Genomic DNA, 1153433 nt, shown 5'->3' with positions numbered 1-1153433 from the left:
CCAGGACTGACACACAGGGCCGGAGTCTGGGGGCAGTAAGACCGACGGCGGCAAAGGGACTGACACACAGCATCACAGGGGCCGGAACAGGAAGACCAACGGGACACTGGGGGCAGGAAGACTAATGGGGACACCGGGACTGACACACAGGGCCGGGAGCAGGAAGACAGACACATGGAGCCGGGGCCTGGGAGCAGGACGACTGACTCACACGGGGACACACGGGGCCGGAGCCTGGGGGCAGTAAGACCGACGGCGGCAAAGGGACTGACACACAGGGCCGGAGGCTGGGAGCAGGAAGACCAACGGGGACACCAGGACTGACACACGGGGCCGGAGCCTGGGCACAGGAAGACCGACACACGGGGTCGGGAGCAGGAAGACCGACACATGGGGCCTGGGAGCAGGAAGACTGACGGCGGCAAAGGGACTGACACACAGCACCACAGGGGCCAGAGCAGGAAGACCAACGGGACACAGGGGGCTGGAGCCTGGGGGCAGCAAGACCAACGGGGACTCCAGGACTGATACACGGGGCCAGAGCTTGGAGACAGGAACACCAACGGGGCCACGGGCTGACACACAGGGGCCGGAGCCCAGGAGCAGGAAGACCAACAGGGACACCGGGACTGACACGGGAACACCGGGGCCCGGGAGCAGGAAGACCAACGGGGACACACGGGGCCGGAGCCTGGGGGCAGGAAGACCAACGGGGACTCCGGGACTGATACACGGGGCCAGAGCTTGGAGACAGGAACACCAACGGGGCCACGGGCTGACACACAGGGGCCAGAGCCTGGGGGCAGGAAGACGAACGGGGACACCGGGACTGACACACGGGGCCGGAGCCTGGGGGCAGGAAGACCAACGGGGACACCGGGACTGACACATGTGGCCGGAGCCTTGGGGCAGTAAGACCAACGGGGACACGGGCTGACACACAGGGCCGGAGTCTGGGGGCAGTAAGACCGACAACGGCAAAGGGACTGACACAGCACCACAGGGGCCGGAGCAGGAAGACCAACGGGGACACCGGGACTGACACACGGGGCCGGAGCCTGGGGGCAGGAAGACCGACACATGGAGCCGGGAGCAGGAAGACCGATACATGGAGTCGGGGCCTGGGAGCAGGAAGACCAATGAGGACACCAGGACTGACACACAGGGCCGGAGCCTGGGAGCAGGAAGACCAACGAGGACACCAGGACTGACACAGGGCCGGAGTCAGGGGGCAGTAAGACCAATGGCGGAAAAGGGACTGACACACAGCATCACAGGGGCCGGAACAGGAAGACCAACGGGACACTGGGGGCAGGAAGACCAATGGGGACACCGGAACTGACACACAGGGGCCGGAGCCCGGGAGCAGGAAGACCAACAGGGACACCGGGACTGACACACGGGGCCGGGGCCTGGGAGCAGGAAGACCGACACACGGGGCCGGGAGCAGGAAGACTGATTGACACGGGGACACAAGGGGCCGGAGCCTGGGGACAGGAAGACCAACGGGGACACCGGGACTGACACATGGGGCCGGGGCCTGGGAGCAGGAAGACCAACGGGGACACCGGGACTGACACACGGGGCCGGGGCCTGGGAGCAGGAAGACCAACGGGGACACACGGGGCCGGAGCCTGGGGGCAGGAAGACCAACGGGGACTCCGGGACTGATACACGGGGCCAGAGCTTGGAGACAGGAACACCAACGTGGCCACGGGCTGACACACAGGGGCCAGAGCCTGGGGGCAGGAAGACCAACGGGGACATCGGGACTGACACACGGGGCCGGAGCCTGGGAGCAGGAAGACCAACGGGGACACCGGGACTGACACACGGGGCCGGAGCCTGGGAGCAGGAAGACTGACTGACACGGGGCCGGAGCCTGGGGACAGGAAGACCGACGGCGGCAAAGGGACTGACACACAGCACCACAGGGGCTGGAGCAGGAAGACCAACGGGGACACAGGGGGCCGGAGCCTTTGGGCAAGAAGACCAACTGGGACACCGGGACTGACACACGGGGCCGGAGCCTGGGAGCAGGAAGACCAACGGGGACACCGGGACAGACACACGAGGCCAGAGCCTGGGGACAGGAACACCAACGGGGACACGGGTTGACACACAGGGCCGGAGCCTAGGGGCAGGAAGACCAACGGGGACACCGGGACTGTCACAAGGGGCCAGAGCCTGGGAGCAGGAAGACCAACGGGGCCGGAGCCTGGGAGCAGGAAGACTGACTGACACACAGGGGCCCGGGAGCAGGAACACCAACGGGGACACGGGCTGACACATGTGGCCGGAGCCTGGGGGCAGGAAGACCAACGGGACACCGAGACTGACACACGGGGCCGGAGCCTGGGAGCAGGAAAACCAACGAGGACACCGGTACTGACACACGGGGCCAGAGCCTGGGGACAGGAACACCAACGGGGACATGGGCTGACACACAGGGGCCAGAGCCTGGGGGCAGGAAGACCAATGAGGACACAGGGGCTGACACACAGGGCCGGAGCCTGGGAGCAGGAAGACCAACGGGGACACCGGGACTGACACACGGGGCCGGAGCCTGGGAGCAGGAAGACTGACTGACATGGGGCCAGAGCCTGGGGACAGGAAGACCGACGGCGGCAAAGGGACTCACACACAGCACCACAGGGGCTGGAGCAGGAAGACCAATGGGGACACTGGCTGACACAGGGGGCCGGAGCCTTGGGGCAAGAAGACAAACTGGGACACCGGGACTGACACACGGGGCCGGAGCCTGGGAGCAGGAAGACCAACGGGGACACCGGGACAGACACATGAGGCCAGAGCCTGGGGACAGGAACACCAACGGGGACACGGGTTGACACACAGGGCCGGAGCCTAGGGGCAGGAAGAACAACGGGGACACTGGGACTGTCACAAGGGGCCGGAGCCTGGGAGCAGGAAGACCAACGGGGACACCGGGACTGACACACGAGGCCGGAGCCTGGGAGCAGGAAGACTGACTGACACAGGGGCTTGGGAGCAGGAACACCAACGGGGACACGGGCTGACACATGGGGCCGGAGCCTGGGGGCAGGAAGACCAACGGGAACACCGGTACTGACACACGGGGCCAGAGCCTGGGGACAGGAACACCAACGGGAACATGGGCTGACACACAGGGGCCAGAGCCTGGGGGCAGGAAGACCAACGGGAACACCGGGACTGACACGGGGCCGGAGCCTGGGAGCAGGATACTGACTGACACACGGGCCAGGGCCCGGGAGCAGGAACACCATCGGGGACACGGGCTGACACACGGGGCCGGAGCCTGGGGGCAGGAAAACCAACGGGGACACCGAGACTGACACCCGGGGCCGGAGCCTGGGGGCAGGATTACCAATGGGGACACCGGGACTGACACATGGGGCCGGAGCTTGGGAGCAGGAAGACCAACGGGGACACCGGGACTGACACACGGGGCCAGAGCCTGGGAGCAGGAAGACCGACGGCGGCAAAGGGACTGACACACGGGGCCGGAGCCTGGGGACAGGAACACCAATGGGGACAAGGGCTGACACACAGGGCCGGAGCCTGGGGGCAGGAAGACCAACGGGGACACCGGGACAGTCACATGGGGCCGGAGCCTGGGAGCAGGAAGACCAACGGGGACACCGGGACTGACACACGGGGCCGGAGCCTGGGAGCAGGAAGACTGACTGACACACGGGCTGGGGCCCGGGAGCAGGAAGACCAACGGGACACTGAGACGGACACACGGGGTCGGAGCCTGGGAGCAGGAAGACTAACGGGGACACCGATACACACTGGGCCAGAGCCTGGGGACAGGAACACCAACGGGGACACGGGCTGACACACATTGGCCAGAGCCTGGGGGCAGGAAGACCAACGAGGACACAGGGGCTGATACACAGGGCTGGAGCCTGGGAGCAGGAAGACCAACGGGGACACCGAAACTGACACACGGGGCCGGAGCCTGGGAGCAGGAAGACTGACTGACACAGGGCCCGGGAGCAGGAACACCAACGGGGACACGGGCTGACACATGGGGCCGGAGCCTGGGGGGCAGGAAGACCAACGGGGACACAGGGACTGACACAGGGGGCCGGAGACTGGGAGCAGGAAGACCAATGGGGACACCGGGAGTGACACACGGGGCCGGAGCCTGGGTACAGGAAGTCCAACGGGGACACCGGGACTGACACGGGGCCGGAGCCTGGGAGCAGGAAGACCAACGGGGACACCGAGACGCCGGAGCCTGGGAGCAGGAAGACCAACGGGGACACCGAGACTGACACACGGGGCCGGAGTCTGGGAGCAGGAAGACCAATGGGGACACCGGGACTGACACACGGGGCCAGAGCCTGGGGACAGGAACACCAACGGGGACATGGGCTGACACACAGGGGCCAGAGCCTGGGAGCAGGAAGACCAACGGTGGCACAGGGACTGACACAGCGCCATAGGGGGCCGGAGCAGGAAGACAGACAGCATCACAGGGACTGACACCAAGACTGACTCACGGGGGGCGAAGCCTGGGAGCAGGAAGACCCGACGGCGACATGGGGACTTACAAACCTGGGCCAGAACCTGGGAGCAGGAAGACCAACACAGAGCCATGGGGATTGGAGACTAGGATCAGGAAAAGTGACGGCGGCACGGGGACTGACATCGGGACTGACACACTGGGCCACGGGGGCCGGAGCCTAGGAGGAGGAAGAATTGCGTCTTCACAGGGACTGACACACAGGGGCCGAAGCATGGTAGCAGGAAGACTGGCAGTAGCACAGGGACTGACACATGTGGACTGACACCATGGGTGCGGACACAGTGCCACGGGGCTGAAGCCTGGGAGGAGGAAGACTGGTGGAGAGCGGCGGCATAGGGACACAGGGACTAACACACAGAGACAGAGGTGTTGGAGCCTGAGAGCAGGCGGACTGCGAGTGCCAGCACAGGGACTGACACACGGGGACTGACACGGGCTGGGGGCAGGAAGACTGACGGAGAATGGCAGCCACGTCCAGCACTGGTACAGGAACTGACACAGTGATATGGGACTGACGGGGACTGGCACACACAAAAACTCACAAAGGGACACGGGTTTCACACAGTGAAACTCACATCCAGGGAAACATACAGACACATGGACATACTCACATACACAGGGACACTCACATACACAGGGACACTCACATATACAAGGACACTCTCACATACACAGGGACACATACACAGGGACACTCACAAACACAGGGACACATACACAGGGACACTCTCACACGGGCACTCACATACACAGGGACACTCACATATACAGGGACACTCTCACATACATATGGACACACTCGCATACATAGGTACACTCCCACATACACATGGACACACTCATATACACATGGACACACTCGCATACAGAGGGACACTCATATACACAGGGACACTCACATACACAAGGACACACATACACAGGGACACTCTCAAATACACAGGGACACTCACATACACATGGACACACTCACACAGGGACACACTCACATGCACAGGGACACTCACATATACAGGGACACTCGCATACACAGGGACACTCACATATACAGGGACACTCACATACACAGGAACACTTTCACAGATATGAACACACAGGAACAAACTCACACATACATTGGCTGGAAGGATGAAATCCACTGTACGGTCTGAGCCCTATGTGGTCTGGCAAAAGTATACTGGGGAAGCAGAGCGCTGATAGCAGTTCCACTCTCGGACTCAAGTGGCACCCGCACGGTACTCACGGGCTCGGAGCACTCTGCTTCTTGCTTAGTCACGATTAGTGGTTACACTGCACGTCTTTTCTCACAAGTTCTGGTAGCAGCGGGAATGCTCCGGCGTGGGCCTACGTTTGCCGCTGCTAGAGGGAAGGCGCGTTCACCCATGTCCACTGTGCGCTGTCTCTTCTCGCCAAGTCTGCCTGTTCCCACGCACGCTGTTGCCTCAGAGACTTAGCCACGCCCCCTGCTGCTAAGTGCAAAGGTTTGTCCCGTACTCTAAGGTTTCCCCCGGACAACAGAGGAGACAGTGCCGCCAGTTCCGGACCCGACACAAAGCAGGCACCCCTGGTCCTGTCCTTCTTCTTACTCTCCCCCTCTCCTTTTGCTCGTCATTCCACGGACGAGAGTTTTTGCAGTAACCGTTGACATTCTCCCATTTCCTGGATGATTTGCTGCCAGATAAATTGGTCTTGATTTTATTGGTTGGGGGGTATTCCAGCTGTTATGCGTTTTTTGCGGCATAAGTCAGGTTGGGTAGTAAAGTTAAGTTGAGTAGTAAAGTCAGGTTGAGTGGGCGAGGACGGGGACACGCCCAGGTCCAGTGGAGCAGCCATTTTGGAAGCTTCAGGCTCCTGTTCCTCTGCTGGGCCAATATGTGGCGGGTCGGGAAATTCATCATAATCAACAGCTGCAGTGGGAAGTGTTTCAGTACCAATTTGTGTCTCTTCTATTTGGTCAGGGTCTCGCCATACGCAAGGACGTAGCATGTTCTGATGAACTACTCGGATAGGAATGTCTTCAGGTTGGACTTCATAGACAGGACCTTCAGAGCTGATCCTGCGTTTCACCCGATAGAGGGTTCTTTCCTACCAGTACTTCAACTTGCCTTGGGGGCATTTTTCTTGGACCAACACACGGTCTCCAGCCTTGAGACCTGTCCTGTGTTATGAAAGGTAATTCAGTACCCCAATGGACATAGAGGTCAGTGCACATACAGTGACCTGGCAATAACCCAAAAAACAAGAACGAGCTCTGAGACGTGGGAACTCTGTTGACCGCAATCCCTAATCCTCTCCAACCACACTAAAGGCAGCCGTGGATTGCGCCTAACGCTCCCTATGCAACTCGGCACGGCCTGAGAAACTAGCTAGCCTGAAGATAGAAAATAAGCCTACCTTGCCTCAGAGAAATACCCCAAAGGAAAAGGTAGCCCCCACATATAATGACTGTGAGTTAAGATGAAAAGACAAACGTAGAGATGAAATAGATTTAGCAAAGTGAGGCTCAACTTTCTGAACAGAGCGAGGATAGGAAAGGTAACTTTGCGGTCAACACAAAACCCTACAAAAACCACGCAAAGGGGGCAAAAAGACCCTCCGTACCGAACTAACGGCACGGAGGTACACCCTCTGCGTCCCAGAGCTTCCAGCAAGCAGTAAAAAACAAATTGACAAGCTGGACAGAAAAAAACAGCAAACAAATAGCAAAGAGGAACTTAGCTATGCAGAGCAGCAGGCCACAGGAACGATCCAGGAGGAAACAGGTCCAATACTAGAACATTGACTGGAGGCCAGGATCAAAGCACTAGGTGGAGTGAAATAGAGCAGCACCTAACGACTTCACCACATCACCTGAGGAAGGAAACTCAGAAGCCGCAGTACCCCTTTCCTCCACCAACGGAAGCTCACAGAGAGAACCAGCCGAAGTACCACTTGTGACCACAGGAGGGAGCTCTGCCACAGAATTCACAACAGTACCCCCCCCCCTTGAGGAGGGGTCACCGAACCCTCACCAGAGCTCCCAGGACGACCAGGATGAGCCATATGAAAGGCACGAACAAGATCGGGAGCATGGACATCAGAGGCAAAGACCCAGGAATTATCTTCCTGAGCATAACCCTTCCACTTAACCAGATACTGGAGTTTCCGCCTTGAAACACGAGAATCCAAAATCTTCTCCACAATATACTCCAACTCCCCCTCCACCAAAACCGGGGCAGGAGGATCAACAGATGGAACCATAGGTGCCACGTATCTCCGCAACAATGACCTATGGAATACGTTATGTATGGAAAAAGAATCTGGAAGGGTCAGACGAAAAGACACAGGATTAAGAACCTCAGAAATCCTATACGGACCAATAAAACGAGGTTTAAACTTAGGAGAGGAAACGTTCATAGGAATATGACGAGAAGATAACCAAACCAAGTCCCCAACCCGAAGTCGGGGACCCACACAGCGTCTGCGATTAGCGAAACGTTGAGCCTTCTCCTGGGACAAAGTCAAATTGTCCACTACATGAGTCCAAACCTGCTGCAACCTGTCCACTACAGTATCCACACCAGGACAGTCCGAAGACTCAACCTGCCCTGAAGAGAAACGAGGATGGAACCCAGAGTTGCAGAAAAACGGTGAAACCAAGGTAGCCGAGCTGGCCCGATTATTAAGGGCGAACTCAGCCAAAGGCAAAAAGGACACCCAGTCATCCTGATCAGCAGAAACAAAGCATCTCAGATATGTTTCCAAGGTCTGATTGGTTCGTTCGGTCTGGCCATTAGTCTGAGGATGGAAAGCCGAGGAAAAAGACAAGTCAATGCCCATCCTACCACAAAAGGCTCGCCAAAACCTCGAAACAAACTGGGAACCTCTGTCAGAAACGATATTCTCTGGAATGCCATGTAAACGAACCACATGCTGGAAAAACAATGGCACCAAATCAGAGGAGGAAGGCAATTTAGACAAGGGTACCAAATGGACCATCTTAGAGAAGCGATCACAGACCACCCAAATGACTGACATCTTTTGAGAGACGGGAAGATCTGAAATAAAATCCATAGAGATATGTGTCCAAGGCCTCTTCGGGACTGGCAAGGGCAAAAGCAACCCACTGGCACAAGAACAGCAGGGCTTAGCCCGAGCACAAATCCCACAGGACTGCACAAAAGTACGCACATCCCGCGACAGAGATGGCCACCAAAAGGATCTAGCCACTAACTCTCTGGTACCAAAGATTCCAGGATGACCAGCCAACACCGAACAATGAACCTCAGAGATAACTTTATTCGTCCACCTATCAGGGACAAACAGTTTCTCCGCTGGGCAACGATCAGGTTTATTAGCCTGAAATTTTTGCAGCACCCGCCGCAAATCAGGGGAGATGGCAGACACAATTACTCCCTCTTTGAGGATACCCGCCGGCTCAGATACACCCGGAGAGTCGGGCACAAAACTCCTAGACAGAGCATCCGCCTTCACATTTTGAGAGCCCGGAAGGTATGAAATCACAAAGTCAAAACGGGCAAAAAACAACGACCAACGAGCTTGTCTAGGATTCAACCGCTTGGCGGACTCGAGATAAGTCAAGTTCTTATGATCAGTCAAGACCACCACGCGATGCTTAGCTCCTTCAAGCCAATGACCCCACTCCTCGAATGCCCACTTCATGGCCAGCAACTCTCGATTGCCCACATCATAATTTCGCTCAGCAGGCGAAAACTTCCTGGAAAAGAAGGCGCATGGTTTCATCACCGAGCAATCAGAACTTCTCTGCGACAAAACAGCCTCTGCTCCAATCTCAGAAGCATCAACCTCGACCTGGAACGGAAGCGAAACATCTGGTTGACACAACACAGGGGCAGAAGAAAAAGACGTTTCAACTCTTGAAAAGCTTCCACCGCAGCAGAAGACCAATTGACCAAATCAGCACCTTTCTTGGTCAAATCGGTCAATGGTTTAGCAATACTAGAAAAATTGCAGATGAAGCGACGATAAAAATTAGCAAAGCCCAGGAACTTTTGCAGACTTTTCAGAGATGTCGGCTGAGTCCAATTATGGATGGCTTGGACCTTAACAGGGTCCATCTCGATAGTAGAAGGGGAAAAGATGAACCCCAAAAATGAAACCTTCTGAACACCAAAGAGACACTTTGATCCCTTCACAAACAAAGAATTAGCACGCAGGACCTGAAACACCGTTCTGACCTGCTTCACATGAGACTCCCAATCATCCGAGAAGATCAAAATGTCATCTAAGTACACAATCAGGAATTTATCCAGGTACTCTCGGAAGATGTCATGCATAAAGGACTGAAACACTGATGGAGCATTGGCAAGTCCGAATGGCATTACTAGATACTCAAAATGGCCCTCGGGCGTATTAAATGCAGTTTTCCACTCATCGCCTCGCTTAATACGCACAAGATTATACGCACCACGAAGATCTATCTTGGTGAACCAACTAGCCCCCTTAATCCGAGCAAACAAATCAGATAACAATGGCAAGGGGTACTGAAATTTAACCGTGATCTTATTTAGAAGGCGGTAATCTATACAAGGTCTCAGTGAACCATCCTTCTTGGCTACAAAAAAGAACCCTGCTCCCAATGGCGACGATGACGGGCGAATATGCCCCTTCTCCAAAGACTCCTTCACATAACTCCGCATTGCGGCGTGCTCAGGCACAGATAAATTAAACAGTCGACCTTTTGGGAATTTACTACCAGGAATCAAATCGATAGCACAATCACAATCCCTATGCGGAGGTAGGGTATCGGACTTGGGCTCATCAAATAAATCCCTGTAATCAGACAAGAACTCAGGAACCTCAGAAGGGGTGGATGACGAAATAGTCAGAAATGGGACATCACCATGTACCCCCTGACAACCCCAGCTGGACACAGACATGGATTTCCAATCTAATACTGGATTATGGACTTGTAGCCATGGCAACCCCAACACGACCACATCATGCAGATTATGCAACACCAGAAAGCGAATAACCTCCTGATGTGCAGGAGCCATGCACATGGTCAGCTGGGTCCAGTACTGAGGCTTATTCTTGGCCAAAGGCGTAGCATCAATTCCTCTCAATGGAATAGGACACTGCAAGGGCTCCAAGAAAAACCCACAACGCCTAGCATACTCCAAGTCCATCAAATTCATAGCAGCGCCCGAATCCACAAATGCCATGACAGAATACGATAACAAAGAGCAGATCAAGGTAACAGACAGAAGAAATTTTGACTGTACCGTACCAATGGTGGCAGACCTAGCGAACCGCTTACTGCGCTTAGGACAATCAGAGATAGCATGAGTGGAATCACCACAGTAGAAACACAGCCCATTCAGACGTCTGTGTTCTTGCCGTTCAACTCTGGTCAAAGTCCTATCGCACTGCATAGGCTCAGGTTTAAGCTCAGGTAATACCGCCAATTGGTGCACAGATTTACGCTCGCGCAAGCGTCGACCGATCTGAATGGCCAAAGACATAGACTCATTCAGACCAGCAGGCATAGGAAATCCCACCATGACATCCTTAAGGGCTTCAGAGAGACCTTTTCTGAAAATAGCTGCGAGCTCACCTTCATTCCACTGAGTGAGTACGGACCACTTTCTAAATTTCTGACAATATACCTCTATTTCATCCTGACCCTGACACAGAGCCAGCAAATTCTTCTCTGCCTGATCCACAGAATTAGGCTCATCGTACAGCAATCCGAGCGCCAGGAAAAATGCATCGATATTACTTAATGCAGGATCTCCTGACGCAAGAGAAAATGCCCAGTCCTGAGGGTCGCCACGCAAAAAAGAAATAACGATCCTAACTTGTTGAACTGGGTCACCAGAGGAGCGAGGTTTCAAAGCCAGAAATAGTTTACAATTATTTTTGAAACTCAGAAATTTAGTTCTATCTCCAAAAAACAAATCAGGAATAGGAATTCTCGATTCTAACATAGAATTCTGAACCACAAAGTCTTGAATAGTTTGTACTCTTGCCGTGAGCTGATCCACACATGAAGACAGACCTTTAATGTACATTGCTACACCTGTGTCCTGAACCACCCAAATGTCTAGGGGAAAAAAAAGGCAAAACACAGTGCAAAGAAAAAAAAATGGTCTCAGAACTTCTTTTTTCCCTCTATTGGGAATCATTAGTACTTTGGGCCTCCAGTACTGTTATGAAAGGTAATTCAGTACCCCAATGGACATAGAGGTCAGTGCACATACAGTGACCTGGCAATAACCCAAAAAACAAAAACGAGCTCTGAGACGTGGGAACTCTGTTGACCGCAATCCCTAATCCTCTCCAACCACACTAAAGGCAGCCGTGGATTGCGCCTAACGCTCCCTATGCAACTCGGCACGGCCTGAGAAACTAGCTAGCCTGAAGATAGAAAATAAGCCTACCTTGCCTCAGAGAAATACCCCAAAGGAAAAGGCAGCCCCCACATATAATGACTGTGAGTTAAGATGAAAAGACAAACGTAGAGATGAAATAGATTTAGCAAAGTGAGGCCCAACTTTCTGAACAGAGCGAGGATAGGAAAGGTAACTTTGCGGTCAACACAAAACCCTACAAAAACCACGCAAAGGGGGCAAAAAGACCCTCCGTACCGAACTAACGGCACGGAGGTACACCCTCTGCGTCCCAGAGCTTCCAGCAAGCAGTAAAAAACAAATTGACAAGCTGGACAGAAAAAAACAGCAAACAAATAGCAAAGAGGAACTTAGCTATGCAGAGCAGCAGGCCACAGGAACGATCCAGGAGGAAACAGGTCCAATACTAGAACATTGACTGGAGGCCAGGATCAAAGCACTAGGTGGAGTTAAATAGAGCAGCACCTAACGACTTCACCACATCACCTGAGGAAGGAAACTCAGAAGCCGCAGTACCACTTTCCTCCACCAACGGAAGCTCACAGAGAGAACCAGCCGAAGTACCACTTGTGACCACAGGAGGGAGCTCTGCCACAGAATTCACAACAGTCCTGCACAGGGTGGTCACTTCGGGATGTTCAAGTTCTCGAAACTTGGTCTTCATATGCCGATGTAAAGTTTGTAAATGGTGGCAATGTTCACGGACCCAGGTAGACACCCCCGATCGTGGGTAGTCCTCAACTGGCTCCAAATCCAGCTCGGTGATCTCTCGTCCTTTTTGGCCAAACAGCAGGGTATATGGCGTATATCCAGTTGTGCTGTGCACCCGATTGTTGTACACTCAAACTAATTCAGCCACAAACTTGGGCAAACGGACTATTCTATCTTCCCCTAATGTTCTAAGCATTTGAATCAGCGTCCGATTGAAACGCTCACAGGCACCATTCCCTTGGGGATGGTACGGCATCGTTCTGGACTTTTCGATCTGGTACAGGTGATGTAGTTCTTACATAACCCATCCTTGAAAACAGGCGCCCTGGTGAGAGTGAATCCTTTTCAGACACCCATACACTCGGATGAAGCCTCTGCAAATGGCCTTTGCTGCCGACTCAGCAGTCTGATCCCGAGTTGGAGTCACCACAGCAAATTTGGTGGTCGTCGGTCATCACCAGGCAGTTTTCTTATCCAAGATCAGCTGGGCCTATAGTCAAGTAGTCGATCATTAGCACCTCCAAAGAGGCGGAGGTCACAATAGCTTGTGTTAGGGGCCCTCTTCTTTGGAGGCTTCGCTAATTCATAGCTCCTGCATTGTGACAAACTTCATCTGCTGCTTTCAGCCGAGGATGGTAGATCAGTCTCTGCAACCATGGGAACGTCTTCTCTGGGCCAAAGTGGGCCCCTCTCTCATGGGCTTCGGTAGGCACCTCACGGAGCAATTTTTCTGGGAGCACCACTTGCTAGGTGGCTCCCCATTCCCGTGCCAATTGTACCTTCCGATACAGCAGGCCATCTTTTAGTTGCAGCCTCTCCCACTGTCGAAGGATCTGTAAGGTTCCCAGGAACAAGGCATCTCTCTCTCTTTGGTTGGAAAGTGTTGTGAATTCTGTGGTCAAGCTCCCTCCTGTGGTCATGAGTGGTACTTCGGCTGGTTCTGTCTATGAGCTTCCTCTGGTGGATGTGAGTGGGGCTGCGGCTTCTGAGTTTCCTTCCTCAGGTGACGAGGTTAAGTCGTTAGGTGCTGCTCTATTTAACTCCACCTAGTTCTTTGTTCCTGGCCTCCAGTCAATGTTCCAGTATTGGTCTTGCTCTCTCCTGGATCGTTCTTGTGGCCTGTCTGCCCTGCATAAGCTAAGTTTTGCTTGTGTTACTTTTGTTTGCTATTTTTTCTGTCCAGCTTGCTATATTGGTTTTTCTTGCTTGCTGGAAGCTCTGAGACGCAGAGGGAGCACCTCCGTACCGTTAGTCGGTGCGGAGGGTCTTTTTGCGCCCTCTGCGTGGTTGCTTGTAGGTTTTTGTGCTGACTGCAAAGCTATCTTTCCAATCCTCGGTCTATTCAGTAAGTCGGGCCTCACTTTGCTAAAATCTATTTCATCTCTGTGTTTGTATTTTCATCTTTACTCACAGTCATTATATGTGGGGGGCTGCCTTTTCCTTTGGGGAATTTCTCTGAGGCAAGGTAGGCTTATTTTTCTATCTTCAGGGCTAGCTAGTTTCTCAGGCTGTGCCCGAGGCGCCTAGGTCTGGTCAGGAGCGCTCCACGGCTACCTCTAGTGTGGTATGATAGGATTAGGGATTGCGGTCAGCAGAGTTCCCAAGTCTCAGAGCTCGTCCTATGTTATTAGTAACTATCAGGTCACTTTGTGTGCTCTTAACCACTAGGTCCATTGTGGTTCTGAATCACCAGTTCATAACAGGGAAGCTGCTTCAAAGACACCCATTGTCTCATCTGGGTGAGTTCCTTATCTTCCTGTTGAAGCTGTATTCAGTAGTCACGGGGCCATCCCAGTGTGTGTGTTCTGATGGCCCACCCGATCTGTCCCTGCGTCGCAGCCAGCCTCCTGACGGCATTACGAAACTCTGGGATCTCTTCAGTTCTTCGTCCCCGTTAGGTCCAGGTCGCTTATGAGTCACTAGGGATAAAGCATCGGCATGGGTGTTTTCAACTCCCCTCCGATAGGCAATCTTGTACCGGTACTTGGCCATGCGGGCCACCCATCTATTCTCCAGGGCTCCTAGCTTCACATTTTCCAGATGAGCTAGACGGTTGTTGTCAGTGCATACTAAGACTTCGGACCCCGACAGGTATTCAGCAAACTTCTCAGTGCCAGCAGTTCTAGCTTGAAAGAGCTGTAGTTATCCTGGTTATGTTCAGAGTCATGGCGACACCTACTCGCATAGGCAATCACCCGCTCTTTTCCGTCTTTCATTTGTGGCAATACAGCTCCCAGTCCATGTAGACTTCCATTGGTGTGGAGGATGAAGGGTTGAGAGAAGTCTGCATAGGCCAGTATGGGTGCTTCGGTCAGAGCCATCTTCAGGGCTCGGAAAGCATCTTCCTGACTATCTCCCCACTGTATGGTCTGATTTTTTGCACCAGACGGCACTCCTTTCAACATTTCTAACAGAGGATTAGCAATGCGGGTGAAGTTTTTCACGAACTGTCGATAATACCCGCTGAGTCTCACGAAAGCACGGGCATCCTTCACAGTGTTCGGGGTGAGCTAGTCCTGTACTCCTGCTATCTTCTCACGTGACGGTCTTACCCATTCAGCAGAGACGACATGTCCCAGGTATTCAATCTGTGTGCGAAAGAGGTGAGATTTCCGAGGCTTCACTTTCAGGCCATGCTTCTGTAAACAACTCAACACTTGTTCCAGTCTTTGCAGGTGTTTCTCAAGAGTGGCTGCATAAATAATGATGTCATGCAAGTAGATGAGAGTTGCCTCGTAGTTTAAGTCTCCTAAACATCTCTCCATCAATCGCTGTAAGGTTCTGGGTGCGTTGATAAGGCAAAAAAGGCATCCGGTTGAACTCGAACAACCCCATAGGCAGTATGAAGGCTGTGATCGCCTGGTCATGCTCAGACATGGGCACATGCCAATACCCACTGGCCAGGTCCAATGACGAGAAGTACTTTGCTTTTCCTAGAACAGTGATTCCTCAATCCTCGGCAGCGGGTATGAATCTCGCACAGTGCAAGCATTCAGCTTCCGATAGTCTACAAAAAGCACAGGGTTCCGCCTTTTTTCCATACTAGTACAATGTGTGCGGCCCAAGGACTTTGGCTCTCTCGGATGACTCCACTCTGCAGTATATGCACCAACATCTTTCACCCCCTGGTACATTTGTGGTGGGATCTGTCGATATCGTTCCCTAATGGGAGCAGCATTTCCCATTGGAATCTCATGGGTGATAGCTGTGGTACACCCAAAGTCATCATCATGTCGAGCAGACATCCTGATACAGCTCTAGCACTGCTTCTACTTGTTGCACCTGTTGTGGTGAGTGTTCTGTGAGTTCAGCCCGCATCTGCTCCAGGATTCAGCGCCCCTCCTTTAGGTGATTAGATTCTGACTCTGAGGACACCGATACGGCCACTGTCCAGGGATCTCCCTGCTTTACTGCCAACTGAATGGCCTCTGGAGGTATTTGCTATTCCGGAATTCCCATAACCTGTGCTACCTCAATTGTGGGCGGAAGCATGAGAGCACTGTCTCCGAGTTTGACAGACCGCACAAGTTCACTGCCGACGTGAACAATGGCTAACGTTCGCACAACGAGAAGACCTGGAGGTAATTTATCCATACAAGCGGGCTCTATCTGGAGCACTTCAACTCCTCCAAGAGGGGTAAAGGCTTAGATGGGCAGGGAGAGCACAGTCTGGCCTGGTGGTGAGACGAGGTTGGCTGCTGCCGGGAGGATTACTTTGCCCAAGGTTTTCCCTTCACTTGATGACTCTTGGGCCTGGGCTACTCGTATCAGCTGTTGGAACACTTTTCTCAGAGGGGTGCCAGGGCTCCATCAATTCAAAAACACATCTGCTGACACATTGACCAGGATATTCCCGTGTTCTTTCAGTACGTTCATTCCTAAAGTCACAGTGTAGCCATTGCCGGGGTTCCCAGTGGTCAGTACGACTCCTTTCCGGCCCACATTTTTACCGCACACGGTGATTTGCATCCAGACCACCCTTGCGACTGGGATCGGCAACTGATTGGCTGCTGTCAACTTGATCACTGGACCCCATTCAGGCCGCATCGCTTCAGGGAAGTGTCGTCTGAAATACAGTTAGGGCCAGAAATATTTGGACAGTGACACAATTTTCGCGAGTTGGGCTCTGCATGCCACCACATTGGATTTGAAATGAAACCTCTACAACAGAATTCAAGTGCAGATTGTAACGTTTAATTTGAAGGGTTGAACAAAAATATCTGATAGAAAATGTAGGAATTGTACACATTTCTTTACAAACACTCCACATTTTAGGAGGTCAAAAGTAATTGGACAAATAAACATAACCCAAACAAAATATTTTTATTTTCAATATTTTGTTGCAAATCCTTTGGAGGCAGTCACTGCCTTAAGTCTGGAACCCATGGACATCACCAAACGCTGGGTTTCCTCCTTCTTAATGCTTTGCCAGGCCTTTACAGCCGCAGCCTTCAGGTCTTGCTTGTTTGTGGGTCTTTCCGTCTTAAGTCTGGATTTGAGCAAGTGAAATGCATGCTCAATTGGGTTTAGATCTGGAGATTGACTTGGCCATTGCAGAATGTGCCACTTTTTGGCACTCATGAACTCCTGGGTAGCTTTGGCTGTATGCTTGGGGTCATTGTCCATCTGTACTATGAAGCGCCGTCCAATCAACTTTGCAGCATTTGGCTGAATCTGGGCTGAAAGTATATCCCGGTACACTTCAGAATTCATCCGGCTACTCTTGTCTGCTCTTATGTCATCAATAAACACAAGTGACCCAGTGCCATTGAAAGCCATGCATGCCCATGCCATCACGTTGCCTCCACCATGTTTTACAGAGGATGTGGTGTGCCTTGGATCATGTGCCGTTCCCTTTCTTCTCCAAACTTTTTTCTTCCCATCATTCTGGTACAGGTTGATCTTTGTCTCATCTGTCCATAGAATACTTTTCCAGAACTGAGCTGGCTTCTTGAGGTGTTTTTCTGTCTATTTTTGGTATTGATGAATGGTTTGCATCTAGATGTGAACCCTTTGTATTTGCTGTCATGGAGTCTTCTCTTTGCTGTTGACTTAGAGACAGATACACCTACTTCACTGAGAGTGTTCTGGACTTCAGTTGATGTTGTGAACGGGTTCTTCTTCACCAAATTAAGTATGCGGCGATCATCCACCACTGTTGTCATCCGTGGACGCCCAGGCCTTTTTGAGTTCCCAAGCTCACCAGTCAATTCCTTTTTTCTCAGAATGTACCCAACTGTTGATTTTGCTACTCCAAGCATGTCTGCTATCTCTCTGATGGATTTTTTCTTTTTTTTCAGCCTCAGGATGTTCTGCTTCACCTCAATTGAGAGTTCCTTTGACCGCATGTTGTCTGCTCACAGCAACAGCTTCCAAATGCAAAACCGCACACCTGGAATCCACCCCTGACCTTTTAACTACTTCATTGATTACAGGTTAACGAGGGAGACGCCTTCAGAGTTAATTGCAGCCCTTAGAGTCCATTGTCCAATTACTTTTGGTCCCTTGAAAAAGAGGACGCTATGCATTACAGAGCTATGATTCCTAAACCCTTTCTCCGATTTGGATGTGGAAACTATCATATTGCAGCTGGGAGTGTGCACTTTCAGCCCATATTATATATATAATTGTATTTCTGAACATGTTTTTGTAAACAGCTAAAATAACAAAACTTGTGTCACTGTCCAAATATTTCTGGCCCTAACTGTAAGTCTCAGGCATAGTAGTTACTTGGGAGCCGGTATCAACTAAACAGCGGACGGCCCGACCATCCATTTCAGCCCATAGGAGAGGACTCGGGGAAACTAAGCTTGTGGGACTTTTCTCTCTCCTTCTTGGCTGCTCAGGCTCTGTGCAGCGGTGAGGGATCTCCCCCGATGCAGGCATCTTCGAGCATAATGTCCAGGGCTCCCACAGTTAAAACAGGTCGGCTGCTCTTCCGTGTGGTGTAGCCTCTTCCTGACAGGGCCCAGGACCAGTTTGGCTTCCGGGGGAATCTAATGATACGGAAGACTTCTTCAGGTCATCCCATTCCTCCCACATGTCCTGTATTTCCTTCCGAAGCTCTCTCACCCAACTTGGTTCAGTCGCCAACAAAGCAGTTATCTCTCCGCTCTGGACCTTCCCTGTCGGGACTGTCACTCCCTGCTCTTGCTCACTTGCACGCGCTTCGGTCCCCCAACTTTAAAAAGGACATGCGCCGATTTATTTGCAAGCGCTCTTGCAAGGCTTGTTTAAGCAAGGTGTCCATAAAGCCTGCCACTAGCTGGTCTCTCAGGATTGTGTCAGGGGGTCCTATGCCTATGCCATCTCGCTTAGCAATTGCAGTGTGAATATCCTGCAGCGTTCATGTATTGGGTCACGGACTCCACCTCCCTTTGGACACGGCTAAACAAGCGCATGCGCAATTCTCCGACGTCTGTGCATTTCTTCTAGGTTTTGCAGTACTTTGGTGAAGGTATCTCGCTCATGGGGGTCTGGAACATGACGGAGCCCCTCGCCTCTCCGTCTTGAGCCATAATGGCAATCTCTGCCTCCATTACAGGGGTCATGGGGTGCAAACCCTACATACCCCTGACCCGCTTAGTCCATTCCCGCAGCAGAATGTTGATCCCTGTAAACTTAGGGAGGTGCCTCAACATGGCCCCCAGCGGTATTCTGGCCCTTGGGGCTCCCACAACCGCGTAATCCACATCTCCGTCGCCTGAGGAACACGCGACCACTTGGTCTGTTCCTGTGGATTGCATCCTGCCGACTACGCCAAGTGTGAGCAGGTTGCGGGATGCAATGACAGGCAGGAGACAGAGCAAGGGTTAACTGGGTTTTAGTCAACAGGGATACTCCACACAGGGAGCTAAAGGGTTAAACAGGGAATAAAACAGTTCAATTGTGAAATTGTGGGTAGGGTTATAGAACAGTGAAGACACTAGGGACAGTTCTTGTGGGGTTAACTTATCCTATCCGCTGATCCTGGGTGTTGTGAACCAGTAATGGCGCCAACAACGGCTGACGCGACGCTTGTCCACATAGATCCTGGACATAACGGTGGTCCTTCTGGTGGCAGCGGTTGGTCTCCGGTACCTTCCGCTGAGCCCCTAGTCCATGTACCAGTGTGGCTCGAAGGATGGAATCCACTGTACGGTCTGAGCCCTATGTGGTCTGGCAAAAGTATACTGGGGAAGCAGAGCGCTGATAGCAGTTCCTCCATTCTCGGTCTCAAGCGGCACCCGCACGGTACTCACGGGCCCGGAGCACTCTGCTTCTTGCTTAGACACGATCAGCGGTCGCACTGCACGTTTTTTCTCACAAGTTCTGCTGGTAGCAGCGGGAATGCTCCGGCGTAGGCCTACGTCGTGCCGCTGCTAGAGGGAAGGCGCACTCACCCCTGTCCACTGAGCGCTGTCTCTTCCCGCCAAGTCTGCCTGTTCCCACGCACGCTGTTGCCTCGAAGACTTAGCCACGCCCCCTGCTGCTAAGTGCAAAGGTTGGTCCGGTTCTCTAAGGTTTCCCCCGGACAACAGAGGAGACAGCGCTGACAGTTCTGGACTCAGCGCAAAACAGGCACCCCTGGTCCTGTCCTTCTTACATACACATGGATTCACACATGGTTTGCACACTCGGGCACAGAAACCCATTCGGACACATGAACACACTCAGTTGCACATAGTCACTTGCAGGGATACATGGACACACACAGACACAAGTACAAACGCGAAGACTCGCAAACATTTACACAATACATGCATACTCACACATTTACACACCTATACACACTATTCAGGCTATGCACACTCCTTGAACACATACACAAACTCATACTCATCCTTGTACATACAGGTATATATCCTAGCACACTCATACACATTCTTCTACATACAGGTGTATATCCTATCACCTCATACCTGTCCTTGTACATACAGGTGTATATCCTAGCACACTCATACCCATTTGTGTACATACAGGTGTATATCCTAGCACACTCATACCCATTTAAGTTCATACAGGTGTATATCCCAGCACACTCATACCCAGTCTTGCACATACAGGTATATATCCTAGCACACTCATACCCAGTCTTGTACATACAGGTGTATATCCTAGCACACTCATACCTGTTCTTATACATACAAGTGTATATCCTAGCACACTCATACCTGTCCTTGTACATACAGGTGTATATCCTAGCACACTCATTCCCATCCTTGTACATACAGGTGCATATCCTAGCACACTCATTCCCATCCTTGCACATACAGGTGTATATCCTAGCACACTCATACTCGTCCGTGTACATACAGGTGTATATCCTAGCACACTCATACCCATCCTTCTACATAAAGGTGTCTACCCTAGCACACTCATACCCATACTTGTACATACAGGTGTATATCCTAGCACACTCATACCCATACTTGTACATACAGGTGTATATCCTAGCACACTCATACCCATACTTGTACATACAGGTGTATATCCTAGCACACTCATACCCATCCTTGTACATACAGGTGTATATCCTAGCACACTCATACCTGTCCTTGTACATACAGGTGTATATCCTAGCACACTCATACCCATCCTTGTACATACAGGTGTATATCCTAGCACACTAATACCCATCCTTGTACATACAGGTGTATATCCTAGCACACTCATACCCATTTGTGTACATACAGGTGTATATCCTAGCACACTCATACCCGTCCTTGTACATACAGGTGTTTTTCCTAGCACACTCATACCCATCCTTGCACATACAGGTGTATATCCTAGCACACTCATACCCATCCTTGCACATACAGGTGTATATCCTAGCACACTCATACTCATCCTTGTACATACAGGTGTATATCCTAGCACACTCATACCCATACTTGTAGATACAGGTGTATATCCTAGCACACTCATACCCGTCCTTGTAGATACAGGTGTATATCCTAGCACACTCATACCCATCCTTGCACATACAGGTGTATATCCTAGCACACTCATACCCGTCCTTGCACATACAGGTGTATATCCTAGCACACTCATACCCGTCCTTGCACATACAGGTGTATATCCTAGCACACTCATGCCCGTCCTTGCACATACAGGTGTATATCCTAGCACACTCATACCCGTCCTTGCACATACAGGTGTATATCCTAGCACACTCATACCCGTCCTTGTACATACAGGTGTATATCCTAGCACACTCATACCTATCCTTGCACATACAGGTGTATATCCTAGCACACTCATACCTGTCCTTGTACATACAGGTATATATCCTAGCACTCTCATACCCGTCCTTGCACATACAGGTGTATATCGTAGCACACTCCTGCCCGTCCTTGCACATACAGGTGTATATCCTAGCACACTCATACCCGTCCTTGCACATACAGGTGTATATCCTAGCACACTCCTGCCCGTCCTTGTACATACAGGTGTATATCCTAGCACTCTCATACCCATCCTTGTACATACAGGTGTATATCCTAGCACTCTCCTGCCCGTCCTTGCACATACAGGTGTATATCCTAGCACACTCCTGCCCGTCCTTGCACATACAGGTTTTTCTCCTATCACACACACATTCACTGCCGTGCAATGATTTTTGCACCGATGCCCCTTCATGCATACACGTATATATCCTAGCACTCTCATACCCGTCCTTGCACATACAGGTGTATATCGTAGCACACTCCTGCCCGTCCTTGCACATACAGGTGTATATCCTAGCACACTCATACCCGTCCTTGCACATACAGGTGTATATCCTAGCACACTCATACCCGTCCTTGCACATACAGGTGTATATCCTAGCACACTCATACCTGTCCTTGTACATACAGGTATGTATCCTAGCACTCTCATACCCGTCCTTGCACATACAGGTGTATATCCTAGCACACTCCTGCCCGTCCTTGTACATACAGGTGTATATCCTAGCACTCTCATACCCGTCCTTGTACATACAGGTGTATATCCTAGCACTCTCCTGCCCGTCCTTGCACATACAGGTGTATATCCTAGCACACTCATACCTGTCCTTGTACATACAGGTATGTATCCTAGCACTCTCATACCCGTCCTTGCACATACAGGTGTATATCCTAGCACACTCCTGCCCGTCCTTGTACATACAGGTGTATATCCTAGCACTCTCATACCCGTCCTTGTACATACAGGTGTATATCCTAGCACTCTCCTGCCCGTCCTTGCACATACAGGTGTATATCCTAGCACACTCCTGCCCGTCCTTGCACATACAGGTTTTTCTCCTATCACACACACATTCACTGCCGTGCAATGATTTTTGCACCGATGCCCCTTCATGCATACACGTTCCTGTGTTCAGAGGCCTTCGCACTCACTTGCACATACACACAATTTCATGCGTGCTGGCTTTTGAGCTCGCACACTGGACGCCTCGCCTCCTGCTTTCAGGTTGTGTATGATTCTCAATGAGTCCTTGCAACTTGTGCAGAACAATGCTGCGCTCCTGCCTGCGGATCAATCAGCGATGGATGAGTGTGCGATGTGCTGCGAAGGGCGCAGACTGATCCCGTTCCTCTGGGCTCTTGTCCCTGGGCCGCTGTGGGATCCGGAGCGTTGACGCATAGAAACTTTTTCTTGCTTTGTATTTGCGACATAAAAAGGAAGGGCCTTGGGATGATAAAGTGCGGCTAAAACAATGGTCCCCACGGCGGCTGAAGATGCACTTGAGCCTGAGCAGAATGGCACCGGATCTACACTATATTCTCACAAATACCTGTCACACTCCAAGCGAGGAAGGCAAATGTATAGTGCACTGAAGAGCGCGGTGTATTCATATGTATATTTCATGGGCGCAGCCTCGTGCCACACGTACAGAATATCTATCAGCTCTGCTCTGCCAAAGCCGCTTTTATAGGGGTCTTACCTTGACCTAAACAAGGCAATGCTGCCGTCTTCAAAAGCACGGGTGGTCACCTCACCATGTACACTACTGTGGAGAATAATAAGGAGGTTGGAATCTGGTAAGAAACATTGTAACAAGGGGACAGACATATTGTGGCATGGCGGGCCGGCGGGGGTGGGGTCCCATCATTCCGATGTAATCCATGCAGGAATTCCGCTCTCCAAGGTGACCAGTAATACCCCTTGTGTCACACAGCGAGGGGCGCCGACGACTGTGTGTGCTGCCATTACGGCCATACCACGTTTACATTTAAGATTTTTTTAACTTTTGTTTATTTTTTTAGGACATTATTGTCTTTTTTTTGTGAGGTTGGAAGAACTAAAGTATATTTGCATTTCTTGCCGTGTATCCCGCCATTTTATCATCGTTATGAATGATACACCATGATGATAGCTGTTTTGTGTATTTTTTGGGGGGGAGGGAATTGATTTTTTTTTTTTTACTTACATGTATTTAATTTTTATAAAACTTTTTTGCACTTTTCATTCTAGCTTTGGACTTCTACTCCTTTATTCGATGAGTCCCTGCTCATCTGCAATTTTTTTTCTCAGCTCACTTTGGACTGCGAGTATTCGTGTATATCGGCCGATATTCGCCGATGCAAGTCAGTGGGTGCGAGACAAAAATCGCATAACACTCGGACCATGGGAATGCTGTCTGATTTTTACTCCTCCATCTCATAGGAACCGTGACATTTCATCAGTCGAGTACAGTTAAATCACAGCAAGACCCAACAGAATAGAAGAGAAAGATGTGAGTGACATATACAATTAGTGCAGTGCTTGTGTAGCTTACTGCAGTGTTTTTCAACCAGTGTGCCGCGACACATGGTCGGGTGTGCCGCGGGGAACGGGAGTCAGCTGTTCTCTGTGCCGACTGTCAAGCTGACAGCCGGCACAGAGAAGCTGCAGCGCGCCGGCTCCCGGAGATCAATTGTACTCACAGACATCTACCAGCTGCGAGTACAATTGAGGCTCTGACCGCTGGGTCAGAGCGACGCCAGCAGCGTGATCAAGTCATGTGATCACGCTGCCGACGTCACTATCCGGCGCGCAGGAGACAGAAGAGACTTGGTGGTAAGTGCTCCTGTGCTGTGGAGCTGAAGACACCGAAGATTCAGCGTGGGGCGGTTTTATGGGGAGTGTGTGGGGGGATTTATTAAGTGTGTGGGGGAATTTATTCAGTGTGTGGGGGGGATTTATTCAGTGTGTGGGGGGGATTTATTCAGTGTGGGGGGATTTATTCAGTGTGTGGGGGGGATTTATTCAGTGTGTGGGGGGATTTATTAAGTGTGTGGGGGGATTTATTAAGTGTGGGGGGATTTATTCAGTGTGTGGGGGGGATTTATTCAGTGTGTGGGGGGGATTTATTAAGTGTGTGGGGGGATTTATTAAGTGTGGGGGGATTTATTCAGTGTGTGGGGGGGATTTATTCAGTGTGTGGGGGGGATTTATTAAGTGTGGGGGGATTTATTCAGTGTGTGGGGGGATTTATTAAGTGTGTGGGGGGATTTATTCAGTGTGTGGGGGATTTATTCAGTGTGTGGGGGGATTTATTCAGTGTGTGGGGGGATTTATTCAGTGTGTGGGGGGATTTATTCAGTGTGTGGGGGGATTTATTCAGTGTGTGGGGGGGATTTATTCAGTGTGTGGGGGGATTTATTCAGTGTGTGGGGGGATTTATTCAGTGTGTGGGGGGATTTATTCAGTGTGTGGGGGGATTTATTCAGTGTGTGGGGGGGATTTATTCAGTGTGTGGGGGGATTTATTCAGTGTGGGGGGGAATTTATTCAGTGTGTGGGGGGGATTTATTCAGTGTGTGGGGGGGATTTATTCAGTGTGTGGGGGGATTTATTCAGTGTGTGGGGGAATTTATTCAGTGTGTGTGGGGATTTATTCAGTGTGTGTGGGGATTTATTCAGTGTGTGGGGGGATTTATTCAGTGTGTGGGGGGATTTATTCAGTGTGTGGGGGGGATTTATTCAGTGTGTGGGGGGGATTTATTCAGTGTGTGGGGGGGATTTATTCAGTGTGTGGGGGGGATTTATTCAGTGTGTGGGGGGGATTTATTCAGTGTGTGGGGGGATTTATTCAGTGTGTGGGGGGATTTATTCAGTGTGTGGGGGGATTTATTCAGTGTGTGGGGGGATTTATTCAGTGTGTACGTGGGGGGGGCTGGAATTTATTTAGCATGTGTGGGGCAGGGTGCATTTATTCTGTGGAAGGGGATGGATTTATTCTATCGGAAGGGCAGTGGATATATTCTGTGGGGGTGAGTGGGGAGATGGGGGTGGACACAGTAGCGAGGGGAAAAATGTGTGCTGACAGTACTGGGAGCAACGGTGATGGGATGTGTGAGGACAGTATGGGGAGTCGGGGGAATGTGTGAGGAGGAAATATGGAGAGAGCAAAGGGGTATGTTAGCAGGGGGGGATGTACATGAGGAGGCTATTAGAAATGTGTGCAGACAGTATGGGGGGATGAAAGTGTGAGTGGACACATAATAGATACTGAGTAGTGTGAGGGTAACAGCCAGGAGGAGACAGTATGCCAAGTAGGAGGAGTGTAATGAAGGGGCACAGTAGAGAGACTGGGCTCTCTATGAGGGACACCGTATGAGAAGGCAGTGTGAAGTATGGAAAAGAGAGAGAGGGTAGTGTGGATGGCATGTACCATAAGAGGGACAGTGAGGGTCATATTATGTGCTGGGAATAAAGTGAGGGGCAATTATTTACTCAGGGGCTCAGCCTAGGGCAGATATTGTTATTCCGGAGCATTATAATAACACTGCTATCTTTAAGGGTGTTGTGTCGGGATGTGCTGCAGAAGACAGGAGAAGATGGAAGTCTGCAGAAACGAGCTCTGCCGATGGATGAGAAGAGTCATCATGGCATCTGGACAAGATGAAGATGAAAAGAAAGAGGCGACTCCACAAACAACGTCATCTATCAGGTACCTGGATGTAAATGTGTTTTTTTTGTGATACTAATTCTCATTTTTATTTGTTAGGAACATTAAAGGGGATGTCCAAGGTTGTGATGAGTCTGCAGTCATACTATGTGACTGCAGACTTCTGAATTCTCACAGTGCACACTGCTATCATAATTCTCTGATGTTGGCGATTTACATACATGCGGTCACGTGCTGACTAGACATGTGTGGCCTCATTCAATGAAAATGAATTGACTGAGGCCGGACACGTCTAGTTAGAATGTGACCAGAAGTATCCAAATCACATACTTGTGCTGTCATGACCGTCCACTCTGGCCACCGGCAAGGGAGAATCCTGAAAGTGTGCAGTGCTTGCGCTGTGAGAATTCAGAAGCCTGCAGTCACATAGAATGACTGCAGACTTTCATCTCAAACCTGGACGCACCATTTTGTGCCATTTTGGTTGGTGGTGTGCCTCGGGATTTTTTAAGTATAAAAAGTGTGCCGCGGCTCAAAAAAGGTTGAAAAACACTGGCTTACTGTACATGTATTTAGCTAAAAAGTAAATAAATAAAAGAAAAAAATGGGGATCCCCCTAATTTTTATTAACCAGTTGAGGGAAAGTGTACAGCTGGAGGCAGATGTTTATAGCATGGGAAAGGGGGGTAATACCCGTAGAGCTTCCCAGGCTTTTATTATCAGCTCACAGCTGTATACTTAGCCTTTACTCATTATTAACAAAGGGTCATTAACAAAGGTTAATAACAAAGAGTTATTGGCAAATATTAATAGGCTAGGAAGGGGTCATGGATATTGGCCCTCTCCCAGACTAAAAACATCAGCTCTCAGCCACCCCAAAAATGGCACAAATACTAGATGCACCAATTCTGATGCTTAGCCTCGCTCTTACCACTTGCCCTGGTGCGGTGGCATGTGGGGTAATAGTATTGGGGTTGATGTTAGCTTTGTAATGTCAGCTGACATCAAGCCAAGGGGTTAGTAATAAAAAAAATAATAAAACACCATATTCCTCACCTGTCCGCAGATAATACGTATGTGAAGCTGTTCCACTAAGAGCTCCAGTTCTGCTACAGGACAGGTGAGAATATGGCATTGTATTATTTTTTATTTATACTGCAACAAATAGAAAAAGAGGGTCAGGGAGGTTTTATTTCAAATAAAGGACTTTACTCTGTGTCTGTATTACATTTGACTATGGAGTTAGTAATGGGGTCATCTTATAGAGGCCTCTCCATTACTAACCCCTGGGCTTGATGTCACCTGACTATACAAAGCTGACATCAACCCCAATACTACTACGCCACTTGCCATCCCAACAGGGCAAGTGGTATGAGTGAGGCTAAGCGCAAGAACTGGCACATCTAATGGATGCACTATTTATGGGGCAACAGAGGGCTGATGTTTTCAGTATGGGAAGGAACCAAAATCTATGGCCCCTTCCTAGGCTATTAATATCAACCCGCAGCTGTCTGCCTAGCCTTTGCTGGTTATTAATTATAAGAGGGACCCCATGTCATTTTTTTTTGGGGGGTCACCCCTTGTTAATAACCAGGAAAGGCTGCGTAGACAGCTGTGAGATTATATAGCCTGGGAAGCTCCATGGGTATTACCCCCTTCCCAGTCTATAAACATCAGCCCCTAGCTATCTGCTTTCCCTCAGGTGGTTAAAAAAATTACAGGAACCCCATGCCATTCTTTTCTTTTACTTATTTAATTATGAGATAAATAAATGTACAGTAAGCTGCATTGATTATGTATCTCAATTACATGTACTGTATGCATCTATCTATTATGTATCTATAGCTTTATCTGATTGTTTTATTAGTAAACTAGCTTGAAATAACGTCGAGAGTAACTCTATGTAAAAACTGATGTTAAAAACACATTCTATGAGGATGTCATGTGGATACTAGGTGAGAAAAATCGCATTGCACTCGCATCGACTTTTCAGGGACAACATGAGACCGATTTTGTTTACGCTGAGGAGGGTGAGCCCTTAGGCCACGTTCACACATTCAGTATTTGGTCAGTATTTCACATCAGTATTTGTAACCCAAAACCAGTAGTGGGTGATAATACAGAGTTGGTGACGAGTTTCTATTATACTTTTCCTCTGATTGTTCCTCTCCTGGTTTTGGCTACAAATACTGATGTAAAATACTGACCAAATACTGAATGTCTGAACATGGCTTGAGAGACAGTGTATAGTCTACTGTACATGTCAGACCTGGAGGTCATTGCTAGGTCCACGGCTGCCATATTAACTCATCGGCACCCCAAATCACATTGTAGGGCATTGGAATGACAGAGAGACCCCTATCTCTACCCACTCAACTGCTGTGGTCAACCTCGACCACTGTACCTAAGGGGTTAAATGGATGGGATCAGAGTTATGTCTGATATAGACCCTTAGAGGGGGTTTTTCCTTGTATGACACAGATGGAAGCGGCAATATTCATCTCCTGCACCGCTCCATTGCTGAAATACAGTAGTGTCAATTACATAGTTCCTACAACACACGTTTATGGTGCAGGCTGTTAAGGTGTTAAATGCAAGGGCGAACATATCATTGGTGCAACGTGTGCAGCCGCACAGGAGGTCAGGGGTCCATTTCCATCTGCAAAGCATGTGAAATTGTGCATTATCAGGAGCTACTGAATTGCATATATTGTTCTTGCACAGGAGCTTCTTCTGTCTGTGTCCGGCAATGGTGAAACGCTCAGTGTAAGCGTCACTACATGTGTGTGTGTGTATGTATGTATATACAGTTATATGAAAAAGTTTGGGCACCCCTATTAATCTTAAGCTTAATGTTTTATAAAAATTGTTGTTGTTTTTTTTGCAACAGCTATTTCAGTTTCATATATCTAATAACTGTTGGACACAGCAATGTTTCTGCCTTGAAATGAAGTTTATTGTACTAACAGAAAATGTGCAATCTGCATTCAAACAAAATTTGACAGGTGCATAAGTATGGGCACCCTTATCATTTTCTTGTTTTAAATACTCCTACCTACTTTTTACTGACTTACTAAAGCACTTTTTTTGGTTTTCTAACCTCATTGAGCTTTGAACTTCATAGCCAGGTGTCTGCAATCATGAGAAAAGCTACTTAAAGTGGCCACTTGCAAGTTGTTCTCCTGTTTGAATCTCCTCTGAAGAGTGGCGTCATGGGCTCCTGAAAACAACTGTCTAATGATCTGAAAACAAAGATTATTCAACATAGTTGTTCAGGGGAAGGATACAAAAAGCTGTCTCAGAGATTTAACCTGTCAATTTCCACTGTGAGGAACATAGTATGGAAATGGAAGAACGCAGGTACAGTTCTTGTTAAGGCCAGAAGTGGCAGGCCAAGAAAAACATCAGAAAGGCAGAGAAGAAGAATGGTGAGCTCAGTCAAGGACAATCCTCAGACACCTCCAGAGAGCGGCAGCATCAACTTGCTGCAGATGGTGTCACTGTGCATCGGTCAACTATACAACGCACTTTGCACAAGGAGAAGCTGTATGGCAGAGTGATGCGAAAGAAGCCGTTTCTGCAAGCACGCCACAAACAGAGTCGGCTGAGGTATGCAAAAGCACATTTGGAGAAGCCAATTTCTTTTTGGAAGAAGGTCCTGTGGACTGATGAAACCAAGATTGAGTTGTTTGGTCATACAAAAAGGCGTTATGCATGGCGGCCAAAAAACACAGCATTCCAAGAAAAACACTTGCTACCCACAGTAAAATTTGGTGGAGGTTCCATCATGCTTTGTGGCTGTGTGGCCAATGCCGGCATCGGGAATCTTGTTAAAGTTGAGGGACGCATGGATTCCTCTTAGTATCAGCAGATTCTTGACAATAATGTTCATGAATCAGTGACAAAGTTGAAGTTACGCAGGGGATGGATCTTTCAGCAAGACAATGATCCAAAACATCGCTCCAAATCTACTCAGGCATTCATGCAGAGGAACAATTACACTGTTCTGGAATGGCCATCCCAGTCCCCAGACCTGAATATCATTGAACATCTGTGGGATCATTTGAAGAGGGCTGTCCATGCTCGGCGACCATCAAACTTAACTGAACTGGAATTGTTTTGTAAAGAGGAATGGTCAAAAATACCTTCATCCAGGAACTCATTAAAAGCTACAGGAAGCGACTAGAGGCTGTTATTTCTGCAAAAGGAGGATCTACTAAATATTAATGTCACTTTTCTGGTGAGGTGCCCATACTTATGCACCTGTCAAATTTTGTTTGAATGCAGATTGCACATTTTCTGTTAGTACAATAAACCTCATTTCAAGGCAGAAACATTACTGTGTGCAACAGTTATTAGATGTATGAAACTGAAATAGCTGTTGCAAAAAAAAATTTTTTTAATAAAACATTAAGCTTAAGATTAATAGGGGTGCCCAAACCTTTTCATGTAACTGTATGTATATATATATATATATATATATATATATATATATATATATATATATATATATATATACAGTGGGGCAAAAAAAGTAGTCAGTCAGCAATAGTGCAAGTTCCACCACTTAAAAAGATGAGAGGCGTCTGTAATTTACATCATAGGTAGACCTCAACTATGGGAGACAAACTGAGAAAAAAAATCCAGAAAATCACATTGTCTGTTTTTTTAACATTTTATTTGCATATTATGGTGGAAAATAAGTATTTGGTCAGAAACAAAATTTCATCTCAATACTTTGTAATATATCCTTTGTTGGCAATGACAGAGGTAAAACGTTTTCTGTAAGTCTTCACAAGGTTGCCACACACTGTTGTTGGTATGTTGGCCCATTCCTCCATGCAGATCTCCTCTAGAGCAGTGATGTTTTTGGCTTTTCGCTTGGCAACACGGACTTTCAACTCCCTCCAAAGGTTTTCTATAGGGTTGAGATCTGGAGACTGGCTAGGCCACTCCAGGACCTTGAAATGCTTCTTACGAAGCCACTCCTTCATTGCCCTGGCGGTGTGCTTTGGATCATTGTCATGTTGAAAGACCCAGCCACGTTTCATCTTCAATGCCCTTGCTGATGGAAGGAGGTTTGCACTCAAAATCTCACGATACATGGCCCCATTCATTCTTTCATGTACCCGGATCAGTCGTCCTGGCCCCTTTGCAGAGAAACAGCCCCAAAGCATGATGTTTCCACCACCATGCTTTACAGTAGGTATGGTGTTTGATGGATGCAACTCAGTATTCTTTTTCCTCCAAACACGACAAGTTGTGTTTCTACCAAACAGTTCCATTTTGGTTTCATCACACCATAGGACATTCTCCCAAAACTCCTCTGCATCATCCAAATGCTCTCTAGCAAACTTCAGACGGGCCCGGACATGTACTGGCTTAAGCAGTGGGACACGTCTGGCACTGCAGGATCTGAGTCCATGGTGGCGTAGTGTGTTACTTATGGTAGGCCTTGTTACATTGGTCCCAGCTCTCTGCAGTTCATTCACTAGGTCCCCCCGCGTGGTTCTGGGATTTTTGCTCACCGTTCTTGTGATCATTCTGACCCCACGGGGTGGGATTTTGCGTGGAGCCCCAGATCGAAGGAGATTATCAGTGGTCTTGTATGTCTTCCATTTTCTAATTATTGCTCCCACTGTTGATTTCTTCACTCCAAGCTGGTTGGCTATTGCAGATTCAGTCTTCCCAGCCTGGTGCAGGGCTACAATTTTGTTTCTGGTGTCCTTTGACAGCTCTTTGGTCTTCACCATAGTGCAGTTTGGAGTCAGACTGTTTGAGGGTGTGCACAGGTGTCTTTTTATACTGATAACAAGTTTAAACAGGTGCCATTACTACAGGTAATGAGTGGAGGAAAGAGGAGACTCTTAAAGAAGAAGTTACAGGTCTGTGAGAGCCAGAAATCTTGATTGTTTGTTTCTGACCAAATACTTATTTTCCACCATAATATGCAAATAAAATGATAAAAAAACAGACAATGTGATTTTCTGGATTTTTTTTTTTCTCAGTTTGTCTCCCATAGTTGAGGTCTACCTACATAGTAACATAGTAACATAGTAACATAGTTAGTAAGGCCGAAAAAAGACATTTGTCCATCCAGTTCAGCCTATATTCCATCATAATAAATACCCAGATCTACGTCCTTCTACAGAACCTAATAATTGTATGATACAATATTGTTCTGCTCCAGGAAGACATCCAGGCCTCTCTTGAACCCCTCGACTGAGTTCGCCATCACCACCTCCTCAGGCAAGCAATTCCAGATTCTCACCGCCCTAACAGTAAAGAATCCTCTTCTATGTTGGTGGAAAAACCTTCTCTCCTCCAGACGCAAAGAATGCCCCCTTGTGCCCGTCACCTTCCTTGGTATAAACAGATCCTCAGCGAGATATTTGTATTGTCCCCTTATATACTTATACATGGTTATTAGATCGCCCCTCAGTCGTCTTTTTTCTAGACTAAATAATCCTAATTTCGCTAATCTATCTGGGTATTGTAGTTCTCCCATCCCCTTTATTAATTTTGTTGCCCTCCTTTGTACTCTCTCTAGTTCCATTATATCCTTCCTGAGCACCGGTGCCCAAAACTGGACACAGTACTCCATGTGCGGTCTAACTAGGGATTTGTACAGAGGCAGTATAATGCTCTCATCATGTGTATCCAGACCTCTTTTAATGCACCCCATGATCCTGTTTGCCTTGGCAGCTGCTGCCTGGCACTGGCTGCTCCAGGTAAGTTTATCATTAACTAGGATCCCCAAGTCCTTCTCCCTGTCAGATTTACCCAGTGGTTTCCCGTTCAGTGTGTAATGGTGATATTGATTCCCTCTTCCCATGTGTATAACCTTACATTTATCATTGTTAAACCTCATCTGCCACCTTTCAGCCCAAGTTTCCAACTTATCCAGATCCATCTGTAGCAGAATACTATCTTCTCTTGTATTAACTGCTTTACATAGTTTTGTATCATCTGCAAATATCGATATTTTACTGTGTAAACCTTCTACCAGATCATTAATGAATATGTTGAAGAGAACAGGTCCCAATACTGACCCCTGCGGTCCCCACTGGTCACAGCGACCCAGTTAGAGACTATACCATTTATAACCACCCTCTGCTTTCTATCACTAAGCCAGTTACTAACCCATTTACACACATTTTCCCCCAGACCAAGCATTCTCATTTTGTGTACCAACCTCTTGTGCGGCACGGTATCAAACGCTTTGGAAAAATCGAGATATACCACGTCCAATGACTCACCGTGGTCCAGTCTATAGCTTACCTCTTCATAAAAACTGATTAGATTGGTTTGACAGGAGCGATTTCTCATAAACCCATGCTGATATGGAGTTAAACAGTTATTCTCATTGAGATAATCCAGAATAACATCCCTCAGAAACCCTTCAAATATTTTACCAACAATAGAGGTTAGACTTACTGGCCTATAATTTCCAGGTTCACTTTTAGAGCCCTTTTTGAATATTGGCACCACATTTGCTATGCGCCAGTCCTGCGGAACAGACCCTGTCGCTATAGAGTCACTAAAAATAAGAAATAATGGTTTATCTATTACATTACTTAGTTCTCTTAGTACTCGTGGGTGTATGCCATCCGGACCCGGAGATTTATCTATTTTAATCTTATTTAGCCGGTTTCGCACCTCTTCTTGGGTTAGATTGGTGACCCTTAATATAGGGTTTTCATTGTTTCTTGGGATTTCACCTAGCATTTCATTTTCCACCGTGAATACCGTGGAGAAGAAGGTGTTTAATATGTTAGCTTTTTCCTCGTCATCTACAACCATTCTTTCCTCACTATTTTTTAAGGGGCCTACATTTTCAGTTTTTATTCTTTTACTATTGATATAGTTGAAGAACAGTTTGGGATTAGTTTTACTCTCCTTAGCAATGTGCTTCTCTGTTTCCTTTTTGGCAGCTTTAATTAGTTTTTTAGATAAAGTATTTTTCTCCCTATAGTTTTTTAGAGCTTCAATGGTGCCATCCTGCTTTAGTAGTGCAAATGCTTTCTTTTTACTGTTAATTGCCTGTCTTACTTCTTTGTTTAGCCACATTGGGTTTTTCCTATTTCTAGTCCTTTTATTCCCACAAGGTATAAACCGCTTACACTGCCTATTTAGGATGTTCTTAAACATTTCCCATTTATTATCTGTATTCTCATTTCTGAGGATATTGTCCCAGTCTACCAGATTAAGGGCATCTCTAAGCTGTTCAAACTTTGCCTTCCTAAAGTTCAATGTTTTTGTGACTCCCTGACAAGTCCCCCTAGTGAAAGACAGGTGAAACTGCACAATATTGTGGTCGCTATTTCCTAAATGCCCGACCACCTGCAGATTTGTTATTCTGTCAGGTCTATTAGATAGTATTAGGTCTAAAAGTGCTGCTCCTCTGGTTGGATTCTGCACCAATTGTGAAAGATAATTTTTCTTGGTTATTAGCAGAAACCTGTTGCCTTTATGGGTTTCACAGGTTTCTGTTTCCCAGTTAATATCCGGGTAGTTAAAGTCCCCCATAACCAGGACCTCATTATGGGTTGCAGCTTCATCTATCTGCTTTAGAAGTAGACTTTCCATGCTTTCTGTTATATTTGGGGGTTTGTAACAGACCCCAATGAGAATTTTGTTACCATTTTTTCCTCCATGAATTTCAACCCATATGGACTCGACATCCTCATTCCCTTCGCTAATATCCTCCCTTAAAGTGGACTTTAGACAAGACTTTACATAGAGACAAACCCCTCCTCCTCTCCGATTTTTACGATCCTTTCTAAACAGACTGTAACCCTGTAAGTTAACTGCCCAGTCATAGCTTTCATCTAACCATGTCTCGGTTATTCCCACTATGTCAAAGTTACCTGTAGATATTTCTGCTTCTAGTTCTTCCATCTTGTTTGTCAGGCTTCTGGCGTTTGCGAGCATGCAGTTTAGAGGATTTTGTTTTGTTCCAATCTCCTCACTGTGGATTGTTTTAGAAATGTTCTTACCTCCCTTCTGAGTATGTTTTCCTGGGTCGTCTTTGTTACCTATGATGTAAATTACAGACGCCTCTCATCTTTTTAAGTGGTGGAACTTGCACTATTGCTGACTGACAATACTTTTTTGCCCCACTGTATATATATATATATATATATATATATATATATATATATATATATTTATTTTCACTGATGGCAAGCGGAAGTTGTGAAAATAATGAGGCGCTGAAACATACAGGGTTCATTTTATACATGTATACTAACCACAAGATGCAGTAAATCCCTGACATCTAAAAAGAAGCCAACCATAAATAAAGATAAAATAAAATATTTATTACAGCAAAAAAAAAAAATGATATATACAACTAATACACAAACACCTAAAAAAGCTACAAGACATCATCCTGGTAATACCCCATGGGAAGGCGGCGAGGAACACATACCGAAGATACCATACAAAAAAATAATAATAACAGACCACCTATATTACATATAAAAGTATAGGTGCAAAAAGCATCCTTTCTGAAACCTCAAGATCTCATAAATAAAGGCAGTCCAACTGACACTCTCATCTCCCCATATCTCTATAAGTCTATTCTAAGACCCGTGCAAGTATAAGGCAAATAGGGAGAGAGGGTCTAAATAATTACCAGTGTAGGTCTCTATGAAGTGCGTCCTCCCACGTCACATTCCCAGCGCCCCGACGCGCGTTTCGCCCTGGCTTCTTCCTGGCTTTGCCTTATACTTGCACAGGTCTTAGAATAGGCTTATAGAGATATGGGGAGATGAGAGTGTCAGTTGGACTGCCTTTATTTATGAGATCTTGAGGTTTCAGAAAGGATGCTTTTTGCACCTATACTTTTATATGTAATATAGGTGGTCTGTTATTATTATTTTTTTGTATGGTATCTTCGGTATGTGTTCCTCGCCGCCTTCCCATGGGGTATTACCAGGATGATGTCTTGTAGCTTTTTTAGGTGTTTGTGTATTAGTTGTATATATCATTTTTTTTTTTTTCTGTAATAAATATTTTATTTTATCTTTATTTATGGTTGGCTTATTTTTAGATGTAAGGGATTTACTGCATCTTGTGGTTAGTACATATGTTTTGTAGAAGTACCATTTGTTACTCGTTGGACTCTTTTTGGTATCTTCATTTTATACATATAGATCATCATTTTCACAATCTCTGCTTGTAATCGTTGCAACCATTACTTTTCTTGGTTTCTAAACAGTTTACCTGCTGCTGATACATTGCAACCATCTACAGGTGCTTCTCACAAAATTAGAATATCATCAAAAAGTTTATTTTTGTTCTTCAATACAAAAAGTGAAGCTCATATATTCTATAGAGTCATTACACACAGAGTGATCCATTTCACGTGTTTATTTCTGTTAATGTTGATGATTATGGCTTACAGCCAATGAAAACCCAAAAGTTTAAATCTTAGTAAATTAGAATAATTAATAAAAAACACCTGTAAAGGCTCCTAAGTGTTTATAAAGGTCCCTTAGTCTGTTTCAGTAGCTTCACAATCATGGGGAAGACTCTGACCTGACATGTCCAGAAGGCGTCACTGACGCACTCCACAAGGAGGGGAAGCCACAAAAGGTCATTGGTAAAGAAGCCGGCTGTTCACACAGTGCTGTATCCAAGAATATTAAGGGAAAGTGGAGTGGAAGGAAACAGTGTGGTAGAAAAGGGTGCACAAGCAACCGGGATAACCGCAGCCTGGAAAGGATGGTTAAGATAACGCCATTCAGTAATATGGGGGAAACTCACAAGGAGCGGACTGCTGCTGGAGTCATTGCTTCACCACACACAGACGTGTCCAGGACATGGGCCACAAGTGTCACATTCCTTGTGTCCGGCCACTCATGACCAATAGACAACGCCAGAAGTGTCTTACCTGGGCCAAAGAGAAGAACTGGACTGTGGTCAGTGGTCCAAGGTTGCAGAGTCTGGAGGAAGAGTGGAGAGGCCACAATCCAAGCTGCTGGAGGTCTGGTGTGAAGTCTCCACAATCAGTGATGGTTTGGGGAGCCATGTCATCTGCTGGTGTAGGTCCACTGTGTTTTATCAAGACCAAAGTCAGCGCAGCCGTCTACCAGGACATTTTAGAGCACTTCATGCTTCCCTCTGCTGACAAGCTTTATGGAGATGGAAATGTCTTTCTCCAGCAGGACTTGGCCCCTGTCTACACTGCCAAAAGTACCAATACCTGGTGTAAAAACAACAGTATCACTGGGCTTGATTGGCAGCAAACTCGCCTGACCTTAACCCCATAGAGAAGAGGAAGATGGGACACCAGACCTCACAATGCAGACGAGCTGAAGGCGGCTATCAAAGCAACCTGGGCTTCCATAACCCCTCAGCAGCGCCACAGGCTGATCGCCTCCATGCCACGCCACATTGATGCAGTAATTGATGCAAAGGACCCGACCAAGTACTGAGTGCATTTACTGAACATACATTTCAGTAAGGAACATTTCAGATTTTGCAGTTATTAGCCCTCTGTGTCTGTACTGTTACATACTTAGGCAGTTAACTGGTTCATGCAGCTTTACATGAACACCCGATCCTTACACTATGGCCGGTCCGAATAACTATAGCAATTGTTACCATCCACCTCTCGTGTCTCCCCTTTTCCTCATAGTTTGTAGCTTGTGACCAGCAGGGCCCTCATTCCTCCTGGTATCTATTTTGAACTGTGATTTCTGTTATGCTGTAATGTCTATTGTCTGTACAAGTCCCCTCTATAATTTGTAAAGCGCTGCGGAATATGTTGGCGCTATATAAATAAAAATTATTATTATTATTATTAGATTTTACAATCATTTTTCCAGCTGCTGTTATAAAGTATTCTAATTTACTGAGATAATGACTTTTGGGTTCTCATTGGCTGTAAGCCATAATCATCAACATTAACAGAAATAAACACATGAAATAGATCACTCTGTGTAATGACTCTATAGAATATAGGAGATTCACTTTTTTTGTATCGAACAACGGAAATAAATTAACGTTTTGATGATATTCTAATTTTGTGAGAAGCAATTGTATATGTACAATTGTCAACTTGTCTTTCTTTTTTCTTTCTTTGTGAATTACAACATTATCATTAGGGAACAGGAACATACAGACCAGAGGACAATATTAGTGGCTTTACACGGCTCCAGCAGCCACTTGGCATTGAGCACATAGTGATCACCAGTGCTGGATTAATAGACTTTCTGGATGAGCAGTTATGTCACTGTATTGCATCAGTGCACATATTATGAAGCCTCTTCTTTACCGTAATACAATGTATCAAATGCAAAACTGTCATTTGTTAAGGAACATCTGTAAAAAATAAATAATAAAACTGCAAAATAAAATCAAAAAGAATTTACAATTAGTATGCAGTCTACAATAACGTGCAATGAATAGATGCGTGCACGTTCCGGAGACGTCCTGATATTTGCCTCACTAATTAACATACTATTTATCTGTTTCCAAGCAGATAGATCAATGGTTAGCATCGACAAAGTGCCCTTGAATAGAGAACCTCAGGGTAACGGGCACTGGGGAGACACCGCTCTGCATCACATCTCCGGCTTAAGGGGGAAAAAAGGGTTAATGTCCATATAAAGGGAAAAAATGACAATAAATCATGACGTCGGGTCTGTTAAAATATTGAAGTTGCGCATAAAAATCTTGGAGTCACATTGACTAGCGGTGGGGATGACAGCGGGAGTGAAAATCTCTCCTCTCGGCTCCTCCAAGGCTTGTGCGAAAGTTATCACGCTTATTTGCATACGAAAGGCGAGGATGTAGACAAATATAAATTTAAAACAAAATCACTGTAAATGAAAACGTACAGCTTCAATATTAATCAGCGGAGCAGAAATCGTGTGAAAGGGAGCATGAAAAGCCGTAAAATAGATGTGTGCGTTTAATCAGACAGCGCTGCGCCGGCCACAAAGAAGCCGGCTAATTAATCTCAGCAGGTAGGCGCTAACCTTCAGACTTCATAAATAAATAAGACTTGGAACAATGTCTAGAAGGACGGCGGCAGAACGGGGGGATTATTTCTCAAACTACTGTTTGGGGACACCCAGAAAAATAAAACAAGACATTTGCATGTGGAAATGTAATTAGCAGGAACATTGTTTCCATGGTTTAAGAAATAAATAGGATTGTCCTGACGCAGCGAGTTCTGCTGGATGATCGGCCCTCGTCGGTCTTTATTGTGGAGTTACTGCCCACAGTGCAATCGATCCCGAAATTTCTAGGGGGAAAATTGAAGGATGCAGTTAATTAAAAACTGTAACAAAGTTTATATGAAGCACTCGTAGACCGTTGTTATACATTCGAGAGGGAAGGTGTCCCCTGATTTTTTTTGGGTGGTCCCTTAAAAATACAACATAAAAAAACAGCTTTCTCTGGTGTTTATTTTAAGCTTGCTGTCCAATTGGGGCTCTCACACTGATTGTAAAAGTTTTTCTTTTTCCTCAGTGCCAACCTGTTCCAAAGTGATGCCCCTTGTTAATAAGGAAGCAAATTGGGCCTTCAATCAACTGGGCGTGTACTACAGAACTTCTCTGTCAACCAGCTCTCAGTGCCCCTCCTCCCTGCTGAGTCTCCTATATGACCTGATTGACAGCTCTCAGTGTCCCTCCTCCCTGCTGAGTCTCCTATATGACCTGATTGACAGCTCTCAGTGTCCCTCCTCCCTGCTGAGTCTCCTATATGACCTGATTGACAGCTCTCAGTGTCCCTCCTCCCTGCTGAGTCTCCTATATGACCTGATTGACAGCTCTCAGTGTCCCTCCTCCCTGCTGAGTCTCCTATATGACCTGAGTGACAGCTCTCAATGTCCCTCCTCCCTGCTGAGTCTCCTGTATGACCTGATTGACAGCTCTGTGTCCCTCCTCCCTGCTGAGTCTCCTATATGATCTGATTGACAGCCCTCAGTGTCCCTCCTCCCTGCTGAGTCTCCTATATGACCTGATTGACAGCCCTCAGTGTCCCTCCTCCCTGCTGAGTCTCCTATATGACCTGATTGACAGCTCTCATTGTCCCTCCTCCCTGCTGAGTCTCCTATATGACCTGATTGACAGAACTCAGTGTCCCTCCTCCCTGCTGAGTATCCTATATAACCTGATTGACAACTCTCAGTGTCCCTCCTCCCTGCTGAGTCTCCTATATCCTGATTGACAGCTCTGTGTCCCTCCTCCCTGTTGAGTCTCCTATATGACCTGATTGACAGCCCTCAGTGTCCCTCCTCCCTGCTGAGTCTCCTATATGACCTGATTGACAGCTCTCAGTGTCCCTCCTCCCTGCTGAGTCTCCTATATGACCTGATTGACAGCTCTCAGTGTCCCTCCTCCCTGCTGAGTCTCCTATATGACCTGATTGACAGCTCTCAGTGTCCCTCCTCCCTGCTGAGTCTCCTATATGACCTGAGTGACAGCTCTCAATGTCCCTCCTCCCTGCTGAGTCTCCTGTATGACCTGATTGACAGCTCTCAGTGTCCCTCCTCCCTGCTGAGTCTCCTATATGATCTGATTGACAGCCCTCAGTGTCCCTCCTCCCTGCTGAGTCTCCTATATGACCTGATTGACAGCTCTCAGTGTCCCGCCTCCCTGCTGAGTCTCCTATATGACCTGATTGACTGCCCTCAGTGTCCCTCCTCCCTGCTGAGTCTCCTATATGACCTGATTGACTGCCCTCAGTGTCCCTCCTCCCTGCTGAGTCTCCTATATGACCTGATTGACTTCCCTCAGTGTCCCTCCTCCCTGCTGAGTCTCCTATATGACCTGATTGACTGCCCTCAGTGTCCCTCCTCCCTGCTGAGTCTCCTATGTGACCTGATTGATAGCTCTCAGTGTCCCTCCTCCCTGCTGAGTCTCCTATATGACCTGATTGACAGCTCTGTGTCCCTCCTCCCTGCTGAGTCTCCTATATGACCTGATTGACAGCTCTAAGTGTCCCTCCTCCCTGCTGAGTCTCCTATATGACCTGATTGACAGCTCTCAGTGTCCCTTCTCCCTGCTGAGTCTCCTATATGACCTGATTGACAGCTCTCAGTGTCCCTCCTCCCTGCTGAGTCTCCTATATGACCTGATTGACAGCTCTCAGTGTCCCTCCTCCCTGCTGAGTCTCCTATATGACCTGAGTGACAGCTCTCAATGTCCCTCCTCCCTGCTGAGTCTCCTGTATGACCTGATTGACAGCTCTCAGTGTCCCTCCTCCCTGCTGAGTCTCCTATATGATCTGATTGACAGCCCTCAGTGTCCCTCCTCCCTGCTGAGTCTCCTATATGACCTGATTGACAGCTCTCAGTGTCCCTCCTCCCTGCTGAGTCTCCTATATGACCTGATTGACTGCCCTCAGTGTCCCTCCTCCCTGCTGAGTCTCCTATATGACCTGATTGACTGCCCTCAGTGTCCCTCCTCCCTGCTGAGTCTCCTATATGACCTGATTGACTTCCCTCAGTGTCCCTCCTCCCTGCTGAGTCTCCTATATGACCTGATTGACTGCCCTCAGTGTCCCTCCTCCCTGCTGAGTCTCCTATGTGACCTGATTGACAGCTCTCAGTGTCCCTCCTCCCTGCTGAGTCTCCTATATGACCTGATTGACAGCTCTGTGTCCCTCCTCCCTGCTGAGTCTCCTATATGACCTGATTGACAGCTCTAAGTGTCCCTCCTCCCTGCTGAGTCTCCTATATGACCTGATTGACAGCTCTCAGTGTCCCTTCTCCCTGCTGAGTCTCCTATATGACCTGATTGACAGCTCTGTGTCCCTCCTCCCTGCTGAGTCTCCTATATGACCTGATTGACAGCTCTAAGTGTCCCTCCTCCCTGCTGAGTCTCCTATATGACCTGATTGACAGCTCTCAGTGTCCCTTCTCCCTGCTGAGACTCCTATGTGATCTGATTGACAGCTCTGTGTCCCTTCTCCCTGCTGAGTCTCCTATGTGACCTGATTGACAGCCCTCAGTGTCCCTCCTCCCTGCTGAGTCTCCTATATGACCCGATTGACAGCTCTCCGTGTCCCTCGTCCCTGCTGAGTGTCCTATATGACCCGATTGACAGCCCTCAGTGTCCCTCCTCCCTGCTGAGTCTCCTATATGACCTGATTTACAGCCCTCAGTGTCCCTCCTCCCTGCTGAGTCTCCTATATGACCTGATTGACAGCTCTCAGTGTCCCTCGTCCCTGCTGAGTCTCCTATATGACCTGATATACAGCCCTCAGTGTCCCTCCTCCCTGCTGAGTCTCCTGTATGACCTGATTGACAGCCCTCAGTGTCCCTCCTCCCTGCTGAGTCTCCTATATGACCTGATTGACAGCCCTCAGTGTCCCTCCTCCCTGCTGAGTCTCCTATATGACCTGATTGACAGCTCTCAGTGTCCCTCCTCCCTGCTGAGTCTCCTATATGACCTGATATACAGCCCTCAGTGTCCCTCCTCCCTGCTGAGTCTCCTATATGACCTGATATACAGCCCTCAGTGTCCCTCCTCCCTGCTGAGTCTCCTATATGACCTGATTGACAGCTCTCAGTGTCCCTCCTCCCTGCTGAGTCTCCTATATGACCTGATATACAGCCCTCAGTGTCCCTCCTCCCTGCTGAGTCTCCTATATGACCTGATTGACAGCTCTCAGTGTCCCTCCTCCCTGCTGAGTCTCCTATATGACCTGATATACAGCCCTCAGTGTCCCTCCTCCCTGCTGAGTCTCCTATATGACCTGATTGACAGCCCTCAGTGTCCCTCCTCCCTGCTGAGTCTCCTGTATGACCTGATTGACAGCCCTCAGTGTCCCTCCTCCCTGCTGAGTCTCCTATATGACCTGATTGACAGCCCTCAGTGTCCCTCCTCCCTGCTGAGTCTCCTATATGACCGGATATACAGCCCTCAGTGTCCCTCCTCCCTGCTGAGTCTCCTATATAACCTGACTGAAAGCTCCTTTGAGACTCAATCTTCTGAATAGGCGCAACAGTTTTCCCAAAGGGGATACTCCAATTGGGTTATTAACCATGTATGGTCCAAGGCACGCAGTAAAAATAGAAATGATTTATTACAATCCAAAAAAAATCTAAATTCAATTCCACTGAGGTAAGATTTATATCCACATATAATGAAAATGGTATTTCATGAGGCCGGCTCTCTTGAAGTTTTGGCCAATCATAACAAGCGATCCTAGGAGCATTAGTGTCTCACCTGCCATCACAAATAGAAGAACAAGAAACCTGAGGGACAGATTGGTCCATAGCCATTATAGAGGTGTAGCTATGGAAAGTCAGTTTGGTTCTAAAGGACCTAAATGGGGTTTTTTCCCCTGTAATTGTCTGGCCTGCACCAACATGGATAAAGCGGTGACTTTCAAAAATGCTGAAGGTGATACAATTTTTCATACCGCTCACAACATCACGTGTGGTGCAGATCGTGTCATTTATTACGCTGTCTGTCCATGTTGTCCAATATATGTTGGTATGACCACTCGCCAACTTAAGATACGAACATGTTCGTGATATTATGAATGCCCGTGATGTTAATGATTTAACAATACTCAAGCCAATACCACGTCACTTTAAGAGAGTCCATGGCTGTAACTCTAATCTTCTTCTTGTAGTTGGCATCGATCGAATTCTCAATGACTCATGTGGTGGTGATACGAAAACTAAATTGGCCCAGTTAGAAACAAGGTGGATCTCTAAAATTGGTTCACTACAGCCTTATGGGTTAAATGAAGTGATTCGTTTTGCTTCTTTTCTTTAATTCTTTAATTCTACTTTTGATAGTGTCTTATTATCTTTGTTTTTATATTTTATTTCTCTTTTCAGAATCTTTAGTGTCTTGATGGAATTTGATTCATGAGCTTTCATCCTTCTCACTTTGTGGCCTTATGAATCTTCGTCTCAACACCTGCTGTTTCATCATTTACCCTTTAATTTCTTGTCTTGTGTGTTGTATCTCATGTTTACATATTTATTTATGGATTTTTTGTGAATATATTATTTTAGGGTATTTATATTTGGTAGTCATTATTGTGACTCACTATATTTATTTATAATTACCTTATCTTTCACATTCACCAATGATTGTGCTTGATTTTGCTATGTACATATTAATACATCTTTAGATTTATTAGTACACACACTCTATTTATATCAGTTGTCACCTTTGCACTCAACACTTTATTCCCTTATTAATACATGCCTTTTTTCCCGTTCCACCATGGCATCTTATGTATTTCCTGTGGTGTGCGCTTGTGCTGGCCGGCTGGACCCGAGGTGCTGTAGTAACGTGGATGGGGATTGGTAACGTGGGACGCCGGTCTAGCTGCTTCTGTTTCTTTCACGGCTGATGCCAGCGCCATATCCCCACAGCATATAAATAACTGGCACTATCACTCACTAATATCTACGCCCCCTTGGAAAAAGCAACGAAGCGAAACGCGCGTCGGGGTCCTTTCTCCTTGCAACCACCATCCCAGGTATTGCCCATGTTTCAGTAGCAAATGTTGTTTAACCCATGTATCCTGAAAATTTTATTGCTAGCATTACACAGCACTTTGGCACTTTGCATTAGCATCTAGGATTATTAACTCTGATTCCATGGGCTGCTTATATCTATATTTAATTGTTTAGCACTTTTAGGCACATTGCACTTTTTTTGACATCACACATGTAATGATTTTTCCACATGTTAAAGCTGCCTTTTTAGGAAGTCTTATTTCTTACCTATGCAATTTTTTTTACCCATTTGGGATTTATTTTGTTTAAATTCGGGTATATACTTCCTGACTTTTTATCATTGTGCTATTATTTATACTAGGCTTCATTTTGAACCTATTTGTGTGCTGCTTGGAGTTTACTCTGCCATGTTCTACATATTGATGTTTTCCTCTGAATAATTTTGTTAATTTTGTTAATAATCTACTTTTATTTTAATTTTATTTTTGTCTGGCACTTCCCTTGCTTTTATGTATATCTTGACTTCATGGAAGTAGACATACAATATTTAAGGTCTTTCTTTTGAATTTCTGATTGATTTCTGTGTTTTCGCAGTTTCTTTTGACCATGGACTTTAAAGCTAGAGACCAGGCTAGCCTCTCCAATATTAATTCTATTTTAAAAGGAGAACATGTGCAGAGTGGCATCAATGCGAATGGGAGCATTCTTAAATTAAAAAATACAGAGATGCCCTAATGTGGCTACCAGGTACACATGAATTGGCCAATTTATGCATTAAACGCTCTCATTTTTTCATATTTCCAGTGCAGTAATGCAGTTCAACTTTCATGTTTGCACAGTGTGCTGCCTTATTTATTTGACTGTATACGAGTTGGTCACTCTAGGTTCAGCACCTGTTCACACTTGATCTATGTTTGGATGTGACGGTCAGTTTTTTGAAATTCCTATATAACCTGACTGACAGCTCTCAGTGTCCCTCCTCGCTGCCAAGTCTTCTATATGACCTAATTGACAGCTCTCAGTGTCCATCCTCCCTGCTGAGTCTCTTATATAACCTGATTGATAGCTCTCAGTGTCCCTCCTCCTTGCTGAATCTCCTATATCCTGATTGACAGATCTCAGTGTCCCTCCTCCCTGCTGAGTCTCCTATGTGACCTGATTGACAGCCCTTAGTGTCCCTCCTCCCTGCTGAGTCTCCTATATCCTGATTGACAGCTCTCAGTGTCCCTCCTCCCGGCTGAGTCTCCTATATCCTGATTGACAGCTCTCAGTGTCCCTCCTCCCTGCTGAGTCTCCTATATCCTGATTGACAGCTCTCGGGGTCCCTTCTCCCTGGTGAGTCTCCTATATCCTGATTGACAGCTCTCGGGGTCCCTTCTCCCTGCTGAGTCTCTTATATCCTGATTGACAGCTCTCAGTGTCCCTCCTCCCTGCTGAGTCTCCTATATCCTGATTGACAGCTCTCAGTGTCCCTCCTCCCTGCTGAGTCTCCTATATCCTGATTGACAGCTCTCAGTGTCCCTCCTGCCTGCTGAGTCTCCTATATCCTGATTGACATCTCTCAGTGTCCCTCCTCCCTGCTAAGTCTCTTATATCCTGATTGACAGCTCTCAGTGTCCCTCCTCCCTGCTGAGTTTCTTATATCCTGATTGACAGCTCTCAGTGTCCCTCCTCCCTGCTGAGTCTCCTATATCCTGATTGACAACTCTCAGTGTCCCTCCTCCTTGCTGAGTCTCTTATAACCTGATTGTCAACTCTCAGTGTCCCTCCCCCTGCTGAATCTCCTATATCCAGATTAACAGCTCTCAGTGTCCCTCCTGCCTGCTGAGTCTCCTATATCCTGATTGACAGCTCACAGTGTCCCTTCTCCCTGCTAAGTCTCTTATATCCTGATTGACAGCTCTCAGTGTCCCTCCTCCCTGCTGAGTTTCTTATATCCTGATTGACAGCTCTCAGTGTCCCTCCTCCCTGCTGAGTCTCCTATATCCTGATTGACAACTCTCAGTGTCCCTCCTCCTTGCTGAGTCTCTTATAACCTGATTGTCAACTCTGTGTCCCTCCCCCTGCTGAATCTCCTATATCCAGATTGACAGCTCTCAGTGTCCCTCCTCCTGCTGAGTCTCCTATATCCTGATTGACAGCCCTCAGTGTCCCTCCTCCCTGCTAAGTCTCTTATATCCTGATTGACAGCTCTCAGTGTCCCTCCTCCCTGCTGAGTTTCTTATATCCTGATTGACAGCTCTGTGTCCCTTCTCCCTGCTGAGTCTCCTATATCCTGATTGACAACTCTCAGTGTCCCTCCTCCTTGCTGAGTCTCTAATAACCTGATTGTCAACTCTCAGTGTCCCTCCCCCTGCTGAATCTCCTATATCCAGATTGACAGCTCTCAGTGTCCCTCCTCCCTGCTGAGTTTCTTATATCCTGATTGACAGCTCTCAGTGTCCCTCCTCCCTGCTGAGTCTCCTACATCCTGATTGACCTGATTGACAGCCCTCAGTGTCCCTCCTCCCTGCTGAGTCTCCAATATTCTGATTGACAGTCCTCAGTGTCCCTCCTCCCTGCTGAGTCTCCTATATCCTGATTGACCTGATTGACAGCCCTCAGTGTCCCTCCTCCCTGCTGAGTCTCCAATATCCTGATTGACAGTCCTCAGTGTCCCTCCTCCCTGCTGAGTCTCCTATATCCTGACTGACAGCCCTCAGTGTCCCTCCTCCCTGCAGAGTCTCCAATATCCTGATTGACAGCCCTCAGTGTCCCTCCTCCCTGCTGAGTCTCTTATATCCTGATTGACAGCCCTCAGTGTCCCTCCTCCCTCCTGAGTCTCCTATATCCTGATTGACAGGCCTCAGGGTCCCTTCTCCCTGCTGAGTCTCCTATATCCTGATTGACAGCCCTCAGTGTCCCTCCTCTCTGCTGAGTCTCCTATATCCTGATTGACAGCCCTCAGTGTCCCTCCTCCCTGCTGAGTCTCCTATATCCTGATTGACCTGATTGACAGCCCTCAGTGTCCCTCCTCCCTGCTGAGTCTCCAATATCCTGATTGACAGTCCTCAGTGTCCCTCCTCCCTGCTGAGTCTCCTGTATCCTGATTGACAGCCCTCAGTGTCCCTCCTCCCTGCTGAGTCTCCAATATCCTGATTGACAGCCCTCAGTGTCCCTCCTCCCTGCTGAGTCTCCTATATCCTGATTGACAGCCCTCAGTGTCCCTCCTCCCTCCTGAGTCTCCTATATCCTGATTGACAGGCCTCAGGGTCCCTTCTCCCTGCTGAGTCTCCTATATCCTGATTGACAGCCCTCAGTGTCCCTCCTCTCTGCTGAGTCTTCTATATCCTGATTGACAGCCCTCAGTGTCCCTCCTCCCTGCTGAGTCTCCTATATCCTGATTGACCTGATTGACAGCCCTCAGTGTCCCTCCTCCCTGCTGAGTCTCCAATATCCTGATTGACAGTCCTCAGTGTCCCTCCTCCCTGCTGAGTCTCCTATATCCTGATTGACAGCCCTCAGTGTCCCTCCTCCCTGCTGAGTCTCCAATATCCTGATTGACAGCCCTCAGTGTCCCTCCTCCCTGCTGAGTCTCCAATATCCTGATTGACAGTCCTCAGTGTCCCTCCTCCCTGCTGAGACTCCTATATCCTGATTGACAGCCCTCAGTGTCCCTCCTCCCTGCTGAGTCTCCAATATCCTGATTGACAGCCCTCAGTGTCCCTCCTCCCTGCTGAGTCTCCAATATCCTGATTGACAGTCCTCAGTGTCCCTCCTCCCTGCTGAGACTCCTATATCCTGATTGACAGCCCTCAGTGTCCCTCCTCCCTGCTGAGTCTCCAATATCCTGATTGACAGTCCTCAGTGTCCCTCCTCCCTGCTGAGTCTCCTATATCCTGATTGACAGCCCCCAGTGTCCCTCCTCCCTGCTGAGTCTCCAATATCCTGATTGACAGCCCTCAGTGTCCCTCCTCCCTGCTGAGTCTCCTATATCCTGATTGACAGCCCTCAGTGTCCCTCCTCCCTCCTGAGTCTCCTATATCCTGATTGACAGGCCTCAGGGTCCCTTCTCCCTGCTGAGTCTCCTATATCCTGATTGACAGCCCTCAGTGTCCCTCCTCTCTGCTGAGTCTCCTATATCCTGATTGACAGCCCTCAGTGTCCCTCCTCTCTGCTGAGTCTCCTATATCCTGATTGACAGCCCTCAGTGTCCCTCCTCCCTGCTGAGTCTCCTATATCCTGATTGACCTGATTGACAGCCCTCAGTGTCCCTCCTCCCTGCTGAGTCTCCAATATCCTGATTGACAGCCCTCAGTGTCCCTCCTCCCTGCTGAGTCTCCTTTATCCTGATTGACAGCCCTCAGTGTCCCTCCTCCCTGCTGAGTCTCCAATATCCTGATTGACAGCTCTCAGTGTACCTCCTCCCTGCTGAGTCTCCAATATCCTGATTGACAGCCCTCAGTGTCCCTCCTCCCTGCTGAGTCTCCAATATCCTGATTGACAGCTCTCAGTGTCCCTCCTCCCTGCTTAGTCTCCAATATCCTGATTGACAGGCCTCAGTGTCCCTCCTCCCTGCTGAGTCTCCAATATCCTGATTGACAGCCCTCAGTGTCCCTCCTCCCTGCTGAGTCTCCAATATTCTGATTGACAGCCCTCAGTGTCCCTCCTCCCTGCTGAGTCTCCAATATCCTGATTGACAGCTCTCAGTGTCCCTCCTCCCTGCTGAGTCTCCTATATCCTGATTGACAGCCCTCAGTGTCCCTCCTTTCTGCTGAGTCTCCTATATCCTGTTTGACAGCTCTCAGTGTCCCTCCTCCCTGCTGAGTCTCCTATATCCTGATTGACAGCCCTCAGTGTCCCTCCTTTCTGCTGAGTCTCCTATATCCTGATTGACAGCCCCTCAATGTTTAGCCAAAGTATGAAAAGTGTCTCCAACACATAGTAAATTTGGTGAAAGACAAAGTTCCTATTTTTCCAGCACAAATTAAACAGGAATTATGGCGCAGTCCTTTTAATGTAACATAGTAACATAGTAACATAGTTAGTAAGGCCGAAAAAAGACATGTGTCCATCCAGTTCAGCCTATATTCCATCATAATAAATCCCCAGATCTACGTCCTTCTACAGAACCTAATAATTGTATGATACAATATTGTTCTGCTCCAGGAAGACATCCAGGCCTCTCTTGAACCCCTCGACTGAGTTCGCCATCACCACCTCCTCAGGCAAGCAATTCCAGATTCTCACTGCCCTAACAGTAAAGAATCCTCTTCTATGTTGGTGGAAAAACCTTCTCTCCTCCAGACGCAAAGAATGCCCCCTTGTGCCCGTCACCTTCCTTGGTATAAACAGATGTGGTTGATTCATCTGTAGTATAAAGCATGGCAGGTAAAATCAATTGCTAAAATCCTTTTTTTGCTGCCAGTGAATAAGAACAATTATTCACACCTCATCCACTTCTGATGGGAGCGTTACTATGTATCAGTGTGCGCTATATCATAAAGCACAATAGTAGAGGATACATAATAAAGAGCGTGCACCACCCGAACAAGCGCATACGTACTGCACGCACCTCATTATAACACCCCAGAGGAGCAGGAGACGTCATTCATTATCATTTGTAATCTTTTCCCAGACTGCGAGATTCCAGATCATGAGTGACTCTGGAAACACCTGACAGAGGAAATGCCGGAGTATAGGAGAAAATAAAAGGATAGATAGATAATAGATAGATAGATAATAGATAGATAGATAGATAGATAGATAGATAATAGATAGATAGATAATAAATAGATAGATAATAGCTAGATAACAGATAGATTGATAGATAATAGATAGATAAATAGATAGATAATAGATGGATAACAGATAGATAGATAATAGATAGATAGATAACAGATAAATAGCAGATAGATAGATTAATAGATAATATATAGATGACAGATAGTTAATATATAGATAATAGATAGATAATTCAATAGTTATTCCAGGGCTGTAGGTTCTTTAGTAGTTTTCTTACTGTCCCAGTATTAGAAGCATTACAGGCCTGCGTGCACTGGTCGGGCCTATGACTACACTTCTCATGGTCAGTTATCTTAGTGCAATGATAGGAACCAGTCAGATCTCATCCCTAACTCTTACACACATGCTAGAAAAGCCGGAGGAGTTGTCATAGGGACAGATATCCACTGAACTCTCCACCTCTAGTGGTGGCTGCAGGTAGACAGAATGTCGTGTAACTCGATGGCCGCAGTTATTAGACTGATGTTTTGTGACAGTCTAAATGAAGGGAGCACAGGAGCAAGATTCACCGGATTAATAGTCGTGCGTCTTATTAATGAGTTTGGGGCATCTTTTAATTCTCATGCGCCACTTCCAGGCGTAAACTCTGATGGATTTGTCGGGCACTTGGCCACGTCTTGCCCTCCCAAGTTCCGCCAAGATCTGCTGATTCCTGTTTGTAGCCTGAGGATTTGGAGCTGTGCGCCAAGAAAACAGCGCTTAAAGGGAACGACAATCTGACCTTGCCTTCTCACTGCTGAGGTGTTGTTACAATGTGTCAGTCTGGAGTCCTGCTCCACTGACAATTGATTGACTTCTGGTCTTTAAAGGAGAAGTCTGTATTATAACCTGCACAATATTATTACTGACCTAAAGAAATTAATTTGCAAACCATCTTTTAATTTCTTTTGAGTCCCCATGACAGCTCTTCCTGACCATGAGATATGACAGTAAGACGGGCAATTATGGCCACCAACCGGAATCTGATTTTCTAACACTTGATGAGATCTGACTGATTACTAAGAAGCCTAATAGCCCTATGACAAGGCAGAGCAGCCAGAGCACAGGAAGTGTTGTCATGGGGCTGACCCAGTACTGGTGATTGTTGGACTGTTGTTGTTTTCTGCAATCATCATTTCAGTCTTCCAGGCGTTAATGCGACTTTCATGAATAAATCTCTTTCAAGGGCCCAGACTTGATCTCTGCTCTCCAGTGACAGGATGGACTTTTCCCAGAATGCTCTGCTGTTGAAAGGAATCTAAGTAATAAGGAAACACAGGGTCAGAGGGGGGGAGACTCCAGGGGCGAGTTAGGAGGCAGCGCAGGAGGAGGTGCGGAGATCAGCGGCCAAGAGAGAAGATATTGTCAGAATAATGTAAGAAATGTGCTGCTCATCTCAGTCTACAGGCAGCATATCATCCCTACTCTCCCCCAGAAAAGGAGGCAATGAAAAATCTGTGAAAATTGCTATCAGTCCTGATTTAAGCAGCACAGAGTATTTCAGGAGAACAATGTAACTAGTTGATCTCATTAGAGAAGAGATTTGTTCACTGATGTGCTAATGCAGGCTCGCTGGGTGAGGCGATTCCTCTAAGCCCAAGGTCCGAGTGGGCACATGGGCCACAGGTCTCGGTGCAGCAGGTGGTTGTTGCAAATGAGAAACAGGTAGCAGAGTTACTGGAAGCCACAGGCAGAATGGAGACATCCGGCAGACCAAAGGCAGGTAACAGAGTTACTAGAAGCCACAGGTATATTGGAGACGTCCGGGAGACTACAGGACAGGCAGCAGAGTTACTGGAAACTGCAGGCAGACCGGAGATGACTGGAATGCTGCAGACAAGTAGCAGCGTTTCTAGAAGTTGAAGGCAGACAGGAGATGTCCAGGAGACTGCAGACAGGTAGCAGAGTTACTGGAAGCCACAGGCAGAATGGAGACATCCTGGAGACCACAGGACAGAGTTACTAGAAGCCACAGGCATACCGGAGACGTCTGGGAGACTACAGGACAGGCAGCAGTGTTACTGGAAACCGCAGGCAGACCAGAGATGTCTGGAAGACCTCAGACATGTAGCAGAGTTACTGGAAGCTGAAGACAGACAGGAGATGTCTGGGAGACTGCAGACAGGTAGCAGAGTTACTGGAAGCAACGGGCAGAATGGAGACATCCTGGAGACCACAGCACAGGTAATAGTTACTAGAAGCCACAGGCATACCGGAGACGTCCGGGAGACTACAGGACAGGCAGCAGTGTTACTGGAAACCGCAGGCAGACCGGAGATGTCCAGAAGACTGCAGACAGATAGCAGAGTTACTGGAAGATGAAGGCAGACAGGAGATGTCCGGGAGACTGCAGACAGGTAGCAGAGTTACTGGAAGCCACAGGCAGAATGGAGACATCCAGGAGACCACAGGACAGGTAACAGAGTTACTAGAAGCCACAGGCATACCGGAGATGTCTGGGAGACTGCAGGACAGGTAGCAGAGTTACTGGAAACCGTAAGCAGGCTGGAGATGTCCAGAAGACTGCAGACAGGTAGCAGAATTACTGGAAGCTGAAGGCAGACAGGAGATGTCCAGGAGACTACAGACAGATAGCAGAGTTACTGGAAGCTGCACGCTGATAGGAAATGTCTGGGAGACTGCAGACAGGTAAGATAGTCACTGGAAGCCGCAGTCAGACAAAAGATGTCCTGGAGACCATAGAAAAGCAGCTGGAATGCTGGAAACCATAGGCAGACAGGAGACGTCCTGTAGACCATAGGCAGCAGCTAAGCAGGTCAAAGTGTACTTCCAAACTCAGAATCTTGGTAGCACTGAAGACCCAGACCCAGATGTGTGTCTTCATGAGCCTTATATAGGGGTAAGCGGATAACCACTTGGAAGCACACTGGGCCATCTGCAAAAAACAGACGTGGACCACAATAGAGTTTACCGGACCGGGGTGAGGGGTGCAAAGTGAGAATCTGGGACAGGTTCGTAACAGATAACAGAAATAAGGACAGGGATGTATCATGATGAAGGGAAGGAATGGAGCAGGAGATCATGACACAGAAGGCAGGACTGTGGATCTTGTGGGAGACCACAGACTGCTAGCAGAAAAGGCAGGATACCCAGCAGTGCAGAGTATTTCAGAAGACAGGTGTTTATCACATGTCAAACTGAATGCTCAAAGTGGAATAATTAGAGTCTGCAGCAGCTCTAGTAAAGGAACATACTCTCATTTACACTGATGGGGGTCAAATCCCTGATTAGGCTGCAAGGCTCATTAAAAGCTCAGGGCTGGGAACCTCTTGCAACAATGATTTGTAGCAAAAAATTCACTCACTTAAGTAAAAAAAAAATTTCTTCTCCAAATGTGAACAACACCTATAACTTACATTGTCATTACCTGTATTTATGTGGCACTCGTAAGATCAAGAACCTTAATGAGTTATTTGAGGGGGCCCTACGTCAAGAGGACCTTTCACCAAACTATTCATGTTGACCTGGATGCAGAATGTAATAGGCGGTGAAGGGCAGATTACTATTTTTATCTATGTATAATATTACCTCTCCATTGCAGATATTAGCAATCAAAATATTTGGCACCTAAGCAGTATTTTTTTTTAATTCTAAGTGGGCGTTACCAGAGAGATTTCACTGGGGGCGTGTACGTCTTCCTCTTTCTGACACTGACCAATCATAAGCAGGCAGTAACATCCTGGGAAAAGAAGGGCACGCCCCAACCTCAGCAGTGACTACCAGTCTGCTCTCCACACTGCAGAGTGAAGACAGGTGCTGGAGCATAGCAGACCTGGGCCTGATTTACAGACAGCTTTGTGTTCTCATAGCCAGCCGTCAGTGTGGGGGAGGGGAAGTACAGCAGAGATGGCAGCACTATTGATTGTCAATGCTATCATGGCGGAGTGTTCTTCTTTCCCCACTGTGTTGCTGTGTGTCAAGATTGGTCTGTGTCAGAAAAAGGAAGAAGTACCTGCCTCCAGTGAAATCTCTCTGGTAATACTAAAAAAAAAATTAACTGTTTAGGTCTGTGCCAAAAAGAGACAAAAGAAAAAGAAAAAAGTTTTCTTTGCTCTGCAGCCTCTATTACATCCTGTGTCCAGTTCAACATTAACAAATTGTTGAAAGGTCGTCTTTAAATCGTCAGTACTACTTGTGCAGAGCTGGTGCAGGGGGCTCGTCCTGTGCAGTCGCCAGCACAGGATTCCCATTTCTCGGCTCCTCTATGAACTATGTGAACAATGCCACAGACTCTGCTGTTATGTGATAGCGAGGAAGACGCCTATTTTAAGGCTTAGAGATGTGCAGGCGGCCAAAACATTCAGTGACGTCACTCAGAGCTGCACATCACCAGGCCCATATAACGATAGCGATACATGTCCCGCCCGCTGCACAAGGTGGGGGAGGGGGATATAGGCCCCAAATGTAGGGTCTCTAAATATTGTTTATTCATTTTCAAATACCGGTAAAATACAAAAGAGGAATAACAAGCAAACGAGAACATCTATGTGTTCGCAATAGAGGGAGCACCACAGGCTACACGGATCCTGAGTTACATCCTGTATTATACCCCAGAGCTGCACTCAATATTCTGCTGGTGCAGTCACTGTGTACATACATTACATTACTGATCCTGAGTTACATCCTGTATTATACTCCAGAGCTGCACTCACTATTCTGCTGGTGCAGTCACTGTGTACATACATTACATTACTGATCCTGAGTTACCTCCTGTATTATACTCCAGAGCTGCACTCACTATTCTGCTGGTGCAGTCACTGTGTACATACATTACATTACTGATCCTGAGTTACCTCCTGTATTATACTCCAGAGCTGCACTCACTATTCTGCTGGTGCAGTCACTGTGTACATACATTACATTACTGATCCTGAGTTACATCCTGTATTATACTCCAGAGCTGCACTCACTATTCTGCTGGTCCAGTCACTGTGTACATACATTACATTACAGATCCTGAGTTACATCCTGTATTATACCCCAGAGCTGCACTCACTATTCTGCTGGTGCAGTCACTGTGTACATACATTACTGCTCCTGAGTTACATCCTGTAATATACCACAGAGCTGCACTCACTATTCTGCTGGTGCAGTCACTGTGTGCATACATTACATTACTGATCCTGAGCTACATCCTGTATTATACTCCAGAGCTGCACTCACTATTCTGCTGGTGCAGTCACTGTGTACATACATTACATTACTGATCCTGAGTTACATCATGTATTATACTTCAGAGCTGCACTCACTATTCTGCTGGTGCAGTCACTGTGTATATACATTACATTACTGATCCTGAGTTACATCCTGTATTATACTCCAGAGCTGCACTCACTATTCTGCTGGTGCAGTCACTGTGTACATACATTACTGATCCTGAGTTACATCCTGTATTATCCTCCAGAGCTGCACTCACTATTCTGCTGGTGCAGTCACTGTGTACATACATTACATTACTGATCCTGAGTTACATCCTGCATTATACCCCAGAGCTGCACTCACTATTCTGCTGGTGCAGTCACTGTGTACATACATTACATTACTGATCCTGAGTTACATCCTGTATTATACCCCAGAGCAGCACTCACTATTCTGCTAGTGCAGTCACTGTGTACATACATTACATCACTGATCCTGAGTTACATCCTGTATTACACTCCAGAGCTGCACTCACTATTCTGCTGGTGCAGTCACCGTGTACATACATTACATTACTGATCCTGAGTGACCTCCTGTATTATACTCCAGAGCTGCACTCACTATTCTGCTGGGGCAGTCACTGTGTACATACATTACATTACTGATCCTGAGTTACATCCTGCATTATACCCCAGAGCTGCACTCACTATTCTGCTGGTGCAGTCACTGTGTACATACATTACATTACTGATCCTGAGTTACCTCCTGTATTATACTCCAGAGCTGCACTCACTATTCTGCTGGGGCAGTCACTGTGTACATACATCACATTACTGATCCTGAGTTACCTCCTGTATTATACTCCAGAGCTGCACTCACTATTCTGCGGGTGCAGTTATTATATCAGCCTGACACTGAACAAGCAGGTCCTAGTTACCATACTATTGTTTTAGGATTGTAGAGATTCAGCTTGGTCTTCTCTGAGCTCAGGGTTTGCAGAGGATAATTTCGGTGTTTAGTTACATCATGATTGGTTTGTTCAGGGGTTTACGTATCTCCACTAGTGATGAGTGAATATACTCGTTACTCAGGTTTTCCCGAGCACGCTCGGGTGATCTCCGAGTATTTTTTAGTGTTCGGAGATTTAGTTTTCATTGCCGCAGCTGAATGATTTACAGCTGCTAGCCAGGCTGAGTACATGTGGGGGTTGTCTGGTTGCTAGGGAATCCCCACATGAACTCAGCCTGGCTAGTAGCTGTAAATCATTCAGCTGCGGCGATGAAAACTAAATCTCCGAACACTAAAAAATACTCTGAGATCAGCAGAGCGTGCTCGGGAAAACCCGAGCAACGAGTATATTCGCTCATCATCACTAATCTCCACCATTGATGCCTATACTTGTAGTTTATAATAAATAAATAAAATTATTATTAGTTTATAATCTTCTGTCTATTCACAGCTAACATGAAAAAGCAAAGCTGCAGTGTAAAGTATGGTTGAGAGATTAACAACAGACTGCAAAGTCCTAACAGAAAATGCAGCGGAGCCGGAATCAGTGAACGTAGAACAGTAACCAGGGAAGAGATACTAAAAAGAATGGGGACAAGTTAAGGATTTTTAGACTACTACAGACTCCAGCAGACAATGTACCTGAGGTGGAGCCACTGAGCACAGCTGTGCTGCAGCACATACAGGGAGTAGTTATTAGTGTGCTGGGGTCAGGTAGCTGCTGAAAGGCACCTCACTTTTATCGGTTACTTGGGGCTTCCATTGTTCTGTGTCACTGATACAAGGTTCTATGAGTTTATTATTGTTCAGATTTATAACTTTCATAACACCAGATGTTCTCAGATGGGGGCACAAACTTTCTCCTCTGCCTGAGCTGTGGCTCCTCTTATCAGTCAGCAGGATATGATTCACATGTTACTTTGTAGCTCTTGTCACCTGTTTGTGCTTCTATCTCCCACGTTCCGCTGAGATACGTGACGCCGCGCTACCTGTACCTGACATGATAAAGACCACGGCTGGGACAGGGCCCATCAGTCCTAATGGCCCCACGTGGCACCGCGCCCTATCCTCTGACCCCGCGATCAGGCTCAGCATTTCTATCACTTCCTTGTATCAATAATTGTTTGGCCAGACATTGTGACGCTCATTAACTGCTACGTCACATTTCTGTGTATCCTTGTTATATTTACAAAGCGACACACAGTAACAACTGCATCTGGGGGGACAGAGGGGACTATAGGGATAGAAGTCTGGATAAGACAGAGGAGTCTGGAGGAGGAGGACAGAGGAGACTATAGGGATAGAAGTCTGGATAAGACAGGAGTCTGGAGGAGGGGGGCAGAGGAGTCTGGAGGAGGAGGACAGAGGGGACTATAAGGATAGAAGTCTGGATAAGACAGGAGTCTGGAGGAGGGGGACAGAGGAGTCTGGAGGAGGAGGACAGAGGGGACTATAGGGATCGAAGTCTGGATAAGACAGAGGAGTCTGGAAGAGGAGGGCAGAGGAGACTATAGGGATAGAAGTCTGGATAAGACAGACAGAGGAGTCTGGAGGAGGAGGACAGAGGAAACTATAGGGATAGAAGTCTGGATAAGGCAGGAGTCTGGAGGAGGGGGACAGAGGAGTCTGGAGAAGGAGAACAGAGGGGATTATAGGGATATAAGTCTGGATAAGACAGAGGAGTCAGGAGGAGGAGGACAGAGGAGACTATAGGGATAGAAGTCTGGATAAGACAGAAGAGTCTGGAGGAGGAGGACAGAGGGGACTATAGAGACAGAAGTCTGGATAAGACAGAGGAGTCTGGAGGAGGAGGACAGAGGGGACTATAGGGATAGAAGTCTGGATAAGACAGAGGAGTCTGGAGGAGGAGGACAGAGGAGACTATAGGGATAGAAGTCTGGATAAGACAGAGGAGTCTGGAGGAGGAGGACAGAGGGGACTATAGGGATAGAAGTCTGGATAAGACAGAGGAGTCTGGAGGAGGAGGACAGAGGAGACTATAGGGATAGAAGTCTGGATAAGACAGAAGAGTCTGGAGGGGGAGGACAGAGGAGTCTGGAGGAGGGGGACAGAGGAGACTATAGGGATAGAAAAAAACACAAAAATTGAGCTTGACTTGAGTTGGTACTAGTGATGAGCGAATATACTCGTTACTGGAGATTTCCCAGCATGCTCGGGGGTCCTCCGAGTATTTTTTAGTGCTCGGAGATTTAGTTTTTCTTGCCGCAGCTGAATGATTTACATCTGTTAGCAGCATAAGTACATTCCCTAGAAACCAGGGAACCCCCACATGCACTTTATGCTGCTAACAGATGTAAATCATTCAGCTGCGGCAATAAAAACTAAATTTCCGAGCACTAAAAAATACTCGGAGGACCCCCGAGCATGCTGGGAAATCTCCAGTAACGAGTATATTCGCTCATCACTAGTTGGTACACATGCAGAACTTAAACGCATGTTCACATTGGCCACAAAACATTTTGTCTGCCCTGAGGCCAACATTGACACATGGTAAGGTTTTAATATTAGACAGTGTAGGACTGTCCTAATCAGAGTTACCTTGTCATGGTGGGATGGCTTTTATGCTATTTTTTTGATAAAAAAAAAAAGTATTACCGTACTAAAAACTAAAAAGCTTTTCATTTACTTAGCTACAGCAGGATTCTTGCCCACTTTTTCTCTTGTAGGTTTTATAGCAGATAGAAGTCTGGAAAAGAGCAGAGCAGTTTAGAGAAGACAGAGGAGTCTGGAGGAGCACATGGGAGTCTGGAGGAGGGGGACAGAGGTGACTAGAGGAGCACATGGGAGTCTGGAGGGTGACAGAGGAGTCTGGAGGATGGGGAAAGAGGAGACTGGAGGAGGATGAGACAGAGGAGTCTGGAGGAGGAGACAGAGGAGTCTGGAGGATGGGGAAAGAGGAGACTGGAGGAGGATGAGACAGAGGAGTCTGGAGGAGGAGACAGAGGAGTCTGGAGGATGGGGAAAGAGGAGACTGGAGGAGGATGAGACAGAGGAGTCTGGAGGAGGAGACAGAGGAGTCTGGAGGAGGAGACAGAGGAGTCTGGAGGAGTGGGACAGAGGAGACTGGAGGAGGACAAGACAGAGGAGTCTGGAGGAGGAGACAAAGGAGTCTGGAGGAGGAGACAGAGGAGTCTGGAGGAGTGGGACAGAGGAGACTGGAGGAGGACGAGACAGAGGAGTCTGGAGGAGGAGACAGAGTCTGGAGGAGTGGGACAGAGGAGACTGGAGGAGGAGACAGAGTCTGGAGGAGTGGGACAGAGGAGACTGGAGGAGGAGGAGGAGACAGAGGAGTCTGGAGGAGGGGGACAAAGGAGACTGGAGGAGGAGGAGACAGAGGAGTCTGGAGGAGTGGGACAAAAGAGACTGGATGAGAAGACAGGGGAGTCTGGAGGAGGAGGACAGAGGAGACTGGAGGAGGAGACAGAGGAGTCTGGAGGAGTGGGACAGAAGAGACTGGAGGAGGACGAGACAGAGGAGTCTGGAGGAGGGGGACAGAGGAGACTGGAGGAGGAGGAGACAGGAGTCTGGAGGAGTGGGACAAAAGAGACTGGATGAGAAGACAGGGGAGTCTGGAGGAGGAGGACAGAGGAGACTGGAGGAGGAGACAGAGGAGTCTGGAGGAGTGGGACAGAAGAGACTGGAGGAGAAGACAGAGGAGTCTGGAGGAGGGGGACAGAGGAGACTGGAGAAGGAGGAGACAGAGGAGTGTGGAGGAGGAGGACAGAGGAGACTGGAGAAAGAGGAGACAGAGGAGTGTGGAGGAGGAGGACAGAGGAGACTGGAGAAAGAGGAGACAGAGGAGTGTGGAGGAGGAGACAGAGGAGTCTGGAGGAGGGGGACAGAAGAGACTGAAGGAGGTTGAGACAAAGGAGTCTGGAGGAGGTGTCTGGAGGGTAACAAAGGACTATGAAGGGTAACAGAGGAGTATGGAAAAGGAGTGCTCAGGAGTTTGGAGAAGAGGTACCGATGAGACTGGAGGAGGAGGAGATAGAAGAGTCTGAAAAAGAGCAGAGCGGTTTAGAGGAGACAGAGCAGTCTGGAGGCGGAAGAGGCAGAGGAATCTAGAGGGGAGTCTGGAGGAGGACAAATAATTTTTGGAGAAGGAGGACAGAGGAATCTGGAGAGGACAGATGATTATGGAAGATAACAAAGGGATCTGGAGGAAACAAAAGGGCCCGGAAGAGAGGACAGAGGGATTTTGAGGGGGACAGATTGGTCTGGAGGGGACAAAGAAAGCCGTTAGGGAGAGAGGAGTCTGGAAGAGAACAGATTGGTTTCGAGGGAACAGAATTGTCTGGAAGAGAACAGTGTAATCTGGACTGGACTGATGAGTCTTGAAGAGGCCAGAGATGTTTTGAGGAGGAGGTCAGAGAGGTCTACAAAGAGGAAAGAGTGGGTGGAGGAGACAGAGAAGTCTGAAGGGAGATAGAAGAGTCTTGAGGAGGACAGAGAAGTCTGGTCTAAACAGAGGTCTCTGAATATATGAGTCTAGAGGGAACAGAAAAGTGTGGAGCCTGGAGGAGGATGGCAGCGCAGTGATGGGCATTGGAGGAAGCCTCTGCAGACCGTTGAGGTGTATGGGCATCCTTAATCTGTCGATGAATTCCTGGCTGAAATATGAACGGAAATGTCTATGGCCGCTTCAGCAGAACAATGCATCGGTCAACATGTTCCTTAAGTTATCACGCTTCTTCTACCTAATAAGTATAGACGCCATAGAGGCCGCGGATATTCGGGGTTGGTTGGCCGCGTGCCTTGTTAATCAGTGACGTTCGTCTGTTTCCTAATGAAGATTTTACAATGTTGCAAAAAAAAATAAAAATTCTCAAATCGCAAAGTGAACTCTGCGGCTGTCAGGAGCTTCTCTCCAAGAAGACGTGGTCTTAGTAAGAATGAAACATTTATTGCAGAGCCTTCCTCTGCCGGGTGTCTTGCGCTTCCTCGCCGCCTGTCTCTCCAGAAGATGGTTTTAGTCTAATTTGCTCCCTAGGAAGTTCAGTTGCATCTGTGACGTCTCATCGCCCGGAGCCAAGCGTATAGAAGGCTCTGTATAGTGATCTCGGTGGCAGTCAGAGACTCGCACTGATTCTGCCGCGATGCTGTCAGCGGCTGCGGTCAGCGGCGAGGAGACAATATCTGACCGGACAGAAGCTCCTGATGGCTGCAGCGCTTCATCGCGCCTCGTTACGTTTTTAATTGTATCTAATAAAGAAAAACTACAATTTAAAGGAAAACGCCAAAAAACGTTTTATCTTTTATTTAGAAAATTTCAATTTATTAAAAAAAAAAAAAAAAAAAATGTATTTCTCGCAGATCGAGGGCTTTTTTTATGGCTGCAAAAGGGCAATAAATCAGGATCCTTCAGGGTAGGTTCATTCTCAGCCGTAGATCTCGGCAGCGAAGTCATCACCAGTGGGCGGCGCTGTAACAAAAAAATTAAAATTTGTAATGTTTTTTTTTTTTTTAGCTACATTTCTTTGGCTGTTTGTATGTTCTCCCCATGGGGTTTCCTCCGGGTTCTCCGGTTTCCTCCCACATTCCAAAGACATACTGATAGGGAATTTAGATTATGAGCCCCATTGGGGACAGCGATGATAATGGATGTAAAGCGCTGCAGAACATGTTGGCGCTATAGAAATAAATATTATTATTATTAATCTCCTCCGTTCACTTCTGAGCACGACAGCCCGAACCTGATCTCCGATGGACTGAGGATGATGATGGCTGCAGGAGAAACCTCACGTCTTCTCATGGCCTCGGGCTACGGGGAGAGACGCGCTACAGAAGACCGGGATGATTTTCTTGAAGGCTCATAAGAAGGTGGCAACGCAATCACAATGCAGTTTGGCTCTAAATCAAGGATCCGTTCTTCCACCTCGTCTGCCGCGGTGACAGCGTCTTTAAAAGTGCACGTCTTTGAGAGACACACAAAAAAAAAAATAGCAAAAAATTTAATTTTCATTTCCCTTCGGAGCTCATGATCCTGGCTCGGAATTTCCTGTGGCAGACATTATGTTGTACAACTAGAAGGAGACGAAAGAGTGCAGCTCTGGAGATCATATCCAAAAAATGCATTCTGGGAGAACAAAGCGCCAAAATCTGCCGCTAAAAAGTGCCCCGATCCTATCAGACAGTGACATCTATCTCAGAACTACAACTCCCAGCATGCCCAGACATCCGCAGGCAGTGACATCTTAAGTTATCTGGTAAGCTCTGCGCCTTGTGTATCCCTCCTACCAAGCGTGGTGAAGTCGTGGCACAAAAACCGTCACTCCGCCATTGTTCTTCGTGTTTTGTTTCTGTAGCGTTTACTGACCTGGCAGCATGATTCAATAATAAATAATAATAATAGTAATAATTCTCCACGTCAATAACATTACAGCGCTGCCAAACTTGGATACGTTTTTATATATATATTTTAGTGGTTAAAAAAAATATTTAGAATTTGCACAATAAATCATTTTAATCTGAGCCGCGTATTCTGGGAGCCGTAACTTTATTTATGGGGAACATTTTGGATAAATACAATGTATTGATTTTTTTCTTTCTTTTTGCCGTTTATCGGACGGTTCAATTATTTTGTACTTTTATAGATCAGACTTTACAGACACGATACTGACAAATGTGTTCATTTCATTTATTTTTTTTATTTTTAAACTGGAAAGAACAGGAGTGGTGATTGACACTTTTATATAATTTTTAAAACATTTTTTTTTCTTTTACTTTTATTCCTTATTGGGATTTCAACCTGTGATCGTTGGATTGCTTGTACTATACATTGAAGGAAATAAGTAATTGATCCCTTGCTGATTTTGTAGGTTTGCCCACTGACAAAGACATGAACAGTCTATAATGTTAAGGGTAGGTTAATTTTATCATTGAGAGATAGAATATCAAAAATAAAATCCAGAAAATCACATTGTATAAATTATATACATTTATTTGCATTTTACAGTGAGAAATAAATATTTGATCCCTCTGGCAAGCAAGACTTAATACTTGGTGGTAAAACCCTTGTTGGCAAGCACAGCAGTCAGACTTTTTTTGTAGTTGATGATGAGGTTTGCGCACATGTCAGGAGGAATTTTGCTCCACTCCTCTTTGCAGATCATCTCTAAATCATTAACATTTTGATGCTGTCACTTGTTAACTCAAAGCTTCAAGTCCCTCCATAAGTTTCTATGGGATGAAGATCTGTAGACTGGCTAGGCCTCTCCATGACCTTAATGTGGTTCTTTTTGAGCAGCTCCTTTGTTGCCTTGGCTGTATGTTTTGGGTCATTGCCTTGCTGGAAGACCCAGCCACGATCCATTTTTAACGTCCTGGCGGAGGGAAGGAGGTTGTCACTCAGGATTTTATGGTCCATGGCTCCATCCATTGATGCGGTGAAGTAGTCCTGTGCCCTTAGCAGAGAAACACCCCCAAAACATAATGTGTCCACCTCCATGCTTGACAGTGGGGATGGTGTTCTTTGGGTCATAGGCAGCATTTCTCTTCCTCCAAACACGGCGAGTTAAGTTAATACCAAAGACCTCAATTTTTGTCTCATCTGACCACAGCACCTTCTCCCAATCACTCACAGAATCATCCAGATGTTCATTGGCAAACTTCAGACGGGCTGCACATGTGTCTTCTTGAGCAGGGGGAACCTTGCGGCACTGCAGGATTTTAAACTTTAGGGTATGTGTCCACGGGCCGTATTGTCGGCGCTTTGGACGGAGCGGTAACCCCGCTCCACCCAAAGCGCCGCTCCCTTCTGTACGCTCGGTGATTCCGGATGTATTCATTGCACACATCTGGAATCTCCGCACCCTGCATAGGACTGTGTTATTTACCTTGTGGAGACAGAGCGTCACCGCAAGGTAAACAGACATGCTGCGTTCTAAAAAGACGCGTCGCATGTCCGGAAATGCAGGGCCGCCGGATGCGTGTTCGCACGCATAGTGGAGATGGGATTTCATACAATCTCCTCCACTATGCTGGAACATCTGGACGCTGTGGTTGTATGCAGCGTTCAATCCGCAGCTAATCCGGATGTAATCCTGACCGTGGAAACATACCCTTACAGCGTAATGTGTTACCAATGGTTTTCTTGGTGACTGTGGTCCCAGCTGCCTTGAGATCATTAACAAGTTCCCCCCGTGTAGTTTTAGGCTGATATCGCACCTTCCTCATGATAATGGATACCCCACAAGGTGAGATTTTGCATGGTGCCCCAGATCGATGTCAGTTGACAATCATTTTGTATTTCTTCCATTTTCTTACTATTGCACCAACAGTTGTCTCCTTCTCACCCAGCGTCTTACTTATGGTTTTGTAGCCCATTCCAGCTTTGTGCAGGTCTATGATCTTGTCCCTGACATCCTTATAAAGCTCTTTGGTCTTGCCCATGTTGTAGAGGTCAGATTCTGACTGATTGAGTCTGTGGACAGGAGTCTTTTATAAAGGTGACTATGTAAGACAGCTGTCTTTAATGCAGGTAACGAGTAGTTTAGGAGCGTCTAACTGGTCTGTAGGAACCAGAACTGTTAGGGTATGTGCAGGGCCGGACTGGCCATCTGGCAATTCTGGCAAATGCCAGAAGGGCCTGTCTGGTTATGGGCCGCCTTGTCTGCTACGTTGTTAACAGAATCGGTGTTCTCAAGATACCCATAATGTTAAGAGTTGTGATGGAGTTATTATTAGAAATATTGGTCTTGTAGTAAATCTTCCTTTCCGCCACGCAGGGTAATATTAGTAATATGTCCCATCTGGTGATTGGGGACGGGGACAACATGGGCCTGTGTGATTTCAAATGCCAGTGCTGAATTTCAGCCCCAGTCCGTACCTGGGTATGTGCACACGTAGATGGAACCTCTGCGGATTTTTCCGCACCTGTTTTGAGAAATCCGCAGGTAAAAAACAAGGCGATTTACCTGCAGATTTACCGTGGATTTTATGAGGTTTTTGTGCGGATTTCACCTGCGGTTTTACACCTGCGGATTCCTATTATGGAGCAGGTGTAAACCGCTGCTGAATCCGAATAAAGAATTGACATGCTGCAGAAAATACAACGCAGCGTTTCCACACGTTTTTTTCCGTACCATGGGCACTGCGGATTTTGTTTTCCATAGGTTTACATGGTACTGTAAACTCATGGAAAACAGCTGCAGATCCGCAGCAAAATCCACAACGTGTGCACATAGCCTTAGTTTTCCCTGAGATTACAGTACCATGTAAACCTATGGAAAACAAAATCCGCAGTGCACATGGTGCAGAAAATTCCACGCAGAAACGCAGCGGTTTACTTTGTACAGCATGTCAATTCTTTGTGCGGATTCCGCAGTGTTTTACATCTGTTCCATAATTGGAATCTGCAAGTGTAAAAATGCAGGTGAAATCTGCACAAAAAACGCTGGAAATCCACGGATTTTTCAAAATCTACGTGGAAAAATCTGCACACGAATCCTCAACGTGGGCATATAGCCTTAATGGTTGGTAGAGGAGCAAATAATTATTTCTCACTTCAAAATGCAAATAAATGTATATAATTTATACAATGTGATTTTCTGGATTTTATTATTGATATTTTATCTCTCAGGGTATGTGCACACGTTCAGGATTTCTTGCAGAAATTTCCTGAAAAAAAAACACGGACATTTCTGCCAGAAATCCGCATGCGTTTTTTGCGCTTTATTTCGTGTTTTTTTCCAGAGTTCCCAATGCATTAAATAGCGGGAAAAACGCGAAAAAAAAATGCTAAATTAATGAACATGCTGCTTTTTTTTTACCGCGATGCGTTTTTTTTTCATGGGAAAAAAACGCATAATGTGCACAAAAATTGCAGAATGCATTCTAAATGATAGGATGCATATGTATGCATTTTTTATGCATTTTATTGTTAAAAAACGTGAAAAATCCTGAATGTGTGCACATACCCTCAAAGTTTAAATTAACCACTCCTTTAAATTATAGACTGTTCATGTGTTTGTCAGTGGGCAAACTTTCAAAATCAGCAAGGGATCAAATACTTATTTCCTTCGCTGTATATTGCAATGCTGCGGTCGAGTCGCCCAGGAGTCCCGGCCGGATATATGACCAAGTCACCATTTTTTGTTAAAGGGAACCTGTCACCCCCAAAATGGAAGATGAGCTGCGGCCACCAGCATCAGGGGCTTATCTCCAGCATTCTGTAATGCGTTCTGTAATGCTGTAGATAAGCCCCCGATGTTACCTGAAAGAGGAGAAAAAGAGGTTACATTATACTCACCCAGGGGAGGTCCGATCCGATGGGCGTCGCGGTCCGGCGCCTCCCATCTTCTTACGATGACGTCCTCTTCTCGTCTTCACGCTGCGGCTGCGGCGCAGGCGTACTTTGTCTGCCCTGTTGAGGATAAAGTACTGCAGTGCGCAGGCGCTGGGCCTCTCTGACTTTCCCGACACCTGCGCACTGCAGTACTCTACGCTGCCCTCAACAGGAAGATCCATAAATATATATGACAGTCAAACATGGTGTAATATAAATTACTCACTATTTGTAACCATGCTCTTGATTGGATTACTATAGCCTATCATCAACTACTACCTAGAACCACAAATAAACGATGATCAAAAGGCAATAATACTTGTACAAAAACATAATTTTATTGAAACAAAATTCATTTAAAAACCATACTGCCAACATTAGGGAAGTGGAACAACCGACACATCTCACACCATCACTTAGTGTTGACGCACAGTGCCACATAACAGACAGCTTACTCCCATATTGGGTATTAGTGGGGAGGGGAATTCATTACAATAAATAGGTAAAAAAGAAGAAGTGTATATACATTATTTCACCCTCTATACCACCACTCTTAGTCAATCATAATTGTTATGACCTGGTGGTAAGGACAATAATGGACCTGGTGGTTAAGAGCACACGGAATGACCTGATAGTTACTGATAATAAGGACGAGCTCTGGGACGTGGGAACTCTGCTGACCGCAATCCCTAAACCTATCAAACACACTAGAAATAGCTGTGGATTGCGCCTAACGCTCCCTATGCAACTCGGCACAGCCTAAGAAACTAGCTAGCCCTGAAGACAGAAAAATAAAGCCTACCTTGCCTCAGAGAAATTCCCCAAAGGAAAAGGCAGCCCCCACATATAATGACTGTGAGTAAGGATGAAAATACAAACACAGAGATGAAATAGATTTAGCAAAGTGAGGCCCGACTTACTGAACAGACCGAGGATAGGAAAGGTTACTTTGCGGTCAGCACAAAAACCTACAAAAAGACCACGCAGAGGGCGCAAAAAGACCCTCCGCACCGACTCACGGTGCGGAGGCGCTCCCTCTGCGTCCCAGAGCTTCCAGCAAGCAAGACAACAAATTAAATAGCAAGCTGGACAGAAAAATAGCAAACCAAAGAAATACAAGCTGGAACTTAGCTTCTGATGGGAAGACAGGTCACAAGAACGATCCAGGAGTGAACAGACCAATACTGGAACATTGACAGGTGGCATGGAGCAAAGATCTAAGTGGAGTTAAATAGAGCAGCAGCTAACGAATTAACCTCGTCACCTGTGAAACTCAGAAACACCCACCAGAGGAAGTCCATGGACAGAACCAGCCGAAGTACCATTCATGACCACAGGAGGGAGCCCGACAACAGAATTCACAACAGTACCCCCCCCTTGAGGAGGGGTCACCGAACCCTCACCAGAGCCCCCAGGCCGACCAGGATGAGCCAAATGAAAGGCACGAACCAGATCGGCAGCATGAACATCAGAGGCAAAAACCCAGGAATTATCTTCCTGACCATAACCCTTCCACTTGACCAGGTACTGGAGTTTCCGTCTCGAAACACGAGAATCCAAAATCTTCTCCACCACATACTCAAACTCCCCCTCAACTAACACCGGGGCAGGAGGATCAACGGATGGAACCACAGGCGCCACGTATCTCCGCAATAACGACCTATGGAACACATTATGGATGGCAAAAGAAGCAGGAAGGGCCAAACGAAATGACACAGGATTGATAACCTCAGAAATCTTATACGGACCAATGAAACGAGGCTTAAACTTAGGAGAGGAAACCTTCATAGGAACTCCAAAGAGACACTTTGACCCCTTCACAAACAAGGAATTCGAACGAAGGACCTGGAACACCATTCTGACCTGCTTCACATGAGACTCCCAATCATCCGAAAAGACCAAAATATCATCCAAATACACAATCAGGAATTTATCCAGGTACTCTCGGAAGATGTCATGCATAAAGGACTGAAATACTGATGGAGCATTGGAAAGCCCGAATGGCATAACCAGGTACTCAAAATGGCCCTCGGGCGTATTAAATGCTGTTTTCCATTCATCGCCTTGTTTAATACGCACAAGATTATACGCCCCTCGAAGATCTATCTTGGTGAACCAACTAGCCCCTTTAATACGAGCAAACAAATCAGACAGCAACGGCAAAGGATACTGAAATTTGACAGTAATTTTATTAAGAAGGCGGTAATCAATACAAGGTCTCAAAGAACAATCCTTCTTGGCCACAAAAAAGAACCCTGCTCCCAATGGTGACGACGACGGGCGAATATGGCCTTTCTCCAAGGATTCCTTTATATAACTCCGCATAGCGGCGTGTTATGGCACAGATAAATTGAACAATCGGCCCTTAGGAAACTTACTACCAGGAATCAAATTAATTGCACAATCGCAATCCCTATGAGGAGGTAGGGCACTGGCTTTGGGCTCATCAAATAAATCCCGATAATCCGACAAAAACTCTGGAACTTCAGAAGGAGTGGAAGACGAAATAGACAAAATGGAACATCACCATGTACCCCCTGGCAACCCCAGCTGGACACAGACATAGATTTCCAGTCCAATACTGGATTATGAACCTGTAGCCATGGCAACCCCAAAACGACCACATCATGCAGATTATGCAACACCAGAAAGCGGATATCCTCCTGATGTGCAGGAGCCATGCACATGGTCAATTTGGTCCAGTACTGAGGCTTATTCTTGGCCAAAGGCGTAGCATCAATTCCTCTCAATAGAATAGGACACTGCAAGGGCTCCAAGAAAAAACCACAGCGCCTAGCAAACTCCAAGTCCATCAAATTCAGGGCAGCGCCTGAATCCACAAATGCCATAACAGAATAGGATGACAAAGAGCAAATCAGAGTAACAGACAATAGAAATTTAGACTGTACCGTACCAATGGTGGCAGACCTAGCGAACCGCCTAGTGCGCTTAGGACAATCGGAGATAGCATGAGTGGAATCACCACAGTAAAAACACAGCCCATTCCGACGTCTGTGTTCTTGCCGTTCAGCTCTGGTCAAAGTCCTATCACATTGCATAGGCTCAGGCCCATGCTCAGATAGTACCGCCAAATGGTGCACAGCTTTACGCTCACGCAAGCGTCGATCGATCTGAATGGCCAAGGACATAGACTCATTCAGACCAGCAGGCATGGGAAACCCCACCATGACATCCTTAAGGGCTTCAGAGAGACCCTTTCTGAAGATTGCTGCCAGGGCACATTCATTCCACTGAGTGAGCACAGACCACTTTCTAAACTTCTGACAATATATCTCCGCTTCATCCTGACCCTGACACAGAGCCAGCAAGATTTTCTCTGCCTGATCCACTGAATTAGGTTCGTCATAAAGCAATCCAAGCGCCAGGAAAAACACATCAACATCACGCAATGCCGGATCTCCTGGCGCAAGGGAAAATGCCCAGTCTTGAGGGTCACCACGTAATAAAGAAATAATGATCTTTACTTGTTGAACAGGGTCACCTGAGGAGCGAGGTTTCAAGGCAAGAAACAATTTACAATTATTTTTGAAATTCAAGAACTTAGATCTATCACCAAAAAAACAAATCAGGAATTGGAATCCTAGGCTCTGACATCGGATTCTGAACCACAAAATCTTGAATGTTTTGTACACTTATAGTGAGATTATCCATCCAAGAGGACAGACCTTGAATGTCCATGTTTACACCAGTGTCCTGAACCACCCAGAGGTAAAGGGGAAAATAGAGACAAAACACACTGCAAAGAAAAAAAATGGTCTCAGAACTTCTCTTATCCCTCTATTGAGATGCATTAATACTTTGGGCCACCTGTACTGTTATGACCTGGTGGTTAGGACAATAATGGACCTGGTGGTTAAGAGCACACGGAATGACCTGATAGTTACTGATAATAAGGACGAGCTCTGGGACGTGGGAACTCTGCTGACCGCAATCCCTAAACCTATCAAACACACTACAAATAGCCGTGGATTGTGCCTAACGCTCCCTATGCAACTCGGCACAGCCTAAGGAACTAGCTAGCCCTGAAGACAGAAAAATAAAGCCTACCTTGCCTCAGAGAAATTCCCCAAAGGAAAAGGCAGCCCCCACATATAATGACTGTGAGTAAGGATGAAAATACAAACACAGAGATGAAATAGATTTAGCAAAGTGAGGCCCGACTTACTGAACAGACCGAGGATAGGAAAGGTTACTTTGCGGTCAGCACAAAAACCTACAAAAAGACCACGCAGAGGGCGCAAAAAGACCCTCCGCACCGACTCACGGTGCGGAGGCGCTCCCTCTGCGTCCCAGAGCTTCCAGCAAGCAAGACAACAAATTAAATAGCAAGCTGGACAGAAAAATAGCAAACCAAAGAAATACAAGCTGGAACTTAGCTTCTGATGGGAAGACAGGTCACAAAAACGATCCAGGAGTGAACTAGACCAATACTGGAACATTGACAGGTGGCATGGAGCAAAGATCTAAGTGGAGTTAAATAGAGCAGCAGCTAACGAATTAACCTCGTCACCTGTGAAACTCAGAAACACGCACCAGAGGAAGTCCATGGACAGAACCAGCCGAAGTACCATTCATGACCACAGGAGGGAGCCCGACAACAGAATTCACAACACATAATCAACTCTCTCTCCATTACGTAAACCCCCATCAAGACCTCATTAGGCCTGTAATACGTGAGGTGGTATAATTACCTTAAGTCAGTGGAGACTACACTGCTGCTGTCACCGGGCTACGTGCGTCCCCCCCGACGCGCGTTTCGGACTCCTTTCTCAAGGGGCCTGATGTATGCTAAAGTCCCCATCATTTTATAGCTCCGGGATGCAGGGTGGTACGCCGCAAAACAGGATGTGAAGTATCCTCCCCCGGATGTGACGCGTACTGTTGCCCGGTCACCAATGACGCCGAGAGCAAGCAGGCGTGGCCAGGAGCGAACAACATGCGCGTGCAGGGGAAGGAGCGATGGGACTGAGCATACATATACACACACTCAAATACAACCTAATAAATAACCGTGACCAATATAATTAGATGTCTATTGCCAGGCACAGCTGACATTACAATGAATGAACACATATGGCACGGATTAGAAATAGTGGTATCAGATGACTCGATAAATCATTGTTACAAGCATAAACATGCAAATTATACAATTGTCATTCAGGTTACATCCTGATCCCTAGTTGGAATCCATTTCTTGCTTTTCCAGCCACTTTTTCAGTTCCCATTCTCCCATGGCAATTTTCATCAGACTGACACATGGTGTGAAGAACACAATATATATAATCAATACTCTAAAAGAAAAAACATAAAAAAATATTAAAAACACAAGAAACAGTGAGAGAAGAATCACTAGCAGTCGACAAGAAATGGGATGGACCTATAGAAATGAGGCATAGCTGATATTTTCATTGAGTCCAGATGGATATATGGTACCCAAGGTCCAAGGGCTCAACAGGAAGATAAAGTACGCCTGCGCTGGAGCTGCAGCATGAAGACAAGAAGAGGACGTCTTTGTAAGAAGATAGGAGGCGCCGGACCGAACCGCAGCGGGACCGCCCCTGGGTGAGTATAATCTAACCTCTTTTTCTCATCTCTCAGGATACATCGGGGGCTTATCTACAGCATTACAGAATGCATTACAGAATGCTGGAGATAAGCCCCTGATGCCGGTGGGCTGAGCTCACTTTCCATTTGAGAGTGACTGGTTCCATTTAAAAAGAAAAAGTTCTTGAAATTTTTTAAATTTTTTGCACAACTCATAGTTGCGACACATCTCACTCCAGTGCTGCCTACACTTAGGCCCTTACCCGTGACACGGGTCCTACAGCCAAAGACCACCATGTGCCGCTATTGTGTCACAGCGGAGTACAAATGAAGGAGGCTGCACTACAACCCAATAAATACTGCAAAGGCACCAAGCAGGTCACACAAAAAAAATCAGACCCATTTGGATGTTTTCCAACTTCTCCTTCACAGTAACCCTGGGGCCACAATGAAGCTTCATTTACTTGTACTGTGAAACGGCACATAGCAATTTTTTTCCGTGCGTCCTGTGTTGTAGGCAAAGAATTCAGTCAGTGTTTTCCATCAGTATTTGTAGCCAAAATCAGGAGTGGGTGATAATACAGAGGTGGTGACGAGTTTCTATTAGACTTCTCCTCTGATTGTTCCTCTCCTGGTTTTGACTTTAATTGAGTCAGTAAAATCTGCAGTAAAAACGCAGGTATAAAAAGGTCTGCGGGTTTGCTGAGTTTTTACAGACTTCCTATGGTTTTTCCCACGCTGTCATCTGTGTGACAGCGTAAGAAACACCGGCACTGTGGTTTTCATCAGTGATAACATTACCGCCAGCAGAGTGCTGTGGGGTCACGCTGTCAGATGTCAGCGTGACTCCACATGGATACTGTGACCTGCAGTGAAAAGCTTACCACAGGCTAGCAGGCGTCGGCTAATGAGAGACTACTACCCCATCAGGCTGATAACAGTGAAAGCAGGTGAGGCTGATGGGAGAAGTAGTCTCTCGTCAGCCGGCGCCTGTGCTCAAACTTTAAAATTAAATAAATAAAACATTTTAAATAATTAAATACATATTCAAATAAAAAATGAAAATCACAATATATTCACATACTAACACCATGTCCCCGATTCCCTTATCCCCTGTAAAGATTCAAAAATAATAAACCACCATATACTCTCCTGTATGCCAAAGTCCAAGTAATCCAGCGTGTCCCATGGCAATCTTATTTGTAGAACAGTCTCATCAGAAAATATAACTGCTCTAAATGGTCACCGGCTACACACTGACACAGGAGTGTCATCGCTCCCGCAGTGTATAGCGCTGAGCTGCTGTGAGAGAGATCACACGAGTTCATCATCTGATCAGCTCCGGTGATCTCACACCACAACTCACGCAGCAGTGGTACCATAAGATCACCAGAGCTCACCAGATGATGAACTCGTGTGACCGCTCTCACGGCAGCTCAGCGCTATATACTGTAGGAGCGATGACACTCCTGTGTCTGTGTAGCTGGCTCTCCTTCAAAATCATCAGGATTGTAGTGGGACATTATGGATATTTATCTTCTTGGCGGATAAGGGAGGAATATTGTTGTTTATTATTTTAATTCTCTTACAAGAGACGATGGCTTCAGTGATAGGAGTATGGTTTAATTTAGATTCAATAAAGGAGTCTGTGTCATTCTTTCAATTAAAGGACTTTATTCTGTGTGTGTTTTATAATATCACTGTGAGGTTAATCATGGGGGCATCTTATAGACACCTCTCCATTACTAATCTCAGGTATTAATGTCACCTGGCAATACAAAGGTGATGCTTCAGCAAGGCTGGAATTGGGCAGGTTAATCTTTGCGAAGGACGTATGAATCCAGTCGCATTCAAGATTATTCTGGAAAAACAGCGGATTCCTTCTTCTCAGGCAATGTTCCCCAACTCTGAGGACTGATTTTTCCATCAGGACAATGCGCCATGCCACACAGCTAGGTCAATCAAGGTGTGGCTGAAGGACCACCACATCACATCCCTGTCATGGCCGCCCAATCTCCAGACCTGAACCCCATTGAAGACCTCTGGAATGTAATCAGGAGAATGATGGATATTCACAAGCCATCAAACAAAGAGGAACGGCTGACATTATTGTACCAGAAGCCGTGTGAAAGCCTGGTGGAAAGCTGCTAAGACGCACGAAAGCTATGATTAAAAATCACGGTTATTCCACAAAATATTGACTTCTGAACTCTTCCTCAGGTAAAACATTAGTATTGTTGATTCTAAATGATTATGAACTTGTTTGTTTTTTTTTGTGCATTATTTAAGGTCTGCAAATAATGCATCTTTTTGTTATTTTGACCATTTCTCATTTTCCGAAAATAAATACAAAATTTATTGCTTGGAAATTCGGGGGCATGTTGTCAGTAGTTTATAGAATAAAAGAGCAATTCACATTTTACTAAAAAATATACCTATAAAAATAAAAATCAGACAAACTGAACATTTTGCAGTGGTCTCTTAATTTTTGCCAGAGCTGTACATCACGTATTCTAGATATTAAGTATATTAGGTATTCTAGGTGATGATGGGTAACTAGATGGTGGCCCGATTCTAACGCATCGGGTATTCTAGAATATGCATGTCCATGTAGTATATTGTCCAGCCACATAGTATATTGCCCAGTCACGTACTATATTGCTCAGCCACGTAGTATATTGCCCAGCCACATAGTATATTGCCCAGCCACGTAGTATATTGCCCAGCCACGTAGTATATTGCCCAGCCACATGGTATATTGCCCAGCCACGTAGTATATTGCCCAGCCACGTAGTATATTGCCCAGCCACATAGTATATTGCCCAGTCACGTAGTATATTGCCCAGTCACGTAGTATATTGCCCAGCCACGTAGTATATTGCCCAGCCACATAGTATATTGCCCAGTCACGTACTATATTGCCCAGCCACGTAGCATATTGCCCAGCCACATAGTATATTGCCCAGCCACGTAGTATATTGCACAGCGACGTAGTATATTGTCCAGTCACGTAGTATATTGCCCAGTCATGTAGTATATTGCCCAGCCACGTAGTATATTGTCCAGCCACATAGTATATTGCCCAGTCACGTACTATATTGCCCAGCCACGTAGTATATTGCCCAGCCACATAGTATATTGCCCAGCCACATAGTATATTGCCCAGCCACGTAGTATATTGCACAGCGACGTAGTATATTGTCCAGTCACGTAGTATATTGCCCAGTCATGTAGTATATTGCCCAGCCACGTAGTATATTGCACAGCGACGGAGTATATTGTCCAGCCACGTAGTATATTGCCCAGGCACGTAGTATATTGCCCAGTCACATAGTATATTGCCCAGCCACGTAGTATATTGCCCAGCCACGTAGTATATTGCCCAGGCACATAGTATATTGCCCAGTCACGTAGTATATTGCCCAGCCACGTAGTATATTGCCCAGCGACGTAGTATATTGCCCAGTCACGTAGTATATTGCCCAGTCACGTAGTATATTGCCCAGCCACGTAGTATATTGCCCAGTCACGTAGTATATTGCCCAGCCACGTAGTATATTGCCCAGACACGTAGTATATTGCACAGCCCACGTAGTATATTGCCCAGCCACGTAGTATATTGCCCAGGCACGTAGTATATTGCCCAGTCACGTAGTATATTGCCCAGCCACGTAGTATATTGCCCAGCGACGTAGTATATTGCCCAGTCATGTAGTATATTGCCCAGTCACGTAGTATATTGCCCAGTCACATAGTATATTGCCCAGTCACGTAGTATATTGCCCAGCCACGTAGTATATTGCCCAGTCACGTAGTATATTGCCCAGTCACATAGTATATTGCCCAGTCACGTAGTATATTGCCCAGTCACGTAGTATATTGCCCAGTTACGTAGTATATTGCCCAGTCACGTAGTATATTGCCCAGCCACGTAGTATATTGCCCAGTCACGTAGTATATTGCCCAGTCACGTAGTATATTGCCCAGTCACATAGTATATTGCCCAGTCACGTAGTATATTGCCCAGTCATGTAGTATATTGCCCAGCCACGTAGTATATTGCCCAGTCACGTAGTATATTGCCCAGTCACGCAGTATATTGCCCAGTCACGTAGTATATTGCCCAGTCACGTAGTATATTGCCCAGTCACATAGTATATTGCCCAGCGACGTAGTATATTGCCCAGCCACGTAGTATATTGCCCAGCCAAGTAGTATATTGCCCAGCCACGTAGTATATTGCCCAGGCACGTAGTATATTGCCCAGTCACGTAGTATATTGCCCAGCCACGTAGTATATTGCCCAGCGACGTAGTATATTGCCCAGTCACGTAGTATATTGCCCAGTCACGTAGTATATTGCCCAGTCACGTAGTATATTGCCCAGCCACGTAGTATATTGCCCAGTCACGTAGTATATTGCCCAGTCACGTAGTATATTGCCCAGTCACGTAGTATATTGCCCAGTCACATAGTACATTGCCCAGCGACGTAGTATATTGCCCAGCCACGTAGTATATTGCCCAGCGACGGAGTATATTGCCCAGCCACGTAGTATATTGCCCAGCCACGTAGTATATTGCCCACTGACGTAGTATATTGGCCAGGCACGTAGTATATTGCCCAGTCACGTAGTATATTGCCCAGTGACAGAGTATATTGCCCAGTCACGTAGTATATTGCCCAGCCACGTAGTATATTGCCCACTGACGTAGTATATTGGCCAGGCACGTAGTATATTGCCCAGCCACGTAGTATATTGCACAGCCCACGGAGTATATTGCCCAGCCACGTAGTATATTGCCCAGCCAGCCACGTAGTATATTGCCCAGTGACGGAGTATATTGCCCAGTGACGTAGTATATTGCACAGCGACGGAGTATACAGCACAGAGCCACGTAGTATATTGCCCAGCCACGTAGTATAGAGACTTAAAAAATAAATAAACATATACTCACCTTCCGAAGGCCCGTTGAAGTCCTGCTATACTCACCCTCCGCCGCCTTTCTCGCTCCTCGCCACGCTCCTGAGATCGCTCCATTGCAAGCGGCAGCTTCCGGTCCCAGGGCTGGTGTGAGCAGGACCTGTGATGACGTCACGGCAGGTCCTTGTCGCACACCAGCCCTGGGACCGGAAGCTGCCGCTTGCAATGTCGCGGTCCCGAGAGCGTCCCGAGGAGCGGGAAAGGCGGCGGAGGTTTTTTTTATTATTATTTTTAACATGACATATTTTTACTATTGATGCTGCATAGCATCAATAGTAAATAGTTGGGGACACACAGGGTTAATAGCAGCGGTAACGGAGCGCGGTACACCGCGGGCCGTTACCGCTGCCATTAACCCTGTGTGAGCAATGAGCGGAGGGGATTACGGAGCGGGCGCCGGGCAGTGAGTGCAGGGGAGTAGGGGAGGGACTAATTGGACTGTGCCCGTCCCTGATTGGTCGTGGCAGCCATGACAGGCAGCTGCCGAGACCAATCAGCAAATGAATAACCGTGACAGAAGGACAGACAGACGGAAGTGACCCTTAGACAATTATATAGTAGATGGTACAGGACAGGTGGGCAGACATATATCAGGTTTCTGCCCTTTTCTCCTGTATATTCCGCACTTTGTACAGGGACACATAATAATAATAATGATCATTTTGTAGCCAGGATCTCCGGTGTTTCCCGTGTGCCGCCACACTGTACACGTCCAGCTCCGCTCTGTAGAATTTTCCTTGACTTTCCCGGTAATTCTTCATGTTAGAGATTGGTAAAGTGCCCGGGGTCCAGAGCGTCTCCAGGCGGCGGATAATCACCTGCTCGGGCCGGATCCGCTCACACAAATAATGCTGAATCTCCCTTTTCTTTATCAACAGCTTCTTCAGGAACGAGAGAATTCTTGTTGCGAACTGTTGTGGAGCAGCCGGGTGACATTTGATGATGGGGTGGAATTAGACAGGGGGTGACACATAGCAGATCGCTGCACTGACAAGGCCTGGGGGGCAATGCATAAGCAATAGCGAGAGACAGGAGCAAGAAAAATCATCATTCTCTGCGCACGGTGCTTTTTCCTCGTCTTGTTGTACGATTGAATTTGATGACTATATATCCCTCATTGGAAGAAACTTGCAATTTATAACATGTGCAATCTGGGCTAAGTGTGAGAGAATGTTCTACAAAGTGCGGGGGATGGGAATATTAATATCTGTAGAAAGGTGAATGCGCCAATTCTACGATGGCAGGTTGTAGTCACACAGGATGCGTCACCTGTTCTGTGTTGATTTTTGCTTCTATCACTTTTTTGTAGTCCATTGGCTTTTTTTTCCACTTTCTATACAGTATACTGCATCTCGATATTGCACAGACTTGTTTTTGTTTTGAATTTGAATTGCATATTACTGGACATTACAACACCATCTTCTATCTGAACGATCACAAAAATAGGCCAGAAATATCCCTTTTAGGGCAAAACCACCAGTTAAAATACGGTTGATAAAAAGTCTACACACCCCTGATGAATTGTCAGGTTTTTGTAATGCAGAAAAAAAAATTCCCACCAAGAAGAATAATTTCAGAACCTTTTTTAATGTTGCCCAAAATCTGAACAATTCCACTGAATCTTTTCAGGTGGAAAAATAAGTAAAATAATGCGGTTGCATAAATCTGCACACCCGTACACGAAAACTGTGCTGCGATACTATGTGAGTTTCTGGCAGCGTTCAGTCTTTTTGGGTCGGGGTCGTTCGCTCAGAACATCTAGAATTGTTTGGTCTTTGCCCGCTCCTCCTTGCAGCAGCTCCACACCTGTCAGATTGTGGGGGCATTTTCTGGGTACAGCGCCCTCTTCAGGTCACCACAGATTGTCCCTTGGGTTCATGTCCGGGCTCAGCGGCACCAGAACTTCCATCTTCTCCTTGGTGATTTTTTACGTCTCTTTGGGTCGTTATCTGCTGAAGGGTGAAATTCCTCCTCATCTTTTCTTTTTAATAGAGGCTTGAAGGTTCTGATGAAAAATTGACTGATTTTTTTCTGTCCATAATCCCCTTGCACTTGATCCAGCTGTTGAAAGTCTTCCCCAGAGTAGAATGCTGCCCCCACCATGCCTCACTGTGGGGATGGTGATCTTCTGGTGATGATCGGTGTCGGCTTTGTGCCTTTTGGAATTATGACCACAAAGTTCCTCCTTGGTCTCATCAGACAGATCATGTTTCTGCTTCTGGCCGACGTGATGGAGATCTTGGCAGTACATCGTAGGGTCTGGAAGTTTTTCTTTGTATCAAAAGGCTTCCATCTTGCTTCCCGACCCCGCAGATATGAAGAATATGAGAGATTGTAGTCACATGCAGGACAAAACCAGGACTGGCTAGAAATTCCTGCAGCTCCTTTAATGTTGCTGTGGGCCTCTTGGCAGCCTCCTAGGACAATTTTCTTCTTGACTTTTCATCAACTCAGCTTTTTTCTTTTGAGTTTACAGACTCTGTCCAAAGAAACAAATCATTTGTGTGCACGGCCCCATAGGGTGACGTTGGTCCGGCGGATCTTTGAGTTGTGGCAGATCGGCTCCGCTTTCCTCTCTATTGTATCCAGCGCTGTGATATCATTTATGACATTTGATGATACTTATTTTAGATTAGAATTACTTCCTTCTTGTGTTAGTTTTGGATTTCACTTATAGTCAATCTTTTTTATACAGTGGGGTGGGGAGGGGTGAATAATTATTTGCGGTTTTTACTTTCACGATTGACAATAACTTATTATTAACCAGAAGAACAATAAATGCCTTAGGTGAACGCAGATAATAAAATGCCCAAACTGTGATCCCGACCATCCGCCATCGCTGCGCACGGAGCCTCAGACGATCGTCATCTGGATGTGGAGCTTCACTTCTCCGATAATGAGATACAATTTGCATTAATTACTTTTTTAATTGGTGACATTTCCCTGAATGAGATTTGGTCTTTTGGTCCTGAACATCCTGTTCCCGCTCCTTGTCATTAAAAGCAAAGTAACCTTAGAAATTCCCTGACAATAATTGTAAGTAGCAGTTTTTCTTCTCTACCTTATTTCTTGCACAATTTTATAACATTTGTAGCAGAAACAAATCTCATCGGACCCCAGATACAATGAACCACAGCCCACCCCCGCTTATCTCACTGCTCATAGCCTGAGTGGCCGCATGGAAGTGACGTAACAGCAGAATACTGACCGCAGCTCTGGAGGTGACAGGAGGATAAGACACGATGTAACAGCAGAATAGTGACCGCAGCTCTGGAGGTGACAGGAGGATAAGACACGATATAACAGCAGGATAGTGAGTGCAGCTCTGGAGGTGACTTGAGGATAAAACATGATGTAACAGCAGCATAGTGAGTGCAGCTCTGGAGGTGACTGGAGGATAAGACACGATGTAACAGCAGAATAGTGACCGCAGCTCTGGAGGTGACTGGAGGATAGGTGTCCACAATCAGTCACACCCTGCTAGGAGCAGCACCTGTCTCGTGAGCTCCAGCACTTCCAGCAGGAGGCCCAGAGTCGGCCTCTCTTCTCCCCAGGGAGAGGCAGGCTTCCTGGGAGGCCGGCATGGCTTCCCAGGCTTCTGTTCCCCGGTCTGTGCCGGCGGGGGACAGAGAGCAGCGGCAGCAACCGGCCCAAGAGGGACTGAGGAGGTCGGGACGGGTGAGAAGAACCATACCCACCTACACCAACCCTGAGACGGCTCATCGTCCGCCCAGAGAGGGAGACAGGGGCGCCCCAGGCCCCAGGATGGAGAGCCCAGGAACATCCTGGGGGGAGAGGAGCTCCGGCGAGTCCACGAGTACCTTCTCCTCCCGAGTGGTCGCCATGCTACGTGAGTACGAGGACGCCGGCAAAGCACTGACCGGGCTGAAGGAGAAGCTGCGGGTGGCTCGGGTCCTGAACACCCAAACCTCTAACAGGGAGAGACCCGCGACCTCCCAGAGGTTCAGAGCCCTCAAAGATGAGGTGGTCCGGTTAGTGCTCCTCAGGGAGGGGATTGAGAAAAGTGCAGGTCCCTTCCTGGAGAGGTTTAAGAACCAGCGGCGGTTCTCAGAAATGAAGGGGTTAAATACCTCAGGAGAGCCGCCAGCCGGCGTCCTAAGCGACGAGGAGGAGGAGGAGGAGGAGGAGGACGACGTGGCTGTGACTGGAGTCCTACAAGCTGGAACCATATATAGTAATATGACCGCCCTTCTCCTCAGTGTGATATAGTAATATATATAGTAATATGACCGCCCTTCTCCTCAGTGTGATATAGTAATATATATAGTAATATGACCGCCCTTCTCCTCAGTGTGATATAGTAATATATATAGTAATATGACCGCCCTTCTCCTCAGTGTGATATAGTAATATATATAGTAATATGACCGCCCTTCTCCTCAGTGTGATATAGTAATATATATAGTAATATGACCGCCCTTCTCCTCAGTGTGATATAGTAATATATATAGTAATATGGCCGCCCTTCTCCTCAGTGTGATATAGTAATATATATAGTAATATGGACACCCTTCTCCTCAGTGTGATATAGTAATATATATAGTAATATGGCCGCCCTTCTCCTCAGTGGTGATATAGTAATATATATAGTAATATGACCGCCCTTCTCCTCAGTGTGATATAGTAATATTTGTAGTAATATGGCTGCCCTTCTCCTCAGTGTGATATAGTAATATATATAGTAATATGGCCGCCCTTCTCCTCAGTAGGATATAGTAATATATATAGTAATATGGCCGCCCTTCTCCTCAGTGTGATATAGTAATATATATAGTAATATGGCCGCCCTTCTCCTCAGTGTGATATAGTAATATATATAGTAATATGACCGCCCTTCTCCTCAGTGTGATATAGTAATATATATAGTAATATGGCCGCCCTTCTTCTCAGTGTGATATAGTAATATATATAGTAATATGTCCGCCCTTCCCCTCAGTGTGATATAGTAATATATGTAGTAATATGGCCGCCCTTCTCCCCAGTAGGATATAGTAATATATATAGTAATATGGCCGCCCTTCTCCCCAGTAGGATATAGTAATATATGTAGTAATATGGCCGCCCTTCTCCTCAGTGTGATATAGTAATATATATATAGTAATATGGCCGCCCTTCTCCTCAGTGGTGATATAGTAATATATATATAGTAATATGGCCGCCCTTCTCCTCAGTGTGATATAGTAATATATATATAGTAATATGGCCGCCCTTCTCCTCAGTGTGATATAGTAATATATATAGTAATATGACCGCCCTTCTCCTCAGTGTGATATAGTAATATATATAGTAATATGGCCGCCCTTCTCCTCAGTGTGATATAGTAATATATATAGTAATATGGCCGCCCTTCTCCTCAGTGTGATATAGTAATATATATAGTAATATGGCCGCCCTTCTCCTCAGTGTGGTATAGAAATATATATAGTAATATGGCCGCCCTTCTCCTCAGTGTGATATAGTAATATGTATAGTAATATGGCCGCCCTTCTCCTCAGTGTGGTATAGAAATATATATATATATATATAGTAATATGACCGCCCTTCTCCTCAGTGTGATATAGTAATATATAGTAATATGGCCACCCTTCTCCTCAGTGTGATAAAGTAATATCTACAGTAATTTGGCTGCCCTTCTCCTCAGTGTGATATAGTAATATATATATATATATATATATATATATATATATATAGTAATATGGCTGCCCTTCTCCTCAGTGTGATATAGTAATATGACTGCCCTTCTCCTCAGTGTGATATAGTAATATATATAGTAATATGGCCGCCCTTCTCCTCAGTGTGATATAGTAATATATATAGTAATATGGCCGCCCTTCTCCTCAGTGTGATATAGTAATGTATATAGTAATATGGCCGCCCTTCTCCTCAGTGTGGTATAGTAATATGACTGCCCTTCTCCTCAGTGTGATAGAGTAATATATGTAGTAATATGGCCGCCCTTCTCCTCAGTGTGATATAGTAATATATATAGTAATATGGCCGCCCTTCTCCTCAGTGTGATATAGTAATGTATATAGTAATATGGCCGCCCTTCTTCTCAGTGGGATATAGTAATGTATATAGTAATATGACCGCCCTTCTCCTCAGTGTGATATAGTAATATATATAGTAATATGACCGCCCTTCTCCTCAGTGTGATATAGTAATATATATAGTAATATGGCCGCCCTTCTCCTCAGTGTGATATAGTAATATATATAGTAATATGACCGCCCTTCTCCTCAGTGTGATATAGTAATATATATAGTAATATGACCGCCCTTCTCCTCAGTGTGATATAGTAATATATATAGTAATATGACCGCCCTTCTCCTCAGTGTGATATAGTAATATATATAGTAATATGGCTGCCCTTCTCCTCAGTGTGATATAGTAATATATATAGTAATATGGCCGCCCTTCTTCTCAGTGTGATATAGTAATATATATAGTAATATGACCGCCCTTCTCCTCAGTGTGATATAGTAATATATATAGTAATATGGCCGCCCTTCTCCTCAGTGTGATATAGTAATATATATAGTAATATGGCCGCCCTTCTCCTCAGTGTGATATAGTAATGTATATAGTAATATGGCCGCCCTTCTCCCCAGTGGGATATAGTAATATATATAGTAATATGGCCGCCCTTCTCCTCAGTGTGATATAGTAATATATATAGTAATATGGCCGCCCTTCTCCCCAGTGTGATATAGTAATATATATAGTAATATGGCCGCCCTTCTTCTCAGTGTGATATAGTAATATATATAGTAATATGACCGCCCTTCTCCTCAGTGTGATATAGTAATATATATAGTAATATGGCCGCCCTTCTCCTCAGTGTGATATAGTAATATATATAGTAATATGACCGCCCTTCTCCTCAGTGTGATATAGTAATATATATAGTAATATGGCCGCCCTTCTCCTCAGTGTGATATAGTAATATATATAGTAATATGGCCGCCCTTCTTCTCAGTGTGATATAGTAATATATATAGTAATATGACCGCCCTTCTCCTCAGTGTGATATAGTAATATATATAGTAATATGGCCGCCCTTCTCCTCAGTGTGATATAGTAATATATATAGTAATATGGCCGCCCTTCTCCTCAGTGTGATATAGTAATATATATAGTAATATGGCCGCCCTTCTCCTCAGTGTGATATAGTAATGTATATAGTAATATGGCCGCCCTTCTCCCCAGTGGGATATAGTAATATATATAGTAATATGGCCGCCCTTCTCCTCAGTGTGATACAGTAATATATATAGTAATATGGCCGCCCTTCTCCTCAGTGTGATATAGTAATATATATAGTAATATGGCCGCCCTTCTCCTCAGTGTGATATAGTAATGTATATAGTAATATGGCCGCCCTTCTCCCCAGTGGGATATACCGTAGTAATATATGTAGTACCAGAAGGGCCACAGTTTCTCACTGGGGTTGTTTAGGTCTGATGAGGACGGAGTCGGTCATTATTCTCCATCTTTCCTGGTCCTGAGCAGTGGAGACGTCGATGCTGTGATGGGGACTGGTCCTGCAGAACAGTCCAGGTTTTCTGGAGAGACGAAGACTGTTTCCTGCTCCACTGCTGGGAGAAAGTGTTTGGAGATGATTTTGAGTCCATCTTCATCCTGAAATTGACCAATGAGCTCCTCTGTAATAATCCCCCCATAGTAGAGCCCACCTGCACCTCGCTGGGGCCTGGGGGGAAGTGGAGGTCTGTGCCCGGTACTGATCCAACCCCGGCCCGTCCATCTACTCCGCCCAGAGTAGTCTCATTTCATCAGTCCATAAGATCTGGTAACAATCTGGATCAGATATTTCTTGGCCCAGTCCTCACATTTATTTTGTGTCTTGCTCAGTGGTGGTCGGGCTCAGCCTCCTCACCTCGGCCGTGTCTCTGAGCACTGAACACCTTGTACTTCTGTGTCTTGCTCAGTGGTGGTCGGCTCGGCCTCCTCACCTCGGCCGTGTCTCTGAGCACCTTGTAGTTCTGTGTCTTGCTCAGTGGTGGTCGGGCTCGGCCTCCTCACCTCGGCCGTGTCTCTGAGCACTGAACACCTTGTACTTCTGTGTCTTGCTCAGTGGTGGTCGGGCTCGGCCTCCTCACCTCGGCCGTGTCTCTGAGCACCTTGTACTTCTGTGTCTTGCTCAGTGGTGGTCGGGCTCGGCCTCCTCACCTCGGCCGTGTCTCTGAGCACCTTGTAGTTCTGTGTCTTGCTCAGTGGTGGTCGGGCTCAGCCTCCTCACCTCGGCCGTGTCTCTGAGCACCTTGTAGTTCTGTGTCTTGCTCAGTGGTGGTCGGGCTCAGCCTCCTCACCTCGGCCATGTCTCTGAGCACCTTGTAGTTCTGTGTCTTGCTCAGTGGTGGTCGGCTCGGCCTCCTCACCTCGGCCGTGTCTCTGAGCACCTTGTAGTTCTGTGTCTTGCTCAGTGGTGGTCGGCTCGGCCTCCTCACCTCGGCCGTCTCTCTGAGCACCTTGTAGTTCTGTGTCTTGCTCAGTGGTGGTCGGCTCGGCCTCCTCACCTCGGCCCAGAACACTACAAGGCTCTGTACCTCTCAGTCCCATGCAGGGGGCACCTTATCCCAGTTTTGCAGCGGGGCCCGTCGTCCTCGCTGCTGATCATTCTGCACAGTGTGTAAGTCCCCATGTTTGTGCTCGCACACTGTTGCGCTCTTGCAGCAGGGGATGCAGCCTCGTTAGCACTGCGGCCTCGGCAGCACATATTACCATTCTTCCCGCTCTGCCTGGAGTTCACACTTCACCCCTATTCCTGCGGGATCCTGTGATCTTGACCCGGCGTTTCATTATTTCCCGGTGTTTTGCTGTAGACATCTGATGGTTAACGCTCAGCGATAATGGAGGCTAAAACAAACCTCTAAATCCAAATGAAGTCTTAAAAACACAAGCACGAAGCCGCGCAGCGCAGCGCCGAGACCACCGACTGCAGCAGCGGGGAGCGGGGTCAGATGTCACCAGTCGACAGGTTAAACACACTCATTTATACCGCACGCATCTGATCAAAACGGCGAGCGATCGCTCTGCGGAAGAGAATCAGGCGGCAGCGCGGAAAAGAGCAAAACTGCAGAAGGCAACACTGCTACCTGTCACTGAATGTACAGACGCACAGCACGGAGCAGGGAGCGGTCACCCATGTCCCCGCATACAGGAGGATGGATCACATATACTAGCTGTACACATATATAGCAGATGCCCAGGTTATACCGGCTGTACATGCATGATTATATACAGGAGATGCCCAGGTTATACCGGCTGTACATGCATAATTATATACAGGAGATTCCCAGGTTATACCAGCTGTACATATATAATTATATACAGGAGATGCCCAGGTTATACCGGCTGTACATATATAATTATATGCAGGAGATGCTCAGGTTATACCACCTGTACATATATAATTATATACAGGAGATGCCCAGGTTATACCAGCTGTACATATATAATTATATATAGGAGATGTCCAGGTTATACCAGCTGTACATATATAATTATATACAGGAGAGGCCCAGGTTATACCGGCTGTACATACATAGTTATATATATGAGATGCCCAGGTTATACCAGCTGTACATACATAACTCTATATAGGAGATGCCCAGGTTATACCAGCTGTATATATATAATTATATACAGGAGACACCCAGGCTATACCAGCTGTACATATATAATTATATGCAGGAGACACCCAGGCTATACCAGCTGTATATATATAATTATATGCAGGAGATGCCCAGGCTATACCAGCTGTACATATATAATTATATACAGGAGACACCCAGGCTATACCAGCTGTACATACATAATTATACATAGGAGATGCCCAGGTTATACCGGCTGTACATATATAATTATATACAGGAGACACCCAGGCTATACCAGCTGTATATATATAATTATATGCAGGAGATGCCCAGGCTATACCAGCTGTACATATATAATTATATACAGGAGACACCCAGGCTATACCAGCTGTACATACATAATTATACATAGGAGATGCCCAGGTTATACCGGCTGTACATATATAATTATATACAGGAGACACCCAGGCTATACCGGCTGTACATACATAATTATACATAGGAGATGCCCAGGTTATACCGGCTGTACATATATAATTATATACAGGAGACACCCAGGCTATACCAGCTGTACATACATAATTATATATAGGAGATGCCCAGGTTATACCAGCTGTACATACGTAATTATATATAGGAGATGCCCAGGTTATACCAGCTGTACATACATAATTATATATAGGAGATGCCCAGGTTATACCAGCTGTACATACATAATTATATATAGGAGATGTCCAGGTTATACCGGCTATATATATAATTATATATAGGAGATGCCCAGGTTATACCAGCTGTACATGCATAATTATATATAGGAGATGCCCAGGTTATATCAGCTGTACATATATAATTATTTACAGGAGATGCCCAGGTTATACCAGCTGTACATATATACAGTGCCTACAAGTAGTATTCAACCCCCTGCAGATTTAGCAGGTTTACACATTTGGAATTAACTTGGCATTGTGACATTTGGACTGTAGATCAGCCTGGAAGTGTGAAATGCACTGCAGCAAAAAAGAATGTTATTTCTTTGTTTATTTTTTTTTTAAATTGTGAAAAGTCTTTTCAGAGGGTCATTTATTATTCAACCCCTCAACCCACCAGAATTCTGTTTGGTTCCCCTAAAGTATTAAGAAGTAGTTCAGGCACAAAGAACAATGAGCTTCACATGTTTGGATTAATTATCTCTTTTTCCAGCCTTTTCTGACTATTTAAGACCCTCCCCAAACTTGTGAACAGCACTCATACATGGTCAACATGGGAAAGACAAAGGAGCATTCCAAGGCCATCAGAGACAAGATCGTGGAGGGTCACAAGGCTGGCAAGGGGTACAAAACCCTTTCCAAGGAGTTGGGCCTACCTGTCTCCACTGTTGGGAGCATCATCCGGAATTGGAAGGCTTATAGAACTACTGTTAGCCTTCCACGGCCTGGACAGCCTTTGAAAGTTTCCTCCCGTGCCGAGGCCAGGCTTGTCCGAAGAGTCAAGGCTAACCCAAGGACAACAAGGAAGGAGCTCCAGGAAGATCTCATGGCAGTGGGGACATTGGTTTCAGTCAATACCATAAGTAACGTACTCCACCGCAATGGCCTCCGTTCCAGACGAGCCCGTAAGATACCTTTTACTTTCAAAGCGTCATGTCAAGGCTCGTCTACAGTTTGCTCATGATCACTTGGAGGACTCTGAGACTGACTGGTTCAAGGTTCTCTGGTCTGATGAGACCAAGATCGAGATCTTTGGTGCCAACCACACACGTGACGTTTGGAGACTGGATGGCACTGCATACGACCCCAATAATACCATCCCTACAGTCAAGCATGGTGGTGGCAGCATCATGCTGTGGGGCTGTTTTTCAGCCAAAGGGCCTGGCCATCTGGTCCGCATCCATGGGAAGATGGATAGCACAACCTACCTGGAGATTTTGGCCAAGAACCTCCGCTCCTCCATCAAGGATCTTAAGATGGGTTGTCATTTCATCTTCCAACAAAACAACGACCCAAAGCACACAGCCAAGAAAACCAAGGCCTGGTTCAAGAGGCAAAAAACCAAGGTGTTGCAGTGGCCTAGTCAGTCTCCTGACCTTAACCCAATTGAAAACTTGTGGAAGGAGCTCAAGATTAAAGTCCACATGAGACACCCAAAGAACCTAGATAACTTGGAGAAGATCTGCATGGAGGAGTGGGCCAAGATAACTCCAGAGACCTGTGCCGGCCTGATCAGGTCTTATAAAAGACGATTATTAGCTGTAATTGCAAACAAAGGTTATTCCACAAAATATTAAACCTAGGGGTTGAATAATAATTGACCCACACTTTTATGTTTAAAATTTATAAAAATTTAACTGAGCAACAAAACTTTTTGGTTTGTAAGATTTATGCATCTGTTAATAAATCCTGCTCTTGTTTGAAGTTTGAAGGCTCTAACTTATTTGCGTCTTATTAAATCTGCAGGGGGTTGAATACTACTTGTAGGCACTGTAATTATATACAGGAGATACCCAGGTTATACTGGCTGTACATATATAATTATATACAGGAGATACCCAGGTTATACCAGCTGTACATATGTAATTATATATAGGAGATGCCCAGGTTATACTGGCTGTACATATATAATTATATATAGGAGATGCCCAGGTTATACTGGCTGTATATATATGATTATATACAGGAGATACCCAGGTTATACCAGCTGTACATATGTAATTATATACAGGAGATACCCAGGTTATACCAGCTGTACATATATAATTATATACAGGAGATGCCCAGATTATACTGGCTGTACATGCAGCGCCCCAGAGACCTGGTCGTTGCAGTATGACACTCTGCCACTAAGGGGAGTGATGGTACGTCTGATGGCACTGAAGGAATTCTCCTGACCAGGTATCACCAGCACACTTTACACTTCACACTCCGGCCACTAGGGGGAGAAAAAGGCTTTATTTATTGGGCCACTCCTCACACTGGTAAAACTAGGGGTTGGATAGGAAGTTAGTCAGAAGCTGACTGGGTTGGATTCAGGCAACATCCTGTGGCAGGGGGTGTTGCAGGGAGAAGACACAGGGGGGTCCCTGTCAGACGTGGGAACCTGCCAGGTACCTAGCGAACAGAACAGAACATTACGGAACCGCGCCTGCACTACCTTGCGGCGGTATCCTAAGAAAGAGACAAGAAGCAAAGGATATTGTGGAACAGTGTATAAATGAGATCAAGCAAAAAGGAGTACCAGTAGGAGTCGTGTCGTGAGACCGAGACAACATCCTACTGAGGCGCGTAGCCGGTGGCCGGAACACCGCGGGAGTAACTGACTCTAGGCCTTACTTCAAACTCCGCAGGACAGTTAATTATAGGCTGGCTGTCTACCTTAAATTTCCTAAGAAGACATAGGGGGCAACAAGTGGAGAGGGGCATCTCTAGGGTCCCGGAAGACCTCCAGGCCTTCCCGTCATACGGGTGCGTCCTAGCCAAAACATACTGGGGGACGAGAAACTAGTAACATCTGGAACTAAAGAGAGAGAGAGCTGTAGAGAACGAACGAACGAGAACAGCAGTTGTGAGGACTATTTCGAATGCTCAGCAGGGTAGGACTACAACACACAGGCGCTAGTGGTGGGCAACGATTTCCATCTGCGAGGGAAACTCTGGAAGTGCCCATCAGGCCGGCCGGTCTCTGATAGCCCTGTTAAGCGTGCTCTGGATTGTGGATCCTGAAGTCTTCAGTAAAGAGGTAAAGAGACTGCAAGCTTGTGTCCTCGTTATTGTCTGCACCTCACACCATTACCATCCATCTTACTGGGAAGCCCTGGGGACACACTTCACCTGTGGGAAGGTATACCATCCAGCTGCCATTCCATCACCCCAGCGGACCCCACAGCAGCGTCGGTCACCCTGACCGAACAACACATGTGGCGTCACGAACCCCTGACAGACTGCACCACCTTTATTGGACGCCCCTTAGCAGGGTCGTGGACCGGGCCTAGCCACTGTGACAGCCTCAGAACCAAACCAGAGAGGCCCGGTACCGAGAACGCGTGGCCCTGTGTCTGGGGGCGCTCCAACTTGGCGTCACGAACAGGATCCTACTTAAGCCTGAGAAGCAGGTCATGTGTGCCTTGGAACTGTGATTGAAACGTGTTGGACTGTGATTTATTGCAAGGACTGTGTATTGCTATCTGCTGCAAGATTCCCGCCAAAACTGCCAGCATTGTAGCGCCACGAGGAGCGCAAGAGAAGAAGGGCGTGGAAGTGGGCGTGAGTAAGCTGGAGAGCGCGAAAGATAATGGCCGCCCAGTCTAAATATTTCTGCACAGTGAGGACGTGTCCGTCAGCAGCTGAGATCCGCCTCCTGATCCTCAATGGGGCGCGGAGGAACAAGAAACGAAACCGCCCACGAAGAAGAGAGCGGGATAGAGACCAGGAGGCGACCCACGTGGAGGACGCCATGGCCGGCCGCTCAGACCCAGACAGCGGGGTTGAAGCGGAGGGCTCCCCCAGCTACCCGGACGAGTGCAACGGCCAGAGCCTCACATTCGGGACCGGTCTCCTGCAGGATGAGATGGAGGGCCTGATGGAGCAGCTTCTCCAGTGGAAGCTTGAGACCGAGGCCTCGTGCCAGGAGGTACCCGCGGAGGAACTCCCGACCCCGGATCCGGTACCATCCTTGGAGTCGGCTGCAACGGAGGAAGCCGCACTGACCGGTGAGTCCGCCGACCCCCACCCTGCCAGCGGAAGACTTGTTGATAGGCCCGGTCGCGGCGCCCCCTTCCCCCGGGCCTCATGCTCGCAAGCCTCTTCCACATTGGGACCGAGCCACTGGCATGGAGCATTTCTACAAGGCCCCGATCTCGCCAACCGTCATACCAGGCGAGGTGTACGCTGAGCGCACCACCTGTTGCTGGGTGAACCTGGGGTCGAATATTATGGGGTTCCCCGGGGTGAAGACACGAGAAGGGGAGATGGTGGAGGCCCTTAGCTGGGAAGAGTACCAGTCCCAGCTGGAGCGGCAGTGGGAGGAGCAGGAGAAACAGCACGAAGCCCAGCGAGAAGCCCACTACCGGCGGGACCTCGAGGTGAAGGATCGGGCCCACCAGGCCCCGCGCAGGCAGGGCACCGTTGTGGACTTCAAGCTCCGTGGGGGATGGGGCTTCATTAAGGAGCCGGATCTATATTCCGAGGTGTTCGTAAACCGGAGGGATGTGGAGTCCCAGCTCAAGGAAGGCCACCCGGACCGGGATCTATACAAGGGGGACGAAGTCACCTACACCCGACATTTTGGGGAGAGGGGGTGGTTCGCCCTGAACGTGCGCAAGCGACCAATCCCCATGACATCACTAGTCAAAGCGGCGGAGAAGCCGTCCCCTATAGCGAGGGTGCCCCCTTGAGACCGGACCACGACCGTCACCAAGACCACGGTGGTGACCCCTACTTGCACCATGGTGAAAACCACCACTTGTACCTTGGACACAGCTACTACGGCGTTGGCAGAGAGCTCGACCTCAGGAGTGGTTGGCACCTCGGTTGCTGCGAGGTCCAGGACAATTGCCACACAGACCCCTGACTGGAGCCCAGGATCTCCTGTGATCACGCCGAGCGCCCGCGAGTACCCGGCGGAGTGGCCCCGTCCACTGCTGCTGGTGGAGTTGTCACGACCACTAACGCCGAGGAAATAAACCTCGGAGATCCGAATATGAACATAGTTAACTCTTTATCTTCAAACTGCTACCTTAAACCCATCCAGGGTTAACTCCTAGGGATCCCTTTGTTTACCCGGGATCCCTCTTCTTTTTGTTTGTTCAGCATTGTTTTCAAAGACTGCCGGATCATGGACGGTGAATGATTCAAAACTGTTTTTGTATTTAGTTTGCACCTTCTTAAAGGTGCTCCCTACTGGTTTTACAAGCGAAAGAAGACTTTGCGAAGATAATGCTTCTGGACATGACACAGAAGGTCTTGCTTTCAGTGGACTTGCAGACAGAGGGAGAATCTGTACTATTTCCTAGAGACTTGAGTCCCTCTTAAAGGGAATGTTTGCATGATTGCTTTAATAAAAGTTGAAACGTTAATAATGTTGAAATTTGGAAAGTTTGATAATGTTGATAGAGACTGAGGACAGGAAAGCTTGAAAGTTAACCCTTAGGGTTTAGAGAGAGAGTCCTCCTGAGAACTGTAGAAAGATGGTCGGCACAATGACAGTAGGCCCAGCCAAGGAGCTAGGCGGTCCTGCATTGGGGAAGTTAGAACGGAAAGAAAAGTGGAGTTATTTATATAGTATTTTATAGTAGGCCTTTAGTGGGTTCAGCTTATATGCCCTTAAAGGAAAAGTTAACGTATTGTTCAGAGTTTGCACTTGGTAGAATACCCGGCTGGGTACTGAGAGTTATTTATAGTCAACATTTTATTTAAAAATATTTAATTTTGTTTGTAACGTTCAAGTGTCCTCACCTCCCATAAAGGGAAGCATTGTTCTATTTACTTGTTTTAAGCATTTCAAAAATTTTGTATGTCTTTTGCTGCTATGTATTGTTGTTCTTCTTCCCAGTCCAGGAGTACTGGATTTAAGCGGGGGGGAGTGCAGCGCCCCAGAGATCTGGTCGTTGCAGTATGACACTCTGCCACTAAGGGGAGTGATGGTACATCTGATGGCACTGAAGGAATTCTCCTGACCAGGTATCACCAGCACACAATACACTTCACACTACGGCCACTAGGGGGAGAAAAAGACTTTATTTATTGGGCCACTCCTCACACTGGTAAAACTAGGGGTTGGGGAGGAAGTTAGTCAGAAGCTGACTGGGTTGGATTCAGGCAACAACCTGTGGCAGGGGGTGTTGCAGGGAGAAGACACAGGGGGGTCCCTGTCAGACGTGGGAACCTGGCAGGTGCCTAGCGAACAGAGCAGAATGTTACGGAACCGCGCCTGCACTACCTTGCGGCGGTATCCTAAGAAAGAGACACGAAGGGAAGGATATTGTGGAACAGTGTAAACGAGATCAAGCACAAAGGAGTACCAGTAGGAGTCGTGCCGTGAGACCGAGACAACATCCTACTGAGGCGCGTAGCCGGTGGCCGGAACACCGCGGGAGTAACTGACTCTAGGCCTTACTTCAAACTCCGCAGGACAGTTAATTATAGGTTGGCTCTCTACCTTAAATTTCCTAAGAAGACATAGGGGGCAACAGTGGGAGAGGGGCGTCTCTAGGGTCCCGGAAGACCTCCAGGCCTTCCCGTCATACGGGTGCGTCCTAGCCAAAACATACTGGGGGACGAGAAACTAGCAACATCTGGAACTAAAGAAAGAGAGAAAGCTGTAGAACCCCTGATAGACTGTACCACCTTTATTGGACGCCCCTTAGCAGGGTCGCGGACCGGGTCTAGCCACCGTGACAACTGCATAACCGAACCAGAGAGGCCCGGTACCGAAACGTGTGGCCCTGTGTCTGGGGGCGATCCATACATATATTATTATATACAGGAGATGCCCAGGTTCTACCAGCTGTACATATATAATTATATACAGGAGATCCCCAGGTTATACCAGCTGTACATATATAATTATATACAGGAGATGTCCAGATTATACCGGCTGTACGTACATAATTATATACAGGAGATACCCAGGTTATAGCAGCTGTACATATATAATTATATACAGGAGATGCCCAGGTTATAACAGCTGTACATATATAATTATATACAGGAGATACCCAGGTTATACCAGCTGTACATATATAACTATATACAGGAGATGCCTAGGTTAAACCAGCTGTACATATATACCGTATATACTTGAGTATAAGCCGAGATTTTCAGCCCAAATTTTTGGGCTGAAAGTGCCCCTCTCGGCTTATACTCGAGTCACGGTGGGTGGCAGGGTCGGCGGGTGAGGGGGAGAGGGCGCTGAGGCATTCTCACCTAGTCCCGGCGATCCTGGCGCTCTTCCTGCCCATCCCACGGTCTTCGGTGCTGCAGTTCTTCTCCTCTTCAGCGGTGACGTGGGACCGCTCATTAGAGAAATGAATACGCGGCTCCACCTCCCATAGGGGTGGAGCCGCATACTCATTTCTCTAATCAGTGGTGCCGATGACCGTGTGACGGGCAGAGGGAGCGGGACGCCGTAAGCAGGTAAGTATGGCATATTCACCTGTCCCCGTTCCACACGCCAGGCGTCGCTCCATCTTCCCGGCGTCTCTCCGCTCTGTGCAGGTCAGAGGGCGCGATGACGCATATAGTGTGCGCGCCGCCCTCTGCCTGATCAGTCAGAGCGGAGAGACGCCGGGACCGGACGCTGGGAGCTGCAAGCAAGAGAGGCGAGTATGGCTTTTTTTTTTTTATTGCAGCAGCAGCAGCATTGGCACAGCTTTCTATGGCACAGCTATGGGGCAATAATGAACGGTGCAGAGCACTATATGGCACAGCTATGGGGCAATAATGAACGGTGCAGAGCACTATATGGCACAGATATGGGGCAATAATGAATGGCGCAGAGCACTATATGGCAGCTATGGGGCAACAATGAACGGTGCAGAGCACTATATGGCAGCTATGGGGCAATATTGAATGGTGCAGAGCACTATATGGCAGCTATGGGGCAATAATGAACGGCGCAGAGCAATATATGGCACAGCTATGGGGCAATAATGAACGGCGCATAGCACTATATGGCACAGCTATGGGGCAACAATGAACGGTGCAGAGCATTATATGGCACAGCTATGGGGCAATAATGAACGGTGCAGAGCACTATATGGCAGAGCTATGGGGCAATAATGAACGGCGCAGAGCACTATATGGCACAGCTATGGGGCAATAATGAACGGTGCAGAACACTATATGGCAGCTATGGGGCAATACTGAACAGTGCAGAGCACTATATGGCACAGCTATGGGGCAATACTGAACGGTGCAGAGCACTATATGGCACAGCTATGGGGCAATAATGAACGGTGCAGAGCAGTATATGGCACAGCTATGGGGCAATAATGAACGGTGCAGAGCACTATATGGTACAGCTATGGGGAAACAATGAACGGTGCAGAGCACTATATGGCACATCTATGGGGCAATAATGAACGGTGCAGAGCACTATATGGCAGATATGGGGCAATACTGAACAGTGCAGAGCACTATATGGCACAGCTATGGGGCAATACTGAACGGTGCAGAGCACTATATGGCACAGCTATGGGGCAATAATGAACGGTGCAGAGCACTATATGGTACAGCTATGGGGAAACAATGAACGGTGCAGAGCACTATATGGCACATCTATGGGGCAATAATGAACGGTGCAGAGCACTATATGGCAGATATGGGGCAATACTGAACGGTGCAGAGCACTATATGGCACAGCTATGGGGCAATACTGAACGGTGCAGAGCACTATATGGCACATCTATGGGGCAATAATGAACGGTGCAGAGCACTATATGGTACAGCTATGGGGAAACAATGAACGGTGCAGAGCACTATATGGCACATCTATGGGGCAATAATGAACGGTGCAGAGCACTATATGGCAGATATGGGGCAATACTGAACGGTGCAGAGCACTATATGGCACAGCTATGGGGCAATACTGAACGGTGCAGAGCACTATATGGCACAGCTATGGGGCAATAATGAACGGCGCAGAGCACTATATGGCACAGCTATGGGGCAATAATGAACGGTGCAGAGCACTATATGGCACAGCTATGGGGCAATACTGAACGGTGCAGAGCACTATATGGCACAGCTATGGGGCAATAATGAACGGTGCAGAGCACTATATGGCACAGCTATGGGGCAATCCTGAACGGTGCAGAGCACTATATGGCAGCTATGGGGCAATATTGAACGGTGCAGAGCACTATATGGCAGATATGGGGCAATACTGAACGGTGCAGAGCACTATATGGCAGCTATGGGGCAATAATGAACGGTGCAGAGCACTATATGGCACAGCTATGGGGCAATACTGAACGGTGCAGAGCACTATATTGCAGCTATGGGGCAATACTGAACGGTGCAGAGCACTATATGGCACAGCTATGGGGCAATACTGAATGGCGCAGAGCACTATATGGCAGCTATGGGGCAATACTGAACGGCACAGAGCACTATATGGCAGCTATGGGGCAATAATGAACAGCGCAGAGCACTATATGGCAGAGCTATGGGGCAATACTGAACGGCGCAGAGCACTATATGGCACAGCTATGGGGCAATAGTGAAGGGCGCAGAGCACTATATGGCAGCTATGGGGAAATACTGAACGGTGCAGAGCACTATATGGCACAGCTATGGGGCAATAGTGAACGGTGCAGAGCACTATATGGCAGCTATGGGGAAATACTGAACGGTGCAGAGCACTATATGGCACAGCTATGGGGCAATACTGAACGGCGCAGAGCACTATATGGCAGCTATGGGGCAATAATGAACGGCGCAGAGCACTATATGGCACAGCTATGGGGCAATAATGAATGGTGCAGAGCACTATATGGCACAGCTATGGGGCAATACTGAACGGCGCAGAGCACTATATGGCACAGCTATGGGGCAATAATGAACGGTGCAGAGCACTATATGGCAGCTACGGGGCAATAATGAACGGTGCAGAGCACTATATGGCAGAGCTATGGGGCAATAATGAATGGTGCAGAGCACTATATGGCACAGCTATGGGGCAATAATGAATGGTGCAGAGCACTATATGGCACAGCTTTATATGGCACATCTATGGGGCAATAATGAACAGTATGGAGCATTATATGTGGCACAGCTTTATATGGAGCATTTTAAGGGGCAATAATGAACGGTATGGAGCATCTATTTTTATTTTTGAAATTCACCGGTAGCTGCTGCATTTTCCACCCTAGGCTTATACTCGAGTCAATAAGTTTTCCCAGTTTTTTGTGGCAAAATTAGGGGGGTCGGCTTATACTCGGGTCGGCTTATACTCGAGTATATACGGTAATTATATACAGGAGATACCCAGGTTATACCAGCTGTACATATATAACTATATAAAGGAGATGCCTAGGTTATACCAGCTGTACATATATAATTATATACCGGAGATACCAAGGTTATACCAGCTGTACATATATAATTATATACAGGAAATGCCCAGGTTATACCAGCTGTACATATATAATTGTATACAGGAGATGCCCAGGTTATACCAGCTGTACATATATAATTATATACAGGAGAAGCCCAGGTTATACCGGCTGTACATATATAATTGTATACAGGAGATGCCCAGGTTATACCATCTACACATATATAATTATATACAGAAGATGCCCAGGTTATACCAGCTGTACATATATAATTGTATACAGGAGATGCTCAGGTTAAACCAGCTGTACATATATAATTATATACAGGAGATGCCCAGGTTATACCAGCTGTACATATATAATTATATACAGAAGATACCCAGGTTATACCAGCTGTACATATATAATTATATACAGAAGATGCCCAGGTTATACCAGCTGTACATATATAATTATATACAGGAGATGCCCAGGTTATACCAGCTGTACATTTATAATTATATACAGGAGATACCCAGGTTATACCGGCTGTACATATATAATTATATACAGGAGATGCCCAGGTTATACCAGCTGTACATATATAATTGTATACAGGAGATGCTCAGGTTAAACCAGCTGTACATATATAATTATATACAGGAGATGCCCAGGTTATACCAGCTGTACATATATAATTATATACAGGAGATGCCCAGGTTATACCAGCTGTACATATATAATTATATACAGGACATGCCCAGGTTATACCACCTGTACATTTATAATTATATACAGGAGATACCCAGGTTATACCAGCAGTACATGTATAATTATATACAGGAGATACCCAGGTTATACCAGCAGTACATGTATAATTATATACAGGAGATACCCAGGTTATACCAGCTGTACATATATAATTATATACAGGAGATGCCCAGGTTATACCAGCTGTACATATATAATTATATACAGGACATGCCCAGGTTATACCACCTGTACATTTATAATTATATACAGGAGATACCCAGGTTATACCAGCAGTACATGTATAATTATATACAGGAGATACCCAGGTTATACCAGCAGTACATGTATAATTATATACAGGAGATGCCCAGGTTATACCAGCTGTACATATATAATTATATACAGGAGATGCCCAGGTTATACCAGCTGTACATATATAATTATATACAGGACATGCCCAGGTTATACCACCTGTACATTTATAATTATATACAGGAGATACCCAGGTTATACCAGCAGTACATGTATAATTATATACAGGAGATACCCAGGTTATACCAGCAGTACATGTATAATTATATACAGGAGATACCCAGGTTATACCAGCAGTACATGTATAATTATATACAGGAGATACCCAGGTTATACCAGCAGTACATATATAATTATATACAGGAGATGCCCAGGTTATACCAGCAGTACATGTATTATACCTGCATGCTCCATGTTGCTGTATATCTTATAGCAGCATAGTTTGTATGACTTTTTCTCCGCTCCACATGGGGATGTTGGGAGTTTTCCTCCAGCAGTGAGGGTCGCTGTCAGTATGCTCAGTGTGGCCGGGGTCTCCGTCACTGATAAAATCATTCTAATGGAATCATCTTCTTTACGGAAGTTCTAGGAAGGCCTAGAATGGTAACGTTACGCCTGCATTTTGGCCATTCATCACTGTCTCAGTTAACCGATTCTCAAGAGCTTTGTTTGCAGCGTGCTAACTCCCCGGCTTATGCTATGTGCCGACATTGTTCAGGGTGATGTCATTGTGGCACAATTGCTGTTGGCACTCAGGGATTCTCCACTTGTGCTCTGGGAAAATGAAGGAATGACCGGTATCCTGATCTGAAGCCAGAGCAAATTCCACCAGACTGTACACAGCGCAGCAGAAAGATAACTGCCCCAATGCTTCATAATGGAGGAGGCTGGAAAAGTGCTAACTGCTATCACCAGATAAAGGGAAAAATCACAGCTGAACGCTATACTCCCTGTTCAGACAGCAGTATTATAGCAAATATATTCCTCTACATAGGAGCAGTATTATAGTAGTTATATTCTTGTACATAGGAGCAGTATTATAGTAGTTATATTCTTGTACATAGTGGGCAGTATTATAGTAGTTATATTCCTGCACATAGGGGCAGTATTATAGTAGTTATATTCTTGTACATAGGAGCAGTATTATAGTAGTTATATTATTGTACATAGAGGCAGTATTATAGTAGTTATATTCCTGCACATAGGAGCAGTATTATAGTAGTTATATTATTGTATATAGGAGCAGTATTATAGTAGGTATATTCTTGTACATAGGGGGCAGTATTATAGTAGTTATATTCCTGCACATAGGGGCAGTATTATAGTAGTTATATTATTGTATATAGGAGCAGTATTATAGTAGGTATATTCTTGTACATAGGGTCAGTATTATAGTAGTTGTATTCTTGTATATAGGAGCAGTATTATAGTAGGTATATTCTTGTACATAGGGGCAGTGTTATAGTAGTTATATTCTTGTATATAGGGGCAGTATTATAGTAGGTATATTCATGTACATAGGAGCAGTATTATAGTAGTTATATTCTTGTACATAGGGGGCAGTATTATAGTAGTTATATTCCTGCACATAGGGGCAGCATTATAGTAGTTATATTATTGTATATAGGAGCAGTATTATAGTAGGTATATTCTTGTACATAGGGTCAGTATTATAGTAGTTATATTCTTGTATATAGGAGCAGTATTATAGTAGGTATATTCTTGTACATAGGGGCAGTGTTATAGTAGTTATATTCTTGTATATAGGGGCAGTATTATAGTAGGTATATTCTTGTACATAGGAGCAGTATTATAGTAGTTATATTCTTGTATATAGGGTCAGTATTATAGTAGTTATATTCTTGTACATAGGAGCAGTATTATAGCAAATATATTCTTGTACATAGGGGCAGTATTATAGTGGTTATATTCTTGTACATAGGGGCAGTATTATAGTAGTTATATTCTTGTACATGGGGGCAGTATTATAGTAGTTATATTCTTGTACATAGGAGCAGTATTATAGTAGTTATATTCTTGTACATAGGGGCAGTATTATGGTAGTTATATTCTTGTACATAGGAGCAGTATTATAGTAATATTCTTGTACATAGGGGCAGTATTATAGTAGTTATATTCTTGTACATAGGAGCAGTATTATAGTAGTTATATTCTTGTATATAGGGTCAGTATTATAGTAGTTATATTCTTGTACATAGGAGCAGTATTATAGCAAATATATTCTTGTACATAGGGGCAGTATTATAGTGGTTATATTCTTGTACATAGCGGCAGTATTATAGTAGTTATATTCTTGTACATGGGGGCAGTATTATGGTAGTTATATTCTTGTACATAGGAGCAGTATTATAGTAGTTATATTCTTGTACATAGGAACAGTATTATAGTAGTTATATTCTTGCACATAGGGGCAGTATTATAGTAGTTATATTCTTGTACATAGGAGCAGTATTATAGTAGTTATATTCTTGCACATAGGGGCAGTATTATAGTAGTTATATTCTAGTGCATAGGAGCAGTATTATAGTAGATACTAGATTGTGGCCCGATTCTAACGCATCGGGTATTCTAGAATATGAATGTCCCCGTAGTATATGGACAATGATGATTCCAGAATTTGCGGCAGACTGTGCCCGTCGCTGATTGGTCGAGGCAACCTTTATGACATCATCGTCGCCATGGCAACCATTATGACATCTACGTCGATACTGTGCCCGCCGCTGAATCAGAAACGTGGGATTTCTACGTCCTTTATGACATCATCGTAGCTGTGCCCGTTGCTGATTGGTCGAGGCCTGGCGGCCTCGACCAATCAGAGACGCGGGATTTCCAGGACAGACAGACAGACAGACAGACAGACAGACGGAAAAACCCTTAGACAATTATATATATAGATATTCTTGTACATGGGGCAGTATTATAGTAGTTATACTCTTGTACATAGGAGCAGTATTATAGTACTTATATTCTTCTACATAGGAAGCAGTTTTATAGTAGTTATTTTCTTGTACATAGGAGCAGTATTATAGTAATTATATTCTTGTACATACGGGCAGTAGTATAGTAGTTATATTCTTTTACATAGTTGCAGTATTATAGTAGTTATATTCTTGTACATAGGAGCAGTATTATAGTAGTTATATTCTTGTACATAGGAGCAGTATTATAGTAGTTATATTCTTGTACATAGCAGTATTATAGTAGTTATAGTCTTGTACATAGTTGCAGTATTATAGTAGTTATATTCTTGTATATAGGCTCAGTATTATAGTAGTCATATTATTGTACATAGGGGCAGTATTATAGTAGTTATATTCTTGCACATAGGGGCAGTATTATAGTAGTTATATTCTTGTACGTAAGAGGTAGTATTATAGCGGTTATATTCTTGTACATAGGAGCAGTATTATAGTAGTTATATTCTTGTACATAGGAGCAGTATTATAGTTGTTATATTCTTGTACATAGGGGCAGTATTATAGTAGTTATATTCTTGTACTTAGGAGCAGTATTATAGTAGTTATATTCTTGTACATAGGGGCAGTATTATAGTAGTTATATTCTTGTACATAGGAGCAGTATTATAGTAGTTATATTATTGTACATAGGGGCAGTATTATAGTAGTTATATTCTTGTACATAGGGGCAGTATTATAGTAGTTATATTCTTGTATATAGGGGCAGTATTATAGTAGTTATATTCCTGTACATAGGAGCAGTATTATAGTAGTTATATTCTTGTACATAGGGGCAGTATTATAGTAGTTATATTCTTGTACATAGGAGCAGTATTATAGTAGTTATATTCTTGTACATAGGAACAGCATTATAGTAGTTATATTCTTGTACATAAAAGCAGTATTATAGTAGTGATATTCTAGTACATAGGAGCAGTATTATAGAAGTTATATTTTTGTACATAGGGGCAGTATTATAGTAGTTATATTCTTGTTCATAGCAGTATTATAGTAGTTATATTCTTGTACATAGGGGCAGTATTATAGTAGTTATATTCTTGTACTTAAGGACAGTATTATAGTAGTTATATTCTTGTACATAGGAGCAGTATTATAGTAGTAATATTGTTGTACATAGGGGCAGTATTATAGTAGTTATATTCTTGTACATAGGGACAGTATTATAGTAGTTATATTCTTGTACATAGGAGCAGTATTATAGTAGTTATATTCCTCTACATAGGACCAGTATTATAGTAGTTATATTCTTGTACATAGGAGCAGTATTATAGTAGTTATATTCTTGTACATAGGGGCAGTATTATAGTAGTTATATTCTTGTACATAGGAGCAGTATTATAGTAGTTATATTTTTGTACATAGGGGCAGTATTATAGTAGTTATATTCTTGTACATAGGGGCAGTATTATAGTAGTTATATTCTTGTATATGGGGGCAGTATTATAGTAGTTATATTCTTGTACATAGAGAGCAGTATTATAGTAATTATATTCTTGTACATAGGAGCAGTGTTATAGTAGTTATATTCTTGTACATAGGAGCAGTATTATAGTAGCTATATTCTTGTACATAGGGGCAGTATTATAGTAGTTATATCCTTGTACATAGGGGCAGTATTATAGTAGTTATATTCTTTGACATAGGGGCAGTATTATAGTAGCTATATTCTTGTACATAGGGGCAGTATTATAGTAGTTATATCCTTGTACATAGGGGCAGTATTATAGTAGTTACATTCTTGTACATAGGGGCAGTATTATAGTAGATATATTCTTGCACATAGGGGCAGTATTATAGTAATTATATTCTTGTACATAGGAGCAGTATTATAGTAGTTATATTCTTGTACATCGGAGCAGTGTTATAGTAGTTACTGTATATTCTTGCACATACCAGTATTATAGTAGTTATATTCTTGTACATAGGGGCAGTATCATAGTACTTATTTTATTGTGTGTAGCACCTCTATGGGGTTGTACATGGATTGGCAATATTATAGCAGATTTTTTCTTGCAGACGGTACTATAGCTGGGACAGGTCACCATTACCATGCAGTGGGTGGTACACAGGATGCAGGGTTTGAAGTCTTCCTGTACGACATATGTATTGGTCTGGATGCCCCAGTGGCACTACAAGCACAAGCCATGCACCAGCCTCCCGTGTAGCCATACCTAATATATGTATAATTTATAAGCCACACACCGTTTGCTGTCAAATAGACGATTGATCTGACTTGGATCTGGTTAATTATCCTCCACATACATTATGCGTGAACAGATCTTCAGTATGCTGTATTATATCAATATTAATAAGATTATAAAACACTATTGATAATTAGGAAGAGGCAGCGGCTTTGATTCTGTCTGGTACTGACGCCCCGGCATCTCTAGATTAAAAAGAGAACACTTTTCGTTTAATAATTTCAGATCAGTACACCCTCCGCGTAAAGAGCTTTATTAAGGAAAAGCGAAGATTTGCCACGTCGGCTTGAAACGTGTCGTGGGGAGTATCAGAACTGGGGCGATCTCTGTAGATTTATGGTGGGAAGAACAGAAATGGAAGAAAACTTTGATCAGTTCATTTAGGGCTTTTGTACAATCAGAGGTTTCATTGATAATTAGTTTCTACAAATTAACTTGGGTGAAAGCCTCCAGTCTCCCCGGATGTCGGATCCTCACTGTCCACGATCCTGGATCACATAGTGTGGAGACCGGCGACATTGCTGCCACAGAGCAGGGTGGCAGCTTATCAAAAACTCATGGACAAAGAAGATTATTTACTGACATATAGGAAAAAGATAATAAATCACTGAATATCAGTTATATCTGTCTACAGACTATCATTCTGATTATCAGTTATACCTGTCTACAGACTATCATTCTGATTATTAGTTATACCTGTCTACAGACCATCATTCTGATTATCAGTTATACCTGTCTACAGACCAGCATTCTGATTATTAGTTATACCTGTCTACAGACCATCATTCTGATTATTAGTTATACCTGTCTACAGACCATCATTCTGTTTATCAGTTATACCTGTCTACAGACCATCATTCTGATTATTAGTTATACCTGTCTACAGACCATCATTCTGATTATTAGTTATACCTGTCTACAGACCATCATTCTAATTATCAGTTATACCTGTCTACAGGCCATCATTCTGTTTATCAGTTATACCTGTCTACAGACCATCATTCTGATTATCAGTTATACCTGTCTACAGACTATCATTCTGATTATTAGTTATACCTGTCTACAGACCATCATTCTGATTATCAGTTATACCTGTCTACAGACCATCATTCTGATTATCAGTTATACCTGTCTACAGACCAGCATTCTGATTATCAGTTATACCTGTCTACAGACCATCATTCTGATTATCAGTTATACCTGTCTACAGACCAGCATTCTGATTATTAGTTATACCTGTCTACAGACCATCATTCTGATTATTAGTTATACCTGTCTACAGACTATCATTCTGATTATTAGTTATACCTGTCTACAGACCATCATTCTGATTATCAGTTATACCTGTCTACAGACCATCATTCTGATTATCAGTTATACCTGTCTACAGACCATCATTCTAATTATCAGTTATACCTGTCTACAGACTATCATTCTGATTATTAGTTATACCTGTCTACAGACCATAATTCTGATTATCAGTTATACCTGTCTACAGACCATCATTCTAATTATCAGTTATACCTGTCTACAGACTATCATTCTGATTATCAGTTATACCTGTCTACAGACCATCATTCTGATTATCAGTTATACCTGTCTACAGGCCATCATTCTGGTTATCAGTTATACCTGTCTACAGACCATCGTTCTGATTATCAGTTATACCTGTCTACAGACCATCATTCTGATTATCAGTTATACCTGTCTACAGACCAGCATTCTGGTTATCAGTTATACCTGTCTACAGACCATCATTCTGATTATCAGTTATACCTGTCTACAGACCAGCATTCTGATTATTAGTTATACCTGTCTACAGACCATCATTCTAATTATCAGTTATACCTGTCTACAGACCAGCATTCTGGTTATCAGTTATACCTGTCTACAGACCATCATTCTGTACCTGTCCACTGACCATCATTCTGAGTATCAGTTATACCTGTCTATGGCCCAGCATTCTGATTATCAGTTATACCTGTCTACAGACCATCATTCTGATTATCAGTTATACCTGTCTACAGGCCATCATTGTGATTATCAGTTATACCTGTCTACTATAGACCATCATTCTGATTATCAGTTATACCTGTCTACGGCCCAGCATTCTGATTATCAGTTATACCTGTCTACAGACTATCATTCTGATTATAACTGATTATCAGTTATACCTGAAGAAGCGATACTATTTGAACGTGAAACGCGCATCGGGGTACGTGGCCGAGGTCAAGGCGGGACAATCCACGGAGATGGATAATTATTCCCTGTTTCACTAATATGATGTTTGTGCAGGATGGCATACAGAGCGATGTAGTGATGACTACATGATGGTACTGTGTCTTGAAAAATATTTATGCACTTCATGCTAGTTATACTGTATATACTTGAAGGCACATGCACCTATTATAGGGTAAATTTAACATCTGTATTTAGATATATTTATTCTCATATTTTCTGTTTTCAATTTCTTCCAATATTTCCTGACTTTTTCTTCGGCTGATTTTTACATACATGGATTTAATCACTGATCTACTGTGAAGCAACCCACGTAATAATTGTTTGCATTCATTTGTACATGATTTTGTTTTTTAATAAAAAATGTTGTATTTTTTGGTATATTTTTGACTCTGTTTTTTCAATATTATATATTGATTTATGAGTTGCCATTTACATAGGTACATGGTATTTTTACTGGTATTCCTATAGGTCATATTAATGTTTGTTCACACACATGGCTTCTGCATGAGTTTTTAGCAAACAAAAATGTGTTTTTCAGAGTAACTAAATGTGTTAATGTTCTAAATGACTTTATCAGGTAACTAACAAGTACCAACATAGGAAGCTGCTGTAATGACCTTACAGCCCAGGGTTGGCATCATGATGAGGCAAACTAGGCAACTGCCCAGGGCCTCTGCTTCTTGGGGGTATTTGGGTGTAGTATGGCTGTACAGTGTGGGCACTATATGGCAGGATAATTTGCCATTATATTGTGCTATTCTGGGTATAAATCTCTTGTAAATGTGAATCTATGATTTTACAGCTCCTTAGATTATACTTACTTGTTGATCCCAGTCTTTTGAAAACAACACAAAATTTTTATAGTTTCCATAAGAACGTGATATTGAGCTATATAATACTATCATTTGTGATACTGCTCGGCCTAATATCGGCTTTAGTAATTTGAGATGCAGTATCTAGGTCTACTATGTGTGATACTTTCTTCTGAGCTGTGAATCTAGGCTTAGTGATGATGTTAATAAAACCACTGTATCTAATGATATCACGTGGGATACAGTCATCTGAGCTACTGTATCTAATTGGATCGTTTGTTATACTGTCTGCTGATTTTCTGTATCTAAGTCTGTCATGTGTGATACTGTCTGCTGAACCATGTATCTTATCTAATCCTCTCCTGTGTGATACTGTCTACTGAGCTGTGTAACTAATCCCATCATGTGTGATACTGACTGCTGAGCCGTGTATCTAATCCTCTCCTGTGTGATGCTGTCTACTGAGCCGTGTATCTAATCCCATCATGTGTGATACTGACTGCTGAGCCGTGTATCTAATCCTCTCCTGTGTGATACTGTCTGCTGAGCCGTGTATCTAATCCTATCCTGTGTGATACTGTCTGCTGAGCCGTGTATCTAATCCTCTCCTGTGTGATGCTGACTGCTGAGCCGTGTATCTAATCCTCTCCTGTGTGATACTGTCTACTGAGCTGTATATCTAATCCCATCATGTGTGATACTGACTGCTGAGCCGTGTATCTAATCCTCTCCTGTGTGATACTGTCTACTGAGCTGTATATCTAATCCCATCATGTGTGATACTGACTGCTGAGCCGTGTATCTAATCCTCTCCTGTGTGATACTGTCTACTGAGCTGTGTATCTAATCATATCCTGTGTGATACTGTCTGCTGAGCTGTGTATCTAATCCTCTACTGTGTGATACTTACTGCTGAGCCGTGTATCTAATCCTCTCCTGTGTGATACTGTCTGCTGAGCTGTGTATCTAATCCTCTACTGTGTGATACTGACTGCTGAGCTGTGTATCTAATCCTCTCCTGTGTGATACTGTCTGCTGAGCTGTGTATCTAATCCTCTCCTGTGTGATGCTGTCTTCTGAGCCGTGTATCTAATCCTATCCTGTGTGATACTGTCTACTGAGTAGTATATCTAATCCTCTCATGTGTGATACTGTCTGCTGAGCTGTGTATCTAATCCTCTCATGTGTGATACTGTCTGCTGAGCCGTGTATCTCATCCTCTCCTGTGTGATACTGACTGCTGAGCCGTGTATCTAATCCTCTCCTGTGTGATACTGTCTACTGAGCCGTGTATCTAATCCTATCCTGTATGATACTGTCTGCTGAGCTGCGTATCTAATCCTCTCCTGTGTGATACTGTCTGCTGAGCCGTGTATCTAATCCTATCCTGTATGATACTGTCTGCTGAGCTGTGTATCTAATCCTGTCCAGTGTGATACTGACTGCTGAGCCGTGTATCTAATCCTCTCCTGTGTTATACTGACTGCTGATCCGTGTATCTAATCCTCTCCTGTGTGATACCGACTGCTGAGCCGTGTATCTAATCTTATCCTGTGTGATACTGTCTGCTGAGCCGTGTATCTAATCTTATCCTGTGTGATACTGTCTGCTGAGCCGTGCATCTAATCCTATCCTGTGATACCATCTACTGAGCTGTGTATCTCATCCTCTCCTGTGTGATACTGACTGCTGAGCCATGTATCTAATCCTATCCTGTGTGATACTGACTGCTGAGCCGTGTATCTAATCCTATCCTGTGTGATACTGACTGCTGAGCCGTGTATCTAATCCTATCCTGTGTGATACTGCCTGCTGAGCTGTGTATCTAATCCTCTCCTGTGTGATACTGTCTGCTGAGCTGTGTATCTAATCCTCTCCTGTGTGATACTGTCTGCTGAGCTGTGTATCTAATCCTCTCCTGTGTGATACTGACTGCTGAGCTGTGTATCTAATCCTCTCCTGTGTGATACCATCTGCTGAGCTGTGTATCTAATCTTATCCTGTGTGATACTGTCTGCTGAGCTGTGCATCTAATCCTATGCTGTGATACCATCTGCTGAGCCATGTATCTAATCCTATCCTGTGTGATACTGTCTGCTGAGCCGTGTATCTAATCCTATCCTGTGTGATACTGACTGCTGAGCAGTGTATCTAATCCTATCCTGTGTGATACTGACTGCTGAGCCGTGTATCTAATCCTATCCTGTGTGATACCATCTGCTGAGCCGTGTATCTAATCCTATCCTGTGTGATACTGTCTACTGAGCCGTGTATCTAATCCTATCCTGTATGATACTGTCTGCTGAGCTGCGTATCTAATCCTATCCTGTGTGATACTGTCTGCTGAGCCGTGTATCTAATCCCATCCTGTGTGATACCGTCTGCTGAGCCGTGTATCTAATCCCATCCTGTGTGATACCATCTGCTGAGCCGTGTATCTAATCCTCTCCTGTGATACTGTCTGCTGAGCTGTGTATCTAATCCCATCCTGTGTGATACCGTCTGCTGAGCTGTGTATCTAATCCTATCCTGTGTGATACTGTCTGCTGAGCTGTGTATCTAATCCTATCCTGTGTGATACTGATTGCTGAGCAGTGTATCTAATCCCATCCTGTGTGATACTGTCTGCTGAGCAGTGTATCTAATCCTCTCCTGTGTGATACTGTCTGCTGAGCAGTGTATCTAATCCTCTCCTGTGTGATACTGTCTGCTGAGCCGTGTATCTAATCCTCTCCTGTGTGATACTGTCTGCTGAGCTGTGTATCTAATCCTATCCTGTGTGATACTGTCTGCTGAGCTGTGTATCTAATCCCATCCTGTGTGATACCGTCTGCTGAGCTGTGTATCTAATCCTCTCCTGTGTGATACTGTGTGCTGAGCTGTGTATCTAATCCTATCCTGTGTGATACTGTCTGCTCAGCTGTGTATCTAATCCCATCCTGTGTGATACCGTCTGCTGAGCTGTGTATCTAATCCCATCCTGTGTGATACCGTCTGCTGAGCAGTGTATCTAATCCTATCCTGTGATACTGTCTGCTGAGCTGTGTATCTCATCCTCTCCGGTGTGATACTGTCTGCTGAGCCGTGTATCTAATCCTATCCTGTGTGATACCGTCTGCTGAGCCGTGTATCTAATCCTCTCCGGTGTGATACTGTCTGCTGAGCTGTGTATCTAATCCCATCCTGTGTGATACCGTCTGCTGAGCCGTGTATCTAATCCTCTCCGGTGTGATACTGTCTGCTGAGCTGTGTATCTAATCCCATCCTGTGTGATACCATCTGCTGAGCCGTGTATCTAATCCTCTCCGGTGTGATACTGTCTGCTGAGCTGTGTATCTAATCCCATCCTGTGTGATACCGTCTGCTGAGCCGTGTATCTAATCCTCTCCTGTGTGATACTGTCTGCTGAGCTGTGTATCTAATCCCATCCTGTGTGATACCGTCTGCTGAGCCGTGTATCTAATCCCATCCTGTGTGATACCATCTGCTGAGCAGTGTATCTAATCCTCTCCTGTGTGATACTGTCTGCTGAGCCGTGTATCTAATCCCATCCTGTGTGATACCATCTGCTGAGCTGTATATCTAATCCCATCCTGTGTGATACCATCTGCTGAGCCGTGTATCTAATCCTCTCCTGTGATACTGTCTGCTGAGCCGTGTATCTAATCCCATCCTGTGTGATACCGTCTGCTGAGCCGTGTATCTAATCCCATCCTGTGTGATACCATCTGCTGAGCCGTGTATCTAATCCTCTCCTGTGATACTGTCTGCTGAGCCGTGTATCTAATCCCATCCTGTGTGATACCGTCTGCTGAGCCGTGTATCTAATCCCATCCTGTGTGATACCATCTGCTGAGCCGTGTATCTAATCCTCTCCTGTGATACTGTCTGCTGAGCTGTGTATCTAATCCCATCCTGTGTGATACCGTCTGCTGAGCAGTGTATCTAATCCTCTCCGGTGTGATACTGTCTGCTGAGCCGTGTATCTAATCCCATCCTGTGTGATACCATCTGCTGAGCCGTGTATCTAATCCTATTCTGTGTGATACCGTCTGCTGAGCTGTGTATCTAATCCCATCCTGTGTGATACCGTCTGCTGAGCAGTGTATCTAATCCTCTCCGGTGTGATACAGGCTCAGACAAGCATCGGCACTGTGTGTTGCTGAATATCTTTCTACGTTGTATCTTGTGATGTTGTAATATTCTGATTATGGGCCGGGGCAGGTGATTGGTCGGCACGTAGCGGGCCGTGGTACCGCGGTACCGCAGACTTTGGTGCGCTCCGGACTTTCTGCCGCTGCACGGAGACGTCTGGTTACTTTGCTGTCGCCATTATTTCTTGTACGGGCTGATTCTCCTGCGAGTTCTGCTGCGATTATCCTCAGGCGATAAAGGGAACATAACTTAGAAGTTTCTTGTAGTCGGGAACGTTCTGTCAGTGCGGCCCCATCAATAATCCATGATGCTTCCACCAGTGGGGACCGCGACAATCACCCCCATCATCCTGCGCAGCACAAACAATAAGCAGGAATAGGAGGAACGTCCTGTCATTACTGTCACAGAGACGGGTTTGGAGACATCGCAATGTGTTACCTATAGGACCCGCGGTCCTTCTCGCCCCCCGCTCTGCCCCGTCTGTCCTTCTATTATCTGCAGTCGTTTCACAATTTGCTGCGATGTTTTTTGCTCTTTTATTCGGCATTCACACGCATGTGAAAAATGGTCGGATATCATCAGCGTACGGTCGGTGTGTCATCAGTGACTGGGCCGTGTGTCATCAGTGTACGGTCTGTGAGTCATCTGAGTATGGTCCGGGTGGCATCAGCATGAGATCCAGGTGTCATCAACGTACAGTCCAGGTGTCATCAGTGTACGGTCTGGGTGTCATCAGTGTACGGTCCGTGTGTCCTCAGTGTACGGTCCGTGTGTCCTCAGTGACTGGGCCATGTGTCATCAGTGTATGATACGTATGTCATCAGTGTACGGTCTGGGTGTCATCAGCTTAAGATCTGTGTATCATCAACGTACGGTTCAGGTGTCATTGGTGGACAGTCCGGGTGTCATCGGCGTACGGTCTGGGTGTCATCAGTGTACGGTCCGTGTGTCCTCAGTGACTGGGCCATGTGTCATCAGTGTATGATACGTATGTCATCAGTGTACGGTCTGGGTGTCATCAGTGTACGGTCCGTGTGTCATCAGCTTAAGATCTGTGTATCATCAACGTACGGTTCAGGTGTCATTGGTGGACAGTCCGGGTGTCATCGGCGTACGGTCTGGGTGTCATCAGTGGACGGTCTGTGTGTCAGTTTTTACTATCGGTGTTTTTCATGGATAAATTACAATTCTCTTATCCTTTGCGATGTTACGTATACATACAAATAAACACCTATAAACAAAGGCACCACACATTAGTACTATAAAAAATCACTTTATTAATGGAAAAAGGACCACAACGTGGTCTATATTAAAAAAGCCATGACAGGCATACTGGTAAGACATAACAAACACAGAACAGGTAGACAGAACCTGGTAGATAACAACAAATCATTATATATATGCACTAAGTGTGACAATATGGACTCTCATTACATAACAGGCATGCTATATATAGCGGTAGGGCAATTATGGAGTCACTTTATTTACTCCAAGACAGTGCTATAGTCACTGTGCACCAAGTGGAGGTGTACATATATAACGGTGCTGGAGCAAACAAAATAAGTCCACATATACTTGCACATGGCTCACTACAAAAAATCAACATACGTTGTAACGTGAAGTTAAATAAGCCAAAAACACCTAATATGCACAATGTCAGAAAATTACCGGAGCATATGCCCTGCTACAGAATATATACATAGAACATGTGTTACCCGTGTACAGGAGAGGAACCAGGAGTCTACCACACCCGACGCGCGTTTCAACGTATGTTGATTTTTTGTAGTGAGCCATGTGCAAGTATATGTGGACTTATTTTGTTTGCTCCAGCACCGTTATATATGTACACCTCCACTTGGTGCACAGTGACTATAGCACTGTCTTGGAGTAAATAAAGTGACTCCATAATTGCCCTACCGCTATATATAGCATGCCTGTTATGTAATGAAAGTCCATATTGTCACACTTAGTGCATATATATATAATGATTTGTTGTTATCTACCAGGTTCTGTCTACCTGTTCTGTGTTTGTTATGTCTTACCAGTATGCCTGTCATGGCTTTTTGTAATGTAGACCACGTTGTGGTCCTTTTTCCATTAATAAAGTGATTTTTTATAGTACTAATGTGTGGTGCCTTTGTTTATAGGTGTTTATTTGTAGTTTGGTAATCCACATAAGGATATATTATAGGTGTTATATACGTATACATACAGTAACAGCAGCAGCGCTAGGGCCGCCATCCACGTGCTATACGTGTTCTTCACACCATAGACTTGTATTGTCCCTTCTCCGTGATACTGGAAAAAGTGTAAATGTGAACAGCAGCAGAGATTATACGTGATGTATCTGTAAAAAAACCGTATGCCACACGTATGTCTGAACAAGGCCTAGACATTTCTAATATTGATGAGCGAATAAACTCGTTACTCGAGATTTCTCGAGCACACATGGGTGTCCTCCGAGTATTTGTAAGTGCTCAAAGATTTCGTTTTCATCGCCGCAGCTAAATGATTTACAGCTACTAGCCAGGCTGAGTACATGTGGGGGTTGCTTGGGAACCCCCACATGTAATCAAGCTGGCTAACAGATGTAAATCATTCAGCTGAGGCAATGAAAACTAAATCTCCAAGCACTAAAAAATACTCAGAGGTCACCCAAGCGTGCTCGGGAAATCTCGAGTAACGAGTATATTCGCTCATCACTAATTTCTATGGTTATTGACGTACAATAGTAAACATTTCAGAAGTTTTTACACTTTTATTGACAAATCCATAAAGTTTTGTAAAACCTAAATATTCCCAAGCGCTGCCCCTTTCCTGGACCCAAAATACCAATGTTTTGATCTCAGATCCACTCAGTTCCCACTTTGCTTGTGTTCTGGACTCCATCATGCTGGGAACAGCATCATTCCCACCTTACTCCTTGATGATGGGAGAAGTTGTTCTTGGACAAATTTTAGATCCCGTTCTTTATTCATGGCCATGTTCTTAGGCAAAATCGTTAGTGATCCCCTCCATGGATGAGAAACTTTCACACAATGTGATTGACCCCCTCCATGGATGAGAAGCCCCCACACATTGTGAGTGATCCCCTCCATGGATGAGAAGCCCCCGCACATTGTGAGTGATCCCCTCCATGGATGAGAAGCCCCCGCACATTGTGAGTGATCCCCTCCATGGATGAAAATCCCCCACACATTGTGAGTGACCCCCTCCATGGATGAGAAGCCCCCGCACATTGTGAGTGATCCCCTCCATGGATGAGAAGCCCCCGCACATTGTGAGTGATCCCCTCCATGGATGAAAATCCCCCGCACATTGTGAGTGATCCCCTCCATGGATGAAAATCCCCCACACATTGTGAGTGATCCCCTCCATGGATGAGAAGCCCCCGCACATTGTGAGTGATCCCCTCCATGGATGAGAAGCCCCCGCACATTGTGAGTGATCCCCTCCATGGATGAGAAGCCTCCACACATTGTGAGTGATCCCCTCCATGGATGAGAAGCCCCCGCACATTGTGAGTGATCCCCTCCATGGATGAGAAGCCCCCGCACATTGTGAGTGATCCCCTCCATGGATGAGAAGCCCCCGCACATTGTGAGTGACCCCCTCCATGGATGAGAAGCCCCCGCACATTGTGAGTGATCCCCTCCATGGATGAGAAGCCTCCACACATTGTGAGTGATCCCCTCCATGGATGAGAAGCCTCCACACATTGTGAGTGATCCCCTCCATAGATGAGAAGCCCCCGCACATTGTGAGTGACCCCCTCCATGGATAAGAAGCCCCCGCACATTGTGAGTGACCCCCTCCATGGATGAGAAGCCTCCACACATTGTGAGTGATCCCCTCCATGGATGAGAAGCCTCTACACATTGTAAATGATCCCCTCCATGGATGAGAAGACCCCACACATTGTGAGTGACCCCTCCATGGATGAGAAGCCTCCACACATTGTGAGTGATCCCCTCCATGGATGAGAAGCCCCCGCACATTGTGAGTGACCCCCTCCATGGATGAGAAGCCTCCACACATTGTGAGTGATCCCCTCCATGGATGAGAAGCCCCCGCACATTGTGAGTGATCCCCTCCATGGATGAGAAGCCCCCGTACATTGTGAGTGACCCCCTCCATGGATGAGAAGCCCCCACACATTGTGAGTGACCCCCTCCATGGATGAGAAGCCCCCACACATTGTGAGTGACCCCCTCCATGGATGAGAAGCCTCCACACATTGTGAGTGACCCCTCCATGGATGAGAAGCCCCCACACAATGTGAGTGACCCCCTCCATGGATGAGAAGCCTCCACACATTGTGAGTGACCCCCTCCATGGATGAGAAGCCCCCACACATTGTGAGTGATCCCCTCCATGGATGAGAAGCCCCCACACATTGTGAGTGACCCCCTCCATGGATGAGAAGCCTCCACACATTGTGAGTCATCCCTTCCATGGATGATAAGCCCCCACACAATGTGAGTGACCCCCTCCATGGATGAGAAGCCTCCACACATTGTGAGTGACCCCTCCATGGATGAGAAGTCCCCACACATTGTGAGTGACCCCCTGCATGGATGAGAAGCCCCCACACAATGTGAGTGATCCCCTCCATGGATGAGAAGCCCCCACACAATGTGAGTGATCCCCTCCATGGATGAGAAGCCCCCGCACACTGTGAGTGACCCCCTGCATGGATGAGATGCCCCCGCACATTGTGAGTCATCCCCTCCATGGATGAGAAGCCCCCACACATTGTGAGTGATCCCCTCCATAAATGACAAGCTCCTGCACATTGACTGATCCCCTCCATGGATGAGAAGCCCCCACACAATGTGATTGACCCCCTCCATAGATGAGAAGCCCCCACACAATGTGAGTGACCCCCTCCATGGATAAGAAGACCCAACACATTGTGAGTGATCCCCTCCATGAATGAGAAGCCCCCGCACATTGTGAGTGACCCCCTCCATGGATGAGAAGCCCCCACACATTGTGAGTGATCCCTTCAATGAGTGAGAAGCCTCCACACATAGTGAGTGATCCCCTCCATGGATGAGAAGCCCCCACACATTGTGAGTGATCCCCTCCATGGATGAGAAGCCCCCACACATTGTGAGTGATCCCCTCCATGGATGAGAAGCCCCAACACATTGTGAGTGATCCTCTCCATGGATGAGAAGCCCTCACACATTGTGAGTGACCCCCTTCATGGATGAGAAGCCCCCACACATTGTGAGTGATCCCCTCCATGGATGAGAAGCCCCAACACATTGTGAGTGATCCCCTCCATGGATGAGAAGCCTCCGCACATTGTGAGTGATCCCCTCCATGGATGAGAAGCCCCAACACATTGTGAGTGATCCCCTCCATGGATGAGAAGCCTCCACACATTGTGAGTGACCCCTCCATGGATGAGAAGTCCCCACACATTGTGAGTGACCCCCTGCATGGATGAGAAGCCCCAACACATTGTGAGTGATCCCCTCCATGGATGAGAAGCCTCCACACATTGTGAGTGACCCCTCCATGGATGAGAAGTCCCCACACATTGTGAGTGACCCACTGCATGGATGAGAAGCCCCCACACAATGTGAGTCATCCCCTCCATGGATGAGAAGCCCCCACACATTGTGAGTGAACCCCTCCATAAATGACAAGCTCCTGCACATTGTGACTGATCCCCTCCATGGATGAGAAGCCCCCACACAATGTGAGTGATCTCCTCCATGGATGAGAAGCCTCCGCACATTGTGAGTGATCCCCTCCATAGATGAGAAGACCCAACACATTGTGAGTGATCCCCTCCATGAATGAGAAGCCCCCGCACATTGTGAGTGACCCCCTCCATGGATGAGAAGCCCCCACACATTGTGAGTGATCCCCTCAATGAGTGAGAAGCCTCCACACATAGTGAGTGATCCCCTACATGGATGAGAAGCCCCCACACATTGTGAGTGACTCCTCCATGGATGAGAAGCCCCCACACATTGTGAGTGATCCCCTCCATAGATGAGAAGCCCCAACACATTGTGAGTGATCCTCTCCATGGATGAGAAGCCCTCACACATTGTGAGTGACCCCCTTCATGGATGAGAAGCCCCCACACCTTGTGAGTGATCCCCTCCATGGATGAGAAGCCTCCACACATTGTGAGTGACCCCCTCCATGGATGAGAAGCCCCAACACATTGTGAGTGATCCTCTCCATGGATGAGAAGCCCTCACACATTGTGAGTGACCCCTCCATGGATAAGAAGACCCCACAAATTGTGAGTGATCCCCTCCATGGAGGAGAAACCCCCACACATTGTGAGTGACCCCCTCCATGGATGAGAAGCCCCCGCACATTGTGAGTGACCCCCTTCATGGATGAGAAGCCCCCGCACATTGTGAGTGACCCCCAGCACATTGTGAGTGATCCCCTCCATGGATAAGAAGCCCCCACACATTGTGAGTGACCCCCTTCATGGATGAGAAGCCCCCACACATTGTGAGTGAGATCAGAAGTCTCCACACATTGTGAGTGATCCCCTCTATTGATGAGAAGCCCCCACACACTGTGAGTGACCCCCACCATGGATGAGAAGCCCCCACACATTGTGAGTGACCCCCTCCATGGATGATGAGAAGCCCCCGCACATTGTGAGTGATCCCCTCCATGGATGAGAAGCCCCAACACATTGTGAGTGATCCTCTCCATGGATGAGAAGCCCTCACACATTGTGAGTGATCCCCTCCATGGATGAGAAGCCTCCACACCTTGTGAGTGATCCCCTCCATGGATGAGAAGCCTCCACATATTGTGAGTGATCCTCTCCATGGATGAGAAGCCCTCACACATTGTGAGTGACCCCTCCATGGATAAGAAGACCCCACACATTGTGAGTGATCCCCTCCATGGAGGAGAAACCCCCACACATTGTGAGTGACCCCCTCCATGGATGAGAAGCCCCCACACATTGTGAGTGATCCCCTTAATGAGTGAGAAGCCTCCACACATAGTGAGTGATCCCCTCCATGGATGAGAAGCCCCCACACATTGTGAGTGACTCCTCCATGGATGAGAAGCCCTCACACATTGTGAGTGACCCCCTTCATGGATGAGAAGCCCCCACACATTGTGAGTGATCCCCTCCATGGATGAGAAGCCCCAACACATTGTGAGTGATCCCCTCCATGGATGAGAAGCCTCCACACATTGTGAGTGACCCCTCCATGGATGAGAAGTCCCCACACATTGTGAGTGACCCCCTGCATGGATGAGAAGCCCCCACACAATGTGAGTGATCCCCTCCATGGATGAGAAGCCCCCACACAATGTGAGTGATCCCCTCCATGGATGAGAAGCCCCCGCACACTGTGAGTGACCCCCTGCATGGATGAGATGCCCCCGCACATTGTGAGTCATCCCCTCCATGGATGAGAAGCCCCCACACATTGTGAGTGATCCCCTCCATAAATGACAAGCTCCTGCACATTGTGACTGATCCCCTCCATAGATGAGAAGCCCCCACACAATGTGAGTGACCCCCTCCATGGATAAGAAGACCCAACACATTGTAAGTGATCCCCTCCATGAATGAGAAGCCCCCGCACATTGTGAGTGACCCCCTCCATGGATGAGAAGCCCCCACACATTGTGAGTGATCCCCTCAATGAGTGAGAAGCCTCCACACATTGTGAGTGATCCCCTCCATGGATGAGACGCCCCCACACATTGTGAGTGACTCCTCCATGGATGAGAAGCCCCCACACATTGTGAGTGATCCCCTCCATGGATGAGAAGCCCCAACACATTGTGAGTGATCCTCTCCATGGATGAGAAGCCCTCACACATTGTGAGTGACCCCCTTCATGGATGAGAAGCCCCCACACCTTGTGAGTGATCCCCTCCATGGATGAGAAGCCTCCACACATTGTGAGTGACCCCTCCATGGATGAGAAGCCCCCGCACATTGTGAGTGACCCCCTCCATGGATGAGAAGCCCCAACACATTGTGAGTGATCCTCTCCATGGATGAGAAGCCCTCACACATTGTGAGTGACCCCTCCATGGATAAGAAGACCCCACAAATTGTGAGTGATCCCCTCCATGGAGGAGAAACCCCCACACATTGTGAGTGACCCCCTCCATGGATGAGAAGCCCCCGCACATTGTGAGTGACCCCCTTCATGGATGAGAAGCCCCCGCACATTGTGAGTGACCCCCTCCATGGATGAGAAGCCCCAGCACATTGTGAGTGATTCCGTCCATGGATAAGAAGCCCCCACACATTGTGAGTGACCCCTCCATGGATAAGAAGACCCCACACATTGTGAGTGACCCCCTTCATGGATGAGAAGCCCCCATACATTGTGAGTGAGATCAGAAGTCTCCACACATTGTGAGTGATCCCCTCCATGGATGAGAAGCCCCCACACACTGTGAGTGACCCCCACCATGGATGAGAAGCCCCCACACATTGTGAGTGACCCCCTCCATGGATGATGAGAAGCCCCCGCACATTGTGAGTGATCTCCTCCATGGATGAGAAGCCCCAACACATTGTGAGTGATCCTCTCCATGGATGAGAAGCCCTCACACATTGTGAGTGATCCCCTCCATGGATGAGAAGCCTCCACACCTTGTGAGTGATCCCCTCCATGGATGAGAAGCCTCCACATATTGTGAGTGATCCTCTCCATGGATGAGAAGCCCTCACACATTGTGAGTGACCCCTCCATGGATAAGAAGACCCCACACATTGTGAGTGATCCCCTCCATGGAGGCGAAACCCCCACACATTGTGAGTGACCCCTTCCATGGATGAGAAGCCCCCACACATTGTGAGTGATCCCCTCAATGAGTGAGAAGCCTCCACACATAGTGAGTGATCCCCTCCATGGATGAGAAGCCCCCACACATTGTGAGTGACTCCTCCATGGATGAGAAGCCCCCACACATTGTGAGTGATCCCCTCCATGGATGAGAAGCCCCAACACATTGTGAGTGATCCCCTCCATGGATGATGAGAAGCCCCCACACATTGTGAGTGACTCCTCCATGGATGAGAAGCCCCCACACATTGTGAGTGATCCCCTCCATGGATGAGAAGCCCCAACACATTGTGAGTGATCCCCTCCATGGATGATGAGAAGCCCCCACACATTGTGAGTGATCCCCTCCATGGATGAGAAGCCCCAACACATTGTGAGTGATCCTCTCCATGGATGAGAAGCCCTCACACATTGTGAGTGACTCCTCCATGGATGAGAAGCCCCCACACATTGTGAGCGATCCCCTCCATGGATGAGAATCCCCAACACATTGTGAGTGATCCCCTCCATGGATGAGAAGCCCCAACACATTGTGAGTGATCCTCTCCATGGATGAGAAGCCCTCACACATTGTGAGTGACCCCCTTCATGGATGAGAAGCCCCCACACCTTGTGAGTGATCCCCTCCATGGATGAGAAGCCTCCACACATTGTGAGTGACCCCCTCCATGGATGAGAAGCCCTAACACATTGTGAGTGATCCTCTCCATGGATGAGAAGCCCTCACACATTGTGAGTGACCCCTCCATGGATAAGAAGACCCCACACATTGTGAGTGACCCCCTTCATGGATGAGAAGCCCCCACACATTGTGAGTGAGATCAGAAGTCTCCACACATTGTGAGTGATCCCCTCCATGGATGAGAAGCCCCCACACATTGTGAGTGACCCCCTCCATGGACGAGAAGCCCCCACACACTGTGAGGGACCCCTCCATGGATGAGAAGCCCCCGCACATTGTGAGTGATCCCCTCCATGGATGAGAGGCCCCCACACATTGTGAGTGATCCCCTCCATGGAGAAAATCCCCCACACATTGTGAGTGATCCCCTCCATGGATGAGAAGCCTCCACACACTGTGAGTGACCCCCACCATGGATGAGAAGCCCCTGCACATTGTGAGTGACCCCCTCCATGGATGAGAGGCCCCCACACATTGTGAGTGATCCCCTCCATGGATGAGAAGCCACCACACACTGAGTGACCCCCACCATGGATGAGAAGCCCCGATAGATTGTGAGTGACCCCCTCCATGGATGAGAAGCCCCCGCACATTGTGAGTGACCCCTCCATGGATGAGAAGCCCCCACACATTGTGATTGATCCCCTCCATGGATGAGAAGCACCAGCACATTGTGAGTGACCCCCTCCATGGATGAGAAGCCCCCACACATTGTGATTGATCCCCTCCATGGATGAGAAGCACCAGCACATTGTGAGTGACCCCCTTCATGGATGAGAAGCCCCCACACATTGTGAGTGATCCCCTCAATGGATGAGATGCCCCCACACATTGTGAGTGACCCCCTCCATGGATGAGAAGCCTCCACACATTTTGAGTGATCCCCTCCATGGATGAGAAGTCTCCACACATTGTGAGTGATCCCCTCCATGGATGAGAAGCCCCCACACATTGTGAGTGATCCCCTCCATGGATGAGAAGCCCCCACACATTGTGAGTGATCCCCTCCATGGATGAGAAGCCCCCACACATTGTGAGTGACCCCCTCCATGGATGAGAAGCCTCCACACATTGTGAGTGAGCCCCTCCATGGATGAGAAGCCTCCACACATTGTGAGTGACCCCCTCCATGGATGAGAAGCCCCCGCACATTGTGAGTGAGCCTCTCCATGTATAAAAATTCTCCACACATTGTGGGGGTCGCACATTGTGAGTGACCCCCTCCATGGATGAGAAGCCCCCACACATTGTGAGTGATCCCTTCCATGGATGAGAAGCCCCAGCACATTGAGAGTGATCCCCTCCATGGATGAGAAGCCCTCGCACATTGTAAGTGACCCCCTCCATGGGAGAGAAGCCCCAGCACATTGTGAGTGACCCTCTCCATGGATGAGAAGCCTGCTGTGAATTCTGCTCTTGGGTTCCCTCCAGTGGTTGTAGGTGGGAATACAGTTGTCTCTGAGTCACAGTCCTGGCCAGGTGTATCTGCTAATTGCTGTTCTGACTGGGATATTTAAGTGTGCAGGATTCATTAGCCCTTGTCAGTTGTCAATGTTTCTTTGGAAGTATTGGATCTCTGCCTGGCCTCACCTGCTTAGCTGCCAGTTCAGCAAAGATAAGTGTCTGTTTCTTTTTCTGAAGCACACTTGCTGTGTGCTTATTTTCAGTGCTGATCTTTTGTTTCTATTTGTCCAGCTTAGTCTGTGTCAGTTGTTTTTCTCAGTCTGGTTGGATTCTCTGGAGTTGCAGTTACAGTGGCGTAGGAAGGGGGGTGCGGGGGGGGGCGGTCCGCCCCGGGCGGCACAATGCGGGGGGCGGCCGGCGCTGCAGGAGAAAGGGAAAAAAAAAAAAAAGACGACCCTTTAAATCTTCGGGCGGCGCCGTCCGCCGCCACGACCAGGCTCCCCCCGCCCCTGGGCCCCCGCCCCCCGCTCTATACTCACCTCTCCTGGTTCCTGCGGCGCCGGCAGCTACAGCGTCCTCTGACTCTGCGACGTCTCAGAGCAGAGGGCGCGATGACGTCACTACTGTGCGCGCCGCTCTGCCTCTCTGTCCTGAGCGTCGCAGAGCCGGAGAGACGCTGACTGCATCGGACCTGCGCTAGGAACGGGAGAGGTGAGGATTTTACTTTTTTTTTTTCTTTATGTCTGACTCTGGGGGCAATGCTGGAGACCATTGGGCAGATTGCTGGACACACCGGGGCAATACTGGAGACCATGGGGCAGATTGCTGGACACACTGGGGCAATACTGGAGACCATGGGGCAGATTGCTGGACACACTGGGGCAATACTGGAGACCATGGGGCAGATTGCTGGACACACTGGGGCAATACTGGAGACCATGGGGCAGATTGCTGGACACACTGGGGCAATACTGGAGACCATGGGGCAGATTGCTGGACACACTGGGGCAATACTGGAGACCATGGGGCAGATTGCTGGACACACTGGGGCAATACTGGAGACCATGGGGCAGATTGCTGGACACACTGGGGCAATACTGGAGACCATGGGGCAGATTGCTGGACACACTGGGGCAATACTGGAGACCATGGGGCAGATTGCTGGACACACTGGGGCAATACTGGAGACCATGGGGCAGATTGCTGGACACACTGGGGCAATACTGGAGACCATGGGGCAGATTGCTGGACACACTGGGGCAATACTGGAGACCATGGGGCAGATTGCTGGACACACTGGGGCAATACTGGAGACCATGGGGCAGATTGCTGGACACACTGGGGCAATACTGGAGACCATGGGGCAGAATGCTGGACACACTGGGGCAATACTGGAGACCATGGGGCAGATTGCTGGACACACTGGGGCAATACTGGAGACCATGGGGCAGATTGCTGGACACACAGGGGCAATACTGGAGACCATGGGGCAGAATGCTGGACACACCGGGGCAATACTGGAGACCATGGGGCAGATTGCTGGACACACTGGGGCAATACTGAAGACCATGGGGCAGAATGCTGGACACACTGGGGCAATACAGGAGACCATGGGGCAGATTGCTGGACACACTGGGGCAGATTGCTGGACACACTGGGGGTAATATGCTGGACACACTGGGGGTAATATGCTGGACACAATGGGGGTAATATGCTGGACACACTGGGGCAGATTGCTGGACAACATGGGGGTAATATGCTGGACACACTGGGGCAGATTGCTGGACACACTGGGGGCAGGACTTGGGGCATGATTGGAGACACGGGGCAGGATTGGATCATGGGGCAGGACGGATACGATGGAGGCTGGTGGGGCAGGATGGGGAGATCATACGGGGCAGGATGGGGAGATCATATGGTGTAGAATGGATAGTCATGAGGGCAGGATACGAGAACATATGGCTGGAGCCAGGAATGAGATAAACGGAGCCAGGGTGGGGAATAGTGTTACCATAGGGGCTAATTAAGGGATATTATTACTGCAGTGATGTATTTATTTTATTTTTTGAGTATACTGTTTTAAATGGGGGGGCGGTACTGTAAGGGTATGTTCACACGTTCAGGATTTCCATCCTTTTTTTTTCAGGACAGTTTTTTTAAAAAACTGCAGCTCTTGGCAGAAAACGCAGGTCCTTTTTTTGTCCTTTTTTGATGCGTTTTTGATGCGTTTTTTGATGCGTTTTTTGATGCGTTTTTTGATGCGTTTTTTTATCCTTTTTTTACTGTGTGTTTCCTAGGAAGCTTTTTAGGGCTAAAATGGCTGAAAATACCCTAACCCTAACCCTACCCCTACCCCTAACCCTAACCCTACCCCTACCCCTACCCCTAACCCTACCCCTACCCCTAACCCTACCCCTAACCCTACCCCTAACCCTACCCCTAACCCTAACCCTACCCCTAACCCTACCCCTAACCCTAACCCTACCCCTAACCCTACCCCTAACCCTACCCCTAACCCTACCCCTAACCCTAACCCTATTCTAACCTTAGTGAAAAAAAAAAAAAAAAAAATTCTTAATTTTTTTATTGTCCCTACCAATGGGGGTGACAAAGTGGGGGGGTGTCATTTACTATTTTTTTATTTTGATCACTGAGATAGGTTATATCTCAGTGATCAAAATGCACTTTGGAGCGAATCTGCCGGCCGGCAGATTCGGCGGGCGCACTGCGCATGCGCCCGCCATTTTGCAAGATGGCGGCGCCCAGGGAGAAGACGGCCGGACGGACACCGGGACGCCGGGTAAGTATAAGGGGGGGAGATTAGGGCACGGGGGGGCATCGGAGCACTGGGGGGGGGCATCGGAGCACGGGGGGGGGGGCATCGGAGCACGGGGGGGCGGGATCGGAGCACGGGGGGGCAGCCACACTCCGCCCACGCACTTCCGCCCGCTCCCCCGCACTTCCTGCTGCAGCGGTTCTGCACATCAAATCGCAGTAAAACCCGCAGATATATTTTTGATCTGCGGGTTTTACTGCGATTTTGACCTCACAATGGAGGTCTATGGGTGCAGAACCGCTGCGGTTCAGGAAGAAGAATTGACATGCTCCTTCTTTTTTCCGGGAGCTATTCAGCGCGGCTTTTTTTTTACAATTTCCGGACCATGTGCACAGTGTGTCCTGTTTTCCATAGGGTACAGTGTACTGTACCCTGCATGGAAAACAGCTGCGGAACCGCAGCGGCAAAACCGCCGCGGTTCCGCGGTAAAAAACGCACTGTGTGAACATGGCCTTATTGTGCAGAGTGACACTATATCACCTTTTTGTCTTCATGTGGTGTAATGTAGAAGTTGTGAAAAATTAAGTAATGTGTTCTGCAAGCGGAGCTCGAGATAACTGTGTTGTTTCCTGCAGAAACGAGTCCTGGCTGGAAGGAATGATGGCTGTCTGTGCTGGATGAAAGATGAAGGACTTCACCTAGAGACGTCACTGGTGAGTGAGTGTTACCTATACACTGACACTATACACTGTATACTATATACAGAGGTCCTGTGTACAATGTCACCAGTGATCTCTGTATTACCTCTACACAGACACTGCATACTAAGTACAGATCTCCTATGAATACTGGCACTTATGGTGATAGTATTGTGTTGTTGTTTTTTTTATTACTGATCAGTATTGTAGTATTCAGTCACTATGTGGTGGTAATATGTGGTCTGGAAATGGTGTTGTGGTATTTGTCCCTTGTATGTAGTATTATTCGGTCACTATGTGGTCTGGTCACGGTGTGGTGGTATTAAGTCAGAGGTTTGGCATGTGGGGGTGACACCATTAGGCCCAGTTTAAGTTCTACAAAACAGGAAAACCATTTTTGGTAACCTTTGTGTGTATTGAGCCGGGGGAGGGGGGGGGGGGCACCAAACTCGGGAACAGCCCCGGGCGGCAAAAGCTCTAGCTACGCCTCTGTGCAGTTATACTCTCCACATCTTTAGTTAGGTGGTGGAGTTTTGTATTTTCTGCTGTGGATATTTTTGTAGTATTTTTATGCTGACCGCTTAGTATCCTGTCCTGTCCTTTTCTATTTAGCTAGAAGTGGCCTCCTTTGCTAAGCCTGTTTTCTGCCTGCGTGTGTCTTTTCCTCTCCAACTCAGTCAATATTTGTGGGGGGCTGCCTATCCTTTGGGGGTCTACTCTGAGGCAAGATAGTTTTCCTATTTCCATCTTTAGGGGTATTTCGTCCTCCGGCTGTGTCGAAGGTGTCTAGGTTTTGTTAGGCACACCCCACGGCTATTTCCAGTTGCGGTGATAAGATCAGGGTTTGCGGTCAGTATAAGTTACCACCTACTCCAGTGAATGTTTTCATGCTGCTCCAAGGCCACCTGATCATAACAGAAGCCCCCGCACATTGTGAGTGACCCCCTCCATAGATGAGAAGCCCCAGCACATTGTGAGTGACCCCCTCCATGGATGAGAAGCCCCCACACATTGTGAGTGATCCCCTCCATGGATGAGAGGCCCCAAAACATTGTGAGTGACCCCCTCCATGGATGAGAAGCCCCCACACATTGTGAGTGATCCCCTCCATGGATGAGAAGCCCCCGCACATTGTGAGTGACCACTCCGTGGATGAGAAGCCCCCACACATTGTGAGTGACCCCCTACATGGATGAGAAGCCCCCACCCATTGGGAGTGAGCCCCAATATGGATGAGAAGCCCCCGAAGATTGGAGTGACCCCCTCCATGGATGACAAGCCCCTGAGCACTGTGAATGAGCCCCCCTCCATGGATGAGAAGCCCCCACAAATTGTTATTGAGCCCCCTCCATGGATGAGAAGCCCTACACTTTGTGAGTGACTAGGCCATTCCAAGACCTTCATGTGCTTCTTATGAATCCACTCCTTCATTGCCCTGGCAGTGTGCTTGAGATCATTATCATGCTGAAAGACCCATCCACGTTTCATCTTCAATGCCTTAGCTGATGGAAGGAGGTTTGCACTGAAAATCTCACGATACATGACCTCATTTATTCTTTCATGTACACGGATCAGTCGTCCTGGTTTCTTTGCAGAGAAACAGCCCCAAAGCATGATGTTGCCACCCCCATGCTTCACAGTAGGCATGATGTTCTTTGGATGCAGCTCAGCATTCTGTCTGCTCCAAACACAACGAGTTTTGTTTCTACCAAACAGTTGTACTTTGGTTTCATCAGACCATAAGAAATTCTCCCAATACTCTTCTGGATAATCCAAATGCTCTCTAGCAAACTTCAGACGGGCCCAGACATGTGCTGGCTTAAGCAGGGGAACACGTCTGGCACTGCAGGATCTGAATCCCTGGTGGCGTAGTGTGTTACTGTTGGTAGCCTTTGTTATGGTGGTCCCAGCTCTATGTGGGTCATTCACTAGGTCCCCCCGTGTGGTTCTGGGATTTTTTCTCACCGTTCTTGTGATTATTTTGATCCCCAGGGTGAGATCTTGCGTGGAGCCCCAGATCGAGGGAGATTATCAGGGGTCTTGTATGTCTTCCATTTTTTTATTATTGCTCCCACAGTTGATTTTATCACATCAAGCTGCTTGCCTATTGCAGATTCAGTCTTCCCAGCCTGGTGCAGGGCTATAATTTTGTTTCTGGCGTTCCTCAACAGCTCTTTGGTCTTTACCATAGTGGAATTTGAAGTGTGAATGTTTGAGGGTGTGCACAGGTGTCTTTTATACTAATAACAAGTACAAACAGGCACTATTACTACAGGTAATGAGTGGAGGACAGAGGAGCCTCTTAAAGAAGAAGTTACAGGTCTGTGAGAGCCAGAAATCTTGCATGTTTTTCGGTGACCAAATACTTATTTTCCTCCATAATTTGCAAAATAAATCTTACCAAATCAGACAGGGTGATTTTCGGGATTTGTTTTCTCAATTTGACTCTCACAGTTGTGGTCTACCTATGATATCAATTGCAGGCCTCTCATCTTTTTAAGTGGGAGAACTTGCACAATTGGTGGCTGACTAAATACTTTTTTTCTCCACTGTATGTGCTCTGTGTATACATATGTGTGTATGCGCTCTGGGTATACATATGTGTATGTGCTCTGTGTATACTTGTGTGTGTATGTGCTCTGTGTATACATATGTGTATTTGCTTGGTGTATAAACGTGTGTGTATTCTGTACAAATATGTGTGCATTTAACATGTGTATAGATATGTGTGTATATGTTCTCGGTTTTTACATGTTTGTTTATGTATGTGCTCTGTGTATACTTATGTTACTATGTGTTCTGTGTATACATGTGTGTATGTGCTTTGTGTAAACATATGTAAATATGTGCTCCGTGCATACATGTGTATGTATGTACTCCGTGTATACATATGTGTTCATGTGCTCTGTGTATACATATGTGTGTATGTGCTCTGCGTACAGTACAGACCAAAAGTTTGGACACACCTTCTCATTTAAAGATTTTTCTGTATTTTCATGACAATGAAAATTGTATATTCACACTGAAGGCATCAAAACTATGAATTAACACATGTGGGATTATAAACTTAACAAAAAAGTGTGAAACAGCTGAAATTATGTCTTATATTATAGGTTCTGCAAAGTAGCCACCTTTTGCTTTGATGACTGCTTTGCACACTCTTGGCATTCTCTTGATGAGCTTCTAGAGGTAGTCACCAGGAATGGCTTTCACTTCACAGGTGTGTCCTGTCAGGTTTAATAAGTGGGATTTCTTGCCTTATAAATGGGGTTGGGACCATCAGTCGTGTTGTGCAGAAGTCTGGTGGATACACAGCTGATAGTCCTACTGAATAGACTGTTAGAATTTGTATTATGGCAAGAAAAAAACAGCTAAGTAAAGAAAAACGAGTGGCCATCATTACTTTAAGAAATGAGTCAGTCAGTCCGAAAAAATTGAGAAAACTTTGAAAATGTCCCCAAGTGCAGTGGCAAAAACCATCAAGCGCTACAAAGAAACTGGCTCACATGAGGACCGCCCCAGGAAAGGAAGACCAAGAGTCACCTCTGCTTCTGAGGATAAGTTTATCCGAGTCACCAGCCTCAGAAATCGCAGGTTAGCAGCAGCTCAGATTAGAGACCAGGTCAATGCCACACAGAGTTCTAGCAGCAGACACATCTCTACAACAACTGTTAAGAGGAGGCTTTGTGCAGCAGGCCTTCATGGTAAAATAGCTGCTAGGAAACCACTGCAAAGGACAGACAACAAGCAGAAGAGACTTGTTTGGGCTAAAGAACACAAGGAATGGACATTAGACCAGTGGAAATCTGTGCTTTGGTCTGATGAGTCCAAATTTGAAATCTTTGGTTCCAACCACCGTGTCTTGTGCGACGCAGAAAAGGTGAATGGATGGACTCTACATGCCTGGTTCCCACCGTGAAGCATGGAGGAGGAGGAGGTGTGATGGTGTGGGGGGGCTTTGCTGGCGACACTGTTGGGGATTTATTCAAAATTGAAGGCATACTGAACCAGCATGGCTACCACAGCATCTTGCAGCGGCATGCTATTCTATCCGGTTTAAGTTTAGTTGGCCCATCATTTATTTTTCAATAGGACAATGACCCCAAACACACCTCCAGGCTGTGTAAGGGCTATTTGACCAAGAAGGAGAGTGACGGGGGGCTACGCCAGATGACCTGGCCTCCACAGTCACCAGACCTGAACCCAATCGAGATGGTTTGGGGTGAGCTGGACAACAAGTCCAACAAGGGCCAACAAGTGCTAAGCATCTCTGGGAACTCCTTCAAGACTGTTGGAAGACCATTCCCGGTGACTTCCTCTTGAAGCTCATCAAAAGAATGCCAAGAGTGTGCAAAGCAGTCATCAAAGCAAAAGGTGGCTACTTTGAAGAACCTAGAATATAAGACATAATTTCAGTTGTTTCACACTTTTTTGTTAAGTATATAATTCCACATGTGTTAATTCATAGTTTTGATGCCTTCAGTGTGAATGTACAATTTTCATAGTCTTGAAAACACAGAAAAATCTTTAAATGAGAAGGTGTGTCCAAACTTTTGGTCTGTACTGTATATTTGTGTGTATGTGCTCTGTGTATAAATGTGTGTGAATGTACTCTGTGTATACATATATGTATTTGCTTGGTGTATACACGTGTGTGTGTTCTGTACAAATATTTGTGCATTTAACATGTGTATAGATATGTGTGTATATGTTCTCAGTTTTTACATGTTTGTTTATGTGCTTTGTGTATACTTATGTTACTATGTGCTCTGTGTATATATGTGTGCATGTGCACTGTGTATACATATATGTGTATGTGCTCTGTGTATACATATATGTGTGTATGTGCTCGGGTTATACATGTCTTTATGTATATGCTCTGTATACATATTTTTGTTTATGTATATGATCTGTGTAAACATGTGAGTTTGTGTGCTATGTGTGTGTGTATATATAAATAATTTTAAATTTAGTTGATTGCGATAGTTCATCGGCCTGAATGTAGCGCATGTAAATGAAACAGAAATGTTTGTATGAGTGTTGGTTCCGCCTTGTAAAGTAATATCACCTATTCTCTCCTCGGGTGCTGGTGAAGTTCCAGCGGTGTCAACACTGACTACCCCAAGGATTGCAGGACATTATGTCACACGACCACTGTGGACAATCAGGGACCACTTCATTGTCCTCAACTTCACACAAACCACATACAAAGAGGAAGTGAGAAAGCAGCAGCAAGAATTATCACTGTTATCTGTGGTGTTACATAGGACTGCAGGTGACATCTACTACATTATCTGTACTCAGAGAGCTCTTACAGTACAGAGCTCTATAGTGTGACCGCTCTTACAGTACACAGTTCTATAGTGTGACCGCTCTTACAGTACAGAGCTCTATAGTGTGACCGCTCTTACAGTACAGAGCTCTATAGTGTGACCGCTCTTACAGTACACAGCTCTATAGTGTGACCGCTCTTACAGTACAGAGCTCTATAGTGTGACCGCTCTTACAGTACAGAGCTCTATAGTGTGACCGCTCTTACAGTACAGAGCCCTATAGTGTGACCGCTCTTACAGTACAGAGCCCTATAGTGTGACCGCTCTTAGAGTACAGAGCTCTATAGTGTGACAGCTCTTACAGTACACAGTTCTATAGTGTGACCGCTCTTACAGTACAGAGCTCTATAGTGTGACCGCTCTTACAGTATAGAGCTCTATAGTGTGACCGCTCTTACAGTACAGAGCTCTATAGTGTGACCGCTCTTACAGTACAGAGCTCTATAGTGTGACCGCTCTTACAGTACAGAGCTCTATAGTGTGACCGCTCTTACAGTACAGAGCTCTATAGTGTGACCGCTCTTACAGTACAGAGCTCTATAGTGTGACCGCTCTTACAGTACACAGTTCTATAGTGTGACCGCTCTTACAGTACACAGCTCTATAGTGTGACCGCTCTTACAGTACAGAGCTCTATAGTGTGACCGCTCTTACAGTACAGAGCTCTATAGTGTGACCGCTCTTACAGTACATGGCTCTATAGTGTGACCGCTCTTACAGTGCAGAGCTCTATAGTGTGACCGCTCTTACAGTACAGAGCTCTATAGTGTGACCGCTCTTACAGTACACAGCTCTATAGTGTGACCGCTCTTACAGTACACAGCTCTATAGTGTGACCGCTCTTACAGTACAGAGCTCTATAGTGTGACCGCTCTTACAGTACAGAGCTCTATAGTGTGACCGCTCTTACAGTACAGAGCTCTATAGTGTGACCGCTCTTACAGTACAGAGCTCTATAGTGTGACCGCTCTTACAGTACAGAGCTCTATAGTGTGACCGCTCTTACAGTACACAGCTCTATAGTGTGACCGCTCTTACAGTACAGAGCTCTATAGTGTGACCGCTCTTACAGTACAGAGCTCTATAGTGTGACCGCTCTTACAGTACAGAGCTCTATAGTGTGACCGCTCTTACAGTACAGAGCTCTATAGTGTGACCGCTCTTACAGTACAGAGCTCTATAGTGTGACCGCTCTTACAGTACACAGCTCTATAGTGTGACCGCTCTTACAGTGCACAGCTCTATAGTGTGACCGCTCTTACAGTACAGAGCTCTATAGTGTGACCGCTCTTACAGTACAGAGCTCTATAGTGTGACCGCTCTTACAGTACAGAGCTCCATAGTGTGACCGCTCTTACAGTACAGAGCTCTATAGTGTGACCGCTCTTACAGTACAGAGCTCTATAGTGTGACCGCTCTTACAGTACAGAGCACTATAGTGTGACCTCTCTTACAGTACAGAGCTCTATAGTGTGACCGCTCTTACAGTACAGAGCTCTATAGTGTGACCGCTCTTACAGTACATGGCTCTATAGTGTGACCGCTCTTACAGTACAGAGCTCTATAGTGTGACCGCTCTTACAGTACAGAGCACTATAGTGTGACCTCTCTTACAGTACAGAGCTCTATAGTGTGACCGCTCTTACAGTACAGAGCACTATAGTGTGACCTCTCTTACAGTACAGAGCTCTATAGTGTGACCGCTCTTACAGTACAGAGCACTATAGTGTGACCTCTCTTACAGTACAGAGCTCTATAGTGTGACCGCTCTTACAGTACAGAGCTCTATAGTGTGACCGCTCTTACAGTACAGAGCTCTATAGTGTGACCGCTCTTACAGTACACAGCTCTATAGTGTGACCGCTCTTACAGTGCACAGCTCTATAGTGTGACCGCTCTTACAGTACAGAGCTCTATAGTGTGACCGCTCTTACAGTACAGAGCTCTATAGTGTGACCGCTCTTACAGTACAGAGCTCCATAGTGTGACCGCTCTTACAGTACAGAGCTCTATAGTGTGACCGCTCTTACAGTACAGAGCTCTATAGTGTGACCGCTCTTACAGTACAGAGCTCTATAGTGTGACCGCTCTTACAGTACAGAGCTCTATAGTGTGACCGCTCTTACAGTACAGAGCTCTATAGTGTGACCGCTCTTACAGTACATGGCTCTATAGTGTGACCGCTCTTACAGTACACAGCTCTATAGTGTGACCGCTCTTACAGTACACAGCTCTATAGTGTGACCGCTCTTACAGTACACAGCTCTATAGTGTGACCTCTCTTACAGTACACAGCTCTATAGTGTGACCGCTCTTACAGTACAGAGCTCTATAGTGTGACCGCTCTTACAGTACAGAGCTCTATAGTGTGACAGCTCTTACAGTACAGAGCTCTATAGTGTGACCGCTCTTACAGTACATGGCTCTATAGTGTGACCTCTCTTACAGTACACGGCTCTATAGTGTGACCTCTCTTACAGTACACAGCTCTATAGTGTGACCGCTCTTACAGTACACAGCTCTATAGTGTGACCGCTCTTACAGTACACAGCTCTATAGTGTGACCGCTCTTACAGTACAGAGCTCTATAGTGTGACCGCTCTTACAGTGCAGAGCTCTATAGTGTGACCTCTCTTACAGTACACAGCTCTATAGTGTGACCGCTCTTACAGTACAGAGCTCTATAGTGTGACCTCTCTTACAGTACAGAGCTCTATAGTGTGACGGCTCTTACAGTACAGAGCTCTATAGTGTGACCGCTCTTACAGTACAGAGCTCTATAGTGTGACCTCTCTTACAGTACACGGCTCTATAGTGTGACCTCTCTTACAGTACAGAGCTCTATAGTGTGACCGCTCTTACAGTACAGAGCTCTATAGTGTGACCTCTCTTACAGTACAGAGCTCTATAGTGTGACCGCTCTTACAGTACAGAGCTCTATAGTGTGACCTCTCTTACAGTACAGAGCTCTATAGTGTGACGGCTCTTACAGTACAGAGCTCTATAGTGTGACCGCTCTTACAGTGCAGAGCTCTATAGTGTGACCGCTCTTACAGTACACAGCTCTATAGTGTGACGGCTCTTACAGTACAGAGCTCTATAGTGTGACCGCTCTTACAGTACAGAGCTCTATAGTGTGACCGCTCTTACAGTACACAGCTCTATAGTGTGACGGCTCTTACAGTACAGAGCTCTATAGTGAGACCTCTCTTACAGTACAGAGCTCTATAGTGTGACGGCTCTTACAGTACAGAGCTCTATAGTGTGACCGCTCTTACAGTACAGAGCTCTATAGTGTGACCGCTCTTACAGTACACGGCTCTATAGTGTGACCGCTCTTACAGTACAGAGCTCTATAGTGTGACCGCTCTTACAGTACAGAGCTCTATAGTGTGACCGCTCTTACAGTACAGAGCTCTATAGTGTGACCGCTCTTACAGTACAGAGCTCTATAGTGTGACCGCTCTTACAGTACAGAGCTCTATAGTGTGACCGCTCTTACAGTACAGAGCTCTATAGTGTGACCGCTCTTACAGTACTGAGCTCTATAGTGTGACCGCTCTTACAGTACAGAGCTCTATAGTGTGACGGCTCTTACAGTACAGAGCTCTATAGTGTGACCGCTCTTACAGTACAGAGCTCTATAGTGTGACTGCTCTTACAGTACACAGCTCTATAGTGTGACCGCTCTTACAGTACAGAGCTCTATAGTGTGACGGCTCTTACAGTACAGAGCTCTATAGTGTGACGGCTCTTACAGTACAGAGCTCTATAGTGTGACCGCTCTTACAGTACAGAGCTCTATAGTGTGACTGCTCTTACAGTACACAGCTCTATAGTGTGACCGATCTTACAGTACAGAGCTCTATAGTGTGACCTCTCTTACAGTACAGAGCTCTATAGTGTGACGGCTCTTACAGTACAGAGCTCTATAGTGTGACCGCTCTTACAGTGCAGAGCTCTATAGTGTGACCGCTCTTACAGTACACAGCTCTATAGTGTGACGGCTCTTACAGTACAGAGCTCTATAGTGTGACCGCTCTTACAGTACAGAGCTCTATAGTGTGACCGCTCTTACAGTACACAGCTCTATAGTGTGACCGCTCTTACAGTACAGAGCTCTATAGTGTGACCTCTCTTACAGTACAGAGCTCTATAGTGTGACGGCTCTTACAGTACAGAGCTCTATAGTGTGACCGCTCTTACAGTACAGAGCTCTATAGTGTGACCGCTCTTACAGTACACGGCTCTATAGTGTGACCGCTCTTACAGTACAGAGCTCTATAGTGTGACCGCTCTTACAGTACAGAGCTCTATAGTGTGACCGCTCTTACAGTACAGAGCTCTATAGTGTGACCGCTCTTACAGTACAGAGCTCTATAGTGTGACCGCTCTTACAGTACAGAGCTCTATAGTGTGACCGCTCTTACAGTACAGAGCTCTATAGTGTGACCGCTCTTACAGTACTGAGCTCTATAGTGTGACCGCTCTTACAGTACAGAGCTCTATAGTGTGACGGCTCTTACAGTACAGAGCTCTATAGTGTGACCGCTCTTACAGTACAGAGCTCTATAGTGTGACTGCTCTTACAGTACACAGCTCTATAGTGTGACCGCTCTTACAGTACAGAGCTCTATAGTGTGACCGCTCTTACAGTACAGAGCTCTATAGTGTGACCGCTCTTACAGTACAGAGCTCTATAGTGTGACCGCTCTTACAGTACTGAGCTCTATAGTGTGACCGCTCTTACAGTACAGAGCTCTATAGTGTGACCGCTCTTACAGTACACAGCTCTATAGTGTGACCGCTCTTACAGTACAGAGCTCTATAGTGTGACCTCTCTTACAGTACAGAGCTCTATAGTGTGACGGCTCTTACAGTACAGAGCTCTATAGTGTGACCGCTCTTACAGTACAGAGCTCTATAGTGTGACCGCTCTTACAGTACACGGCTCTATAGTGTGACCGCTCTTACAGTACAGAGCTCTATAGTGTGACCGCTCTTACAGTACAGAGCTCTATAGTGTGACCGCTCTTACAGTACAGAGCTCTATAGTGTGACCGCTCTTACAGTACAGAGCTCTATAGTGTGACCGCTCTTACAGTACAGAGCTCTATAGTGTGACCGCTCTTACAGTACAGAGCTCTATAGTGTGACCGCTCTTACAGTACTGAGCTCTATAGTGTGACCGCTCTTACAGTACAGAGCTCTATAGTGTGACGGCTCTTACAGTACAGAGCTCTATAGTGTGACCGCTCTTACAGTACAGAGCTCTATAGTGTGACTGCTCTTACAGTACACAGCTCTATAGTGTGACCGCTCTTACAGTACAGAGCTCTATAGTGTGACCGCTCTTACAGTACAGAGCTCTATAGTGTGACCGCTCTTACAGTACAGAGCTCTATAGTGTGACCGCTCTTACAGTACTGAGCTCTATAGTGTGACCGCTCTTACAGTACAGAGCTCTATAGTGTGACCGCTCTTACAGTACTGAGCTCTATAGTGTGACCGCTCTTACAGTACAGAGCTCTATAGTGTGACGGCTCTTACAGTACAGAGCTCTATAGTGTGACCGCTCTTACAGTACAGAGCTCTATAGTGTGACTGCTCTTACAGTACACAGCTCTATAGTGTGACCGCTCTTACAGTACAGAGCTCTATAGTGTGACCGCTCTTACAGTACACAGCTCTATAGTGTGACCGCTCTTACAGTACAGAGCTCTATAGTGTGACCGCTCTTACAGTACACAGCTCTATAGTGTGACCGCTCTTACAGTACAGAGCTCTATAGTGTGACCGCTCTTACAGTACAGAGCTCTATAGTGTGACGGCTCTTACAGTACAGAGCTCTATAGTGTGACCGCTCTTACAGTACAGAGCTCTATAGTGTGACCGCTCTTACAGTACAGAGCTCTATAGTGTGACCGCTCTTACAGTACACAGCTCTATAGTGTGACCGCTCTTACAGTACAGAGCTCTATAGTGTGACCGCTCTTACAGTACACAGCTCTATAGTGTGACCGCTCTTACAGTACAGAGCTCTATAGTGTGACCGCTCTTACAGTACACAGCTCTATAGTGTGACCGCTCTTACAGTACAGAGCTCTATAGTGTGACCGCTCTTACAGTACAGAGCTCTATAGTGTGACCGCTCTTACAGTACACAGCTCTATAGTGTGACCGCTCTTGCAGTACAGAGCTCTATAGTGTGACCGCTCTTACAGTACACAGCTCTATAGTGTGACCGCTCTTACAGTACACAGCTCTATAGTGTGACCGCTCTTACAGTACAGAGCTCTATAGTGTGACCGCTCTTACAGTACACAGCTCTATAGTGTGACCGCTCTTACAGTACAGAGCTCTATAGTGTGACCGCTCTTACAGTACAGAGCTCTATAGTGTGACCGCTCTTACAGTACACAGCTCTATAGTGTGACCGCTCTTACAGTACAGAGCTCTATAGTGTGACCGCTCTTACAGTACACAGCTCTATAGTGTGACCGCTCTTACAGTACAGAGCTCTATAGTGTGACCGCTCTTACAGTACAGAGCTCTATAGTGTGACCGCTCTTACAGTACAGAGCTCTATAGTGTGACCGCTTTTACAGTACACAGCTCTATAGTGTGACCGCTCTTACAGTACAGAGCTCTATAGTGTGACCTCTCTTACAGTACAGAGCTCTATAGTGTGACCGCTCTAACAGTACAGAGCTCTATAGTGTGACAGCTCTTACAGTACAGAGCTCTATAGTGTGACCGCTCTTACAGTACACAGCTCTATAGTGTGACCTCTCTTACAGTACAGAGCTCTATAGTGTGACCGCTCTTACAGTACAGAGCTCTATAGTGTGACCGCTCTTACAGTACACAGCTCTATAGTGTGACCGCTCTTACAGTACAGAGCTCTATAGTGTGACCGCTCTTACAGTACAGAGCTCTATAGTGTGACCGCTCTTACAGTACAGAGCTCTATAGTGTGACCGCTCTTACAGTACACAGCTCTATAGTGTGACCGCTCTTACAGTACAGAGCTCTATAGTGTGACCGCTCTTACAGTACAGAGCTCTATAGTGTGACCGCTCTTACAGTACAGAGCTCTATAGTGTGATGGCTCTTACAGTACAGAGCTCTATAGTGTGACCGCTCTTACAGTACACAGCTCTATAGTGTGACCGCTCTTACAGTACAGAGCTCTATAGTGTGACCGCTCTTACAGTACACAGCTCTATAGTGTGACCGCTCTTACAGTACAGAGCTCTATAGTGTGACCTATCTTACAGTACAGAGCTCTATAGTGTGACCGCTCTTACAGTACAGAGCTCTATAGTGTGACCGCTCTTACAGTACAGAGCTCTATAGTGTGACCGCTCTTACAGTACAGAGCTCTATAGTGTGACCGCTCTTACAGTACAGAGCTCTATAGTGTGACCGCTCTTACAGTACACAGCTCTATAGTGTGACCTCTCTTACAGTACAGAGCTCTATAGTGTGACCGCTCTTACAGTACACAGCTCTATAGTGTGACCGCTCTTACAGTACAGAGCTCTATAGTGTGACCGCTCTTACAGTACACAGCTCTATAGTGTGACCTCTCTTACAGTACAGAGCTCTATAGTGTGACCGCTCTTACAGTACAGAGCTCTATAGTGTGACCGCTCTTACAGTACAGAGCTCTATAGTGTGACCGCTCTTACAGTACAGAGCTCTATAGTGTGACCGCTCTTACAGTACACAGCTCTATAGTGTGACCGCTCTTACAGTACAGAGCTCTATAGTGTGACCGCTCTTACAGTACAGAGCTCTATAGTGTGACCGCTCTTACAGTACAGAGCTCTATAGTGTGACCGCTCTTACCGTACAGAGCTCTATAGTGTGACCGCTCTTACAGTGCACAGCTCTATAGTGTGACCGCTCTTACAGTACAGAGCTCTATAGTGTGACCGCTCTTACAGTACAGAGCTCTATAGTGTGACCGCTCTTACAGTACAGAGCTCTATAGTGTGATCGCTCTTACAGTACAGAGCCCTATAGTGTGACCGCTCTTACAGTACAGAGCTCTATAGTGTGACCGCTCTTACAGTACAGAGCTCTATAGTGTGACCGCTCTTACAGTACAGAGCCCTATAGTGTGACAGCTCTTACAGTACAGAGCTCTATAGTGTGGCCGCTCTTACAGTACAGAGCTCTATAGTGTGACCGCTCTTACAGTACAGAGCTCTATTGTGTGACCCCTCTTACAGTACAGAGCTCTATAGTGTGACCGCTCTTACAGTACAGAGCTCTATAGTGTGACCGCTCCTACAGTACAGAGCTCTATAGTGTGACCGCTCCTACAGAACAGAGCTCTATAGTGTGACCGCTCTTACAGTACACAGCTCTATAGTGTGACCGCTCTTACAGTACAGAGCTCTATAGTGTGACCGCTCTCACAGTACAGAGCTCTATAGTGTGACGGCTCTTACAGTACAGAGCTCTATAGTGTGACCGCTCTTACAGTACAGAGCTCTATAGTGTGACTGCTCTTACAGTACACAGCTCTATAGTGTGACCGTTCTTACAGTACAGAGCTCTATAGTGTGACCTCTCTTACAGTACAGAGCTCTATAGTGTGACGGCTCTTACAGTACAGAGCTCTATAGTGTGACCGCTCTTACAGTGCAGAGCTCTATAGTGTGACCGCTCTTACAGTACACAGCTCTATAGTGTGACGGCTCTTACAGTACAGAGCTCTATAGTGTGACCGCTCTTACAGTACAGAGCTCTATAGTGTGACCGCTCTTACAGTACACAGCTCTATAGTGTGACCGCTCTTACAGTACAGAGCTCTATAGTGTGACCTCTCTTACAGTACAGAGCTCTATAGTGTGACGGCTCTTACAGTACAGAGCTCTATAGTGTGACCGCTCTTACAGTACAGAGCTCTATAGTGTGACCGCTCTTACAGTACACGGCTCTATAGTGTGACCGCTCTTACAGTACAGAGCTCTATAGTGTGACCGCTCTTACAGTACAGAGCTCTATAGTGTGACCGCTCTTACAGTACAGAGCTCTATAGTGTGACCGCTCTTACAGTACAGAGCTCTATAGTGTGACCGCTCTTACAGTACAGAGCTCTATAGTGTGACCGCTCTTACAGTACAGAGCTCTATAGTGTGACCGCTTACAGTACTGAGCTCTATAGTGTGACCGCTCTTACAGTACAGAGCTCTATAGTGTGACGGCTCTTACAGTACAGAGCTCTATAGTGTGACCGCTCTTACAGTACAGAGCTCTATAGTGTGACCGCTCTTACAGTACACAGCTCTATAGTGTGACCGCTCTTACAGTACAGAGCTCTATAGTGTGACCGCTCTTACAGTACAGAGCTCTATAGTGTGACCGCTCTTACAGTACACAGCTCTATAGTGTGACCGCTCTTACAGTACAGAGCTCTATAGTGTGACCGCTCTTACAGTACACAGCTCTATAGTGTGACCGCTCTTACAGTACAGAGCTCTATAGTGTGACCGCTCTTACAGTACAGAGCTCTATAGTGTGACCGCTCTTACAGTACAGAGCTCTATAGTGTGACCGCTTTTACAGTACACAGCTCTATAGTGTGACCGCTCTTACAGTACAGAGCTCTATAGTGTGACCTCTCTTACAGTACAGAGCTCTATAGTGTGACCGCTCTTACAGTACAGAGCTCTATAGTGTGACAGCTCTTACAGTACAGAGCTCTATAGTGTGACCGCTCTTACAGTACACAGCTCTATAGTGTGACCTCTCTTACAGTACAGAGCTCTATAGTGTGACCGCTCTTACAGTACAGAGCTCTATAGTGTGACCGCTCTTACAGTACACAGCTCTATAGTGTGACCGCTCTTACAGTACAGAGCTCTATAGTGTGACCGCTCTTACAGTACAGAGCTCTATAGTGTGACCGCTCTTACAGTACAGAGCTCTATAGTGTGACCGCTCTTACAGTACAGAGCTCTATAGTGTGACCGCTCTTACAGTACACAGCTCTATAGTGTGACCGCTCTTACAGTACAGAGCTCTATAGTGTGACCGCTCTTACAGTACAGAGCTCTATAGTGTGACCGCTCTTACAGTACAGAGCTCTATAGTGTGACCGCTCTTACAGTACACAGCTCTATAGTGTGACCGCTCTTACAGTACAGAGCTCTATAGTGTGACCGCTCTTACAGTACAGAGCTCTATAGTGTGACCGCTCTTACAGTACAGAGCTCTATAGTGTGACCGCTCTTACAGTACACAGCTCTATAGTGTGACCTATCTTACAGTACAGAGCTCTATAGTGTGACCGCTCTTACAGTACACAGCTCTATAGTGTGACCGCTCTTACAGTACAGAGCTCTATAGTGTGACCTATCTTACAGTACAGAGCTCTATAGTGTGACCGCTCTTACAGTACAGAGCTCTATAGTGTGACCGCTCTTACAGTACAGAGCTCCATAGTGTGACCGCTCTTACAGTACAGAGCTCTATAGTGTGACCGCTCTTACAGTACAGAGCTCTATAGTGTGACCGCTCTTACAGTACACAGCTCTATAGTGTGACCGCTCTTACAGTACAGAGCTCTATAGTGTGACCGCTCTTACAGTACAGAGCTCTATAGTGTGACCGCTCTTACAGTACAGAGCTCTATAGTGTGACCGCTCTTACCGTACAGAGCTCTATAGTGTGACCGCTCTTACAGTGCACAGCTCTATAGTGTGACCGCTTTTACAGTACAGAGCTCTATAGTGTGACCGCTCTTACAGTACAGAGCTCTATAGTGTGACCGCTCTTACAGTACAGAGCTCTATAGTGTGATCGCTCTTACAGTACAGAGCCCTATAGTGTGACCGCTCTTACAGTACAGAGCTCTATAGTGTGACCGCTCTTACAGTACAGAGCTCTATAGTGTGACCGCTCTTACAGTACAGAGCCCTATAGTGTGACAGCTCTTACAGTACAGAGCTCTATAGTGTGACCGCTCTTACAGTACAGAGCTCTATAGTGTGGCCGCTCTTACAGTACAGAGCTCTATAGTGTGACCGCTCTTACAGTACAGAGCTCTATTGTGTGACCCCTCTTACAGTACAGAGCTCTATAGTGTGACCGCTCTTACAGTACAGAGCTCTATAGTGTGACCGCTCCTACAGTACAGAGCTCTATAGTGTGACCGCTCCTACAGAACAGAGCTCTATAGTGTGACCGCTCTTACAGTACAGAGTTCTATAGTGTGACAGCTCTTACAGTACAGAGCTCTATAGTGTGGCCGCTCTTACAGTACAGAGCTCTATAGTGTGACCCCTCTTACAGTACAGAGCTCTATAGTGTGACCGCTCTTACAGTACAGAGCTCTATAGTGTGACCGCTCCTACAGTACAGAGCTCTATAGTGTGACCGCTCCTACAGTACAGAGCTCTATAGTGTGACCGCTCTTACAGTACAGAGTTCTATAGTGTGACCGCTCTTACAGTACAGAGCCCTATAGTGTGACAGCTCTTACAATACAGAGCTCTATAGTGTGGCCGCTCTTACAGTACAGAGCTCTATAGTGTGACCGCTCTTACAGTACAGAGCTCTATAGTGTGACCCCTCTTACAGTACAGAGCTCTATAGTGTGACCGCTCTTACAGTACAGAGCTCTATAGTGTGACCGCTCCTACAGTACAGAGCTCTATAGTGTGACCGCTCCTACAGTACAGAGCTCTATAGTGTGACCGCTCTTACAGTACAGAGTTCTATAGTGTGACCGCTCTTACAGTATAGAGCTCTATAGTGTGACCGCTCTTACAGTACAGAGCTCTATAGTGTGACCGCTCTTACAGTACACAGCTCTATAGTGTGACCGCTCTTACAGTACAGAGCTCTATAGTGTGACCGCTCTTACAGTACAGAGCTCTATAGTGTGACCGCTCTTACAGTACAGAGCTCTATAGTGTGACCGCTCTTACAGTACAGAGCTCTATAGTGTGTCCTCTCTTACAGTACAGAGCTCTATAGTGTGACAGCTCTTACAGTACAGAGCTCTATAGTGTGACCGCTCTTACAGTACAGAGCTCTATAGTGTGACCGCTCTTACAGTACACAGCTCTATAGTGTGACCGCTCTTACAGTACAGAGCTCTATAGTGTGACCGCTCTTACAGTACAGAGCTCTATAGTGTGACCGCTCTTACAGTACAGAGCTCTATAGTGTGACCGCTCTTACAGTACACAGCTCTATAGTGTGACCGCTCTTACAGTACAGAGCTCTATAGTGTGACCGCTCTTACAGTACAGAGCTCTATAGTGTGACCGCTCTTACAGTACAGAGCTCTATAGTGTGATGGCTCTTACAGTACAGAGCTCTATAGTGTGACCGCTCTTACAGTACACAGCTCTATAGTGTGACCGCTCTTACAGTACAGAGCTCTATAGTGTGACCGCTCTTACAGTACACAGCTCTATAGTGTGACCGCTCTTACAGTACAGAGCTCTATAGTGTGACCTATCTTACAGTACAGAGCTCTATAGTGTGACCGCTCTTACAGTACAGAGCTCTATAGTGTGACCGCTCTTACAGTACAGAGCTCTATAGTGTGACCGCTCTTACAGTACAGAGCTCTATAGTGTGACCGCTCTTACAGTACAGAGCTCTATAGTGTGACCGCTCTTACAGTACACAGCTCTATAGTGTGACCTCTCTTACAGTACAGAGCTCTATAGTGTGACCGCTCTTACAGTACACAGCTCTATAGTGTGACCGCTCTTACAGTACAGAGCTCTATAGTGTGACCGCTCTTACAGTACACAGCTCTATAGTGTGACCTCTCTTACAGTACAGAGCTCTATAGTGTGACCGCTCTTACAGTACAGAGCTCTATAGTGTGACCGCTCTTACAGTACAGAGCTCTATAGTGTGACCGCTCTTACAGTACAGAGCTCTATAGTGTGACCGCTCTTACAGTACACAGCTCTATAGTGTGACCGCTCTTACAGTACAGAGCTCTATAGTGTGACCGCTCTTACAGTACAGAGCTCTATAGTGTGACCGCTCTTACAGTACAGAGCTCTATAGTGTGACCGCTCTTACCGTACAGAGCTCTATAGTGTGACCGCTCTTACAGTGCACAGCTCTATAGTGTGACCGCTCTTACAGTACAGAGCTCTATAGTGTGACCGCTCTTACAGTACAGAGCTCTATAGTGTGACCGCTCTTACAGTACAGAGCTCTATAGTGTGATCGCTCTTACAGTACAGAGCCCTATAGTGTGACCGCTCTTACAGTACAGAGCTCTATAGTGTGACCGCTCTTACAGTACAGAGCTCTATAGTGTGACCGCTCTTACAGTACAGAGCCCTATAGTGTGACAGCTCTTACAGTACAGAGCTCTATAGTGTGGCCGCTCTTACAGTACAGAGCTCTATAGTGTGACCGCTCTTACAGTACAGAGCTCTATTGTGTGACCCCTCTTACAGTACAGAGCTCTATAGTGTGACCGCTCTTACAGTACAGAGCTCTATAGTGTGACCGCTCCTACAGTACAGAGCTCTATAGTGTGACCGCTCCTACAGAACAGAGCTCTATAGTGTGACCGCTCTTACAGTACACAGCTCTATAGTGTGACCGCTCTTACAGTACAGAGCTCTATAGTGTGACCGCTCTCACAGTACAGAGCTCTATAGTGTGACGGCTCTTACAGTACAGAGCTCTATAGTGTGACCGCTCTTACAGTACAGAGCTCTATAGTGTGACTGCTCTTACAGTACACAGCTCTATAGTGTGACCGCTCTTACAGTACAGAGCTCTATAGTGTGACCTCTCTTACAGTACAGAGCTCTATAGTGTGACCGCTCTTACAGTACAGAGCTCTATAGTGTGACAGCTCTTACAGTACAGAGCTCTATAGTGTGACCGCTCTTACAGTACACAGCTCTATAGTGTGACCTCTCTTACAGTACAGAGCTCTATAGTGTGACCGCTCTTACAGTACAGAGCTCTATAGTGTGACCGCTCTTACAGTACACAGCTCTATAGTGTGACCGCTCTTACAGTACAGAGCTCTATAGTGTGACCGCTCTTACAGTACAGAGCTCTATAGTGTGACCTATCTTACAGTACAGAGCTCTATAGTGTGACCGCTCTTACAGTACACAGCTCTATAGTGTGACCGCTCTTACAGTACAGAGCTCTATAGTGTGACCTATCTTACAGTACAGAGCTCTATAGTGTGACCGCTCTTACAGTACAGAGCTCTATAGTGTGACCGCTCTTACAGTACAGAGCTCCATAGTGTGACCGCTCTTACAGTACAGAGCTCTATAGTGTGACCGCTCTTACAGTACAGAGCTCTATAGTGTGACCGCTCTTACAGTACACAGCTCTATAGTGTGACCGCTCTTACAGTACAGAGCTCTATAGTGTGACCGCTCTTACAGTACAGAGCTCTATAGTGTGACCGCTCTTACAGTACAGAGCTCTATAGTGTGACCGCTCTTACCGTACAGAGCTCTATAGTGTGACCGCTCTTACAGTGCACAGCTCTATAGTGTGACCGCTTTTACAGTACAGAGCTCTATAGTGTGACCGCTCTTACAGTACAGAGCTCTATAGTGTGACCGCTCTTACAGTACAGAGCTCTATAGTGTGATCGCTCTTACAGTACAGAGCCCTATAGTGTGACCGCTCTTACAGTACAGAGCTCTATAGTGTGACCGCTCTTACAGTACAGAGCTCTATAGTGTGACCGCTCTTACAGTACAGAGCCCTATAGTGTGACAGCTCTTACAGTACAGAGCTCTATAGTGTGACCGCTCTTACAGTACAGAGCTCTATAGTGTGGCCGCTCTTACAGTACAGAGCTCTATAGTGTGACCGCTCTTACAGTACAGAGCTCTATTGTGTGACCCCTCTTACAGTACAGAGCTCTATAGTGTGACCGCTCTTACAGTACAGAGCTCTATAGTGTGACCGCTCCTACAGTACAGAGCTCTATAGTGTGACCGCTCCTACAGAACAGAGCTCTATAGTGTGACCGCTCTTACAGTACAGAGTTCTATAGTGTGACAGCTCTTACAGTACAGAGCTCTATAGTGTGGCCGCTCTTACAGTACAGAGCTCTATAGTGTGACCCCTCTTACAGTACAGAGCTCTATAGTGTGACCGCTCTTACAGTACAGAGCTCTATAGTGTGACCGCTCCTACAGTACAGAGCTCTATAGTGTGACCGCTCCTACAGTACAGAGCTCTATAGTGTGACCGCTCTTACAGTACAGAGTTCTATAGTGTGACCGCTCTTACAGTACAGAGCCCTATAGTGTGACAGCTCTTACAATACAGAGCTCTATAGTGTGGCCGCTCTTACAGTACAGAGCTCTATAGTGTGACCGCTCTTACAGTACAGAGCTCTATAGTGTGACCCCTCTTACAGTACAGAGCTCTATAGTGTGACCGCTCTTACAGTACAGAGCTCTATAGTGTGACCGCTCCTACAGTACAGAGCTCTATAGTGTGACCGCTCCTACAGTACAGAGCTCTATAGTGTGACCGCTCTTACAGTACAGAGTTCTATAGTGTGACCGCTCTTACAGTATAGAGCTCTATAGTGTGACCGCTCTTACAGTACAGAGCTCTATAGTGTGACCGCTCTTACAGTACACAGCTCTATAGTGTGACCGCTCTTACAGTACAGAGCTCTATAGTGTGACCGCTCTTACAGTACAGAGCTCTATAGTGTGACCGCTCTTACAGTACAGAGCTCTATAGTGTGACCGCTCTTACAGTACAGAGCTCTATAGTGTGTCCTCTCTTACAGTACAGAGCTCTATAGTGTGACCGCTCTTACAGTACAGAGCTCTATAGTGTGACAGCTCTTACAGTACAGAGCTCTATAGTGTGACCGCTCTTACAGTACAGAGCTCTATAGTGTGACCGCTCTTACAGTACAGAGCTCTATAGTGTGACCGCTCTTACAGTACAGAGCTCTATAGTGTGACCGCTCTTACAGTACAGCGCTCTATAGTGTGACCGTACAGCGCTCTATAGTGTGACCGCTCTTACAGTACAGAGCTCTATAGTGTGACAGCTCTTACAGTACAGAGCTCTATAGTGTGACCGCTCTTACAGTACAGAGCTCTATAGTGTGACCCCTCTTACAGTACAGAGCTCTATAGTGTGACCGCTCTTACAGTACAGAGCTCTATAGTGTGACCGCTCCTACAGTACAGAGCTCTATAGTGTGACCGCTCCTACAGTACAGAGCTCTATAGTGTGACCGCTCTTACAGTACAGAGTTCTATAGTGTGACCGCTCTTACAGTACAGAGCTCTATAGTGTGACCGCTCTTACAGTACAGAGCTCTATAGTGTGACCGCTCTTACAGTACACAGCTCTATAGTGTGACCGCTCTTACAGTACAGAGCTCTATAGTGTGACCGCTCTTACAGTACAGAGCTCTATAGTGTGACCTCTCTTACAGTACAGAGCTCTATAGTGTGACCGCTCTTACAGTACAGAGCTCTATAGTGTGACCGCTCTTACAGTACACAGCTCTATAGTGTGACCGCTCTTACAGTACAGAGCTCTATAGTGTGACCTCTCTTACAGTACAGAGCTCTATAGTGTGACCGCTCTTACAGTACAGAGCTCTATAGTGTGACCTCTCTTACAGTACAGAGCTCTATAGTGTGACAGCTCTTACAGTACAGAGCTCTATAGTGTGACCGCTCTTACAGTACAGAGCTCTATAGTGTGACCGCTCTTACAGTACAGAGCTCTATAGTGTGACCGCTCTTACAGTACAGAGCTCTATAGTGTGACCGCTCTTACAGTACACAGCTCTATAGTGTGACCGCTCTTACAGTACAGAGCTCTATAGTGTGACCGCTCTTACAGTACAGAGCTCTATAGTGTGACCGCTCTTACAGTACAGAGCTCTATAGTGTGACTGCCCTTACAGTACAGAGCTCTATAGAGTCTGTCACTCTCTCTTGTCCATGTGTAGTGCAGGGTCTGTAACTCTCTCTTGTCCATGTGTAGTGTGGGGTCTGTCACTCTCTTGTCCATGTGTAGTGTGGGGTCTCTCACTCTCTCTTGTCCATGTGTAGTGTGGGGTCTGTCACTCTCTTGTCTATGTGTAGTGTGGGGTCTCTCACTCTCTCTTGTCTATGTGTAGTGTTGGGTCTGTCACTCTCTCTTGTCCATGTGTAGTGCAGGGTCTGTAACTCTCTCTTGTCCATGTGTAGTGTGGGGTCTCTCACTCTCTCTTGTCCATGTGTAGTGTGGGGTCTCTCACTCTCTCTTCTCCATGTGTAGTGTGGGGTCTGTCACTCTCTCTTCTCCATGTGTAGTGTGGGGTCTGTCACTCTCTCTTGTCCATTTGTAGTGTGGGGTCTCTCACTCTCTCTTGTCCATGTGTAGTGTTGGGTCTCTCTATGTCTCTTGTCCATGTGTAGTGTGGGGTCTGTAACTCTCTCTTGTCCATGTGTAGTGTGGGGTCTCTCACTCTCTTGTCCATGTGTAGTGTGGGGTCTGTCACTCTCTCTTGTCCATGTGTAGTGTGGGGTCTGTCACTCTCTCTTGTCCATGTGTAGTGTGGGGTCTGTCACTCTCTCTTGTCCATGTGTAGTGTGGGGTCTGTCACTCTCTCTTGTCCATGTGTAGTGTGGGGTCTCTCACTCTCTCTTGTCCATGTGTAGTGTGGGGTCTCTCACTCTCTCTTGTCCATGTGTAGTGTGGGGTCTCTCACTCTCTCTTGTCCATGTGTAGTGTGGGGTCTCTCACTCTCTCTTGTCCATGTGTAGTGTGGGGTCTCTCACTCTCTCTTGTCCATATGTAGTGCGGGGTCTCTCACTCTCTCTCCTCCATGTGTAGTGTGGGGTCTCTCACTCTCTCTTGTCCATATGTAGTGCGGGGTCTCTCACTCTTTCTCCTCCATGTGTAGTGCGGGGTCTCTCACTCTCTCTTCTCCATGTGTAGTGTGGGGTCTGTCACTCTCTCTTCTCCATGTGTAGTGTGGGGTCTGTCACTCTCTTCTCCATGTGTAGTGTGGGGTCTGTCACTCTTTCTTCTCCATGTGTAGTGTGGGGTCTGTCACTCTCTCTTCTCCATGTGTAGTGCGGGGTCTGTCACTCTCTACCTGTCCTCCATGTGTAGTGTGGGGTCTGTCGCTCTCTACGTGTCCTCCATGTGTAGTGCGGGGTCTATCACTCTTTCTTCTCCATGTGTAGTGTGGGGTCTGTCACTCTCTCTTCTCCATGTGTAGTGCGGGGTCTGTCACTCTCTACCTGTCCTCCATGTGTAGTGTGGGGTCTATCACTCTTTCTTCTCCATGTGTAGTATGGGGTCTATCACTCTTTCTTCTCCATGTGTAGTGTGGGGTCTGTTGCTCTCTACCTGTCCTCCATGTGTAGTGTGGGGTCTATCACTCTTTCTTCTCCATGTGTAGTGCGGGGTCTATCACTCTCTCTTCTCCATGTGTAGTGCGGGGTCTATCACTCTTTCTTCTCCATGTGTAGTGCGGGGTCTGTCACTCTTTCTTCTCCATGTGTAGTGTGGGGTCTATCACTCTTTCTTCTCCATGTGTAGTGTGGGGTCTATCACTCTCTCTTCTCCATGTGTAGTGCGGGGTCTGTCACTCTTTCTTCTCCATGTGTAGTGCGGGGTCTATCACTCTCTCTTCTCCATGTGTAGTGCGGGGTCTATCACTCTTTCTTCTCCATGTGTAGTGTGGGGTCTGTCACTCATTCTTCTCCATGTGTAGTGCGGGGTCTATCACTCTCTCTTCTCCATGTGTAGTGTGGGGTCTGTCACTCTTTCTTCTCCATGTGTAGTGTGGGGTCTATCACTCTTTCTTCTCCATGTGTAGTGTGGGGTCTATCACTCATTCTTCTCCATGTGTAGTGCGGGGTCTGTCACTCTTTCTTCTCCATGTGTAGTGTGGGGTCTATCACTCTTTCTTCTCCATGTGTAGTGTGGGGTCTATCACTCTCTCTTCTCCATGTGTAGTGTGGGGTCTGTCACTCTTTCTTCTCCATGTGTAGTGTGGGGTCTATCACTCTTTCTTCTCCATGTGTAGTGTGGGGTCTATCACTCTTTCTTCTCCATGTGTAGTGTGGGGTCTATCACTCTTTCTTCTCCATGTGTAGTGCGGGGTCTATCACTCTCTCTTCTCCATGTGTAGTGTGGGGTCTGTCACTATTTCTTCTCCATGTGTAGTGCGGGGTCTGTCACTCTTTCTTCTCCATGTGTAGTGTGGGGTCTATCACTCTTTCTTCTCCATGTGTAGTGTGGGGTCTGTCACTCTTTCTTCTCCATGTGTAGTGCGGGGTCTGTCACTCTTTCTTCTCCATGTGTAGTGTGGGGTCTATCACTCTTTCTTCTCCATGTGTAGTGTGGGGTCTGTCACTCTTTCTTCTCCATGTGTAGTGCGGGGTCTGTCACTCTTTCTTCTCCATGTGTAGTGCGGGGTCTGTCACTCTTTCTTCTCCATGTGTAGTGCGGGGTCTGTTGCTCTCTACCTGTCCTCCATGTGTAGTGCGGGGTCTGTTGCTCTCTACCTGTCCTCCATGTGTAGTGTGGGGTCTATCACTCTCTCTTCTCCATGTGTAGTGTGGGGTCTGTCACTCTTTCTTCTCCATGTGTAGTGCGGGGTCTGTTGCTCTCTACCTGTCCTCCATGTGTAGTTTGGGGTCTGTCACTCTCTCTTCTCCATGTGTAGTGTGGGGTCTGTCACTCTTTCTTCTCCATGTGTAGTGCGGGGTCTGTCACTCTTTCTTCTCCATGTGTAGTGTGGGGTCTATCACTCTTTCTTCTCCATGTGTAGTGTGGGGTCTGTCACTCTTTCTTCTCCATGTGTAGTGCGGGGTCTGTTGCTCTCTACCTGTCCTCCATGTGTAGTGCGGGGTCTGTTGCTCTCTACCTGTCCTCCATGTGTAGTGTGGGGTCTATCACTCTCTCTTCTCCATGTGTAGTGTGGGGTCTGTCACTCTTTCTTCTCCATGTGTAGTGCGGGGTCTGTTGCTCTCTACCTGTCCTCCATGTGTAGTGTGGGGTCTGTCACTCTTTCTTCTCCATGTGTAGTGTGGGGTCTATCACTCTCTCTTCTCCATGTGTAGTGTGGGGTCTGTCACTCTTTCTTCTCCATGTGTAGTGCGGGGTCTGTCACTCATTCTTCTCCATGTGTAGTGCGGGGTCTATCACTCTCTCTTCTCCATGTGTAGTGTGGGGTCTGTCACTCTTTCTTCTCCATGTGTAGTGCGGGGTCTATCACTCTCTCTTCTCCATGTGTAGTGTGGGGTCTGTCACTCTTTCTTCTCCATGTGTAGTGTGGGGTCTATCACTCTTTCTTCTCCATGTGTAGTGTGGGGTCTATCACTCTTTCTTCTCCATGTGTAGTGTGGGGTCTATCACTCTTTCTTCTCCATGTGTAGTGCGGGGTCTATCACTCTCTCTTCTCCATGTGTAGTGCGGGGTCTATCACTCTTTCTTCTCCATGTGTAGTGTGGGGTCTATCACTCTTTCTTCTCCATGTGTAGTGTGGGGTCTATCACTCTTTCTTCTCCATGTGTAGTGTGGGGTCTATCACTCTTTCTTCTCCATGTGTAGTGTGGGGTCTATCACTCTTTCTTCTCCATGTGTAGTGCGGGGTCTGTCACTCTTTCTTCTCCATGTGTAGTGTGGGGTCTATCACTCTTTCTTCTCCATGTGTAGTGTGGGGTCTATCACTCTTTCTTCTCCATGTGTAGTGCGGGGTCTATCACTCTCTCTTCTTCATGTGTAGTGCGGGGTCTATCACTCTCTCTTCTCCATGTGTAGTGTGGGGTCTATCACTCTTTCTTCTCCATGTGTAGTGCAGGGTCTGTCACTCATTCTTCTCCATGTGTAGTGCGGGGTCTATCACTCTCTCTTCTCCATGTGTAGTGTGGGGTCTGTCACTCTTTCTTCTCCATGTGTAGTGTGGGGTCTATCACTCTTTCTTCTCCATGTGTAGTGTGGGGTCTATCACTCATTCTTCTCCATGTGTAGTGCGGGGTCTGTCACTCTCTCTTCTCCATGTGTAGTGTGGGGTCTATCACTCTTTCTTCTCCATGTGTAGTGTGGGGTCTATCACTCTTTCTTCTCCATGTGTAGTGTGGGGTCTGTCACTCTTTCTTCTCCATGTGTAGTGTGGGGTCTATCACTCTTTCTTCTCCATGTGTAGTGTGGGGTCTGTCACTCTTTCTTCTCCATGTGTAGTGTGGGGTCTATCACTCTTTCTTCTCCATGTGTAGTGTGGGGTCTATCACTCATTCTTCTCCATGTGTAGTGCGGGGTCTGTCACTCTCTCTTCTCCATGTGTAGTGTGGGGTCTATCACTCTTTCTTCTCCATGTGTAGTGTGGGGTCTATCACTCTTTCTTCTCCATGTGTAGTGTGGGGTCTGTCACTCTTTCTTCTCCATGTGTAGTGCGGGGTCTATCACTCTCTCTTCTCCATGTGTAGTGCGGGGTCTATCACTCATTCTTCTCCATGTGTAGTGCGGGGTCTGTCACTCTCTCTTCTCCATGTGTAGTGTGGGGTCTATCACTCTTTCTTCTCCATGTGTAGTGTGGGGTCTATCACTCTTTCTTCTCCATGTGTAGTGTGGGGTCTGTCACTCTTTCTTCTCCATGTGTAGTGTGGGGTCTATCACTCTTTCTTCTCCATGTGTAGTGTGGGGTCTGTCACTCTTTCTTCTCCATGTGTAGTGTGGGGTCTATCACTCTTTCTTCTCCATGTGTAGTGTGGGGTCTATCACTCATTCTTCTCCATGTGTAGTGCGGGGTCTGTCACTCTCTCTTCTCCATGTGTAGTGTGGGGTCTATCACTCTTTCTTCTCCATGTGTAGTGTGGGGTCTATCACTCTTTCTTCTCCATGTGTAGTGTGGGGTCTGTCACTCTTTCTTCTCCATGTGTAGTGCGGGGTCTATCACTCTCTCTTCTCCATGTGTAGTGTGGGGTCTATCACTCTTTCTTCTCCATGTGTAGTGTGGGGTCTGTCACTCTTTCTTCTCCATGTGTAGTGTGGGGTCTATCACTCTTTCTTCTCCATGTGTAGTGTGGGGTCTGTCACTCTTTCTTCTCCATGTGTAGTGCGGGGTCTGTTGCTCTCTACCTGTCCTCCATGTGTAGTGCGGGGTCTGTTGCTCTCTACCTGTCCTCCATGTGTAGTGTGGGGTCTATCACTCTCTCTTCTCCATGTGTAGTGTGGGGTCTGTCACTCTTTCTTCTCCATGTGTAGTGCGGGGTCTGTTGCTCTCTACCTGTCCTCCATGTGTAGTGCAGAGTCTGTTGCTCTCTACCTGTCCTCCATGTGTAGTGTGGGGTCTATCACTCTCTCTTCTCCATGTGTAGTGTGGGGTCTGTCACTCTTTCTTCTCCATGTGTAGTGCGGGGTCTGTTGCTCTCTACCTGTCCTCCATGTGTAGTGCAGAGTCTGTTGCTCTCTACCTGTCCTCCATGTGTAGTGTGGGGTCTATCACTCTCTCTTCTCCATGTGTAGTGCGGGGTATATCACTCTTTCTTCTCCATGTGTAGTGTGGGGTCTGTCACTCTCTCTTCTCCATGTGTAGTGTGGGGTCTGTCACTCTCTCTTCTCCATGTGTAGTGTGGGGTCTGTCACTCTTTCTTCTCCATGTGTAGTGTGGGGTCTGTCACTCTTTCTTCTCCATGTGTAGTGCGGGGTCTGTCACTCTTTCTTCTCCATGTGTAGTGCGGGGTCTATCACTCTTTCTTCTCCATGTGTAGTGTGGGGTCTGTCACTCTCTACCTGTCCTCCATGTGTAGTGTGGGGTCTGTTGCTCTCTATCTGTCCTCCATGTGTAGTGCGGGGTCTATCACTCTTTCTTCTCCATGTGTAGTGCGGGGTCTGTCACTCTTTCTTCTTCATGTGTAGTGTGGGGTCTATCACTCTTTCTTCTCCATGTGTAGGGTGGGGTCTGTCACTCTCTACGTGTCCTCCATGTGTAGTGTGGGGTCTGTCACTCTTTCTTCTCCATGTGTAGTGCGGGGTCTGTCACTCATTCTTCTCCATGTGTAGTGTGGGGTCTGTCACTCTCTACCTGTCCTCCGTTTGTAGGGTGGGGTCTGTCACTCTCTACCTGTCCTGTATGTGTAGTGTGGGGTCTGTCACTCTCTCTTCTCCATGTGTAGTGTGGGGTCTGTCTCTCTCTACCTGTCTTGTATGTGTAGTGTGGGGTCTGTCACTCTCTACCTATCTTGTATGTGTAGGGTGGGGTCTGTCACTCTCTACCTGTCCTGTATGTGTAGTGTGGGGTCTGTCACTCTCTACCTGTCCTGTATGTGTAGTGTGGGGTCTGTCACTCTCTACCTGTCCTGTATGTGTAGTGTGGGGTCTGTCACTCTCTTTTCTCCATGTGTAGTGTGGGGTCTGTCACTCTCTACCTGTTCTGTATGTGTAGTGTGGGGTCTGTCACTCTCTTTTCTCCATGTGTAGTGTGGGGTCTGTCACTCTCTACCTGTCCTGTATGTGTAGTGTGGGGTCTGTCACTCTCTCTTCTCCATGTGTAGTGTGGGGTCTGTCACTCTCTACCTATCTTGTATGTGTAGTGTGGGGTCTGTCACTCTCTACCTATCTTGTATGTGTAGTGTGGGGTCTGTCACTCTCTACCTGTCCTGTATGTGTAGTGTGGGGTCTGTCACTCTCTCTTCTCCATGTGTAGTGTGGGGTCTGTCACTCTCTACCTGTCCTGTATGTGTAGTGTGGGGTCTGTCACTCTCTACCTGTCCTGTATGTGTAGTGTGGGGTCTGTCACTCTCTACCTGTCCTGTATGTGTAGTGTGGGGTCTGTCACTCTCTTTTCTCCATGTGTAGTGTGGGGTCTGTCACTCTCTACCTGTTCTGTATGTGTAGTGTGGGGTCTGTCACTCTCTTTTCTCCATGTGTAGTGTGGGGTCTGTCACTCTCTACCTGTCCTGTATGTGTAGTGTGGGGTCTGTCACTCTCTCTTCTCCATGTGTAGTGTGGGGTCTGTCTCTCTCTACCTGTCTTGTATGTGTAGTGCAGGGTCTGTCACTCTCTACGTGTCCTCCATGTGTAGGGTGGGGTCTGTCACTCTTTCTTCTCCATGTGTAGTGTGGGGTCTGTCACTCTCTCTTCTCCATGTGTAGTGTGGGGTCTGTCACTCTCTCTTCTCCATGTGTAGTGTGGGGTCTGTCACTCTCTACCTGTCCTGTATGTGTAGTGCGGGGTCTGTCACTCTCTCCCTTCTCCATGTGTAGTGCGGGGTCTGTCTCTCTCTACCTGTCTTGTATGTGTAGTGTGGGGTCTGTCACTCTCTCTTCTCCATGTGTAGTGTGGGGTCTGTCACTCTTTCTTCTCCATGTGTAGTGTGGGGTCTGTCACTCTCTACCTGTCCTCCCCTTTGTAGGGTGGGGTCTGTCACTCTCTACCTGTCCTGTATGTGTAGTGTGGGGTCTGTCACTCTTTCTTCTCCATGTGTAGTGTGGGGTCTATCACTCTTTCTTCTCCATGTGTAGTGTGGGGTCTATCACTCTTTCTTCTCCATGTGTAGTGCGGGGTCTATCACTCTTTCTTCTCCATGTGTAGGGTGGGGTCTGTCACTCTCTACCTGTCCTGTATGTGTAGTGTGGGGTCTGTCACTCTCTCTTCTCCATGTGTAGGGTGGGGTCTGTCACTCTTTCTTCTCCATGTGTAGGGTGGGGTCTGTCACTCTTTCTTCTCCATGTGTAGTGTGGGGTCTATCACTCTTTCTTCTCCATGTGTAGTGCGGGGTCTATCACTCTTTCTTCTCCATGTGTAGGGTGGGGTCTGTCACTCTCTACCTGTCCTGTATGTGTAGTGCGGGGTCTGTCACTCTCTCTTCTCCATGTGTAGTGTGGGGTCTGTCACTCTCTACCTGTCCTCCCCTTTGTAGGGTGGGGTCTGTCACTCTCTACCTGTCCTGTATGTGTAGTGCGGGGTCTGTCACTCTCTCTTCTCCATGTGTAGTGTGGGGTCTGTCACTCTCTACCTGTCCTCCCCTTTGTAGGGTGGGGTCTGTCACTCTCTACCTGTCCTGTATGTGTAGTGTGGGGTCTGTCACTCTTTCTTCTCCATGTGTAGTGTGGGGTCTGTCACTCTCTACCTGTCCTCCCCTTTGTAGGGTGGGGTCTGTCACTCTCTACCTGTCCTGTATGTGTAGTGTGGGGTCTGTCACTCTTTCTTCTCCATGTGTAGTGTGGGGTCTGTCACTCTTTCTTCTCCATGTGTAGTGCGGGGTCTATCACTCTTTCTTCTCCATGTGTAGTGCGGGGTCTGTCACTCTTTCTTCTCCATGTGTAGTGTGGGGTCTATCACTCTTTCTTGTCCATGTGTAGTGTGGGGTCTGTCACTCTTTCTTCTCCATGTGTAGTGTGGGGTCTGTCACTCTTTCTTCTCCATGTGTAGTGTGGGGTCTGTCACTCTCTACCTGTCCTCCGTTTGTAGGGTGGGGTCTGTCACTCTCTACCTGTCCTGTATGTGTAGTGTGGGGTCTGTCACTCTCTCTTCTCCATGTGTAGTGTGGGGTCTGTCACTCTCTACCTATCTTGTATGTGTAGTGCGGGGTCTATCACTCTTTCTTCTCCATGTGTAGGGTGGGGTCTGTCACTCTCTACGTGTCCTCCATGTGTAGTGTGGGGTCTATCACTCTCTCTTGTCCATGTGTAGTGTGGGGTCTGTCACTCTTTCTTCTCCATGTGTAGTGTGGGGTCTGTCACTCTCTCTTCTCCATGTGTAGTGTGGGGTCTGTCACTCTCTACCTATCTTGTATGTGTAGTGTGGGGTCTGTCACTCTTTCTTCTCCATGTGTAGTGTGGGGTCTGTCACTCTCTCTTCTCCATGTGTAGTGTGGGGTCTGTCTCTCTCTACCTGTCTTGTATGTGTAGTGTGGGGTCTGTCGCTCGCTTCCCACCATCTGTTTGGGGTCTATGAGTAGAGGGTTCTGTAGGGGTCCTCACCGTTGGCCTCTCTTTTATTAGCGGATGAGGCCCTTTACTAGATGGTACCGGAGTGACGCGGCTCCGGTTCTTTCGGCAGTGACATTTTGGGGTACTCTGGATCCGAGGCCCCATGTTCATTCTGCTCTCTCCATTCAGGAAGGGAATCCAGAATTTTTATGCCGCAGCTCTGAATCGTCCGATTGCGCAGTAATTACAGCAGATTAACGAGCGATTCTTTTCTTGGCGGCTGATTGTCCGCGGCTCCTGAAATCTCAGGTTAGAGCAGAATCCTGCGGCTCCAGTGCCGGGGATGATGGGGGTTGTGTTCTCCCGGTGCCATTGTTTTAATCAGAGCGACACATGTAAGGGCTGCGAGGTGAGGCACAATTAGGCATTCCCGGCAGCGCGGCTGGTGGATGGCGGGTGCGGAGTTCATGTACATTTATTCCCCGCTCTGAACCCTCTCGAGTCTCTGTCTCACGCTTTGATCTTCTGGCTACCATTGCTGATGCCGATCCGAGTGAAAAATGTCATTTCCTCTTAAAAAAAAAAAACACACACAAAAAACGCTGTTTCAACTTCGAGAGGGAAAAAACTAAATAAGTGACCCCCATAAATGTTATTGTTGAGCCAGCGATAACAAAAAAAAGAATCGCAGGGATCCAATCTCAGGTCTTTTAAAAAAAAAAAAAAAAGGGAAATCAAAAGCCGGGGGTTTCTGGAGCGGGTAATAAATATTTCAGCCCTCATTGAGGCGCGCCGCTCGCTGTGTTTATTAAATCCGCCGTCTTTTAATTCATCGTATTCATTTTAATAGGTCAGGACTTGGCTGTGATTTAAATAGGCCGCAGAGGAAAGCGCCACGCGCAAACCTTGTAACAATCCGGATTATTATATTTAATTGGCCGGCGATGACTTGTTTGGACTCGGCGCTGCCACTTTTAGCTCCAGCTCGCTTGGCCCTTAAACCACCAAGGTTATGACCCCGGCAGTCAGAAGAATGGCGCGGAGAAGGAGGCCTGAGCTGATCAGCACAATCCGACATGTTGCAAAGAGCAAGCGAGGAATGGGGGGGCAGCGCGGCCGGGAGCGAGCTGCAGGCGGTGCAGGGGCGATAGGGGGGATTTAAAGAGCGCGATGAACAATCATCAGTCCGAGCCTGGACCCAGAACCGCACTCCACGGAGATGAAGAGCCGGAGATTCCTCGCCCTCGTAGATAATGATGTTCACAACACATTTAATAATGCAGTTACTTTGTATCAGATCGTTTTCGTTTTTTTTTTTTATTCTCCGTCACATCAAGGACGATAATGTCTGTTTGTGTTTAATTCAGTCTTCAGGGACCCGGGAGATTTGTGGCAGTAATTAGGCTAACCTGCTAATCTGTAGGGACCAGATAAAAAAGGTGATTTATGTCTGCGAAGGAATCGGGGGGGGGGGGGGGGAAAAAAAAAACCCACAAAACTTGAAGGTGAGACTTATAAAAAGTTTTGATGTTGACCCCTTCATTGCTGGAGCGCGGCCGCCATCGGGGTCGTTAAGGAAGAGATGAATATGATGATTGCATTGTGATGGGCGATAATTGGCCGGCGTAGACGGAAGCAGCGATGTACGGTAATGAGAGCTTGTAGGACTTGTGTGTCCAGGAATAAGACGTTCTGCCCTCGCTCACAGGCTCGACTTCTGCGCATAAGAGGCGGCTGTAATGAGAGCGGAGCGAGGTTACTCGGCAGCTTCCCGCTAAAATAAGGAATTCACAGATAATAGGAATCCTGCAGTCGCCCCGTCTAAATCAAGTTGTTAGGAATCATATTAAGATTTTTTTTTTCCCCCAGATCTAGAGGACGACCAATATGGCTGCCGGTGGGGTTTGTGTCACCGCTGTGAAATGACCGAGAAATGGTTGAAGTGTCTTAATGAGGTTGTCACGTCTCAGACATCCACGGTGCGTCCGCAGCACCCAGCGGTGACCGAACATCTCTCCATTCACTTGTGCTACAGTTACGAACATTTGCATAACGCTCTGCCTTATAAATTCTCTCATTCCCATACAAATGATTGGACAGCGATGCACATCTGTGGTTTTCGTGGTCAGAACTCCTGACCCTGCAGCCAATCAGCGGCCCCAATGGTCGGGTTACTGAAGGTCGGTGATGAGACCACTCACAGCCTGGCAATAGGCCAGGAGCAACAAACAGCATCAAGGGTGACCATGCCTTCCTATATCGCTTACCCCTATGGCTGTCCACTGTGAAATATAACTAATGCGTGGAGACCCCCTTTAATAACTTGTCAAGAAGCTCACAGTTAGGAGAAGGAGCCATAATGATCTTGTTGGCGCAGGAATGCGGATCAGGACCTAGAAGCAACTTCAAATATTTTGCAACCGGCCCATGAGGAGCAATCTCCACCTCTTTATAAGCAGGGGTGTGGTCAGCTGTGAAGTGGGAGTGGTCTGTCATCAATGGGCAGGCTAAGAGCAAAATAGTAGAATAACCTCAAGTGCTTGGTTTCCATAGGAAGAGGAAAACCCATAAAAAACATAAGATGTGAATATAGAAGGGTGTGAAAGTAAGAATTAGAAAATGAGAACCAACGGGGGGACTCTGTGGATCAGGCACTATGTGTGATACATGTGGCCTGTGGATCGGGTACCGTGTGTGATACATGTGGCCTGTGGATCGGGCACCGTGCGTGATACATGCTGCCTGTGGATCGGGCACCGTGTGTGATACATGCTGCCTGTGGATCGGGCACCGCGTGTGATACATGTGGCCTGTGGATCGGGCACCGTACATGATACATGCTGCCTGTGAATCGGGCACCGTGTGTGATACATGTGGCCTGTGGATCGGGCACCGTACATGATACATGCTGCCTGTGAATCGGGCACCGTGCGTGATACATGCTGCCCGTGGATCGGGCACCGTGCGTGATACATGCTGCCCGTGGATCGGGCACCGTGTGTGATACATGCGGCCTGTGGATCGGGCACCGTGTGTGATACATTCCTGCCTGTGGATCGGATACCGTGTGTGATACATGCCGGCTGTGGATCGGGCACCATACATGATACATGCTGCCTGTGGATCGGGCACCGTGCGTGATACATGCTGCCCGTGGATCGGGCACCGTGTGTGATACATGCTGCCTGTGGATTGGGCACCGTGTGTGATACATTCCTGCCTGTGGATCGGATACCGTGTGTGATACATGCCGCCTGTGGATCGGGCACCGTACATGATACATGCTGCCTGTGGATCGGACACTGTACATAATACATGCTGCCTGTGGATCGGGCACCGTGCGTGATACATGCTGCCTGTGGATTGGGCACCGTACATGATACATGCTGCCTGTGGATCGGGCACCGTGTGTGATACATGCGGCCTGTGGATCGGGCACCGTGTGTGATACATTCCTGCCTGTGGATCGGATACCGTGTGTGATACATGCCGCCTGTGGATCGGGCACCGTACATGATACATGCTGCCTGTGGATCGGACACTGTACATAATACATGCTGCCTGTGGATCGGGCACCGTACATGATACATGCTGCCTGTGGATCGGGCACCGCGTGTGATACATGCTGCCTGTGGATCGGGCACCGTGTGTGATACATGTGGCCTGTGGATCGGGCACCGTGCGTGATACATGCTGCCTGTGGATCGGGCACCGTACATGATACATGCTGCCTGTGAATCGGGCACCGTGTGTGATACATGCGGCCTGTGGATCGGGCACCGTGTGTGATACATTCCTGCCTGTGGATCGGATACCGTGTGTGATACATGCCGCCTGTGGATCGGGCACCGTACATGATACATGCTGCCTGTGGATCGGGCACCGTGTGTGATACATGCGGCCTGTGGATCGGGCACCGTGTGTGATACATTCCTGCCTGTGGATCTGGCACCGTGTGTGATACATGCTGCCTGTGGATCGGATACCGTGTGTGATACATGCCGCCTGTGGATCGGGCACCGTACATGATACATGCTGCCTGTGGATCGGGCACCGTGTGTGATACATGCGGCCTGTGGATCGGGCACCGTGTGTGATACATTCCTGCCTGTGGATCTGGCACCGTGTGTGATACATGCTGCCCGTGGATCGGGCACCGTGTGTGATACATGCTGCCTGTGGATTGGGCACCGTGTGTGATACATTCCTGCCTGTGGATCGGATACCGTGTGTGATACATGCTGCCTGTGGATCGTGCACCGTACATGATACATGCTGCCTGTGGATCGCGCGTCGTGTGTAATACATGCCGCCTGTGGATCGGGCACCGTGTGTGATACATACCGCCTGAGGATCGGGCACCGTACATGATACATGCTGCCTGTGGATCGTGCACCGTACATGATACATGCTGCCTGTGGATCGGGCACCGTGTGTGATACATGCTGCCTGTGGATCGGGCACCGTGTGTGATACATGCTGCCTGTGGATCGGGCACCGCGTGTGATACATGCTTCCTGTGGATCGGGCACCGTGTGTGATACATGCTGCCTGTGGATCGGGCACCGTGTGTGATACATGCCGCCTGTGGATCGAGCACCGTACATGATACATGCCGCCTGTGGATCGAGCACCGTACATGATACATGCTGCCTGTGGATCGAGCACCGTACATGATACATGCTGCCTGTGGATTGGACACCGTGTGTGATACATGCCGCCTGAGGATCGGACACCGTACATAATACATGTGGCCTGTGGATCGGGCACCGTACATGATAGATGCCGCCTGAGGATCGGGCACCGTACATGATACATGCTGCCTGTGGATCGAGCACCGTACATGATATATGCTGCCTGTGGATCGGGCACCGCGTGTGATACATGCCGCCTGTGGATCGAGCACCGTACATGATACATGCCGCCTGTGGATCGGGCACCGTACATGATACATGCTGCCTGTGGATCGGGCACCACGTGTGATACATGCCGCCTGTGGATCGAGCACCGTACATGATACATGCCGCCTGTGGATCGGGCACCGTACATGATACATGCTGCCTGTGGATCGGGCACCACGTGTGATACATGCCGCCTGTGGATCGGGCACCGTACATGATATATGCTGCCTGTGGATTGGACACCGTGTGTGATACATGCTGCCTGTGGATTGGACACCGTGTGTGGCTGCCTGTGGATTGGACACCGTGTGTGATACATGCCGCCTGAGGATCGGACACCGTACATAATACATGTGGCCTGTGGATCGGGCACCGTACATGATAGATGCCGCCTGTGGATCGGGCACCGTGTGTGATACATGCTGCCTGTGGATTGGACACCGTGTGTGATACATGCTGCCTGTGGATTGGACACCGTGTGTGATACATGCCGCCTGAGGATCGGACACCGTACATAATACATGTGGCCTGTGGATCGGGCACTGTACATGATAGATGCCGCCTGTGGATCGGGCACCGTGTGTGATACATGCTGCCTGTGGATCGGGCACCGTACATGATAGATGCTGCCTGTGGATCGGGCACCGTACATAATACATGCTGCCTGTGGATCGGACACCGTGCGTGATACATGTGGCCTGTGGATCGGACACCGTACATAATACATGCTGCCTGTGGATCGGACACTGTGTGTGATACATGTGGCCTGTGGATCGGACACTGTGTGTGATACATGTGGCCTGTGGATCGGACACTGTGTGTGATACATGCTGCCTGTGGATCGGGCACCGTACATGATACATGCTGCCTGTGGATCGGGCACCGTACATAATACATGCTGCCTGTGGATCGGACACTGTGTGTGATACATGTGGCCTGTGGATCGGACACCGTACATAATACATGCTGCCTGTGGATAGGACACCGTGCGTGGGTCGGGCAGCACATATCAGCTGTCAGGTTCCCTTTAAGTACTAATAACACTTCATGAAGGGGTGAATAATTGACACTGCAGTGTTCTGCCATTTTTTGCAGAGTTGGAGAAATCACTTTTATATTCATTTTGTGCAGATATTTGCTATAATAATATGATATAAAGCAAGAACAATATAAACAGCAAAAAGTTTGTACATTTTGTTAATAAACCGAATTTATAATTGTGATAATGTGATAGAAGTGCGATCGAGCGTCCACGGACTGTCCAGGTTTATAGTCCTCAGTTACCGGTGGAGCGGAGATCGGCGCAGATACAGATGAGAAACGTCCACGTGACGTGGGGAGGGGGAATAATACATTATTTTGGAGGATTTCACAGGTTTTAGGGTAATGAGCGGAAAACTTAGAAAAGCAGAAGAAACATTACAGGTAGAAAGCTCATTATGGAGAATATTTATATCTGAGGAGGCATTAAACGTGCTGGGAGCGGAGCGTCCGCATTGTATCGGGCCGGATATGATAATGGGGGCACGGTGCATGCAGAGGTTTGGTGGTGGGAAGCAGATGGGAGAAGATGTGAATCGGAAGCCGTGTCTCCCCTGACAGGTTATCACTCTCATCCTCCGCCGTGGATGTCAGAACCTCTTATCCAGCATTCATTTCAAGAGATAAGAAATGAGTGATCGCAAACAAGGCCCCAAGTCGCCCAGTCCTGGAGCCTCGCATGTCGCCCCCGCACCTTGTCACCCCCATCCTTTGAGATGGACATCGACAACATTGGGGCTTTCTTAGATCCTGTTGGGTTGACTACCGGAATGAGAAGTCTGGGCAGCGTTCCTCCATGTCCTGGTGAGTGGACGGACCCCATACCGGTCACATTGGCTGCGGACCAGATGAAGTCACCATTTTTCATTACTTTATATATAGTTTGGGGGTCTTCATTTCAAAGACAGCAACAGGAATGAACAGTAGTAAGAGCAGTAAAGCTACATCACGGCAATTAACCCCTTAACTGAATTAGGAAACCATTACCTTATATCTATGATTAATGTAAAGGATGTCAACCCTGTGGGGGGGCCCCATATAAGCAGTTATGCCTGGGCCGCACGAGATCCTAATTAGGGTCATGGGAAGCAGAGAGTAATGGTGACACCTTAGGCCATGTAATACACAGGAGAACCCACCTCCTCCATAGACCACGGCGTCCTGTAAAGCACACCGGCTTCTCGTGGGCGGGGGTCCGATCCTCGGGGGTGCACCCTCTGGTGCAAATGTTACAAGTGGAGCAGTTGAACTGATCTCCGCTGTTCACTTAACGTTTTTGGGGTCCAATGTCAATCTTTAGGAAATATCTTGTTGCCTTTTTGCTAACACACCTCTAAATAATAGCGTCCCCCATATCCAGGACCCCGACATGCAGCAACGTGGCTGATATGGTGCCAGGATGACAGAGCGCCATCCCCATCGCGGGGCAGATGCTCAGGAACCAGTTCTTTCTCTCTGCTCACAGAGGGCACAGAATGGACCCCCGACGACCAAAAGGGCAACTCAGACATAATATGATGGGGGCTACACACCCTGCTTATGGGAGATGGGGGAGGCTTATTAACCCTTGGCAGTGGGTAGGAGTATTGGTGCAGATTAGTTTTTGGTTGACAGCAACTGTTTTTTTTTTTTTTAATCTTGGGCAACCAATATAAAGAAGACCCCTCACCCTCCATAAATGTGTTTTTTTCTTGTGAATCTGACCTTTTACCATTGGTTCTGATCCTCTCTGCTCCAGAGATACGGACCCATTTTACTTACATAGATATCTAGTTTTGTTACCCAAGTGGGAGTGGTCCTGAAGAAGATGCCAACAGAGGAAAAATAAGGACCATGCCCATTTGGATAACAAGACCAGATTTTTTATACAGGCAAGATGAATCCATATCTCAGGAATGGAGAGGACAGGGAGCGAGACAATGTCAGGCGAACACCAGGTAAAGCATTCCATATTGATGGCGAGTGACAGCTCCTTTTCTCAAGGTGAGTTTGGCCCCGACACCTCACAGCACCGCCAATACAAGCGACCAGGTAAAGTGCAATCACCTAGAGGTCCGATATTAATGTCGGGGCTGAGCGCCGCTCTGGACTTGACATTTGCAGCACAAGGATAATAAGGATAATATTTAAGGCCCGATACACCAGTTACCTTTCCCCGTGCGCCATCTCTTAGAGCAGAGCAGTAGGTGCCAGGTGGCATCCGCCCCAGACTGACGATTCCTCGGATGAGCAGCTTCTAATTAGAGCCAGGACAGATGGTGCGATGCAGACCTTAATTGGGGGGAGGTCACCGCGCGGCATCATTGTACGCACCCAGAAGATGCCTCCACACGGACTAAACTTCGTGTCCCCTCACTGCCATCTCCAAGAAACTTCTCATTCGCTTCCAAAAATATTTTTCCTTTCTTTGCTGTGCAAAAACTAAGAAGGAATTATATTTCCAGACTGGAAGCTGCGCCTCATTCAATGCTGGGGGCGCAGGAGCGAGGAAATGTGCTAAACCTGAGCAGATCCCTGGAAATTTTGATAGCATGGGGGATAAAATCATCCATGGGGGGCAATGTGGAATACAACGGGCTAGAATGACACTCAAATACAACAAAACACTCTGGGGCCTCAAAGCAAAATCTCTGTAAGGGACCCCTATTATGTGTCACACTAAATCTGCTCCGTCTCATACAGCTCCGTCTCATATCTGTCCCAGATCCACCATCACAGTCACAATTTGGGGAGCAAATCTTCTCCTAGCTTCAGCCTAGGAGAGTATTCATATTAGATAGGTTCCCAGCACAGAGAATGGCCTTATCATGGCTGCTGGGCACACATGAATTGGGTAATGTATGCGCTAAGTATTCTCACTTTTTCCTATTTTCTAGAGCAGTAATTCAATTGATATTTAATATTTTCATGCTATAGCGCTACAGAGTGCAGCTTGATTTGTTGGTTATATGGACATGGCTACTCTTAGTTTGCACCTGTACACACCTGTCTTCTGTTTAGAAGTGACGGTCAGTCTTCTGTTATTTGTATACAATTTGGGGAGCAGTCCGGTGGGGTCATGGGTATGTCCACAGAACACAGCTACAGTTGGGTGTAATGGTGAAGCAGGGAGGTGACAGATCCTATGGTCACCATTACCACCAGGTACAGCCTGAAGGAAATATGAGGACTTTCAAGTCATGTGACCTAAGAATGTCGCATGTCATCAACTCCTTGGAAGATTTTCAGGCACCTACTTAGACTGTCAGCAAAGACCCAAAACACAGGAGCAGCGAGAATAGATGTGACAGGCAACTGTGATACTTTAGGAGATGGAGGGGGGAGCATCATGTACTGTATGTGTGAGAATGTACTGTAGGGGCTTCATACTCTGTGGGGGGAATGTACTGTACGGACATCATACTGTGTGGGGGAATGTACTGTTGGGACATCATACTGTGTGTGGGGAATGTACTGTAGGGGCTTCATACTGTGTGGGGGGAATGTACTGTAGGGGCTTCATACTGTGTGGGGGGAATGTACTGTAGGGACATCATACTGTGTGGGGGGAATGTACTGTAGGGACATCATACTGTGTGTGGGGGAATGTATTGTAGGGGCTTCATACTGTGTGGGGGGAATGTACTGTAGGGACATCATACTAACATAGTAACATAGTAACATAGTAACATAGTAACATAGTTAGTAAGGCCGAAAAAAGACATTTGTCCATCCAGTTCAGCCTATATTCCATCATAATAAATCCCCAGATCTACGTCCTTCTACAGAACCTAATTGTATGATACAATATTGTTCTGCTCCAGGAAGACATCCAGGCCTCTCTTGAACCCCTCGACTGAGTTCGCCATCACCACCTCCTCAGGCAAGCAATTCCAGATTCTCACTGCCCTAACAGTAAAGAATCCTCTTCTATGTTGGTGGAAAAACCTTCTCTCTTCCAGACGCAAAGAATGCCCCCTTGTGCCCGTCACCTTCCTTGGTATAAACAGATCCTCAGCGAGATATTTGTATTGTCCCCTTATATACTTATACATGGTTATTAGATCGCCCCTCAGTCGTCTTTTTTCTAGACTAAATAATCCTAATTTCGCTAATCTATCTGGGTATTGTAGTTCTCCCATCCCCTTTATTAATTTTGTTGCCCTCCTTTGTACTCTCTCTAGTTCCATTATATCCTTCCTGAGCACCGGTGCCCAAAACTGGACACAGTACTCCATGTGCGGTCTAACTAGGGATTTGTACAGAGGCAGTATAATGCTCTCATCATGTGTATCCAGACCTCTTTTAATGCACCCCATGATCCTGTTTGCCTTGGCAGCTGCTGCCTGGCACTGGCTGCTCCAGGTAAGTTTATCATTAACTAGGATCCCCAAGTCCTTCTCCCTGTCAGATTTACCCAGTGGTTTCCCATTCAGTGTGTAATGGTGATATTGATTCCCTCTTCCCATGTGTATAACCTTACATTTATCATTGTTAAACCTCATCTGCCACCTTTCAGCCCAAGTTTCCAACTTATCCAGATCCATCTGTAGCAGAATACTATCTTCTCTTGTATTAACTGCTTTACATAGTTTTGTATCATCTGCAAATATCGATATTTTACTGTGTAAACCTTCTACCAGATCATTAATGAATATGTTGAAGAGAACAGGTCCCAATACCGACCCCTGCGGTACCCCACTGGTCACAGCGACCCAGTTAGAGACTATACCATTTATAACCACCCTCTGCTTTCTATCACTAAGCCAGTTACTAACCCATTTACACACATTTTCCCCCAGACCAAGCATTCTCATTTTGTGTACCAACCTCTTGTGCGGCACGGTTATCAAACGCTTTGGAAAAATCGAGATATACCACGTCCAATGACTCACCGTGGTCCAGTCTATAGCTTACCTCTTCATAAAAACTGATTAGATTGGTTTGACAGGAGCGATTTCTCATAAACCCATGCTGATATGGAGTTAAACAGTTATTCTCATTGAGATAATCCAGAATAACATCCCTCAGAAACCCTTCAAATATTTTACCAACAATAGAGGTTAGACTTACTGGCCTATAATTTCCAGGTTCACTTTTAGAGCCCTTTTTGAATATTGGCACCACATTTGCTATGCGCCAGTCCTGCGGAACAGACCCTGTCGCTATAGAGTCACTAAAAATAAGAAATAATGGTTTATCTATTACATTACTTAGTTCTCTTAGTACTGTGTGGGGGGAATGTACTGTAGGGGCTTCATACTGTGTGGGGGGAATGTACTGTATGTACATCATACTGTGTGGGGGAATGTACTGTTGGGACATCATACTGTGTGGGGGGATGTAGTGTAGGGGTTTCATACTGTGTCTGTGGATGTACTGTAGGGACATCATACTGTGTGGGGGGAATGTACTGTAGGGACATCATACTGTGTGGGGGAATGTTCTGTTGGGACATCATACTGTGTGGGGGAATGTACTGTAGGGGCTTCATACTATGTGGGGGGAATGTACTGTAAGGACATCATAATGTGTGGGGGAATGTACTGTAGGGACATACTGTGTGGGGGAATGTACTGTAGGGACATCATAATGTGTGGGGGAATGTACTGGAGGGACATCATACTGTGTGGGAGAATGTACTGTAGGGACATCATACTGTGTGGGTGGAATGTACTGTAGGGACATCATACTGTGTGGGGGAATGTACTGTAGGGACATCATACTGTGTGGGGGGAATGTATTGGAAGGACATCATACTGTGTGGGGGGAATGTACTGTAGGGACATCATACTGTGTGGTGGGAATGTACTGTTGGGACATCATACTGTATGTGGTGGAATGTACTGCAAGGACATCATACTGTATGTGGAGGAATGTACTGTAGGGACATTATACTGTGTGTGGGGGAATGTACTGTAGGGACATCATACTGTGTTGGGGGAATATACTGTAGGGACATCATACTGTATGTGGTGGAATGTACTGTAGGGACATCATACTGTATGTGGGGGAATGTACTGTAGGGACATCATACTGTGTGGGGGGAACATACTGTAGGGACATCATACTATGTGTGGGGGAATGTACTGTAGGGACATCATACTATATGTGGTGGAATGTACTGTAGGGACATCATACTGTGTGGGGGAATGTTCTGTTGGGACATCATACTGTGTGTGGTGGGAATGTACTGTAGGGACATCATACTGTGTGGGGGGAATGTACTGTAGGGACATCATACTGTGTGGGGGGAATGTACTGTAGGGACATCATACTGTGTGGGTGGAATGTACTGTAGGGACATCATACTGTGTGGGGGGGAATGTACTGTAAGGGCATCATACTGTGTGGGGGGAATGTACTGTAGGGACATCATACTGTGTGGGGGGAATGTACTATAGGAACATCATACTGTGGGGGGAATGTACTGTAGGGACATCATACTGTGTGTGGGGGAATGTACTGTAGGGGCTTCATACTGTGTGTGGGAGGAATGTACTGTAGGGACATCATACTGTGTGTGGGGGGAATGTACTATAGGAACATCATACTGTGGGGGGAATGTACTGTAGGGACATCATACTGTGTGTGGGGGAATGTACTGTAGGGGCTTCATACTGTGTGTGGGAGGAATGTACTGTAGGGACATCATACTGTGTGTGGGGGGAATGTACTGTAGGAACATCATACTGTGGGGGGAATGTACTGTAGGGACATCATACTGTGTGGGGGGATGTACTGTAGGGACATCATACTGTGTGGGGGAATGTACTGTAGGGACATCATACTGTGTGGGGGGAATGTACTGTAGGGACATCATACTGTGTGGGGGAATGTACTGTAGGGACATCATACTGTGTGGGGGAATGTACTGTTAGGACATCATACTGTGTGGGGGGGAATGTACTGTAGGGACATCATACTGTGTGGGGGAAATGTACTGTAGGGCAGTGATTTTCAACCAGTGTTCCGACACATGGTCGGGTGTGCCGCGGGGAACGGGAGTCAGCTGTTCTCTGTGCCGACTGTCAAGCTGACAGCCGGCACAGAGAAGCTGCAGCGCGCCGGCTCCCGGAGATCAATTGTACTCGCAGACATCTACCAGCTGCGAGTACAATTGAGGCTCTGACCGCTGGGTCAGAGCGACGCCAGCAGCGTGATCAAGTCATGTGATCACGCTGCTGGCGTCACTATCCGGCGCGCAGGAGAAAGAAGAGACTTGGTGGTAAGTGCTCCTGTAGTTGTGGAGCTGAAGACACCGAAGATTCAGCGTGGGGTGGGTTTATGGGGAATATTTATTCAGTGTTTGGGGGAGTCAGGATTTAATCAGTGTGTTGGGGGGGGGGGGATTTATTCAGTGGGGGGGATTTATTCAGTGTGTGTGGGGGTATTTATTAAGTGTGTGGGGGGATTTATTCAGAGTGTGGGGGGGATTTATTCAGTGTGTGGGGGCGATTTATTAAGTGTGTGAGGGGGGATTTATTAAGTGTGTGGGGGGGGATTTATTCAGTGTGTGTGGGGGGATTTATTCAGTGTGTGTGGGGGGTATTTATTCAGTGTTTTTAGGGGGGATTAATTCAGTGTGTGGGATTTATTCAGTGTGTACGTGGGGGGGGGGCTGGAATTTATTTAGCATGTGTGGGGCAGGGTGCATTCATTCTGTGGAAAGGGATGGATTTATTCTATCGGAAGGGGAGTGGATATATTCTGTGGGTGTGAGTGGGGAGATGGGGGTGGACACAGTAGCGAGGGGAAAAATGTGTGCTGACACAGTATTGGGAGCAACGGTGATGGGATGTGTGAGGACAGTATGGGGAGTCGGGGGAATGTGTGAGGGGGGAATGTGTGAGGAGGAAATATGGAGAGAGCAAAGGGGTATGTTGGGGGGGGGATGTACATGAGGAGGCTATTAGAAATGTGTGCAGACAGTATGGGGGGATGGAAGTGTGAGTGGACACATAATAGATACTGAGTAGTGTGAGGGTAACAGCCAGGAGGAGACAGTATGCCAAGTAGGAGGAGTGTAATGAAGGGGCACAGTAGAGAGACTGGGCTCTCTATGAGGGACACCGTATGAGAAGGCAGCGTAAAGTATGGAAAAGAGAGAGAGGGTAGTGTGGATGGCATGTACCATAAGAGGGACAGTAAGGGTCATATTATGTGCTGGGAATAAAGTGAGGGGCAATTATTTACTCAGGGGCTCAGCCTAGGGCAGATATTTTTATTCCGGAGCATTATAATAACACTGCTATCTTTAAGGGTGTTGTGTCGGGATGTGCTGCAGAAGACAGGAGAAGATGGAAGTCTGCAGAAACGAGCTCTGCCGGTGGATGAGAAGAGTCATCATGGCATCTGGACAAGGTGAAGATGAAAAGAAAGAGGCGACTCCACAAACAACGTCATCTATCAGGTACCTGGATGTAAATGTGTTTTTTTTGTGATACTAATTCTCATATTTTTATTTATGTTAGGAACATTAAAGGGGATGTCCAAGGTTGTGATGAGTCTGCAGTCATACTATGTGACTGCAGACTTCTGAATTCTCACAGTGCACACTGCTATCATAATTCTCTGATGTTGGTGATTTACATACATGCGGTCACTTGCTGACTAGACATGTGTGGCCTCATTCAATGAAAATGAATTGACTGAGGCCGGACACGTCTAGTTAGAATGTGGGGGGAATGTACTGTAGGGACATGATACTGTGTGGGGGAAAGTACTGTAGGGACATCATGCTGTGTGGGGGAATGTACTGTAGGGACATCATACTGTGTGGGGGGAATGTACTGTAGGGACATGATACTGTGTGGGGGAAAGTACTGTAGGGACATCATGCTGTGTGGGGGAATGTACTGTAGGGACATCATACTGTGTGGGGGGAATGTACTGTAGGGACATCATACTGTGAGGGGGGAATGTACTGTAGGGACATCATACTGTGTGGGGGGAATGTACTGTAGGGACATGATACTGTGTGGGGGAAAGTACTGTAGGGACATCATGCTGTGTGGGGGAATGTACTGTAGGGACATCATACTGTGTGGGGGGAATGTACTGTAGGGACATGATACTGTGTGGGGGAAAGTACTGTAGGGACATCATGCTGTGTGGGGGAATGTACTGTAGGGACATCATACTGTGTGTGGGGGATTGTACTGTAGGGACATCATACTGTGTGGGGGAAATGTACTGTAGGGACATCATACTGTGTGTGGGGGAATGTACTGTAGGGACATCATACTGTATGTGGGGGAATGTACTGTAGGGATATCATACTGTGTGGGGGGAATGTACTGTAGGGACATCATACTGTGTGTGGGGGGAAATGTACTGTAGGGACATCATACTGTGTGTGGGGGGAAATGTACCATAGGGGACATCATACTGTGTGGGGGGAATGTACTGTAGGGACATCATACTGTGTATGGAGGAATGTACTGTAGGGCCATCATACGACATCATACTGTGTGGGGGAATGTACTGTAGGGGCTTCATACTGTGTGGGGGGATGTACTGTAGGGGCATTATACTGTGTGGGGGGATGTACTGTGAGGACATCATACTGCGTGGGGAAATGTACTGTAAGGACATCATACTGTGTGGGGGAATGTACTGTAGGGAAGGGCCGGCTCCAGGTTTTTGTGGGCCCCGGGCAAAAGAGTCTCAGTGGGCCCACATACCACGATTCATGATGCACAGATACAGCGTAGAAATAAAGATATACTACACAGGTCCTAGCCTTCCCCCTCATCCTTCACATAGGCAGATATGCACACACACAATACGCAGACATGCACACACACACACACACACAATACGTAGACATACACACACATCTACAGTACGCAGACATACACACATATCTACAGTACGCAGACTGTTATGAACTGGTGGTTTAGGAGCAACATGGGACGAGCTCTGAAGGAGGTGGTACCTGTACTGACCACAGTCCCTAAGCTCAACACAACACTAGGAGTAGCCGTGGGATGCTCCTGTCACTCCCTAGACACCTCGTCACAGCCTGAGAATTAACTACCCCTAAAGATAGAAACAGGAAAACTATCTTGCCTCAGAGAAAATCCCCAAAGGATAGATTAGCCCCCCACAAGTAATGACTGTGAGTGGAGAGGGAAAAGACATACACAGAATGAAACCAGGATGTAGCAAAGGGGCCAGTCTTGCTAGATAGACAGGACAGGATAGAATACTGTGCGGTCAGTATAAAAACTACAAAAATCCACACAGAGTTTACAAAAATCTCCACACCTGACTAAAGGTGTGGAGGGTAAATCTGCTTCCCAGAGCTTCCAGCTTAACTGAATTAATCCATACTGACGAGCTGGACAAAACATTGAATGCACAGAACGAATAAGTCCACAACATGTGGACAGAAAAGAGCAAAGCAAGGACTTATCTTTGCTGAACTGGTCAGGATATCAGGGAAATCCAAGAGAGATGTGAATCCAACCAGGAACCATTGACAAGTGGCACTGGCTGAAGGGAAGAGCCAGGCATAAATAGCCGAGCAGAAAGACAATCAGTGGAAGCAGCTGCAGACTGCTAAATCCAAGGAGCAGCCATTCCACTTAAAACCACCGGAGGGAGCCCAAGAGCAGAACTCACAAAAGTGCCACTTACAACCACCGGAGGGAGCCCAAGAGCGAAATTCACAACAGCAGACATGCACACACACACATACAGTACGCAGACATGCACACGCATACAATACGCAGACATGCGCACCCATACAATACGCAGACATGCACACACATACAATACGCAGACATGCACACACATACAATACAATACGCAGACATGCACACACATACAATACACAGACATGCACACACATACAATACAGACATGCACACACATACAGTACACAGACATGCACACACATACAATACGCAGACATGCACACACATACAATACAATACACAGACATGCAGACACATACAATACGCAGACATGCACACACATACAATACGCAGACATGCACACACATACAATACGCAGACATGCACACACATACAATACAATACGCAGACATGCACACACAAACAATACACAGACATGCACACACATACAATACAGACATGCACACACATACAATACGCAGACATGCACACACATACAATACAATACGCAGACATGCACACACATGCAATACACAGACATGCACACACATACAATACAGACATGCACACACATACAATACACAGACATGCACACACATACAATACAGACATGCACACACATACAGTACACAGACATGCACACACATACAATACGCAGACATGCACACACATACAATACAATACACAGACATGCAGACACATACAATACGCAGACATGCACACACATACAATACAGACATGCACACACATACAATACAATACACAGACATGCAGACACATACAATACAATACACAGACATGCAGACACATACAATACGCAGACATGCACACACATACAATACGCAGACATGCACACATACAATACGCAGACATGCACACACATACAATACGCAGACATGCACACACATACAATACAATACACAGACATGCACACACATACAATACACAGACATGCACACACATACAATACGCAGACATGCACACACATACAATACAATACACAGACATGCACACACATACAATACGCAGACATGCACACACATACAATACAATACACAGACATGCACACACATACAATATGCAGACATGCACACATACAATACGCAGACATGCACACACATACAATACGCAGACATGCACACACATACAATACACAGACATGCACACACATACAATACGCAAACATGCACACATACAATACACAGACATGCACACACATACAATACGCAGACATGCACACACATACAATACGCAGACATGCACACACATACAATACACAGACATGCACACGCATACAATACGCAGACATGCACACGCATACAATACGCAGACATGCACACACATACAATACAATACACAGACATGCACACACATACAATACAATACAATACACAGACATGCACACACATACAATACACAGACATGCACACGCATACAATACGCAGACATGCACACACATACAATACAATACACAGACATGCATACACATACAATACAATACACAGACATGCGCACACATACAATACGCAGACATGCACACACATACAATACACAGACATGCAGACACATACAATACACAGACATGCAGACACATACAATACGCAGACATGCACACACATACAATACACAGACATGCACACACACACAATACACAGACATGCACACACATACAATACACAGACATGCACACGCATACAATACACAGACATGCACACACATACAATACGCAGACATGCACACACATACAATACAATACACAGACATGCAGACACATACAATACGCAGACATGCACACACATACAATACACAGACATGCACACACATACAATACAGACATGCACACACATACAATACACAGACATGCACACACATACAATACAATACACAGACATGCAGACACATACAATACACAGACATGCACACACATACAATACACAGACATGCACACACATACAATACAGACATGCACACACATACAATACACAGACATGCACACACATGCAATACACAGACATGCACACACATACAATACAGACATGCACACATACAATACGCAGACATGCACACACATACAATACAATACACAGACATGCAGACACATACAATACGCAGACATGCACACACATACAATACACAGACATGCACACACATACAATACAGACATGCACACACATACAATACACAGACATGCACACACATACAATACAATACACAGACATGCACACACATGCAATACACAGACATGCACACACATACAATACAGACATGCACACATACAATACACAGACATGCACACACATACAATATGCAGACATGCACACACATACAATACACAGACATGCACACACATACAATACAGACATGCACACATACAATACACAGACATGCACACACACAATACACAGACATGCACACACATACAATACAGACATGCACACATACAATACACAGACATGCACACACATACAATACACAGACATGCACACGCATACAATACGCAGACATGCACACGCATACAATACGCAGACATGCACACACATACAATACAATACACAGACATGCACACACATACAATACAATACAATACACAGACATGCACACACATACAATACAGACATGCACACGCATACAATACGCAGACATGCACACACATACAATACAATACACAGACATGCACACACATACAATACAATACACAGACATGCGCACACATACAATACGCAGACATGCACACACATACAATACACAGACATGCAGACACATACAATACACAGACATGCAGACACATACAATACGCAGACATGCACACACATACAATACACAGACATGCACACACATACAATACACAGACATGCACACGCATACAATACACAGACATGCACACACATACAATACGCAGACATGCACACACATACAATACAATACACAGACATGCAGACACATACAATACGCAGACATGCACACACATACAATACACAGACATGCACACACATACAATACAGACATGCACACACATACAATACACAGACATGCACACACATGCAATACACAGACATGCACACACATACAATACAGACATGCACACATACAATACACAGACATGCACACACACACAATACACAGACATGCGCACACATACAATACACAGACATGCACACACACAATACACAGACATGCACACACATACAATACAGACATGCACACATACAATACACAGACATGCACACACATACAATACACAGACATGCACACATACAATACACAGACATGCACACACACACAATACACAGACATGCACACACATACAATACAGACATGCACACACACAATACACAGACATGCACACACACAATACACAGACATGCACACACATACAATACACAGACATGCACACACATACAATACACAGACATGCACACACATACAATACAGACATGCACACACATACAATACACAGACATGCACACACATACAATACAATACACAGACATGCACACACATGCAATACACAGACATGCACACACATACAATACAGACATGCACACATACAATACACAGACATGCACACACATACAATACACAGACATGCACACACATACAATACACAGACATGCAGCGTCATTACTAGCAGACATCGCTGCAGAGTGCACCATGCGCGACCATGTTTGTTTAAGTGACGGCTGAGCTCAAGTAGTGCTGGAGATGCTGGAGGAGCAGCCCGGGCCCCCTGGTGTCCCGGCCACGAGTGGGCCCCCCATTTGTTCAGGGCCCCAGCACTTGCCCGGGTACGCCGGGTACTGACGCCGGCCCTGGAGTGTAGGGGGCATCATAATGTGTATGGGGCTCTGTATGGGCCATGAAAGTGGTACCAATACTGTGTGGAAATACTAATGGACCTCACTAGAAGGCTATTACTGTGTAAGCACATGAAAGGATAAGATACATGGCTCAGCAGACAGTATCACACAGGATAGGATTAGATACACAGCTCAGCAGACAGTATCACACAGGAGAGGATTAGATACACAGCTCAGCAGTCAGTATCACACAGGAGAGGATTAGATACACAGCTCAGCAGACAGTATCACACAGGATAGGATTAGATACACAGCTCAGCAGTCAGTATCTCACAGGACAGGATTAGATACACAGCTCAGCAGACAGTATCACACAGGAGAGGATTAGATACACGGCTCAGCAGTCAGTATCACACAGGATAGGATTAGATATACGGCTCAGCAGACAGTATCACACAGGATAGGATCAGATACACGGCTCAACAGCCAGTTTCACACAGGGTAGGATTAGATACACGGCTCAGCAGTCAGTATCACACAGGATAGGATTAGATACACGGCTCAGCAGTCAGTATCACACAGGATAGGATTAGATACACAGCTCAGCAGTCAGTATCACATAGGATAGGATTAGATACACGGCTCAGCAGACAGTATCACACAGGATAGGATCAGATACACGGCTCAGCAGCCAGTTTCACACAGGGTAGGATTAGATACACAGCTCAGCAGTCAGTATCACACAGGAGAGGATTAGATACACAGCTCAGCAGACAGTATCACACAGGATAGGATTAGATACACAGCTCAGCAGTCAGTATCTCACAGGACAGGATTAGATACACAGCTCAGCAGACAGTATCACACAGGAGAGGATTAGATACACGGCTCAGCAGTCAGTATCACACAGGATAGGATTAGATACACGGCTCAGCAGACAGTATCACACAGGATAGGATCAGATACACGGCTCAACAGCCAGTTTCACACAGGGTAGGATTAGATACACGGCTCAGCAGTCAGTATCACACAGGATAGGATTAGATACACGGCTCAGCAGTCAGTATCACACAGGATAGGATTAGATACACAGCTCAGCAGTCAGTATCACATAGGATAGGATTAGATACACGGCTCAGCAGACAGTATCACACAGGATAGGATCAGATACACGGCTCAGCAGCCAGTTTCACACAGGGTAGGATTAGATACACAGCTCAGCAGACAGTATCACACAGAAGAGGATTAGATACACAGCTCAGCAGACAGTATTACACAGGAGAGGATTAGATACACGGCTCAGCAGTCAGTATCACACAGGATAGGATTAGATACACAGCTCAGCAGTCAGTATCACATAGGATAGGATTAGATACACGGCTCAGCAGACAGTATCACACAGGATAGGATCAGATACATGGCTCAGCAGTCAGTATCACATAGGATAGGATTAGATACACGGCTCAGCAGTCAGTATCACACAGGATAGGATTAGATACACAGCTCAGCAGTTAGTATCACACAGGAGAGGATTAGATACACGGCTCAGCAGTCAGTATCACACAGGATAGGATTAGATACACGGCTGAGCAGACAGTATCACACAGGAGAGGATTAGATACATGGCTCAGCAGTCAGTATCACACAGGATAGGATTAGATACTCAGCTCAGCAGACTATCACACAGGAGAGGATTAGATACACAGCTCGGCAGACAGTATCACACAGGATAGGATTAGATACACGACTCAGCAGACTATCACACAGGAGAGGATTAGATACATGGCTCAGCAGTCAGTATCATACAGGAGAGGATTAGATACACGGCTCAGCAGTCAGTATCACACAGGATGGGATTAGATACACGGCTCAGCAGTCAGTATTACACAGGAGGGGATTAGGTACACAGGTCGGCAGACAGTATCACACAGGAGAGGATTAGATACACAGCTCAGCAGACAGTATCACACAGGAGAGGATTAGATACACAGCTCAGCAGACAGTATCACACAGGAGAGGATGAGATACACAGCTCAGCAGACAGTATCACACAGGAGAGGATTAGATACACAGCTCAGCAGACAGTATCACACAGGATAGGATTAGATACACGGCTCAGCAGACAGTATCACACAGGATAGGATTAGATACACAGCTCAGCAGACAGTATCACACAGGAGAGGATTAGATACACGGCTCAGCAGAAAGTATCACACAGGAGAGGATTAGATACACGGCTCAGCAGACAGTATCACACAGGAGAGGATTAGGTACACGGCTCAGCAGACAGTATCACACAGGAGAGGATTAGATACACGGCTCAGCAGTCAGTATCACACAGGATAGGATTAGATACACGGCTCAGCAGTCAGTATCACACAGGATAGGATTAGATACACGGCTCCTGGAGATGACATTGTTATAGCGGCTTTTGTAGCCTCCTCCTGACATTGATTGCTCTTGTTTTGTGGGTGACATGCTTTGTTATTACAGTGAAGCATCCTCTTGGTTTCGGGGTCTTTTCTCCCCTCGGCACCAGTTGATATTCGGCGCGGTTGCTGTGGGGGACGGGGCCGCACCATATGGGGGGGATCAATCTCCTGCGCTTGTTCTCACAATGCTTTTAAAACTTGAGGAAGCTCCAATTTTTCCTGCAGATCAAAGCGCTCGGCTCGCGGTGCGGCAATCATCTGCAATTTGAAAATTATTGAAACCTTTTAGGAAGTTGTATGTGGATTTGATGTGTGTTTTTTTATTTGATGTGCCTGTCTCTCATCTCCGTGTAGTGCCAGGACCGTTTACATCCATCTCCCCGGGTCTCCGGGTACCTCGCCGCCGTGACAGGCCTTACGTTACAATGGAGACGCCGCTCTTTGTTTGGCGAGCAATTAGCCGGGTCCTCCACTTGCAGGATAAAGCTCCCGACAAGAGTCTGTCTAGAGGAGCGCTGCTCTTGACAAACACAAAGGTTAAAGAAGACTTATGTACTGGTGAATACAGAAGGTGCATCTTAAAGGGGACATGACAGGCAATGACTGAGGTTGTGCTCATTAGTGATGGGTTTGGTGAAGGCAGCTAGCTTCCTTCCTCAGCAATGACATGGGATATATTAATATTTACACAGAATCAGAACCTCATGGGCCGGATCACACAGCGGGAACGTGAAATCTCTGCTCCGTCCTGACAACCAGTACGGTGGTGGAAGCTAAAACTGGGACAACTGCCCGAAAGAGCAAATGTGAGCGTCCATCAGTAGAAGCCATAAAGTAAAAGTGTTACGGCACCAACTCTGTTTCTGTGCACAAACCACGGCGTGTCCGTCCCCTACTGTGGTCTATGTCCAAAACTCTCCATCTGTAATAGGAGAGACGTGTGGTGATAAACCGCGCCATACTGGTTGCTATTAGTGGAGCGTAGGACACCAGTGTGAACAGAACCATAAGCTGCTAGACCCCTCTATCCTCCCCATCTAGACATCTCTGTCCCCCTCAAGACTCTTATGTCCTCTTCTATCTCCTCCAGACTCCTCTGTCCTTCTCCTTCAGATTCCTCTGCCTCCTCTCCCAGACAATTCTGCCCTCCTCCTCCACTTCCTCTGCCCCCTTCCAGCCACCTCCATCTTCTACCATACTCCTCTGTCCTCTCCAAACTACTGTCTCCTCCCCAAGACTCCACCACATTACTCAGTCCTCCTCCAGACTCTTCCATCTCTTCTCCAGATACCCTATACTCTACAAACTACTCTCTTTTCCCCAAACTCCTCTGACCTCCTCCTCTCCACACTCCTCTGTCCTCCTCCCTCCAAGACTCCCATGTCCTCCTCCAAAATCCTCTGGCTTCACCAGAGTCCTTTGTCTTCCTTCAGGTTCTGCTGTCCTTACCCTCCAGACTTCGTCCATAATTCTCTCTATTTCTCCTCCAAACTCCTCTATCTTTCTCCTCCAGACTACTGTCCTCCTACTCCACACTCCTCTGTCCACTACAAACTACTGTTTCCTCCCCACTCAGGCCTCCTCCTCCAGACTCCATAGTCCTCCTCCTGACTCCTCTACAGTGGGGAAAAAAATATTTAGTCCGCCACCAATTGTGCAAGTTCTCCCACTTACAAAGATGAGAGAGGCCTGTAATTGACATCATAGGTCGATCACAACTATGAGAGTCACAATGAGAAAACAAATCCGGAAAATCACCTTGTCTGATTTGGTAAGATTTATTTTGCAAATTATGGTGTTAAGTAAATATTTGGTCACCTAAAAACATGCAAGATGTCTGGCTCTCACAGACCTGTAACTTCTTCTTTAAGAGGCTCCTCTGTCCTCCACTCATTACCTGTAGTAATTGCTCCTGTTTGAACTTGTTATCAGTATAAAAGACACCTGTCCACAACCTCAAACAGTCACACTCCAAACTCCACTATGGTGAAGACCAAAGAGCTGTCAAAGGACACCAGAAACAAAATGTAGCCCTTAACCAGGCTGGGAAGACTGAATCTGCAATAGACAAGCAGCTTGGTGTGATGAAATCAACTGTGGGAGCAATAATAAGAAAATGGAAGACATACAAGACCCCTGATAATCTCCCTCGATCTGGGGCTCCACGCAAGATCTCACCCCGTGGGGTCAAAATGATCACAAGAATGGTGAGAAACAATCCCAGAACCACACAGGGGGACCTAGTGAATGACCTGCATAGAGATAGGACCACCGTAACAAAGGCCTACCATCAGTAACACACTACGCCGCCAGGCACTCGGATCCTGCTGTGCCAGACGTGTTCCCCTGCTTAAGCCAGCACATGTCCGGGCCCGTCTGAAGTTTGCTAGAGAGCATTTGGATCATCCAGAAGAGTATTGGGAGAATGTCATATGGTCTGATGAAACCAAAGTAGAACTGTTTGGTAGAAACAAAACTCAATGTGTTTGGAGGACACAGAATGCTGAGCTGCATCCAAAGAACACCATACATACTGTGAAGCATAGGGGTGGCAACATCATGCTTTGGAGCTCCTCTCATGTGTGATACTGCAAAGGGACAGACCAGGGCAACTGATCCGTGTACATGAAAATTTAATGTGGCCATGTATCTTGAGATTTTGAGTGCAAACCTCCTTCCATCAGCAAGGGCATTGAAGATGAAACATGGATGGATTTTTGAGCATGATATTGATCCCAAGCACACCGCCAGGGCAACAAAGGAGTGGCTTCATAAGAATCAGATGAAGGTGGAGCGCCCCGTTAGGGCAGTGGGGTACTCAGAGCCGGGCCCTTCGGTTCTCAAGGGGGATATCACGGTGGCTGACCCGGTCCGTGGCCCTACGGGGCGTCCGTTGATAAAAGGGGGAAAGGTCTTTAAAGGGGAAATTATGTTCGTGACGCCACCTGTGGTATTCGGTCAGGGTGACCGACGCTGCTTAGGGGTCCGCTGGGGTGATGTTATGGCAGCTAGATGGTATATCTTCCCACAGGTGAAGTGTGTCTCCAGGGCTTCCCAGAGTGTAAATGGTGGATTGTGTGAGGCGCAGTGAAGAACGAGGACACAAGGGTGCATTCTCTTTACCTTTTTACTGAAGGCTTCAGCATCCACAGTCCAGAGCACCAGATCACAGGGTAGGCAGAGTCCGGCCGGTCTGAAGGCAAATCCAGAGTCCCCTTATCCAGGTGGAAATCAGTAGCCTTCCTCTAGCGCCTGGGTGTTGTAGTACCTTACTGCTGTGCTTCTCATAAGGTCCTCACAACTGTTGTTGGTGTTCTAGATGTTAAGTCTTTCTCTCTGTCCCCCAGATGGATAGGAACAACCCGTATGACTGATGGCCTGAGGCTTTTTACAAGGACTCTAGCACGCCCTTGCCCCCACAGTTGCCACCGTGCCTCCTGGGTAAAGGGTTGGGTAACTAATATGGAATTAGCTGTCCTGCCGGTCTCTTGAGCCAGGCTTGGAGACGGTGACTCCCTCGGTGTTCCGGCTACCGGCTTCTGCGCCTCAGAAGGAGGCAGCCTTTTACAGGGCAGAACTCCTTCTGGTTTCCTCTCCTTTTGCTATGACTTCGTTTCTCACTCTCAGCAACGCAATTCCTTTCAAAGTCTCTTTCTTAGGATGCTGCCGCATTGGTAAGCAGGCGCAGCTCCGTGTCCTTCTGTCTAGGCCTCTGACAGGATCCCACCCCTGTCAGGGACCCACTCCCTGAGTGGAGCTCAGATAGCAGCTAACTGGGTGAAGCCCAGCCAGCGTCCGCCAGACTGGTGCTGACTGGGTGAAACCCAGCTCGCTTCTGCCTAGCTTCCTATCCAGACCACCAGTTTTACCTAATAGTGAAGAGTGCCCTACTAAATAGGAGCATAGCTCCCCCTGGTGAACTGTTGTGTGAAGTGTGTAGTGTGGTTTGTGATACCTGGTAAGGTGATCTCCTTCATTGCCTTCAGACGTAAGATCACTCCCCCTGGTGGAAGAATGACATTACTGCAACGACCAGGACCCTGGGGCGCTGCACTGGTTCTGGAGTTGCCTAGCCAGTCTCCAGATCTGAACCCCATAGAAAACCTTTGGAGTTGAAAGTCCGTGTTGCCCAGCGACAGGCCCAAAACATCACTGCTCTAGAAAAGATTTGCATGGAGGAATGGGCCAACATACCACCAACAGTGTGTGCCAACCTTGTGAAGACTTACAGAAAACGTCTGACCTCTGTCATTGCCAACAAAGGATATAGAACAAAATATTGAGATGAACTTTTGGTAATGACCAAATACTTATTTTCCACCATAATTTGCAAAATAAATCTTCCAGATCAGACAAGGTGATTTTCTCGATTTGTTTTCTCATTTTGACTCTCATAGTTGTGGTCTACCTATGATATCAATTACAGCCTCTCATCTCTATAAGTGGGAGAACTTACACAATTGGTGGCTGACTAAATACTTTTTTTCCCACTGTATATCTTCTTCCAGACTCTTCTGTCCTCTCCGGACACCTCCATCACTTCTCCAGATTCCTTTGTCCTCTCCAGATTATCTCCTACCAAACTCCTCTGTCCTCTGCAGACTCCTGTCTCTCCTCCAGACTCCTTTGTCTTCCTACAGGCTCCGCTATCTTTCTCTTCAAGACTCCTTTTCTCCACATCCTCCATGTAGATTCTGTTGTACTTCTCTTCCTCTGTCTTCCTCCTCCAGACTCCTCATTACTTTTCCTCCAGACTTGTCTTCCTCCTACATATCGCTCTGTCCTCCTCCTCTCCAGACTCCTTTGTCCTCTTCCTCAAGATCCTTCTGTTCTCCTCCCGTCAAGTCTACTTTGTCTCCTTTCGCAGACCTTTGTCCTCCCGCTCCAGACTCCTCAGTCCTCTTCTAAAATCCTCTGTCTTCACCAGACTCATTTGTCGTCCTCCGGATTCCTGCTTCTCTTCTGGACTTCTCTGTACTCCTCCAGGCTCTGCAGTCTTTCTCTTCCAGGCCCTCCTGTCCTCATCCTTGCTCCAGACTCTGCTGTCCACCTCCTCCAAACTCCTCTGTCCTCCAAGACCTCTCTGTCTTCATCCTAAATACTTCTCTGTTCCCTTCCAGACTCATCTGTCCTCCTCCAGGCTCTACTATCTTTCTCTTCCAGTCTCATCTGCCCACATCTTCTCCACATTCTGCTGCTAATGTCCTCCAGATTCTGCTGCCCATCTCATCTAGACTCCTCTGTGCTCCTCATCCAGGCTCCGACATCGTTCTCCCTCTAAACTTATTTGCCGTCTCCAGCCTTGTCTACCCTTCTCCATACTCCAGTCTCTCCTCCAGGCTCTCCTATTTTCCTCACCCAGATGCCTTTGTCTCCTCCTCCAGATTCAACTGTCCTCCTTCTCCAGATTTCCCTGTACTTCTCCACCAGACTCCCCTATCATTCTCCTCCAGACTCCACTGCTCTTCTCTTCCAGACTCCCCTGTCCTTCTCCTCCAGACTCCTTTGTCCTTCTCATTGAGACTACTCTGTCCTACTGTCATGATATTGTATGAAATATCATATAAGTTTTGTTTCTCTGCCAGCACATATAGGGTGGGTGTTGACCCCCCTTTCCTTTAAGTCAGGGTTTAGCTTTTATTTTCAATGGATGTAGAAGAGCTTGCCTTGTCAATGCATGTGGGGGAGTTTTATTGAAGAAAGGTATTTACGACTGGCATAGCTGCAGTGGAAAGAGTACTAGCTGAAACTGGTATAGAAGCTTCCAGAATCCATGAGAGTCTTTGTGCTAATATGATAAGATATTGGGCTAATGAGTTACGCTAGAAAAAGGAAAAATACATATTCTTTACGTCCCTCGGCGGATCTGTCAACTGCTGTAAACATGAGCTTCTAACTCCATCAGGTAAAAAAGTAGGGATTTTTATGTAATTATGCATCACAAATAGGACATATTTGATCTCATTAGAATGCCAATGTTAATACGAGATGAATGCTGGGTTTGTTATGACTATGACATGTTCTGTAGTGGAGATACAGGCATTAGACAAACTTGTGTTAAATCTAGTAAGACTGAAGAGGTAGGACGGACTGGGTAAACCAACCCCCTTTTAGTGATGTCACCAGGCTGAGCTATAAGTGTTATGCCAGACCCCAGCAATGAGTCGGTCTGCTGGAGCCTATGTGAGTCTGACTTGAAGAGCTGTTCCTGCCAGAGTCCTAATGCACTGGGACAGATGGAAACTCCATTAGCCTGGTTGCCTGCAATGCTCTGAATAATATAATAATAATAATAATTTTATTTATATAGCGCCAACATATTCCGCAGCGCTTTACAAATTATAGAGGGGACTTGTACAGACAATAGACATTACAGCATAACAGAAATACAGTTCAAAACAGATACCAGGAGGAGTGAGGGCCCTGCTCGCAAGCTTACAAACTATGGGGAAAAGGGGAGACACGAGAGGTGGATGGTAACAATTGCTTTAGTTATTCGGACCAGCTATTGTGTAAGGCTCAGGTGTTCATGTAAAGCTGCATGAACCAGTTACCTGCCTAAGTATGTAGCAGTACAGACACAGAGGGCTAATACTGCATAAAGTGTATGAGAACATGATGCGAGGAACCTTTTTTTTATTTTTTTTATTATAAATAGGCCACACAGGGATCGTTAGGTTAATGCATTGAGGCGGTAGGCCAGTCTGAACAAATGAGTTTTTAGGGCACGCTTAAAACTGTGGGGATTGGGGATTAATCGTATTAACCTAGGTAGTGCATTCCAAAGAATCGGCGCAGCACGTGTAAAGTCTTGGAGACGGGAGTGGGAGGTTCTGATTATTGAGGATGCTAACCTGAGGTCATTAGCGGAGCGGAGGGCACGGGTAGGGTGGTAGACTGATACCAGGGAGGAGATGTAGGGTGGTGCTGAGCCATGGAGTGCTTTGTGGATGAGGGTAGTAGTTTTGTACTGGATTCTGGAGTGGATGGGTAGCCAGTGTAATGACTGGCACAGGGTAGAGTCATCGGTGTAACGGTTGGTGAGGAATATGATCCTGGCTGCAGCATTCAGGACAGATTGGAGCGGGGAGAGTTTTGCAAGAGGGAGACCGATTAGTAGAGAGTTACAATAGTCCAGACGAGAATGAATAAGTGAAACAGTCAGAGTTTTTGCAGAGTCGAAAGTAAGAAAAGGGCGAATTCTAGAAATGTTTTTGAGATGCAGGTAAGAAGAGCGAGCCAGTGATCGGATGTAGGGGGTGAATGAAAGGTCAGAATCAAGGATGACCCCAAGGCAGCGGGCATGTTGCTTTGGAGTAATGGTGGAACCGCACACGGAGATGGCAATGTCAGGCAAAGGTAGGTTTGTCAGGCAAAGGTAGGTTGCCTGACACATGTAAGTGTTATTTCTCATTTAACCCCTGTTATTTTTATAATTGCCTTGTACATATTTTCAATTGTCTCATATTGTAACATCTTTATATAACTGTTTATAAACACTGCCTGAAACCTTTGACGGAGTATAATATTTAATACTAGATTCATTCTTCCTGTTCTAAAACGTACCCTAAGTCTTCTGAAGGGAATCACGCTACTGTTTTGGGTTAACTTCAGATCCGTTTAATCGAAGCTGGTGGCAGCTCACCGTGTGTAGGCCTTTGGGTGTCGTTGTTGTGACTGCGGCATTGATAATTATTGTTCCTGCCTGAGTGGGAGTAGTAATCGCGTCGCTGCAGCGTGCCCAAGCCTAGGTGCAGTACCTAATCTGACCTGAGAGTAAGGGGGTGCCAGAGAGCTGCAAGTTTCAAGTGGAACTGTAAGCAGGATATACATAAATCCCTGCAGTTCGTGGTATATTGCAGAGCAGTGGGATACCTAGAATAAGCCCCTGCTGTAAACTAAGAAGTCAATAGCCTTGTGTGTGTTTTTTCATCACATTGTGGAGTGGAGGGATAACTAAGATAAGCCCCCCTGCACATGTGATAGCCGTCTGTTGGCCTAAAGTCACCCCGACCCGTGACGTGGAGGTGACTGTCACGGTGTGAATCGTGACAAATTGGTGGCAAGGCGGTGGGATATCTTAGAGCATTAGTGATTTGGTTTGAGCAATCATTCCTCTCACTAAAAACTTGCAAAGTTCTTGCGAGGACTCTGCGCAAATAAGTTTGGAGAACGAACTCAGTGTTTATTAGTCCTGAGACAATTGTGTGTACTGGTAATTATCCCTTCCCTTTCTTTTTGTTTTTCTATCCTATCTTTTATTTGGCAATCATGGCTGCGAAAGGAGAAGCCTGGTACACCCAGCAGAAGAAGGACACTCTTGCTGGGATATGCACGTACCATGGCCTGAACCCCCAGGATAAGACCAAGGCTCAAATGGTCGCTGAACTGGTGCAATTTGAAGTCGACCAAGCCAGGCCACAGAGCCCAGAGGCCGCAGAAGCCAACACGAGCAGAGGTGGTGCTGCAGCAGAGGTTCAACCACTGAATGCCGGCCCTACTTGCAACCAGGGGAGCGCAGACCTTCGCTGAAGCTGGCTCTGCAACAATGCTCCGCAGATTACCTAGAGAGACGTCTGCAGCTGGTCCTGCAATTCGAAGAGGCTGAGAGAGCCAAGCGGGAGGCTGAGAGAGCCGATCGAGAGGCCCAGGCCCAGCGAGCCGAGCGCCAAGCCCAGCGAGAACATGAACAGGAGATGCTCCGGCAGGGGGGCATGCCCTCCACCGCCCAGAGCCGTGAGCCCAGCAACGCTCAGACACTAAAGCCCCGGCCTGATCACTTTCCTGTTATGGAAAAGGACGGGGACTTGGACACTTTTCTGCGGGCCTTTGAGAAAGCCTGTAGACAGTACTAGCTGCCTGCAGATGAATGGGCACGATACCTGACCCCAGGGCTGAGAGGCAAAGCTCTGGAGGCGTTTGCTGCCCTCTCTCAAGAACAAAATGGAGACTATGAGGCCATCAAGCAGGCCCTGATAGCCAAGTACCAGCTTAGACCCGAGGTGTACCGTAGAAAGTTCCAGACCCTCCAACCGGGCCCACACTACAGCTACGGCGATGTGGTGCATGGACTCAGGACCCACTTTAACCAGTGGATCCAAGGACTGTCAGTGACCACCTTTGAGCAGCTGGGAGACCTGATGATCAAAGACCAGTTCTTACATCTTTGCCCAGCCGAGGTGTGACAGTTCGTGATGGACAGAGAACCCAAAGACGTGTCAAAAGCAGCGCAGATTGCTGATGCCTATGAGGCTAACCGTAGATCGGAAGTGTGGAAGCCAGTCACCACCAGCTGGAGAGGGGGTAAGCTTGCAACCAATGCCAGTACCCCTGCCAGCCAACACACCAGAGGTCCTGTCCCCGTGGCCAACAGCACCAGACCTACCACCGAACCTCGCCAGTGTTTCCACTGCAAGAGGATTGGTCATATCAGTCACTACTGTCCAGACAAGCAGAAGAACCCCCCAGCCAAGGCCCCAGGGCCTAATGCAGCAGTTCTTTTGGTGGGTGGTGTGGTTGGGAGGATGTGTGACAACGTACAGCACGTCACGGTGGGAGGCCATGTTGCTACAGGCCTCAAGGACATGGGGCTGAACGAACCCTCATCCGACCCGAGCTGGCGGCCCCTGAAGAAATCATTCCGGGGAAAACCCTAACTGTCACTGGGATTGGAGGCATCAGCTGTCCCTTACCGATGGCCCGGGTTTATATTGATTGGGGTGCCGGGAGTGGGGTGAAGGAAGTGGGCTGTCTGATAATTTGCCCACTGATGTTTTGTTGGGGACTGATTTGGGGAGGATGGTTGCATACTACGTCCCTGACACCCCTCCCCAATCTAGTAATGAGGGTAACGTTAACCCTGATGATGATGATGATGGGAAATCGCATGTGTTACCTGAGCATGCTTTATCTTGTACTGATGCATCTGATAACCATTTTTTCCCTAGGATTGATGGTGAAAATGTTGTACCTGTGCCAACTGAACCTGATAACCATTTTTCTGCAAAGGTTAATGTGTCCATAGGTACAGGCGTGCCCAGCCACGTCGCTCTGCGTAGTGAGACGGCTGAGGAATCCCTAGAAGGGGCAAGTGTCGGTGCTACAGGAAATGGGGAGATGCATGGGAACCGTGAGAAAGGTGATGCCATGAAATTGACCAGTGCCACAGAGGAAGGTAACTGGCCCATAAGTAGCACTGCCCCTGAAGTGTTGGGGGTGGATGGGGAGGTAGAGCCCATAGCAGTGCCGGCTGATGGGTCTGTAGAAATCCCCGGGGTGACAGCCTACGTAGCTGCTGTCACCTGCAGTCAGAGTGCCCGGAACGCAGATAACTGTCAGCCTTCCGGACCTTCCTCAGTCATCATTGTGACTGAATCAGAGGTGGACCCAGAGCAGGTCCCAGAGGGTTCCCGTGGGGAAGGGACCCTGACATCACTTCTGGCTTCCCCTAGCCAGGAGTTTCAGGCCGCTCTGCGCACAGATGCGAGCCTAGAGAGTTTGAGACAACTCGCCGAGACGCCCACCTCCGAGACTGATAAGGAGAGGGTGTTCTGGGAACGAGGAAGGTTATACCGGGAGACAGTACCCGGAGAATCGCAAAAGGAGTGGTTGAGGGAAAGACAGCTGGTCGTCCCGCAGCAATTCCGGGCTGAGTTGTTATGGATTGCCCATGAGATCCCGCTAGCTGGATACTTGGGGATCAGCAAAACTAAGGCCCGGCTGTCTCAATACTTCTATTGGCCTAAGATGGGGACAGATGTGTCAACTTACTGCCGCTCCTGTATCACTTGTCAAAGAGTGGGGAAGGCGGAGCCTGCTCTTAAGGCTCCCCTGATCCCTTTACCAGTGATAGAGGAGCCTTTCCAGAGAATCGCGGTGGACATTGTGGGCCCGCTGGCCGTCTCCAGCAGCTCTGGAAAGCAATACATCCTTACTGTGGTAGACTACGCTACCCGGTACCCAGAGGCAGTAGCTCTGTCGTCAACTAGGGCAGATAAGGTGGCGGATGCCCTGTTGGCCATCTTTTCACGTGTAGGATTTCCAAGAGAGATGCTTACTGATCAAGGGACCCAATTTATGTCTCGCCTAATGGAGGCTCTCTGTAAGAGAATGCAGGTGAAGCACCTGGTATCAAGTGCGTATCACCCACAGACCAATGGCTTGTGTGAACGCTTCAATGGTACCCTCAAACAGATGCTACGCATGCTGGTTGAGACCCAAGGACGCGACTGGGAGCGGTACCTCCCACACCTGCTATTCGTTTACCGAGAGGTTCCGCAGGCCTCAACGGGGTTCTCCCCCTTCGAGCTCCTCTACGGCAGGCGAGTTCGGGGACCCCTTGGGTTGGTAAGAGAATCCTGGGAAGAGGAGCCGAACCCTTCTGAAGTGTCCATAGTGGAGTATGTCATGCGCTTCCGTGACAAGATGCAGACCTTGACGCAGTTGGTGCATGACAACATGACGCAGGCTCAGGCTGACCAGAAGCACTGGTACGACCAGAACGCCCGGGAGCGGACCTACCATGTGGGTCAAAAGGTGTGGGTTCTGGTCCCCGTACCAAAGGATAAGCTTCAGGCAGCCTGGGAGGGCCCGTACATCATCCACCAACAGCTCAACCCGGTCACCTACGTGGTCACGCTTGACCACGCTCGGGGTAGGCGAAAGGTCTTTCACGTCAACATGATGAAAGCTCATCACGAACGTGAACCTTTCGTCCTACCGGTCTGCAGCTTACCCGAAGACGGGGAGGAAGACACCCTCTTGGACATGCTGGCCCAAGCCAAGGCCGGTGGGTCTATTGAGGAGGATGTGGAGGTAAGCGCCTCATTAACTGAACCCCAGCGGTTGCAGTTGCAAACCACACTGGAACCCTTCCGGGTCGTGTTCTCCAACCGACCTGGGAGGACTGAGTTAGCAGTCCACGAGGCGGACACCGGGAATCACGCCCCACTACGGCGAACACCCTATCGAATCTCTGACCAGGTGCAGCAGATTATGCGCCAGGAGATCGATGAGATGTTACAGCTGGGGGTGATTCGATGGTCAAAGAGCGCGTAGGCCTCACCTGTAGTTCTCGTGCCAAAGAAAGACCGGAGCACCCGGTTCTGCATGGACTACAGGGGGCTCAACGCCATCACAGCCTCTGACGCACACCCAATGCCACGCATCGAGGAGCTGCTGGAGAGGTTAGCTGGCGCAAAATACCTGACAATAATGGATCTCAGTCGAGGATACTGGCAGATTCCCCTGAGCCCCGAGGCGCAGGAGAAGTCTGCCTTTATCACACCCTTTGGACTGTCCGAGTCCATGTTCATGCCCTTCGGCATGAAGAATGCCCCTGCCACTTTCCAGCGGATGGTCAACCTCCTGCTTCAGGGACTGGAGAAGTACGCAGTGGCATACTTGGATGATATTGCGATCTTCAGTCCCTCCTGGGAGGAACACCTGCAGCATCTCGAGGAGGTGCTCAGGCGAATTCACCGAGCAGGACTAACTATCAAGCCGGGAAAGTGCCAGATGGGTATGAGGGAGGTCCACTACCTGGGGCACCGGGTAGGCGGGGGTAGGCGGGGGCACCCTAAAGCCAGATCCTGAGAAAGTGGGAGTGATCGTGAACTGGCCCACCCCCAGGACCAAGAAACAGGTGATGTCCTTCCTGGGCACTGCAGGGTACTATAGGCGCTTCGTACAGCACTATAGTAGCATGGCAAAACCCTTGACGGACCTCACCAGGAAGAAGCTACCCCACATCGTCAACTGGACCGATGGCTGAGAGGGGGCCTTCCAGGCATTGAAAACAGCACTGTGCAACGCCCCGGTGTTGAAAGCAGTCGACAGCAGTCGACCGTTTTTGGTGCAGACCGACGCCAGCGAGTTTGGCCTTGGTGCTGTGCTCAGCCAGGTTGACTCAGAGGACCAAGAGCACCCCGTGTTATACCTGAGCCGGAAACTTTTGCCGAGGGAAGTGGCCTACTCCACCATCGAGAAGAAGTGCCTGGCCATAGTCTGGGCCCTGCAGCGCTTGCTACTTGTACGGTTGCACCTTCACTGTGGTGACTGACCACCACCCTCTGCGCTGGCTAAAGGCCATGTGTGGAACCAATGGCAGGTTGCTACGCTGGAGCCTTGCCCTTCAGCAGTTTGACTTCACCATTGAACACAACGGGCAGGAAGCATGGAAATGCAGATGGACTGTCCCGCCAGGGTGAACCTACTGAGGTGCGCATGGAGGTATACTGAGGAGTTCTGCCTCCGTAGCGCACACCAAAGGGGGAGGTGTCATGATATTGTATGAAATATCATATAAGTTTTGTTTCTCTGCCAGCACATATAGGGTGGGTGTTGACCCCCCTTTCCTTTAAGTCAGGGTTTAGCTTTTATTTTCAATGGATGTAGAAGAGCTTGCCTTGTCAATGCATGTGGGGGAGTTTTATTGAAGAAAGGTATTTACGACTGGCATAGATGCAGTGGAAAGAGTACTAGCTGAAACTGGTATAGAAGCTTCCAGAATCCATGAGAGTCTTTGTTCTAATATGATAAGATATTGGGCTAATGAGTTAGGCTAGAAAAAGTAAAAATACATATTCTTTACGTCCCTCGGCGGATCTGTCAACCGCTGTAAACATGAGCTTCTAACTCCATCAGGTAAAAAAGTAGGGATTTTTATGTAATTATGCATCACAAATAGGACATATTTGATCTCATTAGAATGCCAATGTTAATACGAGATGAATGCTGGGTTTGTTATGACTATGACATGTTCTGTAGCGGAGATACAGGCATTAGACAAACTTGTGTTAAATCTAGTAAGACTGAAGAGGTAGGATGGACTGGGTAAACCAACCCCCTTTTAGTGATGTCAACAGGCTGAGATATAAGTGTTATGCCAGACCCCAGCAGTTAGTCTGTCTGCTGGAGCCTATGTGAGTCTGACTTGAAGAGCTGTTCCTGACCAGAGTCCTAATGCACTGGGACAGATGGAAAATCCAGTAGCCTGGTTGCCTGCAATGCTCTGAACACATGTAAGTGTTATTTCTCATTTAACCCCTGTTATTTTTATAATTACCTTGTACATATTTTCAATTGTCTCATATTGTAACATCTTTATATAACTGTTTATAAACACTGCCTGAAACCTTTGACGGAGTATAATATTTAATACTAGATTTGTTCTTCCTGTTCTAAAATGTACCCTAAGTCTTCTGAAGGGAATTACGCTACTGTTTTGGGTTAGCTTCGGACCCGTTTAATCGAAGCTGGTGGCAGCTTACCAAGTGCAGGCCTTTGGGTGTTGTTGTAGCGACTGCGGCATTGATAATTATTGTTCCTGCCTGAGTGGGAGTAGTAATCGCGTCGCTGCAGTGCGCCCAATAGCCAGTACATAGCAGGCAGCCTTTCTGGCGACTAATTACCCTAGGTGCAGTACCTAATCTGACCTGAGAGTAAGGGGGGCGCCAGAGAGCTGTAAGTTTCAAGTGGAACTGTATGCAGGATATACATAAATCCCTGCAGTTCGTGGTATATTGCAGAGCAGTGGGATACCTAGAATAAGCCCCTGCTGTAAACTAAGAGGTCAATAGCCTTGTGTGTGTTTTTTCATCATATTGTGGAGTGGCCTAAAATCACCCCGACCAGTGACGTGGGGGTGACGGTCACGGTGTGAATCGTGACACCTACCACTTCAGATTCCATTTTCCTCCTCCTCTCCCAGACTCCACTGTCCTGTCCAAACTCTCATGGGTCTTCTCTCCAGATTCCCCTGTACTCCTCCCTCAACTCCTCTGTCCATTTCCTCCCTCAAGTCCTTTTTGTCCTCTGTTCTCCTTCCCCCTCACACACTCCTATGTTCTCCTCTAGATCACTCTGTGCTCCTCCAGACACCTCTGTTCTGCTCCCTCTCCTGACTCCGCTGTTGTTCTCCTCCGCCTCCAGACTCCTCTATTCTGCTCCCTCTCCAGACTCCGCTGTTGTTCTCCTCCTCCAGACTCCTGTATTCTGCTCCCTCTCCAGACTCCGCTGTTGTTCTCCTCCTCCTCCAGACTCCTCTATTCTGCTCCCTCCCCAGACTCCGCTGTTGTTCTCCTCCTCCTCCAGACTCCTCTATTCTGCTCCCTCTCCAGACTCCACTGTTGTTCTCCTCCTCCTCCAGACTCCTCTATTCTACTCCCTCCCCAGACTCCGCTGTTGTTCTCCTCCTCCTCCAGACTCCTCTGTTCTGCTCCCCCTCCAGACTCTGCTGCTGTTCTCCTCCTCCTCCAGACTCCTCTATTCTACTCCCTCTCCAGACTCCGCTGTTGTTCTCCTCCTCCTCCAGACTCCTCTATTCTGCTCCCTCCCCAGACTCCACTCTTCTGCAGTTCCACATCTTTAGACTCGGTCCAGCTAGGGCTCATGACCAGGGCCGGGACAAGGTATTTTGTTGTCATAGGCAGATGAAGCTAATCCCCTCCCCAACCCCCCCCCCCCGATAAACCCTCATCAACCAAGTAAAGGAATGAGTCAGCAACTAAAGTAAAAGGACCCCCCCCCTTTTTCACCCAAATATACCTACCGGCAAAGGTAAAAAAAAGTGATGTACTTTAGGGGTGAGGCTCAGCAGAGCGTGAGTTTCCAAAGTTAGAATCACGTATTGTGGAGCATTTACCCAATACGGGGGATACATAGCGATATTCATCCCTGACCTCCTGTAATTTATATGTCAGACCCCAGGACGGTCATGGAAACATATAAGAACTATAGGGGGCTGTTTGGTTCAGTGCATAGAGGTCGGCGAGGTCATGGGCGTGGGGAGCAGTAAATATTCATTCTCTTTAATAGCGGGCAAACGTGTTAGCCCCCCGCAGCAGCCACCTCCTGCGTCCTGTGACCCGCTACTCGTTCTCCACCGCTTAAACCAGACTATAGTCCGCAAAATAAAAATATGGCATCTTTATTTTGCCCTCAATGTGCGCCCCTTTCAGGGAGACAGGAAGTAGCGCCCCACCCTGCCTACCCCTCGTCCCGGCCATGCTCATAACAGGGTAAGTTGTGCTCATCATAAAGAGTATTCTCAGGTTGTGTCTTCAGCAGCATAAAGCTTTGCAGTCTCCTTACTTCATCCTCCCGACCTGTTTGCTGGGGGTGGGGTGGCTGCTCGTGAGTGACAGCTCTGGTGAGTAGCCTCATTCAGCTACACCATGTTCAATCTCTGTCATTGTTAGCTCTGCTCTACTCTGCGTTCACTAGATTTAACAGAGCATTAAAAAACAGATTCCGACAACTGATTGGGAGGGAAGCTGCAGATGTTGTGATTCTAGAGAAATGACAAGAATTTGGTGGCTGAAAGAAAGGGAGAAGGAAATGAAGAAATAAATTATATATATATATATATATATATATATATATATATATATATATGAATGTGTTAGAGAGATGGCTGATTATATTAAGGGTTAACTCATCGCTGGGAATATAAATCAGCATTCATGGTCAGGGTCTGGGGGCTGAGTTTCATAGAAACAAGCTGTACACTATGTAAGATAAAAGCTCTCATGGCAGGAGAATGACAATACATAAAAAAGCAAGTCAATTGTAAACTTGCTTGGTTTCAAGCTGTCTAACTAAATAATTTATTAACATAAAATACCCCTTTTATATTTGGTGTGAACCTGCACAGGGATGTGGCCTTCACAGAACATGCATTTTCTTTATGACATTGTGATGGAGGAACTTGGACTTTTCCCTTCTGGGTGGTTAGGCGAGTGCTGGTGTCAGGCACCCTCATTTTTATCTTAGTACACACGTCACTGACAGGTAAAGCCTTGATGTGAGTGCAGCATAGACTAATATTTGTCACAGAGACCGATGTGTATCCCATCAATGGCTGGATGGCGGTGTGTGCCGCGAGCATCGGAAATATGTTTCCGCCATCTCCGAACACTCATACGAGTGAAGTTTGGAGTCTTCTCTTTCTAAAGCTCCGATTGTAGCAAGAATATGACAGTCTCGTTAAGCGCTGTCACCCTGAATCTCCCGGCGCTCGTCTGTCTTCCCTGAAGGGAATTCTTGGCCCGACGTGATGACGATGGGGAACAGAATCCAGACAAGATCCAAACCATTAAAAGTATTTGTACGACATGAAAAAAGTTTGTGCTGATTGATTATGCATTAAGGGCTTTAAATGTGGGTCATCGAGGAAAATATGTAAAACTCCGACTACAGAGGGCGAGAAACTTCTCCAATTACTCGCTGGATGCCGTTTAAAGGGGAAGCATCACTATTACATGTGGATCTATGATTAACAGGAGCTCAGCTTCCATAGGAAGTCTCCATCACTTCCACCAAGGAACATTACCCCCCTGAAGTCCAGCACCCAAAAATCCTACTCAGCCATTCATTCATATTGACATCTCTCCCTAGGAAAGCTGGGTGACTGATGAGGATTCTCCGGGAACAATCCTCACCCCAAATAATCCCTATTAGGGCCAATGGAGTTATTAATGGGGCCAGTAACAATATTGTGTCTCCTCTGCGGTCCTGACTCCCAAAAGGCTAATTATATGGACCCGTCCCCTATGGTGAGCAGTAGATAAATGGTAAGAGGGGACATCTGTGGATGACGCGCTGTTATGGGGGATCTGTGGATGACGCGCTGTTATGGGGGATCTGCGGATGACGCACTGTTATGGGGGATCTGTGGATGACGCGCTGTTATGTGGATCTGTGGATGACGCGCTGTTATGGGGGATCTGTGGATGACGCGCTGTAATGGGGGATCTGTGGATGACGCGCTGTAATGGGGGATCTGCGGATGACGCACTGTTATGGGGGATCTGCGGATGAAGCACTGTTATGGGGGATCTGCGGATGATGCGCTGTTATGGGGATCTGCAGATGACGCACTGTTATGGGGGATCTGCGGATGAAGCGCTGTTATGGAGGATCTGCGGATGATGCGCTGTTATGGGGGATCTGCGGATGACGCACTGTTATGGGGGATCTGTGGATGACGCACTGTTATGGGGGATCTGTGGATGATGCACTGTTATGGGGGATCTGCGGATGACGCACTGTTATGGGGGATCTGCGTATGACGCACTGTTATGGGGGATCTGTGGATGACGCGCTGTAATGGGGGATCTGTGGATGACGTGCTGTAATGGGGGATCTGTGGATGACGTGCTGTTATGGGGGATCTGTGGATGAAGCACTGTTATGGGGGATCTGCGGATGATGCGCTGTTATGGGGGATCTGCGGATGACGCACTGTTATGGGGGATCTGCGGATGAAGCGCTGTTATCAGGGAACTGTGGATGATGCACTGTTATGGGGGATCTGTGGATGATGCACTGTTATGGGGGATCTGTGGATGACGCACTGTTATCAGGGATTTGTGGATGATGCACTGTTATGGGGGATCTGTGGATAACGTGCTGTTATGGGAGATCTCTGGAAGACGCACTGTTATCGGGGGATCTGTGGATGATGCACTGTTATGGGGGATCTGTGGATGACTCACTGTTATCAGGGATCTGTGGATGATGCACTGTTATGGGGGATCTGTGGATAACGTGCTGTTATGGGAGATCTCTGGAAGATGCACTGTTATCGGGGGATCTGTGGATGACGCACTGTTATGGGGGATCTGTGGATAACGTGCTGTTATCAGGGTTCTGTGGATGATGCACTGTTATGGGGGATCTGTGGATGACGCGCTGTTATAAGGGATCTGTGGATGATGCACTGTTATCAGGGTTCTGTGGATGATGCACTGTTATGGGGGATCTGTGGATGACGCACTGTTATCAGGGATCTGTAGATGATGCACGGTTATGGGGGATCTGTGGATGACGCACTGTTATCAGGGATCTGTGGATGATGCACTGTTATAGGGGATCTGTGGATGACGCACTGTTATCAGGGATCTGTGGATGATGCACTGTTATGGGGGATCTGTGGATAACGTGCTGTTATGGGAGATCTCTGGAAGACGCGCTGTTATCGGGGGATCTGTGGATGACGCACTGTTATGGGGATCTGTGGATAACGTGCTGTTATCAGGGTTCTGTGGATGATGCACTGTTATCAGGGTTCTGTGGATGATGCACTGTTATGGGGGATCTGTGGATGATGCGCTGTTATAAGGGATCTGTGGATGATGCGCTGTTATGGTGGATCTCTGGAAGACGCGCTGCTATAGGGGATCTGTGAAAAACGCACTGTTATGGGGATCTGTGGATGACGCGCTGTTATGGGGGATCTGTGGATGACGCGCTGTTATGGGGGATCTGCGGATGACGCGCTGTTATGGGGGATCTGTGGATAACGTGCTGTTATCAGGGATCTGTGGATGATGCGTTGTTATGGGGGATCTCTGGAAGACGCACTGTTATGGGGGATCTCTGGAAGATGCGCTGCTATAGGGGATCTGTGAAAGACGTACTGTTATGGGGATCTATGGATGAAGCGCTGTTATTAGGATCGGTGGATGATGTGTAACAAGGTGGTCCGGGGTGGTAGTCCCAGCAGAGCCAACTAAGCCACAGTCAGTATACACCCTTGTACAGAAATAGCCAGGACAAACTCATTCCTGACACAGCTGCAGTCCAACAGGGAAATGATTTAATAAATGGAAATTAATAAAGTGCAAACACTGGCTTCCTGCCATCTCCCTAGCTTCTTCCACGGTGCTACCCACAACAGTCACAGCGGCCGAAAGAGGCAGTAGTCCTTACACCGGAATCTGGACGCTTGTAGTCCCTTCGGTGGGGCCCTTAGTCCAGGGGCCTGTGTTGCTGTCCTTAAGTCCTGGGCAACAGATCTATCCCCTCCTGGGGTCTGGCAATGCCCAGCTGCTGCTGAGCCTCTGCCCAGGGCAAAAATGCCAGGCTCTCAAAAGGAAGCAGGAGCTTCCTGCTCCCTGGAGGCTGCTGGCTCTGCCCACTAAGTTAACCCCTGATATCCCTAACTCTACAACAGCACACACCATGGGGGAACACGAACATTACACATGACATTGCAAACACAGTACACCAATATATAGAATACAGTGACATACAGGTACATAACATTAATACAGTTGTGAGGATCACCCAGGGCCGTAGTCATGGCCCACACTGGTCTCTGCTTTAACGTGCCCTGACCATCTGCATCACGTACAGTATATACAGTCCCATTGTCTCACTTGCCTGTTTCTCTAAAGCATCTCCTAACACAGAGATTCTTCTTTCCCTGTTTTGGCACCTAAAGAATCAGAGACCATTTCCAACTTTACCCAAAGAACTTTACTTGTTTGCAATTGCAGCACATCCACATCAGTTACAGCTTCAATACAGAGTTCTGCACCGTTCACATTCTTCACTTTCCCTGTGCTTTTCCCTATGTCCTCCAGTTTGTACCGACACGTCCCATACCGCACGGTAAAACAGCATCCTCCCTGTCTGGCTTGACTGCCCTTAGGAGTTCCCTTGTCCGTTTCGCACCAGACATGAGGGCATCTGCTCAAGTTGCCACATTTTTAGGAGCAACCTGTGCTACTGTCCTGCTGTGACTCTTGCTGTAGCTCCGGCTCTCACTACTGCTGTTACTGCTCCTTTCACTGCTGCTGTCATTGCTGAACTTCTGGCCCACTGACCCTGGACATCTGGGCATCTGACTTCGAACGTTGTGGGGTCCACTGTGTTGCCTCGGGCTCTAGAGCCCTATGGGGCTGCCTGGGCTCTCTGGCCCTACTGACCTGTCTCAGCTCCCAGGCTCCACACTCAATAGAGGAACAGCACACTATCTTATCCCACAGTGGCCCCTCCTATGTTAACTATTTACACTCCTAAACACTACCATGTTCCCATCTAGCGGACTAACTACATGCTGCACTTTCCCTATCCCACAGTATATGCGTATGTACATGGCAACATAATGATATAGCAATAAATTCGATATACAGATATGAACAAATCATTAAACAGGTTGTATTAAAGGGCACAACCATTACTGTACCCCCCTTACACAGTGAAATGCTCATAGGAGAGAGGGGAAGCAACAGGGTTTTCCACCACCTCCTTACAGATGCACTGTTATGGGGGATCTGTGGATGGCACACTGTTATGGGGGATCTCTTGATGTTATATTGTTATGGGGATCTGTGGATGATGTGCTGTTATGGGGATCTGTGGATGATGCACTGCTATGGGGGATCTGTGGATGATGCACTTATGGGGGATCTGGATGGCACACTGTTATGGGGGTCTGTGGGTGACGTGCTGTTATGGGGATCTGTGGGTGACGCACTGTTGTGGGGGATCTGGATGACGCACTGTTATGGGGATCTGTGGGTGACGCACTGTTATGGGGGATCTGGATGACGCACTGTTATGGGGATCTGTGGGTGACGTGCTGTTATGGGGGATCTGTGGATGATGCACTGTTATGGGCGATCTGGATGACGCACTGTTATGGGGGATCTGTGAATTATAATATTGTTATGGGGATCTGTGGATGTCGGACTATTATAGGGATCTGTGGATGATGCGCTGTTCTGGGGATCTGTGGATGATGCACTGTTATGGGGATCTGTGGATGACGCACTGTTATGGGGGATCTGTGAATGCTATATTGTTATGGGGATCTGTGGATGTCGGACTGTTATAGGGATCTGTGGATGATGCGCTGTTCTGGGGATCTGTGGATGATGCACTGTTATGGGGATCTGTGGATGACGCACTGTTATGGGGGATCTGTGAATGCTATATTGTTATGGGGATCTGTGGATGTCGGACTGTTATAGGGATCTGTGGATGATGCGCTGTTCTGGGGATCTGTGGATGATGCACTGTTATGGGGATCTGTGGATGACGCACTGTTATGGGGGATCTGTGAATGCTATATTGTTATGGGGATCTGTGGATGTCGGACTGTTATAGGGATCTGTGGATGATGCACTGTTCTGGGGATCTGTGGATGATGCACTTATGGGGATCTGTGGATGATGCACTGTTATGGGGATCTGTGGATGACGCACTGTTATGGGGGATCTGTGAATGTTATATTGTTATGGGGATCTGTGGATGTCGGACTGTTATAGGGATCTGTGGATGATGCACTGTTCTGGGGATCTGTGGATGATGCACTTATGGGGATCTGTGGATGATGCACTGTTATGGGGATCTGTGGATGATGCACTGTTATGGGGATCTGTGGATGATGCACTGTTATGGGGATCTGTGGATGATGCACTGTTATGGGGATCTGGATGACGCACTGTTATGGTGATCTGTGAATGTTATATTGTTATGGGGATCAGTGGATGATGCACTGTTATGGGGGATCTGTGGATGTCTGACTGCTATAGGGATCTGTGGATGATGCACTTAAGGGGATCTGTGGATGTTATATTGTTATGGGGGATTTATTTACATGTCAGTTAACTAGTTGATGTCTCTGGGAATTTTGTGGATAAATTGGTGGAGGCCGCCCTGCTCTCCCTGTACCAGCAGTGTCCTGGGGACTGAGACCCTCTTGTAGTAGTGATTATGGGACCAGGTAGCAAGATAATAATAATAATCTTTATTTTTTATATAGCGCTAACATATTCCGCAGCGCTTTACACACATTATTATCACTGTCCCTGATGGGGCTCACAATCTAGAATCCCTATCAGTATGTCTTTGGAATGTGGGAGGAAACCCAAGCAAACACGGAGAGAACATACAAACTCTTTGCAGATGTTGTCCTGGGTGGGATTAGAACCCAGGACCCCAGCGCTGCAAGGCTGCTGTGCTAACCACTGCGCCACCGTGCTGCCCAAGATGAAGAAAGGGCCCTGTTCGAATGTGACATGTGGCCTTAAGAGCTACATACGGGGGTCCCTTATCCCCCTGGATGAGCAGCGCCTCCGAATAATGTGTACAGTAGGTAATTAGAGAATTCTCATCATTCCCAGCTGATAACTCCGGACCCCACTGCTCCTGTAGATCGTCAGCTCCTGTGCACATACACAAGCTGCCAGGGCCTCCTGATCTGGGGGCTCTTCTGGGGTCTTTACTGTGATCTAGATCAGAATTGCAGTTTTCCGGGTCGGGGGCGTTGGAGGTCTACTGACCGAGAAGCTGAAAAACCTCACGAGTCGTCGTTAAAAATAAATGAGAAAATAGGTTTATCCTTCAGTCATCGCCGGAAATCAATAATCTGTGTCTTTTCACTGCGCCGATCACAATCCTTGAAATTCAAACAAAAGTCTGACGTTTAGCGAGCCGGCGGTTTAGTAATGTGAGAGCTCCGCGCTCCGCGGATGGAGGCTCATTGTTCTGTGCGCTGCGTCAGGAGGAACAACCTGGTGAATCTTTGATGTGCAGCAGTAAGAGCCGCACGTGGGAGCGATAACGACCGTCCTCAATGGCTGCCAGACGCTCGATACAAAGTGTCAGATGATGAGGAACGCGGGCGACGCCGTGATCAGCGGATTATAGATTCATCACGGGCGATCCCGGAGCCCCCGCTACGCCAGACCCCACAATCAAGCCTATTTACACCATCTTGCTGCTATACTAACCCCTTAAAGACCAAGTTTACAGATTATGGGGGGTTTCCACAAAAATAGTTTTCTTTATTGTCAAGTTTGGTGCATGACGTTAATATTATATTTACATGAAGAATGATACAGCGAAAAGTGGCAGCAAAACACCGGCTGCCGGGGACAAAGCACAGACCAGCTGCCACAATGGGGTCCGACAGGGCAACAAGAGTGTGGTGAAAAGAATGTGCCCCTCACATCCACCTCCGGGGGCTTCTCTGTCTCATCTACATCCATAGACATTAATGTGAGAAAGTATGTGCCCCCCACATCCACCTCCGGGGGCTTCTCTGTCTCATCTACATCCATAGACATTAATATGGAGAAAGTATGTGCCCCCCACATCCACCTCCGGGGGCTTCTCTGTCCTCATCTACATCCATAGACATTAATATGGAGACAGTATGTGCCCTGTTGTGAATTCTGTGGCCAAGCTCCCTCCTGTGGTCGTGAGTGGTACTTCGGCTGGTTCTGTCTATGAGCTTCCTTTGGTGGATGAGAGTGGTACTGCGGCTTCTGAGTTTCCTTCCTCAGGTGATGAGGTTAAGTCGTTAGGTGCTGCTCTATTTAACTCCACCTGGTGCTTTGATCCTAGCCTCCAGTCAATGTTCTAGTATTGGTCTTGCTTCCTCCTGGATCGTTCCTGTGGCCTGTCTATCCTGCATAGCTAAGTTCTGCTTGTGTTACTTTTGTTTGCTATATTTTCTGTCCAGCTTGCTATATTGGTTTTTCTTGCTTGCTGGAAGCTCTGAGACGCAGAGGGAGCACCTCCGTACCGTTAGTCGGTGCGGAGGGTCTTTTTGCCCCTCTGCGTGGTTGTTTGTAGGTTTTTGTGTTGACCGCAAAGCTATCTTTCCTATCCTCGGTCTATTCAGTAAGTCGGGCCTCACTTTGCTAAATCTATTTCATCTCTGTGTTTGTATTTCATCTTTACTCACAGTCATTATATGTGGGGGGCTGCCTTTTCCTTTGGGGAATTTCTCTGAGGCAAGGTAGGCTTATTTTTCTATCTTCAGGGCTAGTTAGTTTCTCAGGCTGTGCCGAGTTGCATAGGGAGCGTTAGGCGCAATCCACGGCTACCTCTAGTGTGGTTGGATAGGATTAGGGATTGCGGTCAGCAGAGTTTCCACGTCTCAGAGCTCGTCCTATGTTTTTGGTAAATGTCAGGTCACTCTGTGTGCTCTGAACTTCAAGGTCCATTGTGGTTCTGAATTACCTGTTCATAACAGTACTGGAGGCCCAAAGTACTAATGCTTCTCAATAGAGGGAAAAGAGAAGTTCTGAGACCATTTTTTTTTCTTTGCACTGTGTTCTGTCTTTCTTTTTCCCTTTACATCAGGGTGGTTCAGAACACAGGTGTGGACATGGACATTCAGGGTCTGTCCTCTTTGATGGATAATCTCACTATAAGAGTACAGAACATTCAAGATTTAGTGGTTCAGAATCCTATGTTAGAACCTAAAATTCCTATTCCTGAGTTATTTTCTGGAGATAGAGCTAAGTTTTTGAATTTTAAAAATAATTGTAAACTATTTCTGGCTTTGAAACCCCGCTCCTCTGGTGACCCAGTTCAACAAGTTAAGATCATTATTTCTTTATTACGTGGCGACCCTCAAGACTGGGCATTTTCCCTTGCGCCAGGAGATCCTGCATTATGTAATATTGATGCGTTTTTTCTTTCGCTCGGATTGCTGTACGACGAACCTAATTCAGTGGATCAGGCAGAGAAAAATTTGCTGGCTCTGTGTCAGGGTCAGGATGAGATAGAGATTTATTGTCAGAAGTTTAGAAAGTGGTCCGTGCTCACTCAATGGAATGAATGTGCGCTGGCAGCTATTTTCAGAAAGGGTCTCTCTGAAGCCCTTAAGGATGTCATGGTGGGATTTCTTATGCCTGCTGGTCTAAATGAGTCTATGTCTTTGGCCATTCAGATCGGTCGACGCTTGCGTGAGCGTAAATCTGTGCACCATTTGGCGGTATTATCTGAGCATAAATCTGAGCCTATGCAGTGCGATAGGACTTTGACCAGAGCTGAAAGGCAAGAACACAGACGTCAGAATGGGCTGTGTTTCTACTGTGGTGATTCCACTCATGCTATCTCCGATTGTCCTAAGCGCACTAAGCGGTTCGCTAGGTCCGCCACCATTGGTACGGTACAGTCGAAATTTCTTGTGTCCCTTACTTTGATCTGCTCTTTGTCTTCTTATTCTGTCATGGCATTTGTGGATTCAGGCGCTGCCCTGAATTTGATGGACTTGGAGTTTGCTAGGCGCTGTGGGTTTGTCTTGGAGCCCTTGCAGTGTCTTATTCCATTGAGAGGAATTGATGCTACGCCTTTGGCCAAGAATAAGCCTCAGTATTGGACCCAGCTGACCAGGTGCATGGCTCCTGCGCACCGGGAGGATATTCGCTTTCTGGTGTTGCATAATCTGCATGATGTGGTCGTGTTGGGGTTGCCATGGCTACAAGTCCATAACCCAGTATTAGATTGGAAATCAATGTCTGTGTCCAGCTGGGGTTGTCAGGGGGTACATGGTGATGTTCCATTTCTGTCTATCTCATCATCCACCCCTTCTGAGGTCCCAGAGTTCTTGTCTGATTACCGGGATGTATTCGATGAGCCCAAGTCCAATGCCCTACCTCCGCATAGGGATTGTGATTGTGCTATCGATTTGATTCCTGGTAGTAAGTTTCCTAAGGGTCGACTGTTTAATTTATCTGTACCTGAGCACGCCGCTATGCGGAGTTACGTGAAGGAGTCTTTGGAGAAGGGTCATATTCGCCCGTCATCGTCGCCATTGGGAGCGGGGTTCTTTTTTGTGGCCAAGAAGGATGGTTCGCTGAGACCTTGTATTGATTACCGCCTTCTAAATAAAATTACGGTCAAATTTCAGTACCCCTTGCCGCTGCTGTCTGATTTGTTTGCTCGGATTAAGGAGGCTAGTTGGTTCACCAAGATAGATCTTCGTGGTGCGTATAATCTTGTGCGTATTAAACGGGGCGATGAATGGAAAACAGCATTTAATACGCCCGAAGGCCATTTTGAGTACCTGGTTATGCCATTCGGGCTTTCTAATGCTCCATCAGTGTTTCAGTCCTTTATGCATGACATCTTCCGAGAGTACCTGGATAAATTCCTGATTGTATACTTGGATGATATTTTGGTCTTCTCGGATGATTGGGAGTCTCATGTGAAGCAGGTCAGAATGGTGTTCCAGGTCCTGCGTGCTAATTCTTTGTTTGTGAAGGGGTCAAAGTGTCTCTTTGGTGTTCAGAAGGTTTCATTTTTGGGTTTCATTTTTTTCCCTTCTACTATCGAGATGGACCCTGTTAAAGTTCAGGCTATTTATGATTGGACTCAGCCAACATCTCTGAAGAGTCTGCAGAAGTTCCTGGGCTTTGCTAATTTTTATCGTTGCTTCATCAATAATTTTTCTAGTATTGCTAAACCGTTGACTGATTTGACCAAGAAGGGTGCTGATGTGGTCAATTGGTCTTCTGCTGCTGTGGAAGCTTTTCAGGAGTTGAAGCGTCGTTTTTCTTCTGCCCCTGTGTTGTGCCAACCAGATGTTTCTCTTCCGTTCCAGGTCGAGGTTGATGCTTCTGAGATTGGAGCAGGGGCTGTTTTGTCGCAGAGAAGTTCTGATTGCTCGGTGATGAAACCATGCGCCTTCTTTTCCAGGAAATTTTCGCCTGCTGAGCAAAATTATGATGTTGGCAATCGAGAGTTGCTAGCCATGAAGTGGGCATTCGAGGAGTGGCGTCATTGGCTTGAAGGAGCTAAGCATCGCGTGGTGGTCTTGACTGATCACAAAAACTTGACTTATCTCGAGTCTGCCAAACGGTTGAATCCTAGACAGGCTCGTTGGTCGCTGTTTTTCTCCCGTTTTGACTTTGTGGTTTCGTACCTTCCGGGCTCTAAAAATGTGAAGGCGGATGCCCTGTCTAGGAGTTTTGTGCCCGATTCTCCGGGTTTGCCTGAGCCGGCGGGTATTCTCAAAGAGGGGGTAATTTTGTCTGCCATCTCCCCTGATTTGCGGCGGGTGCTGCAAAAATTTCAGGCTAATAGACCTGACCGTTGCCCAGCGGAGAAACTGTTTGTCCCTGATAGGTGGACGAATAAAGTGATCTCTGAGGTTCATTGTTCAGTGTTGGCTGGTCATCCTGGAATCTTTGGTACCAGAGATTTGGTGGCTAGATCCTTTTGGTGGCCGTCTCTGTCGCGGGATGTGCGTTCTTTTGTGCAGTCCTGTGGGATTTGTGCTCGGGCTAAGCCCTGCTGTTCTCGTGCCAGTGGGTTGCTTTTGCCCTTGCCGGTCCCGAAGAGGCCTTGGACACATATTTCTATGGATTTTATTTCGGATCTCCCCGTCTCTCAAAGAATGTCGGTCATTTGGGTGGTTTGTGATCGCTTCTCTAAGATGGTCCATTTGGTGCCCTTGTCTAAATTGCCTTCCTCCTCTGATTTGGTCCCATTGTTTTTCCAGCATGTGGTTCGTTTACATGGCATTCCAGAGAACATCGTTTCTGACAGAGGTTCCCAGTTTGTTTCGAGGTTTTGGCGAGCCTTTTGTGCTAGGATGGGCATTGATTTGTCTTTTTCCTCGGCTTTCCATCCTCAGACAAATGGCCAGACTGAACGAACCAATCAGACCTTGGAAAAATATCTGAGATGTTTTGTTTCTGCTGATCAGGATGATTGGGTGTCCTTTTTGCCTTTGGCCGAGTTCGCCCTTAATAATCGGGCCAGCTCGGCTACTTTGGTTTCGCCGTTTTTTTCTGCAATTCTGGGTTCCACCCTCGTTTCTCTTCAGGGCAGGTTGAGTCTTCGGACTGTCCTGGTGTGGATACTGTGGTGGATAGGTTGCAGCAGATTTGGACTCATGTAGTGGACAATTTGACTTTGTCCCAGGAGAAGGCTCAACGTTTCGCTAACCGCACGCGCTGTGTGGGTCCCCGACTTCGTGTTGGGGATTTGGTTTGGTTGTCATCTCGTTATATTCCTATGAAGGTTTCCTCTCCTAAATTTAAGCCTCGTTTCATTGGTTCATATAGGATTTCTGAGGTTCTTAATCCTGTGTCTTTTCGTTTGACTCTTCCGGCTTCTTTTTCCATCCATAACGTGTTCCATAGGTCATTGTTGCGGAGATACGTGGCACCTGTGGTTCCATCTATTGATCCTCCTGCTCCGGTTTTGGTTGAAGGGGAATTGGAGTATATAGTGGAGAAGATTTTGGATTCTCGTGTTTCGAGACGGAAACTCCAGTATCTGGTTAAGTGGAAAGGTTATGGTCAGGAAGATAATTCCTGGGTCTTTGCCTCTGATGTCCATGCTGCCGATCTGGTTCGTGCCTTTCATGTGGCTCATCCTGGTCGGCCTGGGGGCTCTGGTGAGGGTTCGGTGACCCCTCCTCAAGGGGGGGTACTGTTGTGAATTCTGTGGCCAAGCTCCCTCCTGTGGTCGTGAGTGGTACTTCGGCTGGTTCTGTCTATGAGCTTCCTTTGGTGGATGAGAGTGGTACTGCGGCTTCTGAGTTTCCTTCCTCAGGTGATGAGGTTAAGTCGTTAGGTGCTGCTCTATTTAACTCCACCTGGTGCTTTGATCCTGGCCTCCAGTCAATGTTCTAGTATTGGTCTTGCTTCCTCCTGGATCGTTCCTGTGGCCTCTCTATCCTGCATAAGCTAAGTTCTGCTTGTGTTACTTTTGTTTGCTATTTTTTCTGTCCAGCTTGCTTTATTGGTTTTTCTTGCTTGCTGGAAGCTCTGAGACACAGAGGGAGCACCTGCGTACCGTTAGTCGGTGCGGAGGGTCTTTTTGCCCCTCTGCGTGGTTGTTTGTAGGTTTTTGTGTTGACCGCAAAGCTATCTTTCCTATCCTCGGTCTATTCAGTAAGTCGGGCCTCACTTTGCTAAATCTATTTCATCTCTGTGTTTGTATTTCATCTTTACTCACAGTCATTATATGTGGGGGGCTGCCTTTTCCTTTGGGGAATTTCTCTGAGGCAAGGTAGGCTTATTTTTCTATCTTCAGGGCTAGTTAGTTTCTCAGGCTGTGCCGAGTTGCATAGGGAGCGTTAGGCGCAATCCATGGCTACCTCTAGTGTGGTGTGATAGGATTAGGGATTGCGGTCAGCAGAGTTTCCACGTCTCAGAGCTCGTCCTATGTTTTTGGTAAATGTCAGGTCACTCTGTGTGCTCTGAACTTCAAGGTCCATTGTGGTTCTGAATTACCTGTTCATAACAGTGCCCCCCACATCCACCTCCGGGGGCTTCTCTGTCCACCATCTACATTCATAGACATTAATATGGAGAAAGTATGTGCCCCCCACATCCACCTCCGGGGGCTTCTCTGTGCTCATCTACATCCATAGACATTAATATGGAGAAAGTATGTGCCCCCCACATCCACCTCCGGGGGCTTCTCTGTCCTCATCTACATCCATAGACATTAATATGGAGAAAAGTATGTGCTGTCATAGTGGGGCGAGACTTTTTTTTGTATTTGGGACTTATGGCAAAAGGAGGCCATACTGAGTGTCAAGAGCCAGGGGCAGACATCAGGTTCCCACACTTTGCAATCAATGTTGAGTTGTTGTATTGGGTGGCTAAACTGAGGGGAAATCATGGAGCAGCTGTTTGAGCCAGGTCCCTATCAGTGGAGAGTTTTAGACATGGCCCATTCACATGTTTTGGGGGAACATCTGGGTGTAGAAAAAACTGAGGAAAGGATAATGCGAAGGTTCTATTTGCCCAGAAGCTAACGGGAGATCCTAAATTATTAACTCTTTCCAAGACGACCAGTCCCATTACCTGTTATAGAGGTCCCATTTGAGAGAATTGAGATGGACCTAGTAGGTCGGTTCCCCTATTTAAGTTCATGAGGGGACATCAGTACATCCTGGTGGTGATGGACTATGCAACCCGTTACCCAGAAGCTGTACCACAAAGGAACTCATTCGCCGAGTGTGTAGAATGGTAGAGTTGGAAGGGACCTTTTGGGTCATCTGGTCCAACCCCTTGCTCAAAGCAGGATTCACTAAATCATGCCAGATATCTCTATAACTCAAGAGCTTGTACATATTCATTCTAGGACTGGCCTGCCAAGGAAGATCTTCATGGACCAAGGGGCACACTTCATGAGCAAGGTGATGAAGGAGCTGTGTAAGGTCCACTAGATTGCCCAGCTATGTACCTGGGTATAACATTTGTGGACGGACAGCCTAGCGGAGCGCTTCAGTACTTCAATAAGACCTAAAAGCTATAGTCAAGAAGGTCATTGAGAAGGATGGTGGAGACTGGGACTATCTGCTTTAATTTCTGCTGTTCTCTGTCAGGGATGTTCCTCAAGCCAAACTGATTTCTCTCTGTTCGAGCTCTTGTATGGTCAACATCTGCAAGGGCTCCTGGATATCGCCAAGAAAACCTGGGAAGACAAGGTCACGCCCCACTGGAGTATCAAAGAGCACATCGCCCAGATGCAGGAGAGAATGTCGAAAGTGATGGCTATCGTGAAAGCGCATCTCCTCCAGGCACGGGAGGCACACGCAAGGCTGTATAACTGATCTGCGAGGCTGAGGCAGTTACAGCCCAAGAACTGCGCACTGGTGCTTATCCCTACAGTCAAAAGCAAGTTCCTAGCCAAGTGGCAAGGCCCATATGATGTGGTGGAATTATTGAGCAAAGTTAATTACAAGGTCCACTGGCCAGGACGAAGGAAGCCTCTCCAGGTATACTACGTGAATTTGCTCGTGGTAGGATTGGGAACCGCTGGAAGCTCTTTTCCTGGGAGCTCGCCCTGAAGCAAAAGTTGAGGATATCACAATTGTGCAGAATCTATCGCCCACTCAGAAGCAACAGTGTCGATGTAGCGGAACCGTGTCTTGAAGTAGCCGGGGCGCGTGCAGGTGGTGGAGCATGATGTTCTGAAAGAGCCGCAAATAAGGGTTACTCTTAAACCATGTAGGATTCCTGAAGCAATGCCGTGCGGTAATCTCAAACGAGGTGCAGAGAATGCTAGACCTTGGCTTGATAGAGAAGTCCAAAAGCAGATGATCAAATCCCATCATCCTGGTCCCGAAGCTGACGGTGATTCGAAGTTTTGTACTGACTACCGCAGGCTGAATGAAGTATCCAAATTTGACGTGTACCCAATGCCCTGCGTTGATGAAGTCATTGAGAGGCTTGGACCTGCGAGGTACATGACCACCCTAGACCTGAGGAAGGGCTACTGGCAGATCCCCATGTTCCAGGGTGCCAAGAAGAAACCAGTCGTCTTGACACCTGATGGGTGTTTTCAATATTCCAGAATACTTTTCGGGCTGCAGGGTATCTCAGTCACCTTCCACAGGACCATGGATCGGATCATAGGTCCGCATAAGGAGCATGCCGCAGCCCACCATGATGACGTTGTAGTCTACAGCCCAGACTGGGGTAGTCATCTACCAAAGGCACAGGCAATTCTGGAGGCTCTGAGAAAGGCGGGGTTTACCATAAATCCCCAAAAATCTGCCATGGGGAAGGAAAAGGCCAAGTACTTAGGCCTCTTCCTTCCTACATTGTTGGGAGAGGTGAAATCCAGCCACAAGTAAACAAAATCAAGGCAATCCAGAAGTGGCCGAAACCGCTTTTCAAGAAACAGGTGAGAGTGTTTCTTGGTATTGTGGGATTTTACCAGTGGTTTATCCCAAATATCGCCATAACTGCCGCACCACTGACGGATCTCCTTAAAGGCCCCAAATCGACGATGGCCAAATAGATGGCTGAAACAGAAATGGCATTCCAAGACCTGGAGCTGTCCCTATATAAACATCTGGGCTTGGTTGTACTGGACATCAATAAAGAAATTGTGATCTAGAAAGATGGTTCAGAAGTTAGATTGGGAGCCGTGCTGTCTCAAGAGATAAATGGAGTAGAACATCCCATCCTGTATCTGAGCCGGAAGCTCTCTTGCTATAAGAATAGCTATGCCACTGCTGAGAAAGAGTGCTTAGCCATCAAATAGAGCATGGATGCGCTGAGGGACTACCTACTAGGCCGTAGGTTTAAACGTGTGTAAGACCATGCAACTCTGAGATGGTTAAGGCAAAAGAATGGTAAAAATGCTTATGTGGTTCTTAGGCCTCCAGGACTCAAGCTTTCACATACAACATAGACCTGGTAAGTTACACGGTAAAGCTGATGCCCTCTCCAGAATTCCCTGTTTGGTGTATGAAGGTGCCAAAACCCCTGGCTTTGGGAAGAGGGGGGAAATATGTGACAGGGTTACTGGTAATGTATGTGAATGGAGATATGTATCACAAAGGTTGCCATCTTCAGTGAAGTGAAACTCAGAAGTTTCTCTCCATCATGTTATGTGCAAGGGTGTGGTTGAGCAGGTTAAATGTCCAGCCACTGAGTTTTTTTCTGTTTGTGTGTCTGGAGGCAAGAGAGCTCCACAGAAACGTTTAGGTGCTGATTGTACCCTGAGCAGGCGGATTCCCGCAGGCATTTGGACTGTGATAAACAGGAAACAAAGAAATACCGTATTTGTCAAAATGGCCGTGTTTATTTCTGTGAACTCTGTACTGGTTTATGCCATGTTTTAAATAAACCAGCAGAAGAAATGTTCATCTGTCTATCTCTGTGAAGCAGCTGAGTGGCATTATCACAATCCATATACATTAACATATAGAAAAGTATGAGGCCTCCACATCCACCTCCGGAATCTTCTGTCCTCATCTACATCCATAGACATTAATATGGATAAAATTATGTGACCCCAACATCCACCTCCAGGGGCTTCTCTGTTCTCCATCTACATCCAAATACATTAATATGTCTGGAGAAGGGCACATGTCCCTGTCTTCAAAAAGGAAAGAAGATAGAGCAAAGCAAATTACAGCCTAGTGACCCTTACTTCATTACCAGGAAAGATATGTGAACAAATTATTAAACAGCATGTATATAAGTACTTGGATAAGAATACAGTAATTAACCAAAGCCATTATGGGTTTGTAGCAAACAAGTCATGCCATAGTATTCTGATTTCCTTCTATGATGGAATCACTGACTGGGTGGATCAGGGAAATGCAGTAGATATAGTACATCTCAACTTAAGCAAAGCATTTGATAAAGTATCTCATACTATCCTTATTGAAAAAATGACAAAATATGGAATTGACAAGGCTACAGTTAGATGGATTTATAACTGGCTCAGTGATCATACTCAAAGAGTGGTAATAAATGGTCGCATATCTAATTGGAAAAGTGTTTAAAGTGGGGACCACAAGGCTCTGTCCTGGCCTCAGTGTTACAAATGGGGACCACAAGGCTCTCTCCTGGCCACAGTGTTGTTCAACATTTTTATAAATGATCTATATAAGTGAGCTGAAGGTAAACTAATCAAATATGCAGACAATGCAAAGCTAGGAGTGATAGGTTACACTAGAGAAGACAGATTCAGAAGGATCTAGATAAGCTTGAACAATGGGCAGTGACTAATAGAACGGTATTTAATGGAGATATGAAAGATTCTACTGACTCGCCCCGCGGGCTAGGGGGGACTCGGTACTGGGTCCTGCGGTTCACAGGGGGATGTCACGGTGGCTGCGACCTGGTCCGTGGCCCAGGGCGCCCATGTAAAAGGGAAAGGTCTTTAAAGGGATATAGTTTATGTTCGTGATGCCACCTATGGTATTCGGTCAGGGTGACCGACGCTGCTTTAGGGGGTCCGCTGGGGTGATGTTATGGCAGCTAGATGGTATACCTTCCCACAGGTAAAGTATGTCCCCAGGGCTTCCCGGTGTGTAGATGGTGGTATGGCGAGAGGCGCAGAGAAGGAGGACACAAGGTTGCAGTCTCTTTACCTTTACTGAAGACTTCTGCATCCACAGTCCAGGGCACCAGATCACAGGACAGGCAGAGTCCAGCCGGTTTAGAGGCAAGTCCAGAGTTCCCTTGTCCAGGTGGAAATTAGTAGCCTTCCCTTGTGCTGCAGTGGTATAGTCCCTTACTGCCTATGGCTTCACATAAGGGTCTCACAGATGTGGAGTTTCATTCTCTCTGTCCCCCATTTAGGATAGGACAAAACTCGTATGACTGGTGACTTGAGCCTGTTTATAGGGTCTCTTAGATAACCCGGCTCTGTAGGTGTCACCGTGCCTCCTGGGTGTAGGTGCGGACAGGTAACCTACAATTAGCTGTCCTGATGGGTCTCTGAAATAAGGCGTAGAGGTCCTTACTCCCTCGGTGTTCCGGCTACCGGGATTTTGCGCCTCAGAAGGAGCTAGCTTGAGCGGGGCTGGTCTCCTTCTGGTATCCTCTCCTTTGCTTCGACTTTTTTCACGCTCGCTGCAATACAGTTCTGCCTTTCAATGTCTCTTTCTGTGAGCTGCAGCTCTGAGGTCATGCACAGCTCCTTTAACCTTCTGTCCTCCTCAGACTCTGGTCTGGAACTTTCTAACAGAACTCCTGTCTGGAGCTCTGCCAGGAACTGAACTAACTTTTCCTACAGACTACCAGTTATATATATATATGGAGAGTGACCTAATAAATAGGAGCAAAAGCTCCCCCTGGTGGTCTGGAGTGTGAATGTGTTGCATGTTTGTGATACCTGGATGCAGTTATCCTTCTTTGCCTCCAAACGTAGCATCACTTTCCCCGCGAGGAAAGCAATACCACTGCGACGACCAGGACCCTGGGGCCCTGCACTACATCTGGGCAGGAAAAAAATAGGAAGGGAGGAATAGAACTAAACAATAGCACGTGTTAAAAAGACATGGGTATACTAATAGGTCACAGACTGCACATAAGTCTACAGTGTGATGCAGCAGCAAAAAGGCAAACACAGTTCTATGATGTATTAAGGGAAGCATAGAGTCTAGATCACGTGAAGTAAATATCCCCCTCCTCCTTGTTCAGGCCTCATCTGGAAGACCGTGTCCAGAAAAGAGCTACCAGGATGGTGAGCGGACTGCAAAGTATGTCCTATGAGGAACGGTTAAAGGATCTGGGAATGGATAGCTGCAAAAAAGAAGGCTAAGAGGAGACTTAATAGCGGTCTGCAAATATCTGAAGGGCTGTCACAATGTAGAGGGATCATCCTTATTCTCATATACATATACAGCTGACTTTCAGTATAAATCAGATTTTTGTCACCTCCAAAAATTCTCAGATGACTCAGTGATTGTAGGGGGCATTGTGGGGGGCCGGTTGAGGAGGAATATAGAAGGGTGGTTTCTGACTTTGGGGATTGGTGCTGGACTAAATGTCTAGAACTAAATGCAAAGAAAACCAAGGAGTTGGTGGTAAGTTATAGAAAGAAAAAGGAGGACTACTTACCCATTAATATTGATGTCCAGGCAGGGCCGCCATCAGGGCATTAGTGCCCTGACTGGCGTATGGGGCCCGGTGGGCAGAGGCGGCCTGCATCAGGCCCCATCTCATCTGCTCACCGGGCCCCTACCGGCAGGCTAAACCGGGCCCTTAGCGGCGCTGCCGCAGTTTTTACGCTATTGACGTGTGGGCCCGCACGTCAAAAGTTAACAGCTGCCTGCCAATCGGAGGCTGGCAGCTGACATCAGCCGCAGCGCGCATGTCGCTGTCGTCTGACGTCATTGTCAGTCGCCGGCGAGTGCGCGCTTCAGCTGCATGGAGGGAGCTTCGCCCGCCGCAGGAGCGCGGCAAGGTAAGAAGAACTTTTTTTTTTTTATTGAAAACGGCATTCCGGGGGGCCCGGGGCAGACTGTGAGACACGGACGCAGAATGCTGGACATGGGGGCAGACTGTGAGACATGGGGATAGAATGCTGGACATGGGGGCAGAATGCTGGACATGGGGGCAGAATGCTGGACATGGGGGCAGAATGCTGGACATGGGGCAGAATGCTGGATATGGGGGCATGACTGGGGACATAGGGGGCAGAATGGAGATACGGGCATGATTGGAGACACGGGGCAGAATGGAGATACGGGGCATGATAGGAGAGATGGGGCAGGATGAAAGACATGGGGGCATGATTGGCCGATTGACCAAACCGCTGCACGGCCAGCTCTACCTTCACCTACTGTATCCTCACCCATCCCTTGTAGATTGTGAGCCCTCGCGGGCAGGGTCCTCTCTCCTCCTGTACCAGTTGTGACTTGTATTGTTCAAGATTATTGTACTTGTATTATTATGTATACCCCTCCTCACATGTAAAGCGCCATGGAATAAATGGCGCTATAATAATAAATAATAATAATAATAATGATTGGAGACACTGGGGGTAGGATTGGAGACAGATGGGGCAGGAATGGAGACAGATGGGGCAGGATCATGTGGTAGGATGGATACGATGGAGACAGATGGGGCAGGATGGGGAGATCATATGGGGCAGAATGGATACTCATAAGGGCAGGATGGGAGAACATATGGCTGAAGCCAGGAATGAGACACACGGGGCCAGGATGGGGGATATTATTACCATAGGGGCTAATTAAGGGATATTATTACTGCAGTGTCGTATTTAGTTTATTTTTTGAGGACACTGTTTTAAATGGGGGGGGGGCGGTCCTGTTACTGTGTAGAGTGACACTATGTTGCCTCTTTTTCTTCATGTAGTGTAATGTAGAAGTTGGGAAAAATTAAGTAATGTGTTCTGCAAGCGAAGCTCAAGATAACTGTGTTATTTCCTGTAGAGACGAGCCCTGGCTGGATGAAGTGATGGCGGTCTGTGCTGGATGAAAGATGAAAGACTTCACCTAGAGACGTCACTGGTGAGTCAGTGTTACCTATACACTGACACTATACACTCTATACTATATACAGAGCTCCTGTGTACAATGTCACCGGTGATCACTGTATTACCTCTACACAGACACTGCATACTAAGTACAGATCTCCTGTGAATACTGGCACCTATAGTGATAGTATTGTATTTTTTTTATTACTGATCAGTGTTGTAGTATTCAGTCACTATGTGGTAGTAATATGTGGTCTGGACATGGTGTTTCTGTATTTGTCCCTTATATGTGCTATTTGGTCACTTTGTGGTGGTAATATGTGGTCTGGTCATGGTGCGTTGGTATTTGTTCCTTGTATGTGACATTATTCGGTCACTGGTGGTAATATGTGGTCTGGTCATGGTGAGGTGGTATTTGTTCTTTGTATGTGATATTATTGGTCACCATGTGGTGGTAATATGTAGTCTGGTCATGGTGCGGTGGTATTTGTCCCTTGTATGTGATATTATTCGGTCACTATGTGGTGGTAATATGTGGTCTGGTCATGGTGCGGTGGTATTTGTTCCTTGAATGTGATATTATTCGCTCACTGTGGTGGTAATATGTGGTCTGGACATGGTGTAGCAGTATTTGTTCTTTGTATGTGATATTATTGGTCATTTTAAAAATTGAAAAATAAATAAAAATATACCTAAATTGTATTGCACATTTTAACAAATATTTAATAGGTTACAGCAGAGTAGGGCCCGGCCAAAAGTGTCTACCGTGTTATGGTGGCGGCTTAAAAAATCTTTTGGCCAAAACAAAAGCTGCCGGCTATATGTGTGATCTGGTGATGGGAACTGTTAATGTGTGATAGGTGAGAAGTGGAGTTTTTCCAAGAGAGCGGTGGGACTGTGGACAGTTCGAGGGGTGGAGCCTGGAGGCGGGGCTGGGGTCGAGCCTGGGCGGAGTCTCAAGGGGGCCCTGAAAATTTTGCCAGTATGGGGCCCCGAAATTTCCTGTGGCAAGGAGGTTGAGATTGTTGAGAGCTACAAATATTTGGGGGTTCACCTTGACAGTAAACTCGATTGGAGCTGTCATACAGAAAAGGTTTACAAGAAGGGAATGAGCAGACTGTACTTTCTTCGGAAGCTTAAGTCGTTCAATGTGTGCAGTAAAATGCTGGAAATGTTCTACCAGTCCGCTGTGGCAAGCGTAGGGGCGGATTATAATAGGGTCAAACTGGGCGGCAGCTCAGGGCCCTGTGGTTTGGCGGGGCCATGGGCTACTGCTCAGATTGCCCGCCGCCATCAGGGCATTACTGCCCTGACTGGCATATGGGCCCGGTGGGCAGAGGGGGCCCGCATCGGGCCCCGTCTCATCTGCTCACCGGGCCCTTACCGGCGCTACGGCAGTTAAACGCTATTGATGTGCGGGCGTGCGCCCGCACGTCAATAGTTAACAGCAGCCAGCCAATCGGAGGCTGGCAGCTGACATCAGCTGCAGCGCGCATGTCGTCGGCGAGTGCGCGCTGCTGGAGGGAGCTGTTTCGCCGAAGGAGCGCGGATAGGTGAGGAGAACGCTTTTTTTTTAAATTGCGAACGGCAATCCGGGGGTCCCGGTCCAGTATGCTGGACACTGGGGGCAGAGATGCTGGACACACTGGGGGCAATATGCTGGACACACTGGAGGCAGTATGCTGGACACACTGGGGGCAATATGCTGGACACAATGGGGGCAATATGCTGGACACACTGGGGGCAATATGCTGGACACAATGGGGGCAATATGCTGGACACACTGGGGGCAGGATGCTGGACACACTGGGGGCAGGATGCTGGACACACTGGGGGCAGGATGCTGGACACACTGGGGGCAGGATGCTGGACACACTGGGGGCAGGATGCTGGACATTGGGGGCAGGATGCTGGACATTGGGGGCAGAGATGCTGGACATTGGGGCAGGATGCTGGACACACTGGGGGCAGGATGCTGGAAACACTGGGGGCAGGATGCTGGACATTGTGGGCAGAGATGCTGGACATTGGGGGCAGAGATGCTGGACATTGGGGGCAGAGATGCTGGACATTGGGAGCAGGATGCTGGAAACATTGGAGGCAGAGATGCTGGACATTGGGGGCAGGATGCTGGACATTGGGGGCAGGATGCTGGACATTGGGGGCAGAGATGCTGGACATTGGGGCAGGATGCTGGACACACTGGGGGCAGGATGCTGGAAACACTGGGGGCAGGATGCTGGACATTGTGGGCAGAGATGCTGGACATTGGGGGCAGAGATGCTGGACATTGGGGGCAGAGATGCTGGACATTGGGAGCAGGATGCTGGACACACTGGGGGCAGGATGCTGGACACACTGGGGGCAGGATGCTGGACACACTGGGGGCAGGATGCTGGACATTGGGGGCAGGATGCTGGACATTGGGGGCAGAGATGCTGGACATTGGGGCAGGATGCTGGACACACTGGGGGCAGGATGCTGGAAACACTGGGGGCAGGATGCTGGACATTGTGGGCAGAGATGCTGGACATTGGGGGCAGGATGCTGGACACAATGGGGCAGGATGCTGGACACATTGGGGACAGAGATGCTGGACACTGGGGGCAGAGATGCTGGACATTGGGGGCAGAGATGTTCGACATTGGGGGCAGAGATGCTGGAAACTGGGGCTAAAGATACTGGACACTGGAGGCAGAGATGCTGGACACATTGGGGGCAGAGATGCTGTACACTGGGGGCAGAGATGCTGGACACACTGGGGGCAGGACTGGAGACAGATGGGGCAGGATTGGAGACATGGGCAGAATATAGATACGGGGCATGATTGGAGACATGGGCAGAATGAAAGACATGGGTCAGGATTGGAGACAGATCATGCAGGATCATGAGGCAGGATGGATACAATGGAGACTGATGGGGCAGGATGAGGAGATCATATGGGGCAGGATGGATACTCATGAGGACAGGATGGGAGAACATATGGCTGGAGCCAGGAATGAGACACATGGGGCCAGGATGGGGGATATTATTATTACCACAGGGGCTAATTAAGGGATATTGCTACAGTGTCATATTTATTTTATTTTTTGAGGACATTGTTTTAAATGGGGTCTTCAACTTATCGCTATCTTCTGGTACCTTCCCCTCGGCCTTCAAACATGCCACCATCACACCCATCCTCAAAAAAACTAACCTTGACCCAACTGCTATGCCCAGCTACCACCCCATATCACTGCTCCCGTTTGCTTCAAAACTCCTTGAGCAGCATGTCCATGCTCAAATTTCCTCCCACCTCTCATCTAACTCTCTCCTTGACAACCTCCAATCTGGCTTCCGCCCCCACGACTCCACCGAAACTGCCCTGACAAAAATTACTAATGACTTACAGCCAAAGCTAACAGACAGTTCTCCATCCTCCTCCTTCTTGACCTGTCCTCTGCTTTCGACACAGTCGATCACTGCCTACTGCTACAGATTCTTTCTTCCCTTGGCATCAAAGACCTTGCCCTGTCCTGGATTGCCTCATACCTTTCCAAATGCACATTTAGCAATTCTCACTCCCACACCACCTCCTCATCCCACCCTCTCTCTGTTGGAGTCCCTCAGGGCTCTGTCCTAGGGCCCCTACTTTTTTCCATCTATACTCTTGGCCTAGGACAACTCATAAAGTCCCATGGCTTCCAGTACCACCTGTATGCGGACGACACTCAGATCTACTTCTCTGGTCCAGATGTCACCTCTCTGCTGTCCAGAATCCCAAAGTGTCTGTCAGCCATATCCTCCTTCTTCACCTCTCGCTTCCTAAAACTCAATGTAGACAAAATCGAACTCATCATCTTTCCCCCATCTCACGTATCCCCCCTACCTGACCTATCTATTATGGTAAACTGCATCACGCTCTCTCCCGCACCTGAAATCCGCTGCCTCGGGGTAACTCTCGACTCTGCCCTGTCCTTCAAACCGCACTCTTGCCACCTCCCGTCGCCTCCAACTAAAAAATATTGCCAGAATCCGTCCCTTCCTCAGCCCACAATCTACCAAAACTCTTGTGCATGCCCTCATCATCTCCCGCCTCGACTACTGCAACACCCTCCTCTGTGGCCTCCCTGCTAACTCCCTTGCACCACTCCAGTCTGTCCTCAACTCTGCTGCCCGGCTAATCCACCTCTCTCCTCGCTACTCCCCTGTTTCTCCCCTCTGCAAATCCCTCCACTGGCTCCCAATTCCCCAACGAATCCAGTTCAAACTACTAACACTGATCTACAAAGCCGTCCACAACCTGACCCCTCCCTATATCTCTGAACTAATCTACCAATATCTTCCCTCACGTAATCTCCAATCCTCCCAAGACCTCCTACTCTCCTCCACACTTAATTGTTCCTCACACAACCGCCTCCAAGATTTCTCCCGAATATCCCACATCCTCTGGAATTCCACGCCTCAACACGTCCGATTATCCACCACCCTTGGATCCTTCAGATGGAACCTGAAAACCCATCTCTTCAGGAAAGCCTACAGCCTACAATAACCATTCTGCCGCCTCACCATCGCCAGAGCTGCTGCCTTGCCATCGCCAGAGCCACGCCATCGCCAGAGCCGCCGCCTCGCCCCGACCTTCTGTCTCTTCCCCACTTTCCCATAGAATGTAAGTCCGCAAGGACAGGGTCCTCTCCCGTCTGTACCAGTCTGTCACTGTAAACCTGCTTACTGTAATCGATATCTATAACCCTGTATGTAACCCCTTTCTCATGTACAGCACCATGGAATTAATGGTGCTATATAAATTAATAATAATAATAAATGGGGGGGGCGGTCCTGTTACTGTGTAGAGTGACACTATGTTGCCCCTTTTTCTTCATGTGGTGTAATGTAGAAGTTGGGAAATATTAAGTAATGTGTTCTGCAAGCGGAGCTCAAGATAACTGTGTTATTTCCTGTAGAGACGAGCCCTGGCTGGATGAAGTGATGGAGGTCTGTGCTGGATGAAAGATGAAGGACTTCAACTAGAGACGTCACTGGTGAATCAGTGTTACCTATACACTGACACTATACACTGTATACTATATACAGAGCTCCTGTGTATAATGTCACCTGTGATCACTGTATTACCTATTCATTATATACAGAGCTCCTGTGTATAATGTCACCTGTGATCACTGTATACTATATACAGAGCTCCTGTGTACAATGTCACCGTGATCACTGTATTACCTATACATTATATACAGACTCCTGTGTACAATGTCACCGGTGATCACTGTATTACCTCTACACAGACACTGCATACTAAGTACAGATCTCCTGTGAATACTGGCACTTATAGTGATAGTATTGTGTTTTGTTTTTTTTTTCTTCCTAACTGAATGAAATTGACTAGATCAATGGATGTTTGACAGGTTATAGTTTCACGCAGCAACTATTTTTCTGGAATAATCTGGTTCAGGTATAGCATGACCCGTCACATGACCCTGTCACATGACCCCATCACATGACCCCGTCACATGACCGGGGGGTTCACAGTGTCTGAACAGCCCAGGGTCGTGGCTACCCTTAATCCACCCCTGGGCAAGCGCCATCTTTTTTGCCATCATTTGCTGGGGCAGTAGTGTGCGCGTATCTGACGCTAATAAGCTCAACAAACTTATCAAGAAGGCAGCGCGGCTGTTGGCCTCCATCTGGACTCTTGAGGAGGTATTGGAGGATAGAATTCAGAAGAAGTGTGGGGCTATAATGAACAATAATACTCACCCACTATACGAGCTGTTCTTGAAGCAGAAGAGCACATCCAGCAGACGTCTAATCCTACTAAGGTGCAAGAAGGAGAAATTCAGGAAATCGTTTGTACCTCCTGCTATGGGGATGTATAATAATTTCCTAAGGGTGGTATATAACAATGTCTGATTGCTGGTGTACTAATGTCAGTTAACAGTGACTTATATACCTGAACTACCCACATTTATTTGTTATGTAATGTTGGTATACCTGTGCAAGATTTGTGTCCTAATATTTTACGTACTGCTGTTTGTATTGCTGCTGTAATGCTGTAATTTCCCCCGGGATCAATAAAGTGTATTGTATCGTATCGTATTTTCACATGGAAACTTGAGAAGCAATGGGATGAAACTGAAAGGGAGAAGATACAGATTAGATATTAGAAAAAACTTTTTGACAGTGAGGGTGATCAATGAGTGGAACAGGCGGCCAAGAGAGGTGGTGAGTTCTCCTTCAATGGAAGTCTTCACACAGAGTCTGGACAGACATCTGTCTGGGATGGTTTAGTGACTCCTGCACTGAGCAGGGGTTTGACCAGATGACCCAGGAGGTCCCTTCCAACTCGTATGTGCCCCTCACGTCCACATCTGTGGTCTTCTCAGTCCTACAACTAGATCCATAGACATTAATATGGGATCGCTCCTCTGCAGGTATAACAGCTCCCGGCCTTCTGGGAAGGATTTCTTCAGATATTGGAGGCGTCTGTGGGGATTTTTGCCCCTTCATTCAGCAGAGCATTGTGTGGAGTCAGATCCTGATGGAGGGAGGCCGGGCTCACCATCTCCTTGGCGTTTGATACGCTTGGGGTCCGGGCTTGTGCACTAGGCGCTGTAATGGAGAACAGATTAGGGTCTTCGTCAAACTGTTCCCACAAAGCTGAAGCTAGAAGTGTCCACAATATCTTGTGCTCAAAATTAAAACTTCCCATTACTGGATATAAGTGATTTTTTTGGGAGCAAATGTCAGCAGTGCGTACAACATTTAATGGATCATGTGACTTCATGGTCTAAAAGGGTACAAAAACGGTACAATAAAAATAAACACCATTTTAGATTTTGCACAAAAATGAGAACCCATTTTGCGCCATTTTGTAGATAAAATAAAGATAACGAATACCATAAGACAAAGTGAAAAGTGAATTAAATTGGATTTCTCTAGTAATGACCCATAATCAACGGGACTTCACTCGTATCTTCCATCTGCTGAACAGCGTTATAGTCGGACCCCCTTCTTCGTGACCCCTCACGCTCTGCGCAGAAAGGACACCTTTCCCGAGTATTTCAATATCAGCGTGACCTTTCGAAATCTTCGTTTTGCTGCCTTTTTGTCATATCTGTCTCTTCATCTCTATTTTATTTTGCGCTCAGATCGGCCATTTTGTAAAATATATATTATTTAGTTCTTTTATTTTTATCGAGGAGTGAAATATTTCCGGAATTATGAGCCGAGTGAGATTCTAATCATGGAGACGAACATTAACGCGAAACAAAAGGTGGATGTGTTAATTAATCTCCGCGCCGCGTGTAGCGCCGAGATAAATGCCTGCCTTGTGAGAACAGGAATGCCAAGATGATACGACTCGATAAGCGGCGTCATTTGGGTTATGTGGGCTGGAAATAAAGAGAAACAGATTGGCGCAGTGGCGTTTTGTGTTCTGGCCTTGTCCACGCTGGCGGGGAAATCGTATCTGTTGTTTTGTGCTACGCAAGATAGATATAGTGGCAGAGAGGACCAAATCTTAGGAAATTCAAAGCCACCAGCTTCAGCAATGTTTTGTCCAAATTTTGATTACCGTAGTTATAATTCTCAGGTATCCCAACTGCTCTGAAAAGACATGTGTAACACTCTGAGGTCTCCTAGGACTGTATGCAACCCCCATCAAACATTTTAACCCAGCCTTAGTAATGTCATGGTGACCTATGGCAACCATGCTCATCCTATGGCCACCGATAACATTTCACTGCCATCATCTCATGACCAATATCATTCTTGAACCTTCTTCTCCCTTTGAACACTATGGCTTCCATCATGCTGTGACCACCACCACCATTCGCCATTATTACCTTTGACCACCATTATCCTGTGACATTCCTCATCCTCACCCTCATCCTATTGCTACCATCATGCTTTGACCACCATTATCCTACAGTGATTATTACCTTTGGCCAACAGCATCCTATGGCTACCATCATACTTTGTCCTATGGTCAGGATTTTCCTTGGCCACAATTATCCTATGATCAATATTATGCTTTGATCACCACAATCCTATGGCCAGTATCCTCCTTTGACCACCATTATCCTATGGTGATTATTACCTTTGGCCAACAGCATCCTATGGCTACCATCATACTTTGTCCTACGGCCAGGATTTTCCTTGGCCACAATTATCCTATGATCAATATTATGCTTTGACCACCACAATCTTATGGCCAGTATCCTCCTTTGAGCACCATTATCCAGGGACTATCATCATCCTTTGAACACCCTCATTTTATGGCTACCATTATCCTATGGCCAGCATTACCTTTGGCAAACAGCATCATATGGCTACCATCATACTTAGAACACCCTTATTCCTTGGCTACCATCATGCTCTAGCCATCATTACTTTTAACCATTATCATATGGCCAGTATTATCTTTGGCCAACAGCATCCTATGGCTATCATCATGCTTTGGCCACCATTCTCCTGGACAAGGTCATCAAATAGGGAAACTTTTCACTCGGGACGAAGGGACTGCTCGTACCTAGTATGGTTCTTTCTGTGGCAACATACGGATGTGAAACCCGGACAATAAAGAAACAAATGAGAAGAGTAATCAACGCCTTCGAAATGTGGTTCTGGATGTTATCAATACCATAGATTAGATGGCAGGAAGAACAAACAAATGAATTTTGGAACTAATTCAAACCAGAAATGTAACTCAAAGCAAGGTTCACCAAGCTACGACTTGCCTACTTTGGACACCTCATAAGAAGAGAGTAATGACTGGAGAAGGACATCATGGTTGGCAGAATAGAAAGAACAAGGCGAAGAGGAAAATCAGCAACCCGATGGCTTGATACTATCAACATAACAGAGATGACCCTGGTGGACCTATCTAGGCTTCCACAAGATCGATCTTCCTACTGAGCATTCATCAATAAAATAATCATGGCTCGAGATCAGGACGAAAGCTGTTAACTAGATAATAATAATCCTATGGCTAGTATTATCTTTGACAGCCATAATCTTATAACTACAATTATTTTTTGGGCACAACCATCCTATGGCCAGTATTATGCTTTGACTACCATTCTATTATGGCCGCCAGCAGCTTCTGAACACCATGATTGGATGTTCTCCTTCAAGGTCAGGTATACATGGTAATGAGAAGTTCACATCTCTCCAAGGTGCTCTTCATTTTCTCTTTAATGTTCGGCCTTCTGGGTGGACGAGGACCAGGATTACCTAAGAGCTGTCAAGAAATGTTTTGTAAGACAACCCGAGCAGGTTCTCGATGACGGGAGAACTTGAATATCCAGGTATGAGGTTACAGGAAGACTCAGGACCTGCTCAAATATTTTATTCTCTTGTGAATCCAAGAAACAAAGATCTTTTTGTCTATAAAACGTCTCTTTCAGTTAACCCCTCTGTAAACAATAAGACATCAGGACAATGGGGCACTGTGGCTCTTCTGCAGCTCATTACCATTCAGCCTTACAATGACTCACGCATCATTTCCAGTTAGGGTACCGTCACACAGTGCAATTTTCATCGCTACGACGGTACGATCCGTGACGCTCCAGCGTCGTAACAATATCGCTCCAGCGTCGTAGACTGCTGTCACACTTTGCAATCTACGACGCTGGAGCGATAATTTCATGACGTATGTGCGATGTAGAAGCCGTTGGTTACTATGCGCACATCGTATACGATATATGTTACACCATGCAATCATGCCGCCACAGCGGGACACTAGATGACGAAAGAAAGTTTCAAACGATCTGCTACGACGTACGATTCTCAGCGGGGTCCCTGATCGCAGGAGCGTGTCAGACATTGCGATATCGCTCGAACGTCACAGATATATCGCTCGAACGTCACGAATCGTGCCGTCGTAGCGATCAAAATTTCACTGTGTGACGGTACCCTTAGTGTACAATTTACATAATGATTAGTATTCTTGTTCGTAACTATGACTTGAGTTATACTATAACTTATGGTCAAATAAACCCTCCTCCTCCACTCACATCTTAGAATGGAAATTCCATGTTGTGTTGGCCAACTCATAGCAAAAGTTGCTCTATGTTGCATTCTTCTGGGCTTCTTTGGTATGAGAACAATTATTTACAATCAATAACTCAATGTATTTTTATGGGAGATGGTGTTGAACATCACCAAGTCTCCTCAAGGTGTAGCCTAAAATCAAATGTAACACTTGTCTCGTTCCAGGAGACTTTCTTTGACTGAAGAGGAGACCACAGGGATCTTCATGAATGTCGTTAAATTTATAATGGAGACCCATCTAAGAGGATAAAAGAGGGACAACAATATGACGTCTTCCAAGATGCCATGAGTTTATGGTACAAATGAGATAAGCAGCAGTTTATCTACTCATGCTACGAAGGAAATAAGATTCATCCTTTCCTAACATGCCTTCTCATAGGAGGAGTCATGATTGAGGATTTGACCCAACACCATAAACATTGGATTGATGACTGCTTCCAATAAGTCTTCAGGCAGCTTTATAAGGCTACGTTCACATTAGCGTTACGCTAATGTGCGTTGCTGTTGCGTCGGCGACGCAGCGGCGACGCGCCCCTATGTTTAACATAGGGGACGCGTGCGTTTTTTTGGTCGCGTTTTTCGACACGTGCGTCATTTTTGACGCTAGCGTCGGACGCAAGAAAATGCAACAAGTTGCATTTTTCGTTCGTCCGATTTTCGTCAAAAAACGACGCACGCGTCGCAAAACGCAGCGTTTTTGCGCGCGTTTTTTGTGCGTTGCGTTGCCGACGCACCGGCGCGCAACGCAAATGTGAACGTAGCCTAAGTCGGTGCCACTCACAAAGTAAGTAATTATTATCCAGCCTACCTGTGATCACTATAGAGATGGGAGAGTGAGAACTATGAATGGACGTTTAGAGGAGAGTCTGCCCCTTGGGAGCCATTGAGCACCTGGAAACTTAGCATTAAGGATTGTCCATGAGAATCTACGTAAACATTTGGGGTTTGCTTGCCTATTGGAAAGTCTTGGAAAAGGATTTCAGCCATAGCGTTGTCACGATGCAGTCAATTTGCTTCATGTGGCAGTTTCTGAAAAGTTTTTAGGATAATACTAAAAGCGTGTGTGTGGCCAAGAAGAGCCCAGAAAAGAAATGCTACCAGAGAAACTGTCAACAAAATGATTACAGACTCGTATAGTCCACAGTCAGCTGGACAACACTGGCCGGGTATCATTGCTCGGTTACCCTTTGTATCACTCTCCTTGTCCTGTGTTTGCCTTTTTCCTCCAATCGATTATTATCATTACAAAAGCATAATAAAATACCTGAACACGTTCCTCATGGGCGGAGCTCGAGAAGCCTTAGGTGCTCTCTGTTCATTGGTAACATGAACATTGATCAGAGTCCAGTCACTTGAATAAGGAAGGATACTTATTTCAAATGGGCAAAACAACGCATTTTTAAAGTGGTTGTTGGGGCCCTTTTATATTGATGGACTATGTGATCGGTAAGGGTGCGATACCCGGCACCTCCATCGATCGGCTGTTCTCAGTAATGGAGGGATATGCTGAGCTGCAGAGCACATCTCCACGGAGGAGTAGTCATGGCCAGGTGCGGCCACTATGAGGCACCGGGAACAGATTATTGAGGGGGTACCTGGTGCTACACACCCAAGTCCTGGACAACTCTTAACATACCGGCAAGCATTACACTATAAAGACTATTGACATTTTCCACCAATTAACAGTAATTCTTTTTTTTTTACTCGAGGACTGTAGGGTGTTGGAAAGTTTGAGGTACTTAGGACAATGCAATGCTCCCCGGGGTAATATGTGGGCATTGCTACTGGCACAAGCACCAGTTACACTTGGGTAGCTCGCCGAGTCTCCGCAGTAAACCCATCACATGCGGGATGTGAATAAAGGTTCTGTGCAAACACTCTACCCGATTGTGTGTTCTAAGTAAGACGCCCCATAAGACCTCATTCAGAAATTGCTTCTTTTTTTTTTTTTACAGGTATGTGAAAAAATCAGACTGATTTCCATTAGTGTTTGGCTCAGATTTCTCAGTGCGTCCGATTTTACCATCAGTAATTTTTCCATATGTAAAAAGAACAAAAAAAAAATTGTGAAGCAAAATTCTACAAAATTACTAAGAGCCAGAATACAAATGTCATCTGTGTGCTGTCCATGAATCTGATGGACCCATAGACTTGTATGGGCGAGTTTCATCTGTTTCTTGGAAAAAACGGACATGTTGCTGATTTTTTTCTTGCCGACCACAAGAAAACGTTGCAGTTGTGCACAGCACATATAATGGACACGTGTTCGATTAGGATAAAACGATGAAAACAAACGTCTGAATGAGGCCCAATATGCAGGACATGGTCCGAGGCCAATTTATTGTGTGTTTTCATATTCACCAGACAAGGGGACGTGGGTTTAGTATCTACCAGGCCACCAGAAGAGTTTGACAAATTTGCCCCAATTTTTGCCACCTTATAAACTGATGCATCTGTTCTCCCAACTGATACATTTCCTCAATTGTATCTAAGCAAATACACGCCGGGGCCAACGGTCCAGCACTACGAGATGTCAGGCCAGGTCGATTTCCATTTTGCGCAAAATTGACTCCAAATGTTTCCATCGTCGTCGTTCATTCAATTTTTTCCAGTTTTGTGCCAAAAAAACCAGAAAATCAATATTTACTTATAAACCTACAGTGATGAGGGTGTTATTAGTCATCCGTCTTTTTTTAATCGTCATCCCAATGATTTTCAAAACAATAAATGTCGTTCTGTTTAGTTCCCTGTAGAACATTGAATGTTTCTCCGATACCCTGAGACCAATGGATGGAAAAAAACAATGGAACAGGTCATAGGTTAGTAAAATGTCAAAGTATATGGATAAGAAGTGGGGAAAGGAGGAACAGGGACAAAACGCAAAGATCCAAGGGGTATCAGAAATATAACTCAGAAGATTCTTTCCTTCTCCCTTATTGGGGTATTCTGACCTGGGGGGAGGATTTCTTTACAGCATTTCCATATTTTGGCCAAATCTAAGTGTAATTTCACAGAACGTCTCTTGCTTTGGAGGACCAGTCCTGTCCTTACACAAAAACAAATGATATTGAACGATGCCTGTGCATTACCTTATTTCCCCTATAGAGGCGCTGCAGGGAAATTTAATACTTTAAAATTAATTGCTGGGAAATAATTCATGATCAGATTAAGTTCAAAAGACTATTGTAACTTCTAAGGATTGTCTAAAACAAGGAATAAAATAAAAAGTAATAAAAACAAAAAAAAAAATATAGAAAAAATAATTACAAAAAAAAAAAAAGAGTCATGTGACATTTGCTACCAATCCTGTGCCCTTAAAATATACCCGGGTGAACCCAAGTAAATGTGCAAAAAAAAAATAAATGCCCCTAATTATTGTGTCCTGTTGGCAACACATTCTGATGGATTCCAATTATTTTCCAGCGTTATCTCCCGGATCTGGCTCAGCCATTTAAAGGGGGTTAACATCAGCCTTAATGAAATATTAAAGCGTCTCGGTACCACCCGCTATTGTTGCCCCTTAGAATAAGATATAATCTATTTTTTGACAAGTTTTCATCTTTCTCTGCAGAAGACGCAACATGAAACCAAATCAGTGGCAAAGAGCCGGGTAATGAATAATCTATTTCATATTCCAGCCCAGAATGGAAGTTATTCGGCGGCTGCCGGGGTAGCACATGACGCAGCTAATGTTTAAATAATGCTAGAAGGGTACGGGAGAAAAAAAACCCAAAAAACCGCCATAAACAAATCATTAGTCCTTAACGGTTGTTTAATGCAATTTGTTAATGAACATAATGGTGCAGACTAATAATGAAAGGAAATAAAAGCGTCTAAACAGGCGCCAAGTTACCAGTGATGCGCAATTACTTCCTTGTCAAGTTTTTTTTCTGATTTAATGAGCCCCTCTGGGACTGAAGCCTGTCAGTCAGTCCTGACTTCTTGACACTATTACGACTTCAAATAAAGCAGCAGGCAGGCTGTTTTCCTCGGATTGGAAATACTGAAATGATCTGACAGGTTTAAAGAAAAGAACCGCAGAAAAAAAAAAAAAAAAAAAAGAACACGAAAGACAGAGACAGACACACGGCGCGGCGGCGGCGGTGGCGGCAGCGCACCCCTTCCCCCGTCTTATTTTATGAACCTGGGATACAATTTCATGATGCTGTTTGGTAATGATGAGATTCCCAATCATTCAGGTCGCTCTGTGATGAGGGATGGCCGTTCTCCTCTCCCTTGGCTAATACCAATTTTTTTTTCCTGGCCCCCACCCCCTTTTCCAGCCGGGCTCTCTCTTTATTTCTTTACTTAATGATAACCCTCGACGGACGCGCCCCGTATGGGATAGTCGGAGCCGCACTATTTTGTTCGCCATTAATTTAAGCCTTTGATGCCCTACGCTCTGAAGCGGCGGCAAAGGGAGCCCCCCCACCAAGCCGGTTCTAGAAGAAGACAATCCTGACGCGCCTTAAACAGAATAGCAAATGGTTTCCCGTCCCGGAGATGAGAACGGACGTCAGACTCGCCGCTTTGTGCGCTGACGTCCCCTCAATCAATCCTCCATTTATCAGCGCTTTAAAAATTTACTCGCTGCAATTAAGCCCCGTTTGATTCTAGATTAGTAACCGTATTCGAGATTATTCCATCGTCACACAAGGAATCCGACCGGAGCCAGGATCCCCGCGCCATTCTGCGCTGCCTGGTGGCTAAAGGGGCCGAATGGAACTAAGGAGGGACGTGAACGGCGGCCGGAAGAGAAGAGGGAGGGAGGGTTAAGGGCAGAAACCCGAGGAATGTGGAAGCGGGGAGAAGAGGACAGCAGGGAGGACCAACACTAGGCAGAAATGGCAACAGTAAAAACAACAAGAATTTCCACCAAAATTTTCAACAACAGTCTCTAAGACCTCAACAACAATCCCTGAGAGTAGATAATTGTCATTGTACAGGAGGAGGTGAGCTGTGATATCAGCTATTGAGAAGGGTGGATCCTGTGTTATCTACTGTATATAGAGGTGTTATCAGTCATTGTACAGGAGGAGGAGGTGAGCTGTGACATCACCTATTGTAAACGGTGGATCCTGTGTTATATACTGTATATAGAGGTGTTATCAGTCATTGTATATGAGGAGGAGGTGAGCTGTGACATCACCTATTGTGAATGGTGGATCCTGTGTTATCTACTGTATATAGAGGTGTTATCAGTCATTGTACAGGAGGAGGAGGTGAGCTGTGACATCACCTATTGTAAACGGTGGATCCTGTGTTATATACTGTATATAGAGGTGTTATCAGTCATTGTATATGAGGAGGAGGTGAGCTGTGACATCACCTATTGTGAATGGTGGATCCTGTGTTATCTACTGTATATAGAGGTGCTATCAGTCATTGTACAGGAGGAGGAGGTGAGCTGTGACATCGCCTATTGTGTATGGTGGATCCTGTGTTATATACTGTATATAGAGGTGTTATCAGTCATTGTACAGGAGGAGGAAGTGAGCTGTGACATCACCTATTGTGTATGGTGGATCCTGTGTTATATACTGTATATAGAGGTGTTATCAGTCATTGTACAGGAGGAGGAGGTGAGCTGTGACATCATCTATTGTGAATGGTGGATCCCGTGTCATCTACCGTATATAGAGCTGTAATCAGTCATTGCACAGGAGGAGGTGAGCTGTGACATCACCTATTGTAAATGATGGATCCTGTGTAATCTACTGTATATAGAGGTGTTATCAGTCATTGTACATGGGAGGAGGTGAGCTGTGACATCACCTATTGTGAATGGTGGATCCTGTGTTATCTACTGTATATAGACATGTTCTCAGTCATTGTGCAGGAGGAGGAGGAGGTGAGCTGTGACATCACCTATTGTGAATGGTGGATCCCGTGTTATCTACTGTATATAGAGGTGTTATCAGTCATTGTACAGGAGGAGGAGGTGAGCTGTGACATCACCTATTGTGAATGGTGGATCCTGTGTTATCTACTGTATATAGAGGTGTTATCAGTCATTGTACAGGAGGAGGTGAGCTGTGACATCACCTATTGTGAATGGTGGATCCTGTGTTATCTACTGTATATAGAGGTGTTCTCAGTCATTGTACAGGAGGAGGAGGTGAGCTGTGACATCACCTATTGTGAATGGTGGATCCTGTGTCATCTACTGTATATAGAGGTGTTCTCAGTCATTGTACAGGAGGAGGTGAGCTGTGATATCACCTATTGTGAATGGAGGATCCTGTGTTACCTACTGTATATAGAGGTGTTATCAGTCATTTTGCAGGAGGAGGAGATTGTGAGCTGTGATATCAGCTATTGAGGATGGTGGATCCTGTGTCATCAGCAGTATATAGAGGTGTAATCAGTCATAGTGATCTGGGCTGTCATGAAAATGAGGCTGCTGAAAAGTCTACTGTAAAGACCAGGAAGTATGAGGCATAAAGGTTAGTTGCAAAAAAACAATTAACATAAAAAAATTTAGCTCTTAACTCCAGGGCCATTTTTGGTTTTTGCATTTTCGCTCCCCTTCTTCCCAGAGCCATAACTTTTTTATTTTTCACTCAAAATGGCCATGCGAGGGCTTGCTTTTTGCGAGACGAGTTGTACTTTTGAACGACACCATTGGTTCTAACATATCGTGTACTGGAAAAAGGGAAAAAAAATTTCCAAAGGGCGGTGAAATAAAAAAAAAAAAGTGCAATTCCGTTTTTTTTAAACCATATTAACTAAATGCTAAAACTGACCTGCCGATTCTGGAGCTGGGTGGTCGCCTGCTTGTAGCAGAAATGCTCACTTGCTATAACAACCATAGAGATCTGCTGCAAACCTCTCGCTGTCATGCCGACCTATCGGTGAGCTGCGATCATGTGACGGGGTCACCGATGGGTGGGATTAGTGACGCGGTTCCTCTAAGCGCAAGTTAAATCCCGCTGTCAGAGATTAACATTGGCATTTAGCTACTTAACAGCCGCGGGTGGATAGCTATTCCACCCACAGCTGTTGCGGGCACATGTCAGCTGTATAGATCAGCTGTCAGGTCACCGGAAAGGTGGGGGCTCAGCGCCAGAGCCCGCAACTGCATACGATTACGCCACATGTCGGAAAGATGGACTAGGTTGTTTGGTTCTTGGTGTCCAAATAGTTTTTTGCTGTTCTTTCCCTTTGTGACATGCACAATAGGAATTAGAAAAGACAAGCCGACAATGGCTCATGGCACGGGTCAAGAAGTATATTGGAGCCATCATCTGCCTCTTCGAAACTGCACGGACAAATCTGAAGACATGAAACTTCATAAAGGTCCAAGTGTGGCAGAAATGAAGAAGGATCCTAATGACGGAACATCCATCTAATCCCCGTCCATCAGTATGGATGACTGCAGAACATATTGTTTTGGGGGTTAACAGTCCAAGCATCATTGACTTGAGTGAGTGAAAGTATTTGGGCTGACAGCCAGAAAGCTCAGAGTATTCCTGTGTTTGGACCCTTAATATGTGTGGACTATTTTTCATTCCTGGTGCAGGAATCCAGAGGAGAAGACTTCCAGTGTTATGTTTTACTTATACAAAGAGATGAGCAGATCAATCTGGTGCAAATTTCCTGAAATTTTCCGGTCTGGACGAATTACAACCATTTGCGATTTGAGTTTCCCCATAATACGTGGCAGGTGACGTAACACGGTCTAGTGTAGTCAATCAGCAGGGACTATCACAGAAAGGATAAAAGATGAGGGCAGTGAAAGCAGAACTATTAGGATATCTAGGAGGCCACATCTGATGTTGGTGTTCTGCTGTCGCGCTGACGAATAGTCTGTGAATAGCAAAACAATGATTCCAGTAATATAGAGGAAAGTGCTGGACCTGCAGAGTCAGTGTATACAATGATCTGGGATGTACTGCAGTAATAGCACTTTAATAACAGCATAAAAAGAAGAAAAAAAACATCAGCTCACCACTATACAGCAGGCTTTATTTATTCCTCACCATTGTAATGAAGGTGGGTATTTTAATATCCTTTTTTCATACTTTTGGTTTGGAAGAAAAATCCTAAAACCAATGATTGCGTTATTTTGAGAATAGCAAACCTGTCGCGGATCTCAAAAAAAGGGACAATTTTTTTACTTCTCTCTGAGAAGCTATCACTTCTTCACTTTCAAAACAGTACACCTGTTCCTGCTCCTTAAATGAAGCGATAATTTCTGGACAGCTTGTGAAAAGCTATTGTTTCTCCATTTAGCAAAGTACAAAGCTTTTCATACTCCTCAATCAAGGATAGTTTTTTAACAATTCGGTGTCAACATGGGCTTGTTCCATTTCCACTGCCTGAGTATAAGCAACAGCAAGGCAGGCATCTGTCCCAGCCTGGAAAAAGAGAGAATGTTTGGCTCATTTTTAGGATTTACCTACCCGAAAAAGTCTAATAATACAGGGTTACCATCTATTTGCATCTCGTCAGATAGGTCGAGGTCACTTGGACATTATTAAGGCTGTGGTTTCGTTAAGGAGCTCCAAAACCTTTATTACAGTCCTAGAAGACCTTCGAGTTTATACATGAATCCAGGCGGTTAAAGGCTTTGCATTACTGAAATTTGAGGCAAATGATTTCAAATATCTAAGAAAATTCAGCTATGTTGGCAAATCCAAATTTTTATACAGTCATGGCTGAACGTGTTGGCACCCTTAAAATTGTTTCAGAAAATCAAGTATTTCTTCCAAAAAATTATTGCATTTACATGTTTTGTTATACACATACTTAGTTCCTTTGTGTGTATTAGAACAACACAAAAAAATACGGGAAAAAAAGGCAAATTGGACATAATTTTACAGAAAACCTCTTTCCACGGCGACATAGGTCACATTGCTAACAGCGGTGCACATGGCAGCACCTAAACATTAACAAGTATTGGATTGTCATTACAATAATTTGTTTCATTCACTACAATTTGAGTGCCAAGCTAACCCTACCGTAGCACCTCATCTATAACCACAGAGTGCCATATACTTCTACAATTACATATGTTTTGTTAAACGCAGGTTTCTCTTCTTTGTGTTTATTGGAACAACACAAAAAGACGGACTAAAAAAAAGGCAAATTGGATAAAATTTCAAACAAAACCCCAAAAATGGGACGGACAAAATTGCTGGGACCTTTCCAAAACTGTGGGTAAACAACTTTGTTTCAAGCATGTGATGTTTGTTCAAACTCACCTGTGGCAAGTAACAGGTGTGGGCAATATGAAAATCACACCTGAAACCAGATAAAAAAGGGGAGAAGTTGCCTCAATCTTTGCATTGGGTGTGTGTGACACTAAGCATGGAGAACAGAAAGAAGAGATGAGAACTGTCTGAGAATTTGAGAACCAAAATTGTTGAACAATATCAACAATCTCAAGGTCACAAGTCCATCTCCAGAGATCTTGATGTTCCTTTGTCCACGGTGCGCTACATAAACAAGATATTTACAACCCGTGGCACTGTAGCTAATCTCCTTGGACGTGGACAGCAAAAATTGATGAAAGGTTGCAACACAGGACAGTCCGGCTGGTGGATTAACAGCCCCAATCAAGGTCCAAAGAAATTCAAGCAGTCCTGCAGGCTCAGGGTCCATCAGTGTCTGTATGAACTATCTTTTCATATGTGAATGAAATGAAACGTTATGGCAGGAGACCCAGGAGGACCCCACTGCTGACACAGACCTAAAAACGCTAAACTGCAGTTTGCTAAAATGTAAGTGAGTAAACTAAAATCCTTCAGGGAAATTGTCTGGTGGACAGATAAAAGAAAGGTAGGGTTTTTTGGTGAAGCACATCATTCTACTGTTTACCGAAAATGGAATGAGGCCTATAAACAAGAAAACACAGTACCTACAGTCAAACATAGTGGAGGTTCAAAGTTATTTTGATGCCTCTGAAACTGAGGGCCTGACTATGTGCAAGGCATCATGAAATCTGAAGATTACTAAAGGATTCTGGGTGGCAATATAGTGCCCAGTGTTTGCACCCTAAGTAATGGGTCTTCCAGCAGGACAATGATACCAAATATTCTGTAAGAAGCCCCCAGAAACGGATGGAAACAAAGTGCTGGAGAGTTCTGATGTGGCAGCAAGGAGTCCTGATCTAAATCCCATTGATCCCCTGTGGAGAGATATTAAAATTGCTGTTGGGAGAAGACGTCTTCACATACGAGAGACCTGGAGCAGTTTGCAATAGAAGAGTCGTCCAAAATTCCAGTTCAGAGGGGTAAGAAGCTTGTGGATGGTTATAGGAAGCGATTCATTGCAGTTACAGTCATGGCCAAAAGTATTGACACCCCTGCAATTCTGTCAGATAATACTCAGTTTCTTCCTGAAAATGATTGCAAACACAAATTCTTTGTTATTATTATCTTCATTTAATTTGTCTTAAATGAAAAAACACAAAAAGAATTGTCCTAAAGCCAAATTGGATATAATTCCACATCAAACATAAAAAGGGGGTGGACAAAAGTATTGGCACTGTCCGAAAAATCATGTGATGCTTCTGTAATTAGTGTAATTAACAGCACCTGTAACTTACCTGTGACACCTAACAGGTGTTGGCAATAACTAAATCACAGTTGCAGCCAGTTGACATGGATTAAAGCTGACCCGACCTCTGTCCTGTGTCCTTGTGTGTACCACATTGAGCATGGAGAAAAGAAAGAAGACCAAAGAACTGTCTGAGGACTTGAGAAACCAAATTGTGAGGAAGCATGAGCAATCTCAATGCTACAAGTCCATCTCCAAAGACCTGAATATTCCTGTGTCTACCGTGCGCAGTGTCATCAAGAAGTGTAAAGCCCATGGCACTGTGGCTAACCTCCCTAGATGTGGACGGAAAAGAAAAATTGACAAGAGATTTCAACGCAAGATTGTGCGGATGTTGGATAAAGAACCTCAACTAACACCCAAACATGTTCAAGCTGCCCTGCAGTCCGAGGGTACAACAGTGTCAACCCGCACTATCCATCGGCGTCTGAATGAAAAGTGACTGTATGGTAGGAGACCCAGGAAGACCCCACTTCTTACCCCGAGACATAAAAAAGCCAGGCTGGAGTTTGCCAAAACTTACCTGAAAAAGCCTAAAACGTTTTGGAAGAATGTTCTCTGGTCAGATGAGACGAAAGTAGAGTTTTTTGGGCAAAGGCATCAACATAGAGTTTACAGGAGAAAAAAAAGAGGCATCCAAAGAAAAGAACACTGTCCCTACAGTCAAACATGGCGGAGGTTCCCTGATGTTTTGGGGTTGCTTTGCTGCCTCTGGCACTGGACTGCTTGACCGTGTGCATGGCATTATGAAGTCTGAAGACTACCAACAAATATTGCAGCATAATGTAGGGCTCAGTGTGAGAAAGCTGGGTCTCCCCCAGAGGTCATGGGTCTTCCAGAAGGACAATGACCCAAAACACACTTCAAAAAGCACTAGAAAATGGTTTGAGAGAAAGCACTGGAGACTTCTAAGGTGGCCAGCAATGAGTCCAGACCTGAATCCCATAGAACACCTGTGGAGAGATCTAAAAATGGCCGTTTGGAGAAGGCACCCTTCAAATATCAGGGACCTGGAGCAGTTTGCCAAAGAAGAATGGTCTAAAATTCCAGAGTTTTGTAAGAAACTCATTCATGGTTACCGGAAGCGGTTGGTCGCAGTTATTTTGGATAAAGGTTGTGCAACCAAGTATTAGGCTGAGGGTGACAATACTTTTGTCTGGCCCATTTTTGGAGTTTTGTGTGAAATGATCAATGTTTTGCTTTTTGCTTCATTCTCTTTTGTGTTTTTTCATTTAAGACAAATTAAATGAAGATAATAATACCAAAGAATTTGTGATTGCAATCATTTTCAGGAAGAAAATGAGTATTATCTGACAGAATTGCAGGGGTGTCAATACTTTTGGCCATGACTGTATTTATTCCAAAGGGTGCAACCAAATATTAAGCTGAAGGTGTCAACAATTTTGTCAGGTCCATTTTGGGGGTTTTGTGTGAAATTATGTCCAATTTGTAATTTTTCTCTTTTTTTTCCAATACACACAAAGTAAACAAACAAGTGTAGAACAAAATGTGTAATTGCAATTATTCTCTGGGAGAAATACTTTATTTTCTGAGGTGCCAACATTTTCCGCCATGACTGTATATGGAACAAGGGCCACCGCTCAAATGATGCAGTGAATCCTACGGGTAGGGGGCTTCAGGGTCGTATTGTGAACATAAGACATCATATAGTCACCAAATATCAGCCATAAAAATACCTTCATAGTAACTTAATAAATAATTTATTTGACTGACTGAGTTACATCCTGTTTGTAGGCCTCATTCCATTTCCAGAGCTGCACTCACTTTTCTGCTGGTGCAGTCACTGTGTACATACATTATAATACTGATCCTAAGTTACCTCCTGTATTATACTCCAGAGCTGCACTCACTATTCTGCTTGTGCAGTCACTGTGTACATACATTACTGATCCTGAGTTACATCCTGTATTATACCCCAGAGCTGCACTCACTATTCTGCTTGTGCAGTCACTGTGTACATACATTACATTACTGATCCTGAGTTACATCCTGTATTATACCCCAGAGCTGCACTCACTATTCTGCTTGTGCAGTCACTGTGTACATACATTGCATTACCGATCCTGAGTTACATCCTGTATTGTACCCCAGAGCTGCACTCACTATTCTGCTTGTGCAGTCACTGTGTACATACATTGCATTACCGATCCTGAGTTACATCCTGTATTGTACCCCAGAGCTGCACTCACTATTCCGCTGGTGCAGTCACTGTGTACATAAATTACATTACTGATCCTGAGTTACCTCCTGCATTATACTCCAGAGCTGCACTCACTATTCCGGTGGTGCAGTCACTGGGTATATACATTGCATTACTGATCCTGAGTTACCTCCTGTATTATACCCCAGAGCTGCACTCACTATTCTGCTGGTGCAGTCACTCTGTACATACATTACATTACTGATCCTGAGTTACATCCTGTATTATACCCCAGAGCTGCACTCACTATTCTGCTGGTGCAGTCACTGTGTACATACATTACATTACTGATTCTATGTATTACTGATTCTGAGTTACATCCTGTATTATACCCCAGAGCTGCACTCACTATTCTGCTGGTGCAGTGACTGTGTACATACATTACTGATCCTGAGTTACATCCTTTATTATACTCCAGAGCTGCACTCACTATTCTGCTGGTGCAGTCACTGTGTACATACATTACATTACTGATCCTGAGTTACATCCTGTATTATACTCCAGAGCTGCACTCACTATTCTGCTGGTGCAGCCACTATGTACATACATTACATTCCTGATCCCGAGTTACATCCTGTATTATACCCCAGAGCTGCACTCACTATTCTGCTGGTGCAGTCACTGTGTACATACATTACATTACTGATCCTGAGTTACCTCCTGTATTATACCCCAGAGCTGCACTCACTATTCTGCTGGTGCAGTCACTGTGTACATACATTGCATTACCGATCCTGAGTTACCTCCTGTATTCTACTCCAGAGCTGCACTCACTATTCTGCTGGTGCAGTCACTATGTACATACATTACATTCCTGATCCTGAGTTACATCCTGTATTATACCCCAGAGCTGCACTCACTATTCTGCTGGTGCAGTCACTGTGTACATACATTACATTACTGATCCTGAGTTACTTCCTGTATTATACCCCAGAGCTGCACTCTCTGTTCTGCTGGTGCAGTGACTGTGTACATACATTACTGATCCTGAGTTATACTCCTGTATTATATTCCAGAGCTGCACTCACTATTCTTCTGGTGCAGTCACTGTGTACATATATTACATTACTGATCTTGAGTTACATCCTGTATTATACTCCAGAGCTGCACTCACTATTCTGCTGGTGCAGTCACTGTGTACATACATTACATTACTGATCCTGAGTTACATCCTGTATTATACTCCACAGCTGCACTCACTATTCTGCTGGTACAGTCACTGTGTACATACATTACATTACTGATCCTGAGTTACATCCTGCATTATACTCCAGAGCTGCACTCACTATTCTGCTGGTGCAGTCACTGTGTACATACATTACATTACTGATCCTGAGTTACCTCCTGTATTATACCCCAGAGCTGCACTCACTATTCTGCTGGTGCAGTGACTGTGTACATACATTACATTACTGATCCTGAGTTACATCCTTTATTATACTCCAGAGCTGAACTCACTATTCTGCTGGTGCAGTCACTGTGTACATACATTACTGATCCTGAGTTACATCCTGTATTATACTCCAGAGCTGCACTCACTATTCTGCTGGTGCAGCCACTATGTACATACATTACATTCCTGATCCCGAGTTACATCCTGTATTATACCCCAGAGCTGCACTCACTATTCTGCTGGTGCAGTCACTGTGTACATACATTGCATTACCAATCCTGAGTTACCTCCTGTATTCTACTCCAGAGCTGCACTCACTATTCTGCTGGTGCAGCCACTATGTACATACATTACATTCCTGATCCTGAGTTACATCCTGTATTATACCCCAGAGCTGCACTCACTATTCTGCTGGTGCAGTCACTGTGTACATACATTGCATTACCAATCCTGAGTTACCTCCTGTATTCTACTCCAGAGCTGCACTCACTATTCTGCTGGTGCAGTCACTGTGTACATACATTACATTACTTATCCTGAGCTCCATCATGTATTATACCCCAGAGCTGCACTCACTATTCTGCTGGTGCAGTCACTGTGTACATACATTACATTACTGATCCTGAGTTACATCCTGTATTATACTCCAGAGCTGCAGTCACTATTCTGCTGGTGCAGTCACTGTGTACATACATTACATTACTGATCCTGAGTTACCTCATGTATTATACCCCAGAACTGCACTCACTATTCTGCTGGTGCAGTCACTGTGTACATACATTACATTACTGATCCTGAGTTACCTCCTGTATTATACCCAGAGCTGCACTCACTATTCTGCTGGTGCAGTCACTGTGTTCATACATTACATTACTGATCCTGAGTTACATCCTGTATTATACTCCAGAGCTGCACTCACTATTCTGCTGGTGCAGTCACTCTGTACATACATTACTGATCCTGAGTTACATCCTGCATTATACACCAGAGCTGCAGTCACTATTCTGCTGGTGCAGTCACTGTGTACATACATTACATTACTGATCCTGAGTTACATCCTGTATTATACCACAGAGCTGCACTCACTATTCTGCTGGTGCAGTCACTGTGTACATACATTACATTACTGATCCTGAGTTACCTCCTGTATTATACTCCAGAGCTGCACTCACTATTCTGCTGGTGCAGTCTCTGTGTACATACATTACATTACTGATCCTGAATTACATCCTGTATTATACTCCAGAGCTGCATTCACTATTCTGCTGGTGCAGTCACTGTGTACATACATTACATTACTGATCCTGAGTTACATCCTGTATTATACCCCAGAGCTGCACTCACTATTCTGCTGGTGCAGTCACTGTGTACATACATTATATTACTGATCCTGAGTTACATCCTGTATTATACTCCAGAGCTGCACTCACTATTCTGCTGGTGGAGTCACGGTGTACATACATTACATTACTGATCCTGAGTTACATCCTGTATTATACCCCAGAGCTGCACTCACTATTCTGCTGGTGCAGTCACTGTGTACATAGATTACATTACTGATCCTGAGTTACATCCTGTATTATACTCCAGAGCTGCACTCACTATTCTGCTGGTGCAGTCACTGTGTACATACATTACATTACTGATCCTGAGTTACATCCTGTATTATACCCCAGAGCTACACTCACTATTCTGCTGGTGCAGTCACTGTGTACATACATTACTGATCCTGAGTTACCTCCTGTATTATACCCCAGAGCTACACTCACTATTCTGCTGGTGCAGTCACTGTGTATATACATTACTGATCCTGAGTTACCTCCTGTATTATACTCCAGAGCTGCACTCACTATTCTGCTGGTGCAGTCACTGTGTACATACATTACATTACTGATCCTGAGTTACATCCTGTATTATACCCCAGAGCTGCACTCACTATTCTGCTGCTGCAGTCACTGTGTACATACATTACATTACTGATCCTGAGTTACATCCTGTATTATACCCCAGAGCTGCACTCACTATTCTGCTGGTGCAGTCACTGTGTACATACATTACTGATCCTGAGTTACATCCTGTATTATACTCCAGAGCTGCACTCACTATTCTGCTGGTGCAGTCACTGTGTACATACATTACATTACTGATCCTGAGTTACATCCTGTATAATACTCCAGAGCTGCACTCACTATTCTGCTGGTGCAGTCACTGTGTACATACATTACTGATCCAGAGTTACCTCCTGTATTATACTCCAGAGCTGCACTCACTATTCTGCTGGTGCAGTCACTGTGTACATACATTACATTACTGATCCTGAGTTACATCCTGTATTATACTCCAGAGCTGCACTCACTATTCTGCTGGTGCAGTCACTGTGTACATACATTACATTACTGATCCTGAGTTACATCCTGTATTATACTCCAGAGCTGCACTCACTATTCTGCTGGTGCAGTCACTGTGTACATACATTACATTACTGATCCTGAGTTACATCCTGTATTATACCCCAGAGCTACACTCACTATTCTGCTGGTGCAGTCACTGTGTACATACATTACTGATCCTGAGTTACCTCCTGTATTATACCCCAGAGCTACACTCACTATTCTGCTGGTGCAGTCACTGTGTATATACATTACTGATCCTGAGTTACCTCCTGTATTATACTCCAGAGCTGCACTCACTATTCTGCTGGTGCAGTCACTGTGTACATACATTACATTACTGATCCTGAGTTACATCCTGTATTATACCCCAGAGCTGCACTCACTATTCTGCTGCTGCAGTCACTGTGTACATACATTACATTACTGATCCTGAGTTACATCCTGTATTATACCCCAGAGCTGCACTCACTATTCTGCTGGTGCAGTCACTGTGTACATACATTACTGATCCTGAGTTACATCCTGTATTATACTCCAGAGCTGCACTCACTATTCTGCTGGTGCAGTCACTGTGTAGATACATTGCATTACTGATCCTGAGTTACCTCCTGTATTATACCCCAGAGCTGCACTCACTATTCTGCTGGTGCAGTCACTGTGTACATACATTACATTACTGATCCTGAGTTACCTCCTGTATTATACCCCAGAGATGCGCTCACTATTCTGCTGCTGCAGTCACTGTGTACATACATTACATTACTGATCCTGAGTTACCTCCTGTATTATACCCCAGAGCTGTACTCACTATTCTGCTGGTGCAGTCACTGTGTACATACATTACATTATTGATCCTGAGTTACATCCTATATTATACCCCAGAGCTGCACTCACTATTCTGCTGGTGCAGTCACTGTGTACATACATTACATTACTGATCCTGAGTTATCTCCTGTATTATACTCCAGAGCTGCACTCACTATTCGGCTGGTGCAGTCACTGTGTACATACATTACATTACTGATCCTGAGTTACATCCTGTATTATACTCCAGAGCTGCACTCACTATTCTGCTGGTGCAGCCACTATGTACATACATTACATTCCTGATCCCGAGTTACATCCTGTATTATACCCCAGAGCTGCACTCACTATTCTGCTGGTGCAGTCACTGTGTACATACATTACATTACTGATCCTGAGTTACCTCCTGTATTATACCCCAGAGCTGCACTCACTATTCTGCTGGTGCAGTCACTGTGTACATACATTGCATTACCGATCCTGAGTTACCTCCTGTATTCTACTCCAGAGCTGCACTCACTATTCTGCTGGTGCAGTCACTATGTACATACATTACATTCCTGATCCTGAGTTACATCCTGTATTATACCCCAGAGCTGCACTCACTATTCTGCTGGTGCAGTCACTGTGTACATACATTACATTACTGATCCTGAGTTACTTCCTGTATTATACCCCAGAGCTGCACTCTCTGTTCTGCTGGTGCAGTGACTGTGTACATACATTACTGATCCTGAGTTATACTCCTGTATTATATTCCAGAGCTGCACTCACTATTCTTCTGGTGCAGTCACTGTGTACATATATTACATTACTGATCTTGAGTTACATCCTGTATTATACTCCAGAGCTGCACTCACTATTCTGCTGGTGCAGTCACTGTGTACATACATTACATTACTGATCCTGAGTTACCTCCTGTATTATACCCCAGAGCTGCACTCACTATTCTGCTGGTGCAGTGACTGTGTACATACATTACATTACTGATCCTGAGTTACATCCTTTATTATACTCCAGAGCTGAACTCACTATTCTGCTGGTGCAGTCACTGTGTACATACATTACTGATCCTGAGTTACATCCTGTATTATACTCCAGAGCTGCACTCACTATTCTGCTGGTGCAGCCACTATGTACATACATTACATTCCTGATCCCGAGTTACATCCTGTATTATACCCCAGAGCTGCACTCACTATTCTGCTGGTGCAGTCACTGTGTACATACATTGCATTACCAATCCTGAGTTACCTCCTGTATTCTACTCCAGAGCTGCACTCACTATTCTGCTGGTGCAGTCACTGTGTACATACATTACATTACTTATCCTGAGCTCCATCATGTATTATACCCCAGAGCTGCACTCACTATTCTGCTGGTGCAGTCACTGTGTACATACATTACATTACTGATCCTGAGTTACATCCTGTATTATACTCCAGAGCTGCAGTCACTATTCTGCTGGTGCAGTCACTGTGTACATACATTACATTACTGATCCTGAGTTACCTCATGTATTATACCCCAGAACTGCACTCACTATTCTGCTGGTGCAGTCACTGTGTACATACATTACATTACTGATCCTGAGTTACCTCCTGTATTATACCCAGAGCTGCACTCACTATTCTGCTGGTGCAGTCACTGTGTTCATACATTACATTACTGATCCTGAGTTACATCCTGTATTATACCCCAGAGCTACACTCACTATTCTGCTGGTGCAGTCACTCTGTACATACATTACTGATCCTGAGTTACATCCTGCATTATACTCCAGAGCTGCAGTCACTATTCTGCTGGTGCAGTCACTGTGTACATACATTACATTACTGATCCTGAGTTACATCCTGTATTATACCACAGAGCTGCACTCACTATTCTGCTGGTGCAGTCACTGTGTACATACATTACATTACTGATCCTGAGTTACCTCCTGTATTATACTCCAGAGCTGCACTCACTATTCTGCTGGTGCAGTCACTGTGTACATACATTACTGATCCTGAGTTACATCCTGTATTATACTCCAGAGCTGCACTCACTATTCTGCTGGTGCAGTCACTGTGTAGATACATTGCATTACTGATCCTGAGTTACCTCCTGTATTATACCCCAGAGCTGCACTCACTATTCTGCTGGTGCAGTCACTGTGTACATACATTACATTACTGATCCTGAGTTACCTCCTGTATTATACCCCAGAGATGCGCTCACTATTCTGCTGCTGCAGTCACTGTGTACATACATTACATTACTGATCCTGAGTTACCTCCTGTATTATACCCCAGAGCTGTACTCACTATTCTGCTGGTGCAGTCACTGTGTACATACATTACATTATTGATCCTGAGTTACATCCTGTATTATACTCCAGAGCTGCACTCACTATTCTGCTGGTGCAGTCACTGTGTACATACATTACATTACTGATCCTGAGTTACATCCAGTATTATACCCCAGAGCTGCACTCACTATTCTGCTGGTGCAGTCACGGTGTACATACATTACATTACTGATCCTGAGTTACATCCTGTATTATACTCCAGAGCTGCACTCACTATTCTGCTGGTGCAGTCACGGTGTACATACATTACATTACTGATCCTGAGTTACATCCAGTATTATACCCCAGAGCTGCACTCACTATTCTGCTGGTGCAGTCACTGTGTACATACATTACATTACTGATCCTGAGTTACCTCCTGTATTATACCCCAGAGCTGCACTCACTATTCTGCTGGTGCAGTGACTGTGTACATACATTACATTACTGATCCTGAGTTACATCCTTTATTATACTCCAGAGCTGAACTCACTATTCTGCTGGTGCAGTCACTGTGTACATACATTACTGATCCTGAGTTACATCCTGTATTATACTCCAGAGCTGCACTCACTATTCTGCTGGTGCAGCCACTATGTACATACATTACATTCCTGATCCCGAGTTACATCCTGTATTATACCCCAGAGCTGCACTCACTATTCTGCTGGTGCAGTCACTGTGTACATACATTGCATTACCAATCCTGAGTTACCTCCTGTATTCTACTCCAGAGCTGCACTCACTATTCTGCTGGTGCAGTCACTGTGTACATACATTACATTACTTATCCTGAGCTCCATCATGTATTATACCCCAGAGCTGCACTCACTATTCTGCTGGTGCAGTCACTGTGTACATACATTACATTACTGATCCTGAGTTACATCCTGTATTATACTCCAGAGCTGCAGTCACTATTCTGCTGGTGCAGTCACTGTGTACATACATTACATTACTGATCCTGAGTTACCTCATGTATTATACCCCAGAACTGCACTCACTATTCTGCTGGTGCAGTCACTGTGTACATACATTACATTACTGATCCTGAGTTACCTCCTGTATTATACCCAGAGCTGCACTCACTATTCTGCTGGTGCAGTCACTGTGTTCATACATTACATTACTGATCCTGAGTTACATCCTGTATTATACCCCAGAGCTACACTCACTATTCTGCTGGTGCAGTCACTCTGTACATACATTACTGATCCTGAGTTACATCCTGCATTATACTCCAGAGCTGCAGTCACTATTCTGCTGGTGCAGTCACTGTGTACATACATTACATTACTGATCCTGAGTTACATCCTGTATTATACCACAGAGCTGCACTCACTATTCTGCTGGTGCAGTCACTGTGTACATACATTACATTACTGATCCTGAGTTACCTCCTGTATTATACTCCAGAGCTGCACTCACTATTCTGCTGGTGCAGTCACTGTGTACATACATTACTGATCCTGAGTTACATCCTGTATTATACTCCAGAGCTGCACTCACTATTCTGCTGGTGCAGTCACTGTGTAGATACATTGCATTACTGATCCTGAGTTACCTCCTGTATTATACCCCAGAGCTGCACTCACTATTCTGCTGGTGCAGTCACTGTGTACATACATTACATTACTGATCCTGAGTTACCTCCTGTATTATACCCCAGAGATGCGCTCACTATTCTGCTGCTGCAGTCACTGTGTACATACATTACATTACTGATCCTGAGTTACCTCCTGTATTATACCCCAGAGCTGTACTCACTATTCTGCTGGTGCAGTCACTGTGTACATACATTACATTATTGATCCTGAGTTACATCCTGTATTATACTCCAGAGCTGCACTCACTATTCTGCTGGTGCAGTCACTGTGTACATACATTACATTACTGATCCTGAGTTACATCCAGTATTATACCCCAGAGCTGCACTCACTATTCTGCTGGTGCAGTCACGGTGTACATACATTACATTACTGATCCTGAGTTACATCCTGTATTATACTCCAGAGCTGCACTCACTATTCTGCTGGTGCAGTCACGGTGTACATACATTACATTACTGATCCTGAGTTACATCCAGTATTATACCCCAGAGCTGCACTCACTATTCTGCTGGTGCAGTCACTGTGTACATACATTACATTATTGATCCTGAGTTACATCCTGTATTATACTCCAGAGCTGCACTCACTATTCTGCTGGTGCAGTCACGGTGTACATACATTACATTACTGATCCTGAGTTACATCCTGTATTATACTCCAGAGCTGCACTCACTATTCTGCTGGTGCAGTCACTGTGTACATACATTACATTACTGATCCTGAGTTACATCCTGTATTATACTCCAGAGCTGCCCTCACTATTCTGCTGGTGCACTCACTGTGTACATACATTACATTACTGATCCTGAGTTACCTCCTGTATTATACTCCAGAGCTGCACTCACTATTCTGCTGGTGCAGTCACTGTGTACATACATTATATTACTGATCCTGAGTTACATCCTGTATTATACTCCAGAGCTGCACTCACTATTCTGCTGGTGGAGTCACGGTGTACATACATTACATTACTGATCCTGAGTTACATCCTGTATTATACCCCAGAGCTGCACTCACTATTCTGCTGGTGCAGTCACTGTGTACATAGATTACATTACTGATCCTGAGTTACATCCTGTATTATACTCCAGAGCTGCACTCACTATTCTGCTGGTGCAGTCACTGTGTACATACATTACATTACTGATCCTGAGTTACATCCTGTATAATACTCCAGAGCTGCACTCACTATTCTGCTGGTGCAGTCACTGTGTACATACATTACATTACTGATCCAGAGTTACCTCCTGTATTATACTCCAGAGCTGCACTCACTATTCTGCTGGTGCAGTCACTGTGTACATACATTACATTACTGATCCTGAGTTACATCCTGTATTATACTCCAGAGCTGCACTCACTATTCTGCTGGTGCAGTCACTGTGTACATACATTACATTACTGATCCTGAGCTCCATCATGTATTATACTCCAGAGCTGCACTCACTATTCTGCTGGTGCAGTCACTGTGTACATACATTACATTACTGATCCTGAGTTACATCCTGTATTATACCCCAGAGCTACACTCACTATTCTGCTGGTGCAGTCACTGTGTACATACATTACTGATCCTGAGTTACCTCCTGTATTATACCCCAGAGCTACACTCACTATTCTGCTGGTGCAGTCACTGTGTATATACATTACATTACTGATCCTGAGTTACCTCCTGTATTATACTCCAGAGCTGCACTCACTATTCTGCTGGTGCAGTCACTGTGTACATACATTACATTACTGATCCTGAGTTACATCCTGTATTATACCCCAGAGCTGCACTCACTATTCTGCTGCTGCAGTCACTGTGTACATACATTACATTACTGATCCTGAGTTACATCCTGTATTATACCCCAGAGCTGCACTCACTATTCTGCTGGTGCAGTCACTGTGTACATACATTACTGATCCTGAGTTACATCCTGTATTATACTCCAGAGATGCACTCACTATTCTGCTGGTGCAGTCACTGTGTACATACATTGCATTACTGATCCTGAGTTACCTCCTGTATTATACCCCAGAGCTGCACTCACTATTCTGCTGGTGCAGTCACTGTGTACATACATTACATTACTGATCCTGAGTTACCTCCTGTATTATACCCCAGAGATGCGCTCACTATTCTGCTGCTGCAGTCACTGTGTACATACATTACATTACTGATCCTGAGTTACCTCCTGTATTATACCCCAGAGCTGTACTCACTATTCTGCTGGTGCAGTCACTGTGTACATACATTACATTATTGATCCTGAGTTACATCCTGTATTATACTCCAGAGCTGCACTCACTATTCTGCTGGTGCAGTCACTGTGTACATACATTACATTACTGATCCTGAGTTACATCCAGTATTATACCCCAGAGCTGCACTCACTATTCTGCTGGTGCAGTCACGGTGTACATACATTACATTACTGATCCTGAGTTACATCCTGTATTATACTCCAGAGCTGCACTCACTATTCTGCTGGTGCAGTCACGGTGTACATACATTACATTACTGATCCTGAGTTACATCCAGTATTATACCCCAGAGCTGCACTCACTATTCTGCTGGTGCAGTCACTGTGTACATACATTACATTATTGATCCTGAGTTACATCCTGTATTATACTCCAGAGCTGCACTCACTATTCTGCTGGTGCAGTCACGGTGTACATACATTACATTACTGATCCTGAGTTACATCCTGTATTATACTCCAGAGCTGCACTCACTATTCTGCTGGTGCAGTCACTGTGTACATACATTACATTACTGATCCTGAGTTACATCCTGTATTATACTCCAGAGCTGCCATCACTATTCTGCTGGTGCAGTCACTGTGTACATACATTACATTACTGATCCTGAGTTACCTCCTGTATTATACTCCAGAGCTGCACTCACTATTCTGCTGGTGCAGTCACTGTGTACATACATTACATTGCTGATCCTGAGTTACATCCTGTATTATACACCAGAGCTGCACTGACTATTCTGCTGGTGCAGTCACTGTGTACATACATTACATTACTGATCCTGAGTTACATCCTGTATTATACTCCAGAGCTGCCCTCACTATTCTGCTGGTGCAGTCACTGTGTACATACATTACATTACTGATCCTGAGTTACATCCTGTATTATACTCCAGAGCTGCCCTCACTATTCTGCTGGTGCAGTCACTGTGTACATACATTACATTACTGATCCTGAGTTACATCCTGTATTATACTCCAGAGCTGCACTCACTATTCTGCTGGTGCAGTCACTGTGTACATACATTACATTACTGATCCTGAGTTACATCCTGTATTATACTCCAGAGCTGCCCTCACTATTCTGCTGGTGCAGTCACTGTGTACATACATTACATTACTGATCCTGAGTTACATCCTGTATTATACTCCAGAGCTGCCCTCACTATTCTGCTGGTGCAGTCACTGTGTACATACATTACATTACTGATCCTGAGTTACCTCCTGTATTATACTCCAGAGCTGCACTCACTATTCTGCTGGTGCAGTCACTGTGTACATACATTACATTGCTGATCCTGAGTTACATCCTGTATTATACACCAGAGCTGCACTGACTATTCTGCTGGTGCAGTCACGGTGTACATACATTACATTACTGATCCTGAGTTACATCCAGTATTATACCCCAGAGCTGCACTCACTATTCTGCTGGTGCAGTCACTGTGTACATACATTACATTATTGATCCTGAGTTACATCCTGTATTATACTCCAGAGCTGCACTCACCATTCTGCTGGTGCAGTCACGGTGTACATACATTACATTACTGATCCTGAGTTACATCCTGTATTATACTCCAGAGCTGCACTCACTATTCTGCTGGTGCAGTCACTGTGTACATACATTACATTACTGATCCTGAGTTACATCCTGTATTATACCACAGAGCTGCACTCACTATTCTGCTGGTGCAGTCACTGTGTACATACATTACATTACTGATCCTGAGTTACATCCTCTATTATACTCCAGAGCTGCACTCACTATTCTGCTGGTGCAGTCACTGTGTACATACATTACATTACTGATCCTGAGTTACATCCTGTATTATACTCCAGAGCTGCACTCACTATTCTGCTGGTGCAGTCACTGTGTACATACATTACATTACTGATCCTGAGTTACCTCCTGTATTATTCTCCAGAGCTGCACGCTCTATTCTGCTGGTGCAGTCACTGTGTACATACATTACATTACTGATCCTGAGTTACCTCCTGTATTATCCTCCAGAGCTGCACTCACTATTCTGCTGGTGCACTCACTGTGTACATACATTACATTACTGATCCCGAGTTACATCCTGTATTATACCCCAGAGCTGCACTCACTATTCTGCTGGTGCAGACACTGTGTACATACATTACATTACTGATCCTGAGTTACATCCAGTATTATACCCCAGAGCTGCACTCACTATTCTGCTGGTGCAGACACTGTGTACATACATTACATTACTGATCCTGAGTTACATCCAGTATTATACCCCAGAGCTGCACTCACTATTCTGCTGGTGCAGTCACTGTGTACATACATTACATTACTGATCCTGAGTTACATCCAGTATTATACCCCAGAGCTGCACTCACTATTCTGCTGGTGCAGTCACTGTGTACATACATTACATTACTGATCCTGAGTTACATCCTGTATTATACCCCAGAGCTGCACTCACTATTCTGCTGGTGCAGTCACTGTGTACATACATTACACTACTAATCCTGAGTTACATTATACTCCAGAGCTGCACTCACTATTCTGCTGGTGCAGTCACTGTGTACATACATTACATTACTGATCCTGAGTTACATCCTGTATTATACTCCAGAGCTGCGCTCACTATTTTGCTGGTGCAGTCACTGTGTACATACATTACTGATCCTGAGTTACATCCAGTATTATACCCCAGAGCTGCACTCACTATTCTGCTGGTGCAGTCACTGTGTACATACATTACATTACTGATCCTGAGTTACATCCTGTATTATACTCCAGAGCTGCACTCACTATTCTGCTGGTGCAGTCACTGTGTACATACATTACATTACTGATCCTGAGTTACATCCTGTATTATACTCCAGAGCTGCACTCACTATTCTGCTGGTGCAGTCACTGTATACATACATTACTGATCCTGAGTTACCTCCTGTATTATACCCCAGAGCTGCACTCACTATTCTGCTGGTGCAGTCACTGTGTACATACATTACATTACTGATCCTGAGTTACATCCTGTATTATACCCCAGAGCTGCACTCACTATTCTGCTGGTGCAGTCACTGTGTACATACATTACATTACTGATCCTGAGTTACCTCCTGTATTATACTCCAGAGCAGCACTCACTATTCTGCTGGTGCAGTCACTGTGTATATACATTACATTACTGATCCTGAGTTACCTCCTGTATTATACTCCAGAGCTGCACTCTCTATTCTGCTGGTGCAGTCACTGTGTACATACATTACATTACTGATCCTGAGTTACCTCCTGTATTATACCCCAGAGCTGCACTCACTATTCTGCTGGTGCAGTCACTGTGTACATACATTACATTACTGATCCTGAGTTACATCCTGTATTATACCCCAGAGCTGCACTCACTATTCTGCAGGTGCAGTCACTGTGTACATACATTACATTACTGATCCTGAGTTACCTCCTGTATTATACCCCAGAGCTGCACTCACTATTCTGCTGGTGCAGTCACTGTGTACATACATTACATTACTGATCCTGAGTTACATCCTGTATTATACTCCAGAGCTGCACTCACTATTCTGCTGGTGCAGTCACGGTGTACATACATTACTGATCACAGCAGGTAACATGTAGCCATTGTAGGTTGGTTCGTCCGATCTCGTCCTCATTACGGGCCGTTTTCTATATGGAGAAGCTGCTCGGAGGAGACTGAACCTGTTACACAAACATTACAGCACCGGTATAAGAAGCTCCACTGCGCGGACGCATTACTGCTCTCGTCTTTTATTAATATATTTTATTGCATTACACTTGTTTATACATAATTCATATTAAAAGAAAACTAATCTCACATATCGGCACAGAACGGCACAGAATAGACGAGGCGGCCGGTTACCAAACTTCAGGGCCCGTCCTGGCTATAATAAATTACAGGGAGCAATGCAGAGTGTTAATGAGGTCAGGAAATGAACAGCTCAGGTCACATCAGGATGAGGATCGTCACCATGGGAACGGAGAGAATAATCCAAAAAGAAAAGCAAAGTTCCAGTATTGGGTGACGCACAGTCAGCGGGCACTGCCCCACCGCACCACCGACCGCCCTGGTGGAGTGACGGCTTCAGGCTCAGGTCCTGACAATTCTCCAGTCTGATTCCAGCTCGGTGGTCTCACAGCGGAGCCACAAGTAACATGATACTGAGGGGACCGACCAATGTCCTGCTCATTTATGCCAAGGACCCAACATGGCAGCTTTATGATGACCAGACACACCGCTTCCTCCTCCACTGGTCCTACATCTGTGATCTGGTCCACTTAGCTGGAGTGAAATGGCAAGTTCTGGGTCACCACCTCTTTACTGTGTGGGGTTCACCATGGCAACTATAAGGCGATGTTCACACTGAGTTTTTGGAGCAAATTCTCTGCCAGATCCTCCTATAGCTGGAAGTGCTCCCTAGTCGTTTCTATGGGGGGCTTTACTGCCCATAGGAGGATTTATTTTAATCTTCATTCTTTTATTCCCTAAAGAGGTTTGTAAAAATGCAAAGTGGGAAAATGAATATAAAAAAACCCTGCATGTCCCATTTTGAAGTAGATCCTGAAAAAATCTTGGAGGCAGTGTCCAATCAAAAGGCTGTAAACTCCCCCCCCCCAAAAAAAAACACTTCTGAAAAAAAACTCTTCAGCTCATGAGTTGCCTTCGCTCTTGCGTTGTCTTCGCTCTTGCGCTGCCTTCGTTCTTTCCTTGCCTTCGCTCTTGCATTGCCTTCGCTCTTGCATTGCCATCGCTCTTGCTTTGCCATCGCTCTTGCATTGTCGTCGCTCTTGCTTTGCTTTCGCTCTTGCATTGCCTTCGTTTTTGCATTGTCTTCGTTCTTGCATTGCCTTTGTTTTTTTGCATTGCCTTCTCTCTTGCATTGCCTTCGCTCTTGCATTGCTTTTGCTCTTGCACTGCTTTCGATCTTGCGTTGCTTTTGATCTTGTGTTGCCTTCCCTCTTGCATTGTCTTTGTTTTATTGCATTGCCTTTGCTCTTGCGTTGACTTTTCTCTTGCTTTGCCTTCGCTCTTGCATTGCTTTTGCTCTTGCATTGCCTTCGTTCTTGCATTGCCTTCACTCTTGCTTTGCTTTCGTTCTTGCGTTGCCTTCCCTCTTGCATTGTCTGATTTTTGCATTGCCTTTGCTATTGCATTGCCTTCACTCTTGCATTGCTTAGTTCTTGCATTGCCTTCACTCTTGCATTGCTTTCGTTCTTGCGTTGCCTTCCCTCTTGCATTGCCTTCACTCTTGCATTGCTTTAGTTCTTGCATTGCCTTCACTCTTGCACTGCTTTAGTTCTTGCATTGCCTTCACTCTTGCATTGCTTAGTTCTTGCATTGCCTTCACTCTTGCATTGTCTGTTTTTTTGCATTGCCTTTGCTCTTGCATTGCCTTCACTCTTGCATTGCCTTAGTTCTTGCTTTGCCGGAGTCTCTGAAGATTGACTAGCCCATTTCTCTTTAACTTGAAGTGGTAGACAGAAGTGACATAAGACAGAACACAGTCGTTCTGACATTACTGTACATTCTGTTCATTTTATGGAGCTCTTTTTGCGTCGCTTTTTCAGGCAGATGTTCTGTGCACATAGCCAAAAAGTAACATTTCATGACGTGGTTTTCGACTAGTAAACTCATTTCTGAATGCCTCAAAAAACTCTGTGTGAACATAGCCTGAGACCACAATGTGTACAAAAGAATGAACCTGCTAATCTGACCCTAAAAGATGGCAGATTCAGTGTGTCATAATGACAAAAGGGGTGGCTGTGCTTCTTGTCATAAGCATCAGCTAATCTAATAGCCAACTTAGGGGGCGCCGTAGAGTTAAGTGGGATAAACTGCTCATCATGAGTGCTGATTGCAACGTACAGGAGACTGATCCCGGGGAGGTTCGGATGAATGATCGCTGCCCAACTTAGCAGTCATTTAATCGCTGGGCAGGTTCCTGTGTCTTTTCTATGGGGCGATGATCGAACCCTGTGTAAACATTTGCTTCCAACAGTGGTGGAGAGTGTATGACATGAGGGTGATGACTGATCATTCATACTATACTCCCCCCAATGATTGACATACCAGTAAATATAACAAGCTGCGAGTTATCTACTATATCTGTGACAGGGGGTCGCTGAGGGGCGATTTATCTGCCTGTGTAAAAGGACCCACAGACTGAGCAATGGTCGGGAATAAACATCACCTTATCTTAGGAAAGGAGTTTTTTTGGAGTTGAGAAGGGGTGCAAATACTTAATCGAAGGTCTTAAGTATTTTTTGTATGCGAGTTTAATCAGAAAGTGCCTCAAGTGTCTAAGACAACCGAAGACCTCATAAGACTGTCTGCTGGAATATGATACTGGATCTCCTGCCACAACCTGAGATTTTCTGATGTTGATCAAAATTTGGGATCTTGCAGGTGACGCGTTTCTTCTTAAATACCAATGTTTCTTTTCATATGTTCTACAAAAGGCCGGAGATTGGAGGAATCGTCATAGACCTCGATGGGTATCTAATGAGGAGCATCATGGAACAAAAGTGAAGTCACGAGCTGTGGAGACCACCGCCTTGTGCCACCATGGAGCTGCTCATCCACCGGTCGTGATCATATAGGTGGGCCTGGAGCTATAATATCACGGTAATCATATACCTTGGGCTTTGATTTAGATCTTGGACTCCATATTCTTAGACTGCGCTTACCCAGCTACTCAATATCAAGGAGTACAAGTTTTCGTGATTGAGATATAGAAATACTTAATTGCTTAGTAAGACGCATCACACAACGACAGGAAGAAGATGCAACCAAGAGTCGCACCCACCGGGGCTGACATGGGGGCAATCTTCACTACCGATCCTGGTAGAAGCTGATAGTCTGGGACAGGACAAAGAGAAATCAGGGTCAAACTGTGGAACAAAACGATCTTCGAGGAAGCCTCCGACCCTCATCGAGCGCTACACTGACCGTGAATGGATGTACAGGACTCTCCTATCATTCACCACTTTCCATGACCAGCACCCAAGATGCCTGGAGCCAGAAACCTTCTCGATGTCATGAATAGTAGGAGCATGAGTCGTTACAATGCGGACTATAAGTGACACAATGTCCTCCCTCTGTGCCAACATGGAGCAAACACTAGGTAAGAGAGGAATTTTCATTAGTGACTGGATTTCTCCTTTAATTAACCCCTGACAATCCCATAATAAAAATAATATAGGGTTATTCCCATCCTCATAGATGGATATTGCACTTTTTCATCACTAGCCATTTTTGAGACAGTAACCCTTTTTTTTTTTTACAACTCGTCGCCTTGGTGACCGACCACCCCTGCTGTTTAGCTCGTAAGCACTGCACTGAAACTGGCTTTAATTAGGAGTTAACATTTCGCTCCAGGGCTATCGGCCGACTTCAAAACAGCGCTTACAAGCTCAATAGAAAAGAGCCTGTAAGCGCAGCACATTCTGACGTCTAGTGTTAATATCTGCAAACTCTAAAAAGCAGTAAATGATAACAGTGCTTGTATCTACACAAACGAGCCGACAATGCCCATTTATGAACACGAGAATAACCCTTTAATCACTGAATCTTAAATTTCATCCCATTGACCGACATCAGCTAAACATCAACATCAACATCAAGTCCATGACTTTCTCCAGCAGTACCAGAAGCTTGGTAATAACGGAAATCCACCAGACAAGACAAAAAACTACAATCCGAAGATCACACAAAAATATACAACTTGACGCCTAAAAAGCCGACTTTTCATTGTTACTGTGTCTTCATCTTGCAAAAGAAGGTTTAAAGGATCAGGAAAGTTCCCATGAAGATGGTGGAAAGTCCTTGGTGGACCCTTCAGACAGTTTTGGAAGTTGACCTGCAGTTGTGAAGCCCCATTGTTCCGCAGATCTCAGACAGTGCAGGAGGGCGATACACAGGAGCGACTGGCGATCATCACCCCACCGTGAAGAGGATCAGTGCCCACGGAAAGAGAAATAAACGGCCAAAATGATGGTGAAGACGATGATGATCCCCAGGACAACGAGTAGGACCCGATTCTGGATGATCCTGAAGAATAAAACAGAAAGAAAAAGCGAAAGCTCGTTAGTTTCAGGCTCCAATTCTCAAACAAAAAGACAAAAAACCCAACTGGCAACATCTCAGATGAAAAGTGACACATTGACAATCTTCTCTCCTTCTACAAGAAGCTTCGACTCAATTGTCCCTTCTTCCACAATGCCCAATTAATTTAGAGATGTTAAGGATTCCTGTCGTGTATTTCTGCGGCGGCGGAGAACGGGTGCCGAGCATTGAGGCACAAGCAATAATTGACATGAAAAAAATATATATTAAAGGCATTCGAGGCAAATCACAAGGGTGAGACCCGACGAGAGATTGACTTCCGTGTGACAGACAGTGGGAAGTATGTTTGCTCCATGTAAACTCGGAATTCAGGCTGAACCACTGGCGCAGCGGCGAAACGCATCCACTGATCAGAGGAGGACACCGACACAAGCGGGGTGCGCAGGCGGATAAAACGAGATTAAAGGAGGAGATCTCCTCCTCCAACGCGGCTCGTCGGTCAGTGTGCAGCCGCCGATACGGAGAACACAAAAACAAGAGGCTCCGATCCTGGAGTAAAGTAAAAAACAAAAGATAACAATGTAAAAAGGGTAAAGCAATAATTGGTGTCCGAGGATATGTTACACTTTGTGCGAGAACATTAGTGATGGAGATGCCCCAAGACCGTTCTCCTGTGTCTCACCTTGTCCGGCTCACACAGCGCAGGGCGGCTGCAGCCGATCACGACAATCCTCTGACCGTCCCTATAATGACCTGCGTCCCATACAACCACTGTGTGAGCAGGACGGGTCGCAAGGGTCCGCCACCTCCGGAGGACCGCAAGAACAGCCGCCATTCATATCACCGGAAACAATGGAGTCTGCTCACGGAGAAGAAGGAAAAAGGGCAGGAAAATTCTACAGATAGGGAGAGTAGTGACAATGATGGAAGGGGTAGTATCGAGGTGATGAGAATGCTGCTGTCTGTGGTGTTACATGGGACTGCCGGGAACAGCCACCATAATATCTGTAGTCAGAGAGTTATCACTGTTATCTGTGGTCTTACATAGGACTGCAGGTGACATCTACTACATTATCTGTACTCAGAGAGTTATCACTGTGTTATCTGTGGTGTTACATAGGACTGCAGGTGGCATCTACTACATTATCTGTAGTCAGAGAGTTATCACTGTGTTACATAGGACTGCAAGTGACATCTACTACATTATCTGTACTCAGAGAGTTATCACTGTGTTACATAGGACTGCAAGTGACATCTACTACATTATCTGTACTCAGAGAGTTATCACTGTGTTACATAGGACTGCAAGTGACATCTACTACATTATCTGTACTCAGAGAGTTATCACTGTGTGAGCAGGACGGGTCGCAACGGGTCCGCCACCTCCGGAGGACCGCAAGAACAGCCGCCATTCATATCACCGGAAACAATGAAAATTCTACAGATAGAGAGAGTAGTGACAATGATGGAAAGGGTAGTATCGAAGTGATGAGAATCCTGCTGTCTGTGGTGTTACATAGGACTGCTGGGAACAGCCACCATATTATCTGTAGTCAGAGAGTTATCACTGTGTTATCTGTGGTCTTACATAGGACTGCAGGTGACATCTACTACATTATCTATAGTCAGAGAGTTTTCACTGTGTTACATAGGACTGCAAGTGACATCTACTACATTATCTGTACACAGTTATCACTGTGTTATCTGTGGTGTTACATAGGACTGCAGGTGACAAACTACATTATCTGTACTCAGTTATCACTGTGTTATCTGTGGTGTTACATAGGACTGTACGTGACATCTACTACATTATCTGTACTCAGTGATCACTGTGTTATCTGAGGTGTTACATAGGACTGCAGGTGACATCTACTACATTATCTGTACTCAGAGAGTTATCACTGTATTATCTGTGGTGTTACATAGGACTGCAGGTGACCACTACATTATCTGTACTCAGAGTTATCACTGTGTTATCTGTGGTGTTACATAGGACTGCAGGTGACATCTACTAGATAATCTGTACTCAGAGTTATCACTGTGTTATCTGTAGTGTTACATAGGACTGCAGGTGACATCTACTACATTATCTGTACTGAGGGAGTTATCACTGTGTTATCTGTGGTGTTACATAGGACTGCAGGTGACATCTACTAGATAATCTGTACTCAGAGTTATCACTGTATTATCTGTAGTGTTACATAGGACTGCAGGTGACATCTACTACATGATCTGTAGTCAGAGTTACCACTGTTATCTGTCGTCTTACATAGGACTGTCCTCACTGACAGGTCGCAGCGCTCTCACATGGGGGGGTACGGCGTGCACAGCTGCTTGGTGCCTTCACTACAGGCAGGAGATGAATGGGACACTCTCGCCTCATCTATCACTGACCATCCCTTTCAGATTCTTCTTCTCATCCTCTTCCTCGCTTTCTGCAGTTGACAGCTGACAAATTGGCGCAGCACTGGGCTAATTACTATACACGGGCCATGCACCGAGGATCCACGACAGATAACATAACATTTTGAGGGTCCCATCACTTAACCTGTGCACTGACGGATGAGGCTGTTCTGTTAAAGCAGCTGCACTGACACATTGTGACGCCCGACACGCTGTGATGTGCAACATTAGGTGGATGTACAAGTGCTTCTCACTAAATGAGAATATCATCAAAAAGTTCATTTGTTTCAGTTCAATACAAACAGTTAATCTCCTATATTCTATAGAGACATTACACACAGTGATCTATTTCACGTGTTTATTTCTGTTAATGTTGATGATTATGGCTTACAGCCAATGAGAACCCAAAAGTCATTATCTCAGTAAATTACATAGTAACATAGTAACATAGTTAGTAAGGCCGAAAAAAGACATTTGTCCATCCAGTTCAGCCTATATTCCATCATAATAAATCCCCAGATCTACGTCCTTCTACAGAACCTAATAATTGTATGATACAATATTGTTCTGCTCCAGGAAGACATCCAGGCCTCTCTTGAACCCCTCGACTGAGTTCGCCATCACCACCTCCTCAGGCAAGCAATTCCAGATTCTCACTGCCCTAACAGTAAAGAATCCTCTTCTATGTTGGTGGAAAAACCTTCTCTCCTCCAGACGCAAAGAATGCCCCCTTGTGCCCGTCACCTTCCTTGGTATAAACAGATCCTCAGCGAGATATTTGTATTGTCCCCTTATATACTTATACATGGTTATTAGATCGCCCCTCAGTCGTCTTTTTTCTAGACTAAATAATCCTAATTTCGCTAATCTATCTGGGTATTGTAGTTCTCCCATCCCCTTTATTAATTTTGTTGCCCTCCTTTGTACTCTCTCTAGTTCCATTATATCCTTCCTGAGCACCGGTGCCCAAAACTGGACACAGTACTCCATGTGCGGTCTAACTAGGGATTTGTACAGAGGCAGTATAATGCTCTCATCATGTGTATCCAGACCTCTTTTAATGCACCCCATGATCCTGTTTGCCTTGGCAGCTGCTGCCTGGCACTGGCTGCTCCAGGTAAGTTTATCATTAACTAGGATCCCCAAGTCCTTCTCCCTGTCAGATTTACCCAGTGGTTTCCCGTTCAGTGTGTAATGGTGATATTGATTCCCTCTTCCCATGTGTATAACCTTACATTTATCATTGTTAAACCTCATCTGCCACCTTTCAGCCCAAGTTTCCAACTTATCCAGATCCATCTGTAGCAGAATACTATCTTCTCTTGTATTAACTGCTTTACATAGTTTTGTGTCATCTGCAAATATCGATATTTTACTGTGTAAACCTTCTACCAGATCATTAATGAATATGTTGAAGAGAACAGGTCCCAATACTGACCCCTGCGGTACCCCACTGGTCACAGCGACCCAGTTAGAGACTATACCATTTATAACCACCCTCTGCTTTCTATCACTAAGCCAGTTACTAACCCATTTACACACATTTTCCCCCAGACCAAGCATTCTCATTTTGTGTACCAACCTCTTGTGCGGCACGGTATCAAACGCTTTGGAAAAATCGAGATATACCACGTCCAATGACTCACCGTGGTCCAGCCTATAGCTTACCTCTTCATAAAAACTGATTAGATTGGTTTGACAGGAGCGATTTCTCATAAACCCATGCTGATATGGAGTTAAACAGTTATTCTCATTGAGATAATCCAGAATAACATCCCTCAGAAACCCTTCAAATATTTTACCAACAATAGAGGTTAGACTTACTGGCCTATAATTTCCAGGTTCACTTTTAGAGCCCTTTTTGAATATTGGCACCACATTTGCTATGCGCCAGTCCTGCGGAACAGACCCTGTCGCTATAGAGTCCCTAAAAATAAGAAATAATGGTTTATCTATTACATTACTTAGTTCTCTTAGTACTCGTGGGTGTATGCCATCCGGACCCAGAGATTTATCTATTTTAATCTTATTTAGCCGGTTTCGCACCTCTTCTTGGGTTAGATTGGTGACCCTTAATATAGGGTTTTCATTGTTTCTTGGGATTTCACCTAGCATTTCATTTTCCACCGTGAATACCGTGGAGAAGAAGGTGTTTAATATGTTAGCTTTTTCCTCGTCATCTACAACCATTCTTTCCTCACTATTTTTTAAGGGGCCTACATTTTCAGTTTTTATTCTTTTACTATTGATATAGTTGAAGAACAGTTTGGGATTAGTTTTACTCTCCTTAGCAATGTGCTTCTCTGTTTCCTTTTTGGCAGCTTTAATTAGTTTTTTAGATAAAGTATTTTTCTCCCTATAGTTTTTTAGAGCTTCAATGGTGCCATCCTGCTTTAGTAGTGCAAATGCTTTCTTTTTACTGTTAATTGCCTGTCTTACTTCTTTGTTTAGCCACATTGGGTTTTTCCTATTTCTAGTCCTTTTATTCCCACAAGGTATAAACCGCTTACACTGCCTATTTAGGATGTTCTTAAACATTTCCCATTTATTATCTGTATTCTCATTTCTGAGGATATTGTCCCAGTCTACCAGATTAAGGGCATCTCTAAGCTGTTCAAACTTTGCCTTCCTAAAGTTCAGTGTTTTTGTGACTCCCTGACAAGTCCCCCTAGTGAAAGACAGGTGAAACTGCACAATATTGTGGTCGCTATTTCCTAGATGCCCAACCACCTGCAGATTTGTTATTCTGTCAGGTCTATTAGATAGTATTAGGTCTAAAAGTGCTGCTCCTCTGGTTGGATTCTGCACCAATTGTGAAAGATAATTTTTCTTGGTTATTAGCAGAAACCTGTTGCCTTTATGGGTTTCACAGGTTTTTGTTTCCCAGTTAATATCCGGGTAGTTAAAGTCCCCCATAACCAGGACCTCATTATGGGTTGCAGCTTCATCTATCTGCTTTAGAAGTAGACTTTCCATGCTTTCTGTTATATTTGGGGGTTTGTAACAGACCCCAATGAGAATTTTGTTACCATTTTTCCCTCCATGAATTTCAACCCATATGGACTCGACATCCTCATTCCCTTCGCTAATATCCTCCCTTAAAGTGGACTTTAGACAAGACTTTACATAGAGACAAACCCCTCCTCCTCTCCGATTTTTACGATCCTTTCTAAACAGACTGTAACCCTGTAAGTTGACTGCCCAGTCATAGCTTTCATCTAACCATGTCTCGGTTATTCCCACTATGTCAAAGTTACCTGTAGATATTTCTGCTTCTAGTTCTTCCATCTTGTTTGTCAGGCTTCTGGCGTTTGCGAGCATGCAGTTTAGAGGATTTTGTTTTGTTCCAATACAATTACAATACTTTATAACACCAGCTTGAAAAATTGTTGTAAAATCCGAAATGTTCCCTACTGAAATGTCTGTTCAGTAAATGCGATCAATACTTGGTCGGGTCCTTCTGCATCAATTACTGCATCAATGCGGCGTGGCACGGAAGCGATCAGCCTGTGGCGCTGCTGAGGGGTTATGGAAGCCCAGGTTGCTTTGATAGCAGCCTTCTGCTCGTCTGCATTGTTGGGTCTGGTGTCTCTCATCTTCCTCTTGACAATTCTCCATATATTCTCTATGGGGTTAAGGTCAGGAGAGTTTGCTGCCAATCGAGCCCAGTGATACTGTTGTTTTTACACCAGGTATTGGTACTTTTGGCCGTGTGGACAGGGGCCAAGTCCTGCTGGAGAATGACATTTCCATCTCCATAAAGCTTGTCGGCAGAGGGAAGCATGAAGTGCTCTAAAATGTCCTGGTAGACGGCTGCGCTGACTTTGGTCTTGATAAAACACAGTGGACCTACACCAGCAGATGACATGGCCCCCAAACCATCACTGATTGTGGAGACCTCACACTAGACCTCCAGCAGCTTGTATTGTGGCCTCTCCACTCTTCCTCCAGACTCTGGGACCTTGGACCCCTGACAACAGTCCAGTTCTTCTTCTCCTTGGCCCAGGTAAGACACTTCTGGTGTTGTCTATTGGTCATGAGTGGCCGGACACAAGGAATGTGACACTTGTAGCCCATGTCCTGGATACGTCTGTGTGTGGTGAAGCAATGACTCCAGCAGCAGTCCGCTCCTTGTGAATCTCCCCCACATTACTGAATGGCCTTTTCTTAACCATCCTTTCCAGGCTGCGGTTATCCCGGTTGCTTGTGCACCTTTTTCTACCACACTTTTCCTTTACACTCCACTTTCCATTAATATTCTTGGATACAGCACTGTGTGAACAGCGGCTTCTTTAGCAATGACCTTTTGTGGCTTCCCCTCCTTCTGGAGTGCGTCAGTGACGCCTTCTGGACATCTGTCGGGTCAGCAGTCTTCCCCATGATTGTGAAACAACTGAAACAGACTAAGGACCTTTATAAACATTTAGGAGCTTTTACAGGTATTTATTGTTAATTATTCTAATTTACTGAGATAATGACTTTTGGGTTCTCATTGGCTGTAAGCCATAATCATCAACATTAACAGAAATAAACACATGAAATAGATCACTCTGTGTGTAATGACTCTATAGAATACACTTTTTGTATGGAAGAACTGAAATAAATTCACTTTTTAATGATATTCTAATTTAGTGAGAAGCTCCTGTAACTCCTGACTGCATTATCCGTGCTGCGTGTGTTACCATTTTATCTTGGCTACTTTGACCTGTGACTGTCCCTTTAAGAAATGGTCCAGTTTTCTGTAAATGAAAAGTTCTCTCATTTTTTATGATTCAAATCTGCGCCATTTTCAAGATCTCTGCTTGCAGTCAAGAAAGTCTGACATTGTTCTTTAACATTTGGAGGCTAATAATCCCTATACTGTCTGTGTGGTTCACACAGCTGAGGGTTTGTTACAATTGTATCCAGGCTAATTACTCCTCTGTGAGCTGAAGATATCAGCCGCACAAATTTCTGCAATTCTGGACTCCAGACCGATAGCTCTTACCTGCACTGATACACTGTAACAAGCACATCGCTGTGCCTCCGGTATAGAATAGTTTATGCCTATTTGGAAATAGGGCGTTACTCCTGTAAATCCTCCTGTCGCTCCTTTATCTATCCACTCTCCGTACAATTGTTTCTTAGTTACTTCAGATTCTTCCAAAGCTGACAACCAATGTTACCAATGTCACAGCTCCCCCAATAGTTGTCACCCAAGTCCTGATCAAGAGGACTCCAAGGAACTGGACCTTCAGGAGCAGCCTGAGGGTGCAGCATGCAATCCTCCCCTGTCTTACACCATCAGGGACCTTTATTTATTAGTATAGTATGGCGGTATTACTTAGGCACTGTGTAACGGTGTGATATCAGCATTCACACACTACAGGTGTATTATCTAGGCATGGGATGATGGTACTTTGTGCACTGTATAGCGGTATTATTTACAAATGTTATGCCGCTATATGGACATGCCGCAGAATAATTCTCTTTAAGGACTGTGTGATGGTACTGTATAGTGACGTCATTTTAATCAGGGTGAACATTGAATGATTTTTTACTTAATTAATTTGCATTTTATTGCATGAATTAATTATTGGATACAATAGAAAAACTGAACTTAATATTTGGTGCAGAAACCTTTGTTTGCAGTTTCAGAGGTCAGACGTTTCCTGTGGTTCTGGCCAGGTTTGCAGACACTGCAGCAGGGATATTGGCCCCCTCCCCCATACAGATAATCCAGATCTTTCAGGTTTCTGGGCTGTCACTGGGTAACATTGAGTTTCAACTCCCTCCCTCCAAACATTTTCTATTGGGTTCAGGTCTGGAGACTGGTTAGTCCACTCCAGGACCTTGAAATGCTTCTTACAGAGCCGCTCCTTAGTTGTCCTAGCTGTGTGTTTTGGGTTATTATCATGCACGAAGATCCGGCCACGATCCATCTTCAATGCTCTTACTGAGGGAAGGAGGCTGTTGGCTAAAATCTCGCGACATATGACCCCATCCATTGTCTGTCAATAAAGTGCAGTTGTCCTGTCCTTTTTGCAGAAAAGCACCCCCAAAGCAAGATGCTTCCCCCACCATGCTTCACGGTTGGGATGGTGTTCTTGGGGTTGTACTCGTCATCCTTCTTCCTGCAAACATGGCAAGTGGAGTTTATAACAAAAAGTTCTATTTTGGTCTCATCTGACCACACGGCCTTCTCCCATGCCTCTTCTGGATCATCCAAATGGTCATTGGTGAATTTGAAACAGGCCTAGACATGTGCTGGTGTGGGCAGGGGGACCTTGTCTGCCCTACAGGAGTTTAATCCATGACGGCGTAGTTTGTTACTAACGGTAATGTTTGACACTGTGGTCTCAGCTCTATTCAGGACATTGACCAGTTCCTCCCGTGCAGTTTGGGGCTGATTCCTGACCTTTCTCAGAATCATCCTTACCTCATCATGAGGCGAGATCTTGCATGGAGCCCCAGACCGAGGAAGGTTGACAGTCATCTTGTGTTTCTTCCATTTTCTAATAATTGTGCCAACCATTGTTGTCTTCTCACCAAGCTGCTTGCCTATTGTCCTGTAGCCCATCCCAGCTTTGTGCAGGTCTACAATTCTGTCCCTGGTGTTATTAGACAGCTCTTTGGTCTTGGCCATGGTGGAGGGGTTGGATTGTGATTGAGTGTGTGGACAGCTGTCTAATATACAGGTAATGAGGTCAGACAGGAGCAATTAATCCAGGCAATGAGTGCAGAGTAGGAGGCTTCTTAAGGAAACACTAACAGGTCTGTGAGAGCAGAATTCTCGCTGGTCGGTCGGTGATAGAATACTTATTTCATGCAATAAAATGCAAATTAATGATGTAACGATCCTACAATGTGATTCTCTGGATTTTATCTTTCGATTCTGTCTCTCACAGGTGAACTGTACCTACGATAAATATGACATTTCCATTCTGTGTAGGAGGGAAAACTTACAAAATCTGCAGAGGATCAAATACTTATTTTCCCCACTGTAAGCACTGCATTATGGTAATATGTGAGCACTGTAAAGAGGTATTATTTGGGGGCTGAATTACAGTATTATTTTGGGCACTTATTTTTACGATGCAGAATGTATTATATGGGCACTGCGTAGATGTAGTATTTCGCACAATTAATAGAGGTATTTATATGGGAATTTTATGGCGGTATTATAACAGGCATTTTATGATGGTATTATTTTGCACACTGTAAAAAGGTATTTTATAGGCACATGGAGAGGTATTATATAGGAATTATCACACAATTTAGTCCAAAATTATATTACCCATACCCTTAGGTTGGGTATTGGAACTTGGAAAATTAAAAAACATCACCATGGTGATGATTATTTAGGAATTGTATGATATTATGCTGCCACTATATAAAGGTATTTTATAGGTAATAAAGGCGTATTATTAAGGCACTAAATGTTAGTATTATTCTGTGCACTGTATGATATAATATGGGCACTACATCGAGGTTTTATTAAAGCGCTGAACGTCACTATTATTTTGTGCACTGCATAGAGGTAGCACATGGGCAGTGTACAGAGGTTTTTTTTGGCAGTATAATATGAACATGGCCGTTTTCATTAGGCCCTGCATAGTAGTATATGGCAATGTATGGTAATATTTGGGCACTATATGGCCATGTTGGGCGTAATAAGAGTGCACAGGTATCTGGGGGGGAGGGGGCATTATTATTTGGATTACAGGTCCTCGTTTGCTATAAAACCGTCTTTGGCATCAGTGCAAACAGCTCAGTAGCTGCAGGAGGCGCCGTCCTGTATTTCAGTTTCTGTGCAGCTTTGTTTGTACATAATTTGTGTGACATTTCCCAAAATCTCCGGCAAATCGAATCTCTGCGGTGAAATATTAATAAGAGGACGAATCCCCAACTTCTGCCGCGTCTAATCCGCGCTCCGGCACAGCGGCTCCGACGTGTAGGAGGAGACCCTTGAGGCATCTCCAGGAAGAAGGAGACCCTCGAGGCATCTCCAGGAAGGAGGAGACCCCCGAGGCATCTCCAGGAAGAAGGAGACCCCCGAGGCATCTCCAGGAAGGAGGAGACCCCCGAGGCATCTCCAGGAAGGAGACCCCCGAGGCATCTCCAGGAAGGAGGAGACCCCCGAGGCATCTCCAGGAAGGAGGAGACCCCCGAGGCATCTCCAGGAAGGAGACCCGGACACAACTCCCCCGATCCTTCACTTACGCGGATCCTGCGCCGCTGTCCGACTGCTTTATGGGGATGGTGGGAGTTGTGAGCAAAATGCCAGAGAACAAAGGTGCAGACACCAGCGGGGCCGCGGACCTGAAAGCTATGGCCAAGCAAATCCCTATCAAAGCAAATCATATAATGGGGCAGAGCCAACAAAGACAATGGGGCAGAGCTCACACAGACAATGGGGTGGAGCTCATGCTGACAATGGGGCGTGGCTCACACAATGGGGTGGAGCTAATGCAAACCATGGGGCGGAGCTAATGCAGAGTATGGGGTGGAGCTCATGCAGACAATGGGGCGGAGTTCATACAGATAATGGGGCGGAGCTCAGACACAAGATGCCACTGAGGTAATATAGTACATTCCGCACACAGCAGCCGAGTCGGTTTTCTTTACATTCTCTTCATCTCAGTGTCGCCTTGTGAAACAATGAAAAGACCAGAACACGGCACATAAGTCACAAAAAAGGGAGAATTAATATTAATATTTACATCCTGTCTGTTACTGTCGCAGAGGAGAACACTGGAGCGTCTCTGCGTTATGTCTGTGACTGTACAGCGGGTAATATCAGCCCCATAGAGGCCAAGTGTTCTGCACTGGTGCCCCCCGGACCCCCCTGTGATTATTACTAACGGCCCCATACACCTGAGATAGTGGTCAGATGACGGCCATCGACTGACCCCTCCTCAGTATATACAGTGCAGAAGAGTCTAGCAGGATGCTCCAGAATCCTCTCTCCTCCTCCTCCAGACTTTACTGTCTCCTTCCTCCAGACTCCTCTATCCTCCTCCTCCAGACTCCTCTGTCTTCCTCCACCAGACTCCTCTGTCCTCCTTCTCTTCCAGACTCCTCTGTCTTCCTCCACCAGACTCCTCTGTCCTCCTTCTCCTCCAGACTCCTCTGTCTTCCTCCACCAGACTCATCTGTCCTCCTCCACACTCCTCTGTCTTCCTCCTCCAGACTCCTCTATCCTCCTCCTCCAGGCTCCTCTGTCCTCCTCCTCCAGACTCCTATGTCCTCCTCCTCCACACTCCTGTCTTCCTCCTCCACACTCCTCTGTCCTCCTCCTCCAGACTCCTGTCCTCCTCCTCCAGACTCCTGTCCTCCTCCTCCAGACTCCTCTGTCCTCCTCCTCCACACTCCTCTGTCCTCCTCCTCCACACTCCTCTGTCCTCCTCCTCCAGACTCCTCTGTCCTCCTCCTCCCCAGACTCCTCTGTCTTCCTCCTCCACACTCCTGTCTTCCTCCTCCACACTCCTCTGTCCTCCTCCAGACTCCTGTCCTCCTCCTCCAGACTCCTGTCCTCCTCCTCCAGACTCCTCTGTCCTCCTCCTCCACACTCCTCTGTCCTCCTCCTCCACACTCCTCTGTCCTCCTCCTCCAGACTCCTCTGTCCTCCTCCTCCAGACTCCTGTCTTCCTCCTCCAGACTCCTCTGTCCTCCTCCTCTAGACTCCTCTGTCCTCCTCCTCCAGACTCCTCTGTCTTCCTCCTCCAGACTCCTCTGCCTTCCTCCTCCAGACTCCTCTGTCCTCCTCCAGACTCCTCTGTCCTCCTCCTCCTCCCCCAGACTCCTGTCCTCCTCCTCCAGACTCCTCTGTCCTCCTCCAGACTCCTCTGTCCTCCTCCTCCCCCAGACTCCTGTCCTCCTCCTCTAGACTCCTCTGTCCTCCTCCTCCAGACTCCTGTCCTCCTCCTCCAGACTCCTCTGTCCTCCTCCTCCAGACTCCTCTGTCCTCCTCCTCCACACTCCTCTGTCCTCCTCCTCCAGACTCCTCTATCCTCCTCCTCCAGACTCCTCTGTCTTCCTCCTCCAGACTCCTCTGTCCTCCTCCTCCAGACTCCTGTCCTCCTCCTCCAGACTCCTCTGTCCTCCTCCAGACTCCTCTGTCCTTCTCCTCCAGACTCCTCTGTCCTCCTCCTCCAGACTCCTCTGTCCTCCTCCTCCAGACTCCTCTGTCCTCCTCCTCCAGACTCCTCTGTCCTCCTCCTCCAGACTCCTCTGTCCTCCTCCAGACTCCTCTGCCTTCCTCCTCCAGACTCCTCTGTCCTCCTCCAGACTCCTCTGTCCTCCTCCTCCCCCAGACTCCTCTGTCCTCCTCCTCTGTCCTCCTCCTCTGTCCTCCTCCTCCCCCAGACTCCTCTGTCCTCCTCCAGACTCCTCTGTCCTCCTCCTCCTCCAGTCTCCTCTGTCCCACTCCTCCAGACTCCTCTGTCCTCCCCCAGACTCCTCTGCCTTCCTCCTCCAGACTCCTCTGTCCTCCTCCTCCAGACTCCTCTGTCCTCCTCCTCTAGACTCCTCTGTCCTCCTCCTCTAGACTCCTCTGTCCTCCTCCTCCAGACTCCTCTGCCTTCCTCCTCCAGACTCCTCTGTCCTCCTCCAGACTCCTCTGTCCTCCTCCAGACTCCTCTGTCCTCCTCCTCCCCCAGACTCCTCTGTCCCATACTAATAGTTGAGCAGCCTGAAGCTGAAATCCACAGATTTGGCTCTGACAGAGGGGCATTCAGGGGTCTTTAGTATTCTCCCCTATGGTTACCATAAATACAGCTGCTCCTATGACACGGAGCTGCAGGACTGACACAACTACGCAGCAGACCTGGTGTGAATAGTGGACCGCGGAGGGGTGGGATGCACCATTGTCACACAGACCCCGGCCTCACACTGATACATTGTAACAACCTGACAGACGTTTGGTAAACAGGAATGGTCTAATTCACTGGCAGCAAGCAGAAACGGTTGTAGCAGAAAGTCTATTAGAAAGCGGCAGAACTTTTCACGGGTCCAGGGAAGCATCTGATGATTTGGGGGTGACCCTCGCTGACAATTCACCGTCATCGCTGGAGCTTCAGGGGTGAGCCGGGCCCATTATTCGGCAGTTACCCTGGGACAGAACCGTAATAATCCTTCTCGGTAGGATTGTCCCTCTCTAGTGCGGGTGATAGATGCGCCCTCTGGGGCACAGCCATGGGGGGCACTGTACCCCTCTGCACACAGGCCGTCAGCATGCACAACGTGTTGCCAGGGTAAATAATTTAAGAAAGAATATACATTTGAAAGAAGAAGCCCATCGCAACAGCCGGGACTACAACGCCTCGGGCCAAAGACGTGTTCATTTGCATGCTGAATGCTATTAGCTTTTATACCGCGGGTGCCAGGAACGTACGGTTCAATTACCGGAATGGCGGGGCAGAGATGCGGAGTGTGGCGGCGGGGTCTCGGCCGTTAACCCTTGGTTGGCTGCTCTTGTTTGACCTGGGGGCAGATGATGAGGGATAAAGAGGAGTGGTCGCCACCGGAATATAAGCCCCCATTATGCTAAAGCATGGGATCCCTGGGATAAAAAGGGACAACAATGTGCTGGTATCACGACATGGAGCAGAGGAAGCCCCCCAGGGTGTGAACCTGTCAGTACCCCCGCATGTAGGATGGGGCTATGCGGCGGAATATGGGGCACATTGTATAGTGAGGAGGGGGATCGGGGCGGATTTACAGAGCAAAAATAGCAGTGGGACTGATCATCTGGATGGATGATGATGATGGTGGATCCCCTCGAGACGCATTTACCAGAATAATTATTAGGGTGCGTTCACACATTGCAGATTTACTGCAGACACCTTTCTCAGCTAATCCACACGTATCCAATGGGAGTCAGCAGTGGCAGAACCACACAACATCATGCAGATCTTGGGGTAGGTTTTCCAGTGGACTAGAATTGTATTCGGGGAAAAAAACTAAAAAGCTCGTCTTCAAGGGACTACATGGCCCATGTGAATGGAGCATCTGCAGAGACGAAAGGCTCCATACACACTAGATCAATGTCGGGTGAAGCTGCCGATATCGACAGGTTCAGCTGAAAGTCTAATGTGACTGACAGCCATCTCACGTGTATGGGAAAGACTGACAGCCATCTCACGTGTATGGGAAAGTGACAGCCATCTCGTGTATGGGAAAGACTGACAGCCATCTCACGCGTATGGGAAGGACTGACAGCCATCTCACGTGCATGGGAAAGACTGACAGCCATCTCACGTGTATGGGAAAGACTGACAGCCATCTCACGCGTATGGGAAGGACTGACAGCCATCTCACGTGCATGGGAAAGACTGACAGCCATCTCACGTGTATGGGAAAGACTGACAGCCATCTCACGCGTATGGGAAAGACTGACAGCCATCTCACGTGTATGGGAAAGACTGACAGGCATCTCACGCGTATGGGAAGGACTGACAGCCATCTCACATGTATGGGAAAGTGACAGCCATCTCGTGTATGGGAAAGACTGACAGCCATCTCACGTGTATGGGAAAGACTGACAGCCATCTCACGCGTATGGGAAGGACTGACAGCCATCTCATGTGCATGGGAAAGACTGACAGCCATCTCACGTGTATGGGAAAGACTGACAGCCATCTGACGTGAATGGGAAAGACTGACAGCCATCTCACGCGTATGGGAAGGACTGGCATCCATCTCACGTGTATTGGAAAGACTGACAGCCATCTCGTGTATGGGAAAGACTGACAGCCATCTGACGTGTATGGGAAAGACTGACAGCCATCTCACGTGTATGGGAGAGACTGACAGCCATCTGACATGTATGGGAAAGACTGACAGCCATCTCGTGTATGGGAAAGACTGACAGCCATCTAACATGTATGGGAAAGACTGACAGCCATCTGACATGTATGGGAAAGACTGACAGCCATCTCACGTGTATGGGAAAGACTGACAGCTATCTCACGTGTATGGGAAAGACTGACAGCCATCTGACATGTATGGGAAAGACTGACAGCCATCTCACGTGTATGGGAAAGACTGACAGCCATCTCACGTGTATGGGAAAGACTGACAGCCATCTCACGTGTATGAGAAAGACTGACAGCCATCTGACGTGTATGGGAAAGACTGACAGCCGTCTCACGTGTATGGGAAAGACTGACAGCCATCTGACGTGTATGGGAAAGACTGATAGCCATCTCACGTGTATGGGAAAGACTGACAGCCATCTGACGTGTATGGGAAAGACTGACAGCCATCTGACGTGTATGGGAAAGACTGACAGCCATCTGACGTGTATGGGAAAGACTGACAGCCGTCTCACGTGTATGGGAAAGACTGACAGCCATCTGACATGTATGGGAAAGACTGACAGGCATCTCACGTGTATGGGAAAGACTGACAGCCATCTCACGTGTATGGGAAAGACTGACAGCCATCTCACGTGTATGGGAAAGACTGACAGCCATCTCACGTGTATGGGAAAGTGACAGCCATCTCGTGTATGGGAAAGACTGACAGCCATCTCACGTGTATGGGAAAGACTGACAGCCATCTCACGCGTATGGGAAGGACTGACAGCCATCTCACGTGCATGGGAAAGACTGACAGCCATCTCACATGTATGGGAAAGACTGACAGCCATCTGACGTGAATGGGAAAGACTGACAGCCATCTCACGCGTATGGGAAGGACTGGCAGCCATCTCACGTGTATTGGAAAGACTGACAGCCATCTCGTGTATGGGAAAGACTGACAGCCATCTGACGTGTATGGGAAAGACTGACAGCCATCTCACGTGTATGGGAGAGACTGACAGCCATCTGACATGTATGGGAAAGACTGACAGCCATCTCGTGTATGGGAAAGACTGACAGCCATCTAACATGTATGGGAAAGACTGACAGCCATCTGACATGTATGGGAAAGACTGACAGCCATCTCACGTGTATGGGAAAGACTGACAGCTATCTCACGTGTATGGGAAAGACTGACAGCCATCTGACATGTATGGGAAAGACTGACAGCCATCTCACGTGTATGGGAAAGACTATCAGCTATCTCACGTGTATGGGAAAGACTGACAGCCATCTCACGTGTATGGGAAAGACTGACAGCCATCTCACGTGTATGGGAAAGTGACAGCCATCTCACGTGTATGGGAAAGACTGACAGCCATCTGACGTGTATGGGAAAGACTGACAGCCATCTGACGTGTATGGGAAAGACTGACAGCCATCTCGTGTATGGGAAAGACTGACAGCCATCTCACGTGTATGGGAAAGACTGACAGCCATCTGACGTGTATGGGAAAGACTGACAGCCATCTCGTGTATGGGAAAGACTGACAGCCATCTCACGTGTATGGGAAAGACTGACAGCCATCTGACGTGTATGGGAAAGACTGACAGCCGTCTCACGTGTATGGGAAAGACTGACAGCCATCTGACGTGTATGGGAAAGACTGACAGCCATCTCGTGTATGGGAAAGACTGACAGCCATCTCACGTGTATGGGAAAGACTGACAGCCATCTGACGTGTATGGGAAAGACTGACAGCCGTCTCACGTGTATGGGAAAGACTGACAGCCATCTGACGTGTATGGGAAAGACTGACAGGCATCTCACGTGTATGGGAAAGACTGACAGCCATCTCACGCGTATGGGAAAGACTGGCAGCCATCTCACGTGTATGGGAAAGACTGACAGCCATCTGACGTGTATGGGAAAGACTGACAGCCATCTGACGTGTATGGGAAAGACTGACAGCCATCTCGTGTATGGGAAAGACTGACAGCCATCTCACGTGTATGGGAAAGACTGACAGCCATCTGACATGTATGGGAAAGACTGACAGCCATCTGACATGTATGGGAAAGACTGACAGCCATCTCACGTGTATGGGAAAGACTGACAGTCATCTCACGTGTATGGGAAAGACTGACCCATCTCATGTGTATGGGAAAGACTGACAGCCATCTCACGTGTATGGGAAAGACTGACAGCCATCTGACATGTATGGGAAAGACTGACAGCCATCTGACATGTATGGGAAAGACTGACAGCCATCTCACATGTATGGGAAAGACTGACAGCCATCTGACGTGAATGGGAAAGACTGACAGCCATCTCACGCGTATGGGAAGGACTGGCAGCCATCTCACGTGTATTGGAAAGACTGACAGCCATCTCGTGTATGGGAAAGACTGACAGCCATCTGACGTGTATGGGAAAGACTGACAGCCATCTCACGTGTATGGGAGAGACTGACAGCCATCTGACATGTATGGGAAAGACTGACAGCCATCTCGTGTATGGGAAAGACTGACAGCCATCTAACATGTATGGGAAAGACTGACAGCCATCTGACATGTATGGGAAAGACTGACAGCCATCTCACGTGTATGGGAAAGACTGACAGCTATCTCACGTGTATGGGAAAGACTGACAGCCATCTGACATGTATGGGAAAGACTGACAGCCATCTCACGTGTATGGGAAAGACTATCAGCTATCTCACGTGTATGGGAAAGACTGACAGCCATCTCACGTGTATGGGAAAGACTGACAGCCATCTCACGTGTATGGGAAAGTGACAGCCATCTCACGTGTATGGGAAAGACTGACAGCCATCTGACGTGTATGGGAAAGACTGACAGCCATCTGACGTGTATGGGAAAGACTGACAGCCATCTCGTGTATGGGAAAGACTGACAGCCATCTCACGTGTATGGGAAAGACTGACAGCCATCTGACGTGTATGGGAAAGACTGACAGCCATCTCGTGTATGGGAAAGACTGACAGCCATCTCACGTGTATGGGAAAGACTGACAGCCATCTGACGTGTATGGGAAAGACTGACAGCCGTCTCACGTGTATGGGAAAGACTGACAGCCATCTGACGTGTATGGGAAAGACTGACAGCCATCTCGTGTATGGGAAAGACTGACAGCCATCTGACATGTATGGGAAAGACTGACAGCCATCTCACGTGTATGGGAAAGACTGACAGCCATCTGACGTGTATGGGAAAGACTGACAGCCGTCTCACGTGTATGGGAAAGACTGACAGCCATCTGACGTGTATGGGAAAGACTGACAGGCATCTCACGTGTATGGGAAAGACTGACAGCCATCTCACGCGTATGGGAAAGACTGGCAGCCATCTCACGTGTATGGGAAAGACTGACAGCCATCTGACGTGTATGGGAAAGACTGACAGCCATCTGACGTGTATGGGAAAGACTGACAGCCATCTCGTGTATGGGAAAGACTGACAGCCATCTCACGTGTATGGGAAAGACTGACAGCCATCTGACATGTATGGGAAAGACTGACAGCCATCTGACATGTATGGGAAAGACTGACAGCCATCTCACGTGTATGGGAAAGACTGACAGTCATCTCACGTGTATGGGAAAGACTGACCCATCTCATGTGTATGGGAAAGACCGACAGCCATCTCACGTGTATGGCCGGCTTAAGTCCCATTGGGACCGGAGGAGATTATTTTCTTTTTTTCTTCAATGTCTTCACTTGCGGATTTTGCAGCCGGTCTGCGGTGAACCTGCTGCAAACTCCACTGTGCTGCACATTTATAGCAGAGTGTAAGAAATCCACAATATTTAGGCAGGAAAAACTGACATGCGGCAGACGGAAAAATCGCCAAAAACCAAGTAATGGCTGATAACGGAGTAACAGATAAGGTGCACAGTAGATGTCCTCATCACATTAAATTCTAAAACCTGAACCGTGCTGCATGTGTAGCTGAATGCAATTTATTGTTCCCAGTTGTCAGCTGATAAGTGACAATGAGGCGGAGTCTCCCTCCCAGAGAGGCGTCTGTGGACATACGGCCGCATTATACTACAACCCTCATCAGAGGATGTGGCCACCGGTCCCGTGGGCGCTCACACATGTAGAACCTAAATGTTTCCATCTCCAGCGCTCAGTACAGACGTGTCCCGGGAGGTAAGTGATGGACGAGGATGTCAGGACACAGCATCGAAGGGTCAAGAGTCTCAGTGAAGGGGAAACCATCAGGGAGCAGGAATCACAGGACCAGAACTTTTACATCATCCTGAATCTGATGGATTTCCTTAGTCTTGATGAAAAGCATCTTACCGTTGTAGGTATACAGCTCCTATGCAGAGCTATGCGCCTCTATGACAACATACACTGTGTCTCCTGCTTCTTGTTATCTTACTGAATGTATGGCTCCAAGAAGCAGAGGACAGACGGCAGGATGGGACCACGCGGGGCAGAGACCACTGTGGCCCCTACACGACCTCACCCGTCAACAGTCGCGGCCAAAAGGGGCGACACTGACAAGTTTTGTTTTTCCCATTTTGCTGCTTCAGTGTTTTTGCTCGTTTAGTCGTCTGTTTCTATGGTTACTGACCAACAATTATAAACATTCCATCATTTTTTACACTATTATAGACAAATACATGAAGTTTCTGTAAAGCCTGAATGTTTCCAGGTCCTGACTGATGGCCGTCCATTCTTGTCAGTCCACGTACATTTTGAGGACTGACCACAGGTTTGCATTGGGGCTGAGATCTTGGGAGTTTCCTGGATCCAAAATGTCAATGTTTGTTCCCAGGCACTCTAAGCACACGGTGCGGATTTGTGTGTGGATTTTCAGCACAGTTTTTGCAAAATCCACAGGTAAAACGCATTGTGCAGATTTCCTGCGGTTTTACACCTGCGGATTCCTATTATGGAGCAGGTGTAAACTGCTGCGGAATCCGCACAAAGAATTGACGTGCTGCAGAATAAACAAAAAAACAGAAATGTAAAATTTTTACAAATTTATTAAAAAAGAAAACCTGAAATATCACGTGGTCATAAGTCTTCAGACCCTTTGCTCAGACACTCATATTTAGGTCCCATGCTGTCCATTTCCTTGTGATCCTCCTTGTGATGGTTCTACTCCTTGACTTGGTTCTAGCTGTGTGTAATTACACTGATAGGACGTGATTTGGAGCGGCGCACACCTGTCTATATAAGACCTCACCGCTCACAGTGCATGTCAGACCAAATGAGAATCATGAGGTCAAAGGAACTGGCCAAGGAGCTCAGAGACAGAATTGTGGCACGGCACAGATCTGGCCAAGGTTACAGCAGAATTTCTGCAGTACTCAAGGTTCCTAAGAGCACAGTGGCCTCCATAATCCTCAAATGGAAGAAGTTTGTGCCCACCAGAAGTCTTCCTAGACCTGGCCGTCCAGCCAAACTAAGCAATCGTGGGAGAAGAGCCGTGATGAGAGGTAAAGAAGATCCCCAAGATCACTGTGGCTGAGCTCCAGAGATGCAGCAGGGAGATAGGAGAAAGTTCCACAAAGTCAACTATCACTGCAGCCTCCACCAGTCAGGCCTTTATGGCAGAGTGGCCCGACGGAAGCCTCTCCTCAGTGCAAGACATATGAAAGGCCGCATAGAGTTTGCTAAAAAAAAAAAACACATGTAGGACTCCCAGACTATGAGAAATAAGATTCTCTGGTCTGATAAGATGAAGATAGACCTTTTTGGTGATAATTCTAAGTGGTATGTGTGGAGAAAACCAGGCCCTGCTCATCACCTGCCCAATACAATCCCAACAGTGAAGCATGGTGGAGGCAGCATCATGCTATGGGGTGTTCTTCAGCTGCAGGGACAGGACGACTGGTTGTCATTGAAGGAAACATGAATGCGGCCAAGTACAGAGATATCCTGGATGAAAACCTCTTCCAGAGTGCTCTGGACCTCAGACTTGGCCGAAGGTTCACCTTCCAACAAGACAATGACCCTAAGCACACAGCTAAAATAACAAAGGAGCGGCTTCACAACAACTCTGTGACCATTCCTGACCGACCCAACCAGAGCCCTGACCTAAACCCAATGGAGCATCTCTGGAGAGACCTGAAAATGGCGTCCACCAACGTTCACCATCCAACCTGACGGAACTGGAGAGCATCTGCAAGGAAGAACGGCCGAGGATCCCCAAATCCAGGGGGGAAAAACTTGTATCATTCCCAAGAAGACTCATGGCTGTACGAGCTCAAAAGGGGCTTCTCCTCAATACTGAGCAAAGGGGCTGAAGACTTATGGCCATGGGAGATTTCAGGTTTACTTTTTTAATACATTTCCAAAAATTTCTACATTTCTGTTTTTGTTCAGTCAAGATGGGGGCAGAGTGCACATTAATGAGAAAAAATGAACTTTTTTGAAATGGCTGCAATGAAACAAAATAGTGAAAAATGTAAAGGGGTCTGAATATTTTCCGTACTCACTGTACATAAGTCACACACATTTTACTTAAAGGTACATACACATCACAGTACACATATCCATGCACATTATCTATATGCATACATTTAAATTAGACACATTTACTTTACTCATATGCATTAATACACATTACACACACAGGCCTCAACCCTCTGTGTCCATGGAGAAAGGGGGTATGCCGAAGCCTATTTCAGCCTTACTGTACTGTGGTGCAGAGTCACCGGCTCCCTGCTCTACCATAGAGATACCCAGCGCTGCTCTATCAGAAGCCGGCAGCGGACGTAGGTGGGCGAATGGCAGGTGCTGTGTCAATGCCATGCACCGACCTCTCTATGTGGACAATGATATAGGAAGAAGATCCTGCTCATTGTGGGAGACGGGACCAAGATGGGGGATATTACTACAGGATGGGTGACAATATTAAATCAAAGGACCAGTACATGGGGCATTAATAAATAAAAGAGTCAGGACGGCAACGATATTGAAGAAAGGGGCCAAAAGTGAGAACATTACTACAGGATGGGGCCAGGACCGAGGATATTAATAAAGAAAGGGGCAAGGATAGAAAACATTATTACAGGATCAGGGCCGGGGGGATTATTAAAGAGAGTGGCAGGAAGGAGGATACTATTACAGGATGGGGTCAGAATGGAGGACACTATTACAAAGATGGGGTCAGAATGAAGAATATTATTACAAAAGAGGAGTAATGAGATCATTATTACAGGACAGGGAACATTACTATAAGATGCAGGATCAAAATAAGGAACATTCATTAATAGTTAATGGTAGCAATTAGGAGACAGGTACTGTAAGGCTATGTGCGCAGGTTATAATAATAATAATAATTTTTATTTATATAGCGCCAACATATTCCGGGTTGAGTAGGTTGAGTATTTGCTTGCAGAAATGTATTCATTTTGGAGATTATACTGTTATCATTGGGAGGTTTCTTCAATAAAATTCCATGTATAATCTAACGGGTGATGACTTTTATTAGACTATCTTTTGCACTGACCATTTAGGAAAATCCGCGAAAAATATAATTTGCATAATAATTTGGAACATGGTGTATATACATAGCTCATGTGTATATTGTCACCGGTGATCACTGTATTACCTGTACACTATATATAGAGCTTCTGTGTATGTCACTGGTGATCACTGCATTACCTGTACACTATACACAGAGCTCTTGTGCACAATGTCACTGGTGATCACTGTAATAACTTTACACTATACACAGAGTTCCTGTGTATAAGGTCACAGATGACCACCGTATTACCTGTACAATATATACTATATACAGAGCTCCTGTGTATAATGTCACTGGTAGAAATGGGCAGACCCCTGGATGTTCAGGTCTGGCGGGTTCAGCCGAACAGTTAAAAAAAAAGTTTGTGTTCAGAAACCAGAACAGTACCCAGTCCCCATTCCCTTGAATGGGGCGCTCGAACATCCAGTGTTTGCCGAACACTGCTTCTGATCAGTTGTAAAATCATTACCGCTGGTCAGACAGCCGCTGTTCCCATGCTGTCAAATGACAGCGTGAGCCCGCAGTGATGATCAGAGGTACAAAGTTTACCTCCGGTCACTGGTGTCGGCTGATGGGACTGAGAATACCAGCCCCCAGTTGTCTGCTTTAGCTTGGCTGGTTGTCAAAAATAGGGGGAAACCCACGCCGTTAATTTTAATTATTTACATAATTAAACAAAAAACAGTGTGGGTATCCCTCTATTCTTGATAACCAGCCTTGCTGAAGTTGACAGCTGAGGGTTGCAGCCTGCAGATGTCAGTTTTGCCTGGCTGGTTATCAAAAATACAGGGGAACCCACGCCACCTTTTAAAAAATTTTTTTTTTTATTTAGAGCACAGGCGTCGGCTGATGAAAACTCCCATTAGCAGCCGCCTGGTCTCGCTGTTATTAGCAGCACAGCAGACGTAGGCAGATGGGAGTAGCAGTCCCATCAGCCGACACCAGTGACCGGAGGTAAACTTTTTATCTCTGATCACATCTGCAGGCTCACGCTGTCATTTGACAGCGTGGAAACTGTGGCTGCCTGACCAGTGGTAATGATTTTACTGCTGGTCAGAAGCAGATCGGGTGCTCAGGGGGCCGAATCCGAATAGTAACACGGACTTCGTGGTGAAGGCAGTGTTCGGTGTCCGTGCTCGAACAGTAGGTTTTCGGTACAGGTGCCAAACTTTACTGTTTAAGGTCGCCCAGCACTAGTCAATGGTGATCACTGGATTACCTGTACACTATACACTATATAAAGAGCTCCTGTGTATAATGTCACCGGTGATCACTGTAGTACCTGTACACTATACACTGTATACAGAGCTTCTGTGTATAAGGTCACTGGTGATCACTGTATTACCTGTACACTATACACTGTATACAGAGCTTCTGTGTATAATGTCACTTCTGATCACTGTATTACCTGTACACTATACACTGTATACAGAGCTCCTGTGTACTGTATAATTTCACCCATGGTAATTTAATGTGTTAGTATTGTGGTTTTTCATAATGATCAGTATAGTAGTATTCAGTAACTGTGGTGGTAATATGTGGTCTGGTCATGATGTGGTGGCATTTCTCTCTTGTTTGTGGTATTATTTGGTCACTATGTGGTAGTAATATGCGGTCTGGTCACAGTGTGGTGGTATGGATTCCTTATATGTGATATTATTGGTCTTGGTATAACGGATTTGTGGATCCTGTTCAGCAACAGGATGGTGGTTAGACTCACACTATGTGGTCATAGTATATGGTTAGTATGTGGCAGTATTTATCTCCTTTATCTGGTTTATTATTAGTATATTAGTTTTCGTATAGCGGACTTGTTCAGTAATATGGTGAATGAGTTATGTATTTTCTATGAAATTTATATGTTTTATCTTTAGTCTTTTTTAATGTGGGGGAGAATAGAGCAAACATATGTCTTTATAAAATTGAGAGCTCTACAGGGGCCTGCACATCTGACCAACATGCTGGTGGGGAACCTGGTCCAAATCTTGCATCAGGGCCCATAGGACACTAGTTATGCCACATCACTTACACATTACTCACACGCACACACACATATATATACACATATATATATACACACACCGGTATATATATATATATATATATATATATATATACACACACAGCTACAAGCACATCACACAAAGTGTAGTTTGGTACATCACACATGCTAACCTCTCCTGCAGAGCCAGCAGGTGCCAGCAGTGGAGAGGTAGCAGTGTCAACCATAGGACAGAGTCCAATATCCTTCCTGACCTGCTTTCCCAACTCCCTCCTCTATCTTCTGCCTACCCTCAGAGCTGGAAGGAAGTAATAGAAACAAGCAGGAGAGGAAGGCAGGATTCACAGACACCTTCATCCCAAATATCTGCTCCCAGGTCTGACCGCCTATCTACACCAGGCAATGGAGGCACAGAGGTCTGAAGGAACTATAGATGCAACACCACGCACTTTTAATTAAGATAACTGAACAGTCACAGCCACACCCACGCTGTCACAGCCACACCCACGCTGTCACAGCCACACCTACGCTGTCACAGCCACACCCGCGCTCAGTGACAGCCACACCCGCGCTCAGTGACAGCCACACCCACGCTCAGTAACAGCCACACCCGCGCTCAGTAACAGCCACACCAATGCTGTCACAGCCACACCCACGCTGTCACAGCCACACCCGCGCTCAGTGACAGCCACACCCGCGCTCAGTGACAGCCACACCCGCGCTCAGTAACAGCCACACCCGCGCTCAGTAACAGCCACACCAACGCTGTCACAGCCACACCCGCGCTGTCACAGCCACACCCGCGCTCAGTGACAGCCACACCCGCGCTCAGTGACAGCCACACCCGCGCTCAGTAACAGCCACACCCGCGCTCAGTAACAGCCACACCAACGCTGTCACAGCCACACCCACGCTGTCACAGCCACACCCACGCTCAGTGACAGCCACACCCGCGCTCAGTGACAGCCACACTTGCGCTCAGTCACATCCACGCCCGCGCTGTCACAGCCACACCCACGCTGTCACAGCCACACCCGTGCTCAGTCACAGCCACACCCGCGCAGTCACAGCCACACCCACGCGCAGTCACCGCCACGATCAGTCACAACCACAGATGTGCGCAGTTCCACCCAGAACTACATGCAATCCCAGCCAGAGCTGCACAGTCATGTCCAGAGCTGCAGTCACATCCAGAGCTGCAGTCACATCCAGAGCTGCACACGGTCACGTCCAGAGCTGCACACGGTCACGTCCAGAGCTGCACACGGTCACGTCCAGAGCTGCACACGGTCACGTCCAGAGCTGCACACGGTCACGTCCAGAGCTGCACACGGTCACGTCCAGAGCTGTGCTCAGTCACGTCCAGAGCTGCACACGGTCACGTCCAGAGCTGTGCTCAGTCATGACATACACATAACCCTTTTCTAGCACAGCTGTTGAATTGAACACTCTACAGCACATCATGTATTTCTGTACATGCAGGAACACCACCTGTAAATGCTTCCTGCGGACTTCTCGGGTTGCAACCAGTGTGCAGATGGGTCGTTACTTGTTTCTACACAGCCGCCTTCCTGCAGCCTGATGAAGGATATGATGGAGGAGACAAAGCCACGTCGCCTCATACAAGTAAAGTGTGAGAATTTGCTCTTCAGCCTGTACATTAAAGATGGCAAAAGTGATTAAGAGTCACCGTGCCGAGCATTCGTTAGTGAGCGGCAACCACACAGGTTCACGCCAATGTCCTGCCCGTCTCTAGGACTGGATTGACCAGAGATGAATAATCACTTCTCACTGATACATTGTGACGCTGCAGACACAGCGGTCCCCGAAATCTGCATTCAAGTCACCACATTGGATAAGAGCCCCCAAATACCTCCGGGGAAGTGATGGGGGACACGTCAGGTAGAGGGGAACGCGCTCCACATCTTCTAACCAGTACAGCTGTGTACTTACCTCTGAACACCATTACGTGCACACAGACTTCTCTGTCCACCCCTCCATCATACACAGTCGTTTCTACAAGATTTTGCAGGCGTCTGTGGGAACTTTCACCCTTTCGTCAGAAAGAGAAGTTGTGGGGTCAGACCCTGATGATGGGGGAGGTCGGGCTCACAATCTCCGGTGTAGGATGAGGTTTGGCTTTACACCACTCCATCCGATGCTTCACATTGTGCTTGGTGATGTACGGCTGCATGCGGCTGCTCGGCCATGAAGGTCCCGGTGGGGCGCAGTGTTTGTGCTGATACCAGAGGAGGTCTGGACTGCAATTATGGGGCAAGCAGAGCGGTGGTGACTTTTCTGCTCCCCAGCACTCAGCCCCCTGAACTGTAACATTACGGGGTCTTCACTTTGTGACTGATTTTCTGCGGTTCCTTCCACTTCTCAACAATATCACTCACAAGTGACGGGGAAGATTCAGGAGGTAGAAATGTCATGGACGGACTTGTTACCCCGGTGGCTCCTATTACAGAACCTCGCTGGTATCAGGAGCTCTGCACCAGCGGCCGCTCTGTCACATGGTAGTAACGGTATGGCGGGGGGCCGGGGGTTATACAAAGGGGTTGTGGGGATGGATGAAATACACCGGGAGAAATGGGATAGAGTACTAGAATTCATTGATTAAGATGTGTGGCCCTGTTCTCTTCCGATTAAAATAAATACTTATACTCCAGAGCTGCACTCACAGTTCTGCTGCTGGGATCATTGAATGTATACATCAGTGATCACAACAATGAAGTCCGGTGAACTAATTTCATGGGAGTAATGGCGGAGTAAAGGCGGAGCATGCGACTGCTCTATTCACAGCCTATGGGACTGACTGTACTTCTCGCTCCTCGGTCCTTGTGGTCGGAGGCAGTTCTGGCGGCGCGAGCCCCAGCGATCAGACACTTGTCAATCAGTGTGATAATAAGAAGACCTCTGACTTTAATCTCTTGGAATTAATGTCTTTGGCCGTGTTGACGTCAAGAAAAATAAATAGCAAAAGTGTTGGCAGAGCTGACACATGGTGTTTCATGTGCGACATGGCGCCCACACGCGCCATCACGCCATCGGAGCGCTCAGCTGCTCCGGCAAACAATCCGAGCCGTGAAGACCATTTGCGACAAGCCACTAAAGCAGGCTGAGGCAGATAAAAATAATGAGAGTCTTTCTGTCAAGAAGGATTTAGGAAATATCAGTAGCATTATTAAAATTTAATTTTTTCACCGCGCATTTCGACTCCCCTTTTCCCAGTGATAATGAGGGAGCGCGAACACCTTCACATTACCCGCTCCTTGTTTCATACAATAAATTCAACCTTCCAGTCTGGAGACATTTCAGCACAGAGCTTTGACTGCTAAGGGCTAATTTTCCTTTTTCTTTTCATTCTTGGGATTTTTTATTTTGTGCTTATTCTTTGAGTTGTTGTTTTTTGTTTTTTTAAATAAATAAGTAAAATAATAATAAAAAAAACAGAACAGTTTGTTGCTGTTTTTTTTTTTTCCATCAGGCCGATGGAACAAATAAAATCAATCTTTGCCCAAACGGACCAGAGAAGTCGAGGGAATATCCGAGGCAGGAAGGTGAACAGTGAAAGAAGCGCAGTTTTGATGCCTTCAAAAGCAGTTTATGTGATCGAGAGGCAGCAAATTAGTGGCCAAGCCGGTGCTATCACTGCCGGTGTGTTGTACTGGGGGAGCGGAGGCGAGGCTGCTCGGCTGTAGAGTTTACATGGCGGCAAGCGGTGGAGAGGCCTTAGGCCAAGCAGAGGTTTCGAGAGGTCCGTGCCTCTTCCAGATAACCGGCCACTTAGACGCCCTCTTCTCCTCCACGGCCGAGCTGCACAATGGCCCAGGGTCATCAGTTAACAAAGCAAAGTGGGACCAGGTGTATATTTCTTCCAGACACCTTGGGCTACGACCGTCAGTTCCCGACACGTTGTACAGAACCCAAAGCAACGAGGGCTTCATGAATGTTTCAGCGATTTTGAAGCCTCGGCGTTAGTGCACACTTTCCACGGCCTCCGGTGCCAATGTAACGGGGGGGGGGGAGGGGGGATGCTGCTTATTGATGGAAATCTGCAAATAGCTCGGATCCAGGAGTGGTGGGAGCAAAGACGGGCACAGACGATGGGGGGCGGCTCGTTAGGGTCCACAGTCCCAATAAACAACATTAATCACTAATGAACAGAAAAGATGACGGGTGGATGACTGCTGGGGGTCCGCTGCTGATCCTGGCACCACAGGGTCCCAAAGTGTGAAGCGTTAGTGAACATGTGCGACCGTGTAATGGGCAGGTAATGGACGCACATTAAGGCTTCATTCACACTGTACTCCAGAGCGCACCTTCCTGAATCCCGGGACACGATACTTATATTATTCGGAGTCATTCTCGGTGTTGCAGCCAGCAGCACTGAACAGGTGACAAGTAGTAGATCGGCAGGGGTGCGACCACCGGGGCTCTCACCGAGGACCAGAGTCCGGCACCCTTGGGATTGGTGACAATGCTCCCGGCTGGAATACCCCTTTAATGATGCCAGGTGAGGGCACAGTTATCAGAGCCCCCTTATGTCTGCTATGCAGCCCCACCATTAGGACTAGGTCTCAAGTCCCGATCCCCCAGCATGTCCGCAGGGAGGAGGCGTTGGGGTAGCTAGCCTATTATGTATCTCCATGTACCGCCAACCACCTGACATTACTACCCATGCTATACAAAAACCCTTTTTAATTCATGGGGAATCCCACCAGAATAGATCGGCTTAATATGGAATCTCTGGGCTCGAAAGTGAACAACTGACTTGAGATCAGGTGGATCCACAAAAAAACCTGGACTGAAAATCTCAAAGCAGATGAGCAGCATCCAAAGCAGGACAATGGAGACATCCGGAGAACACACGAGACTCTCATCCTCCATTATCCCCTGTGCTCTATGAGCAATGATCTCCGGCACAGCACTCGAGCACAGGAGCACAGGAGCAGGGGTGTCAATCACACTGCAGACCCTCCCCCGCAGAGCCACACAGCACGGCTGAGCTGTGCCAAATCACACTGCAGACCCTCCCCCGCAGAGCCACACAGCACTGCTGAGCTGTGCCAAATCACACTGCAGACCCTCCACCGCAGAGCAACACAGCACTGCTGAGCTGTGCCAAATCACACTGCAGACCCTCCCCCGCAGAGCCACACAGCACTGCTGAGCTGTGCCAAATCACACTGCAGACCCTCCACCGCAGAGCAACACAGCACTGCTGAGCTGTGCCAAATCACACTGCAGACCCTCCACCGCAGAGCAACACAGCACTGCTGAGCTGTGCCAAATCACACTGCAGACCCTCCCCCGCAGAGGCACACAGCATGGCTGAGCTGTGCCAAATCATACTGCAGACCCTCCCCTGCAGAGCCACACAGCACGGCTGAGCTGTGCCAAATCATACTGCAGACCCTCCCCTGCAGAGCCACACAGCACGGCTGAGCTGTGCCAAATCACACTGAAGACCCTCCACCGCAGAGCCACACAGCATGGCTGAGCTGTGCCAAATCATACTGCAGACCCTCCCCTGCAGAGCCACACAGCACGGCTGAGCTGTGCCAAATCATACTGCAGACCCTCCCCCGCAGAGCCACACAGCACTGCTGAGCTGTGCCAAATCACACTGAAGACCCTCCACCGCAGAGCCAAATCATACTGCAGACCCTCCCCTGCAGAGCAACACAGCACTGCTGAGCTGTGCCAAATCACACTGAAGACCCTCCACCGCAGAGCCACACAGCACTGCTGAGCTGTGCCAAATCACACTGCAGACCCTCCCCTACAGAGCCACACAGCACTGCTGAGCTGTGCCAAATCACACTGCAGACCCTCCCCCGCAGAGCCACACAGCACGGCTGAGCTGTGCCAAATCATACTGCAGACCCTCCCCTGCAGAGCCACACAGCACGGCTGAGCTGTGCCAAATCACACTGCAGACCCTCCACCGCAGAGCAACACAGCACTGCTGAGCTGTGCCAAATCACACTGCAGACCCTCCACCGCAGAGCCACACAGCACTGCTGAGCTGTGCCAAATCACACTGCAGACCCTCCCCTGCAGAGCCACACAGCACGGCTGAGCTGTGCCAAATCATACTGCAGACCCTCCCCTGCAGAGCCACACAGCACGGCTGAGCTGTGCTAAATCACACTGCAGACCCTCCCCCGCAGGGCAACACAGCACGGCTGAGCTGTGCCAAATCACACTGCAGACCCTCCCCCGCAGGGCAACACAGCACGGCTGAGCTGTGCCAAATCATACTGCAGACCCTCCCCTGCAGAGCCACACAGCACGGCTGAGCAGTGCCAAATCACACTGCAGACCCTCCCCTGCAGAGCCACACAGCACGGCTGAGCAGTGCCAAATCACACTGCAGACCCTCCCCCGCTCGTACAGGATAATGACACTGACACTCGAGGTACAGGATAATGACACTGACACTCGGGGTACAGGATAATGACACTGACACTGAGGGTACAGGATAATGACGCTGACACTCGGGGTACAGGATAATGACACTGACACTGAGGGTACAGGATAATGACGCTGACACTTGGGGTACAGGATAATGACACTCGGGGTACAGGATAATGACACTGGGGGTACAGGATAATGACACTGACACTCGGGGTACAGGATAATGACACTGACACTCGGGGTACAGGATAATGACACTGACACTGAGGGTACAGGATAATGACACTGACACTCGGGGTACAGGATAATGACACTGACACTGAGGGTACAGGATAATGACGCTGACACTTGGGGTACAGGATAATGACACTCGGGATACAGGATAATGACGCTGACACTCGGGGTACAGGATAATGACGCTGACACTCGGGGTACAGGATAATGACGCTGACACTCGGGGTACAGGATAATGACACTGACACTCGGGGTACAGGATAATGACGCTGACACTCGGGGTACAGGATGACGCTGACACTTGGGGTCTCTGCCCCTGACTCATGCTGCTCTCAGATGAAGCAGTAAAAACCGGCTGACAAATTGCCTTTAAGTCTTAAAGAGACCTTGCCTAGGTTTGTGAGGTGCAGTGACCCCAGATTTGGGTCTGTGCACTTTGCTCCTCATCCTCCGGTTACCTGATGCCTGGAGATGCTCGGAGCTTTTGTTACGTTCTGTTTCTTTCTCCCATGCGTCTCCTCCACCCTCCGACCTTTGTGACGTCCCTTTTGTTCGGGGCCTTTTTGTAGCAGAGGTTGCTCTCGTCTTATTCTGGAGGAGCACAATGGCCCTGGCTTATTCTCAGAGGCTCCTTCCCGGGGCCCCAGGTCCGCGTTCACCATTGTCTAGTATTTGGTTTCACCAGTTCAAGAGACAAAAAAGTAAACTAAGTGGAGAAGTAACCGGCGGCAGCGCCTCCCCTCCCCCGCCGCGCAGACACTGAGTGCGCCACATTTGCGCTTGCTCGCCCCTCACATTGGATGAGACAACGCTCCACATTTCCGATCTTCTCCCGATGAAGCTTCTGCCTCCTTTCCATCTTCACGTTATTTCACCGCCATGTTGTTTCTTCTTTCATTTGAGGTTTGTAACGTTTTCTATAAATATCGTTACATTTCTGATAATCCGGCAGCTTCCGATATTTCATTAAAGGCATTTACTGAACCCTGTATAAACTTCCCTCCAGCTTCAATACCTCTTCTGCATGTCAGTGAGTAGAAAACTGAAAACTACAAATCTGCATAGACCTTAAAGGGACTCTGTCACCTGAATTTGGAGGGAACAATCTTCAGCCATAGGGGCGGGGTTTTCGGGTGTTTGATTCACCCTTTCCTCACCCGCTGGCTGCAATATTGGATTGAAGTTTATTCTCTGTCCTCCATAGTGCAAAGACTCTGAACTTAGGGACAGGACTTCCTACCTTTAGGGCAGAGACCGGGCAGGCTTGCCCAGGGCGAGACATGTACAACAGCGAGAGCAGAGGGTTCCACGGACGAGGGGATAAAACACTGCTCTGGACTGACGGGCAGTGAAGACGGGCCCCGGCTCGTCAGGATCGTCCACAGGAGAAACTTTGGGTCCGAGACCAGAATGGGACCCGGCTGGTCCGAGGAGACGTCAGGGAAAGCATAGGAAACATTGACTTGTTTGCACCGTGTTGGAACAGAACTGTGGCTTGTGGTGTTTCCTGAGATCTCGTCCCCTGCAACATAAGAGAACGTGAGTTGAAGGTAACTGACTGTACCGCAGGACTGGGACTTCACTTGTCTTTTCATGTGCAAGGGGCCGGGGTGGTCCCTGACTGTGTCTTAGTGACCTCGCCCACGACTACCACCCCGTGCCACCTTGTTACACAGACTGACCTGGGAGTGGCGGGAGATATTATCCTTCTCTAATTGGCATTAAAAAACGTCATAAAAGTTGTTGCAACTCATGTCTGCACCAAAGTGTGAACTTCAGTGCCCCTGCCATGCTGCCGGTCCGAACTGTCAATCAACAGGAGTGTCCCGCCCCGACAATCAGGAGGTCGAGAGGCAGAGGAGGCTGCGCTGTCCCCTTTAATAACATGGCGCATCTTACTCTAGAGTATTATTAGTTCAAAACTCCCATATAAAGCGCCCGTCTCTGGGCCTAAGCAAGAATGCTTCTATTCACTGACAGCAAGAAAATGGCTTAAAAAGGATGAAACGTTAGAAAGTTGCAGACTTAAAGCGAGAGTGGACGGCGCACAATAAACTGGATTGAGGTGCGGTTAGCGGTGCGAGGCTTACAAGGCGGCGGCCGGTCCTGCACCGCGCTTTCATATTGTCCTTTCAGTCACTATGGACTCTGTGCGGACATTTCCATCTGTTGATCATGAGCCGCTTGCTTGGAGCGAGACCCTTGGCTACACTGGATATGTTGTCTCCGAACAGCTGCCACTGGCAGGCTCCACGCTCCCGTCCGTCAGGGCTGAGGTTTTTTCTGCCCTTCATTATTACTGGCCTCATTAGTGCAGCGCGGGGCTGTGTGTACGGCTGCGGTGCCACGGGGGTTAATCGCGAGCACAGTGATCGTTCTCCTTTCAAGGTTGTGTTTCATGGAAACGACTTGCTTCTGTCCCCCGGTGCACACAGTCACTCTGCTTAGCATGCAAACAGTGGCGCCTTTGAAAGCTGAACCCAGGGGTTCAATTTTCAAAACGGCTTCGCCCATTCCCTGCCTATGGCGATGAGCGTTTGAAAGCCGGGTCCACCGAGCTTTCCCTTAATTTGCTCCCTCTTCTTCACATAGCTCCATTTTAATTAGATACAAAGGTGTCCTTTCCTGAAGCCACCGAATGTTCAGCCGCTGCTCCTGGTCACGTGCCGGATCTGGGCCCGGTACCACGGAAAATCCAAAAAGTGAGCTCTGACATAGGAACGGGGCGATGCATGGATGGAGGGAAACTCCGAAAATCCTGATACTCCCCGACATGGGCGGACGATCCATCATAGGGGAACCAACGGAGGAGGTGGTCGGAGAGCTTGACGTCTCTGTGGCAGGACCACGGCCAGGAGGAGGGTCCCGCTCACACAGCTGAAGGACTCGTTACAGTGTATCAGTGTAGATATCTGTATTCATGCATGCTGATACACTGTAACAAACACTCAGCTGCGCAATCAGAGCCAGTGATACATATAAGTGATAGATTCTGCATTTCTGGGGGTCCGATTGGTGGAATACCCACAGGCAATTGGTGGGGGCCCATCTGCCGAGCCCCGAATGATCTGGCATCCAGTGGAAGGCGGGGGTGATGTCACTCAGCTACGACACCCTGTGTACAAAGCCGGTTTTCACAGACAGATCGTGTACACATTAAAGTCTATGGGACTGTTCACACTAACTGTGTTTTCATGATCTTCAAAAAAAATAAATAAATAAAAAATAAATAAAATGGAGAAATAGAATTTTGATTCAAATCATGTTAATTTTTGTTTAGCACGACAAAAACATTGATGGCAAAAATGGATAAATTCCATCACACCGCATAGAGCCGAGTGATGACATCACACCGTATAGAGCCAAGTGATGACATCACACCGCATAGAGCCCAGTGATGACATCACACCGTATAGAGCCAAGTGATGACATCACACCGCATAGAGCCCAGTGATGACATCACACCGCATAGAGCCGAGTGATGACATCACACCGTATAGAGCCCAGTGATGACATCACACCGTATAGAGCCCAGTGATGACATCACACCGTATAGAGCCCAGTGATGACATCACACCGTATAGAGCCCAGTGATGACATCACACCGTATAGTAGTGACTTGCGGTGGACGCCGTGTCTCGAGGTGGTCTCTCTTCTCTTCCCCTCCCCATCCAGGATCCTAAGTCACGGGTCATTTACCCGACAGGTGGACATTTTCCACCATATTCCATACGCTCTCCAGCGTGCTTCTTTATACTCTATCTATACTAGGGCGACCCACGGATGCGCCATATCTATCCATATCATATTCAGTTACATTGGATTTGCCCCTCAGGCCTACATAGGCACGTGACTGATGAAAGTCCCAAGAGACTGAAACGTTTCTTGTGCTACAAATAAATCGTTTCTACGTTTACAATTGTTTCTACGGTTACTGAAGTTGAGTGCTAGACTTTGATATTACACATATTGACGGTTTGGGAACCTAAGTCTTAGCACCATTTTGTGAGCTGTGCACACGGTGTTTTCTTTTCACATCACACCGTATAGAGCCCAGTGATGACATCACACCGTATAGAGCCCAGTGATGACATCACACCGTATAGAGCCCAGTGATGACATCACACCGTATAGAGCCAAGTGATGACATCACACCGCATAGAGCCGAGTGATGACATCACACCGTATAGAGCCAAGTGATGACATCACACCGCATAGAGCCCAGTGATGACATCACACCGTATAGAGCCAAGTGATGACATCACACCGTATAGAGCCCAGTGATGACATCACACCGTATAGAGCCGAGTGATGACATCACACCGTATAGAGCCGAGTGATGACATCACACCGTAGAGCCGAGTGATGACATCACACCGTATAGAGCCGAGTGATGACATCACACCGTATAGAGCCGAGTGATGACATCACACCGTATAGAGCCGAGTGATGACATCACACCGTATAGAGCCGAGTGATGACATCACACCGTATAGAGCCGAGTGATGACATCACACCGTATAGAGCCGAGTGATGACATCACACAGTATACAGCCCAGTGAAGACATCACACCGTATAGAGCCCAGTGAAGACATCACACCGTATAGAGCCCAGTGATGACATCACACCGTATACAGCCCAGTGATGACATCACACCGTATAGAGCCGAGTGATGACATCACACCGTATACAGCCCAGTGATGACATCACACAGTATACAGCCCAGTGAAGACATCACACCGTATAGAGCCCAGTGATGACATCACACCGTATAGAGCCGAGTGATGACATCACACCGTATAGAGCCGAGTGATGACATCACACAGTATACAGCCCAGTGATGACATCACACCGTATAGAGCCGAGTGATGACATCACACCGTATACAGCCCAGTGAAGACATCACACCGTATAGAGCCCAGTGAAGACATCACACCGTATACAGCCCAGTGATGACATCACACCGTATAGAGCCGAGTGATGACATCACACCGTATAGAGCCCAGTGATGACATCACACCGTATAGAGCCCAGTGATGACATCACACCGTAAAGAGCCCAGTGATGACATCACACCGTATAGAGCCGAGTGATGACATCACACCGTATAGAGCCCAGTGATGACATCACACCGTATAGAGCCCAGTGATGACATCACACCGTATAGAGCCGAGTGATGACATCACACCGTATACAGCCCAGTGAAGACATCACACCGTATAGAGCCCAGTGATGACATCACACCGTATAGAGCCCAGTGAAGACATCACACCGTATAGAGCCCAGTGATGACATCACACCGTATAGAGCCCAGTGAAGACATCACACCGTATAGAGCCCAGTGATGACATCACACCGTATAGAGCCCAGTGATGACATCACACCGTATAGAGCCCAGTGATGACATCACACCGTATAGAGCCAAGTGATGACATCACACCGTATAGAGCCCAGTGATGACATCACACCGTAGAGCCGAGTGATGACATCACACCGTAGAGCCGAGTGATGACATCACACCGTATAGAGCCGAGTGATGACATCACACAGTATACAGCCCAGTGAAGACATCACACCGTATAGAGCCGAGTGATGACATCACACCGTAGAGCCCAGTGATGACATCACACCGTATAGAGCCCAGTGATGACATCACACCGTAGAGCCCAGTGATGACATCACACCGTATAGAGCCCAGTGATGACATCACACCGTATAGAGCCGAGTGATGACATCACACCGTATAGAGCCCAGTGATGACATCACACCGTATAGAGCCCAGTGATGACATCACACCGTATAGAGCCCAGTGATGACATCACACCGTATAGAGCCCAGTGATGACATCACACCGTAGAGCCGAGTGATGACATCACACCGTAGAGCCGAGTGATGACATCACACCGTATAGAGCCGAGTGATGACATCACACAGTATACAGCCCAGTGAAGACATCACACCGTATAGAGCCGAGTGATGACATCACACCGTAGAGCCCAGTGATGACATCACACCGTATAGAGCCCAGTGATGACATCACACCGTATAGAGCCCAGTGATGACATCACACCGTGTAGAGCCCAGTGATGACATCACACCGTATAGAGCCCAGTGATGACATCACACCGTATAGAGCCCAGTGATGACATCACACCTTATAGAGCCCAGTGATGACATCACACCGTATAGAGCCCAGTGATGACATCACACCTTATAGAGCCGAGTGATGACATCACACCGTATAGAGCCCAGTGATGACATCACACCGTATAGAGCCCAGTGATGACATCACACCGTATAGAGCCCAGTGATGACATCACACCGTATAGAGCCCAGTGATGACATCACACCGTATAGAGCCCAGTGATGACATCACACCGTATAGAGCCCAGTGATGACATGACACCGTATACAGCCCAGTGATGACATGACACCGTATACAGCCCAGTGATGACATCACACCGTATAGAGCCCAGTGATGACATCACACCGTATACAGCCCAGTGATGACATCACACCTTATAGAGCCCAGTGATGACATCACACCGTATAGAGCCCAGTGATGACATCACACCTTATAGAGCCCAGTGATGACATCACACCGTATAGAGCCCAGTGATGACATCACACCGTATAGAGCCCAGTGATGACATCACACCGTATAGAGCCCAGTGATGACATCACACCGTATAGAGCCCAGTGATGACATCACACCGTATAGAGCCCAGTGATGACATCACACCGTATAGAGCCCAGTGATGACATGACACCGTATACAGCCCAGTGATGACATCACACCGTATAGAGCCCAGTGATGACATCACACCGTATACAGCCCAGTGATGACATCACACCTTATAGAGCCCAGTGATGACATCACACCGTATAGAGCCCAGTGATGACATCACACCTTATAGAGCCGAGTGATGACATCACACCGTATAGAGCCCAGTGATGACATCACACCGTATAGAGCCCAGTGATGACATCACACCGTATAGAGCCCAGTGATGACATCACACCGTATAGAGCCCAGTGATGACATCACACCGTATAGAGCCGAGTGATGACATCACACCGTATAGAGCCCAGTGATGACATCACACCGTATAGAGCCCAGTGATGACATCACACCGTATAGAGCCCAGTGATGACATCACACCGTATAGAGCCCAGTGATGACATCACACCGTATAGAGCCCAGTGATGACATCACACCGTATAGAGCCCAGTGATGACATCACACCGTATAGAGCCCAGTGATGACATGACACCGTATACAGCCCAGTGATGACATCACACCGTATAGAGCCCAGTGATGACATCACACCGTATACAGCCCAGTGATGACATCACACCTTATAGAGCCCAGTGATGACATCACACCGTATAGAGCCCAGTGATGACATCACACCTTATAGAGCCGAGTGATGACATCACACCGTATAGAGCCCAGTGATGACATCACACCGTATAGAGCCCAGTGATGACATCACACCGTATAGAGCCCAGTGATGACATCACACCGTATAGAGCCCAGTGATGACATCACACCTTATAGAGCCGAGTGATGACATCACACCGTATAGAGCCCAGTGATGACATCACACCGTATAGAGCCCAGTGATGACATGACACCGTATACAGCCCAGTGATGACATCACACCGTATAGAGCCCAGTGATGACATCACACCGTATACAGCCCAGTGATGACATCACACCTTATAGAGCCCAGTGATGACATCACACCGTATAGAGCCCAGTGATGACATCACACCTTATAGAGCCGAGTGATGACATCACACCGTATAGAGCCCAGTGATGACATCACACCGTATAGAGCCCAGTGATGACATCACACCGTATAGAGCCCAGTGATGACATCACACCGTATAGAGCCCAGTGATGACATCACACCGTATAGAGCCCAGTGATGACATCACACCGTATAGAGCCCAGTGATGACATGACACCGTATACAGCCCAGTGATGACATCACACCGTATACAGCCCAGTGATGACATCACACCGTATACAGCCCAGTGATGACATCACACCGTATAGAGCCGAGTGATGACATCACACTGTATAGAGCCCAGTGATGACATGACACCGTATACAGCCCAGTGATGACATCACACCGTATACAGCCCAGTGATGACATCACACCGTATACAGCCCAGTGATGACATCACACTGTATAGAGCCGAGTGATGACATCACACCGTACACACCTCACCTGCTGTGCCTGGAGACCCTATCTGCGTGTGAACGTGGAGTTCTGACCCCCGATGTCACCGACCTTCTCGTCATTACACTGACACTTTATCCTCACAGAGAAGTCATCAGTAATCAGGAATATGTGACGAGATGCTCTGCGGGGCAGGAGAGCCGCCATCATTAGAATCCTAGAAGCAGCAGATCCACTACAACTCCCAGCATGGCTTATGTCATGAGCACTCTCTCGACGAAGGCATATAAGTTGTCGTGGCCTGGAGCACTGCGCACGTCCTCTGTGCTAGTGGTCACATCGGGTTGTATATACACAGCTTTCCCAGGGCATGCTGGGAGTTGTAGTTCCAGCACAGTACTATCGGGGGCAGATTGCCCAGGTCACAATAGCAGGCACAGTACTGACTAAGGAACATGCCTCTGACTGCGGAGCCCCTATAACTAAAGCTAGAGGAAATACAGTGCGGCGCCATTTCCCCCTCCCGCTACTCCCCCAAGTGATGCACTAATTGGGACGCCCCGACTGACCAATGGGGGCAAAGGGGAAAGGGCATCCAGCCACACCCACATGGGTTAAATTCTGGTGCTCGGGGTCAGTGCCTTCCTCTTTCCCCTGACTGACCCCTGGAAGATGCTGATGGTATCAGGCAGGGACCAAAGATCTCTCGGGGGGCAGGGACCGTAGATCTCTCGGGGGGGCAAGGACCGTTGATGTCTCGGGGGGCAGGGACCGTTGATGTCTCGGGGGGCAGGGACCGTAGATCTCTCGGGGGCAGGGACCACAGATCTCTCGGGGGGGCAAGGACCGTTGATGTCTCGGGGGGCAGGGACCGTTGATGTCTCGGGGGGCAGGGACCGTTGATGTCTCGGGGGCAGGGACCGTAGATCTCTCGGGGGCAGGGACCGTAGATCTCTCGGGGGCAGGGACAGTAGATCTCTCGGGGGCAGGGACAGTAGATCTCTCGGGGGCAGGGACAGTAGATCTCTCGGGGGCAGGGACCGTAGATCTCTCGGGGGGCAGGGACCATAGATTTCTCGGGGGGCAGGGACCGTAGATCTCTCGGGGGGGAGGGACCGTAGATCTCTCGGGGCGCAGGGACCGTAGATCTCTCGGGGGCAGGGACAGTAGATCTCTCGGGGGCAGGGACCGTAGATCTCTCGGGGGGCAGGGACCGTAGATTTCTCGGGGGCAGGGACAGTAGATCTCTCGGGGGGCAGGGACAGTAGATCTCTCGGGGGCAGGGACAGTAGATCTCTCGGGGGCAGGGACCGTAGATCTCTCGGGGGCAGGGACAGTAGATCTCTCGGGGGCAGGGACCGTAGATCTCTCGGGGGGCAGGGACCATAGATTTCTCGGGGGGCAGGGACCGTAGATCTCTCGGGGGGGAGGGACCGTAGATCTCTCGGGGCGCAGGGACCGTAGATCTCTCGGGGGCAGGGACAGTAGATCTCTCGGGGGCAGGGACCGTAGATCTCTCGGGGGGCAGGGACCGTAGATTTCTCGGGGGGCAGGGACCGTAGATCTCTCGGGGGGAGGGACCGTAGATCTCTCGGGGCGCAGGGACCGTAGATCTCTCGGGGCGCAGGGACCGCAGATCTCTCGGGGGGCAGGGACCGCAGATCTCTCGGGGGGCAGGGACAGTTGATGTCTCGGGGGGCAGGGACTGTAGATGTCTCGGGGGGGGGGTAGGGACCGTTGATCTCTTGCTCTTGGGGGTCAGGGACCATAGATCTCTCGGGGACAGGGACCGTAGATCTCTCGGGGGGCAGGGACCGTAGATCTCTCGGGGGCAGGGACCGTAGATCTCTCGGGGGGCAGGGACCGTAGGTCTCTCGGGGGGCAGGGACCGTAGATCTCTCGGGGGGCAGGGACCGCAGATCTCTCGGGGGGCAGGGACCGCAGATCTCTCGGGGGGCAGGGACCGTTGATGTCTCGGGGGGCAGGGACTGTAGATGTCTCGGGGGGAGGGTTGGGGGGGGTAGGCACTGTTGATCTCCTGCTCTTGGGGGTCAGGGACCATAGATCTCTCGGGAGGCAGGGACCATAGATCTCTCGGGGGGCGGGGATCGTAGATCTCTTGCGGGGGCAGGGACCATAGATCGCTCGGGGGGCAGGGATCATAGATCTCTTGGGGGGGCAGGGACCATGGATCTCTCGGGAGGCAGGGACCATAGATCTCTCGAGGGGCAGGGATCGTAGATCTCTTGGGGGGAAGGGACCATAGATCTCTTGGGGGGCAGGGACCGTAGATCTCTCGGGGAGAAGGGACCATAGATCTCTCGGGGGCAGGGACCGTAGATCTCTCGGGGGGCAGGGATCGTTGATCTCTCGGGGGGCAGGGACCGTTGATCTCTCGGTGGGGGGGGCAGGGACCGTAGATCTCTCAGGGGGGCAGGGACCATAGATCTCTTGGGGGACAGGGACCGTAGATCTCTCGGGGGCAGGGACCGTAGATCTCTCGGGAAGCAGGGAGTGTAGGAATCGTTGATCTCTCGGGGGCAAGGACTGCAGATCTCTCGGGGGCAGGGACCGCAGATCTCTCGGGGGGCAGGGATCGTAGATCTCTTGGGGGGCAGGGACCGTAGATCTCTCGGGGGCAGGGACCGCAGATCTCTCGGGGGGCAGGGATCGTAGATCTCTTGGGGGGCAGGGACTGTAGATCTCTCGGGGGGCAGGGATCGTAGATCTCTTGGGGGGCAGGGACCATAGATCTCTCGGGGTGTAGGGACTGTAGATCTCTCGGGAGGAAGGGACCATAGATCTCTTGGGGGGCGGGGATCGTAGATCTCTTGCGGGGGCAGGGACCATAGATCGCGCGGGGGGCAGGGATCGTAGATCTCTTGGGGGGGCAGGGACCATGGATCTCTCGGGGGGCAGGGACCGTAGATCTCTCGGGGGGCAGGGACCGCAGATCTCTCGGGGGGCAGGGACCGCAGATCTCTCGGGGGGCAGGGACCGTTGATGTCTCGGGGGGCAGGGACTGTAGATGTCTCGGGGGGAGGGTTGGGGGGTAGGCACTGTTGATCTCCTGCTCTTGGGGGTCAGGGACCATAGATCTCTCGGGAGGCAGGGACCATAGATCTCTCGGGGGGCGGGGATCGTAGATCTCTTGCGGGGGCAGGGACCATAGATCGCTCGGGGGGCAGGGATCATAGATCTCTTGGGGGGGCAGGGACCATGGATCTCTCGGGAGGCAGGGACCATAGATCTCTCGAGGGGCAGGGATCGTAGATCTCTTGGGGGGAAGGGACCATAGATCTCTTGGGGGGCAGGGACCGTAGATCTCTCGGGGAGAAGGGACCATAGATCTCTCGGGGGCAGGGACCGTAGATCTCTCGGGGGGCAGGGATCGTTGATCTCTCGGGGGGCAGGGACCGTTGATCTCTCGGTGGGGGGGGCAGGGACCGTAGATCTCTCAGGGGGGCAGGGACCATAGATCTCTTGGGGGACAGGGACCGTAGATCTCTCGGGGGCAGGGACCGTAGATCTCTCGGGAAGCAGGGAGTGTAGGAATCGTTGATCTCTCGGGGGCAAGGACTGCAGATCTCTCGGGGGCAGGGACCGCAGATCTCTCGGGGGGCAGGGATCGTAGATCTCTTGGGGGGCAGGGACCGTAGATCTCTCGGGGGCAGGGACCGCAGATCTCTCGGGGGGCAGGGATCGTAGATCTCTTGGGGGGCAGGGACTGTAGATCTCTCGGGGGGCAGGGATCGTAGATCTCTTGGGGGGCAGGGACCATAGATCTCTCGGGGTGTAGGGACTGTAGATCTCTCGGGAGGAAGGGACCATAGATCTCTTGGGGGGCAGGGACCGTAGATCTCTCGGGGGCAGGGACCGTAGATCTCTCGGGAGGCAGGGACCGTTGATCTCTCGGGGGGCAGGGACCGCAGATCTCTCGGGGGTAGGGACCGTTAATGTCTCGGGGGGCAGGGACTGTAGATGTCTCGGGGGGAGGGGGGTAGGCACTGTTGATCTCCTGCTCTTGGGGGTCAGGGACCATAGATCTCTCGGGAGGCAGGGACCATAGATCTCTCGGGGGGCGGGGATCGTGGATCTCTTGCGGGGGCAGGGACCATAGATCGCGCGGGGGGCAGGGATCGTAGATCTCTTGGGGGGGCAGGGACCATGGATCTCTCGGGAGGCAGGGACCATAGATCTCTCGAGGGGCAGGGATCGTAGATCTCTTGGGGGGCAGGGACCGTAGATCTCTCGGGGAGAAGGGACCATAGATCTCTCGGGGGCAGGGACCGTAGATCTCTTGGGGGGCAGGGATCGTTGATCTCTCGGGGGGCAGGGACCGTTGATCTCTCGGTGGGGGGCGGGGGGGCAGGGACCGTAGATCTCTCAGGGGGGCAGGGACCATAGATCTCTTGGGGGCAGGGACCGTAGATCTCTCGGGAAGCAGGGAGTGTAGGAATCGTTGATCTCTCGGGGGGCAAGGACTGCAGATCTCTCGGGGGCAGGGACCGCAGATCTCTCGGGGGGGCAGGGATCGTAGATCTCTTGGGGGGCAGGGACCGTAGATCTCGGGGGAAGGGACCGCAGATCTCTCGGGGGGCAGGGATCGTAGATCTCTTGGGGGGGCAGGGACCATAGATCTCTCGGGGTGTAGGGACCGTAGATCTCTCGGGAGGAAGGGACCATAGATCTCTTGGGGGGCAGGGACAGTAGATCTCTCGGGGGCAGGGATCGTTGATCTCTCGGGATGGCAGGGACCGCAGATCTCTCGGGGAGCAGGGACCGTAGATGTCTCGGGGGGTAGGGACCGTTGATCTCTTGGGGGCAGGGACTATAGATCTCTCAGGGTGCAGGGACCGTAGATCTCTCGGTGGGAAGGGACCATAGATCTCTTGGGGGGCAGGGACCATAGATCTCTCGGGGGCAGGGACCGTAGATCTCTCGGGGGCAGGGACCGTTGATGTCTCGGGGGCAGGGACCGTTGATGTCTCGGGGGCAGGGACCGTTGATGTCTCGGGGGTCAGGGACCGTAGATCTCTCAGGGGGCAGGGACCGTAGATCTCTCAGGGGGCAGGGACCGTTGATTTCATGGGGGGGGGGGGTGTGTGTAGGAACCGTTGATCTCTCGGGGGTGGCAGGGACCGTTGATCTCTCGGGGGCAGGGACCGTTTATTTTCCCGGTCGGGGGTAGGAACCTTTGATCTCTCAGGGGGCGGGGACCGTTGATATCTCGGGGGGTACCGTTGATATCCCGGGGGGGGGGGGGGGGGTTGTGAAGCAGGGATCGTAGATCTCTCAGGGGGGCAGGGACCCTTGACCTTATGGGGGCCAGGGACCGTAGATCTCTCAGAGGGCAGGGACCGTAGATCTCTCGGGGGGCAGGGACCGTTGATCTCTCGGGGGGCAGGGATGGGTGGCAGTCCTGCCACTCCTTACCCCCGGGTCATGCTGGATAATCATCTCTGGCTCTTCTTCAGCAATGTCATCCCTGAAACATGAGCGCCGGGGCCCGGGAGACAATGGCGCTATAGACAGACAGCTCCGCGCTCATGTGACTGCACCGACCAAAGCTATATGACTATTTATAGGGAAAGTTCATGACGAGGCCGCAGACAGTGCAGAGAGCCAGTGCAGAGAGCCAGCGCACACCAGAACAAGGCACGCAGCAGAGCTCAACTTGGAAATTAAAGGGAAGGTGTCATGGGAAAACGGCCTGCTGTTTATATCAGGTGCCGAAGGTGTGGGCTGTGCTAAACAGCTGACACCCATGGTCACCAGCGGCAGCATCTCAGTGGTCAGAGAGAGGGGCGTGCTTCTGTGTGTACAGCGCCCTCCTCTGACAACGGTGAATGTCAGAGCCTCATTTTCGGAACATCATTTCCCAATTTATGGCACATTCTGTGGATAACGCCAAAATGTTGAATATGAGCATTCCCCTTTAACTCCGTGTCTCGTCGTCATCTATGTAATGCATCTTACTTACTTTGCTCCACTCTGATTATTGACATTTTCATTGTTTCTTGCAGTGGGAAGAGCAATATATTCTTCTTGGAAACAGTCAGCAAGTAGGCGGACTTTGATTAACAGAACGTAACATGACTTTAGCCTCCTTCTAATCTTGGCTTGTGTCAATTTCCAGGTCAGCCCAAGTCCCTGACACATAAACACCCCAATTCAGTGCGATGAACATACAATCTCTCACCCTGGATACTTAGCATTGATGACATGGGCAGGAAGCAGTTAAAATCCAAACAGACAAATATAAAGAAGAATAAGAGATCTGTCAACAGCAGCTTGCTGATGGTTTCCAGGCAGTAAAAAGAGGTTAAAAGCCAAAGAGAAACGTATTCCAAACAGAGATACATAAAATAAGATCCGTCAACAGCAGCTTGCTGATGGTTTCCAGGTGGCAATTATGGGGGCACTGATATGGTGGAGCGTTACTATGACTCTGCTGATACTCTTGGATTACGATCCTTAGTGACCTGTGGAGCCTGTGCCCCGCACTACCCCATGGGGCACAAAACTGGGCACGGGGTGGCCACTCTCGGAGCGCACTCATCGCCCGGCGGCAGCACCAGGGTTTTCAGCAATTTGCAGTAAAGAAGAAAACGGTTTAACGTGATCTGCAGATTCCCGGCAAAGCTGAAGAGAAGGTGATAAATCATTTAGAGCCTGAGACCACCGGGGGTCAACGCTAAAAATTCATACAACTCTCATAACAGCGAGGTCAGGGAGACGAGGACCTGCTAACAGGATAATCCAAACCCAACACATTCTGCAAGTAAAACGCTGCAGCCGCCATCAAAAACAGCCAATAAGCTGGAAATACAGATGGGAGAAGGGTCGGGAACGGCAGCAGCGGCCCCTCACCTGTCCGCAGGGACAAGGTCAGTCCACCCCTCACCTGTCCGCACGGATAAGGTCAGTCCGCCCCTCACCTGTCCGCAGGGACAAGGTCAGTCCGCCCCTCACCTCTCCGCGCAGATAATGTCGGACCATCCCTTACCTGTCCGCAGGGACAAGGTCAGTCCGCCCCTCACCTCTCCGCGCAGATAATGTCGGACCATCCCTTACCTGTCCGCGCAGATGAAGTCATTCCGCCCCTCACCCGAAAGCGCAGATAAGGTCAGTCCGCCCCTCACTGAAAGCGCAGATAAGGTCAGTCCGCCCCTCACCTGAAAGCGCAGATAATGTCAGTCCGCCCCTCACCTGAAAGCGCAGATAATGTCAGTCCGCCCCTCACCTGAAAGCGCAGATAAGGTCAGTCCGTCCCTCACCTGAAAGTGCAGATAAGGTCATTCCACCCCTCACCTGAAAGCGCAGATAAGGTCAGTCCGTCCTTCACCTGAAAGTGCAGATAAGGTCAGTCCACCCCTCACCTGTCCGCATGGATAAGGTCAGCCCATCCCTCACCTTTCCGCGCAGATAAGGTCAGTCCGCCCCTAACCTGTCCACACAGATAAGGTCAGTCTACCCCTCACCTGAAAGCGCAGATAAGGTCAGTCCGCCCCTAACCTGTCCGCACACATAAGGTCATTCCGCCCCTCACCTGACAGCACAAATAAGGTCAGTCCGCCCCTCACCTGTCCGCACAAATAATGTCAGTCCGCCCCTCACCTGTCCGCACAAATAATGTCAGTCCGCCCCTCACCTGTCCGCACAAATAAGGTCAGTCCGCCCCTCACCTGAAAGCACAGATAAGGTGAGTCCGCCCTCACCTGTCCGCACAGAAAAGATCAGTCCACCCCTCACCTGTCCGCACAAATAAGGTCAATCCGCCCCTCACCAATCTGCACAAATAAGGTCAATCCGCCCCTCACCTGTCCGCACAAATAAGGAAAGTCCGCCCCTCACCTGTCCGCACAAATTAGGTCAATCCGCCCCTCACCTGAAAGCACAGATAAGGTCAGTCCGCCCCTCACCTGTCCGCACAGATAAGGTCAGTCCGCCCCTCACCTGAAAGCACAGATAAGGTTAGTCCGCCCCTCACCTGTCCGCACAAATAAGGTCAATCTGCCCCTAACCTGTCCGCACAAATAAGGTCATTCCGCCCCTCACCTGACAGCACAAATAAGGTCAGTCCGCCCCTCACCTGTCCGCACAAATAATGTCAGTTCGCCCCTCACCTGTCCGCACAAATAAGGTCAGTCCGCCCCTCACCTGAAAGCACAGATAAGGTGAGTCCGCCCTCACCTGTCTGCACAGAAAAGATCAGTCCGCCCCTCACCTGTCTGCACAAATAAGGTCAATCCGCCCCTCACCAATCCGCACAAATAAGGACAATCCGCCCCTCACCTGTCCGCACAAATAAGGTCAGTCCGCCCCTCACCTGTTGGCACAAATTAGGTCAATCCGCCCCTCACCAATCCGCACAAATAAGGTCAGTTCGCCCCTCATCTGACAGCGCAGATAAGGTCAGTCCGCCCCTCACCTGAAAGCACAGATAAGGTCAGTCCGCCCCTCACCTGTCTGCACAAATAAGGTCAATCTGCCCCTCACCAATCCGCACAAATAAGGTCAATCCGCCCCTCACCAATCCGCACAAATAAGGTCAGTTCGCCCCTCATCTGACAGCGCAGATAAGGTCAGTCCGCCCCTCACCTGTCTGCACAAATAAGGTCAATCTGCCCCTAACCTGTCCGCACAAATACGGTCAGTCCGCCCCTCACCTGTCCGCACAGATAAGGTCAGTCCGCCCCTCATCTGAAAGCGCAGATAAGGTCAGTCCGCCCCTCACCTGTCCGCACAGATAAGGTCAGTCCGCCCCTCACCGGAAAGCGCAGATAAGGTCAGTCCGCCCCTCACCTGTCCGCACAGATAAGGTCAGACCGCCCCTCATCTGAAAACGCAGATAAGGTCGGTCCGCCCGTCACCTGTCCGCACAGATAAGGTCAGTCCGCCCCTCACCGGAAAGCGCAGATAAGGTCAGTCCGCCCCTCACCTGAAAGCACAGATAAGGTGAGTCCGCCCTCACCTGTCCGCACAGAAAAGGTCAGTCCACCCCTCACCTGTCCGCACAAATAAGGTCAATCCGCCCCTCACCAATCTGCACAAATAAGGTCAATCCGCCCCTCACCTGTCCGCACAAATAAGGAAAGTCCGCCCCTCACCTGTCCGCACAAATTAGGTCAATCTGCCCCTCACCTGAAAGCACAGATAAGGTCAGTCCGCCCCTCACCTGTCCGCACAGATAAGGTCAGTCCGCCCCTCACCTGAAAGCACAGATAAGGTTAGTCCGCCCCTCACCTGTCCGCACAAATAAGGTCAATCTGCCCCTAACCTGTCCGCACAAATAAGGTCATTCCGCCCCTCACCTGACAGCACAAATAAGGTCAGTCCGCCCCTCACCTGTCCGCACAAATAATGTCAGTTCGCCCCTCACCTGTCCGCACAAATAAGGTCAGTCCGCCCCTCACCTGAAAGCACAGATAAGGTGAGTCCGCCCTCACCTGTCTGCACAGAAAAGATCAGTCCGCCCCTCACCTGTCTGCACAAATAAGGTCAATCCGCCCCTCACCAATCCGCACAAATAAGGACAATCCGCCCCTCACCTGTCCGCACAAATAAGGTCAGTCCGCCCCTCACCTGTCGGCACAAATTAGGTCAATCCGCCCCTCACCAATCCGCACAAATAAGGTCAGTTCGCCCCTCATCTGACAGCGCAGATAAGGTCAGTCCGCCCCTCACCTGAAAGCACAGATAAGGTCAGTCCGCCCCTCACCTGTCTGCACAAATAAGGTCAATCTGCCCCTCACCAATCCGCACAAATAAGGTCAATCCGCCCCTCACCAATCCGCACAAATAAGGTCAGTTCGCCCCTCATCTGACAGCGCAGATAAGGTCAGTCCGCCCCTCACCTGTCTGCACAAATAAGGTCAATCTGCCCCTAACCTGTCCGCACAAATAGGGTCAGTCCGCCCCTCACCTGTCCGCACAGATAAGGTCAGTCCGCCCCTCATCTGAAAGCGCAGATAAGGTCAGTCCGCCCCTCACCTGTCCGCACAGATAAGGTCAGTCCGCCCCTCACCGGAAAGCGCAGATAAGGTCAGTCCGCCCCTCACCTGTCCGCACAGATAAGGTCAGACCGCCCCTCATCTGAAAACGCAGATAAGGTCGGTCCGCCCGTCACCTGTCCGCACAGATAAGGTCAGTCCGCCCCTCACCGGAAAGCGCAGATAAGGTCAGTCCGCCCCTCACCTGAAAGCGCAGATAAGGTCAGTTCACCCCTCATCTGAAAGCGCAGATAAGGTCAGTCCACTCCTCACCTGAAAGCGCAGATAAGGTCAGTCCACCCCTCACCTGAAAGCGCAGATAAGGTCAGTCCGCCCCTCACCTGAAAGCACAGATAAGGTCAGTCCGCCCCTCACCTGAAAGCGCAGATAAGGTCAGTCTGCCCCTCACCGGAAAGCGCAGATAAGGTCAGTCCGCCCCTCACCTGAAAGCGCAGACAAGGTCAGTCCGCTCCTCACCTGAAAGCGCAGATAAGGTCAGTCTGCCCCTCACCTGAAAGCACAGATAAGGTCAGACCACCCCTCAACTGAAAGCACAGATAAGGTCAGTCCATCCCTCACTTGTCCTCGCAGATAAGGTCAGTCCGCCCCTCACCTGAAAGCGCAGATAAGGTCAGTCCGCCCCGCACCTGAAAGCGCACATAAGGTCAGTCCATCCCTCACCTGAAAGTGCAGATAAGGTCAGTCCACCCCTCACCTGTCCGTGCAGATAATGTCGGTCCATCCCTCACCTGTCCGCGCAGATGAGGTCAGTCCGCCCCTCACCAGAAAGCGCAAATAAGGTCAGTCCGCCCCTCACCTGTCCGCGCAGATAAGGTCAGTCCACCCCTCACCTGACAGCGCACATAAGGTCAGTCCGCCCCTCACCTGAAAGCGCAGATAAGGTCAGTGCACCTCTCACGTGTCCGCGCAGATAAGGTCACTCCACCCATCACCTGAAAGCGCAGATAAGGTCAGTCCACCCCTCACCTCTCCGCGCAGATAATGTCGGACCATCCCTTACCTGTCCGCGCAGATGAGGTAATTCCGCCCCTCACCCGAAAGCGCAGATAAGGTCAGTTCATACCTCACCTGAAAGCGCAGATAAAGTCAGTCCGCCCCTCACTGAAAGCGCACATAAGGACAGTCCGCCCCCTCACCTGAGAGCGCAGATAAGGTCAGTCCGCCCCTCACCTGAAAGCGCAGATAAGGTCAGTCCACCCCTCATCTGAAAGCGCAGATAATGTCAGTGCGCCCCTCACCTGAAAGCGCAGATAAGGACAGTCTGCCCCTCACCTGAAAGCGCAGATAAGGTCAGTTCATACCTCACCTGAAAGCTCAGATAAAGTCAGTCCGCCCCTCACTGAAAGCACACATAAGGTCAGTCCGCCCCTCACCTGAAAGCTCAGATAAAGTCAGTCCGCCCCTCACTGAAAGCGCACATAAGGTCAGTCCATCCCTCACCTGAAAGAGCAGATGTCAGTCCCCCCCTCACCTGAAAGCGCAGATAATGTCAGTCCGCCCCTCACCTGAAAGCGCAGATAATGTCAGTGCTCCCCTCACCTGAAAGCGCAGATAATGTCGGACCATCCCTTACCTGTCCGCGCAGATAAGGTCATTCCGCCCCTCACTGAAAGCGCACATAAGGTCAGTCCGTCCCTCACCTGAAAGAGCAGATGTCAGTCCCCTCCTCACCTGAAAGCGCAGATAATGTCAGTACGCCCCTCACCTGAAAGCGCAGATGTCAGTCTGCCCCTCACCTGAAAGCGCAGATAATGTCAGTCCGCCCCTCACTGAAAGCGCACATAAGGTCAGTCCGCCCCTCACCTGAAAGCGCAGATAATGTCAGTCCGCCCCTCACCTGAAAGCGCACATAAGGTCAGTCCGTCCCTCACCTGAAAGAGCAGATGTCAGTCCCCCCTCACCTGAAAGCGCAGATAATGTCAGTCCGCCCCTCACCTGAAAGCGCAGATAATGTCAGTCCGCCCCTCACCTGAAAGCGCAGATAATGTCAGTCCACCCCTCACCTGAAAGCGCAGATAAGGTCAGTCCGTCCCTCACCTGAAAGCGCAGATAATGTCAGTCCGCCCCTAACATGGACACTCAGGTAAGGTCAGTCTGCCGCTCACCTGGGCACGCAGATAAGGTCAGTCCGTCCCTCACCTGTCCACATAGATATCAGTCCGCCCCTCACCTGGACACTCAGATAAGGTCAGTCCGTCCCTCACCTGTCCACATAGATGTCAGTCCGCCCCTCACCTGGACACTCAGATAAGGTCAGTCCGCCCCTCATCTGGACCCTCAGATAAGGTCAGTCCGCCTCTCATCTGGACACTCAGATAAGGTCAGTCCGTCCCTCACCTGTCCACATAGATGTCAGTCCGCCCCTCACCTGGACACTCAGATAAGGTCAGTCCGCCCCTCACCTGTCCATATAGATGTCAGTCCGCCCCTCATCTGGACACTCAGATAATGTCAGTCCGCCCCTCATCTGGACACTCAGATAAGGTCAGTCCGCCTCTCATCTGGACACTCAGATAATGTCAGTCCGCCCCTCATCTGGACACTCAGATAAGGTCAGTCCGCCCCTCACCTGGACACTCAGATAAGGCCAGTCCACCCCTCACCTGTCCACATAGATGTCAGTCCGCCCCTCACCTGTCCACATAGATGTCAGTCCGCCCCTCACCTGGACACTCAGATAAGGTCAGTCCGCCCCTCACCTGTCCATATAGATGTCAGTCCGCCCCTCATCTGGACACTCAGATAATGTCAGTCCGCCCCTCATCTGGACACTCAGATAAGGTCAGTCCGCCTCTCATCTGGACACTCAGATAATGTCAGTCCGCCCCTCATCTGGACACTCAGATAAGGTCAGTCCGCCCCTCACCTGGACACTCAGATAAGGCCAGTCCACCCCTCACCTGTCCACATAGATGTCAGTCCGCCCCTCACCTGTCCACATAGATGTCAGTCCGCCCCTCACCTGGACACTCAGATAAGGTCAGTCCGCCCCTCACCTGTCCATATAGATGTCAGTCCGCCCCTCATCTGGACACTCAGATAATGTCAGTCCGCCCCTCATCTGGACACTCAGATAAGGTCAGTCCGCCTCTCATCTGGACACTCAGATAATGTCAGTCCGCCCCTCATCTGGACACTCAGATAAGGTCAGTCCGCCCCTCACCTGGACACTCAGATAAGGCCAGTCCACCCCTCACCTGTCCACATAGATGTCAGTCCGCCCCTCACCTGTCCACATAGATGTCAGTCCGCCCCTCATCTGGACACTCAGATAATGTCAGTCCGCCCCTCATCTGGACACGCAGATAAGGTCAGTCCGCCCCTCACTCTACCACTGACTTTTTGCCTGTAACGTCTCAGTGTTCCGATGTTTAGTATAAGAGATGGGACCAACAAAAGAGAAATTTACTATAATGTATGGGAGATAAAATGGCAAAAATTGGAGTAGAAATCTCTCATTTGGTGTAAAATGGACACTCCAAAAACAACGGTAAGCCATTCTGAGCTGCACCTTCCTCCAACAGGCTCATGGTTCAAGACTGGAGGATGAATCACCAATCCCAAAAAATAATAAAGTTTCAGAGCTTTTTCCGCTTTCCTCACACATGTCCACATTCCGGTCGCATCCAGAGCTGCATCCACAATGCGATACTTCTTACCATAACATGACAGTCATGATTGTTCATTCACAATCATGAGACCCAAGGGCATGCGTGCTGCTTTGGGTGTGACTAGAGTGCACAACATGATGTCACAGCAGATCAGGAAAGCAAAACAATGAAGAGGAGATTCCCATAAACTCCCCAGGGCAGATCTTTGGAAGGTTCTAGGTAATTCTTGTGGATTTCTTCCTGTGATTCTCGTTTGTCGGGCTCTAGTAATTTGTCGTTCTTCTAAGCAGGACTCCAGCGAGCGGTAATAAAGCAGCAGCTAAATTCTTTGAAATTTGCCTTTATCGGCCTCCCAGTGAAGTAGAAAGGAGCGAGCGGCATCTCCCGGATATTTAGCAGTAAAGAACACTTAAAGGGACGGATCTGGATTTATCTCGCATCTTTGAATTTCCTCCTCGAGCTTTTGGCGATACGGTTTTGTCTTGAAGTGTAAGTTACAAACAGCAAATCACGGCACTTATCGACATCCTAACTTGTTCTAAAGCGAAGGAGGCGACTGCCGAGCGAGTCTCCCTGGTCCTGGAGCTGCGGACGGAGCGGCCTCGTCTATGACACTGTGATATGGGGCTGTGACATCAATACTCACTGTATACATCTGTAGAGAAGGACGATGCTCAAAAAGCAAATCCTAATAGAAACGGATCATCAGAGTCGCTCTGGATCAATAATTGTGTTACAAGAAACTTCCTGACATTATTATCAGGGCTGCATGGGTGCAACCCCCCTGCCCCGGTCCGTGTGCATTTCTTGTGCTCCATGTCGGGCTTTGTAAGTAGCCCAGCGTTCTCCCACGTAGTGAACATCCTGGGCCGATAAGGCTCCAGGACTCACACCTGGGTCTCATATTGCTCTAAGACCTGGAACTCTCTTAGCTTGCTGCTCACAGATCCAGTCACCAGGACGTCTCCTGCTTGTCTGTGGTTTCCAGTCCCTGAATTACTTGCATGTGGTTTCAAGTAACCTTCCTACCTACTTTTCTGCGGTTTCCAGTATAAACCTTCCTGTGATTTTCAGTACCGCTACCTACTTGTCTGCAGTTATCAGTAACCTTGCTACCTGTCTCTGGAGTACCTCACCTGCCTGCCTGCGGTTTCCAGGACATCTTCCTAGCTGTCTATGGCTTCCCATTTGCCTGTGGCTTCCAGTATTAACCTTGCTGTTTGCGATTTTCAAGGTATTAGACTTTCTTGTCACCAGTCTGCGCCCCATGACACCTACTATTTGCCTATGCTCTTCAGTAACTCTGCTATCTGTGGTTTCCAGGACTTTAATAAACTTCTAGTTTCCTTTTCACATGTTCGTGTGTCGTATACTTCATCTGGCTGCTGCCCGTGTGCCCATCCCGACCTTGGGAGATCCACCTCACCGTGTGAGCCCGATGTACGTAACAGCTGGGCCTTATTATTTTACGATGAACTAAAATCTTAAAAATTCCTTCAAAGTTGTCAAAATCTTTTCTGAATTTGACCCCTCTCTCCCCCTCCAGACTCCTTTGTGCTGCTCTCCCCAGAAACCTGTATTTACTCCTCTCTCCACCTCCTGGAAGCCCATGCATCCTCCTCCCCCTGCAGACTCCTCTGTCCTCCTTCCTCCAAACTACTCTGTCTTCCTCCTCCCTCCAGACCCTTCTGTCCTCCTCCTCCTTCCAGACTCTTCTATTCTCTTCCTTCCACACTCCTCCTCCATGGTCATCTATTTTCCTCCCAGCAGCAGACTCTCATGTCCTCTTCACTTGCCTCTAGACTCCTCTGTCCTCCTCCTTCTAGACTTCATTGTCCTCCTCCTTATAGCCTCTATCCTCTTCCATCCAGACTCCTCTGTCCTCCTCCTCCTCCAGACTCCTCTGTCTTCCTTCTTCTCCTCCTCCAGACTCCTCTGTCTTCCTTCTCCTCCAGACTCCTCTGACTTCCTTCTCCTCCTCCTCCAGACTCCTCTGTCTTCCTTCTCCTCCTCCTCCAGACTCCTCTGCCTTCCTTCTCCTCCTCCTCCAGACTCCTCTGTCCTCCTCCTCCTTCAGACTCCTCTGTCTTCCTTCTCCTCCTCCTCCTCCTCCAGACTCCTCTGTCCTCCTCCTCCTTCAGACTCCTCTGTCCTCCTCCTCCTCCAGACTCCTCTGTCCTTCTCCTCCTCCAGACTCCTCTGACTTCCTTCTCCAGACACCTCTGTCCTCCTCCTCCTTCATACTCCTCTGTCTTCCTTCTCCTCCTCCTCCAGACTCCTCTGTCTTCCTTCTCCTCCTCCTCCAGACTCCTCTGTCCTCCCCCCTCTTTTTTGCCCCTATAAGCTGCTATTAAGTGCTCATATAAGAAGGAACAAAACCAATCTGACATATCCATTCAATCCAGACTTTATTCAATCTTGGACGAAAGGAGATTTACTGTAAGTAACAAGATTCCTGGCATCCAAGACTGCGGAGACCTGGGTGTCGTAACCAGTGCCTTCCCCCCTGCCATCAATCCCGTAATGAAACACACTCAGTCCTAGGTGGGTTGAACAGGTCGGTCACAGTTTATTAATTAAATAAGCAGAGAAAGGGCAATTACATATCGTAACGAGCGGCTCGCGCCGAGCTCCTGTCCGTGATCGACAGGGGAATTGGCCTAACGAGCGGTTACGACCTTTGCCCTCCTCCGCTTTTTCAGCTGTGACTTGATAAAGGTTAACAGGGTTAGTTATATCAACATGCATGACAAAATTTTTTTTTTTTTTTTTTTTTTTAAATTACAACATAATTCACACATTTACATTCTCCTGTGGGTTAGTTTAACCATTAGCCTTTAAAAGGGAGGGTGGGTGGGACAAAAGCTTCCAGGTGTCCTGCCGGGAGTGAAAGAGAAAGTTTCCGGCCGGACACCTGGATTTAACCCCTGTAGGAGTGGCCGTAGGACCCCTCCCCTCTAGTGACCACTGGCCGGCTGGGGGTCTTCCAATTAGTGCATCACTAAGGGGGGAGTGATGCTAGGGGGGAACTTGCACAGACCACCTTTACGTGCAGCTGTCTATAAGTGCTCCCCAGTCAGAGACGCGCTCCTTATACAGTACCGCGTCTGCCAGACTGTGGAGACCTGGGTGTCGTAACCAGTGCCTTCCCCCCTCCCATCAATCCCGTAATGAAACACACACAGTCCTAGGTGGGTTGAACAGGTCGGTCACAGTTTATTAATTAAATAAGCAGAGAAAGGGCAATTACATATCGTAACGAGCGGCTCGCGCCGAGCTCCTGTCCGTGATCGACAGGGGAATTGGCCCAACGAGCGGTTACGACCTTTGCCCTCCTCCGCTTTTTCCGCCACGGAGGATCCCGTGTATTAACTACGCGGGACTCCGACCCCACCCCTCAATGTTAGGGCCTGTTCAACCCCATCCTGTAAACCAGACAGAAAAATATCGAGGCCAATGTCCGTTAGGTGAACTCCGTCCGGTCTTAGTTGTGGCGTGTTATCCCCTTGTAGCTGGCGGTGCCGGATCACGATACCGCCTCTTCCTCTCACATATTTTCCAATCCGCGCGTTGAATTTCCTTCTTGTCCGTTCTATGGCTTTTTTATCTCTTACTCCTCGCCAGACGGCCCGTGGTGTTATATCCGACCACACCAGTATCATGTTCCTGAATAGACAGCTGAACCGATCCATATCAGTTGTCACCCATTTGTACAATTCGGCCACCTTTTGTTTGCCCAGGTCATTGCCACTCACGAGTACCACCATTATCACCGGGTGTTCCGCCAACCTTGCTATGCCAACCATCTCTTTAAACACCTGTTTCCACTGGAGGCCTTTGATACCCCTCCAGTTTACTTTTATGCCCGAGAGGTAAAGATTTGCTCCTCCTGGCCGCAGTTTGGCCCTCTTTTCGGCCCAGTAAACGTAGGAATCTCCTACAACCCAAACTTCAACCCCTGTAAGAGACAACACATGTTAATTAAGCAAGTCAGGTCTTATGTATCTGGCGAAGCATGCGGACTTCCAACAACCCGTTCTCTGCACCTCGGCCTCTGACACTCCTGCCCTAGCCGCTTCTGTGGCCGCCCCTATCCTGAACGAATGTGTTCCGTACTCTTTTGGATTCGCCCCGGTTTTTTCCAAGCATAGCTTGAACATCGCCTGGAATTGGTACTTGGTCAGAGGGGACCCGTCTGTATGAGTGAAGAAAAATCTACCAGCGTGTCTTATCACGGCGTATCTTCTAACCATTTTTAGCGGGCAAGCTGGGCCCTCTGTGGAGTTAACCAGGACCCATGTACCCCAACCGGTGGGATCGCATTTGGATTTTCTAACCCTGATGCGCAGGGCGTCGCTGCATATTACCATGTCCTCATTAATTAGGCCTCCTTCCGACGCGTTTTTTGCCCGCGGTAGCAATTCACTGATACGCAGTGCTCCGAAAAAGACGGTCGCAAAAGCTGCCGATAAGAGGGCTGCCTCGTATTGCGATGAGCAGACCGACGGGGATATAGCAATCAGGTCCTGCAATAGTCTCAGTGAAATGGGGCGGCGACATTCTTGGCTCGGCTGAAGCCTTTTCCAACCTTTTATGGCTTGTCTTATGCAGAAGGACTTAGTTACGTCTACCCATCCCAATAATTGAAAGAAAAATGCTAGCCCCGATAATTTCCGTTGTGCTGAGGTGCCCGACGCCCCATCTCCTCTCATCCGCATTAGAAAATCAGTCGTCACCGCGCTTCGTGCTTGATCGCATTTATCGACTGGCCTACCCTGAATTAGTGAGCACCACTCCTCCCAAGCCTTACCATACACCCGCCAGGTAGCTGGCGAAACGGAGGCCCGGATTAAGGGCATCAATGATTGGCCACTGTATCCCACAGGGACAGTGGACACAGGATACCCAGGGGTTGCGCGTTGGGCTGCTGGATTCTGAAATCCTGCCAATTGGAAAATAACAATGGGTTAATGATATTCTCGTCAACCTCCGCCACCACGGTGGCTCTACACCAAATATTGTTTTCTAGGCATAACAGCGCAAGCCGTCGCAAAAGAGCAAGTATGGGCAAGGATGAAGAAGACATGTGATTTAAACTCTTCGCTGTTTTCACATTTTTAGTTTGGAACCGAATGTTCATGTTCCTCAACTGATCGGCCCATATCTCCAACGCTGCTACTACCGCAAACAATTCCCATAGGGCCGGGTCTTGCCCCCACTTTGTCGTCATCCATCTCTCTGGCCAACCAGATTTGCACCATTGCTTTTTATAGATTGCTGCGAAACCCTCTTTTTTGTTCCACCCTAATGTCAGCCCTAATTCCTTGCTTGTGATCTCTCTAGCCATGACGCACGTGTGACCGTTGTACGATTGTAGGAACGTCTGCCATACCAGCAGATCTGCTTTTAGCGAACGAGTGAGCCTAATTCTATGGCCGGGCTGAGAAGCGCCTTTTGTTACCAGAGATAGTCTGCGCGAGAATGCTCTGCCAGCCGGCATTACGCAGCAGGCGAAGGTCAGTAGACCCAATAACGCCTGCATTTGCTGTAGGGTTACCTTTTTAACTTCGCGGAAGCCTTTCAACATTTGCAGGGTTTTTTGTATTTTATCCTCCGGTAAGCGGAACACCATCCTGTTGGTATCTATTTCAATGCCCAGAAAGGGCAATACATTACATGGACCCTCCGTTTTCTCCGGTGACAAGGGCACGCCGAATTTGAGAGATATGGATTTGAATTTTTCTAGTAGATCGAAGCAGAGTTTAGAATTTCTGGGGCCGACGAACAGGAAATCGTCGAGGTAGTGAATTAGGGATTTACTGCCCGTCTCGTACCGAACTACCCAATCTAGGAAGGTGCTGAACAGCTCGAAATAGTGACATGAGATGGAACATCCCATCGGGAGGCACATGTCGAAGTAATAGTATTGGTCCACTTTGCAGCCCAGAAGGTGGAAACATTCGGGGTGCACGGGTAGTAAACGGAATGCCGATTCAATGTCCGATTTGGCTAGCAGGGCGCCGGTCCCGGCTGCCCGCACTAATTCAACCGCCTTATCGAATGACGCGTATGAGACAGAAGCTTCTTCTGGGGTAATTGCGTCGTTAACCGAATCGCCCTTTGGGTGGGATAAATGATGGATTAGGCGGTATTTACCGGGTTCCTTTTTTGGTATAATGCCTAACGGTGATATTTTAATGTTTTTGAAGGGGAGCGACTTAAAGGGGCCTGCTACCCTACCCAATTCTACCTCCTTTTCAATTTTTTGCCTAAGAATTTTGGGGAATTCGCGAGCTGATTTAAGGTTATCGGATAGGGTTGGCGTTCTTGTTAGCCTAAAGGGTATAAAGAAACCGTCGGTGAATCCCGCCTGCAGCTGCTGAGCCGCTTTCTTATTGAGGTAGAGCTTTAGCCAGGGGGCCATCGCGGTTACGCTCACTGGGGTTCTGCCTTGTAGGCCCTTTGTATGTCTGACGAGTGCACCTTGATGCTTGGTGTCCCCCCCCGCAAGCGGAGCATTCGTGTCTGAACTTGCATAGCGCGTGGAAACGGCAGTTTCCCTCGTTATATAGCCAGCAGGCCCCGGGTTTTCGCACGACCACTGAGTTCTGACCTGCGGCTCCGGAGTAATTAGTGGTCGTGGCTGAAAAGGGGGGCTGCTTTTGAGACAACATCATACGCAACCACACGTCTGTCGCTTTTACCCCCCAGCCTAGATCGGGCTGTGGGGCCAGACGCCTGCGGAACTCCTCGTTGTACCGTCGCCAGGCTGAACCGCCGTGCGACTTGTATGAACTATATATCATGTCCTGATATATAAACAATTCGGAGCAGCGTTCCGGATGTTTCTGGCCCATAATACAGCCCAATACTGCGAAGGCCTGGAGCCAATTATTCATGTTAGAGCAATTTTCGATCTCCCCCTATCAAAACCCCTATCGTTAGCTCTATCCACCGTTTGTTGGTCGGCTGATAACAGCGACCATATATCTATGTAATCGTTGCTCCATATCTTCAGTCTAGTTTCCTGATCTATATGAGCGCCTAGCGGACTGATCCCGCAGAAGAAGGCGTCTTTGTGTAGGTTAGCGGATTGTGGTGTTGTGTTGTTCACCACATTTCCCCTTGCCTGAGATAATTGTAGGATTATCTCCTTTAACGCTGAAGTTAGCTCCATTTCCTTTACATGAACCCCGTAGCGTAACGTTTCCTCGCTATCCTTGGTACACTCACCGCTGTGTGACTCTGGACGAGTGGACACCGATCCTGGAGGAACCCCCGCAGATGTTGACGGGGGGATGTCGCAGGACGGGGAAACTCTGGCTCCCGCTACAGCGTGGGACTGGCCGATGTGCTGGCCGATGCACTGAGTATCGTGTGTTGGAGCCCGATTACTACCACATAGTGGCGGATTAATGGCTCTCTCTTCAGCGACTGCGCGGTGGTAGTTGTGGCTGGAAGCCGCGGGGGATTGTTCTCCCCGGCTGAAAGCCTTAGAGGGTGCCCGCGATTTAGAGGATTTGCCACGTGCACGATGACTCCTATCCGGACTTAGCGATACCTCGGGCCCCTCGGATGTTGCTGATGACGGCCATCCTGTGGCCCGGGATCTGCGGCGGCTCCTATGGGAGTTGCGTCTGCGGCGGTGACGGGAGGGGCGTTTAGAGGAGTGTCGGGAACGGCGCCGGGAGTTATCGGAGGAAGATTAGGAGGACGTGCGGCGTCTACGCCTTCGTTCGCTGTTGTTATGCGGTGCAATGGGGGGGATTCTATCAGTAGACAGAGGGGGATAATTGGCCGCAGATGGTCCTGTAGCGCTAATCGGAAGGGGGGGTGTCAGGAGGTAACCATATTCCTCCCCATTGCTGGGATTTGACGGGGCGGTGGTACACGGAAGCTTTTTATTAAGATTTTGGGCAGTGTGGGGAGGTGATAATGTGTCTGTGCTTGGTGCGTTTACTGAGAAGTCGCCGTGATTCCCGCTGCGCGGCTGTTGAGCGCCTTGCTCGGTCCCATGGGACCGAACAACGCGCTCTTCAGCAGCCCTGTGACCTATCCGGCCTGACCCCTGATACCCCCGTACAGGCATCAGTGCATCGGCATTCCGGTTACTACCCGTGCACCCCGAATGTTTCCACCTTCTGGGCTGCAAGGTGGACCAATACTATTACTTCGACATGTGCCTCCCGATGGGATGTTCCATCTCATGTCACTATTTCGAGCTGTTCAGCACCTTCCTAGATTGGGTAGTTCGGTACGAAACGGGCAGTAAATCCCTAATTCACTACCTCGACGATTTCCTGTTCGTCGGCCCCAGAAATTCTAAACTCTGCTTCGATCTACTAGAAAAATTCAAATCTATCTCACTCAAATTCGGCGTGCCATTGTCACCGGAGAAAACGGAGGGTCCATGTAATGTATTGCCCTTTCTGGGCATTGAAATAGATACCAACATGATGGTGTTCCGCTTACCAGAGGATAAAATACAAAAAACCCTGCAAATGTTGAAAGGCTTCCGCGAAGTTAAAAAGGTAACCCTACAGCAAATGCAGGCGTTATTGGGTCTACTGACATTCGCCTGCCGGGTAATGCCGGTCGGCAGAGCATTCTCGCGCAGACTATCGCTGGCAACAAAAGGTGCTTCTCAGCCCGGCCATAGAATTAGGCTCACTCGTTCGCTAAAAGCTGATCTGCTGGTATGGCAGACGTTCCTGCAATCGTACAACGGTCACACGTGCGTCATGGCTAGAGAGATTACAAGCGAGGATTTAGGGCTGACATTAGGGTGGAACAAAAAAGAGGGTTTCGCAGCAATCTATAAAAACCAATGGTGCAAATCTGGTTGGCCAGAGAGATGGACGACAACAAAGTGGGGGCAAGACCCAGCCCTATGGGAATTGTTTGCGGTAGTAGCAGCGTTGGAGATATGGGCCGATCAGGTGAGGAACATGAACATTCGTTTCCAAACTAAAAATACGAAAACAGCGAAGAGTTTAAATCACATGTCTTCTTCATCCCTGCCCATACTCGCTCTCTTGCGACGGCTTGCGCTGTTATGCCTAGAAAACAATATTTGGTGTAGAGCCACCGTGGTGGCGGGTTGACGAGAATATCATTAACCCATTGTTATTTTCCAATTGGCAGGCTTTCAGAATCCAGCAGCCCAACGCGCAACCCCTGGGTATCCTGTGTCCACTGTCCCTGTGGGATACAGTGGCCAATCATTGATGCCCTTAATGCGGGCCTCCGTTTCGCCAGCTACCTGGCGGGTGTATGGTAAGGCTTGGGAGGAGTGGTGCTCACTAATTCAGGGTAGGCCAGTCGATAAATGCGATCAAGCACGAAGCGCGGTGACGACTGATTTTCTAGTGCGGATGAGAGAAGATGGGGCGTCGGGCACCTCGGCACAACGGAAATTATCGGGGCTAGCATTTTTCTTTCAATTATTGGGATGGGTAGACGTAACTAAGTCCTTCTGCATAAGACAAGCCATAAAAGGTTGGAAAAGGCTTCAGCCAAGCCAAGAATGTCGCCGCCCCATCTCTCTGAGACTATTGCAGGACCTGATTGCGATATCCCCGTCGGTCTGCTCATCGCAATATGAGGCAGCCCTCTTATCGGCAGCTTTTGCGACCGTCTTTTTCGGAGCACTGCGTATCAGTGAATTGCTACCGCGGTCAAAAAACGCGTCGGAAGGAGGCCTAATTAATGAGGACATGGTAATATGCAGCGACGCCCTGCGCATCAGGGTTAGGAAATCCAAATGCGATCCCACCGGTAGGGGCACATGGGTCCTGGTTAACTCCACAGATGGCCCAGCTTACCCGCTAAAAATGGTTAGAAGATACGCCGTGATAAGACACGCTGGTAGATTTTTCTTCACTCATACAGACGGGTCCCCTCTGACCAAGTACCAATTCCAGGCGATGTTCAAGCTATGCTTGGAAAAAACCGGGGTGAATCCAAACGAGTACGGAACACATTCGTTCCGCATAGGGGCGGCCACAGAAGCGGCTAGGGCAGGAGTGTCAGAGGCCGAGGTGCAGAGAATGGGTCGGTGGAAGTCCGCATGCTTCGCCAGATACATAAGACCTGACTTGCTTAATTAACATGTGTTGTCTCTTACAGGGGTGGAAGTTTGGGTGGTAGGAGATTCCTACGTTTACTGGGCCGAAAAGAGGGCCAAACTGCGGCCAGGAGGAACAAATCTTTACCTCCCGGGCATAAAAGTAAACTGGAGGGGTATCAAAGGCCTCCAGTGGAAACAGGTGTTCAAAGAGATGGTTGGCATTGCAAGGATGGCGGAACACCCGGTGATAATGGTGGTACACGCGTGTGGCAATGACCTCGGCAAACAAAAGGTGGCCGATTTGTACAAATGGGTGACAACTGATATGGAAAGGTTCAGCTGTCTATTCAGGAAAATGATCCTGGTGTGGTCGGATATAACACCACGGGCCGTTTGGCGAGGAGCAAGAGATAAAAAAGCCATAGAGCGGACAAGAAGGAAATTCAACGCGCGGATTGGAAAATATGTGAGAGGAAGAGGCGGTATCGTGATCCTTCACCGCCCGCTACAAGGGGATAACACGCCACAATTAAGACCGGACGGAGTTCACCTAACGGACATTGGCCTCGATATTTTTCTGTCTGGTTTACAGGATGGGGTTGAACAGGCCCTAACATCGAGGGGTGGGGTCGGAGTCCCGCGTAGGTAATACACGGGATCCTCCGTGGCGGAAGAAGCGGGGGAGGGCAAAGGTCGTAACCGCTCGTTTGGCCAATTCCCCTGTCGATCACGGAGAGGAGCTCGGCGCGAGCCGCTCGTTACGATATGTAATTGCCCTTTCTCTGCTTATTTAATTAATAAACTGTGACCGACCTGTTCAACTCACCTAGGACTGTGTGTGTTTCATTACGGGATTGATGGGAGGGGGGAAGGCACTGGTTACGACACCCAGGTCTCCACAGTCTGGCAGACGCGGTACTGTATAAGGAGCGCGTCTCTGACTGGGGAGCACATAGAGAGCTGCACGTAAAGGTGGTCTGTGCCAGTTCCCCCCTAGCATCACTCCCCCCTTAGTGATGTACTAATTGGAAGACCCCCAGCCGGCCAGTGGGCACTAGAGGGGAGGGGTCCTACGGCCACTCCTACAGGGGTTAAATCCAGGTGTCCGGCCGGAAACTTTCTCTTTCACTCCCGGCAGGACACCTGGACAAAAGCTTCCAGGTGTCCTGCCGGGAGTGAAAGAGAAAGTTTCCGGCCGGACACCTGGATTTAACCCCTGTAGGAGTGGCCGTAGGACCCCTCCCCTCTAGTGCCCACTGGCCGGCTGGGGGTCTTCCAATTAGTGCATCACTAAGGGGGGAGTGATGCTAGGGGGGAACTGGCACAGACCACCTTTACGTGCAGCTGTCTATAAGTGCTCCCCAGTCAGAGACGCGTACCTTAATCAGTACCGCGTCTGCCATAATCCAGAAGACCTGATGACTCCAGCAGAGAAGTGCAGTGTAACGGGCAGACTATGGGATCAGATACATGATAGAAAACGAATATACGAGATCTTTTTCTGTCATTTCTCGGTTTTTACGAGAGTTTCCTAGACTTTTTATCACATTCTGACGATCCCTTCCCATCAATGTACAAGTAGATAGAAATAACACCCTGCTCGTCCGCCGTTCTCTCGCCTCCCCCGATGACGGCTGCATGTGGGGCTCCAGCTCTGACCCCATGGACGTGTATGGAGCCCGCACAGCTCTGACCCCATGGACGTGTATGGAGCCCGCACAGCTCTGACCCCATGGACGTGTATGGAGCCCGCACAGCTCTGACCCCATGGACGTGTATGGAGCCCGCACAGCTCTGACCCCATGGACGTGTATGGAGCCCGCACAGTTCTGACCCCATGGACGTGTATGGAGCCCGCACAGCTCTGACCCCATAGACGTGTATGGAGCCCGCACAGCTCTGACCCCATGGACGTGTATGGAGCCCGCACAGCTCTGACCCCATGGACGTGTATGGAGCCCGCACAGCTCTGACCCCATGGACGTGTATTCTGCTACAGATGGATCTGGATAAGTTGGAAACTTGGGCTGAAAGGTGGCAGATGAGGTTTAACAATGATAAATGTAAGGTTATACACATGGGAAGAGGGAATAAATATCACCATTACACACTGAACGGGAAACCACTGGGTAAATCTGACAGGGAGAAGGACTTGGGGATCCTAGTTAATGATAAACTTACCTGGAGCAGCCAGTGCCAGGCAGCAGCTGCCAAGGCAAACAGGATCATGGGGTGCATTAAAAGAGGTCTGGATACACATGATGAGAGCATTATACTGCCTCTGTACAAATCCCTAGTTAGACCGCACATGGAGTACTGTGTCCAGTTTTGGGCACCGGTGCTCAGGAAGGATATAATGGAACTAGAGAGAGTACAAAGGAGGGCAACAAAATTAATAAAGGGGATGGGAGAACTACAATACCCAGATAGATTAGCGAAATTAGGATTATTTAGTCTAGAAAAAAGACGACTGAGGGGCGATCTAATAACCATGTATAAGTATATAAGGGGACAATACAAATATCTCGCTGAGGATCTGTTTATACCAAGGAAGGTGACGGGCACAAGGGGGCATTCTTTGCGTCTGGAGGAGAGAAGGTTTTTCCACCAACATAGAAGAGGATTCTTTACTGTTAGGGCAGTGAGAATCTGGAATTGCTTGCCTGAGGAGGTGGTGATGGCGAACTCAGTCGAGGGGTTCAAGAGAGGCCTGGATGTCTTCCTGGAGCAGAACAATATTGTATCATACAATTATTAGGTTCTGTAGAAGGACGTAGATCTGGGTATTTATTATAATGGAATATAGGCTGAACTGGATGGACAAATGTCTTTTTTCGGCCTTACTAACTATGTTACTATGTTACTATGTTACTATGTGTATGGAGCCCGCACAGCTCTGACCCCATGGACGTGTATGGAGCCCGCACAGCTCTGACCCCATGGACGTGTATGGAGCCCGCACAGCTCTGACCCCATGGACGTGTATGGAGCCCGCACAGCTCTGACCCCATGGACGTGTATGGAGCCCGCACAGCTCTGACCCCATGGATGTGTATGGAGCCTGCAGGCGGGGTCTCGCACCACAATGCCGTTATTGACTTGTTGCTGATTCTCTTTCGCTTCTTCGTACCCTGGAGGCTGCAATCAATAGACTTTGCACCACGTCAGCCCAATAAATCCCGGGCTCCGGCTGGAGCGGGGCCAAGCGGCTGCAAGAAAATCCCTGGTAGACGAGCAGAGGGGCGAGTGACAGCTGCAGCCATTACCGGCCGGATTCACCCCAAACTGCGGCCGACAGCAGCGATGCTGCGAGGGTTCACAGCACCACTGCGGATTCATGTGTGACATGCGGTAACGGATGAGCCTCTGCCAGCACGGGGGGCGCGCTCCACTCGCACGCTGTCCACACATTGCACATGGGCACCAGGAACACAACCAACACCCAGGGACGGCTCGCTCCTGGAGAGTCACTGACCTTTGGGAAATGGAAGAAATTAATTTCACACGTTTTTGGGTACAAGTGCCCTTCACTGAGCCCCCAGACTCCTCCCTGAGCTGTGATCGTCCAGATAGGGCGAGATGGCGAGAGACGGCAGTAGAGGGCGAGAGACGGTGAGAGATGGCGACAGTGGGCGAGTTGGCGACAGCGGGCGAGAGACGGTGAGAGATGGCGACAGTGGGAGAGAGATCGTGAGAGAGGGCGAGAGATGGCGACGGGGCGAAAGATGCTGAAGGGTGGGCGAGAGAGGGCGACAGTGGGTGAGACCAACAGTGGGCGAGAGATGGTGAGGGCGAGAGATGGCGACAGTGGGTGAAAGATGGCGACAGTGGGTGAGACCAACAGTGGGCGAGAGATGGTGACAGTGGGCGAGAGACGGCGAGAGAAGGCAAGATGGCGAGAGACGGTGAGAGATGGCGACAGTGGGAGAGAGGGCGAGAGATGGCGACGGGGCGAGAGATGCTGAAGGGTGGACGAGAGAGGGCGACAGTGGGTGAGACCAACAGTGGGCGAGAGATGGTGAGGGCGAGAGATGGCGACAGTGAGGGAAAGATGGCGACAGTGGGTGAGACCAACAGTGGGCTAGAGATGGTGACAGTGGGCGAGAGACGGCGAGAGAGGGCGAGAGAAGGCAAGATGGCGAGAGACGGTGAGAGATGGCGACAGTCGGCGAGAGATCATGAGAGAGGGCGAGAGATGGCGACAGTGGGCGAGAGATGGTGACAGTGGGTGAGAGCGACAGTGGACGAGAGATGGTGACAGTGGGCGAGAGAGAGGGTGAGAGAAGGCGAGAGAAGGCAAGATGGCGAGAGAGGGTGAGAGACGGTGAGAGATCGCGAGAAACAGAGCGGGCGAGACGGCGATAGAGGGCGAGTGATGTTGAGAGAGTGGCGAGAGGGCGAGACAGCAACAGTGGGCAAGAGACGGTGAGAGATGGTGACAGTGGGCGAGAGATGGCGATAGTGGGTGAGACCAACAGTGGGCGAGAGATGGTGATGGCGAGAGAGAGGGCGAGAGAAGGCAAGATGACGAGAGAGGGTGAGAGACTGTGAGAGATGGCGAGAAAGAGAGCAGGTAAGAGAGGGTGAGAGACTGTGAGAGATGGCGAGAAACAGAGCGGGTGAGAGAAAGCGAGAGAGAGCGAGGCGACGCTTCTCTCCGGCACGTTTCAGGACAAGCGTTGCAGATCACAGATTCGGAGCATTTGCTCGTCTCCGATAATCAGTGTGAACACAACCGTACTCTATGTTGTCATCAGTGTGAGGATCTCCGCTTGCTGTCAGAGAATGGAATCATTGAGAACATCCACAAGCTAAGGGCCTCCTGACCTCCTCACATAGCGGCAGGGTGGGCTACCATGGCCGGCTCAGATTCACTGACATCAGATCCTAAGCAAATGTGACCAGAGGATCCATGAGCGACATGGAACAAAAACTGATACAAAGAAGCGACACAGCAGCGAGAAAAGCACCAATGTCACCTCCACGACAGGTCGAGTACAAGCAATTCACACCTCTCTCCTGTCATTACTGCAGCGGCGCAGATCTGTGCAACATTCATTAACACCTCAGATAATACCGACCGCGACAGCAGCAAAATACCGACCGTGACAACAGCAAAATACCCACAGTCACAGCGGCAAAATACCCACCGTGACAGCGGCAAAATACCGACTGTGACAACGGCAAAATACCCACCGTGACAACGGCAAAATACCCACCGTGACAGCGGCAAAATACCGACCGTGACAGCGGCAAAATACCCACCGTCACAACGGCAAAATACCCACCGTCACAACGGCAAAATACCCACCGTGACAACGGCAAAATACCCACCGTGACAGCGGCAAAATACCGACCGTGACAGCGGCAAAATACCGACCGTGACAGCGGCAAAATACCCACCGTGACAACGGCAAAATACCCACCGTGACAACGGCAAAATACCCACCGTGACAACGGCAAAATACCCACCGTAACAGCGGCAAAATACCGACCGTGACAGCGGCAAAATACCCACCGTCACAACGGCAAAATAACCACCGTGACAGCGGCAAAATACCCACCGTGACAGCGGCAAAATACCGACCGTGACAGCGCAAAATACCGACCGTGACAACGGCAAAATACCGACCGTGACAGCGGCAAAATACCGACCGTGACAGCGGCAAAATACCGACCGTGACAGCGGCAAAATACCCACGACAGCAGCAAAATACCGACCGTGACAGCGGCAAAATACCCACCGTGACAGTGGCAAAATACCGACCGTGACAACGGCAAAATACCCACCGTGACAGCGGCAAAATACCGACCGTGACAGCGGCAAAATACCGACCGTGACAGCGGCAAAATACCGACCGTGACAGCGGCAAAATACCGACCGTGACAGCGGCAAAATACCGACCGTGACAGCAGCAAAATACCGACCGTGTTAACGGCAAAATACCGACCGCTACAACAGCAAAATACCCACCGCAACAGCGGCAAAATACTGACCACAACAACAGCAAAATACCGACCGAGACAACGGCAAAATACCCACAGTGACAACAGCAAAATACCCTCTGAGACAGCAGCAAAATACTGACCATGATAACGGCAAAATAAAAACTGTGACAACAGCAAAATACCGACCATGATAAAGTCAAAATACCGACTGCAACAATGGCACAATACCCACTGCGACAACAGCAAAATACCGACCGAGACAGCAGCAAAATACCCACCGCGACAACGGCAAAATACACACCGCGACAATGGCAAAATACCCACCGCGACAACAGCAAAATACCGACCAAGACAGCAGCAAAATACCGACCGTGACAACAGCAAAATACCGACCAAGACAGCAGCAAAATACTGACTGTGACAACAGCAAAATACCCACCGCAACAACAGCAAAATACCCACCGCGACAACGGCAAAATACCCACCGCAACAACAGCAAAATACCCACCGCGACAACAGCAAAATACCGACCAAGATAGCAGCAAAATACCGACCGTGACAACAGCAAAATACCGACCGTGACAACAGCAAAATACCGACCAAGACAGCAGCAAAATACCCACGGCGACAACAGCAAAATACCCACGGCGACAACAGCAAAATACCCACGGCGACGACAGCAAAATATCCACGGCGACGACAGCAAAATACCCACGGTGACGACAGCAAAATACCCACGGCGACAACAGCAACATACACACCGTGATAGCGATAAAATACCGACAGTGACAACAGCAAAAACCCACCATGACAGCGGCAAAATACCCACGGCAACAACAGCAAAATACCCACCACGACAACGGCAAAATACCCACAGCGACAACGGCAAAATACCCACGGCGACGAAAGCAAAATACCCACGGCGACAAAAGCAAAATACCCACGGCAACAACAGCAAAATACCCACGGCAACAGCAAAATACCCACAGCGACAACAGCAAAATACCCACGGTGACAACAGCAAAATACCATCCAATATCAAATGAACAGCGCTCCACCCAGGTGTAGAAATCTTCAAACAACGCTTTATTAAGCCATGGTACAACAGCAACGTTTCGACCAAAACTTGGTCTTTTTCAAGCATGCATCCAGGGTACAGGTTAGTGACACTTGGGGCACAGGAAAATGACGCTGACACTCGGGGTACAGGATAATGACACTGACACTCGGGGTACAGGATAATGACACTCGGGGTACAGGATAATGACACTCGGGGTACAGGAGAATGACGCTGACACTCGGGGTACAGGATAATGACACTCGGGGTACAGGATGATGACACTGTCACTTGGGGTACAGGATAATGACACTGACACTCGGGGTACAGGATAATGACACTGACACTCGGGGTGCAGGATAATGACACTGACCCTGGGGGTACAGGATAATGACGCTGACACTGGGGGTACAAGATAATGACGCTGACACTCGGGGTACAGGATAATCACACTGACACTCGGGGTACAGGATAATGACGCTGACACTCGGGGTACAGGATAATGACACTGGCACTCGGGGTGCAGGATAATGACACTGACACTCAGGGCACAGGATGATGACACTGACACTCAGGGTACAGGATAATGACACTGGGGGTGCAGGATAATGACACTGACACTCGGGGTACAGGATAATGACACTGACACTCGGGGTACAGGATAATGACACTGACACTCGGGGCGCAGGATGATGACACCGACACTCGGGGCGCAGGATGATGACACTGACACTCGGGGTACAGGATAATGACACTGACACTGGGGGTACAGGATAATGACACTGACACTGGGGGTACAGGATAAAGACACTGACACTGGGGGTACAGGATAATGACACTCGGGGTACAGGATAATGACACTCGGGGTACAGGATAATGACGCTGACACTCGGGGTACAGGATAATGACACTGACACTCGGGGTACAGGATAATGACGCTGACACTCGGGGTACAGGATAATGACCCTGACACTCGGGGTACAGGATAATGACGCTGACACTCGGGGTACAGGATAATGACGCTGACACTCGGGGTACAGGATAATGACGCTGACACTCGGGGTACAGGATAATGACGCTGACACTCGGGGTACAGGATAATGACACTGACACTCGGGGTACAGGATAATGACGCTGACACTCGGGGTACAGGATAATGACACTGACACTCGGGGTACAGGATAATGACACTGACACTCGGGGTACAGGATAATGACACTGACACTGGGGGTACAGGATAATGACACTGACACTGGCGGTACAGGATAATGACACTGACACTCGGGGTACAGGACAATGACACTGACACTCGGGGTACAGGATGATGACGCTGACACTCGGGGTACAGGATGATGACGCTGACACTCGGGGTACAGGATGATGACACTGACACTCGGGGTACAGGATGATGACACTGACACTCGGGGTACAGGATAATGACACTGACACTCGGGGTACAGGATGATGACACTGACACTCGGGGTACAGGATGATGACACTGACACTCGGGGTACAGGATGATGACGCTGACACTCGGTGTACAGGATAATGACGCTGACACTGGGGGTACAGGATAATGACACTGACACTCGGGGTACAGGATAATGACACTGACACTCGGGGTACAGGATGATGACACTGACACTCGGGGTACAGGATAATGACACTGACACTCGGGGTACAGGATAATGACACTGACACTGGGGGTACAGGATAATGACACTGACACTGGGGGTACAGGATAATGACACTGACACTGGGGGTACAGGATAATGACGCTGACACTCGGGGTACAGGATAATGATGCTGACACTCGGGGTACAGGATAATGACGCTGACACTCGGGGTACAGGATAATGACACTGACACTGGGGGTACAGGATAATGACACTGACACTCGGGGTACAGGATGATGACGCTGACACTCGGGGTACAGGATGATGACGCTGACACTCGGGGTACAGGATGATGACGCTGACACTCGGGGTACAGGATGATGACGCTGACACTCGGGGTACAGGATAATGACACTGACACTGGGGGTACAGGATAATGACACTGACACTCGGGGTACAGGATGATGACACTGACACTCGGGGTACAGGATGATGACACTGACACTCGGGGTACAGGATAATGACATTGACACTGGGGGTACAGGATAATGACGCTGACACTCGGGGTACAGGATGATGACACTGACACTCGGGGTACAGGATGATGACACTGACACTCGGTGTACAGGATAATGGCGTTGACACTCGGGGTGCAGGATAATGACACTGACACTGGGGGTACAGGATAATGACACTGACACTCGGGGTACAGGATAATGACACTGACACTCGGGGTACAGGATGATGACACTGACACTGGGGGTACAGGATAATGACACTGACACTCGGGGTACAGGATAATGACACTGACACTGGGGGTACAGGATAATGACACTGACACTCGGGGTGCAGGATAATGACACTGACACTGGGGGTACAGGATAATGACACTGACACTCGGGGTACAGGATAATGACACTGACACTCGGGGTACAGGATAATGACACTGACACTGGGGGTGCAGGATAATGACACTGACACTGGGGGTACAGGATAATGACACTGACACTGGGGGTACAGGATAATGACACTGACACTCGGGGTACAGGATAATGACACTCGGGGTACAGGATAATGACGTTGACACTCGGGGTACAGGATAATGACACTGACACTCGGGGTACAGGATGATGACACTGACACTGGGGGTACAGGATAATGACACTGACACTCGGGGTACAGGATAATGACGTTGACACTGGGGGTGCAGGATAATGACACTGACACTCGGGGTACAGGATAATGACACTGACACTCGGGGTACAGGATGATGACACTGACACTGGGGGTACAGGATGATGACACTGACACTCAGGATTATGGGGTCGCCTTGCTCCCCAGCACTGCCTGGCTGTATACTCCAGCTGCGGGGAACGCTCTCGGGACGCTCAGTCGGGGGGATGCAGCATTAGTCTGCGGTGCTGGCGCTCGTCTTGGGAGCAGATTGATAAGGAGACTGATGATGGCTTAATGAGTGTAATTACGGTGTTTTTCTCAGTCGCTGTCTTGTCTCCGAGTCTCTGGGTTATACGGGAAATCACGTACGGGACACTTGGGGCACAAGTAATAAGCTGCAGTCAGAGCGCTGCTCCGCACGGTCACACTGGGCTGCAGTATTAATTAGTAGTAATTATGACAGAGCTGGCCTCTTCCCCAGATAATAAGGCTCCTCTGACTTCGTGTCTCGGGGTCCCTGCGCCCCTCAGTCAGGCGCCTCGTGTGTCCTGTACTAACCGGATCCGCTTTCTTCAGTGTCCTGGATCAGTTTTCGGCAGCAGCGAAGTATAAGAACGGACGTGTGAATAATCACTGCCGGAATTACAAATCTTCCAGGAACGACGCACCGTCGCTACAGGGAAAGTCCCTCTGATTGCCAATACCTCATTTTCCAGGTATCTGATTGCTGTCAGTGAATCTGGCATCGGATGTTATTTACAACGTTTTAGTTGATATAAGTTTTGCTGGAAGAAAGTTGGAAACTTATAAATGAGATTCGCCGACCACATTTAGGGGCAGATTCGGGGCCGAACTGAAGGATTTCAGGTATTTGAGCCCAGAAAATCCCTGTAGGGAGCAGGAGCACAGAGCAGACACCTATGGGGGCACGTTCAGCACAATCAATGAGATTTCTGAGCTCTCGGGCACACGCTGGGCTTTGAGCCCCACTGAGATGTCTGCAGAGACGCCGCACGTCAATTCTTAGGTCAATTCTTATGTAGTTTTTACAGCAATTTTCACCTATTGAAATGAACGGGAAAAAAAGGAAATAAAAATGCAAAAAAAAAGGGCATATTGTTTTCTGGCATCCAAAAAAATAAAACCACCAAGTGTGGACAACCCCTTACTTCACAGACTTGTGAGGAATAACGACCTCGGTACTACGCTGTGGAATATGCTGGCGCTATAGAAGAAATGATCATTACCTTCCTGGCACTGAACTACACGCCGGCTACATGATCCACAAACAGTGAGACATGAGTAATTAAGGATTTAGTAAGATGAGCTCGTGTTCTGCGACCCTGCGGCCCAAATCAATCACTCAACTGATCAATCACAGGGTGAAAACAGCAAGTAAACAGCGCGGATCAGATCTGAAAACGAAGATCTACTGACTGCAGGCGAGGAAGACACCGACCTCAAGAAGAGTCCAACAACCGGGAACCTGGCAGCACATGTGTCTGTCCATATATACTAAGTAATCCACTAGATCTTACAGATTCCTTTTAAGACCGCAAGATAAAACACAAATTCTACGAACCACAAAACTGGCTGCAAAGACCTAGAATAAGTAATAAGAAGAAAGCCACGTATCTCCTAATATAGAGCTTGTATGGGGAGGTGAACAGCAAGCCCGGAAATCACCCAATACATAAAACTACAGCTACATAAAAACAGGCAACATCAGCAGTTATACATGTGCTCCAAAAATACAATGTATCACACTGCATACCAATCCTGCGTTACCTCCTGTATTATACTCCAGAGCTGCACTCACTATTCTGCTGGTGCAGTCACCGTGTACATACATTACATTACTGATCCTGAGTTATATCCTGTATTATACCCCAGAGCTGCACTCACTATTCTGCTGGTGCAGTCACTGTGTACATACATTACATTACTGATCCTGAGTTACCTCCTGTATTATACCCCAGAGCTGCACTCACTATTCTGCTGGTGCAGTCACCGTGTACATACATTACATTACTGATCCTGAGTTACATCCTGTATTATACCCCAGAGCTGCACTCACTATTCTGCTGGTGCAGTCACTGTGTACATACATTACATTACTGATCCTGAATTACCTCCTGTATTATACCCCAGAGCTGCACTCACTATTCTGCTGGTGCAGTCACTGTGTACATACATTACATTACTGATCCTGAGTTACATCCTGTATTATACCCCAGAGCTGTGCTCACTATTCTGCTGGTGCAGTCACTGTGTACATACATTACACTACTGATCCTGAGTTACATCCTGTATTATACCCCAGAGCTGCACTCACTATTCTGCTGGTGCAGTCACTGTGTACATACATTACATTACTGATCCTGAGTTACATCCTGTATTATACCCCAGAGCTGCACTCACTATTCTGCTGGTGCAGTCACTGTGTACATACATTACACTACTGATCCTGAGTTACATCCTGTATTATACCCCAGAGCTGCACTCACTATTCTGCTGGTGCAGTCACTGTGTACATACATTACATTACTGATCCTGAGTTACCTCCTGTATTATACCCCAGAGCTGCACTCACTATTCTGCTGGTGCAGTCACTGTGTACATACATTACATTACTGATCCTGAGTTACATCCTGTATTATACCCCACAGCTGCACTCACTATTCTGCTGGTGCAGACACTGTGTACATACATTACATTACTGATCCTGAGTTACCTCCTGTATTATACCCCAGAGCTGCACTCACTATTCTGCTGGTGCAGTCACTGTGTACATACATTACATTACTGATCCTGAGTTACATCCTGTATTATACCCCAGAGCTGCACTCACTATTCTGCTGGTGCAGACACTGTGTACATACATTACATTACTGATCCTGAGTTACACCCTGTATTATACCCCAGAGCAGCACTCACTATTCTGCTGGTGCAGTCACTGTGTACATACATTACTGATCCTGAGTTACATCCTGTATTATACCCCAGAGCAGCACTCACTATTCTGCTGGTGCAGTCACTGTGTACATACATTACATTACTGATCCTGCGTTACCTCCTGTATTATACTCCAGAGCTGCACTCACTATTCTGCTGTAGCAGTCACTGTGTACATACATTACATTACTGATCCTGAGTTACATCCTGTATTATACTCCAGAGCTGCACTCACTATTCTGCTGCTGCAGTCACTGTGTACATACATTACATTACTGATCCTGAGTTACATCCTGTATTATCCCCCAGAGCTGCACTCACTATTCTGCTGGTGCAGTCACTGTGTACATACATTACATTACTGATCCTGCGTTACCTCCTGTATTATACTCCAGAGCTGCACTCACTATTTTGCTGTAGCAGTCACTGTGTACATACATTACATTACTGATCCTGAGTTACATCCTGTATTATACTCCAGAGCTGCACTCACTATTCTGCTGCTGCAGTCACTGTGTACATACATTACATTACTGATCCTGAGTTACATCCTGTATTATACCCCAGAGCTGCACTCACTATTCTGCTGGTGCAGTCACTGTGTACATTACATTACTGATCCAGAGTTACATCCTGTATTATACTCCAGAGCTGCACTCACAATTCTGCTGATGCAGTCACTGTGTACATACATTACATTACTGATCCTGAGTTACATCCTGTATTATACCCCAGAGCAGCACTCACTATTCTGCTGGAGCAGTCACTGTGTACATACATTACATTACTGATCCTGAGTTACATCCTGTATTACACTCCAGAGCTGCACTCACTATTCTGCTGGTGCAGTCACCGTGTACATACATTACATTACTGATCCTGAGTGACCTCCTGTATTATACTCCAGAGCTGCACTCACTATTCTGCTGGGGCAGTCACTGTGTACATACATTACATTACTGATCCTGAGTTACCTCCTGTATTATACTCCAGAGCTGCACTCCCTATTCTGCTGGTGCAGTCACTGTGTACATTACATTACTGATCCTGAGTTACATCCTGTATTATACCCCAGAGCTGCACTCACTATTCTGCTGGTGCAGTCACTGTGTACATACATTACATTACTGATCCTGAGTTACATCCTGTATTATACCCCAGAGCTGCACTCCCTATTCTGCTGGTGCAGTCACTGTGTACATACATTACATTACTGATCCTGAGTTACATCCTGTATTATACTCCAGAGCTGCACTCACTATTCTGCTGGTGCAGTCACTGTGTACATACATTACATTACTGATCCTGAGTTACATCCTGTATTATACCCCAGAGCTGCACTCACTATTCTGCTGGTGCAGTCACTGTGTACATACATTATCAGTGTTCCCCAACTCCAGTCCTCAAGGCCCACCAACAGGTCATGTTTTCAGGATTTCCTTTGCATTGCACAGGTGATGCAATTATTACCTGGGCAAGACTAAGGAAATCCTGAAAACATGACATGTTGGTGGGCCTTGAGGACTGGAGTTGGGGACCCCTGCATTACATTACTGATCCTGAGTTACCTCCTGCATTATACCCCAGAGCTGCACTCACTATTCTACTGTTTCTGGACAGGGCTAGGCCGCTCGAGTCTGTCCCATTATTAGAGAGGCCAGCACTCTTTGCGGTCCCTGGTATCAGCAGTGTGGATCCTTACAGTGAGGGGAGCGGCCGAGGGAACCAGAAGCCCTAATGAAAGGCGTCTTTGTGAGCATGCTCTGGATTCCGGCCAATCAGATCATCTCGCTGTCTGTGTATGGAGACGTATGCGCGGTGCGTGCCCGGCGCTGCAGACACAGTGACCTGTATTAGCTCCAAGAAGGGAAAACGCTGAAGGGAAAATTACCTGTTTGGCTCCAGACGAAATTAACTCTTTTTTTTGTAATCCTGAAGTACGCTTCTTGTTGTTAGTTCGGACGCTGCTGTCTAGTGCGGCGCGCTCATTAGCGCTATCTGCTCCGGCCACATGAAGTGTCGCGGGAGGAGTGAGACGCGGTAATGTAATGAGGCCGCGCTGTCTGCAGGCTAAACCAGATGGATTTTATAATTATGCGCCTGCGAAATGGCTTCACCGTGGAAGATGCGGCGGCCACGGATCGCACGGAGATGGCGCGGAGTGCTGCGCGGCTTATGTCAGCGGACTTCATACCGCAGCCTCTTAAAGGGGCACGCCATCCTATAAGGCTAGGTGCACATGTTGCAGATTTCCTGCGGATCCGCAGCGTTTTATTCCGCGCAGAAACGCTGCAGATCCGCAAGTGATTTACAGTACAATGTAAATCGATGGCAAAAAAAAAATGCGGTGCTAATGGTGCGGAAAAATCCGCAAGGAAAACGCAGCGGATTAAAAGAAGGAGCATGTCACTTCTTTGTGCGGATCTGCAGCGTTTCTGCACCCATTCCATAAAAGAAATCCACAGGGGTAAAAACGTATGAAATCCGCAACAAAAACGCACAAAATCCACATAAAAAACGCACAGATTTTGAGCTGCGTCTTCTGCCAAGAGATGCAGAATACGCACAGAAAATTCCACAGGCAAATCCGCAACGTGAGCACATACCCTAAAGAGAGTTACGGAAGGAGAACTTCTACAACGCTCTGTTCTCGGATCTCTGCTTGCTGCGGGGGAATCGGAGCATCAATGGCTGAAAAGCTAGCTGTGCTCACAGTTGTGCTGCCGTGTCTATTTCCAGGTGCAAAACCAGCCTGTAATTGTATTGCTAAAAAGGAAACAGTCAGCAAGCAGAGATTATAATTACAGCAGCTGCTGCATGAGAATATCTCCCATCTCTACGTGCTCAGCTTCCCTTAGGCTCCGTCACACTCACAATCGATGGGGACTGTAGAGTTCGATGCTCCTCAATCATAAGGGCTATCCCACTAAATGTCATCAGTTTTCAGCATTAGAATACCCCTTTTCCGGACTGCTTGCTGACTGTCTCCACTGAACAGCTTTTGTTACAATTTCACATAATACCCAGGCTTGCACAAAATCCAACAACACTGAGGGCTTGGATATTAATATGCAGCTGCAGGAAGTTAGAGAACAGAAAACATATCCTGAAATATCACAACATTTAGGATCACTTATCAGAAACATCTGTTTCTATCTCCACTTACAAGCCTCTTCTTCCCTCTTAACTCACCATTCACTCTGAAAATCTGCTAAAACCAGCTCTGCTCAAGACAAGAAGGACTGCCGGCTCACTGTGGGGTTATGGAAGGGGGAGAGGAAGAGCAGCGTTAGAGACAGGCACAGACATCTGCAGACTTACAGCATTTATCTCACAGCTACACTGCTCAGTACTGCTGTATAATCTGCTCCATAGTGATACTGTTTCTAGGCAATGATTACACCACGCCAGAGCTAATTTTACAGCTACACTGCTCAGTACTGCTGTATAATCTGCTCCATACTGCTACTGCTTCTAGGCAGTGATTATATCATGCCAGGACTAATTTTACAGCTACACTGCTCAGTACTGCTGTATAATCTGCTCCATACTGCTAATGTTTCTAGGTAATGATTATATTGTGCCAGGGCTAATTTTACAGCTACACTGCTCAGTACTGCTGTATGATCTGCTCCATACTGTTACTTTTTCTAGGCAATGATTATATCAAGCCAGGGCTAATTTTACAGCTACACTGCTCAGTACTGCTGTATAATCTGCTCTATACTGCTACTGTTTCTAGGTAACGATTATATTGTGCCAGGGCTAATTGTATGGCTACACTGCTCAGTAGTGCTGTATAATCTGCTCCATACTGCTACTGTTCCAAGTTAATGATTATATCATGCCAGGGCTAATTTTACAGCTACACTGCTCAGTACTGCAGTATAATCTGCTCCATAGTGATACTGTTTCTAGGCAAAGAGTATATCACGCCAAAGCTAATGTTACAGCTACACTGCTCAGTACTGCTGTATAATCTGCTCTATAGTGCTACTGCTTATAGGCAATGATTATATCATGCCAGAGCTAATTTTACAGATACACTGGCTCAGTACTGCTGTATAATCTGCTCCATAATACTACTGTTTCTAGGCAATGATTACACCAAGCCAGAGCTAATTTTACAGCTACACTGCTCAGTACTGCTGTATAATCTTCTCCATAGTGCTACTGTTTCTAGGCAATGATTATATCACGCCAGAGCTAATGTTACAGCTACACTGCTCAGTACTGCTGTATAATCTGCTCTATAGTGCTACTGCTTATAGGCAATGATTATATCATGTCAGGGCTAGCTTTACAGCTACACTGCTCAGTACTGCTGTATAATCTGCTCTATAGTGCTACTGCTTATAGGCAATGATTATATCATGCCAGAGCTAATTTTACAGCTACACTGCTCAGCACTGTTCTATTTAATGTCCACGATGCTGTAGCTTCTAGTGCTTTGTTTCATCCCAGAGCCATATTCATGGCTGCCCTATTCAGTACGGAGGTATGATGTTCTCCATGCTTCTATTTCTTTCAAATAAGTGTTTTACCTTATCCATAAAGCAGGATTCACTGCTCAGTACAGCTATATAATGTCTTCCATACAGCTGCTGCTTTTAGTAAGTATTTATCTTATCTTAAGTTCTTGGATCACAGCAACACAGCTCAATACTGTTCTGCAATGTCCGGCATGATTCTATTGCTTTCCATTTAGTGTTCTATGGTACATCAGTGCTGGATTCACAGTTGCACTGTATAGTACTGCTGTATGTCATATGTAATAATGCTGCTGCTTCTGTACATGTGTGAGTTAGTAAAAGGATAGCAGGATTCCCTCATATCTGTCTGTGCTTGTGAGACATTATAACAGCTGGTCTCCACCTATTAAAGGGGTTGTCCACTACTAGGATAACCCCTCCTCGATATCAATGCTTGGCACCAATAAAAAATCCCCACTGACACTCACCTCCCGTGCTGGTGCCGTTCCAGCGGTGTCGGCACTTGCTCTCCTGGCGCTGTCGTGTGGTTGTTATGACACGGCCGGCACCGAATCAGCACCAATGTCACCGTCTTTGGATAAACTGAACATCAAGAGGAAGTCAGAGACCAACCGCGGCCCTGACTTGTAGTGGACACCCCCTTTACAGAGACAGAGCCTTCTGGGGGCAAACAGGTGAGAAAGGCAGAATACAAGTCATGCAATGGCCGAGGATAATGCTCTTCACGGGACAGCCTCTGAGGATAGACAGTATGGAGGGTCCGGCCCATCAACCACAAGGAGACCCCTATACATGGGGGCAAGGTCTGAGACAGGGGCTTATATCGGCCCCATTGACTTTTATCATCTGACTTGGGCCTCACATAATGTTAATGCGACCTCTGCAGCCGAATAGGAGCCCCGGAGGTCGGGGGCCACCACCAGCAGTGTCGGCCACAGACACATTATTGCACGGTGAATGGCCCATATCCTGCTCCAGCCCAGGGGCCCCGTCTGTGTCCACCCTGATATGTTCAGGGCCATGACGGGCTCATCAGCAGGTTTGTGATCACACTCCTCGACTCTATGCATTCACTTTACAACTAACTTTTACTCATTTTTGGGGCCTTTTATGCCCCAAGATGAATGTGATGGGTAATTTCCCATATGACAGAGGCCTGTGGTGCGCTCTGTATCAGGCTACACTATATCTGGGACGCGGTAATTCACGCCGTTACCGTTTCTCCAATACTTATCATTTACACCATGGATTGTCACGGTGTCAGGAATACACTCGGCTGCTCCCGGGGGCCATCTTTGTCATGTAGTTCTCCACTGTGGACACAGAGACCCCACAGACACCCCTGGCTATGCCCGTTGGGATACGTCACACGGCACGAGCGCACGGACACCGTTCTCCCCTGCGCACACTGATGTATGATCATCTGCGGTCTAACACTGCAGCTCTGGTCTGTGTCGGATCCGCTCTCGTACATTGTGCGTTCAGTGCACGCGGAGCCGCGTCTGTCCGCTCCGGCTCCTGCTACACGGTGCTGTCATTCTGGGGCCCTCGCTTAAGTTGCTCTTACACTTAGGCTATGTGCACGCGTTGCAGATTTCCTGCGGATCCGCAGCTTTTTTTTTCCAGCGCAGAAACGCTGCAGATCCGCAAGTGACTTACAGTACAAGGTAAATCAATGGCAAAAAAAAATGCTGTGCTAATGGTGCGGAAAAATCTGCACAGAAAACGCAGCTGATTCAAAAAAGGAGCATGTCACTTCTTTTTGCAGATATGCTGCGTTTTTGCACCCATTCCATAATAGAAATCTGCAGGGGTAAAACAAGGAAGAAATCCGCACAAAAATCTGCAGCGTGTGCACAGACCAAAAACAGGCGCAGATTCTGACCTGCGTTTTCTGCCAAGAAATGCAGAATCTGCACAGAAAATTCCACAGTCAAATCTGCAACGTGTCCACGTAAACCGTGACCAGGCTTTATCTCCTGTGCTCGGCAGCACATTATTGTCTGTTACTCCACAGCACAATTATCATTCGTGTCTGTATCTGCGGCACATTATTGTCTGTTACTCCACAGCACAATTATCACTCGTGTCTATATCTGCGGCACATTATTGTCTGTTACTCCACAGCACAATTATCACTCGTGTCTGTATCTGCAGCACATTATTGTCTCTTACTCCACAGCACAATTATCACTAGTGTCTATATGTGCAGCACATTATTGTCTCTTACTCCACAGCACAATTATCACTCGTGTCTATATCTGCAGCACATTGTTGTCTGTTACTCCACAGCACAATTATCACTCGTGTCTATATCTGCAGCACATTATTGTCTGTTACTCCACAGCACAATTATCACTCGTGTCTGTATCTGCAGCACATTATTGTCTGTTACTCCACAGCACAATTATCACTCGTGTCTATATCTGCGGCACATTATTGTCTGTTACTCCACAGCACAATTATCACTCGTGTCTGTATCTGCAGCACATTATTGTCTGTTACTCCACAGCACAATTATCACTCGTGTCTGTATCTGCAGCACATTATTGTCTGTTACTCCACAGCACAATTATCACTCGTGTCTATATCTGCAGCACATTATTGTCTCTTACTCCACAGCACAATTATCACTCGTGTCTATATCTGCGGCACATTATTGTCTGTTACTCCACAGCACAATTATCACTCGTGTCTATATCTGCAGCACATTATTATCTGTTACTCCACAGCACAATTATCACTCGTGTCTATATCTGCGGCACATTATTGTCTGTTACTCCACAGCACAATTATCACTCGTGTCTGTATCTGCAGCACATTATTGTCTGTTACTCCACAGCACAATTATCACTCGTGTCTGTATCTGCAGCACATTATTGTCTGTTACTCCACAGCACAATTATCACTCGTGTCTATATCTGCAGCACATTATTGTCTGTTACTCCACAGCACAATTATCACTCGTGTCTGTATCTGCGGCACATTATTGTCTCTTACTCCACAGCACAATTATCACTCGTGTCTATATCTGCAGCACATTATTATCTGTTACTCCACAGCACAATTATCACTCGTGTCTATATCTGCGGCACATTATTGTCTGTTACTCCACAGCACAATTATCACTCGTGTCTGTATCTGCAGCACATTATTGTCTCTTACTCCACAGCACAATTATCACTCGTGTCTGTATCTGCGGCACATTATTGTCTGTTACTCCACAGCACAATTATCACTCGTGTCTGTATCTGCGGCACATTATTGTCTCTTACTCCACAGCAGAATTATCACTCGTGTCTGTATCTGCGGCACATTATTGTCTGTTACTCCACAGCACAATTATCACTAGTGTCTATATCTGCGGCACATTATTGTCTGTTACTCCACAGCACAATTATCACTCGTGTCTATATCTGCAGCACATTATTGTCTGTTACTCCACAGCACAATTATCACTCGTGTCTATATCTGCAGCACATTATTGTCTGTTACTCCACAGCACAATTATCACTCGTGTCTGTATCTGCAGCACATTATTGTCTCTTACTCCACAGCACAATTATCACTCGTGTCTGTATCTGCAGCACATTATTGTCTCTTACTCCACAGCACAATTATCACTCGTGTCTGTATCTGCAGCACATTATTATCTGTTACTCCACAGCACAATTATCACTCGTGTCTATATCTGCAGCACATTATTATCTGTTACTCCACAGCACAATTATCACTCGTGTCTATATCTGCGGCACATTATTGTCTGTTACTCCACAGCACAATTATCACTCGTGTCTATATCTGCGGCACATTATTGTCTCTTACTCCACAGCACAATTATCAATTGTGTCTATATCTGCGGCACATTATTATCTGTTACTCCACAGCACAATTATCACTCGTGTCTGTATCTGCGGCACATTATTGTCTGTTACTCCACAGCACAATTATCACTCGTGTCTATATCTGCGGCACATTATTGTCTGTTACTCCACAGCACAATTATCACTCGTGTCTATATCTGCGGCACATTATTGTCTCTTACTCCACAGCACAATTATCAATCGTGTCTATATCTGCAGCACATTATTGTCTGTTACTCCACAGCACAATTATCAATCGTGTCTATATCTGCGGCACATTATTATCTGTTACTCCACAGCACAATTATCACTCGTGTCTATATCTGCGGCACATTATTGTCTCTTACTCCACAGCACAATTATCACTCGTGTCTATATCTGCAGCACATTATTGTCTCTTACTCCACAGCACAATTATCACTCGTGTCTATATCTGCAGCACATTATTATCTGTTACTCCACAGCACAATTATCACTCGTGTCTATATCTGCGGCACATTATTGTCTCTTACTCCACAGCACAATTATCAATCGTGTCTATATCTGCGGCACATTATTATCTGTTACTCCACAGCACAATTATCACTCGTGTCTATATCTGCGGCACATTATTGTCTCTTACTCCACAGCACAATTATCACTCGTGTCTATGTCTGCAGCACATTATTGTCTGTTACTCCACAGCACAATTATCACTCGTGTCTGTATCTGCAGCACATTATTGTCTGTTACTCCACAGCACAATTATCACTCGTGTCTATATCTGCAGCACATTATTGTCTGTTACTCCACAGCACAATTATCACTCGTGTCTATATCTGCAGCACATTATTGTCTGTTACTCCACAGCACAATTATCACTCGTGTCTATATCTGCAGCACATTATTGTCTGTTACTCCATAGCACAATTATCACTCGTGTCTATATCTGCGGCACATTATTGTCTCTTACTCCACAGCACAATTATCAATCGTGTCTATATCTGCGGCACATTATTGTCTGTTACTCCACAGCACAATTATCACTCGTGTCTGTATCTGCGGCACATTATTGTCTCTTACTCCACAGCACAATTATCACTCGTGTCTATATCTGCAGCACATTATTATCTGTTACTCCACAGCACAATTATCACTCGTATCTATATCTGCGGCACATTATTGTCTGTTACTCCACAGCACAATTATCACTCGTGTCTATATCTGCAGCACATTATTGTCTCTTACTCCACAGCACAATTATCAATCGTGTCTATATCTGCGGCACATTATTGTCTCTTACTCCACAGCACAATTATCAATCGTGTCTATATCTGCAGCACATTATTGTCTCTTACTCCACAGCACAATTATCAATCGTGTCTATATCTGCGGCACATTATTATCTGTTACTCCACAGCACAATTATCAGTCGTGTCTATATCTGCGGCACATTATTGTCTGTTACTCCACAGCACAATTATCAATCGTGTCTATATCTGCGGCACATTATTGTCTCTTACTCCACAGCACAATTATCACTCGTGTCTATGTCTGCAGCACATTATTGTCTGTTACTCCACAGCACAATTATCAATCGTGTCTATATCTGCGGCACATTATTGTCTGTTACTCCACAGCACAATTATCACTTGAGTCTATATCTGCAGCACATTATTATCTGTTACTCCACAGCACAATTATCACTCGTGTCTGTATCTGCGGCACATTATTGTCTGTTACTATACAGCACAATTATCACTCGTGTCTATATCTGCAGCACATTATTGTCTCTTACTCCACAGCACAATTATCAATCGTGTCTATATCTGCGGCACATTATTGTCTGTTACTCCACAGCACAATTATCACTCGTGTCTGTATCTGCGGCACATTGTTGTCTGTTACTCCACAGCACAATTATCACTCGTGTCTGTATCTGCGGCACATTATTGTCTGTTACTCCACAGCACAATTATCACTCGTGTCTATATCTGCAGCACATTATTATCTGTTACTCCACAGCACAATTATCTCTCGTGTCTATATCTGCAGCACATTATTATCTGTTACTCCACAGCACAATTATCACTCGTGTCTATATCTGCGGCACATTATTGTCTGTTACTCCACAGCACAATTATCACTCGTGTCTATATCTGCGGCACATTATTGTCTGTTACTCCACAGCACAATTATCACTCGTGTCTATATCTGCGGCACATTATTATCTGTTACTCCACAGCACAATTATCACTCGTGTCTATATCTGCAGCACATTATTGTCTGTTACTCCACAGCACAATTATCACTCGTGTCTATATCTGCGGCACATTATTGTCTGTTACTCCACAGCACAATTATCACTCGTGTCTGTATCTGCGGCACATTGTTGTCTGTTACTCCACAGCACAATTATCACTCGTGTCTGTATCTGCGGCACATTATTATCTGTTACTCCACAGCACAATTATCACTCGTGTCTATATCTGCAGCACATTATTGTCTGTTACTCCACAGCACAATTATCACTCGTGTCTATATCTGCGGCACATTATTATCTGTTATTCCACAGCACAATTATCACTCGTTTCTATATCTGCGGCACATTATTGTCTGTTACTCCACAGCACAATTATCACTCGTGTCTATATCTGCGGCACATTATTATCTGTTACTCCACAGCACAATTATCATTCGTGTCTGTATCTGCGGCACATTGTTGTCTGTTACTCCACAGCACAATTATCACTCGTGTCTATATCTGCAGCACATTGTTGTCTGTTACTCCACAGCACAATTATCTCTCGTGTCTATATCTGCAGCACATTATTATCTGTTACTCCACAGCACAATTATCACTCGTGTCTGTATCTGCAGCACATTATTGTCTGTTACTCCACAGCACAATTATCACTCGTGTCTATATCTGCGGCACATTATTGTCTGTTACTCCACAGCACAATTATCACTCGTGTCTGTATCTGCAGCACATTATTGTCTGTTACTCCACAGCACAATTATCACTCGTGTCTGTATCTGCAGCACATTATTGTCTGTTACTATACAGCACAATTATCACTCATGTCTGTATCTGCGGCACATTATTGTCTGTTACTCCACAGCACAATTATCACTCGTGTCTGTATCTGCGGCACATTATTGTCTGTTACTCCACAGCACAATTATCACTCGTGTCTATATCTGCAGCACATTATTATCTGTTACTCCACAGCACAATTATCACTCGTGTCTATATCTGCAGCACATTATTGTCTGTTACTATACAGCACAATTATCACTCGTGTCTGTATCTGCGGCACATTATTGTCTGTTACTCCACAGCACAATTATCACTTGTGTCTATCTGCGGCACATTATTGTCTGTTACTCCACAGCACAATTATCACTCGTGTCTATATCTGCGGCACATTATTGTCTGTTACTCCACAGCACAATTATCAATCGTGTCTATATCTGCGGCACATTATTGTCTCTTACTCCACAGCACAATTATCACTCGTGTCTATGTCTGCAGCACATTATTGTCTGTTACTCCACAGCACAATTATCACTCGTGTCTGTATCTGCAGCACATTATTGTCTGTTACTCCACAGCACAATTATCACTCGTGTCTATATCTGCAGCACATTATTGTCTGTTACTCCACAGCACAATTATCACTCGTGTCTATATCTGCAGCACATTATTGTCTGTTACTCCACAGCACAATTATCACTCGTGTCTATATCTGCAGCACATTATTGTCTGTTACTCCACAGCACAATTATCACTCGTGTCTATATCTGCGGCACATTATTGTCTCTTACTCCACAGCACAATTATCAATCGTGTCTATATCTGCGGCACATTATTGTCTGTTACTCCACAGCACAATTATCACTCGTGTCTGTATCTGCGGCACATTATTGTCTCTTACTCCACAGCACAATTATCACTCGTGTCTATATCTGCAGCACATTATTATCTGTTACTCCACAGCACAATTATCACTCGTATCTATATCTGCGGCACATTATTGTCTGTTACTCCACAGCACAATTATCACTCGTGTCTATATCTGCAGCACATTATTGTCTCTTACTCCACAGCACAATTATCAATCGTGTCTATATCTGCGGCACATTATTGTCTCTTACTCCACAGCACAATTATCAATCGTGTCTATATCTGCAGCACATTATTGTCTCTTACTCCACAGCACAATTATCAATCGTGTCTATATCTGCGGCACATTATTATCTGTTACTCCACAGCACAATTATCAGTCGTGTCTATATCTGCGGCACATTATTGTCTGTTACTCCACAGCACAATTATCAATCGTGTCTATATCTGCGGCACATTATTGTCTCTTACTCCACAGCACAATTATCACTCGTGTCTATGTCTGCAGCACATTATTGTCTGTTACTCCACAGCACAATTATCAATCGTGTCTATATCTGCGGCACATTATTGTCTGTTACTCCACAGCACAATTATCACTTGAGTCTATATCTGCAGCACATTATTATCTGTTACTCCACAGCACAATTATCACTCGTGTCTGTATCTGCGGCACATTATTGTCTGTTACTATACAGCACAATTATCACTCGTGTCTATATCTGCAGCACATTATTGTCTCTTACTCCACAGCACAATTATCAATCGTGTCTATATCTGCGGCACATTATTGTCTGTTACTCCACAGCACAATTATCACTCGTGTCTGTATCTGCAGCACATTATTATCTGTTACTCCACAGCACAATTATCAATCGTGTCTATATCTGCGGCACATTATTGTCTGTTACTCCACAGCACAATTATCACTCGTGTCTGTATCTGCGGCACATTGTTGTCTGTTACTCCACAGCACAATTATCACTCGTGTCTGTATCTGCGGCACATTATTATCTGTTACTCCACAGCACAATTATCTCTCGTGTCTATATCTGCAGCACATTATTATCTGTTACTCCACAGCACAATTATCACTCGTGTCTATATCTGCGGCACATTATTGTCTGTTACTCCACAGCACAATTATCACTCGTGTCTATATCTGCGGCACATTATTGTCTGTTACTCCACAGCACAATTATCACTCGTGTCTATATCTGCGGCACATTATTATCTGTTACTCCACAGCACAATTATCACTCGTGTCTATATCTGCGGCACATTATTGTCTGTTACTCCACAGCACAATTATCACTCGTGTCTATATCTGCGGCACATTATTGTCTGTTACTCCACAGCACAATTATCACTCGTGTCTGTATCTGCGGCACATTGTTGTCTGTTACTCCACAGCACAATTATCACTCGTGTCTGTATCTGCGGCACATTATTATCTGTTACTCCACAGCACAATTATCACTCGTGTCTATATCTGCAGCACATTATTGTCTGTTACTCCACAGCACAATTATCACTCGTGTCTATATCTGCGGCACATTATTATCTGTTATTCCACAGCACAATTATCACTCGTGTCTATATCTGCAGCACATTATTGTCTGTTACTCCACAGCACAATTATCAATCGTGTCTATATCTGCAGCACATTATTATCTGTTACTCCACAGCACAATTATCACTCGTGTCTGTATCTGCGGCACATTGTTGTCTGTTACTCCACAGCACAATTATCTCTCGTGTCTATATCTGCAGCACATTATTGTCTGTTACTCCACAGCACAATTATCTCTCGTGTCTATATCTGCAGCACATTATTATCTGTTACTCCACAGCACAATTATCACTCGTGTCTGTATCTGCGGCACATTGTTGTCTGTTACTCCACAGCACAATTATCTCTCGTGTCTATATCTGCAGCACATTATTATCTGTTACTCCACAGCACAATTATCACTCGTGTCTGTATCTGCAGCACATTGTTGTCTGTTACTCCACAGCACAATTATCACTCGTGTCTATATCTGCAGCACATTATTGTCTGTTACTCCACAGCACAATTATCACTCGTGTCTATATCTGCAGCACATTATTGTCTGTTACTCCACAGCACAATTATCACTCGTGTCTATATCTGCAGCACATTATTGTCTGTTACTCCACAGCACAATTATCACTCGTGTCTGTATCTGCAGCACATTATTGTCTGTTACTCCACAGCACAATTATCACTCGTGTCTATATCTGCGGCACATTATTGTCTGTTACTCCACAGCACAATTATCACTCGTGTCTGTATCTGCAGCACATTATTGTCTGTTACTCCACAGCACAATTATCACTCGTGTCTGTATCTGCAGCACATTATTGTCTGTTACTATACAGCACAATTATCACTCGTGTCTATATCTGCAGCACATTATTGTCTGTTACTCCACAGCACAATTATCACTCGTGTCTATATCTGCAGCACATTATTGTCTGTTACTCCACAGCACAATTATCACTCGTGTCTATATCTGCAGCACATTATTGTCTGTTACTCCACAGCACAATTATCACTCGTGTCTGTATCTGCAGCACATTATTGTCTGTTACTCCACAGCACAATTATCACTCGTGTCTATATCTGCGGCACATTATTGTCTGTTACTCCACAGCACAATTATCACTCGTGTCTGTATCTGCAGCACATTATTGTCTGTTACTCCACAGCACAATTATCACTCGTGTCTGTATCTGCAGCACATTATTGTCTGTTACTATACAGCACAATTATCACTCATGTCTGTATCTGCGGCACATTATTGTCTGTTACTCCACAGCACAATTATCACTCGTGTCTGTATCTGCGGCACATTATTGTCTGTTACTCCACAGCACAATTATCACTCGTGTCTATATCTGCAGCACATTATTATCTGTTACTCCACAGCACAATTATCACTCGTGTCTATATCTGCAGCACATTATTGTCTGTTACTATACAGCACAATTATCACTCGTGTCTGTATCTGCGGCACATTATTGTCTGTTACTCCACAGCACAATTATCACTCGTGTCTATCTGCGGCACATTATTGTCTGTTACTCCACAGCACAATTATCACTCGTGTCTATATCTGCGGCACATTATTGTCTGTTACTCCACAGCACAATCATCAATCGTGTCTATATCTGCGGCACATTATTGTCTCTTACTCCACAGCACAATTATCACTCGTGTCTATGTCTGCAGCACATTATTGTCTGTTACTCCACAGCACAATTATCACTCGTGTCTGTATCTGCGGCACATTATTGTCTGTTACTATACAGCACAATTATCACTCGTGTCTATATCTGCAGCACATTATTGTCTCTTACTCCACAGCACAATTATCAATCGTGTCTATATCTGCAGCACATTATTGTCTGTTACTCCACAGCACAATTATCACTCGTGTCTATATCTGCAGCACATTATTGTCTGTTACTCCACAGCACAATTATCACTCGTGTCTATATCTGCGGCACATTATTATCTGTTACTCCACAGCACAATTATCACTCGTGTCTGTATCTGCAGCACATTATTGTCTGTTACTCCACAGCACAATTATCACTCGTGTCTGTATCTGCGGCACATTATTGTCTGTTACTCCACAGCACATTTATCACTCGTGTCTATATCTGCAGCACATTATTGTCTGTTACTCCACAGCATAATTATCACTCGTGTCTATATCTGCAGCACATTATTGTCTGTTACTCCACAGCACAATTATCACTCGTCTCTGTATCTGCGGCACATTATTGTCTGTTACTCCACAGCACAATTATCACTCGTGTCTATATCTGCAGCACATTATTGTCTGTTACTCCACAGCACAATTATCACTCGTGTCTATATCTGCGGCACATTATGATCTGTTACTCCACAGCACAATTATCACTCGTGTCTATATCTGCAGCACATTATTGTCTGTTACTCCACAGCACAATTATCACTCGTGTCTGTATCTGCGGCACATTGTTGTCTGTTACTCCACAGCACAATTATCACTCGTGTCTATATCTGCGGCACATTATTGTCTGTTACTCCACAGCACAATTATCACTCGTGTCTATATCTGCAGCACATTATTATCTGCTACTCCACAGCACAATTATCTCTCGTGTCTATATCTGCAGCACATTATTATCTGTTACTCCACAGCACAATTATCACTCGTGTCTATATCTGCGGCACATTATTGTCTGTTACTCCACAGCACAATTATCACTCGTGTCTATATCTGCAGCACATTATTATCTGTTACTCCACAGCACAATTATCACTCGTGTCTATATCTGCAGCACATTATTGTCTGTTACTCCACAGCACAATTATCACTCGTGTCTGTATCTGCGGCACATTATTATCTGTTACTCCACAGCACAATTATCACTCGTGTCTATATCTGCAGCACATTATTGTCTGTTACTCCACAGCACAATTATCACTCGTGTCTATATCTGCGGCACATTATTATCTGTTACTCCACAGCACAATTATCACTCGTGTCTATATCTGCAGCACATTATTGTCTGTTACTCCACAGCACAATTATCACTCGTGTCTGTATCTGCGGCACATTATTATCTGTTACTCCACAGCACAATTATCACTCGTGTCTATATCTGCAGCACATTATTGTCTGTTACTCCACAGCACAATTATCACTCGTGTCTATATCTGCGGCACATTATTATCTGTTATTCCACAGCACAATTATCACTCGTGTCTGTATCTGCGGCACATTATTATCTGTTACTCCACAGCACAATTATCACTCGTGTCTATATCTGCGGCACATTATTGTCTGTTACTCCACAGCACAATTATCACTCGTGTCTATATCTGCGGCACATTATTATCTGTTACTCCACAGCACAATTATCATTCGTGTCTGTATCTGCGGCACATTGTTGTCTGTTACTCCACAGCACAATTATCACTCGTGTCTATATCTGCAGCACATTGTTGTCTGTTACTCCACAGCACAATTATCTCTCGTGTCTATATCTGCAGCACATTATTATCTGTTACTCCACAGCACAATTATCACTCGTGTCTGTATCTGCAGCACATTATTGTCTGTTACTCCACAGCACAATTATCACTCGTGTCTATATCTGCAGCACATTATTGTCTGTTACTCCACAGCACAATTATCACTCGTGTCTGTATCTGCAGCACATTATTGTCTCTTACTCCACAGCACAATTATCACTCAGGTCTATATCTGCAGCACATTGTTGTCTGTTACTCCACAGCACAATTATCATTCGTGTCTGTATCTGCGGCACATTATTGTCTGTTACTCCACAGCACAATTATCACTCGTGTCTATATCTGCAGCACATTATTGTCTGTTACTCCACAGCACAATTATCATTCGTGTCTTTATCTGCGGCACAATATTGTCTGTTACTCCACAGCACAATTATCACTCGTGTCTATATGTGCGGCACATTATTGTCTGTTACTCCACAGCACAATTATCACTCGTGTCTGTATCTGCAGCACATTATTGTCTGTTACTCCACAGCACAATTATCACTCGTGTCTATATCAGCAGCACATTATTATCTGTTACTCGACAGCACAATTATCACTCGTGTCTGTATCTGCGGCACATTATTGTCTGTTACTCCACAGCACAATTATCACTCGTGTCTATATCTGCAGCACATTATTGTCTGTTACTATACAGCACAATTATCACTCGTGTCTGTATCTGCGGCACATTATTGTCTGTTACTCCACAGCACAATTATCACTCGTGTCTATATCTGCAGCACATTATTGTCTCTTACTCCACAGCACAATTATCACTCGTGTCTATATCTGCAGCACATTGTTGTCTGTTACTCCACAGCACAATTATCATTCGTGTCTGTATCTGCGGCACATTATTGTCTGTTACTCCACAGCACAATTATCACTCGTGTCTATATCTGCAGCACATTATTGTCTGTTACTCCACAGCACAATTATCACTCGTGTCTATATCTGCGGCACATTATTGTCTGTTACTCCACAGCACAATTATCACTCGTGTCTATATCTGCAGCACATTATTGTCTGTTACTATACAGCACAATTATCACTCGTGTCTGTATCTGCGGCACATTATTGTCTGTTACTCCACAGCACAATTATCACTCGTGTCTGTATCTGCGGCACATTATTGTCTGTTACTCCACAGCACAATTATCACTCGTGTCTATATCTGCAGCACATTGTTGTCTGTTACTCCACAGCACAATTATCATTCGTGTCTGTATCTGCGGCACATTATTGTCTGTTACTCCACAGCACAATTATCACTCGTGTCTATATCTGCAGCACATTATTGTCTGTTACTCCACAGCACAATTATCACTCGTGTCTATATCTGCGGCACAATATTGTCTGTTACTCCACAGCACAATTATCACTCGTGTCTATATCTGCAGCACATTATTGTCTCTTACTCCACAGCACAATTATCACTCGTGTCTATATCTGCAGCACATTGTTGTCTGTTACTCCACAGCACAATTATCACTCGTGTCTATATCTGCAGCACATTATTGTCTGTTACTCCACAGCACAATTATCACTCGTGTCTGTATCTGCGGCACATTATTGTCTGTTACTCCACAGCACAATTATCACTCGTGTCTATATCTGCAGCACATTGTTGTCTGTTACTCCACAGCACAATTATCATTCGTGTCTGTATCTGCGGCACATTATTGTCTGTTACTCCACAGCACAATTATCACTCGTGTCTATATCTGCAGCACATTATTGTCTGTTACTCCACAGCACAATTATCACTCGTGTCTATATCTGCGGCACAATATTGTCTGTTACTCCACAGCACAATTATCACTCGTGTCTATATCTGCAGCACATTATTGTCTCTTACTCCACAGCACAATTATCACTCGTGTCTATATCTGCAGCACATTGTTGTCTGTTACTCCACAGCACAATTATCACTCGTGTCTGTATCTGCAGCACATTATTGTCTGTTACTCCACAGCACAATTATCACTCGTGTCTATATCAGCAGCACATTATTATCTGTTACTCCACAGCACAATTATCACTCGTGTCTGTATCTGCAGCACATTATTGTCTGTTATTCCACAGCACAATTATCACTCGTGTCTATATCTGCAGCACATTATTGTCTGTTACTCCACAGCACAATTATCACTCGTGTCTATATCAGCAGCACATTATTATCTGTTACTCCACAGCACAATTATCACTCGTGTCTGTATCTGCAGCACATTATTGTCTGTTACTCCACAGCACAATTATCACTCGTGTCTGTATCTGCGGCACATTATTGTCTGTTACTCCACAGCACAATTATCACTCGTGTCTATATCTGCAGCACATTATTGTCTGTTACTCCACAGCACAATTATCACTCGTGTCTGTATCTGCGGCACATTATTGTCTGTTACTCCACAGCACAATTATCACTCGTGTCTGTATCTGCAGCACATTATTGTCTGTTACTCCACAGCACAATTATCACTCGTGTCTATATCTGCAGCACATTATTGTCTGTTACTCCACAGCACAATTATCACTCGTGTCTATATCTGCAGCACATTATTGTCTGTTACTCCACAGCACAATTATCACTCGTGTCTATATCTGCAGCACATTATTATCTGTTACTCCACAGCACAATTATCATTCGTGTCTTTATCTGCGGCACAATATTGTCTGTTACTCCACAGCACAATTATCACTCGTGTCTATATCTGCAGCACATTATTGTCTGTTACTCCACAGCACAATTATCACTTGTGTCTATATCTGCAGCACATTATTGTCTGTTACTCCACAGCACAATTATCACTCGTGTCTGTATCTGCGGCACATTATTATCTGTTACTCCACAGCACAATTATCATTCGTGTCTTTATCTGCGGCACATTATTGTCTGTTACTCCACAGCACAATTATCACTCGTGTCTATATCTGCAGCACATTATTGTCTGTTACTCCACAGCACAATTATCACTCGTGTCTATATCTGCAGCACATTATTGTCTGTTACTCCACAGCACAATTATCACTCGTGTCTATATCTGGAGTTCATCCGTTATTTCTTTGTATTTTTTGGAATTTTTACATTTCAGTTTATGGTGATTTTTATTCTGTTTTGATTTCTTGAAGGCCTTGAGAAAGGTCTCGGGATGGACCCAAATGTTGTCCATCACTGATCTTGTGTAAATTTGCTCATGCTTTTTTTGTTTTGCATTACATCAGGGTGCCGCGATCACCGCCTGTAACGTCTGAAGGTTGGTCATCAGTATTAGATGGGGATCCGACACCTGATCATCACTCAGCTCGGATGTAGGCAGAGTGCAGCTGCAGTCAGTGTGCAGCCTCCTTTCTCGGGTGCAGCAACTCATGTTCTTTTGAAGTGAATGGGAGCTGAGCTGCACTGTGTAGATCCCGACATCTCCGGAGCCCCCATGGATCTGATTTTAATGACCTATGTTAGGTGTCAGCTGCAAAGAAGTAAAAAGTACTCATCAGCCTGTCCTGTCCCCGGAAAAGATGGGTGACTACCAACATATCCATTACGGCTCATACTTGGCTTTTCTCGGCCTCCCCAGGCTCTGGACTGCGGGAGGTTGGGAAAGCTGGGTGGGAACCACAGTGAGAGCAGGGGCAGTGCGGCCAGCTGAGTGGAGCTCCAGGTGTATGGTCCCGGGGGTCCTTGTCCGACAATCAGCTGTCAGGGAAGGATTTTCTATATAATAGTTTCCTTCAGTAATTAAAGTGTTTCCTCCCCAGAACAAGCTCCTCCAGCTGTTCCTCAGGGTCGGGGGCAGTGTGAGGGCTTCACGTCCACTGGATCTACGTGTGATTGTGTTTCAGCAGCACATGACAAGGGACCACTTTCCCATCATCATAAGTGAGACTTAGCGAGAGCTCTGGACCCCCGCACTAATTCTGCATGTATACACATATTAGAACCCCCCTCGGACCACCGCTAGGGCAGAGCGACAGCTGAAAGACCGGAGCGTAAACCGAGCCCATGAGAATGCGAGCCGCGGCCAACACCGCACCATTAAATCGGGCCGCAATAAATATACGGTGACCCCAGAAGTCGTGGCCGGCGGTAATCCGGGCCAAGAGCCGCAGCACTAATGACATGTAATCTCATCTAAAATAACAGCTTGACATCATCTCTCGTTACTAATCGCCGCGATTCCTCGTTATGGGGCGTCTGCGGGCGAGAGATCACCACAGCCCTATAAATACCCGCAACCAAGATGTACCCGAGAGGGCGAGCACCGCCACTGCACAGGGCGCTGCACACAGAGGAGAGCACTGCGGGACTGTGCATCTAAGCCCGGCATGGGCGATACTGCCTGCTGGCCTCATGCATCTAAGCCCGGCATGTGTGATACTGCCTGCTGGCATCATGTATCTAAGCCCAGCATGGGTGATACTGCCTGCTGGCCTCATGCATCTAAGCCCGGCATGTGTGATACTGCCTGCTGGCCTCATGTATCTAAGCCCGGCATGTGTGATACTGCCTGCTGGCCTCATGCATCTAAGCCCGGCATGTGTGATACTGCCTGCTGGCCTCATGTATCTAAACCCATCATGTGTGATTCTGCCTGCTGGCATCATGTATCTAAGCCCAGCATGGGTGATACTGCCTGCTGGCATCATGCATCTAAACCCGGCATGTGTGATACTGCCTGCTGGCCTCATGCATCTAAGCCCGGCATGTGTGATACTGCCTGCTGGCCTCATGCATCTAAGCCCGGCATGTGTGATTCTGCCTGCTGGCATCATGCATCTAAGCCCATCATGTGTGATTCTGCCTGCTGGCCTCATGTATCTAAGCCCGGCATGTGTGATACTGCCTGCTGGCATCATGTATCTAAGCCCATCATGTGTGATACTGCCTGCTGGCCTCATGCATCTAAGCCCAGCATGTGTGATGCTGCCTGCTGGCCTCATGTATCTAAGCCCATCATGTGTGATACTGCCTGCTGGCCTCATGCATCTAAGCCCAGCATGTGTGATGCTGCCTGCTGGCCTCATGTATCTAAGCCCAGCATGGGTGATACTGCCTGCTGGCCTCATGTATCTAAGCCCGGCATGTGTGATACTGCCTGCTGGCCTCATGCATCTAAGCCCGGCATGTGTGATACTGCCTGCTGGCCTCATGCATCTAAGCCCGGCATGTGTGATACTGCCTGCTGGCCTCATGCATCTAAGCCCAGCATGTGTGATACTGCCTGCTGGCCTCATGTATCTAAGCCCGGCATGTGTGATACTGCCTGCTGGCCTCATGCATCTAAGCCCAGCATGTGTGATACTGCCTGCTGGCCTCATGCATCTAAGCCCGGCATGTGTGATACTGCCTGCTGGCCTCATGTATCTAAGCCCGGCATGTGTGATACTGCCTGCTGGCCTCATGCATCTAAGCCCAGCATGTGTGATACTGCCTGCTGGCCTCATGCATCTAAGCCCAGCATGTGTGATACTGCCTGCTGGCCTCATGTATCTAAGCCCGGCATGTGTGATACTGCCTGCTGGCCTCATGCATCTAAGCCCGGCATGTGTGATACTGCCTGCTGGCCTCATGCATCTAAGCCCATCATGTGTGATACTGCCTGCTGGCCTCATGTATCTAAGCCCGGCATGTGTGATACTGCCTGCTGGCCTCATGTATCTAAGCCCAGCATGTGTGATACTGCCTGCTGGCCTCATGTATCTAAGCCCGGCATGTGTGATACTGCCTGCTGGCCTCATGTATCTAAGCCCGGCATGTGTGATACTGCCTGCTGGCCTCATGCATCTAAGCCCATCATGTGTGATACTGCCTGCTGGCCTCATGTATCTAAGCCCGGCATGTGTGATACTGCCTGCTGGCCTCATGCATCTAAGCCCAGCATGTGTGATTCTGCCTGCTGGCCTCATGTATCTAAGCCCGGCATGTGTGATACTGCCTGCTGGCCTCATGTATCTAAGCCCAGCATGGGTGATACTGCCTGCTGGCATCATGTATCTAAGCCCAGCATGGGTGATACTGCCTGCTGGCATCATGCATCTAAGCCCGGCATGTGTCATACTGCCTGCTGGCCTCATCTATCTAAGCCCATCAACTGTGATACTGCCTGCTGGCCTCATGTATCTAAGCCCATCATGGGTGATACTGCCTGCTGGCATCATGCATCTAAGCCCATCATGTGTGATTCTGCCTGCTGGCCTCATGTATCTAAGCCCATCATGTGTGATACTGCATGCTGGCATCATGTATCTAAGCCCGGCATGTGTGATACTGCCTGCTGGCCTCATGTATCTAAGCCCATCATGTGTGATACTGCCTGCTGGCCTCATGTATCTAAGCCCAGCATGTGTGATACTGCCTGCTGGCCTCATGCATCTAAGCCCGGCATGTGTGATACTGCCTGCTGGCCTCATGTATCTAAGCCCGGCATGTGTGATACTGCCTGCTGGCCTCATGTATCTAAGCCCGGCATGTGTGATACTGCCTGCTGGCCTCATGTATCTAAGCCCGGCATGTGTGATACTGCCTGCTGGCCTCATGTATCTAAGCCCATCATGTGTGATGCTGCCTGCTGGCCTCATGTATCTAAGCCCAGCATGTGTGATGCTGCCTGCTGGCCTCATGTATCTAAGCCCGGCATGTGTGATTCTGCCTGCTGGCCTCATGTATCTAAGCCCGGCATGTGTGATACTGCCTGCTGGCCTCATGTATCTAAGCCCGGCATGTGTGATACTGCCTGCTGGCCTCATGTATCTAAGCCCATCATGTGTGATGCTGCCTGCTGGCCTCATGTATCTAAGCCCATCAACTGTGATACTGCCTGCTGGCCTCATGTATCTAAGCCCAGCATGTGTGATTCTGCCTGCTGGCCTCATGTATCTAAGCCCGGCATGTGTGATACTGCCTGCTGGCCTCATGCATCTAAGCCCATCATGTGTGATACTGCCTGCTGGCCTCATGCATCTAAGCCCGGCATGTGTGATACTGCCTGCTGGCCTCATGCATCTAAGCCCATCATGTGTGATACTGCCTGCTGGCATCATGCATCTAAGCCCATCATGTGTGATTCTGCCTGCTGGCCTCATGTATCTAAGCCCGGCATGTGTGATACTGCCTGCTGGCCTCATGTATCTAAGCCCGGCATGTGTGATACTGCCTGCTGGCCTCATGTATCTAAGCCCATCATGTGTGATGCTGCCTGCTGGCCTCATGTATCTAAGCCCAGCATGTGTGATGCTGCCTGCTGGCCTCATGTATCTAAGCCCAGCATGTGTGATTCTGCCTGCTGGCCTCATGTATCTAAGCCCGGCATGTGTGATTCTGCCTGCTGGCCTCATGTATCTAAGCCCGGCATGTGTGATACTGCCTGCTGGCCTCATGTATCTAAGCCCGGCATGTGTGATACTGCCTGCTGGCCTCATGTATCTAAGCCCATCATGTGTGATGCTGCCTGCTGGCCTCATGTATCTAAGCCCATCAACTGTGATACTGCCTGCTGGCCTCATGTATCTAAGCCCAGCATGTGTGATTCTGCCTGCTGGCCTCATGTATCTAAGCCCGGCATGTGTGATACTGCCTGCTGGCCTCATGTATCTAAGCCCGGCATGTGTGATACTGCCTGCTGGCCTCATGCATCTAAGCCCATCATGTGTGATACTGCCTGCTGGCCTCATGCATCTAAGCCCATCATGTGTGATACTGCCTGCTGGCCTCATGCATCTAAGCCCGGCATGTGTGATACTGCCTGCTGGCCTCATGTATCTAAGCCCGGCATGTGTGATACTGCCTGCTGGCCTCATGTATCTAAGCCCGGCATGTGTGATACTGCCTGCTGGCCTCATGTATCTAAGCCCGGCATGTGTGATACTGCCTGCTGGCCTCATGCATCTAAGCCCATCATGTGTGATACTGCCTGCTGGCATCATGCATCTAAGCCCATCATGTGTGATTCTGCCTGCTGGCCTCATGTATCTAAGCCCGGCATGTGTGATACTGCCTGCTGGCCTCATGTATCTAAGCCCGGCATGTGTGATACTGCCTGCTGGCCTCATGTATCTAAGCCCATCATGTGTGATGCTGCCTGCTGGCCTCATGTATCTAAGCCCAGCATGTGTGATGCTGCCTGCTGGCCTCATGTATCTAAGCCCAGCATGTGTGATTCTGCCTGCTGGCCTCATGTATCTAAGCCCGGCATGTGTGATACTGCCTGCTGGCCTCATGTATCTAAGCCCGGCATGTGTGATACTGCCTGCTGGCCTCATGTATCTAAGCCCATCATGTGTGATGCTGCCTGCTGGCCTCATGTATCTAAGCCCATCAACTGTGATACTGCCTGCTGGCCTCATGTATCTAAGCCCAGCATGTGTGATTCTGCCTGCTGGCCTCATGTATCTAAGCCCGGCATGTGTGATACTGCCTGCTGGCCTCATGTATCTAAGCCCGGCATGTGTGATGCTGCCTGCTGGCCTCATGTATCTAAGCCCGGCATGTGTGATGCTGCCTGCTGGCATCATGTATCTAAGCCCATCATGTGTGATACTGCCTGCTGGCATCATGCATCTAAGCCCATCATGTGTGATACTGCCTGCTGGCATCATGCATCTAAGCCCATCATGTGTGATACTGCCTGCTGGCCTCATGCATCTAAGCCCAGCATGTGTGATACTGCCTGCTGGCCTCATGTATCTAAGCCCATCATGTGTGATACTGCCTGCTGGCCTCATGTATCTAAGCCCAGCATGTGTGATACTGCCTGCTGGCCTCATGCTTCTAAGCCCATCATGGGTGATACTGCCTGCTGGCCTCATGCATCTAAGCCCATCATGTGTGATACTGCCTGCTGGCCTCATGCATCTAAGCCCATCATGTGTGATACTGCCTGCTGGCCTCATGCATCTAAGCCCATCATGTGTGATACTGCCTGCTGGCCTCATGCATCTAAGCCCATCATGGGTGATACTGCCTGCTGGCCTCATGCATCTAAGCCCAGCATGTGTGATACTGCCTGCTGGCATCATGCATCTAAGCCCATCATGTGTGATACTGCCTGCTGGCCTCATGTATCTAAGCCCATCATGTGTGATACTGCCTGCTGGCCTCATGTATCTAAGCCCAGCATGTGTGATACTGCCTGCTGGCCTCATGCATCTAAGCCCATCATGGGTGATACTGCCTGCTGGCCTCATGTATCTAAGCCCATCATGTGTGATACTGCCTGCTGGCATCATGTATCTAAGCCCAGCATGTGTGATACTGCCTGCTGGCATCATGTATCTAAGCCCAGCATGTGTGATACTGCCTGCTGGCCTCATGTATCTAAGCCCATCATGTGTGATACTGCCTGCTGGCCTCATGCATCTAAGCCCATCATGTGTGATACTGCCTGCTGGCATCATGTATCTAAGCCCATCATGTGTGATACTGCCTGCTGGCCTCATGTATCTAAGCCCATCATGTGTGATACTGCCTGCTGGCCTCATGTATCTAAGCCCGGCATGTGTGATACTGCCTGCTGGCCTCATGTATCTAAGCCCGGCATGTGTGATACTGCCTGCTGGCCTCATGCATCTAAGCCCATCATGTGTGATACTGCCTGCTGGCCTCATGCATCTAAGCCCATCATGTGTGATACTGCCTGCTGGCCTCATGCATCTAAGCCCGGCATGTGTGATACTGCCTGCTGGCCTCATGTATCTAAGCCCGGCATGTGTGATACTGCCTGCTGGCCTCATGTATCTAAGCCCGGCATGTGTGATACTGCCTGCTGGCCTCATGTATCTAAGCCCGGCATGTGTGATACTGCCTGCTGGCCTCATGCATCTAAGCCCATCATGTGTGATACTGCCTGCTGGCATCATGCATCTAAGCCCATCATGTGTGATTCTGCCTGCTGGCCTCATGTATCTAAGCCCGGCATGTGTGATACTGCCTGCTGGCCTCATGTATCTAAGCCCGGCATGTGTGATACTGCCTGCTGGCCTCATGTATCTAAGCCCATCATGTGTGATGCTGCCTGCTGGCCTCATGTATCTAAGCCCAGCATGTGTGATGCTGCCTGCTGGCCTCATGTATCTAAGCCCAGCATGTGTGATTCTGCCTGCTGGCCTCATGTATCTAAGCCCGGCATGTGTGATTCTGCCTGCTGGCCTCATGTATCTAAGCCCGGCATGTGTGATACTGCCTGCTGGCCTCATGTATCTAAGCCCGGCATGTGTGATACTGCCTGCTGGCCTCATGTATCTAAGCCCATCATGTGTGATGCTGCCTGCTGGCCTCATGTATCTAAGCCCATCAACTGTGATACTGCCTGCTGGCCTCATGTATCTAAGCCCAGCATGTGTGATTCTGCCTGCTGGCCTCATGTATCTAAGCCCGGCATGTGTGATACTGCCTGCTGGCCTCATGTATCTAAGCCCGGCATGTGTGATACTGCCTGCTGGCCTCATGCATCTAAGCCCATCATGTGTGATACTGCCTGCTGGCCTCATGCATCTAAGCCCATCATGTGTGATACTGCCTGCTGGCCTCATGCATCTAAGCCCGGCATGTGTGATACTGCCTGCTGGCCTCATGTATCTAAGCCCGGCATGTGTGATACTGCCTGCTGGCCTCATGTATCTAAGCCCGGCATGTGTGATACTGCCTGCTGGCCTCATGTATCTAAGCCCGGCATGTGTGATACTGCCTGCTGGCCTCATGCATCTAAGCCCATCATGTGTGATACTGCCTGCTGGCATCATGCATCTAAGCCCATCATGTGTGATTCTGCCTGCTGGCCTCATGTATCTAAGCCCGGCATGTGTGATACTGCCTGCTGGCCTCATGTATCTAAGCCCGGCATGTGTGATACTGCCTGCTGGCCTCATGTATCTAAGCCCATCATGTGTGATGCTGCCTGCTGGCCTCATGTATCTAAGCCCAGCATGTGTGATGCTGCCTGCTGGCCTCATGTATCTAAGCCCAGCATGTGTGATTCTGCCTGCTGGCCTCATGTATCTAAGCCCGGCATGTGTGATACTGCCTGCTGGCCTCATGTATCTAAGCCCGGCATGTGTGATACTGCCTGCTGGCCTCATGTATCTAAGCCCATCATGTGTGATGCTGCCTGCTGGCCTCATGTATCTAAGCCCATCAACTGTGATACTGCCTGCTGGCCTCATGTATCTAAGCCCAGCATGTGTGATTCTGCCTGCTGGCCTCATGTATCTAAGCCCGGCATGTGTGATACTGCCTGCTGGCCTCATGTATCTAAGCCCGGCATGTGTGATACTGCCTGCTGGCCTCATGCATCTAAGCCCATCATGTGTGATGCTGCCTGCTGGCCTCATGCATCTAAGCCCGGCATGTGTGATGCTGCCTGCTGGCCTCATGTATCTAAGCCCAGCATGTGTGATACTGCCTGCTGGCCTCATGTATCTAAGCCCGGCATGTGTGATACTGCCTGCTGGCCTCATGTATCTAAGCCCGGCATGTGTGATGCTGCCTGCTGGCCTCATGTATCTAAGCCCGGCATGTGTGATGCTGCCTGCTGGCCTCATGTATCTAAGCCCGGCATGTGTGATGCTGCCTGCTGGCCTCATGTATCTAAGCCCGGCATGTGTGATGCTGCCTGCTGGCCTCATGTATCTAAGCCCAGCATGTGTGATGCTGCCTGCTGGCCTCATGTATCTAAGCCCAGCATGTGTGATGCTGCCTGCTGGCCTCATGCATCTAAGCCCATCATGGGTGATACTGCCTGCTGGCCTCATGCATCTAAGCCCAGCATGTGTGATACTGCCTGCTGGCCTCATGTATCTAAGCCCATCATGTGTGATACTGCCTGCTGGCCTCATGTATCTAAGCTCATCATGTGTGATACTGCCTGCTGGCCTCATGTATCTAAGCTCATCATGTGTGATACTGCCTGCTGGCCTCATGCATCTAAGCCCATCATGGGTGATACTGCCTGCTGGCCTCATGCATCTAAGCCCATCATGTGTGATAGTGCCTGCTGGCCTCATGCATCTAAGCCCAGCATGTGTGATACTGCCTGCTGGCCTCATGTATCTAAGCCCATCATGTGTGATACTGCCTGCTGGCCTCATGTATCTAAGCCCATCATGTGTGATACTGCCTGCTGGCATCATGTATCTAAGCCCATCATGTGTGATACTGCCTGCTGGCATCATGTATCTAAGCCCATCATGTGTGATACTGCCTGCTGGCATCATGCATCTAAGCCCATCATGTGTGATACTGCCTGCTGGCATCATGCATCTAAGCCCATCATGTGTGATACTGCCTGCTGGCCTCATGCATCTAAGCCCAGCATGTGTGATACTGCCTGCTGGCCTCATGTATCTAAGCCCATCATGTGTGATACTGCCTGCTGGCCTCATGTATCTAAGCCCAGCATGTGTGATACTGCCTGCTGGCCTCATGCTTCTAAGCCCATCATGGGTGATACTGCCTGCTGGCCTCATGCATCTAAGCCCATCATGTGTGATACTGCCTGCTGGCCTCATGCATCTAAGCCCATCATGTGTGATACTGCCTGCTGGCCTCATGCATCTAAGCCCATCATGTGTGATACTGCCTGCTGGCCTCATGCATCTAAGCCCATCATGGGTGATACTGCCTGCTGGCCTCATGCATCTAAGCCCAGCATGTGTGATACTGCCTGCTGGCATCATGCATCTAAGCCCATCATGTGTGATACTGCCTGCTGGCCTCATGTATCTAAGCCCATCATGTGTGATACTGCCTGCTGGCCTCATGTATCTAAGCCCAGCATGTGTGATACTGCCTGCTGGCCTCATGCATCTAAGCCCATCATGGGTGATACTGCCTGCTGGCCTCATGTATCTAAGCCCATCATGTGTGATACTGCCTGCTGGCATCATGTATCTAAGCCCAGCATGTGTGATACTGCCTGCTGGCATCATGTATCTAAGCCCAGCATGTGTGATACTGCCTGCTGGCCTCATGTATCTAAGCCCATCATGTGTGATACTGCCTGCTGGCCTCATGCATCTAAGCCCATCATGTGTGATACTGCCTGCTGGCATCATGTATCTAAGCCCATCATGTGTGATACTGCCTGCTGGCCTCATGTATCTAAGCCCATCATGTGTGATACTGCCTGCTGGCCTCATGCATCTAAGCCCATCATGGGTGATACTGCCTGCTGGCCTCATGTATCTAAGCCCATCATGTGTGATACTGCCTGCTGGCATCATGTATCTAAGCCCAGCATGTGTGATACTGCCTGCTGGCATCATGTATCTAAGCCCAGCATGTGTGATACTGCCTGCTGGCGTCATGTATCTAAGCCCATCATGTGTGATACTGCCTGCTGGCGTCATGTATCTAAGCCCAGCATGTGTGATACTGCCTGCTGGCCTCATGTATCTAAGCCCATCATGGGTGATACTGCCTGCTGGTCTCATGCATGTAAGCCTGTCATCTGTGATGTCACCTGCAGTCCTATGTAACACTACAGATAACACAGTGATAACTCTCTGAGTACAGATAATGTAGTAGATGTCACCTGCAGTCCTATGTAACACCACAGATAACACAGTGATAACTCTCTGAGTACAGATAATGTAGTAGATGTCACCTGCAGTCCTATGTAACACCACAGATAACACAGTGATAACTCTCTGAGTACAGATAATGTAGTAGATGTCACCTGCAGTCCTATGTAACACCACAGATAACACAGTGATAACTCTCTGAGTACAGATAATGTAGTAGATGTCACCTGCAGTCCTATGTAACACCACAGATAACACAGTGATAACTCTCTGAGTACAGATAATGTAGTAGATGTCACCTGCAGTCCTATGTAACACCACAGATAACACAGTGATAACTCTCTGAGTACAGATAATGTAGTAGATGTCACCTGCAGTCCTATGTAACACCACAGATAACACAGTGATAAGTCTCTGAGTACAGAAAATGTAGATGTCACCTGCAGTCCTATGTAACACCACAGATAGCACAGTAGGTGTCACCTGCAGTCCCATGTAACACCACAGATGACACATTCCGATATTATCAGACCCTGGAGTAAATGACAACCTCAGCTGAGCTGCTCCTGCCCCTTGTGTCCTGAGTTGTCAGTGGCCGGGGTGAGCCATTTGGGGGATACACTGCCCCCCGTCCTCGCAGGCAGCGGTGCCACATCTGGAGCACATTTCTCGGAGCAGCTGCTGCTCTCGGTTACCAGATCGGATCTGGATTTCACATTATTATTTAATGCCTGGGAAGGGGAAGCGTTGCTGGAAGTGAAGCTCGTCTTTGGTGGTAAGCGCTTTTCTGGGCTTTTATAGAAATCCTGGCCCTTTAACGGCGCAGCCGCGCTCCCCGCAAACACGCTCCTGAGACGGGACGGCTGCTCACAATAAGCCGCCTCTGGATTCCATTTGTATGGGAATTATTTCCATCAACACAGTCATTTCCTGAAAATTAAAGCCCCTCCTGACCTCTGACCCCGGGGGGAGCGCTGCCAAAGCCGAAGTTATCCGACCAGCGATAAAATCAGCAGAGAAACAAATGTGCAGTTCACACGTAGCGGCAGCGCGGCCGTCACTGACCAAAGCGCAAAACTTTTCCCATTCAGATGTTTTTTGGGCAGTTTTTCCATGCAGGTGTTTTCTGTGCAGTTTTGTCATGCAGGTGTTTTCTGTGCAGTTTTCCCCTGCAGGTGTTTTCTGCGCAGTTTTCCCCTGCAGGTGTTTTCTGCGCAGTTTTTCCATGCAGGTGTTTTCTGCGCAGTTTTTCCATGCAGGTGTTTTCTGCGCAGCTTTTCCATGCAGGTGTTTTCTGTGCAGTTTTTCCATGCAGATGTTTTCTGCGCAGTTTTTCCATGCAGATGTTTTCTGCGCAGTTTTTCCATGCAGGTGTTTTCTGTGCAGTTTTTCCATGCAGATGTTTTCTGCGCAGTTTTTCCATGCAGGTGTTTTCTGTGCAGTTTTTCCATGCAGGTGTTTTCTGCGCAGTTTTTCCATGCAGGTGTTTTCTGCGCAGTTTTTCCATGCAGGTGTTTTCTGCGCAGTTTTTCCATGCAGGTGTTTTCTGCGCAGTTTATCCATGCAGGTGTTTTCTGCGCAGTTTTTCCATGCAGGTGTTTTCTGCGCAGTTTTTCCATGCAGGTGTTTTCTGCGCAGTTTTTCCATGCAGGTGTTTTCTGTGCAGTTTTTCCATGCAGATGTTTTCTGCGCAGTTTTTCCATGCAGGTGTTTTCTGTGCAGTTTTTCCATGCAGATATTAGGACCTGTATTGGGACAGTATTGGGACCTGTTCTCTTCAACATATTCATTAATGATCTGGTAGAAGGTTTACACAGTAAAATATCGATATTTGCAGATGATACAAAACTATGTAAAGCAGTTAATACAAGAGAAGATAGTATTCTGCTACAGATGGATCTGGATAAGTTGGAAACTTGGGCTGAAAGGTGGCAGATGAGGTTTAACAATGATAAATGTAAGGTTATACACATGGGAAGAGGGAATCAATATCACCATTACACACTGAACGGGAAACCACTGGGTAAATCTGACAGGGAGAAGGACTTGGGGATCCTAGTTAATGATAAACTTACCTGGAGCAGCCAGTGCCAGGCAGCAGCTGCCAAGGCAAACAGGATCATGGGGTGCATTAAAAGAGGTCTGGATACACATGATGAGAGCATTATACTGCCTCTGTACAAATCCCTAGTTAGACCGCACATGGAGTACTGTGTCCAGTTTTGGGCACCGGTGCTCAGGAAGGATATAATGGAACTAGAGAGAGTTCAAAGGAGGGCAACAAAATTAATAAAGGGGATGGGAGAACTACAATACCCAGATAGATTAGCGAAATTAGGATTATTTAGTCTAGAAAAAAGACGTCTGAGGGGCGATCTAATAACCATGTATAAGTATATAAGGGGACAATACAAATATCTCGCTGAGGATCTGTTTATACCAAGGAAGGTGACGGGCACAAGGGGGCATTCTTTGCGTCTGGAGGAGAGAAGGTTTTTCCACCAACATAGAAGAGGATTCTTTACTGTTAGGGCAGTGAGAATCTGGAATTGCTTGCCTGAGGAGGTGGTGATGGCGAACTCAGTCGAGGGGTTCAAGAGAGGCCTGGATGTCTTCCTGGAGCAGAACAATATTGTATCATACAATTATTAGGTTCTGTAGAAGGACGTAGATCTGGGTATTTATTATGATGGAATATAGGCTGAACTGGATGGACAAATGTCTTTTTTCGGCCTTACTAACTATGTTACTATGTTACTATGTTAGATGTTTTCTGTGCCATTTTGCCATACAGATGTTTTCTGCGCAGTTTTGCCATGCAGATGTTTTCTGCGCAGTTTTGCCATACCGTTGTTTTCTGTATAGTTTCGCCATTCAGATGTTTTTTGGGCAGTTTTGTCATGCAGATGTTTTCTGTGCAGTTTTGTCATGCAGGTGTTTTCTGCGCAGTTTTTCCATGCAGGTGTTTTCTGTGCAGTTTTTCCATGCAGGTGTTTTCTGTGCAGTTTTTCCATGCAGATGTTTTCTGCGCAGTTTTTCCATGCAGGTGTTTTCTGTGCAGTTTTTCCATGCAGGTGTTTTCTGCGCAGTTTTGCCATGCAGATGTTTTCTGCACAGTTTTGCCATGCAGATGTTTTCTGCACAGTTTTGCCATGCAGGTGTTTTCTGCACAGTTTTTCCATGCAGGTGTTTTCTGCGCAGTTTTTCCATGCAGATGTTTTCTGCGCAGTTTTTCTATGCAGGTGTTTTATGTGCAGTTTTTCCATGCAGGTGTTTTCTGTGCAGTTTTGCCATGCAGATGTTTTCTGCACAGTTTTGCCATGCAGATGTTTTCTGAACAGTTTTGTCATGCAGATGTTTTCTGTGAAGTTTTGCCATGCATGTGTTTTCTGCGCAGTTTTGCCATGCAGATGTTTTCTGCGCAGTTTTGCCATGCAGGTGTTTTCTGTGCAGTTTTGCCATACAGATGTTTTCTGTGCAGTTTCGCCATTCAGATGTTTTTTGGGCAGTTTTGTCATGCAGATGTTTTCTGTGCAGTTTTGTCATGCAGATGTTTTCTGTGCAGTTTTATCATGCAGATGTTTTCTGTGCAGTTTTGTCATGCAGATGTTTTCTGTGCAGTTTTGTCATGCAGATGTTTTCTGTGCAGTTTTGTCATGCAGATGTTTTCTGTGCAGTTTTGTCATGCAGATGTTTTCTGTGCAGTTTTGCCATGCAGATGTTTTTGTGCAGTTTTGCCATGCAGATGTTTTGCCATGCAGATGTTTTCCAGCAGTTTTGCTATGCAGATGTTTTTGTGCAGTTTTGCCATGCAGATGTTTTTGTGCAGTTTTCCCCTGCAGGTGTTTTCTGCGCAGTTTTCCCCTGCAGGTGTTTTCTGCGCAGTTTATCCATGCAGGTGTTTTCTGTGCAGTTTTTCCATGCAGGTGTTTTCTGTGCAGTTTTTCCATGCAGATGTTTTCTGCACAGTTTTGCCATGCAGGTGTTTTCTGCACAGTTTTTCCATGCAGGTGTTTTCTGTGCAATTTTTCCATGCAGATGTTTTCTGCGCAGTTTTTCCATGCAGGTGTTTTCTGCGCAGTTTTTCCATGCAGATGTTTTCTGCGCAGTTTTTCTATGCAGGTGTTTTCTGTGCAGTTTTTCCATGCAGGTGTTTTCTGTGCAGTTTTGCCATGCAGATGTTTTCTGCACAGTTTTGCCATGCAGATGTTTTCTGCACAGTTTTGTCATGCAGATGTTTTCTGAACAGTTTTGTCATGCAGATGTTTTCTGCACAGTTTTGTCATGCAGATGTTTTCTGCACAGTTTTGCCATGCAGGTGTTTTCTGCGCAGTTTTGCCATGCAGATGTTTTCTGTGCCATTTTGCCATACAGATGTTTTCTGTGCAGTTTTGCCATGCATGTGTTTTCTGCGCAGTTTTGCCTTGCAGGTGTTTTCTGTGCAGTTTTGCCATACAGATGTTTTCTGTGCAGTTTCGCCATTCAGATGTTTTTTGGGCAGTTTTGTCATGCAGAGGTTTTCTGTGCAGTTTTGTCATGCAGATGTTTTCTGTGCAGTTTTGTCATGCAGATGTTTTCTGTGCAGTTTTGCCATGCAGATGTTTTTGTGCAGTTTTGCCATGCAGATGTTTTGCCATGCAGATGTTTTGCAGCAGTTTTGCTATGCAGATGTTTTTGTGCAGTTTTGCCATGCAGATGTTTTTGTGCAGTTTTGCCATGCAGATGTTTTCTGCACAGTTTTGCTATGCAGATGTTTTTGTGCAGTTTTGCCATGCAGGTGTTTTCTGTGCAGTTTTGCCATGCAGGTGTTTTCTGTGCAGTTTTGCCATGCAGATGTTTTCTGTGCAGTTTTGCCATGCAGATGTTTTCTGTGCAGTTTTGCCATGCAGGTGTTTTCTGCGCAGTTTCGGGCGGCATTTTACCGCCACATGGGATTACAGACTGTTAGTCGTCAACTGTAACCCTTCTGCTGCATAATGTGAAGTGGTGGGTGAACCAATATGGGTCTTGGGGTGGTCCCTCAGCTTCCCTGCTTTTATTGGAGTGCGCAGACCTGTTGCTTTGGGGTCTGGTAAACCTACATGACAACCCCCTGTGGATGCGGCAATGGCGGCCACCTTTACATTGGGTGAACACAATCAGTCTCCATTCCCCGAAGCCCGCACCTTTTTTATAATGATATCAGGGGTCTAGAAAAGCTGAGTGACTCCTGTAAAAGCCACAACATCAGCCGCGCTGGTTGTCCCCCTGCTGTCCAGCAGACAGATGATATATACGGGGGGTATTCACACCATAAACTCAGTATTTGATCACACTGTAACATTTCCGGAATTTGGGAGCTGAACTCGCTTTCTTTTAAATAAATGTTTCATACTACAACTCCCATCGTGCGGCTGCAGACGGAGGCGCGGTTCAGGTGCACTAAGGGTTAACGGGGGGAGACGTGCCTCTGACAAGTCTGTATTCCAGCTTCTGACAGCTCGGCGCTCTTCTCCGTAGCGCTGTCTCCCGTTCAGCGGGTGATTCATCGCATTATAGATTTCTGAACTTGGCCGCGATAACTCACAACTGATTTTGCTGCGGGCGATTTTGCTTCCAGTGGGATAAAGGTTTTTTTAATCACTGCAAGAAGAGCTGTGTTCAACTGCAAGAGAAGAAAAAGGCAGCGCCGCTTCGTAGGACTTCAGCTTTTTCTTTTCCGGCCTCGCTCCTTTTTCTCTATTCGCCGGCTGTTACCGGTTCGTGCTGCGGCCGCCGCTCGGATTCGTGCCGCGACATTTCTATCTAATATTACGGGATAATCAGTTCTGCCTAGACTTTATAAAGGGCGCTATCACGAGGAGACCACACCCCCTCCTGCTAAGACACACCCACTTGTTCAAAAGATGTCGAGCGCAGGATGAAATAGGAAAAGGTTGCTAATGATTGCACATGTATTCGGGCGCCACTATCGGCATCAGATAGACATTAATGCGGTTCTTCCTTTGAGCTTCGATGTCTTTCCTTTTACAAGATCTCCGCTTGCAGTCAGTGAATCGGCACAGTCCTGTGCACACACGGGCTACAGACCTGGCACTTCTCACAGCTGGATCAGGCTGTTTGTTACAATGTGTCAGTGCAGGTCACATCATCAGTCCAGCTTTCCCAAGCACAGGAATTTGGGGTCTGAACCCCGGCGGCCACTAGACGATGGCTACAAGGGCCCAGATGTATGATTAACCCTTCGATGCCCCTATCTGCTCAGGACTCCGGGCAAGTTGGGTGTCACCTTACAGCTCCCATAGAGGCAGTCACCCGCCTCTCCCAGACACTCGTGTTACGACGCTTCGTATTCTTCAGGCAGATTACATAAATGTAATCGTCAGCTCTTGGGCCCGGAGAGCGAGCGCTTTTACGAGACTTGGAGAAAGGAGACATTTTTCTTCGGCTGCGAATAAATTACTGCGAGTGAACGCCAAGTGAGTGACAGGCGAGATCGGATTAGCGAGTGGGTGCGCCCGATAATTGCAGCCCGGGTCTGGCATGCTTCCCTGCGCTGGGGGGGATCGGGGAGTCGCTCCTAAACCTGCGGAAATGTCCCCCAATTCAGCTTGCACCTCTTATTTATGCGGGTCAGTGACACGGGTCAGCGGGGCGCAGGATCGGGGTTTTATGCAGTAACAGGACCCGCCGCTCATCTGGAGGGCGAAGCTGCAGCCGGAAATTTGTACGAACAGTTCATGATCTCCCAATAAAGCGCAGCTGTGACGCCTCGGGGAACAATCCATCATTACACAGGGAACGCAGGTTGTGGGGTTTCTTAAGGTGCAGTCCTGTGTGAGGAGGGAGGGGGCGCTGCTCCGGAGAGGCCGTCCTGAACCCCACCGAACAATGCTAAAAGGAAGGAAATCTGACCCACAGGAGAGAAGGGAGATGAGCTGCAGTACCAGACACATCCCCCAGAGAAGGGGGCGCTGCACCGGAGAGACCGTCCTGAACCCCACCGAACAATGCTAAAAGGAAGGAAATCTGACCCATAGGAGAGAAGGGAGATGAGCTGCAGTACCAGACACAGCCCAGAGAAGGGGGCGCTGCTCCGGAGAGGCCGTCCTGAACCCCACCGAACAATGCTAAAAGGAAGGAAATCTGACCCATAGGAGAGAAGGGAGATGAGCTGCAGTACCAGACACATCCCCCAGAGAAGGGGGCGCTGCACCGGAGAGGCCGTCCTGAACCCCACCGAACAATGCTAAAAGGAAGGAAATCTGACCCATAGGAGAGAAGGGAGATGAGCTGCAGTACCAGACACAGCCCACAGAGAAGGGGGCGCTGCTCCGGAGAGGCCGTCCTGAACCCCACCGAACAATGCTAAAAGGAAGGAAATCTGACCCATAGGAGAGAAGGGAGATGAGCTGCAGTACCAGACACAGCCCACAGAGAAGGGGGCGCTGCTCCGGAGAGGCCGTCCTGAACCCCACCGAACAATGCTAAAAGGAAGGAAATCTGACCCATAGGAGAGAAGGGAGATGAGCTGCAGTACCAGACACATCCCACAGAGAAGGGGGCGCTGCTCCGGAGAGGCCGTCCTGAACCCCACCGAACAATGCTAAAAGGAAGGAAATCTGACCCATAGGAGAGAAGGGAGATGAGCTGCAGTACCAGACACAGCCCACAGAGAAGGGGGCGCTGCTCCGGAGAGGCCGTCCTGAACCCCACCGAACAATGCTAAAAGGAAGGAAATCTGACCCATAGGAGAGAAGGGAGATGAGCTGCAGTACCAGACACAGCCCAGAGAGAAGGGGCCGCTGCTCCGGAGAGGCCGTCCTGAACCCCACCGAACAATGCTAAAAGGAAGGAAATCTGACCCATAGGAGTGAAGGGAGATGAGCTGCAGTACCAGACACATCCCCCAGAGAAGGGGGCGCTGCTCAGGAGAGGCCGTCCTGAACCCCACCGAACAATGCTAAAAGGAAGGAAATCTGACCCATAGGAGAGAAGGGAGATGAGCTGCAGTACCAGACACATCCCCCAGAGAAGGGGGCGCTGCACCGGAGAGGCCGTCCTGAACCCCATCGAACAATGCTAAAAGGAAGGAAATCTGACCCATAGGAGAGAAGGGAGATGAGCTGCAGTACCAGACACAGCCCACAGAGAAGGGGGCGCTGCTCCGGAGAGGCCATCCTGAACCCCACCGAACAATGCTAAAAGGAAGGAAATCTGACCCATAGGAGAGAAGGGAGATGAGCTGCAGTAACAGACACATCCCCCAGAGAAGGGGTCGCTGCACCGGAGAGGCCGTCCTGAACCCCACCGAACAATGCTAAAAGGAAGGAAATCTGACCCATAGGAGAGAAGGGATATGAGCTGCAGTACCAGACACATCCCCCAGAGAAGGGAGCGCTGCACCGGAGAGGCCGTCCAGAACCCCACCGAACAATGCTAAAAGGAAGGAAATCTGACCCATAGGAGAGAAGGGATATGAGCTGCAGTACCAGACACATCCCCCAGAGAAGGGGGCGCTGCACCGGAGAGGCCGTCCTGAACCCCACCGAACAATGCTAAAAGGAAATCTGACCCATAGGAGAGAAGGTAGATGAGCTGCAGTACCAGACACAGCCCACAGAGAAGGGGGCGCTGCTCCGGAGAGGCCATCCTGAACCCCACCGAACAATGCTAAAAGGAAGGAAATCTGACCCATAGGAGAGAAGGGAGATGAGCTGCAGTACCAGACACAGCCCAGAGAGAAGGGGCCGCTGCTCCGGAGAGTCCGTCCTGAACCCCACCGAACAATGCTAAAAGGAAGGAAATCTGACCCATAGGAGAGAAGGGAGATGAGCTGCAGTACCAGACACATCCCCCAGAGAAGGGGGCGCTGCTCCAGAGAGGCTGTCCTGAACCCCACCGAACAACGCTAAAAGGAAGGAAATCTGACCCATAGGAGTGAAGGGAGATGAGCTGCAGTACCAGACACATCCCCCAGAGAAGGGGGCGCTGCTCCGGAGAGGCCGTCCTGAACCCCACCGAACAATGCTAAAAGGAAGGAAATCTGACCGATAGGAGAGAAGGGAGATGAGCTGCAGTACCAGACACAGCCCACAGAGAAGGGGGCGCTGCTCCAGAGAGGCCGTCCTGAACCCCACCGAACAACGCTAAAAGGAAGGAAATCTGACCCATAGGAGAGAAGGGAGATGAGCTGCAGTACCAGACACAGCCCAGAGAGAAGGGGCCGCTGCTCCGGAGAGGCCGTCCTGAACCCCACCGAACAATGCTAAAAGGAAGGAAATCTGACCCATAGGAGAGAAGGGAGATGAGCTGCAGTACCAGACACAGCCCACAGAGAAGGGGGCGCTGCACCGGAGAGGCCGTCCTGAACCCCACCGAACAACGCTAAAAGGAAGGAAATCTGACCCATAGGAGTGAAGGGAGATGAGCTGCAGTACCAGACACAGCCCACAGAGAAGGGGGCGCTGCACCGGAGAGGCCGTCCTGAACCCCACCGAACAATGCTAAAAGGAAGGAAATCTGACCCATAGGAGAGAAGGGAGATGAGCTGCAGTACCAGACACAGCCCACAGAGAAGGGGGCGCTGCTCCAGAGAGGCCGTCCTGAACCCCACCGAACAACGCTAAAAGGAAGGAAATCTGACCCATAGGAGAGAAGGGAGATGAGCTGCAGTACCAGACACAGCCCAGAGAGAAGGGGCCGCTGCTCCGGAGAGGCCGTCCTGAACCCCACCGAACAATGCTAAAAGGAAGGAAATCTGACCCATAGGAGAGAAGGGAGATGAGCTGCAGTACCAGACACAGCCCACAGAGAAGGGGGCGCTGCACCGGAGAGGCCGTCCTGAACCCCACCGAACAACGCTAAAAGGAAGGAAATCTGACCCATAGGAGTGAAGGGAGATGAGCTGCAGTACCAGACACAGCCCACAGAGAAGGGGGCGCTGCACCGGAGAGGCCGTCCTGAACCCCACCGAACAATGCTAAAAGGAAGGAAATCTGACCCATAGGAGAGAAGGGAGATGAGCTGCAGTACCAGACACAGCCCACAGAGAAGGGGGCGCTGCACCGGAGAGGCCGTCCTGAACCCCACCGAACAATGCTAAAAGGAAGGAAATCTGACCCATAGGAGAGAAGGGAGATGAGCTGCAGTACCAGACACAGCCAACAGAAAAGGGGGCGCTGTTTCTTGTGAATTGAAAACCTTTTTCTTTTTTAATTCCAGAAAACCTTTTAAGAAGTACCTAAACGGCCCGAGGACAGGTGTGTCCTGCAGCGCATGCATTCTGCATCTCTTGCTCATAGATTTATCGGTGATGTTGGAAAGATTCATATAGTCAGAAGAAACAGGAAAACATTCAGTGAGTGCAGAAAAGCCCCGCCCTCATTAGTCATAGCCACGCCCCTACACCATGCTGTGCACTGGCTGGGTTTAGGATTGCGGGTCGGCACTATTATTTTAATATTTAGGGGTGGCATTATATATATATATATATATATATATATATATATATACAGTTAGGGCCAGAAATATTTGGACAGTGACACAATTTTCGCGAGTTGGGCTCTGCATGCCACCACATTGGATTTGAAATGAAACCTCTACAACAGAATTCAAGTGCAGATTGTAACGTTTAATTTGAAGGGTTGAACAAAAATATCTGATAGAAAATGTAGGAATTGTACACATTTCTTTACAAACACTCCACATTTTAGGAGGTCAAAAGTAATTGGACAAATAAACATAACCCAAACAAAATATTTTTATTTTCAATATTTTGTTGCAAATCCTTTGGAGGCAATCACTGCCTTAAGTCTGGAACCCATGGACATCACCAAACGCTGGGTTTCCTCCTTCTTAATGCTTTGCCAGGCCTTTACAGCCGCAGCCTTCAGGTCTTGCTTGTTTGTGGGTCTTTCCGTCTTAAGTCTGGATTTGAGCAAGTGAAATGCATGCTCAATTGGGTTTAGATCTGGAGATTGACTTGGCCATTGCAGAATGTTCCACTTTTTGGCACTCATGAACTCCTGGGTAGCTTTGGCTGTATGCTTGGGGTCATTGTCCATCTGTACTATGAAGCGCCGTCCAATCAACTTTGCAGCATTTGGCTGAATCTGGGCTGAAAGTATATCCCGGTACACTTCAGAATTCATCCGGCTACTCTTGTCTGCTCTTATGTCATCAATAAACACAAGTGACCCAGTGCCATTGAAAGCCATGCATGCCCATGCCATCACGTTGCCTCCACCATGTTTTACAGAGGATGTGGTGTGCCTTGGATCATGTGCCGTTCCCTTTCTTCTCCCCATCATTCTGGTACAGGTTGATCTTTGTCTCATCTGTCCATAGAATACTTTTCCAGAACTGAGCTGGCTTCTTGAGGTGTTTTTCTGTCTATTTTTGGTATTGATGAATGGTTTGCATCTAGATGTGAACCCTTTGTATTTACTGTCATGGAGTCTTCTCTTTACTGTTGACTTAGAGACAGATACACCTACTTCACTGAGAGTGTTCTGGACTTCAGTTGATGTTGTGAACGGGTTCTTCTTCACCAAATTAAGTATGCGGCGATCATCCACCACTGTTGTCATCCGTGGACGCCCAGGCCTTTTTGAGTTCCCAAGCTCACCACTCAATTCCTTTTTTCTCAGAATGTACCCAACTGTTGATTTTGCTACTCCAAGCATGTCTGCTATCTCTCTGATGGATTTTTTCTTTTTTTTCAGCCTCAGGATGTTCTGCTTCACCTCAATTGAGAGTTCCTTTGACCGCATGTTGTCTGCTCACAGCAACAGCTTCCAAATGCAAAACCACACACCTGGAATCCACCCCTGACCTTTTAACTACTTCATTGATTACAGGTTAACGAGGGAGACGCCTTCAGAGTTAATTGCAGCCCTTAGAGTCCATTGTCCAATTACTTTTGGTCCCTTGAAAAAGAGGACGCTATGCATTACAGAGCTATGATTCCTAAACCCTTTCTCCGATTTGGATGTGGAAACTATCATATTGCAGCTGGGAGTGTGCACTTTCAGCCCATATTACATATATAATTGTATTTCTGAACATGTTTTTGTGAACAGCTAAAATAACAAAACTTGTGTCACTGTCCAAATATTTCTGGCCCTAACTGTATATGTTAAAGGAGCAATGCTTTTTCCAATCCTGGAAAACATTTAAGTTCATTTTCTGCTCCTGCTTCGTTGCTTGTTTACCTGTTATGCCTGGAGGTCCATGGAGGAGAATGGAGCAGGACTGTCCGCATTTAATGTGGTCCTGCTTTTTGGTTTGAGCGGCCTCTAGTGGTCAAGATTAAATTCTGGTACAGCGGGGGAGGGGCTGTGACAACCCAGCAGCCAATCAGGTTAATGATGGCAAGACTAAAAAATATCACATTCTATGTATCTAAAAATGTAACAAAGTGATACAATTCTACAGACTTGAAATCTCCACACACAGAGATCTCTGCTCCGTAGAGAAAGGGTTAACACGTGATGATCACAAATTAAACCTAAAAAAAAAAATAAAAAAAAAATCAATCAATCAGCGGTGACGCGGGGAGGACGATGCACCTGGGAGGCGGCGCTGCACATACATGTTCTGCGGCTCATGTGACACAATCTCATCTCCCAGCCATTAGGGCAGTGAGTCATCGTGGTACGAGGAGAGCGGCCCGGACCCTGCAGGACCCCAGAACAACGGCCGTATGGAAGGCAGGGTCTCACACACATCGGCTCAGCGGAGCTGCCTGCTGGCTTGCCAAAAAAATTCAATTCACTGTGGGGGTACAGTGGGATGTGGTGGGGGTACGGTGGGAGATATGATGTAGATATGGTGCGGGGTACGATGTGGGATATGGTGCGGGGTACGGTGGGGGATACGATAGGTGATATGGTGGGGGTAAGGTTGGGGATATAGTGGGCGGTACGGTGGGGGATACGATAGGGGATATGGTGGGGGTAAGGTTGGGGATATAGTGGGCGGTACGGTGGGGGATATGGTGGGGTACGGTGGGGGATGGGGAATATGGTGGGGGATACGATCGGGATATGGTGGGGGGTACGATGTGGGATATGGTGGGGGTAAGGTTGGGGATAGTGGGGGGTACGGTGGGAGATATGATCATAGATATGGTGGGGGGTACGATGGGGGATATGGTGCGGGGTACGGTGGGGGATACGATAGGGGATATGGTGGGGGGTACGATGTGGGATATGGTGGAGGTAAGGTTGGGGATATAGTGGGGGGTACGGTGGAGGATGGGGAATATGGTGGGGGTACGGTGGGGGATATGGTGGGGGTAAGGTTGGAAATATAGTGGGGGTACGGTGGGGGAACGGTGGGGGATGGGGAATATGGTGGGGGATATGGTGGGGGGTAAGGTTGGGGATATAGTGCGGGTACGGTGGGGGATATGGTGGAGGTACGGTGGGGGATATGGTGGGGGGATATGGTGGGGGATGGGAGCATATGTTGGGGTGGGGGTACGGTGGGGGATGGGGGATATGGTAGGGGGTACGGTGGGGGATACGGTGAGATATGATGGGGGTACGGTGGGGGATATGGTGGGGGGTACGGTGGGGGATATGGTGGGGGGTACGGTGGGGGACATGGTGGGGGGTACAGTGGGGAATGGGGGATATGGTGGGGGATACGATGGGGGATATGGTAGGGGGTACGGTGGGGGGATATGGTGGTGGGGGGTACGGTGAGAGATATGGTGGGGGGTACGGTGGGGGATAAGGTGGGCTGAAGGACATTTGTGGTTATAAAGTTGCAAATAATAAATCATCCGCAAACATCTGCAGTACAAAAACCGCACTCACAAAGGAGGAAAAAAAACAGGTGAAAAGTAGAAAACTTGTCAAAACAGGAGCAAATTAAAGGAAGAGTTAGGAGCAAAATAAAGAAAAGCCTGAAAAACGAAAAACATAAAAGAGGCGCAAATGCAGCAATGATCCGGGCACGGAGAAGCAGAAAGTTACAGAACTTTTCAGGAAGGTGAAGCCGACATCAGAGTGAGCGGTTGATCCTCGCCGCGGCAGGAGTGGGCCACGATGGCGAGCGCCTCCACCGGCCGGCACTGTACTCCGACACGGTTATTTCTCGCACTGATGTTGCCTGTTACCTGCCGTGACCTTGTCATGTTATCTAAAGTGCAGGTGGGAAATCATTAACCCTGCGATTGCTGGAAACAGCCCGGAAATCCTGCCCCGTATTACCAGCAATCCTCAGGGTGTATTCACACTGTACATGTACAGGTGCGAGGGTCGTGTCCTACAGTCCCATACGGCGCCTATAGTTACCTCGCAGCTCGTACCGGCACTGACACTGCTCTGTTCTTGGGACTGGAGGGAGATTCGGCGGCACGACCCTTTCATGATCAGTAAATGACAGTAATTACCGTAAATCGCAGGTTCTGACGCCGGGTCCGGAACTTTTGCAGGAATGACATATGAAGCACGACGCACTTTTTCCCATTACAATGATGCTCCTAAACAGACCGGAGTACAGCAGGCGCTGATTGCTTCCATTGTAGGGTTTTCTGCAGAAATTCTCTTTCCTCTATGACAGAACAGATAAACAGAGCGCTCCACACAGGTGGACCCGTAGAAGCGCTGGCATAGCGCGAAACGGCCGTCGTTCTGACCTGCTCGCACCAACTCCTTTCCTCACTCTCCCAGCCATGGACTCTTTTTAATGAAGACAAAATAAAGCTAAGGATTTTTCAGATCGGTGAGTGCTTTTCTTTTTTCTATTGTACAACTGGTATCGGGGTCTGATACAACAGCGCAGTCCACCACCCGTGTCCACCTAAAAGACGGCCACCGCCGGGCACAGCGACTCATCTGCCCCATTACACTGAACAACTCCAGGAGCCTGAAGAAGAAGGCACAGAGGAGCCTGAAGGAGAAGGACACAGAGGAGCCTGAAGGAGAAGGACACAGAGGAGCCTGAAGGAGAAGGTCACAGAGGAGCCTGAAGGAGGACACAGAGGAGTCTGAAGGAGAAGGACACAGAGGAGCCTGAAGGAGAAGGACACAGAGGAGCCTGAAGGAAAAGGACACAGAGGAGCCTGAAGAAGAGGACACAGAGGAGCCTGAAGGAAAAGGACACAGAGGAGCCTGAAGGAGAAGGACACAGAGGAGCCTGAAGGAGAAGGACACAGAGGAGCCTGAAGGAGAAGGACACAGAGGAGCCTGAAGGAGAAGGACACAGAGGAACCTGAAGGAGAAGGACACAGAGGAGCCTGAAGGAGAAGGACACAGAGGAGCCTGAAGGAGAAGGACACAGAGGAGCCTGAAGGAGAAGGACACAGAGGAGCCTGAAGGAAAAGGACACAGAGGAGCCTGAAGGAAAAGGACACAGAGGAGCCTGAAGGAAAAGGACACAGAGGAGCCTGAAGGAGAAGGACACAGAGGAGCCTGAAGGAGAAGGACACAGAGGAGCCTGAAGGAGAAGGACACAGAGGAGCCTGAAGGAGGACACAGAGGAGTCTGAAGGAGAAGGACACAGAGGAGCCTGAAGGAGAAGGACACAGAGGAGCCTGAAGAAGAGGACACAGAGGAGCCTGAAGGAAAAGGACACAGAGGAGCCTGAAGGAGAAGGACACAGAGGAGCCTGAAGGAGAAGGACACAGTGGAGCCTGAAGGAAAAGGACACAGAGGAGCCTGAAGGAGAAGGACACAGAGGAGCCTTAAGGAGAAGGACACAGAGGAGCATGAAGGAAAAGGACACAGAGGAGCCTGAAGAAGAGGACACAGAGGAGCCTGAAGGAGAAGGACACAGAGGAGCCTGAAGGAGTTCAGAGGAGCCTGAACGAGAAGGACACAGAAGAGCCTGAAGGATTTCAGAGGAGCCTGAAGGAGAAGGACACAGAGGAGCCTGAAGGAGAAGGACACAGAGGAGCCTGAAGAAGAGGACACAGAGGAGCCCGAAGAAGGACACAGAGGAGCCTGAAGAAGGGGACACAGAAGAGTCTGTAGGAGGGCAAAGTAGCCTGAAGGAGGACAGAGGAGCATGAAGGAGAAAGACACAGAGGAGCCTGAAAGTGGACAGAAGAGCCTGAAGGAGAAGGACACAGAGGAGCCTGAAGGAGAAGGACACAGAGGAGCCTAAAGGAGGACAGAGAAGCCAGAAGGAGGACAGAGGAGCCTGAAGGAGAAAGACACAGAGGAGCCTGAAAAAGGGGACACAGAGAAGCCTGAAGGAGGAGGACACAGAGGAGCCTGAAAGAGGATGCAGAGGAGCCTGAAGGAGAACAGAGGAATACCTGAAGAAGGGGACAAAGAGGAGCCTGAAGGAGAAGGACAAAGAGGAGCCTGAAGGAGAAGGACACTGAGGAGCCTGAAGGAGGACAGAGGAGCCTGAAAGAAAAGGACACAGAGGATCCTGAAGAAGAGGACACAGAGGAGCCTGAAGGAGAAGGGCACAGAGGAGCCTGAAGAGGGACACAGAGGAGCCTGAAGAAGAGGACACAGAGGAGCCTGAAGGAGAAGGACACAGAGGAGCCTGAAAGAGGATGAAGAGTAGCCTGAAGGAAAAGGACACAGAGGAGCCTGAAGGAGAAGGACACAGAGGAGCCTGAAGAAGGGGACAGAGGAGCCTGAAGGAGAAGGACACAGAGGAGCCTGAAAGAGGACGCAGAGGAGCCTGAAGGAGAACAGAGGAATACCTTAAGAAGGGGACACAGAGGAGTCTGAAGGAGAAGGACACAGAGGATCCTGAAGAAGGGGACACAAAGGAGCCTGAAGGAGAAGGACACAGATGAACCTTAGTGGTCATAGAGGAATTTGCAGTAAGACACAAAGGAGACTGGAGGAGGAGAACACCGAGTAGTCTGGAGGAGGGCAGAGGAGTCGGGAGGAGGGCAGAGGAGTCTGGAGGAGGATACATAGGATTTTTGAGGTGGGGCAGAAGAGTCTGGAAGAGGACAGAAGAGTCTGGAGGACAGAAGATTCTGGAGGAGGGCAGAGGAGTCTGGACAAGGATAGAGTCGTCTGGAGGAATGTAGAGAAGTCTGGAGGAGGACAGAGGATTTTGGAGGGGACAGAAAAGTCTAAAGAAGACAGAAGATACTGGTGGAGGACATGAGTCTGGAAGGAGACAAAGTAGTTGGTGGGAGACAGAAAAGTCTACAGGAGAGGAATATGGAGGAAGTGAAAAAGGGTTCCGCAGGAGGACAGAGGGGTGGGAGTCTGGCAGCATCTCTCATAGAGAACACAGCAGTCTTTGGCCGAGTGCTCCTGAGTTCAGAGGAGTAGGGAGACATTATTGTGGCCACCAGCCATCCTATGTGTATCTCCATCTTTATGGTGACACTAGAGGGTTTGTAGTATCCGGCCTAAACATTCTGCTGTGATGGAAAGGCATGAACAGAATAAATCTTCCCCCTGTCCCAGAGTCCAGGCTGTTTAGGTCGCAGAGGATTATGAGCTTTTGTGGATAGAAATGTTACAGACCCTCAGCAACAACAAATAATAGGTCACAATAGATAAGAACAGTCCCATTCACTGACAGCAAGCAGAGGTTTTAAACACCGTGGGAACTGACTTACACAAGGTCTGCGAATGCAGTGATCAGGTCTGGACGGGGCTTCTTATCAGGGCTGTGGAGTCTGTACCCCAAACCTCCGACTCCACAGCCCCGTTCACTGCGGAGGAAGGACATGAAGAGCAGCAGAGATTCATCTCAACTAAAGGCCGAGATCCTCAGATCATTATGGCGCTGTCTATACAATGTGAGGGTGATCCGGAGAGCGGAGGAGGGGCGACCTGTGCAGGTGTCCAGAAAACATTAAAACCTTCATCCTTTTTCTGATCCCTACACATGAGAACGAGTCGCGCTTTGCACTTGGATATGTAATGGCGCTGCCCGTCACCCGGCACAAAGCTGCCTGTGTTCTTTACGATTTCGCCTGCCGCCGCGTGTGGCTCCTGCGCTTGTAAAACTTCCAATTTTTAGCTAAATGCAGTAAAATATGGAAAGTTTGGTGCTGAGATTTACGAGGAGGGAGGGAGTTCAGCTTCTGAATTAAACGCAGCCCGTAATTCCATTCTTCTTCCCGCGTATGGACGACATTTACATCACACGTGTCCATCAAGTCGTCACGCAGCTATTTTTTTTTCCGCATTTCCTTCGATCGGATTTCTCCTCTGGGCTTCTCGCTGCCTCTTTATGTGGGAAGGTTTGAGCACTTTTCTTATGTTGGACAAAGTCAGCAAATTCACACTTTCTATTATTGGGGCCGACAACATAAAACTGTTCTTTATATTTTACTTAAAAAAAAGAATAATCACAACTCCCACCATCCCAGGGAGTATTAGATGGCCTCACATTGGCCTCTAGAATATACAGAAGAGTCCCGGGTCATCCTCCTCCACCGGGCTGGACAACTACTATGAGGCCGTGCTGCCGTATTCCTTTCAGAAAGATGAGGCCTTCTCCTAACAAGCCAATAAAAAAAGGCAAACGTGTTCAGTCTTTTTCTAATCATACTGTCATGAATCAGGATAATGAACCTGCTCCATGAGGCCTTTGGTCTCTGAGCTGTAGCTCTTGGGCATCCTGCATTTCTGCTGCACATCTCACGGTCTATTCTTGGGATGAATTAGCTGGGACGTCCGCTCCTGAGAAGATTGTCAGTCCTCTTTAATGTTTTACGCTTAGGAATAATTTTTGCCAACGTAAAATGATGGACCTCAGATTGTTTGGAAAAATGGTTTTAGAACTAGAAATGAGCTAATAAATTCAGAGGACGCTGGTCCAGTGGTCAGGTCTATATTCGGTGATCACTGGATGGAAGCCACGCGACCTCTGATGGCATGCCCGGCTTCTGATTAGTCGGCTCGGCATGAAATATTCCACAGTGATGACATCCTGCCAGGACAGCTAATCCAAAGTGGAGCCGGTGATGCCACCAGGCAGGAGGAGGTCCATAGGACTCACATCCAACAACCACAGAATTCTGACCCGGCCGCTGGACCAGAGTCCTGCAGATCAATTTGCACATCTTTAATTATAACCCTTCCCAGATTGATGGATAGCAACAATTGCTTTTCTTAGTTCACTGCTGATGTCTTTCCTCCTTGGTATCGTGGTAACACTCGCCTGAATGCTCCAGACCAGCAAACTGGCCAAACTTCTGCTTTTATAGAGGTGGTCACACTTACTGATGAATAATTCATCAACAACATTTGATTAGCGGCAGCGGTCTCCTGAATGCCCTCTTATTCCTATGGAAGCAGTGAGGGTGTATTTAAGTGCTTGTCAGGATTTGCACCACTCTGGACCTGCAGAATCCTCATGCCGCTGGCACATGTGGACCATTAGTGCCCCGGACCCGATCTATGAGCTGCTTTTCTCTTTTTCGGTTTAGACTTTTTCTATTTTGTAACATTGTTGCCATCTCATTCTAATAAATTGTGATTCCCGGCACCGCCACCATCCTGTAATAGCCTTCTTCTACCCTGCCAGGAAGGGATGTCACACTGCAGCTTCTTGTTTCAGGGTTTCTCATGTGAACGCCCCGGTCTGGTCGGGCTCCATCGCTCACATTGGGGAAGTAGGAGGAAGCGCAGGGAAGTTATCAGGAAATAACCGGGGCATCTCTGAGCAAGTCAGCAAATCCAAGAGCGCTGATGATGTGCCAGTTATACAGGACAGATATCAGAAGTCATTATAGCAAACCAAATGCAGAAAATGGGGCCCTGATGAAGCCACAAGACCCCCAGCGAGTGCAGCTAACATCTGCCAGCCTGAATCACAAGATATTTAGCTCACAGAGGATTGTCAGGACTGGGTACACTGGAACAAACCCTCAGCTGTGAGAAGTAGAGATGGGCGAACCCGAACAGTAAAGTTCGGGATCCATATAGAACAACTACTGTTGGGGCATGGACACCAAACACTGACTTCACCAGGAAGTCCTTGTTACTGTTCGAGTCTGGCCCCCCTAACACCAATTCTGATTGGCGTTAAAGTCATCACCGCCAGTCAGACAGCTGCGGTTCCCACGCTTTCAAAAGACAGCGTGAGCCAGCAGATATGGTCCGAGGTATAAAGTTTCCCTCCAGTCACAGGCGTGGGCTGATGGGACTACTTCTCCCATCAGCCGACGAATGCTGCCGCTAATAACAGTGAGAGCAGGAGCGGCTGATGGGAGTATTCATCAGCCGGCTCCTACGCTCTAAATAAATAATTAAAAAAGAAAACCACCGTGGGTTCCCCTATATTTTTGATAACCAGCCAAGCAAAACTCACAGCTGGGGCTGCAACCCTCAGCTGTCAGCTTCAGCAAGGCTGGTTACCAAGAATAGAGTGGTCCCCGCGCTGTATTTTTAAAATTATTTAAACAATAAAAAAACAATGCATCCCCCCCATCTCTGACAACCAGCCTTGCTAAAGCAGACAGCTGGTATTCTCAGGCTGGTAAGGGGCCATGGATATTTACCCCGCCAAGCCTAAAAACAGCAGCCCGCAGCCGCCCAGAAAAGGAGATTAACCAATTCTGACTGAGAACCACTGGGAGAATGAGTTGCTACAAGTACAGTGAGAAAAAGCCTCACTGTGCAGAGGCGAGTTCAGCGTAGTTCACCGGGAGAAATTTCTCAGTAAACTACGGTAAACTTTCTGTGTTCAGCGCTGCACCCTTTTCTGACTGTGCTAGTGGGGATCTCACTGAGGTCAATGCAGTTCAGGGGTCTGGCTGGGTACGCAGCCTCAGTGACCGGCAGTAACCTCGATGAGGTCACCGCTGGTCACTGAAGCTGCGCTCGCAGCAGCTCATTCTCCTAAAGGTTCTCAGCCTAGACGGTCGCATCTTGGCACCATCCTGGTTGAAAACTATTTATCCCCCAGACATGGATTATGGCATGAGACAGAACGACGGATAAGTGAGGGATATGGTTGTTTTTTTATTATTGTTTAATTATAGGAGACGAGGGATTAAGTGGAATGGGCGATGACGTGAGTATGGTTTAATTTAGAATCATTAAAGGAGTCTGTCATTCTTTCAATTAAAAGACTTTATTCTGGTTATGTCTTTATTTACCATACAATTATAATATTAGTAATGGATAGGTGTTTTATAGACACCTCTCAATTACTGACCTGCGGGATTGATGTCATCAAACAGTACAAAGGTGACATCAAACCATCAAATATCACCCCACTTGCCACTGCTACAAGGCAAATGGGAAGAGGTGGGCAAAGTACCAGAATTCGAGCGTCTAAAAGATCCATCATTTCTGGGCTGCTGTTTTTAGGCTGGGGGGGACCAATATCAATGGCCCCTTACCAGCCTGAGAATGCCAGCCTCCAGCTGTCTGCTTTATCAAGGCTAGTTGTCAAAAATGAAGGGGACCCAAAGTCATTTTTTTAATTATTTCTTTAAATAATTAATTAAATAAAACAGAGTGGGGACCCCTCTATTCTTGATAACCAGAGAGTTGCAGCCCCCAGCTGTGAGTTTTGCCTGGCTGGTTATCAAAAATACAGGGGAATCCACAATGTTTTTAAAAAAAAAAAAAAAAAAATATATATATATATATATATATATATATATATATTTATTTACAGCCCAGGAGCCGGCTGATGAATACTCCCATCAGCCGCTCGTGCTTTCACGCCAGTGACCGGAGGTAAACTTTATACCTCTGATCACAGCTGCAGGCTCATGCTGTCATTTGATAGCATGGGAACTGCAGCTCTCTGAACGGCGGCAATGATTTTACCGCTGACTGGAAGCAGTGTTTGCCGCATTGTCATGCACATGACAACGTGGCAAACACTGGATGTTTGGACCCCCATTCAAATGAATGGGGTCCAGGTCCTGCTCTGGTACCCGATCTTTTTTTTTATAACTGTTCGGCCGAACCCGCCGGACCTGAACATCCAGGGGTCCACCCATCCCTAGTGAAAAGTACTAGGTCAATATGGTTTTTAGCTGCAGAATGTCCCCGTTCACTGACAGCAATCAGAGGTCTTGACAGAAGTCTTAGTCATTGTTTATATGACATTTCTCACCGATGACTCCTGTCCGGCCACATGTGACTCAGGACTGACCCCTTATAAAGGTGGAGTGTGGCTGATGTTGCCCTGGGGTTTGGTTTTCACTGCGGGATCCCTGACACAAGATGTGACGGGCTGCGGAGACACGAGTTCATCTTACTAATAGAGATTTTGGCTGCGATTCTCTTCTTCCAGAGAAAACAGAACAATTTATGGGGGTTCCGAGGGAGAGAACACCCAGAGCTGAAATCTACAGCAAGAGCGTAGAAACCATCTGTAATCTAATGTCTCCACAGATCCGAATGATCTGCCATCATAATACAGATCATCCAATCATCCCCCACCCAATCCCTGCAGATACAATCTAATCACATCATCCAATGTACGAGGTGTATACATACACAGCCTGTATATACTCGCCTCCTGTATATCCGTACACAGCCTGTATATATGTGCCTCCTGTATATTCGTACACAGCCTGTATATACGTGCTTCCTGTATAGACACGCCTCCTGTATATATGCGCCTCCTGTATATACGTTCCTCCTGTATTTAGGCGCCTTCTGTATATAGGCGCCTCCTGTATATACGCACCTCCTGTATATATGCGCCTCCTGTATATACGCACCTCCTGTATATAGGCGCCTCCTGTATATACGCACCTCCTGTATATAGGCGCCTCCTGTATATACGCGCATCCTGTATACACTCGCCTCCTGTATATACGCACCTCTTGTATACACTCGCCTCCTGTATATACACGCCTCCTGTATATACGTGCCTCCTGTATACACTCGCTTCCTGTATATACGCGCCTCCTGTATACACGCGCCTCCTGTATATACGCGCCTAATGTATATACGCACCTCTTGTATACACTCGCCTCCTGTATATACGCGCCTCCTGTATATACGTGCCTCCTGTATATCCGTACACAGCCTGTATATATGTGCCTCCTTTATATTCGTACACAGCCTGTATATACGTGCTTCCTGTATAGACACGCCTCCTGTATATATGCGCCTCCTGTATATATGCGCCTCCTGTATATACGTGCTTCCTGTATAGACACGCCTCCTGTATATATGCGCCTCCTGTATATATGCGCCTCCTGTATATACGTTCCTCCTGTATTTAGGCGCCTTCTGTATATATGCGCCTCCTGTATATACGCACCTCCTGTATATAGGCGCCTCCTGTATATACGCACCTCCTGTATATAGGCGCCTCCTGTATATACGCGCATCCTGTATACACTCGCCTCCTGTATATACGCACCTCTTGTATACACTCGCCTCCTGTATATACACGCCTCCTGTATATACGTGCCTCCTGTATACACTCGCCTCCTGTATATACGCGCCTCCTGTATACACTCGCCTCCTGTATATACGCGCCTCCTGTATATACGCACCTCTTGTATACACTCGCCTCCTGTATATACACGCCTCCTGTATATACGTGCCTCCTGTATACACTCGCCTCCTGTATATACGAGCCTCCTGTATACACTCGCTTCCTGTATATACGTGCCTCCTGTATATACGCGCCTCCTGTATACACTCGCCTCCTGTATATACGCGCCTAATGTATATACGCACCTCTTGTATACACTCGCCTCCTGTATATACGCGCCTCCTGTATATATGCGCCTCCTGTATATACGCGCCTCCTGTATATACGCACCTCTTGTATACACGCGCCTCCTGTATATACGCACCTCTTGTATACACTCGCCTCCTGTATATATGCTCCTCCTGTATACACTCGCCTCCTGTATATACGCACCTCTTGTATACACTCGCCTCCTGTATATACGCGCCTCCTGTGTATATGCTCCTCCTGTATACACTCGCCTCCTGTATATATGCGCCTCCTGTATATACGCGCCTCCTGTATATACGCACCTCTTGTATACACTCGCCTCCTGTATATATGCTCCTCCTGTATACACTCGCCTCCTGTATATATGCTCCTCCTGTATACACTCGCCTCCTGTATATATGCGCCTCCTGTATATACGCACCTCTTGTATACACTCGCCTCCTGTATATACGCGCCTCCTGTGTATATGCTCCTCCTGTATACACTCGCCTCCTGTATATATGCGCCTCCTGTATATACGCGCCTCCTGTATATACGCACCTCTTGTATACACTCGCCTCCTGTATATATGCACCTCTTGTATACACTCGCCTCCTGTATATATGCTCCTCCTGTATATACTCGCCTCCTGTATACACTCGCCTCCTGTATATATGCTCCTCCTGTATATACGCGCCTCCTGTATATATGCTCCTCCTGTATATACGTACCTCTTGTATACACTCGCCTCCTGTATATACGCGCCTCCTGTATATATGCTCCTCCTGTATATACGCGCCTCCTGTATATACGCACCTCTTGTATACACTCGCCTCCTGTATATACGCGCCTCCTGCATATATGCACCTCCTGTATACACTAGCCTCCTGTATATACGCGCCTCCTGTATACACTCGCCTCCTGTATATACGCTCCTCCTGTATATACGCGCCTCCTGTATATATGCACCTCCTGTATACACTAGCCTCCTGTATATACGCACCTCTTGTATACACTCGCCTCCTGTATATACGCTCCTCCTGTATACACTCGCCTCCTGTATATACGCGCCTCCTGTATATATGCGCCTCCTGTATATATGCTCCTCCTGTATATACGTACCTCTTGTATACACTCGCCTCCTGTATATACGCGCCTCCTGTATATATGCTCCTCCTGTATATACGCGCCTCCTGTATATACGCACATCTTGTATACACTCGCCTCCTGTATATACGCTCCTCCTGTATACACTCGCCTCCTGTATATACGCACCTCTTGTATACACTCGCCTCCTGTATATACGCGCCTCCTGTATATACGCTCCTCCTGTATACACTAGCCTCCTGTATATACGCACCTCTTGTATACACTCGCCTCCTGTATATACGCGCCTCCTGTATATATGCTCCTCCTGTATACACTCGCCTCCTGTATATACGCACCTCTTGTATACACTCGCCTCCTGTATATACGCTCCTCCTGTATACACTCGCCTCCTGTATATACGCACCTCTTGTATACACTCGCCTCCTGTATATACGCGCCTCCTGTATATACGCTCCTCCTGTATACACTCGCCTCCTGTATATACGCACCTCTTGTATACACTCGCCTCCTGTATATACGCTCCTCCTGTATACACTCGCCTCCTGTATACACTCGCCTCCTGTATATATGCTCCTCCTGTATACACTCGCCTCCTGTATACAGCTTGTATCTTGCTTTTGGTACTTTATTAGTGAGAGGAGATGGGTGCCCGTCAGCAGAATTTAGGAGGGACGGTGCCAGTGCAGCGCTCCGGGGCTCGGCAGTGACTGCCTGTGGACGAGTTTCCCTTTTTCGAGATGAACACAGGCCCGTGGGAAACCTCTGCTTCTTCTTTCTTCTACCCTGTGATCGGCAGGTCTCCTGATATTTTACATGTAATCATTTTCTGCTGCCACTTTCCTCCCCGTCTCTCAGACGCCCCGATGGTTTCCCACCAACAAAATCTGTTGAGTTGGTCAAGAGTTGTGAAAACTTTCTGCTGCATAGACGGAAATCAAGACCGGATCACTGAAGATTAGGGCTCAAACTCCTGAGGCTCCCGGACCCCATGTACACTAATATACTATGGGACGCTCAGAGCCCCTCGTTGCCCCTATAGAGCCCCGTAGTCAGAGGGACCGGCCCAGGTTATACATGTGGCTACTCAGAACCAGAAGCCTCCATAGCAGTCACTGCCGAGAAGAAGGAAGAGTGAAGCTTCACCGGGGCCATGATACTAGGATACTACATCTGCAAAATGGAATAAAGAATCTGCACCCACCATAGCTGAACTACTGCACCGGAATGACCCGAGGGTGAAGGCTCACGGCCTTCCTGCCACCTATGTCCTTCTGCCCCTCCACACTCCTCTGTTGTCTTCCTCCTCCAGACTCCTCTGCCCTCCTCGAGACACCTGTCCCCTCCTCCTCCTAAAGAGTCCTCTGTCCTCCTCCCTCCAGACTCCTCTGTCCTCCTCCTCCCTTTAGACTCCTTTCTCCTCCAGAATCCTCTGTCCTTCTTCCTCCAGACTCATGTGTCTTTGTCCTGCTCCTCTGTCCTCCTCCAGACCTCCTCTGTCCCTGTCCTCCTCCTTCGTCATCCTCTGTCCTCTCTGTCCTACTCCAGACTCTCTCTCCCTCCAGTCACCTCTAAATCTTATCCTCCTTCCCCTTGGAATCCCCACACATATTAGGTCTTGGAACAACCCTATGGGCGCCCTACAACCATGATGGTGGTGCAGGAATCACGGCTCTGAAAGCTGCTGAGTCAATGGAAGATTCTGCAAACCACAGAATGTTCCCTCTTCACTTTCTCACACATGACGAGGCAGATTCCACCGAGCGCCGATCACATGAACGTTCAGAGCGAGACGCAGAAATAAGGAACTGCCCCCCCCCCCCCCCCGGCCCGAGAACAACTTCTGTGCGTTTATAATGATGAGATGAATGTTCTCAGATTGAGGTCATCACAACACAAGTGGTTCCAGGGAATGACCACAGCGCCCCTGACCGCGACCACAGCGTATCTGACCATGACCACAGCGTATCTGACCGCGACCACAGCGTATGTGACCGCGACCACAGCGCCCCCTGACCGCGACCACAGCTTATCTGACCACGACCACAGCGTATCTGACCGCAACCACAGCGTATCTGACCGCGACCACAGCGTATCTGACCGCAACCACAGCGTATGTGACCGCGACCACAGCGTATCTGACCGCAACCACAGCGTATCTGACCGCGACCACAGCGTATCTGACCGCGACCACAGCGTATCTGACCGCAACCACAGCGTATCTGACCGCGACCACAGCGCCCCTGACCGCGACCACAGCGTATCTGACCATGACCACAGCGTATCTGACCGCGACCACAGCGTATGTGACCGCGACCACAGCGCCCCCTGACCGCGACCACAGCTTATCTGACCACGACCACAGCGTATCTGACCGCAACCACAGCGTATCTGACCGCGACCACAGCGCCCCTGACCGCGACCACAGCGTATCTGACCGCGACCACAGCGTATCTGACCATGACCACAGCGTATCTGACCGCGACCACAGCGCCCCCCCTGACCGCGACCACAGCGCCCCCTGACCGCGACCACAGCACCCCCTGACCGCGGCCACAGCGTATCTGACCGCGACCACAGCGCCCCTGACCGCGACCACAGCATATCTGACCATGACCACAGCGTATCTGACCGCGACCACAGCGTATCTGACCGTGACCACAGCGCCCCCTGACCGCGACCACAGCGTATCTGACCACGACCACAGCGTATCTGACCGCAACCACAGCGTATCTGACCGCGACAACAGCGCCCCTGACCGCGACCACAGCGTATCTGACCACGACCACAGCGTATCTGACCGCGACCACAGCGCCCCCCCTGACCGCGACCACAGCGCCCCCTGACCGTGACCACAGCGTATCTGACCGCGATCACAGCGTCCCCTGATCGCGACCACAGCGTATCTGACCACGACCACAGCGTATCTGGCCGCAACCAGAGCGCCCCCTGGCCACAACCACAGCGCCCCCTGGCCACATCCACAGAGCCCCCAGATCATAAACCACAGCATATCTGACCGCGACCACAGAGCCTGCAGGCCCTAACCACAGAGCCCACTGGCCGCAAACAGCGTATCTGGCCGCAACCAGAGCGCCCCCTGGCCCCAATCACAGAGCCCCCAGGCCATAAACCACAGCACCCCTCTTATCGCGACCACAGCGTATCTGACCGTGACCACAGCGTATCTGGCAGCAACCAGAGCGCCCCCCTGACCACAGCGTATCAGGGGGGCGCCCCCCTGACCATGACCACAGCGTATCTGGCCGCCACCACGGAGCCCCCAGGCCATAAAACACAGGAGCCCCCTTGCTGCGACCACGGCATCCCTGGTCACGAACACAGAGTCCTTGGCCACGACCACAGAGTTCCCAGGCCGTAACCACAGCATCCCTGGTCACGATCACAGAGTCCCTGGTCACGACCACAGCGCCCGCAGGCCGTAACCACAGAGCCCCCTTGCTGTGACCACAGCGCCCCTGACCACGACCACAGCGACTTCTTGCCGTACCATAGCAATCCCTGGCTGCGACCACAGCATCCTCTGGCCACGACCACAGCGTATCTGGCCGCAACCAGAGCGCCCCTTGGCCCTGGCCACAGCGTCCCTGACCACGAGCACAGAGTCCCTGGACACAACCGCAGTGCCCCCAGGCCATAAACCACAGCACCCCCTTTCTGCGACCACAGCATCCCTGGCCACAACCACAGCACCCCATGGTCATGACCACAGCGCCCCCTGGCCGTAACCACAGCACCCCATGGCCATGACCACAGCGTTCCCTGGCCGTAACCACAGCACCCCTGACCACGACCACAGCACCCCCTTGCCGTAACCACAGCACCCCTGACCACGACCACAGCACCCCCTTGCCGTAACCACAGCACCCCTGACCACGACCACAGCATCCCTCGCGGTGACCAGTGTCCGTCAACAAGATGCTGCAAGTCATATTAGAGCCGTTAAAAGCGCATGTATGATAAACCCGAAAAATGTGCCTGGTCAGGAAGGGGGGAAATGGCCGATCCTGAACTGTTAAAGATACAAGGTCTTAGTGACAGATTGGGATTTTCATTTTTTCTATATTTTTTGCAATATTTGGATCAGGTTTGTGATGGAGAAGAAATCCTGGAGTTGAATATTTCTAACAGCGTCTGTTGCTTTAACAACAGGTGATCACGATGGATCAGGAGATCTATAGAGGCCGTGCTGTGGGGTCACAGCCCCCATCGTCACCTGAATCCTCCACTCCGACAGCTGATAACACAGACAATCGGGCCCTTGTCCGTGGCTCTAACCTGCCACCACATTACATCTCACTAATGAAGTCAGTGACACAATGGAGCACTTGATCCGGGAATAATCCCACGGGAGCCGTCATACCTCGGTGCCAGCGTCAGTCAATTAAATGACCACAACGAGCAAACAACTATTATGATGGGGACTGTGTGGGATCCAGAGCTGAGCCGTGTCTGCGGCGGAGAAACCACAATGGATTTCCTAAGAAATCGAGAGAATAAAAGGGGAAAATGAACAAAAAAGTGAACCGGCGACGTCTCGTGACCTGAATACACATCCAGGAGGGCGTCATACTGAACCAAAAAACATGGCCGCCTTCTTCCAAAAAACAGAGACGCCACACTTATCCACAGGCCGTGTCCGGTATTGCAAGTCATCTGCACTCGGACTGAGCTGCACTACCTGGCACATCCTCTGGACCCGTGTGGCGCTGTTTGGTTACGCTCATGGTTTTTATGTGTACGGTCGTCCGCTGTAGAAATGGATCTGTAGATATTGGACGATAATACACAGTTGATCCCTCTGGGATCTGATTTTTTTTTTAGCACCAGAAGGCTTGAAAAGGCGAGTTTCATCCATCATACGAAAAGACGAGAAATACTGCAATTAACTTCAATGTGAACATCAGCCGAGCGCGGTTCTAGAGGGAAGGAAAGCGAGCGCTTATCGGATTCAAAAAGAGTCATGGATATGGACCATGGAGGTCTCCACTCACTGACAGCAAGCAGAGCCTGCCTTCAGCTGTACACAGTGATCTTCGGCTTCATTTCCAGCCATGGAGTCCGCGGCACAGAACATGGCGGAAGGTAAGTGTAACGGGGTCTACCAAGCTGGGGGTACTTCCCTTGCTGGATGTCTTAGGGGAGAGGACTGGGGTGAAGACCTAGGTCCCCGGGAGAGACAGCAGGCGGAGGAGTTGTTGAGGCAGCGACAGAGGATGTTTTCGGGGAAACCCGGGTACACTCACCTGGCACAACACAAGGTTGAGACCCAGGATCAGACCCCCCTGCGACAACCCCTCTTCCGCGTCCCTGAGTCTGTACGAGAAGGGATGCGACAAGAGATACAAGAGATGTTGCGTTTAGGGGTCATTGAAGAGTCAGATAGTCCCTGGGCATCCCCCGTAGTGTTAGTGCCCAAGAAGGATGGGACTACACGGTTTTGTATCGTAAGCTCAATGAGAAAACAGTGACGGATGCGTATCCCATGCCGCATGTGGATGAGTTGTTAGACCCGCTGGCGGGGGCAAAGTATATGACCACCATCGATCTATGCAAAGGCTACTGGCAGATTCTTCTTAGTCCTGATGCTATTCCCAAGTTGGCATTTGTCGCCCCGTTTGGCTTATTCCAGTTTCGAGTTATGCCATTCCGGATGAAGACTGCCCCGGCGACCTTCCAGAGGCTGGCTGACCAGCTTCTGGATGGTCTCCAGGACTATGCGTGCGCCTACCTGGATGACATCGCCATCTACAGCGCGACATGGGAAGAGCATCTAAATCACCTAGAGACAGTATTGGACAGGATCCACAAGGCCGGAATCACCCTGAACCCAAACAAGTGTCACGTGGGCAAAGCAGAGGTTCAGTATTTAGGGCATTGGGTGGGAAGTGGGAAACAGAGACCAGAACCAGCCAATATTGAGGCCATAGCCAAATGGCCCACCCCACGCACTAAAACCCAGGTCATGGCGTTTCTAGGGACAGCGGGGTATTACAGGAAATTCGTTCCCAATTACAGCAGCGTGGCCAAGCCCCTCACTGATCTGACCCGTAAGAACCAACCCCGCCAGGTAACCTGGACCCCAGAGTGTGAGGAAGCCTTCCACCAACTAAAGGACGCCCTCACCAATACCCCTGTATTGGCCGCACCCGATCCAACTAAACGTTTCCTTGTTCACACAGACGCTTCTATGTTTCGATTCGGGGCAGTACTAAGCCAAGTCGGGCCGGACGGCCAAGAACACCCGGTAGCTTACCTGAGTCGGAAACTACTGCCCCGTGAAGTAAGCTATGCGGCCATCGAGAAGGAGTACCTGGCAGAAGTATGGGCACTCAAAAAGTTACAACCATATTTGTATGGACGACAGTTTTCCCTCCTAACGGACCATAATCCCCTAGTCTGGCTTAATCGGGTCTCCGGAGACAACGCCAGATTACTGCGGTGGAGTTTAGCGCTACAACCTCTGGACTTCACCATCCACTACCGACCCGGCAAACAAAACGGTAATGCCGATGGACTAAGTCGACAAACGGAACTTGTACCAACCCAATAAACTTCGGTCATCCCCAAACTTAAGGATCAGACTGTGTATGCCGATCGCGTCGCTGAAAAGGTGAGCCGTGTTACGTGTTACAGAACCACTCAGCACCCAGAATATGTTATGCAGTATATGTATAATAGGTTCCATGTGAAATGCATCAGTCAACAGGCTGCGCCCCTGGGCAGAGAGGACACGATATCCCCCTCATGTCCTCCCCCACCTTTGTAATTCCCACAGTAAATATCGGCCTGCCCTCTGTATCTGTGTGATATATTCTGGGTCCTGTGAGTAAAGTGTAGTCAGACTGGAAATACGTGGAGAAGCAGTGATATTTTATATGCACCCATGTAACCAAGCAATTCCAGCCAGCGTCCTTCATTCAGACTCCAGCCAAAGCAGAGTGGACCTCCTGAAACACGGGGTGGTATTGAAAGACCCCATTACAATTAGAATATGGAGACACCAGGGAATTCACAGCAGCACAATGGGGCGACCTGCGCACAAAGAAACCTCAATTTTCCACCACCTGATAACTCGGGAGCCGACGGTAACAAGTAATTGTGCCTGTAATACCTTCATTTAAATAAGAATATTAACAATGCTCGTCCGGCAAATCTGCGAGCAGCAAACAATGCTGAGACCAACAGACAACAAACAGCAGCGTCCTCCACAAATCTGTACACAGAATATTATCAGCTGCTTTCTGCATGTGACTGTGGGAGCGGCGCCTGTTCATTAGGAAACGGGGAGAAACGAAGGCAATACTGGAAGTCGCTCCCTGCCACTAGCCGGTGAAAGGAAAAGGCCACCAACCTCCCGAAGACCATCGCCACCTATGAGAACCAGCAGCTTCCATGGCATTATTCTACATACAGAACGGAGTCACTGTGTACAAACATTACTGATCCCGAGCTGCACTCAATATTCTGCTGGTGCAGTCACTGTGTACATACATTACTGATCCTGAGTTACCTCCTGTATTATACCCCAGAGCAGCACTCACTATTCTGCTGGTGCAGTCACTGTGTACATACATTACTGATCCTGAGATACATCCTGTATTATACTCCAGAGCTGCACTCACTATTCTGCTGGTGCAGTCACTGTGTACATACATTACATTACTGATCCTGAGTTACATCCTGTATTATACTCCAGAGCTGCACTCACTATTCTGCTGGTGCCGTCACTGTGTACATACATTACATTACTGATCCTGAGTTACATCCTGTATTATACCCCAGAGCTGCACTCACTATTCTGCTGGTGCAGTCACTGTGTACATACATTACATTACTGATCCTGAGTTACCTCCTGTATTATACGTCAGAGCTGCACTCACTATTCTGCTGGTGCAGTCACTGTGTACATACATTACATTACTGATCCTGAGTTCCATCCTGTATTATATCCCAGAGCTGCACTCACTATTCTGCTGGTGCAGTCACTGTGTACATACATTACTGATCCTGAGTTACCTCCTGTATTATACGCCAGAGCTGCACTCACTATTCTGCTGGTGCAGTCACTCTGTACATATATTCCATTACTGATCCTGAGTTACATCCTGTATTATACTCCAGAGCTGCACTCACTATTCTGCTGGTGCAGTCACTGTGTACATACATTACATTACTGATCCTGAGTTACATCCTATATTATACTCCAGAGCTGCACTCACTATTCTGCTGGTGCAGTCACTGTGTACATACATTACATTACTGATCCTGAGTTACATCCTGTATTATACCCCAGAGCTGCACTCACTATTCTGCTGGTGCAGTCACTGTGTACATACATTACTGATCCTGAGTTACATCCTGTATTATACCCCAGAGCTGCACTCACTATTCTTCTGGTGCAGTCACTGTGTACATACATTACATTACTGATCCTGAGTTACATCCTGTATTATACTCCAGAGCTGCACTCACTATTCTGCTGGTGCAGTCACTGTGTACATACATTACATTACTGATCCTGAGTTACCTCCTGTATTATACGCCAGAGCTGCACTCACTATTCTGCTGGTGCAGTCACTGTGTACATACATTACTGATCCTGAGTTCCATCCTGTATTATATCCCAGAGCTGCACTCACTATTCTGCTGGTGCAGTCACTGTGTACATACATTACATTACTGATCCTGAGTTATATCCTGTATTATACTTCAGAGCTGCACTCACTATTATGCTGGTGCAGTCACTGTGTACATACATTCCATTACTGATCCTGAGTTACATCCTGTATTATACTCCAGAGCTGCACTCACTATTCTGCTGGTGCAGTCACTGTGTACATACATTACATTACTGATCCTGAGTTATCTCCTGTATTATACCCCAGAGCTGCACTCACTATTCTGCTGGTGCAGTCACTGTGTACATACATTACATTACTGATCCTGAGTTACATCCTGTATTATACCCCAGAGCTGCACTCACTATTCTGCTGGTGCAGTCACTGTGTACATACATTACATTACTGATCCTGAGTTCCATCCTGTATTATACTCCAGAGCTGCACTCACCATTCTGCTGGTGCAGTCACTGTGTACATACATTACATTACTGATCCTGAGTTACATCCTGTATTATACTCCAGAGCTGCACTCACTATTCTGCTGGTGCAGTCAGTGTGCACATACATTACATTACTGATCCTGAGTTACATCCTGTATTATACCCCAGAGCTGCACTCACTATTCTGCTGGTGCAGTCACTGTGTACATACATTACATTACTGATCCTGAGTTCCATTCTGTATTATACTCCAGAGCTGCACTCACTATTCTGCTGGTGCAGTCACTGTGTACATACATTACATTACTGATCCTGAGATACATCCTGTATTATACTCCAGAGCTGCACTCACTATTCTGCTGGTGCAGTCACTGTGCACATACATTACATTACTGATCCTGAGTTACATCCTGTATTATATCCCAGAGCTGCACTCACTATTCTGCTGGTGCAGTCACTGTGTACATACATTACATTACTGATCCTGAGTTCCATCCTGCATTATACTCTAGAGCTGCACTCACTATTCTGCTGGTGCAGTCACTGTGCACATACATTACATTACTGATCCTGAGTTACATCCTGTATTATACTCCAGAGCTGCACTCACTATTCTGCTGGTGCAGTCACTGTGTACATACATTACATTACTGATCCTGAGTTACATCTTGTATTATACTCCAGAGCTGCACTCACTATTCTGCTGGTGCAGTCGCTGTGTACATACATTACATTACTGATCCTGAGTTACATCCTGTATTATACCCCAGAGCTGCACTCACTATTCTGCTGGTGCAGTCACTGTGTACATACATTACATTACTGATCCTGAGTTACATCCTGTATTATACCCCAGAGCTGCACTCACTATTCTGCTGGTGGATTCACTGTGTACCTACATTACATTACTGATCCTGAGTTACATCCTGTATTATACTTCAGAGCTGCACTCACTATTCTGCTGGTGCAGTCACTGTGTACATACATTACATAACTGATCCTGAGTTACATCCTGTATTATACTCCAGAGCTGCACTCACTATTCTGCTGGTGCAGTCACTGTGTACATACATTACATTACTGATCCTGAGTTACATCCTGTATTATACTCCAGAGCTGCACTCACTATTCTGCTGGTGCAGTCACTGTGTACATACATTACATTACTGATCCTGAGTTACATCCTGTATTATACCCCAGAGCTGCACTCACTATTCTGCTGGTGCAGTCACTGTGTACATACATTACATTACTGATCCTGAGTTACATCCTGTATTATACCCCAGAGCTGCACTCACTATTCTGCTGGTGGATTCACTGTGTACCTACATTACTGATCCTGAGTTACATCCTGTATTATACTTCAGAGCTGCACTCACTATTCTGCTGGTGCAGTCACTGTGTACATACATTACATTACTGATCCTGAGTTACATCCTGTATTATACTTCAGAGCTGCACTCACTATTCTGCTGGTGCAGTCACTGTGTACATACATTATATTACTAATCCTGAGTTACCTCCTGTGTTTTACCCCAGAGCTGCACTCACTATTCTGCTGGTGCAGTCACTGGGTACATACATTACATTACTGATCCTGAGTTACATCCTGCATTATACCCCAGAGCTGCACTCACTATTCTGCTGGTGTAGTCACTGTGTACATACATTACATTACTGATCCTGAGTTACATCCTGTATTATACCCCAGAGCTGCACTCACTATCCTGCTGGTGCGGTCACTGTATACATACATCACATTACTGATCCTGAGTTACATCCTGTATTATACTCCAGAGCTGCACTCACTATTCTGCTGGTGTAGTCACTATGTACATACATTCCATTACTGATCCTGAGTTACATCCTGTATTATACTCCAGAGCTGCACTCACTATTCTGCTGGTGCAGTCACTGTGTACATACCTTACTGATCCTGAGTTACATCCTGTATTATGCTCTAGAGCTGCACTCACTATTATTATTATTTTCTCACATGGTAAAGCTGCCCACTGTTCATGGCAAAAAGCCTCCTGTTCCTGCAAATTCCTGGGCTGTCTAGCATGAATTGCGCGCTTGAGATCTCCCCAGAGTGGCTCAATGATATTGAGGTCAGGAGACTGAGATGGCCACTCCAGAACTTTCACTTTATTTTTGTGTAGCCAATGACAGGTTGATTTGGCCTTGTGTTTTGGATCATTGTTATGTTGGAACGTCCAAGTACGTCCCATGCGCAGCTTCCGGGCTGATGATTGTAAATTTGTCTCCAGTATTTGCTGATAACTTGCTGCATTCATCTTTCCTTCAACTTTGACCAAGTTTCCTGTGCCTTTATAGCTCACCCATCCCCAAAACATCAGTGCTCCACCTCCATGTTTTACAGTAGGAATGGTGTTCCTTTCATCATACGCCTTGTTGACCTCTATATAAGTTCAACGTTTATGGTTGTGGCTAAAAAGTTACATTTTGGTCTCATCACTCCAAATTACCTTGTTATGGAAGTTTTGAGGCTTGTCTCTGTGCTGTTTTACGTATTGTAGGTGAGATACTTTGTGGTATGTGCGCAGTAATGTCTTTCTTCTGGAGACTCGACCATGCAGCCCATTTTTCTTCAAGTGCCTCCTTATTGTGCATCTTGTAACAGCCACACCGCTAGTTATCAGAGTGTATTTCATCTGATGTTATTTGTGGGTTTTTCTTTGCATCCCGAACAATTTTCCTGGGAGATGTGGATGACATTTTTGTTGCTTTACCTGACCGTGGTTTTGTTTTTTCCAGAGCCCCTGATTTTCCATTTGTTAATCAGTGTGAATGCTGCTGACTGGCTTTATCAATTCCTTGGATAGCTTTTTGTATCCCTTTCCTGTTTTATACAGTTCAACTACCTTTTCCCGTAGATCCGCTGACAATTCTTTTGCTTTCCCGAAGACTCACAATCCAGAAACGTCAGTGGCTGGATGAAAGATGCAAGAGTCTGTCTGGATCCCAGAAACTCACTCAGCTTTTATGCACACACACTGATTACAAGCAAACAGGTCGCAGGTGAGGATGTTACCTTTAGTAGCCATTCACACCCATTTGTGTCACCTTCTGTGCATGTTATCAGGCCAAAATCACCAGGGGATGTGAACTTTTGATCAGGGTCATTTGGATGTTTTGAGTTGTCATTATGATTTAAAAAGAGAAAACACAGTAGTCTGACAATAAATGCTTCACCCAACCACTAACCATGAGTGGAGGAAAAGTTTTGGTGTTACAATTCATATTCTGTGAAAAAAGGCCAAGAAAGCAAAAATTCTGCCGGGGTATGTAAACTTTTGAGCACAGCTTATTCTATACCTCTACTTCTCATTACTCTCCAGTGGGGCTGCGTACGGTCACTATAAGGGTACCGTCACACTATACGATTTACCTACGATCACGACCAGCGATATGACCTGGCCGTGATCGTAGGTAAGTCGTAGTGTGGTCGCTGGGGAGCTGTCACACAGACAGCTCTCCAGCGACCAACGATGCCGAGGTCCCTGGGTAACCAGGGTAAACATCGGGTAACTAAGCGCAGGACCGCGCTTAGTTACCCGATGTTTACCCTGGTTACAAGCGTTAAACTAAAAAAAAACAAACAGCACATACTTACATTCTGGTGTCCGTCAGGTCCCTTGCAGTCTGCTTCCCGCACTCAGTGACTGCCGGCCGTAAAGTGAAAGTGAAAGCACAGCCGCTGTGCTCTGCTTTCACTTTACGGCCGGCAGTCACAGTGCGGGAAGCAGACGGCAAGGGACCTGACGGACACCAGAATGTAAGTATGTGCTTTTTTTTTTTTTTTTAGTTTAACGCTTGTAACCAGGGTAAACATCGGGTAACTAAGCGCGGTCCTGCGCTTAGTTACCCGATGTTTACCCTGGTTACAAGTGAACGCATCGCTGGATCGCATCGCTAGATCGCTAGATCGGTGTCACACACACCGATCTAGCGATGACAGCGGGAGATCCAGCGATGAAAGAAAGTTCTAAACGATCTGCTACGACGTACGATTCTCAGCAGGATCCCTGATCGCTGCTGCGTGTCAGACACAGCGATATCGTAACGATATCGCTGGAACGTCACGAATCGTACCGTCGTAGCGATCGAAATGTTATAGTGTGACGGTACCCTTAGACACTGTTGTCAGTACAAGACCCTATGATGTGAGGCCCTGTGCAGGGTGTAATAATGTGTGACCTGAGTGCTCTCTGCCCCCAGGATTAGACCCCTGCTGTACCAGGGGCGGCGGAGGTTATCAGCAGGGGGCAGAGGAGCACAACTCCCAATCTGCACACAGATGTCTTAATTTTCACAAGTGTAGTAACACAAACACTCAGCTGCGCTGTTATTGTGACCCCAGCAGAGCAAATCCACAGGTAAACTGAGCCGCCACCTAGAGTGACCATTAACATTCTGAGGACAAAACTTAGATAAACAGTTTACCAGAAGATGGCAATGGAGTCAGTGCATTAAGGAAGCCAGTCCTCCGGAGCAGAGATCAGCCTTCACCCGACTCATTCATCACCAGGAGGACATGAGGAGTGGGGGAGGTCAAATACTTCACTTAGTGCAGTGGTCACTGCTCCTACTTGTTTAAATAATGAAGGATCCTGTACACTGGGGTCACCTTGTAACCAGGGACCGGCTCCTGCACCCAGGGGTCACCGTGTAACCAGGGAACGGCTTTTGCACCCAGAGGTCACCGTGTAACCAGGGACCGGCTCCTGCACCCAGGGGTCACCGTGTAGCCAGGGACCGACTCCTGCACCCAGGGGTCACCATGTAGCCAGGGACCGGCTTCTGCACCCAGGCATCACCGTGTAACCAGGGACCGGCTCCTGCACTCAGGGGTCACCGTGTAACCAGGAACCGGCCCCTACACCCAGGGGACACCGTGTAACCAAGGACCGTGTCCTGCACCCAGGGGTCACCGTGTAACCAGGGACCAACTCCTGCACCCAGGGGTCACCATGTAGCCAGGGACCGGCTTCTGCACCCAGGGGTCACCGTGTAACCAGGGACCGGCTCCTGCACCCAGGGGTCACCGTGTAACCAGGAACCGGCCCCTACACCCAGGGGTCACCGTGTAACCAGGGACCGGCTCCTGCACCCAGGGGTCAGCGTGTAACCAGGGACCGGCTCCTGCACCCAGGGGTCACCGTGTAACCAGGTACCGGCTCCTGCACCCAGGGGTCACCGTGTAACCAGGTACCGGCTCCTGCACCCAGGGGTCACCGTGTAACCAGGGACCGGCTTCTGCACCCAGGGATCACCGTGTAATCAGGGACCGTGTCCTGCACCCAGGGGTCACCGTGTAACCAGGGACCGACTCCTGCACCCAGGGGTCACCGTGTAGACAGGGACCAGCTTCTGCACCCAGGGGTCACCGTGTAACCAGGAACCGGCCCCTACACCCAGGGGACACCGTGTAACCAGGGACCGGCTCCTGTACAGAGGGCTCACTGGACAACCAGGGACCGGCTTCTGCACCCATGGGTCATCGTGTAACCAGGGACCGGCTCCTGCACCCAGGGGTCACCGTGTAACCAGGGACCGGCTCCTGCACCCTGGGGTCACCGTGTAACCAGGGACCGGCTCCTGTACAGAGGACTCACTGTGTAACCAGGGACCGGCTTCTGTACTCAGGGGTCACCGTGTAACCAGGGGCCGACTCCTGTACCCAGGGGTCACTATGTAACCAGGGGCCGACTTCTGCACCCAGGGGTCACCGTGTAGCCAAGGGCCGTCTCCTGTACCCAGGGGTCATCATGTAATTGGGGTCGGCTCCTGTACCCAGGGGCCACCATGTACTCAGGGTCTGGCTCCTGTACCCAGGGGTCACCATGTATTCAGGGGCCGGCTTCTGTACCCAGGGATCACCGTGTAATCAACGGCCGGCTCCTGTACCCAGGAGTCACCGTTTAATCAAGGGCCGGTTACTGTACCCAGGGATCACCGCGTAACCAGGATCTGGCTCCTGTAATTAGAGGTCACTGTGTAATCAGGGGCCGGCTCCTGTACTCAGAGGACATAATGTAACGAGGGGCCGGCTCCTGTGATCAGGGGTCATTGTGTAACCAGGGTCACCGGGGGGGCCCGAGGGTCACCATGTACTCAGAGGTCATCAGGTACTAAGGGGCCAACTCCTGCGTCCGGGGGTCACCATATAGTCAGGGGCCAGTTTCTATACCCAGGAGTCACCATGTATTCAGGATCTGGCTCCTGTGCCCAGGAGTCACCATGTAATTGGGGTCGGCTCCTGTACCCAGGGGTCACCATGTATTCAGGGGCCGGCTCCTGTACCCAGGGGTCACCATGTATTCAGAGGCCGGCTCCTGTGCCCAAAGGTCACCATGTAATTGGGGTTGGCTCCTGTAGCCAGGCGTCACCATGTACTCAGGGGCCAGCTCCTGTACCCAGGGGTCACCATGTACTCGGGGCCGGCTCCTGTACCCAGGGGTCACCGTGTAATCAACGGCCAGCCCCTGAACCCAGGAGTCACCGTTTAATCAAGGGCCGGTTACTGTACCCACCGTAACCAGGATCTGGCTCTTGTAATCAGAGGTCACTGTGTAATCAGGGGCCGGCTCCTGTGATCAGGGGTCACCATGTAATTGGGGTTGGCTCCTGTAGCCAGGAGTCACCATGTACTCGGGGCCGGCTCCTGTACCCAGGGGTCACCATGTAATTGGGGTTGGTCCCTATACTCAGGTGTCACCATGTACTCAGGGGCCGGCTCCTGTACCCAGGGGGTCACTATGTAATCAGGGGCTGGCTCCTGTACCCAGGGGTCACCATGTATTCCAGGGCCGGCTTCTGTGCCCAAAGGTCACCATGTAATTGGGGTTGGCTCCTGTAGCCAGGAGTCACCATTTACTCAGGTGCCGGCTCCTGAACCCAGGGGTCACCATGTACTCGGGGCCGCTCCTGTACCCAGGGGTCACCATGTAATTGGGGTTGGTCCCTATACTCATGTGTCACCATGTACTCAGGGGCCGGCTCCTGTTCCCAGGGGTCACCATGTACTCGGGGCCGGCTCCTGTACCCAGGGGTCACCGTGTAATCAACGGCCGGCCCCTGTACCCAGGAGTCACCGTTTAATCAAGGGCCGGTTACTGTACCCAGGGATCACCGCGTAACCAGGATCTGGCTCTTGTAATCAGAGGTCACTGTGTAATCAGGGGCCGGCTCCTGTACTCAGAGGACATAATGTAACGAGGGGCCGGCTCCTGTGATCAGGGGTCATTGTGTAACCAGGGTCACCGGGGGAGGGGGGGGGGCCCCAAGGGTCACCATGTACTCAGGGGCCGGAACCTGCGCCAAGGGGTCATCATGTACTCAGGGGCCGACTCCTGCGCCCGGGGGTCACCATGTACTCCGGGTCCGGCACTTGCGCCCAGGGGTCACCATGTACTCAGGGGCCAGTTTCTATACCCAGGAGTCACCATGTATTCAGGATCCGGCTCCTGTGCCCAGGAGTCACCATATACTCAGGGGCCGGCTCCTGTACCCAGGTGTCACCATGTACTCAGGGGCCGGCTCCTGTACCCAGGTGTCACCATGTACTCAAGGGCCGGCTCCTGTACCCAGGGGTCACCATGTACTCAGGGGCCGGCTCCTGTTCCCAGGGGTCACCATGTACTCGGGGCCGGCTCCTGTACCCAGGGGTCACCGTGTAATCAACGGCCGGCCCCTGTACCCAGGAGTCACCGTTTAATCAAGGGCCGGTTACTGTACCCAGGGATCACCGCGTAACCAGGATCTGGCTCTTGTAATCAGAGGTCACTGTGTAATCAGGGGCCGGCTCCTGTACTCAGAGGACATAATGTAACGAGGGGCCGGCTCCTGTGATCAGGGGTCATTGTGTAACCAGGGTCACCGGGGGAGGGGGGGGGCCCCAAGGGTCACCATGTACTCAGGGGCCGGAACCTGCGCCAAGGGGTCATCATGTACTCAGGGGCCGACTCCTGCGCCCGGGGGTCACCATGTACTCAGGGTCCGGCACTTGCGCCCAGGGGTCACCATGTACTCAGGGGCCAGTTTCTATACCCAGGAGTCACCATGTATTCAGGATCCGGCTCCTGTGCCCAGGAGTCACCATATACTCAGGGGCCGGCTCCTGTACCCAGGTGTCACCATGTACTCAAGGGCCGGCTCCTGTACCCAGGGGTCACCATGTACTCAGGGGCCGGCTCCTGTACCCAGTGGTCACCATGTACTCAGGGGCCAGCTCCTGTACCCAGGTGTCACCATGTACTCAGGGGCCGGCTCCTGTACCCAGGGGTCACCATGTACTCAGGGGCCGGCTCCTGTACCCAGGGGTCACCATGTAATGTACTCAGGGGCCGACTCCTGTACCCAGGGGTCACAATGTAATGTATTCAGGGGCCGGATCTTGTGCCCAAAGGTCACCATGTAATTGGGGTTGGCTCCTGTAGCCAGGAGTCACCATGTACTCAGGTGCCGGCTCCTGAACCCAGGGGTCACCATGTACTCGGGGCCGGCTCCTGTACCCAGGGGTCACCATGTAATTGGGGTTGGTCCCTATACTCAGGTGTCACCATGTACTCAGGGGCCGGCTCCTGTGCCCAGGGGGTCACTATGTAATCAGGGGCTGGCTCCTGTACCCAGGGGTCACCATGTATTCCAGGGCCGGCTTCTGTGCCCAAAGGTCACCATGTAATTGAGGTTGGCTCCTGTAGCCAGGAGTCACCATGTACTCAGGTGCCGGCTCCTGAACCCAGGGGTCACCATGTACTCGGGGCCGCTCCTGTACCCAGGGGTCACCATGTAATTGGGGTTGGTCCCTATACTCATGTGTCACCATGTACTCGGGGCCGGCTCCTGTACCCAGGGGTCACCGTGTAATCAACGGCCGGCCCCTGTACCCAGGAGTCACCGTTTAATCAAAGGCCGGTTACTGTACCCAGGGATCACCGCGTAACCAGGATCTGTGTTGTGAATTCTGTGATCAAGCTCCCTCCTGTGGTCACAAGTGGTACTGCGGCTTCTGAGTTTCCTTCCTCAGGTGATGAGGTTAAGTCGTTAGGTGCTGCTCTATTTAACTCCACCTAGTGCTTTGATCCTGGCCTCCAGTCAATGTTCTAGTATTGGTCTTGCTTCCTCCTGGATCGTTCCTGTGGCCTGTCTGCTCAGCATAAGCTAAGTTCTGCTTGTGTTTCTTTTGTTGCTATATTTTCTGTCCAGCTTGCTTTAATTTGTTTTTCTTGCTTGCTGGAAGCTCTGAGACGCAGAGGGAGCACCTCCGTACTGTTAGTCGGTGCGGAGGGTCTTTTTTTGCCCCTCTGCGTGGTTGTTTGTAGGTTTGTGTGTTGACCGCAAGGCTATCTTTCCTATCCTCGGTCTATTCAGTAAGTCGGGCCTCGCTTTGCTAAATCTATTTCATCTCTGTGTTTGTACTTTCATCTTAACTCACAGTCATTATATGTGGGGGGCTGCCTTTTCCTTTGGGGAATTTCTCTGAGGCAAGGTAGGCTTATTTTTCTATCTTCAGGTCTAGCTAGTTTCTCAGGCTGTGCCGAGTTGCATTGGGAGCGTTAGGCGCAATCCACGGCTACCTCTAGTGTGGTGTGATAGGATTAGGGGTTTGCGGTCAGCAGAGCTCCCATGTCTCAGAGCTCGTCCTATGTTTTTTGCTTATTGTCAGGTCACTTTGTGTGCTCTGAACTTCAAGGTCCATTGTGGTTCTGAATTACCTATTCATAACAGATCTGGCTCTTGTAATCAGAGGTCACTGTGTAATCAGGGGCCGGCTCCTGTACTCAGAGGACATAATGTAACGAGGGGCCGGCTCCTGTGATCAGGGGTCATTGTGTAACCAGGGTCACCGGGGGAGGGGGGGCCCAAGGGTCACCATGTACTCAGGGGCCGGAACCTGCGCCAAGGGGTCATCATGTACTCAGGGGCCGACTCCTGCGCCCGGGGGTCACCATGTACTCAGGGTCCGGCACTTGCGCCCAGGGGTCACCATGTACTCAGGGGCCAGTTTCTATACCCAGGAGTCACCATGTATTCAGGATCCGGCTCCTGTGCCCAGGAGTCACCATATACTCAGGGGCCGGCTCCTGTACCCAGGTGTCACCATGTACTCAGGGGCCGACTCCTGTACCCAGGGGTCACCATATACTCAGGGGCCGGCTCCTGTACCCAGGGGTCACCATGTAATGTACTCAGGGGCCGGCTCCTGTACCCAGAGGTCACCATGTAATGTATTCAGGGGCCGGATCCTGTGCCCAAAGGTCACCATGTAATTGGGGTTGGCTCCTGTAGCCAGGAGTCACCATGTACTCAGGTGCCGGCTCCTGTAGTCAGGAGTCACCATGTACTCAGGTGCCGGCTCCTGTACCCAGGAGTCACCATGTACTCAGGTGCCGGCTCCTGTACCCAGGGGTCACTATGTAATCAGGGGCGGCTCCTGTACCCAGGGGTCACCATGTATTCAGGGGGGCCGGCTCCTGTGCCAAAAGGTCACCATGTAATTGGGGTTGGCTCCTGTAGCCAGGAGTCACCATGTACTCAGGGGCCGGCTCCTGAACCCAGGGGTCACCATGTACTCGGGGGCCGGCTCCTGAACCAAGGAGGTCACTATATAATCATGGGCCGGGCTCCTTTAATCAGGGGTCACTATGTAATCAGGGGTAACCCAGAGGTCACTGTATATTAACGGGTCTGTGTAAGATATTTAATGCTATGGTTTTTGGCATTTCTACCCATAATATAGTGGAGCACCCAAGAATTAACCCTCTGCAGCCATTAAACCTTTGGGTCTCCATCCTACACCCTCCAGCCTTCCTCTATGTCCTATTCAAGTCCATTTTAACACAGACACAAAATACTCTTTTCCCCCTTGCTTTACACTGCATCTGTGATCCATATGGGACAGTGACTGCAGCATAGTTGTACGGACTCTGAATACTATGGATACTATCAGATCCCGTAGTTACTGCTCTTTCCCCATACTTTACAGTGCAGCTTTTATCCACTAGCAGAACACGACATGAGGGCAACAAGAATTAATAATGTGAGCGTCAGACAGGGGTCTGTGGTGGGATCTAATGGAGGAGGGGGAGTCACTGAGTTATATTGTGCAAGGATTTATATTTTCAGGTAATAGTGAGATTTGCCCTCACCTTCTGGATAATGTCCTGTAGAGGATTTTGGCAGCAGCAGACATTGCCCCGTGCAGGTCACATGTCTGATACCTGAGCGGGCACAGACTTATAGCTGATGAGGCAGACAATGCCCTGTGCAGGTCACTGCTCCTAATAGCCAGATTCCTACTCCACACTGATGAGGGGCAAAAACCCCGAAACAGCTGTCTGTGGATGGATACCATGCTTGGCATAGGTGGCTTTCCTTCATAGGATGCTGCCCTTCCCGTGGTTGTTCCTTCCCGGGGAAAGGCCTGGCTATTCACTGCTTGCGTCGAGAAACACGTGATGGTGTCTTCGCAGCTTCTTTTCATGATACCTGAGCCGGGCACAGACTTATAGCTGATGAGGCAGACATTGCCCCGTGCAGGTCGTATGTCTGATACCTGAGCGGGCACAGACTTATAGCTGATGAGGCAGACATTGCCCCGTGCAGGTCGTATGTCTGATACCTGAGCGGGCACAGACTTATAGCTGATGAGGCAGACATTGCCCCGTGCAGGTCGTATGTCTGATAACTGATCCGGGCACAGACTTATAGCTGATGAGGCAGACATTGCCCCGTGCAGGTCGCATGTCTGATAACTGAGCGGGCACAGACTTATAGCTGATGAGGCAGACAATGCCCCGTGCAGGTCGTATGTCTGATACCTGAGCGGGCACAGACTTATAGCTGATGAGGCAGACATTACCCCGTGCAGGTCGTATGTCTGATAACTGATCCGGGCACAGACTTATAGCTGATGAGGCAGACATTGCCCCGTGCAGGTCGCATGTCTGATAACTGAGCGGGCACAGACTTATAGCTGATGAGGCAGACAATGCCCCGTGCAGGTCGTATGTCTGATACCTGAGCCGGGCACAGACTTATAGCTGATGAGGCAGACATTGCCCTGTGCAGGTCATATGTCTGATACCTGAGCGGGCACAGACTTATAGCTGATGAGGCAGACATTGCCCTGTGCAGGTCGTATGTCTGATACCTGAGCGGGCACAGACTTATAGCTGATGAGGCAGACATTGCCCCGTGCAGGTCGTATGTCTGATAACTGAGCCGGGCACAGACTTATAGCTGATGAGGCAGACAGAACCTCCTGCCTCACTGATGTTCCCACTTGTGCGATTATCGGGATCTTTCTGTGTATGACACAATATATCCGTGTCCGGTCACCATGAGCCATCTGGGCCCATCTGATAAGAAGCTCTTTCATACAGGGATGTATTTCTGACCGTACTGTACGAGTCGTTGTACCAGAGGAGATGGGTGCTGGTCGCCCCCCGGAGAGGCGCCTATGCTCTTTGCGTGCCGCTTTGTGCTCTTGGTACCGGGTGCTTATAACGCTTTCTTGTCTGAGCAGATAAATCCGGCCTTGTTTCTTTTAGAGACCCTCTCTAAGAGCTGGTGACTTTAGATCTTTGTGTCGAGGATGTCGATCGACCACCTGCACCTCTAAAGCACAGCACAAAAACACAAAACCCACCAGCAAGTACCATGTGGATGCCTGAGTGGCGACTTCATCCACATCAATGGACCCACGTGCTGCACTGTGTCTCACTACAGTGAAGTGGAAACAGGTGAACCAAGATACAAAGGCGGCCAAGGAGGATGAGGGGTTAAAAGCTTCAACTGGGGGCAATGTCCAACGCTGCACAAGTAACAAAGCCCCTCCGGGATGGAGGTAGACCCCTAGACTGCATATATATCCCGTGGTGTTACATAGGACTGCAGACAGTATAAGATACCATCAGTGCAGAGCAGTAATGACCAGGGGAAGGAGATAACACACCTGTCATGATACAGCTCACTCCCCATCCAGCCGCTCCGACCAATGCAAACCTACAGGGAAGCAACATACAGAGGGGAGAATAAGCATTAGATGCACTGACGATCTTGCAAGTTTTCCACCTACAAAGAATGGAAAGGTCTGTAATTTTTATCGTAGGTGCACCTCACCTGTGAGAGACAGAATCTAAATCCAGGAAATCACATTGTAGGATTGTTACATAATTTGCATTTTATTGCTTGAAATAAGTATTTGATACAATAAACAGAACTTAATATTTTGTTCAGAAACCTTTGTTTGCAGTTACAGAGGTCAGATGTTTCTTGTTGTTCCTGACCAGTTTTGCACACACTACAGCACGGATATTGGCCCCCTCCTCCATACAGATCTTCTCCAGATTTTTCAGGTTTCAGGGCTGTCACTGGGCAACATTGAGTTTCAGCTCCTCCAAAGATTTTCTATTGGGTTCAGGTCTGGAGGCCGGCTAGGCCACTCCAGGACCTTGAAATGCTTCTTACTGATCTACTCCTTAGTTGCCCTGGCTGTGTGTTTTGGGTTATTATCATGCTGGAAGACCCAACCACGAAACATCTTCAATGCTCTTACTGAGGGAAAGACATTGTTGGCCAAAATCTTGCAAGACATGACCCCATCCATCCTGCCTTCAATACGGTGAAGTCGTCTTGTCCCCTTTACAGAAAAGCACCTCCAAAGTATGATGTTTCCCCCACCATGCTTCACGATTGGGACGGTGTTCTTGGGATTGTACTCATCGTTCTTCCTCCAAACACAGCGAGTGGAACTGATACCAACAAGTTCTATTTTGGTCTCCTCTGACCACATGATCGTCTCACACCCATCCTTTGGATCATCCAGATGGTCATTGGTGGACTTCAATAGGGCCTGGACATGTGCTAGCTTTCTTAAAGAAAAACTAACAGGTCTGTGAGAGCTAGAATTGCTGCTGGTTGGCACGTGATCAAATAATTATTTCATGCAATTTAATTATTTAAAAATCCTACAATGTGATTTTCGGAATTTTATTTTTAGATTCTGTCTCACAAGTGAAGTGCACCTATGATAAAAATTACAGACCTCTCCATTCTTTGTAGGTGGGAAAACATGAAAAATTGGCAAAGTATCAAATACTTATTTTCCCCATTGTAAGCAACGCATGATCTTCATAACATGGATAGACTCCTCTGATCTCGCCAAACCCCTCTGTCCTCGTCCTCCAGATTCTTCTGTTCTCCTCCTGCCCCTCTGTTCCATTCTCTAGATTCCTGTTTTCCTCCAGACATCTCAGTCCTCTCCAGACCCCTCTGTCCTCCTCCAGATATCTCAGTCCTCTCCAGACCCCTCTGTCCTCCTCCAGACCCCTCTGTCCTCCTCCAGATATCTCAGTCCTCTCCAGACCCCTCTGTCCTCCTCCAGATATCTCAGTCCTCTCCAGACACCTCTGTCCTCCTCCAGACCCCTCTGTTCTCCTCCAGATATCTCAGTCCTCTCCAAACCCCTCTGTCCTCCTACAGATATCTCAGTCCTCTCCAGACCCCTCTGTCCTCTTCCAGACATCAGCCCTCTCCAGACCCCTCTGTCCTCCTCCAGACCCCTCTGTCCTCCTACAGATATCTCAGTCCTCTCCAGACCCCTCTGTCCTCTTCCAGACATCAGCCCTCTCCAGACCCCTCTGTCCTCCTCCAGACCCCTCTGTCCTCCTACAGATATCTCAGTCCTCTCCAGACCCCTCTGTCCTCCTCCAGACCCCTCTGTCCTCCTACAGATATCTCAGTCCTCTCCAGACCCCTCTGTCCTCTTCCAGACATCAGTCCTCTCCAGACCCCTCTGTCCTCCTCCAGACATCTCAGACCTCTCCAGACCCATCAGTCGTGCTCCTCTAGTTTGTCCTGTTCTCCAGACTTCTCCAGAACCCTCAGTCCTCCTCCTCAAGATTGCTCTGTTCTGGGCAGCACGGTGGCTCAGTGGTTAGCACTGCAGCCTTGCAGCGCTGGAGTCTTGGGTTCAAATCCCACCAAGGACAACATCTGCAAGGAGTTTGTATGTTCTCTCCGTGTTTGCGTGGGGTTTCCTCCGGGTTCTCCGGTTTCCTCCCACATTCCAAAGACATACTGATAGGGAATGTAGATTGTGAGCCCCAATGGGGACAGCGATGATAATGTGTGCAAACTGTAAAGCGCTGCGGAATATGTTAGCGCTATATAAAATAAAGATCATTATTATTACTACTCTTCTCCAGACCACTCAGTCCTTTTCCAACTCCTCTGTCCTGCTATTCCTCTGTCCCTGACGAGTCTCCCCGTTCTCCTCCTCACGAATCCTTTATCCTCCTCCAGACACCAGGGCCCTCAGTATGACGACTGCTTTAAGTTCCTCTGAGCACTTCATAGATGGATGATAAATCATGTGGAAGATGAGCCATCCCGTGGCACAGAAGAAAACCGTTGCCATGGCTGGGAACACAAATAATCCTCATGCACTAATTATTGCACACTTATGGTGGGCCGAGCAGTCCCCGCATGTGAAGAGCTTGTGAGGATTCTGGGATTGTATCTAGTCTGCACATTAAACACTCAGCTTTCCCAACTGTGCCCTGGAGGCGATGGTCGCCCTCTCACCCCTGCGCAAACACCCACCAGCACAGCGCAGAAGTGCACCAGCCCATCGTGATGACAGACCATTAACCTCCAAACCACCAAGACGAGGGGCCTCGTCCTAAATATCCGAAAGGTGCAGCTGAGGCCCAAAAAAGGAAATTCCCCTAAAATAAACATGATCAAGGAAAAAAAGGAAACAGCATCATCATCGCCTGTCAAACTGGAAAAAGAGACCACTTCATAGTGCAGGAGCTGCCCCCGACGTCCGAGGACCCTGCGCAGGAAATGTGTCTACTGATGGATCCATAGGTCATGTTCTGCTGCACACGGAGGAAGACGAGGCCTTCAGGACGCTGAGGCCATGCACTGTGTTATTAGAGATTATTATCATTATTATAGCGCCATTTATTCCATAGCACCTTACATGGGAGGAGGGGTATACATAATAAAAAACAAGTACAATAAAAAGAAGTGTCAAATCTGCACCCAAAAAATAGATGAACACACAAAAATAAAAAAGCAATAATAAGGGCAGATTGCTACCCAGCGTTTAAGAAAACTGCAGAAAATAATGCAAGGTTGTCACATGTGGGAACACAATCATTCAAAAGGGGTTTTTAAAGAGTTTTTTAAGTGAATTCTGTCACAAAATCTACACTAAATAAATACCCCCTCTGAATAAGCTTCTTATCAATTTTAAAGGGAAAAGCAGCACAGTGCGAATTACAGGAGAATCTTCCCTATAAAAATTTACAGAAACTGCAGAAACAGAATCCGGGGTGGATCGTGGAGCAGAAAAGGTCATGTGTAAATGTCCGTGATATAGCTGAAATCCCCAACAAATCTGCAGCAAAATAAGCCTGAGTTCCAAGCGGATTCTCTGCTTCGATGGACACAACGCAGATGTGAATACATCCCTAAAAAGTGTAAAATCTGCAGTGAAAATCTGTAGAATAAAGAGCAGAGTGGACCTCTGAGATCACCAACGGATCCTAGTCTTTGGGCGCATTTTTCACGCTACATGTGAACAGGATTTTAAACCCTGGTGGACGTCTACGGTACCGTAAATTGCTGCAGACGTCTAGGGGAAATCGGCATTGAATGGGAACCCAGCTTTCCCAGGAAGAGATACAACAAGGTTCCAATGAAGAAACACAGACATGTTATACTTGGGATTCCGTTACTTTAGGATGTTTGTGGAATCCTCTGGAATCCTCTCCACTCCCTTCCTCCGACCGTCTCTGGTCTACATTATGGCACTGGCTTGATTTTGCGGCCTCCAAATCTCATCAGATTTAGAAGTTAATAAAAAGAATTCTGCAATAATCGGCGCTGCAAACTCTGCTCCCCCGAGATCCGGACTGACAATAGATTTCACCGTTCCAGATGTTTGTCTATTGTGTAGCATCAGCGCTTTCCTAACAAACTACATGTAAACTTTCTGGATAGAAGGGAGAGGCGCGGAACTCGCAAAGCCTCAGCTCCAATGCCCCTCGCTAGGATTCCTGCAGTCACAGCCCGCCCGGACCCCCGTCTCATGCTTGATTGTGGGCTGACTTAATTATCTTGTTTTCATGAAATCTTAAACCGCTGAGATTCGGGTTGTTGTGCGGTGAAGTATCTATTACGACAACACAGATCAGCCCTGGATTGTCGGATCTTGCCATATTAACTCATTCAGAGGCATGGAGTAACCCTTTTAGTGCTGGGCGGCACGATACCCCCAGGCTGACCTCCCCCATGAAAGAACCTTTTGTAGCTGCTCTTCTGCTGCTGTAATTTGGATTGATATGAAGAGCGGAGGTCCGGGATGCAGCGCTGGCCGTTGTTGCTTGGGTTTTTATGCCCGCACTTCACAAATGAACACTAAAAGACTAAAAAAAGCTATTAGGAAAAAAAGAACACAGATTTGTGTAGTCAGAGAAAGAAGCAAAGAAAAAGGTTTCTAAAGGTTTTGTTAAAATGCACAAACAAAAGAAAAGCTAAATAAAAAAAAGCAAAGGAAAATAGAACGATACAGAAATGTTCATGTCTAAGGTATAATCAGGTTCACTATCAAGACAGGACACAGAGTTCAAGAGAAAAGGACCAAGAAAAGGATCATTAACCATAAAATATACAGGATCCCGGTAATTAGAAGTCCAGGACTTACACTAATGTGTCAGAAAGTGAATATTTATGGAATACTGCCCCCTATGTCCAACAATATAACTACTATAATACTGCTCCTATGTACAAGAATATAACTACTATAATACTGCAACTATGTACAAGAATATAACTACTATAATACTGCTCCTATGTACAAGAATATAACTACTATAATACTGCTCCTATGTACAGGAATATAACTACTATAATACTGCAACTATGTACAAGAATATAACTACTATAATACTGCCCCTATGTACAAGAATATAACTACTATAATACTGCCCCTATGTACAAGAATATAACTACTATAATACTGCCCCTATGTACAAGAATATAACTACTATAATACTGCAACTATGTACAAGAATATAACTACTATAATACTGCTCCTATGTACAAGAATATAACTACTATAATACTGCCCCTGTGTACAATAATATAACTACTATAATACTGCCCCTATGTACAAGAATATAACTACTATAATACTGCTCCTATGTACAGGAATATAACTACTATAATACTGCTCCCTATGTACAAGAATATAACTACTATAATACTGCTCCTATGTACAAGAATATAACTACTATAATACTGCCCCTATGTACAAGAATATAAGTACTATAATACTGCTCCTGTGTACAAGAATATAACTACTATAATACTGCTCCTATGTACAGGAATATAACTACTATAATACTGCTCCTATGTACAAGAATATAACTACTATAATACTGCTCCTATGTACAAGAATATAACTACTATAATACTGCCCCTATGTACAAGAATATAACTACTATAATACTGCCCCTATGTACAAGAATATAAGTACTATAATACTGCTCCTGTGTACAAGAATATAACTACTATAATACTGCTCCTATGTACAGGAATATAACTACTATAATACTGCTCCTATGTACAGGAATATAACTACTATAATACTGCAACTATGTACAAGAATATAACTACTATAATACTGCCCCTATGTACAAGAATATAACTACTATAATACTGCCCCTGTGTACAATAATATAACTACTATAATACTGCCCCTATGTACAAGAATATAACTACTATAATACTGCTCCTATGTACAGGAATATAACTACTATAATACTGCTCCCTATGTACAAGAATATAACTACTATAATACTGCCCCTATGTACAAGAATATAACTACTATAATACTGCTCCTATGTACAAGAATATAACTACTATAATACTGCCCCTATGTACAAGACTATAACTACTATAATACTGCCCCTATGTACAAGAATATAACTACTAAAATACTGCCCCTATGTACAAGAATATAACTACTATAATACTGCCCCTATGTACAAGAATATAACTACTAAAATACTGCCCCTGTGTACAATAATATAACTACTATAATACTGCCCCTATGTACAAGAATATAACTACTATAATACTGCCCCTATGTACAAGAATATAACTACTAAAATACTGCCCCTGTGTACAATAATATAACTACTATAATACTGCCCCTATGTACAAGAATATAACTACTATAATACTGCTCCCTCTGTACAAGAATATAACTACTATAATACTGCTCCTATGTACAGGAATATAACTACTATAATACTGCTCCTATGTACAGGAATATAACTACTATAATACTGCTCCCTATGTACAAGAATATAACTACTATAATACTGCCCCTATGTACAAGAATATAACTACTATAATACTGCCCCTATGTACAAGAATATAACTACTATAATACTGCTCCCTCTGTACAAGAATATAACTACTATAATACTGCCCCTATGTACAAGAATATAACTACTATAATACTGCCCCTATCTACAGGAATATAACTACTATAATACTGCTCCTATGTACAAGAATATAACTACTATAATACTGCCCCTATGTACAAGAATATAACTACTATAATACTGCCCCTATGTACAGGAATATAACTACTATAATACTGCCCCTATGTACAAGAATATAACTACTATAATACTGCACCCTATGTACAAGAATATAACTACTATAATCTTGCTTCTATGTACAAGAATATAACTACTATAATACTGCCTCTATGTACAGGAATATAACTACTATAATACTGCCCCTATGTACAAGAATATAACTACTATAATACTGTCCCCTATGTACAAGAATATAACTACTATAATACTGTCCCTATGTACAAGAATATAACTACTATAATACTACTCCTATGTACAAGAATATAACTACTATAATACTGCTCCTATGTACAAGAATATAACTACTATAATACTGCTCCTATGTACAAGAATATAACTACTATAATACTGCTCCTATGTACAAGAATATAACTACTATAATACTGCTCCTATGTACAAGAATATAACTACTATAATACTGCTCCTATATACAAGAATATAACTACTATAATACTGCCCCTATGTACAAGAATATAACTACTATAATACTGCTCCTATGTACGAGAATATAACAATTATAATATGGCTCCAATCCTTTTACAGATGTATGTTCTCTGTGCATACGTATGTGTTCTGTGTAAGTGTATGTGCTGTGTGTATACAGTTGTGCTCAAAAGTTTACATACCCCGGCACAATTTTTGCTTTCTCTGGCTTTTTTCAGAGAATATGAATGATAAGGGCAGCACGGTGGTGCAGTGGTTAGCGCAGCAGCCTTGCATCGCTGGAGTCCTGGGTTCAAACCCCACCAAGGACAACATCTGCAAAGAGTTTGTATGTTCTCCCCGTGTTTGCGTGGGTTTCCTCCAGGTTCTCCGTTTTCCTCCCACATTCCAAAGACATAGTGATATGGAATATAGATTGTGAGCCCCAACAGGGACAGCGATGATAATGTGTGCAACCTGTAAAGCGCTGCGGAATATGTTAGCACTATATATATATAAAAAATAAAGATTATTATAAAGATTATAACACCAAACCTTTTCCTCCACTCATGGTCAGTGGTTGGGTGAAGCCATTTATTGTCAAACTACTGTGTTTTCTCTTTGTAAATCATAATGACAACCCAAAACATCCAAATGACCCTGATCAGAAGTTCACATCCCCTGGTGATTTTGGCCTGATAACATGCACAGAAGTTGACACAAATGGGTGTGAATAGCTACTCAAGGTAACATCCTCACCTGTGACCTGTTTGCCTGTAATCAGTGTGTGTGCATAAAAGCTGAGTGAGTATCTGGGATCCAGACAGACTCTTGCATCTTTCATCCAGCCACTGATGTTTTTGGATTGTGAGTCATGGGGAAAGCAAAAGAATTGTCAACGGATCTACGGGAAAAGGTAGTTGAACTGTATAAAACAGGAAAGGGATACAAAAAGATATCCAAGGAATTGATAATGCCAGTCAGCAGCATTCACACTGTGATTAACAAATGGAAAATCAGGGGCTCTGTAAAAACAAAACCACGGTCAGGTAAAGCAACAAAAATGTCGTCCACAACGGCCAGGAAAATTGTTCGGGATGCAAAGAAAAACCCACAAATAACATCAGCTGAAATACAGGACTCTCTGAAAACGAGCGGTGTGGGTGTTTCAAGATGCACAATAAGGAGGCACTTGAAGAAAACGGGGCTGAATGGTCGAGTCGCCAGCAGAAAGCCATTACTGCGCAAATGCCACAAAGTGTCTCACCTACAATACGCAAAACAGCACAGAGACAAGCCTCAAAACTTCTGGAACAAGGTAATTTGGAGTGATGAGACCAAAATTGAACTTTTTGGCCACAACCATAAACGTTTACATTTGGAGAGAGGTCAACAAGGCCTATGATGAAAGGAACACCATTCCTACTGTAAAGCATGGAGGTGGATCGCTGATGTTTGGGGGATGTGTGATCTACAAAGACACAGGAAACCTGGTCAAAGTTGAAGGAAAATTGAATGCAGCACGTTATTGGCAAATACTGGAGGCAAATTTGCAATCATCAGCCCGGAAGCTGCACATGGGACGTATTTGGACATTCCAACATAACAATGATCCAAAACACAAGGCCAAGTCGGCCTGCCATTGGCTACAGAAGAACAAAGTAAAGGTTCTGGAGTGGCCATCTCAGTCTCCTGACCTCAATATCATTGAGCCACTCTGGGAAGATCTCAAGCGCGCAGTTCATGCTAGACAGCCCAGGAATTTACAGGAACTGGAGGCTTTTTTCCAAGACGAGTGGGCAGCTTTACCATGTGAGAAAATAAAGAACCTCATCCACAACTACCACAAAAGACTTCAAGCTGTTATTGATGTTAGAGGGGGCAATACACGGTATTAAGAAATGGGGCATGTGAACTTTTGATCAAGGTCATCTGGATGTTTTGGGTTGTCATTATGATTTAAAAAGAGTAAACACAGTAGTTTGACAATAAATGGCTTCACCCAACCACTAACCATGAGTGGAGAAAAAGTTTTGGTGTTGTCATTCATGTTCTTTGAAAAAAAAGGCCAAGAAAGCAAAAATTCTGCCGGGGTATGTAAACTTTTGAGCACAGCTGTACATATGTGTGTATGTGCATACAGTGACTTGTGAAAGTCTTCAACCCCTCCCCCTTTGGCATCTTTCGCGTTTTGCTACTTCACATGGGTTTGCATCAGTTCATTTAAAAACATGCGTTCCACTGTGATCATTTGGAAAATAAGGACAAAATAACTGAAAACTTTGCAGAGCCTCCTTTTGCGGCAATTACAACTTCAAATCATTTTTGATGAGTCTCTATGAGATTTCCACATCTTGCCACTGGGATGTTTGCATATTTCTAAAGGCAAAACTGATCCAGCTCCTTCAAGTTAAATGGTTTCTTCTGGTGAACAGCAATCTTCAAGTCTCAACCCCAGATTCTCCAGTGGATTAAGGTCTGGGCTGTGACTCGGCCACTGCAGAACATTTACACCTTTCCCCTTACACCACTGGAGTGTTGCTTTAGCAGTATGCTTTGGTCATTGTTTTGTTGGAAGGTGAACCTCAGTCCCAGTATCAAATCCCTGACAAACTGAAGCAGGTTTTGCTTAAAGGGAACCTGTCGCCCCCAAAATGGAAGATGAGCTAAGGCATCAGGGGCTTATCTACAGCATTCTGTAATGCTGTAGATAAGCCCCCGATGTATCCCGAAAGATGAGAAAAAGAGGTTAGATTATACTCACCCAGGGGCGGTCCGATCCGGTTCTGGTCCGATGGCGTCGCGGTCCGGTCCAGGGCCTCCCATCTTCTTACGATGACGTCCTCTTCTTGTCTTCCTGTCGTGGCTCCGGCGCAGGCGTACTTTGTCTGCCCTGTTGAGGGCAGAGCAAAGTACTGCATTGCGCAGGCGCCGGGAAAGGTCAGAGAGGCCCAGCGCCTGCGCACTGCGCACAAAGTACGTCTGCGCCGGAGCCGCAATGTGAAGACAAGAAGAGGATGTCATCGTAAGAAGAAGGGAGGCCCTGGACTGGATCGCAACGCCCAGCGGATCGGACCGCTCACCCAGGTGAGAATAATCTAACCTCTTTTTTTCATCTTTCAGGTTACACTGGGGGCTTATTCCATTCTAGAATTCTGTAGATAAGCCCCTGATGGCGGTGGGCTTAGCTCAACTTCCATTTTGGGGGTGACAGGTTCCCTTTAAGAATATCCCTGCATTTAACACAATCCATCTTCCCCTTGACTTGGACCATTTTCCTGTCCATGCGGTCAAAAAACATCCCCACAACATGATACTGCCGCCACCATGTTTCACTGTGGGGCTGGTGTTCTTTGGGCGATGAGCTGTGTTGGTTTGACAACAGACATATCATTTACCTTGGCGGCCAAAAAGTTACATTTTGGTCTCATCTGACCACAGCACCTTCCTTCATGCATTGGGGGAGTATCCCACAAGTCGTTTGCCAAGTCAAAACAAGCCTTATAATTTTTGTATGTAAATACTCTTTTCTGCTCACTCTTGCATAAAAGCCATGTGTATGGAGTGTATGGCTTATTGTGGTCATATGTACAGATACTCCAGTTTCTGCCTGGGAACTCTGCAACACCTTCAGTGTTACCTTTGGTCTCTGTGCTGCCTCTGATTAGTGCCCTCCTTGCCAGAGCTCAGAGTTTTGATGGGCGTCCTCGCTTGGTAGGTTTCTTGTGGTGCCATGTTCTTTCCATTTGATGATAATGGATTTGATGGTGCTCGGAGGATCATCTGGGATTGGGATTTTCTTTTTTTTTTTATAACCCTGACTTGTTCTTCTCAACAACTTTGTCCCTGATTTGTTTGGAGATCTCCTTGATCTTCATGGTGCTGTCTGGAGTTCTCATTGGTCTTCATGGTTTTGTTTGGAGATCTCCTTTGTCTTCATGGTGTTGTTTGGAGATGTCCTTGGTCTTCATGGTGTTGTCTGGAGATCTCCTTGGTCTTCATGGTGTTGTTTGGAGATCTCCTTGGTCTTCATGGTGGTGTTCGGAGATCTCCTTGGTCTTCATGGGGTTGTTTGGAGATGTCCCTGGTCTTCATGGTGTTGTTTGGAGATCTCCTTGATCTTCATGGTGCTGTCTGGAGTTCTCATTGGTCTTCATGGTTTTGTTTGGAGATCTCCTTTGTCTTCATGGTGTTGTTTGGAGATGTTCTTGGTCTTCATGGTGTTGTCTGGAGATCTCCTTGGTCTTCATGGTGTTGTTTGGAGATCTCCTTGGTCTTCATGGTGGTGTTCGGAGATCTCCTTGGTCTTCATGGGGTTGTTTGGAGATGTCCCTGGTCTTCATGGTGTTGTCTGGAGATCTCCTTGGTCTTCATGGTGTTGTTCGGAGATGTCCTTGGTCTTGATGGTGTTGTTTGGAGATGTCCTTGGTCTTCATGGTGTTGTCTGGAGATCTCCTTGGGCTTCATGGTGTTTGGTTAGTGGCGCCTCTTGTTAATGGTGTTGCAGCCTCTGTGGCCTTTCAGAAAAGGTAAAGTGTATATAATGTCAGACGTGTGACACTTACATGCACACAGGGGACGTCCTGTCACGAAGCATGAGGCTTACGAAGCGAATTCTTGCACCTTAAATTTTTGGGGGCTTCATAGAAAAAGGGGTGAATACATATGCACATGCCAATTTTTAGTTATTTGATCCCATAAATTTATGCCCATATTTTTCTCACTACACTTCAACTTTCTATTCAGTGCTGATGCATCACAAATGAATCGGATTACAAAAATATATAAACACAGGTAGTAATGTAACAAAATAGGTAAAGAGCCAAGAGGATGAATACTTTTGCAAAGCACTGTATATACGTATGCGCTCTATCTATACACATGTGAGTATGCGCTCTGTGTATACGTGTGTATGTGCTGCGTGTATATGCTGTGTCTATACATGTGTCTGTGCTCTGTATATCTGTGTGTATATGCTCTGTGTATATATTTGTGAGTATGCGCTCTGTGTATACCTATGTGCTCTACGTATACATATGTGTATGTGCTCTGTGTATACATTTATCTATGTGCTCTGCGTATAAAAATGTGTATGTGCTCTCCGTATATATGTGCATGTGCTCCGTGTATACAAATGTGTGTGTTCTGCGTATATACAGTCATGGCCAAAAGTATTGACACCCCTGCAATTCTGTCAGATAATACTCAGTTTCTTCTTGAAAATGATTGCAATCACAAATTATTTGTTATTATTATCTTCATTTAATTTGTCTTAAATGAAAAAACACAAAAGAGAATGAAGCAAAAAGCAAAACATTGATCATTTCACACAAAACTCCAAAAATTGGTCCAGACAAAAGTATTGGCACCCTCAGCCTAATACTTGGTTGCACAACCTTTAGCCAAAATAACTGCGACCAACTGCTTCCGGTAACCATCAATGAGTTTCTTACAATGCTCTGCTGGAATTTTAGACCATTCTTCTTTGGCAAACTGCTCCAGGTCCCTGATATTTGAAGGCTGCCTTCTCCAAACTGCCATTTTTAGATCTCTCCACAGGTGTTCTATGGGATTCAGGTCTGGACTCATTGCTGGCCACCTTAGAAGTCTCCAGTGCTTTCTCTCAAACCATTTTCTAGTGCTTTTTGAAGTGTGTTTTGGGTCATTGTCCTGCTGGAAGACCCATGACCTCTGAGGGAGACCCAGCTTTCTCACACTGGGCCCTACATTATGCTGCAAAATTTGTTGGTAGTCTTCAGACTTCATAATGCCATACACACGGTCAAGCAGTCCAGTGCCAGAGGCAGCAAAGCAAAACATCAGGGAACCTCCGCCATGTTTGACCGTAGGGACCGTGTTCTTTTCTTTGAATGCCTCTTTTTTTCTCCTGTAAACTCTATGTTGATGCCTTTGCCCAAAAAGCTCTACTTTTGTCTCATCTGACCAGAGAACATTCTTCCAAAATGTTTTAGGCTTTCTCAGGTAAGTTTTGGCAAACTCCAGCCTGGCTTTTTTATGTCTCAGGGTAAGAAGTGGGGTCTTCCTGGGTCTCCTACCTTACAGTCCCTTTTCATTCAGACGCTGACGGATAGTACATGTTGACACTGTTGTACCCTCGGACTGCAGGGCAGCTGGAATTTGTTTGGATGTTAGTCGAGGTAATTTATCCAACATCCGCACAATCTTGCGTTGAAATCTCTTGTCAATTTTTCTTTTCCGTCCACATCTAGGGAGGATATATATATATATATATATATATATATATATGTATATATATATATATATATATACATATATATATATATATATATATATATATTACAGTACAGACCAAAAGTTTGGACACAGCGTCTCATTTAAATATTTTTCCGTATTTTCATGACTATCAAAATTGTAAATTCACACTGAAGGCATCAAAACTATGAATTAACACATGTGGAATTATATACTTAACAAAAAAGTGTGAAACAACTGAAATTATGTCTTATTTTCTAGGTTCTTCAAAGTAGCCACCTTTTGCTTTGATGACTGCTTTGCACACTCTTGGCATTCTCTTGATGAGCTTCAAGAGGTAGTCACCGGGAATGGTTTTCACTTCACAGGTGTGCCCTGTGAGGTTTAATAAGTGGGATTTCTTGCCTTATAAATGGGGTTGGGACCATCAGTTGTGTTGTGCAGAAGTCTGGTGGATACACAGCTGATAGTCCTACTGAATAGACTATTAGAATTTGTATTATAGCAAGAAAAAAGCAGCTAAGTAAAGAAAAACGAGTGGCCATCATTACTTTAAGAAATGAAGGTCAGTCAGTCAAAAAAATTGGGAAAACTTTGAAAGTGTCCCCAAGTGCATTTGCAAAAACCATCAAGCGCTACAAAGAACCTGGCTCACATGAGGACCGCCCCAGGAAAGGAAGACCAAGAGTCACCTCTGCTTCTGAGGATAAGTTTATCCGAGTCACCAGCCTCAGAAATCGCAGGTTAACAGCAGCTCAGATTAGAGACCAGGTCAATGCCACACAGAGTTCTAGCAGCAGACACATCTCTACAACAACTGTTAAGAGGAGACTTTGTGCAGCAGGCCTTCATGGTAAAATAGCTGCTAGGAAACCACTGCTAAGGACAGGCAACAAGCAGAAGAGACTTGTTTGGGCTAAGGAACACAAGAAATGGACATTAGACCAGTGGAAATCTGTGCTTTGGTCTGAGAAGTCCAAATTTGAGATCTTTGGTTCAAACCACCGTGTCTTTGTGCGACACAGAAAAGGTGAACGGATGGACTCTACATGCCTGGTTCCCACTGTGAAGCATGGAGGAGGAGGTGTGATGGTGAGGGGGGGGGGGGGGGTGCTCTGCTGGTGACGCTGTTGGGGATTTATTCAAAATTGAAGGCATACTGAACCAGCATGGCTACCACAGCATCTTGCAGTGGCATGCTATTCCATCCGGTTTGCGTTTAGTTGGACTATCATTTATTTTTCAACAGGACAATGACCCCAAACACCTTCAGGCTGTGTAAGGGCTATGTGACCAAGAAGGAGAGTGATGGGGTGCTACGCCTGATGACCTGATGGTTTGGGGTGAGCTGGACCGCAGAGTGAAGGCAAAAGGGCAAACAAGTGCTAAGCATCTCTGGGAACTCCTTCAAGATTGTTGTAAGACCATTTCCGGTGACTACCTCTTGAAGCTCATCAAGAGAATGCCAAGAGTGTGCAAAGCAGTCATCAAAGCAAAAGGTGGCTACTTTGAAGAACCTAGAATATAAGACATCATTTCAGTTGTGTCACACCTTTTTGTTAAGTACATAATTCCACATTCATAGTTTTGATGCCTTCAGTGTGAATGTACAATTTTCATAGTCATGAAAATACAGGAAAAATTTTAAATGAGAAGGTGTGTCCAAACTTTTGGTCTGTACTGTGTGTGTATATATATATATATATATATATATATATATATATATATATATATATATATATATATATATATATATATATATATACTAGATGGTGGCCCGATTCTAACGTATCGGGTATTCTAGAATATGCAGGTAGTATACAGCACAGGCTACGTACTATATTGCACAGTGACGTAGTATATAACACAACCGACGTAGTATATAAATCACTAAGGTGTCCCACACTGCAAAGATATTGGTACTTCTCAAGACATATAACACTAGAGCAACCTCTAATAAGTAGTCAACTCAATGAAGCTCACCAATTATGATCCATATATAACAAGTGCAAAACAGCATCTTCAAAGAATTATAAACTGATGAGAACCACTATGAGTGCCAAGATAATGACCTGGTGAAAGCCCTGTCCAGTGAAATAAACAGCCAACACCTTACCAAGTGAGTGCCCGTATAGTGCATGTCCTCCTCCGGCGCCCCGACGCGCGTTTCGTCCTCTGCTTCTTCCGGGGGCATGACTACAGAGATGAGGAGGGTTTATTTAAATAAGATCGTGGCCAATGAAAGTGCCGATAGTGTGAGGAGGGCTCGCAAGGCGGAAGTCCAGTGAAGGTTCAACGGCGCATGTGTCTGTCAGATTCCTCCGTATGTAAAGGACACTTCCTGACTTGCGCCAAGAGGACCGCATGTGGAACGCATGCAAGTCCATTGTAGGCGCCGTTGGAAGTGTGCGGAGTGTAGACAGACAGAGCATGCGCACCACCTCCATGGAGTACTAACAATAAAGTAAAAGCGCCGTCAGAAGTCTGCACAAATTAAGCAGACAGCGCATGCGTACCCCTATATGGAGTTATAACAGGGACTATTCAACCGGTATAGCCAATTGGGGGGTTAATAAAGCAAAAGAAATAAAGAAAAAAACATTGGCTGTACCAATAATTCTTTGAAGATGCTGTTTTGCACTTGTTATATATGGATCTGATGGGTATCATAGGGGCGTGCCTATGTGCTTTAGGTGTTACAGTCCCAGCTAATTGTATGGTGCAGCTTTCCTTGCCAGCTGTTATTGATTTCATTGATACTTATTGATTAATCTATATGTGCTAGTCTGTAGGTGGGTGTTCCCCTCTGATTTGGGGTTACTGTTCGTGTTAAAATGTTTTTTTAGTGGTTATATGGATCTTTTATATGTTTCTAATAAATGTTAAATTTTAAATGACTTCATAATTGGTGAGCTTCATTGAGTTGACTACGTATTAGTGGTTGCTCTAGTATTGCACAGGTATGTAGTATATTGGTCAGCCACGTAGTATATAGCAGAGCCACGTAGGTATATAACATAGCCACGTAGTATATTGTAGAGCCACATAGTAAATAACACAGTCAAGTAGTGTACTGCACAGCATAACAGAGCCCACGCAGTATATAGCAATGTGGGCACTATATGCGTGGTTAAAAAAGACTTAAAATAAAAAATAAACATATACTCACCATCCGAGGGCCCCTTGAAGTCCTGGCTCCTGTGTGCGGTGCACGCGGCAGCTTCTGGTCCCAGGGTTAGTATGAGCGCAGGACCTGTGATGACGTCACGGTCACATGACCGTGATGTCATGGCAGGTCCTACTCCCATAGCATCCTTAGCACCGGAACCTGCCGCTTGCACTGCTGAGGACAGCGGGCGACGTCGGAGGGTGAGAATAACCTTTTATTTTATTATTATTATTTGTCACATTAGATCTTTTTACTATTGATGCTGCATACCCTGTAAATAAACCTAAATGTGTGATGGTGCACCACGTCAGCATTTGATGGTGCCCCACGTCAGCATTTGACGGCGCCCCACGTCAGCGTTTGACGGCGCCCCACGTCAGCGTTTGACGGCGCCCCACGTCAGCGTTTGACGGCGCCCCACGTCAGCGTTTGACGGCGCCCCACGTCAGCGTTTGACGGTGCACCACGTCAGCGTTTGACGGTGCACCACGTCAGCATTTGACGGTGCACCACGTCAGCATTTGACGGTGCACCACGTCAGCATTTGACGGTGCACCACGTCAGCATTTGACGGCGCACCACGTCAGCATTTGACGGCGCACCACGTCAGCATTTGACGGCGCACCACGTCAGCATTTGACGGCGCACCACGTCAGCATTTGACGGGGCACCACGTCAGCATTTGACGGTGCACCACGTCAGCATTTGACGGTGCACCACGTCAGCATTTGACGGTGCACCACGTCAGCATTTGACGGTGCACCACGTCAGCATTTGACGGTGCACCACGTCAGCATTTGACGGTGCACCACGTCAGCATTTGACGGTGCACCACGTCAGCATTTGATGGTGCACCACGTCAGCATTTGAGATACAGGTTTGATGCATTTTTGCTTTCTTAGTGGAATCTTATATCAGACCCAGCATTCACTGGTTTTCTAATTCTTCTGGGTTTTTGAGCTTTCACTCATCATTCACAAACTCCTGAACCAAGATCAATAACCACGGACTAAATCCACCTTTATGACCACGACATCCATTCATGAAAATTATAACAATTTTGGTTCTTCAGAAATATCTGTACTGTCTCCTACTAATTAGTCCCCGAGAACCACAGTGGACGGAGTCAGCCTTTACTTTTAACGTAGATAATTCTACAGAAAACAACGCATTAGTTTGTGGTGGAGCTCTGTCACATGGCTACTTGTTGTACATGCCCATATAATCCAATGAGTGCCCTGATCTTGGCATCCAAGCGCTCGGGATTCTACATAATGTCACCAATGACGCAGGAAGGTAGAACATGTTATAAAATAAAGAAATATTCATTATTTACCCCCCGGTTCCCCGCGCTCCAGTGACGCTGTCCACTAGACTCCGATCACAAATGTAACCAGGATTGGCGCTAGGGAAGGGGCGAATCCCACGCGGCCTCACTGGTTATGGCCTTGTTTTATACCATTCCCTATGTAAAAAAAAAATCAGAACTTCCCCTCCGTTCCCCTGTAAGTATAATCACGGTCAGGTGGTCTCTATTAGGGAACTCTATACACATTAAATCAATGCCGGCCAAACCCCCCCACCCAATGCGACTGACGCGAACATAGGATCCTCGCACAAGACGACGCTGGCCATATAGAAAAGATAGCTGCCAATCCGCTCTCTCCGGGACCCCCTAAAAATAAAAGGATCGGGCACTGTAACTCCAGCCCCCTCTTCTCTTTCCCATACAAGATAGCCGGTCGTCCTTTCCCGCTGATGTCGATGGGCCTGGCTGACTTCCATCTAATGTGCATGGGGGTTTATGGGGGAGTTGGGCGGGTGATGGCTATTTACAGTGTATGGTTTCCGGAACAGAACTTTACATATGGCGTTTCCTCACTTCTGGTCTTCTGATCGAAAAGTGGGCAGGTCAGTAAGACCCCGGACATCCCGCTAGTGAACAATACATCCACACAGATATTGAAATATTAAGGAAATGATATTCCATGATACAATTTACATACAGGTGGGACAGAGACCCTTTACGGAAACCCGTTATTGGTAGGATCCCACCAGTGATGTCTCTGGACTTCCGGACCCCAGAAGTTGTGACTCCAGATCTACATGAAGGTGTCGAAGAAGAAATGACCACAGCAGTCAACTAAACACTGAGGGTGCGATTATTTTGGCACCGGGCTGCAAAAGACCCCCAAAAATCCCTATGGAGAAGTTCCTATATGATAAGAGGCGCTGATCCGCGGTGCCGCGTACCTCGGGAGTGGCGAGTGTTATTGTGCAAATCTTGTACAAACACCACATAACGGGGTCTTCGGAAGGGAAGGTGGGGGACATCAAGCAGAAAGATCAGGTGAACGCAGAGGGACAAATAAAGCCATAAATCCTTATTTCAGGCGCTCGGCTCGCAGCCCTGATCGCGGCGGATAAAGCGCGGCCTGTAAATGTTACGTCTGATTAATCGGCGGCGCTAAGTGACAAGTGAACTTTAACATTAATATGATATTATTTAAATAACGGTTTGTGGTTATTTTGCCCCTAAAAATGATGAATGATTTTCCGACGTGAAGCGAGAGGCTCCTTTAATGGGAGCTGACAGTAGGGGAGACGTTTGGCGAGGGATGGACACGGCTGGCGGGGCAGAGGCCGCCCTCCCTGCCTGATTGTCTGCACGCTCCGGAGCATCGATTTCAATTGCCGCGACTCTCCCTCCTGGATTCCACATTTAGATAGTGTCACTTACATATTACTCTTAATCAGCCCGTCCTGGGGCCCCAGAGCTGGGGGGCTGCCGGGGACACGCCATTAACCCCTTCACGGGAAGATTTACCAAGGACGCCGGAGAATACATCGTGAGCTTGTGGACAGGATGATGGGAGTGATACAATCTGCATACAATGCTGGAGACAAAGTTGTAAGATCTCAAGGGCAGATGATGGGAGTGATACAATCTGTACACAATGTTGGAGAGATCTCGAGGGCAGATGATGGGAGTGATACAATCTGTATACAATGTTGGAGAGATCTCGAGGGCAGATGATGGGAGTGATACAATCTGTATACAATGTTGGAGAGATCTCGAGGGCAGATGATGGGAGTGATACAATCTGTATACAATGCTGGAGAGATCTCAAGGGCGGATGATGGGAGTGATACAATCTGTATACAATGCTGGAGAGATCTCGAGGGCGGATGATGGGAGTGATACAATCTGTATACAATGTTGGAGAGATCTCGAGGGCAGATGATGGGAGTGATACAATCTGTATACAATGTTGGAGAGATCTCGAGGGCAGATGATGGGAGTGATACAATCTGTATACAATGCTGGAGAGATCTCGAGGGCAGATGATGGGAGTGATACAATCTGTACACAATGTTGGAGAGATCTCGAGGGCAGATGATGGGAGTGATACAATCTGTATACAATGTTGGAGAGATCTCGAGGGCGGATGATGGGAGTGATACAATCTGTACACAATGTTGGAGAGATCTCGAGGGCAGATGATGGGAGTGATACAATCTGTATACAATGTTGGAGACAAAGTTGTAAGATCTCAAGGGCAGATGATGGGAGTGATACAATCTGTATACAATGCTGGAGAGATCTCGAGGGCAGATGATGGGAGTGATACAATCTGTATACAATGCTGGAGAGATCTCGAGGGCGGATGATGGGAGTGATACAATCTGTACACAATGTTGGAGAGATCTCGAGGGCAGATGATGGGAGTGATACAATCTGTATACAATGCTGGAGAGATCTCGAGGGCGGATGATGGGAGTGATACAATCTGTACACAATGTTGGAGAGATCTCGAGGGCAGATGATGGGAGTGATACAATCTGTATACAATGTTGGAGAGATCTCGAGGGCAGATGATGGGAGTGATACAATCTGTATACAATGTTGGAGAGATCTCGAGGGCAGATGATGGGAGTGATACAATCTGTATACAATGTTGGAGAGATCTCGAGGGCAGATGATGGGAGTGATACAATCTGTACACAATGTTGGAGAGATCTCGAGGGCGGATGATGGGAGTGATACAATCTGTACACAATGTTGGAGAGATCTCGAGGGCGGATGATGGGAGTGATACAATCTGTACACAATGTTGGAGAGATCTCGAGGGCAGATGATGGGAGTGATAGGTTGTGTAGGAGACTGTAACCACTCCCATCTGTGTACGACGCTCCGGCATACGTTGGTGCTGTACAGACCGCAGGTAGGAGCAGCGGTACAAGGAGGAATAAAACATGCTCCTACCTCTCTTACCTTCGTAACATCCCAGTCAGGATTCTGGAGCTCTTCCCCAGGTTCGTATCCGTCTCTCGTAGCTGAGGGTGAAAAACAAAAACATCCAATGAATAATGGCCAAGGCAACAATTTCACCCCTTTCTACATCTGAGGATGCGGACTGATCTGGGTGATGATGACTGATCTGGATGATACGGACTGCTCTGGGTGATGCTGACTGTTCTAGGTGATGATGACTGATCTGGATGATACGGACTGCTCTGGGTGATGCTGACTGTTCTAGGTGATGCTGACTGATCTGGATGATACTGACTGCTCTGGGTGATGCTGACTGTTCTAGGTGATGCTGACTGATCTGGATGATACGGACTGCTCTGGGTGATGCTGACTGTTCTAGGTGATGCTGACTGATCTGGATGATACTGACTGCTCTGGGTGATGCTGACTGTTCTAGGTGATGCTGACTGATCTGGATGATACTGACTGATCTGGGTGATGCTGACTGTTCTAGGTGATGATGACTGATCTGGATGATACTGACTGATCTGGGTGATGCTGACTGTTCTAGGTGATGCTGACTGATCTGGATGATACTGACTGCTCTGGGTGATGCTGACTGTTCTAGGTGATGCTGACTGATCTGGATGATACTGACTGCTCTGGGTGATGCTGACTGTTCTAGGTGATGATGACTGATCTGGATGATACTGACTGATCTGGGTGATGCTGACTGTTCTAGGTGATGCTGACTGATCTGGATGATACTGACTGCTCTGGGTGATGCTGACTGTTCTAGGTGATGATGACTGATCTGGATGATACTGACTGATCTGGGTGATGCTGACTGTTCTAGGTGATGCTGACTGATCTGGATGATACTGACTGCTCTGGGTGATGCTGACTGTTCTAGGTGATGATGACTGATCTGGATGATACCGACTGATCTGGGTGATGTTGACTGTTCTAGGTGATGCTGACTGATCTGGATGATACTGACTGATCTGGGTGATGCTGACTCTTCTAGGTGATGCTGAATGATCTGGATGATACTGACTGATCTGGGTAATGCTGACTGTTCTAGGTGATGTTGACTGATCTGGGTGATGCTGACTGTTCTAGGTGATGATGACTGATCTGGATGATACTGACTGATCTGGGTGATGCTGACTGTTCTAGGTGATGATGACTGATCTGGGTGATGCTGACTGTTCTTGGTGATGCTGACTGTTCTTGGTGATGCTGAATGATCTGGATGATACTGACTGATCTGGGTGATGCTGACTGTTCTAGGGGATGATGACTGATCTGGATGATACTGACTGATCTGGGTGATGCTGACTGTTCTTGGTGATGCTGAATGATCTGGATGATACTGACTGATCTGGGTGATGCTGAATGTTCTAGGTGATGTTGACTGATCTGGATGATACTGACTGATCTCGGTAATGCTGACTGTTCTAGGTGATGCTAACTGATCTGGATGAGACGTCAATGACCCTGATCAATGTATATGATGATTGCTGATCTGGACGACGCTTACTTAATATGAATGACACTGGGTGACGCTGACTGATCTGTGTGACGCTGACTGATCTGGACGACACCGACTGATCTGAATGAGATTGTCTGATGTGGACAAAACTTACGGATCTGGACAGCACTGACTGATCTGGATGTAACTAACTGATCTGAAACTATTTCTAAGTGACATCCACACAAGCCCAAGGTTTTCAGTGCCGGAATGTAAAACAATAATGTTTTGAATCAGTGACAGTGAGCAGAAACCTTAAAATGGTGAGGAAAAGAAAGATAAGATTATAGAAGATGTGATGAATCTTGGACGGGGCAGGATTCCTCTGGTATACTCAGACATGGTCAATAGCCGATGAGAACAGTTCAGTAATGGCCGCTCACCCGGTCTCGCGCTCGCTGGATCTTCTCACGGTCTTGGCTCAGATTTTCCAAGATGTTCTGACCAACTTGCTCTGCAGGAGAAAAATATCCCACATTTAACTCAGCTCCTTAATATCCCAGAACACAGACTGCTTAATGTCACCCCTGCATGTGGGTGGATGGGAGAAGTTACTACCCCCGATCCCTCCAATACATAAAAACACCGTAAATCCACTGTCACCAGATCTGGTCCTGGGCGATCCACACTATGGGGAGATAACGGTGCAGCAGGAAGAATTGCCATCTACTATACTGTGGCGGATCCAAACATGGGGGCACGGGACCCTCTAATCTGATGAGGTGGGCCCCCACTAATCACACGTTCATGGTGCATTCCATTAATTTGGCAGAAATCCTCACAGATGTAGCAGAGCTTAGTTTGTTATTGAAATGTTAAATTGTGTTTGCTACTTTTTGCAGTTATCAGCCAACCCCAGCATATGTCTGTATAACTCCGGCAGTAATGTCACTGCACCCGGCTGACTACAGAGAGCAATCGCTCTTACGCAAGTGACAAATACACAGCGTGCTAATGATTCTGCAGCGCGAGAAGACGAAACTCATGAATAAATCTGGCGGTCACGCGGGTTCTGGCCATCACTTTCCCTGTGGCCGGAGTCTTCACTAGGACTGTGCCCAAGAGGAAGAATAAAATGTACCTGCACATAACGAGTGTTCCTGCCCAGAAGATGCAACTGACCCCAAAGTCATAGGGGAAGAGGACCCCACTGTAGCCCCTCAGCCCTGTAGCCTTTAAGAGCCCCCCGTTCTGTACCTGAGCAGATGGCACCATGCACCAGAGGCTACGGGGTACACACAGCACTGATGGGGGTCATCAGCAGCCTGGTCCCGGTTTAGGACTAAGCCACCAAGAAATGACAAGTCTGCCCATCGCCTCCGCACAGGATGAAGCAAATGTGAACAGGTGCCAGCTGCAGTATGTACAGAAAAAAGGGCATCGTTGGTTTTTTTTTTTATTTTTTTTTTTATGGCATTCATTGTGCAGTGAAAAGTATCTGGAAACCAGATCCTCCAGGTCAATACGACTATGGAGATATCAAACTTGTAAAGGTTTTTTTTCATGTTCATGGTACAAAAGAAAAAAAAAATAAGGAAATTCATTAAAAAAATATATAAATAAAATGTCCTTATGTCGTCATTGACCGAGGGGGTTACATTTCCCTTTCTCCATCCCCGGGGCCGCGCCAGGATCATTCTGTGCGGAATGAAGGACGGTTATCGATACATTATCGTGGGGTATAAAATTAACTAAAAGAATCCCACCATGTTGGTGTTTCCAGGTCGCTTCCCTCTATGGCGTCTTCGGTCTGGGGTAATACACTTTAGATTTTGATACATCAGACTATTATGGACGCAGTGATATCAAATATGTGTTTTCTTTCTTTATTATTAAAGTTGGGAAACGGGAGACATTTGGATTTTTATATGTTTTTGAAAACATTTTTTTGTATTTTTTTTTTTTTTTTACATAATTTTTTCAGGACTGGAACCTAAGGTCGTCTGACGGCTTGTATCAGATACGGCAATAGTATCACAATATACCGACATAACGACGATCTCCTATGAAGCCCAGACATTGGCCTCACTGCAGGATCAAGATGGCAGCCACACGGGGTCACCGGACCCCCAGACGCCATGACGACCCACTGGAACCCTGCGATATTATTTGGACCGCGGGGGTTGATGGGAGCCAGACGCGTGGACTGGAGATTGCGCAATTTAAAGGAGACAGTCCGTGATTGACAGCGGCATTTCCGGCCCTCAATTCCACAAAATTAACATAAAAAGCTCCGTGTGAACGAAGCCTGAGGCTGCTAATCATTAATACTGGATCCCACCTTGCCTTTAAATCTGTCCACTCTCAACCTTAGCCCCTTCATGACCCAGCCTATTTTGACCTTAAAGACCTTGCCGTTTTTTGCAATTCTGACCAGTGTCCCTTTATGAGGTAAAAACTCAGGAACGCTTCAACGGATCCTAGCGGTTCTGAGATTGTTTTTTCGTGACATATTGGGCTTCATGTTAGTGGTAAATTTAGGTCAATAAATTCTGCGTTTATTTGTGATAAAAACGGAAATTTGGCGAAAATTTTGAAAATTTCGCAATTTTCACATTTTGAATTTTTATTCTGTTAAACCAGAGAGATATGTGACACAAAATAGTTAATAAATAACATTTCCCACATGTTTACTTTACATCAGCACAATTTTGGAAACAAAATTTTTTTTTGTTAGGAAGTTATAAGGGTTAAAATTTGACCAGCGATTTCTCATTTTTACAACGAAATTTACAAAACCATTTTTTTAGGGACCACCTCACATTTGAAGTCAGTTTGAGGGGTCTATATGGCTGAAAATATCCAAAAGTGACACGATTCTAAAAACTGCACCCCTCAAGGTACTCAAAACCACATTCAAGAAGTTTATTAACCCTTCAGGTGCTTCACAGCAGCAGAAGCAACATGGAAGGAAAAAATGAACATTTAACTTTTTAGTCACAAAAATTATCTTTTAGCAACAATTTTTTTATTTTCCCAATGGTAAACGGAGAAACTGAACCACGAAAGTTGTTGTCCAATTTGTCCTGAGTACGCTGATACCTCATATGTGGGGGTAAACCACTGTTTGGGCGCACGACAGGGCTTGGAAGGGAAGGAGCGCCATTTGACTTTTTGAATCAAAAATTGGCTCCACTCTTTAGCGGACACCATGTCACGTTTGGGGAGCCCCCGTGTGCCTAAAAATTGGACCTCCCCCACAAGTGACCCCATTTTGGAAACTAGACGCCCCAAGGAACTTATCTAGATGCATAGTGAGAACTTTGAACCCCCAGGTGCTTCACAAATTGATCCGTAAAAATGAAAAAGTACTTTTTTTTCACAAAAAAATTCTTTTAGTCTCAATTTTTTCATTTTCACATGGGCAACAGGATAAAATGGATCCTAAAATGTGTTGGGCAATTTCTCCTGAGTACACCAATACCTCACATGTGGGGGTAAACCACTGTTTGGGCACATGGTAAGGCTCGGAAGGGAAGGAGCGCCATTTGACTTTTTGAATGAAAAATTATTTCCATCGTTAGCGGACACCATGTCGCGTTTGGAGAGCTCCTGTGTGCCTAAACATTGGCGCTCCCCCACAAGTGACCCCATTTTGGAAACTAGACCCCCCAAGGAACTTATTTAGATGCCTAGTGAGCACTTTAAACCCTCAGGTGCTTCACAAATTGATCTGTAAAAATGAAAAAGTACTTTTTTTTCACAAAAAAATTATTTTCACCTCAAATTTTTCATTTTCACATAGGCAGTAGGATAAAATGGATCATAAAATTTGTTGGGCAATTTCTCCCGAGTACGCCGATACCTCATATGTGGGGGTAAACCACTGTTTGGGCACTCGGCAGGGCTCGGAAGGGAAGGCGTGCCATTTGACTTTTTGAATGGAAAATTAGCTCCAATTGTTAGCGGACACCATGTCGCGTTTGGAGAGCCCCTGTGTGCCTAAACATTGGATCTCCCCCACAAGTGACCCCATTTTGGAAACCAGACCCCCCAAGGAACTTATCTAGATGCATATTGAGCACTTTAAACCCCCAGGTGCTTCACAGAAGTTTATAACGCAGAGCCATGAAAATAAAAAATAATTTTTTTTTCCTCAAAAATGATTTTTAGCCTGGAATTTCCTATTTTGCCAAGGATAATAGGTGAAATTGGACCCCAAATATTGTTGTCCAGTTTGTCCTGAGTACGCTGATACCCCATATGTGGGGGTAAACCACTGTTTGGGCGCACGGCAGGGCTCGGAAGGGATGGCACGCCATTTGGCTTTTTAAATGGAAAATTAGCTCCAATCATTAGCGGACACCATGTCACGTTTGGAGAGCCCCTGTGTGCCTAAACATTGGAGATCCCCCAGAAATGACACCATTTTGGAAACTAGACCCCCAAAGGAACTAATCTAGATGTGTGGTGAGGACTTTGAACCCCCAAGTGCTTCACAGAAGTTTATAACGCAGAGCCATGAAAATAAAAAAAATTAATTATTTTCTCAAAAATGATCTTTTAGCCTGCAATTTTTTATTTTCCCAAGGGTAACAGGAGAAATTTGACCCCAAAAGTTGTTGTCCAGTTTCTCCTGAGTACGCTGATACCCCATATGTGGGGGTAAATCACTGTTTGGGCACATGCCGGGGCTCGGAAGTGAAGTAGTGACGTTTTGAAATGCAGACTTTGATGGAATGCTCTGCGGGTGTCACGTTGCGTTTGCAGAGCCCCTGATGTGGCTTAACAGTAGAAACCCCCCACAAGTGACCCCATTTTGGAAACTAGACCCCCAAAGGAACTTATCTAGATGTGTGGTGAGCACTTTGAACCCCCAAGTGCTTCATAGAAGTTTATAATGCAGAGCCGTGAAAATAATAAATACGTTTTCTTTCCTCAAAAATAATTATTTAGCCCAGAATTTTTTATTTTCCCAAGGGTTACAGGAGAAATTGGACCCCAATATTTGTTGTCCAGTTTCTCCTGAGTACGCTGATACCCCATGAGTGGGGGTAAACCACTGTTTGGGCACACGTCGGGGCTCAGAAGGGAAGTAGTGACTTTTGAAATGCAGACTTTGATGGAATGGTCTGCGGGTGTCACGTTGCGTTTGCAGAGCCCCTGGTGTGCCTAAACAGTAGAAACCCCCCACAAGTGACCCCATTTTAGAAACTAGACCCCCCAAGGAACTTATCTAGATATGTGGTGAGCACTTTGAACCCCCAAGTGCTTCACAGACGATTACAACGCAGAGCCGTGAAAATAAAAAATCATTTTTCTTTCCTCAAAAATTATGTTTTAGCAAGCATTTTTTTAGATTCACAAGGGTAACAGGAGAAATTGGACCCCAGTAATTGTTGCGCAGTTTGTCCTGAGTATGCTGGTACCCCATATGTGGGGGTAAACCACTGTTTGGGCACACGTCAGGGCTCGGAAGTGAGGGAGCACCATTTGACTTTTTGAATACGAGATTGGCTGGAATCAATGGTGGCGCCATGTTGCGTTTGGAGACCCCTGATATGCCTAAACAGTGGTAACCCCTCAATTCTATCTCCAACACACCCCTAAACCTTATCCCAACTGTAGCCATAACCCTAATCACAACCCTAACCACAACCCTAATTCCAACCCTAACCCTAAGGCTATGTGCCCACGTTGCGGATTCGTGTGAGATATTTCCGCACCATTTTTGAAAAATCCGCGGGTAAAAGGCACTGCGTTTTACCTGTGGATTTTCCGCAGATTTCCAGTGTTTTTTGTGCGGATTTCACCTGCGGATTCCTATTGAGGAACAGGTGTAAAACGCTGCGGAATCCGCACAAAGAATTGACATGCTGCGGAAAATACAACGCAGCGTTTCCGCGCGGTATTTTCCGCACCATGGGCACAGCGGATTTGGTTTTTCATATGTTTACATGGTACTGTAAACCTGATGGAACACTGCTGCGAATCCGCAGCGGCCAATCCGCAGCCAAATCCGCACAGTGTGCACATAGTCTAATTCTAAAGGTATGTGCACACGCTGCGGAAAACGCTGCGGATCCGCAGCAGTTTCCCATGAGTTTACAGTTCAATGTAAACCTACGGGAAACAAAAATCGCTGTACACATGCTGCGGAAAAACTGCACGGAAACGCAGCGGTTTACATTCCGCAGCATGTCACTTCTTTGTGCGGATTCCGCAGCGGTTTTACAACTGCTCCAATAGAAAATCGCAGTTGTAAAACCGCAGTGAAATGCGCAGAAAAACACGCGGTAAATCCGCCATAAATCCGCAGCGGTTTAGCACTGCGGATTTATCAAATCCGCAGCGGAAAAATCCGCAGAGGACCAGAATACGTGTGCACATACCGAAACCCTAACCCTAACCCTACCCCTAGCCCTAACCCTACCCCTACCCCTACCCCTAACCCTACCCCTATTCTAACATTAGTGGGAAAAAAAATTTCTTTATTTTTTTTATTGTCCCTACCTATGGGGGTGACAAAGGGGGGGGGTCATTTATTATTTTTTTTATTTTGATCACTGAGATATAATCTATCTCAGTGATCAAAATGCACTTTGGAACGAATCTGCCGGCCGGCAGATTCGGCGGGCGCACTGCGCATGCGCCCGCCATTTTGGAAGTTGGCGGCGCCCAGGGAGAAGACGGACGGGACCCCGGCTGGATCGGTAAGTATGATGGGGTGGGGGGGACCACGGGGGGGGATCGGAGCACGGGGGGGGGGAATCGGAGCGCGGGAGGGGTGGAACGGAGCACGGGGGGCGTGGAACGGAGCACGGGGGGGCTGGAATGGAGCACGGGGGGGTTTAACGGAGCACCGGGGGGGTGGATCGGAGTGCAGGGGGGGTGATTGGAGCACGGGGGGGTGATTGGAGCACGGGGGGAGCGGACAAGAGCACGGGGGGTGCGGAGCACAGGACGGAGGGGAGCCGGAGCAGTGTACCGGCCAGATCGGGGGGCTGGGGGGGCGATCGGTGTGGTGGGGTGGGGGCACATTAGTATTTCCAGCCATGGCCGATGATATTTCAGCATCGGCCATGGCTGGATTGTAATATTTCACCAGTTATAATAGGTGAAATATTACAAATCGCTGATTGGCAGTTTCACTTTCAACAGCCAATCAGAGCGATCGTAGCCACGAGGGGGTGAAGCCACCCCCCCTGGGCTAAACTACCACTCCCCCTGTCCCTGCAGATCGGGTGAAATGGGAGTTAACCCTTTCACCCGGCCTGCAGGGACGCGATCTTTCCATGACGCCACATAGGCGTCATGGGTCGGATTGGCACCGACTTTCATGACGCCTACGTGGCGTCATGGGTCGGGAAGGGGTTAGAGATAAGAGTTTGATCAGAATAGTTAGGACCCATCTATAAGGTTCGCCTTGAAGTGGCTGGTGGGCACAAAAGTGCATTCCGGGCCCCCATTTTATCTGTGTAGTCTATATGGCCGTAATGCAGTATATATTTCACATATACGATGTTTGCTCTGTGCTTTTGTGGTGCGCTCCGGAAATCCCTAGAATCCATAGCAAATAAAAAAAAGACATCCAGAACTAAAGAAATCTGCGGCCCACCGCATCACTACTGTGCAAGAAACGAGCGGCCCCCAACTCACACAAGTGCAGCAGTCAGAGGTGAAGGTGATCTGCAGCAGGAAACTCAGAGAAAAAGTACAAACTATGGAGAGAGAAGTGTGACCCCTGCAGGCCGTCCTGGGAATCACAGGAGAAGTCTACAGGTGTGAAGGAAGGAGGCAGCGAGAAGAGACTCCCCGACCTCCACCAACCTTAACCCAAATGCAGAATCTGCTAATCTTATCATTACATTTCATTTTGTTATGTTCTGTTTTGAATGATGATTTTTACACTTTTCCAGTGCAAAGGAAATGGAAACCATCAACAAGCAGGCGTCTGCTATCAGGTCACTCAGATCAGCTGCTGCTTCCAGCAACAACTATCAAATGCACAGACATAGTGAGACACAAGTCACTGAGGAGCCCTGACCACTGGAGGGGGAGACAAAAGTACACGTCTGTATGTACACAGTGACTGCACCAGCAGAATAGTGAGTGCAGCTCTGGAGTATAATACAGGAGGTAACTCAGGATCAGTAATGTAATGTATGTACACAGTGACTGCACCAGCAGAATAGTGAGTGCAGCTCTGGGGTATAATACAGGAGGTAACTCAGGATCAGTAATGTAATGTATGTACACAGTGACTGCACCAGCAGAATAGTGAGTGCAGCTCTGGGGTATAATACAGGATGTAACTCAGGATCAGTAATGTAATGTATGTACACAGTGACTGCACCAGCAGAATAGTGAGTGCAGCTCTGGGGTATAATACAGGAAGTAACTCAGGATCAGTAATGTAATGTATGTACACAGTGACTGCACCAGCAGAATAGTGAGTGCAGCTCTGGGGTATAATACAGGATGTAACTCAGGATCAGTAATGTAATGTATGTACACAGTGACTGCACCAGCAGAATAGTGAGTGCAGCTCTGGGGTATAATACAGGAAGTAACTCAGGATCAGTAATGTAATGTATGTACACAGTGACTGCACCAGCAGAATAGTGAGTGCAGCTCTGGGGTATAATACAGGATGTAACTCAGGATCAGTAATGTAATGTATGTACACAGTGACTGCACCAGCAGAATAGTGAGTGCAGCTCTGGGGTATAATACAGGAAGTAACTCAGGATCAGTAATGTAATGTATGTACACAGTGACTGCACCAGCAGAATAGTGAGTGCAGCTCTGGGGTATAATACAGGATGTAACTCAGGATCAGTAATGTAATGTATGTACACAGTGACTGCACCAGCAGAATAGTGAGTGCAGCTCTGGAGTATAATACAGGATGTAACTCAGGATCAGTAATGTAATGTATGTACACAGTGACTGCACCAGCAGAATAGTGAGTGCAGCTCTGGGGTATAATACAGGATGTAACTCAGGATCAGTAATGTAATGTATGTACACAGTGACTGCACCAGCAGAATAGTGAGTGCAGCTCTGGGGTATAATACAGGAAGTAACTCAGGATCAGTAATGTAATGTATGTACACAGTGACTGCACCAGCAGAATAGTGAGTGCAGCTCTGGGGTATAATACAGGATGTAACTCAGGATCAGTAATGTAATGTATGTACACAGTGACTGCACCAGCAGAATAGTGAGTGCAGCTCTGGAGTATAATACAGGAGGTGACTCAGGATCAGTAATGTAATGTATGTACACAGTGACTGCACCAGCAGAATAGTGACTGCAGCTCTGGGGTATAATACAGGAGGTAACTCAGGATCAGTAATGTAATGTATGTACACAGTGACTGCACCAGCAGAATAGTGAGTGCAGCTCTGGAGTATAATACAGGAGGTAACTCAGGATCAGTAATGTAATGTATGTACATAGTGACTGCACCAGCAGAATAGTGAGTGCAGCTCTGCAGTATAATGCAGGATGTAACTCAGGATCAGTAATGTAATGTTTGTACACAGCGACTGCACCAGCAGAATAGTGAGTGCAGCTCTGGAGTATAATACAGGATGTAACTCAGGATCAGTAATGTAATGTATGTACACAGTGACTGCACCAGCAGAATAATGAGTGCAGCTCTGGAGCATAATACAGGATGTAACTCAGGATCAGTAATGTAATGTATGTACACAGTGACTGCACCAGCAGAATAGTGAGTGCAGCTCTGGGGTATAATACAGGAGGTAACTCAGGATCAGTAATGTAATGTATGTACATAGTGACTGCACCAGCAGAATAGTGAGTGCAGCTCTGCAGTATAATGCAGGATGTAACTCAGGATCAGTAATGTAATGTTTGTACACAGTGACTGCACCAGCAGAATAGTGAGTGCAGCTCTGGGGTATAATACAGGAGGTAACTCAGGATCAGTAATGTAATGTATGTACATAGTGACTGCACCAGCAGAATAGTGAGTGCAGCTCTGCAGTATAATGCAGGATGTAACTCAGGATCAGTAATGTAATGTTTGTACACAGTGACTGCACCAGCAGAATAGTGAGTGCAGCTCTGGGGTATAATATAGGATGTAACTCAGGATCAGTAATGTAATGTACACAGTGACTGCACCAGCAGAATAGTGAGTGCAGCTCTGGGGTATAATATAGGATGTAACTCAGGATCAGTAATGTAATGTATGTACACAGTGACTGCACCAGGAGAATAGTGAGTGCAGCTCTGGGGTATAATACAGGATGTAACTCAGGATCAGTAATGTAATGTATGTACACAGTGACTGCACCAGCAGAACAGTGAGTGCAGCTCTGGAGTATAATACAGGATCAGTAATGTATGTACACAGCAGGGCAGACACACATAGAAGAAGCCTCTGTGTCAGTCCAGTTTGTCGCCATCATGCTTTGGAGGAGGTAGTAGCCCCCTGATCTCCTGGGTCCCTGCGCGCAGGCATAGGTTGCACCAGTGGTACGTCCGCCCCTGGTATACAGGGAATTTACAGTTTATGCAGTTTTTATGTTTTATACCTCCTGATAATAGATTCTTTTTGATAAATTAACAGCTAAATCCAGAGAACAGTTTCCATTAATACTAAATATAGGTCAATCATGCGGGTCTGGTACACAGGAGCGGCACATGTTTATTCTAGCAGGTCCTAATAAGTGTGGGTGCGGGTGGCAGCGTTTGACACCTTTGCAGGGTGTGAGAGGAGATTGTTAGTGAGAGGTTTTAGAGCTTTCTATTCTCCCATTATCAGACAGATTTACATCCAGATACTGCAGGTCTGCTCTCCAGAGAATGGAGGCAGAATAAGCAGCTGGAACCACAGATGTCAGAGAATACAGGGAGGTTCTGCCGGGACCGGACCGTCCATTGTGAGATATTAGGAGACCACGGACCGGGCCCTGGTCATACTGTAATAGAGAGATGTCTGGACCATCAGATGCCGGATTACAGGCGTCTCACCGTATATCTCTATGGTTGAATAATGTGGATGAAATGATCGGCAGTTGCAGTTTCTTATTGGTACTTGTTTACACTTTGGAGCATGCTATCCGGCTTCGATCCCCCATGGGGTGCGGATTGTTACTTATATGGGGGGGGGGGAGGGGTGTTAGGGGGCTGGGGGTGCTTATCTCATTTTATTTAGATGTTGTTTTTTTTTTTATCAGGGATTCGATTCTTTTTCTGTTACTAGAAGTGAAAAAAGCGAAGCGCAGAGTCTCGTCAGACCTGTAATTCATTGTCTGCCTCTACATGTGACTGCCTCCATTTAGTTCCTATCCATTAGCGCAGCACTGCCGGGATGTGCGGCTCCGAATAAACCCGTGTCACTTTGATAAATAGCGGCTTCCTCAGCTGATTTCGGAGGACAAACAAAAAAATCAACCCTCTGAGGAAGGGGGGGCACGTGGAGCCGAGCGGGCCGGAACCAACGCCAGATTTGGCACTTGAGGATTCAATCTGTACCGGAGATCCGCCGGCTCGTGTAGGGTTAATAATATCGGCACCCACAGATGAATAATTGAGCGTGTGATGAATTTTACAACAGTCGATTCAAGTTTTACAGACCACTGCTACAAGTCTTCCAGCCAAAAAAAAACACATATATTTTCTAAAATCTCATTTAAATAGGAGTCCACTGGGAGAAGGAGAACGCACTCGCTTCTGGAGCTTATACTTTTACTGGAGCATCATTAGCTTAAAAATAAAAAATAAAACATTCTGGCAATTAATAATGGGGAGCGCAGATTTCATTGCAAACTTTGATTTCCCGCCTGTTTACACTTTTCCTTTTTTTTTTTTTTTCTCCTCACAAAAATTGTAAGTGAATTTGGAGATAAGAGGCCGGGCCGGGCAGATCCTCAACCTTTTCCTTTAATGTTTTTTTTTTCTTCTTGGCCATGAAGTCTCCAATTCTGGCAAAAAATATATACTCATTAAAAAAGAATAAAAAATACAAGCATTAAAAAGTTTACTTTGTGTAAGAGCTTTTAGATATGTACATAGTTACAAATAACTCTGCTACAAAGTATCGAGCGAGTCCGGGCCGAGGTCTGCAAGAAATCCTACAACTAGTATAGGTAAATGTTCCCGTAAGTTAAAGAAAAAGACTAAAAAAGTATCTAAGTCGCCCTTCTAGGCATTGGCGTCAGCGGCAGACTAAGGCTCCTTTCACACTAGAGTCGGAATCTCCCCGTCGCAATGCGTTGGGGAGAGATTCCGACGCTAGCGTTTGCTGCATTGCACAATGGAGGCAGCGGATGCATTTTTCCGGCGCATCTGCTGCCCCATTGTAAGGTGCGGGGAGGTGGGGGCGGAGTTCCGGCAGCGCATGCGCGGTCGGAAAAAGCGGTCAGTCGGGAGAAAAAAACGTTACATGTAGGGTTCTTTTCTCCCGACGGTCCGCCAAAGCACGACGCATCCGTTGCAAGATGGATGCGAAGTGTGGCAATCCGTCGCAAATGCGTCGTCAGTAGAAGTCTATGGGGAAAAAACGCATCCTGCAAGCACTTTTGCAGGATGCGTTTTTTCTGCAAAACGACGCATTGTGACGGATTTAAAAAAACGCTAGTGTGAAAGTAGCCTAAGAGGTGAGAGCGGGCAAACAAGCAAAACACCTCGACTTAAGCGACTTAAAAGTGTCCAATTTCTGGAGATTTTAATTTATTGTTTTAGAATTTTGATTACTTACTATACAAATATATGATTTTTTTTTTTTAGGTAACACAACTTAATTTACTGATGAGGTGACCACAGACACATAGAAAAAATATTGGTATCAGTGGGATGTGATAGATGCGAGAATATTTATTACAAGGTGAAGTAAAGCGATTATACAGAACCAACGAGACAAAAAAAAACCCCAAATTGTTGCACAAAAATAAAATGATGTTTTTTGGTCTAAGGTTATCAGACTTTCTGGATTATTGGAAGCAGGATTGACGTAATGTTACCACTGTCAGGCCTTTTCTCTTACAAAAGTCTGTAAAATCAGTTCTCGCATGAACGACGCAAAGCCAAAATCGTTAACAATCATAAAATGTAACAATCTAACAATTTTACCAACACTTCTAGGAAAAGGAAGCCGAACGAGCACATAAGAAAGTTTAAGAACATAACAATCAGCCTCCTATTGCAGACCCTAGTTTTGGAAAAAGAAGATGGCGTCCACGATGGAACAATCACTTTAATTTTATTCTTTTTTAGCCGTGAATTAGTCGAGTCCCAAAAACTTTTTGAAACTAAATGTCAAACTTAAAACAACAAAAAAAAATCTTTGACAATAGGTTTTTTTTTTTATTGGTTATATAAAGCAAATTAATAGGAAGGAGCCAAGAAGGACGGATTGTATAAATTCTGCGGATGTGGGTAAAAAACACACAGGGCCACTGTGACAGTGGTGTCTTCATGCGCTGACCCCGCTGATCTGATAGAATGAACCTCGGCCATGAAGGGTCTAAGGAAAAGTTGAACTTTTTCTGACAGTACAAAAGCCATCTTGGGGTGAAGGGCTCCTTAGCCTATGAGCCAGCGAGATGCGTTCCCTCCTTTGAATACAAATTAGCGATGCATAATCACGGCATATTCATAAGGCCTTTTGCCTCTTTTCCTCCAGTGAATGCTGTATAATTCATCGCATGTGCCCCGACCCCGGCTCGCTCCTGTTCTGACAAATCATACTTGATTAAGACAAATCTTTATTAGCTAGCTAGTCAACTTTCTCATTTATCATTTGCAAATCTCATTCTGCGTTTTTTTTTTTTTTTTTAAATTAATTTATTTATTGTTTTCCGGGTGTAACAGGAGCGGACAGCGAGGGGCTTCTCATTCCAGACATTTAAAAAATTGCTTGTTACAAAGGAGAAGTGCAAAGTGGAACACGATGGTCCATAATAGATGATAAAACGCGGCTTTAATAGGTAGAAATTACAAGGCAGGGGCAGCAAACAAAGCAATTATACCAGCCGGGCTTAGAAAGGGGAGAAAAAGCAGAACGCTAATAAGCCAGAACAATCCTAAGCACTCGTGACTTTCTCGCTTTAATCGGCGCCAACACCAAAAAAGTTGGGGCAAAAATATAACTAAAAAAATCATAAAAAGATTTATTGTTTTTTTATTTATAAGACTTTAAAAAGATGTTTAATTTCAACTATTTTATTTAAAATATTTGGATTAAGTTTGATGTCGTTCTCATGGTCTCCAAGAGATGAGGATGACCATACAACACTTGAAGGACTTCTCTCAAGATGGACGGACTCCTGCTATAAACATGCAAGTATTTCTCGGCTAAGCGTGCGTGTCTATTGCAATGGGAAAAAGGGCACAAGCTGCCTCCAGATTCCTCTACTCCCTTTAGACGTTCCACTGTCCTCCCCAAGAACCCTTGGAAGAAGCTCGTCTTCTGCAGAAGCAGCACTGGACATGGAGCAAACAAACATCGATCCTTCATGGTCCTTCCCACCCTCACGAGCACTGCGCTAAGAGCAGGCCCAGGACAGAAGAGGGAATTTGGGTGTTTATGGGCAGCAATTACTGTGGACCCATAAAACACTGATGCCCATGGGAATACTCCCCCAACCGGAGACCCCTTTGGAATACAACCAATGTCACTGGATTCGAGGTGGGCTACATAATGGAGGAAAGTCATCCGAACCTGACCACTGTGGCCGGATTGGTAGAGCTAATAAGAGTGGGCAGGTGTAGTGCAGACACAAGTGAGTGGCCTTGGCTGATCCCTTCCTTCCACTGTAAACCTACGTACGCTCGGGCTGAGCATTTGTGTGCGCAAAAGAGCTGAAAAATTAGCTGTGGGATCAGCAGGTCTTCAGCACCGAGAGGGCCTGGGCAACGTCTACAGAGTCTTATAGGGTCTCAAGTAAAGAGATTAGCAAAGCAGCAGTCTGTGGCGGGGAGGCAAGAGCCCTGAGGACCTCCTCCTACCTGCTGGCATCATTGGCTTCTCTTCTGCTGTGGGTCAATGCACTGACACCGCTCTGGGCCTGCTGTAGGAAGGATGGGGGTTCTGCTGTGGGTCAATGCACGGACGTCGCTCCGGGCCTGCTGTAGGAAGGATGGGGGATCGGCTGTGAGTCCATACACTGACACCGCTCTGGGCCTGCTGTAGGAAGGATGGGGGTTCTGCTGTGGGTCAATGCACTGACGTCGCTCCGGGCCTGCTGTAGGAAGGATGGGGGATCGGCTGTGGGTCCATACACTGACACCGCTCTGGGCCTGCTGTAGGAAGGATGGGGGTTCTGCTGTGGGTCAATGCACGGACGTCGCTCCGGGCCTGCTGTAGGAAGGATGGGGGATCGGCTGTGGGTCCATACACTGACACCGCTCTGGGCCTGCTGTAGGAAGGATGGGGGTTCTGCTGTGGGTCAATGCACTGACACCGCTCCGGGCCTGCTGTAGGATGGATGGGGGATCGGCTGTGGGTCCATACACTGACACCGCTCTGGGCCTGCTGTAGGAAGGATGGGAGGTCTGCTGTGGGTCAATGCACTGACACCGCTCTGGGCCTGCTGTAGGAAGGATGGGGGATCGGCTGTGGGTCAATGCACTGACACCACTCCGGGCCTGCTGTAGGGAGGATGGGGGTTCTGCTGTGGGTGAATGCACTGACACCGCTCCGGGCCTGCTGTAGGAAGGATGGGAGGTCTGCTGTGGGTCAATGCACTGACACCATTCCGGGCCTGCTGTGGGTCCATGCACTGACACCGCTCCGGGCTTGCTGTAGGAAGGATGGGAGGTCTGCTGTGGGTCCATGCACTGACACCGCTCCGGGCCGGCTGTAGGAAGGATGGGAGGTCTGCTGTGGGTCCATGCACTGACACCGCTCCGGGCCTGCTGTAGGAAGGATGGGAGGTCTGCTGTGGGTCCATGCACTGACACCGCTCCGGGCCGGCTGTAGGAAGGATGGGAGGTCTGCTGTGGGTCCATGCACTGACACCGCTCCGGGCCTGCTGTAGGAAGGATGGGAGGTCTGCTGTGGGTCCATGCACTGACACCGCTCCGGGCCGGCTGTAGGAAGGATGGGAGGTCTGCTGTGGGTCCATGCACTGACACCGCTCCGGGCCGGCTGTAGGAAGGATGGGAGGTCGGCTGTGGGTCCATGCACTGACACCGCTCCGGGCCTGCTGTAGGATGGATGGGGGTTCGCAGAGCTCTGGACTCTGGTGTTTCGTACTTGATTTCAATTGGACGATTTATGCAGTAATACTTCTTATTCTGAAGATCTACTTGCTCAGATTGGCTCCGCTGCATGAGCAGAATGTCCTCACACTCACAGCACAGAGAATGAGTCCAAACTAAAAGTGACAAAATATGTATCAAAATGCTAAAAACATTGACACTTAGAAGGAATCTGTGACCAGGTTTTTGGTAACCCATCTGAGATTAGTATGATATAGGGACGGAGGCCTTGATTCCAGCGATGTATCTCTTACAGGGCTGCTTGCTGCAGTTTTGATAATATCACTGTTTTATCTCCTGCAGATCCATTAGTGCTCTAAATGCTGAGCTCTGCAAAACCCACCCACACTCCTGATTGGCTGCTTTCTGTGTATAACTCCGCCCCCACCATTGATTGCCTATACACAGTAAGCTGCCTATCAGTGGTGGGGGCGGAGTTATACAGAGCTAATAAACCTGCAGCAAGCAGCCCAGTAAGTGACACATCGCTGGATTCAGGGTCTCTGTCTCTACATTATGCTGCTCTCAGATTAGGTGGGGACAGACTCCCCTTAGAGAGTTAAACAAGTGTATTCCCTTTTTCTGTTAGGACCAAAGTAAAAAAATAAAATAAAAAAGTAAATTAATCTCCAGGCGTAAAGTTTCCTGCCGCCGCCACCTCTCCAGTTATTTTACAAATGTGTTAAACCAATACCAGCGACGTTGCGATTTCCCCAGTTTAAAACAGTTAGGGAAGATAATGAAAGCGCCCTCCCTGATTAAAGTCTTCACACTCCTAATCACAATCTGACAGTCAGATCAAAGATGTTTCGTTAAACCTCTCTTCTAATTGCGATTATAGCGCCACACCTCAGGCCTATCTCTCCAGCCCATGATTTTTTTTTTTATTTTTTTTTTCTTCAAGTCGAATTCTGCTTAAGAAAGATCTAACACTCCCTAACAGTTCATTATCCAATAAAACTATTCAAAGCTTGAAAGCAATCTACACAATTAGTCAGGACCTCAGGGAGCCGCCTGTATAGTGTCTATTATAGGCCGCCACATTAAAACACCTTAATTACATTTGTCAAAAGGATTTCATTAAAACATATCAGTGTTGTCATCCTCTGGATGTACGAATAGAAAAAAAGTGCATAAAATATAAAAATATACTTTACCATTATTTCTTCATATAAACAATCGCAATAAAAAAAATGGAAAAAATACAAGCGATCGTCTGCATCATCACTTTCTAGCGTTATTTGGCTAATTGAGCCTAATTATGTGATAATTAAGGACGTCTTAGCGGAATAGGTGTCGCTCACATTGGAGATTTATCTCTGTCACCTAGAACGGAGCACCGGATACGTCCCCCTGATATAAAAGCCAGTAAACAAGAGAACATTCATGTTGCTGTTACAATATAATAGACGCATGTAACATGCAACAAAAATCACTCAGATCGAAAGGAAAAGGAGGAAATGAGCAGTTCTTCAAATCGTCAGGTCAAGGTAGTCAGAAATCCTGTAGCCTAAAGGTCTTGATCAAAGAGAAAGTCATAGATAGGACGGGCTGGAAACAAAGGACGGGCTGGAAACAAAGGACGGGCCAAATGGAATGATTGTTCAGAAACAACTTGGAAAGGAAACCTCCTTGTCCAGATCATCATGGTGAGGCCGGTGGCAGCTGCAAGCCGCTCATGTGATGGGCAGTACAGCCCTCAAGAGGAAAGTCAACCAGAGACCTGACAGCCAAGTCACCCCTTACTCTATGCCGCACCACTTTATCAAAAGTACTTGCTAACTCCAGTGATAACTGCGGTGGTGGCCATACTGGCCGTCACCAAGATTTTACATGGTGCCATTCAGCTGGCCCTACACTAGAGACAGCAGTTGTGTGGGAAACATGCACATACCCGGTGTGTAAAGGATGTACTAGTAATTATAATGGCAAACCAACTATTGATCTATATCTTCAAATGTGACCTAATTTGGCCTTCTGCTTGTATCCATGTCCTGGACTAAACTTCTGCCTTCATCCATGACCTGAGCTAGGCTTCTGCCTTCATCCATGACCTGAGCTAGGCTTCTGCCTTCTTCGGTGACCTGAGCTAGGATTCTGCCTTCTTCGGTGACCTGAGCTAGGATTCTGCCTTCTTCGGTGACCTGAGCTAGGCTTCTGCCTTCATCGGTGACCTGAGCTAGGCTTCTGCCTTCATCGGTGACCTGAGCTAGGCTTCTACCTTCATCGGTGACCTGAGCTAGGCTTCTGCCTTCTTCGGTGACCTGAGCTAGGCCTCTGCCTCCATATGAGCCTGTAATAGGTATCTGCTTCAGTAAGTGGCCTGGTCGTGTGCCTATTTCCATGACTTGAGCTAGGCTTCTGCCTCTATACTTGGCTTGGTCCAGGCTTGTTTGGATATGTGGCCTGGGCTTCTGCCTCTGTCATCTGGGCAGGGCTTTGTAAGCTAAGCAGGTGTTTCAGGTCAACCCCCGATTAGGGCTTTTGCCTCTGTGACCTAAGAAAGGGTTTTGCCTCTGTTTGCGACCTGTTTCATCTCTATCTGTAACCTGGACAGGACTTCTTCCTCTATCAGAGACCCTGGCAGGGCTTCCACAGCTATTGATATCCTGGAGATGACTTCAGCTTCTATTCGTGTCCAGGACAGGCATTCTACTTGTATTCGCGATCTGCGCTTCTATTTGTGGCCTAAGCAGGGCTTCTCCACTATCTCTGACCTGGGGTTCCACAGCTATTCATATCTCGGGCAGGGTTCATGATCTGAGCTGGGATTCTCCATGTATCCATGATCTGGGGTTCTGCTCCCATCCATGATCTGGCCATGTCTTTTGACTTTCTCCCTGGCTTTATCATGGATTCTGCCTCTATACATATTCTGGGCAGGGCTTTTGCCTTCAGCTGTAACCTGGGCATTGCTTCTTCATCCATCTGTGACAAGACCTCAGCTTTTGCCTCTGTTTGTGACCAGGGTAAAGCTCCAACTATCATTTGGTGTGACCAACGTTCCATGTACTGACAACAATTGCAGCAGGAAAGAGACAAAAAAAATCCCAATTAGTCAAATCAATGTCACAGATTCCGGTCTTCAGGTTAATGTCTGAGATGATTTTGCGTCATTAGAGATGATGGCCAAAGTATTTGACATCTGCACAAAGGAATGACTAGTGTGCAGCCAACTCAAGAATCGCCATCATGAACTCGTGCCATATTTCAGGTATTTTTTAACAATATAACTATTAATGTCAGCTCCAGTTTATTCTTCAACTGAAAGGGGGAAACAACGGACTCCTTTTTATTAATGTGTCTTCCTATAGAACAATAAGGCATGTATGCAGCATACAGTTTATATTTTTAGGATTTATAGAAACATTTCCAGTGGAAGTCGTAGAGGAAAAAAAAAATCCAATTAGCCATTTTGATTAGAGCCTAGTTTTTCTTATATGGGATAATAAAAGAAGGGGTCACCTGGTCTAATAGAGTAATTATAAAACACAAGGAAATATTATACCCACAGTTATTCTTTATGACTGGCTGTGAGCGGTGCCATGGTCACAAATACTCGCCCAGAATGCGATCATATAAAATAACAATTTATTAACACCTGAATGAGATGGAAAATGCACAATGGTGGAGCCGCCGGCGTTACGAGTCCTGCGGTTTCTGCAATGTGTTAACCACACTCCAGCCTTCTGCACGCAGCTCCTGAGGGCACATAGAGGCACTTAGCCCGTCTGCGGAGGGCTGCCAGGCTGGACACTTAACAGCTCTCATGGCGAAGGGGAGCTCCACCAGTGACGGAAAAAGGGAAAAATGCTGGTCCAGACTCAGACTTATAGAAATGTATTATTGCATTGAAGGCTTCATATAATGTTTATCGCTTTATAAAAAGCTAAAAAAAATATAATAATTCCCAATCAGCTGGAGCGGAGCTGCAATCAGAACACTCTGCCTATATGTAAGACGTCTACCAAAAGGTCAAGATTATTTCAATGCGAGTCCAGATCCACGAGTCACCGTGCTTTCCAAAAAACTCTTAATGCCCCTGATCTTTGTAACTGTTCAGTATGTGGTTCGCAGGTCAGACAGAGGGACATCTTGGCTCCAAAACTAAAATTGTCCTATGAAAAATGTCCCAGTCGATCATCAGCCCAATTCAGATTCCTTCAGGCTCCGGATGCAATCTGTAGTCAACTCAACCACCAGAGCCCATTATTAGTACTTGGCCCAAGCCGGCCATGTTTGGTGAGATGTTCCACCAAAGTCTACGCTTTTCCGACCTCCGGAACTATAAGGAGGGTTTCACACCATGAAGTCCTTGTGGAATAGCTGCAAGAGCCCAATATTTCCTCATACATGGTGGAAGTTTCTGCCTTCCCTTGGTAGAAATACAGCATTGGGAACGGTCAGCACACAGTCCATACACAGAGAAGACTAAGACGAGCGTGAGAACTCACAGAATATCTGAAGAAATGTGTTCTTTTTTGGTTCCTCAGCCCCCCTTGGTCCAGTGCATATCTTGCTTCATAGACATCCATGGCTGGACTCCAGTGGTGATGACACTTACAAGCATCGGCCAAAGGAGTGGTTGACTCACTTTTTCAACATTTTTTCAATATATATGATTCTTATTAAAGGCAAATCCTCTGTCTTACATCAACTGGAAAAAAAAGCAAATATTGGCGGGACCTCTCCACACTCACAGTTTTTTCTACTTCAAGAGAGTGTAAGGCGGCTGTCGGACACCTAGTGGTTGGGAGATAAACTTGGAGTAATAAACTTGGAGCTTTAGTATATAAAGAACTGAAAGGGGTTAATCAGCCATAGCAGATTGATTGTGAGCAGCTAAAGAGTTGGGAGAGATGGCTGCTCACCATATCTCCACCCCTGGGTGCGGTTCACTGTGTAAATTGAGAAGTGTTTGTCTCACACAGGGCCATGTGTATGGAGGTGTGCAGATCTCCTGGATTGAGTGTCTCACACAGGGATGTGTATATGGAGGTGTGCAGATCTCCTGGGCTGAGTGCCTCACACAGGGCCATGTGTATGGAGATGTGCAGATCACCTGGATTGAGTGCCTCACACAGGGATGTGTATATGGAGGTGTGCAGATCTCCTGGGCTGAGTGCCTCACACAGGGCCATGTGTATGGAGGTGTGCAGATCTCCTGGATTGAGTGCCTCACACAGGGCCGTGTGTATGGAGGTGTGCAGATCTCCTGGGTTGAGTGCCTCACACAGGGCCGTGTGTATGGAGGTGTGCAGATCTCCTGGGTTGAGTGCCTCACACAGGGCCGTGTGTATGGAGGTGTGCAGATCTCCTGGATTGAGTGCCTCACACAGGGCCGTGTGTATGGAGGTGTGCAGATCTCCTGGGTTGAGTGCCTCACACAGGGCCGTGTGTATGGAGGTGTGCAGATCTCCTGGGTTGAGTGCCTCACACAGGGCCGTGTGTATGGAGGTGTGCAGATCTCCTGGATTGAGTGCCTTTCACAGAGGGCCGTGTGTATGGAGGTGTGCAGATCTCCTGGATTGAGTGCCTCACACAGGGCCGTGTGTATGGAGGTGTGCAGATCTCCTGGGTTGAGTGCCTCACACAGGGCCGTGTGTATGGAGGTGTGCAGATCTCCTGGGTTGAGTGCCTCACACAGGGCCGTGTGTATGGAGGTGTGCAGATCTCCTGGGCTGAGTGCCTTTCATACAGGGTCGTGTGTATGGAGGTGTGCAGATCTCCTGGGCTGAGTGCCTTTCACACAGGGCCATGTGTATGGAGGTGTGCAGATCTCCTGGGCTGAGTGCCTTTCACAGAGGGCCGTGTGTATGGAGGTGTGCAGATCTCCTGGGCTGAGTGCCTTTCATACAGGGTCGTGTGTATGGAGGTGTGCAGATCTCCTGGGTTGAGTGCCTCACACAGGGTCGTGTGTATGGAGGTGTGCAGATCTCCTAGGCTGAGTGCCTTTCACACAGGGCCATGTGTATGGAGGTGTGCAGATCTCCTGGGCTGAGTGCCTTTCATACAGGGTCGTGTGTATGAAGGTGTGCAGATCTCCTGGGCTGAGTGCCTCACACAGGGCTGTGTGTATGGAGGTGTGCAGATCTCCTGGGCTGAGTGCCTTTCATACAGCGTCCTGTGTATGGAGGTGTGCAGATCTCCTGGGCTGAGTGCCTTTCATACAGCGTCGTGTGTATGGAGGTGTGCAGATCTCCTGGGCTGAGTGCCTTTCATACAGGGTCGTGTGTTTGGAGGTGTGCAGATCTCCTGGGCTGAGTGCCTTTCACACAGGGCCATGTGTATGGAGGTGTGCAGATCTCCTGGGCTGAGTGCCTTTCATACAGGGTCGTGTGTATGAAGGTGTGCAGGTCTCGTGGGCTGAGTGCCTCACACAGGCCCGTGTGTATGGAGGTGTGCAGATCTCCTGGATTGAGTGCCTTTCATACAGGGCCATGTGTATGGAGGTGTGCAGATCTCCTGGGCTGAGTGCCTCACACAGGGCCATGTGTATGGAGGTGTGCAGATCTCCTGGGCTGAGTGCCTTTCACACAGGGCCGTGTGTATGGAGGTGTGCAGATCTCCTGGACTGAGTGCCTTTGCTAAAGGACCAAGAAGCTGGACGCTAAGCCAGGCAGGCCAATCAGCACGACTGTATGGACTTGCTACTTTATGTTTCACTTTGTGCCGGACAAGGGCTGTATTTAAGTTTTCCTGTGATGTGGTTTATGAGGACTGAAATATACCAGCCAAGCTTCAAATAGAAACGGTTCCTGTGATACCTCAGATCGCTCCCATATGAGTAGCACTGTTATAAGAGTTACATGTAACAATGGCAATAATTTATACAAATAAACCAGAAATATTTTAGCTCGAGTGATAATTTGCATCAACTGCAAAAGTAGATACATCAAGATGTATCACTATATGCTGAAATGGGGCAATTTATTTGCATTTTTCAGTTTTTTTTTAGGGGTATTCATACACTAGACTAGGTTTTTCAACAGAATCAGTTTGCTTCCCTATCCCTGTATCTAAATAGTCAATAGAGATGCCTGGCTGTACCCATCACTGGCACCAGAGAATATGGCCCACCATGCCATCTCCCAGGACATCTGCTCTCTCAGCCACAGTGGCTTAGTACGTGTGGTCATGAATCTGACCAGGGGTGACATTCAGTCTTGTGGGTTTCCTCCTATGCTTCATAATATAATGGCAGGTAACTATGAACAGGCGCAAAATATATTGTGAAGGGGCTGATGTAAGCGATGGCACACATGAAGTGTACTGCACTGTGGACTCTGTTGGTGCTTTATAAGCAAGGTAAAAAAATCAAATAATGAAGAAATACCCATTATAGATGACGAATCATTAGTATACAATAATTTGCATTGCTAGGTTGTCAAATATTGGACTCCTATTAGAGGACTACAGATTTTTCCTGATTTGAGCTTTTCCTCTTCACCGGTGAAGCGCTTTAAATCCTCACGTAGCTGAGAGACTCTCCGCCTAACCTCGGACCTTGCAGCGAAGAGCCACGAGCCGCTTTATAACCCATCATCATATTTGTTAAACATTATTTTTTCATCGGCTGTAATCCCAGGAGCGCTCAATGTTTAAACAGCTCCCTCCCATCCTAAGCTGTGCACTAATATCGATCCGCGCAGACTGACACATACCAAGAGGCATTTTCAATAATCAGCCCAGCTGTTCTGAGCCACTTGGCGCTGGAGCCTCTAACCCTTAGGTAAACAGCTCAAAACCGGGCGCCTTCTCCTTTGGCAAATGCATCCTTGTAATCTCTTGTTTAAGCTCTTCTGGTTTATTCCTCTCCAAATAAAGAACTTAATTCCTAATTGAAATTGCGTTACGGGGGCAAATTAAGTCACTTAGCACTTGGCTTGAGCCCTTCCAGCAGGCGAGCTGCAGACCACATATAGGTTACTGCCTATTGATAACCGATGTGAATGATGCCCTCTTAGGCTGCCCGTTTAGCATGGCATGCACACAAACAAGCAGTAGAGCATAATTGCTTTATATCAGGCCCGGCGTACTATACGGAGCACTGTCAGAGGGATGTGAATAATTCATCATTGTCTTCCTATTGATTTGCAGCTGTGAGTTTTTCCTTTTTTTCGGTTCTAAGAGATGCTGCCGTTATTTAGAAAAGGACGAGGCTTCTTGTTTTCCTTGAAGATAATTTGGTTTTACGTGTCCACACAATACACACAGCACCTTGTGGACTCGCACATTGCTCACTATTGCTCTCTTGTATCTGCAGGCTGCGCTACGTCGAGGTACAGAGTGTTACTCTTCTCTGCTTGTGTAAGACAATATAGAGGGGGAAACATGCAGAGGATAGACTGAAGGAGGAATCTGCAGAGGATAGAGAGGGATGAGTCTAGAGAGGATACACTGAAGGAGGAATCTACAGAGGATAGAGAGGGATGAGTCTACAGAGGATAGACTGAAGGAGGAATCTACAGAGGATAGAGAGGGACGAGTCTACAGAGGATAGACTGAAGGAGGAATCTACAGAGGATAGAGAGGGATGAGTCTACAGAGGATAGACTGAAGGAGGAATCTACAGAGGATAGAGAGGGACGAGTCTACAGAGGATAGACTGAAGGAGGAATCTACAGAGGATAGAGAGGGATGAGTCTACAGAGGATAGACTGAAGGAGGAATCTACAGAGGATAGAGAGGGATTAGTCTACAGAGGATAGACTGAAGGAGGAATCTACAGAGGATAGAGAGGGATGAGTCTACAGAGGATAGACTGAAGGAGGAATCTACAGAGGATAGAGAGGAATTAGTTTACAGAGGATAAACTGACAGAGGAATCTACACAGGACAGAGAGGGATTAGTCTACAGAGGATAAACTGATGGAGGAATCTACAGAGGATAGAGAGGGATTAGTCTACAGAGGATAAACTGATGGAGGAATCTACAGAGGATAGAGAGGGATTAGTCTACAGAGGATAGACTGAAGGAGGAATCTACAGAGGATAGAGAGGGATGAGTCTACAGAGGATAGACTGAAGGAGGAATCTACAGAGGATAGAGAGGGATTAGTCTACAGAGGATAAACTGACAGAGGAATCTGCAGAGGACAGAGAGGGATGAGTCTACAGAGGATAGTATGAAGGAGGAATCTACAGAGGATAGAGAGGGGTGAGTCTACAGAGGATACACTGAAGGAGGAATCTACAGAGGACAGAGAGGAATAAGTCTACAGAGGATAGAATGAAGGAGGAATCTACAGAGGATAGAGAGGAGTGAGTCTACAGAGGATACACTGAAGGAGGAATCTACAGAGGACAGAGAAGGATGAGTCTACAGAGGAGAGAATGAAGGAGGAATCTACAGAGGATAGAGAGGGGTGAGTCTACAGAGGATACACTGAAGGAGGAATCTACAGAGGACAGAAAGGGATGAGTCTACAGAGGAGAGAATGAAGGAGGAATCTACAGAGGATAGAGAGGGGTGAGTCTACAGAGGATAGAATGAAGGAGGAATCTACAGAGGACAGAGAGGGATGAGTCTACAGAGGAGAGAATGAAGGAGGAATCTACAGAGGATAGAGAGGAGTGAGTCTACAGAGGATACACTGAAGGAGGAATCTACAGAGGACAGAGAGGGATGAGTCTACAGAGGAGAGAATGAAGGAGGAATCTACAGAGGATAGAGAGGGGTGAGTCTACAGAGGATAGAATGAAGGAGGAATCTACAGAGGATAGAGAGGGATTAGTCTACATAGGATAAACAGAGGAAGGAGTCTACAAAAGGAAGGAGTCTACAGAGGATAGAGGGAGAAGTCTACAGAGAATTGACACAGGGAGGAGTCTACAGAGGCTAGACAGAAGGAGGAGTCTACAGAGGAGAGACAGAGGGAGCCATCTACAGAGTATCAACGGAGGGAGGAGTGTACGGAGGATAGACAGAGGGAGGAGATAAATTTATTTGCATTTTGCATTGAGAAATAAGTATTTGATGCCCTACCAACCATTAAGAGTTCTGGCTCCTACAGACCAGTTAGACGCTCCTAATCATCTCAATACCTGCATTAAAGACAGCTGTCTTACATAGTCTCCTTTATAAAAGGTTCCTTTATAACAGACTCAATCAGTCAGACTTTAACTTCTACAGCATGGGCAAGACCAAAGAAATTTATAAGGATGTCAGGAACAAGATCATAGAAGCACAAAGCTGGAAAGGGCTCCAAAACCATAAGGAAGACGCTGGGTGAGAAGGAGACAACTGTTGGTGCAATAGTAAGAAAATGGAAGAAATACAAAATGACTGTCAATCGACATCGATCTGGGGCACCATGCAAAATCTCACCTAGTGGGGTATCCTTTATCATGACGAAGGTGAGAAATCAACCTAAAACTAAACGAGGGGAAACTTGTTAATGATCTCAAGGCAGTTGGGACCACAGTCACCAAGAAAACCATTGGTAACACATTACGCCGTAAAGGTTTGAAATGCTGTAGTACCCGCAAGGTCCCCTGCTCAAGAAGGCTCAGACCCGTCTGAAGTTTGCCAATGAACACCTGGATGATTCTGTGAGTGATTGGGAGAAGGTGCTGTGGTCAGATGAGACAAAAATTGAGCTTTTTGCCATTAATTAAAATTGTCGTGTTTGGAGGAAGAGGAATGCTGCCTATGATCCAAAGAACACCATCCCCACTGTCAAGCAAGGAGGTGGAAACATCATGTTTTGGAGGTGTTTCTCTGCTAAGGGCACAGGACTACTGCACCGCATCAATGGGAGAATGGATGGAGCCATATACCGTAAAATCCTGAGTGACAACCTCCTTCCCTCTGCCAGGACATTAAAAATGGGTCGTGGCTGGGTCTTCCAGCAAGACAATGACACAAAACATACAGCCAAGGCAACAAAGGGGCTGCTCAAAAAGGAGCACATTAAGGTCATGGAGAGGCCTAGCCAGTGTCCAGACCTTAATCCCATAGAAAACTTATGGAGGGAGTTGAAGCTCCGAGTTGCCAAGTGACAGCCTCAAAATCTTAATGATTTAGAGAGGATCTGCAAAGAGGAGTGGACAAAAATTCCTCCTGACATGTGCGCAAACCTCATCATCAACTACAAAAAACAATGAGATGGGATGATCATTGCTCTAGGGCAATAATTAGCTCAGTAACAGTTGGAGCATTGGAATAATAAATATTTGTGATTATTGCGTTTTCTCTGTACGGCGGAATCAGTGGGGATGTCTGCACGATCCTGTATGGATATTTAGCATCAGGTCAGATTGTGTGTGAACAGTGCTCGATGCTACGACCGCTATCCCTCCATTTCACTCCCGATTCTCGCCCTGTGTAAGCGCTCATCGGACATTGTTCGCCGTGAGTTACTACCGCTCATCACTTATCTGCTGGTGTGCACTACTCCCAAGTTTAGGCCGGCCAGGGCTCATTAACAATGGTGCTTTGGGCCCCCGTGCCCCTCGTGGTGTCGCTGACCGCTTTATGGGTCCTTATTTAGTAAATAGTATAAAGTTCACAAATGATGAGACTTTCTATTTCTGTGACCGAGTCTTGGAAATAACAAGCAGGCCGGAGGCAGCGGCTCTCATTAGCTCAGTCTCGCTGTCCTGTGCCGCTTCGGCCAGGCTTCAAAGCCTCCTCCTCAGACTTTCACTGCGGCTTTTGCCCTCTCCTGTCAACTGGTTTACACAAAGTCCATCGTATCAGAAAATGTGCGCCAGTCAGGAGCAAGGCAGTCATCCAGCCAGGTATGTGTATTGTCAGGAGCAGGGTTCACTTACTTATGTGCCAATTATCAGGATGATGGCTGCCCTCAACCCCTCTACTAAATAGATCTTCTATTCTGCTGCAAATGGGAAGCCCCACCGATCACCCAACAACCAAAGAGAAAAGTCTGGACCTTCCTAACAAACTCTGTGCCAAATTCATTGCTTTAAGGTCCCGTACACACTAGACCAGAGGTCCCCAACGTTTCTGACCTCGAGAGCCACAACCAGAGCCCCCTATTATCGGTATAATAATAAACGCTTTTCCACCGAAATCCCACCGAGGCAGTGTGCCGAGCTCCAGGGTGTCCTATCTTACCCCATTCAGATCTGCTCTTCTGTCCAGGCTTCTCACAAGTCACCATCCAGAGATCTGGTGCTAATGAGGAGGACAGAGACGTGTAGAGAAAGAAGACAGAACAACCAAGGATTCTAGAGGAGGAGGACAGAGGAGTCTGAAGGAATCTAGAAAAGGACAGAGTGGTCTACAGGATGAGTCTAGAGGAGTCTGAAGGAGGACAGAGGAGTCTAGAAGAAGAGTCTAAAAAAGAACAGAGCATTCTAGAGGAGAAGGAGTCTGGAGGAGGACAGAGCACTCTGGAGAAGGAAAACAGGAGTCTAGAGGAGGATACAGAAGTGTGGAGGAGAAACGTCAGGGGAGGCTGGAGGAGGACAGAGGAGTCTAGTGGAGGAGGAGTCTAGAAAAGGACAGAGCAGTCTAGATGAGTCTGGAGGACGACAGATTAGTCTGGAGAAGGAAGACAGAAGATCCTGGAGCAGGAGGACAGAGAGCCTGGAGGAGGACAGAGAGCTTGGAGGAGGAGAACAGAAAGCCTGGAGAAGGAGACCAGAGAGCCTGGAAGAGGAGAACAGAGAGCTGAAGGAGGAAAACAGAGAGCCTGGAGGAGGAGAAGAACAGAGAGATTGAAGAAGGAGTACAGAGAGCCTGAAGAGGGAGAACAGATAGCCTGGAGGAGGAGGAGAAAAGATAGCCTGGAGGAGGAGAACAGAGAGCTTGGAGAACAGAGAGCTTGGAGGAGGAGAGAAGAGAGCTTGGAGGAGAAAAGAGAGCTTAGATTAGGAGAAAAGAGAGCTTGGAGGAGAACAGAGAGCCTGGAGGAGAGGACCAGAGAGCCTGGAGGAGGAGAAGAACAGAGATCCTGGAGGAGGATAACAGAGAGCTTAGAGAAGAACAGAGAGCGTGGCGGAGGAGGATGAGGAGAACAAAGAGCCTGGGGGACAAGAACAGAGAGCGTGGAGGAGGAGGAGGATGAGGAGAACAAAGAGCCTGGGGGACAGAAAGCCTGGAGGAGGAGGACAGCAAACCTGGAGGAGGAGGAGGAAAGAATACCTGGAGGAGGAAAACAGAGAACCTGGAGGAGGAGGACAGAGAGCCTGGAGCAGGACGAGAACAGAGAGCTTGGAGGAGGAAAACAGAGAGCTTGGAGGAGGAAAACAGAGAGCCTGAAGGAGGAGAACAGAGAACCTGGAGGAGGAGAACAGAGAGCCTGGAGGAGGAGAACAGAGGATACTGGATGAATAGGAAAGAGGAAACTGAAGGTGGAGGACAGAAGTTTGACAAACGTTCTCTCATAAAGAACACAGGAGCACGTGGCCAAACCGAGTGTTTCCGTGCATGGTGGAGTTGGGAGAGTTCTCCGCCATTGGATGAATGGCAGCTACCTATGGTTTATGGCTGTACGAGTGGCTTTTGGATTCTGGGATCACTTACAATGGCGGATGGCAGCTGATCAGCAGCATATTAGCTTATTGGGACTTTACAAGGTCCGGTCCTGCACACATGATGGGCCCATATCGGCAGGACTAGATATTATAGTGGGAAGCCTAGGATCGGCGCCCACTAACCTTACCATGAACGGAGGGAGGAATCAAGTGCTGCAAACAAGTCTCAGAACTAATATTTTCATCAATCATTTTTGTAAATAATTTTTTATGGACTTGAAGCCAAACTCCCGGCCAGCGGTGAAGAAATGGGGTCCTAAAGCCTGAAAACGACAGCGCGTTCTGAGATGGAGAGATTGCGGGGAAATCAGCATGCCTGATTAAGGAAGATGAAAGCGCTACTAAGCCGCTCTATGATAGTACATCCGAGAGGAATGTCTCCATTTCAGCAGAGACAGCCTATTACAGGTAACATTAACATATGATCAATTATTTACCAGCCCATCGTTCCTACAGAAGAGATTTTATTTTAATTAGCACAAGCATCTGTCCTTAATTTTCCAGGTGAAAGTATCGGGGCAGAAGGATTTCCTTGGAGTGCGAGATATTAACATAATCCGATGCGGAGTCTGCGCCTGTCTGGAGACGGTTTATGATCCTCCATGTATGATGAAGAAGACGGCTCACCTCTCCTCCTGGTTAGGAGGACAATAGGGGTCGATGGCTGCAAGGCTTGCTGGGAGTGGTAGTGCTCGATCTGTGCAGGTCCACAAAGATCTATAGGCGCTGTCTGCGCTCTGCAGGGGATGAGGTCGCACAGTAGAATAATGGCGCACTAGGGGAAGACATGATGGGAAGTCACCTGACATCAACTCGGTCATGTGACAGTTCTCATTAATGAGGCAGAGTTAGCGTGCAGGAGTCTGGAAAAGCTGGATGAGGCGTCCTGCTGGGGCCGTACTGGTTGTCACCCAATTTTCCCCAAAATGAGACGGAACTGAGGCCCCAATTGATCAAAATTTTTTTTTGTAAAACGTCATTTGTTTTGTCGCTGATGAACTTTGCGTTAATTTTAAAGTGTCACACGATGTTTGATCAATTTGGCACAAATTAAAAGAGGCTTTTCCAGTTCACTTTCTGCCGCCGCACGATCCTCTCAATAAGCTTTAAAATATTATTCTTCAACTACTGGAAAGAAAAAAACATTGACAGATTCTGTACTCCAATTGGAAACTGGAATTGTGCAAATATTTATCAAAATTCTGCCGCAATTCAAAAGGTCACAAAAGATGAACTAGCCGAAAATGTCTGGATAATGAAGTCACGTCCTCGTTGTCGCGTAAACCCCCCCAAAATGAGGAGGACTGAGATGGTGAAAAAAAAATCATAATGAATTTGGTGCAAAAATAAAAATGTTCTAAAATCCAAAGTATTACTAAAATGGGGGATCGGGGCGGGGGCCGGGGGCTCCGGTCCTAGTTTATCACATGTGAGAATGAACGGCACAAAGACGGTAAAAACAGACGCACGCAATGCAAACGGATGGAACGCTGACCACGGAGCAGCGTGTGTGAATAAGAGTTTAATCTAGAAAACCAACATGGCCGATATTAAAGGGGTTGTGTTATCTGGCCACTGCGGTCTCGGATTGTTGGAATGAGAATTGCCAGAGAGGAGCCGAGACACTCTGTATCATATGGTCTTTACTTGGCAAGGAAAAAGCGCACCAATGGGAGACAAGAAGCATTGTGCAACTTTAGTAACGGGCAGCATCACATGTAGCTGCTATATCCTATGGATTTCCCCTTCAGCTCAGTGACAGATGATACATAGAAGTGAATCCCCGTTCACATGATGCGGCACACAGCCACGCTGCGAAACACAGCCACGCCCTGGCACACAGCCACGCTCTAGCACACAGCCACGCTGCGGCACAGAGTCAATCTCTGGCACACAGCCACGCTCTAGCACACAGCCACGCTGCGAAACACAGCCACGCCCTGGCACACAGCCACGCTGCGGCACAGAGTCAATCTCTGGCACACAGCCACGATCTGGCACAGAGCCACGCTGCGGCACAGAGTCACGCTCTGGCCACGCTGCAATGACCAGTGCTTTACAGAGAAGGACGGCGGGGAGCAATGAATAAGCTGGGTCTAAACATCGTCCGATGGATCTTTATTGGCTTCCATTGGTGCCACGTAATAGAATAGATGATGCTGCAGGGAAGACGGGGACGCTTCAATTTCTCCTGCAAATAGAGCCGATTGCTGACAGATTCCTGCATGTAGACCCCTCAAATAAGCAGAGATGCAGGGGAGATGGCTGTGCTGCATCAGTTGCCCACATTCGTAAAGAGAAATGTCCCTGATTGCAGAAATGAAGTAGCATGGACTGTGTACGAGTGGCGCACTCCTATCCACCACTCACAAGGTCTCACACACGAGGACCTGAAACAAGAAGGAATGTGAAGAGCGAGCAGGCGAGAGCATCCTCAGGTCAAGTAGGATGGGTATTATTACGAGGCAGAGCATGGCGGCTCAAGATTCCGGTTGCCATGTTATATAGAGCTGAGCGGCCCAATCCTCGGCATCAGGCTATTAGCAGATATTTCCGCCTTTCTCTCCCTCCGGCACCACATGTCGCAGCAGCAGCCGCAGCTCAGGCTGGAGGTTTTCCCGCTTGCCGCATCCTTGTCAGTATGGCAGCGCGTCAGTCCAGAGATTATATACAGGGGGCTACTTATATGTACGGCAATTCAAAAATGCAAGGCACATCCGGAATTAAAAACAATTCTAAATGCAATCCACATAAAGAAACACAGGTCCCATGGATAATCTAAGGCACTGACGCGTTTCTGGCGCGCACACACTGCCCGTACTCCTGGTCTAACACAGCCTCACGGGATTGCACACACTGCCCGTACTCCTGGTCTAACACAGCCTCACGGGATTGCACACACTGCCCGTACTCATGGTCTAACACAGCGTCACGGGATTGCACACACTGCCCGTACTCATGGTCTAACACAGAGTCACGGGATTGCACACACTGCCCGTACTCATGGTCTAACACAGCCTCACGGGATTGCACACACTGCCTGTACTCCTGGTCTAACACAGCCTCACGGGATTGCACACACTGCCCGTACTCATGGTCTAATACAGAGTCACGGGATTGCACACACTGCCTGTACTCCTGGTCTAACACAGCGTCACGGGATTGCACACACTGCCCGTACTCATGGTCTAACACAGCGTCACCGGATTGCACACACTGCCTGTACTCCTGGTCTAACACAGCGTCACGGGATTGCACACACTGCCCGTACTCATGGTCTAATACAGAGTCACGGGATTGCACACACTGCCTGTACTCCTGGTCTAACACAGCGTCACGGGATTGCACACACTGCCCGTACTCCTGGTCTAATACAGAGTCACGGGATTGCACACACTGCCCGTACTCATGGTCTAACACAGCCTCACGGGATTGCACACGCTGCCTGTACTCATGGTCTAACACAGCCTCACGGGATTGCACACGCTGCCTGTACTCATGGTCTAACACAGCCTCACGGGATTGCACACGCTGCCTGTACTCATGGTCTAACACAGAGTCACGGGAATGCACACACTGCCCGTACTCCTGGTCTAATACAGAGTCACGGGATTGCACACACTGCCCGTACTCATGGTCTAACACAGCATCATGGGATTGCACACACTGCCCGTACTCATGGTCTAACACAGAGTCACGGGATTGCACACACTGCCCGTACTCCTGGTCTAACACAGAGTCACGGGATTGCACACACTGCCCGTACTCCTGGTCTAACACAGCGTCACCGGATTGCACAATATTGCACGGGATTGCAATATGAAGCTAATCACATGTGAACATGTGAATATTCTGATTATGTAATTCGGATAACCAAGATGCCTAATCAAGATACATAAAAAATCAAAAATCAGGAAATAAACCGGAAATCGTTGTTACAGTTCACACACTTCGGCCACTTAGTGAGAATCCACTATACCTATCGTAGTATTAGAGACCGGCGCCAGTTTCCTTCCCTTCTGGGACATTGAACACGTTTAATTCAGACCGGACATGAGTGTGAACTGTTCCCAGCAGAAATGTGGCTCATCTACAAATAATCTTGGTGATAAAATAATAAAATATTAGCAATGGACAACTCTGCAGCCGTCATGAACAGCATTCCGTGGTGAGCGCAGGATGACAGCCAGCAGCTGGGAGAATAGTGGGGACTGGTTTACGGAACAGCGATGTGTGAACTCTGCCGCAGACTTATTATATCCAGCAACTGAGTTCAAATATCAGGATGTGGGGACACAAATATTATACCGAGACTATTGTAATTAAGATCGGATGTGAAATCTGGTACAGTCACAACACTATACGTCGTCTATGTACCGACCGTACCAGAAAACCAGATTATTATCTGCAAAAATGAACTGTTCCTCCCACCAGGATACAAAGAGAAGGCTAAAGAAGGCGACAATTTTGGAGCACCATTAATTGGCAAAAAAATCCCACCTAACTTGGGTTATTTATGTATCTTAGTTATATGTGAGCAGTGGAGTACGGCTAATGGCACAGACCACCCAGCCGCAATGTAGAGGGGCACGGTGGGGACATACTGTGAGTGTGGACGCTGGTGTGGAGAAGTCATTGTGGAGTAATCAGTGGGTGTGGGTTTGTCTTATTTTTTGGTATCATACTCTATCGGGTGTCCTACGATACATGACCTTCTCCCCCCTTTTGTGACCTTGCTTTCTTCGATGAATATATATTTATTTATTGAACCCACTTATCTCGCGCCATTAATTCCACAGCATTACAGACGTTACCAGCACTGTCCCCATTGGGGCTCACAATCTAAATTCCCCATTAGGATGTCATTGAAATTTTGGCAGAAACTCACGGAAACACAGGGACATTTTTTTAATAGCGACTTTGGCTACCCTCTCCTAGTGTATCATCACCCATCCCCTGCAGACTGTGAGCCCTCGCGGGCAGGGTCCTCCCTCCTTCTGTGCCGATAAGTGCCTTGTTTTTTGCTCATGTTTATTGTATTTGTCTATATTTGCCCCCTTTTTCACATGTAAAGCGCCATGGAATAAATGGCGCTATAAAAAATGTATAATAATAATAAATATGTGGCCCCATGATTTCTATCTATGCCCCTTGCCACATCTATATTGTACCGCCGCTCATCTGTCTCTCTACCAGATTCATTTTCCTGAAAAGCAGCGCAAGGACCCGTCCATCCTCCACGTAGTGCATGTATAGAGATATTCTCCACCAGTAGTAAAGCTTCCGACATCTCCGTATACATGAGACCTAATAGTCTGAATGTGTAAAATACATTTATATTCTGCTGAACGAAAGATATAGACAAAATACAGCAGAGCCATGAAGCCCTAAGGCGGCTCCACTTCTGCCCCATACAGATGTATGTAGACTAGGGATGAGCGAACATGTTTGGTGATACTCGGATATCACTGGAGCATCACGGTGCTCGGATGCGCTCGTTACTCGGCGAGCATTACCCAGTGCAAGATTTCAATCTCTAATCCCCATCCCGCATCTCTGGCGCCTGTTACGCAGCCAACAAGCATGCGGAGATTGCCTAGGCGTCACTGTAATGCTGTAGCCATGTTGGTTGTGGCATTACTGTGATTGGCTGGTCGTGTGACATCATCAGGGGTTATATAAAAACAGGCGCTGCCCATCTTGGCGCACTGACGCCACTGCACAGCTCTGTGACACTTGGTATTGGAGGGAGAGAGTGTTTGTCCAGGCCTGTGTGTGGACAGGATAAGGAATCAGTCCTGTAGTGCTGATGTATTTCTGAAGCGGAGCCATCATAATAACAGCCCTTGTAAGGGCTAATCGTCTGTTCCACAAATAATCTGCATTTAGTGCAGGGAGAGAGAGTTGAAAGAGCAGGGAGAGTGACTGAATACAATCAGTAGGCAGGGATTAGGGCTGTGCCATCCATTGCTAAATACATAGCTGCGGGAGTTGACAACATTTTTATTTTTTGGGTGAAAACATTGACTGTATTGTCATCCATAAAGTATTACATGCTTTGTGGAACATGTTTGTGTTATATAACACACCAAAAAAGCCTTGGAACAGTTTAATGTATTCAATTTCTCATCCATATACTATTACGTGCTCTGTGGTAATTTCGGTGTTATATAACCATCCAAAAAAAGCGGTGAAAATTTTTCTGGATTCAATTACTCATCCATAGAGTATTACATGATTTGTCATAAAAACGGTGGTATTAAACTGTAAAAAAAAAACACGCATTGACTGTTGCAGATACAAATTTTTTTTTAAATTAAAAATTCAAGAGACCTAGCAATTAGAAAATGCGTAAGCCGGCCGGCAAGGGACAGGGAAGTGCTAATGATGGTCCACGCAGATGCCGAGGATGTGGGGCAGATGTGACTACGCCTGTTGTTGGTAAAAAAATTAAAAAAACCTGAGAGCACTACAAAATAAATAACGGGATCACAAACCCCACACTTAAAAATATATGGGCCAGCTGAGAAAAAAAGGAGTGTGTATAAGAAGTAAGCGGAGCTATGCAAATCATCTCTTTCCACCCCTGTCTAATCCACAGCGCTTGGAACCGCCAAGCGTGCAATGCTGCGTATTAGTTTCTAAATTTACACAGCCAACCAATTCCTACCTGTGGACACGTGTTTCGGGCTTTAGGCCCTCATCAGCACAGGGCTGGAATTGGTTGGCTGTATGGAGTGGGGCTCGGTGAGCAAGCGATACATACATGCTAGCCACCTTAGGGAGAGACCCAAGTTGGGCTAAATGTAGCGGGACGAAAGAGACCGAAAAGCCCTCTACTTAAAGGAAATACATAGTGGATGCTTTCCTGAAACGGAAAGTACTTGCAAGCAGCATAATACAAAGAATAGCAGGTTTACCCAGAATCCTTTGCAGTAGGCGGAGCTATGCAAATCATCTCTTTCCACCCCTGTCTAATCCACAGCGCTTGGAACCGCCAAGCGTGCAATGCTGCGTATTAGTTTCTAAATTTACACAGCCAACCAATTCCTACCTGTGGACACGTGTTTCGGGCTTTAGGCCCTCATTCGGGCTTTAGGCCCTATGCAGTAGGCATAGCTCCGCCTACTGCAAAGGATTCTGGGTAAACCTGCTATTCTTTGTATTATGCTGCTTGCAAGTACTTTCCGTTTCAGGAAAGCATCCACTATGTATTTCCTTTAAGTAGAGGGCTTTTCGGTCTCTTTCGTCCCGCTACATTTAGCCCAACTTGGGTCTCTCCCTAAGGTGGCTAGCATGTATGTATAAGAAGTAAGGATCACCAAAAATCAAGCCAATAATTTTTATTAATGAACGAGATAAACACAACAACTTCTAAAAACAATTAAAAAGCCAAGCGGCTGGAATACATCAACAGAAAGACCATGTAAGGGCTGACTGTCCTCCTCTTCTGGAGGCCATTGTTGAAAATATGTAGAAATAATTCCCATCAGACAATGCTAGCGGCAGGAGGAAAGCTTTCTTACCCAACCAAGGAGGTGAGGCAAGGGAGACACAGACAGCAGAGGCAAGGGTACACTGTGACAGGCCTGGGCCAATTTCATGACACCCTCCACCCTTTCATGCCCTGATGACCGGGTATTTTTGACAATAAGGGAAAACTTTTTAAAGCTGGTTAAGTAATACCTGGCTGACAAAACCAGTGTATTCCCTAATTACTCTGCAAACTTCAGCTATTGGGTCTCAAAGCTGGACACCTGGCATGAGCTGTCCCTCTATGCCTTGGAGGTGTAGTGCTGCCCTGCCACTATCGTCTTGTCTGGGCGGGTTTTTATTGCCACTGTTGGGGCAGTTGCTTTCGGCTGTCAACAAAAAATGCTAACATGCTCACTCTGATAACAATGAATAAACCTGGCTTAGATCCGACTTTTACACCCCACCAGATGACAGCAGCACATAAAGTGTTTTTAATGTTGGATAGTTCCAGTTGTTGCCTTCAAGGGTGTATAGATGACTGGTTGACCCTTCTTATAATTTTTTCATGGCTGTGCACTTTGTGCAAAGCCTTTATGAATGCAGAAGTACCACAAATACACAGTTTTTATAAGGCACTCCAGTTGTGCCTTCAAGGGTGTATGGATGACCCTACTTGTAATTTTTGGCAGGATTTGCACTTAGTTCATTGTTTTTATGAGTCTAGGAGTACCAATAGATGACAATTTGAACAGAATGTGTATCAGGCCCTCCTTTACAGTATGTCTAATACAGGGTGTATCTGAGGCCCTAATTTTGGCAGTTCTTGCTTCTTTCATAAATGACACTGACAATTCCTATTTTTTAATTAAAAAAAAATCAGTTTTGGTTTACTTAAACTACAACTTTTTTTTTTTTTAAATACCCTACTTTTTAAATTTTGCCTCATATGTAGGGTCCTCTCTCCTACTGTACCTTTCGTGAATTGTATTGTTTAAGATTATTGTACTTGTTTTTATTATCTATACCCCTCCTCACATGTAAAGCGCCATGGAATAAATGGCGCTATAATAAATAATAATATACAAGTCATTATACAGGAAAAATGTTTCTTAACATTTTTTGCCCTGTAAACTCCAATTTCTCGTCGATTTTGAATGTTTTATTGTTACTCCTTAAAGTGGAGTAAAGGTGTGCCACCATTGTTCTCGGCATCGATCTGAAAGTGAGAGATGCTTCCAGGGGTCTTCCTCATGCTGTTCTCCTTCCATTCAGCACTTTTTTGTTCCATTTTAACTGTCTCCCAGACCTCCTTGTAGGTTCTGCCAGAAAAATGCTCTGATTTCAGAATGACTCCCATTATACTCGTTACTCGAGCACCCGAGTAATAGGAATTGCTTGGTTCGAATAAAGAACATCCGAGCATTTTAGTACTCACTCGTCTCTAGTATAAACTACAGTAATCCATTTCGTAAGAAAATTGTTCCCAAAGAACGAGCTTGAAAAGGAAAAATAGATTGTGCAGTTAGTGACTAGCAAAATATTTTGGGGCTGTTGCTTATATCCTTTTTGGTAAATTTGGGTGTTGACCAACATGGCCGCCATTGATCCTCTGAAGGCAACTCTCATCCAGGTTTCTCAAGAATTAGTAATTGCAAACCCAGACACGGAAGAGGTGGAAATCTATCCATTAGGCCACTTGACCCGTAATATGTGATTATGGGTCTTTAGACTAAGATTCAAAGTACACAGAAGTCGTGGAAGAATCCAAGAGTGGGACAAGGATGACGGCCGCGATGCTATGCAAGAATCCGGACAAAACGTGAACAGTGTGTTTTACCAACCAATCCCTTCTGTGGCTTAAGAAAATTCCCCTTTTCTTCTTTTGGCATTCTCTCCATTTAAAGTAGGACTTGCGCCTGTAATAGAATGTGCCGTCAATGGCTCTTCTAAAAATGGTCTTTTTTGTCAATTATTCTCCAATCTTGGTCCATTTCACTGGTGTGAAGGAGGTTATACGGTGTATCATCGTACATACAGGATGATTTGCAATTTAGAGATCCCAAAAAGCAGCACAATAACCTCTTGGGGCCTGAAAATCAGTCCGGCTCATTACCGCTTATGAAAAGATATAACCCAGAAATGTCTTAGTACAGTAACCAGACGGAAAAGTCGAGACTGGATATTTACTGAGAGATTTTTCTAACTGCGCAAAATCCTGACATTAAAAGTATAAAAACTATAAATCCGATACGCACGAGTGTTGGAGATGCAATAGTCATGCTGGAATCTGTAGTTCCCCAGGAGCTACAGAGCTGGTTCTTATGAATACACAGATTGCGAGGATCAGGCGCAGAGCCCAGCGAACGCTTCTACATGTTAGTCTGTTCTCCGATGCAAAAAAAAAAAAGAAAGTTCCCAAGTGACTTTTCCCAAACTCCCATCCCTCGAGTTTATTGGATCCAACTGACGGATTCTTTTGTCACCCTCGTGAATGATGTATAATTCTGCTCGTCTGCTCTTGACTCGCTGCCAAGCACATGGTTACTGGTTAAGGAGAAAATGTAATAACTGGTGTTTTTATTGCCAAATGCCTTGTGAATGAGTCATGTGCATTTCCTCTGCCTCTCAAAAGTCTTTAAATACTATCACTCCTGGGGAAAGCTCTGCGCACCCCTCACCCCCTGCAGGATGCAACAGTCCCAAATACTAAGAGCGCCGGCCGCCGGTGTCAGAAGACGCTGCAACATACTGCAACTCGCTTCAGGAAAACAACGTGGAACATCACAGGAAAACAAACACTCATTTACTTATAAATAAAAATAAGACGTTGTTTTATTTATTACTTTTAAAAGGCTCCAAGGGTAAAAAAGAGAAAGGTTCTTTATTGTAAATCCTCTTTTTCCTGGAAACACTCAATCTCCAAAAAAGAAGAGAATGTCCAGCTTCACCGAATCCGTAAAAAAGAGTTTTCTTTATTCACAAACTTTAAACATGGAGGATACAGACTTCAGCATGAACCATATGAGTAAGACTCTCAACGCGTTTCTGGACACTAAAGGTACCTTCACACTGAGCAACATTAGAACGATAACGATAGCGATCCGTGACGTTGCAGCGTCCTGGATAGCGATATCGTTGTGTTTGACATGCAGCAGCGATCTGGATCCTGCTGTGACATCGCTGGTCGGAGCTAGAAGGCCAGAACTTTATTTCGTCGCTGGATCACCCGCTGACATCGCTGAATCGGTGTGTGTGACGCCGATCCAGCGATGTCTTCACTTGTAACCAGGGTAAACATCGGGTTACAAAGCGCAGGGCCGTGCTTAGTAACCCGCTATTTACCCTGGTTACCATTGTAAAAGTAAAAAAAAAACAAAACACTACATACTTACATTCCGGTGTCTGTCGCGTCCCCCGGCGTCAGCTTCCCTGCACTGTGTCAGCGCCGGCCGGCCGTAAAGCAGAGCACAGCGGTGACGTCACAGCTCTGCTTTACGGCCGGCGCTTACACAGTGCAGGGAAGCTGACGCCGGGGGACGCGACAGACACCGGAATGTAAGTATGTAGTGTTTTGTTTTTTTTTTACTTTTACAATGGTAACCAGGGTAAACATCGGGTTACTAAGCGCGGCCCTGCCCTTAGTAACCCGATGTTTACCCTGGTTACCCGGGGACTTCGGCATTGTTGGTCGCTGGAGAGCTGTCTGTGTCCCTTAATCATGACAACACTCAATCTCTCAGTTTTCTCCTGTCCCTAATTATGGGATGGGCCTAAAAACCTCCATCTGCCCTACTACTGAGAAGCATGCATAATGGCGACCCGCTGTTTAATTAGTCTCCACCTATTAGACATCTTTCAGGTTCCATCAAGACCCCCATACAGGCCAATTACACAGTTTCCTTATAAATTTTATATTGTTCAATAAAATAAGAAGAACAACACATTTTGCAAAATTAAACTTTTAATTTTTTTTAATATACAACTGCAGTTGGTAGTCGCTGGGGTCCGCACAGGTACGAGTTTCCGTGTCAAACCGGGCAAAGTTTATTTTCTTGCATAAACTTTCAACAAAGTAAAAGGCTTTTCTTCAGCTAAAAAATTCAATTAACAAAAACACAGTGCATTCTTGGGGTAGGCACAATAATGTAGCACAGTCTCACCCATTCGACAGGACAGGCGTTGCTTATCCTAGGGCCAGTCTGTCCATAATGGTCTTTTCTCTGTCCAACACCACAGACCACAACTCATCCAACACAGCTGCCTTATACAGAACATGCAAGCCCAGGACAGGAATGTACGGGACTCAACCTTCCCGCCCAAGCTCTCTTGGCCGCTCCTAAATCCTGGACCCAAAATCAGGTCCACTAAAATTTCTATCAGTAACTTGTTACTGAAGCACTTTTTTGGAAGGACCTACATCACTGAAGCCAGCCACCTCGGTGACACATACCTTCCATTTCCATCCATTTACTTGCCTACACAGTGCAAAGTATGAAGGTTTCCACCATGGCTGTCATGGTTATGTGCAAAGTTCTCTTTGCACTTGTAAAATAATGTATGTGCTTTTCCATAGTATAGGCCCTGCCAGGAGAGAACACAGAAAGAAGAGGCCCTGGTTTAAGATCACTATATGGGTCCTTTGCTATTCAATAGCTCAACTTCACATGCTTTGGAGATGGAAGTGGCCCCCTGAGCTCTTAGGCCCCTGTGAAGCTGCAGACGTTGTACCAACAGTGTGTCCATCCCTGGCTTCATCTCGGAGGTCAGCTGCAGATTTGTGGCCCGATGGGGTGTGTGGTTTCAGGGAGGAGGAGCCAGTCTATGTTCAGAAGGTAAAAGGTCCCCTTTAAGACAATGGCTTTGTTAGAAGTGAGTACGAACGTAACTTCTCGGGGAGTTGGCAAAAGTCATGGCGCTCACAGCTGCTTCGAGTATTTCATACAAGCAGACATTTTTTTCCCACTTTTCTGTATTTACAGCGATTTTCACCGCCGTGCCGTACATGATATGGAAATGTGATACAATATGATTACCAACCATCTGTTGTATTGGAAAGAGCTGCGAGCCGTCAGAGCGGACTTAACCCCTTCTGCGACTTCCTTCGGAAGAGGGGAGATAAAACACTTCGGGAAGTATCCATTATTATCAGCGATGCCGTCTGTCTCCCGGGAGAAGGCAGCTTTTCAGCTCTCTTAAGGATTGCCTCATTAGCAAAAGTGACAGCAGATTTTGCGATTGTCCTGTGCTGCTACAAATCCCTTCTGTGTGTTTAATTGTGGTTTTCCTCTACGCTAACGCGCATTAGAATGGCGGCTTTTTTTTGTCATACAAATGATCAGGCCATCAGCAGGGACACCGAGTCCGCGAACAGACTTCTCTGTATTTCCACTGGTTTCAATTAGGAAGACGGCAGTTCTGGGCTCTGCTGGCCTCCTGAGATACATCAAGGATAAAATATGCAGATTATTAGACGTGTTACCTATATATCAGTGGAAGCCAGGCGTCTGCTGCTGAATACATAACTTGACCCATATTCGCGGACTTGTTTCAATCAGGTTTGCCTGCAGTAGAACAGAACTGTGCTCCCCTCGCTCCAGGTGGAAGCCGTTCATTTCAGGAATACAAAGTCTTCTCTTACAGATGGAGCAATCTCCGCACATAATAATGGCGACTTTACATAGGACAGTCGCGGTTAAAGCCAACCAGTCATTAGTAGTAAATCCATACATCTGCCGGTGAATGTCCAAAAACAGCCGACCCATCAGGATTCCAACTGTCGGAAATTTAAAAGGTTTTTCTGGAATCACAATACTGATGATCCATCTAGACCTTAACCACTCACGTCAGATAGCGGTTAGTGCATCTCTTCTTATTGTTGGAAGAAGGTAGAAAACCGATGTCGGAAACTCCTGGCAATTGTTTATCTCCCCAAAAAACGAAAGAATCAGACGCTGAAAATCCACTTGCCCAATCTCCTCGAGTGAGGAGGCCTCTATTCACACGAGGTGGTCAGCAAGTTTGGCCAACTTGTACCTAAAATGTATGGTGGCCCTTGGGTAGGCCTTCCTTATGGATCGGTAAGGCTCTGACTCTACAGCAAACTTATTCAGCTCTTTGAAGAGGCTAGGTCATTCGTCCAAAACTTGCTGCCTCCATACTTATTGTGTACAGCCAAATGATGTCAACGTCGGTGAAATAAACCTATCAGGACAACGTAGAAGAGAAAGGATGAGGGGCCCTTCTCATAACACTGCATTGGGCCCCAACAGAGCACGTCTTGTCCATGTGTAAAGTATGGATCATCCTGATGATACAATGTATCAGTGTAACAGGAGGTTATGTAGCCAGACACAGTGGTTACAAACTATCAGGTGCGAGATGTGTTCACACTGTGCTGCTTCTTTGTCCCGGGAGGACAAGTGTGGTGCAGGGAGGGTTTCAAGGATCGGAGAGAGCTTCAGCGGTATCTTTGGAGAGGACCACTTCCTACAAGGCCACTTCCTAAAGCAATTTGGGGTGATCATCCCAAAAACATCTTGCTGAACAAAAAAAACCAAGAAAAACAAGTGTGGAGAAAACGCAGCGCACCACTGAGGGTTTGCCCCCACGGACAACGAATATAGTGCTTTTTTTCTACAAAAGGTGTAAGAATTGGCGGCTCCTTTTCAATCTTGAGATGCACCGGTGTTTCAAGAATGAACAAAAAAAAAAGAAAAACAATTCCCCAACTAACGAGGAGCCACTTTACAAGCAAAATAAAACTCTCCTGTGCAGGAACTGTCACAAAACTGCTTTTAATGAATAAAACTCGGCTTGCAAAGTAAGCGGATTGAGGGGAGGAAAAAAAAAAAAGTACACCCAGCGAGGAGTCAGCAGTTGGTTTTCCAGGCGCCCAGAGATGAGTCTAATTGAGGCTGACGCATGACAGACTCGTGTGCACAGCACTGCCCGGCTCTGAGTGAAGACGCTGACAAAGGGTAAATGGTGCGTGGCAGCAGGTCTTGCCCTGGTCTGGCCTGGCATCGGAGGCTCGCACCGCCTGTCAGGAGGAATCATCAGGGCTAATGAAGGGCAGGCTTTGGGCTTTTTCTCATATTCCGCTCGCTTCTCGGCGGATCAGACCGTGCACCATGGAGGCTCCTCCGCCTCTTGGCGCTTGGTTAAGGGTGGGTGACATGTGTTTAAAAATTAATGCATCTAATCAATTTAAAAGTTAGACAACTCGAGTCCTCTATGCAGAGAGAGGATAATCAGCGGCGCCTGCGACGGATGGAATATGTGCCAGGGAGACGTCAGTCCTTCACGCGATGGAGGGCTCATTAAATGGGGAGACATACCTTACCGACTACGGCATCAAGATCTCTCATCCGTTCAGAGTCCGTGTAACCCATTAACGGGCCGTTCCATGAATTGGTTTTATACTAATTTTCACAAATGTTGCCATTACTGACTTCAAAGTAATTTTGAGTAACACGTGTAATATGAATCATTTGCCTCACTGCTGAAGGTGGGATTTTAGCAGAATCAGACTCCTTCCCCATCTGGCAGCTGACAAAGTAGACCCCTTTTTTTTGCTATCCCTGCAGATAGGTAATATGAATTTTAGCATCATGTATGGCCGCCTCCACCTACACTAAGACTTAATGCATTTTCAGAGCAGTTCCACCCTCCCCTTGTAAACAAATGGAAGTGATACAAGAAGGAGGTTTCCACCATTGTATAACGATTTACAGCTCCACTGTGTCACACAGAATGCAAAAAATAAAGACTCCCATCACTAGCGCTATTTTTCCGATTTCAGGGCTAAATTCCCAGGCGGTCATGTGACCGCTGCAGCCGATCACTGGCCACTGACCAACTGCAGCCCTCACTATTCTATCAGAGCAGAGTCTGAAACCTCTTTTCTAGTAAATGTTTGGACGCACAATGTGGCTACAAGTTGTTACGATGTAGAGACCAGACTGTGACTTTCCATTCCGCTTTTGGAAGAACCAAAATTCAGGAAAACATGCAGAGTATATCCCCATGTAAGCGCGCACTCGGGACTCTGCAGATATTTTTTTTACTATTCATTTATGTATTTTTCGTTTTATTTCGTTTGCAGTCTTCAAATACATTTTTTCAATTCAGCAACTCAGCAAAATAAAAAAAATAATTCAGGTCACGTGAGATCCTGTAAATCGCTGGGTGATGGATCGCAGACCAGTCGCTTAATGGAAAACATGCCGACATATTAAAATCAAATAGCGTTAAGAACTAATAATTTCACATCATATTGTACGATATCACATAAAATGCAGCATGTGGATTTTTTATGTGAATTCTATTAAAAATCGGAGGGGCGGCAGGAAACCTGCATGTGATGGGGATTATCATTTTATGTTAGAGACATAAAAGCCAAAATAGTTTTAAAGTGCGACGCACCAATTCACTGGAAGCCCCAAGCATCCAAATCACGGGGTACGGTGCGCCTCAGATAGCCACAGCCTCTATAGCCACAGCACTGAATACTGCCTGACAGTGCAAAGTAACAATATGTCACTACAATGATAAGAAAACTATGTCTGCAGTTCATGAAGACGCTAGGAGATTGAGCGGTGATCACATGGCACACATTACTGGGCAAACATATAAGGCAGTTGAAAATAAAAATGCTTCAAGGCAGCATAAATGCTTCTAAGTACATTTTCATATAAAGTTCTTGAAGGATTTCAGCAGGAGATTGTTCCAAACATCTTGGAGACCTGACCACAGATCTTCTGTGTATGAGGCTCGTGCGGATCCTTCTGTCTCTTCCTGTGATCCCAGACAGATTGGATGATGGGAGATCAGGGCTTCGGGGCCGGATCATCACCCCCAGCATTCCTTGTTCTTAATGACATTGGCTGGATGTTGCGGGTCGTTGTCCAGCTGCAGACTAAATTTGGAGCCAATCAGACGCCTCCTATCTTGCATGATGGATAAGTATCTGCTTGGATTTCTCAGCAATGAGGACACCATTAATCCTGACCAAAGCCACAACTGCATCTGCAGACCAGCAACCACAACCATGCCGGACCCCCCACTGTGCGTTACTGCTCCTGCAGACCCTCATTATTGTGCTGATCTCCGAGCCTTCGGGAACAATCTGCTTCTTCTGCGCCAAATATCTCACATTTTACTCCTCAGTCCAGAGACCTGCTGTCATTATCTGCATCCGGCTCTTAAGTTTTCCTGCACAGTTAAGTCACTTTTTCTTGCTTCCATGTAGAAGGTCTGGGGTTTTTTTTTTCCATGAAGACAACTTCTGGTCAGTAGATGTGTAGCTGGTCCCACTGGATGTTGCCACCTCTGAGCTGATGGCACAGCTGGACATCTGCCGATTTGGAAGGGAAGTAACATGATGTGTATTTTGTCTGCTAAACTATGTTTTCTTGGCCGACCGCTGTGATAACGTTCCTTAAAGTTGCCCATTTCTTGGTGCTTCTTTAAAAGAGCTTGAACATCACATCGTCAAAATGTGCATTCTGCGGTGAAATCTTTGCCCGATAGAGAATTTGCTGATGAAGCGTAACTACCTTGTGTCTTGTCGCTGTGCTCAGCCTTACCATGAAATTAAACTGTTTTCCACATCCTCACCTTTGTAGCAGAGGTTTGGCTGTTCCTCACCCAGATTTAAGCCTCTTGCACAGCTGTTGTGTTCCGACCTACATATATCATTATCTAGTGTTTGGTATAACTGGTTACTTATACACATGAGGATTTTCCTACAAAATCCCTGATTTCGTGCAAGTGACAAATAACTTACAATGAATGATGAATGTAGAATGTGGTCACCAATTATTGAAGAGATTTAAATTTCACTTGTGTTCACTTTGCGTCCTAATTGAAAAATGAACTAACACTGCTATTTCGAGAGACTTTGCAGCTTTTTTTCACGATATGGTATTGTACTAAATTAATTACTGTTGCCCTATAACCAAGTAGCGCCCATTTGTGCACCTCACTGTCCCCAGATTCCTCTATCTGGTAGCACAGGACGATTTGCCACATGCCTGGGCTGTGACTTGTCAGCATGAAAAGCTGCTCCGACCCACACAGTGATGGAGAGACACCAAAGAGGAGAAAGCGCAGTGATTCCCGGGCGCTGCCGCACAGTGAAGACGAGGGTGTACGTCCTCTGGGCCATTATTCATTCACACAATGTGTTTTGAAGTCAGGCTGACTCCTTTATAAACCCAATGAAAGCGTTGAATCCATCCTGATGAAGGGGTCAACCTGACTCCGAAACGTGTTGTGTGGATGAGTAAAGAGCATACGCACTCGTCTTCACTCTGCGGCAGCACCCGGGAATCACAGGTCTTTCTCCTGTATGCTCTAACTGGTAGAAAGCACTTAAGGATACAAACTGTGCAGAAAATGGGTTTTCAGGAGGCCTGGGGAGGAGAAATGGCTCATAGGATAAGATATATAAGTTTCTTATGTTCGCTTGGGCTACTGATGCGAAGATTGGAGAAACGACGACGACTGTCACCAAATAGAGAAACGTCCTGCAACCACGTGGTAAAGAGAAAAATCATTAGGATTCTTGGGCCCGTCTGACGAGAACATGTTCCATGCTGGTTCAGTGAGCACGCCATCGGGTCCAAGCTATTTCCACTCCCATTTCCTGTGAAGATTAGCACCTGCCACTGACCTAAAACTGGCACGGGGTACTGAAAGCTGCGATGAAAATAGTTTGCCCTCATCGGCGAGGCTGCCAAGGAAATATTTTCTAAATGGGGCTTACAAAGCATTGACACAAGCCTTGGCATAATGTTCTTGTAGCTCCAGAGGAATGTTTCTGGCCATGGTAATGAGACGAGGGGGAAAAAAAATCATTTTATTCTAGAATCACAACCCACAAATAAAAGTGACAAGAATGCAAGGTATAATGCTAATAAACATACATAAACTACAAGAGTGAAATATGCTACATGTTTAGCCAATCCCAAGGTTGTCGTCATGTCATGTGATTACCTAAAAATCGAAACTTCCTAAGAAAAAAATAGTATGGTCAGCAAGAAAGAATTTAGGAACTTGTATTCCCCCTTTGGGCGGGTTCTAAAATGAATACAGGGGCCCCCAGTGCAATGTAGAGGAGCTGTAGGAACCTTATGTTCACCTGACGGGGCAGGAACTCATTGAGAGGAACCAACATTCAATAGGGATCCCCTAAAATTCATGAGCTCACAACGGAAGCTACAGAGAGCGCAACCCCACTGATGCCCCCAATGACAGGAAGCGTCACACAACTCAATGATCAGAGGACCCTCAACACCGTCATCATATATCCACGGTGTCCGGTCCCCGCCTACACCGTACACATATACATGAGGCTCGGCCATAGATTCAGGAGCAAATATGATGGATATAAGATGCTGACAGACCTCTTAAAACCACTCAAAATTCAAATGTCCTGTTCCAGACCCTTCTTATTCTTCCTGGAGACCACTGTCTCCTTTTCCCAACACCTATGTCACCTTCCTACTCCTCGCTTCCCAAATAGACTTTTTCCACACATCTCCGTCCCCACCAGACCCCTCTGTCTTCTTCTAGGCTCCCATTCTCTTCCTCCAGACTCACACGTCATATTCCTCCTTCAAGCTCCTCGACGTTCCTCGTCAAGTCTCCTTTGTCTTACTCCTTCAGTCTTGTCTGCCCTCCTCAAGGCTCCTCTGACCTCTTCAAGGCTTTTCTGACCTCCTCAAGGCTCCTATCACCTCATTAAGGCACATTTCACCTCATTAACGCTCCTTTCACCTGCTCAAGGCTCCTCTGACCTTTTCAAGGCTCTTCTGACCTCCTCAAGGCTCCTCTGACGTCCTCAAGGCTCTTCTGACCTCCTCAAGGCTCCTCTGACCTCCTCAAGGATCCTCTAACCTCCTCACCACTCCATTGACCTCCTCACCGCTCCTCTGACCTCCTCTCCGCTCCTCTGACCTCCTCACGGCTCCTCTGACCTCATTAAGGCTCCTCTGACCTCATTAAGGCTCCTCTGACCTCCTCAAGGCTCCTATCACCTTATTAAAGCACCTTTCACCTCATTAAGGCTCCTCTCACATGCTCAAGGCTCCTCTGACCTCCTCATGGCTCCTCTGACCTCCTCAAGGCTCCTCTGACCTCCTCAAGGATCCTCTAACCTCCTCAAGGATCCTATAACCTCCTCAAGGATCCTCTAACCTCCTCAAGGATCCTCTAACCTCCTCACGGCTCCTCTGATCTCAAGACTCCTCGGACCTCCTCACTGCTCCTCTGACCTCCTAATGGCTCCTCTGACCTCATTAAGGCTCCTCTGACCTCCTCAAGGCTCCTGTGACCTCCTCAAGGCTCCTCTGACCTCCTCAAGGCTCCTCTGACCTCCTCTGACCACCTCACGCTCCTCTGACCTCCTCAAAGCTTCTCTGACCTCATTAAGGCTCCTGCTACCTGATCAACCTCTTCTGTCCTCCATCTTCAGGCACTGTCCTCTTCCTCTCAAGACTCCTCTGTCCTCCTGTTCCCTTTAAACCGATGTAATATCAAGACAGCACTCGTCGTAGGTGATCTTCCCCTTTAAAAGGTGAATGCAGAAGAAAGGCACTATAATAACTGTTCCCTGCGCCTGTCTCCTCTGATTTTTGGAAGTCATATTACGAAAAACTAAAGACCCAAACACCCTTTATAATATAGAGTATGGCTTTAATCTGTCAGATAAGTGTAAACATTTCGGCGGTGTCACCTCCTGCCTTCAGAGGATTTCATCCTGGTCTACAACACAACTTAAGAGAGATTCCTTAAACAAAGAGAATTTAGGATAAAAATCAAATACTCCACATTGCTCCTCTCCTGACAGACAGTAAAGGGTGAAATTTGACAACTACTACGAGGAAAGTGAATAAAAATATATAAAAATAAGTAACAAATCTGAAACGTCCTATCCACACTAATATTCACCGGTCAGTGCTCCTCGGGTCCTGACTGAGCGCACACGAAATAAGAACTTAATGAGCTTGATGCTGGACAATGGCACCTACAAAAACCTACACAGAACCTGCAAATCACCTTATACCAAGACGTGCGGATGTTTTATATTGGAACATTATTAATTCTGACAAGAAGAAAGATACAGAAAGGGTTCCACTAGATGCCATAATGAAGAGGGTTCCTCCGAGTGTCTGTATAAGGTCCCATACTATGCCTTCAGCTCAGTGATTCAAAGCTCTGAAAATTCTGTGTGCCAATTACAAGGCAGTATTATAGTAGTTATATTCTTGTACATAGGGGCAGTATTATAGTAGTTATATTCTTGTACATAGGAGCAGTATTATAGTAGTTATATTCTTGTACATAGGAGCAGTATTATAGTAGTTATATTCTTGTACATAGGGGCAGTATTATAGTAGTTATATTCTTGTATATAGGGGCAGTATTATAGTAGTTATATTCTTGTACATAGGAGCAGTATTATAGTAGTTATATTCTTGTACATAGGAGCAGTATTATAGTAGTTATATTCTTGTACATAGGAGGAGCAGTATTATAGTAGTTATATTCTTGTACATAGGGGCAGTATTATAGTAGTTATATTCTTGTATATAGGGGCAGTATTATAGCAGTTATATTCTTGTACATAGGGAGCAGTATTATAGTAGTTATATTCTTGTACATAGGGATCAGTATTATAGTAGTTATATTCTTGTACATAGGAGCAGTATTATAGTAGTTATATTCTTGTACATAGGAGCAGTATTATAGTAGTTATATTCTTGTACATAGGGGCAGTATTATAGTAGTTATATTCTTGTACATAGGGGCAGTATTATAGTAGTTATATTCTTGTACATAGGGTGTATTTGTTGTGAATTCTGTGGTCAGGCTCCCTCCTGTGGTCGTGAGTGGTACTTCGGCTGGTTCTGTCTATGAGCTTCCTCTGGTGGATGTGAGTGGGGCTGCGGCTTCTGAGTTTCCTTCCTCAGGTGACGAGGTTAAGTCGTTAGGTGCTGCTCTATTTAACTCCACCTAGTTCTTTGTTCTTGGCCTCCAGTCAATGTTCCAGTATTGGTCTTGCTCTCTCCTGGATCGTTCTTGTGGCCTGTCTGCCCTGCATAAGCTAAGTTTTGCTTGTGTTACTTTTGTTTGCTATATTTTCTGTCCAGCTTGCTATATTGGTTTTTCTTGCTTGCTGGAAGCTCTGAGACGCAGAGGGAGCACCTCCGTACCGTTAGTCGGTGCGGAGGGTCTTTTTGCGCCCTCTGCGTGGTTGTTTGTAGGTTTTTGTGCTGACCGCAAAGCTATCTTTCCTATCCTCGGTCTATTCAGTAAGTCGGGCCTCACTTTGCTAAAATTTATTTCATCTCTGTGTTTGTATTTTCATCTTTACTCACAGTCATTATATGTGGGGGCTGCCTTTTCCTTTGGAGAATTTCTCTGAGGCAAGGTAGGCTTATTTTTCTATCTTCAGGGCTAGCTAGTTTCTCAGGCTGTGCCCGAGGCACCTAGGTCTGGTCAGGAGCGCTCCACGGCTACCTCTAGTGTGGATATGATAGGATTAGGGATTGCGGTCAGCAGAGTTCCCACGTCTCAGAGCTCGTCCTATGTTATTAGTAACTATCAGGTCACTTTGTGTGCTCTTAACCACTAGGTCCATTGTGGTTCTGAATCACCAGTTCATAACAGGTATTATAGCAGTTATATTCTTGTACATAGGAGCAGTATTATAGTAGTTATATTCTACACACAGTGAGCAGTATTACAGAAGGCAGGCTATAACATTATACTTCTTAGAGAAGGAAGAACGGTGAAAATGACTGTAAAGAGTCAAATAAATTCTGGACATCACATCAGGATGTCACCGGATTACAAAGCGATAATAAAAAGAAATGTCTGAATTTGCCATAAAAGAAGCCTAAGCCGGGTGTCTTCTAGTGTCACACATTGCCGGAGCTGCCATGTCACCTGAGCCTGTGTCCGTCAGCCCACGATCGGGCTCTCGCCTCCTCCAAACACATCCGTCCAGGCTCGTTGGTCCGCGTGCCAGATTATCTGACTGTGGTGACGCCAGTTCTCCCGGAGACATAAATCCATCGCTCATCGTGGTCCCGCAAGCTGTGAAAAGCGTTTACCGTCCTGATACTTTATGATGGTCAGAAGCCAAGAACGTCGCACCGAGAATCCGATTAACGAAGCCGAGCGTTATCCAAATAGGACTGGTGTAAGGACTAAGGATCACAGGACAAGCTGGGACTTGTAGTACTGCTCAATAGCCTAAACTTTCTAGAATTAAAACTGTCTAATTGTGAAATTAAAAAAACAAACAATCCTGAGTATAAGGTCAGTCTGGAGTCATGTCTTGTGCCCAGGGATGGATTCGGGCTCTGCCGTGCTTTTTCTTCAGATAGAATAGTGAACCAGATTTTGATATTTTGCATAAAATTAATAGTAACATATCAGAAATTAAATAACTCGTGTGTGACCACAGCAAAGTGCAAACCTCATTCCTAATTTCTTTGGCTTCGATATTTCAGAATGCAGCCTGCAGTGTAAAGTATGGCGGCGCGGGTTTATTACTCACTATTGTGGTCATATCCTAGATTATTAACCCATTAATCTTCTATCTATTGTGTGATATTGCAGCAAATCTACTGAATGTTTGATCGGTGCCGGGTGCGAATATGCCGATTTCTAAAGCTCGTAGATTTAGAGAGGATCTGTCCGTACACAGAGATCTCATGTCTAAGATCAGCATCAACTGCGGACAGATCAACGACCCCCTGATTATTGTTAGGGCGAGACCCCTGAGTCCGTTAAGGGGGCAGAATGGTTTTGGTGCCATTTGGACTGACGGAACCGACCGGAGCATATACTATATATAGGAAAGCAGAGAGATCTGCCTGTTCTGGAGGCTGGCGGGCGCCATGAGGGTCAGACCCAGAAACCAGAAATATATTAATACATCTCATCTGTGGCCCCAGAAAATGTATTACTTTTTTATATAAAAAAAACATGGGAATTAAGGCGCGAACATTCGCAACCTGTGCACTTAAATGTTCACTGAGGATTAAGTAGAAAATATCAGGCAGCCCTGCAAACCGAAGCCCTAGAGACCTCCTACGTCCAGCGTCTCGTGTGCATCCCACCACAACAAGGTTGTTGTCCCCGCTCTACCAATCAGAAGGGGCGCCGGACATGCTGGCGGGTAGGACGTGGTTTACGGGGCAGTGGTCCGGCGGTGGGCACTGGACCGGGGTCCTGAGAATCTTTTATGCCTGACTTATACGTCATCTCCCCGGACTTGCTGCGGCCTTGAAAAACAATGTTGCACGTTTTGGCTACTTGTCCTGCGTGACACCGGCCCAAGCCCTCGTTCAGACGACTGTGTTTTGCGTCAGCACCATATCCTACAGGGGAGAATGTCTGTAGTACTCCGTGCACATTCAGGGCCCCAGGGTGATGTTTTATGGATGTAATTCACAATTTGCCAATGGCAACTAGACCCAAAGTAAAGATTCTTCAATTGAAATATCTACAGACAGTCTGCTCCAAATGTTAACCAGCTGCTTCCCTCACATGTTTCGCCATTGCTGGCTTCTTCAGGGTACGAGGATGCTAAATGAAGAAGCCAGCAACGGCGAAACATGTCAGGAAAGCAGCTGGTTAACGTTGAGAGTAGACTGTCTATGTTGGTAACATTTACGCAGCCACTCTTAACCAGATATTATTTATATGGACAGAACTGACTTATGGTCCTATGCTTTACATAGAGGGAAATAATAACGCTTCCCCTAATGAATAGTCAGTGAATTATTCACTGTAACTCTACAGAGAGGAGAAGAACTGAATAATAATTACCCCCACGGAAATCCACAGACAGTGGAAAAGCACAGATAGTCAAGTGCAAAGGGAGGGAATTACTTACCACCGGGGCTAATCAACTGGCGAGCAATATAATAATATGGACACTGCAATATTAAATAAGTACTTTATTCCTTATGAAATCATTTACATTCCGTAATAAAAGTTATATTTTAATGTAAGAATCTATAGTCAGGGTTTCGTTGCCATTGGCAAATTGTGAATAGTCCTGGTAAACCCTACGCTGATTCTTGTTGAACAGTCTTCAATAACCGTATTAGGGATGGGCGCCATAACGTTCCACTATATCACCTTGTGCATGATGCCGTCACATAAATAATGTATAGAAATGATATAAATATCAGGTGTATAGATGGCATCCGCGGCCTCCCATCCCCCGCACTGTGTCCTCCTGACAGCACTGTCTGCTCGACATGCGGATCGGTTTATCTTAATACACATTGTTACAAGTCTTTTATTCCAGGATGTTGAAGCCAATTGTGATCTGATTAGCGGCACCGGGAGTTCATTGTTAATCACTGTCTACATTCATTTACTTGTAGTGTGCGCCTCTTGTACTCAGAAATGAAATGCCACCGAGGTCCCCGGCAAATTAAACCGCTGGCTGCTCGCTGTGTCCGAGATTTCGCTTCAAGTGATGTTTGTCCCACAATGGGGAAGGTGCATCAAATGCTGTGGAGCGGCGCTCTACAGCTCGTGCGCCAGGCGTCCTTTCATCTCGCTGCATTGAGATTCTGGCGGCCCGCACTAATGGACAGACGTTGAGAACGCCGCTCTCGTCTACCAGCAAAGCGCGCCATTCTTCACAATAGCTTCATTAACAGAAGGGGAAAAGTCAGCCGGATGAGTGGCTAAGCGGTGATGTCTTGTTGGGTCAATTCTGACCGCAGGAACGGAGATTATATTCCCAATTTATAAACTAGGATCTTAAACATTCCCAGTATTAAAGGGATATTCGCTTCCTGTAAAGCAGTGGCATAAAACAAGGACATTACTGTAAGATCAAGTATGCCCGACTTCTGGGACAATCACCCAGCCAAGAATGAAGAGGCTGTGATGCCGGTCCGGTGACGAGCCCAAGCTTTCCTTGCAAAGCAACACACAAAAGGAAGAACCAGAAAAGGGTTAAATCAAGCCGCAGCCCCTTCATTTTCAGGATCGAGGGGGTCCCACGTATTTATACAAAATTATGCTTTAAAGTTGTTGTACGATCTTATTAATTTCTGAAAATATTCTATTTCTGCACATAAAATGTGCATTTTCCGACCTCCTGCCGCATTGATGTGGAAGCCTGATGGCCGCCCTAATACTGGCCCTTAAGACGTCTACAATGACAGTCCTGTAATAAAGAGCATGTGACGCTAATGCAGTAAATGCTACACTTCCCATGATGCATCTGTGTGCGCTGCTCATCCTGCGCAGTGAGAATGCTCCTGCGCATGATATCTTCGCCCATGGAGGTCCCATGAGGGAGATATTACTGTTAAGTTTCCTATCATGATCTTACCTGTCTATAGAAATATGGCATGGATAACATCATCCATCTGACCAATATTAATTTGACCGCCCAGTGACATAGAACAATGCGTTACATTTGCCACGACTCCGAAAATGACTCCTATCTGTTAAGTCTGTTCATAAAAACCTCAACATTCAGAACTTGCAAAGCAGGACACAGCAGCTTAATGTAGTTTGCCTGAAAGTTCAGTGCCACATGCAGGCAAGGGCCATAAATCTGTCACCAGTCCCATTCTTCTGAAAGTTAAGGAATGGAATGGTGTCTGTGATCAGATGACCAACTCTGTTTACAGTGGGTTAGTTAGAGAGGTTCGGCTGCAGAGTTGGAGCTCCGGTAATCCATGCTTCAATGTGAAGATGAAAACTTTATAGATTTTACAATTATATCTATTGTTGTTGCTGCCATCTGATATCAGCCCCCACAGTACTGTATTGTATGCTAATGACATGTTGACCTAGCTTGTTGAAACAATGAGCCCCTGAGTCCTTCCCCCTCCTGACCTGTGAATGAGGAGGGAGACTTGTAAATATCAGGGAGGTGAGACACAGATCAGTCCTGTGTGGAATGATGATGTGTTCACAGCATCTCAGAGAGAAAGAGCATCTCAGAGAGAAAGAAGAGTATATGGACTATGCTATCCTCTGTCTGCTGGATTGTTGGACTTTTATCCTGTTACTGAACCGTATTCGTGTTCTGGACTATTTTATCCTTTGTGTCGTGGATCGTATACGGACCTTTCGTATTTTTGCCTAAATAAAGGTCTTGGGATTGTTCACTCTTTGCTCGCTCTGTTGATTGTGTGATACCGGAGGACCCCGTGACAACTGGTGGCAGCAGTGGGATCAACAGAGCGTAACCTAATGGAGAACCACCTACAGAGTGAGTACAGAAATAGGACTGTATCCAGTTTACAGGAGAGAGTCAGACACCTGGGCCTGAACTACCAGGGACTGACTAAAGAGGCCCTAATTGACCTACTGGTGGGTGCCAGCCAGGCCACCTCCTCCCATATGTCTGAAGGACGAGCACTGGGGACGAGGACCCCCACCCCAAAAAGCCAGTGCGTGGTGTGGTACGAAGAAGAGATGGGGGTTCTGGGCCCAGGCGTCTCTCAGGAGTACAAGGAGGAGGCTGCTCGCCGGGCACAGCGCAGACAAGAAGCAATGGAGCAGGAAAGAGGGAGTAATGCAATGTGGAATGTAAGCCCAACGATCCGGGAGTCTGTACGAATCACCCGGACAGAGTTTAAGCCATTTGATGAGGCTTCTGGAAATGTGGAGGGGTTCTTCAAGGACTTTGAGCAGCAGTGTGCTGTAATGGAGGTGCCCCACTCTGGCTGGATGCGTTTGTTAGTGGGACTCCTGAACGGTAGCCTGGCGGAGGCTTACCGAATCATTGACTCTCAGAGGAATCGTGATTATAACATTGTAAAGCAGACTATCCTGGATTACCATGCTATCACCCCAGACTCATATAGGGCCAAGTTCCGAGACCTCCCATGCACCACAGGGGGATCGTTTAGGATGTCTGCACATAAGATGTCCCAGGCATGTCGGAGATGGCTGGAAGCAGAAAACGCCTTTACTGTGGAAGGTGTTATACAGGCGTTCCTTATAGAACAATTTCTTGCCCAGTGCCCCGCAGAGGTACGGGAATGGGTCCGGGAGCGCACGCCGTGCACCGTGGATAGAGCTGCAGATGAAGCCCTTACTATCCGACAGCAATGGAGGAGGCTTCTGGACAATGAACCACGGCCTTCTCCCGCACCCCGTCACCCTCCGATTATATCTGCCCTTCCGCCTAGTCACAAGCCGATGACAATCACGCCTCACAATCCTGGGCCCCAACAGTTCCGACCACGACCTGGGGGTATCACAGAGAGATGTTATGGGTTAGGGCAACCTGGACATTTGCAATTTAACTGTCCCTCAAGGATTCGGAGGGAGCCCCACCTCGTCCAGTACATCTTGAGCACTCCATCCCGCCTGAGGAATTGCTATCACCACCCCCACCAGAGTGGACCACCGACCACAGCACCATAGATACCCTTCCTGGAGTGTACGGACTCCAGCCTTTGTCCATCAGAAATACAGAGCAACGGCATTGCCACCTGCAGGATGTCTTAATTGATGGATACAAAGTGTCAGGATTTAGAGACACGGGGGCATTCCTGACTATCGCTGACCCCGTGTGGTTCTACCTGAGGTAATTCACCGGGGCCCGTGAACTCCCATTGTTCTGGCAGGGGGTGTCCGCAAATATATACAGCGAGCTTTGGTACTTTGGGTTATGGTTTTGGAGAAAAGCGGTGTTGGATTGGAGTTATGGGAGGACTTCCAGCAGATATCCTCCTTGGAAATGACATTGGGGAGTTAAAAAGTCATTTTGTGGGAGCAGAAGGTCCGTGGGCCTCTCACTCTTCTGAAGATGAATGGAGGGAGATATTGCAGATACCGGAACGCCCATCATTCCCTATGTTCTAGAGTTCAGAGACTGTCTCGCCCAGCTAGCTACCTTGGCTAATGAACATCAGCGAACGGCCCAGTCCAGTCAAAAAGCCTGGTATGACCATAAAGCCAGGACCTGGGAATTTATGGACAAGTGCTCCTGATTATTGCAACCCCTGCCACTGTACAAGGAACTATAAACTATCTAGCAATGTGGACAAAAGTGAGCAGGCCAGAGGTCTGTGTAGACCTCATAGCGTGCTCACTTATTGTGAGGGGAGAGAGGTTGTGATGGTGTGATATGCTATGTGGGTATCATTTTTGTGTATATTTCTATTTTACTTTTTTTCATGGTGTTCTCTTGTAGAAGGAGTTATTTGCTAATTGATGAATGGCTGTTGCTGCCATCTGATATCAGCCCCCACAGTACTGTATTGTATGCTAATGACATGTTGACCTAGCTTGTTGAAGCAATGAGTCCCTGAGACCTTCCACCCTGACCTGTGAATGAGGAGGGAGACTTGAGGTACCGTCACACTAGACGATATCGCTAGCGATCCGTGACGTTGCAGCGTCCTGGCTAGCGATATCGTCCAGTGTGACAGGCAGCAGCGATCAGGCCCCTGCTGTGCTGTCGCTGGTCGGGGAAGAAAGTCCAGAACTTTATTTGGTCGCTGGACTCCCCGTAGACATCGCTGAATCGGCGTGTGTGACACCGATTCAGCGATGTCTTCACTGGTAACCAGGGTAAACATCGGGTAACTAAGCGCAGGGCCGCGCTTAGTAACCCGATGTTTACCCTGGTTACCATCCTAAAAGTAAAAACAAACAAACACTACATACTTACCTACAGCCGTCTGTCCTCCAGCGCTGTGCTCTGCACTCCTCCTGTACTGGCTATGAGCGTCGGTCAGCCGGAAAGCAGAGCGGTGACGTCACCGCTCTGCTTTCCGGCCGCTGTGCTCACACAGACAGTACAGGAGGAGTGCAGAGCACAGCGCTGGAGGACAGACGGCTGTAGGTAAGTATGTAGTGTTTGTTTTTTTTTACTTTTAGGATGGTAACCAGGGTAAACATCGGGTTACTAAGCGCGGCCCTGCGCTTTGTTACCCGATGTTTACCCTGGTTACCGGCATTGTTGGTCGCTGGAGAGCGGTCTGTGTGACAGCTCTCCAGCGACCAAACAGCGACGCTGCAGCGATCCGGATCGTTGTCGGTATCGCTGCAGCGTCGCTAAGTGTGACGGTACCTTTGTAAATATCAGGGAGGTGAGACACAGATCAGTCCTGTGTGGAATGATGATGTGTTCACAGCATCTCAGAGAGAAAGAAGAGTATATGGACTATGCTATCCTCTGTCTGCTGGATTTTTGGACTTTTATCATGTTACTGAACTGCATTCGTGTTCTGGACTATTTTATCCTTTGTGTCGTGGATCGTATATGGACCTTTCATATTTTTGCCTAAATAAACGTCTTGGGATTGTTCACTCTTCGCAGGCTCTGTTGATTGTGTGATACCAGAGAAGGACCCCGTGACAATCTAGAAGAGGTTTTATGATTTGGGGCTGAAACAAAAATGCTATTCATCTCGATTATGAGAATATTCGTCCTGGGGGACAAATTGTAATCGTTTATATCAAATGACATTCGAGCACTCAATGCCAGTCTGCTGCTTTAACAGCCAACGAGATAATGTCTTGTGTTATTAAAGACATGGCTGCCGCAGAAGAAAACACAGCTTCAGCCTTTAATGGGCACTGGTGTAACCACATCATATCATTTCCGTCAGGAATCAAAAGTCATTTCTCAGGTAAAACAACCGCCACTATGGACTGGTGCGGTAAAGTTTTGGGTACCAGTTTATTAAAAGAGCATTGAAAAGATTTAAAAAAAGGATAACCAAATAAAAGGATTCTCATCATGTTAAATGTGCAAAATTGCAAACTACTTGTAAAAATAAGAACATAACCTATTGCTAAAAATGCTCCATTCTCAAGAACAGAGGGATTTTTAATTCGCGGTGTACGGCTCCTTGCCGAGGTTTTCGGCCACCTCAGAAGTGGCTGGACTCCTAGGAAAGGAGCACATGACCGCAAGCTGTTTGCTAGAATGCTTGTGAGCGCTGCTCTGAAGCTGGCTGGATTGCTGGATTTGTGCAGTCCATAGTAACATGGGAGAGTGCAGTCTTGGGATTAATGGCTCAGTCATGTCATCAGGAGAGCGGTCATTCTTCAGGGGCAAGCGAGAAGTCAGGAGAAATGGCAGCGGTGTACTCCTGCAGATTTGGTGACTTGTGCGGGAGCAACGTAAACCTCATGCAGTCAATAATAGATCCCGAGGGTTCTGCCCCGGCTTAGAGTATCACATACAGTGGTAACGTCATACAACGTTCAGAGGCTGCAGGAAGCCCAGGAAAGGAGAAGCCAAAAATCCAGAGAGCACCAGTGGTGGTGGTGAAGGACCTGATACAGCTTCTACAGTCTCAGCGATCAGCGCTTCTACCCTGAGTATGGGCGACGTCCATCATCCAGATAACGAACCTGCGACTAATTGTGTGTCAGGAGTCACAGCCTCAATGGTCGCAGGGACAGTAACGAACACGCGCTCTAATCAGAAGCCAGATATATAGAGAGGCATGAATTTTTCAGCGGCCTGCCATGTGCGGAGGCATGAATGTTTAATCCCCCGTCACCTCTGTCACTACAGGTTACAGACATCACCGCCACGCTCCGCACTTATGGATTAGATTACATTACAGCAGGACACAGACACAGCGGCCTTCATGTCCTGATGGCAGCATTGTATAAACCGCCATGGATGGAGTCTGAAGCCGCCGCTCACTGAGCACATGGAACTCGGGCTCTAATGGGTTTATTAACTCCTCACCCGGTGTATAATGCGCCACTAATCAACTCAAAACCTCCCGCGACATTGTTACCGCTCTGTCCTGGTTTACGGTCAAGGTCCTCGGGGATGGCTACTGTGACATACGGGGTGACGGCGGCGATAATCACTCTTCTACCGGCATCTCAGGAGCTTCTTATTAACGGAATACAGAAGGCAAAAGTAATGGGGGAAGCATTTGTCCTTCGCACATAGAATATCCTGTGACGGACATCGGTAACAGTAGGCGTACGGTTTCTCCACAGCTGGTGAAGACAGAATTATGGGTGAGGAAATGTTTCCTAAAAAAAAAAGTTATGCAAAGTAGATCTCCTCCATGAAGAAGAAAGTGGTCTCTCTAGCGCGACCTACAGGAGGCGTCCTGATCTGCATGGGGTGTGTAGCGCCATCACAATCAGAGTCTACTCCCACAAGAAGTGACATGAATCAGCCGACCACTGTTTCAGGGTTCTTGCTCCTCATCAGTGCATGGCAAGGTACTACTCGGCTGGGAAAGGGGCCTTTACAAGTGATTGGCAGCAGGCATAAAACGCTTTATAACAGGTGATTTACAGGACCCTGGCTCAGAGGCTGCTGGACTATGACCCTCCCCCACCTGCTTATATGCTCACATCCTCTTCTGATTAGTAGGCCATCATCGCTGCGGTATAGTGCACGCATGATGCTGTGCAGCATCTACTAATCAGTCTTATAAGTAAAGCTCCCTAGGGAAAAAGTTTGCAAATTGTCTCTTGTCCAGGAGCAGGAAAGTAGTGTCTTCAGTGTAACGTATGGGGGGTCCCCGACCGGCACTGATGAGGGGTAAACCTGAATCAGCTATCTGAATACCGGGGTCTCTTCCTTCTGAAGAAGATGGAGGTTTCTCCTGACAGTGTCCTAGGGCAACAGAGGGGCTGAGAGTCTCCATAGACTTCATATCTAGTCCATGGTCCATATTTCGTGCCATTCACATCCATGGGCCAGAATCGGCTTCCTGTGCACCAGAATGAGGCAGCTTATGGCGCTGGACACGGTTTGGTCATCTGAATATGTCACCGGTATATCAATAAGATAAACAAAAATTGTCAGTGACGGGACGAGCTGAATCATTTATGGCGCTCAGGATATGGAGCAGGTAATTGACACGGGTTGTCGGCTTTATATACAGAGCTGCACTTTGTTTAGGGGTCCAGAGCTGCACTTCCCTCTGGCGTAAAGCCTGGACACTCGGGGCATTTACATGTGTTTATGGGAGTCTGGAAGGAGCGAGGCTCTGACAGTGCGGACGCTTATCGTATTCACAATCTTCCCGACTATTTAGCATCTGTCAAGGGTCATCCATCGTCTCCTCTATCATCACTTCACAAACTCGCTCAGGGCACAATCTGCAGATAGAGAAATTCAGACTCTACAGATCGTTCACAATGTTTATGTCGGCTCATATCAACAATGCAAAAGAGCCAACATAATAGAGGAGCCCCCTATATATAGAGCCCCGGTGGTCTGTAAGGTGGGGATTACCATGTGCCATGATAGAGACGAGCCGCACGCTCCCCCAGCTCCACATGGTTAATGCAGCATTCATCACGGTTCTGTATTAGACATTGATTATAATCAATAAGGATGTACATAGTCCATTACTTATCCTGTATTATACCCCAGAGCTGCACTCACTGTGTACATACATTACTGATCCTGAGTTACATCCTGTATTATACTTCAGAGCTGCGCTCACTATTCTGCTGGTGCAGTCACTGTGTACATACATTACATTACTAATCCTGAGTTACATCCTGTATTATACCCCAGAGCTGCACTCACTATTCTGCTGGTGCAGTCACTGTGTGCATACATTACTGATCCTGAGTTATAACCTGTATTATACCCCAGAGCTGCACTCACTATTCTGCTGGTGCAGTCACTGTGTACATACATTACTGATCCTGAGTTACATCCTATATTATACCCCAGAGCTGCACTCACTATTCTGCTGGTGCAGTCACTGTGTACATACATTACATTACTGATCCTGTGTTACATCCTGTATTATACCCAGAGCTGCACTCACTATTCTGCTGGTGCAGTCACTGTGTACATACATTACATTACTGATCCTGAGTTACATCCTGTATTATACCCCAGAGCTGCACTAACTATTCTGCTGGTGCAGTCACTGTGTATATACATTACATTACTGATCCTGAGTTGCATCCTGCATTATACTTCAGAGCTGCGCTCACTATTCTGCTGGTGCAGTCACTGTGTACATACATTACATTACTGATCCTGAGTTACATCCTGTGTTATACCCCAGAGCTGCACTCACTATTCTGCTGGTGCAGTCACTGTGTACATACATTACTGATCCTGAGTTACATCCTGTATTATACCCCAGAGCTGCACTCACTATTCTGCTGGTGCAGTCTCTGTGTACATACATTACATTACTGATCCTGAGTTACATCCTGTATTATTCCCCAGAGCTGCACTCACTATTCTGCTGGTGCAGTCACTATGTGCATACATTACTGATCCTGAATTACCTCCTGTATTATACTCCAGAGCTAGTTGAGACCACAGCTCAGCGTCAGGGATTCAGTATATAGACTGCTCAAAAAAATAAAGGGAACACTAAAATTCCACATCCTAGATATCAACGAATGAAATATTACAGCTGTAAATCTTTATTCATTACATAGTGAAATGTGTTGAGAACAGTAAACCCTAAAAATGATCAATGTAAATCACAACTAATATCCCACGGAGGTCTGGAGTTGGAATGATGCTCAAAATCAAAGTGGAAAATTAAGTTACAGGCTGATCCAACTTCAGTGGAAATGCCTCAAGACAAGGAAATGATGCTCAGTAGTGTGCGTGGCCTCCACGTGCATGTATGATCTCTCTACAACGCCTGGGCATGCTCCTGATGAGGCAGCAGATGGTCTACTGATGGATCTCCTCCCAGACCTGGACTAAAGCATCCGACAACTCCTGGACAGTCTGTGGTGCAATGTGACGTTGGTGGACGGAGCGAGACATGATGTCCTAGATGTGCTCAATCGGATTCAGGTCTGGGGAACGGGCGGCCAGTCCATAGCTTCAATGCCTTCATCTTGCAGGAACTGCTGACACTCCAGCCACATGAGGTCTGGCATTGTCCTGCATTAGGAGGAATCCAGGGCCAACCGCACCAGAATATGGTCTCACAAGGGGTCTGAGGATCTCATCTCGGTACCTAATGAGAGTCAGGCAACCTCTGGTGAGCACATGGAGGGCTGTGCGGCCCTCTAAACAAATGCCACCCCACACCATTACTGACCCACTGCCAAACTGGTCATGCTTGAAGATGTTGCAGGCAGCAGATCGCTCTCCACGGCGTCTCCAGACTCTGTCACGTCTGTCACATGTGCTCAGTGTGAACCTGCTTTCATCTGTGAAGAGCACAGGGCGCCAGTGGCGAATTTGCCAATCCTGGTGTTCTGTGGCAAATGCCAAGCGTCCTCCACGGTGTTGGGCTGTGAGCACAACCCACATCTGTGGACGTCGGGCACTCAGCCCATCCTCATGGAGTCAGTTTCTAACCGTTTGTGCAGACACATGCACATTTGTGGCCTGCTGGAGGTTATTTTGCAGGGCTTTGGCAGTGCTCCTCCTGTTCCTCCTTGCACAAAGGCTGAGGTAGAGTTCCTGCTGCTGGGTTTTTGCCATCCTATGGCCTCCTCCACGTCTACTGGTAGCGCCTCCAGCCTCTGGACACTATGCTGACAGACACAGCAAACCTTCTTGCCACAGCTCGCATTGATGTGCCATCCTGGATGAGCTGCACTACCTGAGCCACTTGTGTGGGTTGTAGAGTCCGTCTCATGCTACCACGAGTGTAAAAGGACAACCAACAAAAAGTGACAAAAACATCAGCCAGAAAGTGTTGGTACTGAGATGTGGTCTGTGGTCCCCACCTGCTGAACCTCTCCTTTATTGAGGGTGTCTTGATAATTGCCAATAATTTCCATCTGTTGTCTATTCCATTTGCACAACAGCATATGTAATTGATTGTCAATCAGTGTCGCTTCCTAAGTGGACAGTTTGATTTCACAGAAGTTTGATTTACTTGGAGTTATATTCTGTTAAGTTTGTTTTCTTGAGCAGTGTATATTGGTCAATGTGTGACAATTGATAGGAAATGCCCTTTCCTGTTGTGTTGGGCAACGTCTAGAGAATGGCAGGAGTTTACTACAATATAAAAAGTTGGAGATAAGATCGCATTCACTTCATAAGTGAAAAGACGCACAAGATCTAATCAACAAGAAGAAAAATCATGAAAAATGTCAGAAAGTGAAGAAATGGGTCATAAGGTGAGAAGATTGTAGAAAGAACCTGGATAATTATTCCAAAAATATGTTTCAGGATGGAAAGAAAACCGCTAGATGCACTATAGATGGAGCAAGAGGGGTAGGAGAGAAAAATGACAGCATGTGGGGTACAGACTACATGCAGTGAAGGTTCAAGAGGAGATCAGCCGGCGAGTGTCTCATTCGTCTAAGACTAGCGAAGATTAATCGAAATGTTGGAGGAGGTATTTGTGATCAAGAGGTGGAAAAATGGGGCCTCTCTGCATGTTGTCTCCACTTTGCCCCCAGAAATAACGAGTGAGGTTTTGTGGTGTGGTGGGAGGAGCGGGGCACGAACAGAAGAAGCACATGAAGAAACTTTAAGATTGTCAGGGAACAGCGAGAATTTTACGTAGAAGGTTATCTCAGAGGCAAAGCAGCTCTCCTCGAGAAATAAAGCAGGACTCCGACAGTTCAAGTGACGGGGACCTAAGAGGTTGCACCACAATGGCTTCAGACGAACACAAACAACTACCCAGGAGTACGCCGGCCTTTCACGGCCCCGGCCCGGCGTTTTGTCAGCAGGCAGGCGCCTCTTGCAAGGTTTATGCAACATGCAAAAGCGAGAATGAAGAGCGATCTGGATGGCTAGGAAATTTTTGTTTTGTTTTTTTGCTTTGAAAAATTTTCAAAACTTTTCCTTAAAATTTTTCCAAAAATAGTCCCTGAATTGACTGTTGTCTGGTCGAGTGTAAACCAGAGCACATGGGCACCCCCAGACGTCAGCTGCGTGGGTCACTGGACATAGAAATGTTTCAGAAAGTTTCAAAAATTCTTTCAGGAGAATTCGATTAAGTGGAGGACAATCTTTTCTCCAAAATGTTGGGTATCTGATGCTGGAGATCTGAAAAGCTGCTGATATGAGTGGAGACAGTGCCTTATTCCTGGGCTAGTTGTTATTACTTTCCAGCCAATCTACACATCAGGTATCACTTTGCATTGTCCCATTGTGTGAGGTGAGATGACACGTGCAGAACTCACCACAGCAGAAGCTCCAGGCTCAGGTGCCGATGTAGAAAAGATCAGTATTTGTGTGTCCCCTGAATGTAATCTATGCTCTATCCATAAGAGTGGAGAAACAGCCGTCCAGCATGGCCTGTATATACAGGACGGCAGTGCACAGAAATGTCTTAAGTGGCTCCCGGAAGAGATGGAGCAGAACCTCTCATGGTCAGGAAGTGATGGAGCAGAACCACTCATGGTCAGGAAGTGATGGAGCAGAACCACTCATGGTCAGGAAGTGATGGAGCAGAACCTCTCATGGTCAGGGAGTAATGGAGAAGAACCTCTCATGGTGAGGAAGTGATGGAGCAGAACCTCTCATGGTCAGGGAGTTATGGTGCACAGCCTCTCATGGTCAGGGAGTTATGGTGCACAGCCTCTCATGGTCAGAGAGTAATGGAGCATAGCGTCTCATGATTAGGGAGTGATGGAGCTGAACCTCTCATGGTCAGGGAGTGATGGAGCAGAACCTCTCACGGTCAGGAAGTGATGGAGCAGAACCTCTCATGGTCAGGGAGTTATGGTGCACAGCCTCTCATGGTCAGGGAGTTATGGTGCACAGCCTCTCATGGTCAGGGAGTTATGGTGCACAGCCTCTCATGGTCAGAGAGTTATGGTGCACAGCCTCTCATGGTCAGGGAGTTATGGTGCACAGCCTCTCATGGTCAGAGAGTAATGGAGCATAGCGTCTCATGATAAGGGAGTGATGGAGCTGAACCTCTCATGGTCAGGGAGTGATGGAGCAGAACCTCTCACGGTCAGGAAGTGATGGAGCAGAACCTCTCATGGTCAGGGAGTTATGGTGCACAGCCTCTCATGGTCAGGGAGTTATGGTGCACAGCCTCTCATGGTCAGGGAGTGATGGAGCAGAACCTCTCATGGTCACAAAGTGATTGAGCAGAACCTCTCATGGTCAGGAAGTGATGAAACAGAACCTCTCATAGTCAGGAAGTTATTGAGCAAAATCTCTCATGGTCAGGGAGTGATGGAGCACAGCGTCTCATGGTCAGTGAGTCATGGAGCACAGCATCTCATGGTCAGGGAGTGATGGAGCACAGCGTCTCATGGTCAGGGAGTGATGGAGCACAGCGTCTCATGGTCAGGGAGTGATGGAGCACAGCGTCTCATGGTCAGGGAGTGATGGAGCACAGCATCTCATGGTCAGGGAGTAATGGAGCACAGCATCTCATGGTCAGGGAGTGATGGAGCACAGCGTCTCATGGTCAGGGAGTGATGGAGCACAGCGTCTCATGGTCAGGGAGTGATGGAGCACAGCGTCTCATGGTCAGGGAGTGATGGAGCACAGCGTCTCATGGTCAGGGAGTAATGGAGCACAGCATCTCATGGTCAGGGAGTGATGGAGCACAGCGTCTCATGGTCAGGGAGTGATGGAGCACAGCGTCTCATGGTCAGGGAGTGATGGAGCACAGCGTCTCATGGTCAGGGAGTGATGGAGCACAGCGTCTCATGGTCAGGGAGTGATGGAGCACAGCGTCTCAAGATCACGAAGTGATAGAGCATAGTGTCTCACGATCAGAACATGATAGAGCACATCGTCTCATGATCTGGGAGTGATTGAGCACAGAGACTTGTCCTTTGTTATCACTCTGCTGACACTGACTGCTAATGCGGACATGATTCTACTGTCCGTGACCTCTAATGAGATGACTCTGCTGACTCCGCCATCTAATGATAATGAGATCACTCTGCTGACCCCGCCCTCTAATAATGAGATCACTCTGCTGACCCCGCCCGCTAATGATAATGAGATCACTCTGCTGACCCCGCCCGCTAATGATAATGAGATCACTCTGCTGAGCACAGCATCTCATGGTCAGGGAGTGATGGAGCACAGCGTCTCATGGTCAGGGAGTGATGGAGCACAGCACCTCATGGTCAGGGAGTGATGGAGCAGAACCTCTAATGGTCAGGAAGTGATGGAGCACAGCACCTCATGGTCAGGGAGTGATGGAGCAGAACCTCTAATAGTCAGGAAGTGATGGAGCAGAACCTCTCATGGTCAGGGAGTGATGGAGCAGAACCTCTCATGATCAGGGAGTGATGGAGCAGAACCTCTCATGGTCAGGGAGTGATGGAGCAGAACCTCTCATGGTCAGGGAATGATGGAGGACAGCGTCTCATGGATAGGAAATGATGGAGTACAGCGTCTCACGGTCAGGGAGTGAAGGAGCACAGCGTCTCATGGTCAGTGAGTAATGGAGCACAGCGTCTCATGGTCAGGCAGTAATGGAGCACAGCGTCTCGTGGTCAGGGAGTGAAGGAGCACAGCGTCTCATGGTCAGGGAGTGATGGAGCACAGCGTCTCATGGTCGGAGTGATGGAGCACAGCATCTCATGGTCAGGGAGTGATGCAGCACAGCATCTCAAGTTCAGGGGAGTGATGGAGCACAGTGTCTCATGATCACGAAGTGATAGAGCACAGTGTCTCACGATCAGAACATGATAGAGCACAGCGTCTCATGATCTGGGAGTGATTGAGCACAGAGTCTTGTCCTTTGTTACCCTTCTAATGATAAGGAGATGATTCTGCTGACCCCGCCCTCTAATGATAATGAGGCGGCTCTAATGATCCCACCCGCTAATGATAATGAGATCACTCTGCTGACACTGACCGCTAATGCGGACATGATTCTGCTGTCCGTGACCTCTAATGAGATGACTCTGCTGACTCACCCATCTAATGATAATGAGATCACTCTGCTGACCCCGCCCTCTAGTGATAATGAGATCACTCTGTTGACCCCACCCGCTAATGATAATGAGATCACTCTGCTGAGCCCGCCCTCTAACGGAAATGCGATTACTCTGCCCGCTAATGCTGAGATGATTCTTTTGACCCCACCCTTTAATAATAATGAGATCACTCTGCTGACCCCGCCCTCTAATGGTAATGTGATTACTCTGCCCGCTAATGCTAAGATGATTCTGCTGACCTTGCCCGCTAATGATAATGAGATCACTCTGCTGACCCCACCCTCTAATAATAATGAGATCACTCTGCTGACCCCGCCCTCTAATGGTAATGCAATTACTCTGCAGACACTGCCTGCTAATGCTAAGATGATTCTGCTGACCTTGCCCACTAATGATGAGATCACTCTGCTGACCCCACCCTCTAATGATAATGAGATCACTCTGCTGACCCCGCCCTCTAATGGTAATGCAATTACTCTGCAGACACTGCCTGGTAATGTTGAGATGATTCTGCTGACCCCACCCTCTAATGATAATGAAATCACCTCTGACTGTGCCCTTGAATGATAATGAGGTCACTCTGCTGACCCCGCCCTCTAATGATAATGAGATAACTGCTGACTGCGCCCTCTAATGATAATAAGATGACTGCTGACTCCGCCCTCTAATGATAATGAGATTACTCTGACTACCCTGCCCTCTAATAATAATGAGGCCACTCTGCGGACCGCAACCTCTATAAAATGAGATGACTACCGAGTCCCTCTTCTTATGATGAGATGTCTCTTCTGACTCCGCCCTCTAACAATAAATAGATGACTGCTGACCCTGCCTCTTAATGACAATGAGATTACTGCTGACCCCACTGTCTAATGATAAGGTGACTATTAAAGTCTGCCTTAGAATAATAATGACCCTCTAACAGTAATGATATAGCTCTGTTGGTTCTAACCCAATCTATAGAGATAAGCTGACAAGTGAGTTAGGGTACCGTCACACAGTGGAATTTTGATCGCTACGACGGCACGATTCGTGACATTCCAGCGATATACTTACGATCTCGCAGTGTCTGACACGCTCCTGCGATCAGGGACCCCGCAGAGAATCGTACGTCGTAGCAGATCGTTTGAAACTTTCTTTCGTCGTCTAGTGTCCCGCTGTGGCGGCATGATCGCATCGTGTAACTAAGGTGTGCACGATATTGTATACGATGTGCGCATAGTAACCAACGGCTTCTACATCGCACATACGTCATGAAATCATCGCTCCAGCGTCGTACATTGCAAAGTGTGACAGCAGTCTACGACACTGGAGCGATATTGTTACGATGCTGGAGCGTCACGAATCGTGCCGTCGTAGCGATCAAAGTGCCACTGTGTGAAGGTACCCTTAGACAAAACAGCAATCTCCAGTCTCTAATGCTCGCTCTTGTGGTTGGTGTGAGAACAGCAATATTTCAATGATATATTATTGTACGCGGGTTTTGTGTGTTGTTTTCTAGAGATACATTACTGTTCTGCAGAATGCTCTAGTCTAGTTCTAGACACATTTATCTGGCACGTTCTTCAGTAAGAAGATGGGAGAGATGGCGCAGTGCGTCAGACTGGCAGGGAGAGGAGAAGATTCTGGGTGTCTGATGAATTATCCCCCAATATGGTGAAAGGTAGTGATCGTACATCTACCGCTACCAAAGTGGAGAATCCAAGGACATACTGATAGGGAATTTAGATTGTGAGCCCCATTGGGGACAGTGATGATAATGTGTGTAAAGTGCTTGGGAAAAGATAGCGCTGTATAAGCAAAAGCATAATAAATAATATAAGTAAAAAACAGACATAAAGCGTCAGATGTTTGGCTGGGCTCCGGGGTTCGGTGCTGGTGCCAGCGTCTCCGCTCTGGCTCAGAGAAGAGGACTATGCGTTATAGCAGGGGTGTAAAACACGTGGCCCGGGAGTCACATGCAGCCTCTGAGGGTCATCTGCAGCCACGTATCAAAAAATTATGGAGTTATATTTTGAAACGAAAAATTCAGTTTTATGTAAAAAATCAGAAGTAAACAAAACAAGTAGATATAAAACTCTAATGTAATCTCATATGATAAACCCCATTACAAAAAGAAAACAAATGGAGCATTTTCATTATAGTGATGCACAGAAAAATGGAATAAAAAGTGATGAAAAGTAGCATAGAAAACCAACTGGTATCACCGAAAAAGTCATCATGTCCCGCAATGAACGAAGCCCCACGGCAGCACATTGTTCCTGTGTGTGACCCCTTTACTCAGCCGAGTTTGAGACCCCTGTATGTACTATCCATACCCCATAATACGGCATGTGGAAAGGTGCCGTCTTCTTGACAGACCCCCTTTCATGACATGACTGGGGTATAACGTGACCTGCAGTTAAGGGGTTACTTGCCAGTGTCCGACACTTCAGAACAACATAGAAGCACGTGGTCGCAGGGATCGTCTACTTTCGCAATAACCAGTAAACAAGCGGCTGGGCGGTCGCCCCTTCTTCATACCACAAGTTTTTCTGACGCCACAAATATCTGTTTTCCTTCCCCTCCATCTCCTGCCAAAAGAAGACATCATTTAGAGGAATAATTACCCCCCCAAAAAAATCCTCGCTCCGCGCGGGTCACAAATAGCTACCTGCTGCTATTCCTGTCCCTGGTGTGAGCACACAAGTGACGGCTGCGGTTTCTCGGAGCAGCAGTTCATGTGCTTCGCCTCTGTGCGCTCTGCGCTGAGGACTGACCATGACTCCAGGGCGGTCAACCCAAAGTCGTCAACCACATCCTCTGCTTCCAGCTCCGCGCCAAGAAGACCTTTCCTGATCCCCGGACCCCCACAAGGTCCCATTCAGAGGGGTCTTGTCGCACAGCTGCTGGAGCAATAATCTCCTGTGCACCAGTAGCCACATCACTAAGCAGGAGCAGCCACAGGGGAAGCAAAAAACACAGCGGCCGCCAGCAGAAGGGGGCGAGGAGAGGAGCAGTGCCGGGGCCGATCCTCTCCTGCCCTGAAGACCCTCAAAGGGGGCAACGTGTAGACACCCCCGGAGTATATTAGGGATGGAGTGTGTGCAGGAGCCAATACAGTCAGCTATCAGCCGGGTGCACTTACTAAACAGGATGACCCGAGCGTGGAGGTCTACTTGTTGGCCATATTGGCTACCCAAGGTCCAGGACTTGTATACTGAGGATCTGTCCTTACAACGGGCCATCATTTGGGGGGGGGTCAGTCAGCCAGAACCTACACAGATCAGCATGGCTTCCAGATACTTTGTAGCGACCATTCTCAGGTCCTGCAGATAAAAGTATATTCCCTTCAATGTAACCTGAGAACGGCCACTACGCGGTGTAGGGAGCATGAGTGTTGTACGGAGCATGCGCAGTGTACGGGGCTATGCAGTGTACGATGCTGCGCTGTGTACGGGGCTGTGCGGTGTACGGTGCTGTGCAGTGTTTGGAGACGCATGGTGTACGGAGCTGCGCGGTGTACGAATCTGTGCAGTGTACGGTGCATGCGCGGTGTACGGGACATGCACGATGTGCGGATCTGCGCAGTTTACGGAGCTGTGCAGTGTACGGAGCTGTGCAGTGTACGGAGCTGTGCAGTGTACGGAGCTGCGCGGTGTACGAATCTGTGCAGTGTACGGTGCATGCGCGGTGTACGGGACATGCACGATGTGCGGATCTGCGCAGTTTACGGAGCTGTGCAGTGTACGGATCTGTGCAGTGTATGGAACATGCGCAGTGTACAGATCTGTGCAGTGTACGGAGTATGCGCAGTGTACGGAGCTGTGCAGTGTACGGAGCCGGTGTACGGAGCTGTGCGGTGTACGGAGCCGGTGTACGGATCTGTGCAGTGTATGGAACATGCGCAGTGTACGGATCTGTGCAGTGTACGGAGTATGCGCAGTGTACGGAGCTGTGCAGTGTACGGAGCCGGTGTACGGAGCTGTGCGGTGTACGAGCTGCGTGGTGTACGGAGCTGTGCAGTGTACGGAGCTGTGCAGTGTACGGAGCTGCATGGTGTACGGAGCTGCATGGTGTACGGAGCTGCATGGTGTACGGAGCTGCGCAGTGTACGGAGCTGCGCAGTGTACGGAGCTGTGCAGTGTACGGAGCTGTGCAGTGTACGGAGCTGTGCAGTGTACGGACCTGTGCAGTGTACGGACCTGTGCGGTGTACAGAGCTGTGCGGTGTACGGAGTTGTGCGGTGTACGGAGCTGTGCAGTGTATGGAGCTGTGCAGTGTATGGAGCTGTGCGGTGTAGCTGTGCAGTGTACAGAGCTGTGCAGTGTATGGAGCTGTGCAGTGTACGGAGCTGTGCAGTGTACGGAGCTGTGAAGTATGGAGCTGTGCGGTGTACGGAGTTGTGCGGTGTACAGAGCTGTGCAGTGTATGGAGCTGTGCAGTGTATGGAGCTGTGCAGTGTACGGAGTTGTGCAGTGTACGGAGCTGTGCAGTGTACGGAGCTGTGCAGTGTTTGGAGCTGCATGGTGTACGGATCTGTGCAGTGTACGGAGCTTGCGTGGTGTACGGAGCTGTGCAGTGTACGGAGCATACACGGTGTACAGAGCTGTGCAGCGTACGGAGCATGCGCGGTGTACGGAGCTGTGCAGAGTGTACGGAGCATGCGCGGTGTACGGAGCTGTGCAAAGTGTACAGAGCATGCGCGGTGTATGGAGCTGTGCAGTGTACGGAGCTGTGCAGTGTACGGAGCATGCGTGGTGTACAGAGCTGTGCAGTGTACGGGGCATGCGTGGTGTACAGAGCTGTGCAGTGTACGGAGCTGTGCAGTGTACGGAGCATGCGCGGTGTATGGAGCTGTGCAGTGTACGGAGCTGTGCAGTGTACGGAGCATGCGTGGTGTACGGAGCTGTGCAGTGTACGGAGCTGTGCAGTGTACGGAGCATGTGCGGTGTATGGAGCTGTGCAGTGTACGGAGCATGCGGTGTACGGGGCTGTGCAGTGTACGGTGCATGCGTGGTGTACGGAGCTGTGCAGTGTACGGAGCATGCGTGGTGTACGGAGCTGTGCAGTGTACGGAGCTGTGCAGTGTATGGAGCTGTGCAGTGTATGGAGCTGTGCAGTGTACGGAGCTGTGCAGTGTACGGAGCTGTGCAGTGTACGGAGCTGTGCAGTGTATGGAGCTGTACGGTGTACGGAGTTGTGCAGTGTACGGAGCTGCATGGTGTACGGACCTGAGCGGTGTATGGAGCTTGCGTGGTGTACGGAGCTGTGCAGTGTACGGAGCTGTGCAGTGTATGGATCTGTGCAGTGTATGGAGCATGCGTGGTGTACGGAGCTGTGCAGTGTACGGAGCATGCGTGGTGTACGGAGCTTGCGTGGTGTACGGAGCTGTGCAGTGTACGGAGCTGCGCCATTTCAGTTCTTTACACTGCACACATCTGTCCGCTGCAGCCGCTGATTGGTGGCGTTGCTCGCTGTCGGACCTATCTGACATTATTGACCTATTCTAAAAGGTCTCCATACATATTAGATAAAAGTCATCTGCACACATGGATTTTGGTGGCACCTGCCAAGTATGTAATGTGTTTGGGGCTTTCGGACTCTCCCCTGACAGACGATGTTGGGCAGAGAAGGATCTGGCCTGCTGAATTATGTTCGGAGGGTAGATTAGCAGCTGCCAGAGGAGCTGGCAGGTATGGCTACTTTCACACATCAGGTTTTTTGTTTCAGGCAGAATCCGGCTAATGTTAGAAAAAACGGATTCGTTGGAAATAGTGTAAAAACTGATGCAACGGATCCGTTTTTGTGCCGGATCCGGTTTTTATTTTTAGGAGGGAGGGAGAGAGAGAAAGACCTCTGGACGGAAAATCTGCATGATTTCAATGGAAAATGCTTGTAAAACCGGATCCGGAGGCCGGATTCATCTTTTCACATGTCCGTTTCACACGTTTTTGGTCGGTTCCGTCACTGTACGCTTTTTTCGCCGGACGAAAAAATGTTCCTTTGGACGTTTTCTCCATCCGCCAGTAACGACTATTTGGACGGATCAGGAAAAAAACGGATGAAACGTGAGGCCATCAGGTGCAATCCGGCGCTAATACAACTCTATGAGAAAAAAACAGATCCGGCGCAAAAAAAAAACCCCGGATCCGTTTTTTTTCAAAACTTGCCAGATTGTGCCTGAAAGAAAAAACATGATGTGTGATAGTAGCCTATCACTGTCCACAGGAGCGATCGTTGGCAGCCAGCTTTAGGACACGTCATAACTCCTGGGGACCCCGTTAGGAGTTGACCAGAACTTGCAGCATTTTGACTGCAGCTCTGGCTGTGACTGGAGCACAAATCTCGGAGCAATATCAGACGAGTAAAGTAAAATCTCTACAGAATTACTGATCATTAAATGAAGATTTCAACTACATCATGAGGACTGAAGATCTGCGGTGACCTGTTGCTTGTTCCCGTCTCCATACTTTCCGCTTTCTTCTTACACGCAGTGAGCAGCGGTGCTTTCATGTGTCAGGAGAGGTCAGGCTGGAGACTGCCGCCGCTCGGCGAGGATCCTCCTTTCATAATGTCCGAGTGGACCCAAGTACTGACGAGAAGTCCCCTCATTAGTGCGAAGCCGGATCTCGGAGAACGTCTCCGTCCCGCTCAGGTGAAGATGTGGATCACACCCACACTTTTCCGAAAACTCCTGCCACGAGTGACTGAAGTGCAGAGCTGTGATCTGGGGTCACCTCCAAACTCCGAAGGAAGGGGTCAGTGACTGACAGAATTCTGACATCGTCTCAGGAACATGTCTGAGCTCAGTGCCGCCTGTAGATGCCACACGAGAGGTGGCGAGCCCCCGGACCGCACCAGAGCCCATCATTCACGGTCGGAGAACAGGACAGACGTCGGGTGACTGTCAGCCGAAAAGTACGATTCTGACTGTCTCACCCAATTGTTGGGCATTAATGTCTCACGCTCTTTGTCCAACAGTCTGACTGCTGACTGACAACGTGTCTGGATATTTTGCCTGGTTGTCAGTCATCATCTGAAGTTTAGGTTGCAAATGTCTAAATTGCACATAATTAGACTTTATCTAGTAGGTTTTGTGGGAGGATGACGGAGAAGATTGTACTCAAAAGGAAGCCAAGCTGACCATATGCAGAGATGATAAGACTCCTGAGAAACAGTGGCCCCCGAGACCTGGGGTAAAAGCCTCTAACTAACCTGTCTCCAATTCACAGAGTGTACTAACCTCCACGCCTGGTGTATCATGGCGATATCCTAGGTGTGGGATCCAGGAGGAACATTTGATGCACGCGATGTGGGAATGGAGACAGAGAGGCCATCTTGGAATCAGGTCATCTCCTTGACAGAAAGGGTTCAAATGGTGTATGGAGTGAAAGTGTTAACAGATCCCCTATAAGTATATTGGGATTTTTGAAGATGGAGTGGATCCCAGTTTGCCCCTATTCGTAGGTATCTTATTTCAAGCATGTGAACTTCTGGGCTTTCATTGGTGACACAACCTCCATCTATGGGAGGACTACAACGAGGGACAAATAATATCATCTGGTTGGAAAGAGGAATCATCATAAACAGAACTCGATTCCCAAACATGGCAAGACGACGCGTCCGTGGTTGGATCCTCCGGGGCGGCCCACAAGTCTGATTACAGATAGACTAGATATTTCCCGGGTATCCCTTCATGGTTCGTCCTCTTTTTCCTTCTTCTCCCCCTTCTACGAATCGTATACTTTGTTATTCTGCTCTGAAATTACAATGTTTCTCTGGGATGTTGGGATTTGGGAACTGAAGCGGAGTTACTTTATGTTTCACACTATGGAATTATTATGTCATTTATCTTATCTGAAAGATGGAAAATTTGTATTTGGAAATATTCAATAAGAGTTGATTGAAAAATAAATAAATAAAGCCTCTCACTAGGCCGAACCGTACCGTGCTCTGTTCAGGGAGATGGACGTGAGGCGAAATCTGTGCGAGGAATCGTAGACGCCCCGTGTGCCCCTTCAACGTTATGATTCCTTGAGTGTCCATGTGTAAAGCAATAATGGCCAGAGTACCCCCATAAAAACAAATATCACCCCAAATGCCCCATTATAAAGAAATAATACTCCGCGTGCCCCCTTATAAACAAATAAAGCCCAGAGTTTCACTTTATAAACTAATACCCCGAGTACCCCCTTAAAAAGCAATAATGCCCTGAGGACCCCCATGAAAACAAACAATGGCCCAAGCGCCCCCTTATAAACAAGTAATGCTCGAGTGCCATCATAAAAATGAAGCATAGCCCATGTGCTCCATAATAAAGCAATAATTCCCTAAGTACCCTCATAAAAACAAATACAGCGCCAAGTGCCCCCTCATCAAAAAATAATGTCCAGAGTCTCCCTTTATAAACTAATACACCAAGCACACCATTATAAAGCAATAATGCCCAGAGTCCCGCTATAACAATTTACCATGACCCAAGTAAGTGTTCCCTTATAAAGCAATAATGCTCCTAGTGCCCCCAATAAGGCAATAATGCACAAGTAACCCTATAATAACAAGTACCCAGAGTACCCCTTTATAAACAAATAATGCCGAGTGCCCCCTTATACACCAATAGTAACTTTAGTGTCCCCTTATACACCAATAGTAACTTGAGTGTCCCCTTATACACCAATAGTAACTTTAGTGTCCCCTTATACACCAATAGTAACTTTAGTGCCCCCTGATACACCAATAGTAATGTTAGTGCCCCCTGATACACCAATAGTAACTTGAGTGTCCTCTTATACACAAATAGTAACTTGAGTGCCCCCTTATACACCAATAGTAACTTGAGTGTCCCTTTATACACCAATAGTAACTTGAGTGTCCCCTTATACACCAATAGTAACGTTAATTTCCCCTTATACACCAATAGTAACTTGAGTGTCCCCTTATACCTAATAGTAATGTTAGTGCCCCTGATAGACCAATAGTAACTTGAGTGTCCCCTTATACACCAATAGTAACTTGAGTGTCCCCTTATACACCAATAGTAACTTGAGTGTCCCCTTATACACCAATAGTAACTTGAGTGCCCCCTTATACACCAATAGTAACTTGAGTGTCCCCTTATACCCCAATAGTAATGTTAGTGCCCCTGATACACCAATAGTAACTTGAGTGTCCCCTTATACACCAATAGTAACTTGAGTGTCCCCTTATACACCAATAGTAACTTGAGTGTCCCCTTATACACCAATAGTAACTTGAGTGTCCCCTTATACACCAATAGTAACTTGAGTGTCCCCTTATACCCCAATAGTAATGTTAGTGCCCCTGATACACCAATAGTAACTTGAGTGTCCCCTTATACACCAATAGTAACTTGAGTGTCCCCTTATACCCCAATAGTAATGTTAGTGCCCCTGATACACCAATAGTAACTTGAGTGTCCCCCTATACACCAATAGTAACTTGAGTGTCCCCTTATACCCCAATAGTAATGTTAGTGCCCCTGATACACCAATAGTAACTTGAGTGTCCCCTTATACACCAATAGTAACTTGAGTGTCCCCTTATACACCAATAGTAACTTAAGTGTCCCCTTATACAGCAATAGTAACTTGAGTGTCCCCTTATACACCAATAGTAACTTGAGTGCCCCCTTATACACCAATAGTAACTTGAGTGTCCCCTTATACCCCAATAGTAATGTTAGTGCCCCTGATACACCAATAGTAACTTGAGTGCCCCCTTATACACCAATAGTAACTTGAGTGTCCCTTTATACACCAATAGTAACTTGAGTGTCCCCCTATACACCAATAGTAACTTGAGTGTCCCCTTATACCCCAATAGTAATGTTAGTGCCCCTGATACACCAATAGTAACTTGAGTGTCCCCCTATACACCAATAGTAACTTGAGTGTCCCCTTATACCCCAATAGTAATGTTAGTGCCCCTGATACACCAATAGTAACTTGAGTGTCCCCTTATACACCAATAGTAACTTGAGTGTCCCCTTATACACCAATAGTAACTTAAGTGTCCCCTTATACAGCAATAGTAACTTGAGTGTCCCCTTATACACCAATAGTAACTTGAGTGCCCCCTTATACACCAATAGTAACTTGAGTGTCCCCTTATACCCCAATAGTAATGTTAGTGCCCCTGATACACCAATAGTAACTTGAGTGCCCCCTTATACACCAATAGTAACTTGAGTGTCCCTTTATACACCAATAGTAACTTGAGTGTCCCCTTATACACCAATAGTAATGTTAGTGCCCCCTGATACACCAATAGTAACTTGAGTGTCCTCTTATACACGAATAGTAACTTGAGTGCCCCCTTATACACCAATAGTAACTTGAGTGTCCCTTTATACACCAATAGTAACTTGAGTGTCCCCTTATACACCAATAGTAACTTTAATTTCCCCTTATACACCAATAGTAACTTGAGTGTCCCCTTATACCTAATAGTAATGTTAGTGCCCCTGATACACCAATAGTAACTTGAGTGTCCCCTTATACACCAATAGTAACTTGAGTGTCCCCTTATACACCAATAGTAACTTGAGTGTCCCCTTATACACCAATAGTAACTTGAGTGTCCCCTTATACACCAATAGTAACTTGAGTGTCCCCTTATACCCCAATAGTAATGTTAGTGCCCCTGATACACCAATAGTAACTTGAGTGTCCCCTTATACACCAATAGTAACTTGAGTGTCCCCTTATACACCAATAGTAACTTGAGTGTCCCATTATACACCAATAGTAACTTGAGTGTCCCCTTATACACCAATAGTAACTTGAGTGTCCCCTTATACACCAATAGTAACTTGAGTGTCCCCTTATACACCAATAGTAACTTGAGTGTCCCCTTATACCCCAATAGTAATGTTAGTGCCCCTGATACACCAATAGTAACTTGAGTGTCCCCTGATACACCAATAGTAACTTGAGTGTCCCCTTATACACCAATAGTAACTTGAGTGTCCCCTTATACACCAATAGTAACTTGAGTGTCCCCTTATACACCAATAGTAACTTGAGTGTCCCCTTATACCCCAATAGTAATGTTAGTGCCCCTGATACACCAATAGTAACTTGAGTGTCCCCTTATACACCAATAGTAACTTGAGTGTCCCCTTATACCCCAATAGTAATGTTAGTGCCCCTGATACACCAATAGTAACTTGAGTGTCCCCCTATACACCAATAGTAACTTGAGTGTCCCCTTATACCCCAATAGTAATGTTAGTGCCCCTGATACACCAATAGTAACTTGAGTGTCCCCTTATACACCAATAGTAACTTGAGTGTCCCCTTATACACCAATAGTAACTTGAGTGTCCCCTTATACACCAATAGTAACTTGAGTGTCCCCTTATACACCAATAGTAACTTGTGTGTCCCCTTACACACCAATAGTAACTTGAGTGTCCCTTTATACACCAATAGTAACTTGAGTGTCCCCTTATACACCAATAGTAATGTTAGTGCCCCCTGATACACCAATAGTAACTTGAGTGTCCCCTTATACACCAATAGTAACTTGAGTGTCCCCTTATACCCCAATAGTAATGTTAGTGCCCCTGATACACCAATAGTAACTTGAGTGTCCCCCTATACACCAATAGTAACTTGAGTGTCCCCTTATACCCCAATAGTAATGTTAGTGCCCGATACACCAATAGTAACTTGAGTGTCCCCTTATACACCAATAGTAACTTGAGTGTCCCCTTATACCCCAATAGTAATGTTAGTGCCCCTGATACACCAATAGTAACTTGAGTGTCCCCCTATACACCAATAGTAACTTGAGTGTCCCCTTATACCCCAATAGTAATGTTAGTGCCCCTGATACACCAATAGTAACTTGAGTGTCCCCTTATACATCAATAGTAACTTGAGTGTCCCCTTATACACCAATAGTAACTTGAGTGTCCCCTTATACACCAATAGTAACTTAAGTGTCCCCTTATACAGCAATAGTAACTTGAATGTCTCCTTATACACCAATAGTAACTTGAGTGCCCCCTTATACACCAATAGTAACTTGAGTGTCCCCTTATACCCCAATAGTAATGTTAGTGCCCCTGATACACCAATAGTAACTTGAGTGCCCCCTTATACACCAATAGTAACTTGAGTGTCCCTTTATACACCAATAGTAACTTGAGTGTCCCCTTATACACCAATAGTAATGTTAGTGCCCCCTGATACACCAATAGTAACTTGAGTGTCCTCTTATACACGAATAGTAACTTGAGTGCCCCCTTATACACCAATAGTAACTTGAGTGTCCCTTTATACACCAATAGTAACTTGAGTGTCCCCTTATACACCAATAGTAACTTTAATTTCCCCTTATACACCAATAGTAACTTGAGTGTCCCCTTATACCTAATAGTAATGTTAGTGCCCCTGATACACCAATAGTAACTTGAGTGTCCCCTTATACACCAATAGTAACTTGAGTGTCCCCTTATACACCAATAGTAACTTGAGTGTCCCCTTATACACCAATAGTAACTTGAGTGTCCCCTTATACCCCAATAGTAATGTTAGTGCCCCTGATACACCAATAGTAACTTGAGTGTCCCCTTATACACCAATAGTAACTTGAGTGTCCCCTTATACACCAATAGTAACTTGAGTGTCCCCTTATACACCAATAGTAACTTGAGTGTCCCCTTATACACCAATAGTAACTTGAGTGTCCCCTTATACACCAATAGTAACTTGAGTGTCCCCTTATACACCAATAGTAACTTGAGTGTCCCCTTATACCCCAATAGTAATGTTAGTGCCCCTGATACACCAATAGTAACTTGAGTGTCCCCTTATACACCAATAGTAACTTGAGTGTCCCCTTATACCCCAAAAGTAATGTTAGTGCCCCTGATACACCAATAGTAACTTGAGTGTCCCCCTATACACCAATAGTAACTTGAGTGTCCCCTTATACCCCAATAGTAATGTTAGTGCCCCTGATACACCAATAGTAACTTGAGTGTCCCCTTATACACCAATAGTAACTTGAGTGTCCCCTTATACACCAATAGTAACTTGAGTGTCCCCTTATACACCAATAGTAACTTGAGTGTCTACGTATACACCAATAGTAACTTGAGTGCCCCCTTATACACCAATAGTAACTTGAGTGTCCCCTTATACCCCAATAGTAATGTTAGTGCCCCTGATACACCAATAGTAACTTGAGTGTCCCCTTATACACCAATAGTAACTTGAGTGTCCCCTTATACACCAATAGTAACTTGAGTGTCCCCTTATACACCAATAGTAACTTGAGTGTCCCCTTATACACCAATAGTAACTTGTGTGTCCCCTTATACACCAATAGTAACTTAAGTGTCCCCTTATACAGCAATAGTAACTTGAGTGTCCCCTTATACACCAATAGTAACTTGAGTGTCCCCTTATACACCAATAGTAACTTGAGTGTCCCCTTATACACCAATAGTAACTTGAGTGTCCCCTTATACACCAATAGTAACTTGAGTGTCCCCTTATACCCCAATAGTAATGTTAGTGCCCCTGATACACCAATAGTAACTTGAGTGTCCCCTTATACACCAATAGTAACTTGAGTGTCCCCTTATACACCAATAGTAACTTGAGTGTCCCCTTATACACCAATAGTAACTTGAGTGTCCCCTTATACACCAATAGTAACTTGTGTGTCCCCTTATACACCAATAGTAACTTAAGTGTCCCCTTATACAGCAATAGTAACTTGAGTGTCCCCTTATACACCAATAGTAACTTGAGTGTCCCCTTATACACCAATAGTAACTTGAGTGTCCCCTTATACACCAATAGTAACTTGAGTGTCCCCTTATACACCAATAGTAACTTGAGTGTCCCCTTATACCCCAATAGTAATGTTAGTGCCCCTGATACACCAATAGTAACTTGAGTGTCCCCTTATACACCAATAGTAACTTGAGTGTCCCCTTATACACCAATAGTAACTTGAGTGTCCCCTTATACACCAATAGTAACTTGAGTGTCCCCTTATACACCAATAGTAACTTGAGTGTCCCCTTATACACCAATAGTAACTTGTGTGTCCCCTTATACACCAATAGTAACTTGAGTGTCCCCTTATACACCAATAGTAACTTGTGTGTCCCCTTATACACCAATAGTAACTTGAGTGTCCCCTTATACAGCAATAGTAACTTGAGTGTCCCCTTATACACCAATAGAAACTTGAGTGCCCCCTTATACACCAATAGTAACTTGAGTGTCCCCTTATACCCCAATAGTAATGTTAGTGCCCCTGATACACCAATAGTAACTTGAGTGTCCCCTGATACACCAATAGTAACTTGAGTGTCCCCTGATACACCAATAGTAACTTGAGTGTCCCCTTATACACCAATAGTAACTTGAGTGTCCCCTTATACACCAATAGTAACTTGAGTGTCCCCTTATACACCAATAGTAACTTGAGTGTCCCCTTATACACCAATAGTAACTTGAGTGTCCCCTTATACACCAATAGTAACTTGAGTTTCCCCTTATACACCAATAGTAACTTGTGTGTCCCCTTATACACCAATAGTAACTTAAGTGTCCCCTTATACAGCAATAGTAACTTGAGTGTCCCCTTATACACCAATAGTAACTTGAGTGTCCCCTTATACCCCAATAGTAATGTTAGTGCCCCTGATACACCAATAGTAACTTGAGTGTCCCCTGATACACCAATAGTAACTTGAGTGTCCCCTTATACACCAATAGTAACTTGAGTGTCCCCTTATACCCCAATAGTAATGTTAGTGCCCCTGATACACCAATAGTAACTTGAGTGTCTACGTATACACCAATAGTAACTTGAGTGCCCCCTTATACACCAATAGTAACTTGAGTGTCCCCTTATACCCCAATAGTAATGTTAGTGCCCCTGATACACCAATAGTAACTTGAGTGTCCCCTTATACACCAATAGTAACTTGAGTGTCCCCTTATACACCAATAGTAACTTGAGTGTCCCCTTATACACCAATAGTAACTTGAGTGTCCCCTTATACACCAATAGTAACTTGTGTGTCCCCTTATACACCAATAGTAACTTAAGTGTCCCCTTATACAGCAATAGTAACTTGAGTGTCCCCTTATACACCAATAGTAACTTGAGTGTCCCCTTATACACCAATAGTAACTTGAGTGTCCCCTTATACACCAATAGTAACTTGAGTGTCCCCTTATACCCCAATAGTAATGTTAGTGCCCCTGATACACCAATAGTAACTTGAGTGTCCCCTTATACACCAATAGTAACTTGAGTGTCCCCTTATACACCAATAGTAACTTGAGTGTCCCCTTATACACCAATAGTAACTTGAGTGTCCCCTTATACACCAATAGTAACTTGAGTGTCCCCTTATACCCCAATAGTAATGTTAGTGCCCCTGATACACCAATAGTAACTTGAGTGTCCCCTTATACACCAATAGTAACTTGAGTGTCCCCTTATACACCAATAGTAACTTGAGTGTCCCCTTATACACCAATAGTAACTTGAGTGTCCCCTTATACACCAATAGTAACTTGAGTGTCCCCTTATACCCCAATAGTAATGTTAGTGCCCCTGATACACCAATAGTAACTTGAGTGTCCCCTTATACACCAATAGTAACTTGAGTGTCCCCTTATACACCAATAGTAACTTGAGTGTCCCCTTATACACCAATAGTAACTTGAGTGTCCCCTTATACACCAATAGTAACTTGAGTGTCCCCTTATACCCCAATAGTAATGTTAGTGCCCCTGATACACCAATAGTAACTTGAGTGTCCCCTTATACACCAATAGTAACTTGAGTGTCCCCTTATACCCCAATAGTAATGTTAGTGCCCCTGATACACCAATAATAACTTGAGTGTCCCCTTATACACCAATAGTAACTTGAGTGTCCCCTTATACACCAATAGTAACTTGAGTGTCCCCTTATACCCCAATAGTAATGTTAGTGCCCCTGATACACCAATAGTAACTTGAGTGTCCCCTGATACACCAATAGTAACTTGAGTGTCCCCTTATACACCAATAGTAACTTGAGTGTCCCCTTATACACCAATAGTAATGTTAGTGCCCCTGATACACCAATAGTAACTTGAGTGTCCCCTTATACACCAATAGTAACTTGAGAGTCCCCTTATACACCAATAGTAACTTGAGTGTCTACGTATACACCAATGGTAACTTGAGGGTCCCCTTATACACCAATAGTAACTTGAGTGTCCCCTTATACACCAATAGTAACTTGAGTGTGCCTTATACACCAATAGTAACTTTAGTTTCCCCTTATACACCAATAGTAACTTGAGTGTCCCCTTATACCCCAATAGTCATGTTAGTGCCCCTGATACACCAATAGTAACTTGAGTGTCCCCTTATACACCAATAGTAATGTTAGTGCCCCTGATACACCAATAGTAACTTGAGTGTCCCCTTATACACCAATAGTAACTCGAGTGTCCCCTTATACACCAATAGTAACTTGAGTGTCCCCTTATACACCAATAGTAATGTTAGTGCCCCTGATACACCAATAGTAACTTGAGTGTCCCCTTATACACCAATAGTAACTTGAGTGTCCCCTTATACACCAATAGTAACTTGAGTGTCCCCTTATACCCCAATAGTAATGTTAGTGCCCCTGATACACCAATAGTAACTTGAGTGTCCCCTTATACCCCAATAGTAATGTTAGTGCCCCTGATACACCAATAGTAACTTGAGTGTCCCCTTATACACCAATAGTAACTTGAGTGTCCCCTTATACACCAATAGTAACTTGAGTGTCCCCTTATACACCAATAGTAACTTGAGTGTCCCCTTATACACCAATAGTAACTTGAGTGTCCCCTTATACACCAATAGTAACTTGTGTGTCCCCTTATACACCAATAGTAACTTGAGTGTCCCCTTATACACCAATAGTAACTTGTGTGTCCCCTTATACACCAATAGTAACTTGAGTGTCCCCTTATACAGCAATAGTAACTTGAGTGTCCCCTTATACACCAATAGAAACTTGAGTGCCCCCTTATACACCAATAGTAACTTGAGTGTCCCCTTATACCCCAATAGTAATGTTAGTGCCCCTGATACACCAATAGTAACTTGAGTGTCCCCTGATACACCAATAGTAACTTGAGTGTCCCCTGATACACCAATAGTAACTTGAGTGTCCCCTTATACACCAATAGTAACTTGAGTGTCCCCTTATACACCAATAGTAACTTGAGTGTCCCCTTATACACCAATAGTAACTTGAGTGTCCCCTTATACACCAATAGTAACTTGAGTGTCCCCTTATACACCAATAGTAACTTGAGTTTCCCCTTATACACCAATAGTAACTTGTGTGTCCCCTTATACACCAATAGTAACTTAAGTGTCCCCTTATACAGCAATAGTAACTTGAGTGTCCCCTTATACACCAATAGTAACTTGAGTGTCCCCTTATACCCCAATAGTAATGTTAGTGCCCCTGATACACCAATAGTAACTTGAGTGTCCCCTGATACACCAATAGTAACTTGAGTGTCCCCTTATACACCAATAGTAACTTGAGTGTCCCCTTATACCCCAATAGTAATGTTAGTGCCCCTGATACACCAATAGTAACTTGAGTGTCTACGTATACACCAATAGTAACTTGAGTGCCCCCTTATACACCAATAGTAACTTGAGTGTCCCCTTATACCCCAATAGTAATGTTAGTGCCCCTGATACACCAATAGTAACTTGAGTGTCCCCTTATACACCAATAGTAACTTGAGTGTCCCCTTATACACCAATAGTAACTTGAGTGTCCCCTTATACACCAATAGTAACTTGAGTGTCCCCTTATACACCAATAGTAACTTGTGTGTCCCCTTATACACCAATAGTAACTTAAGTGTCCCCTTATACAGCAATAGTAACTTGAGTGTCCCCTTATACACCAATAGTAACTTGAGTGTCCCCTTATACACCAATAGTAACTTGAGTGTCCCCTTATACACCAATAGTAACTTGAGTGTCCCCTTATACCCCAATAGTAATGTTAGTGCCCCTGATACACCAATAGTAACTTGAGTGTCCCCTTATACACCAATAGTAACTTGAGTGTCCCCTTATACACCAATAGTAACTTGAGTGTCCCCTTATACACCAATAGTAACTTGAGTGTCCCCTTATACACCAATAGTAACTTGAGTGTCCCCTTATACCCCAATAGTAATGTTAGTGCCCCTGATACACCAATAGTAACTTGAGTGTCCCCTTATACACCAATAGTAACTTGAGTGTCCCCTTATACACCAATAGTAACTTGAGTGTCCCCTTATACACCAATAGTAACTTGAGTGTCCCCTTATACACCAATAGTAACTTGAGTGTCCCCTTATACCCCAATAGTAATGTTAGTGCCCCTGATACACCAATAGTAACTTGAGTGTCCCCTTATACACCAATAGTAACTTGAGTGTCCCCTTATACACCAATAGTAACTTGAGTGTCCCCTTATACACCAATAGTAACTTGAGTGTCCCCTTATACACCAATATTAACTTGAGTGTCCCCTTATACCCCAATAGTAATGTTAGTGCCCCTGATACACCAATAGTAACTTGAGTGTCCCCTTATACACCAATAGTAACTTGAGTGTCCCCTTATACCCCAATAGTAATGTTAGTGCCCCTGATACACCAATAATAACTTGAGTGTCCCCTTATACACCAATAGTAACTTGAGTGTCCCCTTATACACCAATAGTAACTTGAGTGTCCCCTTATACCCCAATAGTAATGTTAGTGCCCCTGATACACCAATAGTAACTTGAGTGTCCCCTGATACACCAATAGTAACTTGAGTGTCCCCATATACACCAATAGTAACTTGAGTGTCCCCTTATACACCAATAGTAATGTTAGTGCCCCTGATACACCAATAGTAACTTGAGTGTCCCCTTATACACCAATAGTAACTTGAGAGTCCCCTTATACACCAATAGTAACTTGAGTGTCTACGTATACACCAATGGTAACTTGAGGGTCCCCTTATACACCAATAGTAACTTGAGTGTCCCCTTATACCCCAATAGTAATGTTAGTGCCCCTGATACACCAATAGTAACTTGAGTGTCCCCTTATACACCAATAGTAATGTTAGTGCCCCTGATACACCAATAGTAACTTGAGTGTCCCCTTATACACCAATAGTAACTCGAGTGTCCCCTTATACCCCAATAGTAATGTTAGTGCCCCTGATACACCAATAGTAACTTGAGTGTCCCCTGATACACCAATAGTAACTTGAGTGTCCCCTTATACACCAATAGTAACTTGAGTGTCCCCTTATACACCAATAGTAACTTGAGTGTCCCCTTATGAAGCCATAAAGCTGTGAGTGTCCCTTATAATTAATAATGATGCAGGTGACAATCAAGTGTTGTGCGGAAAGTTCCTTACTAAGTAATCATGTCCCCAGGAATCTGTCGCTAAGTTTTTTTTACCTGATCTGACAGCAGTAGATGTAACATGAAGCAGATCTGAGAAAGCTGCCCCTCCCCCTCTACAACTGACCACACCCCACCATAGCTGACCTCACACAACTGACTCCACCCACACTACAGCTAACCACACCCACACCACAGCCGACCCTCACCAGGCTTTGTATATACATTGTCTATTGATAGTGAGCTGCTTATCACTGGAGGGTGTGACCTCACTATGACTCACATGCCAGGCAGTTACAGCAGTGATAATCACCTAGTGACAAAACCTTCATTGCAAGCAAACAACGGCACACAGCTGATAAGTGACATCGCTGTATTCAGTGTTTTAACCCCTACCTCATAGCAAAACCTGTTGACAGATTCTCACGAATACCCAATACCCCCTGGGTGCCTTCTTAACTACTAAAGCCTCCCCTAACCGAGTCATCGTCTGTGTTTAGTATCCAAGCACAGGCGGCAAGATGTGGGGACATCATGATGCCACCTGCATTGAGACACTGATGTTTTGCCTTTTCCCAGGTCTAATCTGACTTATCATCTGTAGGAAGGAGATAGCTCTACCATAAGGCTTCTTCTCCAGGGCCCTTCCCTTCTTCTCCAGGGCCCTTCCCTTCTTCTCCAGGGCCCTTCCCTTCTTCTCCAGGGCCCTTCCCTTCTTCTCCAGCGTCCTTCCCTTCTTCTCCAGCGTCCTTCCCTTCTTCTCCAGCGTCCTTCCCTTCTTCTCCAGCGTCCTTCCCTTCTTCTCCAGCGTCCTTCCCTTCTTCTCCAGGGTCCTTCCCTTCTTCTCCAGGGCCCTTCCCTTCTTCTCCAGGGCCCTTTCCTTCTTCTCCAGGGTCCTTCCCTTCTTCTCCAGGGTCCCTCCCTTCTTCTCCAGGGTCCATCCCTTCTTCTCCAGGATCCTTCCCTTCTTCTCCAGGGTCCTTCCTTTTTTCTCCAAGGTCCTTCCCTTCTTCTCCAGGGTCCTTCCCTTCTTCTCCAGGGTCCTTCCCTTCTTCTCCAGGGTCCTTCCCTTCTTCTCCAGGGCCCTTCCCTTCTTCTCCAGCGTCCTTCCCTTCTTCTCCAGCGTCCTTCCCTTCTTCTCCAGCGTCCTTCCCTTCTTCTCCAGCGTCCTTCCCTTCTTCTCCAGCGTCCTTCCCTTTTTCTCCAGGGTCCTTCCCTTCTTCTCCAGGGTCCTTCCCTTCTTCTTCAGGGTCCCTCCCTTCTTCTCCAGGGTCCATCCCTTCTTCTCCAGGATCCTTCCCTTCTTCTCCAGGGTCCTTCCTTTTTTCTCCAAGGTCCTTCCCTTCTTCTCCAGGGTCCTTCCCTTCTTCTCCAGGGTCCCTCCCTTCTTCTCCAGGGTCCATCCCTTCTTCTCCAGGATCCTTCCCTTCTTCTCCAGGGTCCTTCCTTTTTTCTCCAAGGTCCTTCCCTTCTTCTCCAGGGTCCTTCCCTTCTTCTCCATCGTCCTTCCCTTCTTCTCCAGGGTCCCTCCTTTCTTCTCCAGGGTCCGTCCCTTCTTCTCCAGGGTCCATCCCTTCTTCTCCAAGGCCCACACAGCAGCTGCATATCTATTGTCTTGGAATAAACCATTACAACTCACTTACTGCTGGGACCCTCATAAGACCCAAGAACAAGCAGGCCTTTATTGCACATGAAGAGGTGACCGATGATAGGTCATCTTCCATTAAATGATGGGCATTATGGAGACCTCTGACAATTGTTACAGTATGTAAACCTTTTTGGCAAATGGAAATAACTTGTTTATGAAGATTTTTAACTGATCGAAAAAAAAGATAAAATAATAACACGGCAAAAAAAAAAATCCCTGCAGGTCCGGAGAGCTCCGATCCGGTTGAATTACTGCAGATTATTGATTCATTTGTAGCAATGTCTAAACTCTGTAGATCCATGACAGGCGTCAGAAATGTGGACGTAGCCTTCAAAGAGCGAGTCAAGCCAATCTGTGAAGGGGCTATCCTGCGGCTGCATAATCTAAATAGTAATCTGGACATTATCATATCAAAGGCCGAGCCGGAAAATACACCTGAAATGGCAGAAAGCGAGATGTCCATCTGATAGAAGACGACCTTGCAGTCCCTGGTGGACTCCAGAGAGCTCTTTACGTATTTTTGGAAAATAGTGAAACAATCTTTGGCCAAATATTTTATTCTTGTGCAATTTGCAGAGGGAGAAATTCATTTTTTTTTTACATGTTGATGTGATATTTTTTGGGTCCTGACATAAATTTGATCCATTGACGATAAAAATTGTCCATCAGTTATTCCTTATACTTGATAGACATCAGTGATGAGACCTAACGGAATTATCTATGGTTTTATTTCCAGCAGTCTGTCCTCCCATGATAACAAGACGCTCATCCCAGTAGTCGACTATATAACTAGTGCACCAGTGACCGCAGTATTACAGGCACACATTGGAACAATCATCATATTAATGTCTGCAGGCAAAATAAAAAGTCTACACACCCTTGACAAAATGCCAGGTTCTTGTCATGTAAAAAAAAATCCTTTACAAATCAATTAATAAAAACAAAACAAATAACTTGAGTGGAAAATTAAAAAAAAAAAAAAAAACATACGATACCTAAAATAAAGTAGCTGCAAAAGTGTGAACACCCTCTTATAAATCGAACATGTGGTTGTGTTCAGAATCAGCCGACCACATTTCCCCCAACGTTACATAGTAGTCAGCGCTCGGCCGCCGTCATGTGCACCGATTCTCATTAACCCCAGACAAAGTGTCGCTGTTCTAGGAGGATTTCCTACATTTTCTGGTCCATAAACAGCTGACAACACAGCAAAGGATCTCACTGTGGAAAGTTGTTAGTCAGGAGAAGATACAAAAACATTTCCCAGGCGTTAGATCTACTATGGACACTGAAGACGTCGCAGGGAGGGACTGAAATTTAACACAACAGTGATGTTACCGAAAACTGGAAGTCTCATAGAAATTGATGAAAAGACAAGAAGAAGAAAATTGCTCCTGAAGATTGCTGAGGGGTCGACAGCAACAGATGACAATGTTTATTGGAGACCAAGTTGTTGTATGTATGAAGACTGCAGTGTCTGTCCATTCTCCCAGAGAACAGTGGCATTCGCCGTGCCCGTCCATTATCCTAGGAGATCAGCGGCGCCTACCGCACCCGTCTATTATCATAAGAGATCAGCGGCGCCCGCCGTGCCCATCCATTGTCCTAGGAGATCAGCGGCTCCTGCCGTGCCCGTCCATTGTCCTAGGAGATCAGCGGCGCCTGCCGTGCTCTTCCGTTATCCTAGGAGATCAGCGGTGCCCGCCATGCCCGTCCATTATCCTAGGAGATCAGCGGCACCCTCCATGCCTGTCCATTGTGCTAGGAGATCAGCGGCGCCTGCCGTGCTCTTCCGTTATCCTAGGAGATCAGCGGTGCCCGCCGTGCCCGTCCATTGTCCTAGGAGATCAGCGGCTCCCGCCGTGCCCGTCCATTGTCCTAGGAGATCAGCGGCTCCCGCCGTGCCCGTCCATTGTCCTAGGAGATCAGCGGCTCCCGCCGTGCCCATCTATTCTCTGTAAACACGATGCAGCGCATGAGGGAAGCTTCTGCCCTCACACCACATCGCAGACTGTGAATTACAGATGCAAATGATCGGTCTCTTCCCCCGTGATTTGCATCTCATTTCCCCTAATGACGGTAATTTGTAACGTTGCGGAGTTAACCCCTATTATCTGGCGTGATATGAGGCCGGATGTATCGTAACATGACATTAAACAGATTAATGGAGCCGCTGGAACGAGGGCCGAGGTGCCGCGCTGACATCGGGCCGAACACAGAGGTCGTTCTAGTGGATGATGGAAATTTCATTTGCACTTTGGGATTTGGCGCAGATTCCTCCGCACACACCACAACCGATTATACATATCATAGCAATCGCTCCACTCGAGAGGAAGCAAGGATAATCAAACATTAGTACAAAAGATCAAAGCCAAAAGTAACTGCAATCTCCAGTCCTGCTCATCCGGGGCCACCTGCTTCATGAGTATGAGAAAAGAAAGAAAGAATAAAAAAAAGAATTGCCTTGTGCAGGCGTGTACTACGGAGGACAGAGAATGAACTACAATCCAATATTGCAGCCAGCGGGTAAGGAAAGGGTGAATCAAACACCCGAAAACCCCGCCCCTATGGCTGAAGATTGTTCCCTCCAAATTCAGGTGACAGAGTCCCTTTAAAACTCTCTATAATAAATGTCCAGAGACAGCGGCCGGGATCTGACCAGAATTATACAAACTCCTCTGCGAAGATCCATGCGGGGTCCCCAGCAGCACCAGGGTCACCATTCCTGGGGCTCGTCTGCACCCCCCAGACCTTGAGCCAGTGGCTGCTGGTCACTTACGGGGGGCACTCTTAGGCCCCCTATTGTATATCCACCACTTATGATCCCACCACCATGGTATACGCTTGCACGGACCTTCTGATAGCTCTCAGGTGGCATCATCGATGCACGGCTCTCGGCATCTGTGCAGCTGTGGTGCATGGGGGGAATGTGCAATGAATTATGGGATCTTGGCTGAGGGTCCGCCGACATGGATCAATAAATTGTCCCCAAAAAGCGCTAATTCTGGGCATAAGAAGTGGATCAGCACCGGCCTATTATCACCCACATCGCAGTGATCGCGGGGGTTGTATGAACGATCATTTACACTATGAGACATGGTGGCGAGACACAGTCGACCTACGATAAACAGGCGCCTACTTGTTTCAACGCTGTTGGATTCCGCTGGGGAACGATCATCATACCGAGGGCAATAATGCAAAAAAATATCAACAAGCAGAACTGAGAGTGCAGCTCCGGAGGTGACTGGGGTGTAGAATCGGAAAAACGCTTTACAACGTGATCAGACTAGGTGAGAACAATGCGCCGGCCTCCACCGTACTAATATCCATAATCTGCCATCTAGACGGGCGGGACAGGACTGTTCTAGCGTCAGACAGAGATGGAGACGGAGGAAACCACGAGGCAGCAGAGTTCTCGTCCCTCCCGCCATTCCTCGTGTAACCGCTCATTACATTATTACAATAATTGCACGTTGGGACACAGAGATGATGTGTGGCAGAGTAAAGTAGGTGGTCATTTATACCCTGCTCTCCAGGATGAGGCCAAAATCAGAGTGATCCAAGCCAGAAATCTGGCAGGTGGTGAGCGAGCGCTGCACTCGCCGTGACGTAAGCCAGGTGTGCAAAACACAGCAATGCACAAACACTGGGAAAAAGGATTTAGAAAAGTGATGAAATAACACAGAGACATTATAGGAATCATAAACGTGGAATATAAAACAAACAAACTGCAAATGAGAGAGAAGGAGGAAAGGAAGGCGGAAGAGAGAAAAAGTGATGGCGAGAGCGGGACAAGGGAGAAAAAACGGAAACCCGATGAGGACACACGCGCTCCGTGCACACGGGCCCCAGCTACACATGAATTAACGGCGTCTGTTCCCTTACGTCGCCCTCAGATTCGGGCCAGGGTCTCATGTAGCGGTCGTCACCTACACAAACAAAAAAACACATTATCGCACCGAGCCGATCTGTGCAAAACCTGCACGCGACCGTATCATACAAAAATCACGACGTGGCCGCACCATCTGCTCTGTCCGCAATGGATTATTAATGGCGGTGCAGAAAGCAGGAGAACGCTTAGCGGTTAGTAGGAAGGACCTTGCCGGTGACGTCCGCCATCACTGCTTGCAATATTTGACCACCATGGGCCCGTGAGAACCACGACAGCACCAAATACTGGCAGTTGTGCTGCGCCTGTCGGATCGGGAGCGATGCTTGTTTCATGGAGACGCTGCGTCATTAAGTGCCAGTGTGAATACGGCCACAGACTCCCAGCGGCTTCTAATATATAAACCCGAACACATTTTATGCTGTGGATGAGAGCCGAACCCCAGAGCCATGGGCCCGGGACTGTGTGTGTATCACTTTAAGAGCATATTATAATATGGCTACAATGTTGTTTCCCATAGAAGAGATGGTTCCGTGTTTGAGGACTCGTCCCGGGACGTCTGTCCATTGGTATTTTTCACATATATGAGGAGTCGCTGCAGAAGACGGACACGTCCCGGCCTCAGGTGTGACATCTTTGGTTGCAGGTCAAAAACATCTAAAAACCCAAAGTTCTCAGTTTATGGATTTAGTGAATAATAATAATAATAATAATAATAATAATAATTTTATTTATATAGCGCCAACATATTCCGCAGCGCTTTACAAATTATAGAGGGGACTTGTACAGACAATAAACATTACAGCACCTCTGTCCCATAAGGTCTCTGAGTCTGAGAGCGGCTCAGGCCAGGAAACAACCAGGCGCTTCACACCTGATCAGAGCTGGTTTTTCTGCTACTGCTGAGCGTCTGGTGGCTCAAGAGCGCGGCCTGTGTGCAAATGTGGGAACTGCAGGAAGGACAACGCTGACCAGGACACATGAAGATCAGGAGACTGCGAGCTGCAAATGTCTCTGCTCATGATGTTCTGCACAGAGGGTGAAGTATATGATGATGGAGACATCACGGCGTCATCCACCATCCAGGAACACAAAAAACATCAGCCAAAGAGACACAAAGCCTTCACTTCTGTCACTACCCACAGCAGACAACGAGGGGCCGACACGACCTGAGCGTAGCTGTACAGTGATACCGGGGCACAGACTAAAGGCGCTCACACTCGGGGTGCAGGATAATGACGCTGACACTCGGGGTGCAGGATAATGACACTGACACTCGGGGTACAGGATAATGACACTGACACTCGGGGTACAGGATAATGACACTGACACTCGGGGTACAGGATAATGACCCTGACACTCGGGGTACAGGATAATGACGCTGACACTGTTGGTACAGGATAATGACACTGACACTCGGGGTACAGGATAATGACGCTGACACTCGGGGTACAGGATAATGACACTGACACTCGGGGTACAGGATAATGACACTGACACTCGGGGTACAGGATAATGACACTGACACTCGGGGTACAGGATAATGACGCTGACACTGTTGGTACAGGATAATGACACTGACACTCGGGGTACAGGATAATGACCCTGACACTCGGGGTACAGGATAATGACGCTGACACTGTTGGTACAGGATAATGACACTGACACTCGGGGTACAGGATAATGACTCTGACACTCGGGGTACAGGATAATGACGCTGACACTGGGGGTACAGGATAATGACACTGACACTCGGGGTACAGGATAATGACGCTGACACTCGGGGTACAGGATAATGACACTGACACTCGGGGTACAGGATAATGACCCTGACACTCGGGGTACAGGATAATGACCCTGACACTCGGGGTACAGGATAATGACGCTGACACTGGGGGTACAGGATAATGACACTGACACTCGGGGTACAGGATAATGACACTGACACTCGGGGTACAGGATAATGACACTGACACTCGGGTACAAGATAATGACGCTGACACTCGGGGTACAGGATAATGACGCTGACACTGGGGGTACAGGATAATGACGCTGACACTGGGGGTACAGGATAGTGACACTGACACTCGGGGTACAGGATAATGACACTGACACTCGGGGTACAGGATAATGACACTGACACTCGGGGTACAGGATAATGACACTGACACTCGGGGTACAGGATAATGACGCTGACACTGGGGGTACAGGATAATGACACTGACACTCGGGGTACAGGATAATGACACTGACACTGGGGGTACAGGATAATGACACTGACACTGGGGGTACAGGATTATGACACTGACACTGGGGGTACAGGATAATGACACTGACACTCGGGGTACAGGATAATGACACTGACACTCGGGGTACAGGATAATGACACTGACACTCGGGGTACAGAATAATGACACTGACACTCGGGGTACAGGATAATGACGCTGACACTCGGGGTACAGGATAGTGACGCTGACACTCGGGGTACAGGATAATGACACTGACACTGGGGGTACAGGATAATGACACTGACACTCGGGGTACAGGATAATGACACTGACACTCGGGGTACAGGATAATGACACTGACACTCGGGGTACAGGATAATGACGCTGACACTCGGGGTACAGGATAGTGACACTGACACTCGGGGTACAGGATAATGACACTGACACTCGGGGTACAGGATAATGACACTGACACTCGGGGTACAGGATAATGACACTGGGGGTACAGGATAATGACACTGACACTCGGGGTACAGGATAATGACACTGACACTCGGGGTACAGGATAATGACACTGACACTCGGGGTACAGGATAATGACGCTGACACTCGGGGTACAGGATAATGACGCTGACACTGGGGGTACAGGATAATGACGCTGACACTGGGGGTACAGGATAATGACACTGACACTGGGGGTACAGGATAATGACACTGACACTGGGGGTACAGGATAATGACGCTGACACTCGGGGTACAGGATAATGACACTGACACTCGGGGTACAGGATAATGACACTGACACTGGGGGAACAGGATAATGACACTGACACTGGGGGAACAGGATAATGACACTGACACTCGGGGTACAGGATAATGACACTGACACTGGGGGAACAGGATAATGACACTGACACTCGGGGTACAGGATAATGACACTGACACTGGGGGAACAGGATAATGACACTGACACTCGGGGTACAGGATAATGACACTGACACTGGGGGAACAGGATAATGACACTGACACTCGGGGTACAGGATAATGACACTGACACTGGGGGAACAGGATAATGACGCTGACACTCGGGGTACAGGATAATGACGCTGACACTCGGGGTGCAGGATAATGACGCTGACACTCGGGGTGCAGGATAATGACGCTGACACTCGGGGTACAGGATAATGACACTGACACTGGGGGAACAGGATAATGACACTGACACTGGGGGAACAGGATAATGACACTGACACTGGGGGAACAGGATAATGACACTGACACTCGGGGTACAGGATAATGACACTGACACTCAGGGTACAGGATAATGACGCTGACACTCGGGGTACAGGATAATGACACTGACACTCGGGGTACAGGATAATGACACTGACACTGGGGGAACAGGATAATGACACTGACACTCGGGGTATAGGATGATGACACTGACACTCGGGGTACAGGATGATGACACTGACACTGGGGGTACAGGATAATGACACTGACACTCGGGGTACAGGATGATGACACTGACACTCGGGGTACAGGATAATGACACTGACACTCGGGGTACAGGATAATGACACTGACACTGGGGGAACAGGATAATGACACTCGGGGTACAGGATAATGACACTGACACTCGGGGTACAGGATAATGACACTGACACTCGGGGTACAGGATAATGACACTGACACTCGGGGTACAGGATAATGACACTGACACTCGGGGTACAGGATAATGATGCTGACACTCGGGGTACAGGATAATGACACTGACACTCGGGGAACAGGATAATGACACTGACACTGGGGGAACAGGATAATGACACTGACACTATGGGTACAGGATAATGACACTGACACTGGGGGTACAGGATAATGACACTGACACTCGGGGTACAGGATAATGACACTGACACTCGGGGAACAGGATAATGACACTGACACTGGGGGAACAGGATAATGACACTGACACTATGGGTACAGGATAATGACACTGACACTATGGGTACAGGATAATGACACTGACACTGGGGGTACAGGATAATGACACTGACACTGGGGGTACAGGATAATGACACTGACACTGGGGGAACAGGATAATGACACTGACACTCGGGGTACAGGATAATGACACTGACACTCGGGGTACAGGATAATGACACTGACACTCGGGGTACAGGATAATGACACTGACACTGGGGGAACAGGATAATGACACTGACACTCGGGGTACAGGATAATGACACTGACACTGGGGGTACAGGATAATGACACTGACACTCGGGTGCAGGATAATGACGCTGACACTCGGGGTACAGGATAATGACGCTGACACTCGGGGTACAGGATAATGACACTGACACTCGGGGTACAGGATAATGACACTGACACTCGGGGTACAGGATAATGACGCTGACACTCGGGGTACAGGATAATGACACTGACACTCGGGGTACAGGATAATGACACTGACACTCAGGGTACAGGATAATGACACTGACACTCGGGGTACAGGATAATGACGCTGACACTCGGGGTACAGGATAATGACACTGACACTCGGGGTACAGGATAATGACACTGACACTCGGGGTACAGGATAATGACACTGACACTGGGGGAACAGGATAATGACACTCGGGGTACAGGATAATGACACTGACACTCGGGGTACAGGATAATGACACTGACACTCGGGGTACAGGATAATGACACTGACACTCGGGGTACAGGATAATGATGCTGACACTCGGGGTACAGGATAATGACGCTGGCACTCGGGGTACAGGATAATGACGCTGGCACTCGGGGTACAGGATAATGACACTGACACTGGGGGAACAGGATAATGACACTGACACTCGGGGTACAGGATAATTACACTGACACTCGGGGTACAGGATAATGACACTGACACTCGGGGTACAGGATAATGACACTGACACTCGGGGTACAGGATAATGACACACACTCGGGGTACAGGATAATTACACTGACACTCGGGGTACAGGATAATGACACTGACACTCGGGGTACAGGATAATGACACTGACACTCGGGGTACAGGATAATGACGCTGACACTGGGGGTACAGGATAATGACACTCGGGGTACAGGATAATGACACTGACACTCGGGGTACAGGATAATGACACTGACACTCGGGGTACAGGATAATGACACACACTCGGGGTACAGGATAATGACACTGACACTCGGGGTACAGGATAATGACACTGACACTCGGGGTACAGGATAATGACACACACTCGGGGTACAGGATAATTACACTGACACTCGGGGTACAGGATAATGACACTGACACTCGGGGTACCAAGTGACCTCTCTTAGGGGTTACTTTGTATTACTCTATATCTGCAGGGAAACAGTCCACGCTCATTGATTATAAACACAGAATATAAAGTGAGGGTCCCGCTGAGGCTTTGCCCCCCGCACTGGGCTCCCCTTGATGTCAGCAGCTGGAGAACAGAACAAGTTTCAGCTCAGTTGAATCTGGAATAGGATGAATAAGTGGCCGACAACTATGGAGCAGTGCCACCCTGTGGTCACATCACGTACTGCAGCACCTTCCATGATAAGGTTCAGGCAGGGGAATAAATGCAACAGAATGGAAAACTGGGGCACAAATTGTGGAGTCTGAAATCAATGCAGTCCCCAAATTATACCCCAACATGTGTTTAGTATGCAGCAAACATATGTGGTGAGGTGGAGTCACAACAGAGTATCCACAGCTGAAATATTGGGGTATGCAATAGAATATTATTCAGATCAGACAAGAGATATCTGGCCATTATCACTGATGGGGGAGGGGTGATGTATCCAATACCAGCATCATTATTCTGCATGTAGTACCATACATAGTGTGCGACTGTGTGTGTGTGTGTATACACACACACACACACACATATATACATACGCACACACACAAACTTACATATACACAAGCACACATATTTATACAGAGCACACACATGTATACACAGAGCACATACAGTGGGGAAAAAAGTCAGCCCCCAATTGTGCAAGTTCTCCCCCTTATAAAGATAAGCGAGGCCTGTAATTGACATCATAGGTCGACCACAACTATGAGAGTCACAATGAGAAAACAAATCCAGAAAATCACCTTCTCTGATCTGGAAGATTTATTTTGCTAATTATGGTGGAAAATAAGTATTTGGTCATTAACAAAAGTTCATCTCAATACTTTGTAATATATCCTTTGTTGGCAATGACAGAGGTCAAACGTTTTCTGTAAGTCTTCACAAGGTTGCCACACACTGTTGTTGGTATGTTGGCCCATTCCTCCATGCAGATCTCCTCTAGAGCAGTGATGTTTTGGGCCTGTCGCCGGGCAACATGGAGTTTCAACTCCCTCCACAGATTTCTATGGGGCTGAGATCTACAGACTGGCTAGGCCACTCCAGGACCTTCATATGCTTCTTACGAAGCCACTCCTTCGTTGCCCTGGCGGTGTGCTTGGGATCATTATCAAGCTGAAAGACCCATCCATATTTCATCTTCAATGCCCTTGCTGATGGAAGGAGGTTTGCACTCAAAATCTCACGATACATGGCCCCATTCATTCTTTCATGTACCTGGATCAGTCGTCCTGGTACCTTTGCAGAGAAACAGCCCCAAAGTATGATGTTGCCACCTCCATGCTTCACAGTAGGTATGGTGTTCTTAGGATGTAACTCAGGATTCTGTCTCCTCCAAACACGACAAGTTTTGTTTCTACCAAACAGTTCTACTTTGTTTTCATCAGACCATATAACATTTTCCCAATAGTCTTCTGGATAATCCAAATGCTCTCTAGCAAACTTCAGATGGGCCTGGACATGTACTGGCTTAAGCAGGGGGACACGTCTGGCACTGCAGGATCTGAGTGCCTGACGGCGGTGTGTTACTGATGGTAGCCTTTGTTACGGTGGTCCTATCTCTATGCAGGTCAATCACTAGGTCCCCCGTATGGTTCTGGGATTGTTGCTCACCGTTCTTGTGATCATTTTGACCCCATGGGGTGAGATCTTGCATGGAGCCCCAGATGGAGGGAGATTATCAGTGGTCTTGTATGTCTTCCATTTTCTTATTATTGCTCCCACAGTTGATTTCAAGCTGCTTGTCTATTGCAGATTCAGTCTTCCCAGCCTGGTGCAGGGCTACAATTTTGTTTCTGGTGTCTTTCGACAGCTCTTTGGTCTTCACCATAGTGGAGTTTGGAGTGTGACTGTTTGAGGGTGTGCACAGGTGTCTTTTTATACTGATAACTAGTTTAAACAAGTGCCATTACTACAGGTAATGAGTGGAGGAAAGAGGAGACTCTTAAAGAAGACGTTACAGGTCTGTGAGAGCCAGAAATCTTGCATGTTTTTAGGTGACTAAATACTTATTTTCCACCAAAATTTGCAAAATAAATCTTACCAAATCAGAGAAGGTGATTTTCTGGATTTGTTTTCTCATTGTGACTCTCATAATTGTGGTCTACTTATGATATCAATTACAGCCTCTCTCATCTTTGTAAGTTGGAGAACTTGCACAATTGGTGGCTGACTACATACGTTTTCCCCACTGTATATACATACACTTATGATCATCCAGAGCTCTGCATTGTCGCCGCCTCAGGTCATTGGGCACAGATCACGTGTACTGAGCTGTGGACAAATATTGGGGTTTTCCTTTATAAAGAAATACAATTAAATAAACTAAATAAATAAAGTGAGAATTTGCTCATTGTTGCAAATGATAAAGGATTTCTAATTGGACAAGGACGAATGGTGCCCAATCCAGGGACGCCAGTAATAGGATCCCTGTAGCGCCCCCGCAGGCAAAACCCAGCATTGTGTGTGGTCAGGTCCCCCAGGGTCGGGGACATTCATTGCAGCAAATCGATAAGAACTCAGAACTGGGAGCCCACAATAAACTTCTCAATTCATTTCATTTATTTCCTAAAAGTGTTTATGAAAGTGCGGAATTTACCGTTACATTGTAGAATTTACCGTTACATTGTAGAATTTACCGTTACATTGTAGAATTTACCGTTACATTGTAGAATTTACCGTTACATTGTAGAATTTACCGTTACATTGTAGAATTTACCGTTACATTGTGGAATTTACCGTTACATTGTAGAATTTACCGTTACATTGTAGAATTTACCGTTACATTGCAGAATTTACCGTTACATTGTGGAATTTACCGTTACATTGTGGAATTTACCGTTACATTGTAGAATTTACCGTTACATTGTGGAATTCACTGTTACATTGTAGAATTTACCGTTACATTGTGGAATTTACCGTTACATTGTGGAATTTACCGTTACATTGTGGAATTTACCGTTACATTGTGGAATTTACCGTTACATTGTGGAATTTACTGTTACATTGTAGAATTTACCGTTACATTGTAGAATTTACTGTTACATTGTAGAATTTACCGTTACATTGTAGAATTTACTGTTACATTGTAGAATTTACCGTTACATTGTGGAATTTAGTGTTACATTGTGGAATTTACCGTTACATTGTGGAATTTACTGTTACATTGTAGAATTTACCGTTACATTGTAGAATTTACCGTTACATTGTGGAATTTACCGTTACATTGTGGAATTTACCGTTACATTGTGGAATTTACCGTTACATTGTGGAATTTACCGTTACATTGTGGAATTTACCGTTACATTGTGGAATTTACCGTTACATTGTAGAATTTACTGTTACATTGTAGAATTTACCGTTACATTGTGGAATTTACCGTTACATTGTGGAATTTACCGTTACATTGTAGAATTTACCGTTACATTGTAGAATTTACCGTTACATTGTGGAATTTACCGTTACATTGTGGAATTTACCGTTACATTGTGGAATTTACCGTTACATTGTGGAATTTACCGTTACATTGTAGAATTTACTGTTACATTGTAGAATTTACCGTTACATTGTGGAATTTACCGTTACATTGTGGAATTTACCGTTACATTGTAGAATTTACTGTTACATTGTGGAATTTACTGTTACATTGTGGAATTTACCGTCACATTGTAGAATTTACCGTCACATTGTGGAATTTACCGTTACATTGTGGAATTTACCGTCACATTGTAGAATTTACCGTCACATTGTAGAATTTACCGTTACATTGTAGAATTTACTGTTCCATTGTGGAATTTACTGTTCCATTGTGGAATTTACTGTTACATTGTAGAATTTACCGTTACATTGTAGAATTTACCGTTACATTGTGGAATTTACTGTTACATTGTGGAATTTACCGTTACATTGTAGAATTTACTGTTACATTGTGGAATTTACCGTTACATTGTAGAATTTACCGTTACATTGTGGAATTTACCGTTACATTGTGGAATTTACCGTTACATTGTGGAATTTACTGTTACATTGTTGCAGGTTCAGAACGGGATCATTTATCATCATAAATTGTTACATCTGAGGGACACTATCACAGGTCACTGATAAACACAGAAGAGCGTTAGTTTTGGGGTCTTTGTATCCCACTAATAATAACGAGGCGTTAGTCCTGGGGTCCGCATGTAATGCTGACTGTGCCCCCTTCCCACAAACCCCCCAACGTGCTCCATATCGGCGTCTACAGGATATTTCACGTTTCCTCGCCATACGGGACGTTCTCCGCTAATTCTTCATTACTCGATACGATGGCAGACGAATGGAGTCAGGGAGGATCAGGGACCCTCAGAAATGTTCAGGACCTAGAACAAGAGCCGCCTGGCAGCAGTAGATCACACGTGTGTAATCCTTAGCGTCGCTCAATCCCAACACAGGAAAATCCGCCTACAAATTCTGACGGTCTGGAAATTGCATGGAATCCGTCAAGACCCCAAATGGGACATGAAAAAAATAACTAAGGGTCTAGTGTCCTCCGTTGTGGGTCTGCACTACATGGTATACACGCTCTGTGGATGGCGCTATTCCACATACAGCGCGGTATGGATCTGATGTGAAGCCGACGGGCGACGGATGCCCCTGTATTCCTATTGAGAGCCGCCATACTGCAGGAGATCCCCCGACACATGTATGCACACAGTGTGAACAGACTCTGAACACCTTCCCCGAGCATTGTGCACGACACGTTTTCCTCTGCACAGAGGCCATTTTCTTGTATAGACCAGTAGATACCACGGTGCATGGTGGTTATTGTGACTGGGGGCTGCTTGTATAGGAGGGAGGTTTGGAAACAGCCGGGGGTCCCACATTCGGGGTCTTTGTTTGCCACTTTAATGAGGAGCTGCACCTTAGCGACCACAGTTCAAGCGTAAAAAGACTTTGTGTGCGGCACAACCAGTGTTTCCAGTGACCCTCTAAGTCCGTCCACCGGCCGCCTCTGCTGTTGTCTCCGCAGATAAAGCCGAGTTATAGCGCGGCTCCGTGCGCCGCCTCATTTCATTTATTTTATTTCCTCTTCATTTTTAAAACTGATTAAAATTAAGCTGTAAAACACGTGACGGAGGAATTAGCACATTTAGGAAAAAAAATAACAGAGGGTGGGGGCAGATTCTCCCCAGATCCCATTTTTTTGCGCCGGTTGCGGCTGATCCGTATACGAGGGTGAAATTCTAATGACTTTCCGCAGGTTTTTGATGTCGGCTATGAAAAGGCAGAGCCTGGTGTTTGTGGGGAAGGTAGATAGGACGAGGCTTGTGAGCCGCGCTGATTGAGGACGCAGTGACATCGCCTCTGTGTTTCCGATAGGATCGGTGTCATTTTCCTCTCAAACGATAAGGCGCCACGCTGACAGAGCACGATTAGGGGAGAAGAAATGATTAGAAAATTCACTTTTTTTTATTGAACGGGGACAGGAGTGATAACAGTTCAGCCTTGGGGAGAGCGGGAAAAAAATGTCTTAAAGAGAAAGGAGAATAGAAAATTCCATCTTTAAAGGGAAAACACAATAATAAATGATCCATTAGGAGACGGCTAGAAATGTAACACAATGGAGCACATATAGATACATTGTATCCATGTAAATATGTGCGGGCGGCAGATATCCCCATTACCGGGGGCCGCAGGTACGCGGCACATAACACTTCAGACGAGGGATCCGGCACAAGGAGCTGCAGGGGAAACAGCAGAAATAAAAGCTCGGCCGTCCCGGATCCGCGCTGCACGACGCTCCGAGCCAAAGCACAAAACAAAGATTGATTTCTCCGTTTTTAATGTGGAGACATCTTAGCCTCGGTGTTTTCAGAGTTCACAGAGAAGACCTTTCACCCGGCCTCTGGTGCAAAATACGAGGCCCATTCATCCGGATCTCACATTCTTCCCCCTCCAGATATAATACAGAAAAAAATAAAGAAATATATTCCATCACATATTTCTGTTTCTTTTTTTTGTGGAAAATAAAAAATAAAAAAAATAAACAACAACTCCTCCCGAACCCATTAGCGTGATTTGTGCGATTAACCATATAACTGCTGGAGTGTCCAACACATTAACCTCTCAATGACCAAAGGGCGAAGGAAAAAGGATGTGTATGTATACAGATGCATATATATATCCTGGGGGACGGGCGCACATACACAGGGATGGAAATGAATCCCTGCTCACACAGGGGGAAAAGGCACTTTGGGCCACAAAAATAATGAAAATTATCACATTTAACTAGTTAAATACATTTTCCACTTATACTTCATACCATGGATATTATTCTATTTTTTAATTCATTTTACTCTATATTCTATTAGTATACATTGATTTAGAAAACAATTGTAGAATACAGATTATCTTGTACTTTATCGTTCATGTACATAATATTATATATTATATTCACCTGCTTTATAATTAATGCCCCGTTGTATTTTGGGGGTACATCACCTTGCGGCCCCCCATCGTCACCTTGTGGCCCCCCCATTGTCACCTTGCTGTCCCCTATTGTCACCTTGCTGCCCCCATTGTCACCTTGCGGCCCCACATTGTTACCTTGCGGCCCCACATCATCACCTTGCTGTCCCCCATCGTCACCTTGCGGCCCCACATTGTCACCTTGCAGCCCCACATCCCCAACTTGCGCCCCCCCATTGTCACCTTGCGGCCCCCCATCGTCACCTTGCTGTCCCCCATCGTCACCTTGCTGCCCCACATCGTCACCTTGCTGTCCCCCATCGTCACCTTGCTGTCCCCCATTGTCACCTTGCGGCCCCCCATCGTCACCTTGCTGTCCCCCATCGTCACCTTGCTGTCCCCCATTGTCACCTTGCGGCCCCACATCGTCACCTTGCTGTCCCCATTGTCACCTTGCGGCCCCCCATGTCACCTTGTGTCCCCCCCATTGTCACCTTGCGGCCCCACATCGTCACCTTGCTGCCTCCCATTGTCACCTTGCAGCCCCACATTGTCACCTTGCTGCCCCCATTGTCACCTTACGGCCCCCCATTGTCACCTTACGGCCCCCCATCGTCACCTTGCGGCCCCCATTGTCACCTTGCGGCCCCACATAGTCACCTTTGCGGCCCCCCATCATCACCTTGTGAACCCCCCCATCGTCACCTTGCGGCCCCCCCATCGTCACCTTGCGGCCCCCCATTGTCACCTTGCGGCCCCCCATCGTCACCTTGCGGCCCCCCATCGCCACCTTGCGGCCCCACATTGTCACCTTGCAGCCCCACATCGCCAACTTGCGCCCCCCCATTGTCACCTTGCGGCCCCCCATCGTCACCTTGCTGTCCCCCATCGTCACCTTGCTGCCCCACATCGTCACCTTGCTGTCCCCCATCGTCACCTTGCTGTCCCCCATTGTCACCTTGCGGCCCCCCATCGTCACCTTGCTGTCCCCCATCGTCACCTTGCTGTCCCCCATCGTCACCTTGCTGTCCCCATTGTCACCTTGCGGCCCCCCATGTCACCTTGTGTCCCCCCCATTGTCACCTTGCGGCCCCACATCGTCACCTTGCTGCCTCCCATTGTCACCTTGCAGCCCCACATTGTCACCTTGCTGCCCCCATTGTCACCTTACGGCCCCCCATTGTCACCTTACGGCCCCCCATCGTCACCTTGCGGCCCCCCATTGTCACCTTGCGGCCCCCCATCGCCACCTTGCGGCCCCCCATCGCCACCTTGCGGCCCCACATTGTCACCTTGCGGCCCCCCATCGCCACCTTGTGGCCCCCCATCGCCACCTTGCGGCCCCACATTGTCACCTTGCGGCCCCTGCCTTCAGTTCCCCAGGTCAGTGAATCCTTTGCTCTTGGACAATGTGTCTGTTCCCCTTTTTTTTCGGTTAATTGACAGGGTTAGTGGGATAAAGATTAACCCTTTCACTGGTCCCTTTCTGCGGCTCAGACATCTGCTCCGAGTCTGGACATCACAGAAGCGGCAGAAAAAGATCAGCAGAACAAGTTTTGTGCCCAGTGAACAATTATTTATTTTTATGTAAGAAGATATTTTTTGTCTCAGTTTGCCCTTTCCTTCCTGTCCACGATACTATACTATTTTCCTTCCATTTTCTAGTCCTCCTGTCCATATGTGATCATTGCAATATCCGGTCATCCCTTCCCCCGGCTTCGCTTTATGTTCTCTCCGGTTATGGAGTCCAGATATTCCCAATATATAGGCGTCATCAGCCAAGATGCGCCAATAACGTCTGTGTATGAGGAAGCGAACTTTATAAATAAGAAACTGATTAAGAATTTGCCAAAAGGCAGAAAGGTGTGATACAGATATATGGGGAAGAGAGATGTATATACATATACATATATATATATATATATATATATATATATATATATATATATATATATATATATATATAAGAGTGAGTAAAAAATAAAGACCAAAAGAAAGAGAGAGAGAAACCCAAAAAATGCGAGAGAAAAAGAAAAGGAAAGAAAAAGATACGAAAAAAAAAGAGACAGAAAGAGAACAAAAGAAAAAAGGAAAAGACTAAAAAAAAAGAAAGAAAAGATGAAAAAAGAAGCAAACGAAAAATAGAGAAAGAAATAGTCAAAGAAAGAAAGAAAAAAGAGGGAGCAAAAGAAAGAAAAAAAAAGACAAAAAAAGTAAAAGGACAGAAAGAAAGAAAAAAGAAAAAAAGCAGAAAAGAAAAACAAAGAAAAAGACGAAAAGGAAAAAGACAGAGAAAAGAAAGAAAAGGAAAGAAAAATTAAGAAAGAAAACTAATATGGATAGAAAAGAAAGAAAGAAAAAGAGAAAGCTAGACAAGAAAGAAAGGAAAGTTATGAAATATAAAAATTAATAGATAGAATAGAAAACAGATAAATAGACAGATCAATCTTGCAGTCCAGAAATTATGCTCCCATAAGTTACGGTCCCACAATGATCTAACTAAGTCGGTGCAGACTGTAACATTAATTAGATAAAACACAATCCAACATTCTAGAGGTCAGAGATTAAAAATATTAAAAAAAAAAGTTGAAGTCAAACTTTAGTTTCTGAGCAGTCGGCATTTTGACAGCCTAAAAATTATCGATTACTGTATGAACTATTCCCAGTGGTGCCGCTGGTTTTGCACACACCAGTGACTGATTGTTCGCGACATCATTAATGTATCACAAATAAATAAAAAAAAAAGTATGCTGTCCTAAAAACGCTTTCATTATCCCCCCCGACATTTCCGAGGACAGAATCGCTGCTGGCAGAATCACATTTCAGGTAATGTTAATACTTCGCTGCTATTCTACAAATATCCATCGCTCCCCTTAATATACTCATCCCTCTGTATACACAGACCAGTGCCATTTATAAAGGATGATATAACCGCGATGGTTTGTTGTCACGACGTCATCACCCGAACGGTTCGGGGATCCCGTCAGTGCAAAGAAGATTTAGAAAATTTAAAAAAAAAAAGAAACAAAACAAAAAAATGTATCAAGATGAAAAAATAGTAAAAGGCGTTATTAGTCTGCGATCAGTGGGATAAGACGGCGGCCGCCCCTCCACCATCGCGTGTTCATTGCGGCACATGAGCGCCTGACGCCGGGACGCGCGGAGCTGGAGGAACATTGCTGGAGATGGTTGACAGGAGAACAGTACCTACGCTAATGCTGGATCAGAGTGTGCCAGCGACAAGAGCACCGACGCGCCCATTGGCACAGCAAGACTCAAAGCTGCGATTGCCTTCAAAGACCTGATGGTTTTTTTTTTTATTATTTTCTATTTTTTTTTCCTTTTTCCAGAACTCTTTCGCTTTCTAGTAAATCTGTAACCGTAATGTGCGCTCTCTTAATACCGCCATCAAAAATCAAAACACTTTAAAACAAATTGATGTCCTCTTTAATATAGTCATCACATCATCACAGGAGCGGGGCGCCCGGCGTGGGGACGGCCGAGGGGATGCGAGGCGCACAGCATTGCCTTTGTTGCCTTTATTCAATGCTGGAGAGAAAGGGAAAAAAAAAGGGCTCACAATTGAGATATTGGCACCTTTGATTGACAGGACCTAATCAGCTTATCCGGGCACTAATAAAGTTGATCGCCTGTGGAGAGAGCGAATATCTTCAGCCCACTGAACTTCCACTGGCTGCAGCCTTGAGGGCTGGGATTGAGAATTTATGCTTATCTGGGGGGGGGAAAGGAGGAGAAAAAAAAAGTTGAATGAAATCCCAAGTGGATGGTTTTAAAAATGTGTTTGGTCTGTGAAGTCTGAAGGCACAGCCCAGCGACCCGCGAAGAGCGTCCGTGCCCTAGGAGATGGCACCGGGGCAACGGGAAGACATGTGGCGAGAAAGGATATCGGTTCTTAATAGAAAGAACAAATCTGCAGAAAAATATCAATAAGAACAGTATGAAAGAAAGATGCAGAAATTCCCACAATCGTCAGATTTCTTGGAACCACCCGAATAAGAAAAAAATCCACGGAAAATAAACAAAACAGGAAAAGAAAGCAAAAACCACAAAGCAATTACTACTCCGCTCATCAGAATTTAAAAAAAAAATAAAGTGAAAAATTAAAATATCTAATATTGAAAAAATAAAACTGTAAGGATATGTTCAAACGTTGTGTTTTTGCGGCATTTTATTTTCTGAAAGCTGCTACAAAAAAAGCAGGTTTTGCTGCATTTTTTGCTGAGTATTTGCTGCATTTTTTGCTGAGTATTTGCTGCATTTTTTGCTGAGTATTTGCTGCATTTTTGCTGAGTATTTGCTGCATTTTTTGCTGAGTATTTGCCGCATTTTTTTGCTGCGTTTTTGTTGTCTCTTTTGCACGTTGATAAAGTTTAGTGCCCACCCAAAAAAAAAAAAACACGATGCATCTTCCTTAAGGTTTTTGCAACACAAACTTAGAAGAAAACTGATATTTGCGTTTTTTTGCTGCATTTTTCCACTTACCCATTGTTTCCTATGGGTGTAAAAAAAATGGTAAATCTGCAGAGAAAGCGCTGAAGGAAGTGATGGGCAGCAGTTTTCAAAATCAGTCCGGAAAAAACCCAATGTGTGAGCAGCAGATTGCTGAAATCTCAGACTTTTCTGGCGCTGTGAAATGCAGCTTAAAATTGGCATAAAACAATACTGCAAAAAGGCAACATGTGAACACAACCTGAGGGTATGTGCACACGTTTTTTTCGCGTTTATTCCAATGCATTAAATAGCGGGAAAAATGCAAAAAAAATCTGCAAAATTAATGAACATGCTGCTTTTTTTTACCGCGATGCGTTTTTTTCGTGGAAAAATTGCACAATGCATTCTAAATGATAGGATGCATATGTAAGCGTTTTAAAAGCATTTTTATCACGTTTTTATCGCGAAAAAACCTGACCGTGTGCACATAGCCTAAATGTGTGTGTGATACTGTGCAGGAGGCGTCAGCGTGGTCACACAGGCGGGCGCCGATGGTCAGCGCTGGTTTTGTAGTCACTTTTTTCCAGGATGTATCGCTGCTGCATTAGACGTTTATAACATTTGTTTCATCTTTAGCGCCATGATTTTTCTACATTTTTTTGGGTGGTGTTTTTCATACGCGTATTTTTTAGATAACGCATGAAGAAAACAAAATATGTGTATAAGAAAACACATGGAAAAGAAGGCACAACTAGAGCCCGCAGCTAGGAATGTGACGGCAAAAAAAAGGGTCATCTAAAAGCGATGTGTGCAGAGTGCGAACACGGACGGTCACATCATATGACGGCGTGATGGGGATCCAGGGAGCCTCGTTCTCCTGTGGATCTACCACCAGTGGCTAAGAACGGAGGTAACACGTCCCGTGCGTCAATAAACGGTACAAAAAGCTGCGAGTCTTTGTGAAAACGCTACAAAATAGACGGTATGGGAAGCAGACTGCAGACTTCTCCCCACACAATGTAGCAGAATCATCCTATAATGACACTTTCCTATCAGATGATTTAGATACAGAGACTATTTAGATACATCGAGGCGCAGGATTGCCAACAGTCCAGAAACTCCTGGAAAATGGGGACATTTTCTCCCTGTAAAAAAATGTGATGTGTTGGTAATTTTTTGGGGGGAAACTAGAAAAGCTTGTTCAGATTTAATGATTGTACAAGTCAGAATAAAATGTGAGAACTACGGCCTGGAGACCTGCTTCACTTATAACCTTCATGATTTATTATGGTTTTCTAATGAGTCCATAAAAAACGTTCCCCAGAAAAAAAAATTAAAAAATCAACGTGGCGACCCAAAGAGACCCAAAAGGCCAAATCTGCAGAGATTGCGCTGCAGTAACTTCCTACGAGGAGACTCTGCTGTGAGTTCACCGTTGATTTCCTCCCATGACTGTAACTGGGGATTTGTGCCACAAACTGCAGCGTCTGAATGACCCCGACGAGAACCTGCACACAAAACCATCTCAACGCAAATTTTCAGCGTTTGCTTTTTTAACTGGAGCATTTTTGACGGAAAAACCAAATTGTTTTGCTAATTTCACACTAGTCATCGACTGCAAAGCAAAATAATTGACGAGTCACAGATTTAACCCGCATCGCAGATCAATTAACGCAGAGAAATTATCCACAACGAGCAGACGCAATTGTAAAACCTCATCTAAGTACGATGCTGCAGATAGCATGGAAATCTAACGGTGTGAAGCTCCCGATGGAGCGATTAATCGTTCGGTTCCCCAGGTCGGCTGCGGTGATCGACGTGCACTGGACAATACTAGTAGATCGCAGCGGGCGCACAGGCGGCCATTGGAGGAGGCTCAGGTATGTTCAGGGGCTGCTTTGTTGCATCTGGCACAGGGGGTCTACAATCTGTGCAGGGTACAATGAAATCTCAGAAATCTAAAGACTATCAAGAGAGAAATGTGCTGCCCAGTGTCAGAAAGCTTGGTCTCAGCCGCAGGTCATGGGTCTGCCAACAGGATAATGACCCAAAACACACAGCTAAAAACACCCAAGAATGGCGAAGAGGGAAACATTGGCCTATTCTGAAGTGGCCTCCTATGAGCCCTGACCTAAATCCTATTGGAAAGAGCTGACACATGCCGTCCGGAAAAGGCGACCTTCACACACGGGACAACCGGAGCAGTTTGCTCTTGAGGAGCGGCCAAAATACCCGTCGAGAGGAGCAGAAGCCTCATTGACAGTTACCGGAATCGTCTGATCGCAGTGATTGCCTCAAAAGGTTGTGCAGCAAAATATTAAGTTAAGGGAACCATCATTTCTGTCCAGGCCCATTTCATGAATTTTATTTATTTTTTTTAATTCTGTGGAAGCATGGCTGACAAGCAAAGTCTGACTTTCATTTGTTCATTTTCATAGATTTATTTATTATTACTTTTGTCAGATTCAAGTTATTTTTGTGACCATTGTGAGTTTTTCTGCCATTAAACGAGGGGGCCAATAATTTTGACCACGTGTGTAGATATTAGATAATAGATAGATATATGATAGATAATAGATAAATAATAGATAAATAATAGATAGATAAATAATAGATAACAGATAGATTAAGTACATAGATCGAGTAATCTTAGTGTATGGAAACTTTTGACTTTGCAGTAATAAAAATGCCTTAGAACATTCTCTCTCTCATTATTCCGGCATTTGGTAAATATTAATAACTAGATGGTGGCCCGATTCTAACGCATTGGGTATTCTAGAATATGCATGTCCACGTAGTATATTGCCCAGCCACGTAGTATATTGCCCAGTCACGTAGTATATTGCCCAGCCACGTAGTATATTGCCCAGCCACGTAGTATATTGCCCAGCCACGTAGTATATTGCCCAGCACAGAGGCACGTAGTATAGAGACTTAAAAAATAAATAAACATATACTCACCTATAGCCCGTTGAAGTTCTGCTATACTCACCCTCCGCCGCCTTTCTCGCCCCTCTCCACACTCCCCGGCACCGCTCCATTGCAAGCTGCAGCTTGCGGTCCCGTCCCAGCGCTGGTGTGAGCAAGACCTATGATGACGTTGCGGTCACATGACCGACCGTGACGTCACGGCAGGTCCTTGTCCCACACCAGCTCTGGGACGGGAGCGGAACCTGCCACTTGCAATGGAGCGGTGCCGGGAGCGTGGAGAGGGGCGAGAAAGGCGGCGGAGGGTGAGTATAGCAGTTTTTTTTTATTATTATTTTTAACATGACATATTTTTACTATTGATATTGCATAGGCAGCATCAATCGTAAAAGGTTGGGGACACACAGGGTTAATAGCGGCGGTAACGGAGTGCGTCACTGCCGATATTAACCCTGTTTTAGAGGTGACCGGAGGGGAGTATGGAGCGTGCGGGTAGCGGAGCGCCGGGGACACAGACTACGGGGAGCGGAGAGGAGCGCCGGGGACACAGACTACGGGGAGCGGAGCGCCGGGGACACAGACTACGTGGAGCGGAGCGCCGGGGACACAGACTACGGGGAGCGGAGCGCCGGGGACACAGACTACGGGGAGCGGAGCGCCGGGGACACAGACTACGTGGAGCGGAGCGCCGGGGACACAGACTACAGGGAGCGGAGCGCCGGGGACACAGACTACGGGGAGCGGAGCGCCGGGGACACAGACTACGTGGAGCGGAGCGCCGGGGACACAGACTACGTGGAGCGGAGCGCCGGGGACACAGACTACGGGGAGCGGAGCGCCGGCCACTTACTGCAGGAAGTATGGAGCGGCCATTTTCTTCTGGACTGTGCCCGTCGCTGATTGGTCGTGGCTGTTTTGCGGCGACCAATCAGCGACTTGGATTTCCATGATAGACAAAGGCCAGGACCAATGAATATCCATGACAGAAGGACAGACAGACAGACGGAAGTACCCCTTAGACAATTATGTATATAGATTATGGTAATCCTAGTTGTCCTAAAACAGGAAAGGTTTATTCTGATTTCATGTCAGATATTGAGAAAAACCTGCAGATGTGTCTTTATATATAGTGGATGGAAACCTCTTCTTTCAACTGTAGATAATAGATAGATAATAAAATAAATGTATATTAAATGGAAAAAGGGTATATCTCTACCGAAGACTATAATGCTGTCTGCAGGGAATGCAGGGTAAGAGTTAGAAGAGATAAAGCCAGTAATGAAGTGAGATTTGCAAGGGAGACTAAAAGCAGCAAAAAAGATTTGGGGGATATGTTAAAAGCAAAAGAAAAGTCACAGATGCTATAGGATTTTTATAGGATGAAAAGGATGAAGTGGTCAAAAATGATGTTGAGAGAAGCCAAACTTTTAAATTCCTATTTTGCATCCATGTTCTCTAAGAAACCAAATGTGACATCAGCTGATCTTCACGGTGCCATCAAAGGAATAAAATAATCCAAACTATCCATAAATAGAGAGATGGGGAGGGAACACTGAGCTAATTTACATGAATTTACATCTCCTGCTTCAGATGAATTAAATCCTAGGATACTGAAAAAGCAGAGGAAATTACAGAACAACTAGACAAAATCTTTGAAAAATCCTGGAGACCAGAAGTCCCAGAAGATTGGAGAAGGGCAAATGTTGTCCCTATCTTCAAAAAAGGAAAGAAGATGGAGCCAGGAAATTACAGGCCAGTGAGCCTTACTTCTATACTAGGGAAGATCTGTGAATAAATTATTTAACAGCATATATGTAAGTACTTGGACAAGAATACAGTTATTAACCAGAGCCAGCAAGGGTTTGTAGCAAACAAGTCATGCCAGACTCAACTAATTTCCTTCTATGATGGAAACACTGACTGGGTTGACCAGGCAAATGTGTTACAAGTGGGGTACCACAAGGCTTTGTCCTGGCCCCAATATTAAAAGTGGGGACTACAAGGCTCTGTCCTGGCCCCTGCGTTGTTCAACATTTTTATTAATGATATAGATAAGGGAACTGAAGTTAATCTAATCAAATCAGCAGATGGTGCAAAGCTAGGAGGGATAGCTAACACTAGAGAAGACAGAGAAAGGATTCAGAAGGATCTAGAGAAGCCTGAACAATGAGTAGTGAATAAAAGAATGGTATTTAACAGGGAGAAATGCAGAATTCTACATCTGGGCAGGAAAAACGAAAATTAAATCTATAGAACGGGAGGAATAGAACTAAGCAACAGCACGTGTGAAAAAGACTTTTGTATACGAATAGATCACAGACTGCACATGAGTCATCAGTGTGATACAGCAGCAAAAAAGGCAAAGTTCTAGGATGTATTAAGAGAAGCATAGAGTCTAGATCATGTGAAGTAATGATCCCTCTCTACTCCTCCTTGGTCAGGCCTCATCTGGAATACTGGGTCCAGTTCTGGGCACATTTAAAAAAATGCAATGAAAAACTGGATCAAGTTCAGAGAAGAGCTACCAGGATGGTGAGTGGACTGCAAAGTATGTCCTACGAGGAATGGTTAAAGGATCTGGGAATGTTTAGCCTGCAAACAAAGAAGGCTAAGAGGAGACTTAATAGCTGTCTACAAATATCTGAGGGGCTGTCACAGTGTAGAAGGGTCATCATTATTCTCAATGCACAAGGAAACAGGAGAAGCAATGGAATGAAACTGAAAAGGGAGAAGATACAGATTAGATACTAGAAAACAACTTTTTGACAGTGAGGGTGATCAATGAGTGGAACAGGCGGCCACAAGAGGTGGTGAGTTCTCCTTCAATGGAAGTCTTCACACAGAGGCTGGACAGACATCTGTCAGAGAAGGATTAGTGTTACTCCTGTATTGAGCAGAGGGTTGGACACGACGACCCTGGAGGTCCCTTCCAACTCAAACATTCTCTGATTCTAATAAATCAATAGATAATAGCAATACATAGATGTTAGAATGAAGATTGATAACAAATAGACTGATTGATAGATAATAGATCGATGATAGAAGGATAATAGAGATATATAACAGATAACAAACAGATAATAGATAGAAGATTGATAACAAAGACAGATGATGGATAGATAATATATAGAAGATTGATAACAAAGACAGATGATGGATAGATAATATATAGAAGATTGATAATAGACAGATAGATAGATAGATAGATAGATAGATAGATAGATAGATAGATAGATAGATAGATAGATAGATAGATAGATAGATGGTTGGGTGGTGATTTGGTTGGAGGTGCAGCGTCCAGTAATTATGCTGTAAGTAATCATTTCTTCGCCAGGGTGATATCGGGATTTGCTGACCCCTGAGATCTCGCATTGACCACGACAGGTTTTAGCTCCTCGGATCGATGCTCTCTGCTATTGGATTGAACAGAAGTCCAAACCTAATTGCTAATTTGCAAATTGCTGCAGGATCTCGCAGGAGATTGCAGGGACCCGGCTCTGCCTTCATCTTCTCCTTGATTTATCTTATATGTTTAACTAGGGCTGAAAATATCCATAAAAATTGAATAAGAAAGCGTCCACTCATATTACAGCAAACAGAGACGCGTTATCAGGTAATCTGAAAAAGAGGTCAGAAAAAATCGGAAGATATGTAATATTCCCGCAGTCATCTGATAATCACCGCAGCTTCTAGATGCTCCTTGTGCTCAGTATTCCGATACCCGAGATTCCAGTGACTTACTACAGGCGTCACACACAAAGCATCGGCCATTGCTCCAGCCGTCACCACATTCACATATCCAGAATGCTCATGTGTCCGATAAGTCGTGGCTAATGTTGAGCGATACCTTCCGATATCCAGAAGTATCAGTATCAAATTGGATCGGCCGATATTCAAAAAATATCGGATATCGCCGATACCGATACCAATGAAAGTCAATGGGAGAAAAATATCGGAATTAAAATAAACCCTTTCTTTCCTTGTAGGTTAATTCTACATGAAGGAAAACAACTAAGAATAATGTAGGATGTATTGGGGGAGGGGGAGGAGACATTAAAGGCATAGAGGTTTAGCCCAATCAAATGGAAGAGCAGGAATTATTATTATTTTTTAAGACGTTCGGAGTTACAAAGATATTGACGATGTTAAGATTTTTTATATTTTGTCAGATATTTCTGTTTCACTACTTCCATGCTCTTCATCTTCTTTTTTACTTCTCCCACACTTTCTTCTTCATCATCCTCAGCAGCAGCATCTTTTTCGTCAACTTCTCCTTCACCTTATTCATCTTCTTCTTCACCTTCTTCCTATTATTTTTTTTTTTTTACATCTACTATATAATTGTCTAAGGGTCACTTCTGTCTTTCTGTCTGTCTGTAACGGAAATCCCAAGTCGCTGATTGGTCGCGGCAAAACAGCCACGACCAATCAGTGATGGGCACAGTCCGGCGGCAAAATGGCCGTTCCTTACTCCCTGCAGTCAGTGCCCGCTCCATACTCCCCTCCAGTCAGCGCTCACACAGGGTTAATGGCAGCGTTAACGGACCGCGTTATGCCGCGGTGTAACGCACTCCGTTAACGCTGCTATTAACCCTGTGTGACCAACTTTTTACTATTGATGCGGCCTATGCAGCATCAATAGTAAAAAGATCTAATGTTAAAATTAATAAGAAAAATAAAGAATAGTTATATACTCACCGTCCGTCGGCCCCTTGGATCCAGAACAGGCCTTTCTCGCTCCTCGCGATGCCCCGGTGACCGGTCCATGCATTGCAGTCTCGCACTCTTGAGACCGGAGCGCGTGTGGAGCATCGGTAAAAGCTTCGTCTGGATCCAGAGGCCAACGGAAGGTGAGTATATAACTATTTTTCATTTTAATTTTTTTTTTTTAACAGGGATATGATGCCCACATTGCTATATACTATGTGGGCTGTGCAATATACTACGTGGGCTGTGCAATATACAACGTGCGCTGTGCAATATACTACATGGACTGTGCAATATACTACGTGGCTGTGCAATATACTACGTGGGCTGTGCAATATACTACGTGGGCTGTGCAATATACTACGTGGGCTGTGCAATATACTACGTGGGCTGTGCAATATACTAAATGGAGTGTGCAATATACTAGGTGGCTGTGCAATATACTACGTGGCTGTACAATATACTACGTGGCTGTGCTCTATACGTGGGCTGTGTTATACACTACGTGGGCTGTGATATACACTACGTGGGCTGTGTTATATACTGCATGCGTGGGCTGTTATATACTACGTGGCTGTGTTATATACTATGTGGGCTATTATACACTCCGTGGGCTGTGCTATATACTACGTTGCTGTGCTATATACTCCGTGGGCTGTGTTACATACTACGTGGCTGTGCTATATACTCCGTGGGCTGTGCTATGTACTACGTGGCTGTGCTATATACTCCATGGGCTGTGTTATATACTACGTGGCTGTGCTATATACTCCGTGGGCTGTGCTATATACTCCGTGGGCTGTGCTATATACTCCGTGGGCTGTGCTATATACTCCGTGGGTTGTGCTATATACTCCGTGGGCTGTGCTATATACTACGTGGCGGTCCAATATACTACGTGACTGTGCTATGTACTATGTGGCTGTGCCATTTACTACGTGGGCTGTTATATACTACGTGGCTGTGCTATATACTACGTGGACGGCCACGAACAATCAGCGACCGGTGCAGTCCGGCCGCGAATTGGCGCGGGATTTGAACCACGCTTCGCTAAATGGACGCGCCCGGCCGGCCGAATCCTGTGTATTCAATGTATTATTCTAAAATCTTCATAAATAAACTACATACATATGCTTCGGTGGATCCTACGGGGTGAGTATATAACTATTTTTTATTTTAATTATTTTTTTTAACAGGGATATGGTGCCCACACTGCTGTATACTACATGGGCTGTGTTAGATACCGCGTGTCTGCTATATACTACATAGGCAGTGTTATATACTGCGTGGGCTGTGCTATACATTACATGGCCACTGTTATATACTGCGTGGGCAGTGTTATATACTACGTGGCTGCTATATACTGCGTGGGCAGTGTTATATACTACGTGGCTGCTATATACTGAGTGGGCTGTGCTATATATTACGTGGCCAGTGTTGTATACTGCGTAGCCTGTGTTATATACTGTGCGGCTGCTATATACTGCGTGGGCTATGTTATATAGTACGTGGCTGTGTTATGTACTGCGTGGCTACTGCTATATATTGCGTGGCCTGTATTAACGCATCGGGTATTCTACAATATTTATGTATATAGCAGCCACATAGTATATAGCACAGGCCACATAGTATATATCACAAGCCACGTAATATATAGGAGCCATGTAGTATATAGCAGACAAATACTATGTGGCTGCTATATACATACATAAATACATATTCTAGAATACCCGATGCGTTAGAATCGGGCCACCATCCAGTTCATTTTTTTTTATTCAACTATTATTCTTCTTCATATTCAACTTCTTCATCTTCTTCATATTCTTTTTCATCATATTCTTATTTGTGATAGGCTTTCCTGTAGTTGTTATCTATAAAAGTTTGAAGATTACATCTTCCGTTCCGCCTGTCACAAAAGATTTACAACAGGATTTGTCCATGTTCAGTTTGGCCTGCAGCAGCAGGTTTTTTCCAGGGGTACCATGAGGAGGAACGGACTCACCCCCATACACTGCTTAGTCTTCTTCTGCTTATAATTTAGATAATATCTTTTGCTCTGATTTTTAGTCATATGATTAATGTTCTTCTGCTTTTTGTTCTGCAGCTTCTTGTTCTTCTGCTTCTGGGTCTTCAGGGTCGTTGTCTCCAGGGTGGTCTTCTTCAGGGTGGTCTTCAGGGTCGTCGTCTCAGGGGCCATCGTCTCCGGGGTCGTCGTCGTCGTCTTCGTGGTGGTCTTCAGGGTCGTCGTCTTTAGGGTCTTGAACTTGGAAATGTAGCAGAAGGTACAAGAAGGCTGAGGAACTGCCGAGAACCAGCTGATGGTACTGGAACCCGGATGGCTACCCGAAGGTACAAGAGCCAATGGAACTACCGAGGACCAGCTGACGGTACAGGAACCCGGTTACTAAGCAGGAGGTACCCGTGCCAGAAAGCACTACCAAGTACCACCAGACGTTGGTGGAACTTGGATACCCAGAAGGAGGCACCTAAGCCAAAGGCTCTGCCTGGAACCAGCTGACGGTACTGGAACCAGGGGGACCTATTCAAGATTGTCTTCCTAAGAACCAGCTAATGGTGCTGGAACTCAGATAGGCAGCAGAAGGTCCACAGGAAAAAAAAATTGCTAGGCTACGAGCCGGCCGTAGTTGCCGAAAACCCACAGTCCTACAGGGGGAGCTTGTCCTATTGGCACTACGGAACCAGCCTTGATTGCCAGTTCCCACACCCCACATAGGAAGCACCTAAACTGCAGGCACCATAGAGTTGGCTAACCCGACAGGACAAAGTATTGGAGGCAAAGTGACCTTGACACTACCCGGAAAAAGCTGGCGTGCTGGAAGCGGGCTGGGCAGGAGGGAGTACCCATGCCAAATACACTTCTGAGCAGCAACTGGCAATGTTGGAGCCCAGGGATTACATGAGAAACAGAGTGTCGGCTGAGGCCTAATTGGAGCAAGTTGAAAGGGAACCTTTAACCCCCCCCCCAGGCGTTTGCACTAATGCTGCACAAGGAAAAGGTGGCTCTTTTACTTATGCTCCTTGCACACACTGAAGTTAACATTTATAAAATGTGGCCCCTCATACCGTGAAACCGTCCTGGAGGCGGGACTTTCCTTCTTAATGAGACGCAGCACAGCCGTCATTCATACCCCCTTGGCGCCGCGTGCCGTCTCCTCAGCGTTGTTTGAATCTGTCCCGGAGCCTGCGCTGTTATGTTATCCCTTGGCCATGCGCAGTTAGCACTGCCCGTCTTCTGACATCATTTGTTGTCAGGCAGGCTGGCTGCGCCTGTGCGGCCGCCCTGCCCAAGATCCCGCCCCGCAGTGTCTTCTGATTTATTCACACTGCGGGGCTGGGATTCATGGGCATGCGCAGTGCATATCTTCGCCTCTCACTCATCTCCTTCCGCCTTCTTCAGACTGTGCGGCGTCAGCTGATCCCTAAATGCATGGCACAGCGATTAGGGATCAGCTGACGGCACACAGTCTGAAGAAGGTGGAGGGAGATGAGTGAGAGGCGAAGATATGCACTGCGCATGCCCATGAATCCCAGCCCCATAGTGTGAATAAATCAGAAGACACTGCGGGGCGGGATCTCGGGCAGCGCGAACGCACAGGCGCAGTCAGCCTGACATCAAATGATGTCAGAAGACGGGCAGCGCTAACTGCGCATGGCCAAGAAATAACATAACAGCGCAGGCTCCGGGACAGATTCAAACAACGCTCAAGAGGCGGCGCACGGTGCCAAGGGGGTATGAATGACGGCTGTGCTGCGTCTGATTAGGAAGGAAAGTCCCACCTCCGGGACTTTCACGGTATGAGGGGGCACATTTTATAAGTGTTTAGTTCAGCGTGTGCAAGGAGAATAACTAAAAGAGCCACCTTGTCCAAATGCAGCATTAGTGCTGCACAAGGTGGCTCTTTCAATTACAAACGCCTGGGGGGGGACAGGTTCCCTTTAATTTCTGTAGTAGTGTAAGTGTGGAGGGAGCAGGAGATATTGCCAGATAAACAGCTGGGGATCAGCTGACGTTACTGAACCCCAATAACAGAGGAGCAACTATTGGCTGTGCAGAAAGCACTTCCGGGCAGCAACTGGCGGTGTTGGAGCCCAGGGTCAATGCAAGAAACTGAGTGGAGAACTTGCTGCACACACAGCAGGGGAGCAGCTGGCGTTACTGAACCCCAATAACAGAGGAGCAACTGTTGACTGTTTAGACAGCACTTCCGGGCAGCAACTGGCGGTGTTGGAGCCCAGGGTCAATGCTAGAAACAGAGTGTAGGCAGAGGCCTAATTGGAGCTAGTTTAATATCGGTTGTAGTCTTAGTGTGAAGGGAGCAGGAGAAATTGCCGCACACACAGCAGGGGAGCAGCTGACATTATTGAACCCCACTAACACAGGAGCGAGTGTTTTTCTCTGTGCAGACGGCACTTCCGAGCAGCAACTGGCGGTGTTGGAGCCCAAAGTCAATCAGGGTGTAGGCCGAGGCCTAATTGGAGCAAGTTTAATATCTGTTGTTGTGTCAGCGTGGAGGTAGCAGGAGAAATTGCCTGATACACAGCAGGGGAGCAGCTGACGTTACTGAACCCCACTAACACAGGAGCGAGTGTTTTTCTCTGTGCAAACGGCACTTCCGAGCAGCAACTGGCGGTGTTGGAGCCCAGGGAATCCAGGAGAAGCAGAGTGTAGGCCGAGGCCTGCACTCGAGGCAGTTTAATATCTGTTGTTGTGTCAGTGTGGAGGTAGCAGGACAAATTGCTGGATACACAGCTGGGGATCAGCTGACGGTACTGAAACCCAATAACACAGCGCAAGTGTTGACTGTGCAGATGGCACCTCTGAGCAGCAACTGGCGGTATTGAAGCCCAGGGAATCCAGGAGAAACAGAGTGTAGGCTGAGGCCTACACTCGAGGAAGTTTAATATCTGTTGTAGTGTGGACAGAGCAGGACAAATTGCCGGATACACAGCAGGGGATCAGCTGACGTTACTGAAACCCAATAACACTGGGTCATGTGTTGACTGTACAGACGGCACTTCTGAGCAGCAACTGGGGGTGTTGGAGCCCAGGGATTACAGTTCAGGTGGTAGAAATATGAACACAACAGGAGACCTGGATACTGTTGCCAACCAATTATTTAATCTGGAAGAGGAGTGGCAAATTCCTGCGAGATCCAGGCCTTGTTCATTTTCAGAAAAGTAAGCCTGTCAACATTATCGGAGGATAGTCGCATGCGACGGTCTGTTAGTACACCACCTGCGGCACTAAAGATGCAATCCGATAATACACTAGCAGCAGGGCAAGCCAGCACCTCCAATGCATATTGGATAAGCTCTGGCCATGTATCCAGCTTAGTGACCCAAAACTTGAAGTAGGAAGAGCCGTCTGGGAGTACACTGAGAGGGAAAGACATGTAGTATGTCACCATCTGACGGAAACGTTGCCTCCTGCTGACTGGAGCCGTCTGTGATGGTGCAGACATTTGTGGCGGGCACACAAAACTTTGCCACAGTTGGGCCATACTGGTCTTGCCTTGTGCTGAGGCACTGCTTCTGCTCCCTCTTTGTGCAGAGCTTCCTCCACTGCCTCGACGCACTGAGCTGCTTTGCAAAGCACTAGCAGCACTGGTCTCGATTGAACTGGAGAAGATGATGGGCTGCACCAGTGTGTCTTGGTACTCCCGCATTTTACGCTCCCGGTTCAACAGTGTTATGAGGCTCTGAAAGTTGTCCCAGTAGCGAGGATCTAGGAGGGTGTACACCCAATAATCAGCCATGTTGAGAATGTGGGCGATGCGGAGGTCGTTTCTCAGGCACTGCAGCATGAAATCAACCATGTGCTGCAGACTGCCAACTGGCCAAGAAACGCTGTCCCCTGCTTGCTTGAGGCGTGATCTCTGCCTGCTCTGCATCACCCCACCCTCGCTCTGACTACTGGAGAATCGTGTAACTCCCTCCTCTGGACAGATGTCTTCCTCCTCCATTGACTCCTCCTCATCCTCCTCACAAAGTGTCCCCTGCCTAGGCCTTTGTGAGGAACCACGTTGCGCAGACTGTCCAGAAGCAGATGGCATTTGTGACTCCTCATCCTCCACCTCTTCCACAGCCTCATCCCTTAGCGCTTGCAGTGTTTTTCAAGCAGGCAGATAAGGGGGATAGTCATGCTGACTAGTGCATCATCTGCACTCGCCATCCGTGTGGAATCATCAAAGGCACGCAAAACCTGGCAGATGACCTTCATAGTGGCCCACTCAGTGGTTGTGAAGTCTGAACGGCGCGCAGTGCGATTTCTTTGCGCCTGATGCAGCTGGTACTCCATTACTGCAGGCTGCTGCTCACACAACCGCTCCAACATATTTAACATTGAATTCCACCTGGTGGGTAGGTCACATATAATGCGATGTTCCGGAAGGCGGAATCGGCGCTGCAGAGCTGCAATGCGCAATCTTGCCATGCTGGAACGCCACAAGTGAGCACACTCTAGGTGGACCTTGTGCAGCAGTGCATCAAGATCCGGATAGTCCCTCAAAAAACTCTGCATGACCAAGTTGAGCACATGTGCCAGACATGGGATGTGAGTGAGGTTGCCTAAGCCCAGAGCTGCCACCAGATTTCGGCCATTGTCACACACTACCATGCCTGGCTGGAGATTCGCTGGCACAAACCACACGTCACTCTCCTGCTTGATGGCATTCCAGAGCTCCTGCGCTGTGTGGCTTCGATTCCCCAAATTAGTTTCAATACGGCCTGTTGACTTTGGCCACGGCTGTGCTCATATCGGTTGTAAGAGGTAAGCGTTCACGGGTCCATGTAGAGGTGGACTGTGACGGCTCCTGCAGCGTTGATTCAGAGGAACTGGAGTATGAGGAGGAGTCAATGTGTACAGACTAGATTCCTGCAATCCTTGGAGTTGGCAGAACACCTACAGAGCCACTCTCACGATCTGTACCCGGCTCCACAACATTTACCCAATGGGCAGTGAGGGAAAGGTATCGTCCCTGTCCATGGTGACTGGTCCACGCATCGGTGGTGAGGTGGACCTTGCTACTGATGGCGTTTAGTAGCGCATGTTTAATGTTTCCCTCCACATGCTTTTGCAGGGCAGGGACGGCTTGCCTGCTGAAATAAAAGCGGCTGGGCACATTGTATTGTGGGACTGCCAATGCCATCAAGTTACGGAGGTGTCAGTCTCCACCAGCCTGAATGACAGCATTTCAAGGGACAGTAGTTTTGCAATGCCTGCATTCAGAGCCTGTGCTCGGGGGTGGTTTGCCGAGAATGGCCGCCTTTTCTCCCATGCCTGTGCTACCGATGGTTGTAGACTGGGCTGGGAGTGTGAGGATGACAGGGAACGTGGTGCTGTGGGTGGAATTAAACTGGGTCTCTGGACAACAGTGCCAGAGGTTCTTTCATGGCGATCCTGTGAGGAAGCCGAACCAGCTGTGTGTGAGCTGGAGAAAGAGGCTACAACACGAGCTGAAGAGGTGGCAGGTGCCGCTGTAGGTTGGCCTAGGTCTTCAGTGTGTTTTTGTAACTCCACCACGTGCTTGGTCCGCACATGTTTCCACATATTTGTGGTATTGAGGTTGCTGCCACTTTGCCCTCTTTTGACTTTCTGATGACACAGTTTTCATTTGACAAAGCAAATGTCATCTGCAACTGTGTCAAAAAAGGACCAGGCACCGCAAGTCTTGGGAGCACCCGTTTTGGCTTTTGGAAGAGGCATGCTCCTAATGGGTGCCGAAGTGGAGGCTACAGGCTCCGCAGTCTTCCCCCTCCCTCTCCCTCTTTGGGCCGCTCGGGGAATCTCTTCCTCAGAGCTGCTCCCACCAACTTCCTGTACATCACGCCATGATGGGTCAGGGACCTTATCATCTACACTACCCTCTTCCAACAACTGCTTCTCATGGGTAGTTTTGGCAGCACAGTACGCACCAGAAAGTGGCACCTGAGTCTCATCATCAGATGCGTACTGAGGTGTGCTGACCGGAGGCACTGGCCCACCCACCTCTTCAGATTCAGAGAGACAAAGCTGTTGGGCATCACTGCATACTGCCTCTTCTTCCATTTCTCGAATGCTGCTTGGCTGGCCCCCTTTTTCCAAGCCAAGAGATTCAGAGAACAGAAGTAGAGATGGCTCCTGTCCTGGGCTCTCTGACTGCCTGGGCAATTTGGCAGGTGGTGAAGAGACAGATGGGTGCTCTCCAGTGCTCTGTGCCTGAGAGGATGTGGCACTAATAGAAGACGATGCATTAGCTGCCATCCATCCGACAACAGGTCCAATTTGTTCGTCCCGCAGCAGCGGGGTACGGCGAGATCCTACAAAGCTGCGCATGAAGGACTGTTCCCTGCTAAAACTGGGGGATGATGAGTCACCGGTGCCAGCAGCAGGCACAGAATCCCCACGTCCTCCATCTGCTCCACCTCCACGCCCACGTGCCTTACTCCCTGTCTTCTTCATCTTGGTAGACTAATAAAGATAGGCAGAAAACTACTAAGGGCTTAGTGTGCTTATTCCTGAACAGCTGCTAACAGGTATAAGAAACACTAATTTTATAAAGTGTGGACTAGACATTAATATGAGCTAATGTGGCCTACACAACTGTAAAAAAGAGTGTTTGGTGAACTTAATTAATGTTTTGTTTTTTTCGCAGAACAGACTACAGAGTGAGCTGCACTCACACAGAGACCGTGCAGACAGCCGTGAACGGTGCTGCAAGGCCAAAAAAAGCTCCTTTATGTACTTCTATATAGTGTTTTTCCACAATCTAGCAGGATACGGGTGGAAACCGACTAATAGGATAAATTTGAAAAAAATGTGCAGCAGGCAGCACTAATTGAAAAAAGGACAATGGAACAGTATGAGGCAGTGACGCACCCTGAGCTGACTACAACCAGCTGTGGCGGTAGAACAGACTACAGAGTGAGCTGCACTCACACAGAGACCATGCCGACAGCCGTGAACGGCGCTGCAAGGCAAAAACAAGGTTCTCGCACAGCGGTTGCTAAATTAGCCAGTGTAAAGCACAATGAAGCAAATTGCTATCTCAAAACTGGCCCTCAGTCAGAACACAGCGTCCTGTCCCTAACTGAATTCACAGAAAAGTGAACCCAAAATGGCAGCGGTAACTTTTATAGTGCATCATGATATCATTTCAGCAGCCAATCACAGCCATGCCAGTAGTTACATGCCTAACATGCAGAACAGGAGGTGCCCACACTTCTAATGATTCCTCATTGGCTGAATGAAATGAAACTGGCTCTTTGCATTATGGGAACTTCCGATTCCGGTATCCGATATTGCAAAAGTATCGGAACTTGGTATCGGAATTCCGATACCGCAAATATCGGCCGATACCCGATATTTGCAGTATCGGAATGCTCAACACTAGTCGTGGGTGATCGGCCCTCGTGTCCCCCTCCCTCCAGATTCCTCTGTCCTTCTCCTACATAAGACTCCATCCTCCTCGCTCTCACTAATTCTTCATATTTCTATACACTGGACAATTGCTGCTCCATTTTACAAGGAACAGCTCAGCTTTCTTTGGCGTCTTTCAATAATGAACATTTCACCTTTACTTTACAGTGGAGACCAAAAGTTTTGCATTTTGTATTTTTCTTTAGAGCGTACTTACTTCTGTCTGGTTGTTATGACGCCATTTTCCTGGTGATGAACCGAGAGTGGATGAAGTTGTCATCTCATCACACAAGATCTTCATTTTATCCACAAAGCTTTAGACTCTTCAAATAATCATTCAATTAACCCCTTCTCGCCGCAGCCCTTTTTCGTTTTTGCGTTTCTGTTTTTCGCTCCCTTTGTTCTCAGACCCATTACTTTTATATTATTCCGTCAAAATGGCCATGTAACGGCGTGTTTTTTTGGGGAAAGAGTTGTACTTTTGAACGACACCATTGTACTGGAAAACAAAATAAAAATTCCAAATGCAGTGAAATTGCAAAAAAAAAAGAAAGTGCAGATCAACGACCTTTTTTTGTATTTTTTTTACCATGTTCACCAAATGCTAAAACTGTCCACTGTGATTCTCCAGGACATCACGAGTTCATAGACACCAAACATGTCTAGACAGCTTTTATTTAAGTGGTGAAAAAAAAATCCAAAATTTGTAAAAAAAAAAAAAAAAAATGAATTGCGCCATTTTCCGATAATGGTAGCATCTCCATTATTCGGGATTTGGGGTCGGGTGAGGGCTTATTTTTTGATTGCTGGGCTGACGTTTTTGATTATATCATTTTGATGCAGGTAAGATCTTTTGATCACCCGTTATTGCACTTAAATACAATGTTGCGGTGACCAAAAAAAAACATAGTTCTGGCGTTATTACTTTCTTCCTCTCTACGCCGTTTAACGATCGGATTACTAATTTTTATAGCTTGATAGATCGGGCATTTCTGACCTCAGCAATACCAAATATATGAATATATTTTTTGGTTTGTTTTATTTTGAATGGGGCGAATGGGGGGTGATTTGAAATTTATATTTTTTTTTATTTTTTTTGTATTTTTTAAAACATTTTTTTTTTTACTTTTCACTTACTTCAATAGTCTTCATGGGAAACTAGAAGCTGCGATAACCTGATCGCCTCTGCTACATACAGGCGATGATCAGATTACCTGTTTGAAGCAGAAATGCTCACGTACTATGAGCGCCAACCACAGGGCGGAGCTCATAGCAATTCGGCTATGACAACCATAGACATCTACTGGAGACCTCTGCTTGTCATGCCAACCCATCGGTAACCCACGATCATGTGACGGAGTAACCAACAGGCGGGATTAGTGACACGCTTCAGGTGCGATCACATTAAATGCTGCTGTCAGAGATTGACCGTGGCATTTAACGAGTTAACAGCCGTGGGGAGATCAGGATGTATGGAGTATAATACAGGATGTAACTCAGGATCAGTAATGTAATGTATGTACACAGTGACTGCACCAGCAGAATAGTGAGTGCAGCTCTGGAGTATAATACAGGATGTAACTCAGGATCAGTAATGTAATGTATGTACACAGTGACTGCACCAGCAGAATAGTGAGTGCAGCTCTGGGGTATAATACAGGATGTAACTCAGGATCAGTAATGTAATGTATGTACACAGTGACTGCACCAGCAGAATAGTGAGTGCAGCTCTGGGGTATAATACAGGATGTAACTCAGGATCAGTAATGTATGTACACAGTGACTGCACCAGCAGAATAGTGAGTGCAGCTCTGGAGTATAATACAGGATGTAACTCAGGATCAGTAATGTAATGTATGTACACAGTGACTGCACCAGCAGAATAGTGAGTGCAGCTCTGGGGTATAATACAGGATGTAACTCAGGATCAGTAATGTAATGTATGTACACAGTGACTGCACCAGCAGAATAGTGAGTGCAGCTCTGGGGTATAATACAGGATGTAACTCAGGATCAGTAATGTAATGTATGTACACAGCGACTGCACCAGCAAAATAGTGAGTGCAGCTCTGGGGTATAATACAGGGTGTAACTCAGGATCAGTAATGTAATGTATGTACACAGTGACTGCACCAGCAGAATAGTGAGTGCAGCTCTGGGGTATAATACAGGATGTAACTCAGGATCAGTAATGTAATGTATGTACACAGCGACTGCACCAGCAGAATAGTGAGTGCAGCTCTGGGGTATAATACAGGGTGTAACTCAGGATCAGTAATGTATGTACACAGTGACTGCACCAGCAGAATAGTGAGTGCAGCTCTGGGGTATAATACAGGATGTAACTCAGGATCAGTAATGTAATGTATGTACACAGCGACTGCACCAGCAGAATAGTGAGTGCAGCTCTGGGGTATAATACAGGGTGTAACTCAGGATCAGTAATGTAATGTATGTACACAGTGACTGCACCAGCCGAACAGTGAGTGCAGCTCTGGAGTATAATACAGGAGGTAACTCAGGATCAGTAATGTAATGAATGTACACAGTGACTGCACCAGCAGAATAGTGAGTGCAGCTCTGGAGTATAATACAGGATGTAACTCAGGATCAGTAATGTAATGTATGTACACAGTGACTGCACCAGCAGAATAGTGAGTGCAGCTCTGGAGTATAATACAGGATGTAACTCAGGATCAGTAATGTAATGTATGTACACAGTGACTGCACCAGCATAATAGTGAGTGCAGCTCTGGAGTATAATACAGGATGTAACTCAGGATCAGTAATGTAATGTATGTACACAGTGACTGCACCAGCAGAATAGTGAGTGCAGCTCTGGAGTATAATACAGGATTTAACTCAGGATCAGTAATGTAATGTATGTACACAGTGACTGCACCAGCCGAATAGTGAGTGCAGCTCTGGAGTATAATACAGGAGATAACTCAGGATCAGTAATGTAATGTATGTACACAGTGACTGCACCAGCAGAATAGTGAGTGCAGCTCTGGGGTATAATATAGGATGTAACTCAGGATCAGTAATGTAATGTATGTACACAGTGACTGCACCAGCAGAATAGTGAGTGCAGCTCTGGGGTATAATACAGGATGTAACTCAGGATCAGTAATGTAATGTATGTACACAGTGACTGCACCAGCAGAATAGTGAGTGCAGCTCAGGGGTATAATATAGGATGTAACTCAGGATCAGTAATGTAATGTATGTACACAGTGACTGCACCAGCAGAATAGTGAGTGCAGCTCTGGGGTATAATACAGGATGTAACTCAGGATCAGTAATGTCTGTGCACAGACAGCAGAATAGTGTGTGTGCAGCTCTGGGGTATAATACAGGATGTAACTCAGGATCAGTAATGTAATGTATGTACACAGTGACTGCACCAGCAGAATAGTGAGTGCAGCTCAGGGGTATAATATAGGATGTAACTCAGGATCAGTAATGTAATGTATGTACACAGTGACTGCACCAGCAGAATAGTGTGTGCAGCTCTGGGGTATAATACAGGATGTAACTCAGGATCAGTAATGTCTGTGCACAGACAGCAGAATAGTGTGTGCAGCTCTGGGGTATAATGCAGGATAAGTAATGTATGTACAGTGACGCCTCCTTTTATGTACATACTCTTTTGTATAATGTGAACATTAGTTGTAAATCAGCTATAACGGCATTAATTAGATGTCCATCACTGGTGAATTGTATCATTTATTTGCACTCCTCCGGTCTGCAGATTTCTTGCACTCTTGCTTGGGCCTGACCTGCGATACTAAGTACAATCTATAGATCAGAGAGCTGCCGTTTGTCATTTCACCCCTTTAATTGCCGGCATAGAGCTGCCCCCCAGTGTTAGTGGCTTCAGTCTGGATTCATGAATGACATTGCTTTTGCTTTAGTAATCTTCCATGATTTGACTGAAATCTTTAGAAAGCATACATTTGCACAATTCCTGTAACCTGGCATTGTTAACCATCTCCTGCCATCAATATGTTCAGGATATCAGGTAATAACCTTGTTCGTTGTCCCAGACGGTCCCGGTCAGGATAACATTTCCTCTTTTTTGATAAGGTTGCTCAGATCTGGATTGTGCGCCTTTAGGTGCTGTGGGGACCCCGATGCTCGCTGAGTGATGTTCGGCCTCTCACTTGTCCTTTTGATATGGTTCTTAACGTGGAGCGTGTGGTTTTTCAATCAAAATGATTTTTTAATGCTTCTTTTGTTCCTTGGTGCAAATGGGAGACAACATTGTTTCCTAGCAGAGAGCGCAGACTCGCGCTTCAAAAGATACAAGTAAAGGAAAAAAGTCTGTGTGTGAAAGCCCCGGCGGAGGGCAGGAAGCTCCAGCACAGGGGCAACTGGTGCAGACTGGCCTGACCTGCTGAGAAATCCAGCTGCGGAGAAGCTGTGGCCCCCGACAAAGACGAGGCTGTCAATATTATCAACATCAGGACGACGCAGAAACTCTCCGTCTGTGCGAGAATCAAAGCCGGTAACACACAATCTGTACGAAGGCGGAATTAAAGGGAAGAGAAGAAATCCAAGGGCAACTCACTGGTACGAAGCGAGGCGTAGAAAGACAGCACTTACAGGATGCCGGGAACCACCAAGATCAGTAACAGTCCTTAACGGCTCTCAAAAATCACTAATAAAGTCAATAAGGGGCCCAATAATCACTAATACAGCCCATACAGGGCTCAATAAACACTAATACAGTCCATACAGTGCTCAATAATCACTAATGCAGTCCATACAGGGCTCAATAATCACTAATACAGTCCATACAGGGCTCAATAATCACTAATACAGTCCATACAGGGCTCATTAATCACTAATACAGTCCATACAGGGCCCAATAATCACTAATACAGTCCATACAGGGCTCAATAATCACTAATACAGTCCATACAGGGCCCAATAATCACTAATACAGTCCATACAGGGCCCAATAATCACTAATACAGTCCATACAGGGCTCAATAATCACTAATACAGTCCATACAGGGCTCAATAATCACTAATACAGTCCATACAGGGCTCAATAATCACTAATACAGTCCATACAGGGCCCAATAATCACTAATACAGTCCATACAGGGCTCAATAATCACTAATACAGTCCATACAGGGCCCAATAATCACTAATACAGTCCATACAGTGCTCAATAATCACTAATACAGTCCATACAGGGCCCAATAATCACTAATACAGTCCATACAGGGCTCAATAATCACTAATATGGTTCATACAAGGCTCAATAATCACTAATACAGTCCATACAGAGCCCAATAATCACTAATACAGTCCATACAGAGCCCAATAATCACTAATACAGTCCATACAGGGCTCAATAATCACTAATACAGCCCATACAGGGCTCAATAAACACTAATACAGTCCATACAGTGCTCAATAATCACTAATGCAGTCCATACAGGGCTCAATAATCACTAATACAGTCCATACAGGGCCCAATAATCACTATTACAGTCCATACAGTGCTCAATAATCACTAATACAGTCCATACAGAGCCCAATAATCACTAATACAGTCCATACAGAGCCCAATAATCACTAATACAGTCCATACAGGGCTCAATAATCACTAATACAGTCCATACAGGGCCCAATAATCACTAATACAGTCCATACAGGGCCCAATAAACACTAATACAGTCCATACAGGGCCCAATAAACACTAATACAGTCCATACAGGGCTCAATAATCACTAATACAGTCCATACAGGGCTCAATAATCACTAATATGGTTCATACAGGGCTCAATTATCACTAATACGTTTCATACAAGGCTCAATAAACACTAATACAGTCCATACAGGGCTCAATAATAACTAATACAGTCCATACAGGGCTCAATAATCACTAATACAGTCCATACCGGGCTCAATAATCACTAATACTGTTCATACAGGGCTCAATAATTACTAATACATTCCATACTAATTACTAATACAGTCCATACAGGGCCCAATAATTACTAATTCAGTCCATAAGGGGCCAATAATCACTAATACAGTCCATACATGGCTCAATAATCACTAATACAGTCCATACAGGTTCAATAATCACTAATACAGTCCATACAGAGCTCAATAGTCACTAATACAGTCCATACAGGGCTCAGAAATCACTAATACAGTCCATACAGAGCTCAGGAATCACTAATACAGTCCATACAGAGCTCAGGAATCACTAATACAGTCCATACAGGGATCAATACCGAGATGAGATCCTCTGACCCCTTGTGAGACCATATGCTGGTGCGGTTGGCCCTGGGTTCCTTCTAATGCAGGACAATGCCAGACCTCATGTGGCTGGAGTGTGTCAGCAGTTCCTGCAAGATCAAGGCATTGAAGCTATGGACTGGCCGCCCGTTCCCTAGACCTGAATCCGACTGAGCACATCTGGGACATCATGTCTCGCACCATCCACCAACATCACGTTGCACCACAGACTGTCCAGGAGTTGTCAGATGCTTTAGTCCAGGTCTGGGAGGAGATCCCTCTGGAGACCATCCGCCGCCTCATCAGGAGCATGCCCATGGTGTTGTAGGGAGATCATACAGGCACGTGGAGGCCACACACACTACTGAGCATCATTTCCTTGTCTTGAGGCATTTCCACTGAAGTTGGATCAGCCTGTAACTTCATTTTCCACTTTGATTTTGAGCATCATTCCAACTCCAGACCTCCCTGGGATATTAATTGTGATTTACGTTGATCATTTTTAGGTTTTATTGTTCTCAACACATTCCACCATGTAATGAATAAAGATTGACAACAGGAATATTTCATTCAGTGATATCTAGAATGTGGGATATTAGTGCTCCCTTTTTTTTTGAGCAGTGTATTATCTCAGCTGTGTCTGTAACATGTTGACTGCAGATAAGATTAAGGATCCTTAATAGTTGGCCGATGGGTTGACGGCAGCAGAGGCCACCATCTCGCACCCCTATGTGCATGGACCCCTGGAGTGTAAATGACAGATATCCCAGAGACACAATGTAACTCGCCACAGAGGGCTGCAGTCATTAGTAACAATGTATCACTGCCGCGTCTCTTCCTCCATCTCCTCCGGATATGAGCAGCGCTGATAGGAATCACCTCGGACACCTATTACTCCATACCTCTTGACATGCAACAGTTTAAAAGGGAAATCTCATGCATTTCCACGTCTTGATAAAGCCGACACATCTGCTGAGAACAGAGCTTTGTCTCTTTCCTCGACCACATCAAGAAACTCAATTCTTCACATGGAAGCATTTGAAACGCGCGGATTCAAACAATGATGCTAAAAGCCAGAGGTATTAGTCCTTGATGTTGTCCCGAAATCTACCAAACTACATTTGTAAAGGCCTACGACTACAATATTTACAATGACATGAAGAGGGAAGCGAGGTGCGGGGTATCACAGGAGCGACGCGCGCTCGCCGCAGACATCCGGATACCAGGGCTTGTTGTGTTGTGATCGGAAACGGCAATAAAAGGAAAATCAGCTCGGCACAGAAAGTAAGAAGATTCCCTCATGGAAGATGTCAAAGATGAAACAAGAAGCTGGAATTATGTACGGGGAGAACTTTGCTTATGTTTCATTGATATCACAAGTGCTTAAATACTTTACATTGTTCTTTACCGGAAAACATCCAGCCTGGAGGAGAAGACACAATCGGCCAACAATGTCCCAGTGAGCGCTTAGGATCAGAGGCAATGGGCCAGGAACCTACCTGTCCATGGTACTGGAAGACTGCAGCACATATGGGCATGCAGGACGGTGAAATGTAAATCCAGACGCCTTCTTATCTTCTATCTGTTGCTGCATTTCTTAGTAATTAGACTTTTAATTCATATGAAAAAGACGGTTGAGTTCTCGGGGTGTCACAGAGCGCATAAGAAGTCGCTGCCTCCAGTGCTTGTTTCCCCGCCCGGCACCAGCCTCTGGAGCTTCACTGATGGCTCACTGTGTGATTTCCATAATAAATAATCATTTTTAAATTTCTATAGAGCCAACATATTCCACAGCACTTTATTTCCATGCTTGATCACTGACATCACATAGAAAGTGAGCTGTCAATCAAGCTGAAAAGGCTGGAGCAGGGTGGGGAAACAAGCTCAGGAAGCAGCGGCTTAAAGGTTTTTTCACGACTATTTAAGTTTTTGTTACTATGGACCTAAGAAATGACATAGTTGTCAGCTATCTGCCTGTTGTGCCCAGTGCTGATTTATGACCACTCTGCCATCGATTCACCAGTTTCTACTGACATCACATCACCAGGGCAGAGGCTTCTCTTCCACACTGCTCTGCTGTATGGCATGAATGCTGACGTCATCCTCATTGACAGCCGGCTCTCTGCTGGGTAACTGCGGGGAGCCCCAGCTATCAAACAGCAAGACATCGCCAGATAAATCCCGTCAACAGAGCAGGGGGAAGAGATGCTCTGATGATGTGGAGCGCCTTAATTGCCAGCAGAAGCGGTCGATGAGAGCTATTAGCCGGCGCTAGGTAGAACAGGCAGAAAGTTGATTTTGTCAGGCTGATAGTTTTTAGATTAAAAGAAATAAAAATAAAATAGTACAGGACAACCCTTTTAAGTGCAATTTCACGCCCTAAGCATTTAACGGCTCGTTTGCATATCAGTTCAAATTCTTCTTACTAGGGAGCGCAGTAACATATAGAAGTTATAAAAAGGTTCATAGATTATGGGTATGTGCACACGCTGCGGAAAATGCTGCGGATCCGCAGGGTTTCTGCAGCTGCGGGCCCACAGCAGTTTCCCATGAGTTTACAGTACAATGCAAACCTATGGGAAAACAAAAACGCTGCGCACATGCTGCGGAAAGAAACGCACGGAAACGCAACGGATTACATTCCGCAGCATGTCACTTCTTTCTGCGGATTTCCACAGCGGATTTACACCTGCTCCTATGGAAAACAGCACTTGTAAAACTGCAGTCAAAACCGCAGAAAAACCGTGGTAAATCCGCGATAAATCTGCAGCAAAAACGCAGCGATTTGCCCTGCAGATTTATCAAATCTGCTGCAGAAAAATCTGCAGTGGAAAAGAATACGTGTGCACATACCCTTACGCTGCAAAAACCTGCATGCACACACATGCGAATTGGGGTGGGAGGGGTAAATGTTACCGACAGTATTATGGTAGTTATATTCATGTACATAGGAGCAGTATTATAGTAGTTATATTCATGTACATAGGGGCAGTATTATAGTAGTTATATTCTTGTATATAGGGACAGTATTATAGTAGTTATATTCTTGTACATAGGAGCAGTATTATAGTAGTTATATTCTTGTACATAGGAGCAGTATTATAGTAGTTATATTCTTGTACATAGGAGCAGTATTATAGTAGTTATATTCATGTACATAGGAGCAGTATTATAGTAGTTATATTCTTGTACATAGGAGCAGTATTATAGTAGTTATATTCTTGTACATAGGAGCAGTATTATAGCAGTTATATTCTTGTACATAGGAGCAGTATTATAGTTGTTATATTCTTGTACATAGGAGCAGTGTTATAGTAATTATATTCTTGTACATAGGGGCAGTATTATAGTAGTTATATTCTTGTATATAGGGGCAGTATTATAGTAGTTATATTCTTGTACATAGGAGCAGTATTATAGCAGTTATATTCTTGTATATAGGGACAGTATTATAGTAGTTATATTCTTGTATATAGGGACAGTATTATAGTAGTTATATTCTTGTACATAGGAGCAGTATTATAGTAGTTATATTCTTGTACATAGGAGCAGTATTATAGTAGTTATATTCTTGTACATAGGGGGCAGTATTATAGTAGTTATATTCTTGTACATAGGGGCAGTGTTATAGTAGTTATATTCTTGTACATAGGGGCAGTATTATAGTAGTTATATTCTTGTACATAGGGGCAGTATTATAGTAATTATATTCTTGTACATAGGGGCAGTATTATAGTAGTTATATTCTTTTACATAGGGGCAGTATTATAGTAGTTATATTCTTGTACATAGGGGCAGTATTATAGTAGTTATATTCTAGTACATGGGGCAGTATTATAGTAGTTATATTCTTGTACATAGGAGCAGTATTATAGTAGTTATATTCTTGTACATAGGAGCAGTATTATAGTAGTTATATTCTTGTACATAGGAGCAGTATTATAGTAGTTATATTCTTGTACATAGGAGCAGTATTATAGTAGTTATATTCTAGTACATGGGGCAGTATTATAGTAGTTATATTCTTGTACATAGGAACAGTATTATAGTAGCTATATTCTTGTACATATGAGCAGTATTATAGTAGTTATATTCTTGTACATAGGAGCAGTATTATAGTAGCTATATTCTTGTACATAGGAGCAGTATTATAGTAGTTATATTCTTGTACATAGGAGCAGTATTATAGTAGTTATATTCTTGTACATAGGAGCAGTATTATAGTAGTTATATTCTTGTACATAGGAGCAGTATTATAGTAGCTATATTCTTGTACATAGAAGCAGTATTATAGTAGTTATAATCTAGTACATGGGGCAGTATTATAGTAGTTATATTCTTGTACATAGGGGCAGTATTATAGTAGTTATATTCTTGTACATAGGGTGCAGTATTATAGTAGTTATATTCTTGTACAAAGGGAGCAGTATTATAGTAGTTATATTCTTGTGCATAGGGGCAGTATTATTGTAGTTATATTCTTGTACATAGGGGGCAGTATTATAGTAGTTATATTCTTGTACATAGGGGCAGTATTATAGTAGTTATATTCTTGTACATAGGGGGCAGTATTATAGTAATTATATTCTTGTACATAGGGGCAGTATTATAGTAGTTATATTCTTTTACATAGGGGCAGTATTATAGTAGTTATATTCTTGTACATAGGGGCAGTATTATAGTAGTTATATTCTAGTACATGGGGCAGTATTATAGTAGTTATATTCTTGTACATAGGAGCAGTATTATAGTAGTTATATTCTTGTACATAGGAGCAGTATTATAGTAGTTATATTCTTGTACATAGGAGCAGTATTATAGTAGTTATATTCTAGTACATGGGGCAGTATTATAGTAGTTATATTCTTGTACATAGGAACAGTATTATAGTAGCTATATTCTTGTACATATGAGCAGTATTATAGTAGTTATATTCTTGTACATAGGAGCAGTATTATAGTAGCTATATTCTTGTACATAGGAGCAGTATTATAGTAGTTATATTCTTGTACATAGGAGCAGTATTATAGTAGCTATATTCTTGTACATAGGAGCAGTATTATAGTAGTTACATTCTTGTACATAGGAGCAGTATTATAGTAGCTATATTCTTGTACATAGAAGCAGTTATATAGTAGTTATAATCTAGTACATGGGGCAGTATTATAGTAGTTATATTCTTGTACATAGGGGCAGTATTATAGTAGTTATATTCTTGTACATAGGGTGCAGTATTATAGTAGTTATATTCTTGTACAAAGGGAGCAGTATTATAGTAGTTATATTCTTGTGCATAGGGGCAGTATTATTGTAGTTATATTCTTGTACATAGGGGGCAGTATTATAGTAGTTATATTCTTGTACATAGGGGGCAGTATTATAGTAGTTATATTCTTGTACATAGGGGGCAGTATTATAGTAGTTATATTCTTGTACATAGGGGCAGTATTATAGTATGAATAATCAGGATCACTTTGCACTCAATACAAGTAGGTGCTTAGGAGGAAAAAAATAAAGTCAATAGAATAGAACAACCTCCAGCACACATAAAAAAGGTGAGAAAAGTCTTGTCTTCAATTCACAATGATGCAATTTTATTCATTAATTCTGGGGGTTCACAGCCATGAAACAAAGTATAATGAGAGATTTTCCCAACGTTTCGACCGTAAAAAGGTCTTTATCAAGGGTACAATCTTTAGTGGTACCCTGCTCGGGGAGGCCGTTTCTTATCTTGTTCACCACTAAAGATTGTACCCTTGATAAAGACCTTTTTACGGTCGAAACGTTGGGAAAATCTCTCATTATACTTTGTTTCATGGCTGTGAACCCCCAGAATTAATGAATAAAATTGCATCATTGTGAATTGAAGACAAGACTTTTCTCACCTTTTTTATGTGTGCTGGAGGTTGTTCTATTCTATTGGCAGTATTATAGTAGTTATATTCTTGTACATAGGAGCAGTATTATATTAGTTATATTCTTGTACATAGGGGCAGTATTGATATTTTTTATGGCTAGCCAGAAAGATTATCATCCCTTCGTCAGGCGGGTTTACAGGTGAATGACTGGGACAAGAGCACAACATGTAGAGATGTGAGAACAGGACATTTGGGTGGATGGGCTGATGCCTCTTAGAGCAGCACATAACATTTTCTGATTAGCCAGTAACGGTATCACTCCTAGAATCTTTTGTCTTTTTGATATCACGGTAACTATATAGGTTTTTCTATAGATTTTATTTTGCACGATGCAGAAATACCTACATCGTTAATGTTGGTCTGTCATGTGACAATAATTACAGCAAATATCGTTTGTTATTATGCAGCTGGTCATCACTGCTGCAGGTATCAGCCCCATCATTATCCGCTCTCCATCACTTACAATGAATACCGCCACGTATAGTTACTGCAGGTAACTCATTAAGTGCAGTGAGAGCCTCACCTGAATGTGTGTGATGTGCCCCAGGGGGTAGATGTAGCGCAGGTGGAGAATCGAGGCAAGTGTCTAAATATAACAATCCTGTAGAAGACAGGTGGGTAATGTGCGGAATGAAAGGGAATGTGTTAGGATGACACATGTAGGTACCAGAGCTGCTCTCCGAGCGCCGGGGAGTCATAAAACGATTAAACAGCAGTTTACACAAAGTGAGCGCTCGGTGCCACAGGCGCACCCCCGACTTCTGCACATCCGCGGACAGCGCGCTCTGTAAGTGATGCCCCGACAGCTGCACATGTCACTCAGCGGATACAAAGGGCCATGGATCAGTGAGGAGTTAGTAGGAAAATAGGTCGAATTAACATAAAGTCTCCGTTCACGCCGGTGATTCGCTCCGATTCTGCAGATTTGGCACTTTAAAAAAATTAGGATAAAACTCCTAAGAAGACGATTTCTTGATCTGTTGTGATCTCTGCTGTATCCAGTGCTGCGATGGCAGATAAGTGATCCGTCCGTACGGCGCGATCCCACAGCGCCCAGTATACAGGCCACTCCATTATACCATCTGGAGAGAGCAAGGAATGGACAGAGGGAGGAGGGACCCCCAATCAGCCCTACACCCCAAAAAACCAAACGACTCCGCACTGGGCTCAGACTCAAGATTACCATCTCTAGAGACCCCCGGAAGATCCCAATCAAAGTGCACCGGTAGCATAAAGCCAATGAGTGTATGGCCTCACGGCTGGGTGGTCGGCTCACGCTCCTCCACAATGGCGTCTACAGCTCAAAATCAACCAAAAATCCCCAAAAAGCCTCCACTGCTGGATTCACTTGGATTTTGTGGTTCCCAATGGGAGCAGGGAGCAATGATGGCTGGCGATCTCTGTCCACTGCTGCACAATATGGCGGCACGTACATGGATGACACTGGGGTAACACCGCAGACCTGATAGTATCTGACTGCAGGTGTCCCAGGCCCGGTGCCCTCGTCTCTGACACGTGACCACACATGTCTGCACAATATGGCGGCACGTACATGGATGACACTGGGGTAACACCGCAGACCTGATAGTATCTGACTGCAGGTGTCCCAGGCCCGGTGCCCTCGTCTCTGACACGTGACCACACATGTCTGCACAATATGGCGGCACGTACATGGATGACACTGGGGTAACACCGCAGACCTGACAGTATCTGACTGCAGGTGTCCCAGGCCCGGTGCCCTCGTCTCTGACACGTGACCACACATGTCTGCACAATATGGCGGCACGTACATGGATGGCACTGGGGTAACACCGCAGACCTGACAGTATCTGACTGCAGGTGTCCCAGGCCCGGTGCCCTCGTCTCTGACACGTGACCACACATGTCTGCACAATATGGCGGCACGTACATGGATGGCATTGGGGAACACCGCAGACCTGACAGTATCTGACTGCAGGTGTCCCAGGCCCGGGGCCCTCGTCTCTGACACGTGACCACACATGTCTGCACAATATGGCGGCATGTACATGGATGGCATTGGGGTAACACCGCAGACCTGACGTAGTATCTGACTGCAGGTGTCCCAGGCCCGGTGCCCTCGTCTCTGACACGTGACCACACATGTCTGCACAATATGGCGGCATGTACATGGATGGCATTGGGGTAACACCGCAGACCTGACGTAGTATCTGACTGCAGGTGTCCCAGGCCCGGTGCCCTCGTCTCTGACACGTGACCACACATGTCTGCACAATATGGCGGCACGTACATGGATGGCATTGGGGAACACCGCAGACCTGACGTAGTATCTGACTGCAGGTGTCCCAGGCCCGGTGCCCTCGTCTCTGACACGTGACCACACATGTCTGCACAATATGGCGGCACGTACATGGATGACACTGGGGTAACACCGCAGACCTGACGCAGTATCTGACTGCAGGTGTCCCAGGCCCGGTGCCCTCGTCTCTGACACGTGACCACACATGTCTGCACAATATGGCGGCACGTACATGGATGGCATTGGGGAACACCGCAGACCTGACGTAGTATCTGACTGCAGGTGTCCCAGGCCCGGTGCCCTCGTCTCTGACACGTGACCACACATGTCTGCACAATATGGCGGCACATACATGGATGGCATTGGGTTAACACCGCAGACCTGACGTAGTATCTGACTGCAGGTGTCCCAGGCCCGATGCCCTCGTCTCTGACACGTGACCACACATGTCTGCACAATATGGCGGCACGTACATGGATGGCATTGGGGAACACCGCAGACCTGACGTAGTATCTGACTGCAGGGGTCCCAGGCCCGGTACCCTCCTCTCTGACACGTGACCACACATGTCTGCACAATATGGCGGCACGTACATGGATGACACTGGGGTAACACCGCAGACCTGACAGTATCTGACTGCAGGTGTCCCAGGCCCGGTGCCCTCGTCTCTGACACGTGACCACACATGTCTGCACAATATGGCGGCACGTACATGGATGGCATTGGGGAACACCGCAGACCTGACGTAGTATCTGACTGCAGGTGTCCCAGGCCCGGTACCCTCCTCTCTGACACGTGACCACACGTCTGCACAATATGGCGGCACGTACATGGATGACACTGGGGTAACACCGCAGACCTGACAGTATCTGACTGCAGGTGTCCCAGGCCCGGTGCCCTCGTCTCTGTCACGTGACCACACATGTCTGCACAATATGGCGGCACGTACATGGATGGCATTGGGGTAGCACCGCAGACCTGACGCAGTATCTGACTGCAGGTGTCCCAGGCCCGGTGCCCTCGTCTCTGTCACGTGACCACACATGTCTGCACAATATGGCGGCACGTACATGGATGGCATTGGGGTAGCACCGCAGACCTGACGCAGTATCTGACTGCAGGTGTCCCAGGCCCGGTGCCCTCGTCTCTGACACTTGACCACACATGTCTGCACAATATGGCGGCACGTACATGGATGGCATTGGGGTAGCACCGCAGACCTGACGCAGTATCTGACTGCAGGTGTCCCAGGCCCGGTGCCCTCGTCTCTGACACTTGACCACACATGTCTGGCATATGAGCAGCGAGTCCTGGCTTCTGAAGGATAAAACAGGCTGCGCCCCTCGTGGTGGCGGATCCCAGACAGACCATCAAACAAGGGTAGTAAGATCAGAAGCAGGGCGCAGCGCTCCGAGCTCACTGCAGACTGGCGCATTAGTCCCGTGTCTCAGCGGCCTCATTCGCCTTTCTCAGGCCGGGGTCAAATGTTACATGATGGCCGAATACATCGGTCTGAAATAAGCTTGGAGCTCGGCCGCCCTTATATAATATTTCACATCAAATTTAATGTCAGTAGAGGAAGGTTGTCAAGGGTCTGTTCACATGGTAATGAGCATTCATACACACATGTGCACCTGTATGAGCATGCATACGTCTATGAGCATGTGTAACCGTATCTGCATACATAAATATACGGTATATACAGTACATGCATACGTACATGTGTAACTGTATGGGCATACATACGTACATGTGTAACTGTATGACCATGCATACATCTATGAGCATGTGTAACGACATGTGCATGCACACATTTGTATCTGCATGTGTAAGTATATATACTTACGTATGTACATGTGTATCTGTATGAGCATGCATGCGTCTATGTATCTGTATGAACATGCGTACGTCCATATGTATCTGTATGAGCATGCGTACATACATGTGTATCTGTATGAACATGCATACGTCCATATGTATCTGCATGAGCATGCGTACGTACATGTGTATCTGTATGAGCATGCATACATCCATGTGTATCTGTATGAGCATGTATACGTCCATGTGTATCTGTAGGAGCATGCATACGTATGTGTATCTGTATGAGCATGCTTACGTACATGTATATCTGTATGAGCATGCGTACGTCCATATGTATCTGTATGAGCATGCGTACGTACATGTGTATCTGTATGAGCATGTATACGTCCATGTGTATCTGTAGGAGCATGCATACGTATGTGTATCTGTATGAGCATGCTTACGTACATGTATATCTGTATGAGCATGCGTACGTCCATATGTATCTGTATGAGCATGCGTACGTACATGTGTATCTGTATGAGCATGCATACATCCATGTGTATCTGTATGAGCATGTATACGTCCATGTGTATCTGTATGAGCATGCGTACGTCCATATGTATCTGTATGAGCATGCGTACGTACATGTGTATCTGTATGAGCATGCGTACGTACATGTGTATCTGTATGAGCATGTATACGTCCATGTGTATCTGTAGGAGCATGCATACGTATGTGTATCTGTATGAGCATGCTTACGTACATGTATATCTGTATGAGCATGCGTACGTCCATATGTATCTGTATGAGAATGCGTACGTACATGTGTATCTGTATGAACATGGGTACGTTCATGTGTATCTGTATGAGCATGTATACGTCCATGTGTATCTGTAGGAGCATGCATACGTATGTGTATCTGTATGAGCATGCTTACGTACATGTATATCTGTATGAGCATGCGTACGTCCATATGTATCTGTATGAGCATGCGTACGTACATGTGTATCTGTATGAGCATGCGTACGTACATGTGTATCTGTAGGAGCATGCATACGTATGTGCATCTGTATGAGCATGCGTACATACATGTGTATCTGTAGGAGCATGCATACGTCCATGTGTATCTGTATGAGCATCCGTACGTACAACTGTATGAGCATACGCATAAGTGTATCTGTATGCGCAGCATACGCACAGGTTTATTCATGAGCCTTTTCATAATCTCTGGGAAAAAAATAACTCTATACAAAGAAAACACAAAAGCTGGCGCTGCTGACAATGATCGTGTGCGTCCGCTAGCGTTCCGCCTGTGGCCTGGATTGCGTGGTGCGTAGCTTGTTTTCGGCACCCATGATTCGGGTGACGCCCTTCCTAGTCAGCGTCCCCCTGGGAAAGGCTCGGCAGCTCCGGCTCAGCGGGGATATAAATATTGTTCTCGTCCTTCTCACTTACAATTTCCAGGCGAGGCAGACATTCTCTTCCTCCCATCGCAGCGACCTTTGAAATGAGACGTCTACCATGCTGTTACCTGTCAGATGAAGCTTTTCCATCAAAATCCGGGTAGAATTTTCCTTTTTTTTGTCTGTTACTTCAGACGTCTGTGCGATGGGAGGGTAGCGCCAAGACCATCTTTGAAAACTGGTTTCAAAGTTAGAGTAGGCATAAAAGGAAGGGGAAGGAGGCCTTTTAGTGAGGAGCGATGCCTGCTCTTTACAGCAAAGGCTCCGCCATGTAGTAAAGCAAAGGCTGAACTTACACAGAGGAACAGTCCTGCAGGATCTCACTGGGAAGGAAGTGGAGGAAGTCAAAAGCGGGAGCGCAGGACGGCCGAACCATGCCCAGTCCGGGAGGCTTTAATTAGTCCAACACGACGACCAGGACAGCAGAAAAGTGCAAGGAGATACCGAAACCGTGCGGCCGATAAAGGCCGAGCACCAGGGGGAGAGGAGACTATTTACTATACATAGTCCGCAGCGCTGTATCATCGGCACTGTCTCCATTGGGACTCACAATCTACAGTCCCCATCAGTCCCCGTAAACATGGGAACAATGCAGCATGCTGTCCACACCTAGTGAGAAAAATGCCCAAATCTCGTGCCGTTCACGGCTGTACGGCCCCTAGAGATTACACTGCCGGCAGCCGCTTGTGGGTGGGCCACCGTGATTGACAGGTCTGCTCTTATGTCACAGTTCCTGTGGCGGGCGACAACGGCACGGTCGTACAATCACACCAATGGCACACCCAGCCGCACAAGAAACCCACCAGGAAAACGCAACCTTCACATTCCTCTATCCCCGGACACCGCTGGGTAACAGCGCCGTAAAATGATGAGGACCCAGAAGGTGATATGCATCCTTGCAGTGAGCCTGCGTCCTCACAGTGAGCGTGCATCCCCACGGTGAGCGTGCATCCCCACGGTGAGTTTGCATCCCCACGATAAGCTTGCATCACCACGGTGAGCGTGCATCCCCACAGTGAGAGAGCATCCCCACGGTGACCATGCATCCCCACGGTGAGCGTGCATCCCCACGGTGAGCGTGCATCCCCACGGTGAGCGTGCATCCCCACGGTGAGCTTGCATCCCCACGATAAGCTTGCATCACCACGGTGAGCGTGCATCCCCACAGTCAGAGAGCATCCCCACGGTGACCATGCATCCCCACAGTAAGCGAGCATCCCCACGGTGAGCGTGCATACCCACAGTGAGCGTGCATCCCCACGGTGAGCGTGCATCCCCACGGTGAGCGTGCATCCCCACGGTGAGCGTGCATCCCCACGGTGAGCTTGCATCCCCACGATAAGCTTGCATCACCACAGTGAGCGTGCATCCCCACAGTCAGAGAGCATCCCCACGGTGACCATGCATCCCCACAGTCAGAGAGCATCCCCACGGTGACCATGCATCCCCACAGTAAGCGAGCATCCCCACGGTGAGCGTGCATACCCACAGTGAGCGTGCATCCCCACGGTGAGAGTGCATCCCCACAGTGAGCGTGCATCCCCACGGTGACCATGCATCCCCACAGTGAGCGAGCATCCCCACGGTGACCATGATGTACAGTAGACTGCTCCTCCATTCTGCACAGACTTGTATTATAAGATGTACAGTAGATTGCCCCTCCATTCCGCACAAACTTATATTACATGATGTACAGTAGATTGCCCTTCCATTCTGCACAGACTTGTATTATATGATGTACAGTAGACTTCCCCTCCATTCTGCACAGACTTGTATTATATGATGTACAGGAGACTGCCCCTCCATTCTGCACAGACTTGTATTATATGATGTACAGTAGATTGCCCCTCCATTCTGCACAGACTTGTATTATATGATGTACAGTAGACTTCCCCTCCATTCTTCACAGACTTGTATTATATGATGTACAGTAGATTGCCCCTCCATTCTGCACAGACTTGTATTATATGATGTACAGGAGACTGCCCCTCCATTCTGCACAGACTTATATTACATGATGTACAATAGACTGCCCCTCCATTCTGCACAGACTTGTATTATATGATGTACAGTAGATTGCCCCTCCATTCTGCACAGACTTGTATTATATGATGTACAGGAGACTGCCCCTCCATTCTGCACAGACTTGTATTATATGATGTACAGGAGACTGCCCCTCCATTCTGCACAGACTTGTATTATATGATGTACAGTAGACTGCCCCTCCATTCTGCACAGACTTGTATTATATGATGTACAGTAGATTGCCCCTCCATTCTGCACAGACTTGTATTACATGATGTACAATAGACTGCCCCTCCATTCTGCACAGACTTGTATTATATGATGTACAGTAGACTGCCCCTCCATTCTGCACAGACTTGTATTATATGATGTACAGGAGACTGCCCCTCCATTCTGCACAGACTTGTATTACATGATGTACAATAGACTGCCCCTCCATTCTGCACAGACTTGTATTATATGATGTACAGTAGATTGCCCCTCCATTCTGCACAGACTTGTATTATATGATGTACAGGAGACTGCCCCTCCATTCTGCACAGACTTGTATTATATGATGTACAGGAGACTGCCCCTCCATACTGCACAGACTTCTGTTATCTGATGCAGATTTGGTGAACTTTATAATGGAATGGCGAAACCGCTGTGAGAGTTTTGCTTTATCGAAATTCTTGGAAATAACAGCTGAGTGGGAAATGCACAATAACAGCCAAGACAGGTTTCGTAAATTAGCATTTTCTTTAAATCAAATATTGTGGAAAGATTCTTTTTCTTATTTTTAATGAACATCTGAATCGTAAATGCAAAAATACCGATTGTCGTCAGACTTTGCACCGGAGTCATCACATATCCCGTCCATGTGACGTGCGGGGTTGTCTCGTAGGTGCGCGATTTCTGACTGAGCCCACCACTAGCGGAAACCGAGTGTCAAACCCCCAGTAATGACAGATCGCTAATTTCCACATTACGGAACAAAACTGCTCCGCGCTTTACCCAGAACCTGCGCACCGTTGACAGCTGATTAGTGCGATGCCGGGGAGACGTATGCAAACGTGACGCTGAGATTCATTCATTATTACTTCTAATTTGGTTCTGCAAGAGCAAAACAAACATATTCCTTTCCCAACTCACTGTATCATGTCCTGTTCTCCAGTCACATCCAGAGCTGCGCTCAAATTCAGATGGTCAGAGGTGAATTACGTGCTATAGAACAAACTACCTCTTCATTCTGCACAGAAAGTACTATCTGCTGCACAACAGCCTGCCTCTCTATACTGCAGACTTGTATTATCTGCTGCACAGTAGACTGTCCCTCATCCATACTGCAGACTTGCATTATCTGCTGCACAGTAGACTGTCCCTCCTCCATACTGCAGACTTGCATTATCTATTGCACAGTAGACTGTCCTTCCATACTGCAGACTTGTATTATCTGCTGCACAGTAGACTGTCCCTCCTCCATACTGCAGACTTGCATTATCTGCTGCACACTAGACTGTCCCTCCTCCATACTGCAGACTTGCATTATCTATTGCACAGTAGACTGTCCTTCCATACTGCAGACTTGTATTATCTGCTGCACAGTAGACTGTCCCTCCTCCATACTGCAGACTTGCATTATCTGCTGCACACTAGACTGTCCCTCCTCCATACTGCAGACTTGCATTATCTGCTGCACAGTAGACTGTGCTTCTTCCATAATGCAGACTTGCATTATCTGCTGCACACTAGACTGTCCCTCCTCCATACTGAAGACCTGCTTTATTTGCTGCACAGTAGACTGTCCCTCCATACTGTATTCTGCTACAGATGGATCTGGATAAGTTGGAAACTTGGGCTGAAAGGTGGCAGATGAGGTTTAACAATGATAAATGTAAGGTTATACACATGGGAAGAAGGAATCAATATCACCATTACACACTGAATGGGAAACCACTGGGTAAATCTGACAGGGAGAAGGACTTGGGGATCCTAGTTAATGATAAACTTACCTGGAGCAGCCAGTGCCAGGCAGCAGCTGCCAAGGCAAACAGGATCATGGGGTGCATTAAAAGAGGTCCGTATACACATGATGAGAGCATTATACTGCCTCTGTACAAATCCCTAGTTAGACCGCACATGGAGTACTGTGTCCAGTTTTGGGCACCGGTGCTCAGGAAGGATATAATGGAACTAGAGAGAGTACAAAGGAGGGTAACAAAATTAATAAAGGGGATGGGAGAACTACAATACCCAGATAGATTAGAGAAATTAGGATTATTTAGTCTAGAAAAAAGACGACTGAGGGGCGATCTAATAACCATGTATAAGTATATAAGGGGACAATACAAATATCTCGCTGAGGATCTGTTTATACCAAGGAAGGTGACGGGCACAAGGGGGCATTCTTTGCGTCTGGAGGAGAGAAGGTTTTTCCACCAACATAGAAGAGGATTCTTTACTGTTAGGGCAGTGAGAATCTGGAATTGCTTGCCTGAGGAGGTGGTGATGGCGAACTCAGTCGAGGGGTTCAAGAGAGGCCTGGATGTCTTCCTGGAGCAGAACAATATTGTATCATACAATTATTAGGTTCTGTAGAAGGACGTAGATCTGGGGATTTATTATGATGGAATATAGGCTGAACTGGATGGACAAATGGCTTTTTTCGGCCTTACTAACTATGTTACTATGTTACTGCAGACTTATATTATCTGCTGCACAGGAGACTGTCCCTCCATACTGAAGACCTGCATTATCTGCCGCACAGGAGACTGTCCCTCCATACTGAAGACCTGCATTATTTGCTGCACAGTAGACTGTTCCTCCATACTGCAGACTTGTATTATCTGCTGCACAGTAGACTGTCCCTCCATACTGCAGACTTGCATTATCTGCTGCACAGGAGACTGTCCCTCCATACTGAAGACCTGCATTATCTGCTGCACAGGAGACTGTCCCTCCATACTGAAGACCTGCATTATTTGCTGCACAGTAGACTGCCCCTCCATACCAGAAAGGCCTGCATTATTTGATGCACAGTAGAATGAGTCCCCATATTTAACAGTCTTGTTTCAGGTCCCTGTAACCAAAGAGTAAAAGGGTCCCAGGACTGCAGATAAATCAAGTAAAAAATTATCCCAGTAATAAAGGAACAAAATGAAAACTCAAACCACAAGGTATAACATTATGTAAAAACTCTAAGCCCATCGTAGTCACTGTGGTTGGAGAGGGCCCCCATTACGGGACATGTAATCCCCCTTCCTACTACAGAATCTTCTTGTATAAGCAAGTCTGTTTCCTGGACATCATGACACTTACCGGTCTCCACCGCTATCTGGTATCCGGCTTCCAGCCTCCGCGATGACCTCTCCAGCTTCTCTGTGTTATCCAGCAGATGAGCCCTCTGCAAAAAAAAGAAGAACAAAATAAAACGCAAGTTTTGCAAGGATCAAACAAAGGTGTCAGGTGGAGGATCACCAATGTCGCTTCTTTAATTAATCAATTAAAATGTTAGAATGTAAAACTCTGGAAGGAGGCAAAGTCTTTCAAGTGTTAAGCCAGAACAAGTCCCCCCCGCGGGTGCAGGAGCCTGTGATCGATACAGAAGGTGGGTGAGGGCCTCCGCTAGGTACGAATTAAACCCTTTGGCTTACTTTAAAGATGCAAAAGACTTTCAATGCTCAACGGTTCTCGGTGGCAAATTATCCTATTTTTTATCTTGATACTTAATAATTAGGACTCCAGATGCAGCCTCCATATCTGACACTCCCAGGCGGCATCTGAGGCATCGTTATCACCAGTGCCCCCGCTCTGAAGGGTTCATACATTAAGGGTACCGTCACACTATACGATTTACCTACGATCACGACCAGCGATATGACCTGGCCGTGATCGTAGGTAAATCGTAGTGTGGTCGCTGGGGAGCTGTCACACAGACAGCTCTCCAGCGACCAACGATGCCGAAGTCCACGGGTAACCAGGGTAAACATCGGGTTACTAAGTGCAGGACCGCGCTTAGTAACCCGATGTTTACCCTGGTTACAAGCGTAAAACTAAAAAAAAACAAACAGCACATACTTACATTCTGATGTCCGTCAGGTCCCTTGCCGTCTGCTTCCCGCACTCACTGACTGCCGGCCGTAAAGTGAAAGTGAAAGCACAGCCGCTGTGCTCTGCTTTCACTTTACGGCCGGCAGTCACAGTGCGGGAAGCAGACGGCAAGGGACCTGACGGACACCAGAATGTAAGTATGTGCTGTTTTTTTTTTTTAGTTTTACGCTTGTAACCAGGGTAAACATCGGGTTACTAAGCGCGGCCCTGCGTTTAGTAACCCGATGTTTACCCTGGTTACAAGCGAACGCATCGCTAGATCGCATCGCTAGATCAGTGTCACACACACACACCGATCTAGCGATGACAGCGGGAGATCCAGCGATGAAAGAAAGTTCCATACGATCTGCTACGACGTACGATTCTCAGCAGGATCCCTGATCGCTGCTGCGTGTCAGACACAGCGATATCGTAACGATATCGCTGGAACGTCACGAATCGTACCGTCGTAGCGATCGAAATGGTATAGTGTGACGGTACCCTAAGAGGTTGGGGTCAATCCAGGAGATGAAACAAGAAATGCCTGGTCTGGAGTTTCTCCACTCTGTATCACTGAAAGTAACTCCTGTTCATTTGCAAACACCGCCATCTTAAGAACTCCCCTTATTTACAGGATTCCTCCAGCCAAAGTAATTAGCGTTTGCAGTGCTCCTCACCCCCTATGGGCTGCCTCGTTTTGTAAACCCTCCTGTACTCGCTCTAAATTCAGTTTCCAAAAAAGAAAGTAGCTGTCTGCCACCTATCACTGTCAGCCATACTAGTCCTCATGAGATGGGCTTCTCGGCAGTGCACCTACTCTTGTCGGCCATACTACGGTAGTCCTCCTGGGATGGGCTTTTCTGTTGTCTGGTTACCAAGGGCACAATGACCTTCCTATCAAAGTTCTCCCTGGCACCTACTCTTGTTGGCCATACTAGTCCTCATGGGAGGAGTTTCTCTGTCGTCCGGTCACCCAGTGCATCCTGATTATCCTATCACAGTTCTCCCTGGTACCTACTCTTGTCGGTCATATTAGTCCTCATGGGATGGGCTTCTCTGTCGTCCGGTCACCCAGTGCATCCTGATCTTCCTATCACCGTTCTCCCTGGCACCTACTCTTGTTGGCCATACTAGTCTGTTATGACCTGGTGGTCAGGACAATAATGGACCTGGTGGTTAAGAGCACACGGAATGACCTGATAGTTACTAATAATATAGGACGAGCTCTGAGACGTGGGAACTCTGCTGACCGCAATTCCTAATCCTATCAAACACACTAGAAATAGCCATGGATTGCTCCTAACGCTCCCTATGCAACTCGGCACAGCCTAAGAAACTAGCTAGCCCTAGAGATAGAAAAATAAAGCCTACCTTGCCTCAGAGAAATTCCCCAAAGGAAAAGGCAGCCCCCCACATATAATGACTGAGTAAAGATGAAAATTACAAACACAGAGATGAAATAGATTTAGCAAAGTGAGGCCCGACTTACTGAACAGACAGAGGATAGGAAAGGTAACTTTGCGGTCAGCACAAAAACCTACAAAAAGACCACGCACAGGGCGCAAAAAGACCCTCCGCACCGACTCACGGTGCGGAGGCGCTCCCTCTGCGTCCCAGAGCTTCCAGCAAGCAAGACAAAAATCAAAATAGCAAGCTGGACAGAAAAATAGCAAACCAGAGAAAAACAAGCAGAAACTTAGCTTCAGCTGGGAAGACAGGTCACAAGAACGATCCAGGAGAGAACAAGACCAATACTGGAACATTGACAGGTGGCATGGAGCAATGATCTAGGTGGAGTTAAATAGAGCAGCCAGCTAACAAATTAACCTCGTCAGCTGTGGAAGGAAACTCAGAAGCCGCAGCTCCACTCACACCCACCAGAGGAAGCCCATGGACAGAACCAGCCGAAGTACCATTCATGACCACCGGAGGGAGCTTGACAACAGAATTCACAACACTAGTCCTCATGGGATGGGCTTCTCGGCCATGCAGTCATCCAGTGCATCCTAATATTCCTATGGCAGTTCCCCAGGTGGCACCTACTCCTAAACTCTCCTGTATTTGCTCTAAATTCAGTTTCCAAAAAATAAAGTAGCTGTCTGCCACCTATCACTGTCAGCCATACTAGTCCTCATGAGATGGGCTTCTCGGCAGTGCACCTACTCTTGTCAGCCATACTACGGTAGTCCTCATGGGATGGGCTTTTCTGTTGTCTGGTTACCAAGGGCACAATGACCTTCCTATCACAGTTCTCCCTGACACCTACTCTTGTCGGCCATATTAGTCCTCATGGGATGGGCTTCTCTATCGTCCGGTCACCCAGTGCATCCTGATCATCCTATCAGTTCTCCCTGACACCTACTCTTGTCGGTCATATTAGTCCTCATGGAATGGGCTTCTCTGTCATCCGGTCACCCAGTGTATCCTGATCTTCCTATCACAGTTTTCCTGGCACCTACTGTTGTCAGCCATACTAGTCCTCATGGGAGGCGTTTCTCTGTCGTCCAGTCACCCAGTGTATCCTGATCTTCCTATCACAGTTTCCCTGGCACCTAATGTTGTCGGCTATACTAGTCCTCATGGGAGGAGTATTTCTGTCGTCCGGTCACCCAGTGCATCCTGATCATCCTATCACAGTTCTCCCTGGCACCTACTCGTCGGCCATGCTAGTCCTCATGGGAGGAGTTTCTCTGTTGTCCGGTCACCCAGTGCATCCTGATCATCCTATCACAGTTCTCCCTGGCACCTACTCTTGTCGGTCATATTAGTCCTCATGGGATGGGCTTCTCTGTTGTCCGGTCACCCAGTGTATCCGGATCTTCCTATCACAGTTTCCCTGGCACCTACTGTTGTCGGCCATGCTAGTCCTCATGGGAGTTTTTCTGTCATCCGGTCACCCAGTGCATCCTGATCATCTTATCACAGTTCTCCCTGGCACCTACTGTTGTCGGCCATACTAATCCTTATGGGAGGTGTTTTTCTGTCGTCCGGTCACCCAGTGCATCCTGATCATCCTATCACAGTTCTCCCTGGCACCTACTCGTCGGCCATGCTAGTCCTCATGGGAGGGGTTTCTCTGTTGTCCGGTCACCCAATGCATCCTGATCTTCCTATCACAGTTCTCCCTGGCACCTTCTTTTGTTGGCCATATTAGTCCTCATGGGAGGCGTTTCTCTGTTGTCCGGTCATCCAGTCCATCCTGATCATCCTATCACAGTTCTCCCTGGCACCTACTCGTCGGCCATGCTAGTCCTCATGGGAGGAGCTTCTCTGTCGTCTGGTTAGCCAATGCATCCTGATCTTCCAATCAGTTTCCCTGACACCTACTGTTGTCGGCCATACTAGTCCTCATGGGAGGAGTTTTTCTGTCGTCCAGTCATCCAGTGCATCCTGATCTTCCAATCAGTTTCCCTGGCACCTACTCTTGTCGGCCATACTAGTCCTCATGGGAGGAGTTTCTCTGTCGTTCGGTCACCCAGTGCATCCTGATCTTCCTATCACAGTTCTCCCTGGCACCTACTCTTGTTGGCCATACTAGTCCTCATGGGATGGGCTTCTCGGCCATGCAGTCATCCAGTGCATCGTAATATTCCTATGGCAGTTCCCCAGGTGGCATCTACTCCTAAACTCTCCTGTATTTGCTCTAATTTCAGTTTGTAAAAAAACAAAGTAGCTGTCTGCCACCTATCACTGTAGATAGATAGCCGTCGGCACAGCTTAAATATAGTGGTGCTCAAGTAGGCGCCCAAACCATATAATATGAAAGATAAGCTTGGCACACACTCAGTGGAATGCAGTGAGATATTTTAATGAAGAGAGTACATACAGGGTTGACGTTTCGGTCAAACATAGACCTTCATCAATGTACCTCTCAAAAAAACAACAGATTATAGTGGGTCACTACGGTGATAGTACGTAGAAACCCTGCTTGCTGCAGAGGAATGGAAAGAGGATGGACGGCACAGGTGCCAGAAGTGGAGACGGACGCGGTTTCCGCCGCTAGTCCAGGGAGTCCGTCTCCACTTCTGGCACCTGTGCCGTCCATCCTCTTTCCATTCCTCTGCAGCAAGCAGGGTTTCTACGTACTATCTCCATAGTGACCCACTATAATCTGTTTTTTTGAGAGGTACATTGATGAAGGTCTATGTTTGACCGAAACGTCAACCCTGTATGTACTCTCTTCATTAAAATCTCTCACTGCATTCCACTGAGTGTGTGCCAAGCTTATCTTTCATGCCACCTATCACTGTCAGCTATACTAGTTTTCGTGGGTTGGAATTCTCTGTCATCTGGTCAACCACAGAATCCTGCACTTGTGGGAACAGGTTAAATGTAGAAACGGAGCTGCGGGGCATCAATAAAGCTATGTTCACACGTTGCGTTATTGCTGCATTTTTTCCACAGGCAAAACCAGCTCTCTTGACACTAACAAAACGCAGGTTTTGCTGAGTTTTTACTGTGTTTTTATTGTCTCTTGTGAATACTGATAAAGTTTAGTGGCCCAAAAAAGCAAGATTTAACTTCCTTAGGTTTTTACACCAAAAACGTAAAAAATGTAGCAAACTGTTACCTGCGTTCTTTGCTGCCTTTTTGCGCTTACCCATGTTTCCAATGTGTGAAAAAACGCTGAAAGAAGTGGCATGCTGCATTTTTCATATCAGTCAGGAAAATAAAACCAATGTGTGTGCATGAGATTTCAGAAATTTTATAGACTTTGCTGGTACTGTGAAACACAGCTTAAAAAATTGCATTAAAAAGGCAGCAAAAATGCAACGTGTGAACATAACCTTAACGTGAGAATTACATCTTTCTTTGTTAAGCCCATTAACCTCTTCTGACATGGCAATTTTCTGTGTTTGCACATTTATTTTTTCATCCCTTTCTTCCAAGAGCCATTACTTTTTTTGTGTTTCTGTCAGTATAGCCTTATGAGGGCTGGTTTTTGTGGGACAAATTGCAAGTTTGAATGACAACAACGATGCACTTAGATACAGGAAAAAAAAAAACTCTGAAGCGAAATTGAAAAAACAGAGCAGTTTTTGGCATTCTTTATGGGATAAAATGACTTGTGCATAGGATTCTCCCGCTCAGTATGATTATAGCGATATCAAACATGAATTGTTTAGTTTATTTTTTTATTTAAGTGTTGAAAAAAAAATGTTGAAAACTTAATACAAAAATTGCAGAAAAATAAATATATCTTGCACACAATTTTCAAGATCTGTAAAGTTTTCATTTGTCGGTGGAGGGGTGCGAGGATTTTTGCAAATCTAGCTGATGATAAAGTTGATACCGTATCGGGATAGATTCTACATTTTCATCACTTCTTAATGCAATTTTTGGCATTGCGGAGGGATGGTTGGTTTTGATTGTTTTTTTTTTTTCTCATTACAGTATTTACAGATCAGAGTACCGTAATTCATTTAATATTTTGATAGATCAGACTTTTATAGATGTGGAGATACCACTTGAGCGTATTTGATTTTTATTTTTAATAGTAGAAAAAAGGGGTTGAGAGGAAGTTAAATTTATTTTTTTTATATCTTAAAAACTTTTTTTTTTTTGTTAGTGCATTTCAGGGACTTGAATCCGCAATCGCCCGATTGTTTATAGTAAAACAAATTCTGGTCTATGAGCGATTAGCGCAGGCCAGGGTGGATAAAAATCAATGTTTTTTTTAAAAAAAAAAAAAAAAAAAAAATCGGATTTTTTTTATTTAAATCGGATTTTTTTTTATTTAAATCGGATTTTTTTCAATAAACTGCTTTTTGAGGAAAATATTTTACCATCCAAAGGTTCTTCCATCATGAGATAAAGCTGAGTTGTTTAACTCAGTAGAATAAAGGCTGTATATGTGTAACATTCACAATGCCATGCTCTTCCAGAGGTTTCTGTAGGATTAGTGGGCAGTTTCTCTCCTATATTATCACGGACGCTCGCTTTACTTACGCAGTTCTCAAAACTGTATTTGACTCCGCAGAGGTCCCAGCCTCTTCTTCACGGCAAAAATGTTACAACATGAACAGAGTTGAGAAAAAGACCTTAATCCTATTGTTCTACAAACCTATGAATACAGAATCAACCCCTTCAGTGCCAAGTCCAAGAAGTTAGACAATATGTTTCTGATTGTTTGGAGTGGAATAGATCTGCACAACACAAGAAGAATGTGAATCTAAGTGTGAGGAGGAGGAAGGGCAAGCAGACAAGAAAATGTAAGTGAAACTTTGAGCACACTACTGCAGCATAGCCACAGACAGACAAGTCTGGATCTGTTTGTGTGTACGATCTGAGGTTTATTACATTCTTTCCTTATAATGGCAGCAGGCCGTAAAAGAGACCCAGTTTGGGAATATTTTAATGAAGCTCCTTCGCCTATCAGTAAGGCAGGCATGCGTGCAAAATGCAAACGATGCAACAAAGAGATGCAAGGCCTGGTGGCGCGAATGAGGCAACATCATGAGAAGTGCGGTGATGAAGATTCATTTTCTTGTCTGCTTGCCCTTCCTCCTCCTCACACTTAGATTCACATTCTTCTTGTGTTGTGCAGATCTATTCCACTCCAAACAATCAGAAACATATTGTCTAACTTCTTGGACCTGGCACTGAAGCGGTTGATTCTGTATTCATAGGTTTGTAGAACAATAGGATTAAGGTCTTTTTCTCAACTCTGTTCATGTTGTAACATTTTTGCCGTGAAGAAGAGGCTGGGACCTCTGCGGAGTCAAATTCAGTTAGGTAGAAACTTTGATTTAAATCACTGATTTAAATCAAGCCTTACTGACTAGTGATTTAAATCGTGATTTAAATCAGTTAGATTTAAATCAAATCCACCCTGGAGCAGGCTGGTCTTCACTGTCAAGGTGGAGCCGGGACACAGCAGAAATGCTCTGATCACGCCCAGAGCACTTCAGCCTTATTTGCATATGGATAAAGACTTGAGTATTTTCGTTACGGTGCGGCACATTTTAGGAATAAAGGTTCAGATTATGACAATATAATCCATGGACAGGATTAAAGAAGTACAGGGCTGTCCCATTGGTACATTTCCAACAGTTCAAAGTGCGCTCGCGTACTTAAGCGTTTTACTCTTAGATCTCCATATATTCCCTGGTACTCGGATTTCGAGAGGTAATACATGAAGGAAAAATTACTATAATTAATAGAAAATTGTCAGTTTAGGGTCACACAAGGATTTTTCTTAACCAAATGCATCCAGATATGATCCAGAAGATCTGAATGCAGGATCCGGCCGTGATCCACTTTACATGGCTGAGCGCTCAATAAGATTCTAACTAATATTACAAGTAACAGGTTTTATAAATAAAATCCTTAAAGTTCCTTAAAGAATGTAATAATTTTGCAGATTCTTTTTTAATTTTATGAAACAATTAAAATATTTTTTGTTTATTTGCATTCCCTTTAAATATCAGCAGGAAGTCGCCATTGTACAAGGTAATTATCCGCAAATTCCATGGAAATAAAAAAGCATATAATAATATGGTTACTGAAGTGCGAGCTCTTGTGCCCGACCGTGCCTGTGGCCATGGACAGAGCCCAGATGCTGCCGCCAGGATCGCAGTCACACTGGACCGCACCGGTGTCGGCTCTGCGGATTGCAAGCTCCGCGTCGCACGCTCAGCCTTGGACTAATGCACACAAACGTGATTATGAGTGAAGAAGAGAATGGGGTCTCAGACTGTTCCCAGCCCGAAAACCCTTTTCTGCAACAAATGCAAACTATAAAAGATTGCACGGCGTGATAATAAACGCCATTTCAACGCAGCTAAAGAAGAGAAAAAATAAGAAAATTCTGCTAAATAATAACAATAATTGCAATGACGATGATGAGAAAGGAGGCGTCGTGCATCTAATGTGAGTGGCTGCGGGACCCCCGGCTCTAATGAGCCCCTGCGGATGGCAGCCATGCGAGCTGTATTGACACACACACTTAAGTTAATACACCTAGACCAGTGTCTGCGCGGCAGCAGCTGGGGATGCCGACAGAATATCTCGCTGCCATCTTCAAAGCCAGGAAGTGATTAGTATGTTATCATTACCATTCAGAACGTGATTCTGCCTATTCCCTTCTGGCATAGGTGACACATCTCTGAGATGCAGGCCAGCGCGGGGAGGTAACTGCAGCCACATCAAAGCTCGCCTTGATATTCCACTGCCGGCTCGGCTGGGGAGTGGGCGAGCGAAGCAAATCATTAAAACAATGCATTTACATCAGCTCAGAGAAAACCCGCGCTGAAGGTCAGAAAGCGGCAACGAGCGGCCACCGTAATTACTTCAATCACCCGCAGACGGGCTTCTAGTGAAGGCGAAGGTAGGGTGGGTGGCGAGGAGGAAGGTAGGGTGGGTGGCGAGGACGGTAGGGTGGGTGGCGAGGAGGAAGGTAGGGTGGGTGGTGATGAGGAAGGTAGGGTGGGTGGCGAGGACGGTAGGGTGGGTGGCGAGGACGGTAGGGTGGGTGGCAAGGAGGAAGGTAGGGTGGGTGGCGAGGAGGAAGGTAGGGTGGGTGGCGAGGAGGAGGCACGGCTTCCATCCATCAGCGCGGAGGACGGCGGAGGGACGGTAATTAAAAGCAATCAGCGGCTAATATCAATTACCGGCCTAACTCATCTCCAATCTCCATCAGAGCTGCCGTCATTACCGCCTCATTATCCCCACAAGTCCAATACTCCGATTCTCCGGCACATGGAGGAATGGGATTTCACACTTTAATACATCTGATCAGAGGATGTCTAATAATGGGAGTAATCGCCATAACCTGGAGGTCCGACGGACGGCCAGACCCCGCCATCATTTATTACCAGTACAGACAATAAGCTCTTCATATTTACAGGGGGATAAAAAAAGCTTAAAAATACCTTAAAATTTTTTTTTTTAAGTAATACCATAATACTAAAAATACTTCCCCCACAATCCTTTGCTGCTCTCACTCTGACATCTTGGGTTTCCCCGACGGTCTATCACCTACGTGCCGTGTCTAGAAGGACAGCCAATCACTGACCAGTACGTAGTGACGAGACCTAGAGATTGGCTACTGCAATCACATGTTCAACCAGACAGGAAAAATACACAAGGTACGCTGGGAGTGTCAGGGTACAGGATAATGACGCTGACACTCGGGGTACAGGATAATGACACTGACACTCGGGGTACAGGATAATGACACTGACACTCGGGGTACAGGATAATGACACTGACACTCGGGGTACAGGATAATGACACTGACACTCGGGGTACAGGATAATGACACTGACACTCGGGGTACAGGATAATGACACTGACACTCGGGGTACAGGATAATGACACTGACACTCGGGGTACAGGATAATGACACTGACACTCGGGGTACAGGATAATGACACTGACACTGGGGGTACAGGATAATGACACTGACACTGGGGGTACAGGATAATGACACTGACACTGGGGGTACAGGATAATGACACTGACACTCGGGGTACAGGATAATGACACTGACACTCGGGGTACAGGATAATGACAGACACTCGGGGTACAGGATAATGACGCTGACACTGGGGGTACAGGATAATGACGCTGACACTCGGGGTACAGGATAATGACGCTGACACTGGGGGTACAGGATAATGACACTGACACTCGGGGTACAGGATAATGACACTGACACTCGGGGTACAGGATAATGACACTAACACTCGGGGTACAGGATAATGACACTGACTGGGGGTACAGGATAATGACACTGACACTCGGGGTACAGGATAATGACACTGACACTGGGGGTACAGGATAATGACACTGACACTCAGGGTACAGGATAATGACGCTGACACTGGGGGTACAGGATAATGACACTGACACTCGGGGTACAGGATAATGACACTGACACTCGGGGTACAGGATAATGACACTGACACTCGGGGTACAGGATAATGACACTGACACTCGGGGTACAGGATAATGACACTGACAATCGGGGTACAGGATAATGACACTGACACTCGGGGTACAGGATAAAGACACTCGGGGTGCAGGATAATGACACTGACACTCGGGGTACAGGATAATGACACTGGGGTACAGGATAATGACACTGACACTCGGGGTACAGGATAATGACACTCGGGGTGCAGGATAAAGACACTCGGGGTGCAGGATAATGACACTGACACTCGGGGTACAGGATAATGACACTGACACTCGGGGTACAGGATAAAGACACTGACACTCGGTGTACAGGATAATGACACTCGGGGTGCAGGATAATGACACTGACACTCGGGGTACAGGATAATGACACTCGGGGTACAGGATAATGACACTCGGGGTACAGGATAATGACACTGACACTCGGGGTACAGGATAATGACACTGACACTCGGGGTACAGGATAATGACACTCGGGGTGCAGGATAATGACACTGACACTCGGGGTACAGGATAATGACACTCGGGGTACAGGATAATGACACTCGGGGTACAGGATAATGACACTGACACTCGGGGTACAGGATAATGACACTGACACTCGGGGTACAGGATAATGACAGACACTCGGGGTACAGGATAATGACGCTGACACTGGGGGTACAGGATAATGACGCTGACACTCGGGGTACAGGATAATGACGCTGACACTGGGGGTACAGGATAATGACACTGACACTCGGGGTACAGGATAATGACACTGACACTCGGGGTACAGGATAATGACACTAACACTCGGGGTACAGGATAATGACACTGACTGGGGGTACAGGATAATGACACTGACACTCGGGGTACAGGATAATGACACTGACACTGGGGGTACAGGATAATGACACTGACACTCGGTACAGGATAATGACGCTGACACTGGGGGTACAGGATAATGACACTGACACTCGGGGTACAGGATAATGACACTGACCCTGGGGGTACAGGATAATGACACTGACACTCGGGGTACAGGATAATGACACTGACACTGGGGGTACAGGATAATGACACTGACACTGGGGGTACAGGATAATGACACTGACACTGGGGGTACAGGATTATGACACTCGGGGTACAGGATAATGACACTGACACTCGGGGTACAGGATAATGACACTGACACTGGGGGTACAGGATAATGACACTGACACTGGGGGTACAGGATTATGACACTCGGGGTACAGGATAATGACACTGACACTCGGGGTACAGGATAATGACACTGACACTGGGGGTACAGGATAATGGCACTGACACTCGGGGTACAGGATAATGACACTGACACTGGGGGTACAGGATAATGACACTGACACTGGGGGTACAGGATAATGACACTGACACTGGGGGTACAGGATAATGACACTGACACTCGGGGTACAGGATAATGACGCTGACACTCGGGGTACAGGATAATGACTCTGACACTCGGGGTACAGGATAATGACACTGACACTGGGGGTACAGGATAATGACACTGACACTGGGGGTACAGGATAATGACACTGACACTGGGGGTACAGGATAATGACGCTGACACTCGGGGTACAGGATAATGACACTGACACTCGGGGTAAAAGATAATGACACTGACACTGGGGGTACAGGATAATGACACTGACACTCGGGGTACAGGATAATGACACTGACACTCGGGGTACAGGATAATGACACTGACACTGGGGGTGCAGGATAATGACACTGACACTCGAGGTACAAGATAATGACACTGACACTGGGGGTACAGGATAATGACACTGACACTGGGGGTACAGGATTATGACACTCGGGGTACAGGATAATGACACTGACACTCGGGGTACAGGATAAAGACACTGACACTGGGGGTACAGGATAATGACACTGACACTCGGGGTACAGGATAATGACACTCGGGGTGCAGGATAATGACACTGACACTCGGGGTACAGGATAATGACACTCGGGGTACAGGATAATGACACTCGGGGTACAGGATAATGACACTGACACTCGGGGTACAGGATAATGACACTGACACTCGGGGTACAGGATAATGACAGACACTCGGGGTACAGGATAATGACGCTGACACTGGGGGTACAGGATAATGACGCTGACACTCGGGGTACAGGATAATGACGCTGACACTCGGGGTACAGGATAATGACACTGACACTCGGGGTACAGGATAATGACACTAACACTCGGGGTACAGGATAATGACACTGACTGGGGGTACAGGATAATGACACTGACACTGGGGGTACAGGATAATGACACTGACACTCGGTACAGGATAATGACGCTGACACTGGGGGTACAGGATAATGACACTGACACTCGGGGTACAGGATAATGACACTGACCCTGGGGGTACAGGATAATGGCACTGACACTCGGGGTACAGGATAATGACACTGACACTGGGGGTACAGGATAATGACACTGACACTGGGGGTACAGGATTATGACACTCGGGGTACAGGATAATGACACTGACACTCGGGGTACAGGATAATGACACTGACACTGGGGGTACAGGATAATGGCACTGACACTCGGGGTACAGGATAATGACACTGACACTGGGGGTACAGGATAATGACACTGACACTGGGGGTACAGGATAATGACACTGACACTGGGGGTACAGGATAATGACACTGACACTCGGGGTACAGGATAATGACGCTGACACTCGGGGTACAGGATAATGACTCTGACACTCGGGGTACAGGATAATGACACTGACACTGGGGGTACAGGATAATGACACTGACACTGGGGGTACAGGATAATGACACTGACACTGGGGGTACAGGATAATGACGCTGACACTCGGGGTACAGGATAATGACACTGACACTCGGGGTAAAAGATAATGACACTGACACTGGGGGTACAGGATAATGACACTGACACTCGGGGTACAGGATAATGACACTGACACTCGGGGTACAGGATAATGACACTGACACTGGGGGTACAGGATAATGACACTGACACTGGGGGTACAGGATAATGACACTGACACTGGGGGTGCAGGATAATGACACTGACACTCGAGGTACAAGATAATGACACTGACACTGGGGGTACAGGATAATGACACTGACACTGGGGGTACAGGATAATGACACTGACACTGGGGGTACAGGATAATGACACTGACACTCGGGGTACAGGATAATGACACTGACACTGGGGGTACAGGATAATAACACTGACACTCGGGGTACAGGATAATGACACTGACACTCGGGGTACAAGATAATGACACTGACACTGGGGGTACAGGATAATGACACTGACACTGGGGGTACAGGATAATGATACTGACACTGGGGGTACAGGATAATGACACTGACACTGGGGGTACAGGATAATGACACTGACACTGGGGGTGCAGGATAATGACACTGACACTGGGGGTGCAGGATAATGACACTGACACTCGGGGTACAAGATAATGACACTGACACTGGGGGTACAGGATAATGACACTGACACTGGGGGTACAGGATAATGACGCTGACACTCGGGGTACAGGATAATGACACTGACACTCGGGGTACAGGATAATGACACTGACACTCGGGGTACAGGATAATGACATTGACACTCGGGGTACAGGATAATGACACTGACACTGGGGGTACAGGATAATGACACTGACACTCGGGGTACAAGATAATGACACTGACACTGGGGGTACAAGATAATGACACTGACACTGGGGGTACAGGATAATGACGCTGACACTCGGGGTACAGGATAATGACACTGACACTCGGGGTACAGGATAATGACACTGACACTCGGGGTACAGGATAATGACACTGACACTCGGGGTACAGGATAATGACACTGACACTGGGGGTACAGGATAATGACACTGACACTCGGGGTACAGGATAATGACACTGACACTGCGGGTACAAGATAGTGACACTGACACTGGGGGTACAGGATAATGACACTGACACTGGGGGTACAGGATAATGACACTGACACTCGGGGTACAGGATAATGACACTGACACTCGGGGTACAGGATAATGACACTGACACTGGGGGTACAGGATAATGACACTGACACTCGGGGTACAGGATAATGACACTGACACTCGGGGTACAAGATAATGACACTGACACTGGGGGTACAGGATAATGAAACTGACACTGGGGGTACAGGATAATGACACTGACACTGGGGGTGCAGGATAATGACACTGACACTCGGGGTACAAGATAATGACACTGACACTGGGGGTACAGGATAATGACGCTGACACTCGGGGTACAGGATAATGACACTGACACTCGGGGTACAGGATAATGACACTGACACTCGGGGTACAGGATAATGACACTGACACTCGGGGTACAGGATAATGACACTGACACTCGGGGTACAGGATAATGACACTGACACTCGGGGTACAGGATAATGACACTGACACTGGGGGTACAGGATAATGACACTGACACTCGGGGTACAAGATAATGACACTGACACTGGGGGTACAAGATAATGACACTGACACTGGGGGTACAGGATAATGACGCTGACACTCGGGGTACAGGATAATGACACTGACACTCGGGGTACAGGATAATGACACTGACACTCGGGGTACAGGATAATGACACTGACACTCGGGGTACAGGATAATGACACTGACACTGGGGGTACAGGATAATGACACTGACACTCGGGGTACAGGATAATGACACTGACACTCGGGGTACAGGATAATGACACTGACACTCGGGGTACAGGATAATGACACTGACACTCGGGGTACAGGATAATGACACTGACACTCGGGGTACAGGATAATGACGCTGACACTGGGGGTACAGGATAATGACGCTGACACTCGGGGTACAGGATAATGACACTGACACTCGGGGTACAGGATAATGACACTGACACTCGGGGTACAGGATAATGACACTGACACTCGGGGTACAGGATAATGACACTGACACTCGGGGTACAGGATAATGACACTGACACTCGGGGTACAGGATAATGACGCTGACACTGGGGGTACAGGATAATGACACGGACACTGGGGGTACAGGATAATGACACTGACACTCGGGGTACAGGATAATGACACTGACACTCGGGGTACAGGATAATGACAGACACTCGGGGTACAGGATAATGACGCTGACACTGGGGGTACAGGATAATGACGCTGACACTCGGGGTACAGGATAATGACGCTGACACTGGGGGTACAGGATAATGACGCTGACACTGGGGGTACAGGATAATGACACTGACACTCGGGGTACAGGATAATGACACTAACACTCGGGGTACAGGATAATGACACTGACTGGGGGTACAGGATAATGACACTGACACTCGGGGTACAGGATAATGACACTGACACTGGGGGTACAGGATAATGACACTGACACTCAGGGTACAGGATAATGACGCTGACACTGGGGGTACAGGATAATGACACTGACACTCGGGGTACAGGATAATGACACTGACACTCGGGGTACAGGATAATGACACTGACACTCGGGGTACAGGATAATGACACTGACACTCGGGGTACAGGATAATGACACTGACAATCGGGGTACAGGATAATGACACTGACACTCGGGGTACAGGATAAAGACACTCGGGGTGCAGGATAATGACACTGACACTCGGGGTACAGGATAATGACACTGGGGTACAGGATAATGACAATGACACTCGGGGTACAGGATAATGACACTCGGGGTGCAGGATAAAGACACTCGGGGTGCAGGATAATGACACTGACACTCGGGGTACAGGATAAAGACACTGACACTGGGGGTACAGGATAATGACACTGACACTCGGGGTACAGGATAATGACACTCGGGGTGCAGGATAATGACACTGACACTCGGGGTACAGGATAATGACACTCGGGGTACAGGATAATGACACTCGGGGTACAGGATAATGACACTGACACTCGGGGTACAGGATAATGACACTGACACTCGGGGTACAGGATAATGACAGACACTCGGGGTACAGGATAATGACGCTGACACTGGGGGTACAGGATAATGACGCTGACACTCGGGGTACAGGATAATGACGCTGACACTGGGGGTACAGGATAATGACACTGACACTCGGGGTACAGGATAATGACACTGACACTCGGGGTACAGGATAATGACACTAACACTCGGGGTACAGGATAATGACACTGACTGGGGGTACAGGATAATGACACTGACACTCGGGGTACAGGATAATGACACTGACACTGGGGGTACAGGATAATGACACTGACACTCGGTACAGGATAATGACGCTGACACTGGGGGTACAGGATAATGACACTGACACTCGGGGTACAGGATAATGACACTGACCCTGGGGGTACAGGATAATGGCACTGACACTCGGGGTACAGGATAATGACACTGACACTGGGGGTACAGGATAATGACACTGACACTGGGGGTACAGGATTATGACACTCGGGGTACAGGATAATGACACTGACACTCGGGGTACAGGATAATGACACTGACACTGGGGGTACAGGATAATGGCACTGACACTCGGGGTACAGGATAATGACACTGACACTGGGGGTACAGGATAATGACACTGACACTGGGGGTACAGGATAATGACACTGACACTGGGGGTACAGGATAATGACACTGACACTCGGGGTACAGGATAATGACGCTGACACTCGGGGTACAGGATAATGACTCTGACACTCGGGGTACAGGATAATGACACTGACACTGGGGGTACAGGATAATGACACTGACACTGGGGGTACAGGATAATGACACTGACACTCGGGGTACAGGATAATGACGCTGACACTCGGGGTACAGGATAATGACACTGACACTCGGGGTAAAAGATAATGACACTGACACTGGGGGTACAGGATAATGACACTGACACTCGGGGTACAGGATAATGACACTGACACTCGGGGTACAGGATAATGACACTGACACTGGGGGTACAGGATAATGACACTGACACTGGGGGTACAGGATAATGACACTGACACTGGGGGTGCAGGATAATGACACTGACACTCGAGGTACAAGATAATGACACTGACACTGGGGGTACAGGATAATGACACTGACACTGGGGGTACAGGATAATGACACTGACACTGGGGGTACAGGATAATGACACTGACACTCGGGGTACAGGATAATGACACTGACACTGGGGGTACAGGATAATGACACTGACACTGGGGGTACAGGATAATGACACTGACACTCGGGGTACAGGATAATGACACTGACACTCGGGGTACAGGATAATGACACTGACACTCGGGGTACAAGATAATGACACTGACACTGGGGGTACAGGATAATGACACTGACACTGGGGGTACAGGATAATGACACTGACACTGGGGGTACAGGATAATGACACTGACACTGGGGGTGCAGGATAATGACACTGACACTGGGGGTGCAGGATAATGACACTGACACTCGGGGTACAAGATAATGACACTGACACTGGGGGTACAGGATAATGACACTGACACTGGGGGTACAGGATAATGACGCTGACACTCGGGGTACAGGATAATGACACTGACACTCGGGGTACAGGATAATGACACTGACACTCGGGGTACAGGATAATGACACTGACACTCGGGGTACAGGATAATGACACTGACACTGGGGGTACAGGATAATGACACTGACACTCGGGGTACAAGATAATGACACTGACACTGGGGGTACAAGATAATGACACTGACACTGGGGGTACAGGATAATGACGCTGACACTCGGGGTACAGGATAATGACACTGACACTCGGGGTACAGGATAATGACACTGACACTGGGGGTACAGGATAATGACACTGACACTGGGGGTACAGGATAATGACACTGACACTCGGGGTACAGGATAATGACACTGACACTGGGGGTACAGGATAATGACACTGACACTGGGGGTACAGGATAATGACACTGACACTGGGGGTACAGGATAATGACACTGACACTCGGGGTACAGGATAATGACACTGACACTCGGGGTACAAGATAATGACACTGACACTGGGGGTACAGGATAATGAAACTGACACTGGGGGTACAGGATAATGACACTGACACTGGGGGTGCAGGATAATGACACTGACACTGGGGGTGCAGGATAATGACACTGACACTCGGGGTACAAGATAATGACACTGACACTGGGGGTACAGGATAATGACGCTGACACTCGGGGTACAGGATAATGACACTGACACTCGGGGTACAGGATAATGACACTGACACTCGGGGTACAGGATAATGACACTGACACTCGGGGTACAGGATAATGACACTGACACTCGGGGTACAGGATAATGACACTGACACTGGGGGTACAGGATAATGACACTGACACTCGGGGTACAGGATAATGACACTGACACTGGGGGTACAGGATAATGACGCTGACACTGGGGGTACAAGATAGTGACACTGACACTGGGGGTACAGGATAATGACACTGTCACTCGGGGTACAGGATAATGACAGTGACACTCGGGTACAGGATAATGACACTGACACTGGGGGTACAGGATAATGACACTGACACTCGGGGTACAGGATAATGACGCTGACACTGGGGGTACAGGATAATGGCACTGACACTCGGGGTACAGGATAATGACGCTGACACTGGGGGTACAAGATAGTGACACTGACACTGGGGGTACAGGATAATGACACTGTCACTCGGGGTACAGGATAATGACGCTGACACTGGGGGTACAGGATAATGACACTGACACTCGGGGTACAGGATAATGACGCTGACACTGGGGGTACAAGATAGTGACACTGACACTGGGGGTACAGGATAATGACACTGTCACTCGGGGTACAGGATAATGACGCTGACACTGGGGGTACAGTATAATGACACTGACACTGGGGGTACAGGATAATGACACTGACACTGGGGGTACAGGATAATGACACTGACACTGGGGGTACAGGATAATGACACTGACACTCGGGGTACAGGATAATGACGCTGACACTGGGGGTACAGGATAATGATACTGACACTCGGGGTACAGGATAATGACGCTGACACTGGGGGTACAAGATAGTGACACTGACACTGGGGGTACAGGATAATGACACTGTCACTCGGAGTACAGGATAATGACGCTGACACTCGGGGTACAGGATAATGACACTGACACTCGGGGTACAGGATAATGACACTGACACTCGGGGTACAGGATAATGACACTGACACTCCGGGTACAGGATAATGACACTGACACTGGGGGTACAGGATAATGACACTGACACTCGGGGTACAAGATAATGACACTGACACTGGGGGTACAAGATAATGACACTGACACTGGGGGTACAGGATAATGACGCTGACACTCGGGGTACAGGATAATGACACTGACACTCGGGGTACAGGATAATGACACTGACACTCGGGGTACAGGATAATGACACTGACACTCGGGGTACAGGATAATGACACTGACACTGGGGGTACAGGATAATGACACTGACACTCGGGGTACAGGATAATGACACTGACACTGGGGGTACAAGATAGTGACACTGACACTGGGGGTACAGGATAATGACGCTGACACTGGGGGTACAGGATAATGACAGTGACACTCGGGTACAGGATAATGACACTGACACTGGGGGTACAGGATAATGACACTGACACTCGGGGTACAGGATAATGACGCTGACACTGGGGGTACAGGATAATGACACTGACACTCGGGGTACAGGATAATGACGCTGACACTGGGGGTACAAGATAGTGACACTGACACTGGGGGTACAGGATAATGACACTGTCACTCGGGGTACAGGATAATGACGCTGACACTGGGGGTACAGGATAATGACACTGACACTCGGGGTACAGGATAATGACGCTGACACTGGGTGTACAGGATAATGACACTGACACTCGGGGTACAGGATAATGACGCTGACACTGGGGGTACAAGATAGTGACACTGACACTGGGGGTACAGGATAATGACACTGTCACTCGGGGTACAGGATAATGACGCTGACACTGGGGGTACAGTATAATGACACTGACACTGGGGGTACAGGATAATGACACTGACACTGGGGGTACAGGATAATGACACTGACACTCGGGGTACAGGATAATGACACTGAAACTCGGGGTACAGGATAATGACGCTGACACTGGGGGTACAGGATAATGATACTGACACTCGGGGTACAGGATAATGACGCTGACACTGGGGGTACAAGATAGTGACACTGACACTGGGGGTACAGGATAATGACACTGTCACTCGGGGTACAGGATAATGACGCTGACACTGGGGGTACAGTATAATGACACTGACACTGGGGGTACAGGATAATGACACTGACACTGGGGGTACAGGATAATGACACTGACACTCGGGGTACAGGATAATGACACTGACACTGGGGGTACAGGATAATGACACTGACAATCGGGGTACAGGATAATGACGCTGACACTGGGGGTACAGGGTAATGACACTGACACTCGGGGTACAGGATAATGACGCTGACACTGGGGGTACAAGATAGTGACACTGACACTGGGGGTACAGGATAATGACACTGACACTCGGGGTACAGGATAATGACGCTGACACTGGGGGTACAGTATAATGACACTGACACTCGGGGTACAGGATAATGACGCTGACACTGGGGGTACAGGATAATGACACTGACACTGGGGGTACAGGATAATGACACTGACACTCGGGGTACAGGATAATGACGCTGACACTGGGGGTACAGGATAATGACACTGACACTCGGGGTACAGGATAATGACACTGACACTGGGGGTACAGGATAATGATACTGACACTGGGGGTACAGGATAATGACGCTGACACTCGGGGTACAGGATAATGACACTGACACTCGGTGTACAGGATAATGACACTGACACTCGGGGTACAGGATAATGACGCTGACACTCGGGGTACAGGATAATGACACTGACACTCGGGGTACAGGATAATGACGCTGACACTCGGTGTACAGGATAATGACGCTGACACTGGGGGTACAAGATAGTGATACTGGGGTACAGAACACTTGGGCAGTGCAGGCCACTGGTGCAGGTGACTGGTGTAGTCTGTGGTATGGCGGCTTTATCCGCACGCCGTGGGTAGTGATGACACATTATATACTGTCAGTGAGACGCTATAAACTGAAGCACTAATTGTAGATTTTTTTTCTCCCCTTCTGGAGAACTGTCACCTAAGAAATCTATTTTTATAATGAAAGTGTAATGTTTGCGGTTTGTGTTCAATTTTATGCAAATCTGCAATTAAATTATAATCTGCAAACAATCCACAGAACATCAAACCTGAGCGGAGAGGCAGATCCGCAGCTTCACATAATGGGGCTTTCTAGGACTCTGCAGACATGAGATATTACAGGACATTGTGCAGCTGGTGCTGGAGACGGAAGGTTAAGATCCACAGAGGAATCTAGAGACACATGCTAAAGTGGCAACTTAAAAAGGCTCATCCAAAAAAAAACAAAAAAAAAACAAACTAACGATGGAAAATATTCTAAAACGTAAATATACACAGTTCTGCGCTGCATCGACACGTAATAGAGCAGGTAAGAGCCGTGATGTACGACACACGACAGCTGAGCACCCTGATTGGCTGCAGTGGTCACACAAAGGCAGTGTGCAAACAAAGATCAACAGGTCGATCAAACCAATATGCAAGGAAAAGGAGAGGTGAGAAGTGGGCGAGTTTTATCACATTTACTGCTGTCCCCTGATATCGGATCAACCCTTTAATATTCATACAGTTAAGTCCATATATATTTGGACAGAGACAACATTTTTCTAATTTTGGTTATAGACATTACCTCAATGAATTTTAAACAAAACAATTCAGATGCAGTTGAAGTTCCAACTTTCAGCCTTCATCTGAGGGTATCCACATTAAAATTGGATGAAGGGTTTAGGAGTTTCAGCTCCTTAACATGTGCCACCCTGTTTTTAAAGTGACCAAAAGTAATTGGACAGATTAAATAATTTTAAATGTTCATTTCTAGTACTTGGTTGAAAACCCTTTGTTGGAAATGACGGCCTGAAGTCTTGACCTCATGGACATCACCAGACACCGTGTTTCCTCCTTTTTGATGCTCGGCCTTCACTGTGGGGGTTTCCAGTTGCTGTTTGTTTGTGGGCCTTTCTGTCTGAAGTTTAGTCTTTAACAAGTGAAATGCTGCTCAGTTGGGCTGAGATCAGGTGACTGACTTGGCCATTCCAGAATATTCCACTTCTTTGATTTAATAAACTCCTGGGTTGCTTTGGCTTTATGTTTTGGGTCATTGTCCATCTGTAGTATGAAACGACGACCAATCAGTTTGGCTGCATTTGGCTGGATCTGAGCACACAGTATGGCTCTGAAGACCTCAGAATTCATTCGGCTGCTTCTGTCCTGTGTCCCATCATCAATTAACACTAGTGACCCAGCGCCACTGGCAGCCATGCATGCCCAAGCCATCACACTGCCTCCGCCGGGTTTATGCATGCCCGCGCCATCACACTGCCTCCGCCGGGTTTATGCATGCCCGCGCCATCACACTGCCTCCGCCGTGTTTTACAGAGGATGTGGTATGCTTTGGATCATGAGCTGTACCACGCCTTCACCATACTTTTCTCTTTCCATCGTTCTGGTAGAGGTTGATCTTGGTTTCATCGGTCCATAGAATGTTCTTCCAGAACTGTGCGGCTTTTTAGATGTTTTTTAGCCTTTTTCTTCTTGATGCTTATGAGTGGCTGCACCGTGCAGTGAACCCTCTGGATTTACTTTCATGCAGTCTTCTCTTTATGGTGGATTTGGATATTGATCCGCCGACCTCCTGGAGAGTGTTGGTCACTTGGTCGGCTGTAGTGAAGGGGTTTCTCTTCACCATGGAGATTATTCTCCGATCATCCACCACTGTTGTCTTCCGTGGGCGCCCAGGTCTTTTTGCATTGAGGAGTTCACCAGTGCTTTCTTTCTCAGGATGTACCAAACTGTAGATTTTGCCACTCCTAATATTGTAGCAATTTCTCGGATGGGTTTTTTCTGTTTTCGCAGCTTGAGGACGGCTTGTTTCACCTGTATGGAGAGCTCCTTTACCGCATGTTTACTTTACAGCAGAACCTTCCAAATGCAAGCACCACACCTCAAATCAACTCCAGGCCTTTTATCTGCTTAATTGAGAATGACATAACGAAGGGATTGCCCACACCTGTCCATGAAATAGCCTTGGAGCCAATTGTCCAATTACTTTTGGTCCCTTTAAAAACAGGGTGGCACATGTTAAGGAGCTGAAACTCCTAAACCCTTCATCCAATTTTAATGTGAATACCCTCAAATGAAAGCTGAAAGTCTGAACTTCAACTGCATCTGAATTGTTTTGTTTAAAATTCAAGGTGGTAATGTCTACAACCAAAATAAGAAAAATGTTGTCTCTGTCCAAATATATATGGACATAACTGTATTTCAGGGTTCCCTCAGTAGACAGATTATAGACATAGTTACATATAAAAGATATAAATCATCACCAATCAGCAAATGGGGCAATTAAGTACAGGTCAGGTTGTAGTGCAGACTCATCCGCACGGTACATGTAGGGACATGGGGGTCCGCACTGCTGTCCGCTCTCTCTCGGATAATCCCTCCGTACTGATGAAATAATAGTACAACTGTAGACAACACAAGCTGCCAAGCTCAGTGACTGCCTGCAGCGGTGATTGTACATCACACTGCACCTATCACCAGAGCAGCGCAGAGGGGCGGTCTGGACCTGCAGATGCTGATACTAGGCTGCTTTTATTATTTTAATCCAGTGCAGACCATTAGTGAGCAGGATGTTCTACCAAAAAGATCTACTGTAAAGAAGGTTACACAAGTCACATCTCCGCAGACTTGTGTTCTCTTCTCCAGCGCTGTGTCTCCTCCTCCTGACTGCTCTGTCCTCCACATTATTCCTCTGCTCCTTCCTCCAGACTCCTCTGTCTTCCCCCACCTACTCTTCCAGACCTCTGTCACCTTCCTCCAGACTCCTCTGTCTTCCTCCATCTACTCTTCCAGACCTCTGTCACCTTCCTCCAGACTCCTCTTTAGTTTCCTTTGCAGCCCCCTCTGTACCCTCCTCCAGACTAATGAGTCCTCCTCCTACAGCAGTGCTCCCCAACAGGTCATGTATTCAGGATTTCCTTAGTATTGCACAGGTGGTAGAATTATTGCCAATCCAGGGGATGCAATTATCACCTGGACACCACTAAAAGAAATCCGGGAAACATGACCTGTTAGTGGCTCTTGAGGACCAGATTTGGGGAACACTGTCCTACAGACTCATCTATCCTACTGCCAACTTCTCTGTCCTCCACCTTATTCTTATGTAGTACTCTACTTCAGATCCCACTTTCTTCCTCCACCTCCTCTTCCAGACCCCTTGGTCACCTTCCACTAGACTCCTCTTTAGCTTCTTTTGCAGCCCCCTTTGTACCCTCTTTTAGACTCAAGAGTCCAACCTCCGGAATGTTCTACAGACTCCTCTATCTACCTCCTCTTCCAGACTTTAATTTGCTCCTGACTCTTCCCTCTGCCTCCTTCTCTAAACCGTTCGGTCCCCCTCCTGAGACTTTACTATGATCCTTCTACTACAGACTCCTCTGTTCTCCTCATCATCTAGACTCCTCTGTTCTCATCATCTAGACTACACTGTCTTCCTCCTCCAAAATCCTGTCCTCCTCCTCCAGAATACTGTCCTCCTCCTCCGTTCTCCTCTTCCAGAACCCTCTGTTTAACTCCTCCAGAATCCTCTGTTCTTCTCCTCCAGAATTCTATGTCCTCCTCATCTTCTAGACTTGACTGTCTCGGTCTCCAGAATCCTCTAGACTCCAGGGATCAGCTGCAGCTTGATATTCCTCTTCATGTTCAGTTTGTCCGAAGGAGGAGACAGTAACGCCAGCGCTGATTGGGCGCCGGCATCACGTGTCACAACACCACATCACAGTCCTGGCGAGAGCGAGTGCCGACACCACGGGAACGTTGTCCGCATGGGAGGCGGGTATAGGCTTTATTATTTCATCGGGACAGAACATTTAGTTTGAGAAGGGGCTGTCCTAGTAGTGGACAACCACTTTGAGAAGAAACTTAATTCCCTAAATTCCATATGGAAGGACTCTCACACAGCCATGCAAGAGCAAGGATCCATAAACATCTGGGTGTTAAGGGTGACACTGGTTTAGCTTCATCCCAAATCATGTACTATGACTCTTTAAAGAGTCAATATTGACACCTGGGATTTCTACCTCCAATAGTTGAGGCCAGCCATGTTCTCTTTTCCTGTGAAGAGGCAATACTCCAGAGTTTGGCACACGGAAATCCAAGGGCCTGGTCCATCCTTCCCACCCCCCTAACATCTGCTGTTGGTGAACATTTGGAAACCATCTGACCACTTTTTTATTTAATCCAACAGGCTGATAGCCTGAATGTGCCCTGACTAGGCCAAGGGTGAACCAACACCTTTTGGTTTGTCAGATATAGTCCATATGTCCTCTAGGGTTTTGCTACCTTTTGACGTATTGAAATCTCGTTAAATTAACTTATCGCATTCTCTCTTTTCCTCTTTCACAGTTTCCAAACCTACTTACTTTGAAATGTTATGCAGAGCGGGTGGATCAACTAAAGGACTCACCAAATATCTATCGCTTCTTACTTATTCCCTACACAGACGATTACATGAAACATTCCGACATTAGTAAATGTGAAAACGTTTTTGGGGCCACGGCTTCCGACTTGTACTTGGCAAAGGATTTGGAGGAGTGAAGCTACGACTTCAACATGCCTTACTTATAGGGAAAACTAATACTTTGGTATCACACTCCCTCCCTATTACATGCACTTAATCCCAGTATCCCCAACTCCTGCTGGAGACGTGGAAGCACTGGGGTGACCGACCTCCTCTATCTTGATCCAGTGCAGCCATTTGTTAAGAGTCTTATTTGTTGGGTCATTGACCTTCAGATTGTAAGTGGAGGCTGATCCTGGTCACATAATTATCATTATTATTATTATTATTTATTTATATAGCCCCATTGATTCCATGGTGCTGTACATGAAAAGGGGTTACATACAAATTACAGATATCACTTATAGTAAGCAAGCTAACAATTACAGACTGATACAGAGGGGCTTACATTCTACAGGATGGTGGGGATGGAGACAATAGGTTGGGGGTTGCAGGAGCTCCAGTGTTGGTGAGGTGGTAGCTCCGGTAGTGGTGAGGAGGCAGCGGGGTCAGTGCAGGCTGTAGGCTTTCCTGAAGAGATGGGTTTTCAGGTTCCGTCTGAAGGATCCGAATGTGATTGATAGTCGGACGTGCTGGGGCAAAGAATTCCAGAGGATGGGGGATATTCGGGAGAAGTCTTGGAGGCAGTTGGGTGAGGAGCGGATAAGTGTGGAGGAGAGAAGGAGGTCTTGGGAGGACCGGAGATCACGTGAGGGAAGATATCGGGAGATTAGTTCTGAGATACATGGAGGAGACAGGTTATGGATGGCTTTGTAGGTCAGTATTAAGCAAATTGTCTCTTCAGAGAGGAAGATGACTAGAACTCTAGTGCCACCTATTGGAAGTAGCAATCCTAGCAGTCAATGTCGACTCTTTAACGAGCCTTGTCACATGACTTAGGATAATAGCCAAACCAGAATCTCAATTTGCAGACACTGTGTTTCGGGGTACTGCCCCTCGTCAGTGCAAAGTGGAGATCTGGTTTGGCTGTTTGAGAGGCGTCTGACCGGGATCCAAAAAGTATCAATTCTGCTTGCGGAGAGTGACATGATAAACATGTCGAGGTGAGGAGACTTAAAGCCGCAATGCTCCTCTGGGAAATATGCAAATTGTCTCTTCAGATTTCCCAGAGGAGCATTGCGGCTTTAAGTCTCCTCACCTCGACATGCTTATCATGTCACTTTCCGCAAGGAGAAACGATACTTCTTGGATCTAGGTCAGTATTAGTAATTTGAACTGGATACGCTGAGGAAATGGGCAGCATGGTGGCGCAGTGGTTAGCACTACAGCCTGGCAGCGCTGGAGTCCTGGGTTCAAACTCCACCAAGGACAACATCTGCAAAGAGTTTGTATGTTCTCTCCGTGTTTGCGTGGGTTTCCTCCGGGTACTCCGGTTTCCTCCCACATTCCAAAGACATACAGATAGGGAATTTATATTGTGAGCCCGTCGGGGACAGCGATGATAATGTGTGCAAACTGTAAAGCGCTGCGGAATATGTTAACGCTATATAAAAATAAAGATTATTTATTTATAGGGAATGGGAGCCAGTGAAGAGATTTGCAGAGGGAGGAAGCAGAGGAGTAGAGAGGAGGAAGATGAATTAGTCGGGCAGCAGAGTTAAGAATGGACTGGAGAGGTGCAAGGGTGTTAGCAGGGAGGCCACAGAAAAGGATGTTGCAGTAGTCAAGGTAGGAGATGATGAGGGCATGCACAAGCATTTTAGTAGATTGACAGTTGAGGAAAGGACGGATTCTGGAGATATTTTTGAGCTGGAGGCAACAGGAGGTGGAAAGAGCTTGGATGTGCAGTTTGAAGGACAGGGCAGAGTCAAGGGTTACTCCAAGGCAGGGGAGCTCCGGTACGGGGGAAAGCGCGATGTTGTTAATTGCAATAGATAGGTCAGGTAAAGAAGATCTTTGAGATGGAGGAAAGATGATGAGTTCAGATTTGTCCACATTGAGTTTGAGCAAGCGAGAGGAGAAGGAGGAGGATATGGCTGATAGACACTCCGGGATTCTGGACAGCAGAGCGGTGACGTCTGGGCCAGAAAGGTAGACCTGAGTGTCATCAGGATAAAGGTGGTACTGGAAGGAAGCCATGGGACTTTATGAGTTGTCCCAGGCCAAGTGTATAGATTGAGAAGAGTAAGGGCCCTAGAACAGAGCCTTAGGGGACTCCAACAGAGAGAGGGTGAGATGAGGAGGTAGTGTGGGAGACGCTGAATGTGTGGTTGGAAAGGTATGAGGAGATCCAGGACAGGGCGAGGTCTCTGATGCCAAAGGAGGAGAGGATCTGTAGTAGGAGGCAGAGGTCAACTGTGTCGAAAGCAGAGGACAGGTCTAGAAGGAGGAGTACAGAGTATTGCCCGTTAGCTTTGGCTGTAAGTAGGTCGTTAGTAATTTTGGTCAGGATTTTCTCAGTTGAATTATGGAGGTGGAAACCAAATTGTAGATTGTCAAAGAGCAAGTTAGATGAGAGGTGGGAGGAAAGTTCAGCGTGGACGTGCTGCTCCAGGAGTTTGGAAGCGAATGGGAGCAGCAATATTGGGTGATAGCTGGACATAGCAGTTGGATCGAGGGTTGGCTTTTTAAGGATAGGCGTGATTGTGGCATATTTGAAAGCAGAAGGGAAGGTGCCAGAAGATAGTGATAGGATGAAGAGGTGGGTTAGGGATGGGATAAGAGTGGTGGTGAGGTTGGGGAGGAGGTGGGATGGGGTCGAGCGCACAGGTGGTGAGCATAATGGTGTGCGAGGCTTGGAATAACTTACACATACAGTTATATGAAAACGTTTGGGCACCCCTATTAATGTTAAGCTTAATGTTTTATAAAAATAGTTTTTTTTTTGCAACAGCTATTTCAGTTTCATATATCTAATAACTGTTCGACACAGTAATGTTTCTGCCTTGAAATGAAGTTTATTGTACTAACAGAAAATGTGCAATCTGCATTCAAACTAAATTTGACAGGTGCATAAGTATGGGCACCCTTATCATTTTCTTGTTTTGAATACTCCTACCTACTTTTTACTGACTTACTAAAGCACTTTTTGGTTTTCTAACCTCATTGAGCTTTGAACTTCATAGCCAGGTGTATGCAATCATGAGAAAAGCTACTTAAAGTGGCCACTTGCAAGTTGTTCTCCTGTTTGAATCTCCTCTGAAGAGTGGCATCATGGGCTCCTCAAAACAACTGTCTAATGATCTGAAAACAAAGATTATTTAACATAGTTGTTCAGGGGAAGGATACAAAAAGCTGTCTCAGAGATTTAACCTGTCAATTTCCACTGTGAGGAACATAGTAAGGAAATGGAAGAACACAGGTACAGTTCTTGTTAAGGCCAGAAGTGGCAGGCCAAGAAAAACATCAGAAAGGCAGAGAAGAAGAATGGTGAGATCAGTCAAGGACAATCCTCAGACACCTCCAGAGAGTGGCAGCATCAACTTGCTGCAGATGGTGTCACTGTGCATCGGTCAACTATACAACGCACTTTGCACAAGGAGAAGCTGTATGGGAGAGTGATGCGAAAGAAGCAGTTTCTGCAAGCACGCCACAAACAGAGTCGGATGAGGGATGCAAAAGCACATTTGGAGAAGCCAATTTCTTTTTGGAAGATGGTCCGGTGGACTGATGAAACCAAGATTGAGTTGTTTGGTCATACAAAAAGGCGTTATGCATGGCGGCAAAAAACACAGCATTCCAAGAAAAACAGTTGCTACCCACAGTAAAATTTGGTGGAAGTTCCATCATGCTTTGGGGCTGTGTGGCCAATGCCGGCATCGGGAATCTTGTTAAAGTTGAGGGACGCATGGATTCCTCTCAGTATCAGCAGATTCTTGACAATAATGTTCATGAATCAGTGACAAAGTTGAAGTTACGCAGGGGATGGATCTTTCAGCAAGACAATGATCCAAAACATCGCTCCAAATCTACTCAGGCATTCATGCAGAGGAACAATTACACTGTTCTGGAATGGCCATCCCAGTCCTCAGACCTGAATATCATTGAACATCTGTGGGATCATTTGAAGAGGGCTGTCCATGCTCGGCGACCATCAAACTTAACTGAACTGGAATTGTTTTGTAAAGAGGAATGGTCAAAAATACCTTCATCCAGGATCCAGGAACTCATTAAAAGCCACAGGAAGCGACTAGAGGCTGTTATTTTTGCAAAAGGAGGATCTACTAAATATTAATGTCACTTTTCTGGTGGGGTGCCCATAATTATGCACCTGTCAAATTTTGATTGAATGCAGATTGCACATTTTCTGTTAGTGCAATAAACCTCATTTGAAGGCAGAAACATTACTGTGTCCAACAGTTATCAGATATATGAAACTGAAATAGCTGTTGCAAAAAAAAAACAACAATTTTTATAAAACATTAAGCTTAAGATTAATAGGGGTGCCCAAACTTTTTCATATAACTGTAGTAGGTGTAAAGCGACTGTTAATGGATATAATTAAGTAGGTTCTTGTAGAATTATCGGACTGTCCGTGTTTTTGGTTCTTCCCTTCTATGTGAATGTCCTGTCCAGTCTAGTTGTCGCCAAAGTTTATATGTAACCAGGGCAGAGTTCATTCATTGTTGCTAATAGACAATAGATGGTTTAGTAAAACGGTATTATGTTTATTTTTTTATTGTTTTATTTTGTAATTTTGCAAAATTTAGTTTTGGAAAAATAAATAAAAAATAATTTAAATTAAAAAAGATTGGGGAACCATCATCCACATTGGATGGATGGAGGCTGTGGCCACATTCACCCCAGGCGTGCGACCACCAATACATTCACTGTGAAATCATTTATTCCTATATTGCTGTTTAAATAGCATCAACTTCACAGGAAGGAACAAACTCCTCACATACAATCATATAAAAATAATAATATATATAAAATCAGCCTTGCTTTCGGACTGCCTTCAGCAGCGCCATGAAACAGAAGAGCAGGCACCGAGCAGACGTACAGGCCGAGGCGCAGTCCTGCAGGGGGAGATTAGGAGACATATAAAACATCTTATGATTGGGCTGATGAAGTCTGGTATAGGCCAGGCAGAAGAAAAATAAGCCATTAGATTAAAAACCGTAAACGATAGAAGCTGTACGTTGTCAAAAAGAAAGGATGATGAAACGACAGGGAAAAAAAATCTATATAAAAAAAACAATAAAAACCCACCGCCCACTATAGAAAGGTAAAGGGAACAAACAACAGGGGTATTTTAAGGTTATTACGGAAGGTGACTGCATGGGGAAAATGTTCAAGTCGCTCGCCAACTCCGTACCTGCGTGCGCCTTCCCGCCTGTCTTTCATTAGACAGAAACAAAAGGAGCAGGTAGGTGAGGAAGTGGTGGTTCTGGCGAGAGCGTGGCTTTTTTATCCCCCAGATCGTTTCTGCGCTGCCTTTGTACCGGCAGACAGGGAAGGTGATTTACTCTCCAGCTGAAGCTTTACACGCAGCGACGGGGAGGAAGTTCTGACGACAAGTTTTTACACAGTGAAGCATTTGAGATTTAACTCAGCCGACGAGCTCTTCCCATGAAGGTCCCTCTGTCAGGATTCAGCCTAGATCTTACAATGAAAGGCCGCGGCGACGCTGAGCGCTCGCTGGAATATGCTCCGTTTCCTAATGATAGGATTTCCCGCCCCCCATACAGCATCTCGGGGACGATGCACGGTGTCATTAGCACAACTGAGGTTCCTGACACCTGGGATCAACCGCCATGATATCTACCCTTCGTGCAGCGTTTAGTGGGAGATGAGCCTTATAATCTCAATAATCCGAGACTGGGCGTGAGGCAGCGAGGCCGGGGACGAACGCAGCTCGGCAAACATTGATGGACTCATCATCTCCCATTACATTTTATGGAGCTCACTGAACGCTCCTTTATTGAGAGGGAAGCAAAAAATGAAGATCACACTGCCAAAAATATTATTGTGGCTGCAGGACCCACAATAATCGTTATGACAGGCCGAAAACAGTCACTGACAGCAACAACACTGGTGCAAAATGCAACCTGAGCCACACAGCAATAACAGACGTCATACAAACCTTAGAAGAAGCCTTCATCATGTGATCAGTATCATCCCCTCCAAATTATCACCACGTGATCAGTATCATCCCCTCCAAATTATCACCGCGAGATCAGTATCATCCCCTCCAAATTATCACCGCGTGATCAGTATCATCCCCTCCAAATTATCACCACGTGATCAGTATCATCCCCTCCAAATTATCACCACGTGATCAGTATCGTCCCCTCCAAATTATCACCACGAGATCAGTATCATCCCCTCCAAATTATCACCGCGTGATCAGTATCATCCCCTCCAAATTATCACCGCATGATCAGTATCATCCCCTCCAAATTATCACGTGATCAGTATCATCCCCTCCAAATTATCACCACGTGATCAGTATCATCCCCTCCAATTTATCACCAAGTGATCAGTATTATCCCCTCCAAATTATCACAGCGTGATCAGTATCATCCCCTCCAAATTATCACCACGTGATCAGTATCATCCCCTCCAAATTATCACAGCGTGATCAGTATCATCCCCTCCAAATTATCACCACGTGATCAGTATCATTCCCTCCAAATTATCACCACGTGATCAGTATCATCCCTTTCAAATTATCACATGATCAGTATCATCTCCTCCAAATTACCACCACATGATCAGTATCATCCCCTCCAAATTACCACCACATGATCAGTATCATCCCCTCCAAATTATCATATGATCAGTATCATCTCCTCCAAATTACCACCACATGATCAGTATCATCCCCTCCAAATTACCACCACATGATCAGTATCATCCCCTCCAAATTATCATATGATCAGTATCATCTCCTCCAAATTATCACCACATGATCAGAATCATCCCCTCCAAATTATCACCACATGATCAGTATCATCCCCTCCAAATTATGACCACGTGATCAGAATCATCCCCTCCAAATTACCACCACATTATCAGTATCATCCCCTCCAAATTATCACCGTGTGATCAGAATCATCCCCTCCAAATTATCACCACGTGATCAGTATCATCCCCTCCAAATTATCACCGCGAGATCAGTATCATCCCCTCCAAATTATCACCGCGTGATCAGTATCATCCCCTCCAAATTATCACCACGTGATCAGTATCATCCCCTCCAAATTATCACCACGTGATCAGTATCGTCCCCTCCAAATTATCACCACGAGATCAGTATCATCCCCTCCAAATTATCACCGCGTGATCAGTATCATCCCCTCCAAATTATCACCGCATGATCAGTATCATCCCCTCCAAATTATCACGTGATCAGTATCATCCCCTCCAAATTATCACCACGTGATCAGTATCATCCCCTCCAATTTATCACCAAGTGATCAGTATTATCCCCTCCAAATTATCACAGCGTGATCAGTATCATCCCCTCCAAATTATCACCACGTGATCAGTATCATCCCCTCCAAATTATCACAGCGTGATCAGTATCATCCCCTCCAAATTATCACCACGTGATCAGTATCATTCCCTCCAAATTATCACCACGTGATCAGTATCATCCCTTTCAAATTATCACATGATCAGTATCATCTCCTCCAAATTACCACCACATGATCAGTATCATCCCCTCCAAATTACCACCACATGATCAGTATCATCCCCTCCAAATTATCATATGATCAGTATCATCTCCTCCAAATTACCACCACATGATCAGTATCATCCCCTCCAAATTACCACCACATGATCAGTATCATCCCCTCCAAATTATCATATGATCAGTATCATCTCCTCCAAATTATCACCACATGATCAGAATCATCCCCTCCAAATTATCACCACATGATCAGTATCATCCCCTCCAAATTATGACCACGTGATCAGAATCATCCCCTCCAAATTACCACCACATTATCAGTATCATCCCCTCCAAATTATCACCGTGTGATCAGAATCATCCCCTCCAAATTATCACCACGTGATCAGTATCATCCCCTCCAATTTATCACCGCGTGATCAGTATCATGCCCTCCAAATTATCACCACGTGTTCAGTATCATCCCATCCAAATTATCAACACATGATCAGTATTATCCCCTCCAAATTATCACCACGTGATCAGTATCATTCCCTCCAAATCATCACGAGATCAGTATCGTCCCCTCCAAATTATCACCGCGTGATCAGAATCATCCCCTCCAAATTATCACCACATGATCAGTATAATTCCCTCCAAATTATCACCGCATGATCAGAATCATCAATGTTGTGAATTCCGCTCTTGGGCTCCCTCCGGTGGTTGTAAGTGGCACTTTTGTGAGTTCTGCTCTTGGGCTCCCTCTTGTGGTTTCAAGTGGTATGGCTGCTCCTTGGAGTTAGCTGTCATCAGCTGCCTCCACTTATCGTCTCTTCTGCTCGGCTATTTAGGCCTGGCTGTTCCTTCAGCCAGTGCCACTTGTAAATGGTTCCTGGTTGGATTCACATCTCTTTGGATTTCCCGGTTATCCTGACCAGTTCAGCAAAGCTAAGTTTTTGCTTGCGCTTTTCTGTTCACAGATTGTGGACTTATCCGTTCAGTGCTTTCTACTGTATGTTTGTCCAGCGTTATCAGTATAAATTAATTCTGTCTTGCTGGAAGCTCTGGGAAGCAGATTTACCCTCCACACCTTTAGTCAGGTGTGGAGATTTTTTAGTAAACTCTGCGTGGATTTTTGTAGTGTTTAAACTGACCGCACAGCATTCCATCCTGTCCTATCTATCAAGCTAGACTGGCCTCCTGTGCTCATCCTGGTTTCATTCTGTGTATGTCTTTTTCCTCTCCACTCACAGTCATTATTTGTGGGGGGCTAATCTATCCTTTGGGGATTTTCTCTGAGGCAAGATAGTTTTCCTGCTTCTGTCTTTAGGGGTAGTTAGCTCTTAGGCTGTGACGAGATGCCTAGGGAGAGTTAGGAGTATTCCACGGCTACTTCTAGTGTTGTGTTGAGCTTAGGGACTGCAGTCAGTACAGGTACCACTTCCTTCAGAGCTCGTTCCATGTTGCTCCTAGACCACCGCATCATAACAGTACAAGTGGCCAAAAATGAATTAAATGCATCTCAAAAGAAGGAAAAGAAAGTTCTGAACCATTTTTTTTTGTGTGCTTTGGTTTGTCTTTTCTTTTTTCCTCTTGATATCTGGGTGGTTCAGGATATATGCTTTGGCATGGATGTTCAGGGTTTGTTTTCTCGTGTGGATCAACTTGCTGCAAGAGTACAGAGTATCCAGGACTATGTTGTCCAGACTCCGGCTTTGGAGCCTAGAATTCCTACTCCTGATTTGTTTTTTCGGGACAGATCCAAGTTTTTGAACTTTAAAAATAACTGCAGATTGTTTTTTGCTTTGAAACCCCGTTCTTCTGGTGATCCCATTCAGCAAGTAAAAATCATCATATCCTTGCTGCGTGGTGACCCTCAAGACTGGGCTTTCTCTCTTGAAACAGGGGATCCGGCATTATTGAATGTTGATGCATTTTTTCAAGCGCTCGGATTATTGTATGACGAACCTAATTCTGTGGATCATGCAGAAAAAACCCTGTTGGCCTTGTGTCAAGGTCAGGAAGCGGCAGAGTTATACTGCCAGAAATTTAGAAAATGGTCTGTGCTCACTAAACGGAATGAAGAGGCTCTGGCTGCTATTTTCAGAAAAGGTCTTTCTGAAGCCCTTAAAGATGTTATGGTGGGCTTTCCTACGCCTGCCGGTTTGAGCGAATCTATGTCTCTAGCCATTCAGATCGATCGGCGTCTGCGCGAGCGCAAAGCTGTGCACCATATGGCAGTATCCTCTGAGCAGAGTCCAGAACATATGCAATGTGATAGGATTTTGACTAGAACAGAACGGCAGGAATTCAGACGTCAGAATAGGCTGTGTTTTTACTGTGGTGATTCTGCTCAGGTTATCTCTGATTGCCCTAAGCGTACTAAGACAGTCGCTAGGTCTGTTACCATTAGTACTATGCAGCCTAAATTTCTCTTATCTGTGACCCTGATTTGCTCATTGTCGTCCTTTTCTGTCATGGCATTTGTGGATTCAGGCGCTGCCCTGAACTTAATGGACTTAGAATTCGCCAGGCGCTGTGGATTTTCCTTGCAGCCTTTGCAGAGCCCTATTCCTTTGAGGGGTATTGATGCTACACCCTTGGCCAAGGATAAACCTCAGTACTGGACACAGATGACTATGTATATGGCTCCAGCACATCAGGAAGATTGCCGTTTTCTGGAGTTGCATAACCTGCATGATGTTGTTGTACTGGGTTTTCCATGGTTACAGGAACATAATCCGGTGCTGGATTGGAAAACTATGTCGGTGACTGGTTGGGGTTGTCAGGGGGTACATAGTGACGTTCCTTTGATGTCAATTTCCTCTTCCCCCTCTTCTGAGGTCCCTGAGTTTTTGTCGGATTTCCAGGATGTATTTGATGAGCCCAAGTCAAGTTCCCTTCCTCCGCACAGGGACTGTGATTGTGCTATTAACTTGATTCCTGGTTGCAAGTTCCCTAAGGGCCGACTTTTCAATCTGTCTGTGCCAGAGCATGCCGCCATGCGGAGTTATGTTAAGGAGTCTTTGGAGAAGGGGCATATTCGGCCCTCTTCGTCACCATTGGGAGCAGGTTTCTTTTTTGTTGCTAAGAAGGATGGCTCCTTGAGACCCTGTATTGATTTTCGTCTTCTTAATAAGATCACGGTCAAATTCCAATACCCCTTGCCTCTGCTTACTGATTTGTTTGCTCAGATTAAGGGGGCTAGTTGGTTTACTAAGATTGACCTCCGAGGGGCATATAATCTCGTTTGTATTAAACAGGGTGACGAATGGAAAACTGCATTTAATACGCCCGAAGGCCATTTTGAATATCTTGTGATGCCATTTGGGCTCTCTAATGCTCCATCTGTGTTCCAGTCTTTCATGCATGATATTTTCCGCAATTATCTTGATAAATTCATGGTCGTATATTTGGATGATATTTTGATTTTTTTCCGATGATTGGGAGTCTCATGTGAAGCAGGTCAGGATGGTGTTCCAGATCCTTCGTGATAATGCTTTGTTTGTGAAGGGGTCTAAGTGCCTATTCGGAGTTCAGAAGGTCTCTTTTTTGGGTTTTAGTTTTTCTCCCTCGTCTATAGAAATGGATCCTGTTAAGGTCCAAGCTATTCATGACTGGATCCAACCCACATCTGTGAAGGGCCTTCAAAAATTTTTGGGCTGTGCTAATTTCTATCGCCGTTTCATTGCCAACTTTTCCAGTGTGGTTAAGCCCCTTACTGATTTGACGAAGAAAGGTGCTGATGTGACGAATTGGTCCTCTGCGGCTGTTGAGGCCTTTCGGGAGCTTAAACGCCGATTTACTTCTGCCCCTGTGTTGCGTCAGCCGGATGTTTCTCTTCCTTTTCAGGTTGAGGTCGACGCTTCTGAGATTGGGGCAGGGGCCGTTTTGTCTCAGAGGGAGTCTGATGGTTCTTTGATGAAACCGTGTCCTTTTTATTCCAGAAAGTTTTCGCCTGCGGAACGCAATTATGATGTCGGCAATCGGGAGATGTTGGCTATGAAGTGGGCGTTTGAGGAGTGGCGACATTGGCTTGAGGGAGCTAAGCACCGCGTTGTGGTCCTGACCGATCATAAGAATCTGATTTACCTCGAGTCGGCCAAGCGGCTGAATCCTAGACAGGCTCGATGGTCCCTGTTTTTCTCCCGTTTTGATTTTGTGGTCTCGTATCTTCCGGGATCTAAGAATGTTAAGGCGGATGCCCTCTCTAGGAGTTTTTCCGCCTGATTCTCCTGGAGTCCTTGAGCCGGTTGGCATTCTTAAGGAGGGGGTGATTCTTTCTGCTATCTCCCCTGAATTGCGGCGGGTGCTTCAGGAATTTCAGGCTGATAGGCCTGACGGCTGTCCAGTGGGAAAGCTGTTTGTTCCTGATAGATGGACAAGTAAGGTTATTTCTGAGGTTCATTGTTCAGTGTTGGCTGGTCATCCTGGGATTTTTGGTACCAGAGATTTGGTTGCTAGGTCCTTTTGGTGGCCTTCCTTGTCGCGCGATGTGCGTACTTTTGTGCAAGCCTTGCTGTTCCCGTGCTAGTGGGTTGCTTTTGCCTTTGCCGGTCCCTGAGAGGCCCTGGACGCATATTTCCATGGATTTTATTTCGGATCTTCCTGTTTCCCAGAAGATGTCTGTTATCTGGGTTGTTTGTGACCGGTTCTCTAAAATGGTCCATCTGGTACTTTTGCCTAAGTTGCCTTCCTCCTCAGATCTGGTTCCATTGTTTTTTCAGCATGTGGTTCGTTTGCATGGCATTCCAGAGAATATTGTCTCTGACAGAGGTTCTCAGTTTGTCTCTAGATTTTGGAGGGCCGTTTGTGCTAGGATAGGCATTGATTTGTCTTTTTCTTCGGCGTTTCATCCTCAGACTAATGGCCAAACTGAGCGAACTAATCAGACCTTGGAGACCTATTTGAGATGCTTTGTGTCTGCTGATCAGGATGATTGGGTGTCTTTCTTGCCGTTGGCCGAGTTTGCCCTTAATAATTGGGCTAGTTCGGCTACTTTGGTTTCACCTTTCTTTTGTAATTTTGGTTTTCATCCTCGTTTTTCTTCTGGGCAGGTTGAGCCTTCTGATTGTCCTGGTGTTGATTCTGTGGTGGACAGGCTGCAGCAGATTTGGACTCATGTGGTGGGCAATTTGACGTTGTCTCAGGAAAGGGCTCAACGTTTTGCTAACCGCCGTCGGTGTGTTGGTCCCCGGCTTCGTGTGGGGGATTTGGTTTGGTTGTCTTCTCGTCATGTTCCTATGAAGGTTTCTTCCCCTAAGTTTAAGCCTCGGTTTATTGGTCCTTATAAAATTTCTGAAATTATTAATCCGGTGTCTTTTCGTTTGGCTCTTCCAGCCTCTTTTGCCATTCATAATGTTTTCCATAGATCTTTGTTGCGGAGATATGTGGTGCCCGTTGTTCCCTCGGTTGACCCTCCTGACCCGGTGTTGGTTGAGGGAGAGTTGGAATATGAGGTTGAGAAGATTTTGGATTCTCGTTTTTCGAGGCGGAGGCTTCAGTATCTTGTCAAGTGGAAGGGTTATGGCCAGGAGGATAATTCTTGGGTTGTTGCCTCAGATGTCCATGCCACCGATTTGGTTCGTGCTTTTCATTTGGCTCATCCTGATCGGCCTGGGGGCTCTGGTGAGGGTTCGGTGACCCCTCCTCAAGGGGGGGTACTGTTGTGAATTCCGCTCTTGGGCTCCCTCCGGTGGTTGTAAGTGGCACTTTTGTGAGTTCTGCTCTTGGGCTCCCTCTTGTGGTTTCAAGTGGTATGGCTGCTCCTTGGAGTTAGCTGTCATCAGCTGCCTCCACTTATCGTCTCTTCTGCTCGGCTATTTAGGCCTGGCTGTTCCTTCAGCCAGTGCCACTTGTAAATGGTTCCTGGTTGGATTCACATCTCTTTGGATTTCCCGGTTATCCTGACCAGTTCAGCAAAGCTAAGTTTTTGCTTGCGCTTTTCTGTTCACAGATTGTGGACTTATCCGTTCAGTGCTTTCTATGTTTGTCCAGCGTTATCAGTATGAATTAATTCTGTCTTGCTGGAAGCTCTGGGAAGCAGATTTACCCTCCACACCTTTAGTCAGGTGTGGAGATTTTTTAGTAAACTCTGCGTGGATTTTTGTAGTGTTTTATACTGACCGCACAGTATTCCATCCTGTCCTCTCTATCAAGCTAGACTGGCCTCCTGTGCTCATCCTGGTTTCATTCTGTGTATGTCTTTTCCCTCTCCACTCACAGTCATTATTTGTGGGGGGCTATCTATCCTTTGGGGATTTTCTCTGAGGCAAGATAGTTTTCCTGCTTCTGTCTTTAGGGGTAGTTAGCTCTTAGGCTGTGACGAGATGCCTAGGGAGAGTTAGGAGCATTCCACGGCTACTTCTAGTGTTGTGTTGAGCTAAGGGACTGCGGTCAGTACAGTTACCACGTCCTTCAGAGCTCGTTCCATGTTGCTCCTAGACCACCGCATCATAACACATCCCCTCCAAATTATCAGGAAACTGTGCACAGAAAAGTAAAAAAAAAATGCCGGTTATGGTGAAGTTCCAAAAATGAATTTTTTCATGTGGGCTTAGTTACACATAAAATTAAATAGAATAATGAGAATTTAAATGATTCCAGAGTAGTTTCTTCTTCTTTTTTTTACATTAAATTCGCAAAGACAAAGTGAAATAAAAACTGATCAAAAAGTTCCATGCATCAGAAAATGGCGCCAACGAAACCTACAGCTCCACCGACCGAAACCTGTAAAACGTAGGAAGCTCAGAATACGGCAACACAAGAACAAAATCATCTTTCTTCAAACCGTATTTGTTACACAACAAAGAAAAAACATACGACAAAAGACTTCCAAAGTACAATGTATGAAAAAAATGTAAATTTTATTACTAAACTCACAATACAGGTACCACACGGAGGAGGGGAACAGAACACCCACTCGCACGTGTTCAGAAACAGACGCCCACAGTAACGCAATTATAAGTAAATATACCCTGCACAAGTAGTGACATCCTTCTATTGCGCACTCAACCCAATAGGTCTAAAGCATAATATACCCCATACACGGTATGATAACCACCTAAGTTGGAGCAGCCATAATAGCTGTATAATTACCTATGGAGTTGGGGCGTGGCCTGAGAGTCCATGTGAGCGGACGTGCGGCTGTGAGCTCCCGCCGCTGTATATTGTAAAATCCTGCAGAGCCGCTGCTGTTTGGTCCCTGCGGGGGCTTACTGGCTGCGGGGAGACTTGGAGAGGCCGGCGGTGCTGTTCGGTAGCGCTGGAACTGACGAACATGACCAGGAGACGGCAGAAGGACGCGGGAGCCGGGGATGCAGGCGCAATCCAAGATGGCGCCGACTTGAGGGAAAAGGCAGACAAGGAGAACGCCGCATGCAGAAAGCGAATGGAGGTAGCGGCAAAGCTCCAGCAGTTTGCGAGAGCGGAGGCCGCAGAGGAGGGAGCCGGAGCTGATACCGAAGAGGAGGAGGAGGAGGAGAGCCCAGCAGGAGAACATGAGGTACAACAGGGGAGAAAGGAGAGTAAAATGGCGGTGGCAGAAGGGGGACCCGAGGAAATGGCGCCAGAAGCTGAGCCTACCCTAAGAGACGTTTTTGCGCTAGTCTCTTCATGTAAACAATCTCTGACCATACAGATACAGGAGGTTAAGGGGGACACAGCCCAGATAAACGCAGCCATGCAGAAGATTGACAAACGTGTGGGGGAGGTAGAGGAGAGAGTGAGCACTGCAGAAGACCATATAGTGCAGCTGCAAAAAGCAGAGAAAAAGTTCACTCAAGCAATAGCTGAATTGGCTGCGAAAAATGAGGACCTTGAGAACAGGTCCAGAAGAAATAATATTCGCATAGTGGGCATCCCTGAAAAAGCTGAAGGGAGGAATCCAACGGAATATATTGAAAAATGGCTGTTAGAGACATTTGGAGATATGGCGCTAACAAAAGTGTTCGCGGTAGAAAGAGCGCATAGGGTCCCGCCGAAACCACCTGTCCCTGGAGCGAATCCCCGTACCATGCTCGCCAAAATTCTAAACTATAGAGACAGAGACATTATACTGAGGAAGGCCAGAGACATGACGGATCTGACAGTTGAAGGCCAAAAGATTGCTATATACCCAGACTATTCTACTCTGGTGCAGAAACAACGGATGATGTTCACGGGTATCAAGAGACGGCTGAGGGAATTGGGTGTGCAGTATTCCATGATGTTCCCAGCAAGACTGAGGGTGGTGGCGTTTGATAAAATTCATTTTTTCCAGAAGCCGGAGGACGCTACCCAGTGGATCGATATTAATGCTAAAAAGCTTAAAGGAAAAGGAGACTGAAACTGTGGGAAGAGTCTGAAGTTGTTTACTTATCTGTCAGTTGGAAAAGAGTCATGTGATTGACAAGCCAAGGGGTATGGGGGGGGAAGAAGGGAGCTGGATTATATCCAGTTAAAGTTAAAGGGATGATGTAATGGTTGCTGGGAAAGGGGGAGGAAGGGTTTGCGACATATTTTAAGTGTATGCAGGCTTCTTGCGTGTGCAAATAATTCTAAGTTAAAATGTTTTGAGAACGTTATTTTTCAAAATGTCTGAAATCCTGTTATGTACAGTGGTGGGAGGAGGGTTGGGAAGGTAATGCCAAACGGAGTGTTCGCTATGGGCGATGATGCCCCACTCTTGGAAAGAGGTGGAATGGTTAGATGTGAGGGGGGAAGGGTGGGAGGGGGAGTTGGGAGGGGGGGGGGGAGGGTAGTTAGACAGCCTGAGCTCAAAACTGACGATACTTATAGTGAAGATGAGCCAAGTGATGGGGACCCGTTTTAAGATTTTGTGCTGGAATGTGAGAGGCCTAGGGGAGAAATCTAGACGTGCTGCGTGTTTGCAATATGCAAGAGACCAAAGGGCCTCAATGATATGCTTGCTGGAGACGCATTTGGTAAGGGAAAAGGTGGATGTCCTGAATAGACGGTGGATCCAGAAGGGATATCATTCTACCTTCTCCACGTATGCAAGAGGAGTCTCAATCTTGGTTCCAGCGGGAGTTCAGTATGAGGAGGTGAAGGTATATGTGGATGTGGAGGGACAGTACGTACTATTACGGTGTATAATGTATGGAGTGATGCTGTGTGTTGCCGCGATGTATATTCCGCCTCCCTACTCTAGCAGGAAGATTAGAGAAGTAATGGAGCGAGTGGAAAAATGGGGACCGACACCGTTAATAATTATCAGAGATCTAAATAACATCTGTGATGAATATTGGGATAAAAATAAAAATACTCAGAATAGGTCGGAGGGACACATAACAACATTTGGCACCTATATACAGGAGATAGGTTTGATTGATCTGTGGAGGGTTAGACATGTGGGAGAGAGAGGGTACTCATGTTATTCACCGGCACATGCCACACTCTCTAGAATCGATATGGCTCTGGGTAACAGGATCTTAGACACACTGGTTGGGGAGGTGAGATATCTGCCAAGGGCCTTGTCGGACCATAGTCCAATTGAAGTAGAGGTTAGATTGGAGGGGGCTCGCTCGCTAAGTGGGAGAGAATGGAAGATTCATCCTAATTGGTTACAGAGTATTGAGTTGGAAAGTATAGGACGGGAGGTGGCGGAATTCTTTCTCTTAAATGATGGAAGCGCCGACGCTCTTACAATTTGGGATGCAATGAAGGCGTACCTGAGGGGACTACTGTTTAGGGACATTAGTAGGTGTAAGCGGAGGACGAGAGAGGTAGAAAAAGCGGCAGTTGAGGAGTTGAAGGAAGCAGAGGATGGGATGGCCACACTGGGAACCCCTGAGGCAGAGAGAAGAATGAAAAACGCACAAAATCATTTGGAAAAAATTCTGCTAGGCAAAGCTGAGAGGAAACGAGATTTCCAAAGGGTATTGTTCTATCAGGAGGGAGAAACAGTGGGACATATGCTGTCGGTAGTGGCTGCTGCTCAGAGAGGTTCTTCATATATACACTCTTTGGATTCTGCTAGTGGAGGTAAAATAACGGAAACACCTGAAATTTTGAGAGCCTTTGCGGACTTCTATGCAGATTTGTATTCCTCTCGGGTTGGTGAATCGGTCGAGGATGCACTGACTTTCTTGGAAGGTCTGGATTTGCCGAGACTGAGTGAGGCAGATAGGGAGAGCCTTGAGGCCCCTATCACTGAGGAGGAATTGAGTCGGGCATTGATGTCTATGGCCAATGGGAAGGCGCCTGGGGTCGATGGGTTACCCGCTGAGATCTATAAAGGGTTGGCAGAAGTGTTGATTCCTAGATTAAAAATGGTATTGGAGGAAGCTAGGTCTTGTGGGCGCTTGCCAGCCTCTATGAGAGAGGCCATAATAGTGGTCATTCCAAAGGAGGATAAGGACTTGGGGAAACCGGAGTCGTACCGCCCAATTTCTTTACTAACAATTGATGTCAAGCTTCTGGCCAAGATGTTGGCTCTCCGCCTCTCTAGTGTTATTGCGAGTCTGGTGCATTCGGACCAATCTGGCTTTATGCCGGATAGATCAACGGCGATCAATTTGCGGAGGTTATATGTAAATTTGCAGGTAGAGTCTGATAACTGTGGTCGAAGAGTGATTGTATCGCTAGATGCACACAAGGCGTTTGACAGCGTCGAATGGGGGTACCTCTGGCAGGTGCTGGAATGTATGGCGTTTGGCCCGCAGTTTGTGGCCTGGATACAGCTGTTGTACTCATTACCATCCGCCAGAATTAGAGTAAATGGGGAGCTATCTCGTCCTATAGGGCTGGCTAGGGGTACTAGGCAGGGATGCCCGCTGTCACCCCTCCTGTTCGCGTTGGCTGTAGAACCTCTTGCTGCTAAGATTCGGCAGTCGGATGGGGTCCCTGGGTTTAGGTATGGCAAAGTAGAGGAAAAAATAGCGTTATATGCGGATGATGTTTTGCTGTTCTTGGAGGATCCAGACAATTCACTAAGAGGGGCCGTTGAAATTGTTGAGAGATTTGGTACTGTGTCGGGACTAACAATTAATTGGGATAAGACGGTTCTTTTTAGAGTGGATGACGTAGGAGAGAATGTGAGTGAGGATGTTGGGGATGAGAGGCTGAAGGTGGTTTCCCAATTTAAATATCTTGGAATATGGATTTCGGTGCCGGTGGCGGAGTTTCTGCAAAGAAATTTGACTCCTGTTATGGGGGTACTCAAGGCAAAGGTAGACGCCTGGAATAAGCTACATCTATCGGTCGTCGGTAGGGTAAACCTTATTAAAATGGTCCTTATGCCCAAAATTCTTTATGTTCTGCATAACGCACCAATTTGGATCCCTCGGGGGAAGTTCAGGCAGATTAATGCCCTCTTTAGAAGTTTGATATGGGGTAGACAATATCCACGTATTAGCTTGGAGACGCTTCAACGACCCAAGGAAGATGGTGGTTTGGCTTTGCCCAACCCGGAAATATACTTCCTTGCGGCCCAGAGCCAGCATTTGAAGGGCTGGGCGCGAGTGGCGTCATCCAGTGCAGTACAACAGCTATTGGAAGAGGTGACGGACCGACGACCGATGGCCAGGTGTTTGGAGGATGGCTCATTGGGCGCGCTGGGGAAAATATACCCAACCCTGTTCCTGATTCGTAAATTATGGAATAGACTAAGGCAGATTCGTGGGGTTACAGGGTTGACTAAATTCACACCGATATGGTCTAACCACAACTTAAAGGATTTTGAGGCCCTGGGAGGATTGATGGAATGGCAGAATAAGGGAATTTGCTTTGTTCACCAGATAATCCAGCAGCAGGAGCTGAAGTCCTTTTCCCAATTGCAGGAAGAATTTGGTTTGCGATCCACAGGGGAATATCAGTATGCGCAGATGAGACATGCCTTTAGAGCTCAGAATAAGAAGGCTGATATCAGGGTTCAAGATGATATAGTGTTGGAGTATGTGTGTGGTGAGGGTACTACAAGGGGAGTTATTTCCACTCTGTATAAGGACCTTATGCACACATTTCTGCTAGATTTCCCTATAAAGGCGAGAGCTAAGTGGGAGAGAGAAGTGGGGCCGATGGAAAATGAAACCTGGGAATCGGTGATGGAGTGGGTTCCGCGACTATCCTTGAGTGAACCATATAGGCTCTCGCAGCTATACATTTTGCATAGGGTATATAAATCTCCGGAAGTGTTATACAAAGCGGGATTGCGTGCCAATTCTGGGTGTCCGAGGTGTGCGAGTGAGAAGGCAGGAATATATCACATGATGTGGACGTGTCCGAGACTGGCTGCCTTTTGGGTGGTGGTTTTGAGCCGGGTTGAAGCAGCATATAAGTGCAGAGTTGTTAGAGACCCGATAGTATGTGTGCTGGGATATGTGGAAGAAATTGGAGTTGACAATACTTGGAAGATTGCAATCGCTAGGCTACTCTACATGGCCAGGAAAGTAATAGCACGAAACTGGATAAACGCGGAACCACCTGTGAGAAGGGAATTTCTCCAATATGTTCAACATGGTCTAAAATTGGAAAAGGGGGTGTACAGTAAAAGGGGGAAAATAGAACTCTTTAATAAAATATGGTCTCCTTGGCTTGATTTGGATTGAGGAGTATAGGCGTCGTGTTTCCTAAGACCTGGAAGAGGATAAATTACAAGAGGCAGATAATGCCTCGGTGGGGTGGAGATTGAGACTGAGCTGTCTTATGGGGGAGGGGGGTAGTTGGGGTAATGTTGGGGTTTATTAAAGTAAGAAAATGTGTATCTGATATAATGCAATGTAAATGGCATTCTGTTGTTCTCTTTTTTTTTATATTGTTAATAAAAATCTATTTAAATTAAAAAAAAATTACCTATGGAGTTAGTAAATGCTGCGGGCGTCCTCCCCGACGCGCGTTTCGGCGATTCGTCGCCTTTCTCAAGGGGTGACGGGAGGACAGGAAGAGGGAGTATAAAAAGCCCCAAGGACCAATCACAAACCGATACATGGATTACCAAGTCTGGCACAGGTGTAACGGCCAGTAGCTAACCGTTGAATGCATCGCCTCGCGTCCTACTGCAACTTCCTATGACGCACGCGATGCCATGGTAACTAGATGCCCCGGCGGCGGCGGCGTCACGTGCCGCATGACGTCATATCACATGACCGTCACCATGGCACTACAGACGCCGCAGGCCGACGGGGGAGCCAGGATCATGGCGCGCGTGCGTACTGATGCTAGTAGGATCAGATAGGCGCAGCGAAGTGCATATAACTAAGGTAATATCAACACGGCAGACCATTGTATGGACATTTAAGCAACATGCAAACTATATAGGTACATTGTAAATTATTCAAAGACCATAGTAGGACTTTCCCAGGAGTACAGGCATTATTGGATTAAAAAGCATAAGTACACTAATATCATAGAAAAATACAAATGTTGCCAACAGACTCAGTACACAGTTCTACGAAAGTATAAAAAATCAAAACATACATATATAGAACAAATGTGTTACAGTAACAGGGAAACTATCAGGTCTCTATGATGTAGAGTTCCATGTCAACTTGATATATTCTTGAAGGAGACAGTACTCCGTCTTTTATAGTTGCTTTAAGTAATATGACAGTAGGCATGTCGGTAACGAGATCCAAGCAATTCCATAATACGGCAGCAAGTGTGAGAGGACTAGAGGGACAATTTAAAAACATAAATTAAAAACATAAATTAAAAACAAGAGCAAGAACAGGTGCGTAAATGACATCAGTTATATTCAAAGAAATGGTACAAAACTCAAGTTCTCATTGAGTCCTTTAGGATGGACTGTATCTAAAGTCCATATCCATCTGGTTTCTTTCTGTGCCAGTCTGGAACTAACCTTCCCACCCCGAATTCCCGGGTCCACAGTATCAATACCCCGGACTCTAAGCGCGGCGCCATTACAATTATGATGTAGTTTAAAATGGCGGGGTAGTGTGCGAAGTGTGGACGTGTCGTCATGGCCGGCGGCCGCCTCAATCCCAAGAACATGCTCACGCACGCGTATTTTAAGTTGGCGCGTGGTGAGCCCTATATAAATCAAGTTACAGGGACACATAGCAAAATATATCACATTACGGGTGGTACAGGTAATGTGTTTCCTAATCTCATAAGTTCTTTGGCCAGACGAGTTTTTAAATGTGTCAATGCGGTCTATATTGGGGCAGGCGACACACCGGCCACACGGTACACATCCACACCTCGGACCCACCCCATCAATAAATCTGGAGCCTGTTTCTCCCTGGTAATGGCTCCTAACCAGACAGTCTTTTAAGTTTTGAGACCGTCGGATGACCACGCTCGGAGTCCCCGGGAGGATACTCTTAAGGATAGGGTCCGCCAGTAGTATAGGCCATGCCTTACCAAGGCATTGTTTCATACGAGAGAACTGGGCATGGTAGTTCGTAATATAACGTATTTTATTTGATGTGTTGCGCGGTCTATCATGAGCATAAAGCAAGGATTGCCGCGTCGAATACTTTGCCCTAGAATAGGCCCGTTTAATGGTACGTCTACCATACCCCCTCTCATGAAATCTATAACAAAGATCTTTGGCCTTCACCTCAAAATCCTCATCGTTAGAACAAATCCTCCGTAATCGGAGAAATTGACCGGTGGGGACGGAATTAATCATATATCTCGGGTGGGCAGATGAGGCATGAAGCAGACTGTTGGTGGAGGTCTCCTTCCTATAAATTGTAGATTGCAGCATATTGTTCTCATCTTTCCAAACAGTAACATCCAAAAAATTAATTTTAACAGTATCAGCCTGATATGTCACAAAAATATTCCGATCGTTCGTGTTTATCAAATTGATAAACTCCTGCAAAAGGTCAGATGTTCCCTGCCAGATCATGAATATGTCGTCGATATACCGCATCCAAAATGGGATGCGGCATAACGACGACTGATCTGACAGGGGGAGGTCCTTCTCCCACAGCCCCAGGAACAAGTTTGCATATGCCGGGGCAAATGAGGCCCCCATTGCAGTGCCCTGGAGCTGCAGGAAGAAGGACCCCTTAAAAACAAAAAAATTGTGAGTAAGTGAAAACTCTAGGAGTTCGAGAATAAGACAGACAATCCCTCTAGGTAAGTTCGACATTTCTAGATAGTATTTAGTTGCCATTAGGCCGTCACTATGCTTAATGCTGGTATACAGGGACTCAATGTCACCTGTAACCATAAGCATGTCATTCTCCAAGTAGAGACCGTCGATCCTCTTCAAGAACTCACCAGTGTCAAGTAGAAAGGAGGGAAGAGTTTCCACCAGGGGCTTCAATTTGGAGTCAATCCAACGATTGACGTTTTCTAGGAAGTGATTCTAGGAAGTGATTCCTCTGAATGGTCTAATTCATCTATGACGACCCGATCCGGCTCTCGCTTTAATCGTACGAGAGATGCAAACTTTCACCCATATAGACGGAATCAACATAAGTCACCTGATCGTGGGCACGGTAATAAAAAGGTAATTAACTTGAGTTCCCATACACTTACAATGAGTGATCTTTCGCTCCTTGGTAAAGGGCTTACCTTTTCTCCTAAATCTCATTTTGACACTTTTTCCGCAATTAAGGACCTCCACCTTTTCGCTAGGTCACTTCTGTTTAAAAGGTACTTTTTTGATCCTCATCTGCATAATTTGTTTCCAACAGAGGAACAACTAGCCCTCCAGGATTTGGAGGAGCTACATGCTGAGCACCAATTGGGAGAAGGAGGTAAGATTCCTCCTTCCATAAGAGTTAAATCCAAGAAGTTTCCCCCTTTTGCATCTTGCCCTAGCATTGATCTCTTTGTTCGGGTTGTCTCTGAGGACTTTCTCCATATTCCTGGAGGGGTCGTCCGCGACAACCTGACCAGAGATGAGCGTGCTAGATTGGACGTCCTGAGGGCTCTTCCGGAAGTGGTGTTTAAACCTGCCGATAAGGGGGGAAATATAGTGATTTGGCCAACAGCCCTCTATGAAAGAGAGGCATTTAGACAACTTAACAATAAAACCTGTTACAAGCGCCTCACGTTTAACCCCCTTCCGGCCTTCACTGGGCAACTTGTTAAAATTCTTAACAGTGCGGTGTATAATAATATCATTACTAAAGAACTTGCCTTGGCACTCCAGGTACAAGAACCTCAGATACCCACTATGTATTTGTTGCCCAAAATCCACAAAAATCCGGAGAACCCCCCCGGACGTCCAATCATCTCTGGGCCGGGCAACTTCCTAGAAAACGTCAATCGTTGGATTGACTCCAAATTGAAGCCCCTGGTGGAAACTCTTCCCTCCTTTCTACTTGACACTGGTGAGTTCTTGAAGAGGATCGACGGTCTCTACTTGGAGAATGACATGCTTATGGTTACAGGTGACATTGAGTCCCTGTATACCAGCATTAAGCATAGTGACGGCCTAATGGCAACTAAATACTATCTAGAAATGTCGAACTTACCTAGAGGGATTGTCTGTCTTATTCTCGAACTCCTAGAGTTTTCACTTACTCACAATTTTTTTGTTTTTAAGGGGTTCTTCTTCCTGCAGCTCCAGGGCACTGCAATGGGGGCCTCATTTGCCCCGGCATATGCAAACTTGTTCCTGGAGCTGTGGGAGAAGGACCTCCCCCTGTCAGATCAGTCGTCGTTATGCCGCATCCCATTTTGGATGCGGTATATCGACGACATATTCATGATCTGGCAGGGAACATCTGACCTTTTGCAGGAGTTTATCAATTTGATAAACACAAACGATCGGAATATTTTTGTGACATATCAGGCTGATACTGTTAAAATTAATTTTTTGGATGTTACTGTTTGGAAAGATGGGAACAATATGCTGCAATCTACAATTTATAGGAAGGAGACCTCCACCAACAGTCTGCTTCATGCCTCATCTGCCCACCCGAGATATATGATTAATTCCGTCCCCACCGGTCAATTTCTCCGATTACGGAGGATTTGTTCTAACGATGAGGATTTTGAGGTGAAGGCCAAAGATCTTTGTTATAGATTTCATGAGAGGGGGTATGGTAGACGTACCATTAAACGGGCCTATTCTAGGGCAAAGTATTCGACGCGGCAATCCTTGCTTTATGCTCATGATAGACCGCGCAACACATCAAATAAAATACGTTATATTACGAACTACCATGCCCAGTTCTCTCGTATGAAACAATGCCTTGGTAAGGCATGGCCTATACTACTGGCGGACCCTATCCTTAAGAGTATCCTCCCGGGGACTCCGAGCGTGGTCATCCGACGGTCTCAAAACTTAAAAGACTGTCTGGTTAGGAGCCATTACCAGGGAGAAACAGGCTCCAGATTTATTGATGGGGTGGGTCCGAGGTGTGGATGTGTACCGTGTGGCCGGTGTGTCGCCTGCCCCAATATAGACCGCATTGACACATTTAAAAACTCGTCTGGCCAAAGAACTTATGAGATTAGGAAACACATTATCTGTACCACCCGTAATGTGATATATTTTGCTATGTGTCCCTGTAACTTGATTTATATAGGGCTCACCACGCGCCAACTTAAAATACGCGTGCGTGAGCATGTTCTTGGGATTGAGGCGGCCGCCGGCCATGACGACACGTCCACACTTCGCACACTACCCCGCCATTTTAAACTACATCATAATTGTAATGGCGCCGCGCTTAGAGTCCGGGGTATTGATACTGTGGACCCGGGAATTCGGGGTGGGAAGGTTAGTTCCAGACTGGCACAGAAAGAAACCAGATGGATATGGACTTTAGATACAGTCCATCCTAAAGGACTCAATGAGAACTTGAGTTTTGTACCACTTCTTTGAATATAACTGATGTCATTTACGCACCTGTTCTTGCTCTTGTTTTTAATTTAGGTTTTTAAATTGTCCCTCTAGTCCTCTCACACTTGCTGCCGTATTATGGAATTGCTTGGATCTCGTTACCGGCATGCCTACTGTCATATTACTTAAAGCAACTATAAAAGACGGAGTACTGTCTCCTTCAAGAATATATCAAGTTGACATGGAACTCTGTTGTGAGTTTTGTTTTTGGGCTCCCTCTGGTGGTTACTGATGGTACTGGGTGATTTGTGTTCTGCGGTCTCTGGTGCCCACCTGTTCTACTAGGATTTGGGAGTTTCCTATTTAACCGGGCTTTCTTGTCATTTCCCCGCTGGCTATCAAGGTTATCAGAGTGTTTTGTTACCTCAGCTTCTGGCTTCAGTAATCTTCAGGACAAGCCAAGTTTTGATTTTCTTGTTCCACGTTTTGCTTTAATTTTGTCTTGTCCAGCTTGCATATAATTGTCTCTTTGCTGCTGGTTGCTTTAGTGGGCTGTAATTGCTCCTCATGTTCCATGAGTTGGAACATGAGTTCAAGTAATTACAGGATGGTTTTTTGAAGGGTTTTTTGCTGACCGCGCAGTTTACTTTTGTATCCTCTGCTATCTAGTTTTAGCGGGCCTCATTTTGCTGAATCTGTTTTCATACTGTGTATGTGCCTTCCTCTCATTTCACCGTCATTATATGTGGGGGGCTGCTATTTCTGTGGGGTATTTCTCTGGAGGCAAGAGAGGTCTGTGTTTCTTCTAATAGGGGAAGTTAGATCTTCGGCTGGTGCGAGACGTCTAGGATCAACGTAGGCACGTTCCCCGGCTATTGTTATTTGTGTGTTCAGGATTAGGGTCGCGGTCAGCTCAGGTTCCATCACCCTAGAGCTCGTTGGTGCTTGTCCTTTTGTGATTCCCTGCCATTGGAATCATGACAGAACTCTACATCATAGAGACCTGATAGTTTCCCTGTTACTGTAACACATTTGTTCTATATATGTATGTTTTGATTTTTTATACTTTCGTAGAACTGTGTACTGAGTCTGTTGGCAACATTTGTATTTTTCTATGATATTAATGTACTTATGCTTTTTAATCCAATAATGCCTGTACTCCTGGGAAAGTCCTACTATGGTCTTTGAATAATTTACAATGTACCTATATAGTTTGCATGTTGCTTAAATGTCCATACAATGGTCTGCCGTGTTGATATTACCTTAGTTATATGCACTTCGCTGCGCCTATCTGATCCTACTAGCATCAGTACGCACGCGCGCCATGATCCTGGCTCCCCCGTCGGCCTGCGGCGTCTGTAGTGCCATGGTGACTGTCATGTGATATGACGTCATGCGGCACGTGACGCCGCCGCCGCCGGGGCATCTAGTTACCATGGCATCGCGTGCGTCATAGGAAGTTGCAGTAGGACGCGAGGCGATGCATTCAGCGGTTAGCTACTGGCCGTTACACCTGTGCCAGACTTGGTAATCCATGTATCGGTTTGTGATTGGTCCTTGGGGTTTTTTATACTCCCTCTTCCTGTCCTCCCGTCACCCCTTGAGAAAGGCGACGAATCGCCGAAACGCGCGTCGGGGAGGACGCCCGCAGCATTTACTAACTCCATAGGTAATTATACAGCTATTATGGCTGCTCCAACTTAGGTGGTTATCATACCATGTATGGGGTATATTATGCTTTAGACCTATTGGGTTGAGTGCGCAATAGAAGGATGTCACTACTTGTGCAGGGTATATTTACTTATAATTGCGTTACTGTGGGCGTCTGTTTCTGAACACGTGCGAGTGGGTGTTCTGTTCCCCTCCTCCGTGTGGTACCTGTATTGTGAGTTTAGTAATAAAATTTACATTTTTTTCATACATTGTACTTTGGAAGTCTTTTGTCGTATGTTTTTTCTTTGTTGTGTTCTATATTGCGACATTCCTTGTTATGTCCAGAAGCAATCACAGTTATTCTAATATTTAAAATCTATGTCATTACTACTGTGATATGCGTATTCATGAGGTGTTCTAAAACCGTATTTGTTGTACAAGAGCAGTAAATCATAGATAAAACTATGGTCATAATCATGCTGACACACGGAATAAAGGTAGCAACTTATTCATTGGTGAAAAGAAGAAAATCGAAATCTTAAAACTTTTTTTTCTTTTATTCGACCCTACAAAGCGTTAATAAGATTGGTAAGAAGTTATATATAACCAGAAATCCTGCCACATACAGGTACAACTCATCCTAACAACAACAAAAAAAAAAGGTCTCTCGTAGTTATGTCGATGGAAAAATAAGAACAATATGACTCCTGGAATGTGACAATAAAACAATGGAAATAATTGCTTTGTCCTAAAGGTCCAATATAGGCAAGTCTTTAAAGGGTTAATAGTAGAGAAAACTGGTTCCAGTCTGCAGAGCTGTGGTTACACGATGGAATCATAGGTAAAATGGTAACTTGCGTGCAGCTATGGTTAATCGCACGCGGTTCGGAAAGCCACTGTGCCACAGACCGGACTTACCCTGGAGCAGCGAGATTCAGCAGCTGCCATGGTGCTCGCTGGAGCCTCTAGTGGTGAGGTCAGACCTGTGCGGCAGGTAGCTGCCAGGTACCAGGGCGACGTTCGGCTGTAGCTGCTGACCCCAAAGGGACAGAGACGTCACTTCATATACTCGGGCAAAGCAGGACGACGCGTTTCCCCCCTATTCTCAGTCCAAACGGGGTTCATCAGGGGAAATGGTTGCAGCAGCAGGTGACGGTGGAACGCTGCGTGCGTCCAGCAGGCACGGATCCTTCTTTATTCTGATTTCCGGGGCGCAGCGCACATTGCGTTCCAGCTGTTCCAGAATTCAATATCGTCATATATTTCTCCTCCCGTATGATGCCATCTATTGTATGAAGGGCACCAGACATTCCTGCAGTAAAGCACCCCCACAACACGATGCTGGCCCCCTGTGCTTCACGTTTGGGATAGTGTCCTATGGCTTGCAAGCCTCCCCTTTTTCTTTCATACATAATTGTGGTATTATTGTTGAGAAGTTCCATTATTGTTTCCTGAGAATAAAGGACATTTATCTAGTTGTGAACTGTAACCTCTCATTTTTATGTCAGTTTTGGAGCAGTGGCGTCTTTGCTTAGGGGTCTTTGGGCCATGTCACTAAAGGACACGTTGTACAGTTCACGTAGATACTAAAGATGAGCGGATAGAGCAAAATTTTTAAAGCGATAAAAAGGAAACCAGGTCACCTCCCATGCTGTGGATGATTCTTCGGCCAGGACAGAGCACATTGCTACGCTCACAACGCGCTGGTATGTGTGCACTGTACCATGTGTTCTCTACTACCAATAAATAATGCAGTTCAACTATCGAATCTACAGCCCAATGTTGGACTATCTTATCTCACAAAATTTGAATTCGGTTGCGTGGATTTTCCTGGGAATTTGATTCGCAAAGAAGTTATCCTCCGTGAATTGAATGTCCCTTATTTTTATTTCTTCACCATCTTAAGGTTCTTTTTGATGCAGCAATATTGCAGCCAGTAAACGTCACTTTGCTGAATTTGGATGTTCTAATATGGGAGTAGGCTTCCATTATACTCCAATATATTCCTTCATCTCTAATAGATACTTTTGCACCAATTTCCTTCAACAATTTCACAAGGTCGTCTGCTCTCGCTTTTTGAATGATCTGTACATGCACATCTAGGAGAAAAAAATAAGTCTCCTTCCTGAGTGGTATGATGGCCACATGCTCTGGTCATGTTGTCCACCTCAAGATATAAAACAAGCTCCTTCCTGAACAGTATGATGGCCGAGAGCTCCACGTCACTCACATACTTCCACATGCACCTATGATGGTTAGTACATCCTCCTCTAGATACAGAACCAACTCCTTCCAGAATGGAATTACTGCCCCATGCTCTGGGCTGGCTTAGTATGTTCTCCGCTAGATACAGAATGTGTCTCCTTCCATAACAGTATGATGGTCCCATGCTCTGGGCATGTTTATTACATTCTCCTCTACATACAGAATGTGTCTCCTCCTAGAACGGTATGATTGCCGAGTGTTCCAATGGTGATTCGTACATTCACCTCTTGATACAGAATGTGTCTCCTTCCATATCAGAATGATGTCCCCATGCTCTGGGTGTGTTTATTACGTTCTATTCTACATACAGAATGTGTCTCCTTCTAGAACGGTATGATTGCCGAGTGTTCCAATGGTGATTCGTAAATCCATCTCTTGATACAGAATGTGTCTCCTTCCAGAACACTATGATGGCCCCATGCTCTGGTCGTGTTTAGTATGTTCTCCTCTAGACACAGAATGTGTCTCCTTTTAGAACGGTATGATTGCCGAGTGCTCCTATGGTGATTCGTAAATCCATCTCTTGATACAGAATGTGTCTCCTTCCATATCAGTATGATGGCCTCATGCTCTGGGCATGTTTGGTACGTTCTACTCTAGATACAGAATGCGTCTCCTTCCATATCAGTATGATGGCCTCATGCTCTGGGCGTGTTTGGTCCGTTCTCCTCTAGATACAGAATGTGTCTCCTTCCATATCAGTATGATGGCCTCATGCTCTGGGCGTGTTTAGTACGTTCTCCTCTAGATACAGAATGCGTCTCCTTCCATATCAGTATGATGGCCTCATGCTCTGGGCATGTTTAGTACGTTCTCCTCTAGATACAGAATGTGTCTCCTTCCATATCAGTATAATGGCCTCATGCTCTGGGCATGTTTGGTCCGTTCTCCTCTAGATACAGAATGTGTCTCCTTCCATATCAGTATGATGGCCTCATGCTCTGGGCATGTTTGGTACGTTCTACTCTAGATACAGAATGCGTCTCCTTCCATATCAGTATGATGGCCTCATGCTCTGGGCGTGTTTGGTCCGTTCTCCTCTAGATACAGAATGTGTCTCCTTCCATATCAGTATGATGGCCTCATGCTCTGGGCGTGTTTAGTACGTTCTCCTCTAGATACAGAATGCGTCTCCTTCCATATCAGTATGATGGCCTCATGCTCTGGGCATGTTTAGTACGTTCTCCTCTAGATACAGAATGTGTCTCCTTCCATATCAGTATGATGGCCTCATGCTCTGGGCATGTTTGGTCCGTTCTCCTCTAGATACAGAATGTGTCTCCTTCCATATCAGTATGATGGCCTCATGCTCTGGGCGTGTTTGGTCCGTTCTCCTCTAGATACAGAATGTGTCTCCTTCCATAGCAGTATGATTGCCTCATGCTCTGGGCGTGTTTGGTCCGTTCTCCTCTAGATACAGAATGTGTCTCCTTCCATATCAGTATGATGGCCTCATGCTCTGGGCGTGTTTGGTCCGTTCTCCTCTAGATACAGAATGTGTCTCCTTCCATATCAGTATGATGGCCTCATGCTCTGGGCGTGTTTGGTCCGTTCTCCTCTAGATACAGAATGTGTCTCCTTCCATATCAGTATGATGGCCTCATGCTTTGGGTGTGTTTGGTCCGTTCTCCTCTAGATACAGAATGTGTCTCCTTCCATAACAGTATGATGGCCTCATGCTCTGGGCGTGTTTGGTCCGTTCTCCTCTAGATACAGAATGTGTCTCCTTCTATAACAGTATGATGGCCTCATGCTCTGGGCGTGTTTGGTACATTCTCCTCTAGATACAGAATGTGTCTCCTTCTATAACAGTATGATGGCCTCATGCTCTGGGCGTGTTTGGTACATTCTCCTCTAGATACAGAATGTGTCTCCTTCTATAACAGTATGATGGCCTCATGCTCTGGACGTGTTTGGTCCGTTCTCTTCTAGATACAGAATGTGTCTCCTTCCATATCACTATGATGGACCCATGCCCTGGGCATGTTTGGTACGTTCTCCTCTAGATACAGAATGTGTCTCCTTCCATATCACTATGATGGCCTCATGCTTTGGGTGTGTTTGGTACGTTCTCCACTAGATACAGAATGTGTCTCCTTCCATATCAGTATGATGGACCCATGCTCTGGGCGTGTTTGGTCCGTTCTCCACTAGATACAGAATGTGTCTCCTTCCATATCACTATGATGGACCCATGCTCTGGGCATGTTTGGTACGTTCTCCACTAGATACAGAATGTGTCTCCTTCCATATCACTATGATGGACCCATGCTCTGGGCATGTTTGGTACGTTCTCCACTAGATACAGAATGTGTCTCCTTCCATATCAGTATGATGGACCCATGCTCTGGGCGTGTTTGGTCCGTTCTCTTCTAGATACAGAATGTGTCTCCTTCCATATCACTATGATGGACCCATGCTCTGGGCATGTTTGGTACGTTCTCCTCTAGATACAGAATGTGTCTCCTTCCATATCACTATGATGGACCCATGCTCTGGGCATGTTTGGTACGTTCTCCTCTAGATACAGAATGTGTCTCCTTCCATATCACTATGATGGACCCATGCTCTGGGCATGTTTGGTACGTTCTCCTCTAGATACAGAATGCGTCTCCTTCCATATCAGTATGATGGCCTCATGCTCTGGGCATGTTTGGTACGTTCTCCTCTAGATACAGAATGTGTCTCCTTCCATATCACTATGATGGACCCATGCTCTGGGCATGTTTGGTACGTTCTCCACTAGATACAGAATGTGTCTCCTTCCATATCAGTATGATGGACCCATGCTCTGGGCGTGTTTGGTCCGTTCTCCTCTAGATACAGAATGTATCTCCTTCCATATCAGTATGATGGCCTCATGCTCTGGGCGTGTTTGGTACATTCTCCTCTAGATACAGAATGTGTCTCCTTCTATAACAGTATGATGGCCTCATGCTCTGGACGTGTTTGGTCCGTTCTCTTCTAGATACAGAATGTGTCTCCTTCCATATCACTATGATGGACCCATGCTCTGGGCATGTTTGGTACGTTCTCCTCTAGATACAGAATGTGTCTCCTTCCATATCACTATGATGGACCCATGCTCTGGGCATGTTTGGTACGTTCTCCACTAGATACAGAATGTGTCTCCTTCCATATCAGTATGATGGACCCATGCTCTTGGCGTGTTTGGTCCGTTCTCCTCTAGATACAGAATGTGTCTCCTTCCATATCAGTATGATGGCCTCATGCTCTGGGCGTGTTTGGTACATTCTCCTCTAGATACAGAATGTGTCTCCTTCTATAACAGTATGATGGCCTCATGCTCTGGACGTGTTTGGTCCGTTCTCTTCTAGATACAGAATGTGTCTCCTTCCATATCACTATGATGGACCCATGCTCTGGGCATGTTTGGTACGTTCTCCTCTAGATACAGAATGTGTCTCCTTCCATATCACTATGATGGACCCATGCTCTGGGCGTGTTTGGTACGTTCTCCACTAGATACAGAATGTGTCTCCTTCCATATCAGTATGATAGACCCATGCTCTGGGCGTGTTTGGTCCGTTCTCCTCTAGATACAGAATGTGTCTCCTTCCATATTAGTATGATGGACCCATGCTCTGGGCGTGTTTGGTACGTTCACCTCTAGGACACAGAACATGTGTCCATCCTGAGCGGTATGATGGCCGCGTGCTCCCATGGTGATTAGTATATCCACCTTTATGTCTTGACAAGTTTGTTTTGATTTGCCATAACATCAAGCAAAGAGGCGCGTAGGCCTAAGGTAGAGCCACATATCTGCCTGTAATTGACACAAATGATGCCAATTAGCTTAACAAAAGCTCCAAAAGCCATGACATCGATTTCTGGAACTTTCCAAGCTGCTTAAAGGCACAGTCATGTTGGTGGGCGGAAACTTCTGAGCTGCTGGAATTCTGATCTTGGCCCATTCATACTTTTTTTTGACAGCCCATTTCAGAATTGTGTAATGCACCCTTTTCCCTGGCGCTGCAGGGATATTGAACTCTCGCTCATCAATTTCCACCAAGATTTCTGCTGATTGACCGGGACCCATACAATCAAGATTTATTCAGGGTTCTCTTCTAACATAAAATAATGATTCAAAATGGAAACTCCATGTAAAGATCGGAAGTAAATGGAATAACCAAGTATGATGGAATATTGCCCATATTCTCCGAGGGCATCCTGCCTGGGCCGGCCCTGCCCGGGGTATCAGTGTAACTGCCCCATCTGCCAATACAACCAGCACTAACTCTGCAGCACAGAAGAGCGCACTTTATAAAACGGAGCAGAGAAGATGAGGAATTTCCTTTTTTTGTTCCTTGTAATTCTCATTAGAAATCATAATAGCGGCTTTTGATTACATGGAGCCGGCTCCTGTTATTTGTACGAGATGAAAGCCGTATCAATGTTACAAAAGACAATGGAGATATTCCTTCTGCTTTTAACCACTTTCATATTGCAAATGATGGAAGACTTTAAAGGACGAATTGTGGACTCAGTTTCCACCATGTAAAATTAGAGGGGGAGAAAGAAACAGAATACATTACTCCGCGAGGATGAGGAGGAAGGGCCATTTCAATATCAAACTGGAAAAGACGTCTGAAGAAAATGATGGCGTCCGAGAAGACGACGAGAGGGTGACAACTCGCCACCACCTCCGCAGGCTCTGCTGTTACTGACCCAGAAACTATACAAACCAGAAAAACGAAAATATCAGCCCCCTGCCCAATGAGAACCGATAGTATTATAACACTGGGGGTACAGCGGGCATATACGGCACATAATGCCCAACATAGTATATCCTGGTGCTGTACATGGTGTCGTACTTGTCAGCACACCCCACACATCATGTGTACAGATGGGCAAACCCCAACAGGACACAGAACACCTACTTTTCACCAGGAAGTCCGCGTTACTGTTCGGATTCGACACCCCAAACACCGAGGATTGACGCATTATCATGTGCATGGCAGCACGGCAAACACTGCCACTGATCGGCGCTAAAATCATCACCGCCAGTCAGACAGCTGCGGTTCCCACGCTGTCAAATGAAAGCATGAGCCCACAGCTGTGATCGGAGGCGCCAGATGATTGCTCTTGCTGTTATTAGCAGCAGGCATAGGCTGATGGGAGCAGTAGTCCCATCAGCCGACGCCAGTGATGAGAGGTAAACTTTTTACCTCCGATCACAGCTATGGGCTCACACTCATTGGGCAGCATGGGAATCGCAGCAGTCTGACTGGCAGTAATGATTTTACCGCCGATCAGAAGCAGTGTTTGCCGCCCTGTGATGCACATGACACGTGGAGGTTCAAGCCCCCCATTCAAGTGAATGGGGTCCGGGTTCAGGCACTTTTCTGGTACCCAAACACAAATTTTTTTTTTTCTTTTAAATGTTTGGCCAGACCTGAACATCCAAGGGTCCGCACACCTCTAATCATGCGGTTAACTAGTGCTAAAATCAGTGAATTTGGTGAACATTAAATGTGAGTGGCCGCCTCCAGCAGGAGCAGCAGCAGCAGATCACTTCTGTCCTGGGCTCCGCTCACATGCGCATTGCAATAGGAGGTCCAGGATTTAGCAATGCATAAGGAGCAACAAGCAGATACAAAAATACTGGATCCCTGACAGACATCGTAAGGTTACAGGACCCATCGGGTCTGAATAGAAATCATGATGCCAATGGGGGCAGAGCCTTGAAAGGCGTCTACTTAATGAGAAAGAATTTCTCCGATGTGCCCCATACGCACAGGACGATCACAAAGTCTGCACATCTTTACCTTCTCATTTTCTACAAAACCACCAGAGTCAGAAGTGCCTTCTGGGCACTATGTGAGTAACATCTGCGTGCAGCCATTCTTCCCATTGGTTTAGATTGTGAGGCCCAATGGGAACAGTAATGACAATTAGAAGAGTTAAGTCCATGGCTGCTAGACAGGAAGCCTGAGATCCGCCTCTTACCCGCCGGCACCCTCCATTCCTCCACAGATAAAGCCTGGCACGGCGTCACGTATGCGATACACAGCAACGATGACACCGTGCAAGGCCGGCTAATCTACAGAGGAACCAAAGTGCCGGCAGGCAACAGGCGGCTCTGCCCAGGCTCGTATCCAGCCGCCATGAAATACTGATCTGACTGCTGGACCAGGGATCTGCAATCTTATTCGCTCATCTTCCTAGCGCTGCGGGCTAGGCTGGCGCGATATAGGAAAGCTAAATTAATAAATAAATAGTTCCTAACTTCATAAGTTACTGACTTAAAGGAACACTCCAGGAAAAACTGATTTTCTGCGTTCTATAAAATGCAGCCCCTAGAGGGACGGAGCATGACTCTTATAATTGGTACCATGCTCCGCCCCTGAGGTCCTGAACTTGGCACCACACGGTGTATCATGGTTTTCTGGACTGAACATCGGGGGCAGATTTTTTCAAGGCAGCCATAGATGTCACCATCCCCACATGATTATTTCACAACTGATAAAGAACCACATGCATACCGAGACATATTATAATAATTAACACACTTTTCCTATGGAGCAAGCAATTTCTAGCACAACTGCATCACTACAAATTGTTAGAAAATATATGTCAGTCACTAGATAGGTTTTCGAACCTTTATTGCCGTCACCACAAATGCACTGATGATCGGTCCGATAACTCAGAGTTGATCATACCCCTCGGGCCTAAATCTACCACCAGTCTCCGCTTCCTTATCCCAACCCTGCAAGTGTTTGCATAGGGGAAAATGCAGAAAGGAGCAGATATTAGTGGGTGAAATGTCATTTTGTGTCATCTCTGCCTCTCTACGTAGCGAATCCCTCTAAAAAAGAAAACTGAATGAACAATGTCAACTTTTCCACGAAACGAAGCTTTGAAAGTGTAAGCAAGTGAATGGGTGAGTGGTGGAGAGGGGGTGGCGAACATGGAGCTTGGAAGCACTCACCTCTTCCCGTAATTTTAGCAACTGCGACGAGAATGCACAAAGAGAGATAAAAAGGAAAGAGAAGGCAAGAGAGAGAGATCAGTTGTGTGACAGGATACAGAATTAACACTGACAATTTATCTGTTTACATGTTTAGCATTTAAAGAAAAATCACAGACAAACACATTAAACGGAGCTAAACATTCGCCGTGTTCCGGGCGACTATTTTTTTTTTCCCTTTCCCTTTTTTTTTTTTTTGTGAGTGACTAAAGATCAGTTTCTCATACTGTCACATTAAACAGAAAAAATGGTTTGGGATTCTCTTTTAAAAGCACATCTAAGACGCAATCATCAAGTAGAGGGGAACGGCTCGGTGGAACTCTGTTACAAAGAGGAAAAATAAAAAAAAATAATAAAAGAAGGTTTTAGCCTCCGTATTCTGTATCATACAGACTTACACCCAGTCACCCCGGCTCATTCACACACTGGTATTCTTCACAGTGCCAGGGATAACAGGTACCAAAAAAAAAAAAAACCTCTCACAAAAATAAAGTGGGCACAGCGGCCGCAGGAGGTGCCCCCTGGGGTGAGAAAGGAACGTTCTGGGGCGCAGCGGGTACTTGGTGCAATGTGACCAGAACCGCAGCTACACTGCCCGCTGGAAAACCTGCAACATTTATCATTAGGTTCCTTATTTTGCCGGTTTTTCCACCTCGGCATATTCCTGCCCGCTGCTCGTGAACAAGTCCCAGTATTCTCAGATTACCCTCTGTCAATAAAGCTGCGAGCGAAGCACATTTCTCCAACTTCTTTCTTACACAGTTCAATCTCCTTAAAAAGCATTTGTTTGTCTTACTGACGAGCGATGGGGACAAGATTGAGGTTTTCAGTAAGCAAATTACTGCAGCTCTGCTGCTCCAAAATAGAGTTTGGGTCAGATGGCAAAGCTGCTGGGCTGGAGTATTAGCGAGAAAAAAAAAAGACCCTAATATATTCCCGTAATGAATGGCGGGACGGCGTGAATGCAATTCATAGATGAAAATATAAAATACAATCCAAAACTAACTATCTGCTTATTCAGGCTTTCAAATCAGCACATTTCACCTTCTACTTTAAACCACGGTGGTCTGTAAAAAAATATATATTTATATGCAACGTATGGACCCATCTGAGGTCGTCACAGACTATCAATATCTAATTATCTCATTAAAGTGACCAATGCGGCATCAGTGTTAATCCTACATTTTGTGCAAATCAATAAGCTAAATAAATAAAAATTAAAAAATAAAGACAAAATCTAATTTAAATTAAGTTATTTTCTTCACTTTTATTATACCGTATATAAATATATATATATATATATATATATATATATATATATATATATATATATATATATATATACACATATATACACAGTATGTGTAATTTTTATTTTCTTTAATACAGCTATAGTTTTTAATAGTTATTTTATATAACATATACGGTAACAGATAACAAATGTGTTAAAAACTATAAAAAATACATAATGAGATAATGTACTTGTTTTTATTATGTATACCCCTCCTTACATGTAAAGCGCCATGGAATAAATGGCGCTATAACAATAAATAATAATAATAATAATAATAAGATAAACAAGTACTACATTGAATGAAAATGTGAAAAATATACAACAATAAAAATACTAAACTGAATAAAAGTGTAATAAATCTATAAAGTTAATATATAACTATATACCATAATTAATTTCTGATTTAATTAACGCTTTAGCCACTAATCATACATCTCAAAATAGACTTTAGTCGTTTAACTCATTTTAGCCACTGTTTTTGATAGAAAATGAAAGTCATTTTTATTTTTAATTTATAAAAATGTTAATTGGTTTTGACCTGGCTATTATTTCTTTCTACCGCACTTTTAATGCCGATGAAGGACATAAAACTTTAATACATAAACACATGTCACTGCTTATTAAAGTGACTTGGTGATAATAAATTGGACATTTTGCTTAAAATATAAATCTAGCAAGGGAAGAAAAAAAAATTCAAAATATTTTTTCCCTATTTACGATTATTGAGGGGTTAACAAAAGTAGGATTTATTTTTTTCTGCAATCGTTTCCTGAAGCTTTATGTTAAGAAGATGGCGGGTCGGCTGACAAATCTTATGACAGATATTTATTTTCATTTTTTAGAAATGCTAATTTTTCCAGCGTGAACGTTCACTTTTCAGAGCGAGATCGGTAAATGCCGGCTACGTTGCGATCAATGACACAGGTTTTAATGTTTGCATGTGTGACGGGTTACTTAGCAAAACTTATTTCACCACATTCAATGATCTTTAAAACATTGGGATTTTGGTTTTTCAGACTTTCCACTGCAAATAAAAAAAAAAAAGGAAATCTTTATCTCATTTGTGCTGGATGGCTGGCTTAAGCCTTGGTTTGTTTGGGTTTTCTTTTTTTTTCAGGATTTGTTACTAGGTAGCAGAATGCTTCTTTATCATTTTAATCATTGACACATTCAGTCAATTTAGGAAAAATAACACGTGAAAAAATAAAAAATAAATTCTGAACAAAGAAAAGCACTTTTGTTGCTCCCGATATCTAAACTAAAATAATCGGCGCTAATTCTGATATTTATAGAAAGGCAGAAGGTTCACGTTGCTACTTTTACCAAAATATTAAACAAAAGATTTTTTTTTTTTCCCCTTTTTTTATGGACGCGGAACTTGATGCGAGGGGTAATCTGTTTCTTTGTAGACTTGGGAGAGAAATCTGGTTTGCGCTGGTTTGAGCCAGTGAAATCTCTTGTGGTTAAAGCCGTCTGCTGTGACTAAAATCAAAACATGCCGCGGCGTGTGCAACGGGGATGGAGGCGCATGCACGTGACTCCCCAAACCACCGAATTTAAAAAAAAAAAAACGATAATGTGACGACCATTCCTGCCTGCATGCTGATAACAAATAAATGCTGAACTCTATTAAACGCCCCTTCCCTATTATCGCGGGTCGAACAGACAATTTTCTGAACTTATGATGGTTGTCTATTTACTTCTCTATAAACCCTCGCCGTGCGTAGAAGAGATTTGAGCTCGCTAATGATCTTCTCTGCCGGGGCTATATGAGATGATACCGGCCTTCTTCAGATCTCGGGGAATTAAATTGACCAACTTCACCCGCCAGCTCTGTAGCTGAAGACTGATGTACTTTGTGCACAGCGAGCCAAATCTCACACCAAAAGGATCGAGCGGGCAAAAAAATTAAGCATCTTGTGCCCGGCAAATATGGGGACAGTAATCTCGATTTTCATTAATTATTTACCGTGTGATTGCACTGAAGAGTTTACAAAAAAATTACAATATCATCAAATTGGCAAGATGGTGAAAAAAAAAATAATAATAATTAATTCTTAACAACTTGGAAAGAAAATTACAAATATATATATATATATTTTTATTACAAGTTGCCAATAATTATATATATATAATGTAATAAATTTTTACATTTTATTGTTTTTACCATAACATATATATTACATACTTATTGTTTTTCTTTTGCCACCATAATACCAATTTGATAATAGTGTTTTGATATAACAGGCCTTTCTGCAATTACTTTATTGATCGCCGTATCAATGCATAAATATACTCACACATATCTACATACATAGAGATATACATACACATATATATGTACATACATATATTTTTATTTTACTTATATAGCACCATTAAGTCCACAGTACTTTATATATATGTATATATATTTATATTCATTATTCATATATATATATATATATATATATATATATATACGTACATAGACATACACATATATAAGTACATAGATATATTTTTTTTATTTTACTTATATAGCACCATTAAGTCCACAGTACGTTATATATATATGTTATATATATATTTATATTCATTATTCATATATATAGAGATATATATATATATATATATATATATATATATATATATATATATATATATATATATATATATATATATATATATATATATATATATATATATATATATATATATAGTCCAGAAAGATGAAGGCAGCACTCCAGTAGAAGAAACAAGAGTATTTTATTGGCCCATGTGCTACCTGGAAGGATTTTTTGCACCCTCTGTCTTCTTTTGGTGCTGCTTTTTGTTTTCTTTTTCTATATATATATATATATATATATATATATATATATATATATATATATCTGCTTTGTGGAAGCAAAAAAAAAAATCCAGCTGTTGTCATGAAAAATAATGCTTTTTATAATTATTTAATTTATTTTTGTTTTAAAGTGTTTATGACATATGACCAATTTAATTTTTGTTTATTTTTTTACTATTAAACATTAATATTTTTTTTTTTACTACTGACATCCAGTATACATAAAAAAAAGTAGAAAATATGAAAAATGTCATGTTAATGCTGCTCAACTTGACAATTTTTTGTCCTGACACTGACAGCTCACATCTATGGCAGTGTACACACTCTCCTGATTGAGGTTTGCAGATTTAGGCGCCGGGCTCCAGTGTCTATAGCAGTCACACAAAAGAATATTCCATCATTTATTAAAAAGAAAATAAAAGTCGCCATATGGAGTCAAATCTTTTTGGGCTAAAAATAATAATAATAATAATAATAATAATAAACACTATTTTATCACAGCCACTAATTAAAAAGAAATGCAAATTTACTGATGTAAGAAGATTTCTGATCTGATGGACAAAGCTTGCACAGAGGAGAATAGGAAGCAGTGAGGGGTCATTGAGAGACCCCGTGTGTGCGAGAAACGTACATGTCTTCTATTTATTTCTAACTGAGACACAGAAGGAAATATGGGGCAGGGGGGTTCGATGCCTTTGTGGACAATATCCCTTTAAGAGGTGCGATTCATTTATTTATTTGGCTGTGAGGACATCTCCTCCACGGCTTCTTCTTCCTCTACTGCATTTATATACATTTATCACACGGGAAAAAAAAAGAAGATTCCTTAATAAACAGGAAAGAAAAAAAAAAAGTATTGATACAAAATATCTATTCCTCAATGTACTAACACAAAACCTGTGATCTCTAATACAAGAAGGCTCCTGATGAATCTCAATTATAATCTATAATATCCGAATATTCCTCTTATATATCACCTATCTGTAAGGGTATGTGCACACGTCAGGATTTTTAGCGTTTTTTTGTGGAATTTCGCTATAAAAACGCTATAAATCCGGTTTAAAAACGCTAACATTATGCATCCTATCTTTTAAAATGCATTCCGCATTTTTTGTGCAGATGTTAGCTTTTTTTCCGCCAAAAAAAAACGCATACCGCAAAAATCCGGACATGCTCTATCTTTTTCTGGATTTTTTGCGGATTTCCTATCAAAAAGGTCATTCCAGAAAAAAAAAAAAAAAACGCTAAAAATCCGCAAAAAAAAGCGCAAAATCCGCACGCGGATTTCTGGCAGAATTCTCAGGATTTTGTCAGGAAAAAATCCTGACGTGTGCACATAGCCTCACACTGGAATACTCCCTGTAATCATAGATATATCTGAGCACGGAGAAAAATGACCGCAGAATTTAATGTTAGAGAAAAAAATACTCCCATATAATATTCAATAAAAATATAGTATAAAAAAAGACTCCATGATAATACAGAGCACAATGGAAATATCGTTCCTATAATATCAATGATCTCATAATCTCCATTCTGTGAGACCACCCGTAATAAACACAGGGGGCTCATCCTCTGCAGCACCAGCTACAATATGAAGACGCTGCTGTAAAATGTACAGAGAATAAGTCCGTGATTCTCCTGGAAAATTCTCTCTAATACAGTGAGTATTACCCGGAGTGCGGTAATTTATAGGAGAGGGATACTATATATACACACACACACAGTATATGCACAATATTACACCATGAACACAGAGTACGGAATGGACGTCTGTAATCTAATCTGTAATGCCGCCCTGCGGTAAATCATGTATGATACAGGCATATGCCGCCCTCCGGTATACAACACCACAAGTCCCGTGTACGGACGATATACCCCATTCCATCATGTATCCGCGGGTCGTGTCAGCGCCATTTCTCGCTCACTGTTCTGGGATTTGGTTCTTGCAGGGTTAATGTATATTTGTACAGCGCTAATAATTGCTGAAAAATGGAATTAATGAATAGCTGTCACAAGGTCAAACGTGGCTTGTTTCCCTCTTACTTTATTCCCGCTGCTTTCATTGTGTATTCAGTTTTTTGCTTTTCTTCTCACCTGCGGTACGAGAAAACATTACAAATATTCTCCGTACCACTTTGATGAGGTGACGTAACAGTCGGTCTGACGTCTTGATGTGGACAAAAGAGGCAGACTATGATCTTACAAGATGGGGCTCTTGGAGAGTCACAGCGGCAGAGATCTTACAAGATGGGGCTCTTGGAGAGTCACAGCAGCAGAGATCTTACAAGATGGGGCTCTTGGAGAGTCACAGCAGCAGAGATCTTACAAGATGGGGCTCTTGGAGAGTCACAGCGGCAGAGATCTTACAAGATGGGGCTCTTGGAGAGTCACAGCGGCAGAGATCTTACAAGATGGGGCTCTTGGAGAGTCACAGCAGCAGAGATCTTACAAGATGGGGCTCTTGGAGAGTCACAGCAGCAGAGATCTTACAAGATGGGGCTCTTGGAGAGTCACAGCGGCAGAGATCTTACAAGATGGGGCTCTTGGAGAGTCACAGCGGCAGAAATCTTACAAGATGGGGCTCTTGGAGAGTCACAGAGGCAGAAATCTTACAAGATGGGGCTCTTGGAGAGTCACAGCGGCAGAGATCTTACAAGATGGGGCTCTTGGAGAGTCACAGCGGCAGAGATCTTACAAGATGGGGATCTTGGAGAGTCACAGCGGCAGAGATCTTACAAGATGAGGCTCTTGGAGAGTCTCAGTGGCAAAGATTTTACAAGATGGGGCTCTTGGAGAGTCACAGCGGCAGAAATCTTACAAGATGGGGCTCTTGGAGAGTCACAGCGGCAGAAATCTTACAAGATGGGGCTCTTGGAGAGTCACAGCGGCAGAAATCTTACAAGATGGGGCTCTTGGAGCGGCAGAGATCTTACAAGATGGGGCTCTTGGAGCGGCAGAGATCTTACAAGATGGGGCTCTTGGAGAGTCACAGCGGCAGAGATCTTACAAGATGAGGCTCTTGGAGAGTCACAGCGGCAGAGATCTTACTAGATGGGGCTCTTGGAGAGTCACAGCGGCAGAGATCTTACAAGATGGGGCTCTTGGAGAGTCACAGCGGCAGAGATCTTACAAGATGGGGCTCTTGGAGAGTCACAGCAGCAGAGATCTTACAAGATGGGGCTCTTGGAGAGTCACAGCGGCAGAGATCTTACAAGATGGGGCTCTTGGAGAGTCACAGCGGCAGAGATCTTACAAGATGGGGCTCTTGGAGAGTCACAGCGGCAGAGATCTTACAAGATGGGGCTCTTGGAGAGTCACAGCGGCAGAGATCTTACAAGATGGGGCTCTTGGAGAGTCACAGCAGCAGAGATCTTACAAGATGGGGCTCTTGGAGAGTCACAGCAGCAGAGATCTTACAAGATGGGGCTCTTGGAGAGTCACAGCGGCAGAGATCTTACAAGATGGGGCTCTTGGAGAGTCACAGCGGCAGAAATCTTACAAGATGGGGCTCTTGGAGAGTCACAGAGGCAGAAATCTTACAAGATGGGGCTCTTGGAGAGTCACAGCGGCAGAGATCTTACAAGATGGGGCTCTTGGAGAGTCACAGCGGCAGAGATCTTACAAGATGGGGCTCTTGGAGAGTCACAGCGGCAGAGATCTTACAAGATGAGGCTCTTGGAGAGTCTCAGTGGCAAAGATTTTACAAGATGGGGCTCTTGGAGAGTCACAGCGGCAGAAATCTTACAAGATGGGGCTCTTGGAGAGTCACAGCGGCAGAAATCTTACAAGATGGGGCTCTTGGAGAGTCACAGCGGCAGAAATCTTACAAGATGGGGCTCTTGGAGCGGCAGAGATCTTACAAGATGGGGCTCTTGGAGCGGCAGAGATCTTACAAGATGGGGCTCTTGGAGAGTCACAGCGGCACAGATCTTACAAGATGAGGCTCTTGGAGAGTCACAGCGGCAGAGATCTTACTAGATGGGGCTCTTGGAGAGTCACAGCGGCAGAGATCTTACAAGATGGGGCTCTTGGAGAGTCACAGCGGCAGAGATCTTACAAGATGGGGCTCTTGGAGAGTCACAGCGGCAGAGATCTTACAAGATGGGGCTCTTGGAGAGTCACAGCAGCAGAGATCTTACAAGATGGGGCTCTTGGAGAGTCACAGCGGCAGAGATCTTACAAGATGGGGCTCTTGGAGAGTCACAGCGGCAGAGATCTTACTAGATGGGGCTCTTGGAGAGTCACAGCGGCAGAGATCTTACAAGATGAGGCTCTTGGAGAGTCACAGCGGCAGAGATTTTACAAGATGGGGCTCTTGGAGAGTCACAGCGGCAGAAATCTTACAAGATGGGGCTCTTGGAGAGTCACAGCGGCAGAAATCTTACAAGATGGGGCTCTTGGAGAGACACAGCAGCAGAGATCTTACAAGATGGGGCTCTTGGAGAGTCACAGCAGCAGAGATCTTATTACAAGATGGGGCTCTTGGAGAGTCACAGCAGCAGAGATCTTACAAGATGGGGCTCTTGGAGAGTCACAGCAGCAGAGATCTTACAAGATGGGGCTCTTGGAGAGTCACAGCAGCAGAGATCTTACAAGATGGGGCTCTTGGAGAGTCACAGCAGCAGAGATCTTACAAGATGGGGCTCTTGGAGAGTCACAGCGGCAGAGATCTTACAAGATGAGGCTCTTGGAGAGTCTCAGTGGCAAAGATTTTACAAGATGTGGCTCTTGGAGCGTCACAGCAGCAGAGATCTTATTACAAGATGGGGCTCTTGGAGAGTCACAGCAGCAGAGATCTTACAAGATGGGGCTCTTGGAGAGTCACAGCAGCAGAGATCTTATTACAAGATGGGGCTCTTGGAGAGTCACAGCAGCAGAGATCTTACAAGATGGGGCTCTTGGAGAGTCACAGCAGCAGAGATCTTATTACAAGATGGGGCTCTTGGAGAGTCACAGCAGCAGAGATCTTACAAGATGGGGCTCTTGGAGAGTCACAGCAGCAGAGATCTTACAAGATGGGGCTCTTGACGAGTCACAGCAGCAGAGATATTACAAGATGGGGCTCTTGGAGAGTCACAGCGGCAGAGATCTTACAAGATGAGGCTCTTGGAGAGTCTCAGTGGCAAAGATTTTACAAGATGGGGCTCTTGGAGAGTCACAGCAGCAGAGATCTTATTACAAGATGGGGCTCTTGGAGAGTCACAGCAGCAGAGATCTTACAAGATGGGGCTCTTGGAGAGTCACAGCAGCAGAGATCTTATTACAAGATGGGGCTCTTGGAGAGTCACAGCAGCAGAGATCTTACAAGATGGGGCTCTTGGAGAGTCACAGCAGCAGAGATCTTACAAGATGGGGCTCTTGGAGAGTCACAGCAGCAGAGATCTTACAAGATGGGGCTCTTGGAGAGTCACAGCAGCAGAGATCTTACAAGATGGGGCTCTTGGAGAGTCACAGCAGCAGAGATCTTACAAGATGGGGCTCTTGGAGAGTCACAGCAGCAGAGATCTTACAAGATGGGGCTCTTAGAGAGTCACAGCAGCAGAGATCTTACAAGATGGGGCTCTTAGAGAGTCACAGCAGCAGAGATCTTACAAGATGGGGCGCTTAGAGAGTCACAGCAGCAGAGATCTTACAAGATGGGGCTCTTGGGGAGTCACAGCAGCAGAGATCTTACAAGATGGAGCTCTTGGAGAGTCACAGCGGCAGAGATTTTACAAGATGGGGCTCTTGGAGAGTCACAGCAGCAAAGATCTTACAAGATGGGGCTCTTGGAGAGTCACAGCAGCAGAGATCTTACAAGATGGGGCTCTTGGAGAGTCACAGCAGCAGAGATCTTACAAGATGGGGCTCTTGGAGAGTCACAGCAGCAGGGATCTTACAAGATGGGGCTCTTGGAGAGTCACAGCGGCAGAAATCTTACAAGATGGGGCTCTTGGAGAGTCACAGCAGCAGAGATCTTACAAGATGGGGCTCTTGGAGAGTCACAGCAGCAGAGATCTTACAAGATGGGGCTCTTGGAGAGTCACAGCAGCAGAGATCTTACAAGATGGGGCTCTTGGAGAGTCACAGCAGCAGAGATCTTACAAGATGGGGCTCTTGGAGAGTCACAGCAGCAGAGATCTTACAAGATGGGGCTCTTGGAGAGTCACAGCAGCAGAGATCTTATTACAAGATGGGGCTCTTGGAGAGTCACAGCAGCAGAGATCTTACAAGATGGGGCTCTTGGAGAGTCACAGCAGCAGAGATCTTACAAGATGGGGCTCTTGGAGAGTCACAGCAGCAGAGATCTTACAAGATGGGGCTCTTGGAGAGTCACAGCAGCAGAGATCTTACAAGATGGGGCTCTTGGAGAGTCACAGCGGCAGAGATCTTACAAGATGAGGCTCTTGGAGAGTCTCAGTGGCAAAGATTTTACAAGATGGGGCTCTTGGAGCGTCACAGCAGCAGAGATCTTATTACAAGATGGGGCTCTTGGAGAGTCACAGCAGCAGAGATCTTACAAGATGGGGCTCTTGGAGAGTCACAGCAGCAGAGATCTTATTACAAGATGGGGCTCTTGGAGAGTCACAGCAGCAGAGATCTTACAAGATGGGGCTCTTGGAGAGTCACAGCAGCAGAGATCTTATTACAAGATGGGGCTCTTGGAGAGTCACAGCAGCAGAGATCTTACAAGATGGGGCTCTTGGAGAGTCACAGCAGCAGAGATCTTACAAGATGGGGCTCTTAGAGAGTCACAGCAGCAGAGATCTTACAAGATGGGGCGCTTAGAGAGTCACAGCAGCAGAGATCTTACAAGATGGGGCTCTTGGGGAGTCACAGCAGCAGAGATCTTACAAGATGGAGCTCTTGGAGAGTCACAGCGGCAGAGATTTTACAAGATGGGGCTCTTGGAGAGTCACAGCAGCAAAGATCTTACAAGATGGGGCTCTTGGAGAGTCACAGCAGCAGAGATCTTACAAGATGGGGCTCTTGGAGAGTCACAGCAGCAGAGATCTTACAAGATGGGGCTCTTGGAGAGTCACAGCAGCAGGGATCTTACAAGATGGGGCTCTTGGAGAGTCACAGCGGCAGAAATCTTACAAGATGGGGCTCTTGGAGAGTCACAGCAGCAGAGATCTTACAAGATGGGGAGCTTGGAGAGTCACAGCGGCAGAGATCTTACAAGATGGGGCTCTTGGAGAGTCACAGCGGCATAGATCTTACAAGATGGGGCTCTTGGAGAGTCACAGCGGCAGAGATCTTACAAGATGGGGCTCTTGGAGAGTCACAGCGGCAGAGATCTTACAAGATGAGGCTCTTGGAGAGTCTCAGTGGCAAAGATTTTACAAGATGGGGCTCTTGGAGAGTCACAGCGGCAGAAATCTTACAAGATGGGGCTCTTGGAGAGTCACAGCGGCAGAAATCTTACAAGATGGGGCTCTTGGAGAGTCACAGCGGCAGAAATCTTACAAGATGGGGCTCTTGGAGCGGCAGAGATCTTACAAGATGGGGCTCTTGGAGCGGCAGAGATCTTACAAGATGGGGCTCTTGGAGAGTCACAGCGGCAGAGATCTTACAAGATGAGGCTCTTGGAGAGTCACAGCGGCAGAGATCTTACTAGATGGGGCTCTTGGAGAGTCACAGCGGCAGAGATCTTACAAGATGGGGCTCTTGGAGAGTCACAGCAGCAGAGATCTTACAAGATGGGGCTCTTGGAGAGTCACAGCAGCAGAGATCTTACAAGATGGGGCTCTTGGAGAGTCACAGCGGCAGAGATCTTACAAGATGGGGCTCTTGGAGAGTCACAGCGGCAGAGATCTTACTAGATGGGGCTCTTGGAGAGTCACAGCGGCAGAGATCTTACAAGATGAGGCTCTTGGAGAGTCACAGCGGCAGAGATTTTACAAGATGGGGCTCTTGGAGAGTCACAGCGGCAGAAATCTTACAAGATGGGGCTCTTGGAGAGTCACAGCGGCAGAAATCTTACAAGATGGGGCTCTTGGAGAGACACAGCAGCAGAGATCTTACAAGATGGGGCTCTTGGAGAGTCACAGCAGCAGAGATCTTATTACAAGATGGGGCTCTTGGAGAGTCACAGCAGCAGAGATCTTACAAGATGGGGCTCTTGGAGAGTCACAGCAGCAGAGATCTTACAAGATGGGGCTCTTGGAGAGTCACAGCAGCAGAGATCTTACAAGATGGGGCTCTTGGAGAGTCACAGCAGCAGAGATCTTACAAGATGGAGCTCTTGGAGAGTCACAGCGGCAGAGATCTTACAAGATGGGGCTCTTGGAGAGTCACAGCAGCAGAGATCTTACAAGATGGGGCTCTTGGAGAGTCACAGCAGCAGAGATCTTACAAGATGGGGCTCTTGGAGAGTCACAGCAGCAGGGATCTTACAAGATGGGGCTCTTGGAGAGTCACAGCGGCAGAAATCTTACAAGATGGGGCTCTTGGAGAGTCACAGCAGCAGAGATCTTACAAGATGGGGAGCTTGGAGAGTCACAGCGGCAGAGATCTTACAAGATGGGGCTCTTGGAGAGTCACAGCGGCATAGATCTTACAAGATGGGGCTCTTGGAGAGTCACAGCAGCAGAGATCTTACAAGATGGGGCTCTTGGAGAGTCACAGCGGCAGAGATCTTACAAGATGAGGCTCTTGGAGAGTCTCAGTGGCAAAGATTTTACAAGATGGGGCTCTTGGAGCGTCACAGCAGCAGAGATCTTATTACAAGATGGGGCTCTTGGAGAGTCACAGCAGCAGAGATCTTACAAGATGGGGCTCTTGGAGAGTCACAGCAGCAGAGATCTTATTACAAGATGGGGCTCTTGGAAAGTCACAGCGGCAGAGATCTTACAAGATGGGGCTCTTGGAGAGTCACAGCAGCAGAGATCTTACAAGATGGAGCTCTTGGAGAGTCACAGAGGCAGAGATCTTACAAGATAGGGCTCTTGGAGAGTCACAGCTGCAGAGATCTTACAAGATGGGGCTCTTGGAGAGTCACAGCAGCAGAGATCTTACAAGATGGGGCTGTTGGAGAGTCACAGCAGCAGAGATCTTACAAGATGGGGCTGTTGGTGAGTCACAGCGGCAGAGATCTTACAAGATGGGGAGCTTGGAGAGTCACAGCGGCAGAGATCTTACAAGATGGGGCTCTTGGAGAGTCACAGCGGCAGAGATCTTACAAGATGGGGCTCTTGGAGAGTCACAGCAGCAGAGATCTTACAAGATGGGGCTCTTGGAGAGTCACAGCGGCAGAGATCTTACAAGATGGGGCTCTTGGAGAGTCACAGCAGCAGAGATCTTACAAGATGGGGCTCTTGGAGAGTCACAGCAGCAGAGATCTTACAAGATGAGGCTCTTGGAGAGTCACAGCGGCAGAGATCTTACAAGATGGGGAGCTTATAGAGTCACAGCAGCAGATATCTTACAAGTTGGGGCTCTTGGAGAGTCACAGCAGCAGAGATCTTACAAGATGGGGCTCTTGGAGAGTCACAGCAGCAGAGATCTTACAAGATGGGGCTCTTGGAGAGTCACAGCGGCAGAGATCTTACAAGATGGGGATCTTGGAGAGTCACAGCGGCAGAGATCTTACAAGATGGGGCTCTTGGACAGTGGATCCAGCGCCGAGTCTCCACTGATTCTGCACTGCTATTCTGCAGCACTGATTTCACGCCGTCAGCGCTGCAGCCTATCCGTGAGCTCAGCTGCTCTGATCGGCTTGTGCCATCAACTCAGGCAGAGCCACACAGCATATTGATTAGCTGCAGCGCTGTCGTCAATATCATCAGCGCTACAGAATAGCAGACGCTGGAGGAATCAGTGGAGACTCAGCACTGGATCCAAGAAGTGAGTAAACAACAGTGGGGGCGTTTTTTTAATAAACTGCAGCCGGGACACTAAGGATTTTCTAACACTGAACAACCCTTTTACAAATTATTGGACTAGCTCCTCAGGCGGCAGATTACAGCTTATATCCTCCAGGAAGATGAAGGAGGTGGTGTGGTGGTTGGCCGAGCAGGAAGGTCCAGACAATCACTATGATCCATAGAGGAAGAAGGGGGTAGATCCAGTGATACTTCTAAACGCACCAACCAAGACATTAAATTTCTCTTGGGATTTTCTCCTCGGACATCATATTCATCCACTGCAGAATGTGAATTTTCCCGGGAATCATGAAATAAAAAATGTGGGATTTGACGTGATGGATCTAACCCCTTCTTTCTCTTTATGGACTGCCTCACCTTGGATTTGAGATCCTGTGCACTCGTGACTGCAGAGACCTGTATGTCATAAACAGGTCTTCCCCTGTTAGTGTGGCGACCAAGGGCGGAACATGGCACAGTGTATGATGCGTCCTTGTCATGCTACACCCCCAGATAATGCACAGGGTATAATTTTTTTTGCAGTGTTGCTTTAATTTCACAAGAATTTCTGAAGCTCATCAAGAGAATGAGAGAAGAGAGGAGGTGGTGATGGCGAACTCAGTCGAGGGGTTCAAGAGAGGCCTGGATGTCTTCCTGGAGCAGAACAATATTGTATCATACAATTATTAGGTTCTGTAGAAGGACGTAGATCTGGGGATTTATTATGATGGAATATAGGCTGAACTGGATGGACAAATGTCTTTTTTCGGCCTTACTTACTAACTAACTAACTAAGAATGCCAAGAGTGTGCAAAGCAGTCATCAAAGCAAAAGGAGGCTACTTTGAAGAACCTAGAATATAAGACATATTTTCAGTTGTTTCACACTTTTTTGTTAAGTATATAATTCCACATGTGTTAATTCATAGTTTTGATGCCTTCAGTGTGAATGTACAATTTTCATAGTCATGAAAATACAGAAAAATCTTTAAATGAGAAGGTGTGTCCAAACTTTTGGTCTGTACTGTACTTTCTTCTCACCCCCCAATGGTCCTTTCTCATTCTTTACCAGAGGCCTGGGAGTTTGAGGGTTCGGCGCAGGATTTTAGTCTACTGAAAAAAAAAAAACAAATGTAGAAATGTTTGCATATTTATTAAAAAAGAAAAACAAACATCACATGGTCATAAGTCTTCAGACCCACATATTTAGGTCACATGCTGTCCATGATCCTCATTGAGATGGTTCTCCTCCTTCATTGGAGTCCAGCTGTGTGTAATTAGACTGATAGGACTTGATTTGGAGCGGCGCACACCTGTCTATATAAGACCTCACAGCTCACAGTGCATGTCAGACCAAAGGAGAATCATGAGGTCAAAGGAACTGGCCAAGGAGCTCAGAGACAGAATTGTGGCAAGGCTCAGATCTGGCCAAGGATACAACAGAATTTCTGCAGGACTCAAGGTTTCTAAGAGCACAGCGACCTCCATAATCATTAAATGGAAGAAGTTTGGGACCACCAGAAGTCTTCCTAGACCTGGCCGTTCAGCCAGACTGAGCAATCGTTGGAGAAGAGCCTTGGTGAGAGGTATAGAAGAACCCCAAGATCACTGTGGCTGAGCTCCAGAGATGCAGTAGGGAGATGGGAGAAAGTTCCTTAAATCAACTATAACCAGACCTTGCTCATCACCTGCCCAATACAATCCCAACAGTGAAACATGGTGGAGGCAGCATCATTCTATGGGGGTGTTTTTCAGCTGCAGGGACAGGACGACTGGTTGTCACTGAAGGAAACATGAATGCGGCCAAGTACAGAGATATCCTGGATGAAAACCTCTTCCAGAGTGCTCTGGACCTCAGACTTGGCTGAAGGTTCACCTTCCAACACAATGACCCTAAGCACACAGCTAAAATAACAAAGGAGCGGCTTCAGAACAAGTCTGTGACCATTCCTGACCGGCCCAGCCAGAGCCCTGACCTAAACCCAACTGAGCATCTCTGGAGAGACCTGAAAATGGTGTCCACCAGCGTTCACCATCCAACCTGACGGAACTGGAGAGGATCTGCAAGGAAGAATGGCCGAGGATCCCCAAATCCAGGGGCGAAAAACTTGTGGCATCATTCCCAAGAAGACTCACGGCTGTACTAGCTCAAAAGGTTCTACTCAATACTGAGCAAAGGGGCTGAAGACTTATGGCCATGGGAGATTTCAGTTTTTCTTTTTAATAAATTTGCAAAAATTTCTACATTTCTGTTTTTTTCAATCAAGATGTGTGCAGAGTGAACATTAATGAGAAAAAATGAACTTTTCTGAAATTACCAAATGGCTGTAATGAAACAAAGAGTGAAAAATTTAAAGAGGTCTGAATACTTAGCCTGGTGTCCGCTGCACACGCGGGTGATGACTGGGTGACTCCATCACTACTTAGTAAATCATACTGGCGGCTGACATATCTGCGCTGTAAACATTACAGGGGAAGCTGCTTCTACTTAGTGGTGATGCAGCGAGTGCTTGATATGTTATGACATGTATGTAAATCTATGAGGCCACACTGGGTTCTGGTGGGGGACGCCCTGCAAAGTGACTGCATGCTGGTGGGGGACGCCGTGTAGGGTGAGTGTGCACTGATGAGGGAGGTGCCGTACAGACTGAGTGCACACTGATGAGGGGCACCGTGCAGGGAGAGTGCACATTAGTGGGGGGCACAGAACAGGTAGCGTGCATACTGGTGATGGGCGCCGTGCAGGGAGAGTGCACACTGTTGGAGGAGCGCCATGCAGGGACAGTGCGCACTGGTGGGGGGCACCGTGCAGGGAGAGTGCACATTAGTGGGGGGCACAGAACAGGTAGTGTGCATACTGGTGATGGGCGCCGTGCAGGGAGAGTGCACACTGTTGGAGGAGCGCCATGCAGGGACAGTGCGCACTGGTGGGGGGCACCGTGCAGGGACAGTGCGTACTGTTGGGGGAGCGCCGTGCAGGGATAGTGCGCACTGGTGGGGGGGTGCTGTGCAGGGATAGTGCGCACTGGTGGGGGGCGCCGTGCAGGGACAGTGCGCACTGGTGGGGGGGGCTCCGTGCAGGGACAGTGCGCACTGGTGGGGGGGTGCCGTGCAGGGAGAGGGCACACTGTTGGGGGAGCGCCGTGCAGGGAGAGGGCACACTGGTGGGGGGGCGCCGTGCAGGGACAGTGCGCACTGGTGGGGGGGTGCCGTGCAGGGACAGTGCGTACTGTTGGGGGAGCGCCTTGCAGGGACAGTGCGCACTGGTGGGGGGCACCGTGCAGGGACAGTGCGCACTGGTGGGGGGGGGCGCCGTGCAGGGACAGTGCGCACTGGTGGGGGGGGCGCCGTGCAGGGACAGTGCGCACTGGTGGGGGGGTGCCGTGCAGGGAGAGGGCACACTGTTGGGGGAGCGCCGTGCAGGGACAGTGCGCACTGGTGGGGGGGGGCGCCGTGCAGGGACAGTGCGCACTGGTGGGGGGGTGCCGTGCAGGGAGAGGGCACACTGGTGGGGGAGCGCCATGCAGGGTCAGTGCACACTGTTGGGGGGGCGCCGTGCAGGGAGAGTGCACACTGGTGGGGGAGCGCCATGCAGGGACAGTGCGCACTGGTGGGGGGCACCGTGCAGGGAGAGGGCACACTGGTGGGGGAGCGCCATGCAGGGTCAGTGCACACTGTTGGGGGGGTGCCGTGCAGGGTGAGTGCACACTGGTGGGGGAGCGCCATGCAGGGACAGTGCACACTGGTGGGGGGCACCGTGCAGGGACAGTGCGTACTGTTGGGGGAGCGCCGTGCAGGGACAGTGCGCACTGGTGGGGGGGCGCCGTGCAGGGATAGTGCACACTGGTGGGGGGGGCGCCGTGCAGGGTCAGTGCACACTGGTGGGGGGGCGCCGTGCAGGGACAGTGCGCACTGGTGGGGGGCACCTTGCACGGAGAGTATGGCTACAATCACGCATTACCAATGGGATAACAGCAGAATGGCTGATACAGCACAGCGCAGGGAATACTGCCGGCGGGTGATGGGCGGCTGAACTGGAACCTCACAGCAGAAAACACTGGGGCATTTCATCCACATCTGTGAAAGTCATTGCATTATGACCCAGCACCTGGTACAATGACTGACCTCCTCTCGGGCGCAGGGTTGGGGTATAGCGCATGTGAGGGGTACACAGGCCGGTCTCCACGGCACACATTCATGCTGGAGAGGTCGGGCTCTGACTCCGCTAACCACACTACAGTGAGGAGTTCTGCAATTCTATAATTCGGCTCCATGATGAATAAGTCAATGCTGTGTTTGTTCTCCCCGTGTTTGTTTGGGTTTTCTCCAGGTGCTGTAGGTTTACTCCCAAAATCCAAAGACAAACTGATAGGGAACAAATATTGTGAGCCCCGATGGGGACAGAGATGACGTCTGTACAGCGCTGGGGAATTAACGGCGCCAAATAAGAGACTAATGCATAAAATAAGAAGATATTCAGGGTAAATTACTGCACAATAATTTTCTCTGGGCAGAAAAGTGCTGCATCCAAAAGAAAGTTCATACGATGTTTCTTTCCAGAGATTTACACAAATTCGTGTTGATTTAACTGCGACGTGTGAACTAAAAACGTAAATCTCCTCATAACACTAATAATGGGGGGCAAGTGCTCAGACAGACTATTGGGGACCATCACCTAAAGGATATTTTACATCACATTGTAGCAAAACCCTGATGTAAACAGGAAGCACAATGTATCAATGCTGCCAAGGAAAACACAAACGTTGACCCCCTCCTCTCCACAGCTAGGACCTGGGTAGGATTGGCCTGGTCGAAAAACAGATTTACAGCAAATGACAGATAAATATCGTATACAGAAAAAAGATCTGCAATAAAGAAATATTTCAGAAGCCACAAATCAAGCAGTAGTGAACGGAGCAAGGATTAATGGAGAATCAAGTGATTATTTATATATAAATATATATAAAAGTGTGTGCATATATTCACCTCTATATACTTGTGTGTTTATACACACAACTATATATATATACATACACACACACACACACTATATAATATATATATATATATATATATATATATATACACACACACACACACACATATATATATATATATACACACACACAACTATATATATATATATATATATATATATATATACACACACACACACAACTATATATATATATATATATATATATATATATATATATATATATATACACACACACGCACAACTATATATATATATATATATATATATATATATATACACACACATACATACACACACACACACTATATATATATACACACACACACACATATATATACATACATACACACACACACACACTATATATATATACACACACACACACATATATATACATATATATTTATATAAAGCATTTTTTGTAAGTGTCTTTATATAATGTATATTCATACAGCTATAAACACATACATTATATATACCGTATATACACACACAGTTATGTAAAGTGTTTGCTCAATTGTTGCAGTTTGCACAAAATCTCAGCATTTTAAAAACAAAAATAAAAAAGAAGGAAATCTAGGAGTTAATATGCATTCCATTTCTTATAGTACTCTAGAATGAAACACAAACCTTAAAACTGTGAATATTTTTTAACATTCGGATGGAAAATACAAATTGCTGAATTTGGCTTGAATTATATGCAATAACAAAAAGCTACACACAAAAATACGGTAAGTAAAAAAAAAATGCAAATTATAAAGTTAACTTTAATTTTTTTTACATTTTTTCATGCTATAGTCAATAAATATTTATTTTATTTAATATAAGGTACATTATTTGCTATATATTTCTATATGGTACATGATAAACAGATATATAAGAAAACTCTATACTCTGTTCGAAAAAAAAAGGGAGACTGAGATTGTTGAAAATATAGGGCCCACAAGCTGGATTTAAAAATACCACAGGGAAAAATATTCATATAAACACGGTGTCTATGTAGAACGTCTACTTATTTGTGTATACATAATATAAATATATATAAATATATATATATATATATACACACACACACACACAGTGTGTATATGTAACTATAGATATATAAAATCTGCTGTGCATGCACACACACATTATATATAAATATTACAATAATATACATACACACATACTGTCCACATACACACGTTATTCACATCTGTCCATACAAATATATTCAGAATCGTCTTATTTCTCATTTATCAGGTTATTATTATGGTTATTATGACTAGTAATAGGACAATAAATTGTGCGGAGGTGGTGCGTATGGGGGGTTTGGGTAATTTAGCACCGGGGTACGTCTGTCCGGCGCAGCACGCACATGTACATGTAAACATTTCAGCCTTTGATTCGGATACAGAATACAGAGCGTTGGAGCATTGAGGGGAAGAAAAACCTGAGAATAAAGCCTGAAATGTCTCTTTTCAATGTGCCGGTCGCCCCTGTTGATCTTAGAGCATCTACTGGTTGGTGGCGTCGGCCTCTGTTGATTTAATTATGATATCAAAGTGCTTTGTGGAGTTAGAAGATTTTTTTTTTTGTTCGATATATGTGGGATGAAGCGGTGGTCTTCTTCATCAAACTGTGTCCTAGGTGGCAACTCCCCCCCAAAAAGAAGGCAGAGCAGATGGGGGGTGGGTAATGAGGCGGGGCGTGAAGGGTTAACGGCAGACCCTCCACACATGGGGTTTTGAAGTTGATGACAATCTCGGCTTTGCATTAAATAACATCACTTCCACATGAGCTGCTGCTAATACTGTTAGATTATCCGGCATGCAGGACCTTCCTTCCCGTCTTTTTAGATTAGCGTCCTACCTGGCTCTCCGAGGAGCTGCCATCGTCCCCTAGAAGCTCATTTCGCACTTCGTCACTGTAGGCGATCCGTGACCTTTTCTGCAAAACAAAACAAAAGGGGAGAATTAAAAAAAAAAAAAGAAAAGTGTTAGGAAAATAAATCTTGGAATTAAATGTGAAGAGGAGCAGGGTGTTTCCGACCCTGGAGGGCCCCTAATGGATGCCTATCTGATACAATCTGAGAGATGGTGCCCGATTCATGTGTGTCCAGGAACAGCGGGACGATTTGGTGCTACAGAAGGCCGCGCCATTCAAAGCTATGCCTGCCAGCAATGCAACTGTTGTTGGTGCGCTTGTTCAAAGCGCCAGCGCCTGCACAACAGCTTCCCCCAGAATATTAACCTCACGCCACACAAAGGAACGCTGCGCTGTCCAGCCGGCCCGGTGCTGGAAGCGGCCAACCGGCCAACGCTGGCACCGGAGAAGACATCACTGGAAAAACTAATGGCACTTTCTGAACTTTCCAGAAACCGGTCTACTACAATCTAGTCACTAGCAAAGCTGCATTGAGCTGTGCACCGAATATACACAGGAAGATCCAAAAATCAAGCGGATACATCTACCGCCATACAATGCAGAAGGGCAGACACTGAACAAGCAGGGGCTGCAGACAGGGATGACTGGGAATGAAGCTTTGGTTGTGCCTGGACCTCAGGACATGGTGTAACTTATCATATAGAGAAATGTAGTTACCGTTTATGATACGTAGCTTGTTAATCTGGGCCTTGTAGTGCCCCATGGACTGATACAGTGTGACACTGACAGTAAATACATGAGCAGCGATCTAAGGCCCCTGTTCTATCAGGTAACATGAGACGTTTACCTGCGCAGGATTAATACGGAGGTGGGGGAGGTACGTGAGCGGCGGTGTGATGTCTGCACCCCGTACCATCACATACCGGGGGCTGAGCCGTCGCTGAGCAAGATCTTACAAAATGGGAAATTAGAAAGCGGCGTTTTTATCTCTCCAAAGTCTGTAATCACGTTAAATAGAAGGAGTGAGCGGCAATATCCCGGTAATTACTTGTTTCTTTATTTTATTCCTGAAGATTAATAGGCGGCAGGAAAGAGAGCGCGCACGTGGGACGTGATGAGCCGCCGCTTTCCGCTGACTGAGGGGAAGCAAATATCCCAAAATAACAGGAACTGTCCGACAGTCTCTGAGAAGACGGGGACCGTGGGAGATCAGGTCGCACACCGCAACTTTTACATGACTGAAATCCTGTGGCTGTGTTCCCCTCGGAACTGTGGAGATGCAGCGGCGCAGTTCTCGCCAGCACCAGTAACGTGACTGTGCGGCATCACTGTAAGAGACTGAGGACGCGACATAGGTGACATCACTGTAAGACACTGAGGACGCGACATAGGTGACATCACTGTAAGACACTGAGGACGCGACATAGGTGACATCACTAAGAGACTGAGGACGCGACATAGGTGACATCACTGTAAGACACTGAGGACGCGACATAGGTGACATCACTGTAAGACACTGAGGACGCGACATAGGTGACATCACTGTAAGACACTGAGGACACGACATAGGTGACATCACTGTAAGACACTGAGGACACGACATAGGTGACATCACTGTAAGAGACGGAGGACGCGACATAGGTGACATCACTGTAAGAGACTGAGGAAGCGACATAGGTGACATCACTGTAAGACACTGAGGACACGACATAGGTGACATCACTGTAAGAGACGGAGGACGCGACATAGGTGACATCACTGTAAGAGACTGAGGAAGCGACATAGGTGACATCACTGTAAGACACTGAGGATGCGACATAGGTGACATCACTGTAAGACACTGAGGACGCGACATAGGTGACATCACTGTAAGAGACTGAGGACACGACATAGGTGGCATCCCCCAAACTGGAGCAAAGAATAGTGCCAACCACGAGCTCGGACACTTTCTAACACCCCCTCGCCCTAGTTCAGCAAACTACTTTACACAGAATTCTGGCAAAAAAGAGTTTGAGATGTTGCAAATTTATTTATATTTACAAAAACTTTTAGCTATGCAAATTAGGTGCAGTTTTTAAGCCACCTGTGGCCGACGATAGCAAGATTCTGAATACTGGGTGTAAATTAGAAGGAGACTATGTCCGAGCACGGTCGGCAAACGGCAACATTTATGCCGTCAGTGACGGGAGAACATTTTGGCTCTGGCGCAGGATTTGTCAAGTCTGGCAAGAAAAATGCTCGTCTCGATGGTTAGGGGCCTTTGTTTTAATTTCAAGATCTCTGCTTGTTGTCAGCAAAGGAAACCTTTACTTCCAGGAGATGAACTGGATGAATGGAAGCAGTCGTAGGATGATCACATAAATGCTCGGGCAGTAGATCTGCCATTACTGAGGATCTCTCCTATAATAAGTTGTGAACATGCGGCATCACATGTCCGAGACGTACACACAAACCAAGGGGATGTGCACACAACGTCTTCAAACTCCGGAGAAATCGCTGAGTTTTTAATCGTCCGTGGTTTTATCAGACGTATTTTCCATAATTTTTTTTTCTCGGTTCAACAAAAGAAACTGCAAGAAGTTTCTGAAGCGAAAACGCTGAAAAAAATATTCAAAAACAGAACGGAAATGTGAGCCTTCCCGATGACTTGTAGAGTACGGAACATCTTCAGAGTGGAAGACGCATGAAGAACGGACCGGTCACTGATTTCAGCCACTTGGAGGCTTTCTATACCTGTAGCAGTTAAAAGAGGCCCCAAAGCCAGAATGTGTGAACAGCGCATCGACTTTACATAGAACACTGATGATTATTCTCTCCAGCGTTCCCAGAGTATGCCAGAAAAAAACGTGTGCACAGGAGCAAAGGTGATTTCTAGTGATACTTTGTTCCTCTTCATTGTTACTCTCCTGGACTGCGAATAACTATGTCATCTATGGTGTTACATAGGACTGCACGTGACACCTACTACATTATCTGTACTCAGACAGTTATCACTGTTATAGGTGATGTTACATAGGACTGCAGGTGACATCTACTACATGATCTATACTCAAGAGTGATCACTGTGTTATCTGTAGTGTTACATAGGACTGCAGGTGACATCTCTTATATTATCTGTACTCAGAGTTATCACTGTTATCTGTGATGTTACATAGGACTGCAGGTGACATCTACTACATTATCTATACTCAGGGAGTTATCACTGTGTTATCAGTGGTGTTACATAGGACTGCAGGTGACATCTCCTACATTATCTGTACTCAGGGAGTTATCACTGTGTTATCTGTGGTGTTACATAGGACTGCAGGTGACATCTACTACATTATCTGTACTCAGAGAGTTATCACTGTGTTATCTGTGGTGTTACATAGGACTGCAGGTGACATTTATCACATTATCTGTACTCAGGGAGTTATCACTGTGTTATCTGTGGTGTTACATAGGACTGCAGGTGACATTTCCTACATTATCTGTACTCAGAGAGTTATCACTGTGTTATCTGTGGTGTTACATAGGACTGCAGGTGAAATATACTACATTATCTGTACTCAGAGAGTTATCACTGATATCTGTGGTGTTACATAGGACTGCAGGTGACATCTACATTATCTGTACTCGGAGTTATCACTGTGTTATCTGTAGTGTTACATAGGACTGCAGGTGACATCTCCTACATTATCTGTACTCAGGGAGTTATCACTGTGTTATCTGTGGTGTTACATAGGACTGCAGGTGACATCTCCTACATTATCTGTACTCAGGGAGTTATCACTGTGTTATCTGTGGTGTTACATAGGACTGCAGGAGGCTCTGCGATTGGTCTTCGTGCTGCTGATATCGTGCTCTGTGACACCCCAGATTACATATAATTATCGTTATACTCGTTGCATTAATGGGACCAGACTACAATTTGCAGCTATAATTGGAGAGCTGAGGGTCATTCTGCTGGTGACACGGGATTTCTCCCCGGATTCCCCGTGTATGCAGTCGCAGTTCCCTTACACCCCTTGTACATACGTGTTGCATTCGGCTAATTTAAAGGGACAATGGCGCATTTTTAAAGCGACGTCTCCTGCAGCCCATTTCCCACTAACTGCGTATATTAAAGGCTATAAAACCCTTTAAACAGGCGCGAGAATCAGAGGCGTCTTTAATTATTCATTTCATCACTATGGGAGACTAAAACACTCGGCAGCATGCGAGAATATCATATGGAGATTGTTTTTGTTTTCTGCCTTTTCTCCAAAAAGCTAACAAATTGGCAGAGACTACTCAATTATACGACTTCATTTCATTTTTTTGTTTGTTTCTCCAACATCAAAGGGATCAGAGAAATTATAGCGGCATTCCCGGGTCAATAAAAGGTAATCAGCCGGAGAGTTCTCCTCCACAAGAAAGATAATAGCTCTGCTGCGGAAAACGAATGCGACTACACGAAGGGTCTCGTTACGTGGTCAGGATCAGACCCCGGACACCGCCAGGAGGAATCTACTGACCCCTCTTTATGGGGACAGAGGAAAAATAGCTGGAAAAATGGCAAACACACAGGGGAAGACGGGGAGGAATGGGCTCCTCAATGGGGAAAAGAAAACACGAGTAATGATTTATCCGAGATATTGACTTTCCATAACAACGTACTGCATGTGCAGGTGTAGGATGACGAGTGGAAGTGTACACAGTGGCTAATAAGTCTCCACACGCCTGGTAAAACCACAGGTTCTTGCCATAATAAAAAAAAGATCCAACCAAGAAGAATCATTTCAGACCTTTTTCCTCCTTTATTGTAGCAGACAATCTGCACATATCCATTGAGAAATAAACTGGATGGAAAAAGAAAATAGTGATCTGAAATAATGAGGCTGCATAAATCTGCACACCCTTGGTGCAGTTCCCTGTGAATTTCTGCCAGTGTTCAGTGTATTTGGGTCGGGATCAGCGCGGCACATCTCGAATCGGCGATCTTTGAAGGCTCCACATCTGTCAGATAGCGGGAGCATCTCCTGTGTACAGCATCCTCTTCAGGTCACCACAGATTGCGGGGACATCTCCTGTGTACAGCGCTCTCTTCAGGTCACCACAGATTGCGGGAGCATCTCCTGTGTACAGCGTCCTCTTCAGGTCACCACAGATTGCGGGGGCATCTCCTGTGTACAGCGCCCTCTTCAGGTCACCACAGATTGCGGGGGCATCTCCTGTGTACAGCGCCCTCTTCAGGTCACCACAGATTGCGGGGACATCTCCTGTGTACAGCATCCTCTTCAGGTCACCACAGATTGCGGGACATCTCCTGTGTACAGCGTCCTCTTCAGGTCACCACAGATTGCAGGGACATCTCCTGTGTACAGCGCCCTCTTCAGGTCACCACAGATTGCGGGGACATCTCCTGTGTACAGCGTCCTCTTCAGGTCACCACAGAGGGGACATCTCCTGTGTACAGCGCCCTCTTCAGGTCACCACAGATTGCGGGGACATCTCCTGTGTACAGCGTCCTCTTCAGGTCACCACAGATTGCGGGGACATCTCCTGTGTACAGCGCCCTCTTCAGGTCACCACAGATTGCGGGGACATCTCCTGTGTACAGCGTCCTCTTCAGGTCACCACAGATTGCGGGGACATCTCCTGTGTACAGCGTCCTCTTCAGGTCACCACAGATTGCGGGGACATCTCCTGTGTACAGCGCCCTCTTCAGGTCACCACAGATTGCGGGGACATCTCCTGTGTACAGCGTCCTCTTCAGACACCACAGATTGCGGGGACATCTCCTCTGTACAGCGCCCTCTTCAGGTCACCACAGATTGCGGGGACATCTCCTGTGTACAGCGCCCTCTTCAGGTCACCACAGATTGCAGGGACATCTCCTGTGTACAGCGCTCTCTTCAGGTCACCACAGATTGTGGGGACATCTCCTGTGTACAGCGCCCTCTTCAGGTCACCACAGATTGCGGGGGCATCTCCTGTGTACAGCGCCCTCTTCAGGTCACCACAGATTGCGGGGGCATCTCCTGTGTACAGCGTCCTCTTCAGGACACCACAGATTGCGGGGGCATCTCCTGTGTACAGCGCCCTCTTCAGGTCACCACAGATTGCGGGACATCACCTGTGTACAGCGCCCTCTTCAGGTCACCACAGATTGCGGGGACATCTCCTGTGTACAGCGTCCTCTTCAGGTCACCACAGATTGCGGGACATCTCCTGTGTACAGCGTCCTCTTCAGGTCACCACAGATTGCGGGGACATCTCCTGTGTACAGCATCCTCTTCAGGTCACCACAGATTGCGGGGACATCTCCTGTGTACAGCGTCCTCTTCAGGTCACCACAGATTGCGGGGACATCTCCTGTGTACAGCGCCCTCTTCAGGTCACCACAGATTGCGGGGACATCTCCTGTGTACAGCGTCCTCTTCAGGTCATCACAGATTGCGGGGACATCTCCTGTGTACAGCGTCCTCTTCAGGTCACCACAGATTGCGGGGACATCTCCTGTGTACAGCGTCCTCTTCAGGTCACCACAGAGGGGACATCTCCTGTGTACAGCGCCCTCTTCAGGTCACCACAGATTGCGGGGACATCTCCTGTGTACAGCGTCCTCTTCAGGTCACCACAGATTGCGGGGACATCTCCTGTGTACAGCGCCCTCTTCAGGTCACCACAGATTGCGGGGACATCTCCTGTGTACAGCGTCCTCTTCAGACACCACAGATTGCGGGGACATCTCCTCTGTACAGCGCCCTCTTCAGGTCACCACAGATTGCGGGGACATCTCCTGTGTACAGCGCCCTCTTCAGGTCACCACAGATTGCAGGGACATCTCCTGTGTACAGCGCTCTCTTCAGGTCACCACAGATTGTGGGGACATCTCCTGTGTACAGCATCCTCTTCAGGTCACCACAGATTGCGGGACATCACCTGTGTACAGCGCCCTCTTCAGGTCACCACAGATTGCGGGGACATCTCCTCTGTACAGCGTCCTCTTCAGGTCACCACAGATTGCGGGACATCTCCTGTGTACAGCGTCCTCTTCAGGTCACCACAGATTGCGGGGACATCTCCTGTGTACAGCGTCCTCTTCAGGTCACCACAGATTGCAGGGACATCTCCTGTGTACAGCGTCCTCTTCAGGTCACCACAGATTGCGGGGACATCTCCTGTGTACAGCATCCTCTTCAGGTCACCACAGATTGCGGGGACATCTCCTGTGTACAGCGTCCTCTTCAGGTCACCACAGATTGCGGGGACATCTCCTGTGTACAGCGTCCTCTTCAGGTCACCACAGATTGCAGGGACATCTCCTGTGTACAGCGCCCTCTTCAGGTCACCACAGATTGCGGGGACATCTCCTGTGTACAGCGTCCTCTTCAGGTCACCACAGAGGGGACATCTCCTGTGTACAGCGCCCTCTTCAGGTCACCACAGATTGCGGGGACATCTCCTGTGTACAGCGTCCTCTTCAGGTCACCACAGATTGCGGGGACATCTCCTGTGTACAGCGCCCTCTTCAGGTCACCACAGATTGCGGGGACATCTCCTGTGTACAGCGTCCTCTTCAGACACCACAGATTGCGGGGACATCTCCTCTGTACAGCGCCCTCTTCAGGTCACCACAGATTGCGGGGACATCTCCTGTGTACGGCGTCCTCTTCAGGTCACCACAGATTGCGGGGGCATCTCCTGTGTACAGCGTCCTCTTCAGGTCACCACAGATTGCGGGGACATCTCCTGTGTACAGCGTCCTCTTCAGGTCACCACAGATTGCGGGGGCATCTCCTGTGTACAGCGCCCTCTTCAGGTCACCACAGATTGCAGGGACATCTCCTGTGTACAGCGCTCTCTTCAGGTCACCACAGATTGTGGGGACATCTCCTGTGTACAGCATCCTCTTCAGGTCACCACAGATTGCGGGACATCACCTGTGTACAGCGCCCTCTTCAGGTCACCACAGATTGCGGGGACATCTCCTCTGTACAGCGTCCTCTTCAGGTCACCACAGATTGCGGGACATCTCCTGTGTACAGCGTCCTCTTCAGGTCACCACAGATTGCGGGACATCTCCTGTGTACAGCGCCCTCTTCAGGTCACCACAGATTGCGGGGACATCTCCTGTGTACAGCGCCCTCTTCAGGTCACCACAGATTGCGGGGCATCTCCTGTGTACAGCCCCCTCTTCAGGTCACCACAGATTGCGGGGACATCTCCTGTGTACAGCGTCCTCTTCAAGTCACCACAGATTGCGGGGACATCTCCTGTGTACAGCGCCCTCTTCAGGTCACCACAGATTGCGGGACATCTCCTGTGTACAGCGCCCTCTTCAGGTCACCACAGATTGCGGGGACATCTCCTGTGTACAGCGCCCTCTTCAGGTCACCACAGATTGCGGGGGCATCTCCTGTGTACAGCCCCCTCTTCAGGTCACCACAGATTGCGGGGACATCTCCTGTGTACAGCGTCCTCTTCAAGTCACCACAGATTGCGGGGACATCTCCTGTGTACAGCGTCCTCTTCAGGTCACCACAGATTGCGGGGACATCTCCTGTGTACAGCGTCCTCTTCAGGTCACCACAGATTGCGGGGACATCTCCTGTGTACAGCGCCCTCTTCAGGTCACCACAGATTGCGGGAGCATCTCCTGTGTACAGCATCCTCTTCAGGTCACCACAGATTGCGGGGACATCTCCTGTGTACAGCGCCCTCTTCAAGTCACCACAGATTGCGGGGACATCTCCTGTGTACAGCGCCCTCTTCAGGTCACCACAGATTGCGGGAGCATCTCCTGTGTACAGCGCCCTCTTCAGGTCACCACAGATTGCGGGAGCATCTCCTGTGTACAGCATCCTCTTCAGGTCACCACAGATTGCGGGGACATCTCCTGTGTACAGCGTCCTCTTCAGGTCACCACAGATTGCGGGAGCATCTCCTGTGTACAGCGTCCTCTTCAGGTCACCACAGATTGCGGGGACATCTCCTGTGTACAGCGCCCTCTTCAGGTCACCACAGATTGCGGGGGCATCTCCTGTGTACAGCGTCCTCTTCAGGTCACCACAGATTGCGGGGACATCTCCTGTGTACAGCGTCCTCTTCAGGTCACCACAGATTGCGGGGACATCTCCTGTGTACAGAATCCTCTTCAGGTCACCACAGATTGCGGGGACATCTCCTGTGTACAGCATCCTCTTCAGGTCACCACAGATTGCGGGAGCATCTCCTGTGTACAGCGCCCTCTTCAGGTCACCACAGATTGCGGGGGCATCTGTGTACAGCGCTCTCTTCAGGTCACCACAGATTGCGGGGGCATCTCCTGTGTACAGCGCCCTCTTCAGGTCACCACAGATTGCGGGGACATCTCCTGTGTACAGCGCCCTCTTCAGGACACCACAGATTGCGGGGACATCTCCTGTGTACAGCGCCCTCTTCAGGTCACCACAGATTGCGGGGACATCTCCTGTGTACGGCGCCCTCTTCAGGTCACCACAGATTGTGGGGGCATCTCCTGTGTACAGCGCCCTCTTCAGGACACCACAGATTGCGGGGACATCTCCTGTGTACAGCGCCCTCTTCAGGTCACCACAGATTGCGGGGACATCTCCTGTGTACAGCGTCCTCTTCAGGTCACCACAGATTGCGGGGGCATCTCCTGTGTACAGCGCTCTCTTCAGGTCACCACAGATTGCGGGACATCTCCTGTGTACAGCATCCTCTTCAGGTCACCACAGATTGCGGGAGCATCTCCTGTGTACAGCGCCCTCTTCAGGTCACCACAGATTGCGGGGGCATCTGTGTACAGCGCCCTCTTCAGGTCACCACAGATTGCGGGGGCATCTCCTGTGTACAGCGCCCTCTTCAGGTCACCACAGATTGCGGGGACATCTCTTGTGTACAGCGTCCTCTTCAGGTCACCACAGATTGCGGGGACATCTCCTGTGTACAGCGTCCTCTTCAGGTCACCACAGATTGCGGGACATCTCCTGTGTACAGCGCCCTCTTCAGGACACCACAGATTGCGGGGACATCTCCTGTGTACAGCGTCCTCTTCAGGTCACCACAGATTGCGGGGACATCTCCTGTGTACAGCGCCCTCTTCAGGTCACCACAGATTGCGGGGACATCTCCTGTGTACAGCGTCCTCTTCAGGTCACCACAGATTGCGGGGACATCTCCTGTGTACAGCGTCCTCTTCAGGTCACCACAGATTGCGGGGACATCTCCTGTGTACAGCATCCTCTTCAGGTCACCACAGATTGCGGGGACATCTCCTGTGTACAGCATCCTCTTCAGGTCACCACAGATTGCGGGAGCATCTCCTGTGTACAGCGCCCTCTTCAGGTCACCACAGATTGCGGGGGCATCTGTGTACAGCGCCCTCTTCAGGTCACCACAGATTGCGGGGGCATCTCCTGTGTACAGCGCCCTCTTCAGGTCACCACAGATTGCGGGGACATCTCCTGTGTACAGCGCCCTCTTCAGGACACCACAGATTGCGGGGACATCTCCTGTGTACAGCGTCCTCTTCAGGTCACCACAGATTGCGGGGACATCTCCTGTGTACAGCGCCCTCTTCAGGTCACCACAGATTGCGGGGACATCTCCTGTGTACGGCGCCCTCTTCAGGTCACCACAGATTGTGGGGGCATCTCCTGTGTACAGCGCCCTCTTCAGGACACCACAGATTGCGGGGACATCTCCTATGTACAGCGCCCTCTTCAGGTCACCACAGATTGCGGGGACATCTCCTGTGTACAGCGCCCTCTTCAGGACACCACAGATTGCGGGGACATCTCCTGTGTACAGCGTCCTCTTCAGGTCACCACAGATTGCGGGGACATCTCCTGTGTACAGCGTCCTCTTCAGGTCACCACAGATTGCGGGAGCATCTCCTGTGTACAGCATCCTCTTCAGGTCACCACAGATTGCGGGAGCATCTCCTGTGTACAGCGCCCTCTTCAGGTCACCACAGATTGCGGGAGCATCTCCTCTGTACAGCATCCTCTTCAGGTCACCACAGATTGCGGGGACATCTCCTGTGTACAGCATCCTCTTCAGGTCACCACAGATTGCGGGAGCATCTCCTGTGTACAGCGCCCTCTTCAGGTCACCACAGATTGCGGGGGCATCTCCTGTGTACAGCATCCTCTTCAGGTCACCACAGATTGCGGGGACATCTCCTGTGTACAGCGTCCTCTTCAGGTCACCACAGATTGCGGGGACATCTCCTGTGTACAGCGCCCTCTTCAGGTCACCACAGATTGCGGGGGCATCTCCTGTGTACAGCGCCCTCTTCAGGTGACCACAGATTGCGGGACATCTCCTGTGTACGGCATCCTCTTCAGGTCACCACAGATTGGGGGGACATCTCCTGTGTACGGTGCCCTCTTCAGGTCACCACAGATTGCGGGGACATCTCCTGTGTACAGCGTCCTCTTCAGGTCACCACAGATTGCGGGAGCATCTCCTGTGTACAGCGTCCTCTTCAGGTCACCACAGATTGCGGGGGCATCTCCTGTGTACAGCGCCCTCTTCAGGTCACCACAGATTGCGGGGACATCTCCTGTGTACAGCGCCCTCTTCAGGTCACCACAGATTGCGGGGACATCTCCTGTGTACAGCGCCCTCTTCAGGTCACCACAGATTGCGGGGCATCTCCTTTGTACAGCGCCCTCTTCAGGTCACCACAGATTGCGGGGGCATCTCCTGTGTACAGCGTCCTCTTCAGGTCACCACAGATTGCGGGGACATCTGTGTACAGCGTCCTCTTCAGGTCACCACAGATTGCGGGGACATCTCCTGTGTACAGCGTCCTCTTCAGGTCACCACAGATTGCGGGAGCATCTCCTGTGTACAGCATCCTCTTCAGGTCACCACAGATTGCGGGGGCATCTCCTGTGTACAGCGTCCTCTTCAGGTCACCACAGATTGCGGGACATCTCCTGTGTACAGCGTCCTCTTCAGGTCACCACAGATTGCGGGGGCATCTCCTGTGTACAGCGTCCTCTTCAGGTCACCAGAGATTGCGGGGACATCTCCTGTGTACAGCGCCCTCTTCAGGTCACCACAGATTGCGGGGACATCTCCTGTGTACAGCGTCCTCTTCAGGTCACCACAGATTGCGGGAGCATCTCATGTGTACAGCGCCCTCTTCAGGTCACCACAGATTGCGGGGACATCTCCTGTGTACAGCGCCCTCTTCAGGACACCACAGATTGCGGGGACATCTCCTGTGAACAGCGCCCTCTTCAGGTCACCACAGATTGCGGGGGCATCTCCTGTGTACAGCGCCCTCTTCAGGTCACTACAGAATGTCCCAGGTCTGGGCTCGAACGATCCAGAACTTCCATCTTCTTCTGGAGAGGCCGATCTTTGGCCGATTTGCAGTTCGACTAGGGTATTTGTCACTGAAAGGCGAAATTCCTCCTCATATTCAGCTTTTTAGCAGAGGCTGGAAAGTTCTGATATAAGATTGACTGATTGTTCAGTCCATAATCCCCTCCACCTTGTCTAAAGTCCCAGCTGCCAAAAAACAGCCCAAAAGCACAATGCTGCCCCCACCATGCCTCACTGTGGTGATGGTGATTTCCTAACAAACAGGCAACCCCCACATGTACTCAGGCTAGCTAGCAGCTGCAAATCATGCAGCTATGGTGACAGAAACTAAATCTCCGACTACATCCAAATACTCGGAGATCACCTGAGAATGATCGGGAAATCTCAAGTAACCAGTATACTTGCTCATCAATACTCATCCACACTAAAAAAAAAAAGTTATTTTATGTTACTAACTGAATACAGAAGGGGAGATCTCAGTTTGAAATTGTTTTAAGCATCTAGTCAATGTTATAAATGCCTCATCAACAGGCCCCCCAAAAAAATTATTTTGTTACTAATGTAATACAGTAGGGGAACTCTAATTTCAAAATTGTTTGGAGCATATCTTTGTCATCCACACAATCAATTCTTTCTTCTGTTACTAATGTAATACAGTAGGATACATCTCACTCAGAAATTGTTTGTAGCATTTAATGTTATACAGGCCTCATCGACAGCCCCCAAAAAAATTCTTCTGTTACTAATGTCATACAGTAGGGGACATCTCACTTTGAAATTGTTTGGAGCATCTACTCAATGTTATACAGGCCTCATCGACAGGCACCCCCCCCCCCCCCAAATTCTTCTGTTACTAACGTCATACAGTACGGGACATGTCGCTTTGAAATTGTTTGGAGCATCTAGTCAATGTTATACAGGCTTCATCCACATGAAAAAAAAAATCTGTCACTAACGTCATACAGTAGGGGACATCTCACTTTGAAATTTTTTGGAGATCTTCTTTGTCATACAGGCCTCATCGACACAAACAATTCTTTCCGCTGTGAGTAACATGATTCATCATGCCATATTTCACCTTCTAATTTTGTGCCGCTGAAATTCAGCTGTGTGCAGAGTAACAAATCTATTTTCAGTTGCTAATACTGTGCTCCTAGCATACTATCCAAGCAACATGACTGAGAAAAGGCGAGGTCGTGGTGGAAGGGGGATTAGGCTTGGTGTTCGAGGTGTATGTGGGGTAGGCGTTAATGTTTCTCAAAGCACTAATGAACCACCAACGTCACGTCCTATCCAAAGACAACTGACAACTTCTGTTTCTGGATGTTGAACTTTTTAGTGTGCTGCATGGTTCTTGCATAATTGCAGTCTCTGAAATCTTTAGTGGGGCTTATGTGCCTGCTGCTGCTGCTGCTGGATATGCTAACACTAATTTGTGGAAATGTGAACAGTCCTGGTTGGGTGTAGTGAAAGACCTATCGGTCCCTCTTACACTATCTCTACTGTGGTAACATTGATGCCACTTTGTTGGTGTCTGCCACTAATTTATTGAAGACACAAAAGAGAATAGTAAAACCAAAAACACTCAGTTTGAAAAAAATCGCAGTAATCCGCAAGTGCTAGTAAAAGATGTAAAAAACAGGGTATTTGGTTGATACGTTTTTTGCAAAAAATGTATACTAAGCTGCTCTACCAAACTTCACGGTATACCCATATCAGAGCAGTCCTAACTAATGTATGCAATCCCTATCTGATGTATTTAAAAACCTGATCATCTGTATATTACCTGTGTGAACAGGGTTCAGAGAGGAAAAATCCATGTGTGCATACAGGGTAGAACAGCTTTTGTGCAGATAGCCCAAGAGGAGTGGTGGAACTCCCCAGTCTTGTAGACACAAGAGAACAATTATGCAAACAGGAACACATGGGCTACTTGCACAGTGAACAAGTCTGTATGATCATGTTCACACACCACCAAGAAACCTGAAGACACAAAAGAGAATAGTAAAACCAAAAACACTCAGTTTGAAAAAAATCGCAGTAATCCGCAAGTGCTAGTAAAAGCTGTTCTACTCTGTATGCACACATGGATTTTTCCTCTTTGAACCCTGTTCACACAGGTAATATACAGATGATCAGGTTTTTAAATACATCAGATAGGGATTGCATACATTAGTTAGGACTGCTCTGATAAGGGTATACCGTGAAGATTGGTAGAGCAGCTTAGTATACATTTTTTGCAAAAAACGTATCAACCAAATACCCTGTTTTTTACATCTTTTACTAGCACTTGCGGATTACTGCGATTTTTTTCAAACTGAGTGTTTTTGGTTTTACTATTCTCTTTTGTGTCTTCAGGTTTCTTGGTGGTGTGTGAACATGTTCCTACAGACTTGTTCACTGTGCAAGTAGCCCATGTGTTCCTGTTTCCACTAATTTATTGAAATGTGAACAGTCCTGGTTGGGCGTCCATCTGCTGGGTTGGGTGTAGTGAAAGATCGGTCGGTCCTAATTATACTATTTCTACTGTGGTAAAATTGATGGCACTTTGCTAATGTCTGATAATAATTTTTGGAAATGCGAACCTTCTTGTTTGGGTGTCCATCTGCTGGGCTGGGTGTAGTGGAAGACCTGTCGGTCAACATTAGACTATTTCTATTGTGTTGAAATTTATGTCACTTTGTTGGTGTGTGCAAATAATTTTTTAGAAATGTGTAGATTCCGCGTTGGGTCTCCTTCACGTGTGTTGCCTGTAACTATTGTTACATTTTTCAGACAATAGTAATATACGAAACTGATATGTGTGCCACCTGAGGGTGGCAGAGCATCACTTTCAATTTTTTTTTTTATTTTTTTTTTGGGGGGGGTTTATCACTTATATAGCGCCAATAATTCAACATTCGCTTTAGAGACATTACTAGCACTGTCATCATTGAGACTCACAATCTACATTTACTGTCTGTATGTCTTTGTAGTGTTGGTAAAAAAATAATTACTGGGAGTGAACCCTCGTAAACGCGGGACACACCCATTTTTGGGATTTCTTGGGTTTTTCTGAGGATTTTGTTTATGTCTTCTCTTTCACATCCCCTCTTTTTGTCCCTTAGGATTTCTGAAACTTGGGCTCATTATAAATAATAATAATAAAAAACAATTATTCACGGTGTTATCTTGGTCACATATAGTTTCTGGAGTCCTTTATTCTATTAAAAAAAAATTCTCTCTCTCCGGTGAAGTTTATTCAGCCACAATTTCTTGGTTAAAAAGTTTTTGCATACGCAAGTTATATAAATCATTTATTTTTGTCTTGTTATTGTAGACGACCTTGAAAAAGGCAATGTATGCCGACACGTTGGAGTGTTGATGTCTGTTATATTTTTTTCTGCTGGCTGCCTAAATAAATTCATATTTGAGAGCAAAGAATTGTGGACTTGTTGAGTGCCGAAGGTTTCCCTCATCATATCAGTGTCTTTCATGAGGTCCAACTCCACAGTGTGTTGGTGGTGGTAAAACACTCAAGCTTTCTTCCTCCATGTCCTCCTGACAACTACAAACAACATAGAGGGAATCATTATTGTCTTCATCTCCTAACTGTTGGGCGTCCATCACCTCTTCCTCCTCGTCCTTTTCATGGTCCTTCTCCATTTGTTCCGCCCCTTGGCAAATGTCTGTGAGGTGACAGACCTGCACTTATAGATATCGTTAACCCTAAAGGTATCCTCCTCTGCTTCCTCCTCTTCCCTCAGGACCACCACCACCTGCTCACCCACACTATTTAAAGTGTGCTCCAGCATGTAGATGACAGTAATAGGGATGTTGATGACGGCATCATCACCGCTAACCATCTTAGTAGCCATCTTTGTATCCAGTACACAAGTGCGAATTGCACCACGTCCGTTGTACCAGGCTACGAAAAATATCATCCTGCACCAGGTCTCGGAGCTGCTGCCACAGTCGCTGCACCTAGAAATCAAGAACCTCATCCACCCCAGAACCTGCAAGCGGCCCCAGCCTATATCTTAGGAGAGCGCAAGGTCAGAACTAAGGTACGATGACTCCAGAAAGGACTGAAAAAAAACAACTGAAGCCTCCCCGATCCACGAGAAACAATCCCCATTATCTCTCAAAAGGAAAGGAAGAACATTCTTGTGGATCCGAGGAGCCTCCAACCTGCTCAATTTTGCTAATCAAACTCGCTGACAGCCCAAACAAGCCGTCTAACACGGATAATTAAGAGAAACTGCGGAGGAGGGGGCGGCAGGAGGATGGGGGGCTGCGATTGTGAGAAGGATCCCGAGGTTCTCGCTTCATAACTATCAGCTGTATATAAATTTGTACTTAGACCAAAATGCAAGATGATGATTTCTGCTGGAAAGAAAATGTCACAGAAGCAGTTGCGGCTTGAAGGAACTCGATTCATAATGCATTTTATAAATAGTTAATGTCTCCCATACATAAGCCGGGGCTGCAAATCAAAAAATTGTCAACATTTTTAGTCCTAGTTGTCAGTTTTTGCTGTCGACTGGAGCTTTGTGTGTGTTTCTGAAGCCGGGAGGAGGCTTGTAATTCCAGGCATTTTCTCTATATGGCTTTAAGAGCTTCTCCAGCCAACTTTCTTCCCCCTGCTAGGATTGTGTCAGATGTAAAGGATGGAGGACGAGGGGGGAGAAAAGTTTTCAGCTACATTGTTAAGACTTTGTTATCATTGTTATTCACCGCTGAGTAGGTGGTATATAGAGGGGGTGGTCTGCGCAGGGAAGATGACAGCCCTCATCATGGTGAAGTGGTCGCTGACAATCATGGTGAAGTGGTCAGTGGTCGCTGACAGTACGAGAGTGCGGAGCTCCACAATGCGGGCCATTATCAGAGAAGGAAAGAAACATAGTGTGTGAATGCGAAGCCCCCCCCGAGCTGCGATAATAATGTGTGGACAGACGTAAGGGTGGGCACATATCACAAACCTCACAAACAATCATCCTGTCCAAAATGGATGTGTGACAAAACTGATGTGGGTGGAAGCAGAGGGGTCCCGTGGTCTTTTATAGGGCTTCATTCTAAGAAGCGACACTTATCCAGCAGAGGAACTGTGCAGAACAGGAAAGGGGTAAGATGACCCCCATACTAGTCACTGGGGCCCCTCTGCTTCTTTTACATCAGTTATGCGACAGATCCATTTTCGATACAAACTCCCTTTATTCCTAAAGTACAATTCCTAATGGCAGGTGTGAACACAGACTAAAATATATACAACAGGGGAAGAGTCCGACACAGCGTGAGTGTCCTGTGCAGAGGAAAAAAGCAACCACAGAGGATCTCCTGGGGATGAGGCGATGCCCAGTCCAGGTTTAGTATCTGACAAGGGGGAGTGCTTGGTGCAGGTGAAATCTCTGGTCAAGAAATGTGCAGAACATGGAAAGAGTGAGTGCAGAAGAACTCTCCAACACAGGGTGCCTATCCCAGGGAAAGAATCTGGCACAGGGGAAGTCTGCAGTGAAGGAAACTGGTCAAGAATAGTAGAAATCTCTGGTGCAGGAAATGTTTTATGTGAGGGAGAACTGTGCAGCACAGGGGAAATCTCCAGCACACAGGATGGTTTTGGTGAGGGAGAACTGTGCAGCACAGGGGAAATCTCCAGCACACAGGATGGTTTTGGTGAGGGAGAACTGTGCAGCACAGGGGAAATCTCCAGCACACAGGATGGTTTTGGTGAGGGAAAACTGTGCAGCACAGGGGAAATCTCCAGCACACAGGATGGTTTTGGTGAGGGAGAACTGTGCAGCACAGGGGAAATCTCCAGCACACAGGATGGTTTTGGTGAGGGAAAACTGTGCAGCACAGGGGAAATCTCCAGCACACAGAAGGCTTTGGTGAGGGAAAACTGTGCAGCACAGGGGAAATCTCCAGCACACAAGAAGGTTTTGGTGAGGGAGAACTGTGCAGCACAGGGGAAATCTCCAGCACACAGAAGGCTTTGGTGAGGGAAAACTGTGCAGCACAGGGGAAATCTCCAGCACACAAGAAGGTTTTGGTGAGGGAGAACTGTGCAGCACAGGGGAAATCTCCAGCATATAAGAAGGTTTTGATGAGGGAGAACTGTGCAGCACAGGGTAAATCTCCAGCACATGTGAAGGTTTTGGAACTGTTTTTAATGTTGCTTTTTCATTTCAGGATTATTGGGGGTAAATGTCAGTTCCCCCACCTCCCCCCCCGCTGGCATTCTGGTGTAAATGCAGTGCTGTTGGGTCAGCTGATGTGATGCTGACCTCTCCCATCATCCGTTAAATGGTCACCTGATGCATCAGCTGACCGTAGGTAATATGGGTTTCTCTGGAGACCAGCTGTGCAGGAGCAGCTCTCTTGTGTCGGCCACTTCGGGTGTTTTGGAGTCCAGTTGCTGTGCAATCTGCGGTGTGGAGCTTGGCAGCGTTGTCTGCAAGCTAAGTGTGGTGTTTTCTCCTCGTCCCTTTTGTGTTTATCACTGACCCCTGTGTGTTACGATCTGCAGTGGTGAGGCTAGCGCTCCTTGCTGGCCAGTGCACTAGCCAGGGCAGTGCTAGGTGTTAGTGAGGGATGAGGTTCCTGATGGTGGCGGGGGGGAAGGACCCATATAGGGGGTTAGGGGAGTGCAGGGACAGGCTCAGGTTTGAGCAGGAGGTGACCATGCCTTCATTTCCTTATTGATAGGGCCTTCCTCCCCCCTTTTCCATCCCGTTGTTTGTTGTGACATCCTCTACCGACCCCCGTTGGGTCGCTATATGTATTGTGACAGCCATGTAAACCTGACGTCCATACACTGCAGATAAAGATAGCACTGCTCATGAGCTCATAGTAATCAGGCACTAAGCAATGCAGAGGAGTAGATGAGAGCTGCTGGATGGCACATATGCTCTACAATTAGAAAAGAAAACCCTCATGCTGCATTTGCTCCACGTGCTGTAAAAATGAAGTCCACTTATGGTGTTATTTGTTATAAAAGTTTCTTGATTATCTGATGAATACATTTAGTCCTGCGGCCATTAATCGGCTGTGATCGGTGAGGGAACATGGCAGTAAGTGATCAGTTCTGCTACACTGCCACCACAGGTGAAATAAAGAATTACACACTGACCATTAAAATCAGTCTGTCCACATAATGCACAGACACGTTGGGTCCTCCAGAGCAAGAAACTCCTAACAGTCACTCTTACTAAATTTACTTTCTCAAAATAGACTGCCCCCTTTAATTGTGACAATGCAATGCACCTAATGAGATATTAGCAATTAGCAGGGTGAGCCAGGAAATCTCTGCCTTACCTACCTATGACACCACTGCTCTCACAAAACAGAGGGCGGCCTATGGGATGCCAAGGTCCATGTCTGTGCCGGTGAATTTATTTATTCTCCTACATATAAAGAGTGACGGCTTGTTACCCCCAAGATCTGCCCTAAACTGAGCACTTCTCCCTATACACAGAGAGCACGCCTATACGCGACTCATCTGTCATACTGTAACTAACTTTCCTTAAAAAGCCGTGACAATGCTTGTGAGCAAAAATCATCACAAACTTAGTAAAAAAAATAAAAATAAATAAATAAATAACAAAAGCTGCAGAAAAAAAAAGGAAATAAATGTATAAAGCCGAGGAAGACTCTGCTGCTGCTGATAATGGAATCAGCCAGAAATTGCCACCAAGGTATAAAATGAGACACGCTGCCCCCGGTGGCCACAGAAAAAACCACAACTGCTATCTCTGCAGGTCGTATTACTGCGCATTAACTCATAACAAAGGATCTCTGCTCGTTAACTATTTTTTTTTTTTTTTAATTAATCTGCGTGCACCCTCCGCTGTACAGTAACTCAGGTGCTGATAACTCCTGAGATAAGCACGGGGCAGGTGCCCAATATTTCTCTGATTAAAATGTAATTAACTTGTTAACCCCGCTCTGAAGAAATGTCTTGCCATTTAATTGAGTTTCAATGATCTCGCTCAAAAGCTTGATTTACTCTCAAAAAGCGAGGGCCGACATCCAATCCTTACTGTTAATTAACTGCGGAGGGGGCGCACAATGGATTTTATGGCGAATGTGAAACACGAAATAAAAAAAAATAACACAAAACAATAATGATGGGAAAAAGTTACAACAGCCGAGGAGACGGAGAAAGTTCTGTTAACCCTAGAGCGCCTGCGGGGCAGCGTGGCGGAGTCCTTGATGCCGGCGTCCGTATACAGCGCCGTCCTCTGTAGGGAATAATGCAGCAAATCGCATTTCCCACAAAGACGGTGCGTCGCTGTATAGCAGACCGACGGGGGGCAGCGGACCCTCACACTGGGTGACTGGGGGATATCCTCCAGTGATAAATACCACCCCTCACCCCCATAGTCTGCAGACTGCAGATGTTCCCCGTTTATTGCTATAAATGCATTTTCTCGCTCCCTGCTGCTGAGCTTCTTCCTGGTGTGATGTCAGAGCTGTTTCCTCTGGACCAATCAGACGTCTAGTTCTGCAGCCCCTCCCAATGTTTCACTGTAAGACCCAGGAAGAAGCTGCAGCTGCATCTCCCTCCTCTCCCTCCAGCCGGTCTCTTATTTACTGTATTACAATCCTTGGATTTTTAGGTAACTGAGGAGGGTCCTGAGCACCTGCAGACAGAAAAAAGGAAACTCAAGGAGGCGACAAAAACTATGACACAATCTCCCAGGAACATATATTTAAAGCTCCGTGCGCGCAGCTGACGAGCACAAAACAAATATTATAGTAAAGTCCAATTTAAACGTTGCACTAAAAAAAGTCATTTTTATATCTAAAAAAAATTCCCTGGATTAAAATATTTAAAAAATTACCAATAGAGGGAGGTCCTTGTATACGGCTACTTATTCACTAAAGGGGGATTTTAAATTGTTTAGTTATACAGTATGAAATAAGCAAGTTTGCAATCGAGTAGCTTTTTCTATCTGTTGTCATTCCTCCAGCCTTTACCTTGCATGAAGTACAGCTAGTGTCCCTGGCCCAGTGTGCACAGTAGTTACGTTTCAGGAGAGACTTTAACGCCTAACATCCCGGCCTCCTCGGTGCAACCCATTGATTTCTATACAGCGGTTAGATGCTCACCTCCATTGCTCTCAGCTCCTGACAAGCTGCTGTTATAAATCCTGCAAAATCACCAGCCCCACCGTTGGCAGCTTCCAGAGCAGTTCTCCTAATCGTAGGTCTCACTGTCCTAAGCTGTGTGCATGGTCAAATGCCCAGTGATAGACAAACCACTGATAGCGGAATGTGTTACAGCAGAACTTGTGCTGGGCTTTATAGTTCTGCTAATACTATACTTCTGATACTCAACAAAACGGTCACCAAAGGGGAAGAATGTTTATGGGAAAACAGCATCACCAATGAGACGGACACAGCACTCCTGGAACCCTACAAAATTCCGCCCACTCCGGACTGCCTCTCTACTTAGCGCACTCTACCTCTCACTAAAAGTGTGGTTTTGACAAAGACCAGCCTTGGTCGAAACGTTAACCATAACTTAAAGTGTCCGCCAGTTTTTCTTACGCTAATGAGCTCTTGGTGATGACTTTACTAATAATAAAAAGTGTAATTTTTGCATAAAACCTTCAAGCTTCATGTGTGCGGCTGTCTTCCCATAAACATTGTGACTTTTTGTTCAGCCTGCACCTTTTCGCTCTTTAAATACAGAGTGCACCACATTTCTTGGACTACCCAAGGGGAAGAGACCGCCCCAGAAAAAGGGAGGATGGAGACTGCAGAGCTGTGAAGTGCTCAAGAGACATTATTTTAAACTCTTTATGTATTATGATGAACATTTTTAAAATACTGCATATCTCAATCATTCTCTCATTGATCCGCTGCTGTCGCTTATAGGAGACGTGATGCTTGGTCCCTCTAACACTAACTTGCCAAAAAAAAAGTGCACGATTTACTATTTTTATCCTTTCCCCCAATGTAGGTTTCATTAGATGTGAAGTTACATTTGTGGAAGTGCTGGAGCGGACTCTCTCAGCGTAAAAGAACGGTGTGAAAAGCCCAAGATTTGTGAGGATGTTGCAGTGTACGGTCGTCAACCTCACATCATATCCTAATACCCAAATAGCTATAAAGAAATATGGAGTACAAATGTGCATAAGAGAACGATCGCAGGCGGACCACCGTGCAATGTGACGAAAGTACAAAACGCTTCGATTCAGGAAACTCTTCTACCAATTACTGCAGTAAATGTGCAGAAGAGAACGATCACAGGCGGACCACCGTGCAATGTGACGAAAGTACAAAACGCTTCGATTCAGGAAACTCCTCTACCAATTACTGCAGTAAATCTGCAGAAGAGAACGATCACAGGCGGACCACCGTGCAACGTAACGAAAGTACAAAACACTTCGATTCAGGAAACTCCTCTACCAATAACTGCAGTAAATGTGCAGAAGAGAACGATCGCAGGCGGACCACCGTGCAACGTAATGAAAGTACAAAACGCTTCGATTCAGGAAACTCCTTTACCAATAACTGCAGTAAATGTGCAGAAGAGAACGATCACAGGCGGACCACCGTGCAACGTAACGAAAGTACAAAACGCTTCGATTCAGGAAACTCCTCTACCAATAACTGCAGTAAATGTGCAGAAGAGAACGATCGCAGGCGGACCACCGTGCAACGTAACGAAAGTACAAAACGCTTCGATTCAGGAAACTCCTCTACCAATAACTGCAGTAAATGTGCAGAAGAGAACGATCGCAGGCGGACCACCGTGCAACGTGACGAAAGTACAAAACGCTTCGATTCAGAAACTCCTCTACCAATAACTGCAGTAAATGTGCACAAGAGAACGATCGCAGGCGGACCACCGTGCAATGTAACGAAAGTACAAAACGCTTCGATTCAGGAAACTCCTCTACCAATAACTGCAGTAAATGTGCAGAAGAGAACGATCGCAGGCGGACCACCGTGCAATGTGACGAAAGTACAAAACGCTTCGATTCAGGAAACTCCTCTACCAATAACTGCAGTAAATGTGCAGAAGAAAACGATCGCAGGCGGACCACCGTGCAACGTAACGAAAGTACAAAACGCTTCGATTCAGGAAACTCCTCTACCAATTACTGCAGTAAATGTGCAGAAGAGAACGATCGCAGGCGGACCACCGTGCAACGTAACGAAAGTACAAAACACTTCGATTCAGGAAACTCCTCTACCAATTACTGCAGTAAATGTGCAGAAGAGAACGATCGCAGGCGGACCACCGTGCAACGTAACGAAAGTACAAAACACTTCGATTCAGGAAACTCCTCTACCAATTACTGCAGTAAATGTGCAGAAGAGAACGATCGCAGGCGGACCACCGTGCAATGTAACGAAACTACAAAATGCTTCGATTCAGGAAACTCCTGTACCAATAACTGCAGTAAATGTGCAGAAGAGAACGATCGCAGGCAGACCACCGTGCAACGTAACGAAAGTACAAAACACTTCGATTCAGGAAACTCCTCTACCAATTACTGCAGTAAATGTGCAGAAGAGAACGATCGCAGGCGGACCACCGTGCAACGTAACGAAAGTACAAAATGCTTCGATTCAGGAAACTCCTCTACCAATAACTGCAGTAAATGTGCAGAAGAGAAAGATCGCAGGCAGACCACCGTGCAACGTAACGAAAGTACAAAACGCTTCGATTCAGGAAACTCCTCTACCAATAACTGCAGTAAATGTGCAGAAGAGAACGATCGCAGGCGGACCACCGTGCAACGTAACGAAAGTACAAAACACTTCGATTCAGGAAACTCCTCTACCAATAACTGCAGTAAATGTGCAGAAGAGAACGATCGCAGGCGGACCACCGTGCAACGTAACGAAAGTACAAAACGCTTCGATTCAGGAAACTCCTCTACCAATAACTGCAGTAAATGTGCAGAAGAGAACGATCGCAGGCGGACCACCGTGCAACGTAACGAAAGTACAAAACGCTTCGATTCAGGAAACTCCTCTACCAATAACTGCAGTAAATGTGCAGAAGAGAACGATCGCAGGCGGACCACCGTGCAATGTGACGAAAGTACAAAACGCTTCGATTCAGGAAACTCCTCTACCAATAACTGCAGTAAATGTGCAGAAGAGAACGATCGCAGGCGGACCACCGTGCAATGTGACGAAAGTACAAAACGCTTCGATTCAGGAAACTCCTCTACCAATAACTGCAGTAAATGTGCAGAAGAGAACGATCGCAGGCAGACCACCGTGCAACGTGACAAAAGTACAAAACGCTTCGATTCAGGAAACTCCTCTACCAATAACTGCAGTAAATGAACAGAAGAGAACGATCGCAGGCAGACCACCGTGCAACGTGACAAAAGTACAAAATCGCAATGGTGGCAACGCAAAATTCAAGTGTGAACAGAATCTTAGATCTGTTCACTGAAATAAACAAAACCCTGTATGTCCGAGATTAAACTCCTATGTAAAGAATGAAAACAAATAAAGGAAGAGAAGCGGCCGCAGCTCCGACACCAGCGAGAAAGTAGAATTAAATGTATTAACAAGTCAGCTGTGCGGCCAGTGGTGCATGAGCGGACTGTGCTCGGCTTCGCCGTGGATTCCGCTGAGTATCACCACTTAATCTCCGCCAGTAACAAAGACGTGAATCCTGAACACGCAAGATGTTCAATTCAGCAGCCGACAACATGGCGAAGTGATTGTCTAAGCAGCGACGCTGGGGAATTAGATACAATGTTATCACTGTAAATAGATTTATAATGTCTTCCTTCTGTCAGCTAGTGAATTAAGGAATGATCTGCTATTCTAATAGGGGGGCAAGCCTCGACTCCGGGTGTCCGCCAAATTACCGCAGATACCTCGCAAATAAACCGGGAAGGAAAGTGACGATGGGACAAAGTTTGCATATTTATTGCCGAATAAAGAGATCCAGCAAACAGATCCGCAATCGTCCGAACACGGTGGCATTTGTCAGGGAGCGTTATCTCCGCCACACATTTAATTACATGTTCTTTATCACGTCCCCATCCTCAGAGAGGCGCACAAGCCAATGGCCGCCGACTCCCCCCGCCGCTTACTGCCATTTATTATATCTGCGCCAAACAAAGGACCCAACAGATAAACAAGAGGAAGACGTTCCAGCTGGACGCTGCGCGGGGACCGCTCCGAGGATCCACCAATCAGACGACAGCGGCCAGAACTAAGAAATACAACGGCTGCAACAAAGTATAATACTGGAGGGCGCAAAATGGCTGGTAGAACATAGGCATAGTCTACAGCAGCATATAGTGCTCAATATACATACAGAGCATGCTGGTATAACCTGGGCTTCTCCTGTATAGAATTATATATGTACAGCTGTATAACCTGAGCATCTCCTGTATATAATTATATGTGTACAGCTGGTATAACCTGAGCATCTCCTGTATATAATTATATGTGTACAGCTGGTATAACCTGAGCATCTCCTGTATATAATTATATGTGTACAGCTGGTATAACCTGAGCATCTCCTGTATATAATTATATGTGTACAGCTGGTATAACCTGAGCATCTCCTGTATATAATTATATATGTACAGCTGGTATAACCTGGGCATCTCCTGCATATAATTATATATGTACAGCTGTATAACCTGAGCATCTCCTGTATATAATTATATATGTACAGCTGTATAACCCGGACATCTCCTGTATATAATTATATATGTACAGCTGGTATAACCTGGGCATTTCCTGTATATAATTATATGTGTACAGCTGGTATAACCTGGGTATCTCCTGTATATAATTATATATGTACAGCTGGTATAACCTGGGCATCTCCTGTATATAATTATATATGTACAGCTGGTATAACCCGGACATCTCCTGTATATAATTATATATGTACAGCTGTATAACCTGAGCATCTCCTGTATATAATTATATGTGTACAGCTGTATAACCTGAGCATCTCCTGTATATAATTATATATGTACAGCTGGTATAACCTGGGCATCTCCTGCATATAATTATATATGTACAGCTGTATAACCTGAGCATCTCCTGTATATAATTATATATGTACAGCTGTATAACCTGAGCATCTCCTGTATATAATTATATGTGTACAGCTGGTATAACCTGGGCATCTCCTGTATATAATTATATATGTACAGCCGGTATAACCTGGGTATCTCCTGTATATAATTATATATGTACTGCTGGTATAACCTGGGCATTTCCTGTATATAATTATATGTGTACAGCTGGTATAACCTGGGTATCTCCTGTATATAATTATATATGCACTGCTGGTATAACCTGGGCATCTCCTGTATATAATTATATATGTACAGCTGTATAACCTGAGCATCTCCTGTATATAATTATATATGTACAGCTGGTATAACCTGGGCATCTCCTGTATAGAATTATATATGTACTGTACAGCTAGTATAACCTGGGCATCTCCTGTATATAATGATATATGTACAGCTGTATAACCTGAGCATCTCCTGTATATAATTATATGTGTACAGCTGGTATAACCTGGGTATCTCCTGTATATAATTATATATGTACAGATGGTATAACCTGGACATTTCCTGTATATAATTATATGTGTACAGCTGGTATAACCTGGGTATCTCCTGTATATAATTATATATGTACAGCTGGTATAATTATATACAGGAGATACCCAGGTTATACCAGCTGTACACATATAATTATATACAGGAGATGCCCAGGTTATATGTGTACAGCTGGTATAACCTGGGTATCTCCTGTATATAATTATATATGTACAGCTGTATAACCTGGGCATCTCCTGTATATAATTATATATGTACAGCCGGTATAACCTGGGTATCTCCTGTATATAATTATATATGTACTGCTGGTATAACCTGGGCATTTCCTGTATATAATTATATATGTACAGCCGGTATAGCCTGGGCATCTCCTGTATATAATTATATGTGTACAGCTGGTATAACCTGAGCATCTCCTGTATATAATTATATGTGTACAGCTGGTATAACCTGAGCATCTCCTGTATATAATTATATATGTACAGCTGGTATAACCTGGGCATCTCCTGCATATAATTATATATGTACAGCTGTATAACCTGAGCATCTCCTGTATATAATTATATATGTACAGCTGTATAACCCGGACATCTCCTGTATATAATTATATATGTACAGCTGGTATAACCTGGGCATTTCCTGTATATAATTATATGTGTACAGCTGGTATAACCTGGGTATCTCCTGTATATAATTATATATGTACAGCTGGTATAACCTGAGCATCTCCTGTATATAATTATATATGTACAGCTGGTATAACCCGGACATCTCCTGTATATAATTATATATGTACAGCTGTATAACCTGAGCATCTCCTGTATATAATTATATGTGTACAGCTGTATAACCTGAGCATCTCCTGTATATAATTATATATGTACAGCTGGTATAACCTGGGCATCTCCTGCATATAATTATATATGTACAGCTGTATAACCTGAGCATCTCCTGTATATAATTATATATGTACAGCTGTATAACCTGAGCATCTCCTGTATATAATTATATGTGTACAGCTGGTATAACCTGGGCATCTCCTGTATATAATTATATATGTACAGCCGGTATAACCTGGGTATCTCCTGTATATAATTATATATGTACTGCTGGTATAACCTGGGCATTTCCTGTATATAATTATATGTGTACAGCTGGTATAACCTGGGTATCTCCTGTATATAATTATATATGCACTGCTGGTATAACCTGGGCATCTCCTGTATATAATTATATATGTACAGCTGTATAACCTGAGCATCTCCTGTATATAATTATATATGTACAGCTGGTATAACCTGGGCATCTCCTGTATAGAATTATATATGTACTGTACAGCTAGTATAGCCTGGGCATCTCCTGTATATAATGATATATGTACAGCTGTATAACCTGAGCATCTCCTGTATATAATTATATGTGTACAGCTGGTATAACCTGGGTATCTCCTGTATATAATTATATATGTACAGATGGTATAACCTGGACATTTCCTGTATATAATTATATGTGTACAGCTGGTATAACCTGGGTATCTCCTGTATATAATTATATATGTACAGCTGGTATAATTATATACAGGAGATACCCAGGTTATACCAGCTGTACACATATAATTATATACAGGAGATGCCCAGGTTATATGTGTACAGCTGGTATAACCTGGGTATCTCCTGTATATAATTATATATGTACAGCTGTATAACCTGGGCATCTCCTGTATATAATTATATATGTACAGCCGGTATAACCTGGGTATCTCCTGTATATAATTATATATGTACTGCTGGTATAACCTGGGCATTTCCTGTATATAATTATATATGTACAGCCGGTATAGCCTGGGCATCTCCTGTATATAATTATATATGTACAGCTGGTATAACCTGGGTATCTCCTGTATATAATTATATGTGTACAGCTGGTATAACCTGGGTATCTCCTGTATATAATTATATATGCACTGCTGGTATAACCTGGGCATCTCCTGTATATAATTATATATGTACAGCTGTATAACCTGAGCATCTCCTGTATATAATTATATATGTACAGCTGGTATAACCTGGGCATCTCCTGTATAGAATTATATATGTACTGTACAGCTAGTATAACCTGGGCATCTCCTGTATATAATGATATATGTACAGCTGTATAACCTGAGCATCTCCTGTATATAATTATATGTGTACAGCTGGTATAACCTGGGTATCTCCTGTATATAATTATATATGTACAGATGGTATAACCTGGACATTTCCTGTATATAATTATATGTGTACAGCTGGTATAACCTGGGTATCTCCTGTATATAATTATATATGTACAGCTGGTATAATTATATACAGGAGATACCCAGGTTATACCAGCTGTACACATATAATTATATACAGGAGATGCCCAGGTTATATGTGTACAGCTGGTATAACCTGGGTATCTCCTGTATATAATTATATATGTACAGCTGTATAACCTGGGCATCTCCTGTATATAATTATATGTGTACAGCTGGTATAACCTGGGCATCTCCTGTATATAATTATATGTGTACAGCTGGTATAACCTGGGTATCTCCTGTATATAATTATATATGTACAGATGGTATAACCTGGGCATTTCCTGTATATAATTATATGTGTACAGCTGGTATAACCTGGGTATCTCCTGTATATAATTATATACGTACAGCTGGTATAACCTGGGCATCTCCTGTATATAATTATATGTGTACAGCTGGTATAACCTGGGTATCTCCTGTATATAATTATATATGTACAGCTGGTATAACCTGGGCATCTCCTGTATATAATTATATGTGTACAGCTGGTATGACCTGGGTATCTCCTGTATATAATTATATATGTACAGCTGGTATAACCTGGCCATCCCCTGTATATAATTATATATGTACAGCTGGTATAACCTGGGCATCTCCTGTATATAATTATATATGTACAGCTGGTATAACCTGGGCATCTCCTGTATATAATTATATATGTACAGCCGGTATAACCTGGGTGTCTCCTGTATATAATTATATATGTACAGTCGGTGTAACCTGGGAATCTCCTGTATATAATTATATATGCACAGCTGGTATAACCTGGGCATCTCCTGTATATAATTATATATGTACAGCTGGTATAACCTGGGCATCTCCTGTATATAATTATATATGTACAGCCGGTATAACCTGGATGTCTCCTGTATATAATTATATATGTACAGTCGGTATAACCTGGCCATCCCCTGTATATAATTATATATGTACAGCTAATATAACCTGAACTTCTCCTGTATATAATTATATATGTACAGCTGGTATAACCTGGGTATCTCCTGTATATAATTATATATGTACAGCTGGTATAACCTGGGCTTCTCCTGTATATAATTATATATGTACAGCTGGTATAACTATCTCCTGTATATAATTATATATGTACAGCTGGTATAACCTGGGTATCTCCTGTATATAATTATATATGTACAGCTGGTATAACCTGGCCATCCCCTGTATATAATTACCGTATATATGTACAGCTGGTATAACCTGGGCATCTCCTGTATATAATTATATATGTACAGCTGATATAACCTGAACCTCTCCTGTATATAATTATATATGTACAGCTGCTATAACCTGGGCGTCTCCTGTATATAATTATATATGTACAGCCGGTATAACCTGGGCATCTAATGTATATAATTATATATGTACAGCCGGTATAACCTGGGCATCTAATGTATATAATTATATATGTACAGCTGGTATAACCTGGGCATCTCCTGTATATAATTATATATATATACAGCTGGTATAACCTGGGCATCTCCTGTATATAATTATATCTGTACAGCTGGTATAACCTGGGCATCTCCTGTATATAATTATATATGTACAGCTGGTATAACCTGGGCATCTCCTGTATATAATTATATCTGTACAGCTGGTATAACCTGGGCATCTCCTGTATATAATTATATATATATACAGCTGGTATAACCTGGGCATCTCCTGTATATAAATATATATGTACAGCCGGTATAACCTGGGCATCTAATGTATATAATTATATATGTACAGCTGGTATAACCTGGGCATCTCCTGTATATAATTATATATATATACAGCTGGTATAACCTGGGCATCTCCTGTATATAATTATATCTGTACAGCTGGTATAACCTGGGCATCTCCTACACATAATTATATATGTACAGCTGATATAACCTGAACCTCTCCTGTATATAATTATATATGTACAGATGGTATAGCCTGGGTGTCTCCTGTAAATAATTATATATGTACAGCTGGTATAACCTGGGCATGTCAGGTATGGGTTTTATTGCCCCCAGGGCAGGAAAGTCTACAGCTGGGGCACAGAGGGTAACAATATTTTCTTGCCGGTCTCTTTTCCGCTTTTTTGCCTCAAACAGCTGAGGATACAAAACAGAGAACCATCATTGAGCTGCACATCGTCACAGTGTGTCAGTGCAGACAACCTGATGTCGCTGTGATCACAATCTCTCACCAGTCCTAAAACTATCGATACTGAGAGCAGGATCCAGCTTTTTACTAAAAATAAATTGTATTCACTGACAACAAGCGGAGATCTGGAAAACTGTGAAACATCTGTAAATGGCAGCCGGCGAGTTACAACAGCTGGAGTTGCTGCAGGTTGCTGCCCCCCTGCTCCATAATGTTGTCAGATCATGTGACTGACACATGACCTCATAAAAACGTCGCTGCGGCCGTCACCCGCGATCGTACCGTCCTGGATGTGTAGCGGCTGTCAGTCACCGCCCGCAGCCAATGGGCAGCACGTCAGTAATGCTGCCGACACATCCTAGTGCTGCCCGGGAAAACAACACGCAGCATCGAGAGGGGCAACAAAGTAATTACAAAAAATAAATAAAGACGAGTAAAGTTTTTATACCTATTATGATTAGTTTTCTGAAAATGTATTGGAAACACGAAGTAAAAGGGAAACAAGAAGGAGATGATCAGAGAAGATCACGTTGTATCTGGATCAGGAGTCAAGGAGAAAAGCAAGTCACCACCGGAGGGTGCGCAGAGCCGGGCCCCCGCAGAGCCGTCAGGCCGTCCTCCCTCCCTGCAGTAACGGCCCCCCTAATGAATTCATTCGGAATTATGATGCCTGTGATCTGCCCTCGGTTGTAGTAAATGAAAGTAATTAGGAATTCTTTACTGAAGTCACTATATTCCCAAGGCTGGTCATCAAAACGGAGGCGCGCGCCGTCCCCAGAGCCGCGGACATTAAACGCTCCGTATAGGATGGCGTTACCGCCGCTTCTGAAGCCTCCCTGCTGGTAATATATATTTAATATACCTGTAAGATCCCCGTCGCCCTCCGCTGCCGCCATTACACAGAACACAGCGCTTTGGTTTCCCAAGTTTCCGAGACAAAAGTTCTGGAGGTTTTGTTTCCCCCTTTTGTCGTTTATGAAAGATGTTTAGTTAAAAAAAAAAAGCTCAAGATGGAAATTATTATAATAAAGTGCAGCATGGAAATGAGAAAGAGACTGGAAGGGGAACCTCAGCTGGGGGCAACGGTTCTCCTGCAAGACCCCAGGAATCCAGAGCGCTGACGTGTAGGAAATCTGGCAGTTATAGGAGCGGTGGCGGCTCCGTGGCATTAACGTCCGTTTTCTTCCTTATACATGAAAAGAAAAAAAAAACATTGATCTTTACGAATCAACTTTAACGGATCAGTGTTTGGTCAGCTTTTATCGTCAGTGATTGTGACGGGGCGCACCGACTGCTCAGTGACGGGGCGCACCGACTGCTCAGTGACGGCGCGCCGACTGCTCAGTGACGGCGCATCGACTGCTCAGTGACGGGGCGCACCGACTGCTCAGTGACGGGGCGCACCGACTGCTCAGTGACAGCGCACCGACTGCTCAGTGACAGCGCACCGACTGCTCAGTGACGGCGCGCACCGACTGCTCACTGACGGCGCCACGACTGCTCAGTGACGGGGCGCACCGACTGCTCAGTGACGGCGCGCCGACTGCTCAGTGACGGCGCGCACCGACTGCTCAGTGACGGCGCCACGACTGCTCAGTGACGGGGCGCACCGACTGCTCAGTGACGGGGCGCACCGACTGCTCAGTGACGGCGCGCACCGACTGCTCACTGACGGCGCCACGACTGCTCGGTGACGGCGCGCACCGACTGCTCGGTGACGGCGCGCACCGACAGCTCCGTGACGGCGCGCACCGACTGCTCAGTGACGGCGCGCACCGACTGCTCAGTGACGGCGCGCACCGACTGCTCAGTGACGGCGCGCACCGACTGCTCACTGACGGCGCCACGACTGCTCACTGACGGCGCCACGACTGCTCAGTGACGGCGCGCACCGACTGCTCAGTGACGGGGCGCACCGATTGCTCAGTGACGGCGCACCTACTGCTCAGTGACGGCGCGCACCTACTGCTCAGTGACGGCGCGCACCGACAGCTCAGTGACGGCGCGCACCGACCGCTCAGTGACGGCACGCACCGACCGCTCAGTGACGGCGCACCTACTGCTCAGTGACGGCGCGCACCTACTGCTCAGTGACGGCGCGCACCTACGGCTCAGTGAAGGCGCGCACCGACCGCTCAGTGACGGCGCGCACCGACCGCTCAGTGACGGCACGCACCGACCGCTCAGTGACGGCGCGCACCGACCGCTCAGTGACGGCGCGCACCGAATGCTCAGTGACGGCGCGCACCGAATGCTCAGTGACGGCGCGCACCGCATGCTCAGTGACGGCGCCGACTGCTCAGTGACGGCGCCCTGATTGCTCAGTGACGGTGCACTCTGACTGCTCAGTGACAATGCACAGACTGCAGTCCGTGATTTTCACACACCTGTAGACTTGTGAGGGTGACTCGAGCGACCAATAACAGATGTCGCTAAGTTTTTATGAATTTTTTTCTTGCACACAAGATCCGCAAAAAATCCCAGAAAACTATAATGGATAATGGGGGATGTGAAGGCCAGGTCCAGAAAAGTCTATGAAAAATCATCCAGGAAAAAAAAAAAGAGAGAGAACAGTTCTTCATCTATTTTTTCATTATTATTTTTTGTTTTTATTTTTATTTTTAACTGCGATGGATCCATAAAGACAAACCGATTCCATACAGATGAGCCGACATATCATCCGCACTGACTGATGGGTCAGACTGGTGCGTGCCGCGGTTTACTGATCCACCGCTCGTGTGAACTACGCCACAGAAGTGTATTGCTGCGTTTTGCATTCACACGGCACAAGTGCGTTTAATACGCCTGTGTGAACGAGCCCTAAACCTGCAGTGCTAGAGGTGGGCACAGTGGTCTTCAGAAGATGGGGGGTCCTCCATGGTCATCTACTGCAGTAAGACATCACCGTGCTGCCAAGGTCAGGAAGGGTTATTCTTTTTTCGTCTTATAAAAAAAGGCTTCAGAAATTATATTAACTGTCTAATATTTGGATTAGTGGGGGTCCCAGCACCCCTCACAGATCCATGATGAAAGGGACTATGCTGTAGTACTGGGCACAACCACTATGGCGCTGTGTCTGATAACCCATGAAGGAGATGCTGAAGTCTGACAGGTGGCGCCAGAAGCTCCATTCACACTGAGGACCCCCAATCTTGTCATCAATGGTGGTCCCAGCAGTCACTATTCCTAAGCAGTACCTGTTTCCATAACAGCAGGGTGACAACCAAGATGGCCACAATTCAGCTCGCCTACAAATTCTGATCCAGCTTTCCTGAACCCCTAAATTACACGATCTGTCCTACAGCTCCGATTTATCAGTCCAGCAGGCACGACTGACATGCAGAAGCCTGGTAAAGTCAGGTGATTATAGATAAGGCCGCTGTAATGATGCTCTATGGTTAGTATCAAGCATCTATCTGCTCAGAGGAAAGCTGGGTGACCATGCTAACCACGTTCCCACAATACAGGAAAGCTGGGTAACCATGCTAACCATATTTCCACAATACAGGAAAGCTGGGTGAGTATGCTAACCACATTCCCACAATACAGGAAAGCTGGGTAACCATGCTAACCATATTCCCACAATACAGGAAAGCTGGGTGAGTATGCTAACCACATTCCCACAATACAGGAAAGCTGGGTGGCAGAATGGCAGTGCACCAGTCACCCCAATTTCTGGTCCTGTGATGCTGTCACACAAGGATGCCTCCAGACCCCTCTTTTAGGAGTGAATGAAGGGCCCGGGTCAGGTTGGAGGAGCCACCACTGATCCTGCTCTGCTCCCTGTGACTGTACAGCCCAGGTCCAGGCAGCAGCACTCGTTCAGCAGAGCTCTGCTGCCACCTAGTAGCAGCACAGCATATTGCAGCCGGCTCCCATCCCCACAATTAGGCTTTATTACTCTGAATTGCCTTTGATGATTATCTGGAGAATTACAATGCAATTAAGAGCAGATATCAGTGGTAAATATTATAATTTATCTGATCAAAACGCCGCGGACCTCTATCTGCTTTATCTTAATGGTACGGCAGGCAGGGAAGACAAAAATGATTTCTGGATCTCAGGACATCCGTAGTTTCCAAACTCGGAAGTGAACACTTTACATTTACAAGATGATTCAGTCATAAAAAAAAAAAAGCTTATTACCTGAAATAAAAATCTGAGGAAATAACAGTCTGCAGTCATCGATAAACACTCAGCAAGGTTGTTCTTTGTCCTATAGGAAAACCTTTCCCCTAAATACAAAGTGACGCAGCACCAGATCCCACAGCGCTCCAGAGCAAGCCCAGCCAGCCATACAGGGGTCTGGAAAAGCTGGGTGATCACCATTAGACCCACCGCCACTCAGCTTTCCCAGGAACATAGGGCTCCGCACACAGAGGGCTCCGCACACAGAGGCCTCCGCACACACAGGGCTCCGCACAGAGGGCTCCGCACAGAGGGCTCCGCACACAGAGGCCTCCGCACACAGAGGGCTCCGCACACAGAGGGCTCCGCACACAGAGGACTCCGCACACAGAGGGCTCCGCACACAGAGGGCTCCGCACACAGAGGGCTCCGCACACACAGGGCTCCGCACACAGAGGGCTCCGCACACAGGGCTCCGCACACAGGGCTCCGCACACAGAGGGCTCCGTACACAGAGGGCTCCGTACACAGAGGGCTCCGTACACAGAGGGCTCCCCACACAGAGGGCTCCGCACACAGAGGGCTCCGCACACAGAGGCCTCCGCACACAGAGGGCTCCGCACACAGAGGGCTCCGCACACACAGGGCTCCGCACAGAGGGCTACGCACACAGAGGGCTCCGCACACAGAGGCCTCCGCACACAGAGGGCTCCGTACACAGAGGGCTCCGCACACAGAGGGCTCCGCACACACAGGGCTCCGCACACAGAGGGCTCCGCACACACAGGGCTCCGCACAGAGGGCTCCGCACACAGAGGGCTCCGTACACAGAGGGCTCCGCACACAGAGGGCTCCGCACACAGGGCTCCGCACACAGGGCTCCGCACACAGAGGCCTCCGCACACAGAGGCCTCCGCACACAGAGGGCTCCGTACACAGAGGGCTCCGCACACAGAGGCCTCCGCACACACAGGGCTCCGCACAGAGGGCTCCGCACACAGAGGCCTCCGCACACAGAGGGCTCCGCACACAGAGGGCTCCGCACACAGAGGGCTCCGTACACACAGGGCTCCGCACAGAGGGCTCCGCACACAGAGGGCTCCGCACACAGAGGGCTCCGCACACAGAGGGCTCCGCACACAGAGGGCTCCGCACACAGAGGGCTCCGCACACAGAGGGCTCCACACACAGGGCTCCGCACACAGAGGCCTCCGCACACAGAGGCCTCCGCACACACAGGGCTCCGCACACACAGGGCTCCGCACACAGAGGGCTCCGCACACAGAGGGCTCTGCACACAGAGGGCTCCGCACACAGGGCTCCGCACACAGAGGCCTCCGCACACAGAGGGCTCCGTACACAGAGGGCTCCGTACACAGAGGGCTCCGCACACAGAGGGCTCCGCACACAGACAGCTCCGTACACAGAGGGCTCCGTACACAGAGGGCTCCGCACACAGAGGGCTCCGTACACAGAGGGCTCCGTACACAGAGGGCTCCGTACACAGAGGCCTCCGCACACAGAGGCCTCCGCACACAGAGGCCTCCGCACACAGAGGCCTCCGCACACAGAGGCCTCCGCACACAGAGGGCTCCGTACACATTGGCAGAACGATAACGGCTTTCACAAATATGAAAGGTGCCTGAAGGATCCTACTGAACTACAGGGATCAGCATAAATGAGTACACCCCCTGTGAAAAGTAAGATCTTAATATTTCTCAAAGTTTCACAAGACGGAGATTCATAAAACATTTTCCCCCATAACACGACAGTGAGGTTATAATATACAGTTATATGAAAAAGTTTGGGCACCCCTATTAATCTTAAGCTTAATGTTTTATAAAAATTGTTTTTTTGCAACAGCTATTTCAGTCTCATATATCTAATAACTGTTGGACACAGTAATGTTTCTGCCTTGAAATGAGGTTTATTGTACTAACGGAAAATGTGCAATCTGCATTCAAAAATTTGACAGGTGCATAAGTATGGGCACCCTTATCATTTTCTTGTTTTAAATACTCCTACCTACTTTTTACTGACTTACTAAAGCACTTTTTTTGGTTTTCGAACCTCATTGAGCTTTGAACTTCATAGCCAGGTGTATGCAATCATGAGAAAAGCTACTTAAAGTGGCCACTTGCAAGTTGTTCTCCTGTTTGAATCTCCTCTGAAGAGTGGCGTCATGGGCTCCTCAAAACAACTGTCTAATGACCTGAAAACAAAGATTATTCAACATAGTTGTTCAGGGGAAGGATTCAAAAAGCTGTCTCGGAGATTTAACCTGTCAATTTCCACTGTGAGGAACATAGTAAGGAAATGGAAGAACACAGGTACAGTTCTTGTGAAGGCCAGAAGTGGCAGGCCAAGAAAAACATCAGAAAGGCAGAGAAGAAAAATGATGAGATCAGTCAAGGACAATCCTCAGACCACCTCCAGAGAGCGGCAGCATCAACTTGCTGCAGATGGTGTCACTGTGCATCGGTCAACTATACAACGCACTTTGCACAAGGAGAAGCTGTATGGCAGAGTGATGCGAAAGAAGCAGTTTCTGCGAGCACGCCACAAACAGAGTCGGCTGAGGATGCAAAAGCACATTTGGAGAAGCCAATTTCGTTTTGGAAGAAGGTCCTGTGGACTGATGAAACCAAGATTGAGTTGTTTGGTCATACAAAAAGGCGTTATGCATGACGGCCAAAAAACACAGCATTCCAAGAAAAACACTTGCTACCCACAGTAAAATTTGGTGGAGGTTCCATCATGCTTTGTGGCTGTGTGGCCAATGCCGGCACCGGGAATCTTGTTAAAGTTGAGGGACGCATGGATTCCTCTCAGTATCAGCAGATTCTTGACAATAATGTTCATGAATCAGTGACAAAGTTGAAGTTACGCAGGGGATGGATCTTTCAGCAAGACAATGATCCAAAACACCGCTCCAAATCTACTCAGGCATTCATACAGAGGAACAATTACACTGTTCTGGAATGGCCATCCCAGTCCTCAGACCTGAATATCATTGAACATCTGTGGGATCATTTGAAGAGGGCTGTCCATGCTCAGCGACCATCAAACTTAACTGAACTGGAATTGTTTTGTAAAGAGTAATGGTCAAAAATATCTTCATCCAGAAACACATTAAAAGCTACAGGAAGCGACTAGAGGCTGTTATTTTTGCAAAAGGAGGATGTAATAAATATTAATGTCACTTTTCTGGTGGGGTGCCCATACTTATGCACCTGTCAAATTTTGTTTGAATGCAGATTGCACATTTTCTGTTAGTGCAATAAAACTTATTTCAATGCAGAAACATTACTGTGTCCAACAGTTATTAGATATATGAAACTGAAATAGCTGTTGCAAAAAAAACAATTTTTATAAAACATTAAGCTTAAGATTAATAGGGGTGCCCAAACTTTTTCATATAACTGTAACTCATTACACAATCTTCATTTTTACTCAGATTAGTTGATGTAAAAATAAGTACACCCCCTGCATTTAGTGTTGTGTGTGACCTTCATGATGTGCGAGGAGGCTTCTAGGCTCAGACTCAGAAGAAACAAGGTGGCGACATATTACAGCGTCCATCTTCCTCCATCTCCAGAACGAGCTCTAGAGCCGGGATGCCGGAGGGAGAGCGGTGACAACTTGTCTCCAGACCGGTTGTCAGATCAGGACACACTTGGCCACCGAGCCATCGTCAACTGTTGTTCTTCAGAAATGCAGCAGATGTGAGTGTTGTGTCATTGTCATGTGAAGAAGTCCCGTCTACCGAGGGCCGGAGTGATGGCGGCATCTTCTCTGTCACTATACATCAGCACATTTGACTTCATGATCCCATCAAAGACATGTCCCCCAACACTAGATCATGTCCGCCCCATCCACCCGACACAAGCGGCTCATGTGCCCCCCGTCACCAGCAGCTCTTGTGCACCCGACACTAGGGTTTCATGTGCCCTCACCATGTCTTACTGGAAGCTCCATGCAGTTTTCTTTGTCCTCCTCACCTCTGTGATTTCATGTCTCTTGGTCTTATCCATCCTCACTCCCAGTTTCTCCATATTCCTCACCCTAGGCACTGGCACACTGTAGGCGACTTCTTTATTCCTGGGCTTTAGGAGCGGTTCTTCTGGGGATGCCCCCTCTGCAGTGTGCACTGGATTGTGTCACCCAGTTTGGCTTTCTACTTCTTTAGATAACAGAAGAGAACTTTAATGTGGATTTTCTTCCTCCTTCTTTAGTGGTGACTTCTGTGGTCGCTGGACGTCGCTGTGAGATGCTGCAGCTCCATCTTTGTATCACTTCTGTGCAAGTATCTGACTGATAAGTAAAGATTTGCTAATCTTCTTGTATCCAAGACCTTACTTAGGTCTTGTGACATTTCTCTTCCATGTGGTGCCATTGCTAACAGCATGAAATGGGAAAGGGTTTACCTTTGTTAGGCATCTCTCTTTTACAGCACCCTATCTGTTGGACACCGTGGGTAAATTCTTGTTAATTAGACTTTTGTACTCTCAACTCTAACTTTATTCTGAAGACTAGTTGGCCCGTGCGAAATTTTCGCACATTGGTTGTCAGGGCTGCAGTCACTGTGTACATACATTACATTATTGATCCTGAGTTACATCCTGTATTATACCCCAGAGCTGCACTCACTATTCTGCTGGTGCAGTCACTGTGTACATACATTACATTATTGATCCTGAGTTACATCCTGTATTATACCCCAGAGCTGCACTCACTATTCTGCTGGTGCAGTCACTGTGTACATACATTACTGATCCTGAGTTACCTCCTGTATTATACTCCAGAGCTGCACTCACTATTCTGCTGTTGCAGTTGCTGTGTACATACATTACATTACTGATCCTGAGCTACATCCTGTATTATACCCCAGAGCTGCACTCACTATTCTGCTGGTGCAGTCACTGTGTACATACATTACATTACTGATCCTGAGTTACATCCTGTATTATACCCCAGAGCTGCACTCACTATTCTGCTGGTGCAGTCACTATGTACATACATTACTGATCCTGAGTTACATCCTGTAATATACTCCAGAGCTGCACTCACTATTCTGCTGGTGCAGTCACTGTGTACATACATTACATTACTGATCCTGAGTTACCTCCTGTATTATACCCCAGAGCTGCACTCACTATTCTGCTGGTGCAGTCACTGTGTACATACATTACATTACTGATCCTGAGTTACCTCCTGTATTATACCCCAGAGCTGCACTCACTATTCTGCTGGTGCAGTCACTATGTACATACATTACTGATCCTGAGTTACCTCCTGTATTATACCCCAGAGCTGCACTCACTATTCTGCTGGTGCAGTCACTATGTACATACATTACTGATCCTGAGTTACATCCTGTATTATACTCCAGAGCTGCACTCACTATTCTGCTGGTGCAGTCACTGTGTACATACATTACTGATCCGGAGTTACATCCTGTATTATACCCCAGAGCTGCGCTCACCATTCTGCTGGTGCAGTCACTGTGTACATACATTACTGATCCTGAGTTACCTCCTGTATTATACTCCAGAGCTGCACTCACTATTCTGCTGGTGCAGTCACTGTGTACATACATTACTGATCCTGAGTTACATCCGGTATTATACTCCAGAGCTGCACTCACTATTCTGCTGGTGCAGTCACTGTGTACATACATTACTGATCCAGAGTTACATCCTGTATTATACCCCAGAGCTGCGCTCACCATTCTGCTGGTGCAGTCACTGTGTACATACATTACTGATCCTGAGTTACCTCCTGTATTATACTCCAGAGCTGCACTCACTATTCTGCTGGTGCAGTCACTGTGTACATACATTACATTACTGATCCTGAGTTACATCCTGTATTATACCCCAGAGCTGCACTCACTATACTGCTGGTGCACTCACTGTGTACATACATTACATTACTGATCCTGAGTTACCTCCTGTATTATACTCCAGAGCTGCACTCACTATTCTGCTGGTGCACTCACTGTGTACATACATTACATTACTGATCCTGAGTTACCTCCTGTATTATACCCCAGAGCTGCACTCACTATTCTGCTGGTGCAGTCACTGTGTACATACATTACATTACTGATCCTGAGTTACCTCCTGTATTATACCCCAGAGCTGCGCTCACCATTCTGCTGGTGCAGTCACTGTGTACATACATTACATTACTGATCCTGAGTTACGTCCTGTATTATTATTATTATTATTATTATTATTATTTATTATTATAGCGCCATTTATTCCATGGCGCTTTACATGTGAGGAGGGGTATACATAATAAAACAAGTACAATAATCTTGAAAAATACAAGTCACAACTGGTACAGGAGGAGAGAGGACCCTGCCCGCGAGGGCTCACAATCTACAAGGGATGGGTGAGGATACAGTAGGTAGGGTAGAGCTGGCCGTGCAGCGGTTTGGTCAATCGGTGGTTACTGCAGGTTGTAGGCTTGTCGGAAGAGGTGGGTCTTCAGGTTCTTTTTGAAGGTTTCGATGGTAGGCGAGAGTCTGATATGTTGTGGTAGAGCATTCCAGAGTAGGGGGGATGCACGAGAGAAATCTTGTATGCGATTGTGGGAAGAGGAGATAATAGGGGAGTAGAGTAGGAGATCTTGTGAGGATCGAAGGTTGCGTGCAGGAAAGTACCGGGAGACGAGGTCACAGATGTATGGAGGAGACAGGTTGTGGATGGCTTTATATGTCATGGTTAGGCTTTTGTACTGGAGTCTCTGGGTGATGGGGAGCCAGTGCAGGGATTGACAGAGGGGAGAGGCCGGGGAATAGCGGGGGGACAGGTGGATTAGTCGGGCAGCAGAGTTTAGAATAGATTGGAGGGGTGCAAGAGTGTTAGAAGGGAGGCCACAGAGCAGGAGGTTACAGTAGTCAAGGCGGGAGATGATGAGGGCATGGACTAGGGTTTTTGCAGATTCTTGGTTTAGGAATGTGCGGATCCGTGAAATATTTTTGAGTTGGAGGCGGCAGGAAGTGGAAAGGGTTTGGATATGTGGTTTAAAGGAGAGATCAGTGTCAAGGATTACCCCAAGACAGCGGGCTTGTGGGACTGGGGAGAGTGGGCAGCCGTTTACTGTAATGGATAGGTTCGTTGGGGAGATCGCGTGAGATGGGGGAAAGATGATGAATTCTGTTTTGTCCATGTTAAGTTTTAGAAATCTAGTGGAGAAGAAGGATGAAATAGTGGACAGACATTGAGGGATTCTGGTTAGTAGGGAGGTGATATCTGGTCCAGAGATGTAGATCTGTGTGTCATCAGCATAGAGATGATACTGAAAGCCGTGAGATTCTATGAGCTGTCCCAGGCCAAAGGTGTAGATGGAGAAGAGCAGGGGTCCTAGAACTGAACCTTGCGGGACTCCGACAGATAGGGGGCGAGGTGAGGAGGTGGTGTGTGAGTGGGAGACGCTGAATGTCCGGTCTGTTAGGTATGACGAGATCCAGGATAGGGCCAAGTCTGTGATGCCAAGGGATGAGAGGGTCTGCAGCAGCAGGGAATGGTCCACTGTGTCAAAGGCAGAGGACAGGTCCAGGAGGAGGAGGACAGAGTAGTGTCGCTTGCTCTTGGCGGTTAATAGGTCATTGGTGACCTTAGTTAGGGCAGTTTCAGTGGAGTGGTGTGACCGGAAGCCTGATTGAAAGCGGTCGAAGAAGGAGCAGGAAGATAGATGGGAGGACAGTTCAATATGTAGTATTATACCCCAGAGCTGCACTCACTATTCTGCTGGTGCAGTCACTGTGTACATACATTACATTACTGATCCTGAGTTACCTCCTGTATTATACTCCAGAGCTGCGCTCACCATTCTGCTGGTGCACTCACTGTGTACATACATTACATTACTGATCCTGAGTTACCTCCTGTATTATCCTCTAGAGCTGCACTCACCATTCTGCTGGTGCAGTCACTGTGTACATACATTACATTACTGATCCTGAGTTACCTCCTGTATTATACCCCAGAGCTGCACTCACTATTCTGCTGGTGCAGTCACTGTGTACATACATTACATTACTGATCCTGAGTCACATCCTGTATTATACCCCAGAGCTGCACTCACTATTCTGCTGGTGCAGTCACTGTGTACATACATTACATTACTGATCCGGAGTCACATCCTGTATTATACCCCAGAGCTGCACTCACTATTCTGCTGGTGCAGTCACTGTGTACATACATTACATTACTGATCCTGAGTTACTTCCTGTATTATACTCCAGAGCTGCACTCACTATTCTGCTGGTGCAGTCACTGTGTACATACATTACATTACTGATCCTGAGTTACCTCCTGTATTATACCCCAGAGCTGCACTCACCATTCTGCTGGTGCAGTCACTGTGTACATACATTACATTACTGATCCTGAGTTACATCCTGTATTATACCCCAGAGCTGCGCTCACCATTCTGCTGGTGCACTCACTGTGTACATACATTACATTACTGATCCTGAGTTACCTCCTGTATTATACCCCAGAGCTGCACTCACTATTCTGCTGGTGCAGTCACTGTGTACATACATTACATTACTGATCCTGAGTTACATCCTGTATTATACCCCAGAGCTGCGCTCACCATTCTGCTGGTGCACTCACTGTGTACATACATTACATTACTGATCCTGAGTTACATCCTGTATTATACCCCAGAGCTGCGCTCACCATTCTGCTGCTGCAGTCACTGTGTACATACATTACATTACTGATCCTGAGTTACATCCTGTATTATCCTCCAGAGCTGCGCTCACCATTCTGCTGCTGCAGTCACTGTGTACATACATTACATTACTGATCCTGAGTTACCTCCTGTATTATCCTCCAGAGCTGCACTCACTATTCTGCTGGTGCAGTCACTGTGTACATACATTACTGATCCTGAGTTACATCCTGTATTATACTACAGAGCTGCGCTCACCATTCTGCTGGTGCACTCACTGTGTACATACATTACATTACTGATCCTGAGTTACCTCCTGTATTATCCTCCAGAGCTGCACTCACCATTCTGCTGGTGCAGTCACTGATCCGGGGTTACACCTGGTGGTAGACTCCAGGGTGGTCTCTATATCTGTCTGGTTTTGTGGGGGCAGCTGTGGATCGCGGCTCTGCAGTGAATCTCCAGCACTTGTCACATTAGTTATTACACAACTTTCCCAGGATATAACCGCCTGATGCCTTCTATTTACTCCGCACTTCAGTAACACTGACACATAGTAACAGAACGTCACCGATCATCGGGAGCGGCCATGTTTCTATAGTAAATAGTGAAATCTGTTTTTTGGTGTCTTCCCTGTAATCCGCCGCAGATCCTGGACTCGCTCTCATTACCGCCAGATAGGTTTGATCAGGCCCTTATTGCTTCCGCTGATTACTGATCGTCGTCCGGGACATTTTCTGCAGAGATTTATTCGCCGCCGGCTCCTGTAATAGACACTCATCCATCTTCTTGTAGCTTCCGCTATATAACGGAGCAGCGGCTGACGGGGATTATAATGAATGGCGGTGCGACACTATAAGGTCAATAATGGCGGCCCGAGCGCTACAAACACTGCGCGGGCGCCTGGTTAATATGCAGATGTATTCGGCTGAACTTTGCATGGCAGAGAGCGGTAATTGCTTCATACATGCAGAATAAAATGGCGCGGCCGACCTCTCCACTCCGCAGCCTGCTGCGCGGCACATGATTGATTTAGCGTGTGACATGCAATTTATTCACATTACAATTGAAACCTTCATAGGACACAAATCCTGGTGTTTTGTAACCGCTAACAAGTCTAGAGGAGGACGAGGTCCCCGGGCAGCAAAGGTCGGAGGCGAGGACATGAGGCACGGGACGCACGGAAGGAAGGTGCTCCGAGGGCTTCGAGGGGGTCTCCAGCAGGAATTGACACATTCTACACTTTCAACACAGAATTTGTGCAATCAAACAAAATTATAAACTTCACCTACTATCAGTGAATGTGGACACTTATCTATATAAAGAAGCAGCCGCCCTGCACAGACCTAAGACTTCATTTCACAGCTGAGGGTTTGTTACAATTGTACCCAATCAAGACGCTCCGCAGCTCCCTACATCATATATGTAATGTGGATTAAAAGCAGCACGATATCAATGAGGCCGTGTTAGACTACACATTAGGGGGCGTTCACATTGTGCTTATCTTCACGTTTATGGGGGCAATAGGGTCTTGTGTCTGAATCCCCCCATAAAACGAGATTCGGATGTATGAGCCAACAGGGCCATCTACTATATAACTGTCTAAGGGTCACTTCCGTCTTTCTGTCTGTCCTTCTGTCACGGATATTCATTGGTCGCGGCCTCTGTCTGTCATGGAATCCAAGTCGCTGATTGGTCGTGGCAAAACGCCCACGACCATTGCCACGACCAATCAGCGACGCCCGCAGACCGGCGGCAATATGGCCGCTCTTTCCTCCCCGCAGTCAGTGCCCGCTCCATACTCCCCTCCAGTCAGCGCTCACACAGGGTTAATGCCAGCGTTACCGGACCGCGGTGTAACGCACTTCATTAATGCAGCTATTAACCCTGTGTGACCAACATTTTACTATCGATGCTACGTATGCAGCATCAATAGTAAAACGATCTAATGTTAAAAATAATAATAATAAAAAAAATAAAACGTTATACTCACGCTCCGCCGTCGCGTCCTCTCCTCGGCAGTGCAAGCGGCAGATTCCGCTTCCAAAGATGCTATGGGAGAAGGACCTCCCATGACATCACGGTCATGTAACCGCGAGGTCATCACAGGTCCTGCGCTCATACCAATCCTGGGACCAGAAGCTGCCGCCTGCACCGCACACAAGTGCCGGAACTACAACGGGCTCTTTGGATGGTGAGTATATGTTTTTTTAACCTTTTACATACGAAGCTGGTCAATATACTACGTGGCTGGCCAATATAGTACGTGGCTGGGCAATATACTACGTGGCTGGGCAATATACGTGATGGGCAATATACTACGTGACTGGCCAATATAGTACGTGATGGGCAATATACTACATGACTGGGCAATATACGTGATGGGCAATATACTACGTGACTGGCCAATATACTATGTGACTGGGCAATATACTACGTGACTGGGCAATATACTACGTCGCTGTGCAATATACTACGTGGCTGGGCAATATACTACGTGCCTGGGCAATATACTACGTGGCTGGGCAATATACTACGTGACTGGCCAATATACTATGTGACTGGGCAATATACTACGTGACTGGGCAATATACTACGTCGCTGTGCAATATACTACGTGGCTGGGCAATATACTACGTGCCTGGGCAATATACTACGTGACTGGGCAATATACTATGTGACTGGGCAATATACTACGTGACTGGGCAATATACTACGTCGCTGTGCAATATACTACGTGGCTGGGCAATATACTACGTGCCTGGGCAATATACTACGTGGCTGGGCAATATACTACGTGGCTGGACAATATACTACGTGATGGGCAATATACTACGTGACTGGGCAATATACTACGTGGCTGGGAAATATACTACGTGATGGGCAATATACTACGTGGCTCTGTGCTGTATACTACGTCGCTGTGCAAAATACTACGTGGCTGGGCAATATACTACGTGACTGGGCAATATACTACGTGGCTGGGCAATATACTACGTCGCTGTGCAATATACTACGTGGCTGGGCAATATACTACGTGCCTGGGCAATATACTACGTGGCTGGGCAATATACTACGTGACTGGGCAATATACTACGTGATGGGCAATATACTACGTGACTGGGCAATATACTACGTGGCTGGGAAATATACTACGTGATGGGCAATATACTACGTGCCTGGGCAATATACTACGTGGCTGGGCAATATACTACGTGACTGGGCAATATACTACGTGATGGGCAATATACTACGTGACTGGGCAATATACTACGTGGTTGGCAATATACTACGTGGCTGGGCAATATACTACGTGGCTGGACAATATACTACGTGATGGGCAATATACTACGTGACTGGGCAATATACTACGTGGCTGGGAAATATACTACGTGATGGGCAATATACTACGTGGCTCTGTGCTGTATACTACGTCGCTGTGCAAAATACTACGTGGCTGGGCAATATACTACGTGACTGGGCAATATACTACGTGGCTGGGCAATATACTACGTCGCTGTGCAATATACTACGTGGCTGGGCAATATACTACGTGACTGGGCAATATACTACGTTACTGGGCAATATACTACGTGGCTGGGCAATATACTACGTGACTGGGCAATATACTACGTGGCTGGGCAATATACTACGTGCCTGGGCAATATACTACGTGACTGGGCAATATACTACGTGGCTGGGAAATATACTACGTGATGGGCAATATACTACGTGGCTCTGTGCTGTATACTACGTCGCTGTGCAATATACTACGTCGCTGGGCAATATACTACGTCGCTGTGCAATATACTACGTCGCTGTGCAATATACTACGTCGCTGGGCAATATACTACATGATGGGCAATATACTACGTCGCTGGGCAATATACTACGTGATGGGCAATATACTACGTGGCTGGGCAATATACTACGTGGCTCTGTGCTGTATACTACGTCGCTGTGCAATATACTACGTGATGGGCAATATACTACGTGGCTGGGCAATATACTACGTGGCTCTGTGCTGTATACTACGTCGCTGTGCAATATACTACGTCGCTGGGCAATATACTACATGATGGGCAATATACTACGTCGCTGGGCAATATACTACGTGATGGGCAATATACTACGTGGCTGGGCAATATACTACGTGGCTGGGCAATATACTACGTGGCTGGGCAATATACTACGTGGCTGGGCAATATACTACGTGGCTGGGCAATATACTACGTGGCTGGGCAATATACTACGTGGCTGGGCAATATACTACGTGGCTCTGTGCTGTATACTACGTCGCTGTGCAATATACTACGTCGCTGGGCAATATACTACGTCGCTGGGCAATATACTACGTGACTGGGCAATATACTACGTGACTGGGCAATATACTACGTGGCTGGGCAATATACTACGTGGCTGGGCAATATACTACGTGGCTGGGCAATATACTACGTGGCTGGGCAATATACTACGTGACTGGGCAATACACTACGTGGCTGGGCAATATACTACGTGGCTGGGCAATATACTACGTGGCTGGGCAATATACTACGTGGCTGGGCAATATACTACGTGGCTCTGTGCTGTATACTACGTCGCTGTGCAATATACTACGTCGCTGGGCAATATACTACGTGGCTGGCCAATATACTACGTGGCTGGCCAATATACTACGTGGCTGGCCAATATACTACGTGGCTAGGCAATATACTACGTGGCTGGCCAATATACTACGTGGCTGGCCAATATACTACGTGGCTGGCAAATATACTACGTGGCTGGCCAATATACTACGTGGACATGCATATTCTAGAATACCCGATGCGTTAGAATCGGGCCACCATCTAGTAGACTATAATGGCGCTGGCAGAGCGAAAGTGAGCTCTACCGCGCATCATTGTCGGACATTTATGCCAGATGTAGACTACTAAAATATTTCAGTGTAAGTCCAATAGTACAACCACTATAAGGCTGGAGTCAGACTAAACGTATAAAAACAATAAACAATCAGTCCGAGTCTCCCTGCCGAGAGTCACACGAGTGTTCTCAATATGGTGGTCCGCGTGTAATGTAATGATGCGATTTCTCTCAGCCATGTGCCCATAGGACATCCGCATGGAGTTACACTTCCCACAGATCCTCCCATTCTACCGTCCTATTATATTAACTGGCTCAATGGTCTGAAATAAATAAAAACCTGATCAAGATGTCATAGAATCATAGAATGGTAGAGTTGGAAGGGACCACCTGGGTCGTCTGGTCCAACCCCCTGCTGAATGCAGGATCACTAAATCATCTCAGACAGATGTCTGTCCAGCCTCTGTGTGAAAACTTCCATTGAAGGAGAACTCACCACCTCTCGTGGCCGCCTGTTCCACTCATTGATCACCCTCACTGTAAAAAGTTTTTTCTAATATCTAATCTGTGTCTCCTCCCATTGCTTCTAGTCTTTCCTTTTGCAAATGAGAATAATGATGATCCTTCTACAATGTGACAGCCCCTCAGATATTTGTAGACAGCTATTAAGTCTCCTTTTTTGCTGCTAAACAATAAAAGACCTGACAAATTTCAGTTGGTGGATAATGAATCTATAATATATGAAAGTTTAATTGTAATCATTGCAGTTGCTTAGCCATATTCCTCCCATTCTGTATATGCTTTTTTCATTTTTAATGCCCAGATGTAGTACTTTGCATTTTTCCCTGTTAAAAACCATTCTGCCCACTCCTCCAGTTTATTTATATCTTTTTGAATCCTCACTCTCTCTTCTCTAATATTAGCTATCCCTCCTAGCTTTGTGTCATCAGCAAATATAATCAGTTCACCCTCAATTCCTTCATCTAAATAACTGATTAAGATATTGAACAATACAGGGCCCAGGACAGAGCCTGTGGTACCCCACTTGAGACATTCTTCCAACTGGATGTGCAGCCATTTAAGACCACTCTTTGGGTCTGATCACAAAGCCAGTTATGAATCCATTGTCCATTCCTTGTCATTTTTTCAATAAGGATGGTGTGAGATACTTTCTCAAATGCTTTGCTGAAGTCAAGATATACTATATCAACAGCATTTCCCTGATCCACCCAGTCAGTGATTCTGTCATAGAAGGAAATTAAGTTAGTCTGACATGACTTATTAGTTACAAACCCATGCTCACTCTGTTTAATCACTTCATTCTTATCCAGGTACTTACATACATGTTGTTTAATAATTTGTTCAAAGATCTTTCCTTGTATAGAAGCCAGACTCGCCGGCCTATATTTCCCTGGTTCCACCTTCTTTCCCTTTTTGAAGATAGGAACAACACTTGCTCTTCTCCAGTCTTCTGGGACTTATCCTGTTCTCCAAGAATTTTCAAAGATTATGGATAGTGGTGCCAAAATTTATTCTGCTATCTCCTTCAGTACTCTGGGGTGTAATTCATCTGGACATGGAGATTTGAATTAATTTATGCTAGCTAAGTGTTTCCTCACTATCTTTCTATTTATAGCTAGTCCAGATATTGGGTCCATAGGAAATTCAGTCCTCAAATCTTTCACATAGAGGCACTGCTGGAATTTATCCTGGTTTGTGAACAACATATGTGACAGGCTGACCTAAACCAACTGAGAAGGGTTCTGTTACATTGTGTCTTGTCTCAATGTTTTGGGGAGACTTACCCCACGGATTATTGATTCATGTTCCTGGATTTTTTATAGGTTGCCAGGTCAATCTGCATGCCAAGCTTCCTGTTCTTGGCTGATGCAATTTCCTTGCTTCAGAAAAACGTGAACGTATTTGTCGCACGCTATACGGATGGTTCGTATGGTGTTAGTTTTTATTGCACAAATATACAAGAATATAACTACTATAATACTGCTCCTATGTACAAGAATATAACTATTATAATACTGCTCCTATGTACAAGAATATAACTACTATAATACTGCTCCTATGTACAAGAATATAACTACTATAATACTGTCCCCTATGTACAAGAATATAACAACTATAATACTGCCCCATGTACTAGAATATAACTACTATACTACAGCTCCTATGTACAAGGATATAACTACTATAATACTACCCTATGTACAAGAATATAACTACTATAATACTGCCCCTATGTACAAGAATATAACTACTATAATACTGCCCCTATGTACAAGAATATAACTACTATAATACTGCTCCTCTGTACAAGAATATAACTACTATAATACTGCTCCTATGTACAAGAATATAACAACTATAATACTGCTCCTATGTACAGGAATATAACTACTATAATACTGCTCCTATGTACAGGAATATAACTACTATAATACTGCTCCTATGTACAAGAATATAACTACTATAATACTGCCCCTATGTACAAGAATATAACTACTATAATACTGCTCCTATGTACAAGAATATAACTACTATAATACTGCCCCCTATGTACAGGAATATAACTACTATAATACTGCTCCTATGTACAAGAATATAACTACTATAATACTGCTCCTATGTACAGGAATATAACTACTATAATACTGCTCCTATGTACAGGAATATAACTACTATAATACTGCCCCTATGTACAAGAATATAACTACTATAATACTGCTCCTATGTACAAGAATATAACTACTATACTACTGCCCCTATGTACAAGAATATAACTACTATACTACTGCCCCTATGTACAAGAATATAACTATTATAATACTGCCCCTATGTATAAGAATATAACTACTAGAATACTGCCCCTATGTACAAGAATATAACTAATATAATACTGCCCCCTATGTACAAGAATATAACTATTGTAATACTGCTCCTACGTACAAGAATATAACTACTATAATACTGCCCCTATATACAAGAATATAACTACTACTAGATGGTAGCCCGATTCTAACGCATCGAGTATTCTAGAATATGTATGTAGTTTATTTATGAAGATTTTAGAATAATACATTGAATACACAGGATTCGGCTGGCCAGGCGCGACCAATTAGCTAAGCGTGGTTCAAATCCCGCACCAATTCGCAGCCGAACTGCGCCTGTCACTGATTGTTCGCGGCCGGCCATGTAGTATATAGCACAGCCACGTAATATATAACAGCCCACGTAGCAAATAGCACAGCCATGTAGTACATAGCACAGCCCACGGACTGTATAACAGCCCACATAGCATATAACACAGCTCACATAGTATATAACAGCCCACGCACGCAGTATATAACACAGTCCACGTAGTGTATAACAAAGCCCACGTAGTATATTGCAGAGCCCACGTAGTATATTGCAGAGCCCACGTAGTATATTGCAGAGCCCACGTAGTATATTGCAGAGCCCACGTAGTATATTGCAGAGCCCACGTAGTATATTGCAGAGCCCACGTAGTATATTGCAGAGCCCACGTAGTATATTGCAGAGCCCACGCAGTATATTGCACAGTCATGAAGTATATTGCAGAGCCCACGAAGTATATTGCACAGCCACGTAGTATATTGCACAGCCCACGTAGTATATTGCACAGCGACGTAGTATATAGCAATGTGGGCATCATATCCCTGTTAAAAAAAAAAGAATTAAAATAAAAAATTGTTATATACTCACCTTCCGTCGGCCCCCCGGACCCAGAACAGGCCTTTCCCCTCGCGACGCTCCGGTGACTGCTCCATGCATTGCGGTCTTGCGAGATGATGACGTAGCGGTCTCGCAAAATCGCAATGCATGGAGCGGTCACCGGAGCGTCGCGAGGGGAAAGGCCTGTTCTGGATCCGGGGGGCCGACGGAAGGTGAGTATATAACAATTTTTTATTTTAATTCTTTTTTTAACTTTAGATCTTTTTACTATTGATGCTGCATAGGCAGCATCAATAGTAAAAAGTTGGGTCACACAGGGTTAACAGCAGCGTTAACGGACTGCGTTACACCGCGGCATAACGCGGTCCGTTAACGTTGCCATTAACCCTGTGTGACCGCTGACTGGAGGGGAGTATGGAGCGGGCACTGACGGCTGGGGAGTAGGAAGGAACTAATTATCGGCCAGACTGTGCATGTCGCTGATTGGGCACGGCCTGGCGACCGCGACCAACCAGCGACGCGGGATTTCCAGGACAGACAGATTGAAGTGACCCTTAGACAATAATATAGTAGATAATACTGCTCTTTTGTACAAGAATATAACTACTATAATACTGCCTCTAAGTACAAGAATATAACTACTATAATACCACTCCTATGTACAAGAATATAACTACTATAATACTGCTCCTATGTACAAGGATATAACTACTATAATACTGCCCCTATGTACAAGAATATAACTACTATAATACTGCGCCTATGTACAAGAATATAACTACTATAATACTGCCCCTATGTACAAGAATATAACTACTATAATACTGCCTCTAAGTACAAGAATATAACTACTATAATACCACTCCTATGTACAAGAATATAACTACCATAATACTGCTCCTATGTACAAGGATATAACTACTATAATACTGCTCCTATGTACAAGAATATAACTACTATAATACTGCTCCTATGTACAAGAATATATCTACTATAATACTGCGCCTATGTACAAGAATATAACTACTATAATACTGTCCCTATGTACAAGAGTATAACTACTATAATACTTCCCCTATGTACAAGAATATAACTACTATAATACTGCCCCTATGTACAAGAATATAACTACTATAATACTGCCCCTATGTACAAGAATATAACTACTATAATACTGCCCCTAAGTACAAGAATATAACTACTATAATACTGCTCCTATGTACAGGAATATAACTACTATAATACTGCCCCTATGTACAAGAATATAACTACTATAATACTGCACCTATATACAAGAATATAACTACTATAATACTGCTCCTATGTACAGGAATATAACTACTATAATACTGTCCCTATATACAAGAATATAACTACTAAAATACTGCCCCTATATACAAGAATATAACTACTATAATACTGCCCCTATGTACAAGAATATAACTACTATAATACTGCTCCTATGTACAAGAATATAACTACTATAATACTGCCCCTATGTACAAGAATATAACTACTATTATACTGCCCCTAAGTACAAGAATATAACTACTATAATACTGCACCTATATACAAGAATATAACTACTATAATACTGCTCCTATGTACAGGAATATAACTACTATAATACTGCCCCTATATACAAGAATATAACTACTATAATACTGCCCCTATATACAAGAATATAACTACTATAATACTGCCCCTATGTACAAGAATATAACTACTATAATACTGCTCCTATGTACAAGAATATAACTACTATAATACTGCTCCTATGTACAAGAATATGACTACTATAATACTGCCCCTATGTATAGGAATATAACTACTATAATACTGCTCCTATGTAAAGGAATATAACTACTATAATACTGCCCCCTATGTACAAGAATATAACTACTATAATACTGCCACTAAGTACAAGAATATAACTACTATAATACTGCACCTATATACAAAAATATAACTACTATAATACTGCTCCTATGTACAAGAATATAACTACTATAATACTGCCCCTATATACAAGAATATAACTACTATAATACTGCTCCTATGTACAAGAATATAACTACTATAATACTGCTCCTATGTACAGGAATATAACTACTATAATACTGTCCACTATGTACAAGAATATAACTACTATAATACTGCTCCTATGTACAAGAATATAACTACTATAATACTGCTCCTATGTACAAGAATATAACTACTATAATACTGCCCCTATATACAAGAATATAACTACTATAATACTGCCCCTATATACAAGAATATAACTACTATAATACTGCTCCTATGTACAAGAATATAACTACTATAATACTGCTCCTATGTACAGGAATATAACTACTATAATACTGCTCCTATGTATAAGAATATAACTACTATAATACTGCCCCTATGTACAGGAATATAACTACTGTAATACTGCTCCTATGTACAGGAATATAACTACTATAATACTGCTCCTATGTATAAGAATATAACTACTATAATACTGCCCCTATGTACAGGAATATAACTACTATAATACTGCTCCTATGTACAGGAATATAACTACTATAATACTGCTCCTATGTACAAGAATATAACTACTATAATACTGCGCCTATGTACAAGAATATAACTACTATAATACTGCCCCTATGTACAGGAATATAACTACTATAATACTGCTCCTATGTACAGGAATATAACTACTATAATACTGCTCCTATGTACAGGAATATAACTACTATAATACTGCCCCTATGTACAGGAATATAACTACTATAATACTGCTCCTATGTACAGGAATATAACTACTATAATACTGCCAATACGCTAATAGCACTTTTCTAAGATCATTAAATGCCGAGTTGTCCACTAATACGACAACACTGTATCACCCCTATTTGGGGGTCTGGCAGGCATTTTATTCCTATAGTCCAGACCAGCATGTTTTCTGAGTGTTGGGACCTGGCACCGCTACGACTGCTCGCATTGTACAACCTGCAGCGGTGGCGAGAACACAAGTGAGGATTTCAGATTCCACTTTGTAAGGGTCGGATAGATGTCAGAGGACAATAGACTGTAATACTGGAGTAAAATGGGGAAAAAATAAAAAGTGAAAATCAGGGGAAGGTAATGGAAGAAAATCCATGAAAACAATACTCTGTGTTCCTATTTAAAGTGCCTCTCTGGATGCTATATGCATACAGCTAGAGGCAAGCTGGAAACCAGCCAGGTCCTGGCTGCCAGCAAAAATGTTGTCACCTCCTTTGAACATCTGAAGTATGTTTACCCAATAGATTTCATTAAATTACACTTCCATTAGGAAGCATACAATGTTGATACTCATCTCAGAGATAAAAGGGATCGCTAAGAGGCATGTCATCCGGCTACCCAGCTGATTGCTATTTCTAGGCCAATCAAGGATATACGCCAGAACAATACCGGGCTGAAAAAAATAAATAAAATAAATCATCTCCCAAAGGGAGCCCACACTCCGAGGCTACAGTCCCATTATCGAAATGAGCTTATCATTAATGACAGTGCTTATACAGCGCCTTATATTAATACAACCGCCGCGCCAACACAACAGCCCCGGATTTGGGTCATTAGCTCGATTTTTCTCAGCGTCTAGAAAAACCTGCAATTTCAGGGGAACGACTTTCAAGGAGGCACCGCAGCGACAGATTCCTCGCCATATGTTCAGCTTGTCCGCCGACGAGAGAACAAGAGCAAAAAAAAAAATAAAATAGAAAAGTGTTTACGAGGCAGAAATTAACAGGAAGATATTAGCGGCAGGACGGAGAGGGGAAATAACATTACAATACAGAGGCGTCCATCGTCCCCGCCGCGGGTACAGCGGCGCACAAGTTTGGGAGATTACGGATATTTGGAGATTTCCAGCATTTGGAGCGGATCTTACTGGGGTTAAGACACTGAAGTGCCATGAAAGAATACAATTAAAAATGACCGCAGCTCCGTAATCACATAATCCCTCTGCTGGGAGCCGAGCACCGAGATGGGAAAAGTGGAGAAAATTACACATTTGTAGAAAAAAAATACATCTTAAAATCCACCTCGAGGGGATACGGTGCGAGCCGTCCCTGCAATGGCAATGCCTGGATAATTTGTCATAAACGCCCCGTCCTCATATAGATGGATTAGGGTGAAAGCTGCAGGTCTGCTCACCTGTCAGCAGGTAAAAAAGTAATATCAGGCCAACGGGGGAGGAAAGTGTAACATGGAGGTAGCCCACTGCACATAGACACAACACCGACAGAAAGGACTAGCCCCATCCCAGCGAATGCATGAGAAAGTGTTCACCCCCCATCCCAGCGACTGCATGAGAAAGTATTCACCCCCATCCCAGCGACTGCATGAGAAAGTATTCACCCCCATCCCAGCAACTGCATGAGAAAGTGTTCACCCCCCATCCCAGCAACTGCATGAGAAAGTGTTCACCCCCCATCCCAGCAACTGCATGAGAAAGTATTCACCCCATCCCAGCGACTGCATGAGAAAGTATTCACCCCCATCCCAGCGACTGCATGAGAAAGTGTTCACCCCCCATCCCAGCGACTGCATGAGAAAGTATTCACCCCCATCCCAGCGACTGCATGAGAAAGTATTCACCCCCCCATCCCAGCAACTGCATGAGAAAGTATTCACCCCCCATCCCAGCGACTGCATGAGAAAGTATTCACCCCCCATCCCAGCGACTGCATGAGAAAGTATTCACCCCCCATCCCAGCAACTGCATGAGAAAGTATTCACCCCCATCCCAGCGACTGCATGAGAAAGTATTCACCCCCATCCCAGCAACTGCATGAGAAAGTATTCACCCCCATCCCAGCAACTGCATGAGAAAGTGTTCACCCCCCATCCCAGCGACTGCATGAGAAAGTATTCACCCCCCATCCCAGCAACTGCATGAGAAAGTATTCACCCCCATCCCAGCGACTGCATGAGAAAGTATTCACCCCCATCCCAGCGACTGCATGAGAAAGTATTCACCCCCCATCCCAGCGACTGCATGAGAAAGTGTTCACCCCCCATCCCAGCGACTGCATGAGAAAGTATTCACCCCCCATCCCAGCAACTGCATGAGAAAGTATTCACCCCCCATCCCAGCAACTGCATGAGAAAGTATTCACCCCCCATCCCAGCAACTGCATGAGAAAGTATTCACCCCCCATCCCAGCGACTGCATGAGAAAGTATTCACCCCCCATCCCAGCGACTGCATGAGAAAGTATTCACCCCCCATCCCAGCGACTGCATGAGAAAGTATTCACCCCCCATCCCAGCAACTGCATGAGAAAGTATTCACCCCCATCCCAGCGACTGCATGAGAAAGTGTTCACCCCCCATCCCAGCGAATGCATGAGAAAGTATTCACCCCCCATCCCAGCGACTGCATGAGAAAGTATTCACCCCCATCCCAGCAACTGCATGAGAAAGTATTCACCCCCCATCCCAGCGACTGCATGAGAAAGTATTCACCCCCCATCCCAGCAACTGCATGAGAAAGTATTCACCCCCCATCCCAGCAACTGCATGAGAAAGTATTCACCCCCCATCCCAGCGACTGCATGAGAAAGTGTTCACCCCCCATCCCAGCGAATGCATGAGAAAGTATTCACCCCCCATCCCAGCGACTGCATGAGAAAGTATTCACCCCCATCCCAGCAACTGCATGAGAAAGTGTTCACCCCCCATCCCAGCGACTGCATGAGAAAGTATTCACCCCCCATCCCAGCGACTGCATGAGAAAGTATTCACCCCCCCATCCCAGCGACTGCATGAGAAAGTATTCACCCCCCATCCCAGCGACTGCATGAGAAAGTATTCACCCCCCATCCCAGCAACTGCATGAGAAAGTGTTCACCCCCCATCCCAGCGACTGCATGAGAAAGTATTCACCCCCCATCCCAGCGACTGCATGAGAAAGTGTTCACCCCCATCCCAGCGACTGCATGAGAAAGTATTCACCCCCCCATCCCAGCGACTGCATGAGAAAGTGTTCACCCCCATCCCAGCAACTGCATGAGAAAGTATTCACCCCCCATCCCAGCAACTGCATGAGAAAGTATTCACCCCCATCCCAGCGACTGCATGAGAAAGTATTCACCCCCCATCCCAGCGACTGCATGAGAAAGTATTCACCCCCCATCCCAGCGACTGCATGAGAAAGTGTTCACCCCCCATCCCAGCGAATGCATGAGAAAGTATTCACCCCCCATCCCAGCGACTGCATGAGAAAGTATTCACCCCCATCCCAGCAACTGCATGAGAAAGTGTTCACCCCCCATCCCAGCGACTGCATGAGAAAGTATTCACCCCCCATCCCAGCGACTGCATGAGAAAGTATTCACCCCCCCATCCCAGCGACTGCATGAGAAAGTATTCACCCCCCATCCCAGCGACTGCATGAGAAAGTATTCACCCCCCATCCCAGCAACTGCATGAGAAAGTGTTCACCCCCCATCCCAGCGACTGCATGAGAAAGTATTCACCCCCCATCCCAGCGACTGCATGAGAAAGTGTTCACCCCCATCCCAGCGACTGCATGAGAAAGTATTCACCCCCCCATCCCAGCGACTGCATGAGAAAGTGTTCACCCCCATCCCAGCAACTGCATGAGAAAGTATTCACCCCCCATCCCAGCAACTGCATGAGAAAGTATTCACCCCCATCCCAGCGACTGCATGAGAAAGTATTCACCCCCCATCCCAGCGACTGCATGAGAAAGTATTCACCCCCCATCCCAGCGAATGCATGAGAAAGTATTCACCCCCATCCCAGCAACTGCATGAGAAAGTATTCACCCCCCCATCCCAGCAACTGCATGAGAAAGTATTCACCCCCATCCCAGCAACTGCATGAGAAAGTATTCACCCCCCCATCCCAGGGACTGCATGAGAAAGTATTCACCCCCCCATCCCAGCGACTGCATGAGAAAGTGTTCACCCCCCATCCCAGCGACTGCATGAGAAAGTATTCACCCCCCCATCCCAGCGACTGCATGAGAAAGTATTCACCCCCCATCCCAGCAACTGCATGAGAAAGTATTCACCCCCCATCCCAGCAACTGCATGAGAAAGTATTCACCCCCATCCCAGCGACTGCATGAGAAAGTATTCACCCCCCCCATCCCAGGGACTGCATGAGAAAGTATTCACCCCCATCCCAGCAACTGCATGAGAAAGTGTTCACCCCCCATCCCAGCAACTGCATGAGAAAGTATTCACCCCCCCATCCCAGCAACTGCATGAGAAAGTGTTCACCCCCATCCCAGCAACTGCATGAGAAAGTATTCACCCCCATCCCAGCAACTGCATGAGAAAGTATTCACCCCCCATCCCAACGACTGCATGAGAAAGGATTCACCCCCCCATCCCAGCAACTGCATGAGAAAGTGTTCACCCCCATCCCAGCAACTGCATGAGAAAGTAATCACCCCCCATCCCAGCAACTGCATGAGAAAGTATTCACCCCCATCCCACCAACTGCATGAGAAAGTATTCACCCCCATCCCAGCAACTGCATGAGAAAGTGTTCACCCCCCATCCCAGCGACTGCATGAGAAAGTATTCACCCCCCATCCCAGCGACTGCATGAGAAAGTATTCACCCCCCATCCCAGCGACTGCATGAGAAAGTATTCACCCCCCATCCCAGCGACTGCATGAGAAAGTATTCACCCCCCATCCCAGCGACTGCATGAGAAAGTATTCACCCCCCATCCCAGCGACTGCATGAGAAAGTATTCACCCCCCATCCCAGCGACTGCATGAGAAAGTATTCACCCCCCATCCCAGCAACTGCATGAGAAAGTGTTCACCCCCCATCCCAGCAACTGCATGAGAAAGTGTTCACCCCCCATCCCAGCGACTGCATGAGAAAGTATTCACCCCCCATCCCAGCGACTGCATGAGAAAGTATTCACCCCCCCATCCCAGCGACTGCATGAGAAAGTATTCACCCCCCATCCCAGCGACTGCATGAGAAAGTATTCACCCCCCATCCCAGCAACTGCATGAGAAAGTGTTCACCCCCCATCCCAGCGACTGCATGAGAAAGTATTCACCCCCCATCCCAGCGACTGCATGAGAAAGTGTTCACCCCCATCCCAGCGACTGCATGAGAAAGTATTCACCCCCCCATCCCAGCGACTGCATGAGAAAGTGTTCACCCCCATCCCAGCAACTGCATGAGAAAGTATTCACCCCCCATCCCAGCGACTGCATGAGAAAGTGTTCACCCCCATCCCAGCGACTGCATGAGAAAGTATTCACCCCCCCATCCCAGCGACTGCATGAGAAAGTGTTCACCCCCATCCCAGCAACTGCATGAGAAAGTATTCACCCCCCATCCCAGCAACTGCATGAGAAAGTATTCACCCCCATCCCAGCGACTGCATGAGAAAGTATTCACCCCCCATCCCAGCGACTGCATGAGAAAGTATTCACCCCCCATCCCAGCGAATGCATGAGAAAGTATTCACCCCCATCCCAGCAACTGCATGAGAAAGTATTCACCCCCCCCATCTGCATGAGAAAGTATTCACCCCCATCCCAGCAACTGCATGAGAAAGTATTCACCCCCCATCCCAGCAACTGCATGAGAAAGTATTCACCCCCCATCCCAGCAACTGCATGAGAAAGTATTCACCCCCATCCCAGCGACTGCATGAGAAAGTATTCACCCCCCCCATCCCAGGGACTGCATGAGAAAGTATTCACCCCCATCCCAGCAACTGCATGAGAAAGTATTCACCCCCATCCCAGCAACTGCATGAGAAAGTGTTCACCCCCCATCCCAGCAACTGCATGAGAAAGTATTCACCCCCCCATCCCAGCAACTGCATGAGAAAGTGTTCACCCCCATCCCAGCAACTGCATGAGAAAGTATTCACCCCCATCCCAGCAACTGCATGAGAAAGTGTTCACCCCCATCCCAGCAACTGCATGAGAAAGTAATCACCCCCCATCCCAGCAACTGCATGAGAAAGTATTCACCCCCATCCCACCAACTGCATGAGAAAGTATTCACCCCCATCCCAGCAACTGCATGAGAAAGTATTCACCCCCATCCCAGCGACTGCATGAGAAAGTATTCACCCCCCATCCCAGCAACTGCATGAGAAAGTATTCACCCCCCATCCCAGCAACTGCATGAGAAAGTATTCACCCCCATCCCAGCGACTGCATGATAAAGTATTCACCCCCCATCCCAGCAACTGCATGAGAAAGTGTTCACCCCCATCCCACCAACTGCATGAGAAAGTATTCACCCCCCATCCCAGCAACTGAATGAGAAAGTATTCACCCCCATCCCAGGGACTGCATGAGAAAGTATTCACCCCCATCCCAGCAACTGCATGAGAAAGTGTTCACCCCCCATCCCAGCGACTGCATGAGAAAGTATTCACCCCCATCCCAGGGACTGCATGAGAAAGTATTCACCCCCCCCCATCCCAGCGACTGCATGAGAAAGTGTTCACCCCCATCCCAGCGACTGCATGAGAAAGTAATCACCCCCCATCCCAGCGACTGCATGAGAAAGTATTCACCCCCATCCCAGCGACTGCATGAGAAAGTAATCACCCCCCATCCCAGCAACTGCATGAGAAAGTATTCACCCCCATCCCAGCAACTGCATGAGAAAGTGTTCACCCCCCCATCCCAACGACTGCATGAGAAAGTATTCACCCCCATCCCAGCGACTGCATGAGAAAGTGTTCACCCCCCCATCCCAGCGACTGCATGAGAAAGTATTCACCCCCCCATCCCAGCGACTGCATGAGAAAGTATTCACCCCCCCCATCCCAGCGACTGCATGAGAAAGTATTCACCCCCACCCCAGCAACTGCATGAGAATGTATTCACCCCCATCCCAGCGACTGCATGAGAAAGTATTCACCCCCATCCCAGCAACTGCATGAGAAAGTATTCACCCCCCCATCTGCATGAGAAAGTATTCACCCCCATCCCAGCAACTGCATGAGAAAGTATTCACCCCCCCATCTGCATGAGAAAATATTCACCCCCATCCCAGCGACTGCATGAGAAAGTATTCACCCCCCCATCTGCATGAGAAAATATTCACCCCCATCCCAGCGACTTGCATGAGAAAGTATTCACCCCCCCATCCCAGCGACTGCATGAGAAAGTATTCACCCCCCATCCCAGCGACTGTATGAGAAAGTATTCACCCCCCATCCCAGCAACTGCATGAGAAAGTGTTCACCCCCATCCCAGCGACTGCATGAGAAAGTATTCACCCCCATCCCAGCAACTGCATGAGAAAGTATTCCCCCCCCATCCCAGCGACTGCATGAGAAAGTATTCACCCCCCCATCCCAGTGACTGCATGAGAAAGTATTCACCCCCATCCCAACGACTGCATGAGAAAGTATTCACCCCCATCCCAGCGACTGCATGAGAAAGTATTCACCCCCATCCCAGCAACTGCATGAGAAAGTATTCACCCCCCCATCCCAGCGACTGCATGAGAAAGTATTCACCCCCCATCCCAGCGACTGTATGAGAAAGTATTCACCCCCCATCCCAGCAACTGCATGAGAAAGTGTTCACCCCCATCCCAGCGACTGCATGAGAAAGTATTCACCCCCATCCCAGCAACTGCATGAGAAAGTATTCACCCCCCCATCCCAGGGACTGCATGAGAAAGTATTCACCCCCCCATCCCAGCGACTGCATGAGAAAGTATTCACCCCCCCATCTGCATGAGAAAATATTCACCCCCATCCCAGCGACTGCATGAGAAAGTATTCACCCCCCCATCTGCATGAGAAAATATTCACCCCCATCCCAGCGACTGCATGAGAAAGTATTCACCCCCCCATCCCAGCGACTGCATGAGAAAGTATTCACCCACCATCCCAGCGACTGTATGAGAAAGTATTCACCCCCCATCCCAGCAACTGCATGAGAAAGTGTTCACCCCCATCCCAGCGACTGCATGAGAAAGTATTCACCCCCATCCCAGCAACTGCATGAGAAAGTATTCCCCCCCCCATCCCAGCGACTGCATGAGAAAGTATTCACCCCCCCATCCCAGCGACTGCATGAGAAAGTATTCACCCCCCCATCCCAGGGACTGCATGAGAAAGTATTCACCCCCATCCCAACGACTGCATGAGAAAGTATTCACCCCCATCCCAGCGACTGCATGAGAAAGTATTCACCCCCATCCCAGCAACTGCATGAGAAAGTATTCACCCCCCCATCCCAGCGACTGCATGAGAAAGTATTCACCCCCCATCCCAGCGACTGTATGAGAAAGTATTCACCCCCCATCCCAGCAACTGCATGAGAAAGTGTTCACCCCCATCCCAGCGACTGCATGAGAAAGTATTCACACCCATCCCAGCAACTGCATGAGAAAGTATTCACCCCCCCATCCCAGGGACTGCATGAGAAAGTATTCACCCCCCCATCCCAGCGACTGCATGAGAAAGTGTTCACCCCCCATCCCAGCGACTGCATGAGAAAGTATTCACCCCCATCCCAGCGACTGCATGAGAAAGTATTCACCCCCATCCAAGCGACTGCATGAGAAAGTATTCACCCCCATCCCAACGACTGCATGAGAAAGTATTCACCCCCATCCCAGCAACTGCATGAGAAAGTATTCCCCCCCCATCCCAGCGACTGCATGAGAAAGTATTCCCCCCCCATCCCAGCGACTGCATGAGAAAGTATTCACCCCCATCCCAGCAACTGCATGAGAAAGTATTCACCCCCCATCCCAGCGACTGCATGAGAAAGTATTCACCCCCCATCCCAGCGACTGTATGAGAAAGTATTCACCCCCCATCCCAGCAACTGCATGAGAAAGTGTTCACCCCCATCCCAGCGACTGCATGAGAAAGTATTCACCCCCATCCCAGCAACTGCATGAGAAAGTATTCACCCCCCCATCCCAGGGACTGCATGAGAAAGTATTCACCCCCCCATCCCAGCGACTGCATGAGAAAGTGGTCACCCCCCATCCCAGCGACTGCATGAGAAAGTGTTCACCCCCATCCCAACGACTGCATGAGAAAGTATTCACCCCCATCCCAGCGACTGCATGAGAAAGTATTCACCCCCATCCCAGCGACTGCATGAGAAAGTGTTCACCCCCATCCCAACGACTGCATGAGAAAGTATTCACCCCAATCCCAGCAACTGCATGAGAAAGTATTCCCCCCCATCCCAGCGACTGCATGAGAAAGTATTCCCCCCCCATCCCAGCGACTGCATGAGAAAGTATTCACCCCCCCATCTGCATGAGAAAATATTCACCCCCATCCCAGCGACTGCATGAGAAAGTATTCACCCCCCCCATCTGCATGAGAAAATATTCACCCCCATCCCAGCGACTGCATGAGAAAGTATTCACCCCCCCATCCCAGCGACTGCATGAGAAAGTATTCACCCACCATCCCAGCGACTGTATGAGAAAGTATTCACCCCCCATCCCAGCAACTGCATGAGAAAGTGTTCACCCCCATCCCAGCGACTGCATGAGAAAGTATTCACCCCCATCCCAGCAACTGCATGAGAAAGTATTCCCCCCCCATCCCAGCGACTGCATGAGAAAGTATTCACCCCCCCATCCCAGCGACTGCATGAGAAAGTATTCACCCCCCCATCCCAGGGACTGCATGAGAAAGTATTCACCCCCATCCCAACGACTGCATGAGAAAGTATTCACCCCCATCCCAGCGACTGCATGAGAAAGTATTCACCCCCATCCCAGCAACTGCATGAGAAAGTATTCACCCCCCCATCCCAGCGACTGCATGAGAAAGTATTCACCCCCCATCCCAGCGACTGTATGAGAAAGTATTCACCCCCCATCCCAGCAACTGCATGAGAAAGTGTTCACCCCCATCCCAGCGACTGCATGAGAAAGTATTCACACCCATCCCAGCAACTGCATGAGAAAGTATTCACCCCCCCATCCCAGGGACTGCATGAGAAAGTATTCACCCCCCCATCCCAGCGACTGCATGAGAAAGTGTTCACCCCCCATCCCAGCGACTGCATGAGAAAGTATTCACCCCCATCCCAGCGACTGCATGAGAAAGTATTCACCCCCATCCCAGCGACTGCATGAGAAAGTGTTCACCCCCATCCCAACGACTGCATGAGAAAGTATTCACCCCCATCCCAGCAACTGCATGAGAAAGTATTCCCCCCCCATCCCAGCGACTGCATGAGAAAGTATTCACCCCCATCCCAGCAACTGCATGAGAAAGTATTCACCCCCATCCCAGCGACTGCATGAGAAAGTATTCACCCCCATCCCAACGACTGCATGAGAAAGTATTCACCCCCATCCCAGCGACTGCATGAGAAAGTATTCACCCCCATCCCAGCAACTGCATGAGAAAGTATTCACCCCCCCATCCCAGCGACTGCATGAGAAAGTATTCACCCCCCATCCCAGCGACTGTATGAGAAAGTATTCACCCCCCATCCCAGCAACTGCATGAGGAAGTGTTCACCCCCATCCCAGCGACTGCATGAGAAAGTATTCACCCCCATCCCAGCAACTGCATGAGAAAGTATTCACCCCCCCATCCCAGGGACTGCATGAGAAAGTATTCACCCCCATCCCAGCGACTGCATGAGAAAGTATTCACCCCCCATCCCAGCGACTGCATGAGAAAGTATTCACCCCCCATCCCAGCGACTGCATGAGAAAGTGTTCACCCCCCATCCCAGCGACTGCATGAGAAAGTGTTCACCCCCATCCCAACGACTGCATGAGAAAGTATTCACCCCCATCCCAGCGACTGCATGAGAAAGTATTCACCCCCATCCCAGCGACTGCATGAGAAAGTATTCACCCCCATCCCAGCGACTGCATGAGAAAGTATTCACCCCCATCCCAGCGACTGCATGAGAAAGTATTCACCCCCATCCCAACGACTGCATGAGAAAGTATTCACCCCCATCCCAGCAACTGCATGAGAAAGTGTTCACCCGCATCCCAGCGACTGCATGAGAAAGTGTTCACCCGCATCCCAGCGACTGCATGAGAAAGTATTCACCCCCATCCCAGCAACTGCATGAGAAAGTGTTCACCCCCATCCCAGCGACTGCATGAGAAAGTGTTCACCCCCATCCCAACGACTGCATGAGAAAGTATTCACCCCCATCCCAGCAACTGCATGAGAAAGTATTCACCCCCATCCCAGCAACTGCATGAGAAAGTATTCACCCCCATCCCAGCAACTGCATGAGAAAGTATTCACCCTCATACTTCATACACAGAGGTAATGAACTCTGCAAACAGACAGTGGGTACAAATGACGCCATTACATCGTAAGGTTCGGATAGAGGAAACTTGCGGATTGCTGGAGGTTCAACCACTGGGGATCACGAGACGAAGATCTGGTACCCCGAGAACAGGCCGAGGAGGTGCTCGACCTCCACCCAATTCATGCTCTATGGGGCTGCCAGAAGTAGCCGGGTGCTGTACTCAGCAGCGCCACATATTGGATGGAGAGGAGCCCGCACATGTCAGCCAGGGGGTGCACACGTGCCATGCCAGTCTGGTAAGTGTATCCGTGCCATGCCAGCCAGGGGAGCGCACATGTGCCAGCCAGGGGAGTCACACACACCCAGGATCTGTCTGTACAGGGATCACCCACACCCAGGATCTGTCTGTACAGGGATCACACACACCCAGGATCTGTCTGTACAGGGATCACACACACCCAGGATCTGTCTGCACAGGGATCACCCACACCCAGGATCTGCCTGCACAGGGATCACCCACACCCAGGATCTGCCTGCACAGGGATCACCCACACCCAGAATCTGTCTGCACAGGGATCACCCACACCCAGGATCTGCCTGCACAGGGATCACCCACACCCAGGATCTGCCTGCACAGGGATCACCCACACCCAGGATCTGCCTGCACAGGGATCACCCACACCCAGGATCTGCCTGCACAGGGATCACCCACACCCAGGATCTGCCTGCACAGGGATCACCCACACCCAGGATCTGCCTGCACAGGGATCACCCACACCCAGGATCTGCCTGCACAGGGATCACCCACACCCAGGATCTGCCTGCACAGGGATCACCCACACCCAGGATCTGCCTGCACAGGGATCACCCACACCCAGGATCTGCCTGCACAGGGATCACCCACACCCAGGATCTGCCTGCACAGGGATCACCCACACCCAGGATCTGCCTGTAAAATGCTTCATTTTACTTTGGAAAGACCAAGTTTGAGGTAAAGAAATATAAAAACCTGACGCTGCAGTCACAATGGCCGCCAACATATCCCCCCTCTCAGGAGAGAAGCTGCAGGTGTTTAATGCCCCTGCACTGATACATTGTCGCAAACCCTCAGCTGTGAGAAGTGTTAAATCTGAATGATTATTTTTTCCCCGGATAGAACAGAAATTGATCCATTTGTTGTCACCAAGCTGTGATTGTGAAAATAGTGAGAAACTTCAACACGAAGTACTTTAGAACGTCGCATAGAAGTCGCTGAAGCTTCATTTATACATATAAAAAATGTAACATTCTGCACAGAGCTTGTAAAATTCTGCGCTGAGAATGCAAAGTTGTGTGCGGAGCTTGTAAAATTCAGAGCGGGGCTTGTAAAATTCTGCACAGAGCTCGGCTCCCGACTGCTGAATCAATAGGTGTTTGGAGATAAGGCGACCCCCGGAGAGCCATCCCGTAATTCGGCAGCCTGCAGGAGGACGGCCAGTGCACGTTCCCCTCTGTTCCGCCTGCGGTTTGCAGGTGTTTGCTCTGCTCAGACTGACACCTCAATTTGCTCTGTCGGAGCCTATATGGCGCTGTCACCGGGGCGTTTCTGGCCCCGTCAGTCCTCCTTAGCGGCTTTCATCGGCTTATAAATGCGCCAGGTTTCATTTATGAGGCCGCTCTAATAGTGAGAAGTGACAATCACACGTCAGTGTCACCCAGCGTCCCTCGCTCCTTATTACCCCGCGCCTGTCAGCCGCGATCTCCACACATTTCTTCTCCGATCAATGTCACTTCTCCGGATCCAGCGCAATTTACAAAGATTTTACCTGCAAGAAAACAAATATCACAAAACCCCTCATCTCTAATCAGAGGCTTCCATCACCCCGCGTCTGATGCACCCCAGAACCTTTACATTATCAGACTATTGGGAACAAGGAAGATTTGATTTTTATAATTTTAGAAAGGGAAAAAAATCATTACTTTAACCCCTTCAATCCTGGAGGGATTTTGTCTTTGGCAAGTTTCACCTTTCACAAGTTTTTCTACCTTTGTTTTCTTTTGGTACCAATGTAAAGGGGGTGACTTATCTTTCCTCCACCCTATCAGGGTCTTTGAGCTGATAGAGGGGGTCCTCTGCTCGGGATCCTCATCTCTTGCCCAGAGCGGATACAGAGCATCTGCTTCTAGGGGACCCGCCTGTCCTCACACACGCACGGGGCGACGATTCATCTAAGGGTTTTCACTAGTAAACTGGGGCAAAGTTTTTTTGGAGTTGTGCAAAAATGTAGTGACTTTTGGCTCCATAAAAATAGGAGGTGATGAGGAGGGATCAGGAGGGACAGGGCGAGGACAGCAGGCAGAGTCAGGGCGGGGACAGCAGGCAGAGTCAGGGCGGGGACAGCAGGCAGAGTCAGGGCGGGGACAGCAGGCAGAGTCAGGGCGGGGACAGCAGGCAGAGTCAGGGCGGGGACAGCAGGCAGAGTCAGGGCGGGGACAGCAGGGAGAGTCAGGGCGGGGACAGCAGGGAGAGTCAGGGCGGGGACAGCAGGGAGAGTCAGGGCGGGGACAGCAGGCAGAGTCAGGGCGGGGACAGCAAGCAGAGTCAGGGCGGGGACAGCAGGCAGAGTCAGGGCGGGGACAGCAGGCAGAGTCAGGGCGGGGACAGCAGGCAGAGTCAGGGCGGGGACAGCAGGCAGAGTCAGGGCGGGGACAGCAGGCAGAGTCAGGGCGGGGACAGCAGGCAGAGTCAGGGCGGGGACAGCAGGGAGAGTCAGGGCGGGGACAGCAGGGAGAGTCTGGGCGGGGACAGCAGGGAGAGTCAGGGCGGGGACAGCAGGGAGAGTCAGGGCGGGGACAGCAGGCAGAGTCAGGGCGGGGACAGCAGGCAGAGTCAGGGCGGGGACAGCAGGGAGAGTCAGGGCGGGGACAGGCCGAGTCAGGGCGGGGACAGCAGGGAGAGTCAGGGCGGAGACAGCAGGGAGAGTCAGGGCGGGGACAGCAGGGAGAGTCAGGGCGGGGACAGCAGGGAGAATCAGGGCGGGACAGCAGGGAGAGTCAGGGCGGAGACAGCAGGGAGAGTCAGGGCGGGGACAGCAGGGAGAGTCAGGGCGGGGACAGCAGGGAGAGTCAGGGCGGGGACAGCAGGGAGAGTCAGGGCGGGGACAGCAGGGAGAGACAGGGCGGGGACAGCAGGGAGAGTCAGGGCGGGGACAGCAGGCAGAGTCAGGGCGGGGACAGCAGGCAGAGTCAGGGCGGGGACAGCAGGCAGAGTCAGGGCGGGGACAGCAGGCAGAGTCAGGGCGGGGACAGCAGGCAGAGTCAGGGCGGGGACAGCAGGCAGAGTCAGGGCGGGGACAGCAGGCAGAGTCAGGGCGGGGACAGCAGGCAGAGTCAGGGCGGGGACAGCAGGCAGAGTCAGGGCGGGGACAGCAGGCAGAGTCAGGGCGGGGACAGGGCAAGGGCAGGGCGGGGACAGGGCAAGGGCAGGGCGGGGACAGGGCAAGGGCAGGGCGGGAACAGGGCAAGGACAGGGCGGGGACAGGGCAAGGACAGGGCGGGGACAGGGCAAGGACAGGGCGAGTCAGGCCGGCGTCACACACAGCGTAAAACAATACGGTCCGTATATTACGGCCGTAATACGCTGAAAAGTCCCCAAAATAGTGGTTCGTAGCTCCTCCGTAGGCAGGGTGTGTCAGCGTTTTTTGCGCATGGCATCCTCCGTATGTAATCCATATGGCATCCATACTGCGTGTTTTTCTCGCAGGCTTGCAAAACCAACATACCGCTATAGAAGGGATCCATGTGTCACAAAAAAAAAAAAAAATTATATATATATATACTAGATTGTGGCCCGATTCTAACGCATCGGGTATTCTAGAATATGCATGTCCCCGTAGTATATGGACAATGATGATTCCAGAATTCGCGGCAGACTGTGCCCGTCGCTGATTGGTCGAGGCAACCTTTAGGACATCATCGTCGCCATGGCAACCATTATGTCATCTACGTCGATACTGTGCCCGTCGCTGAATCAGAAACGTGAGATGTCTACGTCCTTTATGACATCATCGTCGCTGTGCCCGTTGCTGATTGGTCGAGGCCTGGCGGCCTCGACCAATCAGAGACGCGGGATTTCTACGTCGATGCTGTGCCGGTCTCTGATTGGTCGAGGCCTGGCGGCCTCGACCAATCAGAGAGCCGGGATTTCCAGGACAGACAGAAAGACAGACAGACAGACAGAAAGACAGACAGACAGACGGAAAAACCCTTAGACAATTATATATATAGAGATATATATATATATATATATATATATATATATATATATATATATACATACATACACACTGTATCTATATATATAATTGTCTAAGGGTTTTTCCGTCTGTCTGTCTGTCCTGGAAATCCCACGTCCCTGATTGGTCGATGCCGCCAGGCCTCGACCAATCAGCGACGGGCACAGTATCGACGTAGAAATCCCGCGTCTCTGATTGGTCGAAGCCGCCAGGCCTTGACCAATCAGCGACGGGCACAGCGACGATGATGTCATAAAGGACGTAGACATCCCGCGTCTCTGATTGGTCAAGGCCTCCAGGCCTCGACCAATCAGCAACGGGCACAGCGACGATGATGTCATAATGGTTGCCATGGCGACGATGATGTCATAAAGGTTGCCTCGATCAATCAGCGACGGACACAGTCTGCCGCGAATTCTGGAATCATCATTGTCCATATACTACGGGGACATGCATATTCTAGAATACCCGATGCGTTAGAATCGGGCCACGACCAATCAGCGGCCTCGACCAATCAGCGACGGGCACAGCGACGATGATGTCATAAAGGACGTAGACATCCCGCGTCTCTGATTGGTCGAGGCCTCCAGGCCTCGACCAATCAGCAACGGGCACAGCGACGATGATGTCATAATAGTTGCCATGGCGACGATGATGTCATGTCATGACGACCAATCAGCGGCCTCGACCAATCAGCAACGGGCACAGTGACGATGATGTCATAAAGGATGTGGAAATCCCACGTTTCTGATTCAGCGACGGGCACAGTATCGACGTAGATGTCATAATGGTGGCCATGGCGACGATGATGTCATAAAGGTTGCCTCGACCAATCAGCGACGGGCACAATCTGCCGCAAATTCTGGAATCATCATTGTCCATATACTACAGGCACATGCATATTCTAGAATACCCGATGCGTTAGAGGACAACCAGCAGAGGGCGCCCTCTTATGAACTCGAGCCTGGGAGCTTTCTAGGAAAGTTCCCACGATCTAGGAACAACCAGCTGAGGGCGCCTCACCGCAAATGAATGTAAATATAGGTCATTGACCTACTTTACCTTCATTCCCCGGGGTTTTGCAGCCACGAACAACGTTGCATTAGCAAAGCTCGTGGCTGCAAAATATTTTAACCCCTTCAGATGGATTTACATCGTTGGACCTTACAGATCTGCGGAAGGTAAGGATATTGTTGGTTTATTATGTCATTTTTGTTACAGAACGAGGGTCTTCAGTGATTGGATTGGGCATTGAATAAAATATTACAACAACCTTTGTTTTTATTTCATTAAAATAATTTTTAACAATGTGTTTGTGTATTTTTTTAACCCTTTACTAGTATTGGATTAATAATGGATAGGTGTCATAATTGACGCCTCTCCATTATTAATTTGGCTTAATGTCACCTTACAATAGCAAGGTGGCATTAACCCTTCATTACCCCATATCCCACCACTACACGGGAATGGGAAGAGAGTGGCCAAGTGCCAGAATAGGCGCATCTTCCAGATGTGCCTGTTCTGGGGTGGCTGGGGGCAGGTGTTTTTAGCCGGGAGGGGGGGGGGCAATAACCATGGACCCTCTCCAGGCTATTAATATCTGCCCTCAGTCACTGGCTTTACTACTCTGGCGGAGAAAAATGCGCGGGAGCCCACGCCAATTTTTTCCGCCATTTAACCCTTTAATTTAGTAGATAGAACGGCCAAATTTTGCACATACACACTACTAACATTAGTAGTGTGGAATATGCAAAAAAAAGGGGGATATGAGATGGTTTACTGTATGTAAACCATGTCTCATATCATGTCGGGTTTAGGAAGGAGAAAGAAAAAGCCGGTAATTGAATTACCGGCTTTAAAGCTATCTAGCGCTGTATGAAGTAATTATATATATATATATATATATATATATATATATATATATATATATATATATATATATATATATATATATATATATATATCTATATCTATATGTGTACACATTTATTCTACCTATTCTTCTGTAAGCTGTCAGTGTGATTTTACTGTACACCGCACTGAATTACCGGCTTTTCTATAGGACACCGCTGCGTATTTCTCGCAAGTCACACTGCTGGTCCGTGTGTAATCCGTATTTTTCAGGCTTCCATAGACTTTCATTGGCGTATTTCTTGCGCAGTACGGTGACAAACGCAGCATGCTGCGATTTTCTACGGCCGTGGAAAGCCGTATAGTACGGATCAGTAAAATACGGCAGATAGGAGCAGGGGCATAGAGAATAATTGTGCCGTTTGTTTTGCGAGTTTTACGGACGTATTTTCTGCGCTCATACGTCCGTAAAACTCACAAGTGTGACGGCGGCCTCAGGACGGGGAAAGGGTGAGTAAGGGTGTGGCTACAGCCGCCCATCAAATTCAGCAAAAGTGCCGATCGGTGAGAAATGTTACTCAAGTCCCAGAATGGAGTAACATTTCTGGCGAGGTGCACGGAGGCGCCCCCCACTGATAAGATGGCCCCAATTTGTTAACCACCTTTTAAAGAATCCAGCAGATTTTATTCCTGCCCATGTGTAGGCGAGATGTGGCCACGAGCGTGATTCCGAATCCTCCTAAAGTTAGTTTTATTCAGAAAAAAACTCTACAAAAATACCTGGTTGCATTTCTCATCGATTTCTATAGGTGAAAAAAGTAGCAAAATCATTGAAAGCATTGATGCTGCAGATTAATGCGTCGAAGCATTGATGCAGGTTGTTTGCAGGATGCGTTTTTGCCCCATAGATTAACATTAGCGACGCATTGACACACGTTGCAACCGTCGTGCGACGGTTGCGCCGTATTGTGGCGGACCGCCGGGAGCAAAAAACGTTACATGTAACGTTTTTTGCTGCCGACGGACCGCTTTTTCCGACCGCGCATGCGCGGCCGGAACTCCGCCCCCACCTCCCCGCACCTTACAATGGGGTAGCGGATGCGCTAGGACGACGCTAGTGTGAAAGTAGCCTAAGTGATTATTTTCCCTGCAGCGCCACCACAGGTGAAGGGAAGTAGTACACCATGTCCATTCACATCAATAAACTATGGTCCCAATTCCTTCGTTAGCCTTAAAGAGCGGCCCCACACCACGGATCAGAAGACTATGGGGCCACGGCACATTCATCGGCCTCCATTTTTAAAGGTTTTATATCAGGCGATTTTTTTAGTTATAGAGTTTTTGTGAATGTATCTGGGAAAGCTTTATGGTCCGTCAATACGGGGGGGCCATAATGGTGGAAAATGTGAGAGAGAAGGAAAGTGGTTAACAAGGAATGAGGCCGGATGGGAGAGTGGAAAGTATGTGCCCCCCTCCCACACATACGCCTGCCTCACGTGTGGCTGGCGAGGTCCGCGCTGGAACGCCGCGCCGCAGATTACACCGTTATCGCTCGAGAGCAGAACACAATGAGGGAAATCAATTCATTGCATTCACCTCCACCAAATCCAATCCGCTCACAATGAGACGTTTCATCTTCCTAAATGCCACAATTCTAATCTGACCGTAATTTAGAAATGGCCGCAGATTTAGCTTAAAATAAAACCCCCTCAACAAAAAAAATAAAAATCAGCGTCGGCGGCAAAGCAACAAACAACGGAGAAGACAATTTGACGAAATGGATGTATTCTGGCTTATCCCTCCACGCAGGGTCCACTGGATCTCTTTAATAGGCTGACAGTTGCATTGGGATGGTTAATAAAACATTCAACACCATGTCTTCAGCCAATATAGGAATGCAAATCCCAGCAGAAATCTATAATTCATCAGACAGTAATATGGAGTCATAGCCAAATAATAAGCCGCACATGAAACGGGGGCGACGAGGAAAGCAGCAAGAGTGCCACCCAGAGGCCAGCAATCGGCACTGCGGGGCTTATCACCGCCGCGCAGACAGTGTGCGCCCAGATGATTACTGTGCGGCAGGCGACTGCAGGAACGCTCTATTCCAGCCAAAGCAAAGAAATAAACTGTAATAATTTTACTTCGCAAGAAAACGGACAGGAGCGCCAGATCCCTCTTCTCGTACAGCCCATCGCTCCTTATTTTACAGAATCTCGATTATTAAAGAAACTCCTGGAAAATCCTGGACTCTGCGGTGAAGTTTTCTGCATTGTTTTCAGGCGTTTGATTCGGTGAAATCCGATGCTGGGGACAACCCTCGTCTACCTCTAAGGTGCACAAAGCAAGTCAGCAGCGCGAAGATCAGCATCCGAGGGGGCACACTCCTCCGCATCCGAGGGGGCACACTCCTCCGCATCCGAGGGGGCACACTCCTCCGCATCCGAGGGGGGCACACTCCTCCGCATCCGAGGGGGGCACACTCCTCCGCATCCGAGGGGGGCACACTCCTCCGCATCCGAGGGGGCACACTCCTCCGCATCCGAGGGGGCACACTCCTCCGCATCCGAGGGGGGCACACTCCTCCGCATCCGAGGGGGGCACACTCCTCCGCATCCGAGGGGGGCACACTCCTCCGCATCCGAGGGGGGCACACTCCTCCGCATCCGAGGGGGCACACTCCTCCGCATCCGAGGGGGCACACTCCTCCGCATCCGAGGGGGAACACTCCTCCGCATCCGAGGGGGCACACTCCTCCGCATCCGAGGGGGCACACTCCTCCGCATCCGAGGGGGCACACTCCTCCGCATCCGAGGGGGCACACTCCTCCGCATCCGAGGGGGCACACTCCTCCGCATCCGAGGGGGCACACTCCTCCGCATCCGAGGGGGCACACTCCTCCGCATCCGAGGGGGCACACTCCTCCGCATCCGAGGGGGCACACTCCTCCGCATCCGAGGGGGCACACTCCTCCGCATCCGAGGGGGCACACTCCTCCGCATCCGAGGGGGCACACTCCTCCGCATCCGAGGGGGCACACTCCTCCGCATCCGAGGGGGGCACACTCCTCCGCATCCGAGGGGGGCACACTCCTCCGCATCCGAGGGGGGCACACTCCTCCGCATCCGAGGGGGCACACTCCTCCGCATCCGAGGGGGCACACTCCTCCGCATCCGAGGGGGCACACTCCTCCGCATCCGAGGGGGCACACTCCTCCGCATCCGAGGGGGCACACTCCTCCGCATCCGAGGGGGCACACTCCTCCGCATCCGAGGGGGCACACTCCTCCGCATCCGAGGGGGCACACTCCTCCGCATCCGAGGGGGCACACTCCTCCGCATCCGAGGGGGCACACTCCTCCGCATCCGAGGGGGCACACTCCTCCGCATCCGAGGGGGCACACTCCTCCGCATCCGAGGGGGCACACTCCTCCGCATCCGAGGGGGCACACTCCTCCGCATCCGAGGGGGCACACTCCTCCGCATCCGAGGGGGCACACTCCTCCGCATCCGAGGGGGCACACTCCTCCGCATCCGAGGGGGCACACTCCTCCGCATCCGAGGGGGCACACTCCTCCGCATCCGAGGGGGCACACTCCTCCGCATCCGAGGGGGCACACTCCTCCGCATCCGAGGGGGCACACTCCTCCGCATCCGAGGGGGCACACTCCTCCGCATCCGAGGGGGCACACTCCTCCGCATCCGAGGGGGCACACTCCTCCGCATCCGAGGGGGCACACTCCTCCGCATCCGAGGGGGCACACTCCTCCGCATCCGAGGGGGCACACTCCTCCGCATCCGAGGGGGCACACTCCTCCGCATCCGAGGGGGCACACTCCTCCGCATCCGAGGGGGCACACTCCTCCGCATCCGAGGGGGCACACTCCTCCGCATCCGAGGGGGCACACTCCTCCGCATCCGAGGGGGCACACTCCTCCGCATCCGAGGGGGCACACTCCTCCGCATCCGAGGGGGCACACTCCTCCGCATCCGAGGGGGCACACTCCTCCGCATCCGAGGGGGCACACTCCTCCGCATCCGAGGGGGCACACTCCTCCGCATCCGAGGGGGCACACTCCTCCGCATCCGAGGGGGCACACTCCTCCGCATCCGAGGGGGCACACTCCTCCGCATCCGAGGGGGCACACTCCTCCGCATCCGAGGGGGCACACTCCTCCGCATCCGAGGGGGCACACTCCTCCGCATCCGAGGGGCACACTCCTCCGCATCCGAGGGGGCACACTCCTCCGCATCCGAGGGGGCACACTCCTCCGCATCCGAGGGGGCACACTCCTCCGCATCCGAGGGGGCACACTCCTCCGCATCCGAGGGGGCACACTCCTCAGCATCCGGTGGGGCAGATTCAGCACAGACAGCTGCTCCATAAAGCGGCAGATGTGCAGCTGCAATCATGAAATCCGCTGTGCTGCCTAATATATAGTGCAGACTGTGTATCCGACCCGCGTGATAAAACCCTGAGCATAGGAAAGTCACAGGAGAGGGTTCCACAGACACCCCCCACCCTGGAGGACACCGTGCGACCAAAGACTATAACATTGCATGTCCACTACCTTGTAACACAGAGGGTCCGTAGCCAAGGACACATATTACCTTCATGAATTGTGATCTGCTTCTCCGGAAATCTTTGGGACTTTTTTCTGTGCAGCCCCATGTCAATCACTCCCACCATGCGGCCCCATGTCAATCACTCCCACCATGCGGCCCCATGTCAATCACTCCCACCATGCGGCCCCATGTCAATCACTCCCACCATGCGGCCCCATGTCAATCACTCCCACCATGCGGCCCCATGTCAATCACTCCCACCATGCGGCACCGTGTCAATCACCCATTTAATGCATCTTACACGTGGGTATACAAATAATTCATGGTCGGCAAACCATCTCCAGGTGTAAATATGCTGCAGACAACACTGCACACTGTAGTGGGACAATTGTAGTAGTCAGGATCGTCGGTAACAACAAGGCAGGGGCTACACGGCGACTCAACACGACAGGTGGTGCGGCCATAGACACCGCTGCTACATCACAGCTCCATGCAGGTCAATGGTGCCATATTGTGACTGGAGGGTTCTGCCACAAGAAAAATCCAAAAAGTGGGAAAAATTGGCACAGAGCGACCGTTGCCCACGAGATGTGTCACGGCCAAAGTCGCCATCGCCCCAGACTGAAGTCTGCAGAAGATTGGTTTGAGCAGATGGACTTAAATGAGTGCAGATCCATAAGTTTTTTGGTCAATCAATGCTCTTTTTCTGCAGGACGGTGACTTATGTAAAAATATCCTCTGACGACCATTTATCCAGAAGGACAGAGGAGATCAGAACTTCTGCATCAGGCGCTGAGCTCTCCACGTACACGATGCACATGATGCAGATTGCTGGGGATTTTGTGTGGTGTCCGCAGCAGAATCTGCAGTTGTTACACGGGTTTTATGTCCGGGATTTCACTCCCTGCATTTTAACGGGAGCGATCTGCAAGAAGCTCAGATCATGGAAGCTGCAGACACAAAAATGTGCACCGCAGGTCAATCAATGCATTACACAAGATCGCCAGCAGCACCAGAGCGGAGCCGCCATGTGACGAACACAGAGATCCGCCTTGAATACGACGCATCGAATGGACGTACAGGTGTGGAAACCGGGCTGCAAAGTAAGGCCGGGTTCACAATCATCACGCTTTACGACACATCATATCCGTGGACAGGAACACTGACTTTAATGAAGCAGACGGAGGCACTCGGTGATCATTTTCTGCATGACTGTCTTTTTTTTGGTGCCTGCCTAAAAACTTTTGACAGTAATTTACATCCTCCAAAACTGCATTATATTCCCAGCTGCTGCCCCAAAACGGAGCCCAGAGACACAGGAGGCCGAGAATGACACATGAGTTCAATGTTATGGATTTTACGTAAAATAAAAAAATAAAAACCAGCAACAATGTGACCTAAAAAAGCAAAGACATCGTCAATCTAATTCCCTCGGAACTCCACTAGGAGGCGCTGTGCACCGAGCCCTTCATAAGGTGCTGCCTGGTTCACAATAATAATAATAATCAGTTTATTTCTATAGCGCCGACATATTCCGCAGCACTTTACATCTTAGAGGGGATTTGTACAGACAATAGACATTACAGCATAATAATAATAATCATGTAAATCCACAGATACCAAGATGAGTGAGGGTCCGGCTGCTCGCAGCTACAATCTATGAGGAAATAGGGGAGACACGAGAGGGGGATGGTAACAATTGCTTTCATGGTTCGGACCGGCCATAGTGTAAGGATCGGGTGTTCATGTAAAGCTGCAGTAACCGGTAAAAATGTATAAAAGTGCAGACACAGAGGGCTATTAACTGCATAAAGCGTGTGAGAACATGATACGAGGAACCTGGTTTTGAAGAAAATTTTGATTGGGCCACACAGGGATCGTTAGGTTAATGCGTTGAGGCGGTAGGCCAATCTGAACAAATGAGTTTTTAGGGTACGCTTAAAACTGTGGGGATTGGGGATTAATCGTATTATCCTGGGTAGTGCATTCCAAAGAATCGGCGCAGCACGTGTAAAGTCTTGGAGATGGGAGTGGGAGGTTCTGATTATTGAGGATGCTAACCTGAGGTCATTAGCAGAGCGGAGGGCACGGGTAGGGTGGTAGACGGAGACCAGGGAGGAGATGTAGGGTGGTGCTGAGCCATGGAGTGCTTTGTGGGCGAGAGTGATAAGTTTATATTGATGGGTAACCAGTGTAATGACTGGCACAGGGTAGAGGCATCGGTGTAACGGTTGGTGAGGAATATGATCCTGGCTGCAGCATTCAGGACAGATTGGAGCGGGGAGAGTTTGGTAAGAGGGAGGCCGATTAGTAGAGAGTTACAATAGTCCAGACGAGAGTGAATAAGAGAAACAGAGAGAGTTATTGCAGAGTTATCTGTGCCGTGTTGTTCTATGTGTAGGAGGTGCAGCTTCATCCAGGGAATGTTGCAGGGTTTCATTATAATGTTTCAGTGCAGAGTCAGGACATGAGATGGAGGAGATTGGCGCCAATGATGACTGCAAATTCTTCATAATGGCCTGTATTTCTCTATAAGTGTGGAAAGTGGGGGAGACCTGAGCGGGATGGCAGTTCTTGACAGAGAATGATAGAAGGTTGTGGTCAGAGAGTGGGAGAGGGAAGCTGGTAAAATCATGCACTGAGCAAAGCCGGGAGAAGACCAAGTTAGGAGTATTTATGTCTTCATGTGTAGGAGAGTTAGTAAGCTGTGAAAGGCCGAAGGAGGAGGTCAAAGATAAAAGGTGAGTGGCAGATGGGGAAAGGGGAAAAGCAATGGGGATGTTCTCCCATAATGAGGGTGGGGATGTCACAGGTTAGAAAATATGGAAGCCAGGTGGCAAAGTGATCCAGGAACTGACAGGAGGAGGTCGGAGGGCGACAACTGCTACTCATAGGGAGAAGGGGATGTCGAGTCTGATAGCGCAGAATTCAAAACAAGGGGCGATAAGTGAGGGCACCTGGTACAAAATCTGTTTAGTCTCATTAGCCCAACTGAGACTATCGCGCGACATTTTAAAAGGACAGTAAGTTTCCACTGTAAAAAAAAGTGCAAAAATGTAGAAAAAGAAGGAAAAAAAAGAGAATCTTTGATTTTGCCCCAAACTCATCAAGTGACAATATGAAGAGTTTGAAAAAAAAAAAAAGGGAACAAAAACAACAAGAGAAATAAAAGCAAATAGATGCGTGATCCATTAATATGTGGCACGTTTTGCTTTCAACTGCGCAAACATAAGATTAGACGGGCGATGTACTCCACTATGGCACTGAAGGACAACTGCAAAATAAAGTTTTCAAAACGTCGCAAATCATGAAATAGGTGAAAACATCCGGATAAAGAAACCCAAGGCCATAAGATCGAACACAGAAAAAGAAAGAAAAGTGACAACACCAAGCACAGGTAATAAAAATTAAATAATGAATAAGGCACAAATAAGAAGTTATTATTGGAATCATTTTTGCTCCAAGTAAAGGCGGAAAGACAATGATGAACCGAGGCCACAGCGCTTATATACAGGCGGGGCTCGCTTCTGTAGGTGCTGGTCCATAAATTAATTCTCTTACCAACAGTCCTGAATGCTGTTTGTAGGTAATTTGCGGTGTTATAGAATGAAAATAATGACACTTTTAATATGGCTTTCATTATTTTTAGCAGCTGAGGCAGAACTGACTGGACGGAATCAGTCTCCTTCCCCCTCTGGCAGCTACGAATCTAGCTGCTGCTTATTTGTCGGGTACAAGGAGTCCACTGCTATACTGCCATGTACAACAAGCAGGCAGACAGCTATATATATTGGCTGCAGTAAAGGATGGCTCAGTATGTGTAGACCCAGCTGTGACTGAGGCAGTGTGCACCGGGCTACGGTGGAGAGGATTCTGCCTACAGAGCCGCTTACCGCATGGACGTCACTCACCGTGCATGTAGAGGGGTCATTCATCATATATACACAGGACAGGTAGTTCCTGCTGGGTGGGGTCCAGTGCCTGGTATGAGGGGCCGCTCATATACTGCGCACATCACAGTGCGAGATCTGGACTTGGCGGCAGAAGTTAAGCGCAGAATACATTTAAAGGGGACAAACCACTCAGGACTCTGGGGGGTCACAGACTGGGTGACCCTTTAAAACATTTACTGAAAGGGTTCCCCCTATGCTCTTCTAAAATAAAATGAGTGAAGTGTAAACGTCCATTTCTGTGTGTGCAGCTCCTATACGATCCTCGACCCCAGGAGACTGTAAGCCCATGAGGTCAGGGTCCTCTCCCCTCTGCACCCGTCTGTTAGTTTTATATATGTATTATAAGTATGTGACCCCCTTCACACATAATAAATATGCGGACCCAAGTGCCTCCGCGGGTGACATAACCTCTTCATATCTGTCTTTTCTAAGCTCTGCAGGTTACATGAAGCACAAGAAAATAAGACTGCAAGATCAGACCTCATGGTATTTGTATTCGGTCTCCATGGAGACACATTGGTCTGTATAGGAGCTGCAGACACAAAACGACTCCTTCAAACTAAGGCAGGACTTTAGTATTGAGGGCCATGGCGCTATTTCAGTATTGTGGTAACTCACAAAGTCGGCCTCCAGCTTGCCCATCTCCTGCTTGTAGCTCCTCATGCGGTTGCTGTACATGGCTCTGCTCTGAGCCGGGATCTCCCGAACCTCCAGGTCCATTTGCTCCAGCTGTGGGGACAGAAAGGACATCGTACATCACTCACATGTGACCACACAACACTCTGCACTGACCGCGTGTCCTCCGGCCCCTGCCGAGGTCATCATCCTCCCTGTACCCCCAACATACGCTAATTGTAGGGGCTACAGCAACAGGTGACCCCACTACCATACACCCCATATGGGCTGCTCTTCTGCCGGGCCACTGCATTAAATTAAAGGGGTTGTCCGAGATTAGGGGCAATCAGAAAACACAACCCTATCCTATACTGTGGGCCCCCCAGCTCTGGACAGCTGCTTCCTTACAAGGCAGTGAACCTGGAATTCTCTGGGACAGGATCTAACGCTCAACTCAAAGACAGCAAGACGTAAAGAAGGCAAGTGTAAAGAAAAGGCTGCACAGCGAGGAGGGTCTAAGACATTGAGGAGTTAATACTTTATTTTTATCAATTAACCAGTCGTCTCCATCATCAGTGCCCGGCGACGGCCCGTCCACTCCGCCATCAGTGCCCGGCGACGGCCCGTCCACTCCGCCATCAGTGCCCGGCGACGGCCCGTCCACTCCGCCATCAGTGCCCGGCGAGGGCCCGTCCACTCCGCCATCAGTGCCCGGCGAGGGCCCATCCACTCCGCCATCAGTGCCCGGCGAGGGCCCGGCGACTCCGCCATCAGTGCCCAGTCAGGACCCGTCCACTCCGCCATCAGTGCCCGGCGAGGACCCGTCCACTCCGCCATCAGTGCCCGGCGAGGGCCCGTCCACTCCGCCATCAGTGCCCGGCGAGGGCCCGTCCACTCCGCCATCAGTGCCCGGCGAGGGCCCGGTGACTCCGCCATCAGTGCCCGGCGAGGGCCCGTCCACTCCGCCATCAGTGCCCGTCCACTCCATCACCCCCTCCATCATCAGTATCTAGTTGCCTCCATCACTTCTTCTGTCACTTGTGCAGTCAGGGAGGTTGTAGGATTATAGTTGGTTGTAGCAGTGACCAATTATACCAGATAGGAGATAATGATCATACGGAGATGGACACTCAGGCACTAACTGACACAGAAACACCCATGTAAGAGGAAAGACTCTTCTACAGAGGTGAGGAATTGGAAGACAGTCATACACCATAAAAGACAGAGCGCAGCAACAAGACACAATGGAGGAGACGGGCGGTCACCAGATACTGATGATGGAGGTGACGGACGGTCACCAGATACTGATGATGGAGGAGACGGGCAATCACCAGATACTGATGATGGAGGAGACGGGCGGTCACCAGATACTGATGATGGAGGCGACGGACGGTCACCAGATACTGATGATGGAGGCGACGGGCGGTCACCAGATACTGATGGTGGAGGTGACAGGCGGTCACCAGATACTGATGATGGAGGTGACGGGTGATCACCAGATACTGATGATGGAGGTGACGGGCGATCACCAGATACTGAAAATGGAGGAGACGGGCAGTCACCAGATACTGATGATGGAGGTGACGGGCGATCACCAGATACTGATGATGGAGGAGACGGGCGGTCACCAGATACTGATGATGGAGGTGACGGGCACTCACCAGATACTGATGATGGAGGAGACGGGCGGTCACCAGATACTGATGATGGAGGAGACGGGCGGTCACCAGATACTGATGATGGAGGTGACGGGCGGTCACCAGATACTGATGATGGAGGAGACGGGCGGTCACCAGATACTGATGATGGAGGAGACGGGCGGTCACCAGATACTGATGATGGAGGTGACGGGCGATCACCAGATACTGATGATGGAGGAGACGGGCGGTCACCAGATACTGATGATGGAGGTGACGGGCACTCACCAGATACTGATGATGGAGGAGACGGGCGGTCACCAGATACTGATGATGGAGGAGACGGGCGGTCACCAGATACTGATGATGGAGGTGACGGGCGGTCACCAGATACTGATGATGGAGGAGACGGGCGGTCACCAGATACTGATGATGGAGGAGACGGGCGGTCACCAGATACTGATGATGGAGGTGACGGGCGATCACCAGATACTGATGATGGAGGAGATGGGCGGTCACCAGATACTAATGATGGAGGTGACGGGCGATCACCAGATACTGATGATGGAGGAGACGGGCGGTCACCAGATACTGATGATGGAGGTGACGGGTGATCACCAGATACTGATGATGGAGGTGACGGGCGATCACCAGATACTGATGATGGAGGAGACGGGCGGTCACCAGATACTGATGATGGAGGAGACGGGCGGTCACCAGATACTGATGATGGAGGAGACGGGCGGTCACCAGATACTGATGATGGAGGTGACGGGTGATCACCAGATACTGATGATGGAGGTGACGGGCGATCACCAGATACTGATGATGGAGGAGACGGGCGGTCACCAGATACTGATGATGGAGGAGACGGGCGGTCACCAGATACTGATGATGGAGGAGACGGGCGGTCACCAGATACTGATGATGGAGGTGACGGGCGGTCACCAGATACTGATGGGATTTACATTATCTTTTGTTCATTCACTTTGTATATTAATTGATAAAAATAAACTATTATTTTTTTAAAAGCAATCTAATGTGGCAGCATTTTGTCCCATCTGCCTAAACCTTGTGCACAGAACTATATATACTGTATATATTATATATATATTTCTATTAAACTAGTAATGGTCAGAGGTGATATTTGCCGACTGCCATACTGTGTGTAACGTGACTGTCCCTCCTGACTCGTGGCCGCAGGTTATCCCTGTCTGCACACATTATGACCCTTCTCTGCTGCAGAGGAGCCGCCGGCCGATCTTGCTGACATCGTGTCGCTCCCATACACCTGGATACTCCCTGGTCATAATGTCAGCCAAGAACAGTAGCTGTGCAGAGACTACAGCCCACACAGTACGCAGCTACCCTGCTGGACTGGTGGGAGCTCTGTGGACCAACTTATACCCACTGTGGAGCTCTTTGCACCCATTTATACCCCCTGCACAGCTCTGTGTACCCACTTATACCCACTGCAGAGCTCTGTGTACCCACTTATACCCCCTGCACAGCTCTGTGTACCCACTTATACCCTCTGCGGAGCTCTGTGTACCCACTTATACCCACTGTGGAGCTCTTTGTGCCCATTTATACCCTCTGCAGATCTCTGTGTACCCACTTATACCTCCTGCACAGCTCTGTGTATTCACTTATACTCACTGAGGAGCTCTGTGTACCCACTGCAGAGCTCTATGTACCCACTTATACCAACTGCAGAGCTCTTGTGTACCCACTTATACCCACTGTGGAGCTATTTGTACCCATTTATACCCTCTGCAGAGATCTGTGTACCCACTTATAACCCCTGCACAGCTCTGTGTACCCACTTATACCAACTACGGAGCTCTGTGTACCCACTTATACTCCCTGCACAGCTCTGTGCACCCACTTATACTCACTGAGGAGCTCTGTGTACCCACTGCAGAGCTCTATGTACCCATTTATACCCTCTGCACAGCTCTGTGTACCCACTTTTACCCACTACGGAGCTCTGTGTACCCACTTATACCCACTACTGAGCTCTGTGTACTCACTTACACCCACTGCAGAGCTCTGTGTATCCACTTATACCCTCTACAGAGCTCTGTGTATCCACTTATACCCAATGCGGAGCTCTGTGTACCCACTTATACCCTCTGCAGAGCTTTGTGTACCCACTTATACCCTCTGCGGAGCTCTGTGCACCCACTTATATCCAATAGTTAAAAATGTAAAAAAAAATTAAAAAAGCATAAAAATAAAAAAGTTTTGCCTCTAGGAAGAAGAGGAGGAAAAAAATTAAAACACAAAACATAAACCATCCGTGTTATGAAAGGGATAAAGAATGAAAGGAGCGGTGGTTAAGACATCAATTATTTATATCTGGTGATGGAAAACTTACATAATCCCATTCACACAGGTGCAGCTTGTGGCAACATATCAGTGCAGGTAGCAGCTACAAGTCAGGAGTTCAGGCCTGGAGAACGGGGCTGCTCATTAACCCAAACGGGGTCTCCACCAGTGATCTGTAAAGCGGATCAGTCACCAGATTTCCCAATAAAAACTGCAGACATTAGATCTCTTGTACTTACTGGAATTCCAAGTCAGAATGGCTGTTTGGTGCTTTGAAAACGTTTTCCTGCTCCATGTTATAAGGAGTCCCAGCTCTGGTTGGACTCACAACATGCTCATTTTAATGGGATGATTGTATTGCCATCCTGACATTGATTATCACAATAAGTACACCAGCCTCAGCAGGTCTAATATATCTATGGAATAATGTATGCAGTTTGTATTGTGAAATCTGGTGACAGATCGGCTTTAACCTTAGATGAAACTACAACTCCCCCAGTGTAATGACAGCAGCCGCCTTTGTGACATACAGGGATATACTTTTGCACTAAGACTACCTGAATAGAAAAGATGCTGGACACTGGTTCAGTATTCCCAGGCTGCCGGACGAGAGCCCTGTGAACTGACTCCTACTTGCTAACACCCCCACCAATAAGAAGTTTTCAGCTCCTATTGAAGTGAATGATCAGAGCTGCAGTACCAAGAACAGCCACTGCATGGTGTACGGCGCTCTGTGCAAAGCTGATTGGTGGAAGTGACGGGTGTCGGACCCCCCACGATCTCATATTAATGACCGATTGTAAGAACACGTCAGGAATATATCAGTCCTGGACAACCCCTTTAATGTAATACAACTGGAAACCCATCTAGGTGTACAGAAGTCCTGGTACAAGGTAACACTGGCACAGAGCCCGTCCGGCTTACAGCGGCCATGTGTCACAGTGTGTGCTGTGCAATCTGCGGGGGCTGGGAGTTTTTCTTTAGGTTAAAAACCGCCCGTTTGTCATCAGCAAAAAAGAGCAGAAGCCCAAATCCGGCTCCTGTCCTGGACCCCGGGCTGGCCGCTCTCACCTGCACCGATACACTGGAACACGCCAGCTGTGTGAGCGGAGATGGTCAGGATCTGAGGTCCGTCTCCTAGGGTCGGACATTACTGCATCCAGGGATTATTTATAGCAAACCAAAATAAAACCGTAAAATACTCCTAGCATTTCACCACTGCTAGCTGGCAGGAGATACTGAGAGTTGTAATTGGAAGAGGCCCATTATGTGCAGCGTCTGTAAGGGTTCACAAACTAATACATGTGCACAATCGGAATCACATTAGAGACAACACTCCAGCAGTTTGACATCCAGTTTGGCTCCTGAGCAGATGGGGGCGCTATGTGAGAAGCTCTCGGTTACACACTCACCAGCTCCTTGGCCTCCTCCAGCTGCTTCTCCACATTCATCACCATCTGCTTCTTCTCCTCTGTAACAATAAAGGTGAAGATCACTGGGCGGTCAACCCATGCCCCGTCCCCTGGCGCTCAGTCCGTCCAATGTCGCTCAGCCCGTCCCGTCCCCAGGCGCTCAGCCCGTCCAATGTCGCTCAGCCCGTCCCCTGTCCCCGGGTGCTCAGCCCGTCCAATGTCGCTCAGCCCGTCCCCTGTCCCCGGGTGCTCAGCCCGTCCCGTCCCCAGGCGCTCAGCCCGTCCAATGTCGCTCAGCCCGTCCCCTATCCCCGGGTGCTCAGCCCGTCCCGTCCCCGGGCGCTCAGCCCGTCCAATGTCGCTCAGCCCGTCCCGTCCCCAGGCGCTCAGCCCGTCCAATGTCGCTCAGCCCGTCCCCTGTCCCTCAGCCCTACCCCTGTCCCCGGGCGCTCAGCCCGTCCCCTGTCCCTCAGCCCTACCCGTCCCCGGGCGCTCAGCCCGTCCCCTGTCCCCGGGTGCTCAGCCCGTCCAATGTCGCTCAGCCCGTCCCCTGTCCCCGGGTGCTCAGCCCGTCCCGTCCCCAGGCGCTCAGCCCGTCCAATGTCGCTCAGCCCGTTCCGTCCCCAGGCGCTCAGCCCGTCCAATGTCGCTCAGCCCGTCCCATGTCCCCAGGCGCTCAGCCCATCCAATGTCGCTCAGCCCGTCCCCTGTCCCTCAGCCCGTCCCCTGTCCCCGGGCGCTCAGCCCGTCCCTGGTCCCTGGGCGCTCAGCCCGTCCCCTGTCCCCGGGCGCTCAGCCCGTCCAATGTCGCTCAGCCCGTCCCCTGTCCCCGGGCGCTCAGCCCGTCCAATGTCGCTCAGCCCGTCCCCTGTCCCCGGGCGCTCAGCCCGTCCAATGTCGCTCAGCCCGTCCCCTGTCCCCGGGCGCTCAGCCCTTCCAATGTCGCTCAGCCCGTCCAATGTCTCTTCCTGGTATATGGGGGTTTCTCCCTTCTCCCCAGCGCTCTCCTCTTGTATATGGGGGTCTCTCCACATCTCTGGGGGTCTCTCTTTAGTCCCCAGCAGTCTCGCCTCATATATGGGGGTCTCTTCCTTGTATATGGGGGTTTCTCCCTTCTCCCCAGCGCTCTCCCCTTGTATATGGGGGTCTCTGGGGTGTCCCTCTAATCCCCAGGAGTCTCTTCTCGTATATATGGGGGTCTCTCCATTCTCCCCAGCGCTCTCCCCTCGTATATGGGGGTCTCTCCCTTCTCCCCAGCACTCTCCCCTCGTATATGGGGGTCTCTCCCTTCTCCCCAGCACTCTCCCCTTGTATATGGGGGTCTCTCCCTTCTCCCCAGCACTCTCCCCCTGTATATGGTGGTCTCTCCACATCTTTGGGGTCCTTCCCTTCTCCCCAGAAATCTCCCCTCGTATATGGGGGTCTCTCCCTTCTCCTCAGCAGTCTCCCCTTGTATATGGGGGTCTCTCCCTTCTCCCCAGCACTCTCCTTCTGTGTATGGGGGTCTCTCCCTTATTTCCCCAGCAGTCTCCCGTTGTATAAGAGGGTCTCTCCCTTCTCCCCAGCACTCTCCTATTGTATATGGGGGTATCTCCACATCTCTGGGGTCTCTTCCTTGTCCCCAGCTATCTCCTCTCGTATATGAGGGTCTCTCTACATCTCTGGGGGTCTCTCTCTTCTCCCCAGCAGTATCCTCTCGTATATGGGGGTCTCTCCACGTCTGTGGGGGTCTTTCTCTTCTCCCCAGCAGTCTCCCTTCGCATATGGGGGTCTCTCCCTTCTCCCCAGCACTCTCCCCTGTATATGGGGGTCTCTCCCTTGTCCCCAGCAGTCTCCCCTCGTATATGGGGGTCTCTCCACGTCTGTGGGGGTCTTTCTCTTCTCCCCAGCAGTCTCCCTTCGCATATGGGGGTCTCTCCCTTCTCCCCAGCACTCTCCCCTGTATATGGGGGTCTCTCCCTTGTCCCCAGCAGTCTCCCCTCGTATATGGGGGTCTCTCCACATCTCTGGGGGTCTCTCTCTTCTCCCCAGCAGTCTCCCCTGTATATGGGGGTCTCTCTTTTCTCCCCAGCAGTCTCTCCTGTATATGGGGGTCTCTCCCTTCTCCCCAGCACTCTCCCCTGTATACGGGGGTCTCTCCCTTGTCCCCAGCAGTCTCCCCTCATATATGGGGGTCTCTCCACATCTCTGGGGGTCTATCTCTTCTCCCCAGCAGTCTCCCCTGTATATGGGGGTCTTTCTCTTCTCCCCAGCAGTCTCCCCTCATATATGGGTGTCTCTCCACATCTCTGGGGGTCTCTCTCTTCTCCCAGCACTCTCCCCTGTATATGGGGGTCTCTCCCTTGTCCCCAGCAGTCTCCCCTCATATATGGGGGTCTCTCCCTTCTCCCCAGCACTCTCCCCTGTATATAGGGGTCTCTCTTTTCTCCCCAGCAGTCTCCCCTGTATATGGGGGTCTCTCCCTTCTCCCCAGCAGGCTCCCCTCATATATGGGTGTCTCTCCACATCTCTGGGGGTCTCTCTCTTCTCCACAGCACTCTCCCCTGTACATGGGGGTCTCTCCCTTGTCCCCAGCAGTCTCCCCTCATATATGGGGGTCTCTCCACAACTCTAGGGGTCTCTCCCTTCTCCCCAGCACTCTCCCCTGTGTATGGGGGGTCTCTCCACATTTCTGGGGGTCTCTCACTTCTCCCCAGCACTCTCCCCTGTGTATGGGGGTCTCTCCACATTTCTGGGGGTCTCTCCCTTCTCCCCAGCACTCTCCCAAGTATATGGGGGTCTCTCTCTTCCCCCAGCAGTCTCCCCTCGTATACGGGGGGTCTCTCCACATCTCTGGGGGTCTCTCCCTTCTCCCCAGCACTCTCCCCTGCATATGGGAGTATCTCTCTTCTCCCCAGCACTCTCCCCTCATATATGGGGGTCTCTCCACATCTCTGGGGGTCTCTCTCCTCCTCAGCAGTCTCCCCTCATATATAGGGGTCTCTCCCTTCTCCCCAGCACTCTCCCCTGTATATGGGGGTCTCTCTCTTCTCCCCAGCACTCTCCCCTGCATATGGGGGTCTCTCTCTTCTCCCCAGCACTCTCCCCTGTATATAGGGGTCTCTCTCTTCTCCCCAGCAGTCTCCCCTGAATATGGGGGTCTCTCCCTTCTCCCCAGCACTCTCCCCTGTATATGGGGGTCTCTCCCTTCTCCCTAGCACTCTCTCCTGTATATGGGGGGTCTCTCTCTTCTCCCCAGCAGTCTCCCCTGTATATGGGGGGTCTCTCCCTTCTCCCCAGCACTCTCCCCTGTATATGGGGGTCTCTCCCTTCTCCCCAGCACTCTCCCCTGTATATGGGGGGTCTCTCCCTTCTCCCCAGCACTCTCCCCTGTATATGGGGGGTCTCTCCCTTCTCCCCAGCACTCTCCCCTGTATATGGGGGGTCTCTCCCTTCTCCCCAGCAGTCTCCCCTCATATATGGGTGTCTCTCCACATCTCTGGGGGTCTCTCTCTTCTCCACAGCACTCTCCCCTGTATATGGGGGTCTCTCCCTTGTCCCCAGCAGTCTCCCCTCATATATGGGGGTCTCTCCACATCTCTAGGGGTCTCTCCCTTCTCCCCAGCACTCTCCCCTGTGTATGGGGGTCTCTCCAGATTTCTGGGGGTCTCTCCCTTCTCCCCAGCAGTCTCCCCTGTGTATGGGGGTCTCTCCACATCTCTGGGGGTCTCTCTTCTCCTCAGCAGTCTCCCCTCATATATAGGGGTCTCTCCCTTCTCCCCAGCACTCTCCCCTGTATATGGGGGTCTCTCTCTTCTCCCCAGCACTCTCCCCTGTATATAGGGGTCTCTCTCTTCTCCCCAGCAGTCTCCCCTGTATATGGGGGTCTCTCCCTTCTCCCCAGCAGTCTCCCCTGTATATGGGGGTCTCTCCCTTCTCCACAGCACTCGCCCCTGTATATGGGGGGTCTCTCTCTTCTCCCCAGCAGTCTCCCCTGTATATGGGGGTCTCTCCACATCTCTGGGGGTTTATCTCTTCTCCCCAGCAGTCTCCCCTGTATATGGGGGTCTCTCACTTCTCCCCAGCACTCTCCGCTGTATATGGGGGTCTCTCCCTTCTCCCCAGCACTCTCCCCTGTATATGGGGGGTCTCTCCCTTCTCCCCAGCAGTCTCCCCTCATATATGGGGGTCTTTCCACATCTCTGGGGGTCTCTCTCTTCTCCCCAGCACTCTCCCCTGTATATGGGGGTCTCTCTCTTCTCCCCAGCAGTCTCCCCTGTATATGGGGGTCTCTCTCTTCTCCCCAGCACTCTCCCCTGTATATGGGGGTCTCTGCCTTCTCCCCAGCACATGGGGGGGTCTCTCCCTTCTCCCCAGCACTCTCCCCTCATATATGGGGGTCTCTCTCTTCTCCCCAGCACTCTCCCCTGTATATGGGGGTCTCTCTCTTCTCCCCAGCACTCTCCCCTGTATATGGGGGTCTCTTCCTTCTCCCCAGCACTCTCCCCTGTATATGGGGGTCTCTCTCTTCTCCCCAGCACTCTCCCCTGTATATGGGGGTCTCTCTCTTCTCCCCAGCAGTCTCCCCTGTATATGGGGGTCTCTCCCTTCTCCCCAGCACTCTCCCCTGTATATGGGGGTCTCTCTCTTCTCCCCAGCACTCTCCCCTGTATATGGGGGTCTCTCCCTTCTCCCCAGCACTCTCCCCTGTATATGGGGGTCTCTCTCTTCTCCCCAGCAGTCTCCCCTGTATATGGGGGTCTCTCCCTTCTCCTCAGCAGTCTCTCTTGTATATGGGGGGGGGTCTCTCCACATCTCTGGGGGTCTCTCTCTTCCCCCAGCAGTCTCCCCTCGTATATGGGGGTCTCTCCACATCTCTGGGGGTCTCTCCCTTCTCCCCAGCAGTCTCCCCTGTATATGGGGGTCTCTCCCTTCTCCACAGCACTCGCCCCTGTATATGGGGGGTCTCTCTCTTCTCCCCAGCAGTCTCCCCTGTATATGGGGGTCTCTCCACATCTCTGGGGGTTTCTCTCTTCTCCCCAGCAGTCTCCCCTGTATATGGGGGTCTCTCCCTTCTCCCCAGCACTCTCCGCTGTATATGGGGGTCTCTCCCTTCTCCCCAGCACTCTCCCCTGTATATGGGGGGTCTCTCCCTTCTCCCCAGCAGTCTCCCCTCATATATGGGGGTCTTTCCACATCTCTGGGGGTCTCTCTCTTCTCCCCAGCACTCTCCCCTGTATATGGGGGTCTCTCTCTTCTCCCCAGCAGTCTCCCCTGTATATGGGGGTCTCTCTCTTCTCCCCAGCACTCTCCCCTGTATATGGGGGTCTCTGCCTTCTCCCCAGCACATGGGGGGGTCTCTCCCTTCTCCCCAGCACTCTCCCCTCATATATGGGGGTCTCTCTCTTCTCCCCAGCACTCTCCCCTGTATATGGGGGTCTCTCTTCTCCCCAGCACTCTCCCCTGTATATGGGGGTCTCTTCCTTCTCCCCAGCACTCTCCCCTGTATATGGGGGTCTCTCTCTTCTCCCCAGCACTCTCCCCTGTATATGGGGGTCTCTCTTCTCCCCAGCACTCTCCCCTGTATATGGGGGTCTCTTCCTTCTCCCCAGCACTCTCCCCTGTATATGGGGGTCTCTCTCTTCTCCCCAGCACTCTCCCCTGTATATGGGGGTCTCTCTCTTCTCCCCAGCAGTCTCCCCTGTATATGGGGGTCTCTCCCTTCTCCCCAGCACTCTCCCCTGTATATGGGGGTCTCTCTCTTCTCCCCAGCACTCTCCCCTGTATATGGGGGTCTCTCCCTTCTCCCCAGCACTCTCCCCTGTATATGGGGGTCTCTCTCTTCTCCCCAGCAGTCTCCCCTGTATATGGGGGTCTCTCCCTTCTCCTCAGCAGTCTCTCTTGTATATGGGGGGGGGTCTCTCCACATCTCTGGGGGTCTCTCTCTTCCCCCAGCAGTCTCCCCTCGTATATGGGGGTCTCTCCACATCTCTGGGGGTCTCTCTCTTCTCCCCAGCACTCTCCCCTGTATATGGGGGTCTCTCCCTTCTCCCCAGCAGTCTCCCCTGTATATGGGGGGGTCTCTCCACATCTCTGGGGGTCTCTCTCTTCCCTCAGCAGTCTCCCCTCGTATATGGGGGTCTCTCCACATCTCTGGGGGTCTCTCTCTTCTCCCCAGCAGTCTCCCCTGTATATGTCTCTCCCTCGTCTCCTCTGCCTCTCTCCCGGCCTCACCTCCTGACAGTTTGGGGATCTTCCCGATCCTGCTGGTGATCTCGGCAGTGAGGACGCCATAGTCCTGTTCATAACCCTGGAACTCGGCAGACATGTTTATCCAGACAGCAGAGAGCAGTGACAACCGGAAGTCTCCTCTCCAACCACTTCCGCCGGTCCGCTCTCTCAGCGCTCCGCGGCGCCCTTAGCAACCAGTTCTTCCTTAGCAACCGGCAGCTGCCGTCACCGAGCTACTGACAGTGGAGATGGAGGAGGAACGTCACGCACGGCTCTCGGTTCTGTGACACTGCCATCATGAATAAACGATGAGGCCGCGTCCTACAGGAGAGCGTGCAGCCCGAAGCAACCAATCAGCCCTCAGCTCTCCTCCTCCAACCCGAGTGTCAAAATGAGAGCTGTAATTTGATTGGTTGTGCTGGATGAGAGCTATACTGTGATTGGGCGTTCTAGATGAGAGCTGCAATATGATTGGTTGTTCCAGATAAGAGCAGTAATGTGATTGCTTATTTTAGTAGAGAGCTGTAATATGATTGGCTGCTCTAATCAATACCCCTAGCAAGCACTTTCTAGAGCAACCAATCAGTACCAGATTCAATTTTTATTTTTTTGCAACCTGGATGTGGAAAATGAAAGCTGCAATTTGATTGGTTTCTTTATTGCATACGCCTAGTAACCAATACCATAGTAACCGATCAGCTATAAATAACAATAACGATAACAATAAATAATAATAATCAGCTGGAGAGCCTCCATATGGCCCCTCTATAGTGACTGACACCTATAATCAATGTGCTGCACAAGATGAGGCCCCGCGAGCACACAGATGGCCGCAGACATTGCCCACTCCGTCTGCTCAGTGGGCCTCGTAGTGAGCAGCCATAGGGCCAGTACTGACCGCACCAGAGACAGCCGGAGCGCCCATGACGGGGGTCCAGGGAAGGAGCCCCTCATAATAAACCTTCCCTCCTCATCCCGGTGCCCCGCAGTGATAGAAGTGAGCGGTCGCACGCGTCCGTAGGGCCGGGATCACACGGAGATTATTTTACTGTTCCGGGTACAATTTTCGTGTAACTTCTTACAATCCGAGCGGCAACGACTCTATTCACAGATTTACTCACATTCATCCTCAAATCGGATAAAAACCGATCCAGGTTCTGACGTCCGCCTGAAATATCGCCATCCGCCTGTGAGACGCCCATGTGACCCGCGGCAGCACTGCTCTGCTGTGTCCGGCACACGGACGTATCATGCGGCGTCTGTACGAGGACGCGGCTGCGGTTTAGGCAGGACGACGCGTGAAGTGAATGCGTCCCTGAGAAACTGATGCGAAATCCGGCGTCCCAGGGCTCGCTGTGTGCAGAACGGACTCAACGTTGACCGCACTCGGCGGCGCGTGGACGGAGCAAGTCAGGGACCGTTCACATGGAGGGTTTACACCCGAGCGATGGCCGACGTGTCAGACCACAGCACGCAGCGGGGTCACAATGTCCCAGTAAACTCAACGGTAAAGAACGTGTCACCCAGACGCCATCAGACTGCCGCACTGATTAACGGAGAAAACGGGATTTGGACCAATATTTATATACGTATCAGGATATGTGCCTGTCCCAGAATCTGCTCCAAAACAAGAGGCTAAAAATACGCCCGGGTGTAAAATGGAAAAATCAATGAAAAACACAAAAAATGCTTTAGGGGAAAAAACGCCAGCATGAGGGCCTCCTACCTAGAAAACGCACCATGTAGAGGCGTCGTGTGCACATACCCTAACGCCACTCTCACAAATTCATTTTTTTTGCCACTTGTGCATTATAAATAACTAGATGGAGGCCCGATGCTATCACATCGGGAGGGCGGTAATAATGTCATGATGGGGGCTGGCTTTGCAGAATTGAGAACCTTTCCCCCCATGTGCTCCTCACCCACCTGTCCACTCTTTTTCCCCAGGTGCTGACCTCTCCCGTCTGTGCTCTCTTCTTTGACCTGTCTACCCCATGTGCTATGCGCTCCTCCTGTACAAAGACGGCGGCGGTCAGTGAATCATTCAGCTGATCCCGGTGGCGGCGTGGTCACGACGATGTTGCGCTGGTGGTACCGCGCAAGAGGCTGCGTACGGCGTATACAGTGTGTGTGTGTGTGGTGCGTATGGCGTATACAGTGTGTGTGTCTGTGGTGCGTATGGCGTATAGTGTGTGTGTGGTGCGTACGGCATATACAGTGTGTGTGTCTGTGGTGCGTACGGCGTATACAGTGTGTGTGTGTGTGGTGCGTATAGTGTGCGTGTGGTGCGTACGGCATATATTGTGTGTGTGTGGTGCGTATGGCGTATAGTGTGTGTGTGGTGTGTATTGCATATACAGTGTGTGTGTGTGTGTGTGGTGCGTACGGCGTATACAGTGTGTGTGATGTGTACGGCATATAGAGTGTATATGCGGTCAGTGAATCATTTGGCTGATCCCAGCGGCGGTGTGTTCGCGACGATGTTCCGCTGGTGGTACCACGCAAAAGGCTGCGTACGGCATAGACAGTGTGTGTGTGTGGTACGTATGGCGTATACAGTGTGTGTGCAGAGCTGTGGAGTCGGTAACCCACAGTTGCGACTCCGACTCCTGGATTTTATCAGACTCCGGCTCCTTCATAAATGGCCAATTCGTAACAATAAATTTACTGTTGTCAAATATTAACATCGTGCTTATTCAGTTTCTCACCATCATGTAAGTAATCAGACCACCTAGAGCAAAAACTCTATTTATTAGAGTCTCCTCCGGTGTGAGGCTTTGCAGCAATGACGGCCTGAAGTCTGGAGGCCATGGACGTCACCATCGCTGGTCTCCTCCGGTGTGAGGCTTTGTAGTAATGACAGCCTGAAGTCAGGAGGCCATGAATGTCACCATCACTGGTCTCCTTCAGTGTCAGGCTTTGCAGCAATGACGGCCTGAAGTCAGGAGGCCATGAATGTCACCATCACTGGTCTCCTCCGGTGTGAGGCTTTGTAGTAATGACGGCCTGAAGTCTGGAGGCCATGAATGTCACCATCACTGGTCTCCTCCGGTGTGAGGCTTTGCAGCAATGACGGCCTGAAGTCTGGAGGCCATGGCCATCACCATCGCTGGTCTCCTCCAGTGTGAGGCTTTGCAGCAATGACGGCCTGAAGTCAAGAGGCCATGAATGTCACCATCACTGGTCTCCTCCGGTGTGAGGCTTTACAGCAATGACGGCCTGAAGTCTGGAGGCCATGAATGTCACCATCACTGGTCTCCTCCGGTGTGAGGCTTTGCAGCAATGACGGCCTGAAGTCTGGAGGCCATGGCCATCACCATCGCTGGTCTCCTCCAGTGTGAGGCTTTGCAGCAATGACGGCCTGAAGTCAGGAGGCCATGGCCATCACCATCGCTGGTCTCCTCCGGTGTAAGGCTTTGCAGCAATGACGGCCTGAAGTCTGGAGGCCATGGACATCACCATCGCTAGTCTCCTCTGGTGTGAGGCTTTGGAGCAACGACAGCCTGAAGTCTGGAGGCCATGGACGTCACCATCGGTGCTCTCTTCTGGTGTGAGGCTTTGCAGCAACGACAGCCTGAAGTCTGGAGGCCATGGACGTCACCATCGCTAGTCTCCTCTGGTGTGAGGCTTTGGAGCAACGACAGCCTGAAGTCTGGAGGCCATGGACGTCACCATCGCTGGTCTCCTCCAGTGTGAGGCTTTGCAGCAACGACAGCCTGAAGTCTGGAGGCCATGGCCATCACCATCGCTGGTCTCCTCCAGTGTGAGGCTTTGCAACAATGACGGCCTGAAGTCTGGAGGCCATGGCCATCACCATCGCTGGTCTCCTCCGGTGTGAGGCTTTGCAGCAATGACGGCCTGAAGTCTGGAGGCCATGGACGTCACCATCGCTGGTCTCCTCCAGTGTGAGGCTTTGCAGCAACGACAGCCTGAAGTCTGGAGGCCATGGACGTCACCATCGCTGGTCTCCTCCAGTGTGAGGCTTTGCAGCAACGACAGCCTGAAGTCTGGAGGCCATGGACGTCACCATCGCTGGTCTCCTCCGGGGTGAGGCTTTGCAGCAATGACGGCCTGAAGTCAGGAGGCCATGGACATCACCATCGCTGGTCTCCTCCGGGGTGAGGCTTTGCAGCAACGACAGCCTGAAGTCTGGAGGCCATGGACATCACCATCGCTGGTCTCGGGTGTGAGGCTTTACTGCCTTTACTGCAGTCAGTGACTTCAGTTCTCACTTGTTTGTGTCTCTTTCTGCCTTAAGTTTTGTCTTCAGCCGGTGAAATGTGGCTCGATGGGGAGAGATCTGGTGAGGACTCGGCCATTGCAGAATATTCTTTGCTTTCACAGGATGTTTTGGGTTATTGTCCGTCTGTCTGTGTCACGTCGTCCAATTAACCTCCCTGCATGTGGTTGAATCTGAGCAGAAGGTCTCGCCCTGTGCACAGGATTCATCCGGCTGCTTCTGTCACATCATCAATAACCACTAGTGACTCGGTGCCATTGGCTGCCATGTATGCCCGCGCCATCACACCACGTCCGCCATGTGTTACACAGGATGTGCCGAGGATCAGGAGCCGCTCCAAGCCTTCTCCAGACTTTCTTCTTCCCCTCATCCCATAATGATGACTCCCTTAATCACGTGCCTCCATAATGACCCCCCATAATTGTGTGCCCCTATAATGACCTCTGTAATCGCGTGCCCCTATAATGATGACCTCATAATCATGTGCCCCCATAATGATGACGCCCTTAATCGCGTGCCCTTATAATGACCCCCCCTTAATCGCGTGCCCCCATAATGATGACCCCCCTTAATCGCGTGCCCCCATAATGATGACCCCCCCTTAATCGCGTGCCCCCATAATGATGACCCCCCCTTAATCGCGTGCCCCCATAATGATGACCCCCCCTTAATCGCGTGCCCCCATAATGATGACCCCCCTTAATCGCGTGCCCCCATAATGATGACCCCCCCTTAATCGCGTGCCCCCATAATGATGACCCCCCCTTAATCGCGTGCCCCCATAATGATGACCCCCCCTTAATCGTGTGCCCCCATAATGATGACCCCCCTTAATCGTGTGCCCCCATAATGATGACCCCCCCTTAATCGCGTGCCCCCATAATGATGACCCCCCCTTAATCGCGTGCCCCCATAATGATGACCCCCCCTTAATCGCGTGCCCCCATAATGATGACCCCCCTTAATCGTGTGCCCCAATAATGATGACCCCCCTTAATCGTGTGCCCCCATAATGATGACCCCCTTTAATCGCGTGTCCCCATAATGATGATCCCCTTAATTACGTGCCCCATAATGACGACCCCCCTTAATCGCGTGCCCCCATAATGATGACCCCCCTTAATCGTGTGCCCCCATAATGATGATCCCCTTAATTACGTGCCCCATAATGACGACCCCCATAGTCAGTGACAGCACACCATCTACAGGTTTTGTGGGTGCAGAGGACATGCAGCTGCCCCAGGAGCGGATTCACTTCTGTACTTTTCGTTATCACTGCGGAGCGGAGTGCGGGGACATTTGTGGGCGGAACCAGTCACCGCGGGGCCGGAGCTGCCGGATCTCTGTTCCGGGCGGTGCAGTATTAGAGGAGACACAACCCGGAAGTGTGTTTCTTACTCATACGGAGGGCAGAGGAGCGGGGAGGAGGATGGGAGTAGTCGTCCGCTCCGTGGAATGAGGTATAGTGGGGGTTATACTTCTTCTCGGTGCAGGGGGAGGAAGGTTATTGTCTTGGGTGGGGTTGTCTTCATTGCCTCACAATGACCTTCCTGGTAAAAGCTCAGCCCGTGTCAGTCACTTCCAGATGCAAAATTCCCAGTCAATAAAACTGCTTGCTTTATCCTGTGATTATTGGCGGGCACCCAGCTTTCCTGCAGTCCTGAGCAGCAGCTACCCCCAGTAATACATGATGGTGGTGTTATCCATGTCTGGGCTGGTTTCACTGCAGGACCCACGAATATGTGGGTGACCCCTGGAAGAGACTGCAATGGGTGCAGTGCGCAGAATAGGGAAACGTCGCAGTAACATTATAGATTCGGCAGCGCCGGGTCTCCCCCCCCCCTCCGTCCTCCCTGGCAGTGCGGGGTCTCTTCCCCCCCCCCCCTTTGTCCTCCCTGGCAGTGCGGGGTCTCTTCCCCCCCCCCCCCTCTGTCCTCCCTGGCAGTGCGGGGTCTCTTCCCCCCCCCCCCCTCTGTCCTCCCTGGCAGTGCGGGGTCTCTTCCCCCCCCCCCCCCCTCTGTCCTCCCTGGCAGTGCGGGGTCTCTTCCCCCCCCCCCCCCCTCTGTCCTCCCTGGCAGTGCGGGGTCTCTTTCCCCCCCCCCCCTTTGTCCTCCCTGGCAGTGTGGGGTCTCTCCCCCCCCCCCCCCCCCTTTGTCCTCCCTGGCAGTGCGGGGTCTCTTCCCCCCCCCCCTTGTCCTCCCTGGCAGTGCGGGGTCTCTTCCCCCCCCCCTCTGTCCTCCCTGGCAGTGAGGGGTCTCTTTCCCCCCCCCCCCCCCCCTTGGCCTCCCTGGCAGTGCGGGGTCTCTTTCCCCCCCCCCCCCCCTCTGTCCTCCCTGGCAGTGCGGGGTCTCTTCCCCCCCCCCCCTCTGTCCTCCCTGGCAGTGCGGGGTCTCTTTCCCCCCCCCCCCCCCTGTCCTCCCTGGCAGTGCGGGGTCTCTTCCCCCCAACCCCCCCCCCCCCTCTGTCCTCCCTGGCAGTGCGGGGCTCTTTCCCCCCCCCCTGTCCTCCCTGGCAGTGCGGGGCTCTTCCCCCCCCCCCCCCCGTCCTCCCTGGCAGTGCGGGGTCTCTTCCCCCCCCCCCCCCCTTGTCCTCCCTGGCAGTGCGGGGTCTCTTCCCCCCCCTCTGTCCTCCCTGGCAGTGCGGGGTCTCTTTCTCCCCCCCCCCCCCGTCCTCCCTGGCAGTGCAGGGTCTCTCCCCCCCCCCCCCCTCCTCTGTCCTCCCTGGCAGTGCGGGGCTCTTCCCCCCCCCCCCCCCCCCCGTCCTCCCTGGCAGTGCGGGGCTCTTCCCCCACCCCCCTGTCCTCACTGGCAGTGCGGGGTCTCTCCCCCTCCGTCCTCCCCGGCGGCACCAGGTCTCCGCCCTCCATTCTCCACAACAGAAATTGACATGCTGCAGCATATACCCGCACCATGGGGTAGTTTAAGCAGCATCAGATAGAAGCAGGGTGGGCACATGGTTTCTATAAATCACTCGCACTGTGTACGCAGCGTTTTGGACACAGTATAGGTGAGCTGCATCCAGAACGCAGCTATTCTGGATCGTCGTACCCTATGTGGCCAATTTCGCACGGCTCCGATTCCGCTCTAAGTTCAGTTGCATTGCAATACAAGTAAAAAGAAAAAAAATGTATGGAAATGAAAGCCTGGCGGGGATATAAAGCCTGCAGCATGCTCGTTGTTGTGCTGATGTTCATTGCGGATTTCCCCTTATTCAATGCTTTGTGATGGAGTGGGGTAAGATCTGCAGATCACTCTGAGTTCTGTCTAGATTTGTGACCAAATGCGCAGTGGAAATTTTGCGCAACATATGAATGTGACCTTCAAGGGTTTCAGATGTTTTTATCCTGTAATGATGCTGTACAGACCGCACTCTGGAGGGTACAATGTATAATTGTGGTGTGATGGTTCATGGCTGGGGCAGATCACTGTGGTAAGTTATGGGGATGATAATTGTTGATTTTTATTTTTTTTTATTTTTTTTCCTTACTTTCCTTCTTTTCTCATGTCATGCCCTGGTTCCTTTGACCTGGGCATAATCTGGAGTTTGGGTGTGAATATTTCTACTTGTGTTCATAGCTTGTCGGCTGCGCCTCTGCTGCTGTCTAATTGGTGTTTACTGTCGGTACAGATCATTCTTGGGTTGTTTTACTGCACTGAAACTGGAGTGATGACATTCACCACTCCATGGAAGGAAATGATGCAAAAAAAAAAAAAGTTTTTGATGTAAATCACTTTTGATTCCACTTAACCTTACTCAGACTTGAAATGTTTTGATCAATGAGGAAACCGTCATTTGTCGTGGTTGCTTTTCTTCTTGTCATATTGGCCATTAATTGTTACAATTGCTTGCAAAGAAGCAAATGGCGTCACGTTCTTGTATGTAAGAGGGCCTTAAAGGGGAATTTCTGCGTCAGCAAATAGATAGATATTACATTTACTCATATAGAATGACTATGTCCAAAACCATCATGCAATTGATAAAGAAACCCACATTTAAATTAGTTATTTTATAAAGACTGTCCCTTTCCATCTGTGCTATTAGGGTAACGGGACATGATTTAGAGGGGCCCTTGTCTCCAGTCCTCCCTCTATAGGTTGTGCATTGAGGGCCTTAGTAAAAGCTCCAAATTTATTTCATTGGTTCATAATTAAAACTAAAGCAGAATATCTCTGCTTTGCAGAGACTTATTCCATTATCTGTTTCTATTACACACACACACCTGTCAGTCAGTGAGAGCAGGAAGAAGCTAAAATGTAACCTGCAATTTGGAGCAGTTATGAGCCTTCAGTTACATCCTGTATTATACTCCAGAGCTGCACTCACTATTCTGCTGTGTACATACATTGCATTACTGATCATGAGTTACATCCTGTATTATACCACGGCTCTGGAGGATAATACAGGATGTAACTCGGGATCGGTAATGTATGTACACAGTGACTACAGCAGCAGAATAGTGAGTGCAGCTCTGGGGTATAATACAGGATGTAACTCAGGATCAGTAATGTATGTACACGGTGACTGCACCAGCAGAATAGTGAGTGCAGCTCTGGAGTATAATACAGGGCGTAACTCAGGATCAGTAATGTAATGTATGTACACAGTGACTGCACCAGCAGAATAGTGAGTGCAGCTCTGGGGTATAATACAGGATGTAACTCCGGATCAATAATGTAATGTATGTACACAGTGACTGCACCAGCAGAATAGCGAGTGCAGCTCTGGGGTATAATACAGGAGGTAACTCAGGATCAGTAATGTATGTACACAGTGACTGCACCAGCAGAATAGTGAGTGCAGCTCTGGGGTTTAATACAGGAGGTAACTCAGGATCAGTAATGTATGTACACAGTGACTGCACCAGCAGAATAGTGAGTGCAGCTCTGGGGTATAATACAGGAGGTAACTCAGGATCAGTAATGTATGTACACAGTGACTGCACCAGCAGAATGGTGAGCGCAGCTCTGGGGTATAATACAGGAGGTAACTCAGGATCAGTAATGTAATGTATGTACACAGTGACTGCACCAGCAGAATAGTGAGTGCAGCTCTGGAGTATAATACAGGATGCAACTCAGGATCAGTAATGTATGTACACAGTGACTGCACCAGCAGAATAGTGAGTGCAGCTCTGGAGTATAATACAGGATGTAACTCAGGATCAGTAATGTATGTACACAGTGACTCCACCAGCAGAATAGTGAGTGAAGCTCTGGAGTATAATACAGGATGTAACTCAGGATCAGTAATGTATGTACACAGTGACTGCACCAGCAGAATAGTGAGTGCAGCTCTGGGGTATAATACAGGAGGTAACTCAGGATCAGTAATGTAATGTATGTAGACAGTGACTGCACCAGCAGAATAGTGAGCGCAGCTCTGGAGTATAATACAGGATGCAACTCAGGATCAGTAATGTATGTACACAGTGACTGCACCAGCAGAATAGTGAGTGCAGCTCTGGAGTATAATACAGGATGTAACTCAGGATCAGTAATGTATGTACACAGTGACTCCACCAGCAGAATAGTGAGTGAAGCTCTGGAGTATAATACAGGATGTAACTCAGGATCAGTAATGTATGTACACAGTGACTCCACCAGCAGAATAGTGAGCGCAGCTCTGGAGTATAGTACAGGAGGTAACTCTGGATCGGTACAGCTCAGTAATGTAATGACTACGGTGCTGATTGGAGGTGAGCACCTTTTATAGGGTCTGTGCTCGCTCTCCTCCCCGGTGGGCAGGGTGGATGAGGTCCTGTGTACACCGGTCTGTCAGGTTTATGTAGATGCGGCCTCATGGTTGCTGATGTGAAGTGCTCGGTGTCGGACAAGCCCTGTGAGTTCCTTTACGATGGTCTTCTCTAATCCTCTGGTTCTTCTCCAGCAGGTGGGCGCTCGCTCCTGTAGTGATGGAAGCACAGTCTGATGATCTGAGGACGGTAGGACGTGGACGGCGTTTCTCGGAGTAGGAGTCTGCACCTCAGGCATTATGGCCATGCTGGACTGGTTCATCAGTTTTGAGAACCTGAGGGAGCTGCGGAGACTGTGTCATTGGGGGCCCCTCATCGCTCTGGGGGTCATTATCATCTGTTCCATCGTAGCCGTCCTGGACTCCATCTTGTGGTATTGGCCCCTCGATTTGCCGGGGTCCAGCCTCAATTTCCTCACACTTATAAACTGGACTGTTATGATTCTTTACAATTACTTCAATGCCATGTTCATCGGCCCCGGCTTTGTTCCCTTGGGATGGAAACCGGTAAGAAAGATTGATGTGAGACCGTTTCTCAGAATGATGGGGTCTTCACCCAGTGCTTTGTATCGTCTGCTCAGAAGTTCCTCGCTCGCTGATAAATCCTGTCTGGCCATTTCTTCACGTCATTTCCAGTAGTTTTTCTGTTCAGTTTGCACCGATGTTCCCCTGTTTGTGCTGCGTCTTTTTCAGCTGCGAAGCCTTGGACTTTTGTCTGCAGATGTCTCCCATATGTGAACCATTCCTTTGCATCAGATTCTCTAAAGATGGAAACGTACCTTTAGTGTGGAGATCAGAGGAGCCGATCATGTATAAATAAAGGGTTATTCCCATCTTAAGATGTCAGCCGTCCACAGGATAGGTGACAACGTGCTGGATCCCATCGTTCCCGAGGTTTCATTATTTGAGTCTTCCCGGAGTACAGTTCATACAATATATGCGATTTTTCTAGTCTGAACTCTTTATCGGTGCGGATCCCAGCGGATGGGAATAACCATTTAAAGATTTCCAAAATAGAATTTATTGGTACATTGTATATCGTGTCCTCGGCGCGGTCATACAGCCGGCACCTGCCTGTAACAGCATCGACCGGAGCCATCTCTGATCACTGCTGTTTAACCATCTAAATGCCATTATTTTTCTTAGTACATTCTAAAGTAAAGTGAATGTCCTTGCAAACTACAACTAGTCTGACCAAAGATCAAGGCGACCTATGTCGATGTTGGAAGAAAAATAAAAATTGTCTATAGTGGGAAGATGTTAAAGGTAATATTCACTCCTAGGAGCAATCCGTGGGAAAAGTCCAATAATATTAGGTCGGTGGCAGCGTCTGGATATAAAACGTGCGTGTAGCTGATAATTGCCTCTCCGTGTAATGCAGGGCGCAATCCTTTAAGTAGGCGCAGGTCTGCAGTACCTGGGTCAGCCTCTCCTCGGGGTGTGGCGCCGTGCTGCTGTAATAGAGATCGGTCACTGCTTGGGCGCAGGGAGACACAGGGTGGAGACCGACATCCTGATTTCTGTCTGTTTTGTGTCTACAAAATGTGCTGAAATTCTCCTTTTTCTCTGGTGGTCCTTGAGGTCCTTCACTTGTCCTGCAGTGATGACGTAGTGCCGCTGCACATGAGACTGCTGCAGACAGTCGCTCTGCTCAGTGGCTTCGTGCTGACCATGGTATTACCCCTGCTGAGGACATCACTGGTCGCACCCAGGCTTGTGCCTTTAGGACTCTCTTACTAACCATCTAACAGTTGGCGCGTTGTGTTCTTTTTGTCTGTGTCTACAGGAGAACGCTCAGGACTGTGATTTTCTTCAGTATTGCAAGGTGTGCGAGGGGTACAAAGTGCCGCGCTCCCACCACTGCCGCAAGTGTAACAGGTATGGTCAGGACGGAGGCGGCGGGCCGTGGGGGCACGTGACCTGCGCGTGCTACATGTCAATGATTTCTTGTGTGCAGATGTGTGATGAAGATGGATCACCACTGCCCCTGGATCAACAACTGCTGCGGCCACCGCAACCACTCGTCCTTCACGCTGTTCCTGCTGCTGGCGCCGCTCGGCTGCATCCATGCCTCCTACATTTTCATCATGACCATGTACACGCAGCTGTACAACAGGGTGAGGCCACTAGTCTGGATCATACACTGGTTTCTGTGGTATCTGTTTCTGGGCAGCAACCAAAGAGTTAAACGAGCTTATAATTGGGGCAATTTGATGTGTTTATGGCGCCATTTTAAACCTTTTTGTTTCCTTTTCCTTTCAGGTCTCCTTCGGGTGGAATTCCGTGAAGATCGACATGAGTGTGATGCGTCGGGAGCCGGCTCCCATCGTCCCTTTTGGTATTTCTGCCTTTGCTGTTACCCTGTTTGCCTTAGGACTGGCCCTCGGGACGACCATCGCGGTGGGGATGCTCTTCTGTATTCAGGTGTGCTGCAGGTCATGGTCGATGCGTCATATTATTTATTGTTCCACTAAATCCCTTTAACATCATTGACCGTCATTAGTTATTCCCATATTGTGCCGTAGGGGTAGGCAGGTGTTACAATGAGCCAGTGTGCAGTTAATTTGCTTCATCTATCGGCCTCCATTCTCCTGTTATCTGCTATTCAGTGTTTTCATTATTTACTGCTCGTTGCCAAAGGGACCGACCACCACTGCAGCCTTGGGTGGAGGCGGAACATGCGCACATAGCAGCCAGGCTTGGTGGTACAGGAGGCGGCCTGTTGTGCTCCTTCTTCTTCACCTGCCCCTCTGGTGATGGTGATCCGTATACTGTTTGTAATCCTCGCACAGCGGCATCGGGCGTGCACAAGGTTATGCCGGCAGCACGACAAAGCTCGCTCATTCTTTTCCTGAACCTTCTTCCAAGAGCTGTAACATTTTCTCATTCTTCCCTCCACATGACCGTATTAAGGCTTCTTTTTTGCGAGATCGGTTGTAGTTTTGTGCGACCGCATTCATTTACCACATATTGTTCTGAAAAACGGGGAAAGAAAACTCAAGTGCGGTGCAGTAGTGGGGAAAAAAAACAAAATGCATTTATGCCATTGGTTTTTTTTTGTTTGTCTGTTTTATTTTTGTATAACGGATTCTGCATTAAAAAATGACCGGACAATACGATTCTTCAGGTCGGGACGACTGTGGCGGCGCCGGTGCCTAACTTGTGCAGCGCGGTGGTTTTACTTATTTATTCTGAATTTACTCACTTTAAAAAAAAAAAAAAAAACTTGCTTTGTGTCTTCATTTTCTGAAACTTGTAACTGTCTGTATTTTGCCATCAATGGATCTGTGTGAGAGTTCGTTCTTTGTGTGGCGAGTTGTCGTGTTTGGCACCAATTTGGGATAGATAAAATGTTTGGTTTTTTTTTGTTTTTTTTCCCCTGTACTTTTCTATTCCTTGCTCTTGTCATTCTCTGTTTGCTGTCAGTGAGTTGTAACATTGTAGTTTTCATTCAGAGCCTGATTTCTGATAGATGCGCCTTTTCTTTCCTCTGCTCCTCGCCTGTTGTGGGCCCCGGTGACCGGGCCCCAGTGTGCATCTGGCCGGGGCCGTATTCGTGGAGCAGCCCTCTACATCGCGGCTGTTTGGGGTTGATTCTGGGACATGTCGCCGCCCCGTACACCTGATTCCTGATACATGCGCCTTTTCTTTCCTCCGCTCTTCGCCTGTTGTGGGCTCCGGTGACCGGGCCCTGGTGTGTATACTATTCGTGCATCTCTCGGCTGTACTCGTGGAGCAGCCCTCTACATCGCGGCTGTTTGGGGTTGATTCTGGGACCTGTCGCCTCCCCGTACACCTGATTCCTGATACATGCGCCTTTTCTTTCCTCCGCTCTTCGCCTGTTGTGGGCTCCGGTGACCGGGCCCTGGTGTGTATACTATTCGTGCATCTCTCGGCTGTACTCGTGGAGCAGCCCTCTACATCGCGGCTGTTTGGGGTTGATTCTGGGACCTGTCGCCTCCCCGTACACCTGATTCCTGATACATGCGCCTTTTCTTTCCTCTTCTCGCCTGTTGTGGGCCCCGGTATCCGGGCCCTGGTGTGTATAATAAGCGTGCATCTGGCCGGGGCCGTACTGGTGGAGCAGCCCTCTACATCCCGGCTGTTTGGGGTTGATTCTGCGCCCTGTCGCCTCCTCGTACACCTGATTCCTGATACATGCGCCTTTTCTTTCCTTTTCTCCTCGCCTGTTGTGGGCCCCAGTATCCGGGCCCTGGTGTGTATAATAAGCGTGCATCTGGCCGGGGCCGTACTGGTGGAGCAGCCCTCTACATCCCGGCTGTTTGGGGTTGATTCTGCGACTTGTCGCCTCCCCGTACACCTGATTCCTGATACATGCGCCTTTTCTTTCCTCCTGTCCTCGCCTGTTGTGGGCCCCGGTGTATGTAATAAGCGTGCATCTGGCCGGGTCTGTACTGGTGGAGCAGCCCTCTACATCCCGGCTGTTTGGGGTTGATTCTGCGACCTGTCGCCGCCCCGTACACCTGATTCCTGATACATGCGCCTTTTCTTTCCTCCTGTCCTCGCCTGTTGTGGGCCCCGGTGTATGTAATAAGCGTGCATCTGGCCGGGTCTGTACTGGTGGAGCAGCCCTCTACATCCCGGCTGTTTGGGGTTGATTCTGCGACCTGTCGCCGCCCCGTACATCTGATTCCTGATACATGCGCCTTTTCTTTCCTCCTGTCCTCGCCTGTTGTGGGCCCCGGTGTATGTAATAAGCGTGCATCTGGCCGGGTCTGTACTCGTGGAGCAGCCCTCTACATCCCGGCTGTTTGGGGTTGATTCTGCGACCTGTCGCCTCCTCGTACACCTGATTCCTGATACATGCGCCTTTTCTTTCCTCCTGTCCTCACCTGTTGTGGGCCCCGGTGACCGGGCCCCAGTGTGCATCGCTCGGCTGTACTGGTGGAGCAGCCCTCTACATCCCGGCTGTTTGGGGTTGATTTTGCGACCTGTCGCCTCCTCGTACACCTGATTCCTGATACATGCGCCTTTTCTTTCCTCCGCTCGTCGCCTGTTGTTGAAGCAGTTTACACAATGGCAGCACAGGGCCTGTCCCATCAGATCTCATTACCGTGAGCCAGCAGGATCCCGCCGCCACCACGGCCCTTATTATATAACGATGCTGTTTTGTGGACGGCCATTGATGCTTTTATTACAGAGTAATTGATTTCAGCTAAATGATATACAAAAGAGCGGGGCGCACACTGAGAGGATCACGCAGAAAGCTCCCCGCACTCACCGGAGGAAGCGCACTCGCCCATTGTGTAACGGCCGGTGATTGACGCCCGATCAAAACACTCATTGTACAGTCAAATAAAGAAGGAAATAAATGAAATGCCGCTGCTCGCCGCGCCCGCCGTACTGATGCATTATTTCTTGTGTGTTTTTAAGATGAAAGTGATCCTGCGGAATAAAACCTCCATTGAATCGTGGATCGAAGAGAAGGTACGTCCATCATGAACACGCTGCCCACCCCTCCACAACGGCTCTCACACCGCGGCGGCCATTGTTGCAAGGTTTGGGGGGGTGGGGGGCATTTTGAAGAAGATGAAAGATAACAATGACCGAAAGTGATTAATGCCGGGGCCGTGTGGGGCTGGATAGTTCTCGGGTTTGCAAGTTTTTGCGGTTGCCTGGCAGGATGAAGGGGTTAATGTTGATCATAAAGGTTCATTTCATCCAGGACAACCCAATATGTCCGTCCTTGTCTGCAGTATGACATCCCCCCCTATCAGAGCTGCAGTGTAAAGCATGGACAACGGATGTTACATTTACTCCCCTCTTCTTCCAGGCTAAGGACCGGATTCAATATTACCAGACTGGCGAAACGTTCGTTTTCCCCTACGACTTGGGCAGCAGGTGGCGAAACTTTCGTCAGGTGTTCACTGGATCCGGCTCACCGGAGGGAGATGGAATAGAGTGGCGATTGCGGGAAGGATGCCGTAGGTACACGCTGACGGTAAGTGCCGGCCACGTACCGCAGCTTCAGACCTGGCTGCCGTCACCGTGATCCGACCACGGCAGTGAGATAAAATCAGCAGCCATATCCAGAGATCCAGGCTGTCCCGTGCCCATCGCTGGACCGTGGCAGTGTCTGCTTCTTGCTACTTATCATCTTCGTTGTTTATTATATGTTGTGCTATATCCGTTTTCCTCTCACCCCTTGGTGCACAATTTCAGCAATGGTGGTTGAAGTGGTGTCTAATCCTCAGGGTGGTCTCCTGTGTAACCATTACTCTATTCACCTCTGAGACTGATGGTGATGGCCGCTCCATCCTGCACCAGTCACACGGGACTTTGGGGTCCCTGTTCTCCTGATGGACTTGATTCCATCAGTTAAACCCCCTTTCCCAGCAGTCAACATATGTTACCTATCCTGAAGGTTTAGTGGCCAAACCATGTGTTATGGCAATAAGACCCTACCCCTATATATCCTAAAAATGCTAGTGAATATGCCTATATATAGATATTTGCTATGTTTTCTCAACAGCTGGTGGGTGTTTCAAAATCATTGCAGTTTAATACTTAAAAGCCAATTTCTGATATTGTATTTATATTATATTTTAAACAGAGCTCCAAATCCGATGCTTTCCTTGGCAAATTTCTAGATGTCTGCAGCCACCACTAGGGGGAGCTCCCTGTATACAGAGATACATAAGATCCTGTCTGCAGTCACCACTAGGGGGAGCTCCCTGTATACAGAGATACATAAGATCCTGTCTGCAGTCACCACTAGGGGGAGCTCCCTGTATACAGAGATACATGATAAGATCCTGTCTGCAGTCACCACTAGGGGAAGCTCCCTGTATACAGAGATACATAAGATCCTGTCTGCAGTCACCACTAGGGGGAGCTCCCTGTATACAGAGATACATGGTAAGATCCTGTCTGCAGCCACCACTAGGGGGAGCTCCCTGTATACAGAGATACATGGTAAGATCCTGTCTGCAGCCACCACTAGGGGGAGCTCCCTGTATACAGAGATACATGGTAAGATCCTGTCTGCAGCCACCACTAGGGGGAGCTCCTTGCATACAGAGATACATGATAAGATCCTGTCTGTAGCCACCACTAGGGGGAGCTCCCTGTATACAGAGATACATAAGATCCTGTCTGCAGCCACCACTAGGGGGAGCTCCCTGTATACAGAGATACATAAGATCCTGTCTGCAGCCACCACTAAGGGGAGCTCCCTGTATACAGAGATACATGGTAAGATCCTGTCTGCAGCCACCACTAGGGGGAGCTCCCTGTATACAGAGATACATGGTAAGATTCTGTCTGCAGTCACCACTAGGGGGAGCTCCCTGTATACAGAGATACATAAGATCCTGTCTGCAGCCACCACTAAGGGGAGCTCCCTGTATACAGAGATACATGATAAGATTCTGTCTGCAGTCACCACTAGGGGGAGCTCCCTGTATACAGAGATGCATAAGATCCTGTCTGCAGCCACCACTAGGGGGAGCTCCCTGTATACAGAGATACATAAGATCCTGTCTGCAGCCACCACTAGGGGGAGCTCCCTGTATACAGAGATACATAAGATCCTGTCTGCAGCCACCACTAAGGGGAGCTCCCTGTATACAGAGATACATGGTAAGATCCTGTCTGCAGCCACCACTAGGGGGAGCTCCCTGTATACAGAGATACATGGTAAGATTCTGTCTGCAGTCACCACTAGGGGGAGCTCCCTGTATACAGAGATACATAAGATCCTGTCTGCAGCCACCACTAGGGGGAGCTCCCTGTATACAGAGATACATAAGATCCTGTCTGCAGCCACCACTAAGGGGAGCTCCCTGTATACAGAGATACATGATAAGATTCTGTCTGCAGTCACCACTAGGGGGAGCTCCCTGTATACAGAGATACATAAGATCCTGTCTGCAGCCACCACTAGGGGGAGCTCCCTGTATACAGAGATACATAAGATCCTGTCTGCAGCCACCACTAGGGGGAGCTCCCTGTATACAGAGATACATAAGATCCTGTCTGCAGCCACGACTAGGGGGAGCTCCCTGTATACAGAGATACATAAGATCCTGTCTGCAGCCACCACTAGGGGGAGCTCCCTGTATACAGAGATACATAAGATCCTGTCTGCAGCCACCACTAGGGGGAGCTCCCTGTATACAGAGATACACGATAAGATCCTGTCTGTAGCCACCACTAGGGGGAGCTCCCTGTATACAGAGATACATAAGATCCTGTTTGCAGCCACCACTAGGGGGAGCTCCCTGTATACAGAGATACATGGTAAGATCCTGTCTGCAGCCACCACTAGGGGGAGCTCCCTGTATACAGAGATACATGATAAGATCCTGTCTGCAGTCACCAATAGGGGGAGCTCCCTGTATACAGAGATCCATGGTAAGATCCTGTCTGCACCCCACAAGGGGGAACTCCTTGTGTACAGAGATACATAAGATCCTGTCTGCAGTCACCACTAGGCGGAGCTCCCTGTATACAGAGATACATGATAAGATCCTGTCTGCAGCCACCACTAGGGGGAGCTCCCTGTATACAGAGATACATAAGATTCTGTCTGCAGCCACCACTAGGGGGAGCTCCCTGTATACAGAGATACATGATAAGATCCTGTCTGCAGTCACCAATAGGGGGAGCTCCCTGTATACAGAGATACATGGTAAGATCCTGTCTGCAGTCACCACTAGGGGGAGCTCCCTGTATACAGAGATACATAAGATCCTGTCTGCAGCCACCACTAGGGGGAGCTCCCTGTATACAGAGATACATAAGATCCTGTCTGCAGCCACCACTAGGGGGAGCTCCCTGTATACAGAGATACATAAGATCCTGTCTGCAGCCACCACTAGGGGGAGCTCCCTGTATACAGAGATACATAAGATCCTGTCTGCAGCCACCACTAGGGGGAGCTCCCTGTATACAGAGATACACGATAAGATCCTGTCTGCAGCCACCACTAGGGGGAGCTCCCTGTATACAGAGATACATAAGATCCTGTTTGCAGCCACCACTAGGGGGAGCTCCCTGTATACAGAGATACATAAGATCCTGTTTGCAGCCACCACTAGGGGGAGCTCCCTGTATACAGAGATACATGGTAAGATCCTGTCTGCAGCCACCACTAGGGGGAGCTCCCTGTATACAGAGATACATGATAAGATCCTGTCTGCAGTCACCAATAGGGGGAGCTCCCTGTGTACAGAGATACATGGTAAGATCCTGTCTGCAGCCACCACTAGGGGGAGCTCCTTGTGTACAGAGATACATAAGATCCTGTCTGCAGCCACCACTAGGGGGAGCTCCCTGTATACAGAGATACATAAGATCCTGTCTGCAGCCACCACTAGGGGGAGCTCCCTGTATACAGAGATACATAAGATCCTGTCTGCAGCCACCACTAGGGGGAGCTCCCTGTATACAGAGATACATAAGATCCTGTCTGCAGCCACCACTAGGGGGAGCTCCCTGTATACAGAGATACACGATAAGATCCTGTCTGCAGCCACCACTAGGGGGAGCTCCCTGTATACAGAGATACATAAGATCCTGTTTGCAGCCACCACTAGGGGGAGCTCCCTGTATACAGAGATACATAAGATCCTGTCTGCAGTCACCAATAGGGGGAGCTCCCTGTATACAGAGATACATGGTAAGATCCTGTCTGCAGCCACCACTAGGGGGAGCTCCTTGTGTACAGAGATACATAAGATCCTGTCTGCAGTCACCACTAGGCGGAGCTCCCTGTATACAGAGATACATGATAAGATCCTGTCTGCAGCCACCACTAGGGGGAGCTCCCTGTATACAGAGATACATGGTAAGATCCTGTCTGCAGCCACCACTAGGGGGAGCTCCCTGTATACAGAGATACATGATAAGATCCTGTCTGCAGTCACCACTAGGGGGAGCTCACTGTATACAGAGATACATGATAAGATCCTGTCTGCAGCCACCACTAGGGGGAGCTCCCTGTATACAGAGATACATGATAAGATCCTGTCTGCAGCCACCACTAGGGGGAGCTCCCTGTGTACAGAGATACATGATAAGATCCTGTCTGCAGCCACCACTAGGGGGAGCTCCCTGTATACAGAGATACATGATAAGATCCTGTCTGCAGTCACCACTAGGGGGAGCTCACTGTATACAGAGATACATGATAAGATCCTGTCTGCAGCCACCACTAGGGGGAGCTCCCTGTATACAGAGATACATAAGATTCTGTCTGCAGCCACCACTAGGGGGAGCTCCCTGTATACAGAGATACATAATAATATCCTGTCTGCAGCCACCACTAGGGAGAGCTCCCTGTATACAGACATACATAAGATCCTGTCTGTAGCCACCACTAGGGGGAGCTCCCTGTATACAGAGATACATAAGATCCTGTCTGCAGCCACCACTAGGGGGAGCTCCCTGTATACAGAGATACATGATAAGATCCTGTCTGCAGTCACCAATTGGGGGAGCTCCCTGTATACAGAGATACATGGTAAGATCCTGTCTGCAGTCACCAATAGGGGGAGCTCCCTGTATACAGAGATACATGATAAGATCCTGTCTGCAGTCACCACTAGGCGGAGCTCCCTGTATACAGAGATACATGATAAGATCCTGTCTGCAGTCACCAATAGGGGGAGCTCCCTGTATACAGAGATACATGATAAGATCCTGTCTGCAGTCACCACTAGGGGGAGCTCCCTGTATACAGAGATACATGATAAGATCCTGTCAGCAGTCACCACTAGGGGGAGCTCCCTGTATACAGAGATACATGATAGGATCCTGTCTGCAGTCACCACTAGGGGGAGCTCCCTGTATACAGAGATACATGATAAGATCCTGTCTGCAGCCACCACTAGGGGGAGCTCCCTGTATACAGAGATACATGATAAGATCCTGTCTGCAGTCACCACTAGGGGGAGCTCCCTGTATACAGAGACACATGATAAGATCCTGTCTGCAGTCACCACTAGGGGGAGCTCCCTGTATACAGAGATACATAAGATCCTGTCTGCAGCCACCACTAGGGGGAGCTCCCTGTATACAGAGATACTTGGTAAGATCCTGTCTGCAGTCACCACTAGGGGGAGCTCCCTGTATACAGAGATACATGATAAGATCCTGTCTGCAGTCACCACTAGGGGGAGCTCCCTGTACACAGAGATACATGGTAAGATCCTGTCTGCAGCCACCACTAGGGGGAGCTCCCTGTATACAGAGATGCATGATAAGATCCTGTCTGCAGTCACCACTAGGGGGAGCTCCCTGTATACAGAGATACATGATAAGATCCTGTCTGCAGCCACCACTAGGGGGAGCTCCCTCTCTATACAGAGATACATAAGATCCTGTCTGCAGCCACCACTAGGGGGAGCTCCCTCTCTATACAGAGATACATAAGATCCTGTCTGCAGTCACCACTAGGGGGAGCTCCCTGTGTACAGAGATACATGATAAGATCCTGTCTGCAGTCACCACTAGGGGGAGCTCCCTGTATACAGAGATACATGATAAGATCCTGTCTGCAGTCACCACTAGGGGGAGCTCCCTGTATACAGAGATACATGATAAGATCCTGTCTGCAGCCACCACTAGGGGGAGCTCCCTCTCTATACAGAGATACATGATAAGATCCTGTCTGCAGCCACCACTAGGGGGAGCTCCCTGTATACAGAGATACATGATAAGATCCTGTCTGCAGTCACCACTAGGGGGAGCTCCCTGTATACAGAGATACATGATAAGATCCTGTCTGCAGCCACCACTAGGGGGAGCTCCCTGTATAGAGATACATAAGATCCTGTCTGCAGCCACCACTAGGGGGAGCTCCCTGTATACAGAGATACATGATAAGATCCTGTCTGCAGTCACCACTAGGGGGAGCTCCCTGTATACAGAGATGCATGATAAGATCCTGTCTGCAGTCACCACTAGGGGGAGCTCCCTGTATACAGAGATACATAAGATCCTGTCTGCAGCCACCACTAGGGGGAGCTCCCTGTATACAGAGATACATGATAAGATCCTGTCTGCAGCCACCACTAGGGGGAGCTCCCTGTATACAGAGATACATGATAAGATCCTGTCTGCAGTCACCACTAGGGGGAGCTCCCTGTATACAGAGATACATGATAAGATCCTGTCTGCAGTCACCACTAGGGGGAGCTCCCTGTATACAGAGATACATGATAAGATCCTGTCTGCAGCCACCACTAGGGGGAGCTCCCTGTATACAGAGATACATAAGATCCTGTCTGCAGCCACCACTAGGGGGAGCTCCCTGTATACAGAGATACATGATAAGATCCTGTCTGCAGCCACCACTAGGGGAAGCTCCCTGTATACAGAGATACATAAGACCCTGTCTGCAGTCACCACTAGGGGGAGCTCCCTGTATACAGAGATACATGATAAGATCCTGTCTGCAGCCACCACTAGGGGGAGCTCCCTGTATACAGAGATACATGATAAGATCCTGTCTACAGTCACCACTAGGGGGAGCTCCCTCTCTATACAGAGATACATGGTAAAAATGAACATTCTAATAAATAGCATTGTCAGCATTTCTCTTACAATATGTATTTTTTGTGGATTTATCATTCCTGTGAATCACTGACCTAATATTTAGTTATCTGCAGTTTTTTTAGAACGGCTTTACATCTATGTTGCATAGAGACGACCAACTTCTGCCCCAGTCACCTTTTATTCCAGCCCAGGATGCTCAGACGACATCCCACAATTTTTTGGCATTTGTTGGCTTTTCCTCAGAAACTGCATTTTTTGATGTCACCCCACAAGTGTCCTATAGGATTAAGGTCCGGGGATTGGGCCGGCCGCTCTATAACCTCAATTTTGTTAGACTGGAATCAAGATTTTGCTTGTTTCCTGGGGTGTTTAGAGTCGTGGTGAAATCACCATTTCAAGGGCAAGTGCTGTAGTGTAAGGGCAGGTTTCCACGGTCAGGATTGGATGCATGTAAAATCTGCATCTGAGGTCACTGGCAGGTCACCTGCGTTTTTTATGCATTTTCTACATGTATTTTTTATGCTTTTCTTTTTTTTTTGGTCACTTGAAATAAAGCTTATTGAAAGTTGACCTCCTGGAAGGAAAAAAAAACATATTTTCTGTTTGCAGATAGGGTACTTTCACACAGTCAGTAAACACTGCCGCGTCCAGATGTTACAGCGTAGTGGAGAGGAGTTCAAGAAATCCCATCTCCACTATGCGTTCAAAGACGCAGGCGGCAGACCCGCGTAAACTGACCTGTGGCGCGTCTTTCCAGGCCGCAGCATGTCTTATTACGATACGGAGACGCTCAGTCCCAGCAGCGTAAATTTCCCATAGACTATCATTACATGTGGTAAAACCGGATCTAATTATTAGTCACATGCGTAATAACTGCGGAAACGCAGCTTACTACGCATGTTCTGATTTACATATGTTGACTCTGGTGTCACATCCGGAAGTTTGTGACGGGCCGGTGTCACTCCTGTGAGTGATGTGAGAAACTCGCATCAACACCTGGCGCTGCCGCCGGCACTCAGACCGATGTGGGCGGCTGCATAGAAATACATGCAGCCGCACACTGTGGTCCCGAGTGGCGGGTGTTGTGAGACACTCTCATCACACTCGCAGGTGTGACCCCGGCCACACAGGAATATGTAATGTCCTTGCCTTTTTTTTTTTTTTTTTTAAATGGGCTCCCACGCAATTTTCCAAAGCAGAAGAGGGAAAGCCAGCAACTGGGGGCCGATGTTTATAGCCTGGGAAAGAGTTAATACCCATGGAGCTTCCCAGGCTATTTAATATCCGCTCACAGCTGTATACTTAGCCTTTACTGACTATTAAAATAGGGGGACCCCAAAAATTAATGATCTGGGGTCCCACTATCTACTATATAATTGTCTAAGGGTCACTTCCGTCTGTCTGTCGCGGATATTCATTGGTCGCGGCCTCTGTCTGTCATGGAAATCCAAGTCGCTGATTGGTCGTGGCAAAACGCCCACGAACATTGCCACGACCAATCAGCGACGGGCACAGTCCGGGGGCAAAAGTGCCCGCTCCATACTCCCTCCAGTCAGCCCTCACACAGGGTTTATGCCAGCGTTAATGGACCATGGTGTAACGCACTCCATTAACGCAGCTATTAACCCTGTGTGACCAACTTTTTACTATTAATCCTCTCCTCGGCAGTGCAAGCGGCAGGTTCCGGTGTCAAGGATGCTATGTGAGAAGGACCTTCCATGACGTCACGGTCATGTGACCGCGACGTCATCACAGGTCCTGCGCTCATACCAACCCTGGGACCGGAAGCTGCCGCGTGCACCGCACACAGGCAACAGGACTACAAGGGGTCCTCGGAAGGTGAGAATATGTTTTATTTTTTTATTTTGTCTTTTTTAACCACGCATATAGTGCCCACATTGCTATATACTACGTGGGCTACGTTACATACTGCGTTGGCTGTGTTATATACTACATGGCTGCTATGTACTACGTAGGCAGTGTTATATACTGCGTGGGCTGCGTTATATACTGCATGGCTGCTATATACTACGTGGCCAGTGTTATATAGTGCGTGGGCTGTGTTGTATACTGCGTGGGCTGCATTATATGCTACATGGCTGCTATATACTATGTGGGCAGTGTTATGTACTATGTGGGCAGTGTTATGTACTATGTGGGCAGTGTTATGTACTATGTGGGCAGTGTTATATACTGTGTGGGCTGCGTTATATACTACATGGCTGCTATATACTGTACATACATATTCTAGAATACCCGATGCGTTAGAATCGGGCCACCATCTAGTAATTAATAACCAGAAAAGGCTATGCAGACAGCTGCGGACTGATAGTAATAGCCTAGGAAGGGACCGTGGATATTGACACACCAACCACCCCCTCCCCCCACCCCATTTCGGCTAAAAACATCAGCACTCAGCTGCCCCAGAAGAGGCGCCAATTCCGGCACTTAGCCTCGCTCTTCCCTCTTGCATTGTAGCTGTGGCAAGTGGGGTGATAGTTTGGAGGTTAATGTCACCTTTGTATTGTAAGGTGACATTATGCCCATTATTAATGGAGAGGTGTTAATAAGACGCCTATCCATTACTAATCCTATAGTTGTTACATGGTAAATAAAGGCACAGCCAGAATAAAGTCTGTTAATGAAATAAAACACCACACAGTTTTCCCATCTTTATTGTTCTGCTAATTCCCCAAATCCCTCGATCTCATGCAAAAAAAAAGTAAAATCATAAACCAACACATACTCCCTGCTCCGACACAGTCCTTAATAACGAGTGTCCCGCAACGAGTCCAGCTCTGCTATGTCTGGATGCCTGTCATCCAGATGTAGCAGAGCCTGTAGATGACCGCCGGAGATAACTCTGCAGGGATCACCTACACAATCGGCTGACCGTGAGAACCAGCCTAATGACTGGAGGTAACCCCGGCGGTCATGTGCACAGCTGTTCTCGCGGTGAGCTCAGCGGACTTCTGGCGGTCACCAGGTAATAGATTATTTAAATTAGTTTTCATGCGGAGTCTGGCGGTGCTCTTCTGCTGGTATTGTGAACACTGCTGTACATCCAGCCTGTGTATTATTATTTATTATTATTATTATTCCTCGTTCTGCAGGTGGAGCAACTGAAGCAGAAGGCTGACAAGCGCGTGCGCAGTGTGAGTATTGGCCTATGGTGCCCAGGGGGTGATCTGAGGGTCTGCGCATAGTGCCGTGGGGGGCTGCACTGAATGTCGAGGTGTGTAGTGACACTATTGTTGCATTGTCGCTATTTTCTGCATCCCTTGCGTTGCTGATTTTGCTTTCCATAGCCGTAAGTCCATCCAGAGATGGAAGCGTAAGAGGTAACGCAGACTGCGGCCGGCCCAGGCGGCTCCTCACAGCAATGCAATTGATCTATGAAAGTGGTAATGGCGCACACCCCCCGGGGTGACGGTCTGTGCTCCAGTGCCGCAGATACCCCCCCAGATGCAGCAGGTGGCGCTCTAACCTTTGTTCCTCCCCGTAGGTGAGGTACAGGGCGGTGCAGGACTACAGCGGTGCCTGCTGTCCCCTCACCAAAGGCGTCCGCACCTTCTTTACCACGCCGTGCACCGAGGAGCCGCGGATGATGCTGCAGAGAGGAGACCTGGTATTGGCGACACGAGGCCTGAAGTAAGTACCTCTGCTGCCCGCCACAGTCTGCACAACGGGTGGCACAACCAGGGGCAGTGTAGTGAACGTCTGCTCTGTCTCCTGCAGGCACTGGATGTACGGAGACAAGATTATTGAGGGCGATCTGCCTCCAGGTAAGTGATGGATTGTGGTTAGCGCATGTAATCCAGAGCCACATGCAGTGCGGTGGTTTTATTCCATCCCTCGCCATGCCTTGTTCTCTAGTCACATCTAGAGCTGCATGCTAAGGCTGCATAATTCTATCATGTCCTGCTGTCTGTCGCTGCTCCAGTTCCCTTCGTGTGAGCCCCGCACTGTATGTAGGGGAGATTTAGTGTTTGTCAATGTATAGTAGTTTAGGAAATAGAAATGTTACTGGATCGGCTAAGCTGACCGTGTCACTTACAGCTCTGGATGTGACTGGAGGAGATGATTTGATGAGATATATATATATAATTTTTTTTTTTTTTTTTTTTTTTTTTCCCTCCTACTGCAGATGGAATCCGAGTCAGGGGCTGGTTCCCCAGAAGATGTGTAGTGAAATACGTATCTGACACGGGCTCCGACCAGTCAGATGACGAGAAGAAGACAAGATAGCAAAAAACCAAGACCGCCTGGCATTACTAGTTATCACAGGTTTTAAAGGGGAACTACCGAAACATCACTAGCTGCAGTTACTGACCCATCCATAAATGTAACCTACCTCTTCCATGACCATACTGTGTCTTCAGGCTGCACCCACATAGTGTCGTCTTGGGCTTTATACCTCCAGCTGGTTTCTTATTTTTGCATATTTTCTCATGGTAGTGACCTGGCCGACCCTGCACCCCTGTAAGAGTCTGCATTGCTCCCTATGAAGTGAATGGGAGTCATCGTCCTTGTTCCTGGCAGGACGGGACGCACTGGTCATTCACCAATAAGAAGGTTATGGAGGTTAATCATCGTCTGATGAGAAGTTTTGCAACTTTCCAAAAGACTATTGTGTTTTTTTTTTTTTTTTATTCAATGTTACCATCTCTGCTTGCTGTCATTGAATGGAAACATTGTGCACACTGGCTTGTTCCAGTATGGCTTGTCTTACCCTTCGGGGTGGCCGCTCTTACATGGGTCTCATATGGCAGAACCATGCGCAGGAGTCAGTCCGACACCACGTGTTTTTACGATCAATATTTCCATTCACTGAATGTTAACTAAAAATATATTAAGATGCAGTTGGACATTTTCCTAAACCAGCGATGTAGCAGAGCAGAAAGCTGCCGCTGCCGGCAGGCGATGTCCGTGGCATCGCCAGTGTTATCAGGGCCGTGACCACGCGGGATGTATTGGTGGCCATATTGATATATCTGACCTCATCCTCAAGTGTTTTTAGATTGACCTGTTTTTCGTGCCCCCACATTAGCGGGGAGTCCTGTGACCAGACAGCGATGTCTCCGATCCTGCGCACATTCCAGTATTCTTTAAAGGGTTGTCTGTGACCGGTCCCCGGCGATCCTTACATGCTGCCTACAATCTGTATTTCCCTTTGCATCTCCTGTAACCTGGGTGGGGTGCGGTTGGGTGGGGTGCGGTTGGGGGCGTCTTCACTGCCGCTAGTAAAATCATCATATTGCACTATGATATGGGAAATCATGAGGAGGGGGCGGGTGTGGGGGTCTTCTTTTGGGGGGAGGGTACGTTGGCCAGCAGGTAAACGCACCACAACAGGAAATCATCCATGTCCTCAAACCTCTGTTCTCTTCCCCTCCAACGTCGGGGTCATGCTTTGCTGTTGTGTTTTTTTTTTTTTTTTTTAATAAACTTAAGTGCATGGTTAGCCCAAGATATGAACCCGCTTTAAAGGGGATGTCCATTTTTTTTTCTAAGTGGCGCTAACCTGCTGCTGAACGCCACGAGTTCAGCCAGGAAATATGAATTGCCTTGAGTTTATATGATGTGAATCAATTGAGCCCCCTCTATTATTAAATCCCATTTATTCTGCTCTGAGGTTTCCCAGCCCTGAAGCAGAGTAACCAGATGGGCTGGGAAGGGGATAAAAAAAAACTAACATATACACCCCTTACTTGTAACCACGGCTCCCTGCCGGCCCTCCGATCACTTATTAGAGCTCCAGCTCTGGTGTCCGGCTCTCCACATGGTCATGAGATGGCGCACGTCATGACATCATAGTGTGTGTGTGTGTCTCACGTGGTCATGAAACAGCGCACGTCATGACATCATAGTGTGTGTGTCTCACGTGGTCATGAAACGGCGTTTGTGATGATATCCTAGTGTGTGTGTCTCACGTGGTCATGCAAGAGCGCACCTCATGACATCGGTATGTGTCTCACATGGTCATGAGACGGCGCATGTCATGATATCATAGTGTGTGTGTGTCTCACGTGGTCATGAAATAGCGCACGTCATGACATCATAGTGTGTGCGTGTCTCAGGTGCACCTCGTGACATCGGTATGTGCGTCCCTCCATGTGGTCATGAAACAGCGCACGTCATGACATCATTGTGTGCATCTCTCCACGTGGTCACGAGACGGCGCACGTCATGACATCATAGTGTGTGCGTGTGTGTCTCAGGTGCACGTCATGACATCATAGTGTGTGCGTGTGTGTCTCAGGTGCACGTCATGACATCATAGTGTGTGTGTGTCTCACATGGTCATGCAACAGTGCACGTCATGACCTCATTGTGTGCATCTCTCCACGTGGTCACGAGACGGCGCACGTCATGACATCATTGTGTGTGTGTCTCAAGTGCACGTCATGACATCAGCATGTGCTTCGAGCCCCGCTCCGCTCTAGAGCCGCTGGCGTAGTCCGCAGAGGAGCGCAGCGCTGCACGGCCAGGAGCTGTGCTGGTCAGAACATTGGTGAGAGCGACGTAGTTGATATTTCATTGTTTTTCTCCCTCCCCCTATGATTTCATCCTGCAGGCCGCCTTATTGCTGATTCACCAGTTCAGATCCCACACTTTGCAGCTTCCTCCGATTTCGGGAATTGAGGTTCATAGTCTAGGGCGGATTTTCTCTTTTAAGTTTCCCCTTCTTTCCTCCCGGTAACTCGGGTGTCGGCCTCAGGGGCCGTTAATGGCCTTCGCCCTGTGACCACACTATTCCAGGTCCTCGGTGGATTCAGAGGGGAAGCTGCATCAGCGAGACAATGGCGCAGCGGACGTCTGATCATTCTCATTACTGTTTCTTTTCTGTTTCATGCCAAAAATTGCTGTCTCGTGCCGTTCCTCCGTCTCCTGTGCTGGACGACGCCTGTTATTTTATCTTCTAGAGCAGTTGTCTCCAGCTGCAGCGAAACTACATCTCTCACCGTGCGAGGAGTAGTGGCGGAATGGACGCCGGCTCCAGGCATTTTTTTCTTTTTTAATCCAGTACTGTTCAAATCGAGATGTGATTTTTACAAACCTGTATGTCGCTTGTTAATAAAAGACCAGAAAAAGATCTGACTTGTAGTGTCACTTGTGGCCAGAGGTGGCGCTGGTCCCGGAGGCCATGGATCAGCAGCCATTTATTCATCCGTCCTATTTCTTCAGTGTAAATCTGCATCTTTTATAAAGTAGCCGCAGGGGAACACACGGGGTTAACGATGCATACGGTCACTGTATATGGAGAAGTTCTGCCCCCCACCATACCGTCCCGGAGGAGCAGCGCGCCCCCCAAACATCGCACCACACAGGCCTATTCCTAGTAAAGTTTATTTGTTCAGTATATACAGCACAGGACCCCCCACAATCATTACCGGTCTGCAGCATGTGACTCTCCAGGAGCTGCAGGACTACAAATCCCAGCTGCCAGGCCTTGTAGTGCTGAAGAGTCGCAGGATGCAGATCACTTGTATAAAAGACGTTATCTAAAATGTACAAGCCCCGTTCTCCCGCGGAGCTGCGTGCAGCGGCCGGGGTACATGGCCATAGGGCTGACCGTGGACACGGACCCCCAGTACAACTGTAGGGGGGGAGGAGAAGAGCCGTCCGCTCGGCCGTCAGTTGTACATTGCTGCTCCGTCCGGCAGGACAGCGAGGATCCGGCTCATCCAGACGTGGCGCTCGTGGGTCATCTCTGCGGCACCAGGGTGGGCGCTCGGGATTCCGGATGTTCCTGGAGCGCCACTTTAATCTTGGATCTTGCTGTACAAATCGTCAATCTGACTCTTAAAGTATTTGGCCACATCCGCTCTCTTGGCTTTTAGGGTCGGCGTCAATAAACCATTTTCAACGGTCAACATTTCAGAGTGAACGTAGATGTCCTTCACCTAAAGAATAAAAAAAAAAACTCAAAATGCTGGAGAATACAATGTGACCGCACCAGCAGAATAGTGAGTGCAGCTCTGGAGTATAATACAGGAGGTAACTCAGGATCAGTAATGTAATGTATGTACACAGTGACTGCACCAGCAGAATAGTGAGTGCAGCTCTGGAGTATAATACAGGAGGTAACTCAGGATCAGTAATGTAATGTATGTACACAGTGCACCAGCAGAATAGTGAGTGTAGCTCTGGAGTATAATACAGAAGGTAACTCAGGATCAGTAATGTATGTACACAGTGACTGCACCAGCAGAATAGTGAGTGCAGCTCTGGGGTATAATACAGGATGTAACTCAGGATCAGTAATGTAATGTATGTACACAGTGACTGCACCAGCAGAATAGTGAGTGTAGCTCTGGAGTATAATACAGGATGTAACTCAGGATCAGTAATGTATGTACACAGTGACTGCACCAGCAGAATAGTGAGTGCAGCTCTGGGGTATAATACAGGATGTAACTCCGGATCAGTAATGTATGTACACAGTGACTGCACCAGCAGAATAGTGAGTGTAGCTCTGGGGTATAATACAGGATGTAACTCAGGATCAGTAGTGTAATGTATGTACACAGTGACTGCACCAGCAGAATAGTGAGTGCAGCACTGGGGTATAATACAGGAGGTAACTCAGGATCAGTAATGTAATGTATGTACACAGTGACTGCACCAGCAGAATAGTGAGTGCAGCTCTGGAGTATAATACAGGAGGTAACTCAGGATCAGTAATGTATGTACACATTGACTGCACCAGCAGAATAGTGAGTGCAGCTCTGGGGTATAATACAGGATGTAACTCAGGATCAGTAATGTATGTACACAGTGACTGCACCAGCAGAATAGTGAGTGCAGCTCAGGAGTATAATACAGGATGTAACTCAGGATCAGTAATGTAATGTATATACACAGTGACTGCACCAGCAGAATAGTGAGTGCAGCTCTGGAGTATAATACAGGATGTAACTCAGGATCAGTAATGTAATGTATGTACACAGTGAGTGCAGCTCTGGAGTATAATGCCGGGTGTTTTCCCTTCTCTGCCCGTTTTGATTGACAGCTCCAGCTTTATCGAGCCCGAGAAGGCTGGAGCTAGATGGAAACATGCAGTTGGGACTGTTGTAAATGTTTGGCCGCCGTGGAGCGTCTGTGCTTGGTTTGAGCAGTCATTCTGTGCTGACGGTCCTTTTATTTTGCCTCCAGGCTCTTGCTCTCGGGGTCTCCACGTCCTGTGTGAACGCTCTGTGCTTGGTTGTGTGATAAGGATTTCCCTGGAATCATTGTACTTTTTTCCCAGACGTGAGATCCTGCCGGTATTATTACATTATTATTCACCTGCTCAAAAGACTTCAGTCCGGCCTGTTTCCCAGTTTTAATCACGTCCTCCAGTATTGCTTTCTTCACGGCCTGAGGGGCGATATAATGATAATGTCACTATAACCGTATCGCACATTGTGGGATTAGATACATATAATTAGCTCAGTAAACCGTGTCGCACATGGTCGGCTTATATACAGCCGTTATTGTCACACACGATACGCTCAATACTCACTGCATGTTTGCAGAGTTCTTCAAACGAACATCTGACACCAAACTTTGCTGCAAAATCTGGTAATGTCTCTGGATCCGGGACAACAACTCCCACCAGACAGGACTAGAAACAAATGACAAGTTACAGGGAGAGATGGAAGATGTGATAATTGTGCAGCTCTCTCTGTGACCACTGGGTGGCAGCGCTGTTCTGGTCAGATGGCGCACAGGACCTCCCGCTGTTCTGCACATTATGGGGTGGAGGGTTTTCTGGGTCATGATCGTTATGGCAGTGAATAAATGAGTGATTCTGTGACACTGACACGTCCTAGACCCCCCTGCTGGTCGTGTGTCTGACCCTGATACATCCTGTGACAGAAGAATGAGGGGCAAATATCTAACGTCAAGCATTACTGATCTGAAATCCCAAAGATGAGCGCACGTCCCTGAGTGGTTATGACTATGTGGAGGGGTCTCCAGCCTTCTGGAAGTAAGTCGGATCGTAGGAGGATGTTCCTCAACTTTCTAATAGATTCATCATCGTCTTTGCGCCTTTTTTTTTTTCCCTTCTCCCATGACTGCACCACCTGAGAGAGGGGATCCGCCCACGAGGACAGGAAACCTACTGAATAAGAAGGTGGCACCTCTCCTCCACATCGGTTCGGTTTCCAGTCCTCGTGGGAACCTGCAGAGGAAAGCGGGAACTAAGCAATGGAGGACGGATGAGGACTTATTTGTGTCATCCCAGGGCGTCAGGAAGGGGTATGGTGTTACAAGGGAGACGCCATTAGCTTAGCCTACACCTCTAGCAGTACACCAGTTCCTGGAAATCTAAAAGCCCATTCCACCAGGGCTGTGGTGACCTCCATAGACAAAATATGTACGTAAGGCGGCCACATGGTCTTCCCCTGCCACCTTCTATAGACACTATCGCCTCAAACTGTCCTCTTTTGACTTGTCGTTTGGGAGGAAAGTATTGTAAGAGGTGATCCTTCCCTAGGGTGCTTTGATCTATAGACATCTCTCAGGTGGTGCTGTCATGGGAGAAGGGACAAAATCTTAGCTACTTACCGGTAACGGGATTTTACAGAGCCCATGACAGCACCCTTATCTTCCCTCCCTGCTTTGTCACTTGTGGTTTGCACTATCAAAGGTGTTAAAAGAAATGTATTTGGTGACGGTTATGCTACTGTCTGGAAGTCCTCTCCTGCTCTGACACCAAACTGATGCGGAGGAGAAGTGCTGCCTTTTTATTCGGTAGGTTTCCTGTCCTGGTGGGCGGATCCCCTCTCTCTGGTGTTGCTGTCATGGGCTCTGTAAAATCCTGTTACCGGTAAGTAACTAAGATTTTTCAGCAGTAACATTTCTTCTTAGTGTCTTTTATGTTTGCACCTTATTATTTCATATTCTCTTCTCTGTAACTTTCCTTTCCTCGGTTTTGTCTTGTTTTTTGCTCACCCTTATGGTCTCAGATTTTCATATCTGGATGTTTCACCTAATTCCTCCTTTTTGACTCTTTGAATTGCCATGAAATTTGCTCCTATTTTTTTGTCTGAATTCCTTTTCCGCTGGTTTTTATTGTATTTTCCAGCTGTTCATCTTTTTCTCCCTCTTCACAATTGTGGGCGCAGTTTTTGTAATTCAGATCTTTGTGGCAGACACATTTGTGCACACTGCCGTCCGTCATTACGCGTTATCTTCTATTTTAGATATTTTTATATGTTACATTTCAATACGACAGCTCTAAAAACGTGCAAATGGGATAAACAACAAAAATAATGAACGCTTTTCATTTTACACAAAATTACCGATCCCACGTGCTACACTTGAAGAATTTGGCACAAAATAGAATAACGAAACCCAAAAGAAAAGAGGATTAAAAAGACACAAATGGTTAATTCCGACCTTGGAGTATAAATTCTGTCTAGTTTTATGCAGCTGAAGACTAATATAAGGAAAATGTGACTTTTTGCTGCAAAAAGGAGTAAACTTGTAAAAGACAAAAGAATCTTTCTGCAAAAAAAATTAATAAAACCGTAAATGCCGTAACGAAAAGAAAAATCAGTCACCGCAGTAACTCAGAATGCAAGAAAAGGCAAAATGGCGTCAATACAGCTACAGCTTACAACGAAATAAACCCCCTCCCAAAACTCCGCTGACGGAAGATTAAACTTGTATAAATCTAGGAAAATGGTGACACAAAGTAAATCTAAAAAAGACCAGACGTTTGTTGTCGCCATAATCTGACCGGCCCAAGCATCGTGACGCTATTACCGCACAAAGGGAGCCTGTCGAAAAAAAACCCCTAAAAACGAGGCGGAAATTTTTTTTTTTTTCACCATTCTATCAGATGGAGAATTTTGTTTTTCTTGTTTTTTTTTCCTATATATTATTTGATTAAGTTAATTGTGCCATAAACTACAGGTGATCCCTCCGACAAACAATGATCAGCGATGTGGACGGAAGAAGACCAAAGTCCTGATTCTCAGAAAACTGATCCCTCCATTTATCCTGCACATTGACCTGCTAGGAGTATGATTGCTAACGAGCGGCCCCTGGGGGCCACAGTCTGCTGTCAGATCTATGGCAGCACGTGACGTTCTGATGGCCGGCTTTGCTCTGACCAGGGCGGTGGTGGATGTGGCCAGTTCTGATTTACCCCGTGTGTGGACATTCATGGTCTGATGACTGGATGTGTTGTGCCTGTACTTGCACCTCCAGCTCTCGGGCAACGCGCCGCTCCCCAGAGGCTTATTCACAAGTTGTCTGAACTTTAATTGGATTTTTTCTTCTGATCTCAGTCTCCTCATTAACCTCATCCAAGTGGTTCATTTGATGCCCATAGTGTCACGGAAATACCTACCCGCAGGCTGTCGCCATGCACGAAGACCTGAGCTACCGGAGCGCTGTGCACGTACACGTTCTCAATCTTTTCTGGGGCGATGTACTCTCCCTGCGCCAACTTAAAGATGTTCTTCTTCCTATCAATGATCTTCAGCGTCCCATTCTGGAAGAGAAAAAATGTATTAACAGTATAGCACCTTCCTGCTACCATGCATCCATCCTTATCGTCCAGTCACCTCCAGAGCTGCAGTCAGTACTCTGGTGTTCCATTATGTCTCATCCTCCAGAGCTGCACTCCCAATTCTGCTGTTACATCAGGACTTATCCTCCAGTTACCTCCAGAGCTGCAGTCAGTACTCTGGTGTTCCATCATGTCTCATCCTCCAGAGCTGCACTCCCAATTCTGCTGTTACATCAGGACTTATCCTCCAGTTACCTCCAGAGCTGCAGTCAGTACTCTGGTGTTCCATCATGTCTCATCCTCCAGAGCTGCACTCCCAATTCTGCTGTTACATCAGGACTTACCCTCCAGTTACCTCCAGAGCTGCAGTCAGTACTCTGGTGTTCCATCATGTCTCATCCTCCAGAGCTGCACTCCCAATTCTGCTGTTACATCAGGACTTATCCTCCAGTCACCTCCAGAGCTGCAGTCAGTACTCTGGTGTTCCATCATGTCTCATCCTCCAAAGCTGCACTCCCTATTCTGCTGTTACATCAGGTCTTATACTCCAGTCACCTCCAGAGCTGCAGTCACAATCCTGCTGTTGCTGATTTCGGAGAGGATCATAGCCAACAAGATCTCAGATTTAAAGGATGTGGTGCATTCTATTTGTGACTGCAGCTCTGGAAGTGACTGGAGAATAATACCAAATGGAACAGCAAAATAGTGACTGTAGCTCTAGAGGTAACTGGATGATAAGACCTTATGTTAGAGCAGAATAGTGACTGCAGCTTTGGAGGTGACTGGAAGATAAGACATAATGTTAAAGCAGAATAGTGTTGGCAGCTCTGGAGGATAACGCATGATGTTATAATGGAATAGTGATTGCAGCTCTGGAGGTGACTGGATGATAAAACATGTTACATCAGAATAGTGACTGCAGCTCTGGAGGATAAGGTATGATGTTACAGCAGAACAGTGAGTGCAGCTCTGGAGGTGACTGGAGGATAAGACACGATGTAACAGCAGAATAGTGACTGCAGCTCCGGAGGTGACTGGGGGATAAGACACGATGTTAAAGCTGAATAGTGCCGGCAGCTCTGGAGGATAAGACATGATGTTAGAACGGAATAGTGACTGCAGCTCTGGAGGTGACTGGAGGATAAGACACGATGTAACAGCAGCATAGTGATTGCAGCTCTGGAGGTGACTGGATGATAAAACATGATGTTACAGCAGAATAGTGAGTGCAGCTCTGGAGGATAAGACACGAGGACTGCAATGTGGACAGAGCCTTTCTGCTGTAGAGCAGCTCTGTGATGCAGTTTCTGGCATTTTCCTAGAAATCCCTTAATGATTGTTGCTCGCACTGACGACGCATCGACCAAGACGAGAAATCCGTTACCAGAATCCAAGATGGTCAATTTTTCCTGGTACCGGAGCTGCAGCGTCAGAGAGACCTGCGGGAGTTTCTGTGATCGGCCCTCAATCCGCCGATTAGTCCTAGGACGGCTCCAGATGCAGAAACGTCTCATCCTGGGGGGCAGAGAATCGCCGCAGACCCGAGCCCGGAGCGGCCGATCTGCCCCTCCTTAGTCCCCGGGGTGAGGGTGGCTGAATCCCATAAACCCATCTACACCCATGAGCAATGCTGGACTGCCGCTGTCTAAATATCCACAACTGTCAGAGGTGGCAAAAAAGAAAGGGCTAGAAAACGGGAATCTTGGTGGCATTAAACTCCAAATCACTATCCTGCAGGTAACAATACATGAGCCGAGCAACGCGGCAGGGACCGAGGTCAGGAAGGAAATATGGAATGACCCACAGTAAACTGTTCACAAAGAAGGCGCTGATCACACGGCCAGCAATCGTCCGCTACAAGGATCCAGCACAAAAAGGGTCTGCTCAACTTTAACAGATTGCTGCTGATCCGTTCTAACTGATGATTACTGCACATGTGAACATCGCCTTAGTCCGTTATTCACTAACTCATCTCTAACGGATCCGTTAGAAATAGACCACAATGGATGCCTCATTAATAGATCCATTGACTCCAATAATAATAATTAAAAAAAACTGGTTTGGCGGAGATCATTAATTTCTGCTGAATCCGTTTTAATGGATCATCACTGGACATATGAACATAGACTTCCAAGAAACTGACAAAGCCACTGGGACATTGATACATGACATGGAACTGGGCGTGATACATTGTATCCTCCCTCTGTCCAGGCTGCTCTGCTGCTGGGGCCACCTGATGGCACAGTGGTAGGGGGTGCAGCCACACACTAGACCCCTGGGCCCTCCTATAAGATGATTGAGGGCCCATGATACTAATTCATCACAAACAATATTAAGTCAGAATCCTGTATACTTACTGGAAGCCACTTCCCGATATCCCCCGTGTGCAGCCATCCCTCCTCATCTATGGCTTCTGCCGTCTTCTCAGGGTCCTTAAGATATCCTTTAAACACATTAGTGCCTTTAATGCAGACCTAAGGACATAAAAACAAACAGAGACTGAAGTGGCTGACAACAGGGAAGAATAGATTGCACCCCTGTCCTGCAGTCTCCTCCCCCAGTAATGGCTGATAACAGGGAGTAATAGATTGTGGTCTCTTCTACAGTCTCCTTCCCCAGTAATGGCTGATAACAGGGAGTAATAGATTGTAGTCTCCTGTCCTACAGTCCCCTCCCCCAGTAATGGCTGATAACAGGGAGTAATAGATTGTGGTCTCTTCTACAGTCTCCTTCCCCAGTAATGGCTGATAACAGGGAGTAATAGATTGTAGTCTCCTGTCCTACAGTCCCCTCCCCCAGTAATGGCTGATAACAGGGAGTAATAGATTGTGGTCTCTTCTACAGTCTCCTTCCCCAGTAATGGCTGATAACAGGGAGTAATAGATTGTGGTCTCCTGTCCTACAGTCACCTCCCCCAGTAATGGCTGATAACAGGGAGTAATAGATTGTGGTCTCCTGTCCTACAGTCACCTCCCCCAGTAATGGCTGATAACAGGGAGTAATAGATTGTGGTCTCCTGTCCTACAGTCTCCTCCCCAGTAATGGCTGATAACAGGGAGTAATAGATTGTGGTCTCCTGTCCTACAGTCACCTCCCCCAGTAATGGCTGATAACAGGGAGTAATAGATTGTGGTCTCCTGTCCTACAGTCACCTCCCCCAGTAATGGCTGATAACAGGGAGTAATAGATTGTGGTCTCCTGTCCTACAGTCTCCTCCCCCAGTAATGGCTGATAACAGGGAGTAATAGATTGTGGTCTCCTGTCCTACAGTCTCCTCCCCCAGTAATGGCTGATAACAGGGAGTAATAGATTGTGGTCTCCTGTCCTACAGTCCCCTCCCCCAGTAATGGCTGATAACAGGGAGTAATAGATTGTGGTCTCCTGTCCTACAGTCCCCTCCCCCAGTAATGGCTGATAACAGGGAGTAATAGATTGTGGTCTCCTCCCCCAGTAATGGCTGATAACAGGGAGTAATAGATTGCAGTCTCCTCCCCAGTAATGGCTGATAACAGGGAGTAATAGATTGTGGTCTCCTCCCCCAGTAATGGCTGATAACAGGGAGTAATAGATTGCAGTCTCCTCCCCAGTAATGGCTGATAACAGGGAGTAATAGATTGTGGTCTCCTCCCCCAGTAATGGCTGATAACAGGGAGCAGTAGATGCTGTGCACTGTCCTGTACTCGGCCTCCATTGTTCTTACCTCTCCTTCTCCATTCGATGAGAAATAATTCATATCCGTCACGTCCTCGAGCTTCAGCAGATTACACGGCAGCGGGGCCCCTACGTGTCCTAGAAGACATGTCGCACACATATACTGAGGCGCAGTACAGCCCAGGCTCCCGCTTATCACTTGTTACATCCGCCACTTTATCTCTCAGGTTGTCACCAGGCCCAGACTAGTAAAACTGCTACAAGGTAACATCTCGAGCCGCTCATGACCCAGTAGGTGGCCGATGTTCCCTGTAGCAGCCATGATGGCAGCCATATTGGTTGTCACTCAACCGATCCCGATAATTGTTCACTTGTCAGAAGACGATGAATCAGTCCAGAGCTTCCATCTCTCACCTGCCGTCCAGTCTCCGGGGGTGGAAAATGAGCAGCCGGCGCCACATTCCGTCTGACCATACGCCTCGAAAATCTAAAATCAGATTAGGTCCTTGTCAATACGGAGAAATCAATGAAATGTCACAGGAAAATGAGTCACTGTTCCTTTAAGACCATTACTAATTCTCATCCGACACATCTTCTTTGGGGGCAGGAAAAAGAGAAGCTGGACACTTCCATAGGGATGTGTAATTAAAGGGAAGCGCCAGCTCAAATGTGGCACCATACTGGACTGGTGACTCAGAAATAAGCAGCACGCTACAGGAATGAGGGGTTATGGACTTCCCCTTTAAGCCTCACAGTGCTATGATTGAATGTAGCGTACCTGACTGCCCAGGGCGGCTCTCAGGAAGGACAGGACGTTCTCAGATATTGGGGCTGCCGCTGTTACCATCACCCGGACACGTCCACCCATTGTTTCCTAGGCAGAAAGCAATAAAATATACAATTATTTATAAGACGAAACATCAAGAAACAAGATACAAAAGTGATTATTACAGGTAGATAGAATGGAGAAGTCACTAGGAGGGTGTATCTGATCATTCAATCCACTGGGAATGTTGTAAATGCACCACTGGACCACCAGGAATATTCTTTCTGAATTATTGGACCAACAGGGATGTTATTTTTTTTATTCCCTTGACTACCAATCATTATTAATTAACCACCTGACCAACAGGGATGTTAGTACTGAACAACTGGAGATCTGCAGATATTATTGTTATTGTGGAAACACATGGCCAACAGGGCTGCGAGTACTGGGCCACCAGGGCCGCTGTTATTCTGCTGCTGAACTACTGGACCAACAGGATATAACTGAGCCACAGGGCCAGTATGGATGTTAGTACCGAACCACCAGGTCTGCCATTACTAGAACACTGGATGATCACAGAAGCTACTGAACCAACAGAGATTACAGAGGACCTTAAAGGGAACCTGTCACCTGAATTTGGCGGGACCGGTTTTCGGTCATATGGGCGGAGTTTTCAGGTGTTCGATTCACCCTTTCCTTACCCGCTGGCCGCAATATTGGATTGAAGCTCATTCTCTGTCCTCCGTAGTACACGCCTGCGCAAGGCAATCTTGCCTTGACTAGTCCCGCCAAATTCAGGTGACCGGTTCCCTTTAAACCAATTTTTTCATGTTGAACTGGACACAGGATTTAATCTTGGCTGCAGAGCGGAATAAAACCTTTTTTCCAGGAGGTTAGACCAGGAGATCGGATCTGTATCCTTGCATTTCGCACACTGAGAAACCAGCTCAGGTATGATGGGAGGAGTTTTTTTTTTCCTGCTGTGTTTCTGCCTGCTTATGATTGGTCAGCATCATACAGGGAGAAGAAGGACACGCCCCCAGTGAAAACTGCCTTATAATGCCCACTGAACCGCCATTAATCCTGCTACTAACTACACAAACAACGTGCGGGGGCGGTGATTGCTGAGCGTCTGGACTATGATGTAAGTTCTCAGCTGCTGGATCACTGCGGATGCTTCTACTAAACAGACACTAGAACCACAGCTTATTAGGGACGCACCAGAAGTAGTATCACTGTACCACTAGACTACCAGGGATGTTATCAATTCCATGGCCGATCGTGGATCACCAGATATAGCTATAAATCTACTAGATCACGGAAGCTCCTGCTTAGTTATATAACTTTCCTTATAATTCTTAGCTCCTGTTTATTTTCACTCACCTGAACCCTCTTGAATATTAGTTTATCCCAAATGCTGTCGTTTCGGATAATTCCTTTCTTCACCTCGGCAGACTTGCAGGTTATAGCCAAGTCTAGCAGGAACTTCTTGGTCGGGGTCTGGGCCCCGCTTTGTATCTGGGGGAAATAACGTTCCATTTATTACAAATACCAGACTTATAATACCAATCTATGGGAGATCGCCCCCTCCTGGTACCTTGTCGTAAATACGGTTCAGCAGTCGGGGGACACTGGGGAAAACTGTCGGCCTCAGTGTTTTCATATCATCGGTCAATAGTCGGATATCACCTTGAAAAAAGCCCACTTTGGCGCCAGAGCAGAAGACCACTGTCTGCCAGAGGAAACCCAAATAATAGGATTATGTAGTTCTAATCATAAGAAAAGATGATCTAAAACCAGAGAATTCTCATATTGTATGGTACGAGGCCACCAGGGACATTATGCTTGACATGCTAGAATTAATATTAATATAAAACTTTATAACCAGCAGTTATAGCAAGAACAATCTCTTATTATATTAATATTAACTCATAGACAATCAGATATAATATTACTGATTTCTTGACCATCAGAGATATTACCAACTTACAGAATATCAGATATAATATTACTAACTTCTAAACCATCATAGATAATATTACTAACATCACCAGAGATAATATTACTAACTTCTAGGATATCAGATATTATATGACTAACTTCTAGAATATCAGATATTATATGACTAACTTCTAGAATATCAGATATTATATGACTAACTTCTAGAATATCAGATATTATATGACTAACTTCTAGACCATCAGATATTATATGACTAACTTCTAGACCATCAGATATTATATGACTAACTTCTAGAATATCAGATATTATATGACTAACTTCTAGAATATCAGATATTAGATGACTAACTTCTAGACCATCAGATATTATATGACTAACTTCTAGACCATCAGATATTATATGACTAACTTCTAGACCATCAGATATTGGATGACTAACTTCTAGACCATCAGATATTATATCATTAACTTCTAGACCATCAGCTATTAGATGACTAACTTCTAGAATATCAGATATTATATGACTAACTTCTAGAATATCAGATATATTATATGACTAACTTCTAGACCATCAGATATCATATGACTAACTTCTAGACCATCAGCTATTAGATGACTAACTTCTAGAATATCAGATATTATATGACTAACTTCTAGAATATCAGATATATTATATGACTAACTTCTAGACCATCAGATATCATATGACTAACTTCTAGAATATCAGATATTTTATGACTAACTTCTAGACCATCAGATATTATATGACTAACTTCTAGACCATCAGATATTATATGACTAACTTCTAGACCATCAGATATTATATGACTAACTTCTAGACCATCAGATATTAATGACTAACTTCTAGACCATCAGATATTAGATGACTAACTTCTAGACCATCAGATATTAGATGACTAACTTCTAGAATATCAGATATTATATGACTAACTTCTAGACCATCAGATATTATATGACTAACTTCTAGACCATCAGATATTAGATGACTAACTTCTAGACCACCAGATATTATATGACTAACTTCTAGACCATCAGATATTAGATGACTAACTTCTAGACCATCAGATATTAGATGACTAACTTCTAGACCATCAGATATCATATGACTTACTTCTAGAATATCAGATATATTATATGACTAACTTCTAGACCATCAGATATCATATGACTAACTTCTAGAATATCAGATATTATATGACTAACTTCTAGACCATCAGATATTAGATGACTAACTTCTACCGTCTTTAATAATGGGCTTCTGTAATACCGGAAAGAGGGAGGTAATTCCTTGTACCTATGTTTGCATGTTAATATACTAATGTTGAAAATGTTTAATTGAAAATGTTTAATAAAAACAGTTTGGAAAAAAAAAAAAGATGACTAACTTCTAGACCATCAGATATTAGATGACTAACTTCTAGAATATCAGATATATTATATGACTAACTTCTAGACCATCAGATATCATATGACTAACTTCTAGAATATCAGATATTATATGACTAACTTCTAGACCATCAGATATTAGATGACTAACTTCTAGAATATCAAATATTATATGACTAACTTCTAGACCATCAGAGATAATATTACTGACTTCTAGAATATCAGATATTACTGTATATCTGATGGTCTAGAAGTTAGTAATATTATATACCATGCATATATATAATTACTTCTAATTCCTGAACTGTCAGGGATATAATTGCCAATTCATAGAACATCAGAGATATTATCACAAACTTCTTGACCACCAGGGATATTGGGATTTCCCAGACAATCACCCTTATCTAATACAGTGATCTTTAAACAGACGTACAATAATAATTATTATCAAAGGGGATCAAAAAGCCTCTGCTGTGACCTCAAACACCTATTACATTCCCTCCCGGATCCACCAGAACAGCTCCTCGTTTTGGCTCATAGACAGCAGTTCATATATTGTATTAATATATAAATATAGACCATAAATATAGTGTGACGCAATGTTGTTGCGGTGGTCGCAGGTTACACAGTGTCTTACACAATGACGCCCTGAGCCCTGGCCCCGAGCACAGTCCTTACCTGAACCACCCGCTCAAACACGTGCGCCATCGGCAGATAAGATATTGCAATGTCCGAGGTCATTGGGACGAAGGTGCTCTGTACAGTACAACAAAGGTAAAGGGTCCGTGAAAAGTGGAAAAGGGAACACAACTGAAGCTGCTGATTATATCTGACCACACAACCCTGGGCTATAATAAAGGTACATGGCCGGAATAGAAACACATCTAACGCCTCTCCAGTCCTATGTAATCCTGCTGGTCAGGACAATAGGAAAGCTGGGTGACATCCCACATGCCGACAGCGCTGGTTGCAGTATGGGCTGCCATGATCAATAGATGATAGATAGATGGATACATAATAGACAGATGATAGATAGATAGATATAGATAACATAGATAGATAGTAGATAATTAGATAATAGATTGATGATAGATAATAGATAAATAACATAGATAGATGATAGATAATAGATAAATATTAGATAATAGATAGATGATAGATAATAGATAAATAATAGATAGATAGATAGATAGATAGATAATAGATAGATAATACATAGATGATAGATGATATATAAATAATAGATAATTAGATAATAGATAGATGATAGATAGATAATTAGATAATAGATTGATGATAGATAATAGATAGATAACATAGATAGATGATAGATAATAGATAAATATTAGATAATAGATAGATGATAGATAATAGATAAATAATAGATAATAGATGATAGATAGATAATAGATCGATGATAGATAATACATAGATGATAGATAGATGATATATAAATAATAGATAATTAGATAATAGATAGATGATAGATAGATAATTAGATAATAGATCGATAATAGATATAGATGATAGATAGATAAGGCTACGTTCACATTAGCGTTTTGCGTGTTTGCGTCGTGCGACACAGCGGCGACGCATGCGTCATGCGCCCCTATATTTAACATGGAGGACGCATGGACATGCGTTGTGCTGCGTTGTGCAACGCATGCGTTTTTTTTTCCGCACGCGTCGGGCGCAGAAAACGCAACAAGTGGCATTTTTCTTGCGTCCAAATTTCGGCAAAAAACGACGCATGCATCGCAAAACGCAGCGTTTTTGCGTGCGTTTTGGTGCGTTTTTATTTGCATTGTGCGTTGCGTCGCCGATGCAGCGGCGCACAACGCAAATGTGAACGTAGCCTAATAGATAGATAAATAGATGTCAGACCCTTTTGCCCGGATTCCCTGAGTAGTTCCTGTAAGCTTTCTGGTGTAGAACTGTTGGAAATGTCGCCATTAATTGACGCTTTCCTCTGCTCACTATTCTCTTAGGATCTGGCGGCTCTCCTCCACTCTTGCTCCGGCCGCCGCCGCCGCTGTACAGGAGGTCGCTCTTGATGAATTGGAGCCTCTATCGCCTCCATTATGACAGTCACTAACCTCTGTGGCTTTAACGAAGCTGCTGGCATCGGCTACGACGTTCTTGTGGGTGAGCATCGCCCCTTTGGGGTCACCTGGTGGAAGGGATTAGTATAAGGAGGGTGCGGCACACAGGTCTCATTACAGTTTGGGATCATCCACTTAATCTTTAATGTAAAACAATGTAGCAACATAAAGACACAAACCCCGTCGTTCCCAGTGTCGGCCCCCTCCGGATCAGCCCTGGGATTTAGGTCACAGGATTTCTGTTGGTTTCACTGGGACATGAGGAAGAGGCTGCAGCAATAAGGTGGCACCTGCTTTTTTCCCAATAATTATACTATATACATGTAATCGTCTAAGGTCCACTTCTGTCCGTCTGTCTGTCGTGGAAATCCCGGGTCGCTAATTGGTCGCGGCCGGCTGGGCGTGACCAATCAGCGACAGGCACAGTCCGGCCATCGAATTAGCCCCTCCCTACTCCCCTCCAGTCAGTGCCCCCATAGCGGTTTAGCAGGCCGTTCAACGGACTGCTAAACACTGCGGCATAAGGCGGTGTAACGCAGTCCGTTAACGCTGCCATTAACCCTGTTACCGGGTGCATTGCCAACGCATGCCATATAAAGAACATATAATGGTAAAAATAATGATTAAAAAAAATTGTGATATTCTCACCTTCTGGCGTCCCCGGCAGCTTTTCCCGCTCCTTGCAATGCTCCGGTCCCAGTAATGCATTGCGGTAATGACCCCAGATGACGTAGCGGTCTCGCGAGACCACTACATCATCACGGGTTATTGCCGCAAAGCATCACTGGAAACGGACCTGGCGGGAGCATCGCTAAAGGCCTGGCATGGATCCGGGGACCGCCAGAAGGTGAGTATATAACCATTTCTTATTTTAATTCTTTTTTTAACAGTGATATGGTGCTGTACACTGCTATATACTACGTGGCTGTGTTATATACTACGTGGGCTGTGTTATACACTACGTGGGCTGTGTTATATGCTACGTGGGCTGTGTTATATGCTACGTGGGCTGTGTTATATGCTACGTGGCTGTGTTATATACTATGTGGCTGTGCTATATGCTATGTGGGCTGTGCAATATACTACGTGACTGTTATATACTACGTGGCTGTGTTATATGCTATGTGGCTGTGCTATATGCTACGTGGGCTGTGTTATATGCTATGTGGCTGTGCTATATGCTACGTGGGCTGTGCTATATGCTACGTGGCTGTGCTATATTTCTCTGCTGTATCTGTGCATCATGAATCATGGTATGTGTTAAAGGGGGGGCCCACTGAGACTCTTTCACCTCCCCCGGGTCGCTGATTGGTCGCGGCCGGCTGGGCATGACAAATCAGCGACAGGCACAGTCCGGCCATCGAATTGGCCCCTCCCTACTCCCCTCCAGTCAGTGCCCCCATAGCAGTTTAGCAGGCCGTTCAACAGACTGCTAAACACTGCGGCATAAGGCGGTGTAACGCAGTCCGTTAACGCTGCCATTAACCCTGTTACCGGGTGCATTGCCAATGCATGCCATATAAAGAACATATAATGTTAAAAATAATGATAAAAAAAAAATTTGGATATTCTCACCTTCCGGCGTCCCCGGCAGCTTTTCCCGCTCCTTGCAATGCTCCTGTCCCAGTAATGCATTGCGGTAATGACCCCAGATGACGTAGCGGTCTCGCGAGACCACTACATCATCACGGTTTATTGCCGCAAAGCATCACTGGGAACGGACCTGGCGTGAGCATCGCTAAAGGCTTGGCATGGATCCGGGGGCCGCCGGAAGGTGAGCATATAACCATTTTTTATTGTAATTCTTTTTTTTAACAGGGGTATGGTGCTATACACTGTTATATACTACGTGGCTGTGTTATATACTACGTGGCTGTGTTATAAACTACGTCGCTTTGCTATATACTGCGTAGGCTGTGCGATATACTAAGAAAAAAAGAGAGAAAAGTGTTCCAACTTCTTGATAAAATGTAAAACTTTAATCCATCATCAATGCCATAGCACATGTGAAGAGAGCTACGCGTTTTGACCAGACGGTCTTTGTCTCAGCTGTGACAAAGACCATCTGGTCGAAACGCGTAGCTCTCTTCACATGTGCTATGGCATTGTCCCAGGAGTGTGTCCTTTACAATTTTAATATGATGGATTAAAGTTTTACATTTTATCAAGAAGCTGGAACACTTTTCTCTCTTTTTTTCTTGGAATTCCACTACGTCGAGTCAGGACGAAGTTCCGTGCCTCTTGTATCTATCGGTGAGCTGGCTTTTTTCTCTTTCTTGTTTGAATCTCAATGTGTGATATACTACGTGGGATGTGCTATATACTACGTGGGATGTGCTATATACTACGTGGGCTGTGCTATATACTACGTGGGCTGTGTTATATACTACGTGGGCTGTGCTGTATACTACGTGGGCTGTGCTGTATACTACGTGGGCTGTGCTATATACTACGTGGGCTGTGCTATATACTATGTGGCTGTGCAATATACTTCGTGACTGTGCTATATTGTTATGAACAGGTAATTCAGAACCACAATGGACATTGAAGTTCAGAGCACACAAAGTGACCTGACAATTACCAAAAAACATAGGACGAGCTCTGAGACATGGGAACTCTGCTGACCGCAATCCCTAATCCTATCCAACCACACTAGAGGTAGCCGTGGAGCGCTCCTGACCAGTCCTATGCGCCTCGAGCACAGCCTGAGAAACTAGCTAGCCCTGAAGATAGAAAAATAAGCCTACCTTGCCTCAGAGAAATACCCCAAAGGAAAAAGCAGCCCCACACATATAATGACTGTGAGTTGAGATGAAAATACAAACGCAGAGATGAAATAGATTTAGCAAAGTGAGGCCCGACTTACTGAACAGACCGAGAATAGGAAAGATTGCTTTGCGGTCAACACAAAACCCTACAAACAACCACGCAGAGGGGGCAAAAAGACCCTCCGCACCGACTAACGGTACGGAGGTACTCCCTCTGCGTCCCAGAGCTTCCAGCAAGCAAGAAAAACCAATAAAGCAAGCTGGACAGAAAATATAGCAAACAAAAATAACACAAGCAAAACTTAGCTTATGCAGAGCAGACAGGCCACAGGAACGATCCAGGAGGAAGCAAGACCAATACTAGAACATTGACTGGAGGCCAGGAGCAAAGCACTAGGTGGAGTTAAATAGAGCAGCACCTAACGACTTAACCTCAACACCTGAGGAAGGAAACTCAGAAGCCGCAGTACCACTCACATCCACCAAAGGAAGCTCATAGACAGAACCAGTCGAAGTACCACTCATGACCACAGGAGGGAGCTTGGCCACAGAATTCACAACAGTACCTTCCCCTTGAGGAGGGGTCACCGAACCCTCACCAGAGCCCCCAGGCCGACCAGGATGAGCCACATGAAAGGCACGAACCAGATCGGCAGCATGGACATCAGAGGCAAAGACCCAGGAATTATCTTCCTGACCATAACCTTTCCACTTAACCAGATACTGGAGTTTCCGTCTCGAAACACGAGAATCCAAAATCTTCTCCACTATATACTCCAACTCCCCTTCAACCAAAACCGGAGCAGGAGGATCAATAGATGGAACCACAGGTGCCACGTATCTCTGCAACAATGACCTATGGAACACGTTATGGATGGAAAAAGAAGCTGGAAGAGTCAAACGAAAAGACACAAGATTAAGAACCTCAGAAATCCTATACGGACCAATGAAACAAGGCTTAAACTTAGGAGAGGAAACCTTCATAGGAATATAACGAGATGACAACCAAACCAAATCCCCAACACGAAGTCGGGGACCCACACAGCGCCTGCGGTTAGCGAAACGTTGAGCCTTCTCCTGGGACAAGGTCAAATTGTCCACCACATGAGTCCAAATCTGCTGCAACCTATCCACCACAGTATCCACACCAGGACAGTCCGAAGACTCAACCTGCCCTGAAGAGAAACGAGGGTGGAACCCAGAATTGCAGAAAAACGGCGAAACCAAAGTAGCCGAGCTGGCCCGATTATTAAGGGCGAACTCAGCCAAAGGCAAAAAGGACACCCAATCATCCTGATCAGCAGAAACAAAACATCTCAGATATGTTTCCAAGGTCTGATTGGTTCGTTCAGTCTGGCCATTTGTCTGAGGATGGAAAGCCGAGGAAAAAGACAAATCAATGCCCATCCTAGCACAAAAGGATCGCCAAAATCTCGAAACAAACTGGGAACCTCTGTCAGAAACGATGTTCTCTGGAATGCCATGTAAACGAACCACATGCTGGAAAAACAATGGCACCAAAACAGAGGAGGAAGGCAATTTAGACAAGGGCACCAAATGGACCATCTTAGAGAAGCGATCACAAACCACCCAAATAACCGACATTCTTTGAGAGACGGGGAGATCCGAAATAAAATCCATAGAGATATGTGTCCAAGGCCTCTTCGGGACCGGCAAGGGCAAAAGCAACCCACTGGCACGAGAACAGCAGGGCTTAGCCCGAGCACAAATCCCACAGGACTGCACAAAAGAACGCACATCCCGCGACAGAGACGGCCACCAAAAGGATCTCGCCACCAAATCTCTGGTATCAAAGATTCCAGGATGACCAGCCAACACCGAACAATGAACCTCAGAGATAACTTTATTCGTCCACCTATCAGGGACAAACAGTTTCTCCGCTGGGCAACGGTCAGGTCTATTAGCCTGAAATCTTTGCAGCACCCGCCGCAAATCAGGGGAGATGGCAGACAAAATTACCCCCTCTTTGAGAATACCCGCCGGCTCAGACAAACCAGGAGAATCGGGCACAAAACTCCTAGACAGGGCATCCGCCTTCACATTTTTAGAGCCCAGAAGGTACGAAACCACAAAGTCAAAACGGGAGAAAAACAGCGACCAACGAGCCTGTCTAGGATTCAACCGTTTGGCAGACTCGAGATAAGTCAAGTTCTTGTGATCAGTCAAGACCACCACGCGATGCTTAGCTCCTTCAAGCCAATGACGCCACTCCTCAAATGCCCACTTCATGGCTAGCAACTCTCGATTGCCAACATCATAATTTCGCTCAGCAGGCGAAAATTTCCTGGAAAAGAAGGCGCATGGTTTCATCACCGAGCAATCAGAACTTCTCTGCGACAAAACAGCCCCTGCTCCAATCTCAGAAGCATCAACCTCGACCTGGAACGGAAGCGAAACATCTGGTTGACACAACACAGGGGCAGAAGAAAAACGACGCTTCAACTCTTGAAAAGCTTCCACAGCAGCAGAAGACCAATTGACCACATCAGCACCCTTCTTGGTAAAATCAGTCAACGGTTTAGCAATACTAGAAAAACCACTGATGAAGCGACGATAAAAATTAGCAAAGCCCAGGAACTTCTGCAGACTCTTCAGAGATGTAGGCTGAGTCCAATCATAAATGGCCTGAACTTTAACAGGGTCCATCTCGATAGTAGAAGGAGAAAAAAATGAACCCCAAAAATGAAACCTTCTGAACACCAAAGAGACACTTTGACCCCTTCACAAACAAAGAATTAGCACGCAGGACCTGGAACACCATTCTGACCTGCTTCACGTGAGACTCCCAATCATCCGAGAAGACCAAAATATCATCCAAGTATACAATCAGGAATTTATCCAGGTACTCTCGGAAGATGTCATGCATAAAGGACTGAAACACTGATGGAGCATTAGAAAGCCCGAATGGCATAACCAGGTACTCAAAATGGCCTTCGGGCGTATTAAATGCTGTTTTCCATTCATCGCCCCGTTTAATACGCACAAGATTATATGCACCACGAATATCTATCTTGGTGAACCAACTAGCCCCCTTAATCAGAGCAAACAAATTAGACAGCAGCGGCAAGGGGTACTGAAATTTGACCGTAATTTTATTTAGAAGGGCGTAATCAATACAAGGTCTCAGCGAACCATCCTTCTTGGCCACAAAAAAGAACCCCGCTCCCAATGGCGACGATGATGGGCGAATATGACCCTTCTCCAAAGACTCCTTCACGTAACTCCGCATAGCGGCGTGCTCAGGTACAGATAAATTAAACAGTCGACCTTTAGGAAACTTACTACCAGGAATCAAATCGATAGCACAATCACAATCCCTATGCGGAGGTAGGGCATTGGACTTGGGCTCATCAAATACATCCCGGTAATCAGACAAGAACTCTGGGACCTCAGAAGGGGTGGATGACGAGATAGACAGAAATGGAACATCACCATGTACCTCCTGACAACCCCAGCTGGACACAGACATTGATTTCCAATCTAATACTGGGTTATGGACTTGTAGCCATGGCAACCCCAACATGACCACATCATGCAGATTATGCAACACCAGAAAGCGAATATCCTCCTGGTGCGCAGGAGCCATGCACATGGTCAGCTGGGTCCAGTATTGAGGCTTATTCTTGGCCAAAGGCGTAGCATCCATTCCTCTCAATGGGATAGGACACTGCAAGGGCTCCAAGACAAACCCACAACGCCTAGCAAACTCCAAGTCCATCAAATTCAGGGCAGCGCCTGAATCCACAAATGCCATGACAGAATAGGAAGACAAAGAACAGATCAAGGTAACGGACAAAAGAAATTTCGACTGTACCGTACCAATGGTGGCGGACCTAGCGAACCGCTTAGTGCGCTTAGGACAATCGGAGATAGCATGAGTGGAATCACCACAGTAAAAACACAGCCCATTCTGTTGTCTGTGTTCTTGCCTTTCAGCTCTGGTCAAAGTCCTATCGCACTGCATAGGCTCAGGCCCATGCTCAGATAGTACCGCCAAATGGTGCACAGATTTACGCTCACGCAAGCGTCGACCGATCTGAATGGCCAAAGACATAGACTCATTCAGACCAGCAGGCATAGGAAATCCCACCATGACATCCTTAAGGGCTTCAGAGAGACCCTTTCTGAAAATAGCTGCCAGCGCACCTTCATTCCATTGAGTGAGCACAGACCACTTTCTAAACTTCTGACAATAAATCTCTATCTCATCCTGACCCTGACACAGAGCCAGCAAATTTTTCTCTGCCTGATCCACCGAATTAGGTTCATCGTACAGCAATCCGAGCGCCAGGAAAAACGCATCAATATTACATAATGCAGGATCTCCTGGCGCAAGGGAAAATGCCCAGTCTTGAGGGTCGCCACGTAATAAAGAAATAATAATCCTAACTTGTTGAACTGGGTCACCAGAGGAGCGGGGTTTCAAAGCCAGAAATAGTTTACAATTATTTTTAAAATTCAAAAACTTAGCTCTATCTCCAGAAAATAACTCAGGAATAGGAATTTTAGGCTCTAACATAGGATTCTGAACCACAAAATCTTGAATATTTTCTACATTTATAGCGAGATTATCCATCAAAGAGAACAGAGCCTGAATTTCCATGTCCACACCTGTGTTCTGAACCACCCTGATGTAAAGGGGAAAAGAAAGACAGAACACAGTGCAAAGAAAAAAAAATGGTCTCAGAATTTCTCTTTTCCCTCTATTGAGGAGCATTAGTACTTTGGGCTTCCTGTACTGTTATGAAAGGCAATTCAGAACCACAATGGACATTAAAGTTCAGAGCACACAAAGTGACCTGACAATTACCAAAAAACATAGGACGAGCTCTGAGACGTGGGAACTCTGCTGACCGCAATCCCTAATCCTATCCAACCACACTAGAGGTAGCCGTGGAGCGCTCCTGACCAGTCCTATGCGCCTCGAGTACAACCTGAGAAACTAGCTAGCCCTGAAGATAGAAAAATAAGCCTACCTTGCCTCAGAGAAATACCCCAAATGAGAAGGCAGCCCCCCACATATAATGACTGTGAGTTAAGATGAAAATACAAACGCAGAGATGAAATAGATTTAGCAAAGTGAGGCCCGACTTTCTGAACAGAGCGAGGATAGGAAAGGTAACTTTGCGGTCAACACAAAACCCTACAAACAACCACACAAAGGGGGCAAAAAGACCCTCCGTACCGAACTAACGGCACGGAGGTACACCCTCTGCGTCCCAGAGCTTCCAGCAAGCAAGAGAAAACAAATACGCAAGCTGGACAGGAAAAAACAGCAAACAAAATAACAAAAGCGGAACTTAGCTATGCAGAGCAGCAGGCCACAGGAACGATCCAGGAGGAAGCAAGACCAATACTAGAACATTGACTGGAGGCCAGGATCAGAGCACCAGGTGAAGTTAAATAGAGCAGCACCTAACGACTTCACCACATCACCTGAGGAAGGAAACTCAGAAGCCGCAGTACCACTCACATCCACCAACGGAAGCTCATAGACAGAACCAGCCGAAGTACCACTCACGACCACAGGAGGGAGCTTGGCCACAGAATTCACAACACTATATACTACGTGGACTGTGTTATATACTACGTGGGCTGTGCTATATACTACGTGGGCTGTGCTATATACTACGTGGGCTGTGCTATATACTACGTGGGCTGTGCTATATACTACGTGGGCTGTGCTTTATACTATGTGGCTGTGCAATATACTTTGTGGCTGTGTTATATACTACGTGGGCTGTGTTATATATTACGTGACTGTTATATACTACGTGGCTGTGTTATATGCTATGTGGGCTGTGTTATATACTACATGGGCTGTGTTATATGCTACGTGGCTGTGCTATATGCTACGTGGCTGTGCTAGATTTCTATGCTGTATGTGTGCATCATGAATCGTGGTATGTGTTAAAGGGGCGGCCCGCTGAGACTCTGTCGCCCGGGGCCCTCAAAAACCTGGAGCTGGCCCTGGCTTCACTGATTGATTGGTCGCGACCAATCAGCGACAGGCGCAGTCCGGCCGTAAATTGGTGTGGGATTTGAACCACGCTTCGCTGATTGGTCGCGCCCGGCATTATACTTAAATCTTCACCCGATGCGTTAGAATCGGGCCACGATCTAGTATATATATAATATTACCTGTGGTTCCGCTAGTGAAGCAGATCAGACACAAATCCTCAGGACTGGGGGGCTAAAAAGAATGAAAGATGAATGAGCGGACAGTAACTATCATCTGTCTATCACATCTCTCTAATAATCATGAGATCTTACACTGCACGTTACACAATAGACTTGTACATTTTAGAATATAGATTATAACTTCAAATAATGTTTTGGTTTCAGCAAATCAATGTTATTCTCTCTTTTACAATATAAATAAAAATGAAAGAACGTGTTATTCCAATGAAAGTTCAATAGGAACGTTCACTGTTTGGCCTCATTCACACGGTGAATATTTGGTCGGTATTTTACATCAGTATTAGTAAGGATAATTGATACAGATAGAATATTGGAACATTGAATATCATTTTATATGATACAAAGAATAACATTTATTTGCTGTCCCTGGATTTTTCCTTTAGATCATATCGTTCACTTACTGCAGGTTTCTTGAAGTTTTCTTTTCCTAAATACTGAGAAAAACAGAACATGTTACTGATCCCATTTATGTTTTTTTTTTTTTTTTTTTATAATCTTCTCAATATTTTAGTCAGTTGACTGAAAGTCACTAAATGTATGTTTCTACGTCCTATTCCATCTAGGCTCATCTCTTGCTTTACACTGAGGTCTGCTTTGATGAGCTGCATATAAGCATCAGCCCAGCAGAAAGTCAATACAAGGAAAGATGATGACTTTACAGCCAGGACGGGAGATTATAATTACAGGTACCTAAACCCGGTTATCAGAAAACCACAGCACAGAGGGGAGGAGCAAAAATAGAGGGGAGGAGTCTAGAGTGTAACTTGTATTATAATACTAAAATGCAGTTGTTCCCATATTTATCAAAATAATCTTCTTGCCTTTTAGTGCATTGTACATAACTTGTCAGTGACACGGCTCCTGTTATCTCTATGCTACTGCTGATTTCTACTCAGTGTTTAGTTCACTTCAGAGCTGGATTCTGAGCTACGCTGCTCAGTCCTGCTGTATAATTTCCTCCATGCAGCTTTGTAGTAAGTGTTTATTTCACCCCTGAGCTGGATTCACAGCTACGCCTTTAAGTTTTGCTGTATAATGTCCCCCATGCTGCTGCTTTGTAGTAAGTGTTTAGCTCACTTCAGAGCTGGATTCCGAGCTACGCTGCTCATTCCTGCTGTATAAGTTCCTCCATGCTGCTTTGTAGTAAGTGTTTATTTCACCCCTGAGCTGGATTCGCACCTACGCTGTTCAGTCTTGCTATATAATGTCCCCAATGCTGCTACTTTATAGTGTTTATCTCACCCCCTGATCTGGATTCACAGCTACACTGCTCAGTCCTACTGTATAATGTTATCTGTGCTGTTATCTGCTGGGGTTTTGCAGAGGTGAGCTGTGTTTTGGAGTGATGTCACATACCTCCACATCGCTCATCAGCAGCAGCTCCACTCCGCACTTTGCAGCTTGTTCCTTCAGGTCGTTGCCACATTCTTCCATCAGGATGATGATTTTCAGGCTGGGCATGAGTCCCTTCTCAGCGTTATGGAGCAAAATTGCAGCTTTGTCATGTTTATCGCAGACAATGAGGGATAAATCGGCTGTAGGACAGAGTATTTATAATGTTATACGGTTAGGGAGGACATAATCTACAGGCCTCTCCCAGAGATTAAGGAGTGCTGTGGAGTAAGGGATCGGGGACGACTCGCATGTAAATGGATGCCTTGCTCTCTTTTATACTTTGTAGTACAATTTCTCACTATCTTCAAGAGTCCTGCTTGCCGTCAGGGAGTATTAACATTTTTTTATTACAGCCAGATAATAAAATCCATTTGCAGACCTTGCAATTCTCACTGCTGAAATGGTCATTATCGCTTCAACAAACTTTGCATAAAACAGTTGCAAAAGCAATATAAGAAACTTTGTATTATGTATTATCAAGGAGATCTGCTTCTTTCTCCTCTTATGAGCCCCCTCTCTTGCCCCTACCTCCTCAATTCATCACCCACTATGAAAATCAGAAATTCAGCTCAAGACAAGACAGACTGCCAGCTCACTGAGGGATCAGATTACAGCTGCTGAATATATATATAGAGAGAAGACGGAGTAGTGAGAGGGAGAAGCAGAGAGACTCGCTGACCGCGCTACTTTACTCCCATTGACTATCGCAGATTGCGCCTGGGATCCATTTATTATAATGGAAAAGAAAGTTCTGCACACATACTTCATTCTAAAAAGCAGTCAGCCCCTAAAATAATCAATATGTCCTCTGATCCATCTGCATAACTAATGCAACTGATCACTTACAACCTTTCTCTGTTTCATAAAAAGAACAGACAAATGGACTGTCTGAACCGACATGTGGATGGAGCTAAATGATTTATCTCACCCCCGATCTGGATTCACAGCTAAAATATTGTGCACTGCTGTACAATGTCCTCCATGCTTCTGCTTTCTGCTAAATGTTTGTCACCCAGAGCTGAAATCACAGCTATGCCACTGAATACTGCAGTAGAATATCTTCCAAGCTGATGCTTTCTAGTAAAATTTTTGTCACCCCAGAGCTGGATTCACAGCTATGCTGCTGAATACAGGTGCTCCAAGTTCCTGCTTTCTATTAAGTGTTTATCTTATTTTATGCCAGAGCTGGATTATAGAGGTTGACCGTTGTTTTTTTCAGGATTCAGGATTTTCAGCAGGATTCCCTATTTTTATTTTTGCTGCAGGCTTGGACCTTTGAGTCACTCACCTCGGTTAACAATGAATACGATGGCTTCTGCTCCTAAAGTGTCATAAAGAGGAACCACCACCATAGAATAGGAGAAGCAGGCGAGCTCCGCAATCACCACCTGTCGGGGAGGTGAGGGGTTAAAAGGTCTTATCCATTTCTCTTTTTTTATAGTTGCTTTTAATTTGTATCAGTAACAATGTATCAATTTGTCTTACAGGGCCACTACAGTCACCTTCTCCCTGGCCTGAAATGGCTGATAAAAGGGAGTAATAGATTGTGGTCTCCTGTCCTACAGTCACCTCCCCCAGTAATGGCTGATAACAGGGAGTAATAGATTGTAGTCTCCTGTCCTACAGTCTCCTCCCCCAGTAATGGCTGATAACAGGGAGTAATAGATTGTAGTCACCCGTCCTACAGTCGCCTCCCCCAGTAATGGCTGATAACAGGGAGTAATAGATTGTGGTCTCCTGTCCTACAGTCACCTCCCCCAGTAATGGCTGATAACAGGGAGTAATAGATTGTAGTCACCCGTCCTACAGTCGCCTCCCCCAGTAATGGCTGATAACAGGGAGTAATAGATTGTGGTCTCCTGTCCTACAGTCACCTCCCCCAGTAATGGCTGATAACAGGGAGTAATAGATTGTAGTCACCCGTCCTACAGTCGCCTCCCCCAGTAATGGCTGATAACAGGGAGTAATAGATTGTGGTCTCCTGTCCTACAGTCTCCTCCCCCAGTAATGGCTGATAACAGGGAGTAATAGATTGTAGGCTCCTGTCCTACAGTCTCCTCCCCAGTAATGGCTCATAACAGGGAGTAATAGATTGTAGGCTCCTGTCCTACAGTCACCTTCTCCCTGGCCTGCAATGGCTGATAAAAGGGAGTAATAGATTGTGGTCTGCTGTCCTACAGTCACCTCCCCCAGTAATGGCTGATAACAGGGAGTAATAGATTGTAGTCACCCGTCCTACAGTCGCCTCTCCATAGTAATGGCTGATAACGGAGAGCAATAATAGATTGTAGGCTCCTGTCCTACAGTCGCCTCTCGATAGTAATGGCTGATAACAGAGAGCAATAATAGATTGTAGTCTCCTGTCCTACGGTCTCCTCCCCCAGTAATGGCTGATAACAGAGAGCAATAATAGATTGTAGGCTCCTGTCCTACAGTCGCCTCTCCATAGTAATGGCTGATAACAGAGAGCAATAATAGATTGTGGTCTCCTGTCCTACGGTCTCCTCCCCCAGTAATGGCTGATAACAGAGAGCAATAATAGATTGTAGGCTCCTGTCCTACAGTCGCCTCTCCATAGTAATGGCTGATAACTGAGAGCAATTGCTTGCTTCTAGTACTGAAGCTCAGTTCCATGGGCGTGAATATCTCTGAACTGCAGTACCAGACACAACCTGTGGTCAGGGGGGGTGCTACAGCGTGCTACTTTATTTGTTGGTTACCGGTGGATGCTGCCATGTTTTTTAACTCTGGTTAACCCCTGCTTGGCTGATTAATGATTCCTATTGGTGGAGTGGAAGAGCTTTTGCCTCTCCTGATTGGCTGATTTACCTCTGGGCGGTTCTGGGAGAAGACTCCGATGAACTGGTCCGGTGACGCTTTACATCCCTTCTGAATTAAACCTGAACCCAAATTTTCGGCTCTGTCTGCCACCTGCAAGGTATAAATTCTCAAGAATTAGTGTCAGCAAACTGGAGAAACATTTCCCCCCAGACCTAAAACTCCCGGTCTTGGGTGATCACTAGAGATCTCTACCGGGTGTAAGCCACGACAGGACGGTCTCAATGCCAAATATTCATTATAATCTTGTGCTATTCCCAGAGCCCATTAATGTTTCTTATCCTGTGATCTAATAGTCTGTGTATTATGCAGTAATGTGTGGCTGTGTCAGTATTTACTGCTGTGCTATAATTCTGTTCCTCCAGGACACACATAATCAGCCATCCTCCTCCCTCACTACATGGTCCTGATCTCACCTGCTGGTAGGTGATCCATTGATACGGCTGATTAGGTTTTCGGTATCCGAGACAATCTCCATTCCCTGCAGAATAAAAATGAGGAGCAGGAAACTTAACGTTAATTTATAATTCCCCGAAGAGACAGGAGCACAAATTTATAAGAAAATAAACAGTCTAGAATCCAAATCTCCCAACGAATAAACGTTACAATTATTTACTCAGCTTCTTTAGCATTTTTATTGCTACAATGTGTAAAAAAAAAAGAAGCAATTTTGCAAGTAGCGATATGTGTTTTCAGAACTATCCATCTCCATGGCAACAGACTACAAACAATCTTGGTGTAGTCTGACTCCGGTCTGTCACTTTTCTATTCCAGCATGCACTGGGCAGGGGACAAGAAATCAGGGACTTTTTGGTGGAGTATGACGTCCGTCTCTCCTTACAGGAGAAGAATAAATCTGTTTGGCTCTGACACCTGCAGTGGCGCAGTAGCAGCGCTATTCCGAATATCAGACCGCATCTCACCTGACACTCGGATCCCCCTCTTGAAGACTTCATACAAGGTCTTGGCGTCTTCATAGTAGTAAGACATGAGGCTGTCATCCTTCAGTAACGCACATCTCCGAGCTCCACCCTGCAGAACCGCCAGGAGATTACTGACCCATACAGACTTAGGAACGTCAACTTGGTAATTAAAGGGGTTATGACAAGGAACAGGAAATCCTCAGGACCGATGACGCCCCAAACTTAACACAGTATAACCAAACTGAGGACCCCCATTCCAGTGACCCTGCACGATAACCCCTTATTAAAGGAGAAATGCAGCTTTCTTGGCGCCTCTCGGAGAACTGGAACATTGTAAGCAGAGCCCCACTGATCTGAAGGATGTTCCATCAAGAAATGTGAGGTGAATGGGTTTTTGGGATCTAAATTTGGAAACCTGTGAAGGATGATGCGCACAGATTCTGTCTAAGAAGGACTTGAACACTTTGATGCTTTTTTGTTTGGAAGTTTCAAGTATTGTATCACATTTGTATCCAAAGAAGCAATGTTAAAGAATTTCCATGTAATGAAAATCTAATAAAGGTTCAGATCGTTTCCCAATAACGATTACAACCCCCTTCCTCATTGGTGCCCTACACAGCTGCCTGCTGAGCCCACCCCTTGTCCAACCCCTCGTGCCAACTCATGGTCTTCACTAATATTTTCTTTCGACATGTCTCTATTCTAGGTCTTGGGGATCTACTTGTGCTAATGATTTCTCCATGAGGTGATTGTTCTATTCTTGGTAAATAGAGGATATCTTCTGAATTCAACACGTGAAATTCCTGACAAATTGATGACAAGGAACCTATAAAAATCTAAAGAGGGTCCGAGGGCCAATCATTCAGTCACTATAGATGGAGGTGTCAGCTCTCGCAAATTGTCTCTTCAGAGGAGTAGAACTCTAGTGTCACCTATTGGAAGTAGAGATCCAAAAATTAAATATTGGCTCTTACGAGCCTTGTCACATGACTTAGGATTAAAGCCAAAATCTTATTTTGCAGACACTGTGTTTCAGGGTACTGCCCCTCGTCAGTGCAAAGTGTGAGATCTGGCTTGGCTGGGTGAGAGGACTCTGACAGGGATCCAAGGGGTAACGTTTCTCCTGGCAGAGACTGACATGCCAAGGTGAGGAGACATTTAAGACTTGCAACGCTCCTCTGGGAAATATGTAAATCTTGGTTTCATCAGTTAAAATATCTACATGTATTGGAAGAATCTTAACTCAAGTGTTATCTCTTCCATGGTCACCTTAGATCAGAATGCTGAAGTCCAGGTCCAACCTGAGGGTTTTATTGACTTTAGTTCCTAATAGGGGTTATCACTACCTGATCACTATGGGCAAGGCCAGACTATATATTAAGTGAGATGGGAAAACTATTGACACCTTTGAACCATGATGAAAATTTTGAGGCTGACAAGGAACATAAACTTTGTACTGAAGGCACAGGGGCCAACTTACGTCCTCTCATTCTGGACTCCATATATATATAATTATGAAGGAACATGAAGAAGAGGACGTCTAAGAACAACGAGATCATCACAGATAACACGACTGCTACAATGAGAAGCCTGAAAACCCAAACACAAGGCTGGACGTTCTGGGAGCTGAGGGATATTTCTATAGATTTAGTAAAATGTATCCTTCTCTTCAGAATAAGCTTTAAAGAAGACATCAATGGTTAGAGGAGCTGAAGACCCACGAGGAAAAGGATAACCAGCAATGAAAAGGAGCCAATGCCAGAAATCCAAAAGATTCAGACACAAGACAGGAACAACTGAGAACCAGGATGCAAAATGGACCTGAGGGGACATATGTCTGAAGTCTCTGATACTGGACTCCTAGAAGAAGGAGATCAGCAACAAGCTGGATAAAGAGTAACCATCACAGGACAGGACATTTGGGAACAGAATCTTTCAGATGGGAACTAGGAGCCAAACTGGACGCGAAGGCAAAATGATACCAGACTGAATCATTATCTTATTCCAGATGTATGAAAAGATAATTATCAAAGAAAAGATGAACAAGGAGTCCAGAAAAAAAAGGATGGAGACAATCACAAAATCATAAACCCTTCACTGAGAAACCTGAGAACACAAAATAAGACATTCTGAAGAATCGGCATTTATCTGGGAATTGGAACAAACGACCCGACTGAAGCTTTATCTTATTAGTTCTAGGATTATGAAGAGAAGAAACAGTTCGTTAAAAAGATAATTGTAGAGAATGAGATGAAGAGTTGAGAGGAAGAGGAACTGATGGAAAGCGATGGATGGACAGAACTAACAGAAACAAAAAGTTATCTTATTCTGGAAGTAATAGAATGTCCTGCTCATTGGAGGTTCTAGTTATAGAGGAAGAGATGAAGAGGGAGAACAGCAACAATCACAGAACTCAGGAAATCAGACGACCAAGAACAAGACGTTCTGGAGAAACTATCGGAAGTCACACCTGAAGGCAAATGTGACCTGACTGAGGTGTTATCTTATTGTGGCTTTATAAAAAGTCCCAGCTCATTAGGCCGGTGCCCACGATCCGGAAGTGGCTGCGCTTTGGACGCAGTGTATGTCCGCTGCCGTCTACTGAGTGCAGATGAATCGTCTGTGATCACTGAACCGTGTGGATTCGTCCAATACATTGTATTCGCGGCTCTGGAAGATAAATAGACATGCTGCGGTCTGGAGAGACGCGCCGCATGTTTGTCTCCTCAGGTGAGCTGCGGGCATCTGTGGACACATTGTGGGCATGGGATTTCTAGAAATCCATACACTATGCTGTAACATCTGGCCGCTGCGGGGTGGACACAGCACAAGTACGCAGCATCCAACCCTCAGCGTTAACTGACTGTGGGCACCTACTCTCCGAGAAGACAGTTCTGGCTGGTGGTGAGCGCAAGTGCTCGCTATTCATGTCTGCATCGGCTGCTCGGGTACTCAGAGTATCACGGCTGCTCGAGTGACAGGTTCGAGTCCCCGTCCCGCTTGTTTTGCGGCTGTTGCCCGTGTCTGTCAGCACTCGAACATGTCAGTGGAGCACCCGCGATACTCGATGTACCCGAGCAGCTGATGCAGACAAAGGTAGTGAGCGCTTGTGCTTAACACCAAGGATGACATGAGGGAGACCGGAAACAAGGATGGAGACAGTCAGAAGAGTCATGGACAAGACCAGACACAAAAAATGACATTATGGAAAAGCATCGGCCATAAGAGGAAAACAAGCCGCATAATAATAATAATAATAATAATCTAGTGCCAGATGAGATCAGGCGCCGGCCCTTACCTGAGTCCCTATGGACTGCCTGCTCAGATCTATGGGCGGATGCACCGGCCGGGGCTTGGTGAGAACATAGTAGAAAGCGGTCAGTCCGATGGCTATGAGCGTGACAATGGCCGGTGTCGACAGCGGGGTGAACAGGAGACTCAGGCAGCAGCACATCTCACCGGCCTAGATACCTGAGCATGAGAGGCAAAGAGATGAGAAACCCAAAAGTACCGCGCATCACAGCACTGCAAGGAAGGGTGGGGTACTCCCAGATGGTATCACACACGGGAAGCTTAGGTACAGTGCTGGCTCAGCAGTCAGTATCACACAGGAGAGGATTAGATACACGGCTCAGCAGAGAGTATCACACAGGATAGGATTAGATACATGGCTCAGCAGACAGTATCACACACGAGAGGATTAGATACACGGCTCAGCAGACAGTATCACACAGGAGAGGATTAGATACACTGCTCAGCAGACAGTATCACACAGGATAGGATTAGATAAACGGCTCAGCAGACAGTATCACACAGGATAGGATTAGATACACGGCTCAGTAGACAGTATCACACACGAGAGGATTAGATACACGGCTCAGCAGTCAGTATCACACAGGAGAGGATTAGATACATGGCTCAGCAGTCAGTATCACACAGGAGAGGATTAGATACACGGCTCAGCAGTCAGTATCACACAGGAGAGGATAAGATACACGGCTCAGCAGTCAGTATCACACAGGAGAGGATTAGATACATGGCTCAGCAGTCAGTATCACACAGGAGAGGATTAGATACATGGCTCAGCAGTCAGTATCACACAGGATAGGATTAGATACACGGCTCAGCAGTCAGTATCACACAGGAGAGGATTAGATACACGGCTCAGTAGACAGTATCACACAGGAGAGGATTAGATACATGGCTCAGCAGTCAGTATCACACAGGATAGGATTAGATACACGGCTCAGCAGTCAGTTTCACACAGGAGAGGATTAGATACACGGCTCAGTAGACAGTATCACACAGGAGAGGATTAGATACATGGCTCAGCAGTCAGTATCACACAGGAGAGGATTAGATACACGGCTCAGCAGACAGTATCACACAGGATAGGATTAGATACACGGCTCAGTAGACAGTATCACACAGGAGAGGATAAGATACACGGCTCAGCAGTCAGTATCACATAGGATAGGATTAGATACACGGCTCAGTAGACAGTATCACACAGGAGAGGATAAGATACACGGCTCAGCAGTCAGCATCACACAGGAGAGGATTAGATACATGGCTCAGCAGTCAGTATCACACAGGAGAGGATTAGATACATGGCTCAGCAGTCAGTATCACACAGGATAGGATTAGATACACGGCTCAGCAGTCAGTATCACACAGGAGAGGATTAGATACACGGCTCAGTAGACAGTATCACACAGGAGAGGATTAGATACATGGCTCAGCAGTCAGTATCACACAGGATAGGATTAGATACACGGCTCAGCAGTCAGTATCACACAGGAGAGTATTAGCTACAAGGCTCAGCAGTCAGTATCACATAGGATAGGATTAGATACACAGCTCAGCAGACAGTATCACACAGGATAGGATTAGATACACGGCTCAGTAGACAGTATCACACAGGAGAGGATAAGATACACGGCTCAGCAGTCAGTATCACACAGGATAGGATTAGATACACGGCTCAGCAGACAGTATCACACAGGATAGGATTAGATACACAGCTCAGCAGACAGTATCACACAGGAGAGAAATAGATACATGGCTCAGCAGTCAGTATCACACAGGATAGGATTAGATACAGAGCTCAGCAGTCAGTATCACACAGGAGAGGATTAGATACACGGCTCAGCAGTCAGTATCACATAGGATAGGATTAGATACACGGCTCAGCAGTCAGTATCACACAGGATAGGATTAGATACACGGCTCAGCAGACAGTATCACACAGGAGAGGATAAGATACACAGCTCAGCAGTCAGTATCACACAGGATAGGATTAGATACACGGCTCCGCAGACAGTATCACACAGGATGGTATTAGATACACGGCTCAGCAGTCAGTATCACACAGGATAGGATTAGATACACGGCTCAGCAGACAGTATCACACAGGATAGGATTAGATACACGGCTCAGCAGTCAGTATCACACAGGAGAGGATTAGATACACAGCTCAGCGGACAGTATCACACAGGAGAGGATTAGCTACAGGCTCAGCACACAGTATCACATAGGATAGGATTAGATACACGGCTCAGCAGTCAGTATCACACAGGATGGGATTAGATACACGGCTCAGCAGTCAGTATCACACAGGAGAGGATTAGATACACGGCTCAGCAGACAGTATCACACAGGAGAGGATAAGGTACACGTCTCAGAAGACAGTATCACACAGGGGAGGATAAGGTGCACGTCTCAGAAGACAGTATCACACAGGATGGGATTAGATACACGGCTCAGCAGTCAGTATCACACAGGATAGGATTAGATACACGGCTCAGCAGACAGTATCACACAGGATAGGATTAGATACACAGCTCAGCAGACAGTATCACACAGGAGAGAAATAGATACACGGCTCAGCAGACAGTATCACACAGGATAGGATTAGATACACGGCTCAGCAGTCAGTATCACACAGGATAGGATTAGATACACGGCTCAGCAGACAGTATCACACAGGAGAGGATAAGGTACACGTCTCAGCAGACAGTATCACACAGGAGAGGATAAGGTACACGTCTCAGAAGACAGTATCACACAGGATGGGATTAGATACACGGCTCAGCAGTCAGTATCACACAGGATAGGATTAGATACACGGCTCAGCAGACAGTATCACACAGGAGAGAAATAGATACACGGCTCAGCAGACAGTATCACACAGGATAGGATTAGATACACGGCTCAGCAGTCAGTATCACACAGGATAGGATTAGATACACAGCTCAGCAGTCAGTATCACACAGGATAGGGTTAGATACACGGCTCAGCAGTCAGTATCACACAGGATAGGGTTAGATACATGGCTCAGCAGTCAGTATCACACAGGAGAGGATTAGATACACAGCTCAGACCTCAGTATCACACAGGATAGGATTAGGTACACGGCTCAGCAGACAGTATCACACAGGATAGGATTAGATACTCGGCTCGGCACTCAGCATCAGACAGGGGAGGATTAGATACACGGCTCAGCAGACAGTATCACACAGGATAGGATTAGATACACCACTCAGCAGTCAGTATCACACAGGATAGGATTAGATACACGGCTCAGCAGTCAGTATCACACAGGAGAGGATTAGATACTCGGCTCGGCACTCAGCATCAGACAGGGGAGGATTAGCTGCACGGCTCAGCAGACAGTATCACACAGGATAGTATTAGATACCCGGCTCAGCAGACAGTATCACACAGGATAGGATTAGATACACGGCTCAGCAGTCAGTATCACACAGGAGAGGATTAGATACTCGGCTCGGCACTCAGCATCAGGCAGGGGAGGATTAGATACACAGCTCAGTAGACAGTATCACACAGGAGAGGATTAGATACTCGGCTCAGCAGACAGTATCACACAGGATAGGATTAGATACACAGCTCAGCAGACAGTATCACACAGGATAGGATTAGATACTCGGCTCGGCACTCAGCATCAGACAGGGGAGGATTAGATACTCGGCTCAGCAGACAGTATCACACAGGATAGGATTAGATACACAGCTCAGCAGACAGTATCACACAGGATAGGATTAGATACTCGGCTCGGCACTCAGCATCAGACAGGGGAGGATTAGATACACAGCTCAGTAGACAGTATCACACAGGATAGGATTAGATACTCGGCTCGGCACTCAGCATCAGACAGGGGAGGATTAGATACACGGCTCAGCAGACAGTATAACACGGGAGGATTAGATACACGGCTCAGCTGTCCCTGCAGGTTGTGCTATGCTGACATTACCTGGTGGGGTAGTACTGATATGGGCCCATGTGATCGGGGGGCAGCAGTTTTTGGCCTCCGCACAGCTGCATTACACCTCCGTATCAGGCAGATGTTTGCACCTTCCATGTGCTGGTGACGGCGTGGATGCGGCGTGTGTGGACTTGCTGGATGGACGCTCGGAGCCAATTACAATGTGAAATTCCACAATGCTATTAATTTAATGAACGATGTATAAAGAATGATGAGGGCACTACATCCCGCTCCTCCTGCGCAGACTGCAGCAATGAAAACGTTATCAGCTGCCTTCATGTCCAGCTGTGGTCAGGATGGACAGTAGTTTACCTACAACTTAAGGGTCCAACAACACCAAGCAGGACACCAAGGGTTAATATCAATCTTACACAAGAAAAGTCAGTATCTGATCAGAGAAATCTGCTGCCTTCTCCTCCTGGGTGGATGTTTTCCTCTGAAATTGGTGCTAAAAGCTGGAAAGTCTGTAATCAGGGACGACGTAGTTCCCATTACAGAGGTGACAGATGGTGAAGCGACTGGGGAGGAGCTATAAGCAGAGGGGAGGAGCTAGAGGAGGGAGGAGCTAGATGCAGAGAGGAGGAGCTGGAGGCAGACAGAAGGGAGGGGCTAGAGGCAGAAAAAGGGGAGGAGTTAGAGTCAGGGGAGGGGTTAGAGGCAGACACAGTCAGAGGGGAGGAGCTAGAGGCAGACACAGTCAGAGGGGAGGAGCTAGAGGCAGGCAGAGGGGAGGAGCTAGCGGCAGACATAGAAGGGAGGAGCTAGAGGCAGACACAGGGGAAAAGCCAGAGGCAGACCTACAAAGGGGAGGAGCTAGAAGCAGACAGACAGAGGGGAGGAGCTAGAGGCAGACACAGACAGAGGGGAGGAGCTGCAGGCAGAGGGGAGGAGCTAGCGGCAGACATAGAAGGGAGGAGCTAGAGGCAGACACAGAGAGGAGGAGCCAGAGGTAGACCTACAAAGGGGAGGAGCTAGAAGCAGACACAGACAGAGGGGAGGAGCTAGAGGCAGACACAGACAGAGGAGAGGAGCTAGAGGCAGACAGACAGAGGGGAGGAACTAGAGGCAACAGAGGGGAGGAACTAGAGGCAGACAGAGGGGAGGAGTTAGAGGCAGACACACAGAGGGGAGGAGCTAGAGGAGGACACAGACAGCGGGGATGAGCTAGAAGCAGACAGATGGGAGGAGCTAGAGGCAGAAAGAGGGGAGGAGCTAGAGGCAGACAGAGGGGAGGAGCTAGAGGTAGAAAGCGGGGAGGAGCTAGAGGCAGACAGAGGGGAGGAGCTAGAGGCAGACACAGACAGAGGGGGGTGTTATGACCTGGTGGTCAGGACTATAATGGACCTGGTGGTTAAGAGCACACGGAATGACCTGATAGTTACTGATAATAAAGGACGAGCTCTGGGACGTGGGAACTCTGCTGACCGCAATCCCTAATCCTATCACACACACTAGAAATAGCCGTGGATTGCGCCTAACGCTCCCTATGCAACTCGGCACAGCCTAAGGAACTAGCTAGCCCTGAAGATAGAAAAATAAAGCCTACCTTGCCTCAGAGAAATTCCCCAAAGGAAAAGGCAGCCCCCCACATATAATGACTGTGAGTAATGATGAAAATACAAACACAGAGATGAAATAGATTTAGCAAAGTGAGGCCCGACTTACTGAACAGACCGAGAATAGGAAAGGTTACTTTGCGGTCAGCACAAAAACCTAAAAAAGACCACGCAGAGGGCGCAAAAAAGACCCTCCGCACCGACTCACGGTGCGGAGGCGCTTCCTCTGCGTCCCAGAGCTTCCAGCAAGCAAGACAACAATAAAAATAGCAAGCTGGACAGAAAAATAGCAAACCAAAGAAATACAAGGTGGAACTTAGCTTCTGCTGGGAAGACAGGTCACAAGAACGATCCAGGAGTGAACTAGACCAATACTGGAACATTGACAGGTGGCATGGAGCAAAGATCTAAGTGGAGTTAAATAGAGCAGCAGCTAACGAATTAACCTCGTCACCTGTGGAAGGAAACTCAGAAACACCCACCAGAGGAAGTCCATGGACAGAACCAGCCGAAGTACCATTCATGACCACAGGAGGGAGCCCGACAACAGAACTCACAACAGGGGGGAGCAAGAGGCAGACAGAGGAGAGGAGCTAGAGGCAGACATGGACAGAGGGGAGGAGCTAGAGGCAGACAGAGGAGAGGAGCTAGAGGCAGACATGGACAGAGGGGAGGAGCTAGAGGCAGACAGACAGGGGAGGAGCTAGAGGGGGAAACAGAGGGAAGGAGCTAGAAGCAAACAGAGGAGAGGAGCTAGAGGCAGACACAAGACAGAGGGGAGGAGCAAGAGGCGGACACCCGACAGAGGGGAGGAGCAAGAGGCGGGCACAGACAGCGGGGAGGAGATAGAGGCAGGCACAGACAGAGGGGAGGAACTAGAGGCAGACACAAACAGAGGGGAGGAGCTAGAGGCAGACACAGGGGAGGAGCTAGAGGCTGACACAGAGGGGAGGAGCTAGAGGCAGACACAGGGGAGGAGCTAGAGGCAGACATAGAGGGGAGGAGCTAGAGGCAGACACAGACAGGGGAGGAGCTAAAGGCAGACACAGATGGGAGGAGCTAGAGGCAGACACCGAGGGAAGGAGCTAGAGGCAGACACAGAGGGCAGGAGCTAGAAGCAGACACAGATGGGAGGAGCTAGAGGCAGACCCAGAGGGGAGGAGCTAGAGGCATACACAGAGGGGAGGAGCTAGAGGCAGACACAAAGGGGAGGAGCTAGAAGCAGACCCAGACAGAGGAGAGGAGCTAGAGGCAGACATAGAGGGGAGGAGCTAGAGGCAGACACAGACAGGGGAGGAGCTAAAGGCAGACACAGATGGGAGGAGCTAGAGGCAGACACAGAGGGGAGGAGCTAGAGGCAGACACAGAGGGGAGGAGCTAGAGGCAGACACAGAGGGTAGGAGCTAGAGGCCGACACAGACATTCTGCTGTAACTTCTCCTGAAGCAATGGTTACAGTTCTCCATAGAACTATATCAGCACCAATTGTCATCTCCTTTCCCAGTAATTTAACATTCTGTCTACACTGAATTGAGAATTGAATAAATATCTAAATGACGGCGACTCTTTCTATGGGGATAAATAATGGTTTCTGGTATGTGAGCTCTAAATCTTCTCTCCGTTATTTCATTCATGTGTGATACCGTCTGCTGAGCTGTATCTCATCCTCTCCTGTGTGATACTGCCTGCTGAGCTGTATCTCATCCTCTCCTGTGTGATACTGCCTGCTGAGCTGTATCTCATCCTCTCCTGTGTGATACTGCCTGCTGAGCTGTATCTCATCCTCTCCTGTGTGATACTGCCTGCTGAGCTGTATCTCATCTTCTACTGTGTGATACTGCCTGCTGAGCTGTATCTCATCCTATCCTGTGTGATACTGACTGCTGAGCTGTGTATCTAATCCTATCCTGTGTGATACTGCCTGCTGAGCTGTATCTCATCCTCTCCTGTGTGATACTGTCTGCTGAGCTGTGTATCTATGATTCAATATATTTTTATTGAAGTTGTAATTAACAATTGATATTTCCACATACATCAAAATCAAAGTCATGTTGCACAACAGGTACAAGTATGGCTACGTTCACATTAGCGTTGCGCCGCTGTTGCGTCGGCGACGCAGCGGCGACGCAGCGGCGACGCGCCCCTATGTTTAACATAGGGGACGCGTGCGTTTTTTGGGTGGCGTTTTTCGCCACGTGCGTCGTTTCCGACGCTAGCGTCGGACGCAAGAAAATGCAACAAGTTGCATTTTCTGTGCGTCCGATTTTTGTCAAAAACGACGCACGCGTCGCAAAACGCGCGCGTTTTTGCGCGCGTTTGCGCGCGTTTTAACATGCGTCGCGCGTTGCGTCGCCGACGCAGGGCGGCGCAACGCTAATGTGAACGTAGCCTAAAGTAGCCAGCATATATTATTTGGAAAGGGAACGTATAGTGCCACAATTAGTATTGAAACTTTGTATCATGTTATGTGAATAAATTGTATTCAAATGACGAGACACGATAGGGAAGAATCGGGGGAACACAAAGGTCAACACAGGAGGGAGGTATGGGGGGGAATTTTGCATATTCTGAGTGTGATATTAATGGCTCATCATCACTAGAATGGCGATGTTAGCCACGTTCTAAATTCAGATGAATTTCTGAATGATGTCCAGGGAAACCGAGCTCTCATACTGTATGAGTCCAAGTTCAGCCAACGGTCAGAGACTATGAGGTCTTCCATGAGCCGTGTATCTAATCCTCTCCTGTGTGATACTGACTGCTGAGCTGTGTATCTAATCCTATCATGTGTGATACTGACTGCTGAGCCGTGTATCTAATCCTATCCTGTGTGATACTGACTGCTGAGCTGTGTATCTAATCCTCTCCTGTGTGATACTGTCTGCTGAGCCGCGTATCTAATCCTATCCTGTATGATACTGTCTGCTGAGCCGCGTATCTAATCCTATCCTGTGTGATACTGTCTGCTGAGCTGTGTATCTAATCCTATCCTGTATGATACTGTCTGCTGAGCTGTGTATCTAATCCTATCCTGTGTGATACTGACTGCTGAGCCATGTATCTAATCCTGTCATGTGTGATACTGACTGCTGAGCCGTGTATCTAATCCTATCCTGTGTGATACAGTCTGCTGAGCTGTGTATCTAATCCTATCGTGTGTGATACTGACTGCTGAGCCGTGTATCTAATCCTATCCTGTGTGATACTGACTGCTGAGCTGTGTATCTAATCCTCTCCTGTGTGATACTGACTGCTGAGCCGTGTATCTAATCCTCTCCTGTGTGATACTGTCTGCTGAGCCGTGTATCTAATCCTATCCTGTGATACTGTCTGCTGAGCTGTGTATCTAATCCTCTCCTGTGTGATGCTGTCTGCTGAGCTGTGTATCTAATCCTCTCCTGTGTGATATTGTCTGCTGAGCTGTGTATCTAATCCTGTCCTGTGTGATACCAACTGCTGAGCTGAGTATCTAATCCTATCCTGTGTGATACTGACTGCTGAGCCGTGTATCTAATGCTATCCTGTGTGATACTGTCTGCTGAGCTGTGTATCTAATCCTATCCTGTGTTATACTGTCTGCTGAGCTGTGTATCTAATCCTATCCTGTGTGATACTGTCTGCTGAGCTGTGTATCTAATCCTGTCCTGTGTGATACCAACTGCTGAGCTGAGTATCTAATCCTCTCCTGTGTGATACTGGCTGCTGAGCCGTGTATCTAATCCAATACCTGTATGATACTGTCTGCTGAGCCGTGTATCTAATGCTATCCTGTGTGATAATGACTGCTGAGCTGTGTATCTAATCCTATCCTGTGTTATACTGTCTGCTGAGCTGTGTATCTAATCCTATCCTGTGTGATACTGTCTGCTGAGCTGTGTATCTAATCCTGTCCTGTGTGATACTAACTGCTGAGCTGTGTATCTAATCCTATCCTGTGTGATACTGACTGCTGAGCTGTGTATCTAATCCTATCCTGTATGATACTGTCTGCTGAGACGTGTATCTAATCCTATCCTGTGATACTGACTGCTGAGCTGTGTATCTAATCCTATCCTGTGTGATACTGTCTGCTGAGCTGTGTATCTAATCCTCTCCTGTGTGATGCTGTCTGCTGAGCTGTGTATCTAATCCTCTCCTGTGTGATACTGTCTGCTGAGCAGTGTATCTAATCCTATCCTGTGATACTGACTGCTGAGCTGTGTATCTAATCCTCTCCTGTGTGATACTGTCTGCTGAGCAGTGTATCTAATCCTATCCTGTGATACTGTCTGCTGAGCTGTGTATCTAATCCTCTCCTGTGTGATGCTGTCTGCTGAGCTGTGTATCTAATCCTCTCCTGTGTGATACTGACTGCTGAGCTGTGTATCTAATCCTCTCCTGTGTGATGCTGTCTGCTGAGCTGTGTATCTAATCCTCTCCTGTGTGATACTGACTGCTGAGCTGTGTATCTAATCCTATCCTGTGTGATATGGTCTGCTGAGCTGTGTATCTAATCCTATCCTGTGATACTGACTGCTGAGCAGTGTATCTAATCCTCTCCTGTGTGATACTGACTGCTGAGCCGTGTATCTAATCCTCTCCTGTGTGATGCTGTCTGCTGAGCTGTGTATCTAATCCTCTCCTGTGTGATACTGTCTGCTGAGCCGTGTATCTAATCCTATCCTGTATGATACTGTCTGCTGAGCCGTGTATCTAATCCTATCCTGTGATACTGACTGCTGAGCTGTGTATCTAATCCTATCCTGTGTGATACGGTCTGCTGAGCTGTGTATCTAATCCTATCCTGTGATACTGACTGCTGAGCAGTGTATCTAATCCTCTCCTGTGTGATACTGACTGCCGAGCCGTTTATCTAATCCTCTCCTGTGTGATACTGACTGCTGAGCCGTGTATCTAATCCTATCCTGTGTGATACTGACTGCTGAGCTGTGTATCTAATCCTATCCTGTGTGATACTGACTGCTGAGCTGTGTATCTAATCCTCTCCTGTGTGATACTGACTGCTGAGCCGTGTATCTAAGCCTATTCTGTGTGATACTGACTGCTGAGCTGTGTATCTAATCCTATCCTGTGTGATACTGACTGCTGAGCCGTGTATCTAAGCCTATTCTGTGTGATACTGACTGCTGAGCTGTGTATCTAATCCTATCCTGTGTGATACTGACTGCTGAGCTGTGTATCTAATCCTCTCCTGTGTGATACTGACTGCTGAGCCGTGTATCTAAGCCTATTCTGTGTGATACTGACTGCTGAGCTGTGTATCTAATCCTATCCTGTGTGATACTGACTGCTGAGCCGTGTATCTAAGCCTATTCTGTGTGATACTGACTGCTGAGCTGTGTATCTAATCCTATCCTGTGTGATACTGTCTGCTGAGCTGTGTATCTAATCCTATCCTGTGATACTGACTGCTGAGCCGTGTATCTAATCTTCTCCTGTGTGATACTGACTGCTGAGCCGTGTATCTAATCTTATCCTGTGTGATACTGTCTGCTGAGCCGTGTATCTAATCCTCTCCTGTGTGATACTGCCTGCTGAGCAGTGTATCTAATCCTCTCCTGTGTGATACTGTCTGCTGAGCCGTGTATCTAATCCTCTCCTGTGTGATACTGTCTGCTGAGCTGTGTATCTAATCCTCTCCTGTGTGATACTGACTGCTGAGCCGTGTATCTAATCCTCTCCTGTGTGATACTGACTGCTGAGCTGTGTATCTAATCCTATCCTGTGTGATACTGTCTGCTGAGCCGTGTATCTAATCCTCTCCTGTGTGATACTGACTGCTGAGCCGTGTATCTAATCCTATCCTGTGTGATACTGTCTGCTGAGCCGTGTATCTAATCCTCTCCTGTGTGATACTGTCTGCTGAGCCGTGTATCTAATCCTCTCCTGTGTGATACTGCCTGCTGAGCAGTGTATCTAATCCTCTCCTGTGTGATACTGTCTGCTGAGCCGTGTATCTAATCCTCTCCTGTGTGATACTGTCTGCTGAGCTGTGTATCTAATCCTCTCCTGTGTGATACTGACTGCTGAGCTGTGTATCTAATCCTATCCTGTGTGATACTGTCTGCTGAGCCGTGTATCTAATCCTCTCCTATGTGATACTGACTGCTGAGCCGTGTATCTAATCCTCTCCTGTGTGATACTGACTGCTGAGCCGTGTATCTAATCCTCTCCTGTGTGATACTGACTGCTGAGCCGTGTATCTAATCCTATCCTGTGTGATACTGTCTGCTGAGCTGTGCATCTAATCCTATCCTGTGTGATACTGTCTGCTGAGCTGTGTATCTAATCCTATCCTGTGTGATACTGACTGCTGAGCCGTGTGTCTAATCCTCTCCTGTGTGATACTGTCTGCTGAGCCGTGTATCTAATCCTCTCCTGTGTGATACTGACTGCTGAGCCGTGTATCTAATCCTATCCTGTGTGATACTGTCTTGCAGATCAGATACCCCTGCGGTCTCAGTAGTGACTGGCTGTCCCCTTGTATCAGATTTAGGACAGAATTTGGCTTTTTGTGTCTTTCTTGCACTTTGGATAATTACAGATATGACACCTCGGAGACATCTGGACTAATAAGGGCTGAGGGTCCGTATCGAGGGTCCGTATCGAGGGTCTGCAGGTCCGGACTGGGACTGAAATTCAGCCCTGGCATTTGAAATCACACAGACCCATGTTGTTCCCGTTTCCAAGCACGAGATAGGATATATCACTAATATTACCCTGGATGGAGGAAAGGAAGATTTACTACCAAATATTTCTAATGATACCTGTGGCTGCTGGGGTAAGTGACAGTCAGCGACTTTGTACTTTATCACCACTGTTAACAGTATGGGTGTCTTGAGACTATTGATTCTGTTAACAACAAAGCAGACAAGGCAGCCCTTAACCAGACGTGCCCTTCTGGCATTTGCCAGAATTGCTAGATGGCCAGTCCGACCCTGAGGGTCTGTATCGAGGGTCCGCATTGAGTGTCTGTATCTAGGGTCCGTATCGAGGGTCCGTATCGAGGGCCCGTATTGGCTGCTCCTCGGTGAAGGTTTCCAGCCCTCGCTGCCTGCTGCCTGGCTGTCTCCTGCACTTTGTTACATTGTTACTTTTCTTATTGTGTTGATTTGTTAGTAAATATCAGTGACTCTGATATCACTAGAGGTGGCAGCCGTTGTCCCGGTGGCGGCCGCTGTCCCGGTGGAAGCCGTTGTCCTGGTGGTGGCCGCTGTCCCGGTGGAAGCCGTTGTCCTGGTGGCGGCCGCTGTCTCGGTGGGGGCCACGGTCCTGGTGGCGGCCACTGTCCTGGTGGCAGCCGTTGTCCTGGTGGCGGCCGTTGTCCTGGTGGTGGCCGCTGTCCCAGTGGGGGCCGCGGTCCGGGTGGCGGCTGCTGTCCCGGTGGTGGCCGCTGTCTTGGTGGCGTCCGCTGTCTCGGAGGAGGCCGCTGTCCCGGTGGAGGCCGCTGTCCCGGTGGCGGCCGCTGTCCCGGTGGCGACCGCTGTCCCGGTGGCGGCTGCTGTCCCGGTGGAGGCCGCTGTCTCGGTGGCGGCCGCTGTCTCGGAGGAGGCCGCTGTCCCGGTGGCGGCCGCTGTCCCGGTGGCGGCCGCTGTCCCGGTGGCGACCGCTGTCCCGGTGGCGGCCGCTGTCCCGGTGGAGGCCGCTGTCCCGGTGGCGACCGCTGTCCCGGTGGCGGCCGCTGTCTCGGTGGCGGCCGCTGTCTCGGAGGAGGCCGCTGTCCCGGTGGCGGCCGCTGTCCCGGTGGCGGCCGCTGTCCCGGTGGCGGCCGCTGTCCCGGTGGCGGCCGCTGTCCCGGTGGAGGCCGCTGTCCCGGTGGCAGCCGTTGTCCTGGTGGCGGCCGCTGTCACCCTGCACCTTGCTCCTGCAGTCTCCCCGGTTGCAGTCTCTGACATCACCGGCAGCACACAGGGTTTTGCGCTGGGTCCTGGCAGCTTTTCCTGCACATCTGCCAGGCGGGGTCCTTCCTAACCCTACCGCAGCAGTATACAAATAGGTTGTGAAACTACTCCAGCAGGACAGACATAATGGGAGTTGTAGTCTCACGATTGCCAGCGACCACTCTCCTGCACGCCTGCTCCCGATGGTGCTCTTTTCACACAAGTGCTCTGAAAATGTGAACGGTGCCACAAAAGTGCAGAATGATGCAGTCTACCGCGGCCCACTCTGTAGGGAGAAGGGCCCCCCAAAACCGCTCCCCATCCCTGCAAATCAGATGGCGACAGCGAGGGTCAGGGACAACTATCCTCCGCTAGCCAAAGCCAGAGGAAACCCAATCTTGCTCCAAGCATCTGCCCGGGGCCCCCTCCATAGACAGAAGGGTCGCTGGGCCATCCTCTGCACCCCCAGTCCTCAGCCCTGCAGACTCCTTACCTCCTGGGAGACTCCTGGCCCCGGCTGGTATCCTGACAAGAGAGGATCTGTCCCGATACCTCCCCGGGAGCGCTAATATCTGCCGCACATTGCACTTGGAGTCTGGTCTTTGGACCTTGGCTGCAATCGGTTCAAAGGTGCAAATGTCTGTGTTTGAATATTGCATGATGGCAGCAGGGACCTGTGCAGCCGCCGACGATCGTCCTCGGGTTACAGAACCCTCTCAAGATTTGACAGTGTAATTTTCAGGAGGCTGCAGTCAGTCACCCAAGCCAGGGATTTGCAAGTGAGGAGGGGATTGTGAAAAGAGGTGAATTTAACCTCTAATTGTCAGGAGCCGTCCTGTAGGTGATATTGTGCCCCCTGCTCTGGGGTCCCAGGATAGATGTCTGTAAAAGAGGAGAAAAAAAAGGGCCGGAAGTTATACAGGTCCCTAATTGTCGGTTTTCAGACAGGTGGAAAAAAACCCCCATTATGTTCATATATGAATATGGCCATACAGTGCCCAATAATACCGACATACAATGATAGTAACCCCTACCAAGTACGCCCTCATTCAGACTTCAGTTTTTTTCACATGAGTTTTTCTTGTCTCTGAAAAAAAAAGTTTATATCCATCTGCTTTCCATGAAAATCAGTCTGCACTCAAATGGCATCCGGGAGCCACGCGATATTTTTCACAGACCCACGGACTCGCACTGACAATTTTCTTCTGACACTCAGATCAATATCGGACGTGTCTCTGCGATTTTGCACCAACCGCTCATTCTCTGAAAACCATGGACAAGTGAGCGGCCCCATCTGCTCTTATAGGTACGAGTGCTATCTGTGAAAAACACTAAGGTACCGTCACACTCAGCGACGCTGCAGCGATACAGACAACGATCCGGATCGCTGCAGCGTCGCTGTTTGGTCGCTGGAGAGCTGTCACACAGACCGCTCTCCAGCGACCAACGATGCCGGTAACCAGGGTAAACATCGGGTTACTAAGGGCAGGGCCGCGCTTAGTAACCCGATGTTTACCCTGGTTACCATCGTAAAAGTTAAAAAAACAAACATTACATACTTACCTTCCACTGTCTGTCCCCGGCGCTCTGCTTTTCTGCACTGACTGTAAGCACAGCGGCCGGAAAGCACAGCGGTGACGTCACCGTTCTGCTTTCCGGCTGCCCGGCGCTCACAGCCAGTGCAGAAAAGCAGAGCGCCGGGGACAGACAGCGGAAGGTAAGTATGTAATGTTTGTTTTTTTAACTTTTACGATGGTAACCAGGGTAAACATCGGGTTACTAAGCGCGGCCCTGCGCTTAGTAACCCGATGTTTACCGTGGTTACCAGTGAAGACATCGCTGAATCGGCGTCACACACACCGATTCAGCGATGTCTGTGGGAGATCCAGCGACGAAATAAAGTGCTGGACTTTCTGCTCCGACCAGCGATGGCACAGCAGGGGCCTGATCGCTGCTGCGTGTCAAACACAACGATATCGCTATCCAGGACGCTGCAACGTCACAGATCGCTAGCGATATCGTTCAGTGTGACGGTACCTTTAGGCCGGTTTCACACGTCAGTGGCTCCGGTACGTGAGGTGACAGTTTCCTCACATACCGGAGCCACTGACACACGTAGACACAGTGAAATCAATGCATCTGTTCAGATGTCAGTGATTTTTTGCGGACCGTGTCTCCATGTGCACGGATTACACGGACCCATTAAAGTCAATGGGTCCGTGTAAAACACGTACCGCACACGGACGTTGTCCGTGTGCAGTCCGTGTGCCGTGCAGGAGACAGCGCTACATTAAGCACATGGATCTTTATTTTAAACACAATTATTCATATCTTCTCTACAGAAAACGCTGCTGCAGGGAAGATATGAATGGGGCTTCAGCACCAGATGCTGGTACGTGTGGTACCCAGCACGGTGCGTGTGGTACCCAGTGGGCACACGGGCGGCACACGTGTGCCGCACGTGTGCCACACTGATGTGCCACAGAAACGTAGGGGCACACGGACACGGATAATTCCGGTACCGGAATTATCTGGACGTGTAAGACTGGCCTTAGGCTGTGTGCACACGTTCCAGATTTTTCACGTTGTTTTTCACTATAAAACCGCAAAAAAAACGCATCCAATAAGCATCCTATTAATAGAATGTACTCTGCAATTTTTGTGCACATGTTGTGTTTCTTCTGCAAACTGTGATTTCCCGCTATTTAATGCATTGGGAAGCTCCTGAAAAAAAACGTGAAAAATCTGCACAAAAAATGCGAAAAAAAGCTGAGAAAAATGTGAACACACCGCATGCAGATTTCCTGCAGAAAAAAGTCCAGTTTTGTTCAGGAAATTTCTGCAAAGAATCCTGACGTACAGTTAGGTCCATATATATTTGGACAGATACAACATTTTTCTAATTTTGGTTGTAGACATTACCACAATGAATTTTAACCAAAACAATTCAGATGCAGTTGAAGTTCCGACTTTCAGCTTTTATTTGAGGGTATCCACATTAAAATTGGATGAAGGGTTTAGGAGTTTCAGCTCTAACATGTGCCACCCTGTTTTTAAAGGGACCAAAAGTAATTGGACAGATTATATAATTTTAAATAAAATGTTCATTTTTAGTACTTGGTTGAAAACCCTTTGTTGGCAATGACGGCCTGAAGTCTTGAACTCATGGACATCACCAGACGCTGTGTTTCCTCCTTTTTGATGCTCTGCCAGGCCTTCACTGTGGTGGTTTTCAGTTGCTGTTTGTTTGTGGACTTTCTGTCTGAAGTTTAGTCATTAACAAGTGAAATGCTGCTCAGTTGGGTTGAGAGCAGGTGACTGACTTGGCCATTCAAGAATATTCCACTTCTTTGCTTTAATAAACTCCTGGTTGCTTTGGTTTTATGTTTTGGGTCATTGTCCATCTGTAGTATGAAACGACGACCAATCAGTTTGGCTGCATTTGGCTGGATCTGAGCACACAGTATGGCGGCTCTGAAGACCTCAGAATTCATCCGGCTGCTTCTGTCCTGTGTCACATCATCAATAAACACTAGTGACCCAGTGCCACTGGCAGCCATGCATGCCCGCGCCATCACACTGCCTCCGCCGGGTTTATGCATGCCCGCGCCATCACACTGCCTCCGCCGGGTTTTACAGATGATGTGGTATGCTTTGGATCATGAGCTGTACCACGCCTTCACCATACTTTTCTCTTTCCATCATTCTGGTAGAGGTTGATCTTGGTTCCATCTCTCCATAGAATGTTCTTCCAGAACTGTGCGGCTTTTTTAGATGTTTTTAGCCTTTTTCTTCTTGATGCTTATGAGTGGCTGCACCGTGCAGTGAACCCTCTGTATTTACTTTCATGCAGTCTTCTCTTTATGGTGGATTTGGATATTGATCCGCTAACCTCCTGGAGAGTGTTGGTCACTTGGTCGGCTGTTGTGAAGGGGTTTCTCTTCACCATGGAGATTATTCTGCGATCATCCACCACTGTTGTCTTCCGTGGGCGCCCAGGTCTTTTTGCATTGATGAGTTCACCAGTGCTTTCTTTCTTTCTCAGGATGTACCAAACTGTAGATTTTGCCACTCCTAATATTGTAGCAATTTCTCGGATGGCTTTTTTCTGTTTTTGCAGCTTAAGGATGGCTTGTTTCACCTGCATGGAGAGCACCTTTACCGCATGTTTACTTCACAGCAAAACCTTCCAAATGCAGCACCACACCTCAAATCATCTCCAGGCCTTTTATCTGCTTAATTGAGAATGACATAACAAAGGGATTGCCCACACCTGTCCATGAAATAGCCTTGGAGTCAATTGTCCAATTACTTTTGGTCCCTTTAAAAACAGGGTGGCACATGTTAAAGAGCTGAAACTCATAAAACCCGTCATCCAATTTTAATATGGATCCCCTCAAATGAAAGATAAAAGTCTGAACTTCACCTGCATCTGAACTGTTTTGTTTAAATCTCATTGTGGTAATGTCTATAACCAAAATTAGAAAAATGTTGTCTCTGTCCAAATATATATGGACCTAACTGTATGCACATAGCCATAGAGCACTCCTAAAAAATCAGATGTCTGAATGAGACCTTATACTGACGGGCAATACTCACAACAGACACCGCCAAATAATACTGACATGCAATGCTCACACAATACCGCAGTGCAATGCCAAACAACACAAAATCCAGTGGTCACACAATAGTAACCAAGCCGTAACAAGCAATATGGCTGACTGACTAACATGCAATGTCAAATAATACTGCCAAATAATACAGACATGCAATGCTCACACAATACTACTGCTGTACAATTCCTATTAATTTTAACATGAAGTGTGTAATAAAACTCCCATACAATGCCAAAAATACTGCCAAATATTATATGCAATGCCAAACAATACTGTCAAATAATGCCAAATAATAGTAACATGTAATGCCGAATAATACTGCCATAAATTGCCCAATAATACTAACATGCAATTCCATGCAATACTGCCAAATACCAAATAATATTGCCATATATTGCCAGATGATACCAAAATGCAATGCCAAATAATACTGCCATACAGCGCCAAGCAGTACTGTCATATAATGCCAAATAACAATGATATAGTGTCAAATAATTCTGAGTTGCTCTTACAATACTGCCATTCAGTGTACAATGACGAAAGAGTAATATCATTCACTGATTGATTGATACCGCCAAACAATGCCTTGCCTTCATAAATTCAGGGTAATTGGTTATGTCCCCAGATTGTCTAAAGCAGTGAAAAGTTTAATGGTAAAGTCTCAGGTAGACTAAAGGTACCGTCACACTAGACGATATCGCTAGCGATCCGTGACGTTGCAGCGTCCTGGCTAGCGATATCGTCCAGTGTGACAGGCAGCAGCGATCAGGCCCCTGCTGTGCTGTCGCTGGTCGGGGAAGAAAGTCCAGAACTTTATTTGGTCGCTGGACTCCCCGCAGACATCGCTGAATCGGCGTGTGTGACACCGATCCAGCGATGTCTTCACTGGTAACCAGGGTAAACATCGGGTAACTAAGCGCAGGGCCGCGCTTAATAACCCGATGTTTACCCTGGTTACCATCCTAAAAGTAAAAAAACAACCGCTACATACTTACCTACCGCTGTCTGTCCTCCAGCGCTGTGCTCTGCACTCCTCCTGTACTGGCTGTGAGCGTCGGTCAGCCGGAAAGCAGAGCGGTGACGTCACCGCTCTGCTTTTCGGCCGCTGTGCTCACACAGACAGTACAGGAGGAGAGCAGAGCACAGCGCTGGAGGACAGACGGCTGTAGGTAAGTATGTAGTGTTTGTTTTTTTTACTTTTAGGATGGTAACCAGGGTAAACATCGGGTTACTAAGCGCGGCCCTGCGCTTAGTTACCCGATGTTTACCCTGGTTACCGGCATCGTTGGTCGCTGGAGAGCGGTCTGTGTGACAGCTCTCCAGCGACCAAACAGCGACGCTGCAGCGATCCGGATCGTTGTCGGTATCGCTGCAGCGTCGCTAAGTGTGACGGTACCTTAAGGGCTGTTTCCACTGTCTGTGTTAATCAGTCTGATGTCGTATCGCAATGCTCGGGCTGAGCGCACATCTCCTGACCTCAGCGTGATAGATGTCTGTGATAATCGGTCCGATGTCGTATCGCAATGCTCGGGCTGAGCGCACATCTCCTGACCTCAGCGTGATAGATGTCTGTGATAATCGGTCCAATGTCGTATCGCAATGCTCGGGCTGAGCGCATATCTCCTGACCTCAGCGTGATAGATGTCTTTGATCGGTCCGATGTCGTATCGCAATGCTCGGGCTGGGCGCACATCTCCTGACCTCAGCATGATAGATGTCTGTGATAATTGGTCCGATGTCATATCGCAATGCTCGGGCTGAGCGCACATCTCCTGACCTCAGCGTGATAGATGTCTGTGATAATCGGTCCGATGTCGTATCGCAATGCTCGGGCTGAGCGCACATCTCCTGACCTCAGCGTGATAGATGTCTGTGATAATCGGTCCAATGTCGTATCGCAATGCTCGGGCTGAGCGCACATCTCCTGACCTCAGCGTGATAGATGTGTGTGATAATCGGTCCAATGTCGTATCGCAATGCTCGGGCTAAGCGCACATCTCCTGACCTCAGCGTGATAGATGTCTGTGATAATCAGTCTGATGTCTGTCATGATAAGGTGATTCAGTACCACAATGGACATTGAGGTCAGAGCACATACAGTGTCCTGACAATAACCCAAAAACATAGAACGAGCTCTGAGACGTGGAAACTCTGCTGACCGCAATCCCTAATCCTCTCCAACACACTAAAGGCAGCCGTGGATTGCGCCTAACGCTCCCTATGCAACTCGGCACAGCCTGAGAAACTAGCTAGCCTGAAGATAGAAAATAAGCCTATCTTGCCTCAGAGAAATACCCCAAAGGAAAAGGCAGCCCCCACATATAATGACTGTGAGTAAAGATGAAAAGACAAACGTAGAGATGAAATAGATTTAGCAAAGTGAGGCCCGACTTTCTAAACAGAGCGAGGATAGAAAGGTAACTTTGCGGTCAACACAAAACCCTACAAAAACCACGCAAAGGGGGCAAAAAGACCCTCCGTACCGAACTAACGGCACGGAGGTACACCCTCTGCGTCCCAGAGCTCCCAGCAAGCAGGAAAAAACAAATAGACAAGCTGGACAGAAAAAAACAGCAAACAAAATAGCAAAGCGGAACTTAGCTATGCAGAGCAGCAGGCCACAGGAACGATCCAGGAGGAAACAGGTCCAATACTAGAACATTGACTGGAGGCCAGGATCAAAGCACAAGGTGGAGTTAAATAGAGCAGCACCTAACGACTTCACCACATCACCTGAGGAAGGAAACTCAGAAGCCGCAGTACCACTTTCCTCCACCAACGGAAGCTCACAGAGAGAATCAGCCGAAGTACCACTTGTGACCACAGGAGGGAGCTCTGCCACAGAATTCACAACAGTACCCCCCCCCTTGAGGAGGGGTCACCGAACCCTCACCAGAGCCCCCAGGACGACCAGGATGAGCCATATGAAAGGCACGAACAAGATCGGGAGCATGGACATCAGAGGCAAAGACCCAGGAATTATCTTCCTGAGCATAACCCTTCCACTTAACCAGATACTGGAGTTTCCGTCTTGAAACACGAGAATCCAAAATCTTCTCCACAATATACTCCAACTCCCCCTCCACCAAAACCGGGGCAGGAGGATCAACAGATGGAACCATAGATGCCACGTATCTCCGCAACAATGACCTATGGAATACGTTATGTATGGAAAAAGAATCTGGAAGGGTCAGACGAAAAGACACAAGATTAAGAACCTCAGAAATCCTATACGGACCAATGAAACAAGGTTTAAACTTAGGAGAGGAAACCTCCATAGGAATATGACGAGAAGATAACCAAACCAGATCCCCAACACGAAGTCGGGGACCCACACAGCGTCTGCGATTAGCGAAACGTTGAGCCTTCTCCTGGGACAAGGTCAAATTGTCCACTACATGAGTCCAAATCTGCTGCAACCTGTCCACCACAGTATCCACACCAGGACAGTCCGAAGACTCAACCTGCCCTGAAGAGAAACGAGGATGGAACCCAGAGTTGCAGAAAAACGGCGAAACCAAGGTAGCCGAGCTGGCCCGATTATTCAGGGCGAACTCAGCCAAAGGCAAAAAGGACACCCAGTCATCCTGATCAGCAGAAACAAAGCATCTCAGATATGTTTCCAAGGTCTGATTGGTTCGTTCAGTCTGGCCATTAGTCTGAGGATGGAAAGCCGAGGAAAAAGACAAGTCAATGCCCATCCTACCACAAAAGGCTCGCCAAAACCTCGAAACAAACTGGGAACCTCTGTCAGAAACGATATTCTCTGGAATGCCATGTAAACGAACCACATGCTGAAAGAACAATGGCACCAAATCAGAGGAGGAAGGCAATTTAGACAAGGGTACCAAATGGACCATCTTAGAGAAGCGATCACAGACCACCCAAATGACTGACATCTTTTGAGAGACGGGAAGATCTGAAATAAAATCCATAGAGATATGTGTGCAAGGCCTCTTCGGGATCGGCAAGGGCAAAAGCAACCCACTGGCATGAGAACAGCAGGGCTTAGCCCGAGCACAAATCCCACAGGACTGCACAAAAGAACGCACATCCCGCGACAGAGATGGCCACCAAAAGGATGTAGCCACCAAATCTCTGGTACCAAAGATTCCAGGATGACCAGCCAACACCGAACAATGAACCTCAGAGATAACTTTATTCGTCCACCTATCAGGGACAAACAGTTTCTCCGCTGGGCAACGATCAGGTTTATTAGCCTGAAATTTTTGCAGCACCCGCCGCAAATCAGGGGAGATGGCAGACACAATTACTCCCTCTTTGAGGATACCCGCCGGCTCAGATAAACCCGGAGAGTCGGGCACAAAACTCCTAGACAGAGCATCCGCCTTCACATTTTTAGAGCCCGGAAGGTACGAAATCACAAAGTCAAAACGGGCAAAAAACAGCGACCAACGAGCCTGTCTAGGATTCAACCGCTTGGCGGACTCGAGATAAGTCAAGTTCTTATGATCAGTCAAGACCACCACGCGATGCTTAGCTCCTTCAAGCCAATGACGCCACTCCTCGAATGCCCACTTCATGGCCAGCAACTCTCGATTGCCCACATCATAATTTCGCTCAGCAGGCGAAAACTTCCTGGAAAAGAAGGCGCATGGTTTCATCACCGAGCAATCAGAACTTCTCTGCGACAAAACAGCCCCTGCTCCAATCTCAGAAGCATCAACCTCGACCTGGAACGGAAGCGAAACATCTGGTTGACACAACACAGGGGCAGAAGAAAAACAACGCTTCAACTCTTGAAAAGCTTCCACAGCAGCAGAAGACCAATTGACCACATCAGCACCCTTCTTGGTCAAATCGGTCAATGGTTTAGCAATACTAGAAAAATTGCAGATGAAGCGACGATAAAAATTAGCAAAGCCCAGGAACTTTTGCAGACTTTTCAGAGATGTCGGCTGAGTCCAATCATGGATGGCTTGGACCTTAACAGGGTCCATCTCGATAGTAGAAGGGGAAAAGATGAACCCCAAAAATGAAACCTTCTGAACACCAAAGAGACACTTTGATCCCTTCACAAACAAAGAATTAGCACGCAGAACCTGAAACACCGTTCTGACCTGCTTCACATGAGACTCCCAATCATCCGAGAAGATCAAAATGTCATCCAAGTATACAATCAGGAATTTATCCAGGTACTCTCGAAAGATGTCATGCATAAAGGACTGAAACACTGATGGAGCATTGGCAAGTCCAAATGGCATTACTAGATACTCAAAATGGCCCTCGGGCGTATTAAATGCAGTTTTCCATTCATCACCCTGCTTAATACGCACAAGATTATACGCACCACGAAGATCTATCTTGGTGAACCAACTAGCCCCCTTAATCCGAGCAAACAAATCAGATAACAACGGCAAAGGGTACTGAAATTTAACCGTGATCTTATTTAGAAGGCGGTAATCTATACAAGGTCTCAGTGAACCATCCTTCTTGGCCACAAAAAAGAACCCTGCTCCTAATGGCGACGATGACGGGCGAATATGCCCCTTCTCCAAGGACTCCTTCACATAACTCCGCATAGCGGCGTGCTCAGGCACAGATAAATTAAACAGTCGACCTTTTGGGAATTTACTACCAGGAATCAAATCGATAGCACAATCACAATCCCTATGCGGAGGTAGGGTATCGGACTTGGGCTCATCAAATACATCCCGGTAATCAGACAAGAACTCTGGAACCTCAGAAGGGGTGGATGACGAAATAGTCAGAAATGGGACATCACCATTTAACCCCTGACAACCCAAGCTGGACATAGACATGGATTTCCAATCTAATACTGGATTATGGACTTGTAGCCATGGCAACCCCAACACGACCACATCATGCAGATTATGCAACACCAAAATGCGAATAACCTCCTGATGTGCAGGAGCCATGCACATGGTCAGCTGGGTCCAGTATTGAGGCTTATTCTTGGCCAAAGGCGTAGCATCAATTCCTCTCAAGGGAATAGGACACTGCAAGGGCTCCAAGAAAAACCCACAACGCTTAGCATGCTCCAAGTCCATCAAATTCAGGGCAGCGCCTGAATCCACAAATGCCATGACAGAATACGATGACAAAGAGCAGATCAAGGTAACGGACAGAAGAAATTTTGACTGTACCGTACCAATGGTGGCAGACCTAGCGAACCGCTTAGTGCGCTTAGGACAATCAGAGATAGCATGAGTGGAATCACCACAGTAGAAACACAGCCCATTCAGACGTCTGTGTTCTTGCCGTTCAACTCTGGTCAAAGTCCTATCGCACTGCATAGGCTCAGATTTAAGCTCAGGTGATACCGCCAAATGGTGCACAGATTTACGCTCACGCAAGCGTCGACCGATCTGAATGGCCAAAGACATAGACTCATTCAGACCAGCAGGCATAGGAAATCCCACCATGACATCCTTAAGGGCTTCAGAGAGACCTTTTCTGAAAATAGCTGCGAGCGCACCTTCATTCCACTGAGTGAGCACGGACCACTTTCTAAATTTCTGACAATATACCTCTATCTCATCCTGACCCTGACACAGAGCCAGCAAATTTTTCTCTGCCTGATCCACTGAATTAGGTTCATCGTACAGCAATCCGAGCGCCAGGAAAAACGCATCGATATTACTTAATGCAGGATCTCCTGACGCAAGAGAAAATGCCCAGTCCTGAGGGTCGCCACGTAAAAAAGAAATAATGATCCTAACTTGTTGAACTGGGTCACCAGAGGAGCGAGGTTTCAAAGCCAGAAATAGTTTACAATTATTTTTGAAACTCAGAAATTTAGTTCTATCTCCAAAAACAAATCAGGAATAGGAATTCTCGGTTCTAACATAGAATTCTGAACCACAAAGTCTTGAATACTTTGTACTCTTGCCGTGAGCTGATCCACACATGAAGACAGACCTTTAATGTCCATCGCTACACCTGTGTCCTGAACCACCCAAATGTCTAGGGGAAAAAAAAGGCAAAACACAGTGCAGAGAAAAAAAAATGGTCTCAGAACTTCTTTTTTCCCTCTATTGAGAATCATTAGTACTTTAGGCCTCCAGTACTGTCATGATAAGGTGATTCAGTACCACAATGGACATTGAGGTCAGAGCACATACAGTGACCTGACAATAACCCAAAAACATAGAACGAGCTCTGAGATGTGGGAACTCTGCTGACCGCAATCCCTAATCCTCTCCAACACACTAAAGGCAGCCGTGGATTGCGCCTAACGCTCCCTATGCAACTCGGCACAGCCTGAGAAACTAGCTAGCCTGAAGATAGAAAATAAGCCTACCTTGCCTCAGAGAAATACCCCAAAGGAAAAGGCAGCCCCCACATATAATGACTGTGAGTAAAGATGAAAAGACAAACGTAGAGATGAAATAGATTTAGCAAAGTGAGGCCCGACTTTCTAAACAGAGCGAGGATAGAAAGGTAACTTTGCGGTCAACACAAAACCCTACAAAAACCACGCAAAGGGGGCAAAAAGACCCTCCGTACCGAACTAACGGCACGGAGGTACACCCTCTGCGTCCCAGAGCTCCCAGCAAGCAGGAAAAAACAAATAGACAAGCTGGACAGAAAAAAACAGCAAACAAAATAGCAAAGCGGAACTTAGCTATGCAGAGCAGCAGGCCACAGGAACGATCCAGGAGGAAACAGGTCCAATACTAGAACATTGACTGGAGGCCAGGATCAAAGCACAAGGTGGAGTTAAATAGAGCAGCACCTAACGACTTCACCACATCACCTGAGGAAGGAAACTCAGAAGCCGCAGTACCACTTTCCTCCACCAACGGAAGCTCACAGAGAGAATCAGCCGAAGTACCACTTGTGACCACAGGAGGGAGCTCTGCCACAGAATTCACAACAGATGTCGTATCGCAATGCTTGGGCTGAGCACACATCTCCTGACCTCAGCGTGATAGATGTCTGTGATAATCGGTCCGATGTCATATCGCAGTGCTCGAGCTGAGCGCACATCTCCTGACATCAGCGTGATAGATGTCTGTGATAATCGATCCGATGTCGTATCGCAATGCTCGGGCTGAGCGCACATCTCCTGGCCTCAGCGTGATAGATGTCTGTGATAATCGGTCTGATGTCGTATCGCAGTGCTTGGGCTGAGCGCACATCTCCTGACCTCAGCGTGATAGATGTCTGTGATAATCGGTCCGATGTCGTATCGCAATGCTCGGGCTGAGCGCACATCTCCTGACCTCAGCGTGATAGATGTCTGTGATAATCGGTCCAATGTCAGATCGCAATGCTCGGGCTGAGCGCACATCTCCTGACCTCAGCGTGATAGATGTCTGTGATAATTGGTCTGATGTCATATCGCAATGCTCGGGCTGAGCGCACATCTCCTGACCTCAGCGTGATAGATGTCTGTGATAATTGGTCTGATGTCATATCGCAATGCTCGGGCTGAGCGCACATCTCCTGACCTCAGCGTTATAGACGTGTGTGATAATCGGTCCGATGTCGTATCGCAATGCTCGGGCTGAGCGCACATCTCCTGACTTCTTAGATATATTAAGCTATCAGGATTGGGTCAGGATGTGCGCTCAGCCCGAGCATTGCGATATGACATCAGACAGATTATCATAGACATCTATCACGCTGAGGTCAGGAGATGTGCGCTCAGCCCGAGCATTGCGATACGACATTGGACCGATTATCACAGACATCGGAGTCAGCCCTAAGGCTTCATTCAGACTTCCGTGTTGTTCGCACACGTTGCATCCATTATTTTCACAGACACCTCATGTACCCATTATAATCCATACTGTGTGCTGTTCACATGTCCATTCTTTTCCAGTTTACAGATGACAAAGGCCAATACAAATCTATGTGTTTGTGAAAACGTAGAGCCACGGATGGCAATCTCTACATTGGACAGTATAGGAGAAGATATGTAATTGATTTATTTATCCGTCCGTGAAAAATACTGATGATAGTAAAAACAGAGGCACGGACGGTACACTGATGACACTGATGAGGCTCATCCAAAACACTGATGACCGTGGTGCCATTTTATCACAAACTGCATGGCGGTGTGAATGAGGCCTATGGCAGGGAAGATTTACAGCTTCTCCTTCATGTTGCTCCTGAAAGTCCAGTCCTCGGGGCCCAATAGGAATTGTGGGTCCTGTGCAATAGCCCATTTTGTAGAAACCAGTCCACCTTCTTCATTCCTGAAAGTCCTTTAGCTAATTTTTGAGTGATCTAAAACCAAAACAGGGAGTTGATAAATCTGGAATATCTCCGGTCTCCTGTACTCTGCATATAGGGGGACAAATACAGAAACATCAACATTGCCAGATTGTTACATTGTCTGACAAATAGTTACTTTTATACCAGGATGTCTATAGTTTAGCAAAGTTTTATTGCTCCAATGTATCTAAAGTAACAAAAACAAGAGGACTACAACATTTTTGCTAGAAACAAAACCTTCTACAGTTTTCTGTCTACAGCTCTGGTGCAGACCTCTATGTCTCCATACTTACACATAAGGTGTGCAGTCTGACCCTGCATCCATAATAATAATCTTTATTTTTATATAGCGCCAGCATATTCCGCAGCGCTTTACAGCTTGCACACATCATCCATGTGTTACATCTTCCATCTCTCGTGTTGTCTGTAGGATATCGGGAAGTTAGTGGAAGAATTGATTATTGCAGGATTTTTGTTGTTGTTGTTGGAAGTCGATATAATTGCTCCAAATGTTAATTCAATAATTAGAGAATGGTAAAAATTACGCCCCTAAAAGAGCGATATGAGTTTTGCATGTATGGGTGATGGTATTATATAGATAGGACTCTTGGGGGAATGATTCGTCCCCTCCACTGCTCTCTATCAGTGGGCTCCAGGCTGCCATACATGGTCTGTAGTCCGCATGTGGTCAGAAGGAAGATGCTGGGAGTTTGAATCTTTTATTGATCTCTTCTACTTGACAGAACCGTGGCTGCTATGTGCATGATCCACTGCAAGGAGCCTGTCCACATTGCGACACAGAATCTTGTGTTACACGTTGCGACTTTAAATTAACCCGTGCACGAGCAATCACTTCCATTGAGTCACATCTCCACAGGTCACCAGGGAAAAGGTCAATGACAAATGCAAGATAAGCGGCTGCCAAACTTCACTATCCAGGACTTGTGCTAATCCCGGTGAGATCACATGACTAGAGGGAGTCTGACATTAATATGTCCAGTGCAGGGGGGACACAACACGCTGAGGATGAAGAGTGAAGACCACCATACACATTACATGGCTTTCAGCTGGATGATGGTTCAGACAATCGCTCGGCTGGTAGCCATCTTGGCCGACTCTCCCATACACAGGAGCGCTAGTATGGCAGAGTGATCCTGTGCTCTCTATGAGAAGGTCTCTGCAACACCCCTGCTGGTGGCAACTGACCTCCGAGAGAGTAAGGCTATGTGCACACGTTCAGGTTTTTTCGCGTTTTTTTTCGCGGTAAAAACGCTATAAAAACTCATTAAAAACGCATACATTATGCATTCTATCATTTAGAATGCATTCTGCATGTTATGTGCACATTTATTATTATTATTATTATTTATAATTATTTATTGTTATAGCGCCATTTATTCCATGGCGCTTTACATGTGAGGAGGGGTATACATAATAAAAAGAAGTACAATAATCTTAAACAATACAAGTCATAACTGGTACAGGAGGAATGAGGACCCTGCCCGCGAAGGCTCACAATCTACAAGGGATGGGTGAGAATACAGTAGGTGAGGGTAGAGATGGTCATGCAGCGACATGGATGCGTTTTTTTCCGCGAAAAAAATTCATCGCGGTAAAAAAATGAGCACGTTCATTATTTTTGCGGATTTTCTGCGTTTTTCCCGCAATTCTATGCATTTGGGAAAAACGCACCAGAAACGCGTCAAAAAAGCGTCAAAATCGCGGTAAAAACGCATGCGGATTTCTGGCAGAAATGTCCGGTTTTTGTCAGGAAAATTTCTGCAAGAAATACCCCTAAGGATGGGCCGTGTGAAATCGGACCTGCCGGATCCTTACCTCTCCCAACAATCCGCTGTCCAGGGCCCCCGTACACCTAAGAGTGTTTACACAGGACAATGTGCTGCCAAGAATGAGGATCTTTTGTGCAAAACAAAACAAGTGTTTTGCTCCTTCATCACGTAATTGGCAGCTTGTTTAGTCTGCAAAGTTATTGTAAAATGAGTGATCATTATAATATTGCCTTTTAAATGAACATTAAGGGCACGTTCATTGGTATTTTGTATATCCCTCACTAATGTGCCATTTTTACCATTATTCGGTGTATGCTACATTTGGTTGATGTGTTGCTCACAGATGATTGTGCACTCTGGAAACAATTGTAACAAAGTTAGAGATCTCAGAGCCCTAGATTTCAAATACCAGATCCGCCAATCTCTTTGGCCCCTGAACAGCTGCACAGGTTTCCCCAATAGTATGTCTGCCTCTCCATTTGGCTTCTAGCTTTTTAGAGGAAATTACAAACCTAAGTTTCCTTTCCCATTGAAAACACATAAATACTTGGCTGCGCAAGTATATCTTATGGGGAGTCGGGAATAATAGTAGACGACCAAATGAGCAATTCAGGCAACAATCATTGCAGATGCTTGGGCCCCTTTGTCATAAAAGTTCTACGACATTCTTATATTTATACAATATTCTTATGATCTAGCAACGTTGAAGATCTCCCACTTGCAGAGCTTTCGCCTAATATTGTAAATACACATGATACTATCAATTATGAGCCTTTATTCAGAGTAATTCTTAGACACTTTCATTGTTGCCTATTGTAGCCACCCACATTGAAAGTTATATTTTAGAGAGGACCAAACAATTGCAAAAGGCAAAGGAGGGGCTACTGTTCCATGGACTCAAGAATCAAGGAATCTCCATCACACAGCTTCATGTTTATATGAACAGTCTGTAAACTTTGTGGTCTCAGGAGCTCTGTCCTGGTGTCTATTCATTTTACAACCAGAGGTCCTGCAATGGGGTCCCCACTCAGCCCATTCAGCACAATGTTGTGATAAAGCTACTGTCTGTTATCTTTGAAATATTCTAATGATATTTAAATATCAATTTCCACAGACCGACTGGCAGCACGCTACGACCACCTTTTGGTAAACTTTTACCTGTCGGCGGTTGTTTAATTGCCTGTTTACACAGGAAGACGAAAGTGAAAAATGCACACTGAGCGATCTATACTAGATTTATACTTTATCTCTCAGTGCGCATTAGTCTACCATTTTTCTTCGTAGTGCTAGTTCTGTTTACACAAAACGGTCTTTTTTTCCTGCATAAAAGTTCATTTCACCATAGGAACAAGCATTTTGTTAATTCATTGGGCAATCAGCAGCCTATTTACATGGCAATATAGTTGTGAAACGATTGTTTTTACCAACTCTCATTCATAATTACCTTGTAATGTAAATGCCCTTTAAGTCTCTTCCATCTTTCCAAGTAGAACTGTTCCATTGTTCTGTCCAGGGTCCATTTCCTTGATAGAAGCATATATATTATAGTGTAAACCTAATCATGCTCACATAATATCTATGGTCAGTGTTTTACATTTTTAAATGGCAATCTACTATACAATTGCCTAAGGGTCACTTCCGTCTGTCTGTCTATCTGTCATGGAAATCCAAGTCGCTGATTGGTCGCGGCAAAACAGCCACGACCAATCAGCGACGGGCACAGTCCGGAAGAAAATGGCCGCTCCTTACTCCCCGCAGTCAGTGCCCGGCGTCTGCATACTCCCCTCCGGTCACCGCTCACATAGGGTTAATGCCGGCGGTAACGGACTGCGTTATGCCTCGGGTAACACACTCCGTAACCGCTGCTATTAACCCTGTGTTTCCCCAACTTTTTACTATTGATGCTGCCTATGCGGCATCAATAGTTAAAAAAATGTAATGTTAAAAATAATAAAAAATTTTTTTAAAAAACCTGCTATTCTCACCCTCACCGTTGTCACGTCCTCTCCTCGGCAGTGCAAGCGGCAGGTTCCGAGGCCAAGGACGGTATGCGAGATGGACCTTCCATACCTTCATGTGACCGCGACGTCAACACAGGTCCTGCGCTTATCCAACCCTGGGACCGGAAGCTGCCGCCTGCACCGCGCACAGGCGACAGGACTACAAGGGGCCTTCGGAGGGTGAGCATATGTTTATTTTTATTTTTATTTATTTTTTATTTTAACTCTTTTTTAACCTGTTACATACGTGTCTGGGCAAACGCAAACTAGTGGTTGGTTAACAGTCATTTAAGGTGTGCTTGCACCTTTAAGGAGTCTGTCCAGATGCCTGTTAATTTTAGGAGTTGTGTTCTCGCAAATGGGTCCTAACTTAGTCCATACAATACATTGTTGTGATTAAGCTGCTGTTCTTTATGTTTTATACATATATTCATGCACAAAATCACAAGTTCTGGTGTCGAATAACTCCAGAAACAAAAGAAGAGATCCATGATAAAAAGTGACATTTTATTCAGAATTATTAAGCTTTAAAACTATCATAGTGCCTCAGAAGGTGAGAACCACATACACTAATAATAATTTGATATACTGTGTATTCAGGAGGTAAGTAGCCACAAATAAAGGTAAATAGGTATATATCAAGGCAGCAAATAAAACAGGCTAGATGTAATTATAAGGAGGGGGGTGAATGGCGGAACTCAATTCCATCCTAAATCCAATAATAAATCATAGTGACCAATGTAAGCCCCCTATATAAATCACAAACCATCAAAGAACCAGAATTAAGCTGCCATTGTCAATATCCATATATTCACATATCCATCTCAGCAGCGCTAAGCTTACACCCAACAGTGGGGGAGAAAGGATTAGAGACAAAACAGTAGTATAATACCTCAAATTTGTAGCTAAGTGGACTCCCCTCACCCCGGAAGAAGCTAGCGGCGAAACGCGCGTTGGGGTGAGGGGGGTCCACTTGTAATGATTCTATGTAAAATAGGAGTTTCACATTTTGCATTGAAGAACTGAAATTTTTGATGATATTCTCATTTTGTGAGAAGCACCTGTATATAACTTTTCTTTACTTGCATATGTACAGTGATTATGATTTTTTGCAAGATTTAGGTTCACGTGCAGAACAGACCGACTTTGATGTTTCCAGCCAAGGAGGGGGCAGGTTTTTTCTCTATCCAGCTTCTTCTACTAACATTAGAGTTTGGAACCATAGACTGATAAGAAGCCGCTCAGGTGAGGAAAGAGCTTTATCTGATCAGCCCTTTGACTACTATTGCTATTGTAGAAGGAAGGTTTAAAGGCCACTCAGATGGATTGATTTTCTGCTAAATGTCACAATATGTTAAAGGTACATTAATAAAGTGAAATGTGCAGCAGACTGGAAATGCAAATACGGGTCTGGCCAAGGCACCTCTGCCTCTGGACCCCACTGCTGAGTAGCACTGGTCATGAATGATGGGTTTTCTCTACAGGTTTGGTGCACGTTAGCTTCTCAATGCCAGTGTCCGTGTCTGCATGGCAGTGTCAGGCTGTAGGATAAATGGGACTCAAATGACCACATACTTTACACTGCACAGTCCAGTGGGGGGCGCCATATCATGCACGCATCAGCACTCCCGTAATATGGCTGATAGGCTGCCGCAGCTGCTACAGGAGCTCCTGTGTAGATTAGCAGAGAGCTATTACTATACCGTATATTGTGAAGACCAGCCTGTGACTTCTCTGGAGTATTGCTGTCTGAACTATGAGCAATTGGACCACCGGAAGATTGACTAAAGAAAATAAAGTAATAATAACGCATTTAACAATGTAGAATATATATATATATATATATATATATATATATATATATATATATATATATAAATATATATATATATATATATAAATATATATATATATATATATAATGCAAAAAGTTTTAGGCAGGTGCTGAAAATGTTGTAAAGTAAGATTTCAAAAGCAGAAGTGATAATAGTTTATTTTACCAATTTTAACAATGCACCTGCTGCCATTATCTGCACCCCTCTTCCTACATTACTGTACATAGTTGAGTGGATTTGATTGGTCTTTGAGTGAATGTAGAAGTCCTGGCTTATGGCCACTATTCTTCCATGAAGACGTCTTCTGGCCAGACTTTTCCCGAACAGTGTGTGGGCATAGCTAGTTCCATTCATCACTGCCAGTTCTAAGCTGATGACACTGCTGGACATCTGCCAATTTAGAAGGGAAGTAACATGCTGTGTTTCATCCGCTGCACTAAGTTTCCTTGGACAATCCCTGTTTCTATAGTCCAACATTGCCCATTGCTTGGTGCGTCTTCTATAGACTGGAACAGCACATCTTGAATCTTTCCATAGGAGAGACCTGGCTGATGCAGTATAACTACGCTGTGTCTTGTTGCTGTGTCAGTCTTACTATGATGTATGATCTGTGACATGATTTGTCTTCCACAACCTCACCTTTGTAGCAGAGTTTGGCCATTCCTCATGCAGTTTTCAGCCTTTTTCATGGCTGTTTCTGTTTCAGTTAATCACTGTTTCCACCTAGATAAGAGAATTATGATCATGATCACTTGTTTAGTATACATGTGGATCGCCCCCAGGGTGGAGGGGTACTCAGTACCGGGTCTAGTCGGCTATTAAAGGGGATGTCACGGTGGCGACCCGGTCTGTGGTCCTGGGAATCCAATTTAAAGGGGAAAGGTCTTTTAAGGGATAAAGTTTGTCGTTACGCCACCTGTGGGGCTCGGTCAATAGAAGGACCGACGCTGCATTAGAGGGGTCCCCTGGGGGATGTTGCGGCAGCCCAGATGTTACGCTTCCCAGAGGTGAAGCGGGGTCCCCAAGGGTCCTATGGAGTGTGGCGTAAATGGTGTAGCCAGTGAATAAAATGGAGGAGACAGTTGTAAGTCTTTACCTGGTTTACTGATGGTTGGTAGGCCATAGTCCAGGGCACCAGGCACGGGGTGATGGTGGTCCGGCCGGCTCAGAGGCAAGTTAGAATTCTCCTTTTCCAGTAGAGATCCATGAGCCTTTCCTACGTGCACCTTCCTAAGTGAGGTCTCTGCTGCTGTAAGCTTCCTACAAGGTCCTCCAGTTTCCCTCTGTCCTGGGACAGGTACCTGCATGACGGGCAGCTCAAGCCTTTTTACAGGGGCTCTCAGATACCCCGGGCTCCTCAGATGCTGCTGCGTCTCAGGCGTCATCCGGGCAGTATAGTATATTGCCTTCCCGTTCTGCTCCGTGTCGTAGAGTCCACGTAAGCCTCGGGCTCCCGGTAAACAGCTACTGCGCTTTAGCTCCGAGGGTGCAGCTCCCTCATGGCTGCCAGGTCTCTCACGTCTGCCCCAGACGTCCTTCTCCTTCAGTGTCTCTCCCAGACTGAAACTAACTCCTCCTCCAGGTCAGGAAACATATAGCAGAGGGAAGCTCCCCTAAAACAGGGTCTTGAGCTCCCCCCTCCTGGCCTGGATTTAGAATGTGTTGCGTGATAGGCTACGTTCAGACTAGCGTTGTGCGCCGCTGCGTCGGCGACGCAACGCACGACGCATGCAAAAACGCGGGAAAACGCACGCAAAAACGCTGCGTTTTGCGACGCGTGCGTCGTTTTTTGCCGAAAATCGGACGCAAGAAAAATGCAACTTGTTGCGTTTTCTTGGTCCGACGCTTGCGGCAAAAAAGACGCATGCGTCGCACAACGCAACAAACAAAAACGCATGCGTCCCCCATGTTAAACATAGGGGCGCATGACACGTGCGTTGCCGCTGCGTCACACGCACACTAGCACAACGCTAGTCTGAACGTAGCCATAGTGCCTTACCTGGTGAAGAGAACTCCTTTGCCTCTGAGCATGACATCACCTTCCCCAAAGGAAAAGCAACATCACTGCAGCAACCAGTTACCTGGGGTGCTGCAAATGATTACGCATATACATGGGCCCATTGCAACATGCATAGGGGAGCTGTGGAGGAATCATACTGTATATAGGGAGCTGTGGGAGCACCATAATGTATATAGGGAGCTTTGGGTGCATCATATTATGTATAGGGGAGCTGTGGGAATATCATGTTATTATACCTCACAGCAGGTGCAGTAATAGGGATGAGTCGCCCGACAGGGCCATGGGGTACTCGGTACCAGGTCCGGTACTTAATGGGATGTGGCATGGTGGCCCTGAGCGCCCATGTTAAGAGAAAAGTCTTTAAAAGGGATTTGTGAAAAAAAGATTGTATTTGTAAAGCCACCTGTGGTTCTCGGTTAGGGATGACTGACTCTGCTTAAAGGGGTCCACTGGACCCCTTTAGCTGATGTTATGACAGCTAAGATGTTACGGCTTGCCACAGGTGAACCTGGGTCCTCAGGGCTCCCGGTGTATAAATGAAGATGGTGGGTGGTATAGCAAGAAACGGAGGACACAGGTTTCCAGTCTCTTTACCTGGTTTACTGATGAATTCAGGCAGCCACAGTCCAGGGTACCAGATCACAGGTGTCAATGGTCTGGCCGGCTTGGAAGCGAGTTGGGAGTTCCCCTTTAACAGGTGGGGTTAGAAGCCTTCCTTCTAGTGCTGTGGTGTAGTCCCTTGCTGCCTTAAGCCTCTCACAAGGTCCTCACGTGTTCTCTCTGTCCTCCAGGTTGGTAGGACACTACCCATATGACAGGTGGCTCGAGCCTTTTTTCAGGGTCTCTATCACGACCCAGGCTCTATGCACTACTGTGTCCTCGGGTGTAAGGGCAGACAGGTGACTTGTAATCCAGCTGTCCTGCCAGTTTCTGCTGTGAGATGTGGAGTCCTTCACAACCTCGGTCTTCCGGCTACCGGTGTCTGCGCTCAGTAGGGAGGTAGCCCAGTCACAGCTAACTCCCCAGTTCTTTCCTCTCCTGCGCTCCACTTCCCCTACACACTCACTACAGCTTGTTCTCTTCTCTGTTCTATCTCCTTCCAGGAGCTGCAGCACTTCTCTGGCTGCACGGCCCCTCTCCTTCCTCTCTGCCTCAGACTGCTCCAGTCTGCTGTCAGGCACTCACTGACTGAACTCGCTTCCCTCCAGACCAGAATATATATATATATATATATATATATATATATAGGGGAGCCACCCACAAGCTGGATAAGAGCTCCCCCTTCTGGCCTGCAGTATGAACATGTTGCATGCTTGTGATTACCTGATAAGAGACATCCTTCCTCGCTTCCAAGCGTGACATCACTCTCCCCGTGAGGAAAGAAATGTCACTGAAACATCCAGGAACCTGGGGTTTTACGGGGACACAGCAGCAGCGGCTCAGTATTGGGGTATCAGCAGGATGAGGAGATTGTGCAGGATGGGAATAGATGGGGACAGTGCTGAAAATATGAGAAATCGGATGTGTCTGTACTGTAATATCTGCAGCCGAGTCCTGGCTGGAGAAGTTGTCAAGTTGGTCTGGGCCAAATGGAAAAGACGGTAAAAGGGAGTGACTCCACCAGAAAGAACATCCCCTGTAAGTCACTATATATGATTCTTGTCACGATTCACACCGTGACTGTCACTCCTACGTCACAGATCGGGGTGACTTTAGGCCAACAGACGGCTATCGCATATGCAGGGGGGCTTATCTTAGTTATCCCTCCACTGCTACAAGGTGTTGAAAAAATACACACAAGGCTATTGACCTCTTAGTTTACAGCAGGGGCTTATTTTAGGTATCCCACTGCTCTTCAATATACCACGAACTGCAGGGATTTATGTATATTCTGCTTTACAGTTCCGCTTGAAAACTTGCAGCTCTCTGGCGCCCCCCTCACCCTCAGGTCAGACTAGGTACTGCACCTAGGGTAATTAGTCGCCAGAAAGTCTGCCTGCTATGTACTGGCTATTGGGCACGCTGCAGCGAGGTGATATAACTACTCCCACTCAGGCAGGAACAATAATTATCAATGCCACCGTCTCTGTAACGACTCCCAAAGGCAAAGCACACGGTATGCTGCCACCAGCTTCGATTAAATGGGTCCGAAGCTAACCCAAAACAGTAGCGTAATTCCCTTCAGAAGACTTAGGGTACGTTTTATAACAGGAGAACGAATCTAGTATTTTAAATATTTTACTCCATTAAAGATTAAGGCAGTGTGTATAAAAAGGTATAAAAGATGTTACAATATGAGACAATTGAAAATATGTACAAGGTAATTATAAAAATAACAGGGGTTAAATGAGAAATTAACACTTACATGTGTTCAGGTAATTTCAGGCAACCAGACTAGTGGGCGGAGCTCCAAATATCCCAGTTCATCACGGCTAGCAGTACGAGCTCCTCAAGTCAGACTCAGACAGACTCTGAAGGCTGGGTAAAGTGGAGTCACATAAATAACCACAGCCTCGTGACATCACTAACAGGGCTGGTTTCCTCAGACCCTCCTATCTCTTCAGTCTTACTAAATTTCACACAAGTTTGTCTAATGCCTGTATCTCCGCTACAGAACATGTCAGAATCATAACACACCCAGCATTCATCTTGTATTAACATTGGCGTTCTAATGAGACCAAATTTGGGCTTGATGGGATGCATAGTTCCAGAGAAATCCATACTGTCCCTGTTGGAACTAGAAGCCCGTGCTTACCGTGGCTGATAGATCCGTCGATGGAGATTCACAAACTGGACTTATTATTTTCCTAGCCTAAACCGTTGGCCCAATATCTCACTATAATGGAACAAAGGACTTCTTGCCTTTAAAGAAGGAGATCAGACCAGATTTGAGCCGACACAAGCGATCATAAAAATTCTTTTGGGAGGGGCATGAGGAGTAAGTTGCTCAAAGTCAGAAATTTGCAGCAAGAAGCAATAAAAGCTCTTCTACAACCATTGAAAAGAAAAGCTAAACCCTGAAGTAAAGGGGGGTCAATGCCCACCCTATAAGTGCTGGCAATGAGAGACTAAAACTTATATTATACATTATACTCACAATTCTGTTGTAGGCTGCAGATACCTAGCACTGCCACTACTGTGTCCTGAAGAGAACAGAGCAGAGGAGGCTGCCAACATCCAGCACTGCCGCTACTGTGTCCTGCAGAGAACAGAGCAGAGGAAGTGGCAGATATCCAGCACTGCCACTACTGTGTCCTGTAGAGAACAGAGCAGAGGAAGTGGCAGATGTCCAGCACTGCCACTACTGTGTCCAGCAGAGAACAGAGCAGAGGAGGCTGCAGATGTCCAGCACTGCCACCACTGTGTCCTGCAGAGAACAGAGCAGAGGAGGCTGCAGATATCCAGCACTGCCTCTACTGTGTCCTGCAGAGAACAGAGCAGAGGAGGCTGCAGATATCCAGCACTGCCACTACTGTGTCCTGCAGAGAACAGAGCAGAGGAGGCTGCAGATATCCAGCACTGCCTCTACTGTGTCCTGCAGCCTCCTCTGCTCTGTTCTCTGCAGGACACAGTAGTGGCAGTGCTGGATATCTGCAGCCTCCTCTGCTCTGTTCTCTGCAGGACACAGTAGAGGCAGTGCTGGATATCTGCAGCCTCCTCTGCTCTGTTCTCTGCAGCGCAGTCAGCGTTATATTTGTGGGGTGTCAGTCGTCAGATGCCACCGATCAGTTATTGATCGTGAACCCTAGAGGCTGACCATTAATAGTCAGTATGTGGTTGGGAGGTTTCTGTACATAAGACAGGTCTTAGATGACTGCAGGACTCAGTTCACACCTTATTCTTTGTTCTTGCTGGATCTCAGTTCTGTGCTTTTCTTAGATGTGTGATAAGTCAGCGGTCACATCTCACGGAGCGACAGACGCCTGACGATGAACTTTGGATCAGTCCAAGTCTCAGAGATCAATTACCGGCTCTGGAGCTCGGGGCTGATGGTAAATGAGTCTTATCAGATGATCGATAGGCTCAACGTGGTGATAATTGTGCGGTGCTGGGAGCTGGATCCCATATATAACATCCTCTGCTGGAGCTCAGGGGGCAGAGGTGATGGTGGGAACACGACTGCAGAGTTCAGGGTGCTGCGCGGTGTCACACGGAGCCACATGCAGCGCCCCGGCCTCCTCTGCTGAGGCTGCTGACATAGTGACAGCTACGTGTGATGGACGGCTGATCGGCAGCTCGCCTGTAACGTCCTGTGCTGCAGAGGACATCGCGGTGTATAGAGACTGGTGCGCTGACGCGGGCCTGAAGTGAAAGCTCTGCGTCACCGCGATGTGATCTGCTAAAGATATGTGCACACGTTGCATTTTTTTGTGATTTTGTTGAATTTTTTCTGCGCAGTTTTGTCACAAAACCTGAAGGATTTCCTAGTACAAGTAAAGTGACTGCGAATCCTGGGGTCTCATGCACACGTTGCTTATTTTCCTTGCAGATTTGTTGTCGGCTGTTTCAGTGGTTTTGCTTCAGATTTCACTGAGACTAATAATAAGTGGGGAAAATCTGCAACCAAAACATGTAAAAAAATATAAATACAAAAACGCTGCAAAAATTAGAGTGTTTTATGCAGCGTTTTTTTTTTTTTGCCAACACATCAGGATTTGCAGCACAATGACTACGATGCTCTACAGTTCAGGACCATCGCTGGGTGCTGAGCGCCAATGCTGAGATTACGAGCAGCGGTGGTTGTCGGGGTGCAGCCCACAGGTCGTGTTCTGACGTGTAGCACCCGTAAATCCTGCAGTACAGGTGTTGTATGGGAATTATTGAGGAATTATTTATTCCCATTTCTGCAGGTCTGGCTTACAGCAGCCGCAGACTCACCCGGCCCAGGTCCCTGATCGGGCCCTAATGGGTCCCTATAACATTACAAAACAAGACTCCCCGCTGCCTCCTGCTGGGGATTGAGGTTACCCACCCTGGTTTACAGGGGTTCGCTGACTTTTTGCATCACGGTGTGAATGGTGCTGGTGACGTTACATTGGCAGATGCCTGAATGGGTGCACAACAGGAGCCCCCCTATAAGGACTCAAGCACGACACCCCGACATCCTCTGGACTACTGGCTGATGTATATATTGGCACAATACGCGGGATTTTGAGTGCAGGAAGGTCACCAGACATTACAGGGTTAATTGATGTCCGTATAAATTCCTCCTATTATTATTGCTCGGAAGTTTGGGCATCGCCCGTCGGGGACTCGCGGGCACTGTGGGTTTAATATTTTAATTAACTCTGTACTGAAAGCCCTGATGATTTCCATAAATTAGTCCCCTGAGTGGAGGCCTCAGATTTGATTTGCCCGTCGTCAGTGATAAATCTCTCAGGGAGTCGCGATGGTTCTGCTGTCACCGTGTAATTACCGTCCTGGGATAATTACTGTCATATGAATCCAAGGTTCTTATCTCCAATCATCAGATTCCTGCAGATCTCTATAGGATCCTGGCCACGAGATTGCTGCTTGGATGGACGGAGCTTTGCTCAATGGCCCATAGGAGACCAAGCTATCTAGATTGAAGGCTTTGGAGTGGTGACCATGAGTGCTAGACAGGAGCGGACGTACCAATGGTGCAACCTGTGCAGATGCCCGGGGGCCCAAGAGATCAGGGGCCACTACTGACTCCAAAGGAGGTGGAAGTCTGCATTACTAAGGACCTTTGGACCAGAGAAGGTGCACAGAGGCCCATTTCTGTCCCACTGGTGTGAGAAGAAGACCACTGGCTTCTCGCGCATAGTCTTGCCAAAATTACTTATTAGGGTCCAGTAACTATATAGCAAATTTGTTGGAGAGGACTAAGGACGTACTAAATGGCCGTGAGATTCCTGACCCCGAATTACGTCATTATGGGAATCCAGACTTTTTCTGCTGTAAGCCCAGGTCCAGACTGGGAGCCAATCAGTAAACGGGATTACACTGGAATCCTGGCTCCCAATCATGATCCTGTGTAAACATGCTGCTGATCGGTCACAAACGAGCAACGTTCATCACGGACCGGATCCTTTTTGTTGAGATAAAACCATTTTTATCGGCAGCACTTTGCCCAATGTACACAGAAAATGTGCTGCCGACACAATGAAGGCTGTTTAGGCACAGAACCATCGTAATGATCATGACGGGACCGACTGACGGGCTGCCGCTAACCCTCCATGAGCGGAGGTCATCCCTGACCATTGCCTTCTGCTCTGAAGGGCCGTGTCAGGAACCTGTCTCCATTTGGGGCTTGTGATCGCAACTGTTTGCCAAGTGAAGAAAGTGTTACAGCACGTAGAAATTATTATTTTTTTGTATATTTCAAATAATATATATATATATATATATATATATATATATATATATACAGTGGGGCAAAAAAGTATTTAGTCAGTCAGCAATAGTGCAAGTTCCACCACTTAAAAAGATGAGAGGCATCTGTAATTTACATCATAGGTAGACCTCAACTATGGGAGACAAACTGAGAAAAAAAATTCCAGAAAATCACATTGTCTGTTTTTTTATCATTTTTTTTGCATATTATGGTGGAAAATAAGTATTTGGTCAGAAACAAACAATCAAGATTTCTGGCTCTCATAGACCTGTAACTTCTTCTTTAAGAGTCTCCTCTTTCCTCCACTCATTACCTGTAGTAATGGCACCTGTTTAAACTTGTTATCAGTATAAAAAGACACCTGTGCACACCCTCAAACAGTCTGACTCCAAACTCCACTATGGTGAAGACCAAAGAGCTGTCAAAGGACACCAGAAACAAAATTGTAGCCCTGCACCAGGCTGGGAAGACTGAATCTGCAATAGCCAACCAGCTTGGAGTGAAGAAATCAACAGTGGGAGCAATAATTAGAAAATGGAAGACATACAAGACCACTGATAATCTCCCTCGATCTGGGGCTCCACGCAAAATCCAACCCCGTGGGGTCAGAATGATCACAAGAACGGTGAGCAAAAATCCCAGAACCACGCGGGGGGACCTAGTGAATGAACTGCAGAGAGCTGGGACTAATGTAACAAGGCCTACCATAAGTAACACACTACGCCACCATGGACTCAGATCCTGCAGTGCCAGACGTGTCCCACTGCTTAAGCCAGTACATGTCCGGGCCCGTCTGAAGTTTGCTAGAGAGCATTTGGATGATCCAGAGGAGTTTTGGGAGAATGTCCTATGGTCTGATGAAACCAAACTGGAACTGTTTCGTAGAAACACAACTTGTCGTGTTTGGAGGAAAAAGAATACTGAGTTGCATCCATCAAACACCATACCTACTGTAAAGCATGGTGGTGGAAACATCATGCTTTGGGGCTGTTTCTCTGCAAAGGGGCCAGGACGACTGATCCGGGTACATGAAAGAATGAATGGGGCCATGTATCGTGAGATTTTGAGTGCAAACCTCCTTCCATCAGCAAGGGCATTGAAGATGAAACATGGCTGGGTCTTTCAACATGACAATGATCCAAAGCACACCGCCAGGGCAACGAAGGAGTGGCTTCGTAAGAAGCATTTCAAGGTCCTGGAGTGGCCTAGCCAGTCTCCAGATCTCAACCCTATAGAAAACCTTTGGAGGGAGTTGAAAGTCCGTGTTGCCAAGCGAAAAGCCAAAAACATCACTGCTCTAGAGGAGATCTGCATGGAGGAATGGGCCAACATACCAACAACAGTGTGTGGCAACCTTGTGAAGACTTACAGAAAACGTTTGACCTCTGTCATTGCCAACAAAGGATATATTACAAAGTATTGAGATGAAATTTTGTTTCTGACCAAATACTTATTTTCCACCATAATATGCAAATAAAATGTTAAAAAAACAGACAATGTGATTTTCTGGATTTTTTTTTCTCAGTTTGTCTCCCATAGTTGAGGTCTACCTATGATGTAAACTACAGACGCCTCTCATCTTTTTAAGTGGTGGAACTTGCACTATTGCTGACTGACTAAATACTTTTTTGCCCCACTGTATATATATATATATATATATATATTCTACATTGTTAAATGTGTTATTATTACTTTATTTTCTTTAGTCAATCTTCCGGTGGTCCAATTGCTCATAGTTCAGACAGCAATACTCCAGAGAAGTCACAGGCTGGTCTTCACAATATACGGTATAGTAATAGCTCTCTGCTAATCTACACAGGAGCTCCAGTGTAGCAGCTGCGGCAGCCTATCAGCCATATTACGGGAGTGCTGATGCGTGCATGATATGGCGCCCCCCACTGGACTGTGCAGTGTAAATGCTGCTGTCTGACTACAATATTGAAGTAGTTCAAAGCTCTGCTCGCTGGTGTCAGAGGCAGATGCTGGTGGGGAAACGCAGCCGTGATCTGCTGAGTAAGGCCAGTCTCACACGTCCAGATAATTCCGGTACTGGAAAAAATCGGGACCGGAATTATCCGTGTCCGTGTGCCCCTACGTTTCTGCGGCACACGTGTACGTTTCTGCGGCACATAGATCTTTATTTTAAACACTATTATTCATATCTTCTCTGCAGCAAACGCTGCTGCAGGGAAGATATGAATCGCGGCTTCAGCACCAGATGCTGGTACGTGTGGTACCCAGCACGGTGCGTGTGGTACCCAGTGGGCACACGGGCGGCACACGTGTACCGCACGTGTGCCACACTGATGTGCCACAGAAACGTAGGGGCACACGGACACGGATAATTCCGGTACCGATTTTTTTCCAGTACCGGAATTATCTGGACGTGTGAGACTGGCCTTACTCAGCAGATCACGGGTCTTTAATGGGTCCGTGTAATACGTGCGCTCCCACAAACACTGACATGTCTCCGTGTTTGGCACACGAAGACACGGTCCGCAAAAAATCAATGACATCTGCACAGATGCATTGATTTTTATGTGTCTACGTGTGTCAGTGTCTCCGGTACGTGAGGAAACTGTCACCTCACGTACCGGAGCCACTGACGTGTGAAACCGGCCTGAAGTGGTAGATACGTCCCTGAGTGCTGAGCAGCGTAGCTGTGAATCCAGCTCTGCAGAGAAATATATCACTTACTAGAAAGCAGCAGAATAGAGGAGATTATACAGCACTACTGAGTAGTGTGGATAAGAATATAACTACTATAATACTGCCCCCTATATACAAGAATATAACTACTATAATACTGACCATATGTACAGGAATATAACTACTATAATACTGCTCCTATGTACAAGAATATAACTACTATAATACTGCCCCTATGTACAAGAATATAACTACTATAATACTGCCCCTATGTACAAGAATATAACTACTATAATACTGCCCCTATGTACAAGAATATAACTACTATAATACTGCCCCTATGTACAAGAATATAACTACTATAATACTGCCCCTATGTACAAGAATATAACTACTATAATACTGCCCCTATGTACAAGAATATAACTACTATAGTACTGCCCCCTATGTACAAGAATATAACTACTATAATACTGCCCCTATGTACAAGAATATAACTACTATAATACTGCCCCTATGTACAAGAATATAACTACTATAATACTGCCCCTATGTACAAGAATATAACTACTATAATACTGCTCCTATGTACAAGAATATAACTACTATAATACTACCCCCTATATACAAGAATATAACTACTATAATACTGCTCCTATGTACAAGAATATAACTACTATAATACTGCTCCTATGTACAAGAATATAACTACTATAATACTGCCCCTATGTACAAGAATATAACTACTATAATACTGCTCAAGAATATAACTATTAAAATACTGCTCCTATGTACAAGAATATACAGTGGGGGAAATAAGTATTTGATCCCTTGCTGATTTTGTAAGTTTGCCCACTGACAAAGACATGAACAGTCTATAATGTTAAGGGTCGGTTAATTTTAACATTGAGAGACAGAATATCTAAAATTAAAATCCAGGAAATCACATTGTATAAATTATATACATTTATTTGCATCTTGCAGTGAGAAATAAGTATTTGATCCCTCTGGCAAACAAGACTTAATACTTGGTGGTAAAACCCTTGTTGGCAAGCCCAGCAGTCAGAAGTTTTTGTAGTTGATGATGAGGTTTGCGCACATGTCAGGAGGAATTTTGCTCCACTCCTCTTTGCAGATCATCTCTAAATCATTAATATTTTGATGCTGTCGCTTGTTAACTCAAAGCTTCAAGTCCCTCCATAAGTTTTCTATGGGATTAAGGTCTGGAGACTGGCTAGGCCTCTTTATGACCTTACTATGCTCCTTTTTGAGCCGCTCTTTTGTTGCCTTGGCTGTATGTTTTGTGTCATTGCCTTGCTGGAAGACCCAGCCATGACCCATTTTTAATGTCCTGGCGGAGGGAAGGAGGTTGTCACTCAGGATTTTACAGTACATGGCTCCATCCATTCTCCCATTGATGCGGTGAAGTAGTCCTGTGCCCTTAGCAGAGAAACACCCCCAAAACATAATGTGTCCACCTCCATGCTTGACAGTGGGGATGGTGTTCTTTAGGTTATAGGCAGCATTTATCTTCCTCCAAACATGGCAAGCTGAGTCAATGCCAAAGAGCTCAATTTTTATCTCATCTGACCACAGCACCTTCTCCCAATCACTCACAGAATCATCCGGGTGTTCATTGGCAAACTTCAGACAGGCTGCACATGTGTCTTCTTGAGCAGGGGGACCTTGCGGGCACTGCAGGATTTTAAACCTTTATGGTGTAATGTGTTACCAATGGTTTTCTTGGTGACTTTGGTCCCAGCTGCCTTGAGATCATTAACAAGTTCCCCCTGTGTAGTTTTAGGCTGATCTCTCACCTTCCTCATGATCAAGGATACCCAACTAGGTGAGATTTTGCATGGTGCCCCAGATCGATGTCGATTGACAGTCATTTTGTATTTCTTCCATTGTCTTACTATTGCACCAACAGTTGTCTCCTTCTCACCCAGCGTCTTACCTATGGTTTTGTAGCCCATTCCAGCTTTGTGCAGGTCTATGATCTTGTCCCTGATATCCTTAGAAAGCTCTTTGGTCTTGCCCATGTTGTAGAGGTCAGAGTCTGACTGACTGATTCTGTGGACAGGAGTCTTTTATAAAGGTGACTATGTAAGACAGCTGTCTTTAATGCAGGTAACGAGTAGTTTAGGAGCCAGAACTCTTCTTGTTTGGTAGGAGATCAAATACTTATTTCTCACTGCAAACTACAAATAAATACATATAATTTATACAATGTGTTTTTCTGTATGTTATTTTTGATATTCTGTCTCTCAATGTTAAAATTAACCTACCCTTAAAATTATAGCCTGTTCATGTCGTTTGTCAGTGGGCAAACTTACAAAATCAGCAAGGGGTCCAATACTTATTTCCCAACACTACATTATATACTTGATAACAGACAACGGCAGCATCTTATTATTTAAACAACAACTCTGTTTATTGCTACAGAAATTAGTGAACGAGGATAAAGTCTTATTTGCAAGTAGATGAAAAGTGGCGCCCTGGAGTTGATGTTACCGGTGGGCCCTTCGCACTCCAGTCCAACATTGTATATATTAATATTCTTATTACATTTGTAAAATCCAGAATTTGATACAATGCTAGATATAAATATTCATGTAATAATTCCTAAATGGCCTCGTGGAGACGTGATCCTTTCATAGACACTATTTACTGATGCGTTTTGTGATTTCTTGAACTCGGTCTTGAAGATGTAGTCATTGAAGGGTTAAGAAGGAATTAAGGGCCAGTGGGAGAGTGTGGCTGGAGATTGTGGATTTCTGCTAATTAGGACTGTTTAATAGGAGTCATGTAGAAGGCTCGAGAGAATTACCGATATCAGTCAGACACCTCCAGGTATAAGTAGCTGCGGGAGGACGGCGGCTGGTGGAGTCTTCCCTGGACTTGTTCCTTAGCCCATTTCTTGACCATTTACAATGTGGCTTTTCTTCATCCTGCAAGTTCTTAATGCAGAACCTCAGTTCATCACTAGTGTTACCTCCACCAATGGACCCCAGTCTTCCAAAATATTCCTGGGGCTCCAGGCTCCTTGGAACGCCTCGTACCCATTTAGCGCCCAGCGGCTCGGCTCCTCCGTCCAGTTGGCTATTGAGAGGATAAACAAGGAATGGGGCGAACATTTCTTTAGTAACAGGACGCTGGAGTTTGTATACACTGACTGCAGCTGTAACGCCAAGATGTCTCTCAGCGCATTCATCCGCCAAGTGGAAGAATTTAATATTGCCGCTTTGTTTGGGCCGGTTTGTCCAGAAGCTGCTGAGGTATATATGTATCATTATTATTATTATTAATGTTTTGTGTGGTGGGGATTTCGTTTAATAATTTAGGGATCATGCACTTATTTCTGAGTGCCATACGTCATCCTCCTTTATAAAGCCGCCATATAAGTTGCAGAAGTTGTGTCCATACGTCTTGTCTTTGGAAGCAGAGAACGGTCCTGGTGTCCAGATTGATACTTTGTGTCGCAATTGTTTCCAACAAAAGATATTGTGCATCGGAAGAGAAAGCTATAATATTGCATTTCTTTAAAAAAAAAAATTTAAGTGATCTTAGACATAAATAAGATAATGACATAGAATGGCGATATACACAATATCAGGTTTTATCGGCATGAATATTTGCAGCCCAGCGTCACACATCTGACATGTCACTATTTATTTCAAGTTAACAATTAACAAAAGAAAGCGCTTTCACCGAAGAAAATGTTTTACTTGGATGAAAAAGTCGCTGTCGTTTCTAGAAACTTCACAAATCAAAAATCAGTAGTGCGAGCAAATGTAAGAAACTTTGTGATGTATCTTATGAAAGAAATCTGCATCTTCCTCCACTTATGAGCCACTTCTCCTTTGCTCCTGAATTTATCACTCACTCTGAAAAACTGATAAAATCCGTACTGCCCAGGGAAGATGGATTATCAGCTCACTGATGAATCATGTTACAGCATCATATCATAGTGTATGGAGAAGGGAGGCAGAGGAGCAGGGAGAAGCACAGTGAGAAGCCAAGCATGGGGAGACATAAATTATATTGCTTTTTTGTAAGTGTTTTATGTCACCCCAGTGCTGGTCTCTCTGTCACACTGCTCTGTATATGCTGCCCAGTATCGATGTTCTCTATGCGGATGCTTTTTAGTAAATCTTTTATATCACCCACCCTAGCACTGGTTTCACAGCTGCATCGCTCAGTACTACTAATACTACTACTACATCTAACAGTTACCTCATTCAAGAGCTAATTTCACAGCTATATTGCTCAGTACTGCTGGATAATGCCCTATTTGCTGCTGCTTCTTGCAGTTATCTCACCCAAGAACTGGAGTTGCAGTTACACTGCTCAGTACTGCTGTATAAGGCCCTATTTACACATGCTTCTTGCAGTTATTATATGAGCCAATAGCTGGAATCACAGCTACACTGCTCAGTAACGTTGTATAAGTCCCTATTCACTGCTGCTGCTTCTTGCAGATATTATCTCAGCCAATAGCTGGATTCCCAGTTACACTGCTCGGTACTGCTGGATATGGCCCTATTTGCTGCTGCTTCTTGCAGTTCTCATCCAATAGCTGGATTCACAACTACACTACTCAATAATATTGTGTAAGACCATATCCACTGCTGCTTCTTGCAGTTATCTCATCCAAGAGCTGGATTCACAGCTACAATGTTCAGTACTCCTAAAAAATGTCCTTCATGCTGCTGCTGCTGCTTCTGAACTTGTGCTACATGTAGAGAGGAGAACGGTTGTCTCTCATGTTTAGGAATGGGAGTACAGTCTCTACCCACTAGCTCAGAGATAGCTAAAAATTAGAGCTAGAACCTGCAGATAGAAAAACTGGTGAAACTTTTAGATACAAGTCATTTAATGGCCATAAACATTGTTATTCCTCATGTACACACGTATGACAACTTATTCTGAAAGTAGGGCCCCTGTTGTGAATTCTGTTTTGGAACTCCCTCCTGTGGTCATGAATGGTACTTCGGCGAGTTCTGTCCATGGACTCCCTCTGGTGGCTGTGAGTGGAGCTGCTGGTTCTGAGATTCCTTCCACAGGTGACCTGGTTTATTCTTAGGCTGGCTGCTCTATTTAACTCCACCTAGATCGTTACTCCATGCCACCTGTCAATGTTCCAGTACTGGTTCAGTTCGCTCTTGAATCTTCCTGGTGACCTGTCTATGCCAGCAGAAGCTAAGTCCCTGCTAGTTTATTTTGTTGTTCTTGTTTTCTTGTCCAGCTTGCTAATATGATTCTGTCTGGTTAGCTGGAAGCTCTGGGATGCAGAGTGGCACCTCCACACCGTGAGTCGGTGCGGGGGTCTTTTTGCACACTCTGCGTGGTCTTTTGTAGTTTTTTTGTGCTGACCGCAAAGTTACTTTTTCTATCCTCTGTCTGTTTAGGTAGTCTGGCCTCCCTTTGCTGAAACCTCTTTCATTCCTGTGTTTGTGTATTTCATCTTATCTCACAGTCAATATTTGTGGGGGGCTGCCTTTTCCTTTGGGGAATTTCTCTGAGGCAAGGCAGGCTTTTCTTTCTATCTCTAGGGGTAGCTAGCTCTTAGGCTGTGAAGAGGCGTCTAGGCCTGTTAGGTACGCTCCACGGCTATTTCTAGTGTGTGTGATAGGATTAGGGATTGCGGTCAGCAGAGTTCCCACATCCCAGAGCTTGTCCTGTGTTCGTTTACCCATCAGATCTCTCCGGATGCTCCTAACCACCAGGTCCATAACAGTACAGGTGGCCAAAAGTGTTAATGCATCTCAATAGAGGGATAAGAGAAGTTCTGAGACCATTTTTTTTTCTCTGCAGTGTGTTTTGTCTCTTTTCCCCTTTACCTCTGGGTGGTTCAGGACACAGGTGTAGATATGGACATTCAAGGTCTGTCCTCTTGTGTGGATCATCTCACTACAAGGGTACAAAGCATTCAAGATTTTGTAGTTCAGAATCCCATGTTAGAGCCAAGAATTCCAATTCCTGATTTGTTTTCTGGGGATAGATCTAAGTTCCTGAATTTCAAAAATAATTGCCAACTGTTTATTGCTTTGAAACCCCGCTCCTCTGGTGACCCAGTTCAACAAGTAAAAATCATTATTTCTTTGTTACGTGGTGATCCTCAAGACTGGGCATTTTCCCTTGCGCCAGGAGATCCTGCATTGCGTGATGTAGATGCGTTTTTTCTGGCGCTTGGATTGCTTTATGATGAACCAAATTTAGTGGATCAGGCAGAGAAAAACTTGCTGGCTTTGTGTCAGGGTCAGGATGAAGCGGAGGTATATTGTCAGAAGTTTAGAAAGTGGTCTGTGCTTACTGAGTGGAATGAGTGTGCCCTGGCGGCAATTTTCAGAAAAGGTCTTTCTGAAGCCCTTAAGGATGCTATGGTGGGATTTCCCACGCCTGCTGGTCTGAATGAGTCTATGTCTTTGGCCATTCAGATCGATCGGCGCTTGCGTGAGCGCAAAGCTGTGCACCATTTGGCGGTATTCTCTGAGCATAGGTCTGAGCCTATGCAATGTGATAGGACTTTGTTCTTGCCGTTCAGCTCTGGTCACAGACGTCAGAATGGGCTGTGTTTTTACTGTGGTGACTCCACTCATGCCATCTCTGATTGTCCTAAGCGCACTAAGCGGTTCGCTAGGTCTGCCACCATTGGTATGGTACAGCCTAAATTTCTTTTGTCCATTACTCTGATTTGCTCTTTGTCGTCCTATTCTGTTATGGCGTTTGTGGATTCAGGCGCTGCCCTGAATTTGATGGATCTGGAGTTTGCCAGGCGCTGTGGTTTTTTCTTGGAGCCCTTGCAGTGTCCTATTCCATTGAGAGGAATTGATGCTACGCCTTTGGCCAAGAATAAGCCTCAGTACTGGACCCAATTGACCATGTGCATGGCTCCTGCACATCAGGAGGATATTCGCTTTTTGGTGTTGCATAATTTACATGATGTGGTCGTTTTGGGGTTGCCATGGCTACAGGTCCATAATCCAGTATTGGATTGGAAATCTATGTCTGTGTCCAGCTGGGGTTGTCAAGGGGTACATGGTGATGTTCCATTGCTGTCAATTTCGTCTTCCTCTCCTTCTGAAGTTCCTGAGTTTTTGTCGGATTACCGGGATGTATTTGATGAGCCCAAGTCCGGTGCCCTACCTCCTCATAGGGATTGTGATTGTGCTATTGATTTGATTCCTGGTAGTAAGTTTCCTAAGGGCCGTCTGTTTAATTTATCTGTGCCTGAACACGCCGCTATGCGGAGTTATATAAAGGAGTCCTTGGAGAAAGGGCATATTCGCCCGTCTTCGTCACCGTTGGGAGCAGGCTTCTTTTTTCTGGCCAAGAAGGATGGTTCTTTGAGACCTTGTATTGATTACCGCCTTCTTAATAAAATCACGGTCAAATTTCAGTACCCTTTGCCGCTACTGTCTGATTTGTTTGCTCGGATTGAGGGGGCTAGTTGGTTCACCAAGATAGATCTTCGAGGGGCGTATAATCTTGTGCGTATTAAACAGGGCGATGAATGGAAAACAGCATTTAATACGCCAGAGGGCCATTTTGAGTACCTGGTTATGCCATTCGGGCTTTCTAATGCTCCATCTGTGTTTCAGTCCTTTATGCATGACATCTTCCGAGAGTACCTGGATAGATTCATGATTGTATATTTGGATGATATTTTGGTCTTTTCGGATGATTGGGAGTCTCATGTGAAGCAGGTCAGAATGGTGTTCCAGGTCCTTCGTGCGAATTCCTTGTTTGTGAAGGGGTCTAAATGTCTCTTTGGAGTTCAGAAGGTTTCATTTTTGGGTTTCATTTTTTCCCCTTCTACTATCGAGATGGACCCTGTTAAAGTTCAGGCCATTTATGATTGGACTCAGCCTACATCTGTGAAGAGTCTGCAGAAGTTCCTGGGCTTTGCTAATTTTTACCGTCGCTTCATCGCTAATTTTTCTAGTGTTGTTAAACCGTTGACTGATTTGACCAAGAAAGGTGCTGATGTGGTCAATTGGTCTTCTGCGGCCGTTGAGGCTTTTCAGGAGTTGAAGCGTCGTTTTTCTTCTGCCCCTGTGTTGTGCCAGCCAGATGTTTCGCTCCCGTTTCAGGTCGAGGTTGATGCTTCTGAGATTGGAGCAGGGGCTGTTTTGTCTCAGAGAAGTTCTGATGGCTCGGTGATGAAACCATGTGCTTTCTTTTCTAGAAAGTTTTCGCCTGCCGAGCGTAATTATGATGTTGGCAACCGAGAGTTGTTGGCTATGAAGTGGGCATTCGAGGAGTGGCGATATTGGCTTGAAGGAGCCAAGCATCGCGTGGTGGTCTTGACGGATCACAAGAATTTGACTTATCTCGAGTCTGCCGAACGGTTGAATCCTAGACAGGCTCGATGGTCGCTGTTTTTCTCCCGTTTTGATTTTGTGGTTTCGTACCTTCCGGGCTCTAAGAATGTGAAGGCTGATACCCTTTCAAGGAGTTTTCTGATTGACTCTCCGGATGTTCCTGAGCCGGCTGGTATTCTCAAGGAGGGGGTAATTTTGTCTGCCATCTCCCCTGATTTGCGGCGGGTGCTGCAGAAGTTTCAGGCTAATAGACCTGACCGTTGTCCAGCAGAGAAGCTCTTTGTCCCTGATAGATGGACTAGTAGAGTTATCTCTGAGGTTCATTGTTCGGTGTTAGCTGGTCATCCCGGAATCTTTGGTACCAGAGATTTGGTGGCTAGATCCTTTTGGTGGCCTTCCTTGTCACGGGATGTGCGTTCTTTTGTACAGTCCTGTTGGATGGACTTGTGCTCGGGCTAAGCCCTGCTGTTCTCGTGCCAGTGGGTTGCTTTTGCCCTTGCCGGTCCCGAAGAGGCCCTGGACGCATATTTCCATGGAATTTATTTCAGACCTCCCTATCTCTCAAAGGATGTCGGTCATCTGGGTGGTTTGTGATCGCTTCTCTAAGATGGTCCATTTGGTACCCTTGTCTAAATTGCCTTCCTCCTCTGATTTGGTGCCATTATTTTTCCAGCATGTGGTTCGTTTGCATGGCATTCCGGAGAACATCGTCTCGGACAGAGGTTCCCAGTTTGTTTCGAGGTTTTGGCGGTCCTTTTGTGCTAAGATGGGCATTGATTTGTCTTTTTCTTCGGCTTTCCATCCTCAGACAAATGGCCAAACCGAACGAACCAATCAGACTTTGGAAACATATCTGAGATGCTTTGTTTCTGCTGATCAGGATGATTGGGTGTCTTTCTTGCCTTTGGCTGAGTTCGCCCTTAATAATCGGGCCAGCTCGGCTACTTTGGTTTCGCCTTTTTTCTGTAATTCTGGTTTCCATCCTCGTTTTTCTTCTGGGCAGGTTGAGCCTTCGGACTGTCCTGGTGTGGATACTGTGGTGGACAGGTTGCAGCGAATTTGGACTCACGTAGTGGACAATTTGACATTGTCCCAGGAGAAGGCTCAACGTTTCGCTAACCGCCGTCGCCGTGTTGGTCCCCGACTTCGTGTTGGGGATTTGGTTTGGTTGTCATCTCGTTATGTTCCTATGAAGGTTTCCTCTCCTAAGTTTAAGCCTCGTTTCATTGGTCCTTATAAGATTTCTGAAGTTCTTAATCCTGTGTCATTTCGTTTGGCCCTTCTAGCTTCTTTTGCCATCCATAATGTGTTCCATAGGTCGTTGTTGCGGAGATACGTGGCGCCTATGGTTCCATCCGTTGACCCTCCTGCCCCGATGTTGGTCGAGGGGGAGTTGGAGTATGTGGTGGAGAAGATTTTAGATTCTCGTATTTCGAGACGGAAACTCCAGTACCTGGTCAAGTGGAAGGGTTATGGTCAAGAAGATAATTCCTGGGTTGTTGCCTCTGATGTTCATGCTGCTGATCTGGTTCGTGCCTTTCATTTGGCTCGTCCTGATCGGCCTGGGGGTTCTGGTGAGGGTTCGGTGACCCCTCCTCAAGGGGGGGGTACTGTTGTGAATTCTGTTATCGAACTCCCTCCTGTGGTCATGAATGGTACTTCGGCGAGTTCTGTCCATGGACTCCCTCTGGTGGCTGTGAGTGGAGCTGCTGGTTCTGAGATTCCTTCCACAGGTGACCTGGTTTATTCTTAGGCTGGCTGCTCTATTTAACTCCACCTAGATCGTTACTCCATGCCACCTGTCAATGTTCCAGTACTGGTTCAGTTCGCTCTTGGATCTTTCTGGTGACCTGTCTATGCCAGCAGAAGCTAAGTCCCTGCTAGTTTATTTTGTTGTTCTTGTTTTCTTGTCCAGCTTGCTAATATGATTCTGTCTGGTTAGCTGGTTATCTATCCCTGATAGATGGACTAGTAGAGTTATCTCTGAGGTTCATTGTTCGGTGTTAGCTGGTCATCCCGGAATCTTTGGTACCAGAGATTTGGTGGCTAGATCCTTTTGGTGGCCTTCCTTGTCACGGGATGTGCGTTCTTTTGTACAGTCCTGTTGGACTTGTGCTCGGGCTAAGCCCTGCTGTTCTCGTGCCAGTGGGTTGCTTTTGCCCTTGCCGGTCCCGAAGAGGCCTTGGACGCATATTTCCATGGATTTTATTTCAGACCTCCCTATCTCTCAAAGGATGTCGGTCATCTGGGTGGTTTGTGATCGCTTCTCTAAGATGGTCCATTTGGTACCCTTGTCTAAATTGCCTTCCTCCTCTGATTTGGTGCCATTATTTTTCCAGCATGTGGTTCGTTTGCATGGCATTCCGGAGAACAGCTGGAAGCTCTGGGATGCAGAGTGGCACCTCCGCACCGTGAGTCGGTGCGGGGGTCTTTTTGCACACTCTGCATGGTCTTTTGTAGTTTTTTTGTGCTGACCGCAAAGTTACTTTTTCTATCCTCTGTCTGTTTAGGTAGTCTGGCCTCCCTTTGCTGAAACCTCTTTCATTCCTGTGTTTGTGTATTTCATCTTATCTCACAGTCAATATTTGTGGGGGGCTGCCTTTTCCTTTGGGGAATTTCTCTGAGGCAAGGCAGGCTTTTCTTTCTATCTCTAGGGCTAGTTAGCTCTTAGGCTGTGAAGAGGCGTCTAGGCCTGTTAGGTACGCTCCACGGCTATTTCTAGTGTGTGTGATAGGATTAGGGATTGCGGTCAGCAGAGTTCCCACATCCCAGAGCTTGTCCTGTGTTCGTTTACCCATCAGGTCTCTCCGGGTGCTCCTAACCACCAGGTCCGTAACAGGCCCCATAGACAGCATAGATTTTTCAGTGGGATTTTCGGAACGTTTATAGGTGGTAAAAATGGAAAACGTCTCGCTGCCTGCACCAGCCATTAGTGTGCAGTAAGGAAACCACTGAAGACATTGAATCTTCATGAATCTGCGTACAGAATATTATTACAGAGATCCATTGCTCAGTTTCTTTCTATTTTGAAGGCAATGTCCTCCTTTTCAACCAATGTTTTTTTTACACTAGTGCAATTAAAATGGAAAAAGTCTCTATAAATAATGTCACATGACTTTGTTTCTACAGCTCCTGTGCTGAACCATGTGTCTCCGTGGTAACAGACTACAAACAGTGCAGTCTGATCCTGCTTTCTTATATTTTTTTCTATTCGGTCTCTTGTTTTGTGCTAATGTAATGTTGTAATGGACATTTGGTTGTTTATCCAGAGTTTGAGGACAGAGGAAAGGTAAGATGGCAGCAGGACCGGACTACATGGATGAATTTCTGTCTGCTTCTGCCGAGACACTTATTCCGCATAGGAGTTGTAGCAGTAACAATTTGTAATGAACGCTGTTGGACCACTGTCATCTAGCACCACGTATCCTCTGTGGAATTGCTGGGGGTTCCACTGTGGGGATCCCACAGATCCTGAGAGATCCTTTTTGGATGGAGTGATGGCTGTTGGACACAGACAGCGTCCGTCGCACTCGGCTATCTCCAGCGGTGCCGTAGATAATTACTGGGCTCCATACTGACGGGGAATTGCAGAGTTCTTTTCTTGGGATAAGTAGTGGGGGCAGCAGTGCCACCTTTTAGCTGCCAAAAAATAAGTAAACCATCGAGAAGAAAACGTTTTTGTGTTTTACACGTACACTTCATGGTCGTTTTCTGTACGCAGGTCACTGGCTTACTGGCCTCATCTTGGAACATTCCAATGTTCGGTTTTGTAAGTCAAACCCCGAAGCTCGATAACACCCGAACCTACGACACCTACGTCAAAATGGTGTCACCTCTCCAGCGAATGTATGATGCTCTGGAAAAAACCCTGAAACATTTCACCTGGAAACACGTCGCCTTGCTCGGAGGATCGACCGAAGGGTCAACGTGGGATAAAATTGATGAGTTGTGGACATTGCTGGAAAATCAATTGCCCATAAACTTTGAGGTCACGGTCAAGATGCAATGTGACCCCAAAAACCCAGACAGTCTACGAGAGACTCTCAGCACGGTGGCGTCGCTCGCCAGAGGTAACAATCACATGATTATTATTTATGATACATTGTCATCTCGTTAGACCTTCTTTGCCTATAACCCCGAGAAATCAGTATATGTTCTTTTAATATTGTAGAGTATTTAGCCAAATAGCAGTGAATGTGCAGTACCGGCCCACGGCCACCATACAGATGATGGCGCTGTGCTGTCCCGCTCCACAACTGATCCCATCTATGAGCCGCCAGCAGTGGAAATAGCTGTTTGGCGGGGGTACGGGTCACATCATTGCTATTCTCATACTGATGACCCATTCTAAAGAAAGTCCATCGATATAAAAGTACTGGACTACCCCTTTAATAATATTTAAAAAAATTGGTTTATCAGGGAAAAGAGAAAACCCCAGCAAAAACACGTACTTGGTATCACTGTGATGTAATTACTTGTTCTAGAAAATTATATTGTTATTTATCCTGCAAAGTGAATGCCGTTAATAAAAAGTATTAAAAAAAGAACTATGCTCTAACTGCAGCTTCCGATCATCTCCACTCACAAAGCAAATAACTAAAAAAGGATCAAAAAGTTGTATCTGACCCAAAATGGCACCAACAAAAAGTAAGAAGCCCTCAAAGAGTTCTGTAGAAGTAGGTTAATAGTGCAAAAGTAGTAAATCGTATCAACGTGCAGAATAAAGTCAAGATGTCATTTATTCAGCACTGTAAAAAATAAAATGTAAAAACAACTCCAGATCAATTGTGTTTTGCTCATCTGTAATAACAAAGTAAGAATTAAAAAGTGATAAATAAAAGTCGTATGATCCGAAAAATGGGGCCAGCGAAACTGGTTGTACGAGAAAAGAAAAAGTCTTCATACAGATCCATCTGTGAAAAAAAAGGAAGATCAGAATATGGAGACCAAAAAAATAAAAAAGATTTTACCCTTTAGAAGACAATTAGTAGCAAAACATTAAAAAGATATAATTTTGGTATTTTCATGATTGTGCCGACCAACAGAATAAAGATAAAGGATGAAATTGACTGAATAGTGTTTAAAAAATATGATAATCTGAACAAAATATAGATATATAATTTGATTTTTTGGGTTTATTTGGATTCTCTAAGAGTTTCTGATGAGGCTAAAAGTTCTGAGACTGAAAAAGTTTTTGTTTTCTTCAGTGTTTTCGATCTTTTAGTCGCTGTTTCTATTGTTACTGACGCACAAGTGTATAAATTTCATAAGTTTTGACACTTTTATTGGCAAATCCATGAAGTTTCTGTGACGCCTTAATATTCCCAGCGCTGCCTCCTATTCTCCAGACCTCTGCCCCTTATTCTCCACACTCCCGCCCCTTATTCTCCGCACTCCCGCCCCTTATTCTCAACACTCCCGCCCCTTATTCTCAACACTCCCGCCCCTTATTCTCAACACTCCCGCACCTTACTCTCCACACTTCTGCCCCTTATTCTCAACACTCCCGCCCCTTATTCTCAACACTCCCGCCCCTTATTCTCAACACTCCCGCCCCTTTTTCTCAACACTCCCGCCCCTTTTTCTCAACACTCCCGCCCCTTTTTCTCAACACTCGCGCCCCTTTTTCTCAACACTCCCGCCCCTTATTCTCAACACTCCCGCCCCTTATTCTCAACACTCCCGCCCCTTATTCTCAACACTCCCGCCCCTTATTCTCAACACTCCCGCCCCTTATTCTCAACACTCCCGCCCCTTATTCTCCACACTCCCGCCCCTTATTCTCCACACTCCCGCCCCTTATTCTCCGCACTCCTGCCCCTTATTCTCCGCATTTCTTCCCTCATCTTGGCATCTGGATATCAGTTTATGAGCAGACCCTGACTGACAGTCGCCCGTTCTTGTCTCATCAGGGTTATCACAATGTCTGGGATTTAAATGCTTTTGAGGACTGATTGCACAATCTCAATGGGATGAGATCTGGGAAGATTCCTGGCCAAGGACACAAAATATTCATACTTTGTTCACTGAGCCACTTAGTTCTCACTTTTAAATTGTGTTCTGATCTCCATCATGGTGGGAAAAGCATCATCATCATATTATCCTGGACGATGGGAGAAGTTGTTCTTGGAGTATGATTAGATCCCATCCTTATTTATGGATGTGATTTTAGGTATAATTGTGAGTGACCCCCTCCATGGATGAGAAGTCTCTGCACATTGTGAGTGATCCCCTCCATGGATGAGAAGTCTCTGCACATTGTGAGTGATCCCCTCCATGGATGAGAAGCCCCCGCACATTGTGAGTGACCCCCTCCATGGATGAGAAGCCCCCGCACATTGTGAGTGATCCCCTCTATGGATGAGAAGCCTCCACACATTGTGAGTGACCTCCTCCATGGATGAGAAGCCCCCACACATTGTGAGTGACCCCCTCCATGGATGAGAAGCCCCCGCACATTGTGAGTGATCCCCTCTATGGATGAGAAGCCTCCACACATTGTGAGTGACCCCCTCCATGGATGAGAAGCCCCCGCACATTGTGAGTGATCCCCTCTATGGATGAGAAGCCCCAGCACATTGTGAGTGACCCCCTCTATGGATGAGAAGCCCCCGCACATTGTGAGTGACCCCCTCCATGGATGAGAAGCCCCCGCACATTGTGAGTGATCCCCTCTATGGATGAGAAGCCTCCACACATTGTGAGTGATCCCCTCTATGGATGAGAAGCCCCCGCACATTGTGAGTGACCCTCTCCATGGATGAGAAGCCTCCACACAATGTGAGTGATCCCCTCCATGGATGAGAAGCCCCCGCACATTGTGAGTGATCCCCTCTATGGATGAGAAGCCTCCACACATTGTGAGTGACCCCCTCCATGGATGAGAAGCCCCCGCACATTGTGAGTGATCCCCTCCATGGATGAGAAGCCCCCGCACATTGTGATTGACCCCCTCCATGGATGAGAAGCCCCCACACATTGTGAGTGATCCCCTCCATGGATGAGAAGCCCCCACACATTGTGAGTGATCCCCTCCATGGATGAGAAGACTCCACACATTGTGAGTGATCCCCTCTATGGATGAGAAGCCTCCACACATTGTGAGTGACCCCCTCCATGGATGAGAAGCCCCCACACATTGTGAGTGATCCCCTCCATGGATGAGAAGCCCCCGCACATTGTGAGTGATCCCCTCCATGGATGAGAAGCCTCCACACATTGTGAGTGATCCCCTCTATGGATGAGAAGCCCCCACACATTGTGAGTGACCCCCTCCATGGATGAGAAGCCCCCGCACATTGTGAGTGATCCCCTCCATGGATGAGAAGCCTCCACACATTGTGAGTGATCCCCTCCATGGATGAGAAGCCTCCACACATTGTGAGTGATCCCCTCCATGGATGAGAAGCCCCCGCACATTGTGATTGACCCCCTCCATGGATGAGAAGCCCCCACACATTGTGAGTGATCCCCTCCATGGATGAGAAGCCCCCACACATTGTGAGTGATCCCCTCCATGGATGAGAAGACTCCACACATTGTGAGTGATCCCCTCTATGGATGAGAAGCCTCCACACATTGTGAGTGACCCCCTCCATGGATGAGAAGCCCCCACACATTGTGAGTGATCCCCTCCATGGATGAGAAGCCCCCGCACATTGTGAGTGATCCCCTCCATGGATGAGAAGCCTCCACACATTGTGAGTGATCCCCTCTATGGATGAGAAGCCTCCACACATTGTGAGTGACCTCCTCCATGGATGAGAAGCCCCCACACATTGTGAGTGACCTCCTCCATGGATGAGAAGCCCCCACACATTGTGAGTGACCCCCTCCATGGATGAGAAGCCCCCACACATTGTGAGTGACCTCCTCCATGGATGAGAAGCCCCCACACATTGTGAGTGATCCCCTCCATGGATGAGAAGCCTCCACACATTGTGAGTGACCCCCTCTATGGATGAGAAGCCTCCACACATTGTGAGTGACCCCCTCCATGGATGAGAAGCCCCCACACATTGTGAGTGATCCCCTCCATGGATGAGAAGCCTCCACACATTGTGAGTGATCCCCTCTATGGATGAGAAGCCTCCACACATTGTGAGTGACCCCCTCCATGGATGAGAAGCCTCCACACATTGTGAGTGACCCCCTCCATGGATGAGAAGCCTCCACACATTGTGAGTGATCCCCTCCATGGATGAGAAGCCACCGCACATTGTGAGTGATCCCCTCCATGGATGAGAAGCCTCCACACATTGTGAGTGATCCCCTCCATGGATGAGAAGCCCCCGCACATTGTGAGTGACCCCCTCCATGGATGAGAAGCCTCCACACATTGTGAGTGATCCCCTCCATGGATGAGAAGCCCCCGCACATTGTGAGTGATCCCCTCCATGGATGAGAAGCCTCCACACATTGTGAGTGATCCCCTCCATGGATGAGAAGCCACCGCACATTGTGAGTGACCTCCTCCATGGATGAGAAGACTCCACACATTGTGAGTGACTCCTCCATGGATGAGAAGCCTCCACACATTGTGAGTGATCCCCTCCATGGATGAGAAGCCCCCACACATTGTGAGTGACCTCCTCCATGGATGAGAAGCCTCCACACATTGTGAGTGATCCCCTCCATGGATGAGAAGCCTCCACACATTGTGAGTGATCCCCTCCATGGATGAGAAGCCCCCACACATTGTGAGTGATCCCCTCCATGGATGAGAAGCCTCCACACATTGTGAGTGACCCCCTCTATGGATGAGAAGCCTCCACACATTGTGAGTGATCCCCTCCATGGATGAGAAGCCCCCACACATTGTGAGTGACCTCCTCCATGGATGAGAAGCCTCCACACATTGTGAGTGATCCCCTCCATGGATGAGAAGCCTCCACACATTGTGAGTGATCCCCTCCATGGATGAGAAGCCCCCACACATTGTGAGTGATCCCCTCCATGGATGAGAAGCCTCCACACATTGTGAGTGACCCCCTCTATGGATGAGAAGCCTCCACACATTGTGAGTGACCCCCTCCATGGATGAGAAGCCCCCACACATTGTGAGTGATCCCCTCCATGGATGAGAAGCCTCCACACATTGTGAGTGATCCCCTCTATGGATGAGAAGCCTCCACACATTGTGAGTGACCCCCTCCATGGATGAGAAGCCTCCACACATTGTGAGTGATCCCCTCCATGGATGAGAAGCCCCCACACATTGTGAGTGATCCCCTCCATGGATGAGAAGCCTCCACACATTGTGAGTGACCTCCTCCATGGATGAGAAGCCTCCACACATTGTGAGTGATCCCCTCCATGGATGAGAAGCCCCCACACATTGTGAGTGACCTCCTCCATGGATGAGAAGCCTCCACACATTGTGAGTGATCCCCTCCATGGATGAGAAGCCCCCGCACATTGTGAGTGACCCCCTCCATGGATGAGAAGCCCCCGCACATTGTGAGTGACCCCCTCCATGTATAAGAAGTCTCCGCACATTACATCATTCTTCCAGATGTAACAAATAATCTGAAGGGATTATATCTAAAAACACGGAGGCATCAAACATTGTGAAAACCAAATTCATCAGTCTCAAAACTTCTCCCAAGCTATAGAGAACCAAAACAAATTATTTTATATTATTCACTGTGCAAAAAATTAAAATATAAGTAAACTACCGTATATATATATATTTGTCATCACCATTATTGTTCTAACACTTTATTTGATAAAACTTATATATACTTCAAAATGAAGCCACTGGCAAATATGCCTCATCCTGAAAAAAAAAAAATCAAGCCTTCATGTGATTATGTCACTAAAAAATTAAAACGTTATGGCTGCAGATGCATGACAATAAAAAAAATGTAAAAAATAAAATGGTCTGACATAAAACTTAAAGAGACTCCATAGTTTATGCCAGTTTGGAAATTAAAGTTACAGTAAAACAACAAACTGTAGACAAGGATGAGGGGGAGATGATGGGGAGATGATGGGGAGATGATGGGGAGATGAGGGGGAGATGATGGGGAGATGAGGGGTGCAGTTACAGCCTCTGTGATTGTGACACTGCATGCTGTGAGAGGGAGGAGAGAGCAGAAATGGGGAGAGCTTCTGCTCAGGACCTTGTACACAGCTCTACAGTAACATGCAGGTGTGAACTGTGCCTTATCTTACCTTCCTTACAGTCATCGTACTTGTGGCAAATTCTGAGGACTCCAGGCTGATCCTGCTGGAAGCAGAAGAACAGGGGTTGATAGATGGACTTTTTGTCTTCATCATGATGCAGCAGTTTGAAGTCAGTGGATTTCTGGTGAGTCCAGAAGAGATTTTCCATGTAAAACATCATTTCATGTAGAAGTACTGTACACATAAACTAGATAAGTGGAATGCAGCTTCGTTCAGAGGGTCGTCTTAAGGGGGTTTCCGGCTCATCTCCACATATCGATGATGTGGTGTCAGCAGTACACAACCTACAGGTATCTGCCAACACAACATGAGACCCGATCACTTCCCGATACAAACGAAAGCAGCGCTGGACTGCCCCTTTAATCTTTTTCTGTGAAGACAAAGCATTAGATATTTTGTTACCCCCATTTTCATTAGCTACAGTTTTATACGCTATTGTTTCATGGTCCAGACGTAAGACGTTCAGTGGAGTAAGAGCTGAATGCCTCTTAAGGGTACATTTTTCCAGATGCCTGTGCACCATCGTCCAAAAGTTTATCCCGCGACTGCACTTCATTTCAGCCATAATATATTCTACTTTCAGACGTACATTATAATGAATCCTTCCAGCTTCTCTTACAAATTCCAGATCACTTTCCTGTAAAGTGGTGAGTTTTGCATAAAACCATACAAAGTCGTTAAAGTGACTGTCAGCAGGATTTGGCTATTTAATCTGAGAGTAGCATAACATAGAAGCAGACAGCCAGATTCCAAGTATCTGTCACTTGCTCAGCAGTCACTGCAGGACTAGGTGTCACCTGCAGGCCAGTCCAGACAATCTGTGTAACCCCGCCCACACCACTGATTGGTAGCTTGCTGACTATGTGCAATGTACACAGGAAGCTGCCAATGAGTGGTGTGGGCAGGGTATACACTGGTCAGCATTCTGAGCACTGCTACATCCACAGCAGACAGAAAAATGATAGAAGTACACCATGATCTAGAAGATGTTGTGTGCACAGACACAGGATTTATTTACACATACAGATAATTGTTTTAAAGATTAACACCTCTATATATGTAGTAAGCTCTCCTAGTTCTGGCAGCATAAATCTGTATGTAGTGAGCTCCCTCTAGTGGTGGATGTATAAATCTGTATGCAGTGAGCTTCACCTAGTGGTGGCTGTGTATATCTGTATGTAGTGAGCTCCACCTAGTGGTGGCTGTATAAATCTGTATGTAGTAAGCTCCCTATAGTGGTGGCTGTATAAATCTGTATCTAGTGAGCTCCCTATAATGGTGGCTGTATAAATCTGTATGCAGTGAGCTCCACCTAGTGGTGACTTTATAAATCTGTATGTCGTGAGCTCCCCCTGTCAATTATGACACCTATCCATTATTAATCCAATACTAGTAAAGGGTTAAAAAAAACCACACACATTATTAACAATGTCCTCATACGAACTCGAGCCTGGGAGCTTTCTAGGAAAGTTCCCACGCTCCAGGAACAGCCAGCAGAGGGCGCCTCACCATGAATGAAGGTAAATATAAGTCAATGACCTACTTTACCTACATTCTCCGGGGTTTTGCAGCCATGAACAACGTTGCATTAGCAAAGCTCGTGGCTGCAAAATGTTTTAACCCCTTCAGATGGATTTACATCGTGGGACCTTACAGATCTTCGGAAGGTGTGTATATTGTTGGTTTATTATTTTTATTTTGTTACAGAGCGAGGGTCTTCAGAAGGATTGAGCGAAGAATAAATTATTACAACAACCTTTGGTTTTATTTCATTAAAATAATTTTTATTAATGTGTGTGGTTTTTTTTTAACCCTTTTCTAGTATTGGATTAATAATGGATAGGTGTCATAATTGACGCCTCTCCATTATTAATTTGGCTTAATGTCACCTTACCATAGCAAGGTGACATTAACCCTTCATTACCCCATATCCCACCGCTACACGGCAATGGGAAGAGAGTGGCCAAGTGCCAGAATAGGCGCATCTTCCAGATGTGCCTTTTCTGGGGTGGCTGGGGGCAGATGTTTTTAGCCGGGGGGGGGGGGGGGCAATAACCGTGGACCCTCTCCAGGCTATTAATATCTGCCCTCAGTCACTGGCTTTACTACTCTGGCGGAGAAAATTGTGCGGGAGCCCACGCCATTTTTTTCCGCCATGTAACCCTTTAATTTAATAGCTAGAACGGCCAAATTTTGCATATACACACTACTGACATTAGTAGTGTAGAATATGCAAAAAAAATGGGGATATGAGATGGTTTACTGTATGTAAACCAGGTCTCATATCATGTCGGGTTTAGGAAGGAGAAAGCAAAAGCCGGTAATTGAATTACCGGCTTTAAAGCTATCTCGCGCTGGATGAAACATTAATATATATACATATATGTGTGTCTACTGACATATATATATATATATATATATATATATACCTATTCTATGTGTACACATTTATTCTACCTATTCTATTGTAAGCTGTCAGTGTGATTTTACTGTACACCGCACTGAATTGCCGGCTTTTCTCTCTAACACCGCTGCGTATTTCTCGCAAGTCACACTGCTGGTCCGTGTGTAATCCGTATTTTTGGGGCTTCCATAGACTTTCATTGGCGTATTTTTTGCGCAATACGGTGACAAACGCAGCATGCTGTGATTTTCTACGGCCATAAAAAGCCGTATAATACTGATCAGTAAAAAACGGCAGATGGGAGCAGGGGCATAGAGAAGCATTGGGACGTTTGTTAGGCGAGTTTTACGGATGTATTTTATGCGCTCATACGTCCGTAAAACTCGCTAGTGTGACGCCGGCCTAATGGTGGGTACAGTCAGGCAGCATATTAGCAGTGACCATTATGCTTATGCTGAGCATTTGGAGTTCTGTATCAGAAATTGCATTTGTTTAAGGGGCAATACATGCGAATCAATAATTCTGAGGATCAAATGTAACAAAGTTGCTAAATAAAAAGAAAAATGATAACATTATGGTAAATTCATTAGATACATAGAAGCAGACATCTGGCATATTTAGTTAAAAAAAAAAACATATGTAGAAGAATTATAGCCAAAAATAATATTTGGTAAATGCACATGTGACATTATGGAGACAGAGGACTTTATGACAATATCAACCCTGAAAGGGTTAATAGCACTGGGTATAATGGGCCTGTCCTGGAGAATCGGTGACTCTCTGGTTAATATTCTACAACCGATGAATAAATATATGACCGCAATGATACACATGCACATCTGGTCACACCGGCCGTGCACAATCAATCGATCACATCATTGACATCATTGATCACAACAATGACATCATCATTCTGTATGTTTACTTTTCAGGATAGTTTTTGGAAGGACACTTTAATCAATGAAAAGAGTGAGACCGTTGTGCGGGCCTATGAAGCCGTTCTCATGATAGCGCTGAACTCCTCGTACAGTTACACGTCATTCATGAGGCAGGTCTACGAAAAGCTGAAGGGCGCCCCCTTCTACAGTGAGATCGAGGCAGAGGACCAGGTACCCCCTCATCCTACAAATCTGCATGGCAGTACACAGTGCAGCCAGCAGGTGGCAGTGCTACTATTCATTTCCACCAATCCACACTCTAGCTTTCTGTCTTCTACAGTCCCACAATGATTGATTGCTCGGCTTTGTAAAATGTTACTAATTATCTGCTATCGAGCAGCCACCAAACTTTCCTACACACGTGGAAAACTCCTCCTATGTACAGGATTTTTAGCAGAAATTCATTTTGCTGTTCATATGAGGAATTTTCAGAGCTTTGTCTTTCCTGGAGAGGTTATGTAAAAATTCTTGGAAGTAAAAAAAAATAAATAAAAAATTGTCTGTCACTTTTTTGAAGCGAATCCTGATGGAAACCTTACCAAATTAGACATTACACAAATAAATGGCTTCAACTAAGACAATGCACACAGAGTTTTCAAAGAGATTTTGGAGCAGAAAATGAGTAAGAACTCGAAATCCTCTTCCAAAACTTAAAACTCTTCAAAAACGTCGCGTTTATGTTCAATTTCTGCTCAGAAAATTCAGCTAAAAGACTCTGCGTGCACATAACCTAACGATTCAGGGAAAAAAAAAAAAGTTTTCCAAAACTTTTCAAAAACCTTCTCAGCAAAAGAAAAACTTTTAAAATTTCCCAAAACAGGAGCTGAAAAACTGGAGTATAAGGCAGGGTGTAACGGGAAAAGCCTTAGTCTCTGTAGTTTTGAGAATGCTGACCGCTCACATCTGTGTTGCAGATTAGCCCTTACGCCGCTTATCTCCATGATTCCGTCTTAGTATTTGCCTTGGGATTGCGGGAAATTCTAAGGCGGGGGCGAAACATCACCGATGGGCGAGCCTTGGTTGAAAGCCTTAGAGGATACAATGAGTCCAAGCTGTATGGTAAGGAGACCGCGGACTGGGAGAGAGGTCCGTGTACAGATGGCGGATCACATGCACCTGTCTGATGGGCTCTTACCACATGCACCCGTCTGATGGGCTCTTACCACATGCACCTGTCTGATGGGCTCTTTCCACATGTACCTGTCTGATGGGCTCTTTCCACATGTACCTGTCTGATGGGCTCTTACCACATGCACCTGTCTGATGGGCTCTTATCACATGCACCTGTCTGATGGGCTCTTACCACATGCACCTGTCTGATGGGCTCTTACCACATGCACCTGTCTGATGGGCTCTTACCACATGCACCTGTCTGATGGGCTCTTACCACGTGCACCTGTCTGATGGGCTCTTACCACGTGCACCTGTCTGATGGGCTCTTTCCACATGTACCTGTCTGATGGGCTCTTTCCACATGTACCTGTCTGATGGGCTCTTACCACATGCACCTGTCTGATGGGCTCTTACCACATGCACCTGTCTGATGGGCTCTTACCACATGAACCTGTCTGATGGGCTCTTTCCACATGTACCTGTCTGATGGGCTCTTTCCACATGTACCTGTCTGATGGGCTCTTACCACATGCACCTGTCTGATGGGCTCTTATCACATGAACCTGTCTGATGGGCTCTTACCACATGCACCTGTCTGATGGGCTCTTACCACATGCACCTGTCTGATGGGCTCTTACCACATGCACCTGTCTGATGGGCTCTTACCACATGCACCTGTCTGATGGGCTCTTACCACATGCACCTGTCTGATGGGCTCTTACCACATGCACCTGTCTGATGGGCTCTTACTTCTGTGCTGCGCAGGGGTGACCGGGCTGCTGAGCATTGACGAGAACGGAGAGCGCTTTATCGATTACTCTGTCTATGACCTGCAGCTGGTCGGCAACCTGACTCGCTTTGTGCCTGTTCTACAATATGACAGCTACAGGAGAGAGATCAGGTAAGTACATGTCTGCGCATCACAAGGCAAAAAGTATGTGAACCCCGTCTAAATTCATCCACACATGGCTTCAGTATCTTTTATCCTCATCCTAATAATTTCTTTTATTTAGAATTGTATACAATGCCATAGTTTCAGGCAGGTCCTAGATATCTATAAAAGTATCCAGATAAAATGTGTTATATACACAGCTCTGGCAAAAATGAAGAGACCACGGCTAAATGTTCAGTTTGTCTGATTTTTCTCTCTTTATCTGAGTAAAATGTAAATTGTTCTTTTATTCTATAAACCTCTGACAACATGTCTCCGAAGTTCCAAGCAATACATTTTGTATTTTCTGAAAATGAGAAATGGTCAAAATAACAAAGAAATTCATTGCTTGCAGACCTCAAATAATGCAAAAAAAAACAAAAGAAGTTCATAATAATTTAGAAACAACAATACCAATGTTTTACCTCAGGAAGAGATCAGAAATCAATATTGTGTGGAATAACCATGATTGTTAATCCCAGATTTCCTGCGTCTTGGCAGCTTTCCACCAGTCTCTCGCTCTGCTCCTGGGTGACCTTATGCCGCTCCTGGTACAATAATGTCAGCCGTTCTTCTTTGTTTGATGTCTTGTGAATATCCATCATCCTCCTGATTACATTCCAGAGGTTTTCAATGGGGTTCAGGTCTGGAGATTGGGCTGCCCATGACAGGGATGTGATGTGGTGGTCCTTCATCCACACCTTGATGGACATAGCTGTGTGACATGGCGCATTGTCCTGCTGGAAAAACCAGTCCTCAGAGTTGGGGAACATTGCCTGAGAAGAAGGAATCCACTATTTTTCCAGGATAGCCTTGTATGCGGCTGGATTCATACGTCTTTCACAAAGATTAACCTGCCCAATTCCAGCCTTGCTGAAGCCTCCCCAGATCATCACCGATCCTCCACCAAATTTCACAGTGGGTGCGAGACACTGCGGCTTGTACGTCTCCATGTCTCCGTCTAACCATTAGACGCCCAGGTGTTGGGCAAAGCTGAAAATTAGAAGCATCAGAGAAGATTACCTTACTCCAGTCATCTATGGTCCAATCCTTATGGTCTTTGGCAAACTTCAGCTTGGCTCTCCTTTGCATCTCATTGATGAAAGGCTTTTTTCTAGCTTTACATGACTTGAGTCCTGCCTCTAGGAGCCTGTTATGAACTGTTCTTGCCGTGCACTTCGCCTCAGCTGCCATTTGCCATTCCTTTTGTAGGTCACTTGATGTCATCCTGCGGTTGCTGAGTGACATTCGAATAAGATGACGGTCATCCCGGTCAGTGGAGAGTCGTTTTCACCCTCTGCCGGTCTGTAGCTTTGTTGTCCCCAATGTCTACTGCTTAACCTTGTTGTAATGGACTGCCCTCTTAGACATTTTAAGGATGGAGGCAACAAAACGCTCACTGTGTCCCTCTGCTAGTAAAGCCAGAACTGAGCCCTTCTTTTCCTCACTCAAGACTTTTCTTTTCAACTCCTTTGGCATGGTTACAAGTTATTTTTTCATTCCTATTACTTTAGGGATATTACTAGGACTTGTTTGGCCATCCAGCTTGTCCCATTGCAGGAGGATTGTGAACAGGCAGAACAAAAAGATTGAGTTCCAGCTCCTTAAAACAATCCGTTTATTGAATCCAAGCATAAAATCCAAATGTCCATAGTGCACAGACTCCCATCGGTAAGTGCCCAAGGTGACAGAGACTAACGGCAACGCATTTCGATCAAGATGATCTTTATCAAAGCCAGGATTGTGAACACCACAGCAGGGTTTTTTTTATACTTTCCTTCGTTAAATAAGATTTAGTTCAGGTGATCACTAATCAGAAGCACAATAAGTAGAATGAGGCGTCCTCTGGTGGGAATTCAGCTGACACTGGTATCTAATGGCTCAGACATGTAGAGAAGCGGATTTTTATAAAACTGTGCAGTGGGCTCTCCATTTTTGCCAGAGCTGTATAGTGGGAATTCAACTCCAAAGTGATACAGTGAAGCCTTATTGGGGCACATGAAGGGTTAATGGTCTGCGTTCAGCTCCTGCTTTCATATCGTCATATGGACACCGCACAGGGCAGGGATCGCAGCGCACTCACCTACAGACAGGGGGCGCCATAGAGGGCTAACCTGTAATCTACCAATGAGCTGACCCTACTGACATGTCGCCACTTTAGCCCCACAAGTGCCTTCTCGCAGATCAACTGGCCAGGAACGACTCGTCCTAAAGACCGGCCGGACTGTGGGTTCCGCAATGAGCACTGCAGAGTCACACTGACCAGTAAGTACCAGTGCCCCAACCGCCCCCCGTGGGATCAGACTAGATATTGCCCCATGAGGTGGGCAGGAATTACTAAGACACATTAACTATCAGCAACTTATAGCAATGCAACCTGCTCTGTAATTCATGGCAAACATGACCGCCCCTTTAATAACTGCAAACGGGCAGCGACTGCACAATGACAGGAGACACAACCCAGCAATCCTCCGTCTGTGACCCCTGCACTGTAATGTGGGAAAATCACTAACAGAATCCTAAATCTAACTGATGAATATGTGTAATGATTAACCCTCTCCATGCCTGGTTATTGCAGACATTCCTCTTCTTGCACTGATCATCACCCTCATCGTCACTGGTGTGGCCGGGCTCATCATTGTGTGTTACCTCCTGGTTCAGAAAGGGAAAATAAAGACACAGTTTAACAGTGAATTTTGGTGGCTGATTAATTATGAAGAAATTTCCATTCTCAAAGACACCAAGGTAAGAAAAATCAGAAAATCAGGCTGACACCCTGTACTGTATTCCAATCACTGTGTACATTACATTACTGATCCTGAGTTACATCCTGTATTATACTCCAGAGCTGCACTCACTACTCTGCTGGTGCAGTCACTGTGTACATACATTACATTACTGATCCTGAGTTACATCCTGTATTATACTCCAGAGCTGCACTCACTATTCTGCTGGTGCAGTCACTGTGTACATACATTACATTACTGATCCTGAGTTACATCCTGTATTATACTCCAGAGCTGCACTCACTATTCTGCTGGTGCAGTCACTGTGTACATACATTACATTACTGATCCTGAGTTACATCCTGTATTATACTCCAGAGCTGCACTCACTATTCTGCTGGTGCAGTCACTGTGTACATACATTACATTACTGATCCTGAGTTACATCCTGTATTATACTCCAGAGCTGCACTCACTATTCTGCTGGTGCAGTCACTGTGTACATACATTACATTACTGATCCTGAGTTACACCCTGTATTATACCCCAGAGCTGCACTCACTATTCTGCTGGTGCAGTCACTGTGTACATACATTACATTACTGATCCTGAGTTACATCCTGTATTATACTCCAGAGCTGCACTCACTACTCTGCTGGTGCAGTCACTGTGTACATACATTACATTACTGATCCTGAGTTACATCCTGTATTATACTCCAGAGCTGCACTCACTACTCTGCTGGTGCAGTCACTGTGTACATACATTACATTACTGATCCTGAGTTACATCCTGTATTATACTCCAGAGCTGCACTCACTATTCTGCTGGTGCAGTCACTGTGTACATACATTACATTACTGATCCTGAGTTACATCCTGTATTATACCCCAGAGCTGCACTCACTATTCTGCTGGTGCAGTCACTGTGTACATACATTACATTACTGATCCTGAGTTACATCCTGTATTATACTCCAGAGCTGCACTCACTACTCTGCTGGTGCAGTCACTGTGTACATACATTACATTACTGATCCTGAGTTACCTCCTGTATTATACTCCAGAGCTGCACTCACTATTCTGCTGGTGCAGTCACTGTGTACATACATTACATTACTGATCCTGAGTTACATCCTGTATTATACTCCAGAGCTGCACTCACTATTCTGCTGGTGCAGTCACTGTGTACATACATTACATTACTGATCCTGAGTTACATCCTGTATTATACTCCAGAGCTGCACTCACTATTCTGCTAGTACAGTCACTGTGTACATACATTACACTACTGATCCTTAGTTACATCCTGTATTATACCCCAGAGCTGCACTCACTATTCTGCTGGTGCAGTCACTGTGTACATACATTACATTACTGATCCTGAGTTACATCCTGTATTATACCCCAGAGCTGCACTCACTATTCTGCTGGTGCAGTCACTGTGTACATACATTACATTACTGATCCTGAGTTACATCCTGTATTATACTCCAGAGCTGCACTCACTATTCTGCTGGTGCAGTCACTGTGTACATACATTACACTACTGATCCTTAGTTACATCCTGTATTATACCCCAGAGCTGCACTCACTATTCTGCTGGTGCAGTCACTGTGCACATACATTACATTACTGATCCTGAGCTACATCCTGTATTATACTCCAGAGCTGCACTCACTATTCTGCTAGTACAGTCACTGTGTACATACATTACATTACTGATCCTGAGTTACATCCTGTATTATACTCCAGAGCTGCACTCACTATTCTGCTGGTGCAGTCACTGTGTACATACATTACACTACTGATCCTTAGTTACATCCTGTATTATACCCCAGAGCTGCACTCACTATTCTGCTGGTGCAGTCACTGTGTACATACATTACATTACTGATCCTGAGTTACATCCTGTATTATACTCCAGAGCTGCACTCACTATTCTGCTGGTGCAGTCACTGTGTACATACATTACATTACTGATCCTGAGTTACATCCTGTATTATACTCCAGAGCTGCACTCACTATTCTGCTGGTGCAGTCACTGCGTACATACATTACATTACTGATCCTGAGTTACATCCTGTATTATACCCCAGAGCTGCACTCACTATTCTGCTGGTGCAGTCAGTGTGTACATACATTACATTACTAATCCTGAGTTACCTCCTGTATTATACTCCAGAGCTGCACTCACTATTCTGCTGGTGCAGTCACTGTGTACATACATTACATTACTGATCCTGAGTTACATCCTGTATTATACTTTAGAGCTGCACTCACTATTCTGCTGGTGGAGTCACTGTGTACATACATTACATTACTGATCCTGAGTTACATCCTGTATTATACCCCAGAGCTGCACTCACTATTCTGCTGGTGCAGTCACTGTGTACATACATTACATTACTGATCCTGAGTTATATCCTGTATTATACCCCAGAGCTGCACTCACTATTCTGCTGGTGCAGTCACTGTGTACATACATTACATTACTGATCCTGAGTTACATCCTGTATTATACTCCAGAGCTGCACTCACTATTCTGCTGGTGCAGTCACTGTGTACATACATTACATTACTGATCCTGAGTTACATCCTGTATTATACCCCAGAGCTGCACTCACTATTCTGCTGGTGCAGTCACTGTGTACATACATTACATTACTGATCCTGAGTTATATCCTGTATTATACCCCAGAGCTGCACTCACTATTCTGCTGGTGCAGTCACTGTGTACATACATTACATTACTGATCCTGAGTTACATCCTGTATTATACCCCAGAGCTGCACTCACTATTCTGCTGGTGCAGTCACTGTGTACATACATTACATTACTGATCCTGAGTTACATCCTGTATTATACCCCAGAGCTGCACTCACTATTCTGCTGGTGCAGTCACTGTGTACATACATTACATTACTGATCCTGAGTTATATCCTGTATTATACCCCAGAGCTGCACTCACTATTCTGCTGGTGCAGTCACTGTGTACATACATTACATTACTGATCCTGAGTTACATCCTGTATTATACCCCAGAGCTGCACTCACTATTCTGCTGGTGCAGTCACTGTGTACCCTGCTTGGATGAGATCCTCGCTGCTTTCCATAGTGTCGGACTCCGGCTTTGCGGTTCCTTCCGTGTTTGTCTTGGATCTTTCTGACTGTTTTCATTATCAGTCAGCACTAAATGAATGTAGAGAATCCTGTAGATAGAAGACATTGTGCGTCTCTCGCGGGGTCCGAGCAGCCCCCCGTGGTCCCGGGCTGGAGGATTTGGTTACATCTGTGGATTGCATGTCTTCTATAACCTGTGCATGTCTGTATGTGGGGGGCGAGAGAGTGAGACCCCCTCCGCCCTCTTACTTCTAATATTGGATGAAGCTTTTCTGTTGGGTTCATGGACGATGTATATGATAGTGTCCCCCCCCTCCCCCTGCTCTCCGCAGACACCCTCGAGTACTCCATCCAAAAGACTGGGGAGTTTGGGGTCCAGCGCCATCATTTCCAGCAATCAGAGCTGCACGTTCACCGACAGGCAAGGAAAAGAGCGGTTCTACTCCACCATCGGTGTTTACCAGGTAACCGCCACTCACTCACGCATCAGGCGTCATCTAATCTTATCCTCTAGTTACCCCCTGAGCTGCACTCACTATTCTGCTGTTATATCTTGTATTATCCTCTAGTCACCTTCAGAGCTGCAGTCACTATTCTGCTGTTACATTATGTCTTATCCTCCAGTCACCTCCAGAGCTGCAGTCACTATTCTGCTGTTACATTATGTCTTATGTCTTATCCTCCAGTCACCTCAATGTGATGCAATGAGGATTATGTATTTTAGGGTAATAATGTCGCCTTGAAGTATCTCAATGACCAAACGGCGGCGACGCGCGTCAGAAGCTCATCTGTCCTGAAGGAATTCTCTTTGGTAAGACTTTCCAATATTTTCTGTAATGTCCTTTGTTAATGGCACCTGACACATTATCGTGACATGTGGATACAATGAGAACATTTACTGCTGTGTGTCCCTGTAAGACCCTTCAGTTGTATCGGCCGAGACTTTGTAACAATTTGGTATTTTCTGATCCTAAACCTCTGTCTATGGCTCCAGATCCGGGAGCTGAAGCATGAGAACCTGAACACTTTCTTCGGTGTCTGCATTGAGCCCCCCAATGTTTGTGTTGTGACCCAATACTGCAAGAAGGGGAGTCTGAAGGTACGAGAGCAAAGCGGGGCCTAAAGGTGGGCGTATGTAGTGTGGGGGGTCGGCATGTCTGCTTTGGGGCACTCGGACAACATTATTACATTTTTGGGGGCTCAGTGGGAGGATTATTTCTTTCCATGTTTTTAGGTGGCACAAAGGAGGCATGGATCCTTTAATAGGGGCACAGAGATGGGCGCTTATCTGTACAGAGGGCACAAAGGCGGCTATTACTGGCACTCATGACAATGGCGCCACATGCGTCACACTGTTACATAGGACTACGGAAACCTATTAGAATGTGGAATGTAGCGGGGGCTCCAGTGGCGATTTCTGGGGTCTCTTATCATGTCGGGTGCAGGTGACGCTATAAATGTGTGGGGCACTATTAATATCACAGTCACCACTCCTGTCTGGGCACAGTATGGGGCACGGTTTGGCACTATTAGTTTTGGGGTTCTTTCTATGTGGCACTGTCTGATTCACTTTTTACAGGGTAATTATGGCAATGACATCATTATTTTTAAGTACCATATTTGAGGGTGACGTTTCCAACAGTAAATGCAGTAATAGGGGCAAAGACGGAGATAACAGGCTCAGGAGTAGGGGTAGGAGCAGAATGTGGAGTTCAGGTGGGCAGGACGCGGAAAACGTGACACCCAAATCTGCAATCGGGGCATTAGATGAAGGAAACGATAATGACGGTCTGTGCCAGATGGAAAAGACTAGATGAGTAAAGGATAGATAAATAATAGAAAGATAATAGATAATTGTTAGATCATAGATAATAGATAGATAATAGATGGATAATAAATTGATAGATAGATAGATAGATAGATAGATAAATGATAGATAATAAATAGATATATAGATAGATAGTTGATAGATAGATAATAGATTGATAATAGATAGATAGTAGATAGATAATAGATAGATGATAGATAGATTGATAATAGATAGATAGATGATCGATAGATGATAGATAGATGATAGATAGATTGATAATAGATAGATAGATGATCGATAGATGATAGATAGATAATAGATAGATGATAGATAGATAATAGATAGATAATAGATAGATAATAGATAGATAGATAATAGATAGATAATAGATACATGATAGATGATAAATAATAGATAGATAATAGATAGATGGATTCTCATCATGTTTTCTTGGTAATTACAGGACGTTTTGCACAATACTGACATAGAGCTGGACTGGGTCTTTAAACTTTCCTTTGCTCACGACATTGTGAATGTGAGTATTGTGAGATCGGCTCCTGACCTTCTCCTGTTCTTGTTCCCACCTGCCGCTTTTTCTCCATCTGTGGGAAAACTGCATTGGGGATTTGCTGAGAGTTGTAGTTTCATAACAGCTGCAGAACCACAGATCGATGCTGCTTGAAAGCATAAATTCTTCAGGTCTGTGCTGTGCAGCATTGCGGGAGGTGCGGTGTATCCACCATCCAATGTTATATACTCCACACTGCAATGTACCACAATACAAATTCATGACTCTATTGTTTCTTCTCATTACAGGGGATGGGATTTCTGCACAGCAGCCCCCTGGACTCTCATGGAAATTTGAAGCCTACAAATTGCCTGGTAGATAGTCGCATGCAAGTTAAACTCTCAGGCTTTGCTTTATGGGAATTCACGCACGGCACAACCCATAGAGACCTCACAACTAAAAATGTCAACTATTCAGGTAGGAAGGAAACAGGCAAATAATGGGAATTTCTCTTAGTGCAATGTTACCTCCTGTATTATACTCCAGAGCTGCACTCACTATTCTGCTGGTGCAGTCACTGTGTACATACATTACATTACTGATCCAGAGTTACATCCTGTATTATACTCCAGAGCTGCGCTCACTATCCTGCTGGTGCAGTCACTGTGTACATACATTACTGATCCTGAGTTAAATCCTGTATTATACTCCAGAGCTGCACTCACTATTCTGCTGGTGCAGTCACTGTGTACATACATTACATTACTGATCCTGAGTTACCTCCTGTATTATACTCCAGAGCTGCACTCACTATTCTGCTGGTGCAGTCACTGTGTACATACATTACATTACTGATCCTGAGTTACATCCTGTATTATACTCCAGAGCTGCACTCACTATTCTGCTGGTGCAGTCACTGTGTACATACATTACATTACTGATCCTGAGTTACATCCTGTATTATACTCCAGAGCTGCGCTCACTATCCTGCTGGTGCAGTCACTGTGTGCATACATTACATTACTGATCCTGAGTTACCTCCTGTATTATACTCCAGAGCTGCACTCACTATCCTGCTGGTGCAGTCACTGTGTGCATACATTACATTACTGATCCTGAGTTACCTCCTGTATTATACTCCAGAGCTGCACTCACTATTCTGCTGGTGCAGTCACTGTGTACATACATTACATTACAGATCCTGAGTTACATCCTATATTATACTCCAGAGCTGCACTCACTATTCTGCTGGTGCAGTCACTGTGTACATACATTACATTACTGATACTGAGTTACATCCTGTATTATACCCCAGAGCTGCACTCACTATTCTGCTGGTGCAGTCACTGTGTACATAAATTACATTACTGATCCTGAGTTACATCCTGTATTATACCCCAGAGCTGCACTCACTATTCTGCTGGTGCAGTCACTGTGTACATACATTACTGTTGTGAATTCAGCTTTTGGGCTCCCTCCGGTGGTTGTAGAGGGTAATGCAGTTGTGCCTGGACTGCAGGATTGGACAGGTGTATCTACTAATTGCAAAACTGACTGGGGTATATGGCTTTGCAGGACTCTTAGTCCCTGCCAGTTGTCCATTGTTTTTGGAGGATTCACTTCCCTGCTGGTCTCTCCAGTTTGCTGTGCTTTTCTACAAAGATAAGTCCTGGCTTTGTGTTTGCTGTCCACCTGCTGTGGACCTTATAGTTCTGTGCATATTCATGTTTTTGTCTTGTCCAGCTTTGTCTGTGTAAGGATTTTTTGCAGCCTAGCTATTTCTCTGGAGATGCAGATATACCCCCCATGTCTTTAGTCAGATGTGGTGATTTGTATTTTCTGTGGTGGATATTTTCTAGTGTTTTAGTACTGACCGCATAGTACTCTGTTCTATTCTTTCCTTTTAGCTAGTATGGCCTCCTATGCTAAAATCTGATTTCATATCTGCATATGTTATTTCCCTCTCCTCTCACAGTCAATATTTGTGGGGGGCTATCTATCCTTTGGGGATTTTCTCTGAGGCAAGATAGGTTTCCTGTTTCTGTCTTTAGGGGAAGTTAGATCTTAGGCTGTGTCGAGGGGTCTAGGGAGTGTTAGGTACCCCCACGGCTACTTCTAGTTGCGCTGCTAGGTTCAGGGTTTGCGGTCAGTACAGGGACCACCTTCTCCAGAGTCCGTCTCATGCTGCTCCTAGGCCACCAGATCATAACAGGGCTCGTTATTCTGTATGGAACACTATGTGGTGCCCATAATACTGTATGGAGCAATATATGGGGCTCATTATTCTGTATGGAGCACTATGTGGTGCCCATAATACTGTATGGGGGGCCATACTAGCTAAAAAGAAAGAATAGAACAGAGTACTATGCGGTCAGTACTAAAACACTAGAAAATATCCACCACAGAAAATACAAATCACCACATCTGACTAAAGACATGGAGGGTATATCTGCATCTCCAGAGACACAGCTTGGCTGCAAAAAATCCTTCACAGACAAAGCTGGACAAGACAAAAACATGAATATGCACAGAACTATAAGGTCCACAGCAGGTGGACAGCAAAAACAAAGCCAAGACTTACCTTTGTAGAAAAGCACAGCAAACTGGAGAGACCAGCAGGGAAGTGAATCCTCCAAAAACAATGGACAACTGGCAGGGACTAAAGAGTCCTGCAAAGCTATATACCCCAGTCAGTTTTGCAATTAGTAGATACACCTGTCCAATCCTGCAGTCCAGGCACAACTGCATTACCCTCTACAACCACCGGAGGGAGCCCAAAAGCTGAATTCACAACACATTACATTACTGATCCTGAGTTACCTCCTGTATTATACTCCAGAGCTGCACTCACTATTCTGCTGGTGCAGTCACTGTACATACATTTACATTACTGTTCCTGAGTTACATCCTGTATTATACTTCAGAGCTGCACTCACTATTCTGCTGGTGCAGTCACTGTGTACATACATTACTGATCCTGAGTTACATCCTGTATTATACTCCAGAGCTGTGTTATGATCTGGTGGCCTAGGAGCAGCATGAGACGTACTCTGGAGAAGGTGGTACCTGTACTGAACGCAGACTCTGAACTTAGCACCGCAACTAGAAGTAGCCGTGGGATGTACCTAACACTCCCTAGACCCCTCGACACAGCCTAAGGACTAACTTCCCCTAAAGATAGAAACGGGAAAACTATCTTGCCTCAGAGAAAATCCCCAAAGGATAGACAGCCCCCCACAAATATTGAGTGTGAGAGGAGAGGGAAATGACATACGCAGACTGAAATCAGGATTTAGCAAAGGAGGCCTTTCTAGCTAAAAAGAAAGAATAGGACAGAGTACTCTGCGGTCAGTATTAAAACACTAGAAAATATCCACCACAGAAAATACAAATCTCCACATCTAACTAAAGACATGGAGGGTATATCTGCATCTCCAGAGATACAGCTTGGCTGCAAAAAATCCTTACACAGACAAAGCTGGGCAAGACAAAACATGAAAATGCACAGAACTATAAGGCCCACAGCATGTGGACAGCAAAAACAAAGCCAGAACTTATCTTTGTAGAAAAGAACAGCAAAACAGGAGAGACCAGTCAGGGATGTGAATCCTCCAAAAACAATGGACAAGTGGCACTGACTAAAGGATAAAGCAAGACTAAATAGCCCAGTCCAAATTGCAATAAGTGGACACACCTGATAAATGCTGCGATCCAAAGACAGCAGCACTACCACTCCTAACCACCGGAGGGAGCCCAAGAGCAGAATTCACAACAGTACCCCCCCCCCTTGAGGAGGGGTCACCGAACCCTCACCAGAGCCCCCAGGCCGATCAGGACGAGCCAAATGAAAGGCACGAACCAAATCGTCAGCATGAACATCGGAGGCAACAACCCAAGAATTATCCTCCTGGCCATAACCCTTCCATTTGACAAGATACTGAAGCTTCCGCCTCGAAAAACGAGAATCCAAAATCTTCTCAACCACATACTCCAACTCCCCATCAATCAACACCGGAGCCGGAGGATCAACAGAGGGAACAACGGGCACCATATACTTCCGCAACAAAGATCTATGGAAAACATTATGGATGGAAAAAGAGGCTGGAAGGGCCAAACGAAAAGACACTGGATTGATAATCTCAGAAATCCTATAAGGACCAATAAACCGAGGCTTAAACTTAGGGGAAGAAACCTTCATCGGAACATGACAGGAAGAGAACCAGACCAAATCCCCAACCCGAAGCCGGGAACCAACACACCGACGACGGTTGGCAAAACGCTGAGCCTCCTCCTGAGACAACGTCAAATTGTCCACCACTTGAGCCCAAATCTGCTGCAGCCTGTCCACCACAGAATCCACACCAGGACAATCAGAAGGCTCAACCTGCCCTGAAGAAAAACGAGGATGAAAACCAAAATTACAAAAAAAAGGCGAAACCAAGGTAGCAGAACTAGCCCGATTATTAAGGGCAAACTCGGCAATGGCAAGAAAGCCACCCAATCATCCTGATCAGCAGACACAAAGCATCTCAAATAAGTTTCCAAAGTCTGATTAGTTCGCTCGGTTTGGCCATTTGTCTGAGGATGAAATGCGGAAGAAAAAGACAAATCAATGCCCAGCCTTGCACAAAAGGCCCGCCAAAACCTAGAAACAAATTGGGAACCTCTGTCGGACACAATATTCTCCGGAATACCATGCAAACGAACCACATGCTGAAAAAACAACGGAACCAAATCAGAAAAGGAAGGCAATTTAGGCAAAGGTACCAAATGAACCATCTTAGAAAACTGATCACAAACCACCCAGATAACCGACATCCTCTGGGAAACCGGAAGATCTGAAATAAAATCCATAGAAATATGCGTCCAAGGCCTCTCAGGGACCAGCAAAGGCAGAAGCAACCCACTAGCACGGGAACAACAAGGCTTAGCCCGTGCACAAGTCCCACAGGACTGCACAAAAGACCGCACATCCCGCGACAAAGAAGGCCACCAAAAGGATCTACCAACCAAATCTCTGGTACCAAAAATCCCAGGATGGCCAGCCAACACAGAACAATGAACCTCAGAAATCACTTTACTAGCCCATCTATCAGGAACAAACAGTTTCCCCACTGGACAGCGGTCAGGTTTATCAGCCTGAAATTCCTGAAGAACCCGTCGTAAATCAGGGGAGATGGCAGAAAGAATCACCCCCTCCTTAAGAATGCCAACCGGCTCAAGGACCCCAGGAGAATCAGGCAAAAAACTCCTAGAGAGGGCATCAGCCTTAACATTCTTAGAACCCGGAAGATACGAGACCACAAAATCAAAACGGTTGAAAAACCGGGACCATCGAGCCTGTCTAGGGTTCAGTCGTTTGCCAAACTCGAGGTAAATCGGATTCTTATGATCGGTCAGGACCACAACTCGGTGCTTAGCTCCCTCAAGCCAATGTCACCACTCCTCAAATGCCCACTTCATAGCCAACAACTCCCAATTGCCGACATCATAATTGCGTTCCGCAGGCGAAAACTTCCGAGAAAAGAAGGCACACGGTTTCATCAAGGAACCATCAGAATTCCTCTGAGACAAAAACGGCCCCTGCCCCAATCTCAGACGCGTCAACCTCAACCTGAAATGGAAGAGAAACATCCGGCTGACGCAACACAGGGGCAGAAGTAAATCGGCGTTTAAGCTCCTGAAAAGCAGAAACAGCCGCGGAGGACCAATTTGTCACATCAGCGCCTTTCTTCGTTAAATCGGTCAGAGGTTTAACCACACTGGAGAAGTTGGCAATGAAACGACGATAAAAATTAGCAAAGCCCAAGAATTTCTGAAGGCTCTTCACAGATGTGGGCTGAATCCAATCATGAATGGCCTGAACCTTAACCGGATCCATTTCTATCGATGAGGGAGAAAAAATGAAGCCCAAAAAAGAAAAGAAACCTTCTGCACTCCAAAGAGGCACTTAGACCCCTTCACAAATAAAGCATTGTCACAGAGGATCTGAAATACCATCCTGACCTGTTTCACATGAGACTCCCAATCATCGGAAAAAATCAAAATATCATCCAAATATACAATCATGAATTTATCAAGATAACTTCGAAAGATATCATGCATGAAGGACTGGAACACAGATGGGGCATTAGAAAGTCCGAATGGCATCACAAGGTATTCAAAATGGCCTTCGGGCGTGTTAAATGCAGTTTTCCATTCGTCACCCTGCTTAATACGAACAAGATTATATGCCCCTCGAAGGTCAATCTTAGTAAACCAACTAGCCCCCTTAATCCTAGGAAACAAATCAGTAAGCAAAGGCAAGGGGTATTGAAATTTGACCGTGATCTTATTCAAGAGGCGATAATCAATACAGGGTCTCAAGGAGCCATCCTTCTTGGCAACAAAAAAAAACCTGCTCCAAATGGTGAAGAAGATGGCCGAATATGCCCTTTCCCCAAAGACTCCTTAATATAGCTCCGCATGGCGGCATGTTCGGGCACAGACAGGTTGAAAAGTCGGCCCTTAGGGAACTTACAACCTGGAATCAAGTCAATAGCACAATCACAGTCCCTATGCGGTGGAAGGGAACTAGATTTGGGCTCATCGAATACATCCTGGAAATCTGACAAAAACTCAGGAATTTCAGAAGAGGGGGAAGAGGAAATCGACATCAAAGGAATCTGATCATGAACCCCCTGACAACCCCAACTAGTCACAGACATAGATTTCCAATCTAACACCGGATTATGTACCTGTAACCATGGAAAACCCAACACAATAGCATCATGCAAATTATGCAACACCAGAAAACGACAATCTTCCTGATGGGCTGGCGCCATGCACATGGTCAGCTGTGTCCAAAACTGAGGTTTATTTTTAGCCAAGGGTGTAGCATCAATGCCCCTTAAAGGAATAGGATTCTGCAAAGGCTGCAAGGGGAAACCACAACGTCTGGCAAATTCTAAGTCCATTAAGTTCAGAGCGGCGCCTGAATCCACAAATGCCATGACAGAAAATGACGATAATGAGCAGATCAAGGTCACAGATAACAGAACTTTAGGTTGTACAGTACTGATGGTAATAGAACTAGCGATTCTCTTTGTACGCTTAGGGCAATCAGAAATAACATGAGCAGAATCGCCGCAGTAAAAACACAACCTATTCTGACGCCTGAATCTTTGTCGTTCAGCTCTAGACAAAATCCTATCACACTGCATAGGCTCAGGGCTACGCTCGGAGGACAACGCCACAGTGTGCACAACTGTGCGCTCGCGCAAGCGCCGATCAATCTGAATGGCCAGAGACCTAGAATCACTCAGATTGGAGGGCGTGGGGAACCCCACCATAACATCTTTAACGGATTCAGAAAGACCCTTTCTGAAAATTGCCGCCAAGGCATCCTCATTCCATTTAGTCAATACAGATCATTTTCTAAATTTCTGGCAATACGATTCTGCCGCTTCTTGACCCTGACACAGGGCCAACAAGGTCTTCTCTGCATGATCCACTGAATTAGGTTCATCATACAATAACCCTAGCCCCTTAAAAAAGGTGTCTACATTAAACAAAGCAGGATTCCCAGATTCCAGGGAAAATGCCCAATCCTGAGGATCACCACCCAGCAGGGAAATAACAATTTTAACCTACTGAATGGGATCACCAGAAGAACGGGGTTTCAGAGCAAAAAACATTTTACAGTTATTTTTAAAGCTCAAAAATTTGGACCTGTCCCCAAAAAACAAATCAGGAGTTGGAATTCTAGGCTCTAAAACCGGAGTCTGAACGATATAATCGGAAATACCCTGTACTCTAGCAGCAAGTTGGTCCACACGGGAAACCAATTCCTGAACCTCCATGCCAGCGCCTAACTCCTGAGCCACCCAGAGGAAAAGAGGGAAGGAAAGACACAACAGACTACAGAAAAAAAATGGCTCAGCACTTTCCTTCCCTTCTTCTGAGATGCGTTTAACTCATTGTAGGCCAGTTGTAGTGTTATGATCTGGTGGCCTACGAGCAGCATGTGACGTACTCTGGAGAAGGTGGTACCTGTACTGACCGCAGACCCTGAACTTAGCACCGCAACTAGAAGTAGCCGTGGGATGTACCTAACACTCCCTAGACACCTCGACACAGCCTAAGGACTAACTTCCCCTAAAGATAGAAATGGGAAAACTATCTTGCCTCAGAGAAAATCCCCAAAGGATAGACAGCCCTCCACAAATATTGACTGTGAAAGGAGAGGGAAATGACATACGCAGACTGAAATCAGGATTTAGCAAAGGAGGCCTTTCTAGCTAAAAAGAAAGAATAGGACAGAGTACTATGCGGTCAGTATTAAAACACTAGAAAATATCCACCACAGAAAATACAAATCTCCACATCTGACTAAAGACATGGAGGGTATATCTGCGTCTCCAGAGATACAGCTTGGCTGCAAAAAATCCTTACACAGACAAAGCTGGACAAGACAAAACATGAAAATGCACAGAACTATAAGGCCCACAGCATGTGGACAGCAAAAACAAAGCCAGAACTTATCTTTGTAGAAAAGAACAGCAAAACAGGAGAGACCAGTCAGGGATGTGAATCCTCCAAAAACAATGGACAAGTGGCACTGACTAAAGGATAAAGCAAGACTAAATAGCCCAGTCCAAATTGCAATAAGTGGACACACCTGATAAATGCTGCGATCCAAAGACAGCAGCACTACCACTCCTAACCACCGGAGGGAGCCCAAGAGCAGAATTCACAACAGAGCTGCACTCACTATTCTGCTGGTGCATTCACTGTGTACATACATTACATTACTGATCCTGAGTTACATCCTGTATTATACTCCAGAGCTGCACTCACTATTCTGCTGCTGCAGTCACTGTGTACATACATTACATTACTGATCCTGAGTTACATCATGTCTTAGGGGTATGCTCCTATGTCACAGCTTAGGGGTATGCTCCGATGTCACAGCTTAGGGGTATGCTCCAGTTAGCCGAATGGATATGTTTGTAGGTTTATACGGGGTCTATGCTGCTCTGCTCTCCCCTCTGGTGCCGCGGTGTGGAGTTCTGCGGGTTTCTTCCCCTGGTTTTTCACCATTACTTCTGTGCACAGTGTGGCGATACAGTACAATCTTTCATATGCTTTTTTAGTGTGTAATGTCCTTGTGCTTTCACATGTTTCTGGCCATTTTTACTGTTCTGTGTGCCTTATTTTTATGTGTCGCCCGGATAGAACTTTATTGGACGTCTCCAGAACTGCTGCGTCTGGAGCGATTTCCCTGCCAGGGAACCCAGAAAGGAGATGTCTACAGTTTTGCTCTGATTATGAGGGAGCTCATATACGACCACGAGGATGGACCTTTCCAGGACCTGGGCATGGAGCCGCAAGGTAAAGTCTATAATGTAGGTGGGGCTTGAAGGAATTGTTCACTTTTTGACAATTCCATTTGTAAATTGCAGTAAAATATTAGTTATTTAAATTCAATTAGAAAATATTTACCCGCGGGTTCATTTCAGAAATTATCCACAAAATCAAAGATCCAAATGCAACGATTCCCCTGCGACCGTCTCTGTCTGTGGAAAAATGCAACGAACGGATCATCGCCATGCTAAGAATGTGCTGGGACGAAAACCCAGAACGGCGGCCGTCATTCGTTTCTATAAAGAGAAGTCTGCGAGGAGCCAGCCCTGAAGGGTGAGTGTGAGTCCTGCCGAGCAGGGGGAACCAGGCTGGACACAGGAGCTCGCGATCTAAGAACTCTGACGTCCCGCGTTATACGAGGAGCATTGCACCGCATCGCACCAGCCGGGGACAGTGGGGAGATGTCAGGAGCTGTGGACTGAGGCAAGCCAGAAACAAGCAGAATTAAGAGTGCAGCTCCGGATGCGACTTTAGTATGAAATAACGTAAGATCAGTACAAAATAGGAAATAGCAAGTATAATTATTGTGTTAACCCTTTGTGTGTCTGTCTCTGTGTAGACACGTCAGCATCTTGGACAATATGGTCAACAAGCTGGAGAAATACGCCAATCACCTAGAGGAGGTGGTGGAGGAACGGACGGTGCAGCTGGTGGCCGAGAAGAAGAAGACTGACAAGCTGCTGTCAACCATGTTACCAAGGTGAGCGCTGCTGGACACTTAACCTCTGAGCCGACCAGGGCCCTGACGGTTCTGAGACGCTGGTTATTAAAGGGCCATACACCACCAGGCAATTCACGATCGCAATTATTATCAACACGGAAAACGTTTCCTACTGCTTAAATAGCACGGACTCCAGCGAGGGCCAATACAGTATCACCTTGCAGAATAAAGTGCACTTTGTGTTTATAGGGGACTACACTTTCATTGCACCAACATGGGTCAATTTGTGTTGAATTTCTCCAATTTTGTTGGTCATTAATGTGATTTCTGGTTATATAACCTTTTGTTCCTTGTGGTGCACCCAATGCGCCAGCTCAGCTATTCTGTCAGGGCACAGCACGGCTCCATCATCTTGCTTTACTATATTTATGCATAATTATCTGGGCAGTCTTAAAGAAGTCTGTGCAATATGGAGATGCAGTCCACAGTACAGCAGATAACACTCTTTTAAGCGTATTTTACTCTAATTCCACAGACATCATTGTCATAGTGCCCACAATCGAAGCTCCCCACCACTACGTTTTTTGGAGTGTTGGAGACAATCCACATAAACACAGCAGAACATACAAACTCACGGGTGGGATTTGAATGCAGGACTTCATCACCGCAAAGCTTTAGTTCTAACCACTGAGCCACCATGTGCTAGCCACTGAGCCACTGTGTGCTAACCACTGAGCCACTGTGTGCTAACCACTGAGCCACTGTGTGCTAACCACTGAGCCACTGTGTGCTAACCACTGAGCCACTGTGTGCTAACCACTGAGGCACTGTGTGCTAACCACTGAGCCACAGTGTGCTAACCACTGAGCCACCGTGTGCTAACCACTGAGCCACAGTTAAGGCCTGTTTCACACATCAGTGTCTCTAGTAGTGAGGTGACAGTTTTTTCATGTACCGGAGACACTGACACGCGTAAACTCATTGAAATGAATCGGTCTATGCACATATCAGCTGTTTTCACGGACAGTGTGTCCATGTGCAAAGCACGCAGACATGTCCGATTTCACCCGGACACACAGGCCGCAAAATGTGCCACACATGTGCACACGGAGAACAGTGCACACTGTCCTTCCTGTGACATGGCCGGCCGAGGGGGAAGTAGTTCTACTGTAAGCGCTGTTCCCCTGCGTGTGGTGCTGAACGCAGCTGTCATTATTCTCTCCTGCTTTGCCGGCGATCAGCACGAGCAGGGGAGAATGAATGAATGAAAAACCCGACAAGAGGTCCCCCTATGTTTTTAAACCAGCCCGGCAAAACTCACAGTTGCGGGCTGCTATTCTCAGGCTGGTAAGGGGCCTTGGATATTGTCCCCCCCAGCCTAAAAAGAGCAGCCCGCAGCTGCCCAGAAAAGGAGCATCTATGTTGTGAATTCTGTGGCTGAGTTCACTTCTGTGGTCACAAGTGGTATTGCAGTCTCTGGGCTTTCTCCCTCAGGTGTTTTGGTGAGCTCGTTGGCTGCCTTGCTATTTAGCTCCACCTGAGTCTGTCTTCCTTGCTCCTTGTCAATGTTCCAGTGTTGGATCTGAGCTACTGCATCTTTCCTTGGGCCTGCTGCTCTGCTAGATAAGTGCTTCTAGTTTGTTTTCTGTTTTTTTCTGTCCAGCTTGCTATTGTCTTTTGCTGGAAGCTCTGAGAAGCAGAGGGGTGCACCGCCGTGCTGTTAGTTCGGCACGGTGGGTCTTTTTGCCCCCCTTTGCGTGGTTTTCGTTTTAGGGTTTTTTGTAGACTGCATAGTTCTCTTTGCTATCCTCGCTCTGTCTAGAATATCGGGCCTCACTTTGCTGAATCTATTTCATTCCTACGTTTGTCTTTTCATCTTGCTAACAGTCATTATATGTGGGGGGCTGCCTATTCCTTTGGGGTATTTCTCTGAGGTAAGTCAGGCTTGTATTTCTATCTTCAGGCTAGTCAGCTCCTCAGGCAGTGCCGAGTTGCATAGGTAGTTGTTAGGCGCAATCCACTGCTGCTTATAGTTGTGTGAGGATAGATCAGGTACTGCAGTCTACAGAGATTCCACGTCTCAGAGCTCGTCCTATTGTTTTTGGTTATTGCCAGATCTCTGTATGTGCGCTGATTACTGCACGCTGTGTTGCCTGATTGCCAGCCATAACAGTACAAGGAGCCACCCAATGATTCCCAATAGAGGGAAAAAAGAAATCCTGACATCATTTTTTTTTCTTAGCTCTGTCTTCAGTCTTTTTTTTCCCCTAGACATTAGAGTGCTTCAGGACACAGCTGTGGACATGGATATTCAGGCTCTGTGCTCCTCAATGGATAATCTCGTTGTAAATGTACAAAAAATTCAAGATACTATTGATCAGAAATCGATGCTAGAACCAAGAATTCCGATTCCTGATTTGTTTTTTGGTGACAGAACTAAGTTCCTGAGCTTCAGAAATAATTGTAAGCTATTTTTGGCCTTGAAACCTCATTCTTCTGGTAATCCTATTCAACAGGTTTTGATTATTATTTCTTTTTTGCGCGGCGACCCACAGGACTGGGCGTTTTCTCTTGCACCAGGAGATTCTGCATTGAGTAATGTTGATGCATTTTTCCTGGCGCTCGGATTGCTTTACGATGAGCCTAATTCAGTGGATCAGGCTGAGAAAAATCTGCTGGCTTTATGCCAGGGTCAGGATGATGTAGAAGTATATTGTCATGCATAAAAGACTGAAAAACAGATGGAGCATTGGCAAGTCCGAACGGCATCACCAGATACTCAAAATGACCCTCGGGCGTATTAAATGCCGTTTTCCATTCATCTCCCTGCCTGATTCTCACCAGATTATACGCACCACGACGATCAATCTTAGTAAACCAACTAGCCCCTTTAATCCGAGCAAACAAGTCAGAAATCAATGGCAAGGGATACTGAAACTTAACAGTGATCTTATTAAGAAGGCGGTAATCAATACACGGTCTTAGCGAACCATCCTTCTTGGCTACAAAAAAGAACCCTGCTCCCAATGGTGACGACGATGGGCGAATATGTCCCTTCTCCTCTGATTTGGTGCCTTTGTTCTTCCAGCATGTGGTTCGTTTACATGGCATTCCTGAGAATATTGTTTCTGACAGAGGTTCCCAGTTTGTCTCGAGGTTCTGGCGAGCCTTTTGTGGTAGGATGGGCATTGACCTATCTTTCTCCTCGGCCTTCCATCCTCAGACTAATGGCCAGACCGAACGAACCAATCAGACCTTGGAAACATATCTGAGATGTTTTGTTTCTGCAGACCAGGATGATTGGGTGTCCTTTTTGCCGTTGGCTGAGTTCGCCCTTAATAATCGGGCCAGCTCGGCTACCTTGGTCTCTCCATTTTTCTGCAATTCTGGGTTCCATCCTCGTTTCTCTTCAGGACAGGTTGAGTCTTCGGACTGTCCTGGTGTGGATTCTGTGGTGGACAGGTTGCAGCAGATCTGGACTCAGGTAGTGGACAATTTGACCTTGTCCCAGGAGAAGGCTCAGCTTTTCGCTAATCGCAGACGCCGTGTGGGACCCCGACTTCGTGTTGGGGATTTGGTTTGGTTATCTTCTCGTCATATTCCTATGAAGGTTTCCTCTCCTAAATTTAAACCTCGTTTTATTGGTCCGTATAGGATTTCTGAGATTCTCAATCCGGTGTCTTTTCGTCTGACCCTCCCAGACTCCTTTTCCATACATAATGTATTCCATAGGTCGTTGTTGAGGAGATACGTGGCACCTATGGTTCCATCTGTGGAGCCTCCTGCCCCTGTTTTGGTGGAGGGGGAATTGGAGTATATTGTGGAGAAGATTTTGGATTCTCGTGTCTCTAGACGGAAACTCCAGTATCTGGTCAAATGGAAGGGTTATGCTCAGGAAGATAATTCCTGGGTTTTTGCCTCTGATGTCCATGCCCCAGATCTTGTTCGTGCCTTTCATGTGGCTCATCCTGGTCGGCCTGGGGGTTCTGGTGAGGGTTCGGTGACCCCTCCTCAAGGGGGGGGTACTGTTGTGAATTCTGTGGCTGAGTTCACTTCTGTGGTCACAAGTGGTATTGCAGTCTCTGGGCTTCCTCCCTCAGGTGTTTTGGTGAGCTCGTTGGCTGCCTTGCTATTTAGCTCCACCTGAGTCTGTCTTCCTTGCTCCTTGTCAATGTTCCAGTGTTGGATCTGAGCTACTGCATCTTTCCTTGGGCCTGCTGCTCTGCTAGATAAGTGCTTCTAGTTTGTTTTCTGTTTTTTTCTGTCCAGCTTGCTATTGTCTTTTGCTGGAAGCTCTGAGAAGCAGAGGGGTGCACCGCCGTGCTGTTAGTTCGGCACGGTGGGTCTTTTTGCCCCTTTGCGTGGTTTTCGTTTTAGGGTTTTTTGTAGACTGCATAGTTCTCTTTGCTATCCTCGCTCTGTCTAGAATATCGGGCCTCACTTTGCTGAATCTATTTCATTCCTACGTTTGTCTTTTCATCTTGCTAACAGTCATTATATGTGGGGGGCTGCCTATTCCTTTGGGGTATTTCTCTGAGGTAAGTCAGGCTTGTATTTCTATCTTCAGGCTAGTCAGCTCCTCAGGCAGTGCCGAGTTGCATAGGTAGTTGTTAGGCGCAATCCACTGCTGCTTATAGTTGTGTGAGGATAGATCAGGTACTGCAGTCTACAGAGATTCCACGTCTCAGAGCTCGTCCTATTGTTTTTGGTTATTGCCAGATCTCTGTATGTGCGCTGATTACTGCACGCTGTGTTGCCTGATTGCCAGCCATAACACATCTATTAGATGTGCCAATTCTGGAGCTTTGCCCGTTTTTTTCCCACTGCCCGATAGGGGTGGCAAGTGGGGTAATGGGGGGTTAATGTCACCTTCCTATTGTAATGTGACATTAAGCCCGGCTTAGTAATGGAGAGGTGTCAATAAGACACTAATCCTATAGTAGGTAAAGGGTTAAATAAACACCACACAGTAAGAATAAAGTCTTTTAATGAAATCATACACCACACAGTTTTGCCATCTTTATTATACTGGTAATTCAAGTGACGCCTTCGATCTCCTGTAAAAAAACAAAAAAAAACAAACCAACAATATACCGTACCTGTCCGGCGTTCAGTCAGTCCCACGCCGTAATATATATCTGGGGTATATACACTTTATAACTGGGAGCGCTGCTAATGACCGGCCCGGCTGTAAACCACTGAGGAATGAATGATACGCAGCGGGCGCAGGCTCAGTAACTAGCGGTGACGTCGGGTGAGTCTGTGCTCGCGGCCGGCATGAACTCCTGTGACCTCAGGACCGTGGAAGAATGTAAGTGATGAGGTCACTGTGACAGAGCGTGAACTGCTGTGACCTCATCACTTACATTCTCCCACGGTCCTGAGGTCACAGGAGTTCATGCCGGCCGCGAGCACAGATTCCGTGACGTCACCGCTAGTTACTGAGCCTGCGCCCGCTGCGTATCATTCATTCATTCTCCCCTGTTCGCGCTGCTCGCCAGCAGGGGAGAATGAATGACAGCCGGCTTCAGCACCAGCCGGCGGGGAACAGTGCTTACAGTAGCGCTACTTCCCCGGCAGCCGTCCGTGTGGTACTGATGCGGCACACGGTTGCCACACATGTGCCGCACGTAGTACACAAACGGACACTGATATCTCCGATACTGGTTTTTCCGGTACCGGAAATATCAGGATGTGTGAAACCGGCCTAAGAGAGACCATTCAGGCAATGTGCAGAATCAGGGCTGGCAGAGAAAGGAGCTGCAAGGAGAGAAATAAAAACAGTCACAAATATGGGTTTGTTACATTGTATCAGTGTAGAAAATCCTCTGAGATGTAACTAAGCAACAGGAGCACAAATAGAATGATGGCGATTTCTGCCCCTGAATGTAAACTACTTGGAACTTATTCCCTGACTGCAAGCGATTGGAAACTAAGGGAGGGTGAAACTGCAGATATTTTATATGTTACAATGAGTAGATGTTACTTGCGTAAAGCATCACACACCTAAACTCCATGGAGAATTCTATGGTTGTTATTGGAAACTGTCAGCAAGCATGTCATAGACTGCCACCTGCCTCACTGCTTGGCTGAGATCCTGTAATGTAGGTTTCTAATTACCTGACCCCAGATATTAGTGCCCCCTGGTCATAGCCTTGATGAACCCCTCTACTTTTATAAAGCCAAATAACCCCACTTTCCGCATTCCTCCTCCGAGATGATGGGGTGCGCTTTCCTCGGGTTTACATGGGGGGCAATGTCACTGTGTATCTTCCATGTTCAGCTTCATTGCAGAGCAGCTGATGGCCGGTAAATCGGTGGAACCGGAGAGCTTCAGCTCGGTGACCATCTTCTTCTCGGACATTGTGGGCTTCACCACCCTGTGCTCGGCCAGCTCGCCCCTCCAGGTGGTGGATTTACTCAATGACCTGTACAGCTTGTTCGACGAGATCATCAAAGCGTACGACGTGTACAAGGTAAGAGGGGCCCCGGGGTCCGGCACATTGTATTGTGAGCTATCTTCATTAATATTCTGATAATCCGGCATCGTTGGTGCGACTGACCTGCTGGATTAACAGGTAATCTAATTCATCTTGAGCGTTAGGTGACTTCATATTTCTTACAGCTGAAGGTTTGTTACAATTACATCCAGTTTAGACAAGTCACTTGTACTCCACACATTCAGTTTAGGACAGGAGAGATTTTAGTTGCTGTTTCCTTTACAGAGATTGTCTGTGCTCATACTTTTTACAGCTGAGTGTTTGTTACAATGTATTAGATCAGAATCTGTTCCCAGCATCTGGATAGAAACCAGATCGGTTCAGTTCAAAGACAGCAAGCACAGATCTTGAACCTAGTATTTTATAGTTAAAGGCATTTGTATTCTACAATTCTTCATTTACAGAAGACTGGAACCTTTCTAATTTAAAGGGACTGTCCATTTCAGAGAGCAGCGAAAGTGGGTCCATGCTGCAACGATTTAATATCAGCAGCCCATTCCTTGGCCCAAACTAGTCGCACCTCTGCCCAGTTACAGACTGCAAGTAATCAGACCACGCTGAGAGTTGTAGCTTTGATTGCCACCACTGTTTACAGGTGGAAACTATTGGAGATGCTTATATGGTTGCCAGTGGTCTCCCTCTCCGCAACGGCATTGGTCACGTGGAGGAAATCGCCACCATGTCTCTGCATTTCCTCAGCGCAATGATGACCTTCAGAATCCGACACATGCCAGACGAAAAGCTGAAGCTGCGGATTGGTCTGAACACTGGTATGTGACTTATCTGGACCCAAACCTGCCTGCATCACATGTGGAGTCACTGTGTGCATTCTTCAGAGCTGCACTCACTATTCTGCTGGTGCAGTCACTGTGTACATACATTACATTACTGATCCTGAGTTACACCCTGTATTATACCCCAGAGCTGCACTCACTATTCTGCTGGTGCAGTCACTGTGTACATACATTACATTACTGATACTGAGTTACCTCCTGCATTATACTCCAGAGCTGCACTCACTATTCTGCTGGTGCAGTCACTGTGTACATATATTACATTACTGATCCTGAGTTACATCCTGTATTATACTCCAGAGCTGCACTCACTATTCTGCTGGTGCAGTCACTGTGTACATACATTACATTACTGATCCTGAGTTACCTCCTGCATTATACTCCAGAGCTGCACTCACTATTCTGCTGGTGCAGTCACTGTGTACATACATTACATTACTGATCCTGAGTTACCTCCTGTATTATACTCCAGAGCTGCACTCACTATTCTGCTGGTGCAGTCACTGTGTACATACATTACATTACTGATCCTGAGTTACATCCTGTATTATACCCCAGAGCTGCACTCACTATTCTGCTGGTGCAGTCACTGTGTACATACATTACATTACTGATCCTGAGTTACCTCCTGTATTATACCCCAGAGCTGCACTCGCTATTCTGCTGGTGCAGTCACTGTGTACATACACTACATTACTGATCCTGAGTTACATCCTGTATTATCCCCCAGAGCTGCACTCACTATTCTGCTGTTGCAGTCACTGTGTACATACATTACATTACTGATCCTGAGTTACCTCCTGTATTATACTCCAGAGCTGCACTCACTATTCTGCTGGTGCAGTCACTGTGTACATACATTACATTACTGATCCTGAGTTACCTCCTGTATTATACCCCAGAGCTGCACTCACTATTCTGCTGGTGCAGTCACTGTGTACATACATTACATTACTGATCCTGAGTTACCTCCTGTATTATACTCCAGAGCTGCACTCACTATTCTGCTGGTGCAGTCACTGTGTACATACATTACATTACTGATCCTGAGTTACCTCCTGTATTATACTCCAGAGCTGCACTCACTATTCTGCTGGTGCAGTCACTGTGTACATACATTACATTACTGATCCAGAGTTACGTCCTGTATTATACCCCAGAGCTGCACTCACTATTCTGCTGGTGCAGTCACTGTGTACATACATTACATTACTGATCCTGAGTTACATCCTGTATTATACCCCAGAGCTGCACTCGCTATTCTGCTGGTGCAGTCACTGTACAAACATATAATTATTATCCTCTGAGCATCTCCCACACCTGTCCTGTCCTGAGGAATCTTTATAATGTGAATGCTACTCTGGATGATTTCAGGTTGAGCTTCTGCTTGCAGTCACTGTGTACATACGTTTTATTACTGATCCTGAGTTACATCCTGTATTATACTCCAGAGCTGCACTCACTATTCTGCAGGTGCAGTCACTGTGTACATACATTACATTACTGATCCTGAGTTACATCCTGTATTATACTTCAGAGCTGCACTCACTATTCTGCTGGTGCAGTCACTGTGTACATACATTACATTACTGATCCTGAGCTACATCCTGTATTATACTCCAGAGCTGCACTCACTATTCTGCTGGTGCAGTCATTGTGTACATACATTATATTACTGATCCTGAGTTATATCCTGTATTATACCTCAGAGCTGCACTCACTATTCTGCTGGTGCAGTCACTGTGTACATACATTACATTACTGATCCTGAGTTATATCCTATATTATACCCCAGAGCTGCACTCACTATTCTGCTGGCGCAGTCACTGTGTACATACATTACATTACTGATCCTGAGTTACATCCTATATTATACTCCAGAGCTGCACTCACTATTCTGCTGGTGCAGTCACTGTGTACATACATTACATTACTGATCCTGAGTTACCTCCTGTATTATACTCCAGAGCTGCACTCACTATTCTGCTGGTGCAGTCACTGTGTACATACATTACATTACTGATCCTGAGTTATATCCTATATTATACCCCAGAGCTGCACTCACTATTCTGCTGGTGCAGTCACTGTGTACATACATTACATTACTGATCCTGAGTTATATCCTATATTATACCCCACAGCTGCACTCGCTATTCTGCTGGTGCAGTCACTGTGTACATACATTACATTACTGATCCTGAGTTACATCCTGTGTTATACTCCAGAGCTGCACTCACTATTCTGCTGGTGCAGTCACTGTGTACATATATTACATTACTGATCCTGAGTTACATCCTGTATTATACTCCAGAGCTGCACTCACTATTCTGCTGGTGCAGTCACTGTGTACACACATTACATTACTGATCCTGAGTTACCTCCTGTATTATACTCCAGAGCTGCACTCACTATTCTGCTGGTGCAGTCACTGTACAAACATATAATTATTATCCTCTGAGCATCTCCCACACCTGTCCTGTCCTGTCCTGAGGAATCTTTATAATGTGAATGCTGCTCTGGATGATTTCAGGTTGAGCTTCTGCTTGCACTGATGTCTCCTTGCTATTCTGTGACTTTCTCACCTCCTGTTTCTCCTGTTTGTAGGTCCTGTGGTAGCCGGGGTGGTGGGTGTGACGATGCCGAGGTACTGTCTGTTTGGGGATACTGTTAACACCGCATCTCGCATGGAAAGCAACAGTTTACGTAAGTGAAGCCTGGTACATTGTTCCAGCACTGCAGCTGTGATGTCATCAGTGTAAGATAAGTTACATCGTTTTAACACATTAGGTCCTAGTATGTAGGACTTGTATGGTACAACTGTGAGCTCTGTATGGCACTATTATGTTGGGAATATAAGACTTTATTATAATATGAGCGCAATATGGAACTATTATAGAGGTACCACATGTCGGTATTGTGTGTGCGCTGTATGGCACCATTATGTAGGTGCTGTAAGACATTAATGTCACGGTTAATGGCGAGGATACCTTTATCATCCCCACCACTCACACCAATTTGTCATGAATCGGGGTTGTTTGGTTGCCCCTGGTTCTTTCTGAAGGGGATTTATTTATATCCCACTTCCCAGTTCCGGTTTGGAACTTACAGCTCTCTGGCGCCCCCTTACCCTCAGGTCAGACAGGGCACTGCACCTAGGATAATTAGTCGCCAGAAAGGTGCCTTACTTTGTACTGGCTTATGGTTACACTGCAGCGAGGGCGATATAACTACTCCCACTCAGGCGGGAACAATAATTATCAACGCCGCCATTGATACAAAGCCTCCCAAACGCACAGGACAAATTCCGCTACCACCAGCTTTGATTTCTTAATTATTTATGGGTCCGGAGCCAGTAGCGTATTTCACTGCAGAGGACATGACAGTTCGTTATGGAGCAAAGAGAGACAAAGCTAGTAATTTTTTATATTTTGCTCCAAAAAAGGTAGGCAGTGTTCACAGAAGTATAAAAAGATATTATAAAGAAGACAAGTATCGTATCTACAGTACAATTACAAATAAAATGGGTTTAAAGTTGAAAAAACACTTACATTTCATTGAGATCATTTCATCTCCTGGCTGACGATGTTCTTAGGGGGACACATCAAGATGCATATCACACATCTGTATAGCAGCTAGACCCCAGACAAAAAGACACTGGAAGACTGCTGCTTCACTCACTTATTTCCCAGCCTAAAACCAAGGCACTCCCCCTGTGGTGACCTTACTCAGGGCTGTATCCTCCCCTTTCTTAGAGCTGTGACAAGACATTTTTATACATAGCTCGCTGTATGAACCTCGTATACGAATGACACAATGATCAGGATGTGCACCACGTCGGGGGGAATCTTTTAAGCATAAACATGGCGTAGTTACATGACTCGCTTTTGGAGAAACCCGCTCCTTGCACTCGATGGGTTTAGCTCCTAGCGATTTCCGTGAGCTATAGATCTCTCGATGGATATCCGGAATATATAATCCTTATATCTCTAGCCTGGATCGGTGCCAATATACATAACCTTAACAGAACAATAGAATCCCATGCTTGCTGTATCAGTTTTGGCCAGTATCAGGTGGGAGGGGGGAATGAGGAGTTTTAGACAGTCTGGTTTTCGCAGCACCAAGCCATAAAAATTCCAGAGGGAGGGGGAAATGAGGGGTTTAGGATTACACACGCAGGCTTTCCTTGACCGCGACACAGCAAAAACGCTAGTGCATGCCCTTATCATCTCCCGCCTCGACTACTGCAACTTCCTACTCTCTGGACTTCCCTCTAGCACTCTAGCACAACTCCAATCCACCCTACACTCTGCTGCCCGACTAATCTACCTGTCCCCCCGCTATTCCCCAGCCTCTCCCCTATGCCAAGCCCTTCACTGGCTTCCTATCGCCCAGAGACTCCAGTTCAAAACCCTCACACTGACATACAAAGCCATCCACAACCTGTCTCCTCCATACATCTGTGACATGGTCTCCTGGTACCTACCCACACGTAACCTCCGATCCTCACAAGATCTCCTTCTCTACTCCCCTCTTATCTCTTCTTCCCACAACCGCATCCAAGACTTCTCCCGTGCTTCCCCCATACTCTGGAACTCTCTACCCCAACACACCAGACTCTCGCCTACCATAGAAACCTTCAAAAAGAACCTGAAGACTCATCTCTTCCGACAAGCCTACAGCCTGCAGTGATCCTCAACCTACTGAACCGCCGCACAACCTGCCCTACCCTCTCCTAGTGTATCCTCACCCATCCCCTGCAGACTGTGAGCCCTCGCGGGCAGGGTCCTCCCTCCTTATGTACCTGTGTGCCTTGTTTTTTGCTCATGTTTAATGTATTTGTCTATATTTTCCAGTATTCACATGTAAAGCGCCATGGAATAAATGGCGCTATAAAAATGTATAATAATAATAAATAAAATAAATATGAAACAGCAGCTGAGAGCTCTGTATGTGTAATTGAAGTAATCAGAACTTTCCTATGTCCTGACAATTAATATGTTAGCACCTTATGGGTTTATTGTAACAGCACTACAGTGCCTTGCAAAAATATTTTGCCCCTTGGAACTTTTCAACCTTTTCCCACATATCGTGCTTCAAACATAAAGATACAATTGTACATTTTTGGTGAAGAATCAACAACAAGTGGAACACAATTATGAAGTTGAGCAAAATTTATTGGTTATTTTAAATTTTCGTGGAAATTCAAAAACTGAAAAGTGGGGCGTGCAATATTATTCGGCCCTTTTAACTTAATACTTTGTTGCGCCCCTTTTGCTGCGATTACAAGTCTCTTGGGGTTTGTCTCTATCAGTTTTGTCCATGGAGAGACTGAAATTCTCGCCCGTTCTTCCTTGGCAAACAGCTGGAGCTCAGTGAGGTTTGATGGAGATCGTTTGTGAACAGCAGTTTTCAGCTCTTTCCACAGATTCTCGATTGGATTGAGGTCTGGACTCTGACTTGGCCATTCTAACACCTGGATAAGGTTATTTGTGAACCATTCCATTGTAGATTTTGCTTTATGTTTGGAATCATTGTCTTGTTGGAAGACAAATCTCCGTCCCAGTCTCAGGACTTTTGCAGACTCCAACAGATTTTCTTCCAGAATGGTCCTGTATTTGGCTTCATCCATCTTCCCATCAATTTTACCCATCTTCCCTGTCCTTGCTGAAGAAAAGCAGGCCCAAACCATGATGCTGCCACCACCATGTTTGACAGTGGGGATGTGGTGTTCAGGTTGATGAGCTGTGTTACCTTTACGTCAAACATATCGTTTGGCATTGTTACCAGAAAGTTTGATTTTGGTTTCATCTGACCAGAGCACCTTCTTCCACATGTTTGGTGTCTCCCAGGTGGCTTGTGGCAAACTTTACACAACACTTTTTATCGATATCTTTGAGAAATGTCTTTCTTCTTGCCACTCTTCCAGATTTGTGCAGTGTACGACTGATTGTTGTCCTATGGACAGACTGTCCCACCTCAGCTGTAGATCTCTGCAGATCATCCAGAGTGATCATGGACCTCTTGGCTGCATCTCTGATCAGTCTTCTCCTTGTCTGAGATGAAAGTTTAGAGGGACGGCCGGGTCTTGGTAGATTTGCAGTGGTGTGATACTCCTGCCATTTCAATATGATCGCTTGCACAGTGCTCCTTGTGATGTTTAAAGATTTGGAAATCATTTTGTATCCAAATCCGGCTTTAAACTTCTCCACCACAGTATCACGGACCTGCCTGTTGTGTTCCTTGGTCTTCATGATGCTCTCTGTGCTTCACACAGGACCCTGAGACTATCACAGAGCAGGTGCATTTATACGGAGACTTGATCACACACAGGTGGATTATATTTATCATCATTAGGACAACATTGGATCATTCAGAGATCCACAATGAACTTCTGCACTGAAAGTAAAGGGGCCGAATAATATTGCACGCCCCACTTTTCAGTTTTTGAATTTCCACAAAAATGTAAAATAGCCAATACATTTTGTTGAACTACACAATTATGTTCCACTTGTTGTTGATTCTTCACCAAAAATTTACATTTATGTTTGAAGCATGATATGTGGGAAAAGGTTGAAAAGTTCCCGGGGGCAGAATACTTTTGCAAGGCACTGTATGTGCCAATATTGTGTGCACTGTATGGCTTTATCATGTAGGTAATGTATGACAATATTATGTGTGCACTATTTTGCACTTTGTGTTCCATACGATATTGCAGCATTTTTCATTGTGTGTTTTGCGGTTTTGATCGTGTGTTTTTTTTTTTTATCATGTCCTGCTATTTAGATCATGTTTATAACTTTTATAAAGATGTGATTCATCCGCAGCTTTGAGGATTCACATCTCTGAGACGTCAGCCAGCGCTTTGAAGCAAATTGGCGGATATTCGTTATCTGAAAGAGGATGGATCCAAGTGAAGGTAAAAGTAGCCAGATCGTTATCTCCTACTAATCTCCTACTAATAATCTCCTGTTATCTCCTGCTAATCTCGCCGGGGGGAGGGGGGGGGTGGACACCGACAGCTTGGGGCTTGGGACTCCTGTCCACAGACTCAGACCTCTACAACATGGGCAAGACCAAAGAGCTTTATAAGGATGTCAGGGACAAGATCATAGACCTGCACGAAGCTAGAATGGGCTCCAAAACCATAAGTAAGACGCTGGGTGAGGAGACAACTGTTGGTGCAATAGTAAGAAAATGGAAGAAATACAAAATGATTGTCAACTGACATCGATCTGGGGCACCATGCAAAATCTCACCTCGTGGGGTATCCTTTATCATGAGGAAGGTGAGAGAGATCAGCCTAAAACTACACGGGAGAAACTTGTTAATGATCTCAAGGCAGCTGGCACCACAATCGCCAAGAAAACCATTAGTAACACATTACGCCGTAAAAGTGTAAAATCCTGCAGTGCCCGCAAGGTCCCCTGCTGAAGAAGCCACATGTGCAGACCCGTCCGAAGTTTGCCAATGAACACCTGGGTGATTCTGTGAGTGATTGGGAGAAGGTGCTGTGGTCAGATGAGACAAAAATTGAGCTCTTTGGCATTAACTCAACTCGCCGTGTTTGGAGGAAGAGAAATGCTGCCTATGACCCAAAGAACACCATCCCCACTGTCATGCATGGAGGTGGACACATTATGTTTTGGGGGTGTTTCTCTGCTAAGGGCACAGGACTACTTCACCGCATCAATGGGAGAATGGATGGAGCCATGTACTGTAAAATCCTGAGTGACAACCTCCTTCCCTCCACCAGGACATTAAAAACGGATCGTGGCTGGGTCTTCCAGCAAGACAATGACCCAAAACGTACAGCCAAGGCAACAATGGAGTGGATCAAAAGAACCACATTAAGGTCATGGAGAGGCCTAGCCAGTCTCCAGACCTTCATCCCATAGAAAACTTATGAAGGGAGTTGAAGCTCCGAGTTGCCAAGTGACAGCATCAAAATATTAATGATTTAGAGATGATCTGCAAAGAAGAGTGGACCAAAATTCCTCCTGACATGTGCGCAAACCTCATCATCAACTGCAAAAAACGTCTGACCGCTGTGCTTGCCAACAAGGGTTTTACCACCAAGTATTAAGTCTTGTTTGCCAGAGGGATCAAATACTTATTTCTCACTGCAAAATGCAAATACATTTATAGAATTTATAATATGTGATTTTCTGGATTTTATTTTTCATATTCTATCTCTCAATGTTAAAATTAACCTTCCCTTAAAATTATAGACTGTTCATGTCTTTGTCAGTGGGCAAACTAACAAAATCAGCAAGGGATCAAATACTTATTTCCCCCACTATATGTACCCCACCAATATAAATATAAAGTGATAAGCAGCACTGTGCCCCCCCATTAGCTGTAATCTCTGACTCCCAATAACATAAATTATTCAGTCTGTGACTCCCCAATTACCTGTAAGGCTATGTGCACACGGAATATATGGAAGGTTTTACAGTACAAGCGAAGTGAATGAGATCCCTGACGTCTCGTGCACACGCTGCTTATTCGTTATTTGCAGCAGATTAAAATCTGCATAATCTCAATTCTTGCAGCGCATTTCACCCGTACTAATGGGGAAAAGGATGGCAAAAATTGAAAAAAAAATTAGTGTATTTTATGCAACTTTCTTCCTGCCAACACATTAGGATATGCAGTAGAATTTTCTCCTGAAAATCCTGAATGTGAGCACATAGTCTTAGTCCCTGTCCTGTGTCCCCACCATTCATTATAAGTCCTTGATAGCAGCATAATGAATTTGGGGGTGGGAGAAGACATTATCAGGTGCTGGGCCTCCTCCGCCACCTCCCAATTCATTACATGTCCTTCTTCCACCTTTCAGTTTATTATAAAGTGTCCTTTGTACCTTATTGCCTCCGTTCCCAATCCCCAATACTTTTAAGTCCCTGATAGCATCACAATGATTTGTGAGATGGGGAGGACGCTATCAGGGGCTTAGCACCTCCACCACCCAATTCATTTTACATACATATCTGTCATCCTCCCGACTGTTCATAAGTCCATTATATGTCCCCTTCCTCCTAATCTAATTGTCCACAGGCCTTATTGTCCTCCTCCACCCCACATCCCATCATTGTCCTTTCCCCCACTCCCATCATTGTCCTCTCCACCACCCTCATCATTGCCCTTTCCACCACCCTCATCATTGCCCTTTGCACCACCCTCATCATTGCCCTCTCCACAGGGCCGGACTGGGACTAAAATTCAGCCCTGGCATTTGAAGTCACACAGGCCACTTGTCACATGGTGACTGTATAATATCTTTGTACACTTGTAGGTTACAAGAAGTGAGGGGAGTGTAACACAACTATATAACATAGAATCACAGCTGTATCCAGCATTACAGCTCAGTCCTATTTATGGCTTTTAGTTGCAGAACCAAGAAAAGCCGCTACTTTACCTCCATAACTGGATCTCGTAGATAATGAAGGGATTGTGGAACCTCATTCTGATGCTCCATACACTTTGCCTACAGCCACTTTTGGTTCCGCTGCGCAGCACGAGACCCGGTGACCCTGACGAGCGGTGACATCAGTAACGTCACCGCTCTTCAGATATTCCGGGCCTTGCGCTGAGCTCGGCGACTGTGAAGAGTGGAATTGTTACTACCGTCACCGCTCTTCAGAGTCGCTGGGTCTCGCCAGGTCTGATAGACACCTCTCCATTACTTACACCAGGGATTGATAGCAGCTGACATTACGCAGCTGACATCAACCCTAAAATCATTACACATACCAGAATTAAATGCTCTGGCGGCTGGGAAAAGCAGTAGAGTTAGCGCTATTCCCAGGCACCGGGTGCTAACTACAACTGTCATCATCCTTGCCTCATCTCCCTGCAAAGCATTTCTGCTGTATTTACATGCGCTGATCTCAGGCCACTAAACGAGTGTGATCGACAATACTGAAGTCGTTCGCTTGTTTCCCGGCCTCTTTACACCAACTGAGAAAGAATGAAGGGAACAGAACAATCACAATTAGATCAGTCTGTCCCCATACAATATCATGTTATCAGCAGCACAACTGCAGTTTACACCGGCGATGTGCTGCCGAGAACAAGGATTTCTGTTCCCACATACACAATCCAATCACTCGATGAATAGGCAGCATTTTGCTTGTTTAGTATAATACACCCCATAGTATAATACACTTCTCAGTCCTCCATATAGTATAATACACTCCTCATAGACCTCCATATATTAAAATACACTGCAATTCCTCCATATAGTATAATACACTCCTCAGTCCTCCATATAGCATAATACACTCCTCAGTCCTCCATATAGCATAATACACTCCTCAGTCCTCCATATAGTATAATACACTCCTCAGTCCTCCATATAATATAATACACTCCTCAGTCCTCCATATAGTATAATACACTCCTCATTCCTCCATATAGTATAATACACTCAGTCCTCCATATAGCATAATACACTCCTCAGTCCTCCTTATAGTATAATACACTCCTCAGTCCTCCTTATAGTATAATACACTCCTCAGTCCTGCATATAGTATAATACACTCCTCAGTTCTCCATATAGTATAATACACTCCTCAGTCCTCCATATAGTATAATACACTCCTCAGTCCTCAATATAGTATAATACACTCCTCAGTCCTCCATATAGTATAATGTACTGTCAGTCCTCCAAATAGTATAATACATTCCTCATAGTGCTCCATATAGTATAATGCCCCGCCATTGTCATCCATGTAGTACAATTCACTTCCCATAGTATAATGCACCCCATAGTTCTTCATATAGAATAATGTATTCCCCATAGTCCTCGATACAGTATAATGTAACCCCAGAGTATAATGCAGCCACCCCACAAAATATATTGTAGCCCCCTGAGTATAATATAACCCCCCAGAGAATATAATGCAGCCCCCTCATATAGTATAATGCAGCCCCTGCATATATAATATATGGTAGCCCCTCCATAGAATATAATACAGCCCCCCCATAAAATGTAATACAGCCCCCCATAGAATGTAATGCAGCCAGCCCCAATAGAATGTAATGCAGCCAGCCCCCATAGAATGTAATGCAGCACAGCCCCCATAGAATGTAATGCAGCCAGCTCCCGTAGAATGTAATAAATCCCCTCCATAGAATGTAATACAGCACAACCCCATAGAATGTAATACTGCCCCCCATTAGCCCCACAACTTTCCAGTTATCACTCATTGATATATTAAAATACAATACCAAACCAAAAACACACTCCTCACCCCTCCTCGTGCCCCGCGCTACTCCCGACTCCGGTCTCAGCAGCTGCAGTCTGCCCGCCCGACACACAGCAGGTACGCGGACCCGCAGTGTCAGAGGCAGAGCGGAGAATGATGGGAGAGGGAGCGACAGTGGATGCTCTCTCCTCCATCATTGCATTCAACTGTGACGGCGTCAGATGCGGTATAGTTGAATGCGGCAGTAAGGCAAGGGGGGGACTCGGTGCTGGCGAGCGGCCCACTACTGCCACCGGCCCTTCTGGGATTTGCCAGAAGTGCCCGATGGCCAGTCCGGCCCTGCCTCTCCACCACCTCCATCATTGTCCTCTCCACCATTCCCAGCATTGCCCTCCCCATCACCTCCGTCATTGCCCTATCCACCACCCTCATTATTACCCTCACCACCACCCTCATTGTCCTCTCCACCACCCCATCATTGCCCTTCTCCTTCACCTCCATCATTGCCCTCTCCACTACCTCCATCATTGCCTTCTCCCCCACTTCCATCATTGCGTTCTCTCCCCACCTCTCCCACCATCCCAATCATTCTTCTTCCCCACCACCTCCATCATTGCCCTCTCCCACCATCCAGCTGTGCAGATGTGTCAGACAGGCAGTACGGGCAGGAAGCAGGCCGGATCCCTGCAGCTCCACTGTCATTTTCTCCTGTAGGCAGGGATCACTCCCTGCTTGCCACACATGAGGGCAATCTGATCTGGGCCTCCCCAGAACTTCGGGGCCAGAGAAACAGGCCAGATTTTCCTCCATGTTCTCCGCCCTGCAGGGGCCCCCTCCACCTCCGGCCCCTGTGCGGCTGCACTGGTTACACATGCGGTATGTCCGCCCCTGAATCTGACATCATAATTCCCTGTTTGCTTCGATCACACTTTCCTGTATGCTGCGGTCCATGGTCAGCCTTTGGCACAGGGCGTCAGCTGCTATACTTCAGTGGGGGGCGCTGCAGGGAGTCAGAAAATTAGTCTAAGGATAAAACATTGCATAGCACTCTGCCCAGTGTTACACTATGGGGCAGATCACATCAGCGATTGTTTTCTCATGCCAATTCGGCAGCATGCTGTGATTGGCACGAGACTCGGCTCACACGCACCCATGCAAGTTTGCGTCTGCATGTGAAAAATCGGACTGCACTCGAATGTCATCACAGTACAGTCCGATATCAGGCCATGGGGGAGACAGAGAAATTACTTTCTCCATCTCCTCCACACCTGTGATTCTGTTCTGTGAGAGAATCGGAGCACAGACAACCGACACTCGGCTCACGGTGTCAGCAGAGCTGGAGCCCGGGGTCATTAGCATATCACATCAGATGCCGGACGCCGGTCTGTTTCCAGCCTCATTTGCTCCAATCACAACTGCCGATGGTAGACGCTGCAGGGAGACTGGGAAAGTAACTTGCTGTCTCCTACTTCCTCCCCAGCAGGTGGCGCTGACCATACAAGCACTGTGATTGGACAAAGGTCAGCAGGTGAACTCCAATCAGTGCCTCTATTCTCTGCCCCGCCTCTCACGCTATCACGCTGGAGGGAGGAGAGAAAGCAAATGGAAAAACAAATTCATTTTAATGAAAATACTGTATCGTGTGCAAAAACAGCAAAGTATAAAAACCAATATAAATATGGAACGAACAAATCGGTCTTATCAGATAAACAGCTGGTATGTGAAACCACGCCGTCTTTGTCCAACACCTCCCTAAAAACAAGAAAAAAAACAATTGTTGGATGTAATGAAAGAACGGAAATTTTGTGCAAGATTATAATAGATTGTTTACGTGACAAGAAAGTAAACAATAAATGTGCGGCGCATTATCTGCAGATTTACTGCGCTGTATAATACTCCAACTTGCATCAATATAATAACGAAAATACTAAATAATAACAACATGTTCTTAGGGGAAAGGAAAACAGCGGACGTACTGGCTGAAAGGTAAATCTGGATTCCGAATGCCCCTACCGGACTTTCCAGATGACGCGGAAGATTCTTTCTATGGGTCGTATGAAGTAAGTATCTGATACCAAGAATAATGTGTATACCGGCTGTACATATATCATTATATACAGGAGATGCCCAGGTTATACCAGCTGTACATATATAATTATATACAGGAGATACCCAGGTTATACCAGCTGTACATATATAATTATATACAGGAGATACCCAGGTTATACCAGCTGTACATATATCATTATATACAGGAGATGCCCAGGTTATACCAGCTGTACATATATAATTATATACAGGAGATACCCAGGTTATACCAGCTGTACATATATAATTATATACAGGAGATACCCAGGTTATACCAGCTGTACATATATAATTATATACAGGAGATGCCTAGGTTATACCAGCTGTACATATATAATTATATACAGGAGATGCCTAGGTTATACCAGCTGTACATATATAATTATATACAGGAGATGCCTAGGTTATACCAGCTGTACATATATCATTATATACAGGAGATACCCAGGTTATACCAGCTGTACATATATAATTATATACAGGAGATACCCAGGTTATACCAGCTGTACATATATAATTATATACAGGAGATACCCAGGTTATACCAGCTGTACATATATAATTATATACAGGAGATGCCTAGGTTATACCAGCTGTACATATATCATTATATACAGGAGATGCCCAGGTTATACCAGCTGTACATATATCATTATATACAGGAGATGCCCAGGTTATACCAGCTGTACATATATCATTATATACAGGAGATGCCCAGGTTATACCAGCTGTACATATATAATTATATACAGGAGATGCCTAGGTTATACCAGCTGTACATATATCATTATATACAGGAGATGCCCAGGTTATACCAGCTGTACATATATCATTATATACAGGAGATACCCAGGTTATACCAGCTGTACATATATAATTATATACAGGAGATGCCCAGGTTATACCGGCTGTACATATATAATTATATACAGGAGATGCCCAGGTTATACCGGCTGTACATATATAATTATATACAGGAGATGCCCAGGTTATACCGGCTGTACATATATCATTATATACAGGAGATGCCCAGGTTATACCGGCTGTACATATATAATTATATACAGGAGATGCCCAGGTTATACCAGCTGTACATATATCATTATATACAGGAGATGCCCAGGTTATACCAGCTGTACATATATAATTATATACAGGAGATACCCAGGTTATACCAGCTGTACATATATAATTATATACAGGAGATGCCCAGGTTATACCAGCTGTACATATATAATTATATACAGGAGATGCCCAGGTTATACCAGCTGTACATATATCATTATATACAGGAGATGCCCAGGTTATACCAGCTGTACATATATAATTATATACAGGAGATGCCCAGGTTATACCAGCTGTACATATATAATTATATACAGGAGATGCCCAGGTTATACCAGCTGTACATATATAATTATATACAGGAGATGCCCAGGTTATACCGGCTGTACATATATAATTATATACAGGAGATGCCCAGGTTATACCGGCTGTACATATATCATTATATACAGGAGATGCCCAGGTTATACCGGCTGTACATATATAATTATATACAGGAGATACCCAGGTTATACCAGCTGTACATATATAATTATATACAGGAGATGCCCAGGTTATACCAGCTGTACATATATAATTATATACAGGAGGTGCCCAGGATATACCGGCTGTACATGTATATTTATATACAGGAGATGTCCAGGTTATACCGGCTGTACATATATAATTATATACAGGAGATACCCAGGTTATACCAGCTGTACATATATAATTATATACAGGAGATACCCAGGTTATACCAGCTGTACATATATAATTATATACAGGAGATACCCAGGTTATACCAGCTGTACATATATCATTATATACAGGAGAGGCCCAGGTTATACCAGCTGTACATATATAGTTATATACAGGAGATACCCAGGTTATACCAGCTGTACATATATAATTATATACAGGAGATACCCAGGTTATACCAGCTGTACATATATCATTATATACAGGAGATGCCCAGGTTATACCAGCTGTACATATATAATTATATACAGGAGATACCCAGGTTATACCAGCTGTACATATATCATTATATACAGGAGAGGCCCAGGTTATACCAGCTGTACATATATAATTATATACAGGAGATACCCAGGTTATACCAGCTGTACATATATAATTATATACAGGAGATACCCAGGTTATACCAGCTGTACATATATAATTATATACAGGAGATGCCTAGGTTATACCAGCTGTACATATATCATTATATACAGGAGATGCCCAGGTTATACCAGCTGTACATATATCATTATATACAGGAGATGCCCAGGTTATACCAGCTGTACATATATCATTATATACAGGAGATGCCCAGGTTATACCAGCTGTACATATATAATTATATACAGGAGATGTCCAGGTTATATCAGCTGTACATATATAATTATATACAGGAGATACCCAGGTTATACCAGCTGTACATATATCATTATATACAGGAGAGGCCCAGGTTATACCAGCTGTACATATATCATTATATACGGGAGATGTCCAGGTTATACCAGCTGTACATATATCATTATATACAGGAGATGCCCAGGTTATACCAGCTGTACATATATAATTATATACAGGAGATGCCCAGGTTATACCGGCTGTACATATATAATTATATACAGGAGATGCCCATGTTATACCGGCTGTACATATATAATTATATACAGGAGATGCCCAGGTTATACCGGCTGTACATATATCATTATATACAGGAGATGCCCAGGTTATACCAGCTGTACATATATAATTATATACAGGAGATGCCCAGGTTATACCAGCTGTACATATATAATTATATACAGGAGATGCCCATGTTATACCGGCTGTACATATATAATTATATACAGGAGATGCCCAGGTTATACCGGCTGTACATATATAATTATATACAGGAGATGCCCATGTTATACCGGCTGTACATATATAATTATATACAGGAGATGCTCAGGTTATACCGGCTGTACATATATAATTATATACAGGAGATGCCCAGATTATACCAGCTGTACATATATAATTATATACAGGAGATGCCCATGTTATACCGGCTGTACATATATAATTATATACAGGAGATGCCCAGGTTATACCGGCTGTACATATATAATTATATACAGGAGATGCCCAGATTATACCAGCTGTACATATATAATTATATACAGGAGATGCCAGTATGCCCCATAGCACTATATACTGTATATTATACAATTTCGTATTGTTACTAAATTCATTAGTTTTTGCTTTTTTTCTTCTAACAGTCAGAAGAGATCAGTGTTCACTGAATAAAGACCCCACGAGCTGGAAATCTAATCTTCATTGTTCCGCCAGTGATTATGATTTGCTCATCTAAATACCTTTTATTAGATATTTTACTTACATTAATTCCACAGCGATTTACAGACATCAGGGTCCTGTTTGAACAAGTGATTGGCCCCTAAACCTAACAATTGGTCGGACCGCCCTTAGCAGCAACAACTGCAATCAAGCGCCTGTGATAACCGGCAATGAGTCTTTCACAACGCTCTGGAGGCATTTTGGCCGCTCATCTTTACAGAATTGCTGTAATTCATCTACATTGGAGGTTTCGGAGCACGAGCCGCCTATTTAAGGTCATGTACCAGCATCTCAATCGGATTAATGTCAGGACTTTGACTAGGCCACTCCAAAGTGTTAATTTTGTTTCTCTTAAGCCATTCAGAGGTGGACTTTCTGGTGTGTTTTGGATCATTATCCTGCTGCATAATCCAAGTGCGCTTCAGCTTGAGGTCACAAACAGATGCGCGGACATTCTCCTTTAGGATTTTTTGGTAGACCGCAGAAATCATGGTTCCATGTACCACAGCAAGTCTTCCAGGTCCTGAAGCAGCAAAACAGCCCCAGGCCATCACACTACCACCACCATATTTTACTGTTGGTATGATGTTCCTGTTCTGATATGCTGTGTTACTTCTCCACCTGGTGTAATGGGACATACACCTTCCAAAAAGTTCAACTTTTGTCTCATCAGTCCACAGAGTATTCTCCCAAAAGTCTTGGGGATCATCAAGATGTTTTCTGGCAAAACTGAGTGGAACCTTATGTTCTTCTTGCTCAGCATTGGTTTTTGTCTTGGAACTCTGTCATGCAGGCCATTTTTGCGAAGTCTCTTTCTTATGGAGGAGTCATGTGCACTGACCTCAACTGAGGCAAATGAGTTCTTTGGATGATGTTGTGGGGTCTTTTATCACCTCTTGGATGAGTCGTTGCTGCGCTGTTGGGGTAATTTTAGTGGGCCGGCCACTTCGGGAAGGTTCACCACTGTTCCAAGTTTTCGCCATTTTTTGATAATGGCTCTTACTGTGGTTTGGAGTCCCAAAGCAAAGGAGTTTTATATTTTTTTCCCGTGTTTGCGTTGGTTTCCTCCGGGTTCTCCAGTTTCCTCCCACACTCCAAAGACATACTGATAAGCAATTGAGATTGTGAGCCCCATTGGGGACAGCGATGATCATGTGTGTGTAAAGCGCTGCAGAAAAAGATAGCGCTATATAAGCAAAGTATAATAAATAAATAATTACTTTGTTTCTCATTTTTTCCAGAATTTCTTTGGATCGCAATATGATGTCTAGCTTTTGAGGAACTTTTGGTCTACTTCACTTTTTCAAGCAGGTCTTATCTAAGAGATTTTGTGATTGAGAAAAGGTGTGGCAGTAATCAGGCCTGTGTGTGGCTAGGGAATTTGAGCTCAGCTTCCCAAAAATGTGATAAATTAAATATGGTTTTTGTTTTAATGGGGGGACAAACACTTTATCACACAGGACCCAGTAGGTTTGGATTTATTTTTCCTTTAATAATAAATACCTTCATTTATAATCTTATAATCTGCATTTTGTGATTATTTGTGTTATTACTTTGTATAATATTTGTTTGGTGATCTGAACCCTTTAAGTGTGACAAAAATGCAAACGAATAGGAAATCAGGAAGGGGGCAAATACTTTTTCACTCAACTGTATTTGGTTATCACTAGGGTTGAGCGAAACGGGTCGTTCATTTTCAAAAGTCGCCGACTTTTGGCAAAGTCGGGTTTCATGAAACCCGATCCGACCCCTGTGCGGGGTCGGCCATGCGGTACGCGACTTTCGCGCCAAAGTCGCGTTTCAATGACGCGAAAAGCGCCATTTCTCAGCCAATGAAGGTAAACGCAGAGTGTGGGCAGCGTGATGACATAGGTCCTGGTCCCCACCATCTTAGAGAAGGGCATTGCAGTGATTGGCTTGCTGTCCGCGGCGTCACAGGGGCTATAAAGGGGCGTTCCCGCCGACCGCCATGTTACTGCTGCTGATCTGAGCCTAGGGAGAGGTTGCTGCCGCTTCGTCAGAAGCAGGGATAGCGTTAGGCAGGGTCCATTAACCACCAAACCGCTTGTGCTGTAGCGATTTCCACTGCCCAACACCACCTTCGGTGTGCAGGGACAGTGGAAGCTACATTTTTTTTTTTTTTCCCCCTCAGCGCTGTAGCTCATTGGGCTGCCCTAGAAGGCTCCCTGATAGCTGCATTGCTGTGTGTACGCCACTGTGCAAACCAACTGCTTTTTTCAAAGCACAAATCCTCTTGTTCCTTCCTTTCTGCACAGCTATCTTTTTGGTTTGTACACACTTTTTATTTAATTTGTGCATCAGTCCACTCCTTATTGCTGCCTGCCATACCTGGCTGAGATTACTGCAGGCAGGGAGATAGTAGCTGCCTGCCATACCTGGCTGAGATTACTGCAGGCAGGGAGATAGTAGCTGCCTGCCATACCTGGCTGAGATTACTGCAGGGAGATAGTAATTGAAGGACACTCCCTGTTTTTTTTTTTTTTTTTTGTGGGAGATTAAGATTGACATTTCTGCTAGAGTGCCATCCCTGTCTGTGTCATCTCTCACTCAGTGGGCCATAGAAAGCCTATTTATTTTTTTGCTTGATTTTGGTTTTGGTTTTGTGTGCCAGTCCTAAGCGTGCCATCTCTCTCTCTCAGATAGTGGGCCATAGAAAGCCTATTTTTTTTTTTTTATTGGGTTTATAAATTTTCCCTGGAACCAAAAAAAAAAAAGTGGGAGATTAATATTGGCCTCTGGGCTTGTGTGCCAGTCCTGAGCGTGCCATCTCTCTCACAAATAGTGGGCCATAGAAAGCCTATTTATTTATTTTTTTTTTGTTTTATAAATTCTCCCTTAAAAAAAAAAGGGAGATTAATATTGGCCTTTGGGCTTGTGTGCCAGTCCTAAGCGTGCCATCTCTCTCTGTCTCTCAGATAGTGGGCCATAGAAAGCCTATTTATTATTTTTTTTATTGGGTTTATAAATTTTCCCTGGAACAAAAAAAAAAAGTGGGAGATAAATATTGGCCTCTGGGCTTGTGTGCCACTCCTGACTCCTGTGTGCGTCATCTCTCACTCAGTGGGCCATAGAAAGCCTTTTTTTGTTTTATTTGTTTTCTAAATTCTCCCTGAAAAAATCATTTTATTTTATTTGGTTTCTAAATTCTTCCTGAAAAAATCATTTTATTCTATTTTTTTTTTTCCTAAAGTCTCCCTGAAAAAAAAACAAAAAAAACAAATCAGTGGGAGATTAATATTGCCCTTTCTGCTTGTGTGCCAGTCTTGACTCCTGGGTGTGCCATCTCTCTCTCTCTCTCCAATTGTGGGCCATAGAAAGCCTATTATTTTTTTTAGCTTGATTTGGGTTCCAAAATCTACCTGAAAAAATCACTACATCAATCAGTGGGAGATAAATATTGGCCTCTGGGCTTGTGTGCCACTCCTGACTCCTGTGTGCGTCATCTCTCACTCAGTGGGCCATAGAAAGCCTTTTTTTGTTTTATTTGTTTTCTAAATTCTCCCTGAAAAAATCATTTTATTTTATTTGGTTTCTAAATTCTTCCTGAAAAAATCATTTTATTCTATTATTTTTTTTTCCTAAAGTCTCCCTTAAAAAAAAAAAAAATCAAATCAGTGGGAGATTAATATTTACATTTGTGCTTCAGTGACAGTCCTGCGTGTGTGGCATCTCTCTCATTTGTTGCCACCAACAACAGAGTGTGTAACATTGTGCCTGATTTTCGTTGTGGTCTCACTCACCTGTAAAGGGGTAGCTAAATCATACTGAAGTTATAGCTCACCGTGTAATTTGTGTGACAGCAACAAATACCGTTAGTTTGTTTACGTTTTTAAAACAATGAGGAAGTCTGGTGGAAGAGGTCGTGGCCGGGGGCGTTCATTGTCAGCTGGTAATGAGGGTAGTGGTAGTGGTGGAGCATCAGCTGGTCGTGGGGAAAAAAATATTGCACCTAAGTCTGGAGCTGTGGAGCCAGGTTCGTCGTCTGGCTACACAAGGCCTCGAACGCTCCCTTTTCTGGGAGTAGGAAAACCGCTTTTAAAGCCGGAGCAGCAAGAGCAAGTTTTGGCTTATCTTGCTGACTCAGCCTCTAGCTCTTTTGCCTCCTCTCGTGAAACTGGTAAATGTCAAAGCAGCGCGTCGTTAGTGGATGTTCACGGTCAGGGACAAGTCGCTTCCTTGTCTTCTTCAGCAAAAACAACAACAGAGAAGAATGCAGCAGGCGACACAACGGGTTACTCCATGGAGCTCTTTACACATACCGTCCCTGGCTTAGAAAGTGAAGCAGTTAACAGTCCATGCCCATTACAAGTTGAATCTGACATGGAGTGCACTGATGCACAGCCACAGCCAGACTACTATGCTGGTCCTTTGACTCAGACCACAACATTGCCCTCGCAGGGTAATGATCAAGAATCAGACCCTGATGAGACTATGTTGCCCCATCACGAACGCTATACCACCGACCGACACGGTGACACAGACGAAGTTGCACACGAGCTACAAGAATAGGTAATAGATGACCCAGTTCTTGACCCCGATTGGCAGCCATTGGGGGAACAGGGTGCAGGCGGCAGCAGTTCTGAAGCGGAGGAGGAGGGGCCGCAGCAGGCATCAACATCGCAACAGGTTCCATCTGCCGGGCCTGTATCTTGCCCAAAACGCGTGGCAAAGCCAAAACCTGTTGGAGGACAGCGTGGCCATCCGGTTAAAGCTCAGTCTGCAATGCCTGAAAAGGTATCCGATGCTAGAAAGAGTGCAGTCTGGCATTTTTTTAAACAACATCCAATTGATCAGCGCAAAGTCATCTGTCAAAAATGTTCAACTACCTTAAGCAGAGGACAGAATCTGAAAAGTCTCAATACAAGTTGCATGCATAGACATTTAACCACCATGCATTTGCAAGCCTGGACTAACTACCAAACGTCCCTTAAGGTTGTAGCACCCTCGGCCAATGAAGCTAGTCAGCAACGCAACATCCCTTCCGGCAGTGTAGGGCCACCATTTTCCGCACCACCTGCAGTATCTGTGCAGGTTTCTTTGCCAGGCCAAAGCAGTCAGGGTCAGGGAATCACCAGTTTCGTAGTAGGAAACACTGCATCTAGGGCACCGGTGGCAACAATACCATCTCCCACCGTCTCTCAGTCTGCCATGTCCACCGGCACCCCCGCTAGTTCCACGATCTCCAGCTCTCCAGTCCAGCTCACCCTACATGAGACTATGGTTAGAAAAAGGAAGTACTTAGCCTCGCATCCGCGTACACAGTGTTTGAACGCACACATAGCTAGACTAATGTCGTTAGAGATGATGCCCTACCGGTTAGTTGAAAGCGAAGCTTTCAAAGCCCTGATGGACTACGCTGTACCACTCTACGAGCTACCCAGTCGACACTTTTTTTCCAGAAAAGCCATCCTAGCCCTCCACCAGCATGTTAAAGAGCGCATCGTCCATGCACTCAGGCAATCTGTGAGCACAAAGGTGCACCTGACAACAGATGCATGGACCAGTAGGCATGGCCAGGGACGTTACGTGTCCATCACGGCACACTGGGTAAATGTGGTGGATGCAGGGTCCACAGGGGACAGCAAGTTTGGGACAGTTCTGCCTAGCCCACGGTCTAGGAAACAATTGGCTGTAGCCGTTCGCACCCCCTCCTCCTCCTCTTCGTCCTCCTGCAGAAGCGAGAGCTCGTCCACAGACCGCAGTCGCACAACCACTCCATCCGCAGCTGCCACTGTTGCACACCAGGTCTCCCATTATGGGGCAGCTACTGGCAAACGTCAGCAGGCTGTATTGGCTATGAAGTGTTTGGGCGACAACAGACACACCGCGGAAGTTCTGTCCGAGTTCTTGCAGAAAGAAACGCAGTCGTGGCTGGGCACTGTAGATCTTGAGGCAGGCAAGGTAGTGAGTGATAACGGAAGGAATTTCATGGCTGCCATCTCCCTTTCCCAACTGAAACACATTTCTTGCCTGGCTCACACCTTAAACCTGGTGGTGCAGTGCTTCCTGAAAAGTTATCCAGGGTTATCCGACCTGCTCCTCAAAGTGCGTGGACTTTGCTCACATATCCGCCGTTCGCCCGTACACTCCAGCCGTATGCAGACCTATCAGCGTTCTTTGAACCTTCCCCAGCATCGCCTAATCATAGACGTTGCAACAAGGTGGAACTCAACACTGCACATGCTTCAGAGACTGTGTGAACAGAGGCGGACTGTTATGTTTTTGTGGGAGGATACACATACACGGGCAGGCAGTAGGATGGCAGACATGGAGTTGTCAGGTGTGCAGTGGTCGAAGATTCAAGACATGTGCCAAGTCCTTCAGTGTTTTGAGGAATGCACACGGCTGGTTTGTGCAGACAACGCCATAATAAGCATGAGCATCCCCCTAATGCGTCTGCTGATGCAAAGTTTGACGCACATAAAGGATCAGGCGTCTGCAGCTGAGGAAGAGGAAAGCCTTGATGACAGTCAGCCATTGTCTGGCCAGGGCATTGTACAGGACGAGGTAGCGGGCGAAGAGGAGGAGGAGGACGAGGAGGATGATGGGGATGATTATATTTTTAATGAGGAAGCTTTTCCGGGGCCACTGGAAATTGGTGGCGTGGCAAGGCCGGGTTCTGGTTTTTGGAGGGACACAAGTGACGTGGATTTGCCTGAAACTGCCCCTCAACCAAGCACAACCGCAGATTTGAGAACTGGAACTTTGGCCCACATGGCGGATTATGCCTTACGTATCCTCAAAAGGGACACACGCATAACTAAAATGATGAATGATGACGATTACTGGTTGGCCTGCCTCCTTGATCCTCGCTATAAAGGCAAATTGCAAAATATAATGCCACATGAGAACTTGGAACTAATATTAGCAACCAAACAATCAACTCTTGTTGACCGTTTGCTTCTGGCATTCCCTGCACACAGCGCCCGTGATCGTTCTAACACGAGCTGCAGGGGCCAGCAGACCAGAGGTGTTAGAGGGGCAGAAATCAGAAGTGTCGTTGGCCAGAGGGGTTTTCTGACCAGGTTGTGGAGTGATTTTGCTATGACCGCAGACAGGACAGGTACTGCTGCATCAATTCAAAGTGACAGGAGACAACATTTGTCCAGTATGGTTACAAACTATTTTTCATCCCTTATCGATGTTCTCCCTCAACCGTCATTCCCATTTGATTACTGGGCATCCAAATTAGACACCTGGCCAGAATTGGCAGAATATGCATTGCAGGAGCTTGCTAGTGTCCTATCAGAAAGAGTATTCAGTGCTGCAGGTTCAATATTAACCGAAAAAAGGACTCGTCTGGCTACCCAAAATGTAGATGATCTAACCTTCATTAAAATGAACCACAACTGGATTTCGAAATCTTTTGCCCCACCTTGCCCGGCTGACACCTAGCTTTCCTATGAAAAGGTCTTGCCTGTGGACTATTCTGAATGCCTTTTCCAATCTCGTAATTTTCTGCACCTGATTGTCCAGCATACGACATGTTTACACCTCACTAAATGGCCAAACTCCCCACACGGGGCCGTGGTATCGACACTTGGCGACAGCACCCGTGAGAGTGCAGTTTGTCTGAAGAGGTGGGTGAGCCCGCTTTTGGTCGACGGCACTGCCACTGGGTCCCTCCTAGTACAATAAAGTGTCTCTGGCGGTGGTTGTGCGCACCCAACGTCAGACACACCGTTGTAATATGAGGGGCCCTGGGCCTGTACCGCCGTCCACAAGACAGTTTCCCCCCCCCCCAGCTCAAACAGTGCTCTACCACTTGCAAAATTATCTCACAGCTCCACCAATGTTTAGTCTATGCGCTGACATCCTTCAATGCCTGCCACTGACAATACCATTGTATTGACATTTTTGTTATGTTAGGCCTTCGATGCCTGTCTGTGGTCACTCCTTCCACTAGGCCTCCACTGACCACACCACTGCTGCCCGTGTACCCCTGGAACCAATTTAAAATTGCCTACAGCCATGTGTTATTATTTTAGGCCTTTGATGCCTGTCTGCGGTCACTCCTTCCACTAGGCCTCCACTGACCACACCACTGCTGCCAGTGTACCCCTGGAACCAATTTAAAATTGCCTACAGCCATGTGTTATTATTTTAGGCCTTCGATGCCTGTCTGTGGTCACTCCTTCCACTAGGCCTCCACTGACCACACCACTGCTGCCCGTGTACCCCTGGAACCAATTTAAAATTGCCTACAGCCATGTGTTATTATTTTAGGCCTTCGATGCCTGTCTGCGGTGACTCCTTCCACTAGGCCTCCACTGACCACACCACTGCTGCCCGTGTACCCCTGGAACCAACATCAGAAAATATAAAAATAAGTATTTTGCTTATAAAAAAGAAAATACTGGAGAGATATCAAATGCAGACATTTTAACATTAAAAACAAACACATACAACAAAAATCTGGTACAGTACTAAAAATGGCCACCAGCTACAATAACTTTCTCCTGCAAGTAGTTAACTGAAAGGTTTTTTCAATTTTAAACACAGATATGGCATCCACCGAGTGTTGTCCTGTCGCGTCTTCTTTATATTATTGCCAAGAAGATGCAAAACAATGAAAATAATAAAATCATTATTTACCAAAAAAATAGAGTAAGTCAAAACCACATTGCAAATAAACATTTATTAAAAATAAAGAAGCAGGGCGCGTCCGAGGGTGAGTATATACCTAATAAGAATATAATCACCCTCGGACGCGCCCTGCTTCTTTCCGACAGCCTTCCTTCCTAAGAATCAGCCCTTCCGTGGTGTAGAGAGAGGGTTTGTTACACTCCAAGGTGTTCCCCAGGTTGCCTTTCCTGAGCTTCGATCTTCCAGCTCTCGTTTAGTAGTTGTTGGAAACTACGCTGCATTAGGCCTACAAATTGGGTATGGGGTGTAGAGAGATGGTGTGTTCCACTCCAAGGTGTTCTCCAGGTTGCCTTTCCTGAGCTTCGATCTTCCGGCTCTCGTTTAGTAGTTGTTGGAAACTACGCTGCATTAGGCCTACAAATTGGGTATGGGGTGTAGAGAGATGGTGTGTTCTACTCCAAGGTGTTCTCCAGGTTGCCTTTCCTGAGCTTCAATCTTCCGGCTCTCGTTTAGTAGTTGTTGGAAACTATGCTGCATTAGGCCTACAAATTGGGTATGGGGTGTAGAGAGATGGTGTGTTCCACTCCAAGGTGTTCTCCAGGTTGCCTTTTCTGAGCTTCAATCTTCCGGCTCTCGTTTAGTAGTTGTTGGAAACTACGCTGCATTAGGCCTACAAATTGGGTATGGGGTGTAGAGAGATGGTGTGTTCCACTGTAGAGAGATGGTGTGTTCCACTCCAAGGTGTTCCCCAGGTTTCCTCGCCAATGCTTCGATCATCATGCTCTCGTTTAGCAGTTGTTGGAAACTACGCTGCATTAGGCCTACAAATTGGGTATGGGGTGTAGAGAGATGGTGTGTTCCACTCCAAGGTGTTCCCCAGGTTTCCTCGCCAATGCTTCGATCATCATGCTCTCGTTTAGTAGTTGTTGGAAACTACGCTGCATTGGGCCTACAAATTGGGTATGGGGTGTAGAGAGATGGTGTGTTCCACTCCAAGGTGTTCCCCAGGTTTCCTCGCCAATGCTTCGATCATCATGCTCTCGTTTAGTAGTTGTTGGAAACTACGCTGCATTGGGCCTACAAATTGGGTATGGGGTGTAGAGAGAGGGTGTGTTCCACTCCAAGGTGTTCCCCAGGTTGCCTTTCCTGAGCTTCAATCTTCCGGCTCTCGTTTAGTAGTTGTTGGAAACTACGCTGCATTAGGCCTACAAATTGGGTATGGGGTGTAGAGAGATGGTGTGTTCTACTCCAAGGTGTTCTCCAGGTTGCCTTTCCTGAGCTTCGATCTTCCGGCTCTCGTTTAGTAGTTGTTGGAAACTACGCTGCATTAGGCCTACAAATTGGGTATGGGGTGTAGAGAGATGGTGTGTTCCACTGTAGAGAGATGGTGTGTTCCACTGTAGAGAGATGGTGTGTTACACTCCAAGGTGTTCCCCAGGTTTCGTCCACATTGCTTCGATCTTCCGACTCTCGTTTAGTAGTTGTTGAAAACTACACTGCATTAGGCCTACAAATTGGGTATGGGGTGTAGAGAGATGGTGTGTTCCACTCAAAGGTGTTCTCCAGGTTGCCTTTCCTGAACTTCTATCTTCAGGCTCTCATTAAATTGTGGTTAAACGGAACAACTGCATTTGGCGTACTAGTTGGTTTGGGGCCTACTATCGGTGTCTGCCGCTCCTTGCTGTTCTCCTGGTTTCCTGTCCTGAAATTCCGTTTTCAGGCGCTCGTTAAGTAGTTGTTAATGTTAGACTGCATTTGGCCTACTAGTTGGGTTGGGGCCTACTATCGGTGTCTGCCACTCCTTGCTGTTCTCCTCCACTGAACAAAGCTGTGCCGCCTGTTTACTACTGTTGCCAATTTTGAACTGCATTTCGACTACTTACTGATTTGGGCCTACTCTCTGTGTCAGCCTCTCATTCCAGTTGTCCTCCACTGCAATGCCCCCTGATTAGTCCTGTGTTACCAATTTTGAACTGCATTTAGCCCACTTTATTCTTTGGGCCTATATCTGTGTTTCCTCCTCATCCTGCCCATTGCCCAGCCAGTGATAGATGAGTCTGCTGGTACATTGACCCATAACGCAACATTTCCCGTGCACGCTACACTGCAAGATTGTGACCCTGCTGAAAGTCAGGTCCCCCTTCCCGCATACCATACCACCTTACACGGGGACAAAGAGGAAGGTGCAGATGAAAGTGCAGGTTCCTTCATCAGGTGGGGGGAGGAATACTAGTTGGCGACGTCACTGGCACAGGGCCTCTCATAGTACGCAAAAGTGTTGCTGCCGGTGGGAGGCGCCCCCGCCGTGCAAACGCCGCTGTACTTTGAGGGGCCCTGTGCCAGTGCCAATGCCAACGAGTGGGCCCCCCCTGCTTGCTCAGGTTCACAGCACTTGCAAAGTTGAAATACTTACCTCTCCCTGCTCCACTGCCGTGACGTGGTCCAGATTTCCTGGGCCCACTAATTACTTGAACCAGCCCTACCCCCCACAACTTTAGCCAAATGACCCCCAATTTCAAATGCCTTCCAATTATTATAAGGTAAATTACGCTTGACAAGCTTCATTAAGAAGAATGGATGGTTTTGACATTAAAATGGGCACTCTAGGTGTTTTCCTGGCCCCCACTCACTGCCGACTATGCTGCCCCATTGACTTGCATTGGGTTTCGTGTTTCGGTCGATCCCGACTTTACGTCATAATCGGCCGATTTCACTCGACCCGACTTTTGAGATAGTCGGGTTTCGCGAAACCCGGCTCGACTCTAAAAAGGTCAAGGTCGCTCAACTCTAGTTATCACTGCTAATGAAACCTGAAGCTACATTCAGCAGGATGTTGCCTTTTTCTTAACGGTGTGGCTCATTTAAATTTATTAACTATCAAGGATCATCCAAAAATCGATTTCACTATTGATTCTTTTTCTACCTGCTTTCTGACTGTTTCCTTCTGCTTTGTGTGTGACATTACTGATAATTCTAATCCTTTTTATTCATTATATGTTTATATTGATGTTTTCAGAGCTTTTAGAATACATTTCAATTTTCTGAATTTCTGGACATTTATTAATAAATGGATCCGGTGCTTCCCTGCGCATTTATACTGGTGGTTATGGATCCCTGCGATCAAAATCATAGATATCAAATTCTCATTTTTTTTAAATCAGAAAGTTGTGCACTCGGCAATATTCTATTCTCCTTCCTACTTCAATAAATGATAGTTTTCAAGAACATCTTTACATAGGTGCCTGTCTTGTTACAGTATAGTTAGATCTCAAGTCTGCAGGACCAGCTCCAGGTTTTTGTGGGTCCCGGGCGAAAGAGTCTCAGTGGCCCCTTTAACACACACCACAATTCATGAGGCACAGATGAGAAATATAGGTACAATACAATGCCAAAGATTTCACTAACTTCTTACATTATATGAGTGATATCTATTATACATTCTACAATGGCTCAGAAACCGGCGACTCCTCTCAGCACACAGTGTGACGGCAGACTTATCAATAAGGACCAGACAGTATAGTCCTCCACACAGTATTACGGGCACCCCATAGTCCTCCAAACAGAATTATGGGCACAACCTAGTCCTCCATACAGTATTATGGGCACCACATAGTCCTCCACACAGTATTACGGGCACCCCATAGTCCTCCAAACAGAATTATGGGCACAACCTAGTCCTCCATACAGTATTATGAGCCCCACATAGTCCTCTATGCAGTATTATGAGCACCACATAGTCCTCCATACAGTATTATGGGCACCACATAGTCCTCCATACAGTATTATGGGCCCCACATAGTCCTCTATGCAGTATTATGGGCACAACCTAGTCCTCCATACAGTATTGTGGGCCCCACATAGTCCTCTATGCAGTATTATGGCCTCCACATAGTCCTCCATACAGTATTATGGGCACCACATAGTCCTCCATACAGTATTATGGGCCCCACATAGTCCTCTATGCAGTATTATGAGCACCACATAGTCCTCCATACAGTATTATGGGCACCACATAGTCCTCTATACAGTATTATGGGCCCCACATAGTCTTCCATACAGTATTATTGGCCCCGCATAGTCCTCCATACAGTATTATGGGCACTTCATAGTTCTCTATACAGTATTATGGGCCTCACATAGTCCTCTATGCAGTATTATGGGTTCCACATTGTCCTCCATACAGTATTATGGGCACCACAGAGTCCTCCATACAGAATTTTGGGAGGCCACAAAGTCTTCCATACAGTATAGTGGGCACCACATAGCCCTCCATACGGTATTATGGACCCCAAATATTGTTCCATACAGTATATAATGTCCCCATATATTGCTCCATATAGTATAATGGCCCCATATATTACTCCATATAGTATAATAGGCCCCTTGTATTATGCCATGCAGTTTAATGGGCCCCACACAGTGCTCCATGCAGTATAATGGGCCCCATATAATGCTCCAAATAGTATCATGAGCACCATATATTGTTCCATACATTAAAAAAAATAAAATACTCACCTCTCCTCGTTCCCCGCTGCTCTGGTCTCCTCAGTGTCTCCTGGCTCTCTGCACTGCTCGGCGATGCTAGAGACACTGTATGTGTGTCTTCAAGAAAATGGCACCGGAAAGCGCGGACTGCGCAGGCGCCGATTCCGCCAGCAGGAGGACCAAGAAAATGGCGGCGGAAAGGAATCAGGTGGAGCAAGTAACAAATTGCTGTGGCATGAGGCTGTGGCACTTCATGCCACAGCTATTTGTTACTTACGCCACCTGATACGGGGCATATACTATGGAGCATCTTATGGAGCAGCGTATGGGGCATATGAATGGGAGCAGCAAATTAAAGAACGGTGCCGCAGGATGGGAGCAGCACATGACAGAACGGGGGTGCAGGATGGCAGCAGCACATGACAGAATGGGGGTGCAGGATGGAAGCAGCACATGACAGAACGGGGGTGCAGGATGGGAGCAGCACATGACAGAACGGGGGCGCAGGATGGGAGCAGCACATGACAGAACGGGGGCGCAGGATGGGAGCAGCACATGACAGGATGGGGACGCAGGATGGAGCAGCACATGACAGGATGGGGACGTAGGATGGAGCAGCACATGACAGGATGGAGACCATATACCAATATAAATGCTCGCCACCCGGGCGTAGAACGGGTTCAATAGCTAGTGTATATATATATATATATATATATATATATATATATATATATATATATATATATATGTATATATATATATAATTAAGCCTCTTTAGGGCCAAATCATCACTGCCAGGACTCCTTTTCCTTAATGATATTTGTTGGATGTTGGGGGTTGTTGTACTGCTGCAGAATAAGTTTGGAGCCAATCAGTCGCCTCGGTAATAGTATTTTGTGATAGATAAGTATCTGCCTCTTTTTTCAGCATTGAGGGTAGCCACATACTAGCTGGTCAGCCCACTGCGTTTCGCTGTTCCTGCAGACCCTCATTATTGTGCCTCTCTCCCGCCTCCGTGAATAAACTTTCTTCTATTACAACAAATATTCTTCATTCATAGTGGAGCTACTTGGCCTTGTTTCCATGTACAAGGTATGTTTTTTTTGGCCACAATTCTTAAGACAACTTCTGTCCAGACTCCCCTGAACAGTAGAAGGTGTAGATCGTCTCATTGGTTGAGCTGATGTCACTGCTGGACATCTACTGATTTTAAAGGTAAGTAACACTGTTATTACGTTAAGCTTTCTTGGCCGACCATAGCATCAACTATCCTCAACATTTCTTGGTGCTTCTTTAAAAGAGCTTGACCAGCATATAGTGTAACTGCATGCTGCTTTAGAATCTTTACCTAGAGAGACCTGGCTGATGCAGTGTAACTACCTTGTATATAGCTGCTTAGCTCCGTCTTGCTGTGATGTATATGACCTGTGACATGATAGAAGAACAAAGTCCTGAAAGTGATGATGCTCAGACTAGCCCACCAGAGAGCCTCCCATGGTCCTCAGTTGGCATCAGGGGCCCTTCCTCTGCCACTGCTAATTTCAGCTGGAAGGGTTTCCATCCAGTTGAAAAGTATTGTGGAGCAGAAACCCACCAACTCCCTGCCCCACAATATCCACAGACGCCACCGGCCTATAGAAGACTGGCGGTAGCAGATAATGTCACTGTAACGTGCAATGTTTGAGTGATGTAACCAGAAGCAGGAGTCTCTCGTCGTTGGAGTGAGGAGAGGTGAGTAGGATCAGGTTTATTTTATATTTTATACATTCGTATGAGTGCCAGAGATGGTGACATTATGCAATATGGAGACTGTAGAGGGGAATATTGGACAATTTGGAGGCTGGAGAATAGAATATTATATGGCATGTGAGGCCAATAGGAGGAAATTATATTACATGGAGACAGAGAGGGAAACATCATACTACATGGGCCCCAGAGGGGCAATGGTATACTGTATGGGGGCAAAGTGGAGATTATTATACTGTATAGGATCACAGATGGGGATAGTGATTGTTATAGATGTTTTTATGCTTCAATCTGTAGAGACAAGGTGAAACAAAGATGAATGACTTGAATTTCATATATCTCTGGATATATCTACAGAGCTCCTGTGTATAATGTCACTGGTGATCACTGGATTACCTGTACACTGACACTATATACAGAGCTCCTGTGTATAATGTCACTGGTGATCACTGTATTACCTGTACACTATACACTGAATACAGAGCTCCTGTGTATAATGTCACTGGTGATCACTGTATTACCTGTACACTATACACTGTATACAGAGCTCCTGTGTATAATGTCACTGGTGATCACTGTACTACCTGTACACTGACACTATATACAGAGCTCCTGTGTATAATGTCACTGGTGATCACTGTATTACCTGTACACTATACACTGAATACAGAGCTCGTGTGTATAATGTCACTGGTGATCACTGTATTACCTGTACACTATACACTGTATACAAAGCTCATGTGTATAATGTCACTGGTGATCACTGGATTACCTGTACACTGACACTATATACAGAGCTCCTGTGTATAATGTCACTGGTGATCACTGTATTACCTGTACACTATACACTGAATACAGAGCTCCTGTGTATAATGTCACTGGTGATCACTGTATTACCTGTACACTATACACTGTATACAGAGCTCCTGTGTATAATGTCACTGGTGATCACTGTACTACCTGTACACTGACACTATATACAGAGCTCCTGTGTATGTCACTGGTGATCACTGTATTACCTGTACACTATACACTGAATACAGAGCTCGTGTGTATAATGTCACTGGTGATCACTGTATTACCTGTACACTGACACTATATACAGAGCTCCTGTGTATAATGTCACTGGTGATCACTGTATTACCTGTACACTATACACTGAATACAGAGCTCCTGTGTATAATGTCACTGGTGATCACTGGATTACCTGTACACTATACACTGAATACAGAGCTCCTGTGTATAATGTCACTGGTGATCACTGTATTACCTGTACACTATACACTGAATACAGAGCTCGTGTGTATAATGTCACTGGTGATCACTGTATTACCTGTACACTGACACTATATACAGAGCTCCTGTGTATAATGTCACTGGTGATCACTGTACTACCTGTTCACTGACACTGTATACAGAGCTCCTGTGTATAATGTCACCGGTGATTACTGTATTACCTGTACACTATACACTGTATACAGAGCTCCTGTGTATAATATCACTGGTGATCACTGTATTACCTGTACACTGACACTATATACAGAGCTCCTGTGTATAATTTCTCTGGTGATCCCTGTATTACCTGTACACTGACACTATATACAGAGCTACTGTGTATAATATCACTGGTGATAACTGTATTACCTATACACTGACACTGTATACAGAGCTCCTGTGTATAATGTCACCAGTGATCACTGTATTACCTGTACACTATACACTGTATACAGAGCTCCTGTGTATAATGTCACCGGTGATCACTCTATTACCTGTACACTGACACTATATACAGAGCTCCTGTGTATAATATCACTGGTGATCACTCTATTACCTGTACACTGACACTATATACAGAGCTCCTGTGTATAATGTCACCGGTGATCACTCTATTACCTGTACACTGACACTATATACAGAGTTCCTGTGTATAATATCACTGGTGATCACTGTATTACCTGTATACTAACACTATATACACAGCTCCTGTGTATAATGTCACTGTTGATCCCTGTATTACCTGTACACTATATACAGAGATCCTGTGCATAATGTCACTGGTGATCACTGTATTAACTTATCAGTGACATTATGCACAGGAGCTTTGTATAGCGTACAGCGTAAAGCTAATACAGTGAACAACAGTGACATTATACACAGGAGTTATGTATGTAGCATATAATGTCACCAGTGATCACTGTATTACCTATACACTATATACAGAGCTCCTTTGTATAATGTCACTGGTGATTACTGTATTACCTGTACACTATACACTATATACAGAGCTACTATATATAATGTCTGTGATCACTATATTACCTGTACACTATATACTATATGCAGAGCTCCTGTGTATATCATCACTGGTTGTCATTGTATTACCTGTACGTTATATACTATATATAGAGCTCCTTTGAATAATGTCACCAATGATCACTGTATTACCTGTACTCTATACACTATATACAGAGCTCCTACATATAATGTCACTTAGTGTATCCTCACCCATCCCCTGTAGACTGTGAGCCTTTGCAGGCAGGGTCCTCTCTCCTTCTGTACTTGTGCATGCCTTGTTTTTTGCTCATGTTTATTGTACTTGTCTATATTTGCCCTATTTTCACTTTTCATGTAAAGTGCCATGGAATAGATGGCGCTATAAAAATGTCTACTACTACTAATAATAATGATCATTGCATTACCTATACACTATACATAGGAGCTCTGTATATAGTGTATAGTGTACATGTAATGCATTGATCATTAGTGACATTATACACAGGAGTTCTGTATATAGTGTATAGAGTACAAGTAATACAGTGATCATTGGTGACATTATACACCAGAGCTCTATATAGTGTGTACTGTCACTGGTGATCACTGTAATAACTGTACATTATATATAAAGTTCCTGTGTATAATGTCACTGGTGATCACTGTATTAACTGTGTATAAGATATATACTATATACAGAGCTCCTGTGTATAATGTCATTGGTGGTAATATTGATGTTAGTACTGTTTATTTTTTTAACTGATCAGTGTGATGGTATTATTAGTCTCGGCATAGTGGGTTGTGTATAAAGGTTTATTGTTCTTTCTGATATCAGTAAGGAGACAACTCTACTATTTCCATTAGAGATTACATGTAACTTGACAGCTTCCCGATGTCCCACAAAGAGGCCACTTCTTTATCATACTATTTTTATTGCTTCCAAATTTTGTTTTGTTCCATCCATTTGCATAAAATCATTTACGGTATTTAATTTGTCCAAGGATATGAAACTTAGCGGGTGATTAGTCAGTGGGGTGTTTTTCAGTGCCGGCGTCCGCACCTGGTGCACCCGGGCAAGTGTCGGGGCCCTGAGCAGGTGGGGGACCCACTCGCCATCGGGGACACCAGCGCTCTATGGGGGCCTGGTGTCTGTACCAGTGCCTTCGCCCACAAGTGGACCCCCTCCGCTTACTCTGGGCCCCGTCAGTTGCGATACTCCACCCTCCACCGCTTTGGCATCTTCTGCGTCTCCTGACTGTGACGTTCAGGTCAGAGGGCGCGATGATGTTAGGTCTGTGCTCCCTGGGACTTAACAGTCACAGTGCAGAGAGTCGGAAAACTGCGACGCTGAGGAGTCTGGAGCAAAGCAGTGACCAGCGAGGAGAGATGAGTATTTAATTTTTTTTAAATGTTTGGTGCATTATATATGGGGCCCATTATACACTGGAGCTTGACATATGGGGCCCATTATACCGTATATACTCGAGTATAAGCTGACCCGAGTATAAGCCGACCCCCCTAATTTTGCCACAAAAAACTGGGAAAACTTATTGACTCGAGTATAAGCCTAGGGTGGAAAATGCAGCAAATACCGGTGAATTTCAAAAATAAAAATAGATGCTCCATACCGTTCATTATGGCCCTATATAGTACTCTGCACTGTTCATTATTTCCCCATAGATGTACCATAGAAAGCTGTGCCATATAGTGCTCTGCACTGTTCATTATTGCCCCATAGCTGTGCCATATAGTGCTCTGCACCGTTCATTATTGCCCCATAGTTGTGCCATATAGTGCTCTGCACTGTTCATTATTGCCCCATAGCTGTGCCATATAGTGCTCTGCACTGTTCATTATTGCCCCATAGCTGCCATATAGTGCTCTGCACCGTTCATTATTGCCCCATAGCTGTGCCATATAGTGCTCTGCACCGTTCATTACTGCCCCATAGCTGTGCCATATAGTGCTCTGCACTGTTCATTATTGCCCCATAGCTGTGCCATATAGTGCTCTGCACCGTTCATTATTGCCCCATAGCTGTGCCATATAGTGCTCTGCACTGTTCATTATTGCCCCATAGCTGTGCCATATAGTGCTCTGCACCGTTCATTATTGCCCCATAGCTGCCATATAGTGCTCTGCACCGTTCATTATTGCCCCATACCTGTGCCATATAGTGCTCTGCACCGTTCATTATTGCCCCATAGCTCTGCCATATAGTACTCTGCACCGTTCATTATTGCCCCATAGCTGTGCCATATAGTACTCTGCACTGTTCATTATTGCCCCATAGCTGCCATATAGTGCTCTGCACCGTTCATTATTGCCCCATAGGTGTGCCATATAGTGCTCTGCACTGTTCATTATTGCCCCATAGCTGTGCCATATAGTGCTCTGCACCGTTCATTATTGCCCCATAGCTGTACATATAGTGCTCTGCACCGTTCATTATTGTCCCATAGCTGTGCCATATAGTGCTCTGCACCGTTCATTATTGCCCCATAGCTGCCATATAGTGCTCTGCACCGTTCATTATTGCCCCATAGCTGTGCCATATAGTGCTCTGCACCGTTCATTACTGCCCCATAGCTGTGCCATATAGTGCTCTGCACCATTCATTATTGCCCCATAGCTGTGCTATATAGTGCTCTGCACCGTTCATTATTGTCCCATAGCTGTGCCATATAGTGCTCTGCACCGTTCATTATTGCCCCATAGCTGTGCCATATAGTGCTCTGCACCGTTCATTATTGCCCCATAGCTGTGCCATATAGTGCTCTGCACCGTTCATTATTGCCCCATAGCTCTGCCATATAGTGCTCTGCACCGTTCATTATTGCCCCATAGCTCTGCCATATAGTGCTCTGCACCGTTCATTATTGCCCCATAGCTGTGCCATATAGTGCTCTGCACCGTTCATTATTGCCCCATAGCTCTGCCATATAGTGCTCTGCACCGTTCATTATTGCCCCATAGCTGTGCCATATAGTGCTCTGCACCGTTCATTATTGCCCCATAGCTGTGCCATATAGTGCTCTGCACCGTTCATTATTGCCCCATTGATGTGCCATAGAAAGCTCTGCCATATAGTGCTCTGGACCGTTCATTATTGCCCCATTGATGTGCCATAGAAAGCTGTGCCAAACAAAACGCCATACTCACCTCGCTGTTTGCAGCTCCCAGCGTCTCGTCCCGGCGTCTCTCCACTCTGACTGATCAGGCAGAGAGCGCCGCGCACACTATATGCGTCATCGCGCCCTCTGACCTGCACAGTCAGAGCAAGAGGACGCGAAGACAGAGCGGCGCCGGGAAGACAGAGCGGTGCCCGGCGTGTGGAACGTGGACAGGTGAATATTACATACTCACCTGCTCCCGGCGTCCCGCTCCCTCTGCCCGTCACACGGTCTTCGGTGCTGCAGCCTCTTCCTCTATCAGCGGTCTCCGGCACCGCTGATTAGAGAAATGAATATGCGGCTCCACCCCTATGGGAGGTGGATCCGCATATTAATTTCTCTAATGAGCGGTCCCACGTGACCGCTGAACAGGGGAAGAGCTGCAGCATCGAAGACCGTGGGACGGCAGGGGGAGCGCCAGGACCGCCGGGACTAGGTGAGTATACCTCAGCTCCCTCTCCCCCTCACCCGCCGACCCTGCCACCCACCGTGACTCGAGTATAAGCCGAAATCTCGGCTTATACTCGAGTATATACGGTATATGGAGCATTATATGGTGTCTATACTGTATGGAGTATTATATGGGACTCATTATACTGTATGGAGCAATATATTGGGCTCATTATACTTTATGGGGCCCTTGCTATACTAAATGGAGCATTATATGGGGCCCATCATATACTGAAGCATTATATGGAGCCCATCATGTACTGTATGGAACATTATGTAGGACCCACTATGTATGGAGCAAATTTCATAGTTGGCTCTGGCTGTGTCCTGCGTCACTACCACCTCCATGGGCACACGCATTGTACTCTTTGTCAAGGAGGCAGAGATTTCCAAAAAGGCGACGGTGACACCAATCTTAATCGTTACTCATGGTGTTGGACTGGGGTGCTAAGGGCCACTAGTAACATCACTTCCAGGGCCCCACGAATCAATTAGATGCAAATATGACTTTATCCTCATCCACAAATTTCTATAGCAATAAACTTGGTTGATTGTAAATTAATAGGATGTGGCTTTTGTCTGTATATATATATATAGTGTGGTGCCGTACTCCTGCACAGGGCCCACCAGAGGATTCTCCTGCTCTCCTGTGGGCCAGTCCGAGCCTGCTCATGCCCACAGGACCGTGAGAACATGATTAGTGGGATAATTAGTCCAGGGAAAGAAGACGCCTTCTCAACAGGTTGCCCACTAATTTGCACATATCAGGCCAGACTAAATAAACTATTTTATGCAAATTAATTAACCTTGTGATAATTATTTATCCTATTGATTCAAATAGGGGGCAGATGTGCAGTACCTGGCTACAGCTACTATAACACTGGCAGAGCTGTGCCCTGTAACTCTGCGCGTCCGGGTAATGTCGGCACCGGGAACAGCTGATCCTAAAGGGCGCCGGGTGTAGCATCCCCAAAAATCAGATATTGATGACCTATTGCAAGGCTTGGCCATCAATGTGAAAGTCTCAGACAACCCCTTTAAGTCCTATCATGTATCGCCGTCTGCAGGGAGCGCCCGCTAGTGGCGGCTTTGTGTATTACAAAGCTTTAATGCATCTAGAACTAAACTCTGTTATGCTGTATAAATACAAAGCACCATTTTCTTTTTTTCTTGCCATTTTGAGGATCTGCCTTATTGACCGATCTCACTGTGGCAAGATTTTTTTTTTTTTAATATATATTAGATTGTTAGATAATCAACAGATTTTTCTGGACAAAGTTGCCAGTAAGAAATCTCTTTTATGTATCTTTTGTCTTTTTCCACACACACTAACGATAAGGATTACAAGGATGAAAACGTCTATTTACAGTGTAAAGCACCATTGCGAATCAGTATAATCCGGGTTTATCTCATTATAGTTTACTTATTATATATTGAAAACGTTTTCCCACTTCCTAATGCAGATTGTGAAATATTCCCCATCGTTCTTAGGAGCTCTGCCTCCTGTCAGTGAATGGGAATATTCTGGATGAAGCCTGCAGGGACTTGATGTCTCACAAGTGACACAATTGTATCCAGTCCAGACAACAATCTGTGTGAGGGCCTCAGGGGATTGTCCAGACTGGATACAATTGTTACCTCTCAGCTGTGAGAACTATTTGCTTTTTATACCTAAACAAATGTTCCCTGAAGAAGAGATCTGGAAAATAGTAACAAAATACAACACAAGGTCGGTCAGAGATCTGCAGGAGCTGATGGCGAAGCTTTCTTCACATAGGACCGGAGATCCCTTTAAGAATCTGAATGTGGCGTCCAGCTTGATTGCTAATCAGATGTACAGGACGGGTTCCAGCTTCAGGTTCTGCGAAGCGGAGGCCAGTTTATTCCTGAGGGTGTGTGTATGACTGCGGCGGCCGAGGACGGCGGTGGCTTCGTGTCCTGGGACGTCGCCCTGCGGTTGGCTTCTTTTAGGTGAGCATCTTGTAGATTCCCATAGTCAGGAGCAGATGGTGGACGACCACTGGGGAGGGAACAGGCGAGAGATATCACCACTGTTATACAAGATTCCAGGCTCTGAGATACACGGCTCGTCTGATCTGAGCCTGGGAAAGCTGGGTGACACAACGTAACACACCAGTGTCCTGAGAGGATGTCACCAGATTTGTAGTCCAGTAGTGGTGATACCTCAGAGGTCACCTCATAAGCCCTTACACATAAGAAGAGAACCCCATAATAAAGGGGTAAATGCTAAATTATCGGGGGTGCATCCTCTGGGCAGGAGAGCAGAGTGCCGCTCTGGGGGTCTACTTTATATTAAGTAATGGTGTTTGAACTACGTTTAGCAGTGGGGGAGACACAAATCCAGGGTCCCCATGTCTGGAGATCAATGGGGCTTTCCTTCTTGAATGCCCCTTTAAGGTTGGGGTTTATGGAGTCAAATTTGGGGCCAGTTGTCATGAACTTTACCTGCAAGGCCGGGATAGCCGAAAGATGCCGAATCTATGGCAGAAGAGGAAAACAAGATTATTATACATGAGCCCAAAGTAGCAAAAAGGAAACATTGATATTCAATCGGTTTCAGGCTGGATTATAAATTCTATGGGGTAAGATCCGCTGGAAATGCAATATGACTAGTGATGAGCGAGTGTACTCGCTGATCGGGTTTTCCAGAACACGCTCGGGAGGTCTCCGAGTATTTATGACTGCTTGGAGATATAGTTTTCATCCCCGGCAGCTGGATGATTTACAGCTACTAGCCAGGCTGATTACATGTGAGGATTCCCTAGCAACCAGGCAACCCCCACATGTACTCAGGCTCTCTAGTAGCTGTAAATCATTCAGTTGGCGCAATGAAAACTTAATCTCCAAGCAGTCATAAATACTCGGAGACCACCCGAGCGTGCTCTGGAAAACCCAAGCAAAGAGTATACTCACTCATCACTAGCAGTTAAATGACAACCTGACATTTTGGACAAATGCAGCAAACTTAGACATGCAACTTTGAGTGATTGAAAAATCAGATGTGGATCCAAAAAAGGGAAAAGAATAAAAGAAAGACTACTACAGGTCAAGGAAAGCTCATATAGCGGGGATACGTACTCTGCAGTATAAATTCTGCCACTAAGACACCTCCTGTCTGCTCCTTCTGTTGTCTCCGTCTTCCACATGTCTGACAAAATAAAACAGATCATTAAAAATCTCTAAACAGAGATCTGCATATATGGATTCCTGTAGATACATATGATTCAGTCTACAGCAACAATTAGGGGGAGCTCCTCCGTGTGTACAGAAATACATAAGATCCTGTCTGCAGCCACCACTAGGGGGAGCTCCCTGTATACAGAGATACATACGATCCTGTCTGTAGTCACCACTAGGGGGAGCTCCCTGTATACAGAGATATATGATAAGATCCTGTCTGCAGCCACCACTAGGGGGAGCTCACTGTATACAGAGATACAAGATAAGATCCTGCCTGCAGCCACCACTAGGAGGAGCTCCCTGTATACAGAGATACATGATAAGATCCTGTCTGTAGTCACCACTAGGGGGAGCTCCCTGTATACAGAGATTCATGATAAGATCCTGTCTGCAGTCACCACTAGGGGGAGCTCCCTGTATACAGAGATACATGATAAGATCCTGTCTACAGCCACCACTAGGGGGAGCTCCCTGTATAAAGAGATACATGATAAGATCCTGTCTGCAGCCACCACTGGGGGGAGCTCCCTGTATACTAAGATACATGATAAGATCCTGTCTGCAGTCACCACTAGGGGGAGCTCCCTGTATGCAGAGATACATGATAAGATCCTGTCTGCAGTCACCACTAGGGGGAGCTCCCTGTATACAGAGATACATGATAAGATCCTGTCTGCAGCCACCACTAGGGGGAGCTCCCTGTATACAGAGACACATGATAAGATCCTGTCTGCAGCCACCACTAGGGGGAGCTCCCTGTATACAGAGATATGCAAGATTCTGTCTGCAGCCACCACTAAGTGGAGCTCCCTGTATACAGAGATACATACGATCCTGTCTGTAGTCACCACTAGGAGGAGCTCCCTGTATACAGAGATATATGATAAGATCCTGTCTGCAGCCACCACTAGGGGGAGCTCACTGTATACAGAGATACATGATAAGATCCTGTCTGCAGTCACCACTAGGGGGAGCTCCCTGTATACAGAGATACATGATAAGATCCTGTCTGCAGCCACCACTAGGGGGAGCTCCCTGTATACTAAGATACATGATAAGATCCTGTCTGCAGTCACCACTAGGGGGAGCTCCCTGTATGCAGAGATACATGATAAGATCCTGTCTGCAGTCACCACTAGGGGGAGCTCCCTGTATACAGAGATACATGATAAGATCCTGTCTGCAGCCACCACTAGGGGGAGCTCCCTGTATACAGAGATACATGATAAGATCCTGTCTGCAGCCACCACTAGGGGGAGCTCCCTGTATTCAGAGACACATGATAAGATCCTGTCTGCAGCCACCACCAGGGGGAGCTCCCTGTATACAGAGATATGTAAGATTCTGTCTGCAGCCACCACTAGGTGGAGCTCCCTGTATACAGAGATACATACGATCCTGTCTGTAGTCACCACTGGGGGGAGCTCCCTGTATACAGAGATATATGATAAGATCCTGTCTGCAGCCACCACTACGGGGAGCTCACTGTATACAGAGATACATGATAAGATCCTGCCTGCAGCCACCACTAGGAGGAGCTCCCTGTATACAGAGATACATGATAAGATCCTGTCTGTAGTCACCACTAGGGGGAGCTCCCTGTATACAGAGATACATACGATCCTGTCTGTAGTCACCACTAGGGGGAGCTCCCTGTATACAGAGATACATGATAAGATCCTGTCTGCAGCCACCACTAGGGGGAGCTCTCTGTATACAGAGATTCATGATAAGATCCTGTCTGCAGTCACCACTAGGGGGAGCTCCCTGTATACAGAGATACATGATAAGATCCTGTCTACAGCCACCACTAGGGGGAGCTCCCTGTATAAAGAGATACATGATAAGATCCTGTCTGCAGCCACCACTGGGGGGAGCTCCCTGTATACTAAGATACATGATAAGATCCTGTCTGCAGTCACCACTAGGGGGAGCTCCCTGTATGCAGAGATACATGATAAGATCCTGTCTGCAGTCACCACTAGGGGGAGCTCCCTGTATACAGAGATACATGATAAGATCCTGTCTGCAGCCACCACTAGGGGGAGCTCCCTGTATACAGAGACACATGATAAGATCCTGTCTGCAGCCACCACTAGGGGGAGCTCCCTGTATACAGAGATATGCAAGATTCTGTCTGCAGCCACCACTAAGTGGAGCTCCCTGTATACAGAGATACATACGATCCTGTCTGTAGTCACCACTAGGAGGAGCTCCCTGTATACAGAGATATATGATAAGATCCTGTCTGCAGCCACCACTAGGGGGAGCTCACTGTATACAGAGATACATGATAAGATCCTGTCTGCAGTCACCACTAGGGGGAGCTCCCTGTATACAGAGATACATGATAAGATCCTGTCTGCAGCCACCACTAGGGGGAGCTCCCTGTATACTAAGATACATGATAAGATCCTGTCTGCAGTCACCACTAGGGGGAGCTCCCTGTATGCAGAGATACATGATAAGATCCTGTCTGCAGTCACCACTAGGGGGAGCTCCCTGTATACAGAGATACATGATAAGATCCTGTCTGCAGCCACCACTAGGGGGAGCTCCCTGTATACAGAGATACATGATAAGATCCTGTCTGCAGCCACCACTAGGGGGAGCTCCCTGTATTCAGAGACACATGATAAGATCCTGTCTGCAGCCACCACCAGGGGGAGCTCCCTGTATACAGAGATATGTAAGATTCTGTCTGCAGCCACCACTAGGTGGAGCTCCCTGTATACAGAGATACATACGATCCTGTCTGTAGTCACCACTGGGGGGAGCTCCCTGTATACAGAGATATATGATAAGATCCTGTCTGCAGCCACCACTACGGGGAGCTCACTGTATACAGAGATACATGATAAGATCCTGCCTGCAGCCACCACTAGGAGGAGCTCCCTGTATACAGAGATACATGATAAGATCCTGTCTGTAGTCACCACTAGGGGGAGCTCCCTGTATACAGAGATACATACGATCCTGTCTGTAGTCACCACTAGGGGGAGCTCCCTGTATACAGAGATACATGATAAGATCCTGTCTGCAGCCACCACTAGGGGGAGCTCTCTGTATACAGAGATACATGATAAGATCCTGTCTGCAGCCACCACTAGGGGGAGCTCCCTGTATACAGAGATACATGATAAGATCCTGTCTACAGCCACCACTAGGGGGAGCTCCCTGTTTAAAGAGATACATGATAAGATCCTGTCTGCAGCCACCACTAGGGGGAGCTCCCTGTATACAGAGATACATGATAAGATCCTGTCTGCAGCCACCACTAGGGGGAGCTCCCTGTATACTAAGATACATGATAAGATCCTGTCTGCAGTCACCACTAGGGGGAGCTCCCTGTATGCAGAGATACATGATAAGATCCTGTCTGCAGTCACCACTAGGGGGAGCTCCCTGTATACAGAGATACATGATAAGATCCTGTCTGCAGCCACCACTAGGGGGAGCTCCCTGTATACAGAGATACATGATAAGATCCTGTCTGCAGCCACCACTAGGGGGAGCTCCCTGTATACAGAGATACATGATAAGATCCTGTCTGCAGCCACCACTAGGGGGAGCTCCCTGTATACAGAGACACATGATAAGATCCTGTCTGCAGCCACCACTAGGGGGAGCTCCCTGTATACAGAGATATGTAAGATTCTGTCTGCAGCCACCACTAGGTGGAGCTCCCGGTATACAGAGATACATGATAAGATCCAGTCTGCAGCCACCACTAGGGGGAGCTCCCTGTATACAGAGATACATGATAAGATTTCTGTCTGCAGTCACAACTAAGGGGAGCTCCCTGTGTACAGAAATACATGATAACATTTTGTCTGCAGCCACCACTAGGGGGAGCTCCCTGTATACAGAGATACATGATAAGATTATGTCTGCAGGCACCACTAGGGGGAGCTCCCTGTATACATAGATACATGATAAGATTCTGTCTGCAGACACCACTAGGGGGAGCTCCCTGTATACAGAGATACATGATAAGATCCTGTCTGCAGCCACCACTAGGGGGAGCTCCCTGTATACAGAGATACATGATAAGATTCTGTCTGCAGACACCACTAGGGGGAGCCCCTGTATACAGAGATACATGATAAGATTCTGTCTGCAGACACCACTAGGGGGAGCCCCTGTATACAGAGATACATGATAAGATTCTGTCTGCAGACACCACTAGGGGGAGCTCCCTGTATACAGAGATACATGATAAGATCCTGTCTGCAGCCACCACTAGGGGGAGCTCCCTGTATACAGAGATACATGATAAGATTCTGTCTGCAGACACCACTAGGGGGAGCTCCCTGTATACAGAGATACATGATAAGATCCTGTCTGCAGTCACAGCTAAGGGGAGCTCCCTGTGTACAGAAATACATGATAACATTTTGTCTGCAGCCACCACTAGGGGGAGCTCCATGTATACACAAATACATAAGATTCTGTCTGCAGCCACCACTAGGGGGAGCTCCCTGTATACAGAGATACATGATAAGATTCTGTCTGCAGACACCACTAGGGGGAGCTCCCTGTATACAGAGATACATGATAAGATCCTGTCTGCAGCCACCACTAGGGGGAGCTCCCTGTATACAGAGATACATGATAAGATCCTGTCTGCAGCGACCACTAGGGGGAGCTCCCTGTATACAGAGATACATGATAAGATCCTGTCTGCAGCCACCACTAGGGGGAGCTCCCTGTATACAGAGATACATGATAAGATCCTGTCTGCAGCCACCACTAGGGGGAGCTCCCTGTATACAGAGATACATGATAAGATCCTGTCTGCAGCCACCACTAAGGGGAGCTCCCTGTATACAGAGATACATGATAAGATCCTATCTGCAGCCACCACTAGGGGGAGCTCCCTGTATACAGAGACACATGATAAGATCGTGTCTGCAGCCACCACTAGGGAGAGCTCCCTGTATACAGAGATACATGATAAGATCCTGTCTGCAGCCACCACTAGGGGGAGCTCCCTGTATACAGAGATACATGATAAGATTCTGTCTGCAGACACCACTAGGGGGAGCTCCCTGTATACAGAGATACATGATAAGATCCTGTCTGCAGCCACCACTAGGGGGAGCTCCCTGTATACAGAGATACATGATAAGATCCTGTCTGCAGCCACCACTAGGGGGAGCTCCCTGTATACAGAGATACATGATAAGATCCTGTCTGCAGCCACCACTAGGGGGAGCTCCCTGTATACAGAGATACATGATAAGATTCTGTCTGCAGACACCACTAGGGGGAGCTCCCTGTATACAGAGATACATGATAAGATTCTGTCTGCAGACACCACTAGGGGGAGCTCCCTGTATACAGAGATACATGATAAGATCCTGTCTGCAGCCACCACTAGGGGGAGCTCCCTGTATACAGAGATACATGATAAGATCCTGTCTGCAGCCACCACTAAGGGGAGCTCCCTGTATACAGAGATACATGATAAGATCCTATCTGCAGCCACCACTAGGGGGAGCTCCCTGTATACAGAGACACATGATAAGATCGTGTCTGCAGCCACCACTAGGGAGAGCTCCCTGTATACAGAGATACATGATAAGATCCTGTCTGCAGCCACCACTAGGGGGAGCTCCCTGTATACAGAGATACATGATAAGATTCTGTCTGCAGACACCACTAGGGGGAGCTCCCTGTATACAGAGATACATGATAAGATTCTGTCTGCAGACACCACTAGGGGGAGCTCCCTGTATACAGAGATACATGATAAGATCCTGTCTGCAGCCACCACTAGGGGGAGCTCCCTGTATACAGAGATACATGATAAGATTCTGTCTGCAGCCACCACTAGGGGGAGCTCCCTGTATACAGAGATACATGATAAGATCCTGTCTGCAGCCACCACTAAGGGGAGCTCCCTGTATACAGAGATACATGATAAGATCCTATCTGCAGCCACCACTAGGGGGAGCTCCCTGTATACAGAGACACATGATAAGATCGTGTCTGCAGCCACCACTAGGGAGAGCTCCCTGTATACAGAGATACATGATAAGATCCTGTCTGCAGCCACCACTAGGGGGAGCTCCCTGTATACAGAGATACATGATAAGATTCTGTCTGCAGACACCACTAGGGGGAGCTCCCTGTATACAGAGATACATGATAAGATTCTGTCTGCAGACACCACTAGGGGGAGCTCCCTGTATACAGAGATACATGATAAGATCCTGTCTGCAGCCACCACTAGGGGGAGCTCCCTGTATACAGAGATACATGATAAGATCCTGTCTGCAGCCACCACTAAGGGGAGCTCCCTGTATACAGAGATACATGATAAGATCCTATCTGCAGCCACCACTAGGGGGAGCTCCCTGTATACAGAGACACATGATAAGATCGTGTCTGCAGCCACCACTAGGGAGAGCTCCCTGTATACAGAGATACATGATAAGATCCTGTCTGCAGCCACCACTAGGGGGAGCTCCCTGTATACAGAGATACATGATAAGATTCTGTCTGCAGACACCACTAGGGGGAGCTCCCTGTATACAGAGATACATGATAAGATTCTGTCTGCAGACACCACTAGGGGGAGCTCCCTGTATACAGAGATACATGATAAGATCCTGTCTGCAGCCACCACTAGGGGGAGCTCCCTGTATACAGAGACACATGATAAGATCCTGTCTGCAGCCACCACTAAGGGGAGCTCCCTGTATACAGAGATACATGATAAGATCCTGTCTGCAGCCACCACTAAGGGGAGCTCCCTGTATACAGAGATACATGATAAGATCCTATCTGCAGCCACCACTAAGGGGAGCTCCCTGTATACAGAGATACATGATAAGATCCTATCTGCAGCCACCACTAGGGGGAGCTCCCTGTATACAGAGACACATGATAAGATCGTGTCTGCAGCCACCACTAGGGAGAGCTCCCTGTATACAGAGATACATGATAAGATCCTGTCTGCAGCCACCACTAGGGGGAGCTCCCTGTATACAGAGATACATGATAAGATTCTGTCTGCAGCCACCACTAGGGGGAGCTCCCTGTATACAGAGATACATGATAAGATTCTGTCTGCAGCCACCACTAGGGGGGCTCCCTGTATACAGAGATACATGATAATATCCTGTCTGCAGCCACCACTAGGGGGAGCTCCCTGTATACAGAGATACGTAAGATTCTGTCTGCAGCCACCACTAGGGGGAGCTCCCTGTATACAGAGATACATGATAAGATCCTGTCTGCAGCCACCACTAGGGGGAGCTCCCTGTATACAGAGATACATGATAAGATCCTGTCTGCAGCCACCACTAGGGGGAGCTCCCTGTGTACAGAAATACATGATAACATTTTGTCTGCAGCCACCACTAGGGGGAGCTCCATGTATACACAAATACATAAGATTCTGTCTGCAGCCACCACTAGGGGGAGCTCCCTGTATACAGAGATCCATGATAAGATTCTGTCTGCAGCCACCACTAGGGGGAGCTCCCTGAATACAGAGATACATGATAAGATCCAGTCTGCAGTCACCACTAGGGGGAGCTCCCTGTATACACAGATACATGATAAGATCCTGTCTGCAGTCACCACTAGGGGGAGCTCCCTGTATACAGAGATACATGATAAGATTCTGTCTGCAGCCACCACTAGGGGGAGCTCCCTGTATACAGAGATACATGATAAGATCCTGTCTGCAGTCACCACTAGGGGGAGCTCCCTGTATACACAAATACATGATATGATCCTGTCTGCAGTCACCACTAGGGGGAGCTCCCTGTGTACAGAGATACATGATAAGATCCTGTCTGCAGCCACCACTAGGGGGAGCTCCCTGTATACAGAGATACATGAGAAGATCCTGTCTGCAGCCACCACTAGGGGGAGCTCCCTGTATACAGAGATACATGATAAGATCCTGTCTGCAAACACCACTAGGGGGAGCTCCCTGTATACAGAGGTACATGATAAGATCCTGTCTGCAGCCACCACTAGCTGGAGCTCCCTGTATACAGAGATACATGATAAGATCCTGTCTGCAGTCACCACTAGGGGGAGCTCCCTGTATACAGAGATACATGATAAGATTCTGTCTGCAGCCACCACTAGGGGGAGCTCCCTGTATACAGAGGTACATGATAAGATCCTGTCTGCAGCCACCACTAGGGGGAGCTCCCTGTATACAGAGGTACATGATAAGATCCTGTCTGCAGACACCACTAGGGGGAGCTCCCTGTATATAGAGATACACGATAAGATCTTGTCTGCAGTCACCACTAGGGGGAGCTCCTTGTTTACAGAGATACATGATAAGATTCTGTCTGCAACCACCACTAGGGGGAGCTCCCTGTATACAGAGATACATGATAAGATCCTGTCTGCAGACACCACTAGGGGGAGCTCCCTGTATACAGAGATACATGATAAGATTCTGTCTGCAACCACCACTAGGGGGAGCTCCCTGTATACAGAGATACATGATAAGATTTTGTCTGCAGCCACCACTAGGGGGAGCTCCCTGTATACAGAGATACATGATAAGATTCTGTCTGCAGCCACCACTAGGGGGAGCTCCCTGTATACAGAGATACATGATAAGATCCTGTCTGCAGCCACCACTAGGGGGAGCTCCCTGTATACAGAGATACATGATAAGATCCTGTCTGCAGCCACCACTAGGGGGAGCTCCCTGTATACAGAGATACATGATAAGATTCTGTCTGCAGCCACCACTAGGGGGAGCTCCCTGTTTACAGAGATACATGATAAGATCCTGTCTGCAGCCACCACTAGGGGGAGCTCCCTGTATACAGAGATACATGATAAGATTCTGTCTGCAGTCACCACTAGGGGAGCTCCCTGTATACAGAGATACATGATAAGATTCTGTCTGCAGCCACCACTAGGGGGAGCTCCCTGTATACAGAGATAAATGATAAGATCCTGTCTGCAGCCACCACTAGGGGGAGCTCCCTGTATACAGAGATACATGATAAGATCCTGTCTACAGTCACCACTAGGGGGAGCTCCCTCTATACAGAGATACATGATAAGATCCTGTCTGCAGTCACCACTAGGGGGAGCTCCCTGTATACAGAGATACATGATAAGATCCTGTCTGCAGCCACCACTAGGGGGAGCTCCCTGTATACAGAGATACATGATAAGATCCTGTCTGCAGCCACCACTAGGGGGAGCTCCCTGTATATAAATACAGTTGTTTTTTTTGTTTTTTTAAATACAGTTGTGGACAAAAGTTTACATACCCCAGCATAATTTTTGCTTTCTTTGCCTTTTTTCAGAGAATATGAAATGTGACACCAAAACTTTTTCTGCACTCATGGTTAGTGGTTGATTGAAGCCATTTATAGTCTACTGTGTTTTCTCTCTTTAAATCATAATGACCTCCCAAAACATCCAAATTACCCTGATCAAAAATTTACATTCCCTGGTGATTTTGGCCGATAACATGCATAGAAGTTGAGACAAATGGGTTTGAATGGCTAGTAAAGGGAACATCCTCACCTGTGACCTGTGGCAAATGCCATGAATATTGTTCGGGATGCAATGAAAAACCCACAAATAACATTAGCTGAAATACAGGACTCTCTGAAAACTAGCGGTGTGGACAATAAGGAGGCACGTGAAGAAAAATGGGCTGCATGATTGAGTCGCCAGAAGAAAGCCATTACATCCTCTTGGATGTTTTGGGTTGTCATTAGAAAACACAGTAGTCTCTCAATAAATGGCTTCACCCAACCACTAACCATGAGTGGAGAAAACGTTTTGGTGTTACCATTCATATTCTCTGAAAAAAGGCCAAGAAAGCAAAAATTCTGCCGGGGTATGTAAACTTTTGAGCACGAATCTACATGATAAGATTCTGTTTGCAGCCACCACTAGGGGGAGTGTTGTGAGTTCTGTTTTTGGGCTCCCTCTGGTGGTTACTGATGGTACTGGGTGACTTGTGTTCTCTGCGGTCTCTGGTGTCCACCTGTTCCATCAGGTTATGGGAGTTTCCTATTTAACCTGGCTTTTTTGTCATTTCCTCGCCGGCTATCAATGTAATCAGCGTGTCTTTTTACCTCTGCTCCCTGCGTCTGTTATCTTCAGGACAAGCTAAGTTTTGATTTTCCTGTTCCACGTTTTGCTTAATTTTTGTCTTAGTCCAGCTTGCAGATATGTGATTCCTTGCTGCTGGTTGCTCTAGTGGGCTGAAATTACTCTTCATGTTCCATGAGTTGGCACATGAGTTCAAGTAATTTCAGGATGGTTTTTTGAAGGGTTTTTCGCTGACCGCGCAGTTTACTTTTGTATCCTCTGCTATCTAGCTTTAGTGGGCCTCATTTTTGCTGATTCTATTTTCATAACTACGTATGTGCTTTCCTCTCATTTCACCGTTATTACATGTGGGGGGCTGCTATTTCTGTGGGGTGTTTCTCTGGAGGCAAGTGAGGTCTGTGTTTCTTCTTATAGGGGAAGTTAATCCTTCGGCTGGCGCGAGACGTCTAGGAATCATCGTAGGCACGTTCCCCGGCTACTGCTAGTTGTGTGTTTAGGTTCAGGATCGCGGTCAGCTCAGGTTCCATCACCCTAGAGCTTGTTTTGTTTTTGTGCTTGTCCTTTTGTGATCCCCTGCCATTGGGATCATGACAGGGGATCTCTGCGAATACCAAGATTTATGGAAGGATCATATGTTACATTTTAATTTTAGAAGATTCCAAGCTCATCCGTCATCCGTATCTCACCTAGGGGTCATAACAAGTGTCAGATAAGGAAATGACTTGAAATTCCTAAAATAGTAGGAATAGTTATTTTCTTACCACAGGGCAGGAGAACTTCTCACTGTCACAAAGATATGTCTCACAATGCAGCCAGACTTTGGATAATTTGGGGACGTTCTGGAAGCGGAAGGCATTAAACTGGAAAGTTGCACGGCTGTTCTTCCCATTTTCATGCACAATAATTGTATCATCTGATGGACACCTGCACACATCGAATATATGGAGAATCCGTCAACACCAGACACAAATATGTGTAAGCAATCAAATACTAGAAATTATATGGGAAATTGTACAATAATGAAAAGTGCACAGCAATAATAGAAGGTAAATTACAGATAGAATGATTCTGAACTTGGCCATAACAATATTATATATATTATATTATATAAGAATAGCAATATTCTTGTATACAGGGGCAGTATTATAGTAGTTATATTCTTATACATAGGGGCAGTATTATAGTAGTTATATTCTTGTACATAGGAACAGTATTATAGTAGTTATATTCTTGTACATAGGGGGCAGTATTATAGTAGTTATATTCTTGTAAATAGGGGCAGTATTATAGTATTTATATTCTTGTACATAGGAGCAGTATTATAGTAGTGATATTCTTGTACATAGGGGCAGTATTATAGTAGTTATATTCATGTACATAGGGGCAGTATTATAGTAGTTATATTCTATATTCAACCGTTACACCGATGCCTCTACCTTGTGCCAGTCATTACACTGGCTACCCATCCACTCCAGAATCCAGTACAAAACTACTACCGTCATCCACAAAGCACTCCATGGCTCTGCACCACCCTACATCTCCTCTCTGGTCTCAGTCTACCACCCTACCCGTGCCCTCCGCTCCGCTAATGACCTCAGGTTAGCATCCTCAATAATCAGAACCTCCCACTCCCGTCTCCAAGACTTTACACGTGCTGCGCCGATTCTTTGGAATGCACTACCTAGGTTAATACGATTAATCCCCAATCCCCACAGTTTTAAGCGTACCCTAAAAACTCATTTGTTCAGACTGGCCTACCGCCTCAATGTATTAACCTAACGATCCCTGTGTGGCCTATTTATATTAAAAAAAAAGAAAAACAATCAGGTTCCTCGCATCATGTTCTCATTCACTTTATGCAGTTAATAGCCCTCTGTGTCTGTACGCTACATACTTAGGCAGTTAACTGGTTCATGCAGCTTTACATGAACACCCGAGCCTTACACTATGGCCGGTCCGAATAACTATAGCAATTGTTACCATCCACCTCTCGTGTCTCCCCTTTTCCTCATAGTTTGTAAGCTTGCGAGCAGCACGGCACTCATTCCTCCTGGTATCTATTTTGAACTGTGATTTCTGTTATGCTGTAATGTCTATTGTCTGTACAAGTCCCCTCTATAATTTGTAAAGCGCTGCGGAATATGTTGGCGCTATATAAATAAAAATTATTATTATTATTATTATTATTATTCTTGTACATAGGGGCAGTATTATAGTAGTTATATTCTTGTACATAGGGGCAGTATTATAGTAGTTATATTCTTGAACATAGGAGCAGTATTATAGTAGTTATATTCTTGTACATAGAGGCAGTATTATAGTAGTTATATTCTTGTACATAGGGGCAGTATTATAGTAGTTATATTCTTGTACATAGGGGCAGTATTATAGTAGTTATATTCTTGTACATAGGGGCGGTATTATAGTAGTTATATTCTTGTACATAGGGGCGGTATTATAGTAGTTATATTCTTGTACATAGGAGCAGTATTATAGTAGTTATATTCTTGTACGTAGGGGCAGTATTATAGTAGTTATATTCCTGTACATAGGAGCAGTATAATAGTAGTTATATTCCTGTACATAGGAGCAGTATAATAGTAGTTATATTCCTGTACATAGGAGCAGTATTATAGTAGTTATATTCTTGTACATAGAGGCAGTATTATAGTAGTTATATTCTTGTACATAGGGGCAGTATTATAGTAGTTATATTCTTGTACATAGAGGCAGTATTATAGTAGTTATATTCTTGTACATAGGGGCAGTATTATAGTAGTTATATTCCTGTACATAGGAGCAGTATTATAGTAGTTATATTCCTGTACATAGGAGCAGTATTATAGTAGTTATATTCTTGCACATAGAGGCAGTATTATAGTAGTTATATTCCTGTACATAGGAGCAGTATTACAGTAGTTATATTCCTGTACATAGGAGCAGTATTATAGTAGTTATATTCCTGTACATAGGAGCAGTATTATAGTAGTTATATCTTGTACATAGGAGCAGGATTATAGTAGTTATATTCTTGTACATAGGGGCAGTATTATAGTAGTTATATTCTTGTACATAGGGAGCAGTATTATAGTAGTTATATTCTTGTACATAGGAGCAGTATTATAGTAGTTATATCTTGTACATAGGAGCAGGATTATAGTAGTTATATTCTTGTACATAGGGGCAGTATTATAGTAGTTATATTCTTGTACATAGGGAGCAGTATTATAGTAGTTATATTCTTGTACATAGGAGCAGTATTATAGTAGTTATATCTTGTACATAGGAGCAGGATTATAGTAGTTATATTCTTGTACATAGGAGCAGTATTATAATAGTTATATTCTTGTACATTGGAGCAGTATTATAGTAGTTATATACTTGTACATAGGGGCAGTATTATTGTAGTTATATTCTTGTACATAGGAGCAGTATTATAGTAGTTATATTCTTGTACATAGGAGCAGTATTATAGTAGTTATATTCTTGTACATAGGGGCAGTATTATAATAGTTATATTCTTTTACATAGGGAGCAGTATTATTGTAGTTATATTCTTGTACATAGGGGCAGTATTATAGTAGTTATATTCTTGTACATAGGAGCAGTATTATAGTAGTTATATTCTTGTACATAGGGGCAGTATTATAGTAGTTATATACTTGTACATAGGGGCAGTATTATTGTAGTTATATTCTTGTACATAGGAGCAGTATTATAGTAGTTATATTCTTGTACATAGGGGCAGTATTATAGTAGTTATATTCTTGTACATTGGAGCAGTATTATAGTAGTTATATTATTGTACATAGGGGCAGTATTATAGTAGTTATATTCTTGTACATAGGAGCAGTATTATAATAGTTATATTCTTGTACATTGGAGCAGTATTATAGTAGTTATATACTTGTACATAGGGGCAGTATTATTGTAGTTATATTCTTGTACATAGGAGCAGTATTATAGTAGTTATATTCTTGTACATAGGGGCAGTATTATAGTAGTTATATTCTTGTACATAGGGGCAGTATTATAATAGTTATATTCTTTTACATAGGGAGCAGTATTACAGTAGTTATATTCTTGTACATATGGAGCAGTATTATAGTAGTTATATTCTTGTACATAGAAGCAGTATTATAGTAGTTATATTCTTGTACATAGGAGCAGTATTATAGTAGTTATATTCTTGTACATAGAAGCAGTATTATAGTAGTTATATTCTTGTACATAGGAGCAGTATTATAGTAGTTATATTCTTGTACATAGGGGCAGTATTATAGTAGTTATATTCTTGTACATAGGGGCAGTATTATAGTAGTTATATTCTTGTACATAGGGGCAGTATTATAGTAGTTATATTCTTGTATATAGGAGCAGTATTATAGTGGTTATATTCTTGTACATAGGAGCAGTATTACAGTAGTTATATTCTTGCATAAAGGAGCAGTATTATAGTAGTTATATTCTTGTACTTAGGAGCAGTATTATAGTATAGTAGTTATATTTTTCTACCTACAGGACAGTTATATGCTTATAGTTTTCTATCTATCATAGTCAAAATCTTTTGGCTGATCAGTATGCTTAGCAGAGCATTAATGTATATATATCATGATGAAAATATGAGCAATACATACGGTATTTGGTTCTTGCATGTTTTCAGGTGTTATACATGACATGCTATTTGTTTTGCGTCTTACCCCTTGCTTATTAGTTGCCATTGAATGTGATATGCATAGTCAGCAGATGGAGTGGCCCAGCAATAGTTCAGAACAACTTTAAATCTACATCACATAAAGAGAAAACATGATGAGTAAAGTCTCCTTTCTGCAGAAGTAAGGTCTTTTTTTTTTTTTTTTTTACCATTTTCCACAATTTTTTTTGTAAATTCTGAAAACATAAAAGCATGGCAGCAATATATAGTGCAAAGAATATTCTGCCATACTGTAAGTAGGCCACATAATGCTGCCGTAAAATGAGAAAATCATGTGCAGTGTGTGTCCAATAAAAACTTCAGCCATATCATTTCAACATATAATTAGTTTCTCAAATAATACCACAATTTACCACTGAAAAATCTGTGTGATCTTGGACCCTGCAGTGCTGTGCAGTGTACACCCCCCATAGTGTCCTTGCCAAGAATACACTACCTGTAATGTAAAGCTTTCCCTGCCCCCTCCTGGCATTACATTGACGTTGCTCTACACAGTTTATTTCAGCACATAAATCGATTTTGCTCTTTTTTTTGTACCTGTTGCTAATTCCTTTGGCTTCAACCCCAGCAAATAGATCTGATCCAATATCTGATGTGTCCACCACGAATGGGGCTTCTTTTTGGGTTGAAAACTTGGCATTCTTTCCAAACAGAAAAATTCAACAGAAATAACCAGTAACACAAGACAAATAAAAATGAATGGAATTATCTACATAGTAGAGGAGGATTGTAACTTGACAAAAAAATTACAATTTACGATGACATGTAAACATTTGTGCACCCCTGGTCAAAATTCCTGTTATTGTGAATACTTAAGCAAGTTGAAGATAAAATGATCTCTAAACGGCCTAAAGTTAAAGATGACACATTTCCTCTGGATTTTAGGCAAAAAGTATTTATATTTTTATCTTTTACATAATTATAAAAGGAAAAATGGACCGATGCAAATGTTTGGGCACCCTTGGAGATCACATAACTTTGACCAAGGTTTCAGACCTTAATTAGCCTGCTAGGGTTATGGTTTGTTCACTATCCTCGTTAGGAAAGGCCGGGTGATGTAAATCTCTAAAGCTTTATACAAACCCAGCCTCCTCTCACTTTGTGCCAAAATTCTTCAGCCATGGGTTCTTCTAAGCTGCTGCCTAGAACTCTGAAAATTAAAATGGTGGAGGCCCACAAAGCATGAGAAGGCTACAAGAAGATAGCAAAGCATCCCCAGGTTTCCTTTTCCTCAGTGCAAAATGTAATTAAGAAATGGCCACTACCAAGAAGAGAGGAGGTCAAGATAAGGTCTGGAAGACCAAGCAAAATTTCAGTGAGAGCTGCTCAAAAGATTGCAAGGGAGGCAAATCAGAACCCCCGCTTGACTGCAAAATACCTTCAGAAAGATTTAACAGACTCTGGAGTTGTGGTACATTGTTCTACTGTTCACAGACACCTGCACAAATATGACCTTCAAGGAAGAGACATCAAAAGAAAACCTCTCCTGCGTCCTCACCATAAAATTCAGCGTCAGAAGTATGCTAAAGAACACCTAAACAAGCCTTATGCATTTTGGAAACAATTCCTGTGGACCGATGAGGATAAAATAGAACTTTTTTGGCCACAATGATCACAGAAATGTGTGGAGAGAAAAGAGCACAGAATTTCAGGAAAAGAACATCTCGCCCACTATTAAGCATGGGTGTGGATCAATCTTGCTTTGAGGTTGTGTTGCAGCCAATGGCACAGGGAACATTTTACTGGTAGAGGAAAGAATGGATTCGATGAAATTTCAATTTCAACAAATTCTTGATGCAAACATAAGACCATCTGTAAAAGAAGCTGAAGATGAGAAGAGGAAGAGGATGGCTTCTACAAATGGATAGTGATCCTAAACTCACGTCACAGTCCACAATACACGAACTCGAAAGGCGCAAGCTGAAGGTTTTACAATGGCCCTCACAGTCCCCTGATCTGATCATCATTGAAAATCTGTGGCAAGACCTCAAAATAGCAGATAATGCACGATGCCCCAGGAATCTCACAGAACTGGAGGAATATTCAAAGGAAGAATGGAGGAAAATCCCTCAAACAAGAATTGAAAGATACTTGTCTGGCTGCAAAAAGCGTTTACAAGCTGTGATACTTGCAAAAGGGAGCGCTGCTAGGTACTAACCATGCAGGGTGCCCACAATTTTGCATAGGCCAATTTTCCTTTTTTCTAATATTTAAAATATAAAAGATTACCGGTACATTTTTTTTGCTAAAATACAAAGGAAACGTGTCATGTTTAACTTTAGGCCTTTTAGAAATAATTTAATCTTCAACTTGCTTAACTGTTAACCAGAACAGTAATGTTGACCAGGGGTGCCCAAACGTTTACATGCCACTGTATATATGTAGTTTTTTTTATTGCCCTACAATAAGACGCTTTAGAGGGACACCATGTTTAAGATGGGGGACTGTCCTTCTAAGACCATTTACAGAACATCGTTGAAGACTTTGTATACATTTGTGACTTTTTTTACTCCATGTATATGCATCCAAATAAAAAAACATTTATGTAGGAATTTTTAGCTGGAACTAATCTTCTCTTCTGTGGTCGGAGAACAAATGTATTTCTGGTCTACAATAGTCAACATCTTTAAAAGTTTGAGTTATGTTATTCATCCTTTTACCTCTCACCTTTATATTTCTTGTCACTTTTCAGAACTATTGAGGCAGATATGAAATGTGTCTAAAACACATCATACATTAGGCACATTCCATATAGTCATTCTGGGAATTTGCCTAGATTTTAGGCCATAGAATATCTACCATTCTGATTTTTCCAAGAGACTATGCCAAAGGTCTCCAGAACAAGTGTTTAATGAAAAGGCATGAATTGCCAAACTATCTATTTGGTGTTGGATGGTGTGGATGTTTTTGAATAATTTTAACTCTTGAAAAATGTCATTTGGTTCAGCAGACGTGACATGGTGGATTAGTGTTTCCAGGATTAGAAAACTTGGTGGCATCCTTCAAAAACAGTGCTACATCTGTCCATAGGACCATGGTCCTGAGGAAGGGGTGACTGAGCCAGAGACCAAGAGCCTGGGGAAAGGGGCAACTGAAGCAGAAGCCAAGATCTAGGGTAAGGGGCAACAGAGCCAAAGACTAAGAACTTGGGGAAGTGATGACTGGTCCAGAGACCATAATGCAGGGGAAGAGGGATCTAAGTCAAATACCAAGATCCAGGAGTAGGGGAACTAAGCCACACACCAAGATCCAGGGCTAGGGGCAACTGAGCCAGAGACCAAGATCCAGGGAAATGGGCAAATGATACATACACCAAGATCCAAAGGAAGGGGTGACTGATCTAGAGACCACAATCCAGTGTAAAGGGCAACCAAGCCAGAGGGCAATATGAATGGGACGAGCCAACGCAGACAGAAACTAAGATCTAGGAGAAGGGCCAATGCAGCCAGAAACTAAAATCCAGGGGAAGGGCCAACTGAGCCAGAAACCAATATCCAGGGGAAGGGCCAACCGAGCAGAAACCAAGATCCAGGGGAAGGGCCAACTGAGCCAGAAACCAAGATCGTGGAGAAGGGCCAACTGAGACAGAAACTAAGATCCAAGGAAAGAGCCAACATAGCCAGAAACTAAATCCAGGGGAAGGGCCAACTGAGGTCAGAAACCAAAATCCAGGGAAAGGGCCAACTGAGACAGAAATCAAAGACCCAGGGGAAGGACCAACTGAGCCAGAAACCAAGATTCAGAGGAATAGGCAAATTATGCATAGGCCAAGATCTAAGGGAAGGGGTGACTGTTCTAGAGAGCACAATCCAGTGTAAGGGGCAACTAAACCAGAGGCCAATATCCATGGGAAGGCCCAACTGAGCTAGAATCCAAGATCCAGGGGAAGGGCCAACTGAGCCAGAAACTAAAATCCAGGGAAAGGGCCAACTGAGCCAGAAACCAACACCCAGTGGAAGGACCAACTGAGCCAGAAACTAAAATCCAGTGGAAGGACCAACTGAGCTAGAAACTAAGATCCAGTGGAAGGACCAACTGAGCTAGAAACTAAGATCCAGTGGAAGGACCAACTGAGCTAGAAACTAAGATCCAGTGGAAGGGCCAACTGAGCTAGAAACTAAGATCCAGTGGAAGGACCAACTGAGCAAGAAACTAAGATCCAGTGGAAGGACCAACTGAGCTAGAAACTAAGATCCAGTGGAAGGACCAACTGAGCTAGAAACCAATTTCCAGGGGAAGGGCCAACTGAGCCAGAAACTATAATCCCGGGGAAGGGCCAACTGAACCAGAGACCGAGATTAAGTAACATTGCAACTCAAATCTATCCACTTCAATAAAGCAGAGCAGACATCTCAGACAGAACCTATGGAGAGATGTGAAGAAAGCAGCCATGTTTTTCAAATCTTTGACACCCTTTTTGATGTTCATTTTTTGTTAGAAACTTTCATTGAAAACTAGGTGATTGCAGTTTATCCCGAGGCTAAGAATCCAATTAGCAGCTGTAACCTGCGGTGAACTAGGCAGAAGCTGCGACTCAAGGAGAAGTCATTATTATGGGGGACTTCAACTACCCTGAAATAGATTGGGGAATAGAAACCTGCAGTTCCAGCAAAGGTAATCAGTTTTTGACAATTATGAGAGACAATTACCTTTCACAACTGGTTCAGGACCCAACAAGAAGGGGGGCACTGCTAGACCTAATATTAACCAACAGGCCAGACCGCATATCAAATATAAGGGTTGGGGGTCACTTGAGAAATAGCGATCACAAAATAATAAGTTTTCAAGTATCCTTTAAAAAGATGTGTAGTAGAGGGGTTACAAGGACACTAAACTTCAGGAGGGCAAATTTCCAACGGATGAGAGAGGATCTTGGTGCAATTAACTGGGACGATATCCTGAGACACAAAAATACACAAAGAAAATGGGAGACGTTTATTAGCATCCTGGATAGGACCTGTGCACAGTATATACCGTATGGGAATAAACATACTAGAAATAGGAGGAAACCAATATGGCTAAATAGAGCTGTAAGGGGCGCAATAAGTGACAAAAAGAAAGCATTTAGAGAATTAAAGGAAGTAGGTAGTGAGGAGGCATTAAATAAATACAGAAAATTAAATAAATTCTGTAAAAAGCAAATCAAGGCAGCAAAGATTGAGACAGAGAGACTCATTGCCAGAGAGAGTAAAAATAATCCTAAAATATTCTTTAACTACATAAATAGTAAGAAACTAAAAAATGATAGTGTTGGCCCCCTTAAAAATAGTCTGGGTGAGATGGTGGATGAGGATGAGGAAAAAGCCAATATGCTAAATGACTTTTTTTCATCAGTATTTACACAAGAAAATCCCATGGCAGACAAAATGTCTAGTGATAAAAATTCCCAATTAAATGTCACCTGCTTAACCCAGCAGGAAGTGCGGCGGCGTCTAAAAATCACTAAAATTGACAAATCTCCGGGCCCGGATGGGATACACCCTCGAGTACTGCAGGAATTAAGTACAGTCATTGATAGACCATTATTTTTAATCTTTAAAGACTCCATAATAACAGGGTCTGTGCCACAGGACTGGCGTATAGCAAATGTGGTGCCAATATTCAAAAAGGGGACAAAAACTGAACTCGGAAATTATAGGCCAGTAAGCTTAACCTCTACTGTGGGTAAAATACTGGAGGGCATTCTAAGGGATGCTATACTGGAGTATCTGAAGAGGAATAACCTCATGACCCAGTATCAGCACGGGTTTACTAGGGACCGTTCATGTCAGACTAATTTGATCAGTTTCTATGAAGAGGTAAGTTCCAGATTGGACCAAGGGAACCCAGTGGATGTAGTGTATATGGACTTTTCAAAAGCTTTTGATACGGTGCCACACAAAAGGTTGATACATAAAATGAGAATAATGGGGATAGGGGAAAATATGTGCAAGTGGGTTGAGAGCTGGCTCAGGGATAGGAAACAAAGGGTGGTTATTAATGGAGCACACTCGGACTGGGTAGCGGTTAGCAGTGGGGTACCACAGGGGTCAGTATTGGGCCCTCTTCTTTTTAACATATTTATTAATGACCTTGTAGGGGGCATTCAGAGTAGAATTTCAATATTTGCAGATGACACTAAACTCTGCAGGGTAATCAATACAGAGGAGGACAATTTTATATTACAGGATGATTTATGTAAACTAGAAGCTTGAGCTGATAAATGGCAAATGAGCTTTAATGGGGATAAATGTAAGGTCATGCACTTGGGTAGAAGTAATAAGATGTATAATTATGTGCTTAATTCTAAAACTCTGGGCAAAACCGTCAATGAAAAAGACCTGGGTGTATGGGTTGATGACAAACTTAAATTCAGTGGCCAGTGTCAGGCAGCTGCTACAAAGGCAAATAAAATAATGGGATGCATTAAAAGAGGCATAGATGCTCATGAGGAGAACATAATTTTACCTCTATACAAGTCACTAGTTCGACCACACTTAGAATACTGTGCACAGTTCTGGTCTCCGGTGTTTAAGAAAGACATAGCTGAACTGGAGCGGGTGCAGAGAAGAGCGACCAAGGTTATTAGAGGACTGGGGGGTCTGCAATACCAAGATAGGTTATTACACTTGGGGCTATTTAGTTTGGAAAAACGAAGACTAAGGGGTGATCTTATTTTAATGTATAAATATATGAGGGGACAGTACAAAGACCTTTCTGATGATCTTTTAAATCATAGACCTGAAACAGGGACAAGGGGGCATCCTCTGCGGTTGGAGGAAAAAAGGTTTAAGCATAATAACAGACGCGGATTCTTTACTGTAAGAGCAGTGAGACTATGGAACTCTCTGCCGTATGATGTTGTAATGAGTGATTCATTACTTAAATTTAAGAGGGGACTGGATACCTTTCTGGAAAAGTATAATGTTACAGGGTATATACACTAGATTCCTTGATAGGGCGTTGATCCAGGGAACTAGTCTGATTGCCGTATGTGGAGTCGGGAAGGAATTTTTTTCCCCAATGTGGAGCTTACTCTTTGCACATGGGTTTTTTTTGCCTTCCTCTGGATCAACATGTTAGGTTAGGCTATGGGTTGAACTAGATGGACATATAGTCTTCCTTCAACCTTAATGACTATGTAACTATGAAAGTGTGCAATTTCTCTGCAGTTCCCCCACAGGAGAAAAGTTGCATTACATTTTCCAATTAATAGCAATAAAGCGTTGAGCAGAGACTCTTTGTGTAGCCATTTCTGCTCTACAAAGGACCACCAATGATTTTACAAATAAAACACACCATTAAAAAATAAATGCCCGGCATAAACCAAGGAAAAAGAAATGATGTGGTTGGAGGAGAAGAGAGGGACGTTTGAAAGACTCACAGAGTAGAAATTGAGGGACAATGTGCTTTCAAATGATCCCGAACTCCCATTCTTCACATGGACTGTGGCTACTCTAGAAGAAGGAAAAAAATATGTAAGACTGAAACATACATGAGTGGAAGACGCCTGGGGGATTAATACTGGAAATGTGGCAGCAGCTGAGGAACAAACGTACCTTTGGTCAAAGGCAGCATGGCTGACCAAGTAATTGGACTGATAAGTGCAGGTAAAAGTGTAATTCACCGGCTGGCTTTTGACGATCAGGGTGCTGTCATTGGAAACTATCGAGTTGTAAAAATGGTAGATTGGGTTCTTGAACTGGAAGAAAGATCAAAGTCACTTACTGGTTGGTTCTTATATAGTAGAATATTCAGTTATGAACATGTTTAACAACACTTTACAATATCTCCTTGCATGTTCCGGTACTTTGGTGTAAATATATGTTACATGACCAAAAATATGTAGACGTCCCTGACCAAATGATTGTTAGATATTTCATATCGAATTTATGGTAATTAATATGGAATGTGATCGCCTTCGTGGCTTTATCACGACTCCTTGAAGTCATCCAAGTTCCTCCACAATAAATTAGTCACCAGTCACCACATGTATTTATGGAGCTTTGTGCCGGTGGGTAGCGTTGTTAGCTGTTCACTTGGTGAGCTGAATTCCATAAGCTGTATATCAGGGTGAATAGCACATACTGGAGGCATTAATACAGGGGATCTCAATTTGCTGGACGGCATGGGTATCAGTGACAACTAAGACAACAGAGCGTGCGGTACAGCAGATGGGCAAGCAGGGCTGGAAGCACTAGATGCAGCTGGACCACATGTGCCGACTGAATAGGAACAGGGGAGATGTTTAGGTATCTTGCTTGCTAAGGTGCAGTTGCACACTGGAATAACAGATGTACAGGGAAACTAGTAACTTGCTTGCAGAGATTTGTTTACTCACAGGAACAACATAGTAGCCAAAGTGGAAAGTATCATGAAAGAAGAGACAAGCTTGTTAGTATAATGTTATACAGTAGAACCGAGAGTACAGCAGCCCAAGAATTGTTGGAATGAGCTTAGCAGCATAAACTGGTTGCTGGATTGTAGACAGGAGTAGCTGGGAAGATGATTAGACCATTGTCGGCAGCAGAGCCTAAAGGAAGATGAGGCTAACTCCAGGAAAAGTATGTGGCAGCAGGGTGCCATGCTTCCTGAACGCTAAGGCAGGGGAAGGTGCCTGAGCTGGTCCTTAAAGACTTTACATGATGACATCGATAGTGCTACCACAATAACCGAGACTACCATAGAGACAAGAAGCAAAACCCGGCACTAGAGCCAGGACAGCTGAGCAAAACATTAAGAGTGTCAGTTTATCAAAGTGTGTTAACATTACCCTTCACTGGAAAAGGGACCAAAACACTGAAAAATGACCCAACAACTATTGCAATATTTCTCCTCTTCAACTACATTTTAAATCAGGCACAATACATTCTGGATCGGCGGTAATTCTCCGGACACCCCCCAAACCAGTATTCATCTGTTCGATAGCGAGATGCGATTAATCACTGAAGAAAAGAGGTCTCCACTGCTCTGGAGTTCAATAACAACATGCTTTACACCATTCAGCTGACACCTGGCACCTTGCGCAGGCGTGTACTTCGGAGGGCACAGCATGAACTTCAACCCAATATTGCAGCCAGCATGCAGCCAGCGGGTAAGGAAAGGGTGAATCAAACACCCGAAAATCCCACCCATATGACCGAAAATTCAGGTGACAGGTTCCCTTTAAAACTGTTTGAATCAAATTTAGATTAAAAAAATTCTAATTCATTTTTGAAAAATCTTTAAAAAAAATAATGAATTTATCAAATTAAAGAATTTATGAATAAAAAAATATCACTCACATCAGATTGTGTTCCACAATAGGATTTGTTCCTTGGAGATAAATCAGGAATGGTGAATTGATAATAACCAGACTCGATAATTCCATTATAACACACCCCGCCGAGCGCCAGCTGGTTGATCTCCCATCCGTACGGGCACTCAGGAATTTTAGCCACAATAGATTTAGGATAACAATGAACAATAATCACATCTGGAAGACAAACGGTGACAAAATGGGATTATCCCTAATTCACTAAATATAAACTAAAATGATTTTTATATTATAGAGTATTTTGTATTATTTTGGCATTTTTGTGATATTTATTGATAATACTAACAATCAAATATAAATCGAAAAGGAATTGGGAAGTGTAAAAAGAATACTGGAATATTATAAATTTAATGGCCCCTTTGAAGAATTCCATTTTCATGCAGTTTTTCTTTGTCTTTCAAATAATCCCAGATTAGCTAATAACTAATCTATACTGTATCATATAAATGCAGCAACAAAGGGTATGAAAAAATCAAATGATTGGCGTAACAGAAGAAATTGAACTGGACTTTAAGAGCTTGTTCACACATAACATTTTTATGTGTTTTGTTTTTGTGAAAAAGAAGATGCATTTTTGGGGAACAGCAAAACTGAGATTTCTAAAACTTCATTCAGAAGGTTCGTATCTTTCCTTTAGTTTTCAGACCTGTTTAAAAAAAACTCAGCACGTTAATTATTTCACTGGTTTTATTTCAATTTTTCCCCTATCATTATAGCTTAGCGCCAAAAAAATCATTAAATAATGCCTGTAACTTCCACTGCGATTGTTACGTTTTTTTCTGCAGAAAAAAACCTCATAAAAACCTGTAGATGTGAACATACTCTAAGGTACCTGGTACTTGCCTGCTTTATTGGGAACACACTTTCCTGCAGAGCTTGCAATCAGGACAGAGAAGGTAGTGAGAGTAAAAAGCAACATTTCGTCAAGATTGATTTACAAAACAAAAAACTATCAAGCGAGAATCCAGGAGGCAAAGAAGTCTCCGGGGTCTCACAAAGCAAGGACCACCAGCTGGGATATCGCCATCTCTTCTCTGTAAGAATGCTGGAACGGAAGACAAATAATGTTATTCTCTATTTATATAGCGCCAACATGTTCCGCAGAACTTCACAAGATCAATTAATTATTCTTGGTGAGAAAGTAACAAATGCAAATTTCCATGAAAAACATAAATGTAAAATCGTGACCTTGGGCAGAGGAAAGGAAATGTACAAATAAGCATTAAATGAGAAAACTGCGTAAATCTGACCCTGATAGAGGTGTTAGGCTACTTTCACACATCAGATTTTCGCCGTCAGGCTAAATCCGGCTAAATTAAAAAAAAAATGGATCTGGCGAATGTTGCCGCCGGATCCAGTTTTTTTCCCATAGACTTGCATTAGTGCCAGATTGCGCCGGATGACATTGCGTTTTGTCTGGTTTTCGCCGGATCCGGCAAATCTGCCATTTCCGGTTTCTGGAAAAAACCTCCATAGCAACGTCGGCGCTTCCGGCTGTTTGCTAGAATGGAAGCCTATGGGAGCCGGAAGGTGCCGGATCCAGAAAATGATGGATTCCGGCGCTGGATTCCGTTTTTTTAAACTGAGCATGCTCCAATTTTTTTTTATCCAATAATCTAGATAGGCTAGCCAAATCCGTCGGAAAAACTGATCCGTCGCATCAGTTTTTCACAATCTGCGCCGGATCCGGTTTTTCCAACATTCGCCGGATTGTGCCTGATGCAAAAAAACCTGATGTGTGAAAGTAGCCTTACTGTTGGACAGCAAACTTAACCTTAGTGATCAGTGCCAGGCAGCTGCCACCAAGGCAAAGAAAAATATCTTTGGGTTTGTAACAAGAAGCCCAGATGCTCACGGCCAGAAAAAAGTTTTACTGTAATACCAATCAAAAGACAGGCCACATATTATGTTTGGAAAAAAGCAACTTGGGGACAATTTAATTACAATGTTCATATATTTCAACGCATGATGATTCTTTACTGTACAAGCAGTGAGACTGGATCCTTCACTTTAAATGCAGTGAGACTATAGATTATTTACTGTACAAGCAGTAAGACTATGGAGTCTTTACAGTATGAGCAGTGAGACTATGGATTCTTTATTGTACAAGTAGTGAGACTATGGATTATTTACCGTACGAGCAGTGAGACTATGGATTCTTTACTATACGAGCAGTGAGACTATGGATTATGTACTGTAAGAATTGTAAGTCTATGGTTTCTTTACTTGGCTCACAGTAAGATTACGGATTCTATACTGGACAACTAGTGATATTATGGATTCTTTACTTTACGAGCAGTAAGACTATACATTATTTCTTTTATTGTATGAGAAGTGAGACTAGACTCTTTACTGTATAAGTACTGGGACTGGAATATTTACTGCACAAGCAGTGAGACTATGGATTATTTACTGTACAAGCAGTGAGATTTGGGATTATTTAGTGTCCAAACATCGAGACTATATATTATCTTCTGTGTTCTATACATTCAGTGAATCTATGGGTTCTTTACTATATGAGTAGTGAGACTAAAGAGTCTTTACTGTACAAGCATGTCTATAGATTATTTAATGTATTAGCAGTGAGACTATGGATTCTTCAATATATGAGTAGTGATACTATGGATTCTTTATGAGTAGCAAAATTATGGATTCTTTACTGTACAAGCAGTTATACGACTACTTTCTTTATGGTATGAGTAGTGAGACCATGGAGTATTTATTTTACAAGCAGTCAGAGTATAGATTCTTTACTGTACAAGCAGTAAGACTATGGATTATTTATTATACAAGCAGTCAGAGTATAGATTCTTTACTGTGCAGGCAGTGAGACTATGGATTATTTACTGTATTAGTAGTGAGACTATAGATTCCTTACTGTTCAGGAATTGAAGCTATGGATTCTTTACTGCACAGGCAGTGAGACTTTGGATTATTTACTGTATTAGTAGTGAGACCATAGATTCCTTACTGTTCAGGCATTGAAGCTATGGATTCTTTACTGCACAGGCAGTGAGACTATGGATTATTTACTGTATTAGTAGTGAGACTATAGATTCCTTACTGTTCAGGCATTGAAGCTATGGATTCTTTACTGCACAGGCACTGAGACTTTGGATTATTATACAAGCAGTCAGACTATAGATTCTTTACTATATAGGCAGTGAGACTATACATTCTTTACTGTACATGCAGTGAGACTATGGATTATTTACTGCATTAGTAGTGAGACTACGGATTATTTACTGTACAGGCAGTGAGACTATGGATTATTTATGCTACAAGTAGTGACATTATGGCTTCTTTACTGTATGAACAGTATGTACAGCAAAACTGCACAGGGCTAATTTACTGCACAGGGCTAAAGAGGGTCGGGATGCCTTTCTGAAAACTGTAATATCATAGGTTAAGGGCACAAGATTTCTGCAGATAGGAGATTGAAACAGGGAAGTAGACTGATTGCCCTATGAAATTGGGAAGGAATATTTACCCTAATATCGGATAGAATTATAGTGTGGACTAGTAGACCCCGAGTCTGTGTTAACCCTTACAAAGTACGACGTACATATTGATGTAAGACTGAAAACATAGAAATAAATTGTGGATGGGCGATAGCTGCCGTTCTCGATGTTCGATGTAATTTACATTTTTCTTCTTAAATTTTCATCAATATTTATAGTTAAAGAAATAGAAAACATTCATTTGTTAGTGATGAGCAAACTTTGCTTTATTCTCCAATGCCTAGAATGAAATGATAAAACTGACATATCCCTGCTCCCTAAAATATGCAAAAATATTATTTCAGTTTTAAAAAATAAAATAAAGTCATCTAATTTGATAATCTTCAAAATTCAAGACATTTTATTCTTTTTTTCTCCTTTTTAAAATTTAAATACAAATATCATTGGCATTTATTTTATGCTTTTCTTCTGTTTACTATAATATTAGCTTTTTTTCTCCTATGTAAAAAAATATTTTTCCATTTTCTTGTCCTGTATTTAGTCACATTGTTACTTACTTGTTAGATTCCGGGAGTGTTAGTCCAGGTGCTCATGGCTTTTCGTTCCCATAGACATGACCTAAGAGACTAAGCGGAGTCTCCGCTGTGAACCATCTGATTGTCGCTGCGCCGATCTCTGTCCTTTATAGTCTAGAGGAAAAATAGGATCGTTCTTCTCCAGATAATTGTCAGCTGCCAATAAAGATCTAGTGTTCAGCATCTGCGTTCTGGACGGATACATTCCCTGGGATCTGAAGCCAAAGAATGTTACATGCATGAAGTTCTACCTGTGCGGGGCGGAATCTCTCCATCATGAAAATGTAGAACTACTTGAAAAATTAAATAAAAGTTTAAAATGTAAAATTCCTCCCCCCCCCCCCAGCGTCTCAGTGAAAATGCTGCTCTTCTTGGTCTTTGATTACAAGCTGCTAAAACGTGACCACTGCAGACAATCAATAACCTGAAAGTGTTCATTTACCGTACTACTGACATCCTGACATCCATTGTTGAAAGGTGATGATGAATAATGAGTGCAGCTCTGCAGTATAATACAGGATCAGTAATGTAATGTATGTACACAGTGACTGCACCAGCAGAATAGTGAGCGCAGCTCTGGAGTATAATACAGGATGTAACTCAGGATCAGTAATGTAATGTATGTACACAGTGACTGCACCAGCAGAATAGTGAGTGCAGCTCTGGAGTATAATACAGGATGTAACTCAGGATCAGTAATGTAATGTATGTACACAGTGACTGCACCAGCAGAATAGTGAGTGCAGCTCTGGGGTATAATACAGGATGTAACTCAGGATCAGTAATGTAATGTATGTACACAGTGACTGCACCAGCAGAATAGTGAATGCAGCTCTGGGGTATAATACAGGAGGTAGCTCAGGATCAGTAATGTAATGTATGTACACAGTGACTGCACCAGCAGAATAGTGAGCGCAGCTCTGGAGTATAATACAGGATGTAACTCAGGATCAGTAATGTAATGTATGTACACAGTGACTGCACCAGCAGAATAGTGAGTGCAGCTCTGGAGTATAATACAGGATGTAACTCAGGATCAGTAATGTAATGTATGTACACAGTGACTGCACCAGCAGAATAGTGAGTGCAGCTCTGGGGTATAATACAGGATGTAACTCAGGATCAGTAATGTAATGTATGTACACAGTGACTGCACCAGCACAATAGTGAGTGCAGCTCTGGGGTATAATACAGGAGGTAGCTCAGGATCAGTAATGTAATGTATGTACACAGTGACTGCACCAGCAGAATAGTGAGTGCAGCTCTGGGGTATAATACAGGGTGTAACTCAGGATCAGTAATGTAATGTATGTACACAGTGACTGCACCAGCAGAATAGTGAGTGCAGCTCTGGAGTATAATGCAGGAAGTAACTCAGGATCAGTAATGTAATGTATGTACACAGTGACCGCACCAGCAGAATAGTGAGTGCAGCTCTGGAGTATAATACAGGATGTAACTCAGGATCAGTAATGTAATGTATGTACACAGTGACTGCACCAGCAGAATAGTGAGTGCAGCTCTGGGGTATAATACAGGAGGTAGCTCAGGATCAGTAATGTAATGTATGTACACAGTGACTGCACCAGCAGAATAGTGAGTGCAGCTCTGGGGTATAATACAGGGTGTAACTCAGGATCAGTAATGTAATGTATGTACACAGTGACTGCACCAGCAGAATAGTGAGTGCAGCTCTGGAGTATAATGCAGGAAGTAACTCAGGATCAGTAATGTAATGTATGTACACAGTGACTGCACCAGCAGAATAGTGAGTGCAGCTCTGGGGTATAATACAAGATTTAACTCAGGATCAGGAATGTAATGTCAGTACACAGTGACTGCACCAGCAGAATAGTGAGTGCAGCTCTGGGAGTATAATACAGCATGTAACTCAGGATCAGTAATGTAATGTATGTACACAGTGAGTGCAGCTCTGGGGTATAATACAGGATGTAACTCAGGATCAGTAATGTAATGTATGTACACAGTGACTGCACCAGCAGAATAGTGAGTGCAGGTATGGAGTATAATACAGGATGTAACTCAGGATCAGTAATGTAATGTATGTACACAGTGACTGCACCAGCAGAATAGTGAGTGCAGCTCTGGAGTATAATACAGGATGTAACTCAGGATCAGTAATGTAATGTATGTACACAGTGACTGCACCAGCAGAATAGTGAGTGCAGCGCTGGGGTATAATACAGGATGTAACTCAGGATCAGTAATGTAATGTATGTACACAGTGACTGCACCAGCAGAATAGTGAGTGCAGCTCTGCAGTATAATACAGGAGGTAACTCAGGATCAGTAATGTAATGTATGTACACAGTGACTGCACCAGCAGAATGGTGAGTGCAGCTCTGGGGTATAATACAGGATGTAACTCAGGATCAGTAATGTAATGTATGTACACAGTGACTGCAGCAGCAGAATAGTGAGGGCAGCTCTGGGGTATAATGCAGGATGTAACTCAGGATCAGTAATGTAATGTATGTACACAGTGACTGCACCAGCAGAATATTGAGTGCAGCTCTGGAGTATAATACAGGATGTAACTCAGGATCAGTAATGTATTGTATGTACACAGTGACTGCACCAGCAGAATAGTGAGGGCAGCTCTGGGGTATAATGCAGGATGTAACTCAGGATCAGTAATGTAATGTATGTACACAGTGACTGCACCAGCAGAATAGTGAGTGCAGCTCTGGGGTATAATACAGGATGTAACTCAGGATCAGTAATGTAATGTATGTACACAGTGACTGCACCAGTAGAATAGTGAGTGCAGCTCTGGGGTATAATACAGGAGGTAACTCAGGATCAGTAATGTATTGTATGTACACAGTGACTGCACCAGCAGAATAGTGAGGGCAGCTCTGGGGTATAATGCAGGATGTAACTCAGGATCAGTAATGTAATGTATGTACACAGTGACTGCACCAGCAGAATAGTGAGTGCAGCTCTGGAGTATAATACAGGATGTAACTCAGGATCAGTAATGTAATGTATGTACACAGTGACTGCACCAGTAGAATAGTGAGTGCAGCTCTGGGGTATAATACAGGAGGTAACTCAGGATCAGTAATGTAATGTATGTACACAGTGACCGCACCAGCAGAATAGTGAGTGCAGCTCTGGAGTATAATACAGGATGTAACTCAGGATCAGTAATGTAATGTATGTACACAGTGACTGCACCAGCAGAATAGTGAGTGCAGCTCTGGAGTATAATACAGGAGGTAACTCAGGATCAGTAATGTAATGTATGTACACAGTGACTGCACCAGCAGAATACTGAGTGCAGCTCTGGAGTATAATGCAGGATGTAACTCAGGATCAGTGCAAGATAAATTAAAAAGTAGACTGAGAAATCTATGTATGAAGGCAGTAATAGCTGAAAATCTTAGCTAACATGTTCATCAATTAATAATAATAGAAATGATTTTAAGAGGTAAATATCTTCTAGCATTAGCTGGTGAATTTGAGGTTGGAGATCACTGTTGTAGATCGTTACCATCCCTGGAAAGAGGTGCATGTATTTTTTTTCCTGGAATTGGCAGTGATAGATGACCTGTTCACTAAAAGGGGACTTTTTACCTTACCATGTGACTTTTACATTTACTTTGCACCCACATCCTCTTTCCTTTAGGACATTGCAATGTAAGCTTTTGCCTATACTTATCAAATTTAGTACTTCAGCCTCTGACACAGTTTCTTTAATTTGTTTTGCGCTTTCCTTTTCTGTTTTTTTCTTCCTTTGCTTTAGCCCTTTCCTTTTCCCTGGTTTCATCTTTTTCCTTTATTGTTTCCTGGTTACTTCCTTTTTTTCTTTGCTGTCTACTCTTCGGTGGTTTCATCCCTTTCCTTTCCCTGGCTTCTTCTTTTCCTTTACACATTTCTGTTCGGTGATTTCATCCCTTTCATTTCCCTTTCTGATTTCCTTGTTTCATCTCTTTCCTTTCCCTGGTTTCTTTCTTTTCCTTTGTACTTTCCTCTTTCCTGGTTTCATCCTTTTCCTTTTGCTGATTTCTTCCTTTTTCCTTTCACTTTCCTCTTTCCTGATTTCATCCCTTTCCTTTCTCTTGTTTCTTTCTTTTCCTTTGTACTTTCCGCTCTCCTGGTTTCATCCCTTTCGTTTCCCTGATATCTTCTTTTTTTCCTTTTCACTTTCTGCTTCGGTGGTTTCATCCCTTTCCTTTCCCTTGTTTCTTCCTTTTCCTTTGTACTTTCCTTTTTCCCGGTTTCATCCATTTCCTTTACCTGGTTTCTTTCTTTTCCTTTGTAGTCTCCTCTTCAGTGGTTTCATCCCTTCACTTTCCCTGCTTTCCTTCTTTTCTTTTGCACTTTCCTCTTTCCTGGATTCATCCCTTTCCTTTCCCTGGTTTCTTTCGTTTCATTTGCACTTTCCTCTTTCCTGGTTTCATCCCTTTACTTTCCCTGGTTTCTTTCTTTTCCTTTGCACTTTCCTGGCTTCATCCGTTTCCTTTCCCTGGTTTCTTTCTTTTCTTTTGCGCTTACCTCTTTCCTGGTTTCATCCCTTTCCTTTCCCTGGTTTATTTTTTTTCCTTTGCATTTTCCTCTTTCCTGGTTTCATCCCTTTCCTTTCCCTGGTTTCTTTATTTTCCTTTGTACTTTCCTTTTTCCCGGTTTCATCCATTTCCTTTCCCTGGTTTCTTTCTTTTCCTTTGTAGTCTCCTCTTCAGTGGTTTCATCCCTTCACTTTCACTTTCCCTGCTTTCCTTTTCTTTTGCACTTTCCTCTTTCCTGGATTCATCCCTTTCCTTTCCCTGGTTTCTTTCATTTCATTTGCATTTTCCTCTTTCCTGGTTTCATCCCTTTACTTTCCCTGGTTTCTTTTTTTTTCCTTTGCACTTTCCTGGCTTTATCTGTTTCCTTCCCCTGGTTTCTTTTTTTTCCTTTGTACTTTCCTCTTTCCTGGATTCAACCCTTACCTTTCCCTGGTTTCTTTCTTTTCCTTTGCACTTTCCTCTTTCCCAGTTTCATCCCTTTCCTTTCCCTGGTTTCTTTCTTTTCCTTTGCACTTTCCTCTTTCCCGGCTTCAACCCTTTTCCTTTCCCTGGTTTCTTTCTTTTCCTTTGTACTTTCCTCTTTCCTGGATTCAACACTTTCCTTTCCCTGGTTTCTTTCTTTTCATTTGCACTTTCCTCTTTCCCAGTTTCATCCCTTTCCTTTCCCTGGTTTCTTTCTTTTCCTTTGCACTTTCCTCTTTCCCGGTTTCAACCCTTTTCCTTTCCCAGGTTTCTTTCTTTTCCTTTATACTTTCCTCTTTCCTGGATTTAACCCTTTCCTTTCCCTGGTTTCTTTCTTTTCCTTTGCACTTTCCTCTTTCCCGGTTTCAACCCTTTTCCTTTCTTTTCCTTTATACTTTCCTCTTTCCCAGATTCAACCCTTTCCTTTCCCTGGTTTCTTTCTTTTCATTTGCACTTTCCTCTTTCCCAGTTTCATCCCTTTCCTTTCCCTGGTTTCTTTCTTTTCCTTTGCACTTTCCTCTTTCCCGGTTTCAACCCTTTCCTTTCCCTGGTTTCTTTCTTTTCATTTGCACTTTCCTCTTTCCCAGCTTCATCTCTTTCCTTTCCCTGGTTTCTTTCTTTTCCTTTCGATTATCCTCTTTCCTGGTTTCATCCCTTTCCTTTCCCTGGTTTCTTTTTTTTCCTTTGCACTTTCCTCTTTCCTGGTTTCATCCCTTTCCCTGGTTTCTTTCTTTTCCTTTGGATTATCCTCTTTCCTGGTTTCATCCCTTTCCTTTCCCTGGTTTCTTTTTTTTCCTTTGCACTTTCCTCTTTCCTGGTTTCATCCCTTTCCCTGGTTTCTTTCTTTTCCTTTGCACTTTCCGCTGCATGATTTCAAAGTATAGGGTGGGCCATGTATATGGATAACCCTAATTAAAGTGGGAATGATTGGTGATATAAACTTCCTGTTTGTGGCACATTAGTATATTTGAGGGGGAAAACTTCAAGATGGGTGGTGACCATGGTGGCCATTTTGTAGTCAGCCATTTTGTATCCAACTTTATATATGGTCCACCCAGGAGTATCCATATAAATGGCCCACCCTGTATAACCAAGTTTACTTCATAAAGAAAAAATAAAATAATTTTAATGATGGAAGTTTTTCTTTAAAAAGACACAACAGACATCGTCATGAATATATTAATTTACCTCTCTGAAATGCATAACTGGAAACCTGTGAAAATCAGATTGTCTGTAAGTGACTAATAAATGTAATCTTCCCAGATTATCTTACTGAGGAAAAACACAATGTTATTGCTGTCTGTAACCAGATCTATCATTCAGGCCAAATGTATAAAACCCGCAGATGAATCTAGAATCTGCACCATTCAGGAGACTGGCAGTTTGTATTTCAGCGCAGGCTGTCTATACATGTTACTATCTACATGAGAATGGGCCAGAAATAGAATTCACTTAGTCCGAGCAGCGAGCGATGGCGAATCTGATAGAAATGCAGGAATGAGGGACGTCTTTCTCTGTCCCAGGGTAACCGGAGCGGGTATATTCAGCTCATCCTGGACAGTTATTATGTAACAACTTTTAATTAGATCTTATGTTTCTTCCTTTCTTAAGTGAAGAATTAAACCTTCTGGTAAACATTGTATCAAAGTCAGATCTTTTGGGTCTTGTCTATGTCTTTGGACCAATTTTTGATAATATTTTTTATTATAATCCAAATCGGATTATTATCAGCGATTGTCCTATTGAAAAGTTAAGAAATGTCTTCTAAGCAGAGTTGATGCAAATCGATTTCCATTCCTGGAGGAACACCACATGTGCGTTATGTCCGCCAATCAAAACAAGAGCGGCGGATGCCCGGACGTAGGAGGCGATTGTCAGGGCTTCCAACCAGCAACCACAGATTACTGACGTGGTCGATACACCGGGTCCAGCTAATTGATTTGCACCGCCTCTTATTCTGGGTAAAGTTTTTTCAGCCCCAAACAGTCTAGTGCAATTGAATGGACAGTTCGTGAATGATCAGATATGTGAAAAGGAGACCCCACTCCTATTGTAGAAGTTCAGATTTGGATATGAATATGTCTTCCCTCTAAGGAGTCTGTAGGCAGAAGAAAAAGAAGACGACTGCTGGGTCACATGGTTATCTTTATTGCATTATTTTCCAGATATAGAGAGAGAAATATAAATCCTAAGTACCCTAAGTGAACAGAGGTGGAAGGAACGAAATACAAATGAAGGAAGGAATGGAAAGGAAAATAAGGGAAATAAAGGGGAAGAAAGGGGAGTATTTGCTTTTACACAGGTATCAACCGCAGCCACTGGCGGATACAGACACAAGTGTGCCCCTGAGCAAGAACAGTAAATGGGCCCTTTGCTGTCTAAAAGCTTATCATAATGAACAACCCCACCTGCTTTGGAGGTGGAAATGGGCCCCTTTACCTCTTTGGCCCCTGTGCAGTGGCACACATTGCACCAATGATATGTCTGCCCCTGTGAGTCACAGCCACGCAGCAAGACCACAACAGTCCGTGCTGTAGTCATCAAACCAAAAATGGCATCACCAAGAAAGAGAAGAGGCACGATGGATGGCCCGATTCTTATATGGGGGCACTGTGAATGTCACAATTATTATGGGAGCAATGTGCTTCACTTTCATGGAGGCACCGTGACTGTCACTATTATGGTGGTACTGTGGTTAATTGTTCTAGAGGATGTCACAGTTATGGGGGCATTACGTAGTCACTGTTATTAGGGTACTGAGGATGTCACAGTTATGGGGGCACTATGGAGTCACTGTTACTAGGGTGCTGAAGATGTCACAGTTATGGGGCACTATGCAGTGACTGTTATTAGAGTGCTGATGATGTCATAGTTATGGGGGCACTATGCAATCACTGTCATTAGGGTACTGAGGCTGTCACATTTATGGGAGCACTATGCAGTCACTGTTATTAGGGTACTGATAATGTCACAGTTATGGTACTGAAAATGTCAGTTATGGTGCACTATGCAATCACTTATTATCGTACTGAGGATGTCACAGTTATGGGAGCACTATACAGTCACTGTTATTAGGGTACTGAGGATGTCACAGTTATGGTGCACTATGCAGTCACTCTTATTAGGGTACTAAGGATGTCACGATTATGGGGGCACTATACAGTCACTGTTATTATGGTACTGAGGATGCCACAGTTATGGGAGCACTATGCAGTCACTTATTAGGGTACTAAGGATGTCACGATTATGGGGGCACTATGCAGTCACTGTTATTATGGTACTGAGGATGCCACAGTTATGGGAGCACTATGCAGTCACTTATTAGGGTACTAAGGATGTCACGATTATGGGGGCACTATACAGTCACTGTTATTATGGTACTGAGAATGTCACAGTTATGGGAGCACTATGTAGTCACTTATTAGGGTACTAAGGATGTCACAATTATGGGGGCACTGTACAGTCAAAGTTATAAGGGTACTGAGGATGCCACAGTTATGGGAGCACTATGCAGTCACTTATTAGGGTACTAAAGATGTCACGATTTATGTGGGCACTATGCAGTCAATGTTATTAGGGTACTGAGGATGCCACAGTTATGGGAGCACTATGCAGTCACTTATTAGGGTACTAAGGATGTCACGATTTATGTGGGCACTATACAGTCAATGTTATTAGGGTACTGAGGATGTCACAGTTATGGGAGCACTATGCAGGCACTGTTATTAGAGTGCTGATGATGTCATAGTTATGGGGGCACTATGCAATCACTGTTATTAGGGTACTGAGGATGTCACAGTTATGGGACCACTATGCAGTCACTGTTATTAGGGTACTGGGAATGTTACAGTTATGGGAACGCTATACAGTCACTGTTATTAGGGTACTGAGGATGTCACAATTATGGGAGCACTATGCAGTCACTGTTATTAGGGTACTGGGAATGTTACAGTTATGGGAACGCTATACAGTCACTGTTATTAGGGTACTGAGGATGTCACAGTTATGGGACCACTATGCAGTCACTGTTATTAGGGTACTGGGAATGTTACAGTTATGGGAACGCTATACAGTCACTGTTATTAGGGTACTGAGGATGTCACAGTTATGGGACCACTATGCAGTCACTGTTATTAGGGTACTGGGAATGTTACAGTTATGGGAACGCTATACAGTCACTGTTATTAGGGTACTGAGGATCATGTCTATAGGTCCTATGTGTGACCAATTTTAAATGTTTTTAATTGTGTGCTCTATGTGGTTTTTTTTTGTCCATAAGTGTCATTTCAATAAAGATTATATTTTCATATTTAATCCATTGCCTTGGGTGATCCCCGTTTATGGTCTATTTCTTGTCTTGTTTCTCATGGTCCAGTATAGCATAGATCTGGTTGGATCCCCTTTCCCTTTGTGGTGCCCCCGCTTTAGTTACTATATGGTACTGAGGATGTCACAGTTATGGTGCACTACGCAGTCAGTTATTAGGGTACCGAGGATTTCACAATTATGGGAGCACTATGCAGTCACTGTTATTATGGTACTGAGGATGTCACGATTATGGGAGCACTATGCAGTCACTGTTATTATGGTACTGAGGATGTCACAGTTATGGAGCACTATGCAGTCACTGTTATTAGGCTACCGATGATGTCAGTTATGGGGTACTATGCAGTCACTATTATTAGGGTACCGAGGATGTCACGATTATGGGGGCACTATGCAGTCACAGTTATGGTACTGAGGATGTCAGTTATGGTGCACTATGCAGTCACTTATTATCGTACTGAGGATGTCACAGTTATGGTGCACTATGCAGTCACTGTTATTAGAGTACTGAGGATGTCACGATTATGGGGGCACTATACAGTCACTGTTATTATCGTACTGAGGATGTCACGATTATGGGGGCACTATACAGTCACTGTTATTATGGTACTGAGGATGTCACAGTTATGGGAGCACTATGTAGTCACTTATTAGGGTACTAAGGATGTCACAATTATGGGGGCACTATACAGTCAAAGTTATAAGGGTACTGAGGATGCCACAGTTATGGGAGCACTATGCAGTCACTTATTAGGGTACTAAAGATGTCACGATTTATGTGGGCACTATACAGTCAAAGTTATTAGGGTACTGAGGATGCCACAGTTATGGGAGCACTATGCAGTCACTTATTAGGGTACTAAGGATGTCACGATTTATGTGGGCACTATACAGTCAATGTTATTAGGGTACTGAGGATGTCACAGTTATGGGGCACTATGCAGTCACTGTTATTAGGGTACTGAGGATGTCACAGTTATGGGAGCAACAATGCAGTCACTGTTATTAGGGTACTGAGGATGTCACAGTCATGGGGCATTATACAGTCACTGTTATTAGGGTAGTGAGGATGTCACAGTTATGGGGCACTATGCAGTCACTGTTAATAGGGTACTGAGGATGTCACAGTCATGGGGCACTATACAGTCACTGTTATTAGGGTAGTGAGGATGTCACAGTTATGGGGCACTATGCAGGCAATGTTATTAGGGTACTGAGGATGTCACAGTCATGGGGCACTATACAGTCACTGTTATTAGGGTAGTGAGGATGTCACAGTTATGGGAGCACTATGCAGTCACTGTTATTGGAGTACTGAGGATGTCACAGTTATGGGGCACTATGCAGGCAATGTTATTAGGGTACTGAGGATGTCACAGTTATGGGAGCACTATGCAGTCACTGTTATTGGAGTACTGAGGATGTCACAATTATGGGAGCACTATGCAGGCACTGTTATTAGGGTACTGAGGATGTCACAGTTAAGGGGGCACTATGCAATCACTGTTATTAGGGTACTGAGGATGTCACAGTTAAGGGGGCACTATGCAGTCACTGTTATTAGAGTACTGAGGATGTCACAGTTATGGGAGCACTATGCAGTCACTGTTATTAGAGTACTGAGGATGTCACAGTTAAGGGGGCACTATGCAGGCACTGTTATTAGGGTACTGAGGATGTCACAGTTATGGGGCACTATGCAGGCACTGTTAATAGGGTACTGAGGATGTCACAGTTAAGGGGACACTATGCAGTCACCGTTACACATTTGTGGGTGTGGTCTACATTTAAGAGGTGGAGTTTTGCTAAAATCACTGCACTTTCTAGAAGTTGGTTAGTTTAGAGCCCAGGGGGATGGAAAAGGAAGAAATAACACAACCCCCCCTCCTAACACGCATTATATATTCTCTGTCGCTCTTTCTTTCTTTCTCTTCCAGCCTCACGAGCTCTTTCTTTGGTCTCTCAGGAGCCGGGAGTAGTCAATCATCCCCAGCAGATGCTTGTCGTAGTGAGACATGATATGATAGATCTCCTCCTCATCCAGCACAATATTACACAGCTTCACCACAGACCTGAACTCCGGGAGGCTGAGGAGGCCACATCCATCCTGGTCCATCTTCAGACAGGACTGGAGAAGATTCCTCCACTCTGCGCTGGAGATCTATAGGGATCAGGGAGACATTTCATCAGGACGGTGACAGGATGAGATATAGTCTCTGCTCATACAGCAAAGAACCCACAGTCCTACTGCTTGTACAGTAAAGAATCCATACATTGTGCACAGAATTATCAGATGGAGAGGATTGAGCAGGGTGTATATATGTGTGAGTGTATACAGTGGGGAAAAAGTATTTAGTCAGCCCCCAATTGTGCAAGTTCTCCCACTTATAGAGATGAGAGAGGCCTGTAATTGACATCATAGGTAGACCACAACTATGAGAGTCACAATGAGAAAACAAATCCAGAAAATCACCTTGTCTGATCTGGAAGATTTATTTTGCTAATTATGGTGGAAAATAAGTATTTGGTCATTAACAAAAGTTCATCGCAATATTTTGTTATATCTCCTTTGTTGGCAATGACATAATTCCATAAGTCTGTGAACCCCTCTAGATGGTATAACATGACATTGCCACAAAGCCGTGTAGATATTGGCCCATGATTCGGAGATTCTCCAGTGTCTTAGTGTTGGTGAACACTCCCGATACCTTCTGCCGCAGTTGGACAGTGATGGCGTTAAGGATACGGGCGGTTTCGTTGATGGCGCCTTTCCCTTCTGTCTTCATCGCTTCTTTTCCACTTTGGTTATTTATGTTCCTTCCAGTCTGATACGGCTGAAGAAACTTCACATAGGAAACCCTGCAAGAAAAAAAACCATCACACAGAAGCTAATGGCAAAAAGTGAAATTACAAGCCATATTTGGGCAAACTTACAAAATCAGCAAGGGATCCAATACTTATTTCCCCCACTGTATATAGGCATATACAGTTAAGTCCATATATATTTGGACAGAGACAACATTTTTCTAATTTTGGTTATAGACATTACCACAATGAATTTTAAACAAAACAATTCCGGTGCAGTTGAAGTTCAGACTTTCAGCTTTTATTTGAGGGTATCCACATTAAAATTGGATGAAGGGTTTAGGAGTTTCAGCTCCTTAACATATGCCACCCTTTTTTAAAGGGACCAAAAGTAATTGGACAGATTCAATAATTTAATATAAAATGTTCATTTCTAGTACTTGGTTGAAAACCCTTTGTTGGCAATGACTGCCTGAAATCTTGAACTCATGGACATCACCAGACGCTGTGTTTCCTCCTTTTTGATGCTCGGCCTTCACTGTGGGGGTTTCCAGTTGCTGTTTGTTTGTGGTCTTTCTGTCTGAAGTTTAGTCTTTAACAAGTGAAATGCTGCTCAGTTGGGTTGAGATCAGGTGACTGACTTGGCAATTTAAGAATATTCCACTTCTTTGATTTAATAAACTCCTGGGTTGCTTTGGCTTTATGTTTTGGGTCATTGTCCATCTGTAGTATGAAACGACGACCAATCAGTTTGGCTGCATTTGGCTGGATCTGAGCACACAGTATGGCGGCTCTGAAGACCTCAGAATTCATTCGGCTGCTTCTGTCCTGTGTCACATCATCAATAAACACTAGTGACCCAGTGCCACTGGCAGCCATGCATGCCCGCGCCATCACACTGCCTCCGCCGGGTTTATGCATGCCCGCGCCATCACACTGCCTCCGCCGGGTTTATGCATGCCCGCGCCATCACACTGCCTCCGCCGTGTTTACAGATGATGTGCGATGCTTTGGATCATGAGCTGTACACGCCTTCACCATACTTTTCTCTTTCCATCATTCTGGTGGAGGTTGATCTTGGTTCCATCTGTCCATAGAATGTTCTTCCAGAACTGTGCGGCTTTTTTAGATGTTTTTTAGCCTTTTTATTCTTGATGATTATGAGTGGCTGCACCGTGCAGTGAACCCTCTGTAGTTACTTTCATGCAGTCTTCTCTATATGGTGGATTTGGATATTGATCCGCCGACCTCCTGGAGAGTGTTGGTCACTTGGTCGGCTGTTGTGAGGGGGTTTCTCTTCACCATGGAGATTATTCTGCGATCATCCACCACTGTTGTCTTCCGTGGGCGCCCAGGTCTTTTTGCATTGATGAGTTCACCAGTGCTTTCTTTCTTTCTCAGGATGGACCAAACTGTAGATTTTGCCACTCCTAATATTGTAGCAATTTCTCGGATGGGTTTTTTCTGTTTTCGCAGCTTAAGGATGGCTTGTTTCACCTGTATGGAGAGCACCTTTACCGCATGTTTACTTCACAGCAAAACCTTCCAAATGCAGCACCACACCGCAAATCAACTCCAGGCCTTTTATCTGCTTAATTGAGAATGACATAACAAAGGGATTGCCCACACCTGTCCATGAAATAGCCCTGGAGTCAATTGTCCAATTACTTTTGGTCCCTTTAAAAACAGGGTGGCACATGTTAAGGAGCTGAAACCCCTAAACCCATCATCCAATTTTAATGTGGATACCCTCAAATGAAAGCTGAAAGTCTGAACTTCAACTGCATCTGAATTGTTTTGTTTAAAATTCATTGAGGTAATGTCTATAACCAAAATTAGAAAAATGTTGTCTCTGTCCAAATATATATGGACTTAACTGTACCACGTGTACCTACCTGTTCTGCCCGTCACTAAACTTGGCCATGATGGTGTCGCACTGGTGTTTGGTCAGGTCTGGACTCATCTCTTGGATCTTATCCAGAAATTCTTCTCCAGTGATGAATCCAGAATTCTGGGGATCCAACTCCTTGAACTGGACCCAGAGGTCATCAAGAAGAAGCTTCACCTGGATGACAAGCGACATGACTGCTTAAGAAGAGGAGATCTACCCCCGCCCCGGGAATGTCTTCTGCTGCCATCCTCGTAAGGTTCCTCATTACTAATCATTAAAGGGTTTTATTAAATCTGGGTATAAAGTTCTGCAACTTTCTGATAAACTTTGGTCCCAATTAATTATTGATTTTGCGCCTATTTTTTAGTCTTGTTTTTCAAATTTTAAAGGTTTATTTTTGTGCTAAATTCCTCTTTTAAGCCTATTTTGGAATCTACTTTTGACTTATTTGTCTGTTTATTTCTCCGTTCACCGTCGTCATCGAGGTTTCTGTAATCCAGATATTTGTGGCTGATTTATTACTTGACACCTTTTAAAATATTGCTACATTTTTTGCACAAATCAACTCCGGTCTCCAATAGTGATTTTTTTTTTATGCCTGAAGCTTCAGCAAATACAAACATTTAATTGCTTTTATCCAGATGTATAATTCCAGTACAGCCTCAGTCCTCTGCTCACACTTGGGAGTTTGTTGCAGTGTATCAGTGCAGATCTTAGCAGTCAGAATAGTTGGTTGCTGCTGCGTTACATTGTTGCCAATTCAGCTGTGCCAGAAGCATGAAGTCTACAAGTATTTACCCTAAAATGGCCCTTTTCACAGACAGCAAGCAGAGATATTGCTAATAGTAAAGAACTAAATAACAAATGGGTGATTGGGGGATTTTATTATCCCTCATGTCATATTATTTTGCACAAGGGTTACTTTCACAACATATCTGTGCTAATTCCGACCTATTTTGTCGCCATGGTTAAAATGTTGCAAATGAAGAATTTTTGCAAACGTTTTCACAATGACAGTAGAAGACTGGCGCAGTGGACGGAACGCGAGATAGCGTGAACCCGTCCTAGCGCTGCGTGATTTATAGAGCGGAGCCGATGGTCCGCGCCCCTCCCCCGCTCTACGCCGTCTCGCGCCGTCTTCTCTGGTTTCTTGTTATAGTTTCCACCTTGACCCTTCTCTGCAGAATAAAAGCTTTTTAATGATTAGAATCGGAGCGTTCCCCCCCCCCTCGGAGCGGCGGATCCATTATCTCATCCGTCCACGTCTTTCCTAACACTGTGGTCATTGTCCGCTCAGTGTCCTCCTTTTTGCAGCTTGGAGCAGACACATTGTATTGTAAATGGGGGCAGCGCCTCCACCTCGCCGCACAAAGAGAACTTTTTTTTTTTTTTTAGCTCCATTAATGTACAGCTTATCGAGCCCCCAGATTTGGGGGCACTTAAGACTTGGAATCTGATCACTTTCCCCTACAACCTCACGATTACATTGTATCAAATATATCACGATATTTACAGGTGATTCCTAACATAAATGCACAACAAAAACTCCTGAAACTTTCTAATATAAGTTTGCATCTCATTTATCCACCATTTCCATTATCTGATTGCTGTCAGTGAAAGGGAATATTCTACTTCACATATAGGAGGTGAAAACCTGTACAGACCTAAAACTTCTCGCAGCAGAGGCCTCGTTACAGTTGTATCCATAATTGAAAATCCTCTATGAAGTAGACTGTGTTGATTGATAGTTTGTAACAATGTATCAATGCAGAAAAGATGTGTCAGTCTGAAGTTCAGGCTGCTTTGCTCGCAGAAGCTGAGATACAAATGTAACAAACCTCTAGCAGTGAGAAGTATAATGCTTGGACATGTTTCAGCCTCTGATATTGGGATTTTTAACCCCAAAAGGGAGAGTTTATGACCTCCCTAAGTCAAAAAGTTGCAAAGCACAGGGGTCAGTTTTGCAGAAACCTTTATTTTCTCCTTTTCTGGCCGCCCTATGGCTCATGGATGACATAGATTTCAGTTTCTGGCACATGTATAGCACAAAGATGTGGCATCTTTATTAACAATGTCTATTAATACATTAGCGGCACATTATGCCAGCAGGCTCTTGGTTCAAGTCTGACATATGACAGGGAGAAATTTACTATATTCATCTGCCCTGCATTCAGTGGTTTAAGACAGAGAACAATCGATTGCATACTCTGCAAAACAATCGGACTTCTCATGGCCAATAAAATCAGCTAAATCTGAGATGGGGGCGCCGTTGTATTGGTGTCTATGGAAGAAAGTCACTATTTGTGGTGAAAAGTGGTACTGCAGTTCACAAATCAAAGCTACCAAGCTCTGCAGGGAGTGATATAAAGGAAACACAGGAGTAAATACCAGGTATATATATATATATATATATATATATATATATATATATATATATATATATATATATATATATATATATATATATATATTACAGATTATTACCAATAGTATGTATACCCTATGTATAATATCACTGCTATACCCAGTACCACCTGTGTCAAAAAATGTAATGAAACCACTACATGGACAAAAGAAACATATACCAAATATGGATAAGACCAAAGGATACAAAAGATAACCGGGAATATTAAAAAATATAATTTATTATTGTGCAATAGCAGCCAAGACAAAAAATAAATAATAAATAAGAATTAAAATATAGATATATATAACCATACATACATATATATATATGTATATAATACATGTGTATTCGTATTAATTTTATGGGCACATAAAAAACCTCAATATATGAATCAAATGGGTAGGTCACAAAATAATAGTAGAAAATTATGGATACCCAGAAATAAAATAGTAATAGAAGGAACTTCTGGGTCCGAAACGCGCGTCGGGGTGTACTTCCTCATACATTTGGCGGTCCTGGTGATATTCCCCCAGTCTTTGATAGTAAGTAGCAACTGTCCATTCATTTATTTATCACTGTCCTGGTTGGATAGTGCTCGGTGTATCTGGCATACTTCCTTAGTACTGGCACATTATAATTAGCACATTGCACTTTCCCTTATGACATTTGCCCTATGTGAACCTTCACACTATATTGTTTACCAGCACAGTGCACTTTTTATAAGATTTATAAGATTTTTTCTATACATGTTTACACATAACACTTTGTAGCCAGTTAGTCCAGAGAAGGATATATATATATATTTTTTAATATCTATACCTTTTAGTAACATAGTAACATAGTAACATAGTTAGTAAGGCCGAAAAAAGACATTTGTCCATCCAGTTCAGCCCATATTCCATCATAATAAATCCCCAGATCTACGTCCTTCTACAGAACCTAATAATTGTATGATACAATATTGTTCTGCTCCAGGAAGACATCCAGGCCTCTCTTGAACCCCTCGACTGAGTTCGCCATCACCACCTCCTCAGGCAAGCAATTCCAGATTCTCACTGCCCTAACAGTAAAGAATCCTCTTCTATGTTGGTGGAAAAACCTTCTCTCCTCCAGACGCAAAGAATGCCCCCTTGTGCCCGTCACCTTCCTTGGTATAAACAGATCCTCAGCGAGATATTTGTATTGTCCCCTTATATACTTATACATGGTTATTAGATCGCCCCTCAGTCGTCTTTTTTCTAGACTAAATAATCCTAATTTCGCTAATCTGTCTGGGTATTGTAGTTCTCCCATCCCCTTTATTAATTTTGTTGCCCTCCTTTATACTCTCTCTAGTTCCATTATATCCTTCCTGAGCACCGGTGCCCAAAACTGGACACAGTACTCCATGTGCGGTCTAACTAGGGATTTGTACAGAGGCAGTATAATGCTCTCATCATGTGTATCCAGACCTCTTTTAATGCACCCCATGATCCTGTTTGCCTTGGCAGCTGCTGCCTGGCACTGGCTGCTCCAGGTAAGTTTATCATTAACTAGGATCCCCAAGTCCTTCTCCCTGTCAGATTTACCCAGTGGTTTCCCGTTCAGTGTGTAATGGTGATATTGATTCCCTCTTCCCATGTGTATAACCTTACATTTATCATTGTTAAACCTCATCTGCCACCTTTCAGCCCAAGTTTCCAACTTATCCAGATCCATCTGTAGCAGAATACTATCTTCTCTTGTATTAACTGCTTTACATAGTTTTGTATCATCTGCAAATATCGATATTTTACTGTGTAAACCTTCTACCAGATCATTAATGAATATGTTGAAGAGAACAGGTCCCAATACTGACCCCTGCGGTACCCCACTGGTCACAGCGACCCAGTTAGAGACTATACCATTTATAACCACCCTCTGCTTTCTATCACTAAGCCAGTTACTAACCCATTTACACACATTTTCCCCCAGACCAAGCATTCTCATTTTGTGTACCAACCTCTTGTGCGGCACGGTATCAAACGCTTTGGAAAAATCGAGATATACCACGTCCAATGACTCACCGTGGTCCAGCCTATAGCTTACCTCTTCATAAAAACTGATTAGATTGGTTTGACAGGAGCGATTTCTCATAAACCCATGCTGATATGGAGTTAAACAGTTATTCTCATTGAGATAATCCAGAATAACATCCCTCAGAAACCCTTCAAATATTTTACCAACAATAGAGGTTAGACTTACTGGCCTATAATTTCCAGGTTCACTTTTAGAGCCCTTTTTGAATATTGGCACCACATTTGCTATGCGCCAGTCCTGCGGAACAGACCCCGTCGCTATAGAGTCCCTAAAAATAAGAAATAATGGTTTATCTATTACATTACTTAGTTCTCTTAGTACTCGTGGGTGTATGCCATCCGGACCCGGAGATTTATCTATTTTAATCTTATTTAGCCGATTTCGCACCTCTTCTTGGGTTAATATACAATTTTTATATATATCGCTTACTATTTTATTTCTGGGTATCCATAATTTTCTACTATTATTTTGTGACCTACCCATTTGATTCATATATTGAGGTTTTTTATGTGCCCATAAAATTAATACGAATACACATGTATTATATATATATATATATATATGTATGGTTATATATATCTATATTTTAATTCTTATTTATTATTTATTTTTTGTCTTGGCTGCTATTGCACAATAATAAATTATATTTTTTAATATTCCCGGTTATCTTTTGTATCCTTTGGTGTAGGGAGTGATTACAGGACCTCACCTTTGTCTGCAGGAAATTTGCAATGATCTTGGTGTCAGAGTTAAGCTTCAAAGAGCGAATCAGGCAGTCAACATCGCCTCTCACCGGAGGAGAAATTTTAGCATTCGGAAAGCACGAAGAATTTATGGAAAAACCAAAATGGCGGACGAACTGCAAGAAGTCAACCGTCTGGTCTTGATTAAGAATGAGGATCTTCCAGATTCGCTGCACTTCTTCTCTGGAAATCTCTGGACTGACATTACATCTGCAATGTAAAGTAGAAGTGTAGAAGTTTTGAAATCCACATTTCAGGTGCAAAAGGTTAAACCCCATGAGCAAAAACTGAAAATCCAAATACTTCTCTAAGTTTTAAAAAATTTTTGTAACAATGTGAATATTTTTATTTTATGTTGGCCATGTGTTCTTTCCCTTCCCTGACAGAGAAGTATAAGACCAGAGCAACCAAAGATCCTTTATCACCGGATCCCGGCTGCCAGCAGGGTGGGCATGACTAAGGGGTCTGGTAGCAAAGATCAAAAAAGAGGCGGCTCGTTGACCTCCAGATCCTGTAACCACCGAACCTCCTCAATGTGCCCAATTAGCTTAAATTAGGTGAAAAAAAGAGGCCCCATTATATCTCTCGGCCTTGTCCATAAAGTAAACTATATGGGCCCGAAGTAACCATTCCTAATTACTGTGATTGCCCTGCCCCCCTGGCCCTATGCACTGTGCGTGCAGCCACAACCCCAATATGTCAGGGGCTTTCTCCACTGGCTCCCTCTCAGTTGGTGTTACCTCCTTCCAGGTGATGTTACTCTCAGGTGGTGTTACCTCCTTCCAGGTGATGTTACTCTCAGGTGGTGTTACCTCCTTCCAGGTGATGTTACTCTCAGGTGGTGTTACCTTCTTCCAGGTGATGTTACTCTCAGGTGGTGTTACCTTCTTCCAGGTGATGTTACTCTCAGGTGGTGTTACCTCCTTCCAGGTGATGTTACTCTCAGGTGGTGTTACCTCCTTCCAGGTGATGTTACTCTCAGGTGGTGTTACCTCCTTCCAGGTGATGTTACTCTCAGGTGGTGTTACCTCCTTCCAGGTGATGTTACTCTCAGGTGGTGTTACCTCCTTCCAGGTGATGTTACTCTCAGGTGGTGTTACCTCCTTCCAGGTGATGTTACTCTCAGGTGGTGTTACCTCCTTCCAGGTGATGTTACTCTCAGGTGGTGTTACCTCCTTCCAGGTGATGTTACTCTCTGGTGGTGTTACCTTCTTCCAGGTGATGTTACTCTCAGGTGGTGTTACCTTCTTCCAGGTGATGTCACTCTCAGGTGGTGTTATCTTCTTCCAGGTGATGTTACTCTCAGGTGGTGTTACCTTCTTCCAGGTGATGTCACTCTCAGGTGGTGTTATCTTCTTCCAGGTGATGTCACTCTCAGGTGGTGTTACCTTCTTCCAGGTAATGTTACTCTCAGGTGGTGTTACCTTCTTCCAGGTGATGTCACTCTCAGGTGGTGTTACCTTCTTCCAGGTGATGTCACTCTCAGGTGGTGTTATCTTCTTCCAGGTGATGTTACTCTCAGGTGGTGTTACCTTCTTCCAGGTAATGTTACTCTCAGGTGGTGTTATCTTCTTCCAGGTGATGTTACTCTCAGGTGGTGTTACCTTCTTCCAGGTAATGTTACTCTCAGGTGGTGTTACCTTCTTCCAGGTGATGTTACTCTCAGGTGGTGTTACCTTCTTCCAGGTGATGTCACTCTCAGGTGGTGTTACCTTCTTCCAGGTGATGTTACTCTCAGGTGGTGTTACCTTTTTCCAGGTGATGTTACTCTCAGGTGGTGTTACCTTTTTCCAGGTGATGTTACTCTCAGGTGGTGTTACCTTCTTCCAGGTGATGTTACTCTCAGGTGGTGTTACCTTCTTCCAGGTGATGTCACTCTCAGGTGGTGTTACCTTCTTCCAGGTGATGTTACTCTCAGGTGGTGTTACCTTTTTCCAGGTGATGTTACTTTCAGGTGGTGTTACCTTCTTCCAGGTGATGTTACTCTCAGGTGGTGTTACCTTCTTCCAGGTGATGTTACTCTCAGGTGGTGTTACCTTTTTCCAGGTGATGTTACTCTCAGGTGGTGTTACCTTCTTCCAGGTGATGTTACTCTCAGGTGGTGTTACCTTTTTCCAGGTGATGTTACTTTCAGGTGGTGTTACCTTCTTCCAGGTGATGTCACTCTCAGGTGGTGTTATCTTCTTCCAGGTGATGTTACTCTCAGGTGGTGTTACCTTCTTCCAGGTAATGTTACTCTCAGGTGGTGTTACCTTCTTCCAGGTGATGTTACTCTCAGGTGGTGTTACCTTCTTCCAGGTGATGTCACTCTCAGGTGGTGTTATCTTCTTCCAGGTGATGTTACTCTCAGGTGGTGTTATCTTCTTCCAGGTGATGTTACTCTCAGGTGGTGTTACCTTCTTCCAGGTGATGTTACTCTCAGGTGGTGTTACCTTCTTCCAGGTGATGTTACTCTCAGGTGGTGTTACCTTCTTCCAGGTAATGTTACTCTCAGGTGGTGTTACCTTCTTCCAGGTGATGTTACTCTCAGGTGGTGTTACCTTCTTCCAGGTAATGTTACTCTCAGGTGGTGTTACCTTCTTCCAGGTGATGTTACTCTCAGGTGGTGTTACCTTCTTCCAGGTGATGTTACGCTCAGGTGGTGTTACCTTCTTCCAGGTGATGTCACTCTCAGGTGGTGTTACCTTCTTCCAGGTGATGTCACCCTCAGGTGGTGTTACCTTCTTCCAGGTGATGTTACTGTCAGGTGGTGTTACCTTTTTCCAGGTGATGTTACTCTCAGGTGGTGTTACCTTCTTCCAGGTGATGTTACTGTCAGGTGGTGTTACCTTCTTCCAGGTGATGTCACTCTCAGGTGGTGTTACCTTCTTCCAGGTGATGTCACCCTCAGGTGGTGTTACCTTCTTCCAGGTGATGTTACTCTCAGGTGGTGTTACCTTTTTCCAGGTGATGTTACTTTCAGGTGGTGTTACCTTCTTCCAGGTGATGTTACTCTCAGGTGGTGTTACCTTCTTCCAGGTGATGTTACTCTCAGGTGGTGTTACCTTTTTCCAGGTGATGTTACTCTCAGGTGGTGTTACCTTCTTCCAGGTGATGTTACTCTCAGGTGGTGTTACCTTTTTCCAGGTGATGTTACTTTCAGGTGGTGTTACCTTCTTCCAGGTGATGTCACTCTCAGGTGGTGTTATCTTCTTCCAGGTGATGTTACTCTCAGGTGGTGTTACCTTCTTCCAGGTAATGTTACTCTCAGGTGGTGTTACCTTCTTCCAGGTGATGTTACTCTCAGGTGGTGTTACCTTCTTCCAGGTGATGTCACTCTCAGGTGGTGTTATCTTCTTCCAGGTGATGTTACTCTCAGGTGGTGTTATCTTCTTCCAGGTGATGTTACTCTCAGGTGGTGTTACCTTCTTCCAGGTGATGTTACTCTCAGGTGGTGTTACCTTCTTCCAGGTGATGTTACTCTCAGGTGGTGTTACCTTCTTCCAGGTAATGTTACTCTCAGGTGGTGTTACCTTCTTCCAGGTGATGTTACTCTCAGGTGGTGTTACCTTCTTCCAGGTAATGTTACTCTCAGGTGGTGTTACCTTCTTCCAGGTGATGTTACTCTCAGGTGGTGTTACCTTCTTCCAGGTGATGTTACGCTCAGGTGGTGTTACCTTCTTCCAGGTGATGTCACTCTCAGGTGGTGTTACCTTCTTCCAGGTGATGTCACCCTCAGGTGGTGTTACCTTCTTCCAGGTGATGTTACTGTCAGGTGGTGTTACCTTTTTCCAGGTGATGTTACTCTCAGGTGGTGTTACCTTCTTCCAGGTGATGTCACTCTCAGGTGGTGTTACCTTCTTCCAGGTGATGTCACCCTCAGGTGGTGTTACCTTCTTCCAGGTGATGTTACTGTCAGGTGGTGTTACCTTTTTCCAGGTGATGTTACTCTCAGGTGGTGTTACCTTCTTCCAGGTGATGTTACTCTCAGGTGGTGCTACCTTCTTCCAGGTGATGTTACTCTCAGGTGGTGCTACCTTCTTCCAGGTGATGTCACTCTCAGGTGGTGTTATCTTCTTCCAGGTGATGTTACTCTCAGGTGGTGTTACCTTCTTCCAGGTAATGTTACTCTCAGGTGGTGTTACCTTCTTCCAGGTGATGTTACTGTCAGGTGGTGTTACCTTTTTCCAGGTGATGTTACTCTCAGGTGGTGTTACCTTCTTCCAGGTGATGTTATTCTCTGGCAGAGGCTGATTTATCGTCAAGGCTCAAAGATTCCTCATGGCAGCACTGAACAGATGGGGGCGCTATTGGGTTACTTCAGGGTTTACGTCCTCCGCGCATACTTACCGTTTCAGCAGCTGGTACAAGGTTTCCGCCGTCAGTCTCCTTGTGTTCCACTTGTCCATGTCGGTGAAGTTCTGCTCCAGGGTCTCGTAGTTGTTTTTGACAAGGCGTCTGATGATTTCTGTGATCTGTAAAGTAATGACAACATGAGACGCCGTCTCCGATGAAACAAATCACAGACTTTCAGTTTCAGCATTGTCCTGTCCGTTATTGGAGCAGGTCGGAGACATTTTCACATTATTTGTCCTGATCACTAGCGGACTGTCCTGTGTGTCACACTGCGAAGGGTGGAATCAAGGGAAATTTGTTGTTCAAGTTTGCCCCTAGGGCGTCTTCCGACACAAAAGGTTGAAAATGACAAAAAAGGGGACGGATGTAAGGAAGCAAAAGTCTCACTGCTGCATCAAAAGATGAGCGATTCCGGAGATGTCACATCGGCTAAAACTTTATCGGCTAATATGTAAGATACTGATTTTTTTTTTTGAGCATATGAATGGGATATAAAATATAATTATTTTTTATTATTGGAAGAATTTCAGTGAATTCTGCAAATAATTTGTGTGTAGTTCTTACAAAAGAGGGTTTGTTACAAATGTATCCAGTGTAGACACTGCTCTGCTTGGACTCCAGACTGATACAATGCATCAGCGCAGGATATAAGTAGTGATGGATGAACCTGAACAGTAAAGTTCGGGTCCATACTGAACACCTAGTGTTTGTGCACGGACCCTAAAACAGGACTTCTCCAGGAAGTCGTGTTACTGTTTGACAGCTCGAACATTGGCTGCTTCCCATAATGACATCTGTGTGACAGAGCGAGAAACACCGGCGCTGATCAAACCTTCCGCCGGTCAAAGTTCTGCGGTTCCCAAGCTGGCATCTATGAGCTAGCAGTTCTGACCGGAGGTAAAAAGGTTACCGCCTCCCACAGGCATCGGCTGATGAATGTACTACTCTCACCATTGTATGCTTGCTCTTGCTGATAGCAGCGACAGCAGGTGTCCGATGATGGGAGTATTCACCAGCCGACACGTGTGCAATAAATAAATAATAAAAAAATTACGTGCAGCCCTCAGCTGTCAGCGTTATCTTGGCTGGTTATCAAAAGTAGAGGGGACCCCCACACCGTTTATTTTAATTATTTAAATAATTTAAAAAAAAAGCGGAGTAGGGTACCCCCTATTTTTGACAACCAGACAAGCTATAGCAGACAGCTGGGGGCTAGTATTCTCAGACTGGTAAGGGGCCATTGATATTGCCCCCCCAGCCTAAAAATAGCAGCCCGTAGCCTCCCAGAAAAGGAGCGTCTAATAGATTCTGGCGCTTTGTCTGTCTCTTCCCACTTGCCCTGGTGCGTTGACAAGCGGGGTAATAGTATTGGGGTTGATGTCAGCTTTGTAATGTCAACTGACATAAAGCTCAGGGGTTAGTTAATAATAAATAATAATAATAATAATCTTTATTTTTATATAGCGCTAACATATTCCGCAGCGCTTTACAGTTTGCACACATTATCATCACTGTCCCCGTTGGGCTCACAATCTAGAATTCCTATCAGTATGTCTTTAGAATGTGGGAGGAAACCGGAGTGCCCGGAGGAAACCCACGCAAACACGGAGAGAACATACAAACTCTTTGCAGATGTTGTCCTGGGTGGGATTAGAACCCAGGATCCCAGCGCTGCAAGGCTGCAGTGCTAACCACTGAGCCACCGTGCTGCTGTTAGTTATGTAGAGGTGTCTATAAGACACCTATCAATTACTAACCCCATAGACATATTGTATTGAATGAAGCCTGGCTGTGTCTTTATCCATTTATTACTGTAAAAAAAAACAACAACAAAACATCATATTTCTCATCTGTCCAACAAGAAGATAATCCCCATCTGTTCCTCGATGATCCAGATGGTTTGGAGAGAAGTCACATCAGTGATGCGACCGCTCTCCGCACCAACCAGAACACACTGAGTAGAGCATGAGAAGAGCAGCCTGTGACCGGCAGTGACGCCATTGAGGTTACCGCTGCTCACAGGCAGCTCTGCTCAGTGTGTTCCGGCTGGGTTGGAGAACGGTCGCCTCACTGATGTGACTGCTCTCCAAACCATCAGGATTAGACAGATATGGATTATCTTATCGTCGGACTGGTGAGGAAAATGGTGTTTTGTTTTTTTTTAATAATTGGGTAAAGGAAGGTGGGTAGTTTTAGTTCACATAAAGGACTTTATTTTGGCTGTGTCTTTATTATAATCTAATTATGGGAATAGTAATGGAGGCTTCTTCTAGATGCCTCTCCATCACTAACCTGTCGGCTTGATGTCAGCTGATATAGCGCCATCCTCTGATGACACATTCCCTTTAATAATAATGTTATTTATATAGCGCCATCTTCTGACAACACATTCCCTTTAATAATAATAATTTTATTTATATAGCGCCATGCTCTGACGACACATTCCCTTTAATAATAATAATTTTATTTATATAGCGCCATCCTCTGACGACACATTCCCTTTAATAATAATAATAATAATTTTATTTATATAGCGCCATCCTCTGATGACACGTTCCCTTTAATAATAATAATATTAATAATAATAATTTTATTTATATAGCGCCATCTTCTGACGACACATTCCCTTTAATAATACTAATTTTATTTATTTAGCGCCATCTTCTGACGACACATTCCCTTTAATAATAATTTTATTTATATAGCGCCATCTTCTGACGACACATTCCCTTTAATAATTCACATACAGAACTCGTGTGGCCTCTACCTGCTCCTCGCTCCTCTCTCTTCTGCGACTCTTTCTGCTTCCAGCGCTCTTATTGGCCACTTTTCCTTTTCGGCTGCAGTCAGTCAGAACCGTCTCACGTCCGTCCCAGATACTTAAATTCCCATCTCTGGAAGTTCAGAAATACTTTTTATGTGTTTTGCCTTTGATTTTAATTGCAGCTCTTTAGTGTCTTGGGTCAGCTGCACTTCATGTAGTGAGCGCTCTGCTGCAATGCACTGCGCCACACGTGCGGCCAATGCCCAGAAGTCTGGAAACAGCACATCCACCATAGTGAATAAATATTCAATGCAGCTATGGATGTAACAAGAGAATAAAGCAAACCACAAACAAAACGGAATCAAAGTATCGAACCTTCAGATCATATTGATGATTTTGTTTCTGTGTTAGGAAAGAAATTCCAGAACATCAGAATTTCTGGACAGATGGATGATGCTAAAAATATCAATAATAAATGCAATAAACTATATCACCACTAGAGGGCAGATCGTCCATTAATATCTGCAAAGTCCAGAGATATTTAATCAGATTCTCCATCTGCCCCGAGTCATACAATAGTCACATTGTATCCAGTAATAAATGTTTCTTATTCAATAAAAGTGTTTAATCTTCAACCGACGGTAATCACTAATTACACTAATTGCTTTCATTTTTACCTGCTATCGAATTTGGCCATAAACTCCAAATATCTGATATCTCCAAGATGATTCACGGGTAACTTCTCCATCAAATAGGCAAATTCCTCATCTGTTACCTTTATAGAAAACCTACAGGAAATGAGAGAGGTTTTCTATTATATGCAGTTATATAACAGTTACATTATTGAACATAGGGGCAGTATTATAGTAGATATATTCTTGTACATAGGAGCAGTATTATAGTAGTTATATTCTTGTACATAGGAGCAGTATTATAGTAGTTATATTCTTGTACATAGGAGCAGTATTATAGTAGTTATATTCTTGTACATAGGAGCAGTATTATAGTAGTTATATTATTGTACATAAAAGCAGTATTATAGTAGTTATATTCTTGTACATAGGGGCAGTATTATAGTAGTTATATCCTTGTACATAGGGGCAGTATTATAGTAGTTATATTCTTGTACATAGGAGCAGTATTATAGTAGTTATATTCTTGTACATAGGAGCAGTATTATAGTAGTTATATTATTGTACATAGAAGCAGTATTATAGTAGTTATATTATTGTACATAGGGACAGTATTATAGTAGTTATATTCTTGTACATAGGGGCAGTATTATAGTAGTTATATTCTTGTACATAGGGGCAGTATTATAGTAGTTATATTCTTGTACATAGGGGCAGTATTATAGTAGTTATATTCTTGTACATAGGGGCAGTATTATAGTAGTTATATTCTTGTATATAGGAGCAGTATTATAGTAGTTATATTCTTGTACATAGGAGCAGTATTATAGTAGTTATATTATTGTACATAGAAGCAGTATTATAGTAGTTATATTATTGTACATAGGGACAGTATTATAGTAGTTATATTCTTGTACATAGGGGCAGTATTATAGTAGTTATATCCTTGTACATAGGGGCAGTATTATAGTAGTTATATTCTTGTACATAGGGGCAGTATTATAGTAGTTATATTCTTGTACATAGGGGCAGTATTATAGTAGTTATATTCCTGTACATAGGAGCAGTATTATAGTAGATATATTCTTGTACATAGGGGCAGTATTATAGTAGTTATATTCTTGTACATAGGGGCAGTATTATAGTAGTTATATTCTTGTACATAGGGGCAGTATTATAGTAGTTATATTCTTGTACATAGGAGCAGTATTATAGTAGTTATATTATTGTACATAGGAGCAGTATTATAGTAGTTATATTATTGTACATAGGGGCAGTATTATAGTAGTTATATTCTTGTACATAGGAGCAGTATTATAGTAGTTATATTCTTGTACATAGGAGCAGTATTATAGTAGTTATATTCTTGTACATAGGAGCAGTATTATAGTAGTTATATTCTTGTACATAGGAGCAGTATTATAGTAGTTATATTATTGTACATAGAAGCAGTATTATAGTAGTTATATTATTGTACATAGGGACAGTATTATAGTAGTTATATTCTTGTAAATAGGAGCAGTATTATAGTAGTTATAGTCTTGTACATAAGGGCAGTATTATAGTAGTTATATTCTTGTACATAGGAACAGTATTATAGTAGTTATAGTCTTGTACATAAGGGCAGTATTATAGTAGTTATATTCTTGTACATAGGGGCAGTATTATAGTAGTTATATTCTTGTACATAGGAGCAGTATTATAGTAGTTATATTCTTGTACATAGGAGCAGTATTATAGTAGTTATATTCTTGTACATAGGAGCAGTATTATAGTAGTTATATTCTTGTACATAGGAGCAGTATTATAGTAGTTATATTCTTGTACATAGGAGCAGTATTATAGTAGTTATATTCTTGTACATAGGGGCAGTATTATAGTAGTTATATTCTTGTACATAGGAGCAGTATTATAGTAGTTATATTCTTGTACATAGGAGCAGTATTATAGTAGTTATATTCTTATACATGGGGCAGTATTATAGTAGTTATATTCTTGTACATAGGGGCAGTATTATAGTAGTTATATCCTTGTACATAGGAGCAGTATTATAGTAGTTATATTCTTGTATATAGGGGCAGTATTATAGTAGTTATATCCTTGTACATAGGGGCAGTATTATAGTAGTTATATTCTTGTACATAGTGGCAGTATTATAGTAGTTATATCCTTGTACATAGGGGCAGTATTATAGTAGTTATATCCTTGTACATAGGGGCAGTATTATAGTAGTTATATCCTTGTACATAGGGGCAGTATTATAGTAGTTATATTCTTGTACATAGAGGGCAGTATTATAGTAGTTATATTCTTGTACATAGGGGGCAGTATTATAGTAGTTATATTCTTATACATGGGGCAGTATTATAGTAGTTATATTCTTGTACATAGGGGCAGTATTATAGTAGTTATATCCTTGTACATAGGGGCAGTATTATAGTAGTTATATCCTTGTACATAGGGGCAGTATTATAGTAGTTATATTCTTGTACATAGGAACAGTATTATAGTAGTTATATTCTTGTACATAGGGGCAGTATTATAGTAGTTATATTCTTGTACATAGGAGCAGTATTATAGTAGTTATATCCTTGTACATAGGAGCAGTATTATAGTAGTTATATCCTTGTACATAGGGGCAGTATTATAGTAGTTATATTCTTGTACATAGGAGCAGTATTATAGTAGTTATATCCTTGTACATAGGGGCAGTATTATAGTAGTTATATTCTTGTACATAGGGGCAGTATTATAGTAGTTATATTCTTGTACATAGGGGAAGTATTATAGTAGTTATATTCTTGTACATAGGAGCAGTATTATAGTAGATATATTCTTGTACATAGGGGCAGTATTATAGTAGTTATATTCTTGTACATAGGGGCAGTATTATAGTAGTTATATTCTTGTACATAGGGGCAGTATTATAGTAGTTATATTCTTGTACATAGGAGCAGTATTATAGTAGTTATATTCTTGTACATAGGAGCAGTATTATAGTAGTTATAGTCTTGTACATAGGAGCAGTATTATAGTAGATATATTCTTGTACATAGGAGCAGTATTATAGTAGTTATATTCTTGTACATAGGGGCAGTATTATAGTAGATATATTATTGTACATAGGAGCAGTATTATAGTAGTTATATTCTTGTACATAGGGGGCAGTATTATAGTAGTTATATTCTTGTACATAGGGGCAGTATTATAGCAGTTATATTATGTCCTTAGTATTAGGTCATACAACACACATAAATTTACCTTTTTTCTAGGATTGCTCTGAAATCTTTGCGGCTGACAACTTGTAGGTTATTTTTATCTGCTTTTCTGTAAATGCAGAAGACGTTTGATGTTAGTCCTTTGCAGCTTTCGTTGTGATTCAGTTATATTCTGAGGACATTCTAGTTCTGGTTTCAGTAATGGTCAGAACCCTCAGGAATCTGTTGTTTTCTATTAATGGATGTGACGAGTTTCATATGGGGCTGAGTTATAATAAGGGCAAAGGGAACAATTGCTCCACGGTCCTGACCACCCCACCCATTCCCCAGTATTGCAGGTGGTCCGTTTCTGCTAGGACGGTGTATGTTGGCATATATGACTGTTTGGCACTACAGTACGTAGCTCTCACCTAAATTCAGAAAGGAGAGAGTTAAAATCCGCGTGGAAAAAATGTAAGAGTTGGTCTCGTACCACGCCGGCTGTGGATGAAGAGCACGAGGAGTCTGCGTTCCTGGTCCTGGATGAAACAGAAGATTAGAAAACAAGTTATTAGAATATCAGTAGTTAGTATCATTGGGTTCTTATCAATACAGTCATCATATTAATGGCACCCTGTTACATAAACAGCTTGATCTCAGTGGGAAAAATAAATCTTGTAGTTCTGATATCTTATAAATGGCTAATAAAAATAAAATAAATGATGTCACAAAGTTAGGTTTCAGGACTGTTCAGTTCTCTTCATCAGGCATGGTGTAACAACGTATCCAATAAAGTATCTAACAAATATCTACACAAAAAGAACAGACACAAAACATAATAAACGGACATTTAAATAAACAAACAAACTGAGTTTAGAGAATGAATCTGTAATTAGATTAGAAGTGTGAAAGTTTTATAGTCCCATCGTCCATGTAAGATGATCGGCCTGGTGCCCTCACTGTAGAGCAGATTCCTCAGGTTCTGTCCTAAGAGCCAAGAGTGACCTAGCAGAATTCTGAGCACAGCTCTGGATGTGACCAGAGTATACGATCAGGAAACAAAGCTAACAAAGCCGGGCCATCTCTAATGTTTGGCCCTTGATACCTAGCTATGACCATACCCACAGTCCAGCTTTCGGGGGACCTTGCACCCGCTTTTATTCTGACTTCGGGTCTGGAGACACTGCAGGAATTCCAGGTAATTGACCTGAGGCAACGTCTCGTCCAGTCCACAACGAGATAGAAAGTGTCCCAGCTGATCCTTGGAGAGGTGGAGATTAAATGTGGCCAGGACTTGGAGGAAGGTTTCTTTTGTTACCTGGAAGAAAAGATGCAGCGCACAGTTAGGGGGACTTCCAGGGATTTCGTGGAGTCAAAACTATGTTATTTCAAGAATAAAAAAATAAATTAACAACCCAAAATACATAAGGCTATGTGCACACGTAGAAATGGTCCACTGCGGTTTTCCTGCGGTTTTCTATTATGGAGCAGGTGCAAAACCGCTGCGGAATCCACACAAAGAATTGACATGCTGCAGAATGTAAACCGCTGTGTTTTAGCGCAGTTTTTTCCGCAGCATGTGCACTGCCAATAACGTTTCCCATAGGTTTACATTGTACTGGAAACGCATGGGAAACCGCTGTGGACCCGCAGCTGCAGAAATGCTGCGGATCCGCAGCAAGATCCGCAGCGTGTGCACATAGCCTAATATGTCAGTATGTGTGCAGTATGCGAGTGTTCCGCGTGCAGCAAGCGTCAAGTATGTGAGTGGTCAGCGTGCAGCATGTGTCAGACGTGTGAGTGGTCAGCATGCAGCATGCGTCCGGTGTGTGAGTGGTCAGCGTGCAGCATGCGCATGGTGTGTGAGTGGTCAGCGTGCAGCATGCGCATGGTGTTTGAGTGGTCAGCGTGCAGCATGCGCATGGTGTGTGAGTGGTCAGCGTGCAGCATGCGCATGGTGTGTGAGTGGTCAGCATGCAGCATGCGCATGGTGTGTGAGTGGTCAGCATGCAGCATGTGTCCGGTGTATCAGTGGTCGCATGCAGCATGCGTCTGGTGTGAATGATCAGTGTGCAGGACGTGCCTGGTGTGTGAGTGGTCACTGTGCAGCATGTGTCCACAATGCTTTTGTTATGACCTGCGTGCGGCCCGTGTCGTGTGCGGCCCGTGTCGTGTGCGGCCCGTGTCGTGTGCGGCCCGTGTCGTGTGCGGCCCGTGTCGTGTGTGGCCCGTGTCCTGTGCGGCCCATGTCCTGTGCGGCCCGCGTCGTGTGCGGCCCGTGTCATGTGCGGCCCGTGTCGTGTGCGGCCCTTGTCCTGTGCGGCCCGTGTCGTGTGCGGCCCGTGTCGTGTGCGGCCCGTGTCGTGTGCGGCCCGTGTCGTGTGCGGCCCGTGTCCTGTGCGGTGTGCGGCCCGTGTAGTGTGCGGTCTGCGTCGTGTGCGGCCCGTGTCATGTGCGGCCCGTGTCCTGTGCGGCCCGTGTCGTGTGCGGCCCGTGTCGTGTGCGGCCCGTGTCGTGTGCGGCCCGTGTCGTGTGCGGCCCGTGTCGCGTGCGGTCCGTGTCGTGTGCGGCCCGTGTCGTGTGCGGCCTGCGTCGTGTGCGGCCCGTGTCGTGTGCGGCCCGTGTCGTGTGCGGCCCGTGTCGTGTGTGGCCCGTGTCCTGTGCGGCCCATGTCCTGTGCGGCCCGCGTCGTGTGCGGCCCGTGTCATGTGCGGCCCGTGTCGTGTGCGGCCCTTGTCCTGTGCGGCCCGTGTCGTGTGCGGCCCGTGTCGTGTGCGGCCCGTGTCGTGTGCGGCCCGTGTCCTGTGCGGTGTGCGGCCCGTGTAGTGTGCGGTCTGCGTCGTGTGCGGCCCGTGTCATGTGCGGCCCGTGTCCTGTGCGGCCCGTGTCCTGTGCGGCCCGTGTAGTGTGCGGCCCGTGTCATGTGCGGCCCGTGTCGTGTGCGGCCCTTGTCCTGTGCGGCCCGTGTCGTGTGCGGCCCGTGTCATGTGCGGCCCGTGTCCTGTGCGGCCCGTGTCCTGTGCGGCCCGCGTCGTGTGCGGCCCGTGTCATGTGCGGCCCGTGTCGTGTGCGGCCCTTGTCCTGTGCGGCCCGTGTCGTGTGCGGCCCGTGTCGTGTGCGGCCCGTGTCGTGTGCGGCCCGTGTCCTGTGCGGTGTGCGGCCCGTGTAGTGTGCGGTCTGCGTCGTGTGCGGCCCGTGTCATGTGCGGCCCGTGTCCTGTGCGGCCCGTGTCCTGTGCGGCCCGTGTCGTGTGCGGCCCGTGTCGTGTGCGGCCCGTGTTGTGTGCGGCCCATGTCGTGTGCGGCCCGTGTCGTGTGCGGCCCGTGTCCTGTGCGGCCCGTGTCATGTGCGGCCCGTGTCGTGTGCGGCCCGTGTCGTGTGCGGCCCGTGTCGTGTGCGGCCCGTGTCCTGTGCGGCCCGTGTCGTGTGCGGCCCGTGTCCTGTGCGGCCCGTGTCATGTGCGGCCCGTGTCGTGTGCGGCCCGAGTCGTGTGTGGCTGGTGTCCAGCAGTCAGTTGTAACCAGGATCCATATCTACTAGTGATGATGCACAAAGTGGGGCTCAATTCAGAGTTTTTGCAGACTTTTGACCCCATCACAAACTATAACGCCACCATTTAGACAATTGTCATATGGTTGTATACTCACCACACCAGATCCCTGTGGGTCATGTACCGAAAATTCTGATTTCATGGCTCGAGCCCCCTCCCTGAATTTCTCCTTTAGCCATTTCTCTATACTCAGAGACAATTTCCTTTCATTTCCAATTTTGGAGACTGTTATATTGGTAGTTTCTATAAAAGTGAAGAACAATTGTCACTTTGTTACCGGAGATTTGTTGTTCTCCAGTCACATCTAAAATTGGAACGGTTTAGTGTGATCACAATATGAAGGGCTGAGACTCCACAAATAGACAAAGGGTTCAAACTAAGGATTCTGAAGAGGACATGATGTCACTGTGGTTATGACTGGAGAAGAGGACATGATGTCACTATGGTTATGACTGGAGAAGAGGACATGATGTCACTGTGGTTATGACTGGAGAAGAGGACATGATGTCACTGTGGTTGAGACTGGAGAAGAGGACATGATGTCACTGTGGTTGTGACTGGAGAAGACCTGATGTCACTGTGGTTGTGACTGGAGAAGAGGACATGATGTCACTGTGGTTGTGACTGGAGAAGAGGACATGATGTCACTATGGTTATGACTGGAGAAGAGGACATGATGTCACTATGGTTATGACTGGAGAAGACCTGATGTCACTGTGGTTGTGACTGGAGAAGAGGACATGATGTCACTATGGTTATGACTGGAGAAGAGGACATGATGTCACTATGGTTATGACTGGAGAAGACCTGATGTCACTGTGGTTGTGACTGGAGAAGAGGACATGATGTCACTGTGGTTGTGACTGGAGGTCATGATGTCACTGTGGTTGTGACTGGAGAAGAGGACATGATGTCACTGTGGTTGTGACTGGAGGTCATGATGTCACTGTGGTTGTGACTGGGAGGACATGATGTCACTGTGGTTGTGACTGGGAGGACATGATGTCACTGTGGTTGTGACTGGAGAAGACCTGATGTCACTGTGGTTATGACTGGAGAAGAGGTCATGATGTCACTGTGGTTATGACTGGAGAAGAGGACATGATGTTACTGTGGTTATGACTGGAGAAGAGGACATGATGTCACTATGGTTATGACTGGAGAAGAGGACATGATGTCACTATGGTTATGACTGGAGAAGAGGACATGATGTCACTGTGGTTGTGACTGGAGGTCATGATGTCACTGTGGTTGTGACTGGAGAAGAGGACATGATGTCACTGTGGTTGTGACTGGAGGTCATGATGTCACTGTGGTTGTGACTGGAGAAGAGGACATGATGTCACTGTGGTTGTGACTGGAGGTCATGATGTCACTGTGGTTGTGACTGGGAGGACATGATGTCACTGTGGTTGTGACTGGAGAAGACCTGATGTCACTGTGGTTGTGACTGGAGAAGAGGACATGATGTCACTGTGGTTGTGACTGGAGAAGAGGTCACGATGTCACTGTGGTTGTGACTGGAGAAGAGGACATGATGTTCCTGTGGTTGTGACTGGAGAAGAGGACATGATGTCACTGTGGTTGTGACTGGAGAAGAGGACATGATGTTCCTGTGGTTGTGACTGGAGAAGAGGACATGATGTCACTGTGGTTGTGACTGGAGAAGAGGACATGATGTTCCTGTGGTTGTGACTGGAGAAGAGGACACGATGTCACTGTGGTTGTGACTGGAGAAGAGGACACGATGTCACTGTGGTTGTGACTGGAGAAGAGGACACGATGTCACTGTGGTTATGATTGGAGAGGAGGACACGATGCCACTGTGGTTATGACTGGAGAAGAGGTCATGATGTCACTGTGGTTGTGACTGGAGAACAGGACATGATGCAATGCAGTTAAGTACAAAGTATCACATGTACAAGGCTTATTATGCAAATTGTCTCTTCAGAGAGGAAGAGAACTAGAACTCGAGCGCCACCTATTGGAAGTAGCAATCGTAAAAGTCAATGTGGACCCTTTAACGAGCCTTGTCACATGACTTAGGATAATAGCCAAACCAGATTCTTAAATTGCAGACACTGTTTCGGGGTTCTGCCCCTCATCAGTGCAAAGAGGAGATCTGGTTTGGCTGAGTGAGAGGCGTCCGACCGATATCCAAGAAGTATCCTTTCTCCTTACGGAGATTGACATGCTAAGCATGCCGAGATGAGGAGACTTAAAGCCACAATGCTCCTCTGGGAAATATGCAAATTGTCTCTTCAGAGAGGAAGAGGACTAGAACTCTAGTGCCACCTATGTACATGGCTGTGATATAATACAATCCACCTACTCGTCTGCTGGGGCTCGTGGCTGTCCGACACCTTCTGTAGAGCACACAGTAGGACGCTGCGCTTCTCCTCAGGTCGTTTTGTACCTAGATGATATTGTAAATCATCGAACCTCAGAGCAGAAGTTTCATCTTTAACATATCTGTAAAATAACCACAAAGAAACACAGATGATAGTAAGAAATGCGTAGATCCTGGGCCTCAGAGCTTCCACTCTGCAAGGATTTACTAACCTACTCCACAACTTGTTATATTCCTCTTCTGACATCTTTATACCTATCTTGGTCAGGACACTTCTGAGTTCAGAAGCGGTCAGAGAATCATTAGGAAAAAGTTTCAACAGCTCAAAGTATCTGTAATTGACCACAACAGCAATAATTGATCATGTGCACAAATTCAAGAAGGCTGCTATCAAACTTTGTTTAAAAGAGTCAGTTGTGTAAGGATAAGGCATATTAATCTGGCAAAATGAAATCAAATCCATTGATACTTTGTATCAATTCTAGGATGCAGTACCACTTATGACCAATATTTGGGGCATAACTTTCGATAGGCATCGATACAGCGCCCCCATCATTAAATGAGCCAAAATTAATTAAATATTGTAAGTGTACAATACATTTTCCTACAGATTTTCCTACAGATCTGTAAGTCAGTAAATTAACAGGATAAGATCTGTGATTTGCTTTCCAGGAAATAAGTGTAAAAATATTTTCATCTGAAAAACATGTGATTCCAAAAGTGCTCGTCACCGAAGGACAAAGAATTGATCAGCTGGACGTGATTGGTTCTGGTATTGTAGGTATTGGTAGTAACACACGATAGTCAGAGGTCGGGGCATAATGAGGATCAGAATACAGAACCTTACACCGAACCTGGCTGCAGAACCCGACAGAACCTTCACTACCATCATGACCATTTTTATCATTCGTGGATCACACTGGTGCATGCTGGGTGGTGAGCACACTGCCGCCACTGACCTCACTCTGTCAGCACCACCACCTGGAGCAGCCGCTCCGAACAGTGGAGGCCGCCGGCGAGGAGAAGTTTATTACAGGATCATAATAAGAGTTGACTGACAGTAACGCGATTTGGGTTGTCAGACATATGGGTTGTCAGAAATATTGGTTGGAAGAAACATTTGGTAAATTATTTGAAGACACATTAGTTGTCAGACACACTGATTGTCAAACACATAGGTTGAAAGACATATGGGTTGTCAGATACAAGAGTTTTCAGGCATATGGGTTGTCAGACACATTGTTTGAAAGCCCCATGGGTTACTTTGGTTGTCAGATGTATTATTGGAAGATATATGAGTTATGGTTATCACACATATTTGTAGTTAGGCAACTTGGCTGTCAGACACATTGGATGTGTGGTGAAATATGTGTATAAAATATATATATCTATAAGTGTGTAGGGACATCTGTCTAGGGTTAAATGTGTGACTAGTGATAATGTAACATCTGTCCTGAAGGCAAGTCGCACCTAGGTGTTAATAGGTACTTCCTTGAGACTAGTAGAATTGTGTCTCCATATCCCACCAGGAGGTCTGGCTAAGGCCAAGAAGAAAGGAATGCTTGACACCCCCTAGTGCTTGGAGGGGAGATGCTAATTGCAGCTTGAGGGTTAGCTATCCCTGGGAACCACCTCACAAGTATCTCCAGAGGAAAATAATATATATTCATTAGTAGAGCGGCCGTGGCCCAATCAAACAGACCACAATTATGATATTAACCTGGGAGGCCGGTATAGAAACCTGACCTCCAGGCCAAAGTTATAAATTTAGGCTGCAGACAGAGAATTGTGTTCACATGTGAGGGCAGCCTGAGAAGCTGGTGTGATCCAATCTACATTCTTCCTTCCCTCAGGGAGCAGAAAGCAATTACCAGTTAGGTAATTTCTGTAAGTTTCTCCTCTTTATTTTATACTGTTTTGCATAAGTTGTATGTCTTTTTATTATCATATTTTTATACCTTTTTCTTATTGTAAGCATTGAACTTTTTGTTATTAAAGTATAAAACTTTAACAAGTTGAACCTTGAATGTTCTAAAAGAATCCATAGCCTAAAGGTGTGTGAGCCTTATGAGTGATAGACATATTTTTATTAGTATTATTATTAGTCCGGGACTCATCGCCCGTGTATTCGATGAGTGGTGGCAGCGCGTATGAGCGGGTGCGTGGCCTGGGTCAGTGTGTGATTTATGCTCCCATTACAGCATAGGACAGAGGTTGAATGCTGGACTGAGAGTGGGGAGATAGATTAACCCTTGCGGGCACAACCCCAAGTCACGTGTGAGAGCAGGCACGTGACGAATAAGTGACACCACGGAGAAGGGATTCGTGACAGGATGAATGACACAAGTTGTCAGACACATTGGATGAATGACAAGAGTTGTCAGACACATTGGATGAATGACATATTAGTTGTCAGACACACTGGTTGTCAGACACATTGGATGAATGACACTAGTTGTCAGACACATTGGATGAATTACACTAGTTGTCAGACACATTGGATGAATGACACGAGTTGTCAGACACATTGGATGAATGACACTGGTTGTCAGACACATTGGATGAATGACACATGAGTTGTCAGACACATTGGATGAATGACACGAGTTGTCAGACACATTGGATGGATGACACGAGTTGTCAGACAAATTGGATGGATGACACGAGTTGTCAGACACATTGGATGAATGACACGAGTTGTCAGACAAATTGGATGAATGACACATGAGTTGTCAGAGTTGTCAGACACATTGGTTGTAATGCATACGTTTTGTAGCCTGCCCAGCCCTGACAATATGGCCCCCGTTGTGAGCCCCCATGACCTGTTAGTAGCCATCTTCTTCAGCTGCAGATGAGCCTCCTGTGCCGTCTTCAGAGCCGCCTTTCGCTTCCTCCTCATGGGGTCCATCCATTCTGGGGGAGGCTGATCTTCCTCCAGCTTGAAATGATCATAGAAGGCGTCAAAAGTGATCACTGGTTTCTCTTCCAGGTGAAATCTGTGCAAAGTAAATAAAATCCCACCTGTCAGTAAGCAGAAGCCCCCCAGGTGGGTAACATAGAGGACGATGAGGGGCGACCTGCACAGGAGCTGCTGAAACACCGACTTATGAATGAAGCGCCCCAGAAATGTCGTCAGGATGATCAGTAACGAGTCCCTATAAGAGGAAAAAGAGGTGATGAGTCAGCAGCGCCCACCCTGCCTGATAACAGAGAACAACAGTCTGCAGCAAAGCCGCCAGAAAACACTTCTCATCTAATAGGAGGATTCCTGAGCTATTACAGTCATTGATGCCCACAGCAGTGCGAGGGGCTGCCATGGGGGGATCCCACCTCACTGCATTCGTTCCTCCAGCTTATAGGATCACTTGAGAATGTACAGAAATGACAAAGATGACAACAGGCTGGAAACTGGGAGGATTGGCCATGAGAAAGACGCTGGAGGCGGCTGACAACCAACATCGCTATAACGTCAGCAAACAGGGTTGTCAGAGCTTTCCTGCATGAAAAGTCTGGAGATAAAGCAGCCGGCGATCCACAGACAATAGTCATACAGGAAAGCTAGACACACTGAGGCTGCAATAACACCACATCACCCAGCTTTCCCAGGACCGGATGGAATGAAGCCATTACCGTCTGTATCTTACTAACATCAGAATCTGGGGAATTAGTGACGGGATTAAACCACACAGGGACCATTACCCTGCACTTATCTATGGTAGGACCTCATGTAATAAACCTGGGAATGATGACAATACCGGGATATTCTTCCTCTGCCTTCTGGGTCATGTGACAAGAACAAACGCTTCAGATCGTAGAATCCGCCCGAATGTATCTTCTCCAACAGCTGAAACCTCAACTGCAAAGAGAACACAAAAAGTGAATAAAATGTAACAATTCACTGCAACTGTTACCTCCAGTATTATACTCCAGAGCTGCACTCACTATTCTGCTGGTGCAGTCACTGTGTACATACATTACATTACTGATCCTGAGTTACATCCTGTATTATACCCCAGAGCTGCACTCACTATTCTGCTGGTGCAGTCACTGTGTACATACATTACATTACTGATCCTGAGTTACATCCTGTATTATACTGCAGAGCTGCACTCACTATTCTGCTGGTGCAGTCACTGTGTACATACATTACATTACTGATCCTGAGTTACATCCTGTATTATACTGCAGAGCTGCACTCACTATTCTGCTGGTGCAGTCACTGTGTACATACATTACATTACTGATCCTGAGTTACATCTTGTATTATACCCCAGAGCTGCACTCACTATTCTGCTGGTGCAGTTACTGTGTACATACATTACATTACTGATCCTGAGTTACCTCCTGTATTATACTCCAGAGCTGCACTCACTATTCTGCTGGTGCAGTCACTGTGTACATACATTACAATACTGATCCTGAGTTACCTCCTGTATTATACTCCAGAGCTGCACTCACTATTCTGCTGGTGCAGTTACTGTGTGCATACATTACATTACTGATCCGGAGTTACGTCCTGCATTATACCCCAGAGCTGCACTCACTATTCTGCTGGTGCAGTCACTGTGTACATACATTACATTACTGATCCTGAGTTACGTCCTGCATTATACCCCAGAGCTGCACTCACTATTCTGCTGGTGCAGTCACTGTGTACATACATTACAAACCCCACCAAGGACAACATCTGCAAAGAGTTTGTATGTTCTCTCCATGTTTGCGTGGGTTTCCTCCGGGTTCTCCGGTTTCCTCCCACATTCCAAAGACATACTGTTAGGGAATTTAGATTGTGAGCCCCATCGGGGACAGTGATAATCTGTGCAAAATGTAAAGCGCTGCGGAATATGTTAGCGCTATATAAAAAATAAAGATTATTATTATTATTACATTACTGATCCTGAGTTACCTCCTGTATTATACTCCAGAGCTGCACTCACTATTCAGCTGGTGCAGTTACTGTGTACATACATTACATTACTGATCCTGAGTTACCTCCTGTATTATACTCCAGAGCTGCACTCACTATTCTGCTGGTGCAGTCACTGTGTACATACATTACATTACTGATCCTGAGTTACCTCCTGTATTATACCCCAGAGCTGCACTCACTATTCTGCTGATGCAATCACTGTGTACATACATTACATTACTGATCCTGAGTTACCTCCTGTATTATACTCCAGAGCTGCACTCACTATTCTGCTGGTGCAGTCACTGTGTACATACATTACATTACTGATCCTGAGTTACAACCTCTATTATACCCCAGAGCTGCACTCACTATTCTGCTGGTGCAGTCACTGTGTACATACATTACATTACTGATCCTGAGTTACATCCTGCATTATACTCCAGAGCTGCACTCACTATTCTGCTGGTGCAGTCACTGTGTACATACATTACATTACTGATCCTGAGTTACATGCTGTATTATACTCCAGAGCTGCACTCACTATTCTGTTGGTGCAGTTACTGTGTACATACATTACATTACTGATTCTGAGTTACATCCTGTATTATACTCCAGAGCTGCACTCACTATTCTGCTGGTGCAGTCACTATGTACATACATTACATTACTGATCCTGAGTTACATCCTGTATTATACCCCAGAGCTGCACTCACTATTCTGCTGGTGCAGTCACTGTGTACATACATTACATTACTGATCCTGAGTTACATCCTGTATTATACCCCAGAGCTGCACTCACTATTCTGCTGGTGCAGTCACTGTGTACATACATTACATTACTGATCCTGAGCATCCTGTATTATACTTCAGAGCTGCACTCACTATTCTGCTGGTGCAGTCACTGTGTACATTCATTACATTACTAATCCTGACTTACATCCTGTATTATACCCCAGAGCTGCACTCACTATTCTGCTGCTGCAATCACTGTGTACATACATTACATTACTGATCCTGAGTTACATCCTGTATTATACCCCAGAGCTGCACTCACTGTTCTGCTGGTGCAGTCACTGTGTACATACATTACATTAGTGATCCTGAGTTACATCCTGTATTATACCCCAGAGCTGCACTCACTATTCTGCTGGTGCAGTCACTGTGTACATACATTACATTACTGATCCTGAGCATCCTGTATTATACTTCAGAGCTGCACTCACTATTCTGCTGGTGCAGTCACTGTGTACATTCATTACATTACTAATCCTGACTTACATCCTGTATTATACCCCAGAGCTGCACTCACTATTCTGCTGCTGCAATCACTGTGTACATACATTACATTACTGATCCTGAGTTACATCCTGTATTATACCCCAGAGCTGCACTCACTGTTCTGCTGGTGCAGTCACTGTGTACATACATTACATTAGTGATCCTGAGTTACATCCTGTATTATACCCCAGAGCTGCACTCACTATTCTGCTGGTGCAGTCGCTGTGTACATACATTACATTACTGATCCTGAGTTACCTCCTGTATTATACCCCAGAGCTGCACTCACTATTCTGCTGGTGCAGTCACTGTGTACATACATTACATTACTGATCCTGAGTTACCTCCTGTATTATACCCCAGAGCTGCACTCACTATTCTGCTGGTGGATTCACTGTGTACCTACATTACATTACCAATCCTGAGTTACATCCTGTATTATACTCCAGAGCTGCACTCACTATTCTGCTGGTGCAGTCACTGTGTACATACATTACATTACTGATCCTGAGTTACCTCCTGTATTATACCCCAGAGCTGCACTCACTATTCTGCTGGTGGATTCACTGTGTACCTACATTACATTACCAATCCTGAGTTACATCCTGTATTATACTCCAGAGCTGCACTCACTATTCTACTGGTGCAGTCACTGTGTACATACATTACATTACCAATCCTGAGTTACATCCTGTATTATACTCCAGAGCTGCACTCACTATTCTGCTGGTGCAGTCACTGTGCACATACATTACATTACTGATCCTGAGTTACATCCTGTATTATACTCCACAGCTTTACTGACTGCTGCTCTGGTTGTGAAACAGGAAAGGTGCGATCCAGTAGACTAGTGATTGATGCTCTGGAGGGTCATGCTTTGTCTTGCGCTGGGTACACTTGCAGCAGACTCTGGCATTGTGCAGTCATATAGTGACAAGTGACACTATGCAGTAATACTAGTAATCTGTGCAGGACGCCGTCGCTTACCTCTTCATACTGTCCGCCTATTTGGGGGCTCGTATTCTCCTTGGATCCCTCCTTCTCGTCGTTCCGCCATCTTTCCCGTTGTTTGCTGCCTGTAATGATGAGATGGTTATTCTCCATGTAGGGATCTGTAGGGATTACTCTTCATATTGGAATCTGTCGCCTTCCAGGGGTTTCGGGGGTGCAGTGATTCCCACCATTGGTGGGCACTGACTTCCCTCAGTGGAGCAGACAATTATTGGGGTACACAATGTATTTCCTACTGGGGTAATCATGAGATTTAATCTATTGCTCATGCTCAGCAGCAATGCGCTATAACAGAACCTTAACATTGTGCTCGCTGAACATTCCAGGAGAGTTCTGGATTCAGAACAGCAACGTTATTCTTTATGTAGTGAAATGTTACAGAATGTTATAATATTCCTTGTGTATCAGTTCTTTGCGATTTTCAAGATCTCTGCTTGCTGTCATTGAATTCCAGGGGCAATAGCTAGTCCTGCTCATATGATGGACGCACAGGAGCGCGGCTCCTTACATGGCAGACCCTTTCCCACGCCGTGGAGTGTTGGCGTCAGTGCCGCAGACATAGGTCTCAGACATGAACCACGCGTGACATTCTCTGCTCGCACTGTACAGCCACATTTACACCACTACTTTGTTGTGTGCCACAGAAGAATATTTACACCTTCGGCATTTACACGATCTGCCCGCAGCGTGTGAACTGCAACTTATCAATCATTTATTGCTCAACCTTAAAGGGGCTCCAATAAGTACAAGTCGCCCCCTGTACACAGAACAGATGATGACCAGTAGATTGGTGGGCGTCCTGCCACTGAGACCCCAGTGATCACCAAAGTAGAGAACTAATCTTCAAGGTTAAATTAAACATTTTTCAAGGACGGTATATATATATATATATTTTACTTTCTGGTCAAAGACAGATAAGTTGCTGCTCACACTTCTTGTGCAATGCTCTCCATCCATCACTACATTGTTTATTTTTTTCGTTGAATCTCCAAAAACCTGTATTCCAACGGGAACCCTAACAAAGCCATTCACTTACATGGCGCTGGCGGAGTCACTCTACGGCCTCGGTCCTGACAGTGCGGTCTACATTTTCTGCTTGTCGGAAAAAGGACGGAGGGCCACACATTGCTCCTGTTGGCTTCATGCAAGGTTATGGCTCCATTAGGGGCTGTGTCAGAGTTTCTGTAAGATTCTGTAACAATTGTTCATGGATTCCGACAGAAACCCCAACATAGTCCTCAATTATTGTTCACCTAGCCTTAAATATGACAAACTCTCCATCTGCGATTTTTTTTTTTCTGCTGAAATCAGACTGTGAGTTGGCTCGTATATCGGGTAAGTCTCGCCAATGCAAGTCAATGGGTCCGAGAAAAAAAAAAATCACACAGCAATCAGACCATATGAGTGCTGTCCGATTTTTACACACCGATGTCCTTGAAAATCCATCATTTCAGCAGCCGCATACAGTAAAATTACCGCATTATAGACGCCTCTCCATTACTAATCTCTGGGCTTGATGTCATCTGACAATACAAAGGTGACATCAACCCCCCCCCAACTATCACCACACCATAGCAAGTGGGAAGAGTGGAGGTTAAACGCCAGAATTGGTGCATCTTATGGATGCGCCATTTCTGGGCCGGCTGAGAGTTGATGTTTTTAGTATGGGAGGGGGCCAATATCCATGGCTCGTTCCTAGGCTATTAATATCAGCCTGCAGCTGTCTGCTTAGCCTTTGCTGGGTATTAATTAGAGGGGGACCCTACGTCTTTTTTGGGGGGTCCCCCATTTTAATAGCCAGTAAAGGCTAAGTATACAGCTGTGAGCTGATATTGATAGCCTGGGAAGCTCCAGGGGTATTACCCCCTTCCCAGGCTATAAACATCTGCCCTCAGCTATCGGCTCTCCCTCTGCTGTTTAATAAAATGTCAGTGGGATCCCACACTATTTTTTTTTAGAAAACAATTTAGTAATTACAAAAATATATCTATAGTAAGCTGCACACTCACTGCACTCGTTATATATGTAACTGACATCATTATATCTATCTATTCTATGTGTATATATCTGTTCTATTCTGTCGGGTCACACTGTGATTTTACTGTACGCGGCAGATAAATTGCCAGCTTTTCAAATGATATGGTGGACCCCATGCCTTTCTTTTACTGAAAGAAATTAAAAAAGCCACGCACAGTAAATTACACACGCAAAGTACTGATTATATATCTCACTCACATATTTCTATCTATCTTTTTGTATCTATCTGTATACTGTATCTATCTCTCTCTCAGTAAGAACAAAATTGTATCATACTGCGATTCGGCTCTGAAATTGGATGAGACTCGATCATTCAAGTCTATGGATGCGAGAAAAAAAAAAATCGGATGCCACAGTACAGCTTCTGGGATTTACGGATACAATTCTGTAAGATAGAAAAGAGTAAATGGTCGTGTACAAGAGTAATATCTGCCGAGAAGAAATCAGACTGCATGGATGACGAGAGAAAAAAATCAGACTGATTTTTTTTTTAAACAGTAATGTGAATCTTTTATAAATTTGCACCTGCGTTTTACAGCATCAGAAAAGTCTATGGGATTTCAGACATCTCATGAGCTCACCTTGATTTTTGCAGAATAGAGCACGTCACTTCTTTCGGCGTTTTTCACCCATTGAAATCAATGGTTAGTGCAAAAAATGCTTAAAAAACACTGCAAAAATGCAGGTATCAAGTTTTGCTGCTTTTTTTGGTGCCTAAACCTGATGTAAGTCTGAACTAAAAATACTGCTGTGTACAAACTTACCATTCCACATAGTTATTTAGATTATTCATCAAGACCATAGTGTGAACATGTGTCTATATACGTGTATATATGCACATCATTGCACATGTCTTAACTAGACCTTTAGCAATTAATATGTGTGGTATATACCATTTACTGTCCCATAGGGAATGTCATCATTATTCTTTAGACCACAGTAATGTACTGTTATTATGATCTTATGATTTATTTCTATAGTTTCTGAGTTCTGACTATAGCTATGACAATGTATACATAACTGTATTACTGTATCTGTGACTTGGATATGTGGGGTCTTTGCCACTTCTCCCTCTCTTTTTAGATCATTTTAAATTTCATATTTATGGATTAATAAAGATTACACTTTGATTGCACAGCAGCATTAGCTTCCTATTTTTGTGGGGTTTCTCGGTTTGTTGGAAGTGTTGCTTTAGATAGGACGATCTACAGGTGCTTCTCGCTAAATAAGAATATCAAAGAGTTAATTTATTTCAGTTCTTCAATACAAAAAGTGAATCTCATATTATATAGAGACATTACACACAGTGATCTATTTCACGTGTTTATTTCGGTTAATGTTGATGATTATGGCTTACAGCCAATGAAAACCCAAAAGTCATTATCTCAGTAAATTAGAATACTTTATAACACCAGCTTGAGAAATGATTGTAAAATCCAAAATGTTCCCTTCTGAAATGTCTGTTCAGTAAATGCGATCAATACTTGGTCGGGCTCCTTTTGCATCAATTACTGCATCAATGCGGCGTGGAATGGAGGCGATCAGCCTGTGGTGCTGCTGAGGGGTTATGGAAGCCCAGGTTGCTTTGATTGCAGCCTTCAGCTCGTCTGCATTGCTGGGTCTCGTGTCTCTCATCTTCCTCTTGACAGTACTCCATAGATTCTCTATGGGGTTAAGGTCATGCGAGTTTGCTGCCAATCAAGCTTAGTGGTACTGTTGTTTGTACACCAGGTATTGGTACTTTTGGCAGTGTGGACAGGCGCCAAGTCCTGCTGGAGAATGACATTTCCATCTCCATAAAGCTTGTTGGCAGAGGGAAGCATGAAGTGCTCTAAAATGTCCTGGTAGACGGCTGTGCTGACTTTGGTCTTGATAAAACACAGTGGACCTACACCAGCAGATGACATGGCCCCCAAACCATCACTGATTGTGGAGACTTCACACTAGACCTCCAGCAGCTTGGATTGTGGCCTCTCCACTCTTCCTCCAGACTCTGGGACCTGGATTTCCAAATGAAATGCAAAACTTACTTTCCTCTGAACACAACACCTTGGGCCACTGACAACAGTCCGGTTCTTTTTCTCCTTGGCCCAGGTAAGACGCTTCTGGCGTTGTCTATTGGTCATGAGTGGCCGGACACAAGGAATGTGACACTTGTAGCCCATGTCCTGGAGACGTCTGTGTGTGGTGAAGCAATGACTCCAGCAGCAGTCCGCTCCTTGTGAGTCTCCCCCACATTACTGAATGGCCTTTTCTTAACAATCCTTTCCAGGCTGCGGTTATCCCGGTTGCTTGTGCACCTTTGTCTACCACACTTTTTCCTTCCACTCCACTTTCCATTAATATCCTTGGATACAGCACTGTGTGAACAGCCAGCTTCTTTACCAATGACCTTTTGTGGCTTCCCCTCCTTGTGGAGTGCGTCAGTGACGCCTTCTGGACATCTGTCAGGTCAGAGTCTTCCCCATGATTGTGAAACAACTGAAACAGACTAAGGGACCTTTATAAACACTTAGGAGCCTTTGCAAGTCTTTTTTGTTAAATATTCTAATTTACTGAGATAATGACTTTTGGGTTTTCATTGGCTGTAAGCCATAATCATCAACATTAAAAGAAATAAACATGTGAAATAGATCACTCTGTGTGTAATGACTCTATAGAATATAGGAGATTCACTTTTTGTATTGAAGAACTGAAATAAATTCACTTTTTGATGATATTCTAATTTTGTGAGAAGCTCCTATATATTGGATTTTTTTGCTTTATGAGACCAGAAGCAATTCCAGGCTCAGAGGCTGAAAACCAGTGCAATGCTAATACTGCTCACAGCTGAGGGTCTGTTACATTGTATCCAGTCTAGACCATCCTCTGAGTGATGAACATTCTGCACTCCAGACTGATACATTATTATAAACTATCCAGGCAGGAGAGCGGTTTGTGCAGCCGATGTGTTAACCTCACAGAGGATTTTATAGACTGGTTACAATTGTAGCAAAACCTCAGCTGTGAAAAGCATTACTATTTGAAGATACAACAATAGAATTTTGAAGGAAATGCTGTGTGAGAATCCAGCTTTAGTTTTTGGCTTTCAGCCTGTGAATGTTTCCATTCATTGACAGCTAGCAGATCTTGATTTTGGCGCAGAAACGCCCCCTGTCATCATGAAATGCTGCTGGTTGTGATCCGCTTTACCAGTATTGGCCCAGTGCTCCAGCTTCCTCCAGTGGTCAGGCTGCTCGGTCCGGAAGGTCTTCGGATTTCTCTGCAGGTCGGACCCCCCCCTCCCCTCAGACCTGGAGAATCCTCGCACTGACAGGCTTTGTGGGTCCCCCAGGAGCCGGACGGGGTGCTGAATCCCTGGCAGCTTGGAATGGGCCCCATAGAGGCCCCTGGCGCCTGGCAGAGCCATGAATGACCGCAGTGTGTGCCCGCGCCTCTCACTGACAGGGAACAGAAGTTTAGGAACTAAAAAGTATCAACAACAAAGTTTCTCTGGAAACCATTCACTGTCCGGAGCGGAGACAATGGTCACCATGGCGACGATGAAAATGTATCCTCCATTATAGACACATTATGTCTGCTGATCAGAAACTACAGTATCACACGTGATGAGATTAGATACACGGCTCAGCAGTCAGTATCACACAGGATGGGATTAGATACAAATCAAAAGACAGTATCACATATGATGAGTTTAGATACACAGCTCAGGAGTCAGTATCACACAGGATAAGATTAGATACACGGCTCAGCAGTCAGTATCACACAGGATAGGATTAGATACACAGCTCAGCAGACAGTATCACACAGGATAGGATTAGATACACGGCTGAGCAGTCAGTATCACACAGGATGGGATTAGATACACGGCTCAGCAGTCAGTATCACACAGGATGGGATTAGATACAAATCAAAAGACAGTATCACATATGATGAGTTTAGATACACAGCTCAGGAGTCAGTATCACACAGGATAAGATTAGATACACGGCTCAGCAGACAGTATCACACAGGAGAGGATTAGATACACAGCTCAGCAGACAGTATCACACAGGAGAGGATTAGATACAAGTCAGCAGACAATATCACACAGGATAGGATTAGATACACGGCTCAGCAGACAGTATCACACAGGATAGGATTAGATACACGGCTCAGCAGTCAGTATCACACAGGAGAGGATTAGATACAAGTCAGCAGACAATATCACACAGGATAGGATTAGATACACGGCTCAGCAGACAGTATCACACAGTAGAGGATTAGATACACGGCTCAGCAGACAGTATCATACAGGATAGGATTAGATACACGGCTCAGCAGACAATAACACACAGGATAGGATTAGATACACGGCTCAGCAGACAGTATCACACAGGAGAGGATTAGATACACAGTTCAGAGACAGTATCACACAGGATAGGATTAGATACACAGCTCAGCAGTCAGTATCACACAGGACAGGATTAGATACACGGCTCAGCAGTCAGTATCACACAGGATGGGATTAGATACAAATCAAAAGACAGTATCACATATGATGAGTTTAGATACACAGCTCAGGAGTCAGTATCACACAGGATAAGATTAGATACACGGCTCAGCAGACAGTATCACACAGAAGAGGATTAGATACACAGCTCAGCAGACAGTATCACACAGGATAGGATTAGATACACGGCTCAGCAGACAGTATCACACAGGAGAGGATTAGATACAAGTCAACAGACAGTATCACATATGATGAGTTTAGATACACAGCTCAGCAGTCAGTATCACACAGGATAGGATTAGATACACAGTTCAGAGACAGTATCACACACGATAGGTTTAGATACACAGCTCAGCAGTCAGTATCACACGTGATGAGATTAGATGCACAGCTCAAAGACAGTATCACACATAGTGGGATTAGATACAAGTCAGCAGACAGTATCACATATCATGAGTTTAGATGCACGACTCAGCAGACAGTATCACACAGGAGAGGATTAGATACACAGATCAGCAGACAGTAACAGACAGGATGGGTTTAGATACAAGTCCAGACAATATCACACAGGACAGAATTAGATACAAAGCTCAGCAGTCAGTATCACACAGGAGAGGATTAGATACAAGTCAGCAGACAATATCACACAGGATAGGATTAGATACACGGCTCAGCAGACAGTATCACACAGGATAGGATTAGATACACGGCTCAGCAGTCAGTATCACACAGGAGAGGATTAGATACAAGTCAGCAGACAATATCACACAGGATAGGATTAGATACACAGCTCAGCAGACAGTATCACACAGGAGAGGATTAGATACACGGCTCAGCAGACAGTATCATACAGGATAGGATTAGATACACGGCTCAGCAGACAGTATCATACAGGATAGGATTAGATACACGGCTCAGCAGTCAGTATCACATAGGATAGGATTAGATACACGGCTCAGCAGACAGTATCACACAGGAGAGGATTAGATACACAGTTCAGAGACAGTATCACACAGGATAGGATTAGATACACAGCTCAGCAGTCAGTATCACACAGGACAGGATTAGATACACGGCTCAGCAGTCAGTATCACACAGGATGGGATTAGATACAAATCAAAAGACAGTATCACATATGATGAGTTTAGATACACAGCTCAGGAGTCAGTATCACACAGGATAAGATTAGATACACGGCTCAGCAGACAGTATCACACAGGAGAGGATTAGATACACAGCTCAGCAGACAGTATCACACAGGATAGGATTAGATACACGGCTGAGCAGACAGTATCACACAGAACAGGATTAGATACACGGCTCAGCAGACAGTATCACACAGGAGAGGATTAGATACAAGTCAACAGACAGTATCACATATGATGAGTTTAGATACACAGCTCAGCAGTCAGTATCACACAGGATAGGATTAGATACACAGTTCAGAGACAGTATCACACACGATAGGTTTAGATACACAGCTCAGCAGTCAGTATCACACGTGATGAGATTAGATGCACAGCTCAAAGACAGTATCACACATAGTGGGATTAGATACAAGTCAGCAGACAGTTTCACATATCATGAGTTTAGATGCACGACTCAGCAGACAGTAACAGACAGGATGGGTTTAGATACAAGTCCAGACAATATCACACAGGACAGAATTAGATACACGGCTCAGCAGACAGTATCACACAGGAGAGGATTAGATACAAGTCAGCAGACAATATCACACAGGAGAGGATTAGATACACGGCTCAGCAGACAGTATCACACAGGATAGGATTAGATACACGGCTCAGCAGTCAGTATCACACAGGAGAGGATTAGATACAAGTCAGCAGACAATATCACACAGGAGAGGATTAGATACACAGCTCAGCAGATAGTATCACACAGGAGAGGATTAGATACACGGCTCAGCAGACAGTATCACACAGGATGGGATTAGATACACGGCTCAGCAGTCAGTATCACACAGGAGAGGATTAGATACACGGCTCAGCAGTCAGTATAGGATTGGATGCAGAGCTCAGCATTATCACACATGATATTATTAGATACACATATCAGCAGACAGTATTACACATGACAGGCTTAGATGCAAAAAAAAAGCAAAAAAATGTAACTTCTATTGAGAAAGCTTTAAAAATGTATCTCATGTATAGGTCAAGGATAAAGCACAAACACTAACAAAGAGAAGACTACACAAAGATGCAACAATGAAAAAAATTTGCAAAAAAGTGATACAATGAAAACACTGGAAAAAAAAAGAAGAAAAAATGAGCAATAGGGGAGCGGAAGCCACCAAGGGAGGACAAGAGAAAAGTAAATAATGATTACCATATTTGGGCTAATATGCTCTAGAAATCCCTAATGGATGCCCTACCTGCCAGTGGAGGGTGGCTCCCTAAGCTTCCCATTATCGGCAGCTAGCCCTAAACCCCTAGTGTACCCTTAACCTTTTTTACTGACTGTTTTACTACACATTAGGTTACGGGTACACTAGGGGTTTAGGGCTAGCTGCCGACGGGTGGGAAACTTAGGGAGCCACCCTCCACTGGCAGGTAGGGCATCCATTAGGGATTTCTAGAGTAGCCCACATATTGTAATCATTATTTACTCCCCTATTGCTTACCGTAATTTTTTCATTTTTTTTATTTTTCCAGTGTTTTAATTGTATCACTTTTGGACATTTTTTTCATTATTGCGTCTTTATTCGGTCTTTTCTTTGTTAGTGTTTGTGCTGTATCATTGACCTATACATGCAATACTTTTTTAAACTTCCTTAATAACAGTTACATTTTAGGTTTTTTCGGGCTAAGATGCACCAGTTCTGTATCCTCATGAAATCTGGGTTGGTCCTGAAGGGGTTAGTCGCTTTCCCCTGATGTGAAGGCCAATTGACGAGAATCTTTTGAGCCACTTTGGACAAACAACCTTTGTCTTCTTTGTCTCAGTGTTAGAAAGCAGTGAGCGTCCGTCGATGGGGACCGCGGGAAGGGGGACGGGGCTTTCACCTCGATGTTCCCTCAGTAACTTCAACCAGCAAGAACGATAACAAAGAAGCAATTAAAGTTCGGCCTGAATATGAGGGAGAATGGATTCCAGCAAATAACACTCCTCCAGCAGCACAGTGGGAATGTGGGGTCCAGCTCAGACACCGACCATCCGCAGGTGGGGAACTACAAGTCCCAGGAGACCTGTTATTTCTACTATTGGTAGATCTGAGTGACAACCGATAGATCTGCAGCACATCGCACCATGCAGACTGTCGCCATCATTGGGACGGATTGACTACAGATGCAGCAACAAATGGCGGATTGTAGAGCCGCTCATCACTGACGTTTCCTTTTTGTATCTTGTAGCATTAGTTGCCATTTTTTAGGCCAAATTCATCAAAATGACGCAAACGATTCATGAATTTGATTCTTGGGCTTCCATTCTGTCTTGATCTGTACCAAAATTGTGCCAATAATACACCAGAGGGGACGTTAGGCCAAATGTTGTGACTTTTTAAAAGTCGAAATTGATGAATCAGACTAAAACATTTGGAATCACTAACCTCCGCCCACAAAGCAAATAAAAAAACAAAACGTTGATCACATAGAAAATAGGCCTCCGAAAAAGGGGAAAATAGAATAATGAATTGGGTGCAAACAAAAAAGGTGCAAAACACACAAAACTAAACGAAAAACAGGCACAACAAAAAAAGGTGCAAAACACACAAAACTAAACGAAAAACAGGCACAACAAAAAAAAGGTGCAAAACACACAAAACCAAACGAAAAACAGATGCAAAGGCAATGAGGAATCAAGGCCAATGTGCTTTAGACACTTTTTGCAGCTCATCCGATAAGGGGTGTGGCTCAGATGAAATGAGGCGTGGCTTTTATTAAATGGGGTGTGGTCTAAAATGTGACAAAGAGCAGAAAGTTAGACACAAAAAAGTGTCGCAATATAAAAACAATAAATGTATCATCAAGCACAAATGAAACATGGCCATATTCAGACTGTCCATAAAATGACTAGCTTTAGAAAATCTGCTCCAATGACTGGTACAGGAGACAAGAAGGAAGAATGAGGAGAGGAAGAAAGGAGGAAGGTGCAATGGGAGAAACAGCGGAAGGAAGGGAGAAAGGTGGAATGGGAGAAACAGTGGAAGGAAGAGAGAAAGGAGGAAGGTGCAATGGGAAAAACAGCGGAAGGAAGGGAGAAAGGAGGAAGGTGGAATAGGAGAAACAGCGGAAGAAAGGGAGAAAGGAGGTAGGTGGAATGGGAGAAACAGCGGAAGGAAGGGAGAAAGGAGGAAGGTGGAATGGGAGAAACAGCGGAAGGAAGGGAGAAAGGAGGAAGGTGGAATGGGAGAAACAGCGGAAGGAAGAGAGAAAGGAGGAAGGTGGCATGGGAGAAACAGCGGAAGGGAGAGAGAAAGGAGGAAGGTGGAATGGGAGAAACAGTGGAAGGAAGGGAGAAAGGTAGAATAGGAGAGACAGCGGAAGGAAGGGCGAAAGGAGGAAGGTGGAATGGGAGAAACAGCAGAAGGAAGGGAGAAAGGTGGAAGGTGGAATGGGAGAAACAGTGGAAGGAAGGGAGAAAGGTAGAATAGGAGAAGCAGCGGAAGGAAGGGCAAAAGGAGGAAGGTGGAATGGGAGAAACAGCAGAAGGAAGGGAGAAAGGAGGAAGGTGGAATGGGAGAAACAGTGGAAGGAAGGGAGAAAGGTAGAATAGGAGAAACAGCGGAAGGAAGAGAGAAAGGAGGAAGGTGGAATGGGAGAAACAGCAGAAGGAAGGGAGAAAGGAGGAAGGTGGAATGGGAGAAACAGCAGAAGGGAGAAAGGAGGAAGGTGGAATGGGAGAAACAGCAGAAGGGAGAAAGGAGGAAGGTGGAATGGGAGAAACAGCGGAAAGAAGGGAGAAAGGAGGAAGGTGGAATGGGGGAAACAGTGGAAGGAAGGGAGAAAGGTGGAATAGTAACATAGTAACATAGTAACATAGTTAGTAAGGCCGAAAAAAGACATTTGTCCATCCAGTTCAGCCTATATTCCATCATAATAAATCCCCAGATCTACGTCCTTCTACAGAACCTAATAATTGTATGATACAATATTGTTCTGCTCCAGGAAGACATCCAGGCCTCTCTTGAACCCCTCGACTGAGTTCGCCATCACCACCTCCTCAGGCAAGCAATTCCAGATTCTCACTGCCCTTACAGTAAAGAATCCTCTTCTATGTTGGTGGAAAAACCTTCTCTCCTCCAGACGCAAAGAATGCCCCCTTGTGCCCGTCACCTTCCTTGGTATAAACAGATCCTCAGCAAGATATTTGTATTGTCCCCTTATATACTTATACATGGTTATTAGATCGCCCCTCAGTCGTCTTTTTTCTAGACTAAATAATCCTAATTTCGCTAATCTATCTGGGTATTGTAGTTCTCCCATCCCCTTTATTAATTTTGTTGCCCTCCTTTGTACTCTCTCTAGTTCCATTATATCCTTCCTGAGCACCGGTGCCCAAAACTGGACACAGTACTCCATGTGCGGTCTAACTAGGGATTTGTACAGAGGCAGTATAATGCTCTCATCATGTGTATCCAGACCTCTTTTAATGCACCCTATGATCCTGTTTGCCTTGGCAGCTGCTGCCTGGCACTGGCTGCTCCAGGTAAGTTTATCATTAACTAGGATCCCCAAGTCCTTCTCCCTGTCAGATTTACCCAGTGGTTTCCCGTTCAGTGTGTAATGGTGATATTGATTCCTTCTTCCCATGTGTATAACCTTACATTTATCATTGTTAAACCTCATCTGCCACCTTTCAGCCCAAGTTTCCAACTTATCCAGATCCATCTGTAGCAGAATACTATCTTCTCTTGTATTAACTGCTTTACATAGTTTTGTATCATCTGCAAATATCGATATTTTACTGTGTAAACCTTCTACCAGATCATTAATGAATATGTTGAAGAGAACAGGTCCCAATACTGACCCCTGCGGTACCCCACTGGTCACAGCGACCCAGTTAGAGACTATACCATTTATCACCACCCTCTGCTTTCTATCACTAAGCCAGTTACTAACCCATTTACACACATTTTCCCCCAGACCAAGCATTCTCATTTTGTGTACCAACCTCTTGTGCGGCACGGTATCAAACGCTTTGGAAAAATCGAGATATACCACGTCCAATGACTCACCGTGGTCCAGCCTAAAGCTTACCTCTTCATAAAAACTGATTAGATTGGTTTGACAGGAGCGATTTCTCATAAACCCATGCTGATATGGAGTTAAACAGTTATTCTCATTGAGATAATCCAGAATAACATCCCTCAGAAACCCTTCAAATATTTTACCAACAATAGAGGTTAGACTTACTGGCCTATAATTTCCAGGTTCACTTTTAGAGCCCTTTTTGAATATTGGCACCACATTTGCTATGCGCCAGTCCTGCGGAACAGACCCCGTCGCTATAGAGTCCCTAAAAATAAGAAATAATGGTTTATCTATTACATTACTTAGTTCTCTTAGTACTCGTGGGTGTATGCCATCCGGACCCGGAGATTTATCTATTTTAATCTTATTTAGCCGGTTTCGCACCTCTTCTTGGGTTAGATTGGTGACCCTTAATATAGGGTTTTCATTGTTTCTTGGGATTTCACCTAGCATTTCATTTTCCACCGTGAATACCGTGGAGAAGAAGGTGTTTAATATGTTAGCTTTTTCCTCGTCATCTACAACCATTCTTTCCTCACTATTTTTTAAGGGGCCTACATTTTCAGTTTTTATTCTTTTACTATTGATATAGTTGAAGAACAGTTTGGGATTAGTTTTACTCTCCTTAGCAATGTGCTTCTCTGTTTCCTTTTTGGCAGCTTTAATTAGTTTTTTAGATAAAGTATTTTTCTCCCTATAGTTTTTTAGAGCTTCAATGGTGCCATCCTGCTTTAGTAGTGCAAATGCTTTCTTTTTACTGTTAATTGCCTGTCTTACTTCTTTGTTTAGCCACATTGGGTTTTTCCTATTTCTAGTCCTTTTATTCCCACAAGGTATAAACCGCTTACACTGCCTATTTAGGATGTTCTTAAACATTTCCCATTTATTATCTGTATTCTTATTTCTGAGGATATTGTCCCAGTCTACCAGATTAAGGGCATCTCTAAGCTGGTCAAACTTTGCCTTCCTAAAGTTCAGTGTTTTTGTGACTCCCTGACAAGTCCCCCTAGTGAAAGACAGGTGAAACTGTACAATATTGTGGTCGCTATTTCCTAAATGCCCAACCACCTGCAGATTTGTTATTCTGTCAGGTCTATTAGATAGTATTAGGTCTAAAAGTGCTGCTCCTCTGGTTGGATTCTGCACCAATTGTGAAAGATAATTTTTCTTGGTTATTAGTAGAAACCTGTTGCCTTTATGGGTTTCACAGGTTTCTGTTTCCCAGTTAATATCCGGGTAGTTAAAGTCCCCCATAACCAGGACCTCATTATGGGTTGCAGCTTCATCTATCTGCTTTAGAAGTAGACTTTCCATGCTTTCTGTTATATTTGGGGGTTTGTAACAGACCCCAATGAGAATTTTGTTACCATTTTTCCCTCCATGAATGAATAGGAGAAACAGCGGAAGGAAGGGAGAAAGGAGGAAGGTGGAATGGGAGAAACAGCAGAAGGAAGAGAGAAAGGAGGAAGGTGGAATGGGAGAAACAGCAGAAGGAAGGGAGAAAGGAGGAAGGTGGAATGGGAGAAACAGCAGAAGGAAGGGAGAAAGGAGGAAGGTGGAATGGGAGAAACAGCAGAAGGAAGGGAGAAAGGAGGAAGGTGGAATGGGAGAAACAGCAGAAGGAAGGGAGATAGGAGGAATGTGGAATGGGAGAAACAGCGGAAGGAAGGGCGAAAGGAGGAAGGTGGAATGGGAGAAACAGCAGAAGGAAGTGAGAAAGGAGGAAGGTGGAATGGGAGAAACAGCAGAAGGAAGGGAGAAAGGAGGAAGGTGGAATGGGAGAAACAGCAGAAGGAAGGGAGAAAGGAGGAAGGTGGAATGGGGGAAACAGTGGAAGGAAGGGAGAAAGGAGAAAGGTGGAATAGGAGAAACAGCGGAAGGAAGGGAGAAAGGAGGAAGGTGGAATGGGAGAAACAGCAGAAGGAAGGGCGAAGGGAGGAAGGTGGAATGGGAGAAACAGTGGAAGGAAGGGAGAAAGGAAGAAGGTGGAATGGGGAAAACAGCGGAAGGAAGGGAGAAAGGAGGAAGGTGGAATGGGAGAAACAGTGGAAGGAAGGGCGAAATTAGGAAGGTGGAATGGGAGAAACAGTAGAAGGAAGGGCGAAAGGAGGAAAGTGGAATGGGAGAAACAGCAGAAGGAAGGGAGAAAGGAGGAAGGTGGAATGGGGGAAACAGTGGAAGGAAGGGAGAAAGGTGGAATAGGAGAAACAGCGGAAGGAAGGGAGAAAGGAGGAAGGTGGAATGGGAGAAACAGCAGAAGGAAGGGGGAAAGGAGGAAGGTGGAATGGGAGAAACAGTGGAAGGAAGGGCGAAAGGAGGAAGGTGGAATGGGAGAAACAGTGGAAGGAAGGGAGAAAGGAAGAAGGTGGAATGGGAAAAACAGCGGAAGGAAGGGAGAAAGGAGGAAGGTGGAATGGGAGAAACAGTGGAAGGAAGGGAGAAAGGAGGAAGGTGGAATGGGAGAAACAGTAGAAGGAAGGGCGAAAGGAGGAAAGTGGAATGGGAGAAACAGCAGAAGGAAGAGAGAAAGGAGGAAGGTGGAATGGGAGAAACAGCAGAAGGAAGGGAGAAAGGAGGAAGGTGGAATGGGAGAAACAGCAGAAGGAAGGGAGAAAGGAGGAAGGTGGAATGGGAGAAACAGCAGAAGGAAGGGAGAAAGGAGGAAGGTGGAATGGGAGAAACAGCAGAAGGAAGGGAGATAGGAGGAAGGTGGAATGGGAGAAACAGCGGAAGGGAGGGCGAAAGTAGGAAGGTGGAATGGGAGAAACAGCAGAAGGAAGGGAGAAAGGAGGAAGGTGGAATGGGAGAAACAGCAGAAGAAAGTGAGAAAGGAGGAAGGTGGAATGGGAGAAACAGCAGAAGGAAGGGAGAAAGGAGGAAGGTAGAATGGGGGAAACAGTGGAAGGAAGGGAGAAAGGAGAAAGGTGGAATAGGAGAAACAGCGGAAGGAAGGGAGAAAGGAGGAAGGTGGAATGGGAGAAACAGCAGAAGGAAGGGCGAAAGGAGGAAGGTGGAATGGGAGAAACAGTAGAAGGAAGGGCGAAAGGAGGAAAGTGGAATGGGAGAAACAGCAGAAGGAAGGGAGAAAGGAGGAAGGTAGAATGGGAGAAACAGTGGAAGGAAGGGAGAAAGGAGGAAGGTGGAATGGGAGAAACAGTGGAAGGAAGGCAGAAAGGAGGAAGGTGGAATGGGAGAAACAGTGGAAGGAAGGCAGAAAGGAGGAAGGTGGAATGGGAGAAAGGAAGAGAAAAAGGGAGAAAATGCATAAACCCGTCAGTGCTACTTTGAAGAATTTTGCTCTACAACCGGCAAGAGTCCCACAAAGCAGAAAAGCACTCTAAAAACCCCCAAGTGATGAATTTGGGGCCTAAGAGTGAATGAAAACGTGAATGTTCCAGATCCCAAGCATTGGAGGAGGATCAGGACGAGCGCCGATCACTGAGATAGTCCATGTGATTATTCTGATGCCCGCACTGTTCCGGACTGCCGATTGTTCCAGGTCATACAATGAGACATGGCTCACTACACCTCCTACCGAATAGTGTAGGGGGGGCTTAAGTCCAGATTGACTGATAAATGAGCTGCACTACAGCTCTGTTGGTTGTTATTGGAAACAGTCAGTAAGCAGCTTAACTCCTATAATGTAGCCTTGTGTGAAGATAACACTAGAATGCCACTCACCAGCAGGCTGGGTGCAGACACTGAATCAGCAGGAAATTCTGCCATACTTTAGCTGTGATGCAGCAGAATTATGAGTGCAGCTGTGGAGTATAATGCAGGCTGAGATGCAATGCAGGTAACAGCTCAGCACTACAGATCACATTACACATGGAGCTGCTGTTCTCTCTGGGGTCTTGTTCAGGAAATGGAAACAATGTTGTGGTCTGATACTGAGGGGGCACACTGGTGGGACTGTTACAGAGCTGTCAATCATGCTGCAGCCCCTCCCACTGTCATCTGCTGACATGGTCAATATTGGGGTCCCATATAAAGTCCTAGCTTCCTCCCGTATCCTGCGCTAGGTTACATTTTCTCTCTTCTGCCATTTTCGATTTTTTGCCTTGAGCGTTGGTGAATACTTGTCTTGCTGCTGCGCGGAGCAGCTGGTGCCGGTGATTTATTATAGATGACGGAGAAGCCGTCAGAGACCTGAGCTCAGCACATTCAGGGGAGTTACTAGGTGATCGTTATATGGGGGGCATTGTGGACCACCTGCCTCCTAATGTGACTGATCAGCAGTTCCACCCCATATACTGGATGAGAAAAAGCAGCGCACAGACATTATCAGACCGCAGGGTTTCCGCTCTGCTACATCGACACATGCCGCAGAGACGTCACCGACTCCGCGAGGAGGAGATACGGGCAGAGCGGCACAGGTGAGAGGGGCTCTCCGTACAGAGAGCGACGGCTAGAGGGATTTCACAATCTCAGGTCAATCAATCCAACACCTTGTATAATAAAAAGGTCTGCAACTTTCCAATATGTTTCATCTGCAAATCTTCACTTACAGGCAAAAAAACCTATTGGCAGATAAGGTATAGAAATGCAGAAAATAGTATACAGGGGAGGGAGATGAATCTGCAGTAATGTAGTAACTATACAGGGGAGGGAGATGAAGCTGCAGTAATGTAGTAATTGTATACAGGGGAGGGAGATGAAGCTGCAGTAATGTAGTAACTGTATACAGGGGAGGGAGATGACGCTGCAGTAATGTAGTAACTGTATACAGGGGAGGGAGATGAAGCTGCAGTAATGTAGTAATTGTATACAGGGGAGGGAGATGAAGCTGCAGTAATGTAGTAACTGTATACAGGGGAGGGAGATGAAGCTGCAGTAATGTAGTAACTGTATACAGGGGAGGGAGATGAAGCTGCAGTAATGTAGTAATTGTATACAGGGGAGGGAGATGAAGCTGCAGTAATGTAGTAAATGTATACAGGGGAGGGAGATGAAGCTGCAGTAATGTAGTAACTGTATACAGGGGAGGGAGATGAAGCTGCAGTAATGTAGTAATTGTATACAGGGGAGGGAGATGAAGCTGCAGTAATGTAGTAATTGTATACAGGGGAGGGAGATGAATCTGCAGTAATGTAGTAACTGTATACAGGGGAGGGAGATGATGCTGCAGTAATGTAGTAACTGTATACAGGGGAGGGAGATAAAGCTACAGTAATGCAGTAAATGTATACAGGGGAGGGAGATAAATCTGCAGTAATGTAGTACAAAGTAGATACAGGAGAGAGGGAAGAGGGGGATGAAGCTGCAGTAATTTGAAAGGAAACAGGATAGCGAGGGAGGAGGGGGATGAAGGTGCAATAATGTGATAGGAGACAGGAAAGAGAGGGAGGAGGGGGTGAAGCTGCAGTAATGTAATAGAAGACAGGATAGAGAGGGAGGAGGGGGTGAAGCTGCAGTAGTGTAATAGAAGACAATATAGAGGGGTAGGAGGGGATGCAGCTAGGGCAGTGGAGTCAGTAAACCGAACCTCCGACTCCTCAATTTCACTGACTCCATGACTCTGACTCCACAGCCCTGATCACTACTGAGCATGGTCATAAAGTGCAGCACAGATTCATCTCAACTAAAAGCCGAGATCCTCTGATCAGGAACAGAACAGACATTTATAGGACATCTCAGAACTTTCCCAAATTCTTATGGAAACATTTACAGCATGTCCTGCACTGATCTACTGCACCCATTGCATTAGATATTTTAGGAGTCGGAGTCGTTCCATTTTATAATGACTGAACCAAAATTGACACCGACTAAGACTCCGACTACACGGTCCCAGATGTAACTGTAGTTTTGCTTTCTCCCCCATGCATCAGGCATTTGCATTAGCCATGGTCTAAAATCTGTGGAGTCCTAACACCGAGGTCTGATATCACCCAACATGTACGATATGCGCCATAATCATGTGTCTCATAGAGTCCGGATCCTACAGAAAGAACAGAGGGAAGGAATCTGCAGATTACATATGTCAGGCTGCCCTCCGCCTAATCCTGTCTCCAGCTGCGGGGGATGGGAGGGGGTTTAATACTTTATTCCCCCTCTGATTGCTGAATCCTTGTATCCGTTGAATTGTTGGCATTTTACATGAATTTGCTTTTACTCCTCTTTACAGACAACCTTCCTGCGTCCATCACAAGATGCTGGACGTCCAGGAATCGGAGCTTTACCTGCGCTTACAATGCAAAACTTCAGAAGTTTGAATCTTGTTACTAAAGCGACAAATGAGAAACCTGGTGAGTGTCTCCATCAGTGATCGCCTCCATCATCAGCGCCTCAATAAGTGAGTGCCTCCGTCAGGGCCTCCATCATGGGCGCCTCCATCAGTGAGTGCCTCGGTCAGAGATTTCCTCCATCAGTTATTGCCTCCATCAGTGAGCGCTTCCGTCAGTGAGGGCCTCCATCAGAGATCGCCTCCATCAGTGAGCGCCTCCATCAGTGAGGGCCTCCATCAGTGATCGCCTCCATCAGAGATCGCCTCCATCATCAGTGCCTCAATCAGTGATTGCCTCCATCAGAGATCTCCTCCGTCAGTGATCACCTCCATCAGTGATCGCCTCCATCAGTGATCGCCTCCATCAGAGATCGCCTCCATCAGTGAGCGCCTCCATCAGTGAGGGCCTCCATCAGTGATCGCCTCCATCAGAGATCGCCTCCATCATCAGTGCCTCAATCAGTGATTGCCTCCATCAGAGATCTCCTCCGTCAGTGATCACCTCCATCAGTGATCGCCTCCATCAGTGATCGCCTCCATCAGAGATCTCCTCCGTCAGTGATCACCTCCATCAGTGATCGCCTCCATCAGTGATCGCCTCCATCAGAGATCTCCTCCGTCAGTGATCACCTCCATCAGTGATCGCCTCCATCAGAGATCTCCTCCGTCAGTGATCACCTCCATCAGTGAGCGCCTCCATCAGTGAGGGCCTCCATCAGTGATCGCCTCCATCAGTGATCGCCTCCATCAGTGATCGCCTCCATCAGAGATCTCCTCCATCAGTGATCGCCTCCATCAGTGAGCGCCTCCATCAGTGAGGGCCTCCATCAGTGATCGCCTCCATCAGTGATCGCCTCCATCAGTGATCGCCTCCATCAGTGATCGCCTCCATCAGTGAGCGCCTCCATCAGTGATCGCCTCCATCAGTGATCGCCTCCATCAGTGATCGCCTCCATCAGTGATCGCCTCCATCAGTGATCGCCTCCATCATCAGTGCCTCAATCAGTGATTGCCTCCATCAGAGATCTCCTCCGTCAGTGATCACCTCCATCAGTGATCGCCTCCATCAGTGATCGCCTCCATCAGTGAGCGCCTCCATCAGTGAGGGCCTCCATCAGTGATCGCCTCCATCAGTGAGCGCCTCCATCAGTGAGGGCCTCCATCAGTGAGCGCCTCCATCAGTGAGCGCCTCCATCAGTGAGCGCCTCCATCAGTGAGCGCCTCCATCAGTGAGGGCCTCCATCAGTGATCGCCTCCATCAGTGATCGCCTCCATCAGTGAGGGCCTCCATCAGAGATCTCCTCCGTCAGTGATCACCTCCATCAGTGAGCGCCTCCATCAGTGATCGCCTCCATCAGTGAGCACCTCCATCAGTGAGGGCCTCCATCAGTGATCGCCTCCATCAGTGATCGCCTCCATCAGTGATCGCCTCCATCAGTGAGGGCCTCCATCAGTGATCGCCTCCATCAGTGATCGCCTCCATCAGTGATCGCCTCCATCAGTGAGGGCCTCCATCAGTAAGCGCCTCCATCAGTGATCGCCTCCATCAGTGAGCGCCTCCATCAGTGAGGGCCTCCATCAGTGAGCGCCTCCATCAGTGAGCGCCTCCATCAGTGAGCGCCTCCATCAGTGAGCGCCTCCATCAGTGATCGCCTCCATCAGTGAGGGCCTCCATCAGTGATCGCCTCCATCAGTGATCGCCTCCATCAGTGATCGCCTCCATCAGAGATCTCCTCCGTCAGTGATCACCTCCATCAGTGAGCGCCTCCATCAGTGATCGCCTCCATCAGTGAGCGCCTCCATCAGTGAGGGCCTCCATCAGTGATCGCCTCCATCAGTGATCGCCTCCATCAGTGATCGCCTCCATCAGTGAGGGCCTCCATCAGTGATCGCCTCCATCAGTGATCGCCTCCATCAGTGATCGCCTCCATCAGTGATCGCCTCCATCAGTGATCGCCTCCATCAGTGAGGGCCTCCATCAGTGAGGGCCTCCATCAGTGATTGCCTCCATCAGTGATCGCCTCCATCAGTGAGGGCCTCCATCAGTAAGCGCCTCCATCAGTGATCGCCTCCATCAGTGAGCGCCTCCATCAGTGAGGGCCTCCATCAGTGAGCGCCTCCATCAGTGAGCGCCTCCATCAGTGAGCGCCTCCATCAGTGAGCGCCTCCATCAGTGAGCGCCTCCATCAGTGATCGCCTCCATCAGTGATCGCCTCCATCAGTGAGCGCCTCCATCAGTGATCGCCTCCATCAGTGAGCGCCTCCATCAGTGAGCGCCTCCATCAGTGATCGCCTCCATCAGTGAGCGCCTCCATCAGTGAGCGCCTCCATCAGTGATCGCCTCCATCAGTGAGCGCCTCCATCAGTGAGCGCTTCCATCAGTGATCGCCTCCATCAGTGAGGGCCTCCATCAGTGATCGCCTCCATCAGTGATCGCCTCCATCAGTGATCGCCTCCATCAGTGAGGGCCTCCATCAGTGATCGCCTCCATCAGTGATCGCCTCCATCAGTGAGCGCCTCCATCAGTGATCGCCTCCATCAGTGATCGCCTCCATCAGTGAGCGCCTCCATCAGTGAGCGCTTCCATCAGTGATCGCCTCCATCAGTGAGGGCCTCCATCAGTGATCGCCTCCATCAGTGATCGCCTCCATCAGTGATCGCCTCCATCAGTGATCGCCTCCATCAGTGAGGGCCTCCATCAGTGATCGCCTCCATCAGTGATCGCCTCCATCAGTGAGCGCCTCCATCAGTGAGCGCCTCCATCAATCAGTGAGCCCCACGTCATTTTATCTATGTGCAGGAAACCAGAGGCTGAAGTGTGCTCTCTGCAGAGCAGGAGAAAACTGCTGGAAGAGCAATTCCCTGATCTGATGGTTTCCGTCACGCCTCACATTACCGCCATTGCCTCACCTTTCCTTGCTGTATTGGGTTTAGCGGATTGCGCTGGCGGTGCCAGGGCGTCACACGGTTTATGACGGTTTGGCATTTGTGATTGTGAACCTTGTGCCACCAGTAGGGTTGAGCGACCTTGACTTTTTTAGGGTTGAGCCGGGTTTCGCGGCTATCTCAAACCCGACTATCTCAAAAGTCGAGTCGAGTGAAATCGGCCGATTATGGCGAAAAGTCGAGGATCGACCGAAACACGAAACCCAATGCAAAGCCAATGGGATTTTTTTTTTTTTTTTTCTCTCTCTCTCTCTCTCTCTCTCGAAAAGCTGGTGTTACACATTGCAAATCGCTACAGCGCACAAGCGACAACATGGCGATAGGTCTTAGGGGCGTGGACGCCTATGTCATCACTCTGCCCACGCCTTCATTGGCTGAAAAAAATGGCGCCAAGCGCGTCATACGAAACGCGACTTTGGCGCGAAAGTCGCGTACCGCATGGCCGACCCCACACAGGGATCGGGTCGGGTTTCATGAAACCCGACTTTGCCAAAAGTCGGCGACTTTTGAAAATGAACGATCCGTTTCGCTCAACCCTAGCCACCAGTCGTGGCTCATCATTGCACCTAATTGACGGCGGGGGCAGACATCGCCATAGAGTATAAGGCTGCGGTCACACTATCAGGATTTGGTCAGTATTTTACATCAGTATTTGTAGCCAAAACCAGGAGTGGAACAAATAGAGGAAAAGTATAATAGAAACATCTGCACCACTTCTGTATTTATCACCCACTCCTGGTTTTGGCTACAAATACTGAGGTAAAATACTGACCACATACTGACAGTGTGACCGCAGCCTTTCTTACTTTGTGGTGAGATGTTTAAGGCGATATTCACACACAGCAGATCTGCAGCGGATATTTCTTCTCCTAAAATCCGTTCACGTTTTATTCTGGTACAAGGATTTTTTGCAAATCTCACTCAGAAGTCACAGAAAGGTCTGCAACATACTGAAAGCATTTGTTACCTGTACAGATTCAGTCAGGGCAGCTTCCCTCACTCATCATGGCGGCGGCGGCGGCGGCAGCAGCTGAGGCTGGCACTGATGACGTCATCAATCCTGGCTGCAGGCAGCGGACGGTGCAGGAGAGCGGCGGCGGCTCGGGGCGCAGTGCAGCTGCGGGCGCGGAGAGGTGAGGAGAGGGGAGAGAGTGCGCGGAGAGGTGAGGAGAGGGGAGAGAGTGCGCGGAGAGGTGAGGAGAGGTGAAGTGAAGAGAGGGGAGTGCGCTGCGGCGGCTTCTAATGATACATTGTATCTTCTGCTCTGTACAATGTGTCACATAGAAGCAACGTGACTGCGCTGCTCCAGCCTCACACTGTACCGCCGGCTGTTCTGTGCATGTGCCTGACAACTCTGCTAATGTATTGTGTGTGCCCGTCTGACAACCCCCGCTCCATGTACAGTGTGTGCCCGTCTGACAACCCCTGCTCCATGTACAGTGTGTGCCCGTCTGACAACCCCCACTCCATGTACAGTGTGTGCCCGTCTGACAACCCCCGCTCCATGTACAGTGTGCGCCCGTCTGACAACCCCCGCTCCATGTACAGTGTGTGCCCATCTGACAACCCCCGCTCCATGTACAGTGTGCGCCCGTCTGACAACCCCCGCTCCATGTACAGTGTGCGCCCGTCTGACAACCCCCGCTCCATGTACAGTGTGTGCCCGTCTGACAACCCCCGCTCCATGTACAGTGTGCGCCCGTCTGACAACCCCCGCTCCATGTACAGTGTGCGCCCGTCTGACAACCCCCGCTCCATGTACAGTGTGTGCCCATCTGACAACCCCCGCTCCATGTACAGTGTGCGCCCGTCTGACAACCCCCGCTCCATGTACAGTGTGCGCCCGTCTGACAATCCCCGCTCCATGTACAGTGTGTGCCCGTCTGACAACCCCCGCTCCATGTACAGTGTGCGCCCGTCTGACAACCCCCGCTCCATGTACAGTGTGCGCCCGTCTGACAACCCCCGCTCCATGTACAGTGTGTGCCCGTCTGACAACCCCCACTCCATGTACACAGGATCCTGCACGGACGGCCCTTGTTCACACTTTCACCTCCGTTGCTTTCTCATTGCATCACCTTGTAGCATGTGGCTGACGTCCCCGTATGTACAATGTATCTACCTGACAGCACTGTGCCGTGAATGCATTGTTCTGCCTGACACCCCCTCCCCCTCCCTGCACGTTACACACAGCAGCCCCCCATCCCTGGATCATGTATTTATAGCCTGCGTCCCCTCCCGGTATGTGCGGAGCGGTGTGTGACCCTGGAGCGCCGCTCCCCGCACTCATCATCCATTTGTCCCATCTCCTAATTCACTTCTACAAATGATTGTGGAATTTTGTGCTATTCGGAGATTATTAACGGCGTTTGCTGTGGATGGTTGTTATATATGGTTGTGTGCGGAGTGTCGCGCTGTGGATGGTTGTTATATATGGTTGTGTGCGGAGTGTCGCGGCCGTGCGCACGGCGTCTCTGCTTAGAATCCGGATCCCGCGGATCTGTGCCATCATTTGCATGGATCTTGGTGAATGCTGGAACTATTGTTGGGCATGAAATGCAAATCCTGGGAGATTATTTATTTATTTTTTGTAAGTTCATCTTTAACTTTTACATATTTTAATATTTGTATTTTTATGTCTTTCATTTAATACATAATATTTTCTTTAACGTTTATCATTTTTCTTACATGTATCCATTGCAGCCACACGTGCTGTTTTCTCTAGTATTGCGCCTGGGTGGTTTCTACTTAATTGTCTCTCTTCACACAGCAACTGTTCCTTTTTTCTTTCTTTTCTAATATGGTCTGTATTGTTTTCTGGCCCCAGGAGGCGGCGGTGGCACAGCTGCGGTGACAGCGGGGGATAAGGATGGAGGAGGCTGGGTATTCCTTGGGAATGGCTGACATCTCCTATCTGCCCAGCTCAGTGGATTATACAAGTGGGAGGCTGAAGAACTGCAGTGAAGAATGGGTGAGTGACGTCCCGCGCAGGAATCTACGTCGCCCTCTGATACTTTAATATCCTCTGTGAGGTTGGTGAATGTAATGCTGGGTCGTTAGTCTAAGCTGTCACGTGGCCAATCTGATTGCATTAGGCTGATGACCGGTGGCTTCTAATTGGCTGCGGAATGTTGTGCTGGATCCGTGACCTGATCTCCATGTAATGGGAACACAGGGGATCTTGTAGGCGTCACTTATGTTCTCCGTTCAGTCCATTGTGGCACAAATTGGCCCGTTCTCTGTATAAATAATTATATATATATATATATATATATATATATATATATATATATATATATATATATATATATAGCAGGGTGAATATGGCGTTCATCCTGAAAACCGCCACAGTTTCTTTTGCTGCTGCTAAATGATAGAAGGGATATAATTTATAAAATCATGATTTAGTCTATTCTGATGTATTTTTGCCTCATTTCCAGGGTGTGTACATTTTACGTCTTGCAATGTGCTGCTGTATCTATGAACGTATATGTAAATCATCGCTATTAGGACCCTTTGGCGTCGGCTTCCATTCCTGTCTTGGCTTTTTGATGGTTAGAATAGTCAGTGGGAGTTTTCAAGATCTGTTTCAAAACGGAATAGTAAAATGTATGATAGTAAGACAATGTATCTAAAGAGTCTCATCATTTTTTTTTAAAATTACTTTCCAAAAGTTTGGGTTCTGTTTGCACTTGTCGCCAGATTGATCATAAGTTGTTGTTATTCGTGCACACAGTGGTGTAAAGGCTTATAGTGCTCTTGTGCTAAATAAATTAAATCCCTTGTAACATATCTAAAACATATAAGAGATGCAATAATGGGATGGTTTTGGGGTCAGGCGTACAGGCGCCCGCAGCACGTGTGGCACACAAGACTCATCGTACATTCCTATGATGCAGGCGCTATTAATGTGCTGTCACCCAAGGCTTGCAACCAGCACCAATTATTACATGAATAATCGAGCAGTATTGTTAGGTTACTTTATGTGGGGAGTCAATGTTTGTGCACTGTATGGCAGTATTTATTGCATTTTGTGGCACGGGACTTGATACTGTAATGTATTGTTTTGCAGTGTATGGTGGCGGTGGTACTGTATGGCCATATAGAAGTGCTGTTTGGCCACCTTTTGGCATTGGTATAAAATATGACAAAGTATAATCACTTGTACACTGTTTAATAGCACAAATTTGGGGAAAACAACAGAATAGGATAGGTGCAGCTCGGGCATTTACCCTGGGTGCTGGGTGTCGGGGGATGCCAGCGGTTCGTGTCTTTATCTGAAGTATCAGGGCCACTTTGTGCCCACACTTGTGAGATAGATTGAGGGTATGTGCACACGTCCGGATTTTTAGCGTTTTTTTTTGCGGAATTTCGCTATAAAAACGCTATAATTCCGCATCAAAAACGCTAAAAATATGCATCCTATTATTTAGAATGCATTCCGGATTTTTTGTTCAGATGGATGCGTTTTTTACCGCAAAAAAAAACGCATTCCGCAAATAAAATGGACATGCTCATTCTTTTTGCGGATTTCTAAGCCAAAATGACTTTCAGGAGAAAAAAAAAAAACGCAAAAATTCCGCAAAAAATCCGTGCAAAAAACGCGCAAAAACCGCGAAAAATCCGTGCGGAAAAAAACGCGATTTTCTGCCAGAATTCTCCGGATTTTGTCAGGAAAAAAACCTGACGTGTGCACATACCCTTAGGGTTTCTGGCACCTAAAGTTTATAATGTGAACTGAATTAAGTGCAGAATCGTCCCGGCCTCCCTCCGTCAGCACTTCAAACCTTCATAAACCTTGCTGTGATCTGTTCTGCTCCATTTATTGCACTAATTTATGCGAGTTATTAACCCTGTAATATTGCAGTCCGATAATGAAACCGGAGATTATAAAAAATTATATTTAATTGAGAACAATCCTTTTATGTTACACTGAGAAATGTTATTGGAGTTTTATACCATTGCAGGCTGAAATACTGCCATATAGTGTCAAATACTGCAATAAATGGCCCAAATAATAACCCTGAGCTTCACTACCATAGTACTGCCATACAGTGCTTCTATAACCGCTTATATAGTGTCCAAATAATGGCTTCATAATAGCTCTGCAATACAGTTCCAAAAATACTGTCACGTAGTGCTCATATTTAAACTGTATCCAAAAAGACTCCCACATTCAGCACAATAATACTGCCATACCAATCAGATACTGCCATACAGTGATATTATAGAAGTTTAAGTTCCTAAATAATACATTTTTGCTAGCATAGTAACTCGTATATCGCCCGCATAATACCACTATTCTTCCCCACAATAATACTGCTATACAGTGCTACTTAATAGCTCAGTGTCCAGATAAGACCTACATGTTAAACCATAATACTACTGCCATATAGTGCTAGTATAATAGTTCCTTTAGTGACTAACAATATCTTCATTCTTAGCCAATATACAGCATCTCAATAGCGTGCATAGTGCCCAGATATGGCATACTGAGCCTTGATAATATTGCCATATAGTGCTCATAAATTCTCATACAGGGCCCAGATTATAGTCATACCTTGCCTCAGTAATACCGCCATACAGTGCTAGATAATGGCTCATAGAGGACCCTCATGTTACTTGCATACTAATTCTATTCTAGAAGATCCCAAGGTTGTGTTCCTCAGTGTCATGAGATGGGCACAATGCTCCGGATGTGCTGAGAGTCCTCTGTGCTGCTGTGAGAAGTGCGGGGGGCGATTCTACAAGACCAGGACAAAACCCAGAATACGGGCAGGACGGGGTTATCTGGCGCTGGGGATAGTCGTCATCACTTCCAAGTTTTAGAGCTCCTGGCTGCGGATCAGAGGAGCAGAGACGAGAACTTCCTGACATTCTCGTTTCTAAGTTAAAGGGGTGTATGTGTTCACTGGTGGAGAACTGGGACCCCTACTAATCGCTAGTAAGGGGCCCATCCCTCCAACTCTATGGGAAGTATAGAAATGTACAAATAACCCGATACAATGTAACAGCTTAGTGTTTACTAATACTGTTTGTGTTCCTCTGTCTCAGGGCGAGCGCTTCTCCAGCCCGGCCGTCTTCACATCTTCTACCCTGAAGTGGAAGGAGACTCTGCTGAGCCGGAAGCGCCCGTTTGTGGGCAGGTGCTGCTACGTGTGCACGCCCCAGAGCCGGGTAAGAGGGCGACAACGGATTCTGCGAGGGCAGAATGGGGTTAATAGCGGCCGCACAGCAAGCGGCAGATTCCTGAGGTTTATATCTCATGTGCTTGTCCTGTAATGTAACATTGTAACCATCAGTTATTTATTTATTAAGTGTGGAAGATCGACGAGGCGCCCTCCTTCCTAAAATCTGCTTACATTGCTCCCAAAGACATAACTCTACAGTATCATTCAATGATCCGTATATTGGATTCACTTATTTACATAAAGTGCAAAAGGCTCCAGAGCTGACGTTCTCCCACAATTCCCTGCATGTTCAGTGTCTGCAGAGGGTGCGCCAGTTATCAGCATTCTGGGAAGTGTCATCCGATGTGCGAGCTCAGCAGAGCTGTTAAGAGAGTTACCAGCTGGCTGACTTTTTCCCGTAACAACCAGCAGAATAGTGAGTGCAGCTCTGGGGTATAATACAGGATGTAACTCCGGATCAGTAATGTAATGTATGTATACAGTGACTGCACCAGCAGAATAGTGAGTGCAGCTCTGGAGTATAATACAAGATGTAACTCAGGATCAGTAATGTAATGTATGTACACAGTGACTACACCAGCAGAATAGTGAGTGCAGCTCTGGGATATAATACAGGATGTAACTCAGGATCAGTAATGTATGTACACAGTGACTGCACCAGCAGAATAGTGAGTGCAGCTCTGGGGTATAATACAGGAGGTAACTCAGGATCAGTAATGTATGTACACAGTGACTGCACCAGCAGAATAGTGAGTGCAGCTCTGGGGTATAATACAGGATGTAACTCAGGATCAGTAACGTATGTACACAGTGACTGCACCAGCAGAATAGTGAGTGCAGCTCTGGAGTATAATACAGGATGTAACTCAGTATCAGTAATGTAATGTATGTACACAGTGACTGCACCAGAGAATAGTGAGTGCAGCTCTGGAGTATAATACAAGATGTAACTCAGGATCAGTAATGTAATGTATGTACACAGTGAGTGCAGCTCTGGGGTATAATACAGGAGGTAACTCAGGATCAGTAATGTATGTACACAGTGACTGCACCAGCAGAATAGTGAGTGCAGCTCTGGAGTATGATACAGGATGTAACTCAGGATCAGTAATGTAATGTATGTACACAGTGACTGCACCAGCAGAATAGTGAGTGCAGCTGTGGGGTATAATACAGGAGGTAACTCAGGATCAGTGATGTAATGTATGTACACAGTGACTGCACCAGCAGAGTAGTGAGTGCAGCTCTGGAGTATAATACAGGATGTAACTCAGGATCAGTAATGTATGTACACAGTGACTGCACCAGCAGAGTAGTGAGTGCAGCTCTGGAGTATAATACAGGATGTAACTCAGGATCAGTAATGTAATGTATGTACACAGTGACTGCACCAGGAGAATAGTGAGTGCAGCTCTGAAGTATAATACAGGATGTAACTCAGGATCAGTAATGTAATGTATGTACACAGTGAGTGCAGCTCTGGGGTATAATACAGGATGTAACTCAGGATCAGTAATGTAATGTATGTACACAGTGACTGCACCAGCAGAATAGTGAGTGCAGCTCTGGGGTATAATACAGGGTGTAACTCAGGATCAGTAATGTAATGTATGTACACAGTGACTGCACCAGCAGAATAGTGAGTGCAGCTCTGGGGTATAATACAGGATGTAACTCAGGATCAGTAATGTAATGTATGTACACAGTGACTGCACCAGCAGAATAGTGAGTGCAGCTCTGGAGTATAATACAGGATGTAACTCAGGATCAGTAATGTAATGTATGTACACAGTGACTGCACCAGCAGAATAGCGAGTGCAGATCTGGAGTATAATACAGGATGTAACTCAGGATCAGTAATGTAATGTATGTACACAGTGACTGCACCAGCAGAATAGCGAGTGCAGCTCTGGAGTATAATACAGGATGTAACTCAGGATCAGTAATGTAATGTATGTACACAGTGACTGCACCAGCAGAATAGTGAGTGCAGCTCTGGGGTATAATACAGGATGTAACTCAGGATCAGTAATGCAATGTATGTACACCATGACTGCACCAGCAGAATAATGAGTGCAGCTCTGGGGTATAATACAGGAGGTAACTCAGGATCAGTACAGGATCAGTAATGTATGTGCACCGTGGTTTAGTAGATATTCTTTAGGTCATGCTTTATAATTTACTAATCCAGATTTACTCTAATTTTGTGAAAAAGTCAATGTTTTGTAATATTTGTTCTTTTATTACAGGATAAGTTTTATAATCCCAGCATCCCATCATTGGGGCTACGTAATGTTATCTACATTAATGAGACCCACACGCGGTAAGTTAACATTTTTTTGTTAGATTATTTAATTCTATGTAGTAGATAGTATCTGTAAACAGACGAGCACCAGGATCAGGTGTTGTGTGCTGTATAGAGACACATTAAATCTACTTGTTTCTATAAAGAAGTTAATTTTCTTGTGTTTTTCTTTATTGTATTTTTGTTCTGATTTTCTTTAGCTTTGTCCCAGGATTTCTGTGCATTCTTTCTCCTATGAGTTCTGCTTGCTGTTGTCCTGTTTCATTGTTGCATCTCAGCTCTTCACCCCCTCGGAGAAAATGTACAGACGGTGACGTTCTCTGCAAATATTTGCACTTTATTATGCACGCCAGTCTTTGCGGAGTTAATAATTACCCGAAGCTATCTCTCTTCATCTGAACTTGACATTTTAACATCCCGGATTTCACCCGGAAGATGCGACATTATAGGAAGATGTTCTATAGATTTGTATAATGAAATGATAGATGACAGTGGACCTCCTGCCCTGGAAGCCCCTGAATCCTGTCTTTCATTCCTTAGGAAAGCTTTATCAATGTGCAATAAATAACTTTTTAACTTGTTGAGGAACTGATAATGTTCTGCTGGCTGTCGTTCAATGACTGTTCCATATGCATCAGATGGTTTTGTTACATTGTGTCAGTGTAGATAAAAGTAAAGATTATGGATTTCTCTTTCTTTTGCATAGACGGATACAATGTAATAAACTCATCTGCTCTGTGAAGGGCAGGAAATGTGCAACCTCCAAAGCAACCCATGAGCAGGACCATTAAAGACAGGTTTTCAGAGTTTGTATTAGCAATAAAAAGGGTTCAGTTTGCAGCAAGCGGAGATCTGGAAATGTACATTAAACGCTCAGTGATCTAGAATGTTTCTGCTTTGTCTGGATGACCTTTCTTATGATAGAGTGTCCAGTGCTGAGGTCTTGGGTCGCCTCTGAGCACGGTATGGAGGTGTTATCTGGGGACTGTATGGCGGTATTATACGGGTGCTTCTGAGTATTATTTGAGTGCTGCAGTTTGGGCGCTGTATAGTGGTATTTCACGGGCTGTGTATGGCAGGATGTCGTTGGCTTTATGTGAGTTCCAGATCAGTTTCTTTCTGTCCAGGACTTTGTTCTTGCATAAAGCAGCCCTGTCTCTTCTGGGTAAGATGTGAGACACCGGGACGTCTCGCTGCCGGGTGCCGTGGGTTTACTGACCTGTTACATGTATAGGATCTGATAACACCGCCATAACCCTGCGGTTACAGTCCACTGCGGTGGGGAGAGAAGTCCTACTCCTTCTGTGTGTTGATTGTAGTTTTAGTAGGTTTATGTTCTTATTTCTATCTCTCTTTTCTGTGCAGTGAACCATAGGATGCACACATGTGGTCTAGGGTATATATTGGAGGGGGGTCTATATGTCATTCATCCTCCGCTCTTCATTCCCCCCAGCCGTGGTCCTACAACCATCTATTACAAATTACAAAGAGTTTGATGACAGTCGGGGTGAGCCGGCGCATTGTCGCCTTCTGTTGAAATATGTAAATTGGTGCAACAGTTTGATACATTTTGTATCAGTATTATTGTTGCTAAAATACTCAAATTTCCAGAAGATAATACAATGTAATATTGATGAAAATCACCCCGTCCTTCCGCAAATCCCGGTATTGGCCATGAATCTCTGCGGGCTGGGCGTTCAGATCCTCGTGCTGTCTGTGCAGTCTGTGATCAGGCAGAGCGCTTCATGAGGAGTCTGCCCAATCATTACTGTAGTGATCGGGCTCTTCCTGTCCACCCTGACTCCAGATTATAAATGCAGTGACTTTATAGCCATATTATCTGTACATGATATCTCTGCTAATGACGCTGTTCAGACTGGCACTGATACGATCACATTCCTGGTGCTGGACACCATGCCCGCTCTCTGTGAACAGCGACTTTGGTACATTTCCAATTATCGGCATGTGAATATTTATCTTTCATGCTGAATTTCCAGAATTGGTGCCAGATTAATAGAATTTCTCTGTCCGTTCTTTCGTGTGTTTTTGCAGATTGTGAAATCCGATTGTTTTCGTTCTGCGCCTTTTGGGGCCGGTGCATTGTCTGACCAGTCTGTGTGCGCTCGCCGAGGGGTGTCTGCGTGTCCTCATGGTTTGGTGGTCAATGTCCGCACCCCGGCTCTGACCTCTCGTGTCTTGCAGGCACCGGGGATGGCTGGCTCGTCGCCTCTGTTACGTGCTCTTTGTCCAAGAGCGAGATGTCAATAAGAGCATGTTCTGCAGCAACATGGCGGAGACGGTGCTGAACCAGAGCAGGTGAGGACGCGGCTGCGGTAATGGTTAACGAGTGCATGCAGGGCAGATACATAATGTTCCCGTGTGTAGCAATGAACCTGCCGGGGTCTCCGGGGCTCCAGCAGCCATGAAATAAAACATCTGCAACCCTGGATGGACAGGTTTATACAGACCCATAAAATAAGTGGTTACAAAACATCAGTGAGAAATGGAACACGATCTCTAAGGAGATCTTCAAGATTCTAGAAGACGGCACAAATCTGGGGTATAAAGGAGAAGTTCTGACAACTTTCTATCTGATTGAGGCCCCTATTCTTCATCATCATCATCGCCGCCGCTTCTCCATTTTTCAGGAGTAATTTGCTCCTTATTAATGGCTTTAGTATTTGTTTCACTGTTTACATTTTATTTTTTTTTAATTTTTATTGTTGTTTTCAACAACTTTTCTTAATCGGATACTTGTCAGACTGATGAAATCTATCTTTTTACCAAGTGTTTCTTCCTTGGGCGCATCTCGCTCCGCTCTCTTTTTGGAGTAAGAATTCTGAAGAAGTTTTTCAATTTGTCGCATTTTTTTAGACAGACATGAAGTTTTTCAAATGGTCGTCGACTTTGGGCAATGGAAAGGCAGAACTAGTGTCATTTAGTTGTTGCACCAAATTCGTGATCCGCGTTCACCATGATGAAGAATTTCGCACAAAAGAATGGCAGAGAATACCGCAGAACTAAAAAAAAAAAAAAAAAAAAGTGACTTCAATAAGTCTCAATGATGAATCGTGGTCTTTGTGTTTTTTTTAATAGATCTTTGCTTTCTGGGAATAGAAATCTCCTTGTTTTACCTCCAGGAGCTGAGAATCTGCTCTGATACTCATTACTGCTGAGGGTTTGTTCTCATGTATTGTAGATGGAGACAAGCAGCAGAATCGTCTATCCCGTGCTGAAGGATTGTGACACTGTATCAGCGCAGGTGCCTGGGTCAGGCTGGAGTCTGAATGTTTCACTCACAGACTGGATACAATTGTAGCAAACTGTTACTGTGAGATTAAGGTCCGGGCAGGTTATCCCGGGGGTAAGGAAGGACTTCGAGTTCAGAGAGCTTAAAAAGAGTGAAAAACATGCCTGAACTTAATCCTTCTCACAGCTGAGGATTTGTAACAATTGGGTCCAGGCTGGATTAATCTTAGCGGCCTGGACTCCAGACTGTGCACATTGAGGGGAACCTGGCGTCATGTATTCACCTGATGAGGCCTCCCTTGGGCCAGTATACCCCAGTAAATATATATATAGCCGTGCAATGTTTTTTGGGCACAACTATATATATATATATATATATATGACTATGACGGAGCCTGTCCCTAAGGTAAAGCTCAGGAAATGATCCATTCGATGCCTTGAATCATAGGTTGGAATTTCGCCTGTACGGTGTCTTACCTGCGCTGATACATTGTAACCAACTATATGGTATGAATGATTGTGTTTAGATGCTGTGTAATAACTGACACACTGTAACAAGCCCCTCAGCTGTGCATATAAATAGGAATGTTTTTATTCACTGAAAGCAAGCAGAGAGTGTGGAATATTAACTAAAACTAACAGTCCATGGGAAACTTTCACACAGTGATTAGATGACACAAATCTGAGCTCGGAGAAATGGGCTGTAAATACCGCAGCGGGGCTGGAGCGGTGCTCGTCCTGTCCCTGCCGTCTCGCGTCTATTTCAGGTCTCGGCAGACGCCATTATTTTCTTTCTCATTGATTCTTATCATAGGGTATTAGAAGCAATAGAAGACGTCGCCACAGAGAAAAGTCCCACGGGGACCGCGGACCCCAAGACCATTAATAAAGTGAAGAGGAGCGCCAAGAAAAGTCTGCAGGAGATGGTCGCTTGTATCTCGCCCGCCATGATCAGGTAGGTGCGGCGGAGGCTCTGATCCATCGTCTTCTACTCCAGTCGCATCCGAAGCTGCAGCTGTCGCTCTTGGATTTCTGCTCCATTACCGCAGATATCACTGCTGACGTGTGGCATCGCAGGAGATGCAGTGATTGTTTTCTGCAGCACTTTGCTCTGCAGCACTACATCTCCCATGATGAATGCAGCAGAGCCGGCAGCGCAGGGAGGACGGATCTATTCTGCGTTCATGGATTCCCAGTGCCAGTTGCAGTAATGAGGTTTAATTGTGTTTTCGGGATATTGATTTTGTCTTCTGCTTCTTATATCTGGCCTCTTACGTGTAGTTCTCCAGACGCTGTGGGAATCCGCTGAGAGTTGTGTTCCCAGCAGAAAGGAGTCGCGTGATCCTGTAATCCCTGCTGGAATTTATATGATCCGATGTAGCAAGATTCTTATCTGTCGGGAATTGTCGCAGGGAGAGTGTTCGGGGTTAATCAATCATTTCCTGGTTCCATCCCAGTCTCCGTTCCCTGCAGTTATGGGATCTGATGATCAGGTTGTGGGATCAGGTCCTCGGTCTGTCTGAGGTTCCAATGTATCAATTTTGTAGCGGATCCCAAAGAAGGAAGAAGATGACGTCCATCAGGGGAAAACCCGTCCAGCACAAAACATTCCTCCCTCTTTCCCGTGGCGAGATATCTGTGAAATTCCCCCAGAATTTGCATGAGATCTGCTGGATCCCCTTCGGGATCCACTAGTTTGTTTTGTTTTAATTTTTTTTCCTCTTGTGGGTTTTGCAGATTTTCCTCCTTTCATCTAGCAAAGTGTTTCTCATGTTTCCACTAGTAGCTCAGCTTTCCTGTAGTGGGTTTGAATGGTTTCTCTAGTTTAATACGGCAGGATCTGCTGGTTTCTGTGCTGCCCTCTTATGGGATTTGCCAGATTCCGTGCTGGCCTCTTATGGGATCTGCCGGATTCCGTGCTGGCCTCTGGCAGGATCTGCCGGATTCCGTGCTGGCCTCTGGCGGGATCTGCCGGATTCCGTGCTGGCCTCTGGCGGGATCTGCCGGATTCCGTGCTGGCCTACGGCGGGATCTGCCGGATTCCGTACTGGCCTCTGGCGGGATCTGCCGGATTCCGTGCTGGCCTACGGCGGGATCTGCCGGATTCCGTACTGGCCCCTGGCGGGATCTGCCGGATTCCGTGCTGGCCTCTGGCGGGATCTGACGGATTCTGTGGTGGCCTCTGGCGGGATCTGCCGGATTCCGTGCTGGCCTCTGGCGGGATCTGCCGGTTTCCGTGCTGGCCTCTGGCGGGATCTGCCGGTTTCCGTGCTGGCCTCTGGCGGGATCTGCCGGTTTCCGTGCTGGCCTCTGGCGGGATCTGCCGGTTTCCGTGCTGCCCTCTGGCGGGATCTGCCGGTTTCCGTGCTGCCCTCTGACGGGATCTGCCGGTTTCCATGCTGCCCTCTGATGGGATCTGCCGGTTTCCGTGCTGCCCTGTGGCGGGACCTGCTGGTTTCCGTGCTGCCCTGTGGCGGGACCTGCTGGTTTCCGTGCTGCACTTTGTAATCTGCAGGTCTGTGTGCTGCCTTCTGGGAAGATCTTTTTGTTTCTGTGATCCTCTGGTAGGATCTGGTGGTCTTTTCATACTGATGCATGCTTAGTTGTGCGATTTGCTGTGAACCAATCAGTCGTCTCTATCTCCTTCCCCGCCTCCCTCTTACTCTGTAGGTGAGATCTGCAGCCTCATCTCCCTCCTCTCCCCTCTTCTGGATTTTGCACATATTTTTCTGTTTTGTTCCTTTCTGCAGGTTGACGGGTTGGGTTTTGCTGAAACTCTTTAATGGCTTCTTCTGGAACATTCAGATCCACAAGGGTCAGATGGAGATGGTGAAGAAGGCGGCCGCCGAGGTGCGTGGAGACGCCGACCTCCCCAGCTTTAGTCGGTGCTGTGACCGCGGTTTATAACTGTTGTCCGGTTTTTTATATATGAAGGAACATTGCGTCCCACAGTTGCAGCGGAGGCGACATTTTGACACCTAATGTCTCTGGTGCGCTGCGACATGTTGGCGCCGCTGATCGTGGGACTGACCCGGGTCTTTGGCTTTTCTAGATGAAGGCTCCGCTCATCTTCCTGCCCGTACACAAGTCGCACATCGACTACCTGCTGCTCACATTCGTCTTGTTCTGCCACAACATTAAAGCCCCACACATCGCCGCCGGGAACAACCTGAACATCCCGATCTTCAGGTGAGAACCTGCGCCGCTGCTCCAGTCCGCGGTGCTCATATTCTAGCCATGAATCAGGAGGCTCAGACTGAACTCTGTGGTAAGCCGACACATTGCACCAGTGCGGCATCTGTGACTGCTGTGGGAGTAGATCTCCGTTCAGGACGACACGAAGAATTGAGGTCAATGTCCTGATCTAAAAATACAGCGTGAACTCGATCCCCTGCAGTCTGCCCTTGATGTTATCCGGGTACTACTACCCCCAGCAGATGCTTCTCTGACTATTCTCGTCTTCTCTCGCAGCACATTGATCCACTTACTGGGGGGATTCTTCATCCGACGGAAACTGGACGAGACCCCAGATGGCAAGAAGGACATTCTGTACCGCTCCCTGCTGCACGGGGTACGTGCCGGGATAATAATAGTCCGAACACACAGCGTCGCACCATGTGCTGCCGTCACTGACGGGGAAGGATTAGATACACAGCTCAGCAGTCAGTATCACACAGGAGAGGATTAGATACACGGCTCAGCAGTATCACACAGGAGAGGATTAGATACACAGCTCAGCAGTATCACACAGAGGATTAGATACACAGCTCAGCAGTATACACCCAGGAGAGGATTAGATACACGGCTCAGCAGTATCACACAGGAGAGGATTAGATACACGGCTCAGCAGTATCACACAGGAGAGGATTAGATACACGGCTCAGCAGTATCACACAGAGGATTAGATACACAGCTCAGCAGTATACACCCAGGAGAGGATTAGATACACGGCTCAGCAGTATCACACAGGAGAGGATTAGATGCACGGCTCAGCAGTATCACACAGAGGATTAGATACACAGCTCAGCAGTATACACCCAGGAGAGGATTAGATACACGGCTCAGCAGTATCACACAGGAGAGGATTAGATACACGGCTCAGCAGTATCACACAGGAGAGGATTAGATACACGGCTCAGCATTATCACACAGAGGATTAGATACACAGCTCAGCAGTATACACCCAGGAGAGGATTAGATACACGGCTCAGCAGTATCACACAGGAGAGGATTAGATACACAGCTCAGCAGTCAGTATCACACAGGATAGGATTAGATACACAGCTCAGCAGACAGTATCACACAGGAGAGGATTAGATACACAGCTCAGCAGTATCACACAGGAGAGGATTAGATACACAGCTCAGCAGTCAGTATCACACAGGAGAGGATTAGATACACAGCTCAGCAGACAGTATCACACAGGAGAGGATTAGATACACAGCTCAGCAGTATCACACAGGAGAGGATTAGATACACAGCTCAGCAGTCAGTATCACACAGGAGAGGATTAGATACACAGCTCAGCAGTATCACACAGGAGAGGATTAGATACACAGCTCAGCAGTATCACACAGGATAGGATTAGATACACAGCTCAGCAGTATCACACAGGAGAGGATTAGATACACAGCTCAGCAGTGTCACACAGGAGAGGATTAGATACACAGCTCAGCAGTATACACACAGGAGAGGATTAGATACACAGCTCAGCAGTCAGTATCACATAGGATAGGATTAGATACACGGCTCAGCAGACAGTATCACACAGGAGAGGATTAGATACACGGCTCAGCAGACAGTATCACACAGGAGAGGATTAGATACACAGCTCAGCAGTCAGTATCACACAGGAGAGGATTAGATACACAGCTCAGCAGACAGTATCACACAGGATAGGATTAGATACACAGCTCAGCAGTGTCACACAGGAGAGGATTAGATACACAGCTCAGCAGACAGTATCACACAGGAGAGGATTAGATACACAGCTCAGCAGTATCACACAGGATAGGATTAGATACACAGCTCAGCAGTATCACACAGGAGAGGATTAGATACACAGCTCAGCAGTGTCACACAGGAGAGGATTAGATACACAGCTCAGCAGTATACACACAGGAGAGGATTAGATACACGGCTCAGCAGACAGTATCATATAGATTTAGATACACAGCTCAGCAGGCAGTATCACACAGGAGAGGATTAGATACACGGCTCAGCAGACAGTATCACACAGGAGAGGATTAGATACACGGCTCAGTAGACAGTATCACACAGGAGAGGATTAGATACACGGCTCAGCAGACAGTATCACACAGGAGAGGATTAGATACACGGCTCAGCAGACAGTATCACACATGACTCCATCTCTATAGATTATCACTGTCCCCATTGGGGCTCACATGCTCTGTACCGCGCTGTGGAATATGTTGGCGCTACATAAGTTGGATACTCTTCATTCTCCGGCACTCTCCGCAGCGCCCTCTGGTGGTAACTTCCGGTGTGTCCGCAGCGCCCTCTGGTGGTGACTCCGGGTGTTTCCCTGGTTCCACACTTAACCCTGTAGCGTCTGTCTTCCAGTACATCGAGCAGCTCCTTCGTCAGCAGCAGTTCCTGGAGATCTTTCTGGAGGGGACGCGCTCCCGCAGTGGGAAGACGTCGTGCGGAAGGGCCGGCCTGCTGTCCGTCATTGTGGACACCCTCAGTGGGGGATCAGTCCCCGACGTCCTCATCATTCCGGTGGGAATTTCCTACGATCGGATCATTGAGGGACATTATAACAGCGAGCAGCTGGTGAGTGGCGCCATGTATCGCCCTTTCGGCTGTAAATCCTTGGATGAAGATGGTCCTCACCTTATCATTATGTCTTAAGGGGAAGCCCAAACAAGACGAGAGTCTCTGGGGCATCGCCAGGGGGGTCTTCAGGATGCTCAGGAAGAACTACGGCTGCGTGCGCATGGACTTCGCCCAGCCTTTCTCTCTTAAAGTAAGTGACCCCCCGACACAGATGTAATTTTATATAAGAAAGTCCATTCAGTCATTCTCCTATCCGATTCTGGGAAAGCTGGGTGATAAGCAATATGGCCGCCAGTACATCACACACAGGATCCCTATACTGACCACTAAACTGGAAAGCTGGGTGACAAGTCCTGGTAATGGCTGCCCTGTCTGCTGCCACTCAGCTTTCCAAGAACTTAATAAAAGTAGAAAAAATAAGTTGTTTTTTGTTTTGTTTTTTTAAATTCTTAAAAGTGAGAAATAAGTTTTATAAAAGTTGTAAATGTTTTTTCAGGAATATCTGGAGAGCCAAGTACAGAAGCCGACCCCCGCGCCCCTGAGCCTGGAGCAAGCCCTGCTGCCCGCCATCCTGTCCTCCAGGTGAGCCGCAATGACGGCACAGTGTAGACGTCTCGCTCCAGATCTCCGCTTGCTGTCAGTGAATTTAATGTCCTTGTTGACATCCCGTAAACCCGGTCCTGATGTAATGCTCCTCAGAACTGAGGGTTTGTTACAAATGTATCTGGGCCTGAAAATCTGCTGTGAGCTAAACCGCCAATACTCCAGACTGATACATTGTAGCAAACTTTCACCTCATCTATTGATGGCGAATATTCAGCGGGAATGTCGTCTGATACAAAGATCTGGGTGAACTTCCCCAAAAATAGTTGAGGATGACACCAGGTCAAAAAGACAAAGCTCCAGAGGAACACGGAGCAGAGCCGCCATGTAAGGACCATAAAATGACCACAAAGTAAAAAGTCCCTTCTCGCTGAAACTGCCTGGAGATTTTATAATTTACAATTGGTAAATTACTCAAATAAAATTACAGAGACCTCTGCGCGCTCCCGACCTGCTGACTTGCTCTATTTAAGAAAGTTGCAAAAGGTTTTATCAAATGTTAATAAAACTTTTATAGACTGAGGCCTGGACGCTGGCCCTTTAAAAGGTGGAACCTTGTGTTTTGTTTGTTACATTAGTGTAAATATTTGACACTTTTTTGTTCACTTTGTTTTGTTTTGTTTTTAGACCGACTGATGCTGCGACTGAAAGCGCGGTCAGCGGCACCCCCGACCTGCGAGTGGACAGCGCCATCAGGAGGCAAATCATCACCAACCTGGCAAATCACGTGCTGTTCAGTGAGCGGAACATAATCTATAACCTATAATATACCACCAGCAATTATACAGAGGGATAAAATGTAACATCCAGGCTGTTACTCCCTGTTATCAGCCATTACTGGGGGAGGAGACTGTAGGACAGGAGACTGCAATCTATTACTCCCTGTTATCAGCCATTACTGGGGAGGAGACTGTAGAACAGGAGACTGCAATCTATTACTCCCTGTTATCAGCCATTACTGGGGGAGGAGACTATAGGACAGGAGACCACAATCTATTACTCCCTGTTATCAGCCATTACTGGGGGAGGAGACTGTAGGACAGGAGACCACAATCTATTACTCCCTGTTATCAGCCATTACTGGGGGAGGAGACTGTAGGACAGGAGACTACAATCTATTACTCCCTGTTATCAGCCATTACTGGGGGAGGAGACTGTAGGACAGGAGACCACAATCTATTACTCCCTGTTATCAGCCATTACTGGGGAGGAGACTGTAGGACAGGAGACCACAATCTATTACTCCCTGTTATCAGCCATTACTGGGGGAGGAGACTGTAGGACAGGAGACTACAATCTATTACTCCCTGTTATCAGCCATTACTGGGGAGGAGACTACAATCTATTACTCCCTGTTATCAGCCATTACTGGGGAGGAGACTGCAGGACAGGAGACCACAATCTATTACTCCCTGGTATCAGCCATTACTGGGTTGTGGTGTTCGGTGATGTCCCTGACTCCTCTTCTCCTCCTCTGCTTGCTCTGGGCCGGTGACGCTCACTGCATTCCTGATGTTTTGGTGTTGCCCGTGTTAACCCTTCCCCGGCTGCAGCTGTGGATTCTGCTTCACCTTCATGTGACGTTTTCATTTCTTGTCGTTTCTCCTGCAGCCGCTGACCAGTGCTGTGCCGTCATGTCCACCCACATCGTGGCCTGTCTGCTGCTGTACCGCTATCGGGAGGTGAGTCGCGGTCATTGCGCTGGTCTCTGTAGTGCTCCAGATGTCTGACTGCTGGCCGTCGTGTTCCTCAGGGTGTCAGCCTCTCTGTGCTGGTGGAGGACTTCTTCTCCATGAAGGAGGAGGTTCTTGCACGGGACTTTGACCTGGGATTCTCCGGCAGCTGTGAGGACGTGGTCATGCACGCCATCCACCTCCTGGGGAACTCTGTGGTCATCACCCACTCCGGCCCCAGCAATGAGTTCTTCATCGCCCCCAACACCAACATCCCAGCCGTGTTTGAGCTGAACTTCTACAGTAATGGAGTCCTGCACGTCTACATCACCGAGGCCATTGTGGGTGAGTCAACGACATTATACAGAAGGTGAAGTGACCCTGTGAGTTGTGTACGGATTCGCATCTTACTCCAGAGCTGCACTCGCTGTTCAGTTCGGGCCGGGATGTGTGACCCTGTGAGTTGTGTACGGAGTCACATCTTCCTCCAGAGCTGCACTCGCTGTTCAGTCTGGGTTGGGCTAGGAAGTGTGACCCTGTGAGTTGTGTACGGAGTCACATCTTCCTCCAGAGCTGCACTCGCTGTTCAGTCTGGGTTGGACTAGGAAGTGTGACCCTGTGAGTTGTGTACGGAGTCACATCTTCCTCCAGAGCTGCACTCGCTGTTCAGTCTGGGTTGGGCTAGGAAGTGTGACCCTGTGAGTTGTGTACGGAGTCACATCTTCCTCCAGAGCTGCACTCGCTGTTCAGTCTGGGCTGGGATGTGTGACCCTGTGAGTTGTGTACGGAGTCACATCTTCCTCCAGAGCTGCACTCACTGTTCAGTCTGGGTTGGGCTGGGAAGTGTGACCCTGTGAGTTGTGTACGGAGTCACATCTTCCTCCAAAGCTGCACTCGCTGTTCAGTCTGGGCTGGGATGTGTGACCCTGTGAGTTGGGTACGGAGTCACATCTTCCTCCCGATTATTAGTGTCTTTAGTATTTGCTTCTTATTTTCTGTATGTTTTATGCTGCTTTAATTTTTAAGTCTTTTTTTTTTCCTACACTGGTTTACTTTTCGACATGTCTTAGACTGATTCATAAAATGCGGATTTTACCCAATGTCGCAACTCGACTTAGTCCCCCTAGAAGTGGGGTTTTTTGGAGGAGTTTTTAATTTGGCACATCTTTGCAACTTTTTAAAAGATTTTCCACTTTTGGTGCAGAAAAGTCTGAAAAAAACAGTTAAAGACAAAGATAACGAGCATTTTTTTTTTTTTTTTTTAAATTTTGTGCCAAACTTATGACTTGTGTTCACCGTGTTGAAGAAATTGCCACAAAATAACATCAGCGAGTACAAGACAAAAAAAGAAAAGCGCCTGAATAAATGGATAGTGATGAATCGATCTGTCGCTGTAGCGATACATTGTAACGATGTGTTCAGCTTCCACCTCTGAGTCCTGCACAGTGCAGACTGATCTCCCACAATGCATCACTGTTGGCATGCGGTGTGCAGAGACTTGGGGGTGACGTGAGTGCAGCTCTGGGTGTGACTGGAGTATAAGGGAGCAGCTCCAAAGGATAATTAATCAGACAATTGCTAATGATGCAATCCCCTAATTTCTGCTCCAGGATGGAGGCTATCATTAAGCCTAATGGACGGCACTAACTGTCGGGGCCGCTCCCTACAGGCACATGGGCCCTGATGGTTCTGGGTACAGTTCTCCTTCACGTCTTTGTGATTTTCAGCGAGCGCTCTGCATGTGGAGCAGAACAGGAGGACGACTGACGCAACTGAGGGAACCATCAGCCAGGAGAGACTGCTGCGCACCGCCGCCGCCCTGTGCTACCTGCTCGCTAATGAAGGAATGATTGCGCTGGTAAGAGAGGTGACTGCCATACAATGATCAAATACTGCCGCCGAGTGTGAATACATACAGTGGATGAGTAATACCGCCACCTAGTGCTCATGTAGGAGGACCATACAGTGGTCACATACAGATTAGTGCCAATGTGGCAGGACTATACAGTGGATGATTAATACCGCCACCTAGTGATGATGTAGGAGAACCATACAGTGGTCACATATAGATAATTAGTGCCCTGTGGCAGGACCTTATAGTGGATGAATAATACCGCCACCTAGTGCTCATGTAGGAGAACCATACAGTGGTCACATACAGATTAGTGCCAATGTGGCAGGACTATACAGTGGATGAGTAATACCGCCACTTAGTGATGATGTAGGAGAACCATACAGTGGTCACATATAGATAATTAGTGCCCTGTGGCAGGACCTTATAGTGGATGAATAATACCGCCACCTAGTGCTCATGTAGAACCATACAGTGGTCACATATAGATAATTAGTGCTGATGTGGCAGGACCATACAGTGGATAAGTAATACCGCCACTTAGTGCTCATGTAGGAGGACCATACATTGGTCACATATAGATGATTGGTTCCCTGTGGCAGGACCATACAGTGGATGAATAATACCGCCACTTAGTGCTCATGTAGGAGGACCATACATTGGTGACAGACAGATAACGTGCCCTGTCGCAGGACCATACAGTGGATGAGTAATACCGCCACTTAGTGCTCATTTAGGAGGACCATACATTGGTCACATATAGATAATTGTTGCCCGTGTGGCAGGACCATACAGTGGATGAGTAATACCGCCACCTAGTGCTCATGTAGGAGGACCATACATTTGTCACGGACAGATAACGTGCCCTGTGGCAGGACCATACAGTGGATGAGTAATACCGCCACTTAGTGCTCATTTAGGAGGACCATACATTGGTCACATATAGATAATTGGTGCCCATGTGGCAGGACCATACAGTGGATGAATAATACCGCCACTTAGTGCTCATGTAGGAGGACCATACATTGGTCACATATAGATAATAATTAGTGCCCATGTGGCAGGACCATACAGTGGATGAGTAATACCGCCACCTAGTGCTCATGTAGGAGGACCATACATTGGTCACATATAATTGATGCCCGTGTGGCAGGACCATACAGTGGATGAGTAATACTAGCACTCGGGGCCACGTAGCGGCTCCATACTGTCATCTATAATGACCAGTAATGCCACCATATGGATATAGAACGGAAAGACCTGAATAAATCCGTGTTTGTCTTTCAGCCTTGTCAGATGTTTTACCAGGTGTGCCACGAGGCCGTCCAGCGGCTGGTCACATACGGGGTCCTCCTGGTGGCAGAGGTAATTTGCTTTTTTTCCTATTATGTTCCCTACTCCAGTCACATCCAGAGCTGCATTTACTTTTCTGCTGAGATCTGGCTGGTACAGTGCCAGTATGGAGCGTACGTTGGCATTGCGTGCTGGTGGGATGTGCATGGGCAGAAGTGTGAGTGCAGCTCTGGATGTGACTGGAGTATAGGGCGTGCTTGCACTTGTGATGGCTGGCGGTATTACATCCGGATGTTGCTGGAGACCCTGAATGAACCTGGTTGTGGTTTCTTTGTTTTTCAATGTAAGGAGGATCAGGAGGATGGGAGCCCGAACCTCACGGAGCCCACCTGGGCCAACAAGATGGCGGAGCATGTGCGATGGAGGAGCGACGAGGAGGATGAGGACAGCGATTTTGGGGAGGAGCAAAGAGATCGTTACCTGAAGGTACAAAAAGAGACCTGATTAATAGAGGGGTCTTCACCCATGTAATTAGTGCCCCTACAAAGTGGACACGTCAGCGCCTTCCATACTGCTCCCTAGTGATCATTGCAGGTTCTCCGTCAGGGCACCGTCCTCTTCCCTTCTAGTCACATGACGTTCCCACATCTTGGTTCCACTCTCCCTACTAGTCACAGCGGGGTCTGTTTCTAGTCACCGTTCTAGTGGTCCTTGTAGTCATAGCAGCATCATTACATAGACATTACTGTGCTCGTCACACCAGGCTCACAAACCGACTTACTAGTCAGGACATCGCCTTCACTAGTTTCTTTATCCTGCTGTCACCATTCCCCCTACTAGTCACAGCAGAGATGACCTAATCTGAGTGACGTCTTCTCCATCTAGCCTTCACCTTCCTGCCCTGCTACTTGTCACATCAGGTTTCCCCATCTTATCACCACCACAAATCCCTGTACCCCTCATTAATCACATCAGGATTCCATATCTAGTTGCCACTTGCCCTACTAGTCACAGCAGGCTCCTAAGTCTACCTAAGTCTAGCCATCTTCCCCCTCCCTACTAGCTACATCAGGTTCTTATGACTAGTTGTCATCTCCCCCATTAGTCACAGCAGACTCTGATATCTTACTAGCTCCCCTACTAGTAATTATATGGAACAGTCTGCTCTGACTATCTCCCTTATTAGTCAGCAGGTTCTGATATCTTATCACCTCCCCTATTAGTCATAGCAGGTTCCTATAGCTCATTTCTAGCTCCCCTAAAAGTCAGAGCAGTTTACGATATCTCATTACCGTCTCCCCCATTAGTCACAGCTGGCTCTGATATCTCATTACCGTCTCCCCCATTAGTCATAGCTGGCTCTGATATCTCATTACCGTCTCCCCCATTAGTCATAGCTGGCTCTGATATCTCATTACCGTCTCCCCCATTAGTCACAGCTGGCTCTGATATCTCATTACCGTCTCCCCCATTAGTCATAGCTGGCTCTGATATCTCATTACCGTCTCCCCCATTAGTCACAGCTGGCTCTGATATCTCATTACCGTCTCCCCCATTAGTCATAGCTGGCTCTGATATCTCATTACCGTCTCCCCCATTAGTCATAGCTGGCTCTGATATCTCATTACCGTCTCCCCCATTAGTCATAGCAGGCTCTGATATCTCATTACCGTCTCCCCCATTAGTCATAGCTGGCTCTGATATCTCATTACCGTCTCCCCCATTAGTCATAGCAGGCTCTGATATCTCATTACCGTCTCCCCCATTAGTCATAGCTGGCTCTGATATCTCATTACCGTCTCCCCCATTAGTCATAGCTGGCTCTGATATCTCATTACCGTCTCCCACATTAGTCACAGCTGGCTCTGATATCTCATTACCGTCTCCCCCATTAGTCATAGCTGGCTCTGATATCTCATTACCGTCTCCCCCATTAGTCATAGCAGGCTCTGATATCTCATTACCGTCTCCCCCATTAGTCATAGCAGGCTCTGATATCTCATTACCGTCTCCCCCATTAGTCACAGCTGGCTCTGATATCTCATTACCGTCTCCCCCATTAGTCATAGCTGGCTCTGATATCTCATTACCGTCTCCCCCATTAGTCATAGCTGGCTCTGATATCTCATTACCGTCTCCCCCATTAGTCATAGCTGGCTCTGATATCTCATTACCGTCTCCCCCATTAGTCATAGCAGGCTCTGATATCTCATTACCGTCTCCCCCATTAGTCATAGCAGGCTCTGATATCTCATTACCGTCTGATATTTAGTTGCCATCTCCCCCATTAGTCACAGCATGGATTACATAGTGCAGCCCTTTTTCCTCTCGCTGAGTATTTCCTTCCCGTACGGTGACCTGACCGGTGTGTGCTGCAGGTGAGCCCAGCGCAGGAGCACCGCGGCTTCGTCACTTTCCTGCAGAGGCTGCTGGGGCCGATCCTGGAAGCGTACAGCTCTGCCGCCTCCTTCATCCACACCTTCACCGGACCAGTTACAGAGCGAGAATTCACCCAGAACCTGCACAAATACCTGCTGGCCAGGACGGAGCGGAGAGTCGCCGTCTACGGTCAGTTGCCTTTGTATTCCAATGTCCGTTTGATGCGTTTTATTTTATGTTGTGACTCCATGGCCGTGCAGTAGATGGCGCTCCAGGCCTGCTTGTGAAGCGTACGGCTCCTATCCTTCTGTAGTGCAGTCCTTTATGGAGACCGCCTTCAGATAGTGGTGGTCCCCAGTGAGACCCACGATGCATTGGGGCGTTGTGCCAAATTTTTGATTACGTTTTAATTTGAGGGGTTAAATAAAAATAGAAATCCATTAGGGGCCTTCAAATGGTCCTATGGTGGGTTTGTGCCTTGTGGCTGGAGCAGAGATTATTTGACTTCAGTCGCTGGATGGTTTTGGCTGCAGTACCCGATCTGAACACTGGGGGCAGCGTTGGAGTAATTTTTCAGCCATGCAGTAAAGGGCTCCTCTTCTCTCGTCTCCGCAGCTTTGTCAGATCTCTCCATCTTCAGTTATATCATGGTTGTATGTCCTGTACATCGGGCCCTGGGGGCATCAGAAACCATTGCCTCTAAATGTAGGATGCTTCGTTAAGTAGTAGTCCCCTAATGAATCCAATACATCCAGGTAACATCTACTCACACGGAGCGGTGGGAGATGTAAGATAGGACTTTATTATTAGCAATTAGAAAATACAGCAGGACAAGCGTCCCTCTTTGTGGAGGCGAACGAGCACCCTCTTTTTTTTTTTTTTTCCTCTTTTACTTGAACACGGGACAGTGTATATACAGACGACTGACAGATATATATATATATATATATATATATATATATATATATATATATATATATATATTATATACTTAGGGCAGCACGGGGCGCAGTGGATAGCACTTGCAGCGCTGGGGTCCTGGGTTCTAATCCCATCTTGGACAACATCTGCAAAGAGTTTGTATGTTCTCCCTGTGTTTGTGTGGGTTTTCTCCGGGTTCTCCGGTTTCCTCCCACATTCCAAAGACATACTGATAGGGAATCTAGATTGTGAGCCCCATCGGGGACAGCGATAAAAATGTGTGCAAACTGTGAAGCGCTGTGGAATATGTTAGCGCTATATAAAAATAAAGATTATTATTATTATTATACTGCTCAAAAAATAAAGGGAACACTTTAACAACAGAATATAACTCCAAGTAAATCAAACTTCTGTGAAATCAAACTGTCCACTTAGGAAGCAACACTGACTGACAATCAATTTCTCCTGCTGTTGTGCAAATGGAATAGACAACAGATGGAAATTATTGGCAATTATCAAGACCCCCTCAATAAAGGAGTGGTTCTGCAGGTGGGGACCACAGACCACATCTCAGTACCAATGCTTTCTGGCTGATGTTTTGGTCACTTTTGAATGTTGGTTGTGCTTTCACACAAGTGGCTCAGGTAGTGCAGCTCATCCAGGATGGCACATCAATGCAAGCTGTGGCAAGAAGGTTTGCTGTGTCTGTCAGCGTAGTGTCCAGAGGCTGGAGGCGCTATCAGGAGACAGGCCAGTACACCAGGAGACGTGGAGGGGGCCGTACGAGGGCAACAACCCAGCAGCAGGACCGCTACCTCAGCCTTTGTGCAAGGAGGATCAGGAGGAGCACTGCCAGAGCCCTGCAAAATGACCTCCAGCAGGCCACAAATGTGCATGTGTCTGCACAAACTGTTAGAAACCAACTCCATGAGGATGGCCTGAGTGCCCCACATCCACAGATGGGGGTTGTGCTCACAGATGCTTTAGTCCTGGTCTGGGAGGAGATCCCTCAGGAGACCATCCACCACCTCATCAGGAGCATGCCCAGGCATTGTAGGGAGGTCATACAGGCACATGGAGGCCACGCACACTACTGAGCATCATTTCCTTGTCTTGAGGCATTTCCACTGAAGTTGGATCAGCCTGTAACTTCATTTTCCACTTTGATTTTGAGCATCATTCCAACTCCAGACCTCCGTGGGATATTAGTTGTGATTTACGTTGATCATTTTCAGGTTTTATTGTTCTCAGCACATTCCACTATGTAATGAATAAAGATTTACAGCTATAATATTTCATTCACTGATATCTAGGATGTGGGATTTTAGTGTTCCCTTTATCTTTTTGAGCAGTGTATAGTGTAATATGAATACAACGAAGAAAAAAATGCGGCAGCACTCACCAGATGGCGTGGTTCAATCCTTTATTGGAGATATAAAATCCATAGTAGCGTGTTCACGGCTCGGGGGAGTGCGGACATAGTGGAAGTGAGCAGGGAAAGACAACAGCTGTTTCGCGCTATACCAGCGCTTCTACAGTGCTGCCGCATTTTTTTCTTCGTTGTATTCATATTGGAATGCCTGTTTTTCCTCATGCGAGCACCTCCAGCTACTGAAGTCTAAACACCCACAATTGACTGCGTTTTATCAGCATCTTATTCACAGGCTGTGCAGCGCCACAATTTTCTCTTCATTGCCTATATATACATTGTATTGTATATAATTTTTTTGTTTGTTTTAGAATCTTGTTCAGGCAGTTTCCTTTTCCTCCATGTTGCGCCCTGTACACGCCTGTGTGGCGACTTTCGCTTTCCCGGTAATTTCTGATACATTGCTCATTGTCATTTTTATTCCTTTTCAGCTGAAAGTGCCACTTTGTGCCTCGCGAGAAACGCGGCGAAGACCTTCGTGGATCTTGGGGTGAGAATTTCCACTTTCCTCCTAAATGTCAGTTGTCTCATCTAAACCTATTTTATTATCTTCGGAAACGTCTTTCCTGACAGGTGATAAGACCCCCGCAGCGATCGCCCCGAGCTGAAAGGGAAATAATGTCGGGGAATTGCAATGTGCAAGAAATTTACAGGAAAAGCACTTTTTGTGTTTTATTTTTTATGCTTTGTTTTTTTTATTTTTGCTATTACTTGTTTCCTTTTTTCTGTTCTTTCTTTTTTCTCTTTGTCTCGTCTTATCCTCCCGTCGCTCTGCACTGAGGATCCTCCATCCGCCGCTCGGCCACAATTTTTTGCCGCCGCTGGACTGATCCCTTTGAATAGCGCGACCCAAGGATTGATGCACTCAGGATTTTTTTTTTTCCTCTTTGTTTTTATCTACTGGTAAAATGGAAAAAATCCACCTGTACTGTAAAACGTGCTGTGCTGATATGTGGGGGTCCGGGGGTCATCGGGAGCTGGAATAGACCACAACAGAAGGGCGACATATCCACGGCCCTCTGAGTAACTGCCGTCGTGGAGAGACTAAAGCCGCCGCCGGCCTCTTACCAGACCCCGCACCGGCACCCGCTATTCACCTGCCCATATCTCTGACCGCCTGGATTATACGGCTTTTACTTTCATCTGAGGTTTCTGATTCCTCGATGTTTTTACACTGAAGATTTCACTTTATGGCGGCCGTAGTGGATGTGAGCGCTCGCACGCAGCAGGGGGGGACTTCTGTCCTGAAGGCTCATGGGAATGCAGAGCGCCGCTGCAGAGGTGCATGATGGGAGGTTATAGGTCAGGGTCATGGCAAGGCGGCTGCACACCATGTTTTCGCTGTCGCTGCTTTGCTTTTCTTTTGCAGTATAAAGGAATTTTGTTTCCAAAAATATGTGTGTGTAAATTCCATACAGTGTGTAAATAATATATATAATACTGCTATACAGCGTGTAAATGATAAAAAATACTGCCCTACATTGTATAAATATATAACACTGCCATATAGTGCGTAAATGATAAAAAATACTACCTTACAGTGTGTAAATAGGATAAAAATACTGCCATACAGTGTGTCAATAATTACTGGCATACAGCGTGTAAATGATAAAAAAAAAAAAAAAAAATTACTACCATACTGATTATAAATAGGATAAACATACGGCCATACATTGTGTAAATAGGATAAAAAAAAATACTGTCATAGTGTGTTAATGCAATAAAGCTGCTGTTATACAGTGTAAATAGAACACCTACTGCCCTACAGTGTAAATGCCATACAGTGTGTAAATATATATTATACTGCCATATAGCATGTAAATGATAAAAAAAAATACTGCCTTAGTGTTTAAATATGTAATACTGCCATGCAGTGTTAAGGTAAAACTACTGCCATATACGTAGTGTCTAAATAATATCAACACTACTGCCATAGTGTGTAAATAGGATAAAAATTACTGCCCTGCAGTATGTAAATAGGATAAAAAAATATTGCGATACAGTGTGTAAATAATATATATATATTACCGGCATACAGTGTGTAAATAGGATGAAAAATACGGTCAGTGTGTTTATACGATAAACCTACCGCCATACAGTGTCTAAATGGAATAAAGGATACCTTCTCACAGTGTGTAAATAAACATTCCGTAAAGTATTCATAAAACGTTGCCAAAATTAAGCTGCCCTTTAGTGTCCCATTAATACCGCCGTGCGGTGCCAACATTGTACTGCACATAGTCCTTAAGACCCGCCCTGGTGGTCCGCGCCCCCCACACCTCCGACCGCTCGGCTTATTTTGCGTTTCTGTTCTTTCTTTTTCAGGTTTTCCAAGTTCACAAAGGGAATCGTCATAACGTCTTGGACTTGAGCAGCACGTTCTTACCTCCGAGCGCCCGCCACAAACTGCTGGACTTTATTGTTGCTTTTATGGTGTTGTAGACGACATATGGCGGTACGTCTCGCTCCGGTTACATTACACAGACAAGTGCCTGCACCATGGAATCCCGGATCTTCCAGCCCCATAAAGCTGTGACCGCTCGCGCCCATTTTATAATTGCCGATATTCCGACTAGTAATGTAAATAGTGACTGTTTTGTGGGCCGGCGCCCCCCGCGGGGGTCTTCCACGGTCAGGATTATGTCCTCTCTAGTTTTACCACTACGTATTTCTGCACTATAGTGCACATGATGCACACCGACCGCCCTTTAGGGCTGCAGAGCTGTTTGGTTTGTTTTTTTGGGGGAGGGAGGAATTTTTTTTTTTTTAATTTCACAATTAATTTGAATTAAATTTTTCTCTTTATTTAGGCATTAATAGAAATTGCATGCAAAAACAATGTAAATCCAAGTCTGCAAAAATATCTGTTACCTATTTCTTGGGTAAATCCTGGAAAAAAGAAAAAGTTGAATGTGAAACGTCCGGAGGTTCTGGCCTCGCGGCTTTTCAGGTTTCCGTTTTGCCTTTTATCTGTCTGATAGCGATCTGCATTTGTCGTCGGCGTTTGTTACATAGTTTCTCCGCTCCTGACACACACAGCTGAGTGACGCTGTGCGTGTGTGACGCTGTACGAGGCCGTTGTGTGCGGCGAGCGTCGCTCTCCGGCCGCGGACTTGTTTGTAGTTGATTCGGTTTTTCATGGCGTCTGTGGAGCGTTTCACATCACTCTTAAAGCACAAATGACTGTAGGAAGGCGCGTCCTTCCAGTGTGAGCCGCGGATGTACAGGGTCTAGCGCCATATCCTTAACCAATCGTTCTGCTTGTTCTTAGTTTTGACATGCTGCACGTGAGTCCTACTTGTATTTGGCTATGAATAGATTGTTATGGATAGGCATAAATTGCAGAGGCATACAGGGTCCTCGGGCAAATAAAGGGTCACAGACTTCTCACTAAAGTTAAAGGTATAAATCTGCATGCACTGTGATCTCCATAGTAGTAAATATATAAATTTGTATGCAGTGAGCTCCCCCTAGTGGTGACTGTATAAATCTATATGCAGTGAGCTCCCCCTATTGGTGGCTGTATAAATCTATATGCAGTGAGCTCCCCCTAGTGGTGGCTGTATAAATCTATATGCGGTGCACTCCCCCTAGTGGTGACTGTATAAATCTGTATGTAGTGAGCTCCCCCTAGTGGTGACTGTATATATCTGTATGTAGTGAGCTCCCCCTAGTGGTGACTGTATAATTCTGTATGCAGTGAGCTCCCCCTAGTGGTGGCTGTATATATCTGTATGTAGTGAGCTCCCCCTAGTGGTGACTGTATATATCTGTATGTAGTGAGCTCCCCCTAGTGGTGACTGTATAATTCTGTATGTAGTGAGCTCCCCCTAGTGGTGACTGTATAAATCTGTATGCAGTGAGCTCCCCCTATTGGTGGCTGTATAAATCTATATGCAGTGAGCTCCCCCTAGTGGTGGCTGTATAAATCTGTATGCGGTGCACTCCCCCTAGTGGTGACTGTATAAATCTGTATGTAGTGAGCTCCCTCTAGTGGTGACTGTATAAATCTATATACGGTGAGCTCCCTCTAGTGGTGGCTGTATAAATCTGTATGCGGTGCACTCCCCCTAGTGGTGACTGTATAAATCTGTATGTAGTGAGCTCCCTCTAGTGGTGACTGTATAAATCTGTATGCGGTGCACTCCCCCTAGTGGTGACTGTATAAATCTGTATGTAGTGAGCTCCCCCTAGTGGTGACTGTATAAATCTGTATGTAGTGAGCTCCCCCTATTGGTGGCTGTATAAATCTATATGCAGTGAGCTCCCCCTAGTGGTGACTGTATAAATCTGTATGCGGTGCACTCCCCCTAGTGGTGACTGTATAAATCTGTATGTAGTGAGCTCCCCCTAGTGGTGACTGTATAAATCTGTATGCGGTGCACTCCCCCTAGTGGTGACTGTATAAATCTGTATGTAGTGAGCTCCCTCTAGTGGTGGCTGTATAAATCTGTATGTAGTGAGCTCCCCCTAGTGGTGACTGTATAAATCTATATGCAGTGAGCTCCCCCTAGTGGTGGCTGTATAAATCTGTATGCAGTGAATTTTCCCTAGTGGTGGCTGTATAACTATGTATGTAGTCAGCTCCACCTAGTGCTGGCAGTAAGTCTGTATGCAGAGAGCTACCCAAGTGGTAACTGTATAAATATGCATGTGTTGAGCTCTGTCTAGTGGTGGATGTATAAATCTGTATGTAGTGAACTCCCTCTAGTGGTGGCTGTATAAATATGCATGTGTTGAGCTCCCCCTTGTGGTGACTGTGTATATCTGTATGTATAGAGCTCTACCTAGTGGTGGCTGTATAAATATGCATGTGTTGAGCTCTGTCTAGTGGTGGATGTATAAATCTGTATGTATAGAGCTCTACCTAGTGGTGACTGTATAAATATGCATGTGTTGAGCTCCCCCTTGTGGTGACTATATATCTGTATGTAGAGAGCTCCTCCTAGTGGTGGCTGTGTAAATCTGTATGTAGTGAGCTCCCTCTAGTGGTGGCTGTATAAATCTGTATGTAGTGAGCTCCCTCTAGTGGTGGCTGTATAAATCTGTATGTAGTGAGCTCCCTCTAGTGGTGGCTGTATAAATCTGTATGTAGTGAGCTCCTCCTAGTGGTGACTGTATAAATATGCATGTGTTGAGCTCCCCCTTGTGGTGACTGTATATCTGTATGTAGAGAGCTCATCCTAGTGGTGGCTGTATAAATATGCATGTGGTGAGCTTCCCCTTGTGGTGACTGTGTATATCTGTATGCAGTGAGCTCCCTCTAGTGGTGGCTGTATAAATATGCATGTGGTGAGCTCCCTCTAGTGGTAACTGTGTATATCTGTATGTAGAGAGCTCCCCCTAGTGGTGGCTGTATAAATCTGCATGTGTTGAGCTCCCCCTTGTGGTGACTGTGTATATCTGTATGTAGAGAGCTCCTCCTAGTGGTGGCTGTATAAATATGCATGTAGTGAGCTCCCCCTTGTGGTGACTGTGTATATCTGTATGTAGAGAGCTCCTCCTAGTGGTGGCTGTATAAATATGCATGTGTTGAGCTCCCCCTTGTGGTGACTGTGTATATCTGTATGTAGAGAGCTCCTCCTAGTGGTGGCTGTATAAATATGCATGTGTTGAGCTCCCCCTTGTGGTGACTGTGTATATCTGTATGTAGAGAGCTCCTCCTAGTGGTGGCTGTATAAATCTGCATGTGTTGAGCTCCCCCTTGTGGTGACTGTGCATATCTGTATGTAGAGAGCTCACATCCTAGTGGTGGCTGTATAAATCTGCATGTGGTGAGCTCCCCCTTGTGGTGACTGTGTATATCTGTATGTAGTGAGCTCCCTCTAGTGGTGGCTGTATAAATATGCATGTGTTGAGCTCCCCCTTGTGGTGACTGTATATCTGTATGTAGAGAGCTCCTCCTAGTGGTGGCTGTATAAATATGCATGTGTTGAGCTCCCCCTTGTGGTGACTGTGTATATCTGTATGTAGAGAGCTCCCCCTAGTGGTGGCTGTATAAATATGCATGTGTTGAGCTCCCCCTTGTGGTGACTGTGTATATCTGTATGTAGAGAGCTCCTCCTAGTGGTGGCTGTATAAATATGCATGTGTTGAGCTCCCCCTTGTGGTGACTGTATATCTGTATGTAGAGAGCTCCCCCTAGTGGTGGCTGTATAAATCTGCATGTGTTGAGCTCCCCCTTGTGGTGACTGTGTATATCTGTATGTAGAGAGCTCATCCTAGTGGTGGCTGTATAAATATGCATGTGTTGAGCTCCCCCTTGTGGTGACTGTGCATATCTGTATGTAGAGAGCTCACATCCTAGTGGTGGCTGTATAAATCTGCATGTGGTGAGCTCCCTCTAGTGGTGACTGTGTATATCTGTATGTAGAGAGCTCCTCCTAGTGGTGGCTGTATAAATATGCATGTAGTGAGCTCCCCCTTGTGGTGACTGTGTATATCTGTATGTAGAGAGCTCCTCCTAGTGGTGGCTGTATAAATATGCATGTGTTGAGCTCCCCCTTGTGGTGACTGTGTATATCTGTATGTAGAGAGCTCCTCCTAGTGGTGGCTGTATAAATATGCATGTAGTGAGCTCCCCCTTGTGGTGACTGTGTATATCTGTATGTAGAGAGCTCCTCCTAGTGGTGGCTGTATAAATATGCATGTGTTGAGCTCCCCCTTGTGGTGACTGTGTATATCTGTATGTAGAGAGCTCCTCCTAGTGGTGGCTGTATAAATATGCATGTGTTGAGCTCCCCCTTGTGGTGACTGTGTATATCTGTATGTAGAGAGCTCCTCCTAGTGGTGGCTGTATAAATCTGCATGTGTTGAGCTCCCCCTTGTGGTGACTGTGCATATCTGTATGTAGAGAGCTCACATCCTAGTGGTGGCTGTATAAATCTGCATGTGGTGAGCTCCCCCTTGTGGTGACTGTGTATATCTGTATGTAGTGAGCTCCCTCTAGTGGTGGCTGTATAAATATGCATGTGTTGAGCTCCCCCTTGTGGTGACTGTATATCTGTATGTAGAGAGCTCCTCCTAGTGGTGGCTGTATAAATATGCATGTGTTGAGCTCCCCCTTGTGGTGACTGTGTATATCTGTATGTAGAGAGCTCCCCCTAGTGGTGGCTGTATAAATATGCATGTGTTGAGCTCCCCCTTGTGGTGACTGTGTATATCTGTATGTAGAGAGCTCCTCCTAGTGGTGGCTGTATAAATATGCATGTGTTGAGCTCCCCCTTGTGGTGACTGTATATCTGTATGTAGAGAGCTCCCCCTAGTGGTGGCTGTATAAATCTGCATGTGTTGAGCTCCCCCTTGTGGTGACTGTGTATATCTGTATGTAGAGAGCTCATCCTAGTGGTGGCTGTATAAATATGCATGTGTTGAGCTCCCCCTTGTGGTGACTGTGCATATCTGTATGTAGAGAGCTCACATCCTAGTGGTGGCTGTATAAATCTGCATGTGTTGAGCTCCCCCTTGTGGTGACTGTGTATATCTGTATGTAGAGAGCTCCTCCTAGTGGTGGCTGTATAATTCTGTATGTAGTGAGCTCCCCCTTGTGGTGACTGTGTATATCTGTATATAGTGAGCTCCCCCTAGTGGTGGCTGTATAAATCTGCATGTGTTGAGCTCCCCCTTGTGGTGACTGTGTATATCTGTATATAGTGAGCTCCCCCTAGTGGTGGCTGTATAAATCTGCATGTGTTGAGCTCCCCCTTGTGGTGACTGTGTATATCTGTATGTAGAGAGCTCCTCCTAGTGGTGGCTGTATAAATCTGCATGTGTTGAGCTCCCCCTTGTGGTGACTGTGCATATCTGTATGTAGAGAGCTCACATCCTAGTGGTGGCTGTATAAATCTGCATGTGGTGAGCTCCCTCTAGTGGTGACTAAAAGCATTGGGGAATTATAAGCAATAATGCAGTTTCTATAAAGAGGGCCGAGATCCCCCCTAATGCTCATGGTATTCAGACTGTACTCGATTGCCAAAATAGTGAAATCTGCCCCTGCTGTACAGTATGTGAAGCAGCAATGATGACGGTAGTGTTTGTATAAAGAGGGGGGGGGGTTTAGACATCTCATTAATTTACGTAGGTTCTGCTGGTATTGACTACTGTCTTATGTAGGGGACATGTGAGGGCCGCGCAGGAGAATGTCCGTGGTCCTCGCACCACTGCAGGATTTTATTTTTGTCATTTTAGGTTTTATCCTTTGCGTTGTCATTAGAATAAATGACAGAAATTCTACCATAGTTATTGCAAGAGCGGGATCCCTAGGATGACGCAGACACCAGGATCCCTGACGTAGACTGATACCCAGGCTCGGACTGGCCCACAGGGTAACAGGGCAATCCCCCGGTGGGCCCCCAACCCCACTATATGGCCATTATTTGGCATCATTCAATTGATTCACTCTGTACCTAAAACAGCAGCATCTCATTCATTAACCAAACTACCCAGTTTATTATACAGAATATAGGTAAATTTGTGAACAAGGGTAGAGTAATATTTGTATGCAGGTGAAAGTGGCCCCCCACAGTCAATGTTACTGGGGGGCCCTTAGCACCCCAGTCCGACACTGTTTATACCTCCTGAAAATTAAATGCCCCTCCTTGGAAAAAGCTAGTAAAGCACAAAAACATTCCAGAAGTGAAGATTTTGGGGTGTAATTGCCTAATCCACACCTTTTATTAAGGTTTATTTCAATGGGAATTGTAAAAAATGCAAACTGGAGACTTGGGAAACTCTGGTCTGCCTCGGTAGTGCCCCCGTGCCGTGTGGCCAGTTGGGGTACTGCAGTGTATGGACCAGGCACCCGATCAGTATTTGCACCTACCTGACATTGCAGAAGGATTCATAGACGACCTTTGGTTTCCTCAGACCATGACCCGAATCTCCTGCTCAAGACTCTGATTAACACTCCGTTGACTCTTCATTGATACATTTGTATGTTGCTATGGAAACCTGGAGACCACGGTGATAACCGATCTCTCAGGCTGTAGATGCCAAATGCTGAGAATCTGTCACAATGTATCTGCAGAGCGTTCACCCTGGAACCCCTAGAGCTGACATTTATCCCAAGATCCATTATGTCTTATAATGTCTCTAATCACAACCAAAGCTGCATTCAAATGTTGTACCCTGTAGCATTGCATTATGGAAGATGCATTTGCCCCACAGATTTCATCTCTCGCGATGGTCGGTGGCCCAACATGTTCTGTACTGACGCTGCTGCAGCAGGGAGCACCAAGAACGAGGTCACTGGCCGAATGGGGATTGCAGCTCTGGATGTGACTGGAGCAAAAGGCATAATGGATTACAAGGAAGCAGGCGCTTCAGTGGCAGGATCACAGATACACGAGGGTCGCCATGGTGCCTGCTGATAGATGTGGTGCGGTGGGCCAATAATGTGGGGTCCGTGTCAGTGCCGTAACCCCCCTCTATCCTGGATAATCCCGATCCTCCATCTGCTCTGTAATGTGTTTCCTCTGACTGCGGACCCCTGCTTCTCTTGTTGCCCCCATGGGTTTTTTAATTGTTTTTTAAACCTTTTTCCTAAGAAGATAATCTACATAAAATGTCTTCCCTGTTTGATCTATGCTCTATAGTTCTCCACTCCCAGCTAAAGCTGCGTTCTGTGAGCCGTGTGCGCTGCTCTGCAATCCTCGGCTGCGCGCTAAGGTTTTGTGCACATGGAGGGTTTCTGTAGGTTTTTGTGTCTGCTGAAGAAAAAATGAAAAAAAAAAAAAACCAGACCTTTTTTTATGAAAAGTTTTTTCTTATTTAACCCTTTCCTGGTCAAAATCCCGACGCTTCTTCTCCTTCAGCTTTTGAAAAATGTCTGATGGGGAAAAAAAAAAAAGTGCCGTCACTGCGAGGAAGCGGCCAATCCAAAGGCTGCAGAAAAAACTTCAGGAAAACTCCGCACGGACGGAACGTTTGCTGAATCTGTTCCCACTCGGAAACTTCTCATTGTTGACCCTGTGTGCACACAGCCTTACCGTGCCCCAGCAAGATACAGTAAGTGTAAGTGCAGCTTTGGATGTGACTGGAGTATAAAGCATGATGTTAATCAAAAAGCAGAAGAAGGGACTGAAAGCAAAGTACATTGTTGTCTTGTCTGCAGACCCCGATATCAGTCGTTTGTGTTAGGACCCCGTTGTTTCTACATGATTGTGTATTAACCAGTTAATTGCTGTGCACAATGTAATCAATGCTGCTAATTACCTTCAGGTAACTCTAAGGTGCTTGTGAGTCAGGAGCGGCCGACCCAGCAATACCAAAACCCTACTAACCTCATCAGTCGGCTTCTAGTAGAGACCCCAAGAAGCCTGCGGGGGGCACTGCAAGGTCTGTGGGGTAACAATCAGTGGTGGCACTGAGATCTGATACCCCAGTAATGAATATAGACCGGGTCCTGGCACTGTATGTGCAGAGCCCTCCAGGGGGGAGTGTGACAAGTATGGGGGTGGGCTCCACCTGAGCGAGGGTCTCTGGACCACCGCATGGAAGAACAGAACTGTGCAAGCCTGCTGTAATATTACTAATACCCTGCGCACCCCCTAATCATACTTCTGCCATAATGTGACAGGGATGCAAGAAATGAATTTAAGGGGGTCTCCAGGCTCTGGTGCAACGTAGCGACAGTTGTATTGTTTCTCTGTATCCTGCGCTGATTATGCACAGGAAGGGCGATATCTGAGTCCAGTGGCCTTCAGCACAGGACTATTCTGTAAAAAGACCTTAGAGAGGTGCTGTCAGTCATTCTGCAGCCCCTCCCACATAGAGGGAAACTGTCAGTCATTCTGCAGCCCCTCCCACATAAAGGCAAAAAAATCAAAAAGAGACGTGGCAACACTCACCAATTCTGTGAAGCGGACTTTTCCTTTTATTCAAGCAATGGTAAGACCGTCTTCACGGCACGGGGAAGACATAAACCAAGGGAGGTGAGCGGGGAAAGGACAACAGCCGTTTCACGCCAACACCGGCGCTTCTTCTTGACCCGTAGAAGCGCCGGTGTTGGCGTGAAACGGCTGTTGTCCTCTCCCCGCTCACCTCCCTTGGTTTATGTCTTCCCCGTGCCGTGAAGACGGTCTTACCATTGCTTGAATAAAAGGAAAAGTCCGCTTCACAGAATTGGTGAGTGTTGCCACGTCTCTTTTTGATTTTTTTGTCTACATGTCTGTTGCACTTTAGACGTGAGCACCTCACTGAAGACGCTGAGTTCGGTGGTTCCATTTGTGACTCCACGTGTGACCTCGTTATCGGGCTGTGCTGCTTTCTACTCTTTTTGTATATTGGACCTCCTACATAAAGGGTTGCTGTCAGTCATCCTGCAGCCCCTCCCACATAGAGGGGAGCTGTCAGTCATTCTGCAGCTCCTCCCACATCGAGGGGAGCTGTCAGTCATTCTGCAGCCCCTCCTACATAAAGGGTTGCTGTCAGTCATCCTGCAGCCCCTCCCACATAGAGGGGGGCTGTCAGTCATTCTGCAGCCCCTCCTACATAAAGGGTTGCTGTCAGTCATCCTGCAGCCCCTCCCTCATAGAGAGCAGCTGTCAGTCATCCTGCAGCCCCTCCCACATAGAGGGGGGCTGTCAGTCATTCTGCAGCCCCTCCCACATAGAGGGTTGCTGTCAGTCATTCTGCAGCCCCTCCCACATAGAGGGTTGCTGTCAGTCATTCTGCAGCCCTTCCCACATCGTGGGGAGCTGTCAGTCATCCTTGACTTTGACCATAGCTGGTGGTTACAGTAACTGATGACATGTTAATAATGGTATTAACCCTTCACTGTTGGGCTTCTAGCGATACTTGAATTTCCGAGCACCTTATTCTAAGATATGCAACCCCCGTCCTGATATGTGTCCGGCCCCGTATCGGCCTCTGGTTGACGTCTACATTCATTGTTAACAGTAAAAAATGTCAGATCCTGTGTATAAAAGTTTTTAGAATAAATCTGAGCAGAATGTGGTTATTTCTCTTGTGTCGGGGGATAAAAAGTTCTTAATGTTCCACTGTAACAATCCACATCTGCATGGAGAGCGATGATTGCAGCTCTGGAGAGTGAATGCAGTCACACGGTGAAAGGTTTCCTAACCTTGAAGCCTCTAATAGCGCGGATGTGGAAGTAGCCGGCCAGATTCAATTATATGGAGGGGCTGTCGATAAAGCTTTTAATCTTCCAGAGCCGCAGTAATGGATTCACATCGGTCTGAATTTACATAGAAACCAGGAGTTGCTGCAAAACAAGTTTTTATTTGGTCACTTTACCTATTATTAAAACTTTTCTTTCTCTTCTACTTTTATAGCGCTCACTACATATAGTGTGTATCTAATGCCTGTATTGGGGTGCGCCCCGGAGATGATGCATCCCCCGCAGCCGAGTGCCGCTTGCATCCCCCGCAGCTGAGCGCATCCCCGCAGCTGAGCGCATCCCCCACAGCCGAGCGCCGCGTGCATCCCCCATAGCCAAGCGCCGCGTGCATCCTCCACAGTGGAGCGCCGCGTGCATCCTCCACAACCGAGCGCATCCCCCGCAGCTGAGCGCCGCGTGCATCCCCCACAGCCGAGCGCATCCTCCACAGCCGAGTGCTGCGTGCATCCCCCTCAGCTGAGCGCATCACACTGCGTGTATCGGACAAGATTCGACAATGCAAGTCAATGGGTGCGAGTAAAAAATTGCAGGGGACTCTGTTGTGAATTCTGTTGGCAAGCTCCCTCCTGTGGTCATGAATGGTACTTCGGCTGGTTCTGTCGATGGGCTTCCTCTGGTGGTTGTGAGTGGAGCTGCGGCTTCTGAGTTTCCTTCCACAGGTGATGAGGTTAATTCATTAGCTGGCTGCTCTATTTAACTCCACTTAGATCATTGCTCCATGCCACCTGTCAATGTTCCAGTATTGGTCTAGTTCTCTCCTGGATCGTTCTTGTGACCTGTCTTCCCAGCAGAAGCTAAGTTCCTGCTTGTTTTTCTCTGGTTTGCTATTTTTCTGTCCAGCTTGCTATTTTGATTTTTTTTTGTCTTGCTTGCTGGAAGCTCTGGGACGCAGAGGGAGCGCCCTCTGCGTGGTCTTTTTGTAGTTTTTTGTGCTGACCGCAAAGTTACCTTTCCTATCCTCTGTCTGTTCAGTAAGTCGGGCCTCACTTTGCTAAATCTATTTCATCTCTGTATTTGTAATTTTCATCTTTACTCACAGTCATTATATGTGGGGGCTGCCTTTTCCTTTGGGGAATTTCTCTGAGGCAAGGTAGGCTTTATTTTTCTATCTCTAGGGCTAGCTAGTTTCTTAGGCTGTGTCGAGTTGCATAGGGAGCGTTAGGAGCAATCCACGGCTATTTCTAGTGTGTGTGTGATAGGATTAGGGATTGCGGTCAGCAGAGTTCCCACGTCTCAGAGCTCGTCCTATATTATTAGTAACTATCAGGTCATTCCGTGTGCTCTTAACCACCAGGTCATAACAGGACTCTGACCATGAGTGTGGCGTCCGATTTTTATGCACCTGACATTTCATCAGCCGAGTACAGTAAATTCATTGTGTGACCCGTCAGAATAGAATGGAGATTTTATATAGGGAGAAGGACAGGGGAGAAGGACTTGGGGATCCTAGTTAATGATAAACTTACCTGGAGCAGCCAGTGCCAGGCAGCAGCTGCCAAGGCAAACAGGATCATGGGGTGCATTAAAAGAGGTCTGGATACACATGATGAGAGCATTATACTGCCTCTGTACAAATCCCTAGTTAGACCGCACATGGAGTACTGTGTCCAGTTTTGGGCACCGGTGCTCAGGAAGGATATAATGGAACTAGAGAGAGTACAAAGGAGGGCAACAAAATTAATAAAGGGGATGGGAGAACTACAATACCTAGATAGATTAGCGAAATTAGGATTATTTAGTCTAGAAAAAAGACGACTGAGGGGCGATCTAATAACCATGTATAAGTATATAAGGGGACAATACAAATATCTCGCTGAGGATTTGTTTATACCAAGGAAGGTGACGGGCACAAGGGGGCATTCTTTGCGTCTGGAGGAGAAAAGGTTTTTCCACCAACATAGAAGAGGATTCTTTACTGTTAGGGCAGTGAGAATCTGGAATTGCTTGCCTGAGGAGGTGGTGATGGCGAACTCAGTCGAGGGGTTCAAGAGAGGCCTGGATGTCTTCCTGGAGCAGAACAATATTGTATCATACAATTATTAGGTTCTGTAGAAGGACGTAAATCTGGGGATTTATTATGATGGAATATAGGCTGAACTGGATGGACAAATGTCTTTTTTTGGCCTTACTAACTATGTTACTATATATATATATATATATATATATATATATATATATATATATATATATATATATATATATATATATATATATATATGTGTGTGTCAATCACATTTATAATTAGTGCAGTGCGTGTGTAGTTTAATGTTCGTGTATTTAACTAATAATTAAATAACTTAAAGAAAAAATGACATGGGGTCCCCCAAATTTTTAATAACCAGCTGAGGGAAAGTGGATAGCTGGTGGCAGATGTTTATAGCCTGGAAGGGGGTAATGCCCATGGAGCTTCCCAGGTTATTAATATCAGCTCGCAGCTGTATACTTAGTATTTACTGGTTATTAAAATGGCAGAGCACCCCTCAAAAAAATGGGGTTATAGGGTAGGGGTTGATGTCAGCTTTGTATTGGCAGCTGGCATGAAGCCCAGAGGTTAGTAATGTAGAGGCATCAATAAGATTCCCCCATTACTAATTCCATAGTCATATTGTAAAAAAAAAAGACATCAAGAATAAAGTCCTTTATTTGAAATAAAGGCGCAGACTCTTTTAAGATGAAATAAACTCTCCAATCCCCTCTTTTACCCATTTATTTTAAAACATTAAAAATAAAAAAGCATAATGTTACTCGCCTGTCCGATGAGATAATCCATCATGCCCATAACCCACTCGCCACTGCACCAGGGCCAGTGGGAAGAACTAGGCTATGTGCCAGAATTGGTGCATCCTATTGATGTGCCGTTTGTGGGGCTCCTGAGAGCTGATGTTTTTCATCTGGGAGGGGGCCAATATCCATGGCCCCTTCCTAGGCTATTAATATCAGCCCGCAGCTGTCTGTATAGCCATAGGCGGACAAGCAGCCATAGGCGTACAAGCAGAGTGCTCCGCAGTTACGGCTCGCGGGCCGGTCAGCGATCTGCAGACTCTACGGGCAGGAAACACGTCTAGGTTCTGGTTCTTTATGTGCTTTGTGTTGATGAAGACGCAGTTGAGTTAAAGGCGCCAAATTCTTGATCAGGTTGTGCTCTTATTAATGCGCTTGGTGCCGCCGTGTGATAATGCACGACGTGTCTGCCCGTCAGTGAGTGGAGAACATTTCTGGCAGAGTTTATATCACTCTTGTTGCGTACATTATAATTAATTTGTCACTGCTGCATCAGCCGCCGAGCCGGCCAGGACTGGAGTAAGAACACTGAAAAAAAAATTGCTCAACTGTCAGATGTGCAAAAATGTTGTGACATTTCAAACACTTTTTCCCTAGATAATTAATGCCCCGACTGAGGGCAGGACAAGGAGGGAGCTTAACTTTTCTAGTACAAAGCTCCAAATCCGCTGCGTACAGCTACTATGAGCGCCAGGTTCTGTGCGGCTTCCTCCGGCCGTGGATCTGACCCTAAGCTTTGTCGGTGCCGCTAACTTGTGCCCTTGTCGTGGAGCCCAATAATCGCAGCATTATGAGGGGCCTGACCCCCTGGGACTCCCATAAATCCGCAGTCATGGGGGGCACGGAGCCAGCCTCCCCTTCAGGTGACATACACTGAGGCGTCGCGGTCCCTGGCCCTGATTCACATATGTATTCAGGACGCGATGCTGCACAGGAGCCCCCCGTCACCGCGTCCTGACAGTGACAAACCTCTCGCCCCACTCACCAGGATTCTCACGTCGCTGCAGGAAAGGAAATGATGGAAGTGACCTTTTCAGTGAAGGATCAAAATGTCCTCAACGGTAATCAAGAACCGGTGCGATCACAATGGCGCCATCGTCCGGCAGCCTCATTACTGCGATCACACGAGGTGCTAATGGCGACTCTGCAGCATCTTACTCCTGTCCGTGGCCCCAAAATAATGTCACGCTTAGTGTAAAATCCTCCGCACAATGGAGGTGCCCGAGATCTCTGCTTACTGACAATGACTTACTAAAGCTTCTCACAGCTGAGGCTTTGTTACAATGGTATATTTAAGATAAATAGTGGTCTCCAAAATGCTACATTGTAGCAGATTACGGAGAGCTGGAGATTTCTGCTGCCGATGTGTTTCCTGGACACAATTGTAATTGTTAGAATTCTTCTATTCAAAGACAGGAAGCAGAGGATTGAAAATGATGAGAATGTGTAACAGGCGGGACCGGGCCATTTATAGCTCTGGTATCTTCTCATCTGGTCATGGGGGCCCCTCATTCACTAGGGCTCCAGTGGTCTGTCATCTCTGCACCTCTATATATACAGTTTTGCCATTGCCACTTTACTAGAGGGGTCTCCAGCCCCTCTCATGGATGGGGGCCCTTCCTTGCGCTCAGCCCCTCTCATGGTTGGGGGCCCTTCCTTGCGCTCAGCCCTTCTCATCATGTTGGGGGCCCTTCCTTGCGCTCAGCCCTTCTCATCATGTTGGGGGCCCTTCCTTGCGCTCAGCCCTCCTCATCATGTTGGGGTCCCTTCCTTGCGCTCAGCCCTTCTCATCATGTTGGGGTCCCTTCCTTGCGCTCAGCTCCTCTCGTCATGGTTGGGGGCCCTTCCTTGCGCTCAGCCCCTTTCGTCATGGTTGGGGGCCCTTTCTTGCGCTCAGCCCCTCTCATGGTTGGGGGCCCTTCCTTGCGCTCAGCCCTTCTCATCATGTTGGGGTCCCTTCCTTGCGCTCAGCCCTTCTCATCATGTTGGGGTCCCTTCCTTGCGCTCAGCCCTTCTCATCATGTTGGGGTCCCTTCCTTGCGCTCTGCCCCTCTCGTCATGGTTGGGGGCCCTTCCTTGCGCTCAGCTCCTCTCGTCATGGTTGGGGGCCCTTCCTTGTGCTCAGCCCCTCTCGTCATGGTTGGGGGCCCTTTCTTGCGCTCAGCCCCTCTTGTCATGGTTGGGGGCCCTTCCTTGCGCTCAGCCCCTCTCGTCATGGTTGGGGGCCCTTCCTTGCGCTCAGCCCCTCTCGTCATGGTTGGGGGCCCTTCCTTGCGCTCAGCCCATCTCGTCATGGTTGGGGGCCCTTCATTGCGCTCAGCCCCTCTCGTCATGGTTGGGGGCCCTTCCTTGCGCTCTGCCCCTCTCGTCATGGTTGGGGGCCCTTCCTTGCGCTCAGCCCCTCGTCATGGTTGGGGGCCCTTCCTTGCGCTCAGCCCCTCTCGTCATGGTTGGGGGCCCTTCCTTGCGCTCAGCCCCTCTCGTCATGGTTGGGGGCCCTTCCTTGCGCTCAGCCCCTCTCGTCATGGTTGGGGGCCCTTCCTTGCGCTCAGCCCCTCTCGTTATGGTTGGGGGCCCTTCCTTGCGCTCAGCCCCTCTCGTCATGGTTGGGGGCCCTTCCTTGAGCTCTGCCCCTCTCGTCATGGTTGGGGGCCCTTCCTTGAGCTCTGCCCCTCTCGTCATGGTTGGGGGCCCTTCCTTGCGCTCAGCCCTTCTCATCATGTTGGGGTCCCTTCCTTGCGCTCAGCTCTCGTCATGGTTGGGGGCCCTTCCTTGCGCTCAGCCCCTCTTGTCATGGTTGGGGGCCCTATCTTGCGCTCTGCCCCTCTCGTCATGGTTGGGGGCCCTTCCTTGCGCTCAGCCCCTCTCGTCATGGTTGGGGGCCCTTCCTTGCGCTCAGCCCCTCTCGTCATGGTTGGGGGCCCTTCCTTGCGCTCAGCCCCTCTCGTCATGGTTGGGGGCCCTTCCTTGCGCTCAGCCCTTCTCATCATGTTGGGGTCCCTTCCTTGCGCTCAGCTCTCGTCATGGTTGGGGGCCCTTCCTTGCGCTCAGCCCCTCTCGTCATGGTTGGGGGCCCTTCCTTGCGCTCAGCCCCTCTCATCATGGTTGGGGGCCCTTCCTTGCGCTCAGCCCTTCTCATCATGTTGGGGTCCCTTCCTTGCGCTCAGCTCTCGTCATGGTTGGGGGCCCTTCCTTGCGCTCAGCCCCTCTCGTCATGGTTGGGGGCCCTTTCTTGCGCTCAGCCCCTCTCGTCATGGTTGGGGGCCCTTCCTTGCGCTCAGCCCCTCTCGTCATGGTTGGGGGCCCTTCCTTGCGCTCAGCCCCTCTCGTCATGGTTGGGGGCCCTTCCTTGCGCTCAGCCCCTCTCATCATGGTTGGGGGCCCTTCCTTGCGCTCAGCCCCTCTCATCATGTTGGGGTCCCTTCCTTGCGCTCAGCTCTCGTCATGGTTGGGGGCCCTTCCTTGCGCTCAGCCCCTCTCGTCATGGTTGGGGGCCCTTCCTTGCGCTCAGCCCCTCTCGTCATGGTTGGGGGCCCTTCCTTGCGCTCAGCCCCTCTCATCATGGTTGGGGGCCCTTCCTTGCGCTCAGCCCTTCTCATCATGTTGGGGTCCCTTCCTTGCGCTCAGCTCTCGTCATGGTTGGGGGCCCTTCCTTGCGCTCAGCCCCTCTCGTCATGGTTGGGGGCCCTTTCTTGCGCTCAGCCCCTCTCGTCATGGTTGGGGGCCCTTCCTTGCGCTCAGCCCCTCTCGTCATGGTTGGGGGCCCTTCCTTGCGCTCAGCCCCTCTCGTCATGGTTGGGGGCCCTTCCTTGCGCTCAGCCCCTCTCGTCATGGTTGGGGGCCCTTACTTGCGCTCAGCCCCTCTCGTCATGGTTGGGGGCCCTTCCTTGCGCTCTGCCCCTCTCGTCATGGTTGGGGCCCTTCCTGGCGCTCAGCTCCTCTCGTCATGGTTGGGGGCCCTTCCTTGCGCTCAGCCCCTCTCGTCATGGTTGGGGGCCCTTCCTTGCGCTCAGCCTTTCTCGTCATGGTTGGGGGCCCTTCCTTGCGCTCAGCCCCTCTCGTCATGGTTGGGGGCCCTTCCTTGCGCTCAGCCCCTCTCGTCATGGTTGGGGGCCCTTACTTGCGCTCAGCCCCTCTCGTCATGGTTGGGGGCCCTTCCTTGCGCTCAGCCCCTCTCTTCATGGTTGGGGGCCCTTCCTTGCGCTCAGCCCCTCTCTTCATGGTTGGGGGCCCTTTCTTGCTCTCAGCCCCTCTCGTCATGGGTGGGGGCCCTTTCCTTGCGCTCTGCCCCTCTCGTCATGGTTGGGGGCCCTTCCTTGCGCTCAGCCCCTCTCGTCATGGTTGGGGGCCCTTCCTTGCGCTCAGCCCCTCTCTTCATGGTTGGGGGCCCTTTCTTGCTCTCAGCCCCTCTCGTCATGGGTGGGGGCCCTTTCCTTGCGCTCTGCCCCTCTCGTCATGGTTGGGGGCCCTTCCTTGCGCTCAGCCCCTCTCGTCATGGTTGGGGGCCCTTTCCTTGCGCTCTGCCCCTCTCGTCATGGTTGGGGGGCCCTTCCTTGCGCTCAGCCCCTCTCGTCATCGTTGGGGTCCTTTCCTTGCGCTCTGCCCCTCTCGTCATCGTTGGGGTCCTTTCCTTGCGCTCAGCCCCTCTCGTCATGGTTGGGGGCCCTTCCTTGCGCTCGTTTAGTATCCAGAAGCTTCTGGTGACATCTCCAGCTTGGAGGGTGAAGCCATTTTCTTGTGTAACCAGAGAAGCAATTACTTTGGAGGTCACGGCAGATTGAAGGAGACACAATGGTCTCCAGCGGACGAGCGTTTCCCCTTTAATATGTAATACATTTTCCTCGGTGGGACATGTGCTCGAAGCAAAGAGCGGCGTCTTCCTGCGCTAATCGCATCCTGTGCGCTGATTAATGGATCCGAGGCAGCTGAAGATGCGCGTAATCCAATTACATCACCTCATCGGCTCCGCTTCGCATCATGCCCCCTCCTCCGCCCGCCTCCGTCCCTTGGCATCACCTGATCCACTTCTTCATAGCGCTTCTCGGCTGCGGACGCGACGTTCCGTCTCTGTCTTCCATCAGACGCCTCATCTGTATGCACATCTCACTGTGGACCCTGCGGCGACGCGCTGAAGACTCCAAACAAACGGCACGCTGTCCTCCAGCCGCTGTGAACCCGCGCCATCGTGTGTAATAAAACCGCCAGCAATAAGGCGGTAAACGGCGATGTCCCCAATCCTACGCCGGCCGCCCGATGACGAATGATGCCGCCGTTTCCTGCCATTATATCGTCACTTTGCCATCTCCTCGGTGTAGGAGAAGAGTTTGCCCCATTCATCAGCCGCCGCCGCCAAATCCGCCAACTTTTTGAGAAATGGGGGCAACCTTTACCAGGAATGGATGTGGCTGACATGGCCGACACAATCGTCATCATTTATGCCAAAAAGCAGCCCCCAAAATATTCTTAATGTGACATTGAAGGTGTGATCAACATAAATTGTCATCACTCCCATCATCCTGGGCCACAGCTGGGATCCTGAATGATGCCTCTAATTCCAGACACAAAAACCAAGCTCAAAGGAAGCGTCAAGTTTATTTCTGGGGTTCGGGAGTAAACTGGAGGTAGTCAGCGAGTACATGGAGGACGTATATCCTGATGCAGATGGTCAGAGCTGACCCCAGAGTTTTGCGAGGACCACCGAGCCCGCCGCCTGCTTGTGCCGGACGTGGGCCACATCTCTCAGCGTCGTTCTCGTGTTCATGCGCCCCTGATTCACCCGAGCTCCGTGTTCCCTTCCTATTTTTAGGAGTCGATGTCGTGTCCATGAACTCTGAAATGACGACAATTTTCCTGAAGAATAAATTTCTGCACCGTGCATTAATATAATGGCGCCTGCGATCGGAGCGCGTAATCACCGACATTAAGATGAGTGGGCGGACGACGCCGAACACCGCATCAACCCAAAGTCTGAGAACATGGAGTTATGTATCGTCATTCCAATTACTATTAGACGACTGAGCGATATCTCAGGACAGCAGTTATTAGTGCGTCAGATCTCCTCAAAGGAAACATTATTGAAGGGTTTTCCTGTTATACTTAATAGGTCCCCCACTACTGCCCACCTCCCATACATCACAAAACATCAGGTCCATGTGGTCTCCACCAGGACGCGATCTGTAATGTGCTGCACGTGCTCCTATGGATCACAGTCTGGATGCAGAGCTCCTCCTAGAGACTTCTCCAGACAGCAGGTCCCTGTTCTGCCCACACATGTTCTGAAGGATATAGATCTGGGCCATAGAAGCATCTTCAGAAGAATCCGATGCTTGCTCGCAGCCTTTCTTGGAGGTTTTTCGCTGCTTATGTCATTTTCCTGTTGGAGGAGCCATGACCTGCAATCAGAGCGAGCTTTCTGACACTGGGCAGCAAATTTCTCCCCAAAATGCTTCCATGGTCTTGAGATTTCATTGTAGCTTGTAAGATTCAGGACCCCTCATGCCAGATGCAGCAGAGCCTCCCCAGAACATCCCCGAGATCCTCCATGTGTCAGATGCAGCAGAGCCTCCCCAGAACATCCCCGAGATCCTCCATGTGTCAGATGTAGCAGAGCCTCCCTAGAACATCCCCAAGATCCTCCATGTGTCAGATGCAGCAGAGCCTCCCTAGAACATGCCCGAGATCCTCCATGTGTCAGATGCAGCAGATTCGCCCCAGTATATCCTTGCGCTCCTCCATGTGCCAGATGCAGCAGAGCCAACCCCAGGGAAACTCTGTGACAAAGCATCCGCTTTGACGTTCTTAATCCCAGGATGTTACATGACCACAAAATTAAACCTGGTGAAAAACAAAGACCATCTAGCATGCCTGGGATTCAGATGCTTAGCCGATTTCAAGTACAACAAGTTTAAAGGGCCACTGTCACCCCCCTGCAGCCGTTATAAACTAAAAGAGCCACCTTGTGCAGCAGTAATGCCGCATTCTAACAAGGTGGATCTTTTAGTTTTGTGTTCAGGTATTACTAAAATAAAGCAGTTTGAAACTTTGCAGAAATACCTGTCTTTGTCCACGGAGGCGGGTCTGAAGCCTCCTCTGTGAAGCGCCCAACTGCCGTCACTCATCTCTTCTGTGGCGATGGTCGCCGCCCCCTCCGCGCTGTTTTCTTTTCAAATCCGGCGCCGGCGCTGTGTAAATATTTGTGGGGCAGGCGCAGTAAGCTCTGGCGGTCTGAGATCCAAGCCAGGCTTGCAGACTGCGCCTGTGCTGGCAGTGCGGCCACCCACCTCGGTAATAACACAGTGCGGGGCAGGGATTACCGAGGTGGGCGGCCGCACTGCCTGCATAGGCGCAGTCTGCAAGCCTGGCTTGGATCTCAGACCGCCAGAGCTTACTGCGCCTGCCCCACAAATATTTACACAGCGCCGGCGCCGGATTTGAAAAGAAAACAGCGCGGAGGGGGCGGCGACCATCGCCACAGAAGAGATGAGTGACGGCAGTTGGGCGCTTCACAGAGGAGGCTTCAGACCCGCCTCCGTGGACAAAGACAGGTATTTCTGCAAAGTTTCAAACTGCTTTATTTTAGTAATACCTGAACACAAAACTAAAAGAGCCACCTTGTTAGAATGCGGCATTACTGCTGCACAAGGTGGCTCTTTTATTTATAACGGCTGCAGGGGGGTGACAGTGGCACTTTAATAGAATCCTAGAATGTTAGAGTTGGATGGGAACTCCAGGGTCCTTGTGTCCAACCGCCTTCTCATTGCAGGAGTCATTAAACCATCTCCGAGAGATGTCAGTCCGGCCTCTGTGTGAAGACTTCTATTGAAGGAGAACTCGCCACCTCTCGTGGCCGCCTGTTCCACTCATTGATCGCCCTCACTGTCAAAAAGTTTTTTCTAGCATCTAATCTGTATCTTCTCCCTTTCAGTTTCATCCCATTGCTTCTCCTGTTTCCATGTGCAAATGACAGTAATGATGATCCCTCTACACTGTGACAGCCCCTCAGGTATTTGTAGATGGCTATTAAGTCTCCTCTTATCCTTCTTTTTTTGCAGCTAAACATTCCCAGATCCTTTACCCGTTCCTCGTAGGACATACTTTGCAGTCAGCTCACCATCCTGGTAGCTCTTCTCTGAACTTGCTTTAGTTTTTCATTATCTTTTTTAAAATGTGGAGCCCAGAACTGGATCCAGTATCCAGATGAGGCCTGACCAAGGAGGAGTAGAGGGGATATTACGTCACGTGACCTAGACTCTATGCTTCTCTTAATACATCCTAGAACTGTGTTTTCCCTTTTTACTGCTGCATCACACTGTTGACTCCTGTGCAGTCTGTGATCTATTAGTATACCCAAGTCTTTTTCACACGTGCTGTTGCTTAGTTCTATTCCTCCCCTTCTGTAGATGTAACTCTTATTTTTCCTGCCCAGATGCAGAATCTTGCTTTTCTCCTTGTTAAATACTATTCTATTAGTCACTGCCCTAGGTTCAAGCTTCTCTAGACCCTTCTGAATCCTTTTTCTGCCTTCTCTAGTGTTAGCTATCCCTCCTAGCTTTGTATCATCTGTTTGATTACTTTACCTTCAGTTAACTTATCTAGATCATTTATAAGATTGTTGAACAACACTGGGGCCATGAGAGAGCCTTGTGGTACTTCACAGTTTTTATGATCAATGATGACTGTGACTGGATGAACTACCCCCTCCAAAAAATGACGACACTCCTCAAATGCCAACTTAATGGCCAAAAGTTCCCTATATCATAGTTTATTTCAGCCGCCAACAACTTTTTAGAGAAGAAGGCACATAGATGACATTTACTAAGAGACAATACAGCTCTGACCCCCACCTCCGAAGCATCAACCTTGACAATAAATGTGTGAGAAGCATCGGGTTGTATGAGCACCGAAACAGTGGAAAAACATCTCTTCAAAGAAGAAAATGGCTGTCGAGCGCAGTCGGCCCACCTGGAGAAGTCTGCACCTTTCCTAGTCATCTCAGTGAGAGGTTTGACAATAGACGAGAAGTTTCAGATACATTTCCGATAATAGTTTGCTAACCCCAAAAAGCATTTGTAATGCTTTCAGATTTTCTGGGAGGTCCCATTCCAGGACCGCTTGGACCTTTTCAGGATCCTTGCAGAAACCTGCGGCTGACACTAGGAAACCTAAGAACTGAACATCCTGTATGGCGAATACATACTACTCCAACTCGGCATGCAGTTTATTATCCTGTGGAACCTGTAACATCTTCCTGACATGCCCGATCTCAGGTCTCATCGGGTACAAGTAGATCAAAATATTGTTAAGATACACTGTATTCACCAAATTTTTAACATGATGATATAACACAATTTTTTTTCAAAGTACAAAATTATAGGAATATTATGATTGTGTGCACTTCTGTATATTTTAACATACACAGGTTAAGTACATATAAGGATTAAATACATAAACTCACATCATCACCAAGGAGCTTTTAACCATCATCTGTGTGGAATATCAGAGAAGCATCAAGACAGAGAACTGGAAATTTCCCTCCACTGCCTGGGCGTCTCCACTTATGCAGGTATCACAACACTGTAAACGTATAAGTACAGGTACCCAACATTCTGCTTCTATCTTAGTCATAATTCCAAACCAAAAGAAACACTTTGCATACTGGGATGCCTAAAGCAGGGGTCCCCAACTCCAGTCCTCAAGCCCACCAACATGTCATGTTTTCAGGATTTCCTTAGTCTTGCCCAGGTAATAATTGCATCACCTGTGCAATGCAAAGGAAATCCTGAAAACATGACCTGTTGGTGGGCCTTGAGGACTGGAGTTGGGGACCCCTGGCCTAAAGCATGCATCACAATTTGACACACTGCCTACAGCAGTCTCGATACGAGAGGACACTCCTGGATACAATAATAACCATGAGAAAAGATACGGAGTATTAAGTCCACAAAATATGTATAAAATATATAAATTGTATTAATTAATTCCATACAAATCAAAGTAACAACACGTACAAAAATAACCATTACAAGAATAATAAGGGATCAGGTAAGCCACAGGTATAAATCCAGCAAGGTAACATGAAATAAGGTGCTTAGTGCTCATATGTTTAGTCAGGGAAGCATCTGCACTGTGTCCCTACCATTAGACACAGTGCCACATCTCGTAATCAAAGCTCAGTAGCAGCACAATGGCATATAGTCACGTTCTAACAGTCATGCTTACCCATACTGAGGTGTAGTGCCGGACCTGTGTATCGCCGCCACCGACGCGCGTTTCCCTGCTCTTTTTCAAGGTGCGTCCGAGGTCCGTCACAGAAGAACGGCACATCGCTAGCGCGTGCCGAAAATGGCATGCGCTAGCAATGCGCTACAGGCACAAATCACATTGCTGTCAATGGGAGCACTAACGGACCCGTTGCACGGTGTTAATTGCGACATTTTCGCCGTGCAACGCAGTCCGTTAGCGTTAACCCATTAACGCAATGTGAACCTAGCCATAGGGTACCGTCTCACAGTGGCACTTTGGTCGCTACGACGGCACGATCCGTGACGTTCCAGCGATATACTTACGATCTCGCTGTGTCTGACACGCTACTGCGATCAGGGACCCCGCTGAGAATCGTACGTCGTAGCAGATCGTTTGAAACTTTCTTTCGTCGTCAAGTGTCCCGCTGTGACGGCATGAGCGCATCATGTAACAAAGGTGTGCACGAGATTCTCCACCTCCTCTGCTGATTTTACATCGCAAATACGTCATGAAATTATCGCTCCAGCGCCGTGCATTGCGAAGTGTGACCGCAGTCTACGACGCTGGAGCGATAATGGAGCGATGCTGGAGCGTCACGGATCGTGCCGTCGTAGTGACCAAAGTGCCACTGTGAGATGGTACCTATAGTCTGGTCATTCTTGCCCTCGAGTGGTCAGCTTTTGGGATAAGATGAATCAGAGATACCAGGCAAACATTAGACAACGGACAATAAACCCACACAATTCAAAAGCTCCCAAGATAAAATAAGTCCACGGCAGACAGAGGTTAAAAAAAAAACCTCCATGTTTTACAAAAACAAACAACAGAACTATTTGAGAGGTAAAAACCTTCAGATGAGAGTAAACATTTCTCAAGATTGTGTCACTATGAGCATTGTCTGTCTGTAGCTGTATGACCAGCAATGCTGCTCTGTCATGGACTGAACGCATTCTGTATATTTCAATATGGACTCAAATTATTCATTTTTATATTCACACTACATACTCTACTACAAATGTACCCATGAGGTGACGAAAGATGTTATTAACGAAATGTTGGAACATGGCGGGAGCATAAGTCAAAACAAAAGGCATGACAAGGTTTTCATAATGCCCTTCTGGTGTATTAAAAGCTGTTTTGCACTCATCCTCCTCCTTACTCCTATTTACATTATAGGCTCCCCCTAGATCCAACTTGGAGAACAATTTTACCCCATTAATCTGATTGAAACAATCAGGAATGAGTGGGAGGAGATATGGGTCCCAGATAGTAATCTGATTTAACTCACAAAAGTCTAAACAGGGACGCAGGCCCCATCTCTTCTTAACGAAGAAGAACCCAATCACTACAGGCAAAGATGAGGGTCTAATATGGCCCATGGCAAGACTCTCGGAGATATAGTCTATAGTGGGCTGTCTCCCAGGACCTGACAGATTGTATAATCTGGTCTTGGAAAACTTTGCACCCGGATGCAAGTTCACAGGACAATCATACACCCGATGGGGAGGCAGTTCTTGAGTTCTTGACACTCCTTCTCAGAGAACACTTCCTCAAAATCAGACACAAAAGATGGAATGTTTTTAGTGGAGAAATTAGAGATAGTAGCACCTAGGCAATTATTCTTGTAAGTATCACTCTACTTACTCATCTCTCTGGCCTGAGGTCAGAAGTTTTCCAATGGTTTCTGGTATTTAGGTATAGATGGACAAACCCCAATAAAATGACCCTTTTTGCGACAATAAAAGTTCACTCCCGTCTTGCGGCAAGGGACCCATAACGGAGAGAAGCCCCCAATAACTGCATAGGTTCTTCAGAGCATGCGGGGAGAACTTCAGTCCTAGGAAGTACCACAGTGGATGGGGTCACTACTGGTCTATCCCAAAGGCATCTATACATATGGCAAGATCCATGGTGGCTTCCAGCAACGCGGGAGTTTCGTACAGCACCATTGGTTTCTTTAACCATTCAGGCAGGTCCTGACAAAACAGACTCCTGAGAGCAAGGTCATTCCACTGGTATCAGTGGTCCATCTATGGAATTCTGAACAGAATTCCTCTGCTGCTCAGTCTCTCTGCTGGATCTTACATAGTTTAAATTCCACAAGGGAGACTCGGTCTGGGTCATCATAAATGAGGCCAAGAGTCGCAAAAAATCCATCCACCGACTGGAGTGACAATGAGTAGGATGAGAGTGAGAAGGCCCTGGATTGAGGGTCTCCTTGAAGAAGGCAGACAACAATCCCCACCCTCTGTACCTCTCAGATGACCGTGGATGAAGCCTTACAGGCTTCCCGGTGTGCTACAAATTTACCCCGACCACCAGAAAACCTATCTGGAAGCGCCACTTTAGGTTCCCGTCCAGCTGTATTTTGTGACGAAATCTTAGACTGTAGGTCGGACAGCTCAAAAGAGAAACCCTGCAGCTGTCTCACAAGGTTAGCGACAGAATCCATATCAAGATCCAAAAGATGTGGAACAGGTGAAAATAGGGAAAGGGGCCCTGCACTCTCCCTAGGACTGAGACCCTAACTATCCCTGTTGCCAATGGTACCGCTGTAGGTGAGGAGGCTTGGGCCACCAGCCTTACTGTTTGTGTCACATACTGTGTGTGTATGTAGTATCCCCTTTTATAAATCCCGGCAGCGCAGATGACAGTTCATAGGTGTAAACAGGTCAGCAATCGCTTAACGAACAAGCAAAATGCTGCTGGTTCATTGGGTGATTGGATTGTTTATGGCGAAACAGAAATCATTGTTCTCGGCAGCACATCGCTTGGTATAAGCTGCAGATTTGCTGCTGAGAACATGGTATGTATGGGGACAGATTGATCTACTAGTGATTGTTCTGTGCCATCATTCTTCTTCATCCGGTGTCATGTAGAATGGCCGCATAATCCTTCTCAGACCGATGGGCAACAGAAATGGCTTCTCTAAGTTCATTACTGATGTCTTTCCTCCAGGCGTTGTGCTAACTCTGTCTCCTGACCAGCGAAGTGACAAAACTTCTGCTCTTATAAAGTTGTTCTCTCTCATTGATGTTATCAGGGGTGTTTCATGAGCAGAATGTGGCTGCCACTTACCCTTAATTCCACAGTGAGGGTGTACTTCGTTTTTCACACACGGCTTGGTGGGATTCATCATGTGTTGGTCTTCATTGTCGGGGGCAAATAATTTATTTTATGACCAGATTTTTTATAATTATGACCTGATACGGAGAACTTTTCTCATGATAAATTCTGAATATAATATTCCGTAAAAGCAAAGGGAAGATGTCAATAGGAATTTGTAGCTTTGGGGGACTTTAACTACCCGGATATTAACTGGGAAACAGAAACCTGTGAAACCCATAAAGGCAACAGGTTTCTGCTAATAACCAAGAAAAATTATCTTTCACAATTGGTGCAGAATCCAACCAGAGGAGCAGCACTTTTAGACCTAATACTATCTAATAGACCTGACAGAATAACAAATCTGCAGGTGGTCGGGCATCTAGGAAATAGCGACCACAATATTGTACAGTTTCACCTGTCTTTCACTAGGGGGACTTGTCAGGGAGTCACAAAAACACTGAACTTTAGGAAGGCAAAGTTTGACCAGCTTAGAGATGCCCTTAATCTGGTAGACTGGGACAATATCCTCAGAAATGAGAATACAGATAATAAATGGGAAATGTTTAAGAACATCCTAAATAGGCACTGTAAGCGGTTTATACCTTGTGGGAATAAAAGGACTAGAAATAGGAAAATGTGGCTAAACAAAGAAGTAAGACAGGCAATTAACAGTAAAAAGAAAGCATTTGCACTACTAAAGCAGGATGGCACCGCTGAAGCTCTAAAAAACTATAGGGAGAAAAATACTTTATCTTAAAAACTAATTAAAGCTGCCAAAAAGGAAACAGAGAAGCACATTGCTAAGGAGAGTAAAACTAATCCCAAACTGTTCTTCAACTATATCAATGGTAAAAGAATAAAAACTGAAAATGTAGGCCCCTTAAAAAATAGTGAGGAAAGAATGGTTGTAGATGACGAGGAAAAAGCTAACATATTAAATACCTTCTTCTCCACGGTATTCACGGTGGAAAATGAAATGCTAGGTGAAATCCCAAGAAACAATGAAAACCCTATATTAAGAGTCACCAATCTAACCCAAGAAGAGGTGCGAAACCGGCTAAATAAGATTAAAATAGATAGATCTCCAGGTCCGGATGGCATACACCCACGAGTACTAAGAGAACTAAGTAATGTAATAGATAAACCATTATTTCTTATTTTTAGGGACTCTATAGCGACAGGGTCTGTTCCGCAGGACTGGCGCATAGCAAATGTGGTGCCAATATTCAAAAAGGGCTCTAAAAGTGAACCTGGAAATTATAGGCCAGTAAGTCTAACCTCTATTGTTGGTAAAATATTTGAAGGGTTTCTGAGGGATGTTATTCTGGATTATCTCAATGAGAATAACTGTTTAACTCCATATCAGCATGGGTTTATGAGAAATCGCTCCTGTCAAACCAATCTAATCAGTTTTTATGAAGAGGTAAGCTATAGGCTGGACCACGGTGAGTCATTGGACGTGGTATATCTCGATTTTTCCAAAGCGTTTGATACCGTGCCGCACAAGAGGTTGGTACACAAAATGAGAATGCTTGGTCTGGGGGAACATGTGTGTAAATGGGTTAGTAACTGGCTTAGTGATAGAAAGCAGAGGGTGGTTATAAATGGTATAGTCTCTAACTGGGTCGCTGTGACCAGTGGGGTACCGCAGGGGTCAGTATTGGGACCTGTTCTCTTCAACATATTCATTAATGATCTGGTAGAAGGTTTACACAGTAAAATATCGATATTTGCAGATGATACAAAACTATGTAAAGCAGTTAATACAAGAGAAGATAGTATTCTGCTACAGATGGATCTGGATAAGTTGGAAACTTGGGCTGAAAGGTGGCAGATGAGGTTTAACAATGATAAATGTAAGGTTATACACATGGGAAGAAGGAATGAATATCACCATTACACACTGAACGGGAAACCACTGGGTAAATCTGACAGGGAGAAGGACTTGGGGATCCTAGTTAATGATAAACTTACCTGGAGCAGCCAGTGCCAGGCAGCAGCTGCCAAGGCAAACAGGATCATGGGGTGCATTAAAAGAGGTCTGGATACACATGATGAGAGCATTATACTGCCTCTGTACAAATCCCTAGTTAGACCGCACATGGAGTACTGTGTCCAGTTTTGGCCACCGGTGCTCAGGAAGGATATAATGGAACTAGAGAGAGTACAAAGGAGGGCAACAAAATTAATAAACGGGATGGGAGAACTACAATACCCAGAGAGGTTAGCAAAATTAGGATTATTTAGTCTAGAAAAAAGACGACTGAGGGGCGATCTAATAACCATGTATAAGTATATAAGGGGACAATACAAATATCTCGCTGAGGATCTGTTTATACCAAGGAAGGTGACGGGCACAAGGGGGCATTCTTTGCGTCTGGAGGAGAGAAGGTTTTTCCACCAACATAGAAGAGGATTCTTTACTGTTAGGGCAGTGAGAATCTGGAATTGCTTGCCTGAGGAGGTGGTGATGGCGAACTCAGTCGAGGGGTTCAAGAGAGGCCTGGATGTCTTCCTGGAGCAGAACAATATTGTATCATACAATTATTAGGTTCTGTAGAAGGACGTAGATCTGGGGATTTATTATGATGGAATATAGGCTGAACTGGATGGACAAATGTCTTTTTTCGGTCTTACTAACTATGTTACTATGTTACTATGTTACTAACTATGTTACTATGATCGCAGCCTCCAGCGGACATGGAACAATGCGGGGAGCTGTGTACGATATACGGTGTACTGAAAGCATTAATGGCTCCGCAGGACGGTGCTGCGCTACACTGAGAGCCGCAGAGAACATCAGTCGTCCTGACCCCATATCTACTCGTGATGTAAAATCTGTACGGTCTGTTCTGATGCAGCGATGACGACGCCAGAACAAAGCCGCAGCTCAGACACAACCAAGAGCGAGCGCAGCCCCTCATTACTGATTCCCCTCACTATCCGGGGAGGACGAGGACATGTGCACTGAAGTCCGAGCAGAATATATTATGGGTTTTGTGCTGATTGGCTGCAAAAGTCACATGATCTGGAGTACAGAGAAGTTACAAAGTAGCCAACCAGCAGAGTGCGACCATGGGGCCCCAGGAGCTGCACAGACCCCCAAAGCTGGTGCCCCCTGTGCAGTGTATAGACGGCATGGATGCAGAGACGGGGGGATATTCTGCTTCCCCCCCAAATTTATTTTTCTAAACTTCTGATTTTTTTTTTCACCACTAAAATAATAATATCTCCACAATTGTATTGACGAGGAGAGTCATATTATAAAGTCATTTTTGCCACAAAATGTTCACATTAAAAACTATTCCCAAAAAACAATGTCAGAATTGCTTTTTTTTTCACAATTTCACTGCACTTAGATTTTTTTTTTCCCCATTTCCAATACAGTATGTGGTAAAATAAATGTAGTCATTCAAAAGTACAACTCGTCCTGCAAAAAACAAGCCCTCGAATTATTTATTATTATTATTTATTTGTGGACAGACAAATAAAAGAGTTATGGATCGGGGAAGAAAAAACGTAAACGCAAAAACAAAAATGAAAGGGTTAAAAACATTTAGGAGTTGAAGGGTTTATAAACATATGGCTGTATACGTATATACAGAGGGAAAGCCAATAATAAGACTAACGCCAATCCTCATGCCAAATAAATATGTATAACCAACGTGCCCAGGAAAAGCCGATCGAGCACAATAATACTGTGATACATGGAGGAATGCAGACGAAACAATCGGGAATAACAAAGTAACAATAATGTAACGGGGAAATGTATGCAAATTATATGAGAAAGTCCGGGATAAAACACTAAACAAGGCTCAGACCCCACAACACCCGACCACAAATCTGCACACAAGCAAATCAAAAGACTAAAGAGAAACATAAAAGAGGGAAAACCCTGGTGAACGGTGAGCATAATGAGGACCGAAGACTCCACGTGTATCCTCGCACCGCTTGTGGCTTCCTCAGGGGTACGGCTAAATGAAAGTACCGATAGTGTCACCGATATACATGGGAATAATTGCATCAAATGTAATAAGTAAATGTTAATAAGCTCAAGGGAAACGTCAGAGGCGGCCGCGGGTCAGAACGGCGCCCAATAGTGTGAACTGCGCATGCGCGAACAACAAATATAAATACATTTTATACAACGGTTATCAATGACATTATCAATCCGATTGTATGTGAGACATTGATATGTAGAAATGTTAAATTTATACCGGCAAAATAAGCATCAAATAAGTTCATTGATCCTGGTGACCAAGTCATTTGTATCCTGATAACAAAATGATGAAAAAGGGAGCAAGTATCAGAAGAACTGGTTTATTGGGTGAAATGATCATTGTCTGAGACGATGCGGCGGCCGAGGACAGGGCGAGTCCATGTGTGGCACCGTAGGAGTATGAGGCCATATAACCGTCTCCATCTTGTATCCCTTTATTATCTCTGGGCTTCATTATCAGATTCCGGGTGGAAGTCATTGTCTTATTTTTGAGTCTGGAAGACCAGCCGATATTTTGCTTTTGTCGGGTTTTATATATCTAAGATCAGGAGGGATCATCTCCACAAAAGTATCAATATATTTGTATTGAGAAAATGCCGGCGTTATTATAGATTTGTGTCTAGGTGAAGTAGACGGGGATAGGGCCACGGGGGCATCTGCTTGTTAGTCTGCATCTAAAAAGGAGCGATCACACCTTGGAGAGCTGCTGCACCGAGTGGACTGACATGAATCATGGCTCCAACACGAGAGATGTCATTTGAAACAAAGGAGAGGATTATCAAGCTCTTAAAAGAGGGTAAATCATCACACAATGTTGCAAAAAGATGTTGGTTGTTCACAGTCAGCTGTGTCTAAAATCTGGACCAAATACAAACAACATGGAAGGTTGTTAAAGGCAAACATACTGGTAGACCAAGGAAGACATCAAAGCGTCAAGACCGGAAACTTAACGCAATATGTCTCCAAAACAGGAAATGCACAACAAAACAAATGAGGAACGAATGGGAGGAAACTGGAGTCAACGTCTGTGACCGAACTGTAAGAAACCGCCTAAATGAAATGGGATTTACATACAGAAAAGCTAAACGAAAGCCATCATTAACACCTAAACAGAAAAAAACAAGGTTACAATGGGCTCAGGAAAAGCAATCGTGGACTGTGGATGACTGGATGACAGTCACATTCAGTGATGAATCGCGGATCTGCATTGGGCAAGGTGATGATGCTGGAACGTTTGTTTGGTGCCGTTCCAATGAGATTTATAAAGATGACTGCCTGAAGAGAACATGCAGATTCCACAGTCATTGATGATATGGGGCTGCATGTCAGGTAAAGGCACTGGGGAGATGGCTGTCATTACATCTTCAATAAATGCACAAGTTTATGTTCATATTTTGGACACTTTTCTTTTCCCATCAATTGAAAGGATGTTTGGGGATGATGAAATCAGTTTTCAAGATGATAATGCATCCTGCCATAGAGCAAAAACTGTGCAAACATTCCTGGAAAAAAGACACATAAGGTCAATGTCATGGGCTGCAAATAGTCCGGATCTCAGTCAAATAGAAAATCTTTGGTGGAAGTTGCAGAAAATGGTCGATGACAAGAATCCAACCTGCAAAGCTGATCTGGCAACAGCAACCAGAGAAAGATGGAGCCAGATTGATGAAGAGTCCTGTGTGACCCTCATTAAGTCCAGGCCTCAGAGACGGCAAGCTGTAATAAAAGCCAGAGGTGGTGCAACAAAATACTAGTGATGTGTTGGAGGGTTTTTTTTTTTTTGTTTGTTTTTCATGATTCCATAATTTTTTCCCTCTGCTTCTTCTAAAAATGTAACCATGACTACCACATTTTTTGCCCTTGATTTCCTTTAGGGTATGTTCACACGTTCCTGATTTCCCTCCTTTTTTTCAGGACTAAAAACCGCAGCTCTTGCCAGAAAACGCAGGTCCTTTTTTTGGTGCTTTTTTGGTGCCTTTTTTGGTGCGTTTTTTGGTGCGTTTTTTGATGCGTTTTTTTATGCGTTTTTTTATGCAGTTTTCTATGCAGAGTCTGTGTGTTTTCTAGGAAGTTTTTTAGGGTTAAAATGGCTGAAAATACCCTAACCCTACCCCTAACCCTACCCCTAACCCTAACCCTACCCCTAACCCTACCCCTACCCCTAACCCTACCCCTAACCCTAACCCTAACCCTAACCCTATTCTAACCTTAGTGGAAAAAAAAAAATTCTTAATTTTTTTTACTGTCCCTACCTATGGGGGTGACAAAGGGGGAGGGGGTCATTTACTATTTTTTTTATTTTGATCACTGAGATAGGTTATATCTCAGTGATCAAAATGCACTTTGGAACGAATCTGCCGGCCAGCAGATTCGGCGGGCGCACTGCGCATGCGCCCGCCATTTTGCAAGATGGCGGCGTCCAGGGAGAAGACGGCCGGACGGACACCGGGAGGCCGGGTAAGTATAAGGGGGGGAGATGAGGGCACGGGGGAGGCGTCGGAGCACGGGGGGTGGCATTGGAGCATGGGGGGGGTGGGATTGGGGCACGGGGGGCAGCCACACTGCAGCGGTTCTGCACCACAAACCGCAGTAAAACCCACAGATATATTTTTCATCTGCGGGTTTTACTGCGGGTTTGACCTCACAGTGGAGGTCAATGGGTGCAGAACCGCTGCAGTTTTGCAAAAAGAAGTGACATGGTACTTCTTTTTTACCGCGGCTATTCAGCGCAGCTTTTTTTCCCGATTCCCGCATCATGTGCACAGTGGTTCCTGTTTTCCATAGGGTACAGTGTACTGTACCCTGCATGGAAAACAGCTGCGGAACCGCAGCGGCAAAATCGTGGCGGTTCCGCAGTAAAAAACGCACTGTGTGAACATGGCCTAAGGGTTCATTAAAGCCAGAAAGTTGTCATTTGAAATGACTTTAGTTTTGTGCCATGTCTGTGATCTGCTTTTTTGATAAAAAAAAATAAACAACTGAATGAACATCCTCCAAGGTCGGTGATTCCATAATTTTTGCCAGGGGTTGTACAAGGACGTATCTAGGATGATGAAACAATGACAGAGCCTGCAGAAAGCCACAATTTGCAGATTAAAGAAGCATCTTCCTGGTGACCTCAATGTCCTTCACCCATACACCCATAAGCCATTTATTCCCCCCAGTCATCCCTGTAGGCTGCCAGCTCCAAAGATCATGTCACTAATTCTTGGACTTCAAGATTTTCATTTTTTAAAGTAATATTTTGGCGATCAAGGGTCAAACTTCAGTAATCCAATCATCAACATCCTCCTGAAAGTGAAGTAAGGTAAAAGTTATTTACACACAGTGTCCTCTCAGCAACATTGTACATTTTCCAAAATTATACTAAATGAAAAGTTACTAACTGACCCTAAGTTACATCTTGTATTATACCCCAGAGCTGCACTCACTATTCTGCTGGTGCAGTCACTGTGTACATACATTACATTACTGATCCTGAGTTACCTCCTGTATTATACTCCATAGCTGCACTCACTATTCTGCTGGTGCAGTCACTGTGTACATACATTACTGATCCTGAGTTACATCCTGTATTATACCCCAGAGCTGCACTCACTATTCTGCTGGTGCAGTCACTGTGCACATACATTACATTACTGACCCTAAGTTACATCTTGTATTATACCCCAGAGCTGCACTCACTATTCTGCTGGTGCAGTCACTGTGTACATACATTACATTACTGATCCTGAGTTACATCCTGTATTATACTCCAGAGCTGCACTCACTATTCTGCTGGTGCAGTCACTGTGTACAAACATTACATTACTGATCCTGAGTTACATCCTGTATTATACTCCAGAGCTGCACTCGCTATTCTGCTGGTGCAGTCACTGTGTACATACATTACATTACTGATCCTGAGTTACCCCTGTATTATACCCCAGAGCTGCACTCACTATTCTGCTGGTGCAGTCACTGTGTACATACATTACATTACTGATCCTGGGTTACCTCCTGTATTATACCCCAGAGCTGCACTCACTATTCTGCTGGTGCAGTCACTGTGTACATACATTACATTACTGATCCTGAGTTACATCCTGTATTATACCCCAGAGTTGCACTCACTATTCTGCTGGTGCAGTCACTGTGTACATACATTACATTACTGATCCTGAGTTACATCCTGTATTATACTCCGGAGCTGCACTCACTATTCTGCTGGTGCAGTCACTGTGTACATACATTACATTACTGATCCTGAGTTACCTCCAGTATTATACTTCAGAGCTGCACTCACTATTCTGCTGGTGCAGTCACTGTGTACATACATTGCATTACTGATCCTGAGTTACCTCCTGTATTAAATTCCAGAGATGCACTCACTATTCTGCTGGTGCAGTCACTGTGTACATACATTACATTACTGATCCTGAGTTACATCCTGTATTATACCCCAGAGCTGCACTCACTATTCTGCTGGTGCAGTCGCTGTGCACATACATTACATTACTGATCCTGAGTTACATCCTGTATTATACCCCAGAGCTGCACTCACTATTCTGCTGGTGCAGTCACTGTGTACATACATTACATTACTGATCCTGAGTTACATCCTATATTATACTCCGGAGCTGTACTTACTATTCGGCTAGTGAAGTCAGTGAGCTACTATAATACTGCTCCTATGTACAAGAATATAACTACTATAATACTGCCCCTTATGTACAAGAATATAACTACTGTAATACTGCTCCTATGCACAAGAATATCTACAGTTACGGCCAGAAATATTTGGACAGTGACACAAGTTTTGTTATTTTAGCTGTTTACAAAAACATGTTCAGAAATACAATTATATATATAATATGGGCTGAAAGTGCACACTCCCAGCTGCAATATGATAGTTTCCACATCCAAATCGGAGAAAGGGTTTAGGAATCATAGCTCTGTAATGCATAGCGTCCTCTTTTTCAAGGGACCAAAAGTAATTGGACAATGGACTCTAAGGGCTGCAATTAACTCTGAAGGCGTCTCCCTCGTTAACCTGTAATCAATGAAGTAGTTAAAAGGTCAGGGGTGGATTCCAGGTGTGTGGTTTTGCATTTGGAAGCTGTTGCTGTGAGCAGACAACATGCGGTCAAAGGAACTCTCAATTGAGGTGAAGCAGAACATCCTGAGGCTGAAAAAAAAGAAAAAATCCATCAGAGAGATAGCAGACATGCTTGGAGTAGCAAAATCAACAGTTGGGTACATTCTGAGAAAAAAGGAATTGACTGGTGAGCTTGGGAACTCAAAAAGGCCTGGGCGTCCACGGGTGACAACAGTGGTGGATGATCGCCGCATACTTAATTTGGTGAAGAAGAACCCGTTCACAACATCAACTGAAGTCCAGAACACTCTCAGTGAAGTAGGTGTATCTGTCTCTAAGTCAACAGTAAAGAGAAGACTCCATGACAGTAAATACAAAGGGTTCACAGCTAGATGCAAACCATTCATCAATACCAAAAATAGACAGAAAAACACCTCAAGAAGCCAGCTCAGTTCTGGAAAAGTATTCTATGGACAGATGAGACAAAGATCAACCTGTACCAGAATGATGGGGAGAAGAAAGGGAACGGCACATGATCCAAGGCACACCACATCCTCTGTAAAACATGGTGGAGGCAACGTGATGGCATGGGCATGCATGGCTTTCAATGGCACTGGGTCACTTGTGTTTATTGATGACATAAGAGCAGACAAGAGTAGCCGGATGAATTCTGAAGTGTACCGGGATATACTTTCAGCCCAGATTCAGCCAAATGCTGCAAAGTTGATTGGACGGCGCTTCATAGTACAGATGGACAATGACCCCAAGCATACAGCCAAAGCTACCCAGGAGTTCATGAGTGCCAAAAAGTGGAACATTCTGCAATGGCCAAGTCAATCTCCAGATCTAAACCCAATTGAGCATGCATTTCACTTGCTCAAATCCAGACTTAAGACGGAAAGACCCACAAACAAGCAAGACCTGAAGGCTGCGGCTGTAAAGGCCTGGCAAAGCATTAAGAAGGAGGAAACCCAGCGTTTGGTGATGTCCATGGGTTCCAGACTTAAGGCAGTGATTGCCTCCAAAGGATTTGCAACAAAATATTGAAAATAAAACTATTTTGTTTGGGTTATGTTTATTTGTCCAATTACTTTTGACCTCCTAAAATGTGGAGTGTTTGCAAAGAAATGTGTACAATTCCTACATTTTCTATCAGATATTTTTGTTCAACCCTTCAAATTAAACGTTACAATCTGCACTTGAATTCTATTGTAGAGGTTTCATTTCAAATCCAATGTGGTGGCATGCAGAGCCCAACTCGCGAAAATTGTGTCACTGTCCAAATATTTCTGGCCCTAACTGTATCTATATAATCGTCTAAGGGGTACTTCCATCTGTCTGTAACAGAAATCCCGCATCGCTGATTGGTCGCGACCAATCAGTGACAGGCTTAGTCCGGCTGCGAATTGTCCCCTCCCTACTCTCCTCCAGTCAGTGCCAGTGTGTCGCCCCATCCCGGACCAACTTTTTACTATTTATGCTGGCTATGCAGCATCAATAGTAAAAAGATATAATAATAAAAAAAATAAAAAATCATGCTATTCTCAACTTCTGTCGCCTCCGCAGCTTTCCCGCTCCTCGCGATGTGGCCTGCAGCTTCCATTCCCAGAGATGCACTGCGAAATTACCCAGTTGACTTAGCGGTTTCGCGGGACCGCTATGTCATCTCGGTAATTTTGCAATGCATCACTGGGAACGGAAGCTGCCGGCCACATCGTGAGAAGCGGGACAGCTTTGGTGGACGACGAAAGGTGAGTATATAACTATTTTTTATTTTAATTCTTTTTTTTCACAGGGATATGGTGCCTACACTGCTATATACTACGTGGGCTGTGTTATATGCTACGTGGACTGTGCTATATACTACGTGGCCTGTTTTTTATACTACGTGGCCTGTTCTATACTACGTGGCTACTATATACTACACGGCCGGCCGCGACCAATGAGCGATATTGCCCCGGGATTTAAAGGGACACTGTCACCTGAATTTGGAGGGAACAATCTTCAGCCATAGAGGCGGGGTTTTCGGGTGTTTGATCCACCCTTTCCTTACCCGCTGGCTGCATGCTGGCTGCAATATTGGATTGAAGTTCATTCTCTGTCCTCCATAGTACACGCCTGCGCAAGGCAAGATTGGCTTGTGCACGCATATACTACGGAGGACAGTGAATGAACTTCAATCCAATATTGCAGCCAGCATGCAGCCAGCGGGTAAGGAAAGGGTGAATCAAAAACCCCAAAAACCCCGCCTCCATGGCTGAAGATTGTTCCCTCCAAATTCAGGTGACAGTGTCCCTTTAAACACCGCTTCGGTGATTAGTCGTGCCTGGCCAACCACGACCAATCAGGAAACGCAGTCCGGTGGCGAATTGGTGCGGGATTTCAACCATGCTTCGCTGATTGATCGCGCCCAGCTAGCCGTGACCAATCAGCGATATTGGCGCTAATTCTAACCCCCACTCACAGCGCGACGTACATACATTCTGTACATATTCTAGAATACCGATGCTTTAGAATCGGGCCACCATCTAGTAACTAATATAATACTGCTCCTATGTTGAAAAATATAATTACTACCATATGTAGAAGAGTATACTGTGTTTCTACCACCTTGATTGGTTACAGTAGTATTTATTATAATTAGTTCTCGGATACTTTACTTTTCGTTCCCTTTTTGTTTTGTTGGTCAGAGGATATGACCCAGAGACCCGACGGTTGGATAATTGGGAATTTATAGCATCATGAAATGTTAATGTTGGTTCAGTCGTCGTTAATGGTCACATCATTTATTAATACAAAGTTCATTAATTATTATTCTTTCCATAGTGCTAGACCTCTGGCGGCCTTTGCTCTTTGTGAGCTGCAATATTGTTACTTTAGAGCAGACGTCTGTAAGAAGAAAAGCTGGAAAGTTTCAAAAAAGTTTTGTCGTAAAGTGAAACTTTCTATTTTTTTTTCAACAGTAAAATAGCAATAAAAACTATAAATGGAAATCTTATAATAACAGGAATAACACCACAGATAACACAGTGATAACTCTCTATGTACAGATAATGTAGTAGATGTCACCTGCAGTCCTATGTAAATGTCTAGGTTATACTGAGATGTCTGGGCACTTTTTGGGAATGGGGAAATGCATTATTAGACTCGGCTCTGCTACATCTCTTCCTCATCCGCTGGTCGCCCGTTTATTATTATTACTTATTATTATATCGCTTTTTGTACATAATAAAAACAAGTACAATAATCTTAAACAATACAAGTCATAACTGGTACAGGAGGAGAGAGGACCCTGCCTGCGAGGGCTCATAATCTACAAGGGATGGGTGAGGATACAGAAGGAGAGGACCCTGCCCGCGAGGGCTCACAATCTACAAGGGATGGGTGAGGATACAGGAGGAGAGAGGACCCTGCCCGCGAGGGCTCACAATCTACAAGGGATGGGTGAGGATACAGGAGGAAAGAGGACCCTGCCCACGAGGACTCACAGTCTACAAGGGATGGGTGAGGATACAGGAGAGAGGACCCTGCCCGCGAGGGCTCACAGTCTACAAGGGATGGGTGAGGATACAGGAGGAGAGAGGACCCTGCCCGCGAGGGCTCACAATCTACAAGGGATGGGTGAGGATACAGGAGGAGAGAGGAGCCTGCCCGCGAGGGCTCACAATCTACAAGGGATGGGTGAGGATACAGGAGGAGAGAGGACCCTGCCCACGAGGGCTCACAATCTACAAGGGATGGGTGAGAATACAGGAGGAGAGAGGACCCTGCCCGCGAGGGCTCACAGTCTACAAGGGATGGGTGAGAATACAGGAGGAGAGAGGACCCTGCCCACGAGGGCTCACAATCTACAAGGGATGGGTGAGAATACAGGAGGAGAGAGGACCCTGCCCACGAGGGCTCACAATCTACAAGGGATGGGTGAGAATACAGGAGGAGAGAGGACCCTGCCCACGAGGGCTCACAATCTACAAGGGATGGGTGAGGATACAGGAGGAGAGAGAACCCTGCCCGCGAGGGCTCACAATCTACAAGGGATGGGTGAGGATACAGGAGGAGAGAGGACCCTGCCCGCGAGGGCTCACAATCTACAAGGGATGGGTGAGGATACAGGAGCGAGGACCCTGCCCACGAGGGCTCACAATCTACAAGGGATGGGTGAGGATACAGGAGGGGAGAGGACCCTGCCCGCGAGGGCTCACAATCTACAAGGGATCGGTGAGGATACAGGAGGAGAGAGGACCCTGCCCGCGAGGGCTCACAATCTACAAGGGATGGGTGAGGATACAGGAGGAGAGAGGACCCTGCCCGCGAGGGCTCACAATCTACAAGGGATGGGTGAGGATACGGGAGGAGAGAGGACCCTGCCCACGAGGGCTCACAATCTACAAGGGATGGGTGAGAATACAGGAGGAGAGAGAACCCTGCCCGCGAGGTCTCACAATCTACAAGGGATGGGTGAGGATACAGGAGGAGAGAGGACCCTGCCCGCGAGGGCTCACAATCTACAAGGGATGAGTGAGGATACAGGAGGAGAGGACCCTGCCCGCGAGGGCTCACAATCTACAAGGGATGGGTGAGGATACAGGAGAAGAGAGGACCCTGCCCGCGAGGGCTCACAATCTACAAGGGATGGGTGAGGATACAGGAGGAGAGAGGACCCTGCCCGCGAAGGCTCACAATCTACAAGGGATGGGTGTGGATACAGGAGGAGAGAGGACCCTGCCCGCGAGGGCTCACAATCTACAAGGGATGGGTGAGGATACAGGAGAAGAGAGGACCCTGCCCGCGAGGGCTCACAATCTACAAGGGATGGGTGAGGATACAGGAGAAGAGAGGACCCTGCCCGCGAGGGCTCACAATCTACAAGGGATGGGTGAGGATACAGGAGGAGAGAGGACCCTGCCCGCGAGGGTTCACAATCTACAAGGGATGGGTGAGGATACAGGAGGAGAGAGGACCCTGCCCGCGAGGGCTCACAATCTACAAGGGATGGGTGAGAATACAGGAGGAGAGAGGACCCTGCCCGCGAGGGCTCACAATCTACAAGGGATGGGTGAGGATACGGGAGGAGAGAGGACCCTGCCCGCGAGGGTTCACAATCTACAAGGGATGGGTGAGGATACAGGAGGAGAGAGGACCCTGCCCGCGAGGGCTCACAATCTACAAGGGATGGGTGAGGATTAGTGTTGAGCGATACCTTCCGATATCGGAAAGTATCGGTATCGGATAGGATCGGCCGATATTCAAAAAATATCGGATATCGCCGATACCGATACCCGATCCCAATGCAAGTAAATGGGACCAAAATATCGGAATTAAAATAAACCCTTTCTTGCCTTGTAGGTTCATTCTACATGAAGGAAAACAACTAAGAATAATGTAGGATGTATTGTGGGAGGTGGCGGAGACATCAAAGGCAATGAGGTTTAGCCCAATCAAATAGAATAGCATGTTTTTTTTTTTTTTTAAGACGTTCGGAGTGAAAAAGATATTGAGTATGTAAATTTTTTTTAATTTTGTCAGATATTGATGTTTCACTATTCCACGCCCTTCCCCTTCTTTTTTTTTCTTTTTTTTTTTTACTTTTCCCACACTTTCATCTTCATCATCATCAGCATCTTTGACATCAACTTCTTCTTCACCTTATTCATCTTCTTCTTCATCTTCTACCTATTTTTTTTTTAATTACATTCTTCATATTCATTTTATTCAACTATTATTATTCTTCCTATTCTACATATTCTTTTTATTCCACTGTTATTATTCTTCCTATTCTACTTCTTCATCATATTCTCATTTGTGACAGGCATTCCCGTAGTTGTTATCTATAAAAGTTGGAAGATTACACCTTCCGTTCTGCCAGTCACAAAAGTTACATTTGTCCGCGTTCAGTTTGGCCTGCAGCATCAGGCTTTATCCAGGGGCACCACGAGGAGGAACGGACTCACCCCCATACACTGCTTAGTCTTCTTCTGCATATAATTTAGATAATATCTTTTGCTCTGATATTAAGTCTTATGCTTAATGTTCTTCTGCTCTTTGTTCTGCAGCCTCTTGTTCTTCTGCTTCTCGGTCTTCCATGTCGTCGTCTCCAGGGTCGTCGTCTCCAGTGTCGTCATCTCCGCCGTCGTCGTCTCAGCCGTCGTCGTCATCGGGGTGGTCTTCCGGGTCGTCGTCGTCGTCATCGGGGTGGTCTTCCGGGTCGTCGACTTTAGGGTCTTCAACTTGGAAATGTAGCAGAAGGTACAAGAAGGCTGAGAAAATGCCAAGAACCAGCTGATGGAACTGGAACTCGGATGGCTACCCGAAGGTTCAAGAGCCTATGGAACTACCGAGGACCAGCTGACGTTACTGGAACCCGGTTACTAAGCAGGAGGTACCCGTGCTAAAAAGCACTACCAAGGACCGCCTGACGTTGGCGGAACTCGGATACCCAGAAGGAGGCACCTAAGCCAAAGGCTCTGCCCGGAACCAGCTGACGGTACTGGAACCAGGATGGGGAGCAGAAGGTACAAGAGCAAAAGACACAGCCGAGAACCAGCTGACGGTACTGGAACCCGGATGGGTAGCCGAAGGTCCAAGAGCCAATGGAACTACCGAGGACCAGCTGACGTTACTGGAACCCGGTTACTAAGCAGGAGGTACCCGTGCCCGAAAGCACTACCAAGGACCACCTGACGTTGGTGGAACTTGGATACCCAGAAGGAGGCACCTAAGCCAAAGGCTCTGCCCGGAACCAGCTGATGGTACTGGAACCAGGATGGGGAGCAGAAGGTACAAGAGCAAAAGACACTGCCGAGAACCAGCTGACGGTGCTGGAACCAGGTGGTGGACCTGAAGGTCCACAGGAGAGGAGAGTACAGCTAGGCCGCGAGGCAGCCGCAGTTACCGAACCCCAACAGTCCTACAGGGGGAACTGGGCCTACTGGCACTACAGAACCAGCCTTGACTACCAGTTCATGCAGCCCACATAGGAAGCTCCTAAACTGGAGGCACCCTGGAGTTGGCTAACCCGACCGCACCACGACGGGGCAAGCATAGGCGTCTCAGTGAGCTTGACACAACCCGGAAACAGCTGGCGGTGCTGAAACCAGGCTTGGCACGAGGGAGTACCTGTGTCAAGAACACTGCCGAGAACCAGCTGGCGGTGCTGGAACCCAGATGCGTTGCCCCAGTGTGCAAGAGCCAATGGCACGACCGAGGACCAGCTGACGGTGCTGGAACACGGTTACTAAGCTGTAGGTGCCCGCGCTTAAAAGCACTACCAAGGACCGCCTGACGTTGGCGGAACTCGGATACCCAGGAGGAGGCACCTAAGCCAAAGGCTCGGCCCGGAACCAGCTGACGGTGCTGGAACCAGGTGGTGGACCCCAAGGCCCACAGGAGAGGAGAGAACAGCTAGGCCGCGAGGCAGCCGCAGTTACCGAACCCCAACAGTCCTACAGGGGGAGCTGGGCCTACTGGCACTACAGAACCAGCCTTGACTACCAGTTCACGCAGCCCACATAGGAAGCTCCTAAACTGGAGGCACCCTGGAGTTGGCTAACCCGACTGCAACACGATGGGGCAAACATAGGCGTCTCAGCGAGTTTGACACACCCCGGAAACAGCTGACGGTGCTGAAACCAGGCTTGGCACGAGGGAGTACCTGTGACAAAAACACTGCCGAGAACCAGCTGGCGGTGCTGGAACCCAGATGCGTTGCCCCAGTGTGCAAGAGCCAATGGCACGACCGAGGACCAGCTGACGGTGCTGGAACACGGTTACTAAGCTGTAGGTGCCCGCGCTTAAAAGCACTACCAAGGACCGCCTGACGTTGGCGGAACTCGGATACCCAGGAGGAGGCACCTAAGCCAAAGGCTCGGCCCGGAACCAGCTGACGGTGCTGGAACCAGGTGGTGGACCCCAAGGCCCACAGGAGAGGAGAGAACAGCTAGGCCGCGAGGCAGCCGCAGTTACCGAACCCCAACAGTCCTACCGGGGGGAGCTGGGCCTACTGGCACTACAGAACCAGCCTTGACTACCAGTTCACGCAGCCCACATAGGAAGCTCCTAAACTGGAGGCACCCTGGAGTTGGCTAACCCGACTCCAACACGACGGGGCAAACATAGGCGTCTCAGCGAGTTTGACACACCCCGGAAACAGCTGACGGTGCTGAAACCAGGTTTGGCACGAGGGAGTACCTGTGACAAAAACACTGCCGAGAACCAGCTGGCGGTGCTGGAACCCAGATGCGTTGCCCCAGTGTGCAAGAGCCAATGGCACGACCGAGGACCAGCTGGCGGTGCTGGAACCCGGTTACTAAGCTGTAGGTGCCCGCGCTTAAAAGCACTACCAAGGACCGCCTGATGTTGGCGGAACTCGGATACCCAGGAGGAGGCACCTAAGCCAAAGGCTCGGCCCGGAACCAGCTGACGGTGCTGGAACCAGGTGGTGGACCCCAAGGCCCACAGGAGAGGAGAGAACAGCTAGGCCGCAAGGCAGCCGCAGTTACCGAACCCCAACAGTCCTACAGGGGGAGCTGGGCCTACTGGCACTACAGAACCAGCCTTGACTACCAGTTCACGCAGCCCACATAGGAAGCTCCTAAACTGGAGGCACCCTGGAGTTGGCTAACCCGACCGCACCACGACGGGGCAAGCATAGGCGTCTCAGCGAGCTTGACACAACCCGGAAACAGCTGACGGTGCTGAAACCAGGCTTGGCACGAGGGAGTACCTGTGACAAGAACACTGCCGAGAACCAGCTGGCGGTGCTGGAACCCAGATGCGTTGCCCCAGTGTGCAAGAGCCAATGGCACGACCGAGGACCAGCTGGCGGTGCTGGAACCCGGTTACTAAGCTGTAGGTGCCCGCGCTTAAAAGCACTACCAAGGACCGCCTGACGTTGGCGGAACTCGGATACCCAGGAGGAGGCACCTAAGCCAAAGGCTCGGCCCGGAACCAGCTGACGGTGCTGGAACCAGGTGGTGGACCCCAAGGCCCACAGGAGAGGAGAGAACAGCTAGGCCGCGAGGCAGCCGCAGTTACCGAACCCCAACAGTCCTACAGGGGGAGCTGGGCCTACTGGCACTACAGAACCAGCCTTGACTACCAGTTCACGCAGCCCACATAGGAAGCTCCTAAACTGGAGGCACCCTGGAGTTGGCTAACCCGACTGCAACACGACGGGGCAAACATAGGCGTCTCAGCGAGTTTGACACACCCCGGAAACAGCTGACGGTGCTGAAACCAGGTTTGGCACGAGGGAGTACCTGTGACAAAAACACTGCTGAGAACCAGCTGGCGGTGCTGGAACCCGGATGCGTTGCCCCAGTGTGCAAGAGCCAATGGCACGACCGAGGACCAGCTGACGGTGCTGGAACACGGTTACTAAGCTGTAGGTGCCCGCGCTTAAAAGCACTACCAAGGACCGCCTGACGTTGGCGGAACTCGGATACCCAGGAGGAGGCACCTAAGCCAAAGGCTCGGCCCGGAACCAGCTGACGGTGCTGGAACCAGGTGGTGGACCCCAAGGCCCACAGGAGAGGAGAGAACAGCTAGGCCGCGAGGCAGCCGCAGTTACCGAACCCCAACAGTCCTACAGGGGGAGCTGGGCCTACTGGCACTACAGAACCAGCCTTGACTACCAGTTCACGCAGCCCACATAGGAAGCTCCTAAACTGGAGGCACCCTGGAGTTGGCTAACCCGACCGCACCATGACGGGGCAAGCATAGGCGTCTCAGCGAGCTTGACACAACCCGGAAACAGCTGACGGTGCTGAAACCAGGCTTGGCACGAGGGAGTACCTGTGACAAGAACACTGCCGAGAACCAGCTGGCGGTGCTGGAACCCAGATGCGTTGCCCCAGTGTGCAAGAGCCAATGGCACGACCGAGGACCAGCTGGCGGTGCTGGAACACGGTTACTAAGCTGTAGGTGCCCGCGCTTAAAAGCACTACCAAGGACCGCCTGACGTTGGCGGAACTCGGATACCCAGGAGGAGGCACCTAAGCCAAAGGCTCGGCCTGGAACCAGCTGACGGTGCTGGAACCAGGTGGTGGACCCCAAGGCCCACAGGAGAGGAGAGAACAGCTAGGCCGCGAGGCAGCCGCAGTTACCGAACCCCAACAGTCCTACAGGGGGAGCTGGGCCTACTGGCACTACAGAACCAGCCTTGACTACCAGTTCACGCAGCCCACATAGGAAGCTCCTAAACTGGAGGCACCCTGGAGTTGGCTAACCCGACTGCAACACGACGGGGCAAACATAGGCGTCTCAGCGAGTTTGACACACCCCGGAAACAGCTGACGGTGCTGAAACCAGGTTTGGCACGAGGGAGTACCTGTGACAAAAACACTGCCGAGAACCAGCTGGCGGTGCTGGAACCCAGATGCGTTGCCCCAGTGTGCAAGAGCCAATGGCACGACCGAGGACCAGCTGGCGGTGCTGGAACCCGGTTACTAAGCTGTAGGTGCCCGCGCTTAAAAGCACTACCAAGGACCGCCTGACGTTGGCGGAACTCGGATACCCAGGAGGAGGCACCTAAGCCAAAGGCTCGGCCCGGAACCAGCTGACGGTGCTGGAACCAGGTGGTGGACCCCAAGGCCCACAGGAGAGGAGAGAACAGCTAGGCCGCGAGGCAGCCGCAGTTACCGAACCCCAACAGTCCTACAGGGGGAGCTGGGCCTACTGGCACTACAGAACCAGCCTTGACTACCAGTTCACGCAGCCCACATAGGAAGCTCCTAAACTGGAGGCACCCTGGAGTTGGCTAACCCGACCGCACCACGACGGGGCAAGCATAGGCGTCTCAGCGAGCTTGACACAACCCGGAAACAGCTGACGGTGCTGAAACCAGGCTTGGCACGAGGGAGTACCTGTGACAAGAACACTGCCGAGAACCAGCTGGCGGTGCTGGAACCCAGATGCGTTGCCCCAGTGTGCAAGAGCCAATGGTACGACCGAGGACCAGCTGGCGGTGCTGGAACCCGGTTACTAAGCTGTAGGTGCCCGCGCTTAAAAGCACTACCAAGGACCGCCTGACGTTGGCGGAACTCGGATACCCAGGAGGAGGCACCTAAGCCAAAGGCTCGGCCCGGAACCAGCTGACGGTGCTGGAACCAGGTGGTGGACCCCAAGGCCCACAGGAGAGGAGAGAACAGCTAGGCCGCGAGGCAGCCGCAGTTACCGAACCCCAACAGTCCTACAGGGGGAGCTGGGCCTACTGGCACTACAGAACCAGCCTTGACTACCAGTTCACGCAGCCCACATAGGAAGCTCCTAAACTGGAGGCACCCTGGAGTTGGCTAACCCGACTGCAACACGACGGGGCAAACATAGGCGTCTCAGCGAGTTTGACACACCCCGGAAACAGCTGACGGTGCTGAAACCAGGTTTGGCACGAGGGAGTACCTGTGACAAAAACACTGCCGAGAACCAGCTGGCGGTGCTGGAACCCGGATGCGTTGCCCCAGTGTGCAAGAGCCAATGGCACGACCGAGGACCAGCTGACGGTGCTGGAACACGGTTACTAAGCTGTAGGTGCCCGCGCTTAAAAGCACTACCAAGGACCGCCTGACGTTGGCGGAACTCGGATACCCAGGAGGAGGCACCTAAGCCAAAGGCTCGGCCCGGAACCAGCTGACGGTGCTGGAACCAGGTGGTGGACCCCAAGGCCCACAGGAGAGGAGAGAACAGCTAGGCCGCGAGGCAGCCGCAGTTACCGAACCCCAACAGTCCTACAGGGGGAGCTGGGCCTACTGGCACTACAGAACCAGCCTTGACTACCAGTTCACGCAGCCCACATAGGAAGCTCCTAAACTGGAGGCACCCTGGAGTTGGCTAACCCGACCGCACCATGACGGGGCAAGCATAGGCGTCTCAGCGAGCTTGACACAACCCGGAAACAGCTGACGGTGCTGAAACCAGGCTTGGCACGAGGGAGTACCTGTGACAAGAACACTGCCGAGAACCAGCTGGCGGCGCTGGAACCCAGATGCGTTGCCCCAGTGTGCAAGAGCCAATGGCACGACCGAGGACCAGCTGGCGGTGCTGGAACACGGTTACTAAGCTGTAGGTGCCCGCGCTTAAAAGCACTACCAAGGACCGCCTGACGTTGGCGGAACTCGGATACCCAGGAGGAGGCACCTAAGCCAAAGGCTCGGCCCGGAACCAGCTGACGGTGCTGGAACCAGGTGGTGGACCCCAAGGCCCACAGGAGAGGAGAGAACAGCTAGGCCGCGAGGCAGCCGCAGTTACCGAACCCCAACAGTCCTACAGGGGGAGCTGGGCCTACTGGCACTACAGAACCAGCCTTGACTACCAGTTCACGCAGCCCACATAGGAAGCTCCTAAACTGGAGGCACCCTGGAGTTGGCTAACCCGACCGCACCACGACGGGGCAAGCATAGGCGTCTCAGCGAGCTTGACACAACCCGGAAACAGCTGACGGTGCTGAAACCAGGCTTGGCACGAGGGAGTACCTGTGACAAGAACACTGCCGAGAACCAGCTGGCGGTGCTGGAACCCAGATGCGTTGCCCCAGTGTGCAAGAGCCAATGGCACGACCGAGGACCAGCTGGCGGTGCTGGAACCCGGTTACTAAGCTGTAGGTGCCCGCGCTTAAAATCACTACCAAGGACCGCCTGACGTTGGCGGAACTCGGATACCCAGGAGGAGGCACCTAAGCCAAAGGCTCGGCCCGGAACCAGCTGACGGTGCTGGAACCAGGTGGTGGACCCCAAGGCCCACAGGAGAGGAGAGAACAGCTAGGCCGCGAGGCAGCCGCAGTTACCGAACCCCAACAGTCCTACAGGGGGAGCTGGGCCTACTGGCACTACAGAACCAGCCTTGACTACCAGTTCACGCAGCCCACATAGGAAGCTCCTAAACTGGAGGCACCCTGGAGTTGGCTAACCCGACCGCAACACGACGGGGCAAGCATAGGCGTCTCAGCGAGCTTGACACAACCCGGAAACAGCTGACGGTGCTGAAACCAGGCTTGGCACGAGGGAGTACCTGTGACAAGAACACTGCCGAGAACCAGCTGGCGGTGCTGGAACCCAGATGCGTTGCCCCAGTGTGCAAGAGCCAATGGCACGACCGAGGACCAGCTGGCGGTGCTGGAACCCGGTTACTAAGCTGTAGGTGCCCGCGCTTAAAAGCACTACCAAGGACCGCCTGACGTTGGCGGAACTCGGATACCCAGGAGGAGGCACCTAAGCCAAAGGCTCGGCCCGGAACCAGCTGACGGTGCTGGAACCAGGTGGTGGACCCCAAGGCCCACAGGAGAGGAGAGAACAGCTAGGCCGCGAGGCAGCCGCAGTTACCGAACCCCAACAGTCCTACAGGGGGAGCTGGGCCTACTGGCACTACAGAACCAGCCTTGACTACCAGTTCACGCAGCCCACATAGGAAGCTCCTAAACTGGAGGCACCCTGGAGTTGGCTAACCCGACCGCACCATGACGGGGCAAGCATAGGCGTCTCAGCGAGCTTGACACAACCCGGAAACAGCTGACGGTGCTGAAACCAGGCTTGGCACGAGGGAGTACCTGTGACAAGAACACTGCCGAGAACCAGCTGGCGGTGCTGGAACCCAGATGCGTTGCCCCAGTGTGCAAGAGCCAATGGCACGACCGAGGACCAGCTGGCGGTGCTGGAACACGGTTACTAAGCTGTAGGTGCCCGCGCTTAAAAGCACTACCAAGGACCGCCTGACGTTGGCGGAACTCGGATACCCAGGAGGAGGCACCTAAGCCAAAGGCTCGGCCCGGAACCAGCTGACGGTGCTGGAACCAGGTGGTGGACCCCAAGGCCCACAGGAGAGGAGAGAACAGCTAGGCCGCGAGGCAGCCGCAGTTACCGAACCCCAACAGTCCTACAGGGGGAGCTGGGCCTACTGGCACTACAGAACCAGCCTTGACTACCAGTTCACGCAGCCCACATAGGAAGCTCCTAAACTGGAGGCACCCTGGAGTTGGCTAACCCGACCGCACCACGACGGGGCAAGCATAGGCGTCTCAGTGAGCTTGACACAACCCGGAAACAGCTGACGGTGCTGAAACCAGGCTTGGCACGAGGGAGTACCAGTGACAAAAACACTGCCGAGAACCAGCTGGCGGTGCTGGAACCCAGATGCGTTGCCTATTAAAGATTGTCTTCCTAGAGCCCCAACTAGCGGTGTTGGAGCTAAGGGTAAGCAGGGGGAGCAGAGTGTAGGCCGAAGCCTGCACTGGAGGCAGCTTTGTGTCTGCGTTGCGTTTGCAGGACACTTTGCCGGCTACACAGTGGGGGAACAGCTGGCGTTGCTGAACCCCACTAACACAATGGCGTGTGTTTTTCTCTGTGCAGCTAGCACTTGCGGTCAAAAACTAGCGATGTTAGAGCCCGTGTTGAAGCAGGAGGAGGAGAGGAGCAGAGTGTAGGCCGAAGCCTATTTGAACCAATTTCAAAGGAAACCTTTAACCCCCCCTCAGGTGTTACAAAGTACAAGAGACACACCTTGTACAGTATTAATGCTGCACAAGTGAAAGGTTGCTCTATTAATTTGTCTACTTGCACACGCTGAATGAAAGACGTACACAATTTAGCCCATTCTACAGTCAAACTGTAGTGGATGCGTGACTTGGCTTTTTAAGGAGACGCAGCACAGGTGTCCCAAATAACGCCTTGGTGCTTGGCGCAGCTTCCTGAGCGTTGTTATTTGCTGTACAGGAGTCTGCGCTCTTGTGTTATCCCTTGGCAATGCCCTGTTAGAGCTGCCCGTCTTATGACCTCATTTCATGTTGGCCGGTGCGGTTAACGATGGCCATAAATCCCAGACCCACAGTGCCTTTTCATAAAGTCACACTGCGGTGCTGTGATTCGTGGCCTTGAGCAGTAAATATTTTGGCCGCTTACACACGTCCTTACACCTGCTTCAGACTGGGCGGCCTCTGCTGATCCCTTCTCGCATGCCGCGGCCATGAGGCTGCACAGTCTGAAGAAGGCGGAAGGAGATGAGTTAAGACAGGTGAAGATATGCACTGCTCGTGCCCATCAATCACACCCAAAATAAGACAACGAGGAGCATTGTTTCAGGCAGGGCGGACGCACAGGCGCAACAAGCCAACCAATGATGTCAGAAGACGGGAAGCGCTACCAAGGGGGGTGCTGCGTATCATTAGAAAGGAAAGTCACACCTCAGGGACAGTGGAATGGTCTCAATGAGACACATTTTGTACGTTTTGAGTTCCACGTGGGCAAGGACAAAAAGTCAGCCACCTTGTACAAATGCAGCAGTACTGCTGAACAAGGTGGCTGTTATACATAGAAACACCTGGGGGTGGGGGGCAGGCTCCCTTCAATTTCAGTTCATGTGCCTGCGTGGCGTTTGCAGGACACGTTGCCAGCTACACAGCAGGGGAACAGCTGGCGGTGCTGAACCCCACTAACACATTGGCTGGTGTTTTTCTCTGTGCAGCTAGCATGTCCGGGCAGAAACTGGCGTTGTTTGAGCCCAGGGTCAGCAGGAGGAGGAGAGGAGCAAAGTGTAGGCCGAAGCCTGCACTGGTGGCAGCTTTTGTTCAGTTGTGCCAGCGTGGCTTGTGCTGGACACGATGCCGACTACACAGCAGGGGAACAGCTGGCGGTGCTGAACCCCACTAACACATTGGCTGGTGTTTTTCTCTGTGCAGCTAGCATGTCCGGGCAGAAACTGGCGTTGTTTGAGCCCAGGGTCAGCAGGAGGAGGAGAGGAGCAAAGTGTAGGCCGAAGCCTGCACTGGTGGCAGCTTTTGTTCTGTTGTGCCAGCGTGGCTTGTGCTGAACACGTTGCCGACTACACAGCAGGGGAACAGCTGGCGTTGCTGAACCCCACTAACACATTGACTGGTGTTTTTCTCTGTGCAGCTGGCAGTTCCGGGCAAAAACTAGCGGTGTTTGAGCCCAGGGTCAGCAGGAGGAGTAGAGGAGCAGAGTGTAGGCCGAAGCCTAGTTGAACCAATTTCAAAGGTTACCTTTAACCCCCCCCTCAGGTGTTGCAAGGTACAAGAGCCACACCTTGAACAGCATTAATGATGCACAAGTCAAAGGTTGCTCTATTTAATTTTGCTCCTTGCACACGCTGAATTAAACACGTACACTATTTAGCCCATTATACTGTCAAACAGTAGTGGAGGCGTGACTAGTCTACTAGTCTTTTTAAGGAGACGCAGCACAGGTGTACAAATTTACACCTAGGTGCTGTGCGCAGATTCCTTACCGTTGTTATTTGCAGTACAGGAAACTGCGCTCTTGTGTTATCCATTGGCAATACCCTGTTAGTGCAGGCCGTCTCATGACCTCATTTCATGTTGGCCGTTGCGGTTAACGATGGCCATAAATCCCAGACCCACAGTGGCTTTTCCTAAAGTCACACTGCGGTGCTGGGATTCGTGGCCTTGTGCAGTAAATATGTTCGCCGCTCACATATGTCCTTACACCTGCTTCAGACTGGGCGGCCTCAGCTGATCCCTTATCGCATGCCGCGGCCATGAGGCCGCACAGTCAGAAGAAGGCGGAAGGAGGGGAGTGAAGACAGGGGAACATATGCACTGCTCGTGCCCATCAATCACACCCTCGCAGTCAAAATATATGAGACAACGGGGGCGTTGTGTCGGGCAGGGGGGACGCACAGGCACAGCCAGCCAACCAATGATGTCAGGAGACGGGCAGCGCTAACAATGGGGGTGCTGCGTGTCATTAAAAAGGAAAGTCACACCTCAGGGACATTGTAATGGTCTGTAATGAGACACATTTTGTACTTGTTGAGTTCCACGTGTGCAAGGAGAAAAAGTCAGCCACCTTGTACAAATGCAGCAGTACTGCTGTACAAGGTGGCTGTTATACATAGAAACACCTGGGGGGGTGGGGGGCAGGCTCCCTTCAATTTCAGTTCATGTGCCTGCGTGGCGTTTGCAGGACACGTTGCCAGCTACACAGCAGGGGAACAGCTGGCGGTGCTGAACCCCACTAACACATTGGCTGGTGTTTTTCTCTGTGCAGCTAGCATGTCCGGGCAGAAACTGGCGTTGTTTGAGCCCAGGGTCAGCAGGAGGAGGAGAGGAGCAAAGTGTAGGCCGAAGCCTGCACTGGTGGCAGCTTTTGGTCAGTTGTGCCAGCGTGGCTTGTGCTGGACACGATGCCGACTACACCGCAGGGGAACAGCTGGCGGTGCTGAACCCCACTAACACATTGACTGGTGTTTTTCTCTGTGCAGCTAGCATGTCCGGGCAGAAACTGGCGGTGTTTGAGCCCGCGGTCAGCAGGAGGAGGAGAGGAGCAGAGTGTAGGCCGAAGCCTGCACTGGTGGCAGCTTTTGGTCGGTTGTGCCAGCGTGGCTTGTGCTGGACACGATGCCAACTACACAGCAGGGGAACAGCTGGCGGTGCTGAACCCCACGAACACATTGACTGGTGTTTTTCTCTGTGCAGCTAGCAGTTCCGGGCAGAAACTAGCGGTGTTTGAGCCCAGGGTCAGCAGGAGGAGTAGAGGAGCAGAGTGTAGGCCGAAGCCTAGTTGAACCAATTTCAAAGATTACCTTTAACCCCCCCCTCAGGTGTTGCAAGGTACAAGAGCCACACCTTGAACAGCATTAATGATGCACAAGTCAAAGGTTGCTCTATTTAATTTTGCTCCTTGCACACGCTGAATTAAACACGTACACTATTTAGCCCATTATACTGTCAAACAGTAGTGGAGGCGTGACTACTAGTCTTTTTAAGGAGACGCAGCACAGGTGTACAAATTTACACCTAGGTGCTGTGCGCAGATTCCTTACCGTTGTTATTTGCAGTACAGGAAACTGCGCTCTTGTGTTATCCCTTGGCAATACCCTGTTAGTGCAGGCCGTCTCATGACCTCATTTCATGTTGGCCGGTGCGGTTAACGATGGCCATAAATCCCAGACCCACAGTGGCTTTTCCTAAAGTCACACTGCGGTGCTGGGATTCGTGGCCTTGTGCAGTAAATATGTTCGCCGCTCACACATGTCCTTACACCTGCTTCAGACTGGGCGGCCTCAGCTGATCACTTATCGCATGCCGCGGCCATGAGGCCGCACAGTCAGAAGAAGGCGGAAGGAGGGGAGTGAAGACAGGGGAACATATGCACTGCTCGTGCCCATCAATCACACCCTCGCAGTCAAAATATATGAGACAACGGGGGGCGTTGTGTCGGGCAGGGGGGACGCACAGGCACAGCCAGCCAACCAATGATGTCAGGAGACGGGCAGCGCTAACAATGGGGGTGCTGCGTGTCATTAAAAAGGAAAGTCACACCTCAGGGACATTGTAATGGTCTGTAATGAGACACATTTTGTACTTGTTGAGTTCCACGTGTGCAAGGAGAAAAAGTCAGCCACCTTGTACAAATGCAGCAGTACTGCTGTACAAGGTGGCTGTTATACATAGAAACACCTGGGGGGGTGGGGGGCAGGCTCCCTTCAATTTCAGTTCATGTGCCTGCGTGGCGTTTGCAGGACACGTTGCCAGCTACACAGCAGGGGAACAGCTGGCGGTGCTGAACCCCACTAACACATTGGCTGGTGTTTTTCTCTGTGCAGCTAGCATGTCCGGGCAGAAACTGGCGTTGTTTGAGCCCAGGGTCAGCAGGAGGAGGAGAGGAGCAAAGTGTAGGCCGAAGCCTGCACTGGTGGCAGCTTTTGGTCAGTTGTGCCAGCGTGGCTTGTGCTGGACACGATGCCGACTACACAGCAGGGGAACAGCTGGCGGTGCTGAACCCCACTAACACATTGACTGGTGTTTTTCTCTGTGCAGCTAGCATGTCCGGGCAGAAACTGGCGGTGTTTGAGCCCGGGGTCAGCAGGAGGAGGAGAGGAGCAGAGTGTAGGCCGAAGCCTGCACTGGTGGCAGCTTTTGGTCGGTTGTGCCAGCGTGGCTTGTGCTGGACACGATGCCAACTACACAGCAGGGGAACAGCTGGCGGTGCTGAACCCCACGAACACATTGACTGGTGTTTTTCTCTGTGCAGCTAGCAGTTCCGGGCAGAAACTAGCGGTGTTTGAGCCCAGGGTCAGCAGGAGGAGTAGAGGAGCAGAGTGTAGGCCGAAGCCTAGTTGAACCAATTTCAAAGGTTACCTTTAACCCCCCCCTCAGGTGTTGCAAGGTACAAGAGCCACACCTTGAACAGCATTAATGATGCACAAGTCAAAGGTTGCTCTATTTAATTTTGCTCCTTGCACACGCTGAATTAAACACGTACACTATTTAGCCCATTATACTGTCAAACAGTAGTGGAGGCGTGACTACTAGTCTTTTTAAGGAGACGCAGCACAGGTGTACAAATTTACACCTAGGTGCTGTGCGCAGATTCCTTACCGCTGTTATTTGCAGTACAGGAAACTGCGCTCTTGTGTTATCCCTTGGCAATACCCTGTTAGTGCAGGCCGTCTCATGACCTCATTTCATGTTGGCCGGTGCGGTTAACGATGGCCATAAATCCCAGACCCACAGTGGCTTTTCCTAAAGTCACACTGCGGTGCTGGGATTCGTGGCCTTGTGCAGTAAATATGTTCGCCGCTCACACATGTCCTTACACCTGCTTCAGACTGGGCGGCCTCAGCTGATCCCTTATCGCATGCCGCGGCCATAAGGACACCCAGTCTGAAGAAGGCAGAAGGAGATGAGTGAACACAGGCAAACATATGCACTGCACATGCCCATCAATCACACCCTCGCTGTTCAAAAAAATAAGACACCGAGGGGCGTTGTTTCGAGCAGGGCAGACGCACAGGCGCAGCCAGCTAACCAATGATGTCAAAAGACGGGCAGCGCTAACAAGGGTGGTGCTGCGTATCATTAGAAAGGAAAGTCACACCTCAGGGACAGTGGAATGGTCTCAATGAGACACATTTTGTACGTGTTGAGTTCCACGTGGGCAAGGAGAAAAAGTCAGCCACCTTGTACAAATGCAGCAGTACTGCTGTACAAGGTGGCTGTTTTACATAGAAACACCTGGGGGTGGGGGGCAGGCTCCCTTCAATTTCAGTTCATGTGCCTGCGTGGCGTTTGCAGGTCACGTTGCAAGCTACACAGCAGGGGAACAGCTGGCGGTGCTGAACCCCACTGACACATTGACTGGTGTTTTTCTCTGTGCAGCTCGCATGTCCGGGCAAAAACTGGCGGTGTTAGAGCCCAGGGTCAGCAGGAGGAGGAGAGGAGCAATGTGTAGGCCGAAGCCTGCACTGGTGGCAGCTTTTGGTCAGTTGTGCCAGCGTGGCTTGTGCTGGACACGATGCCGGCTACACAGCGGGGGAACAGCTGGCGGTGCTGAACCCCACTAACACATTGGCTGGTGTTTTTCTCTGTGCAGCTAGCACTTCCGGGCAGAAACTGGCGGTGTTTGAGCCCAGGGTCAGCAGGAGGAGGAGAGGAGCAGAGTGTAGGCCGAAGCCTGCACTGGTGGCAGCTTTTGGTCAGTTGTGCCAGCGTGGCTTGTGCTGGACACGATACCGACTACACAGCAGGGGATCAGCTGGCGGTGCTGAACCTCACTAACACATTGACTGGTGTTTTTCTCTGTGCAGCTAGCAGTTCCGGGCAAAAACTAGCGGTGTTTGAGCCCAGGGTCAGCAGGAGAGGAGCAGAGTGTAGGCCGAAGCCTAGTTGAACCAATTTCAAAGGTTACCTTTAACCCCCCTCAGGTGTTGCAAGGTACAAGAGCCACACCTTGTGCAGCATTAATGCTGCACAAGTAAAAGGTTGCTCTATTTGTTTTGCTCCTTGCACACGCTGACTAAAACACGTACACTATTTAGCCCATTATACTGTCAAACAGTTGTGGAGGCGTGACTTGTCTTTTTAAGGAGACGCAGCACAGGTGTCAAAATTTGCACCTAGGTACTGGGCGCAGATTCCTGAGCGTTGTTATTTGCTGTACAGGAGTCTGCGCTATTGTGATCCCTTGGCCATGCGCTGTGAGCGCTTCCTGTCTTCTGACCTCATTTCATTTCGGCCGTTGCGGTTAGCGATGGACATGAATCCCAGACCCACAGTGTGTTTTCAAAAAATCACACTGCGTGGCTGGGATTCGTGGCCTTGTGCAGTAAATAGGTTTGCCGCTTACACATGTCCTTACACCTGCTCCAGACTGGGCGGCCTCAGCTGATCCCTTATCGCCTACCACGGCCAGGAGGCCACACAGTCTGAAGAAGGCGGAAGGAGATGAGTTAAGACAGGCGAACATATGAACTGCTCGTGCCCATAAACCACACCCTCGCTGACAAAATAAATATGACAACGAGGGGCGTTGTTTCTAGCAGGGCGGATGCACAGGCGCAGCCAGCTAACCATGATGACAAAAGACGGGAAACGCTACCAAGGGGGGTGCTGCATATCATTAGAAAGGAAAGTCACACCTCAGGGACAGTGGAATGGTCTCAATGAGACACATTTTGTACATGTTGAGTTCCACGTGGGCAAGGAGAAAAAGTCAGCCACCTTGTACAAATGCAGCAGTACTGCTGTACAAGGTGGCTGTTATACATAGAAACACCTGGGGGGGTGGGGCCAGGTTCCCTTTAATTTCAGTTCATGTGCCTGCGTGGCGTTTGCAGGTCACGTTGCCGACTACACAGCAGGGGAACAGCTGGCGTTGCTGAACCCCACTAACACATTGGCTGGTGTTTTTCTCTGTGCAGCTAGCACTTCCGGGCAAAAACTAGCGGTGTTTGAGCCCAGGGTCAGCAGGAGGAGGAGAGGAGCAGAGTGTAGGCCGAAGCCTGCACTGGTGGCAGCTTTTGTTCTGTTGTGCCAGCGTGGCTTGTGCTGGACACGTTGCCGACTACACAGCAGGGGAACAGCTGGCGGTGCTGAACCCCACTGACACATCAGCTAGTGTTTTTTCTGTGTAGACAACACTTCCAGGTGGCAACTGACAGTGTTGAAACCCAGGGAATCAAAGAGGAGCAGAGTGTAGGCCGAAGCCTGCAGTGGAGCAAGTTGAAAGGGAACCTTTAACCCCCCCCCCCCCAGGCATTTGTTGCTGAAAGAGCCATCTTGTACAGCAGTAATACTGCACATGGAAAATGGTGGCTCCGAAAATTATGCTCCTTGCAAACGCTGAAGTACACACTCATATAATGTGTCCCCTCACACCGTCAAACCATCCCGGAAGTGGGACTTTCCTTTGTAATGTGACACAGCACAGCCGTCATTCCAACCCCCTTGGTGCCGGGCGCCACCTCCTCAACGTTGTTTGGTTCTGTCACGGAGCCCGCGCTGTAATGTTATCCCTTGGCCATGCACAGTTAGCGGTGCCCGTCTTCTGACATCATGTAGGTGTCAGGCTGGCAGTGCCTGTGCGTCCAAGCTGCCCGAGATCCAACCTTGCAGTGTCATCTAATGTAGTCCCACTGCGGGCCAGGGATCCATGGGCATGCGCAGTGCATATCATCGCCTCTCACTCACCTCCTTCCTGCTTCTTCAGACTGTGCGGCGTCACGGCCGTGGCATGCTATTAGGGATCAGCTGACGCCGCCTAGTCTGAAGAAGCGTGAAGAAGGGGAGTGAGAGGCTAGTATATGCACTGCGCATGGCCATGGATACCAGGCCCACTGTGGGATCACATTAGACGACACTGCGAGGTGTGATTTCGGGCAGCGTGGACGCACAGGCGCAGCCAGGACGACAACAAATGATGTCAGAGGACGGGCAGCGCAAACTGTGCATGGCCAAGGGATAACATAACAGCGCAGGGTCCATGACGGAATCAAACAACGCTAAGGAGGCAGCGCACGGTGCCAAGGGGGTAGCAATGACGGCTGTGCTGCGTCACATTACAAAGGAAAGTCCCACCTCCGGGACGGTTGGACGGTGTGAGGGGACACATTACATGAGTGTGTAGTTCAGCGTTTGCAAGGAGCATAATTTCAAGAGCGACCTTTCCCTTGTGCAGTATTAGTGCTGCACATGGTGGCTCTATCAGTAACAAACGCCTAGGGGGGGGGGGGGGACAGGTCCCCTTACATTTTAGTTGTGCCAGCGTGGCGGTCGCATGACACGTTGCCGGATACACAGCTGGGGATCAGCTGACGTTACTGAACCCCAATAACAGAGGAGCGACTGTTGACTGTGCACACAGCACTTCCAGGCACCAACTGGCGGTGTTAGAGCCCAGGAACAGCAGGAGGAGCAGATTGGAGGTATTGCCGCACACACAGCTGGGGATCAGCTGACGTTACTGAACCCCAATAACAGAGGAGCGACTGTTGACTGTGCACACAGCACTTCCAGGCACCAACTGGCGGTGTTAGAGCCCAGGGACAGCAGGAGGAGCAGATTGGAGGTATTGCCGCACACACAGCTGGGGATCAGCTGACGTTACTGAACCCCAATAACAGAGGAGCGACTGTTGACTGTGCACACAGCACTTCCAGGCACCAACTGGCGGTGTTAGAGCCCAGGGACAGCAGGAGGAGCAGATTGGAGGTATTGCCGCACACACAGCTGGGGATCAGCTGACGTTACTGAACCCCAATAACAGAGGAGCGACTGTTGACTGTGCACACAGCACTTCCAGGCACCAACTGGCGGTGTTAGAGCCCAGGGACAGCAGGAGGAGCAGAGGAACAGAGTGTAGGCCGAAGCCTGATTGGAGCAAGTTGAAAGGAAACCTTTAACCCCCCCCCCCAAGACGTTTGTAGCTGAAAGAGCCATCTTGTGCAGCACTAAGGATGCAAAAGGAAAAGGTTGCTCTTTTAATTATGCTCCTTGCAAACACCGAAGTAAACACTAAAAATGTGTCCCTTTATACCGTTAAACCGTTCCGGAGGTGCGAATTTCCTTCGTAATGGGACACAGCACAGCTGTCATTCCTATCCCCTTGATGCCGTGCGCTGCCTCCTCAGCGTTGTTTTAAGCTGTCACGGAGCCTGCGCTGTTCTGTTAGCCCTTGGCCATGCCCAATTAGCGCTGCCTGTCTTCTGACATAATTTGGTGTCAGGCTGTCAGTGCCTGTGCGTTCACGCTGCTCCAGATCCCACCTCGCAGTCTCGTCTAACGTAATCCCACTGCGGGCCTTGGAACCATGGGCATGCACAGTGCATAACCTCGACTCTCACTCCCCTCCTTCCCTCTTCTTCAGACTGTGCGGTGTCACGGCCGTGGCATGCTAGGGATCAGCTGACGGCGCACAGTCTAAAGAAGGCGGAGGGAAATGAGCGAGAGCCCGAGGGGAAGATATGCACTGCGCATGCCCATGGATCCCAGGCCCGCAGTGTGACTCAATCAGAAGACACTGCGAGGCGGGATCTCGGGCAGCGCGGCCGCACAGGCGCAGCCAGCCTGACACCAAATTATGTCAGAAGACAGGCAGCGCAAATAGGGCATGCCCAAGGGATAACAGAACAGCGCAGGCTCCGTGACAGCTTAAAACAACGCTGAGGAGGCAGCGCATGGCACCAAGGGGGTAGGAATGACGGCTGTGCTGCGTCACATTACGAAGGAAAGTCCCAGCTCCGGGACGGTATAACGGTATCAGTGAACACATTTTATAAGTGTTAAGTTCTGCGTGTGCAAAGAGCTAAAAAAAAAGAGCTACCTTTTCCTTGTGCAGCATTACTGCTGCACAAGATGGCTCTTTCAGTAACAAACGACGGGGGGGGGGGAAAGGGACAGGTTCCCTTACATTTAGGTTGTTGTGCCAGCGTGGCGGTCGCAGGACACATTGCCGGCTACACAGCTGGGGATCAGCTGACGTTACTGAAACCCAATATCACTGGGTCGTATGTTTTTACTGTGCAGCCTGCACTTCTGAGCCGCAACTGGCGGTGTTGGAGCCCAGGAATAGCAGTTCAGGTGGTAGAAAGATGAACACAGCAGGAGACCTGGATGACACCCAATTACTTAATCAGGCAGAGGAGTGGCAAATTCCTGCGAGATCCAGGCCTGGTTCATTTTCAGGAAAGTAAGCCGGTCAACGTTATCGGAGGATAGTCGCATGCGACGGTCTGTTAGTACACCACCTGCGGCACTAAAGACACGTTCTGATAAGACACTAGCCGCAGGGCAAGCCAGCACCTCCAATGCATACTGGCTTAGCTCTGGCCATGTATCCAGCTTAGAGACCCAAAACTTAAACGGGGAAGAGCCGTCTGGGAGTACAGTAAGAGGGCAAGCCATGTAGTCTGTCACCATCTGACGGAACCGTTGCCTCCTGCTGACTGGAGCCGCCGGTGATGGTGTAGACATTTGGGGCGGGCACACAAAAGTGTGCCAGAGTTGTGCCATACTGGGCTTGCCTTGGGCAGAGGCACTGCTTCTGCTCCCTATTTGGGCAGAGCCTCCCCCACTGCCTCGACGCACTGAGCTGCTTTGTAAAGCACTAGCAGCACTCCTCTCAGTTGGACAGGAGAAGATGATGGAATTCACCAGTGTGTCGTGGTACTCCCGCAATTTACGCTCCCGGGTCAACGCAGGGATGAGGTTTTGGACGTTGTCCCGGTAGCGAGGATCGAGGAGGGTGAACACCCAATAATCAGGCATGTTGAGAATGTGGTCGATGCGGCGGTCGTTTCTCAGGCACTGCAGCATGAAATCCACCATGTGCTGCAGAGTGCCAACTGGCCCAGAAACGCTGTCCCCTGCTTGAGACATGATCTCTGCCCGCTCGTCATCACCCCACCCTCGCTGTACACACTGACCACTGGACAATTGTGTCGCTCCCTCCTCTGGACGGAGCTCTTCCTCCTCCATTGACTCCTCCTCATCCTCCTCACAAATTGGCCCCTGCGTACCCCTTTGTGAGGAACCACGTGGCGCTGACTCTCCAGAAGCTGATGGAAAAGGTGACTCCTCATCCTCCACCTCTTCCACCACATCATCCCTTAACCCTTGCAAAGTTTGCTGAAGCAGGCAGATAAGGGGGACAGTCATGCTGACTAGTGCATCATCTGCACTTGCCATCCGCGTGGAATAATCAAAAGGACGCAAAACCTGGCAGACGTCCTTCATAGTGGCCCACTCTGTGGTTGTGAAGTCTGATCGGCGCTGACTGCGACTTCTTTGCGCCTGATGCAGCTGGTACTCCATAACTGCTTGCTGCTGCTCACACAACCGCTCCAACATATGTAACGTGGAATTCCACCGGGTAGGTAGGTCACATATGATGCGGTGTTCCGGAAGGCGGAATCGGCGCTGCAGAGCAGCAATGCGGGATCTGGCCAAGCTGGAACGCCGCAAGTGAGCACACTCTAGGCGGACCTTGTGCAGCAGGGCATCAAGATCCGGATAGTCCCTCAGAAAACTCTGCACAACCAAATTGAGCACATGTGCCAGACATGGGATGTGAGTGAGGTTGCCAAGGGCCAAAGCTGCCACCAGATTTCGGCCATTGTCACACACTACCATGCCTGGCTGGAGATTCGCTGGCAGTAACCACACATCGCTCTCCTGCTTGATGGCATTCCAGAGCTCCTGCGCTGTGTGGCTTCGATGCCCCAATGAAACTAGTTTCAAGACGGCCTGCTGACGTTTGGCCACGGCTGTGCTCATGTCGGTCATAGGTAAACGTTCACGGGTCCATGTGGAGGTGGACTGTGACGGATCCTGCAGAGAGGAATCAGAGGAACTGGTGTAAGAGGAGGAGTCGATGCGTACAGACTGGATTCCTGCAATCCTTGGAGTGGGCAGGACACGTCCTGCGCCACTCGCACGATCTGTACCTGGCTCAACAACATTAACCCAATGGGCAGTGAGGGAAACATATCGCCCCTGTCCATGCTGACTGGTCCACGCATCGGTGGTGAGGTGGACCTTGCTACTGACGGCGTTCAGTAGCGCATGTTTTATGTTTGCCTCAACATGCCTGTGCAGGGCAGGGACAGCCTGCCTGCTGAAGTAAAAGCGGCTGGGCACCTTGTACTGTGGGACTGCCAATGCCATCAAGTCACGGAAGCTGTCAGTCTCCACCAGCCTGAACGAGAGCATTTCCAGGGACAACAGTTTGGCAATGCCTGCATTCAGAGCCTGTGCTCGGGGGTGGTTGGCCGAGAATGCCCGCCTTTTCTCCCATGCCTGGACTACCGATGGCTGTAGAGTAGACTGGGAGTGTGAGGATGACTGGGAAGGTGGTGCTGTGGGTGGAATTACACTAGGTCTCTGGACAATAGTGGAGGAAGAGGCAACACGAGATGAAGAGGTGGTAGCTGCCGCTGTTGGTTGGCCTACGTCTTCACTGTGTTTCTGTAACTCCACCGCGTGCCTGGTCCGCACATGTTTCCACATATTTGTGGTATTGAGGTTGCTGACACTTTTACCTCTTTTTACTTTCTGATGACACAGCTTGCATTTGACAAAACAAATGTCATCTGCAACTGTGTCAAAAAAGGACCAGGCACTGCAAGTCTTGGGAGCGCCCTTTTTGGCTTTGGAAAGAGACAGGCTCCTAACGGGTGCCAAAGTGGAGGCTACAGGCTCCGCAGTCTTCCCCCTCCCTCTCCCTCTTTGGCCCGTAAGGGGAAGCTCTTCCTCAGAGCTGCTCCCACCACCTTCCTGTTCCTCACGCCACGATGGGTCAAGGACCTCATCATCTCCACTACCCTCTGCCACCAACTGCTCCTCCTGGGTAGTCTCGGCAGCACAGTACGCATCAGAAAGCGGCACCTGAGTTTCATCATCAGATGCGTACTGCGCTGTGGTCACCGGAGGCACTGGCCCACCTGCCTCTTCAGAGTCAGAGAGATAAAGCTTTTGGGCATCACTGCACACTGCCTCTTCTTCCATTTCTCCAATGCTGCTTGGCTGGCCCCCTGTTTCCAAGCCAAGAGATTCAGAGAACAGAAGTAGAGACGGCTCCTGTCCTGGGCTCTCTGACTGCCTGGCCAATTTGGCAGGTGGTGAAGAGACAGATGGCTGCTCTCCAGTGCTCTGTGCCTGAGAGGATGTGGCACTAACTGAAGTCGATGCCGAGGCGTTAGCTGCCATCCACCCGACAACGGCTTCAATTTGGTCTTCATGTAGCAGCGGTGCACGGCGCTCTCCGACAAAGCTGCGCATGAAGGACTGTTCCCTGCTGAAACTGAGTGACGACGAGTCACCGGCGCCCGCAGCAGGCACAGAATCACCACGTCCTCTCCCTGCTCCTCTCCCTGCTCCGCGCCCACGCCCACGTGCCTTACTCCCTGCCCTCTTCATCTTGGTTGACAGATAAAGATAAGCAGAAAAGTACTAAGGCCTTAGTGTGCTTATTCCTGAAATGCTCCTCCTAACAGGTGTAAGAAACACTAATGTTGTAAATTGTGGACTAAACTTTATTATTTTTCAAATGTGGCCTACACAAGTGTTAAGTTGTGTTTGGTGAACTTAACTTTTTTTTTGGTGCAGATCGGGCTACAGAGCTAGTTTAAATCACACGGAGACCGTGTAGACAGCCGTAAACGGCGCTGCAAGGCCAAAAAACCCTCCTCTCGGTTATCCTATATAGTGTTTTTCCACTATTTAGCTGGATACGAGTGGAAAGACACTAATAGGAATTTTTTTTTTCAAATTTTAAACTGGCTGCACTATTTGAAAAAAAAGGAAATTGTTTTTCAAGGTATGAGGCAGTAACACACCCTGAGCTGAATCCAACCGGCTATGGCTGCACACAGACTACAGGGCGAGCTGCGCTCACACAGAGACCGTGCAGACAGCCGTAAACGGCGCTGCAAGGCCAACAAACCCTCCTCTAGGTTATCCTATATAGTGTTTTTCCACTATTTAGCTGGATACGAGTGGAAAGACACTAATAGGAATTTTTTTTTTCAAATTTTAAACTGGCTGCACTATTTGAAAAAAAGTAAAATTTTTCTCAAGGTATGAGGCAGTAACGAACCCTGAGCTGAATCCAACCGGCTATGGCTGCACACAGACTACAGGGCGAGCTGGGCTCACACGGAGACCGTGCAGACAGCCGTAAACGGCGCTGCAAGGCCAAAAAAACCTCCTCTAGGTTATCCTATATAGTGTTTTTCCACTATTTAGCTGGATACGAGTGGAAAGACACTAATAGGAATTTTTTTTTTCAAATTTTAAACTGGCTGCACTATTTGAAAAAAAGGAAATTGTTTTTCAAGGTATGAGGCAGTAACGCACCCTGAGCTGAATCCAACCGGCTATGGCTGCACACAGACTACAGGGCGAGCTGCGCTCACACAGAGACCGTGCAGACAGCCGTAAACGGCGCTGCAAGGCCAAAAAACCCTCCTCTAGGTTATCCTATATAGTGTTTTTCCACTATTTAGCTGGATACGAGTGGAAAGACACTAATAGGAATTTTTGTTTTTCAAATTTTAAACTGGCTGCACTATTTGAAAAAAAGTAAAATTTTTCTCTAGGTATGAGCCAGTAACGAACCCTGAGCTGAATCCAACCGGCTATGGCTGCACACAGACTACAGGGCGAGCTGGGCTCACACGGAGACCGTGCAGACAGCCGTAAACGGCGCTGCAAGGCCAAAAAACCCTCCTCTAGGTTATCCTATATAGTGTTTTTCCACTATTTAGCTGGATACGAGTGGAAAGACACTAATAGGAATTTTTTTTTTCAAATTTTAAACAGGCTGCACTATTTGAAAAAAAGTAAAATTTTTCTCAAGGTATGAGGCAGTAACGAACCCTGAGCTGAATCCAACCGGCTATGGCTGCACACAGACTACAGGGCGAGCTGGGCTCACACGGAGACCGTGCAGACAGCCGTAAACGGCGCTGCAAGGCCAAAAAAACCTCCTCTAGGTTATCCTATATAGTGTTTTTCCACTATTTAGCTGGATACGAGTGGAAAGACACTAATAGGAATTTTTTTTTTCAAATTTTAAACTGGCTGCACTATTTGAAAAAAAGGAAATTGTTTTTCAAGGTATGAGGCAGTAACGCACCCTGAGCTGAATCCAACCGGCTATGGCTGCACACAGACTACAGGGCGAGCTGCGCTCACACAGAGACCGTGCAGACAGCCGTAAACGGCGCTGCAAGGCCAAAAAACCCTCCTCTAGGTTATCCTATATAGTGTTTTTCCACTATTTAGCTGGATACGAGTGGAAAGACACTAATAGGAATTTTTTTTTTTCAAATTTTAAACAGGCTGCACTATTTGAAAAAAAGTAAAATTTTTCTCAAGGTATGAGCCAGTAACGAACCCTGAGCTGAATCCAACCGGCTATGGCTGCACACAGACTACAGGGCGAGCTGGGCTCACACGGAGACCGTGCAGACAGCCGTAAACGGCGCTGCAAGGCCCAAAAACCCCCCTCTAGGTTATCCTATGTAGTGTTTTTCCACAATAGAGCTGGAGACTGGTGGAAAAACACTAATAGGAAATTTGAGAAAAAATGTGCAGCAGGCTGCACTAAGAGCAAAAAAGGACAACTGTGTGAGGCAGTGTGAACCCCCCCTGAGCTGAATACAACCGGGTATATGGCTGCACACAGACTACAGAGTGAGCTGCACACACACACACACACAGAGACCTTGCAGAACGCTGTTAAAACAGCGCTGCAAGGCAAGAGCAAGGTGAACAGTGAAGAACACACAGCGTTTTGCTAAATTAGCCTTTGGAAAGGAAAATAAAGCAATTAGCTAGCTCGACTGGCCCTCAGTTAGAACACAGCGTCCTGTCCCTAACTGAAATCACAGCAGAGTGAGCGCAAAATGCCGGCAGCGTTTTTTATAGTGCAGAGTGACATCATTTCAGCAGCCAATCCAAGCCTTGCCAGTACTTACATGCCCACCATGCTAAACAGGATGTGCCCACACTTCCAATCATTCCTCATTGGCTGCTGCGTTCAGTTTGAATTCTGGGAACTTCCGATTCCGGTATCCGATACGCGGGAAGTATCGGAATTCGGTATCGGAATTCCAATACCGCAAATATCAGCCGATACCCGATACTTGCGGTATCGGAATGCTCAACACTAGTGAGGATACAGGAGGAGAGAGGACCCTGCCCGTGAGATCTCACAATCTACAAGGGATGGGTGAGGATACGGGAGGAGAGAGGACCCTGCCTGCGAGGGCTCACAATCTACAAGGGATGGGTGAGGATACGGGAGGAGAGAGGACCCTGCCCACGAGGTCTCACAATCTACAAGGGATGGGTGAGAATACAGGAGGAGAGAGAACCCTGCCCGCGAGGTCTCACAATCTACAAGGGATGGGTGAGGATACAGGAGGAGAGAGGACCCTGCCCGCGAGGGCTCACAATCTACAAGGGATGGGTGATGATACAGGAGGAGAGAGGACCCTGCCCGCGAGGGCTCACAATCTACAAGGGATGGGTGAGGATACGGAAGGAGAGAGGACCCTGCCCGCGAGGTCTCACAATCTACAAGGGATGGGTGAGAATACAGGAGGAGAGAGAACCCTGCCCGCGAGGTCTCACAATCTACAAGGGATGGGTGAGGATACAGGAGGAGAGAGGACCCTGCCCGCGAGGGCTCACAATCTATAAGGGATGGGTGAGGATACAGGAGGAGAGAGGACCCTGCCCACGAGGGCTCACAATCTACAAGGGATGGGTGAGGATACAGGAGGAGAGAGGACCCTGCCCGCGAGGGCTCACAATCTACAAGGGATGGGTGAGGCTACAGGAGGAGAGAGGACCCTGTCCACGAGGGCTCACTATCTACGAGGGATGGGTGAGGATACAGGAGGAGAGAGGACTCTGCCTGCGAGGGCTCACAATCTACGAGGTATGGGTGAGAATACAGGAGGAGAGAGAACCCTGCCCACGAGGGCTCACAATCTACAAGGGATGGGTGAGGATACAGGAGGAGAGAGGACCCTGCCCGCGAGGTCTCACAATCTACAAGGGATGGGTGAGAATACAGGAGGAGAGAGAACCCTGCCCGCGAGGTCTCACAATCTACAAGGGATGGGTGAGGATACAGGAGGAGAGAGGACCCTGCCCGCGAGGGCTCACAATCTACAAGGGATGAGTGAGGATACAGGAGGAGAGAGGACCCTGCCCGCGAGGGCTCACAATCTACGAGGGATGGGTGAGAATACAGGAGGAGAGAGAACCCTGCCCGCGAGGGCTCACAATCTACAAGGGATGGGCGAGGATACAGGAGGAGAGAGGACCCTGCCCGCGAGGGCTCACAATCTACAAGGGAAGGGTGAGGATACAGGAGGAGAGAGGACTCTGCCCGCAAGGGCTCACAATCTACAAGGGATGGGTGAGGATACAGGAGGAGAGAGGACCCTGCCCGCGAGGGCTCACAGTCTACAAGGGATGGGTGAGGATACAGGAGGAGAGAGGACCCTGCCCGCGAGGGCTCACAATCTACAAGGGATGGGTGAGAATACAGGAGGAGAGAGGACCTTGCCCGCAAGGGCTCACAATCTACAAGGGATGAGTGAGGATACAGGAGGAGAGGACCCTGCCCGCGAGGGCTCACAATCTACAAGGGATGGGTGAGGATACAGGAGGAGAGTGGACCCTGACCGTGAGGGCTCACAATCTACAAGGGATGGGTGAGGATACAGGAGGAGAGAGGACCCTGCCCGCGAGGGCTCACAATCTACAAGAGATGGGTGAGGATACAGGAGGAGAGAGGACCCTGCCCGCGAGGGCTCACAATCTACAAGGGATGGGTGAGGATACAGGAGGAGAGAGGACCCTGCCCGCGAGGGCTCACAATCTACAAGGGATGGGTGAGGATACAGCAGGAGAGAGGACCCTGCCCGCGAGGGTTCACAACCTACAAGGGATGGGTGAGGATGCAGGAGGAGAGAGGACCCTGCCCGCGAGGGCTCACAATCTACAAGGGATGGGTGAGGATACGGGAGGAGAGAGGACCCTGCCCGCGAGGGCTCACAATCTACAAGGGATGGGTGAGGATACAGGAGGAGACAGGACCCTGACCGCGAGGGCTCACAATCTACAAGGGATGGGTGAGGATACAGGAGGAGAGAGGACCCTGCCCGTGAGGGCTCACAATCTACAAGGGATGGGTGAGGATACAGGAGGAGAGAGGTCGCTGCCCGTGAGGGCTCACAATCTACAAGAGATGGGTGAGGATGCAGGAGGAGAGAGGACCCTGCCCGCGAGGGCTCACAATCTACAAGGGATGGGTGAGGATACAGGAGGAGAGAGGACCCTGCCCGCGAGGGCTCACAATCTACAAGGGATGGGTGAGGATACAGGAGGAGAAAGGACCCTGCCCGCAAGGGCTCACAATCTACAAAGGATGGGTGAGGAAACAGTAGGTGTGGGTAGAGCTGTTCATGCAGCGGTTTGGTCGATCGGTGGTTACTGCAGGTTGTAGGCTTGTCGGAAGAGGTGGGTCTTCAGGCTCTTTTTGAAGGTTTCGATGGTAGGTGAGATTCTGATGTGTTGTGGTAGAGGGTTCCAGAGTAGGGGGGATGCACGAGAGAAATCTTGTATGCGATTGTGGGAAGAGGAGATAAGAGGGGAGTAGAGAAGGAGATCTTGTGAGGATCGGAGGTTGCGTGTAGGTAAGTACCGGGAGACGAGGTCACAGATGTATGGAGGAGACAGGTCGTGGATGGCTTTGTATGTCAGGGTTAGGGTTTTGTACTGGAGTCTCTGGGTAATGGGGAGCCAGTGAAGGGATTGACAGAGGGGAGAAGCCGGGGAATAGTGGGGGGACAGGTGGATTGGTCGGGCAGCAGAGTTTAGAATAGATTGGAGGGGTGCGAGAGTGTTAGAGGGGAGGCCACAGAGCAGGAGGTTACAGTAGTCGAGGCGGGAGATGATGAGGGCATGGACTAGGAGGTTTTGAAGATTCTTGGTTGAGGAATGAACGGATTTGTGAAATATTTTTGAGTTGAAGTTGGCAGGAGGTGGAGAGGGCTTGGATGTTTGATGGCAGAGGCCGGAGTCCAGCGTTACCTCGAGGCAGCGGTTTAGTTGTTATTTTTAGCTCCAATAAATCCTCGTTAGTGATCAGATAATTAACACTTGGAGTCATGCGATCAGAGAAGATGTGTAATCAGCACATAAATCATAAGATCATCAGACAATTATCTGACCTGACTTTCCGCCGCTCGGTGTCCACTAATGACATCATCAGCGCTGGGTCCGGATGGAAGAGGATTATGGAAATGACCGATCAATGCAGCAATGAAAAGACACAAATCCGTCTAATATACGGAATATTATAGGGCCGCGGCTCTGCAGGGGGATCCGACTCCAGCATTAGAGCCGGGCGGCCGGGAGCTTCTCTGGAGCTGAGGATTTGTGACAATGTGGATTTACTGCAGTGAATAAATGTATTTGTACAGTCAGTAGATTCCCTCTGTAATTATCTAGTGACACAGCAGAGACAAGAGGAGTATACGGCCCCGCAGTCCAATATCCACCTATATTAGAGGTAGAAGTGCCCCCCTGACCCGTGTATCTAATCCTCTCCTGTGTGATACTGACTGCTGAGCCGTGTATCTAATCCTCTCCTGTGTGATACTGACTGCTGAGCCGTGTATCTAATCCTCTCCTGTGTGATACTGTATGCTGAGCTGTGTATCTAATCCTATCCTGTGTAATCCTGACTGCTGAGCTGTGTATCTAATCCTCTACTGTACGATACTGTCTGCTGAGCTGTGTATCTAATCCTCTCCTGTGTGATACTGTATGCTGAGCCGTGTATCTAATCCTCTCCTGTGTAATCCTGACTGCTGAGCTGTGTATCTAATCCTCTCCTGTGTGATACTGTCTGCTGAGCCGTGTATCTAATCCTCTCCTGTGTGATACTGACTGCTGAGCCGGGTATCTAATCCTATCCTGTGTGATACTGACTGCTGAGCCGTGTATCTAATCCTATCCTGTGTGATACTGTCTGCTGAGCCGTGTATCTAATCCTATCCTGTGTGATACTGACTGCTGAGCCGGGTATCTAATCCTATCCTGTGTGATACTGTCTGCTGAGCCGTGTACCTAATCCTATCCTGTGTAATACTGACTGCTGTGCCGTGTATCTAATCCTATCCTGTGTGATACTGACTGCTGAGCTGTGTATCTAATCCTCTCCTGTGTAATACTGACTGCTGAGCTGTGTATCTAATCCTCTCCTGTGTGATACTGTCTGCTGAGCCGTGTATCTAATCCTCTCCTGTGTGATACTGACTGCTGAGCCGTGTATCTAATCCTCTCCTGTGTGATACTGACTGCTGAGCCGGGTATCTAATCCTATCCTGTGTGATACTGACTGCTGAGCCGTGTATCTAATCCTATCCTGTGTGATACTGTCTGCTGAGCCGTGTATCTAATCCTATCCTGTGTGATACTGTCTGCTGAGCCGGGTATCTAATCCTATCCTGTGTGATACTGACTGCTGAGCCGTGTATCTAATCCTATCCTGTGTGATACTGTCTGCTGAGCCGTGTATCTAATCCTCTCCTGTGTGATACTGACTGCTGAGCCGTGTATCTAATCCTATCCTGTGTGATGCTGTCTGCTGAGCCGTGTATCTAATCCTCTCCTGTGTGATACTGACTGCTGAGCCGGGTATCTAATCCTGTCCTGTGTGATACTGACTGCTGAGCTGTGTATCTAATCCTATCCTGT

The 1153433-nt window shown here is 46.8% G+C and overlaps 7 protein-coding genes and 1 long non-coding RNA gene across 12 annotated transcripts; 4 read left to right on the top strand and 4 right to left on the bottom strand.

Moving 5' to 3' along the window:
• Window positions 1-254865: 254865 nt before the first annotated feature.
• On the bottom strand, window positions 254866-763703 carry VTI1A (vesicle transport through interaction with t-SNAREs 1A). Of its 4 annotated transcripts, none has more exons than XM_069754293.1 (9): window positions 763290-763703; window positions 757077-757135; window positions 751700-751810; window positions 669392-669469; window positions 648529-648549; window positions 585768-585852; window positions 435541-435611; window positions 433636-433706; window positions 254866-259181 (listed from the first exon to the last, which is right to left on the bottom strand). In XM_069754293.1, exons 1-8 carry the CDS (start codon window positions 763381-763383, stop codon window positions 433641-433643), a joined length of 585 nt encoding a protein of 194 aa, XP_069610394.1. In that variant the 5' UTR covers window positions 763384-763703; the 3' UTR covers window positions 254866-259181; window positions 433636-433640. The 4 variants fall into 4 exon arrangements, with proteins under 4 accessions (XP_069610394.1, XP_069610392.1, XP_069610395.1 ...); XM_069754291.1 differs by having other exon boundaries at window positions 433645-433706; XM_069754294.1 differs by lacking the exon at window positions 648529-648549.
• Window positions 763704-768890: 5187 nt separating this feature from the next.
• On the top strand, window positions 768891-792895 carry ZDHHC6 (zinc finger DHHC-type palmitoyltransferase 6). Of its 2 annotated transcripts, none has more exons than XM_069754289.1 (11): window positions 768891-768986; window positions 773413-773784; window positions 775064-775155; window positions 775235-775394; window positions 775540-775701; window positions 778672-778725; window positions 779072-779239; window positions 788913-788954; window positions 789305-789450; window positions 789538-789584; window positions 789947-792895. In XM_069754289.1, the coding sequence occupies exons 2-11, from the start codon at window positions 773518-773520 to the stop codon at window positions 790045-790047; spliced, it is 1239 nt and encodes a 412-aa protein (XP_069610390.1). In that variant the 5' UTR covers window positions 768891-768986; window positions 773413-773517; the 3' UTR covers window positions 790048-792895. The 2 variants fall into 2 exon arrangements, with proteins under 2 accessions (XP_069610390.1, XP_069610391.1); XM_069754290.1 differs by having other exon boundaries at window positions 768894-768986; window positions 773416-773784.
• A 240-nt stretch (window positions 792896-793135) lies between these two features.
• ACSL5 (acyl-CoA synthetase long chain family member 5) lies at window positions 793136-839788 on the bottom strand. The gene is made up of 21 exons (XM_069754288.1): window positions 839557-839788; window positions 825642-825814; window positions 822344-822452; window positions 821837-821901; window positions 821412-821513; window positions 819871-819970; window positions 818544-818722; window positions 817589-817621; window positions 817128-817179; window positions 808192-808265; window positions 806774-806851; window positions 804325-804459; window positions 804111-804245; window positions 802740-802835; window positions 802376-802448; window positions 802011-802099; window positions 800668-800784; window positions 798149-798292; window positions 795308-795409; window positions 795091-795162; window positions 793136-793706 (listed from the first exon to the last, which is right to left on the bottom strand). The coding sequence occupies exons 2-21, from the start codon at window positions 825795-825797 to the stop codon at window positions 793566-793568; spliced, it is 2052 nt and encodes a 683-aa protein (XP_069610389.1). The 5' UTR covers window positions 825798-825814; window positions 839557-839788; the 3' UTR covers window positions 793136-793565.
• Window positions 839789-891207: 51419 nt separating this feature from the next.
• On the top strand, window positions 891208-937185 carry LOC138666882 (guanylate cyclase 2G-like). The gene is made up of 17 exons (XM_069755062.1): window positions 891208-891240; window positions 891390-891566; window positions 892310-892454; window positions 893274-893409; window positions 894288-894357; window positions 900282-900386; window positions 901561-901632; window positions 901914-902082; window positions 910822-910977; window positions 911106-911283; window positions 911570-911710; window positions 917955-918147; window positions 918767-918941; window positions 921570-921668; window positions 925790-925881; window positions 932128-932235; window positions 935587-937185. The coding sequence occupies exons 1-17, from the start codon at window positions 891208-891210 to the stop codon at window positions 935608-935610; spliced, it is 2073 nt and encodes a 690-aa protein (XP_069611163.1). The 3' UTR covers window positions 935611-937185.
• Window positions 895599-900029, top strand: LOC138666125 (uncharacterized). The gene is made up of 4 exons (XR_011318560.1): window positions 895599-895704; window positions 896018-896184; window positions 899620-899751; window positions 900012-900029. It is a non-coding gene; the product is annotated as an uncharacterized lncRNA (long non-coding RNA).
• A 20490-nt stretch (window positions 937186-957675) lies between the features above and the next one.
• On the bottom strand, window positions 957676-984702 carry TECTB (tectorin beta). The gene is made up of 10 exons (XM_069755928.1): window positions 984513-984702; window positions 983638-983828; window positions 981913-982055; window positions 981738-981810; window positions 974912-975015; window positions 974361-974444; window positions 970422-970584; window positions 959494-959563; window positions 958861-958893; window positions 957676-958414 (listed from the first exon to the last, which is right to left on the bottom strand). Exons 1-10 carry the CDS (start codon window positions 984586-984588, stop codon window positions 958362-958364), a joined length of 990 nt encoding a protein of 329 aa, XP_069612029.1. The 5' UTR covers window positions 984589-984702; the 3' UTR covers window positions 957676-958361.
• Window positions 984703-994831: 10129 nt separating this feature from the next.
• LOC138666881 (EF-hand calcium-binding domain-containing protein 6-like) lies at window positions 994832-1031051 on the bottom strand. Its single transcript, XM_069755061.1, has 17 exons — window positions 1030935-1031051; window positions 1027513-1027613; window positions 1026835-1026912; window positions 1026580-1026753; window positions 1023970-1024089; window positions 1023740-1023879; window positions 1021505-1021650; window positions 1018979-1019175; window positions 1018289-1018396; window positions 1017922-1017987; window positions 1014706-1014816; window positions 1014032-1014158; window positions 1011259-1011383; window positions 1006896-1007139; window positions 1001726-1001895; window positions 999734-999884; window positions 994832-999186 (listed from the first exon to the last, which is right to left on the bottom strand). The coding sequence occupies exons 1-17, from the start codon at window positions 1031049-1031051 to the stop codon at window positions 998965-998967; spliced, it is 2397 nt and encodes a 798-aa protein (XP_069611162.1). The 3' UTR covers window positions 994832-998964.
• Window positions 1031052-1053930: 22879 nt separating this feature from the next.
• GPAM (glycerol-3-phosphate acyltransferase, mitochondrial) lies at window positions 1053931-1083367 on the top strand. The gene is made up of 21 exons (XM_069754287.1): window positions 1053931-1054001; window positions 1055696-1055839; window positions 1058923-1059045; window positions 1061309-1061382; window positions 1063567-1063680; window positions 1065428-1065568; window positions 1067364-1067463; window positions 1067666-1067802; window positions 1068085-1068184; window positions 1070197-1070409; window positions 1070489-1070602; window positions 1070909-1070994; window positions 1071643-1071752; window positions 1072627-1072697; window positions 1072769-1073033; window positions 1074416-1074546; window positions 1075828-1075905; window positions 1076182-1076319; window positions 1078212-1078401; window positions 1080994-1081052; window positions 1082888-1083367. Exons 2-21 carry the CDS (start codon window positions 1055738-1055740, stop codon window positions 1083002-1083004), a joined length of 2463 nt encoding a protein of 820 aa, XP_069610388.1. The 5' UTR covers window positions 1053931-1054001; window positions 1055696-1055737; the 3' UTR covers window positions 1083005-1083367.
• Window positions 1083368-1153433: the final 70066 nt, after the last annotated feature.

The sequence above is a fragment of the Ranitomeya imitator genome, chromosome 2 (genome assembly GCF_032444005.1).
Source record: "Ranitomeya imitator isolate aRanImi1 chromosome 2, aRanImi1.pri, whole genome shotgun sequence".
Taxonomy (NCBI): Eukaryota; Metazoa; Chordata; class Amphibia; order Anura; family Dendrobatidae; genus Ranitomeya; species Ranitomeya imitator.
The sequence above is the reverse complement of the archived record's forward strand: the minus strand, read 5'-3'. Positions and strand labels throughout refer to the sequence as shown.

What these genes read in the sequence shown, in the direction of transcription:
- LOC138666882 (XM_069755062.1), top strand. Translation starts at nt 891,208, where the DNA reads ATGGGCCTGTCCTGGAGAATCGGTGACTCTCTG. An exon ending in TAAAAATGTCAACTATTCAG is followed by an intron (nt 902,083 to 910,821) that starts GTAGGAAGGAAA and finishes TCGCCCGGATAG; the next exon opens with AACTTTATTGGACGTCTCCA. An exon ending in CATGGAAAGCAACAGTTTAC is followed by an intron (nt 921,669 to 925,789) that starts GTAAGTGAAGCC and finishes ATTCATCCGCAG; the next exon opens with CTTTGAGGATTCACATCTCT.
- ACSL5 (XM_069754288.1), bottom strand. Translation starts at nt 825,797, where the DNA reads ATGTGCTGCTGCCTGAGTCTCCTGTTCACCCCGCTGTCGACACCGGCC. An exon ending in AAAACTTCAAGAAACCTGCA is followed by an intron (nt 817,180 to 817,588) that starts GTAAGTGAACGA and finishes CATTCTTTTTAG; the next exon opens with CCCCCCAGTCCTGAGGATTT. An exon ending in GACTGAAGTCTTTTGAGCAG is followed by an intron (nt 793,707 to 795,090) that starts GTGAATAATAAT and finishes TTTATTCTTTAG; the next exon opens with GTGAAGGACATCTACGTTCA.
- ZDHHC6 (XM_069754289.1), top strand. Translation starts at nt 773,518, where the DNA reads ATGGCCATGCTGGACTGGTTCATCAGTTTTGAGAACCTGAGGGAGCTG. An exon ending in CACTGCCGCAAGTGTAACAG is followed by an intron (nt 775,156 to 775,234) that starts GTATGGTCAGGA and finishes TCTTGTGTGCAG; the next exon opens with ATGTGTGATGAAGATGGATC. An exon ending in TTGGCGACACGAGGCCTGAA is followed by an intron (nt 789,451 to 789,537) that starts GTAAGTACCTCT and finishes TGTCTCCTGCAG; the next exon opens with GCACTGGATGTACGGAGACA.
- VTI1A (XM_069754291.1), bottom strand. Translation starts at nt 763,383, where the DNA reads ATGTCTGCCGAGTTCCAGGGTTATGAACAGGACTATGGCGTCCTCACT. An exon ending in CCAGATAGCGGTGGAGACCG is followed by an intron (nt 435,612 to 585,767) that starts GTAAGTGTCATG and finishes TTTCTCCTGCAG; the next exon opens with AGCAAGTTGGTCAGAACATC. An exon ending in CTGACTGGGATGTTACGAAG is followed by an intron (nt 259,182 to 433,644) that starts GTAAGAGAGGTA and finishes TTTATTCTTCAG; the next exon opens with GATCATCCAGAATCGGGTCC.
- TECTB (XM_069755928.1), bottom strand. Translation starts at nt 984,588, where the DNA reads ATGTTGCTTTTTACTCTCACTACCTTCTCTGTCCTGATTGCAAGCTCT. An exon ending in GTGTGTTCCCAATAAAGCAG is followed by an intron (nt 983,829 to 984,512) that starts GCAAGTACCAGG and finishes TTTGTCTTCCAG; the next exon opens with ATGTGATTATTGTTCATTGT. An exon ending in CGGCTATCCCGGCCTTGCAG is followed by an intron (nt 958,415 to 958,860) that starts GTAAAGTTCATG and finishes TTCCCTCCCCAG; the next exon opens with TGGTCGTCCACCATCTGCTC.
- GPAM (XM_069754287.1), top strand. Translation starts at nt 1,055,738, where the DNA reads ATGGAGGAGGCTGGGTATTCCTTGGGAATGGCTGACATCTCCTATCTG. An exon ending in ATTAATGAGACCCACACGCG is followed by an intron (nt 1,061,383 to 1,063,566) that starts GTAAGTTAACAT and finishes CGTGTCTTGCAG; the next exon opens with GCACCGGGGATGGCTGGCTC. An exon ending in CCCAGCCTTTCTCTCTTAAA is followed by an intron (nt 1,070,603 to 1,070,908) that starts GTAAGTGACCCC and finishes ATGTTTTTTCAG; the next exon opens with GAATATCTGGAGAGCCAAGT.
- LOC138666881 (XM_069755061.1), bottom strand. Translation starts at nt 1,031,051, where the DNA reads ATGGAGAATAACCATCTCATCATTACAGGCAGCAAACAACGGGAAAGA. An exon ending in GGCAGAGGAAGAATATCCCG is followed by an intron (nt 1,026,913 to 1,027,512) that starts GTATTGTCATCA and finishes TTCCTCTTATAG; the next exon opens with GGACTCGTTACTGATCATCC. An exon ending in ATGGCCAAATTCGATAGCAG is followed by an intron (nt 1,014,159 to 1,014,705) that starts GTAAAAATGAAA and finishes CTGAACTTCCAG; the next exon opens with AGATGGGAATTTAAGTATCT.